The sequence below is a fragment of the Trichomonas vaginalis genome, chromosome III (assembly GCF_026262505.1).
Source record: "Trichomonas vaginalis G3 chromosome III, whole genome shotgun sequence".
Classification (NCBI taxonomy): domain Eukaryota; phylum Parabasalia; order Trichomonadida; family Trichomonadidae; genus Trichomonas; species Trichomonas vaginalis.
The window spans coordinates 10,418,565-11,249,157 of record NC_067205.1 but is presented as its reverse complement, the minus strand read 5'-3'; the positions used below and the strand labels follow the sequence as shown (position 1 = coordinate 11,249,157).

General features: G+C 32.1%; 347 protein-coding genes, 5 non-coding genes and 39 pseudogenes across 391 annotated transcripts, besides 62 other annotated features; 193 read left to right on the top strand and 198 right to left on the bottom strand.

Annotated features, from left to right (window-relative positions):
* Positions 1-28: part of a mobile genetic element that runs on past the window's edge.
* Positions 29-647: 619 nt separating this feature from the next.
* Positions 648-1,350, top strand: TVAGG3_0681490 (annotated as a pseudogene). The gene has a single exon. A coding segment is annotated over exon 1 (703 nt).
* Positions 1,351-12,623: 11,273 nt separating this feature from the next.
* On the bottom strand, positions 12,624-13,328 carry TVAGG3_0681480 (His-Me finger endonucleases family; the record flags this gene model as incomplete). Its single annotated transcript, XM_051242727.1, has 1 exon — positions 12,624-13,328. One exon carries the CDS (start codon positions 13,326-13,328, stop codon positions 12,624-12,626), a length of 705 nt encoding a protein of 234 aa, XP_051089314.1.
* A 622-nt stretch (positions 13,329-13,950) lies between these two features.
* Positions 13,951-15,470: a mobile genetic element.
* A 199-nt stretch (positions 15,471-15,669) lies between these two features.
* On the top strand, positions 15,670-16,005 carry TVAGG3_0681460 (uncharacterized protein; the record flags this gene model as incomplete). The annotated part of the gene is made up of 1 exon (XM_051242726.1): positions 15,670-16,005. One exon carries the CDS (start codon positions 15,670-15,672, stop codon positions 16,003-16,005), a length of 336 nt encoding a protein of 111 aa, XP_051089313.1.
* An 802-nt stretch (positions 16,006-16,807) lies between these two features.
* Positions 16,808-41,820: a mobile genetic element.
* On the bottom strand, positions 17,668-17,988 carry TVAGG3_0681450 (uncharacterized protein; the record flags this gene model as incomplete). The annotated part of the gene is made up of 1 exon (XM_051242725.1): positions 17,668-17,988. The coding sequence occupies one exon, from the start codon at positions 17,986-17,988 to the stop codon at positions 17,668-17,670; it is 321 nt and encodes a 106-aa protein (XP_051089312.1).
* Positions 18,129-18,365, bottom strand: TVAGG3_0681440 (uncharacterized protein; the record flags this gene model as incomplete). Its single annotated transcript, XM_051242724.1, has 1 exon — positions 18,129-18,365. The coding sequence occupies one exon, from the start codon at positions 18,363-18,365 to the stop codon at positions 18,129-18,131; it is 237 nt and encodes a 78-aa protein (XP_051089311.1).
* TVAGG3_0681430 (repellent protein 1 family) lies at positions 18,413-18,871 on the bottom strand (the record flags this gene model as incomplete). Its single annotated transcript, XM_051242723.1, has 1 exon — positions 18,413-18,871. One exon carries the CDS (start codon positions 18,869-18,871, stop codon positions 18,413-18,415), a length of 459 nt encoding a protein of 152 aa, XP_051089310.1.
* On the bottom strand, positions 18,902-19,261 carry TVAGG3_0681420 (uncharacterized protein; the record flags this gene model as incomplete). The annotated part of the gene is made up of 1 exon (XM_051242722.1): positions 18,902-19,261. One exon carries the CDS (start codon positions 19,259-19,261, stop codon positions 18,902-18,904), a length of 360 nt encoding a protein of 119 aa, XP_051089309.1.
* Positions 20,981-21,241, top strand: TVAGG3_0681410 (uncharacterized protein; the record flags this gene model as incomplete). Its single annotated transcript, XM_051242721.1, has 1 exon — positions 20,981-21,241. One exon carries the CDS (start codon positions 20,981-20,983, stop codon positions 21,239-21,241), a length of 261 nt encoding a protein of 86 aa, XP_051089308.1.
* Positions 22,173-22,628, top strand: TVAGG3_0681400 (HNH endonuclease family; the record flags this gene model as incomplete). Its single annotated transcript, XM_051242720.1, has 1 exon — positions 22,173-22,628. A coding segment is annotated over one exon (456 nt), but the record flags the coding sequence as incomplete, so codon positions are not given.
* On the bottom strand, positions 22,918-23,785 carry TVAGG3_0681390 (organellar and viral DNA polymerase type B; the record flags this gene model as incomplete). Its single annotated transcript, XM_051242719.1, has 1 exon — positions 22,918-23,785. A coding segment is annotated over one exon (868 nt), but the record flags the coding sequence as incomplete, so codon positions are not given.
* TVAGG3_0681380 lies at positions 24,029-26,303 on the bottom strand (annotated as a pseudogene). Its single transcript has one exon. A coding segment is annotated over exon 1 (2,275 nt).
* Positions 26,654-27,957: a mobile genetic element.
* Positions 26,734-27,861, bottom strand: TVAGG3_0681370 (annotated as a pseudogene). The gene has a single exon. A coding segment is annotated over exon 1 (1,128 nt).
* TVAGG3_0681350 (KilA, N-terminal/APSES-type HTH, DNA-binding family) lies at positions 28,776-29,603 on the bottom strand (the record flags this gene model as incomplete). Its single annotated transcript, XM_051242718.1, has 1 exon — positions 28,776-29,603. One exon carries the CDS (start codon positions 29,601-29,603, stop codon positions 28,776-28,778), a length of 828 nt encoding a protein of 275 aa, XP_051089305.1.
* Positions 30,481-30,777, bottom strand: TVAGG3_0681340 (uncharacterized protein; the record flags this gene model as incomplete). The annotated part of the gene is made up of 1 exon (XM_051242717.1): positions 30,481-30,777. One exon carries the CDS (start codon positions 30,775-30,777, stop codon positions 30,481-30,483), a length of 297 nt encoding a protein of 98 aa, XP_051089304.1.
* TVAGG3_0681330 (organellar and viral DNA polymerase type B) lies at positions 31,795-32,254 on the bottom strand (the record flags this gene model as incomplete). Its single annotated transcript, XM_051242716.1, has 1 exon — positions 31,795-32,254. A coding segment is annotated over one exon (460 nt), but the record flags the coding sequence as incomplete, so codon positions are not given.
* Positions 32,647-33,447, bottom strand: TVAGG3_0681320 (integrase core domain containing protein family; the record flags this gene model as incomplete). The annotated part of the gene is made up of 1 exon (XM_051242715.1): positions 32,647-33,447. One exon carries the CDS (start codon positions 33,445-33,447, stop codon positions 32,647-32,649), a length of 801 nt encoding a protein of 266 aa, XP_051089302.1.
* TVAGG3_0681310 (keratin-associated protein family) lies at positions 34,139-34,742 on the bottom strand (the record flags this gene model as incomplete). Its single annotated transcript, XM_051242714.1, has 1 exon — positions 34,139-34,742. A coding segment is annotated over one exon (604 nt), but the record flags the coding sequence as incomplete, so codon positions are not given.
* Positions 34,883-35,927, bottom strand: TVAGG3_0681300 (organellar and viral DNA polymerase type B; the record flags this gene model as incomplete). Its single annotated transcript, XM_051242713.1, has 1 exon — positions 34,883-35,927. A coding segment is annotated over one exon (1,045 nt), but the record flags the coding sequence as incomplete, so codon positions are not given.
* TVAGG3_0681290 (uncharacterized protein) lies at positions 37,202-37,414 on the top strand (the record flags this gene model as incomplete). The annotated part of the gene is made up of 1 exon (XM_051242712.1): positions 37,202-37,414. One exon carries the CDS (start codon positions 37,202-37,204, stop codon positions 37,412-37,414), a length of 213 nt encoding a protein of 70 aa, XP_051089299.1.
* On the bottom strand, positions 37,678-38,292 carry TVAGG3_0681280 (uncharacterized protein; the record flags this gene model as incomplete). The annotated part of the gene is made up of 1 exon (XM_051242711.1): positions 37,678-38,292. One exon carries the CDS (start codon positions 38,290-38,292, stop codon positions 37,678-37,680), a length of 615 nt encoding a protein of 204 aa, XP_051089298.1.
* On the top strand, positions 38,318-38,719 carry TVAGG3_0681270 (uncharacterized protein; the record flags this gene model as incomplete). Its single annotated transcript, XM_001316800.2, has 1 exon — positions 38,318-38,719. One exon carries the CDS (start codon positions 38,318-38,320, stop codon positions 38,717-38,719), a length of 402 nt encoding a protein of 133 aa, XP_001316835.2.
* Positions 38,948-39,570, bottom strand: TVAGG3_0681260 (protein of unknown function, DUF4106 family; the record flags this gene model as incomplete). Its single annotated transcript, XM_051242710.1, has 1 exon — positions 38,948-39,570. A coding segment is annotated over one exon (623 nt), but the record flags the coding sequence as incomplete, so codon positions are not given.
* Positions 39,620-39,955, top strand: TVAGG3_0681250 (uncharacterized protein; the record flags this gene model as incomplete). Its single annotated transcript, XM_051242709.1, has 1 exon — positions 39,620-39,955. A coding segment is annotated over one exon (336 nt), but the record flags the coding sequence as incomplete, so codon positions are not given.
* TVAGG3_0681240 (uncharacterized protein) lies at positions 40,502-40,726 on the top strand (the record flags this gene model as incomplete). The annotated part of the gene is made up of 1 exon (XM_051242708.1): positions 40,502-40,726. One exon carries the CDS (start codon positions 40,502-40,504, stop codon positions 40,724-40,726), a length of 225 nt encoding a protein of 74 aa, XP_051089295.1.
* A 305-nt stretch (positions 41,821-42,125) lies between the features above and the next one.
* TVAGG3_0681220 (uncharacterized protein) lies at positions 42,126-42,626 on the bottom strand (the record flags this gene model as incomplete). Its single annotated transcript, XM_001290097.1, has 1 exon — positions 42,126-42,626. One exon carries the CDS (start codon positions 42,624-42,626, stop codon positions 42,126-42,128), a length of 501 nt encoding a protein of 166 aa, XP_001290098.1.
* A 159-nt stretch (positions 42,627-42,785) lies between these two features.
* On the bottom strand, positions 42,786-44,117 carry TVAGG3_0681210 (ribonuclease H-like family; the record flags this gene model as incomplete). The annotated part of the gene is made up of 1 exon (XM_051242707.1): positions 42,786-44,117. A coding segment is annotated over one exon (1,332 nt), but the record flags the coding sequence as incomplete, so codon positions are not given.
* Positions 44,118-45,473: 1,356 nt separating this feature from the next.
* Positions 45,474-45,502: a mobile genetic element.
* A 1,074-nt stretch (positions 45,503-46,576) lies between these two features.
* Positions 46,577-47,414: a mobile genetic element.
* Positions 47,415-48,017: 603 nt separating this feature from the next.
* Positions 48,018-48,512, top strand: TVAGG3_0681180 (RNA polymerase II transcription regulator recruiting protein; the record flags this gene model as incomplete). The annotated part of the gene is made up of 1 exon (XM_001329768.1): positions 48,018-48,488. One exon carries the CDS (start codon positions 48,018-48,020, stop codon positions 48,486-48,488), a length of 471 nt encoding a protein of 156 aa, XP_001329803.1.
* Positions 48,513-55,611: 7,099 nt separating this feature from the next.
* Positions 55,612-56,149, top strand: TVAGG3_0681170 (homeodomain-like family; the record flags this gene model as incomplete). The annotated part of the gene is made up of 1 exon (XM_001329769.2): positions 55,613-56,149. One exon carries the CDS (start codon positions 55,613-55,615, stop codon positions 56,147-56,149), a length of 537 nt encoding a protein of 178 aa, XP_001329804.1.
* A 2,452-nt stretch (positions 56,150-58,601) lies between these two features.
* On the top strand, positions 58,602-59,021 carry TVAGG3_0681160 (uncharacterized protein; the record flags this gene model as incomplete). Its single annotated transcript, XM_051242706.1, has 1 exon — positions 58,602-59,021. One exon carries the CDS (start codon positions 58,602-58,604, stop codon positions 59,019-59,021), a length of 420 nt encoding a protein of 139 aa, XP_051089293.1.
* A 29-nt stretch (positions 59,022-59,050) lies between these two features.
* TVAGG3_0681150 (Cullin family protein binding) lies at positions 59,051-59,552 on the bottom strand (the record flags this gene model as incomplete). The annotated part of the gene is made up of 1 exon (XM_001329771.1): positions 59,241-59,519. The coding sequence occupies one exon, from the start codon at positions 59,517-59,519 to the stop codon at positions 59,241-59,243; it is 279 nt and encodes a 92-aa protein (XP_001329806.1).
* A 431-nt stretch (positions 59,553-59,983) lies between these two features.
* Positions 59,984-60,020: a mobile genetic element.
* A 787-nt stretch (positions 60,021-60,807) lies between these two features.
* Positions 60,808-60,845: a mobile genetic element.
* An 839-nt stretch (positions 60,846-61,684) lies between these two features.
* Positions 61,685-62,263, top strand: TVAGG3_0681120 (uncharacterized protein; the record flags this gene model as incomplete). Its single annotated transcript, XM_001329772.2, has 1 exon — positions 61,685-62,263. The coding sequence occupies one exon, from the start codon at positions 61,685-61,687 to the stop codon at positions 62,261-62,263; it is 579 nt and encodes a 192-aa protein (XP_001329807.1).
* An 89-nt stretch (positions 62,264-62,352) lies between these two features.
* Positions 62,353-63,393: a mobile genetic element.
* Positions 63,394-63,492: 99 nt separating this feature from the next.
* TVAGG3_0681100 (PAS domain domain-containing protein) lies at positions 63,493-65,913 on the bottom strand (the record flags this gene model as incomplete). The annotated part of the gene is made up of 1 exon (XM_001329773.1): positions 63,525-65,903. One exon carries the CDS (start codon positions 65,901-65,903, stop codon positions 63,525-63,527), a length of 2,379 nt encoding a protein of 792 aa, XP_001329808.1.
* An 848-nt stretch (positions 65,914-66,761) lies between these two features.
* Positions 66,762-75,622, bottom strand: TVAGG3_0681090 (deleted in lung and esophageal cancer 1 (DLEC1) family; the record flags this gene model as incomplete). Its single annotated transcript, XM_001329774.1, has 1 exon — positions 66,815-75,622. One exon carries the CDS (start codon positions 75,620-75,622, stop codon positions 66,815-66,817), a length of 8,808 nt encoding a protein of 2,935 aa, XP_001329809.1.
* A 312-nt stretch (positions 75,623-75,934) lies between these two features.
* TVAGG3_0681080 (uncharacterized protein) lies at positions 75,935-76,441 on the bottom strand (the record flags this gene model as incomplete). Its single annotated transcript, XM_001329775.1, has 1 exon — positions 75,975-76,427. One exon carries the CDS (start codon positions 76,425-76,427, stop codon positions 75,975-75,977), a length of 453 nt encoding a protein of 150 aa, XP_001329810.1.
* A 362-nt stretch (positions 76,442-76,803) lies between these two features.
* On the top strand, positions 76,804-78,174 carry TVAGG3_0681070 (STKc CNK2-like domain-containing protein; the record flags this gene model as incomplete). Its single annotated transcript, XM_001329776.1, has 1 exon — positions 76,830-78,173. One exon carries the CDS (start codon positions 76,830-76,832, stop codon positions 78,171-78,173), a length of 1,344 nt encoding a protein of 447 aa, XP_001329811.1.
* Positions 78,175-78,347: 173 nt separating this feature from the next.
* On the bottom strand, positions 78,348-78,765 carry TVAGG3_0681060 (uncharacterized protein; the record flags this gene model as incomplete). Its single annotated transcript, XM_001329777.2, has 1 exon — positions 78,430-78,765. The coding sequence occupies one exon, from the start codon at positions 78,763-78,765 to the stop codon at positions 78,430-78,432; it is 336 nt and encodes a 111-aa protein (XP_001329812.1).
* Positions 78,766-79,508: 743 nt separating this feature from the next.
* TVAGG3_0681040 (peptide alpha-N-acetyltransferase protein) lies at positions 79,509-80,117 on the top strand (the record flags this gene model as incomplete). The annotated part of the gene is made up of 1 exon (XM_001329778.1): positions 79,509-80,117. One exon carries the CDS (start codon positions 79,509-79,511, stop codon positions 80,115-80,117), a length of 609 nt encoding a protein of 202 aa, XP_001329813.1.
* A 97-nt stretch (positions 80,118-80,214) lies between these two features.
* TVAGG3_0681050 (uncharacterized protein) lies at positions 80,215-80,787 on the top strand (the record flags this gene model as incomplete). The annotated part of the gene is made up of 1 exon (XM_001329779.1): positions 80,215-80,787. The coding sequence occupies one exon, from the start codon at positions 80,215-80,217 to the stop codon at positions 80,785-80,787; it is 573 nt and encodes a 190-aa protein (XP_001329814.1).
* A 570-nt stretch (positions 80,788-81,357) lies between these two features.
* On the top strand, positions 81,358-82,251 carry TVAGG3_0681030 (craniofacial suture morphogenesis protein family; the record flags this gene model as incomplete). Its single annotated transcript, XM_001329780.1, has 1 exon — positions 81,368-81,955. The coding sequence occupies one exon, from the start codon at positions 81,368-81,370 to the stop codon at positions 81,953-81,955; it is 588 nt and encodes a 195-aa protein (XP_001329815.1).
* An 88-nt stretch (positions 82,252-82,339) lies between these two features.
* TVAGG3_0681020 (armadillo (ARM) repeat-containing protein family) lies at positions 82,340-85,555 on the top strand (the record flags this gene model as incomplete). The annotated part of the gene is made up of 1 exon (XM_001329781.1): positions 82,476-85,520. One exon carries the CDS (start codon positions 82,476-82,478, stop codon positions 85,518-85,520), a length of 3,045 nt encoding a protein of 1,014 aa, XP_001329816.1.
* Positions 85,556-85,617: 62 nt separating this feature from the next.
* Positions 85,618-85,743: a mobile genetic element.
* A 1,467-nt stretch (positions 85,744-87,210) lies between these two features.
* On the top strand, positions 87,211-89,100 carry TVAGG3_0681000 (RAB3-GAP regulatory domain family; the record flags this gene model as incomplete). The annotated part of the gene is made up of 1 exon (XM_001329782.1): positions 87,211-89,100. The coding sequence occupies one exon, from the start codon at positions 87,211-87,213 to the stop codon at positions 89,098-89,100; it is 1,890 nt and encodes a 629-aa protein (XP_001329817.1).
* Positions 89,101-89,467: 367 nt separating this feature from the next.
* On the top strand, positions 89,468-90,766 carry TVAGG3_0680990 (spectrin binding; the record flags this gene model as incomplete). The annotated part of the gene is made up of 1 exon (XM_001329783.1): positions 89,468-90,766. The coding sequence occupies one exon, from the start codon at positions 89,468-89,470 to the stop codon at positions 90,764-90,766; it is 1,299 nt and encodes a 432-aa protein (XP_001329818.1).
* A 1,769-nt stretch (positions 90,767-92,535) lies between these two features.
* Positions 92,536-93,763, top strand: TVAGG3_0680980 (protein serine/threonine kinase protein; the record flags this gene model as incomplete). Its single annotated transcript, XM_001329784.2, has 1 exon — positions 92,543-93,418. The coding sequence occupies one exon, from the start codon at positions 92,543-92,545 to the stop codon at positions 93,416-93,418; it is 876 nt and encodes a 291-aa protein (XP_001329819.1).
* A 317-nt stretch (positions 93,764-94,080) lies between these two features.
* TVAGG3_0680970 (leucine-rich repeats (6 copies)-containing protein) lies at positions 94,081-97,114 on the bottom strand (the record flags this gene model as incomplete). Its single annotated transcript, XM_001329785.2, has 1 exon — positions 94,088-97,114. One exon carries the CDS (start codon positions 97,112-97,114, stop codon positions 94,088-94,090), a length of 3,027 nt encoding a protein of 1,008 aa, XP_001329820.1.
* Positions 97,115-97,742: 628 nt separating this feature from the next.
* On the top strand, positions 97,743-101,111 carry TVAGG3_0680960 (leucine-rich repeats (6 copies)-containing protein; the record flags this gene model as incomplete). Its single annotated transcript, XM_001329786.1, has 1 exon — positions 97,743-101,111. The coding sequence occupies one exon, from the start codon at positions 97,743-97,745 to the stop codon at positions 101,109-101,111; it is 3,369 nt and encodes a 1,122-aa protein (XP_001329821.1).
* A 224-nt stretch (positions 101,112-101,335) lies between these two features.
* TVAGG3_0680950 (leucine-rich repeats (6 copies)-containing protein) lies at positions 101,336-104,401 on the bottom strand (the record flags this gene model as incomplete). Its single annotated transcript, XM_001329787.1, has 1 exon — positions 101,336-104,401. One exon carries the CDS (start codon positions 104,399-104,401, stop codon positions 101,336-101,338), a length of 3,066 nt encoding a protein of 1,021 aa, XP_001329822.1.
* An 888-nt stretch (positions 104,402-105,289) lies between these two features.
* TVAGG3_0680940 (leucine-rich repeats (6 copies)-containing protein) lies at positions 105,290-108,088 on the top strand (the record flags this gene model as incomplete). The annotated part of the gene is made up of 1 exon (XM_001329788.1): positions 105,290-108,088. The coding sequence occupies one exon, from the start codon at positions 105,290-105,292 to the stop codon at positions 108,086-108,088; it is 2,799 nt and encodes a 932-aa protein (XP_001329823.1).
* Positions 108,089-108,652: 564 nt separating this feature from the next.
* TVAGG3_0680930 (phosphoprotein phosphatase protein) lies at positions 108,653-109,548 on the top strand (the record flags this gene model as incomplete). The annotated part of the gene is made up of 1 exon (XM_001329789.1): positions 108,667-109,548. One exon carries the CDS (start codon positions 108,667-108,669, stop codon positions 109,546-109,548), a length of 882 nt encoding a protein of 293 aa, XP_001329824.1.
* A 614-nt stretch (positions 109,549-110,162) lies between these two features.
* Positions 110,163-111,131, top strand: TVAGG3_0680920 (1-alkylglycerophosphocholine O-acetyltransferase protein; the record flags this gene model as incomplete). The annotated part of the gene is made up of 1 exon (XM_001329790.2): positions 110,163-111,131. The coding sequence occupies one exon, from the start codon at positions 110,163-110,165 to the stop codon at positions 111,129-111,131; it is 969 nt and encodes a 322-aa protein (XP_001329825.1).
* A 530-nt stretch (positions 111,132-111,661) lies between these two features.
* Positions 111,662-113,039, bottom strand: TVAGG3_0680910 (uncharacterized protein; the record flags this gene model as incomplete). Its single annotated transcript, XM_001329791.1, has 1 exon — positions 111,782-113,035. The coding sequence occupies one exon, from the start codon at positions 113,033-113,035 to the stop codon at positions 111,782-111,784; it is 1,254 nt and encodes a 417-aa protein (XP_001329826.1).
* Positions 113,040-113,757: 718 nt separating this feature from the next.
* Positions 113,758-115,537, top strand: TVAGG3_0680900 (Potassium Channel Kv1.1, Chain A domain-containing protein; the record flags this gene model as incomplete). The annotated part of the gene is made up of 1 exon (XM_001329792.1): positions 113,758-115,494. The coding sequence occupies one exon, from the start codon at positions 113,758-113,760 to the stop codon at positions 115,492-115,494; it is 1,737 nt and encodes a 578-aa protein (XP_001329827.1).
* A 280-nt stretch (positions 115,538-115,817) lies between these two features.
* Positions 115,818-116,279, bottom strand: TVAGG3_0680890 (uncharacterized protein; the record flags this gene model as incomplete). Its single annotated transcript, XM_001329793.2, has 1 exon — positions 115,845-116,279. One exon carries the CDS (start codon positions 116,277-116,279, stop codon positions 115,845-115,847), a length of 435 nt encoding a protein of 144 aa, XP_001329828.1.
* Positions 116,280-116,958: 679 nt separating this feature from the next.
* TVAGG3_0680880 (ubiquitinyl hydrolase protein) lies at positions 116,959-118,131 on the top strand (the record flags this gene model as incomplete). Its single annotated transcript, XM_001329794.1, has 1 exon — positions 116,959-118,131. One exon carries the CDS (start codon positions 116,959-116,961, stop codon positions 118,129-118,131), a length of 1,173 nt encoding a protein of 390 aa, XP_001329829.1.
* Positions 118,132-118,425: 294 nt separating this feature from the next.
* Positions 118,426-118,615: a mobile genetic element.
* A 1,328-nt stretch (positions 118,616-119,943) lies between these two features.
* Positions 119,944-120,984: a mobile genetic element.
* A 406-nt stretch (positions 120,985-121,390) lies between these two features.
* TVAGG3_0680850 (uncharacterized protein) lies at positions 121,391-122,218 on the top strand (the record flags this gene model as incomplete). The annotated part of the gene is made up of 1 exon (XM_001329795.1): positions 121,391-122,218. The coding sequence occupies one exon, from the start codon at positions 121,391-121,393 to the stop codon at positions 122,216-122,218; it is 828 nt and encodes a 275-aa protein (XP_001329830.1).
* A 404-nt stretch (positions 122,219-122,622) lies between these two features.
* TVAGG3_0680840 (protein polyglutamylation) lies at positions 122,623-124,107 on the bottom strand (the record flags this gene model as incomplete). Its single annotated transcript, XM_001329796.1, has 1 exon — positions 122,623-124,107. The coding sequence occupies one exon, from the start codon at positions 124,105-124,107 to the stop codon at positions 122,623-122,625; it is 1,485 nt and encodes a 494-aa protein (XP_001329831.1).
* Positions 124,108-124,164: 57 nt separating this feature from the next.
* Positions 124,165-124,236, bottom strand: TVAGG3_0680830. Its single transcript has one exon. It is a non-coding gene; the product is annotated as a tRNA-Ala (tRNA).
* A 448-nt stretch (positions 124,237-124,684) lies between these two features.
* TVAGG3_0680820 (uncharacterized protein) lies at positions 124,685-125,473 on the top strand (the record flags this gene model as incomplete). Its single annotated transcript, XM_001329797.1, has 1 exon — positions 124,685-125,473. The coding sequence occupies one exon, from the start codon at positions 124,685-124,687 to the stop codon at positions 125,471-125,473; it is 789 nt and encodes a 262-aa protein (XP_001329832.1).
* Positions 125,474-125,645: 172 nt separating this feature from the next.
* Positions 125,646-126,383, top strand: TVAGG3_0680810 (uncharacterized protein; the record flags this gene model as incomplete). The annotated part of the gene is made up of 1 exon (XM_001329798.1): positions 125,646-126,383. One exon carries the CDS (start codon positions 125,646-125,648, stop codon positions 126,381-126,383), a length of 738 nt encoding a protein of 245 aa, XP_001329833.1.
* Positions 126,384-127,008: 625 nt separating this feature from the next.
* On the top strand, positions 127,009-128,304 carry TVAGG3_0680800 (serine-type endopeptidase protein; the record flags this gene model as incomplete). Its single annotated transcript, XM_001329799.1, has 1 exon — positions 127,009-128,304. The coding sequence occupies one exon, from the start codon at positions 127,009-127,011 to the stop codon at positions 128,302-128,304; it is 1,296 nt and encodes a 431-aa protein (XP_001329834.1).
* Positions 128,305-128,454: 150 nt separating this feature from the next.
* TVAGG3_0680790 (uncharacterized protein) lies at positions 128,455-129,015 on the top strand (the record flags this gene model as incomplete). Its single annotated transcript, XM_001329800.1, has 1 exon — positions 128,455-129,015. One exon carries the CDS (start codon positions 128,455-128,457, stop codon positions 129,013-129,015), a length of 561 nt encoding a protein of 186 aa, XP_001329835.1.
* A 317-nt stretch (positions 129,016-129,332) lies between these two features.
* TVAGG3_0680780 (uncharacterized protein) lies at positions 129,333-130,820 on the bottom strand (the record flags this gene model as incomplete). Its single annotated transcript, XM_001329801.1, has 1 exon — positions 129,333-130,820. The coding sequence occupies one exon, from the start codon at positions 130,818-130,820 to the stop codon at positions 129,333-129,335; it is 1,488 nt and encodes a 495-aa protein (XP_001329836.1).
* A 450-nt stretch (positions 130,821-131,270) lies between these two features.
* Positions 131,271-132,159, top strand: TVAGG3_0680770 (cystatin family,phytocystatin subfamily; the record flags this gene model as incomplete). The annotated part of the gene is made up of 1 exon (XM_051242705.1): positions 131,345-131,638. The coding sequence occupies one exon, from the start codon at positions 131,345-131,347 to the stop codon at positions 131,636-131,638; it is 294 nt and encodes a 97-aa protein (XP_051089292.1).
* Positions 132,160-132,321: 162 nt separating this feature from the next.
* TVAGG3_0680760 (uncharacterized protein) lies at positions 132,322-133,243 on the top strand (the record flags this gene model as incomplete). Its single annotated transcript, XM_001329802.2, has 1 exon — positions 132,366-132,791. One exon carries the CDS (start codon positions 132,366-132,368, stop codon positions 132,789-132,791), a length of 426 nt encoding a protein of 141 aa, XP_001329837.1.
* Positions 133,244-133,277: 34 nt separating this feature from the next.
* TVAGG3_0680750 (winged helix DNA-binding domain family) lies at positions 133,278-134,268 on the bottom strand (the record flags this gene model as incomplete). The annotated part of the gene is made up of 1 exon (XM_001329803.1): positions 133,278-134,078. One exon carries the CDS (start codon positions 134,076-134,078, stop codon positions 133,278-133,280), a length of 801 nt encoding a protein of 266 aa, XP_001329838.1.
* An 807-nt stretch (positions 134,269-135,075) lies between these two features.
* Positions 135,076-138,448, top strand: TVAGG3_0680740 (WD40 repeat-like family; the record flags this gene model as incomplete). The annotated part of the gene is made up of 1 exon (XM_001329804.1): positions 135,076-138,444. The coding sequence occupies one exon, from the start codon at positions 135,076-135,078 to the stop codon at positions 138,442-138,444; it is 3,369 nt and encodes a 1,122-aa protein (XP_001329839.1).
* Positions 138,449-139,032: 584 nt separating this feature from the next.
* Positions 139,033-141,343: a mobile genetic element.
* Positions 141,344-141,730: 387 nt separating this feature from the next.
* TVAGG3_0680720 (ribonuclease inhibitor domain-containing protein) lies at positions 141,731-143,461 on the top strand (the record flags this gene model as incomplete). Its single annotated transcript, XM_001329805.1, has 1 exon — positions 141,731-143,461. One exon carries the CDS (start codon positions 141,731-141,733, stop codon positions 143,459-143,461), a length of 1,731 nt encoding a protein of 576 aa, XP_001329840.1.
* Positions 143,462-144,284: 823 nt separating this feature from the next.
* On the bottom strand, positions 144,285-144,356 carry TVAGG3_0680710. Its single transcript has one exon. It is a non-coding gene; the product is annotated as a tRNA-Glu (tRNA).
* A 135-nt stretch (positions 144,357-144,491) lies between these two features.
* TVAGG3_0680700 (biological adhesion protein) lies at positions 144,492-145,756 on the bottom strand (the record flags this gene model as incomplete). Its single annotated transcript, XM_001329806.1, has 1 exon — positions 144,492-145,574. The coding sequence occupies one exon, from the start codon at positions 145,572-145,574 to the stop codon at positions 144,492-144,494; it is 1,083 nt and encodes a 360-aa protein (XP_001329841.1).
* A 213-nt stretch (positions 145,757-145,969) lies between these two features.
* Positions 145,970-146,665, bottom strand: TVAGG3_0680690 (uncharacterized protein; the record flags this gene model as incomplete). The annotated part of the gene is made up of 1 exon (XM_001329807.2): positions 145,989-146,660. One exon carries the CDS (start codon positions 146,658-146,660, stop codon positions 145,989-145,991), a length of 672 nt encoding a protein of 223 aa, XP_001329842.1.
* Positions 146,666-146,969: 304 nt separating this feature from the next.
* TVAGG3_0680680 (uncharacterized protein) lies at positions 146,970-148,088 on the bottom strand (the record flags this gene model as incomplete). The annotated part of the gene is made up of 1 exon (XM_001329808.1): positions 147,010-148,080. The coding sequence occupies one exon, from the start codon at positions 148,078-148,080 to the stop codon at positions 147,010-147,012; it is 1,071 nt and encodes a 356-aa protein (XP_001329843.1).
* A 310-nt stretch (positions 148,089-148,398) lies between these two features.
* Positions 148,399-149,022, bottom strand: TVAGG3_0680670 (uncharacterized protein; the record flags this gene model as incomplete). The annotated part of the gene is made up of 1 exon (XM_001329809.2): positions 148,399-149,019. One exon carries the CDS (start codon positions 149,017-149,019, stop codon positions 148,399-148,401), a length of 621 nt encoding a protein of 206 aa, XP_001329844.1.
* Positions 149,023-149,682: 660 nt separating this feature from the next.
* On the top strand, positions 149,683-158,655 carry TVAGG3_0680660 (uncharacterized protein; the record flags this gene model as incomplete). Its single annotated transcript, XM_001329810.1, has 1 exon — positions 149,683-158,655. The coding sequence occupies one exon, from the start codon at positions 149,683-149,685 to the stop codon at positions 158,653-158,655; it is 8,973 nt and encodes a 2,990-aa protein (XP_001329845.1).
* Positions 158,656-161,223: 2,568 nt separating this feature from the next.
* Positions 161,224-162,267: a mobile genetic element.
* A 675-nt stretch (positions 162,268-162,942) lies between these two features.
* TVAGG3_0680640 (uncharacterized protein) lies at positions 162,943-163,395 on the bottom strand (the record flags this gene model as incomplete). Its single annotated transcript, XM_001329812.1, has 1 exon — positions 162,943-163,395. The coding sequence occupies one exon, from the start codon at positions 163,393-163,395 to the stop codon at positions 162,943-162,945; it is 453 nt and encodes a 150-aa protein (XP_001329847.1).
* Positions 163,396-163,679: 284 nt separating this feature from the next.
* Positions 163,680-164,442, bottom strand: TVAGG3_0680630 (uncharacterized protein; the record flags this gene model as incomplete). The annotated part of the gene is made up of 1 exon (XM_001329813.1): positions 163,729-164,415. One exon carries the CDS (start codon positions 164,413-164,415, stop codon positions 163,729-163,731), a length of 687 nt encoding a protein of 228 aa, XP_001329848.1.
* Positions 164,443-164,844: 402 nt separating this feature from the next.
* TVAGG3_0680620 (3'-phosphoadenosine 5'-phosphosulfate transmembrane transporter protein) lies at positions 164,845-165,912 on the bottom strand (the record flags this gene model as incomplete). Its single annotated transcript, XM_001329814.1, has 1 exon — positions 164,845-165,912. The coding sequence occupies one exon, from the start codon at positions 165,910-165,912 to the stop codon at positions 164,845-164,847; it is 1,068 nt and encodes a 355-aa protein (XP_001329849.1).
* Positions 165,913-166,162: 250 nt separating this feature from the next.
* On the bottom strand, positions 166,163-168,084 carry TVAGG3_0680610 (regulation of response to stimulus; the record flags this gene model as incomplete). Its single annotated transcript, XM_001329815.1, has 1 exon — positions 166,210-168,084. The coding sequence occupies one exon, from the start codon at positions 168,082-168,084 to the stop codon at positions 166,210-166,212; it is 1,875 nt and encodes a 624-aa protein (XP_001329850.1).
* A 528-nt stretch (positions 168,085-168,612) lies between these two features.
* Positions 168,613-169,265: a mobile genetic element.
* Positions 169,266-169,874: 609 nt separating this feature from the next.
* Positions 169,875-170,172: a mobile genetic element.
* Positions 170,173-171,879: 1,707 nt separating this feature from the next.
* Positions 171,880-172,073: a mobile genetic element.
* Positions 172,074-172,424: 351 nt separating this feature from the next.
* On the bottom strand, positions 172,425-179,534 carry TVAGG3_0680570 (ubiquitinyl hydrolase protein; the record flags this gene model as incomplete). Its single annotated transcript, XM_001329816.1, has 1 exon — positions 173,496-179,423. The coding sequence occupies one exon, from the start codon at positions 179,421-179,423 to the stop codon at positions 173,496-173,498; it is 5,928 nt and encodes a 1,975-aa protein (XP_001329851.1).
* Positions 179,535-180,286: 752 nt separating this feature from the next.
* On the bottom strand, positions 180,287-181,811 carry TVAGG3_0680560 (uncharacterized protein; the record flags this gene model as incomplete). Its single annotated transcript, XM_001329817.1, has 1 exon — positions 180,333-181,490. The coding sequence occupies one exon, from the start codon at positions 181,488-181,490 to the stop codon at positions 180,333-180,335; it is 1,158 nt and encodes a 385-aa protein (XP_001329852.1).
* A 58-nt stretch (positions 181,812-181,869) lies between these two features.
* Positions 181,870-183,219, bottom strand: TVAGG3_0680550 (uncharacterized protein; the record flags this gene model as incomplete). Its single annotated transcript, XM_001329818.1, has 1 exon — positions 182,107-183,186. One exon carries the CDS (start codon positions 183,184-183,186, stop codon positions 182,107-182,109), a length of 1,080 nt encoding a protein of 359 aa, XP_001329853.1.
* Positions 183,220-183,817: 598 nt separating this feature from the next.
* Positions 183,818-189,095, bottom strand: TVAGG3_0680540 (putative b-glycosidase, glycoside hydrolase family 8 protein family; the record flags this gene model as incomplete). Its single annotated transcript, XM_001329819.2, has 1 exon — positions 183,849-189,095. The coding sequence occupies one exon, from the start codon at positions 189,093-189,095 to the stop codon at positions 183,849-183,851; it is 5,247 nt and encodes a 1,748-aa protein (XP_001329854.1).
* A 469-nt stretch (positions 189,096-189,564) lies between these two features.
* Positions 189,565-190,604: a mobile genetic element.
* Positions 190,605-191,272: 668 nt separating this feature from the next.
* TVAGG3_0680520 (uncharacterized protein) lies at positions 191,273-192,469 on the bottom strand (the record flags this gene model as incomplete). The annotated part of the gene is made up of 1 exon (XM_001329820.2): positions 192,173-192,400. The coding sequence occupies one exon, from the start codon at positions 192,398-192,400 to the stop codon at positions 192,173-192,175; it is 228 nt and encodes a 75-aa protein (XP_001329855.1).
* Positions 192,470-193,046: 577 nt separating this feature from the next.
* Positions 193,047-193,430, top strand: TVAGG3_0680510 (RNA polymerase II transcription regulator recruiting protein; the record flags this gene model as incomplete). The annotated part of the gene is made up of 1 exon (XM_001329821.1): positions 193,047-193,430. The coding sequence occupies one exon, from the start codon at positions 193,047-193,049 to the stop codon at positions 193,428-193,430; it is 384 nt and encodes a 127-aa protein (XP_001329856.1).
* Positions 193,431-193,607: 177 nt separating this feature from the next.
* On the top strand, positions 193,608-193,940 carry TVAGG3_0680500 (RNA polymerase II transcription regulator recruiting protein; the record flags this gene model as incomplete). The annotated part of the gene is made up of 1 exon (XM_001329822.1): positions 193,608-193,940. One exon carries the CDS (start codon positions 193,608-193,610, stop codon positions 193,938-193,940), a length of 333 nt encoding a protein of 110 aa, XP_001329857.1.
* A 439-nt stretch (positions 193,941-194,379) lies between these two features.
* Positions 194,380-195,831, top strand: TVAGG3_0680490 (phosphopyruvate hydratase protein; the record flags this gene model as incomplete). Its single annotated transcript, XM_001329823.1, has 1 exon — positions 194,380-195,831. One exon carries the CDS (start codon positions 194,380-194,382, stop codon positions 195,829-195,831), a length of 1,452 nt encoding a protein of 483 aa, XP_001329858.1.
* Positions 195,832-195,950: 119 nt separating this feature from the next.
* Positions 195,951-196,941, bottom strand: TVAGG3_0680480 (uncharacterized protein; the record flags this gene model as incomplete). Its single annotated transcript, XM_001329824.2, has 1 exon — positions 195,951-196,913. One exon carries the CDS (start codon positions 196,911-196,913, stop codon positions 195,951-195,953), a length of 963 nt encoding a protein of 320 aa, XP_001329859.1.
* Positions 196,942-197,257: 316 nt separating this feature from the next.
* Positions 197,258-198,221, top strand: TVAGG3_0680470 (uncharacterized protein; the record flags this gene model as incomplete). The annotated part of the gene is made up of 1 exon (XM_001329825.1): positions 197,270-198,157. One exon carries the CDS (start codon positions 197,270-197,272, stop codon positions 198,155-198,157), a length of 888 nt encoding a protein of 295 aa, XP_001329860.1.
* Positions 198,222-198,507: 286 nt separating this feature from the next.
* On the bottom strand, positions 198,508-199,314 carry TVAGG3_0680460 (ankyrin repeat protein family; the record flags this gene model as incomplete). Its single annotated transcript, XM_001329826.1, has 1 exon — positions 198,508-199,314. One exon carries the CDS (start codon positions 199,312-199,314, stop codon positions 198,508-198,510), a length of 807 nt encoding a protein of 268 aa, XP_001329861.1.
* Positions 199,315-200,864: 1,550 nt separating this feature from the next.
* Positions 200,865-202,671, bottom strand: TVAGG3_0680450 (ankyrin repeat protein family; the record flags this gene model as incomplete). Its single annotated transcript, XM_001329827.1, has 1 exon — positions 201,032-202,642. One exon carries the CDS (start codon positions 202,640-202,642, stop codon positions 201,032-201,034), a length of 1,611 nt encoding a protein of 536 aa, XP_001329862.1.
* Positions 202,672-202,906: 235 nt separating this feature from the next.
* Positions 202,907-205,010, bottom strand: TVAGG3_0680440 (histone serine kinase protein; the record flags this gene model as incomplete). The annotated part of the gene is made up of 1 exon (XM_001329828.1): positions 202,956-203,978. The coding sequence occupies one exon, from the start codon at positions 203,976-203,978 to the stop codon at positions 202,956-202,958; it is 1,023 nt and encodes a 340-aa protein (XP_001329863.1).
* A 254-nt stretch (positions 205,011-205,264) lies between these two features.
* TVAGG3_0680430 (glycine-rich protein family) lies at positions 205,265-207,124 on the top strand (the record flags this gene model as incomplete). The annotated part of the gene is made up of 1 exon (XM_001329829.1): positions 205,265-207,124. The coding sequence occupies one exon, from the start codon at positions 205,265-205,267 to the stop codon at positions 207,122-207,124; it is 1,860 nt and encodes a 619-aa protein (XP_001329864.1).
* Positions 207,125-208,400: 1,276 nt separating this feature from the next.
* TVAGG3_0680420 (uncharacterized protein) lies at positions 208,401-213,847 on the top strand (the record flags this gene model as incomplete). Its single annotated transcript, XM_001329830.1, has 1 exon — positions 208,406-213,829. One exon carries the CDS (start codon positions 208,406-208,408, stop codon positions 213,827-213,829), a length of 5,424 nt encoding a protein of 1,807 aa, XP_001329865.1.
* A 3,134-nt stretch (positions 213,848-216,981) lies between these two features.
* Positions 216,982-217,873, bottom strand: TVAGG3_0680410 (protein ubiquitination; the record flags this gene model as incomplete). The annotated part of the gene is made up of 1 exon (XM_001329831.1): positions 216,982-217,857. One exon carries the CDS (start codon positions 217,855-217,857, stop codon positions 216,982-216,984), a length of 876 nt encoding a protein of 291 aa, XP_001329866.1.
* A 54-nt stretch (positions 217,874-217,927) lies between these two features.
* Positions 217,928-218,054: a mobile genetic element.
* Positions 218,055-219,650: 1,596 nt separating this feature from the next.
* TVAGG3_0680390 (delta adaptin-related family) lies at positions 219,651-222,006 on the top strand (the record flags this gene model as incomplete). The annotated part of the gene is made up of 1 exon (XM_001329832.1): positions 219,656-221,971. One exon carries the CDS (start codon positions 219,656-219,658, stop codon positions 221,969-221,971), a length of 2,316 nt encoding a protein of 771 aa, XP_001329867.1.
* Positions 222,007-223,996: 1,990 nt separating this feature from the next.
* Positions 223,997-224,849, top strand: TVAGG3_0680380 (RNA polymerase II transcription regulator recruiting protein; the record flags this gene model as incomplete). Its single annotated transcript, XM_001329833.2, has 1 exon — positions 224,012-224,554. The coding sequence occupies one exon, from the start codon at positions 224,012-224,014 to the stop codon at positions 224,552-224,554; it is 543 nt and encodes a 180-aa protein (XP_001329868.2).
* Positions 224,850-226,001: 1,152 nt separating this feature from the next.
* Positions 226,002-226,049: a mobile genetic element.
* A 2,670-nt stretch (positions 226,050-228,719) lies between these two features.
* Positions 228,720-229,463, bottom strand: TVAGG3_0680360 (uncharacterized protein; the record flags this gene model as incomplete). The annotated part of the gene is made up of 1 exon (XM_001329834.1): positions 228,720-229,463. One exon carries the CDS (start codon positions 229,461-229,463, stop codon positions 228,720-228,722), a length of 744 nt encoding a protein of 247 aa, XP_001329869.1.
* Positions 229,464-229,920: 457 nt separating this feature from the next.
* Positions 229,921-253,727: a mobile genetic element.
* On the top strand, positions 231,213-231,575 carry TVAGG3_0680350 (uncharacterized protein; the record flags this gene model as incomplete). Its single annotated transcript, XM_051242704.1, has 1 exon — positions 231,213-231,575. The coding sequence occupies one exon, from the start codon at positions 231,213-231,215 to the stop codon at positions 231,573-231,575; it is 363 nt and encodes a 120-aa protein (XP_051089291.1).
* On the bottom strand, positions 232,337-232,688 carry TVAGG3_0680340 (uncharacterized protein; the record flags this gene model as incomplete). The annotated part of the gene is made up of 1 exon (XM_051242703.1): positions 232,337-232,688. A coding segment is annotated over one exon (352 nt), but the record flags the coding sequence as incomplete, so codon positions are not given.
* Positions 232,707-233,935, top strand: TVAGG3_0680330 (phage tail repeat-like family; the record flags this gene model as incomplete). The annotated part of the gene is made up of 1 exon (XM_051242702.1): positions 232,707-233,935. A coding segment is annotated over one exon (1,229 nt), but the record flags the coding sequence as incomplete, so codon positions are not given.
* TVAGG3_0680320 (uncharacterized protein) lies at positions 235,495-235,650 on the top strand (the record flags this gene model as incomplete). The annotated part of the gene is made up of 1 exon (XM_051242701.1): positions 235,495-235,650. One exon carries the CDS (start codon positions 235,495-235,497, stop codon positions 235,648-235,650), a length of 156 nt encoding a protein of 51 aa, XP_051089288.1.
* Positions 235,732-236,252, top strand: TVAGG3_0680310 (annotated as a pseudogene). The gene has a single exon. A coding segment is annotated over exon 1 (521 nt).
* Positions 236,298-237,002, top strand: TVAGG3_0680300 (uncharacterized protein; the record flags this gene model as incomplete). The annotated part of the gene is made up of 1 exon (XM_051242700.1): positions 236,298-237,002. One exon carries the CDS (start codon positions 236,298-236,300, stop codon positions 237,000-237,002), a length of 705 nt encoding a protein of 234 aa, XP_051089287.1.
* Positions 237,071-237,673, top strand: TVAGG3_0680290 (uncharacterized protein; the record flags this gene model as incomplete). Its single annotated transcript, XM_051242699.1, has 1 exon — positions 237,071-237,673. A coding segment is annotated over one exon (603 nt), but the record flags the coding sequence as incomplete, so codon positions are not given.
* TVAGG3_0680280 (uncharacterized protein) lies at positions 238,668-238,862 on the top strand (the record flags this gene model as incomplete). Its single annotated transcript, XM_051242698.1, has 1 exon — positions 238,668-238,862. The coding sequence occupies one exon, from the start codon at positions 238,668-238,670 to the stop codon at positions 238,860-238,862; it is 195 nt and encodes a 64-aa protein (XP_051089285.1).
* Positions 239,527-240,084, top strand: TVAGG3_0680270 (organellar and viral DNA polymerase type B; the record flags this gene model as incomplete). The annotated part of the gene is made up of 1 exon (XM_051242697.1): positions 239,527-240,084. One exon carries the CDS (start codon positions 239,527-239,529, stop codon positions 240,082-240,084), a length of 558 nt encoding a protein of 185 aa, XP_051089284.1.
* On the top strand, positions 241,466-242,355 carry TVAGG3_0680260 (annotated as a pseudogene). The gene has a single exon. A coding segment is annotated over exon 1 (890 nt).
* On the bottom strand, positions 243,108-243,736 carry TVAGG3_0680250 (protein of unknown function, DUF4106 family; the record flags this gene model as incomplete). The annotated part of the gene is made up of 1 exon (XM_051242696.1): positions 243,108-243,736. A coding segment is annotated over one exon (629 nt), but the record flags the coding sequence as incomplete, so codon positions are not given.
* TVAGG3_0680240 (uncharacterized protein) lies at positions 243,773-244,228 on the top strand (the record flags this gene model as incomplete). The annotated part of the gene is made up of 1 exon (XM_051242695.1): positions 243,773-244,228. The coding sequence occupies one exon, from the start codon at positions 243,773-243,775 to the stop codon at positions 244,226-244,228; it is 456 nt and encodes a 151-aa protein (XP_051089282.1).
* TVAGG3_0680230 lies at positions 244,245-244,665 on the bottom strand (annotated as a pseudogene). The gene has a single exon. A coding segment is annotated over exon 1 (421 nt).
* On the bottom strand, positions 244,702-245,937 carry TVAGG3_0680220 (uncharacterized protein; the record flags this gene model as incomplete). Its single annotated transcript, XM_051242694.1, has 1 exon — positions 244,702-245,937. The coding sequence occupies one exon, from the start codon at positions 245,935-245,937 to the stop codon at positions 244,702-244,704; it is 1,236 nt and encodes a 411-aa protein (XP_051089281.1).
* TVAGG3_0680210 (uncharacterized protein) lies at positions 245,966-246,763 on the bottom strand (the record flags this gene model as incomplete). The annotated part of the gene is made up of 1 exon (XM_051242693.1): positions 245,966-246,763. The coding sequence occupies one exon, from the start codon at positions 246,761-246,763 to the stop codon at positions 245,966-245,968; it is 798 nt and encodes a 265-aa protein (XP_051089280.1).
* TVAGG3_0680200 lies at positions 246,768-247,303 on the bottom strand (annotated as a pseudogene). The gene has a single exon. A coding segment is annotated over exon 1 (536 nt).
* On the bottom strand, positions 247,680-248,333 carry TVAGG3_0680190 (protein of unknown function, DUF4106 family; the record flags this gene model as incomplete). Its single annotated transcript, XM_051242692.1, has 1 exon — positions 247,680-248,333. One exon carries the CDS (start codon positions 248,331-248,333, stop codon positions 247,680-247,682), a length of 654 nt encoding a protein of 217 aa, XP_051089279.1.
* TVAGG3_0680180 lies at positions 248,411-249,287 on the bottom strand (annotated as a pseudogene). The gene has a single exon. A coding segment is annotated over exon 1 (877 nt).
* On the bottom strand, positions 249,320-249,772 carry TVAGG3_0680170 (protein of unknown function, DUF4106 family; the record flags this gene model as incomplete). The annotated part of the gene is made up of 1 exon (XM_051242691.1): positions 249,320-249,772. The coding sequence occupies one exon, from the start codon at positions 249,770-249,772 to the stop codon at positions 249,320-249,322; it is 453 nt and encodes a 150-aa protein (XP_051089278.1).
* On the bottom strand, positions 250,703-251,875 carry TVAGG3_0680160 (kinase-related family; the record flags this gene model as incomplete). Its single annotated transcript, XM_051242690.1, has 1 exon — positions 250,703-251,875. A coding segment is annotated over one exon (1,173 nt), but the record flags the coding sequence as incomplete, so codon positions are not given.
* A 239-nt stretch (positions 253,728-253,966) lies between the features above and the next one.
* TVAGG3_0680140 (uncharacterized protein) lies at positions 253,967-254,488 on the bottom strand (the record flags this gene model as incomplete). Its single annotated transcript, XM_001329837.1, has 1 exon — positions 253,967-254,488. The coding sequence occupies one exon, from the start codon at positions 254,486-254,488 to the stop codon at positions 253,967-253,969; it is 522 nt and encodes a 173-aa protein (XP_001329872.1).
* Positions 254,489-255,114: 626 nt separating this feature from the next.
* Positions 255,115-258,349, bottom strand: TVAGG3_0680130 (coiled-coil domain-containing protein 39 family; the record flags this gene model as incomplete). The annotated part of the gene is made up of 1 exon (XM_001329838.2): positions 255,369-258,101. One exon carries the CDS (start codon positions 258,099-258,101, stop codon positions 255,369-255,371), a length of 2,733 nt encoding a protein of 910 aa, XP_001329873.1.
* A 2,515-nt stretch (positions 258,350-260,864) lies between these two features.
* On the top strand, positions 260,865-262,646 carry TVAGG3_0680120 (uncharacterized protein; the record flags this gene model as incomplete). Its single annotated transcript, XM_001329839.1, has 1 exon — positions 261,373-262,554. One exon carries the CDS (start codon positions 261,373-261,375, stop codon positions 262,552-262,554), a length of 1,182 nt encoding a protein of 393 aa, XP_001329874.1.
* Positions 262,647-263,025: 379 nt separating this feature from the next.
* Positions 263,026-263,818, bottom strand: TVAGG3_0680110 (NAD+ diphosphatase protein; the record flags this gene model as incomplete). The annotated part of the gene is made up of 1 exon (XM_001329840.1): positions 263,026-263,817. One exon carries the CDS (start codon positions 263,815-263,817, stop codon positions 263,026-263,028), a length of 792 nt encoding a protein of 263 aa, XP_001329875.1.
* Positions 263,819-264,122: 304 nt separating this feature from the next.
* Positions 264,123-288,230: a mobile genetic element.
* Positions 267,500-267,936, top strand: TVAGG3_0680100 (protein of unknown function, DUF4106 family; the record flags this gene model as incomplete). The annotated part of the gene is made up of 1 exon (XM_051242689.1): positions 267,500-267,936. A coding segment is annotated over one exon (437 nt), but the record flags the coding sequence as incomplete, so codon positions are not given.
* Positions 268,190-268,660, top strand: TVAGG3_0680090 (protein of unknown function, DUF4106 family; the record flags this gene model as incomplete). The annotated part of the gene is made up of 1 exon (XM_051242688.1): positions 268,190-268,660. One exon carries the CDS (start codon positions 268,190-268,192, stop codon positions 268,658-268,660), a length of 471 nt encoding a protein of 156 aa, XP_051089275.1.
* On the top strand, positions 269,589-270,299 carry TVAGG3_0680080 (protein of unknown function, DUF4106 family; the record flags this gene model as incomplete). Its single annotated transcript, XM_051242687.1, has 1 exon — positions 269,589-270,299. The coding sequence occupies one exon, from the start codon at positions 269,589-269,591 to the stop codon at positions 270,297-270,299; it is 711 nt and encodes a 236-aa protein (XP_051089274.1).
* Positions 270,674-271,210, top strand: TVAGG3_0680070 (protein of unknown function, DUF4106 family; the record flags this gene model as incomplete). Its single annotated transcript, XM_051242686.1, has 1 exon — positions 270,674-271,210. One exon carries the CDS (start codon positions 270,674-270,676, stop codon positions 271,208-271,210), a length of 537 nt encoding a protein of 178 aa, XP_051089273.1.
* TVAGG3_0680060 lies at positions 272,230-272,812 on the top strand (annotated as a pseudogene). The gene has a single exon. A coding segment is annotated over exon 1 (583 nt).
* Positions 272,854-273,273, top strand: TVAGG3_0680050 (protein of unknown function, DUF4108 family; the record flags this gene model as incomplete). Its single annotated transcript, XM_051242685.1, has 1 exon — positions 272,854-273,273. The coding sequence occupies one exon, from the start codon at positions 272,854-272,856 to the stop codon at positions 273,271-273,273; it is 420 nt and encodes a 139-aa protein (XP_051089272.1).
* TVAGG3_0680040 (uncharacterized protein) lies at positions 273,290-273,739 on the bottom strand (the record flags this gene model as incomplete). Its single annotated transcript, XM_051242684.1, has 1 exon — positions 273,290-273,739. The coding sequence occupies one exon, from the start codon at positions 273,737-273,739 to the stop codon at positions 273,290-273,292; it is 450 nt and encodes a 149-aa protein (XP_051089271.1).
* Positions 273,776-274,651, top strand: TVAGG3_0680030 (protein of unknown function, DUF4106 family; the record flags this gene model as incomplete). Its single annotated transcript, XM_051242683.1, has 1 exon — positions 273,776-274,651. The coding sequence occupies one exon, from the start codon at positions 273,776-273,778 to the stop codon at positions 274,649-274,651; it is 876 nt and encodes a 291-aa protein (XP_051089270.1).
* Positions 275,343-276,236, bottom strand: TVAGG3_0680020 (KilA, N-terminal/APSES-type HTH, DNA-binding family; the record flags this gene model as incomplete). The annotated part of the gene is made up of 1 exon (XM_051242682.1): positions 275,343-276,236. The coding sequence occupies one exon, from the start codon at positions 276,234-276,236 to the stop codon at positions 275,343-275,345; it is 894 nt and encodes a 297-aa protein (XP_051089269.1).
* TVAGG3_0680010 lies at positions 276,553-276,962 on the bottom strand (annotated as a pseudogene). Its single transcript has one exon. A coding segment is annotated over exon 1 (410 nt).
* Positions 277,334-277,582, bottom strand: TVAGG3_0680000 (organellar and viral DNA polymerase type B; the record flags this gene model as incomplete). The annotated part of the gene is made up of 1 exon (XM_051242681.1): positions 277,334-277,582. The coding sequence occupies one exon, from the start codon at positions 277,580-277,582 to the stop codon at positions 277,334-277,336; it is 249 nt and encodes an 82-aa protein (XP_051089268.1).
* Positions 278,577-278,989, bottom strand: TVAGG3_0679990 (annotated as a pseudogene). Its single transcript has one exon. A coding segment is annotated over exon 1 (413 nt).
* TVAGG3_0679980 lies at positions 279,656-280,516 on the bottom strand (annotated as a pseudogene). Its single transcript has one exon. A coding segment is annotated over exon 1 (861 nt).
* On the bottom strand, positions 281,187-281,770 carry TVAGG3_0679970 (annotated as a pseudogene). Its single transcript has one exon. A coding segment is annotated over exon 1 (584 nt).
* Positions 281,790-281,945, bottom strand: TVAGG3_0679960 (uncharacterized protein; the record flags this gene model as incomplete). Its single annotated transcript, XM_001317710.1, has 1 exon — positions 281,790-281,945. The coding sequence occupies one exon, from the start codon at positions 281,943-281,945 to the stop codon at positions 281,790-281,792; it is 156 nt and encodes a 51-aa protein (XP_001317745.1).
* Positions 281,965-282,364, bottom strand: TVAGG3_0679950 (annotated as a pseudogene). The gene has a single exon. A coding segment is annotated over exon 1 (400 nt).
* On the bottom strand, positions 285,698-286,060 carry TVAGG3_0679940 (uncharacterized protein; the record flags this gene model as incomplete). Its single annotated transcript, XM_051242680.1, has 1 exon — positions 285,698-286,060. One exon carries the CDS (start codon positions 286,058-286,060, stop codon positions 285,698-285,700), a length of 363 nt encoding a protein of 120 aa, XP_051089267.1.
* TVAGG3_0679930 lies at positions 286,567-287,021 on the bottom strand (annotated as a pseudogene). The gene has a single exon. A coding segment is annotated over exon 1 (455 nt).
* Positions 288,231-288,731: 501 nt separating the features above from the next.
* TVAGG3_0679910 (positive regulation of polynucleotide adenylyltransferase protein) lies at positions 288,732-289,022 on the bottom strand (the record flags this gene model as incomplete). The annotated part of the gene is made up of 1 exon (XM_001317707.1): positions 288,732-289,022. The coding sequence occupies one exon, from the start codon at positions 289,020-289,022 to the stop codon at positions 288,732-288,734; it is 291 nt and encodes a 96-aa protein (XP_001317742.1).
* Positions 289,023-289,094: 72 nt separating this feature from the next.
* TVAGG3_0679900 (uncharacterized protein) lies at positions 289,095-290,135 on the bottom strand (the record flags this gene model as incomplete). Its single annotated transcript, XM_001317706.1, has 1 exon — positions 289,095-290,135. One exon carries the CDS (start codon positions 290,133-290,135, stop codon positions 289,095-289,097), a length of 1,041 nt encoding a protein of 346 aa, XP_001317741.1.
* A 1,095-nt stretch (positions 290,136-291,230) lies between these two features.
* On the top strand, positions 291,231-291,581 carry TVAGG3_0679890 (uncharacterized protein; the record flags this gene model as incomplete). Its single annotated transcript, XM_001317705.1, has 1 exon — positions 291,231-291,581. The coding sequence occupies one exon, from the start codon at positions 291,231-291,233 to the stop codon at positions 291,579-291,581; it is 351 nt and encodes a 116-aa protein (XP_001317740.1).
* Positions 291,582-291,832: 251 nt separating this feature from the next.
* On the bottom strand, positions 291,833-292,754 carry TVAGG3_0679880 (uncharacterized protein; the record flags this gene model as incomplete). The annotated part of the gene is made up of 1 exon (XM_001317704.2): positions 292,224-292,740. A coding segment is annotated over one exon (517 nt), but the record flags the coding sequence as incomplete, so codon positions are not given.
* Positions 292,755-293,418: 664 nt separating this feature from the next.
* TVAGG3_0679870 (mRNA transport) lies at positions 293,419-297,007 on the top strand (the record flags this gene model as incomplete). The annotated part of the gene is made up of 1 exon (XM_001317703.1): positions 294,082-296,973. The coding sequence occupies one exon, from the start codon at positions 294,082-294,084 to the stop codon at positions 296,971-296,973; it is 2,892 nt and encodes a 963-aa protein (XP_001317738.1).
* Positions 297,008-297,519: 512 nt separating this feature from the next.
* TVAGG3_0679860 (uncharacterized protein) lies at positions 297,520-298,515 on the bottom strand (the record flags this gene model as incomplete). Its single annotated transcript, XM_001317702.1, has 1 exon — positions 297,520-298,515. The coding sequence occupies one exon, from the start codon at positions 298,513-298,515 to the stop codon at positions 297,520-297,522; it is 996 nt and encodes a 331-aa protein (XP_001317737.1).
* Positions 298,516-299,808: 1,293 nt separating this feature from the next.
* TVAGG3_0679850 (uncharacterized protein) lies at positions 299,809-301,653 on the top strand (the record flags this gene model as incomplete). The annotated part of the gene is made up of 1 exon (XM_001317701.1): positions 300,589-301,599. One exon carries the CDS (start codon positions 300,589-300,591, stop codon positions 301,597-301,599), a length of 1,011 nt encoding a protein of 336 aa, XP_001317736.1.
* A 145-nt stretch (positions 301,654-301,798) lies between these two features.
* On the bottom strand, positions 301,799-302,671 carry TVAGG3_0679840 (chromo domain-like family; the record flags this gene model as incomplete). Its single annotated transcript, XM_001317700.1, has 1 exon — positions 302,119-302,523. One exon carries the CDS (start codon positions 302,521-302,523, stop codon positions 302,119-302,121), a length of 405 nt encoding a protein of 134 aa, XP_001317735.1.
* A 199-nt stretch (positions 302,672-302,870) lies between these two features.
* Positions 302,871-304,593, top strand: TVAGG3_0679830 (RNA secondary structure unwinding; the record flags this gene model as incomplete). The annotated part of the gene is made up of 1 exon (XM_001317699.1): positions 302,878-304,395. One exon carries the CDS (start codon positions 302,878-302,880, stop codon positions 304,393-304,395), a length of 1,518 nt encoding a protein of 505 aa, XP_001317734.1.
* A 661-nt stretch (positions 304,594-305,254) lies between these two features.
* TVAGG3_0679820 (ankyrin repeat protein family) lies at positions 305,255-306,965 on the top strand (the record flags this gene model as incomplete). The annotated part of the gene is made up of 1 exon (XM_001317698.1): positions 305,255-306,880. The coding sequence occupies one exon, from the start codon at positions 305,255-305,257 to the stop codon at positions 306,878-306,880; it is 1,626 nt and encodes a 541-aa protein (XP_001317733.1).
* A 2,689-nt stretch (positions 306,966-309,654) lies between these two features.
* Positions 309,655-309,731: a mobile genetic element.
* Positions 309,732-309,780: 49 nt separating this feature from the next.
* Positions 309,781-310,006: a mobile genetic element.
* A 349-nt stretch (positions 310,007-310,355) lies between these two features.
* Positions 310,356-310,488: a mobile genetic element.
* A 1,949-nt stretch (positions 310,489-312,437) lies between these two features.
* TVAGG3_0679780 (cyclin-dependent kinase inhibitor 2C-related family) lies at positions 312,438-313,055 on the top strand (the record flags this gene model as incomplete). The annotated part of the gene is made up of 1 exon (XM_001317697.1): positions 312,438-313,055. One exon carries the CDS (start codon positions 312,438-312,440, stop codon positions 313,053-313,055), a length of 618 nt encoding a protein of 205 aa, XP_001317732.1.
* A 1,288-nt stretch (positions 313,056-314,343) lies between these two features.
* Positions 314,344-315,357, bottom strand: TVAGG3_0679770 (molting protein mlt-4 family; the record flags this gene model as incomplete). Its single annotated transcript, XM_001317696.1, has 1 exon — positions 314,344-315,357. The coding sequence occupies one exon, from the start codon at positions 315,355-315,357 to the stop codon at positions 314,344-314,346; it is 1,014 nt and encodes a 337-aa protein (XP_001317731.1).
* A 513-nt stretch (positions 315,358-315,870) lies between these two features.
* TVAGG3_0679760 (RNA binding) lies at positions 315,871-316,512 on the top strand (the record flags this gene model as incomplete). Its single annotated transcript, XM_001317695.1, has 1 exon — positions 315,871-316,512. One exon carries the CDS (start codon positions 315,871-315,873, stop codon positions 316,510-316,512), a length of 642 nt encoding a protein of 213 aa, XP_001317730.1.
* Positions 316,513-317,536: 1,024 nt separating this feature from the next.
* On the bottom strand, positions 317,537-317,752 carry TVAGG3_0679750 (uncharacterized protein; the record flags this gene model as incomplete). The annotated part of the gene is made up of 1 exon (XM_051242679.1): positions 317,537-317,752. The coding sequence occupies one exon, from the start codon at positions 317,750-317,752 to the stop codon at positions 317,537-317,539; it is 216 nt and encodes a 71-aa protein (XP_051089266.1).
* A 69-nt stretch (positions 317,753-317,821) lies between these two features.
* TVAGG3_0679740 (uncharacterized protein) lies at positions 317,822-318,455 on the top strand (the record flags this gene model as incomplete). Its single annotated transcript, XM_051242678.1, has 1 exon — positions 317,822-318,455. A coding segment is annotated over one exon (634 nt), but the record flags the coding sequence as incomplete, so codon positions are not given.
* Positions 318,456-318,887: 432 nt separating this feature from the next.
* Positions 318,888-335,938: a mobile genetic element.
* TVAGG3_0679730 (uncharacterized protein) lies at positions 320,097-320,315 on the top strand (the record flags this gene model as incomplete). The annotated part of the gene is made up of 1 exon (XM_051242677.1): positions 320,097-320,315. One exon carries the CDS (start codon positions 320,097-320,099, stop codon positions 320,313-320,315), a length of 219 nt encoding a protein of 72 aa, XP_051089264.1.
* TVAGG3_0679720 (uncharacterized protein) lies at positions 320,356-320,957 on the top strand (the record flags this gene model as incomplete). The annotated part of the gene is made up of 1 exon (XM_051242676.1): positions 320,356-320,957. A coding segment is annotated over one exon (602 nt), but the record flags the coding sequence as incomplete, so codon positions are not given.
* Positions 323,268-324,802, top strand: TVAGG3_0679710 (uncharacterized protein; the record flags this gene model as incomplete). The annotated part of the gene is made up of 1 exon (XM_051242675.1): positions 323,268-324,802. A coding segment is annotated over one exon (1,535 nt), but the record flags the coding sequence as incomplete, so codon positions are not given.
* Positions 326,240-327,224, top strand: TVAGG3_0679700 (Prim-pol domain family; the record flags this gene model as incomplete). The annotated part of the gene is made up of 1 exon (XM_051242674.1): positions 326,240-327,224. A coding segment is annotated over one exon (985 nt), but the record flags the coding sequence as incomplete, so codon positions are not given.
* Positions 327,398-328,509, top strand: TVAGG3_0679690 (uncharacterized protein; the record flags this gene model as incomplete). The annotated part of the gene is made up of 1 exon (XM_051242673.1): positions 327,398-328,509. A coding segment is annotated over one exon (1,112 nt), but the record flags the coding sequence as incomplete, so codon positions are not given.
* On the bottom strand, positions 329,263-329,526 carry TVAGG3_0679680 (uncharacterized protein; the record flags this gene model as incomplete). Its single annotated transcript, XM_051242672.1, has 1 exon — positions 329,263-329,526. The coding sequence occupies one exon, from the start codon at positions 329,524-329,526 to the stop codon at positions 329,263-329,265; it is 264 nt and encodes an 87-aa protein (XP_051089259.1).
* On the bottom strand, positions 329,546-330,950 carry TVAGG3_0679670 (annotated as a pseudogene). The gene has a single exon. A coding segment is annotated over exon 1 (1,405 nt).
* Positions 331,171-331,930, bottom strand: TVAGG3_0679660 (annotated as a pseudogene). The gene has a single exon. A coding segment is annotated over exon 1 (760 nt).
* On the bottom strand, positions 332,045-334,647 carry TVAGG3_0679650 (annotated as a pseudogene). The gene has a single exon. A coding segment is annotated over exon 1 (2,603 nt).
* On the bottom strand, positions 334,726-335,862 carry TVAGG3_0679640 (uncharacterized protein; the record flags this gene model as incomplete). Its single annotated transcript, XM_051242671.1, has 1 exon — positions 334,726-335,862. One exon carries the CDS (start codon positions 335,860-335,862, stop codon positions 334,726-334,728), a length of 1,137 nt encoding a protein of 378 aa, XP_051089258.1.
* Positions 335,939-336,476: 538 nt separating the features above from the next.
* TVAGG3_0679620 (sperm-tail PG-rich repeat family) lies at positions 336,477-337,789 on the bottom strand (the record flags this gene model as incomplete). The annotated part of the gene is made up of 1 exon (XM_001317694.1): positions 336,536-337,789. The coding sequence occupies one exon, from the start codon at positions 337,787-337,789 to the stop codon at positions 336,536-336,538; it is 1,254 nt and encodes a 417-aa protein (XP_001317729.1).
* A 560-nt stretch (positions 337,790-338,349) lies between these two features.
* On the top strand, positions 338,350-338,574 carry TVAGG3_0679610 (uncharacterized protein; the record flags this gene model as incomplete). The annotated part of the gene is made up of 1 exon (XM_001317693.1): positions 338,350-338,574. One exon carries the CDS (start codon positions 338,350-338,352, stop codon positions 338,572-338,574), a length of 225 nt encoding a protein of 74 aa, XP_001317728.1.
* A 1,135-nt stretch (positions 338,575-339,709) lies between these two features.
* On the top strand, positions 339,710-342,034 carry TVAGG3_0679600 (experimental autoimmune prostatitis antigen 2-related family; the record flags this gene model as incomplete). Its single annotated transcript, XM_001317692.2, has 1 exon — positions 339,849-341,843. One exon carries the CDS (start codon positions 339,849-339,851, stop codon positions 341,841-341,843), a length of 1,995 nt encoding a protein of 664 aa, XP_001317727.1.
* A 503-nt stretch (positions 342,035-342,537) lies between these two features.
* Positions 342,538-343,848, top strand: TVAGG3_0679580 (polynucleotide adenylyltransferase protein; the record flags this gene model as incomplete). Its single annotated transcript, XM_001317691.1, has 1 exon — positions 342,538-343,848. The coding sequence occupies one exon, from the start codon at positions 342,538-342,540 to the stop codon at positions 343,846-343,848; it is 1,311 nt and encodes a 436-aa protein (XP_001317726.1).
* A 185-nt stretch (positions 343,849-344,033) lies between these two features.
* On the top strand, positions 344,034-344,612 carry TVAGG3_0679590 (uncharacterized protein; the record flags this gene model as incomplete). Its single annotated transcript, XM_001317690.1, has 1 exon — positions 344,034-344,612. The coding sequence occupies one exon, from the start codon at positions 344,034-344,036 to the stop codon at positions 344,610-344,612; it is 579 nt and encodes a 192-aa protein (XP_001317725.1).
* A 159-nt stretch (positions 344,613-344,771) lies between these two features.
* TVAGG3_0679570 (protein localization to site of double-strand break) lies at positions 344,772-347,051 on the top strand (the record flags this gene model as incomplete). Its single annotated transcript, XM_001317689.1, has 1 exon — positions 345,478-347,001. One exon carries the CDS (start codon positions 345,478-345,480, stop codon positions 346,999-347,001), a length of 1,524 nt encoding a protein of 507 aa, XP_001317724.1.
* Positions 347,052-347,440: 389 nt separating this feature from the next.
* TVAGG3_0679560 (ankyrin repeats (many copies)-containing protein) lies at positions 347,441-347,731 on the top strand (the record flags this gene model as incomplete). The annotated part of the gene is made up of 1 exon (XM_001317688.1): positions 347,441-347,731. One exon carries the CDS (start codon positions 347,441-347,443, stop codon positions 347,729-347,731), a length of 291 nt encoding a protein of 96 aa, XP_001317723.1.
* A 1,403-nt stretch (positions 347,732-349,134) lies between these two features.
* Positions 349,135-349,261: a mobile genetic element.
* Positions 349,262-350,276: 1,015 nt separating this feature from the next.
* TVAGG3_0679540 (Ankyrin repeat family) lies at positions 350,277-351,510 on the top strand (the record flags this gene model as incomplete). The annotated part of the gene is made up of 1 exon (XM_001317687.2): positions 350,277-351,434. The coding sequence occupies one exon, from the start codon at positions 350,277-350,279 to the stop codon at positions 351,432-351,434; it is 1,158 nt and encodes a 385-aa protein (XP_001317722.1).
* A 199-nt stretch (positions 351,511-351,709) lies between these two features.
* Positions 351,710-354,178, top strand: TVAGG3_0679530 (uncharacterized protein; the record flags this gene model as incomplete). The annotated part of the gene is made up of 1 exon (XM_001317686.1): positions 351,710-354,178. The coding sequence occupies one exon, from the start codon at positions 351,710-351,712 to the stop codon at positions 354,176-354,178; it is 2,469 nt and encodes an 822-aa protein (XP_001317721.1).
* Positions 354,179-354,662: 484 nt separating this feature from the next.
* Positions 354,663-354,695: a mobile genetic element.
* A 622-nt stretch (positions 354,696-355,317) lies between these two features.
* Positions 355,318-356,265, bottom strand: TVAGG3_0679510 (cyclin-dependent kinase inhibitor 2C-related family; the record flags this gene model as incomplete). Its single annotated transcript, XM_001317685.1, has 1 exon — positions 355,318-356,265. One exon carries the CDS (start codon positions 356,263-356,265, stop codon positions 355,318-355,320), a length of 948 nt encoding a protein of 315 aa, XP_001317720.1.
* Positions 356,266-356,693: 428 nt separating this feature from the next.
* Positions 356,694-357,005, bottom strand: TVAGG3_0679500 (proteasome regulatory particle assembly; the record flags this gene model as incomplete). Its single annotated transcript, XM_001317684.1, has 1 exon — positions 356,694-357,005. One exon carries the CDS (start codon positions 357,003-357,005, stop codon positions 356,694-356,696), a length of 312 nt encoding a protein of 103 aa, XP_001317719.1.
* Positions 357,006-357,209: 204 nt separating this feature from the next.
* On the bottom strand, positions 357,210-358,064 carry TVAGG3_0679490 (very-long-chain enoyl-CoA reductase protein; the record flags this gene model as incomplete). Its single annotated transcript, XM_001317683.1, has 1 exon — positions 357,210-358,064. One exon carries the CDS (start codon positions 358,062-358,064, stop codon positions 357,210-357,212), a length of 855 nt encoding a protein of 284 aa, XP_001317718.1.
* A 1,001-nt stretch (positions 358,065-359,065) lies between these two features.
* On the bottom strand, positions 359,066-359,236 carry TVAGG3_0679480 (uncharacterized protein; the record flags this gene model as incomplete). The annotated part of the gene is made up of 1 exon (XM_001317682.1): positions 359,066-359,236. One exon carries the CDS (start codon positions 359,234-359,236, stop codon positions 359,066-359,068), a length of 171 nt encoding a protein of 56 aa, XP_001317717.1.
* Positions 359,237-359,319: 83 nt separating this feature from the next.
* TVAGG3_0679470 (3',5'-cyclic-nucleotide phosphodiesterase protein) lies at positions 359,320-360,800 on the bottom strand (the record flags this gene model as incomplete). Its single annotated transcript, XM_001317681.2, has 1 exon — positions 359,412-360,785. One exon carries the CDS (start codon positions 360,783-360,785, stop codon positions 359,412-359,414), a length of 1,374 nt encoding a protein of 457 aa, XP_001317716.1.
* Positions 360,801-366,051: 5,251 nt separating this feature from the next.
* Positions 366,052-366,943: a mobile genetic element.
* A 367-nt stretch (positions 366,944-367,310) lies between these two features.
* Positions 367,311-367,829, top strand: TVAGG3_0679450 (uncharacterized protein; the record flags this gene model as incomplete). The annotated part of the gene is made up of 1 exon (XM_001317680.1): positions 367,311-367,829. The coding sequence occupies one exon, from the start codon at positions 367,311-367,313 to the stop codon at positions 367,827-367,829; it is 519 nt and encodes a 172-aa protein (XP_001317715.1).
* A 1,340-nt stretch (positions 367,830-369,169) lies between these two features.
* Positions 369,170-370,085, top strand: TVAGG3_0679440 (cysteine-type peptidase protein; the record flags this gene model as incomplete). The annotated part of the gene is made up of 1 exon (XM_001317679.1): positions 369,280-370,071. One exon carries the CDS (start codon positions 369,280-369,282, stop codon positions 370,069-370,071), a length of 792 nt encoding a protein of 263 aa, XP_001317714.1.
* Positions 370,086-370,164: 79 nt separating this feature from the next.
* On the bottom strand, positions 370,165-371,318 carry TVAGG3_0679430 (uncharacterized protein; the record flags this gene model as incomplete). The annotated part of the gene is made up of 1 exon (XM_001317678.1): positions 370,166-371,293. The coding sequence occupies one exon, from the start codon at positions 371,291-371,293 to the stop codon at positions 370,166-370,168; it is 1,128 nt and encodes a 375-aa protein (XP_001317713.1).
* A 246-nt stretch (positions 371,319-371,564) lies between these two features.
* Positions 371,565-374,680, bottom strand: TVAGG3_0679420 (DNA repair/RNA processing CPSF family; the record flags this gene model as incomplete). Its single annotated transcript, XM_001317677.1, has 1 exon — positions 371,729-374,125. One exon carries the CDS (start codon positions 374,123-374,125, stop codon positions 371,729-371,731), a length of 2,397 nt encoding a protein of 798 aa, XP_001317712.1.
* A 537-nt stretch (positions 374,681-375,217) lies between these two features.
* TVAGG3_0679410 (glucose import) lies at positions 375,218-375,805 on the top strand (the record flags this gene model as incomplete). The annotated part of the gene is made up of 1 exon (XM_001317676.1): positions 375,218-375,805. The coding sequence occupies one exon, from the start codon at positions 375,218-375,220 to the stop codon at positions 375,803-375,805; it is 588 nt and encodes a 195-aa protein (XP_001317711.1).
* A 71-nt stretch (positions 375,806-375,876) lies between these two features.
* Positions 375,877-377,079, top strand: TVAGG3_0679400 (spectrin binding; the record flags this gene model as incomplete). The annotated part of the gene is made up of 1 exon (XM_001317675.1): positions 375,877-377,079. The coding sequence occupies one exon, from the start codon at positions 375,877-375,879 to the stop codon at positions 377,077-377,079; it is 1,203 nt and encodes a 400-aa protein (XP_001317710.1).
* A 945-nt stretch (positions 377,080-378,024) lies between these two features.
* On the top strand, positions 378,025-378,836 carry TVAGG3_0679390 (oxidoreductase protein; the record flags this gene model as incomplete). Its single annotated transcript, XM_001317674.1, has 1 exon — positions 378,040-378,567. One exon carries the CDS (start codon positions 378,040-378,042, stop codon positions 378,565-378,567), a length of 528 nt encoding a protein of 175 aa, XP_001317709.1.
* A 183-nt stretch (positions 378,837-379,019) lies between these two features.
* Positions 379,020-379,052: a mobile genetic element.
* Positions 379,053-379,202: 150 nt separating this feature from the next.
* Positions 379,203-383,847, bottom strand: TVAGG3_0679370 (uncharacterized protein; the record flags this gene model as incomplete). The annotated part of the gene is made up of 1 exon (XM_001317673.1): positions 379,390-383,289. One exon carries the CDS (start codon positions 383,287-383,289, stop codon positions 379,390-379,392), a length of 3,900 nt encoding a protein of 1,299 aa, XP_001317708.1.
* A 1,779-nt stretch (positions 383,848-385,626) lies between these two features.
* Positions 385,627-385,866, top strand: TVAGG3_0679360 (uncharacterized protein; the record flags this gene model as incomplete). Its single annotated transcript, XM_001317672.2, has 1 exon — positions 385,627-385,866. The coding sequence occupies one exon, from the start codon at positions 385,627-385,629 to the stop codon at positions 385,864-385,866; it is 240 nt and encodes a 79-aa protein (XP_001317707.2).
* An 18-nt stretch (positions 385,867-385,884) lies between these two features.
* Positions 385,885-386,127, top strand: TVAGG3_0679350 (serine threonine-protein phosphatase family; the record flags this gene model as incomplete). The annotated part of the gene is made up of 1 exon (XM_001317671.1): positions 385,885-386,127. One exon carries the CDS (start codon positions 385,885-385,887, stop codon positions 386,125-386,127), a length of 243 nt encoding a protein of 80 aa, XP_001317706.1.
* A 4-nt stretch (positions 386,128-386,131) lies between these two features.
* Positions 386,132-386,981, bottom strand: TVAGG3_0679340 (annotated as a pseudogene). The gene has a single exon. A coding segment is annotated over exon 1 (850 nt).
* Positions 386,982-387,779: 798 nt separating this feature from the next.
* Positions 387,780-406,139: a mobile genetic element.
* TVAGG3_0679330 (uncharacterized protein) lies at positions 390,007-390,408 on the top strand (the record flags this gene model as incomplete). Its single annotated transcript, XM_051242670.1, has 1 exon — positions 390,007-390,408. The coding sequence occupies one exon, from the start codon at positions 390,007-390,009 to the stop codon at positions 390,406-390,408; it is 402 nt and encodes a 133-aa protein (XP_051089257.1).
* TVAGG3_0679320 (uncharacterized protein) lies at positions 390,428-390,580 on the top strand (the record flags this gene model as incomplete). The annotated part of the gene is made up of 1 exon (XM_001317669.1): positions 390,428-390,580. The coding sequence occupies one exon, from the start codon at positions 390,428-390,430 to the stop codon at positions 390,578-390,580; it is 153 nt and encodes a 50-aa protein (XP_001317704.1).
* TVAGG3_0679310 (uncharacterized protein) lies at positions 391,228-392,037 on the top strand (the record flags this gene model as incomplete). Its single annotated transcript, XM_051242669.1, has 1 exon — positions 391,228-392,037. A coding segment is annotated over one exon (810 nt), but the record flags the coding sequence as incomplete, so codon positions are not given.
* TVAGG3_0679300 lies at positions 392,079-393,002 on the top strand (annotated as a pseudogene). Its single transcript has one exon. A coding segment is annotated over exon 1 (924 nt).
* Positions 393,198-393,365, top strand: TVAGG3_0679290 (DNA/RNA polymerases family; the record flags this gene model as incomplete). Its single annotated transcript, XM_051242668.1, has 1 exon — positions 393,198-393,365. One exon carries the CDS (start codon positions 393,198-393,200, stop codon positions 393,363-393,365), a length of 168 nt encoding a protein of 55 aa, XP_051089255.1.
* Positions 393,420-393,686, top strand: TVAGG3_0679280 (uncharacterized protein; the record flags this gene model as incomplete). The annotated part of the gene is made up of 1 exon (XM_051242667.1): positions 393,420-393,686. A coding segment is annotated over one exon (267 nt), but the record flags the coding sequence as incomplete, so codon positions are not given.
* On the top strand, positions 393,762-394,280 carry TVAGG3_0679270 (uncharacterized protein; the record flags this gene model as incomplete). The annotated part of the gene is made up of 1 exon (XM_051242666.1): positions 393,762-394,280. One exon carries the CDS (start codon positions 393,762-393,764, stop codon positions 394,278-394,280), a length of 519 nt encoding a protein of 172 aa, XP_051089253.1.
* TVAGG3_0679260 (uncharacterized protein) lies at positions 394,838-395,218 on the bottom strand (the record flags this gene model as incomplete). The annotated part of the gene is made up of 1 exon (XM_051242665.1): positions 394,838-395,218. The coding sequence occupies one exon, from the start codon at positions 395,216-395,218 to the stop codon at positions 394,838-394,840; it is 381 nt and encodes a 126-aa protein (XP_051089252.1).
* TVAGG3_0679250 (organellar and viral DNA polymerase type B) lies at positions 396,320-396,607 on the top strand (the record flags this gene model as incomplete). Its single annotated transcript, XM_051242664.1, has 1 exon — positions 396,320-396,607. The coding sequence occupies one exon, from the start codon at positions 396,320-396,322 to the stop codon at positions 396,605-396,607; it is 288 nt and encodes a 95-aa protein (XP_051089251.1).
* On the top strand, positions 397,327-397,737 carry TVAGG3_0679240 (organellar and viral DNA polymerase type B; the record flags this gene model as incomplete). The annotated part of the gene is made up of 1 exon (XM_051242663.1): positions 397,327-397,737. One exon carries the CDS (start codon positions 397,327-397,329, stop codon positions 397,735-397,737), a length of 411 nt encoding a protein of 136 aa, XP_051089250.1.
* On the top strand, positions 398,198-398,632 carry TVAGG3_0679230 (uncharacterized protein; the record flags this gene model as incomplete). Its single annotated transcript, XM_051242662.1, has 1 exon — positions 398,198-398,632. The coding sequence occupies one exon, from the start codon at positions 398,198-398,200 to the stop codon at positions 398,630-398,632; it is 435 nt and encodes a 144-aa protein (XP_051089249.1).
* Positions 398,655-399,344, bottom strand: TVAGG3_0679220 (protein of unknown function, DUF4106 family; the record flags this gene model as incomplete). Its single annotated transcript, XM_051242661.1, has 1 exon — positions 398,655-399,344. A coding segment is annotated over one exon (690 nt), but the record flags the coding sequence as incomplete, so codon positions are not given.
* Positions 399,561-400,007, top strand: TVAGG3_0679210 (uncharacterized protein; the record flags this gene model as incomplete). Its single annotated transcript, XM_051242660.1, has 1 exon — positions 399,561-400,007. The coding sequence occupies one exon, from the start codon at positions 399,561-399,563 to the stop codon at positions 400,005-400,007; it is 447 nt and encodes a 148-aa protein (XP_051089247.1).
* On the bottom strand, positions 400,024-400,443 carry TVAGG3_0679200 (protein of unknown function, DUF4108 family; the record flags this gene model as incomplete). Its single annotated transcript, XM_051242659.1, has 1 exon — positions 400,024-400,443. One exon carries the CDS (start codon positions 400,441-400,443, stop codon positions 400,024-400,026), a length of 420 nt encoding a protein of 139 aa, XP_051089246.1.
* Positions 400,482-401,117, bottom strand: TVAGG3_0679190 (Poxvirus D5 protein-like family; the record flags this gene model as incomplete). The annotated part of the gene is made up of 1 exon (XM_051242658.1): positions 400,482-401,117. The coding sequence occupies one exon, from the start codon at positions 401,115-401,117 to the stop codon at positions 400,482-400,484; it is 636 nt and encodes a 211-aa protein (XP_051089245.1).
* Positions 404,315-405,070, bottom strand: TVAGG3_0679180 (annotated as a pseudogene). The gene has a single exon. A coding segment is annotated over exon 1 (756 nt).
* TVAGG3_0679170 lies at positions 405,103-405,938 on the bottom strand (annotated as a pseudogene). The gene has a single exon. A coding segment is annotated over exon 1 (836 nt).
* Positions 406,140-406,965: 826 nt separating the features above from the next.
* TVAGG3_0679150 (kinase-related family) lies at positions 406,966-407,949 on the bottom strand (the record flags this gene model as incomplete). Its single annotated transcript, XM_051242657.1, has 1 exon — positions 406,966-407,949. One exon carries the CDS (start codon positions 407,947-407,949, stop codon positions 406,966-406,968), a length of 984 nt encoding a protein of 327 aa, XP_051089244.1.
* Positions 407,950-408,808: 859 nt separating this feature from the next.
* Positions 408,809-409,633: a mobile genetic element.
* A 36-nt stretch (positions 409,634-409,669) lies between these two features.
* Positions 409,670-433,207: a mobile genetic element.
* On the bottom strand, positions 410,361-410,888 carry TVAGG3_0679130 (protein of unknown function, DUF4107 family; the record flags this gene model as incomplete). The annotated part of the gene is made up of 1 exon (XM_051242656.1): positions 410,361-410,888. The coding sequence occupies one exon, from the start codon at positions 410,886-410,888 to the stop codon at positions 410,361-410,363; it is 528 nt and encodes a 175-aa protein (XP_051089243.1).
* On the bottom strand, positions 411,114-411,854 carry TVAGG3_0679120 (uncharacterized protein; the record flags this gene model as incomplete). The annotated part of the gene is made up of 1 exon (XM_051242655.1): positions 411,114-411,854. A coding segment is annotated over one exon (741 nt), but the record flags the coding sequence as incomplete, so codon positions are not given.
* On the top strand, positions 412,275-412,898 carry TVAGG3_0679110 (protein of unknown function, DUF4106 family; the record flags this gene model as incomplete). Its single annotated transcript, XM_051242654.1, has 1 exon — positions 412,275-412,898. One exon carries the CDS (start codon positions 412,275-412,277, stop codon positions 412,896-412,898), a length of 624 nt encoding a protein of 207 aa, XP_051089241.1.
* Positions 413,598-413,935, top strand: TVAGG3_0679100 (annotated as a pseudogene). The gene has a single exon. A coding segment is annotated over exon 1 (338 nt).
* On the bottom strand, positions 414,198-414,962 carry TVAGG3_0679090 (uncharacterized protein; the record flags this gene model as incomplete). Its single annotated transcript, XM_051242653.1, has 1 exon — positions 414,198-414,962. The coding sequence occupies one exon, from the start codon at positions 414,960-414,962 to the stop codon at positions 414,198-414,200; it is 765 nt and encodes a 254-aa protein (XP_051089240.1).
* On the top strand, positions 414,980-415,718 carry TVAGG3_0679080 (annotated as a pseudogene). The gene has a single exon. A coding segment is annotated over exon 1 (739 nt).
* On the top strand, positions 419,757-420,416 carry TVAGG3_0679070 (annotated as a pseudogene). The gene has a single exon. A coding segment is annotated over exon 1 (660 nt).
* Positions 421,566-422,073, top strand: TVAGG3_0679060 (KilA, N-terminal/APSES-type HTH, DNA-binding family; the record flags this gene model as incomplete). Its single annotated transcript, XM_051242652.1, has 1 exon — positions 421,566-422,073. A coding segment is annotated over one exon (508 nt), but the record flags the coding sequence as incomplete, so codon positions are not given.
* Positions 423,351-423,824, bottom strand: TVAGG3_0679050 (uncharacterized protein; the record flags this gene model as incomplete). The annotated part of the gene is made up of 1 exon (XM_051242651.1): positions 423,351-423,824. One exon carries the CDS (start codon positions 423,822-423,824, stop codon positions 423,351-423,353), a length of 474 nt encoding a protein of 157 aa, XP_051089238.1.
* Positions 423,916-424,945, top strand: TVAGG3_0679040 (annotated as a pseudogene). The gene has a single exon. A coding segment is annotated over exon 1 (1,030 nt).
* TVAGG3_0679030 (uncharacterized protein) lies at positions 428,133-428,654 on the bottom strand (the record flags this gene model as incomplete). Its single annotated transcript, XM_051242650.1, has 1 exon — positions 428,133-428,654. One exon carries the CDS (start codon positions 428,652-428,654, stop codon positions 428,133-428,135), a length of 522 nt encoding a protein of 173 aa, XP_051089237.1.
* TVAGG3_0679020 (uncharacterized protein) lies at positions 428,710-428,939 on the bottom strand (the record flags this gene model as incomplete). Its single annotated transcript, XM_051242649.1, has 1 exon — positions 428,710-428,939. A coding segment is annotated over one exon (230 nt), but the record flags the coding sequence as incomplete, so codon positions are not given.
* Positions 429,036-429,417, top strand: TVAGG3_0679010 (annotated as a pseudogene). Its single transcript has one exon. A coding segment is annotated over exon 1 (382 nt).
* Positions 431,278-431,733, top strand: TVAGG3_0679000 (uncharacterized protein; the record flags this gene model as incomplete). The annotated part of the gene is made up of 1 exon (XM_051242648.1): positions 431,278-431,733. One exon carries the CDS (start codon positions 431,278-431,280, stop codon positions 431,731-431,733), a length of 456 nt encoding a protein of 151 aa, XP_051089235.1.
* Positions 431,764-432,222, top strand: TVAGG3_0678990 (repellent protein 1 family; the record flags this gene model as incomplete). Its single annotated transcript, XM_001296449.1, has 1 exon — positions 431,764-432,222. The coding sequence occupies one exon, from the start codon at positions 431,764-431,766 to the stop codon at positions 432,220-432,222; it is 459 nt and encodes a 152-aa protein (XP_001296450.1).
* Positions 433,208-433,390: a mobile genetic element.
* Positions 433,391-433,696: 306 nt separating this feature from the next.
* Positions 433,697-454,896: a mobile genetic element.
* TVAGG3_0678960 (protein of unknown function, DUF4106 family) lies at positions 434,800-437,205 on the top strand (the record flags this gene model as incomplete). Its single annotated transcript, XM_051242647.1, has 1 exon — positions 434,800-437,205. A coding segment is annotated over one exon (2,406 nt), but the record flags the coding sequence as incomplete, so codon positions are not given.
* On the top strand, positions 437,455-438,641 carry TVAGG3_0678950 (protein of unknown function, DUF4106 family; the record flags this gene model as incomplete). The annotated part of the gene is made up of 1 exon (XM_051242646.1): positions 437,455-438,641. A coding segment is annotated over one exon (1,187 nt), but the record flags the coding sequence as incomplete, so codon positions are not given.
* On the top strand, positions 438,651-439,061 carry TVAGG3_0678940 (protein of unknown function, DUF4106 family; the record flags this gene model as incomplete). Its single annotated transcript, XM_051242645.1, has 1 exon — positions 438,651-439,061. One exon carries the CDS (start codon positions 438,651-438,653, stop codon positions 439,059-439,061), a length of 411 nt encoding a protein of 136 aa, XP_051089232.1.
* On the top strand, positions 442,065-442,484 carry TVAGG3_0678930 (protein of unknown function, DUF4108 family; the record flags this gene model as incomplete). The annotated part of the gene is made up of 1 exon (XM_051242644.1): positions 442,065-442,484. The coding sequence occupies one exon, from the start codon at positions 442,065-442,067 to the stop codon at positions 442,482-442,484; it is 420 nt and encodes a 139-aa protein (XP_051089231.1).
* TVAGG3_0678920 (uncharacterized protein) lies at positions 442,501-442,947 on the bottom strand (the record flags this gene model as incomplete). Its single annotated transcript, XM_051242643.1, has 1 exon — positions 442,501-442,947. The coding sequence occupies one exon, from the start codon at positions 442,945-442,947 to the stop codon at positions 442,501-442,503; it is 447 nt and encodes a 148-aa protein (XP_051089230.1).
* TVAGG3_0678910 (protein of unknown function, DUF4106 family) lies at positions 443,410-443,859 on the top strand (the record flags this gene model as incomplete). The annotated part of the gene is made up of 1 exon (XM_051242642.1): positions 443,410-443,859. The coding sequence occupies one exon, from the start codon at positions 443,410-443,412 to the stop codon at positions 443,857-443,859; it is 450 nt and encodes a 149-aa protein (XP_051089229.1).
* TVAGG3_0678900 (KilA, N-terminal/APSES-type HTH, DNA-binding family) lies at positions 444,425-445,047 on the bottom strand (the record flags this gene model as incomplete). The annotated part of the gene is made up of 1 exon (XM_051242641.1): positions 444,425-445,047. A coding segment is annotated over one exon (623 nt), but the record flags the coding sequence as incomplete, so codon positions are not given.
* On the bottom strand, positions 445,259-445,618 carry TVAGG3_0678890 (organellar and viral DNA polymerase type B; the record flags this gene model as incomplete). The annotated part of the gene is made up of 1 exon (XM_051242640.1): positions 445,259-445,618. A coding segment is annotated over one exon (360 nt), but the record flags the coding sequence as incomplete, so codon positions are not given.
* On the bottom strand, positions 447,119-448,051 carry TVAGG3_0678880 (organellar and viral DNA polymerase type B; the record flags this gene model as incomplete). Its single annotated transcript, XM_051242639.1, has 1 exon — positions 447,119-448,051. The coding sequence occupies one exon, from the start codon at positions 448,049-448,051 to the stop codon at positions 447,119-447,121; it is 933 nt and encodes a 310-aa protein (XP_051089226.1).
* Positions 449,708-450,568, bottom strand: TVAGG3_0678870 (uncharacterized protein; the record flags this gene model as incomplete). The annotated part of the gene is made up of 1 exon (XM_051242638.1): positions 449,708-450,568. The coding sequence occupies one exon, from the start codon at positions 450,566-450,568 to the stop codon at positions 449,708-449,710; it is 861 nt and encodes a 286-aa protein (XP_051089225.1).
* Positions 450,625-451,329, bottom strand: TVAGG3_0678860 (uncharacterized protein; the record flags this gene model as incomplete). Its single annotated transcript, XM_051242637.1, has 1 exon — positions 450,625-451,329. The coding sequence occupies one exon, from the start codon at positions 451,327-451,329 to the stop codon at positions 450,625-450,627; it is 705 nt and encodes a 234-aa protein (XP_051089224.1).
* Positions 451,375-451,599, bottom strand: TVAGG3_0678850 (phage tail repeat-like family; the record flags this gene model as incomplete). The annotated part of the gene is made up of 1 exon (XM_051242636.1): positions 451,375-451,599. One exon carries the CDS (start codon positions 451,597-451,599, stop codon positions 451,375-451,377), a length of 225 nt encoding a protein of 74 aa, XP_051089223.1.
* Positions 452,151-452,552, bottom strand: TVAGG3_0678840 (uncharacterized protein; the record flags this gene model as incomplete). The annotated part of the gene is made up of 1 exon (XM_051242635.1): positions 452,151-452,552. One exon carries the CDS (start codon positions 452,550-452,552, stop codon positions 452,151-452,153), a length of 402 nt encoding a protein of 133 aa, XP_051089222.1.
* TVAGG3_0678830 (uncharacterized protein) lies at positions 452,570-453,446 on the top strand (the record flags this gene model as incomplete). Its single annotated transcript, XM_051242634.1, has 1 exon — positions 452,570-453,446. A coding segment is annotated over one exon (877 nt), but the record flags the coding sequence as incomplete, so codon positions are not given.
* TVAGG3_0678820 (phage tail repeat-like family) lies at positions 453,526-453,918 on the bottom strand (the record flags this gene model as incomplete). Its single annotated transcript, XM_051242633.1, has 1 exon — positions 453,526-453,918. One exon carries the CDS (start codon positions 453,916-453,918, stop codon positions 453,526-453,528), a length of 393 nt encoding a protein of 130 aa, XP_051089220.1.
* A 450-nt stretch (positions 454,897-455,346) lies between the features above and the next one.
* Positions 455,347-456,195, top strand: TVAGG3_0678800 (uncharacterized protein; the record flags this gene model as incomplete). The annotated part of the gene is made up of 1 exon (XM_001581186.1): positions 455,347-456,195. The coding sequence occupies one exon, from the start codon at positions 455,347-455,349 to the stop codon at positions 456,193-456,195; it is 849 nt and encodes a 282-aa protein (XP_001581236.1).
* A 4-nt stretch (positions 456,196-456,199) lies between these two features.
* Positions 456,200-456,442, bottom strand: TVAGG3_0678790 (serine threonine-protein phosphatase family; the record flags this gene model as incomplete). Its single annotated transcript, XM_001581185.1, has 1 exon — positions 456,200-456,442. One exon carries the CDS (start codon positions 456,440-456,442, stop codon positions 456,200-456,202), a length of 243 nt encoding a protein of 80 aa, XP_001581235.1.
* Positions 456,443-456,460: 18 nt separating this feature from the next.
* On the bottom strand, positions 456,461-456,823 carry TVAGG3_0678780 (uncharacterized protein; the record flags this gene model as incomplete). The annotated part of the gene is made up of 1 exon (XM_001581184.1): positions 456,461-456,823. The coding sequence occupies one exon, from the start codon at positions 456,821-456,823 to the stop codon at positions 456,461-456,463; it is 363 nt and encodes a 120-aa protein (XP_001581234.1).
* A 5,743-nt stretch (positions 456,824-462,566) lies between these two features.
* TVAGG3_0678770 (protein ubiquitination) lies at positions 462,567-464,125 on the bottom strand (the record flags this gene model as incomplete). The annotated part of the gene is made up of 1 exon (XM_001581183.1): positions 462,645-464,096. The coding sequence occupies one exon, from the start codon at positions 464,094-464,096 to the stop codon at positions 462,645-462,647; it is 1,452 nt and encodes a 483-aa protein (XP_001581233.1).
* Positions 464,126-465,041: 916 nt separating this feature from the next.
* TVAGG3_0678760 (uncharacterized protein) lies at positions 465,042-468,074 on the top strand (the record flags this gene model as incomplete). Its single annotated transcript, XM_001581182.1, has 1 exon — positions 465,042-468,056. The coding sequence occupies one exon, from the start codon at positions 465,042-465,044 to the stop codon at positions 468,054-468,056; it is 3,015 nt and encodes a 1,004-aa protein (XP_001581232.1).
* Positions 468,075-468,460: 386 nt separating this feature from the next.
* On the top strand, positions 468,461-468,832 carry TVAGG3_0678750 (uncharacterized protein; the record flags this gene model as incomplete). Its single annotated transcript, XM_001581181.1, has 1 exon — positions 468,461-468,832. One exon carries the CDS (start codon positions 468,461-468,463, stop codon positions 468,830-468,832), a length of 372 nt encoding a protein of 123 aa, XP_001581231.1.
* A 1,290-nt stretch (positions 468,833-470,122) lies between these two features.
* Positions 470,123-470,197, bottom strand: TVAGG3_0678740. Its single transcript has one exon. It is a non-coding gene; the product is annotated as a tRNA-Met (tRNA).
* A 90-nt stretch (positions 470,198-470,287) lies between these two features.
* Positions 470,288-471,127: a mobile genetic element.
* A 2,808-nt stretch (positions 471,128-473,935) lies between these two features.
* Positions 473,936-474,907: a mobile genetic element.
* Positions 474,908-476,537: 1,630 nt separating this feature from the next.
* Positions 476,538-477,375: a mobile genetic element.
* A 370-nt stretch (positions 477,376-477,745) lies between these two features.
* TVAGG3_0678700 (PH domain-like family) lies at positions 477,746-479,283 on the top strand (the record flags this gene model as incomplete). Its single annotated transcript, XM_001581180.1, has 1 exon — positions 478,016-479,098. The coding sequence occupies one exon, from the start codon at positions 478,016-478,018 to the stop codon at positions 479,096-479,098; it is 1,083 nt and encodes a 360-aa protein (XP_001581230.1).
* A 243-nt stretch (positions 479,284-479,526) lies between these two features.
* Positions 479,527-481,932, top strand: TVAGG3_0678690 (centrosomal protein 2 family; the record flags this gene model as incomplete). Its single annotated transcript, XM_001581179.1, has 1 exon — positions 479,527-481,932. One exon carries the CDS (start codon positions 479,527-479,529, stop codon positions 481,930-481,932), a length of 2,406 nt encoding a protein of 801 aa, XP_001581229.1.
* Positions 481,933-482,117: 185 nt separating this feature from the next.
* Positions 482,118-482,886, bottom strand: TVAGG3_0678680 (proton-transporting ATPase activity, rotational mechanism; the record flags this gene model as incomplete). Its single annotated transcript, XM_001581178.2, has 1 exon — positions 482,209-482,865. The coding sequence occupies one exon, from the start codon at positions 482,863-482,865 to the stop codon at positions 482,209-482,211; it is 657 nt and encodes a 218-aa protein (XP_001581228.1).
* A 743-nt stretch (positions 482,887-483,629) lies between these two features.
* On the top strand, positions 483,630-489,381 carry TVAGG3_0678670 (A-type inclusion protein-related family; the record flags this gene model as incomplete). Its single annotated transcript, XM_001581177.1, has 1 exon — positions 483,631-489,381. The coding sequence occupies one exon, from the start codon at positions 483,631-483,633 to the stop codon at positions 489,379-489,381; it is 5,751 nt and encodes a 1,916-aa protein (XP_001581227.1).
* A 589-nt stretch (positions 489,382-489,970) lies between these two features.
* On the top strand, positions 489,971-493,475 carry TVAGG3_0678660 (uncharacterized protein; the record flags this gene model as incomplete). Its single annotated transcript, XM_001581176.1, has 1 exon — positions 490,000-493,452. One exon carries the CDS (start codon positions 490,000-490,002, stop codon positions 493,450-493,452), a length of 3,453 nt encoding a protein of 1,150 aa, XP_001581226.1.
* A 52-nt stretch (positions 493,476-493,527) lies between these two features.
* Positions 493,528-496,122, bottom strand: TVAGG3_0678650 (regulation of response to stimulus; the record flags this gene model as incomplete). The annotated part of the gene is made up of 1 exon (XM_001581175.1): positions 493,670-494,986. The coding sequence occupies one exon, from the start codon at positions 494,984-494,986 to the stop codon at positions 493,670-493,672; it is 1,317 nt and encodes a 438-aa protein (XP_001581225.1).
* Positions 496,123-496,226: 104 nt separating this feature from the next.
* TVAGG3_0678640 (rescue of stalled ribosome) lies at positions 496,227-497,844 on the bottom strand (the record flags this gene model as incomplete). The annotated part of the gene is made up of 1 exon (XM_001581174.1): positions 496,584-497,759. One exon carries the CDS (start codon positions 497,757-497,759, stop codon positions 496,584-496,586), a length of 1,176 nt encoding a protein of 391 aa, XP_001581224.1.
* A 166-nt stretch (positions 497,845-498,010) lies between these two features.
* TVAGG3_0678630 (guanylate cyclase protein) lies at positions 498,011-500,401 on the bottom strand (the record flags this gene model as incomplete). The annotated part of the gene is made up of 1 exon (XM_001581173.1): positions 498,065-499,657. The coding sequence occupies one exon, from the start codon at positions 499,655-499,657 to the stop codon at positions 498,065-498,067; it is 1,593 nt and encodes a 530-aa protein (XP_001581223.1).
* A 5,544-nt stretch (positions 500,402-505,945) lies between these two features.
* Positions 505,946-505,993: a mobile genetic element.
* A 1,721-nt stretch (positions 505,994-507,714) lies between these two features.
* Positions 507,715-509,241, bottom strand: TVAGG3_0678610 (uncharacterized protein; the record flags this gene model as incomplete). Its single annotated transcript, XM_001581172.1, has 1 exon — positions 508,156-509,241. One exon carries the CDS (start codon positions 509,239-509,241, stop codon positions 508,156-508,158), a length of 1,086 nt encoding a protein of 361 aa, XP_001581222.1.
* A 76-nt stretch (positions 509,242-509,317) lies between these two features.
* Positions 509,318-509,355: a mobile genetic element.
* Positions 509,356-510,030: 675 nt separating this feature from the next.
* On the top strand, positions 510,031-510,729 carry TVAGG3_0678590 (uncharacterized protein; the record flags this gene model as incomplete). The annotated part of the gene is made up of 1 exon (XM_051242632.1): positions 510,031-510,729. One exon carries the CDS (start codon positions 510,031-510,033, stop codon positions 510,727-510,729), a length of 699 nt encoding a protein of 232 aa, XP_051089219.1.
* Positions 510,031-511,089: a mobile genetic element.
* Positions 511,090-511,700: 611 nt separating this feature from the next.
* Positions 511,701-511,737: a mobile genetic element.
* A 254-nt stretch (positions 511,738-511,991) lies between these two features.
* Positions 511,992-513,073, top strand: TVAGG3_0678560 (DNA repair protein Rad51-like; the record flags this gene model as incomplete). The annotated part of the gene is made up of 1 exon (XM_001581170.1): positions 512,563-513,024. The coding sequence occupies one exon, from the start codon at positions 512,563-512,565 to the stop codon at positions 513,022-513,024; it is 462 nt and encodes a 153-aa protein (XP_001581220.1).
* A 616-nt stretch (positions 513,074-513,689) lies between these two features.
* TVAGG3_0678550 (helicase protein) lies at positions 513,690-519,435 on the top strand (the record flags this gene model as incomplete). Its single annotated transcript, XM_001581169.1, has 1 exon — positions 513,690-518,957. The coding sequence occupies one exon, from the start codon at positions 513,690-513,692 to the stop codon at positions 518,955-518,957; it is 5,268 nt and encodes a 1,755-aa protein (XP_001581219.1).
* A 1,775-nt stretch (positions 519,436-521,210) lies between these two features.
* Positions 521,211-521,843, top strand: TVAGG3_0678540 (uncharacterized protein; the record flags this gene model as incomplete). Its single annotated transcript, XM_001581168.1, has 1 exon — positions 521,211-521,843. One exon carries the CDS (start codon positions 521,211-521,213, stop codon positions 521,841-521,843), a length of 633 nt encoding a protein of 210 aa, XP_001581218.1.
* An 81-nt stretch (positions 521,844-521,924) lies between these two features.
* TVAGG3_0678530 (uncharacterized protein) lies at positions 521,925-523,910 on the top strand (the record flags this gene model as incomplete). Its single annotated transcript, XM_001581167.1, has 1 exon — positions 521,925-523,910. One exon carries the CDS (start codon positions 521,925-521,927, stop codon positions 523,908-523,910), a length of 1,986 nt encoding a protein of 661 aa, XP_001581217.1.
* Positions 523,911-524,165: 255 nt separating this feature from the next.
* Positions 524,166-525,938, top strand: TVAGG3_0678520 (biological adhesion protein; the record flags this gene model as incomplete). Its single annotated transcript, XM_001581166.1, has 1 exon — positions 524,166-525,938. The coding sequence occupies one exon, from the start codon at positions 524,166-524,168 to the stop codon at positions 525,936-525,938; it is 1,773 nt and encodes a 590-aa protein (XP_001581216.1).
* Positions 525,939-526,127: 189 nt separating this feature from the next.
* On the top strand, positions 526,128-526,976 carry TVAGG3_0678510 (biological adhesion protein; the record flags this gene model as incomplete). Its single annotated transcript, XM_001581165.1, has 1 exon — positions 526,128-526,976. The coding sequence occupies one exon, from the start codon at positions 526,128-526,130 to the stop codon at positions 526,974-526,976; it is 849 nt and encodes a 282-aa protein (XP_001581215.1).
* Positions 526,977-528,160: 1,184 nt separating this feature from the next.
* On the top strand, positions 528,161-529,804 carry TVAGG3_0678500 (amino acid permease family; the record flags this gene model as incomplete). The annotated part of the gene is made up of 1 exon (XM_001581164.1): positions 528,161-529,804. One exon carries the CDS (start codon positions 528,161-528,163, stop codon positions 529,802-529,804), a length of 1,644 nt encoding a protein of 547 aa, XP_001581214.1.
* Positions 529,805-530,562: 758 nt separating this feature from the next.
* On the top strand, positions 530,563-531,249 carry TVAGG3_0678490 (oxidoreductase activity, acting on NAD(P)H, oxygen as acceptor; the record flags this gene model as incomplete). The annotated part of the gene is made up of 1 exon (XM_001581163.1): positions 530,594-531,166. One exon carries the CDS (start codon positions 530,594-530,596, stop codon positions 531,164-531,166), a length of 573 nt encoding a protein of 190 aa, XP_001581213.1.
* A 93-nt stretch (positions 531,250-531,342) lies between these two features.
* Positions 531,343-531,503, top strand: TVAGG3_0678480 (annotated as a pseudogene). Its single transcript has one exon. A coding segment is annotated over exon 1 (161 nt).
* Positions 531,504-531,579: 76 nt separating this feature from the next.
* TVAGG3_0678470 (uncharacterized protein) lies at positions 531,580-533,918 on the bottom strand (the record flags this gene model as incomplete). Its single annotated transcript, XM_001581162.1, has 1 exon — positions 531,638-533,908. The coding sequence occupies one exon, from the start codon at positions 533,906-533,908 to the stop codon at positions 531,638-531,640; it is 2,271 nt and encodes a 756-aa protein (XP_001581212.1).
* Positions 533,919-535,767: 1,849 nt separating this feature from the next.
* Positions 535,768-536,751, top strand: TVAGG3_0678460 (RNA binding; the record flags this gene model as incomplete). The annotated part of the gene is made up of 1 exon (XM_001581161.2): positions 535,809-536,417. One exon carries the CDS (start codon positions 535,809-535,811, stop codon positions 536,415-536,417), a length of 609 nt encoding a protein of 202 aa, XP_001581211.1.
* Positions 536,752-536,921: 170 nt separating this feature from the next.
* On the bottom strand, positions 536,922-538,386 carry TVAGG3_0678450 (uncharacterized protein; the record flags this gene model as incomplete). Its single annotated transcript, XM_001581160.1, has 1 exon — positions 536,956-538,386. The coding sequence occupies one exon, from the start codon at positions 538,384-538,386 to the stop codon at positions 536,956-536,958; it is 1,431 nt and encodes a 476-aa protein (XP_001581210.1).
* Positions 538,387-538,498: 112 nt separating this feature from the next.
* Positions 538,499-539,543, bottom strand: TVAGG3_0678440 (uncharacterized protein; the record flags this gene model as incomplete). Its single annotated transcript, XM_001581159.1, has 1 exon — positions 538,692-539,543. The coding sequence occupies one exon, from the start codon at positions 539,541-539,543 to the stop codon at positions 538,692-538,694; it is 852 nt and encodes a 283-aa protein (XP_001581209.1).
* Positions 539,544-539,838: 295 nt separating this feature from the next.
* TVAGG3_0678430 (guanine nucleotide exchange c9orf72 family) lies at positions 539,839-541,376 on the top strand (the record flags this gene model as incomplete). Its single annotated transcript, XM_001581158.1, has 1 exon — positions 539,839-541,110. The coding sequence occupies one exon, from the start codon at positions 539,839-539,841 to the stop codon at positions 541,108-541,110; it is 1,272 nt and encodes a 423-aa protein (XP_001581208.1).
* Positions 541,377-541,552: 176 nt separating this feature from the next.
* On the top strand, positions 541,553-543,261 carry TVAGG3_0678420 (protein serine/threonine kinase protein; the record flags this gene model as incomplete). Its single annotated transcript, XM_001581157.1, has 1 exon — positions 541,688-543,181. The coding sequence occupies one exon, from the start codon at positions 541,688-541,690 to the stop codon at positions 543,179-543,181; it is 1,494 nt and encodes a 497-aa protein (XP_001581207.1).
* Positions 543,262-543,948: 687 nt separating this feature from the next.
* Positions 543,949-544,464, bottom strand: TVAGG3_0678410 (protein ubiquitination; the record flags this gene model as incomplete). Its single annotated transcript, XM_001581156.1, has 1 exon — positions 543,949-544,464. The coding sequence occupies one exon, from the start codon at positions 544,462-544,464 to the stop codon at positions 543,949-543,951; it is 516 nt and encodes a 171-aa protein (XP_001581206.1).
* Positions 544,465-544,914: 450 nt separating this feature from the next.
* TVAGG3_0678400 (protein ubiquitination) lies at positions 544,915-545,361 on the bottom strand (the record flags this gene model as incomplete). The annotated part of the gene is made up of 1 exon (XM_001581155.1): positions 544,915-545,361. One exon carries the CDS (start codon positions 545,359-545,361, stop codon positions 544,915-544,917), a length of 447 nt encoding a protein of 148 aa, XP_001581205.1.
* A 565-nt stretch (positions 545,362-545,926) lies between these two features.
* TVAGG3_0678390 (factor VIII-associated gene 1 family protein) lies at positions 545,927-546,870 on the top strand (the record flags this gene model as incomplete). The annotated part of the gene is made up of 1 exon (XM_001581154.2): positions 545,929-546,852. One exon carries the CDS (start codon positions 545,929-545,931, stop codon positions 546,850-546,852), a length of 924 nt encoding a protein of 307 aa, XP_001581204.1.
* Positions 546,871-547,186: 316 nt separating this feature from the next.
* On the bottom strand, positions 547,187-548,905 carry TVAGG3_0678380 (spectrin binding; the record flags this gene model as incomplete). Its single annotated transcript, XM_001581153.1, has 1 exon — positions 547,298-548,905. One exon carries the CDS (start codon positions 548,903-548,905, stop codon positions 547,298-547,300), a length of 1,608 nt encoding a protein of 535 aa, XP_001581203.1.
* Positions 548,906-548,954: 49 nt separating this feature from the next.
* On the top strand, positions 548,955-550,237 carry TVAGG3_0678370 (protein farnesylation; the record flags this gene model as incomplete). Its single annotated transcript, XM_001581152.1, has 1 exon — positions 548,955-550,079. The coding sequence occupies one exon, from the start codon at positions 548,955-548,957 to the stop codon at positions 550,077-550,079; it is 1,125 nt and encodes a 374-aa protein (XP_001581202.1).
* Positions 550,238-550,910: 673 nt separating this feature from the next.
* Positions 550,911-551,801, top strand: TVAGG3_0678360 (uncharacterized protein; the record flags this gene model as incomplete). The annotated part of the gene is made up of 1 exon (XM_001581151.1): positions 550,911-551,201. The coding sequence occupies one exon, from the start codon at positions 550,911-550,913 to the stop codon at positions 551,199-551,201; it is 291 nt and encodes a 96-aa protein (XP_001581201.1).
* A 105-nt stretch (positions 551,802-551,906) lies between these two features.
* Positions 551,907-552,971, bottom strand: TVAGG3_0678350 (WD40 repeat-like family; the record flags this gene model as incomplete). Its single annotated transcript, XM_001581150.1, has 1 exon — positions 552,057-552,971. One exon carries the CDS (start codon positions 552,969-552,971, stop codon positions 552,057-552,059), a length of 915 nt encoding a protein of 304 aa, XP_001581200.1.
* Positions 552,972-553,454: 483 nt separating this feature from the next.
* Positions 553,455-554,148, bottom strand: TVAGG3_0678340 (methylated histone binding; the record flags this gene model as incomplete). The annotated part of the gene is made up of 1 exon (XM_001581149.1): positions 553,546-554,148. The coding sequence occupies one exon, from the start codon at positions 554,146-554,148 to the stop codon at positions 553,546-553,548; it is 603 nt and encodes a 200-aa protein (XP_001581199.1).
* A 286-nt stretch (positions 554,149-554,434) lies between these two features.
* Positions 554,435-555,977, bottom strand: TVAGG3_0678330 (uncharacterized protein; the record flags this gene model as incomplete). The annotated part of the gene is made up of 1 exon (XM_001581148.1): positions 554,505-555,971. One exon carries the CDS (start codon positions 555,969-555,971, stop codon positions 554,505-554,507), a length of 1,467 nt encoding a protein of 488 aa, XP_001581198.1.
* Positions 555,978-556,434: 457 nt separating this feature from the next.
* On the top strand, positions 556,435-557,811 carry TVAGG3_0678320 (SEC24-related protein family; the record flags this gene model as incomplete). Its single annotated transcript, XM_001581147.1, has 1 exon — positions 556,435-557,811. One exon carries the CDS (start codon positions 556,435-556,437, stop codon positions 557,809-557,811), a length of 1,377 nt encoding a protein of 458 aa, XP_001581197.1.
* Positions 557,812-557,895: 84 nt separating this feature from the next.
* Positions 557,896-557,928: a mobile genetic element.
* Positions 557,929-558,059: 131 nt separating this feature from the next.
* Positions 558,060-558,092: a mobile genetic element.
* Positions 558,093-558,463: 371 nt separating this feature from the next.
* Positions 558,464-559,537, bottom strand: TVAGG3_0678290 (methylated histone binding; the record flags this gene model as incomplete). Its single annotated transcript, XM_001581146.1, has 1 exon — positions 558,821-559,537. The coding sequence occupies one exon, from the start codon at positions 559,535-559,537 to the stop codon at positions 558,821-558,823; it is 717 nt and encodes a 238-aa protein (XP_001581196.1).
* Positions 559,538-560,049: 512 nt separating this feature from the next.
* Positions 560,050-560,501: a mobile genetic element.
* Positions 560,502-560,693: 192 nt separating this feature from the next.
* TVAGG3_0678270 (uncharacterized protein) lies at positions 560,694-561,185 on the top strand (the record flags this gene model as incomplete). Its single annotated transcript, XM_001581145.1, has 1 exon — positions 560,694-561,185. One exon carries the CDS (start codon positions 560,694-560,696, stop codon positions 561,183-561,185), a length of 492 nt encoding a protein of 163 aa, XP_001581195.1.
* Positions 561,186-562,210: 1,025 nt separating this feature from the next.
* TVAGG3_0678260 (histone, subunit A domain-containing protein) lies at positions 562,211-563,515 on the bottom strand (the record flags this gene model as incomplete). Its single annotated transcript, XM_001581144.1, has 1 exon — positions 562,250-563,476. One exon carries the CDS (start codon positions 563,474-563,476, stop codon positions 562,250-562,252), a length of 1,227 nt encoding a protein of 408 aa, XP_001581194.1.
* A 4,102-nt stretch (positions 563,516-567,617) lies between these two features.
* On the top strand, positions 567,618-574,712 carry TVAGG3_0678250 (aggrephagy protein; the record flags this gene model as incomplete). Its single annotated transcript, XM_001581143.1, has 1 exon — positions 572,270-574,636. One exon carries the CDS (start codon positions 572,270-572,272, stop codon positions 574,634-574,636), a length of 2,367 nt encoding a protein of 788 aa, XP_001581193.1.
* Positions 574,713-574,778: 66 nt separating this feature from the next.
* Positions 574,779-574,901: a mobile genetic element.
* Positions 574,874-574,906: a mobile genetic element.
* Positions 574,907-575,318: 412 nt separating this feature from the next.
* TVAGG3_0678220 (SUMO transferase protein) lies at positions 575,319-576,486 on the bottom strand (the record flags this gene model as incomplete). Its single annotated transcript, XM_001581142.1, has 1 exon — positions 575,353-576,486. One exon carries the CDS (start codon positions 576,484-576,486, stop codon positions 575,353-575,355), a length of 1,134 nt encoding a protein of 377 aa, XP_001581192.1.
* Positions 576,487-577,397: 911 nt separating this feature from the next.
* TVAGG3_0678210 (I/LWEQ domain family) lies at positions 577,398-582,436 on the top strand (the record flags this gene model as incomplete). The annotated part of the gene is made up of 1 exon (XM_001581141.1): positions 577,403-582,436. One exon carries the CDS (start codon positions 577,403-577,405, stop codon positions 582,434-582,436), a length of 5,034 nt encoding a protein of 1,677 aa, XP_001581191.1.
* A 228-nt stretch (positions 582,437-582,664) lies between these two features.
* On the top strand, positions 582,665-582,736 carry TVAGG3_0678200. The gene has a single exon. It is a non-coding gene; the product is annotated as a tRNA-Pro (tRNA).
* Positions 582,737-583,416: 680 nt separating this feature from the next.
* Positions 583,417-584,719: a mobile genetic element.
* TVAGG3_0678190 lies at positions 583,513-584,639 on the top strand (annotated as a pseudogene). The gene has a single exon. A coding segment is annotated over exon 1 (1,127 nt).
* Positions 584,720-585,718: 999 nt separating the features above from the next.
* Positions 585,719-608,690: a mobile genetic element.
* TVAGG3_0678170 (uncharacterized protein) lies at positions 586,305-586,541 on the bottom strand (the record flags this gene model as incomplete). The annotated part of the gene is made up of 1 exon (XM_001581140.1): positions 586,305-586,541. One exon carries the CDS (start codon positions 586,539-586,541, stop codon positions 586,305-586,307), a length of 237 nt encoding a protein of 78 aa, XP_001581190.1.
* On the bottom strand, positions 586,590-587,048 carry TVAGG3_0678160 (repellent protein 1 family; the record flags this gene model as incomplete). The annotated part of the gene is made up of 1 exon (XM_001581139.1): positions 586,590-587,048. One exon carries the CDS (start codon positions 587,046-587,048, stop codon positions 586,590-586,592), a length of 459 nt encoding a protein of 152 aa, XP_001581189.1.
* On the bottom strand, positions 587,079-587,675 carry TVAGG3_0678150 (uncharacterized protein; the record flags this gene model as incomplete). Its single annotated transcript, XM_051242631.1, has 1 exon — positions 587,079-587,675. The coding sequence occupies one exon, from the start codon at positions 587,673-587,675 to the stop codon at positions 587,079-587,081; it is 597 nt and encodes a 198-aa protein (XP_051089218.1).
* Positions 589,162-589,434, top strand: TVAGG3_0678140 (uncharacterized protein; the record flags this gene model as incomplete). The annotated part of the gene is made up of 1 exon (XM_051242630.1): positions 589,162-589,434. The coding sequence occupies one exon, from the start codon at positions 589,162-589,164 to the stop codon at positions 589,432-589,434; it is 273 nt and encodes a 90-aa protein (XP_051089217.1).
* TVAGG3_0678130 (uncharacterized protein) lies at positions 589,753-590,316 on the top strand (the record flags this gene model as incomplete). The annotated part of the gene is made up of 1 exon (XM_051242629.1): positions 589,753-590,316. One exon carries the CDS (start codon positions 589,753-589,755, stop codon positions 590,314-590,316), a length of 564 nt encoding a protein of 187 aa, XP_051089216.1.
* On the bottom strand, positions 590,426-590,899 carry TVAGG3_0678120 (organellar and viral DNA polymerase type B; the record flags this gene model as incomplete). The annotated part of the gene is made up of 1 exon (XM_051242628.1): positions 590,426-590,899. A coding segment is annotated over one exon (474 nt), but the record flags the coding sequence as incomplete, so codon positions are not given.
* Positions 592,678-593,644, bottom strand: TVAGG3_0678110 (annotated as a pseudogene). Its single transcript has one exon. A coding segment is annotated over exon 1 (967 nt).
* Positions 594,293-594,615, top strand: TVAGG3_0678100 (uncharacterized protein; the record flags this gene model as incomplete). Its single annotated transcript, XM_051242627.1, has 1 exon — positions 594,293-594,615. A coding segment is annotated over one exon (323 nt), but the record flags the coding sequence as incomplete, so codon positions are not given.
* TVAGG3_0678090 (KilA, N-terminal/APSES-type HTH, DNA-binding family) lies at positions 594,871-595,575 on the bottom strand (the record flags this gene model as incomplete). Its single annotated transcript, XM_051242626.1, has 1 exon — positions 594,871-595,575. The coding sequence occupies one exon, from the start codon at positions 595,573-595,575 to the stop codon at positions 594,871-594,873; it is 705 nt and encodes a 234-aa protein (XP_051089213.1).
* On the top strand, positions 595,806-596,180 carry TVAGG3_0678080 (uncharacterized protein; the record flags this gene model as incomplete). Its single annotated transcript, XM_051242625.1, has 1 exon — positions 595,806-596,180. The coding sequence occupies one exon, from the start codon at positions 595,806-595,808 to the stop codon at positions 596,178-596,180; it is 375 nt and encodes a 124-aa protein (XP_051089212.1).
* On the bottom strand, positions 597,057-597,515 carry TVAGG3_0678070 (organellar and viral DNA polymerase type B; the record flags this gene model as incomplete). The annotated part of the gene is made up of 1 exon (XM_051242624.1): positions 597,057-597,515. The coding sequence occupies one exon, from the start codon at positions 597,513-597,515 to the stop codon at positions 597,057-597,059; it is 459 nt and encodes a 152-aa protein (XP_051089211.1).
* TVAGG3_0678060 (organellar and viral DNA polymerase type B) lies at positions 597,518-597,997 on the bottom strand (the record flags this gene model as incomplete). The annotated part of the gene is made up of 1 exon (XM_051242623.1): positions 597,518-597,997. The coding sequence occupies one exon, from the start codon at positions 597,995-597,997 to the stop codon at positions 597,518-597,520; it is 480 nt and encodes a 159-aa protein (XP_051089210.1).
* TVAGG3_0678050 (uncharacterized protein) lies at positions 598,198-598,863 on the bottom strand (the record flags this gene model as incomplete). The annotated part of the gene is made up of 1 exon (XM_051242622.1): positions 598,198-598,863. The coding sequence occupies one exon, from the start codon at positions 598,861-598,863 to the stop codon at positions 598,198-598,200; it is 666 nt and encodes a 221-aa protein (XP_051089209.1).
* TVAGG3_0678040 (integrase core domain containing protein family) lies at positions 599,088-600,173 on the bottom strand (the record flags this gene model as incomplete). The annotated part of the gene is made up of 1 exon (XM_051242621.1): positions 599,088-600,173. The coding sequence occupies one exon, from the start codon at positions 600,171-600,173 to the stop codon at positions 599,088-599,090; it is 1,086 nt and encodes a 361-aa protein (XP_051089208.1).
* Positions 600,381-601,416, bottom strand: TVAGG3_0678030 (keratin-associated protein family; the record flags this gene model as incomplete). The annotated part of the gene is made up of 1 exon (XM_051242620.1): positions 600,381-601,416. A coding segment is annotated over one exon (1,036 nt), but the record flags the coding sequence as incomplete, so codon positions are not given.
* Positions 601,790-602,385, bottom strand: TVAGG3_0678020 (uncharacterized protein; the record flags this gene model as incomplete). The annotated part of the gene is made up of 1 exon (XM_051242619.1): positions 601,790-602,385. A coding segment is annotated over one exon (596 nt), but the record flags the coding sequence as incomplete, so codon positions are not given.
* TVAGG3_0678010 (uncharacterized protein) lies at positions 605,128-605,529 on the top strand (the record flags this gene model as incomplete). The annotated part of the gene is made up of 1 exon (XM_051242618.1): positions 605,128-605,529. The coding sequence occupies one exon, from the start codon at positions 605,128-605,130 to the stop codon at positions 605,527-605,529; it is 402 nt and encodes a 133-aa protein (XP_051089205.1).
* On the bottom strand, positions 605,845-606,377 carry TVAGG3_0678000 (annotated as a pseudogene). The gene has a single exon. A coding segment is annotated over exon 1 (533 nt).
* On the top strand, positions 607,018-607,338 carry TVAGG3_0677990 (uncharacterized protein; the record flags this gene model as incomplete). The annotated part of the gene is made up of 1 exon (XM_001581137.1): positions 607,018-607,338. The coding sequence occupies one exon, from the start codon at positions 607,018-607,020 to the stop codon at positions 607,336-607,338; it is 321 nt and encodes a 106-aa protein (XP_001581187.1).
* On the top strand, positions 607,597-608,109 carry TVAGG3_0677980 (protein of unknown function, DUF4107 family; the record flags this gene model as incomplete). The annotated part of the gene is made up of 1 exon (XM_001581136.1): positions 607,597-608,109. One exon carries the CDS (start codon positions 607,597-607,599, stop codon positions 608,107-608,109), a length of 513 nt encoding a protein of 170 aa, XP_001581186.1.
* A 2,423-nt stretch (positions 608,691-611,113) lies between the features above and the next one.
* On the top strand, positions 611,114-611,626 carry TVAGG3_0677960 (histone H2A; the record flags this gene model as incomplete). Its single annotated transcript, XM_001581134.2, has 1 exon — positions 611,133-611,552. The coding sequence occupies one exon, from the start codon at positions 611,133-611,135 to the stop codon at positions 611,550-611,552; it is 420 nt and encodes a 139-aa protein (XP_001581184.1).
* Positions 611,627-611,875: 249 nt separating this feature from the next.
* TVAGG3_0677950 (uncharacterized protein) lies at positions 611,876-613,363 on the bottom strand (the record flags this gene model as incomplete). The annotated part of the gene is made up of 1 exon (XM_001581133.1): positions 611,876-613,363. The coding sequence occupies one exon, from the start codon at positions 613,361-613,363 to the stop codon at positions 611,876-611,878; it is 1,488 nt and encodes a 495-aa protein (XP_001581183.1).
* Positions 613,364-613,703: 340 nt separating this feature from the next.
* On the bottom strand, positions 613,704-616,318 carry TVAGG3_0677940 (coronin family; the record flags this gene model as incomplete). The annotated part of the gene is made up of 1 exon (XM_001581132.2): positions 613,778-616,279. One exon carries the CDS (start codon positions 616,277-616,279, stop codon positions 613,778-613,780), a length of 2,502 nt encoding a protein of 833 aa, XP_001581182.1.
* A 539-nt stretch (positions 616,319-616,857) lies between these two features.
* Positions 616,858-618,078: a mobile genetic element.
* Positions 618,079-618,505: 427 nt separating this feature from the next.
* Positions 618,506-620,607, bottom strand: TVAGG3_0677920 (5'-3' exoribonuclease protein; the record flags this gene model as incomplete). The annotated part of the gene is made up of 1 exon (XM_001581131.1): positions 618,506-619,963. One exon carries the CDS (start codon positions 619,961-619,963, stop codon positions 618,506-618,508), a length of 1,458 nt encoding a protein of 485 aa, XP_001581181.1.
* Positions 620,608-622,045: 1,438 nt separating this feature from the next.
* Positions 622,046-623,560, top strand: TVAGG3_0677910 (bifunctional inhibitor/lipid-transfer protein/seed storage 2s albumin superfamily protein family; the record flags this gene model as incomplete). The annotated part of the gene is made up of 1 exon (XM_001581130.1): positions 622,046-623,560. The coding sequence occupies one exon, from the start codon at positions 622,046-622,048 to the stop codon at positions 623,558-623,560; it is 1,515 nt and encodes a 504-aa protein (XP_001581180.1).
* A 285-nt stretch (positions 623,561-623,845) lies between these two features.
* Positions 623,846-625,204, bottom strand: TVAGG3_0677900 (positive regulation of centriole elongation; the record flags this gene model as incomplete). The annotated part of the gene is made up of 1 exon (XM_001581129.1): positions 623,895-625,193. One exon carries the CDS (start codon positions 625,191-625,193, stop codon positions 623,895-623,897), a length of 1,299 nt encoding a protein of 432 aa, XP_001581179.1.
* Positions 625,205-626,366: 1,162 nt separating this feature from the next.
* Positions 626,367-642,666: a mobile genetic element.
* Positions 628,218-629,400, top strand: TVAGG3_0677880 (annotated as a pseudogene). The gene has a single exon. A coding segment is annotated over exon 1 (1,183 nt).
* TVAGG3_0677870 (DNA/RNA polymerase superfamily) lies at positions 630,129-631,013 on the top strand (the record flags this gene model as incomplete). Its single annotated transcript, XM_051242617.1, has 1 exon — positions 630,129-631,013. One exon carries the CDS (start codon positions 630,129-630,131, stop codon positions 631,011-631,013), a length of 885 nt encoding a protein of 294 aa, XP_051089204.1.
* On the top strand, positions 631,115-632,190 carry TVAGG3_0677860 (annotated as a pseudogene). The gene has a single exon. A coding segment is annotated over exon 1 (1,076 nt).
* Positions 633,543-633,872, bottom strand: TVAGG3_0677850 (uncharacterized protein; the record flags this gene model as incomplete). Its single annotated transcript, XM_051242616.1, has 1 exon — positions 633,543-633,872. One exon carries the CDS (start codon positions 633,870-633,872, stop codon positions 633,543-633,545), a length of 330 nt encoding a protein of 109 aa, XP_051089203.1.
* TVAGG3_0677840 (phage tail repeat-like family) lies at positions 637,599-638,770 on the bottom strand (the record flags this gene model as incomplete). Its single annotated transcript, XM_051242615.1, has 1 exon — positions 637,599-638,770. A coding segment is annotated over one exon (1,172 nt), but the record flags the coding sequence as incomplete, so codon positions are not given.
* TVAGG3_0677830 (uncharacterized protein) lies at positions 641,069-641,925 on the bottom strand (the record flags this gene model as incomplete). Its single annotated transcript, XM_051242614.1, has 1 exon — positions 641,069-641,925. A coding segment is annotated over one exon (857 nt), but the record flags the coding sequence as incomplete, so codon positions are not given.
* Positions 642,667-642,816: 150 nt separating the features above from the next.
* TVAGG3_0677810 lies at positions 642,817-644,454 on the bottom strand (annotated as a pseudogene). The gene has a single exon. A coding segment is annotated over exon 1 (1,638 nt).
* Positions 644,455-647,037: 2,583 nt separating this feature from the next.
* Positions 647,038-647,119, bottom strand: TVAGG3_0677800. Its single transcript has one exon. It is a non-coding gene; the product is annotated as a tRNA-Ser (tRNA).
* Positions 647,120-647,362: 243 nt separating this feature from the next.
* On the top strand, positions 647,363-649,246 carry TVAGG3_0677790 (cytosolic carboxypeptidase family; the record flags this gene model as incomplete). The annotated part of the gene is made up of 1 exon (XM_001581128.1): positions 647,376-649,136. One exon carries the CDS (start codon positions 647,376-647,378, stop codon positions 649,134-649,136), a length of 1,761 nt encoding a protein of 586 aa, XP_001581178.1.
* A 63-nt stretch (positions 649,247-649,309) lies between these two features.
* On the bottom strand, positions 649,310-650,625 carry TVAGG3_0677780 (intraciliary transport; the record flags this gene model as incomplete). The annotated part of the gene is made up of 1 exon (XM_001581127.1): positions 649,514-650,620. One exon carries the CDS (start codon positions 650,618-650,620, stop codon positions 649,514-649,516), a length of 1,107 nt encoding a protein of 368 aa, XP_001581177.1.
* A 276-nt stretch (positions 650,626-650,901) lies between these two features.
* Positions 650,902-652,002, bottom strand: TVAGG3_0677770 (KAT8 regulatory NSL complex subunit 2 family; the record flags this gene model as incomplete). The annotated part of the gene is made up of 1 exon (XM_001581126.1): positions 650,946-651,872. One exon carries the CDS (start codon positions 651,870-651,872, stop codon positions 650,946-650,948), a length of 927 nt encoding a protein of 308 aa, XP_001581176.1.
* Positions 652,003-652,304: 302 nt separating this feature from the next.
* On the bottom strand, positions 652,305-653,831 carry TVAGG3_0677760 (WD repeat-containing protein family; the record flags this gene model as incomplete). The annotated part of the gene is made up of 1 exon (XM_001581125.1): positions 652,385-653,695. The coding sequence occupies one exon, from the start codon at positions 653,693-653,695 to the stop codon at positions 652,385-652,387; it is 1,311 nt and encodes a 436-aa protein (XP_001581175.1).
* A 1,384-nt stretch (positions 653,832-655,215) lies between these two features.
* On the top strand, positions 655,216-656,049 carry TVAGG3_0677750 (rRNA (guanine-N7)-methylation family; the record flags this gene model as incomplete). Its single annotated transcript, XM_001581124.1, has 1 exon — positions 655,216-656,049. One exon carries the CDS (start codon positions 655,216-655,218, stop codon positions 656,047-656,049), a length of 834 nt encoding a protein of 277 aa, XP_001581174.1.
* A 253-nt stretch (positions 656,050-656,302) lies between these two features.
* TVAGG3_0677740 (tRNA dihydrouridine synthase protein) lies at positions 656,303-657,277 on the bottom strand (the record flags this gene model as incomplete). The annotated part of the gene is made up of 1 exon (XM_001581123.1): positions 656,308-657,246. One exon carries the CDS (start codon positions 657,244-657,246, stop codon positions 656,308-656,310), a length of 939 nt encoding a protein of 312 aa, XP_001581173.1.
* Positions 657,278-657,477: 200 nt separating this feature from the next.
* TVAGG3_0677730 (thioredoxin-like family) lies at positions 657,478-658,727 on the bottom strand (the record flags this gene model as incomplete). The annotated part of the gene is made up of 1 exon (XM_001581122.1): positions 657,531-658,649. One exon carries the CDS (start codon positions 658,647-658,649, stop codon positions 657,531-657,533), a length of 1,119 nt encoding a protein of 372 aa, XP_001581172.1.
* A 1,276-nt stretch (positions 658,728-660,003) lies between these two features.
* Positions 660,004-662,496, bottom strand: TVAGG3_0677720 (WD40 repeat-containing protein; the record flags this gene model as incomplete). Its single annotated transcript, XM_001581121.1, has 1 exon — positions 660,125-662,281. The coding sequence occupies one exon, from the start codon at positions 662,279-662,281 to the stop codon at positions 660,125-660,127; it is 2,157 nt and encodes a 718-aa protein (XP_001581171.1).
* Positions 662,497-662,679: 183 nt separating this feature from the next.
* Positions 662,680-664,072, bottom strand: TVAGG3_0677710 (uncharacterized protein; the record flags this gene model as incomplete). The annotated part of the gene is made up of 1 exon (XM_001581120.1): positions 663,010-663,594. One exon carries the CDS (start codon positions 663,592-663,594, stop codon positions 663,010-663,012), a length of 585 nt encoding a protein of 194 aa, XP_001581170.1.
* A 129-nt stretch (positions 664,073-664,201) lies between these two features.
* TVAGG3_0677700 (uncharacterized protein) lies at positions 664,202-664,545 on the top strand (the record flags this gene model as incomplete). Its single annotated transcript, XM_001581119.1, has 1 exon — positions 664,226-664,480. The coding sequence occupies one exon, from the start codon at positions 664,226-664,228 to the stop codon at positions 664,478-664,480; it is 255 nt and encodes an 84-aa protein (XP_001581169.1).
* A 31-nt stretch (positions 664,546-664,576) lies between these two features.
* TVAGG3_0677690 (uncharacterized protein) lies at positions 664,577-665,481 on the bottom strand (the record flags this gene model as incomplete). The annotated part of the gene is made up of 1 exon (XM_001581118.1): positions 664,854-665,432. One exon carries the CDS (start codon positions 665,430-665,432, stop codon positions 664,854-664,856), a length of 579 nt encoding a protein of 192 aa, XP_001581168.1.
* Positions 665,482-667,961: 2,480 nt separating this feature from the next.
* Positions 667,962-668,193: a mobile genetic element.
* Positions 668,194-668,556: 363 nt separating this feature from the next.
* On the bottom strand, positions 668,557-669,692 carry TVAGG3_0677670 (factor VIII-associated gene 1 family protein; the record flags this gene model as incomplete). Its single annotated transcript, XM_001581116.1, has 1 exon — positions 668,778-669,680. One exon carries the CDS (start codon positions 669,678-669,680, stop codon positions 668,778-668,780), a length of 903 nt encoding a protein of 300 aa, XP_001581166.1.
* A 1,052-nt stretch (positions 669,693-670,744) lies between these two features.
* On the top strand, positions 670,745-672,699 carry TVAGG3_0677660 (family protein-related family; the record flags this gene model as incomplete). The annotated part of the gene is made up of 1 exon (XM_001581115.2): positions 670,755-671,714. One exon carries the CDS (start codon positions 670,755-670,757, stop codon positions 671,712-671,714), a length of 960 nt encoding a protein of 319 aa, XP_001581165.1.
* A 275-nt stretch (positions 672,700-672,974) lies between these two features.
* Positions 672,975-674,320, bottom strand: TVAGG3_0677650 (N-myristl transf family; the record flags this gene model as incomplete). The annotated part of the gene is made up of 1 exon (XM_001581114.2): positions 673,093-674,307. The coding sequence occupies one exon, from the start codon at positions 674,305-674,307 to the stop codon at positions 673,093-673,095; it is 1,215 nt and encodes a 404-aa protein (XP_001581164.1).
* Positions 674,321-676,122: 1,802 nt separating this feature from the next.
* On the bottom strand, positions 676,123-676,558 carry TVAGG3_0677640 (intracellular transport of viral protein in host cell; the record flags this gene model as incomplete). The annotated part of the gene is made up of 1 exon (XM_001581113.1): positions 676,223-676,558. The coding sequence occupies one exon, from the start codon at positions 676,556-676,558 to the stop codon at positions 676,223-676,225; it is 336 nt and encodes a 111-aa protein (XP_001581163.1).
* A 39-nt stretch (positions 676,559-676,597) lies between these two features.
* TVAGG3_0677630 (uncharacterized protein) lies at positions 676,598-677,617 on the top strand (the record flags this gene model as incomplete). Its single annotated transcript, XM_001581112.1, has 1 exon — positions 676,603-677,556. The coding sequence occupies one exon, from the start codon at positions 676,603-676,605 to the stop codon at positions 677,554-677,556; it is 954 nt and encodes a 317-aa protein (XP_001581162.1).
* Positions 677,618-677,784: 167 nt separating this feature from the next.
* Positions 677,785-679,151, top strand: TVAGG3_0677620 (spectrin binding; the record flags this gene model as incomplete). Its single annotated transcript, XM_001581111.1, has 1 exon — positions 677,785-679,017. The coding sequence occupies one exon, from the start codon at positions 677,785-677,787 to the stop codon at positions 679,015-679,017; it is 1,233 nt and encodes a 410-aa protein (XP_001581161.1).
* Positions 679,152-679,221: 70 nt separating this feature from the next.
* Positions 679,222-680,143: a mobile genetic element.
* Positions 680,144-680,334: 191 nt separating this feature from the next.
* Positions 680,335-680,511, bottom strand: TVAGG3_0677600 (ribosomal L29e protein family; the record flags this gene model as incomplete). Its single annotated transcript, XM_001581110.2, has 1 exon — positions 680,335-680,511. The coding sequence occupies one exon, from the start codon at positions 680,509-680,511 to the stop codon at positions 680,335-680,337; it is 177 nt and encodes a 58-aa protein (XP_001581160.1).
* Positions 680,512-680,517: 6 nt separating this feature from the next.
* Positions 680,518-681,611: a mobile genetic element.
* A 107-nt stretch (positions 681,612-681,718) lies between these two features.
* On the top strand, positions 681,719-683,181 carry TVAGG3_0677580 (glycosyltransferase family; the record flags this gene model as incomplete). The annotated part of the gene is made up of 1 exon (XM_001581109.1): positions 682,139-682,996. The coding sequence occupies one exon, from the start codon at positions 682,139-682,141 to the stop codon at positions 682,994-682,996; it is 858 nt and encodes a 285-aa protein (XP_001581159.1).
* A 267-nt stretch (positions 683,182-683,448) lies between these two features.
* TVAGG3_0677570 (extracellular matrix-binding protein EBH family) lies at positions 683,449-703,513 on the top strand (the record flags this gene model as incomplete). Its single annotated transcript, XM_001581108.2, has 1 exon — positions 683,459-703,507. The coding sequence occupies one exon, from the start codon at positions 683,459-683,461 to the stop codon at positions 703,505-703,507; it is 20,049 nt and encodes a 6,682-aa protein (XP_001581158.2).
* Positions 703,514-704,005: 492 nt separating this feature from the next.
* On the bottom strand, positions 704,006-704,665 carry TVAGG3_0677560 (uncharacterized protein; the record flags this gene model as incomplete). The annotated part of the gene is made up of 1 exon (XM_001581107.1): positions 704,006-704,665. The coding sequence occupies one exon, from the start codon at positions 704,663-704,665 to the stop codon at positions 704,006-704,008; it is 660 nt and encodes a 219-aa protein (XP_001581157.1).
* Positions 704,666-705,299: 634 nt separating this feature from the next.
* Positions 705,300-705,572, bottom strand: TVAGG3_0677550 (uncharacterized protein; the record flags this gene model as incomplete). Its single annotated transcript, XM_001581106.1, has 1 exon — positions 705,300-705,572. The coding sequence occupies one exon, from the start codon at positions 705,570-705,572 to the stop codon at positions 705,300-705,302; it is 273 nt and encodes a 90-aa protein (XP_001581156.1).
* A 475-nt stretch (positions 705,573-706,047) lies between these two features.
* Positions 706,048-707,349: a mobile genetic element.
* On the bottom strand, positions 706,128-707,253 carry TVAGG3_0677540 (annotated as a pseudogene). Its single transcript has one exon. A coding segment is annotated over exon 1 (1,126 nt).
* A 1,928-nt stretch (positions 707,350-709,277) lies between the features above and the next one.
* On the top strand, positions 709,278-712,244 carry TVAGG3_0677520 (guanylate cyclase protein; the record flags this gene model as incomplete). The annotated part of the gene is made up of 1 exon (XM_001581104.1): positions 709,278-712,244. The coding sequence occupies one exon, from the start codon at positions 709,278-709,280 to the stop codon at positions 712,242-712,244; it is 2,967 nt and encodes a 988-aa protein (XP_001581154.1).
* Positions 712,245-712,438: 194 nt separating this feature from the next.
* On the top strand, positions 712,439-712,912 carry TVAGG3_0677510 (adenylate cyclase protein; the record flags this gene model as incomplete). Its single annotated transcript, XM_001581103.1, has 1 exon — positions 712,439-712,912. The coding sequence occupies one exon, from the start codon at positions 712,439-712,441 to the stop codon at positions 712,910-712,912; it is 474 nt and encodes a 157-aa protein (XP_001581153.1).
* Positions 712,913-712,995: 83 nt separating this feature from the next.
* On the bottom strand, positions 712,996-713,860 carry TVAGG3_0677500 (uncharacterized protein; the record flags this gene model as incomplete). The annotated part of the gene is made up of 1 exon (XM_001581102.1): positions 713,134-713,511. The coding sequence occupies one exon, from the start codon at positions 713,509-713,511 to the stop codon at positions 713,134-713,136; it is 378 nt and encodes a 125-aa protein (XP_001581152.1).
* Positions 713,861-714,127: 267 nt separating this feature from the next.
* On the bottom strand, positions 714,128-716,242 carry TVAGG3_0677490 (DNA clamp loader protein; the record flags this gene model as incomplete). Its single annotated transcript, XM_001581101.1, has 1 exon — positions 714,175-716,238. One exon carries the CDS (start codon positions 716,236-716,238, stop codon positions 714,175-714,177), a length of 2,064 nt encoding a protein of 687 aa, XP_001581151.1.
* Positions 716,243-717,247: 1,005 nt separating this feature from the next.
* Positions 717,248-717,508, bottom strand: TVAGG3_0677480 (uncharacterized protein; the record flags this gene model as incomplete). The annotated part of the gene is made up of 1 exon (XM_001581100.1): positions 717,248-717,508. The coding sequence occupies one exon, from the start codon at positions 717,506-717,508 to the stop codon at positions 717,248-717,250; it is 261 nt and encodes an 86-aa protein (XP_001581150.1).
* Positions 717,509-717,910: 402 nt separating this feature from the next.
* Positions 717,911-718,974, bottom strand: TVAGG3_0677470 (arfaptin homology (AH) domain/bar domain domain-containing protein; the record flags this gene model as incomplete). Its single annotated transcript, XM_001581099.1, has 1 exon — positions 718,202-718,972. One exon carries the CDS (start codon positions 718,970-718,972, stop codon positions 718,202-718,204), a length of 771 nt encoding a protein of 256 aa, XP_001581149.1.
* A 281-nt stretch (positions 718,975-719,255) lies between these two features.
* On the bottom strand, positions 719,256-720,629 carry TVAGG3_0677460 (armadillo (ARM) repeat-containing protein family; the record flags this gene model as incomplete). Its single annotated transcript, XM_001581098.1, has 1 exon — positions 719,256-720,629. One exon carries the CDS (start codon positions 720,627-720,629, stop codon positions 719,256-719,258), a length of 1,374 nt encoding a protein of 457 aa, XP_001581148.1.
* A 2,502-nt stretch (positions 720,630-723,131) lies between these two features.
* TVAGG3_0677450 (uncharacterized protein) lies at positions 723,132-723,916 on the top strand (the record flags this gene model as incomplete). The annotated part of the gene is made up of 1 exon (XM_001581097.2): positions 723,518-723,892. The coding sequence occupies one exon, from the start codon at positions 723,518-723,520 to the stop codon at positions 723,890-723,892; it is 375 nt and encodes a 124-aa protein (XP_001581147.1).
* Positions 723,917-724,118: 202 nt separating this feature from the next.
* On the bottom strand, positions 724,119-726,654 carry TVAGG3_0677440 (adaptor complex subunit beta family member family; the record flags this gene model as incomplete). Its single annotated transcript, XM_001581096.1, has 1 exon — positions 724,147-726,642. The coding sequence occupies one exon, from the start codon at positions 726,640-726,642 to the stop codon at positions 724,147-724,149; it is 2,496 nt and encodes an 831-aa protein (XP_001581146.1).
* Positions 726,655-727,319: 665 nt separating this feature from the next.
* TVAGG3_0677430 (protein of unknown function, DUF4106 family) lies at positions 727,320-727,796 on the top strand (the record flags this gene model as incomplete). Its single annotated transcript, XM_051242613.1, has 1 exon — positions 727,320-727,796. The coding sequence occupies one exon, from the start codon at positions 727,320-727,322 to the stop codon at positions 727,794-727,796; it is 477 nt and encodes a 158-aa protein (XP_051089200.1).
* A 2,142-nt stretch (positions 727,797-729,938) lies between these two features.
* Positions 729,939-744,283: a mobile genetic element.
* Positions 730,145-730,465, bottom strand: TVAGG3_0677420 (uncharacterized protein; the record flags this gene model as incomplete). The annotated part of the gene is made up of 1 exon (XM_001581095.1): positions 730,145-730,465. The coding sequence occupies one exon, from the start codon at positions 730,463-730,465 to the stop codon at positions 730,145-730,147; it is 321 nt and encodes a 106-aa protein (XP_001581145.1).
* Positions 732,397-732,958, top strand: TVAGG3_0677410 (annotated as a pseudogene). The gene has a single exon. A coding segment is annotated over exon 1 (562 nt).
* TVAGG3_0677400 (uncharacterized protein) lies at positions 733,147-733,548 on the bottom strand (the record flags this gene model as incomplete). The annotated part of the gene is made up of 1 exon (XM_001311458.2): positions 733,147-733,548. One exon carries the CDS (start codon positions 733,546-733,548, stop codon positions 733,147-733,149), a length of 402 nt encoding a protein of 133 aa, XP_001311459.1.
* Positions 733,574-734,188, top strand: TVAGG3_0677390 (uncharacterized protein; the record flags this gene model as incomplete). The annotated part of the gene is made up of 1 exon (XM_051242612.1): positions 733,574-734,188. One exon carries the CDS (start codon positions 733,574-733,576, stop codon positions 734,186-734,188), a length of 615 nt encoding a protein of 204 aa, XP_051089199.1.
* Positions 735,818-737,011, top strand: TVAGG3_0677380 (uncharacterized protein; the record flags this gene model as incomplete). Its single annotated transcript, XM_051242611.1, has 1 exon — positions 735,818-737,011. The coding sequence occupies one exon, from the start codon at positions 735,818-735,820 to the stop codon at positions 737,009-737,011; it is 1,194 nt and encodes a 397-aa protein (XP_051089198.1).
* On the bottom strand, positions 737,793-738,845 carry TVAGG3_0677370 (annotated as a pseudogene). Its single transcript has one exon. A coding segment is annotated over exon 1 (1,053 nt).
* TVAGG3_0677360 (uncharacterized protein) lies at positions 739,064-739,840 on the top strand (the record flags this gene model as incomplete). Its single annotated transcript, XM_051242610.1, has 1 exon — positions 739,064-739,840. One exon carries the CDS (start codon positions 739,064-739,066, stop codon positions 739,838-739,840), a length of 777 nt encoding a protein of 258 aa, XP_051089197.1.
* On the bottom strand, positions 741,074-741,928 carry TVAGG3_0677350 (protein of unknown function, DUF4106 family; the record flags this gene model as incomplete). Its single annotated transcript, XM_051242609.1, has 1 exon — positions 741,074-741,928. The coding sequence occupies one exon, from the start codon at positions 741,926-741,928 to the stop codon at positions 741,074-741,076; it is 855 nt and encodes a 284-aa protein (XP_051089196.1).
* On the top strand, positions 742,080-742,859 carry TVAGG3_0677340 (uncharacterized protein; the record flags this gene model as incomplete). Its single annotated transcript, XM_051242608.1, has 1 exon — positions 742,080-742,859. A coding segment is annotated over one exon (780 nt), but the record flags the coding sequence as incomplete, so codon positions are not given.
* Positions 742,860-743,084, top strand: TVAGG3_0677330 (uncharacterized protein; the record flags this gene model as incomplete). The annotated part of the gene is made up of 1 exon (XM_051242607.1): positions 742,860-743,084. The coding sequence occupies one exon, from the start codon at positions 742,860-742,862 to the stop codon at positions 743,082-743,084; it is 225 nt and encodes a 74-aa protein (XP_051089194.1).
* A 7-nt stretch (positions 744,284-744,290) lies between the features above and the next one.
* Positions 744,291-744,968, top strand: TVAGG3_0677310 (protein of unknown function, DUF4106 family; the record flags this gene model as incomplete). Its single annotated transcript, XM_051242606.1, has 1 exon — positions 744,291-744,968. A coding segment is annotated over one exon (678 nt), but the record flags the coding sequence as incomplete, so codon positions are not given.
* A 596-nt stretch (positions 744,969-745,564) lies between these two features.
* Positions 745,565-764,676: a mobile genetic element.
* TVAGG3_0677300 lies at positions 749,115-750,502 on the top strand (annotated as a pseudogene). Its single transcript has one exon. A coding segment is annotated over exon 1 (1,388 nt).
* TVAGG3_0677290 (uncharacterized protein) lies at positions 757,374-758,138 on the bottom strand (the record flags this gene model as incomplete). The annotated part of the gene is made up of 1 exon (XM_051242605.1): positions 757,374-758,138. One exon carries the CDS (start codon positions 758,136-758,138, stop codon positions 757,374-757,376), a length of 765 nt encoding a protein of 254 aa, XP_051089192.1.
* Positions 758,403-759,053, bottom strand: TVAGG3_0677280 (uncharacterized protein; the record flags this gene model as incomplete). Its single annotated transcript, XM_051242604.1, has 1 exon — positions 758,403-759,053. The coding sequence occupies one exon, from the start codon at positions 759,051-759,053 to the stop codon at positions 758,403-758,405; it is 651 nt and encodes a 216-aa protein (XP_051089191.1).
* TVAGG3_0677270 (His-Me finger endonucleases family) lies at positions 759,289-759,864 on the bottom strand (the record flags this gene model as incomplete). Its single annotated transcript, XM_051242603.1, has 1 exon — positions 759,289-759,864. The coding sequence occupies one exon, from the start codon at positions 759,862-759,864 to the stop codon at positions 759,289-759,291; it is 576 nt and encodes a 191-aa protein (XP_051089190.1).
* TVAGG3_0677260 (phage tail repeat-like family) lies at positions 760,121-760,705 on the bottom strand (the record flags this gene model as incomplete). Its single annotated transcript, XM_051242602.1, has 1 exon — positions 760,121-760,705. One exon carries the CDS (start codon positions 760,703-760,705, stop codon positions 760,121-760,123), a length of 585 nt encoding a protein of 194 aa, XP_051089189.1.
* On the bottom strand, positions 760,725-760,889 carry TVAGG3_0677250 (uncharacterized protein; the record flags this gene model as incomplete). Its single annotated transcript, XM_001581093.1, has 1 exon — positions 760,725-760,889. One exon carries the CDS (start codon positions 760,887-760,889, stop codon positions 760,725-760,727), a length of 165 nt encoding a protein of 54 aa, XP_001581143.1.
* Positions 760,909-761,310, bottom strand: TVAGG3_0677240 (uncharacterized protein; the record flags this gene model as incomplete). Its single annotated transcript, XM_051242601.1, has 1 exon — positions 760,909-761,310. One exon carries the CDS (start codon positions 761,308-761,310, stop codon positions 760,909-760,911), a length of 402 nt encoding a protein of 133 aa, XP_051089188.1.
* TVAGG3_0677230 (uncharacterized protein) lies at positions 761,328-761,882 on the top strand (the record flags this gene model as incomplete). Its single annotated transcript, XM_051242600.1, has 1 exon — positions 761,328-761,882. One exon carries the CDS (start codon positions 761,328-761,330, stop codon positions 761,880-761,882), a length of 555 nt encoding a protein of 184 aa, XP_051089187.1.
* Positions 764,677-765,127: 451 nt separating the features above from the next.
* Positions 765,128-765,440, top strand: TVAGG3_0677210 (uncharacterized protein; the record flags this gene model as incomplete). Its single annotated transcript, XM_051242599.1, has 1 exon — positions 765,128-765,440. A coding segment is annotated over one exon (313 nt), but the record flags the coding sequence as incomplete, so codon positions are not given.
* Positions 765,441-765,649: 209 nt separating this feature from the next.
* On the top strand, positions 765,650-765,976 carry TVAGG3_0677200 (uncharacterized protein; the record flags this gene model as incomplete). The annotated part of the gene is made up of 1 exon (XM_051242598.1): positions 765,650-765,976. One exon carries the CDS (start codon positions 765,650-765,652, stop codon positions 765,974-765,976), a length of 327 nt encoding a protein of 108 aa, XP_051089185.1.
* A 4-nt stretch (positions 765,977-765,980) lies between these two features.
* TVAGG3_0677190 lies at positions 765,981-766,211 on the bottom strand (annotated as a pseudogene). Its single transcript has one exon. A coding segment is annotated over exon 1 (231 nt).
* Positions 766,212-768,436: 2,225 nt separating this feature from the next.
* TVAGG3_0677180 (phosphoprotein phosphatase protein) lies at positions 768,437-769,609 on the top strand (the record flags this gene model as incomplete). The annotated part of the gene is made up of 1 exon (XM_001581090.1): positions 769,058-769,531. One exon carries the CDS (start codon positions 769,058-769,060, stop codon positions 769,529-769,531), a length of 474 nt encoding a protein of 157 aa, XP_001581140.1.
* A 14-nt stretch (positions 769,610-769,623) lies between these two features.
* On the bottom strand, positions 769,624-770,832 carry TVAGG3_0677170 (uncharacterized protein; the record flags this gene model as incomplete). Its single annotated transcript, XM_001581089.1, has 1 exon — positions 769,684-770,826. One exon carries the CDS (start codon positions 770,824-770,826, stop codon positions 769,684-769,686), a length of 1,143 nt encoding a protein of 380 aa, XP_001581139.1.
* Positions 770,833-771,272: 440 nt separating this feature from the next.
* Positions 771,273-773,497, top strand: TVAGG3_0677160 (uncharacterized protein; the record flags this gene model as incomplete). Its single annotated transcript, XM_001581088.1, has 1 exon — positions 771,273-773,408. The coding sequence occupies one exon, from the start codon at positions 771,273-771,275 to the stop codon at positions 773,406-773,408; it is 2,136 nt and encodes a 711-aa protein (XP_001581138.1).
* Positions 773,498-773,596: 99 nt separating this feature from the next.
* Positions 773,597-774,736, top strand: TVAGG3_0677150 (uncharacterized protein; the record flags this gene model as incomplete). Its single annotated transcript, XM_001581087.1, has 1 exon — positions 773,608-774,201. One exon carries the CDS (start codon positions 773,608-773,610, stop codon positions 774,199-774,201), a length of 594 nt encoding a protein of 197 aa, XP_001581137.1.
* A 681-nt stretch (positions 774,737-775,417) lies between these two features.
* On the bottom strand, positions 775,418-777,292 carry TVAGG3_0677140 (uncharacterized protein; the record flags this gene model as incomplete). Its single annotated transcript, XM_001581086.1, has 1 exon — positions 775,502-776,986. One exon carries the CDS (start codon positions 776,984-776,986, stop codon positions 775,502-775,504), a length of 1,485 nt encoding a protein of 494 aa, XP_001581136.1.
* A 222-nt stretch (positions 777,293-777,514) lies between these two features.
* TVAGG3_0677130 (uncharacterized protein) lies at positions 777,515-779,300 on the bottom strand (the record flags this gene model as incomplete). Its single annotated transcript, XM_001581085.1, has 1 exon — positions 778,283-778,681. The coding sequence occupies one exon, from the start codon at positions 778,679-778,681 to the stop codon at positions 778,283-778,285; it is 399 nt and encodes a 132-aa protein (XP_001581135.1).
* Positions 779,301-779,813: 513 nt separating this feature from the next.
* TVAGG3_0677120 (glycoprotein 38 family) lies at positions 779,814-781,033 on the top strand (the record flags this gene model as incomplete). Its single annotated transcript, XM_001581084.1, has 1 exon — positions 779,827-780,864. The coding sequence occupies one exon, from the start codon at positions 779,827-779,829 to the stop codon at positions 780,862-780,864; it is 1,038 nt and encodes a 345-aa protein (XP_001581134.1).
* A 252-nt stretch (positions 781,034-781,285) lies between these two features.
* TVAGG3_0677110 (uncharacterized protein) lies at positions 781,286-787,627 on the top strand (the record flags this gene model as incomplete). The annotated part of the gene is made up of 1 exon (XM_001581083.1): positions 781,286-787,627. The coding sequence occupies one exon, from the start codon at positions 781,286-781,288 to the stop codon at positions 787,625-787,627; it is 6,342 nt and encodes a 2,113-aa protein (XP_001581133.1).
* A 563-nt stretch (positions 787,628-788,190) lies between these two features.
* Positions 788,191-788,748, top strand: TVAGG3_0677100 (regulation of choline O-acetyltransferase protein; the record flags this gene model as incomplete). The annotated part of the gene is made up of 1 exon (XM_001581082.1): positions 788,191-788,748. The coding sequence occupies one exon, from the start codon at positions 788,191-788,193 to the stop codon at positions 788,746-788,748; it is 558 nt and encodes a 185-aa protein (XP_001581132.1).
* A 25-nt stretch (positions 788,749-788,773) lies between these two features.
* TVAGG3_0677080 (regulation of choline O-acetyltransferase protein) lies at positions 788,774-789,532 on the top strand (the record flags this gene model as incomplete). Its single annotated transcript, XM_001581081.1, has 1 exon — positions 788,774-789,532. One exon carries the CDS (start codon positions 788,774-788,776, stop codon positions 789,530-789,532), a length of 759 nt encoding a protein of 252 aa, XP_001581131.1.
* A 208-nt stretch (positions 789,533-789,740) lies between these two features.
* On the top strand, positions 789,741-790,070 carry TVAGG3_0677090 (regulation of choline O-acetyltransferase protein; the record flags this gene model as incomplete). The annotated part of the gene is made up of 1 exon (XM_001581080.1): positions 789,741-790,070. The coding sequence occupies one exon, from the start codon at positions 789,741-789,743 to the stop codon at positions 790,068-790,070; it is 330 nt and encodes a 109-aa protein (XP_001581130.1).
* A 651-nt stretch (positions 790,071-790,721) lies between these two features.
* On the top strand, positions 790,722-793,153 carry TVAGG3_0677070 (protein kinase and peptidyl-serine phosphorylation; the record flags this gene model as incomplete). The annotated part of the gene is made up of 2 exons (XM_001581079.1): positions 790,730-791,912; positions 792,109-793,115. 2 exons carry the CDS (start codon positions 790,730-790,732, stop codon positions 793,113-793,115), a joined length of 2,190 nt encoding a protein of 729 aa, XP_001581129.1.
* Positions 793,154-794,101: 948 nt separating this feature from the next.
* On the top strand, positions 794,102-796,539 carry TVAGG3_0677060 (protein kinase protein; the record flags this gene model as incomplete). Its single annotated transcript, XM_001581078.1, has 1 exon — positions 794,108-796,468. The coding sequence occupies one exon, from the start codon at positions 794,108-794,110 to the stop codon at positions 796,466-796,468; it is 2,361 nt and encodes a 786-aa protein (XP_001581128.1).
* Positions 796,540-796,795: 256 nt separating this feature from the next.
* Positions 796,796-798,408: a mobile genetic element.
* Positions 798,409-798,457: 49 nt separating this feature from the next.
* Positions 798,458-798,495: a mobile genetic element.
* Positions 798,496-799,672: 1,177 nt separating this feature from the next.
* Positions 799,673-799,709: a mobile genetic element.
* Positions 799,710-799,730: 21 nt separating this feature from the next.
* TVAGG3_0677020 (uncharacterized protein) lies at positions 799,731-801,178 on the top strand (the record flags this gene model as incomplete). The annotated part of the gene is made up of 1 exon (XM_001581077.2): positions 799,848-800,345. The coding sequence occupies one exon, from the start codon at positions 799,848-799,850 to the stop codon at positions 800,343-800,345; it is 498 nt and encodes a 165-aa protein (XP_001581127.1).
* Positions 801,179-802,651: 1,473 nt separating this feature from the next.
* Positions 802,652-803,746, top strand: TVAGG3_0677010 (uncharacterized protein; the record flags this gene model as incomplete). The annotated part of the gene is made up of 1 exon (XM_001581076.2): positions 802,967-803,689. The coding sequence occupies one exon, from the start codon at positions 802,967-802,969 to the stop codon at positions 803,687-803,689; it is 723 nt and encodes a 240-aa protein (XP_001581126.1).
* A 400-nt stretch (positions 803,747-804,146) lies between these two features.
* TVAGG3_0677000 (disulfide-isomerase A6 family) lies at positions 804,147-805,170 on the top strand (the record flags this gene model as incomplete). Its single annotated transcript, XM_001281567.2, has 1 exon — positions 804,343-805,158. The coding sequence occupies one exon, from the start codon at positions 804,343-804,345 to the stop codon at positions 805,156-805,158; it is 816 nt and encodes a 271-aa protein (XP_001281568.2).
* A 173-nt stretch (positions 805,171-805,343) lies between these two features.
* Positions 805,344-805,893, bottom strand: TVAGG3_0676990 (uncharacterized protein; the record flags this gene model as incomplete). The annotated part of the gene is made up of 1 exon (XM_001281171.1): positions 805,344-805,893. A coding segment is annotated over one exon (550 nt), but the record flags the coding sequence as incomplete, so codon positions are not given.
* A 23-nt stretch (positions 805,894-805,916) lies between these two features.
* Positions 805,917-806,957: a mobile genetic element.
* A 347-nt stretch (positions 806,958-807,304) lies between these two features.
* Positions 807,305-807,431: a mobile genetic element.
* Positions 807,432-830,593: the final 23,162 nt, after the last annotated feature.

Here is an 830,593-nt window from a genome sequence, read left to right as displayed (position 1 = left end):
GTCATTGCTGGTCTTATCTAAACAATGTTTGTGCAACAGGTTTAACTAGTTCAGCAACGTCCTTCCTTAATATGAATAGCTGTTTCCACTCATCTTTGCTAACAGTTCTTTCATAACCACTGACAGTAATGATTTCATTTGCTGACCTTAGACACTTATGTTCTATCATTTGTATTGCTTTTGTGTAAGGCTTTCGTGAGCATAGGTTGTATATGTCATTCCTGCAATGTTCATTCATGCCAATAGTACTAAATCCTTTCTTTGCTGTTGAGTGCATAATATCCATTAGTTCCTGTGTTCGTATTGCTGTCTCATAAAATACAACAAGACCTTTGTCATCTATGACATACTTACCGAAAACATTGCTTATATTCTTTAACCATGAAATAACATCCTCATTCATGCTGTCAAACATGAAGTAAGGTTTACATACTCTTCACTTATAATTACTCCACAAAGTACTTGTTAAGCTCTATGTCCTGTGAGTGATTTCATTAGGTTTGATATTAGTTCCTTTTGTCATTGCTGTCATGTACTTCACTCTCATAGTTCCTTTCAATAGCGTAAAAGTACTTCATTGTTTCATAACTGCTCTAAATTCTGTTTCAAAATTCGTACAACATAACTTTTATCATTAGTGAAAGAACATGAGCGAAACAACAACATCTAACATTACAGAAGAAGTCAATGACAATGCGATGAAAACATTACAGAAGGAGCTAGTGAAAATATTGACGAGTTCAGTGAGGAAGAAGATATTGAGGACGTCAATGAGAACGTTAGTGGGGAACAAACTCAATGGGAAACATTGAGAAATCATGAAGATTATGAGATTTGTACGACATATCCTTTTACTATTCGTCGAAAGAAAACAAACATATTAAGAGTGAACGCTTAAATAATTATGGTTATATTGTGCTTAGTTTAAACAACAAAATGTACTTAAAGCATAGAATTATTGCAAGAACAGTGGATTGAAAATCCAAACAATTTGAAAGAAATAGACCATATAAATCATGATAGAACGGACAACAGAATCTCAAACCTTCGTTGGTGTTCTAAATCTGAAAACAATAGAAATAAAAGCAAGTATGGCGATATAGTTTATGAGTTCGTTGATGAAATATCTGACGAAGCTGTTGAAATAACAGCTTATGGTAAGCATTCGTTTGAGTTCTACTACTATGTTGAGAATGAGGACGCATTCTATTATTATACAGGTCTTAACTATCGAAAACTTCATATAAACTTTACAAAACAGGTGCTGCTTATGTTTGTATGATAGATACAGAAAACAAGAGAGTAATCTTATGCATAAACAAATTCAAACGCTTGTACGGCTTCATGTAGGACAAACATTATTTTTCAACACTAACGCCAACACGTAGGACAAACATTCATGACTAACATTACTGTATAACATAAATGTTTTGTCATAGATTTAATCGTAAATGATTTGTCATGATCTCTTCATCGTAATGAGCGTTTATTCTTTGTCAAACATGAACGTTTATGCTTTGTCATGATTTAATCGTACATGTTTTGTCGAAACTTCTTCATCGTAATGAGCGTTTATTCTTTGTCAAACATGAACGTAAATGATTTGTCGAAACTTCTTCATCGTACATGTTTTGTCATGATCTCTTCGTTTATGTTTTGTCAATACTTCTTCGTCGTAATGAGCGTACATGTTTTGTCGAAACTTCTTCATCGTAATGAACGTATATGTTTTGTCGAAACTTCTTCATCGTAATGAACGTATATGTTTTGTCATGATCTCTTCGTCGTAATGAGCGTACATGTTTTGTCGAAACTTCTTCATCGTAATGAGCGTATATGTTTTGTCGAAACTTCTTCATCGTAATGAGTGTAAATGATCCAAAAATAATGTTTAGGTGAGATCTCACCTCTTTTCTCACCTCTTTTCTCACCTCTTTTCTCACCTCATGAATTTTCATGATTTCTTCATCGTAATGAGCGTTTATTCTTTGTCAAACATGAACGTTTATGCTTTGTCATGATCTCTTCGTCGTAATGAGCGTACATGTTTTGTCAAACATGACGTTTATGCTTTGTCGAAACTTCTTCATCGTAATGAGCGTTTATTCTTTGTCAAACATGAACGTTTATGCTTTGTCGAAACTTCTTCATCGTAATGAGCGTTTATGCTTTGTCATGATCTCTTCATCGTAATGAGCGTACATGTTTTGTCAAACATGAACGTTTATGCTTTGTCAAACTTCTATCGTAATGAGCGTACATGTTTTGTCGAAACTTCTTCATCGTAATGAACGTTTATGCTTTGTCAGACATGAGCGTACATGTTTTGTCGAAACTTTTCATCGTAATGAGTGTAAATGATCCAAAAATAATTTAGGTGAGATCTCACCTCTTTTCTCACTCTTTTCTCACTCATGAATTTTCATGATTTCTTCATCGTAATGAGTGTAAATGACCCAAAATATATTTTAGGGTAGAAGGGTAGATCTAACCTCATTTCTACCTCTTAATTTTCATGATTTCTTCATCGTAATGAGCGTACATGTTTTGTCATGATCTCTTCATCGTAATGAGTGTAAATGACCCAAAAATAATGTTTATGTTAGAATGTTAGATCTAACCCTTTTCTCACCTCTTTTCTCACCTCATGAATTTTCATACGGAATCTCTTCTCTCGGTTTTTCCGAGGGAAGCAATCATATGAGGAAATTCTTCTAAAAATTCTTTTGTCTGTTGGTTTTCAAACCAATGATATGCTTGCTTTGTAGAACGAAGAGTATTATAAGGCATTTTGTGAAGAATATAACAATCGCCGGAATTCAGACGGTTGCTTTTATCAAAATTCACGCAGGAAAATTCTTGAGTTTTGTTGAAAGAATACGGTGGAGCCAAAAGTGGCTCGACCTCAAAACAAACATTTTATGAGCTTGCTAAGGGCGTTATGAATGAATTCAAAGGTATTTGCATACATCCTGACCTCGTTCATTTTGTTGTTGAATTCAGCAAAAATAATGTTTAGGGTAGATGGTTTTAGGTGTCACTACGTCACCAGGTCACCAGGTTAATTAACTTCTCTTAAAATTACTGACAACATGACATTTAGACAACATCCAGGAATAAACTTCATCGTTTATGCTTTGTCAAGGTTTCATCGTTTATTCTTTGTCAAACATGAGCGTTTATTCTTTGTCAAACATGAACGTATATGTTTGTCAAACATGAACGTAAATGTTTTTGTCATGATGCAAAAATAATGAGTTCATTTACTCACAATATTTTTGTACAAAATGTAAAGCATGCGCGTTTGAAACCGTCGGGACCTTCACTTTTTGACGAAGTGCAATCTTCACTTCGTGTCAAAACTTCATCGTAATGATGTAAATGAACCAAAAATAATGTTTACGTAAATGTTTTCAGGTTATTCAATAATTAATTATTTTTGAAGAACTGAAGGTGCTACCATGTTACCATGTGCTACCAGGTTAATGAACTTCTCTGAAAAAGTTGTGACAACGTGACATTTGACAAACACAGCAGGGGAAGGCAGTTATGAAGTATTTTTGAAGAACTGAAGGTGTCACTATGTCACCATGTGCTATCAGGTTAATGAACTTCTCTGAAAAAGTGTGACAACATGACATTTTGACAACAACACAGGAAATAAATGTTTAATAAATGTTTTGTCATGATCTCTTCGTTTATGTTTTGTCATGATCTCTTCGTCGTAATGAGCGTATATGTTTTGTCGAAACTTCTTCATCGTAATGAGTGTAAATGATCCAAAATAATGTTTAGTGAAGAGGTGAGATCTCACCTCTTTTCTCACCTCATTGAATTTTCATGATTTTTCATCGGAATGAGCGTTTATTCTTTGTCATGATCTCTTCATCGTAATGAACGTATATTCTTGTCAAACATGAACGTATATGTTTTGTCATGATCTCTTCATCGTTTATTCTTTGTCAAACATGAACGTACATGTTTTGTCGAAACTTCTTCATCGTAATGAGTGTAAATGATCCAAAAATAATGTTTAGGTGAAGAGGTGAGATCTCACCTTTTTCTCACCTCAGCCGCTAAGCGGCGAGACCCAAAGGTCTTGAATTTTCAATGATTTCTTCATCGTTTATTCTTTTGTCGAAACTTCATCGTATATGTTTTGTCGAAACTTCTTCATCGTAATGAGTGTAAATGATCCAAAAATAATGTTTAGGTGAAGAGGTGAGATCTCACCTCTTTTCTCACCTCATTGAATTTTCATGATTTCTTCATCGTTTATTCTTTGTCAAACATGAACGTACATGTTTTGTCGAAACTTCTTCATCGTAATGAGTGTAAATGATCCAAAAATAATGTTTAGGTGAAGAGGTGAGATCTCACCTCTTTTCTCACCTCATTGAATTTTCATGATTTCTTCATCGTTTATTCTTTGTCAAACATGAACGTACATGTTTTGTCGAAACTTCTTCATCGTAATGAGTGTAAATGATCCAAAAATAATGTTTAGGTGAAGAGGTGAGATCTCACCTCTTTTCTCACCTCTTTTCTCTCCTCAATGAATTTCATGATTTCTTCACATCGTTATTCTTTGTCGAAACTTCATCGTATATGTTTTGTCATGATCTCTTCGTACATGTTTTGTCGAAACTTCATCGTAATGAACGTATATTCTTTGTCAAACATGAGCGTAAATGTTTTGTCAATACTTCTTCATCGTAAATGTTTTGTCAAACATGAGCGTAAATGATCCAAAAATAATGTTTAGGGTAGATGGTTAGATCTAACCTCATTTCTACCCTCATTTCTACCCTCAGCCGCTAAGCGGCGAGACCCAAAGGGTCTTGAATTTTCATACGGAATCTCATCGTAAATGATTTGTCGAAACTTCTTCATCGTAATGAGCGTTTATTCTTTGTCAAACATGAGCGTAAATGATCCAAAAATAATGTTTAGGTGAAGAGGTGAGATCTCACCTCTTTTCTCACCTCATTGAATTTTCATGATTTCTTCATCGGAATGAGCGTTTATTCTTTGTCATGATCTCTTCATCGTAATGAACGTATATTCTTTGTCAAACATGAACGTATATGTTTTGTCATGATCTCTTCATCGTTTATTCTTTGTCAAACATGAACGTACATGTTTTGTCGAAACTTCTTCATCGTAATGAGTGTAAATGATCCAAAAATAATGTTTAGGTGAAGAGGTGAGATCTCACCTCTTTTCTCACCTCAGCCGCTAAGCGGCGAGACCCAAAGGGTCTTGAATTTTCATGATTTCTTCATCGTTTATTCTTTGTCGAAACTTCATCGTATATGTTTTGTCGAAACTTCTTCATCGTAATGAGTGTAAATGATCCAAAAATAATGTTTAGGTGAAGAGGTGAGATCTCACCTCTTTTCTCACCTCATTGAATTTTCATGATTTCTTCATCGTTTATTCTTTGTCAAACATGAACGTACATGTTTTGTCGAAACTTCTTCATCGTAATGAGTGTAAATGATCCAAAAATAATGTTTAGGTGAAGAGGTGAGATCTCACCTCTTTTCTCACCTCATTGAATTTTCATGATTTCTTCATCGTTTATTCTTTGTCAAACATGAACGTACATGTTTTGTCGAAACTTCTTCATCGTAATGAGTGTAAATGATCCAAAAATAATGTTTAGGTGAAGAGGTGAGATCTCACCTCTTTTCTCACCTCTTTTCTCACCTCATGAATTTTCATGATTTCTTCATCGTTTATTCTTTGTCGAAACTTCATCGTATATGTTTTGTCATGATCTCTTCGTACATGTTTTGTCGAAACTTCATCGTAATGAACGTATATTCTTTGTCAAACATGAGCGTAAATGTTTTGTCAATACTTCTTCATCGTAAATGTTTTGTCAAACATGAGCGTAAATGATCCAAAAATAATGTTTAGGGTAGATGGTTAGATCTAACCTCATTTCTACCCTCATTTCTACCCTCAGCCGCTAAGCGGCGAGACCCAAAGGGTCTTGAATTTTCATACGGAATCTCATCGTAAATGATTTGTCGAAACTTCTTCATCGTAATGAGCGTTTATTCTTTGTCAAACATGAGCGTAAATGATCCAAAATAATGTTTAGGGTAGATGTTAGATCTAACCTCATTTCTACCCTCATTCTACCCTCAGCCGCTAAGCGCGAGACCAAAGGGTCTTGAATTTTCATACGGAATCTCATCGTACATGTTTTGTCATGATCTCTTCATCGTAATGAGCGTTTATTCTTTGTCAAACATGAGCGTAAATGATCCAAATAATGTTTAGGGTAGATGGTTAGATCTAACCTCATTTCTACCCTCATTTCTACCCCAGCCGCTAAGCGGCGAGACCCAAAGGGTCTATGAATTTTCATACGGAATCTCTTCGTATATGTTTTGTCATGACCTTTTCATCGTAATGAGTGTAAATGTTTTGTCAAACATGAGCGTATATTCTTTGATGAATACTTGTCGTTAATGATTTCATCGTTAATGTTTTGTCGAAACTTCTTCATCGTAATGAGCGTAAATGTTTTGTCAAACATGAACGTATATTCTTTGTCGAAACTCTTCATCGTACATGTTTGTCATGATCTCTTCATCGTAATGAGTGTAAATTTTGTCGAAACTTCTTCATCGTAATGAGCGTTTATTCTTTGTCAAACATGAACGTTTATGCTTTTTCGAAACTTCTTCATCGTACATGTTTTGTCATGATCTCTTCATCGTAATGAGCGTTTATTCTTTTGTCGAAACTTCTTCATCGTGAATGTCTTTGCCAAAATGAAGCGTTATTCTTGTCAAACATGAGCGTAAATGTTTTGTCGAACTTTCATCGTAATGTTTTGTCGAAACTTCTTCATCGTAATGAGTGTAAATTTTTGTCATGATCTCTTCGTCGTAATGAGCGTTTATTCTTTGTCGAAACTTCTTCATCGTTAATGTTTTGTCGAAACTTCTTCATCGTACATGTTTTGTCATGATCTCTTCATCGTAATGAGCGTTTATTCTTTGTCAAACATGAGCGTAAATGATCCAAAAATAATGTTTAGGGTAGATGGTTAGATCTAACCTCATTTCTACCCTCATTTCTACCCTCAGCCGCTAAGCGGCGAGACCCAAAGGGTCTTGAATTTTCATACGGAATCTCATCGTAAATGATTTGTCATGATCTCTTCATCGTAATGAGCGTTTATTCTTTGTCAAACATGAACGTTTATGCTTTGTCAAACATGAACGTTTATGCTTTGTCAATACTTCATCGTAAATGATTTGTCATGATCTCTTCATCGTAATGAGCGTTTATTCTTTGTCAAACATGAACGTTTATGCTTTGTCATGATCTCTTCATCGTAATGAGCGTAAATGATCCAAAAATAATGTTTAGGGTAGATGGTTAGATCTAACACCTTTTCTAACATGTTTTCTAACATGGAGGATTTCATTAGATATACACATTATTTGCTGAAAGTATCCTAAAAATATTTGATGGACTTTAACTAAAATAATGTTTAGGGAAGAATGTGTATATCAGATGAAACAGTAAAGTATTATATCTATTAAATCGTCTATGATGTAAATTGTGTATAGAATGAAATGAAGGAAGAATGTTTATATCTAATGAAACAGTAAAGTATTATATCTATTAAATCGTCTATGATGTAAATTGTGTATAGAATGAAATGAAGGAAGAATGTGTATATCTAATGAAATCCTCCATGTTAGAAAACATGTTAGAAAAGGTGTTAGATCTAACCATCTACCCTAAACATTATTTTTGGATCATTTACGTTCATTACGATGAAGAGATCATGACAAAGCATAAACGTTCATGTTTGACAAAGAATAAACGCTCATTACGATGAAGAGATCATGACAAATCATTTACGATGAAGTATTGACAAAGCATAAACGTTCATGTTTGACAAAGCATAAACGTTCATGTTTGACAAAGAATAAACGCTCATTACGATGAAGAGATCATGACAAATCATTTACGATGAGATTCCGTATGAAAATTCAAGACCCTTTGGGTCTCGCCGCTTAGCGGCTGAGGGTAGAAATGAGGGTAGAAATGAGGTTAGATCTAACCATCTACCCTAAACATTATTTTTGGATCATTTACGCTCATGTTTGACAAAGAATAAACGCTCATTACGATGAAGAGATCATGACAAAACATGTACGATGAAGAAGTTTCGACAAAACATTAACGATGAAGAAGTTTCGACAAAGAATAAACGCTCATTACGACGAAGAGATCATGACAAAACATTTACACTCATTACGATGAAGAAGTTTCGACAAAACATGTACGATGAAGTTTCGACAAAACATTTACGCTCATGTTTGACAAAGAATAAACGCTCATGTTTGGCAAAACATTTACGATGAAGAAGTTTCGACAAAGAATAAACGCTCATTACGATGAAGAGATCATGACAAAACATGTACGATGAAGAAGTTTCGAAAAAGCATAAACGTTCATGTTTGACAAAGAATAAACGCTCATTACGATGAAGAAGTTTCGACAAAACATTTACACTCATTACGATGAAGAGATCATGACAAAACATGTACGATGAAGAAGTTTCGACAAAGAATATACGTTCATGTTTGACAAAACATTTACGCTCATTACGATGAAGAAGTTTCGACAAAACATTAACGATGAAATCATTAACGACAAAGTATTCATGACAAAGAATATACGCTCATGTTTGACAAAACATTTACACTCATTACGATGAAAAGGTCATGACAAAACATATACGAAGAGATTCCGTATGAAAATTCAAGACCCTTTGGGTCTCGCCGCTTAGCGGCTGGGGGTAGAAATGAGGGTAGAAATGAGGTTAGATCTAACCATCTACCCTAAACATTATTTTTGGATCATTTACGCTCATGTTTGACAAAGAATAAACGCTCATTACGATGAAGAGATCATGACAAATCATTTACGATGAGATTCCGTATGAAAATTCAAGACCCTTTGGGTCTCGCCGCTTAGCGGCTGGGGGTAGAAATGAGGGTAGAAATGAGGTTAGATCTAACCATCTACCCTAAACATTATTTTTGGATCATTTACGCTCATGTTTGACAAAGAATAAACGCTCATTACGATGAAGAGATCATGACAAAACATGTACGATGAGATTCCGTATGAAAATTCAAGACCCTTTGGGTCTCGCCGCTTAGCGGCTGAGGGTAGAAATGAGGGTAGAAATGAGGTTAGATCTAACCATCTACCCTAAACATTATTTTTGGATCATTTACGCTCATGTTTGACAAAACATTTACGATGAAGAAGTATTGACAAAACATTTACGCTCATGTTTGACAAAGAATATACGTTCATTACGATGAAGTTTCGACAAAACATGTACGAAGAGATCATGACAAAACATATACGATGAAGTTTCGACAAAGAATAAACGATGAAGAAATCATGAAAATTCATGAGGTGAGAAAAGAGGTGAGAAAAGAGGTGAGATCTCACCTCTTCACCTAAACATTATTTTTGGATCATTTACACTCATTACGATGAAGAAGTTTCGACAAAACATGTACGTTCATGTTTGACAAAGAATAAACGATGAAGAAATCATGAAAATTCAATGAGGTGAGAAAAGAGGTGAGATCTCACCTCTTCACCTAAACATTATTTTTGGATCATTTACACTCATTACGATGAAGAAGTTTCGACAAAACATATACGATGAAGTTTCGACAAAGAATAAACGATGAAGAAATCATGAAAATTCAAGACCCTTTGGGTCTCGCCGCTTAGCGGCTGAGGTGAGAAAAGAGGTGAGATCTCACCTCTTCACCTAAACATTATTTTTGGATCATTTACACTCATTACGATGAAGAAGTTTCGACAAAACATGTACGTTCATGTTTGACAAAGAATAAACGATGAAGAGATCATGACAAAACATATACGTTCATGTTTGACAAAGAATATACGTTCATTACGATGAAGAGATCATGACAAAGAATAAACGCTCATTCCGATGAAGAAATCATGAAAATTCAATGAGGTGAGAAAAGAGGTGAGATCTCACCTCTTCACCTAAACATTATTTTTGGATCATTTACACTCATTACGATGAAGAAGTTTCGACAAAACATATACGCTCATTACGACGAAGAGATCATGACAAAACATAAACGAAGAGATCATGACAAAACATTTATGTAAACATTTATTTCCTGTGTTGTTGTCAAAATGTCATGTTGTCACACTTTTTCAGAGAAGTTCATTAACCTGATAGCACATGGTGACATAGTGACACCTTCAGTTCTTCAAAAATACTTCATAACTGCCTTCCCCTGCTGTGTTGTCAAAATGTCACGTTGTCACACTTTTTCAGAGAAGTTCATTAACCTGGTAGCACATGGTAACATGGTAGCACCTTCAGTTCTTCAAAAATAATTAATTATTGAATAACCTGAAAACATTTACGTAAACATTATTTTTGGTTCATTTACACTCATTACGATGAAGTTTTGACACGAAGTGAAGAATTGCACTTCGTCAAAAAGTGAAGGTTCCCGACGGTTTCAAACCGCCATGCTTTACATTTTGTACAAAAATATTGTGAGTAAATGAACTCATTATTTTTGCATCATGACAAAACATTTACGTTCATGTTTGACAAAACATATACGTTCATGTTTGACAAAGAATAAACGCTCATGTTTGACAAAGAATAAACGATGAAACCTTGACAAAGCATAAACGATGAAGTTTATTTCCTGGACTGTTGTCTAAATGTCATGTTGTCAGTAATTTTAAGAGAAGTTAATTAACCTGGTGACCTGGTGACGTAGTGACACCTAAAACCATCTACCCTAAACATTATTTTTGCTGAATTCAACAACAAAATGAACGAGGTCAGGATGTATGCAAATACCTTTGAATTCATTCATAACGCCCTTAGCAAGCTCATAAAATGTTTGTTTTGAGGTCGAGCCACTTTTGGCTCCACCGTATTCTTTCAACCAAAACTCAAGAATTTTCCTGCGTGAATTTTGTATAAAAAGCAACCGTCTGAATTCCGGCGATTGTTATATTCTTCACAAAATGCCTTATAATACTCTTCGTTCTACAAAGCAAGCATATCATTGGTTTGAAAACCAACAGACAAAAGAATTTTTAGAAGAATTTCCTCATATGATTGCTTCCCTCGGAAAACCGAGAGAAGAGATTCCGTATGAAAATTCATGAGGTGAGAAAAGAGGTGAGAAAAGAGGTTAGATCTAACATTCTAACATAAACATTATTTTTGGGTCATTTACACTCATTACGATGAAGAGATCATGACAAAACATGTACGCTCATTACGATGAAGAAATCATGAAAATTCAAGAGGGTAGAAATGAGGTTAGATCTACCCTTCTACCCTAAAATATATTTTGGGTCATTTACACTCATTACGATGAAGAAATCATGAAAATTCATGAGGTGAGAAAAGAGGTGAGAAAAGAGGTGAGATCTCACCTAAACATTATTTTTGGATCATTTACACTCATTACGATGAAGAAGTTTCGACAAAACATGTACGCTCATGTCTGACAAAGCATAAACGTTCATTACGATGAAGAAGTTTCGACAAAACATGTACGCTCATTACGATGAAGAAGTTTCGACAAAGCATAAACGTTCATGTTTGACAAAACATGTACGCTCATTACGATGAAGAGATCATGACAAAGCATAAACGCTCATTACGATGAAGAAGTTTCGACAAAGCATAAACGTTCATGTTTGACAAAGAATAAACGCTCATTACGATGAAGAAGTTTCGACAAAGCATAAACGTTCATGTTTGACAAAACATGTACGCTCATTACGACGAAGAGATCATGACAAAGCATAAACGTTCATGTTTGACAAAGAATAAACGCTCATTACGATGAAGAAATCATGAAAATTCATGAGGTGAGAAAAGAGGTGAGAAAAGAGGTGAGATCTCACCTAAACATTATTTTTGGATCATTTACACTCATTACGATGAAGAAGTTTCGACAAAACATATACGCTCATTACGATGAAGAAGTTTCGACAAAACATGTACGCTCATTACGACGAAGAGATCATGACAAAACATATACGTTCATTACGATGAAGAAGTTTCGACAAAACATATACGTTCATTACGATGAAGAAGTTTCGACAAAACATGTACGCTCATTACGACGAAGAAGTTTCGACAAAACATGTACGCTCATTACGACGAAGAGATCATGACAAAACATATATGTTCATTACGATGAAGAAGTTTCGACAAAACATATACGTTCATTACGATGAAGAAGTTTCGACAAAACATGTACGCTCATTACGACGAAGAAGTATTGACAAAACATAAACGAAGAGATCATGACAAAACATGTACGATGAAGAAGTTTCGACAAAACATGTACGATTAAATCATGACAAAGCATAAACGTTCATGTTTGACAAAGAATAAACGCTCATTACGATGAAGAGATCATGACAAATCATTTACGATTAAATCTATGACAAAACATTTATGTTATACAGTAATGTTAGTCATGAATGTTTGTCCTACGTGTTGGCGTTAGTGTTGAAAAATAATGTTTGTCCTACATGAAGCCGTACAAGCGTTTGAATTTGTTTATGCATAAGATTACTCTCTTGTTTTCTGTATCTATCATACAAACATAAGCAGCACCTGTTTTTGTAAAGTTTATATGAAGTTTTCGATAGTTAAGACCTGTATAATAATAGAATGCGTCCTCATTCTCAACATAGTAGTAGAACTCAAACGAATGCTTACCATAAGCTGTTATTTCAACAGCTTCGTCAGATATTTCATCAACGAACTCATAAACTATATCGCCATACTTGCTTTTATTTCTATTGTTTTCAGATTTAGAACACCAACGAAGGTTTGAGATTCTGTTGTCCGTTCTATCATGATTTATATGGTCTATTTCTTTCAAATTGTTTGGATTTTCAATCCACTGTTCTGCAATAATTCTATGCTTTAAGTACATTTTGTTGTTTAAACTAAGCACAATATAACCATAATTATTTAAGCGTTCACTCTTAATATGTTTGTTTTTCTTTCGACGAATAGTAAAAGGATATGTCGTACAAATCTCATAATCTTCATGATTTCTCAATGTTTCCCATTGAGTTTGTTCCCCACTAACGTTCTCATTGACGTCCTCAATATCTTCTTCCTCACTGAACTCGTCAATATTTTCACTAGCTCCTTCTGTAATGTTTTCATCGGCATTGTCATTGACTTCTTCTGTAATGTTAGATGTTGTTGTTTCGCTCATGTTCTTTCACTAATGATAAAAAGTTATGTTGTACGAATTTTGAACAGAATTTAGAGCAGTTATGAAACAATGAAGTACTTTTACGCTATTGAAAGGAACTATGAGAGTGAAGTACATGACAGCAATGACAAAAGGAACTAATATCAAACCTAATGAAATCACTCACGAGGACATAGAGTTTAACAAGTACTTTGTGGAGTATCTTATAAGTGAAGAGTATGTAAGACCTTACTTCATGTTTGACAGCATGAATGAGGATGTTATTTCATGGTTAAAGAATATAAGCAATGTTTTCGGTAAGTATGTCATAGATGACAAAGGTCTTGTTGTATTTTATGAGACAGCAATACGAACACAGGAACTAATGGATATTATGCACTCAACAGCAAAGAAAGGATTTAGTACTATTGGCATGAATGAACATTGCAGGAATGACATATACAACCTATGCTCACGAAAGCCTTACACAAAAGCAATACAAATGATAGAACATAAGCGTCTAAGGTCAGCAAATGAAATCATTACTGTCAGTGGTTATGAAAGAACTGTTAGCAAAGATGAGTGGAAACAGCTATTCATATTAAGGAAGGACGTTGCTGAACTAGTTAAACCTGTTGCACAAACATTGTTTCAGATAAGACCAGCAATGACTAAGAACCCTTTGACCTTAGTCAATGAGACCATAGAGGTTGAAGATAATGACATGAAAGAACTAGGAATGAATGAGAGAAGTTGTGAAGGATGTTTGAGTCAAAACACATGGTTCTTCAGAGCTGTTAAGAAACTTAGTAAAGAACGACAGAAATATTTTATAGAGAAGTATTGCAAAGGATGTGTAAATGAATTGCTTGAAATAGAACTTAGAGACACTTTCACACTAAAGGACTTGAGAAGAAATAAGTACATGAGTGAAGAAGGTATTGACATAGCTAGTGTTATAAATGACTTAAGAAGATGTGTTGTCGTTATTGACGGAGCACGTATGACATATCTAGTGAAAGATTATGATGGAATACGAGACACAACAACACTTGTGTCAGTAGATAGCAAGGAATTCAATAAGCTCATGAAGAGTATTTATGTAGGACGTATTGAGGAGAAGGATGTGAACGCACTGATGATTTATGAAGCGGGTCAGAACAAGAACTATCTTATGAAGTCAGGCATGAGATTCTTTGACGAAAGAGATGACATTTACAGCTATTTCAGAGGATATGAGTATGAGGTACTGAATGAAGTAGATGAGAACGTTATTGAAGGATATTTGAAACATGTTCACGATGTCATATGTAATGAGGATGAAGAGCTTTATGAGTATGTTTTGAACTGGTTCGCCTACATCGTTCAAAATCCTTGTGGAAAGACTGGAACAGTACTTTTGTTAATAGGAAAGCAAGGAACTGGTAAGAATGTACTTAGTAATGTTCTATGCGAGCTCATTAGCAAGTACGCCAACAATAATATAACGGCAATAGAGAATGTGGTTGGTAGATTCAATGCTGCTATTGAGAACATGAAGCTCATCGTATGCAATGAACTAAGCTCATGCGATACGTCTAAGGTCATGAACCACGACGCACTAAAGTCAATAGTAACAGAGACTCAGTTGGACTTAAATCAGAAGTGTCAGCCAGTAAGAAAGATAGAGAATGTTTGTAATATCATCATGATATCTAACAACTTCAACTCAGTAAAGATTGACAAAGACGACAGAAGATTTGTTGTCATTGACGTAAGCAGCAGATACAAAGGAAATTACGAATATTTCTCAAATCTCATTGAAAGCTTTAATGAAGAGTTTTATTCAAACTTACTGACGTACTTCATGAGAAAGATTTAAGTGAATTTGATGTAAGGAAGATACCATTCACCAGGGCTAAACAAGAACTCATCGAAATGAACAAAACACCTTACCAAATGTTTTACGAGGAGTTCTATGAAAAGTTTGTATCCGGATGGAATTGTACAGAGTGCTACAGAAGATATAAAGAATTTGCGAAGGAGAATGAATTCTTTGCATGTAGTTCAAATGTATTTGGTGGCAAGATGAGAGAATTTGTGAAGAGAAGTAGAAAGCGAGACGGTTCTGCAAGAAGTTATATTTACGAAGCAAGTATGATATTAGAAGGTCGTGGAAAGAAAGAAACAGTGAATTATGAGGAAGTGCTTGAAAAATTCATGGAGTACATGGGAAGCAATATAACATACAACAAAGACATATACAGTGAGTTTAAGTACTACTGTGAACAGCATGAGATTGAAGTAATGAGTAAAGGAGACTTTGAAACGCTTATGAAAGACAGTAAGGAGGTCGTTCATGAGAACAGTGTTGAAATAGTTCATGAGAACAGTGAGGAGGTCATACATGAGAACAGTGATGAAAATAGTTCATGAGAACAGTGAGGAGGTCATACATGAGAACAGTGATGAAATAGTTCACGATGTCGTTCGTGAAGAAGCCATTGCAACAAAGAATGAGATAAAGGATTTCATAGAACTTAACAAGGAGGAGTTTAAAGAAGGCTATGAAGTGAAAAGATGTGAAGAAGATTTCTTGGCGTATTTGAAGAAAAAGAGACTAAAGCCAATGGCTCAAAATAAGTTTCAATCGATGTTTGAAAAGAAACGTTTGAGCTATGGTGGTGTAAGAAGCACATATTACTTTGTTAAGAAGTGAGGACATTTATTTTTGTCGTTAGTGTTGGAGTTTTGTGTTTGGTGTTAGTGAGAGAATAAATTAAATCATGAACTTTGCCATGGTCTCTGTCCCTAGTAGTTTTCATTAAGTTCTGGAAATAATGAAAGTCATAAACTTTGCCATGGTCTCTGTCCCTAGTAGTTTTCATTATTTCACAGAGTTAATGAAAGTCATACTTTCTATCAGATGAAGCATGCAGATGAACATAATGAAAGTTAGTGAGTTTGCCACGAGTTATGAATAAAATATTGGCATATTAGATGAGATAGCTGATGAAACAGATGAAGATAAATTAAATCTTGGACTTTGCCACACTCTGTCCCTAGTTCCTCAAAATCCTTGACAACGTTGCTTAGAAATTTTGGTTCAAAACCTCATCTGATTTTAATCTGTTATGCTACCTGTTAAGTTTCGCGAGATTATAAATGTCATGGAGTTATATAAAAAGGAGGGACAGCTAGGGACACTGGAAGTACTTGTAAGGCTATCTGTTAAGATTGCATGAAATACTAAAAAGTCATGAAATCCATTATCGCTGTGCTAGCTTCACCTTAGAGTAAAATGACAACTAAAGTCACTGAAGCAATGAAACAAAAGTTTTTGGTAGAATACATTAAATCAGGAACTATTCCAGAAGGTTTTTACATTCATACTATGAAGGATGGTAGAGTTCAGTTTAGAAAGATAAAGCAACCATTAGATAGAGAAGGTATATTAAGGAAGATTAAACTTCATGAGGACAACATTGCTGAACTTAAGAAGAAGTTAGAAGAGTTGGAGAAAGGAAGAGAGTTATAAAGCAATGAATTCAACAAGGTTAGAAATGAGGGTAGAAATGAGGTTAGATCTACCCTTCTACCCTAAATTTATTTTTGCGCTATGTTTTCATACGTGTGAGGGTGGTGATATCATTAATTTTTAAGTTTATTTTTATATAAATGACGAAAACTATTGAGATAACAAACTACAACGGTCATGAGTTCAAGAATTTGTTCTTCGTTCCTCGTGAAAATACATTCTATCAGATACGAGGGAGAAAGGGTAAAGTTAGTTTGAGCGTTTATGAAGGAATGAAGAATGGAAAGTTTATACAAGCATACGATACAAACGGTAAACGTGTTTCATTAGCTTTGTCAAAACTTACTAACATTTATTTTGACAGTGACTTTGACCTATATGAAGAAGAAAGTGAGTCAGAAGATTATGAGCTGTTATGTGAAGCACAGCAATGGGAGGAGTTGCAATACTTTTGTAAGTGAGAACGTTTATTTTTACATTAATGAAGTCATTAGTGAAGTCGTTAGTGAAGTTGTTAGTGAAGTCGTTTATGTGTCAGATGGTTTTGTAAATATTTAAGGTTAAGTTGGTGTTATGGTTGTGTTGTAAAATATACGTTACTGGTTTCGTAAAGTGTCAAAACCGCTAAGTGGTGTACGGAGGCGCGCAGTGCCACAGTACACGACTTAGGGATACTAACTGTCGTGTACTGAGTCACTGCGCGCCTCCGTACACCACTTAACCTTAAATATTTACAAAACCAGTAACGTATATTTTACAACACAAACGACAACACTAACTTAACCTTAAATATTTACAAACCGCCAACCACTAATGACTTCATTAATGTAAAAATAAACGTTCTCACTTACAAAAGTATTGCAACTCCTCCCATTGCTGTGCTTCACATAACAGCTCATAATCTTCTGACTCACTTTCTTCTTCATATAGGTCAAAGTCACTGTCAAAATAAATGTTAGTAAGTTTTGACAAAGCTAATGAAACACGTTTACCGTTTGTATCGTATGCTTGTATAAACTTTCCATTCTTCATTCCTTCATAAACGCTCAAACTAACTTTACCCTTTCTCCCTCGTATCTGATAGAATGTATTTTCACGAGGAACGAAGAACAAATTCTTGAACTCATGACCGTTGTAGTTTGTTATCTCAATAGTTTTCGTCATTTATATAAAAATAAACTTAAAAATTAATGATATCACCACCCTCACACGTATGAAAACATAGCGCAAAAATAAATTTAGGGTAGAAGGGTAGATCTAACCTCATTTCTACCCTCATTTCTAACCTTGTTGAATTCATTGCTTTATAACTCTCTTCCTTTCTCCAACTCTTCTAACTTCTTCCTAAGTTTAGCAATGTTGTCCTCATGAAGTTTAATCTTCCTTAATATACCTTCTCTATCTAATGGTTGCTTTATCTTTCTAAACTGAACTCTACCATCCTTCATAGTATGAATGTAAAAACCTTCTGGAACAGTTCCTGATTTAATGTATTCTACCAAAAACTTTTGTTTCATTGCTTCAGTGACTTTATTTGTCATTTCAATCAAATAAAAATTTTAATATTAAATAAAAATAACGTTATTTTTCAGTAAGGAAACGCAGGAGTTTTACGATTTATTTGAGGAGTAGGTTCTGGTTTAAATGTTGGAGTCGGTTTAGGAGTTGACTTTTGAACAGGAGTTTGTACTTCCATAGGTTCAGGAGTCATTGAAGGTTTTGCTTGTGAAGGCGTTGGTTTTGGCGAAGGTGTTGGAGTTTGTTTAACTTCAGCTACTTCAGTATTATTTACAACATTTGCTTTATTTCTTTTCAACATCATAACTGCTCCTGCTGTAGCTAGCAAACCTAGTGGGAGACCATATTTTATATAAGGACTTGACCAAATGCTATTTTTGACAGGAGCTGGTGGAACACCTAACCTTGGTGAGACTGCTCTTTGCCATTGTGCAGCTCGTAAGAAATATTCAATAGGTGCTCCATAATCGTTTGGTAAAGTTTGTTTCATAGATGGTGAAGGTTCACGAGAGCTTGATGAAGAACTCATTTATAAGCTTTAAAAATAAACGTTCATCCTTTATTCCTCACTGTCGTCCGCGGCTAAGTTATAGTCATCTAATCTTATTATGGGGATGCCTGACTGTCTTACCTGAATGGCAAAGCAACAATCCCTCATAAATCCAATAAGTGGCTTTGGTACATTTTCAGTTGCTAGTTCAATAGGTCCTTTAACAGACAATTTGTATGTTATTGGAGCAGTAGATGTTTGACCTTGCTGGAAGCAAAAGTCCACTTCTGTTGGAAAACCACATAAGAAATGTGTGTTGTCATAGCTATCCCATTTATGTTCCACACTACCATCATCCACCAATGACCTCATAACATCTTCATTAAATCCTATCATATCATTGTTTGTATTGCAGGCGTTCGCAACCATTTCATAAAATACAGGTCCATATGATTTTTCAGGTTCTGCAGGCATATTTCCATAAGCTCCCATGGAAAGCTGAAGATATTTAAACTTAGGGTTCTCAAAATTAACATAATAGTTGTCTTTCTTTTCTAAATAGTGCCCAAATACTTTTAACATTAATAGGCGTATAAGCTGCTGTAAATGTTGCACTTGAACTATCTGTATTCTTTGAGAATGAACCGTCCATAGGAATCCAATCCATAACTTTAACAGGAAAACATAAAGCCTCGTTTGTATAATGTTCTACAAGTTCTGTATAAATGTTAGGGTCTAAAGAGATGACTTTGGATGAATGAAACATTCATTAAAATCCATCTTTGTTCGAAATAGTTGCTGGGTTACAGTTGTAATAGTAACTGTTCCACTAGCTTCTACTGCCTTCGTTATCATAGTGAATGGTTCATTCCATGGAACAAATTTATTTGTCGGTGGATTTGAATCTGAAGCAAATGCAACTTTAAGAGTTGGATTGAAAGCAATGATATCATTTACAGATATAGATGTGCATTGTAAGGCGTCGCTACTGAACTTTACTTTAAGCTGAATGTTTCCTGCAAAAGCTGGAATAAATCGAATAGCTTCTAATGGAAGGAATCTTCTAACAGGAATTCTTAAACGAAGCTTAAAATCAAATGATTTTCCTGCTGTAATTGGACCACTAACAATTTGTCCTGTTCTGCATGTTCCGAATGACTCCATAACATCTTCATGTCGAGTCTTTGAAAAACATCTACTTTCTTTATTTGTTCGGTAGTTTGTGAGTTTGAAGTTATATATGCTTCTTCTCTTGCGTTGTCTTGAGAATATACGATACGACCATTTGCAAGGATTTGATATCCAGCAACTGCATAGAAAGCGTCATCGAAACCAATCCAAAATCCTGGTGGATTTGTTTTATTGGAACCTGAACCAATTTCTTTATCTACAATAAATTGACCTTCCATTTTTACGTAATGAATGTATTGTAAAGGTCCAACATATTTTCACCAGGAGGTGAGAGATTGAATGTTACCCATGTGTTATCTTTAGCAGTTCCAGGTTGTGATGGAATCTTTGCGTCAGAATATTTTCTATTAGTGTCACCAATTTGAACTGCATTGTCTATGATATCGAAATATGAGCGAATCTGATGAATATGCTCTGCTGGAGTAAATTCGTTTAACTGTTCGTTCTGCATGTATTTACTTCGGATAAAAATATCTATTTACTTCATTATTCTCACTCTTCTTCTTGGCATTCGTGGTGGAAGTTGTTTCTTGACATTTTCAATGAACTGTACATTCTCTTTTGTCTCAACTTCTTTCACTGGTGGGTCAGGGTTCTTTGACTCGGTTTGTTTTTCAATGAAATTCACGAACTTTGCAATAAGCTCTTGGTTCGTTATTGAAAGAACATCTGGCTTCTTTTCTTCTGGTTCTATTGACTTTTCAGTTTGAATAGAAGGTTTTATATGGGCTTCGTGGACTTCACCCTTGCCAGACACCTTAATGTTGTCGCTTTTGCATTCGCTAATGGAACCTTTCTTTTTCTTACATATATTTTACCATCTTTACTCTGACTTACGTAATAGAAAGGATGTTGTATTCCTCTTGCGTCATTTAATATAATAGACTCTCGCTCTGATTTTGACAAGCTCATTTTACATCGGTTAAAGTTTTAATTTTGTTTTTTATCTGCAGTCAAATGACTCAGACAAGCCCTACGGACAAGACCCAAGGGGTCATAGATGTTGAAGCATTGAAGAAAGAAATTCGTGAGCAAATTTTATCCGAACTGAAGGAACAAAAACAAGAACAAAAGCCAGAGAGACCAAAGAGAAAACTTAGTGAAAAACAACTTGCTGCATTAGCTGCTGGAAGACAAAAGAACCCACGTTTGCTGGCGAAGAAAGCTAGAGAAGAAGCTGAAGCAAAAGCTAAAGAAGCTGAAGCAAAGAAAGAGTAAATGGTTTATTTTTATCCGAATTAAATGTATAGACAAATACCTTTATCTGTTGCGTTCAGTAGTGAAAACCCTGACGTCAAAATAAAGGGGAACAGAGTAACGTTTAAGTTTCCAACAGACTGGATTGTGAACATAAATGAAGAGAAGTACATTGGCATAACATCTATGTATATAACACGTGCTTTCAGAAAGGTTGACTTTATACTTCAAGTCGAGATAGAAAATGACGAACAGTCTTTAAGCGCCCAAAACATTCACATATACAAATACTTTAAAGACGATACAACATTGTTGCAATGTATGATTTCATTTAATGAGATGTTCGAGAAAAAGTTCAACATTGAAGTACAAACTTTACAGCCTTTACGTGAGTTTCTTGCACAACTGAAAGAAGAAGGTAGTCAGCCACAACTTATAGACTTTCATTATGAATTTAATGAAAATGAAGATGGAACTCATGACTGTCAGTTTGTTATATATTCACCATTCAATGAAGTAGCTAAAGAGAAAGAAAATCCATTACGTATAAGATTTCAAATCTCTGAACCAATGATGATTTCAAGAATGTTTTCAATTATGATGCAATGCTTCCGAGGAAAAATGAATTTTCAAAGATTGTAACACCTGGCATTTGGGATAGAAAGCAAGCTATATTATATTCAAACTTAAGTAAGGGAGTTGAAAATGAGTTCATTGGTCATACAAGAACTTCACCACTTCCTAACCCTAAATACTATAAATTAACTGGCTTCAATCGTGAGTTTTGGATAGACATGTTCTCCACTCATGACCATAACTGCCCAGTGTTCTTACCTCCAGACCATAAGGACTGTCTCTACATCGAAGCACAATTGCTGAACTCTACAATCGCAGTTTTATAAAATCTACGCTAGTTTTATTTTTTCTGAAAATTTTTATTTGAGTGAAAGGCATGGAAGGTGAAGGACATTGGCAAACACTCGAACATGACAATGACTATGAAATCTTTTCAGAGTACCCTTATCCAATTAGACGTATAAGCAATAAAAGAGTTGTTAGTGAGTTTGACCAAGGAGATGGTTATATTTGTGTAAATTTAAACAAACACAAGCTGATGAAACATAGAATAGTTGCAGAAACTTTCATTCCGAACCCTGAAGGACTTCGTGAAGTAGACCATATAAACAGAGACAGAGGAGACTTTCATATCTCGAACTTAAGATGGACGACAAGAAGAGAAAACATGAGAAATATTTCTGGTTCAAATGGCTATTGGTTTGACATTGTTGACTCTCTTCCTGAAGACGCTGTTGAAATTATACAATACTCATATCACACGTTAGAGAACTACTACTATGTCCCAAGTGAAGATGCCTTTTACTATTTCATGGGAACTCAATACAGACGAATGAATGTCTTAAGACAGTATAACAAAGATTATATAAACATTACAGATGTAGAAGGAAGAAGAACAAAGCTGTCTATTGCAAAGTTTAAGAGAGACAATGGTTATACATAAATGACAAAAATATATGACCTCATTATTTTTATCACGAATGACCTCATTGCTGACAAAAATAAATGACCTCAGAACTTCAACTTACGAATAAAGCTTGTTTTAGTCGTTATTGAGAAGTTAAACTTTTCAGCAAAGCAAGGACTAGAAGACTTACATAAGTCAAATCCAATCTCTTGACCATCATGAAGTGCTTTGTAAAGTTTCATTAAACTGAACTCAGAGTCTTTGTCATATGTTCCAACAGGTATGTGAATGTTCTTATCTTCATTGTAATAGCATTGTATAGCTTCAGGAAACATTTCATTAGCTGTTAAAGCAAGAACGTCTTGTTTTACACCTTTACAACGTGCATGGAATGCAACTTCATTTAAATCATTCGTGAGTAAGTCTATGTAAGTCTTCTTTCCACAAAATATTGACTTGTATGCTAAACTTTGTTTTCCAGGTGTTATTTCTGCGAAGTCAGAATGGAACTGACCTAATGTTTTACCAATAAGTTCTCTACCGTATCTCTTCTTAAACTCTGCTGCAAGCTTTGGTATGTCTTCATTGAAAATATGCATGCTATCACAGTCCTGGTAAAATATTTGAAGTCCCATATCTTCAGCAGTACAGAATACTTCACACATTATTCTCTTCGACATAGACAGAATGTTAACACCAAGTGGACAGAAGTTAAAGTGTCTGCAAATGCTTTTCGTTAGCTTGAAAATAGTTTTATCTGAACCATCCAAACCTTCGAACTTCACTATATGGTTGTAGTTTCTGATGGCATATCTTATAGCATCTTTGTCATTTACTATGGTTATTTTTGACTCAATAGGAGATAGAATAGTTTTGCCATAAATACTGTTCAGAATGAGCTTTATATTTTCTTGCAAAGGATTTCCTTCTTTCTTATACTTTAACCTTAACTCAAACAACTTCTTTACTTCATCTCTTATTCTAATATCTCTGTTTCCATCGTAATAGTATCCTTGCAACACTTCACATTTGACACCTTGATATTTTATGAGGTCTTGTAATGTTATATGGTCAACATACATTAAACAGCAAGTGTTTGAACTTCTGGGAACGTTAAGTTCTGGATTTAGTTCAGGGTCACAAACTATTAAAGGAAAGTGTCTATGTATTCCAATCTCTGTTATCTTAATGAGAACAAAGAAGCCAGACATAAACTTTTCACCAATGGGTTCCTTTTGGTCGTCATCGAATAAATGTCTCATGAGATACTCTGTGCTTAACATTTCTTTCTTCATAACCTTTGGAATACCTTCTAAAGTATAAAGTCTTGCTATAGCTGATGGATATAATGAAACAGCGTCGAATCAGCAATGAGTTTCTTTTCGCTCTTTTGTTTCATGTTATCTGACAGCATACATCTTCCACCTTGAATGCATCTCGAAATAAATTCTCTTGGTTTATTTGAGAGGTCATATAAATTTCCATTCGGGAAGTACACTCTGTTCTCAAATAATTTGTTAGCAATTGAACAAATACTAACGTAGTCATAAACGTTTAAATCAAATTCTTTCAATATGTCATTGCGGAACTTAACAAAACCTTCTCTTAAAATTCTTACATCTTGTTTGCAATAAAATGTGCTATACTTTTCTAAGTCGAAGTGGTTTCATCTATTCTGCAACCTTTGATGGAATCTATGTTTTTCATGAATGTATCGCATCCGGATAAACTTACATGCTTCAGAAATGACACCAGTTCTGTTGTCATTTGCTAACAAAACACTGCTGTAGTAGTTATATGGAAATACTTCTTTCGGTCCTGTTTGTAAGTTAAACATAGCAGGAAATAGTTTAAGCTTCTTATTTATAACACTGTAAGAGTCTTTTATAATAATTGCCCTTCCTTTATATAAGCCAGTTATTTGCATTGTTCGTGAACCTTTAATGATGGGAGTTCCTTTCACTTCTGTCATGTGTCTTAAGATGAAGTTTATATCATAACTGAGGTTATGGAAATATATTAAACTCTTGTCAGGAAGTCGCTCCAAAAATTCTGTTGCACAGTTCTGACCCCAAATGCTTTCACTCACTGAACCATCTTCACTGTAACAGATGTTAAAAGCTTTATGAAAGCCATCGTACTACACTCAAAGTCAGCAAAGAAAACGTGCTCAGGAATGAACTTGCACTTATTTTTATTTACTTCTTTTGACTCTGCTTTCTTCTTCAGTTGTACACAATACTTTGGAGCATATGTCAAATCTTTAAATGGTGCAAGGTTCTGTTTATATAAGTCAGTCGTATATGTGAAAAGTTCTCCATAAGAAATAGGTTCGAAATATTTGCACTCCCACAATGTTTTCATAACATCCCATAACGGTGTTGTTCTATCATAACGAACTACATATTTATCTTCTCTCTTTGTATAAATCTTCATCTGTTTCTCAATGTTCATTCCACCACACTTTCAAGATTTCTATATAGTTGCGAATGAAATATGTTGTCATTGGTAATCTTTCATTTAGCATGTAGTGGTCTTCAACAAGAAGTAAGTCAATAGTTCGAACAGTTTCACATTCTTTTGGTATGTATCTCTTTATTTCATTATGTCTTGAGTCATTGAAATAACCAATGGTAACATTAAATGCTATACCTGTTGCGTCAGAAATTTCTTGTACTTTACTTTGAGGAAAGTCTCTAACACGAATGACTTCTCTCATGTGGTCAATAGTTTCTTCATTTACTCCAGCCTGAATGCAAGCATAAACGAAACAATTGTCTTCTGTCATAAGTGTTGCAGTTCTTTTGTTCAGTTCATTGAAGATTTGGTAGCGTTCAAGATTTATAGGTAATGTGCAAAGATACTTCCAGAACTGACCGCTTCTCTTCTTATAAAACTTCTTTTCACCATTATCTTTCCAAAAGCTTTCTATAAGTGCTGGGTTTCCTGTTTGCTTAAGAGCTTCCAAAATGGCTTTCTGGTCATTTGTCAGTGTGCTTTCATCTCTATATGGTCTCTTTTTTGGTTTGCCTTTCTTTACATCTGACATCGTTAAGCCTTCATATTCTGTTAAATCATACATCTTTATTTCGGTAAGATTCTTTATGTTTGTCAAGAAGAAGTCATAGTGCATTTCAACAATACCTGCAGCATTTGCTTCTATCTCTGATATAAAGTTCTCCTTCAAGAGCTGATGTAGTAATGTTCCAATATTATTGAGGTTTAACGTAGAACATTCATACTTTCCACCAAGTTTATAACATACCATCCATCTCTGTTGTGAGTTTATTTTAATTTCTCTAAGAGTCTCATGAAAACCTTACCGAAATGTTTGTGTAAGTAGTCTCTGTTTGGTTCATCTAAAGCTTCGATGTTAAAGTCAATGAGTCTATTGCCTGACTTCACATTTCTCTTCCTATTCTCTTCATCTTTCTTTAACCATCTCTCACCTTCTTTTGGTTTGTCGTCAATGGAACGAATGACATCGTTAGCTTTGCGAACTTGTTCTATAGCACTTTTAAACATCTCTCTTCTCTGTTGTTTCAGTGTGTCGTCTCTTCTTCTTGTTTCACCAACGTTTGCATTTGTTATGTCAAACATTTCTCTTCTTACTTCATGAGGTACTGAACGTCTATGATATAAGTCAATAGCAACGTCATTTAAAGGAAATTCTTGCATGGACTTCGTCCTCGCCGCGTTGCGGCTTTATGAACTCATGAATTCTATCATAACTTATTGCACCATTATAGTCATTGAATGTCAGCGAGTGCTTTTTTGTTTGTTGCGTAATGTTTTGCAACATCTATGTTAGCTTCTGTAAGAAGTTGTTTTATTTCCGAGTGTTCTAACTTAGACAACTTCCGATACATCTTTAGTAGGAAATAAAAAAATATTTTTTGAAAAAATTAGATTAGATTTTTTTAAAGTTATTTTTCAAAATAATTTAATTATAGGGTGTCCAAAGGTGTGTTTAGCACAAACCTGAATACTGCGAATAGAAATAAACAAGTTACATATATATAAAGTTTATTTAAATATAATCACCATTGGATTCAATCACGCGTTCGCAGCGATCGATCCAGGCTTGAAAGACACGCTTTAAATCATCATGAGAAAATTGCTCAAATTGCTCTCTTACAAAATTTTCAAGATCATCTGGACTCGCGAATTCGCGTCCTTCAGCTCTCTTTTTTAGCGTGCCGAATAAATAAAAGTCAGAGGGTGCAATATCAGGTGAATAAATTGGGTTTGGAACAACTTTGACATTGTTTTCCACCAAGTAATTCATTACCTTATGACTTTTGTGAACTCTTGAATTATCTAAATGAATTGCAAACTTTTGTTTTTGTTGTTTGGATTTCTCAAACTCATCAGAATTGATAATTTGAGTAAGAACATTGTCAATTAGATGCTGAGCATTCATCGTATTAGGTTTTTGAAGAATATCAATTGCGATGATGCCATTCAGCCCCAAAAAACCGACAACATCATCATTGGTGTGTCAATTTTTTTCTTCGGGAATGTTTGCGGATTTTCATCCTTCGGGATCCACATGATTTTGGCTTCTGTTGCATATTGAAACCAAGACTCGTCCCCTGTTACTAAAAAGCGAAACTTCTTGGATTGATACGCACCCAATATAGAGAGGAGCTCTTTCGAAGATTGGACTCTAGATTTTTTTTGAACTGAATTAAGGTTGTGCGGAACCCAACGTGTATACGCTAGTTTGTAGTTCAAATAATTGTGCAGATAATAACTGACTGTTGTACGTGGTATCTTTGTCATTTCCTCTATCCTTCTGAGTGATGCTCTTGGGTCTTCATCTAGCACTTGAAGAATTGCTTTGATTTTTCTTTGATCCGGCGATTTTTTGTCAATTTTTATGATGGGCGCCTTTTTGTTCATGAAGTGATACATCCTAACATGATACGTTACAGTGGAATAGCTAGGAGCATCCATACCGAAGCATTTTACCAATGTCTCGTAGATTTTTTTACAGTCTTTGCATTTTTTTGCAAGAGCGAGGATGTTTTCTTTATGATTCATTAAAAAAATGAAAAAAAATCCCGCCAAAATTTCCCGCGAAACCGCCTCTTGTCTCAAAATTCATTTTATATCCCGGCATGGCGCCAAAATACAACTTACTCATCATATACATATATTCATATTTTTTATTATATATTTATAATCAGCATATATCTCCTTTAATAGTCTCATATAGAGCGCTGTGCTAAACGCACCTTTGGACACCCTATATTTTTATTTTAATGAAACACATGCAAGATTGCAAGTTCTTTTCATACAATGCTCTCGCTACTGCCATCAAGAATGAGTTCAATAATGCTTCAAATGTTAATGTTATCTTTAACAAGAAGTTTGTGAAAGAATCTAAGTTTGGTCAGTATGTCAAACCATTAGCTATCGTCATTGACCGCAAACGTTATACTTCACAAGAGTTAGCAGTAGTTTTGAAACAAAAGAGTTTCTTCGTGAATGTCAAAGATACTCATTATACTGTCATAAAGAACTCTAACATTGACTTCTTCAGTATTGCTTTAAATCTTTCCGAACAGAAAGAATATAAGAAGGGTGAAACAAATGTGAAATATTATCCTTCATCTCTGAAGACAATAACGAACAAAGATGTCATACAAAAGTTCTTACCAAAGGTTGAAGAAGCTTCTATTGACATTGACGAAGAAAGTGAAATGGTTGAAGAAATAGACCCTGAAGCTATTTAAGCAAAAATATATTTTTGAAGAACTGAAGGTGTCACCACGTCACCATGTGTCACCAGGTTATTTAACTTCTTTTAAAAATGATGACAACATGACATTTTGACAACAGTCCAGGAAATAAATTTTATCGTTAATGTTTACGTTAATGTTTTTCATTAAATTTTGTCAAAGTGCAAATCTTCACTTCGTCAAAAAGTTAATGTTTTTCATTAAATTTTGTCAAAGTGCAAATCTTCACTTCGTCAAAAAGTTAATGTTTTTCATTAAATTTTGTCAAAGTGCAAATCTTCACTTCGTCAAAAAGTTAATGTTTTTCATTGAAATCGGTAAGTTTTCATTCTTCCTCTTTGAAGTTGTCGAAATATTCTGTTATCTTTTCTTTCAGTAATGTTAAGTCTTCTTTGAATGTAAGTATTGTGCAACCTTTGATGTCATAGTGTGTTTGAGGAAGAGTATTTTTGACAATTTCCTTTATTTGCTCATTCGGTGTCATTGAAATCGGTAAGTTTTCACGATAGAACCAGTTTCTGTCAGATTTGTAAATCTTAGCAAGGTCGTAAAAGCTTTTGTTGTTTCTTCTGACTAAATGCAACATAACCATATCTCTATCTTCTTCTTTCTCCAACTCTTCAGCGTAAATCATATACTTATAACTCTTTTCCTTTCCTTTTGGTACTGAACGTGGTATTCTTTTCTGTATGCTTTTGTCTTTTGCTTCAATGACTTCATCTTTTGCATGAAGTTTCTTTTCCATATCTTCACGTTCTGCTTTATATAGTTCATCTAACATCATGAAAATATAACAAGCATAACGAGGTGAAGCCCACATTGCTACAGCATTTACTAAAAGTCTATGAACATAATAACCTTTCAAACCAGGAGCCAAATTCTTGCGATTTTCGTACGGAATCTCTTCCCTCGGTTTTCCGAGGGAAGCAATCATATGAGGAAATTCTTCTAAAAGTTCTTTTGCCTGTTGGTTTTCAAACCAATGATATGCTTGCTTTGTAGAACGAAGAGCATTCATTATACTTTGCATCTGGTACATGTCATCTTTGACCGAACGAATGAGGCGAAGTTGTTTGTTATATTGTATGTATTCGTATTCTTCATTTATGGCTTCATGAACGATAGCAGTTGTTTTGTTCTCTAATGTTGACATTACTGTCTTTACATACAAAATAAAAAAATAAATAAAAATAAAACTAACTTTATTTTTCTGTGTTAAAGAAATGTTAAAAATTCAGGGTTACATATGTGAAAAGAAGTCACGAACAAATGAATGTCATAAGATTCAGCACATAATTCTGAATTGAATGGTGTGTCATACATGTCAAACCGTCAAGAATTGAAGGAGATACGAGGCTATAAAGATTTTGGATATTTTCTGACACACACCCTGAGGGAAAAGTGACAAAACACGACGATAGAAAAAGTGATAAATTGAGAGAAAGTTGTTCCCCGACCAAAATGCAATCATGTTGAAAAAGTGACATTTGTAAAGTTGGACGATAGGATTTCCTGAAAAAGTGCAAGACTTGTCTTGAATCAGGACAAGATTTGTCTTGAAAAAATACAAGACTTGTTCTGAAAAAATACAAGACTTGTCTTGAATCAGGACAATTGTTCTCAAATTTGAGAACTTTACAAGAAAAACTGACTAAAAAGTGCAAGTCTTGTTCTGAATCAGGACAAGATTTGTCTTGAAAAAATACAAGTCTTGTTCTGAATCAGGACAAGATTTGTCTTGAAAAAATACAAGACTTGTTCTGAAAAATACAAGACTTGTCTTGAATCAGGACAAAACTTTACAAAATGTAAACTTTACATAACCGTTTCTATCGTACATGATATTTAGTTGACATTGTAAACTATCTTCATGTAAAGTATGGCGGTTTGAAACCGTCGGGAACCTTCACTTTTTTGACGAACTTTCCGCAGCAATTTTTAAAATTTGTGAAAACTCAACGGTTTGACACATGCCATATGTCATTTTACTCAGAATTTTGTGCTGAATTCAATAAAAATAAATGGTTCATTTACTCACAATATTTTTGTACAAAACAACCCCAAGCTTTTAACTTCTTTTCTGCAGCTTCTAATGCTATCTTAGCGAGTTCATATTCTCTAAATTCTCTCTTTAAATTTTCTTGTTCCCATTGGTCTAGTTCGTATTGAGAATCTCTATAACCATAACATATCTCACGTTCATGTTCTAATTGTTTTTCACACATTTTTCTAACTTCTTCTTCAAACAAAGGTTTAGCATTCTCTACTGTATCTTCGAGTTCTTCTTCATCTAATTTCTCATGAACTTTCTTGTCTATGGAGTCCATAATATCTTTGACATAAAATGCATACTTTACAGAGCACCATTCAGCAACAAAATGAACGAGGTCAGGATGTATGCAAATACCTTTGAATTCATTCATAAATGCCTTAGTAAGCTCATAAAATGTTTGTTTTGAGGTTGAGCCACTTTTGGCTCGACCGTATTCTTTCAACCAAAACTCAAGAATTTCCTGCATTTTAGCACTATTGAGAAATCTGTTTAAATGGTTTAACTTTCCTGCTTCTCTTGCCATCTTTGTTGCATTTATATAACCATCCTTGTCTCTACGTAAGACTTCAATACCGTTATAAGTGCCTTTTGTGAATGTTTCGCCATTAGATTTGTTAGTGAATGTTTTTGCTTCGACTGACATTTCTGTTCTTACATACAAGATAAAAAGTTAGAAAAAAATAAAACTAACTTTATTTTTTTCTATCTTAAGGAAATTCATTATTTTTGTGTTGAATTCAGCAAAAATATATTTTAGGGTAGATGGTTAGATCTAACCTCATTTCTACCCTCATTTCTACCCCAGTTATTTTATAAACATTTTACATGATATACGTTATGAATTCGTGAGATTCTAAACAGTTTTGTAGCTTCTATTTCTTCTTTTAGTTACATCGAAATGTTTTAACAATGCCGAAGGTTTCTTTATACTTCTTCTTGACGTCAGATAATAGGAAATCGTCAGCAGTTGGATAGTTTTTGTTCAGAAATGCTAACATGTCCATTTTATCTTCTGCTGGTTTCTCTACTTCTTTCTTTAAGTCAGCATAGTCGTTTCTCATACGTTCTATCTCTTTGACGGAGTAGTTATATTTCCTCATTGCTGCTTTACATTTAGAACATTGTGGATTCATTTTTGCGTTATACATTGAAATTTGACCTGCTAGAACAACTAAGGCGTCAATGGTTTTCTTTAACTCAAAAGTAGTTGGTTTTATCTGTTCATTCCATACCTTACCTCTTCTATCTTTATCTCTTATCTGCCATACACATTCTGCAACTAATGAAACAAAGTTGTCGTATGTCTTAAATTCTTCGGATTTATATATGTCAGAGATGTTCTTATATACCATGTCGCAATCTTTGTCCATAACTTTATGGTTGCAATGATATCCTAGAAACTCATAATTTACTTTACGTATGAACTTCTTTATTTCTACTGAGTCAGTTGGTTTCACTTCTATTTCATCGAATTCATGAATAGTGAGCTTTTGTTGTTGGATTTCAGGCAATTTGGGTAAATGGTCAATAATGTCCTGCATGTCATAAAGATATTCTTCATTTTCTTCATCCTGTGCGGTACAGTCTAAATTACTTGTTAAAAGTTCTTGCTTTATCTTCTGGATTTTTGTTTCAAAAGTATATGAAGAAGGAATAAAGCTTTTCATCTCTACTAACATAGATGTTGGATTCATGACTAACGAATTTGGTGCTGTTGTTTGAATTGTTGTTGTGCCGATTGTTGAAATCATATCTTTTATACAAAATAAAAAAATAAATAAAAATAAAACTAACTTTATTTTTTTCATCTTAAGGAAATTCATGAAAATTCAAGACCCTTTGAGTCTCGCCGCTTAGCGGCTGAGGGTAGAAATGAGGGTAGATAACTGTTATTTTTGACGAAGTGAAGATTTGCACTTCGTCAAAAAATCCCTGAAATCAAGAATTAATTCCCGTCAAATACAAAAAATGAGGGTAGAAATGAGGGTAGAAATGAGGGTAGATCTAACCATCTACCCTAAACATTATTTTTGGTCATGGACTTCGTCCTCGCCGCTTTGCGTCTTTATGTTAAAATAAATGGTACCATTAATGATATCATGACTGTTCTCATTCATGTCTGATTTACATCTAATGAAAAAGTTTAGAAGAATTTTCTTATTCTTTCTGGCATATTTTTGTCTTTCCAGTACTCCCGCTCTAATGGTCCCAGATGTGTTGGTTTCGACTCTCTCAAGTTCTTAGATGGTATAACATCTTCAACGCCTCCTTCATATCTTACTTTATAAGTGTCATCGTTTGTGTTATAGCCAAGTATTTCAATAACCACTCCTCGCTTTGCTTCGTCAATGGTTTCAGCAAGTTTGCCATTACTACTTTCGACTAATTTATGACGAGGGTAAAACGCTATGGAGTCGTCAGCAGCTTTTATAAGATATCCATTACCTTGCGTAGAGTCTACGATATAATAATTTCGACTTAACCTTAAACGTTTCTTTGTCAATGGTTTGTCGTCAAGAACTACACGAACTTTTGTACCAGGAATGAGGGTAAATTGTGTTGAATTTCTGATATTTTGTGTTTGACTTCGTTTCTTTTGTATATACTTTTCTTCTTGTTGTTGTGTCATTGAATTTGGTGTATGTCCTGTTGTAGAATGTGTTGAGGAATTATATACTTCGAGAAAGTGTTTCATTGTTTCTTCGGTAAAGTCTCGCTCTTGATTTAAATCTCTGAGCGTTCTTATGAAGCGGTTAATGATGCCAAGTATGTTATGGTTATGGTCTTCAGTAGTGTAGTGAGTTATGTTATGCTTAATGAGAAAATCTGTGATTTCATTGCTGAGGTATGCACTGTCTTGGTCTGATGTTAAAGTACTTGGGCTATGTTCTGCTACAAACTTTTGTAAAACTCTTAACACTTCACGAGTTCCTTTATTTTTCATTATATACGCAAAAGCTTTGCGAGTGTTAACATTAATGAAGATGAGGAATGGTTTATGTCCTCCTTTTCTGCTTTGAATGAGAGTGTCAAATTGGTATGCGTCAGGAGTGTTGGAGTAAATGGTAAAAAGTAGTCGTAAGGGTTTATTTTTGTTTGATGTACAACATTTTTGTCAAAGAACCTTTTCACTTCAGCTCTGTTAGTAAATCCCCAACTCTTTGCAGCTTCATTGAATTTCTTAAATGACCTCCATGGATGTTGTTCGAATACTTCTTTCAAGCTCATTTATGTAAAGTTAAAGATTTTATTCAAGGCTCAAGCGCGTTCATTGAACGCGGTACCATGCGAATACAGTCACAAATGGTGGCATATAATCTTCACCCGAGCCTGTTGGATTTGTTGTGAAAGTGTGTGAATGATTTCCTGTGGTTCCACAGAAAATACTGTGCTTGAATCTACTGGGTCACTTGAAATATCATATCTATGCATTCCCTGTCTATCCGAACCTGCTGCAAGATTTGTATAACCTCTTTTTGTTATTGAATGTGAATGACTACCTGTTGTGTTTGTAGTTCCTGTATGAGTGTGCGGTGGAAGGTTTGCTTCAGTAATTTTCTTCGAACCTCCTGTTTGCTTTGAAGAGTTCGCACAGTATAAGAATTTATCTACAATCTGCTCCCACATACCAAAACCTAAAACTGTTTCTGGATTTGTTGAATTCATTGACGTATAAATAGAGCCTATAGGATATAATGTTTGAAGTATTTCTGTCTTTAATGTTTGAAGCTCTGTTTTGTCTGCTTTCTTATCTAACATTGTTGGTAGTTCATATGCTTCAAAGTTTCTGGCATGATCTTCGATATTCCTGCAACTCTTATCTAAATTGTTAAGAGTATCTTTTACGCTTGTACTTGGATTTTCTAATGGTGCACTTGAACCAAGGTCAAAGTTCAATATTATGTCGTCTGCTCTAACAGTAGTGAAGGATTTATGTGTATGATTTTTGTCGGCTTTACTGTCTAACATTGATGGTAGTTCATATGCTTCAAAGTTTCTGGCATGATCTTCGATATTCCTGCAACTCTTATCTAAATTGTTAAGAGTATCTTTTACGCTTGTACTCGGATTCTCTAAAGGTGCACTTGAACCCAAATCATAGTTCAATATTATGTCGTCTGCTCTAACAGTAGTGAAGGATTTATGTGTATGATTTTTGTCGGCTTTACTGTCTAATGTAGCTTGAAGTTCATTTATATCGGAGATGTTGTGTTTATGAGATTTCAAAACTTTGTTCATTGCTTCGAGTTCAACTTTGTCAGCTTTACTTTTAATAGCATCTTCAACGGTTATTTTTGTCTTAACTCTCAATGTAAATCTTGGTTCAACTAATACACCGTTAACAGAGAAAGTAGAGGCATAAATTTCATCGTTATAACTAAATGCTTCTGGTGCTTTACCCGTGTCATACTGTACAGTACAGCTTATGTCATAACCTTTAGCACGAATGTATTTATATCTTCTTTCATTAACATCTTCCGTCTTCACTTCATCACTTCGTGTTAAATATCCATGGTAGTCTGTTATAATCTGTTCGTCTGAAGTTATATAATGAACGTGGTTTTTATCTGCTTTTTCGGCTAATTTCTCTTCTATCTCATTTATTTCAAGTTCATGCCTACCACCACCTCCCGAAGAAGTATTTTTCTTCAGCTCTTGAAGAACGTCCACTTCGCCATCTTTAGTGTCAATAATGAGACTTTGAGTTAAAACCTTTCCTGTCTTAATGGATGTTTGTAAAACTTCTTCTTCACCGTGTTCGGGATCATGGTCGTCATCATATCTTGTGAAATCAGAGATGTTGTCATACATTAAGCATATCTGTCTCAAAAGTTCTGCTATTTGAAACTGGAACGAAAGATATACAGAACTTTCATCATCTCCTAAAGTCAAGTCTGCTTTCTTAAGTATTTCTTGAATGTATGCAATGAGAACAGAGTACCTTGGAAAATATTCGAACAATATTTCATTAGCTGTTGGTTTTGGTGGTTCTTCTGGAGTTTCTGTTGTTTCAGTTCCTTCTGTAGGTTCTGTTGGAGTTTCTGCATCTCTTGACTTCAATGCTCTTGCTCTCAAAGACCTAAATGTTAGAGCACCAGGTTTTACAAAGGACTTTATAAATGCTTTAATAGTTCCTGGTAAGTTATTGTTAGCATTAAGTAAGTTCCTTATGCTTCCATCATGTACGTCCATAGCACTATGTAAAAAATCTATACTTTTCTTGTAGTCAGCAATAGACTGACTGTGATTTTTTAAAGATTTGTCAATACCTTTAAGCCAATCTTCATGCATGTCTGATACTGAGCCAAGAATATCATTTGCTTCCTTTAGTGTATTTTGTGCTTCTCGTAAAGTATCCAATCCCGTACGTGCATTGTTTGCTATACGTCTTACAGTATCTATTTGACTCCTTGTTTCTTGCATCCAACCAGATAACGTTTTAATAGTATCCGAACCATTTGAAATGAAGTTCAAAGCATTTTTAACGTCATCTAAAACTTCTTCACCAAGTACTGCCCATATCTTTCCGATTTGGTATTGAAGAACTCCATATGAAGCAGCTGTTAAACCAGTATTTATAAGGTTCCATATCCATGATTTAGCAGTTTTTCCATCCTTTCCATCCAAACCGTTTTCGCCTTGAGGTCCTTGAATTCCTTGAATTCCTTGTATTCCTTGTGGTCCTTGAGGTCCAGTGTCACCCTTCTCTCCTTTCAGTTCATCTTTATGTTCGTTATAATATTCTAATGTCATAAGGTGTACATCATTACTGCTACCAGCAACGCCGAGAATTTGTTTCTCATTCATGACTAAATTCTTTAGGCATTTAATGTTGTCGTCAAATCGAAAGCTCTTTAACAATTCAATGAGAACATTCAGTACTTTCACTAATGAGGCATCTACTGTAGAATTTATATATTGCACCGTTCCATCATTTATGATAGGAACTTTACTTATTGTAATGAATGGGTCATAAGTGTTAAAAGTATCGAAATCAATGACTTTTTTAGTTTTTCCATCGTCAATGACTAAATCATTGCCTTCAATGGTTAAAGTTGAGTTTTCGTTTACTAGTTCATGTGCTCTTCTTGCTTCATTTGTTTCATACGCATATGCAGCAATAGTCATATTTTAATGAGAATAAAATGTTGTTCTATTTGCAAAGTACAGACCCAAACGAATACGGGACAGTAAAGCTACAAACAAACTTAGGTCTTCAGAATGAAGCGCTTGCTTTCAGAGTTGTTGACTTCAATACTATCGCAACTTTTGTCATAACAGATGAAACAGATTTCATGGAGATTGAAATAGATGACAAAAGAAGTGTTATAACATTTCCTAACAGAGTTGGGTATAGAATAGATAAAATTGCTGGAGTGTTAAATGCTCTCATAAATGAAGAAACTATTGACAACATAGATGTCGAACTCTCTTCTGAGGGAACATTGAAGTTCAGCAGCGAGAAAGAGTTTAAGATACCAAGAATGAGTCATAGAGTTCAACTTCTTTTAGGAGCATACCATATGACATTTCCTTTGAAAAGTGTTGACAAAACGATTGAGATGAAATCTGTTCCATACGTATGTTATGGTAATTGTTTGTACATTGAGTCTAAAATAGCTAATGTCACAGGTATTTCAGGAGTTAATAGTAAAGGTTCAGTAGAATATAAATCCTTCTGTTATGCAGTCAATTCAATGTTCATTCCAAACGTTCCTGTCATAGCAACTCATTTAGGTAAATGGGTTCGCATTAGTCCTCATAATTTGAAAGACATGCAATTCAGACTTGTTGACTTTCAAGGAGAGCCTGTAGAACTGAAGGCACCAGTGCGAATGACTGTTGAAGTTGACTTTTTAGAAAATATTAAATGCAACAGCTTACAAGAGAACTCAGAGCTAAAAATATAAAGTATGAATGTTATGTATTAGGTCATGAACTTTGGTTGTTGCTGTTTGATGAAACAAATGAGTTAGTTATGTCAGTCAAGAGAACAGAAAAATATTGTGTTAGTGAAAACTGCACCAAGTCAATAAGATTAGGTTTGCATTATGAAGATGAGTTCGATACTGTTGAAGAAGTTTTGGATAGATATTACAAATTGCTAACTTGAAATTTTTTTGACTAACGGCGCAAAGCGCCAAGATGGGCTCAAAGAGCCCTCCTGACTGCTTTAATTTACTAAAACATATTTCAAACAAAGTTTATAGTCAGTAGATAGTTTTGTATACTCGTTCGAATATTTATACTTAAACTCAACTCCTGTAGTTCCTGGTGTTTCAATGATGCGGATGTTACCTATTTTCATGAATAGTGGAGTTTGACCACAGCATTCGATTTCAGGGTCGAGATAGTCAATGACACATTGTTTCCCTGTTATTCGTGATATAACATTTTCTAAATCCTCCTTTGTTAGAATTATTTGGTTCTTGCTTATAAGATTTGTCAAAAGCTTCTTATCGTCTTTGAGTAAAATTGTTTGGTATAACTGAAGAAGGTAATGGTCTACGTTATCTGAAGGATTTGTTTGAACATTTGTGTAAGGGTTGTCGTTGGCTTCTCTTGAAAGAATTTGGTCCAGTGGTGGATACTCTAACTTAACATCTGATGTAGCGTTAGCGTTTGAAGCTGTGTTTAAATTCACGGATTTCAGCTCTGGTTCTGGTTCTTTCAAACACTCTGAACTATAGTTCTTTATGACAATATTGTTTGTCGTTCGTGAGTCAACATTTGATGTTGGTTCAATTGGAACATTAACGGCACCAGCTAAGATGGATTTGCTTCTCATTTCATATAGAATAAAAACCTTTTATATGTATGAAATGAACAATATACTCGACAAGGGTTTGAATGTAAAGCTAACGAATGAAAATATTGTTGAATTCACTGAGACAGGAGCTGTGTATAAAGATGTAGAACTACTGAACAAAAGAGCTAAGGGAAGAAGCAGGAACATGAACAAAGGGTGGAAGCCTATAAAAATTTATGTCAATGATGGCTCAGGAGGTTCAAACATAAAGTATGCAGAAAGTTATAGAGTTTATGCTCTCAAAGGTGAAAAGCCTTCATTTAAGAACAGCTATTCTAACGCATATCCTCAAAAGTTAACAGATGGAGAAGTGGATGATATGAATGACAGCAAAAATATTAACAGAAATGGCGACAGAGATGCATGGAATTTGTTTACCATCAGTCAATTGAAGGTTAAACTTTAAAACAATGTTGGTCGTTCCCATGGAATATTTTTGACTTTAATGGTATTAGTCATGATATGAATCTCAAGGTATGAACGAGGAGAGATGAGAGACTTATATGCTTCCCAAATTTCTTCAAAAGGTAATGTTATACCTGACTGTTTCCAAATGAGTTCAATATCATAACGTGAGAAACCTTGAAAGATAACGAAGTCAGTTATGAGACGTTTTATGTTTAAAGCTAAAAACCTCCATGTTTGCATAAGTATTGCTACAGTTAAATGGTAATGTCTGACTTTAGTTATGATGTTCGCTAATGGTGAGTCTGGTTTTGACACTAAACCTTTACCAGCGAAGTCGTCACAAACTAATAAAGTGTTTGATGGATATTTTTTGAAGGGGTATTTTGAAAGTTTTGACAGAATGTAGTTTGTAAGTCGTTTCATATCGTAAACTCCTGAGTACTGACGTAAGTGGTGTTTGTCAATAATTCTTTCCATCTCCTCAGAAGTCTTTTGCATTCCTGACTGTATAAATTCAACGATGGCATAATATTTCCTCTTACGTCGAATGTAACGTTGAAGAAATTCAATGAGTTCACTGTCTGGAACTTTAACGACAGAGGCTTGAACTTTTGACATAAATGTTTTCGCTGTTGAATCCATAGAGTCTGAAGTTGCTGATATAATGATTTGGTCATAGTAAGAGTCGTTTCCTAAACGCTCTGTTATGAGTATATGACGAATGAGGTTAAATGTCTTACCTGACCCCATCTTTCCACAATAGAAATAAACGCCATTTGAACAGAATTCATAGTCCTTACTGAAAGGAAGAATAAGAGAACTGTTGAGCTTTTCACTGCTTTCATTCATGTCTTCATCTACGTCATGTATTAAATGCTTCATTTTATCTCCATTAAAAATGCAAGTCAGAAATATTCAGAATATAGCACCGAGTCTAACTGACAAGAGTATAAAGATATACTATGAACACGTTATGATGAAACCAACCAAAATTCAAGAAAGTCAGTATACTTATGAATATCCAAGACACTGGGTAGAGTATATAGGAGGTGAGAAAGCTATTGAAATCAGACAAGTTCGAAGTATTCCAGCAGGAAGAACAATATTATTGAAGAACTTTAATGTTTTGAGGTATAATGATGAAACAAAGAAGCAAGATAGTTTCCCTGTTGCTGTGTATGTGAACCTAGACACAGGAGATGACATGAAAGTTTTTAACACAAAGCTTCAAACGGTAGTGAGAGAACAACTGACTGCGGAAGGGCATCCATTACCTTCAGAAGTTACCATAGCATATAATTTTGAAACAAACTCAATAGATTTTAAAGTCGTCTCTGCAAAGAAGTCAGGTTTTACATTTAATGAAGCAGATGTATATTCGAATGAAAACTTCAAAGCTATTGCATGGTTAGATAATGACGATTGCTTTAAGAAAATATTTAAATTCAGTGACTCAAAGATGTCAATAGATGACCTTCGTGGAATGTTACCATCGACGTTTACAGTTGAAGGTTCAGCAGGATTGCTTACAAGATTGTCAAATGGTGGTATTTGGTCTCGTGAGAACATTGTTATAAAATCCAGTATAAGTGAATTTGCTGAAGAATCTATATTATGTCTTTCAAACTATATGTATTCGCCGCCAAAGCATTATAGTATAACAAACTTTGTCAGTAAGTTTAACATAAGACTTGTCGAACCTTCTTCAATGAAAGATGTTGTGCTACCCAAAGACGGAAAGGATGGACTCATTATTGAGATGATTTTAATTGCATATTAAATGAGCTTGTTCTTGAAGGTCATTCATGATGAAATAACTGTTGTAGAAGATGTTAGCAATTGTTCAGACATTTTGAAGCGTATAGATGATATAAGAAATAAGTTAGATAGACCGCAAAGCGGTGAGGGCGAAGCCCGTGAGAACGCTTACGTTTCATTGACTTTCTCCAGTAACGAGAACTTTTATGAGATAATATTGAAGAGAGATGATTTTAATATGGTGTAAATGGTAGCTTGGGCAGCTTTAGGCGCAATGGGAACAAAAGCATTAGCATTTGGAGCAAAAGCACTTGGAGCTTATGACGCAGTAAATAAAATGAGTGGAGGAGGGGTTTCAAAGACATTAGATGCAAATAAAGGGAAGATTGGAGGCTGGGTTGCAAAGAAGTTAAGATTAAATAAAATAGGGCTCATAAATAAAGCATCCAATTTGGTTGCGACTGAGTCAGAAAATGCTTTAGGAAAGGACGATGAGTTTGCAAAACACGCAAAAGACTTTAATGACCAGATGAAAGGTGAAACAATGCATTTAAATAGATTCGATGGAACTAAAGAAAATGTTTCTTCTCCACCAGTAGTTCTTCCGTATGGTCCCTATGGAATGTATGGAAACCCTTATGAACGACCATTTGACCCATTGACTGGTGGAAGTAACTGGTATCATTACGGACGAAGAAGAAAGACAGTCAAGTTGGAGACAGACGTGAAGAAAGCAACTAAAAAGAAACCAAGGAAGAGAGTTATAAAGCAATGAATTCAACAAGGTTAGAAATGAGGGTAGAAATGAGGTTAGATCTACCCTTCTACCCTAAATTTATTTTTGCGCTATGTTTTCATACGTGTGAGGGTGGTGATATCATTAATTTTTAAGTTTATTTTTATATAAATGACGAAAACTATTGAGATAACAAACTACAACGGTCATGAGTTCAAGAATTTGTTCTTCGTTCCTCGTGAAAATACATTCTATCAGATACGAGGGAGAAAGGGTAAAGTTAGTTTGAGCGTTTATGAAGGAATGAAGAATGGAAAGTTTATACAAGCATACGATACAAACGGTAAACGTGTTTCATTAGCTTTGTCAAAACTTACTAACATTTATTTTGACAGTGACTTTGACCTATATGAAGAAGAAAGTGAGTCAGAAGATTATGAGCTGTTATGTGAAGCACAGCAATGGGAGGAGTTGCAATACTTTTGTAAGTGAGAACGTTTATTTTTACATTAATGAAGTCATTAGTGGTTGGCGGTTTGTAAATATTTAAGGTTAAGTTAGTGTTGTCGTTTGTGTTGTAAAATATACGTTACTGGTTTTGTAAATATTTAAGGTTAAGTGGTGTACGGAGGCGCGCAGTGTCTCAGTACACGACTTAGCCATACTAACTTAGAGCAGCAATCCCACTGTTTATCCCATTACACTACATGCATCTCTCACCTCAGTGAATGAGATCAACTATATGATAACTTTTTCCCCATTATATTCTTGTGGAAAAGTGACAAATAGCAACTTTGACCCTCTCTCTTATAAATTATTGAATGTTAAATTGTTGTAAAAACACATTGAAATATTTGTGAAGAAAATGGCTATTTAATATTGAAAAATAAATAATAACAAAATGTTTATTTCATTTAGTTGCCATTAAGATATGACGGCTATTTAACAAGTTTTTCTTGGATCTTAACCGCCTAACGTTCAAAATTAACCTTTGTGCTTTGATATTACGTTCACATGTTGCCTCCGAAGGAGATGAACATAACAAGCGTAATGCTATTTCCGCAAGGATGGATTTTTCTCCAATTCTATGCGAGATCTCTTCCCAAGCATAATTTTGTGCCTCGTCCATCAGATCGTTCTCAAAGATGTCTGATTCCTTATTGATGAACGTATTATATAACGAGAGTACAAGCGTTTTTTGTCTTTCGTTCAATCGGAATTGAACCAAAATGCGCTTGAGGTAATCTTTAGCTGCTGTTAGATCATTTTCGGCAGTCTGATGATTATCCTCGCGTACATCTTGCAATGTAAGCCTAAGTTGATCATCAGATTCGACAATTCTACGAAATGTGCCTTCATCTGTTACATCAATTACAGCGTTTGTGTTACCTTCCTCAAAAATAGAATCCATGTAAATGTCCTGTAAATCTTCTGCCGGATCTTTATCAGGAATATGCTCACTTTGAAAGGAACTCAAGGGATCGGCCAAATCTTCTACTTCTTCGTTTTTAACAAACTTTCTATGGAAGTAGAACCTTCCTCTCGGCGTGAGAGAGAATGCCAAACACCATAGCCCACCAAAGTCAGAGTCCAAGGTATAGCTATCCAATGAAGATGCCAAGATGGATCCGAATGCATTATGCAAATTGGATGTCAAAAGATTGAGAGCTGATATGGCTTTACGAAGCCAAATGTAACAATTTGCCAACAATGCCTTATCCGATTCGAATACTAAGATTAGCTTTTTAAGAACAGCTAAACAATCTTTCAATTGTACGATTTTATCGTGATCTACATTTATATATTGCTTGATTTTGTTTTCGTACTTAAGAATAAAGACACATATATTATAGTCATATATCCATCTGGTGGATACATGCTGTGGACATTGTGCACCTATATCGTCAGCATGAATGCGACAAAGTTCTGCAATTCTGTGCACATCCTTTACTAAACTTTGTAACTGGTTGTTCTTGCCAGCAATATATTGATAGCTGTTGTGGATTCTGTGACACAAACAGGGAATAAGCAATATCTTGTAGTATTTTGGATCTCTGTCATGATAGAATGAATCATTCCAAGTATCTTTGAAGCATTTTAACTGTGCTGGTCCTCCGTCAACTACCACACTACCTATCTTGACTTTCCTAATGTCAATTCTGTTAAATCCTGCTGTTATTGCGGATTTATAATCCTGACTTGTCTGGCCATCCTTCATATCTATCGCCTCTACTGGGTATGGCTTCATTTGCTCCAACGGATTTGTTAAGACAAAATCAAGATTGTGGTAATCATGTGTCTTGCCTTCATCGATGGCGACACAAGTGTATGCTTTTTTGGCGAATTCGAGAACTTTAGCAAGGTGTATGCTGTTAGCAATAGCAATCATTCTATTTCGGATCTCATCACGTGTAATAGGCTTATATAATTTGTCAGCAAGTTTTTCCGGATTGATATTAGCTGACTGAAGTTGTTTGTATTTGTTCATCATTTGATATATTGTGAACATAATGAAAATCTTTGCAACATGCGTGAATTCTGGGGATGCAAATGTGTCTAAGGCAAGGTTGAACTTACCGGTAAAAATGGTCATTTCATCGTATACATTCGATAAATCCAACATTGGATCATTTGACTGTTTACCTTTATTGTAGTAGTCAAGTAATGTTTGCTGCGATAATGCTTCTCCGGCCTGACATGTGTGAACATGAGTCTTAAGCCAGTTTTTATAATGATCCTCCCTTTGTTCTTGCATTGAACACCGGCAAACTACGCCATCAGATCGTGTCACAAGTTCATTGCATTTTACATACCACTTGGGACTACCTTCATGTTTATATCGCATGTAAACATGTTGTTTCGTTTCAAGATCGGGATATGTTGTGAACCCGACTTCTTTCATTAATGAAGTGATTTCTTAAGTTGAATAAAAACAAATTTGATTGAAATTCATACAAAATTTTTTTTATCATTATTATTTAAGATGCTTTTTTATGTTGAATTGTTAATTTTTTTATTTCCACCTGGGATATTTTGAATTGGGCTAGCCCAATCCCACCTCTCAATTTTCTCTCAATTGGGCAATGGGGATCCCATATAAAATGTATTGTAACAAAATTTTACATGCATAATATAGTACAATTAAACAACATTCTAAAAATATTAAATTCACATCATTTACTTGAAGATTTTATATTTTCAACAAAAATTAATACAATAATTACATTAAATTGAGGAGATTTATAATATTTATTATAAATTAAAATATTATTACTCATTAATTTGTTGAAATATTGCATTTTAGTGGTAAAAATTAAAATTTAAGTTTACATGGAGAAAAAAATTTTAAATTCCAAAAAAAAATTCAATTGGGATAACGATAGGGACAAAAATTTAGAATAGTCATGTGATTTTATCCCAAGCATATGGGGATTCTAAATTTTTGTCCCTATCGTTATCCCAATTGAATTTTTTTTTGGAATTTAAAATTTTTTTCTCCATGTAAACTTAAATTTTATTTACCACTAAAATGCAATATTTCAAAAAATTGAGTAATAATATTTTAATTTATAATAAATATTATAAATCTCCTCAATTTAATGTAATTATTGTATTAATTTTTGTTGAAAATATAAAATCTTCAAGTAAATGATGTGAATTTAATATTTTTAGAATGTTGTTTAATTGTACTATATTATGCATGTAAAATTTGTTACAATACATTTTATATGGGATCCCCATTGCCCAATTGAGAGAAAATTGAGAGGTGGGATTGGGCTAGCCCAATTCAAAATATCCCAGGTGGAAATAAAAAAATTAACAATTCAACATAAAAAAGCATCTTAAATAATAATGATAAAAAGAAATTTTGTATGAATTTCAATCAAATTTGTTTTTATTCAACTTAAGAAATCACTTCATTAATGAAAGAAGTCGGGTTCACAACATATCCCGATCTTGAAACGAAACAACATGTTTTTTTGATGCCCTAAACGGGGGGTCGCCAGCAAAAAAAAAGATGTCAAAATTTATCCCAAAAATTTTAAAAAATCGAAGAAAGTGCATCCCAGGGATTATAAAATTTAAGTTTTCACATCTCTAATTTAGAATCCCCATATGCTTGGGATAAAATCACATGAATAGTATAAAGTAATCTAACCAAAAAAGATATTTAAAAGAATTTTGGAAAAAACAGAATAAGGATAATGATATTATTTTAGATACACAATCGATGTACTGAAGAATAATCCGGTAAAATGATGGTATAAAATTAGATTATTTTACAAGTAGCTAAAAGAATAAAACTATAATATAAAATAAATGAAGTTTAATGAAACAATAAAGGTTAAATAAATAATAAAGATTTTTATTTTATATCAGTATTGAGAAGAAGTAACAGCTGACACTTGGTAGACAACTTCTTTATGTCTAGAAAATTCTATCTTGCCTTTTATTTTTTTCTCGCTGTGAAACGTATTCGGTCATTTTTTTTTAAAATTAATTTTTTGTTAGAGATAAGAGCTAAAACTCGGTAAACAACTTCTTTATGTCTAGAAAATTCTATCTTGCCTTTTATTTTTTTCTCGCTGTGAAACGTATTCGGTCATTTTTTTTAAAATTAATTTTTTGTTAGAGATAAGAGCTAAAACTCGGTAAACAACTTCTTTATGTCTAGAAAATTCTATCTTGCCTTTTATTTTTTTCTCGCTGTGAAACGTATTCGGTCATTTTTTTTAAAATTAATTTTTTGTTAGAGATAAGAGCTAAAACTCGGTAAACAACTTCTTTATGTCTAGAAAATTCTATCTTGCCTTTTATTTTTTTCTCGCTGTGAAACGTATTCGGTCATTTTTTTTAAAATTAATTTTTTGTTAGAGATAAGAGCTAAAACTCGGTAAACAACTTCTTTATGTCTAGAAAATTCTATCTTGCCTTTTATTTTTTTCTCGCTGTGAAACGTATTCGGTCATTTTTTTTAAAATTAATTTTTTGTTAGAGATAAGAGCTAAAACTCGGTAAACAACTTCTTTATGTCTAGAAAATTCTATCTTGCCTTTTATTTTTTTCTCGCTGTGAAACGTATTCGGTCATTTTTTTTAAAATTAATTTTTTGTTAGAGATAAGAGCTAAAACTCGGTAAACAACTTCTTTATGTCTAGAAAATTCTATCTTGCCTTTTATTTTTTCTCGCTGTGAAACGTATTCGGTCATTTTTTTTAAAATTAATTTTTTGTTAGAGATAAGAGCTAAAACTCGGTAAACAACTTCTTTATGTCTAGAAAATTCTATCTTGCCTTTTATTTTTTTCTCGCTGTGAAACGTATTCGGTCATTTTTTTTAAAATTAATTTTTTGTTAGAGATAAGAGCTAAAACTCGGTAAACAACTTCTTTATGTCTAGAAAATTCTATCTTGCCTTTTATTTTTTTCTCGCTGTGAAACGTATTCGGTCATTTTTTTTAAAATTAATTTTTTGTTAGAGATAAGAGCTAAAACTCGGTAAACAACTTCTTTATGTCTAGAAAATTCTATCTTGCCTTTTATTTTTTTCTCGCTGTGAAACGTATTCGGTCATTTTTTTTAAAATTAATTTTTTGTTAGAGATAAGAGCTAAAACTCGGTAAACAACTCCCCCATGTCTAGGAAATTTAACATTCGTCTCCCATTTTTATATATTTGGTTTAGAATGTTCGAAAATGCGTAATATGGTCATTAATATTAATTGAAAAGAACCTTGAATTAATTCAATCTGATCTCACAAAATATTTTAAATTACAAACTTTTAAGTTTGAATAGATAATTAGTATTAAACTCAAATAACTAGTTTATTTTTGAATAAAAATTATTTGAATTTATTCAATTTTGTGAATTTTCCTTCAAAAATCAAGTTTAAATATCATATTTGCCATATAATTATAAATACAATGAAACATATTCGAAATTGAAAAGAACGACTTTTTCTGTTCTTTCAATCATTCAATTTGAATTTTGCAATATTGGATTTCTCATTAAATAGCTATTAAAAACAACAAGCAATTTAACTTACATTCAAATTTATTTGTGTTATATTCAATCTTCTCAAAACTTATAATTTTCGGCTATAGCATGATTATATGCTATATAATATAATAAACCTATAATAGTATCATTCTTTCAATTATTTGAAGAGAAAACCGAAAAAATCTATTTTCGGTCTATAACAAAAATGAGCCCATTATTCGATTGAATTATATGTAAATTAACATCAGCAAAAACACTAGAATAATATTATTTATATTTTAATTAAATATTTTAAATTGGTTTAGAATTTTTTGAGAGCAAACCAATTTACGGAATTTGAGCAAATACATCCATCATATAAATAATTCCATTAATTACTAATAATATATTTGAAAGAATTTTACATTAAAACTTCCTAATTAACCAAATTTTATGGATAATTATTATTTGTATTATAATTGCAATCTATTTTCCTTATCACTAGAGTTTTTTAAATTTTGAATACATTAACAATTAAATTTTTCAAAACATATCCACAGGAAAAATGTTGTTTATATTAATCGACCAATCCTAAATTTTAGATAATAATTTAGAATACTATTTTATGTCATTTTTGAATTTTCAATACTTTTAAACAGTTATTATTATTGGTTTCAATATAAGTTATTTGCTCTAGATCTAGTCATTTATATTCAGAGAACTGTGAAAAGTCATTTCAAAAAATATTGAAATTACAATTATCTTTTCAATTTTATATTATCTTTCAAAAAATTCAATGTGAATTTTTATCTTCATTATTTAAAATGTCAAACTCATCAACCTCAAGGGTTAAATTCAGTCCAGAAGAAGATGTTAAGCTTCGAAAGTTAATTAAACTACTTGGAATTAGAGATTGGGAAATTATTGCCCTTGAAATGAAATCTAGGACAGCACGCCAATGCAGAGATAGATGGTGCAATTATCTTGATCCAACCCTGAATAATACACCATTCACCGCTGATGAAGACGCTCTTCTTTTGGATTTGTACGTTGAATATGGAGCAAAATGGTGTAAAATTGCACAGCATTTTAATGGGAGATCTACTAATAATTTAAGAAATCATTATAAGGTTCTTGCTCGTAGAATAGCTCGAATTGACAAAAAACAAAGATCCACTTCGAAAAAGATTGAAACACAAAAATCAATTGATCAAGAATTACCAGAAATGATACATACTGTATTCAATGAAATGAGCATGTATTTTGAAGGTGAAAATTTAGAATCTTTGTTTTAGATATAAAATTATTTTTATTTATTATTAATTACTTATTTTTAATTTCAATATAATTTAGCCATATTGGACTTGCTAATTAGATAATTTCAATTCGTAAATTTAAGAATTATTATTGAATCGATTCATTTAATTATAATATGCTTGTTAAATACCAAAAACGTACTATAATCAAATTCTATTAACAATTACGAATAAATATAGATTTAATAACTCTTCTTTTGAGAGCGAATTCAATTAATTGAAATTCAACCGATTCTTAATGTCTAATTCTTTAAACTTTAAATCCAAATGTTTGTTGTTATTTACTGTAATTATTTTGATATATTTAGATTTCAATTCAAAACATGTCTTTTGAAAAAGTATTGTTTTTTTTTGAATACTTATCATTGAGCAATTTTGACAATAATATCCATTTGGTTACATCAAATATAATTTTAAGATTTTTCGGATTTCTTTCTCAAAAATTTATTATATGTCAAAAATAAATTATAATTTCTCATTCGTATTTTATATTCAGTATATAAATGAATTACAAATTTTGATTTTCATAGGAAACCGATATCTTTTCAAATTTTTATAGATTTCAATTTTCAGACATTTCACGGGATTTCACAAATCTTATCAACCTTTGATAATACTATTTCAGTTCCTATTAACCCACTGTGCAATTCTATATTTATTTATAAATCAGTTACATATTTTTACATAAATTATTCACAAAAAAATTATTTGGAAATTTGATTATGTTCTTTTCTCAATTTGATCATTTAACCAATACAATATTTACATAAAGAAAAATCTTTTAAATATACTCTTTTTCTTTTATTTTCGATATTTTTATTTATATTTTTATTAATTTTTAATATTAAAACATTTAGTGTTCAGATTCCATTTTCCACTTCAATTTGATATTTTCATCTTATCTTTATTTTTTCCAATTAATTTCTTTTTAATATTGCAATCATTTACGTTCCTATCAATAGCCCAATTATAATTTGCATTAACAAAAACATTTATCTAGCTCAATTTTGATTTTTAACGCCCAACTAAAATGATATGACCATTGAGCAAAACGTTTATCTCAAATTTTTACATAACCTTTTACAAAAAAATTGCTATTCACTTTCCGATAATTTCGCATTTAATACTGCTTTGATAATCAATTCTGATTTGCTGCTAAGAAATCCGAAATCATGATTGATTAACTGTGACATTCATATTAATGTGCATTTTCTAATTCAATTAGATTTGCACATTAAGTGCCTTATTATTATAATAACTTTAATATGGAATAAGTCGAGTTTATTCCAATATACGAGCTTATGCTCATATGTCGGGTTAAAATCTGGCGTTTGGCAATGTCGCAAAACGCCGATATGCTAATTCCTAAAAAATTTTTTTTATGAAAAAATTAAAGGTAGTCTCACGAAAATACGTTATTTTCCCGATGCCTTGGAAGCAGCTTTGCAGGTTACCCGTAAGGTAACCAGTAGAAGTTTCTGAGCAAGGATGAAGAAGATTAAAGAGCCTTTTTATTGCAAACGCTATATTTGTAAGTGTCTTTGTAGAACTTCTCATAAATTCAAAGATTTCCAAAAACGAATTTTTCGATTTTGATATAATAAATGATATTTAAACAAATTATAGATGTGTTTGCAATTAAAAAAATCCGAGTTAACTACAATATCTTCAATTTTTGTCGTTCACTTTTTCATGTCATACTTATAGCAAGAATACTCACCCAATTTGGTTACACTTCATGATAGTTTGAAGTAAAAAAATGCCACAGTTTTTTTTTATTTGATATCGTTATCTAAATTTTGTACAGAAATGAAATAAATTATAATATGAAACGTGTGTTATTATGCTTGTTGGGAAACAATCCAATACTTATGTCTGAATGAAATGATTATTTCTACGAGATTTTTCATATTCAGCTAATAATGCTATCAAAATCAAATAACAATAAAAAGTTATTTTGTACATAATGTAACTTAATCTTTAATACTATATAGAACTTCGAAATACGACTAAACGGTGCGAGTTACGCGATTAAATACCTTTTTTCGATCGAAACTTGAAAGTGAGGATAACTCAATGGGTAGGGGTATGGGTTCGACTTTTTCTATTGGGCAACTATTTTTTTCTTTTCATTGTTTCAGCATTTTTTTATGCGATTATGCATAATTATTTGATTTCCTATATATTCAATAATAAATTTGTTCCGAACTCTTAACAAATAAATAAATTTTTAGAATATTTAAATTTATAGCTCCCTACATTAATATAAAGTGTTCGAATAGTTCATATATAGTTTCTTTAAAATAATTTGTTTCATTTTAAATTGGTTTGGCACAATGCTTGACATAACATGCACAAAGCTATGCCATTTTAAAATATGTATATCAATCAAGCCGATTAAGTCCATCCTAAACGAAAATCATCGATACTCATGAATTTATGATAGTCGTTCTTGATATAATTGCGCGTTTTAAAAAATGCTTACTTTTGAACACAGAACTTATCTATCCATATTTATCAATGAAAGTTTATAAGATGCATTAATGACAAAACCTTACTTTATCAATTATAATCTTATCGTAAATTTCAAACTACAATACTGTGGGGCAAATATTAAATAACCACTATGTTGCGGATTTTATGTAAGTCTGCAAACTGTAAAATGTAATTAAACACAAATAAAAAAAAAATGTAAATTTTAATCGAGAAATTTAGCAATCTTGAAAGCCTTGATCGGCATCTTTTACAAGATGTCAGTAATGCATATTCAATAACTATGAAAATCTAGCCAAGCATGGATTTTTTTTCGAAAAAAATTGTATTAAATTTCATTTTTCATTCTTTATACAAGTTTTAACCTTTGGTGCAATTATATCCTATCGCAAATGCATTATTGACGTTATTACTTGGATACTTCTTCATAACGCTAAATCTTCAAATTAGTTATGTGTTTGTTACTAATAGAAGTTGGAAAGGTATTAAAAAAAAAAATGTTAATAAATATACATGTTTAATTAAAAAACAAACAAGAATAAATTAAATAATTTTATTTCTTAGGAAAGTCTAAGTTTTGTAATAGATAAATTGCTTTTTGTGTCTCTTCTTCATCAATTTCTGGATGTTGATTCTCAGGTGGCGGACTAATTAAAACATCATGGGCAATATCAAACCATTGTTTTAGTTCGTTGGCAGAAGGAAAATGATCTTCTTGTATTGGCGTTATTAATGATTGAAAATCATCAGTTGATTCTGCATTTTGGGAATTTTCCAAATTTTCATTTGGAAAATTTGAATTTTGAGATATTGTTTAAGCACTCAGATCTCATTTTTAAAATATCTGCACCAAATTCTTACATCTGATAATTTTCATGTGTAACCAATGTTTCCCAATCCATTTGCCATACCCTACTAATCGCAAATTCATTCCCTTTAATTTTGTATTAAATTTAAATTCCAATCTTAATTTCTACATTATTTATGCTAACCCTTTAAATTTTGTTCTTATTTATTCACCCTCAGATACAAATTTATTTAGAATGTATTCCTCTGAGGTCTATATTTGTATTCGAAAATAAAATCTTTAAAACTCTCTAAGTTATCATTTTCTCTTCAGATATCTAATATTTTTCTAATGACATAACTACTTTGGACGCATATCCAAATTCCAAAAAAAATATGGAAAAAATAAAAATGAAATTGAAAAATACAATTTTTGATATGTAAAAAGAGATTTTGAAAAAAATTGGGAAAAAGAGTATCTAATAAAATTGTTTGAGATCTATGAGACATAGTTTTTACATTAAAAAATCAATAATATTGAAATTGATCTGAATATATCTTTTTTTTTAAGTTTGAATGCATTAATCTCAAAGCATTTGATAAAATACTGGTTTTATTTCAAAATTCTAAATAATTTGTAATTAGATCTTTATGATGTAATTTAATTTTAAACAAGTACAGATAAAGAGAATCATAATAAAGGTGATCTATATTGCTTAAGTAAAATTGAGTATAATAGATCGATCTTAGCAACAAGATCTGAGGAAGTAGATTTGAGAGTCGAGAGTTTAGATCTTAGCAACAAGATCTGAGGAAGTAGATTTGAGAGTCGAGAGTTTAGATCTTAGCAACAAGATCTGAGGAAGTAGATTTGAGAGTCGAGAGTTTAGATCTTAGCAACAAGATCTGAGGAAGTAGATCTTAGCAACAAGATCTGAGGAAGTAGATTTGAGAGTCGAGAGTTTAGATCTTAGCAACAAGATCTGAGGAAGTAGATTTGAGAGTCGAGAGTTTAGATCTTAGCAACAAGATCTGAGGAAGTAGATTTGAGAGTCGAGAGTTTGGATCTTAGCAACAAGATCTGAGGAAGTAGATCTTAGCAACAAGATCTGAGGAAGTAGATCTTAGCAACAAGATCTGAGGAAGTAGATCTTAGCAACAAGATCTGAGGAAGTAGATTTGAGAGTCGAGAGTTTGGATCTTAGCAACAAGATCTGAGGAAGTAGATTTGAGAGTCGAGAGTTTAGATCTTAGCAACAAGATCTGAGGAAGTAGATTTGAGAGTCGAGAGTTTGGATCTTAGCAACAATATCTGAGGAAGTAGATCTGAGCAACAAGATCTGAGGAAATAGATTTGAGAGTCGAGAGTTTGGATCTTAGCAACAAGATCTGAGGAAGTAGATCTTAGCAACAAGATCTGAGAAAGTAGATTTGAGAGTCGAGAGTTTGGATCTTAGCAACAATATCTGAGGAAGTAGATCTGAGCAACAAGATCTGAGGAAGTAGATTTGAGAGTCGAGAGTTTGGATCTTAGCAACAAGATCTGAGGAAGTAGATTTGAGAGTCGAGAGTTTGGATCTTAGCAACTAGATCTGAGAGTTTTATCATTTCCGGCATATTGGGCCGAAAAGGAGTGATCCGCGTAAGTATGAAAAAAAGTGAATTTTGTTGTATGGTGTTTTTTATTATATCCGTTTCTCTCACAATTTTCAATAAATATTATTGTTCAAACGGAAATATAAATAAACAATTCAAAAATAAAAATGTAAATGTAAATTGAAAATGTATTATAAACATGCTAAAGCGTATATTTTAAACTTAAAGGAAAAATGAAATTCGTAAAAATGAGCATGATGTTTGATAAGGGAGTTTTAATTTTTTTTTCAAAAAAATTAAGGAACTTAAATTGAGATTATCAGGCTATGTAGTGAGTATTTTTACGATCTGACTGCAGAAATCGAATCAGCGAGACCCGAAGATTCATATTCCGCCGGAAAAATAGGGTTTCGAGGCGTAGATAGGGATAAAAAGATGCTTTAAGAAGATCTCAGTAGAAATATGGTTTATAAGAGGATATAGGTCAGGATATAAGATTATGAAAATTGAAGAAGTGAATTATCAAGATGTATTTATGAGTAAACTATATTGTTTTAAGCTATCTAAATCTGTTTTGATATAAATTAAAGCGTATACTTATGCAAAATGCGAAATTTAAATTAATACTTTTTTTTTGCTATTTGGACACAAAGCTAACAATCCATCCAATAAATGACGTATACCTAGCGAGATGAAGCATTTTAACATGAAAGACAAGAAAATCTGATTACTTGTGTTGAAAGTTTCTGTATTTCGTCTTCTTCCAAACACAGCGTTCAGATGCAGAAGAAAATGCAGCCGTAATGACGCAAAAAGACACTAAAATAAATTAGAGAATTTCTGTAAAGTTTTTACTGAGCTTTGTTATTGAACCCGAATTTGTTGCTGAGTGACAGGATATTAAATCTACGACATTCATGAGTAATTGTTATCAATTTGTCAATAAATTATGTTGAAGATGGTTTAAATGTCTTCGAAGGCATGAAATTAGATCCTAAATCTGTTTGAGTTAATAAAAGAGAACAAATGTTGAAAGAGTTGTCATATTGCCTACAAAATTTTCAAACATTTGCATTGAGACAATGTGAAAAAATGATGTCCAAAATACCTTTACTAAAATATTTTTAATTTGAATCATAACAAGGAAAAACAATAATGGCAGAATAAGAAAAAAAACAAAGATGTTATGATTTGAACAGTTGCCTTTTAGATTCAAAAAGAGCATAGTGTTCCCAACCCCTAGACTACCTTCCTTTCTGATAAAAAGCTGAATAATTAGTATTTAATGAATTCTCCAGCTTGGGGATTTGCGGCTTTTCCAAAATCTGTTATGATAGTTCTATATAGCAATTGATATATAATATGTTTTTTATAATCAAATAATTTTTTAGTCCAGATAAATTTTTTAAAATTTCAAAGTCTTTCCATTCTACTAACGCTCTTCACATCCATATTCTTTACCATATATGTAATATAACGCCTTATTTTAATTCCCATGTTTACGATTTATTTGTCGAAAAACTGTCTTGCCCATTAACATCTCGGAAAAATTTTCGACTTTTTGAATGGCCGTTTTCAAGATCTCAAAAACTGTGGGATATTTTTTACAAAGCTAATCGACATTTATTTACCACATATATGTACTATACAATGCACCTGGTTTCATCGAATTTTTACCGTCAGTTTTCTCGTGAGACTACCTTTAAAAAATTCTTTATTCGCAAAAGGTATAGTATTTGCTCATGTACGAACATATGCGAGAAATTCCCAATAGATTTTACCCAAGAATTCCTTTCATACAATTGGATATATTCGATAAAAAAGTTGATTTATGCTATCAAAAAATCAATAAATATGAATTAAACTGCTGTTTCGCTGAAAATATTGAAATATCTCTCAAATCTTATCTATAATAAAATCACGAACTTTTGGAAAACAATTATTCAAAGCATTGCTGTTATATCTTAACAAGGCTAATCTTCCGACGATAGAATTAGTCGGGCGTATCAAAATTTATTTATAAGGCAAATTTAAATTTAGCTTATCAGAAATCCAATCTTAATCACCTTCATCACCTAAATTTTACTGGCGAATCAGTATTTAAATCTTCACAAAAAAACCACTCTGTACCTCTCAAATTGGTAATTTTTTGTGAATAACCGTTGTTTTTCGAAACTTTCAATTTCATAACTAAACTTTTATTAAATTTTTAATTGAACCAATCCAACATGAACCCAACAACACAACAGCCAATCAACAGGAGACGTGTTCCAAGAGTCTTTCTCAGTGAGACACAGAGAAACACCATTCGCCAACTTTACAAAGAATACGGAAGTAATTATACTAAAATTGCCGAAGTTATGGGTTTAGCTCCCAGGAAAGTCCGCGAACACATTCTTGCTAACATAAAGAATGTATCATCGAAAGAATTCACTGCAGAAGAAGATAACATTCTTCTTTATTGCGTTTCTCAATATGGTCACAGATGGTCTGCTATTGCACAATTAATCGGAACAAAGAGTGCAATGATGTGCCGCAACAGATTCAAATTCATCCAGAGCCGCCAAAGAATGCTTCCAACATATGTTCCATATCAGGTAGAACCGATTCAACCAAAGTATGTCACCCCTCCTCCAGAGGTTGCACCAAAGATCACTCATACCCCATTGCCATCAATTATGACATTAGATTTCCCACAGAGCATCACAGTCCCTACCAAAGGCACTAGTTCGATCGACTTGTTCCTTCACAATCCGGAATTTTAAATGTTTTTAAATGTTTATGTATATTATTATTAATTGTCCCAATTTTTTGCTCTTCAATTTTAGCTAATTTTGTTTTCTTTACTACTTATAAAATACTATGAATAATTCAATTTTGTATCCCTGTATTATTTGCATTGAATGACATAAACGTTCATAGTTTTTTCGTAACAAAAAATTTCAGCGATTTACTTTGCACATGCGATGATAAGCAATTTTCCACGATAAAATCACCAATTTATAATTGAATGAATTTTGACAAAAAATTTGTTGTTATCCTTGAACTAATTCAGTGTTACCTTTAATCATACTTAAATAACGCTAACTTCATTTTATTTTTTGTGAAGAAAATGAGACTCAATTCAATTTTTCAATAGTGCTTTTTTTTGGCATATATTTACATAATTTTAATCCATACTCCACAGAATAAATTTATTGAAATGGCAATTTTTTAAATATTTTTCAATATGGAAACCCATAAAATCCGCTAGATGACTATTCTAAAATGCATCGTTTTACTGTTTTCATTATCTAATACTTATTCGTCTATATTAATCTTCAAGAATATAGACTTTTTGTTATTTCAATTTTAATTTCAAGTTAATTCAACATGTGGTAATGATATATGAATAACACATAATATTAGACACACAACATTGCTAATCTACTTTGTTGTTACAAAACAACGTTCAAAATTTATCCAAATGACAACAGAAAACAGATATTTTTATTAACATTTCCTAATGATGCTTGATTCACATTTTCTTCCATTTCTATCTTTAGTTTTTCGCGATTCACTCAAAATTTCAATATATTTTTTTGTTTATTTATTAATGTATGATCAGCAATACAAATCAGTACTCAAAAACTTGTTAAACAAACAAAAATTCAAATTAGTTTGAATCAATAAATACAGATTTCAAGTTACATAACAATGAGATAATATAAAATGAACAAGAGAAATAGAGAATGAGAAATAATGAAAAATTTTAGATACTTAAGTGAATAAATAAGATTTTGTGCATATTTGGCACTTCGTACCTAGAACACTAGGACAATATGTAGAGTCCCAAATTTCTGGCTTAAGTGATGAGCCTAATGAATGCCTGATCATGTTTTAACAATTATTCAATTATGATGAGTAATATCTAGGGTGTAAATCATATTCATTACAACATTGAATAGACAGAGAATTGCATTTGATTTTCTTGGGAAATCTATAAAAATGGTTTCAAAGGATAGAACTTTTGATTGATTATATCAGTGATAGTTTAATTTTCCCTTAAATTAGTCATTTTTAGTGAATTCCCATCTTTTCTTCTAATAATTTATTCGATAATAATTTTTTTTTTCATTGTCATGAAGTTATCCTTTTATTCATTATAAAGATACTCAAATCAAGTTACATATTCAGCCAATAATATTTTCCGCTTCAAATTTCATAATGAATATTGGCTTACTAAATGATTCACAGATTAACATTTCTCAATCTACAATTGAGGGCTTTCTTACATCCAATCTTACAATTGGCACACATCATGAATCAAAAAAATCACAAGTTAATCTAAAAGAAAAGTTTCCAATTCAGATTATCAAATCGACACCATTTTCTTTGCTCAATTCTACGAACAATAATGCTAAATACAATATGTATTCGAAAAATCATATTATTTCTTTTTTAGTACCAATATCAGAACCAATTTCGAAACGAATTACCAACAAAAAGCAAAATATTGAAAAACAAGCAAAAGAAAACAATAGTTTATTAATCGGTCGTGGTAGTACTTCATATAAGAAACGAAATACTGATTTACAAATAGAAAATCTTGTACTGTCAAATACAATTTTCAATAGAACGCATCAATTATTAATGTTCGGAACAAAAGAATCGCTTGCGGAAAAAGTATCAGATGACGAAGATTATACTAAACCACCAGAATTTCTTGGATCAAGATTCAATCCACTTGGTAATGTACTAGATGAACTTTCTTACTTCGATAACTCCACTAATAGCGCGATTTATAGATGCAGTTTGAATCCTAGAGGATTTTCTCCAGAAGCAACAAAAACAATTATTCAAAACAGGCAGAATTTCATTTCTGATATGCAAAATTTCCTAAAATCCAATGCGAATATAAGTCCATACGAGAAACTCAATTTTCAGATTCCTCCAGAACAAATTCGCTTCAAACCTTTGAATTATATTAAATTTTGCTTATCATCAAAAATTATTAACGAACTCACAAATGTTTCTGACCTCATGAAAGACGGAACTTCAGTTTCTCTGCTTTTAGATAAAATCGGTTTAATCATACAAAAAATGATTGATTCCAGAGGAACTCCATTACATTTCATATGCTCAGAAATACCTCTTCGATTTATATACGCTTCTTTTCAACTTTTTGAAAATATTTCAATTGGATATCTAAATTATCCACATTCTTTATACAAATTCATGCTTGATACTGCTTCTTCAGGATTAACATTTAATGAAAAGATCATTTTAGAAGAAACACAAATTATTGCCGATCAAATAGCTCAAGGCGGACTTTACTGCCATGAATTTGCAGATTATAAGGCACTAGCTCTTGCAGCAGAATTAAATAGTATGGATTCCCTTGTAGATTTCGAATTTGATGACTTAGATAAACCGATAGAAGAATTAATTAAAAAATTTGACTTCGCGTTCATGGACAATAAGTTTTACATCCTAAAGTTTGATTTCCAGAAGCCATTGGATATTTCTATTACTGTTGAATCAAAGAAAACAAACCGACTCAAAGTGCCAGTTTTTCCACTCAGAGATATGTTTTCTAAGTTCCAACAGTCAGTGGAAGGGGATAAAATTGATCAAAAAAGTCAACTCCCGTGGTAGATTTAATAAATTGTTTGTATTTTTTGAAGTATATTTTTATTTATCAAACATTCAATACATTTAATTCCAAATGTCTAACCCGTAAATAAATATGGAATTATTTGGACAATTGAAAAACATTACATATGAAATGTATACGACTCATGGTGAATTTAATTGATAACCCATATTTTGCATTAAAACACGGTAACATATCACATTATGCGTACGAGTCGTTGATTAATTCTTGAACTCAAATGGTCTTCGGCAAATTGGGCAAGTTCCAGTTGATCCAGGTCTATAAATCCATTTTTCAATGCATTGAAGATGAAATGCATGACCACATCGCCCGAGAACTATTGGCGAATCATCACCCGGAAATTTAATACCAGGAGCTGCCATTTCAAACTCTGTGTTACAGATGCTACAACCATTCTCTTCAGCAACATCCCATTTCCAAGATGCAACGCACTTCCAGGACTTGATATGAACTCTAGGCTTTGTTTGAACCTCAGCCATAATTTTTAAACGTACACTTCGCGGAGAGTTTCGAATGAAAAATTGAGATTTCACTCCTGTTCTCGAAAGGCGAAACCCAAATGAATCGCGATCCATCGTATGCAAATAAGACAAACGTATGTTGTAGGTATCCTATAAACCTTATTATATGACTCTTAAGCAATTCAATGTAAAGTATTGATTCATTAGGAATAAAGATATCGTTTTTTTTACATTTCATAAATTGTGTGACTTTCCATATCTCTTATTTGAATGCTATGGCTGTCTGTATCAATAATGAACTGAGATAATGTGAGTTCTGAATGCGTAAACCATACAATTCACTAATTTATATATCATAAGCACATATATTTCATATAGACAAAGTGATTTGAATACTTGCAAATACGATAACTTTATAAATCTTATTATGAATCATTTATTCGATATAAAATGTTGCTTTTTGAGGCATACAACTTGTATTGTAATAAACAGAAATTCATCAAAAGTGACAGCTCTCAATTTTTTGACATTTGTAAATTCTAAATTAAATGAGAAAATGAAATAATACTAAGCATAATACAATATTCTAGATTTAATTATAATTAGGAAAAGTTAGTTTTGAGAGTACTTTTCATAGGCATATAGAATAAAATCTTCTGAAAAATAATATCACATAAACTCATATTATTTTCTAATATATAACTATTTTATATAAAAATCAAATTCAATGATCTGAAAAGCGAAGGATAAACCTCAAAATTTACGAATATAATGAGTGGGAATATAATGCTTATCTATCATAAAACCATATGAAATATCAATTTTTGCTTTACGCCTAATTTTTGACGACAATTAGCAAAAAATGTTAAATGTTAACACTCAGTCCATTTGAATATGAAAAATAAAAACATTTAATCAAAGTCAATTTTATTTTTCATATTCAAATGGACTGAGTGTCAACATTTAACATTTTTTGCTAATTGTCGTCAAAAATTAGGCGTAAAGCAAAAATTGATATTTCATATGGTTTTATGATAGATAAGCATTATATTCCCACTCATTATATTCGTAAATTTTGAGGTTTATCCTTCGCTTTTAAGATTATTGAATTTGATTTTTATATAAAATAGTTATATATTAGAAAATAATATGAGTTTATGTGATATTATTTTTCAGAAGATTTTGTGTTCTTCTTCAAAATTTTATTTTTTTATTAAAAAGAATCTTTACAAAATATACATTTACTTTAATTAATATTTAAAAACGTGCTCTATCAAAAGTTGCAAAAATTCAATATTTTAGCTTTTCTGAGGTGTCACTTTTGATGAATTTCTGTTTACAACACTACTCTCGCCTTCCAACAAAATTAGTCAAAGAAGATACTCATTTCCGGGCTAATGATTCACTGTTTATGTCACTCAAAAAAATACAGTTATGGATTGAGTCTAAACGAACTTTCTATCGAACATGATGATCAATGCATTAGAATGATATTATTATGTTCCTCAATGTTTAAATTGAATGGGTTCTTGTAATAAAGAATTGATTCAAAATCGAGATTAAAGAGAACACACTATAATTATCTACTAGATTTTTTATGCTTAAGCGTATTCAATATGTCTGAGGGACAATCATAAAAAGCAAAAGAATTTTTTCTGACATTTGTCATTAGTTTTCGCTAATGAGAGTTGTAAACCAAATTATATCATATGCTGATCATAATTTTTGAATTTTCTCCATTACATTCCTGAATATTATCCATTGAATTTTTTATGAGGTGAAATAAACAATTTAGCAAAATCAAAGATAATTGTTAAACTATTTTATTCATGCTTAATTCAATAAAAATATTAAAAACAACAAACCGTGGTCAGACAATTAATTTGAGAGCCCAACGTATACAGCTTTTTAATCATTCGTTTGTGTTGTATTAGATACATAATTACCATTGATAATTTCCCATAAAATGGGTTTGTTTGCGGTATGAATGTGGAGTTTGTGAACAATAACAGTAATTTGCTAAAACAAAATATTCTTTCTTTATTAATATTTCTCCTACATTAATATTAAATTCAATTAATTATCAAATTGAGAGCGCCTCAGAAATTCTGGGAAAACCGAAAAAATCAATACAATTTCAACAATTAATTTTTTTCTTTGTTTTATTAATTATTCGTACATCAATGACGCAAAAAGAATTATATATCCGTATCATCGAATTAGTACTGCCACAAGCGTGTCAACATATCTCTCACGAACTCGCAATTGGTTTCAAAGACGAAACTGAGCTAAAAATTCAAGTTCAAAATAATCAACATGTTTCTATCCCAGAGCATTTCAAAATCCCCGTAAATAATCCAATCGGGACAGTTCTCTTCAAAATTATCGGGAATGGAGAGCTCAAATCTTACGCTAAGATGAACATTCAGATTCTCCCATTGAATGCTGTTAGTCGTTTGAACTTAAAAATGAAGCCTCAAGATGAGATCCACAAAGACATTGATGTTGTCATTGAAGCTCACCTTGCTGACGCTGAAGTTAGCCCATTCTTCGGCCCAATTAGTCCAAAATTGCAGTCCCAATCGATCCAAATTAAATACAAGAACGGCAAGACAACAATAAGGGAACAAAAGATCAAGATTAATTCACCAAAAACTATTCGTCCTTGTTCTAGTTCTCCAGATGTCAAGAGGAAAAAGAATGTTGATCAGCCTCTTACCCCACCGTTCCCCCGCGGATCATTCTCTTCGAACACGGTGTAATATTTTTTATTTACTTAGATATTACATCTCCAATCATATGTTTTTAATAATATTATTTTATTGTTTTTTATTTCAATTTGTAATTTTAAGGGTGCACCCGTATGTACGTTTATTTGAGAGGAGGAGGATTACCCTCTCAATTTTGAGGGATTCGTTAGTTTATTTTCTCGATGAATATGCAATAAAATTTGATTTTTACCTTATCAATATACTTCATATAATATACACATGTTCATGTAAAAACTTTTTTCCAAAATCTTCAGGAATTAAGGGTTTTTTGAATTTTAAGAATTTTTTTCGAACTTTTTCGAAAAAAAAATATTTTCAGAACAGCCTTAACGGCTATGATTTAGGAACAATGTTAAGTATCAAAAAGAAAGGAGGTCTGATATAGACAACATATATCGTTGAAGGTTGAAAAAATCTCTAATATTTGAGCCCAAAATTTCAAATTTTAATTTTTTGAAAAAAGAGGCCACCCGTATGTACGTTTATTTGAGAGGAGGAGGATTATATTTTTGAAAGGGTGAAACATTATGAATATGTTAATTATATAATAATATGTATTATTATAAAAAAGAAAAAATAAAGCACTTTAATTTTTTTCTTTCTTGATTTTTTACAAAATCTACTTAGAATTATGCAAAATATGACTAAATAATTATAAATTTCAAGTTAAATTTTAATTTTGATAAATAATTTAAATTTCAAAATATCAAGTTCAGTTCGACTATGTATGTAGTAATTCCTCAATAAAGTGCCAAAACCCTATTAAAATATATGAACATTTTCAACATTTTAATGTTTTTATTTAAAAATTTGATGGAATATGAGCTTCAAACAATTATTATGTAAATAAAAATAATTAAATATATGTATTTATTCGTATTACAACCGTAGTAAGTCGATTCTTCCTTTCTTCTACTGAGGTTTGAATTTGATTTCGAATTGTAAAGAGATTCAAAGGGAAAATACTAGCGGATAAAAACTACCTCCATGAAAGGGTCATAATGGAGTCAAGTTGTATTTTTTGATATTTTTTGCTTTTCGAGCCTAAATAGGTAGCCAAGATAATGCTTAAAAATAAGGTTCTAAATTCTGAAGTTTACATGATTCTCTCGTGTGCACCCTTAACCATGTGCAAAGTAACCATGATTTTTGTTTATTTCTTGATTAAAACTTATTATGTTAACCCATTTAAAAAAAATCGAAAATACAAACAATTTATTAAAAAAAATTAAAAATAAAAAATAATATAAAGTTAAGGTAATATAGGCTCCGTCACAGACGGAAGTATTACAGTATGAATTGCTTCGAAACAAGGTTTAAGGATTGATTTAACGATTAACCGTTCGTGTGTCATATGATCTTCAATCGGAAAGAGAAATGGGTTTCTTATAAGGCTGATTAAATTATTCGACGTTTCATTGTCGATTAAAAAATACGAATACTGTGAAATTATAATTAAAATTGAGCAAAAAAGGTTTTCTTCGTTGACTGTAAGAGTTCCAGATCGATTTTTGATATTAAATAAGAATTTCTTGGGAAGGGTAAGCTGTTCTTCAAGGAATAATGCTGGTAAAAAAGAAATAATTTGATTTGTAATTTTTTTCCACCGTTTGAAGTCGTAACCAACACTGTCAAGCTTAATAGCATTGAAATTGTCAAGGAGCATCTCAACAAAGCTGTAAACTTCTTCACATTCAAAAAGAGAATATTTTTCTTCAATATTCCCGAATTTTTTCTTGCGCGCCATTGAAACATGGAAGACAAAAGTCAGAAACATCATGCAAAAGACCTTATCGTGGTTATTAAGAATCGGAGGAATTCCATTCGTTATTAGAAAAAGAAGAAGGTTAAAACTATCAGCCATTAGTACAATTGAGCTGCTTGGAAGTTGCTCCATGACATTACTAAGCACTTGTTGCAATTTTTGCGAATCAAATAACGCATCGTTGTTAATTGTGACAAACATTTGGATAATTGTTCCATGCATGTTTTCTTTAACATGCTGTCTTGGAACTACGTAGTCTACAAGGAATCTGCCAGGAAAAATCAGTTTTTCTGCTGCATCTCGTCTTCTAAAGCTCAAAATCGGGACATCTGTAATGAATTCAGGCGTAAATTTCTCTATTACTTCATATCGAACATACGTATCTTTGATATTCGCCAACATTCTGTGATAATCGTATTTTAATGTGTTATCTGTTGAAATAAGGTCTTGATAGATATTGATAATCTCATTATTGATATTAGGGTCTGTGATATTACTAATGATTTCCTCTAAATCGTCTAAAATGTCGCTTTTCGGATTTTCTGTTTGTAAATTACTGTTTTGGAAGTGAATAACAGCGGTATTTCTCACCATAAGGAACACACCAATAATAACAAACACAAATTCTATCAGAATATTGAATGAAACCGTAAATCTTCTCACAGAATTATTCATTTCATCGGTGAAGTCATTTTGACAAATGGCTCCAATGATTGACCACTGTATCTCTTTGTTCATAAGGAGGTTGATTTTGTTCATTCTGTATGTCAGTTTCCTTCCATTTACGTTACATAAGTATTCTCCTTCATGTGATTGAGTAGAAATGTTGTAGTTGTATACACATCGCCACACAGGATCATTTATTGAGCTTAAACCGTTGGCAAAGAGAGTATTATTTGAAATTCCCAATCCTAAGTCGGCAGAAGTAGAAACAACTAGGTTATCACTTTGGTCTAACAATGCAAGCCTTGAATTCGCTGATGGCGATAAATTGACCAGCTCCGATTTGAGTTTTTGTAAAGTTATCGTATGACTTGTGGTTCCTGTGAAATTGGGACCATCGTAGATAGGAACCGCGTATGATATTAGAATCAACGGAATATCGCCCCAAAAATCAATATACGGAGAGATCCATGAACTCTTATTATTTTGTTTGACGTATTGATACCACGGTTGGTTGAATGTTGTCCAATCATTCTCGACACTACTATAGTTGGAATCTGGGTAGCCACGCGGAGGTATTTCTGAGGTCATATTTATCAGCCAAACATAGTTAAAACTATCAGAAGTTTTGGTACTCATTTCGCCATAGCTAACTGTTTTCATGTTTTCTCGCTGATCAGATGAGAGAGAAAAGTAATTTCCATCTTCTAGAGCCAGATCCCACCAGAATATATTATCATCACTTGAAGCACGAGCCGAATCCAGCATTTTGACGACATTTCCTGCATTATCTTTCGTCATTTCGAGGATGGAAGGCGCACTTAATATCTGTGAAAGTAAATTAGAAAAGAATACTGCTTTCTTCAGCATAAATGTAACATGTATAGACGCTTGCGCACCCATTGTACCCAGAAATTCTATAGTTCTGCTGTCAATAATATCCTTTGATACCCGACCGAAGTTGTTTATTGCAAAGTTCATAATAGTTATTACGAGTATGCCAAATACGAGAACGAATATAGTCTTCCTTGCTGTGTATTTCGAGTTTACCATAAACGAATTAATCTTGGCGGATTTTTTCTTTGCTTCGAAATTCATACTGATTTTGTTTATCGCAAGATCTTCCGGAGGACCTTTACCATTCTCCTCGGTTCTCTTGTCAAGAGGCGTGGGGAAGAGGATATACTCTTCCCCACAGTCCATCCTATTAAAAATTTATCGGCTTCTTCGAAATAAAATGGTGATTTGGCGATATATAATGCAAACATTAGTCTAACATTAAATATTATTAGCTGGAAGGAATTCAAACATTTGTGAATAAAATCGACTAAGTTGAAATATATTGTACCTAAACACTATACTTGAATATTATTTTCACAGAAAAATGATACAATTTAAAATATTTATGTTTTGAATAGTATTTAAAATTTGAAGGGAAGTGTAAAACTATTTTTCATATACGATAATCTGAATTATCGTAAACCATATATTTTATTGACAATTCTACTAAAAACAGATATTTTCGCTTCGAGTGAGGATGGTTTGAACGATAAATTTCAGACTAAAAAACGTTTTTTATTAATTAATATCATCACAATCTTACTATAATTCTAATATCGAAGTTTTAAAATTGAATGATCGCGATTATTTTTTTTTAAGTCGAAGTCAAATATGTTATATTTAGATATTGTTTAGTATATATCAACCAAAATAAAATTAAAAAATTAACTTTTTTATCTGAAATTGATCTGATTCGGTGAGATTTGATTATTTATTTTCATTTTTATCTTTATTTAAAAATATATGTAAAAATGCATCAATTTAAAGCTCTAACACTCAAACTAATATATGAAATATGTGTGATCTCTGATAAAGTATCATAAATTCAGCCAAAAAAGGAGATTTTTGATCCATTTAACTAATAAAAGATTATTATCGATGACAATTCATATTGTTTTATGTGGTTGAAATTTCCAAACGATGGATTTTTATTTTGTACTATTTAAAGAGGATTGTCATTGTTCAAAGGGGTTTCTATTGATAAATAAGCACAATATTGTTGCAAATAATAACATTTTATTTTAATTATCAAATAATATTACAAAAAAATAAATTTATTCAGGCATAATTCTTCCTACAAACAGTATATGCCTTGATATATTATGGACTGGAATAGAGAATGTCCATATCGATTCAACAGTCCTTACTGATGTTGGTAAATAAGAAAATGCGAAAGAATATCTTCTTCCGGCAGAAATCAAAGCCGCACTCATCAAACACTGAATTGCTGTGTTGCTTTCATCTTCACACTTAAAGATTACTTCGTATGGCATCGAAGTAGGATTGATAACATCGAATTTCTTGATTGTTTTGCTGCCAACAGCTTTCGAATAAAGTTCAATAACTTGGATATCTTCAGGCAAAGGATTATCGATATAAGCAGGATGTCTTCTTGTCAAGTAATCAGAGACATCGACATCGAAGTGGCAGAGCGGACGCCTTGAGATACCATTCATTGAAATAACAGGAGGATTTCCAATTAAGAAAGGAATCTTACACATAAATTCCGCAGTGAAATCATCAACTTCTTCAGGCGCAAAAACAACTTTGAAAACTGTTGTTTTTCCGCCATCAACTGTACCAGAAGAAGGCAAAACTTTGAAGCATGGTTTCCTTGTTGTTGCGTAATCTGTTCTTAAAGCTGTGAACCTTTGTAATTCCCATGCATACTCCAATCTTATTGATGAAGTATTTGTTAATCTGACTTCAACAGATCTCGTTTCATACATCATTGTTGGAGAGAAATCGATGTCATGAGTATCTATTGTGTATTTAATGACATCTGTTGTTGCTGTGACTCTCAAGTACAAGTCTTTCTGCTTTGCTCCTAAAACTCTGAAAGGAGGCTCTACGACTTGTGTTCCTTTTTGTTTTTGCGCTGAAGAATCATCCCAATCTCCAGAGCATTGTTCAAGTTTGAACCAAGAAACAGGTAATTTAATTCCTTGGTGTTTAACAGGTTTATCGGAGAAGAAAGACATGTCAACTCTTATCTGGTGACCTGCTTGCAACTGAACAATTCTTGGTGAAAAACTGAAATCATGATGCTGTGGCAACAAAAATCTGACATCTGTTGATGAAATATTTCTGACAAGGAACAAAGATTCAGCTTTTCTTCCAACAACAGTGTTTGCAAAGGAGACATCACTATCTTCACTGAAAGCAGCATCTCCTTCGAATACAATATCATCGAAGAAACCATCGCCTGCGAAGTTAAATGAGTAAGAACACTTTGGATTTTCTGTAACGGCCAAATTAACTTCGAAATTGTATCTTTGGACTTTTTGTGGATTGAAAACAGCAGTTAACATGAATTGTCTTCCAGGATTAAGTGTTACCTCTGTTTCAGTCTCCTTGAGAGTAAAGCATGGACAGGATTTTTGTGAAATTGTAAATGTTGCTGGAATTAATCCATCGTTTTTAACAGCAACAGCTCTTTCTCTTGAAGAACCAACCAAAACTCTTCCAAGAGGAATTGTTTTAGATTTGTCAGCGGAAATTGTTGGAAGAGCCGCAATTCCTTCTACAACAAACTTCAACATAGAACCTTTTGGATCTGTTGAACCGCGCGCAATACACTCGAAGTATCCAATAAAGGAGCCTTCAGTGTTTGGCATGTATGTGATTGGCAGATCAACAGAACCATTTGCTTCTATTGTCACTTGCTTGCTGCCAACATCGAAAGGAAATGTTGACATTCCTGACTTCGTTTTCGGCTTGAGATTGACATCTGCTGTTACTTGTATTGGTGTTGGGTTGATAACATGCATAACAGCAGTTTGTTTCTGCCCAAGCATCGAAGGAGCGAAGTGTAACATGTGTTCATCTTCAAGGAAAGCAGTGACATTGTTTTTAATGATATCATTTCTGAGACAAAAGTTTGTTCCTGCAAAGATTGGTTCGTAATCTTGGTTGAACAAAGAAGGAGAAATGACATCAGCCTTGAGTTCTATTTCGTTTATTTGTGGCTTGGAAGCATCAGTATCACTTGCTTTTAATGTTGCAATTGAAGAAGTTTTTCCAACAACATTTGTTTGCAATTCAACTGATATATTTGCTGTTGCTCCTGGTTGTATTGTTCCTTGGCAAGGACAGACAACGAAATTGCCAATTTGTAATTGCATTCCTTGTCCTTTTCTCATCTTTGGTTTCGGAGTTGGCGGTGGCTTTCCAACAACTTCTTTTCCTTTGACAATTTTAACTGGCGGAGGTTCGGGTTTCATTGCTAAGTTGTATTCCATTGGGAAAGGTCCAGTATTCTTCAATGTCAATGTTCTTGTGTTGTTTGTTGAAACTTGTATTGGTCCGAAATCAACAAACGGAGCGATTTCGTAAGTATTAAACACAGTTTGTGCTTGCATCATTATATCTGCTTTATAACATTGAACGTTTGTTTGTGTATCAGTTACAACAATTGTTCCAACTTTGTAGTTGTTGAAACTCACACATTTGTTTGCACAAAAAGTGAATGTTAAAGCAGTCATTTTGTCTCCAACAGGTATTGGTCCTGTTGTCGGATTCACTTTAACTAATTGTTGTATATGATTATTAAGTGTTAAAGTGAATTGAGATGGATATTTCGAACGACTTCTCAAGTTAATAACAACATTTTTAGATTGATTAACTTTGAGAGTTCCGAAAACAATCGCATTCTGCTTTGGACTGTATTGAATATCGAAAACAGAATCAAATGCTTCACCTTGCAAGTTAAGAACATGTGTTCCATATTGTTTAGATTTGTCTGGTGCTTGCATTTCGAAAATAAACTGTTTCTTGGCAACAACAGCTTTAACTGATGAAAAACCAGCAACAATCTCTGTTGTTTGCTTTGGAGGAATTGTATCTTCTGTTTTAGATAATGTAAATGGAGGAGCAGGCATTGTATTGTGTTTTAATGACCACATGACAGGAACTTGGCTGTTGTTTGTGATTGAAATTGGTAATTCCATTGTTGCTTTCGTTAAAATTCTTCCGAAATCTAATGCAGCAGTACTAAATGTTACTGTTGGCTGAGATGCTTCAGCGGAGAAAGAGAAACGAAGAGGAACAGGATTATCTTTAACTGTTATCAACAATGTCATGTTGTAAACATCAGTTGCATTTGGATAAATTCCAACATTGATTGTTGTTTGTTCATTTGGCTTGATTAAGGGAGAAAGAACGTCAATCTGCCATGGCGCTTTGTTCTGGCATTCAATGATTCCTGTGGCTATTTCCGCATTGAATTCCGATATGTTTTTGATGGTAAGAACAGCTTTATAAGGAGGAATTCCGTTTTTAGTTGGTTTTTCTTTTGTTACTAAAAGCATTCCGAAATGATACGTGTTGTCTTTAATTGTGAATGCTTCTGCAGTCTTCTTAGTCTTCTTTGGAAGCACTTTCGCAAAGATCTGTTCTGGTTCTCTACAAATCTCAGGCATAATACAAAAACCTGTAACAGGAAGTTTGAAAATGTCAGTTTTTGTTGAAACTAATCCGAAATAAAGATTCTGATTGTATTCTCCAATGAGATTCGTATTAAACGAAACAGTAATTGTCTTGGATTCTTCAGGATCTATCTTCCATCTTGGAGTGTAATCATTCAAGTTGATTTCATCAAGGAAAGGATACATCGGAGGTTCTCTTGATCTTCCTTTTCTACTTGTTCTTCCTGATTTTCTTGGTGATTGTTGTGGAGGCTCAATCACAGGATCATCACTTGTTATCTTGAAGTAATGAGGCCTTTCAGAGATCTCAGGAGGAATAACTTTCTTCGAAATACCTTTCTTAGTATGTGGAAGAAATGTCTTGTAAATAGAAGTTTCCAATTTTTCAAATTCAGGCAAAAACTTGTCAATTGATTCATAGATATACTTAAATTGGTTGTCAACCCATATCATTAATGTATTGACATGCTGTATACAGACATTTTGAATAAAAGCGGTGTCAATACCAACGACATTTGTTGGATTTACAACGTTGAATGTTTCTTTTGGTTTCTCAATCATCGAAGCAATTGAACCTAATGTAAATTGGAAAGTAACAGCTTCCAAAATCAAAGGATCATTTGGAACAATAGCAATTTTACGTTTCTTGTGTTCTTTAGGTAACATTTCTTGTTCTTGTTTCTTCTGTTGTTCTTTATCTTTCTTATCTTTCTTTTCCTTCTTTTCTTTCTTCGAATGTTTCTTTTCTTCTGGTTCTTCTGGAGTTTTATCTGGAGATTTATCTCTTGATTTCTTATCTTTATCAGGTGATTTTTCTCTTCTTCTATCTTTAGATGATGTTGAATGAGATCTATGAGACGATGATGAAGTTTTCTTCTTACGTTTGGACTCTTTTTCTTCTTTCAATCTCTTTTCTTCATCAGCTTCAATTGCTTTCTTAATAACTCTATCTCTTGATGCCTTTCTTCTTTTATCAGCTGATTCTTGTTCTTTTGGATCTAATGCCCAATATTCTTCATCATTCATGTTAATTAGTTCTTGTTTTCTTTCTTGGTGTGCTTGTTCTTTCAGTTTCTTTTCTTCGCTCTCAAGAGATTCAACTCTTGATTGATAAACTTCTTCAGGCATTTGAAGAGCAATCAAAAACACATGTTGCCCATTTAATCCAGCTAAAACAAATCTCAATGATCTTTCTGCACTAGTAAATGTTTCGTGTTGGAAATCAGTGAATGGATTTTTATACAAGTCTTCAAATGATGCTTTTGTTTTAATAACTTTCTGTATCAAAGCATCATTATTTCCTTCAGGAAAACCGTTCAAACCGTCAATGATAAAACCGTCATCATATTTCGGATCACTTATATACAAAGTGAAAGCGGAGATGAAATCAGCACCTGCATCACTTTCTACTTTCTCCCAAATATCTTTAAGAACAACAATTGGTAAACCGAATTTCTCTGAAATATACTTAGAAACAGATGTCTTTCCAGAGTATTTTGTTCCGTGAACAATGATACAAGGAACAAATCTTTGTGATTGAGGAAGATCATCAGAATCACTGTCATTTTGAAATACGGCTTGCGAATTAGTGTTCGTCAATGACATTCTAAGATCTGCGTAGTTCTTGAAGTCAAATTGATAAGAAAATATCTCAATGTGATGCTTTGATTTGTTGATTATTTTCACTTCACTTTCTGAAGCGGTTGAAAACGGTTGTATCGTTGGAACTCTCAATTGAGGTGGATCGAATTCGACAATTATTCTCTCTCCAATTCCTTTCACAGGTAATTCGAAGGGCTTGTCACTATGATCGGCTTCAATTTTGAGAGTATTTTCATATGGTTTTGATTCTTTCGGAGTGAAAGTTATATCAAAATTAGCGAAACTCTTTGCTTTGATAATAGCTTTCTGAGGATTCGATGAGAAGACTTGGTTAGTGTTGTTTACAGAGAACTCAACATCAATTTCATTTTTGTTTCTTACCTGGAAACTGATTGATCTCCATTGACCAACAATAACTGATTCGAAATTCATATTCTGCAATGAAACTTCAAATTCAGGAACAACTAAATCCGCAAGAATAACAATTGGAGTTTGCACTCCATCAGCCATCATGATACTTGCAGTGAGTTTAACATTTTCTTCAAGTTTCTCTCGCTTAGAAGTATCATAAATTACTTTGAGATTCATTGTTTGGTTTGGATCCAAAATGAAATTCATTGGTTCGAAATAAAATCCTGTGTTTTCTAATTCTGTAGCAACAATTCTGCATTTAATAGGACATAAAGAATGTGATGTTATTGGTAGTTCTTTTTCTTTCTTGTCTCCTAAAACAATTCTTCCCATATCTATTTCATATGAATCACAAACAAATGGCTGTGCTTTCTTAGGACTTTCAATTGATCTTGATGACAAAAACTCTGTAAATGTTCGTGATAATTCAGATGATTTGTCACTTTCTCCGATTTGAATGTTATCGAATTGTGCATTTAGTAACAAATCAATGAATTCATCTTGAACACCTCCAATGCAAACAATGATTCTTTCTTTATAATTTTGAGGATGTGTTGTTTTAACATTGAAGTTAATTGTCTTCTTTTCTGAAGGATTTAATTGTCCAATTGGATCATTGATTGTAATGAACAAATCAGTTAAATGCTCAACTTTTAATTCGTAGTTGATCAAACAAGAAGAAGTATTTTCAATGACAAAAGAAGAATTAACTGATTGTGAGAATCTTTTAGCACCTAAATCAATGACTTTAGGAGTAACATTAAATGTAATTAGATCTGATCCACCTTTGAGTTTTATTGTGTAATCAGGACCGCCATCAACATGACAAATCGCTTCTGATTCAATGGAATCTGTTCTTGCTGTGAAAGTAAAGTATTCTTTAGCGGATTCGTTTGGATTAAAGACACCTCTAATTGGATATATATCGAAATCATCTGTTTTATCATTCAATGTCCATTCAAAAATCACAGGTAAAACTGAGTTATTTGTTAAAATAATTTCATGTGATTTTTCGGTATTCTTCAACAAAACACCGTAATCTATTGTTGTCTCTGAGAAAGTTAAGTTAGGGAATTGATACTCAGCTGTTGCAAAGAAGCCAAACTTCTTCGTGTGGCTCATATCGAACATTATTTTTTGTTTAATAACATTTGAAAAATAATCCAATTTTTGGTCAGCATTAAAAGTCACAATTATATCTTCTTGTGACTCTCCTTCCATGTGGAATTCGTATTTAGATAAAGAGAAAGGATCTTTTGGAATTGCTACGAAATCAACAGGGAATTTCGCTTTGTTAAAAATCGAAACAATTTGAGTTTGTTTTGGTAACAAATTCGGTTTCGGACTTGGTCCTTTAATTGTCTTTTCTTCTTGTACATAATCATGTGTATGAACATAGTTGATTTCTTTGGGATTAAAGAGCAATTTCGGATGATTAAACTGACCAAAAATTTCAGGAGAAAACATAACAACTCTCATTGGACCAATTGAAGCGTGACATTGACAATGACACTCGAATTCAGTTGGTGTTGGACATTGTATTGTCATTACATAATCATAAGGAACATTCGGTTCTAAATCCTGCATAACAGGTGTAACAGAAAAAGTAACTTCAGTTCCATTTGGCGTTTTTGGTTTTTGACAAATAAAAGTAACTGTGCACCATCTCAAACCTCTATTAGTAATTGTGAAAGGTATTTGATGTGGATGCTCAGTGATTATCGATCCAACGTTAATTGTATCGAAATCTATTGAAGGAACAATAGGAACTCCTATTCCAAGAGCTTTTACAGGTACAACAACTTGAGGAATATCTTTAATTTTAACAATTAAAGCTGTTTCGAATCTTCCTGCATCAACCAAATAAGTATTTATCTCAACATCAAGGGATTCTCCTGGTTTGATGACAGCTTCAGTTGGTACAACAGAAAACATCTCATGACTAATTTCTCCTGTGTAAAATGCTTCGATTGATGAATTGTTTTTCAATGTCAAAATTCTTTTCTCTTCTTTGAGAACGTTTATCTTTCCGAAATCAATCTTCTTCGTTGAGAATTCAACATCAGGACCAACACTAACTGCTTCTATATGAACAGGAACTAATATATCCGTTCCTAACAAATGTAAATTGAAAAAAGTGTCGAGAATTCCAAGTTCGTTTGCAGAAAGAGAAACAGAGAAGTCTACCTCTGTATCTGGAGGGATTTCGCCACCTGACAAGACAGGCTCTATTGCGCATTGTCTTCCTGCAAGTCCTGTTGGAGGAATGAACTCGTAATTCGTTACAATTGTTGATGTATTTTTCATTTTCATCGATAATATGTTTTGTGAGTGAATAAAGATTGCTCCGAGCTTGAATCCGTTTGGTGTGATCTCTATTCTTGGTGCAATGATGTCTGCCATTATTGGAATTGTAATTAAATTTTGACCGAAATTTTCGATGTCAAGAACTAAGTCTTTTCGTATATTTTTCGGAGAAACTGGCATGAGTTCGACAGTAATAAATGTTTTTGAGAATGGTTCTGCAATTCCTCCTGAAGGAATAATATTAAATTCTCTATCTGCAAAAGATCCGTCTTCTGGTACACGCCAACTGAAATTGAATGGTATTTCTGAATGATTTTGCAATTCAAATCGCTGAGTTGTAATTGTTCCGCATGCAATTCTTCCAAATTCAATTATATTAACGCTTGTAAGGAATTTAGGTCCAACAATACGTCCAAATAGAGATATTGATGGTGTGGATTTCGGATTTCCGTTAATTTGTGCTGAAAACACTTCATTGATAACAAAAACATGGCCTGCCGTAAAAGTTAGACGTATTGGAGTTGATTCACCAGCTTGTATAGTTCCTGCGTTTGGATTAAACTCATATTTAACACCGCAAACATCTTTATTTGCAATAGTAAATTCACAAGGAATTTGACCTGTATTCTTTAGTTCGATTTCATATTCTAAAACGCTTCCGAGTTCGACAGTTCCGATATTTATGCCTGAGATATTGAACTTTGCCGCAGCAGGTAATGCTAATCCTTTTAATAACATCTGATGTCGTTCTTTAAATCTGTCTATGTATAGTGTAGGAGATGCTGTATATGGTCCAGGTGCGGATGGATGAAACAAAGCTATGACTGTAATGAATCTTTTTGGCCATAACGTACCTGATGAAGGAATAAATTCGAATATATCGCTTTTAAATAGAAGCATTTCGTTTTTTGTGCGTTTGCTTTCAGTTTCATCGACACTTTCGCGAATTAGAAATGACTTTTCGTCTCCCGCCGAATTGAACTTCCTGAATTCAAACTTGATTTGCTCAGTACTATCATTAAATACTTGAAATGCGTACCGATTTGTTGTTGTGATATATGTATTTGGAAAGGAAAGCGTCAGTGGCTCTACGCGCACTTGCGGCTTCCTCCGCATTCCTAAAAAACAAAACGTAATTCTTATATGCAATACTCAACATTTAGATTAGTAATCACATAACAATCATTTTATCTCATATAATTATTGGTCAAAGATGCAGAAAATCTCTGGAATTTTAGAATTCCAATATATATTCGATCAATTTTCACCCGAACCAAAATAGAAAAGTATATATAAGACAAATCATTACTAAAATCCTAATCATTGACATGATTTTTAAAATAAAATTTTGTTTTCATTTGAGAAATCATCAATGAATATTAAAACTGTATTTTATCGAAACATTGAGTTATTAATGTTTACTAATTTAAAACAACAAGTTGAATAATTTTATACAGAATTACAGAAATCATTTCTTTGGTGTTTCTTGTACTCCTTTTGCAAGTGCTTCAACACGATCTCTGAAAGTAAGAGCTCCAAGGTTGGCAGAAATGAGATCAAATCTTCTAAATTGACCATTTACATCTGATGCTCTCTGGTAACCGGTTTCCTTTGGAACAGTAATTCCCTCATCTTTAATTGCTGAAAGTGTAATATCCATTTTGTATCTACGAAGATATGCAACAACAAGGTTAAAAGCTTTTTGCCATGCCTCTTCATCATGAACAAATGGAGCCGATTTAAGACGATCAATCTTTGCATCTGTAGCATTATTAATTTGCTTTCCAATTTCGCGAATGTATTTTGCTTGAATAACATTGTTTCCGCCAGCATTTTTAATATCACGATCTACTTTTCTGTCTAAATCAATTTTAGCCTCTTTTGTAATAAGAACTCTCTTCTGAGCATCCTGTTGACTCATTTTTTTGATGCCTGTTTGGTTTTTAACGGCTTGAGTTATTGAATGTAAAGCTTTATCTAAATTATAATACTATTCATAGTAGTAAATCTAATCTGTACTTTAGATTGGAGATTCAACCATTTTTGATTTTATTTGGAATTCCAACCTTGGCATATTCGATATTTTATTGGATTTTCAAATCAGCAAACTTGTATATGTACTATTTATACAAGTTCTTCGAATAATGTCCATAATTCATCTTGAATTTAGCTGGTTTAGTTTTTCATTTGTTTAATTCTCTTCAACAGTCTAAGTAATTATTGATTTATGGGAAATCGTTTATGAAATAAATTTTATCCGATGATTTGTCACATTTCATAAAATTGAAGGAGAAATGTGTACGTTTAAGAATCAAAAATAAACATGAATACCCACCTTGTTCCCGGATTTACAATTTTGAAACAACTTGGAAAAGGTTCTTATGGAACAGTATATAAAGCCAAGCGTAATTCAGACGGCCAGTCTTATGCTCTTAAAGTTGTAGATTTAGGATCAATGAATCAGAAGCAGCGTGAAGATTCAATTAATGAAATTAGAATCATGGCTTCTGTTTCATCCCCATTCATTATCTCTTTTCATGAATCATCAATCATTGGTCGAAAACTCGTAATTGTTTCTGAATACGCAAAACTTGGAGATTTATCAAATGCAATATCACGTAGGAAGCAAAAGAAGAGACAGTTCAAGGAAGAAACAATCTGGAGATTCCTTATACAAATGCTCGAAGGCTTAAGAGTACTTCATGAAAGAGGAATTGTTCACCGTGATCTTAAGAGTGCAAACATTCTTCTCTCTGCACCAGATCTTTTTAAGATTGGTGATCTTGGCATTTCAACAGTTCTTGCTCAGCGTCAACTCGCCAAAACACAAATTGGAACACCAATGTATCTTGCTCCTGAGATTTGGAAACGCAGACCATACGATTCTAAGTGCGACATCTGGAGTCTTGGCGTTTTGCTCTATGAAATGGCTACTTTCAGATATCCATTCAATGCGAAAACTGCTCAAGACCTCTCCGTCAAGGTTTGCACAACCAAGGCCCCAAGAATACCTCCAATATATTCGGACGATCTTATCAATGTCATCATGAGCATGCTTCAACAAAATCCAGTTCTTCGTCCATCAGTTCAAGACATTCTTGCTGTTCCAGCAGTTCAAGCACACATCAATTTAATTAATGTTTTCATGCCAGCTGTTGAGCAGAGCCACGCAGATTTAATCGCAACAATTAAAGTTCCACGTAATCTTCAACAGTTAAATCTTCCACGTCCACGCTATGAGAAGGATGATGCTATATTTATTCCTCTGGAAGGAAGAATTCATGCAAAAGGAAATGTGATCAATCCGCAAAAGAGATTATCACTTGTCTCAACAAGAGAACTCCAAGCAATAGCAGACTTTGATTGCTGGTCTCCAGTTAAATGCCGCGGAAATGAAATCAAACAAAGAGAATTTCTCCCAGATCCAGAAGAACTCGAACCGATTAATGAACAGAATGAAGATTTACCAGTTCGCGAACCGGCTGCTCCTCCAATGGATAGCACACGCAGACCATCAAGCAGACCTCACCCAAGAGCTAAGCCATTAGTTCAAAGAGCTGCAGAACCTCAGCACCATGGAAGGGCAACACCTCCAGTTGATCCTATTCCAACAAATAGACCAAGAGTATTGAGATTCAGATATTGCCAGCCCCTTATCATCCGTTAATTCATCTGTGTTTTTTTTTCATCAATTGTTTAAATAAAATTTGTGTTTTACGTTACAAATATACAATATTCTTTGCTGCTCAATTCATGCAATGGCCGCTATTTGGGATTATTCTTTACAATTTGTAATTTAGTCTAAAGATTAGAACAAGATAATAATCTTAACAAGAAGACAGGGCGTTTTTAGTAATAAAAACAACAGTAAATATAAAAGAATAATATATTTACAAAAATAATATAAACAGTAAGTCGAATAATTATTTTCTTTCCGTCATTGTATTGGAAAGGTATAGATTGAGTGATTTCACGGTTAATTCGAGTGCAGAAAATGAAGAAAATGGTCGAAATACTAACGGTTCTTGTCTCTTCTTTTTTAGAAGAGGTGGTAACGCAATAGGATCAAGTTTCACATGACCTAATGGCATTGAATCTGTTTCACGCTTTGTAGGTGCCATATTGACATCTTTTGTAATTGTTGAATCGTCTAAACTCACGCTAAACTCAAATAATTGAGTTCGTCCTTCTTTCTTCAAGATGGGCGATGACTGAGCACTCGAGCTTGACTGAGATGAGGGCTCTGAGTGTGTTGTCATCGGATATTTTGAAAAAAATGAAAACCCCGCCAAAAATCCCGCCTGAAAATGGCGCGGTACAATTTTTTTCAATTCAATTACATAAAACGAGTTATTCATATAAAATAAACTATTCATAATATTGCAATTATATTTTCGGAAAATAATAAATAATGGCGGTAAAAAGGTGACATATGGCGCTCAAAATGGCGCCGGCATATAAATTGTTCTTTACACGAGACCATCATTAACTCCACACCATCAAGCACTGCCACTTGTTGGGAGAATTGGATGAGAGTTCTTCATGCTTCATTCTTTGTATTCTTACATTTTCGCTAATTTACCAAAAAGAATAAGTTTAATTATTACGCTGCATTGATTTTCTACAATCATTACTCGTGCTATACTCTATGCTTGAATTCGTTACTCATAAGCTTTCATTTCGGATTCTATTTCTGCTTTAGCATCTAAAAGGTGCATTCATCAATTCATTTCCCTCATATAGGCATTCTTTGGTCTGTCTCTATCTGATTGAGTTTTATATAAGAAATTTGAATTTTGATTTAAATACACAATTTCATTGTCTTACATTTGACAAACTTCTTCGATTACATCAAAATGAGATAAAGCCATTTACATGTATTTGGAAATACTCGAGAGTAATATTGGCTCAATTATTCAGTTTCTCTTTAGTTTCTAGCATTCAATTATGTTTTATTGATAATATTAATAGCTATCAACTGAATAAAATTCAGTTTTTTTGGATGACGAATTCGAATCGAATTCGCATTCGCGAACTGAGAAAAGAAGATTGCATGCAGTTGTGGAAACTGCATTCAGAATTGTTTCCAGTTGAATATCCTTATTCCTATATTTTATCTTTCCTCAATAATTCATCATATTGTATTGTAGCGACCGTAAAAAATGAAAAAAATACAGATAAGATAATTGCATTCGTGTCTTTACATCTTGAATGGAAATCTGTTTTCTCAACTGATCGCACAGCATATGTTTCCACATTTGGGGTTATTGAAGAAAAGCGAAGATCCAAAATTGGCTCAGACATCATGAATGTTATATTCGATGTAATGCTAAAACATTATAAAATCCATCATATGTACTTACATATGCAACAATCAAATTTAGCTGCTAAAAATTATTATTTAAATACAGGATGGAAGATTACCAAAGATCTCAAAGACTTTTACCATATCAAAAACCAGTGCAATGATGCATATTACATGACTTACGATATTCCTGATAATTTCGTTCCTCTTTTTAAAAATATGTTAGAAATAGACCAGTCCATACAAAAGAAAGTTAATGCGCCACAGAATCTTGCTTGGATTTCATCATTCTTTAAGAATAAGTAAATTTGACAAAATCAATTTACATGGCAAATTTCCCCACGACGTTTAGAAAAAAATTTATCCAAAGAAAAGAATGTATAGCAATGACAAACAATTTCAGATGCTTGAATTAGAGTTTGCAAGATTAGAAACGAAATTAGCAAGACAATCTTCAACACCAGAAAAATATTATACAAAACCACATTATAAACCTAGATGGTCGTTGGATGACTTACGAAATGAGACTAAATATCTTGACAATATGGCAAGAAAGGCTCTGAGCCCTGTCAGGTTCTATCCATCACAGCCTGTTTACGATATTGACGAAGATTTAAATTCAACTTATCCAAAAATTTCAGAACCGCATAGAATTGACCCACAAATTACTTTAGTTCCAGTTAATAGAGGAAATGATTATACATATCAGAGAAATACTATTCAACCTGAAATTCCTCCTTCATTACCTGTCAATTTGATGAATGAAGCTGATCCATCTCTTGGTCTAAGACCTAAGCCAAAGAAACATGAACATCGACATCGTGAACCAATTTATAAATTCAGAAAATCTCCACAAAAAGAATATCCACGAAAAACAGCTAAGCAAATTGAGCTTGGTACTCCTCCAGATTCTCTTGACGCCGCTCTTGATTCATTTATAGATAATATCGAAGAAGTCGGAAAATGGGCTGATTGAGCTTTCAATAGCGGCTATAGAAACCAAAATCAAAAATTTTATCTTGCATATATCAGAATACACCAGAAGCTATTCCGACATACGCATATTAATAGCAATAATTTTCAATAATTTCGCTATTTTTATCATATGAGATCAAAATGAAGAATCAGTTACAAATTTAGTATTTTATATACTTCCTTCACCCAAAATATGAGCTATTATGACCATATTGTTCCTGAAACAATATTATTAGTTTCCATTCAATACTAGCATTAGAAATATCACTATTTTATTATGTATGCACATTCTTTTATTCCTTTTATGTTTGTAAATAAAGATTATTTTCCTTTATCTTTTAATTTTTGTTTTTACATCAGCGATGACCTTTTACTTCCAAAGAAATAATAAGTTCTATGTCTGGGTTTTTGGCATAACGATTGATTTACCCTGCGATAAATTGGATCAATTCAATTTATGGGCATATCCGAAATTTAAAAAGAAATTCTAAAAAATAAGAATAAGCACATACAGAATCTTCATTTATTTTTGATCTTTCAGAATACTCGGTCAGATTGGAGATAAAAAAAATTTTTGAGCGATGTCTGAACTGATCGAATATGAGAAATATAAGGTCATTATTCTTGGAGATGCTGGTGTAGGCAAAACATCTCTTGCAAGAAAACAATCATTAGGCATCTTTGATTACAAAATGAATCCAACTGTTGGCGCATCTCACATCAAGACTCGTCTAAAGGTTGAAGATCATAATATTGAATTGATGTTATGGGACACTGCAGGTCAAGAGCAATTTGCTGCTTTGGTCCCAATGTACGCTCGTGGTGCAAATGTTTGCATTATTACAGGTTCTATTGTCAATCCAGATTCTGTCGATCACATGAAAGTTTGGAAGGAAAGATTATACGCTTCCGGCGAAAATCCACCAATTGTTGCCGCAATCAACAAAATCGATTTACTAGAAGGAGCTCCACTTACAATGGATGAAGCCCGTTCTAAAGCAGAAACAGTTTGTGAAGATATATTCTTTGTATCTGCAAGAACAGGCGATTCTGTTGATCAATTATTCCAAGCCGTCGCAGCAGCAGCATTACAAACACAAAAAGCACCAGAGAAAAACCTTCAGCCGGTATCTGAAGAAGTTCAAAAGGAAAATAGTCGTTGTTGCTAAGTTTAAGATTATTTTGTATATTAATTTTATCTTTTTCTCTAAAAACCTTGTCTATTCTCTCACCCTAAGTATTACTCCTTTTTAAATGCATAAAATCTTCGTTAGAAAATCAAATTTCTTAATCCAAATTAACTTGAATTAGAATTAGAATAGTTTTGGAACTAATATGCTAAAGTTTGCGGTTATACTTATACAATTTAATCTGAAAATTTCATTGTTTACTATTTTACTTTGTAATCAAAACATTAACTTCTTGTAATGCGTTGATATATCTAGTATTAGGATAGATAACCAGCATAGAATTTGTTTCTAGGATAAAGGTTAAGAGTATTACTCTTGCAAAAGAATTTGGTGACATTTTTTCCATATTTTTGACAGTAAACAATAGTTGCTGATGAAAATTATTACTATTTTGGTTCTAGGATCTATTTGTAAAGAAAATTTAATCGCGAGAAAAATGTAAGCAATAAAAGTGAAGAGAGGCAAAGATTTTACAGTTTTTTTGTAACAATTTTATTCAATGGTTACTACTGTCCAGAGCTATCTCCACAACGTAGAGCTGCTGAGAGATCAAACAGGTGCTCATGTAGAAGTAGCAACTCAAGGAATTCAAGAATTTGTGCAAGATCCAAACTCAATTTTTATTTTGTGCCAAATCATTTCTAGTAATGCGAATACTATTTTTAAAATGCACGCCATTATCAGTATAATCAATTATATAAAGGAAAACAATGAATTCGACGAAGAATATTTGGAACAATTTAAGAATTTACTAATATCACTTTTTACTCCAGAAAATATCGAATTAAATCAGTTACTCGTTGAGGCAGCACGCAATTTAGTCAAAAAAATCAATGGTGAATGGTTGGAATTAATTAATTTAGCGTTTGTATCAGATTCTGACAAAGAATACAAGTACGAATTAATCAATTCGATTATTGCTGATTATTATCCTGACTATTTGAAGTCAAATTTACCAATTATTTTTGATTTAGTCAGAGATGGCATAGAATCAGGTAAAGAAGAGACGATTCTTGGCTGCATTAAAGTTTCCTACAATTTGTTCATTAAAGTTCCCGGTTCCCATCAACAATTTCAGGAATTGACAACAAAAATTCGCGAAATTCTTAATTCTTCCATTGAAGAGAACCAATTTTCTATACTAGATAAGCTTGTTGCACTCGATGAAAAGATTCTTTGGATTTTTATTGAAGATCAATCTTTTCAACTAATTTTAGAGAAATTATTGAACCAAGAGTTGACATTTGACATAAAATACAAGTTCAATGCTCTGTTGTCTACATTATTACCCCTTAAAATCGATAATTTGTCCCCAGAATTGTTAGATCAAATTTTAAACTTCGAAGTATTCTTTGCAATGGACTCATTCTCACAGGAATACTCATACAATCTCATTATGATGGATTTCGTCAATATTACTAAGCTAATTCTCTCAACAATTCCAATGAAATTTTTACAAGAAATGGTTGAGACAAAATTCAATGAGTTGATTGAAAACAACACGAGGGAAATAGTTTGTATCGGTTTACTCTTAATGGCTACAGGAATCAAAACTTATCCAACAATTTTCTCAAATTACGCCCCGCAAGTGTTCAAAACTGTTGTAGAGAGTCTTGTATCTGATGACCAATACATAGCATCAACGTGCGCCTTTATTTTGATCTATGTAAAGTTATTTGAAGATTATATTAAAATTAATTTCGAAACTGTGTGGGCAAACACAGAACAATACATCTCACAGAGCTCAGATGTCTCTCTAACAACAAATATATTACAAATCTTGTCAGAATGCGCTTCAGATAACCCAGAAACTGTAATTCAACTTGTTAATTGGTGTTTTAGCGAAATGGAGAAAGCTCCAGACCCTAATACTTATACACCAATGCTTATGAACCTCGTAACTAATCTTAGAGACTTAGAAGCTCTTCAAAATATTTATAATCAAATTTATGAGCTAATAAGTAATAACAAAGACAATTATTCCTTGTTCATACTGATACTTGGCCAGATCATGCGCTATTTGTCCGCTTTCGACTTCTTCCAAGAGAATTTAGAAGGATTAGTTAAAATGATCGAAACTTTCATCAAATCTTCCGACTTGTACCTGAACAGCCTTGCAATAGAGGTGACAGGAAACATATTGGACAACATAAAAGATATCGAAATCATTAAAATTTTGTATAATGATATAAAACCGTTCGCGGACATGCTTGATCGTAATTGTTCTCAGTACGAACATAACGTATATTGCTCAGCTTACTCATTTTGCGTATCTTTTCTTAGGTATTGCGTTTATGAATTTAGAAATGAAAATATTAATTTTGACTCTCCAGAGAATATCGGGTTTTTCGTTAACAAAGGAATGCTTGGATTGGAAGTAGGTCACGAGGAAGAGATTATTTCCGTTCTAAATATCATTCTTTCCAAATTAATTAACTGTAATAACTCAAAAGACGAAGGATTAACGAATGTGCTTGCCAGTTTGCTAGAAAAACTAATTAGCATGGATTTTGACGACGGAGTATGCATTTGTCTCTCTGATATTCATGGTTTACACCCAGAATTATTTGATGAAAATTGTTCAAATGTAATTTTGACAAAAAGTGACAAATGTTTTGAAGAAATTTTAGGAAAACAACAATTAACACCTGATTTAGTTAACATACACTCCAATACAATATATAATATTTCCAGAATCCTGAAAACTGTTTCAGATGAAGATAAAAAATCTGAATTGTGTCTGAAATATTATAATTTGTATGCAAACTATGTTAACGATGACCAGTTAAGTGCCTACTACAAATTGTTATGGATTTATTTGATTTTGACATTAGATTGTGTAGTTTTTTCTTTTTTGGACCAAGAAAACTTTTTGTTCATTGAATCTTTCTTGTTATCGAATCTCCTCGAATCAGACAATGCTGCATCAATCATTGTAGCAAATATCGCTGATTCTTGTTTGAAAGCTTATAATTTTCAGAAATCTTCAATGATTACAAAAGAAAAATGGATAACAACAATATCAGAGAAACTAAATAATACTGATGAAACAAATAAAATCGAAATAACAATGAGAGAAAAATTGTTGTCACTTTTGATATCGTTTTCACTTTTGTATGGACAGAATTATGACAAAGAACTGTTGAAGAACGCTTTGACGAATGTGTTACCAATAAGATATGAGTTCAATGTTCTTCCGACAATCAGTTCTTCGTTGAATGTCCTGCAAATGACTGGTGTTGACATGACAGAAATTTTCAGAAAACTGATAATTCAGTTCGCTGTTCCTAGATACCAGAGAGAGAAGATGGATTGCGAGGAAGTATTGATTTACACATTCGCTACTCCTATGAAAAATTTCTTGGCGTCGTTAGGTGAAGAAGCAGAGAATTTCATCAGAGAAACATTGAATAACAACGAATTGTCAATTTTCTATTTGAATCTCTTCTTCCAAGAATCTGACAAAGCTTGGGCACAAATGATGGCTGGATTCAACGACGTGAATACTGGAGAAGTTTACGATTTGTCTGGTGAGGAAACTTAATGTTTTTTTAATTAAAAGATGTGTGTTTATGTTTATTTGAAAAATTACAATTTTTCCCTCAATATTTGAAAAAGTCTGCTCGAAAAATTTGATTCTTTTAAGGCTGCACATGTGCCCAACTGATTTTAATTCAAATTTTTGATAATGACATGAAGAATCATTGAAAATTAACTTTAAAAATCTGAATTGAATGTCATTCCATAGGGGTGTAAGTGCATCCTTAATCTTCAAAATGTATGGAATCGAATTTTGTAAAAATCGATGAAAATAATTTTGAAATGAAAAAGAATTAAAATTTTTTTATCCTAATGGTATGACTACTCTTAATATTGTAAGTAATAAAAAATTGATAATCGATGTGAAATTAGCGATTGATCATTGTATTTTGGGATTGAAAATGGTATTGGAGTGGAAATTTAAGATTCAATCTTTTGTGATGATGAAGAATTTTCTTTTATTGAACATGACAAGAAAGTTTGCCCAAAAAAATTTGGTCATTTTGATTATTATTATAAAAACATGGTTAAGATAATAACTATGAACTATTTACTTCACTGAATAAAACAGTAAATATATGAAGAGAAAACAAACAAATATTTTTCATTATTGCCTTGTTTTTATTTAAATATATTAATTCATCTTCATCTTCAATTTGATTCATTGAGTCAGGTATCTCAAAATCACAAGTCATTGTGGGAATTTCTATCTTGAATGAATTAACTGCATTATTAGTGACAGTATTAGTTCCGTATTTTAGAAAATTACTTGAATCTATATAGCAATCATTCACAGAAATATATCCAATCTTCGAAAGATAAAAATAATAATTCCTGCCAATATTCTTCACGAAATTGCAATTAACTACATTGACAGATGCATTTGATGCAGAAATTATAATATTTAAATTGTTGCTTAAGTAATTACACAACTTAATCAATAATACATATGATGATTTATCAAAATATACAAAATTATTGTCTGACGGCCATGTATCAGTGCTATTACTAAATGTGGAAAATGTTACTTTGGAGGAAGATTGATAAGCTCTTATACTGTACAAATTACTCGCTTTTATATCAACATAAGAAATATTCAGAGAATTAATTTCGATTTCTCCATTTTTCAAATGAATATTTCCAATTATATCTTTATTTAATTTTCCACTTTGAGTAATAGCAGAATTAAGGAATTTATTTTTAAACTGAGCGGCATTACTGATTTCAACCCAACAATACATACCATATTTTGCAGCATTAGAATTTATACTACATATTCGATTTTGGACGCATTCACCATGTCTATAGAAGTATAAACCACCTCCAGATTGTTTTGTATTAGAGCAATTATAAAATTCTGATGTTTCAATGAGAGATTTTGTTGTATCTTGGGATGTAATAAAGTTAATGGCGCCATCTGTGATCAATGCGCCAAAAATACAAAAGCATACGTAATAACTATGATCGCTTGTGTTTAGTCTTTCGAATTTATATAGATATTTTGTTCCTTGTTTTGAATTTGGGAAAAATTCGTACCAATCTAGGTGTAATAGCTTTTTCGTATTCTTCTATTTGTATCAATTCGAAATAACTACTGATTTTTTTGCTGAAATGATATAAAAATACTTTTTTTGATGATGCAATAAAAAAAATATTGATTTAACGGTGTGTTACGCCTGTAACTTTGCGTTAGAATGGAGATTTCTTCAGCCTGGAGAGTACGTTCTGAATCTCCAGAAGCAGAGGCAACGCGTTTAATGAATAATGATGTTGCTTTCTCACCATCCGGAAATTCATTTTGCTCATTTTCTTCATCAAAAGTCTATTTTAATTCAAATGAAAAGGTAAAAGCAATTGAAGTTGAATTAGAATCGAACGAACAAATAATTTCATGCACTACAATCGCCGAAAGTCCCTGGATCTGCGGTTGTGGAACAAATTTAGGAAAATTTATTACAATTTCAATAGATTCTGTTATTAGAATTTTCAATTTCCATGCATCTCCTCTTCAAAAAATCATTTACAATAGAATTGATTCATTACCATCATCAGAATCTTTAAATTCTTACACATTAATTTTTCATCCTAATATTTTTGTATATATTGCACAGTCAGAGTTAGAATATGCTAATGCAAATCTCAAATATACACCAGTTGCTCAAAAATTCACAATTCAAAATTCAGATATTAAAAATATTCAAATTGTCAAATATAAAGAGACATCATTGAAGCTATATATAACCTCAAGTGAGCAATTTCTTACTGTTTACGATATTAATTCTCCATATAAAGGAACATTTACCACAGGAATTACAAAATTTGCCAAATCTCTTAATCCTTTTGGCAAAAATTTCAAAGATTATCAACCAGAGCTACTCAAAAGTACTCAAGACTACAACGATATTACTAAAATTGCGATTTCTTTAGTTCCATCTCCAGATAAACGTTTTATTGCAGTTTCCGATAACATTGGCCGCATTACAATCATTGATGTTGACAATGAATGTGTTGTATCCATCAAAAAGGCCATTAGTGATGCCCAATTAGCTTGGTACGGAGATTCAAAACATTATATACTTGTTATTTATGCTCCGAGGAAAGAAGCGTTATTTGTATGTTCAATACCATCATTTGATCTCCTTGATTGCATCAAACTCGAAGGAACTGGCAAACTTTTCCAAAATTATTTCAATATTACAAATTGTAGTGTTGTTTATATGGATCATAACGGAAATATTGCAAATCTTAGGATGTCCACAAGAAGGCACCACAAGATCCAAGCAAATCCTGAAGTTCCTGACCTTGATCATCCTCAATTTGAAAATATTTCAACTCCTGACTTAGATTTGCAGCAAAGCATCATTGAATGTCTAAGTAAAGCTGTTCCACAGAAAGAAAACATCCTAGAAACCCTTAAAAACATCAAAAATTCAACAACTGCTTCAATAATTTTGAAAATTCTCATAAAATTTGAGAATGTCGACGATGATTTCTTACAGGAATGCATTGATACTCTCAAGGACTCAACGCAATTCCATTTGCCGTCGCCTGTAAAACGACAAATTGAAAATTATTTCAGAGAGTTTAATGGAGAGAAGATTAAGCCAGAGGAAGAGTTCGGACAGCTTGTAGGCCTTACGATGCTGTGGTCCGATGCAATGAAATGCGAATCTGTGACGTATCCAATTTCTGAATTTCCAAGAACAGAAATTACGACATGGTATTCGCAGAATTATGAAGCACAAGCCATTACACCGCCTAAATACGTCCCTTTGAGGCTGTTTCTCGCAGAACCTCTTCGTAATTTTGAAATTCTTTTTGCAACGCTAAGAAGAGGTGCAACATTATATGATTTTATTCGTATAATGATGGTCGTACATCCAAATTCCATTGATAAGTTCATTCAGTACTTTATGTACTGGTGCGCTGTTATTTCTGCATCGCAGCTATGTATGGTGCAGGACATTATTACAGACCTTATCGATAATGGCCAAAAAGAAGCTCTTCTCGATTGCTACAGGAATATTCCAGAAAAATCTGGAGAAACTAACAAAGCTCTTATAATGAAAATCATTGCTTTATAAATATTGTTTGTTAACTAAATTGATTTTATGTTTCTTTTATTTGATTCTTCATTTTTTTATTTAGTTTATGTTTTATGAAGACATTGAATCATATAAATGTCTTCAAAATGCATTATACGATTGTAATGATCTGAATAATCTGATAAAATCCTTGCAAGAACATGATCAATTAGTTCAAATATCGGAGAAAAAATTATTATTGCAAATGATCTTCAGATTTTCAATAATTAAACCAAGTAACATCAATTATTATATCGATTTTATTATCAACAACACTGAATTCATGCCCAAAAGCTTCTTTTTTGAACAAATTTTTAAATTTCTACAACTACCAATTCATTGTTTACACAAAATCTCACTTTATAATATGATTTACAAACTAGTTGAAGCAAAGTATGCTAGTATTTCAGAATTATTGTCTTTATTCGAAAATGATACAATATTTTATCTTTGGCTTGCTCCGGAGATAGAAGAGATAAATCCCGGAAGTTTCATGGAACTGAAGAACGTAAATAAGTATCTTTTACAAAAGAAGAAATCGTTTTTTGAAAATAATTTTAAATTACTAAAAGATTATCGATTAGGACAAGGAAATGAAGATGCATTAGCAGATATACTTAGAAATGATGATATTGATGCATTACAAGTATGTTTTACTAATCCAAATTTTGACATCAACAAAACAATTCAATTTTCAATTTTTTTCAAAGAATTTTTCCTTCAAAGGAAGCCTTCATTGATACAAATTGCCGCTTATTATAAATCAGTTAAGTGCTTCAACTTCTTGAGATTGAATGAAGCTGATTTAATGAAAGAAGATTCATTTGGAAGAAAATTAACTTATTTTGCTGTTGCTGGAGGAGATTTGAAGATTATTGATATTTGTGAAGAGTCAGAACTAGATTTTACAGGTGTTTTGAATGTTTGTGTTCAATTCCACAATCTAGAATTACTAAAATGGCTGATTGAAGTTAAAAAAATCAAAGGAATTGAAGAAGCAATTTTAGAATCGTGTTTAGATAATGACATCGAATGTCTTGATTATTTAATAAAGAAATCAACAAATATTAATGTTGTTAATGACAAGAACTCTAATGCATTTCATTTAGCATGCGCAAGAAACAATTTTATGATAATTAAATTGTTAAATCATTATGATGTTGACCCAAATCTTTTAAATGTTAATGATGTGACACCATTAATGCTTGCAATATTAAGGAATCATAGTGAATCAATTGATGAATTACTTAATAATAAAAGACTATATCTTGAAAAGAGAAATTCGAAAGGAGAGTCTGCTTTGATGATTTCGATTTCGTCATCAAAAATTGAAACAATTAAAAACTTAATTTCAAAAGGTGCTGATATAAATACTAAAGATAACTTTGGTTTTTCTTGTCTGCATCAAGCAATTATAAATAGAAGAATAGATTGTATAGAGTACTTCTTAGAAAATGGAAAAATTGATATAAATATACAAGCAAATGATAAATGGACACCTCTTCATTATGCTGCACAGTTTGGTTTTGCAGATATAACGAAAATTCTCCTAAGTCATCATGACATCAAACTAGTTTATGATGAAAATGGAGAATCACCAATTGAAATTGCAAAGAAAAATAAAAGGCATGATGTCCATCAACTTCTAATAAATCATTTCAAATAAAATTTGTTAGTAAAAAAATTATCATGATAAATTTACAAATATCTCGTTCTAGGAAACAAAAATAAAATTTGTAAGTAAATACTGTTCAAATATAAGCAAACAATCAACTAAATTCGAAACAGTTAATCCATTGATGAATTGGTGCTTCGGAGAAAGGCAATAAGAACAAACTTAAATCGAATGAATTAATAATGGGTTCAAAGAATAAATTTTAAACTTAAAAATGTGCCAAACTGATAATGCATATCATAAAATGATGCATTAATTAGTTTGAATATGTTTTTGATTAAATGATTATTCATTTCTCAAATCATGTGAAATATTAGGATGATATTCCAAAAACAATTTTGGAAATCTTATTTATTAAGCATTTGAATCGAATTGTGCTGCAGAAAATGCGGAAACAACTTCAAATAAGAGAAATATAATATAAAATGAAAGTACTTAAAGCACAAAAAGGAAATGCAAGTTTATGGTGAATGCATCTCTAATTCAAGAGTTGTGACTAATATATACAAGAAAAAAAAAAATCATAATTGCTTCTTAATAATTTTAGCTTTGGATCTTAACCTTATATTCCAAAATAAAATTTTTGAAGCTATATTTTAAATTTTATTCATTAAAAACATAAGATGAAGAATGGAAGATTGGGAAATTCAGAAATTTCTCATAAGCTGCTAATACATGAATATATTTGTATAAGGCAATATATTTGCAAACTCTTTGTAAGTTATTTGTTCAACATTATTGATTGTATTGGCGTGTCTTTTTAGAATTGTATATAAATCTTAAAGTAATATGTATGAGATACAATAAATCATAAAGAATCGATCGTAAATTGCATTTTCAGTAATCGAAAAGAATAATGGAATTGAATATGTCCAACGATGTTACCTCACTTTTAATAGCAATTTGGATATAATACAACCAGTCGATATATCGATAGCATTTTAAAGTTTGAAAAAGTTTTTGAAAGTTTGCAAATTACCTCAGACTTTTCAGAGGATTGAGTGGCAACTCAATCCTCTGAAATAGTCTGTGGTAATTTTTAGTCTCTACACTATTTCAATATAAGCTCAATTTTTAAACAGTTTTTAAAAATCGAGCATTGAAAAGTGTGATGAGACTTATGAATTAATTGTGAAGGATTATTGCGCTTAGGTTAAATATTAAAAATATGGTTGTTTAGAAGAATTAATATTCGTTAAAAAAAGCAATTCAAAAACATCCTTTTAAATGTGAATTTGATAAACTATCGGTAATTAAGCTTAATCATTCAAAGTTTATTAAATTGTGCCGAAGTAAAAACGTTTTTACGATTTGACGGTTTTATAGAAAAGTTGTTTTCATTGTTTATATTCATGTGCAGTAAATAACTCACTAACTAAAATTCTTCAAATTTGAATTAGCAAAAATGTCTATCATAAAAGTTCTTCTCATTGGATTTTTGAGAATCTTTTTCAAATTTCGATTTTCATTTTTCCGAAGTAATAACCATACTCAATACTTGTTATCTGAGAACACTTATCCGATATTTTTTTCAAAGAGTGAACTTCGATCAACTTATTGATTTATAATTATATCCTGAAAACAATTTATTATAAAATCATTTTGTGAGAAGGCAGTTGCTAACAAAAAATTCAAGCCTATCTACAATATCAGATATATTCAATTTTTATGATTTGGAATTAAATTTTTCTTTCTACTTGTTAATAACATAAATTTTTTTATAATTCAATTCAAATGTGAAGGACTTTTCAAAATTGTAATTTTCAAATGTGCGATGCTAACTCTGAGATCTCTTCAATTTTGCTAGGGCGTGGCTTTCAAATTATCAAAGGTCTTGGAAATAAATGTTTTCCGTCTTGCTACCTTGTATTTCATCAAGTTTATCAGCAAAATTTTGTATGTAAAATTATTTCCAAGAAAACGCAATATGAAAACGAAGTTTTAGCCTTAACTACACTTGATCATCCAAATATTGTTCGCCTTTATTCTCATTTTGAAGAAAATGGCAAATATTACATGATATTAGAGTATTGCGAGGGAGGCACCCCAGAATCGCTTATTAAGAATAAAGTAAGACCCATACAGAATAAGATTGTTAATATCACAAAACAACTAGTCCGTGTTTTCAAATACATCCACTCAAAAAGGATTGCTCATCATGATATAAAGCCATCGAATATCCTTTTTGATAAGTACGGAAGGATCAAAATCGCCGATTTTGGTCTATCAGGGTATTATTCTACCAATGAGTCGCATTATAATGTAGGTAGTTACGGATATTTGGCTCCTGAGCAGAGAACCAGCCATGCTTTCGATCCTTTCTTAGCTGATATATGGTCGCTAGGCGTTACGATTTACTACATGACTTGCGGTTTGAATCCTTTCATTAAACAGAAGAATTCCTATAAATACATTATTCCAATGTTCGTGGAAAGATCGCTAGCTGAAGTTATCTCAGGAACTCTCGAAGAAGACCCTTTAAAGAGATTATCACTCGATAAGATCGAAGACATTTTAACCGCAAGGCCAAAGCTTACAATTCCTTCTCATTCTTGGTATAACTTTAATTTATCAGAGAATATCCCTGTTTCTCCACAAGGTCAAAAGATCAGACATGGAAAGAGTGCAATTCTCAAAGCTTAAGACTGACGTTCCACTATCGAATTATATATTCGATTCTTTCTTTCCATTGTTGCGAACCTCAATTTGTTATTGTTTTTTCATTTGTTTTTGTTTGTTTGTATCAATAAATCATCATGAGTATCTTGATTTATTTTAATTGAAATATATTTGAGGAAGTTCTTTGAAATAAAAAAATACCTCAAATAATATAATGAGTTAATAAAGATTTAACTGATTCCAATCAAATTCTTTATGTGATTCGAAGTGATAGCTTGTTTAACCATTGATGATCATGCAATATCAATAAATATTTTTTTGCATTGAGCTAGCTACGTCTGTTAATCAGAATTATTTGTTCATATTTTTCTAAAAATGCATAATTATGCTCTTAATCCATTACATTGTTCTAATAATTTCATATTTTTATTAAATGATGTCTAAAATCTTATTGTGGAGACTTACATTTAATTTCCGAAAATATACATATGATATGCTTAATATTTATTCATTGACAATTATTGACATTAAGAATATTTGAATAAAATTTATACATTCTTCACCCGAACATGAAGTAACCACTATTATTGGTATCTAAAGATTGTAATGTGTATCCATATCTTAGATTAGCAGAGAAAAATATAAATTATAAATGATAAATGTTTAAAATAAAATAAAAAAAAGAGAGAGTTCTTACTCTGTAGCAGCCTTCATTATGAGCTTTGTTAATGGTACAAAGATATATAGAATAATTACGATCACAAGGAGAACCAAGAAAAGAACAAAGACAACAGTTAAACCGATTTCTGCTCCAGTCATTCCTACGAGATGTCTGGCATTATCCTTTGGTAAATAGTCAGTTTGGCAATTTGTGTTTCTTGTTTTACCAAAAATTGTTGGGAAAACATATTTACTTGCTGCATAAACATTTCCTTTAGTAAATTTGGCTGTCTGGAAATATTTACCTTCATAGCAAATAGATCTTATATCATCATTATTTGTAGTCAATGTTGATGAAATTTCTTTGACACTGCTTGGAATAACTAACTGTCTAACTTGTGGATCATTTGTGAATGTTTGGCCTGTAGCATCTGAAAAAACAGTTGCCTGTCCTTTATAAATTGCTGTTGTAGCGAATTCTACATCGCTTGAAATTGTGAATGATTTATCCAATACACCAAATGTTGTAACTAATTTGTTGGAGAATTTATTGATGATGCAATTCGAATCAACTTTGAAATATGGATTCTCTTTATCGACTTCAACGTCGATATAAGCAAAGTTAGAGAAAGTATTAGCAGCAATTGTACTAATTGTTGATGAGATCTTGAAAGTGAAATTGGTGTTCTCCATGAAATATTCATCGTCTATTTTAATACCATACATTTTGGCAATGTTAATAATTGAATATTCCGATTCATCCATAGATGTTTGTATGAACCACCTGGAAATATTCAATGTAAGGTCTTGGAATCCTTTACCAAGTGTGAACTTAGATAATTTAGAGCAGCAAGCGAAAGCGTAATCATTGATGGAAGTAATAGAATCAGGAATTGTGATCTTCTTAATTCCTGAGTATTTGAACATATTCTTTGGAATGAATGCTTGCGAAGGATGGAATTCAACATCATTTAATTTTGTGCAACCCATTAAAATAGAAACAGTTGTTCCTTCAACAATTAATGGTAAACTGATGGATTTAAGACTTGTGCAGAATGCGAATGCATATGAGTTAAGTGTGATATTGTCAGGCATGGAGATCTCTTTTAATGAAGTGCATCCCATAAAAGCATATTGTCCTATTGATGTGACACCTTTTACAATTGTTAATTTCTTCAAGTTTGTGCAAGCAGAAAAGCAATTTTCAGGGATTGCTATAGGATCAGAATAATTATCGATACTAATTGTTACTTCTTCGATGTATCTTGCAGCAGTGAATTGAAGTTCAACTGTAAAACGTTGGTAATAATCAGGCTTTGTAGAAAATCTTTTTGTAACATTGATTTGCTTTATGTTCTTGTTGTTGTATAATGCTCCTGGAGAAATTTTATCTTCGTCAGTTGCAAATGATAATGATTTTCCTTCATATTCCGGTGTAACGTAAACAATGCTGTTATTTTTGTCATACAATACGCCGTCTTTGTTCGTAAGGTTTACGTTGCCACTTTCGAATTCAATAGCAACTTTTTCAAGTCCAAAAATGAAATTAGGGGTAAATGTATTGCAGTCCTTTGAGATAGTAATTTTCTCAAGATCTTCGCATCTGCTGAATGCTAAAGCTTCTGCGTCCGAATTAGCTCCCATTGTTATTGTCTTGATACCGGAATATTGGAAAGCATAAGAAGATATTGAAGCATTCTCGAGTTTGAGATCCACTAATAAAATATCATTAGAAAATGCTCCTGTGCTAATTGCAACAGAACTTAGACCATTGATTGTAATTGAACTCAGTTTTGTACAGTTAGCAAATGCAAATTCAAGGATTTGATTACATCCTTGTCCTATTGTTATTGATTCTAATGATGTGCAAACAGCAAACATGTATTCAGAAACTGAATTGAAAAGCTGAAGTTTCGTAATACCTGTGCAGCCAATGAAAGCAAAGCTTGCTGTATTTGTAGAAACTTCAGTTAATTTGAGGTTCCTGCAGTTAGCAAATGATTTTTCTCCATATGTTGTTGTGGTTGTATTGATTGTTATGTCAAGATTTTCACAGTTTTCAAGTGCACTTGTACCATATGATGTAATTTTACTTCCTTCGATTGTTGTTAAGTTAATGCAATCAAAGAAAGCTTTCTCTCCAACGGTAACTGCATTCTCGCATGTTACTTTCTTCAATGAGTAGCATCCTAAGAAGCATTCTTTAGGAATTGTAAAAGCAATTGTAGATGTAAACGTTGCATCCTCCAGAAGGTAGCAATTTGCGAAGGAAATTGTTGGAGCAGCACTGGTTATTGGCATTGTAACTGATTTGATGAATGTTCCTTTGAATGCACAGGTGCCAACATTGGATTCAGCGGAAAACTTGACATCAAGCAATGGAGTGTATGCAAATGCATAGTTCCCAACGCTTGCACCTGAAAGTGATAGAGATGTGAACCCGGTATAGGCAAATGAGTATTCTTCAATCGCAGTTATCTTTGTAAAGTCAATTGTAGTAAGAGACGGGCAGTATTGGAATGCGTTTTTACCAATAGTAACAGATGAAGCCGTTAATACAACTTCCTTAAGAGCTGGGCAGTTATTGGCAAAATTAGAAGGAATTGTTGCCGCATTAAGTGTTAACTTTTCTAAATTAGGGCAGTAGCTAAAACAATTGCTTCCAAATTGGGTAACTTTATCAAGATTAATGGTCTTGATTGGAGATCTTTGGAAAGTATTTTCAGAAATTTGTGTTACGCTGCTAGGAAGTGAAACCTCTTCAAGGAATTCGAATGGTTGAACATAAACTGAGTTTTCTGGGTAAACAAATTTAAAAGTTGTTAATTTCGGGCACTGTAGATCAAGTTTTTTGAATTTGTAATAGCTTAATGAAGCATACGAGGGCCAGTCAGTCGATGATGAATCGCTAATGACAAGTGTATTGCTAATATGTTTATATTCTAAATTGGAAATATCGTTAATTGATGAAATTGTTGTAGTATCTCCACTACGAATTATATCAGAGTTGATATAAATGCCTTTTGAAAGCAGAGAAGAAATAAACGAGTGATAAAGCATCTATGAAATGAATTGAATGGATTCGAAATTGAGAGTATTTTTACGAATACACATAATGTATTCTTAATGCATGTTATTTTCGAATTTTATATTTGATCAGAAAAAAAATTTGAAATTGAAATTCAATGTTTATATCGTATTGAATAAATCAATTTTTGTTTTGCTAATACAATATATAGCATATAGTAAAAAAAACGTTGGAAAGAAATTTTAATTCTGGATCTGAATCAAATTTGGATATATATCATTATCATATATTAAAAAGCTTATTTATGCAGGAAAATCGCTGATAAAAACTATTTTTCAGAAGAAACTTTTTTTTGGAATTAATATCAGTGAAGTGGAATCTAATACTTTTGATCTTGGAATCAAATATGATTAGTTCAAATCGAAAATCGACGATTTTAAACTCTAAAATAAAGAAACAGATAAAAATCTGATAAAAAAAATAAACTGACTGAAAAGTATATTTTGATAATATTTCATGTAGAATTATGTCTTTTTTAGATTCAATAAAAACGGTTATTTCTTATTTTAAAATGTCATTATTAAATTATAAAGTATTGTTATCTATTATTCAACTAATTTATTTTTGAATATACTCTCAAATATTACTATTAATTTTATTATGTTTCGCTCTTCTTTATTTAGCAATCTTCTTTCAAGACAAGTTTTACTTAATTCAGCAATTGGCGTCAAAGATAATGTAGTTACTGTTACTACTGATTACGATTATACCAATCTTCTTATTTTTCTTAAAAACTATCCGGAAGTAGATACTTTAATTTCAATATCGAATATTGTTCCTAGTTATTATCCTATTAACCGCATCAAAGTATCAACAATTAAGATTCAAGGATCTGCTAATTCAGTCCCAAGCGGTTTTCTCATAGGAAACAGATATGTTAAATCTGTAGAACTTTCTAAAAATGTTACATCAATAGGCCCTGGCTGTTTCAAGAATTCTGCAATTCAGAACATTACTATTGACGGTAACATCTCATCTTTAGGAGAAGGTGCATTTTACGGCTGCTCTTCTCTCACAGAGTTATCGATCATGACAAAAACCATTCCAAATACATTCGCTGCTAACTGTTTCAATTTAGCAAAAATCACAATTTCCGAAGAGTCAATTACGATTGGCAGTAGTGCATTTGCTTACTGCTACTCACTTGCAGTCTTTAGTTTTTCAAAGGTTACTTCGATCGCTGACAAAGCATTCCAATTTTCCGGTCTTAATAACGCTACTTTCCCTGCTTCCGTTGAATCCATTGGTGTTTCAGCGTTCGCATACTCCAAGATTGACGCGTTTACTCTTGAAGGAAGTAACGTTTCGATCGGAGATTACGCATTCCAAGGCACGCAACTTACAGAAGCCAAATTAACAAATGTTCCAAGACTTGGTAAAGGTATCTTCACAGAATGTCCATCCCTTGAATCGATTGAAACAGGTGTTATCGAAATTCCAGAAGAATTCGCCAGTTACTGCACTAAATTAGAGAAAGTTACAGCTAATTCAGCATATATCATTGGTGTAAGGTCATTCTATAACTGCATTAAGCTTGAATCAATAACTCTCAATGACAATGAAACAACAATTAAAAAAGAATGTTTCATGTTTTGCGAGAAACTCGATTTTGCTTTCAAAGAAAACCAAATTTACACAATTTCTGATTACGCGTTCAGCTATTGTTCCAAACTAAAACTTCCTTCTCTCCATGAAAACACTACTGTTGGCAATTACGCGTTCATTGGATGTGACAAAATCGAAGAACTCACAATCAACTGGGGATTGACGTCATTTGGTATTTTCATGGGTTGTAAGAACCTCGAAACTGTTACTTACACGTATAACTCATCAACTGATGTCAATGTATTACCTGATTACACATTCTGCAACTGTTCATCATTATCAGAATTCATTGACAAAAGTGTTTTATCAAGTGTAAACAGTTATGCGTTTGCAAGTACAAACATCAAAGAAATCAACTTATTTAATGCTTTCATTGCTAATTACGCATTCGCTGATGGTAGTCTTAAGAAGATTACTCTTGCAGGTGTTTCTTCATCACAAACAGATGCTTTTTATAACTGTGACAGTTTGAAGACAATTGTATTCAGTAAAATAGCTGATCCTGCAGGTGTAAATGCAATTAATTTCGCTAATTTGACATTAGATGAAATCTCCATTGAAGAAGGACATGAATCATTGAACATATCTAATGGTTTGTTGACATATGGCAATGATACATTAGTTCTTGTTACTCCACAATTCACAAAGAGTGAATTAAGAATTCCTGAGTCTGTAACATATATAAATCATGAAGCTTTTATTACTAATAGATACATTAAGAAGTTATATATTCCTTTCACGGTTTATATTGTTGACTCATCGAATATTATTCATTCAACTTCAATCGAGAAACTCGAAATCTCATTTGATTCAAACGCAACATTTTACATGGGAGTCAGAGACAACAAGAAATTGAAGTTCATCAATATCAGTACACAGTTTGATAAAATTGGTGATAATTCATTCAGCAACAACGAAAATCTTGAAGAAGTTGTTTTGCCTTCCACTATAACAGAAATCGGAAACTACGCGTTCAACATGTGTCCGAAACTGAAAACGATTAACATCGAAAATGTTTCAGTGTTTGGAGAATACGCGTTCAACGGAACAGCCCTTAAAACATTTGATTTCAGTAAAATGATCAGTCAAACAGTTCCTGCTGGTATATTAGGATTTTGTTCGAATCTCAAGGAAGTAAAAGGAACTTCAAACATCACAACTGTCGATGAATACGCGTTTTCTCATTGCGAATCATTGAAGAAATTCGAGTCTTCTATTTTGTATAACATTATGTCGAATGCTTTCGAATATTGCACGAGTTTAAAGGAGATTAATTTCAAGACTATCGAATACATTTATCCTCACGCTTTCACTCAGTGCACTTCCCTTAAATCTGTTGAACTTACAACAACAGTAAACTTCCCATTGGATGCATCTGAAAGTTCATCATTTGCATTCAGTTTCTGCACTTCCCTTAAATCCATTGATCTCACAGGTCTAAACATCATTCCTGTCTCTCTTTTCTATGGATGCTCCAGTTTGAAAGAAGTTACTTTCAGTTCTGGATTGATTGAGATTGGAAGTTTCGCTTTCTCCGGCTGCGGATTCAAGGAAATAACTATTCCAGATAGTGTTACATTGATTGGCAGCAATGCCTTTGGTTCCAACTCCAAACTAAAGACAGCAACAATAGGAAAAGGAACACCAAGTTTCGACAATTCTTGGTTCGCTCCAGCAACTCAAACTATTAAGATTATCATTCCACCTTCAATTAAAAACATTGGAAGCACTGTTTTCACTAGTATGGACAATGTTAAGATTGAGTTTTCATCAGAAAACAATTACTATGATTACCAAGACCAAACATTGATTGGTAAGATTAAAAAGAACTTAGTTACAACTGTAGGAAAATTGGGCAAAGTTTACGAAGTTCCAGAACAAATCAGAGTGATTGATTCCAATGCAATTAAGCGTGATACAAGTGATGATTCCAGTTCATCTGAAGAACTAGATCTCTTAGTACAATCCGATGGAATTGCAAGAGCTGCAATTATCAAGATTCAATCGAACATTTCTACATTCGGATCAGTTGATTTCACTGTACAAAGTATGTGCTATGAAGGTGAATATTATCTAGGAGATTCATTGACAACTTCTTCCTCTTCGTCTATTACAACAATTTATAATAGCTATGCTTCTGAGAATTACCTTTATAACGTACTATTTGGATCAGAAAATGCAGGACCAAAATGTTCAACAAGTCTTTCTGATTCCTTCAAATGGAGACATATTGTTGGAATGAGTAGTGCAGAGATCGGCCTCACAGTTGCATTCGTAATAGTTCTAATTGCACTGATTGTACTAGTCATTCTCTATTTCGTATTCCCATTCAGTAAGTGTTCATCTAAAGGTGAAGAAGCATAAAATAGTTTGATTTTAAAAAATTATTTTATCTAAGCAAAAACTTTTTTTATTTAAACATTTTATAATTGAAAAGAGAAATAATTATTTGTTTCTTTGTTTCGGAATTTAAAAAAAAGCGATAAGAAAAAAGAAAACAGAAGTTTCCATGTAAAAAAAGTGAGGAAAATATCAGAATTTTCCTGATATAATCAAAAAAAATATAATAGATGTTATATAAAAATTGTTTATGGAGCAGCTGCTGCTGCGGCAGCCTTGAGAACGAGTTTCGAAAATGGAAGCAGGATGTAAAGAATTATTGCTATTACTAGAAGGACTGTGACAATAACAAGACCTACTGTGAGTCCGATTTCTGGACCTGTCATTCCGATCCGGTGTCTTGCTTTGTCTTTATCAAGATAGTTTGATTGGCACTTTGTGTTTCTAACATTATCCAAGAAAGTTGGATAAATATACTTCTTAGAGACATAAGCCGGAGTATTTCCACTAACATCGCCATTAAAATACTTTCCGTCATAGCAAATTGATCTTATGTCTTCAATGGAATTAATGTTCTGCGAAATTTCTTTGACGCTGCTTGGAATCTTGAGCTGTCTAGCTTGAATATCATTATCGAATGTTTTATCATTGGCATCTTTAAATACATGTGCTTTTCCTGGATAAATTTCTGTTCTTATGAATTCGACATCACTTGAAATTTTGAATGATCTATCCAATACACCAAATGTTGCAACCAATTCATTAGTAAGTTTATTTATGATGCAATTTCCGTCAACTTTGAAAAATATATTCTCTTTATCAATTTCAACGTCGACGTAAGCAAATTTAGAGAATGTATTTGCTCTGATAGCAGATACTGTTGAAGATATAACAAAAGTGAAATTAGTATTGACTTTAGCATTGAAATCATTTGGATCAATATCTAGATGTGAAAAGTAAAAGAGAACTTGAGAATCCAAATTTGATAAATCTATATTCTCATCTGCATCACTGCTGAACCAATCTCCAATACTGCTATCAAGTTCCATAAATTCATAACTTTCTTTACTAAGCTCAAATTTTGATAATTTTTGGCAAAATCCGAAAGCACCATCACCAATTGAATTAATTGAACCGGGAACAGTGAATTTCTTGAATCCTGTCATCATAAACATACGATCTGAAATGGTGGATTGGAATGGATGGAATTCGACTTCTTTCAATGATATGCATCCCATAAATAAACTGTCTGCATCTTCACTAAACAATGGTATTTTAATTGATTTTAATGAAGTGCAAAAAGAAAATGCTTGCTCCCCAAATATCATTCTTTCTAGTAGAGTTACATCAGTCAATGATTTGCAAAACATAAAAGCTTGATTTCCTATTGATTCAACAGCGTTTTCGATTGTTAATTTCTTCAAACTTATGCATCCTGCAAAGCATAATGCAGGAATTGAAGTTGGGTTTGAATAATTATCATAATTTATAGTAACTTCTTTAATATGTTTTGCAAATTGGAATGAAACGCCCGTCATGAACTTAGATATTTTAATCTCTTTAATATTTTTGTTGTAATATAATGCACCATCATCTATAGTATCGCTTTCTTTTGAAAATGTTAATGATGTTTCTTCACAGTCTGGTGTAACAAAAATAATTTTTCCATCATTATCATATATTATTCCATTCTTGTTTGTAAGGTTTGGATTGTTTCCCTCGAATTCAATGGTTGCTTTATCAAGAAATAGGAAACTTTGTGGAATAAAGAATTCCACATTCTTTTTAATAGTGACTTTCTCGATATTATCGCATTGATTAAAGATAAATTGTGGCTCATACTCATCAGTTCGTTGATTAAATGTGACTGTTATAACATTTGCGCCGATTGAAACAGTTTGAAGACCAGAATTTCTGAATGGATAACCAGTAACTGAAACATTTTCTAAGTCGAGATTGACGAGAGATAAGGTATTTGCAAATGCATCTGTGGCAATTGATACAGTTTCAGGATGGTTGAACTTAATAGAACTAAGTTTTGTACAATTTGCAAATGCATTTTCCTTAATTTCATCGCACCCTTCACCAATCTCAATTGATTCTAATGAGGTGCATGCTGCAAACATGTAGGTTGAAACTGATTCCTCTAGTTGGAGTTTTGTGATACTTGTGCAGCCAAGAAATGCATAATCTGCCTTGTGATCTGTTAATTCTGTTAACACAAGCTTTCTGCAATTAACAAATGATCTTGATGAAAATGAGGTCGATGATGAGTTAATTGTTATCACAAGATTTTCACAGTTTTCAAGTGCACTTTTACCATATGATGTAATTTTCTTTCCGTTGATTGTTGTTAAATTAATGCAATCATAGAAAGCATTGTCACTGACAGAAGTAGCATTCTCACAATTTACATTCTTTAATGCATGGCAACCAGAGAAACAACCACTTGGAATTGTGAAATCTCCTTCTGAAGTGATAGTTGCATCTTGGAGCATAAAGCAATTAGCAAAGGAAAGTGTTGGGTTAGATGAAGTAATTGCTATTGAAACAGATTGAATCTTTGTACCCTCAAAAGCATTACCATTGATGGTAACATCAGCACTGAATGTGACTTTGTTTAACGGTGTGTATGCAAATGCAGATTGACCTATCACGAGGGATGGGAACTCGATTGATGTAAAACCTGTGTAAGAAAAGGCTGATTCACCGATTGAGGAGATTTTTGTAAAGTCAATTTTTGAAAGCGATGAGCAATACATGAAAGCCATTGATTGCATATCAACATTTTCGTTTGTTAATATAACTTCCGTGAGCATTGGACAATTCTGAGCAAAGGCCAATGGAATTTGGGTAGCAGCAATTGTTAATTTTTCTAAATAATGGCAATTGGTAAATGCATTGACTGAAAGTGTTGTAATATTCTCTAGATTAATAGTCTTGATTGGAGAATTTTTAAAAGCTTCACCTCTTATAGTATGAATATTATCCGGAAGGGTTACTTGTTCAAGATATTCAAAGTAATAATCAGTAAGAGTGCCTGATGGATCATTAACCTTAAGAGCCGTGAATTCGCTTAATGATTTGCAATTAATCACAAGTTTTTTGAACTTGAAATAGCTGGTAGAAGCTGTCTGTGGCCATTGGGAAGATGTGTCATCATTTATAATTAGTGTACTCGTAACTTGATTGCTTTTGATATTAGAAATATCGTTTATATCAGTTATAGTTGTAGTGTCTTTGTCTACTGTGATCTCAGAGTTGAGACAAATATTGGATGATAAGAGAGATGTAATAAGTGTTCTTTGAAGCATCAATAAAATGAATTGAAAACAATAAAAAAATTGAGAACATGATATGATTTTAAAATGAAAATAATATTACAGATAATATAAATGATGTTTTTGATCAAAACGATATGATGTGATATTAAAAAAACCGATTGTAATTGAACAATTTATTCTCAAAATTTTATGGGTTAAAATATATATACCTATACGAATACCCACATATGTAATACGATACCAACGGTCTTCGAGATTATATTGTTTCATTAATAAAATATAAAAATAGACGCAATTTTTGTGAGAAAATATATATTTCTAATTTGTTCTTTAAAATTTATATGATCATTTATGTATTCAAAATTATTTTATTCGAAAATATAGAATTTGGTGATCTAATCTTATCAAATTTCTATATTACGCAGTTATTTTTACTCTTAGTTATAAATCCATTCAGTGATTTACAAATCAATTCAAAAGATGAAAACAATACAAAAAACAAATCTTTGATATATTGTCTAAATTAAAATATATTTTAAAAAGTATTTATATACATAGCACATCTTACGTACTAAAATTTGATTCATACTTTTCTACCGAATAATTCAAAAGTTTTTCAATTTGTTGGTCAGAAAAAATGCTCATTCTTATAATATAAACTAATGAATATCTAATAAATTTAACTTGTTTTAAACCAAATACCCCATTCCGATTATTAAGTATCTCTAAAAGATGGTATTAGTTAATGTTTTAAAGAAATTATCCAATAAAAAGGTATTGTTCATATTTGAATACTAACGGCTTATTGAATAAAATTTAATTGTTTTAATTTATCTCAAATTATAATATATCATATATTAGATTATAATCTTTAATAAAAAAATTGAATGTGTTATCAAAAAAAATTCATAATTTTTAATGCTTAGATCAACTGTGTTTTGCTCTTTACTCTCTAAATACCCATTTCTTAATTCAGAGATTGTTGACAGTGGTAATACAGTTACAGTTGATAGTAGTGATGACTTTCAAGGCAATAAGCTTCAAGATTATATGAAGCAACACCCTAAAGTTGATACTTTGATTATTAAAGCTGACTCATTTAGCAAAATACATTATCTCCAGGTTTCAACAGTCAAAATTCAAAGTTCCGCAACTGAACTTCCTGATTATTTTCTTCAACAAAATCTATTTATTAAAACAGTTGAACTTCCTGAAACGATTACAAAATTTGGCACTGAATGTTTCGCTGGGTCTTCTCTCCAGAAGATTACAATACCAGGAACAATGACAGATTTGGGTACTGAAACATTTTTACACTGCTACAGTTTAACAGAACTTTCCATTAAGGGTCAGATCATACCTGAAAGTTTTGCTCTTGAATGCTATAATTTAACAAAAGTGACAATAACTGGAGACTCTATCTCAATCGGTGATAGAGCATTTGCTTATTGTTACTCACTTACCTCATTTGACTTTTCCAAAGTTACCTCAATTGGTAATTCTTCTTTTAAATATACAGGACTCCAAACCATATCTTTACCAGCATCAGTCGTAGTTATAGGTAACTCTGCCTTTATGTATTCTAAATTACAATCTTTTTCAATTGCTGGCAGCGGAGTATCGATAGGTGAATCTGCTTTCCTAGGAACACAAATCACATCTGCAAAAATTACAAATAAACCAGAACTTGGTAGTAATATATTCAGCCAATGTGTTGCCCTTGAAACTATTGAAACAGATGCTACAGAAATTCCAGAAGGATTTGCAAGCTATTGCACATCCCTTAAAACAGTAACTGCAGCATCAGCAACTGAAATTGGTGATAGAGCTTTCTATAATTGCAAGGTATTAGAATCAATTTCCCTTAAAGACGATGATACTGAAATTGGTGACCAAGCATTTGAATACTGGGAAAAATTTGTTTTCAGCTTTAATTCACATGAATACCAAATTGGAACATATGCCTTTGCTTATTGCACAAAGATTACAGTTCCATCACTGAACAAAGCTACAAGTGTTTCAGGATTTGCCTTCATTGGATGTGATTCAATTGATACACTCACAATTAATTGGAAATTAAATTCCGTAGGAATTTTTATGGGCTGCAAAGGCTTAGAGAGTGTCACATATGGTTATGTGCCCGATGATGAGGAAACATCTGTTCCTAATATTCCTTCATATACTTTTTGCAACTGCTCATCATTGGATACATTCACTGACAATAGTGGAGTAAGAAAAATTAATGAGTATGCATTTGCAAGCACTGCAATTAAAGAAATTGTCATCAAGAATGCAACTGCTTCAGATAATGCATTTGCCGGCAGTAAAATCGAGAAGATAACATTCAAGGGAGCAGAAAATGACAATATGGACATTTTTACTAATTGCAAGAAACTTAAATCAATTACATTCAGCTCTTTTGCTACAAAAGATAATGTTAAAATGGAATTATATGATTTGAAATTAGACGAAATATTAGTTGAAAATGGTAATGCTGATCTTTCAATTTCAAATGATTTATTACTTTACGATAAAACTGATTTACTTTATGTAACCCCCCAATTATCCGAAAGTGAGTTAACACTACCAGAGGCAATTACATCAATTGAAAAATATTGCCTTACTGCTAACAGGAAACTGAAAAAGTTAACTCTTTCACATAAGCTTGAAGATACAATTCAATTTGAGAGATCTCATTCAGTTAAAGAAATAGAAGTTTCTCTTGAATATAACGAAAGTAATATTTTAAAGATTAATAATTTTGAGGAACTCAAAACTCTCAAAATCAGTTCCAAATTCACTGAAGTTGTGAGAGCAGCTTTCCAAAACAACTATAAACTTCAAGAAGTCCAACTTCCTGACACTGTAACAACGATTGAAAACGAAGCATTTATGAACTGCTATAAATTAAAAACAATTAATCTTGATAAGGTTGTCGAATATGGAAGTCAGGCTTTTGAATTCACTGCTCTTGAATCATTTGATTTCAGTAAAATGGAAAGTCAAACCATTCCATCTGGATTATTGATGTTTTGCTACAAGCTCAAAGAAGTAAAAGGAGCATCAAATATTACAACAATTTCTTCGGGTGCTTTTGCCCACTGTACAAAATTAAAGACATTTGATTTCCCAATTTTAACTACGATTATGGCTAATGCATTTTGGAATTGCACAAGTATAAAGGAATTCAATTTCAAAATAGTTTTAGAAATCTATCCATCGGCCTTTGCTCAATGTACATCTCTTAAATCAGTTGAAATTACTCATCCCATCACTTTTATAACTTATCAAAGCATGGAATATATGTCATCTGTCTTCTCGTTATGTGAATCTCTGAAATCAGCTGATCTCTCTGGATTAAACTTTATTCCAAATGGTCTCTTTCCAGGATGCTCAAAGTTGAATGATGTCACATTCAGTTCTCATCTAATATCAATAGGGGAAGGCGCCTTTTTGCAATGTGGATTCAAAGAATTAACAATTCCAGATTCTGTTGTAATGATAGGTGATGGTGCCTTTGGAAGTAATGATAAGCTAAAGAAAGTAACAATCGGAAAAGGAACACCCAATTTTGATGATGGATGGTTTGCCCCTGCAACTCAATCAATCAAGGTTGTAATTCCATCTTCAGTCAAAAGCATTGTAAAATCAGCTTTCAATTACATGGACAATGTTAAGATTGAATTTTCGTCAGAAAACGATTACAATTTTTATTGATAATTTAAACTAACTAATGATATATTATGTAGTTTAAATCTATCGGGAAAAATTGACTGACCCAACAAGTATTTGTGAGTGAAATTAAATACCACTGAAAAATTTCCGTGTAAAATGTGGATAAATAAACAGTCTCATCACACTTTTCAATGCTCGATTTTTAAAAACTGTTTAAAAATGGAGCTTATATTGAAATAGTGTAGAGACTAAAAATTACCTCAGACTTTTCAGAGGATTGAGTTGCCACTCAATCCTCTGAAAAGTCTGAGGTAATTTGCAAAATTTTAATATTATTTATATAACTATTAGTTATACGTAAATTCATTTCAATGTATAGATTTTATTTACAAACCATTTGGGAAATAAATTTATCAACATTATTGTTTACTACTATGTATAAATAACAATATAATGAAATTTATCTTTTGTTCAGATATGAAAAAAATGCTTAGAGTTTAATTAACTTATAGCAATGTTACTACTTGGTCTATACGTAAAAAAATTGTTAACCTGTCGAAATTGTTACTCTCAATTATCTTAACAAACTTTTAAATTGAATCTTCAGAAAAATATAATTGATGATTGCAAACTATGTTCTTTGTGCATATCAGCCATTGATTGCTTCATCATCTCCAAGAAATTCATCTAATATTCCTATGGATATTCCAAAGTTGAAATACGAAGATTTATTAAGTTTAATCGCTATTACTCAAAACTTTCTTCAATCAGAACCGACATTATACAGACTCAATGATAATTTCCTTATTGTTGGAGATCTTCATGGAAATCTTAGAGATCTCTTAAGAATCTTTGCAGCGCATGGTCTTCCTCCTAATCGTAAATACATTTTCCTTGGAGATTACGTCGATCGTGGTGAATTTAGTATAGAAGTCATTACTCTGCTCTTTACTTTGAAACTTTTATATCCTGACCACGTTTATCTCATTCGAGGCAACCATGAATTTTCAGATATCAACGCTGTTTACGGATTCAAAAACCAAGTACTTGCAGAATATGACGAGAACATTTACAATCAATTTAATGAAGCGTTTTCATATTTGCCTTTAGCTTGCGTTTTAAATGATTGCTACTTCCTTGTGCATGGAGGAATAAGTCCACTCCTTAAAAGCGTTGATGAGATCGAGTCCGTGAAAAGACCTATTAATTCATTATACGATCCTATAGTTTATAGATCTTTTATTCCAGATATATTATGGAGCGACCCTGGTGAGGCAGAACTCATGTATTTCAAGAATTACCGTGGCTTTGGTAATTATTTCGGAGCTGTTGCTGTGATGAATTTTTTACGCGAAAACAACATAAAGAGAATCATCAGATCTCATCAATGCGTTAATGCCGTTGAGCAACATCACGGAGGAACGGTTGTTACTGTTTTCTCTACAAGTAATTATTCCAAGAAATCCAAGAATTCCAGCGGAATTTTGGAGGTCAACGGATAGAATATTTGCACTTATATCTTTGAAGCTCAAGATCAATTCAAAAAAGAAGATGCAAGCTATAGAACCGTTGAAACTGTTGAAAGATCTCCTCTTTGCTTTAACAACAAGTTTAACTCTGGTCTTCAAGCTTCTGCACGTAAAAGGAGAGCAACAGTTAGCGAAATGATCAAGTCTGAAAACAGAAGGTCGATGTCAAACCTTTCTGCCCTTCCTCCATTGATCTGTACCCCCAGACGCTCGGATAGGAGTTCGATTCCTATCAGTTCGGGCTCTGCTTCTGTATTAGTCTGTTAATTTAATAGAATTTTTTTTTTCAATATGATGTATGTAACGTTTATAAATATTTGCGTGTTGTTAATTATCAATAGTTTTCTCCATTCCAATTAAAATATAATGCGTAATGTGTAAAAAACCATAATCGATGAAATATTTTTTATATAACTTTACGCCATATTCTCAATTTTGATAAAGAAATTGAATTATAAACGGAAAGAATATTGTTCGATGATTTATTGTTCTCAACAAAGCCATTATAATTTCGTAATTTTTATAGACGATTATGATTTCAAAAGACGAAAAGTGTTTTGAATTTACGTATAAAAGTGGCAATCACCATGTCTTTATTTTCCATTGTCCCACGTGATCATAAAGAGTGGCATGAACAAACTAAGCTTAGTGATATCACTGATGAAGAGTTTAATCGCCAAATAAAGCCGGTTAAATACGCACGTAAGCACATTATTTTCCAAATTATCTGCTTTATTCTTACTTTAGGTCCTATCCGTGCAGTTTTCGGATTTGTTGGTTTCTTCTCATGCTGTGCCATTGCTGGAGGACTACGTCGTTTACAATATGCCTTAGGAATGGATACAACAAAATACAAAACTTTCCTTCTTCGCATTGTTCAGCTAGGTTTCAGATGCTTATTTATTGTATTCAATCATATATGGATTAGAAAAGAGGGAACAATGGATCCCGACGCTAGAGTCATTATTTGCAACCATACAGCATTTCATGACCCAATGATTATCTCATGCACACGTGATACCTCCGTTGTCATGAAAGCCTCATTTGGAGAAGGCGTTGCCAGATGGGTTTTCGATATTATCGATCCAATCTATGTTAGAAGAGATATGCCAGGTGGACAAACTAAGCTCATTATAGACCATGCAAACAACAAAGAACTTTTACCGATTTTAATCTTCCCAGAAGGCACTCTTACAAATGGTGATATTTTCCTTAAGTTCCATCGTGGTGCATTCCTTACAGATCATAAAGTCCAGCCAATGCTTGTTCGCTACCACATGCCATTTGTTCCAGAAGGCTGGAACTCATTTGCTTGGACAGAACCGAATATTCTTCTCTATTTCTGGTACGCAATGTCTGTTCCATTGAACTGGGTTACTGTTAAAATCCTCCCAGCTCACAGCAAGAGTGAATATGCCAATGCTGATGAATTTGCTGACGCAATGCAACTTCAATGTGCAAATGCCTTTGGTGTTCTTGCATCTACAAGATCAAGTAATGATATCTTCAGAAAGAAGACTGAAGAAAAGGTTGAAAATAAGGAGAAAAAGGAATAAAGTTATTTTTTGAAAAAAAAATCTCTTCTTTTTTCTAAACACTTTTAGCAAAGTCTAGTCATCATATATTCCATTGCATATAGCAAAAGTTTATACAATTAATAGTATTGCAACTCTATATTTTATTTTTAGTGTTATGATGCCTGAAAGTATCTTGTTTCTTTTCAATTTACCTCTTCAAATAGTTTACTTTTTCAACACAAATGGGGAAAAAAATTGAAAATTGGCACCTCTAAACAAGGTTTGTATAAGGTCAAAATCATTGATCTGTATAAGAAATGGCTGATCTATAATACACCTATTCTGAAATATGTTCTTATGGAGGAATAATGATAATTGACGAAGAAATTTATCATCAATAAAAGGAAAGGATTTTTCATTTATAACCTTCAAGCATATTCATGACATTTGATTGTATGTTGTTACTTTTATTTCAATGTACAAAGAATTATATTTGAAATTTGGTATAATATTTAAATAAAGAAGTAACAAGGATTTAAAAATGAAAAGATGTTGATTTATTGGTGGTATAAAACATATTTTACTTACTAGAGAGAGAAAAAAAAAAATAACATGGTAAATAAGAGAATTTTGTATTAACTCCACATAATAAATCGTATTTATCAATGATTTGAAATGAAATCTCAATCTTATTTGTTGTTTTTAGGGTAATATGGCGCATATTTATCTGCATTTGAATATTTATCTGTATTATAATATTTTATGTTGTCGTGATTTGGACGCTTAGTTACTGGAGGGGGCAATTCAACAGACTGAGCGTCTTCTCTCTTTTTTGGTGCGAATGCTGGTATTTTTTCAGTAACAGCAGCAAAAACTTCTTCATATTCGTCTTCGGATTCTTCCGAATAGTAGCTTGAATAGTCACTGTAGTCATCGTTGTCGCTTTGTTCTTTTTTCGGAGAGAATTTTGTATTTGTTTTCTGGGATTGATAAGAAGATGAGTTCTGTGTATTCCGTGGAGGTGATGGTGTTGTTTGTTCTGATTTCTGGGGCGAAGGAACGTAATGTTGAAATTGTGGTGGTAAATTTTGTCTTGGAGGCGTACGTTTTGTTTCTGGTGCTGGCTGTGGAGGTGTTTGAGTATAATTTTGTTGAGGGGGAGGTGCGAAATTCATTGGTTGGTACTGAGGAGCATATCCAGGTGGATAATTAATCATTGATGCATACATTTGTTGGAAAAGTTGGAAATTTAGCATTGTTCCGTACATTTTTTGGAATTGCTCGAACTGTTCCATTGGATTCTGTGGTACTTGATTTTGCATCGCTTGAAACATGAAAAATTGCTGCATAAGTTGAAATTGCTGATAGGAAACTTGATTCTGATACATTTGTTGATCGTATGGTGTGTTCATATATTGTTGGTTGTAATAGGGTGAAAATCCTGGATTTGGATATTGAGGATTAAAGATTGTAGGCTGTTGATAGGGCTGGTTTGGAGGTGGTTGTTGCGGTTGTTGTGGTCCATTATAATAATTTTGTTTGGGAGTTCGATGGAATTCTGGTTCTGTTAAATCTGAGCCACTGGAAGGTTGGTCGATAACATGCTCAAAAGAATAAACAGGTTCGGAATTGTCTGCTTCATTTTCTGATATACTAGCATTCCTTTGATAGCGATAAGAATTTTTCGGAAAATAATTTGGGGGAGGAGATTGGGAATTCTGCGAAAATCTATTAGCGCGAACAGGATTAAATGCAGGAATTGGACCTTTTGCTGGATCAAGAGAATCACGATAAAATTTTTTCTTTGGAGGTTTAAAATATTGCAAAGGTTGAAAATTTCCAGTAAATTTAACGGGGCCGAAGCTTTCAATGTTTGGGGGAGGTGGGCTTGGCTTGTAAAGTGTAATTAATTCATCAGGTGTATAACGTAGGATAGTTGTCATTTTTAGAAGAGGTGAAGAATTTTTAAAATTTTTTCGGTTTGAAATTTCTTTTTTATTTTGTTAATTTGATCATTTATGTAATTAGTATTATCCCAATATTTTCAGTAACAAATGATCGTAGTCTAATAAGTCAAAAAATATTCCATAATTGGTTATATATCTATAATTGTTATCATTCATTGTGATAGAAAAATCGTCCACTTTTGAGGCAAGACCGTTGATAATTATTGATTTTTGAAAGGGGGATGATATCTTTCAAAATTAATTTACTAGATATGTGATGTTGTAACCGATTTTAATATAATTTTTTAAGACCGCTAAATAATGTCAGAAAAAAATAAACCCCTATAAAACATTTCATACAACGAACTTCCTTCAAAACTTCTCGGCGTCTATGTACACAATGCAAATCAACTTGCGTTCCTGCAGCTTGATATATCATACTCTTAACGATTGATTTATGAAAATGAGTTTGAATTCAAACTGAGTTGGATTTATTCATTTTTGTATGGAAATGTTGAAGCTTGATTTGAAAAGTTATATATTCCATATAAATTTGGATGTTGATCACGAATTTTTTGCTTCCCCAATTTTAAATTATTTCCCCCTGTAAAAAATCTCTTTCAATTTCATCGTTTTTTTTTAATGGTATAAATAAATATAATTGTGATGATGATTGTTAACATCTTTATCGATCAATTCAAATTTTTTTAATAATTTTTATGGCGGTATCTTTTTCATCTTTATTGCAATCAAAAGCATTTAGTGACTTATGCTTGGTGGCAAATGGAACTAGAATTTCTATACACCGTGCTATTGTTGCAGAAAGATCTGGTTATTTTCATGATTTATTTGCTAAAGATCCCTCACAAAAAATCGTTGAAATAACACTTCCAGACCCTTGTTCAGAATGTCTCCCACATGTGTTAAATTTCCTATACAGTGATCCAAATTTCCATGTTACAAAAAATTCATTCGGTCCCATCTTAAATATTGCCGTTTGCTTTAAAATTCAGGCACTAATTGACACTCTTTTTGAATGGATGAAAGCTAATATCACTGCTGAAAATACAATGTATTTCTATTTCGCGATAAAAGATATTCAAGATAAATTAAAAGCTGAAAATGATACACAAGATAAATCAAAAGCAGATGCCGACACACAAAAGCAGTATATTCAAAAGCAATTAGAAGAAACTTTTATGACAACAATTATTGATAATATTGTCCTTCATTTTGAATTGATTGATAGAGGAGATATATGGTCTCTTCCTTATAATACGTTCTATACAGTAATTACTCACAAAAACTTCAACTCCTCGTCTTTTTGTCTGAGTTCTGCAATCGCATACACAATAATGAATAATAGCAAGCTAGAAAAGTCAGAAGTTGAGACTTTATTGTCTCTTTATCTACAAATTGATTGGCCCGCGAGTATTACTGAACTTGTTCAGAATTCTGCTCCAAACGATCCAAGAAACCAAAATTCTATATCATCTCTGTTACTTCCTTTCGTTGCAAAGCATTTTAGAAGGATTCCAAATACGGAATTCTCTAAATTCCCTCATAAATTTATGACAGCTCTTGTAAGTCGTGATGATTTGAATGCTCCATCATCTGAATATGTCCGCCAGCAAATACAAAATCTGACTAACAGTACGACCAGAGTTAATAAACAAAGAAACCTTCAAATGTGGGAAGCATTTCTTGGCGATGGCAAAGAAAGAGAATACCATACATTACCTGTAACCAAAGAAAATATAAGAGTTTTAATTTTGTCATCCGTTTACCTTGACGTTCTCACAGATATCAAACAAGATTTAGTTGAAGGAGGAATCCAAGCACAAAACATTTTCCTCTTCAATGCTGATACTGGTCATCCTACAAGCACTCTCCTCTTCCAATTTGATGTTGTTTTGGCTTTTACTCATTACCAATTTGAAAATCCAGACATAACATGCTCATTCCTTTACGATTACGTGCAGAATGGTGGTGGCCTTGTCACATGCTACGGTTTCTGCAGAGATGATGAATGGGGATTAGGAGATGAAGCTTTGGATAGTTTAATGCCGTTCGCAAGAGGAACCCAGTTGACCAAATGCGCCAGAGAGAAGGTCATTGTTGAAGATAATCATCCACTCATGGATGGAATCAAAACAATAAGACACGGAGAATTTAGTCCAAGATGCAACGTTAAATTGAATGAAGGCGCAACATTAGTTGCTAGTTTTGCAGATGGTGTCCCTCTCGTTGCCTATAAAGAAACAAACAGAATGAATCAGAAGATTGTTTCAATTAATTTCTATCCTGTATCGTCCAGAGTCCATAGACTTGGTTTTCCACCTGATCAGCCTTGGACACAAATATTTACACGAGCTATTCTTTATGCTTGTGGAATTGACATTTCTAATAAACCAGAAGAAGCTTCTGGTGATGAAGATCCAGCTCCCGCTGATTAACCTTTTGTGAAAAGTAAATTCTATTGTATAAACTTATATCTATAATCTATTAAATTTTTTTTTTTTTAATCTCAACCACTTTCGACATATATGAGATGATATATTATAACAATTCTTTGATTAGTATTAATCAATATAGCTTTTATGCAATATCTTCTAAAATCAAAATTTCAATCAAATAAATATTATAATAATTAATCCATTCAATAGGAAAATAGCTTAGTTATCAAATCTTACTCAACCAATTATTGGACTTGATTCTTAATCTCAATTAATTGGATAAAATTAACTGGAATTATATATATTATATATACTTTATTACAAAACAATGCAAGAGGGATATTATATGATTAAGATAATGTGACGTAAAAGTTTGTATTTGACTTAATTCCAGCGTGTTCTAATGTTAAATTACTTCTTTCAAAAATTTTTCCATGAACATCACGTAAGAAGAATGGAAGCTCCTCATAATTAGAGTCAAAGTAGCATTCATCGCAAATGATACTTTGGAATAAGGATTCCACTGTCATCTGGTTTGTATATCTCTTCATTATCTTTCTTCCATTTGGAAGAACGAATTTAATTTTCATATCACCGTTTATTCCGACCTCTATAGATTTTTGAATTCGTTCATGCATTGTTTGTTTGTTAATTCTGATTTGTACTTCCCTTTGTTTTTGATTTTCAACTTCTCTCTCTTCTTGAGCTTGAATTTCAAGTTGTTTACTTAATGCTAACTCATACAAGTAATCCTGATTATTAAGAATTGCTTTGTTGGACTGCATTCTATAAAAATGAAGTTATTATTTCAATAAAAAATTATGGTTGAAAAATTTTTCTGAGCATCATCACCATTACTTAAAAATTTATGAATATGAATAAATGTGTACATTCCTAAAATATCAAAAAAATTCCGAAAACTTTTTGATTATAAAACCGTTTTATACTGATCAAAATTTTTCTCTGAATTTCAGTTGGAAAACATTGACGATAAATGAAATGGAAATTGATTTCTAAAATTTATTCATATGTACTATAACTGAAAAGCCCAATAAGATGAATTAAATGAAATATATCCAAAAATAAGATGAAAAAAATGAAATTAAAATAATATATTCAGATCCAATGATGTTACTTAGGGACATAATAGAACAGTCGGATGTGAGCTTTTCTGTAACCAAAAATGCATGATTACAGCAAAACTCATCAAATTTCGCACAACCAAATTCAAAAAAAAGCAGATTACAGTAAGAAATCACGGTTTTCAATTTTGAAGAACAATTATAAACAATCAAATAGCCTAAATAAATGAGATATCTTCGAAGCATTGAATTTTCTGAATCTGAAATATTTTTTGAATGGATTCAAAAATATTTTATTATACATTATATTCTTGTATGATTTTTAAAAAAATTGACTAGTTTCAATATAATTCAAATTCTAACGTCATAGATAAATTTTATTATGAAAAGCTCAATAGACTCTTCCCCTGGAAGCTGGCTTGAAATTAAGCCAATTGGTGAGAATCCAGAAGCAATGACTAAATATGATGTCGATTGGGCAAGGCATCTAATGATGAAAAACCCTATTTCTCGTCCGCTCGGTACCCTGCACAACTTAGGGAATAGTTGCTTTATCAATGCAGTTCTCCAATGTCTAGTTTATACCCCGGGATTTGAATATTTTACTAAAAACATGCCCAACTTAATTTACGAATTGAATTCCGAAAAAGCTTGCTACCTTTATCACTTTGCAGAACTCTGCAGAGCTATGCATACTATACCAGAATCTGCACCCCATATGTTCTATGGACAAATTTCTCAAATTAGTCCTTTGATGAGATCAGGTTTACAGCAAGATGCTCATGAATTCCTTCTTTCATTACTCAATAAGTTTGATGATGAATGTCTCTGTCCATCTCAGAAAACGCAGAATGAAGCAACCACTCCTATTAGATCATTTTTTGCCGGGAAAATGAAAGAAACTACAACATGCACCCAATGTAGGCACGAGCATAAGACGGTGTCTTCCTTTTTTGATATCAATCTTCCTTTGACTTCTGACTCAATTTCAGGTTGTTTGGAAAATTATATGATGTCTCAAGAGGTTGCCAGCTTCGAATGCGAAAAATGCAAAAATAAGTGTACTGCTACCAAAAAGCAACAGCTAATAGATCTCCCAAACGTTTTAATACTCTCATTAATTCGTTTTCAATCAAACGGTAAAAAAATGGACGACAAAATTACAATCGACGATGAACTAAACTTACGATTGTTTAATGCTTATCGAAGAACTGCCGCTTACAAACTTTATGGAATGATTTGCCACGAAGGTCGAGCTATTGACCTTGGCCATTACTATTCATTGACTAGATGTGGCAACAGCGAGTGGTTCCAGCATAACGATTCATCAATTACAAAAATCGATAAAGATTTGAATGAACTCAATTTGTGTCCTTACATTCTCTTCTATAAACGCCATGATCACTTGGAAAGAATGAGATTAACAATTACGATTGAATGCAAAAAAACTGTGAGAACATCCAACCGCAAAGCAAATTTTAATACGTCTTCGGATGAACAGCAGCTAAGTGAAGCAAGTGATGGAATTCCGATAGCATATTCTGGGTCTAAGTAGTGGCTTTATTTGCTAATTTGTTTTTTTATTACTTTTTATATTTTAATATTGCTTTCTAATATTATGTTTTGTTTGTATTAAAATCATTTCTCTTGTTTGCGTATTTCTATTCATTGCTTCCTTTATTTTTTAATAAAATACCAGATAAAAGTCCAATTTTAAGCTAAAAGAAAGTGTGTGAATATGTGAGTGTAAGACATTATTGAAGAATTCAGAGACTGTATAAGCAATTAAGAGGAAAATATTTTAATTGAAAATATAATTATAGGTTTAAACAGTAATTATCAATCATAACTAGGGCTGTACAAGATTTAAAAAAACATTGCCGGGTTACCGTAGAGGCCTAAAAAAATCGCGCCTCGGCGGCAAGCCGCCTCGGCATTAAGAATGCGCATCTAAATTTTTATATGTCCTTCTTTCTTTTATTTTCCCTTCCCTTTCTTTTCTTTTTCTTTTTTCCTCCTCTTGCGCTCATTTACCTTTTTTTCCTTTTCTCATCATTTTTCAAAATTTTAAATTTTTATCAAAAATCTTGCCTATAAAAGCAGACTATGGAACCTTTTAATGCCTCTTAATCAATATTATACAGCATAAAGCATATTAAATGAAAGTAATTACGTATAAATTATTTTATTATCTTATTTATTAATTCTTTAGCATGTATTGTTTAATATTAACTTTTCTGTACATTAAATGATATCTCCAAAGTATGAATGCCTTGTAACGAAACGAAAAACTTAATTTTATGTTGAATATTTGTCACAAACATTAGATTATTAAAAATATATGTTGGATATCCCTTAGTATGAGACTTCATGACTCTTGTAGTCTAACGTGAGCTTTGGATTGCAAGCTCTGTGGTTAACGAACATAAATTAACTGTAAAGTTATCAAAATTTTTCATCGTTTCTATCAGCATCTATTTTTCCTTTAAAATAATATATTTGTATAATACAATATTTAGTAATTTTTTTTTCCATAATTTCATTCAAAATTTCAGAAAAAATTAATTTCTATTCAATATTATTTCAGCTTCAAAACACTTCATTCTTATAGATGTTGATTCACTAAAGTGTGATACTCAATGTCTTATTCAATGAAAATTGTTCTGCAAATTTATTTCACTTTTGACCTCACTTTTTCCGTAATTCAATTTTTTACTTTTAATATTTTAGATCTTCATAATATCATTTGAAAAATTAACCATATAAAAAAATCAAGTTATCAATTCACTTTTTCCGTAATTCAAAAATCAAAAATATAAATAATATATCTTTTTATCAAATATTATTATTATATTCTATGAAAAATGAGGTCCGGAAATTTTGCGGATTCCCGTAACTCAATTTTACGGAAAAAGTGCAGTAAACTATTCAAAATACGGAAAAATTGGTGTAAACTAATGATTTTACGGTAAAATCACGGAAAGTCCCGGAAGAATATATGTGCCTATATGAAATTATACAAAAATGAATCAAACGCATTTTAAAAGATTGTTCTTGTATTATAAATGCTATTCGCAGATTTATTAGTTGAAGAAAATTACCAAATTTTTGCCGATTTACAAAAAATGATTTACAAAGCATATTTTTTATAAGGCTTTAAAAATCTTTAAAATGTGACCGGTGACGGAAATCCATGGTAACCAACCGCGGTTCCCGTTTGGAATGCCATAATCATAACAAGAATATACATATAATACGAACAATTCACCGATTTATATTTTGAAGTTAAATACTTTTTCCCTTAAAAAAATAATTTGCCATAATGAAACTTCCAAAAAAAATTTGAATTTGAAAAAATGGTCATTAAGGGTGCACCCGCATGTACGTTTATTTGAGAGTAGGAGGATTACCCTCTCAATTTTGAACGCTTCATTAGCGCAATATCTCGATGAATATTGTATTAAAATTGAATTTGCCCATACCAATATATCTGATACAATATCCTTAAGTTTTACTAAAAAGAATTTTTTAAAATCCCTGCAGATTCGCGGATTTTTAAATTTTTTGATTTTTTTCGAAAATTTTTCGGGAAAAAAAATATTTTCAGAAGAGCCTTAACGGCTAAGTTTTATGTTTAATGTTGAGTATCAAAAAGAATGGGCATCTGATATAGCCATCATATATCCCAGAAGCAAATAAAAATTCTGACTTTTTAAGCATAAAAAATGAAATTTTATTTTTTGCAAAAAACAGGCCACCCGGATGTACGTTTATTTGAGAGGAGGAGGATTAAATTTTTGAAAGCACTAAAATTTGTAAATATGCTAGTTATATAATAATATGCATTATTTTAAAAAATAAAAATTAAAGCACGTTAAAATCTTTTTTGATGAATTTTTACAAAAGCTACTCAGGATAATGCAAGATATGAGTAGTTAAACATAAATTTCAAATCAGATTTTACTTATGATAAATATTTTAAATTTCCGAAAATTAAGTTCAGATCGACTCTATACGTAGTAAATACTAAATAAGGTGCCAAAAACCTATTAAACAGTATCAAAACTATCAAGATTGTAATGTTTTTGAAGAAAAATTTATAGAATTATGGACTTCAAACAGATATTATGTAAATAAAAATAATATAATGAATTTATTTATTCGTATAATAGCAGTAATAAGTCGATTATTCACTTCTACTTCTGAGATTTGAATTTAATTTCGACAGAAAAAGAGATTCAAGAGGAAAATACTAGGGGATACAAACAGCCACCATGACAGGATTATTATGGAGCCAAGTTGTATTTTTTGATATTTTTAGAGTTTTCCTACCTATTTAGGTACCAAGTTATTGCTTAAAAATAAGGTTCTAAATTCTGAAGTTTACATGATCCTCCCGGGCGCACCCTTAAAATCTTTGATGTTGACTTCATTTTCACGATTTTGAAAAAAATTTGGAATTTCATGATGAGTTTTTCTTAGAGTAGATACATATTTCCATAAAATTATACCCATATTCTTCATAATTCTAGTAATTTCAAATATCATTTTGGAATTGGAAGCTTTATCTTCAAAAATTAATGCTTTTCATATTCATAAATAGATTCCATATGGTAAAATTCATTCATATTTTGTTTCATTCTCTAATATTTAAGAGGATATCCTATTCATTTTGATACAAATTAACAAGAAAATCACATATTTGCCTAAAAATGACATCTTAGGCTATCATATAAGTTCTACTGATGGATAAATAATGAAATTATCATCCTTTTAGTTCCCAATAATGTCACTTTTCAACACGTTATATCATAATGCCCCAACCTCAAACGAAGAAGAAGCCAGAGAAGAAAGGGCCAGGAGGCAAGGGAAAGAAGGCCGATGAACTTGAGAAGGCAGTAGCTGGTGCAGGATGGACAACTGCTGCTACTCAGAAGTTCCTTGAATGCCAAACAGATGAAGAACGTTTCCAGCAGCTATACGCAATGTTCACACTTACAGAAGATCAATACAAACACGAGCCACGCAGTGCAGCTCTAATTGATTTCCATCTTGCCAATGCTTTGTTCTGTGCTGATAGAAATTACGATCTTGCTCAAACTCAGTTCGTTTGCAGAACAATGGATAAACTATTACACCATGGAATTGAATTATACCAAGCAAAAATGGATCCAGAGGCTTACAAACCAGTTATGCATATTGAAGATATTAAAACCGAACTATTTAAGGAATTCAAGGCCGCCTTCTTCGAAACTCATCAACATGAAGAGGATCAGTACTTATTTAACCTCGAAGAAACAAAAGTTGTTATTGAATTCGTTAGCGATGTTTTGTTGAATCCAATTAGGTTAATAATGTTCCAATTCTGCTATGAGCGTGCTACAAATCCAATTCCTGAGACAAGAAGAGTATTTACTCCAATCCAACCAGTTCCACTCTCAGAATGCGAAGAAGTACTTCCTGTTATTGACGAAAATCTCGCATTCAAGCCTCCTATTGTCCCATCATCAGGAATTTGCCTTGAAGATGCTCGCGCAATCATTGAAAAATACACCGAAACTGTTATAGATACAATCAACCGCCGTTACGATGCTCTTGATGAAATGGCTTTAAGAATGCAACAAAATTCTCAAGAGGAATAAATGTTTGTAAATTTTAAAATCGATATTACTATTTTTAATAAAATATCTACAATCAGATCCTTTATTATAAGAAGTTCCTTATTCTAGAATTTCTGGTTGAAAAAACATTCGAAATTTTGAATAATCCGTTGAATCATTAAATTTTTGCAATAGACTTCGATAATTCCTTTGAAATTTACTTTTGACCATACTAAATAAAGCACTTTGCCATTTTATTTTCTCATTCCAATTTTTTTTCTAATATCTTTAATCAAACACATTTCCAATAAGTCCTTTGTGTTTACTCATCCAAAATACAATTAAGAGCTTATCCAGTTTAATATATTCTTTGTAATGAAGATTTCAATATGAAACAAAAAGAAATACTTGGTGTATAGATATAGAACACAATTTAATACAAATTTCTATTGCATATTTTTCATAATAATTTGAGAATCTTTTGTAATTCTCTGAATTTCGTTTTTATATGCTTCAAAATTCTTCATAACCGCATCTAAACGTCCCTGATTATCCTTTCTTATCCAGGACTGGAACATTCTGTCACGATACGTGAGTTCTCCGAAAGCAGGGATGAATCTATCCATTGTCTTTCTCTTTGGGAAGACTCTTCTGAATCCACCGAGAATTGGCTGTTCTTCGACGTAATCCCTGATCATTGTCAAATCTCCGAAATTTGGATCTTCCCAGCCATCAACACCTGATTGGATATCACTTACTCTCTTCTTTGTCATCGTTTCACGCCATTCTTGGTCGATCATGTCTACTGCTGGACATGGATTCTTTAATTTCGGATTGCAATCAATGATTCTGGCCATGCGGAGGAGATCCAGCTGTAGAGGGAACTTTATCTCTTGGTCGAGCTTGGAATCGAGACCTGACATGGATGGACTGATGTTAATTTCAATGAAATGAGGATTCATTTGGTCATCAAGCATGATATCGATACCGTACATTTCGTATGATGCATGACGATGAGGAATAAGCTTTTCGTGGTACTTCCTGATCTCTGACATGCCGGCAATTACGGTCATAATCGTAACATGTTCGAGTTTTTCCATTATCATGTCTGTATTGATACCAGTATCGCGAAGATGCTTGAGGAAGAAAGGAAGTGACCATTTGGAGTCTTCAATGTGCTCAACTCCGTCATCACATCTCTTAAATTGATCATCTTCTTTGTTAATCGAGAAATTAGTAAGATGCATATGATCATCTTGGTAATCTCCGTTGATATCGTATGGATGTGTGCAAAATCTGGCAAGGCCAGAGTGGTGCATGTAAATTCTCAAAGGATTGCATGAAGTAATAAGAGCATAAAGTCGGATATCGAATTTCCTCTTTGTAATAAGCATTGGCCTCTCAATATATGTTTGAACAATTCCTGCTTGAGTTGGGATTGGATCTTTTTCACTGCAAACAAGATGAATTCCGCGTCCACGTGAAGATGCTGAAGGTTTAACAATCCAAAGCTTGGTTTTTTCATAGGCTTTTGCGAAAGCATCTTTATCATTCGGAAGTAAATATGATTTAGGGTAAAAATCAGCAAGACCTGGACCACGTTTCGCTAACTCTGTCATTCTGTTATGAAGATTATCTTTCCTACCCATTAGAAAAGCACCGGCAAAATGATTAATTTTTTGCCAGCTTTTACATCTTTGATATTCATCTGCTTGATACTGACGACCCCAAGAAGCATTCCAAGTTCGATTATCTTCAGTAACAGCAAAACCACAATGTTTGAATCCACTTCTGGTCAGGTTAGTAATTACTTGATTTACATAATATGCAATGGGATAAGACGACTTATTTTGTGGTTCATTGGGTCTTGGAACATTTACGTACTTGTATGGTAGAGGAACACTATCATAAAGCTTGATAATTTCCTCCATCTTCTTATATCGTTAAAATTTTTTACGTTCTCTCAATGGAAAAAATAAAGGCAAAAATGGAGATGGGGGGAATCGAACCCCCGGCCTCAACTATGCTAAAGTCGCACTCTACCACTGAGCCACACCCCCAATTCGAAATTTTAGTAAAAATTAAAATAGTAAATAAAAACAACAAAGAACTTTAACTTGTTTGATCACAAAGCGATTTGTTACCAAAACAAAAAATTAGAACAGATTGATGTATTCCCTAACAACCCAATCATTTACAAAATCACCTTTCAATACCTTTCTTACTTCTCTATGCAAAACTCAATCTCCCCTTCATCTTTCAAAGAAAAAAAAATAATAAAATGATATTTCAAACAATTTAGTTGCACTCAAAATTTACTATAGGGAATTCAAACTCATTTTAGTTCACATTTTAAGAAGCGATTTTGACAGATTAGCGTTTTATAAGATTAAAATGATATAGAAAAATTTTATATTAAACCTCTATCCATGCTCAATTTTCAATAGCTTTCAAAACTTATTTCTTTTGAAAATTGAGTAAAACCGATATTTAAAATCATATATTTGCATGTCTCATTGCAAGAAGTACAATAAGAATGGCAAGTATTGTCATTCTGATGCTAAATCATTGGACAGGTTTCTCAATGCTCTTTCAGGTGTTACACCAGAAAAAGCCCTTAACTATTTAAAAACTCACCATGCAACAGGACAAGAGCTCTATGCATTGATTAAATTTCTCCAATTTAAGGACAATAGTGGATTTTTAACGACCTTGTGCACAAGAGAGCTTGATCATCATCCAAATCTTACCGAAAGTGTGTTGGAAAAAACATGGGACACTTATTCACCAATATATACAAATACAGTCTTTACGAAATTTAAAGCAGCAAATCAGCCTGAACGTGGTTTGTTAACTGATGAAGAACTCACAAAATCATTCATGCTCACTAAAACTCTTGAAGAAAGGAATGATTTGTTTCGTTCGATCGAAGATAATGTTGTATCAATCATATCGTATGAAAATAAAGGCTATCCAGACAATCATGGAAACCAAAACATCCTCCCAGAATCGTTCTATATTATCATGATAAAACAAAAAGCAAGGTATCTTTTACAATCCGTTTATTACGTTAAAGACATTGGAGGCAATTCTAACATTAAGAAGTATTCAAGAGAAGAAATTTGGAACCCTCGCAACAAGGATGTTTTCTCCGATTCAGAAAGAAGATTAATATTTGGAACCACCACAGATGGCTGCATTCAAACCACTCCTGCATTGGAAACTAAAAATATTCCTCAAAATGAAATTGATTGGGTTAATTTATTAGAAACATGTAATTACCCAGATTTTGACTAACATAAAAATTTCTTATATAGTAATCCTGCATTTCATGCATTTTTATTTTTCAATTTAAAATTTTCATTTTTTTTTCTTTTTTTTAATTATGTTGTCATTGTCATCCAAATGTTTTTAAAATTACTTTTACTTTCATAATCAATGTACGTTTAATATATTTTATTTTTTTATAATGTACACAATCAATTTTGCACAATCTACCGCTCAAACACTCAGCTATAAACCAGTTACTACGTACAAAAGTGGACCATCATGTCTTAAAGGAGCGCTTCAAACTAATGATCAAAAAACGCAATCCTTTTCATGGATGAAACAAGAAGAACGAGTTGTTCTCCCTTATGGATATAATCCGCAAATACTCAGTAAAATCCCAGAAATTCAAAAACAAGAACCTATATGGCCAAAAATTTTTACACAAAATAATAAAGAAAATCAGAAACAATATCCAATTCAACCTGTGTTTAGATTTCTTAATCTTAAGCAATCCAAGAAAAACCTATCTATTGCTGATGTATCTTCAGATGATGAAGATTTTTCGAATATAAATTCATTTCCAAGATCGACGAAGAACACTACACACTTGTTAGATTCGGATTCATCTGATTGTGAAAAATTTGGTTCTAGTTCACTGGATTTTTCTGACGATTCAACTTGTTTCTACATGAATACAGAATCTATATTGGCAGAATCATCACCAAACGCAACAATATCAAATTCAAACAGATCTTCCCGCATTTCAATATCAACAAAAATAAATTCTTGCTCAGATACCATTTCAACAAATTTTAGCTGCGTTCCAAGCAGTTCATTATCATATAGCAAATCATCTCCAATCAAGAGCAGCTCTTTTCGATGCTCTTCTGTTACTTCATCAAATTCAGAAAGAACTTCAATCTCATGTTCAGAATAGAACTCTATTTATTACCATTTAATTCTTTATTTTATCTCATTGTTTGTTATTCAATTTCGTTTTTTTTACACAATTGCACCAAAATCAGAATAAAATTTTATATTCTTCCTTTTACAACAAGGTACAAGCTTGAAAATTCATTAGAAGTCTCGATTTGCTTGAAAAATTTATAAAAAATTAACGCTCCATTGACTTTCAAATTTTGAATATAGAATTTCAAACTTTGAATTGAATTTTATCAAATTCTAAGCGATCATAAATTTGGGGAAATGATACAGTTCAAAGTCTAAATTAGTAAACACTAACATGTGATAATATATGCTAATGAGTTGTTTCAAAATTTAGCTACTGATAAATGTTGGAAAGCAAAAATTTATGAGCACTCAGAATTTGATATATTTGATAAAAAAAGATAAAATGTCATTCATACATCATTAATCTAAAATCAAGTTAATAAAATTTCAGAAGTTTGCCGATATCGGTCTTTTTGTATGTAATAGATCATTGTTTAACTTTTTTGTAATGCAATTTAATTTTGAATTCTTATGCTTTCTTCTGAAAAAATTGTGAATTTCTGCAATTCATTCAAAAAATTGAAGAATAGCAGAAATTTTCTGACAATCATATGATCATTGGATTACTGTTTGAATCATTCAGTACATTTGATAACATACCATCACGGTCAACGCCAAGTCAATATTCATCCGATCAAAATATCATGTTATATGCTGGAAATTATTCAATTACGTGTGATGGTGCCCAGGGAGGTGCTTCATCTAATAGTGGAATGGGAGGCAGAGGTACAAAAATCTTATCAACTTTAACGCTTAATTTTCGAACAAATATTACTTTAAGAGTCGGTAAGAAAGGTAAAGATTCAGCAGATGATAATGGCGGTGGATATTATGATGGAGGAAATGCATTCCCTGCATTCAAATATTCAAATGTAGCTATTTATGCTGGCGCAGGAGGCGGTTCTAGCTCAATCTGGATAAAGGATATGCCAATATTAGTTGCTGCAGGCGGTTCAGGAGGTCTTTATCACTCCACTGGAGCCCCTGGTGGTGATTTCATTAATAATTTTAACTGTACTTCTGAAAATTGCACTTCTACAGAAAGAATCAAAGGTTATACAGATTGCCCAGCTAAATTTAGACCCAGTTCAACTAGATGGCATGCATATAGTGGGTCAGGTGGTGGGTATCAATGTGGAAATGTAGTAGATGCGTTACCAATACCACAACCATTTCAATATGCTAGGGTATCCCACGGTGGTTTAAGCTTTATAAATAGTTCATATTTCCGTGAAGTGCGTATTATTTCAGATAATATCAATGGAAATGAGGGAGATGGATTAATTACAATAAATCCAATAAATATTCGTGGTTGTTCTTCTTGGACTAACTATAGTTATTGCACAAGGTGCCAAGAAGGCTTTTATTTATATAATGGGAGATGTTGTCGAAGATGTCCAAGAGGTTTTTATGGAGAAAATTCTTCATTGACGAAACTTCAACAATGCAAACCATGCAATCAAACTTGTGGAAGTTGTTCTATATCCCCAGATAGTTGTACGTCATGCATATCACCATACTATTTAATGGGATCAACTTGTGTTTTAAATTGCGGCAGTGGAAATTATTCAAATCCACAAAGGGAATGCAAACAATGTTCACAAAATTGTTCTCAATGCGACGGAAAAGCAGAATATTGCACTTCATGCGCTTCAAATAATTACTTTGTAAATGAAAATCACCAATGCGCGCTTTGTCCATTCCCATGTTCATGGTGCAAATCAGCAAATCAATGCACGAAGTGTCAGAAAGGATATTACTTAATTGGATCAAAATGCGTTCCTCATTTTACCAAAAATCCAGAACCCTACAATATTATTGGTAGAATCTTGAGAAGAAGAGGATAAAATTCACTTTTACACCATACTACATAAAAAATTTGTTTTAATGCGGGTTTTCCAAATAATTTTGATTTTTTTGTATAGTTAAAACCGAAAAAAAATATATTCACCCTAGATAATTAGAATATTCATTATTAATCTCTAATTTGACATCAAATGGATTTGAAAATTCTTGCTGAAGCAGCACTTCAGCAACAGAAGAAAATCACTCGAATTGATCCAAAAACATATGAAGCTCAATTGGATATTCTTCATGATTTGTATCAAAGCAATGAAACAGAACAAATTGAAAAACGAATTCAAGAAATTGATAAAGAAATAGCCGATTGCCAAATGAAAATTACTAGATACCAAAATTCTTTCCTTGAATTATTACAAAATACAACACCAGAATCAATTGCTGAAGAAAACAAAGAAATTGCAAGTGATACTCTCAAATTTGCATTTAATGAAGTTAACAATCAGATAAATAGTCTATGCCAAATGTCGGTAGATAGCGAAGTACTCGATGTACCAATTACAGCAGTTTATGATATCGAAAATCAAATTATCCAAATAATTGAGCAATTCAAAGAAGAAGGATCTTTCAGAGAATCCGAAGGACAACTTGAAAAATGGAGAAATAGGCTTGAGGAACATAACCAAAAAGTATTAGGATTTTTATCAAGTAGCTTCCACCAAAATGATTCTTCAGATTCTTCAGATGACAACTTTTAATGTTTGTGTTTGTTTTTATCTTAAATTCTACGGATTTTTTATTTGATATTTTTTACTAGTTTTTTAGGACATGATTTTCTAATAAAAAGTAATCTGAGGTTCTATTAAATTCATTAGAAGCATCTTCATTGATAGATTTTTTCGAAATTTACAATTTAATTTAATTGAGTCTTTTAAATTAAGTAACATAAATCATTATTCTTAGCATTAATAAAAACACTTTTAAAAAAGTGTTTGGACTCAAATGCTAAGAATTCAAATTCTCAACCAATGAATTTGAAAAAGAATTCGAAAAATATCTACAATTAAACAACTATTCAAACAGTTTCTTTATGATTTTTGTTCATTTTTGAAATCATATCAGTAATGACGGAGTAAGCTAAAAGCGCCCCGTCGAGGAGCATTTTTGGGATACGGGCCAAGACATAGTATTTCTTTACAAACTCAAAAATCTTTTCTGGATATGGAAGATCTGATAAAATGAAGACAATTTTCCATAAAAAGACAACCCATTCGATAGTGAGCTTGTCATGAATATCCTTCTTAAGATATGGAGCAGAAAACCCGGCAAATCTTAAATTAATAATATAAGCCTCTAAAGATATCTCTACAGGGCTATTTTCGAAACATAGAGCAAGTAGATTCTCTATAGATTGATTGAGTAACTGAAAACTAGCGAAAAACTCAGCAGGTTTCATATTAAGATAATTATGCATCATTTTTTCGAAAGTTTTTGGTGGTCCGAGCTCCGAAATCTTCTTATTCCGTAGAGAAGCAAGATAATTTGGTATCTTTGGGTCGTATTGCTGATAAAATTCTTCACATACTTGTAATCTTTTGAACCAATAACGAACAGAGAAATCTGCAAGGGCATTTATTTGTTCAGGCTGCTTTATTCCTGCGAAACTCTTGATCATTTCAACAGTAAGTTCGATCAAATTGTCAATTGTATCTGGTTCTTTTTCTGTGTAGCGAATTGGCGAAAATCTGGATTGTATGAAATCTCCAAAGGTTGCAGATTCGTAAGAGTCGGATAAATAGTGAGTCAATGGATCGCGAATGTTAGCTGCAGATTTAAGAATATTTTGAATTGCTGTTGCACATGAATCTGGCTTGATAAATGGTCTAGGTATAAATGACATGGCTATCTTAATATCGGCCAACTGATATTCGACTGCTTTTGCTTTGATTTGCAATTTTATGTCATAATCGTATTTTATGGATGAAGGGATTCTTTGTATAGCTTGCTGAGATACCATAATATTTCGAGGATGTTCAATTAATTCGTTTACAACTACTTCTAATGAATCTAAATCCATCATCGCTTTAATACAACGATTTAACTTATTTGTTGATATTTGTTTCGAATACTTTACTTGTTTTAAGTATAATATAACTCTTGCTCTCCAAAAATCAGCATTATCTCGTGTTAATGTTTTTAAGATTGGCGTAGTATTTAAAGAATTTAGTTCTTCTTGCTCTACTTTCACTGATTCGAGCAGTTGTTCTAATTCCACTCGAGTTTTTTCAATTTGCTGTTTCACTGCTATAGTATAAGATAATATCTTTCCTCTGGCGAATCTTGAATCACTATAAGCAACATGATTCATATATACAATGTAATTGTCAATCGTTGGGAATACCATTTTTTCAGGCAATGGATCTTCTGTGAATACTGCTTTAGAAGAATATTGTTCAAACTCGTCTTTATCGAGATTAGGTTTAGTTTCTACAATTATAGACGATCCTGGTGCTTGCTGCGTTGTTTTGTCATCGACAGAAGCATTTGAGCTCCTTCGACTCATAACAAAAGAAGATCCAAGAAAAAATTGATATTGCTTTATAGGATAATTACTATCACTATTATACACATTTATCAGAATACGGATCATGGATTCACAATTCCTACAATTTCGAAATAAAAATGATCTTTTTTATGTCATATAGATTAGAATCTTCATTAAAATACCATAAAATAAACGCCTTATCAATTTACAGATGATATCAATCATATATTTAATTTTTAAAAATTCAATTTCATCAATGTTTCTCAGGACACATAGCATCAGGGTCCTTGGCGATAATGTAATATTCCGATGAAATCGTGGTGTCTTTCTTAAGTTAATTAATCTAATTCAGATAAGAATACAATCCCTTTTAGCATTTATCGGTGTTGATCAAGGATTCTCTTAACCTCATACGATGCAGATCCTGTTGATCAAACTCATCTCAAAGAATATTGGTGGAGATTATAGAAAATTTTATCTCAAAAAATTTTGAAAATGGGAAACAAAAAAAAATTTTTTTGATAAGATTTGGATTGATTTTTTTGTCACATCACTTTTCTCCAAAGTCTTGCGGAAAATGCTGCTGCGGTGGTGCTCATGAAGCTAACATTCACGATGAACACGTTATTGAGGCTTTCAAAGATGCTATCGCTCTCGGAAACCAGAAGAACGGCACTAACGTTCAATTCGTCGAACTCGTTTCTGCTACACAGCAAGTTGTTGCTGGATTCATCTTCGATGGCGTTGTTAAGACAAACGACGGCAACTACAAGGTTAAGATCTGGTGCAAGCCAGGAAACACAGAGAAGGAACTCCAACTCTTCGAAAAGGCTTAAATAGCACTTTAGTTATTAATTACCAAGTTCTCGGTTTTTATTAAACTATTACTTCCTTTATAATTTTGATATTTTTTTAATTTTAATTTTTTGTCAATAAAAATTCTTCTTTTGTTAATAGCAGCTTTTGCTTATTTACTGTGACCTATAATTACAGTCCTACTACCCCTAATATTACCAATTATTATATTTTGTTTGCCTTCCTATAGTTGCCTTCTACAATCGGCATGTACGTCAGTTAACTTTCGAGAATTATTTTACTCTTAATCATATCATTTCAAAAGAATTTACAATTTGTGATGATTTTTTTTTTAAATAATCAATTCTTCCTTTCTCCATAGGTTTTATTGTCTTGTGTTAGTTACTATCAAGAATCGAGCCGGAAATATATGATATATTTTTTTTGCATGATATATTTTGTTGATAAATTATTTTTAACGAATGGCAATAGATCTCTAGGCTTAACGGAATTTTGTTCAAGGAACGACCTCCATGTCATTTGTGAAATTAGTATTTGTGGGAATTTGTGATGTAGGAAAAAATTACCATACTCAATTATTGGATTTTTTTTCCATTATTCAATTTTGAAATTTCAAAAATACGAGAATATGATAATTGAGATACAATATTATAATTGATCAAAATATGTAAACTATTGAAATCATTTTTCCAATTATATAATTCTGAGGCTCTGATTTTAAGAGAACAACTTCATTCATTTTATATTATGCCAAAACTCCCCACTTTACGGCCTCGAATAGTGCTGTTTGATCGATCAAACAACGGGAATGTGAGTGGGAAGATCATTTGTATCGGAAAACATGGTTACCCGCTTCATACTGAAACATTCAATTGCTATAAAGGCTCTCCAAATCAGAAAGTGGAGCCAAGAGGTGTTGACTTTTCAGAGGCTGAGCAGGCAGTAAAGAAATTTTTCTGGACTCTGCAATCACAAACTATTCCAAATTTGTCATCTTCCATACTACCTGTCGATACATCTCTGATCATACCTCTGGATCTACCAAATCCTGATGAGATCGACCTTAATTTACCAGAAAATAATTTGGATACATTTGAACCAAATGATGCTTACGTCCCGCAATGTGGATCCCTTTCATTTGGTGATTGTGACATGATTGAGCAATACTTTTAATAATTATATTTTTCTTATCTTCAGTAAAAGCTAGATACCTAGCGGAAACTGTTTTATTGTTTTATACTCTAAAATTGAGGAAAAGTTGATATAAAATTCATGTATTATTCTTTCATATTTGGAAGTACGATTGAGAGATAAATAGTTTATTTCAACAATACATGGATAATTCTAAAGACAAATAATTAACGCTCAATGAAAAAGATAAAATTTCCAAAAATTGAGATTAAGGGAATACGAAAAAGAAATTCCAAAAAGAAAAGAGAAAATTATGTAAGTAATTTATTTTATAGCTTACCAGATATTGGCAATATTAATATCTTGGAAGATTGTGAACACACAGTTACAAGTGATAAATGTGGACAAATACAATTTCAGATGAAAATATTATAAATGACCTTAAAACAAAAGACTAGAATGAAACTTGTGGAATATTTTTGAAAAATTTTAAAAATTAAACCAATTAAATTAAAAACATAAAACTATTTACTCACTAAGAATAAAATCGGGATCAATATCAATCCCGTAAGAAGACTCGATACAAAATATCGAATCAAATGGATCATTAGATCTGGATAAATAAGGGATGGGGAATGACGCAACTTTCTGGACTGTAATTGGAATCGGAAACGGTTGTTTAACTGGCTGGTTGCAAAAATAATTGAAGTACCTATCGGCAAGGTAAACTTCATTTGGAGTGTTTCTCCTCTCAACAATACCTAACTCTATCAAAATATAAACAATTTGATAAAGTTTGCATAAGGTTGACTTGAAACGACCATTATCTCTGGCAAAGAACGAGGCAGTTTCCTGGATATTGAGTTTCTGCCTTCTTTGCGTGATAAATAGAAGGGTGAAGTCAACAGCGATAGAACTCATCAATAACTTTTGAACTGAAGGAAAGATCGTTGAAATGTTTGACGAATCGGCGGTGCCAATGCCTCGTTCGTGAATAACCTTTTCAAGAGTTGGTATAATTTGGCCCATTCCAACCCATTTCACCATATCAAGGTTTTCTTTTTGGAGAATTCCAAAGGCTTGTAAAATTGTAGCGAGGTCATAGAATCTTCTCCTCTGGAATCCAAATCGTTCGCAAATATTTGTGATCTTTAACATGATTTCTCCATTAGAATTACAATATTCAAGAAACCTTACAATAGAATGATGGAAGTTGTCACGATGCCTTTTGACTTCTTTCCGGGTATATTGATCAGATATAGGTTTGATAGGATTAGAATTAACATACATTGAAATATAGTATGATTCGTAATTGAACGTGTTATCCATCTTTTACAAATGTCAAATTTTATATGGACTATTCAAAAACATAAGCGTGAGATCACTTCTTAATCAGATAGGTATGAGAAGCATTATTTCGAAAAAATTTATATTTGTTGAATTCATCACAAAATTGTTTGAACTCAAAAGTGCCAGACATTACAATAATTTATAGCTCAATTACTTACCATAATTAGTTCATCTCTAAGAAACAACTTTTTCGAATTTCTCTATGTCAATTTTTAGGATAAATAGACTCAATTTGAATAATTATTATTTCTGAACATTCAAATTTGAATGAAGAAGATTTCATAATCGAATTAAGAATGGCAAATATTATTCTATACCAATTATACTGTTTTTCAATATTTATTCGTTAATGTTTATTTTATCTTAAAAATGTAAACTAAAAGACAATTCGTTTAATTATTAATGGTTTTGATGCATATTGTAATATCGATCTTATCAGCTTTTTTATTTTGAATACTCAGCAATAGAAAAATTTCCAAAACTGAATTATTCTCTCAAACAATGCCATCTCAATTTCAACGTTGGATAATATACTTTAGACAGCAAGAAAATCTATCCCGTTGAATAAAAATACCCGTATTTTGGATTTTTATTTACTATCATTTTTAATTTCACAGGAATTACAATTTTTACGATCGAGTTTAATGTTCAAAATGTTTGATTTATAACCTATTCCGCAAGCATATGGCTTCTTCAGCTCCCAAAAAATTGCGACTTGGGTTATTTCAGATCAATAAAGTTTGCTTTCATCTGAAATTTGGGGAGGCAAAGCTTGTATAATGAAAAGGTCCTGCTTGTAGATATATTCTTCTATTTAATTTCAATTTATCCTTATATTTTCCATTCTTTCTTATTCAAATCTTAGCATTTTTCCATACAATTTAACTCAAAAAATACTTATTAACAGCTGATTATTCCAGAGCAATATTGCTAATTGGTGGAAACGATCCACCTAATTTTCGAAAAATTTGACAAGATGCGTAAGGTGGATCTGAATTATGGCACTGCGCCAATTTTTGAAATAAACATTGGCTCGGGGGGCGTAAATTCAGTTCATACTATATCAGAGAACCTTTACTTGTCTACTTCTTCTGATCAAATTTCTTTATTTGATTCAGATACCGTACAAGAGTCAGTTCCAACACAAACAGAGTGCTCCGTTTATATTAGGAAGCAAGAATTATTAGTAGCAATTACAAAATCAGATCATTCTTTCATTATTTTAACTCCATCAAATTTAAAAATGCCATTTCTTGAAGGTATTCCGACAAATCAATCTTTTGTTAATCATATAATTTACTCATCCAAATCAAATATCTTCTTGACAATAGGACAAGGCGTCAGCATTTGGAGATTTTCATTTGATCCTACAGCATCGAAAGGAAACCTTCAAAAAGCGGGATTCAAAATAACTTTGCAAGGCCACTTCCTTGATGACTATAACTTTACAATTTTAAATGAGCCTCAGTTTGACTATCATAATGAATTTCTGATTCTTCCTTCGCAATCTGGAATTCGATTTTATAAGCAGGATGGTTCATATTCACAGTTTACTACAGATCCAATCTCAGAAGTTTCTCCAATATCGTTTAATCAAAGTATTTCAAAACTTTTAGCAATAAATGAAGATAAAATCACAATTTACCATAAGAATCAAAGTATTTTCAGATGTTTTAAGCTTCCAAACGAGTCAATAATTTCAGCTTTTTATTTCTCAAAGACTGATGTTTTATTTGTTACAGCGAAGCAAGATTTCTTCTTAATGAACCTCAAAACAGGTAAATTCTGGCGTTGCGCTTCCGCCAGACAGCCAATTTCAAGATTATTGTATTATCCAGGTTCTTTTCCACGAATCATCAGAATTACAGGCTCTACGATATACTGTAGACAGATTAACATTCCATGGAAGTTCTGGGTTCAAAATATCGGCGGTTTCAAACAAATACAAAGAAATCCGAAGATAAACAGTGCCGCTAGACTTACTATGCTTACAGATGACAACACCATAACATTCATAAGTCCAAAGAACAAAGCAGTCCTTACTTCTCTCCCTCCTTCAAACCAAACAAAGATCATTCAAATTTTCTATGACCGCGGTTTCTCTCAAAAAAATACCAAAAGAGATGATCTCATGGTTATAACGGAAGATGGAAAACTATCAGTTTACAACACAGAAACTGTTCCAATTTCTCTGAAATCTGATTACGAATTTAATGCAACTTATTTGACCCAGTTTACATCGAAAGGGGATCCATTCTATGCAATAAGTACAACAACAGGCGAAATTCTGATCTGTAACTATGAAGATTTGAAGATTTCGAACAGAATTCAGATATCTCCAACTCCTGAACCAATAAAATGCGTTGAATTCGATGGCCAACACCTTATTGCTATCACAGAGTCAGAACTTATCGCTTACAATGCAACAACTCTTAGTTTTGTCCTGAAAAAGAAATGTAATACAGATGGACTGATAAAAATGAATAATAACATTCTATATATTGGCAGAGATAATGGAAAAATATCTAGGTACGAGATAATCAATCAAAACATCAGAGAAACAATGATTTCAAGTCATGAATCCGAAATCACTTCATTTTCATTTGGAGATGCATTCTGGGTATCAATATCACTTGATGGTACCGTAAATTACCACAATTATGTTGATACTTGCTTGGCAAATATTAATTTGGACAATCAAATTTTTTCATCAGAAATTTTGAATGGAAAAAGAGATTTGATATTATCAACACCATCAGATTTGATGATAATTAAAGGTCCAATAGTATTCGGAAAGGAATGTGACCAGGAAATCCCTCAATTGGATAATTACAACAGAATTGTTGATGTTTTGGCATCAGGAATGTTCAGATCCACTTCTTTAGGCGATGTTGAACCAAAGGAAGCCATATTTATACGAAATGAACGCTTGGAAAAGCAAATAACTGAAGAAAATTTGAAATATTCCGCAAAATCATCGCCAAAACCTCAAAAAACAGCCGAAATGGAAGAAGATAATAAAGATCAAGAGAATAATGCATACGATAACGATGCAGAAGTCGAAGAAGAAAAGAATGAAGAATCAAATCACGAAATAATCATCCAAGAACCTGAAGCTGTATCAGAAAATGCAGAATCACGTGAAATAAGAGCTCCGAGACACATAAACAAAGAAGATATCAAACAAAAAGGAAAAGATAAAAAATCTACAAATTCAAAACGTTTGAATAAGAATAAAAACACAAACAGTTATGCTGGACCAGTACAATCATCAAATAGCCTTAAATCTTTACAGAAAAATGAAGAAATTTTACTTTTTAGCCAGGATTGCATTGATAAATTAAATAAAAAGCCACAAAAGCATCAGGTTTCCCAACCACATGGCAAGAATTCCAATCCAAAATCAATCCAAAGGATAAAAGACCGAATTTCGGATCAAAAATTCCAATCTCAAAAGGAAATAACAATAGAAACAGATAGTTACATCAATATACCTATTGAGAAATCCAATTCTCTGACTTCCTTCGATTCAATATTAACTCCTCCGCCTGCATTTGGAAATAATCCAAATTCAGCAGCCTTTAAACAAAATTTCCAAAAAGCTAGTGTTGCAAATGTTTATGCCAACAAGAAGAAAGCCAATACATTCGCTTACAATGAAAGATCTTTGTTCCAACCTTTAAATCTTCCAAATCAGAACAAAGAAAAATTCATTGATCCACAGCTTTACCCCGATGACTACAGAAAACAGTTCTTTGAGCTAGATAAAGGCTACTCAATGAACAAAAAGTCATTCCAAACGATTCTTCCGCCATCTCCAAATTCTCAACCAGAAACTTCTTCAAATACAGAAAATTCTGCTAATAAAGAGAATAAAGATGTTGAAACAACATCAAAAACCAACAATAAAGAAGAAATAAAACAAGATGATTCGATGATCAATTATGTCATCATGAAACGATATCCAACACCTCCAGTGATCAAAGAAGAATGGACTGTTAACCCCCCCAGACACCGTTTGTCAAGAAATGAAACTCCTAATTTTGTTCGACCTTCAATTATCCTTCAGAACGAAGTAACGTCGAAATCTGAAGTCAACAAATTGTATGGAAAAGGAAGTCACGCTTTAATTCCTCTTCCTGACAGAAATGACTCAGATTCTCTGAATAATAAACAAAATAAGGTGAAATACAACTCTCAAAACCAAAAGAATTCATACAGAGAGTCATTAATCATCCAACCAATTCACTTCCTTCAGCCTGGAGAGGCTCCTCCGCCTCCTCAGACAGCAAATCAACGCGCAAGGATCATTGTGCCTGCTTGGGCTAGATCTGCACGCAAATAATGTAAATACTCATGTTTGTTAGTTTATTTTTAAATTTAATTCTTAATTTTTTTTTAGAAATTTGTAATCATTAACATGGATGAGTTTTCCATGGTATTTGCCGGCAAATGCTATGTAAAACTCATCTACGTTAAAAGAAATTATAGCATGTTGAAGTAGAAGACGTTCAATATGATAATTCATTTCCGAGGATTTGATATATATTCAAATTCCCTGAAACAACAATTTCTGTAATTTCCAGTCAAATAAATTTTATGATGTAGTATATTTTATATCATTCTATCTCATAAAATGAGCACCAAAATACACAATAACGCAAGTCATATTCTGTGAAACAGATTGACAGAACAAATATGTCTATTTGCATGTCTATTTTTCTCATACTTTACGTAATTTTCTGACAGCCAGACCCTTTCAAAAATGGTCCTTGGGCTAAAATTTTTTCAGTGGAAAATTTTACCTACGGTATCCCGCAATCATTCTTGCGGCTTTCTTCCATTCTTCATCTATTAGTCACCAAATATTTGGATAGTTTAAATTCATTACCAAAATCAAGAAGTTTTTTTTTTGGATTACTTTTTGTCAGTTTTGGCATATTTTGCCAAGTTCAATTTTTTTAAGGATACCCTTACATTGCGTAGTTAGAAAGAGAATATGATATTGTCATGATTGCTAAAGTTTTAGGCTCCAGAAATGAATATACATCAAACTGAAACAATTGATAAATTGAATGAACTTTTGAGAGGTTCTCAAATAAAAAAAATTATCTAATTTTTTACAATATTACTATTATTTTATCCACATATGTATATATAGTAATTTGAGAAAACTTTTAGGAAAAAATAAGTTTAATAAAAATCTGAATTTTACTTGTTGTGGGATTGTTATTAATTGACACTCCAGACGTATTACTAATAGTTATGCGTATGCAATTAAAGTATTTCTGATGGACAAAATGTGAGATTTATATCAGATAATTCATTTCTACTATTAAGTTATTCATTTATGAGTTTGCACTTATTCGCACTAAATAAATAACTATTAAAAATTGTTTTAATTAATTGACACCATATAATAGTGAAGTGAATTTTGTTTGATCAAACAACAATAGATGATAGATATAAAGCCAAGAAACTTGCTATTAATATGCTCTACTTGCTATTTCAATGTAAGTATGATATTTTCTAAATGTTTCGTTCAGATAACTTAGATATATTAGTCAAAATTTGAAATTTTAATAGCACATATATTAAAAATAATTATTATTCATAAAAGATTAATGAAATAGTAAAAAAAAATCAATCAAATTATAAAAATACAACATTTAGAAGAATTCTTATTATCCTTCAAAAAGTCAGTATTTCTGCTGTAATTTTCTACAACATTGTAGTTATTGCACTTTGTCTATGGATTTGTATATATGTTATATATAAATTATATATCTAAACTGCCCATAAGTGCAATTTTTATATAAATTGTTTATTTCTTTAACAATTTCATATGAAATATGCTTTTTTAAGCGTATCAAAGCTGTGTTCTTAATGTGCATGGATATATCAAGAAAAATGTCGAAAAAAATGTGAATTCACAAATTCACTGAATTTTCACCGTTTTTTGAATTTTGCTACAGCACTAATATTAAATAATACTAAAATCTTCTGTCTTTGTAAAAGAATAAATTCTGACAAAAAGTGCTCGTTTAAATTTAATGATCATCTGTATGACTAAGTGGTAAAAAGTGTTTATGACCAAAAAAGGGTTACATGCTTAGTCTATTTTTCTGACAGGATACTCTAGATTTACATGATCTCTATTTCATATCTCCGTTTTTAGATTCTTCGACAGATTTTATGATAGAAAACCAAGATTAACAAATTTCCGGCATGTTAATGAAGAAATCTGCAGCTACCCTCAATATTATTTCAATAATCAGTATCGTTTCTCTTACAATTTATTTTTTTCTCAATAATTTAACAAGAAATAACAATACACACTTGGTTTTACGTATAAAAGCTAAGTGTCGAACTTAATCAACTTTACTTACTTAGCAAATGAATATTTTTGTGGTTGCGAGTTCTGAATGCTGAAGTTTTAGATTTCTCTATAAATGATATCATTGCACTTACAATGTTGTTCCAGCCTATCGCATAAATCATAGAAAATCCAAAAAAAAAAATAATATAAAGAAAATTCATGTCATGAAGTTCAAAAAATACCGTGTAACATTAAAATTTGTTATGCATAATACATTTTAGCTATTATTGATTTTTTTTTAATTTTCGAGAAATTGAATGGTGAGTCCGATAGAGAAATTTTTAAAAATCCTAGTGCCTCATAGAAGTAATTTCCCTCGTCTCCCATACTTCCAAATGTATGCATATGACATAAACTTTTATGCATTACACAAATGGCCAATAATATCTATAGAGTAAAAAATTAGAAATTTAATTTTTTTATATGATAGTTATATTTCAGATTTGCGAGCGTAACTTTTTTCTCCATGGCATACTTGTTTTAAGAGCAAATAATCAAAATCGTCCTTCAATTATTGAAGGAGCTGATATCTTTTGAAAATTGAATTGAAAGGGTATTCAATTTTCAAATTTCCTCTCAATTTTGGAAACATATCAACTCTATGAATTAACAATTATGTGCCTTCACAGTTTATCAGTCATATAAGGTGCTTATAAAGAAAAAAGTTACGCTCGCAAAATATGTTTTTATATAGATTTCACATAAAATAATTATGTAATTACTAAAAAGAATATTTTTGTTCTTGAATATTAAAGTGTATTGTAGTTTAAAAAGTTTTAAATATGTTGCTAAAATTTCAGGTTTATAGCTCATGTCTAGCATGACTTCTTCGTATGCGCAAAAAATCTGACACGTAAGGGTATCCTTAAGTCCGAATCGATGATTCGTCATGATTGCCATTTTATTACTCTACAAAGATATTGATCGAAGTTGCTATTCTAATGACGACAAGAAGCTTATTAATGTCAGAGATTCATCTCCTGATCTAAGAATATCAGCTCAATGCGAAATAATATGAGAGAAATGTTTTTCTGAACTATCATCATTACATTCGTTTTCATTTGAAGAAAATCCTAACTTAACCAAAATTGAGTTAGGTGCTTTTTATCAATGCTCGAATCTTATTATAATTAATTTATCTTCATGTAAAAAACTCAGATATATATGGTATGTGGCCTTTTCTGGGTGTAAAAAAGTTAGTAATATATTATTTCCAAATGATATTACATATATAGATTCTAGTGCATTTAGCATGAATGAATTAGTAACAAGCGTAACAATACCTGCATCTGTGAACCATCTCGGTGAATTTGCATTTACTAGATGTTCTTCATTAGAAAACATCATATTTGAAGAAGGTTCTAATATTTCTACCATATACATGGGAACATTTATGTACACTAAAATCTCTTCGTTACGAATATCAGAAAAAGTATCTCAAATTATAGCAACTACTTATGTGAATCCAGTGATAACAAATATGCAAATCGATCAAAATAATCAGTATCTAATTATCGAGAATAATGCTGTTTTTTCCAAAAATAAAACTGTTTTATTTTATTTCCTAATACTTCCGAGTGATACATATCTGATTCCGGATTCTGTAACAACAATTAAAACAAGTTGCTTCTCACATTCAACTATTACATCAATAACAATTCCAAAAAATGTGAAAAGGATCGAAGATCATGTTTTCTGGTATTGTCCAAGGTTGATAAAGGCCGAATTATTGGGACCTTTAGACTATTTTGGATATAGTTTATTTTATAATTGTGGAAATATCGAGTTAGTTGTTTTCCCAAATGCTTCAATGAAACTTAGAAGTTTAGTCGATTATACATATACTCCTAAATTATGTTTAAAATTCCAATGTAAAGTTTTAATAGATGACTTTACAATTAAAAGAATAACCAAAATTTGGGTTTCATACATAAATGATACAAATCTTATTGTTGACAAAAATGCATTGATAATGAATTCTGCTCAAACAATTATATATGAATACTGGGGAATAAATTATCTATTTGGCACAGAAATACCTAAAACAGTCCAAATAATAAAAGAACACGCATTTGAAAATTCATGGGTTCATAGATTAATAATCGAAAATGATACAGAACTTTCTGTGATTGAAAATTATGCATTCATGAATTGTAAAGTATTAAGATCTTTTACATTTTCTTTTCCTCGTTTACAGAGCTTAGGAATTTCAGTATTTAAAAATTGCACAAAATTAAATAGTGTAATAAATATTTCAAATATCCCTGATTTGTGTTTTTCTGGGTGCACTAGTTTGGAAAATGTTACTATTAAAGAAGGGTCAACAAGAATTGGGAATAGATCATTTGAGAATTGCAGTTCTTTAGTAAACACTAGTATTCCATCAACCATAAGACAAATAAATTCGGATGCGTTCAGAAATTGCATAAATCTTACATCAGTCACATTTGCAGTGTCTAATAGTCTTGAATATTTAATACCATTTGCATTTTCTGGATGTAAATCAATTGCGAATATTAATAGTTTTGATTCATCAAACTATAAATGCTTTGATAATACTATTTACTTCAAAAAAGATTCAAAACTTAACCTCATTTATCATGCATCAAATTCACCAGAAAAAGTATTAATTATTAATTGTGCAACTATCAGCAATTATTTCTTCAATTACTGCAACAATATTGAGAACATAAGCATCGCTTCAAACAGTGTTTCTTTAATAGAATCGTATGCATTTAACAAATGTCTCAAACTCAAATATATTAATTTTCCTTTCTCAGTAAAAATTGTTCAACCTCATGCATTTAATGAATGCAATTCAATTAGATGTTCAGTTGTTATTGAAAACAAATCTATTGCATTTGCGAAAATGATTGCCGAATCCGGAATTCCGCGAAATGCTGTCATTAAATGTGTACTTTATCAAAAGACAGATTTTAAAAGTCAAAATATGATATTTAAGCTTTTCAATAGAAGACGGTGAAATACGGGTATATTGCAGCTTTTCCATGCATCCTTCAAGTATTAGAGGAATTATATCTATTTACTATAGATCTTATTGTTTATTATATTTTTGTTATTAATATGTTAAACAGTTTTTTTTTCATGCATATAACTTTTCCAAAGGATAACAATAAAGTGTATATAATTTTTCTAATACAGATCTGACTAGAAATTTTCAAATATCGACATTAATAAAAAATATGCATAAAAGCTTGATACAAGTAGCAAACATTGAAATGCATGATTGAGATAATATTCTTTTGTGCATAAATGCTAAAGGAAAAGAATGTTATAATACTTGAATTGATACTTTATACATGCTCTGAGTACGAAGAACCCTGAACACTCTACGAGAAGAACAAAAACATAATTGGAAATTCTCAGATGAACTATATAAAACCATACCTATCATTTCTTTAAAATTATTATTCAATCTATGAACCGATAAAATATAAATATAATAGGCAATATTCATAACATATATTAGTATTTAAATCATTTTCATTATATAATATTCAATTAACACCATTATTGAAGGCTATTCGATGAACAATTATTGAAAATATTCATAGATGTGGAATAAATCCTATAAGTTCAAACAAAGCTAGATCTATATGAGAAGAATTTTAAATAACAACTATTGAATGCTTAATCAATATAATCAATTTTAACATTTATTGATAAAATTAACTTTTATCATATTGATTGATAAGGTTTATGAAAAAAGTTGCTATTTTAAACGTAATAAACAAGTCTTTAAGATGTCATTATCCACAAGAAAAAAAAAATAAAAGAAAAAGTTATTCCGATACGGGGAGTCGAACCCCGATCCTATGGATGAAAACCAAAAATCCTAACCCCTGAACGATATAGGATTCACATTTTAACGTTTGTTTGATCAAAGATCATCCAAAATTTCTAGTATTTTCTTTTTTGGCCAACGAGAATTTACAAATTTTTCTAACACGGAATATTTTGTTAGGCAGTTTAAAAGATGTTTTCCAATTAAATTAGGTATTGTTACTGTCTTTTTTTCCTGAATAAGTATCATGAACGGTTTCAATATAGACATCATAAATTCCAAGCAACTTTTTAGCACTCTTGATTCTCATTTCTTGTACATGTTGTTTTGCATTTAAGCTTTGAAGGTTCATTTCAAGATTTACCTTTTCTGATTGAAGAACATCAGTGTCTCCGCGTATTGCTACGATTCTTCTATCTATGTTATTAATCTGTGCTATTATATCAGCTCTTTCCTTTTCTAATTTTTCAATACTATTATTTACCGTTTCTTTCCTTGATGAGATCTTTATTTTGTAGTTTTCGATTATCTCTTCTTCCTGACTAATTTGTTCTTCAAGATCTTGAATAATTTCGATATTATTTATTTTTGACTTTTTTTGTAATTTGTTGATTTCTTCTGACAACTTTTTGATCTCTTCTTCACACTCGCTCATCTTGTCTGACATTTCTTTCATGAATTTACCGTGTTCTCTATTTTCATTTTCTAATCTCGTTTTGTTTGATTCTTCGCGTGCACGTAAGATATCTTCAACAGTTTTGTATCCGTTGTCAATACTTTTAACAATGTTTTTAACTGAATTTGAATATAACGGTAATTTCTTTTTGTTGAATTGAGGAGAATTCCTTGGGCTCAAATCTGAGTATGACAATGTATCGTATTCTGTATCAGGCACTTCATTATTTTGTTGTTGATCGAATCTAACTCTGTTTGGAGATTTTTTAATGGGGGAATCATTGTATTGAGATGAATAAACTTTCTTTTCGAGTGACGTACGCTGCTTTCTTAATGCTTCAAGATCATCTAACAGTTTTGAAGCAAGTAAATTCGTTTCTGTTAATAAACTTACTTGTTTTCGTTGTTTATCGTTAGCATAAATGATAGACTGAGATGAAGGGAAATCAGGAATATTCTTAAGAGTTTGCAGTTCTTCTAATTCCAAATGATTTACGTATTCTCGTAAAGTTCGATTTGATTTTGTTAGCTGATCAACTCTGTTTTTAGCTGATGTTACTCGCTCTGAAATAATACGAAGAGCTGAATCATTTCTATCAAAATCATAATCGTACATTAAAATGATCGGGATTGTCACATTTCATCATCTCATTTTTATATTTCTTCAGTATAGGAAATGCTATTATATCACCATGTAAACAATACAAAATAAAGACATAGAGGTATAGATCAACATTGTGGTATCCTTCCTAAAATAATATAAAAAATAATGAATATTGAGTTTTGATATTCTTCAAATATTATTTTTGTATCTTGTGAACAGTAAGTTTATGAAGAAAATAGCATGAGAAATGACGAATTACACTTTAAAATCATTCGAAAATGTTATTTCAATCAAATATTTCTGAATTCATTAAAAAATATAATTGATTCATTATAACATTGATATCAATAGACTACAAGGAATAAAATTCTCAGAAGAATAAGAATAAGAAAAAAAATCTAAGAAAATTAAAACAGAGCTATAAGTTTAGGCAACTGAGCTGTATGCAGAATCAGCTGAGATTGGTGTGACCATTGAAGCTGGTGTCTTGCTGTTGCCGCCATTAGCAATGAAGATTGCAATAACGAAAGCGATCAAAGCATTTAAGAACCAAATTCCAATGGAGTAAACAATTCCATTCATGCCGAGTTGAGAAATTGATGTAGAATTCTTGTAGTTCAAGCAGAAGATCAAAGAAATGATGCAAGCATGAAGAATGGCAAGAACAACGTAGAGGAGTGTTTCCTGCTTTTCATCGAAGTTGTTAGCAACAAGATGAGCTCCGAAAACCTTCTTTGTTACAAATGGCCAGAAGCAAGCTAAAGCAGCGAGGAGGGCTGTAAGAAGAAGGTAATAAATAATGAACCTGTTCAAGTATGCATCATTTAAGTGGAAGTTTGATGTAATGAAGAACCACATTATTCCAACACCGATGTTAAATAATGCAGCAAATCCGTAGCAATACTTTGGAGCCTTTTCATCAGCACGCCATGTAAGGAAGGCGAAGACACATCCTAAAACAAGGCAAATGACTGCAGTAACGATTCTGACGATTGTTGAAGCAATTGAGAAGCCAAGCAATAATGTGGCAATAAGGTTTGAAACGATGGTAAGTACAGCAAGGGCACCACCAATCTTAGCAACAAGTTTAAAATCCATCAAAGAGAATTTTTATTTGACAGCGGTTCACAAATATTTTTTTATGATAAAAAGATTTCACTTTGATATATCATTCGATTAAGGGACTAGAGTACTATTTAAAATCATCAACTGATGCAAATAAAATTCTTATTCTTTCAAATTCAAAGATTCTTATCCGAATTTGTTCAGCATCGCTTCTACAATTGCGATTCAATAATACATGATGTTTGTGAACAAGAAATCGGGCGACAGACATATTCTTATAATGAATCCGATTCTTAGACACTAAGAGTATGTGTTGGAATAAGAAATATTACTAAGTTCTTAATAAAAATACAAACAATAGTTTTAAAAGTTTACATAAACATTATCTGCAATTTTGAATATAAAATTGCAAAAGTTGCTGAGGTTCTTCTGGTAGCTTTCTGCCTTCACACCTACCAATAAGTAAGATGATACTAGTCTTCAATTCGTTAACTTTTTGCTTAAATTCTTCAATGTTCTTTTCTACATCAGCACATTCCCTTTGCTTTTGCAAAACAATCAACTCTTTACTTCGTGTCGTTTCTTCAACATTACTTTTCATTTGATTTAATTCATCGATTTTTGATTCGATATTCTGTATTTCGTGATTTAATTTATCTAATTCCTTTGTTGAGATAGATATATCTTCTAAAACATCTCCAATTCTGATCCTACCATCATGTATTCCAATTTCAGCTGCTTTGGTTCTTTCTATTATGTTATCATATTCTTCTTTCATAGAATTGTATTTTGATGATAAAATATTGCATTCAATTTCAAATTCTTGTAAGATGTGAACATTTCCTTCAGAACTAAAAGTCAACTGTGTATTATCAGCAATATATTGCTTTTTTGACTCTTGTAATTCTTGGTTATCTTGCTTTGTCAGCGTAATTTGCTCACGAGCTAACCAAATTTTGTCAACGAGTTTTTTCCTTTTCGTTTCGTACTTTTTTCGAAGTTGTTCAATCTCTTTATTGATTTCTCGCTGAGATTGATGTCGTATAAGCTTATTCTTATTGTATCCTTGAATCGTCAGATTTAATTTTTCTAATTGATTATCATAACCTGATTTAACTTTATTAAGTCCTTCTTTTTGATTTGGAAAATGATCTATTAATGATTGAAATATGTCTCGTGCTGCAATATATTGATCCCAAAGAGAATAAGACTCGTTTGTGACGTCCTGTAAGTCATCACTCAAAGCGTCAAAGAAATGTCGATGTGTTCCACCATTTCTTGCTGTTTTCATTCGAATAGTTGTTCCTGATTTTGCACTTGCACGAAATGAATTTTGTATTTGCGCTGACATGTTTGCACGAGCAAATTGAGCTTTTCTTTTCTTTTGGCTTTCTTTTAATATATGAGGAATTTGAATAAATGGAATGTCAGTTTGAGGAATTGCATTTTCCATAAAATTTTGATAAACGTAAATATTTGAATGAAAATCAGTTTACATCAAACAACCAAATTTTGTTTCTTGATTGGGATACAGTTAATTTTATTTCAATGTAAAGTTCAAATGTCAGAATTCATTTTACAAATAATGAGCATTTTTTATGATTCTGTTTTTTGTACCAATGCGATTTCTAGAAAAGGAGCAAATACAGCAGTTGCAGAAAAACATAATCCAATTAAACAAACTATCATTTAATCCAAGAACAAAATTTTTATTCAAAATCATTATTAACATGAAAAACTAATGTTGAAACAAGAACCACATCAACTCTACTTAGACACTAAATAAGGATTTAAGAGATGAAGGCTTAATATGCTTCTTCTTATATTCTTTGTAAATTTTCTTCAGCTGTTCCTCCTTTTCCTTATTTTCATTTGGCCTTTTCGTATAATGATTAATTTGTCTACGAAGTTCAGCGTTTTTATTTCGGATTTTTGAAATTTCGTTATCTAAATTCTCAATTTCTTTAAGAAGTTCATCATATCTATCATACTGATCTGAGATAACATCCGCTCTTTCCATTCCCAACTTTAGAGCGTTTTCTGATAAATAATAATTTTTAACATGATTGAGATTTGTGTTATCAATTTTTTGCAATTTGGCTGAATAGTCAGCAAGTGTGCTATTATAATCTTTTGGATCAATAAAATTAAGTTCATTCTCCAAATTACATTTTTCTTCTTGATCAAGCCTTCTTTGAGTGATGTCCTCAATTCTATCGTAAACTCCTGCAAATATTTTATTTCTGAAATGAAAATGAATTGCTCGTTCATGTAATTTTTTAATAATTTCCTTTGCAAGCTCATTTGAATAGTTTTCTTCTAGCCTATCCATATACCCACAAAATTCATCTCCAACTCCAAATCTTTCATATGCAGAAACAGATCTATACATTCAGAAGTATTATATGGGATTTAGTGGATGGAATTTTTTTCACTCAGAAAAAAAAGTTTAGTAAAAATCTCCTGAAATTTGAATTATAGTTTGACCCTTGACAAGTCAAACTTACAGGGAAGGCATGATGCTTTATGCAGATCTAATTTGCTCACAGACTTTCCTGAATAGCAGTCAAAAGTTCTGAATTCAGTAATGAATTATTTTTGAAAAATTGCTTACCTTTGATAAAATTGGTTGTACTTGATCACAAAAGACATCTATAATTCATATTTAATTGAGCACTTCTTCATAGATTGAATATTTTTGAATGTTCAACTTTTATTTTTCCATCATTGCAATATTTTTTAACCTCAAATAAAACAGTCCCATGCAATAAGTCATCTTCTCACAATATTATATATAGTTTGATAGAATATAAATTTGATAAAATTATTTTAAAAATTTTTGATCATTAATTTGATTTCCATGCTATAATACTTTGAAAATTTTAAGATAACACGGTTAAATGATTATAAGTCATCATTCAAATTTAACAATTTTATTTTAGCGGCACTAGTTCAAATATTTATTGAAATTCGTTGAATACACGCATTGTATAGTATGTTTTCATATGAAAATGTAAACACTAAAATCCCGCGAAAATTTGAAAAAAATCAAAAAATGGATGAATTAGAAAGAATTCTCGGAAACCAAACTGAACAGCAATTACCGAGCGTTCTTACATGGCTCAGAAAAATGTTCATCCAGTACAATGATATACAAAATCAAAATCTCAAAGATTTTATACTTCAGCTGGATAATTTTGTTAGAAAGCAGCTAAATGTATATCACTCACAAGAAAAAATCTTAATAGAGATAGCATTACGTCTCTTTCTCCGATTTCTCCGTGGAAATTCAATAAATACAGAACCAGAAAAATTAAACAATACAGATCCTGTGCTGTTTGAATTGATATTTTCACAGCTAATGGAAATACCAAACCATTCAGATGTTATATCTACTTCGCGAGAAATTTTTAATGAAACTTTAACAAATATAGAGACGGAACAGAATCCTATATCATTTTATTCAGCTCCTTCTTGGTTTTATTCCCAGAAAGTGCTTTCATTTTTAAGCTCAAATCTTCCTTTTGCTGAGTTTCAGAAAGAAATAAGTAAAATTTTCCAAATAATCGATAAAATCACCAAAGTCAATCCCAACTTTTCGACACTTACATTTCTTGCTGATGCATTTAGATATCCACAAGCAAATATTGCTGAAAATTATCAAGAATATCAAAATTTCTACATTACTCTTTTAAATTCCTATTCGTCCATTCTTAGTTCCGATAGATTTCCTCCGTCAACTATCATCTCCCTCTTTTTTTCGAGTTGGTGGGGATTATTTAAACAATTTGTTGGTCAAAAGCCTACGCAAGAACTTCCAAGTCAAATAGAAATCATTACTAGACAATTTGACAAAATTTCCGGCCAATTATACCATGATATGCAAAGAATGTTTCAATGGGGCTCAATGTTTTTGTTCTACTTACAGTTACAAACTACAGAACAGAAAAACAGAACATTAGTATTGATATGCAATGCAATCCGAAGGGTAATTGACGTAGAACATCCGATAAGATCAAATTATAAACATGATTTCATCAAATACCTTTTCAATGAGCACAAAAACAACAGATCATGGGAAGTTTACATCATTATAAGACACATTGCCGATACAATTTCTTCAATTATTTTCCAAACAACAAATTTCAATGCTGTTTGCTTTAACGGGCCAACATCAATATTTAGCAACATTATACCAAATCAGATTTACAATTATACCTGCACTTTTGCTGAACAAAGCAGCCATTTGACAGATTCTCATTATTTCGACTCTCTTTTGAACACAAACTACAAGATCATATTCTTCAATGAGAAAGATAAGTATATCAAAGCCATTGAAGATATAATTGTTCACTGGGACACAATAAAAAGGAAATTACCAGAAACTGTCAATTTCTTCAAGCAATTCAGCACAACTCTTATCGAAGCCTTCGTATTTGACGAAGCCAATAACTACAGGACAGAAACAAATCGTTCTTACGTTAGATTAATTACAAGAATATTTATCCAACTTGCAATTGCGTTTTCACACGCCAATTTGATCGTAAACCATTTCATATTGAACAACAAGTTGTCTGTCCAAGATCTTTCGCCAAATGTCTCTCCATTAATCTTGAATTTTAAGAAAACCGACGAATTCAAGTCCTTCAAAGAGTTATTTGACGTAATCAAGAAGATCAATCCTTTGTACCATAACGATATCGTAAGAGCCCTTTCTACAGAGTTATTCAACGCTTGCAAACAAGAAAAATTAACCTTAAACTTAGTAAAATTTTTCGAATCGATATGTGTCCAAGAAACACATCCATTGATTGTGAGATTAGCACAAGTTATGCTTGAACAGATACCAGACAGAATCACGAATCTTTTCGCTGTCGACACTAAACCGATAAATTTAATTTCTCAATGGGTAATTTTCACAATTAGATTTGCACAAGCTACGAGACAAGTCTACCGGAATTCTCCTTTCATACTATCCTTGATTACATATAACAGGATAACTCTTTTCGGTATTGTCATCCACTTGAAAATGCTCACAGTCACTAAACCAATTTGGGAAATGGTTGATGTAATAACTCATGTTTTGTTAAAACTGTATCCAGATGAATCGAATTACGACATGAAACAAAGGATCTTCATTAAACCAAGAGCATTTAGAATCACTGATTCCGAGCGTTGTTCCTTCCTTTTATCTATAAGAGAACAGTTCAAATACGCAAATGAAACAAAATCTGCCTTGAATTTGAACATTTTCGCTCCGATGTTGGAAACAGCGTTTAATACTGAAGATGATGGTTGTATTGATGCAGCGGGTACATATTTGGCACAAGTAATTGATTCTTGTATCGATGAATTCAATGAAAAGAACAATGAACATATCATGAGAATTCCGAAATTGTGGTTCAAAACAATGAACAAAGCAAATCCAAATACAATGCAAAGTATTTTGGAACATACACCACAATTCTTCAAGATCTACTTGAAACCTGAGAAACCAACATTCAAAGAAAACAATCCAATAAAATATGGTGGTTTCGGATTCGATTTGAATGCAATTCTTAAATCAATTTTGGATTTAAGTGTTGTTTCAAAAGATGAAATTTTCCATTTATTGAATTTATTGAATGTTGCATTCAATTCTTTCTTGGAACAAAGACCTGAACGAAACCTTGTCTCCAAGGAAACATTGATCAACATGTTCATACTCTTGAATTCTTGTTTCTCTAATGATTCACATAAACAGAAAGCCAAGAAATTAAGTGATATGTTGGTCATCAAATTCGGTGACAGATTATTAGAAAAAGGTGACAATTTATTCTTGATTTCACTTTTCGAAACAATCGGACAATTCAAAGCCGAAATGTTCTTGAACCTTACAGACATGGCGCAAAACTTGATCAAGTATTTACTCGAGAAAGGATTGACAGAACATAAAGTTCGTCAAATCATTGATCATGTTTTAGATTTGAGTGATCACAAGTTCAGATCTAACACTGTTTTGACAACATTCTCGTATTTCATTAAGCACCTCCCAACAGTGTTTACAATGGCTGATTGCAGGATGCTCTTGAATATATCATCAGAAAACATGGACGATTATTTCAAGACACTTTTCAAGACGTTTATTGACACTTTTGTCGATAATCAAAACGATCAAGGAAAAGATGAATTCCTTAACATGGTTTATACATCAGCCTTGAGCATGTCGTTCTATATCAGACACATCATCAATAAACTGTTCGTTAGAATCAACAGAAGAATCAGAGCGTTCAGTTTATACGAACTCGAAAGTTGTCCAATACAAAACTTTTATCATAAGTTTACTTTGGCAGTTTTCAGTGGAACAATCACCGAAGCAAATGATATGATAATAAGAAGATCTGCACAGTTATTCCAGATGAATGATGAATCAGGTTCAATTGAAAAAGCGGTTAAAACTGTCACTTTTTCATGGGCTGTAACATTATGTCCAAGTATATTTGAATCATTCAGAGGATCACAACAGTTATTGCAGATGATTTGTTTGAGCATTGTTCACACTTTTTACACGAGAAACTCTTTGTTGGCGGAATTAGTAACTTTAGCTTTGCAAGCAATCAAACAAAACGACCACATCGAACAGATAATGACTCCTTATTTGAATAAGGCAATTGCAAGGCCAATAGAAACATCTCCTGCAGCATTGTTCAGTTCGACAAATCCGAAATTCTCGAGAAGAGTTAAAAATATTCCAGAAAAAACTCCACCGGAATTTGCTGAAACTCTTGGATTGGGAATTATCGAGTTCGCAAACAAAAATGATGAGGATAGAATCAAAGCAACAAATGTTTTCTATCATATGATGAAAACTCTTTGCTTAAAGACATTCTTGGCTAATGAAAACACAAAGAGATCATTGATGAAGAAAGTTTCTGACGACCAACCACTTTTGAAAGCGATTTTGAAGAGTTTAGTAAATATTTACGCGAACCAAAACATCGCTTACATCCAATTGGTAAAGAAATACGTTATCAGACTCATGGTAACATATCCCGCTGAATCAGTTGATGCTCTTTTGTTCAGTGAAGATATTCCTTGCGCTTTCGATTTCTGTTATGATATGATTTCAAATGATTCTTCTTTGACAATTTTCACTTCACTTTACCAGAGAATCAATTGTGGACCGGATTGTTTGGGAATCAAATCATTTATCTACAGGTTAATACATGTATTAACTGATGATCCAAAGTTCTGTTCCATTAATCTTTCAGAAGGATTAGAAAATGCTTTCAAATTCACTTATCAACAATGTTCTGACAACAAAAAGACATTTGACAATTACTATGATTCTTTGACAGAGATTTCATATGCATTGATCAATTGTTATGCCTGCAAGTTGTATCCACAGAACAAGAACAATTTCTTCATCTTGAATTTCACGAAAGTATTTTCTTTGAATTATTTCCAGAAGTCAGAATTGTATCATTACTTCAGACAAAAACTTCTGACAAAAGACAACGATGAAATCGCAATTGGCTTGACTTCAGCAATATACAATGTATGGCAGAAATGTGATCCTACATTAGTTAATTGCATCTTGCCAAATTGCATCAAATGCATCGAAAGAAATGATCCAGATTTCATCGACAAACTGTGGAGCGGTGTCATGAAAATCATTGAAGACAAAAGATATTTGGGACCAACATTCCACGCAATTAAAGAAATTTTGAGAATTTCTGCACCAAAACAACCGATTTTGCAAAGAATTCTTAAAATATCTTCTGAATCAATATCAGATGGAGATGTTACAACAATTGTTTATGCTTTGAAGTTACTCAAGAAGTTGCAAATCATGAAATTGTTGCCACCATTTTTGTTCCACAAAATTTTCAATTTGTTGTTTTATTATTCGAAATTTTTCGAATTCCCTTATCAAAAACATTCTTTGGGACTTTTGGAAGCCTGCAAAGAGTATTTAGAGGATTTGCCAATTAAATCCATCAAATCACTCCATCTCTACTGCAACAACTACACACAGAGTTTGAGTGATTTCATAAGATTGGGACAAATTTTGTCAAATACTCCTGTTTTACAAAAATATCTGCCATTTTCATTCATTTCTGTCATTTCTAATGAAATTTCAAGAAATTGCATGTCAGAAAAATCCAATGTAATCAGGATGTTCACTAAACTGAACAAACTCAATAAGGATCTCATTTTCGAAGGCGAGAATTTCAACGAACTTGTAAAAATTGCTTTGATTTTCATGGATCATATCAAAGCTCTCAAAAAATACGAGTTAATGATCAATTTTGTCACTTTTATCATGGAACATGGCAGCAAAGATTCCATTGACTCAAGTATAGTCAGAGCAGTCAAGTTACCAGTGAATTCATGTTCATTGATGTATCTCGCGATTTCTTTGAAATATTGGCCGGAAATTTTCGAAAGAGATGTTCCACAAAAGGCTGAAATTATCGATAGCGCTATTAGATTCACTGATCCAAACATCTCTGCTTATAAACCAATCTACAGCATGTTAATTGACCATATCTTCATTAACAAGGAATTCTTTTTGTCAATGAAAAACGTAATTTTGAATTATTTCAAGGAATTAGTTTTGAATTTCAACACGAGAAATACTTCAAGATTATTGTTGTTCACTGATCATCTCGTCAGATTCCATTTATCTGATATCTCTTCAAATACTTTGGATTTCTTGTTATCTAACTATCCAAAAGTAAATCCAAATTATTTGCCAGGATACTTTGAATACCTTGTCAAAACCGTTCTTTCAACGGATTATTTGAATAATGACCAACAAATTTTACTCAAATTTGTTTTCGATCACATTGAAGACCAACCTGAAAATGAAACGACATTTATGAAGATGGCAAGTGAATTAATCAAGAGCGATGAAGTTTGTCCGACATCCAAAGAAATGATCATTGATTTCGTCATCGAAAAAGCTTTCAATGTTTCAAGCTATTTATATGAAGATTTCATTGAAGTTTGTCAAAAATACGAAATTGACATTTCCGTGAAAATCTTCAACCTCTACGTTATCGCAGCAAGTTCTGATGATAATCCAATGAGAATCAATGCAATCGATCACATCAAATCTTATCTTCCGTTAGAAGACATTTCAAAGGCAGCCTTTTTACTCAAAAACTATTTGAATATTTCTCTTTGGAGAGACAGATTTTTGCCGGTTATCGCGGCGGTTTTGACACCAAAAGACGGTTGTTATTATCCATTGTTTAGTTTGAGTCATTTATTGACGAGAGTTGGTGATGAACTGATTGAAACAGTTTTGATCAATGTTATAAACGAAGAAAATCAAGATGAATTCGCTGATTTGTTGAGAATTTTGACATCAATCAAAAACAAGAAATATTATGTCAAGATTTTATCAGCATTGATTCACACATTTTACATTAAACACATCAAAGTTCCATTGAACACAGCTGAGAGAGCATTGAAGTACTCTTTCGATCCATTGATGTCTTCCGCTTTCTTTGATGCCGATGAAGTTCCTTCCATTCAAAAATTCAAACCGAATGTGAATAACGATGCAATCTTTTCATTCTATTCTCCAAGATGGAGCAACCAAGAAAGAACAGCCGCAGCTCTAACAATGCTACAACAATACCAGACTGCTGATATTGTCTTCCAAGATATGCCAAGGCCGGAATGCAAAGTTCTTTTCGCATTGAAATCGATGCAAAACAGATTCAACATCAACAAAACGAACAAATTAGTTAATAACGTTTTCTTGATGATGAGAAAGACAGAAAACGCTGTTGATGAAACAATCGAAGCACTCAGGGACATGGGCGAGAAGTGCAGGGACAAATTGGTTCAGCCAACACAAGAAGCTGAACAAAGAGTACTTTCTAATTTGATTTATTCCTTGACGAAAAGGAAATACAAATCAATATTCGAGAAAGAAAGAGTTATCATGATCATGTGTGCAATGGATATTTTCAGGAAGTCATTACGTAATGAGAAATATCAATTGTTAGACATGTCACAGTTGATTTCTCCTTCTCTTTTCACTGGTTATGAAATAATGATTTCAAATGTCCACGCAATTCCTAAGAGAAGAATGGCCGACCAAATTCCAAATTCACCATGTTACCTTTTGTTGCAACCAAGTTTCGCTTATGAATTACCAACAATTTTGGGATTCACAGAAGGTGGATTAGTTGCAGCAGGAAGTGAACAAATCTCCAATTTCTTCCAAACAATGGGACGAAACATCCAAGAAAACAAAATGACGAATAACGAGTGGTATTCGATGATGATTTTCTCGTTCAATGTTTTCATGGCGTTCCAATCTCCAGAAACGTTTTCCACTGTCTTCAACGCTTGTGCGAAAGTTGCTGTGACACAACCAAGTTACGCAAGGAAACACACAGCTGTTGCAATGATGTTGACATTGATTAATCACGCGGCAACAACAGGAACTCCAGAATACATCAAAAGTGTTCAAGACAACAGTGGAATCTTCGCCAAAGATAACACTTATATCTGGAGAACATGGTTGCAGCATTTCATCACTCTCGGAAAACACAGATGGTTGTTTGATTTGGCACATGATATTTTCATGGAAATGCCACAAAGAGCATTGATTTCTGCACAACAGTTAGAAGCTCGTGACGTTGCAGACTTGTTACAAAGGAAATGGGCAAATGATAATGCTCCTTCACAACTTCGTGAACTTGAAGTTTTCGAGAATTATTGTTCATTAATTTTCCAAAATAATCCAAGAGAAATTGCTCGTTTTAATGTTCTTTGTAAATTTGTTGAACAAGTTTTATATGTCGATGATCCAACAACAATCGACATTAATGAACTGTTAACAGTTGGAAGATACATTAATCCATTGCAACAAGCAGCTTCTAAATTAAATATTGTTGATGTTGAAAAGATCTCCGATTTCTGTCAGTTCCATTCACAATGCAAACAAAACCAGAACGACATCGAAGGTTTTGTTCAACGATATTTCGAATTGGATATCAATTTCGATGTCATTGAACAGATCAATCGAACATTCATGGAAGTCAGCAACGGGAACATGTTGACACTTAAGAAACACAATGACATTTATTCACACATTTCATTGTATTATTTGCACAAGAATTTCGATTACATCAACGACAACATTTTGTTGATGAAATTCATGTCATCAGAAGGCAACAACACTACTATCATCATCAGTCCTACTCGGTCATCACTCGAAGCCGTTTTCATGGAGTCATTCACAAACTTCACATACACAGCACACGACATCATGTCAGCAACATATTTATCACGAATCAGAAACATCAATTATCCTATTTACGAATATTTCCAGATTGGCAAAGATTACGCTATGATCATGGTTGCTGCCGAATACAAGAGTCTTTCACAGATCTTCGTCCAACATGAGCGAATGTACATCGACGAGTTCATCAAATCAGAAAGAGATGTCAATGAATTACCCGACACCGCTCTTTTGCAATACATGAGTTCGAAGTGGGATATCCAATCATTCGTCAAATTCCGAACATATTTCATGCGTTCACATGCTATTTCTGCCGTCATCGGCAATCTTCTTGCAGTTGATTATCCTACAGCAGAGACATGCTGTATCTTGTTCAACGCTACATCAGCAAGGATTGTTGATCCATCAGGCATCGGCAAATGTCCAGGATGTCCGAACTTCAGGATGTCTAAGAACTATGCTCGATTCTATGGTCCAAACTTCGAAGGCGAATTCTCACTTGCTATGGCCGCCGCCGCACATTCATTTGTTATGGAAATCTCCGCTATGAGAGCCATTCTCCACCAGATTCTTACAGACAGCGACAACTCATTGTCAGGTGATTTCTATAAACTTCATTCGATGGCTGAACAGTTCGAGAACAGAGTTATTGCATTTTCACCTCCACATCCATGCAACACATCTAAAGACAGCTGCATTCGCTGGTACCAGAACATCCTTGATGTCATTGAAGCCACGAAAGCAACAGATTTACCAAAACACTACTTCCCATGGTTCTAATTTTTATACTTTCTATTTTATTTTATTTTTTATAATTTTGTTTTATTTTGATTTATATTTATATAAAATAAGTTTTATATTAAACATACTTTTTCTGTTTTTCAATTTTTGATAAGCAATAACTTGTGAAAAATGATGTGAAAGTACAAACAATTTTTTGTACGCTTCACACCCCTAACAATTACAATTTTTTGAAATTTCAGATATTACATGAAAATATCTCTATGATAATGTGAAATCAAGCAATGATGCGTCTGAAAAAATCAAAAGATTTCTAAATAGGAAATTCACAGAGAAAGGATTTGGATTAAGTGAATTCTTTGTTGCATCATTTGTCAAAGTTAAAGACCAAGAGGTCAATTTTTCAGAAAACATATATGATAACATCATTATTAATACTGATGAAGAAAACAATCGATTTATTTACAGACTTTACAACAATAACTCGTTTTCAAAAAACATCAATTTCGAACTTCTTCTCAATTACAGTTCAGATTCATTTATTTTTGAAGACATTGACAACAATATTCTTAGATTCGTCAAACAAGATAAATTACTTAAACTTTCATACTCCCCTTCTTCTTCAACTATTTTTTCATCCGAAGATAACATAAATAATAATAACAACAAATATGATACTATCAATATTTCATGGGACAACATTACTATTAAACCAAAGTCCGAATTCAATATTTCTTTCATTGAACTTGAACAATATTATCATCGTTATTCTAAACCAACAAAAAATATTTTCAAATCACAAAATAATAAACTCAAATTAGAAACAATAGGACCAGAATTAATTGTTGATAAGGAGTATACTAGATATCAGCAATTAGATCAAATAAGTGGATATCTAATAATAGGGAAGATAAAACATATTTCCAATTTCAAACCAAGTATATCTTATCAAATTGATTCGAGGCCAATAATATCTGGCGGATATATTAATCCATTTCAAATCAATCCCAATGATGGATTCTTTTATGCAGATTTTATTATTTTTGTTGATATACCAGGTGATTTACAAGCATATGAACGATCGTCTAGTATACATCCCTGGGACCATGGTCCATATATCAATCATACTCTGACATTAAGAGCAAAATCAGAAAAAGGGGGACCCTCATTAATGTTCCAATTTTATGTGGATCCAACGCTAAGATTTATGCCAATTTATACCAAGCCAAATCTGAGCTATATTTCTGGCAGAATGACTATATTTGATGTATGTTCCTACCCAAAAATCGATGGATATATTTATGTGAAAGATCCTCCATATCAAATGATAATATTTTATGCCTTGGATCCAAGCGAAATACAGTTTATGATAATAAATGTTAGTGAGCAATATCGAATTAATCAAAACCCACTCCTATATGAATTTAATATTTCAATGCCATTGCCATTGCCAAATAAGACACAGAATTACAGCATCTTATGTTTTATCAGTTTTTATGATTATAATACTTACAAATTTAAATCAGAAATTATACAATCTAATAACTTTACTGTTATTGTACCATTACCAACTCTTAAATTCACTCGAACTCCGAAGAATCAATATATAAACAATATTGATAGAGAAATCGAAATAAAGGGAAACTTTGAAAGTTGTACAGAAAATACAGATGCCAGAATTAAAGCTATATTTAACAATAAAGAATATTTTGGAACAATAATTTCTAATTGATTTTCAATTAATATTCCTCTATCAGATGCAATTCGAGAAGGAAATTACGATCTGAATGTTAGTGTTTATGATACGACACAGAATCGAACAGTTGAACGATTTCATGTGAAATATTTATATAATGATCCTTCTATTTCAATGATTCCTTCATCAAAGAAGGAATATATTAAATATGTTGACAACAACATTGAAATTAAGTTTCGTATTAGAGATATTGACGGTTCAGGAAAAATAATTTTCAAAGAGATAATCAACGGCGATTTTAATTCGAAAAAGCATATATATACAATCCCAGATGATTCATATGATACTTGTTCAATTAAAATTTCTATTGATGATTCATTCATTGAAGGTGAAAATTTGATTGAATTTTCAATCACAGATTTAAAAGGCAAATCTTTTCCATTCTCAGAATCAAAAATTGTTAATATTGTATATCCAAATCCAATTATCAGATTATATGATTTAACTCCAAACAAAATTGATCGAATCAACAACCGAAGTTTTTCTATTTCAGGTGAATATATATGTGCATATAAAAACAGTGATATTTCTCTTACATTTTTCTTTAACGAGGATGAAATTAAAGTAAATAACAAAACAATCACTGATGTTTGGACACTCACACCATTCACAGAAGAATTTGAATCAGATCTAATCATGAACGAAGGGGTAAAAATTGTCAAAGCAAAGGTTTGTGATACGTCTAATAAATGTTATGAATCTAATTCCATTACGTTGATACTGACAAAAGGGAAAATATCTAAATATAAAAACGTATTTCAAAAACTGAACAAATTAAAACCGAAAGCTAATAAAATAGCTAATTATAGCTCTATTTCACTACTTACTATTATATCATTTCCATCCATTAAGGGTGCACCCGTATGTACGTTTATTTGAGAGGAGGAGGATTACCCTCTCAATTTTGAGGGATTCGTTAGTTTATTTTCTCGATGAATATGCAATAAAATTTGATTTTTACCTTATCAATATACTTCATATAATATACACATGTTCATGTAAAAACTTTTTTCCAAAATCCTCAGTAATTAAGGGATTTTTGAATTTTAAGAATTTTTTTCGAATTTTTTCGAAAAAAAAATATTTTCAGAACAGCCTTAACGGCTAAGATTTAGGAACAATGTTAAGTATCAAAAAGAAAGGAGGTCTGATATAGACAACATATATCGTTGAAGATTGAAAAAATCTCTAATATTTGAGCCCAAAATTTCAAATTTTAATTTTTTGAAAAAAGAGGCCACCCGTATGTACGTTTATTTGAGAGGAGGAGGAGGATTATATTTTTGAAAGGGTGAAACATTATGAATATGTTAATTATATAATAATATGTATTATTATAAAAAAGAAAAAATAAAGCACGTTAAAATTTTTCTTTCTTGATTTTTTACAAAATCTACTTAGAATTATGCAAAATATGACTAAATAATTATAAATTTCAAGTTAAATTTTAATTTTGATAAATAATTTAAATTTCAAAATACCAAGTTCAGTTCGACTATGTATGTAGTAATTCCTCAATAAAGTGCCAAAACCCTATTAAAATATATGAACATTTTCAACATTTTAATGTTTTTATTTAAAAATTTGATGGAATATGAGCTTCAAACAATTATTATGTAAATAAAAATAATTAAATATATGTATTTATTCGTATTACAACCGTAGTAAGTCGATTCTTCCTTTCTTCTACTGAGGTTTGAATTTGATTTCGAATTGTAAAGAGATTCAAAGGGAAAATACTAGCGGATAAAAACTACCTCCATGAAAGGGTCATAATGGAGTCAAGTTGTATTTTTTGATATTTTTTGCTTTTCGAGCCTAAATAGGTAGCCAAGATAATGCCTAAAAATAAGGTTCTAAATTCTGAAGTTTACATGATCCTCTCGTGTGCACCCTTAAACTATAAGGTACGACCAAATAAAACTAATCCTGTAAAGGAAAAGAAGCCAGAAAAAGAAAAGAAAGTAGAGAAAGAAAAACCTTTGAAAATTACTAAAACAAAGAGTAAGATTAAACTAGAGCCAATTGTTGTTAGACTCAATGGATATGAAACTGATAATAGCGAAGATGAAACAGATATCGAAATCGAAATTTAATTATTTTATATTCTATGGTCATGTAACATGTTAGAAACATGCTTTCTTTTCTGAAAATAAAAAAAGAGTTTTTATTTACTTTAGATTTTGAAATTTTCTTTAGGAAAACGATTGTTTGGGTTATCCAAGAAGTAAGTCAACCATTGTCTTCCTCAAATTTAAGTTTATCAATGACCAAATGTTGGCATTTCAAAATTATTTTTTTATTTTATTTTGTTTTGAAAATTAAAGAAATATTATACATATACAATACAAACTAATGCATTTTTCTAATGATTTTGGGTAGAAAACGTTAAAAAATAATTTTCCAAGGATTTTTGAAGCGAATCGTTGAAAAAAATATGATAAAAATGCTATACATATAAAAATAATACAAATAAAATCTCAATTGGCCGCAACCGAGGTTTTTCAAAATATATAACGGATATATTTTGTTGTAATAATATTCATAAATATATGTATTACATGGAAAATTTATTCCTCTTTCTTTTCTTCTTCTGGTTTATCTTCCTTCTTCTCTTCTTCTTTTGGTTCTTCTTCCTTCTTTTCTTCTTCCTCTTCTTCTTCCTCTTCTTCTTCATCATCGTTATCTTCGTAGAAGACACCTTCGATTTCTACTGGGAATTCGCCAGCAACTTCGACTGTAGCCTCGTTCAATGCACCGCAATTGAATTCGATGTCCTGAACGTCCTTGTTCTCCTCTGTAAACTTGGCTACTTCGGTTGACTTCTGTTCTGGTTCATTGTCATCAAGAGATTCTAAGTACTTGATTGTGACAACCTCTTCTTTGGTAAGTTTAAGATCTTCTCCAACAAGGTGGGCATTAACAAGCATGAATCTGAGTTGTTCTTTGCCTTCGAAGCTGATCTTCTGGCTTTCTCCTGGCTTGACGACAATTGTAAAGGCTGTTTGATTTTGCTCAGACATAAAATGTGATAAAATTGAATATCAAAAGTGTCTTTGAACGAACACATCACTTTCCATATAAAATTTGCGTGCAATAATGTACTACAGCAAAATGATTTTAATTGATTTTTTTTGGAATTTTGACATTTTATATCAAATTTCGTTTATGTCTTGATGAAAAAATCAGTATCTTGGATGTATCTAATATTTGGTTTTTCGTCAAAGTCAAAGAAAAACTTCGAATTTATTCGATCAAATTTGATATGAAGAGACAAGAACGAAGAAAAAGATTAAAGAAGCTAAACCGAAACAGAACATTTATATATTGTATACAAAAAAACAAATAAATATATGTTATTTGACCTTAACAAAGATTGCAAAGAGGAAGATAAAAATATTGTAAGAGAATAACAATATGAAGTTAGTAGTTACTAATCCCTTGTATTTACGGTGGAATTTCTGTGTGATTTTCTCTTTTACGGCAACATCAAACCCAACGTCTTCGTATATATGGGAAGAATTATCAGCAAAGTAGTTACAATTTCGGTTCTTCGGATTTACGTTATTTTCAATGAAATATTGGTAGAAAACGTAATAAAATTTTGAACTATCGCATTTTGTGTAATTTTCTTTTTCTTGCTCACCACAGTAGCATGTTGTTGGTGTAAAGTCTAATACATTTAATAATGATAAAACTCTACGTATTTCATATTGGAAATATTGAGGATCATGATTGAAATATTGTTTCATTTTGAGTGTTTCATTTCCATCAAGACGAAATGCGAGTATAACTAATAGCAAATAAATAATAGATAGAATTAGAAGTATGAAAGCATAGCTAAAGTACCAGCATTTGTTGAATCTAAGTATTCCGATTTGGCCAACTATCAATATGATGACAGTTAATGGTGTTGCAATTGGATGGAATAATTTTTGATAAATAAAAATAAATCTATTCCAATCTTCGAATTCTATTGAATATGAAATAGCAAGCATGAGTGCAATACATAATACTGCGATAGTTATATTGATTGGTAACATTATATATTTTATCTTCTTCGATTCCAGAGAAATCATTTTTTTATTTCAGAAAAGTGCAGATCAAAATTGAAGGTTCTAAAAAAAGGTTAATATCAATGATAGTTATAACTAGGATACGATTCCATACAGACATAATATAGGCTAGGAACGGGGATTTTCTTCAGATAATACAGGCTAACAACATAAAGATATCCATTGATTTGGCTCATAGCACCATGATGTTTCACAAATCCTTGCCAACCAAGGCAATATTGTAGAGATACTTTATTGACATTAAATTATAGATGCATTTAAATATATTCCAATATTATCTCCAAATCATAGTCAACACAGAATTTTTATCATGATAACATAATATTAATAAACAATATTTATATATGAAAAATCAAACAAACATATCTAAAATAAAAATTGAAAATTTTGCATGGATTATGCAAATTTGACATCTTCTCTTTTCTCAGCTAATGCTCCTATATCAACATTATCTGGAACATCTTCCTGCTTCACATATTTTGACTTGTCCGGTAAATCTGATAATCTTCTTGCGCTCTTCGATTTCTGCTTTCCGTAAATGTTCATTCCTATACCAAAACTGATACATATAATGGACATCAAGTGGTATCTGGTAAATTTCTTGTCAGAAAAGAATAAAAATGATAAACAAACTGTAAATGCTTTTCTTAAGGAAGTAACCATAACAGTAACAACAGATCCGAAAGTGTTAATCAGTAAATAGATGAACTGGATGCCAACAGCACCCAATGAAGAAAAAAGTAAAATTTGAATGTCCAAAACTGGTTCTGTCATCACTCTCTTCATGCCAGATGTAAACTGTCCGACTGGTATTGATGCAATACCAATGATTATTGATCCGATCAAGTAGACCATTGCAATGACTTCATTTTGTGGGGCTTGGTACGTAGCAAAGGCTTTTTCTTCTAAGTTTGATGCAAAGGCATCACAAAACAAGGATGAAATTACTGCTACTAGGCCTATAGGGTTTAATTTATTATTAACCTTTTTGTCACTCATTGAAATTCCGACTAAACCTGCAACAGTTAAGAAGACTGAGATGACTTCCATATGACTGTAGCGTTTTCGGAGGAAAAAGTAGCTTCCAAGCATGACTGGGATTAATTTTGAAGATCTGAAAAGGACTTGTGTTGGATAACTGATTCTTTCCAACGAGTAATTTGATAAGGCCATCGATCCAACAAGTGCAAAAGCTGTAATAAGGTAAAACCAGAATGGCGCATGAAGGATTGTCTTTTTTCGGGCCAAATCAATAAAAAACTTGAATGATATCGAAGAATATACGAAGAACTGAACAAATGTTAAGAAAAGAGCCTCTTTCATTTTAAATTTGCCGAATATGGCTTCGTGAGAATAGCCTTGAAGAATAAACGACGCAAATATGCCGATTATTCCGAGTAAGAGGATAGCCCATTTCGGAAGAAAAGAAATATCAAATCCGAAAAGGTCTATCCGCTTATCCATAAATAAACAAAAAAACTTTTTTTTATTACACGGAATGTTTCAGAAAAAAACGTGATCATGAGACCAAAGTAAAATAACGCAAATAGAAAGAGAAATATATTCGACACAAGAATAACCGCTGAGTGATAATGATAAATTAGCTTTATCTTTTGAATTGGAAAAAATTATTTTAGAATTAAAGATTTAATTGATATATTTAAGAGCAACTCTCAATACGGATAAAAATAATCTTGTTTTTAAATATAAATGAGTTTTATTTAATATAAATATAAATAATATTACAGAATAGAAAGAATGTTATAAGATATATTGGTCAGGTTTGGCATATAGACCTTGGTTCTCGAGGGTTTTCCTGGCTGGATTCAAAAGATTTCTTCTAATGAACACAGATTTCGCCAAGAAATGAGTGTAGACGAAATATGAAATGAACACAGCAGCTAGTATCCATATCCAGAGGATTTTTCTTGATCTCATCGTTGAATTTGAAATTTTTGATGTTGAAATTTGTTTCTCTGGGTTGAAAGCTTCATTTGATACCGGAATATAGTTATTCATGTCTGTTGTAACATGAATATCCTTGATTCCGTATTTCTTTGACTTATATTTTTGAGATACATAAATATTCGAATTCGGAGGGAACAGAATTCCTTCAGGTAACAATTTGTGTCCTAAGTAGTATATTTCCTTCAATTGGGAGCACATAATGAAGGCAGTTTGGGAAATCGACTCAACAAAAGGAGGAAGAATGATTTTTGTCAATCGGCTACACTCACCCAAAAAGTTGTCTGGTATTTCAGTGATATTTGTAAACCCTAAGTCAAGTTTTTCAAGGTTTACACAAGATTCAAATAATTTTGGTCCAACTTTATAAACTGAGCTTGGAATATGTATCTCTGTGATTTTTGTTCCACTGAAAGCACCATCTTTGATCGTTCTGAGGCTTTCTGGAAGTAAAATCGAATGAAGTGAATAAGAATCCTTGAAAAGGAATTCAGGAATAACAGTTAGATGAGTCATGGACAAATCAATGGATTTAAGTGTCCGAATCGATGAGAAAACGCCTTTTCCGAGAAATTGAACGATTACTGAACTAAATTTCGTCAATTTTGTGGACATGAAGGCGTAATCTTCGATGTTGACTAATGTTGTGGACATTTGGAACGTTTCTAAGCTCGAACAATCGGCAAAAGCGTAAGATTCGATTGTATGACAGAGAGAATCTGATAAATCAACAACGGAGAGCTTCCTGCAGCCTAAGAAACATCTTTCACGTATGATTTGAAGGTTTTCGTTTGGTTTGAAATAAGATAATGAAGTATTTGCAAATGAAAACGCTCCGATTTCAACAATTTTCTCAGGAAGTACTGCACTTTGGAGATATGTGCAGAGGGAGAATAAATATGGCTCTATTTTTTGTAAGTTGCAGTTCGAAATGTCAATAAAATCCAAATATTCGCAAGAATGAAAGGCATGGTGCCCAATTGACTTAAGTGATGATGGTAGTGTAAGTTTCTTAAGTCCGCAGCGTGCAAATGCGTATGGCGAAATTGATTCTAATGAATTTGGAAAAATAATATCGGTCAAATCTGAACAATTTTCGAACATTGACTCACTAAGAGATGTAAGAGAGCAAGTGGAAAGATCTACTTCGGTTAATTTTGCTCCTGAAAATGCTTTCGGATTGACAACTTGAAAATGCGACTGAACATGAATGAAAGTGATTCCTGTATTGGTGAAAGCACCTTCTCCAATTTCGTGAACTTGTTTTGAGCATAAGATTGTCTCAAGCAATGGGCAATCTGCGAAAATATAAGGTGGCAATTCTGTAATTTTGCACTTAGAAATGGATAGTATCTCTAACCTTTCGGATCCAAAGAAACAATATGATCCGATTTTCCTCACAGATGCTGGAAATACGATTTTATTAAATGGCGATTCTGTAAAAGCATAAGATGATACTTCAGCAATCTTATATTCTTTGTTGTTATAGAGTGCAGTTTCTGGTAATGTAAAATTAGTAATCGGTTTTATATATTCTACAAAAGCATTTTTGTTTCCGTCTCCAATAGCTATTTCTGTATCAGATAATATAGTACATGTGATTTTAAATCCTTTGACGTCTGCAACTATAGTTCCTGATAATGCTGTCTTCAAGAAAAAAGATAAAAACATTGTTTTGATTTATGAAATCCTTTCATCGGAACGATAATTCATTTCTCCCTAAGAAATTTCAAAGAATCATGAATATTCATATTAACTATAATGTTAGAGTTTTATATACCTGTTTCATTTGAGCTAATTAAATTTTTAGTCTATATATTGAGATTTTCCTTCATCTTCTAGGAGAAGTAAACCAGAAACACAGCACCTATTTGGCCAATCTACTATGTAAAATGTGTGTCAGATGTTACTGTTACAAACTTCCATGAATGCTCAATTTGGCTCATCAACAAAAAGATCTTTCTCACCAAATTTTAAAATGAGTTTTAATTCATGCAATTTCAAGTGATTGTTTTGAAGAATCAAATAATAATGAAGGAGCATTATCTTTGTAGAATGATTGATATCATTGCTATTGGTGTCATTCTCAAGAAAAGATCTCCATTCTGATTGTAATGAAAGTAGTTCAAATAAAATAATGATTTCAAATCAAATAATTTGCAATGATTAGCCTAAATATCATAATTATTTATGTTTAAGGGTGCACACGAGAGGATCATGTAAACTTCAGAATTTAGAACCTTATTTTTAGGCATTATCTTGGCTACCTATTTAGGCTCGAAAAGCAAAAAATATCAAAAAATACAACTTGACTCCATTATGACCCTTTCATGGAGGTAGTTTTTATCCGCTAGTATTTTCCCTTTGAATCTCTTTACAATTCGAAATCAAATTCAAACCTCAGTAGAAGAAAGGAAGAATCGACTTACTACGGTTGTAATACGAATAAATACATATATTTAATTATTTTTATTTACATAATAATTGTTTGAAGCTCATATTCCATCAAATTTTTAAATAAAAACATTAAAATGTTGAAAATGTTCATATATTTTAATAGGGTTTTGGCACTTTATTGAGGAATTACTACATACATAGTCGAACTGAACTTGATATTTTGAAATTTAAATTATTTATCAAAATTAAAATTTAACTTGAAATTTATAATTATTTAGTCATATTTTGCATAATTCTAAGTAGATTTTGTAAAAAATCAAGAAAGAAAAATTTTAACGTGCTTTATTTTTTCTTTTTTATAATAATACATATTATTATATAATTAACATATTCATAATGTTTCACCCTTTCAAAAATATAATCCTCCTCCTCTCAAATAAACGTACATACGGGTGGCCTCTTTTTTCAAAAAATTAAAATTTGAAATTATAGATCCAAGGTGATGTGATTTTTGCATCCCTGGGATGGACGATACACCCAAAATGTCACCTTTTTTGGGATAACATGAATTTTAAATATCATGAGAGTTCTGCAAACCATATGCACAATATCTATTCAGCCTGACTTCTTGTATATATGAGTTAGACTTCTTAAATATTGTGCTTGGGGCGATATAAGCATTTCCGAGATTACCATCGTGCTCTATAGTATGCTACTTCTCCCTGGTTCTAGCTCAGTTCCAAGGATATTGGCGTTCAAGGATTTGGCAAGGTCCTTCCGAAGTCTCTCATTCGATGAGAGATTTCGGAAGAATCTTGCCTTAAAGTACTCCAACTCTTGTTCTTTTGTTCCTAAATAGTGAGAAAAGTTATTTGACTACTTAAGGTAGAGATTATCCGAGGTCCCTCATTTGATGAGAGGCCTCGGATAATCTCTGCCTTAAAATTGTACACTTGTAGTCCATGAGAGTGTAAGTATACATTGATAGAACAGCTTTCTTCTGAAGTCTTAGATTTGATGAGAACCTCAGAAGAAAACTGTCCTATTTTATAGTAAAAGGAGTTTCAGGAGCTCCAAAGCTCCCTTTAGTAAGGATTAGAAGCTTTGAAGCTCCTGGTTCGTAGATGTGCTTCGCATCTTTCATCAGCATAGGATATTTATCAACTGGGACTCTGTTGATGAAGACTCAGGAGCTCCAAAGCTCCCTTTCGTAAGGATTAGGAGCTTTGGAGCTCCTGGTTCGTAGATGGGCTTCGCATCTTTCATCAAAAGAGGCCCAAATGGTAAATAGCCTCTGCTGATGAGCTTCAGGAGCTCCAAGGCTCCCTCTCGTAACGATTAGGAGCTTTGTAGCTCCTGAAGGTAAGGTAGGATTGCTCTGATCTCTAATCAGTAGATGCCATGCCTCATTATGAACTCTACTGACAAGAGATCAAGAGCTCCAAGGACTCCCTTTTTAGTTAGTGGCGTTCTCACCGTTTAGTAGGATTGCTGATCCTACTAATGAAGTGATCACTTAGTATACGTTTTGAATAAATTGAATTTTTTTTAGAATTTAGTATTTTTTATAGACATCACATGTATATTATAAATACATAAATATATTCTTTAATTCAAAAAATTCAATTCGGTTTTGGGATGGGTATCCCAGCCCCAAGTATTCAATTTTATTCAATTTTTAAAGAATTTTGGGTTGGGATGCCCAGACCAAAACAAGCTTTATATTTTGATGTGTAGATACGTATGTGTGCATCATTGTTGTGTTATATATTATGTTTTTAATGAAAAAAAATCTGATTCAAAAAAAATTATCACTAATTAGTTGATAATATAAAGAAAAAATATATAAATTGTATGTTTTGAGAGTATTTATTATGGCATTCCAAACGGGAACCGCGGTTGGTTACCATGGATTTCCGTCACCAGTCACATTTTAAAGATTTTTAAAGCCTTATAAAAATATGCTTTGTAAATCATTTTTTGTAAATCGGCAAAAATTTGGTAATTTTCTTCAACTAATAAATCTGCGAATAGCATTTATAATACAAGAACAATCTTTTAAAATGCGTTTGATTCATTTTTGTATAATTTCATATAGGCACATATATTCTTCCGGGACTTTCCGTGATTTTACCGTAAAATCATTAGTTTACACCAATTTTTCCGTATTTTGAATAGTTTACTGCACTTTTTCCGTAAAATTGAGTTACGGGAATCCGCAAAATTTCCGGACCTCATTTTTCATAGAATATAATAATAATATTTGATAAAAAGATATATTATTTATATTTTTGATTTTTGAATTACGGAAAAAGTGAATTGTTAACTTGATTTTTTTATATGGTTAATTTTTCAAATGATATTATGAAGATCTAAAATATTAAAAGTAAAAAATTGAATTACGGAAAAAGTGAGGTCAAAAGTGAAATAAATTTGCAGAACAATTTTCATTGAAATAAGACATTGAGTATCACACTTTAGTGAATCAACATCTATAAGAATGAAGTGTTTTGAAGCTGAAATAATATTGAATAGAAATTAATTTTTTCTGAAATTTTGAATGAAATTATGGGAAATAAAAAAATTACTAAATATTGTATTCATACAAATATATTATTTTAAAGGAAAAATAGATGCTGATAGAAACGATGAAAAATTTTGAAAACTTTACAATTAATTTATGTTCGTTAACCACAGAGCTTGCAATCCAAAGCTCACGTTAGACTACAAGAGTCATGAAGTCTCATACTAAGGGATATCCAACATATATTTTAATAATCTAATGTTTGTGACAAATATTCAACATAAAATTAAGTTTTCGTTTCGTTACAAGGCATTCATACTTTGGAGATATCATATTTAATGTACAGAAAAGTTAATATTAAACAATACATGCTAAAGAATTAATAAATAAGATAATAAATAAATTTATACGTAATTACTTTCATTTAATATGCTTTATGCTGTATAATATTGATTAAGAGGCATTAAAAGGTTCCATAGTCTGCTTTTATAGGCAAGATTTTTGATAAAAATTTAAAATTTTGAAAAATGATGAGAAAAGGAAAAAAAAGGTAAATGAGAGCAAGAGGAGGGAAAAAAAAGAAAAAGAAAAGAAAGGGAAGGGAAAAATAAAAGAAAGAAGGACATATAAAAATTTAGATGCGCATTCTTAATGCCGAGGCGGCTTGCCGCCGAGGCGCGATTTTTTTAGGCCTCTACGGTAACCCGGCAATGTTTTTTTAAATCTTGTACAGCCCTAGTATTTATCCACATTCACTCATATGAATTTCATTAAATAGTGTCTTTTTACTCCCAAATTTATTTTGAACTATTGAAATCAAACAAAAAAAATCAGAAAAATTTCTCGAAATTTTTATTTTCAAAAAAAATTTGGATTTTATATTGAAAACTGACACTGGGAGGACGATAGGGCTGGGATTGGAGATACCCCCCTCACTTGGGAAAAATACGGATCTATATTTGAAATTTTGGGCTCAAATATTAGAGATTTTTTCAACCTTCAACGATATATGTTGTCTATATCAGACCTCCTTTCTTTTTGATACTTAACATTGTTCCTAAATCTTAGCCGTTAAGGCTGTTCTGAAAATATTTTTTTTTCGAAAAAATTCGAAAAAAATTCTTAAAATTCAAAAATCCCTTAATTCCTGAGGATTTTGGAAAAAAGTTTTTACATGAACATGTGTATATTATATGAAGTATATTGATAAGGTAAAAATCAAATTTTATTGCATATTCATCGAGAAAATAAACTAACGAATCCCTCAAAATTGAGAGGGTAATCCTCCTCCTCTCAAATAAACGTACATACGGGTGCACCCTTAAGGACGGATCTTCATTGACTTTCTTTTGTAGAGCCAATTGATTAATTACTGTATGTAAGCTCATTACTTGACTCATCATGATATTTTTAGCAATGATACGTTGTTCTTCTGGTGATTTCCTAAGCATTAATGGAGAGTTTGCATACTGTTTCATGATTGATTGAATAAGAGTTTCTTCTGCATTTGGTATTTGATATTCTGGATTAGAATTCGGCATTAGTGGTATTGAATATGGATTTTCTGGTACTTTATTCATATTTTGTGGAATATTTGGAATAGGATTATTTTGTGGAACATTGTATTGCTGTTGTATATATGGATTTGAATTAAACATTGGATTTGGTCTGTTTTCTAGAGGCATATTGAATCGTGGAGGCGCTTGATTTTGATTTGAAATCTGAATATCCGAAAATTGAACAAATTGTGGTAAACTTTGCATGTTATGTGGTGGTATATAAAATTTCTGAGGAGCAGGATTTGGAAAAGAATTCGGATTCATATTCGAAATTAATGGCACTTTTTTGTATTTCTAATATGAACAATACAACAATTCAACAGCATCTTCACAAGTAAATGATAAAGTAAAGCTCGAGCTTCAGCTTTAATTTGAAATTTGAAATATATTTCTAACATTAAATTTTATGTTTTCAGGAACTGGCATATGAAGGATAAACATAGAAAAGTAAGTTATAACAAATCGTAAAACAATTCATTTAATATATATATGTATATAAAATAAAAAATAATAATATATAATAAAATATATAAATCATAGTATATCTGTGTTTCCAATGATCTATATGTAACAAAAAACAAAAATAAAATTAGAAATAAAAATTAATTCTTTGGAGATTTCGGCTCTTCCGTTTCAAGAATAAGATTTGGCTCTTCTTTATGCAATTCCTCACTATTAAGAAGCTTCAGGACTGCTTCCTTTGCTTCATCTTTGACATAGTCGCAATTTGCAATTTTTCTTAATTCTTCTTCAATCAAATCACCATTATTGTACTTTATGCAGTCTGCAACTATCTTATTTGCATTTACAGCATCAAGCAAACTCAAGGATTGCGAAAGTAACTTTAATGCAGAAAATTGAACTTCAGCAGTTTTTGCAAGGAACAAAACGAAGTTCATTGATGGCGGATGGAGTTCTTCCGTGTTCAAAAATGTCCTTACGACATTTGGTTGCTGCAAACAAACCAAAGTAAACAATTCTCTGATACTTTGATAAATCGAACTTCTCGGGATGTTTATATACATTTTCAGCAAAATCAATGCGCATTTCGTGGATATTCCTTCAGTCAAAAGATGTTTGGCAAGTCCTCCTGCATATGCTTGAGCAAGTTTTTCATCTTTGGATGATAAGTGAGGTGAAACAAAATCATCTGCCACTTTTACAAAATTACAAAAAGTTGCCAATTTGTTTAATATCATTTCTACAGGAGTATCGAACGGATGTGTATATCCTCTAAGTTTATCCAAGAGTTCTTTCAAAAGATCACTTTGTCTCGTGTCTCCTGCTGCATGACATAAAGTCATAATTGCATTTATCAAAGGGATAATAGAATTTGGAGAATCTGAGTAAATTTCACAAGCTTTGGAGAATAAATCTTCACTACAATAATGTATGCAATCAAGAATACTCAAACAGCGATCAACTAACTGCTTGTCTTCTTGAGGAGTAAAAGTAACATCGGAAGCATCAATTTGTAAATTCAAAGGAAATTGAGGAAGATTTACTTGGAACATTTTGTGTGGACATAAGAAAATGATCAAATAATAAGCAGTTATTCGTTCATCGCCATCTTCTGAAGCTAAATAGTTAATCCAGTCCTTTAATGAATCAATGAACCTATCAACATGCATCCTCTTCTTCGCGAGGAGACAAAAAGTAGCCAACCAATTAGAAATGGAAATTTGACAAACTAAATTCAACAAATAATGAACAGTATCTTCAGGTTGTACTAAGAAAGTAAAGTTAGTTATCCTTTCAAGAGGTGCATTATTTGCTATTGCGTGAGTAATGTAATCAGTGAAGTCTTCAACATAAGTTTCCAAAATAGCAACAAATTTTCTAAGACTTGTTTTCGAAAACAAAACATTACAAACAAAATCAATAGATGTCAAATAATTAATAATATCTTGATCTTCCATTTGAGAGAGTAAATCAAGTACATTGATTAAAGGCATAATATCAATTGATTCATAGTATTCATTGATATTTTTGTCTTTTTCAAGGCAATAATCAGGAATTCTTTTTGTTAACAATGCATGAATTTTATATGGCCAATTATCTTCTCTTGCGTTTTCTAGGATTTCATCATTCTCCAAACAAAGATATAACAAATCAAAGAAAGGATACAAACCTTGTGGATAAGCGTGAATATGTGCCATGACAGAAAAGAAATTACTTGCACCAGCCCATGTCATTTCAGAAACACCAATTTCTTTAATTAACATCAAAGTATATTCTCTGACTTTTTCGTTTGGAGAATAAATCATTCCATCTGTGAATTCTCCAGTGTTAAATTTATCTTTCAATCTATCGTGAATTGTGTCATCTGTTGCCATTTTCTTGATCAGTCCTTCACCTAAAACACTTGCTTTCTCAGTGTGTTTCGTGAATGGGAAGTATTTCAAGAAATATTCCAATGTCAAATCATTCATTAAATCTCTCATTAAACAATAGAAAGGTGTCGAATAAATCAAACTAGAAATCTGTATTTGATTGTTATCTTCATCGATTTCTGTTTTGATTTCTTCATCAATTTCGATGTCGTTTTCGTATTCGATACCTTCTTTATCATAAAACAAAAGATAAGCACTTCTCGTGTTACTTCCATACGATGTTTGCAATACATCATTTTCAGAAATTTCACTGACTTGGTCGTCATTGAAATAAGTCCATTTCTGAGTGAATCTGTCCCTTACATAAGAAACGTAATGACCAAATTCAGCAGTTCCCATGTGAACAATGACTCCACATAACTTGTATTTGGAGTTATTGACTAATAGATTGATAGGAAAAATGAAAGGAGTGTCAATTTTGATTCTTTGCCATGTTTGATAATTATATTCAAAACGTGACAATTGCATAATCAAAAATTGCGGAATTTCAGTTTGTTTTGCGTATCTTCTTGCATCTATTTTACCTAAACCTTCTGCTTCTATTTTATTTTGTCCTGTGAAGAATTCCGGTGCAGACATTTGCTCGAAAGAATCATTAATATTAGTAGATCCTTTTACAGGAACTGTCAAAGTTAAAAATGATTCTGTTTTTTGGCTTTCGTATTTTTCATTGATTCCTTCTGTGTAATGTGTTGTTGTTCCTTTAAACAATGAATGTACGAAATCTACGCCAAGTCCTTTCTCAAGTTTATCCAATAAATCTTGTAAAAACTCACAAGCATCTTGTTGAATAACTGGATTTAATTTCTGTCCATCCCAGCCAACCCATGAATTGATCAATTTCTCTGTTGATTGGCTTTGCCTTTCTGAATAATACAACTTCGAAAATAACTCTTTCAGCTCTTTCAAAATCAAGTTGTCACCTTCATATTCAATGACACTTTTTCTGATTTGAGGGATCGCATAGAATTGTTGTAAAGTTGAATTAAAGAAACAAGTTGCACCTAAATTTATCAGTCCTGCTCCGTTTTTATGTTTCGTTTCAATGTCACCACTGGTATCCCAGTTCCTTATTGACTTGGAATTCTGGAAAATGTCATCAATATGTTCATTTAATCTTTCGTTATTAATAATACTCAAAATCGAACAAACTAATTTAAAATAACCGTCACTTCTATCACTATCGAGTCTTAAGTACTTGTCGATTAACATTTCACAGACGATATCTTTGTAGTTCTCATCCATGTCTTCCATTTGTACAAGACTTTTAAGACAAAGTAAACATGGCTTTAAATATGTCACTTTTTTTCCTTTTAATGTTTTGACAATTTCTTCGAAAAGATTTTCATCAAAATCAGTTAAATGCTGTACTAAAATCTCATAGATCTGTCCTTTAGTTTCATGGCCTGCATCACGCAACGAGTGTATGATTATATCTTGTGAAATTGGCACTTTATTATTGAGAAAAACTTGTGAATTTTCAATTATATTTGAATTGTCACTTTCCAAAATCATTGAAACAATTTCATCGAAATCATGAGGGAATTGGATCTCCTCATTGAGATTAACTAAATCAGATAACATAGTAAAAATAGGCCCTAATAGTTCTTCGCTATCTTCAAATTGATTTGCAATTCTTATTAAACAACTTGTTAAAATTTGTTGTGAATATTTGTTTTTCTTTCTTTTTGAGAATTTTTTGGAAATAAAATTAATAATATTTTCACAGATATTGTTATCAGAATCTTCAATACAACCAATGATATACAAGAAACCACCATTATGCGTCATTTTCGGCCATTTGTCACTAGATATCAATGTTTCGAAGTTATACATGAAATAAAGAGGATGATGAAGAGGAAGGAAGCCACTGTAATCAAAGATCTCATCATCTTCTATATTATTAATCTGTTCCAATGTGTTTTTATATGTTGGCAAGTCATCCAAAAGTTTTTTGGCTTCTTCATCATCATTTTTAATTAATTCAATCATTTTTTCAACAATTTCATAATGTGATTCATAAATAACATTGCTTGGAAGCTCATCATACTCTCTAGCACTTCTTGTTTTCATTTGTTCATTCGTCTGAACTAATGTCATTTTGACAGGTGAAGTGAGTTTATAATCTGACAAAATTTTGTTTGGATTCAAAACAGAGTTTTCCATTTTCAACTGGAAAGAGTAATGATAATCACCATATGACTGGCAGACTCTTTTGGTTAAAGCAGAGATTGATATCCTTGATGAAACAATTAATTTCATTGTTTGTTTTTGGAAAGAAACTTCGATTTCAACTTTTGGAGAAATTTCATATAAATGTGGTTTCAAATCGAAATCTTCATAATCAACTTTCTTCTCGCATATCGTTATAAACAAGTGTAAAAGGTTAATCATCATTTTATCAGTGAGTTCCGGATTTTCTGAAATCCATTTTTCCAAAAAAGTGTCAATCATTTCATTATTTGAAATTTTTCTTAAATCATTTCTCATGTAACATTTCACGAGAAATTCTGCAATTTCGTTTTGTTGATCTGAATTGATCTTCACGAATTTCCACAACAATTCTTCATGTGGTATTGGATATTCGTCAATTCCTTCTTCAGGAATATCACTTAACACAATTTTTTTCAAAAGAGAAACGAAAGAAGAACAAAAATTAATATTTTTCTGTTCCATGATGAAAGAAACTAAAATTGATGTGTCAATCAACGCGTTTTCAATCAGTTTAGAAAGGAAATCATAATAATGTGAATCCTGGTCTTTATCAAAAACCAATTTGCACAAATCTTTATCGAAATAAACATCGAATTTTGTGCAAAAACTGACTAAAAATTCATAAATTTGTTTTCTATTTTTTGTTTTCATGATTTGATCAAAAGCCATATGTAACAACTCCATGATTAACTTCATGTCTGTTATATTAACATTCTCAATGATCTTCTGCATAATGTAAAAGCATTCATTAGGTAAATTTTCTATCAAAACTTTTGAAATATCAATAATTTTGTCAAAAGTGATGTGATATTTCAAAACAAGGACCAAACCGTGTTTTGCTTGGTCATTGAAATCTGAATTGTCATCAAAAGCGAATTTACAGATATAAGACCTTAAATCATTGAATGGATCATTACCATCTTCTCTTTTCCCGAAAACAACTGCTAAATTAATTATAAAATTGAACCATTGACTTGTTTTGTTGTCAGGACTTGTTACTAAGCTGATGTATTCACTGAAATTCTTGCTTTGTATCGATTCTCCGATGATTAAAAACATTTTATAAAAAGAATCTAAATCACTTGAATGGATAACGTTATTTTGGTTCCATAATTCAGTTATAATATGGAAAGGAAGTAAGTTTTCCTTTTCTAGTATGGAAATAATTGTTGCTAAAATTGGCATAATTTGTGGATGCAGTTCTTGACGTTTTAGGATCTCCAAATTGCTTTCGTTTGAAAACCAATTCAATGAGTAGTCTTGTGTCATCGGATTTTCAAGGTTCTTTTGGATCATTTGATATCCATATAATTGTCTATCGAAAATTTCGCAACTGGCAAGGACAGCGTAGATATCCATCATACGGCAACAAAGATTTGAGTTGTAAAAATGCTGTGAAATGATGTCTTTGAATTTTGAAACTTCTGAAGTGACAAAAAGACGAGCATTTTTCTTACCGGCGCGTACAATGGCATCGAACAATTTGTTAAACGCTTTTACAATGTCAAAATCAGTAAAGTATATCTGTAATGAAATAAAAACTTGACTTAAAGCGAAACAAGCGGATATTGTAGCGTCATCTTTATCAAGGAACTCAAGAAAAGTATCGTATATCTTGTTGTTTTTAAATAATTCGAGGATTTTCTCATCAAGATGAGCTTCTTTGTTATTATTGAAAGTTTGGCAATTTTGATCGAAGGCAAGTTGAGTAAGAATCTGGATTCGTTCGTTTGAATTTTTGTTTAAGCCTGTTAGACCTACTTTAATCAGTAAATCGAAAAATTTAATGAACTTGTTTTGCAGATCCTCCGACATTTGCCCATATTTTCGCATCTTTGGAATGATTTTGAAGTAAATTTCTTTGAATAAAGCATTTTCTTTCCCTGTTATAGGAAGATCGAACTGATTTTTCTCCAAAATCATCGTTAAAAGAGACTCTAACTTTTCAAGATGCTTGTCTAGAAATGTCGGATCATCTGCATCAGCTCCAACTAGAGCAATCCATAAATCAAAGTCTGATGAAGATGAATACGTAATTGGTAAAATTGGAGGAAATGATTTTTTGACGACAATATATGACTATATATACTACTTATTTTGTTTTTGATTTCATCTTGGCATTTATATTTTAGTTTATTTTTTCTTAGGTATCGCATGTCAAAATTTCTGAGGGACAGAAGCAATCCAACCTTAAAATTTAAAAATTGCAATGGTATTTGTTTGCCTGATATGAGCTTTTGGCATTTCTCCAAAGGAATACTATTATATTCTTATAAAAATTCATATTAGTATGCATCATTCATCAATAAAATTGCAGTCATTACGCTTAATTTTACTGTTAATATTTCGAAATTTCTTTCATTAATGTATTATAGGCTGAAAATAATAAGAACGTTATAAAAATGTTATTCATTAATGTTTATATTGGGAAACTTACATATTATTATAGAGCTTTTCCATTTCGCAAAAAGAGATCGAAACCATTCATTATTAGCTAAAAGATAATATTGTTAGTATATGTGCATGAAGAGTAAGAAATATTTCCAAGCTTTATTACCATTATTCTGGTAAACTATATTCAATTGAGCTCATAATTGTTATTTTCCATAATTAGATTCAAGGCGTGTTCTTAGATTTGTGAAATCTATTCATTATGTAGTTCGATATAATAATTTTAGAATAATTTGTCAATATAATTTTTTAAATCTCTCCAATTGTTTAAGGTAATATATAGTTTGGTATTCTTTTCATACATACTTCATATAAAATAGTATCAAATAGAATTAATCGAAATAAAATAACATTTTAACATTATAACAATAAAAATAACAATTAATATCCGGTCATTGACTTCGTAACAAGAGGTGGAAGCTTGAGCATTTTGCATTTTGGCACTTGAGTGATTCCTTTGTGTTCAGAAGAAGCTCCTTGCAAATCTGCGACTGGTATGTTGTATCGATCTGTTCTGTGTCTTAATTTCCAAAGTTTCTCTTTATCCATTGCGATATCTTCGTTAAATCTTAACATTCTTCTGCGATTTTCGATAATTTGATCATTAATTTCGGATTTTCTTGTAAGCAAATTAACCTTTGACTGTTTAGCTTCTTTAAGTTGCTCAATTTCTTTTCTATGTTTCTCTAATAATTGATCATAAGATCTCTGGTAATCAGAATCACGTTTTGCCATATTTGCGCGCATCTCTGCATCTTCCTTGATATTTGCTTCGTTCTCAACAATGTTGGCTTCTTCATAACGCTTGGCCTTTACAAGTTTCGTGTGCATATCTCGAAGGTTTTGTAAATTCGATGAAAGATGAGAATACTGACGTGTTTTAGCTTCACTGTTCCATTCTAAATCATGTTCTTCGAGTTCTTTTAATTGACGATTTTTCAATTCTTCTTCTAACTTTTTGTATCGTACGTCAAGTTTAGCAAGATCTGCTTCGTAAACATGTTCGTTGATCGTTGAATCTGTATCTGTGAATGATTTACGTAAATCTATATCAATTAAAGCGTATCTTTGAGCAGCAAGTTTATTTGCCTCTAACTGGGCCTCGCGAACCTTGTCAATGCATTGTTGGACATGAATAGAATCTTTAAATTGTCCTTTTGTTTCAAGATGTTTACGTCTGTTTTGTAAGTTAAGAGCAACAAGTCCTAATAATTGTGGATCCATTTCATCTATTTGATCACCCATTAAAACTTGTGTCGTTATTCGTTGAATATCATTTGATTTTTCGTGAATTAAGATATCATTTGCTGGATTTCGTTTTCTTTGCTGAAGAATTGTAGCATAGTTGATTCTTCGTGGTGCATGAGCTGATTCAATTCTTGTATCTGTATTTGAATTTACAATTGGCTCTTGTTTTCGGTACGAAATTGGAGGACGAGGAGTATATGGATTTTGAGGTACACGTATGTTATATACTTCTCTCTGTGTCTGAAACACTTGCGAAACTTGAGAAGATTGAGTATTTGCTTGATTTTCCATTCTACAAAAAAAATATTGAAAAAATTTTATGGCGCAGTAAAACCGTTACAATTCGATGTAAGGATCAGATATTGACTTTTCAGAGGAGGAACTTATATATAATACGATTTGGGTTTCAAAAATAGATCAGATGAGCTCCGATACGTTCACAATTGAAATGAAATCTTTTAAAACTTTGTATTTTTCGTTATAAAAACGAGAACTTGATATACGCGATGGTCTTGATTTAAAATATTTGGATTTTTAGCTATAAAATTTTTTCATTACATCAGAAATGGAGACAAAAATAATATCAACTATACTGGACGCTGAATATAGTATATGAATACGAACTCTATGTTAAGACATTTGGATTTTCGTTGAGTTCATAGCTTGTTTTGGAAAATATTGAAAATATTTAGATTTTGTTCGATATGAAGGATTGTAAATTGGATGAAATGAAATTATTAAGGATATAAGCTGTAAATTCATAACCTCTTTTCTATAACTATTTAAATATATTGGAAATTTTTCAAAATTGATAATAATACATGTTGAGCGTGTTTATTGTCAAAATTAATATAAAAACAAAAGAATATAATAATCAAATATGATTTGATAAAAAATAAAAAAATTATCAATGTAAATTATCAACTAAATCTTCATATTCTTCTCTAAACTGTATGGATATATCATTCATCTTCTTTGCCAAGCTTTGAACCAATTCCGCAGTTTTTTCTGAAATAATCTTCTTATTATCTAATTCTTCGATTTGATCACACATCTTTTTATACAACTCGCACTTCAGTTTAATATCCGCAAGTCCAACGTCATGTGCTTGCTTTATCTGTCCTATTTGTCTTGCAAATTCAACAGGATTCTTGGATAATTCTGCGAAATCACTAAGTTTACCTGAGTAGAATCCTTTTGCTAAAGAATTGGCCAGATCAAAACAGCCTTTTGATAAAATTTCAACGTTTGCAGTATTATTAGTTTCGAAAGTTGGAGAGTAACGTGACAAAGATGGGCTTGGTATCTTAGTTTCTGTTTTCAGATCCGAAATTAATGAATCTATTTCCTGATTCAATAATCTCGCTGTTGCTGGTCTTGGACTTGGGAGATTAAGCCTGGAAAACATTGTATCAACATTATTGATGGTAGATGACTTGATTAAGATGCTTTTATCCTTAATGCAAGTAAGTAATTTTTGTAATGAATCTGAAAGAATTTGTCTGATTTGAGTTTCATCTTGTAAGCGTTTTTCCATTGTTGAGAGTCTGAACTCAAGTTCTTGAATTCGTTTTTGCTCTGGTGATAAATCATCTGTTGCAAGGATTTTTCCATCTTCATTCTTAAAAGAAGAAAATGATGAAGAAGATTTAATACTTGAGTATTCATGTTGTACTTGTGGAGTTGGAGTTAAGGGTTTCTTTTGATTTTGAGGATTAATAATTGAGTAACTCCATTTTTCGAAGTTTTCTTGATTCTGTATGATTTCTTTGCTTATTTCTCTCGGAACATTTTGTTTTTTCAGGAAATTTTTAACTTTCTCTGACTTCTTTTTCAGTTTCACAGGTGAATACGATTTATCGAATGTGAATTCTGTGTTTGAATTCCTGGAACTGACAGAAATCTTATCATTTGTTATGTGGTTGTCTGAATCATCCACTTTATCCAACATTTCTAAAAGAGTTTTGGATGTTTCTGTAAGATTCATTTATTTGAATTTATTTTTTTATATAAAAAACTGTAAGGACTGAGCACAATCTTATTTCATGAGATTTGAGTTGGTAAATATTGAATATAATGCTACAATACAATCATCCCTCTGAAAACTGAATGATGTAAAGAACCCTTGGTGATTACATTTCGTAAAATTTTCAGTCATTTAGATGATCTAGCATATCCAAAGGATTATATTTTGTGGTTATATTCATTTCCAAAGAAATTTATGCTATAAATCGCTATTTTCGAAGATCAATGGAATATGAAGGGTATTAAATATAGAGTTAGGGCAAAAATACTGTGAAAAACATTGTTCACACATAAATGTTTACATTATATTAAAGCTTCTATGTTATCGATGAAAATAACAGTTCGATCAATAGGAACGTGTCTGACATTGGATTCAGAACATGAAATCTTGGAATTAAGATATGTTTCTTATGCACATATGTATGCTGTTGGAAAAATCCTGTTTTTACGAGCTGTTGTTGTATCGTCTATTGTTCACAGATTTCTTTGTACTTACTGACACCAAAATAAAAATAAGCATAATGAATATAAATTATTTTGATTAATTTCATTCCAAATCTCAATTGTAAAAAAAAAATAATTTTGATTAATTTAACAATATATACATGAGTACTAACAATTTATTCAAACAAAAGTAGGGATATTCTGATGCATAATGTCGGAACTTGATTTTGAGACAGTTTCAGCTGTATCAGATTCATCAAGTTGTTCTCCAGCTGAAAGCATTATGTCATCAGAGTTGAACTCTTTTTTTATAGGGGCCTGTTCTTTTTCTAATATATCTTCTTCTTCGTATTCCTCGTCTTCGAATTCTAAGTAGTCGTCTCTTTTGGGAGGAATACATCTAATAATTGTAACTAAAATGACGACTAACAATAATATAACAGCGCTGGCTACTAATACAACATAGTACCATCTGGTGTCAACTACTATTTCGAATTCGAATTTATACACTTGACCTTCTTGTCCAAACTGAGCTTTAGTGTTTACAAGTAATTTTGTAACATCTGATGATTGTAGACCAGCTCTATCTGTTGCTGTAATAACAACTGTATATTCATTATCTTCTATATCAGCAGGTAACTGTATATGAACAGTATGGTTTGTCAAACTGTTGCAAATTTGGTTTTCTAACAAATTATAAAGTAATGAATAATTCTTTCTAAACAAGTGGAAATTAACTGATAAAGTATCATCATTATCTTCATCCATTAAAGCGAATCGTACTGGAACTGATGAGTTTAACATATAAGGCATAAACTCTTCAATATATCTAACAATTGGTGGATGACTTGCGACAATGATTTCTGTTTGATTTCTGCCAATCAAATCTGTTGAATCAATCGCAGTGAAATTATAAGGAATTGTATAATTTGGATGATCCAAAGGTATAAATATTGTATAGTTAAACATATAGTTTTCAACAGGAGAATTAATTGATCCTAATAATATTTGTTCACTGTTGTTTACTTGGATGTAAACTTTGACAGTTTCATCGGAATCAGGATTAGAAACACTGAAGAAAACTGTTACATTGTCAAGTGGTTTTGCATTCTTTGGAAGGTTCTTTCCTAAATATTTAACTGTTGGACTAGATAATATATAAATCTTCTTCGTTAAAATGTTTGAAACTAATAAATTTGAATCTGTTGCCTTAAGATTTATATCAACTAATCCTTGTTCACAATCTTCAGGAATAGTAAATGTAATTGTTCCTTCTTTTTGTGTTGTTGATGTATCATAATGAGTCTCATCATTGAATGGTGATGATCCAATGTCACCACTAAATGTTACTAAGTCATTTATGTCTTCATCAGAGAAAGTGAAGTGAAGTGTCAATTGTTCACCTTTCTTGTAACGTTTTTCTTCGAAAGAAAGATCAGCAATAACAGGAGCAATTCTTACTTTGACAGTTAATGGATATTTTGTTAAGAAACCGTATTTATCAGCAACATAAACTGTTGTTGAAGAATCACCAACAGGGCATTGATCTATTTCGAAAGAGAATGAAGTAATTAATCCATTAGAATTAATTTTTTGAACTTTCTCAAATGATTGTGATCGAATTGTAACAGTGAATTCATCATCTAAATCTTCATCTTGAATGATACCGTTGATGACAAATGATTCTCCTTTAGCAAAGAATGGTTTTGGTGTTGTCAGGTTCTTAAGAATAGGATGGAATCTAACTTTAATTGGAACTAATTCTTTGCTTGATGAAAACATTGATTTGTCAATTGCAAATATTTCAGCTGTATAATCTCCAAGAGGAACATTTAATAAACTGATATTAAATGATGTTATTTCTCCTTGTGATTTAACAGTTATTGTATTATTATAATTCAATATTCTCATTGTAACGTTGAATTCATCATTTTGATCTTCATCTTCGATCTTTCCTGAAACAATGATTTTATCTCCTTTAGCGAAATATTCAAACTTTGGAGTAATGTTTGTTAATTTTGGAGCATCTCTGACTTTGACATCAACTGGTGCTGGTTCTGATGTAAACATTGATTGATCAGTAACGAATATTTCTGCTTTATAATCACCTAAAGGAACATCATCTAAACTAATACTAAAAGGTGTGTTTTGACCAATAGATTGAATTGTTTTTGTGTTATTTAGTTCTCCTATTTTAATTGTTATGTTGAATTCATCATTTTGATCTGGATCTTCGATGTTTCCATTAACAACAATTGTTTCTCCTTTTGTATAAATTAGTTTTGATGAAGAAACATTTGTAATCTTTGGAGGAATTCGTACTTGAACAATTATATTCTTTGTATTTGACATCAAATCATGAGAATCAAATAGTTTAAATTCAATGTTATATGGTCCTGAACTTGTTCCTTCTGGAATCATTATATCAAATATTTCTTCTCTTGTTTTTATAACAGCTAAATCATTGAATTCTGGATCTATTTCTCTTTTATAACAAACAGTAATTGAATCATTTATATCTAAATCTTCAATACTAACTTTGATTTTGATTGTTTTAGAAGGAGAAACATAAATTTGATCAACTGTTTCCAATGATTTAATAATTGGTACGAAATACAATGGTTTTGACAAGTTAATCTCAGGAATTGATTTCAAACCATATAAATCAATAGAATTCAAACTGATATCAATAAATCCGATTTCATATTCATCTTTAACTAAAACATCGAAATGGAATGTTTTTTCTGATGAATTCGCCAAAATAATTTGAGAATAAACATCATTGTTGACTGATAAATTAACAGTTATTACATCATTTTCATCTTCATCTGATGCTTCACCATCAATAATTATATGATCTCCTCTTATATAAGATTCCTTATTAATTCTGACATTATTTATTTGTGGATGATTTTTTAAATATACTGATATTTTCATGGTGTTTGATTCGAAATCATATTTATCAGTACATTTAATATAAACTGCGAATTCATCTCCTTCGAAATCTTCTGGTATTTTGTAAGTTTTAATTTGTTGTTCAATAGTTTGTTGCATCATTGATACATAAACAAATATTGGCTCGAAATCACCTGTTGTATTATCATAAACTCTTAAGTAATCATCAGTATCTAAATCATTAAATGTACATGAAGGAACGAATTCATCTCCAACTACATAAGCTTTTTTATCTAATTTGCATGAAACAATTTTTGGAGGATCTCTTACATCAAAACTATAAATAGAAGTATCTGAAACTAATCCATCTTCATCAATTGCATTTGATGATATATTATAAATACCATGAATTTCAGGTATTGTTATTATAACATCAAATTCATTTTCATTAAATATTTTTGTGTCTGTTCCATTAACGAAAACTTTGACTTTATCTTCATCAGGATCAGTAACAGTTATTTTTAAAGTTATTGTGTTTCCTGGAATTACGTTTTTGGTTTCAGGTCCTGTAATAGAAACTGATGGTTTTCCTTTAACAATAAGTGTTTTATTTATTTCTTCTGATGATAAATTGTATTTATCAACACAATAGAAATAAACAGTTAAATCACCGGGTTTTGAGTCTTCAGGAACAGATACTAAAATAGTTGATTGATCAGTGTATTCAGTAACTAAATTATAATCAGTTGATGATTTATAATAAATCTTAAAAACATCATCTGTATCAAAATCATCAACTGAAAAAACTACTGAAAATTTCTTTCCTGGAACAACTTTTTCAGGAATTTGTTCAATAGACAATTTTGGCTTGAAATGAATTGTTAAATCTATTTGTATTTCATTAGAAAAGCCATATTTGTCTGTAACACGAATAAAACAAGTAACTGAACTTGTATTTATAGTGTTTGAAATGGGAATTGATGGTAAGACAATGTTTTCGCTTGGAATGACATTATCTACTAAAAATACATACTCAGAATCATATTTGTATTCGATTCTTTCGACATCTTCACTGTCAATGTCTTCAATTTTAATTTGAGATATGAAATTATCGCCTGGAACATAGAATTCTTTGTCTAATGAGATGAATGTGACAACAGGTTTGGATCTGATGAAGAATTCAAAGTATTTGTCTGTGTTTGATTCGTAATTGTATGAATCTATTAATTTTACAAATATTTTATGGGATCCAAGTGTTCTATCTGTTGGCAAGTCGATATCTACTTCGAGTACACCTGTTTGCGACGTGATCGTTAAGTTTTCTCCGTACATAAAATAATCTGATGATGAATCGAACTTGTAGAGGAGCGAAAGTTGATCGATAGCATCTAGATCTGTATAAGAAACAGATAGTCTCATGGAGGTCGCTTGAGATTCGACGTTTGTTGGAGTTGAAACAGAATCTACGACTGGGGGCGATCGAACAGCAATTGTAGCCTGAGAACTGGTTCTAACAGTACTGTTGATAGCATCTTTATATGATTGCTTGATAATAAAAGTATGATTTCCTGGGGTTGATGGAGCAGGGAAAGTTATATTGAAATGTGAATCCGTAATATCGTCAAGGAGTTTTCTATTTGAAGAAGGTTTTGTGAATACCTTCGGGATTCGTAAGTCGTTGACGTAAATGTAATATTCCAAATCATATTCAAAGTTGCGGGATCTACAGTATAAAGAGATCGGATCTCCAACCTTGACTAGTTTTGGATAGTTGAGGATTAAAATGAATGGCGTTTGACGTATTTCAATCGTTGCATTTAACATATTTGAAAACGAATACCGGTCAGTAGACCACAGTGAAATTTTATGTACGCCAGGACTTAGTCTGTTAAACATATATGTCCGTAATTCAAAGGTATAAATGTTATTTCCATTAGAGTAAAAATTAAGTTTAAAAGCCGTATATCCATGATATTTTAACCGATTTATGAATTCAGGGTCATCGTAAGTATAATAGCTGATAGGATTCATCTCTTCGTCGTAATCTTTGATTGACATTTCAACAAAGTCTGGATCAAAAAGCACGTAAAATGTAAAATCAAAATCAAAATACATAATCTGAGTATATACGAGATGTGTAGTATATAAACTTCCATCCGTGGCGATGATTGGATTTGAAACTGTTAAATTAGAGGCGACCATATCAGTTAAAACTAATAACGTAAGATTAGGATTTGTATAGACTTCAGCACCGTCAACAAAAAGTTTGACTGTAAGCTGGTATTTCCTGCCAGGTTCAAGTTTTGGGCTTGAAAAAACAATTATACCATTATATAAAATAGTTGAAGACGATTGAATATCTGCACTTCCATTAATCGAAAAATAAGCTGTTGGAGAATGATAAACATTTTCAATATATTCTATTGAACACATTCCATCATTCATGGATGGACGATTTGGACAGTACGCATAGTTGTTGAACTGGACTTGTAAAGAAAATATTGGAATTAATGGAAGAAAAGAAAGGATCATTTTAAAATTTATAAATTTGATAAATTTACAAAGGAAGTTTTTAAGAATTGTTTGTGGTGTGAATTTGATCAACATCAATAAATACTTTTTATAAGAAGTTACAAATTTATTCACAATTTTCACAATGGTCTAAAATTTGAGGAAGTGCGATAAAGGGGAAAAAATAGAAAGATGGATAATTGTTTATGGTTTAGATATTAATTTTAGGAAAATTGATCGCTATTTTAATTCAATTGCTTATTTATTTTTGTAAAACTTTATTGAAAATTTGATCGAAATATTTGAAAGAAGAAAAAGTTGGGAAAAAGAATGGTGTATATAATTGTGTGTGCTACTAGAAATGATTTTCCGATATTGAAAAATTCAAAATTTTATTTTTAGAAAAATGTTATTTGAGTATTGTATATTAGGATTTATAGAAATTGGAATCAATATTCAAAATTGTACTTTTGAAATAAACGCAGATTAAGGGTGCACCCGTATGTACGTTTATTTGAGAGGAGGAGGATTACCCTCTCAATTTTGAGGGATTTGTTAGTTTATTTTCTCGATGAATATGCAATAAAATTTGATTTTTACCTTATCAATATACTTCATATAATATACACATGTTCATGTAAAAACTTTTTTCCAAAATCCTCAGGAATTAAGGGATTTTTGAATTTTAAGAATTTTTTTCGAATTTTTTCGAAAAAAAATATTTTCAGAACAGCCTTAACGGCTAAGATTTAGGAACAATGTTAAGTATCAAAAAGAAAGGAGGTCTGATATAGACAACATATATCGTTGAAGGTTGAAAAAATCTCTAATATTTGAGCCCAAAATTTCAAATTTTAATTTTTTGAAAAAAGAGGCCACCCGTATGTACGTTTATTTGAGAGGAGGAGGATTATATTTTTGAAAGGGTGAAACATTATGAATATGTTAATTATATAATAATATGTATTATTATAAAAAAGAAAAAATAAAGCACGTTAAAATTTTTCTTTCTTGATTTTTTACAAAATCTACTTAGAATTATGCAAAATATGACTAAATAATTATAAATTTCAAGTTAAATTTTAATTTTGATAAATAATTTAAATTTCAAAATACCAAGTTCAGTTCGACTATGTATGTAGTAATTCCTCAATAAAGTGCCAAAACCCTATTAAAATATATGAACATTTTCAACATTTTAATGTTTTTATTTAAAAATTTGATGGAATATGAGCTTCAAACAATTATTATGTAAATAAAAATAATTAAATATATGTATTTATTCGTATTACAACCGTAGTAAGTCGATTCTTCCTTTCTTCTACTGAGGTTTGAATTTGATTTCGAATTGTAAAGAGATTCAAAGGGAAAATACTAGCGGATAAAAACTACCTCCATGAAAGGGTCATAATGGACTCAAGTTGTATTTTTTGATATTTTTTGCTTTTCGAGCCTAAATAGGTAGCCAAGATAATGCCTAAAAATAAGGTTCTAAATTCTGAAGTTTACATGATCCTCTCGTGTGCACCCTTAATGTTTTCAATTTTTTATAATTTATAGTAAAAATATTATTAATAAATCATAATATATACATATTCCAAAAATGTTCTCAAAATTATAAAATAACGTATTTAATTTAAATTTCACTTTTAAAATTAGCACGTTATTTTCATAATCTCCATTAATATATATATATATATATGATTAAGATTTGCTTTTAACATATAACTAAATTAACCAATTGATTACTGTTTTAAATAAAATGGTTAATATACCATCTATGATAATCTACGCATTTTAATTCAAAAATGTCAGGTTTCTTCAAATTTGAGATCTGATGAATTTCATGCATTTCTACTGGTGTTAATCGAATGCTAATACATAATTGAAATTGCGATGTTTACATCTTTTTAGCCATTTTGTAACAACAAAAAATCAAAATTATCGAAATACTCCATATCCTTGATAATGGTTTCTTCAATCCTAGTTTAAATTACAATTCTCAACATCAAGGATTCAATCCCAAAAAATTAAATTAAAATTTCAGTAAAACTAAGCATGATTAATCCCACAGCAATTGACCAAGTAAATAGATTCAGATAAATCACTTTTATTTACATTGAAATGGGAAAAAAGTTAATTAAAGACATTTTAAAATCAATCTTATATTTACATTACCTTGTAAGCATTGAGCGTGCCTTCTATATGCTTATAAAGCATATTATAAACCTGGGTAATTTGTTCCCCAGTAAGTGGCTGATCATCTTGGAAAATAATTATCGGTTCTGAATTTGGAACCAGATCTCCTGGTTTAGCAAACTTAGCTTGTTGAAGCAATCCATTTGCATCTACTTGACGACAATTAACTGTATAAGCACCATTTGCCTTTGTAATTTTAACAACAGTAGCTGAAAGAGCTACACCTCTTGCAATCCACTTTATTCCAAAATCAATCCTAAAGAAAACTTGCCTTGATAGGGATGGATATTTCGAAAGTCTAAATTAGTTAGCGACTCTATCTCTTTTGAGATCGAAATCATAAGCTATCTGATCCACACTAGAATTGAGATCATTTGTTGAATAGTCTCTTTCAAGATTTCCACGTTTTACATTAAAAATAGAAACAAGAAGTTGATACACACTTGATGCCATAGTCAAAAACGCAAAATCTAGTGGTCAAGAATTTTTCTCAAGGCACGTAGAAAATGATAAAAGAGAGAGAAACATTTTTTGTTAAGTTTGTCAAAAAGAAGATTTGATATGATCTTGTTGTTAAATTGAAGTACTGTTGTTCAAGCAATATGTTTATCAATCATATCTTCTGGATAATTACCATATTTACATGTGTTATTTAAATCCTTTCTCTGAAATTAGTACTATTCAATTGTCAACAAAAAGAATTAAAGATATCTTTCAAAAATATTCTACTTTTCTTTTCAAAACCACTGCAATTTATTAAAATAACCCTAAAATTAGTATTAATATATTCATATTTAACATTTTAATTAGAGTTATTAAGGAATTGAAATAAAGAAAAATGTTTTATTGAGAGAATAGTAAGAAATATTTAATAGCGTAAAACAAATTTTAAAAAAATTCTAAATCGCGTTTGTATCATCATTCTCTGATTCACTAGGTAATCCTAATCTAGTTTTGCAATATTGGCCACATCTAAATCTTTTTTCTACGGTCATTCTGCCTCGGGTGCCTTCCATACAATTCTTAACACAAGAAAGCTGGTTGTCGTCGAACATTCCATTTCTTACTTTGGTGATACGTGGTCTGAATGAGTAGAAGAGAGCACAAATAAAGAAGAGGATGAACATCTAAATGATTTTGGCAAATTGCCACTGGCAGATTGGCAAATTGGCAGGGTCAAGGTTTCTCAATAAAATAATCATTTTAGTAATCAATTCCTTAAGTATATCAATAGTAAACATCTATGCATTTGATTTGAATAATTTTTCTCTTGCTTTGGTACAAATCTAATGAAATAAGGCGGCTATATGTAATTAATTTATAACCTAAACTTGTGCTGCAGATTGAGAGGATGATTTCGAATTCCGGATATCTTATGAAGATTTGAAATCGTAGCCAATATTTATCCAAACAAGTTCTTCAAGGAAATAAGTCGCTGTTATTTACAGCACGACACAATAAAGAACTCTATTTCCATTCCTTGACTTAAAATTGTGTAATATACTCTTGAATAAACCTTCCTTTTTAATGTCAGAGATGTTCATCAAATTGTATACCAGAATTAGTGATATATAATACGATCTGGTATTCATTCTTGTGTAATTAATCTTGAGTCGCAAGATTAGTTTGTTCTGGCCAATTTGATCAATAAGATATTGTAGGCTACATACAATGGATCATTTCATAATATTATTTTGTGTAGCCAAAACTTTACATCAGTTTAAAATTTTTTCCCTTTTTTTATGCAAATTTCTATAATAAAAATTTTCAAAAATGACTCGCTCATTTCTCGGTCAACAATGCATTCTGGAATATTTCGCTTCTCAATTACAGGATCTAAACCCAGATATAAGTGATGCTGTTTTTGAAGAACTCAAAAACACGTTGCTTCTATTTATCAAAGATGCTAAATCATACAATGAATGTTTATCAATTTTCACAGAAAAGCTCGGTTCAACTTCACCTCTTGATATGCTTAAGACTGTTATAGACACAGATGTTACTAGTCGAACAGAGATTGAAACTTCATCCTCTGATTCATCCTCAGATACGTCAAACACTGTTTCTCAAAGCGGACGAAAGCGGGCCAGACCTTGGAATTCAGAAGAAGATAAAAGATTACTTGCAGGAATACTTCGAAATGGTACTGATAATTAGTCTTTAGTTGCAGAAATTGTTGGTGAAACTAGAACCCGCGCTCAATGCTCTCAGAGATGGTTTAGAGGTTTAGACCCGCGTATTTCAAAGAAACGCTGGTCACCAGATGAAGATAAAAAATTACTCGATTTTGTAGAAGAATACGGAGAAACAGCATGGGCAAAGATTGCTAATTATATGGGTAATAGATCTGATGTGCAATGTCGATATCATTATCAGCAATTGAAAAAATTGCTTCGCAAGCCATCAAAACATACAAAGTCGCAGCATAATACTGCAAAATCTACTAAAGTCCGCGATGACAAACAAGCTGTTTCATTAAAATCAAGTAATAATAATGAAACTACAATTGAAAGCCCTCCACTTGTTGAAGGTGTCATCAAGCGAGCACTACCTCCTACTCAGCCCCTCACAATTTTATCTCCATTGGAACCTCCTATTTATCTAACTCAGAAAATGCTGGATACAGCACATAATATTGATGCATTTCTCAACCAGTTTGGTTACTGATTTCTATGTAAATATTTTCTTTCATCTTTAGTATCTTTTGAAAAATATTAATTTTTTCTCTTTGAAAATAATGAAAAGTACAGTCTACAAAAAGAGTTCTATGAACAGATGAATATGATTTCAAATGGAATTTCTGCGAAAAATCATCTACGTAAATAAAATATCGAAGGACTTCCGTTTTTACGAAAGTAGTATGAGCCAATAATAATGGTGAGTATGGTTCTTTGGAATGGAGTAAACTGATTCTAAAAGTACTTGATAAAAAGTCGATATTCAATTCAGGTATCGAATATATCAATGCAAGTGATTCTACAGTGTTTACAAGCTCATATACTAAAAATGAATAAAACCTTTAACGTTGCAAAGACAAGAAATTGTCTATCAATGCATATTTTTTATAGGAATATAAAAATAACGTATAATTAGATTTTTATATCACATGTCGAAGGGTGATTCTGCTGAAGCATCCAAGCCTCTTAGAGCTATTGATTATATCAGGGAACACTCAATTGAACAAAAACTAGAAGAATTTATTGGTCAGATTGTTCACGAACGTCCAAATGATCCATACGGTGTTTTAGCAAATAAATTTGCTTCTCAATCACAGCCTCCAACTGTTACACAACTAAAAGGTCATGAAATACTTCTTTCTACAGGCAGACCTACTCTTCAAGTTGAAGTTTGGGCGAATATGCTCGGAAGAAATGTGATGGTAGCTGTTTCAAATGCTCCCATTGGTACTTCTGTCTTTAACCAAGAGCAAAAACCATATTTAGATACAAACACTACGAGATTTTTAGGTTTAGGCAGCAGAAACGCGTGCACTCTTGTTGAACTTATATCATCAGCTCTTCAAGGCAAGAACTTCATGACAATCGATCAGTTTGATATGATTATCAAGAAAGTTTTGGATGGCAAATCCGGAATTGTTAATGTTTTAAGTGCAGCCTCTTTCGCCCTAGCAAGAGCTTCAGCAATTGTTCGAGAACAGCCTCTTTTCTTATACTTATACGAATCAATTTACCCTCAACAATCAATTGACCATTTTTCGATTCCTACACCAGCAATCACTGTAATACAAGGTGGTATGCATGCAACATCGCCACTTTTATTCGAATCTGTTTTTATTATTCCAAAATCATCGCTTTCTTACATCGAACAACTCAGAATTTGTTCTGAAATAGCATATCGCGTACAAGATAAGCTCTACGGCGATAAAGAAGTATTTGCTGTTGGTAAGGCAGGTGGTTACGTAAGCAATTCTTCAGTTATTTCCTCAACTGTTGCTTTAATTGAGAAATGTATCACAGAAACTGGTCTTACACCAGGCACAGATATACAAATTGGCATAGATTGTGCAGCATCATATTTATACGATACAGAAAGGCAACTCTACCAAGTAGAAAAAGGAGTTTACAAGAATACTCAACAATTAGTACAATATTATTTAGATCTTTTAGCACAGCACCCATCCATTACGATCCTTAACGATGGTAATAGTGATCTAGACCATGGCGGCTGGGATAATTTACAACAAGGTATCCAAAAATCCGCAATTGTTTCGGGTGGTGATATTTATGGTTCCCAAGCGATGCAGTCCCGCAGAGGCTTGAAGAAGAAGTGGACAGATGCCATTCTTTTGCAGCCAGGACAGGCAGGAACACTTTCCGAGGCTGCTGAAACAGCAAAGCTCTTCAAACAGAAGGGAAAGCAGGTAATTGTCGGTAGAAGAAGTGGTGAAACATGCGATACAACAATTGTTGACTTCGCTGTTGCAATTCAAGCAGAATATTTCATGGGAGGTGGAATTATCGGTTCTGAAGGCTCTGCAAAATACAACCACATGCTTAGGATATACGAATACCTTAGAGATCGTTCAATAATTCAATAATTTTTTTATATAATTTTTTTTATTTGTATAAAATATTTGTATTATTGTTATATTTTAAAAAAAGAAACAAAAAGATATTTTTATATATATAAAACAAAAAAATATAACAAATAAAATTATTATAGGCTAATTTGTTCAATTGCTTGTCTTGGCATTGATAAGGATAACAATGGAGGTAATACTTGAAGTGGAGCAACCCATTTCCAGGCTCCAGCAGGACCAATAAAATTAAATTCAGCTGAATAAGAGCATTCAAAGAGATCTGTAACAAATTCAGCAGGAGTATTGAAAGGCATAGGAAGGGAGAATCTTCTCATTATGATTTTGTCCAGTGGTAAGTTTTCATTAACAATAATTGTTTGATCTGTTACGTCATTTGAAAATTTCTCGACTCTTATGATGCGAATGTTTACAGATGTAACTCCGGATGTAGATTCCTTCATATCAATAATTCCGGAAAAATCTCCTCCAGATCTCGCTGAAAGTTTGAGTTTTAATGATGCTACTATCGAATCTCCTTGTTTTATACTAAATATATCAAGTGACTTTTCTTGTACTGGTGGAAAAGGAGATAATAAGGCAATAGGAGAAGGAATTGAAGCTGATTCAATAGATGTAAGTGTAAATGTAGCAGTATTTTGTGTGTTTTGGAGAATGCAATTTGATTTATATGGAGAAATGAATTTTATTGGGATAATCGTCGGTTGAGAAATCTGTTGGCCGATTTGTGAAACAATTCGTAGTTCGTATGAAATACTAACTGCTTCTCCATCATAAGAAGGTGGAATTCCATCCGCTTTGATAGATAAACAATAAGTTTTTGGTGTTTTAATATCCGAATCTATTAATCTTGAACCACTCATGACATGACCGAAGAAAGGTGCTTGTTGGGGAGCTCCAAGAGCTCGATGAACAAGTGATAATAGTGCTGGTTCTACTGATGGCTTTAATGTCTGTACTTTTCCCGTTATTTGAGCAGAAATCCATTTAATTTGTGTGGGAGCTTCGGCTATAGATATCTGTACCATAAATTCTTGTCCAAGAAAAATTGAAGGACATTCAGGCAATATCGAAACTCTCATTGAAAAATATAAAAATATGCGAATTCATAGCGAAATAAGTATTGTTTCAGCAAAAGGTAATTGTATTTTGTTTACTTACATAGAAATATCATATATATAATTTTCGAATAATTGTTTTAGTCTTGGTTTTTTCAGCTCTCAACTATATGATTCGAATCTTCTTAGATTGTATTATTAGTTTAATATTGGAACCATGTAAAAACGATCATAATGAGATCTACGAAATTAAATATCTTGGACTTATTCAAAGAAAAGACTGAATCTGTTTAGCTTGCAAGTGTAGCTATTGAAATCTAAGTAATTACATTTTTTTATAAATAAAATTATTGACGATTATTGTAAACTTCTAATTCACCATGATTGAATATTATGAGCATGGATTTAATATTGATAACAATCCAAACTATATTTATTTCATGCTTGGACTCCTTATTCCATTCGCAGTGATCTTTATTTTATCAATAAAAGGTCATAATTTGGAATCATATTGGTTCGTTCTCGGACCAGCTCTTTGTATCCTTTTCTGCTCATTATTACCCGAAGCTGCAATTCGATTTATTCATCGTTACATCCTAATTGCGTTCGATTTCCCAGTTGCATATGTCGAAACTTGCCTTTTCATCCAACTCATTAACTATTTGTCCAGAATAATCCGTAACAAGTATTACAACGATGAACAACGTATATACAAAACTATCCTGTGCTTTATTTCTTTACCAGCTCTTGTGATTTCTTTTACAATTCTCTTCGGAGGACTCCATCCAGAGAACATCAAATTCCTCCATGGAATTACATTTGGAGGAGTTGTGTTTTGTTTCATTTATTCAATTGTAGCAGATAACGGAAATTTAATTGATACTTCTTTGCTTGCTTTAAAGATTGTTCTTATCGTTGCTCCTACACTATCTACAGCTACAGGTATAATAACGCAGATTCTTCGAATAATTCTAGTAATTATTTCAATTTCTTCTTACAACTTCAAATACGATGAGCCAGATTTCGATTTAAAGGTTCTTAATGCCTTCAAGAAAGATCTCAATGAAGAATGTGCTCCAAACATTTGCAAATCGTTTACTTGCCTTTTCATCACTTACATTTTGATTTCACCTTCAGGATTTATCAACCCAAAGCCTCCTGTTTCAACTCTCTACGCACTTGCTCACCCAGCTGTTTTTATTTTTTACTTATTGAACGAAGCTTTATATTATCACGTTTATAAGACACCAAAATCACAAAACTCATGAACCTAATAAATTTTTCATATGTTTCTTTTTGCTATTTTGTTGTGCTTTATGAATTAAAATCTCCTCTTTTTTTTTATCGGCTGCTTTTACGTCCGTATGACTTTAATTCATATTTCTGACAACGGTGTAAGTCACAATTGAGAAACAACTTTAAAGACCAGAATTGAAGGCCATGTCATTCAGTCATAAGTACTTCCTTAAGTTCAAATCTTGAAACCATTTTCTTCATCACTGCCACTCAAGATTTGAGGGGTTTGAAGGTTTATACACGAAGAATATGATTTCATGATTATAGTTTCGTCTTCCTTATAAAAAAAAGAATCTTTATTCAAAATCCATATCCGATTAAATTATTTAGAATGATATAATATATAATCTCTTACAATACCTTCTGCAAATGAGATCACGTTTCTTCCATTATTAGCCGTGGCCTGTGTATTAGCTCCATATGAGATAAGATTTTTAACAACTTTAAGATGACCTTGAGCTGTTGCATAAATGAGTGGAGTCCATCCATCTTTATTCCTTGCTTTTATAAATGTGTATTTAGAGAGAAGATATTTAACAACTTCATCATGACCATTTCCTGATGCCTGAATGAGTGGAGTATTGCCATTTTTATCTTTTGCTTCTGGATTAGCTCCATTTGAGATAAGATATTTTACGACTTCAAGATTACCTTTTTGTGAGGCCAAAATGAGTGGAGTACTGTCATTATTATCTTTTGCTTCTTGTTTAGCTCCAATTGAGATAAGATATTTAACAACTTCAAGATGGCCATTCTCTGATGCTAAAAAGAGCGAAGTGCATCCATTATTATCTTTTGCATCTACATTAGCACCAACTGAGATAAGGTATTTGACAACTTCAAGATGACATTGAGCTGCTGCCCAAATAAGTGGAGTAATTCCGTTATGATTTGCTTCTTTATCAGCTCCAGCAGAGATAAGATATTTAACAACATCAAGATGACCTCTAAATGATGCATATATGAGTGGAGTAAATCCATAATTATCTTTTGCTTCTAAATCACAGTTACATTCGATAAGTGATTTAACAAGCTTAAGATTTCCTGCTTCACTTGCAATATGGAGTACATTTCTATTATAGTCTGTTGTCTTTTTCCAAAGTCCTTCTTCACAAGCTTTTGACATCATATTTGAAATTTCATCAAGAAATTTGTAAACACTTTCAAAATCATTAGATTTTTTAAGTTCAGAGATTTTAGTTAAAACCGCTCTTGAAACATTGTTATTTTCATTAGTTTGGTTGGTAGTTGTTCTTGTGGCTGCGGTTTTTCTATGAGTCTGAAATGAATTTAATTCTTCTTGAAGTTTTTTAATTTTTCTGAAGAATCAAGTATTTCTTTTGTATTATGATTTAATGAACTAATAATGTTATCAAATATATTGAAATTCATGAATTTTTTCACAGATTCCAGAATTGAAATGACATCTTGAAAGTTTTGGATGATAACATTTGCGTTACGTGTACAAATATATAATTCTGTAGGAGTAATAGTTGAATGAGATTGTTTGAGAAGAGATATATATTGATCTACTGTCAAATGTGAATATTTCATGATTGTTTCGATATCTTCTAGCTCAAATATAGTAAAAAGATTTTCGTTTTCAATATAATCGCTAACATGGTCAGCAATGTATTCGAAATTCAGATGAATACTCTGACCCATTTTTTGGTGGTAAAATTAAAAAAAATGCGGATTTGTAAAAAAAATAAATTTTAATCAAAGTCACATATAGTGAGCCGCATTAGTGGAATTGGAAAATCTCTTTATCCCTTTTCGTTTAAGGGTTTCGTTTTGCTAAAATTGTCACTTTTATAGCATATTTGTTTTTGGATGTTTTGCGAAACCAAAAAAAAACTATGATATACAATGTGTGTGTAAAGAAAATACTTTATTTACTAGTTAAAAAATCATTTGGTATTGATCAAGTTATTTTTTCTGGATAAGATATTATATGGATAATTGGATAGAAAATACAATTATATAATCTTGTACCTGGTTTAATTAAGCTAATTGTCATCAGAAACTTGTAATTTTTATGAATTTCAGATTTTTTTTCATTACTGCTTTTCTTAATAGGTCAAGTTCTTATTTACGTTATAAAGTATGATATTTACAAATATCAAGTTATCATGTTTTTTGAGAAATTATGAGAAACAAACAAAAATGAAAAAGATAGGAATAGCAATGAATAGTGATGTGGGTATAGAAAATGTAAGAGATATGAATGCAAAGCAATCAGTATTTAGGACATTGACCATAGATTTCGAAAAAAAAATGCTGCATATTGAGCGAAAACTATGATTATATTATAAGGCTGTCATTTAAAGCATAATGAAACTATTCCCTTTTCATTTTAATCGAATAAGATAGTAAAGATTTTTGAATTAGCTAGAAACTGATGAGATGTTTTCACAAATCAGATTTTTAATCTCTATAATGCATAATTCACTCAATATCTCAATTTTGATATTGCGAGATATTTTTGCTATCGGTTTCGCAATTTTGACACAATAGCAAGAGGGTTCTATAAGCATTATTATCAACGTAGAATCTGAATATCATATCAGAAAATGTCGCAAATCTGACATTTACCCGACCAAATAGCAAAAATAATTGAATACTTTTCGCAAAAACTTTAAAAATCGATAAAAATATGAAATATAGATATTAAAGAGACTTTTTATATAATATTCATAAAGATTTTCCAAAAATATGATACCGCAAAATTAAAAAAGTGACGTCTTGAGTGGAGTCAAAGGTCGAAATTGCTAGCTAAATGTTTTTTTAGCGAAATTGCGTATTGTACGTTTTTTTCGCAAAACGAAACCCTTATTTCGTTTGGATTATTTGGCTCCAATAGATATTAGATAATCTTTAACATTATCCTTTGCGTAATATAGCGCTGTATGTCCAAGATTATCCTTTGCTTCTTTATTGACTCCAACGGAGATGAGATATTTAACAACTTCAAGATGACCATCATCTGATGCCCTAATGAGTGAAGTATATCCATTATTATCCTTTGCTTCTTTATTAGCTCCAACTGAGATAAGATATTTAACAACTTCGAGATGGTCATAAAATGATGCCAAAAAGAGTGAGGTAGATCCACTTTTATTCTTTGCTTCCTTATTCGCTCCAACGGAGATGAGATATTTAACAACTTCAAGATGATCGTTTCCTGATGCATGGAAGAGTGGAGTATTGTTACTGTTATCTTTTGCTTCTATATAAGCTCCAATTGAGATAAGATATTTTACAACTTCAAGATGACCTTCTTGTGATCCAATAATGAGTGGAGTTAATCCAATTTGATTCTTTGATTCTTTATTAGCTCCAACTGAGATAAGATATTTAATAACTTCAAGATGACCTTGACCTGATGCACAAATGAGTGGAGTATGTCCATCATTATTCTTTGCTTCTTTATTTGCTCCAACTGAGATAAGATATTTAACAACTTCAAGATGACCTTCCCATGATGCATAAATGAGTGGAGTATGTCCATCATTATTCTTTGCTTCTTTATTTGCTCCAACTGAGATAAGATATTTAACAACTTCAAGATGACCTTTTAATGATGCCCAAATGAGTGGAGTATGTACATCATTATTCTTTGCTTCTTTATTTGCTCCAACTGAGATAAGATATTTAACAACTTCAAGATGACCTTTTAATGATTCCCAAATGAGTGGAGTCATTTCACTATTAGACTTTGTTTCTTTATTAGCACCAACTGAGATAAGATACTTAACAACTTCAAGGTGATTGAAAGCTGATGCCATATTGAGTGGAGTTACTCCAGTATCATTTGGTGTTTCTATGTTACAATTACATTCAATGAGAGATTTGACAAGTTTGAGATTTCCATATCGACTTGCTTGATGAAGTATATTAATACCAATCTTTCCTTTCATCTTCCAGAGTCCTTCTTCACATGCTTTTGATATCACTTTTGTATTTCCTTGAGATGAAAGTTCATCAAAAAAATTGTAAACACTTTCAAAATTATCAGAATTCTTAAGTTCTGCAATTTTTGATTGAATTTCTTTGTTACTTTCTTGATTTTGAATTGTATTTAACTTTTCCTGAAGATTTTGTATCTGGTTGATCAAATCAGACTTTTCTTTATCTGATTGAATAAAGAAATCAATAACACCATCAAGTATTCTCATTTTGAGGAATTCCTTTAATGTTTTAAGAAGAGAAATTGCATCTTCAAAGTTTTTAATAGCTACGCCAGCATTACGAGTAGAGAAATATAATTTATTTGCACTGGTTGTAGTTTGTGCCTGTTCCAGAATAGTAATGAAGTCTTTTGTTGACATATTTGCAAATTTCATTATTTTTGCGATGTCTTCGGTTTCGAACGTTGAAAACAATTTATTGTCGTCAATGTAATCTTTGATATGAGCTCCGATGTATTCGAAATTCTGAATAAGCCCTTCACTCATTAAAAATTTTACTTTACAAAACGGAAAATCACACCCAACATGTAAACTAAAATTCTGATGCAAATCGATTGTGATTAAAAATGCTGATTTGAATCTCTTTTCATTAGAAAATTCAAAGTTATTCGTTGTTATTATATGTTGAATTCCTTTTTTTAATTTCAATATGCATTTCTTGCAAGAATTTCATTCAAACGAAGAAAAACCTATTACATTAGATTATCAGTCAACAGTAAGAATAAATTGTATTCTTTGATAGGAAATAAATACATATATAAATTTTATACAAAATAACAAACAAAAATTAAGAATAACTCTATTGATATTGATTATCTTCTTTTTCTATTTCTTTTTCAACTGGTCTTGCCGGATCAAAGAATGGATCGGCAATGATTTGATCAAAAGTTGGTCGATTAGCAGGACTTAGCTGTAAAATCTTCTTTAGGAGGTCTGAAAGCATTTTATCATCTGTTGGTATTTCAAGCTCGTTTGTATCCAAGCATAATTTAACATGTTCAAATGCTTCTAAATATGAATATTCTTCATTCGTTTCGATATTGAAAGGTAATTTTCCAAAGCATATCTCATATAATGACACGCCAAATGCCCAGACATCGGCTGGTTTTGGAGAATATTCATTTCCATTGAAAATTTCTGGCGCCAAAAAGCCGATTGTACCTGTAATATCGGATACTTTTTCGTCATCTTTAACATGTTGTGCTAAATAAAAATCTGTCAGAACAAACAAATCCTCGGAAATGGCCAGAATATTTTCTGGCTTTACATCCCTATGCACGATATTTTTGGAATGCATGTATGATAGTGCCATTGCTGTTTGAAGGAAACATAGATTAATTAAAGATTGAGTGCATTGCTTTTTTCGATATAGTGTTTTAAGATTTCCTAGTGCAGCTAATGGCATTATAATGTTTAGTGTATTAGTAATTTCATCTGTAAATGCGTCTACTAAAGAAATTATATACCGATGATTCAATTCTGAAACAATATCCAGTGAATTTTGTATTCTGTAATACGGTTGTATATTTTCTTCAGCATCTTTAATAATAAACTGTGAAAATTGATAAACTTTTGCAATAAAATATCGATTTGTTTGAACATTCTTTACTAAGTATATCGAAGAGAAAGATTTGGAACTTACACACTTGATAAACTCGTAATCATGTATTATGGGCTCATTTTGGAAAACAAAATCAGCAAAAGGTACAGTTTTAATGAGAAAAGCATCTTCGTCTTCATCTTCTTCGTATTGCTCCTCCTCTTCTTCATTGTTTTCATCTTCCCCTGCAACCTGTCCTGATTTAGAAACACATGATCCCATGAAATTGTATGTAAAAAAAAACAAGATTTTTTTTTATTTTTTTGAAATCTTGTTTTTCATTACATCACTATACGAATCATTAAATTTCCACTATGGAGAAATACAAACAAGAGATTTTGGAATAATTCCTGATGAAGAAGAGCTCTCTATTTCAGCATTTTCTAAGAATTTTATTTTAGATTCGTCAATACCTGACGGAAAAGACCAGATAAGATCGTTTCTGCGTGATTTAATGCCGAAAAACACTATAATTCTCAATAATGAAATCATTTGCAAAGATGGCTATATTAATTCATCTGACATCAAATGGAAAGGATGCTGGAAATGTGATCTTCCATGCAGTATTCATGCTTCATGCATTGATCCAGGAATTTGTGTCTGCAATTATCCATATTCCGGAAATGGCTTTGAATGCCACGAACCAACGCTTAGCATAATTGATACCGCAATCATTGAAGATGATAATTTCATATCAATAGATTTTTTACCAGAAGTTCCCTTAGATTCAAAAATATTTGGATATTTTTCAGGAATCAAAGCGCCATGCACTCTTAAATCATCGCATACACTTATATGTAGTATTAATGTAACATCAGTATATAATAAGAACATTTCCTTATCATTTAATCATAAAACTGAAAGCGAAAAAATAATGATCACAGAATTATCAAATTATATTCAGATCAAAGAAGTTTATAAATTCTTCATATATGGTGTTATTGGAGCAATCCTTCTGAAAGCTGCCCAAATATACTTCAACCACATTTGAATCTGTGTTTCTTATTCAAAAAACTATAAATCTAGTGCAAGCTTTAGAGGAGTATATCCATATGACTTTTTTTGAAAATCATTATCTGCTTTATCAAGGAAACCATAAGAATCGTTTAATTTAGATGATTATGGACTAGTTTTAACAGAGCTAATATCATGTATGTTTAATCAAGACTCTAATGTTTCAAGCATACGCTGATTATTTCTGATTTTCGTTCAAAAATTAATCAGTATTAAAGTAAGTATGTGCACACTTTTTCTATCATCAATCTACAATAAATTAGTAATCTGTATTTTTTATAACTTTATTTTGATTCTTTCAGCTCCTACTTTGCAACTTGATGCGAAATTTAAAAAAGGAGTTGGAGTCTAGCGACCAATAGTTGTGATAATTGAGAATACACTATATCTTTATGTATATTCTTAAGTATTGAGTTAAAATAATTTTCAGAGGAATTTTTTGAATTCATTTTTTGATTTCACTTCTCAAAACACATCATTTATTTGAAAAATGAATGGATTCGTGGAAATTAGGTTCCAAAATTGGTGATTTAGGCAAATATGCCAGCAATGGTACTGTTGCAACCTTTAATTATCCTTGTAGTAATACTTATGAATGCACATATTACCACTCAATCCTTCCTCCCGGCTATTACAAAGTTGAAGTTTGGGGAGCAGAGGGAGGTAATACTATATATTGTAGCAAGGCTTACACCCATGAAAATAAGAAGGGTGGATATTCCGTCGGTGTCTTAAAACTAAACAAATCTTCGGAAGTTTACGTTTTTGTTGGCGGTAAAGGCCAAGACGCAATTTATCCGCAAACTGGAAACAGACGAGGTGGCTTCAATGGTGGAGGTGATACCGCATCAGATGGCAAATTTGATGAGCACGGGGGTGCTGGTGGTGGTGCCACCGACATCAGAGTAGATGGAATTGCACTCTCAAATAGAATGATAGTCGCAGGCGGGGCCGGCGGACTAGGTTTTGATTTCCATTCGTGTAGCTTGCCTCCTGAATCATGGGGAGGAGGTATCGAAGCCGGCCGGCCAATGTCTTGGGGACCAATTTTTGGAACTCCTGCTACTCAATCTAAAGGAAATGCAAATGGCGCAGGATCAGCAGGTCAATTACATTACTTTGGATCCTCAGGCGGTGGTGGCGGTGGCTATTTCGGTGGAACTTTACCACCATATTCAGATTCATATGCAGGCTCCGCTGGAGGTGGATCAGGATACATAGGAAAAGTGATTTCATTCAATGGAATTATTGCGCAATCAATTCCAGGAAATCAATCGATGCCATCTCCAGACAACCAAGTGCAAACCATTGGAAGAGAAGGAAATGGAGCTGCCCGAATCACCAATCTTGGCTATTTCCTCCAGAAGACAAGCACCCTAAACGATTCATATGATCCGAACTCCATTATATCCATTGATTTTTCTCTAAATACATTAGGAGCAGGAGAGATCGCCACAATAAAAAGATCTATAAACACCATGAACCAAGAAGAAACAATTCTTACCCATAATGATGATGGGAATGAGTACATATATACAGATTCTTTTCGATTACCTGAAGAAACAGGTTTTCTTAAAATTATATACAAAGTTACATCGAAATCAGGAATAACCACATCAACATTTTTCGATATTTTAGTGAATAAGAAACCCGAAATAAATGTAATAGGAAGGCCAAAGGAGAAATATGTTCCAACTGAGAAAGCTTTTGTTGAAATTGAAGTAGTAGATGATACTTATGTTAATGTAACGATTAAAGGCGAAGCAAATATTCTTTACACAACAGAAATAATAAATTGTTATCATACTAAAAATAGAACAAGGTTAGAATTTAAAATAGGTCCATTTACAATAGGATCTAAACATAATTTATATATATCTGGAGTAGATGAATATGGTTTTAGCACTGTAGTATCTAATTTCCAATATGTTATTGTTAATAACGTAGCACCTGATTTGAGAGTTGATTCTAATTTAACTTATCATTTCTCAGGAAAAGACAAAGTTAAAATCAATGGTGAATTTCTTGATAAAGATGGCGCTGCAACAATCACGATTTTTTCTAAAATAGATAACTCACTTCAAGTCAATCACGGTGCACAATCAATTTCTGACTTGGAGTGGCATACTTTCAATATAACTCGTGATATGAGCGATGTCAGAAAAGGAATTCACACTTTAACTGTATTTGCTGTGGATGATAATGATGCAGAATCAAACAAATACGTTCATTATTTTGCATTATTTAGTGGTTACTGCATATTAAACAAGCCATCATGCTATTGTTTATATAGAGGCACTTGGGTACTCTCTATGTATTTCCCATTGTCAGCTGATTTAATCTTATCTAATTAAAAAAAATAGATGTATTATGTTATTATTAATTTAATTTATAATAATTTTAATAATATGTGAGATTTATATCACCGTTAACTTTTGTACCTTTTTAAGATTCAAGATAGTGCTATTGAGGCATTACAAGCATGAATTAACCTTGCTTAGTTTACAAATGTCAAAAAATATTGTAAATCAGCTCTTTTGGAATTTTTTCAAAGTTTACAAAAATGAATTTTTATCTGAAATTTTTTATCCTTTTAGATAATATCAATAGTGTTGCATGCTAAGATCAGTCATAATGTAAACCTCTCAATTTTATTGTCGTGGGAAGTATCTCAATTCCTTCAAAAAAATTGAAAAACTATTTAATTTTAAAAATATAATACTTTTAATTAGTTAATTAATTGGAGATATTTTTAAAAAAATCACTTTTGATAATACTTTTGAGAACTTTAATTAAAAAAATATATTCAAAAATATCCAGGATATCAAGAGGGAATTGTTCCTTATGAGGTATATAGTTATGATGTATACCTCATAAGGAACAATTCCCTCCTTAAAATGAGAAAACTTGTTCGAAATTGTTTATCATTTCGAACAAGTTTTCTCGTTTTTAATAGGAAACTAAAGGCTATGAGGCACTGATTATATATTAGTGCCTCATAGCCTTTAGTTCCTAATAGATAGCTGGGGAACTTTCTCCAAATGATAAGTTATTCAGAGAAAGTTTCCCAGCTATCAAGAGGGAATTGTTCCTTATGAGGTATACAGTTATAATGTATACCTCATAAGGAACAATTCCCTCCTTAAAATCGTAGACATTTTTATACTTATTAATCAACCATTCAAAATCATATTCCTCTGAAAAGTTATTTTATTAAAAATTTAGAATTTTAATAAATATAGAGTTTGAATTTCATACAATACCTATATATTTTCAATAATGGAATTTGAAAACCATTCTCAAAAGTTCTCAGAAAACCTTTTTTTCATTAATTTTAAGAAATCTGAGTATTAAATTAAGTGATAAATTCGTTTGACACTACTTTAATTTTTAAATTCAAAAAATTATATGTGCTTCTTAAAATGACTCAAAAAATTTTTATTATAAAATAATATATAATATTAAAAATCCCACAACATTTTTTTTACTTTACATAATCGTACTTCCTCGACGATTAATTTCCACTCAATTTCTATCGTTGACCGAACTTAGCATGCAACAATAGCATGCCTATTTGCAATACACTAATAAGAAAAATTCTTTGACGCAAGATTGAAAAGTTTTTAGTTTCTTTGATGGTAAAAGACTTTGTTTGCAAGAATCACGGTTACTTGATGAAAAAGAGAAACAAGTTTTCTCTTTTTGTCAGTAGTAACAGATTCGAAGATGCCGAAAAAGAACTCAAAAAAATCTTATTTCAATTACGAGGCACGTCTGAGCAACGATCAGATGCAAATACAATACCTGGTAAATATTTCAGTTTTCATCATCCAGAGCTTGCGCAAAACGACGTTGAAGCATTTTATTGTGTTTTAATAAGCAACATCGAATTCGTCGAAAAACATGAAAATATTATCGCACAGGTAATTGCACAATTAGCTGCTTACGATTTTGTGTATTTTGTCCAAAATATTATTCCGATTTTTTCCGCAGTTGACGATCCGAGATTACAAAATCTATATGCATCTGTTTGCCGTATAATATGCGATCCTCCGACCGGTTTTTTGCGAAATGCTCCGTTAAATGAACACAATAAAATGCCTGAATGGGATGATAATACTATTTTCGATTTTTTTACAAACGGAAGTCCATTTCTAAAGACAGACTTTGGACTTGCGCTTATTCAGCTCAGAAACACCGTCACAAAAATAATTAAAGATTTATGCAAGAATTCAGACTTCGAAATCAAATTCTCTAAGATTCCTAAATTCTACGTTCAATCTTTTATGCTCTCCGTTCAAACAATTATCGTACCTCCAAAATTCAGAGAATTTCAACTTGCTTGTGGATTTCCTGGCCGTATTGAGATGTTATTAGCTCTGTCTTCATTTCAGGATAGAGCTCAATTCCAAAAAGTCGGAGGTTACAGCTATCCTTCATACGAAATCGTTGTTGATGCTTGGCAAAAATACTATACACAGATTTCTGGGTTTCCTTCATTCAGTATGAACAAATCTGTCGATCCAGTACAAATCGAAGATACATCGAAGAACTTACTTTTCAGATTTTTAAAATTATCTCTATTAACATGCCTCGAACTCTCAAGTTTTCCATTCAAAAACGTTGGAGACTTCATTATGTCGAAACTACTCGGCTACGACAACCAAAATATGCCGTTTATGATTCCTTGGTGCCAAGCTTTGATATCTTTACATAAAGCAGCAGCAAAAGACATATTAGACTCAATCTGTAAGGTTTTCGAGAAATACAGAATATTATCTTCGTCACAACAATACATGTTATTCCACATGGTTGCGAGATTTTTAGATATTTACGTTTGTTCGGACGAAAGATCACTTTCCACCGAACAAATGCTAACAATTGTTGTATACGCTATCATTGGCCTCTGTTCTAACCATCCTACAGTAAGGTTTGTCGCTATGAAAGTCATGGTTTCGATTGGAAGATTCAAAAAAGACGATAACTTTACAATGTTTGATGAATTTATCAAAATCCAGTCAAAACCAATTATTATGAATTTCCTTAGCTTTCTTGATAGACAGCCAGCAACAATTTTGCAAACTTGCCCTCAAAAACCTTATTTACTATTAAATTTCGAACTCTTAGTTGAATCAACGAACCAGACTCTCTGGCAATTATATTTAGCGGCTATAGCACTTGAGGCTGCTAGATTTTATTCTCCAGACCTTTTAAAAAGAATTATAATTCAATTACAAAATTTTATTGACAGTTTCAACGAAAACGTCAATTCTATGAAGATATTATTAGTCAACGTGCTCACCATCCTCGCATCTTTCACAGATAATCCAAAATTGGACCACATTGACAAATTATTAGATTATATCATCCAATCAAGCTCGCAGAAGCCTACATCGTATCTATTGATTTTTGCAGGCTTGTCGCATCGTTGTTTTTCGAAATTGGTCATTAAATTATTAGAATCAAATTATGATTGCAGATTAACTTCATATATGCTTAGTTCCATCTGTTGGTCGAAAGGCTTTACCGAAGCATGCCACGAACCATCATTTATCAAGATTTTTACTCAGGCATTTAAGTATTCTGCAAAATTAGTCATGGATTTAGTGATTGATAACGAAAACGTGCTGAAATCATCAAGGATAACTGAAGATCAAGTCATGCTCTTCTGTTCTACATCCTACAGACTGTTTTTGAATATTATGGAAAAATTTTCTGACACAAAAGTCACTAGTTTTCCATCCATGAGATTCGTTATGGACACAAATATACCAGAAGTCAAAGAAATCGTCAATTTCTTTGATCCGATCTTTAATATTGCTCAAAAATACACAGGAAACACCAGATTGTTTGCAATCCACGCTCTCAACATGTGGTTTTTATGTTGTAAGCATCCGGACGAAACAAAAGTCTCAAGTATCCCGTTTTTAGACGAAATTTGGTCATTTACAGATGGAGTTCCAAATATATTCAGTGGTTTGCTCAGCCATCACTTTGAAGTCCTTTTCCCTCTATTCCTTAAGTATTCTGTCGATACAGAAAAGGGAGAAGCGTATTTCAAAGCAATCTGTGACTTTTTCAGGCCAAAAATGAAAAATTCCGTAATCGAATTTGATGAAATGCTGTACGACCACATTTGGAAGTGCTGTAAACCAATAAAGAAGGATAAATCTTTGAAATATCTCCAAGTTATTTACGAAAACTGGGGATCCTTGATTCTCGTGTCCATACATTACATGGCCAGACCCCAGCGTGCATTAACTGATGACGCTTTTATTCTTTTGGCCACTTTGACGCCTGTCATTTATTTATTCAGAATGAAAGGAAGAATTGACGAACTACAAAATATTTTTGACTTCTTCCTACACACTTGCAGACAGTTTTCCACTCTTACGTTAATAGATGACCCTGCAATTCTTGCATTATCCAAAAAGATGAGAGATCTCTTTCCTTTTGTCCTAGAACAAGTACTATTTGATCTCATGGAAATTATCCGAAATCCTGAGATTCTTCGTTCAACTCTGAAATATTTTATTCCATGGTTCAACTTAGTTTTGTTTGATTACGAAAACAGAGTCATTTCCAGAGAAACAGAACTAAGATTCATGAGATTCTCCTGTTTCTCATTCGTCGACAAAGTGTTTTCCACTGTCAAACACGTCTCATCCGATAATCCAAATGCTGCAAACAATGATATTTGGAGAGCTCTTTGTGTTCATGTGTCAAAAGGTGACAAAAAACCGTTTTTAGTTGAAGACAACATTCGTGGAATTATCTATGCCATTAAAGAGTTTAATGACACCGTTGTCCATGTATTGAGATATATTTATACTATTTCCGACCAACATGTTTTGGATTACATCACTTCATTTTTGTCATATGAATATGCTTTTTACAGAAATTACAGGGATCCTCCGATTTTCTATGAAGCATCGAGTTCCTACTTCGATTTTAGTTACATAGATGATAAAGCGCAGATGCTGGCACCTCTTAAAGTATTAACAATGTTATCAGAAGACGCAATCAAACCAATTTTTAAATATTTGCCAAAAATTTTGTCATATTGTGTCATTTTCAAATATTTGTATCCTGAAGAGACAACGAAACTAGTTAATACTATATTCACGAGTATCAAACCACATGTTGCAGATAGAACATTACAAATTGCTGATGACATAATCAGTAGATTTTCTTTGTTGATGGATAAAACTTTTTCAAATTTCAATGAACCATTTGCTCCTAACATGATTAAGCCGAAACAGATTTCTCTTTATCTGTGGAAGTTCTTGAAGACACAATTCGGCCATTCCTCAGGACAAGAGTTCAGTTTGAATTGTCTAAAATGGGGTTTGTGTCATTCGGATTTATCAATTTCTTCAATAGCTTTGAAATGTTTCCAAGGAGCAATTGATTACGATGAAAATGAAGAAGTTTATGATTCAGCGATTGTTGGTATTTTCGCAAGAGTTCTTGCCAATATTTCGCATTGTTTGGATCATTTATTGAATGTGAAAAAAGATTTGGACAGTTCGAAAATCCCTGTTTTTTATTTCAGAACAATTTTGAAGACATTGAAAGTCATTGCAGAAAAAATGCATAAAAAGAATATATTAGTTGCTGACTCAGGAATATTCTGGATAGCAATAGAATCCTTGAAATGCAACACGAGTTGGTTAACTGACATTTTTGACGCCGGTTTGTCAGTTTTGGAATTTTTCTTCAAACATCCAACATTGTTTGAATGTATTTCAGACCAACACCATTACAATGGAACACAGTTTACCATCAACACGTTCTGGAAATTCCATAAACCATGGGGAGACAGATTCGCTGGTTGTTACAAATACATTTTAGGTTTTTCAGGCGAAATCAAAAATCCCGACAGATTTTTCCAGTTTTTGAACTTGATGGTACAATTACGCTGCCCGGCATTATTCTCTAGTAGTCCTAAATGGATGTATACTGCTCTGTTGAGTCTGTTACCTTGGATGTGGAGTGTTGTAATTACAGATATTTCTCGATTTTTGACAAAAACTCCGAAAGTTTTGATGATGCAGAAATCTTTGCAGGATTTGTCTTCCTACATCGAGAAAGATGATGAAACAATAGTAAAGTTCTTGGAAAAGGCATTCGCTGTTACTGCAATGTCAATAACAGACGACATGTTCACAATGGTCACGAAATTGGTCGAATTAATCATCGACAAAATTGATAAAAGTGACATTCCAATTATTTGTAATTTCTTCACGAATTGTTTAGAATCCGGATCGAGGAGTTTGATTGTTCCATTGTATTCCATTGCCACAGCAATAATAAGGCTTACAAACAAAGATGAAGACGTTTTTAAAGCACTTTCTAAGTTTTATTTCATTGCTGACGAACAAGAAAAGAATGATCCAGATATAACAATCTATACTCAACTATTCAAGGATGAAATGACGGAATACATCAGTGACTATTCATCTTCATCATCTAATGTATCTGAAGAGTTGTTTTACTTCCCTGAATTCCATTTCTTCGACAGAATAATTGCAATTTTAGTTCCAAGATTGCATGAAATTGATCTCCATGATTCGAAGCCACAAACATTTGCAACAATACAACAATTCCCACAAATGAATCCAAATATTGCTGCTTTAAGTGATTGCAAACGTTTTGTGGAATTAACTGATAATCTCAAACAAATTCCTGTTTCTCCTTTCTCTCAAACAGCGGAATTATGTACAAAAATGAGGTCTACATTCATTGATACAGATGCTCTGAAGATGATGAGAGAAACAGAGAAAGTAGACATGATTGCAATTGATAAGATAATGAAGGATGTTTTGAAGATTGTTATTGATGATAATAAATCAATGCAAGGAGATATTGTAAGGAATACAAATGAAGAGGAAGAAGAACAACAAGAACATCAAGAAAATAGAGAAGAAAACAACTTTAACTTGGAGTTGTGCACGTTCCCAGCAAGTATCTATTTACCTGATATGGCTTATATCAATGAACTTGATAGATCTTTCTTCGCTGCTGAAGAAGAAATGGAACCAGATCAATATTATTGATATTTTTTTGTTTTATTTTTGTTTATTTTTTGTTTTTTTATATTAAAAACTATTTTTATTTTGTTTTTGTTTTGAAATCATTTGAATCATGATATTTCCGATTGTGTGACGAAATACTTACTTCAAAAATTCAAAATATTTCTGATAACTTGGGTTTTACATAGAGTGCAATAAATGCACAAAAACGATTATTTAAAATTGAATTTGCGCGTTTTTTGCACTAGTAGGAAAACCCGATAACTTGATTGGACATTACTTATAAATATGAGAGATAATACGCAATGTTTACACTTTTTTTTCAACATATCTCTCAAAAATGAAGCAATACTTTCGTTGCAGGGCTTTGATGGTACGTAATTCTTAAAATCTCTGATCTTTTCATTGAACAGTATCTCTCTTCTTAAAATATTAAAAATGATATGATAGGAAAAGTGGCATTTGGTTTTTGACTCCCATTTTTCTTATATCAAGGAAGGTTGTACAGTTATTTTTATTGAGAACTCAGAGTCTACTTTACATGTTTCATATTAAGTTATATTTTAAATGTCTTGCTAATCTAACAAAAACAATACAAAATTATTGGGACTATCGTCTTGATGGGAAAGAATATTGAAAAATGAATATTGATCCCATGAGATATGTAATCATCTTTAAATTCGTATATTAATGCAAGGAATTGACATTAAATTATTATGAGATGTTTATTTTTAAATAGCAATATAATATTTATAATAATATATAATAATGCTATTGGAAATAGAATTATTAGTCATTTGTAGCACCATGTTCGATTAAGAATTTGATAATATTTGTTGCTTTAATCTTGTTAGCAATACGAAGAGGGCATTCATAAATATCAAAAGAATTTCAAAAAATAATGATAAATATGAAGAGAATGAGAATGTAATAAAACTATGATAAATTTGAAGAGAAAGAAAATGCAATAAAACAATAATAAATATGAAAAGAATGATAATGTGATAAAGCATTAATAAATATGAAAAGAAAGAGAAGGTAATAAAACAATGATAAATATGAAATGAAAGAGAATTTTATAAAACAATGATAAATATGAAAAGAAAGAGATTCAAGTAAAACAATGATAAATATGAAATGAAAGATAATGCCATAAAACAATGATAAATGTGAAAAGAAAGAAAATGTCATAAAACAATGATAAATGTGAAAAGAAAGAAAATGTCATAAAACAATGATAAATGTGAAAAGAAAGAGAATGTCATAAAACATTGATAAATATGAAGAAAAAGATAATGGTATAGAACAATGATAAATATGAAGAGAATGAGAATGCAATAAAAAAATAATAAATATGAAAAGAAAGAGAATGCAATAAAGCAATGATAAATATTAAAAGAAAGAGAATGCCATAAAACAATGGTAAATATGAAAAGAAAGATAATTTCATAAAACAATGATAAATATTAAATGAAAGAGAATGTAATAAAAAATAATAAATATGAAAAGAAAGAGATTGTAATAAAACAATGATGAATATTAAAAGAAAGAGAATACCATAAAACAATGATAAATATGAAAAGAAAAATTATGTAATAAAACAATGATAAATATGAAGAGAAAGATAATGCCATAAATCAATTATAAATATTAAATGAAAGATAATGCCATAAAGCAATAATAAATATGAAAAGAAAGATAATAAGTTTCATGTTAACATCTGCGCCATGCTCAACTAGGAATTGGACAATTTCGATTGAATTGGCTTTGATGGCAATACTAAGAGGACATTCATTAATATCGAGAGAATCCTATCAAGCAATGATAAATACGAAGATAAAGAAAATGCCATAAAACAACGATAATTATGAAAAGAAGGAAAATGTCATAAATCAATAATTAATATAAAAAGAAATAGAATTTCATAAAACAATTATAAATATGAAAAGAAAGAAAATGCCACAAAGCAATGATGAATATGAAATGAAATAGAATTTCATAAAGCATATATGAATATGAAGAGAAAGATAATGTCATAAAACAATGATAAATATGAAATGAAAGAGAATGTCATAAAGCATATATAGATATGAAAAGAAAGAGAATGCTATAAATCAATGATAAATATGAAAAGAAATGGAATGAAATAAAACAATAATAAATATGAAATGAAAGGGAATAAGTTTCATGTTAACATCTGCATCATGCTCAACTAGGAATTGGACGAGTTCTATTGAATTTGATTTGATGGCAATACTAAGAGGGTATTCATTAATATCGAGAGAATTTCATAAAATAATGATAAATACGAAGATAAAGAAAACGTGATACAGCAATGATAAATAAGAAAAGAATGAGAATGTAATAAAGCAATTATAAATATGAAGAGAAAGAGAATTTTATAAAACAATGATAAACATGAAATGAAAGAGATTGAAATAAAGCAAATATAAATATGAAAAGAAAGAAAATGTCATAAAACATTGATAAATATGAAGAGAAAGATAATGCCATAAAACAATGATAAATATGAAAAGAAAAATTATGTAATAAAACAATGATAAATATGAAGAGAAAGATAATGCCATAAAACAATGATAAATTTTAAATGAAAGATAATTTCATAAAACAATTTTAAATGAAAGATAATTTCATAAAACAATTTTAAATATGAAAAGAAAGATAATAAGTTTCATGTTAACATCTGCGCCATGCTCAACTAGGAATTGGACAATTTCGATTGAATTGGCTTTGATGGCAATACTAAGAGGGTATTCATTAATATCGAGAGAATTTCATAAAATAATGATATATATGAAGAGAATGAGAATGTAATAGAACAATGATAAATATGAAATAAAAGAGAATGTAATAAAACAATTATAAATATGAAGAGAAAGAGAATTTTATAAAACAATTATAAACATAAAAAGAAAGAGAATGCCATAAAGCATTGATAAATATGAAGAAAAAGATAATACCATAAAACAATGATGAATATGAAAAGACAGAGAATGAAATAAAACAATGATAAATATGGAGAGAAAGACAATTTTATAAAACAATGATAAATATTAAAAGAAAGAGAATGTCATAAAACAGTGATAAATCTGAAAAGAAAGAAAATGCCATAAAACATTGATAAATATGAAAAGAAAAGAGAATTTCATAAAACATCAATAAATATTGAAAGAAAGAGAATGTGATAAAACAATGATAAATATGAAATGAAAAAGATTATATATTTTGTTGATATCTTCTCCATTAGAAAGTAAATAAGATGCAATTTCATAATTTCCGAAATACATACTTTCTGTTATTGAATCGGGAGTTTGATAAAAATTTGTTTTAAGGTAGTCAGCAATTTCGTAGTTTCGATAATTCAATGCTGTATTAATCATGTTATCAAATGTTTTACCTTCTTCTATCATTTGCATAAAGATCTCTTTATTTCCGCCTTGAACACAATATTTTTCGGAGTATTTAGTGTATTCAGCTCCTAAATTTTTCAAGTAATTGAAACACAATTCTGAGCCATATCTAATTGCACAGTCAAGTGGTGTGATATCATCAATCTCCTGATTAATACCAAGATTTGGGAATTTACTCTTAAGATCATTAACTTTATCCCATGTAATGTAGTATAAAGGAGAATCTGTTGGATATAAATTCATAATTTCTTCTTCTTTCATTTTAGGTTCGAAGTTTTCCAATTTGAAACCTTGATAATATAGAAGCGTCGCTAATCTCTTATTTTTCGGTTCATTTATGTATGAAAATGCGTTCGATATCTTTTGATAAAGTTCTGAAAATAATTTAATTTCTTTAGCATGAATTTGTGAAAAAATATCAATCAAATATAGCACCATTTGGATAGGTATTTTGTGGGTTGTTATTAATTCGATAATTTGTGAAGATATTTGTATAATATTATTGGAATTGACACCAAATATAATTTTTGATGCTTGATCTGGGTATTCGAATACTTTAATTGGCTTATGGTTACTGTAATTGCGCAAATTTTCATTTGATGGCTGCTCTGAAAGAGACATATTATATGTAAAATTTTTTGCTGTGACACTTTTAGACTTAAAAATGAAATATCAAAGATGTGATCTCCCTTAAGGGTGCACTTACGCCCCTATGACATGGCCTTCAATTCAGATGGTTAAGGTTAATTTTCACTGAAGCTTCACGGCAGTTGTCAGAAATTTGAATTAAAGACAGATGGGCGTAAGTGTAGCCTTAAAAAATCATTTTTATGGAGCAGAAAAAAATTGATATTTTTAATTACTCAAATGTAGTATGCCTTTGTTTTCAAATGATCATCCTATTTTCGCTAAGTTTGATAAGATTTCACAAATTGATGTAAAACAAGTATGGATCTATCATGAGCAATCATACTAAATGAGAGGGAGTAGGGAAAAATCTGTTTTTCATATCATTTCTAAAAGTGAGAGATAATTCACCATATTTAAAATCATTTTCAACTGCTTTATCAAAAATGAGAAAGCACTATCATCACATGGCCTCGATGGTGCATAGTATTTAGCATTGATGGCCTTTTCTATGAAAATCTTATCTAAAATGATGTGATAGTAAAAGTGGCAATTGATTCATAACTCCCACTTTTCTGATATCAAGGGAGGTAGTGCAGTTATTTTTATTGAGAATTCAGAGTCTAATTTACATGTTTCACATTGTAACTTTGAACGCTGCTATAAAACCTCTTATTATTCTTATAAAAGTGTAAAACTTTGCGGAACTTGCATCCTACATAGAGGAAATAATGCTTCATGCAGTTTTATATCATGTTGCAATTGTAAGAGTGATTATATGTCTATAATACTTACAATTAATCAAGACAAATCTTTTAATTCTCATATTTTTAACGAACTGAGTTTTTCTGGATGTGATTCTTACCATTATTTTATAGTGGCCGATATATCGCCCGCTTATTTTACGAATGCAAATTCTTCTCAAGCAAAAATTTCGGATTTAACAATATTTCACTCTGCTTGGGTTTCAGTAGGTGGCAGTTCAAAGTTTTGGACATTAACTAATAATACATGTTATTCTCTTCTTGGCCATTCTAATGTTCATATTAATTATGATCACTTATTAATTATTTCGAACAAAAATAACTATCTTATATATTTCTACAATACAAACGAAAACTATGTTATTTCTAATTCGAGCATTGTCGGAAATAAAATGATGTTTTATCGACAAGGAACTCTCACACTTGATTCTTGCATCTACGATACAAAACAGAATCTAGTAATCAAGCCAAACTGCATATCTACTAGCGAATTCAAAACAATCTTGATTATTCCTTGCAAAATCTATTACAAAAATGTATGCAGTAACATGAAATTTTATGCTGTATCTAAGTATTCATTGAGTTTTTCGTCGTTTATTTTAATTCTCTTATAAAAACTAAATATAGCTAAGATTATGATCAGCTTTTTGAAGATTTCTAGTGACTTCTCCTCATATCTATAGGTCTCATGCATTGATTAATAAAGTGATCAGAATATTGATTGTGTAAATTGTATTTCATAGATTTGAAGGATGAAGAATGAAATTTTGATGATAGAATGCACGGATATTGTGATTTTATATGAAAATCTGCGGATCCACTCTTCTGGCATAATTATTATTTATTCCGCATCGCATTCAAAAAATCGCATTTATTGAATATATCCACGTCAGTATTAATAAACATATATTTTCTAAATTTCCATATTTAAAAAACTTATAATAAGTACAAGATATATCCTTGGTTTTTATAACAAATTAATTTTTTGACATGTTTATAGCGATCATTTTATATTCAAATTTTTTTTAATGCAGCAATTCAAGGAATTTACATCCAAGACAACAGAACAAGTCAAAAAAGCTGGTGAGCAGCTCAAAAAGGCTAGTAAGCAATTGATCAGGCGCTCTCTTGCTGACGTTGTCCGCGATTATATTCAGGCTTCATTAAACAACACAACTGACGAGTTTGTCGCAGATTTATCACACGAAATCCAAGAGAACGCCAATGTCTTCAAGGATGAAGACAAAGGAGTCTTAGTTCAGCAAGTTATTTACTTAAATCTTCTCGGTTACGACACAACATGGGCCGACTTCATGATTCTTGAAGTTATGTCGAACGACGAGTACTCAAACAAGAGGCTTTGCTACACAGCTTCTGGATTTTTATGGAATGAAAACTCAGATGTTGTTCTTATGGCCACAAACCGTGTTCGCAAAGATCTTACCACTAACAACACACTAATCACATCGCATGTTTTGAGTGGCGTTACATCATACCTCTCAGTTCCAATTTGTCAGCACATAGCCAATGATGTCATTTCGTTTATGTCATCTGCAAGAGCAGATGTTCGCCAGAAGGCCATTACAGCATTCTACTGCATCTGCCTTAAGTATCCTGATGCTCTTCGCACAGGTTTCCAGGCATTAAAGGCAAGATTAGACGATACAAACCCAGGCGTTCTTTTCGCTACGCTCAATGTCATGGCCGAGTTCTGCCGCCACAACGCTTCCAACTTTACATCATTAATTCCGAAACTTTACAAAATGCTTGACAATCCAGCGTCAAACTTGTGCCTTCTCAAGCTTGTTAACCTTCTACGCATGCTCTGCGATGTCGAGCCACGTCTCCCGAAGAAGCTGATCAATCCATTTACGAATATTCTCGAAACTACTTCTTCTATTACAGTTTTGTTCGAAGTTGTCAGGACAATCATCGAAGTACCAATTACCAATACTATCCTCTTGACATACGCTGCCCAACGCATGCAGAATTTCCTTGAACATCAAGATGCAAATCTCAGATTCCTTTGTTTGGGATTATTCATCAAGTTAATGGAGATTCAGCCAAAGCTTGTTGCCCAGAACAAGGAAATCATCACACAATGCCTCGACAGCAACGATGAAGTCGTCAGATTGATGGCATTAGATCTTTTGATCGCTTTAGCCAACTCTAAGACCATTGATGGCATTGTTGCAAAGATGTTCCAGGCCTTCAAGGATTCTCTGTCCGTTTCTTTCAAGAATACAATTGTTACAAGAATTATCGAGATTTGTTCGAAGAACGATTACGCTTTGGTCTCTGATTTCAACTGGTATATCCAAGTCTTACTCGATTTCATCGACGAAGGCGGGTTTACCTGTTTCGAAATTTTATCCAACCAATTCATGGACTTAGCGACCAGAGTTCCGGCCACCAGAGAAGCATTAGTCGATGCTATGGGCCACATCCTCGGAATGAGGAACTACAGAGACGCAACAAGTCTTCTTTTGACATGTCTTTACATTATTGCGGAATATTCACAGAACGCTGCATTATTGGACATTATTTTGAACGAGAATATGCTCTACTGCGACGAACGTGTCCAAATGAGTACACTTTCCACTGCATTTAAACTTTACATCAGATGTGATACACCAGAATCATTTTCCAGTGCTGAAAAGCTTTTCACTGAAAGGCTTCCTCAATTCCAGAGCTGTATCTACGCCGAAGTCCAAGATTTGGCCAATGTAACCCTTCAATTAGTCGAAATTTTCCTGGAACTCAAGGATTCCGCCGAATTCAAGGAGCTCAAAGACAAACTCACAGTCGAATACGATGAAGAAACACTTCCTCCACTTGAAGTTCCAGAAGAAATTGCTGGAGACGTCGAAATTTCGTTTGATGTCGCAGATGACGACGACGACTTCCTCAAAGAAGACACAGATGGTCCAGTTGATCCATTGGTTGCAGCCACAGCCGAACAGCTCAAGAAGGTTGAAGGATACAAAGAAGTTTCTCCAGAAAAAGCGAAGAAAATCAAGATCAGGAAACAATCGAAGAAAGTCGACAGGTCAAACATCGTCATCAAGGCTGCGAAGAAGCCATTGTTCGGTGCACAGCCTGAGAAGAAGAAAGACGCTTTGGCTGACGCATTCGCAAACATTGATTTGACTGAGAAACCTCAAGTTTCAGAGGAAAAACCAAAACAAAAGAAAGAGGAAGAAAAACCGAAAGAAAAGAAGAAACCTCTCAAAATGGCTGAACCAGAACAGAAACCACAGGTTGAAGAGGTCAAACACAAGGTTCCTGGAGTAATCAAGGCAGGAAAGAGAAGACTTAGAAAGACAAACGAAGAGAAGAAGTAAATCAGTAAAAAAATTTAAGTTTTTTTAATTAGAAATATTTTTATATCATAGACATAATTCTTGGATTGATTTTTTCGTATGCCATGATTTGCTAAGGTATGAATAACTTGTGCTTAGCTTTTTTCACTGTGAAAATAGAATATCAACCTTTAGAGCGTCAAAAAAAATTATAGATTGATGTCATGTGATTGAAAGTGACCCTATATATATATATTAGAATAAGACACTTTCTGAATGATGAAACATGGAAGTATATGAAGTACCATTTCAATCTTACGGAAGTCTTCCTAATCTTATTTATCTGGAGCTTCAATTCAGAGTATTTTTGAACTTTGTAAATAGATAAATCATATGAACTTACTATTATTCATATTTGATTGCTATATTCTGGTATGTATGATCTATTTTAGGTTATGGAATGAATAGAAGCTTAGAGATTAAAGTCAAAAGATGAAATAAAAAATTAATCATGAAACGCAACAATCGTTTATCCGAACTCAGTGTAATAACACTATTCGTGATGTTCATTGATTGGTTCAAATATGAAATCATTATAATCAGATGTTTTTCAATCCGGAACCGATTTCAACAATTAAGGCAATTTTCATTTTTGAGTGATAGAATTAAATAAATAAAGTATTTTAATTAAACTGTATAAGGTTTTCGTTTTGCGAAAAAAACGTACAATACGCAATTTCGCTAAAAAAACATTTAGCTAGCAATTTCGACCTTTGACTCCACTCAAGACGTCACTTTTTTAATTTTGCGGTATCATATTTTTGGAAAATCTTTATGAATATTATATAAAAAGTCTCTTTAATATCTATATTTCATATTTTTATCGATTTTTAAAGTTTTTGCGAAAAGTATTCAATTATTTTTGCTATTTGGTCGGGTAAATGTCAGATTTGCGACATTTTCTGATATGATATTCAGATTCTACGTTGATAATAATGCTTATAGAACCCTCTTGCTATTGTGTCAAAATTGCGAAACCGATAGCAAAAATATCTCGCAATATCAAAATTGAGATATTGAGTGAATTATGCATTATAGAGATTAAAAATCTGATTTGTGAAAACATCTCATCAGTTTCTAGCTAATTCAAAAATCTTTACTATCTTATTCGATTAAAATGAAAAGGGAATAGTTTCATTATGCTTTAAATGACAGCCTTATAATATAATCATAGTTTTCGCTCAATATGCAGCATTTTTTTTCGAAATCTATGGTCAATGTCCTAAATACTGATTGCTTTGCATTCATATCTCTTACATTTTCTATACCCACATCACTATTCATTGCTATTCCTATCTTTTTCATTTTTGTTTGTTTCTCATAATTTCTCAAAAAACATGATAACTTGATATTTGTAAATATCATACTTTATAACGTAAATAAGAACTTGACCTATTAAGAAAAGCAGTAATGAAAAGAAAATCTGAAATTCATAAAAATTACAAGTTTCTGATGACAATTAGCTTAATTAAACCAGGTACAAGATTATATAATTGTATTTTCTATCCAATTATCCATATAATATCTTATCCAGAAAAAATAACTTGATCAATACCAAATGATTTTTTAACTAGTAAATAAAGTATTTTCTTTACACACACATTGTATATCATAGTTTTTTTTGGTTTCGCAAAACATCCAAAAACAAATATGCTATAAAAGTGACAATTTTAGCAAAACGAAACCCTTAAACTGTATGACTTCAAGTTATTAAATAATTGAAATTAATTTATGACAATAAAATGACTTATTAAATTTCATGTGTAAAGAAGAATTCTATCAGTATATTGTTTTTCCTTTATATATCAATAATAAAATGTAAATACGATTTTTAATCGAAAATTCTTCGTGAGTCTTATTGTTTTGAGGATGAATATCATCAATAATAACTTAATAAAATGGTGTGGTCGTACACGTCTTTGAAAATGTTAAATAAATTCATTTACTTTTTTCCCAGCAATTCTTCCCAAATAATAACCGTTGATTTATATTGAATTTATTGAAAAATTTACAAAATTTTTAATGACTCCAGCACCCATTCAGCAAGAATATAAACCTAAGTGCCGCAAGGTGAAGTTTTCTGATGAAGAAGATCGTCAGATCCTTGCTCTTGTTAGCGCAGCAGGTGAAAATGTAAATTGGGAACTTGTTTCATTTGCGTTAGGTAACAGAACGTCAAGACAATGCAAGGATAGGTACCACGCATATTTACAGCCAGGTTTAAACAAATCAGAATGGACCGAACAAGAAGATCAACAATTAATTGACATGGTTGCTCAATTTGGTCAAAAATGGAAATTCATCGCAACTTCTTTCAAGGGCAGACCAGAAGTTTCCCTTAAAAATCGATATCGCCTGTTACAGCGTCGATCTGCGAAGATCCAGCGTGCTCTCCAGCCAATGGCAAGTTCTGAGTTTATGAATCAACCTCAGCAGGAGAGCATAATGACAGATGTTTCTTCTCCCGAATCCAAAAACTCAGAAAAAATTGATGTTGAAGATAATCCATTCGATTTCGCCTTTTCTGACAACTTTGGTTTCGATGACGCTTTTAACTTTTACTAAGTTGTTTATAGTGCCTGGTAAAGCATATTATTAAACCTTTTTTATACCCTAAATTATTTGACTATAATATTTTAATTTTTATGGTAGTTTGTTACTTATCATATGTCCATTTCATTTTTCATGACGATTGTTGATTTTAACCACTGCTCAAAAGAGGTAGGGCAACGATAGGTCAAAAAGGCTTCTCTGATAGATTTCCTTGCCTTTTGGATATGCTATAATATATAGCCTAGCATGATAGGATATGATGTCAAAAGTTAGAACATAACTTAGGATCTTGAGAAAAATGAAAAACAAAAATTACATAAAAAAGAAAAATTTTATCTAATTTGTTTTTTTGGACCGAATAAGTAATTTTATTGAATTTCAATACGACACATAGATTTTATTATTAGTAATAAATATAATGGTTTACTATTAACAAGGAACCTAAACTAATGAAAATTTGATTTCAAATATTGTATATGATTATCATAGATTACCAAAATATATTGCTATTTATGAGGATATAATATTGATTATTAGTAAATCGTATAAATTTAATAAATATACCATGAATATTGAATGAATTTCTTGATTCATAGGGGTAAAACGCGCTTTTATATGATTTAGACAGAGAATTTATGAGATGTAAATAACACAATAAAGGTTTATATTGAATATTTTCTAAAAATAAATCGAAATTATAAAAAACAATACATTTATTCATTGAAACTACTTGGACAAATATGAAACAAGCATTCAGGCAATACTTTTGAGACTTCAACACATCTGATAATTTTTATATAACTTCACCTCTTATGCTTAGAGTGGAGGTATTGAGATCGTATAAGTATAGATGAGCTCACATTCAGATATGATGTGTGAACTTCTGTTTTCACTGCAATTTTGAATCAGAATAAACTCAAAACAAGAATAAAATGATATACTCACTCTCTAAATGTGTTCGAGATTTAAAGTTGTATGAATAAAACGATTCATCTTTCGAAGCCTCCCATTTAATGAGAGATTTCGAAAGATGAATGTATTCATGTAGATGAAATACTATATATGACCATGTGTGATACTAAAGATATCAAAATGTTCATTTTTAAGTGCAATAGAAGGGTTATCTCTCGTAAAATCTCAATTTAAGGAAGATTTAGAAAGAACTCCTTTCCTAAGTAGATAGTGTGTGGTTTCTGTCTTTTGGTTGATCAGGAACTATGAAATTAAGTCGGACAGAAAGAAGTTCTTTCCAAAACAGACTCCAAATGAGTTGTTCGAAAAGAACTTCCTTCTGTATATGGATAATTGTAGTTACCGCACTGAAGTATGTGATTGTGATGATGGAGTTCTCGATAAATCTAAAATCGGATTAAGATTAATTGAAAACTCAAGTAATTCTTTGAAATCTTGTGTTGTCTGGCACTATAATAACCAAAGAATGAGAATATTATGTTGAATGATGAGTACGTGTGCTCGGCATTCGCCGAGCGAATTGAGTTTAACGTACTATGAAAAGTGACAAATTTGGGCTTTTTTTCCTAGGGTTATGATCTCTTCCTTTCTGCTCAATACGACAGAAATGAAAGAATGAATTTGTACTCCCTAATTGATTACTACAATCTGTATCTATCTTTAACATAGAATTAGCTGCATTGTGATTTATACTCCAGAATTATTCAATTTAAGATCAACCTCGTAAATTTTAATCATATTGCACCAATACTCCTACGTTGAGATAAGAACATGATTATACATACCAAAGCCCCATATTAAAAATCAAAATTTAGCACCTCCATTATGCAACCACATTATTCGTCGCAAATAAGTATATTTACGCATATTATGATGCATATTCACACAACTCGTATACATGAAAAGTTATTAAAATCAGACAAAATTATTGCAATAAGGAAAAAAAAAACAACTTTATTATATATGTTAGTAATGAATTACAAATATTTCTACAAAGAATGCTCAATACTTCATATAATCTTCGAATATTTCTTATTACAAGTTAATACATTTTGACTCGAACATGATAAACAAAAGCTGACACGCTGATTACTACATTTATGAAAATATAGTACGTTTCCATTCATCTGTTTACTTGTTTTTGTTGGAATAAATTCATTTTTTTTTTCTTTCATGAAATAAGAATTTTGCTGCGAAAGCAATATCTCTAACAATAATTAATACATTACGTCAACTCTGGAATGAGTATTTATCAAATATGATATCAAAATCAAAAATTAGTTGTTTTTTATGAGTAAAAACGATGTAAATTGATTATTTGACTAATTATCAAATACTTTGATTTTCCAAATTTTTTCGAAATTGATTTTTTCATGTGAAAATTCAAATTGTTTAATTTCATTTTTGAAATTTTGAATTTTTTTTGGAATTTTGAGTTGATCAATTCAGCAGAATTGATAATGCTATTGCTTTAGGGCATACCACAAGGTGATGAATAAAAGGTGAACATTAACAAATTATTTTAAATCACAAATATCATCCTCATCAACTTTAATTCTAAAAAGAACTGTACTGAATTATGAAAATGCATGATTTACATTATTAAAATCTTTGAATGAAAATAGTACAAGATAAGTTTTTATTCATTTTTAATTAGATTTAAACGAAAAACTACTCCATATTAAAATTTAAGTCGAGAAATCGTATTTTGTTCTTATTTGTTAGCATTTTGTAGACATTCTAATCTTGAATTAATTTGTTACATGATATTATTAACAAATTTAACTGAAAAAATATGTTAATATGGAATAAACCATGATTATATAAGCTATCAATGCTATATATACATATGTAAAAGATTCATATTAACTCAATTAACAAAAATGATAGATTTTCATAAAGCTTCAATCTAGGTTCGTCCGAAAATTTTGATTTTTATATAGAAGACATAGTTTCATATACATAATTAAATTTTCAAACAAATTTGATCATACCATTTATTAAGCAGGATAGTATATTAATTACTATCAGTATAAAAATATAAAAATGATTATATTTAATTATTGCATAATTTAGTCAAAGAGTTATAAGCCTCAAGTGATCGTTATCACCTTCAATGCACGTATACTTTATTGATTCATAGATATTTAATCTATGTTTGACATGTTGTTGTCGTCATTCGTTTTGTTTCCATTCTTCCTAAGTTAGAATTAGAGAATACGCCATCCACATCATCTAATTTGGTCCTCAGCGATAGATTGGTTCATTTTGGAGGAGTCCCATCAGACAGTTTTCGAGCACCAAATATCAAATTTTAATGTATACAAATCTTTAGTGATTTATCTCTTTTATGATGAGTAAAAGGTTTCTGCTCATCAACATTTGATTTCCGACATATATGATTTCTAATTGCAATTATTTACTTTCTTTTTATAATCTAACTCTGTGACTCATACCATAAATTAATTATTGGAAAGTGTCAATATGTTTGGCACAACGCATGGCGGAAGATACCAAACCATGCAGGGAATATGATACGTTTAAGATCTCCGAACTTTTTTTCCAAAAATTTTCTATCGTTGCCCTACCTCTTGCTCAAAAGTGTCCCTCAATTATTTGAATGCAAATTCAAAACTGTAAAAAACGATAACAATTCAATTTTTATGAATTCATAAATGACAGTATAAATAAGAAGGAAGAGTTTGTTACATCACAAATTTCCAATTGTTTTATAATTTTATTTTGAAAATGCAATGAATGAAGTCATTGAATCCTATGCAATATAAATATAAGTTCAATCCTAGCTATCTATTTATATATGTTGATATTTAGCCATATTCAGACCTGAATCAAAATATCATTTGAAACCATAATGGAATTCAACAATAAATATAAAGTCATCGCTAGCGCCAATATTGAGAGAATGAAGAGCATGCTTCAGAAAAATAAAAATATTGAATAATACATAAAAGTTTAAACAATAATCACTCCAAGAAGAATCTGTTTTGTGTCTTCAAGAGCTGTTCGATGATTTCACTAGTCAAAACTGTCTGGACTGCGCAATCACAGTATTGTTGGGTTTCCTCGATAGTTTTCTGAACAGTTTGTTTCTCTTCTGTTGATGAAGTTGATTCTGAAATATCTTTGTTTTCAGCACATTCATCTGGATTGATTTGTTCATTTGTTTCATTTACCTCTGGTTGTTTTACTTTGGTTTCTTCCTTTTGTTTTTCTTCGGTTTCCTTCTTTTGTTTTTCTTCGGTTTCCTCCTTTGTTTTTTCTTTTGTTTCTTTTTTTGGTTTTTCTTCTTTTTCAGGAATGTCGCTGTCGCTATTCTGGTTTTCTTCTTCAATCTTTGGGTTAACTTCATTTCTTGCAGGAGCTTGTTTTTCTTCAACCTGCTCAGCTCTTGGTACTGTTCTTTCTTGAAGATCTGGATAATTTCATACTTTGAGATAATTCTCTCGGCCATCATTTGTGAGTAATATGAAGCTGCGTCATAACTGCAATATTTGCCGCGTGCATAATCAAGCATTATCCTATAAGCAAATTCATATGGAATTTTAATGGTTCTGCTAAAACTTTGTGCTGCCCGTTCAGCACGGGTATAAGAAACATATCCGCCTCGAATTGTACGGCAAAGTTCTGAATCAATTTCTCTTGCGAGACTATCAATGCGTCTTTTCTTCAATGCCCTCGCATATTCATCCAATTGAGAGTCAAGATTCATTTGAACAAGATTCTCATATATTAAATTTGCAAGATTACGTGCTGTTTCGCCGCTGATATACCTTCCTCTGAAGTATTGATTTAATAATTTAGATGCAAGCTCTTGGCTTAGGCCAAGTTGCTCACTGAACACGCTTGTTAGACGGCTTGTATCATCATATGTAACGTAATCGCCTTGTAGTGTTGTGCAGATGAGATTATATAGTCTCTCTCTAAGCATAATGAAGTAAAATTCTGATCATATCATTCTCCTTGAAAGCATTTTACCACTCTACGTCAAAATTTCTGAAAAATAATTCAGAAGAATTTAAACGTAAAATCCTTTAAAAAATAGAAATGTATAATATATATTTCAGCTTGTTAATTTGTGGAAAAAATGATAAGAATTTTCAATCTTCAGAATTTTTGAATATTGAGGCAAACTCTTTCTCAATTTTGAATTTTTTTAAAATGGAAATGTACGGATAGAATGGTGCAGGGTTTTATATTATGATTATCAAAATTTCAGAATATTCGAAAGGAATTGGCAAAATCTGTTGCATTAATGATTATAAAGAAATATTGTATTAACAAAGTTTTTCGTCCTAGTAAAGTCATAAAAAGAAAGAAATTGATTATTTATGCGATTTCAAAATGAAAGATTATTAGAATTGAATATTTTTGAGATCTATAAAAAAAAAAAAAAAAAAAAAAAAAAAAAAAAAAAAGGTAGTGGGGCTTCCAGGCACTTCGTGCCTTCTAGCCCTGAAGATGTTTAGTATAAATGAAGTCTTAGAGGACAAACATGACTATGAGTTTTGATATGACAAGATAGAATATGAGAGAGGTCCTATAAACCAGAGAAAGTGTTATATAAACATCTGTCATATTACTCAGAATATTATACAGAATTCAATAAAAATATATTTTAGGTGAAGAGGTGAGATTTCACCTGTTTTTTCACCTCATTTTTCACCTCTTGAATTTTCATGAATTTCATCGTAAAGACTTTGTCAAGATTTCATCGTAAAGACTTTGTCAAGATTTCATCGTAAAGACTTTGTCAAAACTTCATCGTAAAGACTTTGTCAAAACTTCATCGTAAAGACTTTGTCAAAACTTCATCGTAAAGACTTTGTCAAAACTTCATCGTAAAGACTTTGTCAAAACTTCATCGTAAAGACTTTGTCAAGATTTCTTCGTAAAGACTTTGTCAAAACTTCATCGTAATGAGCGTAAATCAGACAAAAATATATTTTAGGGTAGAAGGGTATATCTACCCCGTTTTCTACCCTCTTTTCTACCCCATATGTACTTACTGAAAAAGTATGTGTTCCATCTGTCATTTTACTCAGAATTTTACACCAAAAATAATGTTTAGGTGAAGAGGTGAGATTTCACCTGTTTTTTCACCTAATTTTTCACCCTCTTGAATTTTCATGAAATTTACACCAAAAATATACTACTAGGGTCATTTACGAAGAAATCTCAACAAAGTCTTTACGATGAAATCTTGACAAAGTCTTTACGAAGAAATCTCAACAAAGTCTTTACGAAGAAATCTCAACAAAACATAGACAAGAAAGTTCATGAGAAATTAGATGAAGAAGTCTTAACAAAGTCTTTACGAAGAAATTCATGAAAATTCAAGAGGTGAGAAATGAGGTGAAAAAAGAGGTGAAATCTCACCTCTTCACCTAAAATATATTTTTGGGTCATTTACGAAGAAATCTCAACAAAGTCTTTACGAAGAAATCTCAACAAAGTCTTTACGATGAAATCTTAACAAAGTCTTTACGAAGAAGTCATAACAAAGAAATTTTACTAGTAAGTAAATGTGGTTTGAAATAGGACTACTTGTTTTAGGTTTTTTCCATTGTGTCATTTATTTCTTTGACGTGGCAGAAAAGTACAGAGAATATGAAGATGAACCAATGCCTGCAAATGTTCAGCATATGTACTCGTAAGAGATATTTTTATCTAATATTAAATGGACGCACAGAACTTAGCGAATGCACAGCAACCTGGACAACCAAACCCAGAGAATATTCCAAATGAAGTTAGAATACAAACTGCAATGGCAAACTATGGTCAAGTGCCAACAGATGTACAAATGCAAACTGCCATGTCAAATGACGCTGCGTTAGGTTTGCCACCATGGTATGCAAATATGAGATGGAAAGAGTTTTATACAAACCCTGAAGTGGGATATAAACAACTCTATGCAGATGACGCGAACACAGGAGTTGACCCAGAGTATGTTTTCTACCAGAGGAGAAATAGAATGTATGAGCTCCAGTTAAAGAATGCTATGGAACTCAGAAGGAAACGTAAGAGACTAGGTGGACATTAGATTTTTACATATAGTAAAATGGGTTTCTTTGGAAGAATAGGAAACTTCTTTCGAAATGTTGGAAGAGTATATGGAATGGAATAAAAACCGTCGGAAGAGGAATTTGGAACGGAGTCAAAAATATTGGCAAAAGAGTAGGTCAGTTCGTTGGTATTATACCTAAAGACCCTGAACCAGAAGAGCAAGCTCCTGTTATACAACAGCCTGAACCTGCACCACAGTCTAGTTGGCAACCAAATCCAACACCTCAACCGTATTAAAAATTATATTTTTACCGTTCGATAGTAGTTGTATATGAAACTAAGTTCTAAGTAAAACGCGTGGTATAATGGAATTATTCTCTTTCTTCCATCTGTAGTAAACCATACTTGAAAGTCTGAAATACTTCCACTTGGTGGTTCATATAGCTTTGTAGGTTTTTTCGTAAAAGTCATTTGCCAAGCATAAAAAAGAGTTTTGGGCGCCAGAAAATGAAGCATGAACGATAATAGCATCTGAGTCGAAAACATTTTCATATGTTCCATTAGGGTTTTCGACTTCATAAAAGTTCGGGTGTACTGGATATTCTGCAGGCTGATTTAACATCCTCAAAAATCTATACCATGCCAAGTTGTTATATTTTGTAGAAATATAAACGTCTTCTCCAAGGTCTTCTATTCTATCGATTTTAACAGTTGCATTTTTCCTGTCATAAACAATATCGAGATGGTACTCTCCTTCGTCAATGTTGTACTGTTTTGCATATTCGAGATAGATATCGTTTATTTTTTCTTGAAAAGCTTGAAGAGTTGTTTCTAAGTTTACAAGCAAATTCACTTGTAAAAGTTTTCCCTGTTCAAATTTCTCATACGTACGTTTTTCTTTGTTATAGTATCGAACTTCAAAAGCGACCGTAAATGGGAAACCATGTATGGCTTCTGAAATGAACTTCATTCTACGAAAGCCAATAGCTTTTGTGACGGATGGGTCTCTTAGCCATCTTAACGGGTAGTCAAAACGATAGCCTTCATGCTTTACGGTCTCTGTCTCAAACTTTTGACCGACGTTAGTAAAAAGTTCATCTAATGGTTTAGTTGTAGCAACTCTAGAATTTTCTTTTTCTATTGAAAGCATATTTTATCTAGAATAAAAATGTCGAAAGAAACAGCGTCTATGAGAGAAATACAACACAACCGACAACTCATTTTGCAAGCTCTAAATAAGAACACAACAAACTTTTCAAACTATTCTAAGATATCTGAGTCATTGAAAGAAGGAAACTTAAAACTGACGATAAACCCAATGACAGATGAGTTTCTGTTTCAAGACAGTAAGAACCATACTGTCTGTGTAAATCCAACAAAAGGAACTTTAAACGAGAAACCTATAGATGAACTTCTTTTGAAAGCAGATGTTGACAACAAAGCTGACAAAGAGTATGTCATTGAAAAAGTTCAAGAAGAACATGACAGAGCAGATGCAACATATGCAACGAAAGAACATACTCATCCTGAACTAGCAGATAAAACATATGTTGACAATAAAATGTCAAGTGAAGTGACAAGAGCTGAAAACGAATATTCTAAAAAGACTCATATACATACCATTGCAAATATTACAAACTTACAAGAAACCTTAAACAGGAAAAGTGACGTTGGACATACACATACCATTGCAAATATTACAAACTTACAAGAAACCTTAAACAGGAAAAGTGACGTTGGACATACACATACATCTTCTGAAATAACAGACTTAAACGTTAGCCTTGAAAAGAAGGCAGATAAGAACCATACACACGATTTCTTCGCAACTGTTGGTATAGAAAATATTGAAGGAACGGTTGAAGAAACTGGGGATGTATTAAATTGGAAACCTCCTAACTTTCCACAAGGTTTAACATCGGAGGATGACATAACGACGATGAAATACACTAGATGTAGAAATGTCTATGTCATGGAGGATGAAAACAATGTTAAATTCACTGCTCAAGATTTATATGATAAAAAAGCAGACAAAACATATGTTAACGATGAGTTAGATAAAAAAGCTGACAAAACATATGTTAACGATGAGTTATATAAAAAAGCAGACAAAACAGAGCTTCAAACATTAAAGACAGAAATACTTCAAACACTATATCCTATAGGTTCTATTTACACGTCAATGAACTCTACCAAACCAGAAACAGTTCTGGGTTTTGGAACTTGGACTCAAATAGTCGACAGGTTTTTGTATTGTGCAAACTCTTCAAAGGAAACAGGTGGAAGTAAAACGATTTCAGGTGAAAACTTACCTGCGCACAGTCACTACGTAGATTTAAGTACATCTCAAGCAGGTTGGCATAAGCATAAATTTTGGGATTGGCACGCCTTGAAAAAAGGTAAAGGATATGATGTTAAAGACGACGTTCAGTTTGCTATAAATTGTTACTGGAGTGACACTCAGGGAGATGGAAACCATACACATCGCGTTACAGGATATACGCAAACAACGGGACAAAGTAAAGACTACATGCCACCTTACATGACAGTTTACGCATGGTATAGAATTGCTTAGTCGTCATTTTCAATTCTTTAGCATATTCGTCAGGAGTTGTCTTATATTTGTTAGGAACTGTCTTTGAAAGTATACCACCTTGAACTTTGACAAGTTTGAAACGAGGTCTGACAATAGTAGTTTTATCTTCTGCTTGCAGTCTGTACATTTTGCCATGTTTGCCTAAAACTTCATAATATTCTCTTGTATACTTTCTTCTATTTTTACGAACACGAATGCGAGTACCTGTCGAGTTCCCATTGTTGTCATAGTCAATAGTATTTTCATATGGGTCGCGTTTAGGTATTTCTATTTTACTTTGTCGCCTTTCTTAAGTTTGAAGCCTGGCATTCTTTCTTGTTTGTCTCTTTTGACTAAACTATTAAATATATAGTCTTTCTCTAAGTCAGGGTTGTTTTCATTTCTTCGGGGAGTGGTTTCCCAAACCTTTTTGTTTACGGCTATTGTAAATATTTAAAAACTTGTCTCATCTTTGCCATGGAGAAATGTCTGTATTTGTCGTCATATGACATTTCATCTACCTCACCACCTTGTGGTTGGTTTAAGTCTCTTAAGATTTTTATACAACTGTCAATGACACCAAGAGCAGAATGGTTTTGTCGACAATAAAATATTGGTTTACATTTTTTGAACGCAGATAGTTTTTAATATCGTCTGATTTGAAAGAACTTTCACATCAGATGTCAGTTTTGTTGGATGGTATTTGTCAACGAATATTGTCAAAGCATTTTCACATCTAAAATATTTTTGGACTGTAATGGTATGGCTTCACAGTATTGTGTTTTGACCGACAAATATTAGCCAGTATGGAGGTCCATCTTCTCTATACCTCGGAATGTTTTCCAAGATATCCATAAACCAAGCATTTGGTGTTGAACTAAAGATTTTTACCATGAGTGCTTTCTTTGTCGCTTTAGAAACATAGGGGTCCTTGTTTGGATTCGTCATTTTTTAACCCATAAGAAATGGGTTTATTTGGCGCATTAGCAGGAGTTGCATCCAGATTTTGCCGCAGTGGAACAATAGCCAGAGGTGTATTTGGAGTTGGAAGGAAGATTTTGAGTACATTAGTATACTTAAGGAAAGCACAACCTATTATACAAACTGTACAGAAAGGTTGGGATGTAGCACGAGATGCAGCAAATCTTATTCCAAATCCTGAAACAAAGAGGAAAAGTTCAAGGATGGATGACAATGTAGGAAGACAAGCAGGAAACTACTATAACAAAGCAAATGACTACTATAACCAAGCAGGACACTACATGGACCAAGGTGAAAGATTCTTTAACAGAGGATATAACCATGCACAACAGTGGGTAAACAACAACCAACCGCAACCGCCTCAAACGTGGGGAATGTAAATTTTTTTACTGAAGATGAAATGAACAATACAGCATTGAGACAAATGGGTTCAAGATGGATTTGTCGACTTCCAGCAGTTACACAACCACGTGTTTGTCAAGTTCTTCCTATACCTCAGGAAGTTTTAGACCGACTTAAAAAACAACAACAACCAGTTGAAAACAAACCAAACTAAAATTTTTACTGAGATGAAATGACCGAAGAAGTTGAAACGGTAGATTTGACACCACAAACAAAAAGTTCAGAACCATTGTCAAAACCTGTCAAAGAACTTACAGATGAAGAGAAAATTCAATAATAGAAAGTGCCAGGTCTGGAAATACAAACCCTAACTATAAAGTCACTTTTCATAAAAATGGAACGGCTAGTATCTCAAAAAAGAAACAGACTCTCACAAATAAAATATTGAAGTCTGAAGGAGCTTTCGAGACAACAGATGGAAAAGTTTACTTCACTGACCAACAGTTCATTATAGAACATCTCATTGACTTAGAGTCGAAATATTCTAAACTTTACAACAAACACAAAAAGTTGAAAGGAAAACAAAAACAAATGGCATATGATATTTATGAAGATGTTGACGACACAACTGTTCCAGCAAGTGAAGTAAAGTCAAAGGAACCGAAAAGTGACGAAAAACCAATAGAAGAAGGTGAGCCAAAAACTGAAGATAAACCAAAACCAAAGGTTAGTTTCAATACTAAACCAAGTCAACCTTCATTAGCTGGTATGGGTTGGCGTCAAAGGCTTTTGGTAGCCGGTGGTTACGTAAAGTAAAGGAAAAAACATTTTTTTATTTTTATAAAAATGCCCCCATATAGAATGGATAGAAAGTCTGCTAGAATAAAAGCAGAGTTAGAAAGATATGGTTGGAGAGTTTCGAAGAAGTTTAAATATAAGAAGGGAAGACCCATAAAAGTCTATGACAAACTGTCTGGTCTTCGCTACGCAATGGACTTAGAAACAGCACGCGCAAATTATCCAAACAGATTAGAGAGGTTAGAAGAAGAGCGTCTTATGGACATGCCTTTCGATGTTAGTGAACCGCAAGTTGAAGGACACGACGGCTTTGCCAGATTCTACTGGAAACATGACGAACAATTGCATCCTTTGAGAAGGAAAAAAGGAAAGGGTGAAGACGCACATGCTCCCATGGAAAGAACAAGATATGCATATGAAAAGTATCGCGAGGTTAGAAGTAAAATTACATCTGGTCGAACCTTTACAGTTAACTTTGACGAAGGAAAGAACAAAGAAGGCTTCATGGGTGTACTTGCTGCCATACAAGACGGAAATAAGAAAGGATACAATCTCAGACTAACTATAACAGATTTGGACGGTCATATATACTATGCGCATGGCAATGTCACAACAGCCGCACAACTTCTTGACGCTTTCAAGACTACAAAGAGAGAACAAATGGTTGACTCCGACTCAGACATTTTGAATGCAATTGAAGGAATTGCAAGTGTAAAGTTTGAATGGTACCAACATAACCCTCAAGCAGTCAGACAACATGTTTGTTAGATGAGAAATATGAAATGGCATACCATTTTAAAACGTTTTTTAAAACAGTATATTTTTACATATATTAAATGTTTCAGGTTGAAAAACAAAGAACAAAAGTAGCAGATACAAAACCGTTAGACTATATCTTTACAAACGCTGGTAGGACTATATCAGATGAAGAAATTTCATCCGGCTCCTACCGCTTTGACTTTCCAATTCGTTGGCTTCAAAGTCCTTCAGATGCAAAGGCAATAGGATTTAGAAGAGTTTTGTTTTCAAAAAGAACTAACGCGTTTATGTTTGCAGTATATTTTCACGGTCAATATAGAGGTCATGATGGTCTACTAGACAAATTTGACGAAATGAGAATCTTTACGGTTCGTTCAGACGAAAGTCTTGAGAAGACTCTAAATGACTTTCAAACTCAAATAAACAAATACTACTGGGAATTTCAAGAAAAATACGATTCTTTACTAAATGGAACATACTATCTGAAACTAGAATATGACAAGATGAACTCCACAGTTTCATTTCAAAGGATTGAAAATAACCCTCCAAGAGATACACAGTTTTTATTTTGGCAAGTAGACAAACGTTCTTGGGCACAATTTCTTCGGTTACTAAACCAGAACGAACCATTACCACCTGACGGTCCGTTCTGGTTTATACGCCCACCAACAGATTTGACAGTTTATAGAAACGTGTTTGACCCTCAAAATGTCATGTGTCATGCAAGTTTCAGTTCAAGCAACAATAGTTTTCTTTGTATTGGTAAGGACTTTTATGACTTTGCTTCTAAATTCTACGAACCACCGAGTAACAGTTTCTCTGACTTTCAAGTTTGGTTCACAACAAATGGTGTGCAACATATTGTTCCATTGTACTACGACTTTTATCTCGAATTGTCTTTCATATATAACTACGGAGAAGTGCTGAAAAAGTATTGAAAAATAATGTTTATGTTAGAATGTTAGATCTAACATGTTTTCTAACACGTTTTCTAACATCGTAGAAAACACGCAAAACTCTTGAATTTTGTATAAAAAAAAGCAACCCGCGGAATTCCGGCGGTTGGTATATTCTTCACAAAATGCTTGTTTTGAGGTTAAGCCACAAATGGATGTCCGACGGTTAAGCCACAAACGAATGTCCGACGGTTAAGCCACAAACGAATGTCCGACGGTTAAGCCAAAAATATTTTTATTTTTTATTGTACGTACTGAATGTCAGTCGAAGCAAAAACGTTCACGAACAAATCTAATGGCGAAGCATTCACAAAAGGCACTTACAACGGTATTGAAGTCTTACGTAGAGACAAGGATGGTTATATAAATGCAACAAAGATGTGTCAGGGGAAAGACTTTAGAAGGTTGTTGGAAAATAAGTCCTGGGAAGAGTATTTTAAGGCATTTTGTGAAGAATATACCAACCCGCGGAATTCCGCGGGGTGCTTTATACAATGTTAATGCAGGAATTCCGGATGAAATCAAACAGGTTAGAGGAATGTATGTAGACCCAAGACTCGTAAACTATATTGCAATGTGGGCTTCTCCAAAATATTGTATAGCAGTTGGAAAAATTATGGACTCCATAGACAAGAAAGTTCATGAGAAGTTAGATGAAGAAGAACTTGAAGATACAGTAGAGAATGCAAAACCTTTGTTCGAACAAGAAGTTAGAAAAATGCATGAAAAACAAATAGAACATGAACGTGAGATATGTTCTGGTTATAGAGATTCTCCATACGAACTAGACCAATGGGAACAAGAAGATTTAAAGAGAGAATTTAGAGAATATGAACTCGCTAAAATTTCATTAGAAGCTGCAGAAAAGAAGTTAAAAGTTTGGGGTCGTTTTGTACAAAAATATTGTGAGTAAATGAACCATTTTTTTCGACAAAAATATATTTTAGGTGAAGAGGTGAGATTTCACCTCTTTTTTCACCTGTTTTTTCACCCTCTTGAATTTTCATGATTTCATCGTAAATGTTTTGTCAAACATGAACGTAAATGTTTTGTCGAAACTTCATCGTAATGAGCGTAAATCAGACAAAAATATATTTTAGGTGAAGAGGTGAGATTTCACCTCTTTTTTCACCTGTTTTTTCACCCTCTTGAATTTTCCCGAAATAAAAAATAAAGTTGGTTTTTTTAAAAAAATATTTTTTTATTTTTATTGTAAGAACATGTTAGCAACAACAGCACCAAACTCGTTAGTCATGAACCCAACTTCAATGTTAGTAGAGATGAAAAGCTTCATTCCTTCTTCATATACTTTCGAAAAAGAAATCCAGAAGATAAAGCAGGAACTTCTCCAAGGAGATTTAGACTGTAGTGCGAAAGATGAAGAAAATGAACAGTATCTTTATGAAATGCAGGATATTATTGACCATCTACCTAAACTTCCTGAAATACAACAACAAAAGCTTACTATTCCAGAATTCGATGAAATAGAAGTCAAAGCAACTGACTCAGTAGAAATAAAGAAGTTCATACGAAAGGTAAACTATGAGTTTCTTGGATTTCATTGCAACCACAAAGTCATGGACAAAGATTGCGATATGGTATATAAGAACATCTCTGACATATACAAATCTGGGGAGTTTAAGACCTACGACAACTTTGTTTCGTTAGTTGCAAAATGTGTTTGGGAAATAAGAGATAAAGATAGTAGGGGTAAGGTATGGAACGAACAAATAAGACCCGCTATGTTTGAGATGAAGAGAGCAATTGACGCCTTAGTCATACTAGCAGGTAAGATTTCAATGTACAATGCTAAAATGAACCCACAATGTTCAAAATGTAAAGCAGCAATGAGGAAATATAACTATTCTGTCAAAGAGATAGAACGTATGCGAAACGACTATGCTGACTTAAAGAAAGAAGCAGAGAAACCAGCAGAAGATAAAATGGACATGTTAGCATTTCTAAACAAAAACTATCCAACAGCTGACGATTTCCTTCTTTCAGATGTCAAGAAGAAGTATAAAGAAACTTTCGGTATCGTTAAAACATTCGATATCCTTCGTGAAGAAATAGAAGCTACGAAATTGTTTAGGATTTCAAATATACATCATACAATTCATGTAAAACGCTTATAAAATAACAGGTGAGAAAAGAGGTGAAAAAACAGGTGAAATCTCACCTCTTCACCTAAACATTATTTTTTGCTGAATTCAGCAACAAAATTCTGAGTAAAATAATTTTTAGGGCATGTGTCAAACCGTTGAGTTTTCACAAAATTTAAAAAATAACTTGGGTGAGAAAACAGGTGAGAAAACAGGTGAGATGTCACCTCTTCACCTAAACATTATTTTTGTCTGATTTACGCTCATTACGATGAAGTCTTGACAAAACATTTACGAAGAAGTCTTGACAAAGCATATACGAAGAAGTCTTGACAAAACATATACGATGAAATCATGAAAATTCAAGAGGTTAGAAAACAGGTGAGAAAACGGGTGAGATGTCACCTTCTACCCTAAAATATATTTTTACTGAATTCAGCAACAAATTTCATGAGTTTCCTTAAGATAGAAAAAATAAAATTAACGCTAGTTTTTTTAAAATATTTTTTTTTATTTTGTATGTAAGAACAGGAAATGACAAACACTGAGTTTGAAACAGTTAAAAAGATAGACAATAACACCAAAGTGGTTAGAATAGGGGATTTAAACGTAAGATACTCAAAGAAATACAACAAATATTCTTTGTCAGACATTTTAACACTATCTGAAAAGAAAACATCCACGACTGGGTTAGAAATGCTTCTACTCAGAAAATTTTGACAAGAAATCCTGAGCTTATGATATCGGTAAGATTCTATGGAACAAGAACATATCTCATCGACAAAAGTCTTATACCAGTAGTTTTGTTCTGGATTGACCCGTTGTTGGATATAATTTCATAACATATGGTTTCATTCGATACTGAACGTTGCAGTGAAGGCTTACTTTATATCGTTCAGAAACCGAAGGACTTCAATACAAAGAGATATAAGATAGAAGAACATTTAATATAACTCAAAGATATGACTCTACAGTCAATAGAGTTAAGGTTGCGTTTGTTAACGATATGAGAGCTGCTGAAACAGAACTACTTGAAAAGTTTGAGAAAATGTATGGTGCTCCATAAAAGGTAAAGAAACGTTTGAAGTAGATGAGATAGATAAAGCTATAAAATTATTTGACGAAGTTGCTGAAAAATACATGTAAAGCGTTTATTTTTGGTCTTTTGAGTGAAATTTCTCTAGACCGACTTTTTTCGGTCTTGCATAAAACTCATGAAAATCGCAAGAATTTGGCTCCTGGTTTGAGAGGTTGGTATGTACATAGACTTTTAGTAAATGCAGTTGCAATGTGGGCTTCTCCTAAAATATATTTTTATTGAATTCAGCACAAATTTCATGAATTTCCTTAAGATAGAAAAAATAACGCTAATTTTATTTTTTTTTATTTTTTTATTTTGTATGTAAAGACAGATATGTCAACAACAGAGAACACAACAACAGTTATAGTCCATGAAGCTATAAATGAAGAATATGAGTACATACAGTTTAACAAACAGTTACGTCTCATTCGTTCGGTCAAAGACGATATGTACCAAATGCAAAGTATTTTGACAGCATGTTTTGCTCCAGATACTAAGAAACCACAAGACTGGTTTAGGAACCAAAGCACTATTGAACTATTAAATGAAGCTGAAAATTCGACTACGGATTTTCTCGTAGTCGCAAAAACTCGAGTAGGTAAAAAACCGCAGTCGCCAAAACTCTATGAAAACAGTGAAGAACAGCGAGTAGTAAAAAAACCCAGTCGCCAAAACTCTATGAAAATCGTGAAAAATTGCCAAACGGTTTGAGAGGATATTATGTTCATAGACTTCTTGTAAATGCTGTAGCAATGTGGGCTTCGCCTCGTTATGCTTGGTATATTTACAGACTTCTTGACGAAATTCATAGACAAGAACGTGAAGAGATGGAAAAACAAGCTTGAAGCAAAAAGACAAAAGCATTCAGAAAGAATACCACGTTGGTACCAAAAGGTAAAAAGAACTATAAGTATATGATTTTACTGAAGAGATGGAAAATGAAGAAGATAAAGATATGGTTATGTTGCATTTAGTCAGAAGAAACAACAAAAGCTTTTTACGACCTTGCTAAGATTTACAAATCTGACAGAAATTGGTTCTATCGCGAAAACTTACCGATTTCAATGACCCCAAATGAAGATGTGAAACAAATAGTTCAAGATACTTTACCTCAAACACACTATGATATGAAAGGTTGTACAATTCTTACCTTCAAAGAAGATTTGCCATTGTTAAAGGAAAAAATAACAGAGTATTTTGACAACTTCAAACAAGTAGAGTAAATGAACCATTTATTTTTACGCTTGACTTCAGATGGCTCAGGTAGCTCTATAAGGTAAATTGCCTCGTCAAATCCTTCTGGCATTCCGAGTCCTTCCATCTGGCATTCCGAGTCCTTCCTTCCGACATTCCAAGTTCTTCCTTCCGACAGGAAAAAAATTTCTTGACAACTGGAAAAATTTTTCTTGTTGTCCGTCCGTAAACCATTCAAATTTTCGAAAATTGAGAACTTTTTGGCCGACCTTCAGAAAAAGTTTTTCCTTCCAACAGGAAAAAATTTTCTTTCCGACAGGAAAAGTTTTTCTTTCCGACAGGAAAAGTTTTTCTTTCCGACAGGAAAAGTCCTTCCATCCGACAGGAAAAGTCCTTCCTTCCAACAGGAAAAGTTCTTCCATCCGACAGGACACAAACGAATGACTGACGTTCCACCAACCGAGTCCATTCCAAAGCCAGAAGAACCGACAGCCCCAGCACCACAACAGACTAAGACTCAAACACTTACATTTTTCAAGCTTGACTTTTTACAATTTGAACTTTGTTTGCGTAGATGTGAATTCTGAAAGAAGTATGAGGGTCTTGTATGACTTTGTACTTCTCCCATAGTTCATGTCTGTCAAACTTACCTGCCATGGACTCTTTCATAAGTTCCATGAAATCGTCTTCGGACAATCCAGGGAAAAGTATGATATCAGTAAGTATTCTCTTTACATCCTTACTTAAACTCTTGGCTGTCTGTACACAAATGACAACTGAGATGTTAAAGTGTCTGAGCTTCTTAAGAATTCGACACATATCTTGTTCTCTGTTCTTTAACAAAGGATGAGAAGCAAAGTCATCTAAGATAAGAAGACATCTATGAGGGTACGTTTTCCAATCGTAAGATTGCAATTTCTTCGAAATGTATTCTATCTCTTTCTGTTTGTTTCTGAAGTGTTTCTTCTCTAATATTCTCTGCATTTCCTCATTTGGGTCTTTAAACTTAGAATTGACATACTCATTTATAGCATTGTACTTCAAAACTCTTCTTTGGTACTTCTTTATCCAATCTAACAACTCAGTATCCTTTATACATACTAACTTAGACTTCTTTATAATATCTTTGAACGAATTGACGGTTTGGTCAAATTGACCAGAAGTACTACAAATGACTACTAACTCATAGAATGGGTTCTTCTCATCTAGTTCTTGTTGTTGTGCAGCCATTTTAAGATAAGTGAAAGTCTTACCCGACCCAGGTGGTGCGATTAGACCTGTTATACCATTCTGAGCAAATAAGAACTTGTCATGTATAGGCTTTATCTGAGCATTTTCCAACTTCCTCTTGTTCTTATTTAAAACATTCTCAAATTTCTTGTCAATGTCAGCAAACTTTTTTTCTAACATATTTTTAGAAAAATTAAAAATTTTATCTTTTAGAAAATGTCTAGCGATTTCGCTATCTATATTCGAGACAAGCTTTTCGACAGCAAAACATCTGTCGACCATAAAATCTTACATAGTGTAAACAAGAAAGGGGAATTTGTTCTAAAGTTCTGTTTCTGGGAATATGACAAGAACCATAAAACCTTAAGCAGAGCAGTCTTAAAATTTGTCAATGACAGACTTGTTGACAGAGATGACGCCGATTGGAAAGATGAAGTCCAACAAAAGTTCTTAGAATGCAAAGAAGACACATGCGCTGTTCTTGAAGATGAAATAGGAAACAGAATAGAAGAGCTATTAAAGGACAAAGAACTTTTACATAAATATGGTTCTGAGAAATTTGACATAACTCCACCAGAGAAGAAGAAGAAGAGAGAAAAGAAAGAAAAGAAAGTAGAAGAAGAGAAGAAAGAACCTGAACCAGTTCCAGAGAAAAAGAAATTTGACATGTAAAAATAAAATTTTATTTTTAGAACATTTCTGGGTCAATGTCAATGTTCTCTTCCTCTTTAGGAGCAAACACTGGCTTAGACTCTAAAATCTTTTTACCCAATTTACCTTGAACTTCAACTATCTTAGACTCATAATATTCATAGTCGTCTGCTTTCTTTGGTTCATAAGGTATAACAAGTTTGTATGCTTTGCCTTCTTCGAGTTTTGAGAACTTTCTGTCAAAAATTTTCTTTGACTGCTAACAAACCTTCTATGTCTAAGTCTTCAAATTTCGCACCATTTTTAGTCACAATAGCAAACTTAACTGGTTCGATGTTCCAAACTTTGTCAAATGTAGACTTTTCAAAATGGTAGAAGTAAACATTCAAATAAGCGAATGGGTCTAGTTCTTCTTTGACTTCTGTCATGTACTTATTTACTGAGATGAATTTCGTCATCTTTTCTATCGGATAAAAAAAGATTTTTTTTAAAATTTACTCATAAAAATTTTTCTTTGTATATACGCCGTTCTGAACATCTAAAAGACTTTTGACATTTGCCAAGAATGTACGTTTAGAAGCTGCCATATAACCATACTCTTGACAATACTGTTTATACGAGTCGTACAATGACCTTTCATCTAAACACTCAAAGTCAGTTTCATCTACGAACAGTTCATATACACTCTTGTTTGCTTCTAACAATGTTTGTCTTTCTTCGGTATATGGAATTTGTCTTGGATTGAACTTTGAAATATCTAATGTCATGAAATATGAGAACAAGTGGTTGTAAAAGTTAGGTGTCAAAGTTTCTGCTAAGTCGTCAAAATATTCTGTATCTTGCATATGAGCTTCTGACGTTCTGACAACTACATATCTTCTGTCAGAACTTTCTAACTTCATCGGAACAGTATTGTTTGAAACCATGATGAAATTTGCAACATTTTCACAAACTCTTTGGTCTTTATATTTTCTTTCAACAACTCCAACTTTGTCTGTTATAAGACTCTTCAAAGCATCTGAGTTTAAAACCTTTGTTGTATCTATACTTTGAAGTTCGTTACATACTATAAGTTTCATATTCTCTATTGAAGAGTTAAATTTACCGCAGATGTTTTCTAAGTTTGTCATATTAGGGTTCGAATAGCCCTCTAACAGTTTGCACAAAATATCTGTAAAGAAAGTGTTCTTACCTGTTCCTTGTTTTCCAATTACAATGAGAGCAGTTTCATTTTTAGCACTTGGATGTTGTAAGATGTTTGCAAACCAACATAAGATATACTCATAAACCTTTTCGTTTCCATTGCATATAATTTCTTTGACATGGTCTAACCAAGCTTCTATAACATTTTCTTTCCATTCTACTTGTTCGTATTTATATCCAGTGAAGATAGAATAGAAGTTTGGAGAAGGTGTATAGAACTTTATACCACGAACTGAAAAATCTTCTAACTTTGACAATAAGATATCCCAAGCATCTAACATCTTCATTCCAACTTGTACGACTTTTATTTTCTTAAGTTTCTGTCTACATTCTTGTTCAGACACTATTGTTGCTCTTGGTTTGTTAAAGACAACATCCCATTCTTTCATGACATAACATTCTGGGGCAGAGTCAACATAAATGACTAAACGTTTCAAATTCTCGACTGCTTTGTTATAGTCTCGAAATGGACACATATTTCTGAATGCTTGGAAGTCATAAAAATCTGAAACATCTATTCTGTACATTTTTATAAAAATAAAAAAAATATTTTTTTTATTCTTGACTTTGTTGTTGCATTTGTTGCATTTGTTGTTCTTGAGCTATTTGTTGTTGAAGTTGTTCTTGTAGTACAATACTTTCACCAGTTGCATCTTCCAATTCGAAACTTTCTGCCGTCATTGACAAATACATAGGACATAAAAGTTTTACAGGAACAAAGTTTGCGTCAACTAAGGTTAAGTTTATGTTTGCCAAAGTGTTTGAGTTCACTAAAGCTGAAAATTCTGCATTCGAATGAACAATAGGCAAACCAGCAGAGAAAGTGTTGTTTATACGCATGAGTATCTTTTGGTCATAGTAGTTTCTGTCGACATTCGAATAGCACTTTGAACCTAAGTTTGAAACAATATATAAGATTGGTGTGCTTAATGTCAATGGAATAGACATTCCTTGTATGACACCTTTTCCTGTTATAGGAAACTGTTGGTAGTAAAAACCAGATATAAGTTTTGTATTATAGCTCATATCGTTTATACTAAACTCAGTCGGACATCCAAACATAATGAAACCTGCTCTAGTTGCAGCACATGTTACATCCGTCCTTAAAGTATTAAATAAGTCAACAAAACCTGTTGGTGGTATATCTGAGTAAGTATCTTCAAAGAAGTATTTTTTACCATTCACAACAACAAAGTCTTCTGGTGTCAAAAGAGCAAAACAGGCTTTAGTCGTCATCGTGTTTAAGGTCAGTTTACAATATCGTCCTTGAGGACTTTGTAAGTTTGTTGTTATAGAATTATATGACTCAGGGTTTTTAGTCGTAATAGTATAAACCACTATGTCTTCTGCCATTTACTTAGCAAGTAAATTTTAATGAAATGTTGTGGTCGTCAAATATTTTTATGACGTCTGGGAAACTATACTTTAAGTTCAACGTTTCACCTCCTTTCATAACGTATATCTTGTCAATGACATTATATGAAACACCACAGCAAGCAATGTCGGGTTCTATTTCTTTGATGTTTATATCGTCTGCCTCTGTCAAAAAGTTTCAATAGTTCTTTCAAAATTTCATGAGGTGCGATGACATATGAGTTCACTTTTACAGGGTTGTGCTCAACCAAGTTTAACATTATACCCAAAGCCTGACAATCTTCTCCTGAGTTTTAAGTTTGTCTTTAAGTTGTTGGTAGTCGTTTCGAATATCTGCAACAGAACTTAAGTCTCTGCTAACTTCAGGATATGTTGGTTGTTCTTTTACAGGAACAATTGTTATACCATCTTGGTCTTCGTATGGTTTCCCCATTTCAACATCTCTTTCTTTGACATTGACAATAAACTTTGACTGTTTGTTTGAGTTGGTGAATTTAACTTCACATCTGCCACCGCCATTAAACCTTTTGAAACACTTACGCTTCTATTTTTCGGAAATGACATTTTACTTAGAATAAAAAGATGGACGTATTTGAGTATCTCTTCGAATTGAAGCAAAACAAAGTTTACACACACAAACAATACAAATACATTGACAGAATAGTTCTTTATACAAACAATGGAAAATGTTATAGAATAGCAGTCTTTGCTGAACCAAAATATTTTCATAAAGCAAAGAAAGTTGGTATAACCGAAATGGTGAAAGTTCTTGAAGCAGACAAAAATATAACAACAAAACTGACCGATATTTCTAAAGGAAAGTTTATAATACAATATTATGTCAAAACTGGCGTACTGTCAATATTTGACGGAGAGAAGTCAGTTCAAGAACAACTTACTGACCTGCTGCCAAAATCTGCTCGATGGAAGCTGTCGTTATACCAATCTGAGGAGCCCCAGCAGGTTTCATCGAACGAATCTTCAAAAGAGCATCTTCCGTGAAAAGTGCTATTGGTTTTGTAAACTTCTTTGCTTTCAATTCATTTGGACCATCTCTGTCACCAGTATATTGTATTTGAACTGTACCAACAGTTGAAATACCACCCATAAAGTCTTCTGAGTCAGCAAATGGAATGCCAAGCCAAAAGTTTGAACGGTCTCCATTTGTATATTGAGTTTTTTGAGCTCCTGTATGGGTCCATACTTTCACATATGGCATAATAGAACTTTGCATTTCAGGGTTAATGGTTGTTGTGAAGTTGTTGTTAAAGTTCATAGCATCTAATGTCAAGTTGTATGACCTCATATCCTCAACTGTAGAATATTCTTCTCTTGGATAATATTTGCCATCTATGTTTATATGGTATTTAATACCAGGGTTGTAGAAGCAAGAATAGTCATTTATAGTTCGTCTGAACAGTACAAACATAGTATCTGCATGTTTCATTGCAGTTGTTAAGGCAATATCTGTTCTTGCACCTGGGTCAGCACTTTGGTTTCCAACTTCACCTGCAAAGTCTTTGACAGATATTTGGTGTATAGGGAACATAAGTGGAACTGCAATATATTTGGCAGCTAAAGCATTTGAAATATCTGGGTCCAACATATAGACTGCAAGTCTGCTTTCTATTCTCTTGCATTCAAACTTTTCGCATGTGAACTTAACTGGGTCCCAAGCAGTTCCAGCAGCATTGAAAGAGTAGTTTACTTCAGTGTTGAGGTTTGAGAAACCAAAGTCTAAGTCAACTTTGTCTTTGCAAAAGTCGGCGAATGACGTTTGATTTGTTCCCTTTACGTCTGTAAGAGTGAATGGGTCTTGTGTTGGTGCAATGACTAAGTTTTTTTGCTTGGAGTAAGTTCGATAGAAATTTTTCCTGCCCAGTTTGGCAAGTATCTTAAAAACCTGAAGATGAGGAAAGATGACAAAGGAACTCTAAGTTTCAATTTTACTTTGGTTACTGCTGCTGCAGTTTGTCCAGAAAGGTCAACATAAACTCCTGGAACGTTAGGGTCAAGTCTTCTTATTTTCTCAATAGTTGCATACTGGTCTGTTTGTTCTCTAGCTTGTGGTTGTACTGAGTTTCTCAAAGCGAACCATTCATAGTTTGCCCATGTTACTGTTTGAACTAAGTCAGAGTTAGAATATATCTTATATCCCATGAAAACTTCTGGAGGCATATTGGTATCCGACATAGAAAATTCCATTGCAACCTTTCTTGTCAGACAACTTGGCAGAAGGTTTTATTTCAATGTCTTGTTCCACGTATAAGAATGAGTTGTCAATAGAAATAATATGAAACCTGTCGCATGCAATATCTACTGTTGTTGAAGAACCTTCTCCAAACTCACCTACGTTTCCATAAGAAACAGCAGTTGTATATTCATAAGTTCCAGGAACTATTTCTGACCTTCTAATGGCATTGTCGCATTCGTTATACCATTCGGAAACATTTCCATTCATAGCATCCAAAACTGTTGGCGTTATATTCTGAGCGGCGTACATTTCATATGAGTAAAAATATAGAATAGTTGGATTTATATGTCATAATAGAACCCACGTGGACCAAGCTTTACTTTCTTCCTGACTGAGTTTTTAACTCTTCTTTTTCCTTCATTGCCCTCTGCTTGAAGTTGTTGCATCTTTGCATTATGTTCATCTAGTATGTTGCAAATTTCCCATGTCCTTTTTGCCTTTTGGCTCTGGTCGCCCATCTCAGGTAACCTATATCCTAGAAAGAGTTTGTCATAGTCTGTATTTGAGTCTTCGCGTATTGTTTGCATGACTCTTTCCTGAGTTTCTGGTTCAAGCTCTTCAAACAGAGCTTGTCCATATGGAATAAGCTCGTTTCCAAATATATGTTTTTGTAGCCATTCTGGTTTTCTTTCCATGTTACCAATAATATCTTTTGTGAATGGGAAAGCTTTTACCCAATCTTTCAGTCTTGCGTCGTTTATTTCTGTAGTTGGTTTTATTTTGTCAAGGAACATGTTTTTCAATACTAACATTTCATTTGGTACTGTCCATTTGAGTTTTCTTAAATATTCATCCCTTCTCAGTTCATTGTCTGCAAAGTAAGTTTTTATGACATTTTGCAAACTTTCGTTTGCAAGGTCATGTACAATAGGTTCTCTTCCTTCTCTCTCCCTAACTTTCTTTCTAAACTCTTCACCAAATATACCATCTCTATGGTTCTGTGTAGTTCTTTGAGATAAATGTTCTAGAACGTCAGGTGTTATATTTCCATCAGCCATGTTCATTTCATACTGGTCCAAAATATCTGCATGTTTCATATCTTTCAATGGCATTAAAGCCGCGCTGAAAATACCAGCTATATCTCGTTCACCATTCGCTTCCATTGCGTCTACAACTTCTTGGAATTGAGGTTGTAAGTTTATGAACCACCTATCTGGATTAGCTTTATGACCCCATCTCATTGTAGTTCCATCGTCTGCAGAAACAAAAGTAGGTTTGTTTCCATCTTGGTTAGGTTCTGAATGAACTTTAAACAATGTTTCATTTCTATATGTTTTCTTGAAATTTAACCTTTTATCTTCACCGAGTTCATCCGAAGATTGAACGTTAAATGCTCGTAAGTAAAAAGGGTTGTTGTATTTGTGTACATTTTTTTTCAGTTCTTCCATTCTATGCTGGATATTTTCATCTGATGTTGGAGTCTTTTGTATGTCGGCAAACATTTTTCGATATTCTTCTACTATGTCAGCCGAATTTTTTTTAGACTCTTGGAAATATTCCATATTCTCCGCATACTCTTGTTGAGGGTCAAGATTTTTCGGCTGTTCCAAATCTTCATCTAGTTCTGTGAAGTTAGTTTCCAAAGGAGTGACTTGTTCGTTTCCTTCAGGCTCTTCTAGCTGTTGTTGCTGAACTATTTCTTCCATGTCTGGTTGTATCTGAACTTCTTCCTGTGGAGTTTCTTGTACCTCATCTGCTGGCATTTCATATATTCCGAGACCGTTTTTAACAAGTTCCCTATCTAAGTCATTCGGACTCATAAACCTTTCTTCTTTCGTTCCGTCTCTATTTTTTACGCGTTTCATGAAGAGAGTTGTATTGTCATTTAGCTCTGACACCAAATATCTCGGAGTAAATTCAGTCATGTCATTTGGATGATATGCTATTAAATCATATCCCTTAGCGAGCTTGTATTTTCCAGGTTTGAAATTATATCCCATTTGGTGCTGAGCCATAAAGCTAAATAGGTTCGGGTCAGTATTTCCTTCCTTGAACTTTCTAATAGCTTCTTTATATCTGTCACTAAAGTCAAGAGTATCTGGGTAACCATAGTCTTCCTTAAGCATTTTTAAGAATTCTTGGTTTCCTTGTTCTCTACTTCTTTTATGTCCTTGCTCTGTTTGTGGTTGTTGCTGTGCTGGTTGTTGTGTTGGTTGTGGTGCAGTGTTTTGAACTGTTGGTTGTGGTGCAGTGTTTTGAACTGTTGGTTGTTGTGCTGGTTGTTGTGTTGGTTTTGGTGCATGCCTGTGTCTGTGTCCATGTGACGATGTAAATGTTTTAGGTAGTCCTGGTGCAGGTGCTTCTCTTGGAGGGTTTGGTGGTATATAAGTTCCACTAGCTAGTATATAAGTTCCACCAGCTGGTATATAAGTTCCACCAGCTGGCACATATGTTCCATCTGCAGCATAATGTCCTACCTGACTTTTCGTTCTTAAGAAAGCATTTACTAGGTCTGTTTTGGTCTGTTGTAACTCTTTTTCTTGACTTTCCACAACAGTTGCTCTAACGGCGTCATAGGCACTTTGAACTGCCTGTCTCGTTGCTGCATCTGTTATTTTCGTCATATTTTGTGCTACTTCTCTTAACTCTTTGTCGAAACCTTCAGACTTCAGTTTCTTTCCAGATGAGAAGTCGTTCACTTGTTTCACCTTACTATGAAGAGCTTCGAAGGCGTTCTTAAAGTCAGCATTCGTTAAAGCTTCATTTGAACTGTCTTCATCCGCTTGTATTTTTGTCCTTATTGACCCTATAAGTTGGGCTGCTTTGGCGTTGGCTTGGGCATCTAACCAGTCATTATTAGCTTTTATATATTCTGCGCTTTTCATTGCCTTTTGCATGGCTGCGTCGTTATTTTTACTTTCTTGTGCTAAGTTTTCATACTGTACGGTTTGGTTTTGCAACTGTAAAAGTTTTTCTGCCTTTACATTTGCTTCAACTTCTTTTTTATACTCATCGCTATCCATATATGTCTTCAGGGCTTTTTGTTTTATCTCTTCATCTTTCAGTACTTTATATTGAGTAGTATGGTTTTTCAAATTTATGACATCTTGTTCCATTTTTGCTACTTCTGCTGCTTTTTCTGACACTTTTTTCGCATATTCCTCTGTACTTAGTTCTTTCAGTTGTTCTTCTTTCTTCTTTTTCTCTACGTTTAACTCATTGAGTTTCTTTGTGTGTCTGTCATATTCTAGTTTCTTTTCGTTTTCACTTATTTGCTTCTGTATGTCTATGTTTGACTTTTTGACATCTGTTATTTGATTTTTGAGTGAACTCAAATTCATTTGACTTTGAGGGTTATATGCTGTTCCGTCTGCAGCTCCACCATAGCCTGCCATTTTCGCTAAAAGTGCCGCTCTTAAACCTCCACTCTGTGCACCAACAACTCGGTTTAAAAGCATAGGATTGCTTGACATTTGTTGCAACATAGTGGGGTCATTCAGCATTTGTTGTTGCAACTGTTGTTGTGGTGTCAGTCTTACTATTGGATGTTTCAATGCTCTCTTCCTCTTACGTATATTCTTACGTAGCTTACGTGGCATTTTAAGTGAAGTTAAAAAGCGGCTTTTGACAGATGTTTTGTTGTGACTTCTTCGTAAAGACTTTGTTAAGATTTCATCGTAAAGACTTTGTTGAGATTTCTTCGTAAAGACTTTGTTGAGATTTCTTCGTAAATGACCCAAAAATATATTTTAGGTGAAGAGGTGAGATTTCACCTCTTTTTTCACCTCATTTCTCACCTCTTGAATTTTCATGAATTTCTTCGTAAAGACTTTGTTAAGACTTCTTCATCTAATTTCTCATGAACTTTCTTGTCTATGTTTTGTTGAGATTTCTTCGTAAAGACTTTGTTGAGATTTCTTCGTAAAGACTTTGTCAAGATTTCATCGTAAAGACTTTGTTGAGATTTCTTCGTAAATGACCCTAGTAGTATATTTTTGGTGTAAATTTCATGAAAATTCACGAGGTGAGAAAAGAGGTGAAAAAACAGGTGAAATCTCACCTCTTCACCTAAACATTATTTTTGGTGTAAAATTCTGAGTAAAATGACAGATGGAACACATACTTTTTCAGTAAGTACATATGGGGTAGAAAAGAGGGTAGAAAACGGGGTAGATATACCCTTCTACCCTAAAATATATTTTTGTCTGATTTACGCTCATTACGATGAAGTTTTGACAAAGTCTTTACGAAGAAATCTTGACAAAGTCTTTACGATGAAGTTTTGACAAAGTCTTTACGATGAAGTTTTGACAAAGTCTTTACGATGAAGTTTTGACAAAGTCTTTACGATGAAGTTTTGACAAAGTCTTTACGATGAAGTTTTGACAAAGTCTTTACGATGAAGTTTTGACAAAGTCTTTACGATGAAGTTTTGACAAAGTCTTTACGATGAAATTCATGAAAATTCAAGAGGTGAAAAATGAGGTGAAAAAACAGGTGAAATCTCACCTCTTCACCTAAAATATATTTTTATTGAATTCTGTATAATATTCTGAGTAATATGACAGATGTTTATATAACACTTTCTCTGGTTTATAGGACCTCTCTCATATTCTATCTTGTCATATCAAAACTCATAGTCATGTTTGTCCTCTAAGACTTCATTTATACTAAACATCTTCAGGGCTAGAAGGCACGAAGTGCCTGGAAGCCCCACTACCTTTTTTTTTTTTTTTTTTTTTTTTTTTTCTATAGCATTCCATATCCATTGTCATACATATCTATGTTGAGAAGGCTATAATTTGTTATCTTCGGTAAGGATAAAGAAAATCGTTCAGAAAAATTCTAATAAAGCTTGTCTTTCTTTCTTGGAAACATTTTTAAAATGTTTCTCTATTATACTACTTGCAAGTGGTACTGCAAAAGGCGTGTGGTTAAAAAATGTTGAGGAATTAAAACAAACAAACATAGATCTTTTAAAAAGATAACTAAACATTTGTATTGTATGTATTTGCGGTGTCGAACTTGAAGGAATTAAAGCAGAAATCATCAAAATTACTTTCAGAGATTTCTAATATTTCGCCAACGCAAGTATTATATGTATCTAATGCTTCATTCATAACTTCTGGGGTAGATTTTATTTCCGGCGTAGTGCAATTATCTGCCGGATTTAGTATACCCCAGCGAATGAACATTTTTATTTTATTTCTGATGGCATATCCATCAATATTTGTAAAATAAGGGCGTAAAGCCTTTACAGTTGTTTTTCCTTGCTTATATAGTTCAACCAATTGATTTTCCTGCTCTTGGGTGAAAGTACTGCATATTCCTTTCTTATAATTTCGAACGATGTCCTGAACTCTGCGGATATTAACCTTAAGATTCGATGCAATTTCTTCAATCTTGACCTTATTCAAGTATTGATTAATTACATAATCACGTTCTTCGTCAGTAAGACGTCTATAGCCCTTTCTAGACGAAGCATGTTTGTTTTCAGATGGAGCGTTCATTCGAAGTGAAATGAAACCAAGAATCAAAATTGAATACCCAGAAAATTTTCAAATCACAAAAAAATTGATATCCTCACAAAATAATTGAAGGAAAAGAAAGTACACCGCATTTCAGGAAAAAGATAATGCCTGATATGTGTACATTAAATGAGGAAAAAATTATAGTCACGTGCCCTTTCAAATGATTAATGGCACTTTTTGTGTTTTTTCAATAAACAAAACCTATAGGACGATTATTTTCGATTCAAAAATAAAAAAATTCTAAGCAAATTGTTGCCATTGTAGTGCAAAATTGGGAGTTCTGGGCGCCAAATGTAGAACAACTTATCATTTGATATCTGTTTTTAGGTCGCGCCTTCAAAATTAGCGCTTTATTAGAATTACGATATATTCTAGAATTAAAGTTGGTATGATAGAAGTAACTAAATACTTCATGATACCAAAGATTATACTCTCGAAATTTAATATTATCCGTGATATTTTCCTATATTCATCATGACAAATCGCTCAATTCAAATCCAAAAACTGTTTTTGCTCTGTAACAGAGTCCCAATTCAACAAATTCGACCTCGATATGATTCTAAGGGCTGAAAAACTCTCAAAACCGAAATCAAATTTCACTTGTTACTAGAACAAGCAAAAGCAAACTTGCATTAATGTGATTTTGGCTAAATTACCCAAGTGATGTTATGGAAGTACTATTTCATCATAGACATTTTATGATTCGCCTGACAATGCTAAAGAAGCCACTTTCGATGTCTATAACCTAACTAAGAAGGTCGTTATCACTTTTGGGCATGAATTATCTGGATTTGGAGAGAAAAATAAAAAAAAATTATTGAAAATACAAACAAAAAATTTATTCTAACTAATATATACATTATTTTATATCTAATGTGATGTTCTTGATTGTGAGTTTGCTTTCTCTTTGTGATTTAAAGTTTGGATTGCTGTGATTTCTTTGTGGAGAAGCTCTGACGTATGAACGAGCACTAATTGGATGAAGTGGAGGTGTTGGCCGAAGTTTTATCTTTTCTTGTGAAATGAAGTTGTGAATTCTTTGTTTAATTTCTTTGTTATCTTTTGAGAGCTCTTGTAACTCAAATATTGCTGTTTCTATTGTATTTCTTTTGACTTCGGTCTCAATTTGGATCTCAAATTTAGAAAATGGATATTTTTGTTTCAAATCAACTCCTTGTGTATTCCTATGATTGGCAATATGCATATTAATGACATTTGTTTGTGTTTTAATCTCATTTTCAATGAATTCAATGTCATTTTTTGAAGATTTGATTTTTGAAACGATTTTCATTATGTTTTTGTTGATATTTGATGATTCTATCGATGTTTTTTCAAGTCTCTGTTTCAGTATCTCTCTATTCAAGTTCATTTTGTTGAATTCTGAAACTTTAATTTTGATTTCTTCATTCAATTTTTTAATTGTGTCCTTTAGTTGGTCGTATTCACTTTCTTCACTTAACTTTTCATTGTTTCGACAAACATTTATGTGATTTAGCTTCAAAGTTGCTCTTTGAAGGGCGTTTGACTCATTTAGAGCGGATTGGATCTTATTTTCGAGTTCTTCCTTTCGTTTCATAAGAATTTCCCTTTCTTTCGTATAATTTAGAAGAACTTCGGAAATATTAAAACTTTTTTCTTCATTTTTAGCAACTGGCTTTGTTTCTTCATCATATCTAAGCTTCTGGAGTTCAATCTGGTGTTTGGTTTCTGATAATTTCATCGAAATTTCGTGTTTTTCCTTTTCTTCGGAATTTAATCTGGAAATTATTGATAAATGTTGTTCATCAAGTTCCCTTAGTCTTGTTTTAGCTGATTCTATCAATTGCTTGTATTTGTCTTCTTCTGTTTCAATGATTTTTGATGATTCTAAAATTGGTTCGGAATAATTTGAAATTTTTAGCCTCAAAAGGTTGACTTCGACTGTTTTATCACGTACTTCTTTGATCGAATCAAAATTTCTCCTATTATATGCTTCAATTTCGAGATTTAAAACTGATATTTGATTTTCTAAATTTTCTTTCTCTTTTTCTAAGTTTCCTTTGAGATCTATTCGTTTCTTTATCTCTACATCAATAGATGAAACTCTTTCTTTCGAAGAAATCACTTTTTCTTTAGAATTTTTCCGAACTTTTCTCAATTCAATTATTTCTGACTGTAATTGAGTTAATTTACTTGGTGGCTTCGGAATGTTTTTGTATTGTTCGATTTTTTCTTCAATTTTCCGTTGAATTTTGTTAATTTTATTCATTTCTTCTTCTTGAGCGTTAACAACATCGTCTAGTTCAATCATTTTGTGCGTTAGTGCGTCTGAAACATGTTTTCTTGTTTTTTTATCATTATTTATTTCAATAATTTGATTTTGGATTTTTATGTTTTCATCAATCAGTTTCTGCTTCTTATTCTTGTAATACGTGATAAGTTTATCACGCTTATTAAGTTCATTTTGTGTTTCTTCCAACTCATTTTGAAATTTTGTTTTTATTTCTTGTAAATAAGTTGTATAATCAGTTCTCGACTCATAAACTGCATTTATATCATCTAATCTCTTTTGGTAGTATGCCTTTTTATTCATTTCTACTTGAATTTCTGATTCAATTTTTTCATTTTGATTTTTATAAAACTTTTCATCATTTTGAAGCTTAATTAAGTTATGACTTAATGTCTGTATGTTCTGCAGGTTCTCCTGATGTCCATTTTCCTCTAAATCAAGTTCATTTGTCGCGATATTCACTTTATTGTAAAGATCTTTAATTTTCAAGTCAAAATCTTTGTTTTCTTTCAGAATTTGATCCAAATTTTGTTTCTCAATCTGATTTTCATCAAAAATTTTTTGGTATTTTTCTTGTTTTTCTTTGCAAAATTGGGATTTCTCCTGTATCTCTTTGTTAATTGACATCAGTGTTGATATTGGTGTATTCATCAGCTGTAAAATTTGTTGGTTTTCGTCATAAATCTTCTGATATTGCGTTGAAAATGTATTTAGCTCTGTTTGTAAGGTTTTTGTCGTAGAAACTTCGTCATCTAGTCTCTTCTTCATAACATTAAGCATGTTTTCTTGCTTTTCTATCTGCGAAATCATATTTTTTACAATAATTGCATCTTCTTTATGATTTTTCTGCAAAACAGTTAATAATTCTTCGTTCTCTGCTACAATTTTTTGAAAATAATTAAGTGACTCTGAATTCTCTTGTGCTTTTCCTTCAAAAAAGAGAATTCTATCTTCTGCTATGTGAATTTTTGACTGTATTTCACGTGTTTTCCAATTTACTGATGCTATCTTATCTTTAAATTTATCAATGTCGATCTTAATACTCTCTTTTTCGCCTTTTATCATAGAAATTTTATGTAATTCTTCGTCAATTTGGCTTTCGAGTAAATTTAGTTCATTTCTTTTATCTGTTAGCCATTTTTCAGTATCAATGTGTTGTTGTTTAATGGCTTTTACTCTATTTTGGAGATCTTCGCATTCATTTATTAAATTTTTGAATTCATTGAACTCATTTTGTAAGTTTCGATTGAGTTCTTTGTTTTCATTGTTTGCAAAGCTCGGTAATTCTTTATATAGCTGGATCATTTGAGCATTATAGATCATCCAACCATTCAAAAAAATGAAATTTAACTTGTGTTGCCTGAATATTTTATTACTTTTTGTTGATGGTAGTCGTATTTCCATCTAGAATGTCTTGTTTTATGCAAAGAAATCTTAAAAATATTAAATAAGTAAAAACGCACATACAGTCTCAAGTAGATTATATATGATATTGATAAGCCATACGTAATAAATGATAGTGATACGTAATTTCACATTTAAAAATGAATAAATACTGTCAGTGATTTTGAATGGGTATTTTAACTTTGAGTGGCCACATTGAATTTTTGAGGTCGATATTTTTCGCCGATTTTAAAATATTTAGAATGATCATTCAGCCAGAGCGCTTATAGAAGCATCAGATAATAGGTGGCCGAATAGCCAAAAACGTGACAAGGTTGTCCAAAATAATATTTTTAAAGATAAATCTAAAATTTCTTTTATATAAATAGTGGTAAGTTAGAATATTAAGTTTGAGTGAGATTTTTGAAAAATTTCCTAAAAGTGATTTTGAGAAGCCAAAATTATAATAAATATTAATAAAATCTAATTTAAAGGCTAAATCAAAATAAAGAATAGTAGGTAATTTTCATTGGTAAAAATCGAAAATCTCATTCTGGATTTTTATATAATATTTATATTCCTGTAGTTAAATGAAATAAATTTATCCATATCATTTGAGGAGAATTGCATGAATTAGAAAATTGGCGGGGTTTAGCGATCTTAAATTCTCTTTTATAACAATATTTGAATAGGATATAGTTCAGCTGGATAACATCGCGATCAAGTTCGATTCTAGTTTTTGTTATTATTTTTTTCCCTTTTTCCTTCCTAAGCGAAATTTTAAGGTACAAAGTTGTTAAATCAATACCCACACTTATGTTAATGAAAAGGGGGGAACTTCGTCGACAACAAAGGTATCGACCAAAATTGTTCCCATTATGCTTGACATATGAAGTATAGTAATAGTGTGTATGGACTCATAGAATGGCTTTCGTTTGATTTCGAGATATATTATGATCTTCTAAAGTATCCATACTTTACTTGATAACCCATATGTTTTATCGTATTATGAAAATTAAACGAAAAATATGGCTCAAGACGAGCAAAATTCGATGGTAAAAAAGTAAATTGTTTATTAATTAGGGTGCTTTCGGGTATTTTTTTGAAGTAACACTTTATTCGTTTTTCTTTCTACATCTGTATATAAAACATGCACCAATAAGGATTTATAATTAAAAATATTATTCGAATTGGGTAAATAAATCGTTAGATCTTAGATTTTATTAATCATTTCTTCTTAAAATAAGACTGTGGTAATGGGAACTGTGTATGAGAGTTAGAGTATTGTTAAATTGCGCGAAATGTTGATAAGTTTCAAAAACGATTTGTAGTATGTTCAAATATATTAAAATTTAATAATATGTTATAACATCGACTGCAAACAATCGATTTTAAGTGATTGATGAAAATCGATATCAATATTTAAAATTTTCGAGGTTTTTTTGACTGACAGCAATTGCTTTGGACACCTAGAATGAAGTTCTTCTTGGTGAATTTCTCCAAATTTTTTCCATTTTAGAAAAAGCCTATGCAATTTTCTAGAAATGATGTCGTTTTTTTTAATTCTCGATTTTTTTTGGAAAAATGAGGTTAATTTTTTTGAAAATTTATAATTTAGAGAGAAATAAACCATTTTCATTGTGTTACAAATTGATAAAACCTTTTTATTTTTGTTATTCTATAATATTTTTACTAAAATATATCACTTATACAGCAAAATCATATAACTATTTTTCAAAGATATAGAAAAGAAGTATATATTCCTAAATTATAAATCAGTCATAGTTTACTATCAAAAATAATATATTATTATATATAGATAACCATCCATTGTTAGTAATTTAAAATTATTTCTGGTTCAAATTAAGGATTATCTTCACATGTTTAGAAAATATTGTAAATATCTAGAAAATAATCAATAAAATCATGATTTTATTCACAGATGAGTTCAAGATATAAATTATGAATTGATTTTCGATAATAAATCTGAATCAAATGTATATTAAACTCGCACATTTAGTCTTCTTATCATAATAATGTTATAAGTTAGTGACTATGGCTACTTAACAAGCAACATTAGATCTGTATCTCATAATCAAACGGATGTTAAGCTAAGATATTTGAGATTTTATCACTTGGTAATATGCATGATACTATACCAGAATGACTAGTCAATCTGTTGTTTTAATATCGTTTTAAATTTTTTATGCAAAAACAGTACTCTAGCTATCATTGGTAATACGTAAGGTTGCTACTGTTGTAATATTTCGAAAAAATAAAGGTATCAACTTTAATGCAAGATATGATGAGTTGAACATCGAATAATTGGGTTTTTGTAATATTAATATTCTTTAGTCCCTAGTATATCATTGTTTCATACTAATAACGTGGATCAATTCCGTTTCAATGATCAGATAAAGCAGAAACAATATACTCAGGTGCCACTTTTTTGGTCTAAAAAATGAGTTCCCCCCTTTTTGTTAATGTATAATATATGTAATTTCTGATATTATATGTTTATTCTAAAAAAAACATTAATTTGATTTTCATAAATTTCGACAAAAAAATGTTCTAAATACTATATATATTTTATAAGCATATTGAAACATCCCTATTATGGACTTTGCCAATTTAGGTCCATGAAAATTCAATATAGCACAGTAAAGCCGTAATCCCCATTCAAAATCACTGACAGTAATTATGAAAAATTAAAACAGTTTATTCTTATTTGCATACTGTTCACCAGCAGCATTTTTAATGTTGAAAGCCTCTTGCTTGAAAGTCATTCCTGCAGTTTCGCATTTCTTTCATGATTCAAGAATGTTTGTAACACACTTCAGCAGGAGCTTGCTCGCGGTGACACAGTAGCTTCTACAGAAGTGTGTAATGAAATTTGTATGAGCATATTGATTGATTGAATGAATGAATCTTATTTTAAATTCCAAAAATGAAAATATCATTAAATACTCAGTGGATTTCCCTCTTAAATTCACAATAGAATATGCTCATATCATAATAGTTCTTCCGGTAAAAGTTAGAGGCATTCACCGGTAAAACTTTTCAATCGCTAACGACATTTTTATGTGATGTAACATGTGACAAATAAAAAGGAATCAAAATCACCTTTATGTGAGAAAATGGACTTAATTCGAATATCCAATTACAATTCAGACAGAAAAAATACAACAATTGTCACTTTTTTATTTTCAATATGATTAAAACTCCCTACGATACTATCATTTCTAATGCAATTGACCACTTAAATGAACGAAATGCGATATTAGAACAAGTCAAAAAAGTTATAGTTATGTTTTCATATATTGTTCAGCTGCTTAAAAAGTCTGAAGATATCGAATTTCATCGAGAGAGTATGCCACCTCAGATTTCACAACTTCTTCATCCATTACAGGAATGGTTACGCACATACATAGCACACGGTAGCTGTTTTCACGTTGCTATGGACCAAGTTGAATCTATTCTCTTAAAATCACTCAATGAATTTCAACACAAAATCTTTTACATGACTACTCACATTCGAGCAGCTTCAGGAGACTCAAAAGCAAGGCTAGAAATCGTGGAAAAAGGCTATACGGAATTATATCAAAAATATATTGATAAATGTCATGAAATTGAAGCAGAACAAGATATAAATGTTATCGATAAACTGAAATCCGAATGTTTAGAACTCGAAAAGAAATGTTATAATTCTACAACGATATTAGGAAAATCTAGAAGAAGCTATTGCTTCGAAATTGAAGTTTTATTGACGAACTACGAGACTATTATCGAAAAATTCCAAAAAGTCATGCAGAACTCCATAGATTCCATAATAAAAATTTCGCAAGTCATTCATCTCTATTTTAACAGCATTAAACTGAATCGAGAAACATTGCAAAGTTGTGTAGATGCTCAGAGAAGGAGCTCTGATGAGTTAAAACCACGTCCTGTTGGTAAAAAACTCAGTAAAATTCCATTTATTTCGCCAATTGCCGAAATAACCTTCAACATCTTTAATTACATCGATCCTAAATACATCTACGAGTCAGCTTTGTCCGCACAGGTCTACGAAGCCAAAGAAACGTATTCTGCTGATGAATACAACGTTTTTATGATAAACCCTGGTGATTACGTAACATGTATTGGTAAGAAAGGAAAGAATATGATAGTAGAAATCGTTGGATCAGGATTGAGAGGCGAAGTTCCCAGTGATAAATTGGTTAAAACTGATTTCAAACGATACCTTGTAAAATTGATAGAATTTTGGGAGGAAAAAGAAGTTATGTATCCTGTTGGTTTTGTTCTTTGTGTTTGCAAGCAAACTAATGAAAGTTTGATTTGTCTCACTCCATCTCAAGTTTACGTTAACATCCCACCTCATGTCATAACAGACTAAGTCTCATTATTCTTGTTTTTGTTGTTTTTGTTTAATAAATAGAAATTATTTACGAAATCATCTAAAAATTTTTAAAAATCATCCATAAATTACCTTAAACACATTGTGTACTGTTTAATTGTTTAATGTAGACATGATTTTTCCATATTGGATGTTTTCTTATCTTTGATTTAAATATTCTCTGAATTGAAACTTACTTTAACAATGCAACTGTATTGATTTGGCAATTCATGTATGTTTCAAATAAACTCTAAAATTAAAATAATGAAGTGTAATCTTATTTTTATATCTTTTATGAAATGAATATGTTAATATTAAAATAAAATATTCTATTGCAAGCAAGATACTAGAATCCATGATAGTATAATCGATGTATGTGTGGATTTTATATATTATTACAGAAAATCCGTAAAGAAAAAATTTGAATTTTAGTATCAGATAGTTTTTTATTTGATTTATATGTTGAATAGATTATTTCTGGCTCTCTACCCACCAGTCAATCATCTTACGTGATAAACTAAGATGAGGAGGAAGTTCAGGAAGTTCGTCCTTTGTATAGAAAGCTCCATAGATCAATTCTGATTCCTGAAGCTTTGGTTCACCACTTTCGTAGTCACAGATAAAGCCAACCATCATTTGGGATGGATATGGCCAGGATTGGCTTCCAAAGTATTGAAGATTCTTGATAGTGAGACCTGTTTCTTCCATAACTTCTCTTTGGACGCATTGTTCAAGGTTTTCGCCGGATTCAAGATAGCCAGCAACTAATGAGTTGTATTTTCCTCTGTGGCTACGTGATTGAACCAATAAGATCTTGTTATCACGTCTAACTAATGCTAATATGCATGTGAAAACAATTGGATGACTTGAAAACTTGCATTCGGGGCATAATCTTTTGATTGGGCCTGTAAGTTCCATTTTATGGCCGCATCTTGGGCAAAAGTTACTAGTTCTGTACCAATGTACATATTGATAGCATTTACCAGCAGCTAAGTACTCTTCTTCTGGAAGTGAAAAGTATGAAGCTCTTAAATCAACTAAAACGTATCGATTTGATTCTTTAACTTCATCCTTTAGATCAAATGCTTTGCAATCCTTATCTTTTAATGTAAGAACCTTCTGATGAATATATGTTTCGGAATCAGGTTCAATCGGTGGTTGTCTTTGTAATGGGATTCTCATTGCTTCTCCGTTCTTCTCAACTAATACTGATCCTTTGTAAAACAAAAACCAATAATATATTTCATCTGTAACATCGGTCATGGTTAGATTTTGAAATTGAGCGATCAAATTACGGTTATAAAGGATAATCAATGAAATTATGATTACTCCTTAGATCTATATAATTGGTTGATGGAACTGATTTTGATATTTTTAATTCAGTATTAAAACACAATATTGTAGATAGAAATGATATTTACATGGGGCATTTTTAGATAATTCTGAAACGATTTTGCATTTTGTCTAAAAAAAAATCTCGAAAGATAAAAATTCTAATTAGTAATGATATAAGCATTAGCAGTCATAAATGTACGATAGAATATAAAAAAAAAAAAAAAAAAAAAAAAAAAAAAAAAAAAAAAAAAAAAAAAAAAAAAGGTAGTGGGGCTTCCAGGCACTTCGTGCCTTCTAGCCCTGAAGATGTTTAGTATAAATGAAGTCTTAGAGGACAAACATGACTATGAGTTTTGATATGACAAGATAGAATATGAGAGAGGTCCTATAAACCGGAGAAAGTGTTATATAAACATCTGTCATATTACTCAGAATATTATACAGAATTCAATAAAAATATATTTTAGGTGAAGAGGTGAGATTTCACCTGTTTTTTCACCTCATTTTTCACCTCTTGAATTTTCATGAATTTCATCGTAAAGACTTTGTCAAGATTTCATCGTAAAGACTTTGTCAAGACTTCTTCGTAAATGTTTTGTCAAGACTTCTTCTTCGTAAATGTTTTGTCAAGACTTCTTCTTCGTAAATGTTTTGTCAAGACTTCTTCGTAAATGTTTTGTCAAGACTTCTTCTTCGTAAATGTTTTGTCAAGACTTCTTCGTAAAATCAGACAAAAATATATTTTAGGTGAAGAGGTGAGATTTCACCTGTTTTTTCACCTCATTTCTCACCTCTTGAATTTTCATGAAATTTACACCAAAAATATATTTTAGGGTAGAAGGGTATATCTAACCTCTTTTCTAACCTCTTTTCTACCCTCTTGAATTTTCATGAAATTTACACCAAAAATATATTTTAGGGTAGAAGGGTATATCTAACCTCTTTCTAACCTCTTTTCTACCCTCTTGAATTTTCATGAAATTTACACCAAAATATATTTTAGGGTAGAAGGGTATATCTAACCTCTTTTCTAACCTCTTTTCTACCCTCTTGAATTTTCATGAAATTTACACCAAAAATATACTACTAGGGTCATTTACGATGAAGTCTTGACAAAGTCTTTACGAAGAAGTCTCAACAAAGTCTTTACGAAGAAGTCTCAACAAAGTCTTTACGAAGAAGTCTTAACAAAGTCTTTACGAAGAAGTCTTAACAAAGTCTTTACGAAGAAATTCATGAAAATTCAAGAGGGTAGAAAAGAGGTTAGAAAAGAGGTTAGATATACCCTTCTACCCTAAAATATATTTTTGGGTCATTTACGAAGAAGTCTCAACAAAGTCTTTACGAAGAAGTCTCAACAAAGTCTTTACGAAGAAGTCTTGACAAAACATTTACGAAGAAATTCATGAAAATTCAAGAGGGTAGAAAAGAGGTTAGAAAAGAGGTTAGATATACCCTTCTACCCTAAATTATATTTTTGGGTCATTTACACTCATTTACGAAGAAGTCTCAACAAAGTCTTTACGAAGAAGTCTTTACAAAACATCTGTCAAAAACCGCTTTTTAACTTCACTTAAAATGCCACGTAAGCTACGTAAGAATATACGTAAGAGGAAGAGAGCATTGAAACATCCAATAGTAAAACTGACACCACAACAACAATTGCAACAACAAATAATGAATGACCCCACTATGTTGCAACAAATGTCAAGCAATCCTATGCTTTTAAACCGAGTTCTTGGTGCACAGAGTGGAGGTTTAAGAGCGGCACTTTTAGCGAAAATGGCAGGCTATGGTGGAGCTGCAGACGGAACAGCCTATAACCCTCAAAGTCAAATGAATTTGAGTTCACTCAAAAATCAAATAACAGATGTCAAAAAGTCAAACATAGACATACAGAAGCAAATAAGTGAAAACGAAAAGAAACTAGAATATGACAGACACACAAAGAAACTCAATGAGTTAAACGTAGAGAAAAAGAAGAAAGAAGAACAACTGAAAGAACTAAGTACAGAGGAATATGCGAAAAAGTTTCAGAAAAAGCAACAGAAGTAGCAAAAATGGAACAAGATGTCATAAATTTGAAAAACCATACTACTCAATAAAAACTGAAAGATGAAGAGATAAAAAAAAAGCCCTGAAGACATATATGGATAGCGATGAGTATAAAAAAGAAGTTGAAGCAAATGTAAAGGCAGAAAAACTTTTACAGTTGCAAAACCAAACCGTACAGTATGAAAACTTAGCACAAGAAAGTAAAAATAACGACGCGGCTATGCAAAAGGCAATGAAAAGCGCAGAATATATAAAAGCTAACAATGACTGGTTAGATGCCCAAGCCAACGCTAAAGCAGCCCAACTCATAGGGTCAATAAGGACAAAAATACAAGCGGATGAAGACAGTTCAAATGAAACTTTAACAAATGCTGACTTTAAGAACGCTTTCGAAGCTCTTCATAGTAAGGTGAAACAAGTGAACGACTTCTCATCTGGAAAGAAACTGAAGTCTGAAGGTTTCGACAAAGAGTTAAAAGAAGTAGCACAAAATATGACGAAAATAACAGATGCAGCAACGAGACAGGCAGTTCAAAGTGCCTATGACGCCGTTAGAGCAACTGTTGTGGAAAGTCAAGAAAAAGAGTTACAACAGACCAAAACAGACCTAGTAAATGCTTTCTTAAGAACGAAAAGTCAGGTAGGACATTACGCTGCAGATGGAACATATGTGCCAGCTGGTGGAACTTATATACCACCAAACCCTCCAAGAGAAGCACCTGCACCAGGACTACCTAAAACATTTACATCGTCACATGGACACAGACACAGGCATGCACCAAAACCAACACAACAACAACAACAACCAGCACAACAACCAGCACAACAACCAGCACAGCAACCAACAGTTCAAAACCCTGCACAACAACAACCACAAACAGAGCAAGGACATAAAAGAAGTAGAGAACAAGGAAACCAAGAATTCTTAAAAATGCTTAAAGAAGAGTGTGGTTTCCCAGATACTGTTGACTTTAGTGACAGATATAAAGAAGCTATTGGAAAGTTCAAGGATGGAAATACTGACCCGAACCTATTTAGCTTTATGGCTCAACACCAAAACGGATATAATCTCAAACCTGGAAAATACAAGCTCGCTAAGGGATATGATTTAATAGCATATCATCCAAATGACATGAACGAATTTACTCCGAGATATTTGATGTCAGAGCTAAATGACAATTCAACTTTCGTCATGAAACGCGTAAAAAATAGAGACGGAACGAAAGAACAAAAGCTTATGAATGCGGATGACGTAGATAGGGAAATTGTTAAAAACGGTCTCGGAATATATGAAATGCCAGCAGATGAGGTACAAGAAACTCCACAGGAAGAAGTTCAGATACAACCAGACATGGAAGAAATAGTTCAGCAACAACAGCTAGAAGAGCCTGAAGGAAACGAACAAGTCACTCCTTTGGAAACTAACTTCACAGAACTAGATGAAGATTTGGAACAGCCGAAAAATCTTGACCCTCAACAAGAGTATGCGGAGAATATGGAATCTTTCCAAGAGTCTAAGAAAGATTCGGCTGACATAGTAGAAGAATATCGAAAAATGTTTGCCGACATACAAAAGACTCCAACACCAGATGAAAATATTCAGCATAGAATAGAAGTACTGAAAGAAAATGTACACAAATACAACAACCCTTTTTACTTACGAGCATTTAACGTTCAATCTTCGGATGAACTCGGTGAAGATAAAAGGTTAAATTTCAAGAAAACATATAGAAATGAAACATTGTTTAAAGTTCATTCAGAACCTAGCCAAGATGGAAACAAACCTACTTTTGTTTCTGCAGACGATGGAACTACAATGAGATGGGGTCATAAAGCTAACCCGGATAGGTGGTTCATAAACTTACAACCACAATTCCAAGAAGTTGTAGACGCAATGGAAGTCAATGGTGAACCAGATATAGCTGGTATTTTCAGCGCGGCTTTAATGCCATTGAAAGATATGAAAGATGCAGATATTTTGGACCAGTATGAAATGAACATGGCTGATGGAAATATAACACCTGACGTTCTAAAACATTTATCTCAAAGAACTACACAGAACCATAAAGATGGTATATTTGGTGAAGAGTTTAGAAAGAAAGTTAGGGAGGGAGAAGGAAGAGAACCTATTGTACATGACCTTGCAAACGAAAGTTTACAAAATGTCATAAAAACTTACTTTGCAGGCGATGAATCGAGAAGGGATGAATATTTAAGAAAACTCAAATGGACAGTACCAAATGAAATGTTAGTATTGAAAAACATGTTCCTTGACAAAATAAAACCAACTACAGAAATAAACGACGCAAGACTGAAAGATTGGGTAAAAGCTTTCCCATTCACAAAAGATATAGTTGGTAACATGGAAAGAAAACCAGAATGGCTACAAAAACATATATTTGGAAACGAGCTTATTCCATATGGACAGGCACTGTTTGAAGAGCTTGAACCGGAAACTCAGGAAAGAGTCATGCAAACAATACGCAAAGACTCAAATACAAACTATGACAAACTCTTTCTAGGATATAGGTTACCTGAGATGGGCGACCAGAGCCCAAAGGCAAAAAGGACATGGGAAATTTGCAACATACTAGATGAACATAATGCAAAGATGCAACAACTTCAAGCAGAGGGCAATGAAGGAAAAAGAAGAGTTAAAAACTCAGTCAGGAAGAAAGTAAAGCTTGGTCCACGTGGGTTCTATTATGACATATAAATCCAACTATTCTATATTTTTACTCATATGAAATGTACGCCGCTCAGAATATAACGCCAACAGTTTTGGATGCTATGAATGGAAATGTTTCTGAATGGTATAACGAATGCGACAATGCCATTAGAAGGTCAGAAATAGTTCCTGGAACTTACGAATATACAACTGCTGTTTCTTATGGAAATGTAGGTGAGTTTGGAGAAGGTTCTTCAACAACAGTAGATATTGCTTGCGACAGGTTTCATATTATTTCTATTGACAACTCATTCTTATACGTGGAACAAGACATTGAAATAAAACCTTCTGCCAAGTTGTCTGACAAGAAAGGTTGCAATGGAATTTTCTATGTCGGATACCAATATGCTCCAGAAGTTTTCATGGGATATAAGATATATTCTAACTCTGACTTAGTTCAAACAGTAACATGGGCAAACTATGAATGGTTCGCTTTGAGAAACTCAGTACAACCACAAGCTAGAGAACAAACAGACCAGTATGCAACTATTGAGAAAATAAGAAGACTTGACCTAACGTTCCAGGAGTTTATGTTAACCTTTCTGGTTCAGATGGAAATGCTGCCACTAAAGTAAAACTGAAACTTAGAGTTCCTTTGTCATCTTTCCTCATCTTCAGGTTTTTAAGATACTTGCCAAACTGGGCAGGAAAAATTTCTATCGAACTTACTCCAAGCAAAAATAACTTAGTCATTGCACCAACACAAGACCCATTCACTCTTACAGACGTAAAGGGAACAAATAAAACGTCATTCGCCGAATTTTGCAAAGACAAAGTTGACTTAGACTTTGGTTTCTCAAACCTCAACACTGAAGTAAACTATTATTTCAATGCTGCTGGAGATGCTTGGGACCCAGTTAAGTTTACATGCGAAAAGTTTGAATGCAAGAGAATAGAAAGCAGACTTGCAGTCTATATGTTGGACCCAGATATTTCAAATGCTTTAGCTGCCAAATATATTGCAGTTCCACTTATGTTCCCTATACACCAAATATCTGTCAAAGACTTTGCAGGTGAAGTTGGAAACCAAAGTGCTGACCCAGGTGCAAGAACGGATATTGCTTTAACAACTGCAATGAAACATGCAGATACTATGTTTGTACTGTTCAGACGAACTATAAATGACTATTCTTGCTTCTACAACCCTGGTATTAAATACCATATAAACATAGATGGCAAATATTATCCAAGAGAAGAATATTCTACAGTTGAGGATATGAGGTCATACAACTTGACATTAGATGCTATGAACTTTAACAACAACTTCACAACGACCATTAACCCTGAAATGCAAAGTTCTATTATGCCATATGTGAAAGTATGGACTCATACAGGAGGTCAAAAAACTCAATATACAAATGGAGACCGTTCAAACTTTTGGCTTGGCATTCCATTTGCTGACTCAGAAGACTTTATGGGTGGTATTTCAACTGTTGGTACAGTTCAAATACAATATACTGGTGACAGAGACGGTCCAGATGAATTGAAAGCAAAGAAGTTTACAAAACCAATAGCACTTTTCACGGAAGATGCTCTTTTGAAGATTCGTTCGATGAAACCTGCTGGGGCTCCTCAGATTGGCATAACGACAGCTTCCATCGAGCAGATTTTGGCAGCAGGTCAGTAAGTTGTTCTTGAACTGACTTCTCTCCGTCAAATATGACAGACGCCAGTTTGACATAAAATTGTATTATAAACTTACCTTTAGAAATATCGGTCAGTTTTGTTGTTATATTTTTGTGTCTGCTTCAAGAACTTTCACCATCTCGGTTATACAACTTTCTTTGCTTTATGAAAATATTTTGGTTCAGCAAAGACTGCTATTCTATAACATTTTCCATTGTTTGTGTAAAGAACTATTCTATCAATGAACTTGTATTGTTTGTGTGTGTAAACTTTGTTTTGCTTCAATTCGAAGAGATACTCAAATACGTCCATCTTTTTATTCTAAGTAAAATGTCATTTCCGAAAAATAGAAGCGTAAGTGTTTCAAAAGGTTTAATGGCGGTGGCAGATGTGAAGTTAAATTCACCAACTCAAACAAACAGTCAAAGTGTTGTTGTCAATGTCAAAGAAAGAGATGTTGAAGTGGGGAAACCATACGAAGACCAAGATGGTATAACAATAGTTCCTGTAAAAGAACAACCAACATACCCTGAAGTTAGCAGAGAGTTAAGTTCTGTTGCAGATATTCGAAATGACTACATGCAACTGAAAGATAAGCTTAAAACTCAGGAGAAGATTTGTCAAGCTTTAGGTATAATGTTAAACTTGGTCGAACACAACCCTGTAAAAGTGAACTCATATGTCATCGCACCTCATGAAGTTTTGAAAGAACTATTGAAACTTTTGACAGAGGCAGACGATATAAACATCAAAGAAATAGAACCCGACATTGCTTGCTGTGGTGTTTCATATAATGTCATTGACAAGATATACGTTATGAAAGGAGGTGAAACGTTGAACTTAAAATATAGTTTCCCAGACGTCATAAAAATATTTGACGACCACAACATTTCATTAAAATTTACTTGCTAAGTAAATGGCAGAAGACATAGTGGTTTATACTATTACGACTAAAAACCCTGAGTCATATAATTCTATAACAACAAACTTACAAAGTCCTCAAGGACGATATTGTAAACTGACCTTAAACACGATGACGACTAAAGCCTGTTTTGCTCTTTTGACACCAGAAGACTTTGTTGTTGTGAATGGTAAAAAATACTTCTTTGAAGATACTTACTCAGATATACCACCAACAGGTTTTGTTGACTTATTTAATACTTTAAGGACGGATGTAACATGTGCTGCAACTAGAGCAGGTTTCATTATGTTTGGATGTCCGACTGAGTTTAGTATAAACGATATGAGCTATAATACAAAACTTATATCTGTTTTTACTACCAACAGTTTCCTATAACAGGAAAAGGTGTCATACAAGGAATGTCTATTCCATTGACTTTAAGTACACCTATTTTATATATTGTTTCAAACTTAGGTTCAAGTGCTATTCGAATGTCGACAGAAACTACTATGACCAAAAGATACTCATGCGTATATAAACAACACTTTCTCTGTGCTGTTTGCCTATTGTTCATTCGAATGCAGAGTTTTCAGCTTTAGTAAACTCAAAACACTTTAGCAAACATAAACTTAACCTTAGTCGACGCAAACTTTGTTCCTGTAAAACTTTTATGTCCTATGTATTTTGTCAATGACGGCAGAAAGTTTCGAATTGGAAGATGCAACTGGTGAAAGTATTGTATTACAAGAACAACTTCAACAACAAATAGCTCAAGAACAACAAATGCAACAAATGGAACAAATGGAACAAAAGTCAAGAATAAAAAATGCAACAACAAAAGTCCAAGAATAATAAAAATGTGCAACAACAAAGTAACAAGAATAAAACAGTATATTTTTATTTTATTTGAAATGTACGCTGAGTTTTGTTGGAGAAGACCGTTGGGAAACTTGTTTGTTACAGATGAGAAGTAAAACATTGCATGGAATAAAACATTTTTTCAAAAAAATATTTTTTTATTTTATTTGAAATGTACGCTGAGTTTGTTGGAAAGGACCGTTGGGAAACTTGTTTGTTAGATGAGAAATATGAAATTCACTGTTGTGAGTCATTTGAAGTCAGAAACAAAAAGACAAAAAGAGTTTTAAGCGAATGGGAGCAAAATAACGGATATGCTAGGATGAGGATTGGTGGAAAACGCTATCTTAAACATGTTGTCATTGCAACTCATTTTACCGAACCCTAACAATCTACCTTTTGTAGACCATATAAACCATATAAGAAACGACAATAGACTTGAAAATTTACGTTGGGTTACTCGTTCTGAAAACAATAAGAACAAAAGCAAATTTCGAGATATTGTATTCGAATTTGTCGACGAACTAGAAGATGAAACAATTGAAATTACAGACTATGGCAAGCATACGTTGGAGTTTTACTACTATAGCGAAGAACAAGACTCTTTCTACTTTTATACCGGCGTAAACTATAGAAAATTACAAGTATGTTTTACTAAGGAAGACTATGCTTTTGTAAACGCTAGAGATACAGATGGAAAATGCGTTAAAATACTTCTTAACAAATTCAAGAAGCTATATGGCATACCATTTTAAAACGTTTTTAAAAAAAAATATTTTTTTATCCGATAGAAAAGATGACGAAATATATTTCAGTCAACAAGTACATGACAGAAGTCAAAGATAAGTTAGCTCCATTCGCATATTTGAATGTTTACTTCTACAATTTTGAAAAGTCTACATTTGACAAAATTTGGAACATCGAACCTGTTAAGTTTGCTATTGTGACTAAAAATGGTGCGAAATTTGAAGACTTAGACATAGAAGGTTTGTTAGCAGTCAAAGAAAATTTTGACAGAAGGTTCTCAAACCTTAAAGAAGGCAAAGCATACAAACTTGTTATACCTTATGAACCAAAGAAAGCAGACGACTATGAATATTATGAGTCTAAGATAGTTGAAGTTCAAGGTAAATTAGGTAAAAAGATTTTAGAGTCTAAGCCAGTGTTTGCTCCTAAAGAGGAAGAGAACATTGACATTGACCCAGAAATGTTCTAAAAATAAAAGTTTATTTTTACATGTCATATCTCACCTTCTCTGGTTCAGGTTCTTTCTTCTCTTCTTCTACTTTCTTTTCTTTCTTTTCTCTCTTCTTCTTCTTCTCTGGTGGAGTTATGTCAAACTTCTCAGAACCATATTTTTGTAAAAGTTCTTTGTCCTTTAATAGCTCTTCTATTCTGTTTCCTATTTCATCTTCAAGAACAGCGCATGTGTCTTCTTTGCATTCTAAGAACTTTTGTTGGACTTCATCTTTCCAAGAGGCGTCATCTCTGTCAACAAGTCTGTCATTGACAAATTTTAAGACTTCTCTGCTTAAGGTTTTATGGTTCTTGTCATATTCCCAGAAACAGAACTTTAGAACAAATTCACCTTTCTTGTTTACACTATGTAAGATTTTATGGTCGACAGATGTTTTGCTGTCGAAAAGCTTGTCTCGAATATAGATAGCGAAATCGCTAGACATTTTCTAAAAGATAAAAATTTTAATTTTTCTAAAAATATGTTAGAAAAAAAGTTTGCTGACATTGACAAAAAATTTGAGAATGTTTTAAACAAGAACAAGAGGAAGTTAGAAAATGCTCAGATAAAACCCATACATGACAAGTTCTTATTTGCTCAGAATGGTATAACAGGTCTAATTGCACCACCTGGGTCGGGTAAGACTTTCACTTATCTTAAAATGGCTGCACAACAACAAGAACTAGATGAGAAGAACCCATTCTATGAGTTAGTTGTCATTTGTAGTACTTCTGGTCATTTTGACCAAACCGTCAATTCGTTCAAAGATATTATAAAAAAGTCTAAGTTAGTATGTATAAAGGATACTGAGTTGTTAGATTGGATAAAGAAGTACCAAAGAAGAGTTTTGAAGTACAATGCTATAAATGAGTATATAAACTCGAAGTTTAAAGACCCAAATGAGGAAATGCAGAGAATATTAGAGAAGAAACACTTCAGAAACAAACAGAAAGAGATAGAATACATTTCGAAGAAATTGCAATCTTACGATTGGAAGACTTACCCTCACAGATGTCTTCTTATCTTAGATGACTTTGCTTCTCATCCTTTGTTAAAGAACAGAGAACAAGACATGTGTCGAATTCTCAAGAAGCTCAGACACTTTAACATCTCAGTTGTCATTTGTGTACAGACAGCAAAGAGTTTAAGTAAGGATGTAAAGAGAATACTTACTGACATTGTACTTTTCCCCGGATTGTCCGAAGACGATTTCATGGAACTTATGAAAGAGTCCATGGCAGGTAAGTTTGACAGACATGAACTATGGGAGAAGTACAAAGTCATACAAGACCCTCATACTTCTTTCAGAATTCACATCTACGCGAACAAAGTTCAAATTGTAAAAAGTCAAGCTTGAAAAATAAATGTTTAGTCTTAGTAAGTCTGTTGTGGTGCTGGGGCTGTCGGTTCTTCTGGCTTTGGAATGGACTCGGTTGGTGGTACGTCGGACATTGTCTTGAAACAATAAAAGACTTGTCTTGAAACAATAAAAGACTTGTCTTGAAAAAGTAAAAGACTTGTCTTGAAAAAGTAAAAGACTTGTCTTGAAAAAGTAAAAGACTTGTCTTGAAAAAGTAAAAGACTTGTCTTGAAAAAGTAAAAGACTTGTCTTGAAAAAGTAAAAGACTTGTCTTGAAAAAGTAAAAGACTTGTCTTGAAAAAGTAAAAGACTTGTCTTGAAAAAGTGAAAGACTTGTCTTGAAAAAGTACGGGTATCGTCTGAAATCAAGACCACTGTTCTCAAATTTGAGAACTTTACACCAAAAAATTTCTTGAAAAATAACGGGTCTTGTCTTGAAAAAGTAAAAGACTTGTCTTGAAAAAGTAAAAGACTTGTCTTGAAAAAGTAAAAGACTTGTCTTGAAAAAGTAAAAGACTTGTCTTGAAAAAGTAAAAGACTTGTCTTGAAACAATAAAAGACTTGTCTTGAAAAAGTAAAAGACTTGTCTTGAAACAATGACCGACATAGACCCAGCAGATGAGGCAATTTACCTTATAGAGCTACCTGAGCCATCTTTGGTGTCAAGCTTGAAAAATAAATGGTTCATTTACTCTGCTTGTTTGAAGTTGTCAAAATACTCTGTTATTTTTTCCTTTAACAATGGCAAATCTTCTTTGAATGTAAGAATTGTACAACCTTTAATATCATAGTGTGTTTGAGGTAAAGTATCTTGAACTATTTGTTTCACATCTTCATTTGGTGTCATTGAAATCGGTAAGTTTTCGCGATAGAACCAATTTCTGTCAGATTTGTAAATCTTAGCAAGGTCGTAAAAGCTTTTGTTGTTTCTTCTGACTAAATGCAACATAACCATATCTTTATCTTCTTCATTTTCCATCTCTTCAGTATAAATCATATACTTATAGTTCTTTTCCTTTCCTTTTGGTACCGAACGTGGTATTCTTTTCTGAATGCTTTTGTCTTTTGCTTCAAGCTTGTTTTCCATCTCTTCACGTTCTTGTCTATGAATTTCGTCAAGAAGTCTGTAAATATACCAAGCATAACGAGGCGAAGCCCACATTGCTACAGCATTTACAAGAAGTCTATGTACATAATATCCTCTCAAACCGTTTGGCAATTTTTCACGATTTTCATAGAGTTTTGGCGACTGGGGTTTTTTACTTACTCGCTGTTCTTCACTGTTTTCATAGAGTTTTGGCGAGTAAGATTTTTCTCGTAGTCGCTGTTCTTCACTGTTTTCAGAAAAAAGTATGTCTCGCTGTGCTTCGCTCAAAAGTTCTTGTGTGCTTTGGTTCCTAAACCAGTCTTGTGGTTTCTTAGTATCTGGAGCAAAACATGCTGTCAAAATACTTTGCATTTGGTACATGTCATCTTTGACCGAACGAATGAGACGGAGTTGTTTGTTATACTGAACCCACTCGTATTCTTCACTTATGGCTTCATGAACGATAGCAGTTGTTGTGTTCTCTGTTGTTGACATATCTGTCTTTACATACAAAATAAAAAAATAAAAAAAATAAAATTAGCGTTATTTTTTCTATCTTAAGGAAATTCATGATTTCATAGAGTTTTGGCGACCCCGAAGGAAGTCGGTCTAGAGAAATTTCACTGTTTTTCGTACGGAATCTCTATCCTCGGTTTTTCGAGGGAAGCAATCTTATGCCATTTTACTCAGAATTTTGTTGCTGAATTCAATAAAAATATATTTTAGGTGAAGAGGTGAGATTTCACCTCTTTTTTCACCTGTTTTTTCACCTCAGTTATTTTATAAGCGTTTTACATGGTAAACGTTATTTTTACATGTATTTTTCAGCAACTTCGTCAAATAATTTTATAGCTTTATCTATCTCATCTACTTCAAACGTTTCTTTACCTTTTATGGGAGCACCATACATTTTCTCAAACTTTTCAAGTAGTTCTGTTTCAGCAGCTCTCATATCATTAACAAACACAACCTTGACTCTATTGACTGTACTGTCATATCTTTGAGTTATATTATATGTTTCTTCCTATCTTATATCTTTTTATTGAAGTCCTTCGGTTTCTGAACGATGTAAAGTAAGCCTTCACTGCAACGTTCAGTATCGAACGAACCATATGTTATGAAATTATATCCAACAACTGGGTCTAACCATAACAAAACTATTGGTATAAGACTTTTGTCTATAAGATATGCTGCAGTTCCATAGAATTTTACCGATATCATAAGCTCAGGATTTCTTGTCAAAATTTTCTGAGTTGAAGCATTTCTAACCCAGTCCTTTGCTCTCTTTTCAAATGGAGATAAAATGTCTGACAAAGAATATTTGTTGTATTTCTTTGAGTATCTTACGTTTAAATCACCAATTCTAACCAATTTAGTGTTATTGTCTATCTTTTTAACTGTTTCAAACTCAGTGTTTGTCATATATGTTCTTACATACAAAATAAAAAAATAAAAAAAATAAAACTAACTTTATTTTATTTTTTCTATCTTAAGGAAATTCACGAATTTTGTTGCTGAATTCAATAAAAATATATTTTAGGTGAAGAGGTGAGATTTCACCTCTTTTTTCACCTCTTTTTTCACCTGTTATTTTATAAGCGTTTTACATGAATTGTATGATGTATATTTGAAATCCTAAACAATTTCGTAGCTTCTATTTCTTCTGTCAGTACATCGAATGTTTTAACGATACCGAAAGTTTCTTTATACTTCTTCTTGACGTCAGATAGAAGGAAATCTTCTGCTGTTGGATAGTTTTTATTAAGAAATGTCAACATATCCATTTTATCTTCTGCTGGCTTTTCTGCTTCTTTCTTTAAGTCTGCATAGTCGTTTCTCATTCTTTCTATCTCTTTGACGGAGTAGTTATATTTCCTCATTGCTGCTTTACATTTTGAACATTGTGGGTTCATTTTAGCATTGTACATTGAAACCTTACCTGCTAAAACAACTAAGGCGTCAATTGCTCTCTTTAACTCAAAAGTTGCGGGTCTTATTTGTTCATTCCATATCTTACCTCTTCTATCTTTATCTCTTATCTGCCATACACATTTTGCAACTAACGAAACAAAGTTGTCGTAGGTCTTAAACTCCCCAGATTTGTATATGTCAGAGATGTTCTTATATACCATATCGCAATCTTTGTCCATGACTTTGTGGTTGCAATGAAATCCAAGAAACTCATAGTTAACCTTTCGTATGAACTTCTTTATTTCTACTGAGTCAGTTGCTTTGACTTCTATTTCATCGAATTCTGGAATAGTAAGCTTTTGTTGTTGGATTTCAGGAAGTTTAGGTAGATGGTCAATAATGTCCTGCATGTCGTAAAGATACTGTTCATTTGTTTCATCTTTCGCAGTGCAATCTAAATCTCCTTGGAGAAGTTCTTGCTTTATCTGGATTTCTGTTTCGAAAGTATATGAAGAAGGAATGAAGCTTTTCATCTCTACTAACATTGAAGTTGGGTTCATGACTAAAGAGTTTGGTGCTGTTGTTGCTAACATGTTCTTACAATAAAAATAAAAAATATTTTTTTAAAAAAACCAACTTTATTTTTTATTTCGGGAAAATTCATGACAAATTCAAGAGGGTAGAAAAGAGGGTAGAAAACGGGGTAGATATACCCTTCTACCCTAAAATATATTTTTGCTGAATTCATGAGTTTTGGTTGAAAGAATACGGTGGAGCCAAAAGTGGCTCGACCTCAAAACAAGCATTTTCTGTATAAAATTCATGAAAATTCATGAGGTGAAAAAAGAGGTGAAAAAACAGGTGAAATCTCACCTCTTCACCTAAAATATATTTTTGCCGAATTCAATAAAAAAAATGGTTCATTTACTCACAATATTTTTGTACAAAACGACCCCAAACTTTTAACTTCTTTTCTGCAGCTTCAAATGCTATCTTAGCGAGTTCATATTCTCTAAATTCTCTCTTTAAATCTTCTTGTTCCCATTGGTCTAGTTCGTATGGCGAGTCTCTATAACCAGAACATATCTCACGTTCATGTTCTATTTGTTTAAGCACATTTTTTCTAACTTCTTCTTCAAACAAAGGTTTAGCATTCTCTACTGTATCTTCGAGTTCTTCTTCATCTAACTTCTCATGAACTTTCTTGTCTATGGAGTCCATAATTTTTCCAACTGCTATACAATATTTTGGAGAAGCCCACATTGCAATATAGTTTACGAGTCTTGGGTCTACATACATTCCTCTAACCTGTTTGATTTCATCCGGAATTTCTGCATGAACTGTGTATAAAAAGCAACCCGCGGAATTCCGCGGGTTGGTATATTCTTCACAAAATGCCTTAAAATACTCTTCCCAGGACTTATTTTCCAACAACCTTCTAAAGTCTTTCCTAAACTGCTGACACATCTTTGTTGCATTTATATAACCATCCTTGTCTCTACGTAAGACTTCAATACCGTTGTAAGTGCCTTTTGTGAATGTTTCGCCATTAGATTTGTTCGTGAACGTTTTTGCTTCGACTGTCATTCAGTACGTACAATAAAAAATAAAAATATTTTTTGGTGGGACGTCGGACATTCGTTTGTGGCTTAACCGTCGGACCACAACGATAAAAATCTCGACAAAACATATACGATGAAGTCTCAACAAACATATACGATGAAATCTTAACAAAACATTTACGATGAAGTCTATTTCCTGTGTTGTTGTCAAAATGTCATGTTGTCACCATTTTCAAAAAGATGTTAGTTGACCGAGTGACCTGGTGACACCTAAAATATATTTTTTTCTGTCTTAAGGAAATTCATGAAAATTTACCTGTTGAATTTTGTATAAAAAGCAACCCGCTGTTTTCCGCGGGTTGGTATATTCTTCACAAAATGCTTGTTTTGAGGTCGAGCCACTTTTGGCTCCACCGTATTTTTTCAACCAAAACTCATTTTTCAATACTTTTTCAGCACTTCTCCGTAGTTATATATGAAAGACAATTCGAGATAAAAGTCGTAGTACAATGGAATAATATGCTGCACACCGTTTGTTGTGAACCAAACTTGAAAGTCAGAGAAAACTGTTACTAGGTGGTTCGTAGAATTTAGAAGCAAAGTCATAAAAGTCCTTACCAATACAAAGAAAACTATTGTTGCTTGAACTGAAACTTGCATGACACATGACATTTTGAGGGTCAAACACGTTTCTATAAACTGTCAAATCTGCTGGTGGGCGTATAAACCAGAACGGACCGTCAGGTGGTAATGGTTCGTTCTGGTTTAGTAACCGAAGAAATTGTGCCAAGAACGTTTGTCTACTTGCCAAAATAAAAACTGTGTATCTCTTGGAGGGTTATTTTCAATCCTTTGAAATGAAACTGTGGAGTTCATCTTGTCATATTCTAGTTTCAGATAGTAAGTTCCGTTTAGTAAAGAGTCGTATTTTTCTTGAAATTCCCAGTAGTATTTGTTTATTTGAGTTTGAAAGTCATTTAGAGTCTTCTCAAGATTTTCGTCTGAACGAACCGTAAAGATTCTCATTTCGTCAAATTTGTCTAGTAGACCGTCAGAAGCTCTATACTGACCATGAAAATATACTGCAAACATAAACGCGTTAGTTCTTTTTGAAAACAAAACTCTTCTAAATCCTATTGCCTTTGCATCTGAAGGACTTTGAAGCCAACGAATTGGAAAGTCAAACCTGTAAGCACCGGATGAAATTTCTTCATCTGAAATAGTCCTACCGGCATTTGTGAAGATATAGTCTAACGGTTTTGTATCTGCTACATTTGTTCTTTGTTTTTCAACCTGAAACATTTAATATATGTAAAAATATACTGTTTTAAAAAACGTTTTAAAATGGTATGCCATATAGCTTCTTGAATTTGTTAAGATATAGTCTAACTTTTTTTCCATCTGTATCTCTAGCGTTTACATAAGCACAGCCTTCCTTAGTAAAATATACTTGTAATTTTCTATAGCTTACGCCGGTATAAAAGTAGAAAGAGTCTTGTTCTTCGCTATAGTAGTAAAACTCAAACGTATGCTTGCCATAGTCTGTAATTTCAATTGCTTCATCTTCTAGTTCGTCGACAAATTCGAATACTATATCTCGAAAATTGCTTTTGTTCTTATTGTTTTCAGAACAAGTGACCCAACGTAAGTTTTCAAGTCTATTGTCATTTCTTATATGGTTTATATGGTCTACAAAAGGTAGATTGTTAGGGTTCGGTATAAAATGAGTTGCAATGACAACATGTTTAAGATAGTGTTTCCCACCAACCCTCATCCTAGCATATCCGTTATTTTGCTCCCATTCGCTTAAAACTCTTTTTGTCTTTTTGTTTCTGACTTCAAATGACTCACAACAGTGAATTTCATATTTCTCATCTAACAAACAAGTTTCCCAACGGTCTTCTCCAACAAACTCAGCGTACATTTTTATAAAAATAAAAAAATATATTTTTTGAAAAAATGTTTTTTTCTTTTACTTTACGTAACCGCCTGCTGCCATAAGTCTTTGACGCCAACCCATACCAGCTAATGAAGGTTGACTTGGTTTAGTTTGGAAACTAAACTTTGGTTTTGGTTTTTCTTCAGTTTGTGGCTTCCCTTCTTCTATTGGTTTTTCGTCACTTTTCGGTTCCTCTGACTTTACCTCACTTGCAGGTATGGTTGTGTCGTCAACATCTTCATAAATATCATATGCCATTTGTTTTTGTTTTCCTTTCAACTTTTTGTGTTTGTTGTAAAGTTTAGAATATTTCGACTCTAAGTCAATGAGATGTTCTATAATGAACTGTTGGTCGGTGAAGAATACCTTCCCATCTGTTGTCTCTTTAACTCCTTCAGACTTCAATATTTTATTTGTGAGAGTCTGTTTCTTTTTTGAGATACTTGCCGTTCCATTTCTATGAAAAGTGACTTTGTAGTTAGGGTTTGTATTTCCAGACCTGGCACTTTCTATTATGAATTTTTCTCTTCATCTGTAAGTTCTTTGACAGGTTTTGACAATGGTTCTGAACTTTTTGTTTGTGGTGTCAAATCTACCGTTTCAACTTCTTCGGTCATTTCATCTCAGTAAAAAATTTTAGTTTGTTTTGTTTTCAACTGGTTGTTTAGGTTTTTTAAGTCGGTCTAAAACTTCCTGAGGTATAGGAAGAACTTGACAAACACGTGGTTGTGTAACTGCTGGAAGTCGACAAATCCATCTTGAACCCATTTGTCTCAATGCTGTATTGTTCATTTCATCTCAGTAAAAAAATTTACATTCCCCACGTTTGAGGTGGTTGCGGTTGGTTGTTGTTTACCCATTGTTGTGCATGGTTATATCCTCTGTTAAAGAATCTTTCACCTTGGTCCATATAGTGCCCTGCTTGGTTATAGTAGTCATTTGCTTTGTTATAGTAGTTTCCTGCTTCTCTTCCTACATTGTCCATCCATCCTTGAACTTTTCCTCTTGTTTCAGGATTGGAATAAGATTTGCTGCATCTCGTGCTACCTCCCAACCTTTCTGTACAGTTTGTATAATAGGTTGTGCTTTCTCTTTAAGTATACCTAATGTACTCAAAATCTTCCTTCCAATTCCAAATGCACCTCTGGCTATTGTTCCCACTGCGGGCAAAATCTAGATGCGACTCCTGCTAATGCGCCAAATAAACCCATTTTATAGGGTAAAAAATGACGAATCCAAACAAGGACCCCTATGTTTCTAAGGCAACAAAGAAAGCACTCATGATAAAAATCTTTAGTTCAACACCAAATGCTTGGTTTATGGATATCTTGGAAAACATTCCGAGGTATAGAGAAGATGGACCTCCATACTGGCTAATATTTGTTGGTCAAAACACAAGATACTGTGAAGCCATACCATTACAGTCCAAAAATATTTTAGATGTGAAAACTGCTTTGACAATATTCGTTGACAAATACCATCCAACAAAACTGACATCTGACTGTGAAAGTTCTTTCAAATCAGACGATATTAAAAACTATCTGCGTTCAAAAAATGTAAACCAATATTTCATTGTCGACCAAAACCATTCTGCTCTTGGTGTCATTGACAGTTGTATAAAAATCTTAAGAGACTTAAACCAACCACAAGGTGGTGAAGCAAATGAAATGTCATATGACGACAAATATAGACACTTCTCCATGGCAAAGATGAGACAAGTTTTAAATATTTACAATAGCCGTAAACAAAAAGGTTTGGGAAACCATTCCCCTGAAGAAATGAAAAACAACCCTGACTTAGAGAAAGACTATATATTTAATAGTTTAGTTAAGAGGGATAGACAAGAAAGAATGCCAGGCTTCAAACTTAAGAAAGGTGACAAAGTAAAAATAGAAATACCTAAACGCGACCCATATGAAAATACTATTGACTATGACAACAATGGGAACTCGACAGGTACTCGCATTCGTGTTCGTAAAAATAGAAGAAAGTATACAAGAGAATATTATGAAGTTTTAGGCAAACATGGCAAAATGTACAGACTGCAAGCAGAAGATAAAACTACTATTGTCAGACCTCGTTTCAAACTTGTTAAGGTTCAAGGTGGTATACTTTCAAAGACAGTTCCTAACAAATATAAGACAACTCCTGACGAATATGCTAAAGAAGTTGAAAATGACGACTAAGCAATTCTATACCATGCACAAACTGTCATGTAAGGTGGCATGTATTTTTTACCTAGTCCTGTAGATGTTGTTGTAAAAGTATGTTGGTGGTTTCCTCCTGGTTCAGTTTGTCGAAAAGTCTTTTTTGCTGAATGGTTATAATCTGGAGATAAAACGTCATAGCCAGCTTCATATTCTGAGTTGTATAATGGATGGTCTCGTAATGAGTGGCTATGGTCGCCAGAAAAGTTTGTTGTACCAGAATGACTATGTGGTGGCAAGTTGTCGACAGATATCCTTTTGCTTCCACCTTTTTCCTTTGGAGTGTGTGCACAATACAAAAAACTTTCGAGTATTTGAGTCCAAGTTCCAAAACCAAGTACTACTTCTGGTCTGGTAGAGTTCATTGACGTATAAATAGAACCAACTGGGTAAATGGTTTGAAGTATTTCTGTCTTTAATGTTTGAAGCTCTGTTTTGTCTGCTTTCTTGTCATATAAATCTTGAGCAGTGAATTTAACTTTATTTTCATCCTCCATGACATAAACATCTCTACATCTAATGTTTCTCATCGTTGTTATGTCGTCATCCGATGTTAAACCTTGTGGAAAGTTAGGAGGTTTCCAATTTAATACATCCCCACCAGTTTCTTCAACCGTTCCTTCAATATTTTCTATACCAACAGTTGCGAAGAAATCGTGTGTATGTCCAACGTCACTTTTCCTGTTTAAGGTTTCTTGTAAGTTTGTAATATCAGATATGGTATGTGTATGAGTCTTTTTAGAATATTCTTTGTCAGCTCTTGTCACTTCACTTGACATTTTATTGTCAACATATGTTTTATCTGCTTTGTCATCTAACATTGCTGGTAGTTCATCTACGTCATAGATGTTATGTGTATGATGTTTTTGTGGGTATGTTCTATCTGTCCATGCGAGAATATAGTCTCTTGTTGCATCTACATACTCTTTGTCAGCTTTGTTGTCAATATCTGCCTTCAAAAGAAGTTCAGATATAGGTTTCTCGTTTAAAGTTCCTTTTGTTGGATTTACACAGACAGTATGGTTCTTACTGTCTTGAAACAGAAACTCATCTGTCATTGGGTTTATCGTCAGTTTTAAGTTTCCTTCTTTCAATGACTCAGATATCTTAGAATAGTTTGAAAAGTTTGTTGTGTTCTTATTTAGAGCTTGCAAAATGAGTTGTCGGTTGTGTTGTATTTCTCTCATAGACGCTGTTTCTTTCGACATTTTTATTCTAGATAAAATATGCTTTCAATAGAAAAAGAAAATTCAAGAGTTGCTACAACTAAACCATTAGATGAACTTTTTACTAATGTCGGTCAAAAGTTTGAGACAGAGACCGTAAAGCATGAAGGCTATCGTTTTGACTACCCACTTAGATGGTTAAGAGACCCATCCGTCACAAAAGCTATTGGCTTTCGTAGAATGAAGTTCATTTCAGAAGCCATACATGGTTTCCCATTTACGGTCGCTTTTGAAGTTCGATACTATAACAAAGAAAAACGTACGTATGAGAAATTTGAACAGGGAAAACTTTTACAAGTGAATTTGCTTGTAAACTTAGAAACAACTCTTCAAGCTTTTCAAGAAAAAATAAACGATATCTATCTCGAATATGCAAAACAGTACAACATTGACGAAGGAGAGTACCATCTCGATATATATATGACAGGAAAAATGCAACTGTTAAAATCAATAGAATAGAAGACCTTGGAGAAGACGTTTATATTTCTACAAAATATAACAACTTGGCATGGTATAGGTTTCTGAGGATGTTAAATCAGCCTGCAGAATATCCAGTACACCCAAGACTTTTATGAAGTCGAAAACCCTAATGGAACATATGAAAATGTTTTGACTCAGATGCTATTATAGTTCATGCTTCATTTTCTGGCGCCCAAAACTCTTTTTTATGCTTGGCAAATGACTTTTACGAAAAACCTACAAAGCTATATGAACCACCGAGTGGAAGTATTTCAGACTTTCAAGTATGGTTTACTACAGATGGAAGAAAGAGAATAATTCCATTATACACGCGTTTTACTTAGAACTTAGTTTCATATACAACTACTATCGAACGGTAAAAATATAACTTTTTAATACGGTTGAGGTGTTGGATTTGGTTGCCAACTTGACTGTGGTGCAGGTTCAGGCTGTTGTATAACAGGAGCTTGTTCTTCTGGTTCAGGGTCTTTAGGTATAATACCAACAAACTGACCTACCCTTTTACCAATATTTTTGACTCCGTTCCAAATTCCTCTTCCTACGGTTTTATTCCATTCCATATACCTCTTCCAACATTTCGAAAGAAGTTTCCAATACTACTGAAGAAACCCATTTTACTATATGTAAAAATCTAATGTCCGCCTAGTCTCTTACGTTTCCTGTTGAGTTCCATAGCATTCTTTAACTGGAGCTCATACATTCTGTTTCTCCTCTGGTAGAAAACATATTCTGGGTCAACTCCTGTGTTCGCGTCATCTGCATAAAGTTGTTTATATCCCACTTCAGGGTTTGTATAAAACTCTTTCCATCTCATATTTGCATACCATGGTGGCAAACCTAACGCAGCGTCATTTGACATGGCAGTTTGCATTTGTACATCTGTTGGCACTTGACCATAGTTTGCCATTGCAGTTTGTATTCTAACTTCATTTGGAATATTCTCTGGGTTTGGTTGTCCAGGTTGCTGTGCATTCGCTAAGTTCTGTGCGTCCATTTAATATTAGATAAAATATCTCTTACGAGTACATATACTGAACATTTGCAGGCATTGGTTCATCTTCATATTCTCTATATCTTTCTGCCACGTCAAATAAAGTAAATGAACACAATGGAAAAAACCTAAAACAAGTAGTCCTATTTCAAACCACATTTACTTACTAGTAAAATTTCTTTGTTATGACACTTTCTCCAGTTTATAGGACCTCTCTCATATTCTATCTTATCGTATCTAAACTCATAGTCATGTATGTCCTCTAACCATCTCATGACACTTTCCAAACCACTTTTATCGATGTAAAGTAAAAGCATGGATGGTTATGTAAAACGTCTAAAGTTTCTAAAGAGTCTCTCAAAGTCCAGTCTAACTTGGTATTGAAAATCCATGTGTTATAGAACGGCGGGTCCACTATAAAGAAAACATTTTCCTTGTCTTTATATTTTCATACAACTCTGTCACAATGAACATCTCACAAACTCTATACCCTCAATAATATTTTTCTATGTTCTCTTTGAAAACATTTGTATAGTTAAGATATAAAACTTTTGACATAAGTGTTTCAATGTCATGAACTCTTATAGAACCACTATACAATAGTCTAGAAGATATACTATCCCAGTCAATATACTCTGCTTTTTTCAAAACCTCTCTGACAGTATTTTTTCTTATCTAATGGTATACGTTCCATCTTACCTATAGGTATTTTTTCTTTTAACTCTTTCAATATGTTGTTTGTGTCTGGTATATGTTTGAGACGGTTCATATAGTTGTCGAAGTCATTGCATATAATCTTTGAGTCAGGAAATACAGTATGGCACAAATGAGATATATAGAAACTTCCACCGAACAAATCTACAAATGTTAGACCATTCGGTAGTTTCTTAAGTTCTCTCAATAGAATATCTTTACATCTACTCTTATTTCCAAAGAAGGGTAACGGTGGTTTTGTAAAATTCATTTTATATATATAATAAAAATGTTTTTTCTTCGTAAATGAGTGTAAATGACCCAAAAATATATTTTAGGTGAAGAGGTGAGATTTCACCTCTTTTTTCACCTCATTTCTCACCTCTTGAATTTTCATGAATTTCTTCGTAAAGACTTTGTTAAGACTTCTTCATCTAATTTCTCATGAACTTTCTTGTCTATGTTTTGTCAAGATTTCATCGTAAAGACTTTGTTGAGATTTCTTCGTAAAATGACCCAAAAATATATTTTAGGTGAAGAGGTGAGATTTCACCTCTTTTTTCACCTCATTTCTCACCTCTTGAATTTTCATGAATTTCTTCGTAAAGACTTTGTTAAGACTTCTTCATCTAATTTCTCATGAACTTTCTTGTCTATGTTTTGTTGAGATTTCTTCGTAAAGACTTTGTTGAGATTTCTTCGTAAAGACTTTGTCAAGATTCATCGTAAAGACTTTGTTGAGATTTCTTCGTAAATGACCCTAGTAGTATATTTTTGGTGTAAATTTCATGAAAATTCAAGAGGGTGAAAAATTAGGTGAAAAAACAGGTGAAATCTCACCTCTTCACCTAAACATTATTTTTGGTGTAAATTTCATGAAAATTCAAGAGGTGAGAAATGAGGTGAAAAAACAGGTGAAATCTCACCTCTTCACCTAAAATATATTTTTGGTGTAAATTTACGAAGAAGAAGTCTTGACAAAACATTTACGAAGAAGAAGTCTTGACAAAACATTTACGAAGAAGTCTTGACAAAACATTTACGAAGAAGAAGTCTTGACAAAACATTTACGAAGAAGAAGTCTTGACAAAACATTTACGAAGAAGAAGTCTTGACAAAACATTTACGAAGAAGTCTTGACAAAGTCTTTACGATGAAATCTTGACAAAGTCTTTACGATGAAATTCATGAAAATTCAAGAGGTGAAAAATGAGGTGAAAAAACAGGTGAAATCTCACCTCTTCACCTAAAATATATTTTTATTGAATTCTGTATAATATTCTGAGTAATATGACAGATGTTTATATAACACTTTCTCCGGTTTATAGGACCTCTCTCATATTCTATCTTGTCATATCAAAACTCATAGTCATGTTTGTCCTCTAAGACTTCATTTATACTAAACATCTTCAGGGCTAGAAGGCACGAAGTGCCTGGAAGCCCCACTACCTTTTTTTTTTTTTTTTTTTTTTTTTTTTTTTTTTTTTTTTTTTTTTTTTTTTTTTTTTTTTTTTTTTTTTTTTTTTTTTTTTTTTTTTTTTTTTTTTTTTTTAATATCAGAACGACAAAGTAAAGTAAAGCAAAATCAAAGAAATAAAAATAAATTTTATTTGAATTACAAAGTAATTTTTATGGATTGGTAAATGGGTTGCTATGTGATCTTAAAGGAAATGGGTTAAGTATAACATCGAAAATAAAATAATTTTATTTTTTATAAATTAGAATTTGATTGCTTAGGAATGTATAATTTTGTAATGGCATAGTTTTGTGATGGGTATCAAACTACTAAAATGGTTCTGTTTTCGTTTTGATATGTAAATATCGATTTCAAGAGAAAATTTAATTGAAGTGCAATGTAAAAGTTACTGTATTAGTGTGATATGTAATTGGTTTCTGATCAAATAAAAGTATGAATTTCGGATGAATAAATAAAGTTACTTCTCGATAATTTGTTGAGGTGATCATGCACACATTATGATTGTTAGTTGCACATGTGGTAATATGCCTCAATTGGCATGGTTGGATTAATTAAAGTTACAGAAATGGTGCATCCATCAATGCAGCCACCATCCATCCTATCTATAGCTTTTTGGGCTTCTTCAGGAGTAGAAAAATGGACGTATGCCCAGCCAGTTGAATGGCCTTTGACATAGGCTACTTCAACGCTGTTAACGTGGCCATAATTCTTAAATATTTCATTCGCGTGTGAAGCTCTTACATTAAATGATAATCCTTTAACAAGAACTACGCAATTTTCTTTAGATTGAAACATTATGAAATTGTCACTTTTTTTCGAAAAGGATGAGAAAAAAATCAATCAAAATAACAAAAACAAATGGTTTATTTAGAGCGAGAAGTTAAGTAATTTTGAAAATTGGTCACCTTGGTAGAATGTATATCCTTTTGTGAAGATATTAGTGTCCTTTGCGGTAGAAATTGGAATAATATGGAAATTACGAAGGTTATTGCATTTCATTATATCTCTAATTCTGGCGCTTGTTGTATTGAATAACTTTTCCATCTGATCTTTTGGAACTAAATCGAATTTGTTGAGAACAATGTAAATTGCCTTTTTATAAACTGGCTTAGGGTATTCATTTGCTTTGTCCTCTTCTTGATTTAAGTCAGAATTGTTTGGATCAACTTCTTGATTTAATTCGGATTTGTCTGGATCAACTTCTTGATTTAATTCGGATTTGTCTGGATCAACTTCTTGATTTAAGTCAGAATTGTTTGGATCAACTTCTTGATTTGGTTTGGATTTGTCTGGATCAACTACTTGATTTGGAGGAATAAGAGTTTGTGGTATGGACATAAGATCTGATCTCAATGAATTATTGATGGCATTAAATACGAAAACTGGATTTGCGACAGTAGGAATATATTCTTCGTTATTTTCAATAAGATCGTATTTAAATTCTCTATTTCTGATACTGAAAGACCCCTTGCCACCGAAAACTCTGTTAATTAATGCAGTTGCATCAGAATCTTGAGTTCCGAAAAATGTAAGTTGTATTGGCTCCAAATTTGGAGCTTCAGACTGTTTGTTAGGACGTTTCTTGGATGCTTTTGCTGATGTCTTTACTGGTTGTTTGTTTTGTGTTAATGAAACCTTTTTAACTCTAACTTTGCCATTAGAAGAAATTTCGGCCTCATAATCTTCATTTAATGAAACAAATTCACCAAATTCTCCATTTAATCCGGCATCGATTAGTAAATCAATGTCATAGTTATGCTTTCTGAGAAATGAAATCATTTTTGATTCATCGCACTGTGAGATATCATACGATTCTTCAACATCGTATAATATATCATCTATCATATCTAAGTCATCATCTTCTTCAAAATCAGATGAGAATACCCAGATAAATTCAGGTTCAGCCATATAAAAATGATTGGACGATAGAAAATTTTAAAATTCAACAGTCTCAGAAAAAATATTTCATCAACAAAAGGTGAGATTTTTTTAGTCGTAGGGCAGAATTTCGTTCTAGTTATAGACAACATATTGGATACTTAATGAAATATGGATTTAATGTTCCCCCGAAGACAAAAAATATTTGTCCATGATCAGAATGTTTGTTCTACTGAACAGTATATCCATGATCATTATGGAGAATTTTTCATTTATGTGGAATGGATTAATGAAAACAGTAATATTAAAAGCTTATTTAGTACATATAACAAAATAATATTGAAATATTCTTTATCAGGTATTAAAAATGAGTTAAATCTTCTTAATAACTCGTCTATATATAAAATATCTATAAGTTATCTAGCTTGAAATCGTAGTTGTGAAAATAAGAAATCAATTCCAACAAAATTCTGCCCATTTAAGGAAATTCTATGTCATATGAAGCATGTAAGCAGGAATAAAGAGACTTGGTTCTCCAAATTTTTTTCATTTTCTAAATTTGCAATGGTACTTTCTGTGTTTTCATTATCATTTTTTGAAATTTGAATTTTTTTTGGAATATTTTCAAAATAAATTACATTTTTCTCCATGAATAAGCTCGATTAATGGATTTTAAAACGGTATCTGTATTATATTTTCCAGAAAATAATATTTTTATCCTTAAATTCTTGAGATAACTATCAAAATATTTTTATGAATTAATTTTTTCAATTAATCAATCGTCCGAAAGCTCTCAGTTACATTAGTGGAACAAACTGGATACAGAACTATTACTTTTGAACATCTTTGAGCCCATTATAATTATGAATCATAAAAGTTCTCAAAAATTCAACGTATTTTTTTCACTGATAAGTTTCTCCAAAGATAAAAATATCCTTTGATGTGATACAATATGAAATATATCAATTATTGGCAAATTTCCAAACAAAACGATGAAAAACAATGATGTTTTCACCTCACTTGTTAAATCATATTTATTTCATGTTGATATGCTTATATTTCATATTAAAATATTGTATACACTCACAATTTTTTTGTGAAGAAACATTAGAATTAATAATTCTCATGCTTGCCGGAAATAATAACTTCAGTTTTTACAATGATAATGAAGTATGCTCTTATAATGGAAGTAATGATTCAATTCATCAGAATAACTACATTATTTGCTCTTTTCCTGCAAGAGATACCGGTGGATATGCAGTTTCCTTCTCTTCCACAGAATTAAACTCAAACATTAACATGCATAGTGATGCATTAAACTACTACAGTCCATCTTTAGATAATCGATCACCAAGATTTAATGGCGAATTTTCATTTTCACCAGATACCGAAATTCGAATTAAGAACGACAATGAGTTCGTACCATCACTCCACAGAGCTAAATTACAAGGATACAGGAAAGTTAAGTTTATTTAGAAGAATTTCCTTATCTTATGCGTTCGTTCAAGGGTGTTTTTCAAACAATCTTGAATGCATGCTATATATTTACCTTGTTGTTTTATTCTTTGTTTATTAAAATGTCAATTTCAAATTTCTACTTTTTTTTACTATTTCCAGACTCTATTGAATTACTTAGGGTCAGACAATTAAAATACATCAAAGTTAGAAGCAGAGATGAAACGATATCTTATCGAAAATTTAATATTAAAAAAAAAAAGAAAGTAGGATAAGCATACAAATAGTTGTAATATTTTATGAATATCAATACTAAGATAAAAAAGATGAAATATTAATTTCTGTTTGCCATGCGGTTTGGTGAACGTGGTGGAGAGAATGGTAACTCATCATCGTAAATACTTGATCCTTTCGTAGCATTTCTTGAGCTTTTCTGGGCAGATCTTGGAGAAGTTAATCTGACCATGTTAAGCGTTGCTGGTTTATGAGGGCTTCTGCTCGAATTTGCAAGGGATGGTCCGATATTTGAATTTGCAACATCACATTTGCTACAAAATGCAATGCATTCTCCTTCACATTTTTGATCAAGAAGAAGAGCATCAAGAGAGTACTGATAGCGTAATGTTTCAAGATCAGTGCGATGTCTTGCTAATGTAGCATCAGTTAAACGGCGGTAATGTTCATCAATTTCTGAAACTTCTTTCGTTGCAGTTGGGTTTTCTTTAATTTCTGTACCTTGGGCTAAAAGATCTTTTGCAGCTTCATAGCAGTGAACAGCAGCAAGCTCTTGAGAGGAAAGAATCATATTATCTGCTCTCTCAACAGCTCTGTTTATTGCCTGTTCGCGATCTGATCTCCAGTTGCTTTTAAGAGTTTCGAGTTCTTCTTTTTGTTTGCCTGCGAGCTTTTCAAGTTCTTCGGCTAAACTTGACGTTAAAATATCGCGTCCATTTTCGAGATTTCTGGTTGATTTTTCCATTTCTTGTATGCACTTTGATGAATTCATAATTTTGGCCTGGTCCACTGAGTCTAATATATTATTTGTATCATCATCAAAATCTTGCCTTTCAGTTTCAAGTCGCGCTTGATAAATAGCTTCGGCCTGATCATAGTCGTGGTTTTTAATAGCTATTTGCTCATCAGCTATTGATATTGGAATCTTTGCCTCTTCGCTTTCCATATGTAACAGTGTAATAGCTTTACAAAATAATCATCAGAAAATTTATTGAGGAATTTACACATTTTATATTCAGACTATCTTTTCAGACCAAATACATATTGTTCCTTTATGGACTACCGGATATCCTAGTAGTTTCAGCCCGAATACATAGAAAACGAATTTCATATAGGGAATCATTCTGTTGTCTATCTTATTATGAGGTATGATATAGTACAATGTTATTAACACATGCAAGTTTAAGATATTCTCCTTCATTCTCTTTAAACAAAGTGAACAAATTCATAAACATAAATGATATTAAGACATAGATTAATTATTTTCCTATATCAAGCAGTCTGAGTCATGTGTTCTGATAGTTATACTTTTGGTTATCTCTAGAAGAAAGTTTAACATGGAATACAATACAAGAAAACTTGTTAAATTTAGATTTAACATTTATTTAAACCTTGATGTGTTGCTGTACTCCTTCAGAACATTTTCTTTTGCTGGTTCGGCTATAAGCCGAGTTGTAAAAATGTCAATAATCAATGATGAATATTCAGAGGAGTGAGTTCAAAATTTGAATACTCCTTGTAAATTGTAGAATAAGAATCTTGATATATACTATCTGCAGAATGAAAATGAGATTTATTTGATTTTTGACTGATTTCTCTTTCAATTTTTGAGAATCGCGAGATGAGTGAATGGTTTTCTAGTGCAACATCCGATTTAAACCGCATGTTGCACGATGAAAGCTACACCATCAATAGTATTGTGGAATATTTGACCAAAAACGAAGAGAATTCTTTGAATTTCATTTCAATTTTGTGGACTTTGCTTGACATGTATAAAATATACTACGACAATGCTACCCTATCAATAGTAAATCGTATCCATGGGGTTTTAAAGGAATATATTAATACAAGTCCAAAAATTCAAACCGAAATTTTAGCAGTCTTTGATAAAACCGATCTACATAGCATTGACAATTCACAACAGTCAAAATTAGCAACTTTTATTAAAGAAGAATCAACAAATTCTCAAAAATATGCTACATTTTCATCGCCCAAAGACATTCCCGAAGGTTTTGCAGTTTTATTGGTCACATTGTTTTCAAAAGTCGATAATGACTCAGTTATTTCCATAATCTATTACTATAAACTCGATATTCAAATGGTCATTACGCTCATTTTCACGATTCTCGAAAAAAATTGCACAGAACATATTGCCAATAGACTTCTAATCTTTGATTCAAGCTCCGTAATCAATACATACACTTCATTATCCAGAACAACGTTTATTAAACCATCATCTTCATTAATTTCATTCATTCTTCTCAATTTTTCATTATCCGAATCAGAAATGAAGCAGTTAGACTCTCTTATGGATACTACTTATGTTATTAAGCTTAATGAATTATCAGATTTTGCATCAAAAATCGCAAGTATCGAAATGATGCCAAGAATCGTTCTTCCATCTGAAGTATACCAAAATGAAGAACTTGACAGTCTTTATCTTCAATATAACAACTCTTTAAACGATTTATTAAAATTTGTTCCATTTCAAGCCATTCTTAACTCAACAGATGAAAAATCGACCATTACAAGCATTGCAAAACTCGCCAAATCAGAGCCATGTGAATTACATCAAATAAATAATATCTTACAAGAAATAATCAGAAATAAAGTGTCAAAAGGTGAATCATTCGTATTTGAAACACTTAAATATCTCTCTGGCTACGTTTGTGATCAAGAATTAGCTTTACAAATACTTAATAATTATAATTTACCTGCTTATGCGTTTTCTTTTTATATTTTGCCACAATTCGCCATGAAACCAGGCAATAAAGAATTTGCTGATGCTATTTGGCTCAAAATACAGAAGTTTTCCGCTAATCAAAGATTAATAATTTATAATAACTTTGTAAACTTACAACAGAAGCAAAGAACCATGATAATCAATAGCGCAAAGATCTCCCGCAAGCTCAAATTCATTTTCAAGCGCTTATCAGTAGAGAATCCAACTCAATACACAGAAAAATTCACGAAATACTTTGCAAAGTGTCCTGACAAGTCATTGAACATGTTACTCAATCATATATGCGAAGTATCTCCTCTAACATCAATTCCTTTGAATCTTTGTATGAATTTTTCAACGGTTATGTCAGATTTTCTTATTTTGTCACTTTTGGAATCAATAGAAAACAACAAAATCAAAAAATCGCAAGAAAATGTTTCAGAATGGCTGGTAGATGTATCCATGTTCATTAGTAAAATAATACGACATGTTTGTGATGCAAAAATCATTTCTGATTTCATTGATATTTGTAAAAAAGGATTAAATAATTCTCAAACGAAATACGCCTGTTTATTGACGTATTTCATCAACGAAACATGCGGTATATGCTATAGAGGAAACATGTCGCAATATGATATAGACATAAAATCATCAAATAACTTGGAAAGACTACTTGCAAGAGCAAATTCAAAAAATAATGAAGAATTTGTCAAAATTTCACAAAAAGTGACAGAAAAATTGAATAAGGAAGGTCTTGATTTACTTATATGTCTTGATAAGATGATAAATAGCTCATTGCTGAGCCATGATTCAATAGATAACTTGAGATTCCTTTTTATTACGATTTCTGATGTTTCAAAAATAAATTTGGAAAAAACTGACAAAAATTTCGGATTTTCTTTGGCATCTTCTTATCATATATCAAGACTTGTTTCCAAATTATCGATTGATGACATAAATGAAGTGATTTCCAAACAAAAATTGTCAGAAATTTTCTGGATTTTGTCACCTTTTCATTTATATGTTCCAAAATCAGTTTATTCCAAGTCCAAGGAAGAAATTGATAAGTTAACTGATGAAACAAACAAAGACTTCATGCCGTTACTCAAATCTAAACTAAATTTGGCTGAAGATGAACAAAAAAATATGACAGAAAAAGTGACAAATTTATTATATCATAATTCATTTGATTGGTTCGATAATGATGAGAAATACATTGATTTCACGTACAAGTGTTTACTTCCGAGAACTATTTTCTCTAATTTTGATGCCTTCTTTTGTGTTGAATTCGTCAAAAAACTTAGAGAAATTTTGGATGATTTTGATGTGAAAAAACTGTTGATTACGATATTATCTAAACTCCATTTTGTTGTTTTCTCATCGACATTTGAGGAATCAAGGAATTTAGGTTATTTGATTGCGAATTTGCTCGAAATGATTGAAATTTCAAGAGATTTGGAAAATCTTTTAATGGATAAGCTAAATATTCTACTTAAAAGAGAGGAAAACTTCTCTATAGCTAATACATTTGTAGTTTATGATAAGATTTCAAAGGTTTTCCCATCAAAAGCAGATATGAGATCTGATTTGGTAAAAAAGATATCCAAAATAATTACAGAGAAAGGTTCCGATACATCTCTGTTGAAAAGAGTCTATATTCAGCATCTTTCGATGCCGTCAAATTATATGAAAGATTTACTTCCTCCTGATAGGCCAAGTCCACCTCCAGAAAGGGAAATCAGCCCAGTTAGATACAGAGATGACCGTTACAGAAGGAATGGAGAAGAACATAGAATTTTATCTCGTTATGATGACCCAGAATTTTTACCATCGGATACGAAAAGGAGATCACAGTCAGTCAGATTCTCAGATAATGGCAGATCTTCGCCAGAAAGAAGCCGTTACGATTCTTATTCGAGAAAAGAACATAATTCCGAAAGAAATTCATCAGAAAGAGTGCATGATTCACCAAGTAATGATAAAAGAAAAGTTTTTCATGCAAGAGAAGAAGAAAGAAGGCCATCTCCCAAAAATACCAAAGATGATGACGACGGAATGCTACCAAGCGCAAGAAAAATGGCAATGCGTAGATCAGAATCTCAAATGGTACCTACTCCTCAGCAGATTCCTCCTTTACAACCACCAATTCCAAATCCATATCTTCCTCCTTCATTTTTGCCTCCACCGCCGCCTCCATCATTACTTTCAAAGCCTCCACAGCATTCTCTTCATCCTCAAAGACCAATTCCTCCTCAATCACAAATGATGATCCCTCCTCCTCCAATTCCTCCGTCAATGATGTACTCACATCCACCCATTCCTCCTCAAATGATGTTTCCTCATCCTCCAATGCCTCTAACACCTCCACCTCCTCCGCCTCCACATATGATTCAAAGGCGACCACGTGAAGATGATCCTTATTTACCACCATCAGGACCAAGTAATAGATACCGTTAATATATTTATTGTGTATATAAAAATGTATGTGTTATTTTTGATTATATTTGTATTTCAGTGGCGCTTCACGCCAGTAGAATATTTTTTTGAAAAAATTGAATCCTCTCTCAATAAGAACCTTATTATAAAAAGTCGTCTTTTAGATATGGTAACCTTTATTATTCTAAAAGAAGCTAAGAATTAGCGATGGTAAACCAAAGTAACGGGTGGAACTGTCTTAGTAGAATAATAAAGCATTGTTCCATGTAAATTATGGAATGAGTTGATTTGATTTTGAAAAAGCTCTCAAAAATTTCTTCATTTTTCATAATACATGCATTTTATCCAGATATCAAAGATATATAGATTCACTATTCTATCCATTATTAATTGCTTCATAAAAGGATCTACAAATTTGGGTGGATTTTTCTGCCCTACGGAAGAAAATCGCATCTATATTTGAAACCTTAGTTATTTGCTTTTGTAATCACATAGGCAATATAGATTAAGATTTTGTTTAAAATCTACATTAATAAAGTATAAAATAATCAATAATTAATGATTTATTTAAACTTCTGGTGCAGCTTCTTTATTTGCTGAATTTATTGGGCAGCATGGCATGCAATTTACACAGAATGCGTTGCAACAGCAGCATGGGCAGAAAACGCAGCATACAACACAACCAATTATACCAAAAATACCAAGAATAATGCCTACAATCAAAACGATAATAATTGGTTCAAGAGGTTTCTTAAATCTTGGAAATTCATAGCTTGGTGAGTCCTTTGTATATAAGCCACCTTCTGGATTAAGAGTTATTTGGAACTCTTTCAAATATAGTTTGCGAGTCTTCTCTGTATCAACGCCTTTGAAGTAATCCACATGAAGGAAGACATCACTGGAAGTACCAGAAGTTGTAAATCTACATGAGTTACCGTCTTCTCCCATTAGCCAAGATCTAGCTTTTGAAGTGTTTGTTGCTTTAAATTCTGGTTTTCCATTTTGGACAACAATTCCATAATGTCTGAAACTTACACCTGTAAGATGACCATCCTTATATCTTCGCAGGTTACTGAATGTATATAACTCCATTGAACCTTTCTCTTTTGTTCCGATTGTCACCATATCAATATCCTTAAAATCATATCCAGCAACATTATTGATTATTCCTTTGAAGGATATGTTTCGCGGTTGAACATTTATCTTTATAACTGTGAAATTGCATTTATCTTGTAAACATTGAATATTAGTTCTAGCATTGTAACAGAGTTCAACTCCATTCTTATCATTGTAACATCCGCCTGTAACAGCAACTGGATCCTTTATCCATTCTGTGGATTTTGATTCTCCGTTATATCCTCTTGCAGCTATTAAGATTGTCTTTGCTTGAAATTCCTTATCAGAACTAAATATAAAGTCTCCGATAAAGCACATTTGTTCATTCTTCTTTATTTCGTAATTGTGATAATTATTAAAAATTTCATGGATATCTGATGATTTGTTGTAATCAATACATTCATCAACCCGAAATGATTTGGATTGGAGCACAAGAATCCAAAGCATTAACTAAAAATGAAGTATCGAATTGAAAAGGTTTGAATGTATTCAAAAACACAATCTCTCAATTTCATATTTATAAATGAACCATATACTATCAACAATGAACGCTAACATTATTAAATTTATCTCTATTCTTATACCGTTGGTAACAATTTTCAGAAGGGATAAAATAATTATTCAATTTTTATATTTATTATACAGAAGGAAATAAAAAGCATATATATATATATATACCAATTTCTTTGATTTCAGTCCGAATTCATAATATCAATGTTTTTTTGATTGAACCGAATTAATGCCATGGATTTAGTAATGGTTGAAATCAAAAAATTTTTCTCAACGGCGAGAAAAAAAAAGTAATTGAATCCATTTCTCTCTCAAAAAATTGATAGTCATTCAAAGCATTCAAATCAATACAACAAATTTAATTTTCATTCGATTTTGAGCTTTGAGAATTATATACATTATATATACAATACATATTCAGCTCAAAATTAGTTTTTATACACATTTTTATTTTAAAATCAAACTTAAAAATGATTTCAAACATTAATTACATTAATTTCGAGAACAGATGCTCTATTTGATGATGATTGAGGCATTCTAATTGAAAAATATAGTTGAATATTATAAATTAATATTAAATAATTTTAGTAAAATGTTTAAATTCAATTAACTATAATTAAAGAAATTAAAAGAAAGGAATCCTAAATTTCTTTGATATAATAATTTTAATTTTTTTTATCAAGTCCTGAACTTATGTCTTAATGCATTCCATATCTTTTGAATCATTGAGGATATTATCAATGTATATTCAATATAGTAATATTTTAAAATATTTACATATTTTAATCAAATAAGAGGCAGACATCTGATCTAGAATCCAACAACATGATATACGAAATAATTACATCCACATGGTTATATATATCTTATATTTATCCCAAAATTAGAAATCATTTGACATATTGTCATCTTAGAAGCGAGTTTACCAAAAAAGTAATGAAAACAAGTTGATTCTCTTGATCTTCAAAAAATATTGAAGTTTCATAACAAAACATTATTGTAAGTTGCCTATATCATCATTCTTCTCTATTATATACGTTTTTTCCATGACTATACATAAAAATTACTTCAATTTGACCTGATTTTGGGGTTTATGAACCTCCTCTAACTTATTCAGGGACTTTTCAGGTGAAAGTGCTTCGTTATGTTCCATACCTAAGACTTTTTTCCATAGTGGAAAATGCGTCATTGAAAATTTTTTGTTGGTAAAAGTATAAATTTTGACATAAGTTTTAAATGTGGTTTACAGCGACGGAGATCTTAAAAAACAATGTTGAAAAACTAAAGGATATGTCAAATATCGGTGCACGCTCGAAAGCCCCTATACTTTGTACATGTTCAGGAAAATATCACAAATTAAATAACCCATTGCCACTACATTTGTGCATTTTTCTGGGCAGAAACGAATGTGCTAAGGTTTTTATTGACAACAATGCAGATGTTAATGCAATAGATAAGAATTCAGGATGGGCGCCACTTCATATTGCAGCTTATACGAACAATCTAGACATTGCAGAATACCTCTTAGCGCATGGTGCTAATCCAAATATTCTTGGAGAATCAAAAGAAACTCCACTTCATTACGCCGCATTACTAGGACATAGGAAATTACTTTTACTCTTGATACAAAAAGGTGCTAATGTTAATGCTCAAAACAACAGAGGAGAGACTCCTTTGCATCTTTCCATCCAATTTGCTGACGAAAAAGCAGCAGCGTTGCTAAAAAGGCACGGGGCAAGACCAGACTTGAAAAATGAAGATTCAATTAATGTCGTTGATTACGCAAAACAGAAACATCAAGATGAAATCGTAAAAATTTGCAATAGCGAATCAGAATTACTAAATTCCGATGAAGAATTACTTACCAAAGACACAGACAAGTTTAAACAAGAAATTACTGATGTATCAACAATTGATATTGGAGATCAGCCACAATTGGATCCATATACTCGCTATACCGATCCAGAAAAGGTACTCAAAGACCTCGGATATGAATCTTTTGAAGAAGCAATGGCAAATGGAAGAGGAATAATTTCTGACGTTAGTTCTTTGCAAAGAGCGAATAATCCACCACCAAAACCACAACCAAAGAACAATACAAAGCCAACGGGCAAGAAAGATTACGTTAGAACTACTGCTGGCCAACTTAAACAGCAATCTCAAAATAATGGTGGACCAAAGTTAACTTTAGAAGACATGGAACGCGAAATGGAAGAAGAGACAAGGAGCAAACAAGGAAGGAAAGGCCAAAAGAAGGATAATTCTAAACAAATTAAGGCAACTCCACCTCCACCTCCAAAAAAGGAAGAAAAGAAGCCAAAACAGCCATCCCCACCTCCACCAAAGAAGGAGGAAGAAAAGCCAAAGCCCATTCCTCAGCCCCAACTTCAGATCCAACAAATAAATACACTAGAACTTCCTCAACATGAAGAAGAACAGAAGGAAGTCAAGCCAGAACCAAAGAAAGAAGTTGAAACTCCATCTACGAAGGAACAAACTCCACCAAAACCAGAAATTTCAACTCAAATTCCGGTTCAACCACAAAATACAGTTCCTTTCAACCCACAACCATATCCACAACAGCCTGCGATATATTATCAACCTTATCCACAGCAAAATTCAGAAAATACAGAATTAATTAAAGCATTGATCGAACATACCAAGAATATGATGGAACAAAACAAGGATGCGATGGAACGAAACAAGATTCTGATCGAGGATAACAGAAAATTAACAGATATCATTGTTTCACAAGCAATGAATAATCAGAAGCCTCAGTATCCTCCAGAAGAAAGAGTTGTAAAGCCAGAAATTTCGCCAAAATTCGCTTCTGACTCGGAAGTCAATGGTCTGAAATCGAGAGTTGAGAATTTGGAGAATATTTTAAAGCCGATAATGAAAAATGCAAGCGAACCGGAGTATTCCCAATGCAATGTATGTCATAAGAACCCTTCTATTTCTCTTTGCCCTATTTGTGGAAAGTATCTTTGCCAGAACTGTCTGAATCACAAATGTAAATAAATTGTAATATTAAATTAATTAAGAATACATTTTTATACTTTTTTTGGACTTATCAATTATTATAAAACAGAAGATTCTTCATTTTATTTAAAAATAAAATGAGATATTAATCAAAATAACAATTTAATCAAATTTTAAGAGATAAATCATAATCTTCTACCAAGAAATACATGTGTTCTAGCTCATCAGCCATGTATTTATGCTTTTTCAAAAAATATTTTGTAACTTTCATATTTATATTATTTTTCTCAAAGCAAATTACTGAAAAATAGCTATAATTGGTTAATTACAGTATGTTGAACGCTATAAATCTTATCAATTCGCTATTGAATGGAATTTTCAAAGATGAATGAAATGTATGTAAATTTAAATGAAATATTCCTACTTCAAAGTAGTAAATTTCTATTGGTAAAGGAAAATCTAAAGATAATTCATTGATATCATAAAATTCAAACAGTTTATTCGTATTAAAATGAACATTTGGATAATTAGTATGCAACACAACGACGCATAATAATATTATATAGGAACAATTCGTGGTTCGAAGAAATCAATGATAAGTTTTGGTTTTATTGCCTTTAAAATTGAGGATTCTACTGAGTAATAACGATGATCCTTAAATTCGACTCTGTAATATAATAAATCATCCTTTTTGTAGCATCCAACGACCATGAGTGGATCTTTGTATCTTAATTGCTCTAAAGTAAGGACATCATTTGTGGCGTATAAGAAATCATCGAGTATATATTCTGTTTTATTGCTTGGAATTATATCAAAATACTTGTCTATTAAATCTTTATTTTTAATTTGATCTTCTGAGAACCAACAGTCTTCATCGATGGTTAGACCTTGGAAACGCACCATAAATTTTAATTTGCCTTTATCTTTTTTGTGTCCAACAATCTTTTCTATCTCAACAGCCATCAAAAAATGACAAAAATTCCTTGAAAATAGAATATCTTAAGAGATAAGATCTAATGGCCAAGGATGGATATCAATTAAAATCATGTTTGTGATGTATTTATAAAGAAATCGCAATGAATATTTCAAAAATTAGAAATTCAAAAATTCTATCTTATAAAGCTCACCATGATAATAAAAATATAACATAAATATATCATTTTCAAGTCTTTTCTATCAGGTTTCTTCTATATTTGATATCAATTAAATTTTGAAATTTATTCTCATTTAGGTATTAAAATGACACTGTATACTCTCATATTTCCTGGTATACATGAAATACTTTAATGAAATGGCCCCTATAAACCATTATTTTATATGGAAAAAGATCCTCTTGATGACTTCTTTGATGGACTAGATGCCAACACAGAAGCAAAAGCAGGTGATTTTTCTAGTAGTGACTCAGATGATGCCGAAAAAAAATCAAAATCTTTCATTACACCAGGTGAATTTGAAGATGATGAAGGAAACAAAAATCAAAATGACGATGAAGAGCCAGAATATGTATTACCACCAGACCATTCAAAAATCACATACCCTCCATTCAAAAGAAATACAACATTCGAACAATTAAAAGATTATTATCTCGATAAAGCAGACGAAGAAGAATATAAAGCAATAAATGAGATCAAAGTCATCGGCTGTGAAATATCTCCTGTATTATCATTCGAACCTTACATTGAAAATCGTCCAGAATTAGAAAATTTCTTCAAAGACCACTCAATTAACAAGCCAACACCAGTTCAAGCTCAAGTTTTACCAATAGCAATAAATGGAAACAATTTAATTGTTGTTTCTCCAACAGGAACCGGCAAAACTCTTTGTTTTTTAATTCCATTATTGTATCATGTCCTCGCGCAAGGGAAACAAGAAGGTCCAACAGCATTAATACTTTCTCCCACCGAATTACTTGCACGCCAAACTACTTTAGTTTGTCATCAATTGATTAAATCAACTGATATCAAATGTGTTGAGCTAACTGGCAACCAAATGAAGCACAAGCAGCAATCATCACTTATGAAAGGTGCAGACGTCATAATAGGAACACCAGGAAGACTCATGAACTTTCTAAAAACCGTAAATTGGCAATTTTGTACTTATGTTGTTGTAGATGAAGCAGATCGAATCTTTGAGACGGGATTTCTTCGTCAATTGCGTTCCATCATGGACTACATAAGGCCGGACAGACAGACACTTCTCTTTGGTGCAACGCTGCCTCCTCAAATTGAAGAATTATCAATGAATTCATTGAAGTTTTCAACACGAGTTCAAATTGGAAAAACAGGAGCTCCTCAATCGAATATCGAACATAACTTTGTGATCTTTGATGATCCGGCGAAGAAGAGAGAATGGATCAAAGAGAATCTCTTAAAACTTCCAGATGGTTTAGTTCTTTTATTCGTAAAAGATAAAAATTTCTGTGATACTTTATACGGAATTTTGAAAAAAATTACGAATTTGATTACATTAGTTCATGGAAATATGGATGCAAATCAAAGAACAGCAGCCTTTAACAAGTTCAGGAAAGGAGAATGTCGATTCCTCATTGCAACAGAAATTGCAGCAAGAGGTGTTGACATAGAAAACATCAACTGTGTTGTGAATGTTGATATCCCAGAACAACCAGAAAGTTACATTCACAGAGTTGGAAGAACAGCTCGAGCAGGAAGAAGTGGAACAGCTTTCACGCTGTTGACACCAAGAGATATTGATTCTGCAAGTAAATTACTTCATCACTTCTTACTAACAGGAATTGACCCTCCAGAATCATTGATTGAATTTGTTGAAAACGTTCAGAACAATCAACAACAGATGAAAACTCCATTCGACGAATAATTTGTTTTGTTATTTATAGAATTAAACTTTTTATATTAAGAGATTCTAATCTTTTTATTAGATTTTGAAACAGTGATAAATGGAATGCTATATTTATGTTTATTCATAAAAAAGTATTGATCAGTTGTGAACTAAGCTAGTGATCCCTTAATTAGTTTTGTTATTTCTTGTAAAAGGATTACTAACTTTATTAATTCTTGATTCATCTTCACGAGATCTTTTTTGATTTTGAAACAGTGATTAATGCATGCTATATTTCAAATCGATCATAGGGAAAAAGTATTGAATAATTGTAAACTAAGCGAGTGATCCCTGAATTAGTAAAGTTTATTTACAGAATAAACTTTTTATGTAAAGGTTTTGTTAAGGGAGTGTTTACAACTTTCTCGCATTTTCTCAATTTATTTTGAAGTGAGTTGACATAGAAAGTTGCCATATCATAGTTGTTTTAACACTTTTATTGAACATAATAAACTTTTTCATAAAGGAAATTGGTTGCAGTTAAACTTATAAAAATCACTTTTGCTTCTTTAGGATTAACTTTTAATTCGGTGTTTTGATGTAATGAGGAAATGAATCAATAAAAGTAATCAATAGAGAATGAATTCAATAAACTGTTCATATAAATGATTATATAGGATAGAACGAGTTTTTTATTGCATTTCGAAAGAGTGAACACAAAGCGCTTATTGCGTTTGATGAAAGATTTTGTGAAAAAAAAATTTAAAAGAGAAAATAAGGAATACACATTATTGTTATTATGAACAATCACTTGTTACAAATTTTTAAATTTTGAAACAATTCTATGAGTTGTTCTCAAATGTTACCATTAAATTTCCAATTTTTTTGAATAGATTTGATGAGTGAAGGGCTTATTCAGAATTACGAATATATCGGAGCTCACATTAAAGAGTATTTTGAAGATAATAAGTTATTTGACACGTTCGAAAAAGAAGACATTGCTAAAATCATGAAATTTGCAATTTTATCAACAGATGATTTCAGAACTATTCTAGAACAGGCACATTCTACAAACGATGCAAAGAAGTTATATTTCAGTACCCGATACGCAAATATTACAATTCAAAACTTTGAAGACGCTATTTCTCTTCTTAAATCATTAAAGAAATATCTTAAAATGAAAATACTTGATGGAGTTATTGATTTCTTTATTCAATCAGAAAAGGAAAAGTCTGACTTGACGAAACAGATACAAAATCTTCAAGAAAGGTTAAATACATTTCAAAATCAAGAACGAAACAGAGAAATTCAAACTTTAATTGCAGATCTTAAGAATTCTAATGATTTTGAAAGTATTTACGACTTCCTTAATGAGCTTTCATCTCAAGGAAATAAAACAATGCTTTCAAAAGCATGTGAAGAAGGACTCTGGAAGAAATTAGGAGCTTATAATCAAAATGTACTTCATGAAGCAAGTAGGACTGGAAATCTCAGACTTGTCAAATCTCTCATTGAATGTAATTGTGATAAAGATATACGGGATGTTACTGGACATACTCCACTCATTTTAGCATCATATAATGGCCATCTTGAAGTTGTTCAATATCTTATCTCAATTGGAGCTAATAGAGAAGCAAAAACTAAAGATGGGTTTACTCCACTCATTTGGGCATCAGCTCAAAATCGTCTTGAAGTCGTCAAATATCTTGTCTCTGCTGGAGCTAATAAAGAAGCAATGACTAATATTGGATATACCCCACTCATTTGGGCATCATATAATGGCCATCTTGGAGTTGTTCAATATCTTATTTCATTTGGAGCTAATAAAGAAGCAAAAACTAAAGATGGGTTTACTCCACTCATTTGGGCATCAGTTCAAAATCGTCTTGAAGTCGTTAAATATCTTGTCTCAGTTGGTGCTGATAAAGAAGCAAAAACTAATGATGGATTTACTCCACTCTTATATGCGTCATTTAAAGGTCTTTATGAAATAGTTAAATATCTTGAATCAGCTGGAGCCAATATGGAAGCCACGACAAATGATGGAAATACCCCACTTATTTGGGCATCATCAAAAGGCTATTTTGATGTAGTTAAATATCTTGCCTTTACTGGCGCTAATAAGGAAGCAAAGAATAAAGAGGGATACACTCCACTCCTTATCGCATCAGCTGGAGGTAATTTTGATACTGTTAAATATCTTTTCACATATGCATATAATAAAGAAGTAAGGACTAATAAAGGATTAACAGCACTCATGATTGCATCAGCAAATGGCCACCTTGAAATTGTTAAATATATGGAATATCATAGAGCTAATAAAGAAGCAAAGGATAATGATGGATATACTCCACTCATTTGGGCAATAATTCAAGGTCGTCTTGAAGTCGTTAAACATCTGGCCGCAGTTGGTGCTAATAAATATGCAAAAACTAAAGATGGATATACCCCACTCAAAATGGCATTGCATCTTAACAAATATGAAATTGTTAGATATCTTAATTTAATCGGAGTTGAGCAGTAAAGCTTCATTTGTGGTATTTTGATTTGTATTGAAAGATCTCAGAATTTTTATCGATTTTCCAATGAAAATTAAAAAAAAATCCTTCAACTTTTAAACTATTAAATATTTTTTAAAATGAACTTTTTAATGAAGATTATATAGATGCTCACTATAATATTAATAAGTTGTATGCCTTGAATGTCAAAAGTTACTTCCTAGATCAAAAACTGCAATTATATCATCGTCTCAACAAATGACTGCTCATAGATTAAGAAGAATATAAATCATTTTGCAATAATTTATGTTTATCAATAAACGTATTGCCAATAATATATTTAGTATGAAATTTTATATTGAACCATTATTACGCACTTTTCATATTGGGAGCTAATCTTTAATATTTTCTTTTCTACATTACAGTCTAAATATATATATATAGTATTAAACAAAGGTAAATCTTAGCTCTAAATCTCCTTTTTTTCAAGGAGATACATTTACTGTAAATATATTCATTATTTACACAAAAAATTATGGAGGTATATTATTACTTCTTAAGCATTTTATATAGTGAGATATAATGAGAGCCATCTCAAAATCGGGAATATATGCGAATTGAGATATAAATAATATTCAAAATATTTTTTTTGAGGGGAGGGAGGACGATAAAATAATGATGTGATTATGTCTTTTGAACAGATATAAAACGATACAAAAAGTTTGGTCTGATAAAACCAAATGTCTCAGAAGATTTATTCTGAACTAATGAATTTATTTCACAATGAAGTATCTGTATATAATAGACTATATAGACTGAATACATTTGATGAGAATGAAGTTGAAAATTTTTTCCAAGAAATCAAAACAAAAATTATTGAAAAAAAGAATGGATCGCCCGAGCAAATTCTATTAGCTATCTCATATGCACTCGAATTTAATCTAAAGTATTATAAGCAATACAAATTTCTTTTCAAAAAGATTTATGATGAATATCACCCAACACATTTTGATAAAAGTATTCCACTTTTTTATGGTCTGATCTCATTGATGAACATGGAAATACATTATCTGATAGATATCGCCACGAAATTGAACTAAGATGCCTACCCAATTATTCATTCGAATTTATGGAAGAAAACACTATTTACAGAGCTATTATAAACGACAACACAGAGTCATTGCTGACATTCACAGAAAGAGATGGATTTAATCCACATCAAATGCTCGAAATGAATTTGTTTCCTGGATGTCCTATTGAAATTTCGTTTCTAGAATTATGTAGTTATTTTGGCTCTGAAAAGTGTTTTAAATTATTTTTAACAAAATTCAACTCCAAAATCACAAGAAAATGTCTTGCATTTTCATTTTTGGGAGGAAATGCATTTATTATGAATGAATGTTTGAAACATCAAGATTGCAATCGTGTGTATCAAATTAAAGAATTTGCAGTAGCTTCACACAATATTGATTTTATTACTTTTTTGAAGAATGAACACAAATTGAATTTTGATTTAGAGTTATTCTGCAAATATCACAACCTTCAAGCTTTTTTTGCATATTTTGATCAAACTAACTCTCTCAATGAATGCTTCGCTTATTCAACAACTTTTAATATTCCATCACTTTGCCAATATTTCCTTTGTCATGGTGCAAAAATAAAAGCAAAAATCAAAAGTATATTTCCAAATAATACTTCGGATAATTTTTGGGTGGAAAAAAAGTCCAAAATAACGATTATTTTTAATTGAATTTTGGACTTTTTTTCCAATTTTTTTTTCGAAAATGACAATTAATTTTTTTTGAAAATGAGCTTTATACAGAAATGAATGATACAACTATATTATACTATATATGTGTGTGCATGTTTTAAATATAAAAATGAATTATTATTTATTTTTATGGAAATTGGAAATTAATTTTCATGAATTTAGGATAAAAGACTGTTATATTGTAGTATCCTATAGAGATTGTGTATGATATTATGAATATATGATTCATTTTTGCCTGTAGCATTACAAGTAGATAATGCATAATTTCAAATTCTTCAATAATGCTTAAATTAAAATATAACTGATCTGATATTAATATATTTATCTAAAACAAGTCAATAATGAAATATAAATTATGTAAAAGCTAATTAATCAGTTAGATTTTAAATATGATTTTAAAATCAATGCTTGTTAGATTTTAATATATATATTAAATATAGTTTCTTTTTGGCTTTATTATTTAATATTAATATTACATGAAAAGCAATTTCTTATTTTTTTGGAGATAAATTTGAATGGGGCTTTCAAATAAAATATATATGCATACATTAATGAAATTATAATTTATGCATTTCAATAATATATATTTTTGATATTGTTAAATCATTAAAATTGAGAGAAAAATTTTATTTTCAATGAGGGATAAAATTCCAAAATCTGATACTTGTAAACTGTTTACAATATCAGATCAAAAAAAAAATTTTGCCCGCCAAAATGCAAAAGTGCCATAATCTCATGGTGGACCACAGTTGGAGTCACCGCCGACTATCCACTTGCTGGGATGCTATGTAGCCTTTGATATGGCCAATCATAGTGCTGCCCCCATCCACATCAGCGAGTGATTTCGACGGGAGATCTCCAATAGGTCTTCCATGAGGTTTCTGCAATCCAGAAGCACAATACCTATGCAGCCTAGCTGTTAGGATATAGTAGCTAGGCTGTATAACTATTGTGCTTCTGGCGATATTAGTTATACGTTATTGCCCTCATGGACTATAGTACTACTCCCTGAACATCCGAGGGGCAGGGATGTAAATTTACTCGAAACAGGCAATGTTCATTACGAAATCTCTCATTCGATGAGAGACTTCGTAATGAGCATTGCCGGAAAGCACTCTTACTACTCTTTCCTTGTTCCCAAAAGGTCTAGGATTCTGTAATTAATCGAATAGAGCAGAGTTTTTCCGAAGTCTCTCATTTGATGAGAGACCTCGGAAGAACTCTGTCTTAGTGTAATGTAGTTGTGGTATGTGGCCCACAATGAGCGAGAGAATATGTCTGTAAATCGTTTATGCTGAAGTTATCTGGAAGTCTCTCAAATGAGAGAGGAAATCCAGAAAACTTCAGCACAGGTTAATACAGATGTTGTTCTCGGGCTTTTGTGTTACATTATCACAGGGTTCTTACAAAATGATAATGCTTAAGTAAGAACCTTGTAATAATGTAACGTGGCAACATACCTGGCTAAGCTCGAGCCATGCATGCGTAAGCTGATCGATTAGAGCAAAGTTCTTCTAATATCTTCTTCACGATTAGAGAGATTAGAAGAACTTTGCTCTAATGTATATGAGGTAGAGATCGAGGGATAGTAAATTGATTTTGTTTATGATGAAGCTACCTAGAGAATTATCATAAAATGATAATTCTCTAGGTAGCTTCATCATAAACAATTGTGTTGTCTTCCCTAGCCAGTGAAAGGCTAGAGGGAATGAGCTTGAGGTAAGTTTTAAAGTACGTAAGCTCGGCAAACGCCGAGCATATTAAAATTAACGTATTTTAAGAATTTTAAACGTATAATAATCTTTAAAATAGAAAATATTAAAAAATAATGAGAAAAAATATTATAAAAAAATCCAAATTTTTTTGATTTGAGAAAAATGAAGTTAATTTTCACAATTTTTGAATATCCTTGGAATAATTTGCCGTTTTTTTGTGAATTTTTGTAAATAAATGAGCTTTTTAAAGGTTAAAACAACTTTCTATTAAATTTGAAATCTATGATTCATTATTAAATTTTTAGAATTTTAATATTGACATTATTAAAAAACAAAAATCATTAAGATGAATATTAAATTATCTAAATTAAGTCGAAATGAATTTTTACTAACTTGAAATAATTATATATGTATCCACGATCACAAATATCATTTTAATTTCAATAAATATTTTCAAATCAACAAAAAAACCAAAAAAATCGAACTAATGTTAAATATCTTCTCATAATATTTTTAGACTATTTTTTGTTTATTTAATATTTTGACAAGTTTTAGAATTTAAAAAATTATTTGCAATTTGGCTGTATGCAAGCTCCGTCCAAATTGCAAATAATTTCTTTAATCGTTTGCAAATTCTAATTTTTATGAACGTTAAAAGTTATGAAAATTTGAATGCTGACAAACAATTTTTTATTTATTTAATTTCAAAGTTCCATATATATTTCAAAACATCATCGTCAATTCAGTAATTGAATTATTCGTTGAAATTAATAATTCAATTTTTGACAAAACAGATAAAAGATTTTAATTTTGAGCTTAAAATAATAATAGATTATATTTTAAGGACTTTTCAGATAATTGAATATGTATAACTTAATTCTATTTCAAAACTGCGTGTAAACCTTTCAATTTGCTCGAATTATGTTAGACAGGCGCGAAGAATATGATTTCAAGTTTAAGCTGATTGAAATAGAAGTAACTCATTCTTCCAAAAATTGAACTTCTCTCAATTAAATTTTATTTAAATTCAATTATGATAATGTACGTATATCCCCATTAATTTGATAATTTGGCAATTTTTTTAGATTTATCAAAATTTGAATAATCACATTGAAAATTTATCACTATATTTCATTTTAATCAAGTTTTATTTGTATTCTCAATATCAATTTTGATGAATTTTTTTTCCAGATAAAATTGTCATAAAATTTCCCCTTGCACTGCATTATCTGCGCATTTATATTCAATTTTATTTTCCAACCAAACTCCCTTTGAAAAATATTGAAATTTATCTCATTATTTGAAATTTCTTTAAAAGTATCATATTTTTGAACATTATTTGAAAATCAAAATATTACAATATATAGGGATACCAAATTCTCTTTCAAATTGATTTAGTTCCTTTCAATTTTCTTATTATATATTAAATTAAAGATTTCTAGATTAAATTTACTTTAGTTACAATATACCATAATATTACATTTTAAATACCTATTCAAAACTGAATAATCGCATATTTTTGTATGATTTCACAATATCGATATAATACTATCGTCATTTATTAATTTTAACATGTGATCAATAATATATAATAATAACTCAAGCATATAAATATGTCAAAACACTAGATTACTTGTTATGTATGAAATTTCAATATGCTTCATTTTGGATATATCAATATTTCTTCGTTTCCATACCATGGTTACATTCCAGGTACATAAATGAGGTATAAAAAACACTTTCAGCATCTAAATATTCAATTTATTCGATAATTTAATTAAAATTAGATAAAAACAACAACGAATTCACTTGATTTTAAAATGACAATTATTTGATATCCTATATAAAACATATATAATATTAATTTTATTAAACAATCATCGCATAATGAGATATAAGAAATAAACACTAAAAAAATAATCGTCATGATCGGAATTTATTTTTTGGAAAAAAAGTCCAAAATTCAATTAAAAATAATCATCATTTTGGACTTTTTTTCCACCCAAAAATTATCCTAATACTTCATGTCTTCATTTTGCTGCAAGATATAATAGTATAAATTCAGCTGAGTATCTCGTGGTTCATGGTGCAGACATTATGTCACGTTCGGAATGTAAATTTACTCCACTTCATATTGCAGCGATGTATAATCAAGTTGCTTTTACAGATTTTTTTATTTCCCATGGCGTTAATATCGATATTAAAGATTATGAATCAAATACTCCACTTCATTGTGCTGCAGAAAATTGTTCTAGAGAAACTGCCGAATTTCTAATTTCCCACGGTGCTAAAATCGATGCTAAAAATGATATCAAACTTACCCCTTTTAAAACAGCAGTGTTAGAGAACGCATCTGATGTAGTAGATCTTTTAATTTTACATGGTGTAGATTTTACAAAAGAACTTTCAGATGGTTTTCGCCCTTTACATGTGGCAGCAGCGTTTAATTTTAAACGAACCGTAGAGGTTTTGCTTTCATATGGATTTAATATTAATTTAAGAAATAGTAGTGGAGCAACTGCACTTCATTTTGCAGCTCATAATGGTTGTTTAAGCATAGTTGAATATTTGATTTCTCATGGAGCCGATGTCAATGCAGTCGACAATAATGGAAGATCTGTTCTGGATTATGCCACAGGAGAAGAAGAAGTAATCCTCACACTTGTTCAACATGGTGCAAATATCAAAAATTGCTCACCTTCAGATAAAGCTTGAAAAGTATGTTGCAATCTGTTAGGGATAAATTATCAAATCCACCCGATTTATGATTTATTCCACATCATATCTATTGCTGTTTTAGCATTAATTTTGAATATAGCTTTCTTTTGAAGTCTTCGAGACATTCTAGTATTTTTTTTTCGGATTCACAAAATTGAATTTGACGTAAAATATTAATAATAAAATAAACATATATTCTATATTGATAACATTGTTAATCATCTTTCTTCTAATTTTTTCTTTCTTTGTATAAAACATACAAGAAAACTAAAACAGCAGCATTTGGATACTGGAAAAAAAATACTGTAAATCACACTCTGCAATGAATTTTTGGCGAACATTTTAACTTTGTAAAAATAAAATAAAAAGAACAAAATCTTCGATAATAAAGGAAAAAGCTAAACCATTTCTTTTGATCATGTATCTATAAATAGAGCCGTAACAAACAAAATCGTTATGTCTGCATATGTATTTTAAAAGTTGTTTGAGGTCACAGCAAAACACCTTTTCATAATTTTCTCGTGCAAACAAACAAACAAATGTTCTCATTTTGAGAAACATTTGCGAGTTTATTATAAGATGCTTTATTAACCATTTACCCAGCTCTCTTCAAACTATCACCACATAGGGTAAAGGCTGAGTAAGACCATAATTTTAGGGCTTCATTATTTAATGAATTTGTAATGCCCAAAACAATTTGAAATGATTGGTAATCCAAGATTGAACACTTTGATCACATTTTTTTTCTGAGAAAATGGACCCAAGATTTTGAAATTTTGAAATTAAATAATGAACTATTTAAAACAATACAATTTAAAATAAAAACAATTATTTTTCATAGTCTATAACTATTCCGATACTGCTTAGTGTGAGGACTAAGTTTCATTGTTCTAGGAGATGCAGACTTCATACTTGGAGTTATATTAAATAATAATAATAATGAACTATTTAAAACAATACAATTTAAAATAAAAACAATTATTTTTCATAGTCTATAACTATTCCGATACTGCTTAGTGTGAGGACTAAGTTTCATTGTTCTAGGAGATGCAGACTTCATACTTGGAGTTATATTAAATAATAATAATAATGAACTATTTAAAACAATACAATTTAAAATAAAAACAATTATTTTTCATAGTCTATAACTATTCCGATACTGTTTAGTGTGAGGACTAAGTTTCATTGTTCTAGGAGATGCAGACTTCATACTTGGAGTTATATTAAATAATAATAATAATGAACTATTTAAAACAATACAATTTAAAATAAAAACAATTATTTTTCATAGTCTATAACTATTCCGATACTGTTTAGTGTGAGGACTAAGTTTCATTGTTCTAGGAGATGCAGACTTCATACTTGGAGTTCTTGTAAGTGTCTTCACTGCATCATTACTGTGTTCTTCCTGCGCGATTGCCAATGGTGTCTTTCCGTAGTTGTCAGTAATATCCATGTTCACGCCTTTCTCTGACAAGAAATTCAAGACATCGACACGATTCGCGTCTGCTGCGTAATGAACTGGTGTTCTACCCATTGAATCTTGCGCATCGAACTTGGCGCCTTGTTCAACAAGAGATTGGATGACATCTAAACTTCCTTTCGCACAGGCCATGTGTAATGGAGTTTTCTGTTTGTTGTCAACAGAACTTGTTTTCGCACCGTAGCCAATAAGAAGTTTTACGATGTTAGGGTCGTTCCTTTTGACGGCAACGTGAAGAGCAGAGTGTCCGTCTTTGTCCTGGATGACAGCTGAGGCTCCATTGTTCAATAATAATTGGACCATGGAGATATTAGAGAATTGTATTGCGAAATGTAATGGCGTTGCACCGGATATGGTCTGTACATTGATATCTGCACCTGATTCGATCAGGTATCGAGTAATTAAGTAAGAATTATAGTAAACTGCTGAATGTAGTGGATGCCATTTATTTTGGTCCTCGCATTCGATGTCTGCACCTGATTCAACAAGAACTTTGAAGAAATCTAATGAGCCTGATTGCGCAGAAATGTGTAATGGAGATTGTAAAGTCGAATTTCGAGCAGAGAGTAAGTTTTTGTTGTTAACAAATAATCTTGCAACTTCTGCATGCCCAGTCTGAGCTGCAAAATGAAGACATGTATCTTGCGAAACAGTTTTAATATCTGGACTCGCACCATGATCAAGCAGACACTTTACAATAGGAGCATTACCTGCACGGCATGCTATGTGTATAGGTGTACGCCCGCTATCATCGCGTTTGTTCGGATTTGAGCCACATGATAATAAATATTCGACAATTTCTACGGAATCACTCATTGCTGCATTATGGAGAGGTATATATCCCCAAAAGTTTGCATGATTTGGGTCACATCCATATGATACGAGAAATTTCAAGATATCAATATTCGGATTTTGGGCGGCAAAATGCAATGGAGTGGAATTCTCACTATCAGTAGCATTAAAATCGCAACAATGATCATTTAAGTATGGTAGAACTGCGGAACTTCCAGAAGCTGCTGCAAAATGAGAGGGAAGTCGATAAACTAATAAAAAATGCCTTTATGAATATAAAAAGAATTAAGTCTGGTACAAATAAGTTATTTCCGTTTTGAATTAAGAATACTGTACACTTCACAGCTCCAAAATATGCGGCAGCACTAATAAATGAAGGATGATGTTGCAACATTTTTGGTGCATCATCATCTATATCGTTCCAAAAGTTTTCCTCAGTATATCCGCTCGCAATGAAAGCAGTAATTCCATCGAGATCGTCATTTCTGAGGATATTCAACATTCCTAAAAAGTGACATAAGATTTTTTTTGTGAGGAATGGAAGAAACATCGTCATACTTACCACGCCTTGGTTCAATGATTGCACTTGAGAAGCAAAGTCATCCCAAAGATCCAGCTGATGAATTATCACCTGTGATGCAGCGTGCAAAGGATCAAATGGAATATTATTTCAACAATTTCAATCTAGAACGCGATAAATTTATGTTGAGGAAGTATCAGGAAACTTCTAATAAGATTCCTGTTGATGTTTTTATGACTTTTAATCAAATGAAAAAACTCGAAATTTCAGCAGATAATGTTTTGTACGTGTGTTCAAAATCTAAACACTTAAAAGTCGATTTTGGCGCAAAAACAATCAGTCGCATAGAAGAGTTTAAGAAAGACTACTTTAGAAACGAAAGATCTCTCCGAATTACAGGATTTCCTTTAGATTATACTTCGAATGATTTAGATGCCGTTCTTTCTAAATACGACCCTGTTTGGATAGTTCCGCAATCAAAATTTACTGAAAATGGAGAAAAATTATTTAATGGAAATGTTATAGTTGAATTTAAATCAGAGGAAGACCTTCAGGAAGCAATAAAAGGCATAAAAGATCTAAATGGAGTTGAACTCCAGTCAGAAATTTTATCCGATTTCGAACAGAAGATTAAGAATATGAAAAAGAGCAAGGATTAGGTAAATCCAAGTACGTTTCATGAATTATTTTAATTCAGGGGAAAAAATAACATAGTAGTATATGTTGACGGGTTGTGTGACTTTTTTTGTAAACGTAAGAATTCATACGATATTGAACGATTTTGTATCATTTTTTTTAACATATGAAGTAAAAAATGTATGATTCTTACGGTTTTTATTCTTACGTTTTTGAATAAATCAAGATTTAAAAAATTTTCAAAATTGTAAGACATTTACACTCAGCCCATACATAACGAAATAAAAAATAATTTTTTTAAAAAATAAACTTTAAAAAGAATTTGATGAGTTCAACATTGAACTTTAAGAAATTAATGATTATTTGAATTTATGAAATCAATTATTTGATTCATTCTTTCTTCAATCTCTTCTATTCTTTTTGTTAAATCATCTATTTTCATTAATGAGGTGATTCTTGATTGAGGAATAGATTTCAAACTAACCACCCCCTTTATTTTTGAAATTTTGAATCCATCAACTTTAAACATTTTATTCAATTTACACGTTGTCAATTCTTCAAATAATTTTTTATTGTTAGCATAATAGTCATTAAATTCTTCAACAGATGAAAAAATTTTTATTTCAGTAATTGGTTTAACAACGTTTATTTTTTGTTGAACATTTTCACTTTCATTTATTTCTTCCTCCTCTGTTTCATTTATTTTTAAAATCGGTTTCATTTATCATTAAATAAAAATTAGAATATAAGTGATGAAATATATTTTTAATTAATATTAAATCAGAAATGGCGGCAGGATTCTTTAAAAAATTATGGGATGGAATTAAGAAAGCTGCAGGTTGGGTTCATAAAAATATTATTAAACCCGTTGCAAACTTTTTGGCACCAGTAGCGAAAACGGCAGGAACTATCATAGGTGGAGTATTAGGTACTAAAGCAGGTAATCCAGCGATGGGAGCACAAGCAGGTAACGCAATTGGTGGAATTGCTGAAGGAATACTTAATAAAATAGGAGGTAAATAGTGGAAAAATAAATAAATATTATTTTTATCTTAGTATCGGTTGAAGTCTTTGATAAACTTTTTCTCCTTTATTTAATATTTCTCTTATTGGGGCAGCTTTTGGTGTTATTGATTCAGCAACGTCACTAATTGCTTCTTTATTCTTAAATATCCAATTTGCTCCTTTCTTCATTGTTTCCCAAACTTTATGCGCTCCTCTTTTTACTTTATCCCACAGTTTCTTAAAGAATCCTGCAGCCATAGTTGATTATTTCATTAAAATTAAAAATTCATTTTCATCTTTTAATTTTGATTTTTTATTTATTAATAAATGACGACTAACTATTTGGTGCCAAACACTAAACCGATTAATGGAAATGTGTTTCATTCATTCGAAAAGATAAATGAAATATTCGCAAAGAATGACGGTAGAAGATATTATAGAGAACTTGAAAGTTCATGCTATGACTCTGATACTCCATATTTTGATGATAAACAAACTCATTTAAGAATTACAAATCCGGCTCATGATGTGAACCAATTAGGTGACACATATATTAAACGCAAAGTTAAAGCAACTCTAGTTTCAAATAAAGCTTTCACATGTGATGCCGCTTTTAAATGCATGCGTTTATTCGTTGGTTACAAATCATCAAATCAAAGCTTTAAACAATTAGAAGTAGAAACCGAAAGAGGTGATGCCGGTTATCTTCAGATGGATTGCGCCCGTGAATCTTTCGCATTTGCAACATATAAACCAAAATCAGAAAGGAAAGTTAAAAAGTTTGTTCATTCGTTATATAATAATGTTCAAAAATATGATAACTCAGTATGTGGTAAATATATTGACCCTTCAGAAGTTTTCAAGAAAGCAAATGAAGAAGTTGATGTCACTTTTGATATGATTATTCCGGTAAATGATTTGTTAGCATTTCAGGCGTTCGATGATTATCCTAAATCATTTGGTGAAATCATTCTTAAATATTATGTTTTCAGGGATACTTTAGTATTTTGTCAGGTTGACCCGTTAAGAGTTGCTGATTTACAAAATTACGTTTATGAAAAGATAACTGATGAAAATTATGAAAAGATTATGAATCATGTTTATAAATATGATCGCAAATTCCAACAAATCGGACTTCCTGCCAAATTAATTACAAGCTTAGCCGCTACATCTGCTGACGCAACAGTTGATGACGTTATTATTATCATGCACAAAGATGGAAGTTTTAGAGGATAAATGCATTACACCAGGATACGGTTTAATTGAAGAATCAGTTAAAGCAATACCACGTTTATTCAGTAAGGAAGATCCATTCATGATTCCAGCTCAACATATTGACGTTCGTTCACTAAATGGAGGTTGCATCACTCCTGAAGGTATTAGCTCAGATTTCTCATACGCTCTTCATAATGTTACAGATGTTGTGTTAACATTTCCAAAGAATGCAATGCAAAGAACAGTTTTAGAAAATCCAATGCTTCGAGGTCTTCAGGTCACTATAGATTCCAGAAACTTCCCCGATCAAGCGATGACCACAGTGGGTGACATATTCTTTACACGTATGCTTCAAGCTTCTGATTTAGATGGAGTGAATGAATGCACAGAAGAATACGAGGACTCATTAACTAGACCACTGAATGATGATAATGGCACGCCATTAGCTAGAACATGGAAAGACCAAACTTCATTCTTATGCACTATTCCAGTTCAACGTGATGGAGCGGGTATATTCTTTGATGGATTAGAAACTTTCAACTCACAAGTTACAGTACAAGTGAAAGCTTATCCAATCATTCAGGGTGAAAATGACACTTACTGTTCAAAAGTGACAAATCCTCCTCAGGTTTGGTTTACTAGGACTACGTATTGGACATGGACACCGGACGAAGGTTTGAAATATCATCCAACAGGTACACCACCACAGTATAGAAGTTCATATGATGAAATATTGATGAATAGAAATGTTTAAAATTATAAATTTATTTTTGATTAAATGAATTTAAATTCATCCACCCCTTATGAAGAATTAGCGGGAGTATATAATACATACGTAGATGATATGATTAATGAAGCATTGAGTGATAATAGAAATGCTCTATCTAAGGAAAAATTAATGAAAATTCCATATTCTGAATGTTACTTAAATTCAATCACTGCAGCAATTGGTAAACAAAATAAAGGTAAAACATTAACGATATTAAAACAAATTATCATTATTGCTAACACTTCCCCCTATTCACATGTGTTAATTTATATCAACCGTTCAGGTTCACCTTCAGATGATACATTTGAATCTTTAAAGCATTTAATCAAAATTCCAATTATTTATTTATCACAAGAAGAAGCAGAAGATTATTTAAAAAACTTTTTAATGTATAAAGAATTATATAATCCAATCAAGAAGCAAGGATTAGAGGATAAAATTATTGATAAACAACGGGATGAATTATTTGAAACACTTTCTATTTCAAATTTTGATAGAGAATTTTTGCATTCACTCATTTTTCTAGATGATGCAGTGAAATCAAAACTAATAACAAATGAGAAATCATATTTTAATCAGTTATTAACTCAATGTCGACACATTCAGTGTTCATTCTTTATGGCTGTTCAATACTTCAAAGCATTAAGCACAAACATTAAATCAAATCTATCAACACTTTTCATTTTCAGTGGGTTTAGTCGTCAACAGTTGAACGTTATGCTTTATCAAGTGAATTTACCAATGAGCATTAATGAACTTTACACACAATATCAACAATTAGGCGAACATGGAAAAATAATAGTTGATTTAAATAAAGGAGGTGTTAAATTTGATTAACTTTTTATAATTAATTTTTATTTTTTATTTATAATTAAACATGACAGAAATAGCAAATCTTCTACAGGTTCCATTAAAACAAGGGACAAACAAAAAGGGTGGATATAATAGAACTATGAAAGTTCCAGACGGAATGAAAGAATTAGTCCACATTGTTGCCGGTCTTCAAAAGGATGTTAAACAAATGAGAAACGTTTTAACATTACCAGAAGCTCAAGCATATGCCAAACGTCATGGACCAAATTGGGAAGCACATGAAGCAGACATTACAGGACCAAATGGAAAGCCTGATGGTATAAATGAAGTTTTCGTTACTGATGGTCAAGGAAATATTAAAGTCATAAATGGGTATAAATTAACAATGACGGATTATCCTAAACGTAAAGCATATAATGAATGTTATCCTATGCAATTTGATGAAAATGGAAAAGCTGTTAAACAATACATTGGAGAAGGTGAAAATGGTCCAATGTATTCATACCATCTTATTCCATATTCTTATTTCAATGAAGAATTAAATGCTGTTGAAGAGGGACCGGATGGATTACCACGATATGTTAATCAGTTTGATGGTCAATATGCATATTTGAGACCTGAAATTCCAGCTAAGAAATTCTTTAAAGTTGCTTTATTCGATCCAGTGTTCAATGAACAGAAAGAAGCAATGAAAGCAGAATTTAAACCAATTCAAGTGGCAAGAATTTCTTCATCTTCACTTTCAGAAGCGTTCAAGGAATTGATAAAGAAACCACTTTATTCTCAACAAGGTTATAACTTTGATTTAATTAAAGAAAGTGATAGACGTAAATTAGAAAAATCAGATGGTTTTAAGAATGCATGTAATGAAATGATTAAAGATATTGTAAATGATAAAATAAGACTGGAAGAAACTCAAAGCAATATCAATAACATAATTGGTGTAGTTACAAAGAAAGTATAAGCAAACAATGATGAACCTTGGGATATTACCGTAACAACTAAATAAAACTTTAAATATATTTTCTTTTTTTTATTCAATTATAAATGAGAAGACGTTTCACAAGGTCAAAAGAACACAAACGCAAAAGCAGAGATTACGGTTGGTTATAACGTAAATGATGTTAAATCACGGAATTATTCAAAATGGTTAAAGTTAATGTTAGCCCTGAATTAACAAGGTCAGCAACTCAACCAAATTTATTAACTCGTGACTTACCGAAAAAGGAGGAGGAGCAAAATAAAGAAGATGGAGACCCAATCATTTTATCTGAACCGGTAAAGAACCTGTTGAAATTCCCACTTATCCAACATACCCCACCTCTTTCATCAAACATCGAGAACCCAGGAATCTACGATTCCAGTCGCAATGCGCCATATAAAGTAGACATTAATTCTGAATTAATGAAAATTTACCGTGATATAATAATTAATAATTATGATTCAATAATAAATTTAATTGACCAATCCGGTTTAATTATTTTACCTTATGAATCATTAATTCACATTATCGCCATTCTTTGTGATGTTCAAGATTCAGACGTTAAGATTCAATTTTTCATAGATGATGAGGTTTCATGCTGCGGAACAGTTGCAAAAATAAATCCTATAAAGGATATTAGCACAATTAAGATATCAAAGAACGGAAACAACAACTGAACTTCATTTAACATATAATGATATTTATAATAAAATAGTTGATGAATATAAAATATCACTTGAAAAATTCTTTGTTAAGGCTATTTAATATTCAAGCATTAACATTATTGAATAATAATCCTTTGAATCATAATCAATAATAATTGACCTTTCACCAGTTTCTATCGTTTGTTTTATTTCTTTTTGTTCCCCACTATCCGGATCGGTCATTGTAATTGTTTTTGTTATAGTATCAGCTTTATCTTTAACTTCAATCTTTTTTCCATCGGGATATTTAAACCAAAATTCCAAAAATTCGATATTGTCAATCTGTTCATATTTTAATCTATCAATTACATTTTTAATACCATCTGAAAATCTTATGAAATGGTCATTATATGGGTTTGATTGAACTAAATTTGAATGAAGTGAAATATAACCCGATGATGAATATGACATTGACTCATATTTTCTGAAAACACTAAAATTTATAACATGAATGAATTTCTTATTCGTTGAATTTATGAATTCTTGAGGTAATCTTATTCTAGTTTTATTTATCACTGGAAAATAACGCTTTACCATATTTTTAATCGTAATAAAAATGTCAATTATCAATATTATTTCGAATAATAGCTGTGAATTAAATTTAACAGTTAGCGGAATTTATAATGTTACTCTCGTTTCTGTGAGTGGTAAATTTAATCCCATTCTTTTAGACCCTTCAGATTATATATCATTTATTAAAGATGACCATGAAAAAACGTATGATATGTATATATAATAATGTGATAACGAAATGGGATATTAACATGATTTTAAGTTATTTAAATGAATCATTTATCGTATGGTATGAAGAAAATTTTAAATCAAAACCCGATAAACTTTTTGAACTTGATGAAATAAATAACCTTATTAAATTTCCGCTGAAAATTAAATTTTGTACTCCTCATCTTCGTTCATTGTTGGGGATATTAAATTTTGAAAAAGATGTTGGGGATGTTTTGTATTCTGACACTGGTTCCAATTTCATTTTAATCAAATGTGATAAAGTTAATACCCCAATGAGATTTTCACATCAACATTAGACCCTAACTCTTACCCATCAATACAAAACATTTTATCCATCAACTTAAACATATTTCTTTATCATATCCGTTTCAATTATCCGGGAATTCATTTATTCTTCATTCAAAAGATTTATCAAATATTAAATTTAGAATAACCGACCTATTTGATTGTGATTTAGAATTCATGAATGAAATATTATGGCAATTTCAAATAGAAAAAATAGGTGATGAGATAACAGATTAAATATTTATTTTTTAATCATAATAAATGATTAAACAACAGCAACCACAGCAACTTAAGACACAAAGCACCCAGGTCCTTCAAACCATTACATACGCCATATATGCATATAATTCAAAGACGGCAGAACAAACGCAAAGGTTGAAATATGGAGATTTGGAGATAGTATTGAAAAATGACCATTTCGAATTCGTTTGCAAGGGTGGTGCAGTGATATCAAATATAAAAGAAATTTTATTTATGAATTCAAAAATTAAAGGTATAACGGATGATATAACATCAATTCCACCAGAAGAACAAAGATATTACGCATTAAATGCATTTCCTAAAGTTTTGAAGATTGGAAGATTTAATTTAAATGAGGAATTCATAAAAGGTTTCCTAAATGACATAATGAAGAAAGCAGATAAGGAATATGTGGATAGTGAGTTAAATAAGAAAGCAGATAAGGAATATGTGGATAGTGAGTTAAATAAGAAGACAGATAAGGAATATGTGGATAGTGAGTTAAATAAGAAAGCAGATAAGGAATATGTGGATAGTGAGTTAAATAAGAAAGCAGATAAGGAATATGTGGATAGTGAGTTAAATAAGAAAGCAGATAAGGAATATGTGGATAGTGAGTTAAATAAGAAAGCAGATAAGGAATATGTGGATAGTGAGTTAAATAAGAAAGCAGATAAGGAATATGTGGATAGTGAGTTAAATAAGAAAGCAGATAAGGAATATGTGGATAGTGAGTTAAATAAGAAGACAGATAAGGAATATGTGGATAGTGAGTTAAATAAGAAGGCAGATAAGGAATATGTGGATAGTGAGTTAAATAAGAAGGCAGATAAGGAATATGTGGATAGTGAGTTAAATAAGAAAGCAGATAAGGAATATGTGGATAGTGAGTTAAATAAGAAGGCAGATAAGGAATATGTGGATAGTGAGTTAAATAAGAAAGCAGATAAGGAATATGTGGATAGTGAGTTAAATAAGAAGACAGATAAGGAATATGTGGATGAAAAAGATAATGAAATTAAAGAAATGGTTGAATGGTATCATGAATGGACATCAAAGATTTTAAAAACTAAAGCTGATACAGGATGGGTTTCAGGATGTTTAGACCTTAAAGCGGATAAAACATATGTTAACGATGAGTTAGAGAAGAAGGTAGATAAGGAATATGTTAACGATGAGTTAATGAAGAAGGCAGATAAAACATATGTTAACGAAATATACCAAAGTTTGATAGGAACAAAAAATATTGAAACTATTGTTGGTGACTTTTCTGTCAATGAAGAAAATAAATATTTTAGATGGCAGTTTGTACACTCCTTAAAAAATGGTATACGGTGGAAACTCATTCCGAAAAATAACAATGAAATGTATGTAAGTTATAAAAAGAATGATGACACACAAGTTAAAGTTCCATTAGACAACAACTGTTACTTAAACTTATATGGAGACGAACAAAAGAAATATTTAAGAGTTTATGAAATGGCAGATATGACATTGCCTGACCCAGCTCCAGCACCATATTATTATGACTATGGAGATGATGTCAGAACACCACATATAGATGAACAAAAGTTAACATTATATTTAGATTATTATAGATAAAAGATATAATGCAATAGAAAAAACGAGAATAGTATATTATATACAGATGACAGAAATAATATATTATAGTCAAGATTTTACCTACCCTGAAAACATAAGATTATATTATAAAAAATATTCTGACACAAACCAGAAGAAACCTGAAATAGTTACACTATATCTTAAGTTCAAAAGAGACAATCCTATAATATCTCATATGTTTGATTTAATGAACCCAGTGGGTTCTATTTATACATCTATGGATGCAAGAGGTCCTCAAGTAATGTTTGGTGTTGGTGCATGGGAACAAATAGTTGACAGGTTTTTGTATTGTGCAAACTCTTCAAAGGAAACAGGAGGTTCGAAGAAAATTACTGAAGCAAACCTTCCACCGCACACTCATACAGGAACGACAAACTTTTCTGGTGACCATAGTCACTCATTAAGAGACCATCCATTATACAACTCAGAATATTATGCTGGCAATAACGTTTTTATCTCCAGATTATAACCATTCGGCAAAAAAGACTTTTCGACCAACTGAACCAGGAGGAAATCATTCACATACTTTCACAACAAATCCAACAGGCTTGGGTGAAGATTATATGCCACCATTTATGACTGTATTCGCATTGTACCGCATTTATTGAATGAACTAAATATATTTTATGTCTGTAATTAATTAGGTAATGAAAGAATGGATGAACTGCAGAAATATATGTTTACGTTAATGTTTACGTTAATGGTTTCAGGTTATTCAATAATTAATTATTTTTGAAGAACTGAAGGGGTCACCAGGTCACCAGGTCACCAGGTCATTTAACTTCTCTGAAAAAATGAGACAACATGACATTTTGACAAACAGTCCTGGAAATATATGTTTACGTTAATGTTTACGTTAATGGTTTCAGGTTATTCAATAATTAATTATTTTTGAAGAACTGAAGGGGTCACCAGGTCACCAGGTCACCAGGTCATTTAACTTCTCTGAAAAAATGAAGACAACATGACATTTTGACAACAGTCCTGGAAATATATGTTTACGTTAATGTTTACGTTAATGGTTTCAGGTTATTCAATAATTAATTATTTTTGAAGAACTGAAGGGGTCACCAGGTCACCAGGTCACCAGGTCATTTAACTTCTCTGAAAAAATGAGACAACATGACATTTTGACAACAGTCCTGGAAATATATGTTTACGTTAATGTTTACGTTAATGGTTTCAGGTTATTCAATAATTAATTATTTTTGAAGAACTGAAGGGTCACCAGGTCACCAGGTCACCAGGTCATTTAACTTCTCTGAAAAAAATGAGACAACATGACATTTTGACAACATTTACGAAAATTTGATGTAGTCCAAAAATAAAGTTAGTTTTAAAATTATTTTTATTTTTTTATTCCTATATAAATGACAGCAACAAACAACAGCAACAGCAACTATATCGTTTCTGATGAAAAAGTTATTGATTCATTAGTTGAGGAATTAGTTGTGGCAGAAACTAAAGCCCTCAACGAAAGAATTGGTGAAAACAAGATTGATTTACATAACTACCTCAAACATGATGGAGGAAGAGGAAGGAAAACTGGTACAGCTTTATTAGTAAATAAAATTTCAAATTTAACGATTATAGATGTTGATATCAATAAATCATACAATGATGAACTTAAAGAAACAGTTAGAAAAGACATTTTATCAAAACTTTCGGATAAAGATGTTATCGTTAAAACTGCATCAGGAGGTCTTCACATTTATTGCAACACTAATTTCTTCTATTCAACCTCGAACAGAATGATTAAATGTTATTCCTGCAATGATTATGATATTGATATAATGACTTCTATGGATGATTCAAAGCGTTCTTTAGTGGTTATGGCTGATTCAAGAGTTCGCAAGAATGCATCAGAACCAATCAATACATACTCATTCATTCGTGGAAGTTATGATTCAACATTAACCAGAACAGTGAATGATATATTAAATGATTTGAATATTAAGGTAAGAGTTGAACAGAAGAATGAAGAAATAAAGAGTATCATGAATGAAAACAAAGATGTAAACATTGACGATAAACTTGCCCAGAGCATAGTCGATGGCATCTGTGATTTTGAAGTACATAATGATGGTGGAAACATGAATTTAGAAAAAGAAGTTACATTATTCACACTGTTTCAAGCTATTAATTCGTTACCTAATCATTTGATTAATGAAGCATACGATAACGTTTATAACTTCTGCAGTTTAACAGAAAATGCAAAAAGTAATTTTGAAAAAGCACGTAGTAGATATGCACATTTAATGACTTCTCCATTTGTTTTGGTGAAGATTCTAAAACTTTATCAAAAGGAATATTATGATGAATATGTTTTACCTTTATTACGTAAGCCAAAAATAACATTTGATATAAAACTTGATGACTCGTTTTTGATAACAGATATTAGACGCAAGGCTGAAAATCATCAGTATAAAAACAGTTCTGAAGTAATTGAGGATTTATCACGTGTAATCCGTTTTGTAGATTGTGGAAATAAATATTTCATTCAAAAGGACTATAATATCCACGACAAAATGAATCAAATATCATTCGTTCTTCAATCAAACATGAAAGAGTCACTCAAAATGATTAAATTATTTAAAGAAGAAGGTAAAACAATAACAGCATGGGATGTACTATTAAATCAATTATCCTCATTAACCGTTAAGGGTGTTTGCTTTAAATCTGATTCCCCTGATGTTTTCTCAACGTTTCAGGGTTATAAATACAACATTCTTGAAAAGCCTGATTACTCAAAAATTGAGATGTTTATGGATTTCATTAAAGAAGCCATTTGTGATAATAACGATGAAGTGTATAAATACCTTCTCGGCTGGATTGCATCAATGATTCAACATCCTGGAATCAAGAATGAAACAGCAATTATTTTGAAAGGACTTCAGGGAACAGGTAAAAACAGATTTACAGACATTATTTCTGAACTCCTCGCTGGTTATTCATGTAAAAACATTACCGAAATAGGTGAGCTAACGGGTAATTTCAACTCAGTAGTTGAGAATAAAATGTTTCTTGTACTTAATGAACTCAAGAATGTAGGTGAAGACAGACTCGCAAACTTCAACGCTTTGAAATCAATTATAACGGATAATGAGATTAGAATTAATGAAAAGAATCAACCCAGAAGAACTGCTCAGAACGTTGCAAACTTCATTTTCGTAACTAATAACGTTTACCCTGTCAAAATTGAAGTTGGAGACAGAAGATACGTAGTTTTAAGAGTTAATGGTAAATTCAAGGGTCAATTTGATTACTTCAAGAATTTAATGGATTCATGCACTAAGGAATTTTATGATAACCTTTTAACATATTTTATGCAATATGACCTTTCATCATTTAATGTACGAATCATTCCGATGACTGAAGCCAAACAAGATTTAATTGAATTATCAACAAATCCTTTAGATGAATGGATAAATACACATTATGATGAATTATGTGCAGGTATGACGTGTAAAAATGCTCTATTCTGCAAACCATCAGACATGAAAGACAAAAACTTTCAAATGAGCATTAAGGATAAATGTGAAAGGAAACAAAGAAAAATAGATGGTAAACAAACATGGTATTATGTTTTGAAAGAAGAAATGAAAGGATTATATAAACAAATTGAACCAAACGATAATGAGGAATCATTTACTGACGATGAAATACCTGTAAATGAAGCTTTATAAAGTATGATTTGAATTTATTTTTGCATTAATCCTGCTGTGTTGTCAAAATGTCATGTTGTCACATTTTTTCAGAGAAGTTAAATAACCTGGTGACCTGGTGACCTGGTGACCCCTTCAGTTCTTCAAAAATAATTCATTATCGAATAACCCATGATGTTGTCAAAATGTCATGTTGTCTCATTTTTTCAGAGAAGTTAAATGACCTGGTGACCTGGTGACCTGGTGACCCCTTCAGTTCTTCAAAAATAATTCATTATCGAATAACCCATGATGTTGTCAAAATGTCATGTTGTCTCATTTTTTCAGAGAAGTTAAATAACCTGGTGACCTGGTGACCTGGTGACCCCTTCAGTTCTTCAAAAATAATTCATAACTGCCTTCCTCCTGCGTTGTCAAAATGTCATGAGTTAAATTACCTGGTGACCTGGTGACCCCTTCAGTTCTTCAAAAATAAGTCATAACTACCTTCCTCCTGCGTTGTTGTCAAAATGTCATGTTGTCACAAACTTTAGAACGGCATAATTTAAATTTTTATTTTTATCATAAATGGATACCCCACAAGCTCAAAATTTACCACGAATCATAACAAGGGAGGAAATGATAAAAATGATGCAAGAACATGTTAAAAATAACAAACCACTAAAATTGAGAAAATGTGGTTATGCAGTAATGATGGAAAGAGAGATGTTGTCGAAGAGGAATAAAAATTAAATTTGGATAGAGTTTAAAAATTCATCTTTATTAAATTCATCTCTTCCAACCAATTTATTTATTCTATTAAATTCTTTTATTTTTGCTTCACTCAGTTTAAGGATTGAACGGTAAGTTTCTAATTTTTCGATTATTTCTTTATCGTTTTCAACCCCACCGCATTGTGGCTTCTTTTTGTAATAGCATATTTTTGATTTAATTCTGTTTAGTTTCTTTTTATATTCATCGTCTGGACTCTTGACTGCTTCGTTGTCACTCATTTCTTACGAAATAAAAAAATTAAATATTATTTAAATATAATGGAGTAATAAAATAAATCGGAATTTCTATTAATTTATTGTCAACTTCAACTAATGCATTGCCGTTAATATATCTAACAAATTCAGCTATTGTGTCAAATCTTCGTCTTCTTTTTGTCATTGATTTATCAGTTTTTCCATAATCGAGATGAATTAAAACTTTATTCCCTTGTTTAAAATTCATGAGCCCCGAATTAATTTGTTCACGTTTAACATCATTTAACTTTTCCATTTGCTTTCTAATATATTCCCATTCTTTTGAAATATCATTTTTCATTTCCACTGGTTTCATGTTTATAGTTCTATGCCATGTATTATTGTAATTATACTAACTGTTGTATGATGGAGTCATGATTTCCATCCCAGTATATCTGACCGTTAACCCCTAACGCATCTCTAAGAGTTCTCATTACCGCATCAACTATTTTATTATGAAACGTATATGGAGAGGATGAAAAGTAAAAATTAATTTGTGGGAAATAATGAGTCATAGCTGCCTGAAATCCTTTATCACCATCACCCCTTATATTATCTACTCTTTCATGATCTAGTAAGTATTGAATAGCTCTTCTTGTTTCCTGTTCTGTTTTCCCTTTCACCGGAATGCAATATAAATATCTAGTGTTAATGTTAATGGCAAATAAATAAGTAACGTTTCCTTTTGAATATTCCAGATGATCAATTTCGTATGAATATGGATATGGAGCAAATGAAGGTCGACTGAATTTTTCCTTTAATGGTTGAATTTTCGGGTCAATTGGTTTATTTAATATCTTGAAATCCTTTTTAAAATCTTTTTGCTTCTTAAATGTTTGAAATGGATATAATAAAGTGAATGATGAAGGATTAACTGAAGGAGGAGGCGGTACTGTCGTTGGAGGTTTTGGTGTTGTAAGTGGTTTAATTTTATCTGCTTTGATTTTGGATTTCATTCCTTCCTTCATTAATTCTGGATGTATTCTATTCATTTGTTTTAAATATGCTGTATATAAAGGTTTGATATACTTTCCCGCTTCGAGTTTATGTTGAAGGATGAATTCCAAAAGTTGATCTTCATTTAAAAGTCGGGCTGAATATGGTTTAACTAATGAATCATAAATTAAAGCTTGTGCATCATTTATGGTCTGAAGGACCTGGGTGTTTTGTTCCTTTTGTTTTTGTTCCTTTGGCTTTGGTTTTTGTGGCTCAGGATTATATAAATTATATAATTCATCAATATCTTCTTCTGTTAATACTTTATTTTTGAAATCTTTCAATTGTTTAAGGTGTGATTTAGTTTTTCCCTTTATATATTCATTATTTTTAATTTTGTCTTTAATTTTAGAAATTATTTTATCATGATATTTCAAAATTTCATTTTTATAATATGGATAATAATAATCCATATCATCACCCGTTATATTGTTATCATATTTTTGGAGATATGCTTTTAAATCATAATAATTAAGAAAATTTTGATTAAATACTAAATCATCAATTAAATTTTTTAAATGTACGTTATCCATTTATATAAAAATAAAATCAATGTTTTAAGGGTGCCCACCTCTTTGATCAAGAATCAAAACCATCATTAACGGTTCCTTTTGTCTCTTCTGTGGTATTTTATTAAATAAATGGCATACAACATCCATTTTCACAACATACAGCCTTAGTGTGTGCTCCTGTTAATGCAGTCTTACCAATTGTTAAGCGAGTCATTGACCCATTTTTAAGTTGTAAATTAATATTCTGACCATCAAATATCAATTTATCATTTATTATATCCAAATAATTTTTAGGTGTTAATTGTTTATTTTGTCGTAAACTAACACCTTTCATTTTTTGTGCAATCTTTTTAAAAATCACTTCCATCAATTGAACCATTGAATGATGTATAACACTTAGGACATAAAGCAACCATGTTATCACCTTGTTTCTCAATTGCTAAACCCAATAACTTCTTCTCATGTGCTTTTTCTTCAGCTTTATTCTTTAATTTAGGTTTAAATTTCTCATCAAAACAGAAGAAATCAAATGGTGCGAATTTGAAAATGTTTTTATCATAAAATTGTTTATCGGTAACAATTGCTTGAAATGCTTGAGTGTTAGGAAGATTTGGGTCGCCAGCGATTGCCCAATAAGATGAATCAGTATCACCTTCAATGAAATGAAAACGATTAACATCCATGCATTTATACATAAAATCATAAATGAAAACCAAATACCAGTATTTAGCATTATCTAAAGTGAAGAATGCCTCTTGTAAACATGTATCACATCTATAAAATCTATCTTTAAGCATCACTTGATATGTATCTTCACCTATTTCTCTTATGTTTTTAAACTTATTTGACATACATGCAACGCGTGCCTTCTGTGCATTCATTATTTTAGTCTTTGCGTAATTTTGTGTATTCATTGCATCGTAACCATATGATCCATTAAGTGAAATCTTGCAAAATAAACTTTTTCCTTTATTTCCTTCTAATTCAGCCTTTTGTCTTTCGTTCATAAATTTGTTCGCAAATTCATTAAAACAAGTGTTTTTCGTAAATGTTAAAATTGATTGAATATCATCATGATAAAATGAAATCTGTCTATTAGATACCAAAGATAATAAGAAGAAAATGGTTGATATTGGTTGTGTGTTGATGCTAACTGAGTTAATTTCCTCTGTTTCTGGTCAACTGGTAGATTGTTTGATTTCATGTAATTATACATAAAACTGCCAATTGTTTTTTCATCTGTGATAATATCTAAGTTTCTTATTATCGGTAAAAAGTTTATGTAATCATTAATGTATTTTTCATCAATGTGACCCTTTACTTCAGCCACGAATAAAGTATTTTTCTTCTTAATATTCCCAGTGCTTTTGCTTTCTTTGTTGCTGTATCACAAATGATAACACCATTCAATCTTCCCGGCATATACATTTTATGGTCAGTATATTGAATGAAATCATGAGGATTAGATGAAAATGATGAAGGATATAATGAATTAAAGTCAACACCAACGAAATGAGTCATAATGTTGGTGGTGTCCTCATTTGATACAGTTTTAGTTTCTGGATTATATGAAAGTTTATTAATGTGCGTGATTCCTTTAAGATTAACACGATGTTGAACATTTGATAGACCACCAGTAATTCCATTACGGAGAATGTGATAAGCTTCAACTGAATCTAAAGTCATTGGTAAATTATTTTTTAATGCATAATTTCTTAAATTGATTCTTAAACGTTGAACATCTTCATCTTTATTTGATTTTACGACATTGCAATAACAACACATTAACTGACAATTTTCTTTGGTATGTGGTTTTTCATTATCGATTCTATCCAATGTTGGTTTATTTGCATATGTAAACGCTTTACCACACATTTTGCATTTAGATGAAAGGATTAAATCGTGATAGTATTGATAGTCATCCATTGAAACATTGTTTTTAGTATCCCTTTCTGCTTTTTCATCTTGTTTCTTATATGATTCAATTTTATATTTCCAATACTTTTTTGTTAATTCAAAACTTGATTCCACATTTTCTTCTTCTGGATATGTTTCGTTAGGATTGAAGTTCTTATATGCTAACGCGTAACGAATCATTGATGCATTCGATGATAAAGAAAGATTATGAAGCATGTCAATTTTATAAACAAATGTTTCTTCGATAATTTTATCAATTGGGTCAATCATAATTTCAACGTCTTTATTGCAATAATGAATAAAATATTCTAATCTATTCTTAAAATTTTTAGCATCATTGAGATATATTTGATAATCTGAATCGGATATTGTTTCTTGTGTTAATGCTGAATAAAATGAATCTTGAGTGAATGGTTCCTTTTTATATAATTCATCTTCGTAATTCTCCCATGTGATGAATTGATAAGGGAAAAAGGATTTAACACGTGATTTATTGTTTCCGAAATCTTGAGTGAATTGGTCTAATGTTCCACCCGCTATATAATTTCTGATGTCAATAAATCTTAATTCATATGGACAGTTTGTTTTCTTTACAATGATTTGCTTAAATTGTGAAGAAGAACCCAGCATTGATTTTATCTTCCATTTTGCAGTATTTAAATCACGAAGAATTAAATTTAAATCAAACTTTCCCGAATTAAAACCAATGATATTCACTTTATTAAATTCTTCATCTAAAAGCTCTTTAAATGCTTCCTTCTGTTTTCATTTAATGTATGAGACAAAGTCCCCGCCGTTTGGTCCGTTTGCGACTTCATTAATTCTTCATATTGTTCAATATTTGATTTAGCAACTAATGAACAGGTTGAAAATAAAAACTCAATCCAATCAGAAATAAAAGAATCACTCGAAGTTAAGCAAAAATTCCTCGTATATGTTTTATCGTTTAATTTAACCGTTGATGATACCATGAATGGTTTTAAGTAAGCGTTCAAAGTTGCACACTCAGAAAGTTGTAATTCTTCTTTAGTCTCTAATGTTTCGAAGTCAAAAGTAATATAATATCTTGTTGGTTTATAATATTCCTGCAAATTATGTGCTAATAGCCATTGATATATCTTCTGTTTCGTATATGTGGTGCATATGGTTGTTGTGTGTTTTGCAATTGAACGTCTTGAATTAATCTTCCATTATTTTCTTTACATTTCTCACAATGTTTTAAAAATCTTCTTTGGTTTTTCCTTTCTGGATCATCACGGATAGAATATACTTCTTCTTTGCAAAAGGGGCAAACTTTATATCCTGTGAGTGCTTCAACGTCTGTTATTCTGTCAGCGTGAAGTTTTCCACATGGACTCTGTGTTAATAAAATATTTACTGTTTCAAATTCTGGATCTATCATTATTGATTCCACTAATGGAAAGTCTACCTTGTTAATGTCTACGTCTTCTGGTTGAGGGTCACAATAATAAAAATCAATATTAACGTTTAACATTCTTGCTAACCTCTCACTTTCTGATGAAATGTCAAATCCTTCATATGCATCTATGGCTTCATTTAAATAACTTCTACGAGTTTTAGGATTAACACCATCAGGAATGTTATAGAAGCGTTTAAATAACCTTCTACCTTCGGCTCTTATTTGATTATCATTCATTTTAGCTGTTCCATTTTTGTTCATTTATGTAAGAATAAAAATTAAAAAATAAATAAAAATAAAGTTTATTTTTTTAAAGTCCGAGACTCAGAGAGTCCAGGGCTAAAGTCCATAAAATGAATTAAGAACACATAAATTTTTATCATCTGCGACGTGACGAATACATTTTAATTTACTCAAGAATGCGTACCCTGATACATTAAATCTAATTCCTGTCTTATTTAATTTCACAACTTTGAAAAGGAATGTATGAATAGCTATAAAATGATGAGAAGATGTTTTATGGGTTGCTTCCATTTTTTCTGAAATAAATGAATAAATATAATGTTTATAAGTTTTCATATCTTTTATGTTCTTAATAACGAATGGTATAGACCTTTCCACTTCGTCTTCCTTCGGTGCTGTTCTTTCATATGAAACATTATTGGTATCTTCAATAATGAAACCACAATCACATAAAATTTTATATGTACCAATTGTTTCTTTTGATATTTTATCTAACAAATCAAAAACTTTATCAACACCTGTACATTTATTTAAATAATAATTTGTGTAAATATCATGGTCTTCTTTCTTAATCGTATTTGTTGCATATGTTACATTTTTCAGTGCTTTTTTGAATTTTTCAGAATCAAGAGGAGGTGAAAGTAATATACATGGATAATCTCCATCGTCAATAAATTGTAACTTATGTTTATGAATAAATTTTGTGCCTTCTTCTGAAAGTGTTTCGTCAATATCACCATCTAATAAATTTTTAGTAGATTCCAAAAAGTAATTTTTATATCTTTCCTCATGTGATTTTTGAACTGCTGATTCTGAAGCTGGGATATTCATTAAACCCTCTACTTCATTCTCAGCATTTCTCAATTCCTTAATTTTTTCATCTATTTCATTTCTTAATTGTTCCAATTTCTCAATCTCATCGTTATAATATTCATCTTGTTTAATTTTTTCTTCAAAATATTCAGGAGGTGTTTCAAGGCTCTCTGAGCCCAGGTCCTCTGGACCATAAAGAGGAATATTCTCCTGTTTTTCAACTTTTTTGGGATATAAATATCTCATTATAGCCTTTTTAGTAATTGGTCCGTTATATTTAAATTCATTCAACAATCTGGAAAACTCTTTCACATTCTGCATATATGTTGGATAAGAACCGTCTCCAAAATTTTCTAAAATATTTTCTAATTCTGAATTAGTGAACTTTAAAGATTTCAATGAATTAGTTGTTATACTCATTTATTATAAAATAAAAAATAAAAAAAAATAAATTTAACTTAGTTTTAATTTTACGTAAGAATCATACATTTTTTTAATGATTTATTCAAAAACGTAAGAATAAAAACCGTAAGAATCATACATTTTTTACTTCATATGTTAAAAAAAATGATACAAAATCGTTCAATATCGTATGAATTCTTACGTTTACAAAAAAAGTCACACAACCCGTCAACATATACTACTTAACATTTTTAATATTTACATTTTAATGGAGAGTTTACTGTGAAACTCTTCAACTATTATAATATATACTCACAGATTTTGTAATTCTTTAAATAAAGTTTATAAAATGTATTTAATTAACCTTTTTTTCTATTCAAATATGCGTCTTAAATATACGCAAGAAAAGTGTCTTGATAAAAAAATCAGTCCACATAAAGTCTTGATCTGGATCATTAACTAATTTCAATAATAATTGAATTTCAGAACAGATTATCAAGATTAAATGCATGTTTTTGTGTATAGTATTTTTGAAATTCTCCTTTTTTATGATATATTTTGATGATTCACGTTTTTTGAATTTGATATCTTGATTTTGAAGAGAAAAACATAGGATATATTTAAATCATTGTAAAATTAATAACATCTTTAGTTATAAAATAAAATAATTTTGAAGGAAAAAAGAATTTTCTTATTTCTCATCCGGAAGTGCGTAGTTCTTACCTGGAACAACATCAAGGTAGTCCTTTCTACCAATTGTAATCATTGGGCCACGCATTTCAGGAAGCATATTGAATCCAGCGTTTGTAGTATCAGATTTCGGTTCTGGCAAACGTCTTCCGATTTCGGAGCGTCTTCCTTTGAGAAGCTTGTCGTAATCTGGAACGTAATCAGCTGGGCCTGGTGTAACAGCTGCTTCGGAACCTGCTTTCTCGCGACCTCTCATTGTATATCTCTTTCCTTTGCCGATTGTTGTACCAAGATCGTAAGCGCCAGGACCTGGTGTCATAGCGCTGGTTGTACGCTTAGAAATATCACGACGATTTCCGAATGAATACTTAGCAGAGCCAGATCCGAAAGCTGGAGGTACGTAATCGGGTCCTGATGTAGCTTCTGGCTTGTGCATTTCTGTACGTGCATGGAAAACTGTTTTACGACCTTCTGTTCCGAATTTTGAAGGAATTGCGTTAATTGGAACGTCTAATGTCTTTGTCTTCTGTTCGATACGATCATGGATGATGCATTTACGAGCTCCTTTTCCAATTTGGGACTGGTATTCGTATGCTGCTGGGCCTGGACTTGAATCAACTTTTTCTTCTGGACGACGGCTGTGGAAGCATGATGTTCTCTTGCTTAATGAGGAAGGAACAACGTATTCGCCTGGACCTGGTGTAGGATTCTTATCTCCAGTGCGAATCGTTAAATGACTTCCGATTGTATTTTGACGAACTTTTGGCATTGTTGCATCGTAGTTTGGTGTATAAGCTGATGGTCCTGGTGCGGCTGATTCTGGTCCATCTCTTGGGAAAACACGAGCTTTCATAGTGTATTTATGACCTCCAGCACCGATTGTTGAAGGAATAACGTATTCACCTGGTCCTGGATTTGTATTTTTTGCATCTGTCTTTGGATCCTTTCTCATATGGAATGAACTTGCTTGCGATCCCTTACCAAATGCAGGTGGAACATAATCTGGACCTGGAGACTGGTCTAATTTGCTATCTTTTGGTCTACCGTGGAATGAAAACTTAGGTCCTTCACCAACTGTTGATTTTAATGCTTGGTATTGAGGACCTGGTGTTTCATCTTGACGATCTTTAGGTCTTCCTTTGATTGTAAACTTTGGAGCATCAGAACCGAATGCTCTTTCTGTCTTGTATTGATCTGGGCCTGGTTGGTGCGATTTACTCTTGATAATATGAATAACAGTCTCTGTGCTCGTCATGCTTATGAAATTAACGTGCAAAAATCACCCTTCGAATATTTTAACAAAAGCCAATGGTAAATATGAGTTATATGTTACAAAATAATCATTTTTGCACTGCAATTATTCTCTGAAAATGATAATTTAAAAAATCCAAAATCAAAAAAATTATTTTGGTTAATAATTTTAAACATTTCGGAATCATTAGCTATTAAACAATCAAATGACATCTCATATTAATTGCAATTACAATTCCATAAACGTATTTTTTAAGATAAAATTATTAAGAATTATTTGAATTTTTTATATTTTCTAAAAAATTTGGAAAATTTTACAGGCAATCTTGCTTAATAAATCATTTGTTGTTTTCTATTTTATGTATTCTATTTAGATTTTGTTAGAAAATCAATAAATCTTCAAAAATAACTTTTATCTTTTCCAAATTTTAGCCATAATCCTTATATTTGTGGATAAAATTTAATTAATGCAACACACAAAACATATTTCTTTATTCAAATAAGATCCGATTGCAATAAAATCCCAGCGGCGAAATTTTACAATAACCGTAAAATCTTTGTCATATGTTTAGCCTCATTTTCACCTTATTAATGATCAATGGAGGCGTTAAATCAAGTAACAAGCTCACAGCAGGTACCGTTTGGATAACAATGGGTGTTGGAATCCTTTTCTTGGCATTAGCAATCTTATTAACGATTTCATGTTTTTGGGTAAAGGAAGTCAAACCAGAAGACGAACAAAGATATGAAATTTCAAATTCACCGATCAATCTACACGGTAATAATTAATAATATTACATTCTTTGTTGTCATATTTTTTATGTGATTCATCAAAGTACCACTTCACTAAATATTGTAGTTATTTTCTATTCACTTATTTTCGATTTTTATATCTACCCATAGTTTCTCCCTTGTATCTGAAATATTTCGTTTTAATTTAATTCTGATTTATGATCAAAAATTCACATACATATCTACTATCTACATATAAGATTTTTCAAATTACTTAAAAATATACATTATTCTAAATATTGAATTTCATTACTGTCAAAATTCTGAGTTTTGATATAAAACAAAGAGTCATTCATGCACAAATAACTGTGTTAAACTAATTATGATGCATTGTTTCAGTTCATTGGGCTTTGAGATATCAATTCAAACATTTCGAGCCTTTTGTAAATGCATGATCTCATAAATTTAGCCAAACAATAGTTTCAATATGAAAATTCATCCAAATATCCACTTAATATATCTTTGATAAAGCAATTTAAAAAATTGTTCTTAAAACTACAAATGAATCTTTGATTTTTTGACTAAAACTATAACTAACAATCACCAAAATGGAAGATAATTGTATCATTGATAACCACATCATTTTTGAAAGTATTCCGATCAATTTGAATTCAAATCAATTTGAAAATTTACTAAGCTTTTTTCCTGCTCAAACTGCTTGAAACTCTGATGTTTCGGCAAGAAATATCTAACCAAAACCAAAATCTTACGAACAATGCTCATTGTTTTCATTTATTATAATACAAAAACAGAATTTAATCCAAAATTTTGGACCAATATTGAAATCAGCAAGAATTTATCTGGGTTTAATATATTTTTGCCATAATTACAAAACTATATTAACAAATGACATAAAATCATTATGAATGCCATCAATTTTTCTCCAAATTAAAAAAAGTTTTTAATTATTTGATTTTTCCAAGGGAAATGTATTTATCTTACATAAACAGTTATAAATTTTATGCTTTCATGGCTATTACGACATATCTAAAAAATCGAGAAATTTTGGATAACGTTTTTACTGAAAATTATAAAGTTTTTTAGCTTTTGCATTATCCACAAACTTTAAACATTACAATATTTTATTAATCAAAAGATCGTTATTTCGTGTAAACACTTCTCCAAAAAAACTCAAAAATTTTTTTTTCAGGAGTTTTTTGAAATTGGGCTGTTCATCTTCTTCTCCTTCCGGTGATACGGGAAACTATAAAAGAAGGGGCAACCAGCTAACGAACGACCCTGTAGCAGCTCGATCTCAGTCTGGAGTCTCCATGGATTTTGATACTGTCAATATGGTGTATTTTGATGAAATCTTAACAAGCACAAATACGATTGCAGTACCGAATAACATGGCTCCTGTTGTATGCTTCTCGAAATCATCATTTCCAATCTTTTTAGCGCACATGCCAATGAAAAATTCATTTCAATCGAGTTGCAGACTACCTGCTGCAGCGGCCTACGTTGCTAACAGATCTAGAATTATATGTTTCCCTCAAATATCATACTTTGAATCAAAAATTTACAAACATCAAGATACTCGACAATTTATTTTCAACGCAATCTCTTTTATCAGCGGTTCAGCTAAGAATAATCAGAAAGGTCTTGCTTTATGCTTCAGCTCAGATATAAATGCAAAAATTACAAAGTTTTTCTCAAAATATCAGTTTAATATCGAATTTGCTAATTCTTTACCTAGCGATCTTAGTGAATTTAAGTTTTTAATGATACCAAGCTCTTTCAACCTCAACGCTTATGCAGAATCAGTTAATAATTTCTTAAATAACGGAAATGGCATAGCTGTCTTCTTTGATCCAAGCCAAAACTCAGATTTATTCATAGTCAACGATTACATATCAAAATGCGGTCTCAGTTACGTTCCAATTTCAGTAGATTTTGAAACAAAATTTTTAAGCACGACAACAACCAATGATTTCCAAAGTTTATGCGAAAATTCATTAATACGTATTATCCAGAGGTTCAAAAATGCTACACGCCAACATATAAACTACGATTCATCTTTCAGAGATAAAATTGACGTTTTAAAGTTCCACATGTTGGCCTGTGGTGTATACAATCCATCAGAAGTTCATTCCTGCTACAGATCATGCTACAAATACCTCGAAAGAACGAAATTCAAAAAAGGATCTTCATATTGCCAAACAGATGTCCAAAGATGCATTGCCGAGCTCATGCTTTGCATTACAGAGAACATAGACCCTCACGAATACCTCATGCTGCCAGATATTGATGAATTTCCAGGAACAATCGAACAAAGTGAGACAAGTTCATTCGAAATCACAATAGATGTCAAAAAAAAATCATGGAGTACAACAGGACTTTGGGCATTGCCTGGAATCTGCATGGAAATCGAATTCAAAAATGATGATTGGGAAAATGTCATCATTCAGGTCGGATCTCATACCGAAGACTTCCTACAAACAGATATTCCATGGCCAAGATGGCCAGTTGTCTACAGAACTGTTCAAGCTCAGAAAAAGTTATCATTAACGTCTCCTACGGGCGGAATCATATACCTTTACCTCAACGAAGGCGAGAAAAGTAAGTCTGTATCGGTATCTTTCACCAACGTCATTCAATATCCCCATGCAATATTAGATCAACCGACAATCTGGGATGAAACGTGTTTTTCGATGGCCCCGTGGTGCGAGTTTGACTGTGGTAACATTGTTTTTACTCTACCAACGACGAAATCCAGAGAAGCCGATACAGATTGGCTTTTAACGCAGTATTGTAAGCTCGTAACGAGTATTTGGGATTATTTCGAGGTCCCTGATGAAGAGCGAATCAAGTACAGAGTTGTTTTTGATATTGCATTGTCCGGTGAAGGGCCAACCCTCGGATATCCCATTGTTTTGCTTACTTCCTCGGCTTCAAACATCATACAGAAGGTTTCCAAGCCGAACTCAGATATTTTCACGCTTACTTCACTCCTTGTCCTCTCGAACATCAATGAAGGAGCATTTTCTCCGCCGATAGAAACCGCCGTTTCAGCACTTATTGCGGAGAAGATCCTTTCTCAGCATTTCGAGTCTGTGGAACACTTCACGTTCGATGACAAGGATGTTTCTTCGATCTACAACTCACTTTGCGAGTTGCAAATGGACAGCGAAGAACTGCACAAGGCCTTGAAAGCCGGGTGCATGGAAGAGAACGGAAATGGTGACGTAGTCATCGCAAAACTCATGGGAATAGGACCAGGAAATGAAGAAGAGGATAATGGTGAAGATTCACCTGAAACTGCTTAATTAATTATACATGTTTATATTTCTTTCTTTTTATTTTGTATTTTATTTTAAAGTTATTTTTTTTAATCAATTTTCATCTCAATTGGATTGAACTTGTCATTTATTCTATACAAGATAATGATATGAATCGTGATAGAATGTCAAGCACTATGCATGTTTATAATGAACTATTTGCATTAGAATGAAACAGCAAAGGTAACTATACATTCAGTTACATCAATTTAATGAAAACATTTTTCGCATATATCTTTCTATATCTTTGTTTCAGTAAAGAAAAGGCTGATATCAGTGAAACATAATATGCTGTTGCAGCATTAATGTATATCAACATAATATGATTGTGATAACTAAGGATCTTTGATACAAGATATGTATAAAATAAATTATGAATGAAAGGTTAAAATGCTCTTCCTTTACATTGTATTGAACTGTACAATAGTAAATACAGATGTAATGATTAGATAGGGTGAGATATGGTATATGTATGATATTAAATCAGTAACATCAATTATCATAAATCTTAACTATTCTGTTCAGATAAAACAATTCAAATGATATAGTAGTATATGTTAATGAAGCTTTAAGTTCATGCTGCCTGAGCTACAATCAATTAAATATAAATTTGTCATGTAAATTATTTTTGTTCGTCAAAGATTTTGTAAACAATGTTTTTGACAGAGGTCAAAAATTTTATATGTGGGCGCGCAGGACGGTCTCATTCGAAAAAGATAGTCGAATGGGACCATGGGCCAATAGCTCTGGCTATAAAAGCGAGAAGCTAGAAGACAGAATAACTGACGAGCTTACAGATTTAGAAAATTGGCTAAAACCAAGCGAATCAGAAGAGCTCAGTCGACTTCTTACAATACGCAGATTTGTTAATTTCATTGAAGAATATTTTCGTCCATGTATTGTAGTCACACAAGGTTCATCAGCGACAGATACGTTTTTACCTACAAGCGATATTGATTTAATTGTTACAAATCTACCTGATATACAAGATGAAGTAAGAATCCTTAAGAATATTACAAAATTATTCTGGCAACACCAATTAATTGTTCAAGGATTCGTAATTCCAGGTGCAAAAGTACCAATTGCGAAGTGCATTGACAGAGCATATGGCTATAATATTGACATTTGCATAGGAAACGCAAACGGATCACTCAACGTGCCAAGAGTTAAAAATTATTTAAGTCATTACCCACAGATTCGACCAATTCTGATGTTCCTGAAAGCATTGACATACGTTACTGATACAGATAATCCAGCAACAGGTGGATTTGGATCAAATCACTTATTAAATCTAGTTATCTTTGCAATACAAGCATTTCCAGAAGCTAAATCAACTGGTGAACTACTTTTGAAGCTCATGGATTGCATTGCAAATAAATTTAATTATTTTATGTGCGGAATTTCAATTGTTAATGGCGGTTGCCTGTTTTCCAAGCCAGATACCAATAATATAGACTTCCAGTGTCCTCAAGCCTTCGTTTTTGAGGATCCTCAGATGCATAATATTTTCTTCGGTGGCAGAACCCATAAAATGCCTTTATTAGTCTCCAACTTCAAGAAGGCCTTGGTACATGTCAACGCTGTTGATCCAGAACATTCTTCTGCCCTTACAGCGATACTTGGAGATTTACATGAAATTTCTGAGCGAAGACAGGCCATAGACCGAGTTGCAAGGTTCCTGAATGGTTCGTTGAAGGACTTCGCTTGCGAAATTGATTTAATGTCGAAATCGGCTTGGACATCTAAGAAAATTGTTCCACATCACGGTATCGTAAGAGTCGGACCAGATGCAAATAGAGCGCAGTTAACAAGGTCAATAAGTAACCCAGAAGGCTTTGATTCAAAGAATCATGCGAAGAAAGCTTGGCAACGCGCTTTGGAGAAGAGGCAAATGATAAAGGAAATTAAGAAGGAAGTAACACACTCAAGAAGTATCCCTGATTTTAAAGATTTCAAAAAATCATCCCCTTTTAAGAAGAAATTCAGAAAATAATCGGAAAATCAATGTTTTCTGTTAATGTGAAACGGATTCCTTTGATATAAATTTATAGAGATTTTTTTTGTCTTGTAAACTATTTATGAAAAAATAAATTCTATTGCAAACGATTATTTTTATTTCAAATAGTAATTCCTAATATTTTTTTGCCATGTAAAGTAAAATCTTTTGACAATTTTTTAATGTCTTTGCAATTGCTATCGAAAATCATTTTAATAGCAATAGCAATTTCAAATATCTTAACATATATGACTATAAGAAATTGGTTAATGAAATCAAAACTAGGTATTATCGATTCTTCAATATTATCAGATTTATTATGGACATTTTTCATAACAATCGTATCCACATGTGCTGTCCATATGTCATACAAAAAGAATTTAACTACAGTTTTATTCTTAATTTGCTCAGTTCTTACATATCAAAGCTGTTATATTTTTTACAGAGGATTTTCCTTATATTTTGATCCAGCATCATTTATTGGACTATACGGCTCGTATTGGATGGATAATCCAAAGCACCCAATTTTTGGAAATATCAGCCGTGAATTTAAATGCTGTGGTTTTCACAAAGTTGATGAGTTTTCAGATATAAAATGCAGATACCCTAAGGCAATTCCATGCTTAATGGCCATTTCGGAAGCACTTAATAAATCAATCAAAGATTCAGGCTTAGTTATTTCTGCACAAGCTGTACTACTTCTAATTTCAGCAATAACCATATTTGTTTATTTCTTAATTGTTACAAATTCATTGAAATGAATTAATTTGCTATCTGCTTATAATAACTGAAATATTTCGCTATTATTTCAGTTTGTTGTGTTAAATAAATGTTATGTTTATCAACTCTTTCAAATCTTATTAACAGTTCCTCATAATAAATTACCCTCAATTTTTTACTTTTGCAACTCAATATGGAGAATTTTTTTCAAATTATAGAACTATTTGAAATACAATAGAGACCAACACTGATATGGAAGTATAGGATATCAAAGAACCTTTATAATGGTAATACTATGATGAACAAATGCTAAAATCTGACTCGGTTATAATCAAATTTTTGATCTCAGGGAAATTGAAAAAGTAAAAATTTGAGGGTATTTTGCAGAATTACCCACAATTCAAGATATTATTGTGCAATCATACATTGTTTACTAAAATCGTAATGACACAATTTGATCAGATACAGAAATGTCGAAATAGTGTCAGAAATATAAATAATTGATGCTGGTATTGATTCATGAGCGAAATATTTGATGAGATTACTGAGAAATTTAAGGATCATATATACGTTTCCGTTAATCTGATATGAAGATTGAGAAATGAGATTTTATATTCCTAAAGTAAACTCAGTTAATTCGAGTTTATGAGTTCAAAATGTTTCTTCATTCAAGGGGATAATATAACTCAAGAAGGTTTTGGCTGATTTTCGCCAAACTCAGCATTATACATATATACACTATGCATAGTCTCTAGCAAGAGTTTCAGGCAAGATATTGGTTGGAAGGAAGTGATTCAAGCAATTTATTGATTTTTTTTTTCAAAATTTTGATTGTCATGTTTTGTAAAATCTTTCTGAATTTTTAAACGTTCACAAAATTTATCGGGCGAGGAATTCACTCAAGAAATGTCTTTTAGGAGTTTTACGTTTTCTACTGGGGTTTCATCCGACAAAGACCGAGCAAGATCAATCCTTAACAAGCTATATCCAGGCATTAGAGAAGTTAAAACTCCATTAGGGACAGAAACGCTTACAATTGCAACTCAAAATGAGATAATGTCAGTGTACGGGTCTCCACGATATTATGCAACTATATCAGTACTAGAAGATGTTGACTCTATGAAATTAGATAGAATTCCTTTTCCTTCAATACATCAAATCGCATCCTTGTGTTTTAATAGGGTTTATGCATTAATAGTCGGTTTCACACAACAAGAATCATTAGAACTTGCAAAATATATCGTCCTTCTCGGTGGGAAATTCACTCCTCATTTCAATTCTGATATAACAGTTGCCATTTCTCCTACATTTCTATCTTCCCGCATCAACCAAGTTACAGAGATTAATATTCCAGTAGTTACAAGCCAATGGGTCAAAAAATCTTTTGAATCATTAACTTGTTTTGAGCCAAACAGTTGTTTACTGCCACCATTCTCAGGATTACAGTTCACATCTACCGATTTGACACCAAGTGAACACAAAAGAATCAGAAATCTTGTAGAACAAAACGGCGGATTTTGGAGTGATCTTTATAACGAGAAAACATCAATAGTTATATCACATTCATTGTGTACATCACGAAAAATCGAGCTTGCTCTCAAAGAAAACGTTCCAATCATCAAACCATCGTGGATTTACGATTGTTCATCTAAATTCGTTCCACATCAGAAGTATTTAATCAACTGGTGGTGCGAATCGACCAACAAGAGTGATCTCTTTGCTGGAATGTCGTTTTCTATCCATTGCGACGTTAATAATTTGGATGTTTTAACAGAGATCATTAAAATGAATGGAGGAGAGATGAAAGAAGATGCAAGTCATTATATTGTACCTTACGACTTCAAAGGAACAGGAAATTTTGTAACTCCGAGGTATATCTACGATTGTGTCACAGAGAAAGAGCTTCTTGATACAAAATCCAATGTTCTTTATACACCACTAGGTTATAACCTGCCTCTTGATGATTGTAAGAACAAAATTTTTTCATTATTGGATTTACCGGAGACAACAAGACAATTTGTCGCAGAAGGTGTTCGAATTATAGGTGGGAAAGTCATTTACAAGGAATCTAGGAACTCAGATTTCTTTGTAACAACAAAATCTTTCAATGACAAGTGCGTTTCATCGTATTTCGTCATTGATATCCTTGAAAAAGGAAAGATTCCTAACATGAAATGCTTCCCAGCCCTTCCTCAGACCCCTCTTTTGAAGAAAATCTGCATGGATATCATTAGACAACCGAAACAGAACATGCAGAGCCCCGCAACAGCAGTTCCTATCGAAAGTGTTGATGATTTCACCCAGAAAGTTTCTGCAACTTACTCACAAGATATTATTGAATATGATCTTGTGATTTCACAGTCACAGTTCGTCAGCAATAGCAAAGGACAAAATGATCCTTTGATGCTGATGCTGAACGACGAAAGATAATTTTTATCGTTTTTTTAATTGTTTGAATTAAACCATGTTTTATATTTGTTTGGAATCACATCATAATTTATATACATATGAATGCAATTGCAAGTGATTTTAATTAAATTATATTTATTTTTTGATTTGCTATTGATATTTATGTTTTCATTACATGCAATGAGAAATTACGATAGTAAGATTCAAATCTGATTTAGGCTATCAATTGAATAGTTTACTTGATTTCATCTCTATAAAAATTGTATCGCCTCACTTTAAATACATCGTATTATTCACGATCAATTATTATATGTCTATAATTTAAGTGTCAGAAATTCTCAATTTGTCAATTCTAGATTTTGATGAAATTTCAAATAAGAGCCGGTGTTGATGAAATTGTAATAATTTTTATTTTATGAATTCAAAAAGGGATTTGTAATCTTCAGAATTTAGTTTTCTAATGAGTGAAGGACCTATTCAAGATTTTGAATTCATTGCCACTCATATCAAAGATTACATTGATGATTATAAGTTCTTCAATGTATTTGAAATCGATGATATACGTCAAATCATGAAATACGCAAATTTAAAGTCGGAAGATTTCATTTCTCTGCTTGAACAATCCAGATCTGCAATCAAAGCAAATGATCTATATACATGCATTCGAAATGCCAAAGTTTCAATTCTTAACTACAATGAGGCAATTTCAACACTTAAATCTATTCAAAAATACATGAAACTAAATGTATAGATGGTATTATTGATGTTTTAAGTCAAAATGAGAAAGGAACATCCGAATCAATTCAATTGCCAAACTCTCAAAACATAGAGAATGAGTATTTAAAGAAAATCAATGATTTAAAGAATTCAGATGATTTCGATGCAGTTTACAAATTCTTTGATGAACTTTCCAAAGCAAAAGATCAAATAAGAAAAGCAGTTGAAGAAAAGCTTTGGGAAAAAGAAGATAAAAATAAAGAATTCAACATTCTTCATTTTGCATGTCGAGAAGGAAATCTGAGTCTTGTTCAATCTCTCATTGAATTTGGCTGCGACAAAGAAACAAAGAATAATATAGGACAAACACCACTAGCTATTGCATCAAAAAGTAACAAACTTGACGTCGTCAAATATCTTATCTCAGTTGGAGTTGATAAAGAAGCAAAGAACAATAATGAAAATACTCCACTTATTTGGGCATCAGGAAATGGTCATCTTGAAGTTGTTAAGTATCTTATATCAGTTGGGGCTGATAAAGAAGCAAAGAACAATAATGGAAATACTCCACTCATTTTAGCATTAATAGAAGATCATCTTGAAGTTGTTAAATATCTTATCTCTGTTGGGGCTGATAAAGAAACAAAGAATAATGATGGATTTACTCCACTCATTGCTGCATCAACTAAAGATCATCTTGAAGTTGTCAAATATCTTATATCAGTTGGAGCTGATAAAGAAGCAAAGAATTATAATAGACTTACTCCACTCATTATTGCATCAGGTCAAGGCCATCTTGAAGTTGTTAAGTATCTTATATCTGTTGGGGCTGATAAAGAAGCAAAGAATAATGATGGACTTACTCCACTCATTTGTGCATCAGCTCAAGGTTATCTTGAAGTTGTCAAATATCTTATATCAGTTGGAGCTAATAAAGAAGCAAAGAATAATGATGGATTTACTCCACTCATTGCTGCATCAACTAAAGATCATCTTGAAGTTGTCAAATATCTTATCTCTGTTGGGGCTAACAAAGAAGCAAAGAATAATGATGGATTTACTCCACTCATTGCTGCATCAACTAAAGATCATCTTGAAGTTGTCAAATATCTTATATCAGTTGGAGCTGATAAAGAAGCAAAGAATTATAATAGACTTACTCCACTCATTATTGCATCAGGTCAAGGCCATCTTGAAGTTGTTAAGTATCTTATATCTGTTGGGGCTGATAAAGAAGCAAAGAATAATGATGGACTTACTCCACTCATTTGTGCATCAGCTCAAGGTTATCTTGAAGTTGTCAAATATCTTATATCAGTTGGGGCTAACAAAGAAGCAAAGGTGCTTTTTATAACTGCAGCAGATATGGCATCATCTCAAGGTCATGACGAAATAGCTCAATATCTCAAATCAATTGAAGCTAAATAAAATTAAAATTAAGGGTGCACTTACGCCCCTATGACAGGGCCTTCAATCCAGATATTTAAGGTTAAATTTCAATGGTGCTTCACGCCAGTTGTCAAAAATTTGAATTAAAGTCTGATGGGCGTAAGTGCAGCCTTAAAATTAAATTAAATTAAAAAAAATTAAATTGAAAATTAGTGTAGCATTCGATTCCTTATAATCATTATTGCCGAAGCTACCCCATCAAAGTTAATACTATTCTATTAAAAAACCTTGATATAAAAGTAGTTCAATTTTTAATTTTTCAAATTAAGTGATCAAATTAATGAATAAAAAAGAAACGAACGATAACAAAATAAAAAATAGTCCTGCTACAGTTTGTTGGCAATAGCAAAGAACAAAATTAAGTATTTTTTAATTGTTTGAATTAAATATGTTTTATATTTGTACTAGAATCACATCCTAGTTTATGACCATGCAAATTGATTTCAAGCAATTTCTATATATGCGACTATAAACTTGAAATCATATCCTTCGCGTGTAAACCTTTCAATTCCCTTTTTTAAATTTTTTTGATTTGCTATTAGGTGGGATGGGATGTCAAAACCGCCAGATTTCATTCTACATTACATAATATCAGAAATTCTGATTTTGAGACTCAAATTTAATTAAACACCATAAAAAATTCAATTTGACCTCATCTCAATAAAAATTTTAATCACAATTCATCATTTACTATTTAATGCATATTTATTAGTTTTACTAAGCAAGAAGTCTCAATTCGAGATTGAGAGTAAAACTGTTTTCTTCTCTCAAAATAGTCTTACCAAAATTTTCCAATCGCTGACCTTTCTCTCAATTTTTATCACTACTTTTCAATTGCTTCACAAAGCAATCATATTGAACAATTAGTATCTATTAATATTCATTTAAAATTTATTTGATTATTCATTCAATTTATTTTTATAATTTCTACTTCATTTTTCTTTTAGCTGAAATGAGTAATCTCGTTCAAGACAAAGTGATATTCCAGACTATCTCAGCAAAATTGCAGAATTAAATTCAAATTCTTTGATGTACTTGTCAAAACAGGAAATCATAAAATTTTCGGAAAAGCAGTTGATGAAAAACTTTGGGAGAAGACAGATAAAATTAAAGAATTTAATGTACTTTTGATGGCGTGCGTAAAAGGAAATCTCGGATTAGTTAAACATTTAATCGAATGTGGTTGCAACAAAGAAACAAAAAACAAAGGACAAACTCCACTCATTATAGCATCCCATAGTAACAGTCTTGAAATTTTCAAATATCTCATTTCTATTGGAGCTAATATAGAGGCCAAGGATGATAATGGATTCACTCCACTCACGTTTGCATCAGGAAATGGTCATCTTGAAGTTGTTAAATATCTTATATCAATTGGAGCTAATAAAGAAGCAAAGAATAATAGTGGATTTACTCTTCTCATTGGTGCATCACATCGAGGTCAACTTGAAATCGTTAAATACCTTATTTCAGTTGGAGCTGATAAAGAAGCAAAAGATAATAATGAATGGTCTTCGCTCTTTTATGCATCACTTCGCCAACATCTTGAAATTGTTAAATACCTTATTTCAGTCGGGGCTAATATAGAAACAAGGAATAATTATGGATTAACCCCACTCAATGCTGCATCAATCCACGGCGCAACAGAAATTGCCAAATATCTAATCTCTGTTGGAGCTGATATAGAAACACGAGCTAGTGATGGATCAACTCCACTCATTTGTGCATCAACACGAAACCATCCTGAACTTGTTAAATATCTTATTTCTGCTGGAGCTAATTTAGAAACAAAGAATAGCTATGAATCAACTCCACTCCTTGCTGCATCAAATGTAGGCAACCTTGAAGTTGTTAAACATCTTGTCTCAGCTGGAGTTAATAAAGAAGAAAGGGACCAAGATGGATATACTCCACTCCTTTTAGCATCAGCTCATGGCCATCTCGATATTGTTAAATATCTCATATCTCATGGAGCTGAAATAGAAGCAAGGGATGATAAGGATAAGACTGCTCTCATAGTTGCATCAGGAAGTGGTCATCTTGATATTGTTAAATATCTTATCTCAGTTGGAGCTAATATAGAGGCTAAGAATAATTCTGGAAGCACTCCACTTCTTTTTGCATCAGGATATGGCCATCTTGATATTGTCAAATATCTTGTTTCAGTAGGAGCTGATAAAGATGTAGAGGATGAAGATGGGTATACACCACTTTTATATGCATATGCAGAGGATCAACTTGATGTCGTTAAATATCTCATTTCAGTTGGAGCTAAAGTTCCTGATTGAGATTATAATTAACATAGAATTTGCATTGTGTAGGATGTGCTGTATAAGTTTATTTATTTATTATTTATTTATTATTATAAACAAAATTCAGAAATATTCGAGATATTTTTTTAATGTTTTCTGATTTAGTGAGATTTCAGAACTGGGTTGTGGATAATCTTCATATTGGAATGAAGGTCAGAACATCGACCTTTATAAACTGATTGCACAGACTTTATATAACCTGAGAAACATTTTTTTTTCATATAAATAATCGTTGATTTTATATTGAAAAAATGGACACATCAGGATCGACATCACCCGGTCGCTCTTATGCTCTCAATTCAAGTCCATTAAGTCGTTTGAGCGAATTACTTAAGGATGTCATCGATAAAGAAGTTCCACAATTGAACGATTTCACAAATGGAAGGTTATTTTTAACTAAATTGGGAACACAACTATCAAATACTCTCCAATCTTCAAAACACACACCAATATCTTACGATCTTGCCAAAATGATAGATTTTGGTTTTCGTTATTTCTTAAATGAGATTGTTACCGAAACAAAGAATTCATGCTTATCATCAAACGCTTTAACACGATTGCACACCCCACCAACACTATCACTCGACAATTCAGATCAAGAAAATCAAGAAGTTGACAAGTTAAAAGCAGATTTATTTTTTGTTCGTAATGAAAAAGAAAATCTTACACTCGAATTAGAAAATCTTAAAACGAAAGTCAAAAATACTAAAGAATCATTGATCCAATCCAAAAATCAATATTCGCAAATGACAAACCAATCCCAAACGAAAATAAACGATCTCCAAGCATCGTTAAAGCAGACTACTAAAGAGCGCGAGGAATATCGAACGCAAGTTAACTCTCTTCATGAAAAATACGTAACATCTCTAAATGATATCCGAGATTTAGAGAACAAAATGCATAAAATTGATGCCGAACTTACGTTATCCAAGCGATCCGCAAATATTTCTAAAGCAAAAGTTTCAAAATTGGAAAATCAAATTGAAAATCTTCAACAAACCATTTCTACGCTTTCCGAATCAGCTAATTCACCAGTAAATTCAAGAAGATCATCAAATGCTAACCAAAACAGCTTTACAGAAATGAAACTCTCTCCACAAAGAGAAGTTTCTAATTCTTATAAGTCAACAGCACAAGAAACTCTTAAACACGCACAAGAGAAACTTGATGAAACCAACGAAGACATGATTTTGGCAAATAAATTGAAAGCAAAAATCGAAGAAGAAATTAGTAAAGAAATAGAACTTCCTGATAATGCAGAACAAGAAAGCGAACAACAGAATGAGCGGTTCGATGCTCTAAACAGATCAATTAGTGACCTTGAGGAAGAAAAATCTAAATTACTCGGCGGACTCAATTATTACAAGCAAATTGTCAATAATATCAAGGATGAACTCGATTTCAAAGGCAATGAAACCGAAATTTCCTCAAATATTAAATTATTAATTTCAAAATCTCAACAAAATACCGAAAACTTTGATGAAAGAAGCAGTTACGAGTCTCTCATTAACGGATTAGTCAATTTTATTGCTAAATTCGTTAATAATGATGATGTCACGAGTATTCCTTTGAAATCTTTAGTTCCCATCAATAAAAACGAGTCAATTCTTGAAACTGTTAAGTCAGCGGTTACAAATTCCCTCAATTTGGTCAGTGAATCCAATGAAACACCTATTTTTGAAGCATCAACCGGTTCCGACAAAGCTGTAGAGGACATTATGAACATATTAATGCCAAAGAAGAACTACAAAGTCTTCGCAGTCGTCTCTCTCCTTTCATCTGTCAACGGAAGACTGATTGAAATAATTAATGAGAAAAACCGTCGAACGAAGTCATTATTACAGTATTTCCCTGACTCCTCTGATGACAACATCCTTAATAATGTTCTTGATTTCGTTCGAAATCTTCAATCTACCTTTATAAACGCAAAACACATTTTAACTTCACAATTTCAACGAGAAATCGACGATCAAAACGATGTTCGATGCATTTCCATGTTTGTTGATGAATGCAGCAGCGTTTTGACTAACATGGAAGTCGAACTTCGTCCAATTCTTGGATCCGACACAGATTTCGCAGAAATTCCTATCAAAGCGCGTACAATTATCGATGAAGTTAAGCAAACATCACTTTCCTCCACCAAAGCAAACAAAACAAAGCAAGAAGAAGAGTTCCAAAAGTTAATTTCAGAAAATTCGGAATTACGAAACAATATTCTTCAACTTCAGACACGATGTAACAGATATACACAGCAGATACAAGCAGTTGAAGCCGAAAACATTGGAATTAAAAAAGAAATGAACGATAATAAATTAGAATTTGAGAAAAAGATCGAAAAAATCATGAAAGATGAACAGGATAAGTATGTCAATGAGCTCCAGAAGGTACAAAAGGCATACGATGATCATAAAGCTGAATTAGAACTAAAGAATCTAAATTTGAGTTCCAAACTGAAAGCAAGTCAACAAAATGCTGAAGAACTATCATTGTTGTACCAAGAAAATGCTTCAAAACTCAGAGAAAAAGAATTTTCTCTCGAAAATATTTCACCTACAAAGAATTTCGATAATAGTTATTTAATTCCTATTCTATCTCAATGCTTTGTAGTCACTGGCCAATGGAATGAGTCAAAAATACAAAAAGCAGTCGCTACTTTGATTGCTAGACTGCAAAGACTGGAAAAGGAAAGAGCTACAGCATCTAGAACACCAAGAAAGTAAATTTTATATATATATTTTTTATTGTTAGAAGATTAAAAATTATAATATACTTTTTATTATGAGTGTACATCTTAACACACAATATTATATTTTTCATTTTCATTCTTTAAAATAATGCTCATCCTTAATAATTGCATTATTTTAATAACAAAAAAGATTAATAGTCATATGAGGACATTACTAATTTATATATATATTTTTTATTGTTAGAAGATTAAAAATTATAATATACTTTTTATTATGAGTGTACATCTTAACACACAATATTATATTTTTCATTTTCATTCTTTAAAATAATGCTCATCCTTAATAATTGCATTATTTTAATAACAAAAAAGATTAATAGTCATATGAGGACATTACTAATTTATATATTTTTTTATTGTTAGAAGATTAAAAATTATAATATACTTTTTATTATGAGTGTACATCCTAACACACAATATTATATTTTTCATTTTCATTCTTTAAAATAATGCAATTATTAAGGATGCACTTACCACTTTCTGACATGCTCTTATAATATCAACATATCTTTATTTTAATAACAAAAAAGATTAATAGTCATATGAGGATATTACTAATTTATCTAGTTTTCTCACTTAATTAAAAGGGTTTTACATGGGGTGCAAAAAATGCGCAAAAATGAAATTGAATCTGCGCATATTTTGCGCATTTGAAAAAGTGTGGAGTTGACTATTATAAATAATCAAAACCATTAATAAAGTATAGCCACAATTGCATATGCAAAATATATTAAAGAAAAAATGCTTACATCTTTTGACTACTTTACGCGGATAGATTTTTAAACGCACAAATAATGCGCAGTTTGAATGTAAAATAATCGTTTTTGCGCATTTTTTGCACATGTAGGAAAACCCTAAAATAAAATATCGATATCAATTTAGTATCTGATAAATAGTTTTTTAGATTGTCAACCTTTATTAAATAACAATACTTTCAAGTATCTTTCCGTTACATGCTCATATCATAACATGCTTAATAATTACTGATCATATGCTATATTTAAAGTCTTCAAAACAGACTATATTTATAATTGCTACAAATTGACCAAAATTGACTAAAAAAATAGAAAACTTGAACGTTTAAACGTCATTATAAAAGAGTGGCTTATTTGGTTACAACGAAGATAGATATTGGACTATTTCAAGGTGTTCATTAGCTGATGCATAGAAGAGTGCAGTAGATCCTGCAATATCTTTTGCATCTTTTTTAGCTCCTTTCGAGATAAGATATTTAACAACTTCCAGATTACCACCTGCTGCTGCAGCCATGAGAGGTGTTGTTCCATTCTCATTCTTTGCTTCAATATTAGCCCCAACTGAGATAAGATATTGCACAATTTCAAGATTGCCCAATACAGTTGCAATCGTGAGTGGATTCTTACCGTCTATAGCCTTAGCTTCTTTATTGGCCCCAACTGAGATAAGATATTTAATAATATTAAGCTTGCCTAATTGGGTTGCAATAAGGAGTGAAGTATATCTATTATTATCCTTTGCTTCTTTATTAGCTCCTGCTGAAATAAGATATTTAACGATCTTAAGTTGACCATTAATTGATGCCCGCAGGAGAGGTGTTTGTCCATACGTTGTCTTTGCTTCTTTATCAGCTCCAACTGAGACAAGATATTTAACAACTTCAAAATGGCCATTATTTGTTGCCGCACTGAGTGAGGTGTATCCATAATTATTCTTTGCTTCTTTATTAGCTCCAACTGAGACAAGATATTTAACAACTTCAAGCTGACCTTCAATTGATGAACAAATGAGTGAAGTATGTCCTTCATTAGTTTTAGCTTCTTTATTAGCTCCAACTGATATAAGATATTTAACAACTTCAAGATGACCTTTAGCTGATGCAAACATGAGGGGTGTATATCCATTTTGATCCTTTGCTTCTATATCAGATCCAGCTGATATAAGATACTTAACAACTTCGAGAAAACCTATTTCTGATGCAATAATGAGTGGAGTAGATCCATCATTAGTTTTTGCTTCTTTATTTGCTCCAACTGAGATAAGATATTTTACAACTTCAAGTTGACCATTTTTGGATGCATGCATGAGCGGTGTGAATCCATTATTATCCCATGCTTCTATATTGCATCCACATTCAACAAGATATTTAATAAATGTGAGATATCCTTTACCACATGCATAATGAAGACTCTTATGATCTTTAACTCCCTTGTCAAAAACCCCTTCTTGATTATTTCTCTCATAGTTTTTTCATTTTCTACTTCGCAATATTCTGCAAATAATTTAACTATTTCTTCTGTATTTCCCGAATTCTCTATTTCATGATATTTTCGTAGAATCTCATTTATAATATCTTTATTATCTTGAATTCTAGTTAAATCGCCTTCATTCTCTCTGTCTTGAGCGTTTGTTGATGGTTTTTCATTGTCATTATGTGGTTCTTGGATTGAATTTAATTTTGTTTGACGTTTGGTGGCTTTTCTTGTAGTTTTCACTGCCTTTTTCTCATTTTCTCATAAAAAATCAATAACACCATCTAATACTTGGAGATTCAAGAACTTTTGCATTGATTTAAGAAATAAAATTGCTTCTTTGCTGTTTTTAATCGAAACTTTAGCATTTCGAATGCATACGTATAACTCATATGGTTTAATTGCAGATGTGGATTGGTTAAGAAGAGTGAAATCTTTCGGCGTTAGATTTGCGTTTTTCATGATTCTACATATATCTTCCTTTGCAAATGTATCAAAGAACTTATTATCTTCAATGTAATCTTTGATATGAGCTGCAATATATTCATAGTTGTGAGTCAATTCCACACTCATAATAAAAAATTCAATTCAAAGTCGAAAAAATAAAATTTTTCTAATTTCAATGAAAAGTCGTAATTTTTTTTTTGTTTTCTATTTAGCCTTAAGTTTCATACCACTGAAGTAATATATGTCAAATATTCATTTTTGTAACTTTTAGAATCATTTTTATGCACCATAAAGGTTACAATAATATTGAATTTTTATAATTTTATATTTTTATAAGAAAGTAAATGGTGTTATTCTTCCTCGATTCTTTGCTTCTGGCCATCTCTTAATGTAACTTTTTCTCTTTTGATGTGCGCACATGAGCATATATGAACCACCAACAGTGGCAAATATCACAGCAGTGATTAAACGAGTATAAACAGCAAAGAATATACATCCACTAATTTCAAATGTATAATTTGGAGATGTTATTCTATTGAATAAGAAACCTTTTGGAAGGAAACGTTCTTTAGAGCCTTTTGGACGAAGGTGAGCAAGTGTGTAATGGCAATAAAAGTTTAAGCACTCACTGACAAACCAAAGTGGAATAGCAATTATTTGACAAAGCTCTAATTTGTCAATAGTTTGCGATCTCTTGTACATATTATAAGTAATTAAAAGGGTAAATCCCCAATAATAGACAACATTTTTCATGACACCGATGAATGGCATTAATGATTGTGAGTAAGCATGAACTGAAATAGCTTCATATGCTCTTTTTACATAATGAAGTTCCCACATGATAAATCCAATTGTGAAATAGCAGTTCCATTTTAATTTGTCACCCAGTAATAACACGAAAGCTATAGCAATACTGAATGGACCCAAGTATGCAAGTAAGAATACAGTCTTCCAATCAAGACTTAAGCCAGCATCCTTAACTATAAATGTTGAAACACCAATATCCTTTATTTTTGTATCTTTATTTATCAGTATTTCATCTCCATTTTTGTTATAAACGATTATTGTTCTCTTAGGAGCTATTTTGGTCTGTTTGCTTGCTTCATCAAATAATAAAGCGCCAATCCCATCTTCTGGAATACTTATTACAAAGGACTTGGCTTTGTAAGTGAGCGTACACTTCATTGATTTTTATATCAAAAAATTACAGAAAGTTATACATGAACAATGAATGTTAAATAAAATATCATGTCAATGCTATTTATCATGACGAAAACTAAAATAAAATTGAAAATTAATTTTTTGAAGATCATCTCAATTTCTAGAAATTTGTCAAATTCCAACTTTTTCATAGCAGTGGGTAGAATTCCAAAAATATCGGTAAACGTGAAATATATTTGGAAGGGGATTTAAAATTAATTAAACATATTACTCGCAATTTAGCTAGCCAAGAGCAAGAGAAGGTTTATTTCTTTAGTTATTTCCTGTAATTGCATTTTAAGTATTTAGAAAAGAATGGAATACTACGACACTTATATAACCTTCGTGGAAACGCTTATTACCAATCTATTTCACTGGAAGAATCTGATCATTTAGATGGTCGCGAAATAAACAAGGCTTTTGATTTTGATTATTCTCTCACATCATATTGGATTCCAAAGAATAATCGTGGGTATTTTTCAGTTTGCTTTCCTTGGCATTACATTACAATCGAATCTTTCGAAATCACAACATCAAGCCTTCCATGTCGACCAGTCAAGATAGGAGCAGCTGTTAGTGAAAATGGTAGAGAGTATAAAGAATACCAAGAATATGATTATGCTATGGCAGAATCCGAAGCAAAGCAATTTTTCTTTAATTACAATACAAGTTTTGTTAGATGCTTTAAATTTTATGCTTTGAAATCAGCTTGTGGAGGTGAATCAGGATCAGACGTCAATCAAGTTGAATTTTTTGGAAAATTATTTGAAATAAACCTTCTTAGGTGTCCAGATGCAAAGCTCCTAACTTTCTGTTATTGTAGAAACATTTGGACAATCCATATTTTTCTTATTTTTTCGATTTTATTATAAAAAATTATATTTCCATATCATGAAGCCTATTTGAATAATAGAAAATTCATATAAAATTATTGAAAATGAGAAATCTAGTTCTAGGGTATGCAAAATCAATAATTCATTTTTATTTTAAATTTTTTCACCACCATTTGGTTGACTAAGTGTGATATCATCATCACCACTATTATTAATGATATCTTCACCAACGACAATATTATCATCCATTAAATTCTCATCATCATGAGGAGATTTCGTCTTTTTAATGCATTTAATCATGCACGATATAATAATAACATCCATAATGAAAATATATACAGACAATCTGCGCTGGATGATGGGTTAACATAGTATGTTTTAAAATAATTAAGGTGAAATTAATTTCAATCAAAAACATGGAGTTTTATAATGCATTTTATATAAAAGAAAGTTAATATACAAAGTAAGTATGAAATCTAAACTAAAATTATAAATATGATTATAATTCCTTGGCTAACTTTTCCCATGTACTAAGATTTGAGTTAAACTGGGCAACAACATCTTCGAAACAACCAAAATATTTCTGATCAGCCATCAAAAGCTGAAGAGTACAGTATTTGTAAAATCCTATTTGATCTACTGGCAAAGGCGTTGGATTATTCCTATCCATACCCTTAGATATAGGAAGCCCTAGCCTCCTCTCGTCATCCCCTTGCAAGTACCATTCTTCTGTTAGACGTTTTGCCATTTTTGCTCCATCTTGGAACAGTCTGCAGGTATTTGAGAGGTCTGCCAGCTTCATAATTGCTTGGCATGCAAGAATATGCGATTCAAGAGAGGAATCGAGCTTACCGACGTTTTCGTTTATTTTATCAACGAAATATTTATGCTTACTCATATCGGTTGAGAATATAATCTCTGTAATTAGCTTGAACAGATCATCCTTCTTCGATTCTGAGAGATGATCAAGCGTATAAGTAAGGAATTTTCTGACTAATACTTTGGCTAAGTTCTGGTGATGATTTTCCAGGGGTGGTAAATCTGGACCGGACTCCTTAGCAAAGTCTGAGTTTGTCTTTCTATGGTAATCGTTTGTATGACCATTATGTTCAAGATCATGACAAATAACGGACAAAAGAAGAGCAAATTTATCAAGTGAAGTAAGCATCTTACTGACAGGCTCCATTGAAACAAAGTAGTAAACGAATTGCGTCGCATCTGTTGCATGTCTCCAGTTATGATAAGGTACTGAATTATAATGTTTCTGAGCTTCAGCAATAAAAGCTATTATTTGGTTCCAGTCGATAGGTACATCAGTATCATTAATTGCATAATAGAAAAATGAAAAAATTGACTCAAATGCTGTATCTGTGTTGATATTTTCGACTGAAAACTTATAAGAGCGACATTTCTCGATTTCGGAAACAGGAAGGGTCCTGACATGCTCAAGCACAGTTTGAAAATCGTACTTGCATTGGGAGATTATGTTTTCGATTTCCTTGATTTGGTCATTCGAAAAAGATTTAATCTCTGCTGTTGATATGCAGCTGACAAATGCATTGTCAAGTGGGCTTTGCACCCTGATCGATGTTAAGTAGAGTGGCCCAGAGACATTTCCGAATTTTTCCATTTTCATGCATTTCAACTGATGCAATTCATCGGGTAAGATTTGTGGAATAAGAGGATAAATATTATCTGGAATAAATCCATCGATATCTGTTGAATAAACATAAACGTTTTCATAATCAGGATGAATTTTGAAAACTATTGTACATTCTGCATGGGCAGCTACAGTGAAGGCATGTGTAACACGCTGGACAAGAGCGTCTATCTTTTCGCGATATTTATCCTTAATATGTTGAATCGATATCATATACTAGAGTCAAAATCTCGAGCACAAAAGTGACATTGAATACTTGTAAGTATTGAATTCCCATGTAAACTATTCATTTCTATCGTTTTTTGTAATCCACATTTCCTCACTCTCGATTTTACTCATAAAAATATTAAAAAATCACTATACAATATATAAAATATATATTTATATGGTTAAAACAATGTTATTTTTGCGAGATTTCATCTGAAATTAAAATTAGGGATTTTTTGAATTTTGAACTAAAATTTGTGATCGGCAAATATTGAATAATCGATTGGAATATGAAAGAAATACTTTAAAATTGAATAGAATGTGCCGATAGAATTTTTCTCACAATTTTAAAAAGTTGTTCAAATCCTATTTTTGATTGAGTTTTTGCAATTGTTATATATCAAGTGACAAGCTAAAAATAAAATTTTTGTTGCACTACTATTTTTGCAACAATTTGTAAATTACGTGCATCCCTTGTATTCCAGTGATCAACATCGAGATTACATATTGTAAGAAATCCTTTTGAAGTAGATCTCTATTTGAATTCAAATTCGGACAGTCTATTTCATGTTGCTTCGTGAGAATGTATATAATTTGCAATGTGAATATTATATAATTGATTCTGTATAAATAAGTAATTATGCTTTAGGAAACTGCTCGGCATTGCATGAGATCTAATCTTATAATAATTTTTTAGATATGTTGAAATATGTAATATTTAGCTTCAATATCATTTATTATGGTGTGTCTTTGCTGTTTTTTTGATATTGGATATCAATGACTCTTCTGTGAACGAAAAAATCATATAAATCATTAAATTCTAAACGTAAGCGAAACTCATTCAATTTATTATTAGAATCAAATCTATTTTAAAATTGAGCTATTCGTTAAATCACAAAAGGATACTTTATATTTTTAGTCAAAATTTGTTGATAGGAGCTTATTGGCGCAATCTCATGTTCTTCCTGGAAGCAGCGCACAGACCAGTCAGAAGCGCTCCTTCCAGGACCAGAAAGACTAGAAGGGGGTCCTGACCTTGAGAAAGGACCCCCTTCCAGGTCTTTCTGGGACAATTCGGTTCGCATTGCGAGTGTCTGCTGCTTCTTTTGACCAAAGCAGCAGACACTCGCAATTATATGTTGCGGCAAGTGCATCTGTGGTGTCGGAATGCACTTGCCGCGAACTTCGAGCAATCTCCTGATCTTCCTGGAAGCAGCGCACAGACCAGTCAGAAGCGCTCCTTCCAGGACCAGAAAGACTAGAAGGGGGCCCTGACCTTGAGAAAGGACCCCTTCCAGGTCTTTCTCCAAGGAACATTGTGCCATTGTGGGAGACATGCAGAGGCAATGTCTCCCAGAATGATACATTGCGACCAACACGAGTGAATGGGACACTCTATTCTTTCAATTTTCTCATTAATATTTTATCTTTTTTTATTAGATCAATAAATAAACTCTTTTAATGTTCACAATTACATAAATCCATATGAATCAATTCGCTATTTATTTAGTCTCTAATTTTAATAGCTTTTTTGAATCTTGCAATCTAAATAATTAAGGGTGCACCCGTATGTACGTTTATTTGAGAGGAGGAGGATTACCCTCTCAATTTTGAGGGATTCGTTAGTTTATTTTCTCGATGAATATGCAATAAAATTTGATTTTTACCTTATCAATATACTTCATATAATATACACATGTTCATGTAAAAACTTTTTTCCAAAATCCTCAGGAATTAAGGGATTTTTGAATTTTAAGAATTTTTTTCGAATTTTTTCGAAAAAAAAAATATTTTCAGAACAGCCTTAACGGCTAAGATTTAGGAACAATGTAGTATAGTGATGCGAAAAATTCCCAAACATATGGGGTTTCTCATATCCCGTCCCCTATCGTTTCCCCAATTCAATTTTTTTTGGAATTTTATTTTTTTTCCGCCCATTTGAATTAAAAATGGGCGATTTTCGTTAATGTGATTGAAATATCATAAAATTAATACGTATTTTAGCTAATAATTCTATTTTTATACAATATTCTCTCATTAAATCAACATTTTTTTCTAATTTTAATTTTTAATTTTTAATTTCTTCATAATTTTAGCGATTTATGCTCATTATTAGCAAATAAATAATATATATAATATACTTATTTCATTTTATTCAGATAGGTCTTTGGGATTGGGATACCTTGTCCAAATTCAGAGGAAGTTTGAGAGGTTGGGATGGGGTAGCCCATATTCAATTATCCCAAGTGTACTCCACGAATTTAAAATTATATTATATTATTGATGACATATCTAAATTTATAGATAAAAATTTCAATGCGTACACAATTTTTTTGAGAAAATTCTTTTTTTTTACTTATTTTCATTCATAAAAGCTCACGTGAACTTAATTAACAACTGAGACATTTCCTATGAAATCATTTAATGCCGTCAAAATAGACATGTCTAAGCTGTTTTGAGTGACTTTCGCTCGATGTCTGATGCAATATCAGACATCGAGCGAAAGTCTCTCATATTGGCAACACATCCATACGATCAATACTATAGCTACGAATTACAAGCCTGTTTGGGCAATTTTTGGCCGAGTTCTGATTTTTCATTAGATCTCGAGCGAAAGTCTCTCAAATTGGCTGCCGGTTCATAAGAGTGAAACTCTAGCTACGAATTAGAAGCTTGCTTGAGAGACTCTCGCTCGCGTTGGGATCTGCATCAGAACTCGACGAAAGCCTCTCAAAGTGGTAAGACCTGCTCATTGTTGAGCAGGAGCTGCGTAATGTGTTCGAGTAGAGTGAGGCTCTTCTAAGATCTTCCTTGTGATTGGAAGAAATTAGAAGAGTCTCACTCTACTATTTTGTAATTGTATGCCCTGGCCTTTGAGTGACCAGGGCTGCGTAATGTGTTCGAGTAGAGTGAGGCTCTTCTAAGATCTTCCTTGTGATTGGAAGAAATTAGAAGAGTCTCACTCTACTATTTTGTAATTGTATGCCCTGGCCTTTGAGTGACCAGGGCTGCGTAATGTGTTCGAGTAGAGTGAGGCTCTTCTAAGATCTTCCTTGTGATTGGAAGAAATTAGAAGAGTCTCACTCTACTATTTTGTAATTGTATGCCCTGGCCTTTGAGTGACCAGGGCTGCGTAATGTGTTCGAGTAGAGTGAGGCTCTTCTAAGATCTTCCTTGTGATTGGAAGAAATTAGAAGAGTCTCACTCTACTATTTTGTAATTGTATGCCCTGGCCTTTGAGTGACCAGGGCTGCGTAATGAATTCGAGTAGGATTGTACAATAGCTCGGCAAACGCCGAGCAAATTGATATAAACGTACATCCCACAAAAAATGGATTGTCAAAATTTATCCCAAATTTTACAAAACCGCAGCGGTTATGACATCCCAGGGCTAAAAAAATTCGGAAACTCGCATCTCTAATGTAGTAGGGATGCGTTAAACACGCCATTTGACCGGGCGTACATTTTTTTTGTTCGCCCAAAAATTTCGCCATTTGAGAAATTCAAAAATTAAAAATAAAATCTTAATCTTGATTTTTTTATTTTCGTGATTTTTTTGAAACTTACATAAGCGATGAAATACTTTTTTTTAAAGTAATCGTTTATTATATATAAATATATCTTAATAAATTTAATTCCTTAAGGTAGAGCGTGTTCAAATTTAAAATCTCATACAATATTTTCTTAATGGCGTATTTTTCTGAGGTCGCCCAAATAAAGGCGAATTCAAAATTGAGAACTCCAAGGCGTATGGCGAGTATTCAAAAAGTACGCCACTTACAAAATATTGAATGTGGATTATCAATTTTTTGGCGTGTTCAATTTCAAATTTTGATATTTATGTTTATTTTATTCAGTATAATGCTAAGAATTAAAATATAAAATTCATAGAATTTTTTCTTTGAAAATATTTTACATTTTTATTAGACCACTCCTAGACTAGTCATCAGGTTATCCTCAGATCATCCTCAGACTACTCCTTATCAGATTACTCATCATCCTCAGACTACTCCTTAGACCCCTCCTCATCAGACTACTCCTCAGATCTTCCTCATAAGACTCCTCCTCAGATCTTCCTCCTGAGACTACTCTTCAGACTACTCCTTAGAGTCCTCCTCATCAGACTAGTCCTGAGACTAGTCCTCAGACTACTCCTGAAACTACTCCTCAGATTATCCTCAAACTCCTCAGATTATCCTCAGACTACTCCTCAAACTCCTCCTCAGATTATCCTCAGACTACTCCTCAAACTCCTCAGTCTAATCCTCAGACTCCTCCTCAGATTATCCTCAAACTCCTCCTCAGACTACTCCTCAAACTCCTCAGATTATCCTCAAACTCCTCAGATTATCCTCAAACTCCTCAGATTATCCTCAAACTCCTCCTCAGATTATCCTCAGACTCCTCCTCAAACTCCTCAGATTATCCTCAAACTCCTCAGATTATCCTCAGACTACTCCTCAAACTCCTCAGTCTAATCCTCAGACTCCTCCTCAGATTATCCTCAAACTCCTCCTCAGACTACTCCTCAAACTCCTCAGATTATCCTCAGACTCCTCCTCAGATCATCCTCAAACTCCTCCTCAGATTATCCTCAGACTCCTCCTCAGACTACTCCTCAAACTCCTCAGATTATCCTCAAACTCCTCAAATTATCCTCAGACAACTCCTGAAACTACTCCTCAGATTATCCTCAAACTCCTCAGATTATCCTCAAACTCCTCAGATTATCCTCAGACTACTCCTCAAACTCCTCAGTCTAATCCTCAGACTCCTCCTCAGATTATCCTCAGACTACTCCTCAAACTCCTCAGTCTAATCCTCAGACTCCTCCTCAGATTATCCTCAAACTCCTCCTCAGACTACTCCTCAAACTCCTCAGATTATCCTCAAACTCCTCAAATTATCCTCAGACAACTCCTGAAACTACTCCTCAGATTATCCTCAAACTCCTCAGATTATCCTCAAACTCCTCAGATTATCCTCAGACTACTCCTCAAACTCCTCAGTCTAATCCTCAGACTCCTCCTCAGATTATCCTCAGATTATCACTTTACATATATATATCGATAACTAAATAATTACTTATTATACTTTCTTTATTTTTTTTAATTTTAAAATAATATTAATATATCTTTCTACGTTTAATGATGAAAAGAGAAAGAGGAGTAAAAAGAGGAAAGAGAAAAGAAAGAGAGAGAGAGGAAAAAAAAAGAGAAAGAAAGAAAAAAAAGGACGGCGATAATTTTGTATTGTTTTGTTATTCGGCCCCAAAAACTTTTTTCCAAAATCCTCAGGAATTAAGGGATTTTTGAATTTTAAGAATTTTTTTCGAATTTTTTCGAAAAAAAAAATATTTTCAGAACAGCCTTAGCGGCTAAGATTTAGGAACAATGTTAAGTATCAAAAAGAAAGGAGGTCTGATATAGACAACATATATCGTTGAAGGTTGAAAAAATCTCTAATATTTGAGCCCAAAATTTCAAATTTTAATTTTTTGAAAAAAGAGGCCACCCGTATGTACGTTTATTTGAGAGGAGGAGAATTATATTTTTGAAAGGGTGAAACATTATGAATATGTTAATTATATAATAATATGTATTATTATAAAAAAGAAAAAATAAAGCACGTTAAAATTTTTCTTTCTTGATTTTTTACAAAATCTACTTAGAATTATGCAAAATATGACTAAATAATTATAAATTTCAAGTTCAATTTTAATTTTGATAAATAATTTAAATTTCAAAATATCAAGTTCAGTTCGACTATGTATGTAGTAATTCCTCAATAAAGTGCCAAAACCCTATTAAAATATATGAACATTTTCAACATTTTAATGTTTTTATTTAAAAATTTGATGGAATATGAGCTTCAAACAATTATTATGTAAATAAAAATAATTAAATATATGTATTTATTCGTATTACAACCGTAGTAAGTCGATTCTTCCTTTCTTCTACTGAGGTTTGAATTTGATTTCGAATTGTAAAGAGATTCAAAGGGACAATACTAGCGGATAAAAACTACCTCCATGAAAGGGTCATAATGGAGTCAAGTTGTATTTTGTGATATTTTTTGCTTTTCGAGCCTAAATAGGTAGCCAAGATAATGCCTAAAATAAGGTTCTAAATTCTGAAGTTTACATGATCCTCTCGTGTGCACCCTTAAAGCCAGTTAACATTTTCTCTTCCATTCATTCGCGTTGCAACTGCAGACGCAACTATTGATGGATGCGATACATTTGAAAACTTAGTAGAACAAACAAACTCAAAGAAATATGAAATTCCTGTTAATGGTAAAGTTTGCCTTGAAGGTACATATCTTATAGCCGGTCTTTCTAACTATACTGTCGCAGCAAAATTTTCAACTGATCAAAAATCATATAGAGATGTAATAAATTATGATAATCCTTTCATCATTAATCTTAAGGTTAATTTTGCTCAACTCCAGGCACAAGATCCACTTTATCCATTAACTAAAGTTGAGTGCAAAGACAAAACCCAAACATGCAAAATTCAAATAGTTCCAATAATGCCAAATATGGAGGCTAAAGGTTCTGATACTATTGATGGAATAGCTGCAAATATGAATTACATTTCATCATCAGTATTTTCTACAAAGAATACCTTCACAATGGAACTTCCTGCTAAACTCAAAGTTGACGCCGAACTTCAAGGAGACGATCAACCTCCTAAAAGCATGACTTGTAATGGTAATGTGAAAGCACTTTATATGATGGGAAATTCTTTAAAGAAAGTCACATATACTATTTCTGATGCACAATATTCATTCCCAATTATCGCCGACTCAGCTGCAGCTGGAGCCTCACCTGTAAATGCTAAATCAGTATTCTTCATCAGTACTCCAATGAGCATCGCTAATTATATGGAGAGAAAGATGAATCCCAATGCTAGAAAGTTACAAGAAACGATGACAGTCGAGATTGATTCTACTATAACAGTTACAGTTCAACCAGCAGCAGAATCATCTGCAGACGGAGAAGACCAAGAGAGCTTAATATATGCAGGTCATTTTATTTTTTTTTCTTAATTACATTATATATAATAATAGATTATATGTCCAAATCGAACAAATTGTGAATTTTTACTTTTGAATGGTATTCAAATTTACCCTCTCCTAAGAAAATGCCCCAACAATATTGTTTTTAAAAAATTGATACAATCAAATGTAAAATCGAAGAAAAATCGAATATTTTATTGTATATGATATGATAAGTATATCATATTAAGGGTTTCGTTTTGCTAAAATTGTCACTTTTATAGCATATTTGTTTTTGGATGTTTTGCGAAACCAAAAAAAACTATGATATACAATGTGTGTGTAAAGAAAATACTTTATTTACTAGTTAAAAAATCATTTGGTATTGATCAAGTTATTTTTTCTGGATAAGATATTATATGGATAATTGGATAGAAAATACAATTATATAATCTTGTACCTGGTTTAATTAAGCTAATTGTCATCAGAAACTTGTAATTTTTATGAATTTCAGATTTTCTTTTCATTACTGCTTTTCTTAATAGGTCAAGTTCTTATTTACGTTATAAAGTATGATATTTACAAATATCAAGTTATCATGTTTTTTGAGAAATTATGAGAAACAAACAAAAATGAAAAAGATAGGAATAGCAATGAATAGTGATGTGGGTATAGAAAATGTAAGCGATATGAATGCAAAGCAATCAGTATTTAGGACATTGACCATAGATTTCGAAAAAAAATGCTGCATATTGAGCGAAAACTATGATTATATTATAAGGCTGTCATTTAAAGCATAATGAAACTATTCCCTTTTCATTTTAATCGAATAAGATAGTAAAGATTTTTGAATTAGCTAGAAACTGATGAGATGTTTTCACAAATCAGATTTTTAATCTCTATAATGCATAATTCACTCAATATCTCAATTTTGATATTGCGAGATATTTTTGCTATCGGTTTCGCAATTTTGACACAATAGCAAGAGGGTTCTATAAGCATTATTATCAACGTAGAATCTGAATATCATATCAGAAAATGTCGCAAATCTGACATTTACCCGACCAAATAGCAAAAATAATTGAATACTTTTCGCAAAAACTTTAAAAATCGATAAAAATATGAAATATAGATATTAAAGAGACTTTTTATATAATATTCATAAAGATTTTCCAAAAATATGATACCGCAAAATTAAAAAAGTGACGTCTTGAGTGGAGTCAAAGGTCGAAATTGCTAGCTAAATGTTTTTTTAGCGAAATTGCGTATTGTACGTTTTTTTTCGCAAAACGAAACCCTTAATCATATTTAAATTGAGGTCGAAACAAAAGTTAGCGTCAAACTGCTGTGACCATTCAATATTGGCCTAATTAGATTACAGTTTTGAATAAGTTTGGATAATGCTCGATTCCCCAAATTCCCAATCAAAATTAAATGTTGTTTTGGTTCTTTAGGTATTTTTGTACGTTAGTTTGATTTTTTTTTCCTCAACAATCAAAAAATGAGTGTTGATAATCTAAGAGCAATGAAATCGATTGGAAGGGATCTCACAGGGGAGAGTCCATTTTCTTATAAGGCTTCAAATATTCCTGAAAGAGTTTGCTTGGCAATTCCAACCCCAAAGAATCTTCTCGATACATCTGCTTATGCTGATGCATTCAAAGCTGGAAAACAGTTTAAACGTGCTGATTTTTCATTTTATTTCTTGCCTAGCCCAGCATATCCAGATTTCTGTCAATGGATGGAATTGTTCCTAGAAAATGTTAAGGACCATTTAGCAATTGTTTTATCTGGATATTCTATGGAGCCAATTGATGGCTTGGAGACTGAAGCCCACCCATTTATGATCAAAGGTCGTGAAGTTTTACCTTCAAGATTCTTTTCTCTAATTAAAAAGCACAAAAATCCAGCATCTCGACTTACAATATTGATAAATGGCTGCCCATCTTATGAAACATGGTCGAATGGTGATAAAAAAGATCAAACAAAAACTTTTTCGATTCAATCCGTTTCAAATACAATGCGTGGTGTGTTGAATTTCTCTGGAGAAACTCCAGAAAGAGTTTTACTGATGACTACTTGCCCTAGATTGGACGCTACCAAAATAAACGACAAAGGAAAATTGAATATTAGTACATTCATCCGCAATTTATCAAAGATGTTAAAGAAGGATCCGGTTTTATCTGCTGAAGACATATATAAACCTCTTCAAAAGGAATGCCGCGATAACGGTACAGAATTAATCATTTATTCTTCTTCTGTTGATGTTTCTTCAGCTCCTGTCTTATTGTAAATACGATTTGTTTTCTAAATTTATAAAAAATTTTTGAAATTCTAAAATACAAAACAAATATTTATAAAAAACAAAGTATAAGTATATATTATGATTATTTTGGAGGTAATGAATCCAAAAACAGATTAATTTCTTGAATATTTCGATATCTATCTTCTTCTTTCTTTCTAATTTCCGGAATCTTCTCGATTAAGTCTTTTTGGAATGCCTTCAACTCGGTTCTGATCTCCGTAAGTTCTTCTTCATATTTATTTATCGTTGCTGGAAGATTTCCTTGAAAAGCATTTTCTGTTTCAGTTTGGGGGTATAATTCCAGGCTCTTAAGTTCAAGTTCCAGCCTATCTTCGTATGGCAATTGAAGGTAGTTGTGATATGGAATATTTGGAGCCAATGGATTTGTTTTTTTACGTCTAGGGGTTTTATTGGTATTACTTGGTGGATCACATTGTACAATACACGATAAGAGGCAGTGTATCTTTGATCTTTGGCATTTTTGTGTCTTTTCAACTTGAAATTTTGGAAAATATTCATTCCAAAACGGAGAAATGTCATTCATGTTCATAGGAGTTGGAGGCATCTTTGGATTCACTTTCTGACGTGTACGTTTCGTCTGCCGACCTTTTTGAAATAAAAATTTAAATTTTTCTGTCCAGTGAGGGCCACGAGAAATAGGGGAATGTGTTTTGGTAAGCATATCATCGAACATGATATCCAGTTTATATCCTATATTTTCAGGCAATCTTTTGAAAATTTCATTTTTCTCTGTTTTAATCCAAATATCATCTAAATTTTGAGTCTCAGTCTTGGTGCTCTTAACATGCTGACGATTTCCAACTTCCGTTCGCGAGTTCTGCCTTGAAAATGATAATGTATCTCGTTTTGGTGAAGGTACAGCCAAAGTAGTCTTTGAATTCGTCTTTTCTACTATGGGATGATGTGCTGATAAACTAATTGGCTGACTAGCTGTTGCCGAAGGTTGCTCGTTAGTTATAGCTTGTTGAGATAGAACTCTCTCAATCTCCTCCATGCGAAGCTCATAAAAAGATTTGTATTCTATTTTCTTTTCGACAATCAGATGTCCAAGTTTAATCAAATAATTTTGAATTTTGTTCAATGCTTCAAGAGGAAGATCTGTCAGAGAAGATATGTTTCGATTTCCTTCAAGTGCATTTTGGATAGCGTTAACAATCTCCATTTCTGTGGAGACTGTGAACTTTTCCATGGTATTGTAAAAATCTGTATTTTTTCCATTTCCACTTACGGGTGTAGTTGAAAGATTTTATAGAAAATTATATTAGCATTCATACAAAAACACATACAGTTCAAATTGTAAGAGAAAGTCAGAAAAATAATTTTTCAACTCAGTTCATTGTTTGAAGGAATACATGAGAATGATGCAGCATATCTCGAATGTTTCGCCATTTCACTGATACAGATGATCCGTACACAATATTTTTAGAGGAATATAGAATGAATATGCTTGAAATTAACAAATTTGATTCTACATCACAATATTTTCGCATTATCTTATAGGGCTTTGCTTGAACCTCTTTAATTCTTTGATTTCTTTTCAAAATTAAAATTGTAATTGATGATAGAATTAATGATATTAACGTATGGATGTGAAAAAATCAAAATTAATCGAAAATATCTATATTTAAACAAACAAATTCGTAATACACTCTATAATAAATGGAGTAACGTCTAAATTATGACATTTATACTCTTCAAGAACATTCGAAAGTAGCGACAGATCAGCGAAAACTTTATCTTTTCTTGAATTTTCTCTTGGATTGAAGAATTCACAAATATTCAAGAAATTAATGCAGACATCTTCAGTTTTCTTCAGTTTTTCGAATTGGGTGCCTTCTATAACTGGAAAAGCGTATAATGCACCATTTGATGTTCCTCCGACCACAACTTTTTGTCCAAATTTCAACATTGGGACAATTTTGTCTGGCATCGAATCCCAGAGCAATAAATCATTGAAGATCATTCCGAAAAAGAAACTATCAATTTCTTGCATCGAATCTCCAACGATTTTTAATAATCTAAGATATCCATCTCCATCACACATCAAAATGTCATCATCTGTGACAAAACAGGCTGACATTGCTATCTTATACCTTCTGTCTCTACATTTGAGCTTCAATTCTTCGCCAATTATGTCAAAAATTATAATTGATTTGCAAATATCGAAAACCATGAGTTTTCCGTGGTCAATTCGAAGTCTCATGGCACTTACTTCGCATGGGTATTCTGCAATCTTGTTCAAAAACCCTGTTTCATCAATTTTGTACACGTAAATAAAACCTCCAACGCTTACATAGGCCAAATCACCATTTAGAGCTATTTCTGTTGCAGCGTGAGGTACTTCTATCCTATGTACGGCCTCAATTTTTGTGTCTCCTGTTCTCAAAGTGTAAATTAAACCTTTTTCGTTGAATAAAAGGTCATCTGAGATGATCTGACCACTTGCGAAGTGATATTTCCCATTTGTGACCAAAGATGATATGATTTCTTTGGAAGGAAACTCGAAATTTCGGTCAATTGTTGTTTCATAAACTCGAGATTCGGAAATAACACATGTATTATCATCATCCAATACAAGATACGTATTTCCATCAACAGGGGCAACAGTAACGGCCGTTCCTGGAACGTTTATCAGCTCAATATGATACAATTCGTACTGATCATTGAATTCTAGGAGATCTAAGACGTTTCCATCAGATACCAACAAACAATCTTTATAAAACGTTGCTGCAACAAGTGTAGATTCGATCAATTTTACAAATCTTATGTTATTTCCTTCAACAAAGATGATATTTGTTCTGTCTGATGTCGCGAGTAAACAATTCTCATCTCTTTTGATGAGAAAAACAGCAGAAATGGTGATTCCAACTTCTTTGACGATATTAAAATCAAAATCATAAACAAAAACTCTTCCTGAGTGAGTTCCGCAGAACAAAAACTGGCCACATACCTGTAATGATACATACGGACGCGGTAAATCGAGTTTTGACAGGATATTTCCTGAATAATCCATTTTTATCAAATTATTTTTCCAAGTTGAAACGAAAATGAAGTCAGAAAATGCAATGGATGATATCTCTGTATCTATATCTTTCTGAAGAACAACAGAAAACCTTGAATTAATCCGGAAAATGTCAAAATGATTCGTATAATACAAAACAACCATATCTTTGTATTTATTGCCAAATACATATTGAGATTTGAGGATATTGATCCTTGTTTTTTCGAAATTTCTGATTAATCCGTCAATTTTTTCAAAATTTTGAGTATTTTCTTCTGAAACACGGTTATTAACGATCAATGTATAATCATTTGTAACTTGTATGTATCCATTGACCAATTCTGCTGCATATAACGTTGGAAAATTTAATATCGGAATATTTTCACCGAAAATTTTTGTTTCTGTGCATGAAGAACACAAAGCGGTATCTCCAACCCCGAATATAATGTTTATATCGGGTTCTTCGATGAAAGATTTTGCAATTGGCCTCATTGAAACTCCCAAGAGCGCAACAACGCCAAAAATGATTCCTCCTGCTGCAATAATCCTTGGTGGATAATCCCTGGTCTCGGGGAGCTTCGCGAGAGTCTCTATCATTGGAGAAGAATACATATTATAAATTGTTGAATCTTTTAAGAAAATTGATGGGCCATTGAGCGAGCTAATGAATATAACACCTTCATCAAGGTAAATTGTGTTGTTTGCTTGTGATCCCAGCTGAATATATTTAAATTCTCCGTTGAAAAACTCATAAATATCTCCTAAAATGAAGAAAATGTAAAGAGACTTTTTCGGAGTTTCTAAGACCGATACAACTTTGCTGTCAATTGGAAGATTATATGAAAATTTTACATTTCCATTTTGATCAAGTCTATAAAATGATTTTGGAGTAAAAATATCGATGTATTGAGAATCACAATAAACAAAATCAATGACTTCTTCCATTCTGAAAATAGAATAAACAAAATTTTCTTCAATATCTTCTTCTGCGTTTGAAAAATAGTAATCAATGTCAACCATGTGTAAATCTGATGTTGATAAAGAGTTTAAGTATAGTATATTATCTCGATATGATATAGTTGAAGGTGATAATTGTGAATCTATAATTCTTTCATAAGCTACAAAGGATTCGTCATTAAGAATGATGTAAAAAGTTGTTGGAAAATAGAAAATAACAAAATAGTCTTGTAATCCTAATAATATTGGGGCACTTCCGTCTAATATTGGATTATGAGGGTAAATCTTTTCAGCAATTGCTGTTCTGAACTTTGGAAAAAAGCTGCATATGACTACTTGGCTATTAGTTGTATATAGAGCGATTCTTTCGTAATCTTCTTTTCCTTCTTGTAAAGAATTAGGAAAATTAGATGCTGCAATTATTGTATATTGCAAAGGTATTTCATGCACTACATCTGCTTTGATGTCTTTTTCGTTGAATATGGAAAACACAATTGAAGTTGGGTAAACAAAGCATAAATGCTTAACTCGATTAGATAAATAGTATCCATATGAAGCAAATATTGCTGATGATCCCTTTTGAAGGCAATAAATACCAAGGCCGTAACTTGGATTAGCAGACAAAATAAATTTATAATAAATATATCATTTAAGTCTTATAATTATTCATACTACATTTAGATAATTCAATGTGCAATGTTACGTTGGGGAAAAATTGAAATGAATAGAGATTATATATCACAGGTTCATAAGCTTACCAATATCAATCAAAATAGCATCATAATATGGACTAATAGGCATAGTGGTCACAACTTAAACATGATTCGTATTAGTAATAAATTATACAATTACCAGAAAGAATACTTTCATTCATGATTCTGATGTAACTGATGAGTATAATGCAAATGCAAATGAATGAATCTTTTCATATTTGTTTTATATGTTACCGAGGTTAAATTCTGAAGGATTTCAATTTTTATTGAATTTTTGACATAACTCTTTGAAAAATTGTTAAACTAATATTCACCTTGAAAAAACTATAAGAATGTGTATAATTATATTTTAAAAAGATATTATTTAAAATTTTACCCATACTATTTTGAAGAAACATTCTAAGGAATTTTTTCAATGCATTCAAGTTCATTTTTCTAGAACATGGTTAACCTCTGTGTTCACGAGCTCATATACGGTCTTATAATTATGACTGGCTCAATGAACTTTGGATATTCCACTGGTATCGCATCTCCATTGGTCCCTTTCTTTAAAGATGAATGGGGAATATCAAAAATGAATACAACTTGGTTTAATGCAATTCTTGCTCTATTTGCTGTAATTGGTCCATTCATCACTACATGGATGCTTACATTTCTTCCAAGAAGACTTGTATTTTGCATCCTTCAATGCACATCTTCAGTAATACTTTTAATTATGCTTGCATCATCAAAGAAAGCATTTGCTCTCATGATTGTAATGCGTGCACTTCTAGGTCTAGTAATCGGTGGTGTTACATCAATTGCACCAACTATGCTCGTTGAAGCTGCCCCATCAGGTCTCACAGGATTCTTTGGTAACTTAAATCAGATTGGTTGCGTTGTTGGAATCATTATTATGTATCTCCAAGGAAATTGGACAGTAAATACATCAAAGAATGCAACAAAATGGTGGTCTCTAGAAGTTACCTGCGCTGTAATTAACTTTGTTGGTGCAGCCCTTATTTGGAATACAAAATTAAAATCAATTTAAGTTTTTGTTATAAATACTACAATCTCCCTGCATTCTTTGTTTATTTTGATATATCACAAGACTACAATGAAATGTTCCTCTCATCAAAATATTTTAATCTCTCTTCAATTTGGGAGTATTTACTTGCTAATGGTGTTAATATCAACCATAAATATGAAAATGATGAAAGTGCCCTTCATATTGCTTCAAAAGAAAATCTTTTGGAATATGCTAAATTCCTAATCTCACATGGAATTAATGTAAAATCGAAAGATGTATATGACAATACAGCTCTTCATTTAGCAGTTCAGAATGATTTATTTGAAATGGCAAAGATTATACTCTCTGACAGTTCAATTGTCAATATGAAGAATGGAGATACAAATACTGCTGCACATCAAGCAGTAATAAACAATAATTTGCCAATGTTAAAACTACTTATTGAACATGGTGCAGATCTTAATGACCATAATAAATATTTTGGTTATACAGTTCTTCATCTTGCTGTAATTCACAAACATAAAGAAATCTTTGAATATTTGTTAACTCTTGCGCCAAGCTTCAAAAACAATTCGGCTGAAAACGAATGCAAAGAAGAAATAAATAATGAAACTCCAAAAAGAGTTGATGTTAATGCTCGAAATATTGATGGAAAAACTGCCCTTCATTATGCCACAGAGAAGAATAAATTTAAATATGCGAAAAATCTCATTTCTCATGGTATTGACATTAATTTAGCTGATTATAAGGGAAAAACAGCTCTTCATACTGCTGCTTTAAAAAATAGCATTGAGACCGCAAAAGTTCTTATCTCAAATGGCATTGATATTAATGCAGCTGATAAAGATGGAAATACAGCTCTTCATATGGCAGCATCATTGAATCGTATTGAAATAATAAAAATACTATGTTCTAATGGAGCAAATGTTAATTCAAAAAATAAAGATAGAAATAACCCATTACAATACGCTGTATCAACCATCAATGAAGAAACAGTAAAACTTCTTATATCTTATGGTTTAAATTGGAAGGAACCGTTTAAAGATGGATCAACGCTCTTGCTCAAAACACTGCAAACAGATAACGAAAATTTAATAACATTTCTTTTTCCACGATATGATTTTTATTCAGTTTGTAATAATGGCAAAACTTACATTCAGTATGCTAAACGAAACAAAAAATACAAGGCATCACAATTTGCTCTATTTCTGCATAATTTCGTACTAGTAATATTTTTGATTTTTATGTTTATTTGGCTTATTGAGTACCTTATCATTTTATTCTATTTAGAATAGTGATCTATTGGTACCCAAAACACCCGCATGTTCCTTCAAATTAAATAAATTTCAAATTTTATTTTGCATAAGAGTTTTTCAGATAATATAAATAAACAAATTTATAAAACTATCTATATTTTTAATGTCATCCCATATATGATTATAAAAATTCCATTATGAATTTAAAATATATTCATTTCTCTTCAAAATAAAGGAGAATGAATGTTAATGTATTTTTCTTCATTGTACAAAACAATGGGCATGCATTTACTGAATTAGTTTAATTTAATTAAAAGTAAAGACTATCCCATTACTGTCTAATGATCTAAATATCTATTGTGAGATCAATGCTATATTTCCTTGGTCATCATTTGATTTTGCAATGATAAAAATTTTGTCAAATTTTATTTCAGGAGAATTCAATTTTATTTATGAACTTACAGTTGGATAATTCGATTTCTATGCCTTAAATTATTGCACTTTAAATTTGCGATCAAATGTGTGAATTCATTCCTGTGAATTCAGACCTGTGAATTCACCGAGTAGGTGCCAAAAGTGCTTACTCTTAAACAACCGTCGGATTTCCGGGTGAAATCGTGACACACTTTCGTCTTTCGTAGGCGGTGGTGGTTGTTACAAAAGGTAACTTCGAATGTAGCGTGAAATCTGCAAAAAAAATTCTGAAATTTGAATGGATAACACAAAAATTGAATAGTTTACGTCAATAAAAAAGAGAAAAATGAAGCCAATGTGTCTCGAACCTAGGACTTAGAGCAGCAATCCCACTGTTTATCCCATTACATATTACACTACATGCATCTCTCACCTCAGTGAATGAGATCAACTATATGATAACTTTTTCCCCATTATATTCTTGTGGAAAAGTGACAAATAGCAACTTTGACCCTCTCTCTGAATTCACCCCCATTGAAATTTCGATAGAAAAAATTTTTTGAATGACGAGTACATTTTTCGAAAATGGAGATCCCACAACTCGGTTTCGGTACATATCTCGCCAATGATCCAGCAAAACTCAAAGCTGCACTTCATTATGCTATTGAAGAATGCGGTGTCAGACACATTGACACAGCTTTTGCTTATTTTAATCAAAATGTTATTGGTGAAGTACTCAAAGAAATCTTCGCAAAAGGAAAGATAAAGCGTGAAGACATGTTCATCACAACAAAGTTATGGTGCACACATTGGAGAAAAGACCTTGTTGAAGCAGAATTACGTTATGATTTAAGTCAATTGCAGCTTGACTATGTTGATCTCTACATCATTCACCAGCCAATTTCATTACAATCACGTGATGTAAAGGATACAACAATTATTCCAACTGATGCAAATGGAAAGATCATAATCGAGCAAATCGATGTTCTTGATACATACCATGCAATGGAAGAATGTGTTAAGAAGGGATTAACAAGACATATTGGTGTTTCAAACTTCTCAATCGAGATGCTTGAAAGAATTTGGTTCAATTCCGAGATCAAACCTTGTTAAGTCTGTTGCAGAAGAAGTTAAAAAGACAACTGCCCAAATTTGCCTCAAGTTCTTACAGCAGAAGTCTAAGAAGTATATTCTCATCCCAATGTCCATGAATCCAAAGAACATCAAATCTAACTATGAACTTGATTTCACATTAACTGAAGCTCAGATGAAGAAGCTTGAGGAATTAGATAGATTCTATTCATTCTTTGATTATTCCCAATGGTTCCAGGTTGATGTTCATAATATCGGTACCAATAAGTGGTATCAATAAAAGTATCCGTTTAATTCAATTAAATTTATAACTTTTTTTATAAAACACAATATATCTTTATTTTAATAGCAGAATAGTATAGCAGTTATATTAAGTACTATATAGTGATTTATATTTACTTTCTTCTGACCAAAAATATTAACTCTTGACCATAGAATATTGGGATAAAAAGCTAGAGTGTCAAAAAAATTGAGAGAATGTCAGAAAATAGTATGTGCACCCTTAAGTTAAAATGAATTTATTATTATGAACTTACAATTTCAAATTGTGATCTCAACTTTTTTGAAGGGAAATATAATTTGAAATAGCCTACAAATGATTAATTTGATGTCTGTTTTCGTCAACCAACCGATTATTTAGCTTAATAATAGGTTGAGTCTGTGTCAAAGTACTTTGATGCCATTTTGTATTAAAGAAAATGGTTGCAGACAACACCCTTCTAATCTGCAAACAATTTTTTTTAAAAAAAAAGAAAAATAACTATTTTTTTCTAAAAGTAATAAGATAACTAACATGGTTTTATAAAATAATATATCAATCTATATATAAAAAAATTATAATAACTAATCAGTCAAACATTTCTCAATGTCATCAAAGCTGATATAGCTTCCTTTGACATTGTTTTGATTGAATTCAGTAACTTTTGCTTCATTTGATTGAAGAGTTTGGTTCAAAAACATTACAGAGTAATCTGGAATTGCGAAGGCAGAACTAACTTGAGCCTTGTGTCCTTCGAAGTATATAGATATATAAGGTTCATCACTCAAAGCAATTTCAGCATCAAAAACTTTAGAAGCAACAACGAAACTTTTGAAAATTTTTTCCTTGGAAGTTTTTGTTCCGTTTATTATATCTCTAATAAACAGAAGCGTTGTATTTGGATCATATCCGCTTCCAATGAAATAGAAGCAGCTTCCCTGGCACCTCAACAAATGGAATGTCATGTAACACTGCATCAAAGACTGAACAGTCAAAAAGAACTTGTCAGTGGAATTGTTGTATTCTGTCATATAAAATCTGCCAATAATAATCGTCATGTCATCACTATGATGCTTAAACAATCCGTCGTCGCAAATCATCTTTGCAATGTTAGGTGTAACGTATTTCGATAAGCAAGTGATGAAATTCTGTTTGGTGTTTGTTTGGTTGGTTAATTCAAAAAGTGCCACTCTTGAAATTCTGTCAAATTTGTATTTAGAAGTGACAAATTTTCTAAATCTTTTGGCAGTGACTTGGTAATTTCTGATGTCACTTTTTGTATCGTCTGGTGTAAAAATTTCGTCAAATCTTTTACCAATGAAATCGAGACTTTCGACACCCAAAATTTCCTTAACATTTTGAGTTATATCGATAATATTTTTAGAGTTATTATCAACGGTTGCAACGATTACGTTATTTGGCAATTTGTTTTCTGGTTGTTTGTCTTTTGGTTTGTTCAAATCATCCAAATAACCAATAGGAATATTAAACAAACTGTCCAAACCATGGTTGACATTCAACTCTAAGTAAAGAGCAATTAACAATCCGCAAATGAAAACAAATCCATCAATTAAAATTGCGACATTTGTTCCAATGAAATTCGTCGAAATCATTTTATCTATTTCTTCTTCAACTTTCTGGAAATGCCGAGTATATATGGAAATATTTCCTGAGAAAGGAGAAACATTGGAATTATTCTTGTAACTCTCATATAAATAAATAGAATGAACATGTAACTGTGTCACGTTTTCTTTGATTCTATTCAAAAGAATTTTATTGTTTTCGTTTTGGAAAAGGTAGAAAACGTTTGATTTCATGTTCAAAAAGATCGCAACCATGAATGGAGTGAAATATATGAAAATTAAACTGATGTAAAATAACCTTTGGTTGTAAATGGTTTCACTTATCGTTTTTGACACGATGTCAATTTTTTCGATGTTTTCGGCAACAATGAAATCATCATCTTTTGCGGAGTTGTCAGTCATCGAACACTCTGAGAAGTCATCTGAGAATTCTGACTCAGAATTGTTCGCTGTTGAATTTGAAGAGTTTACAAAAGGTGACATCAAAGCGAAATTTGACGTTTTCAGAAGATTTTCAGCTCCTATGAAAGAAATTGAAAATTTTGCATCTTTCAAGTTGATGTGATGTGAACTTTCTGTCAACATTTGCGTGTAATTCACATCTGCTTCACTTGAATATCTTCCTAATTTCATTCTCTTCAAATTCGGATTAATTGGCACTTTTGTGGCACTTTTTGTATTTGTCACTTTTTGTCCGTTAGTATTTTCTGAGGGGAACAAAATTCTGAATAAATCCCATGACTCGAGAGATTTCTTCAATAATAAAAGTGACAATCTTTCTTTTGAACCCAAAAATTCTGTTGCAGAAGGTGGAATTCTTCTAAGGAGAGTTCTGATTCTTATGTAAATGAAAACTAAGGAAAGTAATGTTCCAAACAATGATAGTTTGTATAGCAAATTGGCCATTCCTTTGTATGTCTCATCAAATCTCGTAGAATTGATAATTTTAGATGTCAAATTCGTGTAATTCTCCAAATTATGTTTAATTTCGACCTTTGACTTCTTGATCAGCTTCTCCATCCCGTCCAATGTTTCGCATTTGTCATTGGATGATGATGCAAGGAATTCTGATGAATATCCGAGAACTTTGGCTTGGAATGTTAAATCTTCCCTCGCAGTGATGGAATAATCAAGAATCTCATCGTGGATGTTCAATATCTTGTAGATACAGATAAGTTGGCGCTTCTCTTCGTCTGTAAAATTCTCATTTTGCAAATTTGGCAAATCTTGTATGTTTCTAACGCCAGGACGGAGGATTGGAGCGTAAGACTCGTTATAACCATTCTTTGTAACAGGATTTTGATAATTTTTGTCATTATTAAAATCAATATTTTCATTTTCAGAAATTTTTTCAATATCGTGGTTAATTTCCGATTCCTTTTGATCATATGGTGCTTCTTCGACTACTTTTTTGAACGTCATCTTTGGTATTTTTCCTAAATAATTAGTTTCACCTACAATGTTGTTTGGAGTGTAGAATTTGTTCGTGGGATGTTTATTTTGCATGTTGTTGTAGGTATTGGCCGGACTTGCTTCGAATTTTGTGTAAATTTGGTGTATAACTATTCCAGCAGTGAGTTTATAAGCTGCTTGAAGTGAATACTGCAACAAATCCCTAACCTCAACAACAGTCTCCACGTTATTATTCATTACGTTTGCAAATTTCATAATATAAACTATTGCCCACGTAGATATGATGATAAAGCTTAGAATTGTGCCATAAGGTTTGATGTTAGAGCATTTTCTCACACCCATAGCGATCGGGGAGTTGTTTGAGTCTTCATTTCTGTAAATTACGTTTTCGTCAAAGTGGAATCTAATTTTAGAGTTAGATTCAGAGATTTTATTTGACGAAGAACCACTTGTTGTTTCAGATCTTTCTCTCTCAATTATCTCATTTGATAATGGATAATAAATTGAAGTTTTCTTGAAGACAGGGTCACCGCAAGCATCTGGATTATCTCTAATCATGTTCGAATACTTCCTAAACAGCACAGATTTCTGTGGATCACCCAAAGCAACAAGAGAAATCTCAGCATAAGCTAATTGTATGTTTGGATCCCTTTGATATATATAAACAAGGTACTGGCTATAATTAACAAGCTCTATATATGCAAATGACGCTTTCAAACCATACACAAAACTGTCAAAAAAGTGTTTTTCATGTCTTTTTTGCCAAAAAAGTGACAAATTAATTAAATAATTTCTGTGTAAATCATCCAGATGGGAAGACATGACTGGGGAAGCTTTGTCACCTGATCTAAGGATTCTACTGAAGACGTAGAACTGGTAATCGTAATAAGGGCTGTCTCCATTCCACTTAGAAATGATTAATTGTATTTTTGAACGATGTGCTTTGAAAATTCCCAAAAATCTGATTACTTCTATCATTTCCTCTGGATCTAATTTGCTTCTTAGCATCAGATAGTTCTCGAAACATTCTACATCTGCTTCTGTTTCGGCTGCGTACCTCATAACAGTTGCATTTGTTAGAGGAATCCAAAAAGGAGGTTCAATTTTTTCATTCATGATGGATGATGAGTATTTCTTCATGAAAATGTTGTGGAAATAGTAGATAACGGTATAAACAAGGATAAGAAAGATCATGAGGAAGGTTGGACGTATGTATTTGTTCGGATGCAAATTGAAAAATATTATGAAAGGAGAAGCAAAGATTGGAGAGTCTTTGAGTATAGCAGCGAAGATACTGACATGAACTCCATGTGACAATCGCATTTCGATAACGAAAATGATGTAAATTGGGAAGAAGAAAAATATAATGAATTCTAGAATGAAATGATCAAAGTCGTATAGAAGTAATTGACATGCTACAACTGAGAAACGTGCCCAGAACATGAAATGGTCGGTCGAACAAGAGTTTGAATCGAGCATCGTTTCCATGATGAAGATTTTGGGCCGGAAAAATGTGGCTGATATGTACTCGAAAAACTCAGTGAGAAAAAGGTTCAAAATGATAAGAATAAACGAAATAATATTCAAAATGTTAAACGAGTTGATAAGCATGCACAGTTGCTGGTTTACTCTGAAGAAAACGTGTATCTGCACAACTGACGAGATGATATCTAAAAGAATACGAATGAAATAAAGTTGTGTTTTGAAAAGGTATTTCCCGGATTTGCATTTGTTCGCAGTGGACCAAAGAATCCATGTGGCTAAGATATTTGTAATAATGAATGACATGGTTGACTCGATGGTCGAATCTTGATAATAAATACCAGGATTGAGCAATCCTACATTGTTAAGTACATTGATAAATGTTGGAGGTCGTGTATTAAGCTGATCTACATGCGTAATATCTAAGATAAAGAAAAAGTATTGACAAAATCGAAAGATATCGCGTAACCAATATACCCACGTAGAAATAACTGCTCTGTACCTGATTTCGAATGCCAAGCTGTAGAAATTTCTCATAAAATCCTTTAGCATGATATTCGAAAGCTAGTAATCTTAGAAAAAAAGTTAAAGAAGTATTCAATTTAATTAAAGGTATTTTAACTGATAAATATTATTAATTAGCATATGATTATTAATAATAAATTGAAACAAGTAAAAAGATTTTAATAACGATCGATTATTTCACATTCAATTCATTAAGGGAGGCTTCCGACCAGAAAGCCCTTTCAATTTTTTGTGATGTTTACACCAAAAGTGAGATTCGTTAAGCGTTTTTCTCGTTGAATATTGAGTTTCCCGGATTTTAAGTTATTCATAAAGCTTCTCTATATTATACCCTATCTACTGATATGGTTATTTTTGAAAAATCTCTTAAATCGACCTGCACTGAATTTTTTAGGGAAAATTCGAAATTTTATAGGCGTTTTCTGTAACGTTTTTTTACGGAATAAAATCCGAAAAATAATTTTTTGAAGAATCATTTAGGTCAGGTAAGTGGGGCCTCCAGGCACTTCGTGCCCTCTAGCCCCTAAGATGTTTAGTATAACTTTGTCCGGACAAGTAAGGGTCTATCGTCGCTACAGGAAAAGTTACAGGCGTTCCAAGGAAGTATACTTTGAGAAGCCTTCTTCTGGGTCGAAAACATTATATAATGTGTCGCTTTTCACAAATTATATATGTTTTCATGTTTTGTCACTTTTCTGTCACTTTTCAGGAAAAACATTTTTATTATTATATATAAATGAATTTTACAAAACCACCGTTACCCTTCTTTGGAAATAAGAGTAGATGTAAAGATATTCTATTGAGAGAACTTAAGAAACTACCGAATGGTCTAACATTTGTAGATTTGTTCGGTGGAAGTTTCTATATATCCCATTTGTGCCATACAATATTCCCAGACTCAAAGATTATATGCAATGACTTCGACAACTATATGGACCGTCTCAAACATATACCAGACACAAACAATATATTGAAAGAGTTAAAAGAAAAGATACCTATAGGTAAGATGGAACGTATACCATTAGATAACAAAAATATTGTGAGAGAGGTTTTGAAAAAAGCAGAATATATAGACTGGGATAGTATATCTGCTAGACTATTATATAGTGGTTCTATAAGAGTTCATGACATTGAAACACTTATGTCAAACGTTTTATATCTTAACTATACAAATGTTTTCAAAGAGGACATAGAAAAATATATTGAGGGTATAGAGTTTGTGAGATGTCGTTGGACAGAGTTGTATGAAAAATATAAAGACAAGGAAAATGTTTTCTTTATAGTGGACCCGCCGTTCTATAACACATGCGATTTTCAATACCAAGTAGACTGGACTTTGAGAGACTCTTTAGAAACTTTAGACGTTTTACATAACCATCCATGCTTTTACTTTACATCCGATAAAAGTGGTTTGGAAACCGTTATGAGATGGTTAGAGGACATACATGACTATGAGTTTAGATATGACAAGATAGAATATGAGAGAGGTCCTATAAACCGGAGAAAGTGTCATAACAAAGAAATTTTACTAGTAAGTAAATGTGGTTTGAAATAGGACTACTTGTTTTAGGTTTTTTCCATTGTGTCATTTATTTATTTGACGTGGCAGAAAAGTACAGAGAATATGAAGATGAACCAATGCCTGCAAATGTTCAGTATATGTACTCGTAAGAGATATTTTTATCTAATATTAAATGGACGCACAGAACTTAGCGAATGCACAGCAACCTGGACAACCAAACCCAGAGAATATTCCAAATGAAGTTAGAATACAAAACTGCAATGGCAAACTATGGTCAAGTGCCAACAGATGTACAAATGCAAACTGCCATGTCAAATGACGCTGCGTTAGGTTTGCCACCATGGTATGCAAATATGAGATGGAAAGAGTTTTATACAAACCCTGAAGTGGGATATAAACAACTTTATGCAGATGACGCGAACACAGGAGTTGACCCAGAATATGTTTTCTACCAGAGGAGAAACAGAATGTATGAGCTCCAGTTAAAGAATGCTATGGAACTCAACAGGAAACGTAAGAGACTAGGCGGACATTAGATTTTTACATATAGTAAAATGGGTTTCTTCAGTAAGATAGGAAACTTCTTCAGAAGAGTTGGAAGAGGTATATGGAATGGAATAAAATCTGTCGGAAGAGGAATTTGGAACGGAGTCAAAAATATTGGTAAAAGAGTAGGTCAGTTCGTTGGTATTATACCTAAAGACCCTGAACCAGAAGAACAAGCTCCTGTTATACAACAGCCTGAACCTGCACCACAGTCTAGTTGGCAACCAAATCCAACACCTCAACCGTATTAAAAAATTATATTTTTACCGTTCGATAGTAGTTGTATATGAAACTAAGTTCTAAGTAAAACGCATGGTATAATGGAACTATTCTCTTTCTTCCATCTGTTGTAAACCATACTTGAAAGTCTGAAATACTTCCACTTGGTGGTTCATATAGCTTTGTAGGTTTTTCGTAAAAGTCATTTGCCAAGCATAAAAAAGAGTTTTGTGCACCAGAAAATGAAGCATGAACTATAATAGCATCTGAGTCGAAAACATTTTCATATGTTCCATTAGGGTTTTCGACTTCATAAAAGTCCGGGTGTACTGGATATTCTGCAGGCTGATTTAACATCCTCATAAATCTATACCATGCCAAGTTGTTATATTTTGTAGAAATATAAACGTTTTCTCCAAGGTCTTCTATTCTATTTGATTTTAACAGTTGCATTTTTCCTGTCATATATAATTATCGAGATGGTACTCTCCTTCGTCAATGTTATACTGGTTTGCATATTCGATATAGATGTCGTTTATTTTTTCTTGAAAAGCTTGAAGATTGTTTCTAAGTTTACAAGCAAATTCACTTGTAAAAGTTTTCCCTGTTCAAATTTCTCATACATACGTTTTTCTTTGTTATAGTATCGAACTTCAAAACCGACTGTAAATGGGAAACCATGTATGGCTTCTGAAATGAACTTCATTCTACGAAAGCCAATAGCTTTTGTGACAGATGGGTCTCTTAACCATCTTAACGGGTAGTCAAAACGATAGCCTTCATGCTTTACGGTCTCTGTCTCAAACTTTTGACCGACATTCGTAAAAAGTTCATCTAATGGTTTAGTTGTAGCAACTCTTGAATTTTCTTTTTCTATTGAAAGCATATTTTATCTAGAATAAAAATGTCAAATGAAACAGCGTCTATGAGAGAAATACAACACAACCGACAACTCATTATACAAGCTCTAAATAAGAACACAACAAACTTTTCAAACTATTCTAAGATATCTGAGTCATTGAAAGAAGGAAACTTAAAACTGACATTAAACCCAATGACAGATGAGTTTCTGTTTCAAGACAATAAGAACCATACTGTTTGTATAAATCCAACAAAAGGAACTTTAAACGAGAAACCTATAAAAGAACTTCTTTTGAAAGCAGATGTTGACAACAAAGCAGACAAAACATATGTAGACGATGCAATAGCAAAAGAAGAAGAAAGAGCTGACAAAGCTTATGCAACAAAAGAACATACTCATCCTGAACTAGCAGACAAAACATATGTTGACAATAAAATGTCAAGTGAAGTGACAAGAGCTGAAAACGAATATTCTAAAAAGACTCATATACATTCTATATCTGAAATAACAGACTTACAAGAAACCTTAAACAGTAAAAGTGCCGTTGGACATACACATTCTATATCTGAAATAACAGACTTAAACGTTAGCCTTGAAAAGAAAGCAGATAAAACATATGTTAACGATGAGTTAGCATGTGTGGCTAGTAAGTTAGAGAAGAAAGCAGATAAGGAATATGTGGATGAAAAAGATAACGAAATGAAAGAAAGGGTTGACTGGTACCATGAATGGACATCGAAGATTTTAAAAAGTAAAGCCGATACAGGATGGGTTTCAGGATGTTTAGACCTTAAAGCGGATAAAACATATGTTAACGATGAGTTAGAGAAGAAAGCAGACAAGAACCATACACATACCATTGCAAATATAACAAACTTACAAGAAACCTTAAACAGGAAAAGTGACGTTGGACATACACATACCATTGCAAATATTACAAACTTACAAGAAACCTTAAACAGGAAAAGTGACGTTGGACATACACATACCATTGCAAATATAACAAACTTACAAGAAACATTAGAGACAAAAGCAGATAAAACATATGTCAATGAAATATACCAAAGTTTAGTTGGAACAAAAAATATTGAAACTATTGTTGGTGACTTTTCTGTCAATGAAGAAAACAAATATTTTAGATGGCAGTTTGTACATTCCTTAAAAAATGGTATACGGTATAAACTCATTCCGAAAAATAACAATGAAATGTATGTAAGCTATAAAAAGAACGATGGTACACAAGTTAAAGTTCCATTAGACAACAACTGCTACTTAAACTTATATGGAGACGAACAAAAGAAATATTTCGGAGTTTATGAAATGACAGATATGACATTGCCTGACCCAGCTCCAGCACCATATTATTATGACTATGGAGATGAAGACGGAACACTACACGCAGATGAACAAAAGCAAACATTATATTTAGAATATTATAGATATAAAAGATATAATGCAATAGAAAAAACGAGAATAGTATACTATTATATAGATGACAGAAATAAATATTATAGTCAAGACTTTACCTACCCTGAAAACATAAGATTATATTATAAAAAATATTCTGACACAAACCAGAAGAAACCTGAAATAGTTGCACTATATTTTAAGTTCAAAAGAGGCAATCCTATAATATCTCATATGTTTGATTTAATGAACCCAGTAGGTTCTATTTATACATCTATGGAAGCAAGAGGTCCTCAAGTAATGTTTGGTGTTGGTGCATGGGAACAAATAGTCGACAGGTTTTTGTATTGTGCAAACTCTTCAAAGGAAACAGGTGGAAGTAAAACGATTTCAGGTGAAAATTTACCTGCGCACAGTCACTACATAGATTTAAGTACATCTCAAGCAGGTTGGCATAAGCATAGATATTGGGATTGGTCAGGAATGACAAAAGGTCAAGGATATGATGTTAAAGACGACGTTAAGTTTGCTATAAATTGTTACTGGGATGACACTCAGGGAGAAGGAAACCATACACATCGCGTTTCAGGGTATACGCAAACAACGGGACAAAGTAAAGACTACATGCCACCTTACATGACAATTTACGCATGGTATAGAATTGCTTAGTCGTCATTTTCAACTTCTTTAGCATATTCGTCAGGAGTTGTCTTATATTTGTTAGGAACTGTCTTTGAAAGTATACCACCTTGAACTTTGACAAGTTTGAAAAGAGGTCTGACAATAGTAGTTTTATCTTCTGCTTGCAGTCTGTACATTTTGCCATGTTTGCCTAAAACTTCATAATATTCTCTTGTATACTTTCTTCTATTTTTACGAACACGAATGTGAGTACCTGTCGGGTTCCCATTGTTGTCATAGTCAATAGTATTTTCATATGGGTCGCGTTTAGGTATTTCTATTTTTACTTTGTCACCTTTCTGAAGTTTGAAGCCCGGCATTCTTTCTTGTTTGTCTCTTTTGACTAAATTATTAAATATATAGTCTTTCTCTAAGTCAGGGTTGTTTTTCATTTCTTCGGGGGAGTGGTTTCCCAAACCTTTTTGTTTACGGCTATTGTAAATATTTAAAACTTGTCTCATCTTTGCCTGGGAGAAGTGTCTATATTTGTCGTCATATGACATTTCATTTGCTTCACCACCTTGTGGTTGGTTTAAGTCTCTTAACATTTTTATACATCCGTCAATGACACCAAGAGCAGAATGGTTTTGGTCGACAATGAAATATTGGTTTACATTTTTTGAACGCAGATAGTTTTTAATATCGTCTGATTTGAAAGAACTTTCACAGTCAGATGTTAGTTTTGTTGGATGGTATTTGTCAACAAATATTGTCAAAGCTGCTAAGATATCTAAAATATTTTTGGACTGTAATGGTATGGCTTCACAGTATCTTGTGTTTTGACCGACAAATATTAGCCAGTATGGTGGTCCATCTGTTCTAACTCTCGGAATGTTTTCCAAGATATCCATAAACCAAGCATTTGGTGTTGAACTAAAGATTTTTATCATGAGTGCTTTCTTTGTCGCTTTAGAAACATAGGGGTCCTTGTTTGGATTCGTCATTTTTTAACCCATAAGAAATGGGTTTATTTGGCGCGTTAGCAGGAGTTGCATCTAGATTTTTACCCGCAGTGGGAACAATAGCCAGAGGTGTATTTGGAATTGGAAGGAAGATTTTGAGTACATTAGGTATACTTAAAGAGAAAGCACAACCTATTATACAAACTGTACAGAAAGGTTGGGATGTAGCACGAGATGCAACAAATCTTATTCCAAATCCTGAAACAAGAGGAAAAGTTCAAGGATGGATGGACAATGTAGGAAGACAAGCAGGAAACTATTATAACAAAGCAAATGACTACTATAACCAAGCAGGACACTATATGGACCAAGGTGAAAGATTCTTTAACAGAGGATATAACCATGCACAACAGTGGGTAAACAATAACCAACCTCAACCGCCTCAAACGTGGGGAATGTAAAGTTTTTTACTGAGATGAAATGAACAATACAGCATTGAGACAAATGGGTTCAAGATGGATTTGTCGGCTTCCAGCAGTTACACAACGTGTTTGTCAAGTTCTTCCTATACCTCAGGAAGTTTTAGACCGACTTAAAAAACAACAACAACCAGTTGAAAACAAACCAAACTAAAATTTTTTACTGAGATGAAATGACCGAAGAAGTTGAAACGGTAGATTTGACACCACAAACAAAAAGTTCAGAACCATTGTCAAAACCTGTCAAAGAACTTACAGATGAAGAGAAAAATTCAATAATAGAAAGTGCCAGGTCTGGAAATACAAACTCTAACTATAAAGTCACTTTTCATAAAAATGGAACGGCAAGTATCTCAAAAAAGAAACAGACTCTCACAAATAAAATATTGAAGTCTGAAGGAGCTTTCGAGACAACAGATGGAAAAGTTTACTTCACTGACCAACAGTTCATTATAGAACATCTCATTGACTTAGAGTCGAAATATTCTAAACTTTACAACAAACACAAAAAGTTGAAAGGAAAACAAAAACAAATGGCATATGATATTTATGAAGATGTTGACGACACAACTGTTCCTGCAAGTGAAGTAAAGTCAGAGGAACCGAAAAGTGACGAAAAACCGATAGAAGAAGAGAAACCAAAAACTGAAGATAAACCAAAACCAAAGTTTAGTTTCCAAACTAAACCAAGTCAACCTTCATTAGCTGGTATGGGTTGGCGTCAAAGACTTATGGCAGCAGGCGGTTATGTAAAGTAAAGAAAAAATATTTTTTTATTTTTATAAAAATGCCCCATATAGAATGGATAGAAAATCTGCTAGAATAAAAGCAGAGTTGCAAAGATATGGTTGGAGAGTTTCGAAGAAGTTTAAATATAGGAAGGGAAGACCCATAAAAGTCTATGACAAATTGTCTGGTCTTCGCTACGAAATGGATTTGGAAACAGCACGTGCAAATTATCCAAACAGACTAGAGAGGTTAGAAGAAGAACGTCTTATGGACATGCCTTTCGATGTTAGTGAACCTCAAGTTGAAGGACACGACGGCTTTGCCAGATTCTACTGGAAACATGACGAACAATTGCATCCTTTGAGAAGGAAAAAAGGAAAAGGTGAAGACACACATGCTCCCATGGAAAGAACAAGATATGCATATGAGAAGTACCGTGAAGTTAGAAGTCAAATTACATCCGGTCGAACCTTTACAGTAAACTTTGACGAAGGAAAGAACAAAGAAGGCTTCATGGGTGTACTTGCTGCCATACAAGACGGAAATAAGAAAGGACACAATCTCAGATTGACCATAACAGATTTGGATGGTCACATTTACTATGCACATGGCAATGAACAAACAGCCGCAAAACTTCTTGACGCTTTCAAGACTACAAAGAGAGAACAAATGGTTGACTCCGACTCAGACATTTTGAATGCAATTGAAGGAATTGCAAGTATCAAGTTCGAATGGTACCAACCTAACCCTCAAGCAGTCAGACAACATGCTGGATACTTCCCCTTCATAAATAAGTCTGACATTGACTTGACAAGGTATGGAATTTACAATTCAATTGAAACAATTGTCAACGAACCTTGTATTCTTACATGTCTCAGGAACTCTGGTCTTGTTTCAGAAGAGAAGATGAAGTATCTTGAGTCATGTGTGAAGACAAGGTACATTCTCAGAGGTCAATTGGCAAAAATTGCACCGTTGGCAAATGTCAATATCCGAGTCAACATACCTACAGCTAAAGGTTCTTCACATGACGACTATGTTGTTGACTTCAAATTGCCATGGTTGAAGATTGTAATTGTCCACAACCACTTCATGTTGAACGAAAGTCTTACAAACCCATTGTTCGGAAAAGGCAAGTGCAACATTGTCAGAGCTGTAAACATTCTTTTCGAGAAAGGTTTGTTGGAACCAATTCCAGATGACAAGCTGACAGAAACTTTTGTACCAAAAGACGAAACAAACTTTTCACTGTTAGCAAGACCAAAAGTTGTTCCAGACAAAGTTCTAGTACAAAAGAAGTACACAATTCCACAAGGAGTTGGATTGTTCGGATACCAACCTGAACCAGAAGAACTTCCAATGAGGTTGCAAGAACTTCAAGATGCTATAAACAAACTTCCATTGAGACATCCAATTGACGTCAAATTGTATTGGAGAGCATCTGAGTTAGGTCAGAAGGTTTTATATGAAACAGGTTGCTTCGACGATGTTTATGAGATAACAGGAGAAGTTTCTCAGAAGATAAGAGACTCACTTGAATTTCCACAAACTGGACCAATTGGTTGCGACAAGTTCGACTCAGATGAAAAGATATACTATGTCGACCTTAACGCTGCGTACATGAGGTTTGTCCAATATATTCCGACTGGAATTCCAAACGAAGATGGTGAGTTCCCGGAAGGAACTATACAGTTGGAAAAGTCATACAACAACTGTATGATATTAGGAAAGCTTCAAACCCCAAACTTGCAATGACACTCAAATTGCTTATGAATTCGACATGGGGATATTCCATTAAGAAACCTCAAGAGATGAAGAGTAAACATTATGAGAAGGTCGACAACTTTGTTGAAAGGTTTTCTCCTTTTGTTTTGAAGTACGAGTTCACTCAAGGTCAAAGTGGCTTAGTAACCACATTAAAACCTATTGTCGAACATTGGTCTTACCCTCAGTTCGCAAAAGCAGTCCTTGACGAGTACAACAAATTCTTCTCCGAAGTCAAATCCAAAGTGAAGGTTTACTATGAGAACATTGACGCACTTATGACGAACGAAGAAGGATACAACAAACTCATTGAAATGGGTTTAGTCGGTGAGAAGATGGGCTGTTTTAAGCTAGATAAGGTATTTTCCGAAGTTCATGTCCTCTCCAAGCGTAAGTACTGGGGTATACTTGAAGACGGCACAGAAATAAAACATTGCATGAAGTAAAAAATTGCATGAAGTAAAAACGTTTTTTAAACCATATATTTTTACATATATTAAATGCTTCAGGTTGAAAAACAAAGAACAAAAGTAGCAGATACAAAACCGTTAGACTATATCTTTACAAATGCTGGTAGGACTATTTCAGATGAAGAAATTTCATCCCGAGCATACAGGTTTGACTATCCAATTCGTTGGCTTCAAAGTCCTTCAGATGCAAAGGCAATAGGATTTAGAAGAGTTTTGTTTTCAAATAGAACTAACGCGTTTATGTTCGCAGTATATTTTCATGGGCAGTATAAAGGTTCTGATGGTCTAATAGACAAATTTGATGAAATGAGGATCTTTACAGTTCGTTCAGACGAAAGTCTTGAGAAAACTCTAAATGACTTTCAAACTCAAATGAACAAATACTATTGGGAATTTCAAGAAAAATACGACTCTTTACTAAATGGAACATACTATCTGAAACTAGAATATGACAAGATGAACTCCACCGTTTCATTTCAAAAGATTGAAATTAACCCTCCAAGAGATACAGAGTTTTTATTTTGGAAAGTAGACAAACGTTCTTGGGCACAATTTCTTCGGTTACTAAACCAGAACGAACCATTACCACCAGATGGTCCATTTAAATTTATACTTCCACCAGCAGATTTGACAGTTTATAGAAACGTGTTTGACCCTCAAAATGTTATGTGTCATGCAAGTTTCAGTTCAAGCAACAATAGTTTTCTATGTATTGGTAAGGACGTTTATGACTTTGCTTCTAAATTCTACGAACCACCTAGTAACAGTTTCTCTGACTTTCAAGTTTGGTTCACAACAAATGGTGTGCAGCATATTATACCATTGTACTATGACTTTTATCTCGAATTGTCTTTCATATACAACTACGGAAAAGTGCTGAAAAAGTATTGAAAAATATATTTTAGGGTAGCATGTTAGATCTCACCTGTTTTTTCACCTAATTTTTCACCCTCTTGAATTTTCATGAGGGTAGAAATGAAGGGGTCACCATGTCACTCGGTCACTCGGTCATTTAACATCTTTTTGAAAATGGTGACAACATGACATTTTGACAACAGTCGGGAAAATGTCAAGACTTCTTCATCGTAATGAGTGTAAATGAACCAAAAATATATTTTAGGTGAAGAGGTGAGATCTCACCTGTTTTCTCACCTCTTTTCTAACATCGTAGAAAACTCATGAAATTCCTTAAGATAGAAAAAAAGTGAGTTAAAATGAGATGTTTACTGAAGGGGTCACCATGTCACCATGTGTCACCAGGTAAACTAACTTCTTTTAAAAAATGAGACAACATGACATTTTGACAACAGTCGGGAAAATGTCAAGACTTCTTCATCGTAACGAGTGTAAATGAACCAAAAATATATTTTAGGGTAGATGGTTAGATCTCACCTCTTTTCTCACCCTCTTGAATTTTCATGAAATTCCTTAAGATAGAAAAAAGTGAGTTAAAATGAGATGTTTACTGAAGGGGTCACCATGTCACCTTCTGTAGTTATGTAGAATGGTTGACCAGAGAAGTGTAAGAGTCCTCGGAGAATTTGGTTCATTCTTGGGAAAGGGTTCTCTCTGTTTGGAAGTAGTATCCAAGGACGCTTGGCAAAGAACTTGAGAAGAGCTTCTTTCTTTGCTTGCTTTATGTCGTCGTAGGCTGTCCCGTCTGGTATTTGAATTGGAATTCCGGTTTCAATTTCGATTTTCAGCGCACCTCTTCCAGACAACCAGAAGCCGAGGGACTTGTTGGCTTTGTCCTTGCCCAAGTACTGCTTAACAACTTCATTTATCTCTATAAGGTAAATTGCCTCATCTAATGGCTCGATGTTGTCCATTGTTCTGTTTCAGAACAATACTTGTTCTGTTTCAGAACTAGTCTTGTACTTTTTCAGAACAATACTTGTTCTGAATCAGAACAATATTTGTACTGTTTCAGAACAAATTTCCCGTAAAAGCTCTCAATTTGTGAGAAAAATTTTCTGTTTCAGAACAATATTTGTTCTGTTTCAGAACAATATTTGTACTGTTTCAGAACAATATTTATACTGTTTCAGAACAATATTTGTACTGTTTCAGAACAATATTTGTACTGTTTCAGAACAATATTTATACTGTTTCAGAACAATATTTGTACTGTTTCAAGACAATGTCCGACGTACCACCAAAAAATATATTTTATGTTAGCATGTTAGATCTCACCTCTTTTCTCACCTGTTTTCTCACCTCTTGAATTTTCATGAATTTCCTTAAGATAGAAAAAATAAAGTTAGTTTTTTTAAAAAAATATTTTTTATTTTTATTGTAAGAACATGTTAGCAACAACTTCACCAAACTCTTTAGTCATGAATCCAACATCTATGTTAGTAGAGATGAAAAGCTTCATTCCTTCTTCATATACTTTTGAAACAGAAATCCAGAAGATAAAGCAGGAACTTTTAACAAGTACTTTGGACTGTTGTGCAAAAGATGAAACAAATGAACAGTATCTTTATGAAATGGAGGACCTCATCGACCATCTACCTAAACTTCCTGAAATACAACAACAAAAGCTCACTATTCCTGAATTCGATGAAATAGAAGTAAAAACAACCGACTCAGTAGAAATAAAGAAGTTCATACGAAAGGTAAACTATGAGTTTCTTGGATTTCATTGCAACCACAAAGTCATGGACAAAGATTGCGACATGGTATATAAGAACATCTCTGACATATATAAATCTGAAGAATTTAAGACCTACGACAACTTTGTTTCGTTAGTTGCTGAATGTGTATGGCAGATAAGAGATAAAGATAGAAGAGGTAAAGTATGGAACGAACAAATAAAACCTGCATGTTTTGAGTTAAAGAAAACCATTGACGCTATAGTTGTACTTGCAGGACAAATTTCAATGTACAATGCTAAAATGAACCCGCAATGTTCTAAATGTAAAGCGGCAATGAGGAGATATAACTACTCCGTCAAAGAGATAGAACGTATGCGAAACGACTATGCTGACTTAAAGAAAGAAGTAGAGAAACCAGCAGAAGATAAAATGGACATGTTAGAATTTCTGAACAAAAACTATCCAACAGCTGACGATTTCCTTCTATCTGATGTCAAGAAGAAATATAAAGAAACATTCGGCATTGTGAAAACATTCGATGTACTAAAAGAAGAAATAGAAGCTACAAAACTGTTTAGAATTTCAAATATACATCGTACAATTCATGTAAAACGCTTGTGAAAAAAACAGGTGAGAAAAGAGGTGAGAAAACAGGTGAGATCTCACCTCTTCACCTAAAATATATTTTTGGGTCATTTACGCTCATGTTTGACAAAACATTTACACTCATTTCGATGAAATCATGACAAAACATATACGAAGAAGTTTATTTCCTGGACTGTTGTCAAAATGTCATGTTGTCACCATTTTCAAAAAGATGTTAGTTGACCGAGGGACCGAGTGACCTGGTGACACCTAAAAACCATCTACCCTAAAATATATTTTTGCCGAAAAAAATGACCAAATTTCATTATATAACTGTTATTTTTTTACCAAGTGAACTTTGACACTTCGTCAAAAAAATCCCTAAAATCGTAAAAAAATGACCAAATTTCATTATATAACTGTTATTTTTTTACCAAGTGAACTTTGACACTTCGTCAAAAAAATCCCTAAAATCATATCTTTTATACAAGATAGAAAAAATAAAGTTAGTTTTTTATAAAATATTTTTTTATCTTGTATGTAAGAAACAGAAAATGACAAACATTGAGTTTGAAATAGTTAAAAAGATAGACAATGACACCAAAATGGTTAGAATTGGTGATTTAAACGTAAGATACTCAAAGAAATACAAGAAATATTCTTTGTCAGACATTATATCTCCATCTGGAAAGAGAGCATTCGACTGGGTTAGAATTGCTTCTACTCAGAAAATTTTGACAAGAAATCCTGAGCTTATGATATCAGTAGCATTTCATGGAACAAGAGCATATCTTATAGACAAAAGTCTTATACCAATAGTTTTGTTATGGTTAGACCCAGTTGTTGGATATAACTTCATAACATATGGTTCATTCGATACGGAACGTTGCAGTGAAGGCTTACTTTACATCGTTCAGAAACCGAAGGACTTCAATACAAAAAGATATAAGATAGGAAGAACATATAATATAACTCTAAGATATGACAGTACAGTCAATAGAGTCAAGGTTGTGTTTGTTAACGATATGAGAGCTGCTGAAACAGAACTACTTGAAAAGTTTGAGAAAATGTATGGTGCTCCCACGAAAGGTAAAGAAACGTTTGAAGTAGATGAGATAGATAAAGCTATAAAATTATTTGACGAAGTTGCTGAAAAATACATGTAAAGCGTTTATTTTTGGTCTTTTGTGAAAGTCAGGAAATAACGCTAATTTTTTATAAAATATTTTTTTTATTTTGTATGTAAGGACAGATATGTCAACATCAGAGAACACAACAACAGTTATAGTCCATGAAGCTATAAATGAAGAATACGAGTGGGTTCAGTTTAACAAACAACTCCGTCTCATTCGTTCGGTCAAAGATGACATGTACCAAATGCAAAGTATTTTGAATGCTCTTCGTTCTACAAAGCAAGCATATCATTGGTTTGAAAACCAACAGACAAAAGAACTTTTAGAAGAATTTCCTCATATGTTTGCGACCCTCGAAAAACCGAGGAACGAGATTCCATACGAAAATCGTAAAAATTTGCCAAATGGTTTGAAAGGATATTATGTACATAGACTTTTAGTAAATGCTGTAGCAATGTGGGCTTCACCTCGTTACGCTTGTTATATTTTCATGATGTTAGATGAAATTCATAGACAAGAACGTGAAGAGATGGAAAACAAGCTTGAAGCAAAAGACAAAAGCCTTCAGAAAAGAATACCACGTTCGGTACCAAAAGGAAAGGAAAAGAACTATAAGTATATGATTTATACTGAAGAGATGGAAAATGAAGAAGACAGAGATATGGTTATGTTGCATTTAGTCAGAAGAAACAACAAAAGCTTTTACGACCTTGCTAAGATTTACAAATCTGACAGAAATTGGTTCTATCGCGAAAACTTACCGATTTCAATGACACCGAATGAAGATGTGAAACAAATAGTTCAAGATACGTTACCTCAAACACACTATGATATTAAAGGTTGTACAATACTTACCTTCAAAGAAGATTTGCCGCTACTGAAAGAAAAAATAACAGAGTATTTTGACAACTTCAAACAAGTAGAGTAAATGCACTCTTTATTTTTCAAGCTTGACTTTTTACAATTTGAACTTTGTTTGCGTAGATGTGAATTCTGAAAGAAGTATGAGGGTCTTGTATGACTTTGTACTTCTCCCATAGTTCATGTCTGTCAAACTTACCTGCCATGGACTCTTTCATAAGTTCCATGAAATCGTCTTCGGACAATCCGGGGAAAAGTACAATGTCAGTAAGTATTCTCTTTACATCCTTACTTAAACTCTTGGCTGTCTGTACACAAATGACAACTGAGATGTTAAAGTGTCTGAGCTTCTTAAGAATTCGACACATGTCTTGTTCTCTGTTCTTTAACAAAGGATGAGAAGCAAAGTCATCTAAGATAAGAAGACATCTGTGAGGGTAAGTCTTCCAATCGTAAGATTGCAATTTCTTCGAAATGTATTCTATCTCTTTCTGTTTGTTTCTGAAGTGTTTCTTCTCTAATATTCTCTGCATTTCCTCATTTGGGTCTTTGAACTTAGAATTTATATACTCATTTATAGCATTATACTTCAAAACTCTTCTTTGGTACTTCTTTATCCAATCTAACAACTCAGAGTCTTTTATACATACTAACTTAGACTTCTTTATAATATCTTTGAACGAATTGACGGTTTGGTCAAATTGACCAGAAGTACTACAAATGACAACTAACTCATAGAATGGGTTCTTCTCATCTAGTTCTTGTTGTTGTGCAGCCATTTTAAGATAAGTGAAAGTCTTACCAGACCCAGGTGGTGCAATTAGACCTGTTATACCATTCTGAGCAAATAAGAACTTGTCATGTATGGGTTTTATCTGAGCATTTTCCAACTTCACCTTGTTCTTGTTTAAAACATTCTCAAATTTTTTGTCAATGTCAGCAAACTTTTTTTCTAACATATTTTTAGAAAAATTAAAATTTTTATCTTTTAGAAAATGTCTAGCGATTTCGCTATCTATATTCGAGACAAACTTTTCGACAGCAAAACATCTGTCGACCATAAAATCTTACATAGTGTAAACAAGAAAGGTGAATTTGTTCTAAAGTTCTGTTTCTGGGAATATGACAAGAACCATAAAACATTAAGCAGAGCAGTCTTAAAATTTGTCAATGACAGACTTGTTGACAGAGATGACGCCTCTTGGAGAGATGAAGTCCAACAAAACTTCTTAGAATGCAAAGAAGACACATGCACTGTTCTTGAAGATGAAATAGAAAACAGAATAGAAGAGCTATTAAAGGACAAAGAACTTTTACAAAAATATGGTTCTGAGAAGTTTGACATAACTCCACCAGAAAAGAAGAAGAGAGAAAAGAAAGAAAAGAAAGTAGAAGAAGAAAAGAAAGAACCAGAGCCAGAGAAGAAGAAATTTGACATGTAAAAATAAAATTTTATTTTTAGAACATTTCTGGGTCAATGTCAATGTTCTCTTCCTCTTTAGGAGCAAACACTGGCTTAGACTCTAAAATCTTTTTACCCAATTTACCTTGAACTTCTACAACTTTAGACTCATAATATTCATAGTCGTCTGCTTTCTTTGGTTCATAAGGTATAACAAGTTTGTATGCTTTACCTTCTTCGAGTTTTGAGAACCTTCTGTCAAAACTTTCTTTGACTGCTAACAAACCTTCTATGTCTAAGTCTTCAAATTTCGCACCATTTTTAGTCACAATAGCAAACTTAACTGGTTCGATGTTCCAAACTTTGCTGAATGAAGACTTTTCAAAATGGTAGAAGTAAACATTCAAATATGTGAATGGGTCTAGTTCTTCTTTAAGTCCTGACATGTACTTGTTTACTGAGATGAATTTTGTCATCTTTTCTATCGGATAAAAAAAATATTTTTTTTAAAAATTTACTCAGAAAAATTTTTCTTTGTATATACACCATTCTGTACGTCTAAAAGACTTTTGACATTTGCCAAGAATGTTCGTTTAGACGCTGTCATATAACCATACTCTTGACAATATTGTTTATACGAATCGTACAATGACCTTTCATCTAAACACTCAAAGTCAGTTTCATCTATGAACAGTTCATATACACTCTTGTTTGCTTCTAACAATGTTTGTCTCTCTTCGGTATGTGGAATTTGTCTTGGATTGAACTTAGAAATATCTAATGTCATGAAATATGAGAACAAGTGGTTGTAAAAGTCAGATGTCAAAGTTTCTGCTAAGTCGTCAAAATATTCTGTATCTTGCATATGAGAATCTGACGTTCTGACAACTACATATCTTCTGTCAGAACTTTCTAACTTCATCGGAACAGCATTGTTTGAAACCATAATGAAGTTTGCAACATTTTCACAAACTCTTTGGTCTTTATACTTTCTTTCAACAACTCCAACTTTGTCTGTTATAAGACTCTTCAAAGCATCTGAGTTCAAAACTTTTGTTGTATCTATACTTTGAAGTTCGTTACATACTATAAGTTTCATATTCTCTATTGAAGAGTTAAATTTACCACAGATGTTTTCTAAGTTTGTCATATTCGGGTTCGAATAACCTTCTAACAGTTTGCACAAAATATCTGTAAAGAATGTGTTCTTACCTGTTCCTTGTTTTCCAATTATAATGAGAGCAGTTTCATTTTTAGCACTTGGATGTTGTAAGATGTTTGCAAACCAACATAAGATATACTCATAGACTCTTTTCGTTTCCATTGCATATAATTTCTTTGACATGGTCTAACCAAGCTTCTATAATATTTTCTTTCCATTCTACTTGTTCGTATTTATATCCAGTGAAGATAGAATAGAAGTTTGGAGAAGGTGTATAGAACTTTATACCTCGAACTGAAAAATCTTCTAACTTTGACAATAAGATATCCCAAGCATCTAACATCTTCATGCCAACTTGTACGACTTTTATTTTCTTAAGTTTCTGTTTACATTCTTGTTCTGAAACTATTGTTGCTCTTGGTTTGTTAAAGACTACATCCCATTCTTTCATAACATAACATTCTGGGGCAGATCGACATAAATGACTAAACGTTTCAAATTCTCGACTGCTTTGTTATAGTCTCGAAATGGACACATATTTCTGAACGCTTGGAAGTCATAAAAATCTGAAACATCTATTCTGTACATTTTTATAAAAAAAAAAAAATATTTTTTTTATTCTTGAGCTATTTGTTGTTCTTGAGCTATTTGTTGCATTTGTTGTTCTTGAGCTATTTGTTGTTGAAGTTGTTCTTGTAATACAATACTTTCACCAGTTGCATCTTCCAATTCGAAACTTTCTGCCGTCATTGACAAATACATAGGACATAAAAGTTTTACAGGAACAAAGTTTGCGTCAACTAATGTCAACGTTATACTTGCCAAAGTGTTTAAGTTCACTAAGGTTGAAAATTCTGCATTCGAATGAACAATAGGCAAACCAGCAGAGAATGTTATTTATACGCATAAGTATCTTTTGGTCATAGTAGTTTCTGTCGACATTCGAATAGCACTTTGAACCTAAGTTTGAAACAATATATAAAATAGGTGTGCTTAAAGTCAATGGAACAGACATTCCTTGTATGACACCTTTTCCTGTTATAGGAAACTGTTGGTAGTAAAAACCAGATATAAGTTTTGTATTATAGCTCATATTGTTTATAGTAAACTCAGTCGGACATCCAAACATAATGAAACCTGCTCTAGTTGCAGCACATGTTACACTCGTCCTTAAAGTATTAAATAAGTCAACAAAACCTGTTGGTGGTATATCTGAGTAAGTATCTTCAAAGGAGTATTTTTTACCATTCACAACAATAAAATCTTCTGGTGTCAAAAGAGCAAAACGGCTTTAGTCGTCATTGTGTTTAAAGTTAGTTTACAATATCGTCCTTGAGGACTTTGTAAGTTTGTTGTTATAGAATTATATGACTCAGGGTTTTTAGTCGTAATAGTATAAACCACTATGTCTTCTGCCATTTTACTTAGCAAATAAATTTTAATGAAATTTGTGTCGTCAAATATTTTTATAACGTCTGGGAAACTATATTTTAAGTTCAACGTTTCACCTCCTTTCATAACGTATATCTTTCAATGACATTATATGAAACACCACAGCAACTAACGTCGGGTTCTATTTCTTTGATGTTTATATCGTCTGCCTCTGTCAAAAGTTTCAATAGTTCTTTCAAAACTTCATGAGGTGCAATGACATATGAGTTCACTTTTACAGGTTGTGTTCGACCAAGTTTAACATTATACCTAAAGCTTGACAAATCTTCTCCTGAGTTTGAAGTTTGTTTTTCAGTTGTTGGTAGTCGTTTCGAATATCTGCAACAGAACTTAAGTCTCTGCTAACTTCAGGGTATGTTGGTTGTTCTTTTACAGGAACTATTGTTATACCATCTTGGTCTTCGTATGGTTTCCCACTTCAACATCTCTTTCTTTGACATTGACAACAACACTTTGACTGTTTGTTTGAGTTGGTGAATTTAACTTCACATCTGCCACCGCCATTAACCTTTTGAAACACTTACGCTTCTATTTTTCGGAAATGACATTTTACTTAGAATAAAAATATGGACGTATTTCGAGTATCTCTTCGAATTGAAGCAGAACAAAGTTTACACACACAAACAATACAAATACATTGACAGAATAGTTCTTTATACAAACAATGGAAAATGTTATAGAATAGCAGTCTTTGCTGAACCAAAATATTTTCATAAAGCAAAGAAAGTTGGTATAACTGAAATGGTGAAAGTTCTTGAAGCAGACAAAATATAACAACAAAACTTACAGATATTTCTAAAGGTAAGTTTATAATACAATTTTATGTCAAAACTGGCGTACTGTCAATATTTGACGGAGAGAAGTCAGTTCAAGAACAACTTACTGACCTGCTGCCAAAATCTGCTCGATGGAAGCTGTCGTTATGCCAATCTGAGGAGCCCCAGCAGGTTTCATCGAACGAATCTTCAAAAGAGCATCTTCCGTGAAAGTGCTATTGGTTTTGTAAACTTCTTTGCTTTCAATTCATCTGGACCGTCTCTGTCACCAGTATATTGTATTTGAACTGTACCAACAGTTGAAATACCACCCATAAAGTCTTCTGAGTCAGCAAATGGAATGCCAAGCAAAAGTTTGAGATGGTCTCCATTTGTATATTGAGTTTTTTGACCTCCTGTATGGGTCCATACTTTCACATATGGCATAATAGAACTTTGCATTTCAGGGTTAATGGTTGTTGTGAATTGTTGTTAAGTTCATAGCATCTAATGTCAAGTTGTATGACCTCATATCTTCAACTGTAGAATATTCTTCTCTTGGATAATATTTGCCATCTATGTTTATATGATATTTAATACCAGGGTTGTAGAAACAAGAATAGTCATTTATAGTTTCGTCTGAAACAGTACAAACATAGTATCTGCATGTTTCATTGCAGTTGTTAAAGCAATATCTGTTCTTGCACCTGGGTCAGCAACTTTGGTTTCCAACTTCACCTGCAAAGTCTTTGACAGATATTTGGTGTATAGGGAACATAAGTGGAACGCAAATATATTTGGCAGCTAAAGCATTTGAAATATCTGGGTCCAACATATAGAGTGCAAGTCTGCTTTCTATTCTCTTGCATTCAAATTTTTCGCATGTGTGAACTTAACTGGGTCCCAAGCAGTTCCCAGCAGCATTGAAATATAAGTTTACTTCAGTGTTGAGTTTGAGAAACCAAAGTCTAAGTCAACTTTGTCTTTGCAAAATTCGGCGAATGACGTTTTATTTGTTCCCTCTACGTCTGTAATAGTGAATGGGTCTTGTGTTGGTGCAATGACTAAGTTATTTTTGCTTGGAGTAAGTTCAATAGAAATTTTTCCTGCCCAGTTTGGCAAGTATCTTAAAAACCTGAAGATGAGGAAAGATGACAAAGGAACTCTAAGTTTTCAGTTTTACTTTGGTTACTGCTGCTGCAGTTTGTCCAGAAAGGTTAACATAAACTCCTGGAACGTTAGGGTCAAGTCTTCTTATTTTCTCAATAGTTGCATATTGGTCTGTTTGTTCTCTAGCTTGTGGTTGTACTGAGTTTCTCAAAGCGAACCATTCATAGTTTGCCCATGTTACTGTTTGAACTAAGTCAGAGTTAGATATATCTTATATCCCATGAAAACTTCTGGAGCATATTGGTATCCGACATTAGAAAATTCCATTGCAACCTTTCTTGTCAGACAACTTGGCAGAAGTTTTATTTCAATGTCTTGTTCCACGTATAAGAATGAGTTGTCAATAGAAATTATATGAAACCTGTCGCAAGCAATATCTACTGTTGTTGAAGAACCTTCTCCAAACTCACCTACGTTTCCATAAGAAACAGCAGTTGTATATTCGTAAGTTCCAGGAACTATTTCTGACCTTCTAATGGCATTGTCGCATTCGTTATACCATTCGGAAACATTTCCGTTCATGGCATCCAAAACTGTTGGCGTTATATTCTGAGCGGCGTACATTTCATATGGGTAAAAATATAGAATAGTTGAATTTATGTGTCATAATAGAACCCACTCGTACCAAGCTTTACTTTCTTCCTGACTGAGTTTTTAACTCTTCTTTTTCCTTCATTGCCACTACTTTCACTAGATGAAGTTACTTCTTCACTACTTTCACTTTGTTCTACTCTTCTCTTCTTCTTTGGTAACTTGCCCTCTGCTTCAAGTTGTTGCATCTTTGCCTCATGTTCACCTAGTATGTTGTAAATTTCCCATGTCCTTTTTGCCTTTGGGCTCTGGTCGCCCATCTCAGGTAACCTATATCCTAGAAAGAGTTTGTCATAGTTTGTATTTGAGTCTTCGCTTATTGTTTGCATGACTCTTTCCTGAGTTTCCGGTTCAAGCTCTTCAAACAGAGCTTGTCCATATGGAATAAGCTCGTTTCCAAATATATGTTTTTGTAGCCATTCTGGTTTTCTTTCCATGTAACCAACAATATCTTTTGTGAATGGGAAAGCTTTTACCCAACGTTTCAGGCTTGGGTCATTTATTTCTGTAGTTGGTTTTATTTTGTCAAGGAACATGTTTTTCAATACTAACATTTCATTTGGTACTGTCCATTTGAGTTTTCTTAAATATTCATCCCTTCTCAGTTCATTGTCTGCAAAGTAAGTTTTTATGACATTTTGCAAACTTTCGTTTGCAAGGTCATGTACAATAGGTTTCTCTTCCTTCTCTATCCCTAACTTTCTTTCTAAACTCTTCACCAAATATACCATCTCTATGGTTCTGTGTAGTTCTTTGAGATAAATGTTTTAGAACGTCAGGTGTTATATTTCCATCAAGCCATGTTCATTTCATACTGGTTCAAAATATCTGCATCTTTCATATCTTTCAATGGCATTAAAGCCGCGCTGAAAATACCAGCTATATCTGGTTCACCATTGACTTCCATTGCGTCTACAACTTCTTGGAATTGTGGTTGTAAGTTTATGAACCACCTATCCGGGTTAGCTTTATGACCCCATCTCATTGTAGTTCCATAGTCTGCAGAAACAAAAGTAGGTTTGTTTCCATCTTGGTTAGGTTCTGAATGAACTTTAAACAATGTTTCATTTCTATATGTTTTGTTGAAATTTAACCTTTTATTTTCACCGAGTTCAGCCAAAGATTGAACGTTATATGCTCGTAAGTAAAAAGGGTTTTGTATTTGTGTAATTTTCTTTCAGTACTTCCATTCTATGCTGAATATTTTCATCTGATGTTGGAGTCTTTTGTATGTCGGCAAACATTTTTCGATATTCTTCTACCATGTCAGCCGAATTTTTCTTAGACTCTTGGAAAGATTCCATATTCACCTCATACTCTTGTTGAGGGTCAAGATTTTTCGGCTGTTCCAAATCTTCATCTAGTTCTGTGAAGTTAGTTTCCAAAGGAGGACTTGTTCGTTTCCTTCAGGCTCTTCTAGCTGTTGTTGCTGAACTATTTCTTCCATGTCTGGTTGTATCTGAACTTCTTCCTGTGGAGTTTCTTGTACCTCATCTGCTGGCATTTCATATATTCCGAGACCGTTTTTAACAAGTTCCCTATTTAAGTCATCCGCATTCATAACCCTTTCTTCTTTCGTTCTGTCTCTATTTTTACGCGTTTCATGAAGATAGTTGAATTGTCATTTAGCTCTGACACCAAATATCTCGGAGTAAATTCAGTCATGTCATTTGGATGATATGCTATTAAATCATATCCCTTAGCGAGCTTGTATTTTCCAGGTTTGAAAATTATATCCATTTGGTGCTGAACCATAAAGCTAAATAGGTTCGGGTCAGTATTTCCTTCCTTGAACTTTCTAATAGCTTCTTTATATCTGTCACTAAAGTCAAGAGTATCTGGGTAACCATAGTCTTCTTTAAGCATTTTTAAGAAATCTTGGTTTCCTTGTTCTCTACTTCTTTTATGTCCTTGCTCTGTTTGTGGTTGTTGTTGTGGAGGTGGTTGTTGTGCAGGGTTTTGAACTGTTGGTTGCTGTGTTGGTTGTGGTGCAGTGTTTTGAACTGTTGGTTGTTGTGTTGGATTTTGAACTGTTGGTTTTGAACTGTTGGTTGCTGTGCTGGTTGTGGTTGTTGTTGTGGAGGTGGTTGTTGTGTTGGATTTTGAACTGTTGGTTTTGGTTGTTGTTGTGCTGGATTTTGAACTGTTGGTTTTGGTTGTTGTTGTGGTGCATGCCTGTGTCTGTGTCCATGTGACGATGTAAATGTTTTAGGTAGTCCTGGTGCAGGTGCTTCTCTTGGAGGGTTTGGTGGTATATAAGTTCCACCAGCTGGCACATATGTTCCATCTGCAGCATAATGTCCTACCTGACTTTTCGTTTTTAAGAAAGCATTTACTAGGTCTGTTTTGGTCTGTTGTAACTCTTTTTCTTGACTTTCCACAACAGTTGCTCTAACGGCGTCATAGGCACTTTGAACTGCCTGTCTCGTTGCTGCATCTGTTATTTTCGTCATATTTTGTGCTACTTCTCTTAACTCTTTGTCGAAACCTTCAGACTTCAGTTTCTTTCCAGATGAGAAGTCGTTCACTAGTTTCACCTTACTATGAAGAGCTTCGAAGGCGTTCTTAAAGTCAGCATTTGTTAAAGCTTCATTTGAACTGTCTTCATCCGCTTGTATTTTTGTCCTTATTGACCCTATAAGCTGGGCTGCTTTAGCGTTGGCTTGGGTATCTAACCAGTCATTGTTAGCTTTTATATATTCTGCGCTTTTCATTGCCTTTTGCATGGCTGCGTCGTTATTTTTACTTTCTTGTGCTAAGTTTTCATACTGTACGGTTTGGTTTTGCAACTGTAAAAGTTTTTCTGCCTTTACATTTGCTTCAACTTCTTTTTTATACTCATCGCTATCCATATATGTCTTCAGGGCTTTTTGTTTTATCTCTTCATCTTTCAGTACTTTATATTGAGTAGTATGGTTTTTCAAATTTACAACATCTTGTTCCATTTTTGCTACTTCTGCTGCTTTTTCTGACACTTTTTTCGCATATTCCTCTGTACTTAGTTCTTTCAGTTGTTCTTCTTTCTTCTTTTTCTCTACGTTTAACTCATTGAGTTTCTTTGTGTGTCTGTCATATTCTAGTTTCTTTTCGTTTTCACTTATTTGCTTCTGTATGTCTATGTTTGACTTTTTGACATCTGATATTTGATTTTTGAGTGAACTCAAATTCATTTGACTTTGAGGGTTATAGGCTGTTCCGTCTGCAGCTCCACCATAGCCTGCCATTTTCGCTAAAAGTGCCGCTCTTAAACCTCCACTCTGTGCACCAATAACTCTGTTTAAAAGCATAGGGTTGCTTGACATTTGTTGCAACATAGTGGGGTCATTCATCATTTGTTGTTGCAACTGTTGTTGTGGTGTCAGTTTTACTATTGGATGTTTCAATGCTCTCTTCCTCTTACGTATATTCTTACGTAGCTTACGTGGCATTTTAAGTGAAGTTAAAAAGCGGTTTTTGACAGATGTTTATATGACACCATTAATATGATGTAAATAACAACGGTTTTGGTTTTGTCACCGGCTGGTCGGCTGGGGTTCGGTCCTCCTCTACGTTCTTGTGTCCATTTCTTAGGGGCTAGAAGGGGCGCAGCCCCTGGAAGCCCCACTCACCTGACCTCATTTGGGTAGAATACTTATCGAAAATTATATTTATTATAATTTTGGTCGATAAAAATAAGCGGATTCAAAACTGGCAAAAACCCTTTCGGCAATTGAGATTGGGACAAAGTTGCAATTCGGCACTTTTTGTAAAAAAAATGGGGTCATACTCATAATGAATAGAGACTTATAGCCAAGTCTTGATATCATGCAGGGAGAATATACATTGATAAGCAATTATATTTTATAGTAGTAGTATTCAGAAATTCTTACAATTTACAATACAATTTTCAAAAATGGATAAAGACTTATAGCCAAGTCTTGATATCATGCAGGGAGAATATACATAGATAAGCAATTATATTTTATAGTAGTAGTATTCAGAAATTCTTACAATTTACAATACAATTTTCAAAAATGGATAAAGACCAATAGCCAAGTCTTGATATCATGCAGGGAGACTCTCTACAAATACAAAAATTGATTATCATAAGGAAATACAAATTTATCAATTTTCATGTGAAAATTACATAAATTTGTTCTCCAATAAATAGCAATAATATTTTGAATGTTATATTAAGTAATATAGCTTCAGGTAAATAAGCTTACACTTCAAAAATATACTGTTTATTCATTAATTTTAAAAAAAGTCCAAATTATCTAATCTTGCTTACTCTTCCTTTAAACTTCTTTGTGCCAAATTTAATATTGTCTTCAAAGATGGAATAAGGACATTAGGTTCAATCCTTCGGCTTTCGACAATTTCCAAAATGTGTTGAATTAATTTCAAACATTCATCGTGTTTTGAAGCTCTTTGCTCAACAATCTGATTACCTGCCCTTGTAAGAATTCTTACTGCTCTATCTTCATTCAAAACATTAGCGACTTGAACCTTAATAATCGCATTTGGAATCACAACAGTGATGAGAGTTATGACGATATAAAAAAATATTTTATTATACTCATTCGAAATTAAAGTTAGTATACCTAAGTCGTGTACTGTGGCACTGCGCGCCTCCGTACACAACTTAGCTGTTTTGACACTTTACGAAACCGTTAACGTATATTTTACAACACAAACGACAACACTAACTTAACCTTAAATATTTATAAAGCCGCCAACCACTTCACCTCACTAATGAAAAAATAAACGTTTTCACAAACGACTTCACTAATGTAAAAAATAAACGTTCTCACTTACAAAAGTATTGCAACTCCTCCCATTGCTGTGCTTCACATAACAGCTCATAATCTTCTGACTCACTTTCTTCTTCATATAGGTCAAAGTCACTGTCAAAATGAATGTTAGTAAGTTTTGACAAAGCTAATGAAACATGTTTACCGTTTGTATCGTATGCTTGTATAAACTTTCCATTCTTCATTCCTTCATAAACGCTCAAACTAACTTTACCCTTTCTCCCTCGTATCTGATAGAATGTATTTTCACGAGGAACGAAGAACAAATTCTTGAACTCATGACCGTTGTAGTTTGTTATCTCAATAGTTTTCGTCATTTATATAAATAAAATAAAAAATTATTTAAAAATAAACTTAAAAATTAATGATATCACCACCCTCACACGTATGAAAACATAGCGCAAAAATAAATTTAGGTGAAGTGGTGAGATCTCACCTCTTTTTTCACCTGTTTTTTCACCCTGTTGAATTCATTGCTTTATAACTCTCTTCCTTGGTTTCTTTTTAGTTGCTTTCTTCACGTCTGTCTCCAACTTGACTGTCTTTCTTCTTCGGCCGTAATGATACCAGTTACTTCCACCAGTCAATGGGTCAAATGGTCTTTCGTAAGGGTTTCCATACATTCCATAGGGACCATACGGAAGAACTACTGGTGGAGAAGAAACATTTTCTTTAGTTCCATCGAATCTATTTAAATGCATTGTTTCACCTTTCATCTGGTCATTAAAGTCTTTTGCATGTTTTGCAAACTCATCATCCTTTCCTAAAGCATTTTCTGACTCAGTCGCAACCAAATTGGATGCTTTATTTATGAGCCCTATTTTATTTAATCTTAACTTCTTTGCAACCCAGCCTCCAATCTTCCCTTTATTTGCATCTAATGTCTTCGAAACCCTTCCTCCACTCATTTTATTTACTGCGTCATAAGCTCCAAGTGCTTTTGCTCCAAATGCTAATGCTTTTGTTCCCATTGCGCCTAAAGCTGCCCAAGCTACCATTTACCCCATATTAAAATCATCTCTCTTCAATATTATCTCATAAAAGTTCTCGTTACTGGAGAAAGTCAATGAAACATAAACGTTCTCACGGGCTTCGCCCTCACCGCTTTGCGGTCTATCTAACTTATTTCTTATATCATCTATACGCTTCAAAATGTCTGAACAATTGCTAACATCTTCTACAACAGTTATTTCATCATGAATGACCTTCAAGAACAAGCTCATTTAATATGCTATTAAAATCATTTCAATAATGAGTCCATCCTTTCCGTCTTTGGGTAGCACAACATCTTTCATTGAAGAAGGTTCGACAAGTCTTATGTTAAACTTACTGACAAAGTTTGTTATACTATAATGCTTCGGCGGCGAATACATGTAGTTTGAAAGACATAATATAGATTCTTCAGCAAATTCACTTATACTGGATTTTATAACAATGTTCTCACGGGACCAAATACCACCAATTGACAATCTTGTAAGCAATCCTGCTGAACCTTCAACTGTAAACGTCGATGGTAACATTCCACGAAGGTCATCTATTGACATCTTTGAGTCACTGAATTTAAATATTTTCTTAAAGCAATCGTCATTATCTAACCATGCAATAGCTTTGAAGTTTTCATTCGAATATACATCTGCTTCATTAAATGTAAAACCTGACTTCTTTGCAGAGATGACTTTAAAATCTATTGAGTTTGTTTCAAAATTATATGCTATGGTAACTTCTGAAGGTAATGGATGCCCTTCCGCAGTCAGTTGTTCTCTCACTACCGTTTGAAGCTTTGTATTAAAAACTTTCATGTCATCTCCTGTATCTAAGTTCACATACACAGCAACAGGAAAACTATCTTGCTTCTTTGTTTCATCATTATACCTCAAAACATTAAAGTTCTTCAATAATATTGTTCTTCCTGCTGGAATACTTCGAACCTGTCTGATTTCAATAGCTTTCTCACCTCCTACATACTCTACCCAGTGTCTTGGATATTCATAAGTATACTGACTTTCTTGAATTTTGGTTGGTTTCATCATAACGTGTTCATAGTATATCTTTATACTCTTGTCAGTTAGACTCGGTGCTATGTTCTGAATATTTCTGACTTGCATTTTTAATGGAGATAAAATGAAGCATTTAATACATGATGTAGATGAAGACATGAATGAAACTACAGACAAACTTAACTCTTCTCTTATTCTTCCTTTCAGCAAAGATTATGAATTCTGTTCAAATGGTGTTTATTTCTATTGTGGAAAGATGGGTCAGGAAAGACATTCAACCTCATTCGTCATATACTCATAACAGAGCGTTTAGGAAACGACTCTTACTATGACCAAATCATTATATCAGCAACTTCAGACTCTATGGACTCAACAGCGAAAACATTTATGTCAAAAGTTCAAGCCTCTATCGTTAAAGTTCCAGACAGTGAACTCATTGAATTTCTTCAACGTTACATTCGACGTAAGAGAAAATATTATGCCATCGTAGAGTTCATACAGTCAGGAATGCAAAAGACTTCTGAGGAGATGGAAAGAATTATTGACAAACACCACTTACGACAATACTCAGGAGTTTACGATATGAAACGACTTACAAACTACATTCTGTCAAAACTTTCAAAATACCCCTTCAAAAAGTATCCTTCAAACACTCTGCTCGTTTGTGATGACTTCGCCGGAAAAGGTTTAGTGTCAAAACCAGACTCACCATTAGCTAACATCATAACTAAAGTCAGACATTACCACTTAACTGTAGCAATACTTATGCAAACATGGAGGTTTTTAGCTTTAAACATAAAACGTCTCATAACTGACTTCGTTATCTTTCAAGGTTTCTCACGCTATGATATTGAACTCATTTGGAAACAGTCAGGTATAACATTACCTTTTGAAGAAATTTGGGAAGCATATAAGTCTCTCATCTCTCCTCGTTCATACCTTGAGATTCATATCATGACTAATACCATTAAAGTCAAAAATATTCCATGGGAACGACCAACATTGTTTTAAAGTTTAACCTTCAATTGACTGATGGTAAACAAATTCCATGCATCTCTGTCGCCATTTCTGTTAATATTTTTGCTGTCATTCATATCATCCACTTCCCCATCCGTTAGCTTTTGAGGATATGCGTTAGAATAGCTGTTCTTAAATGAAGGCTTTTCACCTTTGAGAGCATAAACTCTATAACTTTCTGCATACTTTATGTTTGAACCTCCTGAGCCATCATTGACATAAATTTTTATAGGCTTCCACCCTTTGTTCATATTCCTGCTTCTTCCCTTAGCTCTTTTGTTCAGTAGTTCTACATCTTTATACACAACACCTGTCTCGGTGAATTCAACAATATTTTCATTCGTTAGCTTTACATTCAAACCCTTGTCGAGTATATTGTTCATTTCATACATATAAAAGGTTTTTATTCTATATGAAATGAGAAGCAAATCCATCTTAGCTGGTGTCGTTAATGTTCCAATTGAACCAACATCAAATGTTGACTCACGAACGACAAACAATATTGTCATAAAGAACTATAGTTCAGAGTGTTTGAAAGAAAAAGAACCAGAACTTAAGTCGGTGAATTTAAACACAGCTTCAAACGCTAACGCTACATCAGATGTTAAGTTAGAGTATCCACCACTGGACCAAGTTCTTTCAAGAGAAGCCAACGACAACCCTTACACAAATGTTCAAACAAATCCTTCAGATAACGTAGACCATTACCTTCTTCAGTTATACCAAACAATTTTACTCAAAGACGATAAGAAGCTTTTGACAAATCTTATAAGTAAGAACCAAATAATTCTAACAAAGGAGGACCTTGAAAATGTTATCTCACGAATAACAGGGAAACAATGTGTCATTGACTATCTCGACCCTGAAATCGAATGCTGTGGTCAAACGCCATATTCATGAAAATAGGTAACATCCGCATCATTGAAACACCAGGAACTACAGGAGTTGAGTTTAAGTATAAATATTCGAACGAGTATACAAAACTATCTACTGACTATAAGCTTTGTTTGAAATATGTTTTAGTAAATTAAAGCAGTCAGGAGGGCTCTTTGAGCCCATCTTGGCGCTTTGCGCCGTCAGTCAAAAAATTTCAAGTTAGCAATTTGTAATATCTGTCCAAAACTTCTTCAACAGTATCGAACTCATCTTCATAATGCAAACCTAATCTTATTGACTTGGTGCAGTTTTCACTAACACAATATTTTTCTGTTCTCTTGACTGACATAACTAACTCATTTGTTTCATCAAACAGCAACAACCAAAGTTCATGACCTAATACATAACATTCATACTTTATATTTTTAGCTCTGAGTTCTCTTGTAAGCTGTTGCATTTAATATTTTCTAAAAAGTCAACTTCAACAGTCATTCGCACTGGTGCCTTTAGTTCTACAGGCTCTCCTTGAAAGTCAACAAGTCTAAATTGCATGTCTTTCAAATTATGAGGACTAATGCGAACCCATTTACCTAAATGAGTTGCTATGACAGGAACGTTTGGAATGAACATTGAATTGACTGCATAACAGAAGGATTTATATTCTACTGAACCTTTACTATTAACTCCTGAAATGCCTGTGACATTAGCTATTTTAGACTCAATGTACAAACAATTACCATAACATACGTATGGAACAGATTTCATCTCAATCGTTTTGTCAACACTTTTCAAAGGAAATGTCATATGGTATGCTCCTAAAAGAAGTTGAACTCTATGACTCATTCGTGTTATCTTGAACTCTTTCTTGCTACTGAACTTCAATGTTCCCTCAGAAGAGAGTTCGACATCTATGTTGTCAATAGTTTCTTCATTTATGAGAGTATCTATGACTCCAGCAATTTTATCTATTCTATACTCTGCTCTGTTAGGAAATGTTATAAAACTTCTTTTGTCATCTATTTCAATCTCTATGAAATCTGTTTCATCTGTTATGACAAAAGTTGCGATAGTATTGAAGTCAACAACTCTGAAAGCAAGTGCTTCATTCTGAAGACCTAAGTTTGTTTGAAGCTTTACTGTTCCATATTCGTTTGGGTCTGTACTTTGCAAATAGAACAACATTTTATTCTCATTAAAATATGACTATTGCTGCATATGCGTATGAAACAAATGAAGCAAGAAGAGCACATGAACTAGTAAACGAAAACTCAACTTTAACCATTGAAGGCAATGATTTAGTCATTGACGATGGAAAAACTAAAAAGTCATTGATTTCGATACTTTTAACACTTATGACCCATTCATTACAACAAGCAAGGTTCCCATCATAAATGATGGAACGGTGCAATATATAAATTCTACAGTAGATGCCTCATTAGTGAAAGTACTGAATGTTCTCATTGAATTGTTAAAGAGCTTTCGATTTGACGACAACATTAAATGCCTAAAGAATTTAGTCATGAATGAGAAACAAATTCTCGGCGTTGCTGGTAGCAGTAACGATGTACACCTTATGACATTAGAATATTATAACGAACATAAAGATGAACTGAAAGGAGAGAAGGGTGACACCGGACCACAAGGACCACAAGGAATACAAGGAATACAAGGACCTCAAGGCGAAAACGGTTTGGATGGAAAGGATGGAAAGGATGGAAAAACTGCTAAATCATGGATATGGGACCTTATAAATACTGGTTTAACAGCTGCTTCATATGGAGTTCTTCAATACCAAATCGGAAAGATATGGGCAGTACTTGGTGAAGAAGCTTTAGATGACGTTAAAAATGCTTTGAACTTCATTTCAAATGGTTCGGATACTATTAAAACTTTATCTGGTTGGATGCAAGAAACAAGGAGTCAAATAGATACTGTAAGACGTATAGCAAACAATGCACGTACGGGATTGGATACTTTACGAGAAGCACAAAATACACTAAAGGAAGCAAATGATATTCTTGGCTCAGTATCAGACATGCATGAAGATTGGCTTAAAGGTATTGACAAATCTTTAAAAAATCACAGTCAGTCTATTGCTGACTACAAGAAAGTATAGATTTTTTACATAGTGCTATGGACGTACATGATGGAAGCATAAGGAACTTACTTAATGCTAACAATAACTTACCAGGAACTATTAAAGCATTTATAAAGTCCTTTGTAAAACCCGGTGCTCTAACATTTAGGTCTTTGAGAGCAAGAGCATTGAAGTCAAGAGATGCAGAAACTCCAGAAGAACCACCAAAACCAACAGCTAATGAAATATTGTTCGAATATTTTCCAAGGTACTCTGTTCTCATTGCATACATTCAAGAAATACTTAAGAAAGCAGACTTGACTTTAGGAGATGATGAAAGTTCTGTATATCTTTCGTTCCAGTTTCAAATAGCAGAACTTTTGAGACAGATATGCTTAATGTATGACAACATCTCTGATTTCACAAGATATGATGACGACCATGACCCCGAACACGGTGAAGAAGAAGTTTTACAAACATCCATTAAGACAGGAAAGGTTTTAACACAAAGTCTCATTATTGACACCAAGATGGCGAAGTGGACGTTCTTCAAGAGCTGAAGAAAAATACTTCTTCGGGAGGTGGTGGTAGGCATGAACTTGAAATAAATGAGATAGAAGAGAAATTAGCCGAAAAAGCAGATAAAGAACATAAACACAATATCTCCGATATAAATGAACTTCAAGCTACATTAAATAGTAAAGCGGACAAAAATGAACTTGACGCAATGAACAAAGTTTTGAAATCTCATAAACACAATATCTCCGATATAAATGAACTTCAAGCTACATTAAATAGTAAAGCGGACAAGAACCACGTTCATTATATAACTTCAGACGAACAGATTATAACGGACTACCATGGATATTTAACACGAAGTGATGAAGCGAAGACAAAAAATGTTAATGAAAGAAGATATAAATACATTCGTGCTAAAGGTTATGACATAAGCTGTACTGTACAGTATGATGTAGCTAAAGCACCAGAAGCATTTGGTTATACCGGTGAAATTTATGCCTCTACTTTCAATGTTAACGGTGTATTAGTTGAACCAAGATTTACTTTGAGAGTTAAGTCAAAAATAACGTTTGAAGATGCTATTAAAAGTAAAGCTGACAAAGTTGAACTTGAAGCAATGAACAAAGTTTTGAAATCTCATAAACACAACATCTCCGATATAAATGAACTTCAAGCTACATTAGACAGTAAAGCCGACAAGAACCATACACATAAATCCTTCACTACTGTTAGAGCAGACGACATAATATTGAACTTTGACCTTGGTTCAAGTGCACCATTAGAAAATCCAAGTACAAGCGTAAAAGATACTCTTAACAATTTAGATAAGAGTTGCAGGAATATCGAAGATCATGCCAGAAACTTTGAAGCATATGAACTACCAACAATGTTAGATAAGAAAGCCGACAAGAACCATACACATAAATCCTTCACTACTGTTAGAGCAGACGACATAATATTGAACTTTGACCTTGGTTCAAGTGCACCATTAGAAAATCCAAGTACAAGCGTAAAAGATACTCTTAACAATTTAGATAAGAGTTGCAGGAATATCGAAGATCATGCCAGAAACTTTGAAGCATATGAACTACCAACAATGTTAGATAAGAAAGCCGACAAGAACCATACACATAAATCCTTCACTACTGTTAGAGCAGACGACATAATATTGAACTTTGACCTTGGTTCAAGTGCACCATTAGAAAATCCAAGTACAAGCGTAAAAGATACTCTTAACAATTTAGATAAGAGTTGCAGGAATATCGAAGATCATGCCAGAAACTTTGAAAGCATATGAACTACCAACAATGTTAGATAAGAAAGCCGACAAGAACCATACACATAAATCCTTCACTACTGTTAGAGCAGACGACATAATATTGAACTTTGACCTTTGGTTCAAGTGCACCATTAGAAAATCCAAGTACAAGCGTAAAAGATACTCTTAACAATTTAGATAAGAGTTGCAGGAATATCGAAGATCATGCCAGAAACTTTGAAGCATATGAACTACCAACAATGTTAGATAAGAAAGCAGACAAAACAGAGCTTCAAACATTAAAGACAGAAATACTTCAAACATTATATCCTATAGGCTCTATTTATACGTCAATGAATTCAACAATCCAGAAACAGTTTTAGGTTTTGGTATGTGGGAGCAGATTGTAGATAAATTCTTATTACTGTGCGAACTCTTCAAAGCAAACAGGAGGTTCGAAGAAAATTACTGAAGCAAACCTTCCACCGCACACTCATACAGGAACTACAAACACAACAGGTAGTCATTCACATTCAATAACAAAAAGGGTTATACAAATCTTGCAGCAGGTTCGGATAGACAGGGAATGCATAGATATGATATTTCAAGTGACCCAGTAGATTCAAGCACAGGTATTTTCTGTGGAACCACAGGAAATCATTCACACACTTTCACAACAAATCCAACAGGCTCGGGTGAAGATTATATGCCACCATTTGTGACTATATTCGCATGGTACCGCGTTCAATGAACGCGCTTGAGCCTAGAATAAAATCTTTAACTTTACATAAATGAGCTTGGAAAGAAGTATTCGAACAACATCCATGGAGGTCATTTAAGAAGTTCAATGAAGCTGCAAAGAGTTGGGATTTACTAACAGAGCTGAAGTGAAAAGGTTCTTTGACAAAAATGTTGTACATCAAACAAAAATAAACCCTTACGACTACTTTTTACCAATTTACTCCAACACTCCTGACGCATACCAATTTGACACTCTCATTCAAAGCAGAAAAGGAGGACATAAACCATTCCTCATCTTCATTAATGTTAACACTCGTAAAGCATATGCATATCCAATGAAAAATAAAAGGAACTCGTGAAGTTTTTAAGAGTTTTACAAAATTGTAGCAGAACATAGCCCAAGTACTTTAACATCAGACCAAGACAGTGCATATCTCAGCAATGAAATCACAGATTTTCTCATTAAGCATAACATAACTCACTACACTACTGAAGACCATAACCATAACATATCTCGGCATCATAAACCGCTTCATAAGAACGCTCAGAGATTTAAATCAAGAGCGAGACTTTACCGAAGAAACAATGAAACATTTTCTCGAAGTATATAATTCCTCAACACATTCTACAACAGGACATACACCAAATTCAATGACACAACAACAGAAGAAGAAAAGTATATACAAAAGAAACGAAGCCAAACACAAAATATCAGAAATTCAACACAATTTACCCTCATTCCTGGTACAAAAGTTCGTGTAGTTCTTGACGACAAACCGTTGACAAAGAACACGTTTAAGGTTAAGTCGAAATATATATATATAGACTCTACGCAAGGTAATGGATATCTTATAAAAGCTGCCGACGACTCTATTGCGTTTTACCCTCGACATAAATTAGTCGAAAGTAGTAATGGCAAACTTGCTGAAACCATTGACGAAGCAAAGCGAGGAGTGGTTATTGAAATACTTGGCTATAACACAAACGATGACACTTATAAGTAAAGATATGAAGGAGGCGTTGAAGATGTTATACCATCTAAGAACTTGAGAGAGTCGAAGCCAACACATCTGGGACCATTAGAGCGGGAGTACTGGAAAGACAAAAATATGCCAGAAAGAATAAGAAAATTCTTCTAAACTTTTTCATTAGATGTAAATCAGACATGAACGAGAACAGTCATGAAATTATTAATGGTACCATTTATTTACACCAAAAATAAAGTTTATGTTAGAATGTTAGATCTAACACGTTTTCTAACCACTTTTCTAACATGGTCTAAAACTCTCGAAAATCATAAATTTTTGACATTTCCTTATGAAAGAAAAATAAAGTTAGTTTTATTTTTATTTATTTTTTTATTTTGTATGTAAAGACAGTAATGTCAGTCGAAGCAAAAACATTCACGAACAAATCTAATGGCGAAACATTCAAAAAAGGCACTTATAATGTATTGAAGTCTTACGTAGAGACAAGGATGGTTACATTAATGCAACAAAGATGTGTCAGCAGTTTAGGAAAGACTTTTAGAAAGTTGTTGGAAAATAAGTCCTGGGAAGAGTATTATAAGGCATTTTGTGAAAGAATATAGCAACCGCCGGAATTCAGACGGTTGGTTTTTATACAAAATTCATGCAGGAATTCCTGATGAAATCAAACAGGTTAGAGGAACGTATGTAGACCCAAGACTTATAAACTATATAGCAATGTGGGCTTCTCCAAAATATTGCATAGCAGTTGGAAAAATTATGGACTCCATAGACAAGAAAGTTCATGAGAAATTAGATGAAGAAGAACTCGAAGATACAGTAGAGAATGCAAAACATTTGTTCGAACAAGAAGTTAGAAAAATGCATGAAAAACAATTAGAACATGAACGTGAGATATGTTATGATTATAGAGATTCTCCATACGAACTAGACCAATGGGAACAAGAAGATTTAAAGAGAGAATTTAGAGAATATGAACTCGCTAAGATAGCATTAGAAGCTGCAGAAAAGAAGTTAAAAGTTTGGGGTCGTTTTGTACAAAAATATTGTGAGTAAATGAACCATTTATTTTTGCTGAATTAGTGAGATTCTGAGTAAAATGGCATATGGCATGTGTCAAACCGTTGAGTTTTCACAAAATTCCAAAAATAACGTTTACCATGTAAAATGGTTATAAATAATGAGGGTAGAATTCGTGGTAGAAATTAGGTTAGATATACCCATCTACCCTAAAAATTATTTTTGCTGAATTCAGCACAAAATTCTGAGTAAAATGACATATGGCACGTGTCAAACCGTTGAGTTTTCACAAATTTTAAAAATTGCTGCGGAAAGTTCGTCAAAAAAGTGAAGGTTCCCGACGGTTTCAAACCGCCATACTTTACATGAAGATAGTTTACAATGTCAACTAAATATCATGTACGATAGAAACGGTTATGTAAGGTTTACATTTTGTAAAGTTTTGTCCTGATTCAAGACAAGTCTTGTATTTTTGCAGAACAAGTCTTGTATTTTTTCAAGACAAATCTTGTCCTGATTCAGAACAAGACTTGCACTTTTTAGTCAGTTTTTCTTGTAAAGTTCTCAAATTTGAGAACAATTGTCCTGATTCAAGACAAGTCTTGTATTTTTTCAGAACAAGTCTTGTATTTTTTCAAGACAAATCTTGTCCTGATTCAGAACAAGACTTGCACTTTTTAGTCAGTTTTTCTTGTAAAGTTCTCAAATTTGAGAACAATTGTCCTGATTCAAGACAAGTCTTGTATTTTTTCAGAACAAGTCTTGTATTTTTTCAAGACAAATCTTGTCCTGATTCAGAACAAGACTTGCACTTTTTCAGGAAATCCTATCGTCCAACTTTACAAATGTCACTTTTTCAACATGATTGCATTTTGGTCGGGGAACAACTTTCTCTTATTTTGTCACTTTTTTCTATCGTCGTGTTTTGTCACTTTTCCCTCAGGGTGTGTGTCAGAAAATATCCAAAATCTTTATAGCCTCGTATCTCCTTCAATTCTTGACGGTTTGACATGTATGACACACCATTCAATTCAGAATTATGTGCTGAATCTTATGACCATCATTTGTTCGTGACTTCTTTTCACATATGTAACCATGAATTTTTAACATTTCTTTAACACAGAAAAATAAAGTTAGTTTTATTTTTATTTATTTTTTTTATTTTGTATGTAAAGACAGTAATGTCAACATCAGAGAACACAACAACTGCTATCGTTCATGAAGCCATAAATGAAGAATACGAATACATACAGTATAACAAACAGTTACGTCTCATTCGTTCAGTCAAAGATGATATGTATCAAATGCAAAGTATAATGAACGCTCTTCTTTCTACAAAGCAAGCATATCATTGGTTTGAAAACCAACAGGCAAAAGAACTTTTAGAAGAATTTCCTCATATGATTGCTTCCCTCGGAAAACCGAGGGAAGAGATTCCGTACGAAAATCGCAAGAATTTGGCACCTGGTTTGAAAGGTTATTATGTTCATAGACTTTTAGTAAATGCTGTAGCAATGTGGGCTTCACCTCGTTATGCTTGTTATATTTTCATGATGTTAGATGAACTATATAAAGCAGAACGTGGAGAGATGGAAAAGAAACTTCAAGCAAAAGATGAAGTCATTGAATCCAAAGACAAAAGCATACAGAAAAGAATACCACGTTCAGTACCAAAAGGAAAGGAAAAGAGTTATAAGTATATGATATATACTGAAGAGTTGGAGAAAGAAGAAGATAAAGATATGGTTATGTTGCATTTAGTGAGAAGAAACAACAAGAGCTTTTATGACTTAGCTAAGATATATAAATCTGACAGAAATTGGTTCTATCGTGAAAACTTACCGATTTCAATGACACCGAATGAGCAAATAAAAGAAATTGTCAAAAATACTCTTCCTCAAACACACTATGACATCAAAGGTTGCACAATACTTACATTCAAAGAAGACTTACCATTACTGAAGGAAAAAATAACAGAATATTTCGATAACTTCAAAGAGGAAGAATAAAAAAATCTAAGCTAATTTTATTTTTTTTATAAAATTTTATCTCATATGAAAGAACATGAATTTAGAATATTCGGAACTCATGACAGAAGAAGAGAACGAACAACATGTAAAAGATTATGCAAAATTTCTGAAGACATACAAAGCTTATGAAAAAGCGTATGAAAAGTTTATACATTGGGGAATTGTTGTAAAATATCGATATGAAGACTAACCAAAAACATTAACTTTTTGACGAAGTGAAGATTTGCACTTTGACAAAATTTAATGAAAAACATTAACTTTTTGACGAAGTGAAGATTTGCACTTTGACAAAATTTAATGAAAAACATTAACTTTTTGACGAAGTGAAGATTTGCACTTTGACAAAATTTAATGAAAAACATTAACTTTTTGACGAAGTGAAGATTTGCACTTTGACAAAATTTAATGAAAAACATTAACTTTTTGACGAAGTGAAGATTTGCACTTTGACAAAATTTAATGAAAAACATTAACTTTTTGACGAAGTGAAGATTTGCACTTTGACAAAATTTAATGAAAAACATTAACTTTTTGACGAAGTGAAGATTTGCACTTTGACAAAATTTAATGAAAAACATTAACTTTTTGACGAAGTGAAGATTTGCACTTTGACAAAATTTAATGAAAAACATTAACTTTTTGACGAAGTGAAGATTTGCACTTTGACAAAATTTAATGAAAAACATTAACTTTTTGACGAAGTGAAGATTTGCACTTTGACAAAATTTAATGAAAAACATTAACTTTTTGACGAAGTGAAGATTTGCACTTTGACAAAATTTAATGAAAAACATTAACGTAAACATTAACGATAAAATTTATTTCCTGGACTGTTGTCAAAATGTCATGTTGTCATCATTTTTAAAAGAAGTTAAATAACCTGGTGACACATGGTGACGTGGTGACACCTTCAGTTCTTCAAAAATATATTTTTGCTTAAATAGCTTCAGGGTCTATTTCTTCAACCATTTCACTTTCTTCGTCAATGTCAATAGAAGCTTCTTCAACCTTTGGTAAGAACTTTTGTATGACATCTTTGTTCGTTATTGTCTTCAGAGATGAAGGATAATATTTCACATTTGTTTCACCCTTCTTATATTCTTTCTGTTCGGAAAGATTTAAAGCAATACTGAAGAAGTCAATGTTAGAGTTCTTTATGACAGTATAATGAGTATCTTTGACATTCACGAAGAAACTCTTTTGTTTCAAAACTACTGCTAACTCTTGTGAAGTATAACGTTTGCGGTCAATGACGATAGCTAATGGTTTGACATACTGACCAAACTTAGATTCTTTCACAAACTTCTTGTTAAAGATAACATTAACATTTGAAGCATTATTGAACTCATTCTTGATGGCAGTAGCGAGAGCATTGTATGAAAAGAACTTGCAATCTTGCATGTGTTTCATTAAAATAAAAATATTAAATTATTTTGAAAAATAACTTTAAAAAATCTAATCTAATTTTTTCAAAAAAATATTTTTTTATTTCCTACTAAAGATGTATCGGAAGTTGTCTAAGTTAGAACACTCGGAAATAAAACAACTTCTTACAGAAGCTAACATAGATGTTGCAAAACATTACGCGACAAACAAAAAAGCACTCGCTGACATCCTCAATGACTATAATGGTGCAATAAGTTATGATAGAATTCATGAGTTCATAAAGCCGCAACGCGGCGAGGACGAAGTCCATGCAAAGCATTTCCTTTAAATGACGTTGCTATTGACTTATATCATAGACGTTCAGTACCTCATGAAGTAAGAAGAGAAATGTTTGACATAACAAATGCAAACGTTGGTGAAACAAGAAGAAGAGACGACACACTGAAACAACAGAGAAGAGAGATATTTAAAAGTGCTATAGAACAAGTTCGCAAAGCTAACGATGTCATTCGTTCCATTGACGACAAACCAAAAGAAGGTGAGAGATGGTTAAAGAAAGATGAAGAGAATAGGAAGAGAAATGTGAAGTCAGGCAATAGACTCATTGACTTTAACATCGAAGCTTTAGATGAACCAAACAGAGACTACTTACACAAACATTTCGGTAAGGTTTTCATGAGACTCTTAGAGAAATTAAAATAAACTCCCAACAAAGATGGATGGTATGTTATAAACTTGGTGGAAAGTATGAATGTTCTACGTTAAACCTCAATAATATTGGAACATTACTACATCAGCTCTTGAAGGAGAACTTTATATCAGAGATAGAAGCAAATGCTGCAGGTATTGTTGAAATGCACTATGACTTCTTCTTGACAAACATAAAGAATCTTACGAAATAAAGATGTATGATTTAACAGAATATGAAGGCTTAACGATGTCAGATGTAAAGAAAGGCAAACCAAAAAAGAGACCATATAGAGATGAAAGCACACTGACAGAAAGACAGAAAAGATTATTGAACAGACTTAAACAAACAGGAGATAAACAAGATATAGATGACTTCTGGAATGAAATCCTGGTGAAAAGAAGTTTTATAAGAAGAGAAGCGGTCAGTTCTGGAAGTATCTTTGCACATTACCTATAAATCTTGAACGCTACCAAATCTTCAATGAACTGAACAAAAGAACTGCAACACTTATGACAGAAGACAATTGTTTCGTTTATGCTTGCATTCAGGCTGGAGTAAATGAAGAAACTATTGACCACATGAGAGAAGTCATTCGTGTTAGAGACTTTCCTCAAAGTAAAGTACAAGAAATTTCTGACGCAACAGGTATAGCATTTAATGTTACCATTGGTTATTTCAATGACTCAAGACATAATGAAATAAAGAGATACATACCAAAAGAATGTGAAACTGTTCGAACTATTGACTTACTTCTTGTTGAAGACCACTACATGCTAAATGAAAGATTCCAATGACAACATATTTCATTCGCAACTATATAGAAATCTTGAAGGAGTGTGGTGGAATGAACATTGAGAAACAGATGAAGATTTATACAAAGAGAGAAGATAAATATGTAGTTCGCATGATAGAACTACACCGCTATGGGATGTTATGAAAACATTGTGGGAGTGCAAATATTTCGAACCTATTTCTTATGGAGAACTTTTCACATATACGACTGACTTATATAAACAGAACCTTGCACCATTTAAAGATTTGACATATGCTCCAAAGTATTGTGTACAACTGAAGAAGAAAGCCGAGTCAAAAGAAGTAAATAAAAATAAGTGCAAGTTCATTCCTGAGCACGTTTTCTTTGCTGACTTTGAGTGTAGCACGATGGCTTTCATAAAGCTTTTAACATCTGTTACGACAGTGAAGATGGTTCAGTGAGTGAAAGCATATGGGGTCAGAACTGTGCAACAGAATTTTTGGAGCGACTTCCTGACAAGAGTTTAATATATTTCCATAACCTCAGTTATGATATAAACTTCATCTTAAGACACATGACAGAAGTGAAAGGAACTCCCATCATTAAAGGTTCACGAACAATGCAAATAACTGGCTTATATAAAGGAAGGGCAATTATTATAAAAGACTCTTACAGTGTTATAAATAAGAAGCTTAAACTATTTCCTGCTATGTTTAACTTACAAACAGGACCGAAAGAAGTATTTCCATACAACTACTACAGCAGTGTTTTGTTAGCAAATGACAACAGAACTGGTGTCATTTCTGAAGCATGTAAGTTTATCCAGGATGCGGATACATTCATGAAAAACATAGATTCCATCAAAGGTTGCAGAATAGATGAAAACCACTTCGACTTAGAAAAATATAGCACATTCTATTGCAAACAAGATGTAAGAATTTTAAGAGAAGGTTTTGTTAAGTTCCGCAATGACATATTGAAAGAATTTGATTTAAACGTATATGACTACGTTAGTATTTGTTCAATTGCTAACAAATTGTTTGAGAACAGAGTGTACTTCCCGAATGGAAATTTATATGACCTCTCAAATAAACCAAGAGAATTTATTTCACACTGTATTCAAGGTGGAAGATGTATGCTGTCAGATAACATGAAACAAAAGAGCGAAAAGAAACTCATTGCTGATTTCGACGCTGTTTCATTATATCCATCAGCTATAGCAAGACTTTATACTTTAGAAGGAATTCCAAAAGTATTGAAGGATGAGATGTTAAGCACAGAGTATCTCATGAGACATTTATTCGATGACGACCAAAAGGAACCCATTGGTGAAAAGTTTATGTCTGGCTTCTTTGTTCTCATTAAGATAACAGAGATTGGAATACATAGACACTTTCCTTTAATAGTTTGTGACCCTGAACTAAATCCAGAACTTAACGTTCCCAGAAGTTCAAACACTTGCTGTTTAATGTATGTTGACCATATAACATTACAAGACCTCATAAAATATCAAGGTGTCAAATGTGAAGTGTTGCAAGGATACTATTACGATGGAAACAGAGATATTAGAATAAGAGATGAAGTAAAGAAGTTGTTTGAGTTAAGGTTAAAGTATAAGAAAGAAGGAAATCCTTTGCAAGAAAATATAAAGCTCATTCTGAACAGTATTTATGGCAAAACTATTCTATCTCCTATTGAGTCAAAAATAACCATAGTAAATGACAAAGATGCTATAAGATATGCCATCAGAAACTACAACCATATAGTGAAGTTCGAAGGTTTGGATGGTTCAGATAAAACTATTTTCAAGCTAACGAAAAGCATTTGCAGACACTTTAACTTCTGTCCACTTGGTGTTAATATTCTATCTATGTCGAAGAGAATAATGTGTGAAGTATTCTGTACTGCTGAAGACTTAGGAATGGACATCTTTTATAGCGATACCGACAGTATGCATCTCTACAATGAAGATATCCCTCGTTTAGCTGAAGAGTTTGAGAAACGTTATGGAAGAGTTCTCATTGGTAAAAACCTTGGTCAATTTCATAGCGACTTTGCAGAAATAACACCTGGAAAACAAAGTTTAGCATACAATTCAATATTTTGTGGAAAGAAGACTTACATAGACTTACTCACGAATGATTTAAATGAAGTTGCATTTCACTGCAGAATGAAAGGCGTGAAGCAAGATGTTATTGCTTTAACCGCTAATGAAATGTTTCCTGAAGCTATACAATGCTATTACAATGAAGATAAAGGTTTAATGGTTCCGCAAGGAAAATTTGACAAAGACTCTGAGTTCAGTGTTATGAAACTTTACAAAGCACTTCATGATGGTCAAGAGATTGGATTTGACTTGTGTAAGTCTTCTAGTCCTTGCTTTGCTGAAAAGTTTAACTTTTCTATTCAGACTAAGACTTCATTCATAAGAAAGCTTAAGTTCTGAGGTCATGAATGAGAAAAATAATAAGGTCATTTATTTTTGTCAGCAGTGAGGTCATTCGTGATAAAAATAAGCCGCTAGCGGCAAGGCGAAGCCCATGTGGTCATTTACAATACTGCGATGGTAGAGTTTAAGAGTTGTGCTTCAATGTAGAGACAGTCCTTATGGTCTGGAGGTAAGAACACTGGGCAGTTATGGTCATGAGTGGAGAACATGTCTATCCAAAACTCACGATTGAAGCCAGTTAATTTATAGTATTTAGGATTTGGTAATGGTGAAGTTCTTGTATGACCAATGAACTCATTTTCAACTCCCTTACTTAAATTTGAATATAATATAGCTTGCTTTCTATCCCAAATGCCAGGTGTTACAATCTTTGAAAATTCATTTTTCCTCGGAAGCATTGCATTATAATTGAAAACATTCTTGAAGTCTTCATTGGGTTCAGAGATTTGAAATCTTATACGTAATGGATTTTTTTTCCTTTTTAGCTACTTCATTGAATGGTGAGAATACAATGAATTGACAGTCATGAGTTCCATCTTCATTTTCATTAAATTCATAATGAAAGTCTATAAGTTGTGGCTGACTACCTTCTTCTTTCAGTTGTGCAAGAAACTCACGCAAAGGCTGTAAAGTTTGTACTTCAATGTTGAACTTTTTCTCGAACATCTCATTAAATGAAATCATACATTGTTGCAATGTTGTATCGTCTTTAAAGTATTTGTATATGTGAATGTTTTGGGCGCTTAAAGACTGTTCGTCATTTTCTATCTCGACTTGAAGTATAAAGTCAACCTTTCTGAAAGCACGTGTTATATACATAGATGTTATGCCAATGTACTTCTCTTCATTTATGTTCACAATCCAGTCTGTTGGAAACTTAAACGTTACTCTGTTCCCCTTTATTTTGACGTCAGGGTTTTCACTACTGAACGCAACAGTTAAAGGTATTTGTCTATACATTTAATTCGGATAAAAATAAACCATTTACTCTTTCTTTGCTTCAGCTTCTTTAGCTTTTGCTTCAGCTTCTTCTCTAGCTTTCTTCGCCAGCAAACGTGGGTTCTTTTGTCTTCCAGCAGCTAATGCAGCAAGTTGTTTTTCACTAAGTTTTCTCTTTGGTCTCTCTGGCTTTTGTTCTTGTTTTTGTTCCTTCAGTTCGGATAAAATTTGCTCACGAATTTCTTTCTTCAATGCTTCAACATCTATGACCCCTTGGGTCTTGTCCGTAGGGCTTGTCTGAGTCATTTGACTGCAGATAAAAAACAAAATTAAAACTTTAACCGATGTAAAATGAGCTTGTCAAAATCAGAGCGAGAGTCTATTATATTAAATGACGCAAGAGGAATACAACATCCTTTCTATTACGTAAGTCAGAGTAAAGATGGTAAAATATACGTAAGAAAAAGAAAGGTTCCATTAGCGAATGCAGAAAGCGACAACATTAAGGTGTATGGCAAGGGTGAAGTCCACGAAGCCCATATAAAACCTTCTGTTCAAACTGAAAAGTCAATAGAACAGAAGAAAAGAAGCCAGATGTACTTTCAATAACGAACCAAGAGCTTATTGCAAAGTTCGTGAATTTCATTGAAAACAAACCGAGTCAAAGAATCCTGACCCACCAGTGAAAGAAGTTGAGACAAAAGAGAATGTACAGTTCATTGAAAATGTCAAGAAACAACTTCCACCACGAATGCCAAGAAGAAGAGTGAGAATAATGAAGTAAATAGATATTTTTATCGAAGTAAATACATGCAGAACGAACAGTTAAACGAATTTACTCCAGCAGAGCATATTCATCAGATTCGCTCATATTTCGATATCATAGACAATGCAGTTCAAATTGGTGACACTAATAGAAAATATTCTGACGCAAAGATTCCATCACAACCTGGAACTGCTAAAGATAACACATGGGTAACATTCAATCTCTCACCTCCTGGTGAAAATATGTTGGACCTTTACAATACATTCATTACGTATAAAATGGAAGGTCAATTTATTGTAGATAAAGAAATTGGTTCAGGTTCCAATAAAACAAACCCACCAGGATTTTGGATTGGTTTCGATGACGCTTTCTATGCAGTTGCTGGATATCAAATCCTTGCAAATGGTCGTATCGTATATTCTCAAGACAACGCAAGAGAAGAAGCATATATAACTTCAAACTCACAAACTACCGAACAAATAAAGAAAGTAGATGTTTTCTCAAAGACTCGACATGAAGATGTATGGAGTCATTCGGGAACATGCAGAACAGGACAAATTGTTAGTGGTCCAATTACAGCAGGAAAGTCATTTGATTTTAAGCTTCGTTTAAGAATTCCTGTTAGAAGTTTTTCCATTAGAAGCTATTCGATTTATTCAGCTTTTGCAGGTAACATTCAGCTTAAAGTAAAGTTCAGTAGCGACGCATTACAATGCACATCTATATCTGTAAATGATATCATTGCTTTCAATCCAACTCTTAAAGTTGCATTTGCTTCAGATTCAAATCCACCGACAAATAAATTTGTTCCATGGAATGAACCATTCACTATGATAACGAAGGCAGTAGAAGCTAGTGGAACAGTTACTATTACAACTGTAACCCAGCAACTATTTCGAACAAAGATGGATTTTAATGAATGTTTCATTCATCCAAAGTCATTCTCTTTAGACCCTAACATTTATACAGAACTTGTAGAACATTATACAAACGAGGCTTTATGTTTTCCTGTTAAAGTTATGGATTGGATTCCTATGGACGGTTCATTCTCAAAGAATACAGATAGTTCAAGTGCAACATTTACAGCAGCTTATACGCCTATTAATGTTAAAAGTATTTGGGCACTATTTAGAAAGAAAGACAACTATTATGTTAATTTTGAGAACCCTAAGTTTTAGAGATGTGAAAACTTAAATTTTATAATCCCTGGGATGCACTTTCTTCGATTTTTTTTAAATTTTTGGGATAAATTTTGACATCTTTTTTTTTGCTGGCGACCCCCCGTTTAGGGCATCAAAAAAACATGTTGTTTCGTTTCAAGATCGGGATATGTTGTGAACCCGACTTCTTTCATTAATGAAGTGATTTCTTAAGTTGAATAAAAACAAATTTGATTGAAATTCATACAAAATTTCTTTTTATCATTATTATTTAAGATGCTTTTTTATGTTGAATTGTTAATTTTTTTATTTCCACCTGGGATATTTTGAATTGGGCTAGCCCAATCCCACCTCTCAATTTTCTCTCAATTGGGCAATGGGGATCCCATATAAAATGTATTGTAACAAAATTTTACATGCATAATATAGTACAATTAAACAACATTCTAAAAATATTAAATTCACATCATTTACATGAAGATTTTATATTTTCAACAAAAATTAATACAATAATTACATTAAATTGAGGAGATTTATAATATTTATTATAAATTAAAATATTATTACTCATTAATTTGTTGAAATATTGCATTTTAGTGGTAAAAATTAAAATTTAAGTTTACATGGAGAAAAAAATTTTAAATTCCAAAAAAAAATTCAATTGGGATAACGATAGGGACAAAAATTTAGAATCCCCATATGCTTGGGATAAAATCACATGACTACTAAGTTTAAATATCTTCAGCTTTCCATGGGAGCTTATGGAAATATGCCTGCAGAACCTGAAAAATCATATGGACCTGTATTTTATGAAATGGTTGCGAACGCCTGCAATACAAACAATGATATGATAGGATTTAATGAAGATGTTATGAGGTCATTGGTGGATGATGGTAGTGTGGAACATAAATGGGATAGCTATGACAACACACATTTCTTATGTGGTTTTCCAACAGAAGTGGACTTTTGCTTCCAGCAAGGTCAAACATCTACTGCTCCAATAACATACAAATTGTCTGTTAAAGGACCTATTGAACTAGCAACTGAAAATGTACCAAAGCCACTTATTGGATTTATGAGGGATTGTTGCTTTGCCATTCAGGTGCGTGCTAATGGAATCCCAATAATAAGATTAGATGACTATAACTTAGCTACGGACGACAGTGAGGAATAAAGAATGAACGTTTATTTTTAAAGTTTATAAATGAGTTCTTCATCAAGCTCTCGTGAACCTTCACCATCTATGAAACAAACTTTACCAAACGATTATGGAGCACCTATTGAATATTTCTTACGAGCTGCACAATGGCAAAGAGCAGTCTCACCAAGGTTAGGTGTTCCACCAGCTCCTGTCAAAAATAGCATTTGGTCAAGTCCTTATATAAAATATGGTCTCCCACTAGGTTTGCTAGCTACAGCAGGAGTAGTTATGATGTTGAAAAGAAATAAAGCAAATGTTGTAAATAATACTGAAGTAGCTGAAGTTAAACAAACTCCAATGCCTTCGCCAAAACCAACGCCTTCACAAACAACACCTTCAATGACTCCTGAACCTATGGAAGTACAAACTCCTGTTCAAAAGTCAACTCCTAAACCGACTCCAAAATTTAAACCAGAACCTACTCCTCAAATAAATCGTAAAACTCCTGCGTTTCCTTACTGAAAAATAACGTTATTTTTATTTAATATTAAAATTTTTATTTGATTGAAATGACAAATAAAGTCACTGAAGCAATGAAACAAAAGTTTTTGGTAGAATACATTAAATCAGGAACTATTCCAGAAGGTTTTTACATTCATACTATGAAGGATGGTAGAGTTCAGTTTAGAAAGATAAAGCAACCATTAGATAAAGAAGGAATTTTGAGAAAGATTAAACTTCATGAGGACAACATTGCTGAACTTAAGAAGAAGTTAGAAGAGTTGGAGAAAGGAAGAGAGTTATAAAGCAATGAATTCAACAGGGTGAAAAAACAGGTGAAAAAAGAGGTGAGATCTCACCACTTCACCTAAATTTATTTTTGCGCTATGTTTTCATACGTGTGAGGGTGGTGATATCATTAATTTTTAAGTTTATTTTTAAATAATTTTTTATTTTATTTTTATATAAATGACGAAAACTATTGAGATAACAAACTACAACGGTCATGAGTTCAAGAATTTGTTCTTCGTTCCTCGTGAAAATACATTCTATCAGATACGAGGGAGAAAGGGTAAAGTTAGTTTGAGCGTTTATGAAGGAATGAAGAATGGAAAGTTTATACAAGCATACGATACAAACGGTAAACGTGTTTCATTAGCTTTGTCAAAACTTACTAACATTCATTTTGACAGTGACTTTGACCTATATGAAGAAGAAAGTGAGTCAGAAGATTATGAGCTGTTATGTGAAGCACAGCAATGGGAGGAGTTGCAATACTTTTGTAAGTGAGAACGTTTATTTTTTACATTAGTGAAGTCGTTTGTGAAAACGTTTATTTTTTCATTAGTGAGGTGAAGTGGTTGGCGGCTTTATAAATATTTAAGGTTAAGTTAGTGTTGTCGTTTGTGTTGTAAAATATACGTTAACGGTTTCGTAAAGTGTCAAAACAGCTAAGTTGTGTACGGAGGCGCGCAGTGCCACAGTACACGACTTAGGTATACTAACTATTAAAAATAATAAAATTTATATATATTAATTTCATTAAATCAAGGTTAAAAATCTCACCGGAAAAATAACCTCAGTGTGATAAATTTATCACCGGAAAAATTTACAATAAGGTTAATACCGAAAATATCGAAAAATCAGCATTTAAGGTTAATTTAAGAGTATGCACTTTTGTCACCTACTCTTCGGCAATTTGTGGACGATTCCGAACCCCCTCATTTTTGAAATTTAATAAGAAAAATAGAATCTTTATTAAATATAGATTTTAAAAAACTTGGTTATAAATTACGAAATTTTCTCACTTGGGCTATAAAGTGACAATTTGGTCGGAAGCCACCCTTAAAATTGTAAAAACGAAAAATTGTTGAAAAAATGTTTGCACAAAAATAGAGTAATGATATTAATCAATTGAATGAAATTTAACGCCCCAACTTTTGAAAAGGCTTTCTGTCTCTTGTTTCAGTAGCACAATGTTTAATGTTAATAGGCTAAAAAAAAAAAAAAAAAAAAAAAGGTAGTGGGGCTTCCAGGCACTTCGTGCCCTCTAGCCATGAAGATGTTTAGTATAAATGAAGTTTTTATTCAGAGGGCTTCCAGGCGCGTTGCGCCCTCTAGCCCATAAAAAATTTCTGAGGACGAGCCAGCCGTGACTTTTTTGTAGAGCACTCAAAATATATACTTTGTCCGGACAAGTAAGGTCTATCGTCGCTACAGGAAAAGTTACAGGCGTTTCCAAGGAAGTATACTTTGAGAAGCCTTTTCCCCCTTATAGAATGAGATAGGACGGTTATTTTACAAAACTGACAACACTTTGACCGAGTAGTTTTTTGCTGAACAAAAAAGTGTCATATAAACATCTGTCAAAAACCGCTTTTTAACTTCACTTAAAATGCCACGTAAGCTACGTAAGAATATACGTAAGAGGAAGGGAGCATTGAAACATCCAATAGTAAAACTGACACCACAACAACAGTTGCAACAACAAATGATGAATGACCCCACTATGTTGCAACAAATGTCAAGCAATCCTATGCTTTTAAACCGAGTTATTGGTGCACAGAGTGGAGGTTTAAGAGCGGCACTTTTAGCGAAAATGGCAGGCTATGGTGGAGCTGCAGACGGAACAGCTTATAACCCTCAAAGTCAAATGAATTTGAGTTCACTCAAAAATCAAATAACAGATGTCAAAAAGTCAAACATAGACATACAGAAACAAATAAGTGAAAACGAAAAGAAACTAGAATATGACAGACACACAAAGAAACTCAATGAGTTAAACGTAGAGAAAAAGAAGAAAGAAGAACAACTGAAAGAACTAAGTACAGAGGAATATGCGAAAAAAGTGTCAGAAAAAGCAGCAGAAGTAGCAAAAATGGAACAAGATGTTATAAATTTGAAAAACCATACTACTCAATATAAAGTACTGAAAGATGAAGAGATAAAACAAAAAGCCCTGAAGACATATATGGATAGCGATGAGTATAAAAAAGAAGTTGAAGCAAATGTAAAGCAGCAGAAAAACTTTTACAGTTGCAAAACCAAACCGTACAGTATGAAAACTTAGCACAAGAAAGTAAAAATAACGACGCAGCCATGCAAAAGGCAATGAAAAGCGCAGAATATATAAAAGCTAACAATGACTGGTTAGATGCCCAAGCCAACGCTAAAGCAGCCCAACTTATAGGGTCAATAAGGACAAAAATACAAGCGGATGAAGACAGTTCAAATGAAGCTTTAACAAATGCTGACTTTAAGAACGCCTTCGAAGCTCTTCATAGTAAGGTGAAACTAGTGAACGACTTCTCATCTGGAAAGAAACTGAAGTCTGAAGGTTTCGACAAAGAGTTAAGAGAAGTAGCACAAAATATGACGAAAATAACAGATGCAGCAACGAGACAGGCAGTTCAAAGTGCCTATGACGCCGTTAGAGCAACTGTTGTGGAAAGTCAAGAAAAAGAGTTACAACAGACCAAAACAGACCTAGTAAATGCTTTCTTAAAAACGAAAAGTCAGGTAGGACATTATGCTGCAGATGGAACATATGTGCCAGCTGGTGGAACTTATATACCACCAAACCCTCCAAGAGAAGCACCTGCACCAGGACTACCTAAAACATTTACATCGTCACATGGACACAGACACAGGCATGCACCAAAACCAACACAACAACCAACACAACAACCAACAGTTCAAAACACTGCACCACAACAACAACCAGCACAACAACCACCTCCACAACCAGCACAGCAACCAACAGTTCAAAATCCTGCACAACAACAACCACAAACAGAGCAAGGACATAAAAGAAGTAGAGAACAAGGAAACCAAGAATTCTTAAAAATGCTTAAGGAAGACTATGGTTACCCAGATACTCTTGACTTTAGTGACAGATATAAAGAAGCTATTAGAAAGTTCAAGGAAGGAAATACTGACCCGAACCTATTTAGCTTTATGGCTCAGCACCAAATGGGATATAATTTCAAACCTGGAAAATACAAGCTCGCTAAGGGATATGATTTAATAGCATATCATCCAAATGACATGACTGAATTTACTCCGAGATATTTGGTGTCAGAGCTAAATGACAATTCAACTCTCTTCATGAAACGCGTAAAAAATAGAGACGGAACGAAAGAAGAAAGGTTTATGAGTCCGGATGACTTAGATAGGGAACTTGTTAAAAACGGTCTCGGAATATATGAAATGCCAGCAGATGAGGTACAAGAAACTCCACAGGAAGAAGTTCAGATACAACCAGACATGGAAGAAATAGTTCAGCAACAACAGCTAGAAGAGCTTGAAGGAAACGAACAAGTCCCTCCTTTGGAAACTAACTTCACAGAACTAGATGAAGATTTGGAACAGCCGAAAAATCTTGACCCTCAACAAGAGTATGAGGTGAATATGGAATCTTTCCAAGAGTCTAAGAAAAATTCGGCTGACATGGTAGAAGAATATCGAAAAATGTTTGCCGACATACAAAAGACTCCAACACCAGATGAAAATATTCAGCATAGAATGGAAGTACTGAAAGAAAATGTACGCAAATACAATAACCCTTTTTACTTACGACCATATAACGTTCAATCTTTGGCTGAACTCGGTGAAAATAAAAGGTTAAATTTCAACAAAACATATAGAAATGAAACATTGTTTAAAGTTCATTCAGAACCTAACCAATATGGAAACAAACCTACTTTTGTTTCTGCAGACTATGGAACTACAATGAGATGGGGTCATAAAGCTAATCCGGATAGGTGGTTCATAAACTTACAACCTCAATTCCAAGAAGTTGTAGACGCAATGGAAGTGAATGGTGAACCAGATTTAGCTGGTATTTTCAGCGCGGCTTTAATGCCATTGAAAGATATGAAACATGCAGATATTTTGGACCAGTATGAAATGAACATGGCTGATGGAAATATAACACCTGACGTTCTAGAACATTTATCTCAAAGAACTACACAGAACCATAAAGATGGTATATTTGGTGAAGAGTTTAGAAAGAAAGTTAGGGAGAGAGAAGGAAGAGAACCTATTGTACATGACCTTGCAAACGAAAGTTTACAAAATGTCATAAAAACTTACTTTGCAGACAATGAACCGAGAAGGGATGAATATTTAAGAAAACTCAAATGGACAGTACCAAATGAAATGTTAGTATTGAAAAACATGTTCCTTGACAAAATAAAACCAACTACAGAAATAAATGACGCAAGACTGAAACATTGGGTAAAAGCTTTCCCATTCACAAAAGATATTGTTGGTAACATGGAAAGAAAACCAGAATGGCTACAAAAACATATATTTGGAAACGAGCTTATTCCATATGGACAAGCTCTGTTTGAAGAGCTTGAACCGGAAACTCAGGAAAGAGTCATGCAAACAATACGCGAAGACTCAAATACAAACTATGACAAACTCTTTCTAGGATATAGGTTACCTGAGATGGGCGACCAGAGCCCAAAGGCAAAAAGGACATGGGAAATTTACAACATACTAGGTGAACATGAGGCAAAGATGCAACAACTTGAAGCAGAGGGCAAGTTACCAAAAGCGACACCAAAGAAGAAGAGAAGAGTAGAACAAAGTGAAAGTAGTGAAGAAGTAACTTCATCTAGTGAAAGTAGTGGCAATGAAGGAAAAAGAAGAGTTAAAAAACTCAGCCAGAAGAAAAGTAAAGCTTGGTCCACGTGGGTTCTATTATGACACATAAATCCAACTATTCTATATTTTTACCCATATGAAATGTACGCCGCTCAGAATATAACGCCAACAGTTTTGGATGCCATGAACGGAAATGTTTCCGAATGGTATAACGAATGCGACAATGCCATTAGAAGGTCAGAAATAGTTCCTGGAACTTACGAATATACAACTGCTGTTTCTTATGGAAATGTAGGTGAGTTTGGAGAAGGTTCTTCAACAACAGTAGATATTGCTTGCGACAGGTTTCATATTATTTCTATTGACAACTCATTCTTATACGTGGAACAAGACATTGAAATAAAACCTTCTGCCAAGTTGTCTGACAAGAAAGGTTGCAATGGAATTTTCTATGTCGGATACCAATATGCTCCAGAAGTTTTCATGGGATATAAGATATATTCTAACTCTGACTTAGTTCAAACAGTAACATGGGCAAACTATGAATGGTTCGCTTTGAGAAACTCAGTACAACCACAAGCTAGAGAACAAACAGACCAGTATGCAACTATTGAGAAAATAAGAAGACTTGACCCTAACGTTCCAGGAGTTTATGTTAACCTTTCTGGACAAACTGCAGCAGCAGTAACCAAAGTAAAACTGAAACTTAGAGTTCCTTTGTCATCTTTCCTCATCTTCAGGTTTTTAAGATACTTGCCAAACTGGGCAGGAAAAATTTCTATCGAACTTACTCCAAGCAAAAATAACTTAGTCATTGCACCAACACAAGACCCATTCACTATTACAGACGTAGAGGGAACAAATAAAACGTCATTCGCCGACTTTTGCAAAGACAAAGTTGACTTAGACTTTGGTTTCTCAAACTTCAACACTGAAGTAAACTATTATTTCAATGCTGCTGGAACTGCTTGGGACCCAGTTAAGTTCACATGCGAAAAGTTTGAATGCAAGAGAATAGAAAGCAGACTTGCAGTCTATATGTTGGACCCAGATATTTCAAATGCTTTAGCTGCCAAATATATTGCAGTTCCACTTATGTTCCCTATACACCAAATATCTGTCAAAGACTTTGCAGGTGAAGTTGGAAACCAAAGTGCTGACCCAGGTGCAAGAACAGATATTGCCTTAACAACTGCAATGAAACATGCAGATACTATGTTTGTACTGTTCAGACGAACTATAAATGACTATTCTTGTTTCTACAACCCCGGTATTAAATATCATATAAACATAGATGGCAAATATTATCCAGAGAAGAATATTCTACAGTTGAGGATATGAGGTCATACAACTTGACATTAGATGCTATGAACTTTAACAACAATTTCACAACAACCATTAACCCTGAAATGCAAAGTTCTATTATGCCATATGTGAAAGTATGGACTCATACAGGAGGTCAAAAAACTCAATATACAAATGGAGACCGTTCAAACTTTTGGCTTGGCATTCCATTTGCTGACTCAGAAGACTTTATGGGTGGTATTTCAACTGTTGGTACTGTACAAATACAATATACTGGTGACAGAGACGGTCCAGATGAACTGAGAGCAAAGAAGTTTACAAAACCAATAGCACTTTTCACGGAAGATGCTCTTTTGAAGATTCGTTCGATGAAACCTGCTGGGGCTCCTCAGATTGGCATAACGACAGCTTCCATCGAGCAGATTTTGGCAGCAGGTCAGTAAGTTGTTCTTGAACTGACTTCTCTCCGTCAAATATTGACAGTACGCCAGTTATTGTAAGATAAACTTACCTTTAGAAATATCTGTAAGTTTTGTTGTTATATTTTTGTCAACGTCAAGAACTTTCACCATTTCAGTTATACCAACTTTCTTTGCTTTATGGAAATATTTTGGTTCAGCAAATATTGCTATTCTATAACATTTACCATTGTTTGTATAAAGAACTATTCTGTCAATGTATTTGTATTGTTTGTGTGTGTAAACTTTGTTCTGCTTCAATTCGAAGAGATACTCGAATACGTCCATCTTTTATTCTAAGTAAAATGTCATTCCGAAAAATAGAAGCGTAAGTGTTTCAAAAGGTTTAATGGCGGTGGCAGATGTGAAGTTAAATTCACCAACTCAAACAAACAGTCAAAGTGTTGTTGTCAATGTCAAAGACAGAGATGTTGAAGGGGGAAACCATACGAAGACCAAGATGGTATAACAATAGTTCCTATAAAAGAACAACCAACATACCCTGAAGTTAGCAGAGACTTAAGTTCTGTTGCAGATATTCGAAACGACTACCAACAACTGAAAGACAAACTTCAAACTCAGGAGAAGATTTGTCAAGCTTTAGATATAATGTTAAACTTGGTCGAACACAACCCTGTAAAAGTGAACTCATATGTCATTGCACCTCATGAAGTTTTGAAAGAACTATTGAAACTTTGACAGAGGCAGACGATATAAACATCAAAGAAATAGAACCCGACGTTAGTTGCTGTGGTGTTTCATATAATGTCATTGACAAGATATACGTTATGAAAGGAGGTGAAACGTTGAACTTAAAAATATAGTTTCCCAGACGTTATAAAAATATTTGACGACCACAACATTTCATTAAAATTTTATTTGCTAAGTAAATGCAGAAGACATAATGGTTTATACTATTACGACTAAAAACCCTGAGTCATATAATTCTATAACAACAAACTTACAAAGTCCTCAAGGACGATATTGTAAACTAACCTTAAACACAATGACGACTAAAGCCTGTTTTGCTCTTTTGACACCAGAAGATTTTATTGTTGTGAATGGTAAAAAATACTCCTTTTGAAGATACTTACTCAGATATACCACCAACAGAGTTTTGTTGACTTATTTAATACTTTAGTACGGGTGTAACATGTGCTGCAACTAGAGCAGGTTTCATTATGTTTGGATGTCCGACTGAGTTTACTATAAACAATATGAGCTATAATACAAAACTTATATCTGGTTTTTACTACCAACAGTTTCCTATAACAGGAAAAGGTGTCATACAAGGAATGTCTGTTCCATTGACTTTAAGTACACCTATTTTATATATTGTTTCAAACTTAGGTTCAAAGTGTTATTCGAATGTCGACAGAAACTACTATGACCAAAAGATACTTATGCGTATAAATAACACTTTCTCTGCTGGTTTGCCTATTGTTCATTCGAATGCAGAGTTTTCAGCTTTAGTAAACTCAAACACTTTAGCAAACATAAACTTAACCTTAGTTGACGCAAACTTTTGTTCCTGTAAAACTTTTATGTCCTATGTATTTTTGTCAATGACGGCAGAAAGTTTCGAATTGGAAGATGCAACTGGTGAAAGTATTGTATTACAAGAACAACTTCAACAACAAATAGCTCAAGAACAACAAATGCAACAAATAGCTCAAGAATAAAAAAAAATATTTTTTTTATTTTTATAAAAAATGTACAGAATAGATGTTTCAGATTTTTATGACTTCCAAACATTCAGAAATATGTGTCCATTTAGAGACTATAACAAAGCAGTCGAGAATTTGAAACGTTTAGTCATTTATGTCGACTCTGCCCAGAATGTTATGTTATGAAAGAATGGATGTTAGTCTTTAACAAACCTAAAGCGACAATAGTTTCAGAACAAGAATGTAGACAGAAACTTAAGAAAATAAAAGTTGTACAAGTTGGAATGAAGATGTTAGATGCTTGGGATATCTTATTGTCAAAACTTGAAGATTTTTCAGTTCGTGGTATAAAGTTTTATACACCATCTCCAAACTTCTATTCTATCTTCACTGGATATAAATATGAACAAGTAGAATGGAAAGAAAATGTTATAGAAGCTTGGTTAGGACCATGTCAAAGAAATTATATGCAATGGAAACGAAAAGGTTTATGAGTATATCTTATGTTGGTTTGCAAACATCTTACAACATCCAAGTGCTAAAAATGAAAACTGCTCTCATTATAATTGGAAAACAAGGAACAGGTAAGAAACACATTCTTACAGATATCTTATGCAAACTGTTAGAGGGCTATTCGAACCCGAATATGACAAACTTAGAAAACATCTGTGGCAAAGTTTAACTCTTCAATAGAGAATATGAAACTTATAGTATGTAACGAACTTCAAAGTATAGATACAACAAAAGTTTTGAACTCAGATGCTTTGAAGAGTCTTATAACAGACAAAGTTGGAGTTGTTGAAAGAAAATATAAAGACCAAAGAGTTTGTGAAAATGTTGCAAACTTCATTATGGTTTCAAAACAATGCTGTTCCGATGAAGTTAGAAAGTTCTGACAGAAGATATGTAGTTGTCAGAACGTCAGATTCTCATATGCAAGATACAGAATATTTTGACGACTTAGCAGAAACTTTGACATCTGACTTTTACAACCACTTGTTCTCATATTTTATGACATTAGATATTTCAAAGTTCAATCCAAGACAAATTCCACATACCGAAGAGAGACAAACATTGTTAGAAGCAAAACAAGAGTGTATATGAACTGTTCATAGATGAAACTGACTTTGAGTTTTAGATGAAAGGTCATTGTACGATTCGTATAAACAATATTGTCAAGAGTATGGTTATATGACAGCATCTAAACGAACATTCTTGGCAAATGTCAAAAGTCTTTTAGACGTACAGAATGGTGTATATACAAAGAAAAATTTTTCTGAGTAAATTTAAAAAAAAATATTTTTTTTATCCGATAGAAAAGATGACAAAATTCATCTCAGTAAACAAGTACATGTCAGGACTTAAAGAAGAACTAGACCCATTCACATATTTGAATGTTTACTTCTACCATTTTGAAAAGTCTTCATTCAGCAAAGTTTGGAACATCGAACCAGTTAAGTTTGCTATTGTGACTAAAAATGGTGCGAAATTTGAAGACTTAGACATAGAAGGTTTGTTAACAGTCAAAGAAAGTTTTGACAGAAGGTTCTCAAACCTTAAAGAAGGCAAAGCATACAAACTTGTTATACCTTATGAACCAAAGAAAGCAGACGACTATGAATATTATGAGTCTAAAGTTGTAGAAGTTCAAAGTAAATTGGGTAAAAAGATTTTAGAGTCTAAGCCAGTGTTTACTCCTAAAGAGGAAGAGAACATTGACATTGACCCAGAAATGTTCTAAAAATAAAATTTTATTTTTACATGTCAAATTTCTTTTTCTCTGGCTCTGGTTCTTTCTTCTCTTCTTCTACTTTCTTTTCTTTCTTTTCTCTCTTCTTCTTTTCTGGTGGTGAGACGTCAAATTTCTCAGAACCATATTTTTGTAAAAGTTCTTTGTCCTTTAATAGCTCTTCTATTCTGTTTTCTATTTCATCTTCAAGAACAGTGCATGTGTCTTCTTTGCATTCTAAGAAGTTTTGTTGGACTTCATCTCTCCAAGAGGCGTCATCTCTGTCAACAAGTCTGTCATTGACAAATTTTAAGACTGCTCTGCTTAATGTTTTATGGTTCTTGTCATATTCCCAGAAACAGAACTTTAGAACAAATTCACCTTTCTTGTTTACACTATGTAAGATTTTATGGTCGACAGATGTTTTGCTGTCGAAAAGCTTGTCTCGAATATAGATAGCGAAATCGCTAGACATTTTCTAAAAGATAAAAATTTTAATTTTTCTAAAAATATGTTAGAAAAAAAGTTTGCTGACATTGACAAAAAATTTGAGAATGTTTTAAACAAGAACAAGAAGAAGTTAGAAAATGCTCAGATAAAACCTATACATGACAAGTTCTTATTTGCTCAGAATGGTATAACAGGTCTAATTGCACCACCTGGGTCGGGTAAGACTTTCACTTATCTTAAAATGGCTGCACAACAACAAGAACTAGATGAGAAGAACCCATTCTATGAGTTAGTTGTTATTTGTAGTACTTCTGGTCAATTTGACCAAACCGTCAATTCGTTCAAAGATATTATAAAGAAGTCTAAGTTAGTATGTATAAAGGATACTGAGTTGTTAGATTGGATAAAGAAGTATCAAAGAAGAGTTTTGAAGTACAATGCTATAAATGAGTATATAAATTCGAAGTTTAAAGACCCAAATGAGGAAATGCAGAGAATATTAGAGAAGAAACACTTCAGAAACAAACAGAAAGAGATAGAATACATTTCGAAGAAATTGCAATCTTACGATTGGAAGACTTACCCTCATAGATGTCTTCTTATCTTAGATGATTTCGCCTCTCATCCTTTGTTAAAGAATAGAGAACAAGACATGTGTCGAATTCTTAAGAAGCTCAGACACTTTAACATCTCTGTTGTCATTTGTGTACAGACAGCAAAGAGTTTAAGTAAGGATGTAAAGAGAATACTTACTGACATTGTACTTTTCCCCGGATTGTCCGAAGACGATTTCATGGAACTTATGAAAGAGTCCATGGCAGGTAAGTTTGACAGACATGAACTATGGGAGAAGTACAAAGTCATACAAGACCCTCATACTTCTTTCAGAATTCATATCTACGCAAACAAAGTTCAAATTGTAAAAAGTCAAGCTTGAAAAATGTAAGTGTTTAGTCTTAGTCTGTTGTGGTTCTGCAGCTTTCGGTTCTTCTGGCTTTGGAATGGACTCGGTTGGTGGTACGTCAGTCATCCGTTTGTGTCCTGTCGGAAGGAAAATATTTTCCTGTCGGAAGGAAGAGTTCTTCCTGTCGGAAGGAAAATTTTTTCCTGTTGGAAGGAAAATTTTTTCCTGTCGGAAGGAAAATTTTTTCCTGTCGGAAGGAAAAACTTTTTCTGAAGTTCGACCAAAAAGTTCTCAATTTTCGAAAATTTGAATGGTTTACGACGGACAACTGGAAAAATTTTTCCTGTTGGAAGGAAAATTTTTTCCTGTTGGAAGGAAAATTTTTTCCTGTCGGAAGGAAGCGTTCTTCCTGTCGGAAGGAAATTTTTTTCCTGTCGGAAGGAAGGACTCGGAATGCCAGAAGGATTTGACAAGGCAATTTACCTTATAGAGCTACCTGAGCCATCTGAAGTCAAGCTTGAAAAATAAATGGTTCATTTACTCTGCTTGTTTGAAGTTGTCAAAATACTCTGTTATTTTTTCCTTTAACAATGACAAATCTTCTTTGAAGGTAAGTATTGTACAACCTTTAATATCATAGTGTGTTTGAGGTAAAGTATCCTGAACTATTTGTTTCACATCTTCATTTGGTGTCATTGAAATCGGTAAGTTTTCGCGATAGAACCAATTTCTGTCAGATTTGTAAATCTTAGCAAGGTCGTAAAAGCTTTTGTTGTTTCTTCTGACTAAATGCAACATAACCATATCTCTGTCTTCTTCATTTTCCATCTCTTCAGTATAAATCATATACTTATAGTTCTTTTCCTTTCCTTTTGGTACCGAACGTGGTATTCTTTTCTGAATGTTTTTGTCTTTTGCTTCAAGCTTGTTTTCCATCTCTTCACGTTCTTGTCTATGAATTTCATCTAACATCATGAAAATATAACAAGCGTAACGAGGTGAAGCCCACATTGCTACAGCATTTACTAAAAGTCTATGAACATAATATCCTTTCAAACAAGGAGCCAAATTCTTGCGATTTTCGAATGGAATCTCTTCCCTCGGTTTTCCGAGGGAAGCAAACATATGAGGAAATTCTTCTAAAAGTTCTTTTGTCTGTTGGTTTTCAAACCAATGATATGCTTGCTTTGTAGAACGAAGAGCATTCAAAATACTTTGCATTTGGTACATGTCGTCTTTGACCGAACGAATGAGACGTAACTGTTTGTTAAACTGAACCCACTCGTATTCTTCATTTATGGCTTCATGAACGATAGCAGTTGTTGTGTTCTCTGTTGTTGACATATCTGTCTTTATATTCCGGATAAAAAAAATATTTTATAAAAAACTAGCGTTATTTCCTGACTTTCACAAAAGACCAAAAATAAACGCTTTACATGTATTTTTCAGCAACTTCGTCAAATAATTTTATAGCTTTATCTATCTCATCTACTTCAAACGTTTCTTTACCTTTCGTGGGAGCACCATACATTTTCTCAAACTTTTCAAGTAGTTCTGTTTCAGCAGCTCTCATATCGTTAACAAACACAACCTTGACTCTATTGACTGTACTGTCATATCTTTGAGTTATATTATATGTTCTTCCTATCTTATATCTCTTTGTATTGAAGTCCTTCGGTTTCTGAACGATGTAAAGTAAGCCTTCACTGCAACGTTCCGTATCGAATGAACCATATGTTATGAAGTTATATCCAACAACTGGGTCTAACCATAACAAAACTATTGGTATAAGACTTTTGTCTATAAGATATGCTGTAGTTCCATAGAATCTTACCGATATCATAAGCTCAGGATTTCTTGTCAAAATTTTCTGAGTAGAAGCAATTCTAACCCAGTCCTTCGGTCTCTTTCCAAATGGAGATAAAATGTCTGACAAAGAATATTTCTTGTATTTCTTTGAGTATCTTACGTTTAAATCACATATTCTAACCATTTTGGTGTCATTGTCTATCTTTCTAACTGTTTCAAACTCAACCTTTAACATTTTCTGTTTCTTACATACAAGATAAAAAAAATATTTTATAAAAAACTAACGTTATTTTTTTTATTTTGTATAAAAGATATGATTTCAGGGATTTTTTTTACGAAGTGCAAAAGTTCTCTTCGTAAAAAAATAACAGTTATATAATGAAATTTGGTCATTTTTTCACGATTTCAGGGATTTTTTTGACGAAGTGTCAAAGTTCTCTTCGTAAAAAAATAACAGTTATATAATGAAATTTGGTCATTTTTTTACGATTTTCATGAGTTTTAGGCGAGTAAGATTTTGTCCGTACTCGCAATTTTTCACGATTTTCATGAGTTTTAGGCGAGTAAGATTTTCTATCTTGTATAAAAGATATGATTTCAGGGATTTTTTTTACGAAGTGCAAAAGTTCTCTTCGTAAAAAATAACAGTTATATAATGAAATTTGGTCATTTTTTTTACGATTTTCATGAGTTTTAGGCGACTGGGGTTTTGTCCCTACTCGCTGTTTTTCACGATTTTCATACGGAATCTCTTCCCTCGGTTTTCCGAGGGAAGCAAGCATATGAGGAAATTCATGAAATTTGGTCATTTTTTCACGATTTTCATGAGTTTTAGGCGACTGGGTTTTTTTTACTACTCGCAATTTTTTACGATTTTCGTACGGAATCTCTACCCGCGGTTTTCCTCGGGTCGCAAACATATGAGGAAATTCATGAAATTTGGTCATTTTTTTCAGCAAAAATATATTTTAGGGTAGAAGGTTAGATCTAACCTGTTTTCTAACCTGTTTTCTACCCTCGTGAATTTTCATGATTTCATCGTACATGTTTTGTCAAGACTTCTTCGTAATGAGCGTAAATCAGACAAAAATATATTTTAGGGTAGATGGTTAGATCTAACCTGTTTTCTAACCTCTTTTCTCACCTCATGAATTTTCATGATTTCATCGTACATGTTTTGTCAAGACTTCTTCGTACATGTTTTGTCAAAACTTCTTCGTAATGAGCGTAAATCAGACAAAAATAATGTTTAGGGTAGAAGGTTAGATCTAACCTGTTTTCTCACCTGTTTTCTACCCCAGTTATTTTATAAGCGTTTCACATGGTAAACGTTATTTTTTAAATTTTGTGAAAACTCAACGGTTTGACACAAGCCCTAAAAATTATTTTACTCAGAATTTTGGTCATTTTTCAGCAAAAATATATTTTAGGGTAGAAGGTTAGATCTAACCTGTTTTCTAACCTCTTTTCTACCCCAGTTATTTTATAAGCGTTTTACATGGTAAACGTTATGAATTCGTGAGACTCTAAACAGTTTTGTAGCTTCTATTTCTTCGCTGAGGATATCGAATGTTTTAACTATGCCGAAAGTCTCTTTATACTTCTTCTTGACGTCAGATAGAAGGAAATCGTCAGCAGTTGGATAGTTTTTGTTCAGAAATTCTAACATGTCCATTTTATCTTCTGCTGGCTTTTCTGCTTCTGTCTTTAAGTCTGCATAGTCGTTTCTCATTCTTTCTATCTCTTTGACGGAGTAGTTATATCTCCTCATTGCCGCTTTACATTTAGAACATTGCGGGTTCATTTTTGCGTTATATTCTGAAACCTTACCTGCTAAAACAACTAAGGCGTCAATGGTTTTCTTTAACTCAAAAGCTGCTGGTTTTATTTGTTTGTTCCATATTTTACATCTTTTATCTTTATCTCTTATCTGCCATACACATTCAGCAACTAACGAAACAAAGTTGTCGTAGGTCTTAAATTCTTCAGATTTATATATGTCAGAAACATTCTTATATACCATGTCGCAATCTTTGTCCATAACCTTATGGTTGCAATGAAATCCTAGAAACTCATAGTTTACCTTTCGTATGAACTTCTTTATTTCTACTGAGTCAGTTGCTTTGACTTCAATTTCGTCGAATTCAGGAATAGTGAGTTTTTGTTGTTGGATTTCAGGCAATTTGGGCAAATGGTCAATAATGTCCTCCATTTCATAAAGATACTGTTCATTTGTTTCATCTTTCGCACTACAGTCTAAATTACATGTTAACAGTTCTTGCTTTATCTTCTGGATTTCTGTTTCAAAAGTATATGAAGAAGGAATGAAGCTTTTCATTTCTACTAACATTGACGTAGGATTCATGACTAACGAGTTTGGTGCTGTTGTTTGAATTGTTGTTGCTTCGACTGACATTTCTGTTCTTTTATACAAAATAAAAAAAAATAAAAAAATAAAACTAACTTTATTTTTTATTTCGGGAAAATTCATGAAAATTCACGAGGGTAGAAATGAGGTTAGAAAACAGGTTAGATCTAACCTTCTACCCTAAATTATATTTTTGGGTCCTTTACGCTCATTACGATGAAGAAGTCTTGACAAAACATTTACGAAGAAGTCTTGACAAATTCACGAGGGTAGAAAACAGGTTAGAAAACAGGTTAGATCTAACCTTCTACCCTAAATTATATTTTTGGTGTAAATTTCATTGACTGACTGACTGACGGCACAAAGTGGCATAACGAAAACATTTACGAAGAAGTCTTGACAAAACATTTACGAAGAAGTCTTGACAAATTCAAGAGGTGAAAAAAGAGGTGAAAAAACAGGTGAGATCTAACCTCTTCACCTAAAATATATTTTTTGGTGGTACGTCGGACATTGTTCTGAAGCAGTGCAAATATTGTTCTGAAGCAGTGCAAATATTGTTCTGAAGCAGTGCAAGTATTGTCTTGAAACAGTACAAATATTGTTCTGAAACAGTGCAAGTCTTGTTCTGAAACAGTACAAATATTGTTCTGAAACAGTACAAATATTGTTCTGAAACAGTACAAATATTGTTCTGAAACAGTACAAATATTGTTCTGAAACAGTACAAGTATTGTTCTGAAACAGAAAATTTTTCTCACAAATTGAGAGCTTTTACGGGAAATTTGTTCTGAAAAAGTACAAGTCTTGTTCTGAAAAAGTACAAGTCTTGTTCTGAAAAAGTACAAGTCTTGTTCTGAAAAAGTACAAGTATTGTTCTGAAGCAGTGCAAGTATTGTTCTGAAAAAGTACAATGGACAACATCGAGCCATTAGATGAGTTTTGTGTGTTTTCTACGATGGTAGAAAAAAGGGTAGAAAACGTGTTAGATTTAACATGCTAACATAAACTTTATTTTTCAATACTTTTTCTATCTTAAGGAAATTCATGAAAATTCAAGAGGGTGAAAAAAGAGGTGAAAAAACGGGTGAGATCTAACCTCTTCATCTAAAATATATTTTTGCTGAAAAATGACCAAATTTCATGAGTTTTGGTTGAAAGAATACGGTGGAGCCAAAAGTGGCTCGACCTCAAAACAAGCATTTTGTGAAGAATATAGCAACAGTCTGAATTCCGGCGGTTGGTTTTTATACAAAATTCAACGGGTGAAAAATTAGGTGAAAAAAGAGGTGAGATCTAACCTCTTCACCTAAAATATATTTTTGGTTCATTTACACTCGTTACGATGAAGAAGTCTTGACAAAACATTTACGAAGAAGTCATGACAAAACATTTACGAAGAAGTCTTGACAAAACATTTACGAAGAAGTCATGACAAAACATTTACGAAGAAGTCTTGACAAAACATTTACGAAGAAGTCATGACAAAACATTTACGAAGAAGTCATGACAAAACATTTACGAAGAAGTCATGACAAAACATTTACGAAGAAGTCTTGACAAAACATTTACGAAGAAGTCATGACAAAACATTTACGAAGAAGTCATGACAAAACATTTACGAAGAAGTCTTGAAAATTCAAGAGGGTAGAAAACAGGTTAGAAAACAGGTTAGATCTAACCTTCTACCCTAAACTTTATTTTTCAATACTTTTTCAGCACTTTTCCGTAGTTATATATGAAAGACAATTCGAGATAAAAGTCATAGTACAATGGAATAATATGTTGCACACCATTTGTTGTGAACCAAACTTGAAAGTCAGAGAAACTGTTACTAGGTGGTTCGTAGAATTTAGAAGCAAAGTCATAAAAGTCCTTACCAATACATAGAAAACTATTGTTGCTTGAACTGAAACTTGCATGACACATAACATTTTGAGGGTCAAACACGTTTCTATAAACTGTCAAATCTGCTGGTGGAAGTATAAATTTAAATGGACCATCTGGTGGTAATGGTTCGTTCTGGTTTAGTAACCGAAGAAATTGTGCCCAAGAACGTTTGTCTACTCCCCAAAATAAAAACTCTGTATCTCTTGGAGGGTTAATTTCAATCTTTTGAAATGAAACGGTGGAGTTCATCTTGTCATATTCTAGTTTCAGATAGTATGTTCCATTTAGTAAAGAGTCGTATTTTTCTTGAAATTCCCAATAGTATTTGTTCATTTGAGTTTGAAAGTCATTTAGAGTTTTCTCAAGACTTTCGTCTGAACGAACTGTAAAGATTCTCATTTCATCAAATTTGTCTATTAGACCATCAGAACCTTTATACTGCCCATGAAAATATACTGCGAACATAAATGCGTTAGTTCTATTTGAAAACAAAACTCTTCTAAATCCTATTGCCTTTGCATCTGAAGGACTTTGAAGCCAACGAATTGGATAGTCAAACCTGTATGCTCGGGATGAAATTTCTTCATCTGAAATAGTCCTACCAGCATTTGTAAAGATATAGTCTAACGGTTTTGTATCTGCTACTTTTGTTCTTTGTTTTTCAACCTGAAGCATTTAATATATGTAAAAATATATTGTTTTAAAATGGTATGCCATTTCATATTTCTCATCTAACAAACATGTTGTCTGACTGCTTGAGGGTTAGGTTGGTACCATTCGAACTTGACACTTGCAATTCCTTCAATTGCATTCAAAATGTCTGAGTCGGAGTCAACCATTTGTTCTCTCTTTGTAGTCTTGAAAGCGTCAAGAAGCATTGCAGCTGTTGTGACATTGCCATGTGCATAGTAAATGTGACCATCCAAATCTGTTATGGTCAATCTGAGATTGTGTCCTTTCTTATTTCCGTCTTGTATGGCAGCAAGTACTCCCATGAAGCCTTCTTTGTTCTTTCCTTCGTCAAAGTTTACTGTAAAGGTTCGACCAGATGTAATTTGACTTCTAACTTCACGGTACTTCTCATATGCATATCTTGTTCTTTCCATGGGAGCATGTGTGTCTTCACCTTTTCCTTTTTTCCTTCTCAAAGGATGCAATTGTTCGTCATGTTTCCAATAGAATCTGGCAAAGCCGTCGTGTCCTTCAACTTGAGGTTCACTAACATCGAAAGGCATGTCCATAAGACGTTCTTCTTCTAACCTCTCTAGTCTGTTTGGATAATTTGCACGTGCTGTTTCCAAATCCATTTCATAGCGAAGACCAGACAATTTGTCATAGACTTTTATGGGTCTTCCCTTCCTATATTTAAAATTCTTCGAAACTCTCCAACCATAACTTTGCAACTCTGCTTTTATTCTAGCAGATTTTCTATCCATTCTATATGGGGGCATTTTTATAAAAATAAAAAAATATTTTTTTCTTTACTTTACATAACCGCCTGAAGCCATAAGTCTTTGACGCCAACCCATACCAGCTAATGAAGGTTGACTTGGTTTAGTTTGGAAACTAAACTTTGGTTTTGGTTTATCTTCAGTTTTTGGTTTCTCTTCTTCTATCGGTTTTTCGTCACTTTTCGGTTCCTCTGACTTTACCTCACTTGCAGGAACAGTTGTGTCGTCAACATCTTCATAAATATCATATGCCATTTGTTTTTGTTTTCCTTTCAACTTTTTGTGTTTGTTGTAAAGTTTAGAATATTTCGACTCTAAGTCAATGAGATGTTCTATAATGAACTGTTGGTCAGTGAAGTAAACTTTTCCATCTGTTGTCTCGAAAGCTCCTTCAGACTTCAATATTTTATTTGTGAGAGTCTGTTTCTTTTTTGAGATACTTGCCGTTCCATTTTTATGAAAAGTGACTTTGTAGTTAGGGTTTGTATTTCCAGACCTGGCACTTTCTATTATTGAATTTTTCTCTTCATCTGTAAGTTCTTTGACAGGTTTTGACAATGGTTCTGAACTTTTTGTTTGTGGTGTCAAATCTACCGTTTCAACTTCTTCGGTCATTTCATCTCAGTAAAAAATTTTAGTTTGGTTTGTTTTCAACTGGTTGTTGTTGTTTTTTAAGTCGGTCTAAAACTTCCTGAGGTATAGGAAGAACTTGACAAACACGTTGTGTAACTGCTGGAAGCCGACAAATCCATCTTGAACCCATTTGTCTCAATGCTGTATTGTTCATTTCATCTCAGTAAAAAACTTTACATTCCCCACGTTTGAGGCGGTTGAGGTTGGTTATTGTTTACCCATTGTTGTGCATGGTTATATCCTCTGTTAAAGAATCTTTCACCTTGGTCCATATAGTGTCCTGCTTGGTTATAGTAGTCATTTGCTTTGTTATAATAGTTTCCTGCTTGTCTTCCTACATTGTCCATCCATCCTTGAACTTTTCCTCTTGTTTCAGGATTTGGAATAAGATTTGTTGCATCTCGTGCTACATCCCAACCTTTCTGTACAGTTTGTATAATAGGTTGTGCTTTCTCTTTAAGTATACCTAATGTACTCAAAATCTTCCTTCCAACTCCAAATACACCTCTGGCTATTGTTCCCACTGCGGGCAAAAATCTGGATGCAACTCCTGCTAACGCGCCAAATAAACCCATTTCTTATGGGTTAAAAAATGACGAATCCAAACAAGGACCCCTATGTTTCTAAGGCGACAAAGAAAGCACTCATGGTAAAAATCTTTAGTTCAACACCAAATGCTTGGTTTATGGATATCTTGGAAAACATTCCGAGGTATAGAGAAGATGGACCACCATACTGGCTAATATTTGTTGGTCAAAACACAAGATACTGTGAAGCCATACCATTACAGTCCAAAAATATTTTAGATATCTTAGCAGCTTTGACAATATTCGTTGACAAATACCATCCAACAAAACTAACATCTGACTGTGAAAGTTCTTTCAAATCAGACGATGTAAAAAACTATCTGCGTTCAAAAAATGTAAACCAATATTTCATTGTCGACCAAAACCATTCTGCTCTTGGTGTCATTGACGGTTGTATAAAAATGTTAAGAGACTTAAACCAACCACAAGGTGGTGAAGCAAATGAAATGTCATATGACGACAAATATAGACACTTCTCCATGGCAAAGATGAGACAAGTTTTAAATATTTACAATAGCCGTAAACAAAAAGGTTTGGGAAACCACTCCCCCGAAGAAATGAAAAACAACCCTGACTTAGAGAAAGACTATATATTTAATAATTTAGTCAAAAGAGACAAACAAGAAAGAATGCCGGGCTTCAAACTTCAGAAAGGTGACAAAGTAAAAATAGAAATACCCAAACGCGACCCATATGAAAATACTATTGACTATGACAACAATGGGAACCCGACAGGTACTCACATTCGTGTTCGTAAAAATAGAAGAAAGTATACAAGAGAATATTATGAAGTTTTAGGCAAACATGGCAAAATGTACACACTGCAAGCAGAAGATAAAACTACTATTGCCAGACCTCGTTTCAAACTTGTCAAAGTTCAAGGTGGTATACTTTCAAAGACAGTTCCTAACAAATATAAGACAACTCCTGACGAATATGCTAAAGAAGTTGAAAATGACGACTAAGCAATTCTATACCATGCGTAAACTGTCATGTAAGGTGGCATGTAGTCTTTACTTTGTCCCGTTGTTTGCGTATATCCTGAAACGAAATGTGTATGGTTTCCTTCTCCCTGAGTGTCATCCCAGTAACAATTTATAGCAAACTTAACGTCGTCTTTAACATCATATCCTTTACCTTTTGTCATTCCTGACCAATCCCAATATCTATGCTTATGCCAACCTGCTTGAGATGTACTTAAATCTATGTAGTGACTGTGTGCAGGTAAATTTTCACCTGAAATCGTTTTACTTCCACCTGTTTCCTTTGAAGAGTTTGCACAATACAAAAACCTGTCGACTATTTGTTCCCATGCACCAACACCAAACATTACTTGAGGACCTCTTGCTTCCATAGATGTATAAATAGAACCTACTGGGTTCATTAAATCAAACATATGAGATATTATAGGATTGTCTCTTTTGAACTTAAAATATAGTGCAACTATTTCAGGTTTCTTCTGGTTTGTGTCAGAATATTTTTTATAATATAATCTTATGTTTTCAGGGTAGGTAAAATCTTGACTATAATATTTATTTCTGTCATCTTCATAATAGTATACTATTCTCGTTTTTTCTATTGCATTATATCTTTTTATATCTATAAAAATCTAAATATAATGTTAGCTTTTGTTCATCTACATGTGGTGTTCTGTTGTCATCTCCATAGTCATAATAGTATGGTGCTGGAGCTGGGTCAGGCAATGTCATATCTGTCATTTCATAAACTCGGAAATATTTCTTTTGTTCGTCTCCATATAAGTTTAAGTAGCAGTTGTTGTCTAATGGAACTTTAACTTGTGTACCATCGTTCTTTTTATAGCTTACATACATTTCATTGTTATTTTTCGGAATGAGTTTATACCGTATACCATTTTTTAAGGAATGTACAAACTGCCATCTAAAATATTTGTTTTCTTCATTGAAAGAAAAGTCACCAACAATAGTTTCAATATTTTTTGTTCCAACTAAACTTTGGTATATTTCATTGACATATGTTTTATCTGCTTTATTTTCAAGGCTAACGTTTAAGTCTGTTATTTCAAAGATGTATGTGTATGTCCAACGTCACTTTTCCTGTTTAAGGTTTCTTGTAAGTTTGCAATATTTGCAATGGTATGTGTATGTCCAACGTCACTTTTCCTGTTTAAGGTTTCTTGTAAGTTTGCAATATTTGCAATGGTATGTGTATGTCCAACGTCACTTTTCCTGTTTAAGGTTTCTTGTAAGTTTGTAATATTTGCAATGGTATGTGTATGTCCAACGTCACTTTTCCTGTTTAAGGTTTCTTGTAAGTTTGCAATATTTGCAATGGTATGTGTATGAGTCTTTTTAGAATATTCGTTTTCAGCTCTTGTCACTTCACTTGACATTTTATTGTCAACATATGTTTTGTCTGCTAGTTCAGGATGAGTATGTTCTTTTGTTGCATAAGCTTTGTTAGCTCTTTCTTCTTCTTTTGCTATTGCATCGTCTACATATTCTTTGTCAGCTTTGTTGCCAACATCTGCTTTCAAAAGAAGTTCAGATATAGGTTTCTCGTTTAAAGTTCCTTTTGTTGGATTTATACAAACAGTATGGTTCTTATTGTCTTGAAACAGAAACTCATCTGTCATTGGGTTTAATGTCAGTTTTAAGTTTCCTTCTTTCAATGACTCAGATATCTTAGAATAGTTTGAAAAGTTTGTTGTGTTCTTATTTAGAGCTTGTATAATGAGTTGTCGGTTGTGTTGTATTTCTCTCATAGACGCTGTTTCATTTGACATTTTTATTCTAGATAAAATATGCTTTCAATAGAAAAAGAAAATTCAAGAGTTGCTACAACTAAACCATTAGATGAACTTTTTACGAATGTCGGTCAAAAGTTTGAGACAGAGACCGTAAAGCATGAAGGCTATCGTTTTGACTACCCGTTAAGATGGTTAAGAGACCCATCTGTCACAAAAGCTATTGGCTTTCGTAGAATGAAGTTCATTTCAGAAGCCATACATGGTTTCCCATTTACAGTCGGTTTTGAAGTTCGATACTATAACAAAGAAAAACATACGTATGAGAAATTTGAACAGGGAAAACTTTTACAAGTTAGTTTGCTTGTAAACTTAGAAACAACTCTTCAAGCTTTTCAAGAAAAAATAAACGACATCTATATCGAATATGCAAACCAGTATAACATTGACGAAGGAGAGTACCATCTCGATATTATATATGACAGGAAAAATGCAACTGTTAAAATCAATAGAATAGAAGACCTTGGAGAAAACGTTTATATTTCTACAAAATATAACAACTTGGCATGGTATAGATTTATGAGGATGTTAAATCAGCCTGCAGAATATCCAGTACACCCGGACTTTTATGAAGTCGAAAACCCTAATGGAACATATGAAAATGTTTTCGACTCAGATGCTATTATAGTTCATGCTTCATTTTCTGGTGCACAAAACTCTTTTTTATGCTTGGCAAATGACTTTTACGAAAAACCTACAAAGCTATATGAACCACCAAGTGGAAGTATTTCAGACTTTCAAGTATGGTTTACAACAGATGGAAGAAAGAGAATAGTTCCATTATACCATGCGTTTTACTTAGAACTTAGTTTCATATACAACTACTATCGAACGGTAAAAATATAATTTTTTAATACGGTTGAGGTGTTGGATTTGGTTGCCAACTAGACTGTGGTGCAGGTTCAGGCTGTTGTATAACAGGAGCTTGTTCTTCTGGTTCAGGGTCTTTAGGTATAATACCAACGAACTGACCTACTCTTTTACCAATATTTTTGACTCCGTTCCAAATTCCTCTTCCGACAGATTTTATTCCATTCCATATACCTCTTCCAACATTTCGAAAGAAGTTTCCTATTCTTCCAAAGAAACCCATTTTACTATATGTAAAAATCTAATGTCCGCCTAGTCTCTTACGTTTCCTGTTGAGTTCCATAGCATTCTTTAACTGGAGCTCATACATTCTGTTTCTCCTCTGGTAGAAAACATATTCTGGGTCAACTCCTGTGTTCGCGTCATCTGCATAAAGTTGTTTATATCCCACTTCAGGGTTTGTATAAAACTCTTTCCATCTCATATTTGCATACCATGGTGGCAAACCTAACGCAGCGTCATTTGACATGGCAGTTTGCATTTGTACATCTGTTGGCACTTGACCATAGTTTGCCATTGCAGTTTGTATTCTAACTTCATTTGGAATATTCTCTGGGTTTGGTTGTCCAGGTTGCTGTGCATTTGCTAAGTTCTGTGCGTCCATTTAATATTAGATAAAAATATCTCTTACGAGTACATATGCTGGACATTTGCAGGCATTGGTTCATCTTCATATTCTCTATATCTTTCTGCCACGTCAAATAAATAAATGACACAATGGAAAAAACCTAAAACAAGTAGTCCTATTTCAAACCACATTTACTTACTAGTAAAATTTCTTTGTTATGACACTTTCTCCAGTTTATAGGACCTCTCTCATATTCTATCTTGTCATATCTAAACTCATAGTCATGTATGTCCTCTAACCATCTCATAACGGTTTCCAAACCACTTTTATCGGATGTAAAGTAAAAGCATGGACAGTTATGTAAAACGTCTAAAGTTTCTAAAGAGTCTCTCAAAGTCCAGTCTACTTGGTATTGAAAATCGCATGTGTTATAGAACGGCGGGTCCACTATAAAGAAAACATTTTCCTTGTCTTTATATTTTTCATACAACTCTGTCCAACGACATCTCACAAACTCTATACCCTCAATATATTTTTCTATGTTCTCTTTGAAAACATTTGTATAGTTAAGATATAAAACTTTTGACATAAGTGTTTCAATGTCATGAACTCTTATAGCACCACTATATAATAGTCTAGCAGATATACTATCCCAGTCTATATATTCTGCTTTTTTCAAAACCTCTCTCACAATATTTTTGTTATCTAATGGTATACGTTCCATCTTACCTATAGGTATCTTTTCTTTTAACTCTTTCAATATATTGTTTGTGTCTGGTATATGTTTGAGACGGTCCATATAGTTGTCGAAGTCATTGCATATAATCTTTGAGTCTGGGAATATTGTATGGCACAAATGGGATATATAGAAACTTCCACCGAACAAATCTACAAATGTTAGACCATTCGGTAGTTTCTTAAGTTCTCTCAATAGAATATCTTTACATCTACTCTTATTTCCAAAGAAGGGTAACGGTGGTTTTGTAAAATTCATTTATATATAATAATAAAAATGTTTTTCCTGAAAAGTGACAGAAAAGTGACAAAACATGAAAACATATATAATTTGTGAAAAGCGACACATTATATAATGTTTTCGACCCAGAAGAAGGCTTCTCAAAGTATACTTCCTTGGAACGCCTGTAACTTTTCCTGTAGCGACGATAGACCCTTACTTGTCCGGACAAAGTTATACTAAACATCTTCAGGGCTAGAAGGGGCGCAGCCCCTGGAAGCCCCTCATACCTGACCTGGCTATCATTCTAAAATTAATTATAATTGAAGTCAGGTATGGAATATTGAATGATTTGTAGTATAATGATCAAAACAAAGGATTCGGAAGCGCAAACATTAATTTCCTCATGGAAACATAAGCAATCCTTGTTGGAGTGCATTGGAAGTTACGTTATCTAAGATTTTGTTATCAATTATTATCGAATTATAAGGTAGGAATTAAAAACCCTTCTTACATACGTTAATCGGAAGATTTCACTTAATGATGATAAGCTGTTATCGATTTCAATATGAATGGTATTGTTCCAAATGGCTATTTATCAACATCGACTTGTGGTATTGAATATTCATATGATATATGATTGGATTTAAACATCGATATTGATTTTTAATTTACGAGACTTCAAAATTTTAATCCGATCCAAAATGCATGGATATTCTAAATATATCAATTGCTACTTTTCCCGAAAATTCAAAATTGTGTGTGACTCAAAATATAAACATTTCAATTAAATGCTAAAAATATCATTACTCTTATAACATCTATTATAACCGATAAATTAGATGACGGATTCAATTGAAAGATATATAGAAAATAAATTGAATCGAACTATCATTTGAAAAAAATAAACTTAGAAAAAAAATTTTTGAGATTTGGGGTAAAAGTTTTGTATGTGAATACATGACATAAAATATCCAAGTAAATGGATATATTGTGTCGTTGTTTCTTGTGTATTCACACACCGTTTATTCGAGAAATTCCCAAAAAAAGGTCGAATCGGAAGGAAAGAGAGGACAATAAAGAAAAAACACACTAAAAATCCTTTTGCAACAAGGAAAAAAGTGTGAAAAAGTAAGAGAAACCGGAATAATAAGAAAAAACCTTCCGAAAAAAATTATCAAATTATCAGAGCCTGTTTTTTGTTCATCCAAATTATGCCACTGCCACTTCTTCCTATTGTAAAAAAATACTGCATTCCAATAGTAAAATCCATCTGAAACCATATTTGATCCATCAAATTAGAAAAACCCATGAAAACCAAGAAACCGTGAACCTTCAAAAACTGACACCAAAAGCGACACTCAAGAACCATTCAAAAAAAGAACCAAAAATGAAATCAGAAAACCATACCGGAAACATCTATGAAACCATTGAAACCAAGAACACCTGAAATATCCTTCTTCGGAAACCCAGTGAATCGAAAACCATTGTGGCTTTTTTTGGAGACATATAAACTTATGGCTAGATATCAGAAGAATCATACGTGCATCAGTACTAAATCAATCATCTAAAATACAAAACAATATAAAACAATAATATAAAAGTAATCATCATTTGACAATTAAATAAGTGACAAATCTTTTTTTGATCAAATCTTCATTAAAATAAAGTCTGAGTTGTTCGAGTTATGAATGAATTTAATTAATGAAATTGTTTGAGAGATCGAGTTTGGTTGATTGATCAAATAAAAAAGAACTGTGGTTGAAATAAATGTAACTAATTGTCAAATTGATGTAACAGAGGGAATTGGATTGGAAAACTTTTGTTTGTTTGGAAAGGAAAGGAAAAAAGTTCAGTGAAATGAAAAGAGAGAAAACTATTCATAGGAAATTATGCTTATAAATGTGTATAAGGAAATATCTCAATGAACAATCTCAATAACCCTGAAGTCACTGGATCAGAAAACTAGTGAATCATCGGGAATTCTTATGAAAAAATCATCAGTAACTAAATCTGTGAAACAGTACCAATATATTGGTTGTGAATCAGCTTTGTCTTCTTCTTCTGTTGTCTTAAGAAACAAGACTAATAGTTACTGGATGTAGAAAAATGAATTGATAGTGGGAACTCAGTGCTCATCTATCTCATCTTCATAAGGAAAACTTATTTTCTTCTTAGCTTAGTTATAGATAAACTCATTTGGTTCAAGAAAGAAAAACATAGATAGCTTATATCTTATGAATCACAACTTGAAAAGAGTCACTGAACTGTGCTTATGAGTCTCAATAAAAAAGTGAATACTGAAACAAATGAAAATAAAATAAATGAACTGGATAAAACTTGATAACAGTTCGGAATGAAACAAATGGTGTAATATGTGTTCGAAAACAAAGAATCGAATGATCTAATTCGAATGAACTGAAACAGATTCAAAGATAAGGAATGAAACAAAGTTCAAGTTACGAGAAACTTGGAACAGCTCTGAGTGATAAATGTTCAGAGGAACAAAGAATCAGATATCATGAGTTAGGAACTGAGGTGAACTGATCAGAGAATCAATATGAAACAAATGATTCAATAAAGAACTGAACAAATGTAATCAGAAACGAAATGAAACAAATGATCTAAAATGAACTGATACAGAGTCCATGAAACTTGGAACAGAGTTCAGGATCATATAGGTGTTCAGAGGAACGAAATGAATCATATGATATAATATGAACTGGAATGAACTGATCAGAAACAAAGAAACAAATGATCTCATAATGAAACTGGTCAATTGTGTCCAGAAACAAAATGAACTGAAACAAAGTACAAGTTACGTGAAACTTGGAACAGAGTTCAGAAGCAAATATGTGTTCAGAGGAACAAATGTTCGATCTGGATTGAAAAACAGTGTTCTAATAAGGACCATGAAACAAAATCCTTCAGATCAACAGTGTACGAGATAAAATCAAAGTGATCAAGTGAAGCAGAAACTAAATTGGAACAAATGATCTTGTTGTGAACTGAAACAGATTGAATCAGGAACAGTTCGGGATCAAATGTAGCCAGAAGTGAAACTTGATCTACCAGTGAAACAGAACACAAATTGGAAGCAAAATCAAATATGTTCGGATTGAATTGAAAGGAAACTGAAACAGTTGTAACAAATGGAACTGAAACAGATCAATTCATGAACATAGGAATCAGAGAAACAAAAAATCAAAAATTGTTCGGAAACCAGAAACCAGAAAATCCATGTAACAGTTCTGAACAAATTTGTAATACTTGTTAACATTGTAACCTTCAGAAAACATTGATATAAATTGCTAGAAAGTTGAATTGGGATGTAAAATTGAATGATTTGAAATGAATGATATGAATTTGTATGTAAAATGTTATGTGGAATGAATTACCATGTAATATCATTGAACATATAATGAACATTGGCCTGTTTTTGGTTGTTTGAAGTTGAATTATCTTGATTGAAATCTTTGATGAGTTGAAATTAGGAGAAACATGAAAAAGAATGTTCTTAATGAATAAACATGACCTGGTTGATGATTGATTTGTACTAAATGATGCACTCTTCTTATGTATTTTGAAAATGATATCAAATTCAGTTAGTTTTGTATGAAAGTAATGATAAGAGAAATACTGGAATAGAAAGAACATTATTGGAATGTAAATATATACATGACTTGTATGATAATGTTGGGATAAAAATATTAATAAAGAAAACTTGGGAAAGTGAATAAAGATAGAGTAATAAATATATATGATTAGGTGCAGTGAGCACATAAGTGTATATATTGCGAGGATTATGAAGTTGATTAATACATAAAATGAAAAAATTATGAAATTGAATAAGTAACTCTAGTTTTAAATTAAGTGAATGACTTGTAAACAGAAACCTGTGTGAAAAACCTAGTGTATCTTAGAGACAAAGGTCTACATTTGTTTGATATGAAAACTAATGTGTACCTGCTAGGATATAAAAAGTCATCTCACAGTGATCGGTTAGTGACAAGTTGAATTGGTTAGATCTATTGTATAGCCTTCTGTATTCTAATGAATTAAAAGGAAATGTTGAATATTAAAAGAATGGAATGGATAAAAAGATTGGTTGAAAGGGATGAACCATAAAAGTGAACCTTCTCTACTCCCCCTCTATTAATAACGATACTAGGACACCTAGAGGAGAGTTCCTTGTGGAATAATGACAAAACCTCCCGCTAAGCGGTTTATATCAATTTTAAAATCTTTCATTCAATTCAAAAATTTTGTAAGCTCTCAAAATTGTTTCCCGAAAATTTTATAATAAAAATGCATATCTAATATAGTAGAACAAAGTTTGTCGTGATCGTATAAAAAGGAAGATTTTCAGCCAAATTTTATGATTGATTTGCATTATCTGTATTGTATATTTATGAAATATCTAGTTAATTAAGAAATCTAACGTTTACAATGCAATATTTTTCGTACAAGACCATTGATTTTGTATCTTAAAAGTGTCTTATTGCAGCTACTTAAAATTATACAAGAATAACAATTTGGCATTTTTATATTTCGATCAAATATCCTGTAATTAGGTTTTTGTGGCTCTTGCTCCATATTATGAAAATATAGTTATGGTTATGTTGAAATGTAATTCGTAGCAACCAATCTCATGATAATTAACAATGAAATTCGATATTGATTGATAAATCAATAAAGTGCCGAATTACGCTCTTAAAATAAGATATTTTATGAAGTTTTTGCTATGATATATTTATGAATTTTCTTAAAAATGCAAAATATATCTCAATATGAATTGATTATTGCACTCAAGAGATAAACAAGGAAGATTTAATAATAGAATTTTGTTGTTTAGACAAAATATAATAAAAACAAATAAAAATATAAAAAAAGGAAAGAAGATTATCTAATCAATTCTTTCATATATGGTCTAAGCACAGCTCTTGTAGGTTCGAGTCGTGCCATTTCATAAGCAGTCAATCCCTTCTCATCAATAGCTATCGGATCAGCTCCCATTTCTAACAAAAATGCAACAGCTTCCGCTTTATTTTCCAAAGCAGCGTACATCAGAGGAGTCTTTTCACCACAATCCCTCTGATCTACATCTAGTCCTTTATCAATCAAGTGCCGTATAATGTCAACATTTCCGTTATTTGCAGCGAAATGAAGAGCAGACCGCCCAATAGGGTCTTTAAACGTCACATCTGCTCCATTATCAGTTAATAGTATAACAACATCTTTGTAGCCTCCATATGAACTGTGCATTAAAGGAGTCCATAAGTTCAAGGCCTTAGAGTTAACGTTTGCGCCTTTTTTGATGAGTATAGAAACAACATCCGCGTGTCCTCTACTTGCGGCGTGGCTTAACGGCGTCCATCCGTTAGAATCTCTTGGATCTATGAGTGATCCTCTATGTATAAGCTTTCGAACAAGTTTAGCGTTACCGTTAGCTGCTGCAAATGTAATTGGTCGTTTAAGACTTGACGTTTGGCTTTCAATTGAGGCTCCTTTTTCCATTAGATATTCTGCCACTTCATATTGCGCATCTGAGATGGCCAGTAGTAATGGTGTAAAACCAGCTGAATCTTTTGCGTCAATTGTTGGATTTTTTTCCATTAATAATTGAACTATTTCCATTTTGCCGGAAGCTGCAGCAAAATGTAAAGCCGTTTGGCGTTCCTTATCGTATGCATTAACATTTGCTCCGCGATTTAAGAGAATTTTGATCGTTTCGATATTTCCAACAGATACAGCGCATATTAATGGCGTTCGACCGATTTCATCGCATGCATTGATGTTAGCGCCTCCATCGAGTAGTAATTCTACGATTGCTGTTTGATTATATAAAGATGCGATTATCAGGGGTGTGTTGTTTGATTTATCGCGAATGTCTGGATCGATATCTGTGTCCAACATGTACTTTATGCTGCCTTTGCTCCCTTTTCTTGCTGCTATGAAAATATTAGGTTCATAGTCAGCAGGCTTTTCTTTTTCGAACTTTTCTGGATGTATAAAAGATGCAAGTCTGTCGCACAATGGCGCTCCACGTACACAGCTGAACACATTGCAAATTTCTTGGACTGACGCACATGAAACTCTCATTGTCTTGAGAATTACAATTGCATTACTGCCATGCTTTGCTGATAATGTTTCAAGGAACTGTGCGGCGATAGCGGCTTTGACTGTTCCTGCGTTTGAAAAAATTCTATAAATTGAACTCAGCGGAAGTTCAAAGAATAAAGGATTTGCTATGTATTTCTGGACCCTCTTGGAAATGATATTCTCGATATCTGTTGTTGGGGCTTTGTCTGCGATAGCTTTAAGTAAAGAGTGAATTGTATTTGATGTACCCATCTAAAATTTGTTCGAAATTTTGATTTCAGAAAAGTTTAATTGTATTTATATTAGGGAATTAAATAAATTCATTACACAAACGGATAAATACAAAAAAGTGACAAAATTTAAATGGACACAAGGCCAATTGAGTTTATGTACATTTTTTATTGGCTATATGTTAGTTGAAATTTTGCTCAGATGAAAAGACGTTATCGTAAATCCGATATGTATAGAATTTGCTTTTAGAATGACATCGGCCTTGTCGATAAATTATCGCGATTACATACAGAATATATTATGTATTTAGCAATTGGATGTAGTCTTCTTTATGGTGGTCGAAAATTACTTCATTTCAGGCAAGAATTATTTTAAATTCTTCAATTGGCTTTTCTTAATAGCAGATGAACTAGTGATTTGCAAAATATAGGACAATTAGATAGATTTAAATATGCCGAAGAGTGATGGAAGTAGTTATTTATAACTATATTTCTTACAACAAAATTCTAAGCATTTTATCGAGACAACAATAAGACATCGAAAAATATTAGCTGAATACAAAATATTTCTACAGATAGAAATGGGATTCGATCATTGAAATTTGATGAAAAATATTGATATGCAAATGACAAGAATTTACTATACTATTCACTATATTTTAATAGTTGATTTATATATAGATATATAATATCTTGTTTATGGATTATTTATATGTTTTGAACTTAAAATATATGCTTATTGATCTTTAGTGAATTGAAATATTAATGACCTACCTTTTGTAATAATATTCGGCAATTGATGTGATATGATTTAAACTCGATGATAAAATTGCCAAAAAATATAGTAAACATTATGGTTCTCTTTAGTAGATATACCATGCAATCGATTTTTCGCTTATACTTGAGTCTACTATTGCTTTGAATAGTTATGAAATCTTTGAGTGTCCGTTTTAAATTTTAATGTATAATGACTAAATCATTTAATAAGGGTAAGTATTTTCAATCAGAAAGGCATCAAATGCCAACACTAGCTGATATCTATCCGGATTATACACCATCAACGAATGAATCAACTCAATATCAATATCTAAATTCATCTTACAAACCAAAATTCACAAACAAGTCATTTTTCACATCGAATTCAACATATAACACTAACCAACCATATGTGGCAATGCCAACTCGATCAAGTACTTCGAGTTCATATAATCCAATAAATCAATATCAACAAGAGTCAAAACCAGCCAAACCAGATGCATATAAACCATATGTTCCGACTGCTAAAGCCGAGCAAGCCATTGAAAAACCATCTGATACGTTTGGTAAGAAACGCAAAGCAGCAATTAAAGTATATGAAGCTCCAGCAGATGTTATTCCTTCTAAACCTGTATCTACAACAAACTATTCTCAAAAGAATACTACAAACTCGTATAAAAACCAAAATGAACAAATCTCAGTTCCTAAAGAATCCAGACCGTCAAGCACAGTAGATTATAAAGTTCCTGAAAATAAAACAAATATTAGAACTACTAGTACATCATCAAAGATTACTTCACAACAAAATTACGATCAAATTCCAACAAGGAGTTCATCCTCAAGCCGAAAGAGAGCAACTGTTACATTTGATCCAACACCTACTCCTATTACTGCTAAGAAATCTGATAGTATTTCACAGTCGCCTAATTTATCAATTAATACAAATGAAGTTTCACCAAATCCGGTTCAGAAGAAGCGTAAGGGCATTATAATTTCTGATCAAGTTGAAGCAATATCACCATCAAGACCACAAAAGCAAATCACAATACCAAATAATTCTCCGAAGTCACCAACAAAGACATCTCATAGGTATTCATATGGATCAAGTTCATCATCAGATTCTCTAAAGGAAGAATCGCCTTTATCAAGTCCAAAGAGACCTCCTTCTCCAAGAAGAGCAGAAAAACAACAAACATTTTCTCCAACATCTCCAATCAACGCTGATGCATCAAGTGAAGGAGTGAATGATACAGATGAGAACATTTATAAGATGAATATTGATTCATTCTCTGATTCTAATGATGCATTCAAACCAGGCAAACAAACTCCAACGAAATCAATTATTCAAAAATTACTTGAAGAAGAAGAAACCTACGAAGAAGAGGAAGAAGATGTTAAAATTGATGTTCTTAAAACATCTCTTAACAAAGAAACACTTCATCAAAGTGATAACGATGATGGTCTCGATGAAGAAGAAGAGGAAGAAGAAGAACTTAAGTTTGAGGAGAAGATTGAAATTAAATCACCACAGAATGACAAAGTTCCTGAAGATATTACGAAAAGTAAAGAGGAAATTGTAGTTCCAGAAGAAAAGCCAAGAGTTCAAAAACCAATTTCCGATTTTGTTAAGAGATTTTCACTTCGTGGAACAACGGCAACAGAAAAGAGAGATAATGAGAACAAGATGAAGCAAGCCAAGCAAAATAACAGCCAAGAAGGAGACGATGAAAATGATGAAGAGAAGGTAGAAATCAGTGCAATTTCACCTGTCAAACCTTCTAAAGGAGTTGTCGTATCGACACCACTCAAAATTAGTCCAGAAAAAGAGCAAATGTCACCAAATCTTAGCGTTGAAGAAGATTCGAAGGAGGAAATTTCACCACCACGTTCATTCCAAAGAACGCAGAGACATAAATATGCTCTTGAAAATGATGAAGAAGAGTCATCATCGTTGTTAGATATCAAAGCATCTATTCCAAGTAATAGCAATGATAAAACAACTGAAGAAGAAGAAGAAAACAATGAAAAGCTTGTCAACTCTCCAAAAATTGAAGAGAAGGAATTATTAGTTAAACAAGAAGAGGAAGAAGAAATTGCTGAGAATACTCAAATAAGCAATTTAGGATCATCACTTCACGAAGAAGATCCTTTGAAGTCAATTGATATTTCTATTGATAATGATAAATCATTTACACCAAATATATCAAAGAATGAAGATATCACAAACTCTTTAGAAAACATATCAAAAGAAGATGCTAATGCATCAAAAGATGAAGATCATGTTACAATATCAACAGAAGATATTTCAAAGGAAAGCATAACTCTTTCCAAAGACACATTCCCTGATGAAGAAAATGAATCAAATGAAGAAGACCACATATTGCTATCTACTGAAGATATTTCCAAAGGAAATGACTCCAAAGAATTTGAAATGTCATTAACAAAAGATGAAGACGAAAACAATGAATCTAAAGATGACTCTCTTCTCAAAGTTACTGAATTAAAGTTATCTGATATTAGTCCAAAATCAGGAAGTTCTCAGAATTATTCTGCAAATAAAACAGAAATGAGTGTTCCTAAAGAGAGTACTGAAGAAACAATATCAAAAGAAAATATCAGTAATTCAAATGATGAATTAATGAAATCACCTAATATATCAGTAAATGATGATGAAGAGGAAGATATGTCAATCTTTGCTACTAATAAAGGTTTAGATAAACCTTTTGAAGCAAAAGAAGAGTTTGAAGAAGAGGATAAAAGTGAAATTGTTTTATCAAAGTCACCAAATATCTCACAAGAAAAGATTGACAAGAATGAAGAAGAAGAGGAGGAAGAACAATATCATAGCTTCCATCCTCTTGATACAATGAAACCATGGCAGTTCCCTAAGAAAATAAACTTCGAAGAAGAGGAAGATGATGATCTAGACTTTGATGATGGTGATTTTGATCCAAACCTTAGTGATGAAATAAAGAAGATTATGGAAAGATATGGTGAGAAAATAGACGATGAAGAAGAGGACAATGAGCCTCTGGATCTAGGATTTGACATGGATTCCGAAGATATGATGGATTATAAAATGAAAGCATTACAAGAAGGTAAAATTGATGAAATTGTCAAGAACGTGGCTCAACCAGATGCAGTAAGTTTTATCACACTTTTCACGAAAATAGCCGACCAGATATTATCAGATCAGCTGGCTAAGATTCACCAAATGAGAAAATGAATAAATATTTGTTTGATATTATTATAATTTTACCAATGACAGTTTTTTTCATGTTGATAAAATTCAACTGAAATATTATATAGATATTCCCCGCTGAATTTCATGTTAAAATGGATGATAAAGAATATATCCATAAGCATTACTTCTATTTTTGTACTAATGGAGCATAATGATCAAAGATGCCGCGGTAGACATATCGAGCGACTGCGGCCTCATGATGACCAACAACATGTACAAGTTTGCCATCATGGTCACAGATTCTTGCATATCGAACATACTCTCGTTCAATCGCCTGAGTGAGCTCATCGCAATGATCGTCCTATCGATACCTTTTTTACGTTGACAAATTCCTTTTTGTTAAAGAACTGTCATCAACGCTGCCTGTTCTGAAGCGGTACAAGAACATGTACAACATGCAGGACACTTTCGTTCCGACTGTGAACATGTCTCTGCCGAATGCGCTCGGGGTCATTGCAGGATCGAACCCTGTTCTTACGTTGTGCGTCGAAGATCGTTTCACGATTTTCAGGTACGATTCAAACAAGTACATACTCGTCGTCATCGTGTCCACAAACTTTCTGATAGATGCTGAACTCATCATCGACGCGTCGACGTCGAATATGATGTGCTCGTTCGACTTCGACCGAGCGCCTGCCATGCAACACCAGTCTATGTTTGTGGGAGATTGCGCAGTATGGTCCCGAACAGCACACAACTACTACGCGAAGACTCCTGTGTGGATGCGGAACAACCGTACTTTTTTTATTCAGTTTTAAACGTTAGAAAAAATAAAATGTTTAATCACAACACAGGATCCATATCAAAAATAAAATCATCAAAAGTGATAAAATTGTCAAAATCGTTATCATTTTGAATTTCAAAAAAGTTTTGATTTTCAAATGCAGGATTAATGGTTTGCTGCGACTCATTTATTTCAAAATTCTTGGGCTCTTCAATTTCCATTCCGGTTTGGGGTTTTTGCCATTCAATAAAATATTCTCGCAATTTCTTGTTTTTGGCGCCTTTTCTTGAATATATGATTATTCCTGCCCAATTTTCGTTACAGAAAAGTGTGATATAGCTCACCTGTTCTTGTTCGGATTGGACAATTTTGATGGCTACCGATTCAGGATTGATTTTAGCCAAAAGGTTGTTGCATGCCTGGTGATAGATATCATTACGTTCGCTTTGTTCGATTGGCTTACTGCACGGATTTATTTTTAATTTCTTCATATTTATGAAGAAAACACGATTGGGGAATATGTCTTTTAAGATTTCCCATTGTTTTTGCATCGCCACTTTCAAAATACATATATTCTTTTTTGCAAATCTTGGCAACTTTTCAACTTTGTTATGGAAATGCAACAAATTCATAAGATCAATTATATTGTCTGCAGGAGGAATCTTTTTGTAGGTCGAGTTTAAGAAATTATGGAATCCATCCCCTCGTACACTTCTAAGTTCATTGATGGTAATCTCCAAGTTCTTTTTCTCTCTCGGATCATTATAGTGCGTGAGCTTCCTGGTTGCTTTCTCAAGGAGCATTTGGTTAGGATCACCAGCAGGTGCAATCATTAATAATGATATGAATTTGAAAGAAATTTCTTCCACACTTTTGAAATTGATAATTTGATAAGACTGTCATTCAATAATTGAATGGAACCATGGTGAATTTTTAGAACATCATAATAATTTATGTTATCTTTGAGATAATATTAATTAGCTTTTTCAATATATTGAATTTTTGAATAGATAAAATAATGAATGCGAATTCACAAAATATTTTATGTGAAATTCACTTCCAATTTTATAGAAACAGGCTTATTTAAGTATTAAATGATTGATATTCTTATTTTTCGTGATTTTGAATTTTTCTATTTTGCGAATTCGCAAAATATTTTATGTGAAATTCACTTCCAATTTTATAGAAACTGGCTTATTTAAGTATTAAATGATTGATATGCTTATTTTTCGTGATTTTGAATTTTTCAATTTAGCGAATTCGCAAAAAAGTTGGGGCGCATCACGCCGTTAAGTTGAAAAACTTGATTTGCGAGGGGAAAAAAGAGGGATGACTGGATTCGAACCAGCGACCTTAAGGTTATGAGCCTTACGAAATAAACCAACTGTTCCACATCGCTTTATCCGAAAATTTTTATGATGTCAAATACTTCATATATTAATAGTACTTTTTATTATCGAATTGAACATTAACATTTTGAAATAATTTTGTTATAGACCGAAAATAGATTTTTTCGGTTTTCTCTTCAAATAATTGAAAGAATGATACTATTATAGGTTTATTATATTACATAGCATATAATCATGCTATAGCCGAAAATTATAAGTTTTGAGAAGATTGAATATAACACAAATAAATTTGAATGTAAGTTAAATTGCTTGTTGTTTTTAATAGCTATTTAATGAGAAATCCAATATTGCAAAATTCAAATTGAATGATTGAAAGAACAGAAAAAGTCATTCTTTTCAATTTCGAATATATTTCATTGTATTTATAATTACATGGCAAATAAGATATTTAAACTTGATTTTTGGAAGGAAAATTCACAAAATTGAATAAATTCAAATAATTTTTTTCAAAAATAAACTAGCTATTTGAGTTTAATACTAATTATCTATTCAAACTACAAAGTTTGTAATTTAAAATATTTTGTGAGATCAGATTGAATTAATTCAAGGTTCTTTTCAATTAATATTAATGACCATATTACGCATTTTCGAACATTCTAAACCAAATATATAAAAATGGGAGACGAATGTTAAATTTGCTAGACATGCGGGAGTTGTCTGCAAAGTTTTAGCTCTTGTCTCTAACAAAAAATTAATTTTTAAAAAAATGACCGAATACGTTTCACAGCGAGAAAAAAAAAAAGGCAAGATAGAATTTTCTAGACATAAAGAAGTTGTTTACCGAGTTTTAGCTCTTATCTCTAACAAAAAATTAATTTTTAAAAAAATGACCGAATACGTTTCACAGCGAGAAAAAAATAAAAGGCAAGATAGAATTTTCTAGACATAAAGAAGTTGTTTACCGAGTTTTAGCTCTTGTCTCTAACAAAAATTAATTTTTAAAAAAATGACCGAATACGTTTCACAGCGAGAAAAAAATAAAAGGCAAGATAGAATTTTCTAGACATAAAGAAGTTGTTTACCGAGTTTTAGCTCTTGTCTCTAACAAAAAATTAATTTTTAAAAAAATGACCGAATACGTTTCACAGCGAGAAAAAAATAAAAGGCAAGATAGAATTTTCTAGACATAAAGAAGTTGTTTACCGAGTTTTAGCTCTTGTCTCTAACAAAAAATTAATTTTTAAAAAAAGACCGAATACGTTTCACAGCGAGAAAAAAATAAAGGCAAGATAGAATTTTCTAGACATAAAGAAGTTGTTTACCGAGTTTTAGCTCTTATCTCTAAAAAAATTAATTTTTAAAAAAAGACCGAATACGTTTCACAGCGAGAAAAAAATAAAAGGCAAGATAGAATTTTCTAGACATAAAGAAGTTGTTTACCGAGTTTTAGCTCTTATCTCTAACAAAAAATTAATTTTTAAAAAAATGACCGAATACGTTTCACAGCGAGAAAAAAAATAAAAGGCAAGATAGAATTTTCTAGACATAAAGAAGTTGTTTACCGAGTTTTAGCTCTTGTCTCTAACAAAAAATTAATTTTTAAAAAAATGACCGAATACGTTTCACAGCGAGAAAAAAATAAAAGGCAAGATAGAATTTTCTAGACATAAAGAAGTTGTTTACCGAGTTTTAGCTCTTGTCTCTAACAAAAAATTAATTTTAAAAAAAAGACCGAATACGTTTCACAGCGAGAAAAAAATAAAAGGCAAGATAGAATTTTCTAGACATAAAGAAGTTGTTTACCGAGTTTTAGCTCTTATCTCTAACAAAAAATTAATTTTTAAAAAAATGACCGAATACGTTTCACAGCGAGAAAAAAATAAAAGGCAAGATAGAATTTTCTAGATATAAAGAAGTTGTTTACCGAGTTTTAGCTCTTGTCTCTAACAAAAATTAATTTTTAAAAAAATGACCGAATACGTTTCACAGCGAGAAAAAAATAAAAGGCAAGATAGAATTTTCTAGACATAAAGAAGTTGTTTACCGAGTTTTAGCTCTTGTCTCTAACAAAAAATTAATTTTTAAAAAAATGACCGAATACGTTTCACAGCGAGAAAAAAATAAAAGGCAAGATAGAATTTTCTAGACATAAAGAAGTTGTTTACCGAGTTTTAGCTCTTGTCTCTAACAAAAAATTAATTTTTAAAAAAATGACCGAATACGTTTCACAGCGAGAAAAAAATAAAAGGCAAGATAGAATTTTCTAGACATAAAGAAGTTGTTTACCGAGTTTTAGCTCTTATCTCTAACAAAAAATTAATTTTTAAAAAAATGACCGAATACGTTTCACAGCGAGAAAAAAATAAAAGGCAAGATAGAATTTTCTAGACATAAAGAAGTTGTTTACCGAGTTTTAGCTCTTATCTCTAACAAAAAATTAATTTTTAAAAAAAAGACCGAATACGTTTCACAGCGAGAAAAAAATAAAAGGCAAGATAGAATTTTCTAGACATAAAGAAGTTGTTTACGAGTTTTAGCTCTTATCTCTAACAAAAAATTAATTTTTAAAAAATGACCGAATACGTTTCACAGCGAGAAAAAAATAAAAGGCAAGATAGAATTTTCTAGACATAAAGAAGTTGTTTACCGAGTTTTAGCTCTTATCTCTAACAAAAAATTAATTTTTAAAAAAATGACCGAATACGTTTCACAGCGAGAAAAAAATAAAAGGCATGATAGAATTTTCTAGACATAAAGAAGTTGTTTACCGAGTTTTAGCTCTTATCTCTAACAAAAAATTAATTTTTAAAAAATGACCGAATACGTTTCACAGCGAGAAAAAAATAAAAGGCAAGATAGAATTTTCTAGACATAAAGAAGTTGTTTACCGAGTTTTAGCTCTTATCTCTAACAAAAAATTAATTTTTAAAAAAATGACCGAATACGTTTCACAGCGAGAAAAAAATAAAAGGCAAGATAGAATTTTCTAGACATAAAGAAGTTGTTTACCGAGTTTTAGCTCTTATCTCTAACAAAAAATTAATTTTTAAAAAAATGACCGAATACGTTTCACAGCGAGAAAAAAATAAAAGGCAAGATAGAATTTTCTAGACATAAAGAAGTTGTTTACCGAGTTTTAGCTCTTATCTCTAACAAAAAATTAATTTTTAAAAAAAAGACCGAATACGTTTCACAGCGAGAAAAAAATAAAAGGCAAGATAGAATTTTCTAGACATAAAGAAGTTGTTTACCGAGTTTTAGCTCTTATCTCTAACAAAAAATTAATTTTTAAAAAAATGACCGAATACGTTTCACAGCGAGAAAAAAATAAAAGGCAAGATAGAATTTTCTAGACATAAGAAGTTGTCTACCAAGTGTCAGCTGTTACTTCTTCTCAATACTGATATAAAATAAAAATCTTTATTATTTATTTAACCTTTATTGTTTCATTAAACTTCATTTATTTTATATTATAGTTTTATTCTTTTAGCTACTTGTAAAATAATCTAATTTTATATCATCATTTTACCGGATTATTCTTCAGTACATCGATTGTGTATCTAAAATAATATCATTATCCTTATTCTGTTTTTTCCAAAATTCTTTTAAATATCTTTTTTTGTTAGATTACTTTACACTTTTTACTTTTATTTTTTAATTTCAAAAAAAAAATTTGGTGATTGTTCTATTCTGTTACAATGTGCATTATCATATTCTAATGAATTATTCATTACATACATTTAAAAAAACTTGTTAAAAATGAAATTAAAAAATTATGTTTATTATTACGCTGTGAATGTGTCAACAGCGGTCATGCCTGTATCTGTATCCCATATTTGCCACAACCTTTCTGTATCTGCATTTGTGTATTTCGGTTTCAGCTGATACATTTGATTTGGCGTGTAATTTGTTCCAGTTAATGGATTAATTGGGAGATCTTCATGCGGTGTGTTATTATTGTACTCCCGAATAAAGGCAGGAATAGCCTGAATGCTTTGGCAGCGCTCCAATGTCGACCAGAATCTCTCAATCTTCCCATTTTGGTAGGGAGAATGAGAGTCTGTATGCCGCCATTGGACGCCCCAAAGATCAAGTAGATCTTGAAAGGCGCCCCTATTTTCTGAACCGTTGTCGGTCCAGAAACAATAAGGGGCGCCAAATTCAATGAAGGCGGAAGCCGCAACGTTCGCTGTCGTCGCTGCCAGCATATCTGGTATTTGTATACACGCTAGGACTTTGCGGCTAAAATCGTCGATTATGCCATAAATATACTGGCCACGAACACCCCTAAAATAATGAACATCTGCGTGCCAGATAAGATTGGGTGAAAGCGCCCAATATCTTACTGCTGTTTCTGGCCCGGCATGCTCTAATCGCGTCTTGGTGAAATGATTTTCTTTGAAGTATCTGCGTACTTCTCTATAAGATACATCAATTTGTTGTAATTTCAAACGTTTCCATTGTTTTGTTTGACCACAGGGAAAGGCCCAGTGGTCATGTATCACAGCAAGAGCTTTGATTTGGTCGTAGGGATTGACCCTACGACCTTTCTTGCCTTTAGGCAATGGGATATTCTGTAAGCTAAATTGATTTTGTAAAAAAGATTTTGAAACATCTAAATATTTGAAATCATTTGATTGAAGGGTTGGGGCGATGGGAACATGGGTGCAAGCTTCTTCCCATGTCATTTTACCTTCTTCAATCTGATTGGAAATACCAATTAGGTAAATTCGATCGACATACCCTTTGTAAGGATTCATTCTAATGAAGTACGTTAACAATCAAAATATTCTATAAGTGTCTAGTATGGAATTCAAAAGAATAAAGAAAATGGTAACGTAAATAAACGTATTATGAAATAATTTATACCCAGATTTTCCTTACTTTTACCACCTCTCTAAAGCTGGGGACACCGCCTATCGTTGGGAGTAGCTATTAAATAGAACCACCAAGGGTATTTTTCGAACTGCCGGTGTAGTGGAAACATCCGACATAATGATTCATTATGCCAAGGTTTGATTCCCATTTAGCCATTTTTTTTCTTTTTTGGATCATGAATTTTTTTTTTGGGTCACTATAAGATTTGTTTCATGTTCTAAATCTGCTGCATATGTAATCTATTTTTATTTACCTATTTTTTAAAAATCTATTGGATTGCCAAATTTGAATATATTTAAAATCATAAAAATCCAAAAAAACTATAAATATATGTTTTATGCATAGTGCCGATACTCAAATATCAGATTACTTAGATCCATGAATAATATCCGAATTTTTTTCTTAAAATTAAACTTAAAAACTTCTTGCAATATTATTTTTCATCTATTGTAAATTTTTAAAACCATTTTTAAAATAATTTTGCGTAACTTTTATTCTCATGTTGTTTTAATCGAAAATTGATACATTTTCAAAAAAATAATATTGACTTATGAAATTCATTTTTAAGGTGAAATAGTATTGTTTTTATTAAAGTATATGAATAATATATAAAAAATTAATGAATAATATAAGCAGATTTTTAGTTTACAAAACAAATATGAGCAATGCAATTTCAAACTTTTGCTGGCAATTTCGATATTGCTTAAGTTTGTAGTATTTGTGATACCTATAACATCGGCTTAATCAAAATTCGATTTTTCTTATGAGTTATTGAGAAAATTTGATTGCAATGAGAAGGATTTCGACGTTTTTGATAAACTAAGAGCTGAGCTTTAGGGGTTCAGTTCATTTATGGCTGTAGTTTGATGCGTAGATCTCTTTTTTATTGTAAATTCTTTCAGCATGGAGATCGAGAATGAATCTTTTGAGAACTTTATGAGTTTTTACACCCGTAAAGAGGTCCTTCGAGGAAAGATAGTCCAGACTACATGAAGATGTGGGTTAACCAAAAAAATCCGATGGTTTCCCCATATTCATGTAGATCTTCGAAAAAATGAGCACCAAAAAAGCCAAAAAAATAGGCTTTTTATTGGATTTGTACACTAGATCAATAATCTATTTAGGATCTGACACTCTTTTTAGCCAGAGATATGAGGTCCTTTCTAGGAAAACGATCTATTCATCCATAAAAAAAATGAATTATCGTTTTCCCCAGAAATTACATGGGGAGTGGTAAAAGTAAGGAAAATCTGGGTAATTAAAATGAAAAAAAGAAAAAATAATAAGTAAAGTGACTGGAAATGAAAATGAAAATCAGTGTACAGTTTTATTTTTTTCTCGCTGTGAAACGTATTCGGTCATTTTTTTAAAAATTAATTTTTTGTTAGAGATAAGAGCTAAAACTCGGTAAACAACTTCTTTATGTCTAGAAAATTCTATCTTGCCTTTTATTTTTTTCTCGCTGTGAAACGTATTCGGTCATTTTTTTAAAAATTAATTTTTTGTTAGAGATAAGAGCTAAAACTCGGTAAACAACTTCTTTATGTCTAGAAAATTCTATCTTGCCTTTTATTTTTTTCTCGCTGTGAAACGTATTCGGTCATTTTTTTAAAAATTAATTTTTTGTTAGAGATAAGAGCTAAAACTCGGTAAACAACTTCTTTATGTCTAGAAAATTCTATCTTGCCTTTTATTTTTTTCTCGCTGTGAAACGTATTCGGTCATTTTTTTAAAAATTAATTTTTTGTTAGAGACAAGAGCTAAAACTTTGCAGACAACTCCCGCATGTCTAGCAAATTTAACATTCGTCTCCCATTTTTATATATTTGGTTTAGAATGTTCGAAAATGCGTAATATGGTCATTAATATTAATTGAAAAGAACCTTGAATTAATTCAATCTGATCTCACAAAATATTTTAAATTACAAACTTTGTAGTTTGAATAGATAATTAGTATTAAACTCAAATAGCTAGTTTATTTTTGAATAAAAATTATTTGAATTTATTCAATTTTGTGAATTTTCCTTCAAAAATCAAGTTTAAATATCTTATTTGCCATGTAATTATAAATACAATGAAATATATTCGAAATTGAAAAGAATGACTTTTTCTGTTCTTTCAATCATTCAATTTGAATTTTGCAATATTGGATTTCTCATTAAATAGCTATTAAAAACAACAAGCAATTTAACTTACATTCAAATTTATTTGTGTTATATTCAATCTTCTCAAAACTTATAATTTTCGGCTATAGCATGATTATATGCTATGTAATATAATAAACCTATAATAGTATCATTCTTTCAATTATTTGAAGAGAAAACCGAAAAAATCTATTTTCGGTCTATAACAATTTTGAAATAATTTGAATTCATTGAAATTTTCATTCTCTAATTTGAATTGAGCTCTAATTCTACATATTGATTTTGCATTAATAAAAATTCTATTTCCTCTCAAAATCGTAAACCAATGGAAATTCTGAGTTTATAAATTAAGTCACAGCTTTTCATATTAAAATGACTTTAAAACGGTATGCCTATTCTGAATCGAACTTTAATTAAACTATAGTGGCCATTTTTTATTTCTCCTCTCAAAAAAATTTATGCGGTGTAAAGTTTTATTGTCATCAACGAAATATTTCTTCCATATTATTTTTTAAATCTTTCTTGATAAATTTGTTTTTCGCCTGTAATTAAACGTGACTAAAGTTTGAGAGAGGCGTAAAATCTTATATCATGGACTATAGCTTTCTCTTATCTTCTACAAATTGTAGCCATTGGAAGCGTAGTCTGTTGATGTTTAATATAGAATTGGAGACAAACACCATTGAAACTTTAAATAATTTTCCTGTTTACTCGAAATATTTATATAATATTATTTTTGGAGCCGAGTCAAGTTCCCTTTTCCACGCTGCAACAACGCCAAATATAATAAAGTACGCTAAAATGCATGTAAAGGAATTGTCGCCCGAAACAAATTTTGATATTTTAATGTTTTGCCTCGAATGTCTTAGACACTGCAAATCAAATGAATTAGCATTCTATTTATCACTTGATGTTTACGATCCAAACTACTATTCGGATCTTGTCGAGTCATTAATTCAAACTTGTTCTGATTCTTTCTACAAACTATCAATTCGCGACATTGTTATACTAATAGAAAGTAACATATGTACTACCTTTCTATCTATGAACATTACTCACATTGTAACCAAAATGGCCGATGATCCAAAATATTCTGCCAACACATTTTTAACACTGCTTCAAGCAAACCAATTTGACAATATTGTTTCACCATGTCTAAAGCTTGCATACCAGAAAAACTCACCAATCCTCGAATTTTTACCAACTGATGTCGCTTATTTATTCTGGATTGACAAAGAATTAAGTAATTTGCTGACTAGTCATTCGAAGATAAAATATCCCGAATTTAATATGTTTTTCAGCTCCGAAAGGCAGATTATCAAATTATGCAAGTCTCCGTTTTCAATACTCTTCCCAGAAGAGAATGTTGAAGAAAGTAAGACGTCAATTCGGCATAGGCAAGGTTCTGTCTATGTTCATACTAAAGATAAAAAGAATAAAATTACGGATGATTCGAACAAATTAACAACAATGTGCAATAGGAATTCACCCGTGATGAAGATTAACACGATTATATTCCATAATACAAAGAAAGTTAGGCTTGAAATGCCTTCTCAAAGCGCTGGTCACTTCTCTGCACAAAACAGAATCAGAACACCTTCTGTTATTACTACATCTAAAGTTCTGCATTCATGGGGTGTTAAGAAAGGTGGTTTAGGACATAGTGCATGGCAAAAAAGATTCTTTGATTTTTATGCATCATCAAGAAGTATCATTTGGAAAGAGACACCAACCAATACGAATATTAAAGGTTTGATAGTTCTTCCAGAGCAAGCTAAGATCATTCCTACCCTTAGTTCTAAAAATCATCAGTATCGTTTGATTATTGAACCTGAACACGGCCAAAAGAAATATGAAATTGCTTTTGAAAATGAGAAAATTTGTAATCAATGGTGTCAGGCTTTGCAAGCCCTTTGCACAGAAATTTAGTAAAAAAAATCACTATTCATCATTTATTTTATAGATTTTTATGTTATATGTCAGATAATAAAGCAAATTGAGTTGTGCTAAATATTTAAATATGACTTGATATACGAATTCTTAATACTAAATCTATGAAATTATTGAGTACTAAGCAATCTAAGAGTTTTAAAACCTTATTATTTTAAAATTACATCATCTGGCTCATTTTTTGTTGAATTTTATGCATATAATTTTCTCAAAAAATTTTAAATTATCAAAAATAAACTTTTTTTTAGTAAAAATTTAAATTAGTATTTTTGTTGAAAAATCCGGAAACAGTTTCATATATCTTTCAGTTTAGTGTTGTTAAGCTGAAATATTCATTTTCATGCAGCAATTTTTGAAAAAGCGTTCATTTTTTTTCTTTACTAAACGTACACTTATAAAATCTTCAAATGAAATCTCACTTAGAAACAATCGTACAATCATTATCAACAGAAGGTCATACAAATGATGAAAATGGAAACATTTTATTGCAATATATTAAAACAACAGATGTTGATCTTGCATATTCTAATCAATTAACAAATGATCCATTATTATCAGATTTTATTCAGCAAATATTTTGCATATTAACTACAATTCAATTCGATTGCAACTTAGATTCTTCATTTATTGATTTGGCAGATTCAATTTCAATTTTCCTCACAAATCTACTTTCAATTTCCCCATATTTGAGGGACCAAATTGTCATAAACATCAATTTCGACGAACTTATCCATATAGTATTTTCAAAAATAGCAGATGAAGGTGATATTAGAAAAATCGAACCAACAAAAGCAGTAATTTATCTAAAATTAGTAGCCCTTTTATCATCATCAATCAATACGAATCTTACATGCGTGAATTCTATAGCAACGCTTTTTAAGGTCATAATCCCTTTACTAGGATCGCCACAGCTTGGGGCTTGGGCATGCGCGATCATTGCTTTACTTGCACGTGCCTCTAAATCTGTCGAATCATACTTAAAATCACAACCTTCTATCCTTCAAGTTAAAAAAGAATTGACAAGATTACTATCTTCTCAAGATATTATGGTCGTGAATTCAGCTCTTGCTGCACATACTGCAATATTTCCAGTTGGAAATGAATCAGCTACAAGTATACATGCAGCGATTAATTTTATCACTCAAAATGGAAAATTTGTTCTTATGAAACAGCTAGCTAGAGATACAATCTTATCTCTTAAAGATAAAGCTCCATTGGCTCCTCGCGAACTTTTGGTTTTGTTAACTTCAATCTTGAATTCAAATGGCGCTGATGCATATTTTGTTATAGATTGTATCCGTCAATTAAATATATATCATACACAGTTTGCAAATGGTATCAAAACAACAGATTATCTTGTTTCATTGGTAGATTATATTTCAAAATGTGAGTATGACTTCGTATCCATATCAGCTTGCCATTTACTACAGATTTTAGTTGAAATTGACCCAACTCTATTTCAAGAAATTCCATGCAATAAAATTTTTGCAAAAATTTTTAATCGATTTGCAACTCTTCCTGAGAAAACATCTGTTGAGAAGCTGGAATCAATATTTATTATTTTGATATTGCTTGTACAAAACAATTCGCTTTCTGAAGATGATGTTGACCTGTTACAAACAGAAGAAAATTATTTATTTACTTGCTTTGTTCGCCATATTGAACTCAATAATGCATACCTTTCACTCCTCATTTTCAGGTTTATAGATGAATGCGTAACATATTTTCCAAATTGGAAATCCAGATCAAATAGAATTGCAATTGAAACTCAGCTCTTGCCATTAATTAACAATATCCTTCAGACATCAAGAAATAAATATGCTATTGAGTTTGCATATTACGCAATTTCAGATCTGTTTTCACAAAGTTCTCATTTTTATGAGTCAATGATTAAAATCACTACAACTTCTAATATATCTGCATATGAAGATAAATATAAATCAATATCAAAGCTAAATTCCGAAATTACTCAAAATACATTCAAAATTTCGGCTTTATCAGAAGAAAATACAAGATTAAAGAATGAATTAGAGAAGGTTAAAGCGGAGAACTCAAAGTTGAAGCTTGATTCCATAAATTCAAGTGATGAATTAGCATTTACAAAGAAGAACAATGACATTGCTCAAGAGAAACTGAGTGATTTAACAAAGAAATTCCAATCACTTCAAGACGAGAATAAGAGACTTCAAAAAGAAAATGAAGATTTATCTGAAGTTGTCAATAATAATGGTTTAGCTACAAAGCGGATTCTCCATGACAACAAAGATCTTTATCAGCAGATACAGTTATATCAAACAACTGAGCGGTCGAAACAGAAAAGAATTGAAGAATTAACTGAAGAACTCAAAGCTAGATCAGAAGAGTTCACGAAGGTTACAATAAACATTCAAAAGAAGGATGCTGAACTTAGTATTGCCCAGAACAGAGCATCTTCAGCAGAAAGTAAATATTTAATTCTGGAACAAAAACTTAAAGAACAAAAGGATACAAATAAAAAGTTATGTAGAGCCGCAGAAAAAATCAGAGAAGATATGATGAACGCAGAAAAGAGAGCAAATTCACTAAGTGATGATATCTCTAAAATTGAAGCTCAAAATAAGAAATTATTAGACTCTCAGAAGAATCTAATGGACAAAAATGAAAAGTACAAGAAGCAGATAGTTGAATACCGTGAACTTGCAAAGAAGGCCGAGCAAGAGAAAAACAAGTGGGAAACTATTGCCAAATTTGCTCAAAAGGTTAAAGAATGCAAGAGAGAAGCTGCTGAAGAGGTATTTGCTCCAATGAACCAGTGTAATTGTAAAAAGGAATAAAAATTTTTGTTTGTTTTGAAAAATTAATCACATAACATTAGATATTGCAACAAGGTAAGCCAAGTTTATTAGATTATGGTCAGCCAATATAGTGATAATAAAAATATTTTTATTATATGACCGAAAAATCTGAAGCAGAGATTGAATCATAAAGATATTTAGTTACATAGTATTGTATATAAATTAAAAATGGAAGATTTACAAATAGCTGAGCAAATTTTTATTAAATTTTAGAAAGAAAAGAATGTTTAAAAGGAAAAGCAAAATAGGGATAATTTAATGTAAAACGATTTCTCTGATTTGTGGGAGAATACCATCGTAAGCGAGTTTAAGACGTTCATTTAAGATATTTGAAAGGCGAATCTTTCCTTTATGGCATGTGAATACGACACCACCAGCGCAGTGTGGATCAGCTGGGAGATAACGTTCTTCATCTATAACAATCTTAACATCAAGGTTTGGATCGGCTTGTTTAGCTAAATCTAAGGCTTGTGGAATGACCTGCTGGCAAATCTGGACATCAGCTTTACGAACAGTAAGACGGACACGTGGTTCCTTTAATATTACAAGACCTTCAGCGATGAGTTTAGCTAAAACTGGTGGATAATCTGGTCCTTTGCTAAATTCGTTAAGCTTGTTCTTTGCATCCTCAAGTGCTTCATTCAAAGCCTTCTTCTGTGCCTTAAGAATTTCGAGTTTTGCGTTGTTTGTAATTTTAGCGTTCTGAATTTGTCTGTTAACTTCGATTTCTTTTTCTTGACGTTCAGCTTCTGTTTCAAGGTTTTTAGTTGTATTTGTAATTTGTTGTTGATAATATTGTTCGGCGATATTTTCTGCTTCAGCTTGTTTTTCCTGAGCAAGAGCTTTAGCTTGCTCATGGAACATGGAGCGCATTTGCTCAACACGTTGAGCAGCGGGGATTGGTGCTGACATTATATATTAAAAATGGCCATCGTCATCACAATAACCGTTCCCATTCAATTCCACAGGACGATCAGGGTGTCACTTTTAAAAACCAATATTAAAGAAGTAGCATCAATTTATATTCTGATACATTTCTTCACCTTAAATCAAATAAAATCATAATAAAAGTGTAAAGATTGTTGAAATAATTAGTGACTATATGGATTTCACTCGCTAACAAAAATAGGTATCGATCATTCCAATTTGAACTTACTGGAAAATAGTGCTTAAAAACTGATGGAGATATCAATCAATTTGAAATATGAATCACATAACATCAATTAGAATCAACATGATTCACACATAAGAAATAATTATGAATGCCATATTGTTATCATGTAGTTTTGATAATCTCTTTTAAAATCTTAATTAATGATAAATAAAGATTGAGTAGGTATACAGAACTCATTACAAATGGTTGGACAGCAGCTTCATTCTTGCAATTTTAAATGTAACATTCACAAATCAAAAATATAGTAAATATCTTTCGAAGATATATAATAACATTGGATAATACACATAAATAGTTTCACCCTGATATAGCAATAACAGATATTTGACTGGCTGAAAGACATGTGAAGAATGAATATCAAGATTTTGAGAAAAGTGACAATAAGGATATTTCGATTGTTTTTCAGGAGAAAACAAAAATTTGTTCGAATGAAATGTTAACAAGTCCTTACACACTCAAAACTCTTAAAAATTTTCATAAAAAAATAAAAAAACGTACATCAAATGAATCCCCTCTTCAACCCGAATCGAGAGAGGGAAGCCAAGTCTGGACTCGAAAAACACAGAAAACTTCTTGAATACGGGTCTTCAACAAATTCACCTAACAAAATTTCGAATATACCGAATGATTGGTTTTATAACGAACAACAAGCTGCCAAAAATTGGGAAGATTTAGAGCATTACGTACCACAACCACGTGAAGAAAAGAATGACCAACACAATAACTTCGCTAAAATCGAAAGACAATCAGAATTAATTCGAAATATAATTGAAAACTTCGAAATGAGCGATGCTGAATTCATTACTCACATTATGGAAATTATAGATTCTGAAGTAGAATATAGTGATGTTAGTGAACAAGAATTTCTTCTTGATGCAAAGGTAAAATTATCGGAATTACTTAACTCTCATCAATTGAACGGAACTGATCAGAGCAATTTACTTACATCATTACATAATTGGTTCAAAATGGTAAAACAAGATCTTATTGTACTCGAGGATACTGATGCTAAAGAACAAATCTTTGATGCCTCAGTTTTAATACAAATTGTCAACGATTCATTTGAAAATCAAGAAAAACAAGCCGAGAAAGCTATGATTTACCACAGAAATATTGTTGATCAATTATCTTCAGATATAAGAGAATTAACTAAAACAGTTAACATACAAAAAGAAGAAATTGATCAACTTAAAGAAGCTATGATGAAAAGTTCTCGCTCTAAGAAGAAAGATTCTTCAAGATCAAATTCACGTTTACTTAAAAAGATTGCAGAGCAAGAATACAAAATTAATACGTTAAAAGAAAGCATTTCAAATGCTAAACTTGGGGCCATTAAATCTAATTCAAACACTCCAACAAAGAATTTGTCAGATAACGAAGAGGAAGAAAAAATAATTGATGAAAAAAGTGAAAGGATTCTTGTCTTAGAACAAAATGTCAAAGAGTTAAATGCACAAATCAAACAAGCTCAAACGGATAATCAAAATCTTTCTCAACAACTTTATAAATTGCGATCAAATGAGATCACAAGTGAATCTAAAATTGCTTCATTAGAAAGACAAAGAAATGCTTTGGATGCACAACTTAAATCGATGTCCGAAAATAGTGCAAGCGTTGATGATTATTACAAGAAAGAAATGGCTAATTTAAGAGATCAAATCATCAAAGAAATCTCTCCAGAACAACAATTACGTGAATTGAGCATCAAACACCAAAGTGAAATCGCTCAAATGAGAGAACAATTGAAGAAACAATTTGATCAAAGCGCTGAAAAGATTGAATTGAAATACAGAACACAAATGAACCAATTAGTTAAAGCAATTGATTCAGGGGAGAAACAAGGAGCTGCAAAAATCATTAATGATGTAAATGAACAAAAGATTCAGCAATTAAAAGCAGATTTTGATTCATATGTTCAACAGTTAAAAGAAACTCATAATTCACAGATTTCTTCATTGACTAAATACTATGAGAATTCAATAAAGAAAGAACAAGAGAATACTAAAGCTCAAGAGAGAAAATTCGAAAGAGAAAAAGAAAACATTTTAAATCAACAGAAATGGCAAATTGAAGAAGAAAATACAAAAACAAAATTACAAATGCAAACAGATTTCGAAGAAAATCTTACGAATTTCAAGAAGCAAACACAAGAAATAAGAGCTTCTTATGATGCAAGACTTCATGAACTTCAGCAGTTAAATGATAAATACTTCCAAATCATCAAAGAAAATGAATTAGATGATGAATTACAAGGTCAAAACACTGACGAAAAGATATCACTTGACATGAATAAAATTGATAGTGTTATTGATGCTTCTATGAAAGCAATGAGAGCCAATGAAATAGAGAAAGGCATTACAGAGAGATTGAATATTTTATTAGAAAGCCAAAGAAATGAAATTGACCAATACAGGAAATGGCAAGAAGAAAGTGCTGTTGCAGAAGGATACAAGAATTGCAGAGGTGAAATTAATAATTTAAGAGCTAATTTGATGATTGCTTTGAGTGATTACAAGACAGATGTTGACAAAGGTATTGTTACACCAGAAAATACAGAGAAACTTATGCTCAAAATCATAGAATTAGTTAAAGGATCTGAGGAAGAAGTCAATAAGAATGATAATAAAGGAACTGTTTTACCAGTAAGTGAAGTTGACTACAGATTTGCTCAAGTTAATAACCAAGTAATTAGTTTAACAAATGAAAACAAAGTGTTGACAATGATGTTATCTAAATTTGGAAATGGTGATGATGCAATGTCAACTAAAGATGTTATTGATAAATTGGTTAAATCTGCTTCAGAAATAGAAGAAAAACACAAACAAAGTCTCAAAGAAAACGAAAAATTACAAAAGATCATTGAAAACTTACAGAAAACAAATGAAAAAGTTGATGTTGAAATTGATAATACTGTTGAAAAATTGGATGCAACAACTCAATGTGTAATTGATTTGATCTCATTTGATATGATGACAACTGTTAAACCAAAGGAATATAAGGATGCAGAAACACAGAAAGATAAAAATGTTACTCCTTTAGTTCACGGAGCAACTAAATATAGACCGAGAAAGAGTGTTATTGCCATATCACCAAACTTCATGATTTGTGAATTCCAACCAGTTCAGAAACCAAAGGTTGAATTAGAAACAGTTTGCGAAACATGCCATCAGAAATTCGAAATCGATCCAGTTGTTTTCGATTTAGCATCATCAGTAGATCCAGTTGTAGAATGTCCACATTGCCATTCAAGTCACACTATTTCATCTAAATCAACATCACGAACAGTGAACACTCCAAAGGATATTTTTTCAAGAGAAAAAGAAATTGTTGCAGGCGTCAAAGAGCTGATTGACATGAAGAAGTTGATGAGAGCCAATTCAACAAAGAACACTCCAACATTACCAATATCAGCAATGAACCAAAACAACAATTCAGCAAGAAGTAAATTAGAAAGAACGAATTCAATGAAGTCAACAAATAATTCTGCAAGATCAGCTTCAAGTCAAGAAATCGATCCTGCAATTACAATTACATCTTCTAGACCTTCAACACCTAAAGTTAAGATTGTTCTTCCTGAAGTTCCTTCTCTTGCATTATCAGAAACAACAAGTTTCGAAATGAATTTCGTTCACGCTTTCACTGTTCCTCCAACAGAAAGCGATTTCACTCCAGAACAAGTCAAAGAAATCTCAGACAAAGAGAAAGAAATTAACCAGAAAATTGATGAACTCATTGATCTTAAGTCTCGTTATGAATCTCCAAGAATACAAACATGCGATATATCAACATCAACAACTATAGAATTAACTGATCAATCAACAAACACAGTTCCCATTGCTTCTCCAGTTAAATTATCACCAAAACCATCAAAAGTTGAGATCAAATTAGAACCAAGAAGATCATCAATTATTGAACCAAAAGAAGAAGAAAAACATGAAGAGGAAAGAGAGATAATGCTCAGCTATTATGATTGCGATTCCATTTATCTTAAACCAAATCCAATTAAGAAAGCTAAACTTGATATTACCAAACAAGGAATATCATATGAAATCTTCATGAAACCTAATAAATTGGCTTTGATTTATAATACAGAACAAAGTGTTGAAAAGATCAAACTTCCTAAATCAAAGTCAGTTTACGGCCCACAAGAATTACCTCTTGTTAAAGCATCATTATCAATTTCTAGTGAGTCATTTTCAAATATGTCAATCAAAGAAGAACCAAAATTAGCTTTGTCAACAGAAAACTTTTCATTAGATAAAGTTGAGCAACAATCAAGTTTGACAAAGTTCTCAACCGGTTTATCTATAATTAATGAAAATACAACACAACATGAATTTTCTGGATCTGTCGCCGCTTCAACATTACCTAAAGTTAATGAGGAAGAAAAAGTTGTAGAAAAGCCAAAGGAAGAAGAAAAAGAACCTGAGAAACCTAAGGAAGAAGAAAAAGTTAATGATGAAACTGAAGTTGAAACTAAAGAATTTGTTCTTCCTGAGGATTCTGTTATCATTAAGAAAGATGATTTAATTAAGATGAAAGATGATAATGAGAGCTTAAAGACAATGCACACAGAGATTTCTAATTTCGTTCAAGATTTAGTTGCAAGACATCAAGAAATTGTTGAATATTTAGTTGGATCATTCACGAAATCATCACAAGAAGGTGGAAAGAAGAATGATGAATTCGCAGCTCAATTAGCGATTGCAATCAAGGAAAGAGAAATGGCTTTGCAAGAAGCACAAAGTTTGAATACACAACTACAAAAGAAGACACAAGAAGCACAAGATTTGAACTCCAAGTTAACAGACAAAGATGCTCAAATCATTGATATAATGAATGATAACTCAAATCTCAAAGCTGCAGTTGAAAAAGTAACAGCTGAAACAGATGATAAAAACAGAAATATTGAGATTTACAATGCTGCCGATAAAGAACAAAGAGAACACTTAGACAGTCTAACCAAAGCAATGGAAAATGAAACTTTACAGAAATCAGAATTCCAGAAAGAACTCAATAAAGCTAAAATTGAGATTGAAAGATTATTAGCGAAATTGCAATACTATGAATCAGAAAAAGCAGTTGATTTAGCTGTTGTTTCTCCTTTCTTAATATTTAGCACAGAACAAATCCATGAATTACCACATAAAGGATTTGGTTTGTCTCCATCGAACCAATATCTTGATACTTCTAGTGAATCAACAGCTACAACTTCTTCAGTTCCTGAAAAACCACAAGAAAAACCAAAGACACCTAAGACACCAGATTTACTTAGAAAGGCAGCAACAATCATCCAAACAAGTGTCACATTAACTAAGCCAAAAGATACACAAGCTAAATTAATCCAACCAAAGTCTAGAAATTTTGCTTTGAGATCTCCTAAACTTCCAAACTTTTCAACTTTAGTTCCAATGAAGACACAACAAGGAACATTGCAATACACATCAGTTAACAAAGGATCAACAGGATATTACGAGCGAAATGGCGTTGAATATAAACCAGTTCATGAAAGAGTCATCAATAATATGAAAGTTAGATTAGATAACTTAGATATTTTGTTGCAACAAAAAGCAAATGAAGTCAATGAAGCACTTGATGCAAAACAGAGATTATTGTTACAGATACAAAAGATGACACAAGAAAATCTTCAGTTATCAAGAGATTTGAGGAAATTGAACTCAATACACGACTCGACAAGAACAAGATTAGGAAATGCATTGAATGTAATTGAAGAAAAAGAAGAAGAAATAAAGAGATTAAGAAGAATCATTGCAGAATTACAGAAATCAACAAATACAATAGTAAAGGAAACACAGAAGGCAGATGCAAATCAATCAGCTGTTACAAGAGCAGAAGACAGAGCTGAAAGAGCAAGAAGAGCTGTTGCTGAATTACAAGAAGCATATAAAGGAACAGCTGCTTTAAGAAGATTTGCACAGAGACAAATTTTGGCAATTGCAAGATGGGAAGCTCAAAGAAAGGAGATGATTGAAAACGAAAGAAGGCACACAATGTCTGTATTGGCTGCAATGGGATTGATATCAATACAAACAGATGATGAAAATCCTCAATCAAATCAAGATAAAGCTCCAATGAAAGTTAGAAACATGTCAAGTGCTGTAAGAACATCTCATGCACAAACTAGACCATCAACAACAAAGAATACACCAAGTCAACCTAGAAGATCTACTGCACCAGGATCCAAGAATATACTGAAAGCTGGAGTTGTTGCAATTCCTCTTTCAGTAAAATAATTTAATTATTATGTTATTTTGTTTGAATACTTTATTTGTATATAAATTAAATAATTATGTTTGAATTACATTGTTTGTATATTATCCTTATGAACGCTCTTACTTCACAGAACGTCAACAAGTTTTCAAATTTTGCAGTCTCGGCTTCAATTCCCGACTCATCATATTTTTCAGTTGTATTTTTTCTTTCTTTCAAAATCATTTTTTCAGATAACATTTAGAAATTAAAAATCAAGTATTTGGATAGAAAAGAGATGAATAAATTCATTTCTTCATTTATTGTTCTCTGAACATTTGGAATAGATTTTTAAATTTTTATGATAAGTAATTTTTTAGTGTTACAAGAATCCAATCATAAGATACCTGCATATTACCATCTGTGTTGCGATAAAGCAACGGCAATGCGTATTATTTGACCTAAAAATGATTCAGCCTTAGTCAAAAATTGAAATTGAGAGGTTGCAGCAGTTTAAGGCTATTTTGAACCCTTTGAAAATACAAGAATTATAAATATTTAATGTATAATAGTGTAATTATAAAATCACAATTATAACTTTTTTTGAGGGGGAGTCAAACTTTAAGCGTTTAGCTTTTTATAAGTTCTACATTTTTTCAAGGATGGAACCGGTAAAAGCATCACCAGAAGCCGGAACTCATCCAATTGTAACCAAGAAGTATAAAAAAGTCAAGAAAATCATCCATCGCGATGGAAGAGAAGAAATTGTTATTCCTTCTAAAAAATCAGCGCAACAAAACAATGAAAATATCTCCAAAGATACTTCATCTGATCATAAAAATGCACCAAATCAAAATAAACTAGACGAGAAGCAAGAAAATAATAAATCTAATTCTTCACATAGTTATTCTTCAGATTCAGAGTCAAACAGCAGTTCTTCTCATCATAAAAATACTAATTCGAACAAAGAAATCGAAAGTAAAGAACATAAAAGTGGAAACGAACAAATTCAAACAGAAAACAACAATAAACCGAATAAAATGAAGAAAGATACAGAAGAACAGCGCATTTCTCTCAAAGAACTATCAGGTAGATTCAATAGAAATTTAAATTCAATTGAAATCGAAAGTTCTACTCATTCAGCATCGAATTCACACGAAGAGAAGAAAGAAGATACATCAGAATCAAGTGAAGATACAGACTTATACAATGAAGAAGAAGAGGAGGAAGAAGAAGATATTTCATCAGAAAAATCAGAGTCTTCTTCTGAACATGTTAAGGAGGAACAGAAGGAGAAAGTCGAAGAAATTAAAGATGCAGTGAAAGAAATTGTCAAAATTGAACAGAAGCAAGAATCAAATAAAGTTGAAGAAAAAACTAAGAGCGAAAGCAGTGAATACGAAGAGGAAGATTTCGAAGAAGAAGAGGAGGACGAGGAGGAAGAAGATTATTCAGAGCCAGCAACAATACAAACAACAAAAAGCGAATCACAAGATGAAAGTCAAGAACACGTAATTTCACAGACTCCCGATGCATTAAAAGCACTTATTCCATCACCAATGCCACAAAGAGATAGCAATACAATCTCAAATACATTTTCTGGCGATGAAATTATGAAAGATTTCCTCAAAGCAGAAAGTTCATCAGAATCAGACAACAAAAAGCCAAAAGAAGTCAAGAAAGAAGAACCAAAACAACAAATTCAAAAAGAAAAACCAGCTAAAAAACAAATTTCAGATGAATCTTCAAGTTCAAGTGAAAGTTCTGATGATGAACATGAGAAATCTAAAGAATACACACCGATACTACCTAAATCAGTGAAGAAGAGAAGTCTCAGAGGCAAAGATTATCCAACACCTCCAACAACAATTTCAACAGAAACATATTCGCCAGAAAAAACAAAACAAGAAGAACAGAAACCAATCGAAAACTCTCCACTTCCTAAAGAACCTCGAAAGAGAGTCGAAATCATCGAAGCTCCTCAGTCTTCTTCATCATCTTCATCGGAAGAAGAAGACGATGGATACGTCAAACCATCAGTTGGAGCATTCGGAGTTATTGCTAAAAGAAAGAGACCAATCAGGAATCCAGACAGAATCCAGCTTCCCGCAATGGTTACAGTCGAAGATAACAATGAAACAACAAGCACATTCGATAAAACAAACGAAGAAGAAGAAGAAACAAAAGAAGTCGAAAAGAAAGAAGAAAAAACTGAAGAAAAAGTTGTTGAAAAAACAGAAACAAATTCAGAAGATTTTGAAGAAGAGGACGAGGAAGAAGAAGATGAGGAGGAAGAGGAAGCAAGTATATTAAGTAGTGCTAACGCAGAATCATCAAGTAATGCAGAAGAAGAAGTTAAAAAGAGAGAAATTTCAAATTCATCATCTTCTTCATCAGATTCAGAAAAAAGTAACAAAAAAGAAAAAGAACCAAAACAAACTCCTGTTGAAAAAGTTATCAGATACGTCAGTCAGATACAAGAGAGTAGTGATGAAAATGATGATGAATATGAATATTATGATTATGATGAAGAAGAAGAGGAAGAAGATTATGATGAAGAAGAAGAGGAAGAAGATTATGATGAAGAAGAAAGCGAAGACATCACACAAAAGAAATTACATTTCATCGAAGTCACATCATCATCAACAATCGACAACAAAGAAGAAGACAACAACAAGAAGCAATTTATTGAACAAGAGAGTTCCACAATTGATACAACAATGACAACAGATGAATCTAGTGAAAATTCAGATGCTAAAATACGAATTTTCATTTACAAAGGTAAAAAGATTCCACTTGAGAAATCAATTGAGAGACAAAAGAGAAGAAGGATGAGGAAAGAAAGAATGAAACAAAGAGACATCACAATAACACAAGACTCTTCAGCAACAGAAACATCAGAATCTAATAACAACGTTGATTTGTCATCAATTAAAATCAAAGAAAATGTTACAAGTTCAGATTCAAATGATGACAAAGGTTCTGTTTTGTTATTCAAATCAAGACCTTCTATCAACAAGGAACCAGACCAGAAACAGTTAAATACAAGAGTATTAATCCAAGAGCCAACAGATGACAAAGCAAGTATCACAAGATCATCAAGAAGAGGACGAGGTTCTAATGCAGGAATTTCACCACAAAATTCTAAATCAAGTTTCGCTCCTTTGAAGCTTGGACGTGGAGACGACGATCAAGATGAGATGTCACAAGAAGATAAAGACAGATTGAAAGCGATCCAAGATAAAATTAGACGTGAATTGGCTATAGAACAAGAGATAGAAACACAGAAATACAGACAAGAAAAGTTGGCAAACACTCCATTAGGAATCAACGTTTTCCCAGTTAGAACACAAAAAGAAGAACAGAAACGAGTTTCATTCTTGGTTATTGACAATGAACAGACTGAAAAGAAAGAAACCGAACGTAAAGAAGAAAACAAAAATGAAGAGAAACAACAGAAGAGGAGAAGGAGGAAGAAAGAAAAACCAGAGGAACAAAAACCAAAAGAAGAAGAAAAACCGCATGAAAAAACTAAAATCTGGAGAGATGACATAAAAGAAGATATTGAATACATAATTTCACCAAAGAAACACATTGAAGTCGAAGAAAACCATGAAGAAAAACATAAAGAAGAGAAAATTGAAGAAAAACCAAAACCAGAAAAAGTTGAAGAAAAAACAATAGAAGAAAAAATCGAAATTGAAGTTAAGACTCCTCATAAACACAGACCACAAAGAGGACAACCACAGACACAAACAGAAGATAAGACACAGGAAACTGTGGAAGAAAAACAGAAAATAGAAGAAAAGTTTGAAGAAAAACCAAAAGTTGAAGAAGTCAAAGAAAATAAAGTTGACGAGAAGCCGAAAGAAGAACGACACCGAATTAAACTTAGGATCAAGAAACATAAAGGTGATTCTCATAATAAACAAGAAGTTAAGCTTCCTAAAGTTCCTGAACACATCAAAAAGTCATCTTCATCAAGTTCTATTAGTAGCCATGACTTCCCTGAACCTCTCAGAAGTCAACACAAAGCTAAGAAATCTTCGAAGCAAAAAGATAATTTCTCAAATGTTGGATTCAACAAATCAAGTTCATCTGACGAATCAATCTAAAAACAAAAACTGTTATTATTTTATATTAAATTTAAAGGATTTATTTAAATTAACTGTTTATTCATAATTATTTCTCTTATATACTTGTGATTTCAAAATAGTTTTGTGTTACCACAAATAGAAGGACGACCATACAAATTATAAACAAAGTGGAAAAATCATATTCTTTTATAGGGTTAGTAAGAAAATAAAAGAAATCAATGTTTATTTCCATTTTTTACATAAGAATAAAAACATAAATATAAGAAAAGTGAGAAAATCCATTTTGATAGAAGATCTGATTACAAGATATGAATGCACAGTCTTTTAGTGAGCTTGATAAGAGATCAGATGTGTCAACAAGAGATCTGATAAATGTTTTATTTTTATTCTCAATTTTGATTCCACATCGAAGATTATCACAACCTAAGAATGCATGAGGTTCAATATTTTTGACACAAAGTGGAATATTGATGTAACTCAATGAAACGCAGTTCAAGAATGCATAAGACCCGATGGTTTCGACAGATTGGTCTGGAATACTAATACTTACAATATTCTTGCAGTTAATGAATGCATTTGCTGATATTTTTCGCAAGTTTTGAGGAAGGTTGAAGAATTTGATTGGTGATGCAGGAGGGAAGAAATAGAGTGTTTCTCGACCTTTCTTGTAAAGAGCACCATTATCAACTTCGAAGTAATTATTAGAGATACACTCAATAACACTAAGGGAATCACATCCATCAAATATCAAGCTACCTAGTGATGAAAGAGAACAACCTTCTGGAATTGTGAATTTGGTCATCGATGAACAATTTTTGAATGCATAGTCTGCAATCGAAGTAGTTGATAGTGGAACAGTGAATGAGGTTATCGATGTTGATTCCAAACAATTTTCTTCAAATTCTAAGATTGTTGATGGAATGTTCAGCGTTTGCAACATCTGACAATTTCGGAATGAACTAGGACAAAATGATATCATATGTGTTCCATCTGGGACAGTAATTGTAACAAGACCAGAGTTTGAAAATGCATAGACTCCGATAAACTCTAGTGATGTTGGAAATACAACTTCAGTAAGACTTGTGCATCCACTGAAACAATTCTTTTCAATACGAGTAACATTATTACTCAGTGACAAGAAATTAAGTTTAGTGCATCCACTGAATGCACTCTCTCCAATTGTTGTACTAAAACAACTAACAAAGATAACTCTTCTTAATGATTCACAATCTTGGAAACTTAAAGAATCAATAGTTGATATAGAGTTTCCGAATGAAATGGATTGAAGTGATTTACAACCAAAAAATGCCGAAGAACCGATTGTTTTGACAGAAGAAGGAAGTTCAAAAGCCGACAACAATGCATCATCTCTGAATGCTTCAGATTCAATCGTTACTAATTTACTCGTAGACTCGAAATTGATACTTTTAAGATCTGAGATAGACTGGAATGCTTTTGAACTTATTTTGGCAACAGATGATTTGATGATATAACTTTCACTATTCTTTAGACACAAAATCAAGACAGATTTATCAGGATTATACATGATCATTTGTTCATCAAAAGAAAGCTGCGATCCTTCTGCGAATTCTATCTTTGTTGACTCTCTTGGGAAACAATTTCCTCCTAACGATGTTATATTTGGTGGCAATATTACGCTCTTCAAATTTTGACAACCAGCAAATGCATTGGCTCCAATCGATTTTATTGTATCTGGAAATTGGATGCTTGAAATATTTGCTCCTATAAAGCATGATTTTGGAATATATGTGATCCCTGGTTCAATTATTATTGAATTTAATAAAGGACAATCTTGAAATGCGCCTTCTCCAATACTATTTACTGAACTTGGAATTGTAACTGATCTAAGTGTACTGTGAACAAATGTCCATCCACCAATAGTCTTGAGTTTGGAGTTGAAATTAATTGTGTCAATTTGCGCAGTGTTGAATGAAGATCCAACAATTTCTACAATTGTATCTGGAAGTGTGAAACTTCTTCCATAATTTGATGGATATAAAATAATTTTACTTTTATCTTTTAAGTATAGAATCCCACCTTCAGAACAATAAATTTGATTTGATTCATCACATGTTATTGATTCAAGTGTTTCTGATCCTTCAAGAATGCTTGATGAAAAACTATTTACATATTTTGGAACAAATAATGTTTTAATACGTGTTGCATAAAAAACAAATTGTTCAAATGTTTTTAATTTAGATTCTCGATTAATATTAACTATTTGAAGTTTATAGCAAGATCTAAAACAACCATCTAATAATGCTGTAACATTATCGGGAATAGAAATTGATGAAATAGGACATTGTTTAAAACAATTTCGGGATATTTGTGTTAAACTTTTCGGAAGTATAATTGATGAAAGAGAATTGCACGAGTTAAATGCAGATTGACCAATCGTTGTAAGAAACTCGCATTTTGAAAAGTCAATTGAAGACAATTTAGAACATTGAAAGAAAGAACAATCACCAATCGTTTTAAGATGAGATCCATCTGGGAATGTGACTGATGTGAGTGTTGATGTGCTCTCAGCAAAAGCATAATTAGTACAAGAACCATCTTGAAGTGTTCCAAAGATCTCTTCGCATTCAACTTTAAGGACAAAATCAACAGCACCACTAACTTGGTAAAGTTTCCTGTCCTCATTTTGATAAGTTATTTGCTCTTTTCAATCCATTGAAAAAATTGATAAATAAATCAAAGAAATTTGAAGATAAATCGTTAATTGATATTTGAAAATATCATAAATAAAACAGATACATGTAAACTAGTGAATTTTTACTCACAAAAATTTTATTAATAATTCTATGTATTTGTGATTCTTAGGAACCATTGTCATCATTGTAATAATACGAATATTTGAGCCAACCCTTTTATTTTTTCAAAATAAATTCATTTCATTCATTTTTGGAAGCCTACTGATTCCATTTATCTTATTTATTTGGAAGTCCATCGAGCAGATCATTCATGGGGCTACATTTAAACAATTTTGATCTAATATTCTAAATTGATTAAAGATTTCAGAAGTACATGAAGAAAAACAAGTTAAGACTGAACAGACATCATTAGGAAAGTAAAAATGTTTCAGTGTAAATAATATATTTATTAAACAAAAAAATAATTTTAATACATCAAAACAATTTTCTTTGGTTTCTTCTTTGAACCAGTTTGATTTCTTTGGTGAACAGGTTTGGGAGGTTCAGGAGCCTTTGTTTCTTCGAATGTAGGTATTCATTATGATCTAATTGTTTCTTAACTTCTTTGATACCTTGGTATGATCTGACCACTTCATTTCTGACTTTTGGAGCTAAAATTACTGAAACAATGTCAGGGAATAATTTATCTGAAATTTGATTCGTCAAAAGTTTCCTAATTTCAGAGCAGAACGTATCTGCTGTAATATTATGCTTGTCTACATCTTCAATAAGCGACAATAACTGTTTTGCATTGACATTTTGCTCTGAATTTAATTTATTAAGCAATCTATTCATATTTTCTGTATGTCGAGCACGGAAACTTGGATAATCACTTTGATCTTCGACTTGTGACTTGTTTTCGATCTGATCGTTCAATATCGATGGATCTGCGTTGTGAACGTTGATTTGGTGAAGTAAATACTCGACTTTTGTGCTAAAAACGATAAATCCTTGCATAACGCAGAGAGGATCTTCGCAGGCGTAGTGTTTTTCATGAAAATGAACTTGAATTAGTTCAATTGTTGGGAACCAGAGGATTTTTCCTGCATTAGCACATATTTCGCATCTGAAATGTGCTTCACGCATATGTTTTGAGAGGGAATCTTGATCAAACGCAATATGATCGCAGCAACTGCATTTTGGATGCTGTTTCTTATGTATTTCGAACTCTTCTCTTGTATATAATGAAATGTCCGATGGTAAAAATCGATTGGAATCAAAGCAAATCTTGCAAACCATTTTATTATGCTTTTCATTTACGTGAGATCTTAAAGTTGAGAAATTATTGAATAAGGCATGACAATCAGGACATGTAATTCTAGTATATGAATCTAGTTCACAAATAATTTCTGGATCATCGAAAAATATATGAAAATTTTGATCGTGTTGATATGGTTTTAGTCTTTCTATTTCATATCCATCTAAGTGAGGATTAGCAGTGCATACTGGATCCGACTCTATTTCTTTTTGGCAGAATGGACATTTTGCTTCATTGTAACAATAAACTAATGTTTCATAACATTTAAGACAGAAATTCGAGTGGTTGCAAGGGAGAAGTACTCTTGTAGTAATTGGATTTCCGCAGATAATACATTCACCAAAAGAAGACATTGAAATTTTTTTTACCACTTTTGGCAGAATTTCTTTCATAATTTTGATGGTCAGACAATTGCAGTATTGCTTTCATCATAAAATCAGTGAAATATGGGTTCTCTAAGGTTCCTATATTGGAGAACTAAGCTCATACTTCAAAATTTCGAATTATTTTTTAAATTAAACAGAATACCTAATGCATCATGCTTCACTATTTATCAGATATTACATTCTGCGTATAATATTTACACAATGAAACATAGTCTTGATCAGATATAAAAAGAAATGTTTTAGTGTTAATTCTATAATGAATATATATTATATTATGGATCAACAATATATGTAAACATTTTTTCACCTTTGATTTCGATCTCTCCTCGTTCTTTGATGACGAAGTTTTGACCATAAATAAGTTCATAAACAGGTCTGCTGATATGAACTTTCATTGGAACACCTTTGCTCTCCATCTCATGGGCGATGTTGATGGCAGGGCCAAGTATTTCAAATGTAGGTTTTTCTGTTCCAATAACACCTGCAATGATTGGACCTCCTGTATTGATACCAACTCGGATTCGAAGTTTTTCATTTTCTATTTCGTCGATTTCAAGAAGTTTTTTGATGACACAACATCCAAAATCTACAACTTCTTTAGCATGAACGGAAGGTTGATTGACTTCATCGAAGATACCTCCGGCTGCCATGTAACAGTCACCTATACATTTGATCTTAGTCATTGTCTTATGAGCATTAGTGATCATATCATACTCTTTGAACATAATGTTCAGCATTCGCATCACATATTGTGCATCATGGCTTCCACACCATGGTGTAAACTCGACAACATCCAAGAACAAAACTGTAACAGACTTGATAGCGAACGATATATTCTTTTCCTCTGCTTGAACTCTTGGTACCAAACTTGGGGGTAATATTGAAGCTAACATGGAATCCGACCTCTTCTTTTCATCAGCAATCATCTTTTCATGCATCAGGGTTTCAGTTTGATTTCTTCCACTGAAAATTGTTCTTCCTGCAACACTTTGATTTGTGAAATCCAAATAGACTTTATTACCTTTTGAATCCTTATATATCAATAAAGTTTGTGCTGTTAAAACTTTCTCAACTTTGCCCTCACATTTAAATCTTTCTTCTGTAAAGAATTCATCAATGATTGTAGAAACAATATCCTCTTCTTTGATATTGAACATACCTTCGAAAGCTTTATTTACGCCGATTATTTTATTGCTTTCTTCATTGACAACAATAACTATATCATTGAGTTTATTAACAACCTTGTTGTTAAATATCATATCCTTTTCATTTTCATCATCTTTCTTCTTTCTATAATTTCCCGACAACACATCCATAATCCTCTTATTCTGGAAAAGTTGAATTGGATTGCATCTTAGTAAATTTATTAATGCAAATCTCATTATTCTTTCTTCGCCCTGAACCATAACCAAAGAAATGATTGTGAAAAGAAAAGCAACAATTATTAATATTATTGCAACAAACATTATTGGCGATTCTATAACAAAAATTTGTGCTTGAATATCAGGAATTATATATTGACCAGCTGGATGATAGAAAAATTCATATGCTTCGAATGGACCAATCTGCCATAATTCGTTAATGCCATCTTTTAATGTTGGCCATATACCAAGTTCCATCATTCGTGTCATTCTTCGTAAGAGAGCAATTGCTAAATATATTTGTTGTTCAAATGAAAAACTATGAGCGCTTTCATCAAGATAGATTGGTGGAGTTAAAGGATCATAGAAAGGAGTATGATTTGTGGCATTATTGAGAATTCTTTGCATTCCCTTATAAGGAACATCTTGGCTTGATGAACCACCAAATCTCAATAGTTGCCATTGATCACTGATTAAGGATGTAAATGTTGAAATTACATTCATTTCAATTTCAGGATTTGGCGCCAAACTTACAAATGATTCATCATATACCACTGGTACTAATGTTAGAATACTTGATAATATTGAAAATAAAGAACAACAGCTACCATACAAATAATTAATATGATGACAGTTTTTGACCAAAATATCTGAACCTCTTTCATAATAAGATATTAATAAAAAGTAACCGATGCACGAGCATATTCCTAATGTCAATATTATAAAAATATTATATACTTCAATAGAACCGTGTGTACCATCAGAAATGCTTGCAAACAATTTTATGATTGAGTCTTCTTGTCTATTCACTTCATATTCGGCATCGACTGCAGTGCTTGAATCACTCTTTTTTCTGTGTGACAAACTAAGAGAAATGTTCGATAAAACGTTTTTAGGCAAACACGCGAAAATTCCATACAGTGCATCCTTATTTCTCTTCATTTTTGATATCTGTAGTTTATACATAATCGTTAACCATATGATTGTAAATAAAATCATGCCAATCATAATTCCATCAAAAATATGGCGATGTAATTTATGAACTGATCTAATATACTCAATAATTAAATCCATTGCTTCACCTGCTTTGACTGTGGTTTCAATATTGTTTGCTCTACTTGTTATTGCATCCAAACCACCTGCAATATCAACTGGTAGACCATCATATGTTAAAGAATATGCTAAGTCAATAACTTTTGTTGAATGGGTTGCAAGTTGAACAACCAAATCAATTAAACTCGTTTTTGTCAGAATATAGCCTTTTCCATCTACAAAAACCTTGAAATCTAAAGTTTGTGCAAAAACAATATCTCGAGCACCTTCAATATATTTATTTCCAACTTTGAAATTTCTAAGATTTGTTACTTTCTCAACAACTTTTGGAACTTGTGCAATTAAATACAATGTTATATGAAAAGTTTAATACAATTGTATTAACTTCGACTTGAAACTTTTTTGATATTAAACCAGATATAATTTGACCTGCAAATTGAATAGAAATTGGAATTATTAAAAAGGGGAAGAATGAAGTGAATATCGTAAGAGTATTAATTGAAAATTTTGATACAATTGCTGTTTTTTTGTAACGAAATGCTATAAATATCAAATAACATACTCCAAAGAACAGTAATGCATTTAAAATATAAAGAACAATGTATTCATTCCCTTCTCTTGAATTTATGGGAAGAATATGAAACAGCATTGCAATGTAGTTAAGAATTGAGAAAGTAACGGTTTTTCTTTCGATGATATTCACATTGGAATACATAAATGAGCATCCGATTAGTTGAAACATCCTGAAAATAGCAACAATCCGATGAACTTCAGAGATTTTTGGTCCATAAATATCAAGAAAGTTGAATAAAGATGTTAAATTCTCTTTCAATGTAGTTGTAAATGGAACATCAATAAGCCCATGATAGCGGGTCTGTGAAGTCTTGAATTGAAAGTTTTCTTCATGACTTGAAGTTGAAACAGCTTCAGCCATTTAAAATAATAGATATTTCAGAGAAAAATTGAGAATAATTATTTTTTGATAAAAGCTTTCATTTATAAAACAAATGTCTAGAATATTAAAACAATCTAATATATATTGAACCTCAAATTTTATTCACAAAACTTATTGAATGAAAGGCCAATTCAAATTAATTTTGAAAAGTTGATAAAAATTCAATCCGTAATTTTGTAATATAATGTTAAATATATTTGCATCTCTTATAGCAAAATATGGAAATGTTCGTTAGTATTCAAAAGAAAAATATTATTCGAGGGAGAGGCTTTTTGTATTTACGGGCGTGTCAAAAATGGTTTTTGCAAAAAAGTGCCAAAATAGGGTACTTTACATGATGAACACTTAAAAAATAAGGATATAAACTATTTATTGATATAAATAATCAGAATTAGGATAGAGTGTGAACATATTTGAGTTTGATCATGATATGAGTATTTAATAAAATTATATATTCACAATATATGTAAATTACTAATTTCTATAATGGACCTTAGTATACTTGTTGTATAGTCAAAGATTTCATATATGAGATGTTTGTAACATAAGTTGAAAATTGGATGAGATTATAAATTTAGACTGATATTATTTTCAACTTGTAAAATTTATCACAATAACAATGTGTATGGTTATATTATTCATATCATTGATAAAAAGAAAAAAAGTTAGTTATATTATTATAAAAAAGATTTTATTCTAAGTATTCTTTGTAGTTTAATATTCATCGTCTAGAAGAAAAGTACTGAATGGGCTGAATGTGAAAATGTTGATCAGTGTTCAATATGATATTGAAATTTGGTAAAGTTGAATTGTTTCACGTAAATGAAGAAGTTAATAATTCTTAGCAATTTTAATGAATAAATCAGTAAATGAATTGTTTGTAAGACTGTTTTTTTTTATTTTGATAAAATAATTATAGAATATCTCCAAACTTACTAGAAAACCTTTCTAAAAGTATGAATTCTTTCTTGTGAGAAAATGAATTTGAATCAAAATCGAACTTTTGAATATATAAAGTTGGAATTTTGATTGGAAAGCTGAGAAAATAAGTAAGTTTGCTTTGCATTCTTTTTTATTAACTATTTTAATATCTTTGTCGATGGATAACTTTTAGATTAATTCAATTTAAAACGTTAACGAGAATTGTGTCTTTGAATAGACTGATTACTGATGCAATAAAGTAGTTATGCAGTAAAAAGTAGAATTCGGTAACTAAAATCCTAATTTTACTGTATCAATGAATGCGGTATATGAATCAGTATAGATTCATTGAGCAAAAATGATTAAAATACCTCTCTTTTTTCTAATTCATTTATTTTTATATCATTATTAGTGCAAATAGTCAGTGTTATGTTAAGATATTAACGCTGTTCCAAAAAAATAGTAATTTATACGTTTAATATGAGTTGCATTAGCAAAAAAATGCATTGATGGTAAAATTAGCTAGAATTGAGCCAATTCAAATTCCAAATTTTTTTCAAAATAAAAAAAATTAAGTTAAAATTTGTTAGAAAAACTATGAAAATCATGATTTTATGAAATATTTAGAATATTTTAAGAGGTTAATTATATTTATTTTTAGATAATAAATATATTTTCCTATGGAAATTTGAAATTATAATGCTTATATGATATAAATCTATTCGAAAATACGAGTTTTTAGACAAAATCTCATAGAATATGACTATACATTGAAAAATATCAACTTCCAATATAGATATTAAACAATGAACATCTTATTTAACAATTTTATAATTAAATCTTTACTAGGACTGATATAGCATTTAACACAATTCAATATATCAATAGTCTTTTCTAGACGAGTCATATTTCGGAGCTAATTGATAAATTTTTATTACAATTTCAAATTTCAGGTTATATATTCTAAAATATCAATTGATATCACAATCATCACAATCAACACAAGCTTTTACACTATTTACAATATATAAATTATTAACAAAGTTCATTATTAAACAATTTTGTATTAAATAAATGCAGTGTTTTATTGTTGAATATGAAAAATAAATGTCATTCTAACAAAATTTTAAGCTTATATATTACGTCCGTCAAAACTGAGAATAAAAAAAATTAATAATTTAATAAATTGATTTTTTATTTTAATTTCATATGTAATGATCTATACAAAACGAAAAAGCATCATGCTCTATACCAGATCCGAATTAATCTTCATAAAAACTTCGAATCAAATATTTTTCGTATTTAGATTGCATTTTCTTCATAATAGTAATGTAAATATGACGACAAAAACTAATAGTTTTCGATACACCTTAGTGTAAGGGCGTCGCTGCTTAAAATTTTTGTCGTATTTTTTTTGATGATTTGGAACTTAACCAAATACATTTTTATAATAACAGCATTATTTGTAATACGCCAAATTTATATGTTCCAAGGGATAAATGGAAATAACTCGAGTATTTATTTGTAAATTTAAGTAAATCTCTTGTCGCTTTTTAAAAACTTGATTTTCAACGATGAAGTCACGCAATTAGGTTCAAAGTTTCATGCCCTATAGTCAGATTTTGTAGATGGAATAGTAGCTCCACTAACTCTAATCAAATCTTGCTAAAAATGTCACTTTTTCGCACATTTTGGCACTTTTTTCTGCAAAAACCATTTTTGACACGCCCGTAAATGCAAAAAGCCCCTCCCTCAATATTATTCAGAAAAGTTTTGAAAGTTCAAAAATTGAAAAGAAAATTATAGTAAGAAGAGGTAGGGCAACGATAGAAAATTTTTGGAAAAAAAGTTCGGAGATCTTAAACGTATCATATTCCCTGCATGGTTTGGTATCTTCCGCCATGCGTTGTGCCAAACATATTGACACTTTCCAATAATTAATTTATGGTATGAGTCACAGAGTTAGATTATAAAAAGAAAGTAAATAATTGCAATTAGAAATCATATATGTCGGAAATCAAATGTTGATGAGCAGAAACCTTTTACTCATCATAAAAGAGATAAATCACTAAAGATTTGTATACATTAAAATTTGATATTTGGTGCTCGAAAACTGTCTGATGGGACTCCTCCAAAATGAACCAATCTATCGCTGAGGACCAAATTAGATGATGTGGATGGTGTATTCTCTAATTCTAACTTAGGAAGAATGGGAACAAAACGAATGACGACAACAACATGTCAAACATAGATTAAATATCTATGAATCAATAAAGTATACGTGCATTGAAGGTGATAACGATCACTTGAGGCTTATAACTCTTTGACTAAATTATGCAATAATTAAATATAATCATTTTTATATTTTTATACTGATAGTAATTAATATACTATCCTGCTTAATAAATGGTATGATCAAATTTGTTTGAAAATTTAATTATGTATATGAAACTATGTCTTCTATATAAAAATCAAAATTTTCGGACGAACCTAGATTGAACCTTTATGAAAATCTATCATTTTTGTTAATTGAGTTAATATGAATCTTTTACATATGTATATATAGCATTGATAGCTTATATAATCATGGTTTATTCCATATTAACATATTTTTTCAGTTAAATTTGTTAATAATATCATGTAACAAATTAATTCAAGATTAGAATGTCTACAAAATGCTAAAATAAGAACAAAATACGATTTCTCGACTTAAATTTTAATATGGAGTAGTTTTTCGTTTAAATCTAATTAAAAATGAATAAAAACTTATCTTGTACTATTTTCATTCAAAGATTTTAATAATGTAAATCATGCATTTTCATAATTCAGTACAGTTCTTTTTAGAATTAAAGTTGATGAGGATGATATTTGTGATTTAAAATAATTTGTTAATGTTCACCTTTTATTCATCACCTTGTGGTATGCCCTAAAGCAATAGCATTATCAATTCTGCTGAATTGATCAACTCAAAATTCCAAAAAAAATTCAAAATTTCAAAAATGAAATTAAACAATTTAATTTTCACATGAAAAAATCAATTTCGAAAAAAATTTGGAAAATCAAAGTATTTGATAATTAGTCAAATAATCAATTTACATCGTTTTTACTCATAAAAAACAACTAATTTTTGATTTTGATATCATATTTGATAAATACTCATTCCAGAGTTGACGTAATGTATTAATTATTGTTAGAGATATTGCTTTCGCAGCAAAATTCTTATTTCATGAAAGAAAAAAAAATGATTTTATTCCAACAAAAACAAGTAAACAGATGAATGGAAACGTACTATATTTTCATAAATGTAGTAATCAGCGTGTCAGCTTTTGTTTATCATGTTCGAGTCAAAATGTATTAACTTGTAATAAGAAATATTCGAAGATTATATGAAGTATTGAGCATTCTTTGTAGAAATATTTGTAATTCATTACTAACATATATAATAAAGTTGTTTTTTTTCCTTATTGCAATAATTTTGTCTGATTTTAATAACTTTTCATGTATACGAGTTGTGTGAATATGCATCATAATATGCGTAAATATACTTATTTGCGACGAATAATGTGGTTGCATAATGGAGGTGCTAAATTTTGATTTTTAATATGGGGCTTTGGTATGTATAATCATGTTCTTATCTCAACGTAGGAGTATTGGTGCAATATGATTAAAATTTACGAGGTTGATCTTAAATTGAATAATTCTGGAGTATAAATCACAATGCAGCTAATTCTATGTTAAAGATAGATACAGATTGTAGTAATCAATTAGGGAGTACAAATTCATTCTTTCATTTCTGTCGTATTGAGCAGAAAGGAAGAGATCATAACCCTAGGAAAAAAAGCCCAAATTTGTCACTTTTCATAGTACGTTAAACTCAATTCGCTCGGCGAATGCCGAGCACACGTACTCATCATTCAACATAATATTCTCATTCTTTGGTTATTATAGTGCCAGACAACACAAGATTTCAAAGAATTACTTGAGTTTTCAATTAATCTTAATCCGATTTTAGATTTATCGAGAACTCCATCATCACAATCACATACTTCAGTGCGGTAACTACAATTATCCATATACAGAAGGAAGTTCTTTTCGAACAACTCATTTGGAGTCTGTTTTGGAAAGAACTTCTTTCTGTCCGACTTAATTTCATAGTTCCTGATCAACCAAAAGACAGAAACCACACACTATCTACTTAGGAAAGGAGTTCTTTCTAAATCTTCCTTAAATTGAGATTTTACGAGAGATAACCCTTCTATTGCACTTAAAAATGAACATTTTGATATCTTTAGTATCACACATGGTCATATATAGTATTTCATCTACATGAATACATTCATCTTTCGAAGTCTCTCATTAAATGGGAGGCTTCGAAAGATGAATCGTTTTATTCATACAACTTTAAATCTCGAACACATTTAGAGAGTGAGTATATCATTTTATTCTTGTTTTGAGTTTATTCTGATTCAAAATTGCAGTGAAAACAGAAGTTCACACATCATATCTGAATGTGAGCTCATCTATACTTATACGATCTCAATACCTCCACTCTAAGCATAAGAGGTGAAGTTATATAAAAATTATCAGATGCGTTGAAGTCTCAAAAGTATTGCCTGAATGCTTGTTTCATATTTGTCCAAGTAGTTTCAATGAATAAATGTATTGTTTTTTATAATTTCGATTTATTTTTAGAAAATATTCAATATAAACCTTTATTGTGTTATTTACATCTCATAAATTCTCTGTCTAAATCATATAAAAGCGCGTTTTACCCCTATGAATCAAGAAATTCATTCAATATTCATGGTATATTTATTAAATTTATACGATTTACTAATAATCAATATTATATCCTCATAAATAGCAATATATTTTGGTAATCTATGATAATCATATACAATATTTGAAATCAAATTTTCATTAGTTTAGGTTCCTTGTTAATAGTAAACCATTATATTTATTACTAATAATAAAATCTATGTGTCGTATTGAAATTCAATAAAATTACTTATTCGGTCCAAAAAAACAAATTAGATAAAATTTTTCTTTTTTTATGTAATTTTTGTTTTTCATTTTTCTCAAGATCCTAAGTTATGTTCTAACTTTTGACATCATATCCTATCATGCTAGGCTATATATTATAGCATATCCAAAAGGCAAGGAAATCTATCAGAGAAGCCTTTTTGACCTATCGTTGCCCTACCTCTTAGTAAGAATTTTTATACAAAATTTCATTAATAGAAATAATTGATTCACAAATTAATGCAACAGTCAACTTCATAAAACTGAAAATAAAATCATGTTTATGATAATAATGTCAGAGATAAATTAATTCCAATATTATGAGACTCCCTATTTCATAGAAAACCGTATTTGAACTTTTTCAAGATATGATTTTTCAAAAGATGTCATAATCTTCAAATTGATAGTATTACATAAACTTCTTTCCTATGTTATAGCTTTAAATGATAAAATAATTTGGAAAAAAATTATTGATAATTCTTTATGAAATTGCTCGTATTTAAATTATTTTAGCTGCATCTGGTTACCTTGCCTATAGGTGAGTTAAAATCAATATTAAAAGCAAGAAAAAAAATTATGAGGAAATAATTAATTTTACTCTTCCAGGTATATCAATTTATTACGAATTTCGATATTTCATCCAAATTCAGCATTATTACTTCAGTAAATCAATATAAAACAAACTATTTAATTTATTCTTCATTCAAAATTCTATTAATAACCCAAGAAGGGCATTATTTTCACCTTTAAGCCAAGGTGAAAGGATCTTCAAGATCGAATATTATTATACTGAATTCTCATTTTATTATTCAAAAAGACCAAATCTGAAGAGGTCTATCATCGAATTATATAACACTTAGAATTGCATTATCATTATAGGAACATTGCTTGTGCTTATCTTACTGAATAGAAGTTAATCAAAATATATCAACAAAAATGAAAAATAAAAGCAAGGTAAATTATTGAAACTTACAAGTTCTATCAATACAAGATAACATAGTAAAGTTTATAAACAAAAAACAATAAAACAAAAACAATTTTGCTAAATTAGTTATTTTTCCGAAGGAATAATCAATGAATGACTAATTTCATTAAACTGATCTGCAAAGAATGTATCAGAATGAATAAATTCTTTAATATCAAGCATTTCTTCTTCTTCATTGTTGGTTTCAGCCAAATTTGCTTGATTTTGATTATTATTTTCTATTGACTTAGTTGTATTTTCTGCAGGTACTGAACTAGTATTAGTTTGACGACTTCTTGAGGGTTCAAATAAAATTTTTCTCCAATTATCTCTATTTTGCTTAATTTGTGCTTGATTTTCCCTATCAGCAATTTCTCGTTCTAGATAACTAATCTGATCATCATATTCTTTCCTAAGTTTTCTTAATTCTACAGAAAATCTTATTTTTGTGTGTTCTGCTGTAATGAGTTGTCTCTTCTTTTGCGCTAAAATGTTTTCTGTTTGAGCAACTTGTGGAACATCGTTAACTAAGCTCATATATTTCTGGATCATTTCCGATTCATCTGCTTGAAGTTGACTAAGTGTATTTTGAAGTAGCTGTATTTGTTTAGCTTGGTTCTGAATTAAATATGTACTATCTGATGCCATTAACTGATCTAATTCGTTCTTCGAAATATTTATTTGAGCTGTAAGCTGATTATACTCTGCAGTAAGATCATTTAACTGAGATCGTTGGTAATTAATATCAAAATTCAATTTATTTTGCGTTTTTTCTGAATAAAGTCTACGAACGCGAGCTAACTCAATACAGAGCTCGTCTTGTTCAGTGTGAAGGTTTGCAACTTGAGCTGAAATGTATTTTTGCGTATTTAATGCCATAGAGCGTGGTGATTGAGGACCTTCTTCACTAGTTCCAAAATATTGTTTTTGAAACTCATCAATTTGTGCATTTAATGGTTTGATTTCTGATTTAATTTGTTCTATTTCTTCTAACAACAACCTTTTATCGTTCTCTAATGTAAGAGGATCATGAAATTCGTCGATAGGTTCTTCTAATGGAGGAAGGTACTTTTCTCTTGCAGATTTCGGAAACTTTTTGGTTTTAAATCGGGTTCTTTGGCTATATACACTTGGATAACTTATTCTCGGTGATGGAAATTTCGATCGATTCATTGTGAGATAAAATTACTAACGTAAACGAAAATTTTTGTCAATAATCAAATTCAATCAAATTTTTGACAGTTAAAGGTGTTGTAAACAGAAATTCATCAAAAGTGACACCTCAGAAAAGCTAAAATATTGAATTTTTGGAACTTTTGATAGAGCACGTTTTTAAATATTAATTAAAGTAAATGTATATTTTGTAAAGATTCTTTTTAATAAAAAAAATAAAATTTTGAAGAAGAACACAAAATCTTCTGAAAAATAATATCACATAAACTCATATTATTTTCTAATATATAACTATTTTATATAAAAATCAAATTCAATGATCTTAAAAGCGAATGATAAACCTCAAAATTTACGAATATAATGAGTGGGAATATAATGCTTATCTATCATAAAACCATATGAAATATCAATTTTTGCTTTACGCCTAATTTTTGACGACAATTAGCAAAAAATGTTAAATGTTAACACTCAGTCCATTTGAATATGAAAAATAAAATTGACTTTGATTAAATGTTTTTATTTATCATGCAATTCTTCTTGCGACCAAAGATTTGAATAAAATTTCAAAAAATAAGATAGCTTAAAAAATAATATACGGTAGTGTTTACTAATAGATGAATAGTATATAAATTCTATTAAAATGGATTTGATCCAAAAAATATATAAAATTTGATCATAAATAAAATCGTTTTAAATTACTTCTTCATTTAAATTATAACAATTATTTTTGATTTTTATTTATCATCCACATTCAAATTTGAATCTTATCACAAAAGAAGGACCACTTTTATGACTACTGCCAAATCTATAAGCAGAGAATGGCTATTTGAAGCTAAAAGAAGAATAGAAGAAGGTGAATCTTACAAAAGTGTGGGAAAGGAAGTTGAATTGGAAAATGGTAAAATTAAATTGAATGTTGCCGAAAATACAATAAGAAGAGCATTTCAACTTCAAGAAATCGAATTACCAAAAGTTAGTCGCGGCAGAAAATCAAATCCACCAACATTTGAGCAAAAACAATTAATTAATTCTTGTGTTTCACAATATAAAGGAGGAATTTCAAAAACTTATTTATTGATTAAAAGGTTTCAAAATATTGCTCAAAATCCCGATTGTGAGAAAGAAAAAGAAGAAATTGCAAAAGAATTTGAAAATATAGAAGATTTGACAAAAGATCAAATTTTTGACAATTTACAAAAAATAAAGCATCATCAAGTGGAAAAATTTATGATGGAATCAGGTTTATCTTCAAAAAGAGATTACAAACCAGCAGATCCACCTACCAAATATCGTGTCATATCAAAGAATTTGATATGGCACTGCGATATTCATTACCTTCACGGTAATGTTTCTTGTCCATTTTTTGCCATATTGGATGATATGACACGTAAAGTTCTCAAAACTAAATTATTGAAAAACAAGTCTTCCAACTCAACAGCGAAGGTTTTAAGAAAACTTTTAGAAGAGTTTATTCCTTACTGCATCTGAACCGATAACGGCGGTGAAAACCGCGGTGAATTCGGCCAGGTTATGCAGGAAAACGGAATAGTTTGGAAGCACACCTTGCCGTATATGCCAAGACAGAACGGCAAGGTGGAGCGCCTGTGGCCAAGCTTAGAAAAGTTTTTGCCAGACGAGTTGGATGATATTCAACAAATCAAGGACTCAGTTCAGCAGTTCATTGAAAAATACAACAATACACCACATTTATCTCTCGATATTAATCCAAAAACGAATTGTAATTACACTCCTAACGAATTATTCGAAGTTTCAAAATTTTGGTACGAGCCAGAAATGCAAAAATGGGAGTTATATATCAAAGACGAATGGGTCTTAGCAAAATTTGAATAATTACATCATTTTAAATGACTACTAAACAATTTTATTTATGATCAAATTTTATATATTTTTTTGGATCAAATCCATTTTAATAGAATTTATATACTATTCATCTATTAGTAAACACTACCGTATATTATTTTTTAAGCTATCTTATTTTTTGAAATTTTATTCAAATCTTTGGTCGCAAGAAGAATTGCATGATAAATAAAAACATTTAATCAAAGTCAATTTTATTTTTCATATTCAAATGGACTGAGTGTTAACATTTAACATTTTTTGCTAATTGTCGTCAAAAATTAGGCGTAAAGCAAAAATTGATATTTCATATGGTTTTATGATAGATAAGCATTATATTCCCACTCATTATATTCGTAAATTTTGAGGTTTATCATTCGCTTTTAAGATCATTGAATTTGATTTTTATATAAAATAGTTATATATTAGAAAATAATATGAGTTTATGTGATATTATTTTTCAGAAGATTTCATTCTATATGCCTATGAAAAGTACTCTCAAAACCAACTTTTCCTAATTATAATTAAATCTAGAATATTGTATTATGCTTAGTATTATTTCATTTTTCTCATTCAATTTAGAATTTACAAATGTCAAAAAATTGAGAGCTGTCACTTTTGATGAATTTCTGTTTATTACAAAGGTTACGTGTATTTATGCATATGAATCAAATATTTCATTAAAAGAGTGAAATGATCTTTGAAATCGAAATTATTTTTCAAATTCAAGACCAATGGGTTGTGATTCTAATCCATTTTCATTTTGCTATGAACAATGATAATTTTTCATTAATTCAAAGACCTTGAAAAAGGGAACTTGGTTTACCAAAGAATGAGGAAGTAAATTGAAAGCAAAAAGCGGTTTCCTCGAGGAAGTAAATTTCGAGGAATTTCCTCAACAAAGGAAATTCATTTTATATCATTGCCAAATGGATGGGAAGTCACAACTTCAGACACAGCAGACTCAGAGTGGTCCAACCCTTCTTTCCGCTGGAGCAGCAAGGTATTGCTGCGGGAGATATCAAAAAACTTCAAGAAGGCGGATACAATACAGTTGAATCCATAGCTTTTACAACCAAAAAACTACTAGTTGCAGTTAAAGGCATATCAGAAGCTAAAGCAGATAAGATTATGGCAGCTGCAGCAGCACTTGTTCCAATGGGATTTGCTTCTGCCACAGATTATAATCAAATCAGAAAAGAAATGGTTTATCTTTCTACAGGATCCTCCGAATTAGATAAATTACTCGGAGGAGGTATCAAAACAGGCTCAGTTACATAAATATTTGGAGAATTTAGAACCGGAAAAACTCAAAACTGCCATACCTTAGCAGTTACCTGCCAACTGCCAATAGAAAATGGTGGAGGACAAGGTAAATGCCTTTGGATAGATACAGAAGGAACTTTCAGAACAGAAAGAATTATCCCGATAGCAGAAAGATTTGGATTGAACCCAGATGATGTTATGGACAATATTGCATATGCAAGGGCATATAATAGTGACCATCAATCACAATTGCTAGTGCATGCATCAGCTATGATGGCAGAGGCACATTATGCACTTTTAATTGTTGATTCATCCACAAATTTATATAGAACAGATTATAGTGGACGCGGAGAACTTAGCGCTAGACAGATGCATCTCGGCCAATTCCTCAGAAATTTGCAAAGACTAGCTGATGAATTTGGAATTGCAGTTGTAATAACAAACCAAGTAGTTGCACAAGTAGATGGGGCAGCAATGTTTGTTTCCGATCCTAAAAAGCCAATTGGTGGCAATATTATGGCTCATGCTTCACAAACAAGATTATCCTTAAGAAAAGGAAGAGGAGAGACAAGAGTTTGCAAGATTTATGATTCGCCATCTTTACCAGAAAGTGAAGCAACTTTCCAAATTACAGCAGGAGGAATTACTGACGCTGAATAACTTTTTTATTCATTTATATTCACTCATATTCTTAAAAATTCAATACTCATTTATTTGTGAACTTTTTGATATTATCAGTACATCATATAAAGTTACATCCGAATTGAAATTCACCTATTTCTTCAATTACAATACTTTTATATGATGAGTTGAAATATAGTACTCAAATTACTTGTATAGCGCAGATAGAAATCCAAATTGAAATTGGATTTGATGGTCAGAAAAGAAATCTTACACGGAAAGCCGAGTTTACTGAAATTGGAATATACACAAGATATTATGAAAGTTTCTGTTAACAATAGTGATATCTTGATTGTTTTTCCTTTGAAATTGCTAAAATTGATTTTTTCCATAAAAAAATTCATATGTCTGAATTTTATTTTGAAGTACGATAATCAATACATTATTATTAAATAAACGGCGGTTTTATGCTACGCAGAATTTACTCAATTGAATTCTAATATCGATGTAAAAATCCCAATGAAATATCACCTTTTAGCGGATATTTTCAACAATAAATTGTGAGGACAAATATTCAATGTGAAGAGTTTTATTTGGAGAACAAGCAGACCTATCCATCAAATAAAACAATATTAAAATAATTTCGCGATCGAAGAAAAATTATATAAAAAATTTCAAATACAATTATTTTTTTGAAAGGATAAATGTCTAAGGCTCGAGCTAAACTCAAGCCAAAGAATTATACAGCAGGAACTGTTGACGGATCTATCGCCGAGAGGAAAAGAAGCGAAATGGATTCAAAAGAAATCACTGTTCAGAATTATAATCGTGTTGTAAAAATCCAAGAATCGGATCAAAGCTCGGATGGTGAATTCATCCCACAAAAAAGAGAGGATGGCGAATCTAACCCCGAAGCCGATTCTGATGAAACATTATCAGATGATCAGGAAGACGATCCATATCAACAGCAAGAGAAAGACATTGATCAAATTCTTTGTCTTACCAATGATAAGCCACGTCCAGGCTTTCTGGCATTTAGAATTAATCAATCTTTAATTCGAAGTAAAATTTATCAAGACTACCAACTTACAAGCGAATTGCAAACGAAGAAAATGAATGATTTCAAGAAATCCACCAACTCAGGATTATTTATTTCCAATTTAAATCCCGAATTAACAGAACCACTTTCGTCTCCATTGACAATCGACTGTCTCTTCATCTATCGTATTATTTCTCACAAGTCTAATCAAAACGTCGCACTTTTAACATCCGAAATGCTCGATAAGAAAAATGTAATTTGCGGATATCCGATGGATACTCTTCCTCCTATTGACCATATGAAAGTTTTTACGACACCTCTCCAGAACATGGAAGACACCGAATCGTCATTTCTTTCTTCGGATGGAGTTTTTCATATAAATAATTCGAAATCTCGCGATGAAACCGAAAAGGATGGCTTTTTGATAGCAGGTGATGCAGATGCATACTTTCTTGTCAAATGGAAAGGCCTTGGAGAAGAAGATGCCACATGGGAAAATTATAATACGATTTACGGACTCGAACCATCATTATTCTGTGCAGCAAACATGGCTGATTTCAAGAGGATGACGAAAATTTACTGGAAAAATACAATCGAAATGCCAACCAATACAATCGTTGAAAACTTCGATCCCTCTATCGAACCATTACCGCTCATGCATGGCATTGAACTTACCGAAGCCCAACTTAACGCTTACAAATTCATAATGGAGAAATTTAGTAAAAACGAAACCGCCGTCATTCGTGTTACTCCAACAGCAGGACGAACAATGTCAGTTGCAGCTTTCTTAAATACAGCAGTCAACAAGCTAAATCATAAAAAGCCAGCGATTATTATTACGGATCATGTAAATTCATGGTATACAACCTTTACAATTGCCACAGATCTGTATGTTGTTGACTATTCATGTGATAAGATGTCAAGAAACATCATTATCAACAAGGAAATGGTTGGTGATAATCATGCAAAATTTGATGTTTTGATTATTACCCCAGATGTATTAGTATCCAGTACAGAATCCATTGGAAGTGTTAAATGGGAGTTCATTGTCATGGATAAGCTCGAAGAATTCAAATTACCACATTGGTTAACAAAAACGCCATCTCACAAAATTTATTTCTTTGATTATTCACTTGACACCATCACAATTCCGCAGAAGAAGTTCGGTATCTTAGAAATGAACCCTCCAGAGAATCCATACAAAGAAGAAATTTGGGTTATCCCTGATGTCGCTGCCGATGTAATTTTCAAATATCTCAAGAAATTACTCAAAGGAAAACCATATCGTCATTACGACTTTTTCTCATTGTCTTATTTGTTACAAACTGCTTATTCACATCCGTTTTTGATTCCTGAATTACGTGAATTGATTATTTCACTCGAAAACGATGACGAAGAAGAGGAAATGTCAAAAGAAGATAAAATAGAACTGATGGGTGATGCTTCTGAGAAATTTATCTGTGTTTTACATTTGGCTTTGGAAGCATTTAATGAAGGAAAAGTTGTAGTTGTTGTTTGCAACGGTTTCAATATTATGAGATTGCTTAAAGAGTATTTGGATGAGAAAGACATTCCATCAGCATTCTTGAATTCTCCTTTGACAAGTGAATGCTACCACGAAGATTTCACAAAAGGAGTTTTGTTTATGACAAGAGAATTCAATTCTAGAGAATATGAAAAACTTGACATCAAAACCGTTATTTTCTATGACATAAATGACGAGTTGTGGAAAGATTTGATACTCGGAGATTTCATGAGAATGAAGTACAACGCAACAATCATTAGATTGCTTACGAAAGATTCCATCGAATTACTTTATTTCGGACATCTTCTCGAGAAGGGTGAATTCGAATGTCATAATCTCGAAAGAAACACTGCAGAAACATATGTAAGATACGGAATTATGTCAACAGCTCCTTGGAGAAAATCACAGGATATGGATTACACGAAAATATATGTTACATATCCAAACGACAACAAAGAGTTGATTGAAAACTTTTTGAATACTCCGAGATCGAACATAAATATTGAATTTTCTTTCTGGTCAACTTGTTTCACAAAAGAAGACAAATCCCTTAAATTGAGCCAAGAAAACAAAGAGCAAATCGATACTTCTCAGTGGACAAGTACAAAGGGAAGAGAACTTCTTGATGCAGTAATGAGATATGGTCTGTTTAATTGGACACAAATCGCAAGATCTGTTTCAAAACATGTCGATGATGCAAAACTTTTCGCAATTACTTTGTTGGCTTTAATGTCAGGAAAAGTAACATCAGGAAATTACACTTATTTGAATTATTACTTGGCAAGCAATCTAAAACTTAACTGTACTCCAAAAGACCCAGCAGAATGGAGAAAGAATGCAAAGAAAATTAAAAATTTGCATAGAGAATTAGCCGATCAGGTTTTGAAAGAAAATCGAACATTTGGCAGCTTTGAGAAATTCCTTGAAGGCGCGAACCAAAAGATCATCACAGATGCCTACAAATCCTTCTCCAATGGACAATTCCCGAGACGTTATGCCACACGTAAAAATGATTTCCCATCTCTTGAAGAATTCAATGAAATTATTAATGGATCAAGACCAATAACAAGGCAAACGATGCCTCTTTACAATTGTGTGATCAATGATGTTTTGTCAATGGCATGCCACTACGAAAAACACACTCCTCCGTTGGATTTCATCAGAGACGTAATCAATAATTTCGAAAACGATGAAAAATGGACGGATTCACAAGTAAACAGAGTTTTCCAGATGTTACAAAACTACGGAATTCCAACAGATGACGACGGAAAAACTGATCCGTTGGAAGTTATCGCTCTTTGTGAAATTTTTGACAAATTGCCAGATGACATCACTTCATTTGTTGAAGGATTCCTTCTTGAGATCTTGAAGTTCCAGCACGGACAGTTCTCTTTGGTCATTCCAAAGAAATTGACTCACAATGAATTAGTCATTGAAATTTTGGCAGAAAAAATTTTACAACATCGCTCAAAAATCATCGCAATGATGGCGGCGAGAAGGTGTGTAAATGAGCCAAAACAAGTCAACTACAACTTGACAAATGCTGGTCCGAACTGGACGAATGAAACTGATGTTGCAATGTTCCAATTCGCTTGTCAATATGGTTTAGATCAAGCGAGAATTTATTTCGATGCGAAAACATCTGAAAATTACAAAGGAGCGGATGTTAAATGCTCGAAATCAACCATCAATAAACTCAACGCAATTCTTCCTGCAAGACCTTCTATCTCAAGAAGAATCGCGTTCATCGTTCAAACAGTTGCAACCACTGCACGCCCGTCAAGTCGATCGTTATCGTCATTCAAAGACGATAAAAACAAAGAAAAAGAAAAACCAACAAAAAGTAAAAAAGTGACACAAAAATCGAAAGAAACCGAAGAAGAAGACAACAATAACAATGAAGAGGAAGAAGAAAACAAGACGAATGTTGAAATAGAAAGGAATTCATCGAAAGAAGAAGATAAAACAGAAGAAAGTGAAAGTTCTAAAATTGACATCCAATCCGATGAACCTCTTTCTGAGAATAACATTCCTACACCACCAGATACATCTGAAGAAGAGAAGTCTGCTGTTTCTATTCGTCCTCCAACACCTCCACCTCCAAAAGAAAAACCAAAACCGAAACCAAAACAAACATCTCCAAAAGAAAAAGTTGTTTACGAGAAAATGCAAACAAGATCGATGAATAAAAAGGCTACAAGACATAAAAAGATCCATTTATTCAAAGAAGATACCGAAGAATACGAAGAGAAAGAAGAACAAAACAAAGAAGAAGAAAAGAAAGAGCGAACACCAAAACAAAATATTGATATAATTACTCATCCAATTTTAAGTCAATACTTAAAGAGGAGTGGAAGAGGACGTGGAAGACCTCCTAAATATCCAATTCCTGTCTTGCAGAACAATAAAACACCAACTTCTTGGGTTTTGCCTCCTCCTGATTTGACAAAAATCAAATCAGCAATTAAAGAAGATAATTGGTACTCTGATATTTTGTTGGCGCTTAGAAGGAACCAAATTTCATTCTTTAACTTGTTCCAGTTCATAAGAGAAGGAGAAGTTTCTGGAAAAGACATCAGTCGAATTATTATTGAAGCGAAATTCCCACAGAACATTTTGATCCAATTGTTTAGAGAACACAAAGTCAGTGATAAGAATTTCTTCAAATTATTGGAACAGAACTACATTCAACCTCCAACATTGTTCCAGATGTTAATAGAATTACTTGTTCCTCAAACAGCTCTTCCACAAGTCCTTTCAACTGTTTTGTCGAGCTTGCCGCTGAATCATGAACAAGTAACTCATTTGACACAAATGTATCCTCAAACAGTTTATGAAGTAAACAGAATCATCGAGAGAATGCAAAAGAAAGCACAGCAGAAAGCTGAAGCAGCAGAAACTAATGCTGTTCCAGTTAAACCTCCTGAATTACCAGGTCAACAATTTGTTGTTCCTACTAAACATCCAGAACCAAAACCAGAGAAACCTCCAGAAGCAACAGAAACAAGAAAACCAACTTATACTGTTTTACCTCCACCTCCAATGGAAAATCCAACGAGATCAACAATTCCAGAACCAATTTTCCAGCCACCAAAGATACCACAAATTGCACAACTTCCTCCACCTCCTTTTCTCCCTCAAATTGCTCCAAATAACATGCAGGTTCCAATTCCTCCTCGGTTCCTTCCAGTTCCTCAGCCACTTCCAGGACAAAGTATTATTTATGTTCCCGTCAAAAGAGGAAGAGGTCGTCCACCTGGCTCTAAAAACAAACAAAGGAGTCATAAGAGGGCTGTTTTCGTCGATATAGAAAGTACCGAATCTTCTGGTCCTGATGATGAAGTCACTGAACTTCCAAAGACAAGGGCTCAGACAAGAGAAGAAGAAAATGAAAATAATAAGCAGTAATTTAATTAAAAAATAATTGTTATGTTTTATTTAAATTCAAAAGGTTTTTTAATTCAAACTTCAAAATAATATATAGAGTAAGAGAAATAAGTTGCAGAACAATATGAAACACATTTGGTGAAGAGCACGCAGTTACATTTTCCCAAAAATGATACAACTGAGAACATATAATTTGAAACATACTTTACCATTATGTGATTATCTATTGAAATGTATTATATGGGTTCCTTATCAGTAATACGAAATGTTTCAATATATAAGATGACTTGAGAACATGATTTATTGTTATTGAAATATTATTGATCAAAAAATAAATGGATTTTCCTTTAAAAGTCTTTGATATTTGGAAATTTTAGGAATTATAATAGATATTTTCATATTTGGAATTTATGATGTTCTTGAGGAGAAGAAAAATATATTAAATTTCTTCTGTTTTTTAGAGTTTTTTATTTTTTTTTTAATTAGGGATGCGTTAAACACGCCATTTGACCGGGCGTACATTTTTTTTGTTCGCCCAAAAATTTCGCCATTTGAGAAATTCAAAAATTAAAAATAAAATCTTAATCTTGATTTTTTTATTTTCGTGATTTTTTTGAAACTTACATAAGCGATGAAATACTTTTTTTTAAGTAATCGTTTATTATATATAAATATATCTTAATAAATTTAATTCCTTAAGGTAGAGCGTGTTCAAATTTAAAATCTCATACAATATTTTCTTAATGGCGTATTTTTCTGAGGTCCCCAAATAAAGGTGAATTCAAAATTGAGAACTCCAAGGCGTATGGCGAGTATTCAAAAAGTACGCCACTTACAAAATATTGAATGTGGATTATCAATTTTTTGGCGTGTTCAATTTCAAATTTTGATATTTATGCTTATTTTATTCAGTATAATGCTAAGAATTAAAATATAAAATTCATAGAATTTTTCTTTGAAAATATTTTACATTTTTATTAGACCACTCCTAGACTAGTCATCAGGTTATCCTCAGATCATCCTCAGACTACTCCTTATCAGATTACTCATCATCCTCAGACTACTCCTTAGACCCTTCCTCATCAGACTACTCCTCAGATCTTCCTCATAAGACTCCTCCTCCAGATCTTCCTCCTGAGACCACTCTTCAGACTATCCTTAGAGTCCTCCTCATCAGACTAGTCCTGAACTAGATCCTCAGACTACTCCTGAAACTTACTCCTCAGATTATCCTCAAAACTACTCCTCAGTCTAATCCTCAGACTCCTCCTCAGATTATCCTCAAACTACTCATCGGTCTAATCCTCAGACTCCTCCTCAGATTATGCTCAGATTATCCTCAAACTCCTCAGATTATCCTCAGATTATCACTTTACATATATATATCGATAACTAAATAATTACTTATTATACTTTCTTTATTTTTTTTTTAATTTTAAAATAATATTAATATATCTTTCTACGTTTAATGATGAAAAGAGAAAGAGGAGTAAAAAGAGGAAAGAGAAAAGAAAGAGAGAGAGAAAAAAAAGAGAAAGAAAGAAAGAAAAAAAAGGACGGCGATAATTTTGTATTGTTTTGTTATTCGGCCGAATGGCGGGTACAAAGTAGCCGCCATTCGGCCCCAAAAATGGCGTATTATTCTATTTTTAAACGGTCATGGCGTAAAACCGTCGCATCCCTATTTTTAATTTTTTTTCCAAAAATAAAGTCGATACATTTTAAGCGGTATTGGATTTTGTACAGCCCTAGTACTGCGTAAATATTATAGCCTATTCCTATTTCTTTGAAGTAGAAAAAAGATCTTTGGAAAATCAATTTATTTAGGTAGTCTGTGATTGTTATGAGATACCATTATGATGTGGAAAGTATGAGTGATATATTGCAATTTCATCCTTTCAAAAAATCAATGAATCTAAATTGAATATAATTATATTCAAATTTGATCAATGATCAAAATTCGATTTTTTAATATAGTTTAATACAAATCAATTCAATGATTCAGATTTCAAAAAATTTATTTTGAATGATAAATGTAAAATACAACCTTCTCAATATTTGAGAATCTATTCAAATTTAAGACAGATAATTTGGTTGAGCAATACAATAGAAATATATCAAAAATATTTTCAATATTAAATTTTCTGCTCAAAAATAGATAATTCAATTAAAATGAAAAATAAACAATTTTTCTTTCTAATGATACTCTGTGCGTATTAAAAATACAAAAATCTTCATCTAATCCAAAGTCGATTATTTTTTGAGGCTATTTGAATGACTACACCAGACAGGAGTCCTTCCTCTTTTGAGCAAGGAAGGCGCCTTGTCAAGGAAATCAGTAAGATACCAGTCAATCCTGATATAGGTAATGATATGAAAACCCTTTTAAGCAAAAAATTTTTGGACCCAATCAAACAACTCGAAGATATTGTGAATGAGACAATGTCAAAAGAGTTGTGGGAAGAAACAGTTAAAAATATAAGTTTCACTCCCCTACAAAAGCTAGGATGGCAAATCATTCAAAAAAAAAACGAAGGTAAACAACAATTTGAAGAAATAATTAGCGAACTAGAAAAAACTAATCAGTTAGTTTGCGCTATACAATCAGAGCTTGATCAGACAAAGACTCAATTAGCAAACGGAGCGGTTGATTTCGAGTCTCTATCAACTGATCGACTAAATGAAATACATAACAAGATTGATGATATATTAAGGAATAGAACCCCATCAGACAATCATAATCAATCGAATATAACTAACAATAATTTAAATATTAACGAAGAAAAATTACAAGAACTCATAAGGTCCACATCTAATGAGATATTGTCTACAGAGATTCATAAACAATTAGAAGATTTAATGAATTCTGTCAATGATAAAATTTCTCAAAATGGTGAAGAAAAATAAACAGAGCAACTCAAATACATAAAATATGCAGTAGAAGAAAAAGATAAGGAAATTGCTCGTCTTAAACAAGCATTAGAAAATATGTCACAAAATTCTGAAACAAAACAATCTCAAATCGAGCAGAAAACATCCGAAATAGAATCATATATACAAAATCAAACTAATAAACATACAGACAATCAACAAACTACTAATGAAATTAATCAACAAAATCAAAGCGAACAAAGATTAACTCCATCGGAACAATACCAATCAATTAATATACGTGATAATAATAGTGCTGAAAAAGCAACAGTTTATGATGAATTTGAAACTGATTCAATAATTGACGAGAGCCAACCATTAGATCAACAAATACAAGCACTTAAGCATGCACTAGAGAATACACATAAGCAAAATATAATGTACCGAGAAAAAGTTCAATTATTGAAAGATCAAATTGGTTTAATTAACGAAACAAACAAAGATCTACCAAACCATGCCAATGAATTAAATACAATGGACGAAATAAACGAAGCTATTAAGAGTAAAAATCAAGAAATCGAAAGACTTAAAAATATCATACGAAATCTATCAAAGAAAGATAATGAAGATGGAACAATGTATGTAAAAAGTCGTGATATAGCATTTAGTGATGAATTAATTGACGACGGAGCTGTTGATGACAATGATGAAATTTTCGTTCAAGAATCTAAGTCAAATAAGAAAGAAATGACACCAAAAGATAATGAAATAAGTCCAGTTATAGAAAGAGCAATAATGGACTTAATTGTATCAACAGGGGAAGAAAATATCGAAGTAAATGACATGGATGAAAATGAAAAAGCTGAATTAATTGTCGCAATGAGTGAAGATGCAAAAGGAAAAATCGCGGAAAAAGATGCACAACTCTCCGCATACGAATCTCTCATCGCCGAACTTCGTCAACAACTCGGTCTTCTCCCATCCGGTGAATCACAAGAACCAACACATCTCACTCCAGAACAGATCAACGAGAACCGTGATAGCATCAAGTCTGCTATTGAGAGCAAGGACAAAGATCTTTCATCATACCGCGATGCCATTGATACAGTTGAGTCATCATTAGGCATTGTCAGTCGTGATCTTCCAGCATCTGCTCTCGAAGAAAGCTCATCTGCCGCTGAATGCTCCGCCACATCTAGTGCTCCAGAAGACTCTAGCTCACGCATCAACGAGTTTATTGCCAACGCACAGAAGCGGAACGAGTCTAAGGATGCTACTATTTCTAACCTTGAGAAAGCAGTTCTTGATCTTATTGCCGCCAGTGGTGAAGATAAAGTTGATCTTGAAGGCGTCAGTGGACAAGAGAAGTCTGAAGTTATTTCGGCACTTAGTGAGGATGCCAAGCAGAAGATTGCCGACAAGGATGCAGAGATTGACCAACTTAAACTCTCCTATGAACAAATCAAATCGGCATTATCCAAACCTCTTGAACCAATTTCTCCTGATACGGAACAATCTTCAGTACTCTCTAATGTTTCTCCTAAGAAACAAAGTCAAATCTCAGAACTCAATAACGACACCAAAGAAGTCCTCTCTCACATTCAATCTATTCTCCAAGACTCAATCGACAAGTCAAAGATGATACAGTCTCTTCAAAAACTTAATCAAGAAAGTTCAATCTCCAACCAAACCAAAGATGAACAAATTGACAACCTAAACAATGAGAAATCAAAGCAAGCTGAACAAATCAATCAATTGGATGAGAAAGTTGCAGAGCAACAGAAGTCAATTGATGAATCCAAATCTCTCAATGAGAAACTCAAGGAAGAAATTACAAATCTTAAATCCTCTTCACAAAATGACAAGCAAACAATTAACAATCTCCAATATGAGTTGCAAAAGATTAAAGATCAAACAACAGATCTTCGTCAAACACTCGACAAGGCCAAACAAGCTCTCGTTAAACTCCAAAATGATGGCAAATCCAAGGCAGAAGAAATTTCCAAACACAAATCAGAAAATGAATCTAAATCCAACGAAAACAACGATCTCAAACAAGAAAATGGCAAACTCCAGACAGAAAACAATAATGTTAAACAATAAAACAACAAACTTCAAAACGAAAACAACAATCTCAAACAAGAAAATGGCAAACTCCAGACTGAATACAATAATGTTAAACAAGAAAAGGACAAACTTCAAAGTGAAAACAACGGTCTCAAACAAGAAAATGATAAGAACAAAGAAAATATCAATGAGTTAAAGAACTCTTTGTCACAATTGCAGAAAGCAACAGGAATTTCAGAACAAAACGCTGAACAATCACCGAAACAAATTGCTGATCAAATAGAAAATGCAATGAAATCTAAATTGACAGCTCTTGCAAAGGCAAACATCGAACAAAAGAAACAAGCCGAGAAATCATCACAAGACTCTAAAGCCAAATATGATGCAGAAATTGCAAATCTCAAACAACAACTTGATGCAATCAAATCTGTTGCAAACATCGAACAATCTACACCAGAAAACATAATCCCAACTAAGTTACAACAGATCTTACAAAACAACCAACAAGAAAATGAGAAACTTTCTAAGGATCTTCAAACAACTAAATCTGAAAACGACAAACTAACCAAAGATTTACAGAATTCCAAGTCAGAAAATGAGAAACTCAATAATGAATTGAAGTCAACAAAGGCTGATAAAGATAATTTGTCTAAGGAACTTCAGCAATCTAAATCTGACAATGAAAATCTCGCTAAAGAATTGCAAACAACTAAATCAGATAAGGATAAATTAGAAAATGATCTCAAATCATCTAAATCTGATAACGAGAAACTCAACAATGAATTGCAATCAGTTAAATCAGACAATGATAAGCTTAACAACGATCTTCAACAAACTAAATCTGAATTACAAGCAGAGAAGATGAACAATGAAAAGCTTAACAATGAGAATGAGAAATTGTCGAATGATCTTCAACAATCAAAGAATGAAAATGAGAAATTGACTAAAGATGTTGAAAACGAGAAGAATAACACGAAGAAACTTGCTAAGGAACTTATCACAGAAAGAGCAGCAAACAAGAAGATTGTTCAAGAAATTGAAACTGTTAAACAAAATGATCAAAAGAATGTTGACGAGTTACAAAACGTCAAGTCAGAAAACGAGAAATTGAAGAAAGAATTAGATGCAGAAAAAGAAACAAACAACAAATTGTCTCAAGAACTTTCTACATCTAAAGCAAACAATGACAAACTTTCTCAAGAACTCTCAATAACTAAAGCAAATAATGACAAGTTATCTAAAGATTTGGGTGAATCTAATACAAACAATGAGAATTCCAATGAAGATCTTTCACAAGAGAAGGCAAAGAACGAACAATTAACTAAAGATTACAATGATCTCAAGGCCAATAACGACAAATTAACTAAAGACAGTGTTAAATTGGCCAAGGAACTCATTGCAGAAAGAAACAACAGCAAGAAAATTTCACAAGAACTAGAAGCAGCCAAATCAAACAACGACAATCTTTCCAAACAATTAGAACAAGAGAAATCCGTGAAAGAAAATATTTCAAAGGATCTCGCACAACAAAAGTCCGAAAACCTAAATCTATCCAAGCAATTGCAACAAGAGAAATCAAATAATGAAAATCTCAAGAAGGAAATTGAAGAAGAAAGAACTGAAAACCAAAAGCTTCAAAGCGATCTCCAAAATGCAAACAACACAATCAATTCTATTGAATCATCATTAGGTTTGTCACCATCACAGAATGCAGATGAAGCAAAGAAGAACTTAGAACAAGCATTGAACCAAAAGAACGACAGAATCAAGATGTTAAAGAACGCTTTAGTTTCTGTAAACAACGAAATGGATAAGAGATTAGAAGAAAAGCAACCAAGCATGACATCATCATCCAAACTCAACTTAATCTTGAACAAGAAGGATGAAGAAATCTCAGATCTTAAGAAACAAATCGAAGCTCTCAAACAAGAAAACTCCAATTTAGTCAAACCAGAAGAACTCCAAATGTACAAGAAAGCAGCAGCTAAATTAGACAAAATGATTAGATCATTGTCACCAAATGGAAATGATCCGAATAAGCCAACACAAGAAATCTTTAATTAAGTACAAACAAAGATTGCAAATGAAGATGATGAAAGTTTGAACGAATTGAAGAAGAAACTCCAAGAAATCTCTGGATCCAAAGCAGAAATTCCACAGAATGAAATAATTTCTCAAGCATTGAAGAAATTGGGAGAATTAAATGACCAAAAGTCAACATTGATCAAATGGGTCAAACAAAGCAAAGAAGCAATGTTCGCCACATGTCCACAACTTCAAGCAGCATCTGCGAAATCAACTTTGCCAGCAATTGTCAAAGTATTCACTCAGAAAGTTACAAACGATGTAACTAAAGCTTGTTTGAGTGCAGCAGAAAAGAAGTTCAAGGAAATCAATGAAAAACTTGAATTACACAACAAGAAGATCGAAGAACTCTCGAATTACATCAGAAACTTGATCTCCTCTACCAAAGAAAAAGAAGGTAAAATGAATGATGCAAGACACGCAATGAACACAATCATTGATACTTACAGACATACACTCAAATCTTTGTTCCCTCCAGCCATGAATTTGAATCCGCTTTCCAAATCCAAAGACATTGTTCGCGCTGTCAATAAATTACAGGCTTTGATGTTCTCGTTATTCCCGCTCATTCCAGGAATACAGCCACCAGAGAAGCCTCACATTTATCTCATGGCCGTCGCAATAAGAAGAATCATTGGAAGTGAAAGAAACGAAGATGTCGATATCAACAAAGATATTTCACTTTCAGAGCTCAAAGCAATGCCAATCAACAAGTCAAGATTCTTCTACTACGAAGGAAAGATCCATGACTTAGAAGAACAGTTGAATGGTGTCATTCCTATCGAAGAAGTTGGTAACATGGCAGGAAGAATCATTGGAAGAGAGAACCCGCAAATCAAGACAAGGAAACAACTCGTTGATCTTTTACAAGAAATTACTGACAAATACAGTACTGCAGGACAGATTGCTGAGGAATACAACGATTTCAAGGAAGCCACATGGGCTCTCTTGAGAGGTATCGAAGGTGTTATTCCTGCATCACTTGCACCACTTGTTCAAAGATTAATCAGAAATTAAGAAAAAAAAAGTATATTTTATTTTAATAATTGTTTTGTTATATTTATTTTAAAATTGTATTGTTTATTAATCATTTAGTATTTCAACAATAATATCCAAAATTAGAAAAAACTTCTTCATTTACAAATATAGAATCAAATCATATTTTTATCTCCCTAAGGATCTATTTCAGATAATATTTTGTTTATTTATACATCTGATAAAAATTGTCGCAAATTTGAAATTAAATTGTCAAAGAATAATACGAGCATTATCTTAGTAATTGATAAAAATTTAGCAACGTTAGAACTGTTTTGGATTTGGCTCTATTTTTTGCCAATTCGAATCTTATGAAGGTTATAAAGCACCGTATTTTTCTGTTCTGATGCTATTTGCAGGATTTCTAAAATGATCTATATTAAATCAAGCATGAAAATTCTTTGTTGAGACCAAATTTTAAAAATATTATTTAAAGGAATCAGAATTATGTTATTTCAATTGCATATGCATTATTTAGATAGGCTGGAAAATTATTTTATTGTCCGAAAGCCAAAGGCAAGTATAAAATACTCTCCAATCAGCTATCGCTTTCTGATACCATTCAATTTTATAAAAATTCAACAAGACTCTGTTAATTGAAAACCATAATATAGAGACAGCCGATATCGAAATGATTCGATGATTGTCAAACCGAAATTATTTTATATCTCCAAATGACCAAACATAAAGAATAATGCTTATAACATGTTGAACAATATTATTCTATCAATTTACGTTGATTTTAACTTTTGCAATAAAAGCGGATAAAAATTCTTATTAAAAATCTAGGATTGTGTTTGTCTCATATCAAAGATCAGAAGTCTTTGATATTTTTTGATTGCTTCGATACTTTACAAAGCAAATTGATCAATTCAAAATTGAAAGCTTCGATTTTTTAAGTACATATAGTTTAATTCACTGACCAATATTCAAGAATATTCTTAGATAAAAGTGATTTTCAAAATTTCTCAATAATCAATTAATTGAATACTCTCCTATTTATTTTGAATAATTTACAAGTTCATAAATGGATCTGTCAAGATGGCATGACATTAAAAATTGCTTGGTTTAATGCAAATATGCATAACTTATTTCAATAATCATTTGTCTTTGAATTGACATCAGAAAACAAAAACTCATTTAGCAGGTCATAGCAAGAGAGATAAATGGATTCAAAGAATATAGCGAATAGGAATAATGATGTACAGGATAACTGTCAGTTAGCGTCAAGCGATGTTGATGTTATAAAATCCGACTCTTCAAATAACAGTTCTAGCTCAAATGTATCGATACACCTTGAGAACAATTCAACTCCAGAAATATCTACCAAAGAAGCACCAAAAACGCTTGCAAGAGGCATACAGTCATGGCATGTCACATTGATATCACTCGGTGGTATTATTGGCTCATGTTACTTCCTTGGAACAGGTTTAACGTTCAGTGAGATTGGTGCCCTCCCTGTTTTGATTGCATATCTTGTTGCAGGAATTTCAGTTTTTGGAACAATGCAATCTTTTGCAGAACTTCTTGTTAATCTTCCACGACATGGTAACTTTATTACATATAACAAGAAGTTTTTAGGTAATATCCTTACTACAGGCATTGGTTGGGCATTTTGGGTTAATTGGGTTGTCTATTGCCCATCGGAATGTCTTGCATTCTCATATTACTTAAATCATTTCTATACGATCCCATTCAAGAACACCGCTTGGAGTTCTTTTGTTTGGGGTGCAATATGTCTGATGGCTTTAACTGTTTTAAATCTTTTCAAGATCAAATGGTTTGGCCATGTTGAAAGTGCAATGTCAATCGCAAAAATTGTAGTTATTGTTATTTTTGCAATTATTGCTTTCTTCATTTGGTTTGGAGTTATCGGAAAGAAAGTCCATCCGTTTACAGAAGAAGAAGTTGGATTCATTGGTGGTAAAATCATTGCTCAGGGAGAAGGTTCTCTTGGTAAGAGATTATTCCATCAGGGCTGGTTGATTATTATCACTTATATGATATTTATCCTGGTTAACTTCGAAGGAACTGAGATTGTTGGCCTCGAAGCAGCCGAAACAGAGAATCCAGACAAAAATATTCCGAAAGCGTGCACAAACGTTTCCATTCAGATTGTACTTATTTATATTATCCCTGTTATTGCCTTAGTCCTTATTGTTCCTTACGAAAAGGCCAACCTCGACGAATCCATCTTCGCATATGCACTAACATCATATGGATTGAAGTGGGCTGGGCAATTGTTCACCTTTGTCACCTTGATTGCAGCCTTCTCATGCGCTAATTCAGGTCTTTACGCATCAGTGAGATGTGTATACGGTTTAAGCAAAGAAGGATTAGCTCCAGAATTTCTCTCAAGGCTTAACAAGAACACCATTCCTCTGAACGCAACTATTTTCACCCTTGTTTTCATTTGGGCCGTTTTCATTTTCGGTTTCATGACAGAAGCTCTTGGCCTATTTGGAAAGGGTGGCAATTCATTTTATGGATCATTACTTGGAATTAGTGGCTTCACAGGAACATTAATGTGGGCAGGAATCATTATATCCCAAATTATTTTCCGCTTCAAGCTCAAGAGACGTGGATATTCCATTGAAAAAGACTTGGTTTCCAAGGCCTTCCTTTATCCATATCTCCACATCTTTTCAGCAGTAATGCAAATTGCTGCTATGATTCTTTTAATATATTTAGCGATGGTGGATGGGTCATATTTGTCATTTCTTTGGTGTGTTTCATTCTTGCAATGGGTATTTATGCAGTTGCTGCATGCCTTGGTAAGACAAGAACTGAGATTGAACCAGAAGAAATGACATTTGACAAGAAATATCCTCCACTTCTTGATACAAGACTCGAAGACTTAGATGAAAATGACACAGCTGAAATATGCAGAGAATTGTGAATTTAACAATTCTCAATGATTAAAATTTATATTTGAAATTGATCAAATATTTGGACATTTTTGCATTAAGAGTTATCAATTTGCTCATATTTTCAGATTAAGGAATTATAGTAATGTGAAAATCCATAAAGCTTTAATTTTAAATGAATGACACGATGAAATTATAAGTTTAATTCAAGAATAAATTATTAGCGAATAAAATTTAGAGTCTTTTATAGATATATGCACGCTTTTATTGTTTCCAGTGCATAGTGAGCATAAATATAGAGAGAATTATGCCGCAGGCCTTTATGGCATTAAAAAAAATGAATAAAATGAAGCGATAATTCAAATGGAAATAAAATTTGGAAACTAGTCAAATAATAAAAATTAATAATCAGAGGTTCGCATTTCTTCCTTGAAATTCAGAACAACGGCTCTAAGTTTTCATTTCTCATTGAATTGTTTACTCAACGAAATTTTCTTTTATGAAAATTGATGCATTTATAATACTGGCTCATTTTGAACGATCGCATTTTTAGATTCTCATTCAAAAGCTTATCATTCAATTATTTGGCTTGATCGGGATATTTGTAACTATATATTACATACTTGTTATTTTTAGTCAAGATTTAAAAATCTTATTTTCAATTTTTAATTGAATAATTAACAATTCAAAGTTAAAATTTTAAATATGTTCGGTCACTTTTTTACAGCAATTATGGGTATCAACGTTAGTGCTGTTTATCATGGTTATCTTGGAGAAGAAGAGGCACAGATGTTCGTTCAGAAATCTTATTTCACATTGAAGCAAATTTATATTCTATCCCAGAAGTACCGCCAAATGTCAAAAGATTCAAGAATTAACTTAAATGATTTTGAAGTTGCAATGAATATACCAAATCATCAAATTGCAGAAATCTTGTTCAAGATTATTGATGATGATGGTAGTGGCGAAATAACGTTTCCTGAATTCGTTGAAGGATTAAACAAATTCCATCCAGACGCACCGTTTGATGAAAAAGTTAAATTATGTTTCCAGGCTTACGATGCGGATGGCAGTGGCAACGTTTCCGCTGATGAAATACGAAATATTATACAAATTTCACTCAAAAACAACCAATATCTTGATTTCACCGAGTCTCAGATAGATGAACTTGTTTCACAACTTATTGACACATATTCGAGAGACAAGAAGGAACTCACTTTTCAAGAATTTTACAACATGGTATCTAAAGCAACTGGTGTCATTGAAGCATTCGATATCGACACTGATCAATTAGTTGAACAGTAATTTTTACGTTTTCATTCTAATTTGATTTCTATTGTTTTCCTGTTGTTTCTTATTTTATATATATTAATTATTGATTTTGGGAGTAAAGTTTTAATTTTGCAAAAATATGCATATTGCAAGCATCATACTTAGCTTTATCGCATATTCATTTTTTAATATCAATCAATATATAACTATGGCTCAGGATATTTGTTTGGTCCTGATGTCTGCAACGAGTTTCTTGAGACTAATGGCTTCGATCTTTTAGTTCGTTCTCACGAATCTTATTCTAAAGGATTCGACTGGGTTTTTCAGAAATCTGGCGAAGAAAAAGATAGATGCATTACAATCTTCAGCAAAATACAATAATAATTTTTACAAAATAACATAATATTAAACGATCGATATAAAAAATCAATCACATTGATGGTTATAAGCGCCTTATTTCTTAGGCTTCTTCTCAGAAGCTGATTTTGACTTTGATGAGTAAGATTAATAAGAATAGTACGATCCGCTGTCATCTGATTCAGAATAAGATATTCTTCGCTTTGGTTCTTTCGGTTTTTCTTCTGGTTTCTTTGGTTCTTTTGGTTTTTCTTCTGGTTTCTTTGGTTCTTCGGATTTTGGCTTCTTTTCTTCCTCTTTCGGTTTTTCTTCTGGTTTCTTTGGCTTCTTAGGCTGTGGTGAAGAAGAACTCTCTTCATCATCCCCTGCGTAAGATCTTTTTGGTTTAATTTCTGGTTTTGGTTTTGAATCTTTTGGTTTTTCATCAGATTTCTTTGGTTTCTTTGGTATTGGTGGTGTAGATGTCGAACTCTCTTCGTCATCCCCTGCATATGACCTCTTTGGCTTAAATTCTGGTTTTGGTTTTGAATCCTTTGTTTTTTCTGTAGGTTTCATCGGGGGAGGAGATGAATAAGAATAAGATTCATCGTCATCACCAGCATAAGACCTCTTTGGCTTTGAATCACTTGATTTAGGACTCTTTCCTGGTTTTTGTAGGGGGACTTCTTCTGATTCTTCATCAAGATGTAGTTTAACGTGTTTCTTTGGTGTTGTTGATGAAGAAGTATCTGAATCTGACTCACTTATATCTAATTTATTCGGCATTGGAGAAACTTGCAAAGGAACAGAATTGTCATTCGAATAGGAGTAGTAAGAATCACTTTTATCCTCATCTTCTGCCTTCAAATTCTCAATTAAAGGTTTATCTGGTGCTTTTGATGAATAAGAAGAGGTGCTTTCCTTCTCTTTAGGTTTTTCTGTGTCTCTTTCGTGAGAAATGATTGATGCTGGGTCAGTAATTGTTGAATCAGATTCCATATTTTCGTCATGAGGGATTTCTATTACAGGAATTTGAGGAATTTCTTCTTCAGTGTCTGAAGGTTCCTTAATAATTGATACTCTTTGTGGTGGAGGCTCTGTAGAAGAAGATTGAACTTTGATATCTGATTTTCCAGAAGAAATTGACTCCATTTCCTTTTCACTTTCATCAGTGTAGCTTAAAATGATCTGTACGCGGCTTGGAGATTGAGCTATTTGCTTTTCTGGTTCAGGAGTAGATTCGACTTCTTTTGGAGGTTCTTGAGGCTCAGAAGGAGCTGGAGCTGGTTGTATTGGTTCTACAATTGGCTCTTGTTGGTCATCAAGGAGTCCTCTTTCTTGTGCATTTTCTTCAATTTGTTTTACAGTTCTGTAGACCTTTGGAACCTTGCAGAAGCATGTGCGAATAATATAAACAGCAACTATAACTATGGCAACGACAACAAAAACGATCAAAATCAATAATAAAATTGTTCCGACTCCCCAGCCCCAATTATGAGCAGCTGGTGTTGGTCCTGGTGTCTTTATGTCTTCAACTATTCCACCAGCACTCGCATGGCATTCTTCTAATTCTGTGGCCTGATTTTGGTATAATTCTGGCGTTTGTATGTAAGTTTTATCGATTGAAACTGATGTAGGCATTGTAAAGTTTTCGGTGAATGCACATTTCTTTAATTTCAATGTTCCTTCGTAAATTAAAAATGGATTTTGGATTTTTTCGTTTGAAAAACATGATGAAGATATTATAAAGTCACCTACTACAGAAATTAAAGAGTTTCCTGCGTTATCAATGAAGTTATCGTGTTGAACATAACAAGCATACGGATCTCCGTTTAAATGTAGTGTAGAAATGCCGTAATTATCAATGAATGAGCATAATTGTAGTACTAGATTATAATTTGCAATAGCTGAGAAAGCTGCTCCGACGCCGTTTACTGAATTTGAAGAAAAATTAGCATTTTCTGCATAAATTCCTGGAGAATTTATATATGTAGATTGGTCACCTATCTCAGATTCAGCATTATTATTAATACATGATGATTGTGATATGAGAGCAGAGCCGTTGGAAGAACTTAAATATTGAAAATGCCCAGAACGCGCCAAACACTCTGTAAAGCAGGAATCAATGCATTGATAAATCACTGAATTTAATGATAAGATTGCGCCGCCTTTTGAGTTTGATCCAGTTGAAAAACAACTATTAAAATACGATTTTGATATTGTAAATTCGTATGTAACTGGGCCAGTGCATGAAACTGCACCTCCTCCCTCTGTATTTGAGCCTGTGATATCAATAAACTGAGCATCTGAGACACTAATAACGTCGACTAACGAATTGAATGAATAAGGAGTGGATATTGTGCCAGAAATATTACTAGAGAGCTGATTTGTTACCACATTCTTATTCAAATGTGATAAAAATAATGCTCGAGTAAACATCTGATTTTTCACAATATTTTAAAAAGTGACAAAGATATTTTTTTTATCAAAAATCAGAAATAATTGTGTCATTCTTTATTTAAAAAATAGCAAACACGCTTAAGGAGCTTACAAATTTGCTTTGACTGTCTATAACTCATCTCCAAACATCAATTATAGCATGATATTGATAAAATGTCTATCACAAACTATGATATGAACTCCATATTATAGATTTGGCAGTTTCATATTGATCAGAACTAAAATACAATGATAATATTATTTGAGAATGTATTTGATATCCATTTATATTAAAAGTCGATAATGGTCATTTCTGGACATGTCATTTGCTGTCACGTATTTCATCCAAGCAAGTCATAAAGCAGTATTTGAATTTTCAGCTTGAATATTAAATGATTCTAAATTGCAAGGTGAAAAGATTTAGAAAGGATCACATCCCTGTTTTCCATGAGTCAGACTGTAAATATTTATAAGCACATGTTTGGATTTTGGTAGATTTTGATACGCCACCACAAAATGTAGGCATAAATTGAATGATCCAAGGTAAAGAATAGCCATATTGACATTGAAGAGCAGCTAGCGCTAATATATAAGTTGGAAAAATTTTGTCGATCAAAATGGTTGATGGGGATGTTTTTTATTATTTCCTAAACAGTTTTTGATTTAATTGAAAAATTGAGTATATCACGGAAATAATATTAAAAACGTTCAAAACGAAAATTTATTTATTTTGAATTACTTAGTAGAATGACTTACGATGAATTAAGGGTTTCGTTTTGCGAAAAAAACGTACAATACGCAATTTCGCTAAAAAAACATTTAGCTAGCAATTTCGACCTTTGACTCCACTCAAGACGTCACTTTTTTAATTTTGCTGTATCATATTTTTGGAAAATCTTTATGAATATTATATAAAAAGTCTCTTTAATATCTATATTTCATATTTTTATCGATTTTTCAAGTTTTTGCGAAAAGTATTCAATTATTTTTGCTATTTGGTCGGGTAAATGTCAGATTTGCGACATTTTCTGATATGATATTCAGATTCTACGTTGATAATAATGCTTATAGAACCCTCTTGCTATTGTGTCAAAATTGCGAAACCGATAGCAAAAATATCTCGCAATATCAAAATTGAGATATTGAGTGAATTATGCATTATAGAGATTAAAAATCTGATTTGTGAAAACATCTCATCAGTTTCTAGCTAATTCAAAAATCTTTACTATCTTATTCGATTAAAATGAAAAGGGAATAGTTTCATTATGCTTTAAATGACAGCCTTATAATATAATCATAGTTTTCGCTCAATATGCAGCATTTTTTTTTCGAAATCTATGGTCAATGTCCTAAATACTGACTGCTTTGCATTCATATCTCTTACATTTTCTATACCCACATCACTATTCATTGCTATTCCTATCTTTTTCATTTTTGTTTGTTTCTCATAATTTCTCAAAAAACACGATAACTTGATATTTGTAAATATCATACTTTATAACGTAAATAAGAACTTGACCTATTAAGAAAAGCAGTAATGAAAAGAAAATCTGAAATTCATAAAAATTACAAGTTTCTGATGACAATTAGCTTAATTAAACCAGGTACAAGATTATATAATTGTATTTTCTATCCAATTATCCATATAATATCTTATCCAGAAAAAATAACTTGATCAATACCAAATGATCTTTTAACTAGTAAATAAAGTATTTTCTTTACACACACACTGTATATCATAGTTTTTTTTTGGTTTCGCAAAACATCCAAAAACAAATATGCTATAAAAGTGACAATTTTAGCAAAACGAAACCCTTAGATGAATAAAAATTTTAAAATGTGACAGATAGATAATCGGTCTGTAAACAATTGAATTTTTCTACCATTTTTTTCTCAGAGAATGTCGGGAGACGAAGGCAGCAATCATGAGTCCGATCACCAGTCCGGAGCCGAAGAGCAGCAAAAGCCAGAGCAAAAGGAAGAGCAGGCCGAGCAGCCACAGCAAGATGACAAGGAAAAGAAACCAGAAACAATTACCGTTCATGTTGGTAACCTCTCTTTTGAGACAACCGAGGAGTCCTTAAAGATCAAGTTCTCCGAATTTGGTAATGTTATCTCCAGTAGAATCCCAGTACGTGCCCAGTCAGGCAAATCCAAAGGTTTCGGTTTCATTGAGTACGCTACCCAGGAAGAAGCAGATAAGGCTATTGCTGAAATGAACAAGAAGGAATTCGAAGGTCGTACGATTGTTGTCGATATCTCCAGAGGACGTTCAGAGAGAAGAAGTAGCGAACGTAGAGGAAGACGTGATGATGATTACGATCGTCGCAGTGATCGCCGCGATGACCGTCGTCGCCGTGATTATGATGACTATGACCGCAGAAGCAGAAGGCGCGATTATGATGACTACGATGATAGAAGAAGCAGAAGACGCGACTACGATGATTACGATGACTACAGAGGACGTGGACGTGATTATGATGACCGCCGCCGTGATTCCCGCTACTAAAGTTTTTATTCATTGAATCCTGGGTTTGCTTACATTTGTAATTGGTTGAAAGTAAAACATTGTCCAATAAGGGCCCTTATTGACATTACATCCGTATTCCAGATATAAGACAGGAAATAATCTTACGAAAATCTTTTCCCAAAAAAATTTCTTCGCAACCGAACATTTCACCTACATTTCATAATAACTATCCATAATGATCTACTTCTACAGAACAGATTTCTATTTTTCCAAAGACCATTTATCTTTTTAAATTTTTTTTACCATTTTTATAATATATTATGTTTATTTTATATTATTTTAATTACTCTAGGTATCTCCCCTTAAATTTTTATCTATCCCTTTCTAAATTATTTTTTTTTCAATCCAATAAATTATCTGTCAATTCAATCATGACATGCAGTAATAAACTGTTCTGAAAAAGTATTGGTATCGCTATCAGAAAATACATTTTGTGTGAACATTATGAAATAATAAAATAAAAATACAAACATTTATTAAACGCAACAAAATAATATATATTGCAAATAGCAATAAATCAAAATATAACTCTTCTTTTCCTTTCTTTCATTAGGGGTACATGTAATCCTGCTCCAATTATGGCAATTTTAGTATATTCGATTGTTTGTTCTATATTCTTTCTTTGTGTCTTAAGTTTTCCTATCTTAAAGATCAAGTTATTGATTTGATCTTCTCTACTACTGTTTTCCGCTCTACCTTGCTCAGCATTTCTTTTAACTTCGCTTTGGTTAATCTTTTGTAAGTCTGAGAGCTTTACTTTGAGCTGATTCTTCTCGTATCTAAGTGTATCTATTTCATTCCTAATTCTAGAAATAACTCCTGGCCTCAAAAACTTCTTTAGTTTTTCCGATTCAGACTCAATTTCTGTGATTCTCTTCAAAGCATTTTGAAGTTTTGTATTCCTTTCTTTGAATTTAAGTTTGCAAGATTGCATTTCTCCAACGAGCTGAGGAACATCTGGAGTATCTCTCCTCTGCAATCTTGCAATCTGTTCTTTCATTAAATGTATGTTTTGCTCCAAATCTGCTTGCTTTTTCATCAATAATGATAGTTCTTTATTATATCTTGCAATTGTTTCATCTAATTGGTTTATTGTATTATGGCGATGTGATCTCGTGTGTTCGAGCCATTCAATGTTATTAGCTTTTCCTAAGTATTCTTTCTTTTTGTTCTTGGCTAATTCTGTTGTTGCTTTTGCTCTTGAAATATTCGCATTTGTTGTATTTAAAATATCTCTAACTCTTGAATGTGCATCAAATATCGCCATGCATCTCTTTAGTTCGGTTTGAATTTCTCTTTGTTTTTCTTTGTCCTCTAGATCTGGAATGTCGTGTTCTTCGGAATCATCGAAATGGAATACTGGTTTATTCTGTTTTTCTTCTTTAACTTCAAAAGAAACTAGCTCACCCAACTCAAGGGTAGGTTTTAACAGCTCGATAGTTGGTTTTGAGTCAATTTGAGGTAAACTTGCTAATGATAAATTTGATTGATCTAATATTATGGAAGACTTTCTGTATTGTTGACTTGCAGCTTGTTCTTGCATCTTTTTATTGAATGTATCAATCTTTTCTTCTTTTGCTTGAATATCAAGTTCAATTTCGTCAATTAGTTTGTTAAGATGCTTCAATTCCATTTGGTTATGTGATTCTTCGGCTGCTAAACTTGGATTAGCGAGGATTTGTTCTTGTTTTTTAATCTCTCTATTAATTTCTCCCCTTTTGTACATTTCATTTCGGATTTCTTGTTCAATTCTAGAACTTTCTTGTATTATCTGTTGTAATTTATAATTTTCTTCGAGATTTTTCTGTTTAATTTGGTTGATCAACTCATTTTCGTTATTAAAGCTTACTCTTAAGGAATTAAGTTTAGCCTCTAAACGTTCAATCTTGTTTTTAAGCTTCTCCTTTTGTCGGGCAGTTCCACCTGTCGACAATGGAGAAGCATACATAATATTTTGAATGGAAAATTGAGAGAATAAGAATAGAAACAATATAAAAAGTCAAATAAAGTTTGAAATACTGGAAAAATTGTGTGTAACGGATAATTGTAATTACATCACTATGCATTTGAAAGAATATAGAAGAAGGGATGTATTGAGTAGATGGAGGTAGAAAAAACTAGATACTAATTAGGTGTCAATAAAAAGAATTATAAATATACATTTATTATACGCATAACAAAGGATAATTCAAAGGGTTAAACAATATATATGCATCAGATGGTAAAAATATCAAGAAATAAACAAAAATAAAGTTAATTATATTTTCTCTTTTTCTTTCCAACAGTCCATACTTGTAATTTATACAAAATATTAATCACCTTCAGCCAAATGCTTGAATAAATTGAATAGAATAATGATGGATTGAAATCAGAAAATATATAAACTTTGTTATAGATTGTTAATGAGCATTTGCGGGAAAGTAGGTCTATTTCTGGTGCTGCTTTTTGGCCAGTTGAGTGTAATCTTGAAAATATAATCATTCCAGCTGGTTTATAAATAAAAATCGGAATACTATAGCAAATTTTGTTGTAAAATGGTAAACTAACTGAATTCATAGGTGTAGCAAGAATAATGAACTGTTTTTCGTAATTTTGGAAGTCGAACAATTCTTGATCCATAAATTTGGAATTAATAACATAATTTCCTTTAGCATAGAGCACACTGAGTTTAAAGTTCTCGATAACGTCATTCTGACTGATAAAATACCTGCAATTTGGTATAGAAACTTTTAATTCATCAAAACGCTTAATCAATGGAGAATCTGCTGGGAAAATACAAAGTATTTCGAATGATTTATTTTGGATTGGTGAATTATTGAGTTTTTCGATATATTGTTCAATTTCTACTTTAGCTTCTTGAATTTTGTGGGCATTTACTTGTACAGTTATGGTTAAATTTATTTTTTTGGATGGTTCGACATTTATTTCTGGATTTTCTATATATTGTGGTGTATCTTTATTTCGAATCACACTGTAAATCTGTAATTCTGCTGGTGTTGTATCACTAAAATACACTTGAAAAGACGTGATTACTAGTAATATAAAAATTGCTATTACTACAATAATCAAAAGTATAAACACATCAAGAGAAATTCCTTCACTCATAAAAAATGATGAATAAATGATAGGCTATACTAAGCTGGAGTTGTATTCATGAGGTCATTGAAATGAAATATAATTAGTTACCAATGATGTCTGTCGCAAAAAAAATATCAAAATAAATTACTTTGTATTCATAGTCTTATATTAAAAATATTATCTTATTAGCTAAAATGAAATTGATTTGCACATTTAATTTTAATGAGAATAAATTTTTCTTTCTTAAAATTAAAATATGAATAAAATATTAATTATTTTTCCTCAATTTTTATCTATAGCAAATCTGTCAAAAAATTTTTTGATGACTGAAGTTTTATTGAATCTTCCGCAAGAAGGGGATCCGATTGTCGCAGTATCAATAAGCGACTTCGATATATTATCAGGATCGAAATTAGTTTATCTTTGGAAGTACACACACGAAAATATAACAGAACAGTTAATATCCTTATCAAGAATGACACTCAGTACACTCCCAAGACAAAAAGAAAGCGCATTTAATAAATTTTTAACTACTGTTCTTGATATTGCTTCATCAGATTGGTTTGTTGTCAATACAATCTTCAAAGTTCCGAAAAGTAAACCTCAACAACTAGATGTATATTACTCTGTTGCAATAATCTTTAAATCGAGTCAATTCAAGAAAGTTCAACACGTAATTGAAGCAACTAAATACTACGCCCAACATATTGTTCATGCTTCTCAACTATTACTCTCTCGTTCTGAACCATTTGAAAAATTAACAGATTTAGTTCAATGCGCAGTTATTGATATCTCAAAACTATTTCATGTTGGAGTTAAGCCTTTAGATTTCCAAATTGACCCGGCTGAGCAATCTTTATACGCTCAAATCCTCACCGCCCATCTCAGAGGTCAAATGAATACAATATTTGAAGTAAATTCTTTTTCAGAATGCGAAAGATTCTTCAATTTCTTAACACATTTTACCCTTCCTGAATATCTTCAATATTCAAGTGCAGAACTTCGCTCCAGACCGAACATGTTTTTGCATTTACAAGTAATCCAAAAACAAAACTATCCCGCAGAAGAAATCCTTCTGCAATCAACAACTGCTCGTGCATTAGTTAGATTGCCGGAGAAAATTGTATTAGTTACCCCTGCTCAATCAACTCAAATTGCAGCATCAGAAGAATTCAAAGAGATTAGAGCAGCCATATCCGTTATCGACGATCCAGACCAAAGGAAAAAGAAGATAAAGACAAGAACAGTAAATTACAAAGCAAAATCAATAAGTTCAACTCAGCAAATCGCAACTGCCCTCAAATTGTTAGAAGAAGTTCAGTCACCTACTAAATCTCTTGTTTGCGAGCAAAAATTAGCTGTTTTTGTTCGAACTGCAATATCTCTCATTGCAATTGTAACAGATTACTTAGAAGATAACAATTCTACAAAACTAACTCATGAACAGACTCATGAGCTCCTCAAAACCTTGAAACTCAAAGATAAAAATGATCTTGATATTATATTGGCTTTTGCAGCAATTTATGACGACGCAATATTTGATAAGATACCTCTAATTAAAGAGCAAAAGTCTATTTTCAGTATTGACTTGTAATTTTGTAATTGTTATTTTATAAAAAAAATTTATGTTAATATTTTACATATTGTAATGCGCACATGAAACATACAAATACTACATAGCATATTTTGATCGAGGATTTAAGTAAACACCTGTTATGATTTCTAACATTGCAATTTGAGGTTAAATCTGCTTATAAAACCAAAATAATCAGATCATTTAACAATATTGATTTATATAGTGTCAATCCATATCAAAAACAATCTGAAATATTAGTAAACTGTCTGAATTTATGAAACTCATTTTCGGTTAAATTCTTTTTTTAAACGCCACTTACAAGATAAGATTACAGACAATGTAGTTGTCTAATTAATATTTTTCAAAGTAATAAAATTTTGATGGGAAAATTTCTCCAAAAATCCTTTTCAAATTTTTGTCAAACCGTAAAATCATTTCAAAATAATAGAAAAAATCTAGTCCATTCGCATCGATCATAGATTACTGGGCATTAATAATATTCGTAAAAATAACCTTCTTGCATTCAACGTTGATCGAGGAATGAATTTTTTTTTCTTGGAAGTGAGAAAGAAAACATGACAACTTCAGAAAATTTATGGATACTCCTCATGCACCTACAGAACAGAAAATTGGTCCTTACATTGTCATCAGGACTCTCGGAGAAGGCATAACAGGCAAAGTCAAACTTGCTGTTAATAAAGAAACAAATGAAAACGTCGCTATTAAAATTATTCCAAAATCAAGTTTCGAGAAACGTGCTGATCTCCAAGAGAAAGTTCATCGAGAGTGCGCTTTAATGCGTTTGACTGATCATCCCAATATATTAAAGCTATTGGCTTATTATGAATCAGCGCGTCATATTTATATTGTTCTTGAATATGCGAAGCAAGGTGAATTATTCGATTATCTTATATCAAGGCGTGTCCTCCCTGAAGATCAGGCTTTAGATTTCTTCAGACAAATTATTTTAGCCATTGAATATCTTCATTCCTTTGGTATTTGCCATCGTGATCTTAAGCCCGAAAACATTCTTTTAGATGAATACACACGAGTTAAAATAGCCGATTTCGGGTTTGCAAGATGGGTTCGTTCTAATATTGCAGAAACTTCCTGTGGTTCACCTCATTACGCCGCTCCAGAGGTAATCAACGGCCATCCATATGATGGAAGGAAAGCCGATATTTGGAGCTGCGGAATTATTTTGTTTGCTCTTTTAGCTGGTTATTTGCCGTTTGATGATCCATCGATTCGTACTCTTCTACACAAAGTAAAACGTGGAAGCTTCCAAATGCCTAGATTCCGTCCCGAAATTCAAGATTTGATACAAAAGATTTTAACTGTTGATCCACAAAACAGAATTACGATACCTGAGATCAAACAACACCCAGCATTCAGGTTAGGATTAAATGAAAGTTACATCTTTCCAAGCCCAGTTCAATATAGTAATCTCGAACCAATAGATATCAAAACAATCAAACCAGAATTACTCGATAACCTTCGTCAGATTGGCTTCAAAGACGATGAACTCGAAACCCAATTAAGCTCAACGGAAAATACAATGGCAAAAGTCTTCCTTTCGATGTTACAAGAAAGATTCGATCCAGACTCACTTCCATGGAATCAATTAGCAGTATCCGAAGCAAATGAACTCAGCCAAGAACCTATTATGCATGCTTCCAAAGTTCCAAAGTTCAATAAAAATTCGACAGATGCTTTCCAGCGACACATTGTTTCTCCTTCGGAAAGTTATTCTATGGGTGCAATGTCTATTGCAAACCAGTCAGAATGGACCCTTGTCGAAGACTACGACGCAATAATAGAAGATGTATTTGATACTTACGGCGCAAGTATATGGCAAGTTATGTACAATATACAGACATTCCTCAATACTAATGGAATGCAGTGGTTCCATCCGGATCCTCAGTCATTCATCGCAAGAAACGAAGAAACTAACTTCTACATAGCAATCGAAGCCACCTTTAGGACAACAGACGATGTTACAATCCTTGTTAGACTAAAGAGAGGCGATGAAGCAGAATTTAATTCAATTTTCGAATCTCTCAAATCTACTCTTGGTATTGCTGCTTAATATGATTTATATTTTGTTCGATCTAAAATATTTATTATATATATTCTATAATTCTTAAATTTTTTAAAATATAATTTTATTTAATATTTTTTTTTCTCCTCTCATAAACTTTGAATCATATAGTTAGTACCAGAATCTCATTGATTGAGAAAAATTAGAAGTTTTCGGGTAAAATATATTATTACTGAAAGAATATATCATAAAATGGAATATTATTAATGAAAGAAGTTTCTATTCTATATTATTCTATATTGTATAATATTATTAATCTATTATTAATTAAAGAATATATCATAAAATGAAATAATAGATTCTTTATTAGTAATATACAAACTTTGGATAACTTTTGGACAAAGCCTATCCCAGCAATTTGATAGACTTCTAAAATTGGACTATATTTTAGTGTATTTTTAGCAATGTTATGTCACCATCGTGTGCTCTAACATCTCAAATCTCCTCAATTATTTCTCATATAACAGCAAAAACTTGAAATGCGTTATGATGGGAAATCAAAATAAGTTGCTGATTAATTGTCTTCAGATTCTGCAAATACGAATAATACTGCAAAATTCACGAATTGAGAATGAATTCAATGACATATGGATAAATATATTAGTTAAAAAAGACGAGAATCCATAAAAATATGTCAAAGAAATTGAAATAGGGATATCTTGGAAGAAAAAGAATTTCTTCGATTTAAATATAGTTTGCTATAATCTGAAACAATAGAATTTTTAATTTCTTGATTGTAATCCAGTTTAATTGTTTCAATTGATGCTACAAGCAGAAATACAACCCACTTGCTCCATAGGATAAGAAGCAAGAAGCTGCGCTACGGCAATTTTATTATTCTTTATTGCATCCTGGAGAGGAGTTAGCCCATGCCTATCTTTTGCATTAACATCTGCGCCAAGCGATATAAGAAGTCTTGAAATATCTGGATGGCGAACCACAGCATAATGAAGAGGTGTTTTCCCTTCCTTAGTTTTTGAGTTGACATTAATTCCAGATGAAATAAGTATTTCAGCTATTTCTTGGGCAACACAATTATAGACTGCAAAATGAAGAGCATTTCTTCCGTATTTGTCTTTCGCATTTACATTTACACCATATGAACGAAGAAGTTTTACCATCTTTGAACTTTTTGCAAGGTGAAGAGGAGGTATTCTATTAATATCTTTCGCATTAACTTCAACACCATGCCATAATAGAACTTCAGCTGATTCAACACTGTCATATTTTACTGCAATATGAAGAGCAGAAAATCTCCATCCAAAACGCATTTTCTTTACATCTGCTCCATGTGCAATGAAAAATTCCAAAAGGCAAACAAAATTATATTTTATGGAATAAAAAACACAATGGTTTAATTGAAAATCTTCATGTTGAATTAAATAAATAAAAAATACCTGAATATTGTTGTACATTTTGCAAGAATATAAATCAATCTCATAGTTGTAATGATTCTGTATAAACATAACAAAGTCAATATTATGTGATATAATTGCAAATTCCATACCTAAATTATAATGAGGTGGTTGATATTTCAAACATTCATTTAAAATATCTGGATTTCCACTTAAGAAAGAAAACAAAACACATTTATATGAAATGATAAAGTTATATTTTGTTCTTAAAAACTTAAAGCATTTGACAGCTCCATGATAGCAACAAAATTCAAGAAGTGTTAATCCCATTCTACTATATGGATAATATTTACGAAATCTATTATATTAATTTTCATCAAATCCTTCTCTTTCGGTGAATGCAATGAATGCTTGAATATCATCATCCATAATTGCTCTGAAAATCGTGTTTTCTTCATGAAATTCTAACAAAGTTGAAATATCAGATTTATTTTGAAGCTCATATTCTAAACGAAATAATTCATTGAAAAGAGGTGTGAGATTATCAAGCGTCTTTGGTTGATATTTGTTATAGATTATTTTGAATAATGCCCAATATGATCTTAAAAAACGATTGTTATAAATTGCTGCACAAGAAATAGCACTAAGAATTTGAGATGGTGTGAATACTTTCATTTTAATCAAATTCCTTTTTATTTCTTTGTAAATACGAGTTATTTCATCTTGCGTCTTTGCTTTAAGTCTGTACAATGCTTTTAAAGTAACAATCGCATCATGGAATACTTCCAAGAATTCTTCATAAGTGATGCTCATAAAAAAATAAAAACTTTTGGTGGTAAATTTATTTATTCAGGAAAAAAAAACTTTGTAAATGAGCTACTAGTTATAATATTGATACACACAATTGGAAGGAAACACAGTGACGAGTAAATATGAATTTGGAATTTGCAGTAAAAATTCTAGAATTCATTCTTTTCATGCTTTTTAATAATTTGGACTAGTTTGAGAGACATGCATAGCTACATCTTCCTAAAATTCTTGTTTACTGGATTATATGAGTGCAATTGCATCTTCCTTTGCTTCATTCTGTCGAATCTTGATTTGTTGGCTTTTTCAATTTAACACTGATCTGCAAAAGTGTATATGCACCGTTCATTTTGAAAAATTTGGTGATTGAAAGCATGCTTGATTAATAAAGCACATTTCTTATTATGAATTACTCTGAAATTGGAAAAATTCATTAATAAATCGGAGAATTGGAGTGAGTTCGTGATGCATCAGAAATGTTTTTTCCATCTCTAAACATGATCCTAAAGTAAAGTCTGATCCTAAAAAATGAAATCAAAATTGAATTTCTGAAGTTTACAAAATTAGACAGCGATGACGTTTTATAAGCGCTTTGATGAGATATCAGCCAAACTTACAAAGCTTTTCCGTACTAAGAATTCGCTCAAGGAAACCGCTGCCGAATTTGACGAACTTTCCAGGACTCAAGACGAAGAAAATCCGTTCGAATGCGGACTTGTCGCTCTTGCAAAGTTCGGAGAAATGCAATGTTGGCAAAAAATCGAAGACAAACAACATACAGTTAGAACTGCTGTTAAAGCAGCTCGTTTATTTATCAAATCTGCAAATTTCAATTTTAGCATTTCAAGAAATCTTCGCGATACATGGTCAGACCCATTAGCTGATGGACTTCATTGCTATCGTGTAGCAGCTGATGTACTTAAATCCGATAATAAACCAAATCTTGCTGTAGTTTTACTTCTTGAGCTTGGAAAGACAGAAGCTCAATTCGATCTTCTCCACTATGCAGGAAATACATACGAAGAAGCTGCAAATCTTTGCTTAGAACAACATCTTTCACCTCCACTTCTATTCGATTCTGTTTTTAACTGTGTTGACTGCTATAGCAGAGGTGACAGACTAGATCTTGCTCTGTTGGTTGTCGATCGAGTCCAAACTAAACTTGGAGAGGAAAATAATGACCAAATTAACTCTTCACAATTAATGAAGGCTCAATTGACAAATATTAAGATACTTAAAGCCCAATTACTTCTTGCAGCCTTCAAATACCAGGATTGCATTACATATGCTGAAAAGAACCTTGAACAAGGCGTTGCAGAGTTATTCAAGCAGTTATGCGATGCAACAAAGTCAAACCAAATCGCTGTTATTGATGCAATTATCAACCAAGCTAGAAGTTCAAATTACTTCACAGAATTACAGATTTCTTTGTTTGAGAGACACCACTTCCTTTTGTCTAAGAGTGTCGAGGCAGCATATGCAGAATTGTCCCAATAAACTCTTCTTAAATATTTGCTTTTTATTTTTATTATTTTTTTGACATTTTCTCAATTTTTTTTGACAGGGTTTGTCAGTAACCATTATATTGAGATTGAAATAAATCACTTCATTGATGTATTAGCAATTATATTAGCCAATTCATTGCGACTGATATTATTAGATTTGCAATGAAAAATGTTTAATAAATATCATATAAAGTTGCATTTTAGTTAATTATGATTTGATAGTGTACCAGAAGTAATAAGTGCACATCTAGTGTTTCATAAAAAAAGAGTCATCCGAACTAATTTTTATTAATCTTTATTTCTAAATAATTTTAAATTATAATAGAGAATGATGTAATTCGGAGATATCAAATCTACACAAGGAATTCTATATAATATTAGATTTTTTTATTATTTTATTAGTCTCATTAATTACAAATATATAATAGATGATGATTTTACGCACCGTGAGAAATTAAAAGGTCTACTATTTCGGTTAGTTCCAATTCATTTGCATAATCAAAGGTAGTTTTGCCTGATTTGTCTTTAGCTTTGACATCGGCATAGTGCAAAATGAGGTATTTCGCTGTATATTCACATCCGTTTTCAATAGCAAATATAAGTGGTGTTTTATTATCATTATCTTTTGCATTAATATCAGCACCATGCTTCAAAAGGAATTCTGTCATTTCTACATCATTCCAAATTGCTGTAAAAAATAAAGACGTTTGACCAGACATATTTTTTTCATCTACAAATGCTCCATGGGAAATTAGAACTTCTGCTGCTTCTATACTATTATGTTCTGAAGCATGGTGTAGAACTGTATTTCCGTTGACATCTTTTGCAGTCACATCTGCACCATTTGAAATAAGAAGCTCCACAATTTCCATATTGTTCGTAATTGCTGCATAATGAATAGGAGTCCATTCATTAAAATATGTCTTTGAATTGACATCTGAATTATGTAAGATGAGGACTTCAACATTTTCTTTACTGTTTGTTTTGGCTGCATAATGAAGAGGAATCAAATTATCACAATCTCGTACATCAACTTTTGCTCCATGGGAAATGAAAAGTTCAGTAATTTCCTTGCATCCACTATATGCTGCATTACAAAGAGCAGTTGTTTCACAGGCTTCATTTTCATTGATATTATCACATTGTGAAATAAAATATTCACAAAGAGATGGAAGATGAAAAAGTGGAGATGAAACTAAACAATTTTGTATATCATTAGTTTGGTCGAAATAAACCAAAAATGCATGAAGATTATTATGTTTGCAACAATCTTCAGGATCGATCGTTAATTCATATTCATTCATCAAATATGAAATGAAATCAATGTTATGTGATATGATTGAATATTCCATACATTGATATAATGGTTTTTGCACCTTTAAACATTCATTCACGATATCAGGAACTCCGCTTAAAAATGAAAACATAAGGCATTGATATGTTATTTCTTGATTGTATTTTGTTCTTAATAATTTGAAACAATTAACGGCTCCATGATAACAACATAATTCGAGATATGAATACTCAAGAGGTTCTGGATAAAAATTACTAAACTCTTCTGCATGATTTACATCAAATCCATCGATTTCTGTGAATAATATAAACATCTTTAAATCATCTTCCATTATTGCTTTGTAAATAGTATTTTCTTCATGAATATTAATGGAAATATTTTGAGATTCATAATCTTTTAAATAAAACGCGTTATCAAAATCAAGAATAATTCCACATTCTTTATAAACAAAGTAATTAAGAATGGCTGAAATCCTATGTATTGTTTTTATATGATATTCTTGAATAATCTTTTTGAATAAGGATAAATATGATTTCAAATACCTGTTATTGAATTTTGAAGCATCGGAAATAATCATACAAAAAGATTCTGGCGTGTATAGTTTAGTATCAATCATTTTAATTTTTATATCTTTGTAAATTTTGTCGATTTCGGTTTCATCGAATGTTTTTAGTCGGTATATCGTGTTCATAAGCTCGATATGATCTTTACTCAACTCCAAGAGCTTATTAAAATCCTTTTCAGATACCATAAAAAAATTTAAACCCCAAAATAAAAATTTCAGACCCCATTTTATTTTAATGGATTTTGATTTATATACTTTGGAATATGATGATGAAGGAATTCCAACAAAAACCTCCGAAATGCAAAAGGAGAAGTGCAATTATATAAAATGTCTTAGATCAAGAACCGTAGATTGGAATCTTGGTGATCATATTGGTTTTCTTTCAAATTTAATTAATAAATCATCAGTGAAAGGTCAAAGATCCGAGTCTATAATACCAGTTTATGCAGCATATTCATTAGCTGCATTTCCAATTCTTGGAATTGATCAAAGTGAAAAATTTCCAATGGTGCGTTCAAAAATGGAACAGTTTTTATCACACAGAATGACAGAGTCAGGCCAATTTTCTGGATTTTCAGAGGATAATTGCAATATTATTACAAACTTGCAAGCAATTACAGCCTTATCCATATGTGGCGATGAAAATGCATATAAGTTAATAGATAGATCCAAAATGTATAACTTTCTTATGAGTCTGAAGCAAAATGATGGTTCATTTTCAGCTTCACTAGATTCTGAGATAGACTTACGCTCTACATACGCTGCACTTGCAATTGCAAACATTCTCAACATTATGACACCCGAATTAACAAAAGATGTTCTTAAATTTACTAAAAGTTGCTTTAATTACGACGGAGGCTTTTCTCCTACCCCATTTTGTGAGTCCCATGGCGGTTTTGTCCATTGTGGTGTCGGAATCCTATACATTTTGAACGCGTTAGACGAAATCGACCTAAATTTAGTTGTCAGATACATTGCAATGCGTCAAGATGAGTTCGCAGGAGGTTTTAATGGCCGCACGAACAAACTCGTTGATTCCTGCTACTCCTGGTGGATGGGAACAGCCGCCAGAATCATTTCAAACCATTTGAAAATCCCTGAATTTTGGAATGTCGACGCCATGTCCCAATACATTCTCAGGTCGTCACAGATACACAGTGGAGGGTTCTGTGACTCCCCTCCAAACGATCCTGATCCTTTACACACTTGTTATTCAATGGCCGGCCTTTGTGTTGTTGGATCTGGCGAAAGAGTTAAAGTGGTTTTGCCTGTTTTAGATTTGACTATTCCTGCTCCAAAGGAATCTGTCGATAGAATGAAAAAATACTTCTCTGACCAAGGAGTTTTTGTTTATAAATAATAATTTATACATGTTCAATACAGCCACTTTTTGGATTCCATTTAAAAAGTGTTCGTGTTGAATGTACAAATCAAAATTTATTTTTCTTGAGTTCAAAAAAATTCGAAGGATCATTATTTTTGTCCGGAAAAGTGACAATTTTTTTATTTTCAGGGGCATGCTAAAAAGATAAATTTTTAATTTAAAAAATAATCTCTTTATTATTTTATATTTAGAAGGTCCACAGTGGGCAAATAGTCAATACGAACATTTCATCGCATTGTGTCAATTTTTTCATTTATGATAACGTTGAACGATCCATTGGTAATTTTTATTTCAATTTTTGAAGTGATTGTTTGATTTTGACGATTCAAAATTTTCCTAAAATCTAATAAAGTAAAAAACATGTTTCGATGGACAAGAAAATATGAGACCTCAAAAAATAATGCAACATTATATTTTTGAATAGCTTACCTTTTTGCGAATCAAATCGTTTCGTGGAATCAAGTAGTATCTTGTAAATTTAAAATATCGATTAAACTTAATCGAATTTCACATAACTTTTCAAAGAATTGTTCGGATCCTTTCAATTTAAAATAGTTGAACTCTAAAATTTTTACAGGATTTTACAGAGAATTGAAACTATCAAAAACTATATCTGAGGATTTCATTTGACTTTCAAAATCAAAATGGAATTTGTCATGATGAAATTTTGAGTGTGATACATCATGCATATATTGAAAATGCAATAAATAATTAAAAAATTAATTTCATAAAAACCGTTATCCGGCTTTAAATTTTTCTGAACTTTGGATTCTGAAAATTTGAGATAAACCTCTTTCATATTTTTGCATGGCTATTTGCAAGAGGTACAATAAGAAGGGTACATACTCTGTTGGTGATGCTAACTCATTGAGTAAGCTGGAAAAGGCTCTTGAGGATATTAAACTAAAGCATGCCAAAGACTATGATAAAATTCACAAAACAACATGTCAGGAATGCTGTTTCATGGTTCTGTTTATCAGATTTAAGGATGATAGAGGATTTTTAACGACAATTGCTCCAAGAGAAATTTGTCATCATCCAAAACTATCCTTGGAAGTTATGGAAAAACATGGGAAGATTATTCACCAATTTATTTAAATGCAAAATTTACAAAATTCTTAGGAGAAAATCAGCCAGAACACCTTGAGTTAACAGATGACAAAATTACAGAATTATTTACACGCACAAGAGATCTTGAAGAGAGGCATAATTTGTTTCGTTCCATCGAACATGATGTAGCATCAATCATTTCATTTGAAAATAAAGGGAAAACCGAGTTTTTTGAAATAGAAATTGTCCTCCCTGGATCATTCTACATCACAACAAGAAGGCAAAATAACAAATATTACTTTCAGTCTGCCTATTATGTTAAAGATATTGGAAGCGGTTCAATCATTAAAAGGTATACATATAAGGACATTTTGAAATCTGCTCACAGGGATGTATTCTCAGATTTAGAAAGAAAAATAATCATGGAAATTCACACAGATGGCGTTTTGGTTACCCCACCTGCCTTTGAAACGAATGATCTTCCACAAGGTGAAATTTGTGATACCAGCCAAATTATGCGTGCTGAACTCGAAGAAATGTTTAATTTACATATCAACTTCAATCCTCTAGGTACACCATTTGATCCATTTGATCCGCAAATCAGTTCTGACATATAATAATATTTTCTTATTGATATCTTGATTAAAAGCATTTTTTAATAATTTTTAATAATTTTTTATATTAAAGTTTGACACAATTATTCAAATCTCAGTCTTTATAAACTTGAAAATCAATAGTTTTGGCTTCTATTCAATTTCTATTTAAAATTTTGAATTTTCAGAAGATTGTAAATCAAACATATTTAGTGCTTCAAATATTATCAATAAAGCATATAAATAGTCATAGAGACCAATATTACATTTCTTAATGCAAAAATTTATTTCAATACAATAATATAATATACTAAAATACATGGTATATATCACCAAGACATGATGTGAAGTATAAACCATCATATATTGGCGAAGAACAAAAAGAAATAGGGATATCACAAAGTTCGAATTTTTTCAAATGTTTTTTGTAGATGGATATATATTTCGACCAAGAATATCCAACTATCATATATTTACCCATAAATGTTGGATGCAATTTTGCATATTTTTGACACTCAACAAATGGTGGGGGTTCAATAATTATTTCTGTTGTTCTATACATTAAATCGAATATTCCAGAATATCCGTTTGAAAACTGGAATGAAATGGACCAAGGAGAATCAAATCTTCTTGAAATTCCATCTAGTATTGCACTGCTTGGCGAAAAGCATGATATATCAAATAAGACTACTCTTTTGTTCATCCTTGGATCAATAACTAAAATCTTTCCTTGATCAGTTGAAACTACTGTTGTTTGAGGCAAAACTGACAAACTTGTTGTAGCAGATATGCCATTTAGCACTAAACAACGTGGTATATCGTTAGTTCTGATATCCCAAGAAAAAATTGATCCATTTGTCGTAAGAGCAGTAAGTACATTTTCGCTGTATTGTATACATGAGTATCTGTATTTTTCAAGATATGAATTTTGTGGTCTCATCTCTCGTATTTTATTAAATTCGTAATTATATAAAGAAACTTGATGAGAATGTAGTATTCCAACTGTATCAGCATCAATTATAGCACCTGATACAACTTTATTTAGCTGTTTTCCTGAAATTTTATTCCAATTTGGGAGAGAATGAATCTGGACGTATCCTTTTGATGAAATTGAAAGTCCAAAATCATCAAAAGTAGATATCGATGAGATAAAATCTCCACTTTCGTTATTTGGATATGTATATAAACATCTTGGTGGAGGTGAGCCTGTTAATGGAGGACCCATTCCACCAACAAAACTGATTTCAAATCATTCATATAAAAGAAATATCTCTTGATATATATGTCTTTCATAGAATATATAACCAAAAATGATCTATTCATAAAAATCAATTTTTATATATATATAGTGTTTAAGTGGGGAACTTTGATATTTTTTTCCACACCATAGTAGTTTCACTTTTTGCATATGAACTCTATATTGATTTTGGCTAGAAACTAGAGAAATTAAAAATTTTCAATTTTTGGCCCATTAAAAGTACCTTTTTGAAAATAAAAAATATTATTATTAATTATGTGTTGTCTTTGACATATATCCATAAAATCAAGTGATTTGGAGTGATTGGCAAAAAAAATCTTGTCATTATAACCATTAAATGGATGATATAATAATCTTCATTCTAGAAAATAAGATTCAAGTAGTTTGCTCAGTTAATTTCATATATATATACAATTACTTTCATTTTCAAAAAGATATTTGTATTATAAAGCTCAATCAAACACGCATTTATATGCAAAAAGCTAAACTAAACAAATTTATAAACATGATGCATATCTTTGAGGAAAGAATTATTAAATTCTTATTCAGGATTAATACGATTTTCATCAGTTGTCGTATTTTTCAATAACTGAGAGCAGTATGGACATAGCCACGAGTTTTCTGATCGGTTGGTGATTCCAACGCATTCAACATGGAACCACTCGAATGGGCACTTTGGATTGTCACATTGAACCATTTGGCCAACATTAAGACCTCTACAAAGGCAATAGTGCTCTCCATCATTTGCTGCAGTGGAATTTTGAATGCGACTTTTGAGTTTTTCAACGTAATCTTCTGCAAGAGGATTCTGATCGAATGTCTTTTTAGTTGCCAAGAAAGACTCCATAAGCTTTATTTCGCCAAGAATTTCTTGCTCTGCTTGATCCAATAAATCAACTAAAGATCTTGCTGCTTCAACTTTTTGAGCGCTATAATCAAGAATTATTTGAGCTTCATATTCCAATCTAGCTGATGTCATTGCTTGTTCATCGGCAATTTTAGCATTAGGTTGGATAACATTGATGTTATCGATAGTTTTAGTGAGTGTGTCGCGTGCTTGAGCACATCTATTTTCCATTCTTGCTATCGCACTCTGTCTACGCTCAATAGTTTGTGGAATTTTATCTAACTTTCGAAGCAGCATTTTAAAAAGTGACAATAATAACTATCATATCAAAAATTAGCGCCTGAATGTTATTAAACACAAAAATAATGGCAGTTTGTTATATATAGACACTATGCGTATTGGATGTTCTTCATGGATAACGAGAATGATTAATCAAAATATTCTTCTTTGAATAAAAAGAAAATGATATTGATTTGTTATCTATACATGCTATAGGTATCGATCGTTTCTTCATGGCTTATGAAAATTGTTTATTTTTCACGTAAATTAAAATTTCTCCATTGAATTAAAATACATAAGGAATTACTTTATAATTTTTATTACTTAAAACACAAGAAAAATACAATATTAACAATTATATTAAAACAAAAGCTCTAATCATAAAAATTAAACTGCGAATCTGCTTGATGTTGGCTCCATCCTTCAAAACTGAAATTGTTTGATATACTGAACTGTGAATCTGTCTGATAAGTCTGTGAATCTGGTGTCAAAAACAACATTTGAGATCCGCTCGGTGTTGTTTGAACGCTGTTCTTAGGAGTATCAACATTTATTTCATCTGCACCTATCTCTTTGACGCAAGGTATTGAAACAGGCGCTAATTGAAGGCCTTTGTCAGATGGCAAAGATAAAAGTTGGAAAAGACTCTTCCAATCACTAGTTCCTTTAATATCGTTACCGAATTTAACGGTAATCCTATTTTTAGGGTCAATGGTGGCTATATTTACTGTTATATACAATTGCAAAATTTGATCTGATTTGCAATACAAAACAAACTTGTTTGCCGTCTTAGAATGGATCAAAGCCCATGAATGAACTGGTGAATTCCATACTTTTTGGGTAATTTCGTTTTTATGGCTATGAGGAATGAATCCATTAATAAATGAAGCGTCATCATCATAATTTGCTTCATTTAATGCATCATCAATACTCTCCATATCAGAAACAATTTGTGGAACGACAGTAAGCTGCTCCAACAAAGAATCATTTGATGGATGACCGTATCTAACGTAAAATTTAGCGAATTGATCGAAATTGAGGTTTCCTTGCATTAGAGATACTGATTGGCTGCTTGCTGATGGATCTTGATAAATTAAATAAACTAAATTTACACGCATTTGGAAAGTAAGATATTTCGAGCGTTTTGGAGTATCTGGAATTAAGTTTTCTACTGCTTGACAAGCAGGTACTGATTGGTTAATGCCAAATGCCTGTTTCCATTGACTTACAATATCTGAAAGTAATTTATTTTTCTCAGCATCGTCTAAAGGCATTTCAAGTAGCATATGTTCGATGCTGATCTTTTGGTGTAGTTTATCACTGATTTTGAAAAACTCATCAAGCGCATTTTGAATTTTCGGAGGTGGAGCTGGTTCTACTGGCTTTGGCTTATTTTGGAAGATACTTATGAACTGCTTTTGTACTGGTTTTTCGGGAGTTTGATCCTTTTTAGATGAATCTACAAGTCCGATTGAATCTGCATCAGCAATTGAAGAATTTCTATTGAAATTGCCTATTGTAGCCTTCCTCTTTTTCCAATTTCGATTTGACATCTCGAGAAGTTCGGGTGGCACCTTATCTCCTTTTTGGACCTGAAATCCATGTTCGCGAAAATTTGTATTAATAGAATTAGATTTTAAGTCTAAAAATGCACCCAATGCACCTGAATTGACTAGAAATGATTCTCCATCGAGATACCAGCAACAGCCAATTTGTTCATTATATTCAGGATGGTTTTGAGTGAAACGAAGACAATATAATACTTTGGTGACGAATTTAAGACGACTTGCTGCACAAACAATGCTCTTAAGCTCTTCTATAGATTCAGGATACCTTTCCATTTTATTGATAAATTTGAGAAGTTTACAATTCTAATTTATCGGTCATATCTATCGGCGCATCGCGCCGATAGAATTAAGACAGAATCTAAAATACATTAGCACCCTATATTTATATCTAAGCTTGTCCAGAACCCCGGAAATTGGAGATTTTTATGAATTTTTATCAACTCCATCTGATTTTTGATTTGAACATTTTTCTCAGTATTTTTCAATATTTAAAATTATTGCCGTTTCTCCATTAATTTTGAATATATTTGTGATATTTACACGGATATATTATAAAATAACATCTGATACACTAATTGATTAATTTTGCAATTATTTGATTTCTTTGGTATTGTAAATCAGAGATATAGATTACCCTTGAGTGAAAAACTTTAGTATTTTATTTGTTTGGGGCCCTTTTTGTTATTTACAACATCTTTGATTCAAATTCTAGATTTTAATCGTTCGAGAAAAAAAAATGGAAGAAGTCAAAACATGTGCTAGATATTATCTAAAGAACCCAACAACTAAAGACGCGACACAGAAGAATGACGTTTCAGATGTTGTTTTCGAATATACTCCTTTCATTATTAATGAGATAGATAAATTAACACGAACAAGCGAAAAAAACTTACCCAGATGCAATTTTTGTGGTGCTTATGCAAATTGTTATAATAAATATGATGGAAGTTCAATGGAATGTTGTATATGCAACCATAAAAGTCAGATTAATGCGTTAAATAGATTAAATCTCGAATACATGCAACCAATATACTTTGCTGCATCAAGCTATAATGAATCTGATGAAAATAGTTTCATTGCTACAGAATATATCATCTCATCTCTCTCATTATTATCAAATCAATCATTTCTTTCTACAATATCATCGATAACAAATCAATCTTCAACATTTAAACACTATGGTTTCGCGATTTTTCACGGATCTATTTCATATCTTGAATTTGGAAAAGAATTGAATATTAAAACAGTTTCAAACGATATGCCCAAATTACAAACAGATAATCTTTATTGTCCATCACTTGTTTTCTCAGATAATCTTAAAAAAGCTACAGAATTCTTTTCAAAAATCATCAACAACCGCAGTACGGATGCATCGTTTATATTGAAAGTCGTTAAAAAACTATCACATCTTCGTTCTTCAACAATAAATATATTTTTGGATGAAAACGATTTTAATTCATTATCAAACGACTTTGATTATCATTCTTTAAGTGATGAACTGATTAAATACAGAATTCGTATAAATCTTCTTGTTTTTTCACAAAAAATTTCAAAAATTCATCCAATTTTTGAAATTCCGATTAGCACAGGAGGAAAATTCAAGATTTCTCAACCATCAGAAATAAATAATATAGAAACATTGATTAGAAGCATAGTTGATCAAAATGTTTCATATAATTCTTTTATTGCGATAAAAACAAGTGGAGACTTGAATTGTATATCAGGACATGGATTTACTCATGGACGAGGAGCTCATAATTGCGGAATTGTTTCATTTGGAGAGCATTTTTATTTTGATTGCAGTATTCCAAACATTTATAACCAATATGTCCAATTTAACTTTTTGTATACGAGTGTTCTTTCATTTAGTCGTCTTTGTGTTGTAACAGTTCATGTTGTTAACTTGGATTACTCAAGAGAAGTTTTAGATAGATATTTGTTTAATTCTTTGTTCCTAGAAATCAGTCATTTCGAAGAGAACAGCCAGAGAATATTGAAGGAGTTCGAAAAAAGATGGAATATAAGCAGTTCGGAAACAAAATCATGGCTTTCTAATATACTTATTTTGCATTTTGGGATTGAATCTCAAAATTCAAATGAAATTGAATTATAAACATCTTTCTTTCTTCATTTTTTTAAAATTACCTTCTAAATTTATTGGATATATTAAGTTCTTCTAACTTGCTATATGAGAAGCTTAAGGGTGCTCTTACTACTCTCTGACATTCTCTCAATTTTTTTGACATCCAATCTTTATATCCCAATTTTCTATAATAAAAAGTTAGTATTTATCACTGTTTAGTTCCTAATATAGCTATTATACTCTTTTTCCATTAAATTAAAGATATGTTGATACTATCTGAGCATGTCAGAAAGTGGAAAGTGCACCCTTAAGGATGCTCTTACTACTCTCTGAAATTCTCTCAATATAGTGCCTACAAATGGTTTTTAGCTATTAACAGAATTAGAGTCCCTCAAATAAGTTGTAGACAGCGAAAAAAAGCTGAAGACATCTTTATACAGAAGGTTTGGATAAGGACTTTTACGTGAGAATATGTTGCCTATATTGACAAGAACATACTAATTAGGTATTCTGAGATATATTATCAAAATTCTGGAGTTTGTGAAAACATTCCAGAAAATGTTAAGTGAAGCATTATAAGGAAATTCAATTACAAGATATACCCATATGGACTTGCGTATAGAATTGGCATATTTACATTGAACGAAAACATATAGAGCATGGGGAAAAAAGTAAATTTATTTTAATAGGTATAGAATGAACATTAATTCATTTTCATAGTTCGAATCTCAGTGAAGCATCATCCTCTTGATGTGATGAAAAATCCTTCGAAATTTGAATAAAAAACTAAGTCTAAAGATATGAGTATTAAATTTCATATTTATTTTTAGTTTTATCGTCATTTGGCATATAGGAAACAAGTAAACATATGTCTTTTTATTTAATATATTCCTTTTTTACTCTATGTAATAAAATTTAGAGAAAAATTTACTTTCTCTATCATTTGTTATAAATCAAACATCATTTTAGGGGTATTTTGTGAGATATAGCAATTTGTAAATGCTATATGTATTACAAGTCGTAATACTTCGGGAAATTATTATTCAATTTTGATTGTTTCCGAAAATACTATATTTTTCTCATAGAAGTTCAGTAATTCCGCTGAAAACTTATTTTTCATTTCTTGGTTGTTAATTAATTTCTCTTGATTGTTATAAATACAATAAAAGTATATTTGGCCATTTCTCTTGATAATTCCTTTAATTTCTTGTAATCCAGCCCTAGATAGATCCTTTGCTGGAGATTTCGAAAGATTTGAACGCTTTGGTTCTTTAGGTGTAGATTTTGTATGTTTTGGTTTTTCTTTCTCCTTAGGTGTAGCATTTGCTGCTTCAGGATGCTTGCTGTTATATTCTTTCCAATAACCTTCAATCATCTGCTTTGAAAATAAATTTGCTTCAGGTTCCCAAGTATTATCTTCATCTGTATAGCCTTTCCACTTAATGTAATAAACGTATGTTCCATCCTTTTGCTTTTTATGATCTACAATCTTTTCAACTTCGTAAATTTCTTCTTCAGCATCTTCTTCCTCTTCTGCCTCTTGAGACTTTGTTTGATTTTGTTCAGGAGGAATAGACTCTTGTGTTAAACTACTATCTGAATTATCAAATAAATTAGAAATTTTTGGTTTTTCTTGCTGAGCTGGAGGAGGAGAAGATGGTGTATCATCTTCAGAGTTGATTACAATAGGGCTTGCTAGTATTTTTTTCTTTTGATGAGTTACAGAAATCTCTACGACCTGGCTATCTGAATCCATCTTGAAAAAAATAACGAAAGAAAGTTATTTTAATTATTGATTCCGAAATGATATCGCATTAATATAGAGATGTATTTTGTATGAATTTGAATCCGATTCCAAGATTTTTTGCATACGTTTAGAATAAATTTTAAATTTGAAACTTTTTCTTGAGCCTGATATGCTTGATAATAATGATATATTTAGAATGCTCATGTAATGGATAATCTTAGTATATCATTGCTGACCAATGTTATTGAATCTTTGCCAAATATAAATCAATTAATTTTCCTCACTAAAATGTTAAATACCAATGGATTAATGGATCCGTATGAGGTTGTCTTATAAAAAATAGCTAATACATAACTCTAGAATGGGGAAAAAAAAGTAAAAAAGACGATCAAAATTCACTCAAATTTCCACTTTTTTTGCATTGATTAGACGTGTGTTTATCTATTGCAGGGTTTTCATTATGGAGCACCAAGCGATTCGCGGAGCTCCAGAATGAAAACCCTGCCTTTTTAAAGCCAATAAAAAATTTTAAAGGAACTGTTGCGAGTTTCATAAAGAATTTAAGGAATATAAGCAAAGATTTGAATCAAAATCTTAGACCTAAGCCGCTCGATTCGCTCGCGGCTTCCGCGAATTACAGATCAGCAAAGATTTGAATCAAAATCTTCGAACTAAGCCGATCGCTTCGCTCGCGGCTTTCTTTATTATTTTAAATTTGCATATTTCCATCAAAGGTTCATAAGGTAAAAACTTTTGTATTTTGAAGTAAATTAGTATAAATTTGATATTATTTTAACTCCCTTTGAAAACCTCAATTTTCCATACAGAGGGAACGGGAATAGCATCCAATATTCCCTGAGAATGGTTGCGCATTCTCAGTTCCCTCTATATTTCGAACGAAGCTCTCATCGGTCTTTTTTTTAATACTAAACGTTTTTTTTCCTGTCACTTTTAGCTAAAATTTGGGTTTGCCGTACATTTTGTTGGTTTTGAGAATGGAGTGGAAACGTATTTCGATTTCAAATCAAAGATTATGGAATCATCTTGTCTTGAAACAAAAAAAATGTGAAATATGTCAGTTTTCATGGAAAAAATGAATATCATTTGCAATTCAAAATTGAAAGGAGTAAAAAAATGTTGACAAATTTAATGTAAATTTTATAAAATGAGTGATGAGAATTTATGGAAATATGATAAGCTTTTCGCGATTATGAGAGGGTATATAAATGAAAAGCAAGCAAATGGTGATAACGAAACGAATGATCAAATTGGGCGAATTGCAGCATTGATTTTTGAAATTGAACAAGAATTTCTTCCAAACAAAAAGAAAGATTTGACACGTGATCAGAGGCATATAATCACTATGTACTGTCCAAGACACTCAAGGGAAAATGAACAAAAAAGAAAAGATAATTATATAGGAGATACAAATTATAAAGAACTTGAATCATATAAATTGATTTTAGAATTGAACAATAACAAAGTACCTCAAGACACTTTTATAAGAAAATTAATAGAATTAATGAAAGAAACTGATAATCTTGATATTCCAAGGGAAGCGAAAAGATCAAAAGAAGCCCATTATAAATTTCTTAATGAACACATTGATATTCTTCGTGAACTTATTGAAAACGGTTTGAAATTTGAATACAATTAATTTAATTGTTCCTGATTGAATAAAATAAAAAAGTTTATAAAAAAATCGTTGTATACTCAAAAATTGATAGCAATGACAGATTTTGGACGATAGGATACATAGGTCTATTAATAAACGCGTACATCCCTCAAAAATTGAACAAGAATTTCTTCCAAACAAAAAGAAAGATTTGACACGTGATCAGAGGCATATAATCACTATGTACTGTCCAAGACACTCAAGGGAAAATGAACAAAAAAGAAATGAGGAATATGTAGGAGATACAAATTATAAAGAACTTGAATCATATAAATTGATTTTAGAATTGAACAATAATAAAGAGCCTCAAGACATTTTTCTAAAATGATTAATAAAATTAATGAGTGAAGATAAAAATGATGGACTTCAAGTTCCAAGGCAAGCGCAAAGAAAGAAAGCAGCCATTTATATATTCCTTAATGACCGCATTGAAATTCTGCGAGAACTTATTCAAAACGGATTGAAATTTGAATATGATGTTTTATAGTTGAAAGTATGAATAATAATTATTAACTTTTTTTTTCAGAAATTAGAGTCTAGATTTGTATTTTTCCATGTAAGGGGGTATCTTCAATCCCAGCCCCATCCTTCCAGCGTCAGCTTTTAATACATATGCATATCCTTACAAAAACTAATGATGTAGAGTGAATTTTTGATTTGCTTCATTTTTCCATGCATAGAGATGAAAATGGAATGATATCTTAAAAATAGCTCCCATTTTCATGGGTTATCATTTCCATCACATAAAATGGTTGTTGTTTTATTTATTTCGCAATTTGAGAGTGTTTTTAATCAATTTTGTGAAATCGACAGGCACAATTCAATAAATACTCACATATTTACAAGTTATATTACTTGTTTCATCCATATATTCCCTAGATAGGAAAAATCTTACTTTTTTTGAAGAAATATGATTATCGGATTCTAATTTAAGAAATGAGTTAATATTAACGTTGTTATTCTTCAATTTTATAGCATATAATGAATATTTAAAGGTTATGAAACATATAAATCATGTTTTTTATCAAATTAAAAAAAAATATATTTTAGTGTTGGCCAGGTGCATTCAAACCTTGGCCCATTTGTCTAAGAGATTGAGATACAGCAGCAGTTGCAAATTTTCCGCTTGATTTTCCTGATCTTGTCTTTGCAGCCGCGTGTTGTGCGATATGACGTAATTGTTCGAGAATAATGTCTGTAAGTATTTCTACGCCAGCTTCTGATGCTTTCTCGTACTTCATGTCCATAAGAATTTGAGCAACGTACTTTCTAGTCGAATCTCTAATAAATGTATTTGTTTTTCTCGGTGGAATCTCAGCGTGAGTGCTTGTAAATGGAAGTGGAGCTATTGTTCCTTCATCAGTAGTAAACAGAAGCTCTGAAAGGCTTCCTTGCTCGAATTGGGAATCAGATATTCCAGCTCTAGCGCTAACTATCGATTGAGTGATCTTGAATGGCTTCTGCTCTGATATTGGGCAATCTGCTGACTCAAGAGGAGTTAATCTTGGAATGTACCAGTCAGGAATGTGAATTTGTCTTTCATTTGTTTCTTCTTGGCTTCCGTCATCAGATGAGCCAACGGTATTCATCATTTTACGAAGAGTATCTGTTAATGTGCGTGGTTCTTTGAGAGTTGAGAGCTTTAGATCTGAATTCTTGCCTGTAATTTTTTCGATATCTGTTTTAAGATCAGTATGAGTATAATAACGTAATTCATGCATTTTTCTATGAACTTGAGTAAAATCTTCTGTTTCTGGTCGAGATTTGAGGAATTCGCAAGCTTCGTTATAAGTTTGCGAAAGAGATGGACAATCTTCCCACGGATTGCCATCATTTATGAATTTGGTGCAAATGCTGAAAAGAGACTCTGTGGAAAATTCGGCATTTCCGCAAAGCCAATTTTCGCCAGATTGTTTCCATTGTTGGGATCCTTTGAGGAAGTCTATAAGCTCGTCGATATTGAGGACTTTCTTTGGTTTAGAAACTTGAGATGTTGATTTTTCTGGAATTTTATGTTTTAATAAAAAGAAATTCTGCAATGATGGGGATAAAAATCCACCAGCAAAATCCTTTGATGATGTTGGAATTTCTAATTGAAGACGTCTGAGCTCCATTGCCTTTTCAATTGGTAACTCGTCAATTCCCTCCCAAAAACTTTGCAAATCCTTCTTGTTTATATAATTTTCGTATTCGTCCTGAGTGAATTCCTTAAGTTTTGTTAAAACACATTGTTGAACCCCGAGAGATTTCATAGAAGTTCCCTCTGAGTGCATATGAAAAAAAAAAGTAGAAAAATTCTTGATATTAATAATTTAAACATTAAATATCATAAAATTTTGATGTTTCTTGAAAATCATCCATTCTGTAAAGAAATTTGTGAAATTGATGATGAAACTCTCACTTTACAAGTGTTAAATGATTCATGAGGAATTATTGAATAAACAGAAGATCGTGCTTCCATAATCAAAATTCCTCAGGCTTGCTTCATCGGGAATGAAGATTCGTTTTCATGATAATACTAGCTAGTCTATGCTACATGTTCAAAAGCTCATGACAGAAATCAACGCAGACATCATTTGATTCCAAATTTGAGAGAAGAGGCAAGATCATTGAATCAGTTCTCAATTCCGGAATAAGATGAATATCCAGCTGCTATCGATTCTATTTTTGTTCATCATGGTACTACATATTTACACTTATATTATCCAAAAAATTTCTAAATAAGATTGCAAATAATTGAACAGTTATATGGTACAGTGTAAATGTTGCAATGTATTAGACCCAATATTTATAATTCATATGAAGATCTTACCCAAATTTTTAATAGATTCAATTGAAAAGGAATTGAATATTGGATTAAAAAAATTGAGCAGGTTGTGAAATCGAAGTATTGTGTTTTGACTAAAGTTAATTATTTTTATTGAAGTATTCTCAAGTAGCGTTTGATGATAATCTAATGAAAAGTGACACTTTTGCTTGTTTCATAATTTTATTGATGCAGTATGATTAATACAGTGCTATTATTCGGATAAAACCTGTAGATTCAATTTAAAATCTCATTCAAAAATTTGAGTTGAGGTCTTACAAAAACACTTTGAATATATTGTGGGGCGATCATTATGTTTTAAAATTTTATGCAAATTATCTGGTAATATATGGTAATCAAAAAATATAAAATATAGTGTCAAAATCGCTCATAACAATAATGAATTTTTATAAATGATAATCCATCTTTTCTTCAGTGTCATTTGTATTGGAAAATTAAAAACCCTTGGATTATCGCGATCATGGGATGATTACTATCCTGACACTCCTTACAATCAATCAATCCAGACAGCAGATCCTGTAACTTATCAAACTCGGTATTACTATTACGTTAATAATGTATTATTTGAGAACTTAACAGCGCAAGCTATATATGCGAAATCATATACTATAAACATGGTCGTTGAAGATACTACTTTTACTAATATTTCATCAACAAAAGATCATGGAACTGCAATGTTTCTAACTTCTAATATAAATTTAATTCAAAATAAAGTATGCTCGAGCAAATGCTCTACAAGAAATAATGGTCAGCATTTGTATATAATTACAGGTAAAACAGATCTTAAAACATTTCTAACATCTTTTACAAATAATGGTAATTTAATGTATGGTACTGGTGTTCTATCTACTTCAAATGCTAAAAATTATTTAACAAATTCGAACTTTTCGAAATGTCAATGCACATCGTATTCTGCACTTAATTTTCATTACTGTATAGCTCCAAGCAATATAACTTATTGCAATATTGATAGCTGTAGTAGTAAAACTGATTACGTTCTGGGAAAGGGATCAGATCGTTCCGATATGTTTCTTCAAGTCAATGATTGTACAATACATAACTGCAGCTGTAATAATAATTTGATAAAATTTGATGGAAGTTCAATGGTATTTAATATCAATTTTATAGATAACTCTTTACAAACAATAACTTCTCCAGTCCTAATAAATGCTGGCGCCAGTATGACTCTAACAAATTGTTATTTTCAAAACACACCTCAATTGTTTAATGAATTTGTTCATGCAAGCGAAATAAGAGACTCTAAAGTGGAAATAATTAATCAAAATTATCCAGCTTCTAGATGTCCTGGATTAGAAGAAGAAATTGAATCAAAAATTCATTCCAATTTTCATGAAAAATATTTTGATTGCGGAGAAAATATATATCTATGCTTTTTCATAGTATACGATAAATAAATACGGTTTGCCGCTCTATTTTTATTTAAGTATCTATTTTTCCTGAAATTGAATTCAGATTGTGTAAGAATGAATTCAGAATGCTAATAATATTGTTCCCTCCTTTATAATATGAAAGAATCAGTATGTTTCTTAACTAATTATACCCAGCTTTTGGATTTGTTGATATAATCTTGAAAAATTCCAAAGAAACCATATGTGTATACAAATAATCATCTCTTTAGATTAGTTGTTCATATGATTGATAGAACTCAGCTTCATCCAAGAGTCAAAATATGTGATTTTATAATGTCTACCGGATTTTTCAATAACTTTTTTTTAGATTTTAGTGTTTGTATTTCAATGATTTGCTCCATACTTTCCTGTCTGTTGAGACAGTTAAAAACTTCTAAAGGAAAGTAGTGACTTTAAAAAGTGATTTGCAAAAATAGCTCAAAAATCATTGGAGGACATGAAATATTAATTTTCTGGGCATACTTTCAATAAACAAGTACTACCAATGATCCATCTGATGATTTTCTAGCACAAGATACCATTAAGATATTTGAAAGCTTATTTAATACATCCAAAATAGATAAACCTTTTGATAAGAAAATTATCGTTAAATACTAAGATCTATCTTTTGAAATTATAAAATTAATGCTAATGATATACCATGAAAGACTTTTTAATACATAAAAAACTTTATCCTTCAAATTTTTCTCACATTCAATACATAAGAAATTGAGTAGAATGACATAAAAAATTGAATCGTTTGTCAAAGCAAAGTAATATATAATGAAATAAGTTATAACTGATTATTCAAGACTATAACGTAAATCTAAAATCTCATTCAAATATTTGAATAGTAATTCTGTAATTATAAAAACACTTTGAATATTTTATGGGCGATCAAAATGTTAAAATTTTTATGCAATTTAACTTGTGATATATGATCGTTGAACAATATTTAATAGTATGTTAAAATTGCTCAAACAATTGAATAATTTTTCAAATGAATCATCTTTTCTTCAGCATTATTTGCATGCCAAAATTAATTACTCCGATATTATCGAGATCATGGGATGATTACTATCCTGACACTCCATACAATCAGTCTATCGAGAGCAAAGATCCTGTAACTTATCAAACAAAATACTATTATTACGTTAATAATGTTATATTTGATAACTTAATATCGCAGGCTATTTATGCTTCATCATATATTATTCATATGGTTATTGAAGATACTACTTTTACTAATATTTCATCCACATCAAATCATGGCGGTGCAATATTTCTTACAAATTCTATATATTTGATACAAAATAAAGTATGCTCTAGCAAATGTATTTCATCAAATAATGGCCATCACATGTACATAAACGCAGGAAATACAAAATTGAAAACAACGCTTTCATCTTTTGCAAAATGTGGTAATTATTCACATAGAAACTCTATTATATCAGTTACTTCTGCTAATAATTATTTAGCAAATTCGAACATATCTAAATGTCAATGTTCGGGATACTCAGCATTTAATTTTCATTACTGTTTATCTCCAAGCAATGTAACATTTTGCAATTTTGAAAGCTGTGTCGGTAGTTATAATACAGTTCTTGGAAAAGGTATGAATTCAAACTCCCATTTTCTTCAAGTCACTAATTGTACAATATATAACTGCAGCTGTCAAAACTATTTGATTGACTTTGCAGGATATTCAAGCGTATCTGATGTTAATTTTATAGATAATGTTATTAAAACTTCTTCATCCCCAATTTTAATAAATGCCGATAAAGGCCTGACTCTTACAAATTGCTATTTTGAGAACACTCCACAGACATTTGCCGCAGTTGTTCAAACAAATGATATTATGGATTCTAAATTGGAAATAGTGAATGAAAACTATCCAATAACTAGATGCCCTGATTTAGATGAAGAAGTAACAAAATCCAAAATCCAATCAGATGCTAATGTAAATTATTTTGATCGCGAAGAATATTTATATATATCATTTTTCATGGTATATAATGAATAAATGTGCATTGTTGTCTGTTTTTAATATACTATCATAAGTTTGTTGCATATTTTGGATGAGAATAGCTGATTTTGACAAATGGAAATCCAAAAACACACAAACAAAGAATAGGAAATTCATGGGTAATTCCAAATTGAAAATCTAAAATGGAGATTCAGAGAAATTTGTAAAAATCTTCTTTGATCTGAATTATTTTTTATAAATATATTTGTTGCAACAAATCAAATAATGTTAGTAAAATCTATGAAACTTTACGATCTATCGGTATTTTACCGTATAAAAAATGCGTCCGCGAACTGGAAAGTATCCTCTTTATGATTTAATAAGCATGAGGTATGATTTCCAGGCAGCAATTAAGGAAGGTGAGAACTCTCCTGAAATTGGTTTCCTTGCAGCGACGCCTACTCTTGAAAAACAACAATTTTCGAAATTTACGGACGAAGTCAAACAAGGAAAAGATCCAGAACAGGCATTAAAAAACTTCGGATACACTTTCCCGTTTAATCTTTCAGGAATTAAAGCGATTTTGAGAGTTAAAGAAAGATTTCGAACAAATCTTCAACTATATACTACAGTAATTTGCTTGTACTCACTTGGATTTACATCTGACCCGTCCAATTATAGTAATCAAGAAGCATTTGAAACAATTGTTGATCTTTTAAATCGAATTAATAATAATACTGATTATTCCAAAATCGTCAATCTATGCTTCAAAAAGATCCTAGATTGTGTTCTTACTAAAGAAAATAGAACACAATTTACGCCTGGCATCATTCAACCACTTGTTGTTCATTTTTATACAAATACGTCACTTGAGAATGATTTTTACGATTACTTTGTTAGTTTTCTTGAAGCTGTTGCAAGTTCTCCATGTTTTGATTGTGCAAGAGATTCACAATTGCTTTTAGAACAAATTGTTGTTGAAAATCGTCAGCTTATACGTGTCGACGATTTCAACAGCCTTCTTTCGTATTTACATAAGTTTACAACTAAATTAGACTCTACGTGCGTTAGAATTTTATGCAGATTATCAAAATTATATAATTTTCGAAACATTCTTAACGAAATCTACATTTTACCGGAATGCATATACGATCGTGTTATTTCTTGTAACACACAACCTTTATTTACTTCAAATTGCGCAAATACTTCGATAATAAACACAGAAAAGCTTCAGCCATACACTTCAATCGTTGAGAAGAACGATATCAACCCATTCTTCGAGGAACCGCCATTTTCAAAGGTCCAAAGCCCTTCAAATGTTTTCAAAGAATATATTCCGAAAAAAGTCTTTAATATTGCGATAGATATTGGCGAATCATTACAGCAGGCAAGTTATAATGCCATAGAAATCGTTTTACAAGCCTTAATTCATAAAGTTTGCACTTCACAAGATCCAAATATTTCAATTTCGATTTACGGTGTGTTTTTCTTAATATTTAGGAAAGCAGCCAACCTTAACTTGATCAAACCCCTCATTCCCACCATCATGAGTTCATTTGTTATGTCTCCAACGATGACAATTTTCGGAAATTCGGATTTACATCCTTTTATCAACGGATTACGTAGAGCGTTCATTGATTTTGTCATAGAGAATGATGTTGAAGAGCTCCCTGACGTTGTAGAGATGACAGAAAACACTCCAATTTTATTAGCCGAAGTTTTAGTTCGAGTTATGAATATAGAGACCATTGATGCTCATAAATTCGTTTTCCCGAAAATGCTGAAGGTTCTTGGCCAGAATCTCGTTAATTTATGTCAAACAAAATATGAATTTTTATATCAACCGAGATCTGCTTTGTTTACATTTGTTTTTAGGCTGTTTAAGAATATAGACTTGGCATGGAAATGCTTTACATGCGAGAATTTCGTTTCTTTGTTCATGTCTTTGTCATTAGAAACAGATTTGACTGAAACAATCTTTTTCGCGGTCAGAGACGCACTCACAAACTTCGATTCATCATATGACGCAAACCAATTGAACCCTTTAATCGATTGGTACTATAAAACAATTCAATTTTGTGTAAATGAGGCAAAAAGTGACGTTTATTTGCATTATTTACAGGTAGTCATCACGACAATGGCCGATTGCTTCGGAGAACAGCCTTGGTTGTCCATTTCTTTCAGGCCAATTCTGAAATTATTGTTGGATATTTTGGAAGTACGTCCGGATAGACTTATTCTTGAAAATACCATCAAATTGTTATCAGCCATTGAACGAACTGTTGATAAATTCTACTTAAATCGCAGTTTGTTCGCTAGATTAGTCAAAGTTATCAAATTAGTTGACAAAGAAGAGCCTTCAACAAGAATTGAATTGTTATTGATGTCTTTGTTAAGTGGATATTGCGCAATGACCACTTTAACAAGGTTTTACATCAAAGAACCTTCAGTTATTCCATTAATTATTGCAGTTTTCGGTCAATCGTCCAGATTCGTCGATATTCTTAAGACATTCAAGCAGTTATGCGACTACACGGCCTTCAACTGCCGTCAATTCCACGATGGAGACCTGGATTGGATATTGATGACCTACATCTCACAAAAGAAAGACAAGGCGACCTTCAAATACCGAAATGTAGATATTTCTATATCACTTGAGCATAGCGATATCGAGAAATACGTCTTGCCATTAATAACTTCGATGGCAGTTTCAAAATCATCAACTGCTATCTCAACCATCATGGCCAATTATATTTCTACAGACGTTGACCAGCATTCCTTTGATTTTTGCAACTATTTAGACATACTTTTAGGAAAATGTGCAATTACTCCCACAAAAACCTTCTCAATGAACACTTCCCCTGATCCACAGTTCTCTGTACAAGGCATATTTGGCGAAGATCTCAACAAAGGCTTCACAATTTCCTTAAGATTGAATATTGATGCAACACCTATGACAGCATCCAACGCCAGCATCTCCTTATTCACTATTACAGACGATGACTACAATCTCCTTCGTTGTTTCCTCTCTGCTGGCCATATTTTCATGAAATACGAAGCAGATTGTACAAGAACATCCGTAATCTTGGCCAAAAACGTTCCATCTCAACAGTGGACCTTGTATACAATCATTGTTCGTATGGATGGTCAAATGGTCAAACTAAGTACATTCGAAAACAACCAAAGTTTGAATGATTCAGACCTTTGTGAGTTCACTTTTAATCCGACCAAGTTAGAATTTGTTGTTGGCGGATTGAATGAACCGATGGAAAACTCGCAATGGGATGATATTCAAATGGGAGAGTTCGGAGACTTGAATCTTTACACGGAATTGTTGACTCAATCCGATATAAATGTTTTGTATTCACAGCCGTGGAGTTTCACGAAAGTTCCTTTGTTTTCAACGTCTTCCATTCCAACACCTGGTCTCAAGTCGACTTTTACAACACCAAGAAAAAGAATCGCTGTAAATTCGTCACTTTTTTCAAATTACATTGAAAATTTGACGATAAATGTCAGTGATTGTAAAACGCCATCATTACATTTATTAGATAACATGGTTGATGGTGATTATGGCAATATATTGGCCGGGTTCTTCAGACAAGAACAGTTTTTCAACAACGAATATCCTCCTTTGATTTTGGGATTGATAAAATCAATCTTCAAAAGATCCCTAAAAAGTCAAATTGGTTTCACTTCACTTTTGACTATGACCACCAATCTTTCGCAGCATCCGATGATACTGAACTCCGAACTTTACTTGGCTTTGTACCACGTTTTCGAATCAATTCAATACGAAGCGTTACATTTTCAATGGTTTACAAAACTTGTATTCAATTTTTGGTTGTGGGTCAATTGTGAGAACTACAATGACTTATTCTTTATTTTGCAGCACTGGCATTCGATTCTTTTACCGAATTTGACTGATTTGGTCAAACAAAAATCATTTTTCTCTGTTTTATTATCACAATATAAAATGATTTTGTGTTTTGACAAAGAAGATGAAAACATTGAGAAAATAGAAGATATAAACTACGAGCATTCCATCAATATAATGAAATACTTCACTAAAGGTTACACAGTTAAAAATGTCTTGGCAATAAGAGACATTTTTGTAAAAATTATGAAAAGAACGGCTTTTATCAATTTTACTTCATCTGATTTCCGAAACTTGTTCAGTTTATTGGCAACATCAAAGACAAGAACAACTTCATTGATAATGCTCGATATAATACACAATATAACGAAGCCAATCCTTCAAACAAAAATGGTTTCTCATAAATATAACGCAATTTTGGAAGAATTTGTAAAAAGTGACAATTTGGAAATTGTCAAATCTGCCATTATTTGTTTACATTCGATATCCTATCAGAACATGATTGAATATTCACAACAGATCTCAGAGAACATAAATAGAGATCTTAAACCACAAGTTTTCGAATTTTTCGTGAATAATCTCCAGAAATATCCGAATTTATATAATCTTTTGATAATTTTATCAATAGAATTAAACGAAATGGAAAATTTGGCAACAAAAATTGGTCAAACAATCAAATCTCCTAATCTATATTTGTGTCCTGATTGGTTCCTTTGGCCAGTTGTTTTATGTTACAATATTCCAAAAGAATACATGAATTTCATCATTCTTTTCATTTGCCAAGTAATTGAATCCCAAAAAGACAACGCTACTTTGTATTTCAACGTGTATTCGTTCATTAAATTCATTGATGATTCTTTAATTAATTGTAACAAAGAAGTTTTGATTTTGTTTACAAAAACCGCCGCTTATACAATTATGTCAAAACCGGATGTTACTTCATATGTTATTTTATCAATCTTTGCATCATTTTTCTTCCATTCATCCATGCAATCGCACTCAAATAATTTAGTAGAAATGTATTTGAGTTCTCCTTTTGGAAAAGAAAAATTTGAATCACTTCAAAAAGTGCCAATTCAAATCAGTTCACTTAAGAATATTGGTGATGTTTTAGCATTATCTAATTACGACATTGATGGTGTTAAGTTGTTTTACGAATGCAAGACTGACAAACATAATTTTGTTCAATCGAATTTTCTTGATGAAATGGTTAATGCTCATAATTCTTTTGAACTCAACTCAGGAGATATTTTGTTCTTTAATTACATGATAGGAATAACGAAACAGAATAATCTTATTCCTAGTGACCAAAGAAACCAGTTATTGAATTCTTCTGTTGAATTTTTCGATAAAAATTTGTCAGCTTTTGAGAGAAAATACAAAAATTCATTGAAAAAGGCATTTGCGTCTATGAATTCGATGTTGAATTCACAGAATAAGTTTGTTGAAGAGATGACAATTAATCATTTCGAAGACTACAAGAATGATGGAAATAATATAATTGTTAATGAATTTGAGAATTCTTTGAAAGATTTTTGTAACATGATTACTTCTATGACAGTTCTTGTTAAAGACAAAACTTATTCATATAATTTCTGTCAGTTGAAGAAGAAGAGAACAACAGAGAAGAAATTCAAGACTGTTCCACAAATTAATGACCAACTTTTGACTTACAAAGTGTTTTTAATCAAAGGTATAAAGATTTTGCAATCGGAATTCCATATTTGTAAGGACAAAATTTTGGTCGTTTATTCGTATTCTTACAAAGAAATTAAATTCAATAGAATTACTTATGTTTTTGCCAGGCAAAATGTCAAAGGTGAAGTGACCAATTTAGAGATATATACTGTTGATGGAAAATCCTATTTATTTGATTTTATTTCCATTGATTCTCAAACTGTTATTAAGAATCTTCCAAAGAATTTGATGAATAATCTCAAATTTATGACGGTTTCTTTCAAACAAAAAGATTTATTCAGCGGTTTGAATTTGACCAATTTATGGGAGATCTCCAATTTGAGCACATTTGATTACTTGATGCTTATCAACATTTTCAGTGGAAGAACATTTAACAACACTCCTGAAATGCAACCGATTTTCCCTCCGATTTTGTCAGATTTCAAAATTTTTGGTTGCGTTTATGACTTTACAAAAACCGTCGAAATTTCAAATGATCTTTCGATTGAATCCATTTCTAAAATGAAGAATGTTAATGCCAGAGTATATTTCGATCCTACATTACCAGGAAATCTTCCAAATTGGTGCAAAGACAGATATGATTTCATTTCTCACATAAGAAAATTGTTGGAAAGTCATGGAACTTCCAAATTAATTCCGAAATGGATTGACCAGAATTTCGGAAAGGAAATGAGTAAAAGAAACTCGAAACATAAACAAGTTTTCTCCAAATTGCACCCGCAAAGACAAAATGTCCTCAAAATGATAACGAAAAACTACAAGAGACAATTAAATACAAGTTCAAAGAACAAAATTTTGTTTACAAGTTGTAATTTGACAGAAACCGCTGAAAATTCTATCGTCCTATCATTTTTCTTGTCAAATAATACTTTGACGACAATTAATTGTCTTCTTTCTGATGATTTCAAAGTCATCAGCACAAGTTCTGTTGAAACAATGGAAATAACTCCAAATTCGAGTTTTTCTGCCACAGAAAAAAGTTTAGTTTTGTACACACCTGAAAAACGACAAGCAGTTGTTTATAACAGGGAAAACAAAGTACAAGGAAGTTACGTTTTGTACTGCGAAACAAATATGATTTCGTATTACGAAAATTCATTTTTGTTCTGCCCAGATTTTTGCACAATTTCGATTTTGGACGAATCCAAACCAAAACCAACTGTTTTGACACATTCTCCATGTCGTTTGTCATCATTGGCGTCATCCAACAAATACAAGATCTTCGCTTATGGAACAATCGATGGCCATGTTTGTGTTCACTCCCTTTCGATGTCGAAATCGAATTTCGTCAACAAAACTCATATTGTTGAAGAAGCAGAACATATCGTGATCACAAACAACTATGGTTTCATTGTTTGTTCGACGGCAACGAAGTTCATTGTCATGTCAGTAAATGGAGAGATAATAAGAGAGTTCACACACAACAAGGAAATCGTGAATCTGTTTTCTTTCGATTGTTTGGGAGCAGATTTTATTGCTTTCGTAACAAATGACAACAAAGTTGGTTATTTCGAAGTTTTCCACCCAGAAAATGCAATCAACTTCTTGCAGATAAGAGAACACATTGAATTGGTGACTTACAACTACGCAACAGCCACTTTCATTGTGATTACAAATGAATCAATCAGATTCATTCCTTATTCTAACATTGTTTAAGATTATATTTTATACATATATATTATTCTTGTTTTTTATTAGTTATATATACAACCTAATAGTTTTAGATTCTAAGATTTTAAAAAATTAAAATTATTTAAATTTTCGAAATCTTTTTTCTTCTTTTAGTGTAAAGAATACATTAAGGGTGCACTTACCACTTTCTGACACTCTCTCAAAAAGAGATATACGGGTGTGAAGAGGCATAGAAAATAAAACCTTAAACAAGAAATTTGAGAGAATGTCAGAAAGTGGTAAATGCACCCTTAAAACATCAGATGAATACAACTTTTTTCATCGTCTACATTTTTTTTCGGGAACTCTATGATTAAATTTCTTCAACCCAAATGTTGGACATCTCTTTTTAATGAATTTGTAATTTGAAGTGATCAGTATTAAGAAGTCTCTCGTGATATTGGTTGAGAATTCAATTCCGGAATGTTAGCTACCAAGTCAAATCATATATAGTTTTAGAACAGGTTTCTAATGAAATTTAATTGGCATGATCTAATCTAAATTGATATGCTGTGTTGATAGACTTAAATGAAAAACGCATAGTTAAAGGTTCATTTGCTCCCAGCTGAGAACTGAGGCAAAACATTTTAGGATTGATAGCCATGTCATTTGAGATATAAGTGAACCCTTGAAAATTATCATAATGGAATTTATGTAAAAGATTGAATTTCAGACAAATAAAAAACATTTTATTCTAAATTTCAAAATACTCCGCTAGCGTATGCGAAGTAATAAGGGTCGATTCTGAGATCTTCGATAGGAAGGAGCTTCCTACAAATTGGGCATTGCCAGGAATTGTTTTTCATAGCGTTGCAGATGAAACCAGATATGTCGAAGCACTCTCCGTGTTGACAATTTACTCCTCTTCCTGGTCTGATGATGATCTTTCTTGTTAGAGGGCATACACCAGAAGGTATCTGGTTTCCTTGTAATGGCTGTTTCTTTAGAGGCTCTTTCATCGAAATTTGATGAATCATTATGTTGATTGGAACTTGTTTCATCCATCTGACGATTCCTATGACCTGGGATGCAGGATCAATGGATGCAATTTGGATGGTAATTTGTTTATCGACGTAATCTTTAAGACTCGTGTGGAAATTCGGTCCACGTAGATTTATAAATGTTCCATTGATCTGTACGACAATTTTAGATATTACAACTTGGTTAAAACTCGATGCAAGTTGAAGTAATGGTATTGCATTCTTATCTTGCTGAGTTAAATTTATATTATAAACTTGATTTGTATTCGGCTGCATAGAAACAGGGCCAAAAGCCATTGGAAGATCTGTTGGTTCATATAATGGAGATGGAGATCCAGCAAAAAGCTGTTGAACTTGTTCCAACGGGATATTTTGAGTAACTGTTGGATTTGATAACGGAGAATCAGCATCACTATGAGGTGAAGAATTAGCTTCATCTGTATTGATAGAAAGTAGCTGTTTAAGCTTAGCAGAAAAAGCTGTAAGGATATTTTGTTGACTTTGACCAATTGTTTCAAGGAAAATAATTAATCTGTTAACAAGGACTTGCTTGTTTCCTCCAGTTGGTAACGAGTAGTCACGTAGAAGGTCACGTAATTGTGTAATTGACAATAATCCAATTCCTCTTGAAAGTAACGCTGTGTTTGAAGAAGGAGAAAGAGATAACTGTTGAGCAAAGACTTCAGCTGATTGTTTAAATGATCCTATTGCTGCTGGAGCCTCAAATGGAGGAGGAGACCTGCTAATTGGACGAGTTGTATTGCTCCGGTTTATTTGGGGTCTTGGTGTTGTTGCCTGGAATCGTGGACGATTGCCTTGTGCGACTGGTTTAATTGTAGGGCGGGCAACTTCCATTTATTTTGAGAATTGAAAATAAAAAAAAATTCAAAATCAAGAAAGATTTTATATCCGATGAACGAGATTTTGAATCTTATTTATTTGTTATTGACTATAGACTCATTTTTACTTGGAATTTCTCAGAATCTGCGAAAAAACATCATTTTGTTTATATCCGCAATTTTTTCAGAAATTAAAATCGATTAGAAATATTGTGTATATGAATAATTGCCTAAAAATAAATCATTGTGTCAGATTTTTATGAATTGAATCATTGAAATTTTAACTGGTGCCTTGAGTGATGGGAATGCAATGGATTGATCGGAAACTATGAAATATTATGGAATTCAAAATATTAGTAATAGATTTCCATTTTGGTAACATTTTATATTTTCAGATTGAGGGGAATTTCCAAACAAATGAGATTAAATTTAACATGTGACTGATATATTGAAATGTGCGATAAGTGTGTGGAATCATTCTTTATAAATAATCATAAATGTATTCAATATGATCCCAAAAGCTGTGTGCTTGACTTGGTTAGTGTTGCATTTGAAGAAAATAGAAAATATGTTCTGTCAAAGCCTTATAAATCTCTACTATTTAAGCTTTCATATCTATAAACTTGATTGATGCTTATTAATAAGAAATTCCATGTTCTTAGCTCGCTGTTTTAAGGCTCTCTTTTAGTTAAGCTAATAATATCTGATCAGGAATTCGAATTCCTATTTATTATTTATGCCGAAAATATTCAATTTTTTCTTTAATATTGAATGTCTTTTCGTAAAAATAAATAAACGCTCTGATTTCAACCACAAGCAAAACACTGTTATACTGAATGTGTGTAAAAATGACCAATGATGTCAGTAATGAATTTCCAATTTTTGAATAAAATTTAATCGTAGAATTTGCTTCAAAATACTGGCGAACGTTAATGAATAAGGCACCCTTTCCAGCCTTCGCTAGTACAATTTCTAAGTATAAAGTACGAAAAACCGAAGATTTAGTTGCAGATGGTAAAGCATATATGAGACTAAATCAATTAGGTTACGCATCAACTAAAATTTATTTTCAAATCATCTCTATAAGACCATACATGCAAGATATTATTACAAGACTTCCATATTGTGCAGAAGGACCACAGCCTCAAATTCCAATTTCCTATAGTAAAGTTTTTAATTTAGCAACTGCTCTGAAACAGTCGATTGATTACGTTGATCAATTCTACCCGCAATCTCTTAAAAATGGCGCCCACATTAAAAACATTATTGACGCTATAACTCCAGTAAAGAAAATGATGATTGATTTCGGTGAAGCAAAAGCAGCATCAATGGCAAGCAACATTGATTCTGCTACGAAAACATTTACAACATCAATTGGATACGTTGACCAAATCATCGCTAATTGTTTCAAATACGAGTCTGCTATTCAAGCAAAGCTTCCGCCATGCCCAAGCAGCCAACAGCAGCTTATTAATAACATTGCATCCGTTTTAATTAGCTATGAATTATTTTACGTCGACATTTGCTGCTTAATGAGCCTTCCTAACGTTCTTAAGTCAAAAGACGCTATGTCCGTCATTCAGAATATGATAGCAAATGTCAGAGCGTATGCCGATAAGATCTTCCAATCTTGCAGACTCGAATCTACTCAATTTTTACTCGATACCGTCTCTATTTCTACGAAATTCCAAGTATTTTGTACGATATTATCCCAGCTTCAGCCAATCATCGGTCTCTGCTACGAATTCTCGAGAACAACAATTTCTCTCATTACAGCCATCCAAACGACGAATGATCTCATCTGCAAGTTAGAGGTTAAGTCATTAATGGATCTCATGAAAAATGCAACGGCTGCTTACCTCAACAAAAAATCTTTCGAACAAAGTATTATGATTGCGAAAATTTTACTCCAAATGTATCAAGAAAAATACATTATCGGCAATAACGTTTATGTCAATCAATCTACACTTGCTGCTTACCAGTCTTTGGTTAAAATGCTCGATAATTGCTCACAAACTACAGAATTAGCCGCTTTTACAATACTTTCTGTTTGCAGATTTATCAGTGCACAGTATCCTGATGCCAGACTTAGCGAAGATTTACTTATTGCCCTCAGCCAGAAAATTGCAATTATTACACGCCAATTCCATAAGGAAGGACGTGACCTCAACCAGCAATTAATCGATATCATCGAAGCACATCTCGAAATCTTCCCAGAGAAGCCACTTGCTGAAGTAAATTATTTCATGACCGCAATCAAGAAGAATTCAACGTATAACATCGACTCAGATGGGTTTGTTCTTTTACAGCAGTCCATATTCGATATGATCGCAGGAATTCCAACTTCCCTCATGAAATTAATTTCTTTGATCGATGATACAGAGGTACAATCCCAAATGACTGCAATTTTGAAGAAATTCCAGCCACTTAGTACTCGTTTTGGCCTCTGGCTCCATCTTTATTACACATCTGTTGTTACAATCGTTCACAACAGAGCGGAATCGGTCCACGACATTCTTAATTATTCTCTTTCCTTATTGCTTGGTAAAAGCCAAGAGCAGGACCTCCAACTCGTTCGTGTTCAAGCATTGGTAAATTCGATCGCTTCAATTCTCTCAAATACACCTCAGAATTTCACATTCGACCTTCTTGAAGTGTCAAAACTCATCGCTCAGCTTCAAGATATCTCTGAAGGAGGAAATGATTTCTTGAAAGTGGTACAAGGAATGATTGGCCATCCATACTACCAACTCTTGCATGTTGCTGCTCAGAGCTTAGTCAAAATCGCTGCTCCTCTTCCTGCTCCAGCTCAATGTCTCCCATCTTTGGTCAATTTCGAAGACAAAGCCGTTTTTACAGCTGCTCTTCTTTCCCATATATCAAGATCCCTTTTGTTGGCCAAGAATAACGAATTTAACGCTGCAAACAACGATTCAACAATTTTATTCTACTTTGCATCAAGTTTCACTTTCATGCTGATGAATGATGCAATGGTTGCAACGTCAGGAACCAATGGAGCCTTCCTTGTCCAATATTCTGCCCCTCTCAGATCATCTATTGACGTATTCAACACAATCGCCACGAATATCTGTCTGCAGAAGAACCCACCTGAAGCACAGCATCTTCCTACATACATACAGTCCATAATTAAGACGAATTCTGATATGTATAATCTTGCGATTTCCCAACCACAGCCAATGATCTTCTACAAGATGCCGCAGACCATCAAAGACATGAAAGTTGCAGAAGAACAAGCTAAATCCCTTCCAAACGCCATGCTCAGGAACTTTGCTCCAGATTTGGTCAGAGCCATCGCAAAAGGCACGAATTCCGACACAAAGAGTGCAATCCAGAACTGGTACGACCTCGCAAAGAAGCCAGATGGCGATCTCGATAAAGGCCTCAACGGTTTCATCAACACTTGTGTTAAAATTTATAATAATGGAAAAAGTGACATGAAAAACTTTGTTCCAGCGATGAACCAATTATCTGTTTCTCTTGCCATGAACGAGAACATGTTTGGCCGCAACATTGCACCTGTCATGAACTCTCTCCACAAGCAGATTCTCGAACAAGGAGTTCAATACATGGACGATCCAAACAACATGCAGAAGATCATGGGAATGATCGCGACAGCAACACAAGTGAGAGCATTTCCAGAGTTGTCGAAGCTCAAACTCAAAGACGTCGATCAGTACACAACAGCTGATGTCCGTGGAATCATCAAAGCATTCCATAAACTCAGAACCAAAGGAAAATCAGCGTCAACAGATGATTTGGTTTCTGTTTTGGAAGCATTGAAGAATTTAGAAGCTTTCTATGCTTTGTATCCTAATCCGAACCCGTTGATGACGAAGAATTTCGTTGATACAATTGTCGCTGGTTCTCCGAAGAAAGACGAAATTGACAGTGCCATCAAATACTTTGCAGACAGGTTGAATGTTTTGGTTCCTCTATTGTACAAATCTGTCGATAGAATAAGAGATCTCGATGCATTGATTGATTTGACATATGACAAATTTGACATGTTTAAAGAGGAAATACAAAAAGCAATCAAAACTGTTGTCGACAAAGGAACATTTGAGAATCTTTACAACGCATTGAATAACTGTATGTTATGTGTTGCTGATTCATGTGTTCTTGGAAACCAATCTCTTGTTTTAAGAGGAATCCAAGAAAGTGAAGCAACAAAGGAACTCTTGGATAATTATACGCAATTACAAGACCAAATATTGAGTTTCGGATCTGATTGCGTCAAAAACAGAAAAGAGAAGAAAGGAAACGAGGCAAAGATGACAGAAGCTGCTAAGAGCATGATCAAACTCTTCGACAATTTGTTGAATGTCGTTGAAAAGCCAAACTACAATGAACGTGGTCCAGCAACAAACTTCATTGCAAATCAATACAAACTTTACAACGCTGCAAACAAAGTTGCTTGCGATCTAGCGTACGCCGTAGAACTCTCTGCTTCTAGTATTGTCCCTGCGATGTTCACAGATGGATGCAATGACTTCCAATACAGATTTGGTAATGATTTGCCAAATGCTACAAGAAACGGTCAAAATTTGAAACAAAAAGCCGTTGGCAAAACCGCCGAATTTACATCATCCATGGAAACATTTGAGAAAAGCAATAATGCTGCTTGTAAGGCATTACCTGGTCTCAAATGTGGTGACTCGAGTTATCCAATTGATGCCATTTCTGATAAGCTTTCAACAGCTTTAGTTGATATGAAGAAATACATCAAAAACGCATCAGATTTGACCGACCAAACAACTCAAGCTCCTGATGCCCAGAACGCCATGAAACTTCCAGAAGACTACATATTACCAGCAGCTCCTGAAAAAGCTCCTTCTTTGAACAAGGCATGGAACGATTTGCAGAAAGCAAATACATCATTGGTTGCAGAAGTTGCCAAATTCAGAAAAGCCATTGATGTTCCAAAAGTCACAAATGAAGAGCTCGTTAATGCTGTTCTTGCCTTCAGGAAAGTTGCCGACAAGTTCGGTGATGCGGGTGTAGGAATGACAGCAGCAACTCCTGATCAGAGAATCAGAGTTGCAACACAAGCCGCTTTGTACGGATGGGGAAGTAACGTAACAAATGTACAAAATGCCATCAGATCAAGATTGTTGAGAGTTCCTGGATACGATGAAGAACTTAAAGATTCATGCGATTCATTGATTTCTTCAATGTTGAGAGTAATGAAACTTGCTGATGAAGCATCAAGAATTGTTGCATCGAATGGAGATGAAGGATTAGATGATGTAACAAGACAATTAGTTGCAACAGCAAGAGAAGTCGATGCTTTGATGGCACAAATGAGTACTATTGAAGACAAAGTCAATACAAACGCTTTGGGAGGAAAGAACCAAGATGTAATGAAGATTAACGCTCCTACTGAGAAAGATATCAATAACCCTGATTGGCTCATTGCGTTCGTTGTTTCTTGCGCAAAAATCATTCTCAAAGCTGCATCAATTATTGTTACAAGATCAAAGGAAATCACTTCTAAAACTATTGCTAAACAAGGTAAAGTTGATAACGAAAAAGGTTACATTAAATCAGCAACAGAAATCTCTGAATCTGCAAAGTTGCTGATGTTCGTAGCTGATTTGTTAATCAGCGGAAAGGATGATGAAATCGAATACAAAATCATTGCAGCAGCAAAGATTATCAATGGTGCAATTGCTTCTCTTGTAGCTGTTATGGGTGTTAAAGGTTCTGATTTAGAACTGAAGATGCAAGTTAAAACAGTAAGAGATACAACTGATAAACTTATCAAAGTAGTTGATAAATACATCAACATGAAACTTGATGAGAAAGATAAACATGAACCAAAGAAGACAACAAATCCAATGATTCTCAGATTAAATATGCAACAACAGGTCAATGCTCAACGCAAACTCCTTGAAGAAGAAGAAAAGAGATTATTCCAGTTCCGTAGATCTTTCGGAAAGGTTTAATAAATTCTTATCTTTTTTTATCATTTTGGATGTGGAAAATTTAATAATTTCATGCAAATTTGAAAAATCATTTATATATTAAAGCAGAATAGCTTGTGGCTATAGAAATTCATGGACAGAATGAGTTATTTCAATCAAATATTAAAGAAAAGAACAATCATAATCTTTTTATTATCCAAAATTTTTGATTATTATTAAATTTCAACTAAAATTTAAATTAGTGTGTTAGGGTGAGTAGTCTAGTGGTATGATTCCTGTTTTGGGTACAGGAGGTCCCGGGTTCAATTCCCGGCTCGCCCCATTTTTTCCTTTTTCTTTTACTTCCAATCAATCATAATTTAAAAAAGTTCAGATTTATGAATCTTGAATCGTATATAAAATACCCAAGGCATTCATTACCATTTAGACTGCTATATTTCTAAATTACTACTTTCAAATTATAAATTGAATTATTACTGAGGCAATATATAATAAATGTCAGTACACTTTATTGTATTTCCAATATATGTCCAGATTAATCATCCATGTTAAAGTCTTGTTACAAAAATTATACTTTTAAAAATCAAATAGTACAAACTTCATTTCCTTATTAAAAATTAAGTGCTAATAAGCTTCCCAAACACAAGAGTAAATATGTTTTAATATGTGTTCTGTCAAAATTAAAATAAAAATATTTTGTTAATTGCAAATTAATAGTTTGATATTAATGAAATAATGAAAAGTTCAATGTAGTGGGATAAGTTCTGATAAAATTCGATGTTCATAATGATATTTTTCTCCTAGGTCTCAAGTTAAGTTAAATATGAATCTTTTCTTAACCTAGAAAGAGTGAAGGCATTCTTAGAGCAATTCTGAAATTTTCTTCTGATGGTATATCACTAACAATCGATCATTATGCTATTGTATATTTTCTTATGTCTGTGGAAGGATGGTGAATTATTTTAATTCACAATTTTTTGAGAGATTTGTGAGGAAAAATATAGGGTGTCCAAAGGTGCGTTTAGCACAGCGCTCTATATGAGACTATTAAAGGAGATATATGCTGATTATAAATATATAATAAAAAATATGAATATATGTATATGATGAGTAAGTTGTATTTTGGCGCCATGCCGGGATATAAAATGAATTTTGAGACAAGAGGCGGTTTCGCGGGAAATTTTGGCGGGATTTTTTTCATTTTTTTAATGAATCATAAAGAAAACATCCTCGCTCTTGCAAAAAAATGCAAAGACTGTAAAAAATCTACGAGACATTGGTAAAATGCTTCGGTATGGATGCTCCTAGCTATTCCACTGTAACGTATCATGTTAGGATGTATCACTTCATGAACAAAAAGGCGCCCATCATAAAAATTGACAAAAAATCGCCGGATCAAAGAAAAATCAAAGCAATTCTTCAAGCGCTAGATGAAGACCCAAGAGCATCACTCAGAAGGATAGAGGAGATGACAAAGATACCACGTACAACAGTCAGTTATTATCTGCACAATTATTTGAACTACAAACTAGCGTATACACGTTGGGTTCCGCACAACCTTAATTCAGTTCAAAAAAAATCTAGAGTCCAATCTTCGAAAGAGCTCCTCTCTATATTGCGTGCGTATCAATCCAAGAAGTTTCGCTTTTTAGTAACAGGGGACGAGTCTTGGTTTCAATATGCAACAGAAGCCAAAATCATGTGGATCCCGAAGGATGAAAATCCGCAAACATTCCCGAAGAAAAAAATTGACACACCAATGATTATGTTGTCGGTTTTTTGGGGCGTGAATGGCATCATCGCAATTGATATTCTTCAAAAACCTAATACGATGAATGCTCAGTATCTAATTGACAATGTTCTTACTCAAATTATCAATTCTGATGAGTTTGAGAAATTCAAACAACAAAAACAAAAGTTTGCAATTCATTTTGATAATTCAAGAGTTCACAAAAGTCATAAGGTAATGAATTACTTGGTGGAAAACAATGTCAAAGTTGTTCCAAACCCAATTTATTCACCTGATATTGCACCCTCTGACTTTTATTTATTCGGCACGCTAAAAAAGAGAGCTGAAGGACGCGAATTCGCGAGTCCAGATGATCTTGAAAATTTTGTAAGAGAGCAATTTGAGCAATTTTCTCATGATGATTTAAAGCGTGTCTTTCAAGCCTGGATCGATCGCTGCGAACGCGTGATTGAATCCAATGGTGATTATATTTAAATAAACTTTATATATATGTAACTTGTTTATTTCTATTCGCAGTATTCAGGTTTGTGCTAAACACACCTTTGGACACCCTATATATTTTTAAAAAATTAAAATTTTTTTTAATTTTGTTGTGGGTTATACCCTGTTGTCTTTGTTAATTGCTAGTTAGGAGAATTGTTAGTATCTTCTAATTGCATTTCAAGAGGTCCTTCCTTCTTTTTCTTTGATCTCATGTAAAAGACAACAGATATTATAATGATGGCAATAAGAACACAACATCCAATAATGATTCTAATAATTAATCCGGGCGATGGGTCATGCTTGGGAAAAGTTGGTTCAACTGGTATCATCGAATTTAATTCTGCATATGATTTGTTTGTGATGTAATATGCTTTGTTACTTGATTGGCTGCCATTAATTATAGCATATGATTCAAATCTTTTTTCATCTGAATAAAACTCGAAATCACCGAAATCATGTATATTAGATTGTAAAAGAAAAGGTTTGTCTATTGAACTAGGTTGATTTAGATAATAAAATCCAATTGTGTTGTATAATTCTAGATCAGTTCTATTTGATCTTAGGCGAACAGTTCCATTTATAAATGCGAAAATATAACATTGTCGAGTGAACCAAGAATCAGCCACACTGTAGCTATGTCTTACAAGTGTGATAATTTGATTGCATGGGATTCTGTATAAATTATAAATTATAAAATTGCATGGAACTGGATTAGTACTATCTGAATGAAGTGAAATTGTACCTGAAGTGTTGAAATAAATGGCTGTGATTGATGTTTCACCAAGGATTTCTAAGTATGAATTAGATGTAGCAGCAAAACCATAAATATGAGCATAATCTGTAAACACTACGTATGAGTATTCAAAGATCTCGGTCGTTACAGAGTTTCTGTCAAGTAATAAACTATGGATTCCATAATTTCTGAGTTTTGGTAGTTGTTTAAGATTTATTGGTTTTGAAGTAAAATAATTCAGTTTCAAGCTGTTGTATATGTTGCATGGTAGAAAAGAGGATGAAAATTCAGCTTTTATTTTTGCGATTGCATTTTCATTTTTAGCTTTTATTGAAATAGTTAGTATACAAGTCTTGGGTACTGTGGCACTGCGTTCCACCTTACCCAATACTTGTGAATTTGACACTTTACAAAACCGTTAACGTATATTTTACAACACAAACGACAACACTAATTTAATCTTAAATATTTATAAAGCCGCCAACCACTTCACTAACGAACTCACTAATGTAAAAATAAACGTTCTCACTATCGTTCTCACTAACGACTTCACTAATGTTCTCATAAATTTTCCTCAATATCTTCATCATCAGTGTTAACCCTATTGTAGTCATACTTGAAGCCATAAACTTTCTCTAACTTCTTAACGTACAATTTACATAACTTACCTTCGTCATCGTATGGTTTAATGATATAACTATTTCTATCTTTATACACAGTCAATGAAAAGTCAACTGGTCTCGGATGTATTTGAAAGAACATGTTATGCTCAGGAAGGAAGAATAAATGTTTAAATGTATGTTTGTTATACTGTGGAATTCGAATGAGTTGCTTTTGTTCTGTCATTTACATCCAAATAAAAATTTTCAGTAAAAATAAAACTAACGTTAAAAATTTCTCATAACATAAACGTTCTCATTACTTTATAACTCTCTTCCTTTCTCCAACTCTTCTAACTTCTTCTTAAGTTCAGCAATGTTGTCCTCATGAAGTTTAATCTTCCTTAATATACCTTCTCTATCTAATGGTTGCTTTATCTTTCTAAACTGAACTCTACCATCCTTCATAGTATGAACGTAAAAACCTTCTGGAACCGCTCCTGATTTAATGTATTCTACCAAAAACTTTTGTTTCATTGCTTCAGTGACTTTAGTCGTCATTTCAATCAAATAAAAATTTTAATATTAAATAAAAATAACGTTATTTTTTCAGTAAGGAAACGCAGGAGTTTTACGATTTATTTGAGGAGTAGGTTCTGGTTTAAATGTTGGAGTCGGTTTTGGAGTTGACTTTTGAACAGGAGTTTGTACTTTCATAGGTTCAGGAGTCATTGAAGGTTTTGCTTGTGAAGGCGTTGGTTTTGGCGAAGGTGTTGGAGTTTGTTTAACTTCAGCTACTTCAGTATTATTTACAACATTTGCTTTATTTCTTTTCAACATCATAACTGCTCCTGCTGTAGCTAGCAAACCTAGTGGGAGACCATATCTTATATAAGGACTTGACCAAATGCTATTTTTGACAGGAGCTGGTGGAACACCTAACCTTGGTGAGACTGCTCTTTGCCATTGTGCAGCTCGTAAGAAATATTCAATAGGTGCTCCATAATCGTTTGGTAAAGTTTGTTTCATAGATGGTGAAGGTTCGCGAGAGCTTGATGAAGAACTCATTTATAAGCTTTAAAAATAAATGTTCATCCTTTATTCCTCACTGTCGTCAGTTGCTAAGTTATAGTCATCTAATCTTATTATGGGGATGCCATTAGCACGCACCTGAATGGCAAAGCAACAATCCCTCATAAATCCAATAAGTGGCTTTGGTACGTTTTCAGTTGCTAGTTCAATAGGTCCTTTAACAGACAATTTGTATGTTATTGGAGCAGTAGATGTTTGACCTTGTTGGAAGCAAAAGTCCACTTCTGTTGGAAAACCACATAAGAAATGTGTGTTGTCATAGCTATCCCATTTATGTTCCACACTACCATCATCCACCAATGACCTCATAACATCTTCATTAAATCCTATCATATCATTGTTTGTATTGCAAGCGTTCGCAACCATTTCATAAAATACAGGTCCATATGATTTTTCAGGTTCTGCAGGCATATTTCCATAAGCTCCCATGGAAAGCTGAAGATATTTAAACTTAGGGTTCTCAAAATTAACATAATAGTTGTCTTTCTTTCTAAATAGTGCCCAAATACTTTTAACATTAATAGGCGTATAAGCTGCTGTAAATGTTGCACTTGAACTATCTGTATTCTTTGAGAATGAACCGTCCATAGGAATCCAATCCATAACTTTAACAGGAAAACATAAAGCCTCGTTTGTATAATGTTCTACAAGTTCTGTATAAATGTTAGGGTCTAAAGAGAATGACTTTGGATGAATGAAACATTCATTAAAATCCATCTTTGTTCGAAATAGTTGCTGTGTTACAGTTGTAATAGTAACTGTTCCACTAGCTTCTACTGCCTTCGTTATCATAGTGAATGGTTCATTCCATGGAACAAATTTATTTGTCGGTGGATTTGAATCTGAAGCAAATGCAACTTTAAGAGTTGGATTGAAAGCAATGATATCATTTACAGATATAGATGTGCATTGTAAGGCGTCGCTACTGAACTTTACTTTAAGCTGAATGTTACCAGCAAATGCAGGAATAAATCGAATAGCTTCTAATGGAAGGAATCTTTCTAACAGGAATTCTAACGAAGTTTAAAATCAAATGATTTTCCTGCTGTAATTGGACCACTAACAATTTGTCCTGTTCTGCATGTTCCCGAATGACTCCATACATCTTCATGTCGAGTCTTTGAGAAAACATCTACTTTCTTTATTTGTTCGGTAGTTTGTGAGTTTGAAGTTATATATGCTTCTTCTCTTGCGTTGTCTTGAGAATATACGATACGACCATTTGCAAGGATTTTGATATCCAGCAACTGCATAGAAAGCGTCATCGAAACCAATCCAAAATCCTGGTGGGTTTTGTTTTATTGGAACCTGAACCAATTTCTTTATCTGCAATAAATTGACCTTCCATTTTATACGTAATGAATGTATTGTAAAGGTCCAACATATTTTCACCAGGAGGTGAGAGATTGAATGTTACCCATGTGTTATCTTTAGCAGTTCCAGGTTGTGATGGAATCTTTGCGTCAGAATATTTTCTATTAGTGTCACCAATTTGAACTGCATTGTCTATGATATCGAAATATGAGCGAATCTGATGAATATGCTCTGCTGGAGTAAATTCGTTTAGCTGTTCGTTCTGCATGTATTTACTTCAGATAAAAATATCTATTTACTTCATTATTCTCACTCTTCTTCTTGGCATTCGTGGTGGAAGTTGTTTCTTGACATTTTCAATGAACTGTACATTCTCTTTTGTCTCAACTTCTTTCACTGGCGGGTCAGGGTTCTTTGACTCGGTTTGCTTTTCAATGAAATTCACGAACTTTGCAATAAGCTCTTGGTTCGTTATTGAAAGAACATCTGGCTTCTTTTCTTCTTGTTCTATTGACTTTTCAGTTTGAACAGAAGGTTTTATATGGACTTCGTGGACTTCACCCTTGCCATACACCTTAATGTTGTCGCTCTCTGTATTCGCTAATGGAACCTTTCTTTTTCTTACGTATATTTTACCATCTTTACTCTGACTTACGTAATAGAAAGGATGTTGTATTCCTCTTGCGTCATTTAATATAATAGACTCTCGCTCTGATTTTGACAAGCTCATTTTACATCGGTTAAAGTTTTAATTTAGTTTTTTATCTACAGTCAAATGACTCAGACAAGCCCTACGGACAAGACCCAAGGTGTCATAGATGTTGAAGCATTGAAGAAAGAAATTCGTGAGCAAATTTTATCCGAACTGAAGGAACAAAAACAAGAACAAAAGCCAGAGAGACCAAAGAGAAAACTTAGTGAAAAACAACTTGCTGCATTAGCTGCTGGAAGACAAAAGAACCCACGTTTGCTGGCAAAGAAAGCTAGAGAAGAAGCTGAAGCAAAGAAAGAACAAAAAGCTAAAGAAGCTGAAGCAAAGAAAGAGTAAATGGTTTATTTTTATCCGAACTAAATGTATAGACAAATACCTTTATCTGTTGCGTTCAGTAGTGAAAACCCTGACGTCAAAATAAAGGGGAACAGAGTAACGTTTAAGTTTCCAACAGACTGGATTGTGAACATAAATGAAGAGAAGTACATTGGCATAACATCTATGTATATAACACGTGCTTTCAGAAAGGTTGACTTTATACTTCAAGTCGAGATAGAAAATGACGAACAGTCTTTAAGCGCCCAAAACATTCACATATACAAATACTTTAAAGACGATACAACATTGTTGCAATGTATGATTTCATTTAATGAGATGTTCGAGAAAAAGTTCAACATTGAAGTACAAACTTTACAGCCTTTACGTGAGTTTCTTGCACAACTGAAAGAAGAAGGTAGTCAGCCACAACTTATAGACTTTCATTATGAATTTAATGAAAATGAAGATGGAACTCATGACTGTCAATTCATTGTATTCTCACCATTCAATGAAGTCGCTAAAGAGAAAAAAAATCCATTACGTATAAGATTTCAAATCTCCGAACCAAGTGATGATTTTAAGAATGTTTTCAATTATGATGCAATGCTTCCGAGGAAAAATGAATTTTCAAAGATTGTAACACCTGGCATTTGGGATAGAAAGCAAGCAATACTTTACTCTAATATAGCCAAAGGCGTTGAAAATGAGTTCATTGGTCATACAAGAACTTCACCACTTCCTAACCCTAAATACTATAAATTAACTGGCTTCAATTGTGAGTTTTGGATAGACATGTTCTCCACTCATGACCATAAATGTCCAGTGTTCTTGCCTCCAGATGGGAAGGACTGTCTCTACATTGAAGCACAACTCTTAAACTCTACCATCGCAGTATTGTAAAATCTACGCTAGCTTTATTTTTATCACGAATGACCTCATTCATGACCTCATTCATGACCTCATTGCTGACAAAAATAAGCCGCTAGCGGCAAGGGCGAAGCCCATGACCTCAGAACTTCAACTTACGAATAAAGCTTGTTTTAGTCGTTATTGAAAAGTTGAACTTTTCAGCAAAGCAAGGTTGACATGACTTACATAAGTCGAATGCAATCTCTTGACCATCATAAAGTGCTTTGTAAAGTTTCATTAAACTGAACTCAGAGTCTTTGTCATATGTTCCAACAGGTATGTGAATGTTCTTATCTTCATTGTAATAGCATTGTATAGCTTCAGGAAACATTTCATTAGCGGTTAAAGCAATAACATCTTGCTTCACGCCTTTCATTCTGCAGTGAAATGCAACTTCATTTAAATCGTTAGTGAGTAAGTCTATGTAGGTCTTCTTTCCACAGAAAATACTTTTATAAGCTAAACTTTGTTTTCCAGGTGTTATTTCTGCAAAGTCGCTATGAAATTGACCAAGGTTCTTTCCTATAAGTTCGCGACCATATCTCTTCTTAAACTCTGCTGCAAGCTTTGGGATGTCTTCATTATATAAGTGCATACTGTCGGTATCCTGGTAAAATATTTGAAGTCCCATGTCCTCTGCAGTACAGAATACTTCATTCATAATACGTTTTGACATAGACAGAATATTAACACCAAGTGGACAGAAGTTAAAGTGTCTGCAAATGCTTTTCGTTAGCTTGAAAATAGTTTTATCTGAACCATCCAAACCTTCGAACTTCACTATATGGTTGTAATTTCTTATAGCATATCTTATAGCATCTTTGTCATTTACTATGGTTATTTTTGACTCAATAGGAGATAGAATAGTTTTGCCATAAATGCTGTTCAGAATGAGTTTTATAATTTCTTGTAAGGGGTTTCCTTCTTTCTTATACTTTAACCTTAACTCAAACAACTTCTTTACTTCATCTCTTATTCTCATATCTCTGTTTCCATCGTAATAGTATCCTTGCAACACTTCACATTTGACACCTTGATATTTTATGAGGTCTTGTAATGTTATATGGTCAACATACATGAGACAGCAAGTGTTTGAACTTCTTGGAACGTTAAGTTCTGGATTTAGTTCAGGGTCGCAAACTATTAAATGAAAGTGTCTGGGTATACCAATCTCTGTTATCTTAATGAGAACAAAGAAGCCAGACATAAACTTTTCACCAATGGGTTCCTTTTGGTCATCATCGAATAAATGTCTCATGAGATACTCTGTGCTTAGCATCTCATCCTTCAATACTTTTGGAATACCTTCTAAAGTATAAAGTCTTGCTATAGCTGAAGGATATAATGAAACAGTGTCGAAGTCAGCAATGAGTTTCTTTTTGCTCTTTTGTTTCATGTTATCTGACAACATACATCTTCCACCTTGAATGCATCTCGAAATAAATTCTCTTGGTTTATTTGAGAGGTCATAAAGATTTCCATTCGGGAAGTATACTCTGTTCTCAAACAATTTGTTAGCAATAGAACAAATACTAACGTAGTCATAAACGTTTAAATCAAACTTCTTTCAATAAGTCATTGCGGAACTTTACAAAACCTTCTCTTAAAATTCTTACATCTTGTTTGCAGTAAAACGTGCTATATTTTTCTAAGTCGAAGTGGTTCTCATCTATTTCTGCAACCTTTGATGGAATCTATGTTCTTCATAAATGTATCTGCATCATGGATAAACTTACATGCTTCAGAAATGACACCAGTTCTGTTGTCATTTGCTAACAAAACACTGCTGTAGTAGTTATATGGAAATACTTCTTTCGGTCCTGTTTGTAAGTTAAACATAGCAGGAAATAGTTTTAAGCTTCTTATTTATAACACTGTAAGAGTCTTTTATAATAATTGCCCGTCCTTTATATAAGCCAGTTATTTGCATTGTTCGTGAACCTTTAATGATGGGAGTTCCTTTCACTTCTGTCATGTGTCTTAAGATGAAGTTTATGTCATAACTGAGGTTGTGAAAATATATTAAACTCTTGTCAGGAAGTTTTCCAAAAATTCTTTGCACAGTTTTGACCCCAAATGCTTTCACTAACTGAACCATCTTCACTGTCATAACAGATGTTAAAAGCTTTATGAAAGCCATCCGTACTACACTCAAAGTCAGCAAAGAAAACGTGCTCAGGTATGAATTTACATTTAGCTTTATTTACTTCTTTTGACTCTGCTTTCTTCTTCAGTTGTACACAATACTTTGGAGCATATGTCAAATCTTTAAATGGTGCAAGGTTCTGTTTATATAAGTCAGTAGTATATGTGAAAAGTTCTCCATAAGAAATAGGTTCGAAATATTTGCACTCCCACAATGTTTTCATAACATCCCATAACGGTGTTGTTCTATCATAACGAACTACATATTTATCTTCTCTCTTTGTATAATCTTCATCTGTTTCTCAATGTTCATTCCACCACAAGCTTTGAGAATTTCTTTATAGTTTCGAATGAAGTATGTTGTCATTGGAAGTCTTTCATTTAGCATGTAGTGGTCTTCAACAAGAAGTAAGTCAATAGTTCGAACAGTTTCACATTCTTTTGGTATATATCTCTTTATTTCATTATGTCTTGAGTCATTGAAATAACCAATGACAACATTAAATGATATACCTGTTGCGTCAGAAATTTCTTGTACTTTACTTTGAGGAAAGTCTCTAACACGAATGACTTCTCTCATGTGGTCAATAGTTTCTTCATTTACTCCAGCCTGAATGCAAGCATAAACGAAGCAGTTATCTTCTGTCATAAGTGCTGCAGTTCTTTTGTTCAGTTCATTGAAGATTTGGTAGCGTTCAAGATTTATAGGTAATGTGCAAAGATACTTCCAGAACTGACCGCTTCTCTTCTTATAAAACTTCTTTTCACCAAGGATTTCATTCCAGAAGTCATCTATATCTTGTTTATCTCCTGTTTGTTTAAGTTTGTTCAATAATCTTTTCTGTCTTTCTGTCAGTGTGCTTTCATCTCTATATGGTCTCTTTTTTGGTTTGCCTTTCTTTACATCTGACATCGTTAAGCCTTCATATTCTGTTAAATACATTATTTTTTCGGTAAGATTCTTTATGTTTGTCAAGAAGAAGTCATAGTGCATTTCAACAATACCTGCAGCATTTGCTTCTATCTCTGATATAAAGTTCTCCTTCAAGAGCTGATGTAGTAATGTTCCAATATTATTGAGGTTTAACGTAGAACATTCATACTTTCCACCAAGTTTATAACATACCATCCATCTCTGTTGTGAGTTTATTTTAATTTTCTCTAAGAGTCTCATGAAAACCTTACCGAAATGTTTGTGTAAGTAGTCTCTGTTTGGTTCATCTAAAGCTTCGATGTTAAAGTCAATGAGTCTATTGCCTGACTTCACATTTCTCTTCCTATTCTCTTCATCTTTCTTTAACCATCTCTCACCTTCTTTTGGTTTGTCGTCAATGGAACGAATGACATCGTTAGCTTTGCGAACTTGTTCTATAGCACTTTTAAACATCTCTCTTCTCTGTTGTTTCAGTGTGTCGTCTCTCTTCTTGTTTCACCAACGTTTGCATTTGTTATGTCAAACATTTCTCTTCTTACTTCATGAGGTACTGAACGTCTATGATATAAGTCAATAGCAATGTCATTTAAAGGAAATGCTCTTGCATGGACTTCGTCCTCGCCGCGTTGCGGCTTTATGAACTCATGAATTCTATCATAACTTATTGCACCATTATAGTCTTTGAATGTCAGCGAGTGCTTTTTTGTTTGTTGCGTAATGCTTTGCAACATCTATATTAGCTTCTGTAAGAAGTTGTTTTATTTCCGAGTGTTCTAACTTAGACAACTTCCGATACATCTTTAGTAGGAAATAAAAAAATATTTTTGAAAAAATTAGATTAGATTTTTTTTAAGTTATTTTTCAAAATAATTTAATATTTTTATTTTAATGAAACACATGCAAGATTGCAAGTTCTTTTCATACAATGCTCTCGCTACTGCCATCAAGAATGAGTTCAATAATGCTTCAAATGTTAATGTTATCTTTAACAAGAAGTTTGTGAAAGAATCTAAGTTTGGTCAGTATGTCAGACCATTAGCTATCGTCATTGACCGCAAACGTTATACTTCACAAGAGTTAGCAGTAGTTTTGAAACAAAAGGGTTTCTTCGTGAATGTCAAAGATACTCATTATACTGTCATAAAGAACTCTAACATTGACTTCTTCAGTATTGCTATGAATCTTTCCGAACAGAAAGAATATAAGAAGGGTGAAACAAATGTGAAATATTATCCTTCATCTCTGAAGACAATAACGAACAAAGATGTTATACAGAAATTCTTACCAAAGGTTGAAGAAGCTTCAATTGACATTGACGAAGGAAGTGAAATGGTTGAAGAAATTGACCCTGAAGCTATTTAAGCAAAAATATATTTTTGGTGAAGAGGTGAGATTTCACCTGTTTTCTCACCTCATTCTCTCTTCGTTAATGTTGTCGTGACTTCTTCGTTAATGTTGTCGTGACTTCATTCTTCCTCTTTGAAGTTATCGAAATATTCTGTTATTTTTTCATTCAGTAATGGTAAGTCTTCTTTGAATGTAAGTATTGTGCAACCTTTGATGTCATAGTGTGTTTGAGGAAGAGTATTTTTGACAATTTCTTTTATTTGCTCATTCGGTGTCATTGAAATCGGTAAGTTTTCACGATAGAACCAGTTTCTGTCAGATTTGTAAATCTTAGCAAGGTCATAAAAGCTCTTGTTGTTTCTTCTGACTAAATGCAACATAACCATATCTTTATCTTCTTCTTTCTCCATCTCTTCAGTATATATCATATACTTATAACTCTTTTCCTTTCCTTTTGGTACTGAACGTGGTATTCTTTTCTGTATGCTTTTGTCTTTGGATTCAATGACTTCATCTTTTGCTTGAAGTTTCTTTTCCATCTCTCCACGTTCTGCTTTATATAGTTCATCTAACATCATGAAAATATAACAAGCATAACGAGGTGAAGCCCACATTGCTACAGCATTTACTAAAAGTCTATGAACATAATAACCTTTCAAACCAGGAGCCAAATTCTTGCGATTTTCGTACGGAATCTCTTCCCTCGGTTTTCCGAGGGAAGCAATCATATGAGGAAATTCTTCTAAAAGTTCTTTTGCCTGTTGGTTTTCAAACCAATGATATGCTTGCTTTGTAGAACGAAGAGCGTTCATTATACTTTGCATTTGATACATATCATCTTTGACAGAACGAATGAGTCTCAATTGTTTGTTATACTGTATGTATTCGTATTCTTCATTTATGGCTTCATGAACGATAGCAGTTGTTGTGTTCTCTGATGTTGACATTACTGTTCTTACATACAGGATAAAAAAATAAATAAAATAAAAACTAACTTTATTTTTTCTGAGATAAACACTATTTCTTCACAACATTAAATTTTATCCTGTATGAAATGACTTTAAAAAGATTATTGACTGACTTCGAATACTATCTCATTGACGCACTGACAGACCCTCAAAACTGTGTTGAAAGTTCTTTAAGCTTTAAGATTGAAGGTACGACGCATTTTGTCTTCACTTACGTATTGAAAGAATATGACCGTTATCATAACGAAGTGAATCAAACACTAATAAAATTTGTAGATAAAAAATTGGTTAACAATGAATATTTTAAACGTGAAGACCCAAACACTGCTGGAGATGATGAAGAATACAGACAAGTTATTGAAAAAAATAACGCAAGATTAGATGCAATAGAAAAGAAGTTTAATGAATGTCTTACAAACACGTATGAATATCTTATGCGGTGGGAAGCTAGATGGAAATAAATTTACGTCAAATATGCAATTTATAAAATCTTATGTCGACAGGCTACGTAGCACAGTGGTCTAAGGTGGTGTTATGGAGGGGTCAGAGTCTGTGGTTCGAACCGCGACAGCGCCGTATTTTCTTATTTTCTTTGTTTGTCTTGTTTGTCGTGAATAAAAAGTATCATAAAAGTGCTCTATCTTCCACGGGAATAAATAAAAAATTTACTTTATTTCTTCTTTATTTCTTTGTTCCCGTGGAAGAAGGGTTTTGCTGTTTTTTCTCAGCCGAAATCAATGATTTTTTCATTTTTGGAATCCTTAGCGAATGAGGAATCTTTTCTCTCGTGGAAGCTTTGACCAAAAATAATGTTTAGGTGAAGAGGTGAGATGTCACCCGTTTTCTCACCTAATTTTTCACCCTCAGCCGCTAAGCGGCGAGACCCAAAGGGTCTTGACTTTGTCATAACTTCTTCGTAAATGCTTTGTCATGACTTCTTCGTAAATGCTTTGTCATGACTTCTTCGTAAATGCTTTGTCATAACTTCTTCGTAAATGCTTTGTCATAACTTCTTCGTAAATGAGTGTAAATGACCAAAAATAATGTTTAGGTGAAGAGGTGAGATGTCACCCGTTTTCTCACCTAATTTTTCACCCTCAGCCGCTAAGCGGCGAGACCCAAAGGGTCTTGACTTTGTCATAACTTCTTCGTAAATGCTTTGTCATGACTTCTTCGTAAATGCTTTGTCATGACTTCTTCGTAAATGCTTTGTCATAACTTCTTCGTAAATGCTTTGTCATAACTTCTTCGTAAATGAGTGTAAATGACCAAAAATAATGTTTAGGTGAAGAGGTGAGATGTCACCCGTTTTCTCACCTGTTTTCTCACCTCTTTTTTCACAAGCGTTTCACATGAATTGTACGATGTATATTTGAAATTCTAAACAATTTTGTAGCTTCTATTTCTTCTGTCAGTACATCGAATGTTTTAACAATGCCGAAAGTTTCTTTATACTTCTTCTTGACGTCAGATAGAAGGAAATCTTCTGCTGTTGGATAATTTTTATTAAGAAATTCTAACATGTTCATTTTATCTTCTGCTGGCTTTTCTGCTTCTTTCTTTAAGTCTGCATAGTCGTTTCGCATTCTTTCTATCTCTTTGACGGAGTAGTTATATTTCCTCATTGCTGCTTTACATTTAGAACATTGCGGGTTCATTTTTGCGTTATATTCTGAAACCTTACCTGCTAAAACAACCAAGGCGTCAATTGCTCTCTTCATCTCAAACATAGCGGGTCTTATTTGTTCATTCCATACCTTACCTCTTCTATCTTTATCTCTTATCTGCCATAACATGTTCATGTCTTAAATTCTTCAGATTTATATATGTCAGAAACATTCTTATAAACCATGTCGCAATCTTTGTCCATAACTTTATGGTTGCAATGAAAACCAAGGAATTCATAATTTACTTTACGAATGAACTTCTTTATTTCTACTGAGTCAGTTGGTTTCACTTCTATTTCATCGAATTCAGGAATAGTTAGTTTTTGATGCTGAATTTCAGGTAGTTTAGGTAAATGGTCAATAATGTCCTGCATTTCATAAAGATACTGTTCATTTGTTTCATCTTTCGCACTACAGTCTAAATTACTTGTTAAAAGTTCTTGCTTTATCTTCTGGATTTCTGTTTCGAAAGTAAATGAAGAAGGAATGAAGCTTTTCATTTCTACCAACATTGACGTAGGATTCATAACTAACGAGTTTGGTGTTGTTGTTGTGGACAGAGTCCCGCCGTTCGCGGCTTGAATTGTTGTTGTGCCGATTGTTGAAATCATATCTTTACATACAAAATAAAAAAATAAATAAAATAAAACTAACTTTATTTTTGGTCTTTTGTGAAAATTCACGAAAATTCAAGAGGTGAAAAATTAGGTGAGAAAACGGGTGACATCTCACCTCTTCACCTAAATTATATTTTTTGGTGAATTCAATAAAAATAAGCCGCTAGCGGCAAGGGCGAAGCCCATGAGTTCATTTACTCACAATATTTTTGTACAAAACGACCCCAAACTTTTAACTTCTTTTCTGCAGCTTCAAATGCTATCTTAGCGAGTTCATATTCTCTAAATTCTCTCTTTAAATCTTCTTGTTCCCATTGGTCTAGTTCGTATGGAGAATCTCTATAACCATAATATATCTCACGTTCATGTTCTAATTGTTTTTCACACATTTTTCCAACTTCTTCTTCGAACAAAGGTTTAGCATTCTCCACTGTATCTTCGAGTTCTTCTTCATCTAACTTCTCATGAACTTTCTTGTCTATGGAGTCCATAATATCTTTGACATAAAATGCATACTTTACAGAGCACCATTCAGCAACAAAATGAACGAGGTCAGGATGTATGTAAATACCTTTGAATTCATTCATAACGCCCTTAGTAAGCTCATAAAATGCTTGTTTTGAGGTCGAGCCACTTTTGGCTCGACCGTATTCGTTCAACCAAAACTCAAGAATTTCCTGCATTTTAGTACTATTGAGAAATCTGTTTAAATGGTTTAACTTTCCTGCTTCTCTTGCCATCTTTGTTGCATTAATGTAACCATCCTTGTCTCTACGTAAGACTTCAATACCGTTATAAGTGCCTTTTGTGAATGTTTCACCATTAGATTTGTTCGTGAACGTCTGTGCTTCGACCGACATTACTGTTCTTACATACAAAATAAAAAAATAAATAAAAATAAAACTAACATTATTTTTGGTCTTTTGTGAAAATTCATGAAAATTCACGGGGTGAGAAAAGAGGTGAGAAAACAGGTGACATCTCACCTCTTCACCTAAATTATATTTTTGGTGTAAATTTATGAAAACATTAATGATATCATGACTGTTCTCATTCATGTCTGATTTACATCTAATGAAAAAGTTTAGAAGAATTTTCTTATTCTTTCTGGCATATTTTTGTCTTTCCAATACTCCCGCTCTAATGGTCCCAGATGAGTTGGCTTTGACTCTCTCAAGTTCTTAGATGGTATAACATCTTCAACGCCTCCTTCATATCTTACTTTATAAGTGTCATCGTTTATGTTGTAGCCAAGTATTTCAATAACCACTCCTCGCTTTGCTTCGTCAATGGTTTCAGCAAGTTTGCCATTACTACTTTCGACTAATTTATGACGAGGGTAAAATGCTATGGAGTCGTCAGCAGCTTTTATAAGATATCCATTACCTTGCGTAGAGTCTATGATATAATAATTTCGACTTAACCTTAAACGTTTCTTTGTCAACGGTTTGTCGTCAAGAACTACACGAACTTTTGTACCAGGAATGAGGGTAAATTGTGTTGAATTTCTGATATTTTGTGTTTGGCTTCGTTTCTTTTGTATATACTTTTCTTCTTGTTGTTGTGTCATTGAATTTGGTGTATGTCCTGTTGTAGAATGTGTTGAGGAATTATATACTTCGAGAAAATGTTTCATTGTTTCTTCGGTAAAGTCTCGCTCTTGATTTAAATCTCTGAGCGTTCTTATGAAGCGGTTTATGATGCCGAGTATGTTATGGTTATGGTCTTCAGTAGTGTAGTGAGTTATGTTATGCTTAATGAGAAAATCTGTGATTTCGTTGCTGAGGTATGCACTGTCTTGGTCTGATGTTAAAGTACTTGGGTTATGTTCTGCAACAAACTTTTGTAAAACTCTTAACACTTCACGAGTTCCTTTATTTCTCATTATATACGCAAAAGCTTTGCGAGTGTTAACATTTATGAAGATGAGGAATGGTTTATGTCCTCCTTTTCTGCTTTGAATGAGAGTGTCAAATTGGTATGCGTCGGGAGTGTTGGAGTAAATTGGTAAAAAGTAGTCGTAAGGATTTATTTTTGTTTGATGTACAACATTTTTGTTAAAGAACCTTTTCACTTCAGCTCTGTTAGTAAATCCCGAACTCTTTGCAGCTTCATTGAATTTCTTAAATGACCTCCATGGATGTTGTTCGAATACTTCTTTCAAGCTCATTTATGTAAAGTTAAAGATTTTAACCAACTCGTATCCAAGCGTGCATTGTTATATAAGGAGGCATATAATCTTTTCCATTACCTGCTGGGTCTGTAATACCAGCTACAACATGTGTATGATTTCCTGCAGTTCCACAGAAAATACCTGTGCTTGAATCTACTGGGTCAGTTGAAATATCATATCTATGCATTCCCTGTCTATCCGAACCCGCTGCAAGATTTGTATAACCTCTTTTTGTTATTGAATGTGAATGGTTTCCTTCCACAGATGTTCTTCCACTGAACCTATGCATATGTGAAGGAAGGTTTTCAATACCTATTTTCTTTGAACCTCCCATCTTCATTGACTGCGTATTAGTGTAGAATGGAAAACTGTCAACTATTTCATACCATCTACCACCAAATAAAGTGTTTGGATTTATTGGATTCATAGACGTATAAACAGCTCCTATAGGATATATTAAATCATATATGCTCATAACTCTATAAACATATTCTAAAGAACTTATGTCATTAAATACCATTTGGAATGTATCTCCCGGATGAAATGTTGCATTTGTTCCACTTTTATAATGTAATGTTAGTTCAATAGAATTATCCAAGAAAAATTCAAAAGTATCTGGTTGAAGACCTCTAACAAATTCAAATGGAGTTGATGGTTCACCATTTATAATTTCTGTTGTAAATGTCATTGTATCTGGTTTCGAAAATTTCTTTGTTAGTTCTGCATCCACATAAGTTTTGTCAGCTTTCTTATCTAACATTGCTGGTAGTTCATATGCTTCAAAGTTTCTGGCATGATCTTCGGTATTCCTGCAACTCTTATCTAAATTGTTAAGAGTATCTTTTACGCTTGTGCTTGGATTCTCTAATGGTGCACTTGAACCAAGGTCAAAGTTCAATATTATGTCGTCTGCTCTAACAGTAGTGAAGGATTTATGTGTATGGTTCTTGTCTGCTTTCTTATCTAACATTGTTGGTAGTTCATATGCTTCAAAGTTTCTGGCATGACTTTCAATGTTCCTGCAACTGTTATCTAAATTGTTAAGAGTATCTTTTACGCTTGTACTTGGATTTTCTAATGGTGCACTTGAACCAAGGTCAAAGTTCAATATTATGTCGTCTGCTCTAACAGTAGTGAAGGATTTATGTGTATGGTTCTTGTCAGCTTTACTGTCTAAAGAAGTTTGAAGTTCATTTATATCGGAGATGTTGTGTTTATGAGATTTCAAAACTTTGTTCATTGCTTCGAGTTCAACTTTGTCAGCTTTACTTTTAATAGCATCTTCAAACGTTATTTTTGACTTAACTCTCAAAGTAAATCTTGGTTCAACTAATACACCATTAACATTGAAAGTAGAGGCATAAATTTCACCGGTATAACCAAATGCTTCTGGTGCTTTAGCTACATCATACTGTACAGTACAGCTTATGTCATAACCTTTAGCACGAATGTATTTATATCTTCTTTCATTAACATTTTTTGTCTTCGCTTCATCACTTCGTGTTAAATATCCATGGTAGTCCGTTATAATCTGTTCGTCTGAAGTTATATTAATGAACGTGGTTTTTTCTGCTTTTTCGGCTAATTTCTCATTAACATCATTCACTTCTAATTCAACTCTTCCGCCAGAACTCTTATTATCATTAATCTTTTTCATTAATTCGGTAATTACGTCATAAAGACTATATTCTGTTTTCGGTTTTGTAAATAATGAGTCAAAATTTCTTTTCATCATTACATCGCTGACATTAATGATATCACCAATTCCTTTTTCATTTATTCTCTTCATTAGTTCTGCAATAATGACGAATATATAATCTGTTAATTTATTCTCTTCATCGAGGGTTATAGAATGTTTTGAAATTGAATCATTAACTCCTCTAAATAAATCAATAACTTCAGGATACACGTTTTTAATGTCTTGAATAACCCGACCAGTATCCTCGCCACTATGTGGCTCTGAGCCCGTTGGGCTCTGTTGTTCATGTTCTTCGTTCCCGTCGTTACGTGGTTTTATATCTCTAACCATCATCAACGCAGCCATAACCGGAGGGTTTGTTGCTACCTGTTCGAAAATCCGTCCGTTATGTATGGTATATCTAAATAATTTCTTTGTGTTTGTTAAAACATTTGAAACAAGTCTTTTAAAACCATCTACAAAATTTCCTGTTTCACCTAATGTTCTTGCAGCATTTACAAGCTCACCCATTCCCGCTTTTGACCCCAAAAACGTCCATATTGCATTTATTTCACTCTGTATAGTTGTCCATTCAGCGAAACTAACACCCGCATTCGCTAAGCTGAAAATGAAATTCAGTGGATCGAACTTAATTCCACCTTCTTTTTCAATTTCAACGAACTCACTAACATGAGATTTTAAGTATTCTTTCGTTAAAATTGTTTTCCCCGATGTTATGTCATTAACGAAACTATCACCGTCAAAAGTTAACGAATTCAATTTCGTCGTTGATGCTTTTATTTCATACACCGCTTTATCGATAGTTTTTGGCTCACCTTCTTTAGAAGCATATGAAACATTAATGAATGAATTATATGTATTCGTGAATGAGTTAAAATCAATGATTTTCATTAATGACGCCTTTAATGATTCATTAACTGTTGAATCCCTTAAAACAATTACTGAACTGTCATGGGCTTCGCCCTGGTCGCTTCGGTCTGAAAGACCTTCAGGACTCAAAGAGTCCGTTTGCGACTTTATGAAAGGTACACTGCAAACCGTCGAGTTTGGATCAAATGCTGTAGTTGGTGCAGGAATATTAATGATATAAGTTCAAAAATCATTAAGTGACGTAAATAATGTTGTCGTTTTTTGATTTAATTTCTTTAGCATCTGTTATATATGGTAATTTTATTTCTGTAGTTTCTGAATTAAAGATATTCGCTAAAATGTTTTGTAAACTGTTTTGAACAGCTGTGTAAACCGTTGAATTCGGAACTCTTACGATTTCACCGTCCTTAATAAAAGGCATTGCACATGGTGTAGTGCTTGGGTCAAATCTTTCGGGATTATAATTCAACATATATTCTAACGCTTCATATACAGACTTATATACTGTTGTGTCGTTCTTCATGACAACTTCACCATTTACAATGAATGGCATTGTACATGGAGTTAAAATAGGGTCAAACTTTTCATAGTCCTTCCATGTTATGTATTTCTCGGTATTTCCATCACTGATAACAATATATTTGTCAGTAAGTGTGAGAGAGTATTGACCAAAATATAAACGTTTAGCTCTGTCAGCTTCATACGCATATGCAGCAATACTCATATTTTAATGAGAATAAAATGTTGTTCTATTTGCAAAGTACTGACCCAAACGAATACGGAACAGTAAAGCTTCAAACAAACTTAGGTCTAGAATGAAGCACTTGCATTCAGAGTTGTTGACTTCAATACTATCGCAACTTTTGTCATAACAGATGAAACAGATTTCATGGAGCTTGAAATAGATGGAAAGAAGCACGAAATAAGATTTCACAATAATGTAGAATATAAGATGGAAACATTAGCTGGAGTGTTAAATGCTCTCATAAATACTACAATAAACAAGGAGAACGAAGAAAACTTAATGAATGTTAAACTTATTGCAGGAGTTTTGAAGTTCAGTTATGCGAAGGAGTTTAAGATACCACGAATGAGTCATAGAGTTCAATTGCTTCTGGGTGCATACCATATGACATTTCCTTTGAAAAGTGTTGACAAAACGATTGAGATGAAATCTGTTCCATACGTATGTTATGGTAATTGTTTTATACATTGAGTCAAAAATAGCTAATGTCACAGGTATTTCAGGAGTTAATAGTAAAGGTTCAGTAGAATATAAATCCTTCTGTTATGCAGTCAATTCAATGTTCATTCCAAACGTTCCTGTCATAGTAACTCATTTAGGTAAATGGGTTCGCATTAGTCCTCATAATTTGAAAGACATGCAATTCAGACTTGTTGACTTTCAAGGGAGCCTGTAGAACTGAAGGCACCAGTGCGAATGACTGTTGAAGTTGACTTTTTAGAAAATATTAAATGCAACAGCTTACAAGAGAACTCAGAGCTAAAAATATAAAGTATGAATGTTATGTATTAGGTCATGAACTTTGGTTATTTGCTGTTTGATGAAACAAATGAGTTAGTTATGTCAGTCAAGAGAACAGAAAAAGGCGTCAAAGGCGCCGAGCGCAAAGCGCTATATTGTGTTAGTGAAAACTGCACCAAGTCAATAAGATTAGGTTTGCATTATGAAGATGAGTTCGATACTGTTGAAGAAGTTTTGGATAGATATTACAAATTGCTTTAATTTACTAAAACATATTTCAAACAAAGTTTATATTCTGTTGAAAGTTTTGTATACTTCGTCGAATATTTATACTTAAACTCAACTCCTGTAGTTCCTGGTGTTTCAATGATGCGGATGTTACCTATTTTCATGAATAGGGGGGGTTTGACCACAGCATTCGATTTCAGGGTCGAGATAGTCAATGACACATTGTTTCCTGTTATTCGTGATATAACATTTTCAAGGTCCTCCTTTGTTAGAATTATTTGGTTCTTGCTTATAAGATTTGTCAAAAGCTTCTTATCGTCTTTGAGTAAAATTGTTTGGTATAACTGAAGAAGGTAATGGTCTACGTTATCTGAAGGATTTGTTTGAACATTTGTGTAAGGATTGTCGTTGGCTTCTCTTGAAAGAATTTGGTCCAGTGGTGGATACTCTAACTTAACATCTGATGTAGCGTTAGCGTTTGAAGCTGAGTTTAAATTCACGGATTTCAGTTCTGGTTCTTTTTCTTTCAAACACTCTGAACTATAGTTCTTTATGACAATATTGTTTGTCGTTCGTGAGTCAACATTTGATGTTGGTTCAATTGGAACATTAACGGCACCAGCTAAGATGGATTTGCTTCTCATTTCATATAGAATAAAACCTTTTATATGTATGAAATGAACAATATACTCGACAAGGGTTTGAATGTAAAGCTAACGAATGAAAATATTGTTGAATTCACTGAGACAGGAGCTGTGTATAAAGATGTAGAACTACTGAACAAAAGAGCTAAGGGAAGAAGCAGGAACATGAACAAAGGGTGGAAGCCTATAAAAATTTATGTCAATGATGGCTCAGGAGGTTCAAACATAAAGTATGCAGAAAGTTATAGAGTTTATGCTCTCAAAGGTGAAAAGCCTTCATTTAAGAACAGCTATTCTAACGCATATCCTCAAAAGCTAACGGATGGAGAAGTGGATGATATGAATGACAGCAAAAATATTAACAGAAATGGCGACAGAGATGCATGGAATTTGTTTACCATCAGTCAATTGAAGGTTAAACTTTAAAACAATGTTGGTCGTTCCATGGAATATTTTTGACTTTAATGGTATTAGTCATGATATGAATCTCAAGGTATGAACGAGGAGAGATGAGAGACTTATATGCTTCCCAAATTTCTTCAAAAGGTAATGTTATACCTGACTGTTTCCAAATGAGTTCAATATCATAACGTGAGAAACCTTGAAAGATAACGAAGTCAGTTATGAGACGTTTTATGTTTAAAGCTAAAAACCTCCATGTTTGCATAAGTATTGCTACAGTTAAGTGGTAATGTCTGACTTTAGTAATGATGTTAGCTAATGGTGAGTCTGGTTTTGACACTAAACCTTTTCCGCGAAGTCGTCGCAAACGAGCAGAGTGTTTGAAGGATACTTTTTGAAGGGGTATTTTGAAAGTTTTGATAGAATGTAGTTTGTAAGTCGTTTCATATCGTAAACTCCTGAGTACTGACGTAAGTGGTGTTTGTCAATAATTCTTTCCATCTCCTCAGAAGTCTTTTGCATTCCTGACTGTATAAATTCAACGATGGCATAATATTTCCTCTTACGTCGAATGTAACGTTGAAGAAATTCAATGAGTTCACTGTCTGGAACTTTAACGACAGAGGCTTGAACTTTTGACATAAATGTTTTCGCTGTTGAGTCCATAGAGTCTGAAGTTGCTGATATAATGATTTGGTCATAATATGAGTCTTTCCTAAACGTTCTGTTATGAGTATATGACGAATGAGGTTAAATGTCTTACCTGAACCCATCTTTCCACAATAGAAATAAACACCATTTGAACAGAACTCATAGTCCTTACTGAAAGGAAGAATGAGAGAAGAGTTAAGTTTGTCTGTAGTTTCATTCATGTCTTCATCTACGTCATGTATTAAATGCTTCATTTTATCTCCATTAAAAATGCAAGTCAGAAATATTCAGAACATAGCACCGAGTCTAACTGACAAGAGTATAAAGATATACTATGAACACGTTATGATGAAACCTACCAAAATTCAAGAAAGTCAGTATCTTACCTGAAATCAGACAATACAATCATATGAATATAACCAAGAAACTGGGTAGAGTATGTAGGAGGTGAGAAAGCTATTGAAATAAGACAAAGTTAGAAGTATTCCAGCAGGAAGGACAATATTATTGAAGAACTTTAAGTTTTGAGGTATAATGATGAGAACAAAGAAGCAAGATAGTTTTCCTATTGCTGTGTATGTGAACCTAGACACAGGAGATGACATGAAAGTTTTTAAACACAAAGCTTCAAACGGTAGTGAGAGCAAACTGACTGCGGAAGGACATCCATTACCTTCAGAAGTTAGCATAGCATATAATTTTGAAACAAAAACTCAATAGATTTTAAAGTCGTCTCTGCAAAGAAGTCAGGTTTTACATTTAATGAAGCAGATGTATATTCGAATGAAAACTTCAAAGCTATTGCATGGTTAGATAATGACGATTGCTTTTAAAGAAATATTTAAATTCAGTGACTCAACGATGTCAATAGATGACCTTCGTGGAATGTTACCATCGACGTTTACAGTAGAAGGTTCAGCAGGATTGCTTACAAGATTGTCAATTGGTGGTATTTGGTCTCGTGAGAACATTGTTATAAAATCCAGTATAAGTGAATTTGCTGAAGAATCTATATTATGTCTTTCAAACTACATGTATTCGCCACCGAAGCATTATAGTATAACAAACTTTGTCAGTAAGTTTAACATAAGACTTGTCGAACCTTCTTCAATGAAAGATGTTGTGCTACCTAAAGATGGAAAGGATGGACTCATTATTGAAATGATTTTAATAGCATATTAAATGAGCTTGTTCTTGAAGGTCATTCATGATGAAATAACTGTTGTAGAAGATGTTAGCAATTGTTCAGACATTTTGAAGCGTATAGATGATATAAGAAAGAAGTTAGATAGACCGCAAACGGACTCTTTGAGTCCTGAGGTCGTAGACCGAAGCGGTGAGGGCGAAGTCCATGAGAATGTTTATGTTTCATTGACTTTCTCCAGTAACGAGAACTTTTATGAGATAATATTGAAGAGAGATGATTTTAATATGGTGTAAATGGTAGCTTGGGCAGCTTTAGGCGCAATGGGAACAAAAGCATTAGCATTTGGAGCAAAAGCACTTGGAGCTTATGACGCAGTAAATAAAATGAGTGGAGGAAGGGTTTCAAAGACATTAGATGCAAATAAAGGAAAGATTGGAGGCTGGGTTGCAAAGAAGTTAAGATTAAATAAAATAGGACTCATAAATAAAGCATCCAATTTGGTTGCGACTGAGTCAGAAAATGCTTTAGGAAAGGACGATGAGTTTGCAAAACATGCAAAAGACTTTAATGACCAGATGAAAGGTGAAACAATGCATTTAAATAGAGTCGATGGAACTCTTCCTCCACCAGTAGTTCTTCCGTATGGTCCCTATGGAATGTATGGAAATCCTTACGAAAGACCATTTGACCCATTGACTGGTGGAAGTAACTGGTATCATTACGGACGAAGAAGAAAGACAGTTAAGCTGGAGACAGACGTGAAGAAAGCAACTAAAAAGAAACCAAGGAAGAGAGTTATAAAGTAATGAGAACGTTTATGTTATGAGAAATTTTTAACGTTAGTTTTATTTTTACTGAAAATTTTTATTTGGATGTAAATGACAGAACAAAAGCAACTCATTCGAATTCCACAGTATAACAAACATACATTTAAACATTTATTCTTCCTTCCTGAGCATAACATGTTCTTTCAAATACATCCGAGACCAGTTGACTTTTCATTGACTGTGTATAAAGATAGAAATAGTTATATCATTAAACCATACGATGACGAAGGTAAGTTATGTAAATTGTACGTTAAGAAGTTAGAGAAAGTTTATGGCTTCAAGTATGACTACAATAGGGTTAACACTGATGATGAAGATATTGAGGAAAATTTATGAGAACATTAGTGAAGTCGTTAGTGAGAACGATAGTGAGAACGTTTATTTTTACATTAGTGAGTTCGTTAGTGAAGTGGTTGGCGGCTTTATAAATATTTAAGATTAAATTAGTGTTGTCGTTTGTGTTGTAAAATATACGTTAACGGTTTTGTAAAGTGTCAAATTCACAAGTATTGGGTAAGGTGGAACGCAGTGCCACAGTACCCAAGACTTGTATACTAACTGAAATGCATAGCGATTGACTGTCTGTAAACTTTTGTGAATAATCTTCTGTTATTAATGTTAGATTTGTTAAATCATACGAAGAATAACCGATTTCGATATCATTTGGATATGAACCCAATGAGAGTTGAATTGAATTAATGGATGGTAAAACTGTACAGTAAGTCTTATTAAGTTCATAATGTTTCTTAGAATAATCGAAATCAAATGTAGCATTTGAATTCTGATGAATGAACTCCATGGAGTCACAACTATTAGGTATGCAAACAACTGTAAATTGAATACTTTCTCCTCCATGTATACGAATTGATTCATTGGAAACTGGAAATACTTGCGAAGAAATACTCTCTTCGTTAACATCTATGTAATCATCTTCGAAAATCAAATAGTAACTAGCAGATTCTTTGGGTGTTAATGAAAAATCAAAAAATGTACCTTCTTCTGGATCTAAAGTTTTTGTGTAATATCCTGTTTTATCAATGGTGTATCTCTGAAAGAGTACGAATAGACAAAGCATGGTTAAATAAAATGAATTTGAAAGAAAACCGTTTCTATCTTAAAAAGTGGCAGATCCAAAAGATGCAGAAAATCGTTCCACATTATTAGTATGAAAAATGATTTATTATGGACTAAAGAATATTAATATTACAAACATCCAATTATTCGATTTTCAACTCATCCTTTAAGGGACCACTACAAAAATTGAGAGACTCAGAAAAATTGAGAGGCAAAATGAGATTTATCGTTTTCACCTCAATTATAAATGCTTATTTTGCTATTCATCAGATTGATATTTTTCAATTCTCGTCAATATACACACCTTTTGGTATGATACTTTAGCATCATGCTATTTCGAATTAAAGAAAAATCTTGAAATGGGCGAGTTTTGAGATGATTTGCATTTTTCGATTTTTTTTCTGTTTTCGAAGCGTGTTTTAAAAATTCACGATTTTCCGATTTTAAAAGTGGATTGATCAAAAGTTTTTATTGGCCAATATTTTAATATTAATTAAAATCTAATATCTGCGAATTTTATTGCAAATTAAATTGAGAGAAAAGTCATTATTTTTAAATTTTGATGATTGCAAATGCATTGGAATATAATATCAGATAATTTTAAAATAGAATAACCTTGCAAAACTTCAACTATACTAATTTTTTCAGAAAAGTCTTGTTAGAAGTAGTATATGATAACTATGTCAATTTTATATGCAAATCATTAAGTTTTTAATTGAATTTAATTTCAATTATTAAAAGATAGTGCAGATCGTATATTTTGTGGAATTTGTAGCGAACCATGTTGTTAGTAATTGTAGTTCTTGAGCTTTGTTGAAATTATCAAAATAATCTCCCTAAAAATGGCCTGAAAACGTATTAGCTAATACAAGCAAGGTTAGCTAATGAATTTATCCATATAAAAATCATATCCAATCTTGTTTGCAAAGCGAATAAGCTTCAGTTCTCATATGAGTGTCAAAAAGGTGAGGATATAATAGGGAGAGTATCACCAAGTCACCCAGCTTAGTTCACTTTTTGATGGGAAATAACCGTTTTTTCACCAAAACATTTTTTTTCACCAAAAAAAGGGGTATGTTATCTTGCTTTAAAGTTGATACCTTTTTTTTCGAAATATTACCAATGATATTCAAAGTACTATTTATGCATAATAAATTTAAAACGATAATGAAACAACTGATTGATTAGTCAATCTAGTATAGTATTATGAATACTATCAGGTGATAAAATCCCAAATATCTCAGCTTACCTTCCGCTTGATTATGAGATACAGATTTAATGTTGCTTACAGTCAAATATCAATCGTTTTTGAAATTTATCAATATTTCGTACAAATTAACAATGCTCCAACTATAACACACAGATATTATCACCACAAACTCATTTTAGGATGAAATGATTAATAAAATCCAAGATCTACTGATTTATTTACCCGATTCGAAAAATATTTATTTATAAATCATTATTTGTGCATATTTTATATATAGATATAAAAAACGATGAAAGTGTTAATTCAAACGAAATTATGCAAGATATTGCGAAATATTTTTATCTCGAAATCAAACAAAAGTCAATCTATGAGTCCATACACCCTATTACTATACTTCATATGTTAAGCATAATGAGAACAATTTTGGTCGATATCTTTGTAGTCAACGAAGTCCCTCACACTATTTTAAAAATAAAAAGAGAATTTTGTTAAGATCAGAGGAATGTGTATAGTAAAGAATATAAATAAACCACTAATTAGCCTAAGATAATTAAGTAAAATCTCACTTTTGGCGCTATTGACAAAGGTGTTCTCTATTAAATTTGCAAGACATAAAATGGCATTTTTGGAAAATTTGGAAAATGTCATTTTGGAACCCGAATAATTTCAATACCTAAATTTTCCTATGGCGGGATGATACTCACTTCATTATTTGTTAATGCCAGCCAAGAAGGGTGTCAAGAAAACAGCTACAAAGACAGCAGTAGATGGAGAACGCCAACATCCAAAGACACGTTCATCCCGTGCCGGTCTTCAGTTCCCTGTCGGTCGTCTTCACAGATTCCTCCGTGAAGGCCGTTACGGAGAACGTGTCGGTGCCGGTGCTCCAGTCTTCATGGCCGCTGTCCTCGAATATCTTACAGTCGAAGTTCTCGAACTCGCAGGTAACGCTGCTCGTGATAACAAGAAGACACGTATCTCACCACGTCATATCATGCTTGCCGTTCGTAACGATGAAGAATTGAACCAGTTACTTTCCAACATCACCATTGCTTCTGCTGGTGTTGTTCCACACATCCACAAGGTTCTCCTTGGTAATCCAAAGAAGGGCAAGGATGCTTCCCAAACACAAGAGTAAATATGTTTTTATATGTATTCTGTCTAAATTAAAAAAAAAGTATTTCGTAAATACAAATTTAAAAAAAAAGAAATTTTAACAGCTTAATATTATTTGAATTGTTCTTTATGATCTAATATGTTTAAAGCAATTCTGAAAACTTCTTCTGGTGATATATCACTAACAATATATCATTTATGGAAAGATGGTAAATTTATTTTATTCTCAATTTTTTGAGAGATTTGTGAGGAACAATAGATTTTATGCTCCTATGACATGGCCTTCAACTTTGGTGTTTGAGGTGAAATTTCAATGATGCTTCACGCTAACTGTTAAAAAAAGCTTTATTGATAAGGATTATCATTATTTGTATTGTATTGTTGTTGTGGGTTATAATCTTGTGACGCAGGAGTATTACAAGCAACTTCTAATGGCATTGCATTAGCATCACTTTTCTCGACAAGACTAACTTCAAGAGATCCATCCTTCTTTTTCTTTGATGTCCTGCAACAGGCAACAGATATTATAATAGCACCAATCAGAAGACTTATTCCAACTGTGATTCCAATAATTAATTCAATAGGTAGGCCATATTTATAAGATTTCTCAGTTGGATCAATTGGTTCCATTGAATTTAATTCTGAATATGATTCGTTTGTGATGTAATATGCTTTGTGACTTGATTGTCTGCCATTAATTATAGCATATGATTCTAAACTTTTATCTTCAGATAAATAAAACTCAAATTCATATCGATCTGCTGTAGAAAATCTGATAACATTAGGTTTGTTTAATCCGTCATTAGGTCTAAAGCGAACCGTTCCATTTATAAATGCGAAAGCAACGCAAGTGTAATTGTACCCATAAGTAGTTAAACTGTAGTTATGTCTTACAAGTGTGATAATTGAATCACATGAGATTTCTCTGAAATTATAAATTATAAAATTGCATGGAATTGGATTAGTACTAGCTGAATGAAGTGAAATTGTACCTGAAGTGTTGAAATAAATGGCTGTGATTGATGTTTTACCAAGGATTTCTAAATATGAATTAGATGTAGCAGCAAAACCATAAATATTGGTATGATCTGTAAATACTATGTATGAGTATTCAAAGATCTCAGTTGTTACAGAGTTTCTGTCAAGTAATAAACTATGGATTCCATAATTCTTGACTTTTGGTAGCTGTTTAAGATCTATTGGTGTTGAAGCAAAATAGTTAAGTTTCAGACTGTTGTAAATGCTGTATGGTATTAAAGGGAATGAGAATTGAACTTTTAATTTTGCAGTTGCATTTTTGGTTTGAGCTTTTATTGAAATGCATAGTGGTTGGCTGCCTACAAACCATTGTGAATAATAATTGTTTGTTAATAATGTTGGATTTGTTAAATCATATGAAGAATAACCGACTTCGATATCATTTGGATATGATTCCAATGAGATTTGTATTGAATGGATGGATAATAAAACTATGCAGTAATTCTTGTTAAGTCTATACTTTTTCTGAGAATAATCGAAATCGAATGTAACACCTGATTTTTGATTAATAAACTCCATTGAGTTACAACTATTAGGTATGCAAACAACTGTAAATTGAATACTGTCTCCAGCGAGGATACGAATTGATTCATTGGAAACTGGAAATACTTGCGAATAAGTTCTCTCTTCGTTAATATATAGGAAATGTGAATCATCGAAAACCAAATAGTAACTAGCAGATTCTTTGGGTGTTAATGAAAAATCAAAAAACGAACCTTCTTTATCTAGAGCTTTTGTGTAATATCCTAATTTATCAATGGTATATCTATGGAAGAGTACGAATAAACAAAGCATGGATAAATAATGAGCGGATTAATTTGAAATTAAATTGAATTTGATTCAAAACCGTTTCTATTGTAAAAAAAAAGAATGATATGATCATCGTATGATTATTATTAAAAATAAACTGTTTTTATTTTTAATTTGACTTTATTTCTAACAGTTCTAGTTCCACTTTCATGTAAAAAGAGAACAGTCTGTGTTGATCTACGATCTTAACTACCATCTCAATTTTGAGAATGCTCGATTTTACGATCGTTGAGAAATATTTCCATGAATCTGGTTCATAAGAAATTTTTCTTTATGAGAAGGGCTGTGTACAAGGCTAAAAATAACAATATTATTATAATAAGAGAAAAAAATTAGACTTTTTTTACTTTAATATTTGCGCAAAAAAAATAAGAAAAGAAAAGGAAAATAACTTATGTCTTACCAGCTATCACTTTCTTCTTCCTTTTCATCATCTGATTCTGTAGAAATCTTTGGAGCCATAGCAACAATCTCATCGATGGTGAGTTTCTTGTTGGCTAAATCTTCCTGTTCGTCCTGTCCTCCTGGGAGGTACTTCCTTGCCTTTGGCTTGACGATTGGCTGTGCCTCTGAGAGCTTCTTCATTCCCTCTGGCTGGATGTTCAACTCTGGGAATGATTCTGTCTGGCCGTCCTCCCAATCGAGGACTTCCATGAGAGCGTTGGATGTATCACGGGATGGTTGGTAGATATCATCCTGGAAGTACTCCTGGCGATTACGTGGTGTTCTCCAGTGAAGAGCACGAAGAGATTCTGTTGACAACTTGAGCATGCGAGAGATTTCAACAGACTTGACGTCGAGGTACTTGCGTGGGATGAGGCAAAGGCCGCGTTCTGGTTCTGCTGAATCGTATGAGCCCTGGCAAGCGATAATTCTGTCATCGCGGCATAACTCAACGAATGGGACGTTGCCGTCACCCTTGCCGCCGCAGTAGATGACGCCACTGCCTTCTTCGTACATTGGAAGAAGTGGAGAGGACTGTGTATCTAATTCGACTGTCTTGAGTGGAGCAGAGAGGTTGGCTGGATCCCAGATGGAGATCTCACGCCAGCCCTTTTTGCTGACACCGAATGTAGCAAAGCGGTTGTAATCTGGAAGGTCGAGAATTCTGCGATGTCTTGGTCCTGGATGGCACTGACCTGTAGCGACGACTGGATCCTCTGATCTTGGGTCGAAGACAGAAACTGTGCCGTCCTTGAAGACCGAGTAAACTGCGTTAGATAATGAGTTGAATGTTGAGTCTTGGACAACAGATGGGCATTGCTTCTGGAAGGATCTGATCTGCTTTTCCTTGTTGAGATCCCAGATTGCGATTTCTGGTGTAAGGCATGTGGCAAGAACAAGGTTACGGACAGCGTCTGAGAACTTGGTAAGGCCGACACGCTTTGGCATCTGGAGGGAAATGCGTGGCTCTGTGATATCCTGCTTGAGAACGTCAGGAACATCCCAAAGGCGAATCTTGCCATCATCACCAGCAGACATTAAGAGATTTGGATTATGTGGTGAGTATGTGATGTATGAGACTGTGCTCTTGTGTGGATCCTTGATGCATGGAGCTCCGTTGATTGGATAGCGAGTTGGCTTATCAAGGTTCATGAAGCAGATTTGAGATGGATTGCCCTGTCCGATGAAAGCGAACTGCTTGCCGTTTGTGCAGATTTCGTTGAATTCCATGTTCGGGACAATGCCAACTGGAAGATAAGTAAAGTAGTTACGTGGTGGGTCACTTTCAGCGTTGAGGTAGCGGTATCTTGTAACGATCTGAACGACTTCTTCTTGTGGTCCCTCGTCGACAACTTCCTCCTCTTTGACTGTTGGATTAAGTGCAAGAGTCTTGAGCTCGAAGTTCTCGCCGGCCATATACTTCTCGGCTGTAAGCTCTGTCTCGAGGACTGGCATTGGTGGGAACTTGATTGGAAGATGGGATTTGTCAACTGTCAATCTGAGGTGTTGGGCAACGTTTCCGGCCATGATGACTGTGAGATCCATGAGTCTGTCGCCATCTGGATCTGGCTGGATGATCTCTGGAGCGGCTGCGAAGATCATATCTGGGCAGTTAAACTCGTAAACGTCGGATAAGTCCTTGGCGTTGAGGAAGTTGATCTTTGTAGCCTTGCATGTTTGTGCAACAAGGAGGCCTGTGAAGTGGTAGCGAAGTCTGAGTGGAACTGGAGCTGTTTCGAAGGTACGAGCAGCAACTTCCTCAAGCTGGTGGTTGAGGATGCGTACTTCTTGCTTCTTTTCGTTGTAGGAGACAGCAATTCTGTCGCCTGGGAGTGGCTCGAGATAGCCAACAGCGCGAGAGTTGATAATCTTCTTCTCTACGACAATTGACTTGGCGCGGACATCCCAGATTCTCAAGAGCATGTCGACGTGGAGGGCGTAAACATATTTGCCGTCATATGACCATGAAACGGCATTGATTGGACGAGTGTGCTCAAGATCAGCAACGACGTTGAGATTTCCATCAAGGATAACAACGTGACCGGAGCGAAGGCCTGCAGCAAGTAATGTTTTGGCTGTCGGATGAATTGCCATTGATTTAACTTCGCTGCCAGAATCGTACTTGTTGAGAGGCTTTGAGAGGTCGCATGCTAAGCCATTTTCTGGAATTTCCCATGATGTAATATCTCCGCCACTTGTTCCGACGTAAATGAATTTTGGCTCGAATGGTGAAAAGGCAACAGCTGTAACTGATCCTCCGGAAGACTTAATGCGTGGCTGGAAAAGTCCGAATTTTGGTCTACCTTCGATTGGGAAGATTGTTACCTTGGCATCATTACCGTTTGAAGCGCAGGCTGCGAAGCGAGGGGCGATATCAAGGATGCTTTCCTCTTTCCTCACATCTACGTCAATCATTTTACGTTCAGGAATAAATGCGCCTGAGAGTCCTGGATACATTTTTGTGAAATATAACCGCTAATTGAAAATGTATTTTTCACGAGTAAAAAAGTGAAATGAAATTTCATTGGTTTTCGCGTAATTTTATCAGGAATTTGGTTGTATTTAAAGAAAGCATTTCATGCTATATCTAAATCTACTCATGAAAAAAAATAGGTCAATTTCTCTTGGACAAAAAAAATAAAAGTGAAAAGGAAAAAATGAAATTAAGCAGACTTTTATACAAGAGTGTTTTTAGATAAAAATTGGAAATGTCAAAGAATAATTTGTAAAAAAGAATTTAATAACTTATCCGTCCCGCTCAGAAAATGTGCTTCAATTTAAATGTTTGACGGAACTATTAATAAATAAAAAAGGGTTCAAAAGAGTATGGAATTCACATAATTTTAAGAGCTGGTGATATTGTTAGATTTACCTGTATCATGTTCAATATTGTTATCACTTGCTGGTTTTTATCTCTAGATATTTTGTTTCCAATGCTATTGTAATTTGAAATTAATCACATTATTCCTAACTTATTCAAATATTCATTTTTCTGGTTCTATCTTAAAAAATTTTGATCAAAATAACAAATTAAGGATGCGCTCACCATGTCAGATTTTTCATGCATGTATAACTTTTGATGGAATTAAACCTAGAATCTGATATTCTGCCATATATATTAATTTTTTATAAACTACTATTTCTATTAATGTTTTTAAATAATATTTGTTTTTCACAATAATCAGAATTGATTTTTGGCCAAAATCGTAAAATATAAAAATATCAATCCATCACAATATTTTAAATTCTAATGATATTCTATCCTATTGATGGTATGGCTGGAAAATTAACATTCATGAAGTTATTAGATTAGGAAAATTGAATGGACCCTATTCAATTTTTTTGATTTTCCTCTCAATTTTATAAAAGATATAACTCAAGAACATGTGACATCCGGAATGGCTCACACAATCAAAATGATATATTCCTTTTTGGATAAAAGCCTGATGGAACGATATTTTAAAAATATATTACTAAAATGAAAATAAAAAATCTAATTTTATGAAAATAAATGTTTATTCAACAGTATGCAAACCATATAAAATTTGCATGAGGGAGAAAATTCTGATATCAGTATTCGTTCGCAGTATCTATTATTCCGACCTCTGGATTTTTTTGAAAAATCGCGACAGACTTACCATCATGTATTTTTGCGTATTTGAAATGCATGCATAGTATATGTTACGAGTCCATTCTTTGATTTTTTTTTCTGATGAGTTTTTGAAATTTGATTATACAATTATATTGATTTTTCATATAAGAAGTGTTGGATAATGTAATTCAATATGAGTATATTGGTGTTAGCTTGCTCATTTAAAAAAGTCAAAGTATAATACTATATTTGCTAATTATTCATGGAAGAATCAATAGATATTTTGTACACAGCTTTATGAAAGTGTGCCTAAACAAGATCAAACAACATAGGTAACAAAAGTCATTGCTGTGTCCCTATGTTGCATGGGTGGGAAATTGTAAACGGCTATCAAAAAAAGTGCAGAAAATTCAAATGTAAGAGAAGAAAATATCATAATTATTGTAAAATAGTAATAGGTACTTGCAAATAAAGATTATTTTAATGGAATTATGGAAAAATACATATTCACTTTTAAAATTTTTACACTTTTGAATACTATTCAGAAATTCTTCGAAAATTTAAAAATCTTTCAACTCAATATCGAAAGGGATCTAGAGCCTCAAAGTTTTACTATCATAATAATTACATATTCTAAGCACTTTTATGGAATGTTAGTGCATCCTTAACTGGATAAATTATACCTTTGATGCAATCAACAACAGTTTAAATTCATTTATGCAATCAAATTAAGAGAATAATGAGTGAATGTCTTTTGTAATAATAAACTGTAAGATATGATGAAATTTTTTCCAAATTTATATTAGAATTTATGCAATAGGAAGTTCCTTTAATAACACTGAAAGATGTTTTATTTTCTTATCTCCTCATATTGAATTCAACTCTCAATTTAAGAGTGTTGCGATTGCTTATAATTAGTTAATTTATATGATTTAAAAGAAGTCCCCTAATATCATAATGTACATATGCGGTATCAAGTAGATAATTATCATTTACGATTAATAAAATACAAAATTCAAGCTTTATAAAGTCACTCCCCCCGAATATTTCCAATGCAAGGGAAAAAATATATGGAATATGTTGATATCAATTTAAAAGAAAGACCCACAAAATTCAAGCGTCATTGAAAGGCTAAGATCACCCATAAATGATAAAATTATCAAAGCAAGTATAAGTTGCTTTGATTTGAAGAAACGCCATAAAATAAGTAATCCGAGATAATATAGTGAAAAGTCATCACTTCCCAAAAATAAAAGGAAGCAAATTATAATATGAGTTATAGTTAACAATGATTTCAAAAAATTGCAACAACAGTCATCATCGTATTCATCACTATGAAGCATAAAAACGCGAACAGAAAAAAGCAAAACAGATATCAATTTTGCAGGAACTAAATCTTGATCATTATATAAAAAAATAAATCCAATTATTAGTGTCATTGATAAAAGAATGCAAAAAATATGATATAAGCAAGTGCATAAAGAAAAAGACTCATCGTAATCATAATTATAAGAGGCATACCCATAGTAATTAGAAGCGTAACCATAGTTCTTTGAAGCACAACAATAGTAATTAGAAGCATAACCATAGTTCTTTGAAGCGCAACCATAGTAATTAGAAGCATAACCATTATTATTAGAAGTATAACCATAATTATTACTGGAACAACTACAATTATTAGAATAGCTATAATTGTGGACATTCTGTTGTTTATATCCGTTATCATAATTAGTTGTTGTTCTTGTGCGAGGCTGGTAAGTGTTATAATTATTAATAATGCGTTTTATTTTCGGCCTGTATATGGTTTGCTTTGATCTTTTTTGTTGATCATATTGATGATATTTTGTTGATTTTGACTTGGTAGTCTTCCGTCTTTTTGTAGCAGTATTTTGGTAGTAAATTTGTTTGGTATCTGAAGACGAATGTGTTGATTCGAATGAAATAGCATTTGGAACACTGGAAAAGTTTAATTCAGGATTGTTTGTTGCTGTATTCGATATTGTCATTGCTGATGCGGAAGATATTTGATTATTAGAGTTCTTATCTTGAAAAATCATTGGTTCATCCTGTTTAACACAAATCTCGCTAAATTCTTGTTTTTCAATTACAATAGGCTCTTCTGGTTGAACTAAATATGGGTACTTTGACACAATTGTAGAAAATTCAAAGCGTAAACTTTCAATAATCCGCTCATATACTGGAATTTCAAATGAATATCTCTGATTTAAACTTTTGACACGTTTTGTATTAAGTAGTCTCTTAAGATACTTATCTTTCTTCCTAAGTGAAATTATCTCTGGCGGGAGAAGTTGTTTGTTCTCATTATAATCGATTGTTAAATTGTACAAAAGATTCATTTGGCCATTATCATTTATTGATGGAATGTGTGTATCAATGAACCTCTCTATAACTGTTAAAGGAGGTGCAAAATGATATTTGTAGATCCATGTCCATGATGGAACTCCAGTTGTATAAAATTTGTGTGTAAATAATAATCCATCAAGGAAACAATGTGAAATCATTTTGTCTTTAGCTTTTGATGTATTCATTTCTTTTCTATATAACTTTATTTCTTCATTAATATCAAGATCATATGAATCTTTTGAATCCTTAAATTGATTTCTCACAATACAATGAATGAATTTTTTAAGGTTTTGAAGAACGAAATTATCTTTATTTGTAATATATTCGTTGTATTCAAACTTGCAATGTTTATAGCAATCAATTAGAATATTGAGATTAAGTTCCGAATTGTACAATTGTGGGATAAATCTATTGTTTAACAATGTGCAAATAAATACAAAATCATCAATCATTGCTTCTTTCTTGTCATGAAATTCTATTTGGATTTTTGCTCTAAGTTTATTGATTTTAATTAAAGTTAATGATTCCTCAGAAATAAATTGCTCAAGTGTGTTACTTTCACTAAATTGTTTTGATTGGAGGATAACATCAAAGTTTTGGTAATGTGTTTTCAATGCCATAATGATGAAATTGAAGTCTGAAGTGAAAACACAATGACTTAAATTTTGATTACCTTCTTTTCGAATATCATCGAGTATTTTTGTTTGTTGGTCACCAAGGACATTACACCCACTCAAAATAACTTTTCTTCCACGCCATGATGTATCATTTTTTGTTTTATCACAAATCCATTCTTTTAAATGATTTTCTAATAAAAATGAAATTGAATCATATTCATGAAGCTGGCAATTATTTAAAAGATGTAAAAATTATTATTTGTATTGTAAAATTGTGCGAATGGTTTAATTCCTTCAAGTAAAATATAAATTAATTTTTTGGGTTTAACTGTGTTAACTAACGAATCAAGTAAACTATATAGTTCATTAATATTCTTTGGTTTAGCTTGATTTGAGTCGAGATTAAAATAATGAATAGTTGTAAGTAAAAAAGTTGCATCGATATATAAGCAATCATATTCAACATTCGTATTAGTATCAAATCTTTCATTAATATCACAAAACTTCGCTATGAAATCTTCATAGAAATTACTTTTCGACATTGAAAAAAATTGAGATAAAAAAAGTAAAAAAGCACTTTAAAAATGAATTATTCTTTGATGTTTGAATGGAGAATCGATATTGATAGAATGTTATTTTTAAATTTTGTGAATTTGATACAATTCTAAATCATTTTGTTTTGATTTAGCACCAAGCATTAAAATATTTAACACATGCTTTAATATTAATGAATAAGACGACAATATCTATAATATTGCAATGTCTAAAGATATTTCTGATTCAAAAGCTGCTATTATAGGACATTTCCATTTATTAGTATTTTAATGTGGCTAACAATAAAATTTTATCCAAGATATTATATGGCCAAGACTTGAAATGCTTTTTATTGCACACTTATCTATGATATAAATGTAATTTTGTTCGTTTAGCAGTAATACGATATACACTAGGTAATTTAACAAAAATATAATGCAATTGTATTGAAGCGATTGGAAAATAATAACTGATGAAAATTCAATATTTTCTTCTCCATTTTTTTAGTTCAGATCCTTGAGAAATGCCATTTTTCAATTTAAAGGCATTCATATGGCAAATGCTGGTACATGATGACAAGCGTTAACTTTTTCGAATTAGGAATTTTATTTAAATTGTGTTAGGGGTGTGAAGTGATATATAATAATCTAAAAATATAGCCATTATGCATTTGATTATTTTCTCTGCTAAAAATTTTTGACAAAAATTAATCGTCACTTCGAGACTTTTATCTTACGATAAGAATTATTATAAGTAAACCACTCCATAGTTGAATTTGATTATTTTCTCTTCGATCGTTTGAATACAAATTTTATCAAGCTTTTTATCCCTGGAGTAAATTTGCTTATACATGTTGATAATTATGATATTTTGTGTTGATCTAATTGAAAGAAAACCGTCATGATAGAATTGATAGAATTTTTTGAAAACAAATTATTAAAAACTTCAAAAATAATTGTGTATGATGTCATTGTTTCGTAGCCAAGTTTTTAGACCGTTGCATTTCTGAAGTTTACAAACATAAGATATAATAATAAAAAGCAACATTTCTTATAGTGTATTCATATTTAATAAAAATTTCACTTTATAAATTTGAATTAATTTATTCATTTGATAATGGCAATAACTTTTGAGCTTCTGCAAAAGAGAACAAAATATGAAGTTTGTACAGATTACCAAAAGAGCTGGAAAGCCTCTTGGGAACATGATGGCCCATCTATGGCACCAAAGGCGGGAAATAGTTGTCCAAAAACCATCAATAGCAATGAAAAGTATAATGCTCTCAATACTTTAAATTACGCCAGAAGAGCATGTGGTTTAGATCTGGCCAGATTGGAAAGTAGATATCTCTACGAGGAGCAATTACAAGCAACTGCAAATTCAAAAGTTAATAACCAATGCAGTGGATATAGCCACACATGCCTTGAAACAAGGTCATCAGGTAAGGATTTATCAGAATCAAAGAGTGTTGCCGATTTGGTTAAATTGGCATTAACAACCCAATTTGATGAAACATCCAGTTTGAATTATTATGCTCGGCATATATTATTGGACGAATATTTGGAACCAGTCGTGTTTGCTAGTGCTCATAACGAAAATTCGAAAGAGACAGTCCAATTACTTAATTTCAATGCAAATACACAACGACCTGCACAAAAAATACCTTTTGTTGCTTGGCCACCTCCAGGATATGTACACTCAAAATTCCTTGGAGTTGCATCTTTTATGTCACAAGGAATTGGTAGTACTACTCTTATATCATATACTGTTGATGATGATCCTACTGTAAAACGTGCTGATGTGGAATCATGTAGGAAGTTTGGAATGGATGTAAACTGTTTTACTGGAGACTGGATGGATCAGGAAAATGCAATTGGACACACATATCACATCAATGTTTCAGATCCATATGGCAAGTCATATTTATATTCTTTTACACCTGTGGATTGTGACAAATACAAACCAGATCGAACTCCAGTAATAACACCATTTGTAACAGCATATGAAACAATGGCACGAACTCCAGAAATAACATCTAAGGAAACGCCATTCAATACTGCAGCAAAAACACCATTTACAACAGCTTTTGAAACTGCAGCAATGACTCCATTTTCTACAGCCTTTGCGACTGCAGGTGAAACACCATTTACTACAGCTGCAGTAACAGCTTTTAAAACACCTTATTTAACAGAAAAAGAAACACCATTTAATACAAATCATCAAACACCTCATATCACACCAGGAGTAACAATGTTTGAAACACCATTTTTAACACAAAAGGAAACTCCTTACGAAACACCTTACTTAACAGAAAAGGAAACAGCCTTTGAAACAGCTTATGAAACTCCGTTTACAACTTCAGATATCACTGTAATAACTCCAGTTCCAACTCAAACTGAAGTTGTCACACCATCAATTGAAAAGGAAAATGAAAGAAATGAAGGAAATGATGATCCTGCTGATTCACAAGGTGGTAGTAATGCAAAAAATGCTGTAGCAATCGCTGTTCCAATTGTTGCGGTATTAATTATTGCTGGTGTTGTAGCAGTAATTATCATAATGAAGAATAGAGGAAATTCTCATCAAGATGATGATAGTATGCAATCTGATAGTGTTGATTATAACGTTTAAGATAGTTTTTATTATAATTTACAATATTATTAGTAAAAATATATTGCTTGTTATTGTGTAAATTTTTTAACTGAATATTTCTTTGAATATCAAAAAAAAAAGTTGATATTTTGATCTCAAAAATGCCAAGTATTGGAAATGGAAATGAATCATTCTAAACTTTCTGAGAGATACATTCTTGAAAGTATTCTGATTTATTTTTTCACAATAATTATAATTTTAAAAATGAATTTGAAACGAAAACCATAAATAATAAGAAAAAAATAGGCAAGGCAAATGATAAATAAAAGCTTGGTTTATTGATATTAATTATACAAATAAATAAAAAATTAATTTAATTTCCTTCTTCACCGAACAAAGCTGTCCATTCCTCAAACTGTTGTATGTCTTTAGGAGATACAGAAGACTTCGCTTTGTGCATAGCGTCCTTGAAATCTTCAAATGTGATTGGAGGAACAGGAACTTTATCAATTGGGAAGTTCGGGTCGTGGAGGTTCATTTTAACACATCCTGGAGTATTTTCTGGGCAAGGGAAGAATTCTCCGTTGACTTCTTTGTAAAATTGGGCGGCTTCGAATTTTCTCATTGTTTGATGAGCAGCTTGGCGTGAAAGGTTCTTAAGATCAGAGCAGGAGAATCCTTCTGTCATAGCCGCGAGTCTTTTCACTTGATCAGGTGTTAGATTATTTACATTCTTCTTCAAACGGCCCATAAGTACACCTTCGCGTGCTTCAATGTCTGGGAGTGGTATATAGATTCTCTTTTCGAAGCGGCGGCGAACAGCTGGATCAAGATCCCATGGAATATTAGTTGCAGCAAGAAGAAGTATTCCGTCCATTGATTTTCCTACGCCATCAAGCTGGATAAGGAACTCTGTCTTCATTCTTCTAGATGCTTCTGAATCATTCTCTGTTCTGTTGGATAAAATTGAATCAATTTCATCAATAAAGATAATTGCTGGTGTATGTTTTCTGGCTGTCTCGAAAAGTGCACGAATAAGCTTTTCGGATTCACCAACCCACTTTGAAGTCAAATCAGAAGTGGAAACTGTAAGAAAAGTTGATTGGTTGGCTTCGGAAGCTGTAGCTTTGGCAAGGAATGACTTACCAGTACCAGGAGGACCATAAAGAAGAATGGCTTTCCATGGTTCTCGATCACCTGTATAATATTTAGCGAATTTAATTGGATTAATGACTGTATCAACTAAAGCCCTCTTTGCTTCTTGAAGGCCTGCAACATCTGACCATTTAATATCTGGTTTTTCGATAAGAATGGAATTTTCCATTTTGTTAATAAATTCGTTTGACTCAGCTTGGTCATCTTTGCCTGTACTTGGTCCTCCTTTCTTTGTTTTCATTACAGAACCAGCTCCACCGGCCTTGTCAACCTCAGAAGATCTAATAATATCATCAAGCTCTTCGACTCTATGTGTGCATTTATTGATATTTTCATTAATTTGATTTCTCATCATATCTGATATCTCCTTTTGCTGGAGGGCAAGCTTGTATTTTGATATTGCTTGTAAATAAAAAGTTTTTGCCATATCATAATTACCAGCTTTGTCCATAGCAATAGCATTGCGTGCTACGGATGTACCTTCATTATAGTATTTCTTGTAAAGATCAGTATACATCGATATTTTTTCCGAAAATAAATTTATATAAAATTTTATATCGTCCAAAATCCTTTCAAACTCTATTTTCGGTGATCTTCACCGGAGTTGTCTCTTCACCGGAAGGCTAATTACACTAGAGCCTATAATGGTTTATGACGGTGAATAATAATTTATTCTCTCAAAGTTGATGGGAGTGAAATGATAGTAGTAGGATAGGAAGGGTTTAGTGACTTTTTTTGTTACGTCTATATATAGATGAAGGTATATTTTCACATCTTCTATATATAGATGATATAAAAATTTTTTCTTACGTTTTTTAAGTCATGAATTCGTAAGAAAGCGCGACATTATTAAATAAATTAGTAATAAATATTATATACTAAACACATTAAAAAAATTAACATTAATTTTAAAATAATTTATTTTTTTATCTTTTATAAAAGAAGCTATATATAGATGATGTCAGATATTCCGCGATTAATTAAACATTGTTTAAATCCTGAATGGGTTAAACTTCAATTTAAAAAGGAAGATTGTGAATTATTAAATGAATATGAAAGCCAAAATAAGCTAATGAGGTATAAATATAATGATAAAGAATATTTAATTTCATGGAATCAATGGAGTCATAATCAAAGACCTCATAAACGAGAAGAAGAAATTGAAAATAATGAAATGGAAATCATTGATGACATTAAAGAGGATGGAATTCCTAAATTTTGTAGAAAAACCTTTAGAACTAAGTTAGGCGCATATAAACGTAGAGTATTAAATCCTGAATATCTTAAACATATATTTAAAAAGGAAGACTGTGAATTATTAAACGCTAATGAATATGAAAATGCTAAATCAAAACTGAGATATAAATATATTGGAAGTGATGAAAGGTGTAAAGATAAAGATAAAGTTTATACAGTTTCATATAATAACTGGCACACGTTAGGGATAAGAAAACATTTAGGAGATTATGGTAAAAGTTCCGAATTCTTCAAATCTAGTATGTATGAGAGAGTAAAAGAAATCAGATATAATTATCATTCATGAATGAAAGATTCACTACCATAATGAAATAAAAAAAAATAAAAAAAATAAAAAAATAAACTTTAAAAATTCATGTCTTACATTTTTTGAATAATTTATTTTTTTAATTCGTATGAAAATGAGTGTCAAGACTAACGACGTTAAAAAATTGGGATTCACAAACGAGGAAATAAAGGATATATTAGAGGAGGCGAGTTATGAAGTTAATAAATATTATTTAAGAAATTGTCAAAAATTCGCGGAGTTATTAAATGATTTAGATTATGATGGAAAAATGAATAAAGATGATGTTATAAATTTCTTATATCCCACATCTGAAGAAGAAAAACCTAAAGAACCTGATGTTTTCCCTGAATATTATGAAGAACGGATTAAAGATGATGAATATGATGAAATTGAAAGACTGGAAAAAATAAGAGATGAAATAGATGAAAAAATTAAGGAATTAAGAGAAGTTGAAAAATATAATGAGAATGAAGTAGAGGGTTTAATGAATATCCCAGCTTCAGAATCAGAAGTTCAAAAATCTCATGAAGAAAGATATAAAAATTACTTTTTGGAATCTACTAAAAATTTATTAGATGGTGAAATAGATGAAACACTTTCAGAAGAAGGCACAAAATTTATTCATAAACATAAGTTACAATTTATTGACGATGGAGATTATCCATGTATATTACTTTCACCTCCTCTTGATTCTGAAAAATTCAAAAAAGCACTGAAAAATGTAACATATGCAACAAATACAATTAAGAAAGAAGACCATGATATTTACACAAATTATTATTTAAATAAATGTACAGGTGTTGATAAAGTTTTTGATTTGTTAGATAAAATATCAAAAAAACAATTGGTACATATAAAATTTTATGCGATTGTGGTTTCATTATTGAAGATACTAATAATGTTTCATATGAAAGAACAGCACCGAAGGAAGACGAAGTTGAAAGGTCTATACCATTCGTTATTAAGAATATAAAAGATATGAAAACTTATAAACATTATATTTATTCATTTATTTCAGAAAAAATGGAAGCAACCCATAAAAATCATCATCTCATCATTTATAGCTATTCATACATTCCTTTTCAAAGTTGTGAAATTAAATAAGACAGGAATTAGATTTAATGTATCAGGGTACGCATCTTGAGTAAATTAAAATGTATTCGTCACGTCGCAGATGATAAAAATTTATGTGTTCTTAATTCATTTTATGGACTTTAGCCCTGGACTTTAAAAAAATAAACTTTATTTTTATTTTATTTTTTTAATTTTTTATTCTTACATAAATGAACAAAAACGGAACAGCTAAAATGAATGATAATCAAATAAGAGCCGAAGGTAGAAGGTTATTTAAACGCTTCTATAACATTCCTGATGGTGTTAATCCTAAAACTCGTAGAAGTTATTTAAATGAAGCCATAGATGCATATGAAGGATTTGACATTTCATCAGAAAGTGAGAGGTTAGCAAGAATGTTAAACGTTAATATTGATTTTTATTATTGTGACCCTCAACCAGAAGACGTAGACATAAATAAGGTAGACTTTCCATTAGTGGAATCAATAATGATAGATCCAGAATTTGAAACAGTAAATATTTTATTAACACAGAGTCCATGTGGAAAACTTCACGCTGACAGAATTACAGACGTTGAAGCACTCACAGGATATAAAGTTTGCCCCTTTTGCAAAGAAGAAGTATATTCTATCCGTGATGACCCAGAAAGGAAAAACCAAAGAAGATTTTTAAAACATTGTGAGAAATGTAAAGAAAATAATGGAAGATTAATTCAAGACGTTCAATTGCAAAACACACAACAACCATATGCACCACATATCACGAAACAGAAGATAATATCAATGGCTATTAGCTCACAATTTGCAGGAATATTATAAACCAACAAGATATTATATTACTTTTGACTTCGAAACATTAGAGACTAAAGAAGAACTTCAACTTTCTGAATGTGCAACTTTGAACGCTTACTTAAAACCATTTATGGTATCATCAACTGTCAAAATAAAGCCGCAAAGCGGCGAGGTCGTAGACGACCGTGATAAAACATTTACGAGGAATTTTTGCTTAACATCAAGTGATTCGTTCATCTCTGATTGGATTGAATTTTTATTTTCAACCTGTTCATTAGTTGCTAAATCAAATATTGAACAATATGAAGAATTAATGAAGCCGCAAACGGACCAAACGGCGGGACTTTGTCCCATACATTAAATGAAAAACAGAAGGAAGCATTTAAAGAACTTCTAGATGAGGAATTCAATAAAGTGAATATCATAGGTTTTAATTCGGGAAAGTTTGATTTAAATTTAATTCTTCGTGATTTAAACACTGCAAAATGGAAAATAAAATCAATGCTGGGTTCTTCTTCTCAATTTAAGCAAATCATTGTAAAGAAAACAAACTGTCCATATGAATTAAGATTTATTGACATCAGAAATTATATAGCGGGTGGAACATTAGACCAATTCACTCAAGATTTCGGAAACAATAAATCACGTGTTAAATCCTTTTTCCCTTATCAATTCATCACATGGAGAATTACGAAGATGAATTATATAAAGTGGAACCATTCACTCAAGATTCATTTTATTCAGCATTAACTCAAGAAACAATATCCGATTCAGATTATCAAATATATCTCAATGATGCTAAAAATTTTGAGAATAGATTAGAATATTTATTCATTATTGCAATAAAGACGTTGAAATTATGATTGACCCAATTGATAAAATTATTGAAGAAACATTTGTTTATAAAATTGACATGCTCCATAATCTTTCATTATCATCTAATGCATCAATGATTCGTTACGCTTTAGCATATAAAGACTTTAATCCTAACGAAACATATCCAGAAGAAGAAAATGTGGAATCAAGTTTTGAATTAACGAAAAAGTATTGGAAATATAAAATTGAATCATATAAGAAACAAGATGAAAAAGCAGAAAGGGATACTAAAAATAATGTTTCAATGGATGATTTTCAATACTATCACGATTTAATCCTTTCATCTAAATGCAAAATGTGTGGTAAAGCGTTTACATATGCAAATAAACCAACATTGGATAGAATCGATAATGAAAAACCACATACCAAAGAAAATTGTCAGTTAATGTGTTGTTATTGCAATGTCGTGAAATCAAATAAAGATGAAGATGTTCAACGTTTAAGAATCAATTTAAGAAATTATACATTAAAAAATAATTTACCAATGACTTTAGATTCGGTTGAAGCTTATCACATTCTCCGTAATGGAATTACTGGTGGTTTATCAAATGTTCAACATAGAGTAAATCTTAAAGGAATCACACACATTAATAAACTTTCATATAGTCCAGAAACTAAAACTGTATCAAATGAGGACACTTCCAACATTATGACTCATTTCGTTGGTGTTGATTTTAATTCATTATATCCTTCATCATTTTCATCTAATCCTCATGATTTCATTCAATATACTGACCATAAAATGTATATGCCGGGAAGATTGAATGGTGTTATCATTTGTGATACAGCAACAAAGAAAGCAAAAGCATTGGGAATAATTAAGAAGAAAAATACTTTATTCGTGGCTGAAGTAAAGGGTCACATTGATGAAAAATACATTAATGATTACATAAACTTTTTACCGATAATAAGAAACTTAGATATTATCACAGATGAAAAAACAATTGGCAGTTTTATGTATAATTACATGAAATCAAACAATCTACCAGTTGACCAGAAACAGAGAAAATTAACTCAGTTAGCATCAACACACAACCAATATCAACCATTTTCTTCTTATTATCTTTGGTATCTAATAGACAGATTTCATTTTATCATTGATGATATTCAATCAATTTTAACATTTACTAAAAACACTTGTTTTAATGAATTTGCGAACGAATTTATGAATGAAAGACAAAAGGCTGAATTAGAAGGAAATAAAGGAAAAAGTTTATTTTGCAAGATTTCACTTAATGGATCATATGGTTACGATGCAATGAATACACAAAATTACGCAAAGACTAAAATAATGAATGCACAGAAGGCACGCGTTGCATGTATGTCAAATAAGTTTAAAAACATAAGAGAAATAGGTGAAGATACGTATCAAGTGATGCTTAAAGATAGATTTTATAGATGTGATACATGTTTACAAGAGGCATTCTTCACTTTAGATAATGCTAAATACTGGTATTTGGTTTTCATTTATGATTTTATGTATAAATGCATGGATGTTAATCGTTTTCATTTCATTGAAGGTGATACTGATTCATCTTATTGGGCTATTGCTGGCGACCCAAATCTTCCTAACACTCAAGCATTTCAAGCAATTGTTACCGATAAAAAATTTTATGATAAAAACATTTACAAATTCGCACCTTTTGATTTCTTTTGTTTTAATGAGAAATTTAAACCTAAATTAAAGAATAAAGCTGAAGAAAAAGCACATGAGAAGAAGTTATTGGGTTTAGCAATTGAGAAACAAGGTGATAACATGGTTGCTTTATGTCCTAAGTGTTATACTTCATTCAACGGTTCAATTGATGGAAGTGATTTTAAAAAGATTGCACAAAAAATGAAAGGAGTTAGTTTACGACAAAATAAACAATTAACACCTAAAAATTATTTGGATATAATAAATGATAAAGTGATATTTGATGGTCAGAATATTAATTTACAACTTAAAAACGGGTCAATGACTCGCTTAACAATTGGTAAGACTGCATTAACAGGAGCACACACTAAGGCTGTATGTTGTGAAAATGGATGTTGTATGCCATTTATTTAATAAAATACCACAGAAGAGACAAAAGGAACCGTTAATAATGGTTTTGTACTATGATTCAAAGAGGTGGGCACCCTTAAAACATTTATTTTATTTTTATATAAATGGATAACACAGATTTAAAAATTTTAATTGATGATTTAGTACTTAATCAAAATTTTCTTGATTATTATGATTTAAAAGCATATCTCCAAAAATATAATAAAAATATAACGGGTGATGATATGGATTATTATTATTCGTATTATAAAAATGAAATTTTGAAATATCATGATAAAATAATTTCTAAAATTAAAGACAAAATTAAAAATAATGAATATTCAAAGGGAAAAACTAAATCACAACTTAAACAATTGAAAGATTTTAAAAATAAAGTATTAACAGAAGAAGATATTGATGAATTATATAAATTATATAATCCTGAGCCGCAAAAGCAAAAGGAGCAAAAACAAAAGGTGCAAAACGCCCAGGTCCTTCAGACCATAAATGATGCACAAGCTTTAATTTATGATTCATTAGTTAAACCATATTCAGCCCGACTTTTAAATGAAGATCAACTTTTGGAATTCATCCTTCAACATAAACTCGAAGCGGGAAAGTATATTAAACCTTTATATACAGCATATTTAAAACAAATGAATAGAATACATCCAGAATTAATGAAGGAAGGAATGAATTCCAAAACTTCATCATCCAAAATCAAAGCAGATAAAATTAAACCACTTGCAACACCAAAACCACCTCCTCCTTCAGTTAATCCTTCATCATTCACTTTATTATATCCATTTCAAACATTTAAGAAGCAAAAAGATTTTAAAAAGGATTTCAAGATATTAAATAAACCAATTGACCCAAAAATTCAACCGTTAAAGGAAAAATTTAGTCGCCCTTCATTTGCACCATATCCATATTCATATGAAATCGATCATTTAGAATATTCAAAAGGAAACGTTACTTATTTATTTGCCATTAACATTAACACCAGATATTTATATTGCATTCCAGTGAAAGGGAAAACAGAACAGGAAACAAGAAGAGCTATTCAATACTTACTAGATCATGAAAGAGTAGATAATATCAGGGTGATGGTGATAAAGGATTTCAGGCAGCTATGACTCATTATTTCCCACAAATTAATTTTTACTTTTCATTCTCTCCATATACGTTTCATAATAAAATAGTTGATGCGGTAATGAGAACTCTTAGAGATGCGTTAGGGTTAACGGTCAGATATACTGGGATGGAAATCATGACTCCATCATACAACAGTTAGTATATTATTATAATAATACATGGCATAGAACAATAAACATGAAACCGGTGGAAATGAAAAATGATATTTCAAAAGAATGGGAATATATTAGAAAGCAAATGGAAAGGTTGAATGATGTTAAACGTGAACAAATTAATTCGGGGCTCATGAATTTTAAACAAGGGGATAAAGTTTTGATTCATCTCGATTATGGAAAAACTGATAAATCAATGACAAAAAGAAGACGAAGATTTGACACAATAGCTGAATTTGTTAGATATATTAACGGCAATGCATTAGTTGAGTTAACAATAAATTAATAGAAATTCCGATTTATTTTATTACTCCATTATATTTAAATAATATTTAATTTTTTTATTTCGTAAGAAATGAGTGACAACGAAGCATCCAAGAGTCCAGACAATGAATATAAAAGAAACTAAACAGAATTAAATCAAAATATGCTATTACAAAAAGAAGCCACAATGCGGTGGGGTTGAAAACGATAAAGAGAGGAAAGAAATAATCGAAAAATTAGAAACTTACGTTCAATCCTTAAACTGAGTGAAGCAAAAATAAAAGAATTTAATAGAATAAATAAATTGATTGGAAGAGATGAATTTAATAAAGATGAATTTTTAAACTCAATCCAAATTTAATTTTTATTCCTCTTCGACAACATCTCTCTTTCCATCATTACTGCATAACCACATTTTCTCAATTTTAGTGGTTTGTTATTTTTAACATGTTCTTGCATCATTTTTATCATTTCCTCCCTTGTTATGATTCGTGGTAAATTTTGAGCTTGTGGGGTATTCATTTATGATAAAAATAAAAATTTGTTATCACTTATTTTATCGTTAAGTGACTCAAAGAGTCCGGAGACAAAGTCTCATGGTTTTTAGGTTATTCAATAATTAATTATTTTTGAAGAACTGAAGGTGCTACCATGTTACCATGTTGACAACATGACATTTTGACAACAACACAGGAGGAAGGTAGTTATGAATTATTTTTGAATAACTGAAGGTGCTACCATGTTACCATGTGCTACCAGGTCATTTAACTTCTCTGAAAAAGTGTGACAACATGACATTTTGACAACACAGCAGGAGGAAGGTAGTTATGAATTATTTTTGAAGAACTGAAGGTGCTACCATGTTACCATGTGCTACCAGGTCATTTAACTTCTCTGAAAAAGTGTGACAACATGACATTTTGACAACACAGCAGGATTAATGCAAAAATAAATTCCAATCATACTTTATAAAGCTAGACCTTCAGGTCTCGCCGCTTAGCGGCTCATTTACAGGTATTTCATCATCAGTAAATGATTCCTCATTATCGTTTGGTTCAACCTGTTTATATAATCCTTTCATTTCTTCTTTCAAAACATAATACCATGTTTGTTTACCGTCTATTCTTCTATGTTTCCTATCACATTTATCCTTAATACTCATTTGAAAGTTTTTGTCTTTCATGTCTGATGGTTTGCAGAATAGAGCATTTTCACACGTCATACCTGCACACAATTCATCATAATGTGTATTTATCCATACATCTAAAGGATTTGATGATAATTCAATTAAATCTTGTTTGGCTTCAGTCATCGGTATGATTCGTACATTAAATGATGAAAGGTCATATTGCATAAAATACGTCAGTAAATTATCATAAAATTCCTTTGTGCATGAATCCATTAAATTCTTGAAGTAATCAAATTGACCCTTGAATTTACCATTAACTCTTAAAAAACTACGTATCTTCTGTCTCCAACTTCAATTTTGACAGGGTAGACGTTGTTAGTTACGAAAATGAAGTTTGCAACGTTCTGAGCTGTTCTTCTGGGTTGATTCTTTTCATTAATTCTTATCTCATTATCCGTAATAATTGATTTCAAAGCGTTGAAGTTTGCGAGTCTGTCTTCACCCACATTCTTGAGTTCATTAAGTACAAGAAACATTTTATTTTCAACTACTGAATTGAAATTACCCGTTAGCTCACTTATTTCGGTAATGTTTTTACATGAATAACCAGCGAGAAGTTCAGAAATAATGTCTGTAAATCTGTTTTTACCTGTTCCCTGAAGTCCTTTCAAAATAATTGCTGTTTCATTCTTGATTCCGGGATGTTGAATCATTGATGCAATCCAGCCGAGAAGGTATTTATACACTTCATCGTTATTATCACAAATGGCTTCTTTAATGAAATTCATAAACATCTCAATTTTTGAGTAATCTGGTTTTTCGAGAACGTTGTATTTATAACCTTGAAACGTTGAGAAAACATCTGGGGAATCAGATTTAAAGCAAACACCCTTAACGGTTAATGAAGACAATTGATTTAGTAGTACATCCCATGCTGTTATGGTTTTACCTTCTTCTTTAAATAATTTAATCATTTTGAGTGACTCTTTCATGTTTGACTGAAGAACAAATGATATTTGATTCATTTTGTCGTGGATATTATAGTCCTTTTGAATGAAATATTTATTTCCACAATCTACAAAACGGATTACACGTGATAAATCCTCAATTACTTCAGAACTGTTTTTATACTGATGATTTTCAGCCTTGCGTCTAATATCTGTTATCAAAAACGAGTCATCAAGTTTGATATCAAATGTTATTTTTGGCTTACGTAATAAAGGTAAAACATATTCATCATAATATTCCTTTTGATATAGTTTTAGAATCTTCACTAAAACAAATGGAGAAGTCATTAAATGTGCATATCTACTACGTGCTTTCAAAATTACTTTTTGCATTTTCTGTTAAACGCAGAAGTTATAAACGTTATCGTATGCTTCATTAATTAAATGATCCGGTAACGAATTAATAGCTTGAAACAGTGTGAATAATGTTATTTTCTTTTTCTAAATTCATGTTTCCACCGTCATTATGTACTTCAAAATCACAGATGCATCAACTATGCTCTGAGCTAGTTTATCGTCAATGTTTACATCTTTGTTTTCATTCATGATAGTCTTTATTTCTTCATTCTTCTGTTCAACTCTTACCTTAATATTCAAATCATTTAATATATCATTCACTGTTCTAGTTAATGTTGAATCATAACTTCCACGAATGAATGAGTATGTATTGATTGGTTCTGTTGCATTCTTGCGAACTCTTGAATCAGCCATAACCACTAAAGAACGCTTTGAATCATCCATAGAAGTCATGATATGCAATATCATAATCATTGCAGGAATAACATTTAATCATTCTGTTCGAAACTGCATAGAAGAAATTAGTGTTGCAATAAATGTGAAGACCTCCTGAAGCGGTTTTAACGATAACATCTTTATCCGAAAGTTTTGATAAAATGTCTTTTCTAACTGTTTCTTTTAAGTTCATCATTGTACGATTTATTGATATCAACATCTATAATCGTTAAATTGATATTTTATTACTAATAAACCATACCAGTTTTCCTTCCTCTTCCTCCATCATGTTTGAGGTAGTTATGTAAATCAATCCTGTTTTCACCAATTCTTTCGTTGAGGTTTTAGTTTCTGCCACAACTAATTCCTCAGCTGAAATCAATAACTTTTTCATCAGAAACGATATAGTTGCTGTTGTTGTTTGTTGCTGTCATTTATATAGGAATAAAAAAATAAAAATAATTTTAAAACTAACTTTATTTTTGGGCTGCATCATATTTCCTGAACTGTTGTCAAAATGTTTTGTCACATTTTTCAGAAGTTAAATGACCTGGTAGCACATGGTAACATGGTAGCACCTTCAGTTATTCAATAATTAATTCATAACTACCTTCCTCCTGCTGTGTTGTCAAAATGTCATGTTGTCACACTTTTTCAGAGAAGTTAAATGACCTGGTAGCACATGGTAACATGGTAGCACCTTCAGTTCTTCAAAAATAATTCATAACTACCTTCCTCCTGCTGTGTTGTCAAAATGTCATGTTGTCAACATGGTAACATGGTAGCACCTTCAGTTATTCAATAATTAATTCATAACTACCTTCCTCCTGTGTTGTTGTCAAAATGTCATGTTGTCACACTTTTTCAGAGAAGTTAAATGACCTGGTAGCACATGGTAACATGGTAGCACCTTCAGTTCTTCAAAAATAATTCATAACTACCTTCCTCCTGCTGTGTTGTCAAAATGTCATGTTGTCACACTTTTTCAGAGAAGTTAAATGACCTGGTAGCACATGGTAACATGGTAGCACCTTCAGTTATTCAATAATTAATTAATTATTTTTGAATAACTGGGAAATAAATTTACGTCAAATATGCAATTTATAAAATCTTATGTCGACAGGCTACGTAGCACAGTGGTCAAAGGTGGTGTTATGGAGGGGTCAGGGTCTGTGTTTCGAACCGCGACGGCGCCGTATTTTCTTATTTTCTTTGTTTGTCTTGTTTGTCGTGAATAAAAAGTGTCATAAAAGTGCTCTATCTTCCACGGGAATAAATAAAAAATTTACTTTATTTCTTCTTTATTTCTTCTTTATTTCTTTGTTCCCGTGGAAGAAGGGTTTTGCTGTTTTTTCTCAGCCGAAATCAATGATTTTTTCATTTTTGGAATCCTTAGCGAATGAGGAATCTTTTCTCTCGTGGAAGCTTTGACCTAAAATATATTTTAGGTGAAGAGGTGAGATCTCACCTGTTTTTTCACCTGTTTTTATGGTAGTAGTGAAATAAAATTTTGTTATCAGTTATTTTATCATCATTTTATTAAGTTCATCTTTAGTTAATAATTTGAATGGATTCGCTAATGTTCCACCTTGAGTCACAACACTTGCCCCGGCTAATTGTGAAGAACCTGGGATAAGTACTCCATGAAATGATTTCATTGGTATCATTAATTTAGAAATAGTTGGCTTAATTAATTTGGTCATTTATGATAAAAATAAAATTGCATAATTTAAATTTTTTTTCTTTCTCATTTTCTCATTTTCTCATTTTTCATTCTGTTTTGGTTTCAGCAACTTTTCAAGTTGTTGTCTTGTCAGTAACTTTAATTTTAACTTTGGATCAAATATTGGGTTTCCATCTTTATCTCTTCCAATAACACCATATGGTAGAATCTTCATTTATGATAAAAATAAAAATTTAAATTATGTCGTTTGCTCTTTTGGAGCTCCTAAAGTTTGTTTCACAAACATTGAGCGTTCATTGAACTCTATACCATGCGAATACAGTCATAAATGGTGGCATGTAATCTTTACTTTGTCCCGTTGTTTGTGTATATCCTGAAACGCGATGTGTATGGTTTCCTTCTCCCTGAGTGTCACTCCAGTAACAATTTATGGCAAATTTAACATCATCTTTAACATCATATCCTTTACCTTTTGTCATTCCTGACCAATCCCAATATCTATGCTTATGCCAACCTGCTTGAGATGTGCTTAAATCTATGTAGTGACTGTGTGCAGGTAAATTTTCACCTGTAATCGTTTTACTTCCCCCTGTTTCCTTTGAAGAGTTTGCACAATACAAAAACCTGTCGACTATTTGTTCCCATGCACCAACACCAAACATTGCTTGAGGACCTCTCACATCCATAGATGTATAAATAGAACCTACTGGGTTCATTAAATCAAACATATGAGATATTATAGGATTGTCTCTTTTGAACTTAAAATATAGTGTAACTATTTCGGGTTTCTTCTGGTTTGTGTCAGAATATTTTTTATAATATAATCTTATGTTTTCAGGGTATGTAAAATCTTGACTATAATATTTATTTTTGTCATCTTCATAATAGTATACTATTCTCGTTTTTTCTATTGCATTATATCTTTTATATCTATAATATTCTAAATATAATGTTTGCTTTTTTGGGTCTACACGTGCGTCAACACCATAGTCATAATAATACGGTGCTGGAGCTACGTTAGACAATGTCATATCCGTCATTTCATAAACTCTTAAATATTTCTTTTGTTCGTCTCCATATAAGTTTAAGTAGCAGTTGTTGTCTAATGGAACTTTAACTTGTGTGCCATTATTCTTTATATAGCCTACATACATTTCATTGTTATTTTTCGGAATGAGTTTATACCGTATACCATTTCTTAAGGACTGTACAAACTCCCATCTAAAATATTTGTTTTCTTCATTGACAGAAAAGTCACCAACAATAGTTTCAATATTTTTTGTTCCTATCAAACTTTGGTATATTTCGTTAACATATGTTTTATCTACCTTCTTATTTAACTCATCGTTAACATATTCCTTATCTGCCTTCTTCCCTAACTCATCGTTAACATATGTTTTATCTACCTTCTTATTTAACTCATCGTTAACATATTCCTTATCTGCCTTAAGGTCTAAACATCCTGAAACCCATCCTGTATCAGCTTTAGTTTTTAAAATCTTTGATGTCCGTTCATGATACCATTCAACCCTTTCTATAATTTCATTATCTTTTTCATCAACATAAACCAAATTTGCTTTCTTCATTAATTCACTATCAACCCTTTCTATAATTTCATTATCTTTTTCATCAACATAAACCAAATTTGCTTTCTTCATTATGTCATTTAGGAAACCTTTTATGAATTCCTCATTTAAATTAAATCTTCCAATCTTCAAAACTTTAGGAAATGCATTTAATGCGTAATATCTTTGTTCTTCTGGTGGAAATGATGTTATATCATCCGTTATACCTTTAATTTTTGAATTCATAAATAAAATTTCTTTTATATTTGATATCACCGCACCACCTTTGCAAACGAATTCAAAATGGTCATTTTTCAATACTATCTCCAAATCTCCATATTTCAACCTTTGCGTTTGTTCTGCCGTCTTTGAATTATATGCATATGTGGCGTATGTAATGGTCTGTGGTTGCTGTTGTTTAATCATTTATTACGATTTAAAAATAAATATTTAATCTGTTATCTCATCAGCTATTTTTTCTATTTGAAATTGCCATAATATTTCATTCATAAATTCTAAATCACAATCAAATAGGTCAGTTATTCTAAATTTAATATTTGATAAATCTTTTGAATGAAGAATAAATGAATTCCCGGATAATTGAAACGGATATGATAAAGAAAATATGTTTAAGTTGATGGATAAAATGTTTTGTATTGATGGGTAAGAGTTAGGGTCTAATGTTTGATGTGAAAATCTCATTGGGGTATTAACTTTATCACATTTGATTAAAATGAAATTAGAACCAGTGTCAGAATACAAAACATCCCCAACATCTTTTTCAAAATTTAATATCCCCAACAATGAACGAAGACGAGGAGTACAAAATTTAATTTTCAGCGGAAATTTAATAAGATTATTTATTTCATCAAGTTCAAAAAGTTTATCAGGTTTTGATTTAAAATTTTCTTCATACCATACGATAAATGATTCATTTAAATAACTTAAAATCATGTTAATATCCCATTTCGTTATCACATTATTTATATACATATCATACGTTTTTTCATGGTCATCTCTTTAATAAATGATATATAATCTGAAGGGTTTAAAAGAATGGGATTAAATTTACCACTCACAGAAACGAGAGTAACATTATAAATTCCACTAACTGTTAAATTTAATTCACAGTTATTATTCGAAATAATATTGATAATTGACATTTTTTTATTACGATTAAAAATATGGTAAAGCGTTATTTTCCAGTGATAAATAAAACTAGAATAAGATTACCTCAAGAATTCATAAATTCAACGAATAAGAAATTCATTCATGTTATAAATTTTAGTGTTTTCAGAAAATATGAGTCGATGTCATATTCATCATCAGGTTATATTTCACTTCATTCAAATTTAGTTCAATCAAACCCATATAATGACCATTTCATAAGATTTTCAGATGGTATTAAAAATGTAATTGATAGATTAAAATATGAACAGATTGACAATATCGAATTTTTGGAATTTTGGTTTAAATATCCTGATGGAAAAAAGATTGAAGTTAAAGATAAAGCTGATACTATAACAAAAACAATTACAATGACTGATCCGGATAGTGGGGAACAAAAAGAAATAAAACAAACGATAGAAACTGGTGAAAGGTCAATTATTATCGATTATGATTCAAAGGATTATTATTCGATAATGTTAATGCTTGAATATTAAATAGCCTTAACAAAGAATTTTTCAAGTGATATTTTATATTCATCAACTATTTTATTATAAATATCATTATATGTTAAATGAAGTTCAGTTGTTGTTCCGTTCTTTGATATCTTAATTGTGCTAATATCCTTTATAGGATTTATTTTTGCAACTGTTCCGCAGCATGAAACCTCATCATCTATGAAAAATTGAATCTTACGTCTGAATCTTGAACATCACAAAGAATGGCGATAATGTGAATTAATGATTCATAAGGTAAAATAATTAAACCGGATTGGTCAATTAAATTTATTATTGAATCATAATTATCAGTTATGATATCACGGTAAATTTTCATTAATTCAGAATTAATGTCTATTTTATATGGGTTATCAAGTGGTGCTGGGTATGTTGGATAAGTGGGAATTTCAACAGGTTCTTTACCAGGTTCAGATAAAATGATTGGGTCTCCATCTTCTTTATTTTGCTCTTCCTCATTCTTCGGTAAGTCACGAGTTAATAAATTTGGTTGAGTTGCTGACCTTGTTAATTCAGGACTAACATTAACTTTAACATTTTGAATAATTCGTGATTTATCATCATTTACGTTATAACCAACCGTAATCTCTGCTTTTGCGTTAGTGTTCTTTTGACTAGTGAAACGTCTTCTCATTTATATTCGAATAAAAAAATATATTTAAACTTTTATTTTGCTGGAACTTTTGAATCTATTATTTCCTGTATTTGTTCATGAAGTTGATTTTTAGCATTTTCATCGAAATTAATAGACCGAATATATTCATTAATTGCATTCTTATAATCATTTGATTTCTCAAATTTTCTTTTATCTGATTCCTTAACTAAATCATAAGTTAAACCTCGTTGCTGATATAATGGTTTCTTAATTAAATCTTTGAATGCTTGAGATAAAGCACCTGATGCAATTCTTGCTACTATAATTGGTTGGAATTGCTGTTTAAGTTCATCTTTAACATTTGCGAAAACTGGATCGAATAAAGCAACTTTAAAGAATTTCTTAGCTGGAATTTCAGGTCTTAAATTTGCATATTGACCATCAAACTGGTTAGAATATCGTGGTAATCCATCCGGTCCCTCTTCAATAGCATTTAATTCTTCATTGAAGTAAGAATATGGATTATGACGGTATGAATTAATTGGACCATTTTCACCTTCTCCAATGTATTGTTTAACAGCTTTTCCATTTTCATCAAATTGCATAGGATAATGTTCATTATATGCTTTACGTTTAGGATAATCCGTCATTGTTAATTTATACCCATTTATGACTTTAATATTTCCTTGACCATCAGTAACGAAAACTTCATTTATTCCATCAGGTTTTCCATTTGGACCCGTAATGTCTGCTTCGTGTGCTTCCCAATTTGGTCCGTGACGTTTGGCATATGCTTGAGCTTCTGGTAATGTTAAAACGTTTCTCATTTGTTTAACATCCTTTTGAAGACCGGCAACAATGTGGACTAATTCTTTCATTCCGTCTGGAACTTTCATAGTTCTATTATATGCACCCTTTTTGTTTGTTCCTTGTTTTAATGGAACCTGTAGAAGATTTGCAATTTCTGTCATGTTTAATTATAAATAAAAAATAAAAATTAATTATAAAAAGTTATTCGAATTTAATGGAACCTTTATTTAAATCAACTATTATTTTTCCATGTTCTCCTAATTGTTGATATTGTGTGTAAAGTTCATTAATGCTCATTGGTAAATTCACTTGATAAAGCATAACGTTCAACTGTTGACGACTAAAACCACTGAAAATGAAAAGGGTGGACAGGTTTGATTTAATGTTTGTGCTTAATGCTTTAAAGTATTGAACAGCCATGAAGAATGAACACTGAATGTGTCGACATTGAGTTAATAATTGATTAAAATATGATTTCTCATTAGTTATTAGTTTTGATTTCACTGCATCATCTAGAAAAATGAGTGAATGCAAAAATTCTCTATCAAAATTTGAAATAGAAAGTGTTTCAAATAATTCATCCCGTTGTTTATCAATAATTTTATCCTCTAATCCTTGCTTCTTGATTGTATTATATAATTCTTTATACATTAAAAGTTTTTTAAATAATCTTCTGCTTCTTCTTGTGATAAATAAATAATTGGAATTTTGATTAAATGCTTTAAAGATTCAAATGTATCATCTGAAGGTGAACCTGAACGGTTGATATAAATTAACACATGTGAATAGGGTGAAGTGTTAGCAATAATGATAATTTGTTTTAATATCGTTAATGTTTTACCTTTATTTTGTTTACCAATTGCTGCAGTGATTGAATTTAAGTAACATTCAGAATATGGAATTTTCATTAATTTTTCCTTAGATAGAGCATTTCTATTATCACTCAATGCTTCATTAATCATATCATCTACGTATGTATTATATACTCCTGCTAATTCTTCATAAGGGGTGGATGAATTTAAATCCATTTAATCAAAAATAAATTTATAATTTTAAACATTTCTATTCATCAATATTTCATCATATGAACTTCTATACTGTGGTGGTGTACCTGTTGGATGATATTTCAAACCTTCATCCGGTGTCCATGTCCAATATGTAGTCCTAGTAAACCAAACCTGAGGAGGATTTGTCACTTTGAACAGTAAGTGTCATTTTCACCCTGAATGATTGGATAAGCTTTCACTTGTACTGTAACTTGTGAGTTGAAAGTTTCTAATCATCAAAGAATATACCCGCTCCATCACGTTGAACTGGAATAGTGCATAAGAATGAAGTTTGGTCTTTCCATGTTCTAGCTAATGGCGTGCCATATCATCATTCAGTGGTCTAGTTAATGAGTCCTCGTATTCTTCGTGCATTCATTCACTCCATCTAAATCAGAAGCTTGAAGCATACGTGTAAAGAATATGTCGCCCACTGTGGTCATCGCTTGATCGGGGAAGTTTCTGGAATCTATAGTGACCTGAAGACCTCGAAGCATTGGATTTTCTAAAACCGTTCTTTGCATTGCATTCTTCGGAAATGTTAACACAACATCTGTAACATTATGAAGAGCGTATGAGAAATCTGAGCTGATACCTTCAGGAGTGATGCAACCTCCATTTAGTGAACGAACGTCAATATGTTGAGCTGGAATCATGAATGGATCTTCCTTACTAAATAAACGTGGTATTGCTTTAACTGATTCTTCAATTAAACCGTATCCTGGTGTAATGCATTTATCCTCTAAAACTTCCATCTTTGTGCATGAAATAATAACGTCTTCAACTGTTGCGTCAGCAGATGTAGCGGCTAAGCTTGTAATTAATTTGGCAGGAAGTCCGATTTGTTGGAATTTGCGATCATATTTATAAACATGATTCATAATCTTTTCATAATTTTCATCAGTTATCTTTTCATAAACGTAATTTTGTAAATCAGCAACTCTTAACGGGTCAACCTGACAAAATACTAAAGTATCCCTGAAAACATAATATTTAAGAATGATTTCACCAAATGATTTAGGATAATCATCGAACGCCTGAAATGCTAACAAATCATTTACCGGAATAATCATATCAAAAGTGACATCAACTTCTTCATTTGCTTTCTTGAAAACTTCTGAAGGGTCAATATATTTACCACATACTGAGTTATCATATTTTTGAACATTATTATATAACGAATGAACAAACTTTTTAACTTTCCTTTCTGATTTTGGTTTATATGTTGCAAATGCGAAAGATTCACGGGCGCAATCCATCTGAAGATAACCAGCATCACCTCTTTCGGTTTCTACTTCTAATTGCTTTAAAGCTTTGATTTGATGATTTGTAACCAACGAATAAACGCATGCATTTAAAAGCGGCATCACATGTGAAAGCTTTATTTGAAACTAGAGTTGCTTTAACTTTGCGTTTAATATATGTGTCACCTAATTGGTTCACATCATGAGCCGGATTTGTAATTCTTAAATGAGTTTGTTTATCATCAAAATATGGAGCATCAGAGTCATAGCATGAACTTTCAAGTTCTCTATAATATCTTCTTCCGTCATTCTTTGCGAATATTTCATTTATCTTTTCGAATGAATGAAATACATTTCCATTAATCGGTTTAGTGTTTGGCACTAAATAGTTAGTCGTCATTTATTATTAAATAAAAAATCAAAATTAAAAGATGAAAATGAATTTTTAATTTTAATGAAATAATCAACTATGGCTGCAGGATTCTTTAAAAACTGTGGGATAAAGTAAAAAGAGGAGCGCATAAAGTTTGGGAAGGGATTAAGAAAGGAGCAAATTGGATATTTAAGAATAAAGAAGCAATTAGTGACGTTGCTGAACAAATAGCACCTAATGTTCCGGTAAGGGAAGTATTAAATAAAGGAGATAAGGTTTATCGTCGACTACAACCGATACTAAGATAAAAATAATATTTATTTTTCCACTATTCCTCCTATTTTATTAAGTATTCCTTCAGCAATTCCACCAACTGCGTTACCTGCTTGTGCTCCCATCGCGGATTACCTGCTTTAGCACCTAATACTCCTCCTATGATAGTTCCTGCCGTTTTCGCTACTGGTGCCAAAAAGTTTGCAACGGGTTTAATAATCTTTTGATGAACCCAACTTGCAGCTTTCTTAATTCCTTCCCATAATTTTTTAAAGAATCCTGCCGCCATCTCTGATTTAATATTAATTAAAAAATATATTTCATCACTTATATTCTAATTTTTATTTAATGATAAATGAAACCGATTTTAAAAATAAATGAAACAGAGGAGGAAGAAATAAATGAAAGTGAAAATGTTCAACAAAAAATAAACGTTGTTAAACCAATTACTGAAATAAAAATTTTTTCATCTGTTGAAGAATTTAATGATTATTATGCTAATAATAAAAAATTATTTGAAGAATTGACAACGTGTAAATTGAATAAAATGTTTAAAGTTGAGGACAGAGTCCAAGACCCGGAGGGTCATGGATTCAAAATTTCAAAAATAAAAGGTGTTGTTAGTTTAAAATCTATTCCTCAATCAAGAATCACCTCATTAATGAAAATAGATGATTTAACAAAAAGAATAGAAGAGATTGAAGAAAGAATGAATCAAATAATTGATTTCATAAATTCAAATAATCATTAGTTTCTTAAAGTTCAATGTTGAACTCATCAAATTCATCTTCATCATCATTACCTTTAGTGAGTTTATTTACTCTTTCAACTTTATCTTTTGATAGTCTTTCGTTTAATTTTTTCTGAAGTTTTTCGTTACCAAGTTCTAAAATTTTACATGGATGATATTTAAATCCGTTAAATTCTTTTTCCTCAGTTTTAATCATTAATCTACAAAGAACTTTAGTGAAAAGGTTTTGTTGTTTAAACCACTTATCCTTAATATTTGTTATAAATTCAATATCCGGAATTAATTCCCAAATTTTTGAATTTTCGATTAATTTACCATCAAATGCAAAAGCAATAGGTTTAATATTAAACTTACCTTTATAAAATAAACTTTCTATGCAATCATCAAAATAAACGTCTACTTGTTTAACATGGGTGAGAATTGGTGAAAGTTTATTCATTAATTGATTCACAGTCACGAATTTTGATTCACTCATTTTCATACGAATTAAAAAAATAAATTATTCAAAAAATGTAAGACATGAATTTTTAAAGTTTATTTTTTTATTTTTTTTATTTTTTTTTATTTCATTATGGTAGTGAATCTTTCATTCATGAATGATAATTATATCTGATTTCTTTTACTCTCTCATACATACTAGATTTGAAGAATTCGGAACTTTTACCATAATCTCCTAAATGTTTTCTTATCCCTAACGTGTGCCAGTTATTATATGAAACTGTATAAACTTTATCTTTATCTTTACACCTTTCATCACTTCCAATATATTTATATCTCAGTTTTGATTTAGCATTTTCATATTCATTAGCGTTTAATAATTCACAGTCTTCCTTTTTAAATATATGTTTAAGATATTCAGGATTTAATACTCTACGTTTATATGCGCCTAACTTAGTTCTAAAGGTTTTTCTACAAAATTTAGGAATTCCATCCTCTTTAATGTCATCAATGATTTCCATTTCATTATTTTCAATTTCTTCTTCTCGTTTATGAGGTCTTTGATTATGACTCCATTGATTCCATGAAATTAAATATTCTTTATCATTATATTTATACCTCATTAGCTTATTTTGGCTTTCATATTCATTTAATAATTCACAATCTTCCTTTTTAAATTGAAGTTTAACCCATTCAGGATTTAAACAATGTTTAATTAATCGCGGAATATCTGACATCATCTATATATAGCTTCTTTTATAAAAGATAAAAAAATAAATTATTTTAAAATTAATGTTAATTTTTTTAATGTGTTTAGTATATAATATTTATTACTAATTTATTTAATAATGTCGCGCTTTCTTACGAATTCATGACTTAAAAAACGTAAGAAAAAATTTTTATATCATCTATATATAGAAGATGTGAAAATATACCTTCATCTATATATAGACGTAACAAAAAAAGTCACTAAACCCTTCCTATCCTACTACTAATGATGATTTTATCATGAAAAGACGTATATTAGCACTTTGACTTAGTATTTAGCTAAATAAGTTATAATTCTGTTCAATTACTCTTGGATAACATGAAAATAGAAGTGGAAGATCAAGGTTAGGGCAACAATACAAAAAAAAATAAAAAGAAAGTCGACCAACCGGATTCAAACCAGTGACCCCGATATAACCACAATTCTCCAGTCCCATGCTATTCCAACTGAGCTATGGGTCGGTTACATTTATTAAGTTAGAGTTGAAGTTTTAGAAAAAAAATTAATTTATATCTATTCATAAATCACAAGGGAAGTATGTCATTTGTCTCCTTTTATTACCCTCCTGATTTTTTTGGAATTTTCACATGTTTTAAAAAAATATCAAAATAAAATTTCCTGATATTACCTGACTCTAACAAGGTATAAGTTTAACTCCATAGCCATTTTATTTTAATATAGTTTATGGCCTAAAAATCTTATTGTTTTTTCTTCATTATGTCAAGCGATAGCGATAATATTGTGTTTGAAGATGATATCGAAATCATAAATGAAGAAGAACAAGAAATAGAAGAATTTGAAATATCAGACACCACCCTTAAAGATAATTTATATATAATCCATTCAGGAGAACCATCAAAAGAAAAATCTACTTTTGCAAAGAATCTCGAAGAAGTTTCTATGAAAAGCGGTATATATAAATCCGGCGAACTTGTTTATAATATTTTATCTCCTAATCCAATTCTTGAACCTCCAACAGATAAAAGCGATACAATACTTAGATTTGATTCAAAATTCGAAAGCGGTAACTTATCAGAAGCCTATCATGTCTCAGAAAATACATATAATCTAATTCTCGAATATGATCATAATAAGGAAGGCTCCTGTCAATGGTTTTACTTTAGGATTACGAATGCTCGCAAAAATACAGAATATACATTCTATATTACAGGTTTCCACAAAAAGCGAAGTATTTTTTCATCAGGCACTAAGATTTTCTGGTATTCAGAGCACCGTGCCAAAGAACAGAACATCTCTTGGACTAGAGGTGGAGAGAACTACTGTTATGGCAATCTTCCAGGTCAAAAACGTCGTTTCAAGAAGAGATACACAGTTTCATTTACAATTTCATTCCCTTATGATGATGACGTTATCTACTTAGCTTATGCACTTCCATATACATACAGTGACTTGTGCAGAGATATACAGAACTGGAAGGAACGATGCAGTTTCGTAAAAGAAGACATTTTGTCCCAAACCTTAGGAGGAAGAGATTGTCCGATTTTAACAGTCACAGAGCCAAATGAGTTTATCTCTGATGATAATAAGAATTGTATATTTGTAACAGCAAGGATACATCCTGGTGAATCAAATGGAAGCTTCTTAATGAGAGGTTTCTTCAAAGCTTTGATTGATGACAACAAAATCGCGAAGTTTTTGAGACAAAATTACATTTTTAAGATTATCCCAATGATGAATATCGATGGAGTCATAGAAGGGTACTACAGAGTTTCTCTAAGTGGTGATGACTTGAATAGGATATGGTCTCAACCTGATGAAACTCTTCATCCTGTTGTTACTAAAGCAAAAAGTGAAATCAAAAGCATTTTGAAACAACGAAAAATCGTAATGTTTGTAGATTTTCATGGTCATTCAAGATTGCATGGAACATTCGCTTTCGGATGTCCAAATGATGGCACAGTCATCCAGGATACTGAAAAGACTTATCCAAGACTCTTAAGTTATCTTTGCGATGCTTTTTCATGGCAAAATTGCGAATTTTCTTTCCCTAATGATAGAAAAAGTGCTGCGAGAATTGTAATTCGTACTGAATTAGAAGTTGTTCAATCTTTCACGGTAGAAACATCCTTTGGAGGTATAATTGCTGGTCCAAGGGCAGGAATATTATATGATCAAGACATTTGGGAAGAACTTGGTGCAACATGTTTCCTTGCTTTAGATCCTTTCTTCAAATGCGATCTTGACGATGATTTCCTCATGGCAAAGCATTATATTAACAGTATAAGATTGTCTGACCATTTTACTGAGAATTTGAAACCTGCTGATGAAAAAAGTGAAGATGAAACAATTATTTTCTCTGATAACAAGCCTCCTGAACTTGTTTATGCTCCTGAAGAACTATATTGGAGCAATACTTATTCAAACTATTTCCAAGCATCAGCTTTTGATATTCAAACAGAAAAACCTGAAAAAATTAATATCAAATTCCAAAACTTCCCATCATTTGTCGATGAATAACTATATTTGTATTGTATACTATGTTTGTGTGATAAAAATATTATTCAAACTCTTCCTTTTTACGATAATTAATTAAAATTATGAACAAATTATATAATTTTGTAAATTGAAGACAACCAAACATGTTATTTTTTAGAATTAAGCTATACTTAACTCAGTTTTGTGTTGAATTTATGAAATAGAATTTCCAAATTTAGCAAAAACAAATTCTAATTGACTTATTTTTAGAGAACGTTTAAGTTCTATGTATAATGGTAATATATTTAGTATTAAAAATTTGAGATCAAATTAAAGTAAACAAATCAAGCGTTTAAATGAGAAGGAGAGTATTAATAAAGAGATTAACAAGATATAAAATATTGAAATAACAAGGAAATTTAAAGAAGCATCCTCTCTTCACCAGGAGTTTTCGGAGCATCGTTTTCTGGGAAGTGCTGGTTCTCTTCGAATGTCATAAACAATGTAAAGAGGACGTGAAGAGATTCAATAATGTTTCCTTTGACAGGAATATCTAAAAATGCGCAAATGATCTTAGCATATTCTTCAATAGTAAGATCCATGTCTGCGGATGGTAATGGAATTGATTGTAAAGCCTTTTCAAGAGCTTCTGGCCATTCTACAAGAAGTTCGTTGAGATCAGGCATTTTATATGAATAAACGATTGTCGGAGGTGGACGATCACGAATTAATTCTTCGTAGTTATCTAAGAATGTGTCAAGCTCTTTCTGATTGTTTTCTAAATCTTTGATATATCCAATATATCCATCGCCTTCCTTGTTTGAAACAATTCCGTATTTCTCTCTCAACTGCATACGAATAATTTGTGGGTCAGAACATCCAATTGTTGGCTCATCGAGGACTGTTAAGCCAAGTGGCTCGAAATCTTCATCAGGCCTTGGAACTTTGATGAAAGCATCAATAGCACCAATGGCTGGAATAAGCTCTGGTAAGAATGGCTTGAAATGTGGTGGTAAGTCTGCCTTTGTTGGTTGGAACTCGGAAATAAGGCCGAAAAGCTCAACGAGTTCTGGCGATCTGGTAGCTGGATCGTTTCCAAAATCAAATCCACCACCGGCGCCGCCGCCGCCAAATCCGCCGAAATTATTATTTCCAAAGCTTCCAATTTTATTAGCTCCGGGACTCATTCCGAGATCATCAGCTCCAGCATTAAACTTACCTTGGTTGAAACCATTAGCGAAGCCGCCAAAGCCACCGCCAAATTGATCATCAGATCCACCAGAATGACGCAGTCCGCCATTTGCTCCTGGTGCTTGAGGGCGACCTCCAGCCATTGGATCCATGCCTGGTCGTGGGCTATACTCTCCTGGATTGATTTGTAATTGGTTTTGATCGTTTTGATTTTCTCTTGAAGAATCACTGTCGCTGAAGTTTATTGATTGATCATATTGTGAGTTTGGCTGAATATCAGGTGTTCCATCATTGCCCATGAGGAGTTGGTCATTTGATGAAAGATTCATTGCCATTTAAATTTTTTGAGATGAATGAAAAAAAAAAATTAGAAACGTATAAAAAGTGAGATTGTAAAGAGGATTTTACTAAATCAATATTATGTTGGATTTAGAACAAATGTATGATGATTAAAGATTTCATCATATAAAAAAAGAGAAGTGATAGTTTTTTATTCGTTGGTTAATATTGATTCCGTGTATATTCAAAAATTAATTCAAATATTGAATAAAAACGGAAATAAAAATAAATTTAAAAAAAAGATAAATCATAATATATACAAACATTTATTTATAACTTAGTATTAATATACGATATGAAAACAATCATAAATTCAAAAATTTAATTAGGATTTCTTGGTTTGAAATCAAGTGCAGCGGCGGCAATCATTTTTCTCTCATCTTCAGTTAAATCTCTATTTGACTTAAGCTTATATATAGGTCCTGATAATATATCTCCATGATTTACTGGATGGATAATGCTTGCTGGTGGAAGAACGAATTTTTCAGGCGAAACAAAGTGCACTGGCTGTTTGTAGCTTCGTGCTTTTTGTTCCTGTGGTAATACAGTACGAGAAACTGGAGTAATCGGTGTAACTGTTGGAATAATGCTCTTTTTGATAGGAGGAGGCGGTGGTGGATTGCCATTAGAAATGATTGGATATATAGTTATATTTGCCTTAGATTTACTGCATGATTTGCATAAAGTTGAAAATAATTTTGGTTGTCCACAATTTGGACATTTTTCATACATTTGCTGGTTTGGATCATTTAGTATATGCCAGTAACAAAAGTCTGATCCATATAATGCTGGGTTAATACAGTCCTCAAACTTGCAACATTTACATAAAATTTTTGTTTGTGGCACTGCGACGAAAGTATTGTAATATCTCTTATTAATCCATAGTTTTCGTAAATTATATAGATCTGAAAATGCTTTTAATGCAATCTGTTTCGGAGAATTATTTATTGCTAAAAGAATTGAATAAAATACTTGCCTTCTTCGGTCTGCAAGTGCTGCATTATTGAAACTTATTATATTGGCTGCTGTTACATCTGGTAAACTCTCTAATTGGTACTGATAAAATTGAATTAATTTGTCACATCTATCAATAATTCTTGCTTCTATTTCTGTTTGAGTAATGGCAAATCCCTTTGTGGGTTCGCTTGTTTCAAAAGGAAAATCATCCAAATATCCACAGTATTTTTTTGGATGAAAAGTTCGAGATACAATTAATGTTGTTGATTTTGGTGGGTCATCATCTCTCATGAATCTTTTTTTATGAAGTAGTAATTCAGGTGCAACTTTATTTGCATATAATGCTTTGTTTAAGAATTGATTCATTTTTGTCACTTTTTGCATCATTTGCTCAACAATTTCCATACTTATGTCGAATTTACTCTAGTTTTGAGCTCACTAAGGCAATTCTGATCTAAAATAAACGATTTTAATTAAGTGTTTCAACTTTGGGAGATTTCAGATCAATTCTCATGTGTCTTTCTATTTCTTCGATGATCTTTCAAATACCAACGTCAAATGTTTGTATAGAAGGACTTTGGAAAATGAAATGTAAAGAAAGATCTCCCTTTTTCATATTCGTGCCGTCTATGTCTCAAAAATTGAGAGAATTGAGATGTTTACACGTAATAATAAATAGATAATTGAATCTTGCTAATCTGAAAAAGGGAAACTGGGTTTTATCGAAAATATAAATAAAGTGGAATTTACAAAATAATAATAATCAACTAGATTTTTACAATATTTAATTGATAAAATTATAATTATTGCTCTGGTGGGCCATACGAAAATATTTTTACAGATTTATCGCCAGATCCGCTGCAGAACAAAGGACGCTTTGGATTGAAGTTGACAGTGATGATAGAGTTCTGATGAGCCTGAATACTGTACGCCATCTCACCGTGTGTAATATCTGAGAGCTTTACTGTCTTGTCCTTCGATCCAGAGAGAAGATATTTGCCGCTGGAGTCCACATCGAGAGTTACGATAAAATCTGTGTGTTTGTCCAAGCTCTTCCATAATTTGAGCTCAATATTATCGCCATTCCATATCATATCCCATATCTTAATCGTATTGTCTAGAGATGAAGTAACAAGGCGATTCGAGTTATTAATAAATTTGATCGCGTAAATTGACTTAGAATGGCAAGAGGCCTTGCAGACAACTTTGTTCTGTTCTAAATTGAATATCCAAACATCATTCGTAGAATAACAAACAGCTACAAGATTATCATCGTGGAATATGGAGAGTGATGTAGCAACAATGTTATTTTCGCCTTCGCGTGGGAATATAGATATGACATTGTATGTATTTAAGTCTACAATTGAAAGAGTTCCGTCTGCTGTTGTCGTTGCGAAAAATTTGCCATCGCTGGAGCATTGGATGCAGTATATTTGGTCTTTGAAGTCTGTCATGATCTTTACTGGTTGGACCATCGCATCGGCGTCGGCTGGTTGTTGACGATCTGCTGGAACTTCGAATATACGTATTTTAGAATCTTCGCTACCACATAATACTCTCTTGGAATCTGGTGTCCATGCAATAGTACGTATGTAGTTATTCGGTCTCTTTGGATTGGCCTCAACCTGATGTTGGAATAAAAAGATATCTGTATCGATAGCGTAAACACGAATTGCATTGTCTGAACCTATGGCAAGGCATTGTCCATCGGGAGAGAATGTTGTCGAGCAGATAACAGAAACATCAACAATTTCACATGAAAGACTGATAGAAAGCGGGCAATTCTTAGCGCCTGGAAGAGGCTGTATATCAATTTCTTGACTCCAATCTTCTTCTTGCGCTGGTGCTTCTTCTGGAATGGGTGGAGCAGTTGGTATAACGGCTTGCTCTTGTTGTGCACGAGCAACAAATTCATCTTTCCTTTGGATAAATTCTATTCTCAGCTTCTCAAAATCGGAATTTAAGATTTGAATTTGTTGAATTTGAGAATCGATGAATTCGCGTAGTTTTGTGCAGTCATTTTCTAGCTTAATGCGATTTTCATTTAATTGATCATATTCTGCACCAAGGCTGCTCAACAGCTGGTGGATCTGATCTGAGTTTAAGTAAGTCATAAACCAAAATGCTATCGTTTAGCAAATTGACATGACTGAGTGGGTTTGAGAAATTTCAGTTTCAGAGATATAAAATGAATATGCATATGAAATTACAAATAATTGTTTATTTCAGATTAAAAATCTTATCTGATACAAAAAATTACAAAAAAAATCAAATTTATCTGCCTTTTCCATCTTTCGTAGTTAGTAATTTGGTAATTCAACAATTAATGCTTTATTGTGGTATCATAGCTTACATCAATAACTCAATGAATAAAAATTTTATAGAACGATTTAAAACAACTGTAAATAAAAATGATAGTAATATAAAAATCATTCAAAAGTTAGATAATTAATACTGTTAAATGCTATACTTAACCCTGAAATATAAATTTCTTAATTTTAAATTTTCACGTGACCAGGCCAACAGTCATTTAGATGGTCAGGAGTTGTAACAGAAAAGATGGTGTTTGTATTAGATAGTGTAGTTTTTCATATAGATCTGATATTGATAAATTAAATTTGAGGTTTTAATAGTTATTACTTGATTAAATTTTCCTGATTATAGGCATCATGATCATATTTAGTTTGCGCACATAGAAACTATGAGCAATAGCAATGTTACACTCTTGTTGCATTGAAAAGTGACATTTTTTGAAGATACTCTCAACCAGAGATTTATAGAAACGTACAAGCTTAGCATAGCATGCCTTTTATCTCCAAGGCGAAATTAGATTCAGCTGCTTCAGTAATTCTATATATTGACATATAGAAGCTACAAAAAGAGAGCCCCTTGTAAGGATAATTTCAATACTGATTGAATTTCAAATATATTATGAAGTAATTGAATATGATATAACAAAAAAACAATAAATTTTTTTCTCAATTCCCTTTAATTACAATTCAATTTACATCAGTTACTATTATCCTGAGCCTGAAGCTTTATATGCGGTTTACTTTAACAAATTCACCCATAAAATCTAGAAATATTTAATAAAAAATTGCAAATATAGATAAACAACTAGCAAAATTGACTAAATTAACATTTATACTATTAAGTCCTACGCTCTTTTTTAATTTTACTATAGATTTATTCATATGAGCATGATATAAATTGAATATCAACCATAAATCACTTAAAAAACATTATTTCTGCTTCTTTACGTGGTAATCACCATGATATCGTGACTCAAATTTTTCCAAAAAAAATTCAAAATTACAAAAATAACATGAAAAAATTAAGAAATTTCATTCATTTTTTGAAATTTGAGAAAAATTTGGAAATTTTCGAAAAAACAATATGTATAGTTTTGCACATATTTTTATTTCGATTAATATTTAATTCTTGTTTCCTAAATAATTCATTTTTTCAAAAATTATTTTTTGATTAATCGAAGTAATCATGAAAATTTAAGTATATTTTAAATAACCATACCATTTTATGTAGAATTGCACCTTTATTTTAGTTGATTTGATTAATAATGGCTATTTGAGACAAAAATAATCGGTCGTGCTCTCCAAAATCTAGTAAAATTCGAATGACTGATAAATATTTAGACCCACCACAAGAGTATTTTTCAACAGATGAGCAGCTCGATAAGTACAGTAAGCCAAAGTCATCTGCTGTCAAGAGTATGCAAGAAATGGCAGACGCTGCATGGTCTTTTCTCAATTTAGACGACAATCAGTTCCGCCCAATCGTTTTAGATGTAGGATGCGGATGTGGCGCTGGAACTTCCCTCTTCAATGAGAAAGGAGCAATTGTTGTTGGCGTTGACATTACACCAGAAATGCTTTTGCGTTTCAAACGCGTTTGCCCAGGACCATACAATTCTATTGTTTGCGCAGATGCTGGTATGGGTGTTCCATTCAGACCAGGTATTTTTGATGCTGCCTTCGGCATCGACGTCCTTAACTGGATCATGCGCCCAATTCCAGGCGGACTTCCAGTTTCTAAGCGCCTAAAGAAATTCCTTGAATCCATTCACGGCTGCCTTGGTATGGGAGCTAAAGCTGTTTTCAATTTCAACCCAGAAAATTCAGATCAAGCCGAATTAATTTCTACTACAGCAACACTCTGCGGTTTTGGAGGAAATGTATACATTAACAATCCAAACTCAGGTGCTAGCCGTGTTAACTGGTTATATCTCGAAGTTGGTGGCACAGCTGTTACAGTTTCAAAGGATGGCGAGCAAGTTCAAGTTGGCTGCCCAACAGTCGGTACATTCAAGGCAGGAAATGACCATCACCAGAAGAAAGGATTTAATAAGAAAGAATGGATTATCAAGAAGAAGGAGAGACAAAGAATGCTCGGAAAGAAAGTCGCGAACGACTCTAAGTATACTGGTCGTTCCAGAAGAAGATGGATATAAAGTTTATAGAGTTTATTATTTTATTATTAAATTAATTCTTTCAATTTTTCTCCAACTAACATATTCCCCATCAAAAGAGACAAAGAATTGCATTTTTCAAGAAAAATATCATAAAATATTTTGATATCCTTCATTAAAATTGAGTTTAAAGTCAATATCACAAAGTCATATCAATATTAATAAAGATTCTCAATGTTCCAAATTAAAATTCAAATAATTTTTCAATTTAATATTAAACAAACACTCTATAAGAATTTTTTATATTTCTATCGACTTAACCCATTCAATTAAGTCAACGTATGTTCTCTGTTGCATTACAACAGGTCCGTATTCTGGATGTTGGCGTAAAACATCTCCTAAGAAAGCATAAACATGTTTTCTTGATCTCTGTAAGTCTTCGTTGTTTTCTTTCGCAAGATTTAGATATTCAAGTGAAATTTCCTTTGGATTCTTATTTGTTGTTAAACAAGTTGGATTTTTGAAAAAGCACTGGCCTGCCATGACCGCGTAAGCTCCAGTTCTCTGTATTATTTCTTGAGCTTGCTCTAAACTTGAAATTCCGCCATTTGCAATTACAGGAACAGAAACAGCTTGAACAACAGCTTTAATAGCATCATAATCTACATCACCTTTCTTGTCAGCTTGTTGTGTTCTTGCATGAACTGTAATTAAACTAACACCGACTCTTTCAAGATCTTGAGCAAATTTAACTGTTCTTTCTAAGGAAGGGACACTGTTATCATCTGAAATAAGTCTAATCTTAATACTAACTGGCTTATTAATTGACTTAATAAGGTTTTGTATCAGAATTAAAGCAGAATCTCTATGTTTTTGTGTATCTATTAAGAAAAAGCCGCAGCCACTTCGACTTGCAAAGCAATGTGTACAGCCACAATTCAATTCTATCATATCGCAAAAGTTTTCAACATCTTTTGCGCAAGAAACGAGTTCTTCTAAGTTAGAGCCTAGTAATTGGACAACAAGATTCTTTTCGTTATCTCGAGTTGTGAACCATACATCGCGATCTCGCTGCTTTGTTCGAGTAACCCAATGATGAGCATTTATGAATCCAGTCCAGCAGAGAGAGACTCCATTTTGTCGGCAAAGTTTTCGAAATGAGTAATCATTTACATCTGCCATTGGCGCGAGGAATATAATACTCTCGCGTTTGGAGTTCTCAAGGAACTCGAGACTCATCATGTCACTTTTTTATTGAGTTAGAGATTTTGCTAAAATTTTGTTTCAGATTTTTTTTCAATTGATTTGCCATCAATGAATATCGTTCATGCAAATGCATAGATCTACTTAAATGGGCTTGATTCCCTCAATATTTTAAATCATTGATTAAAATTCATAAATATTTCCAATAAAAAATGTATATTATTAAAAAATCTATTATATAAATCATTTAATTTCAAACAGTTTTAACTAATATTAAGTCTATTTGTTAATTTGAGCAATCAACAACAAAATAATAAAAATTATTCTGGACAGAGTTCGTTAATCCATTTAACTACATCATCAACAGATATTTTCTTATCATATCTAAACGGCCTATGGTCATTTGGCTTCCAAATTGCAAAACTTGGGAACAAATCAAAATCAGGAACGTACCAAGGGAATAATTTCATTCCTTGCATTGATCCGAAGAATTTCACGTCTTTACGTCTTACTTTCCTTGCTACTTCGTAAAAAGTCAGCTCAACTTTTGTATTACTCCAAGAATTGTAATAATTTGCAAATAAAACGGAACAATAGTTACCTGGTATATCATTTGAGATGTTATAAGTATGTTTAACTAATGAGCCAGGTATACTCGTTGAATTCAAGATCAAATGATTAAAATCTAATGTAACTCCGTTATTTACGAAGAAAAGTATCCTTTCTTTAGATATAACATCTTCATCAGGGCACATCCAGACATTCATCGTGTTGTTACCGATTTTTAACAGGAAATAAGATGTTTCTGAACGACTTACATTTGCAATCTTTCTGTATGGCTCGAAATCGTTCCAAGATAGAATAGTTGTATATATATGACCTTGATATTGATTGTCCAAGGCATTTATGTAGTCAGGAAATTCAGGTTTATAAGAATCTGAAACAATTGCAAAAACACATCCAGGAGTGAACCTAAAATTTCCAGAATTTGCTTCAACAAACTGTGTCATTGTTTGGTAATCGCTTTTTGTCGATAAATTGTTTGTTGGTGAATAATAAAATTGTAATTTTGTTTCTGTAGATGGCACATAGTAAAATTTACGCCTGAATCGGTATACAGAGGCCATATTTTCATATTCCATAGGTATTGTATGCCCATAATAAACGAAATAACTATAATTATTAATTGCATTTAGCTGTTCTTGCTTTTTTTCCTTAACTCGTGAATATCTAAGTGATAAAACTAGGTTAAGAAGACCACTGCGAATATTTTCGAAACTGTTTAGATAAATCAATTTTTCACCGCGAAATATTGCTACATATGGTTCTTCGATGGAAGGTATCATACTGGCAAACTCGAATTCTTCGTAATTTATTATTTTAATTGTAAAATCTATTGGACTTAAATTGTTTATTTCTTTAGGTATTTCGAAATCCATTTTATTCTGAATTATGAAGCCAATAGTGATATCCTGAAGAAGTAATTTTCTTGCGCTCGCGAAATTAAAGAAGAAAAGAATGGTCAATAACATTTTGTCACTTTTGGAAAAGAAATCACAGTATCTCACTTTTGTGGACAAAATGCAAAAACCTATGAATTTTCCTATTTTAATTTGATATTCATAATATATAAGTATTTGTAATGCATATTCTATCTTCTAATTAGTAAAATTACATTGCCCGCCAAAATCAAAAATTTTCTATTGAAAAAATAGCGCCAAGTCCAAAAGTGTCATTTTCTCATTGAAGACCGCAGCTGGAGTCAATGCCGATTATCCACTTGCTGGGATGCTACACAGCCTTTGATCTGGCCAATCATAGTGCTGTTCCATCCACATCAGCAAGTGGATAATCGGCATTGACTCCAGCTGCGGTCTTCAATGAGAAAATGACACTTTTGGACTTGGCGCTATTTTTTCAATAGAAAATTTTTGATTTTGGCGGGCAATGTAATTTTACTAATTAGAAGATAGAATATGCATTACAAATACTTATATATTATGAATATCAAATTAAAATAGGAAAATTCATAGGTTTTTGCATTTTGTCCACAAAAGTGAGACAGCCAAGAAATCATCTCAACATGAAGCCATTTTGAACTCTGCATGATTACTGTATTTTGCATTTCAATGGCAAACATATACAGTATATGAGGCTTTATGAACTGCTAATTATTAATGATATCAAATCCCATATTAAAGCCATCATAATTTTAAAACTTCGGAAAATTCCAAAACATTTCGAAAAAGTCAATGAAAAACATAATGTCAAAGAAACAACTCTTCATAAAGCAATCACTCATAATCAAAATAAATTAGCAGAGCTCCTTCTTTCATATAGTACAAATACTAATGAACAAAATATTTTGGGAAATTCACCTCTTCATATTGCAACAATATATATAATAATAAAGAAATAGTAAAATGCCTTCTTTAGCATACTGCAAATATCAATGTAAAAAATAATGGAGGAGTAACACTTCTTCATATGGCAACAAATAGAAACTTTAAAGAAATAGTTGAACATCTTCTTTCACATGCATAGGTGGTTAACAGTCGAACAAAAATAAAATGTAATATTAAGAATTTAGGCGTTGACAAAATCATATAAAAACAGGGAATCAGAAAGTCCAAACTGATACCATTCTGGATGGGTAACATTAAAGTTAAATACATTTTTAAGCAGTTCTTATATTATCGAAAAAGAATCTAAATCATTTTTCTTTTTGTTTATTTTGTGTTGCATAACGAAAAGGAGTTCTACCAAATAGATCTTTTAAAAATCGATTACACCATTAATGCTGAAAGATAATAAATGAACAATAACACACATAAATATATTTTTTTAATTCCAAATATAAATATAAAATAAACAAAAGTTAACTTTGCCAAAAGCAAAAGTATTAAATTAAATTTTAATGTTGCATATTTGTAACAAATTGTTGAAATTTAGAATCTTCAACTTGTGATGAAGACACTAAGGTCATTAAAGAGAAGATCAATTGATTTAATCTATCAAGAACCATCAAAACTGATTTTCCTGAGCTGTTATTGATATCAGACCTCGATTGAACAGCTTTTAACTGAATTACAGAGTCATTTATTATCTGATAAGCTTCGTTTTGTTTTAATCTGTTTCCTTCTGAGAAATGTGCAAATAAATTACTCAAAATAGGAGCAAAACTCTTCATCAAGGTTATAGAAGCTGCACTTTTCATTAATTTCTTCTCAACTTTCGTCAAAAAAGTTGATGCGTTTTTATCTATCAAAGATAAGTCAACTTGACTGTTTGTAGCAAATATTTCTCGTATATTATTGAATGTTATTGAGTTATTAACATAACATTCCGCTTCAAAAAGAGCAGTTATTGAATGATTTGGTAAATTGATGGAATTTCGTTCCAAAACGGAATTTAAGTAATTCTTAACTTGTACAACTTCATCGAAACTTGTTTTATACTTGTCTTTCAACTCTTTAATTTGTTGAATAATATAATTCAGCAAATCATCGATTTCGTTGAAATTTGAAGCTGATCCAAGTAAATTAGCGATCTCTCTTAGCTTTGGAACTTGAATATCGCTGTCATGAATGTTATTTTGGACATGATTTTCATTTTCTCCTTGGTTTTGAAGTCCGATAGATAAACTCATCTCTAGATCTTTATATTTCTTGTTTTCGTTTATCAATGTTTCGATTCTTGACAAAACAACATCTTTTTTATTTTCAGAAACAGTTCCGTCAAGGGGCAGCATTTCCAAAAGACGATCTAGGAATTTTCCGTAGTTAGTTTCACCACGTTTTTGGCTTTGGTTCAGTTGCCATTCGTAAGTTTGAATTCTTGATTTAATACTTTCAATAATTGCATCAACAGGTGATTGCTCTGGCTTCACAACACAACATAAATACTCAATGATTGGTTGTAAAGATGTTGCGTTACTGTTTTTGAGGTCTTCAATTTCTTTCATTTTCTGTTCACACATTTCGTGAAGAGTTTGATCGAGATAACCATCAAGAATAGCTTTAGCATCTTCTATGTCGTCTTTGAGTTCAACAACTATGCCTTTAATCGTTTCAAAAATTGTATCATCGTCATTCAAATCTTCTTCCTCTTCTTCTCCAATATCTTTCACCTCTTTGATGAATTCAATTAAGTCATGAACAAGACCTTGATGACTATTTTCAGGAATAAGCTGTTTTAATCGATTTTGCTCTTGAATCATTATATCTTTTTGACTTTTACCGATTTCTATCTGTTTATTGAGTTCACAGTTCGTTTCAGTCATTTCTACTGCTTTATTCTTAAGAAAATTAAGATAATCTAAGATAGATGATCTTGAATAAAATAAATTGTCAATTAAATCCATGGATCTTTCTATAATTTCAACCATCGTGAGAGAGTTATCAAAATATTGGTCTAGTTTCTTCTCTACTTCGTTTATATTAAGAGATTTGAATACATTTGTGATTAATCTCCTTGTTTTTTGAAGCTGATTACAAATTTCTGATATACTCTTAGAGTTATTCGAATAACCATGCAATCTTCTTATGATTTCGCTTGATGATTGGAAGATTCGAGATCTCATCGCAGTTAACTCTGTTTGTTGAATAGTTAAGTTTGTAAAATCATGTAGAAATGCATTATTACAATCTCTGGAAAAAGATGCAATAGGTTCAATTAATGTTTTGTATTCTTCAAAATTTTGAGATTCTTGTAATTTATAATAGATCTTTTGTATATCTGAAAACTGAATAGATAGTAACTGACACGTTCTAGATGCAGATCTCCCGTTAGGACCGTCTTGATTAGTAGAAAATAAAATATATTCTAAACAAGAAGCAATAGATTTGAAATTTGCATCTATAGTAATCTGTGCGGAATTGTTAGACTTTTCTTTTAGCTTTGATACTTCTAATTCAAAGAGTTTCCATGTATTTATGAATTCATAAGCTTCTGATTTCAATTCTTTAAATCCAAATTCATTAGAACCAGATTTCTGGAGAGAAGGCATTAATGAAGCTGTTTTTAATGCAGCAGAATAAAAATTATTAAAATCTGACTTAAGTTTTGGCATTTTTGTATTAAAAATGGATGTTCCTGAGAACTCTGAACCTTCAAGAACAGTGAATTGATGAATTGTATTGCAAAACGTATTAAATTGCTCTTTTAACTTCGGCAAACTTGAAGAATTAGATGAAATTGTATTAAGTGATGATGCTGAATGCAATTTTTTGATACCACTTCGTTGCGAATTCTTTCCAATATTGGGTTTCGTCAACGGAGTGACCGTTTTTTCATTCATTGTCACTTTTCTAAATTTTCCAAAAATTACTTAAAAGATTCATTCAGCTTTTAACAAATATTATTTTAAATTTTATTCAATTTATACTTTTGATATGTCACTTTTTTCAATTTGAAAAAATCAAAACTAAGTTCCAAGAGTGGAATAAGAATGATTGCTATGTATCTAATAAAATGTTGAATAAACAAGTATTTGATATTGTACTTTATTATCATTGGGCAAACTTTCCATTCATAATATAACTTAAAAATTTATCTCATAGTTGATTATATACACAAGAATTTATATAGATAACAAAAATTTTATATCAAAATTCATGTAAACATTACAAACAACTGGTTACTATTGTGCAGTACTTCTATTAGTATTTGATCATGATATCAAACTTTAAAACCATAAATAGAAAATGACCATCATAACACGTAGCAAGATTAGTTCGAGTGCCACACTTGAGATTGAAAATCCCATATTTAAATTATGAAATTCCCAAGAAAATAGCATTATTTGCTTCCATTTTTGGTAAGACTTTCAAGTTCTTTTTGATTTTGTATTATGGTATTCAATAGTTGACTCTCTTCTTCATTTAAATCTATTAAGCTTAATTTTGGAATTAAATTTTCTATTTCTTTTTTATTTTTTAACGTGACCTTTTTCATTAACTCCTGTATATTATGAGATAATTCATGTACTTCTGCATATAGATCTTTTAACTCAGTTGGTGCTTCTGTTGAAATAAAAGTATCAATCTCGTTACGAATCGTTTTGTTGATGTTATTTGGCAATTGTAGTTCTTGCTTTTCTGCTTCATCAATTGAATGCTTATAGCTATTTAAAGCTTTTTTCAATGATTGTATTTTTTCTTTTCTTTCTTTGCTCCGTACGAGCTGAGTTTGTGAGCTTAGTTTATAAATTAAATCACAAGAGTTTAATCTATTTTCTAAATTCTGAATTTTTGTTAAAATTGAATTTGCATCATCGGTGCAATTGGTAGATACTTCTTCTGGCTTAAAATTTAGATCAAACGCGTACGATTTGTGTCTACCAATCCTCTTGTTTGAGAAGCCTAAACCATGAGATTCATTCATTTTTTAAGTACTCCCCCTTCATTTCTTGATAACAATTTTTTTTGTTCAAATATATGCATTGCAAATAGTATGAACATTGAGTTTAGCAAACGGCAAAAATAGTATAGTATGCGGGTTTGACGAACAAATTTGCAAACTTTTATCCAAAAGATCATTCTCTTCCAAATGGTCTGTATTTATGAAGTAACCCTTGAAAGGATCTTACGGGTGCACTTACACCCAGTTGACACACTCTCAATTCATAAATAATACCATGTATGTGTATAACATCATTGCAGAAAACAAAAATGTTTTTTTATTCGTTGAGAAAATGGTCTGGCAGGTTGAGACGCGTTTCAATAACGTGATTATATTCTTGCCGGAAGCCAATATTGGAATTCAGAAATCATTGGCGGATAATTTTGTAGAGTTTTTAATTCATAAATATTTCAAGATTCACAACACTTACACAGTCTAGCTAGTATATCCTAGCAGATAGACCACATAATTATAGTTCTTCTGGCTTGCAGCACTATCATGGAAGACCAAATGGAGAAATGCCGAATTCACAAAAAATGACGAGAGTTGAAATAATAATTATGAGAGTTTACAAAAACCGTTTTGCCATAAATTCTAAAGCGTTCAAGATTAGATGTCGCACGTCTTCTTGAACATTTTAGTTACTAAACTTAGGTCTGATCAGGCCTTTAAGCACATTGCCTTCATTGGCAATAGATACTTACCTGCTCTTACCAAATCTTATTTTTCTTACCTTACATTTCCAGTTTTCAAGGATGTTTCCGGCTTAACAGTATATAAATGCACTTTCAAACACGGCGTAGCTTCTGTTATTAACGTACAAGGAAATCCGTGGGAGACAACACAAAAGAGGCCACAAGACCTTTAGCCTTCGGGCAACCAAAATTATTTGGCTTAGTAAAGTTTTTGTTTTATCAAAAATTACATTATTTCCTGTATTTCGATTTTTGTTAAAAATATAATTTGATTTTTTACGAATTTTACTATAAATTACGCACTCGAAAACACAGTTTTTCAAGTGTTGTGACAAAATGATCCAGATAAGTTATCAATTTTGTGAATTCGGATATGAAATTAGAGAATCAAACACATACCGAGCATTTTGAATTACATAGTACAAGTTTTTAACATCTAATATGATTTCATTTGTGCGAGGCAATTTTTCGATAAAATTTTGATTATTTATCAAAAAATCAAACTTCTCTGTAGAAAAAAATACCAATTTTCTAGAGACTAATATATCATGGTGGGAAAAGTGATGAATTAAGATCAATAAATTCGGAATAAGTATCCATCTTTTGAAATTGCTTGTTATCTGTATTTCTATCAGGAGTTTGTTGTGGTGTGTTTGCCTCTGATGATTGACTTGGAATTGCGTCAGTCTCATTTTTTAATTTATATAAAAATTCAACATTTCCGATACTTATATCTTCTCTTATTTGCTTTAAACTATTTAATGAATGAAGAGGCATCTTTATTGGTGTAAAGCTCTTATCAACTGGGAATTGTATTACACCTAAATCAAAAGATTGAATTTGATGAACATTTTCAAGTTTCAAATCAGGAAATTGTTGTAATGTTTGCATAGGAAGCCTTGGTGGAAGAACATCGATTTTTGGAATTTGTGTTTTTGGAGGAACAAGAGAGTTAAATCGTGAAAAATCAGGATTAACTTGTTTGGGATCATATGACTTGCGCACTTGCTCATATTCGGCTTGATCAATTATTGGTGGAGGCTTTTTTATATTTGGAGGGATATCTTGAGCACGAGTTTGCCTTTGAGGTGGTGGACTTTCATCACTAAATATATGGGATGCCATTACTTTTCTTTTGTTTGCAATAACATTCTCGTTAATAATCATTATCTTACAATAATCTTTTTAAAACATATGAAAGACTTAACCATAACAAGTACAAAAATACAATACAAATTTAAGTTAAAAATTAGAAGTTGGTACCACAGATTAGGTATCAATAATTAATCTTATAAATAGGAAAGAGTTTTCAACAAGAATATAGTTTAATATATATAATAGTTTATCTGTGATACCGTATTACTGAACAATATTGATATAATTAACTTACTTTTTTGCTAAATTTACCAAATCTTCATCTGTAACACAATGGCGAACCCACTCTTTAAGAGCTTTTGCGCCAATATTCTTATAGAAGCAAAGACTTGGCTCATTCCAATCAAGGCATTCCCATTCAAGTCTTCCTAAGCCTTCATCAAGACATTTTTGAGCTAAGTACTTAAGAGCTTGCGTACCATAACCTTTTCCGCGAAATGCTGGACGAATATAGAGATCTTCAAGATATATTCCTCCTTTACCCAAAAATGTTGAAAATGAATAGAAGTAAAGTGCATATCCGATTGGTTGACCTTCATGCTTGAGGAGTAATGCATTGGCATACTTCTTTTCGAAAAGAGATCTCCTATAATCTTCAACAGTTGCTGTTACTTGATCAAGAAGCTTTTCATATTCAGCAAGTTCTTTTGCAAGTGATAAGATTGTTTCAGTATCTTCAACAGTGGCTTCTTTGATCTCGACAATTTAAAAAAAATGTCAAATTTGGAAAATGTCATAAAATTATCAGTTCACTCCAATTATTCATCTTAGAAATTATATTTGAAAGACATAGCTAAGAATGTTAGACATCACATAGATATCTTTTCACTCAAGCACATTCTCACATATATATATTATACTAATAAAAAATAATATATATGTGGGTTTAATGATCATGCTTGATAGGTAAAGACTTTTAGAAACTATTATAAATGAAAACAGGATTTGAATGTTAAAAATCAGGGTAGGAATACTCCTCATATAATTTTGCTTATAATTAAAAATGTTTTAATGTTATGTTCAAATACTACAGCCATTGGAGAAGTCATGCCATATATCAGATTTATTTGTAATTTATAAAGTTTCCAAATTTTTCGGGTTTAAAAATTGCTGTCGGGTTCACTTGTCGATTTAATGACAGTTTTTATAATGCACATGAAAATAATAAAATCCCTTTGAGTCATTTTTGACATAATGGTAAAATTTTCGAATGTGAAAAACCTCCGATTCTCACAAATTCCGTCAAATGCCAAATTGAATGTGTCAGATAATTTGATTCTCCGGCATTTTTTAAAAGTGTATTATTACAGTTCTGGGAATTCGCGGAACGTAAAAATCAACTAAAATACTTATCCGTTCAAATTTATCAGATCCAACGATTGGGTGTAATTTTAAATTCAAAAAATTGAATGTATTGAAAACTGTTGGCCGTTTTATAAATATATATATATATTTGATATAATATACATTGTCACAGCAATTAAAATATCCCATTTTGAAACCGAAATACCATGTCGTCGCTTTGTAAAGTTTGATTCAAAAAATTCTTAAGAGCTTCTTTCCATTCTTTATTGATGCTACCATTGATAATCAATCGTTTAAACAATATCACATCAAAGAGATATATTCAAGAGAATACTATTCCAGCAATGTATGAAAATGCTTTTCCTCAGTGTTCATCACAGAAAGGTAATTTAAAATTTGGTGGAAATTTGCCAGATTTGAATATGGCTACCATAAAAATCCCTCCAAATGAAGTCATTTGTTTAGCAGGAAATACAATTATGGCATCAAACAAAAACTTTATTGCTAAAACCAAATTTGCTAAATATCAATCAGGAAGAATAGACTGGGTGGATGAAATAACGACAAGGAATCCACTTGCACAAAATGCAAAAGTTCCATATCCGATTGATCAAGATGTCCTAGAGAAAATACTTCAAGGCCCAATTAGTCAAATTCAATGCGAAAACTCTTCTGACGAGTGTATATTTCAATATACAGCTGTTGGTCCAAGTCTTGTAATGAATATTAATCACTTTGTATTTTCAAACTTTTTCTTCACATTCAGATCAATAATTTCTTCTTATGATGAAGGTGATGAACATATATCACAAGTTCGTTTCTATAATCAATCATTAAGAAAAACTCAAGACATTCATGATAGAATAGAAACTGTTTCAAACAGAAAGAGAATTTACACATATAACAAACAAACCTCTCAAACATTAATAGATTCCATTCCAAAATCCTCTGATTCTGAACAAAATCCACAACCTTCAGGAAATATTCCAAGTGATTATAACATGATGGCAACATTAGAAAAATTAGGGGGTTTTCCTGATAGTTTTAGAATCGAAGGTGATGTCCACTTCAGGTTGGATGAAAATTCTAGTGATGAAACTGAATTTTATTTCCCAAAGAACTTGAGGTTTGTTCTCCCAGTCCAAGGTGGTGTTACAACAATGGATAATTGTACAATGGATTTCCCATACAGCCCACCTTTGCCACCGGCAACTCCACAACCAACAGCTATACCGCCGACACCTAAACCAACTCCTACTCCTAAACCAACCCCAGAACCATCTCCAGTTCCAACACCAGAGCCAACCCCAGAACCAACTCCTTCACCTAAGCCAACTCCAGAACCATCTCCAGTTCCAACACCAGAGCCAACACCTAAACCAACTCCTTCACCTAAGCCAACTCCAGAACCATCTCCAGTTCCAACACCAGAGCAAACACCTAAAGAAGCACCTCACAATCATACGCCAACTCCACAACAAGAAGATGATAAACAAAGGAATGAAAAGCTAGAAAAGGAGAAACATTTAATTATGTATATAACAATCCCATTATTTGCAATTCTTGTAATAATCATTATAATTCTTTTGATAGTTATTTCGAGGAGACCGAAAAAGTTTGAAGGAAATACATCTGAAATGGGACAAACATTAATTTAAAATATTTCTTAATAAAATATTTTGAACTTAGGATAAAATGTATTTATTTGTTTCTTATTGAGTTATCAGTATTGGTACTTTAAGTGATAGAGCAAGAAACATGTCGGAAAAAAGAAGTGGTCCAGCTCTCAGCACCAGCATTCAGCGACCAATACACATAACTTAACACAAATAAGTTTTTGTTATAAGCATAAAAACAATTAAAAATTGTACGGAAAACAGTCAAAATTAGATTATATCCAATAATCTAGTAAATTTTATAACAACAAATCTCCACATAGGAGAACAAAAATACAAATCCGATTAAAAATTTTCAATGAAAATAAAAATGTTGAATATTAAGTGGAAAATCTTAGTGGCGCTCTGGCTTTGAAATTCTATCCTTATATATATTAAAAATTTCAAAGTTAACATCGTTAAATACATGTAAATTCTTTGATTCGCCAATAAATTGCTCCATTGATTCAACATTTTTAAGATTTGCTTGAGATAAGAATTTGGCAAAGAATTCTCGAACTTTTGAATCAAATTTCTCTTCATCTAAGAATTGTAGGCATTCTTCGTTTTTATTGTTGCAGAAAAGCATTTGCCCACGCAATATGAGTAGGTAATCAAATTGTTGCCTCATAAGTGGCGAAGATGATATAATTTGTTGAAAAGTTTGTTTTAATTTTTCGATTGTTTTTGTTACGGCAATTAAACCTAAATCGTATCGCTCTGCTTTAACGTATGATAAAACGCAAGAAAATGTAGAGTCAACAATAGCTCGCGGTCTGAGATTTTTGTCAATACATAATTGTATTACCTCTTCGTATGTATTTCCTGCATAATGATGATATTCAAAGTATGACTCTGTCTTAGCAAGTTCGAGTAGAATGGCAACTGCAAGATTTGGCTTGCCATCTAAGATTAAAGTTTTATATGCTACTCTAAAACAATGAATACCATCAGCAAGTGGATCTGACCAAAGATCTCTGATAGTTCTAGAAACTTCATAATTGAATGTGGCAGATTTTATGAATAATCTTGCTGCTGTGATTGCTGTTTGAATAGTATTTTGCTTATCTTGGAGTTTTTCATAGCATTGCATTTCACCAAAGGTTGCTAAGGCAATCATCCCTTGCTCAAAAGGATTTTCGATATCTTGCCTTTTCCCAAGTTCGTAAAATTGCTGGGCTAGTTCCATTATTGATTTTTTACTATTAAAACTACTATTGAGTTTAGCAGAGAGCTCATCCCACTGTTTATAAAACATTTACAAATTTCGCTAATATGTCACTTTTTCGATATCCAAAATCTTTCTTCAACATTCCATATCAGACTCATGAGAGTTATAACCTCAACATTAGTTTCAAACGTTGGCATTATGGGCTGAACGGTAGAATGTATTGCTATGCATAAATTAATGCATTAGAGCAGTAATTTATTTAAAATATAGGATCGTATTTTCTCGGAAACAGGCAAAATACAAGATAACATACAGTTTTTAAATTATGGGTTCAGAATTTGAAACGCATACCATTCATCACAGGATTTTGAAAATAATTTGAAGGAAAAATCTTTTATTATTAATGCATTCTGATAAATTTTGCATGTAATTTAATTTTTAAATCGATTCTTAAACGATAAATTCAATAATCTTAAATATAATTTGAATTTTCGATAAACTATATTTTTAGAAAATCGGGAATTTGACAAATAAATTTCATAAATTCATACCATAGTTTGAACTATATGAGATAACGATTCAACAATTGTCAAATTTGAAAATTCAAATTTCTCCACAATCTAGAATATCCAATAAAATATAAGTGAAATAAGCAACGTAATTAATGGTATAATCCATTAACAAAGATGATTGGACCAATTTCGGGTGAGTTATTTTCAGATTCCTCTCAAAAATTTGATTGTCCCATCCGATTGTAAATAATTCAAATCTATCGTATATGCAAACTACGTGCATATACGTAGATGACTATAAATTAGAAAACGATATTGCAGATCAAATTCTGTTGAAAAGTAAATCTGATCATAGAATATTATAACATTACTTAACGTTTGATATATTATCATAATTGTTTGTAGTTTTCTAACCGTTTTTATTGAATTTCAAATATCAATTGAAGATCATCATTTTTTTTCATTTTGACAATAATTTGATAAATATATCCAAGAGGATTAAATCTAACATTTTTGAGTTATCTCAATTTTTTTCACAGTAAATCAGTAATATTGTTTATCACTATAACTAAAATTCATTTTTATCAAAATTATGATTTTCGAACTAAATCTCAAACCGTTTTTGCCTATCATTTGCCAAATTTTCTTAATGTATTCTTTCTTACTTTCAGCTGCTTTATGCAGAAGGCACCGCCACATGCAACCTGAATCCAACGGCGGCTCTGCGACAGCAACTCCAGCAGATGGAGTCAACGTCCGCAGTGGCCCAGGTACAAATTATGGAAGAATCGGCGGTCTTTTAAGAGGCAAATCTGCACCAGTTACAGGATCCAGTGGCGACTGGTGGCAAGTTAGCTTCAACGGACGTACAGGATACGTTCACTCTGATTATGTTTCAGTTCAAGGTTCTGTAAATTCAAATATTGGTGTTAACATCCGCTCTGGCCCAGGCACAAACTACGGCAGAGTTGGTGGCTTAGGAAACGGAGCCGGTGTCACCATCATCGGTATTCGCAATGGAAATTGGTACAAGATTAGCCAGGGTTGGGTTTGCGGTGACTACATCGTCCTCGGCGGAGGCGGTGGTGGTGGCGGCGGAAGCGGCACCGTTACCGACTCCCAGATGCAGAGAATGGGCTGGTCTAGATACAACCTCGGCGATCTCAACCGTTGCCTTGGCAAATTCGGAATCACTACATCTCCAAGAATCCGTCACTTCATTTCCCAATGCTCTCACGAATCTGTTTGCGGCACATACACAAAGGAAATTGCCAGTGGTACAGCTTACAACGGCCGCGAAGATCTTGGCAACAAATATCCAGGCGATGGACCAAAGTTCAAAGGCGCTGGTTACTTACAAATGACCGGAAGAAACAACTACCAGAGATTCGCTAACTACATCGGCGATCAGCGTGTTATGGAAGGTGTCGACTACGTCGCTGCCAACTATCCATGGACATCTGGCGGCTTCTGGTGGATGAACAACGGCATGAACGCATTATGCGATTCTGGAGCTTCCGTTGAACAAGTCACACGCAAGGTTAACGGTGGCTACAACGGTCTTGAATCACGTAGAATGTACTACAACAGAGCTTGTGGTATCTTCTAAATTTACCCTCTTAAATCCTTCAGCATTCAGTTTTAAATGCTAGATATCTCTTAAGTAATATTTACTCTCTTTTTTCTTTCAGAGATTTTTCTTAACTTTCATATCTTAAAATTAAAGATTTTTTATACAAAGTTGTTTCCATTCATTATTATTCAATTCAACGACAAACAAAGTAACATTTAGATGTCAGATTACATTTCAATTCAACTCCAAACATTATAAACATTAAATGTGGTTTCTAAAGTAAATTGTACTTTGCATTTGGTTTCATTTATACATGAAGGTATTGAGCGTTATGTTCGAATATTAAATATAGATAAAACCTGCATTCTCACATAAATAACTCAGATAACAAATTTCTAACAATAGAGATCCACCTCTTAAATAATGATGATTCCACAGTTGATTGCTTCAAATTTTAAAGTATATAACTCAGTAATTTGTTACAGTTATCAATGATAAACGAAAAATGGAGAAACATCCATTTATATTGCAACATATTAAGTAATTGATAAACATCTTCTTTCAGATGAGACAAACAAATGAATAAAATATTTGTAGAGTCATAATTTTGTCTGCACAATACTCTGATAAAAAGAATTTAAAAGAAAACATAATTTTTCCGTTCCAAATCATTTCATGCATTTATATTTGAGATTATGCTCAGTTTCTTTATACTTGGTTTCAAAGATTGCAAAACAGCCCAATATTTATCTAATTAGGAAAATCTACCTCTGAATGATGGTTAAATTGAAGGGAGACTAGTTTTGCCTGAAGATAATGTTCTTAAACATATATAGACAAACATTATAGATATTTTGATATTAGATTTAGAAATTCTTTGATTGAGAAAATGGATTTTGTAAATTCCCATTCATTTTGCTACAAAATTCCATTGTGAGATTCTTGAGTTCAAAAGAATCAATAAGTGGAATATTCATGATGAAGAGAATTATGATCATAAATCATTAATTTATTAATAAACGTATTATTTTTTTTAAATCTGATTTTGAATTTTACAATATTTCCATTGCAAATAGGTTTGGGCTTCTCCATTTTTCATGTATATGAAAATTCCAAACCGATTTACTAATTGTTTCGCTTAATTGTATAAAGAGTATGATTGATACAAATACTCTATTATCAAATGAAGATCTAGACCGGTAAAAGTTCTTAGGTAATGATAAGACCCAACATATATTAATTAGGACTTTTCAACTTTAGGTTTTTGAGAATTTTATATATTGTAATTTTAATAATGTTGTCGATGAATTGATAAATATATTAAATTCAGCAAATTAATCAAAATTATATTAGATTAGACTTTATTTTTGATCAAATTAAAAAATAACAACTTTGTTAAAATAGCTCCTTTTAATTAGAGAAGAACGACACCACAACTTTCCTTCTCGATAGCTGGTACTCTGTAGTTGAAGAGGTAGTAGTTAAGCTTTCCATCTCCTGGAACGAACTTGCAAACGTTGAGCAAGTCCTTGTTCTCGAGGATATCGAGGCAGTTGAATACATCAGCCTGGTAGTCCTCCTTGGCCTTGTACATTGCAGCCTTGGCGATATCTGTGAATTGAGACTTTGTGCAGAAGTAGTAGTAGACGTAAGCTGCTGTGTAGCTATTGTATTTAACGCAATCTTTGACGGTTGATGGAACAATGTAGAATGAGAAGAAGTTTGTGATCTGATCATTTTCTACGAGAACATATGAACCAACGATGTTCTTTCTTGGTAAGAAGTTGTGGGCGACCTCTTCCTGTGAGAAGACTTGAGCGATCTTGTACTGTTCGAGGTACTTGTTGAGCTTTTCTGTGACTTGTGGAACATCTTCTGGTCTCATCTCTCTGAATTCGCCACCTGCGAATGTAATTGGGGAAAGGTTGTACTGGCGACCAGCTTTCTTGATGTCTTGGCCTGGATGGCGAGCTGTGAACTTGATTTCAACTAATTTCTCGTAATTTAAGAAGCGGTGGTGGTATTGAGCTGTTGTGAATGGTAGTGTAAGGTTCTTGCCGGCTGTGAAAATGGCTTCGAAGATGCCTTGAAGATGAACACGACGAGTGACTTCTTGGATCAAAACTGGAGCAAGGCTCTTGCCACGAAGCTCGTTGTGGACGGAAAGGAAGTCGACAGCAACGATGTTACGTGTGTCGATCTCGAAATGATGGCTGCCATCATCATCGATAACTTTCTTTTGAATACGAACTGTAATTGGTGTGGCAGAGATGAATCCGACTAATTTTCCAGATGCATGGCGAACACCAATGTGCCAATCTGGGAGCCAACCTGGTGGATGAAGAGCCCAATCTAAGAATTCCTCGGAATATGCGAATTGGAAGGTGTTGTTTGGATGAATAACGTAGTGCTTGCATAAGAAATCATAGAGTTCAGCACGCTGCTCTGGGTTTTTAGTATCTACTAAGACCCAGGAGAAGCCTTTTGGAAGTGGAAGTGGATCTTTTGGAACTTTTGAGACATCATTGCATGTATCAATGACACCAGCATCTTTTGGCTTCTCTTTCTCCTGGACAACCGGTTGGGTGTTCCAGAATTTGTGCTGCTTCTCCATATCCAAATCAGTCATTTTATATGGTCACTTCTATCGTCATACAAACACTGAATTTCTTTTCAATTACGATCATTCGTATATAATAAATATTAGCACTATCATGCTAAATAAATTCCCTGCAAGAGTAAGAATAAGGGTTTCGTTTTGCGAAAAAAACGTACAATACGCAATTTCGCTAAAAAAACATTTAGCTAGCAATTTCGACCTCTGACTCCACTCAAGACGTCACTTTTTTAATTTTGCGGTATCATCTTTTTGGAAAATCTTTATGAATATTATATAAGAAGTCTCTTTAATATCTATATTTCATATTTTTATCGATTTTTAAAGTTTTTGCGAAAAGTATTCAATTATTTTTGCTATTTGGTCGGGTAAATGTCAGATTTGTGACATTTTCTGATATGATATTCAGATTCTACGTTGATAATAATGCTTATAGAACCCTCTTGCTATTGTGTCAAAATTGCGAACCCGATAGCAAAAATATCTCGCAATATCAAAATTGAGATATTGAGTGAATTATGCATTATAGAGATTAAAAATCTGATTTGTGAAAACATCTCATCAGTTTCTAGCTAATTCAAAAATCTTTACTATCTTATTCGATTAAAATGAAAAGGGAATAGTTTCATTATGCTTTAAATGACAGCCTTATAATATAATCATAGTTTTCGCTCAATATGCAGCATTTTTTTTTCGAAATCTATGGTCAATGTCCTAAATACTGATTGCTTTGCATTCATATCTCTTACATTTTCTATACCCACATCACTATTCATTGCTATTCCTATCTTTTTCATTTTTGTTTGTTTCTCATAATTTCTCAAAAAACACGATAACTTGATATTTGTAAATATCATACTTTATAACGTAAATAAGAACTTGACCTATTAAGAAAAGCAGTAATGAAAAGAAAATCTGAAATTCATAAAAATTACAAGTTTCTGATGACAATTAGCTTAATTAAACCAGGTACAAGATTATATAATTGTATTTTCTATCCAATTATCCATATAATATTTTATCCAGAAAAAATAACTTGATCAATACCAAATGATTTTTTAACTAGTAAATAAAGTATTTTCTTTACACACACATCGTATATCATAGTTTTTTTTTGGTTTCGCAAAACATCCAAAAACAAATATGCTATAAAAGTGACAATTTTAGCAAAACGAAACTCTTAGTAAGAAGTAAAAAAAGCTCTTAATTTCACTTTGATATCTTTTGATGAAAAAATTAAGGAAAAATCAGGCCAAGCTCTTGTCTCCAGTGCATATCAGAGGCGATACTTGCTATCACGTGATATCATCATATTAAATTTCATATACAAATGCTTTAGATTCTTTTTACTGTTTATCAGTTCATTTCATTGTAATTGATGTAACAGTCATTATAAAGATGATTTAAAACTAGAATTGTCTGATCTTATTGACAAATATAATTTCGAAATCATTGAATTGATAACATATACGCACAATATTTTAGCCATATGTTCAACTAGTTTAGTTTTGCAATGAAAACAATTTATTTATCTATGTCTCATCATATTTATTTGGTGAATCTTTATATTCCTTGAGTTCTTAAAAATGTGAGTATTAACCAAATCTATTAGATGCATATTATGATTTAATATAACTCTGCTCGTTCTCATTGAAATAGTAATCAAAATTTTCCAATATATTCAAAAAACAAGTTCCTCTTATCATTTATTACGAGGGACTATTTATAGTTTCAATATTCATAGATCTTATATAAATGAAATAGATGGAATACGAATATCTCATAGAATAAAATTAGGAAAAAAGTATTTTGGAATACTGTATGAAAAATTTTGTAATGTAATGAACAGCTTTATGCAATTTGTGGTAATATTTACATTATATTGAATAAAATAAACAATAAAGTCAAACAACTAAAAATATAAGATTCAACCGAATCTGGTTCTAAATCCCCAAAGAGAAAGGATACATTGCATTGTTTCATTCGCCCATTTTGTTGTAATTTTGACATCTTTTTGATTGTCGTAATACGCCATTTGACATTCATGAATACACTGCTTATTTCTAGAAAATATCATAATATTTGTGACGAATTTATATTTTGATTTGCAAAGTTCTTTCATCTCTGATAAAACATTTTTAACAATTGTGGAACCCCATTCCTCCACTTTGGCATCATCATAGATTTGATCATTCAAGGCGCCCTGAATGGCCTTTTGTGACCTCGTCTGCATCTCGGTTAATAATTCTTCCTTGGAAAGCATTTATGCAAAAGTGACAAATAAAGAGAATAAAAGTGACAGGAAAAATGAATACTACACCTCGACAAACGGAAAAATCACCAACAGTAAGCGAGCAAAAATACCGTCAAGGGCAACAGCAGTATATGGAAACAGGAGTTGTTAATGAAGATCTTTCACAAGTCAGGCAACAAGAATTAGATGAATTATATCAAGATATTCAATCGCGTATATCAGCTGAAATTGATAAAGCAACAAGTAGTTATTACGAAAATTGCCAATTGATAGAATCTAGTATTAATGAAGTTGAAATGGAGGCAAGATTAAGGGCAGATGCATCATTTCAGAATCTCCAAGGTGAGCATATTAAAGAACTAATCCAAGTGGAAAAACAATATGCTTTGGAAATAATCAGAACAAAAACAAGATTAATTCCAGCTGTTGAAAACCTTAAAAGGAAAGCCACTACCTTATCAAAGATAGGAAACACAGCAGAATCTCGCCAAGCGGAGCAAGAAGCTCAAAAAGAAAAAGAAAATGAAATTAAACGTAGAAAGGCAGAAGTTGACAAGGCTTTTGATTCGACTAGAAAAACAATCTTTACTAGACAAAGATCTGAACTCTCAATATTAGATGAAAAATTAAAAGCTCAACTGAATCAGATTACAACTATTAAAGAAGCACAAATGAAGAGTCAGCTTCAAAAGTTGAAGGTTGCAATACAATCAATTTTGGCTCATTCTTGTGATGTAATACCAAACCATCTCAATAATCCGAAAAATAAAACTGATATCATGAAGAAACTTCAAGGATTTGCTAACGAAAAGCTTAAAGAAATATGCAATACTGAAGAAGATATTGAGTTACCTACCGTAATTGACCAAGCAACATTTTCAACAAAGAAAATTTCTAAATATCCGCTTCAATATTTCAATTCCGCAAATGAGACACAGATGATTAACAATAGCGCAAGACGATCAAAGACAGTCTCTCCTCTTTCACCAAGAAGAACACCAAAATAATAATTTTTTATTTGCTGAGAAAATGCATTGTAATGATAAAAATTTGTTTGTTATTTTAAATACTAAGATCAAATGTTTCAATTTTAAGTCTCATATTTGAATTTTTATTTCTTTTGATTAATTTTTCTCGATGCCTGATCAAAATTTTGTTATTTTTGTTAATAGGGGAAAAAGCATAACATTATATCTCAATTTAATCTTTGTTTACAAATTCATTTCTTTCTTTTCATGATTGGTTTTCAGAGACAATCATCAAAACAAATTGTTTCAAACTACTTTCAAAATATTGTCCAGTCAACAATTAATGGAAATGTACATGAAATTCAGCAAGCTTTTGAAGCTGAAAAAAATTCTTCAATATTATTAGGTTCTAGTTTCTCATTTCCTCCACCTCCGAGACTTTCAAGAAACAGTAAAGAAATTGTACCATGCAAAGAAGTATCATTATTACATATTGCAGCGTATTACGATAATTTAGAAGCATTTTTATTCTTATTATCAAAAGGGATACCATTGAGACTTGCTTCTGGAGCTGGGTATCTTCCATTGCACTATGCTTGCGTCGGAAATGCAAAAGAAGTTGTTGCATATATTCTTAAGATAGATCCCGAACAAGCAAGTCTCGAATTAGAAGTCGTCTATCCACTTATTAACTTAGCAATTTATGCAAATAGCCCAGAAATTCTTAAAAAACTTTTCAAATTTGGTGCAAATTTACAATCTCCTAAAAATATTAGTGCAAAACCATTCGATCAAGCTCTTCGTTCTAAGAACTTCGATTGCTTACTCATCCTCCTTCAAGGAAGATGTCGAACTGATGTTACAGTCGCTGAATTAAACCCATTGATGCTTGCTGTTGTAAATGGAATGACAGAAGCTATCGAGCCACTTATACAAAGAGGTATTTCACCATATGAAGTCAATTCTAAGGGCGATACTGCTTTAACTTGCGCTTGTACGATGGAGAACGTCGAAATTGTCAAGCTTCTCTGCAAGAACATGAATGCCATCGAAGTTAAGACCAATGGAAACAAACCATCTGTTGCATATTATGCAGTTAGGTCCGGAAACTTGGAAATTCTCAAAACCGTTTTAGATAAAGGCTGCACGCTTGATAAATTCGATGCTAAAGGTAAGACAGCTCTCCATGCACTTACTGTTGTTAATGATCAAGATACTGCAAACGAAATGCTTAAATTATTAATTCAATACGGAATTAACATTAATAATCGTTATAATTCCGATTCCTACAGGTTCTTAGAAGATCTTGTTATTAACTACACTGTTAAAGATTACAGTACTCTTGTAGAAACCCTTCTTCAAAATAATGCTGATCCAAAGCTCAAAATGCCTGATGGAAAAACTTTACTCACTTTCGTATCTAAGTATAAAGGATCCAACAATCAAAGAGAGAGCAAATATTATTCCATTTTCAAGAGATTTTATCCGGAACTTCAGTAACGCTATTTTTGTAAGTAATATGTATAAAAACTAATTTTATTAAGCATTTTCACATATTTTCTACTTTAACTAACAAATAAAATTATTTATTTTCTTTCCAACACTTGAAACATTTGAATAAAAGTATTACTTATGCATATCCCATCAAAATATATACTCTTCATTGACATACTAGATTATCGAAAAAAAATTTCAAATTTTCAAAAAGGTAACTAAACTCCTTTCGCCGATCCGATTTGCCCCATATTTAAAATATAGCTTGCATATGTAGAAGAAAAGCTAATTTTGAAGTACGCCCCAAATCCACCAACAGGATTTCGAGCTACTAAAAAGGTACTTTTAAATGTGATTTTTTTTATAAAAAATTAAATTTATTTTAAGATCAGACTAAAAACTAATTTTATGGAAAATCTATATCGACAAATTTATTACTTATTGGGTATATAGATTTTTTGATTATGGCGATTATGTCTGATATGCTTCCAATAAGCCAAAACACATTTCATACTGATTTCTATAAAAGGTATCTTTATTATAGAAGTGTAAGCTATATCTGTTTGTTTTTTTATTATAACAAATTCAAAATTCTCTTATAAGGACTAGATGAAATCTGTATTATTAAATCATTAGCTAAATGAAGGTTCAAATAGAAAGTAAATATCAATTTATATGATACTGAAACCAAATAGTTCTTTTAATAAAAGATAACACGCTGAAAATTATTGAGTATTTGCAAATCTCAAAAATCTATTGGTGAATTTGGCTCAACTTTTAAAATTATAACATCCATATCAAATCATAAAAGCAGACAAAAATTAAAGCCAAACCTATCGGCCAATTTTTTTTGATATTTTGATTTTTGAGGTATACTTTTAAAAGTGGATTTAAAGCACTGATGAAAAAACATTAACTTCTGTCGTTATGATTATTGATTTAGACAATAATGATTTTAATCTTTGATTATCAAAACACTAAAGTCATCTTTTTAACATTTGCTTGGTAGCATTAACTCAAGTCTAAAGTACTATTTTATGTGGCACTCTTAGAATTTTTGTATTCATTGTACACGCTGAAATAGTACCATTAAAGTTATGGCGGACTTTCAAAAAATAGTTTGGTCACCTTTATTTTCAATGGAATATCAAGTTCAAATAAAAGATTCTTTAGGCTACTTTTAAATCTTTTTAGTATTTGAACTTGTATGAGAAATATGACTTAAAAAAGTAAAATTAAAAAAATAATTTCTATAAAAAAAGGATTATTAAATGTTCGAAAACATTAGTAACTTTATGGTAGAACATTCTGAGAAGATTGAGCTTACTCTTCCTCTTCCTCGGACTTGTTCTGTCCAGCCTTAGCATAGCGGGCGTTGCGGAGGAACTTGGCGTTCATTCCCTTCTCGAACCAGAGTTTCTTGACAACGCACTTATGGATACCATTGCGGTGGTGCTGGTGGCTTCTGTTGTGTGCAGATGTGTTAGAACGCTTGGCCATTCTTAAGGGTCCACTGTAAAAATTGAAAGTCTCTCAAAATTGAGAGGCGATTTGCAAATAATCATTATCGTCTTTTTTTCGAAAATCCACTTTTCCTAGTGTTCTGATTAATATTTTGTGAATGTAACAATGAAGTATATGTTTTAATAAGATGATAATATATTCTATCACTTCAAATCACATAAAAATTGCAAAATCAGCGAGTTTTATAAGAACATGATTTTTTCCTATTTTTTTGCTCCTGGATGCGTGTTTTGAAAAATAGATATTTTCGAATTTTGATTTTATTATAAGTATGAATTTTATATTAGGAATTTTTTGACCTATTTCCAATCATTAATTCCTAAGTTTTTCTAGGAATTAAATTGAGAAGAAATTAGGAAATTCGCTTTAATGCCATTACATACTAATATTGTGATGCATGTAGTTTATATTTAAAGAGGCTAATGTCAGAATATCGTGCATTTTATAAAAAATTCAAAGAATTGACAATTGGATAGCACAAATTTAATTCTCCAGACAAAGTATTATTGCTTATATATTCAAAACATTATCCTTTGTTTTGAAATGTTGGCAAAAAATTTTCGTGTTATTTTTTGTGTTCCAGCATAAATTATGTATTTACTTATGAAAGATAAGCATTTTATTCATTATCATAAAGATATACCATAACAAATTGATAACATTTAAAAAAAAAGTGTATTTTAGTAGGTATTATTCTGGCCAATGCCCATTTTTAAACGATTTAATATTGACCATATCAATAGCCGACTCAATGTAAAAATTTAGATATTATTTTTTTCATTATTCAAACTTTGATAAATTTTAGTATAATAAATGATTTTGTTTCGTGTATGATACAGAAATGAAAAGCTTAATTAATATCATTTTGCATTTTTTCAAGAATGTTAGAGTACATCTACATTAAAAAATCGGATTCGAATTGCGATACTGCATCAAATTGTTGCACATCTGATAAGGATCTCAAAAGAGTAAAGTTAATTTTTTTGTGTTTTTTTAAGTTTTGGGTCTTAGTAAAACACCATCTTGAGCAATATTTTTGGGATGACGATAGGCCTTATTTGGCCTTACAGTGGACCCTTAAAAAGAAAGGCCATAATTTATCGTCTTCTTATGAATTTTCAAAAGTTTACGAATAATTATTTTTTTTAATTACATGAGTTATATTAATATCTATTCAAATGACCTCTAAACAATTTTTTTATCATGTCAAAATCAGAGGCGGAGAATGACAAAATTGCTAACTCAAATAGCTATTTTTCATCTATTTTTCGTTATATCCCTTCTAGCAATTTCTAAATTACCATGTTCAATCGATTGTGAAATTAAATTTTTCCCAGGCAGGCCGGTGCTAAATTTCACCTGGTTTTTCAACCTTAACTGTTCGGATTTGAAAAAATATCACGATTCTATTGATCCATCACAACTTTCTAGAACATTATTAACAAAAAGGAAGTTCAACATCTATTGTGCAATTAATCCATCATGCTTACTGCAGTCAAATGTTTATACAGGATTGTTTAGGAATGCTTACTTAGGAAGAATATGTTCAGTTGAAAATTCTCATATTAAATTGTATAAGAAAGACGTACCAGTAGATTATCAGATGAAAATTGTTGGATTTTATGATGTCGGTATAGCATACGTCCAACATTATTGGCAATGGAGCCATGTAATTCATGATTTTTGTTCAGGTTTAATGTATTTACCAGAACATTTGAAGAATGTACATGTTGTAACACTCCAAACAAATGCAGGATATTATCATACTATTCAATGGCTTAATTTCCTCGGATATAATGCTACAGTACTAAATTTGAATAATCAAGAGCAAGTTTTTGTCAAAGAACTTTATTTCGTGACAGGATGTGAACATGCTCATTCAGTTACAATTGGTGGCATCAAGAGATTGCGAAATGTTGTTAGAAACAAATTAAATTTAACTACGATTAAACCAACAAAGTATTACGTGTTTAATAGAGTAGGCAGAAATCTACGACAAATACAGAACCATGAACAGCTACTTGAAGCTCCGAATAAAGATGTTAAACTCCCCGATAATCAAGTTTGGCATTATTATGCTCCATTCATTAAAAAGATTGAATATGCAGCTAAGTTCTTTGCTCACATTAGGGCTTTTATTTGTCCTAGCGGTTCAACGGTCTACAATACCATATATATGCAAGAAAAAACACCAATGCTTTTAATTTTTGGCCACTTTGATAAACCAAACATTCAGCTATGTTTAACATCCAATTTATACATGATTGGCATTACAATTCCCCTTCCAAAGAACTTGAGTGCAAATTACCTTGTAAATATTCCTCAAGCAGTTACTTTAGCCAAGAAAATAGTTTACTGTTCAGAACACGGTCACTGGGATAATACACTTGGACTGGTTCATGCAGTTACGAAAGGTGATTACAATTTTGATCCTATTATTGATGTTCCTATGAAAAACTAAATTCACTTTGTTGTTGTAACTAGTAAATTGTGTGTTTATGTATTGGAAATGAACTTCATAGAATTTTTATATCTTCTTTCAATCAATTCTTTTACTTATACATGGGAAATACATTTCACTTTCTTATCATAGTCAATGATCTATTTGAAACATTCAATCTCTCTATATTCTACTGCGAAATCAAGATCTGTGAATCTTCTCTGGTGTTATATGAAAATTCAATGTTAAAACGGAGACAATCCGAGGTGACTAACTCCAAAATCCTATTTGATTTTGAATTTTTTTTTTGGATTCGAATTTTTGGAACTTTCGATACAACGTCACTTTTCGTTTCCTTTGAATGCAAAATTAACGATAAATGTTGATGAAAAATTATATGCGTAACTTTTGGTGTTAAACAAGATTTATGAAGTATCAAGAATTAAGAAATTGTCACTTTTCTCCAAAGATTTCAGAAATATCATGTTCACGCCGAAAAAATACAGTGAAGATGATATTTTTGCATGCTATCGAACAAGGGTAGTTTATCTGAATGAATTTGATTTTGGTCCTCTCTATACAGAGGAACCATTTCTTGCATCCTTAGTAGAATTAACCAGACATCCAGATTTACAAGCTAAAATCAAAACCGGGTCAAACAGAAAGAAATTATCTGAAGGAAAAGATCGCCACGCAATCGATACTGCAATTATGAGAAAAGAAAAATTAGATTTACAAGAAAAGTTGAAAAAGGAAGAAACTGCTTCTGTCACATCTAAATCAGATTCAAAGCAATCAGAAAAATTCGCTTCAAGTGAAGATGAAAATAAATCCAGTGATAAATTCAAAGGAAAATCAGCATCTCAATCGTCATTACAAATCATAGATGATCAAGAAGCAAACAATCAGCCTATTGATGAAGGAAACAAAACATCAAATACAACTCAAGACAAATACAGCAGTGCCTACTATCCAAACATCAGAGTAGAGAAAGTTCAAAAATACAAACCTGTTCCAATAAGTCACGATGATGTTATTAACGAACAAAAATTTGATGAAAAAGGAAATCTCAAATATACAATCAAAACATACAAATTAGGAACCAGTTTGCAACGCGAACAAAAGACACTTATTCCTACAATGCAGCAAAAGAAGCCAGAAAAGATACAGGAAAAAATACAGGAAATTATTCCTCCAAAACCAAGACCAAAGATCGATATGACCAAAGATTCGTTAATGCCAGATTTTGTTCCAACGAGATTAGTTGATTCAATCTCTTCTCTTACTCCAGATACAAGAATTATGGTAAATGATCCTTTCGAAGGTATCCATATGCCAAAGCGAACAAACAGAGCTCCGCTTTCTATCTTTATGCCCAAGAAGAATCTTCCTCCTTCTGCTGCAAGAAACAACTTAATAAATAATAATAATCAAGAAGAAATCGAAGTTCAAAAACCTCAACAGAAGCCAATAAAGGCGGAAAAGAAAGGACCAGAGAATAACAGGCCAGCAACTCTTGTTGTTCATAACAAAGAAACAAATAAGATTCAAATTATTAATAATCCAAAAGTTCAGGAACAAAAACCAGAAAAGAAACTTACACACCAGCAACTTAAGCAACAGATTGTCAAAACCCAAACAAAGACAATCAACAACGCCACAAAAAACGTTCAAAAACAAAAATCTTCTGAACAAGAAACAATTCCTGAACCAGATTCAATCAAAGAATCAATTAAAGAACCAGAATCCATCAAAGAATCAATTAAAGAACCAGAATCCATCAAAGAATCATTAAAAGAACCGGAATCAATCAAAGAATCAATTAAAGAACCGGAATCAGTTAAAGAACCTGAGCCGGAACCGGAACCAGTTCGTATCTTGGAGATTGAACCTGATCCTGATTTGGTAAACAATGGAAAGAAATCAGGAAAGAAGAAAAAGATGTCTGCTGCACAAAAGAAACTTTTAAAGAAGTTGCAGAGAAAGAACCAAACAAAAGAATTCGAAGAAGAGGAAGAATATAATCCATATGAAGCCCCAAGACCATTTATCCCTGATATTCCTGATGAAATGAGATCTGAAACAGAAATAAGATCAAATCCACCAGCTCCTCCTAACATTGAACCAATTGTTGAAACTTACAAACCATTGATACAACAATTACAAGATGATGATCAGATCTCTGAACAGTTCCTTGAACAAGATGAACAAATTAATAATAACATTAATTATCAAGAACAAAAAGAAGAACCAATTAATGTTTCTGATCATTATAAAGAACCTGAAGAACAAAAACAAATTTCTCAACCAGAAATAATTGAAAATAATGCTGAATACACTGAAATTCCTACTAAAAAGGTACAAACAAAGATTTTAAATAATTCACAGTTTATCATTCCTCAACAACCAGCTCCTGAATCAGTTCCAACTGTTCAGCAAAGATCAGTTATTACACTTAGAAAAGTCATCAAATTGAAGAAAGTTTATCGTGGAGATCAAGTCATCGATGTAAAACAAGAAGTTATTTCTTCAATACCCGCAAATGTTGCTAAAACTAAACTCTTGTCTAAATCAGAAACAGAAAAACGCAGACAAGAACAATTACAAGAATTAAAGAAACTCTATGACCAAACAACAACTGTTGCACCAGTAATAACAACAAATGAAACAGAAGAAATTCCTAAAAAACAAGAAGATATAAACCAACTTTTAACTGATCGTAAATCAAAAAGAAGTAAACCAAGTCCACCACGTCAACAACAACCAAAACAACAACAACAACAGTATGTTTGGAATGATTTTACTTATGATCAAAACGATGAAAATGATGAAGAAAATGAAGAAGATGATTTAGATCTTGATAATCTCGATTTACCAATGATGGCAGCTCTTCAAAATCATCAACAAAACAAAGCAAAAACTGAGAAAAAGAAAGCAGAAATGGCAGCAAAAGGTGTTGAAAGATTTGATGAAGTTGATATAGCAGGAATGCATTTGACATTTGCTCCTCGAAAAGCAGATCATTCCGTTTATTATGGTGTTGACATCAGAAATCTTGGACCAGATTTCACTCCATCAAACATCAAAATTACTAAACCATTGAAATTACATGGACCTGATATCGAACATATTCTCGAATCAAGGAAAGAAAAACTTGCTTCAATTATGATTCCAAAAGAATATTTAAAGGATAGAACAGATACACCAGAAATAGCAAGTCTCAAACGCGAAATCAGAAAGAAATTAAGAGAAGCAGCTTTAGAACAAAGAACTTATAAATCTGCTTGGGACATCAATGCTGATTTCGTAAGAGAAATGGGTAGATCAAAAGAAGTTGATCACAAACAAATCAATAATCTTAAATATACTGCTTATCCACAAGGTTTTGGTTATACACCTCCACAAGAAAAACAAAATAATGCTGGAGAAAACCAAACTGAATCTTGGGAAGATTATGATTTTGGTTGGGGAACAAAAGTTCAAGGTAACTTCGGAAGTTTCGACAAAATCATGGAAAACGAACGTCTTAATCCAACTGACAAGATCAAAGTTGTTCAGCAAACTGATACTTCTATTCTCGATGAACTTGATTTCGGACCAAAACCTCATGTAGAAAGAAAAGTTGCCATTAAAATCCTTGGTCCTGCTGTTGACCCAGAAGAACAGAAGATACAAGAAAGAAGGAAAGAATTCAAGATTGTTCCAAAACGTGCTGAATACAAGCAAAGAATGGAAGAAGCTGAAAGGAACAAACCTGATACAACAATGTTCAATAATTTGATGGCAGAAGAAGCAGAAAATGCCAAAAAGAAACAAAGTAAAATCAGGTATTCTCCAGAAAAAACAAGACCATCTGAATTTGATCTTTTGATGCAAGATGAAGCAAATAAGACACAATCAAAAGTTTCAACACTCAGACCTAAACAGAAAACAATCTGGGATTCAGTAACTGTTCAAGCAGATCCTGTTGAAAAAACTGAAGAAGAAGTTCCAGGAGGAAAAACATGGGGATTAACATTCAAACCGAAACCAGCCGAAAAACAAAAAGCTCCACTAAGACCTTCATTAAGAGATGATGGTGATGATTATTATGGTCAAACAAGAAAATCATTCTTTGAATCCCTTATGGAAGAAGAAAAAGCAAAAGCTGATGCAGAAAAAGCAGCAAGAAAATCAAGAACACAGCAAACTAAAGGTGTTTTAATGGGAAGAAATGATTTTAATTCACTTCTCCAAGAAGAAGAAAGAAAAGCTAATGAACCTGAAGAAGAAACAATTGTTGATCTAAATGAAACAGAACATATTCCTCCAAATCCAATGAACAATGCTCCAAAACTAATCGAAAATGATGAAATGTTCTGGGGTGTTGAAGAACAATATGATACAAATCTAATTGGTGAAGAAGCTAAACAACAAAATGATCAAAAATTTTCTGATCAAAAACAATCTGTTTCTGAAGTTTTTGAAGAACCAAAACAAATCGCTTCAGAAAAAGAAGAAAAACCATCAAGAAGAGAAAGAAAGAGAAGAGGAAAATCAAAAGAATCCCCTAAAAACGAACCACAAAACATTCCTGCTCCTAAACAACAACAACAATCTTCATCAGGTTGGGATAGTTTATCTGCTTTCCAAGAATCAGATCCAATGGCAGGAGTTACAAACTTGAAATACACAAGATTAACTAAAGCACAAAGAGCGAAATTAAATGCAGAATCTGTTCTTAAAACTGTTGCTTTCAGATCGAAATCTCTTGCAGCAAGATCTTCTTACAGAGCTCCTGATTATCTTCCTGATGGTAAAGAAATGCCAGTTCTTTACGAGCCATCAAATCAAACATGGGGAACATTAGAAATTGATATCCCTGAAGAAGAAAGAATCAAAGCAATGAAAGAAAAGAACAGATTAATGAAAGTCGTCAAAATCGATGATGACGATGTAACTGAATGGGGAACAAAGAGAAAACACAATCCAATCGATTTCAATCTCATCGAGAAAACAGAAATCGATCAATCTTCTGCAAAGAGAAGAGCAAGATCTTCAAATCATGTCACTTTTGTAGGTGAAGTGACATTTGAACCAGAAAAGAAGAAGCCGAAATTTGTTGCACCAACAATCGATGAGATTGCAACAGAGTTACCAAAACTCGAAGAAGAAGAAGTTAATGTTGAGAAATGGGTTAATGGAGTTTTAGGTGAAGATAAAACTAAAGAAAAAGAAGAAGATAAAAAGAAGTATCCAATTGAAGAATTTTCCAAACAAAAGAGATCAGCTTCTGCAGCTCCTTCATCAGCATTTGATGATCCAAGCAATTGGGGAGCAGCAGGAAATGAAGATGAAATGGTCTTCGTTGGTTTAACATACAAACCTAAGAAATTCTATGATATCAGAGAAATCCAAAAACAAGAAGAAGAAAAGAAGAAACAAATGTATCATAAAATCAAAAGATCAAAGAACAAACAAGCAGTCGATACTTCAGCACTCGATTTCTCTCCTTCTACTAAAAATAGATCTCAATACGAAGCTCCGACAGTTGACAGCGATTTCGATGAACCAGAACCTTATGTAGAAAAAGCTCCAGAAAGAATTCAAGCTTTCCCAGAAGAAATTGAAAAGCCAATTGAAAAATTTGAGAAACCAGTTGAAAAATTTGAGAAACCAATTGAAAAACGTCCTCAAAAACAAACCGAAAAAGTCCCAGAAAAAATCGAGAAACCAATTGAAAATCCATATCCACTTCAGAAAGAAGAATCAATTGATTTAGATGAAATTGATTTATCCGATGAAGAACAATTGATTAAAGCAGCATTAAACTACAAACCGAAACCAGTTGAAAAGAAGAAGAAGAAAGTAGATCTTCCAACACCAAGTAAATGGATGTCATTTGATTTCGATTCTTTGTTAGCTGAACCTGATGAAAAGAAGAGAAGTCAATCAGTACAACCTGTATCAACGAAACAAAGAATTGCTGCATTAAAGGCAAATCAGAATCAACCAGAATTCCAACCAAAACAAACCAAATCCAAATACGAAGCTCCTTCAATTTTGGCTGAAGAAGAACCAAAACAAGAAGAATTCGATGATAGTTGGTATGAAATTAATGATCCACATCATGTTCCTTTCTCTGGACCAAGGAATAAACAACAGGAAAAGAAAGAACAACAATTTGATCAGATATTAAAGGAAGAAAAGACAAAGAAAGAAGAAGCAACGAATTTATCTTTCAAACCAAAAGAAACTAAATCTAAATACGAAGCTCCTGATGTTGTTTCTGATGAAGAAATCAAACCAAAGAAGAAATCCACTCCTGTTTATCGTAAATTCTCAGACGAAGACGAAGATAAAGAACAAAAACAAGAAGAGAAAGAAAAAGATGAATGGGATAATGTTGATAATGAATTTGGTGAAGATTTAGAAGTTGATGGACTTAAATACGAACCAAAGAAACAAGAAAAGAAAGAATCAGAATTCGATAAGATCTTAAAGGAAGAAAAAACGAAACATGAAGAAGCAACGAATTTATCATTTAAGCCGAAAGAAAAGGCTTCTAAATACGAAGCTCCTGAGGTTATTTCAGATGAAGAAAAAGAAATTCTTCCAAAGAGAAAACCAGAATTTAGAAAATTCTCTGATGATGAAAGTGAAGAAGACAATAAAGAACAAAAGAAAGAAGAAGTCAATGAATGGGACAATGCCAAAGATGGATTCACAGAAGAATTAGAGATTGATGGATTGAAATACGAACCAAAGAAACAAGAAAAGAAAGAATCTGAATTCGATAAACTTCTTCAAGAAGAGAAAACTAAACATGAAGAAGCAACAAACTTGTCTTTCAAGCCGAAAGAAAAAGCTTCTAAATACGAAGCTCCTGAAGTTATTTCTGATGAAGAAAAAGAAATTCTTCCAAGACGCAAGCCAGAATTTAGAAAATTCTCTGATGATGAAAGCGAAGAAGAAAAAGAAGAAGAGAAGCCACAACCAGAGAAAAGTGAATGGGAAGCAGCAAATGATGGATTCACAGAAGATTTAGAAGTTGATGGATTGAAATATGAACCAAAGAAACAAGAAAAGAAAGAATCAGAATTCGATAAAATCATGAAAGAAGAAAAGGCCAAACATGAAGAAGCAACAAATGTATCTTTCAAACCAAAGGAGAAATCATCTAAATACGAAGCTCCCGAAGTTGTTCCTGAAAGAAAATTCGGACCAAAGAAGAAATCAACTCCTATTTATCGTAAATTCTCTGATGAAGACGAAGAAGAAGAGCAAAAACAACAAGAAATCAAAGAAGAGAAAGAAAAAGATGAATGGGACAATGTTGATAATGAATTTGGAGAAGATTTAGAAGTCGACGGACTTAAATATGAACCAAAGAAGAAAGAAAAGAAACCAAGTGAATTCGAGTTAATTCTTCTTGACGAACAAACAAAGAAAGATGATCAAATCAGAGTAAAGAGATCAAGATCTCCGGCAAAAACAGCTGAATTACCATCATTTAAACCAAAGGAAACAGCTTCTAAATATGAAGCTCCTGAAATTGTTTCTGATCAAGAAAAAATCCAGTCTTCTAAAGGAAGCATCGTATCTGATCATAAGACAACAGAAACTGATGAATGGAATCATGTTAATGATGAATTCGGTGAAGAACTTGAATTTTCTGGAATGAAATATGAACCAAAGAAGAAAGAAGAAGAAAAGAAACCAGAGGAATTCGAAAAACTTCTTGAAGAAGAGAAACAAAAGAGATTCGAATCTGTTTCAGAAGAATTTGTTCAAGAAGAACAACCAAAGAAATCAAAGAGATCAAGATCTCCTACCAAAGCAGCTGTTGAATTACCATCATTCAAACCAAAGGAAACATCAACTAAATATGATGCTCCAGAAGTTGTTTCCGATCAAGAGAAACAAAAATCAGAAGATGAAGTTGATGTTGAGAAATGGGTGAACAATGTTTTAGGCAGTGAAAAAGAAACAGAAAAAGATAAAGAAGGAACAACTCCAGTTTCAACAGAAGAAGAGAAACCAAAGGATGAATGGGAAGCTGCTGCAGGTGACAACTTTGATGAAGACATTGATATTTATGGATTGAAGTATGAACCAAAACAAAAGAAACAAGGAACAGAATTCAACAAATTGATTGAAGAAGAAAAGCAAAAGAAAGAAGTCAAAGTTGAAGAACAAAAACCAGAAACAGAAGAATCACCAAAGAAAGCTAAAAGAGCCAGATCTCCTGCTAAAGCTACAGAACTTCCAACTTTCAAACCAAAGGAAACTTCAGCTAAATTTGGTGCTTCAGAAATTGTTTCTGACCAAGAAAAACCTGAACAAATTCCAAATGAAGAAATTAAAGAAGAAATTAAAGAAGAAGAACCAATTCCAGTTGTTGCTGAAGAAGAAAAGCCAAAGGATGAATGGGAAGCTGCTGCAGAAGACAATTTCGATGAAGATATTGATATTTATGGATTGAAGTATGAACCAAGGCCAAAGAAAGTTCAACAAAAGAAACAAGGAACAGAATTCAACAAATTGATTGAAGAAGAAAAACAAAAGAAAGAAATCAAAGAAGAAAAACAAAAACCAATTTCACAAGAAATTGCCAAAGAAGAATCACCAAAGAAAGCTAGAAGAGCTAGATCTCCTGTTAAAGCCACTGAATTACCATCATTCAAACCAAAGGAAATAGATTCCAAATTCGATGCTCCAGAAATTGCTTCTGATCAAGAAAAACCAGAAGAACAAGAAGTTAAACCAGAATTTAAAGAAGAAACCAAAGAAGAAGAACCAACTCCAGTTGCGACAGAGGAAGAAAAGCCAAAGGATGAATGGGAAGCTGCTGCAGAAGACAATTTCGATGAAGACATTGATATCTATGGATTGAAATACGAACCAAAGCCAAAGCCAAAGAAAGAAAAGGCTAATTTCGAGAAACTTCTTGAAGAAGAGAAACAAAAGAAAGAAGTCAAAGTTGTAGAACAAAAACCAGTTTCACAAGAAATTGTCAAAGAAGAATCACCAAAGAAAGCTAGAAGAGCTAGATCTCCTGCCAAAGCAACAGAATTACCATCATTCAAACCAAAGGAAACATCAACTAAATATGATGCTCCAGAAGTTGTTTCCGACCAAGAGAAACAAAAATCAGAAAATGAAGTTGATGTTGAGAAATGGGTCAACAATGTTTTAGGCAGTGAAAAAGAAACAGAAAAAGATAAAGAAGGAACAACTCCAGTTTCAACAGAAGAAGAGAAACCAAAGGATGAATGGGAAGCTGCTGCAGGTGACAACTTTGATGAAGACATTGATATTTATGGATTGAAGTATGAACCAAAACAAAAGAAACAAGGAACAGAATTCAACAAATTGATTGAAGAAGAAAAGCAAAAGAAAGAAGTCAAAGTTGAAGAACAAAAACCAGAAACAGAAGAATCACCAAAGAAAGCTAAAAGAGCCAGATCTCCTGCTAAAGCTACAGAACTTCCAACTTTCAAACCAAAGGAAACTTCAGCTAAATTTGGTGCTCCAGAAATTGTTTCTGACCAAGAAAAACCTGAACAAATTCCAAATGAAGAAATTAAAGAAGAAATTAAAGAAGAAGAACCAATTCCAGTTGTTGCTGAAGAAGAAAAGCCAAAGGATGAATGGGAAGCTGCTGCAGAAGACAATTTCGATGAAGATATTGATATTTATGGATTGAAATACGAACCAAAGCCAAAGCCAAAGAAAGAAAAGGCTAATTTCGAGAAACTTCTTGAAGAAGAGAAACAAAAGAAAGAAGTCAAAGTTGTAGAACAAAAACCAGTTTCACAAGAAATTGTCAAAGAAGAATCACCAAAGAAAGCTAGAAGAGCTAGATCTCCTGCCAAAGCAACAGAATTACCATCATTCAAACCAAAGGAAACATCAACTAAATATGATGCTCCAGAAGTTGTTTCCGATCAAGAGAAACAAAAATCAGAAGATGAAGTTGATGTTGAGAAATGGGTGAACAATGTTTTAGACAGTGAAAAAGAAACAGAAAAAGATAAAGAAGGAACAACTCCAGTTTCAACAGAAGAAGAGAAACCAAAGGATGAATGGGAAGCTGCTGCAGGCGACAACTTCGATGAAGACATTGATATTTATGGATTGAAGTATGAACATAAACAGAAACCAAAGAAAGACAAGGCAGAATTCAACAAATTGATTGAAGAAGAGAAACAAAAAGAAGAGGAATCACCAAAGAAAGTTAAAAGAGGAAGATCTCCTGCAAAAATGGTTGAAAAACCAGAATTCAAACCAAAAGAAAAAGAATCTAAAATCGAAGCTCCTGAAGCAACAGAAGAACAAATTCGCACTAAAGCTCCTGAAGAAGAAGAGGAAGAAGAAATTGATCTCAATGACGTTCTTGAATTACAGAACCAAGTTGTTTCCAACGATGACTGGGATAATTTGGACAATTTCATTGAAGACGACATCGAAATTGAAGGACTTAAATACCAGCCAAAGAAGAAAGAACAAAAGAAACAAGAATTCAACAAGTTAATTGAAGAAGAAAAGGCACATTCCGGTCAAACAGAAGCTGTTTTAGAGAACACAACATTTAAACCAAAGGAAAAGAAATCTAAATCAGAAGCTCCTTCAATTGATCAAGTCAAGAAAGAAAAGAAATCTCCACAAATCAAAGATTTCAATGAAATACAACCAGAAGAAGAAGAAAAAGTTGAACAAACAGTTAAAGAAGAAGTTGTTGATGAATGGAATAACAATGAAACATTTACAGAAGAAATGGAAATCGATGGATTGAAGTATGAACCAAAACAAAAATCAAAGAAAGTTGAAATGAAACATTCCGATGAATTCAACAAATTAATTGAAGAAGAAAACAAAGCTGAGAAACTCAAGGAACAACAGTTAAAGCCTGCTTTCACTCCTAAATCTAAACAACATAAATACGACGCTCCTGAAATCGTAAATGATCAGAAAGAATCAAAGAAACCTGTTTACAAAGATTTCGTTTCTGATGAAGAACAAAAACAAGAAGATCAAAAAGAAATCAAGGAAGAAAAAGTTAAAGATGAATGGGAAGATATTCATGAAGAATTCCAAGAAGAAAATTATCCAATTGATGGACTTAAATATGTTCCTAAGACAACTAAAATTTCTCCAGAAAACATTGTTCCTTCCGACGAACCAAAAATTTCTGATTTCGACAGGATCATGATGCAGGAAGAAAAGAAGAGATCATCATCACCACAGCCCGTTTCATTCCAAAAGAAGAAACAGCAACAAACTAAAGTAACAATAGATCTTCCTTCATTTAAACCATCAACAACAAAGAAATCAAATTACGAAGCTCCTGAAGTAACTGATGAACAAATCAAAGTTGAAGAAAAAGGAAAACCAGTTCAAAAAGAAGAAATCGAAGTTGTTGAAGAAAAACAAGTTGACGAATGGAATGAAACAACATTTGATGAAGGAATGGATTATGATGGATTGAAATATATTCCTAAACAACAACATTCTGTTGAAAAACCATCGAAACAGAAAACAGAAGTCAAATTCACAGAAAAACCAAAGCAGCAACAAAAAGAACAAAAGAAAGAGTTCAATGCATGGAATGCTGCTGCTGGAGAATTTGCAGGTGATGAAGAAGAGAAGAAAGAAAGTAATTACGTTGTCAAACCAATTGACATCAAACCAAAACAAATCAGATCTACTTCTCCTTCTGCAAGACAAGGAAAGAAATTGTTCGAAGAGTTACTTGACGAAGAAAAGAAATTACACGAGAAAGAATTGGAAGAAAAACAGAAGAAGCAAAAGGAAATGAAACAAAAAGCAGAAATTCATCCAAGATTTACAGAAGATTTCGATGAATTCCCTGAAGAAGAAGAGTCATCTCGTGCAAAGATTCCTATTGATATCTCAAAGATTGTTAAGTCTCCAACATATTTATCCCAAAAGAAGACAATCATTAAGGACCTCTTCCCTCCAGGATTCGAACCAGGATCATTCGAACAAGAACTTCCTCCAGGTTACGAAGAACAAACTAAACCAATCCAACCAGAACAAATCATCAACAAGGAACAGCCAAAGAAAGAAGAAAAAGTTAAACCATTACAGCCAGAACAAATTGTTGCTACAGAAAAGAAAGAAAAAGAACAACCAACAAAGAAGGAAGAAGTTCAACCAAAGAAAGCCGAAAAAGTTCCTCAAAAACCAGTTGAGAAAGTTGTTAAAGAACAACCAACAAAGAAAGAAGAAATCAAACCAGTTAAAACAGAAAAAGTTTCTCCAAAGCCAGTCAAAGAAGAAGTTAAACCTAAAGAACAACCAATTAAGAAAGCTAAAGAAGAAGTTAAACAAGAGAAAGTCATAAAAGAACAACCAAAGAAGGAAGAGAAACCAATTTCTTCTGATTTGTCCAAATTACAAAAGTTCATTATTAAGAATGAAAAGATCATTGATAATGAATCAAAAGAAAAGAAGAAGAGATCAGTTTCTCCACCACCATTTGCAGTTAGAGCCAAACCAACAAAGAAGAAAGTCATCAAGACTAAAGAAATTCTCCAAGAACTTCAAACAATCACAAAGAAGAAACAAACTAAACCAGAAAAGAAGAAAGAAGAACCTAAATTACCAGAAAAAGTTCCAGAAGAAGATGTTCATGCCAAAGTTCCTTTGCCACTTAAATCTCTTCCAGATGATTTCGATCTCTTGATATCATCCGATCAATCATCAAATATGTTGATTTCTGATTCTGATTTAGAGTTACCAGACAATTTGTTTGGTAATGATTCACAACTCTTCAAAGAATCATCAGGAAGTGACGACAAGTTCTCTGATGGACCAATGTTTGAATCATCTGATGAATTACCAATGACATTATTAGATAATGTCCAACAAATAAAGAAACACGAATCAAAAGACAACATCAAAGAACAAGAGGAAGAAGAAAAAGATGATGCTGATAATGAAGATTGGACTTTAGAAAATGATGATGATATGAGTCCATTTGAATTCGAAAAGAAATCTTCTCCTGAACAGAAAGAAAAAGAAAGTTCTAATTCTATGGAAGAAGAAGAAATCGAAGTTGTTGAAACAAAGAAAGTTCCTGTTTTAGTTCAAGAAGAAGTTGAAATTGTTGAAGAATCGAAATTATTGGCAAATAATGTAATAGAAAGAGTTAAGAAATCAGCCAATAAGAAGAGATCTTCATCACCACAACCAGTATCATTCCAAAAGACAAAGAAGTTCCTTGAATCTAAAGAAATTGTTGTTCCATTACAACAAACAAAGAAACAACAAAATATTCCTGTTGAAGAACAAATTACATTTGAAGAACAGCCAAAGACAGAGATTAAACCAATTGAACCTTCTCAGTTCATGACAGATGAATCTCAAGTCTCTGAACCTCCAAAGCAAGTAGAAGAAGAAATTGTTAAAACTCCTTTGGAGGAAATCAAACAAAGCATGAAGAAATTGACAGAAAAACCATCAAAGAAACAAACCAAACCATCAAAGACATCTCAGCCTTCCTTCAAACCTAAATCACAAACGAAGAAGATGGAAGAACCAGAAGTCCAAGAAGAGCAAATTAAACCAATCGAAAAACCAGAAAAACCAGTCGAAAAAGTTCCAGAAAAACAAACTAAGAATGAAGAAAAACCTCAAAAAGTGACAGAGAAACCAATTGAAAAAGTGACAGAAAAGGTTGAAGAAAAAGTTGAAGAAAAACCAAAGCAGAGTGAGAGTGCATGGAATATGGACTCTGATGATTGGGGAGCTGCTGAATTTGCTGAAGATGATATATTCTTTGGAACAGGATTAGTTTACAAACCAAATCCAAACTCAAACAAACAAGAAAACAAAGCCAAAACAAACAAGAAATCTGCTTATGCCAAATCCAAGTCATCATTCGATACACTCTATGATGACGAAGCATACTTAGAAAAGTCAAGAAAAGACAAGGAAGAAGCAACAAGAATCAGAGACATTTTCGATGAAGTTGACCAATTAACTGCAAAGAAACCAACAAAGTCTTCAGTAGAAATTCCTGACATTTTCTTGACAAAGAAAGATGAAATTGCTGACAAGAACAAGCACGGAGCTGTTGAAGTATTCGATGATTCCGTCGATGTCATCAATGGTTTCTGGGGACCAATCAGAGTTCAACCACAAACAAAGACAACATTCGACATAATTGACGAAGAAGAAAAAACTAAAGAAGAAAAAGTGAAAATTAATCGTCAGAAACAAAGATCTCGATCAGCCGCACCAACATCTCTTGGATTCACACCAAAGAAGACAACAACATACCAGCCACCAGAATATGTTCCACCAAACGAAGACAAGAAAGAAATCAAACAAAAGAAATCATCAATTCGAGAAATGCCAGATATTTCACCTGAAGAACTTGATGAAATCATGAGCGTCGAAATTCCAGAGCGAAAAGATTACAAGATAGAAAGATATGATTCATGGGAAGCTGCAGAAAACAACATCTTTAATGAAGAAGATGACATTTCAATTATTGGAAGAAAATACACTCCAATTGAAATCAAACTAAATCCTGCAAGATCCAGATCATTGTCTAAATCAGATACAAACGAAATGAAGTTCACTGCTCCTATCCTCGGAAAATTCGTCACAACAACATTCAACGAGATCATGACTGAAGAACAGAAGATTAATTCATTTAACCACTCTAAATACACACAAAGATCCAAATCTGTCATGCCAACAAGAAGAAGAAAGAGAGATCCAACAGAACCAATACCTGAAGTTGAATTTAGTCCTTCTCATAAATCATTCATCGAAGCCCCAACTTATGAATCTGACCAAGAACAGCCACCTGAACCGAAACCAAAAGAAATCAAAGATAAATTCCTTGAAGAAGAACAACAACCTGAACCACAAATCACTTGGAAAGTTGATAGTTGGGATGATTTCAAGTCAGATCAGTTCAATGAAGATGAAGACTTGATATTAATGCCAACATTCTATCATCCTAAACCTGATGCACCAAAATTCCAAGTAGCTAAACGTGAAAGAAAGACACAATCAAAATCGAAATCAGAAAAACCGCCAAGAAAATTGAAATCCGATGCAATTGAAAAAGCCGATCAAGTTTTGAGAGACCATCAAAATGTAATTAAATTAGCTGAAAAACAACAACAACAAACACAAACACAAACAAAGACTAAACCAACTGAAAGTGATATTAGAGTCTATGATGAATCAGCTAAATCATTAGGCCAAGATTGGGGAGAAAAACCAAAACAAACAACAACGATGAATTTCGATTCACTTGTTGCAGAAGAAAACGAAAAAGAAAAGATCAAAGATGCAGCAATCAAAGTAGATTTCGAACCACATACATTTGTTCCTAAATATGAACCACCAACATACGACGAAACTGCACCAGTTCTTCCACCAGAAGAAAAAAGCGAAGAAGAGAAAACAATTGAAATCAAATATGAAGAAGATTCTGCAGAATTTGATCCAATGGGTGTCAAAGCCAAAGTTAGAGAATATCATGATGATATCGATAATTGGAAAGCAACTGATGATATCTTAGAAGATGTTATGATTGGAAGACAATATACTCCTCGTAAAAACGATGAATACATCCAACAATTCTGGGATGAAACTAAACGTGCAAAAGTTCAATCACAACGTGCAAAAAGTGAATTACCAAGAGCGAACAAGAGAGATAAAAGTAAAGACAAAGATAAATTAGTTCATGTAGCTGATCCAAATATTGAACTTAAATGGCATGTTGATCCAACGAAAGTTGTCAATAACATGGACACTGATTTCTCGAAGATCATGGAATCAGAACAAATCAAAGCAGAAAACGAAGAGAAATCAGAAAAGGCGAAAATGGTCATCGATTTGGATGAAGAACAAGCATCAGAAAAAGTGACAAAGATGATTTATCGTCGCAAAGAAAAGAAAGAAAAATATGTACCTCTCAACGACGAAGAGATCAAAGAGTTCGAAGAAGCAATTAAGCCAATCAACGAACGAGCCACAGTATCAAGAATTTCCGCACAAAGGAAATCAAGACCAGTTTTGGAGCCATTCACAGAATCAATTGAATTCACTCCAGAACCAATTGATCCTGTTACAAGTACAGCGCCTGATTATCCATATTTGGCGGAAGACGAAGAGAACTACAAGAAGGAGAAGATAGAAGAAGACAAGAAGCAAATGGACGAGAAACTCGGAAAACTCGAAGCAGAACACAAGAAAGAAGAAATGAAGAAAGAATTCTTGAAGTCGAAATTCTTCGAAGAATTCAATGAATGGGAAAATGCCAGCAAATTAATATTCGTTGAAGATCCACCTCCTGGTTTAGTAATGCAACAATTTGTCTCTAAGTTCGAAGAATACAAACCAATCAATGTTTCCAAGAAACAACAACCAGATCAGCCATCTCCAAACAGAAGACAAATTAGAGGTCCTGTTAAACGTGGAAAAGTTCAAGTCGAAGAACCAGAAATCGAATTATCTTTCTATGATGCTCCTGAAGAGAAAGAAGAACCGAAATCAGTTGTCATCAAAACTCCTGTTCTCAAGATTGGCGGAAAGAATGGTCCATTGCAATTACCTGCGAAATTCCTTCCTCCTGCCGTAAAAATAGGAAGAAAGAAACAAGTTGATCAACCAGCCAAAGAAAACGTTTCAGAGAAACAAACAAATGTTTCTGCCGCTCACAGTGTTCTTGATGGAATTATTAACCCAGTTCCTGAACCAGCTCAAGAACAAACAGAAGAACCAATCATCCCTGTAACTAAACTTGATGAACCAATAATTGGCCCTAAAGTAAATCTTTTCTCTCCTCAAAAATTCGAAAGAACAGATCTCAAACCAGTTGAAAAATCTAATTCAATTGAAGAATCAAAGCCTGTTAAAGAACTCACTGTTGTTAAGAAGAATCCAACAAGAAAGGTTAAACAACAAGTTCAAGAACCAGTTCCAATTGTTGTTAAAACAGAAGAGAAACCAAACATCGAAATACCACAAGAAAAACAAGTTGTTCCAAAGAAACCTGGTGTTATTGGTGCTCCAACAATTTCATTCGATGAGTTGATGAAGAGAGAAGAAAAAGTTGCAAAAGGAGAAGAGAAAGAAGAAAACATCGACATTGGATGGGTCCAACAACAACTTCCTAAATCAATTCCAACTGTTTCAGTCAGTAAATGGGTCAAACCAAAGCGTGTACAACCACAAGAAGAAGAGAAACAAAGGAAACCATCACCAAAGAAATCACAAAAGAAGAAACAAAAGAACGAAGAAAACAATCAACAGAAACTCAGATTCAAACCAATTATGCCATTGCCAATCAAGAGGAAAGAACCAGTTACAGATACATCTACTTATACAAGACCTGTTCCAATGGTTGAACCAAAGGCAACAACAACATTCTTCCCAGCAACACTCAAGTACATCAACGAAGATGGAAAACTTGTTGTCGAAAACATGTTCTCTGTTCCTCAACCTCCGAAGAAACCTTCTCTTTCTATCCGCAGAACAAAAGCCGGAACAACAGAAGTCGAAACAACCGTTTTCACTCCCAAAGAAGAAGAGAAGAAGGAGGTTGAACAAGAAATCAAACAACCAGAAAATGTTGAACAAGTTGAAGAAGAAAAGAATGAAGTTCCAACAGTTGAGTTGCCGGAGAAGGAAAAACTTTCTGTTGGAAAGAAACCAGAAGAGTTCGATCTCAAGAAATGGGCTAGAAATGACGAACTCATGCATAATGAGGGTGTTGAAGAGGAAGAAATTCCTGATGTTACAAAGATTGTTCCAGAGAAACCAAAGGAAGAAGAGAATATTCCGAACTTCTGGCTCGATGAAGTTTCTCCTGAAGAAGTTGCTCTCGTTGAGAAAGAGGAAGAAGAAAGAAAGAAACAACAGGAAATGCAACAACCAAAGCCAGAAGAAATCGAAACATCTCTTCCAGAAGGAATCAAACCAGTCGAACGTCCTCAGACAGAAGAACAAATTCCAACATTCGAAGAACTCGAAGGAAAGAAACCAGAAGAAGTTTCTACTCCAACAGAAGAAGCTGTTGAAGAGAAGAAACCAGAAGAAACTAAAGTCTCTGAAGAAGAGAAGAAGATAGAAGAAACAATTTCGGAAGTTAAGCCAGAAGAACAAAAACCAACAGAAGAAGAAACTGTTAAGGAAGAAAAGGTTGAAGAAACAATTAAACCAGCAGAAGAAGAAAAGAAGGAAGAAGTTTCTGTTGCAGAGAAAGAAGAACCAACTAAAGTTGAAGAAGAGAAACCAAAGACAGAAGAAACTGTCAAACCAGAAGAAGAAAAACCAGTCGAAGAAAAGAAGGAAGAAATCAAAGAAACTCCAAAGACAGAAGAAGTCAAAGAAGAACAGAAGCCAACAGAAGAAGAAAAAGAAGAAAAGAAGGAAGAAGCTGTCAAACCAGAAGAATCCAAGAAAGAAGAGAAGAAGGAAGAACAAGGAAAGGAGGAAGAAGAATACGAGTACGAGTATGTTTACGAAGAAGAAGATGTTCCAGAGAAAGAGGAAGAGAAAGGTCCTTCTCCAGAAGAACTCATGGAAAACTTCAGAAAAGAAGCTTTCAAGAGAGCAGAGGAAAGAAAGAGGATCGAAGCAGAAGAAGAAAAGAAGAGAGAAGAAGAACGTAAGATCCGCAGAATGCAGCAACTCGAAAAAGAAAGAGAAGAAGCAATCAAACGCGAAGAAGAAAAGAAGAGACAGAAAGAACTCGAAGAATTGCGTGAATTTGAAATGGCCAATGAAGAAAGAACAATATCTGAAAATGAAGCACTTGCAGCCGAATTACAGAAAGGCCCAATGACAGAAGAACGCAGCAGAATGCTTGCATTCCAGAGGGAAAGAATGCGCAGAAAACAGTTCAAGGAAGAAGTCATGGAAGAGGAAGCAGCAGACCGCAGAAAACAGAAGAAAAGACAGGAAGAAGAAGAAAGAAGAAGGGTAAGAGAAGAAAGATTAAAGATCAAAAGAATGATGGAACAACAAGAACGCGAACAAATGAGAGCATCATTCAGCGCTGTAGACAGGAAAGTCAATGCTCTTTTCAATTCAAAAGCTCGTGTTCTTGAAGCAGAAGAGAAACTCAAGCAACAGAAGGAAGAAAAACTTACACAACAAAGAGCAGAAAGAGATGCACAAATCAAGCAAAGACAAGCAATTCTCCAAGCTGAACTCGAAAGAAGAAGATTGGCAGATTTCGAAAGATTCACTCCGAAGAACAAGAAGAAACAGATGATGGAGCAATTGGCAAAGGCTGCGGAAGAGCAGCGTCTCAGAGAAATCCAGGAAGAAGAGGAAAGAAGAAGGAAGGAGGAAGAAGAAATCAGGAGATCAAAGATGACGGAAGAAGAAAAGAGGAAAGAAAAGGAACTCGAAGAACAAAAGAAGAGAGAAGAAAAGAAACTTAGAGAAGAACAGAGGAGGAGACAATACGAAGAAGAACAGAAGAGATTGCAAGAAGAACAAAGGCGTAAACAAGAGGCAATCTTAGAAGAAAAGAGAAAGGCTGCTGAAGAAATGAGAAGAAAATTCGAGGAAAAGATGAAAGAAAAAGAAGAAGAACAAAGACGTGCAGAAGAAATGCGGAAGAAAGCAGAAGAAGTCATGGAAAAGATCATCGAAAACCAAGACAAGCAAGAAGCTGTCATCATCGATGCTCATGAAGAAGAAATCCGCCGTCTCCAGGAACTCGCTGACAAGAAGTTAGAAGCAAAGATGAGAAAGAGACAAAGAAGACAAGCCAAATACGGAAAGAGACGTAATGAAGATGATACATTGTTCGAATCAACATCATCTTCAGATGAAGAAGAAGAACAAGCAGAAGAAGAGAAGCATGAAACAACAGAGGAACAAAAGAAGAAAGAAAACGAAGAAATTCCAACATGGAATACTGAAAATGAAGAGAAGAAGGACTTGAAGATTATCCCTGCCAAGTATACAGAAAAGAAAGCTCGAAATGTTATTGATATCATTGATCCAACAAGTCAATGGACATATGACGATCTCACAGAACAAGAAACAAAGAATTCACAACAGAGTTTCTTCTCGAGATTATTACTCGAAGAAGAATCTTTGCTCAAGGCGAAGCAGAAACAAAAATCCAATGAACCAAAGGACGAAATGGCCGCAAAAATGGGTGATTTCGACGAAATCGAAACAGGAACATTCACATGGCAATCAGCGAAGAAAGATCCAACAAGAGACGAGTTGAGAAACGTCTTCCAGAGAATTTCGGCAAAGAACACAAGAAAGAAATCTCCTCAGAAGAAGGGAGTAGGTTACATGCAAAGATTGTCTCAATCAGAGTCAAGACAAATTTTGTCGAAACCAAACAAAGACAAAGTTTTGGTTCTCTCGGCTTTGTTGAGAGCAAATGTCGCTGATATCAACTGGGATGAGTTCGTTGAGAGCATTTACGGAAGGTCCAGAGAAGATATTGTTTATGCATTGATGTCTGTTACATCAAAGGCTAATGCTGAATCAATTACAGCAAAGTTCATTGAAAAGTTCAAATGAAATTATTAAATTTCATTTCAAATATATCTATTTTTTTAGAAGAAAGATTTTAAAAATTGTTTATAAATTTATTTAAATTTGTTTTATCTTATGTTTTTTATCGATATGTTTTTTATCTTTAACTCATATTATAATAAATTTGGTGGAGAATGATCCTTTGTTACGTAGGGTTGCGATTAGGATAGGAGTAATCAACTTTATAAGTGGATTTCCTAAATGTATTGTTATTCTGAATCATATATATCATACCAATACAATGTTAAAAGAATCACTATTTTTGATAGATTATCCTTATTGTTTATTGGCTTGTTTACGTTTAACAATTCTGAAGAAGATCAATTGTTTTTCTTACCTTTATATATTATTTTGAATGTATTAAATTTTAAATATGAAACCTCTAGTTAATAGAAATAATAGATAAATTTAAGATAGTAACTAAAATAATTTTTATACAAAATGAAAAATTATGGGTTACAAGTACAAACATAGAAATCAAGCCTATTTGTTAACTAGCTGGCTTAACGAGAGGTCATATATTGTTGCTTCAAGGCCAGATTGAACACCACTAATGGAATTGAAAGACTCATGAACTTCGGAGCAACTGAATGAGGCGTCATTAATAGTACTTCCATCAGAGAGTGAAGCAAATGCAAGATCTTGTTTCGAAGGTGAAGGAGACGTCATTTCAAAATCAATTTGGAAAGATGAAGCATTGTCTACGAAGACAGGTTTGTTCTTTGTCTGTAATTTATCGATCTGTGAGCCTTTAATATATTTTAAGTTCGAATTTTGTAAAATTTCTGGTTTGTTATTAATTACTGTCACTGATTCAGCTATGGTATTAGATTGAAGCTTTTCTGCAAGCTTTTTGAGCCATCTGAGGAAGAACATTCGCATAACGATATTATCGTGAGAGTAATTTGGAAGCTGTATATTTTTCACTGGAGAAGCATGTTCATCAGAGCTTCTTCGTTTAGTGTGTGCCTGCTTTTCCTTTTGCAGTCTTCTCTTTGGGGGAGGTCTTTCTGGAGTCTTTGGAGTTTTCTTTGTTTCTTTGGAATAAATAGGATGATTTTGCTTCTGATGCTCATTGTGTGAGCTATTCTTTAAAATACCATCTATGTTGCGCCATATGTCGTAGACTTCGTTTTCAGTCATCAAAATTTTGATAATAAAATTTTTGACAAAACTAAGGTTAAGATTAGCAAAATATGAATTAATATATAATTTTGGATTTATTTCACGATGCAAATTTGAATGAACACCTTTTCAAAATTTCCTCAAAAATTTTGGCATCAATAATTTTTAACGGTAACAATAAAATATGATATATTTTAAAATTTCGTTTAAAAAAAGACGTTATTTTAAAAATAAACGTTATTTTGGTTCTTCCGAATTTTTTTTTGAACAAAAACAGTTAAGTGATGTTTGTTACAATCAAAACAATTAATTTATAAAGCTTTCAAAAAGCTCTTTAACCGAAAAGTCACTATATGGTTTTGGATTTATTTTTTATAACTGTATAAGTGTGTATTTTATTTTAAATTTTCAATTTCGAAAATTATCCGAAAATTCTTTCAAATATTTTTAATATTTTCATTATTATTAATCGAATATTTCATATATCTGAAATTAGATTTCACGTCAGAAAACTAAATCATCCTATCAATATTCTGAAAATTCAATTTTATATTCATTCATGTAATAAAAAAACCAATGAAGTATTTATCTTAAATTTATTTTGAAAAAAAAATTCTTGTATATTTTAAAAATAATGATTTTAGAATTTTTCTTATAATGAATCTTGAGCATCTTCATCAGGACCAAAATCTTCATTCATTTCCACTTCTGTAGTCGCAAAGAGTGGATTATCTGCTGTGGCTTGTTCTCCCGGCGATGAAAAAGCACCTGTTTCATTTTCAATCATTTCTAGTGATTTTTCTTCACTTTCTTCAATATCATTTTCTGCATTTTTCTTCTTAATTACAATAACTACAACTATGATAGCAATAATCACAAGAAGTACGCAAACGACTCCGACACCAATTCCTATAGAACGCTTCATCTTTTTGGCATCTTCTTGTTTAATATCTTGATTATCTCGATCTTCCTTTTTCTCTTCTTTATCAGGTTTAATCTTTGATTCTTCAGGATTAGATTTGGATTGTTCAATTTCAACCTTAGATTCTACTGGATCAACCTTAGGTTCTACAGGCTGCTTCGGTTGTGTATGAGGTATAACCGTAAAAGTAGTTGATATTTCTGATTCATGATTACCATCATTTACGAAAAATGTTAATGTAATTTGTTTGTTAACATCATTATTGTGTGGTGTATATATGTAAACGTAGGGTTGATCATTTAATGTAATTTCTTTTGATTCAGCATCTCTTTGTCCATTTATTGCCACTGAAAATGTAACTTTGGCATCATCCGAATCTTTAATTGTAAGCTTGATCAATTGCTCAACTCCAACTTCTAACTTATCTGGAATATCAGAGGCAAAAGTTATTTGAGCTCTAGCGTTTGAAATTTTAATATAGGGTGTCCAAAGGTGTGTTTAGCACAAACCTGAATACTGCGAATAGAAATAAACAAGTTACATATATATAAAATTTATTTAAATATAATCACCATTGGATTCAATCACGCGTTCGCAGCGATCGATCCAGGCTTGAAAGACACGCTTTAAATCATCATGAGAAAATTGCTCAAATTGCTCTCTTACAAAATTTTCAAGATCATCTGGACTCGCGAATTCGCGTCCTTCAGCTCTCTTTTTAGCGTGCCGAATAAATAAAAGTCAGAGGGTGCAATATCAGGTGAATAAATTGGGTTTGGAACAACTTTGACATTGTTTTCCACCAAGTAATTCATTACCTTATGACTTTTGTGAACTCTTGAATTATCAAAATGAATTGCAAACTTTTGTTTTTGTTGTTTGGATTTCTCAAACTCATCAGAATTGATAATTTGAGTAAGAACATTGTCAATTAGATACTGAGCATTCATCGTATTAGGTTTTTGAAGAATATCAATTGCGATGATGCCATTCACGCCCCAAAAAACCGACAACATCATCATTGGTGTGTCAATTTTTTTCTTCGGGAATGTTTGCGGATTTTCATCCTTCGGGATCCACATGATTTTGGCTTCTGTTGCATATTGAAACCAAGACTCATCCCCTGTTACTAAAAAGCGAAACTTCTTGGATTGATACGCACCCAATATAGAGAGGAGCTCTTTCGAAGATTGGACTCTAGATTTTTTTTGAACTGAATTAAGGTTCTGCGGAACCCAACGTGTATACGCTAGTTTGTAGTTCAAATAATTGTGCAGATAATAACTGACTGTTGTACGTGGTATCTTTGTCATCTCCTCTATCCTTCTGAGTGATGCTCTTGGGTCTTCATCTAGCGCTTGAAGAATTGCTTTGATTTTTCTTTGATCCGGCGATTTTTTGTCAATTTTTATGATGAGCGCCTTTTTGTTCATGAAGTGATACATCCTAACATGATACGTTACAGTGGAATAGCTAGGAGCATCCATACCGAAGCATTTTACCAATGTCTCGTAGATTTTTTACAGTCTTTGCATTTTTTTGCAAGAGCGAGGATGTTTTCTTTATGATTCATTAAAAAAATGAAAAAAATCCCGCCAAAATTTCCCGCGAAACCGCCTCTTGTCTCAAAATTCATTTTATATCCCGGCATGGCGCCAAAATACAACATACTCATCATATACATATATTCATATTTTTTATTATATATTTATAATCAGCATATATCTCCATTAATAGTCTCATATAGAGCGCTGTGCTAAACGCACCTTTGGACACCCTATATCATCAACTATAATTTCCTTTGATTTAGTTTCACCAACCTTAGAATAAAGGATAAGTTTGTAAGTGGATTCTTTATTTGGCAGACTAATGGTATTTTCTTGTGATGAATAGTAGCTATTTTCATCAGTGCCTGTTGTAAAAGATGAGAACTCACCGCTTTGAGTAAGAGATAATGAAGGAATTGTATTATACAATTCATAAAATGCTGTAACAGATTGTTCTTTATCTTCAATACCATACTGATATTTTACTGTAATTACTTCGGAGTGGACATAATTCTTTGAGATATCTTCGGTTAGTGAAAACTTTGGTCGTGCTGGAATTACTGTTACTTCTTTAGAGATGTGAATTCTTTGCTTTGAACTATCTTCTGCATAGATATAGATTGTTACTCTAGTGTTGAGAGCGACCCTTTTGAGTGTAAAGTTAAAATATTTTTCAAGAGCATGATCAACCAAATCCGCTTTCTTAAATTCATATGTTTTATCATTAATTCCAATTCCAACCATTACACTGTCATCATCTGAGTCAGTAATCTTGACTTTAATTGGATATTGTTTATTGACTTCGAATTCGTCTGGAACTTCTGTGATGAATTCGAGTTTGACTTTGGAGTTGTGGACTTGGACACTGATCGATTTGATGAATGCAGAGACAATATCGTCATACTTGGCAAAGATTTTAACTGTGTATTGAGCGTTGTCAGTTTCAGGAAGTTCGATCTTCTCGTTGAACTCCATTGATTTCAATGTATCAGTGGTTTCAAGTGTTGAAAGAGTTCCGCTCTTGACAAGCGTCTCGCTTGAATCATACATTTCGAAGATGGCGTTGATTGTCTTCTTTGGTATTGTGAGACTGATGGTGCCATGAACTGCGATATGATCTGCGTGGTTCTTATCCATGGTGTCTTCGAGAGAATCGATGAGCTCGAACTTTGGCTTTTGTTGGATAACAGAGGCTTTGTGAGAAATAGAAACTTCTTCAGACGAGTCTTGAACATAGAGATAGATGGTAATATCTTTTCCAATTAAGTTATCTTTGGGAGTCATCGGTATGTCATATATTGTTGATTCGCTAGTTTTAGTGATCGTTTCTGCTTTACCTCTTTTATCGTCCATTCCTTTTGTAACTTTGAGTGTGTTGTCATCTGGATCTGTGATCTTGACGCGGAATATGTATGTGATGCCAGTCTCGAGAATCGATGGAGTGTCACTTACAAATTCAAGTTTAGCCTTCTGGTTCACAGAACGAAATTCTTTGCTGACGAGTTCTGAAGTCTTGCCTTCGCTCTCGGATTTGAGGATGAGCTTATAAACTGTGCTTGGTTCTGGGATAGGAACATTAAAGTTGAAATCTTTCGTCTTTTCACCTTCAAATTCTAACCTTGGTCTGGCATTATTATTTGTATTTGTATTTTCAACCTCAATATTGTATTTAACAGAAGTTGAAATATAATTACCATTCTTTGCGTATAACTTAAGAATATATCTTCCTGCATCTGATGGGAGAGTGATATCATATGTGAATTTTTTCTTTTGATTTGATGTTGTTGCCGGAAAAGAGTCTTCATCTTTTGTAAGAGCTACTTGGCCATTCTCATTAATAAAGTCATAACAAGCTGTAAGAGTTGCTGATTTACTATATTCATAAGTTGCAGTTATTGAAATATGTTGATCATAATTATACTTAGTTTCTACAACTGTATTAGAATCAATTGAAAATATGCCATTCCTTTTCACTTTTGCTATGGCAATGAGCTCCGGATAGTATATCAGTTGCTGTGCTGGAGATATAATCATGATTTTAGCGTATTTCATCGAAATAGATCATAAATTGCCAATAATAATCGTAATGTCACTTTTTTGCGGCTTTAGCGTGATTTTCTTTTTCATATTCACATATTTGCAAAATACAATTATTACAAAGATGAACAAAATTATTGAATTTGAAAATGACAAAGATAAATATTACGAAGATTATGAAATTTATTACAACGATATGGGATTAGATCAAAACGAAAGCAAAGCACTTTTATATCTAAGAGTTGCATTCCAACATTGCTGCTTTTGCTTCTACAACATGACACTTCCCTTATACATCATGGAAAGGTATGACAGCGAGTATGCATTAATCACTGTTTTGCACTTGATCGATTTCTTTCCTCATGAAAAGACACTTCAATCAAATGTTGAGAATCTATTGAAAAGCAAGAGATCATTGAATTTTGTTTCACGATTTGTGCTGTTTTGTTTCTCTACAATTAGAGATCTAAGAAACAACACAAAAAGCCTTAAATTAGTCGAGCTAAAAAATATGATGAAAGAATTCAGTAATCTTGTCAAAACTGCTATAGATAGAAAGTGTAGTGTCACTTATTATGAATTTTTGGCAAAGAAATGTCAAAAAACGGATGGAATTTTCAGAGAAGTTATACAAAACAATCCATATAATCCCAAATATTGTGAGCTCTATTTCAAATATTTGGTTGATGTTGAATGCAGTTTCACAGAAGGAATGAACATGAAAAATCGCCAGCTTTCAATAGAAGGAGGTGCATCTGGTTCTCAAGATTTTTCTTTCCTTAGTTTAGTTAGAAGTTTTCCACATTACCTCAAAGATAAGATTGTTACATTCACGGGTGAGATTGCACTGCAAAATGCTCTTAAAAAGAAGCTCAACAATAATGTATCTATTCATAATTTTGATGCTGCAATAGTAATTCCCGATGCAAATGAAAAAGTATCATTTAATTTAGAAAATGATGAAATCGAGCAAATGGCAAAAGAGTACATTCGAGAATCAAAACTAAGATTATATTTGGACAAAATGCTAGAAACAAAAGTTCCAAAAGCCCTCAGAATGATTAAGAATGTTTCGATATTTATTTTATTTTACGTCATTGTTGGCTTTTTGTTTGGATATGTTTTTTCATATATTGAACTGAATATTTATGTTGATGCAATGTCTGAAATCGTTACATTAATGAAATCGATTTTTTACACCAGTCTTTCGTCATTATCAATTTCTCTTGAGTATTTTAGAGAAAATGGTTTGTCAAAATACACTGACGAAATGAAAGATTATATTAGGCAGAGCGACTCATACTATTTTGATCCATATAATAATATGCTTCCCCAAATTTTAGATTTCACATCTATTTCATCAAATAATTTGCAAGAAACAATCAAAACTTTTGCATACTATTCTATTCAAGGTGAAAATCTTTTATCATTTTCTTTTCCTCTCCTCAAAATTGTCCAACCTTTAGCAATCTGTAATTCTAATGGAACATTATTGAAAGAGTATAGGAGTAGCTTTGGATCAATTATCACTTTATTGATGTCATGGCAAAGAGAATTGACAAAAAATGAAACATTAACGAATTTTTTGAATGACTCAAATACTTGTGAAATTGTCATGAATATTAAGAATCTTCATGAATCATCAAACTATTTGTTTTACAATGTTTCAAAACATCAAGATGAATTCGGAGATTATATCGAAATGATTTATAATATCTTGGCAATTTTAGTTCCTTGCGTAACATTCTTTGTTGTATTCTTGCCATTTGTAATTTGGCATTTTATTTTGAACAGTTACATGAACAAAATCATCACAATGATAAACTCATTCAAAATTGAAGATAAAAATGAAGCAAAAATGTCATTATTATTGAATAGAACAGAACAAACAGAATTATCTGCAACGTTATCTGATTATAAATCGAATTCAAGTGTGAAACTTATTCTCGGTTTATCCTTTTTAGCAATTGTTTTTTGCATTTTAACATTAGTTGGAACATATACTGTGTTAGATGCAGTTCATGAACTAACAGATTTGAATGGATGGAACAGATATTCTACATCAAGAATATATTTGGCTTGCCAAGCATTAGATGCTATCATTTTGTCAGTTATATATCACAATAATCGACAAGATTTCTTCCCTTTTGACATTTTAAGTATTGCAGAAAATTTCACTAATGAGTTATATTCAATAAATAATAATTTAATCAATGGAACAAATGAAACAAAACCATCCATTGGTTACGACAAAGAATTAGATGATTTAAACTTATATAGTGATTTTGTCGAAGAATATGATATTGTTTCGCTTCATGACTTTATTGAAAACAGTTCTATCACTCAACAAATCGAAATTTTCAAATTTTTAGCAAACAGTATTATTCAACAAATAAAATCAAACGAAACTGAAGAAATCAAAACAGAATTCATATCCAATATAATTTATTTAGTGAACTATAGATTATGGAGTCAAATGTTCAAATCATCAGACAGAATCTTGAAACTTGGCCACACTTGTTTTTCAACGTTAAAGAAGAATTTTATTATTCATGGAGTCATATCAATAATCAGTTTGGTTTGTTTCTCAGTTTTAGTTATTTTTTATTATTTGAACAGATTATCAACCTATAGAGCAACATTATATATTGTAAAAAGATTTTCTCCACATGTTCTGGCACAAAACATGACGTTCAATAAATTGTTTTTGAAAGACGTCGAAGATGATGATGAAAAAGATTATTCACTTGAAAAGATGATCATAAAGAATGAAAAAAGCGGAATCATGTTAACAAATTATTATGGAGTTGTAGAAGATTGTAACAAGGGACTTCAGGATCTTCTAGGATACAGCAAAGCTCAAGTTTTAGGTTTAAATTTCATTTCTTTCTTTGCTAATGAAGAAATCAATAAAATTCAAAATAAGTACGAAGAATTAAAGAACCAAAACGGGCAAATATCTGAATTAGATACCATTATTCTCAATGATAATAACCAAGATATAAATGTCCATATGACTATGATGGGAATGAAAACAATGGAGTTATTATTTCTTTTGTTTTCATTTTGGAAGATACAACTCTTTTATTGAAACAGAAATCAACAGCAGAAGCAGCTAAAAAACAAAGTGAAAAATTATTGTATGAGATTCTTCCAAGAGATGTTGTTTTGCAGCTCAATAAAGGCGAGAAAAGTATTTCATTTGATGTAGAAAAAGCTACAATAATTTTCATTGATATTAACAAATTTTCAGAGTTTTCTGCAAATTTGTCGCCGACAGATATAATGTCAAGTTTGAGCTATTACTTCTCTGTAATTGCCAAAGCAGTATTGAACTTCAAATCAATTACAAAAATCAAGCTGATAGGAGATATTTATATGGCAGCTGGTGGCTTATTTGATCAGTCTGCAAATCATGCCGAAGAAGTTATTTTATTTGCTATACAAGTTTTGAGCTTATTAGATGAGATAAATATCAGACTTAGCTCCAATTTACAAGTAAGAATTGGCATTAATACTGGCGGTCCAATCATTGCAGGCGTTCTGGGAACAGAAAAACCTTTGTTTGATATTATTGGTGATACAATAAATGTAGCAGCAAGATTACAATCAACAAGTGATGTAAATCACATTCATATTTCAAAAGATACATTAGATGCAATCGCAGGAAGTAATTTCAAGACTGTAAATAGAGGCGAAACATTTCTTAAAGGAAAAGGCAAGCAAATGACTTATTACATTGTTACAGATCACGAATAATCTTAATTTATTTAATATTTTTATATTATTTGTAAGTATGTATATTATAAATAAAAATTGTATGTATTTTAATTGATTTGGAAGTTTATTTGTATGATATCTAAGGTGCTTGAAAAATCAATGTCATTCAATAATTTGAATATGGGTGTCATTTTATTAAAATTGATTATTCACATTTACGATAAATGCCCTAATCATTTATTAATATATTTTCATTAATATTAGATTATCTGATTAAACATAGAAAGAGCTCCAAGCTTAAGAAGATTGGATGATGATTTCTTGACTTTGGCTGGTGAGAAGAAAATTCGATTATTTGAGATGGTGCCAAAGAATAACAACTTTGAAATTGAAAGAATATTTGCATGAGGTTGATAATCTCCTTTGCACGAATCAGGGCCAAGATTTTCGATCTTGAATCGAGAAAATGTACCAACTTTAGAAACATTAAAGAAATATCGATAAAGACGCTTATCATTAGTGAGGATTTTACCTTGTTCGTTAATTTGTGGATCAATGAATGGTGTATAACCATGGTGTTCATCAATGACTTTCCAAACGTCATTTTCAATTTCACCACTTATTCTGAATTCTTGCATGAACCTATAAATAAATGCATTAAGCAATATAGCATATGAGGTTAATTTAACACGTGTGTGATAAAAATCAATAAGAAGATATGGTTTTAAATTCCAAGGTTCGTCTTCTGTTAAAAATCGACCTGGTGATTCTTCAACAGGGCCAACAATAACTGAACATGTGGTTTTTAAGTTTACATTCTGTAAATGGTGTGTTGAAGAAGGAGTGAGTGTGACTGCATCAACTTTAGTCAAATTGTCTGTTTTATATAAATCTCGTAAGAATTTGAAGATGTCATTGTAGTTGTAATAATCTGTCCCGTTTATTGTATGAGGTTCGAACTGAATATCTGCATATGTTAAGAAGAAAATCGATAAAATTTTTGAAAGGTGTCAAAAGAAATTGATAGCTTTACAATGTTAAACTTTTGATAAGAAGTTTACAAATTAGGACGATAGAATTTGTGACCATAATCATATTTGAAAACAATGCTTTGAGTATACCGATTATATCTATATTATATTTTGGAAGTATGCCACTCACATTGTAAGTTTTCTATTAGATTCTTGCGGTATAATATTTCAAAGCAGGTATAACACAATCCTGATCCTTTTAAAGCTATATGTAACACAATAATTTTAATCGTTTGTTAATTAACAATATTAATAAAAATCAATTTTTATTCATTTTTTATCTTTCTTCTTCTTTTCATCTTTTTCTTTTTTATCATGTTTCTTTTCATCCTTTTCCTTCTTCTCATGTTTCTTTTCATGTTTTTCTTTCTTCTTTTCATCTTTCTTTTTCTCACCTTTAGATTTCTTTTCTTTCTTTTCATCTTTATGTTTCTTTTTACTTTCACCATCTTCATCCTTTTCTTTCTTCTTGCTCTCTTCCAGTTTAACTTTCTTTCCATGAGTTTGGACAATTAAAGGATCATATTCGGAATGTTGGGCCAAATAAGACTTCTTCAGATCTTTCTGGAGTTTGAAATCATTCTTCTTTCCAATGTTGATAAATTCATTGAAATCTTCAACATTTTCAAGAGAAATATTCGAATCAAACATAAATTTCGATGCCAAATCATATTTTTCGTTCTTTGAAAGCTCTCCAATTCTCATCATCGCATTCTGTGCTGTAGAATAAACATCGCTATCGTTTATCTTAAATGATGAAGCGATATCTTGTTTGATTCTTTCGAGTTTCGACTTCTTTGAGTATGTCATCATAATCTTTGGCATCTGTGCACTTAAAAGTTTCGGTTCCATCTTATTTTTGGAAATCATTGTTGGCAAAACACAAGAAAGGTAATTAGAAGGGGTCGAAAGACTGTAGTTTTGTGTCTCCTTGAGTTCCCTTTCAACGATCTCTCCGAAACATGTTGCATCGAGCGCATCTGCGTAATCAAGTGCTGATTCTCTGTTCCCTTGAGGAGCATGGAGGTTGTATTGGACGTAGAGTGGCATGGCATCATCGGCAAATGCACAATTGAACTTGTCTTCGAAGGAAGTGTGCATTGATAAAATAAATCTTGTTCCATCAACGGCGTTGTCGACTGATTTGGCTTTCTCGAAGCCATTATCACTTGCCGACCAGAATTCCAGTGAATTCAGGGCGTATCTAAGGTCTCCGTTCGCTCTTTCCGCGATACTTTGAATTGATTTTTGGGAAATGTTGATTCCTTCCGATTTTGCAACAGTTATAAGTTTGTTACACATCAATCCGCGTTCGATCTTCGGAATGTTTATCGATTCGCAGATTTTTAATAAAGGATCAAATTTTTTATCTGATTTTCCAGTTGTTATACAGATAATTGGTATCTTTGTGGTCTTTGCCAATGAAGCAATCGCGGAAATGCCTCCTCTATCGCCTGCGCCCATTCCATCGATTTCATCAAAGATTAAACATTCTTTTCCGAGTCCTTTCTTCTTTGATGTTTCGATACATCCGCTGGTAGTGACATCTAAGAAGTTTTGGATCTCTCCTTTTGTTCTTACGTCTGACGCGTTCAATTCATTGCAATGGAAGCCAAGAGAAGAGGCCATTAAGTGCGCCAATGTAGTCTTTCCACATCCTTGGTCACCTGAAATAAGAGCAATTTTGTTTTTGACGTTCGGGAATTTAGATAAATATTCTCTGAGTTGATTCTTAGCTCCGACAGCTCCTATGAAGTCCTTTAGGTCGGATGGTCTGTATTTTTCTGCGAAGTTAAGGTATTTCTTGTTTTGTTCCTTCTTTTCTTTGATATTTTCTTTGATTGTTTCTTCATGTTTGATTTCTTCTTGAGCTTCCTTCTTTTCTTCAATCTCTTCGATAACACCTGCTTGCTGGTTCTCGAATTTCTTGATGAAATCTTTGTTCTTTTCTGGATCTGATCTTGCAATTAAATAAAAGAGGCCATCTTCATCAATTGTTGGGATATTCTTCTCTCTGCAAGTCTGTATTTTCTTTGGACCGACTTCTATGCAGCCAACAACAACACAATCTGTTTTTCCTGAAATTGATGAGGTGACTTTGCCTCCGTATTTAGTAATAAGATCTTTAACTTGTTCGCGCTTCAATGAAACCATTGTTCCTGTAGGAACAAATGTGTTTCCTAGTAAACAATTTGGTTTTCCGACTGGAATGACTTTTTGTCCGTATAATGGAGGATTATCTCCTTTACCATATTGAAACCCTGCATTAATAGTGAAGTTTTCATCTCTTTTAGGAAATGGACGAAGATCAACTTTAGCTACTTTTGGCGGCATTTTTTTATATAAAAAAAATGAATAAAAGGAAGTTCACTTTTCCAACTAGAACTTCATCAAAGACTTGATTTGAATGAGTTTAGTTGTTTCATACTGTATAGGAAAGCTATTCACAAGATTTTTCTTCAGGATTTGCTATATTTAAACCCATTTTCCTTCGTGAATTTGAGACTTTACGAAGGAAAAGGAGTTTACATAGCATTAGGATTCCTTTATGTAACGAGGATTTTTCTAATGCTATGAGGATTTTCTCAACAATGAAGCTCTATCCAATAGGGAATATTGGATTCAAATTGAAGTGTTATATAAAAATATTGATGGTATTTGTGAACATAGAATGGCTATTTTAAAACTCATTTTCATATAATGCATTTCCTTTAGCTATATAATCTCTGAATCCTATCAATTTTTTTTGAATCAATGTATTTAGTGAATTATTTACATGAATATATAAATTTAATTAAGATTCATGAAGACGCAAATAGTTTAATAAATAAAGAAAAGATGAAAAATATAATAAAATTTGTAACAAAACAGTAAAGAGGAATTAATTAAGCATAGAAAGGGCTCCAAGCTTAAGAAGGTTCGATGATGATTGCTTAACTTTAGCTGGTGAGAAGAAAACACGATTGTTTGAGATGGTGCCAAACAATAACAACTTTGAAATTGAAAGAATGTTTGCATGAGTTTGAAAAGTTCCATTGTGTGAATCCGGACCTAAATTCTCGATTTTGAATCGAGAAAATGTACCAACTTTAGAAACATTAAAGAAATACCGATAAAGACGCTGATCATCAGTAAGACTAACACCTTGTTCGTTAATTTGTGGATCAATAAATGGTGTATAACCATGGTGTTCATCAAGAACTGTCTAAACATCGGTTTCAATTTCACCACTTATTCTGAACTCTTGCATGAACCTATAAACATGGGCATTAAGTAATATACAATATGAGGTCAATTTAACACGTGTGTGATGAAAATCAATAAGAAGATATGGTTTCAAAATTCAAGGCTCCGCTTCTGTCAAAAATCGGCCTGGTGATTCGGTAACTGGACCTGCAATGACTGAACATGTAGTTTTGTATCCTTCGTTCTGTAGATGGTGTGTTGAAGAAGGAGTGAGTGTGACTGCATCAACTTTTGTAAGGTTATCTGTGTTATAGATTTCTCGAAGGAATTTGAAGATATCATTGTAATTGTAATAATCGGTGCCGTTGAATGTATGAGGTTCGAACTGAATGTCTGCAAAGGATAACAAGAAAAGCATCGAAAATTTTTGAAAACTGCTAAAAGAATTGATAACTTTACAATGTTAATAGTTTTGATAAGATTAAGTTTAGTTTTGAGAACTATGATCAGAACTAAATTTTAAGATTGTTATAATATTATCTAAACAATGGATTTTTTTGTTAAAAATTTGGTCAGTTTATTTTCTTTGAGTTTTCATAAAATTTAATTGTTTATAATGTATTTTGTATCGTTGTAAGGCTATCACATTTTAAATCTTTGAATATGACACTCAATAAATTGAATTCGAAAACGTTTTTACCTCCTGTAAAGCAATATTCTTTTGATTTATTAGTATATTTAATCTGATCTTTCTTTTTACTGTTCAATTTACGAATTTTCGGTATGTCATTGTAACTGTTAATAGTTTTGATAAGATTAAGTTTAGTTTTGAGAACTGTGATCAGTCAAAATTTTAGACAACAAAAATATATTAATCATGATATTTTCATTTGTATTTTGCGCTGTACCCGTAATAAAGGTAGTACCACGAAAAGTGACACCCGTCCTCTTTTTTCCTAGGGTTACTGTTCGCTTCTTTTCTGCTCGTTATGGCAGAGATGAAAGAAATGATTAGTGGTGCCTAATTTATTACTCCTAATTTAAAAAGTCAGATTTTAATTACAAGATATCTTGAAATCAAAAATTGGTTTATTTTTAAAAAATGAAATTATCATAACTCATCATATGGATTTGGAGCTGGTACAGCATTTTGTATGTATTGTTGATTTTGCGAAAATATAATATTTTGTTGAAAATTGGCGGATTCCGACTGGAAAATCTGCGGTGGAAATGCAACTCTCATATCAGTCATTTCCTTAAAAACTAATTTCAAATATTGGCTCATAATTTGAGATAATGCAATTGTAGGATTTTTAATTACTTGATATGATTTTTGTGCCTTAAGACGATATGTTGTCTTTATAAAATCTTCGTCTATCTGAGCAAATCTTAAATTCAGGCGTGTAAGTTCTTTATCAACTCTTTCAAGCGCAACAGGCTGTACACCAGTCTGTTTTCTAAGATTTATACATTCATTTTGCGCATTTTCTACCAATTTTAATGTAGATTTTCGCTTTTTATATAAAAATTTTAGTCTTGCATATTCTTTTGCAAACAAATCTATCGGGACATTTACTTTTTGATCTATTTCCGTATCAAAGAAGTCTGTTGTAATATGATTTACTCTCTCAGAGAATAAAAGTATGCAATTTACCTGATTTGTAATATTGGGATTCTTTCCATCATCTGCCTTCTTAAATCCTTTAGCTAATTCGATGATTTTAGCTGACATTTTATCAACATTCTTATTTAATTGTCCAAGACTAACTAATGCTTCTTTAACATTTTTGCCCAGTCCTTTATATATTTTCTTTGCTTTATCAAACTCTGAAGGATCTCTTTTTGAAAATACATTTTTTGTTGCTTCAATCAATTTTTTCATCGGAAATAAAAAACTGACACCGATCGCAAATTGAGGTTGTCATTGGTGAGAATGAGAATGTTATGTATAAATAAGCTCCCTTATGACTATGAATCCCTATGAATGAAGCACCAAAAGCGTTTTGTTTGTGATTTGGAATATTATTGAGCATGTGTAGCAAAATAACTCATGAATCAATTATAAAAGATCTATTCTACAAATTTTATTATAAATATCGCTTGAAAACATACAAATATAAATTTCTTTCAATATAAAAAAATGGCAAGTAATAAATTAAGGATTTCTATGATCTTTCATTTGAATCCTCTGAATTCTGATATTTTTCAATCTCATCTAAAAACTCTGAAGAAATATCGGCAAGATCTTGGAAATCCCTATCAGCACATGATTCAATTTCTTCGATAATAGAGTTTTCATTCAAAAATTTGTATATTTGATGCGTCATTGACGGTGTTTTGAATAAATTAAACAATGAAGCAACAAACTCAACTGAATCTGCTGAATTTGAATCTATAAAGCTAGATATAACACCCAATACACCAGATGATAAAATAAATTCTGGATTAATTTGTTGATAAACCAAATAAGCAAGAAATCGTGCTATTTCTATTCCTAAACTATAAGGATTTTCATCAACCATTGTAATAAGTGCTGATATAAATTCATTGCTATCTTTTAAAATAATTTCTAAATGCCTTTGATTTCTTTCACATAAAGCAACCTCTGCATCACAAAGTGCATTAAATAGTTGTGGGTCTTTGCATCCAATCATTCTTTTAAGTATAAAATCCGATGGAGGAACGCCAGGATATTTATTATTGCAAATAATATTAATAATCAAATTTAGAACATCTGGACTATTAATATCCATCCATTTAAAGAATATTGATATTAATTCTTTATCAAATTGAACATATGAGAGGATATTAAGATAAATACAGCAAATAAACTTAATAATAGTTGGATCAGCAATAGTATCAATAAGTTTAATGTGTGTTGTTAAGAATTGGTTGATTAAATCTGCTAATTTATAGTTTTTGGTAATATAAATTAATTCATTCAAAAATACAAGCATTCTAAGCATTAAAACATTTCTATTTGGATCTGAACCTATTATGATGATCTTATTTATTGTATTATTTAGTATTTCTGTCAAAATTTCTAAATTTAATTGTTGAATAATTGTCTCTGATGTGTCTTTGTCTTTAAGAATTTCAATGATTACGCTAAAAATGTTGGACATTGCAAAACAATCATTTCCTTCTTTGAGAAAACTAATGATTACATTTAAATTTTCATCTTGGATAAATATTAAACTATTACAATTAGTGCCTTTTGCGCATGCTCTAAGTAATGCAGATGCTCCTTGTACAATATTCACAAATGCTGATTGTATATTATGAATTATGAATGAAATTAGAGGATCTTCAACGTTTTGATTGATAATTAATGAAGCATTTTGTGATAATATCTGTAATATTACGCTATATTGTGAATCTAACTGTTTTTCGTCAACAACATCTGAAATTGAAATATCATTTATAGCCGAAATGCATTTTTCTAACTGCAAAATATCATAATCGAGTTTATCATCTCTTTCCATATCATTTTGTACATGATTTTTCTTTTGATTTTCTTCAAATTTATAATCATCCATTTAGGCAAAAAACGAAATGTGGATTTAAGTCAAAATTTTTATGTTATTCCATAAGCATATAATTATTTGATTTTATTGTTCTCTAACAATCATTGATTTAAAAGGTGAAACCAAAAACGTGACATGGAAAGATTTCTAATTGAAAATTGAGAGCATCAATGTACATCTAAATACGACGAATTTATATTAGATTGATTAATTAATGTGATATGTTTATTCTTGAATAATGACGACGTTACTATATCTTGTTTTAGAATAGAACGGCTAGACTAGAAAAAGAATTACCCTCAATTTTTTACTTTTGCAGCTCAATATGGAGAATTTTTTTCAAATTATAGAACTATGTGAAATACAATTGAGACCAACACTGATATGGAAGTATAGGATATCAAAGAACCTTTATAATGGTAATACTATGATGAACAAATGCTAAAATCTGACTCAGTTATAATCAAATTTTTGAGCTCATGGAAATTGAAAAAGTAAAAATTTGATATTCGTCGACGATTTCTGTTGAGTTAGCTTAAGGATGTCAATTTGGAAGAAAAGTGAGAAAATTCCTAAAATGCTAAAAATGAATTTTCCAAACGTGCCTTTTTATCTGATTTTTTTGATTTTGAAAAAAATTTGGAGAGAAGAACTCTTCGTTTTTGAATTTTATCACGATGGTTTTAAAGTATATTAGACACATGTATTGATATTACTATTTTTGTATATTTTGAGAGAAAATCCCTAAAAAGTGAGAAAATCTAAGACGGTTTGAGAAAATATATAAACTATTGAAAATTTGAATTAAACTTCTAATTTGGAAAAAAGAAATTTGGAAAGAAGAAAAATCAAAAATCGAGATTTAGACTCAGCATCAAATGGAGAACAAAATGTTTCTTCATATGAAGGGAAAAATTTTCTTGTGAACAAATAGAGTTTTTAAAATTTTATTGTATGTAATGAAATAAACAAATATTAAAATTATTTTTTGATAACAAGAAAATTCCCAACAGAAAATATTTGAGACAAAGAAAAAAAGAAAATTGAAAAATATTACTCTCCTTTATATTTCATGAGATTTTAAATTTATTCTCATAAAATTGACAATTTTATACGTTTAGATGAAAATAATTGATTTTGCTTGAAATAAAAATTATTGTTTGCTTACAGCTATCAAATAGATTTTTGCTATTTTGATTAAAATTTGTTAATCAAATTAATAAATTTTTTGTAAATATCTTAAATATCTGGATCACTCACTGATACAATGAATTGAACGATAAAAATAATACAAACTCAACTAAGTTTCCTGTCTTTCAACTAAAAAAAATTATGCAAATTAAATTAAATTGTTTATTCAAATATTAAACAAAGATGAAGTAATTACAGTTATCATAAACTTTATGAATAACTCTGTAATTGGTTCAGATTTTCGTAAAAATATTTTTATTAATATCGATAAGAATACGTTTACCTACTATCACAACATATCGATAAACAAGAGTAGAGTGATTTTTATCATCGAAACTTTTTAAAAGCTGTAAGCTGGAAGTAAAAATCTTGTTTTTTCTGAGTTAGTTGTAGAACTATTGATGTACGAGTTATCATTGTGATGTAGAAGGATGTCAATGTACTGACTGAAGGATATGAAGTGAATTGAATTTCAATTTGATCAAAATTTGTTGAAATGATATGAATGTGTCAACATCTGTATCACTCTCTTTCACTCCTTCCCTATTTTTTCGAGAACGAAGCTAGCTCAGCTTTCGCTGAGCGAATTGACACTTTTGATGTCCTAAACGTACATGCTCTCAAATTTATCGAAAAAATTATACCACCTAAACTAGTATATTCTTATTTTAAATATGATATTATCCTTAGAATCCACACTAGAATATATTTAAATCAACTTTTAAAAAGGTTCGAATCCTGCGCGTCTCACTTTTTAAATTTTCCAAAAGGAAAATTATATTCTCCTAAAATGAAAACAATTTTCCGAATTGACATCCTTAGTTAGCTTGATTGCAATACTAAAAGTTATATATTTCTATACTCGTAATGTTAAGATTGTAAATAACGTAAATTTTTTTTTTCGAATTTAAAAGAGTTTTTGAATTTGCCATGATTTGTGAAATAACTTTCAATATTGAGCAGATATCTTTTGTTTTTACTCAATTTTTGATAGTCTTAGCATCGAAAAAATCTCTGTTGTTCTTTAGATTACATTGAAAGTGATGATTTCTTTTTCTTGATTTTTGCCAGTTTTGAAATAAGCGGTTTTGGTATACCAAAAAAGTGTCATCTGGTAACTTGTATTTGTTAATCTATCTATTGTTTCAAAATGTTACGGAAGTGAAATGGAAATTCAGATCATTTGTGGTTTCATTATGATTAAAAATGAAATGTTCATTCACATTTATATAAATTAGTCGATTTGAATTAAAACTATCAAGATCAATACACCTCACAATTTTGTCAAAATAAATATAAAAATTGAATGGAAGGATGAATAAATTCAATACTTTTATAAAAATTATTTAAAAAAAAATTTAGCGCTATTATGCTTTGTTGATATTCAGTTTCCACCACATACATTCAATGGTACAGATTATTATAACTACAATGATGTATTCAAGTTCCTTAGAGATACTTATAACGACGATAATCTTACCAGAGTAGATGCTGTTACTTTAACTCCATCATCAACGCATCATCTACAAAATGAATTATATAAAACTACTTGTTCTGTAATTGTTGGCAATGTTACGGAATCACCGGGGCGATTTTTAACAGAAGATGAACCATGGTTTTTAACACCTTATCTTTCGATCGATTTTCATCATACAAAAGTTAAATTAACATCTTACACAATATTGTTAAATGATATTGTGCCTCGTTACATGCTCGACTTTAGAATTCTTGGAGAAACTCAGACAGATGTTTGGAAAGTACTTGATGAACAACATAACTTTACTCCATTCTTAGATCCAAATGTTACTGAAGAAGGCGAAATAATACCTGATAATAAAAGGCTTTATCGATACTTTATCAATGTCTCCAAAGTTGGAACATATTCACGTTTCAGAATTGAAAACTTGGGACCCGATTCATATTCAATACCAGATGCTTATGAACCTCATGCAAACATCCTTTCAATTTCCAAATTATTATTTTTTGGAACAGTATCTAACGGAAGAATTTTCTTCTCTCCAGAGATGGTTCGGAAAACTTCTTCGAACCTACTCAAATTGGGTGTTCTTGCAATGTACAATTAACTGCGGATTAAAATTTTTGTAAATTAAATAACCTTTTATTGAATTTTCTTGATTATTTGCTCATCAAACCTTCACTTGCTGGAGTTTTATGCATTTGTATGTTTGGTTTTAAACATTTGTATGAATGAGAATAAATTCCCTCCAAAATATCATCGAAATTCTTGTTAAAGAAAAGATACAATCATAGTCATTACTAAATTCAAATTTAAGAAGCAATTTAAGTAATCCGATTAAATATTAAAATTTTATTTTTTTTAAACAATTACATTTTTGACCAATTCTAAGATAAGAGGGGCAATAACTTGATTAGCCATTCTAATGCCAGCTTGTGCGTCTCCAGAATCAGAAAATGTAAGAAATACAATGCACATTTCGTTATTGATAGCTTTTCCTGAGAAATATGCTGTATTATCCTTTTTAGCAACGAAATACAATCTCTTTCCTGCCAACTGATTCTTTGCAACTGGAATTGAATCGACTCTTGCATTATTAACAACAGTTGTCAATTCATTACTTGATGGAATAGACTGCCAAACGCTTATGAAGTCTTCCCTTGCAAGTTTGCCTCCTTCTTTGTCTGTAACTAAAATTGACTCCAATTTCATTGGAACTTTGAAGATAATTGGTGAAGGATTATTTGTAAGGATAGCAACATCAATGGATGTTGATATTTGTGCACCCTGTGTGTAATTTGCATCAAATGATAATTTGACAGATAATGAAACAGATTTTTGAGAAGGTAAATCCTTTGGAAGACCTTCTTTTTGAGGAGCAAATCCGAAAACATTCTTATTAAATGCAATATCTTTGATTTGATCCGCATTTTCATTAAAGTTCGTAATTCTCATAGCGATTTGATTGTCTTGGCCGATTTGAAGTAATGTAGCTCTTACTTCTAATGAGTTTGTGCTCTTGCCATCAACAACAATTGGAATTTCCATACGAGATGCGATATTCGTATCGCCATCTGGTTTGTCGAGACTATCTAGTGTCATAATCTTAACTGTTTCGACGAACTCATCAGGAACTTTGTTGTATAAAACAGAAATTGTTCCGATATTCGGAATTAATTTTTCAACAAGGTCTGAATCGTATGTAAATAGCTCGGTCTTAATCGTTGGCTTACTTTCTGGCATAACTATCTGTTGACAGTAATCAGGAGCTTCCGAAATGAGCCAATAATACTGAAATGCTCTATCTCTTATGTCCGGATTATCAACTTGGCTTGTAGACATTGTTATGACTTGTTGAAGTAAATCTTGGCCATCTTCTTGGTCGACCAAAAAGTATTTGAATACAGCAGTCAAAATTGCGAGTTGAACATCAGGAGTTTCTTCCAAGTAATCATCGATAAAGTTTGCATCGATCAAATCTCCGACATTTCCAATTCTATCGGCGTATTCTCCCAAAATCCAAACCATTGCTGCTTTCGCTCTGTGGTCATCGAGTTTTGATCCGAGAGCACCACAGATGTTAGTAAGAATTCCGAGGTATTTGTTTGGATAACGGCGGAAGATATCTGCTGCAACAACGATACATTCTTGAACAACGTATTCAATCTTGTTATCTACGAGAGCTACGATCTTATCAACGCATGATGATGCAGCTGCTTCGAACGTAATTGCGATTTTTCCTATTGCTGCAATAGATTTTCTGACAAAATCGACATCTGCTTGTTGTGCGTAATCGTAAAGCTCTTCAAGTACTTTACCAACATTTTGTGCACTGCATAATGTCAGAATTACATCTAATTTTGCCAATTTTATGTAAGGAGGATCATCAAATTTGCAAAAGAAGATTGAAACCTCTGAAGAAAAGAGTCTTCTGTAATGCTGCAGTAATATCAATATGGATTTGATCGCTGTGTATTGAATTGGATGTGAATTATTCAATAAAGTTACTAAAGGCAAAGCTAAGCGAGTTAAAGTCTCTCTGACCTTGGCGGGATCATCTATGTAAAGATTCATTGTTAAGCAGCACCTAATGGCAGATAATACGACTGCGGCATTTGCGTGGGATAATCTTGTTGCTGCTCTTGATATGATGTTCCTAGCATCATTAGCTGTATCTGGATTGTACGTACATGCGTAATCGAGGATCTGAACTTGCTGCCATTCTGTTGTTTGGTCGATTGATGCTAATAAGTTGTTGATTGTAGTAAAAGTGGGCTCAAAGATTGGTTTATCGCGGGATTGGTTGATTTCGTATACAACCGAAATCGCATTTGCAGCAACATTCGGATTTGAGTCTTCGACTAAGCATTTTAAGTGAGTCGCAAGTTTGGATTTCTCCATATATGATGATTTGTACTTATATATAGATAGTAATGCGAGTGCGGAAGTTTTTCGGACGTAAGGATCATCAGAAGAGCAGCTTCTGATTATCAGAGGAATAAATCGGTCAGCAAGGTTTTCATTGATAAGCCTTCCGAGTTGTTTTACAACAATTGCTTTGAGTTGAGGATCTGGTCTTTCAAAATCGCTAATCATTCCTTCTAAAACTAAATATGCTGCTTTGGGATCGTTTTCTAAATATCTCTCAGCATACACACCAATAAACCTTCGAATCTTAATTTGTTTTTTGACATCTTGTGTTCTTATTCCAGCAATTGCTAAAAATGCCTGTGAGCAATCAACATTTTCTGCCTCTAATCGGACAAGTCGATTGAAAGCTGCATCTCTTTGTTCAATTTCAGGAGATCCTAGTTGGGTGAGCATCTCCAAGATCTCGTTGGCTTGCATCCTTGACATGGTAGATCTGATTTTAAATTTGAATAATATTACTTGAAATTGAATAAGAAGTTGGATACTATGAATAATAGAATTATGAGATAATGATTTAGAATATTAATGATTTAGGATTCATTACACCAAGCATTGAAAAAATTGAGTTCAAACTAAATCACTTCACATTTTGAAATAATTTATTGGATTGTATTTGTGCAATTTTATTTTTTTTCGATTTCTTCCAAAAACTTCCATTGAAAAAATTAAAAAGAATTAGTGAATTATAAAGAAGAATAGCTTGTATACATTTTTTTGAAATTCGACTTTGCGATCAAATAAAAAGAAAATGATCGCAAGTTCTCAATTTGAAATGATAGTTTGAAAAAAAAGGTAGTGGGGCTTCCAGGCGCGTTGCGCCCTCTAGCCCATAAAAAATTTCTGAGGACGAGCCAGCCGGTGACTTTTTTGTAGAGCACTCAAAATAGTATAACTTTGTCCGGACAAGTAAGGATCTATCATCGCTACAGGAAAAGTTACAGGCGTTCCAAGGAAGTATACTTTGAGAAGCCTTTTTCCCCTTATAGAATGAGATAGGACGGTTATTTTACAAAACTGACAACACTTTGACCGAGTAGTTTTCTGTGCTGAACAAAAAGTGTCATATAAACATCTGTCAAAAACCGTTTTTTACTTCACTTAAAATGCCACGTAAGCTACGTAAGAATATACGTAAGAGGAAGGGAGCATTGAAACATCCAATAGTAAAACTGACACCACAACAACAGTTGCAACAACAAATGATGAATGACCCCACTATGTTGCAACAAATGTCAAGCAACCCTATGCTTTTAAACCGAGTTATTGGTGCACAGAGTGGGGGTTTAAGAGCGGCACTTTTAGCGAAAATGGCAGGCTATGGTGGAGCTGCAGACGGAACAGCTTATAACCCTCAAAGTCAAATGAATTTGAGTTCACTCAAAAATCAAATAACAGATGTCAAAAAGTCAAACATAGACATACAGAAACAAATAAGTGAAAACGAAAAGAAACTAGAATATGACAGACAGACAAAGAAACTAAATGAGTTAAACGTAGAGAAAAAGAAGAAAGAAGAACAACTGAAAGAACTAAGTACAGAGGAATATGCGAAAAAGTGTCAGAAAAAGCAGCAGAAGTAGCAAAAATGGAACAAGATGTTATAAATTTGAAAAACCATACTACTCAATATAAAGTACTGAAAGATGAAGAAATAAAACAAAAAGCCATGAAGACATATATGGATAGCGATGAGTATAAAAAAGAAGTTGAAGCAAATGTAAAGGCAGAAAAACTTTTACAGTTGCAAAACCAAACCGTACAGTATGAAAACTTAGCACAAGAAAGTAAAAATAACGATGCAGCCATGCAAAAGGCAATGAAAAGCGCAGATATTATAAAAGCTAATAATGACTGGTTAGATGCCCAAGCCAACGCTAAAGCAGCCCAACTTATAGGGTCAATAAGGACAAAAATACAAGCGGATGAAGACAGTTCAAATGAAGCTTTAATGAATGCTGACTTTAAGAATGCCCTCGAAGCTCTTCATAGTAAGGTGAAACTAGTGAACGACTTCTCATCTGGAAAGAAACTGAAGTCTGAAGGTTTCGACAAAGAGTTAAGAGAAGTAGCACAAAATATGACGAAAATAACAGATGCAGCAACGAGACAGGCAGTCCAAAGTGCCTATGACGCCGTTAGAGCAGCTGTTGTGGAAAGTCAAGAAAAAGAGTTACAACAGACCAAAACAGACCTAGTAAATGCTTTCTTAAAAACGAAAAGTCAGGTAGGACATTATGCTGCAGATGGAACATATGTGCCAGCTGGTGGAACTTATATACCACCAAACCCTCCAAGAGAAGCACCTACACCAGGACTACCTAAAACATTTACATTGTCACATGGACACAGACACAGGCATGCACCAAAACAACAACCAAAACCAACAGTTCAAAATCCAGCACCACAACAACAACCAAAACCAACAGTTCAAAATCCAGCACCACAACAACAACCAAAACCAACAGTTCAAAATCCAGCACCACAACAACAACCAAAACCAACAGTTCAAAACCCTGCACAACAACCAACAGTTCAAAATCCAGCACCTGCACCACAACCAAAACCAGCACAACAACCAACAGTTCAAAATCCTGCACAGCAACCACAAACAGAGCAAAGACACAAAAGAAGTAGAGAAAAAGGAAACCAAGAATTCTTAAAAATGCTTAAGGAAGATTATGGTTACCCAGATACTCTTGACTTTAGTGACAGATATAAAGAAGCTATTAGAAAGTTCAAGGAAGGAAATACTGACCCGAACCTATTTAGCTTTATGGTTCAGCATAAAATCGGATATAATCTCAAACCTGGAAAATACAAGCTCGCAAAGGGATATGATTTAATAGCATATCATCCAAATGACATGGATGAATTTACTCCGAGATATTTGATGTCAGAGCTAAATGATAATTCAACTCTCTTCATGAAACGCGTAAAAAATAGAGACGGAACGAAAGAAGAAAGGTTTATGAGTCCGGATGACTTAGATAGGGAACTTGTTAAAAACGGTCTCGGAATATATGAAATGCCACCAGATGAGGTACAAGAAACTCCACAGGAAGAAGTTCAGATTCAACCAGACATGGAAGAAATAGTTCAGCAACAACAGCTAGAAGAGCCTGAAGGAAACGAACAAGTCCCTCCTTTGGAAACTAACTTCACAGATCTAGATGAAGATTTGGAACAGCCGAAAAATCTTGACCCTCAACAAGAGTATGAGGTGAATATGGAATCTTTCCAAGAGTCTAAGAAAAATTCGGCTGACATAGTAGAAGAATATCGAAAAATGTTCACCAACATACAAAAGACTCCAACATCAGATGAAAATATTCAGCATAGAATGGAAGTACTGAAAGAAAATGTACGCAAATACAATAATCCTTTTTACTTACGACCATATAACGTTCAATCTTTGGCTGAACTCGGTGAAAATAAAAGGTTAAATTTCAACAAAACATATAGAAATGAAACATTGTTTAAAGTTCATTCAGAACCTAACCAATATGGAAACAAACCTACTTTTGTTTCTGCAGACTATGGAACTACAATGAAATGGGGTCATAAAGCTAATCCGGATAGGTGGTTCATAAACTTACAACCTCAATTCCAAGAAGTTGTAGACGCAATGGAAGTGAATGGTGAACCAGATATAACGGGTATTTTCAGTGCGGCTTTAATGCCATTGAAAGATATGAAAGATGCAGATATTTTGGACCAGTATGAGTTAGTATACATAACAAGGGTACGACGGCACTGCGTTCCACCGTACCCCTGTTATGTGAATTTGACACTTTACGAAACCGTTAACGTATATTTTACAACACAAACGACAACACTAACTTAACCTTAAATATTTATAAAGCCGCCAACCACTTCACCTCACTAATGTTTTCACAAACGACTTTACTACTGTAAAAAATAAACGTTCTCACTTACAAAAGTATTGCAACTCCTCCCATTGCTGTGCTTCATATAACAGCTCATAATCTTCTGACTCACTTTCTTCTTCATATAGGTCAAAATCACTGTCATAGTTTATACCTGTAAGTTTTGACAAAGCTAATGAAACACGCTTACCGTTTGTATCTATTGCTTGTATAAACTTTCCATTATGCTTGTAGTCATAAACGCTCAAACTAACTTTACCCTTTCTCCCTCGTATCTGATAGAATGTATTTTCACGAGGAACGAAGAACAAATTCTTGAACTCATGACCGTTGTAGTTTGTTATCTCAATAGTTTTCGTCATTTATATAAAAATAAAATAAAAAATAAACTTAAAAATTAATAATATCACCACCCTCACACGTATGAAAACATAGCACAAAAATAAATTTAGGTGAAGTGGTGAGATCTCACCTCTTTTTTCAACCTGTTTTTTCACCCTGTTGAATTCATTGCTTATAACTCTCTTCCTTGGTTTCTTTTTAGTTGCTTTCTTCACGTCTGTCTCCAACTTGACTGTCTTTCTTCTTCGTCCGTAATGATACCAGTTACTTCCACCAGTCAATGGGTCAAATGGTCTTTCGTAAGGGTTTCCATACATTCCATAGGGACCATACGGAAGAACTACTGGGTGGAGAAGAAACATTTTCTTTAGTTCCATCGACTCTATTTAAATGCATTGTTTCACCTTTCATCTGGTCATTAAAGTCTTTTGCATGTTTTGCAAACTCATCGTCCTTTCCTAAAGCATTTTCTGACTCAGTCGCAACCAAATTGGATGCTTTATTTATGAGCCCTATTTTATTTAATCTTAACTTCTTTGCAACCCAGCCTCCAATCTTTCCTTTATTTGCATCTAATGTCTTTGAAACCCTTCCTCCACTCATTTTATTTACTGCGTCATAAGCCCCAAGTGCTTTTGCTCCAAATGCTAATGCTTTTGTTCCCATTGCGCCTAAAGCTGCCCAAGCTACCATTTACCCCATATTAAAATCATCTCTCTTCAATATTATCTCATAAAAGTTCTCGTTACTGGAGAAAGTCAATGAAACATAAGCGTTCTCACGGGCTTCGCCCTCACCGCTTTGCGGTCTATCTAACTTCTTTCTTATTCATCTATTCGCTTCAAAATGTCTGAACAATTGCTAACATCTTCTACAACAGTTATTTCATCATGAATGACCTTCAAGAACAAACTCATTTAATATGCTATTAAAATCATCTCAATAATGAGTCCATCCTTTCCATCTTTAGGTAGCACAACAATCTTTCATTGAAGAAGGTTCGACAAGTCTTATGTTAAACTTACTGACAAAGTTTGTTATACTATAATGCTTCGGCGGCGAATACATGTAGTTTGAAAGACATAATATAGATTCTTCAGCAAATTCACTTATATACTGGATTTTTATAACAATGTTCTCACGAGACCAAATACCACCAATTGACAATCTTGTAAGCAATCCTGCTGAAACCTTCTACTGTAAATGTCGATGGTAACATTCCACGAAGGTCATCTATTGACATCTTTGAGTCACTGAATTTAAATATTTTCTTAAAGCAATCGTCATTATCTAACCATGCAATAGCTTTGAAGTTTTTCATTTGAATATACATCTGCTTCATTAAATGTAAATCCTGACTTCTTTGCAGAGATGACTTTAAAATCTATTGAGTTTGTTTCAAAATTATATGCTATGGTAACTTCTGAAGGTAATGGATGTCCTTCCGCAGTAAGTTGTTCTCTCACTACTGTTTGAAGCTTTGTATTAAAAACTTTCATGTCATCTCCTGTATCTAAGTTCACATACACAGCAACAGGGAAACTATCTTGCTTCTTTGTTTCATCATTATATCTCAAAACATTAAAGTTCTTCAATAATATTGTCCTTCCTGCTGGAATACTTCTAACTTGTCTTATTTCATAGCTTTCTCACCTCCTACATACTCTACCCAGTGCCTTGGATATTCATAAGTATACTGACTTTCTTGAATTTTGGTAGGTTTCATCATAACGTGTTCATAGTATATCTTTTATACTCTTGTCAGTTAGACTCGGTGCTATGTTCTGAATATTCTGACTTGCATTTTTAATGGAGATAAAATGAAGCATTTAATACATGACGTAGATGAAGACATGAATGAAACCACAGATAACTTAACTCTTCTCTCATTCTTCCTTTCAGCAAAGATTATGAGTTCTGTTCAAATGGTGTGTATTTCTATTGTGGAAAGATGGGTTCAGGTAAGACATTTAACCTCATTCGTCATATACTCATAACAGAGCGTTTAGGAAATGACTCTTACTATGACCAAATCATTATATCAGCAACTTCAGACTCTATGGATTCAACAGCGAAAACATTTATGTCAAAAGTTCAAGCCTCTGTCGTTAAAGTTCCAGACAGTGAACTCATTGAATTTCTCAACGTTACATTCGACGTAAGAGAAAATATTATGCCATCGTAGAGTTCATACAGTCAGGAATGCAAAAAACCTCGGAAGAAATGGAAAGAATTATTGACAAACACCACTTACGTCAGTACTCAGGAGTTTACGATATGAAACGACTGACAAACTACATTCTATCAAAACTTTCAAAATACCCCTTCAAAAAGTATCCTTCAAACACTCTGCTCGTTTGCGACGACTTCGCTGGTAAAGGTTTAGTTTCAAAACCAGACTCACCATTAGCTAACATCATTACTAAAGTCAGACATTACCATTTAACTGTAGCAATACTTATGCAAACATGGCGTTTCTTGCTTTAAACATAAAACGTCTCATAACTGACTTCGTTATCTTTCAAGGTTTCTCACGCTATGATATTGAACTCATTTGGAAACAGTCAGGTATAACATTACCTTTTGAAGAAATTTGGGAAGCATATAAGTCTCTCATCTCTCCTCGTTCATACCTTGAGATTCATATCATGACTAATACCATTAAAGTCAAAAATATTCCATGGGAACGACCAACATTATTTTAAAGCTTAACCTTCAATTGACTGATGGTAAACAAATTCCATGCATCTCTGTCGCCATTTCTGTTAATATTTTTGCTGTCATTCATATCATCCACTTCCCCATCCGTTAGCTTTTGAGGATATGCGTTAGAATAGCTGTTCTTAAATGAAGGCTTTTCACCTTTGAGAGCATAAACTCTATAACTTTCTGCATACTTTATGTTTGAACCTCCTGAGCCATCATTGACATAAATTTTTATAGGCTTCCACCCTTTGTTCATATTCCTGCTTCTTCCCTTTGCTCTTTTGTTCAGTAGTTCTACATCTTTATACACAGCTCCTGTCTCAGTGAATTCAACAATATTTTCATTCGTTAGCTTTACATTCAAACCCTTGTCGAGTATATTGTTCATTTCATACATATAAAAGGTTTTTATTCTATATGAAATGAGAAGTAAGTCCATCTTAGCTGGTGCCGTTAATGTTCCAATTGAACCAACATCAAATGTTGACTCACGAACGACAAACAATATTGTCATAAAGAACTATAGTTCGGAGTGTTTGAAAGAAAAAGAACCAGATCTTAAGTCGGTGAATTTAAACACAGCTTCAAACGCTAACACTACATCAGATGTTAAGTTAGAGTATCCACCACTGGACCAAGTTCTTTCAAGAGAAGCCAACGACAATCCTTACACAAATGTTCAAACAAATCCTTCAGATAACGTAGACCATTACCTTCTTCAGTTATACCAAACAATTTTACTCAAAGACGATAAGAAGCTTTTGACAAATCTTATAAGTAAGAACCAAATAATTCTAACAAAGGAGGACCTTGAAAATGTTATATCACGAATAACAGGAAAGCAATGTGTCATTGACTATCTCGACCCTGAAATCGAATGCTGTGGTCAAACGCCAATATTCATGAAAATAGGTAACATCCGCATCATTGAAACACCAGGAACTACAGGAGTTGAGTTTAAGTATAAATATTCGAACGAGTATACAAAACTTTCAACAGAATATGAGCTTTGTTTGAAATATGTTTTAGTAAATTAAAGCAACTTATAGTATCTATCCAAAACTTCTTCAACAGTATCGAACTCATCTTCATAATGCAAACCTAATCTTATTGACTTGGTGCAGTTTTCACTAACACAATATTTTTCTGTTCTCTTGACTGACATAACTAACTCATTTGTTTCATCAAACAGCAACAACCAAAGTTCATGACCTAATACATAACATTCATACTTTATATTTTTAGCTCTGAGTTCTCTTGTAAGCCGTTGCATTTAATATTTTCTAAAAAGTCAACTTCAACAGTCATTCGCACTGGTGCCTTCAGTTCTACCGGCTCTCCTTGAAAGTCAACAAGTCTGAATTGCATGTCTTTCAAATTATGAGGACTAATGCGAACCCATTTACCTAAATGAGTTGCTATGACAGGAACGTTTGGAATGAACATTGAATTTACTTCATAACAGAAGGATTTATATTCTACTGAACCTTTACTATTAACTCCTGAAATACCTGTGACATTAGCTATTTTTGACTCAACGTACAAACAATTACCATAACATACGTATGGAACAGATTTCATCTCAATCGTTTTGTCAACACTTTTCAAAGGAAATGTCATATGGTATGCTCCCAGAAGCAATTGAACTCTATGACTCATTCTTGGTATCTTAAACTCCTTCGCATAACTGAACTTCAAAACTCCTGCAATAAGTTTAACATTCATTAAGTTTTCTTCGTTATCCTTGTTTATTGTAGTACTTATGAGAGCATTTAACACTCCAGCTAATGTTTCCATCTTATATTCTACATTATTGTGAAATCTTATTTCATGCTTCTTTCCATCTATTTCAAGCTCCATGAAATCTGTTTCATCTGTTATAACGAATGAAGCGATAGTATTGAAGTCAACCATTCTGAATGCAAGCGCTTCATTCTGTAGACCTAAGTTTGTTTGTAGCTTTACTGTCCCGTATTCGTTTGGGTCTGTACTTTGCAAATAGAACAACATTTTATTCTCATTAAAATATGAGTATAGCTGCATATGCGTATGAAGCTGACAGAGCTAAACTTTTATATTTTGGTCAATACTCTCTCACACTTACTGACAAATATATTGTTATCAGTGATGGAAATACCGAGAAATACATAACATGGAAGGACTATGAAAAGTTTGACCCTATTTTAACTCCATGTACTATGCCATTCATTGTAAATGGTGAAGTTGTCATGAAGAACGACACAACAGTATATAAGTCTGTTCATGAAGCATTAGAATATATGTTGAATTATAATCCCGAAAGATTTGATCCAAGCACTACGCCATGTGCAATGCCTTTTATTAAGGACGGTGAAATCGTAAGAGTTCCGGATTCAACGGTTTACACAGCTGTTCAAAACAGTTTACAAAACATTTTAGCGAATATCTTTAATTCAGAAACTACAGAAATAAAATTACCGTATATAACAGATGCTAAAGAAATTAAATCAAAAACGACAACGTTATTTACGTCACTTAATGATTTAATGACATATATCATTAATATTCCTGCACCAACTACAGCATTTGATCCAAACTCGACGGTTTGCAGTGTACCTTTCATAAATGACAGTTCATTAATTACTTTAAGGGATTCGACAGTAAATGAATCATTAAAGGCGTCATTAATGAAAATCATTGATTTTAATTCATTCACGAATACATATAATTCATTCATTAATGTTTCATATGCTTCTAAAGAAGGTGAGCCAAAAACTATCGATAAAGCGGTGTATGAAATAAAAGCATCAACGACGAAATTGAATTCGTTAACTTTTGACGGTGATAGTTTCGTTAATGACATAACATCGGGGAAAACAATTTTAACGAAAGAATACTTAAAATCTCATGTTAGTGAGTTCGTTGAAATTGAAAAAGAAGGTGGAATTAAGTTCGATCCACTGAATTTCATTTTCAGCTTAGCGAATGCGGGTATTAATTTTGCTGAATGGACAACAATACAGAGTGAAATAAATGCAATATGGACGTTTTTGGGGTCAAAAGCGGGAATGGGTGAGCTTGTAAATGCTGCAAGAACATTAGGTGAAACAGGAAATTTTGTAGATGGTTTTAAAAGACTTGTTTCAAATGTTTTAACAAACACAAAGAAATTATTTAGATATACCATACATAACGGTCAGATTTTCGAACAGATAGCAACAAACCCTCCGGTTATGGCTGCGTTGATGATGGTTAGAGATATAAAACCACGTAACGACGGGAACGAAGAACATGAACAACAGGATACTGGTCGGGTTATTCGAGACATTAAAAACGTGTATCCTGAAGTTATTGATTTATTTAGAGGTGTTAATGATTCGATTTCAAATCATTCTATAACCCTTGATGAAGAGAATAAATTAACAGATTATATGTTCGTCATTATTGCAGAATTAATGAAGAGAATAAATGAAAAAGGAATTGGTGATATCATTAATGTCAGCGATGTAATGATGAAAAGAAATTTTGACTCATTATTTACAAAACCGAAAACAGAATATAGTCTTTATGACGTAATTACCGAATTAATGAAAAAGATTAATGATAATAAGAGTTCTGGCGGAAGAGTTGAATTAGAAGTGAATGATGTTAATGAGAAATTAGCCGAAAAAGCAGACAAAAATGAGCTTTTAGCTCTGAGTGATAAAGTCAAGAACCACGTTCATTATATAACTTCAGACGAACAGATTATAACGAACTACCATGGATATTTAACACGAAGTGATGAAGCGAAGACAAAAAATGTTAATGAAAGAAGATATAAATACATTCGTGCTAAAGGTTATGACATAAGCTGTACTGTACAGTATGATGTAGCTTGAAGTTCATTTATATCGGAGATGTTGTGTTTATGAGATTTCAAAACTTTGTTCGTTGCTTCAAGTTCAACTTTGTCAGCTTTACTTTTAATAGCATCTTCAAACGTTATTTTTGACTTAACTCTCAAAGTAAAATCTTGGTTCAACTAATACACCGTTAACATTGAAAGTAGAGGCATAAATTTCACCGGTATAACCAAATGCTTTGGTGCTTTAGCTACATCATACTGTACAGTACAGCTTATGTCATAACCTTTAGCACGAATGTATTTATATCTTCTTTCATTAACATTTTTTGTCTTCGCTTCATCACTTCGTGTTAAATATCCATGGTAGTTCGTTATAATCTGTTCGTCTGAAGTTATATAATGAACGTGGTTCTTGACTTTATCACTCAGAGCTAAAAGCTCATTTTTGTCTGCTTTTTCGGCTAATTTCTCATTAACATCATTCACTTCTAATTCAACTCTTCCGCCAGAACTCTTATTATCATTAATCTTTTTCATTAATTCGGTAATTACGTCATAAAGACTATATTCTGTTTTCGGTTTTGTAAATAATGAGTCAAAATTTCTTTTCATCATTACATCGCTGACATTAATGATATCACCAATTCCTTTTTCATTTATTCTCTTCATTAATTCTGCAATAATGACGAACATATAATCTGTTAATTTATTCTCTTCATCAAGGGTTATAGAATGATTTGAAATCGAATCATTAACACCTCTAAATAAATCAATAACTTCAGGATACACGTTTTTAATGTCTCGAATAACCCGACCAGTATCTGTTGTTCATGTTCTTCGTTCCCGTCGTTACGTGGTTTTATATCTCTAACCATCATCAACGCAGCCATAACCGGAGGGTTTGTTGCTATCTGTTCGAAAATCTGACCGTTATGTATGGTATATCTAAATAATTTCTTTGTGTTTGTTAAAACATTTGAAACAAGTCTTTTAAAACCATCTACAAATTTCCTGTTTCACCTAATGTTCTTGCAGCATTTACAAGCTCACCCATTCCCGCTTTTGACCCCAAAAACGTCCATATTGCATTTATTTCACTCTGTATTGTTGTCCATTCAGCAAAATTAATACCCGCATTCGCTAAGCTGAAAATGAATTCAGTGGATCGAACTTAATTCCACCTTCTTTTTCAATTTCAACGAACTCACTAACATGAGATTTTAAGTATTCTTTCGTTAAAATTGTTTTCCCCGATGTTATGTCATTAACGAAACTATCACCGTCAAAAGTTAACGAATTCAATTTCGTCGTTGATGCTTTTATTTCATACACCGCTTTATCGATAGTTTTTGGCTCACCTTCTTTAGAAGCATATGAAACATTAATGAATTATATGTATTCGTGAATGAATTTTAAAATCAATGATTTTCATTAATGACGCCTTTAATGATTCATTTACTGTCGAATCCCTTAAAGTAATTAATGAACTGTCATTTATGAAAGGTACACTGCAAACCGTCGAGTTTGGATCAAATGCTGTAGTTGGTGCAGGAATATTAATGATATATGTCATTAAATCATTAAGTGACGTAAATAATGTTGTCGTTTTTGATTTAATTTCTTTAGCATCTGTTATATACGGTAATTTTATTTCTGTTTTCTGAATTAAAGATATTCGCTAAAATGTTTTGTAAACTGTTTTGAACAGCTGTGTAAACCGTTGAATCCGGAACTCTTACGATTTCACCGTCCTTAATAAAAGGCATTGCACATGGCGTAGTGCTTGGATCAAATCTTTCGGGATTATAATTCAACATATATTCTAATGCTTCATGAACAGACTTATATACTGTTGTGTCGTTCTTCATGACAACTTCACCATTTACAATGAATGGCATAGTACATGGAGTTAAAATAGGGTCAAACTTTTCATAGTCCTTCCATGTTATGTATTTCTCGGTATTTCCATCACTGATAACAATATATTTGTCAGTAAGTGTGAGAGAGTATTGACCAAAATATAAAAGTTTAGCTCTGTCAGCTTCATACGCATATGCAGCTATACTCATATTTTAATGAGAATAAAATGTTGTTCTATTTGCAAAGTACAGACCCAAACGAATACGGGACAGTAAAGCTACAAACAAACTTAGGTCTACAGAATGAAGCGCTTGCATTCAGAATGGTTGACTTCAATACTATCGCTTCATTCGTTATAACAGATGAAACAGATTTCATGGAGCTTGAAATAGATGGAAAGAAGCATGAAATAAGATTTCACAATAATGTAGAATATAAGATGGAAACATTAGCTGGAGTGTTAAATGCTCTCATAAGTACTACAATAAACAAGGATAACGAAGAAAACTTAATGAATGTTAAACTTATTGCAGGAGTTTTGAAGTTCAGTTATGCGAAGGAGTTTAAGATACCAAGAATGAGTCATAGAGTTCAATTGCTTCTGGGAGCATACCATATGACATTTCCTTTGAAAAGTGTTGACAAAACGATTGAGATGAAATCTGTTCCATACGTATGTTATGGTAATTGTTTGTACGTTGAGTCAAAAATAGCTAATGTCACAGGTATTTCAGGAGTTAATAGTAAAGGTTCAGTAGAATATAAATCCTTCTGTTATGAAGTAAATTCAATGTTCATTCCAAACGTTCCTGTCATAGCAACTCATTTAGGTAAATGGGTTCGCATTAGTCCTCATAATTTGAAAGACATGCAATTCAGACTTGTTGACTTTCAAGGAGAGCCGGTAGAACTGAAGGCACCAGTGCGAATGACTGTTGAAGTTGACTTTTTAGAAAATATTAAATGCAACGGCTTACAAGAGAACTCAGAGCTAAAAATATAAAGTATGAATGTTATGTATTAGGTCATGAACTTTGGTTGTTGCTGTTTGATGAAACAAATGAGTTAGTTATGTCAGTCAAGAGAACAGAAAAATATTGTGTTAGTGAAAACTGCACCAAGTCAATAAGATTAGGTTTGCATTATGAAGATGAGTTCGATACTGTTGAAGAAGTTTTGGATAGATACTATAAGTTGCTTTAATTTACTAAAACATATTTCAAACAAAGCTCATATTCTGTTGAAAGTTTTGTATACTCGTTCGAATATTTATACTTAAACTCAACTCCTGTAGTTCCTGGTGTTTCAATGATGCGGATGTTACCTATTTTCATGAATATTGGCGTTTGACCACAGCATTCGATTTCAGGGTCGAGATAGTCAATGACACATTGCTTTCCTGTTATTCGTGATATAACATTTTCAAGGTCCTCCTTTTTAGAATTATTTGGTTCTTACTTATAAGATTTGTCAAAAGCTTCTTATCGTCTTTGAGTAAAATTGTTTGGTATAACTGAAGAAGGTAATGGTCTACGTTATCTGAAGGATTTGTTTGAACATTTGTGTAAGGATTGTCGTTGGCTTCTCTTGAAAGAACTTGGTCCAGTGGTGGATACTCTAACTTAACATCTGATGTAGTGTTAGCGTTTGAAGCTGTGTTTAAATTCACCGACTTAAGATCTGGTTCTTTTTCTTTCAAACACTCCGAACTATAGTTCTTTATGACAATATTGTTTGTCGTTCGTGAGTCAACATTTGATGTTGGTTCAATTGGAACATTAACGGCACCAGCTAAGATGGACTTACTTCTCATTTCATATAGAATAAAAACCTTTTATATGTATGAAATGAACAATATACTCGACAAGGGTTTGAATGTAAAGCTAACGAATGAAAATATTGTTGAATTCACTGAGACAGGAGCTGTGTATAAAGATGTAGAACTACTGAACAAAAGAGCAAAGGGAAGAAGCAGGAATATGAACAAAGGGTGGAAGCCTATAAAAATTTATGTCAATGATGGCTCAGGAGGTTCAAACATAAAGTATGCAGAAAGTTATAGAGTTTATGCTCTCAAAGGTGAAAAGCCTTCATTTAAGAACAGCTATTCTAACGCATATCCTCAAAAGCTAACGGATGGGGAAGTGGATGATATGAATGACAGCAAAAATATTAACAGAAATGGCGACAGAGATGCATGGAATTTGTTTACCATCAGTCAATTGAAGGTTAAGCTTTAAAATAATGTTGGTCGTTCCCATGGAATATTTTTGACTTTAATGGTATTAGTCATGATATGAATCTCAAGGTATGAACGAGGAGAGATGAGAGACTTATATGCTTCCCAAATTTCTTCAAAAGGTAATGTTATACCTGACTGTTTCCAAATGAGTTCAATATCATAGCGTGAGAAACCTTGAAAGATAACGAAGTCAGTTATGAGACGTTTTATGTTTAAAGCAAGAAAACGCCATGTTTGCATAAGTATTGCTACAGTTAAATGGTAATGTCTGACTTTAGTAATGATGTTAGCTAATGGTGAGTCTGGTTTTGAAACTAAACCTTTACCAGCGAAGTCGTCGCAAACGAGCAGAGTGTTTGAAGGATACTTTTTGAAGGGGTATTTTGAAAGTTTTGATAGAATGTAGTTTGTCAGTCGTTTCATATCGTAAACTCCTGAGTACTGACGTAAGTGGTGTTTGTCAATAATTCTTTCCATTTCTTCCGAGGTCTTTTGCATTCCTGACTGTATGAACTCTACGATGGCATAATATTTTCTCTTACGTCGAATGTAACGTTGAAGAAATTCAATGAGTTCACTGTCTGGAACTTTAACGACAGAGGCTTGAACTTTTGACATAAATGTTTTCGCTGTTGAATCCATAGAGTCTGAAGTTGCTGATATAATGATTTGGTCATAGTAAGAGTCATTTCCTAAACGCTCTGTTATGAGTATATGACGAATGAGGTTAAATGTCTTACCTGAACCCATCTTTCCACAATAGAAATACACACCATTTGAACAGAACTCATAATCTTTGCTGAAAGGAAGAATGAGAGAAGAGTTAAGTTTATCTGTGGTTTCATTCATGTCTTCATCTACGTCATGTATTAAATGCTTCATTTTATCTCCATTAAAAATGCAAGTCAGAAATATTCAGAACATAGCACCGAGTCTAACTGACAAGAGTATAAAGATATACTATGAACACGTTATGATGAAACCTACCAAAATTCAAGAAAGTCAGTATACTTATGAATATCCAAGGCACTGGGTAGAGTATGTAGGAGGTGAGAAAGCTATTGAAATAAGACAAGTTAGAAGTATTCCAGCAGGAAGGACAATATTATTGAAGAACTTTAATGTTTTGAGATATAATGATGAAACAAAGAAGCAAGATAGTTTCCCTGTTGCTGTGTATGTGAACTTAGATACAGGAGATGACATGAAAGTTTTTAATACAAAGCTTCAAACAGTAGTGAGAGAACAACTTACTGCGGAAGGACATCCATTACCTTCAGAAGTTACCATAGCATATAATTTTGAAACAAACTCAATAGATTTTAAAGTCATCTCTGCAAAGAAGTCAGGATTTACATTTAATGAAGCAGATGTATATTCGAATGAAAACTTCAAAGCTATTGCATGGTTAGATAATGACGATTGCTTTAAGAAAATATTTAAATTCAGTGACTCAAAGATGTCAATAGATGACCTTCGTGGAATGTTACCATCGACATTTACAGTAGAAGGTTCAGCAGGATTGCTTACAAGATTGTCAATTGGTGGTATTTGGTCTCGTGAGAACATTGTTATAAAATCCAGTATAAGTGAATTTGCTGAAGAATCTATATTATGTCTTTCAAACTACATGTATTCGCCGCCGAAGCATTATAGTATAACAAACTTTGTCAGTAAGTTTAACATAAGACTTGTCGAACCTTCTTCAATGAAAGATGTTGTGCTACCTAAAGATGGAAAGGATGGACTCATTATTGAGATGATTTTAATAGCATATTAAATGAGTTTGTTCTTGAAGGTCATTCATGATGAAATAACTGTTGTAGAAGATGTTAGCAATTGTTCAGACATTTTGAAGCGAATAGATGAGATAAGAAAGAAGTTAGATAGACCGCAAAGCGGTGAGGGCGAAGCCCGTGAGAACGCTTATGTTTCATTGACTTTCTCCAGTAACGAGAACTTTTATGAGATAATATTGAAGAGAGATGATTTTAATATGGGGTAAATGGTAGCTTGGGCAGCTTTAGGCGCAATGGGAACAAAAGCATTAGCATTTGGAGCAAAAGCACTTGGAGCTTATGACGCAGTAAATAAAATGAGTGGAGGAAGGGTTTCAAAGACATTAGATGCAAATAAAGGAAAGATTGGAGGCTGGGTTGCAAAGAAGTTAAGATTAAATAAAATAGGGCTCATAAATAAAGCATCCAATTTGGTTGCGACTGAGTCAGAAAATGCTTTAGGAAAGGACGATGAGTTTGCAAAACATGCAAAAGACTTTAATGACCAGATGAAAGGTGAAACAATGCATTTAAATAGAGTCGATGGAACTAAAGAAAATGTTTCTTCTCCACCAGTAGTTCTTCCGTATGGTCCCTATGGAATGTATGGAAACCCTTACGAAAGACCATTTGACCCATTGACTGGTGGAAGTAACTGGTATCATTACGGACGAAGAAGAAAGACAGTCAAGTTGGAGACAGACGTGAAGAAAGCAACTAAAAAGAAACCAAGGAAGAGAGTTATAAAGCAATGAATTCAACAGGGTGAAAAAACAGGTGAAAAAAGAGGTGAGATCTCACCACTTCACCTAAATTTATTTTTGTGCTATGTTTTCATACGTGTGAGGGTGGTGATATTATTAATTTTTAAGTTTATTTTTTATTTTATTTTTATATAAATGACGAAAACTATTGAGATAACAAACTACAACGGTCATGAGTTCAAGAATTTGTTCTTCGTTCCTCGTGAAAATACATTCTATCAGATACGAGGGAGAAAGGGTAAAGTTAGTTTGAGCGTTTATGACTACAAGCATAATGGAAAGTTTATACAAGCAATAGATACAAACGGTAAGCGTGTTTCATTAGCTTTGTCAAAACTTACAGGTATAAACTATGACAGTGATTTTGACCTATATGAAGAAGAAAGTGAGTCAGAAGATTATGAGCTGTTATATGAAGCACAGCAATGGGAGGAGTTGCAATACTTTTGTAAGTGAGAACGTTTATTTTTTACAGTAGTAAAGTCGTTTGTGAAAACATTAGTGAGGTGAAGTGGTTGGCGGCTTTATAAATATTTAAGGTTAAGTTAGTGTTGTCGTTTGTGTTGTAAAATATACGTTAACGGTTTCGTAAAGTGTCAAATTCACATAACAGGGGTACGGTGGAACGCAGTGCCGTCGTACCCTTGTTATGTATACTAACTGTATGAAATGAACATGGCTGAGGGAAATATAACACCTGACGTTCTAGAACATTTATCTCAAAGAACTACACAGAACCATAGAGATGGTATATTTTGTGAAGAGTTTAGAAAGAAAGTTAGGGAGAGAGAAGGAAGAGAACCTATTGTACATGACCTTGCAAACGAAAGTTTGCAAAATGTCATAAAAACTTACTTTGCAGACAATGAACTGAGAAGGGATGAATATTTAAGAAAACTCAAATGGACAGTACCAAATGAAATGTTAGTATTGAAAAACATGTTCCATGACAAAATAAAACCAACTACAGAAATAAATGACGCAAGACTGAAACGTTGGGTAAAAGCTTTCCCATTCACAAAAGATATTATTGGTTACATGAAAAGAAAACCAGAATGGCTACAAAAACATATATTTGGAAACGAGCTTATTCCATATGGACAAGCTCTGTTTGAAGAGCTTGAACCGGAAACTCAGGAAAGAGTCATGCAAACAATAAGCGAAGACTCAAATACAAACTATGACAAAATCTTTCTAGGATATAGGTTACCTGAGATGGGCGACCAGAGCCCAAGGGCAAAAAGGACATGGGAAATTTACAACATACTAGGTGAACATGAGGCAAAGATGCAACAACTTGAAGCAGAGGGCAAGTTACCAAAAGCAACACCAAAGAAGAAGAGAAGAGTAGAACAAAGTGAAAGTAGTGAAGAAGTAACTTCATCTAGTGAAAGTAGGCAATGAAGGAAAAAGAAGAGTTAAAAACTCAGTCAGGGAGAAAGTAAAGCTTGGTAAGAGTGGGTTCTATTATGACAAATAAATCCAACTATTCTATATTTTTACCCATATGAAATGTACGCCGCTCAGAATATAACGCCAACAGTTTTGGATGCCATGAACGGAAAATGTTTCCGAATGGTATAACGAATGCGACAATGCCATTAGAAGGTCAGAAATAGTTCCTGGAACTTACGAATATACAACTGCTGTTTCTTATGGAAACGTAGGTGAGTTTGGAGAAGGTTCTTCAACAACAGTAGATATTGCTTGCGACAGGTTTCACATTATTTCTATTGACAACTCATTCTTATACGTGGACAAGACATTGAAATAAAACCTTCTGCCAAGTTGTCTGACAAGAAAGGTTGCAATGGAATTTTCTATGTCGGATACCAATATGCTCCAGAAGTTTTCATGGGATATAAGATATATTCTAACTCTGACTTAGTTCAAAACAGTAACATGGGCTAAACTATGAATGGTTCGCTTTGAGAAACTCAGTACAACCACAAGCTAGAGAACAAACAGACCAGTATGCAACTATTGAGAAAATAAGAAGACTTGACCCTAACGTTCCAGGAGTTTATGTTAACCTTTCTGGACAAACTGCAGCAGCAGTAACCAAAGTAAAACTGAAACTTAGAGTTCCTTTGTCATCTTTCCTCATCTTTAGGTTCTTAAGATACTTGCCCAACTGGGCAGGAAAAATTTCTATCGAACTTACTCCAAGCAAAAATAACTTAGTCATTGCACCAACACAAGACCCATTCACTATTACAGACGTAAAGGGAACAAATCAAACGTCATTCGCCGAATTTTGCAAAAAGACAAAGTTGACTTAGACTTTGGTTTCTCAAACTTCAACAATGAAGTAAACTATTATTTCAATGCTGCTGGAACTGCTTGGGACCCAGTTAAGTTTACATTGCGAACAGTTTGAATGCAAGAGAATAGAAAGCAGACTTGCAGTCTATATGTTGACCATATATTTCAAATGCTTTAGCTGCCAAATATATTGCAGTTCCACTTATGTTCCCTATACACCAAATATCTGTCAAAGACTTTGCAGGTGAAGTTGGAAACCAAAATCCAGGAGCCGCAGATGCAAGAACAGATATTGTTTTTAACAACTGCAATGAAACATGCAGATACTATGTTTGTTACTTTCAGACGAACTATAAATGACTATTCTTGTTTCTACAACCCTGGTATTAAATATCATATAAACATAGATGGCAATATTATCCAAGAGAAGAATATTCTACAGTTGAGGATATGAGGTCATACAACTTGACATTAGATGCTATGAACTTTAACAACAACTTCAAACAACTATTTAACCCTGAAATGCAAAGTTCTATTATGCCATATGTGAAAGTATGGACTCATACAGGAGGTCAAAAAACTCAATATACAAATGGAGACCGTTCAAACTTTTGGCTTGGCATTCCATTTGCTGACTCAGAAGACTTTATGGGTGTATTTCAACTGTGGTACAGTTCAAATACAATATACTGTGACAGAGACGGTCCAGATGAATTGAAAGCAAAGAAGTTTACAAAACCAATAGCACTTTTCACGGAAGAATGCTCTTTGAAGATTCGTTCGATGAAACCTGCTGGGGCTCCTCAGATTGTGGTCATAACGAAGCTTCCATCGAGCAGATTTTGGCAGCAGTCAGATAGGTTGTTCTTGAACTAACTTCTTCTCCGTCAAATATATGACAGTACGCCAGTTGTTGACATAATATTTATTTTATAACTTTCCTTTAGTAAAATATCTGTAAAGTTGAAGTTATATTTTGTCTGCTTCAAGAACTTCACCATTTCAGTTATACAACTTTCTTTGCTTTATGAAAATATTTTGGTTCAGCAAATATTGCACTTTCTCTATAACATCTTTCCATTGTTGTGTAAAGAAAACTATTCTGTCAATGTATTTGTATTGTTTGTGAGTATAAACTTTGTTCTGCTTCAATTCAATAAGAATATCCGAATACGTCCATTTTTTATCTAAGTAAAAACGTCATTTCCGAAAAATAGCAAAGCGTAAGTGTTTCAAAGAGTTTAATGGCGGTGCAGATGTGAAGTTAAATTACCAACCACTCAAAACAAAAAGCATCAAAGTGTTATTGTCAATGTCAAAGACAGAGATGTGAAGTGGGGAAAACCATACGGAGACGAAGATGGTATAACAATTGTTCTGTAAAGAAAACAACATATCCTGAAGTTAACAGAGACTTAAGTTCTGTTGCAGATAATTCGAAAATGACACTACCAACAACTGAAGAACAAACTTCAAACTCAGGAGAAGATTTGTCAAGCTTTAAGTATAATGTTAAACTTGGTCGAAACCAACCCTGTAAAATGAACTCATATGTCATTGCACCTCATGAAGTTTTGAAAGAAACTATTGAAACTTTTTGACAGAGGCAGACGATACATAAAAAAATCAAAGAAATAGAACCCGACATTGGTTGCTGTAGGCGTTCATCAACAGACCGCTCATAAATTCATTGACAAAGATATACGTATGAAATAGGAGGTGAAACGCTTGAACTAAAATATTTAGTCTCCCAGACGTATATGAAATAATTATTTGACGCCACAACATTCAATTAAATTGTATATTCTAAGATAAAATTGGCAGAAGACAAAATTGTTTACTATTACGACTAAAACACCTGAGTCATGTAATTCATTAAACAACAAAACTTTTACAAAGTCCTCAAAGGACCAGATATATGTAAACAATAACCTGTAACACAATGACGACTAAAGACTTGGTATTTGCGCTTTTGACACCAGAAGACTTTATTGTTGTGAATGGAGTAAAAAATACTCCTTTTGAAGGATACGTTACTCAGATATTACCACAACAGGTTTTGTTGACTTATTTAAATACTTTTAAGTACGGGTTGGTAACATGTGCTGGCAACTAGAGAGGTTTCATTTATGTTTGGATGCTCCGGACTGAGTTTTATATAAACGATATGAGCTATAATACAAAAACTTATTTCTGGTTTTTACTACCAACAGTTCCTTAACAGGGAAAAGGTGTCATACAAGAATGTCTATTTCCATTGACATTTAAGCACACCAATCTATATATTGTTTTCAAACTTAGGTTCAAAAGTGGTTATTCGAATGTCGACAGAAACGTATTATGACCCAAGATACTTATTGCGATATAAACAATACTCTTTCTCGTGCTTGTTGGCCTATTGTTCTTCGAATGACACGAATTTTCAACCTTAGTGAACTCCCAAACACTTTGGCAAGGATATAACGTTGACATTAGTTGACCGCAAAACTTCTGGTTCCTGTAAATTTTTATGTCCATATGTATTTGTCATTGACGGCAGGAAATTTTCCGATTGGAAGATGCAACTGGTGAAGTATTGTATTACAGAACAACTTCAACAAACAAAATAGCCTCAAGAGACAAACCAAATGCAACAAATGGAACAAAACAAGTCAAGCAATAACAAAAAAAATTTATCTTTATATTTCTATAAAAATGTACAAATAGATGTTTCAGATTTGTTATGACTTCCAGCAATTCAGAAATATTGTGTCCATTTTAGGAGACTATAACAAAGCAGTCAAGAGGAATTTTTGAAACGTTATCATTTATGTGTGACTCTGCCCCAGAATGTTTATGTCAGGAACAGAAATATGAGATAATTTGTCCTTTAACCAAACGAAGAGCATTAAACAAAGTGTCTGAACAGACTGTAGGACGAAAAACTTAAGAAAATAAAAGTTCGTACAAGTTGGGAATGCAAGATGTTTAGATGTCTGTGGAGGATATCTTAATGTCAAACTTGGAAGCATTTTCTCAGATTCGTGGTATAAAGGTTATTTTATACGACCCTCTCCCCAATACTTACCTATTCATCCTATCCTCAACTCGGACTTATAAATTGATGAACAACGATAGGAGAATAGCGAACAGAACAACTACATCATCATAAGAAGCTGTGGTACCCCGTAAGAACCATGTCAACCGAAACTAATACTATGGCAATGACAACGAACAAGAGCCCTACATATGAGTCAACCACCAACCCCACTGACTAACAAAAGCAAACAGGCCATCTCCATTCTCGCCTCTCCACCCCACTTATTGCTGCTAACTTGCAAGGGCAACCAACTAGCAGTCCCACCAATGAAGATCACATGCCGGTTAATCCACCGTCCCTCACCACACTTGTCCGCAGCATTGGCAGTCCACTATTACATCCGTCCCGTTGAACCCCGTACGCCGCACGGATATCACCCTACACTCAAGGAAACATTACGACAGTCAACCTAGATCAATCATCTCACGGTTTTCTCAAGTGCTTCCCAGCTTATATCCAGCCATTGAGAGCGTTCTATCTTAGACGTACAACTAATCGAACGTTATTTCGTTCACGTTCCTCTGGTCACACGTCGCCCGGGGTATATGGCGGCGGCACATATATTAATAGCCGGTCCCCTTCACCTAGCAACCTCGGCCAACCGCTTCCAACAACACCCACCACACACGCGCACCAACAACCGACGCCAGCCCCCGCCCCTCACACACACTCCCGCCTCTACCCAACAACCCGGCACACCACGCACTATAGCCCACAATCCAACCCAATAAAATACAGCCCAATACTTCGCCCCGTAACCGCGAACACACCGCCAAAGCCACCGCACCGCCACCCACGCCAGCAACACCACAAACCCCCACCCACCACACCCATACACCCACACCCAAACCCCTACCCACCCATCAACCACCACCCCCAAAACGAATCAAAAACCACCAACCCACTCAACACCCCAACTCCACCCACCCACACACCAACCCCAGCCAACACCCAACAAACACCAACCAACACACCACCAACCCAACCAACAACACCAAAACCCACACCACACAACAAAACCAAAACAACACCACCAAAACCACCCCAACCACCAACCCCAACCCAAGCCAAACCCAACACAACCCACAACCCCCCACCACCACACCGACGACACCAACCCACACAACCCCACCACACACCACAACACAACAACACACCACAAAACCCACACCACCACACAACCCCAAACCAAACACCAACCACACACAAAACCAAACCCACCCAACCCACACCCAACACCACCCCAAAACCACACCACAACACAAACCCACCCCACCACACCAAAACACCCAACCGCTACAAACCCCCACACACCCACCCACAACCCACACCACACCCAACAACAACACACACACCCAACCCACCAACACAAACCACCAACCACCACCCCACAACCCCAAAAACCCCCACCACACCCACCCAACCAACCCCCACCCACAAACAACAAAACAACCCCACCACACACAACCACACCCAAAACGACACACCCCCCCACACACAACAACCACAATCTTATGACTCTCGGTTTGCAAAATAATCACTCACCTCAAACTCCACCAAAAGTGCTAACAACTGAAACTGTCTCATTATAATTGAGAAAACAAGGAACTGGGTAAGAAAATACTTTCTTACAGATATCTTATGCAAACTGTTAGAAGAAGTTATTCGAATCCGCGAAAATATAAGACAAACTTCTAGAAACATTACTGTCGCAAGTTTGCTAACTCCTCATAGAGAATATTGAAACTTATAGTTTGCCAATGACTTCAACAGCTATAGAATACAACAAAAAGTTTTGAACTCAGATGCTTTAAGAGTCTATATAACAGGACAAAGTTGGAAGTTGTTGAAAGAAAGTATAAAGCCACCAAAGAGTTTGTGAAAATTGTTGCAACTTATACATTACTTGGTTTCAAACAATGCTGTTCCGATGAAGTTTAGAAAGTTCTGACAGAGATATGTTAGTTGTCAAACGTTCAGATTCTATATGCAAGATACAGAATATTGACGACTTAGCAGAACCTTTGACATCTGGAACTTTTACAACCACTTGTTCATTACATATTTCATGGACATTAGATTATTTCTAAGTTCAAATCCAAGACAACAATCTCCACCATACCCGAAGATGCAGACAAACATTGTTAGAGCAAAACAAGCAGTGGTATATGAACTGTTCATAGAAGGAAAAGCGAACTTTAGTTTATTCCAATGAAAAGTTCTATTCTATATTATGCATGAATATAAACAATATTGTCCGAAGGAATATGCTTATATGGGCAGCTTCTAAACGTACATTCTTGGCAAATTCAAAAGTCTTTTTAGGACGTTACAGACATGGCTGTACTATACACAAGAAAAATTTTTCTGAGTAAAATTAAAAAAAAATATTTTTTGTAATCCGAATAGAAAAGATGACGAAATTCATTCTCGGTAAACAAGTACATTCAGGACTTAAAGAAGAACTCGAACCCATTACCCAACAAATGTTGAATTCGATTTACTTCTTACCATTTTGAAAAGTCTTCATATCAGCAAAGTTTTGGACATCGAACCAGCGTTGTTTGCTATTGTGGGACTAACAAAATTAGCTGCGAAAATTTGAAGACTTAGACTAGAAGGTTTGTTAACAGTCAAAGAAAGTTTTTGACAGAGGTTCTCAAACCTTAAAGAAGGCAAAGCATACAAGACTTGTTAGTTAACCTTATGACCAAAGAAGACAGAACGACTATGTAATATTATGAGTCAAAGTTGTTAGAATGTTCAAGGTAAATTGGGTAAAAAGCATATTAGATCTAAGCCAGTGTGATTACTTCCTAAAGAGGAAGAAGAAACCATGACATTGACCCAGAAAATGTTCCTAAAATAAAATTTTATTTTTACATGGTCCAAATTTCTTTTTCTCGTGGAAACTGGTTCAGGTTCTTGTCTTCTCTTTCTACTTTTTTTCCTTTCTTCTTTTCTTCTTCTTCTCTGGTGTGAGAATATGTCAAATTTCTTTCAGAACCATATCTAGTAAAAGTTCTTTGTCCTTTAATATCTTCATCTATTCTGTTTTCTATTTCATCTTTCAAGAACACCGCATGTAGTCTTCATTTGCATATCTTAAAGAAACTTTGTTGGAACTTCATCTTTCCAATCGGCCGTCATCTCTGTCAACAAGTCTGTCATTGACAAATTTTTAAGACCTGCTCTTTGTAATTTATTATTGGTTCTTTGTTCATATTCCCAGAGAAACAGAACCTTTAGAACAAATTCACCTTTCTTGTTTACACTATGTAAAGATTTTTGGTCGGCAGATGTCTTCTGCTGTCAAAAAAGTTTGTCTCGGAATATAGATAGCGCAAATCGCTAGACATTTTCTAAAAGATAAAAATTTGTAATTTCTAACAAAATATGTTAGAAAAAAAGTTTGCTGACATTGACAAGAAAAATTTGAGAATTGTTTTAAATTAAGAACAAGAGGAAGTTAGAGAAATGCTCAGGATAAAGCCCTATTACATGGACAAGTTCTTATATTGCTCAGAATGGTTATAACAGGTCTAATTGCACCACCTGGATCTGGTAAACTATTTCACTTATTCTATACCAAATGCAAGCCTGCCACACACAACAAGAACTAGGATAGAAGAACCCATTCTATGAGTTAGTTGTTATTTGTTTCGACTTCTTGGTCAATTTGACCAAAACGCTCAATTCGTTCAAAAGTATTATAAAAGAAGTCAAGTTTAAGGTTATGTATAAAAGTGATACTGAGTGTTAGATTGATAAAGAACGTTACCAAGAACGAGTTTTGAAGTATAATGCTATCAAATGAGTATATAAATTCTAAGATTTAAAAGACCCAATAGGAGGAAATGCAGATGAGAATATTAGAGGAGAAACACTTCAGAAACAAACAGAAAGAGATAGAATACATTTCGGAAGAAATTGCAATCTACGATGGGAAGACTTTACCCTCATAGATGGTTTCTTATCTTCAGATGATTTCGCCTCTCATCCTTTGTTAAAGAACAGAGAACAAGATATGTGTTCGAATTTCTTAAGAAGCCTCAGATTACTTACATCTCAGCTGTCATTGTGTACAGACAGCAAAGAGTTTAAGTAAGGAATGTTTTAAAAGAATAACTTTACTGACATAAAATACTTTTCCCCGGATTGTCCGAGACGAATTTCATGGAATTATGAAAGAGTCCATGGCAGTAAGTTTGAACAGACATGAACTATGGGAGAAGTACAAAGTCATACAAGGACCCTCATACTATCTTTCAGAATTCATATCTATGCGAACAAAGTTTCAAATTGTGGTTAAATGGTCAAGCTGGAAAATAAAGAGTTCATCTACCCTACTTGTTTGAAGTTGCACAAATACTACTTTGTATTTTTTCTTTCAGTAATGTTAAGAATTCTTCTTTGAATGTAAGTATTGTACAATCTTTATATTCATAGGTGTTTGAAGGTAAACGTATCTTGAACTATTTGTTTCAACATCTTCATTTGGGGTCATTGAAATCGTTAAGTTTTCGCGATAGAACCAATTCTGTCAGATTTGTAAATCTTAGCAAGGTCGTAAAAGCTTTTTGTTGATTTCTTCTGACTAAATGCAACCATAACCATGTCACTGTCTCATATCTTCAGTCTATAAATATATATAATTATGATCTTTCCAATTAACAACCTATTTACCAGACTTGTACCCCGGTACCGAAACGTGGTATTCTTTTCTGAAGGCTTTTGTCTTATTGCTTCATATGACTTCCATCTTGCTTGAAGTTTCTTTTCCATCTCTTCACGTTCTGCTTTATATAGTTCATCTAACATCATGAAAATAAACAAGCATAACGAGGTGAAGCCCACATTGCTTACAGCATTTTATTAAAGTCTATGAATATGAATAACCTTTCAAACCAGGGCCAAATTCTTGCGATTTTCGTACGGAATCTCTTCTCTCGGTTTTCCACGAGGAAGCAATCATATGAGGAAATTCTTCTAAAAGTTCTTTTGTCTGTTGGTTTTTCAAACCAATGATATGCTTGCTTTGTAGAACGAGAGCATTCATTATACTTTGCATCTGGTACATATCGTCTTGAACCGAAACGAATGAGGCGAAGTTGTTTGTCATAAGATATTGTATGTATTCGTATTCTTCATTATGGCTTCATGGACTATAACTGTTGTTGTGGTTCTCTTGTTGTTGACATTACTGTCTTTACATACAAGATAAAAAAAATAAATAAAAATAAAACTAACTTTTTTTTCTAACTAATATGAATTCATTATTTTTGTGCTGAATTCAACTAAAAAATATATTTTAGGGTAGATGGTTAGATCTAACCCGATATCTAACCTCATTTCTACCCCAGTTATTTTATAAAACGTTTTACATGGTAAAAACGTTATTTTTGGAATTTTTGTGAAAACCTTCACGGTTTGACACAGCCCTAAAAAATTATATTTTACATCAGGAATTACATAAGCGATACTGTGCCGTGAACTTAAATACAATATAAATTTTAGGGTAGATGGTTAGATCTCATACCCGTATATACACCTCATTATCCTTCACCCTCTATGAATTTTCATGAAATTATAATATTAATGTATTTCGTTAAGCCACTTATGTGCCGTCAGTCAGTCAGTCAGTTATATGAAATTTACACCAAAAAATATTTTTAGGTAGATGGTTAGATCTAACCCGATATCTAACCTCATTTCTACCCCAGTTATTTTATAAACCATTTTACATGGTATAAACGTTATGAATTCGTGAGATTCTAAACAGTTTTGTAGCTTCTATTTCTTCGCTGAGAGTATCAAAGGAATTTTAACGATACCGAAAGTTTCTTCATATACTTCTTCTTGACGTCAGATAGAAGGAAATCGTCAGCAGTTGGATAGTGTTTTGTTCAGAAATGACAGCATGTCCATTTTATTTATCTACCGGCTTCTCTGCTTCTTTCTTTAAGTCAGCATAGTCGTTTCGCAATTCCTTCTATCTCGTTGACTGAGTAGTTATATTTCTTTTATGCTGCTTTACATTTTGAGACACATTGCGAGATCATTTCTTGCTATATCACATTGAAAAAAACCAGCTAGAACAACCAAGGCGTCAATGGTTTTCTTTAACTCAAATGGTCCTGCTGGTTTTTATCATTCCCACACTGGATCTTCACTTCCATTCCCCTTACCTCTTCGTATCTTCATATCTATCTGCCCATACACATTTTGCAACTTAATGAAAAACAACGTTTCGTATGTCTAAATAACTGACATCCGATTTATATATGTCACAGAGATGTTTCTTAAAATATCTAGACCTGTCGCACAAATCTTTCCGTCCATAACTTATGGGTTGCTAATGAATATCCTACTGAAACTCATTAGTTACTTCGGTCACCGTAATGACCACTCCCTTTATTACACTTAGAGTCGAGTTAGTTGGTTTCACTTCATTTCATCGAAATTCAGGAATATGTGAGCTTTTGTTGTTTGTAGATTTCAGGCAATATGGAGTCAAATGAGTCAATAATGTCCCTGCATGTCATAAAGATATTGGCTTCATTTTCTTCAATCCTGATCATATGCCGGTACAGTCTAAATTACTTGTTTACAAAGTTCTTGCTTTATTATATTGTTATTTCTGTTTCAAAGTAACATGCGAAGGAGAGAATGAAGCTTTCTCATCTCTACCTCTCAACTTATAGATGTCTTGGATTCATGATAGACGTAAGTTGTGGTGCTGTTGTTTGATATTGCTTGTTGTGCCGATTGTTGATTGAGATCATATCTTTTTGATACAAAAAAATAAAAAAATAAAATATAAAATAAAACTAACTTTATTTTCTATCTTAAGGAAAATCATGAAAATTAAAACATGAGAAGGTAGATATACGGGTTAGATCTAACCATCTACCCTAAACATTATTTTTGGTGTAATTTCATTGACTGACTGACTGACTGACGGCACAAGGTGGCTTAACGAAAACATTAATATATAAAAATTCATGAAAAATTCAAGACCTTTGGGTCTCGCCGCTTAGCGGCTGAGGGTAGAAATCGGGTTAGATATCGGGTTAGATCTAACCATCTACCCTAAAATTATTTTTGCTGAATTCAGCAACAAAAGAACGAGGTCAGGATGTATGTAATACCTTTGAATTCATTTATAACGCCCTTAGTAAGCTCATAAAATGCTTGTTTTAGGTCGAGCCACTTTTGGCTCCACCGTATTCTTTCAACCAACTCCATTTCCTGCATGAATTTTGATAAAAAAGCAACAGTCCGAAATTCCGGCGGTTGCATATATTTTCACAAAATGCCTTATAATACTCTTCCCAGGACTTATTTTCCAACAACTTTCTAAAGTCTTTCCTAAACTGCTGACACATATTTGTTGCATTAATGTACTATCCTTGTCTCTACGTAAGACTTCAATACGTTATAAGTGCCTTTTGTGAATGTTTCGCCATTAGATTTATTCGTGAAACGTTTTTGCTTTCGACTGACATTACTGTTCTCTAAACATTACCAAAATAAACACACAACAAAAAAAATAACCACTAAACATAAAACTAAACTTACTTATTTATCCCACTCTTACATGGCAATGGACATGAATTCAAGTAAAAGGCCGGCATAAGAAACTCGCGAGATTAGAACCTAATTCGGGCTATCTAACCATCTACCCTAAACATTATTTTTGGTGTAAATTTCATTGACTGACTGACTGACTGACGGCACAAGGTGGCTTAACGAAAACATTAATATATAAAATTCATGAAAATTCAAGACCTTTGGGTCTCGCCGCTTAGCGGCTGAGGGTAGAAATCGGGTTAGATATCGGGTTAGATCTAACCATCTACCCTAAAAATTATTTTTGCTGAATTCAGCAACAAAATGAACGAGGTCAGGATGTATGTAAATACCTTTGAATTCATTTATAACGCCCTTAGTAAGCTCATAAAATGCTTGTTTTGAGGTCGAGCCACTTTTGGCTCCACCGTATTCTTTCAACCAAAACTCAAGAATTTCCTGCATGAATTTTGTATAAAAAGCAACAGTCCGAATTCCGGCGGTTGCTATATTCTTCACAAAATGCCTTATAATACTCTTCCCAGGACTTATTTTCCAACAACTTTCTAAAGTCTTTCCTAAACTGCTGACACATATTTGTTGCATTAATGTAACTATCCTTGTCTCTACGTAAGACTTCAATACCGTTATAAGTGCCTTTTGTGAATGTTTCGCCATTAGATTTATTCGTGAACGTTTTTGCTTCGACTGACATTACTGTTCTTACATACAAAATAAAAAAATAAATAAAAATAAAACTAACTTTATTTTTTCTATCTTAAGGAAATTCATGAAAATTCGTGAGGGTAGAAATGAGGGTAGATATCGGGTTAGATCTAACCATCTACCCTAAACATTATTTTTTGGTCCGGGAACAACTTTCTCTCAATTGGAGCTGTAGCATACTCTTTGCGTAAGCGGTTCAGACCTTCTTCGAAGTCTTGGTCTCTCTTCGATTGAGATTGGAATTGGAATTGCTGGGGTGGAGCTTGCTGGAACAACCAAGGGTTGGGGAAGTAAGGCATAGGCTGAGGAGGGTAGTTCGGGAAGCCTTGTGGTGGGTAGTAACCTTGAGGTGGAAATTGGTAGTAATTCGGAGGTACTTGCTGGAACTGAGGTTGCTGAGGAGACTGTTGTGGTTCTGCAGCTTTCGGTTCTTCTGGCTTTGGAAGGCATTCAGGAAGAGGAACGTCAGTCATCCGTTTGTGTCCTGTCGGAAGGAAGAACTTTTTCTGTCGGAAGGAAAAACTTTTTCTGTCGGAAGGAAGAACTTTTTCTGTCGGAAGGAAAAACATTTTCTGAAGTTCGACCAAAAAGTTCTCAATTTTCGAAAATTTGAATGGTTTACGGACGGACAACTGGAAGAGTTCTTCCTGTCGGAAGGAAAAATTTTTCCCTTTGTCGGGAAAATATTTTCCTGTCGGATGGAAGAACTTGGAATGCAAGAAAGACTTCCTCAGGCAGAATGTAAAAGGCAAGCTTGTTAACGGTTGGATAACGGGAAGGGCTGCCTTGAATCTCGAGATTTCGACTGGAATTCCAATTGAGGTACCAGAAGGCACTCCTTTCGACGACATAAAGCAAGCAAAGAAAGAAGCCATTATAAAGTTCTTTGCCAAGCGTCCTTGGATACTACTTCCAAACAGAGAGAACCCTTTCCCAAGAATGAACCAAATTCTCAAGGGTCTCCTTCACTTCTCTAGTCAACCATTCTTTATAACTACAGAAGGCGACATTCAGCCAGTTCAGTAAACATCTCATTTTAACTCACTTTTGTATGTTTTTTGTGAAAGTGTCAAAAATAAATTGTTTTCATGAGTTTTCTACGATGTTAGAAAAAATGTTATTTTCTAATATCTTCACATTCAATACTTTTTCAGCACTTTTCCGTAGTTATATATGAAAGACAATTCGAGATAAAAGTCATAGTACAATGGAATAATATGTTGCACACCATTTGTTGTGAACCAAACTTGAAAGTCAGAGAAACTGTTACTAGGTGGTTCGTAGAATTTAGAAGCAAAGTCATAAAGGTCCTTACCAATACATAGAAAACTATTGTTGCTTGAACTGAAACTTGCATGACACATAACATTTTGAGGGTCAAACACGTTTCTATAAACCATCAAATCTGCTGGTGGAAGTATAAATTTAAATGGACCATCTGGTGGTAATGGTTCGTTCTGGTTTAGTAACCGAAGAAATTGTGCCCAAGAACGTTTGTCTACTTCCCAAAATAAAAACTCTGTATCTCTTGGAGGGTTAATTTTAATCTTTTGAAATGAAACGGTGGAGTTCATCTTGTCATATTCTAGTTTCAGATAGTATGTTCCATTTAGTAAAGAGTCGTATTTTTCTTGAAATTCCCAATAATATTTGTTCATTTGAGTTTGAAAGTCATTTAGAGTTTTCTCAAGACTTTCGTCTGAACGAACTGTAAAGATCCTCATTTCGTCAAATTTGTCTATTAGACCATCAGGACCTTCATACTGCCCATGAAAATATACTGCGAACATAAATGCGTTAGTTCTATTTGAAAACAAAACTCTTCTAAATCCTATTGCCTTTGCATCTGAAGGACTTTGAAGCCAACGAATTGGATAGTCAAACCTGTATGCTCGGGATGAAATTTCTTCATCTGAAATAGTCCTACCAGCATTTGTAAAGATATAGTCTAACGGTTTTGTATCTGCTACTTTTGTTCTTTGTTTTTCAACCTGAAGCATTTAATATATGTAAAAATATATTGTTTTAAAATGGTATGCCATATAGCTTCTTGAATTTGTTAAGAAGTATTTGAACGTATTTTCCATCTGTATCTCTAGTGTTTACATAAGCATAGCCCGCCTTAGTAAAATATACTTGTAATTTCCTATAGTTTACGCCGGTATAAAAGTAGAAAGAGTCTTGTTCTTCGCTATAGTAGTAAAACTCAAACGTATGCTTGCCATAGTCTGTAATTTCAATTGTTTCATCTTCTAGTTCGTCGACAAATTCGAATACAATATCTCCAAATTTGCCTTTGTTCTTATTGTTTTCAGAACGAGTGACCCAACGTAAGTTTTCAAGTCTATTGTCGTTTCTTATATGGTTTATATGGTCTACAAAAGGTAAATTGTTAGGATTCAGTATAAAATGAGTTGCAATGACAACATGTTTAAGATAGTGTTTTCCACCCATCTTCATAATAGCATATCCGTCATTTCGCTCCCATTCGCTTAAAACTCTTTTTGTCTTTTTGTTTCTGACTTCAAATGACTCACAACAGTGAATTTCATATTTCTCATCTAACAAACAAGTTTCCTTCAACTTGAGGTTCACTAACATCGAAAGGCATGTCCATAAGACGTTCTTCTTCTAACCTCTCTAGTCTGTTTGGATAATTGGCACGTGCTGTTTCCAAATCCATTTCGTAGCAAAGACCAGACAATTTGTCATAGACTTTTATGGGTCTTCCCTTCCTATATTTAAAATTCTTCGAAACTTTCCAACCATATCTTTGTAACTCTGCTTTTATTCTAGCAGACTTTCTGTCCATTCTATATGGGGGCATTTTTATAAAAATAAAAAAATATTTTTTTCTTTACTTTACATAACCGCCTGCTGCCATAAGTCTTTGACGCCAACCCATACCAGCTAATGAAGGTTGACTTGGTTTAGTTTGGAAACTAAACTTTGGTTTTGGTTTATCTTCGGTTTTTGGTTTTTCTTCTTCTATCGGTTTTTCGTCACTTTTCGGTTTCTCTGACTTTACTTCACTTGCAGGAACAGTTGTGTCGTCAACATCTTCATAAATATCATATGCCATTTGTTTTTGTTTTCCTTTCAACTTTTTGTGTTTGTTGTAAAGTTTAGAATATTTCGACTCTAAGTCAATGAGATGTTCTATAATGAACTGTTGGTCAGTGAAGTAAACTTTTCCATCTGTTGTCTCGAAAGCTCCTTCAGACTTCAATATTTTATTTGTGAGAGTCTGTTTCTTTTTTGAGATACTAGCCGTTCCATTTCTATGAAAAGTGACTTTATAGTTAGGGTTTGTATTTCCAGACCTGGCACTTTCTATTATTGAATTTTTCTCTTCATCTGTAAGTTCTTTGACAGGTTTTGACAATGGTTCTGAACTTTTTGTTTGTGGTGTCAAATCTACCGTTTCAACTTCTTCGGTCATTTCATCTCAGTAAAAAATTTTAGTTTGGTTTGTTTTCAACTGGTTGTTGTTGTGGAGGTGGGATGGTTCCTTTAATAATATCATTCAGTTTCACATGCTGAGCCTGACTATATGATATCGGTTTAAATGCTGGAAGCCGACAAATCCATCTTGAACTCATTTGTCTCAATGCTGCATTGTTCATTTCATCTCAATAAAAAACTTTACATTCCCCACGTTTGAGGCGGTTGAGGTTGGTTATTGTTTACCCACTGTTGTGCATGGTTATAGCCTCTGTTAAAGAATCTTTCACCTTGGTCCATATAGTGTCCTGCTTGGTTATAGTAGTCATTTGCTTTGTTATAATAGTTTCCTGCTTGTCTTCCTACATTGTCCATCCATCCTTGAACTTTTCCTCTTGTTTCAGGATTTGGAATAAGATTTGTTGCATCTCGTGCTACATCCCAACCTTTCTGTACAGTTTGTATAATAGGTTGTGCTTTCTCTTTAAGTATACCTAATGTACTCAAAATCTTCCTTCCAATTCCAAATGCACCTCTGGCTATTGTTCCCACTGCGGGTAAAAATCTAGATGCAACTCCTGCTAATGCGCCAAATAAACCCATTTCTTATGGGTTAAAAAATGACGAATCCGAACAAGGACCCGTATGTTTCTAAAGCGACAAAGAAAGCACTCATGATAAAAATCTTTAGTTCAACACCAAATGCTTGGTTTATGGATATCTTGGAAAACATTCCGAGAGTTAGAACAGATGGACCTCCATACTGGTTAATATTTGTTGGTCAAAACACAAGATACTGTGAAGCCATACCATTATGGTCCAAAAATATTTTAGATGTGAAAACTGCTTTGACAATATTCGTTGACAAATACCATCCAACAAAACTGACATCTGACTGTGAAAGTTCTTTCAAATCAGATGATGTAAAAAACTATCTGCGTTCAAAAAATGTAAACCAATATTTCATTGTCGACCAAAACTATTCTGCTCTTGGTGTCATTGACGGTTGTATAAAAATGTTAAGAGACTTAAACCAACCACAAGGTGGTGAAGCAAATGAAATGTCATATGACGACAAGTATAGACACTTCTCCATGGCAAAGATGAGACAAGTTTTAAATATTTACAATAACCGTAAACAAAAAGGTTTGGGAAACCACTCCCCGAAGAAATGAAAAACAACCCTGACTTAGAGAAAGACTATATATTTAATAATTTAGTCAAAAGAGACAAACAAGAAAGAATGCCGGGCTTCAAACTTCAGAAAGGTGACAAAGTAGGGTTGTTAGATTCCCGACGATAGGTGTCTTGGAAGATTTGCCTGGTGTCATCATAGTGTCTTTAAATCAAAAATTTTATTTTGGAGTTAGTTTTATTGATTTTTCAATAAAAAACATTTCTAAAACAAGAAAATAAAACGATAAAATATTTATATTTTATATAAGGATCTTATATATTTAAAATAAATATCATTTTATTTTTTTAATTGGTGTCTGTCAAACCATAATACACTATTCAAAAATTCAATGTGTCTTGTGGTTTCAAAAGACACCTTCAAATTGAACGATAGCACAGACACTATTGAATTTTACCCATTTTATTTAGTTTTTACCCTTTTATTTTTAAGAATTAATGACTGAAACAGCCGTTTTGCTATGACCTCAATCACTTTTATTTATTATTTTAAATATTATTTAATTTTATTATTTGAATAGGCCAACTTATATTTGAGAAGCTCAATTTGAGACCACTTAATACATTGAAATATCATAAATATTGAAATATTAAAAAGTGTATTTCAAAATATTGAAATTATAAAAATTTATAATACTGAAATTGAGACAAATTAATAAATTCAATGTTTTTTTTTGAAATAACTCTCAAATATTATTTTTTTTTGTTTATTTAATGATGAATAAATATGATTGCTTTAGTCAATCATAAAACTAATTTAAGTTTAAAATAATGAAAGGATAATTTGATCTTTTTTTAACATACAATTATTTTTGATGATTTGCAAGAATCTTTGAAAAGAATATAATATAGGTTCTATTTTTGTAAAATTTATCCAAATCATGTATTACATAAATTACAATTAAAACGATGAAAGAACCAAAAAGTGTGTTTTGTGTTTTGTTGTTGCGTGTTGGATGCGGGATCTTGTTATTTCCGAAATCGACAAAAAATTTGGAAATTTAATTTCCGAAATCGAAATTATATTAATGTTTTTAATATTCTTATATCAAAAGGATTAAAGTTCATTAAGAGAAAAACAATTCTTCTTCTTCAATCTATTGGCGCATTTATTTCTACACCATGGTGTCTTCAAAACGCTAATTTTTGATATTTTTAACAACCCTATGACAAAGTAAAAATAGAAATACCTAAACGCGACCCATATGAAAATACTATTGACTATGACAACAATGGGAACCCGACAGGTACTCACATTCGTGTTCGTAAAAATAGAAGAAAGTATACAAGAGAATATTATGAAGTTTTAGGCAAACATGGCAAAATGTACACACTGCAAGCAGAAGATAAAACTACTATTGTCAGACCTCGTTTCAAACTTGTCAAAGTTCAAGGTGGTATACTTTCAAAGACAGTTCCTGACAAATATAAGACAACTCCTGACGAATATGCTAAAGAAGTTGAAAATGACGACTAAGCAATTCTATACCATGCGTAAACTGTCATGTAAGGTGGCATGTATTCTTTACTTTGTCCCGTTGTTTGCGTATATCCTGAAACGAAATGTGTATGGTTTCCTTCTCCCTGCGTGTTATTCCAGTAACAATTTATAGCAAACTTAACGTCGTCTTTAACATCATATCCTTTCCCTTTTGTCATTCCTGACCAATCCCAATATCTATGACTATGCCAACCTGCTTGAGATGTACTTAAATCTATGTAATGACTGTGTGCAGGTAAATTTTCACCTGAAATCGTTTAACTTCCACTTGTTTCCTTTGAAGAGTTTGCACAATACAAAAACCTGTCGACTATTTGTTCCCATGCACCAACACCAAACATTACTTGAGGACCTCTTGCATCCATAGATGTATAAATAGAACCTACTGGGTTCATTAAATCAAACATATGAGATATTATAGGATTGTCTCTTTTGAACTTAAAATATAGTGCAACTATTTCAGGTTTCTTCTGGTTTGTGTCAGAATATTTTTTATAATATAATCTTATGTTTTCAGGGTAGGTAAAATCTTGACTATAATATTTATTTCTGTCATCTGTATAATAATATACTATTCTCGTTTTTTCTATTGCATTATATCTTTTATATCTATAATAATCTAAATATAATGTTAGCTTTTGTTCATCTACATGTGGTGTTCTGTCGTCATCTCCATAGTCATAATAATGTGGTGCTGGAGCTGGGTCAGGCAATGTCATATCTGCCATTTCATAAACTCTTAAATATTTCTTTTGTTCGTCTCCATATAAGTTTAAGTAGCAGTTGTTGTCTAATGGAACTTTAACTTGTGTACCATCATTCTTTTTATAGCTTACATACATTTCATTGTTATTTTTCGGAATGAGTTTATGCCGTGTACCATTTTTTAAGGACTGTACTAACTGCCATCTAAAATATTTATTTTCTTCATTGACAGAAAAGTCACCAACAATAGTTTCAATATTTTTTGTTCCTATCAAACTTTGGTATATTTCATTGACATATGTTTTATCTGCTTTATTTTCAAGGCTAACGTTTAAGTTTGTAATATCAGATATAGAATGTGTATGTCCAACGGCACTTTTCCTGTTTAAGGTTTCTTGTAAGTTTGTAATATCAGATATAGAATGTGTATGTCCAACGGCACTTTTCATGTTTAAGGTTTCTTGTAAGTTTGTAATATCAGATATAGAATGTGTATGAGTCTTATCTGCTTTTGTCTCTAATGTTTCCTTAAGACTTGGTATTTGGTTAATATAATGTATATGAGTCTTTTTAGAATATTCGTTTTCAGCTCTTGTCACTTCACTTGACATTTTATTGTCAACATATGTTTTGTCTGCTAGTTCAGGATGAGTATGTTCTTTTGTTGCATAAGCATTGTTAGCTCTTTCTTCTTCTTTTGCTATTGCATCGTCTACATATTCTTTGTCAGCTTGTTGTCAACATCTGCTTTCAAAAGAAGTTCATTTATAGGTTTCTCGTTTAAAGTTTCTTTTGTTGATTTATACAGACAGTATTGTTCTTATTGTCTTGAAATAGAAACTCATCTGTTATAGGGTTTAATGTCAGTTTTAAGTCACCCCCTTTCAATGACTCAGATATCTTAGAAATAGTTTGAAAAGTTTGTTGTGTTCTATTTAGAGCTTGCATAATGAGTTGTCGGTTGTGTTGTATTTCTCTCATAGACGCTGTTTCATTTGACATTTTTATTATAGATAAAATATGCTTCCAATAGAAAAAGAAAATTCTAGAGTTGCTACAACTAAACCATTAGATGAACTTTTTACTAATGTCGGTCAAAAGTTTGAGACAGATACCGTAAAGCATGAAGGCTATCGTTTTGACTACCCATTAAGATGGTTAAGAGACCCATCTGTCACAAAAGCTATTGGCTTTCGAAGAATAAAGTTCATTTCAGAAGCCATACATGGTTTCCCATTTACGGTCGGTTTTGAAGTTCGATACTATAACAAAGAAAAACGTATGTATGAGAAATTTGAACAAGGAAAACTTTTACAAGTTAATTTGCTTATAAACTTAGAAACAACTCTTCAAGCTTTTCAAGAAAAAATAAACGATATCTATATTGAATATGCAAACCAGTTTAACATTGACGAAGGAGAATACCATCTCGATATTATTTATGACAGGAAAAATGCAACTGTTAAAATCAATAAAATAGAAGACCTTGGAGAAAACGTTTATATTTCTACAAAATATAACAACTTGGCATGGTATAGATTTATGAGGATGTTAAATCAGCCTGCAGCATATCCAGTACACCCGGACTATTATGAAGTCGAAAACCCTAATGGAACATATGAAAATATTTTCGACCCAGATGCTATTATTGTTCATGCTTCATTTTCTGGTGCGCAAAACTCTTTCTTATGTCTGATGAATGACTTTTACGAAAAACCTACAAAGTTATATGAACCGCCGAGTGGAAGTATTTCAGACTTTCAAGTATGGTTTACTACAGATGGAAGAAAAAGAATAATTCCATTATACCATGCGTTTTACTTAGAACTTAGTTTCATATACAACTACTATCGAACGATAAAAATATAACTTTTTAATATACCGGTTGTGGTTGCCAACTTGACTGTGTGCAGGTTCAGGCTGTTGTATTACAGGAGCTTGTTCTTCTGGTTCAGGGTCTTTAGGTATAATACCAACAAATTGACCTACTCTTTTACCAATATTTTTGACACCGTTCCATACTCCTCTTCCGACAGATTTTTTCCATTCCATATACCTCTTCCAACATTTCGAAAGAAGTTTCCTATCTTACTGAAGAAACCATTTTACTATATGTAAAAATCTAATGTCCGCCTAGTCTCTTACGTTTCCTGTTGAGTTCCATAGCATTCTTTAACTGGAGCTCATACATTCTGTTTCTCCTCTGGTAGAAACATATTCTGGGTCAACTCCTGTGTTCGCGTCATCTGCATAAAGTTGTTTATATCCGACTTCAGGGTTTGTATAAAACTCTTTCCATCTCATATTTGCATACCATGGTGGAAAACCTAACGCAGCGTCATTTGACATGGCAGTTTGCATTTGTACATCTGTTGGCACTTGACCATAGTTTGCCATTGCAGTTTGTATTCTAACTTCATTTGGAATATTCTCTGGGTTTGGTTGTCCAGGTTGCTGTGCATTCGCTAAGTTCTGTGCGTCCATTTAATATTAGATAAAAATATCTCTTACGAGTACATATGCTGAACATTTGCAGGCATTGGTTCATCTTCATATTCTCTGTACTTTTCTGCCACGTCAAATAAATAAACGACACAATGGAAAAAACCTAAAACAAGTAGTCCTATTTCAAACCACATTTACTTACTAATAAAATTTCTTTATTGTGACACTTTCTCCAGTTTATAGGACCTCTCTCATATTCTATCTTGTCATATATAAACTCATAGTCATGTATGTCCTCTAACCATCTCATAACGGTTTCCAAACCACTTTTATCGGATGTAAAGTAAAAGCATGGATGGTTATGTATAACGTCTAAAGTTTCTAAAGAGTCTCTCAAAGTCCAGTCTACTTGGTATTGAAAATCCCATGTGTTATAGAACGGCGGGTCCACTATAAAGAAAACATTTTCCTTGTCTTTATATTTTTCATACAAATCTGTCCAATGACATCTCACAAACTCTATACCCTCAATATATTTTTCTATGTCCTCTTTGAAAACATTTGTATAGTTAAGATATAAAACTTTTGACATAAGTGTTTCAATGTCATGAACTCTTATAGAACCACTATATAATAGTCTAGCAGATATACTATCCCAGTCTATATATTCTGCTTTTTTCAAAACCTCTCTCACAATATTTTTCTTATCTAATGGTATACGTTCCATCTTACCTATAGGTATCTTTTCTTTTAACTCTTTCAATATATTGTTTGTGTCTGGAATATGTTTGAGACGGTCCATATAGTTGTCGAAGTCATTGCATATAATCTTTGAGTCTGGGAATATTGTATGACATAAATGGGATATATAGAAACTTCCACCGAACAAATCTACAAATGTTAGACCATTCGGTAGTTTCTTAAGTTCTCTCAATACAATATCTTTACATCTACTCTTATTTCCATAGAACGGTAACGGCGGTTTTGTAAAATTCATTTATATATAATAATAAAAATGTTTTTACCTGAAAAGTGACAGAAAAGTGACAAAACATGAAAACATATAATTTGTGAAAAGTGACACAAAAAGTGACATTTTAAAAAGTGACACTATTAATATGATGTAAATAACAACGGTTTTGGTTTTGTCACTGTCTGGTCGGCTGGGGTTCGGTCCTCCTCTTGGGTCTTGGGCAAAATTTCTTATGGGCTAGAGGGCGCAACGCGCCTGGAAGCCCTCCGAATAAAAACTTCATTTATACTAAACATCTTCGGGGCTAGAGGGCGCAACGCACCTGGAAGCCCCACTACCTTTTTTTTTGTTTATATATTCAAACCATTATCCTTAGTTTAGATATGTTGGCCAAAAATTTTCGTGTTATTTTTTGTGTTTAAGCATAAATTATGTATTTACTTATGAAAAATAAGCATTTTATTCATTATCATAAAGATATACCATAACAATTGATAAAATTTTTTAAAAAAAAATTGTGTATTTTAGTGGGTATTATTCTGGATAATGCCAATTTTTACAAGATTTAATATTAACCATATCAATAGCCGACTCAATGTAAAAATTTAGATATTATTTTTTCATTAATCAAACTTTGATAAATTTTAGTATAGTGAACGATTTTGTTTCGTGTATGATACAGAAATGAAAAGCTTAATTAATATCATTTTGCATTTTTTAAAGGATGTTAGAGTACATCTACATTAAAAAATCAGATTTGAACTGCGATACTGCATCAAATTGATGCATATCTGATAAGGATCTCAAAAGAGTAAAGTTAATTTTTTTGTGTTTTTTTAAGTTTTGGGCCTTAGTAAAACACCATCTTGAGCAATATTTTTGGGACGACGATAGACCTTATTTGGCCTTACAGTGGACCCTTAATTATGTTGATGGAGATATGTTTGATTTCTACCTCAATCTAATATGTCAACCAACATTTAATATAAGCGAGTTTGATCCATCCACTACCATTCCGTTTTTTTCACCACAAACAATTAATACTAATTAGTCGAACAATCGAATTTTTAAAGCAAGACGACACAGTAATGGAGCTTACGGGCCCAATTTACATCATTGGCGATATCCATGGCAATATAATTGACTTGATAAATATCCTTAAAAACATTGGCTTCCCACCTAAGACAAAAATGCTCTTCCTCGGTGATTATGTAGACAGAGGAGATTATTCCATTCCAGTCATAACCTTACTTCTGGCTCTTAAATCTGCCTATCCTCAACATGTTTTTCTGATCAGAGGTAATCATTAAGAAATATCAGTAAGCTCTGCATATGGATTCAAGCAAGAAGTTTTGGCCAGCTATGATGAAAGCCTATTCCTTAGTTTCCAGAATTTATTTAACTATTTACCTTTAGCTGCAATTATTGATACTAACATCTTTTGCGTCCATGGTGGAATATCTGAACATTTATCAGATATTCAACAGATTCGCAGGATACAACGTCCATTAGCTCCAATTGACTTTACACCAATGATTAAAGATCTCTTGTGGAGCGATCCAATGAATGGAATTTCTCATTACCTTCCTTCATCGAGAGGTACAGGAAGTTACTTTGGCTATAACTCAACAGTAGATTTTCTCAAATCTTCCCAAATGAAACAAATCATCAGAGGCCACCAATGCACAGAGGGAGGTATCTGTAAGCATTGGGACGGCCTCCTATATACTGTTTTCTCTTCTTCAAATTATAACAGGAATTCTGAAAACTTCGCAGGTCTTTTGCAAATTGACGAAAATTCGCAAGTAAGAGCTTACATTATGACTAAAATACAAAGAAAAGTTCCAGCACAAAATAAATTAGCAAGATCTCTCATTAACAAACAAGCGCTTAACAAACCTTTACGTAGATCATCACTATTTACATTTGGACAGCCAGTATTGCCTCCTATACGATCTAATAAGTCGTTTGGCTCCAGTCTTATTCTTCGTAATACTCCTGAATAAGAGATCTTGTTTATATACTTAATTTTACCAATAATTTGTTTATTTTATCGGTTGATAAATATATTTATGTATTTTTCCTACATTTTACAATCATTTTTACTCTCAAAACAAGAAATATAGATTTATGATTTAAATAACCAATAATAATTACATTATTTATTCATACGCTGAACAGCTGCTGCATATCTAAGCAATTCCTGTTTAAGATCTCTATTTTCATCTTCAAGGGACTTTATTTCCTCTTTAACCATTCTAATTTCTTCATCAAGTGCTCGACATTCATCCGCAATCTTCTGATTTTCACGAACGGTAGTTTTAATTTCTTCAATACTCTGTTTAGGACGTGATCCACTCATTCCTGTTGAGCGTCTCATTGTTTCAATATCATCTAATACTTGCTTTAATTGAGCTTCATGGTGATTTTCAAGTTGCTTAATAATATTTTCTGTGTTTTCAGCTTTTGCATTTGCTGATGCAATAGATTGCTCTACTGTCTGTCTTTCATTAGCATATTGCTGCTTAATAGCTTCAATATGCTGATCATAGCATTCTTTTCTTTGAGCAATTTCTTCATCAAGACGTTTTAATTCAGCTTCATGCGATACACGTCTAAGTTCTATAGCAGCTAATGTTTCATCTATTTTAGCTCTTGAATCTCTCAATTCTTCACGAGTGATAGACGTTAATTCAGAAATTTGATTTTCTAGAGCTGAAATTTCTTGAGCATTCTTTTTCTGATCATTTTCTGACTCACGTGATGCTTGTGTTCTGGTTGTCATGAATGTAACTTCATCTAATTGTCTTTTTGTAGCTTCAGCTTCATGACGAAGAGCTTCAAGTTCTTCCATTTTTTCTTGTAAAGCAATTTGAGAGTGTCTATTAGCCCAGTTTTCTGCTTCTGTAAGAGTTTGCTGGAAATCTGATTGAAGATTGTGCATTTCATCTTCATGCTGTTGTTTAATCTTATTTATTTCTTCTTCATGCTTTTGCTGAAGGATTGCTAATTGTTGTTCTGCTTGTTGTTGCTCAAATTCTTCTTCATCAGTACGTTGCTGATTTTGAAGATTTTGAAGAATTGCTGTTTTTTCTTCTATTTCTGCATTTAATTTTGCTAAAATACGTTCAGCATCTGCAACTACGTTTTGATATTGAGCTAATTCTTCTTGTTTAGTATTTAACATAGCTTGAGCTTCCTTATTCATATCTTCAAGAGACATGAATTGTGCTGGAGCTACAGAAACATATGGATTAGAAGGATTTGATCCGACAAGAGTGCTAGCAACGTTGTCGTTCATTTTCGTTGCCGTTTATTTTTAAATCCATCAGTTGATTTGTTGATTTTAATTGGACCTTTAGAATACAAACAGAATGAGATTTCTGTACACATAATTTCAGGACTTGAAAATCAAGATTTTGTTTCAAATCATGACGAATTTGTTGTATTCTGTTATATATCATAATTGCACTAGTGTAAGAATATAAATATTGATGAATTAACATTCATGGAATAATCTCAGTAAGAGTAACTTATTATTCTAGTCTCAAGCGATATATAATCAACATGTACTATAACTATGGATTTATAAATGCTTGAACGTTGTATTCTAAAATGAAATTTCGAAAATTATTAATTCGACTAAATTGCTTACAGTACAAAGCAATACAAACGATCTGACCGTGACTAGTATTTCTAAACAATATTTATTAAGTCAGATATTTTATATTTTTTTATTTTTTTTACATGGAACTTGAAGGGCGTTCCACAATTGATGAAGTACTTTCAAAATATAACGAAGAAAACTCAATTGGGAGCCTCTACAACAAGATTAAAACACAATTTCAGAATCAAATTAATGTAAAATTATGCAAATTTATTCAAAACAGAAGAACATTATCAGACGTGAATTATATGATCCAAACAGACATAAGTTATTTAACTCTTGATGATATAAAGTTCTTATTGAAAACATATGAAATTCAAAAAGATGAAATATCATCACAAGTCGATGACCTATTGTGTTACATTTCGATCCAATCTCCAGATGACTTCGCTCAAATCGTATATTCCACTTTATCAAATAGGCAACTTTTTACAGAGGATGAAAGAAACTACTTTTGCATGTGCACAATCCCTTCAATCTTCAAATATTACATCACAGAGGAATCTCAGCAGCTATTTGCTCGTTTTGTTTGCTCACTTTTCAAAATCCACACTTATATTCATGGATATAGGTTTGCATTCAATGTACAGTTCATATCTAAGATAATCTTATCATATGCACTTACATTTGGAACAGCAAAAATTGTAAATTCTGTTTTCGACTATTCTTACCTTCCTCTTGCGAAGAGTTTGATGACTTCTAGAGGCAAATACACTAAATCAGAGAAAGGACTCTTCTGTCCATTGTATCAAGATTATATTGAAACTCTTGCGAATAATTTTCTTTCCAGAGTTTGGTATTGCATGCCATTATTCTCTCAACCGCTTCGTATCTTAGCATCAAACATTGTCGAGATGGATCAACAGAATATTCTTTCTCTGTTCGTCTTATTTGAGAATTTTATTTGCCAAAGTTTATTGGTTCCAAATGAGAAAGACAGCAAAGATTTAATAGCTGTTAAGAAGGATCTTGTCCAATACTTCCAATTACAGTATAAATGTGAAGCTAATGACCCAATAAACATGGTTATGTTGTCAATTATCAGAAAAATCGCTTCCCTCCTTGAAGTTACAGATGCGACACAATTCAACAACGGAATATTGCACTTCCCAATTCATACTTACTTTACATATCGTGATTTGAACATTTTATACAAAATTTTGAAAGAATTTTCTCAAATGACAGATGAGATCATAGACAGTTCGATTCACAACTATATAAGAAAGTATGAGAGTAAGGGATTAGCAGAAAATACCAAATACAATGTTTATGTCAAGGTTAATATTCACTCGAACAGCCAATTGGCGCAAGAACTCTCACAGTCTGTGACACCCCTCAAGAACACCGAAACTCTTGATTCGGCCATCGCGACATTAAACGTGAATTCTTTATCATTTGAACAAAAAATGAATCCAACCGACGTAATGATCAATTTATTAGCTCACCAAGTACCTGAATTACGCTACCACATGCATCAGGGAGAGATTTCTTTTACAAAAATTGCAAATTTTGCGGAAAACAACAGAATTTACTTCCAATACATTGTTTCTCTCTTCAGTGCTACTCTTGAATACCTTACTGAAAGAGAAGAAGCTATTGAAAACTACATTTCTTCAATTAAAAACGTTTTAATTGAAAATTCTTTTACACCAGTCATTACAAAGATCATATTTGAGAATGACTACATCAAATACATGCCAGAGTTCGACAAATTCTTCCTTGCTATTGAACAATTTTGCATCAATAATGAATTGAAAGAGCACTGCAATGTATTTGAGCGCGTTGGATTTCTCATATTCTATGATCTCCTTGCTCATAGATTTTACATCCCAATTGAAGACCTTCGCTGTTATTCTTACGATAAATTTGCAAATTCATTTGCATCAGCACTTCAGAAGGTTGATAAGAGATCTCAGTTAGGATTTAGAATCCAGAGATGTATCGAAATCCTTTCAGTTCTCGCGTTCACAACAGATATCAAAATTATCTACACAGGAATCATTGAAGCGTTCAAGTATTTAGATTCAAGAGATGTAAACTTAGGATCTTATATCATCGTTGAATCAAAAGCGCTGAATCTCATTGATTATGAAAAATTTTTCAATACATATGTTCTCAATAAGCAGAGATACATCAACACTTTCGGACGTGAAGAGAATGGATACCTCGGAATGTTTATTAACTGCGTAAATAACATCAAGAAGGTTAAATTATAACTTCATTTTATATTTTAATTAATTGTTAAACAAATACTGTCTATTTCTATTATATATTCTAATGCAATATGTTTAGTTGGATCTGATTCTTTTTATTTTTATGCAAGAGATTTTTAAAATCTTTTGACACTTTTCTTTAACGTACATAAATTACGTTAGTATTTTTGAAAGGAAGATAAAAAAATAATAAAAATCTCATATGGACAGAGTATCATTATCGCCACGATCTTATAACAGAAATGATACTCTGATTAGACAAATAGATACAGACTTCGATTTCGAACCAAAAAGCGCTCGACTTCAGGATACTCCTTATCTTCAACCAGTTTTTCCGCCAAAAAATCCTGTGAACGCAGTATCAAATCCAAGATCTCGATCAATGAAAAAAGATCCTAATATAAACACAAAAATTCAAAATTATGAATCGAGAAGATCTTATAGATTTGCAAATGAACGCGCAAGAGATATACCATACGTTCCTCCAGAGTATTCAGGAACATATGTAGAAACAACTCGAGAGTTAACTAAAAAAGAAAAAGAATTTAATAGAAAATTAATTCAAAAATATACCAGAAAATCGAAATTACCTCCTTATCACACGAGTATGATTGGGGCATATAAAAAAGTTGTGTTGGGTCGGAAATCTGAAAGAGTTCTCCAAGAAACTAATGACTACCAAACCACAGAGATATACAAGAGAAGACGATGCAATAAGCTTTATGAAGAGAATATGCGATTCCATTCCGATCAAATGCAGAGGACTGGTGTTAAGGAACCAAAATATAATTTTTGATATGTTTGTTTTTTTAAATTTATCTATTTTTATATTACTTTTAGTTTTTCATCTTATTTATACATAGAAAACTATCTGAGTCATGGGGAAAGATACATTTAATAGGCAATAACAGCAAAATAGGACGAATATGTGATAAAAATTTTAAATTTTATCTTCCTGAAAATTACTTCCTGATTGAAATTAACTTCCAAATTGGCATCACTATTATATAGAATCATTAACTAATGCGTGCTATAAAAAGAAGGTAATATATATAAAAAAGTGTTTTATTTTTATAATAGGGTTTTAAATTAACCAAAATCTGTAGTAAGGGTTTCGTTTTGCTAAAATTGTCACTTTTATAGCATATTTGTTTTTGGATGTTTTGCGAAACCAAAAAAAAACTATGATATACAATGTGTGTGTAAAGAAAATACTTTATTTACTAGTTAAAAAATCATTTGGTATTGATCAAGTTATTTTTTCTGGATAAGATATTATATGGATAATTGGATAGAAAATACAATTATATAATCTTGTACCTGGTTTAATTAAGCTAATTGTCATCAGAAACTTGTAATTTTTATGAAATTCAGATTTTCTTTTCATTACTGCTTTTCTTAATAGGTCAAGTTCTTATTTACGTTATAAAGTATAATATTTACAAATATCAAGTTATCATGTTTTTTGAGAAATTATGAGAAACAAACAAAAATGAAAAAGATAGGAATAGCAATGAATAGTGATGTGGGTATAGAAAATGTAAGAGATATGAATGCAAAGCAATCAGTATTTAGGATATTGACCATAGATTTCGAAAAAAAAAGCTGCATATTGAGCGAAAACTATGATTATATTATAAGGCTGTCATTTAAAGCATAATGAAACTATTCCCTTTTCATTTTAATCGAATAAGATAGTAAAGATTTTTGAATTAGCTAGAAACTGATGAGATGTTTTCACAAATCAGATTTTTAATCTCTATAATGCATAATTCACTCAATATCTCAATTTTGATATTGCGAGATATTTTTGCTATCGGTTTCGCAATTTTGACACAATAGCAAGAGGGTTCTATAAGCATTATTATCAACGTAGAATTTGAATATCATATCAGAAAATGTCGCAAATCTGACATTTACCCGACCAAATAGCAAAAATAATTGAATACTTTTCGCGAAAACTTTAAAAATCGATAAAAATATGAAATATAGATATTAAAGAGACTTTTTATATAATATTCATAAAGATTTTCCAAAAATATGATACCGCAAAATTAAAAAAGTGACGTCTTGAGTGGAGTCAAAGGTCGAAATTGCTAGCTAAATGTTTTTTTAGCGAAATTGCGTATTGTACGTTTTTTTCGCAAAACGAAACCCTTATCTGTAGCAAGTTCTCTTTCCAGTTCTAATCTTTCCTCAACTTTCGAATTTTTCTTTCTGCTCCAAAAATAGGCTACTCCAACAATTGCAACAATTAATACAAATAGAGCTGCAGAGACTGAATAGTATATAATCATTTTGTAATTCTTAGAAGAATAATAAGGAGTTCGGCATGCAGGCAGAAAATGTGATTCAAGATTATTCAATGTTGTACTATTGCAATCAATGAATGAAATATTATTAGTATCAACGAAATCCTTGTAAAATTCTATTAAAGGCGTACCAATAAACACACAATGTGTAAATTCTACATTATTAGTCTTATAACTAAAAAATACAAATATTGTTTGATTGACAATAGTGGAGTTTATATAATTATAATAATCAATTGTCACGAATTCAAACCCAACAAAAAATGATGTAATCATCGAAAATTCTTGACAAAATTTCATTGTCGAATTGGAAAGATCGAATATACAAGCATTTGTTGAGCATTTAGATGAATTGATTCCTCTAATTACTGAAGTTAACTCATAAATTTCATTATTATTCTTGTTGTAATATCCATTGATATCATAGATATCATAGGTCATAACTTTTCCTAAATTTTGATTAGAATATGTAGTACTAGTGTTAAACGAAACATAAGTATTTGTATCTATATAACAAAATTCAAATAAAAATCCGCTAACTTCGATGCCACAAATATGACTAATTTCGATATGAGCATTGGAATAATCAATACAAATAGCTCCTGGCTTCAATTCTGATTGACATTTCCAAAAGAAAATGTTATCGATCTTGATGAATGGACTTGCAACAAAATATTGATATGCAGGATGTATGATGTTGATTGCAGCACCTTCATCATTAGTAATACTAACATTAATAAATTTACAATATGTAATTTCGATTTTTTCATCGATGAAAGTGTATTTTATTGATGAGTTTTTCTCATGATTTGTGTAATTTTTTTCTAAAGGAATTGATTGACAAAGAATTGGCTCAACATCTGGATAAGGTATTTCTTGAATAAATGTACAATTATTCACAGATGTTGATTTGTCTGTAAAAACGTTTTCAATATATCCTGTGATATTGATAATAGTTGAATTCTTATAATAGCTATGACATATGAAATCAACAGACAATGATTCAATGTAACAATTGATGAAATATGAATTATCTATAGCAAGTATTGTAAAAGGATCATATTGAATGTTAAAGATCGTTTCCACAAAATAACTATAGTTAAAAAGCAATTCTAATCCCGCTGAATTAATTTTTGACTTTGATATGTTACAATTATTAAGAATTGCTCCAGATGGACTATCAATAAATAAATTGTCTGTTTCATTTAATTCAAAGTAATTGTACGAAAGGTTTTGCTTTGGAGACCAAAAAATGATATCATCGGCCATGGGACCATGACAATTGCAAAAACACGATTTGAGAATTTTAATATGATCATTCAAAAAGGCAAAAATAGCACCCCAGGTATATCTATATTTCCTTTTTCAACAATTACATTACATGAATCGAAGATAGATTCTGATATATCTAAACTTTGGAATTTGTTCGATGAAATTGAAATTGCAGCTCCGCATGATTTTGATGTAATTGAAGCGAATAAGCACTGAAAGATTGAAACTTTGTTTTCTAATGGCTTAAATGTCTGAGAAAATACATGATTCTGATACTTCTCCATTTTTTTAATGAAGTCAAAACATGCCTTCAAAAAAAAATTACGACTTTTCAATTCTTCTAAGGTTCCCTTGAATCAAGCAATTCATTGAAAATATAGTGAATATTATAAATAATATCTGATTATTTCAGAGAATTAAGCTTTTAACTCTCATGAAAATTAGAATTTGCATAAGATTAAAGAGATTGCTTGCAATTTGGCAGCGACAATTTTCAAACTTAATACATTCTTTTTATTGGTTATAATAAATAAAAATAATAATAAATTTTATTAATTCACTATAAATTTACTAAATTTATTATACACTTAGTGATTATTATAATATGTTTACGTTAAGGTTCTTTTATTCATAATCAAATTCAAGTTCCCTTTCCAACTCCATTTTCTTCTCGTACCTAGAATGCTTAATTCTTATGAACAACACAGATAATCCAATTACAATCAAGATGAGTGCAACAGATGAACCTAATACTGCATAGAAAATTACCATTTTGTTTATCACCTTTTCTTTCTTAGGAGTAGCACAAACAGGTAAAAGATATGGCTTGAGATCATTTAATGATGAACTCGAGCAATCAATAAAAGAAACATCGTAATCTTTGAATAACTTCATAAACGGAGTATTGATAAATACACAATGATCGTAAGTAATGTTTGAATTTATTTCAATTGAAAATTGATCATCACCTATGATTATGTCAAAACTGATAATACTTGTTGAATTAATATAGTTACAGAAGGTGAAATCGGAGGATTTGAGTTGTGTATATAATCCAAATTTAATGTTTTCTTCTTGACAATGTGATGCAGATAAAGCAGAACCAATAAATACATAACCAGCTATATAATATGATGATGTATTTAGGCCTGTTATATACGATGTATTGGCACTTTGTATTTCATCTTGAGAATTAATTTCATATATATAATACGTATAACCTTTCGTATTATTAGTAATTGATGAAATTGTACTGGAGTTAAATTTGATGTTACTTGCAGTAAGTTGACAAAATTAATCAAAGAATCCAGTGACATTGATACCACAAATATGATTAATTTCGATATTAGAACTACTATAATCTATAAAAATGCCGCCTGGACTAGTTTCTGATTGACATTTCCAAAAGAAAATATTATCTATCTTGATTTGAGGATCTACAGTAAAATATTTATATGCTGGTCGAACAATATAAATTGCAGAACCTTCATCACTTTGAGTACTAACATTGATGAACTTACATTCTGAAATTTCAATCTTTTCATTTATAAATGTGTATCTAACAGATTTATTTTGTTCATGATTCGAGTAATTCTTTTCAATAGTAATTGATTGACATAAAATAGACTCAGCAGATGGCAAAGGTACCTGGACATGATGTTTCATTTTCTGCAAGGTTGTTTTCTGATGCATATGTTATATTTAAATTAAAAATTGTTGTATTTTTGAAATAACAATTGATTAAAATTACAACAGCAGATTGAGTTATAGTACAATTTAAAAAATATGAATCAGTAATGGAGAGTATTACAAATCCAGGACCCAAAACAGAATTATAAAAATAATTAAATGAAAAATTACAAAGAAAAATTGCTACTTGTTCAAATTGTGTTACTATATTTGAATTATTACAATATTTCAGTAATGGATTATCTGATATTGTAAAAATAAACGCATTATTAGTATTTCCGATGTCAAAATAAATATTTGAAAATTTACTAGATTTGGCCATATAATAGATAACATCACAATCTTGAGCATGACATTCAGAAAAACATGATTTTTCGATTTTCATATTATTTTGCAAAAACGCGTAGATAGCACCTCCAGCTTTCAAATACGGTTCAGATATTTGCTGTACTTTACAAGAATCGAAAATAGATTCAGAAACTTCGAGATCATTTGAAACCATTGATGGAATTGAAATGGCAGCACCACAAGAATATGATGAGATTGAAGCAAATATACATTGAAGTACCGATATAGAGCTGTTAATCGGCTTTAATTTATGGAAAAATACACTTTGTTGATACCTTTCCATAAAATAAAATTGAATGGAAATTTTTCAGATATCAAACGTTAACGTAAGGTTGTAAAAAATGTGATTATTTGAAAATGCCTGCGGAAAATTTATGGGAGATATAGCCATGTGACATGAAATGGAAACGATTAAAACAGTTAGATTTTATTTTCGATATAGCAATTCCACATGGTTATCGCTTAAGGTGCGAAGTTCTCAATTTCCGAATCATTCTCCTTTTTTTGAAACTTTACGGAAATTTCGGCAAAAAAAATTATATGATCGGACCCTATCGCGATTATTGCCATTATACTGGTTCTGCTATTCTTATAGACATTTAATTATTATAAGCTTCAAAAATCCCATACAAAAATTCTAATGGTTGCATTGAAATTTTTCAATGGATAATCCAAACCAAAATCAAGCCTCTTTAATCATAATATTAAGTTATACATAAGAGATATTTGACAAAAATTTTTGATCGGAATTTGAAAGCGAATATAAAAACCTAAATTTTCTTATCTTTTCTCTTTCAAGCATGCTGTTTTTAGAACTTTCATTATCATTAGAAGCCGATAGACTGAATACAACATCTGTTTTTGATGATTGCCCAATCTTAATAAGAAGGGATAAAAATGAAAAGATTCGAATCATAGAACTTAAGAAAAATGAATCAATTTGCATACAAGGAAGTTATATAATTGGCAGTAACTCTACGATCTATATGCAAGGAGCCTTCCAAGAACAAAATGAAGATGGAAATTGGAGTTGGAAGTTATCCTCAGTTATTAAGGACCCTTTTACACTCTTGGGATCATATGATAGCGAATTAAATGATTACTTTGATCCAATTGGAAAATTAACTTGTGATGATGAGGAAAGTTGTCAAATCAAGATACTTGAAGTATATCCATCATATAACTACACAAAAGTAAAGGTAGATCCTGACGGTGTTGTTACAAAAATTACTAGAATTAGAAGAAATATCTTTAATTTAAAGAATAATGCATCAACAAAGTTAATTGCTAGAAAGACGCATACAAAATTAAATGAAATGCTATTTGAAGATGTAATTGAAACATCTTCTGTTGTTTTCGCATTCTATCAGACGAGTAAGGCTTTTCAGATAACAACCAATGGATCTAACATAGATTATGATAAACTAAATGATGCTAATGAGTCAAATTACGTCGAATTTTCACTTAATCTCACTGAAGAAGAAGAATCACAAGAAGAATTTAATAAATCAGCTACAATCACTTGTATAGACAGCGAATTAATTGAAGATGATTCAAATAAAACAACATTCCTGTTTCCTTTAATTAGTGGAGAATTATCAGCTTCTGCAGGTGTTTATACAGTTGAATCATTAACTAAATCAAATGATAAGCTCCCTAACTGGGCAATTGCATTGATATCAACTGGCTGCACGATATTTGCAATTGTTATTGTTCTTTCTGTTTATTCATTTGCTCGTAGAAGGAAGAATCAGAACCAATCATCAACACCATCAGGAGTTCAAGTATTTGACCATGCAAACGATCCAAGAGACGACTCTATTCAAGAATATCTTTGAAAATAAAAAATTGTTTATATCTTCTTCCTAGGGTATCAAATACTTAATTGTTTTTACCATTTTTGCTAATACAAACTCAGTATTAACAGAAATTTAATGGATTGAGAAGAATAAAATCAGAAAAGGTCAATCATGAAAGCATGAGATGCAAACATACATTGAATATGACCAATTGCAATATAACTTTCTTTCGCATTTCGATGTTTTGTGTTGATTGAATATGATTTGACAATTAAAAAATTAAGAATTGAAATTATTTAATTTTGTTTCTTTTACTCATGATATTTTTCAGCCTTTTTCTTTTATTACATTTGACGATAAAAGATTCAAAATTCAAGAGCGAAATTCTTCGACTAAAGGATCCGGCCGCTCGGGTGGAAATTCCCATAAACACGGGGCACCTGAGCAGCCGGCAGTCCATATGAAAGTTGTTAAAAGAATTCGCAAGATTATACATCGAGATGGCACTCAAACAATTTTAGAAGTAACGAAAGAAAAGATTCCAGTTCCAAACGATAGTAAAGAAAGCCAAAATAATCATCCATCAATCAAACTACCTCAAAATGAGCAAAAGATACCTCCGAATTTAAATCGAAGAGGAAGTATCATCAAAGAGCCTAAAATTTCAGACGGCCCACATTTACAATCAGGTGGAACTATTGATGGGACAAATTCTCCATCAACGTTTAATCCATCTGGACTTCCAACGAATATTGATAAATTGGATCCTTCGGCAGAACGATTTTATTCTCGTACATCTCAAAAGATTCAGCTTGCACACTCCGCTTCATCGCATTTACAGGACGATTCAGAAAATCAACGTTATGAACCCATTGTTTACACGAAAGATTCAAAGACTTACGATAAAGTTATTTACGATTTTGAGTCAGCAAGCTCGGATGATAACGAAGATCCATCATGCAAAGTTATTGATGACCGATTTATACGATATGTCTCTCAGAAACAATATGCAAAGTCCACGGATATACGAAAAGTTGTTCAGTTCCAGCTGAAAGAAGGAATAGAGCTAACTCCAATTTTAAAGAGAATTCGACAAAATTATAACCATGGACAGTTCAATGTTCTAAAAGTAAACGATAATAAATCTAATTCACAACAAATCATTAATTGTAATCAGAAATCTGATATTGTACAGAAAGGAAAAAGTATGTCAGGACCAATATCAGTAGAAAGCTTTAATTTCGAGTTCAGTGAGTCTGCCTCGAACGAAGATGATGATCAACTACATAGTTCTTTACAACTTGACTGTCCTTCATATAATTTCAAATATAATCGTGTCAAAAAGCATAAAAATTCATCAAGTTCAAGTGATTATTACAGCAATGAACCAGAATTTACGGATTTACCTCTTCCTGCTAAGAAAATTAGAAAATACAAACCATTATTTACTCCAAAGAAGAGATTGGCAGCAGAACTTACTCAACCAAAGACATATCATAAGCATAAACCCGAACCAGTTGTAGAATTCAAAGGATCATTAGAAATTCCTGACGATGAAACTTTTATTAAACAATACGGTTCATTTAGACCAGCATTGAAAGAGAAATTCGAAGAAACAGATGATTTTAAGAAGTCTGAAAGCTTCCCAGCATTTATTGACCAGAACAAAAATAAAAATGTTATTAAAATCGATGACAAGTACTATGTTGAAAAAATTGAAGACGGATTCTTAACAAGAGTTAGAGTTACAGCTGATGGACGTAAATTAGTGTTAGTTTCTAAAGAAGAAAAGAAAAAATCTCCATCAAAAAAATTATCTCGAAAAAAGTCAACGCTTTCTGTCGATAACATTAAATATGCAGTTAGTGATATACCTAGCAGAGATTCAGAGCTATCTCTCAACGGAGTTTTCTTAAGCGAAAGTAGAAGTTATAATAAGAAACTTTCTAACGGAAGCCAATCAGATGGAGATGCCAAAATATCATCTGCTGAATTTAGTACTCTTCCAGCAATAATTGAAGAACCAATTAGAGAATTAAAACAATATTATGACGAATCACAAGATCCGCTTTATCCAAGTAAAGACAAATGGAGCGGATCTACTGGAAAGAATAATTCTGATATAGAAACAAGTAAATCTACTGAGAAATTAAATAATGAAAATTATTCAGAGAGTAATTCAAAACAAGATAACTCTAAAGACAGAATCCATGATATAGAAATTAAACCTAAAGGAAAGAAGAGGCATCGGAACTCAGAAATGCATCGTCACGAAAATTCTCTTGAATCAGAACATGTTCATCACCAAAGAAGGAAATCCGATCATTCCCATCATCACAAGAGAAGACCACGTACTCACCATGAATCTTTACAAAGTTCTTTGAATCTTGATTCAGATGAAGTTTCCGAAAAGGTTTCTACCCATGTCAGAATGATTCCTTTGCCTCCAAAAGACTCGTTCGGAAGAGAAAGTAGTTCATCTCCTCAAGATAAAATTTTACAAAATACAATTTTGAATTCAAGTCCTCCAAAATCAGAAATAGCGCAACCTGCAGTTAAAGAAACCACCCAAGATACACTTCCACCCATTAATACTAACATTGAAGCTAAAACTGAAGTTTCATCTCAAATTGAATCTCCAAAAGACAAAAGTGAAGTTCATACTGATATCAAATCGCATAGACATGGTTCCAAACACAGGTTGCCAACACCTCCACGTTCTTTCCTTAACAAACAACAAGAAAAGAATGAAAATGAAGAAGATTTTGATAACGAAAACGCAGTTAATGACAATAACAACTGCAGTGTCATTGCTCCAGCACCTCCTTTATCAGATGCAATACTCTCCGCCATCCAAACTCCAAGTCCTCATCAGTATTACTCAAGTGAAGAACAATTACAGTTTGAAGAAGCTCCAAAACAAGGAGAAATGTCTCCAACACGTATGAATCATTCAGTACAAGACTCTCCAATTGCTATCAGAGCGAATGTTGATATAATTTCTCCGAAATTACATAAAACAAGGTCGAGCTCATCGAGTTCGTATTCAAATGATGAGAAAATGATTAATACTGATAAGATACAACACAATTTGGATGTTAAAAACATTTTCAACATTGTTGTTGATAATTCAGAAGGAATTAAGAAAGAAACTACCTCAGATTCAAAGAATACCGCTGAGAAATTGACAAAATCAGATTCAAATACTAATATTGATGATGAAAATGCAAAAATTAAAGAAGATTTATCTGATAACATAAAGAACACGTTTTCATCAACAAAATTGAAGAGATCATCAGGATCGAATAAAAGTGTTCGTTTCCAAGCACTTTTAAACGTTCAAAAATCAGATTCTGAGATTCAAACTGACGAAACAGAAGAAGCAGAGGAATATTCGATCCAATCCAATAATTTCATGAAAGAAAGAATTGCTTTCGTACCAAAATCTGTTGATGAATCTGATGATACAAATAATAAAGTTAATAGCAATGAAAAAGACTCTGATTCAAAGGATTCATCATCAGAGGAAGAGGAAAGACCACCAATCCTTGATGAAAACTCAGTTAAATCTGAAAATCAAAAATATAATTCTGATGATTCTGAAAACCAGATCAAAATTCAAGAAGATAATTACAGCATTATCGATGAAAACCGTCACCATAGCTTCTCTTCATCAGATAATAAAAATGAAGATTATATTGTTAACCAAAACGCTTCAGAGGATGAATCATCAACATCTACAAGCTCTCCAACTGATCCTGATGAACTTCCTTCTCCTTTCAAACCAGTTATTGAAGAAAATCCGAAGCCATTCCAGCAAAAGAAGCCACAATTGTCATCTTCTGAAGAAGATTCAATATCAGAGAACGAAAAAGTTGTTTTACTCCAAATGCCGAATGAAAATAGTTTTAATAATAACGATCATCTGAAAACTGTTCCAGAAAAGTTCCAAGTTTCATCAGAAACATCAGAATCAGATCAAAAAGTTGTTGTCCAGAAGAAACCGCATCTTTCTTCTTTATCTTCCGATTCAAATTCAGACGAAATTGATGAAAAAACAATTTCTGACAACAACTACGACCAATTCAAAGAAAAAATACCAATAAAAGTGATTTCTGATGAAACTGAGAGCTCTGAATTGTTTATTCCAGAACCAACAGAGAAATCTCAGAAAAAGAGAAGAATTTCTCTCAAAAACATGGAAGTTTCGGAGACATTTTCTTCAACAACTTCTTCTTCATCAGAAAAAGAAGGTGAAATGACTATTTTATCTGAAGATATGAAGCCAGTGATGAATCCAATGTCTATTTCCCCTAGACAAGAAAATTCTGAATCAAATGATTCGTCAAAACCGCAAAAACCGTTAGAAATTAAAACAAAATTTGACAATGTAAGTTCTGATGAAATTTCAAAGTCTCCGTTGAATGCAAAAGGTATAAAAGAGCTCAATTCCAAGATAACTTTATCATCTTCCGAAGAACAAACACCAGAAAACACTCCAACACCTTTGAAACAAAAACTAAATTTGTCATCATCAGAGGAAATGAAACAAAAATTAAATTTGTCATCATCAGAAGAAATGAAACAAAAAACTTTGGTTTTGCCGCCAACACCGGTTAGAATACAAACAAAACCTCCTATGTCATCATATTCTTCTTTAGGAGGATCCCCTCGCCAACAAAAGAAAGAAGAGTTCGAAGAAGAAACAACGTATTCATCATGTGAAAGTGAGAAACAAACAAATTTAGTTGTTGGTTTACCTTCATCAATTTCGGATCAAACAGAAACTTCATCTGATGTTCCTCAAATGCCAAATATCAAAGCAGCAGAAAGATTCAACTTCAAGAAGGAAAGTGAATCTGATACTTCTGAGTCTGTAAATATCAAAGAAAGAAAAATTGAAATTTCAGATGAAGAAAAATCAAAAAGTGACACAAAAATTAAAAATTCGGATTCTGACAGTATCAAAATTGTTAAAAATGCTGTTTTACAAGATGAACAACCTGTTGGATATAAGTATGACTTGTCAAGTGATAATGATACACCGTGGATGAACAAGAAAGAAAATATAGAAATTAAAAAATCAAAACATCACAAAAAAGTTAAAAAACAGAAACAAAAAACTGTTGTTTCTCCAAAAAGTGACAGTGATTCAGAAATCAAGAAGAATAAAAACAACGAAGAAGTTGTTAATAACAAGCAAAAGGAATACGACAGTTCAGATTCCATTATTGAGAGTATATCAAACAAGAAGAATATGACACAAAAGGAAATCGAAAAAGAAATAGAAATTGCAAAAGAAGAAGAAAAGAAATTATTGAAAAGTGACAGTGATTCTAAGAAAATTTCTATTCCTTTGGATGACATCATTGGCGAAGAAGAAAACGCAAGGAAACCACAGAAGAAACCACCTCTATCTTCAGAATCTTCTGCAGCTGAACCTCAATCAATTCGCCACAAACCACCAAGAATTCCTCAAATTCATTCTCCTCCAAAATCCGAAACATCAAACAAAAAATCAGAAAAATCTGACAAAAAATCCGAAAAACTTGACAAAAAATCTGAAAAATCTGACAAAAAGTCAGAAAAATCTTCAAAGAAAGTTGATGAAAAAGTATCAAAGGAAGAGAAGAATAAGCAGAAAAATGATGAAGATAAATCTAAAACAATGAAATCTGTTGAAGCAAAACCAAGAACGAAACCAAGAAAATTAGGAAAAACAAATTCTGATGATGAAAAACTTTCGAAACAAAAAGTGAATAAACCAAAATCACAAAGAATAATCAGACCAACACTTTCTATGAATGAACCAGGAAAATCTCCATTAGTCACTGAAAGACAAAATAACTCTGATGGTGATTTATCATCATCCTCTTCTTCATCTTCTACTGATACTCAAATTTCGATTTTCAAATCTTTCAAGTCAAGAAATGTCACTTCACAATTAATTGACATTCCAAAGAAGATCGAAACTCCACCACAAACACCTTTGACACTAAACCAATCTACACCTAATCTCATATCCAAAGAAAAGTCCCATTCTTCAGATGATAACGAAGATAAACCACAACCGTTGATTTTCAAATACAACGTGAGATATAATGCAAGAAAAGTGAAGTCACAAGGTGAAGTGATCACTTCCAATTCTGGAATGGCCACAGCAACGAATACAACAACAGGAGGAACGAGTTCGACAACTTTGGAGTCTCCTGCAATTCCAGAAATTAAAAATGTTCTTTCTACAACAGAAACAACGGAATCTTCGTTTTCTTCAGAAAATCAAAGAGTTAAAAACTTCGTGAACCAAAAACCACCACCTATGAACTCGAGTAGCGAATCAAGGAACCATTTGATCAGAGAAAACGATAACAGTGATGGAATTGAATTTGTTGAAACAGAAAGTGAAACTTCCTCTCAAAACTCTGATTTATCAATTTTCAAGAAGTTCCCTCGTGTCAGTTTGAATCATTCCAAGCAGATAACGAAATCATTGGATATACTACAAGACGAGAATCAGATAAACGATGATGAATCATCAAATAAAGATTCATTGAATAATTTTTCATCAGGAAAATTCACTTTCTCTCATCCTGAATTTAATTTGCTGCAACAAGAGAAGAAAAGACCAAATTCAGCTCGTGTTTTGCTAGGTTCGAGGTCAGGAGACTTGGGGATGGTGAGGATTCAGCCTCCAATGTACGAAGAAGATTTAAATTACAGTAATTCAGAATCAGACTCACATCAAAATAAGAAAAAGAGTCAGGTTAAATTTAATACTCAGCAGAAACATACGAAACATTAATTCTTATTATTTGTTTAATCATGTTTATTTATTCGTAAAAAAATATTATGTATTTTTTTCAACAAAATAGAATTGTTTGATATTTTATTATTTTATTATTAAAACTTCGGATATTCTCCACACGAGATCCTTATTTTAATATTAAAACTTCGGATAATATTCCAATTAAATATTTGATAATTTAAAAATTTTGGGCCAAATTAAAAATATAGATCAATACATCCTGTTTTTGATAAATTGAAGTTTAATTTTTTTCCCAAAATAAAAATGAGAATAGAAATCAAAAACGAGAGTGGTGAGTTTTTAGACATTACAATAATAAACTATTATGAAAGATCTATTAAATCCTATTCTCGTAGCAAAAAGCTGATTATTCATTGAATTTCAATAAAGTCATTTTTCTCCTTCAATTTTAGAAATGTTATCAAATAACCGTCGAAATTCAATATTGTTGAGAATGAGTGAGGTGAATTGGCAAACACTTTTATAAAATATATTTAATTTTGTCTTGGCCAACAAATTGAAATTTTTCAATTGACATTAGAAGCCACCTTTTTAACTAAATGCTATTGTATTTAGCTCTCATCTTATCGTATAAATGCAATATCAATGAACAAATGAAGAAGCTAAACATAAAACAGAATATGCAACGTCTTGCTTTATCAAGCAGAATTTCTTCAAAGTGGAGACCTATTAGAATTACATTAAATTATGATTTCCTTGAAGGCAAAAGAAACTATCCATATACATGCAAAAATGTTGGTCAAGTTATTGAAGAAATAGGAGTTGTTTGTGAAGCAAACGATATAATAACAGAAAAACAAATTTCGGCCATCAAAGGAACGTTGAACAACGTTGTTGACTTTCTTTCACATACTCTCAAAGTACAATCTGTCTTAGATCCGATTAAAGTTGAAATTGATGATGAAAATAAACTTGAATTCAATAATACAGATTTAGTTCTTATTGTTACCAGTCAGAAAATCGATGGAGCTTTAGCATCAGCAGGACCTCGTATGTTTGAAGATACATATCGAAGAACAATAGTTGGAATTGTAGAATTTAACCCTTCCACTACCCCAGAAGAAGCTGTAAGTGAAAACGATTGGAATGATAAGTGAAAGTGATTGGGATAATAACTTTTTTATGACAATTCTCCATGAATTAACACATACTCTTGGATTTGCACTCAATTTCTTTGAAAAATACCATCCACCTGAAAGCACAGAAGTTTACAAGGATCCGGTATGCAAGTTAACAAAGTATAAGAAGAATTATTTGTTTTTAGTGACCCCAAACGCTCACGTTTATGCAAAGAAGAGATTTGGAGTTGAAACATTTATCGGCGACAATGGAACGAGTTGTCCAGCTGGAATTGAAATGGAAGATGGTGGTTCTATTGGAACAGCAGGTTCACATTTGGAAGCCAGAACATATAATTCTGAAAATATGATTGGAACTGATATTGGTTATCCAGTACCTTTCTTAAGATTTACTGATGCAACTCTTGCAGTTCTTATGGATACAGGAAATTACAAAATCAATTGGGCAAATGCAAAACCTTTAGTTTATGGACACCCTGAATCAATCGATGGAAAACCAATATCAAACTTTGCAATTGATCCACCTCAATTCCATTTTCCTTCAAACTATTTGATGACTACTCAAGATTTCACAGGATTTGATTATCGTCATTATGGCTCAGGAGAAGAATTTGATATCGTTTCAAATATTCCTTGTGATAATGAATTTTATAGTCCATATTGCAATGCAATGGATTCCTTTTACAATCCAAAGAAAGAAACATATATTGGATCTAGTATTTTCGTAGACCTTCAGTTACTTCCGAAACCATCCCAAGTATGTGAAGAAGGAAAGGCAATTCTCCCGGGAGCAAAAATATAGAGAACACTGTAGTGAATATATTTGTCATGGTTATGATTCTTTTGAAATCAAAGTCCATGGACATAATCAGGATAACACAATTATTTGCAATAAAGATAACGCTGGATTACAATCTCATTACAAACTCGAAGTCTATGATGAAGAAGGAAATTCTCATATTATTAATCGTGACTATACTTGTCCTAACCCTGAAAGATTCTGCAGAACAATGAAATTATCATCAATGCATTTTGATAAAGATCCACTTGATCCAAACACAAAAGTGCTTGAAGGAAAGCCGCAGGATAAGCCTGAATGGAGTTTCGATTATTCCGATTTAGAGAAAGAAGAAATTTCAAACGAAGCAGATCATTATGCTTCCCCTAAAAGCAATAAATTGAAAGCAGGCTATATTGTTTTGATTGTTCTTGGTACCATTGTATTATTAGGTGCTATTGCAGTTATAGTTTATTTTGTGGTTTTTAGAACAAATCAAATTGCTTCAACAAATTCTGTAGAAAATGATCTAAATAATAATAGCGATGAAGCTGAACCTTAAGAACCCTTTATGACCATTATACATATTATTAGAGTGTAATAACTCTATTTAGTTTTCTAAAAGTCTTTTTCTTGACAAAAATAAATCTGATTTTTACCAACAATTATATTTATTACAAATACATGATCTTAAATCAAATGTATATGTCATTTATTGATTGAGTTCCTATTCTCAACGTTTGTTCTCATTAATATTTCCCTATAGCAAAATTCTGTGAAAAATTTATATTTTCTAGGCAGAGAACAATTTGGTATGACCTAATTAAGAATACAACACGATTTGTGATTTCAAGAAATTGAGTTTGATGTCCGATTGTTCAAAATTTTTTCCAAAATTTTGTTCATTGTTAATCGTTGAAACATAAAGGAGCAATGGAACTAAAAATAGAAACGAGAGCCATAAATCATCATTCATTCTTGACCAATTATCGTAACCTGGGGAAAAGAAAGTTATAATTAGTAGATAGCTTTATCACATGAAATACATTGTCTCGATAGTACCAAAATTGATTTTGGCCAATATTGAATCTTCAATATTCTCAGGAAATCGAATTGTCTTTGTTTCCTATATTTGTTAGCATTAGTAGATACCAAAATTTGTAAAATAATGTACCCTGAAAAATTTGATTACACTTTTTTTATGTAAATTTTTAAAAAAAAATGAAAAAGCTTGCTATGTTACGCCAGTGTTCTGGCAAAATCACCCATGTCACTCTATTAGATCTTCAAATGTTAGAGGTGCAAGATGATGTTATCAATTTTAATTTCTATACGAGAATTTTTGAATTATTAAATTCTCAGCACTTAATAATCTCATCTATAGAACCTCCAAAGACAAATGAGTCCACACAAGATACAGGAATTTTAAAAAAAGTACAGCAAGCTATAAATAACTTAAAAAAATGCGATTATGCTCATTTATTTAAGATTACTGATAATGTTATTAAATTACTGACTCAACTTCTCAGATCAGCCGAGAACGATCAGATTTCTCTTTATGTTGCTCGTCTTTTGAAACCATTAACTCAAATAAAAAGAATTCAACAGATTTTGGAAAACAGAAGATTACCAAATGGTATCTTTCTCCCTCCTTTAAAGGGTAAGGCAAGCAAGAAACTCGAAATCGCTCCCGGAATGCAAGACGAAGTTATTTGTCGTATCTGCGAGAAACCAGTTCCAAAATCACATTTCGTTAAGCACATTGAGACCTGCTACAGAGCCTATCAAGCCCAGCAGTCTCAAGTTCAAATAGATGGCGATATGAACAAAATAATTCAAGAATTTAAAGCTCTAGCCAAAATCAAATGGCCTGTATCACAAGAAAACATACTTAATGTATTAGTCCCTCTACATATGATACTACTTCTCAAATCTGCCCTCAAAACAACAGATAATTTTGAAAATCAATTCCAGACTTGCCTTTCCGTCTTATCTACGCTTCCTGTTGTCATCCAATTTACACAGTCGTTTAACGATTCATTGAACGATTTAATTAATCGCTCAATTGGAATTCTCAAATCAAAAGTTTGCGTTTCCTACAAATCGTTCCAGCTTAACAAAGAAGCCCAAGAACTGACTCTTTCTCCCTCCCAAAGTTTGTCTCCTTCGACATCTTTTTCCGGTCAAACTGATATGTCAATCGCCTCCTTCACAATTCTTAAGCAGATCTCAAAGGGAGCCTACGCAAGAGTTTATTTGGCCGAAAAGAACTCTACAAAAGACAAATACGCCATCAAAGTCATATCAAAAGATAAATTACACACAACAGAGATCGTTAAGCACCATTTACTGCATGAGAAGGACTTTTTGTTCCAACTCAGATCAAATTTCATTGTTAAGATATGTATGTATTTTTTATTTTTTCATCGATTACAAAATTTTTTCTGAAAATATAAGATTTGAGATATATATTTCGAATACCGAAAATTTTGATGATTTTTTTATGAAATTTTTTGGTATTTTTTTTATATCTCAAAAATTATTTCAGAAAAAAAGAAAGTGGTTGATGAAATAATTTTTAGATCATTACTAACACACAGATAGTAGCTTCATTGGCGAGAAGAACCTTTACATTGTTATGGATTACATATCCAACGGAGATTTGAAGCATATTTTGGATAATTACGAAGTATTCGATGAAGTTCATGCCACGATATGCACAGCCCAGATTGTTCTTGCACTCAGAGACCTTCGCAGAAACAAATTTGTTCACAGAGACCTGAAACCAGACAATGTCCTCCTCGATGGTGATGGATACCTCAAGCTGATCGATTTCGGACTCTCCAGCGAGATCATGCAGAACGAAATTGTCGATACAACAGGAACTCTCGGTTATTGTTCACCGGAAGTTTTGACAAACCAGGCCACAACATACTCATCCGATTACTGGTCCCTTGGCTGCATGATCTATGAGTTTTTGTTCGGAATGCCACCATTCAATGCCGAAAATGCGACAAAAACCATAGAGAACACCCTCAAAATCAACTACGAAGTTGATCTCAGTCTGACTGCCAATCCAGATAACGACCTCCACGATGCTTTAGACTTAATTTCGAAATTACTCGTCTTCGAACCGGAGAAAAGACTGGGACAGAACTCATTTGAGGACATAATGAACCATCCTTGGTTCAAAGACATCGATTGGGAAAACGTTCCTGAGCTAAATGACATAGAAAAACCAGAAGAATTTAATTCGAAGCGAAAAGTGATCGATACTAACTCTAAAGAGTACCTCGATATCATGAGTGATATGCAATCATCACAGAAGATCCGAAATGAGTTCTCTTCCTACTCAAGTTGCTCATCAGATGAAGATGACGACTTTTCCAAGTTCAATCAGGTCTCTACAACATACCAGATCGACAAACTTCGCCAGGAAATGGCATCAGAGCACATTAAAATACCAGATGACGACTGTGATGATGCTTGTCCGATTGTACCTTATTTGACACCGAGATCCAACACTCCTTTGCAGTCAATGGCGAAAGTTGTTCCATCTCCAAGGTCTCCAAAGGCAACTCCATCAGGAAGTATGACATTTGAGTGAAAATAATACGAATATTGTTGTATTTTATAGATTTTTTTATATTATTATACCTTTTATTATTATTATATATATATATATTATATTTATTTTCGTGATTATTAATAAAACATCATTGTTTTTGTCTTTTTATTCTATAATTTTATTTGAAAAGATGGAGAAACTGTTCTTCATTTAGCAGCAAGAAATAATATATATAAATGCTAAATAAGGATGCGGAGAAACTGCTATTCATGATGCAGTACATGGTGATAATGAAGAAACTGCAAAACTTTTTATTTCACATGGTGTTGTTAATAATTCTAAAGATAGAGCTGGAGAAACTGCTCTTTATATTGTAGCATTTCATGAAACTATAAAAATAGCAAAGTTTGGACAAACACCATATTTTATTTGCTTCGAATTCACATATTTTTAAGAATATCAATAGAATTGTTGAAATAATAGAATAAAAATCGAAATAAGCTTTGAATACGTCTATCTTGGTTAGCTTTCCAGCAGTAATTTGCTAATTTTCAATGAGATTGTGGTTTATATCTTGTAACTTGATCCTTTTTAGTAAGTGCACTTGTTATTAAAAGACCGGGGACTTCTAGATATAATTTACTATATACTGGAAGATTCTTTACTAATATATGTTTGGATAGCATTGTATACAATACTTATTATCTCTTCATCTCACTTTCCAACATCCTTTGTTGACATTCAGTAAGAGTTTCCATATTCTCAATTACTGGCATGTTATTTAAAAATTTGAATCCTGCTCGTATCTTCAACATGCATACAATGTCTGGTATTCAAATGGATCAATGGATAAAGAAATTTATTCAGGATAAATGATAAATGGGGTTACCATCTCCTAAATTGAAAATTTTCCGGACTGGCATCATTATCTGGAATAAGTGTGCATATCCTGCATTTATAAAGTTATTTTTGAAATTGCTTACATTTTTTCAGGAAAATTGAAGTTAAAAAGTGACAATTTTGATAAATAAATGAAAACCCTGAAATACCTCGTCCGAGAAATCGGAAAGTTGTATAATGGGCTTGTTGAATTGCTTCCTAATGTAGTTGCACATGGAGCTAAATTTCAGCTCTCAATGTGTCAATATCATAATTTCCTTCAATCATTTTCTCAGCGCGCAAGCAAAATCCCACTAACAGAAGCTCACATGAAAGCATTCATAACTATTAAGAAATTTTCACAGAATTATCAAGACATCTTCACTCAAAATTATTCTGATTGCTGGGCGCAGAATTTTTTAGAAAATCAAATAGACTATGTCCCTACACTCTTATGCCAATACGCGACAGCTTTACAAGAGGCTACGATGGATTTAGATCCAATTGGGGCTAGAGCATTCAATTCTGCTGCTCCTGAGTGGCTACAATATCATATCTTCGATTTAAAAGCCATTGAAGCCTCTCTGAATCAATATTTGGCAAATCCTGATTCTGATGATCAAATCACCGGAGTCGTTGAAAAACGAATCAACCAAATTCATGAATTTATTCAAGCATACGAAGGAAAGACGTTTGGAGAAAACGATGTAGTTTTTTCTCCGATTCCAATAATTTTCCAACAATGGCGACTTCTTTACTCAGACTTAGAGATCGAAAAAGAAATAGGAAGCGGTGTATCATCAAATGTATACATCGGCATATTAAAGAAAACAAAAGAAAAAGTCGCAATCAAAGCTTTGAAATTTGAACAACTCCAAGGTGCGAAATTAAATGCATTTCAACGAGAATTATCTGTACTTGCTTCTGCTCAACATGAATGTCTACTTCGCTTCGTTGGAGCAACAGATACTTATCCTTTCTGCATAGTTACGGAATGGATGCCAGGAGGCAGTTTATACAACGACCTTAATAATACAGGAAACCTTTCCCCAACGGAGAGGTCAATTGCAATGTTCGATATTGCAAGAGGAATGAGATGTTTACATAACAGACATATTATTCACAGAGACTTGAAAACTCTCAATGTTTTAATTGATGCAAACAATAGAGCTAAAATCATTGATTTTGGCTTAAGTCGCTACGCAAATGAACAATTTATGTCAGAAAGTATAGGTACACCACATTGGATGGCTCCAGAACTCCTTGGATCGTCCAAGCAATACGATTTGAAGGTCGATGTTTACGCTTATGCCATTGTTTGTTGGGAAATTTTGATGTGCGAAGTTCCTTACGAAGGATTGCTTCCTCCTCAGATTATTGCACGCGTACTTATTAATGATTTACGTCCGCCGCTCGAAGATGACTGTCCGCCTGGATTAAGAAGGTTAATTACTTCATGTTGGCAAAGGGACCCGAATATGCGACCATCATTCAACGAAATAATCACAATGTTCGCTAAATGTGATATTTACGTACCAGGAACAGATATGGAAGTCTTTGAAAACTACATCAAAACTAAAATTGCGGCAGAGACCGAAGATATCGACCAAAAGATGAAAACAGCTGTTGAAAGTGGCCAAGCGCTTTCCATTGTTAAGGTCATTGAAGAGAACGGAATTCCAGAAAACAGAGGAGATTATTTCTTAAGTTTAGTATCCGAAATCCGCGACTTTGACCTTAAAGTTCGAGGTTTGAAGCCATTCTTCTTCACTCCCCTTGCTTCAAAAGCCACTTTTTTGGTCAAGCAAATTGGATATGACAGATTAAGTCCATCTTCCATGGATTTATTGATCAATACCTTCCCAACAGGCAATGATGATGTCGATACTACCATATTCGTCATTGCCTGCAAAGCAAAACGCGAGACATCAGTAATTCTCAGATCCGTCAACGCCAGAAACGTTCAGCTTGCATTCGAGCTCATTTCCAGAGGTGGTGCCGAAAGTGGCGAAACTTTCAAAGCCGTAGTCGATGTCGCGGTTCACGCCGCTAACGATCACAGAGTTGACTCGATGTTGGCGGCTTCAGCTGTCAGATGTTTGGCCAAACTGGGTGCTCTTGATAAACTGGGAGTTTCCTATTTGATGAACAACATCACATCGACGGATCCAACCTTCATGGCTGTCTGTACTTCAGCTTTGGCACAAATGGTCGAGAAAGGAGCGAGATTAGATAATGATCAGATCAAAAGAGTTTACGATTCGATCAATGATAACTCGCTAGCAGTTCTTGTGTTGAGTATTGCTTGTAATGACCATGATAATGCTGAAACTATTGTTAGACTTGATTTGGCAAAGAAATTAAACCAAGATTTGGTTGCAACAATTTACTTGAGGGCTTGCCAACATAAGGATATTGCAGTTTCATTGAAACAGCAATTGGAAAGACTTTTGCCAACAATTCAAGATATTAATATTGTTAATTTAGTAAGATCAACATTGGATGCTATGTAATATTTATATTTCTTTATATTGTGTTTTTATGATGTTATTTCATATTATTATTTTTGAATAATAAACAATAATAATTTTTAATTTTCATTTTTTGATTTTCAAAACATTTTTGGAGAGGAAAACATTGTTTACCGGATGATTTGATTATGGATTATGTTTTTAGTATTCATAGAGAAGCATATATCCTATTTTCATTCTCTGATGTTCAAAAAAAAAAAAGACCAAAATTGATTGTCATATCTACAGGACCGTTATATTGAATCTGACAAATTTTAGATAAGGTTCAGTTTAAAACAAACAGATCAATGAAAGCATTAACATACTTTCATATTTCTTCGAACAAAGGTACATTCACTAGGCGATAACAGTAAAATGGGATGAAAATAGGATAAATAGCATCCCTATATAGTGCCTAACAATATTTATACGGGCCAAAAAAATTTGGCTAGAGATTTGGCGAGTTAGAAAACTTAGAAAATTGAGAGGGATTTTTATTTTTGAATTTTTTTGGAAAGTTAAAATTGCGATTAAAAATCGATTTCCAGGAGAACTAAGCATCTCATCATATATTTAAATCGATAATAATATTAAATAATAGTTGAATAGTATAACAACGTGAAATTATGGCTGAATCTACAGAAAAAATGAACATATTTGACATTTTTAAAAATTCATACGTTAGATGGTGACAGACTCATAAACTATACTTTAGCTAAGATTGATATATGGTTTCAACAACACATGGTGAAAATCGTAAAAATATTTTAGATTTCAAAAAGATATATATGGTAATATAATGGAACAAAGTCAACAAATAGCATGTTAAATATGTTATAATTAACTTTTTATTAGATCCAATAGTAGATATCGAATGGTTTCCAGCTTTATGGTTAAATATTTTCTTTTCGAGCTTCTCTTTAACTGTTGTATTAAGGTTGTAAATTTTTGATGCTAGAAACTATGGAATCTTCTTTGCTGCTGCATTTTTCTTGAGAGTTCTTGCAATTTCGAATAGATCTGCGCATTGTATGAAATGGAGGCTTTAAAATATCTTGAAAACAGAATAGGACTGCTTTTCCAAAGGAATGCTTACTTGTAAATCAGAGAGTTTCAAAATTGAGAGCAAGATTATCATCATAACTTTCGATTTTGCTGCGAAAAAGGAAAACAAGTAATTAACAAATCATTTACTGTTGTTCATCAAAAGAAGAAAACTTTGATAACAACTAATGATGATAAAATCAAGCTATCTTTTAATATTTTAAATTGATAAGACATTCAAAATATTTGAATGGTTTAAAATATTTTCTTTTAATTTCTATAAGATATTATCATGATTATATAATAAAATTTAAATTTTTATTCAAAAAGGCAATATTTCAAACTTTTAATTTCAAAAATCTTAATTCTGCAATAAGTGTATTTAATTGTAGCAAATTTAATGATCCTTCGTCATGCTTAGCAATTTGGAACTCATAAATTAATGATTTCTTCAAGTAAAATTCTGCATTATTTCAAAAGTCAATAATTCTCTAGTAACTTTTCTTCAAACCCTAACCATTATATTATATGTATAATGGAGAATAATTGCAAAGAAAGATAGCCGAATTTACTGGGTAGTTCTTGTGATGCGAAATAATTGCAAATTAACACCTAGTTTTAACAGCATCAATCTCTTTTTGCTCTCATTTAAATGCATTTGCACACTTTAATTTTGAAATATAAGAGTTTTGGAAATTATCAAATTTATCTGCTCAAATACTATAGATCTTCATAAGTGTTAATAGAATCATTAGCCTTACATATAGTGTTTAATATAATGATGCACATTATACTGGGATTCATTCCTTATTCATCTAGTTATTATAAGATTTACAACCCCATGAAAATTTAAAATTTTGTCAAAAATAGTGAATGTACCTTTCTTCGAACTAAATTATGGAATTGAGTTCGTACGAACAAAGTATTGATCGAATTCAATTAAAATCATGTTGTAAACAGAAATTCATCAAACGTGACACCTCAGAAAAGCTAAAATATTGAATTTTTGGAACTTTTGATAGAGCACGTTTTTAAATATTAATTAAAGTAAATGTATATTTTGTAAAGATTCTTTTTAATAAAAAAATAAAATTTTGAAGAAGAACACAAAATCTTCTGAAAAATAATATCACATAAACTCATATTATTTTCTAATATATAACTATTTTATATAAAAATCAAATTCAATGATCTTAAAAGCGAAGGATAAACCTCAAAATTTACGAATATAATGAGTGGGAATATAATGCTTATCTATCATAAAACCATATGAAATATCAATTTTTGCTTTACGCCTAATTTTTGACGACAATTAGCAAAAAATGTTAAATGTTAACACTCAGTCCATTTGAATATGAAAAATAAAATTGACTTTGATTAAATGTTTTTATTTATCATGCAATTCTTCTTGCGACCAAAGATTTGAATAAAAGTTCAAAAAATAAGATAGCTTAAAAAATAATATACGGTAGTGTTTACTAATAGATGAATAGTATATAAATTCTATTAAAATGGATTTGATCCAAAAAAATATAAAACCAAAAATAATTGTTATAATTTAAATGAAGAAGTAATTTAAAACGATTTTATTTATGATCAAATTTTATATATTTTTTGGATCAAATCCATTTTAATAGAATTTATATACTATTCATCTATTAGTAAACACTACCGTATATTATTTTTTAAGCTATCTTATTTTTTGAACTTTTATTCAAATCTTTGGTCGCAAGAAGAATTGCATGATAAATAAAAACATTTAATCAAAGTCAATTTTATTTTTCATATTCAAATGGACTGAGTGTTAACATTTAACATTTTTTGCTAATTGTCGTCAAAAATTAGGCGTAAAGCAAAAATTGATATTTCATATGGTTTTATGATAGATAAGCATTATATTCCCACTCATTATATTCGTAAATTTTGAGGTTTATCCTTCGCTTTTAAGATCATTGAATTTGATTTTTATATAAAATAGTTATATATTAGAAAATAATATGAGTTTATGTGATATTATTTTTCAGAAGATTTCATTCTATATGCCTATGAAAAGTACTCTCAAAACCAACTTTTTCCTAATTATAATTAAATCTAGAATATTGTATTATGCTTAGTATTATTTCATTTTTCTCATTCAATTTAGAATTTACAAATGTCAAAAAATTGAGAGCTGTCACTTTTGATGAATTTCTGTTTATTACAATCAAACAGATTTTTAATTTGGCTAATTAGTGATACAAATTTGGAAGTTAGTTTCAATAAGAAATTCATGAGATTAATTGTCTATCTTGCAAATTTTGTAAAGCTCCCAATTTGAATCGGAATATTGTTTCAAAAAATGCTTGTATTCTTAACTTTTGCTGATATTCAATTTCCACCACATACATTCAACGGAACAGATTACTATAACTATAATGACATATTTAAATTCCTTAGAGACACATATAACACAGACAACTTAACTTATGTTGATGCGGTAACTTTAACACCCTCTTCTACATACAATACATTGGGAGTAGAATATAGAACAGTATGCTCAGTAATTGTTGGAAATGTTACTGAATCACCAGGCCGATTTTTAACAGAAGATGAACCTTGGATTTTGAAACCTTACCTTCTTATAGATTTTCATCATACAAAAGTTAAATTAACATCATATACTATTTTGGTTAATGCCATCCATAATCGATACATGCAAGGTTTTCGAATTCTTGGGGAAGTCGAAACTGAAGTTTGGAAAGTTCTTGATGAACATAAAAATGTAACACCATTTCTTGATTCAAATGTTACAGATCAAGGCGATGTGATCCCTAATAATAAAAGACTTTATCGTTAATTCTATAACGTTACAAAAATTGGAACATACTCTCGATTTAAGCTCGAAAACATACAACCAGATTCATATGATGGTTTTATTAGCCCTCATGCTAATATAATTACAATCTCCAAATTATTATTCTTTGGAACTGTCTCAAATGGCAGGATTTTCTTCTCTCCCGAGAAGGTTAAGAAATCTTCTTCAAATCTTCTTAAACTAGGTGCTCTTTCTATTTTTAGCTAAACTTTGCGTGTTTGATGGTTTATTCTTAAACTTCTAACTTTTTTTCTTGATATTCCATATATCTGCAAATACCAAAGTGTTGAGGTTTATTTAAACACTTCGAGGCCAATTTTCTCTTGATAGAATAGATATAATTATACATAAACATGACGATACCATGCCCATATCATTATCTATCTATTTGTCGTTACAGATATCAAAGAAGAGATTTGATCAAAACCCTCTTTTCACTGAGAGCCCGCTGATCAAGATATCTCAAAATTGGTCGATCTGATGTTTATCGTTTATTGAAATTATATGAAAAGAGCCTAAATCTTTATTATGTTATTGAAAAAAAGTCAACAACTTAAATGTAAAGTACTCACAAAATCTAGATTGAGAGGCGGTAAATGACTTTTGAGGGGAAATTAACGCATGGAATTTAATATTATTTAGGTTGATATTCTTGCTTATTATTTCAGAAAAAAATTTCAATATGAAAATTGAAAGCAATTCAAAAAAATTGCTAACATGTAAATTTTAATATCCTATGCATAATTTCATATTTTGAACATTTTTTATTTTTGTTTAAAACTTAAAATTTTGCGAATTTAATATAATTTATAAAATATAATACGTATATATATTTAAAATACACTAAATTTAATTGTTAATTGACGTTTTTGGGAATGAATTTTATCAAAACATGCCTGAATCCGAAAATTTGAAAGAACGAATTACATAATCATATATGTAGAATTCAAAATACAAACTTAAAGATTGTATACGTTTAAAATTATTCAGATTGTGTTTGATTTCCACTCATTCTGTTTCTTTTGAACTCTAACACTAACATTTCATGATGATTACATGATCCATTTATACATGGTTGAATTGTTCCAGATTCTACCAGAAAATCAATCCAAATTTCTCAATGCATTCATGTTGATTGGACAAAATTTAAAATTTATCAGCCTGTTTCCAGAGAAACTCATATATTCCCTAATGAAATGTAATTTTTGCTACATTTATTTCAATCAAATTTCAAAAAATTGACTGCAGAGCTTGAAAAGGTGATGAATCATGTTGTTATTAGATGTACATATTAGATTTACTATTTCCAAAAAAATGCTCAAATTTGAATAGTTTTTAGAAAATTTGGAATTACACTCCTTACATTATATATAATTAAATGTTTAAATTTTATTTATTTTTCCCTTTTAATTTTATAACGTGCTCTATCAAAACTAACCTCTCAATTGAAGGCCACAAAATCTAAGTAGTAAGGGTACACAAATTTTGTATGGAGTACGGTTCAATTTTTGAGAGCCTCACTACTTAGATTTTGTGACTACCTTAGGTAAACTGCGAGTCAAAAGGCGTACCTACATTCAACTTTTTAAGAGAAGTCATACAATTAATTATATGAGTTTCTCTCAAAAAGTCGATTTCTGCCAAGTAAGCCTTTTGGACCACACAAACTGTTTGCTATAATTCGATATAGCAACAAAGAATAATAAAGCAGGCACATATGTAGGATGAACTAATAGGATTTTTTCAGGGTTAACTTCAAAATTTAAGATTTCGAAATTTACTTCAAGCTTCAAGCTCGAAATTTAAGCATAAATAGAAGCTACTATACTACCTATTGCATGTGCAGCTTATTCGAGCTCTCATATTTGATAATCTTCTCTCACTCTCAGTGAACGAACTGTTAGCATAAGCCTTTTGATTCACCTTTATTTGTCAGATTATTGTTCAGTACGATGATATTTAAAGTGACAATCACAATGATTTCATTTTTATTCATTAATCCACTATCATATTTTCCATTCAAAAGCCCAGTAGTTGAAGTCAATCAAGCAAACTGGGTTACAGAAGTCTCAAATTATGTTAAATACGGAATCTGTTTTTGTATTTTTGTTAAAAAGCACTCTCCAAAAACAAATGCAATTGTAAGTGAATTTTTTTTTCTTTATATTGTGTTTTTATGATGTTATTTCATATTATTATTTTTGAACAAATAATATTTTTTATTTTTCTAATTATTGTCAAGTAGGAATAGTTTGTCACTTTTTTAGCAACACCCTTATTTTCTAATATTGTTTATATAGTACTATACAAACAAAAATGGTTGTTCTATGCATAATTTTATGTCAAATTTCAGATACAATATTCTCAAAACTGCTTATTACTTTTTTTGTACACCCATGCTAACATTACTCACAAGCATGAATAGAAGCTGTATTTGTCAGATCAAACTTCACAATATTAAATTTCATAGTATTGAAAAATTGAATTAAAAACATCAGTCTTCAGAAAACTTTAAATTAGATAATTCTTTTATACATTTTATCAATAACAAAAAATAAGATTAATTGTAATCTTTTCAATTAAGTACTGAATTAGTTTGATCAATGTTTTCCATATTATTCTTTGCAGATATCAAGTTTGAACCGCACACATTCAATGGAACAGATTATTACAACTACAATGACATTTTTCATTTCCTGAGAGAAATCTACAATACTGATAATCTGACAAAAGTCGATGCTGTAACATTAATCCCTTCATCCACATACAAAACCCAAGGTGAATCGTATAGGACAATATGTTCCGTCATTGTTGGAAATGTCACAGAATCACCCGGACGATTTTTAACAGAAGATGAACCTTGGATTCTGAAACCGTATCTTCTTATTGATTTTCATCATACAAAAGTTACATTAACATCCTATACAATATTACTAAATGCTGCTTATCCTCGATTTATGCAAAGTTTCCGGATTCTTGGAGAACTCGAAACCGACGTCTGGAAAGTAATTGATGAACATCATAATTACACACCATTTATAGATCCAAATATCACTGATACGGGTGCGATAATACCTAACAATAAGAGACTTTATCGTTATTTCTTCAACGTCACAAATGCCAAAACATATTCTCGTTTTAAGATTGAAAACATTGGTCCAGATTCATATAATGATAAAATAAGCCCTCATGCTAATATCCTTTCAATTTCCAAATTATTATTCTTTGGAACTGTCTATAATGGAAGAGTTTTCTTTTCACCACAGAAAGCTAAGCAATCTTGTTCGAAGCTTCTTAAGCTAGGAGCTCTTTCTATGTACAATTGATTTATATTTTGTTAAACCATAATTATATCAATAACTTTTTCATCTTTTTCCAGCTAATTCATTTTATCATATTGAATAACAGACTTTTATTTGGATTTCTGAAACTTCGGGGGCACACCGGATTCAAAACTGTTTTCATTGATAATATATGGTCATTTGGCATAATGATGTTTTGTAGATCACATTCATTAAGATGTTAAATAGAAAACAGCAATCTTCGCAGCCAATAACTTTGGCATGCATTGATGATGCAAAATTAGGAACAAATCTGAAAACCAGTGAAATTTATATTTCACATATTCCAGAGATTAATTTTTTTCGGCATTTTCTTAGAGATATGTTATATCTTTGACGGATACTTTCTATTACTACATTTTTTGCTCATCAAAAACTATTTCACTTATCAAAAGATTTTGTTCAGAACGATGTTATAAAAAGTGACATTTATGATGATTTCATTTTTATTTTGTAATTCACTCTCATACTTCCCATTCAAAAGCCCAGTAGTAGAAGTAAATCAAGCAAATTGGGTAACAGAAATCTCAAATTATGTTAAATACGGAATCTGTTTTTGTATATTTGTTAAAAAACACTCTCCAAAAACAAATGCAATTGTAAGTGAATTTCAAAAAGCAGCTAACAAGTCTGCCGGAATGATTAAGTTCATTTCACTCGATATTGAAGAAAATCCAAAACTAGCCCATTTACATACTGTTCGTCAAGCACCTGCTTTTAGAATTATCACAAGTTCATCATCCGTCGAATATCGTGACGAACATGTAGCCGATGCTTTCATTAAAGCAGCAACAAAATACATCAAAAATTACGCTCAAACAATTGATGCATCATGGGCTCCGTCAGCAAAAACACCACTATCTGCAATACTTATAACAAATAAGAAGGCAGTTCCTCCATATTGGGCGGCTCTTTCGAATAAATATTATGAAGCCAACATTAGAATAGGTGTAAACCGAAACCCAGCCATAACAGAGCTTTTTGGTGTCAAAGAGCAGAATTGCATCTTATTTGTTTTCAATAATATTGTTTCAGTTTATGAAGGTCAGCTTACATTCACAGCAATCGATGAAGCTCTGGAGAAATTCGTTGCTAATCCAAGCCAAAGTGGAACTACTGATACATTGATCGGAGAACTCGATTCTAAAGAAAGAATCGATACTCTCTGCCATAATACAGGAAAAGTATGCGTTCTTGAAGCATCACAAGAGCCATCAAATGAATACCGTGATGCAGCAACAAATAACAAAGATGATCGATTTAAATTTTACGTTTGTGGCAAAAATTGTCCGTTCAACAACATGAAAGGATACTATATCTTCCATCATCGTAACGATAAGGCAATGAAAGTCGAAACAATTCAAGAGCTTCCTACTGCTTTAGATCATGTCGTTGATGGAACTGCAAGATATTCACTTTATCAGAGGCTGTTCAAGAATAATGAAGATTTGTAATTAAATGTCGTGTAAATAAAATTGTATATTTTTGTATTTTTTTTTTTAAGCTTTTATAAATAAAAAATTAACTGTAATTAGCTAACAAACAATCTTAAAGCAAATATTTACTAATAAAATATAAAAATGTTATTTTGACGAGCTTGATCTATGATGATGCCTTGAGCTAGATCTATATTCATGACGAGAATTTTCATTAGACTTTCTTGAATCAGATTGCTCTGAGTAATAGTCAGATTCTGAATCTGAACTTGGTTGTGAACCAGAATCAGAAGAATAAGAATCTTTTGTATGTCTGTGGTGATGTCTTCTATGATGCCTATGATGTCTATGATGATGTCGTCTTGATCCATCCGAAGAACGATAAGAGGATCTCTTTTCATGATCTCTTTTATTCAATTTGGAATCAGAGTTTTGTATTTCACCATTTTGGTTATTATTTTGATCGATATTCATATCTGGACCCGCAAGAATTCCGACATTTAATATTGGATTTTGACAAATACTATAATCTGGTAATTGCCCTTTAATCTTTCTATCACGTATTTTATCGAATGCATGCTTGCAGTATTTTTCATCGATGAAGTTTAAATAACCAATTGAAATTCCTTGAGAACCTGTTTCAAGATCAACCGAAACAATTCCATTATATTTAAAATCGCCTACATGCTTCTCAGCGAATGATATGAGGTCCTCTTCCGTTATTGATTGAAGAGGGGAAATCGAAATAGTCATTTTTGACAATTTTCGAATTTTAAGGGTGCACACGAGAGGATCATGTAAACTTCAGAATTTAGAACCTTATTTTTAGGCATTATCTTGGCTACCTATTTAGGCTCTAAAAGCAAAAAATATCAAAAAATACAACTTGACTCCATTATGACCCTTTCATGGAGGTAGTTTTTATCCGCTAGTATTTTCCCTTTGAATCTCTTTACAATTCGAAATCAAATTCAAACCTCAGTAGAAGAAAGGAAGAATCGACTTACTACGGTTGTAATACGAATAAATACATATATTTAATTATTTTTATTTACATAATAATTGTTTGAAGCTCATATTCCATCAAATTTTTAAATAAAAACATTAAAATGTTGAAAATGTTCATATATTTTAATAGGGTTTTGGCACTTTATTGAGGAATTACTACATACATAGTCGAACTGAACTTGATATTTTGAAATTTAAATTATTTATCAAAATTAAAATTTAACTTGAAATTTATAATTATTTAGTCATATTTTGCATAATTCTAAGTAGATTTTGTAAAAAATCAAGAAAGAAAAATTTTAACGTTCTTTATTTTTTCTTTTTTATAATAATACATATTATTATATAATTAACATATTCATAATGTTTCACCCTTTCAAAAATATAATCCTCCTCCTCTCAAATAAACGTACATACGGGTGGCCTCTTTTTTCAAAAAATTAAAATTTGAAATTTTGGGCTCAAATATTAGAGATTTTTTCAACCTTCAACGATATATGTTGTCTATATCAGACCTCCTTTCTTTTTGATACTTAACATTGTTCCTAAATCTTAGCCGTTAAGGCTGTTCTGAAAATATTTTTTTTTCGAAAAAATTCGAAAAAAATTCTTAAAATTCAAAAATCCCTTAATTCCTGAGGATTTTGGAAAAAAGTTTTTACATGAACATGTGTATATTATATGAAGTATATTGATAAGGTAAAAATCAAATTTTATTGCATATTCATCGAGAAAATAAACTAACGAATCCCTCAAAATTGAGAGGGTAATCCTCCTCCTCTCAAATAAACGTACATACGGGTGCACCCTTAAATTTTTGTGGTTCAACTAAGAAAAATGAATGGTACATGCATGAAAAGTGACACTCCTCTTCTTTTTTCCGAGGGTTACTGATCGCTTCCTTTCTGCTCGTTTAGAAGTCTCGCACACGTACCTTTGAAAAATGTACAGTGACTCGATTTGAGGAAAATCAACTAGAGCTTGTTTTTGCCTGATATAACTTTATCCAGGTCAACTTTTTGTAAAAAAGTTTACAAATTTGGATGATAGAAATTGAGACCATTCAGGGCCTCTAACCTCAAAATTAAAAATATCTAGGGTATTTATATGAGTCATATCTCCCTATGTATTTTATCAAATCAAATCAAAAAAAAAATTAATGCTTCACTTACGCCCATCTGCCTTTAATTCAAATTTTTGACAACTGTCGTGAAGCGTCATTGAAAATTAACCTTAAACACCCGAATTGAATGCCATGTCATAGGGTTGTAAGTGCACCCTTAAAAAAGCCTTCATCTGGACACTGCAACAGAACATAACCATCAGAACTTTTTCAATGCATGTTGATTCGGATGAACCCTCTTATGGTTGATTATATTTTGCAATTTCAGTATATTTCGTTAAAAACCATTCGAAGTAATAGGATAGCATCTAAAATGAAACACGTTTACAGAAACAGACATTGTCCCGGCTGAGTTTCTGCACTTCAAATTCTACATTCATATTTTTCATAAGGTACAGACACTTTTTTTTCTTTGGGTTTCATAAACTATTGAAAAAGAACATTCCATCTTTTTGCGTAAATGATGAAAATTTCGAAATTGAAATATTCACGATATAACGCAATTTATTGAAAAAGAACATTCCATATCTTTACACCACATAACATAGCACAATTTTCTGGGTCTCAGAAATTTGACAGGTCCTGGAAGTTTTTGATTCAATTTTTGAAGAGTTTGTTTGATTCCGATATGAGAACGATAGAAAACACTTTTTGTAAATATTGTAGACTATTCAAAATTCCCCACAAATATAAGTGTTTCTGTGGACAACTGTTTTAAGTAATGCCCAGAAAACCAATAATTATGGAAAGAAAATTGTAAAAATTATAATTTCATGTGTTTATTTTCAATGGAATTATATCTTTTTCAATTTAGAGTTAGTTTAGCCTTTTCTTTTTGGTGTGTTTAACGATTGCCATCGAAAGAGGGTGATTCAACAATATGAGCTTCTTAAAACAATAATGAATATATGTTTCATAAAACAATGAAGGATATGAAAAGAAAAAAAAATTCCTAAAATAATGATGAATATGAAAAGAAATAGAATTTCGTAAAACAACGAGGAATATGAGTTTCATAAAACAACGAAGAATATGAAAAGAAATAGAATTTCATAAAACAGCGAGGAATATGAAAAGAAATAGAATTTCATAAAACAACGAAGAATATGAAAAGAAATAGAATTTCATAAAACAACGATGAATATGAAAAGAAATAGAATTTCATAAAACAGCGAGGAATATGAAAAGAAATAGAATTTCATAAAACAACGAGAATATGAAAAGAAATAGAATTTCATAAAACAGCGAGGAATATGAGTTTCATAAAACAACGAAGAATATGAAAAGAAATAGAATTTCATAAAACAGCGAGGAATATGAAAAGAAATAGAATTTCATAAAACAGCGAGGAATATGAGTTTCATAAAACAACGAAGAATATGAAAAGAAATAGAATTTCATAAAACAGCGAGGAATATGAAAAGAAATAGAATTTCATAAAACACGAGAATATGAAAAGAAATAGAATTTCATAAAACAACGAAGAATATGAAAAGAAATAGAATTCATAAAACAGCGAGAATATGAAAAGAAATAGAATTTCATAAAACAGCGAGGAATATGAGTTTCATAAAACAACGAAGAATATGAAAAGAAATAGAATTTCATAAAACAGCGAGGAATATGAGTTTCATAAAACAACGAAGAATATGAAAAGAAATAGAATTTCGTAAAACAGCGAGGAATATGAGTTTCATAAAACAACGAAGAATATGAAAAGAAATAGAATTTCATAAAACAGCGAGGAATATGAAAGAAATAGAATTTCATAAAACACGAGAATATGAAAAGAAATAGAATTTCAAAACAACGAGAATATGAAAAGAAATAGAATTTCATAAAACAGCGAGGAATATGAAAAGAAATAGAATTTCATAAAACAGCGAGGAATATGAAAAGAAATAGAATTTCATAAAACACGAGGAATATGAAAAGAAATAGAATTTTAAAACACGAGGAATATGAGTTTCATAAAACAACGAAGAATATGAAAAGAAATAGAATTTCATAAAACAACGAAGAATATGAAAAGAAATAGAATTTCATAAAACAACGAGAATATGAAAAGAAATAGAATTTCATAAAACAGCGAGGAATATGAAAAGAAATAGAATTTCATAAAACAGCGAGGAATATGATAGTTTCATAAAACAACGAAGAATATGAAAAGAAATAGAATTTCATAAAACAGCGAGAATATGAAAAGAAATAGAATTTCATAAAACAGCGAGGAATATGAAAAGAAATAGAATTTCATAAAACAGCGAGAATATGAGTTTCATAAAACAACGAAGAATATGAAAAGAAATAGAATTTCATAAAACACGAGAATATGAAAAGAAATAGAATTTCATAAAACAGCGAGGAATATGAGTTTCATAAAACAACGAAGAATATGAAAAGAAATAGAATTTCATAAAACAGCGAGGAATATGAAAAGAAATAGAATTTCATAAAACAACGAAGAATATGAAAAGAAATAGAATTTCATAAAACAGCGAGGAATATGAAAAGAAATAGAATTTCATAAAACAGCGAGAATATGAAAAGAAATAGAATTGTAAAACAACGAGGAATATGAGTTTCATAAAACAACGAAGAATATGAAAAGAAATAGAATTTCATAAAACAGCGAGGAATATGAAAAGAAATAGAATTTCATAAAACAGCGAGGAATATGAGTTTCATAAAACAACGAAGAATATGAAAAGAAATAGAATTTCATAAAACAGCGAGGAATATGAAAAGAAATAGAATTTCATAAAACAACGAGAATATGAAAAGAAATAGAATTTTAAAACAGCGAGGAATATGAGTTTCATAAAACAACGAAGAATATGAAAAGAAATAGAATTTCATAAAACAGCGAGGAATATGAGTTTCATAAAACAACGAAGAATATGAAAAGAAATAGAATTTCATAAAACAGCGAGGAATATGAAAAGAAATAGAATTTCATAAAACAGCGAGGAATATGAGTTTCATAAAACAACGAAGAATATGAAAAGAAATAGAATTTCATAAAACAGCGAGGAATATGAAAAGAAATAGAATTTCATAAAACAACGCAGGAATATGAAAAGAAATAGAATTTCATAAAACACGAGGAATATGAGTTTCATAAAACAACGAAGAATATGAAAAGAAATAGAATTTCATAAAACAGCGAGGAATATGAAAAGAAATAGAATTTTAAAACAACGAGGAATATGAGTTTCATAAAACAACGAAGAATATGAAAAGAAATAGAATTTCATAAAACAGCGAGGAATATGAAAAGAAATAGAATTTCATAAAACAACGAGAATATGAAAAGAAATAGAATTTCATAAAACAGCGAGGAATATGAGTTTCATAAAACAACGAAGAATATGAAAAGAAATAGAATTTCATAAAACAGCGAGGAATATGAAAAGAAATAGAATTTCATAAAACAACGAGGAATATGAAAAGAAATAGAATTTCATAAAACAACGAGAATATGAAAAGAAATAGAATTTCATAAAACAGCGAGGAATATGAGTTTCATAAAACAACGAAGAATATGAAAAGAAATAGAATTTCATAAAACAGCGAGGAATATGAAAAGAAATAGAATTTCATAAAACAACGAAGAATATGAAAAGAAATAGAATTTCATAAAACAGCGAGGAATATGAGTTTCATAAAACAACGATGAATATGAAAAGAAATAGAATTTCATAAAACAGCGAGGAATATGAGTTTCATAAAACAACGAAGAATATGAAAAGAAATAGAATTTCATAAAACAACGAGGAATATGAAAAGAAATAGAATTTCATAAAACACGAGGAATATGAAAAGAAATAGAATTTCATAAAACAGCGAGGAATATGAGTTTCATAAAACAACGAAGAATATGAAAAGAAATAGAATTTCATAAAACAGCGAGGAATATGAAAAGAAATAGAATTTCATAAAACAACGAGGAATATGAAAAGAAATAGAATTTTAAAACAGCGAGGAATATGAGTTTCATAAAACAACGAAGAATATGAAAAGAAATAGAATTTCATAAAACAGCGAGGAATATGAAAAGAAATAGAATTTCATAAAACAGCGAGGAATATGAAAAGAAATAGAATTTGTAAAACAGCGAGGAATATGAGTTTCATAAAACAACGAAGAATATGAAAAGAAATAGAATTTCATAAAACAGCGAGGAATATGAAAAGAAATAGAATTTCATAAAACAAGCGAGGAATATGAAAAGAAATAGAATTTTAAAACAGCGAGGAATATGAGTTTCATAAAACAACGAAGAATATGAAAAGAAATAGAATTTCATAAAACAGCGAGGAATATGAAAAGAAATAGAATTTCATAAAACACGGAGGAATATGAGTTTCATAAAACAACGAAGAATATGAAAAGAAATAGAATTTCATAAAACAGCGAGGAATATGAAAAGAAATAGAATTTCATAAAACAGCGAGAGAATATGAAAAGAAATAGAATTTCGTAAAACAACGAGGAATATGAAAAGAAATAGAATTTCATAAAACAGCGAGGAATATGAGTTTCATAAAACAACGAAGAATATGAAAAGAAATAGAATTTCATAAAACAGCGAGGAATATGAAAAGAAATAGAATTTCGTAAAACAACGAGGAATATGAGTTTCATAAAACAACGAAGAATATGAAAAGAAATAGAATTTCAAAACAGCGAGGAATATGAAAAGAAATAGAATTTCATAAAACAACGAAGAATATGAAAAGAAATAGAATTTCATAAAACAGCGAGGAATATGAAAAGAAATAGAATTTCATAAAACAGCGAGGAATATGAGTTTCATAAAACAACGAAGAATATGAAAAGAAATAGAATTTCATAAAACAGCGAGGAATATGAAAAGAAATAGAATTTCATAAAACAACGAGAATATGAAAAGAAATAGAATTTCATAAAACAGCGAGGAATATGAAAAGAAATAGAATTTCATAAAACAACGAGAATATGAAAAGAAATAGAATTTCATAAAACAGCGAGGAATATGAGTTTCATAAAACAACGAAGAATATGAAAAGAAATAGAATTTCATAAAACAGCGAGGAATATGAAAAGAAATAGAATTTCATAAAACAACGAAGAATATGAAAAGAAATAGAATTTCATAAAACAGCGAGGAATATGAGTTTCATAAAACAACGAAGAATATGAAAAGAAATAGAATTTCATAAAACAGCGAGGAATATGAAAAGAAATAGAATTTCATAAAACAACGAGAATATGAAAAGAAATAGAATTTCATAAAACAGCGAGGAATATGAGTTTCATAAAACAACGAAGAATATGAAAAGAAATAGAATTTCATAAAACAACGAAGAATATGAAAAGAAATAGAATTTCATAAAACAGCGAGGAATATGAAAAGAAATAGAATTTCATAAAACAGCGAGGAATATGAGTTTCATAAAACAACGAAGAATATGAAAAGAAATAGAATTTCATAAAACAGCGAGGAATATGAAAAGAAATAGAATTTCATAAAACAGCGAGGAATATGAAAAGAAATAGAATTTTAAAACAGCGAGGAATATGAGTTTCATAAAACAACGAAGAATATGAAAAGAAATAGAATTTCATAAAACAGCGAGGAATATGAAAAGAAATAGAATTTCATAAAACAGCGAGGAATATGAGTTTCATAAAACAACGAAGAATATGAAAAGAAATAGAATTTCATAAAACAGCGAGGAATATGAAAAGAAATAGAATTTCATAAAACAACGAGAATATGAAAAGAAATAGAATTTTCATAAAACAGCGAGGAATATGAAAAGAAATAGAATTTCATAAAACACGAGAATATGAAAAGAAATAGAATTTCATAAAACAGCGAGGAATATGAGTTTCATAAAACAACGAAGAATATGAAAAGAAATAGAATTTCATAAAACAGCGAGGAATATGAAAAGAAATAGAATTTCATAAAACACGAGGAATATGAGTTTCATAAAACAACGAAGAATATGAAAAGAAATAGAATTTCATAAAACAGCGAGGAATATGAAAAGAAATAGAATTTCATAAAACACGAGGAATATGAAAAGAAATAGAATTTCATAAAACAACGAAGAATATGAAAAGAAATAGAATTTCATAAAACAGCGAGGAATATGAGTTTCATAAAACAACGAAGAATATGAAAAGAAATAGAATTTCATAAAACAGCGAGGAATATGAAAAGAAATAGAATTTCATAAAACAACGAAGAATATGAAAAGAAATAGAATTTCATAAAACAGCGAGGAATATGAGTTTCATAAAACAACGAGAATATGAAAAGAAATAGAATTTCATAAAACAGCGAGGAATATGAGTTTCATAAAACAACGAAGAATATGAAAAGAAATAGAATTTCATAAAACAGCGAGGAATATGAAAAGAAATAGAATTTCATAAAACACGAGGAATATGAAAAGAAATAGAATTTCATAAAACAGCGAGGAATATGAGTTTCATAAAACAACGAAGAATATGAAAAGAAATAGAATTTCATAAAACAGCGAGGAATATGAAAAGAAATAGAATTTCATAAAACACGAGGAATATGAAAAGAAATAGAATTTCATAAAACAGCGAGGAATATGAGTTTCATAAAACAACGAAGAATATGAAAAGAAATAGAATTTCATAAAACAGCGAGGAATATGAAAAGAAATAGAATTTCATAAAACAACGAGAATATGAAAAGAAATAGAATTTTAAAACAGCGAGGAATATGAGTTTCATAAAACAACGAAGAATATGAAAAGAAATAGAATTTCATAAAACAGCGAGGAATATGAAAAGAAATAGAATTTCATAAAACACGAGGAATATGAAAAGAAATAGAATTTCATAAAACACGAGGAATATGAAAAGAAATAGAATTTAAAACAGCGAGGAATATGAGTTTCATAAAACAACGAAGAATATGAAAAGAAATAGAATTTCATAAAACAGCGAGGAATATGAAAAGAAATAGAATTTCATAAAACAGCGAGGAATATGAGTTTCATAAAACAACGAAGAATATGAAAAGAAATAGAATTTCATAAAACACGAGGAATATGAAAAGAAATAGAATTTCATAAAACACGAGAATATGAAAAGAAATAGAATTTCATAAAACAACGAAGAATATGAAAAGAAATAGAATTTCATAAAACAGCGAGGAATATGAGTTTCATAAAACAACGAAGAATATGAAAAGAAATAGAATTTCATAAAACAGCGAGGAATATGAAAAGAAATAGAATTTCATAAAACAGCGAGGAATATGAGTTTCATAAAACAACGAAGAATATGAAAAGAAATAGAATTTCATAAAACAGCGAGGAATATGAAAAGAAATAGAATTTCATAAAACAACGAGAATATGAAAAGAAATAGAATTTCATAAAACAGCGAGGAATATGAAAAGAAATAGAATTTCATAAAACAGCGAGGAATATGATTTCATAAAACAACGAAGAATATGAAAAGAAATAGAATTTCATAAAACAGCGAGGAATATGAAAAGAAATAGAATTTCATAAAACAACGAAGAATATGAAAAGAAATAGAATTTCATAAAACAGCGAGGAATATGAAAAGAAATAGAATTTCATAAAACAACGAGGAATATGAAAAGAAATAGAATTTCATAAAACAAGCGAGGAATATGAGTTTCATAAAACAACGAAGAATATGAAAAGAAATAGAATTTCATAAAACAGCGAGGAATATGAAAAGAAATAGAATTTCATAAAACAACGAGAATATGAAAAGAAATAGAATTTCATAAAACAGCGAGGAATATGAGTTTCATAAAACAACGAAGAATATGAAAAGAAATAGAATTTCATAAAACAGCGAGGAATATGAAAAGAAATAGAATTTCATAAAACAACGATGAATATGAAAAGAAATAGAATTTCATAAAACAGCGAGGAATATGAGTTTCATAAAACAACGAAGAATATGAAAAGAAATAGAATTTCATAAAACAGCGAGGAATATGAGTTTCATAAAACAACGAAGAATATGAAAAGAAATAGAATTTCATAAAACAGCGAGGAATATGAGTTTCATAAAACAACGAAGAATATGAAAAGAAATAGAATTTCATAAAACAGCGAGGAATATGAAAAGAAATAGAATTTCATAAAACAACGAGGAATATGAGTTTCATAAAACAACGAAGAATATGAAAAGAAATAGAATTTCATAAAACAGCGAGGAATATGAAAAGAAATAGAATTTCATAAAACAACGAGGAATATGAAAAGAAATAGAATTTCATAAAACAGCGAGGAATATGAGTTTCATAAAACAACGAAGAATATGAAAAGAAATAGAATTTCATAAAACAGCGAGGAATATGAAAAGAAATAGAATTTCATAAAACAACGAAGAATATGAAAAGAAATAGAATTTCATAAAACAGCGAGGAATATGAGTTTCATAAAACAACGAAGAATATGAAAAGAAATAGAATTTCATAAAACAGCGAGGAATATGAAAAGAAATAGAATTTCATAAAACAACGAAGAATATGAAAAGAAATAGAATTTCATAAAACAGCGAGGAATATGAAAAGAAATAGAATTTCATAAAACACGAGGAATATGAAAAGAAATAGAATTTCATAAAACAACGAGGAATATGAGTTTCATAAAACAACGAAGAATATGAAAAGAAATAGAATTTCATAAAACAGCGAGGAATATGAAAAGAAATAGAATTTCATAAAACAGCGAGGAATATGAAAAGAAATAGAATTTCATAAACACGAGGAATATGATTTCATAAAACAACGAAGAATATGAAAAGAAATAGAATTTCAAAAACAGCGAGGAATATGAAAAGAAATAGAATTTCATAAAACAGCGAGGAATATGAGTTTCATAAAACAACGAGAATATGAAAAGAAATAGAATTTCATAAAACAGCGAGGAATATGAAAAGAAATAGAATTTCATAAAACAACGAAGAATATGAAAAGAAATAGAATTTCATAAAACAGCGAGGAATATGAAAAGAAATAGAATTTCATAAAACAACGAGAATATGAAAAGAAATAGAATTTCATAAAACAACGAGGAATATGAGTTTCATAAAACAACGAAGAATATGAAAAGAAATAGAATTTCATAAAACAGCGAGGAATATGAAAAGAAATAGAATTTCATAAAACAACGAGAATATGAAAAGAAATAGAATTTCATAAAACACGAGGAATATGAGTTTCATAAAACAACGAAGAATATGAAAAGAAATAGAATTTCATAAAACAGCGAGGAATATGAAAAGAAATAGAATTTCATAAAACAAGAATATGAAAGAAATAGAATTTCATAAAACAGCGAGGAATATGAAAAGAAATAGAATTTCATAAAACAGCGAGGAATATGAGTTTCATAAAACAACGAAGAATATGAAAAGAAATAGAATTTCATAAAACAGCGAGGAATATGAAAAGAAATAGAATTTCATAAAACAGCGAGGAATATGAGTTTCATAAAACAACAAGAATATGAAAAGAAATAGAATTTCATAAAACAGCGAGGAATATGAAAAGAAATAGAATTTCATAAAACAGCGAGGAATATGAAAAGAAATAGAATTTCATAAAACACGAGGAATATGAGTTTCATAAAACAACGAAGAATATGAAAAGAAATAGAATTTCATAAAACAGCGAGGAATATGAAAAGAAATAGAATTTCATAAAACAACGAGAATATGAAAAGAAATAGAATTTCATAAAACAACGAGGAATATGAAAAGAAATAGAATTTCATAAAACAGCGAGGAATATGAATTTTCATAAAACAACGAAGAATATGAAAAGAAATAGAATTTCATAAAACAGCGAGGAATATGAAAAGAATAGATTTCATAAAACAACGAAGAATATGAAAAGAAATAGAATTTAAAACAACGAGGAATATGAGTTTCATAAAACAACGAAGAATATGAAAAGAAATAGAATTTCATAAAACAGCGAGGAATATGAAAAGAAATAGAATTTCATAAAACAACGAAGAATATGAAAAGAAATAGAATTTTAAAACAAGCGAGGAATATGAGTTTCATAAAACAACGAAGAATATGAAAAGAAATAGAATTTCATAAAACAGCGAGGAATATGAAAAGAAATAGAATTTCATAAAACAGCGAGAATATGAAAAGAAATAGAATTTTAAAACAACGAGAATATGAAAAGAAATAGAATTTCATAAAACAGCGAGGAATATGAGTTTCATAAAACAACGAAGAATATGAAAAGAAATAGAATTTCATAAAACAGCGAGGAATATGAGTTTCATAAAACAACGAGAATATGAAAAGAAATAGAATTTCATAAAACAGCGAGGAATATGAAAAGAAATAGAATTTCGTAAAACAACGATGAATATGAAAAGAAATAGAATTTCATAAAACAACGAGGAATATGAAAAGAAATAGAATTTCATAAAACAGCGAGGAATATGAGTTTCATAAAACAACGAAGAATATGAAAAGAAATAGAATTTCATAAAACAGCGAGGAATATGAGTTTCATAAAACAACGAAGAATATGAAAAGAAATAGAATTTCATAAAACAACGAGGAATATGAGTTTCATAAAACAACGAAGAATATGAAAAGAAATAGAATTTCATAAAACAACGAGGAATATGAAAAGAAATAGAATTTCATAAAACAGCGAGGAATATGAGTTTCATAAAACAACGAGAATATGAAAAGAAATAGAATTTCATAAAACAGCGAGGAATATGAGTTTCATAAAACAACGAAGAATATGAAAAGAAATAGAATTTCATAAAACAACGAGGAATATGAGTTTCATAAAACAACGAAGAATATGAAAAGAAATAGAATTTCATAAAACAGCGAGGAATATGAAAAGAAATAGAATTTCATAAAACACGAGGAATATGAAAAGAAATAGAATTTCATAAAACAACGAGGAATATGAAAAGAAATAGAATTTCATAAAACACGAGGAATATGAGTTTCATAAAACAACGAAGAATATGAAAAGAAATAGAATTTCATAAAACAACGAGAATATGAAAAGAAATAGAATTTCATAAAACAGCGAGGAATATGAAAAGAAATAGAATTTCATAAAACAACGAGAATATGAAAAGAAATAGAATTTCATAAAACAACGAGGAATATGAGTTTCATAAAACAACGAAGAATATGAAAAGAAATAGAATTTCATAAAACAACGAGGAATATGAGTTTCATAAAACAACGAAGAATATGAAAAGAAATAGAATTTCATAAAACAGCGAGGAATATGAAAAGAAATAGAATTTCATAAAACAACGAAGAATATGAAAAGAAATAGAATTTCATAAAACAGCGAGGAATATGAGTTTCATAAAACAACGAAGAATATGAAAAGAAATAGAATTTCATAAAACAGCGAGGAATATGAGTTTCATAAAACAACGAAGAATATGAAAAGAAATAGAATTTCATAAAACAGCGAGGAATATGAGTTTCATAAAACAACGAAGAATATGAAAAGAAATAGAATTTCATAAAACAGCGAGGAATATGAAAAGAAATAGAATTTCATAAAACAGCGAGGAATATGAGTTTCATAAAACAACGAAGAATATGAAAAGAAATAGAATTTCATAAAACAGCGAGGAATATGAAAAGAAATAGAATTTCATAAAACAACGAGAATATGAAAAGAAATAGAATTTCATAAAACAGCGAGGAATATGAAAAGAAATAGAATTTCATAAAAAACGAGGAATATGAAAAGAAATAGAATTTCATAAAACAACGAGGAATATGAGTTTCATAAAACAACGAAGAATATGAAAAGAAATAGAATTTCATAAAACAGCGAGGAATATGAAAAGAAATAGAATTTCAAAAACAACGAGGAATATGAAAAGAAATAGAATTGTAAAACAACGAGGAATATGAGTTTCATAAAACAACGAAGAATATGAAAAGAAATAGAATTTCATAAAACAGCGAGGAATATGAAAAGAAATAGAATTTCATAAAACAACGAGGAATATGAGTTTCATAAAACAACGAAGACTATGAAAAGAAATAGAATTTCATAAAACAGCGAGGAATATGAAAAGAAATAGAATTTCATAAAACAACGAGGAATATGAAAAGAAATAGAATTTGTAAAACAGCGAGGAATATGAGTTTCATAAAACACGAGGAATATGAAAAGAAATAGAATTTCATAAAACAGCGAGAATATGAAAAGAAATAGAATTTTAAAACACGAGGAATATGAGTTTCATAAAACAACGAAGAATATGAAAAGAAATAGAATTTCATAAAACAGCGAGGAATATGAAAAGAAATAGAATTTCATAAAACAACGAGAATATGAAAAGAAATAGAATTTCATAAAACAGCGAGGAATATGAGTTTCATAAAACAACGAAGAATATGAAAAGAAATAGAATTTCATAAAACAGCGAGGAATATGAAAAGAAATAGAATTTCATAAAACAACGAGAATATGAAAAGAAATAGAATTTCATAAAACAGCGAGGAATATGAAAAGAAATAGAATTTCATAAAACAACGAAGAATATGAAAAGAAATAGAATTTCATAAAACAGCGAGGAATATGAGTTTCATAAAACAACGAGAATATGAAAAGAAATAGAATTTCATAAAACAGCGAGGAATATGAGTTTCATAAAACAACGAAGAATATGAAAAGAAATAGAATTTCATAAAACACGAGAATATGAAAAGAAATAGAATTTCATAAAACAGCGAGGAATATGAAAAGAAATAGAATTTCATAAAACAGCGAGGAATATGAGTTTCATAAAACAACGAAGAATATGAAAAGAAATAGAATTTCATAAAACAGCGAGGAATATGAAAAGAAATAGAATTTCATAAAACAACGATGAATATGAAAAGAAATAGAATTTTGTAAAACAGCGAGGAATATGAGTTTCATAAAACAACGAAGAATATGAAAAGAAATAGAATTTCATAAAACAGCGAGGAATATGAAAAGAAATAGAATTTCATAAAACAGCGAGGAATATGAAAAGAAATAGAATTTTGTAAAACAGCGAGGAATATGAGTTTCATAAAACAGCGAGGAATATGAAAAGAAATAGAATTTCATAAAACAGCGAGGAATATGAAAAGAAATAGAATTTCATAAAACAGCGAGGAATATGAAAAGAAATAGAATTTCATAAAACAGCGAGGAATATGAGTTTCATAAAACAACGAAGAATATGAAAAGAAATAGAATTTCATAAAACAGCGAGGAATATGAAAAGAAATAGAATTTCATAAAACAGCGAGGAATATGAAAAGAAATAGAATTTCATAAAACAGCGAGGAATATGAGTTTCATAAAACAACGAAGAATATGAAAAGAAATAGAATTTCATAAAACAGCGAGGAATATGAAAAGAAATAGAATTTCATAAAACAGCGAGGAATATGAAAAGAAATAGAATTTCATAAAACAGCGAGGAATATGAGTTTCATAAAACAACGAAGAATATGAAAAGAAATAGAATTTCATAAAACAGCGAGGAATATGAAAAGAAATAGAATTTCATAAAACAGCGAGGAATATGAGTTTCATAAAACAACGAAGAATATGAAAAGAAATAGAATTTCATAAAACAGCGAGGAATATGAAAAGAAATAGAATTTCATAAAACAACGAAGAATATGAAAAGAAATAGAATTTCATAAAACAGCGAGGAATATGAAAAGAAATAGAATTTCATAAAACAGCGAGAATATGAAAAGAAATAGAATTTGTAAAACAACGAGAATATGAGTTTCATAAAACAACGAGAATATGAAAAGAAATAGAATTTCATAAAACAGCGAGGAATATGAAAAGAAATAGAATTTCATAAAACAGCGAGGAATATGAGTTTCATAAAACAACGAAGAATATGAAAAGAAATAGAATTTCATAAAAACAGCGAGGAATATGAAAAGAAATAGAATTTCATAAAACAACGAAGAAATATGAAAAGAAATAGAATTTCATAAAACAGCGAGGAATATGAGTTTCATAAAACAACGAAGAATATGAAAGAAATAGAATTTCATAAAACAGCGAGGAATATGAGTTTCATAAAACAACGAAGAATATGAAAAGAAATAGAATTTCATAAAACAGCGAGGAATATGAAAAGAAATAGAATTTCATAAAACAGCGAGGAATATGAGTTTCATAAAACAACGAAGAATATGAAAAGAAATAGAATTTCATAAAACAGCGAGGAATATGAAAAGAAATAGAATTTCATAAAACAACGAGAATATGAAAAGAAATAGAATTTCATAAAACAGCGAGGAATATGAGTTTCATAAAACAACGAAGAATATGAAAAGAAATAGAATTTCATAAAACAGCGAGGAATATGAAAAGAAATAGAATTTCATAAAAACGAGGAATATGAGTTTCATAAAACAACGAAGAATATGAAAAGAAATAGAATTTCATAAAACAGCGAGGAATATGAAAAGAAATAGAATTTCATAAAACAACGAAGAATATGAAAAGAAATAGAATTTCATAAAACAACGAGGAATATGAGTTTCATAAAACAACGAAGAATATGAAAAGAAATAGAATTTCATAAAACAGCGAGGAATATGAAAAGAAATAGAATTTCGTAAAACAACGAGGAATATGAAAAGAAATAGAATTTCATAAAACAACGAAGAATATGAAAAGAAATAGAATTTCATAAAACAGCGAGGAATATGAGTTTCATAAAACAACGATGAATATGAAAAGAAATAGAATTTCATAAAACAGCGAGGAATATGAAAAGAAATAGAATTTCATAAAACAACGAAGAATATGAAAAGAAATAGAATTTCATAAAACAACGAGAATATGAGAATTTCATAAAACAACGAGAATATGAAAAGAAATAGAATTTCATAAAACAGCGAGGAATATGAGTTTCATAAAACAACGAAGAATATGAAAAGAAATAGAATTTCATAAAACAGCGAGGAATATGAAAAGAAATAGAATTTCATAAAACAACGAGGAATATGAAAAGAAATAGAATTTCATAAAACAGCGAGGAATATGAGTTTCATAAAACAACGAAGAATATGAAAAGAAATAGAATTTCATAAAACAGCGAGGAATATGAAAAGAAATAGAATTTCATAAAACAACGAGAATATGAAAAGAAATAGAATTTTGTAAAACAGCGAGGAATATGAGTTTCATAAAACAACGAAGAATATGAAAAGAAATAGAATTTCATAAAACAGCGAGGAATATGAAAAGAAATAGAATTTCATAAAACAGCGAGGAATATGAAAAGAAATAGAATTTTGTAAAACAGCGAGGAATATGAGTTTCATAAAACACGAGAATATGAAAAGAAATAGAATTTCATAAAACAGCGAGGAATATGAAAAGAAATAGAATTTCATAAAACAGCGAGGAATATGAAAGAAATAGAATTTCATAAAACAGCGAGGAATATGAGAATTTCATAAAACAACGAGAATATGAAAAGAAATAGAATTTCATAAAACACGAGAATATGAAAAGAAATAGAATTTCATAAAACAACGAGGAATATGAGTTTCATAAAACAACGAAGAATATGAAAAGAATAGAATTTCATAAAACAGCGAGGAATATGAAAAGAAATAGAATTTCATAAAACAGCGAGGAATATGAAAAGAAATAGAATTTCATAAAACAACGAAGAATATGAAAAGAAATAGAATTTCATAAAACAGCGAGGAATATGAGTTTCATAAAACAACGAAGAATATGAAAAGAAATAGAATTTCATTAAAACAGCGTAGGAATATTTTGAAAAAAATAGATTTCATAAAACAACGAAGAATATGAAGTTTCATAAAACAACGAAGAATATGAAAAGAAATAGAATTTCATAAAACAGCGAGGAATATGAAAAGAAATAGAATTTCATAAAACAACGAGAATATGAAAGAAATAGAATTTCATAAAACAGCGAGAATATGAAAAGAAATAGAATTTCATAAAACAGCGAGGAATATGAGTTTCATAAAACAACGAAGAATATGAAAAGAAATAGAATTTCATAAAACAGCGAGGAATATGAAAAGAAATAGAATTTCATAAAACAACGAGAATATGAAAAGAAATAGAATTTCATAAAACAGCGAGAATATGAAAAGAAATAGAATTTCATAAAACAACGAGAATATGAAAGAAATAGAATTTCATAAAACAGCGAGGAATATGAGTTTCATAAAACAACGAAGAATATGAAAAGAAATAGAATTTCATAAAACACGAGAATATGAAAAGAAAATAGAATTTCATAAAACAGCGAATATGAAAAGAAATAGAATTTCATAAAACAAGCGAGGAATATGAGTTTCATAAAACAACGAAGAATATGAAAAGAAATAGAATTTCATAAAACAGCGAGGAATATGAAAAGAAATAGAATTTCATAAAACAACGAGAATATGAAAAGAAATAGAATTCATAAAACAGCGAGAATATGAGTTCATAAAACAACGAAGAATATGAAAAGAAATAGAATTTCATTAAAACAGCGAGGAATATGAAAAAGAAATAGAATTTCATAAAACAGCGAGGAATATGAAAAGAATAGAATTTCATAAAACAGCGAGGAATAATAAACAACGAGGAATATGAAAAGAAATAGAATTTCATAAAACAGCGAGGAATATGAAAAGAATAGAATTTCATAAAACAACGAAGAATATGAAAAGAAATAGAATTTCATAAAACAGCGAGGAATATGAGTTTCATAAAACAACGAGAATATGAAAGAAATAGAATTTCATAAAACAGCGAGAATATGAGTTTCATAAAACAACGAAGAATATGAAAAGAAATAGAATTTCATAAACACAAGAAGAATATGAAAAGAAATAGAATTTCATAAAAACAGCGAGGAATATGAAAAGAAATAGAATTTCAATAAAACAGCGAGGAATATGAGTTTCATAAAACAAACGAAGAATATGAAAAGAAATAGAATTTCATAAAACAGCGAAGATATGAAAAGAAATAGAATTTCATAAAACAACGAGAATATGAAAAAGAATAGAATTTTTAAACAGCGAGGAATATGAGTTTCATAAAACAACGAAGAATATGAAAAGAAATAGAATTTCATAAAAACGCGAGGATATGAAAAGAAATAGAATTTCATAAACACGGAGAATATGAAAAGAAATAGATTTTAAAAACAGCGAGGAATATGAGTTTATTAAAACAGACGAGGAATATGAAAAGAAATAGAATTTCATAAAACAGCGAAGGAAATATGAAAAGAAATAGAATTTCATAAAACAACGAGGAATATGAAAAAGAATAGAATTTTTAAACACAGCGAGGAATATGAGTTTCATAAAACAAAGAAGAATATGAAAAGAAATAGAATTTCATAAAACAGCGAGGAATATGAAAAGAAATAGAATTTCATAAAACACGGAGAATATGAAAAGTTTCATAAAACAACGAGAATATGAAAAGAAATAGAATTTCATAAAACAGCGAAGGAATATGAAAAGAAATAGAATTTCATAAAACAGCGAGAATATGAAAAGAAATAGAATTTCTTCGATAAAACAACGAGAATATGAAAAAGAAATAGAATTTCATAAAAACAGCGAGGAATATGAGTTTCATAAAACAACGAGGAGAAATATGTAAAAAGAAATAGAAAGTTCGATTAAACGAAGATGAATATGAAAAGAAATAGAATTTCATAAAACAGCGAGGAATATGAGTTTCATAAACAACGAAGAATAGAAAGAAATAGAATTTCATAAAACAGGAAAGAAAAAATGAAACAAGAAATAGAATTTCATAAAAACAACGAAGAATATGAAAAGAAATAAGAATTTTATAAAACAGCGAGGAATATGAAAAAGAATAGAATTTTTCATAAAACAGAGCGAGGAATATGAGTTTCATAAAACAACGAAGAATATGAAAGAAATAAATTTCATAAAACAGCGAAGATATGAAAAGAAATAGAATTTCATAAACAGCGAGGAATATGAAAAGAAATAGAATTTCTAAAACAGCGAGGAAATATGAAAAAGAAATAGAATTTCATAAACAGCGAGGAGATATGAAAGAAATAGAATTTCATAAAACAACGAGGAATATGAGTTTTCATAAAACACGAAGAATATGAAAAGAAATAGAATTTCATAAAACAGCGAGGAATATGAAAAGAAATAGAATTTCATAAAACAACGAGGAATATGAAAAGAAATAGAATTTCAATAAAACAGACGAAGAATATGAAAAGAAATAAATTCAAAAACAGAGGAATAAGTTTCATAAAACAACGAAGAATATGAAAAGAAATAGAATTTCATAAAACAGCGAGGAATATGAAAAGAAATAGAATTTCGTAAAACAACGAGGAATATGAAAAGAAATAGAATTTCATAAAACAGCGAGAATATGAGTTTATAAAACAACGAGAATATGAAAAGAATGAATTTCATAAAACAACGAGAATATGAAAAGAAATGAATTTCATAAAACAGCGAGGAATATGAAAGAAATAGAATTCATAAAACAACGAAGAATATGAAAAAGAAATAGAATTTCATAAACAACAGCGAGGAATATGAAAAGAAATAGAATTTCATAAAACAGCGAGGAATATGAGTTTCATAAAACAACGAAGAATATGAAAAGAAATAGAATTTCATAAAACAGCGAGGAATATGAAAAGAAATAGAATTTCATAAAACAGCGAGGAATATGAAAAGAAATAGAATTTCGTAAACAGCGAGGAATATGAAAAGAAATAGAATTTCATAAAACAGCGAGGAATATGAAAAGAAATAGAATTTCATAAAACAAGCGAGGATATGAGTTTCATAAAACAACGAAGAATATGAAAAGAAATAGAATTTCATAAAACAGCGAGGAATATGAAAAGAAATAGAATTTCGTAAAACAACGAGAATATGAAAGAAATAGAATTTCATAAAACAGCGAGGAATATGAGTTTCATAAAAAACGAAGAATATGAAAAGAAATAGAATTTCATAAAACAGCGAGGAATATGAAAAGAAATAGAATTTCATAAAACAACGAGAATATGAAAAGAAATAGAATTTCATAAAACAGCGAGGAATATGAGTTTCATAAAAACGAAGAATATGAAAAGAAATAGAATTTCATAAAACAGCGAGGAATATGAGTTTCATAAAACAACGAAGAATATGAAAAGAAATAGAATTCATAAAAACAGCGAGGAATATGAGTTTCATAAAACAGCGAAGAATATGAAAGAAATAGAATTTCATAAACAAGCGAGAATATGAAAGAAATAGAATTTCATAAAAAGCGAGGAATATGAGTTTCATAAAACAACGAAGAATATGAAAAGAAATAGAATTTCATAAAACAGCGAGGAATATGAAAAGAAATAGAATTTCATAAAACAACGAAGAATATGAAAAGAAATAGAATTCATAAAACAACGAGGAATATGAGTTTCATAAAAACAACGAAGAATATGAAAAGAAATAGAATTTCATAAAACAGCGAGGAATATGAAAAGAAATAGAATTTCATAAAACAACGAGAATATGAAAAGAAATAGAATTTGTAAACAGCGAGGAATATGAGTTTCATAAAACAACGAAAGAATATGAAAAGAAATAGAATTTCATAAAACAGCGAGGAATATGAAAAGAAATAGAATTTCGTAAAACAACGAAGAATATGAAAAGAAATAGAATTTCATAAAACAGCGAGGAATATGAAAAGAAATAGAATTTCATAAAACAGCGAGGAATATGAAAAGAAATAGAATTTCATAAAAACACGAGGAATATGAGTTTCATAAAACAACGAAGAATATGAAAAGAAATAGAATTTCATAAAACAGCGAGGAATATGAAAAGAAATAGAATTTCGTAAAACAACGAGGAATATGAAAAGAAATAGAATTTCATAAAACAACGAGGAATATGAGTTTCATAAAACAACGAAGAATATGAAAAGAAATAGAATTTCATAAAACAGCGAGGAATATGAAAAGAAATAGAATTTCATAAAACAGCGAGGAATATGAGTTTCATAAAACGAAAATATGAAAAGAATAGATTTCATAAAACAGCGAGAATATGAAAAGAATAGAATTTCGTAAACAACGAAGAATATGAAAGAAATAGAATTTCATAAAACAGCGAGGATATGAAAAGAAATAGAATTTCATAAAACAAGCGATGAATATGAAAAGAAATAGAATTTCATAAAACACGAGGAATAATGAGTTTCATAAAACAACGAAGAATATGAAAAGAAATAGAATTTCATAAAACAGCGAGGAAATATAAGAAATAGAATTTCGTAAAACAGAGGAATATGAAAAGAAATAGAATTTCATAAAACAACGAGGAAATATTTCATAAAACACGAAGAATATGAAAAGAAATAGAATTTCATAAAACAGCGAGGAATATGAAGAAGAAATAGAATTTTCATAAAACAACGAAGAATATGAAAAGAAATAGAATTTCATAAAACAGCGAGGAGAATATGAAAGAAAATAGAATTTCATAAAACAGCGAGGAATATGAGTTTCATAAACAACGAAGAATATGAAAAGAAATAGAATTTCATAAAACAGCGAGGAATATGAAAAATAGAATTTCATAAAACAGCGAGGAATATGAGTTTCATAAAAACGAAGAATATGAAAAGAAATGAATTTCATAAAACAGCGAGGAATATGAAAAGAATAGAATTTCATAAAAACAGAGGAGGAATAATAAAGAAATAGAATTTCATAAAAACACGAGGAATATGAGTTTCATAAAACAACGAAGAATATGAAAAGAAAATAGAATTTCATAAAACAGCGAGGAATATGAAAAGAAATAGAATTCTAAAACAACGGATGAATATGAAAAGAAATAGAATTTCATAAAACAAGAGGAATATGAAAAGAAATAGAATTTTAAAAACAGCGAGGAATATGAGTTTCATAAAACAACGAAGAATATGAAAAGAAATAGAATTTCATAAAACAGCGAGGAATATGAAAAGAAATAGAATTTCATAAAACAACGAAGAATATGAAAAGAAATAGAATTTTGTAAAACAACGAGGAATATGAGTTTCATAAAACAACGAAGAATATGAAAAGAAATAGAATTTCATAAAACAGCGAGGAATATGAAAAGAAATAGAATTTCATAAAACAACGAAGAATATGAAAAAGAAATAGAATTTTGTAAACAACGAGGAATATGAGTTTCATAAACAACGAAGAATATGAAAAGAAATAGATTTCATAAAACAGCGAGGAATATGAAAAGAAATAGAATTTCATAAAACAGCGAAATATGAAAGAAATAGAATTTTAAAACAACGAGGAATATGAAAAGAAATAGAATTTCATAAAACAGCGAGGAATATGAGTTTCATAAAACAACGAAGAATATGAAAAGAAATAGAATTTCATAAAACAGGAGGAATATGAGTTTATAAAACAACGAAGAATATGAAAGAAATAGAATTCATAAAACAGCGAGGAATATGAAAAGAAATAGAATTTCGTAAAACAACGATGAATATGAAAAGAAATAGAATTTCATAAAACAACGAGGAATATGAAAAGAAATAGAATTTCATAAAACAGCGAGGAATATGAGTTTCATAAAACAACGAAGAATATGAAAAGAAATAGAATTTCATAAAACACGAGGAATATGAGTTTCATAAAACAACGAAGAATATGAAAGAAATAGAATTTCATAAAACAACGAGGAATATGAGTTTCATAAAACAACGAAGAATATGAAAAGAAATAGAATTTCATTAAAACAACGAGGAATATGAAAAGAAATAGAATTTCATAAAACAGCGAGGAATATGAGTTTCATAAACAACGAGGAATATGAAAAGAAATAGAATTTCATAAAACAGCGAGGATATGAAAGAAATAGAAGTTTCATAAAACAACGAAGAATATGAAAAGAAATAGAATTTCATAAAACAACGAGGAATATGAGTTTCATAAAACAACGAAGAATATGAAAAGAAATAGAATTTCATAAACAGGAGAATATAAAAGAAATAGTATTCTAAAACAACGAGATATGAAAAGAAATAGAATTTCATAAAACAACGAGAATATGAAAAGAAATAGAATTTCATAAAACAGCGAGAGAATATGGTTTCATAAAACAACGAAGAATATGAAAAGAAATAGAATTTCATAAAAACAAGAAGAATATGAAAAGAAATAGAATTTCATAAAACAGCGAGGATATGAAAGAAATTAGAATTTCATAAACAACGAAGAATATGAAAAGAAATAGAATTTTCTAAACAACGAGGAATATGAGTTTCATAAAACAACGAGAATATGAAAAGAAATAGAATTTCATAAAACACGAGGAATATGAGTTTCATAAAACAACGAAGAATATGAAAAGAAATAGAATTTCATAAAACAGCGAGGAATATGAAAAGAAATAGAATTTCGTAAAACAACGAAGAATATGAAAAGAAATAGAATTTCATAAAACAGCGAGGAATATGAGTTTCATAAAACAACGAAGAATATGAAAAGAAATAGAATTTCAATAAAACAGCGAGGAATATGAGTTTCATAAAACAACGAAGAATATGAAAAGAAATAGAATTTCATAAACACCAGCGAGATATGAGTTTCATAAAACAACGAAGAATATGAAAAGAAATAGAATTTCATAAAACAGCGAGGAATATGAAAAGAAATAGAATTTCATAAAACAACGAGGAATATGAGTTTCATAAAACAACGAAGAATATGAAAAAGAATAGAATTTCATAAAACAGCGAGGAATATGAAAGAAATGAATTCATAAAACAACGAGAATATGAAAAGAAATAGAATTTCATAAAACGAAGAATATGAAAAGAAATAGAATTTCATAAAACAGCGAGGAATATGAAAAGAAATAGAATTTCATAAAACAACGAGGAATATGAGTTTCATAAAACAACAGAAGAATATGAAAAGAAATAGAATTTCATAAAACAGCGAGGAATATGAAAAGAAATAGAATTTCATAAAACAACGAGGAATATGAAAAGAAATAGAATTTTGTAAAACACGAGGAATATGAGTTTCATAAAACAACGAAGAATATGAAAAGAAATAGAATTTCATAAAACAGCGAGGAATATGAAAAGAAATAGAATTTCATAAACAACGAGGAATATGAGTTTTCATAAAACAACGAAGAGATATGAAAAGAAATAGAATTTCATAAAACAGCGAGGAATATGAAAGAAAT